Source organism: Microtus oregoni, unplaced genomic scaffold (assembly GCF_018167655.1).
Source record: "Microtus oregoni isolate MIOR12 unplaced genomic scaffold, Mior012 000036F_ref0000092, whole genome shotgun sequence".
Taxonomy (NCBI): domain Eukaryota; kingdom Metazoa; phylum Chordata; class Mammalia; order Rodentia; family Cricetidae; genus Microtus; species Microtus oregoni.
The window spans coordinates 15,216,484-16,369,916 of record NW_024543095.1 but is presented as its reverse complement, the minus strand read 5'-3'; the positions used below and the strand labels follow the sequence as shown (position 1 = coordinate 16,369,916).

At 43.4% G+C, this 1,153,433-nt stretch overlaps 11 protein-coding genes, 1 long non-coding RNA gene and 2 pseudogenes across 27 annotated transcripts; 5 read left to right on the top strand and 9 right to left on the bottom strand.

The window, feature by feature from the left end:
* Positions 1 to 32,573: 32,573 nt before the first annotated feature.
* On the bottom strand, positions 32,574 to 43,328 carry Six3 (SIX homeobox 3). 2 transcript variants are annotated; one of them, XM_041631178.1, is made up of 3 exons: positions 43,222 to 43,328; positions 34,660 to 35,476; positions 32,574 to 32,920 (listed from the first exon to the last, which is right to left on the bottom strand). In XM_041631178.1, exons 1-3 carry the CDS (start codon positions 43,283 to 43,285, stop codon positions 32,728 to 32,730), a joined length of 1,074 nt encoding a protein of 357 aa, XP_041487112.1. In that variant the 5' UTR covers positions 43,286 to 43,328; the 3' UTR covers positions 32,574 to 32,727. The 2 variants fall into 2 exon arrangements, with proteins under 2 accessions (XP_041487112.1, XP_041487113.1); XM_041631179.1 differs by lacking the exon at positions 43,222 to 43,328 and adding an exon at positions 42,834 to 42,942.
* On the top strand, positions 41,888 to 60,001 carry LOC121432972. The gene is made up of 4 exons (XR_005972259.1): positions 41,888 to 41,941; positions 51,741 to 51,961; positions 53,496 to 53,563; positions 59,417 to 60,001. It is a non-coding gene; the product is annotated as an uncharacterized LOC121432972 (long non-coding RNA).
* Positions 60,002 to 191,663: 131,662 nt separating this feature from the next.
* Positions 191,664 to 584,441, bottom strand: Camkmt (calmodulin-lysine N-methyltransferase). Of its 3 annotated transcripts, XM_041631281.1 has the most exons (11): positions 584,183 to 584,441; positions 575,257 to 575,429; positions 560,473 to 560,537; positions 253,959 to 254,019; positions 252,112 to 252,166; positions 250,989 to 251,052; positions 242,336 to 242,402; positions 216,454 to 216,528; positions 209,155 to 209,218; positions 197,783 to 197,914; positions 191,664 to 192,185 (listed from the first exon to the last, which is right to left on the bottom strand). In XM_041631281.1, the coding sequence occupies exons 1-11, from the start codon at positions 584,318 to 584,320 to the stop codon at positions 192,108 to 192,110; spliced, it is 972 nt and encodes a 323-aa protein (XP_041487215.1). In that variant the 5' UTR covers positions 584,321 to 584,441; the 3' UTR covers positions 191,664 to 192,107. The 3 variants fall into 3 exon arrangements, with proteins under 3 accessions (XP_041487215.1, XP_041487216.1, XP_041487217.1); XM_041631282.1 differs by lacking the exon at positions 242,336 to 242,402 and having other exon boundaries at positions 250,964 to 251,052; XM_041631283.1 differs by lacking the exons at positions 242,336 to 242,402; positions 250,989 to 251,052; positions 252,112 to 252,166.
* On the bottom strand, positions 497,428 to 498,315 carry LOC121433048 (annotated as a pseudogene).
* A 336-nt stretch (positions 584,442 to 584,777) lies between the features above and the next one.
* Prepl (prolyl endopeptidase like) lies at positions 584,778 to 615,609 on the top strand. 3 transcript variants are annotated; one of them, XM_041631014.1, is made up of 15 exons: positions 584,778 to 584,946; positions 586,120 to 586,628; positions 593,916 to 594,038; positions 595,263 to 595,329; positions 595,956 to 596,159; positions 598,130 to 598,265; positions 599,977 to 600,193; positions 600,703 to 600,888; positions 604,714 to 604,911; positions 606,208 to 606,383; positions 607,638 to 607,854; positions 610,522 to 610,671; positions 611,086 to 611,209; positions 612,762 to 612,835; positions 613,205 to 615,609. In XM_041631014.1, exons 2-15 carry the CDS (start codon positions 586,428 to 586,430, stop codon positions 613,292 to 613,294), a joined length of 2,163 nt encoding a protein of 720 aa, XP_041486948.1. In that variant the 5' UTR covers positions 584,778 to 584,946; positions 586,120 to 586,427; the 3' UTR covers positions 613,295 to 615,609. The 3 variants fall into 3 exon arrangements, with proteins under 3 accessions (XP_041486948.1, XP_041486947.1, XP_041486949.1); XM_041631013.1 differs by having other exon boundaries at positions 584,779 to 584,946; positions 595,953 to 596,159; XM_041631015.1 differs by lacking the exon at positions 586,120 to 586,628 and having other exon boundaries at positions 584,781 to 584,946; positions 595,953 to 596,159.
* On the bottom strand, positions 613,883 to 647,672 carry Slc3a1 (solute carrier family 3 member 1). The gene is made up of 10 exons (XM_041631016.1): positions 647,246 to 647,672; positions 642,067 to 642,246; positions 641,627 to 641,781; positions 638,472 to 638,597; positions 630,145 to 630,264; positions 626,979 to 627,103; positions 623,891 to 624,086; positions 617,977 to 618,144; positions 616,748 to 616,864; positions 613,883 to 614,326 (listed from the first exon to the last, which is right to left on the bottom strand). Exons 1-10 carry the CDS (start codon positions 647,670 to 647,672, stop codon positions 613,883 to 613,885), a joined length of 2,058 nt encoding a protein of 685 aa, XP_041486950.1.
* Positions 647,673 to 653,721: 6,049 nt separating this feature from the next.
* Positions 653,722 to 708,114, bottom strand: Ppm1b (protein phosphatase, Mg2+/Mn2+ dependent 1B). Of its 7 annotated transcripts, XM_041631192.1 has the most exons (7): positions 707,200 to 707,564; positions 682,473 to 683,332; positions 677,431 to 677,548; positions 674,103 to 674,214; positions 673,336 to 673,393; positions 654,648 to 654,695; positions 653,866 to 654,004 (listed from the first exon to the last, which is right to left on the bottom strand). In XM_041631192.1, the coding sequence occupies exons 2-6, from the start codon at positions 683,316 to 683,318 to the stop codon at positions 654,648 to 654,650; spliced, it is 1,182 nt and encodes a 393-aa protein (XP_041487126.1). In that variant the 5' UTR covers positions 683,319 to 683,332; positions 707,200 to 707,564; the 3' UTR covers positions 653,866 to 654,004. The 7 variants fall into 7 exon arrangements, with proteins under 7 accessions (XP_041487125.1, XP_041487127.1, XP_041487126.1 ...); XM_041631193.1 differs by lacking the exon at positions 654,648 to 654,695 and having other exon boundaries at positions 653,739 to 654,004; XM_041631194.1 differs by lacking the exons at positions 653,866 to 654,004; positions 654,648 to 654,695 and adding an exon at positions 660,516 to 662,247 and having other exon boundaries at positions 707,200 to 707,563.
* Positions 708,115 to 832,578: 124,464 nt separating this feature from the next.
* Positions 832,579 to 833,137, top strand: LOC121433069 (annotated as a pseudogene).
* A 36,391-nt stretch (positions 833,138 to 869,528) lies between these two features.
* Positions 869,529 to 952,128, top strand: Lrpprc (leucine rich pentatricopeptide repeat containing). The gene is made up of 38 exons (XM_041631059.1): positions 869,529 to 869,726; positions 879,385 to 879,578; positions 880,783 to 880,905; positions 883,247 to 883,368; positions 883,473 to 883,531; positions 884,688 to 884,774; positions 885,133 to 885,259; positions 885,521 to 885,665; positions 886,958 to 887,103; positions 887,341 to 887,446; positions 887,528 to 887,635; positions 890,170 to 890,288; positions 892,861 to 892,954; positions 895,229 to 895,295; positions 902,340 to 902,367; positions 904,117 to 904,174; positions 905,180 to 905,286; positions 905,508 to 905,585; positions 905,900 to 905,944; positions 906,411 to 906,524; positions 907,329 to 907,459; positions 908,074 to 908,159; positions 909,486 to 909,693; positions 917,166 to 917,290; positions 917,668 to 917,774; positions 925,095 to 925,163; positions 926,274 to 926,364; positions 930,870 to 931,012; positions 931,141 to 931,249; positions 934,041 to 934,167; positions 938,763 to 938,851; positions 942,245 to 942,446; positions 944,804 to 944,943; positions 945,047 to 945,162; positions 947,305 to 947,379; positions 948,535 to 948,619; positions 949,906 to 950,048; positions 950,498 to 952,128. Exons 1-38 carry the CDS (start codon positions 869,578 to 869,580, stop codon positions 950,552 to 950,554), a joined length of 4,179 nt encoding a protein of 1,392 aa, XP_041486993.1. The 5' UTR covers positions 869,529 to 869,577; the 3' UTR covers positions 950,555 to 952,128.
* A 3,846-nt stretch (positions 952,129 to 955,974) lies between these two features.
* On the bottom strand, positions 955,975 to 974,551 carry Abcg8 (ATP binding cassette subfamily G member 8). 3 transcript variants are annotated; one of them, XM_041631159.1, is made up of 13 exons: positions 974,426 to 974,551; positions 970,505 to 970,609; positions 968,640 to 968,796; positions 965,111 to 965,349; positions 964,629 to 964,761; positions 964,280 to 964,549; positions 961,999 to 962,161; positions 961,842 to 961,922; positions 960,786 to 960,985; positions 960,168 to 960,244; positions 959,323 to 959,590; positions 957,681 to 957,808; positions 955,975 to 957,609 (listed from the first exon to the last, which is right to left on the bottom strand). In XM_041631159.1, exons 1-13 carry the CDS (start codon positions 974,486 to 974,488, stop codon positions 957,472 to 957,474), a joined length of 2,022 nt encoding a protein of 673 aa, XP_041487093.1. In that variant the 5' UTR covers positions 974,489 to 974,551; the 3' UTR covers positions 955,975 to 957,471. The 3 variants fall into 3 exon arrangements, with proteins under 3 accessions (XP_041487093.1, XP_041487094.1, XP_041487095.1); XM_041631160.1 differs by having other exon boundaries at positions 970,505 to 970,606; positions 974,426 to 974,539; XM_041631161.1 differs by lacking the exons at positions 968,640 to 968,796; positions 974,426 to 974,551 and having other exon boundaries at positions 970,505 to 970,602.
* A 200-nt stretch (positions 974,552 to 974,751) lies between these two features.
* Abcg5 (ATP binding cassette subfamily G member 5) lies at positions 974,752 to 994,943 on the top strand. The gene is made up of 13 exons (XM_041631256.1): positions 974,752 to 975,011; positions 975,600 to 975,721; positions 980,410 to 980,546; positions 980,626 to 980,724; positions 982,945 to 983,077; positions 984,469 to 984,608; positions 985,723 to 985,852; positions 986,601 to 986,814; positions 986,916 to 987,121; positions 987,954 to 988,092; positions 989,391 to 989,576; positions 993,047 to 993,159; positions 994,441 to 994,943. The coding sequence occupies exons 1-13, from the start codon at positions 974,869 to 974,871 to the stop codon at positions 994,632 to 994,634; spliced, it is 1,956 nt and encodes a 651-aa protein (XP_041487190.1). The 5' UTR covers positions 974,752 to 974,868; the 3' UTR covers positions 994,635 to 994,943.
* Positions 994,944 to 1,001,534: 6,591 nt separating this feature from the next.
* On the bottom strand, positions 1,001,535 to 1,034,313 carry Dync2li1 (dynein cytoplasmic 2 light intermediate chain 1). 2 transcript variants are annotated; one of them, XM_041631156.1, is made up of 13 exons: positions 1,034,195 to 1,034,313; positions 1,032,045 to 1,032,162; positions 1,029,172 to 1,029,206; positions 1,027,371 to 1,027,440; positions 1,022,528 to 1,022,616; positions 1,018,189 to 1,018,375; positions 1,017,123 to 1,017,191; positions 1,016,498 to 1,016,575; positions 1,013,157 to 1,013,233; positions 1,012,769 to 1,012,839; positions 1,010,352 to 1,010,449; positions 1,009,871 to 1,009,963; positions 1,001,535 to 1,001,814 (listed from the first exon to the last, which is right to left on the bottom strand). In XM_041631156.1, the coding sequence occupies exons 1-13, from the start codon at positions 1,034,200 to 1,034,202 to the stop codon at positions 1,001,752 to 1,001,754; spliced, it is 1,056 nt and encodes a 351-aa protein (XP_041487090.1). In that variant the 5' UTR covers positions 1,034,203 to 1,034,313; the 3' UTR covers positions 1,001,535 to 1,001,751. The 2 variants fall into 2 exon arrangements, with proteins under 2 accessions (XP_041487090.1, XP_041487091.1); XM_041631157.1 differs by lacking the exon at positions 1,017,123 to 1,017,191.
* Positions 1,034,314 to 1,039,548: 5,235 nt separating this feature from the next.
* Plekhh2 (pleckstrin homology, MyTH4 and FERM domain containing H2) lies at positions 1,039,549 to 1,148,096 on the bottom strand. Its single transcript, XM_041631350.1, has 30 exons — positions 1,148,014 to 1,148,096; positions 1,139,816 to 1,139,945; positions 1,116,498 to 1,116,560; positions 1,105,065 to 1,105,214; positions 1,102,526 to 1,102,609; positions 1,101,909 to 1,101,990; positions 1,099,151 to 1,099,336; positions 1,096,354 to 1,097,309; positions 1,093,085 to 1,093,160; positions 1,091,703 to 1,091,797; positions 1,091,021 to 1,091,165; positions 1,088,467 to 1,088,603; positions 1,088,258 to 1,088,368; positions 1,087,807 to 1,087,893; positions 1,085,956 to 1,086,114; positions 1,079,824 to 1,079,904; positions 1,075,615 to 1,075,794; positions 1,071,083 to 1,071,191; positions 1,069,676 to 1,069,788; positions 1,068,021 to 1,068,200; positions 1,066,596 to 1,066,693; positions 1,064,443 to 1,064,620; positions 1,063,667 to 1,063,822; positions 1,062,177 to 1,062,274; positions 1,055,847 to 1,055,988; positions 1,049,612 to 1,049,757; positions 1,048,629 to 1,048,758; positions 1,045,626 to 1,045,712; positions 1,043,884 to 1,044,018; positions 1,039,549 to 1,042,204 (listed from the first exon to the last, which is right to left on the bottom strand). The coding sequence occupies exons 2-30, from the start codon at positions 1,139,936 to 1,139,938 to the stop codon at positions 1,042,019 to 1,042,021; spliced, it is 4,473 nt and encodes a 1,490-aa protein (XP_041487284.1). The 5' UTR covers positions 1,139,939 to 1,139,945; positions 1,148,014 to 1,148,096; the 3' UTR covers positions 1,039,549 to 1,042,018.
* On the bottom strand, positions 1,131,257 to 1,131,649 carry LOC121433094 (ubiquitin-conjugating enzyme E2 L3-like). Of its 2 annotated transcripts, XM_041631352.1 has the most exons (2): positions 1,131,623 to 1,131,649; positions 1,131,257 to 1,131,526 (listed from the first exon to the last, which is right to left on the bottom strand). In XM_041631352.1, the coding sequence occupies exons 1-2, from the start codon at positions 1,131,647 to 1,131,649 to the stop codon at positions 1,131,257 to 1,131,259; spliced, it is 297 nt and encodes a 98-aa protein (XP_041487286.1). The 2 variants fall into 2 exon arrangements, with proteins under 2 accessions (XP_041487286.1, XP_041487285.1); XM_041631351.1 differs by having other exon boundaries at positions 1,131,257 to 1,131,649.
* Positions 1,148,097 to 1,153,433: the final 5,337 nt, after the last annotated feature.

The window sequence follows — 1,153,433 nt, the reverse complement described above, 5'->3', positions numbered from 1 at the left end:
CCATAGGCCAAAGCAGCTTCTTTATTAACCAATGATAATAAAACATATTTGCAGCATACAGAGGGGAAGCCCACATCATACCACAAGTATCCATTACTGTACCACTGTATTAAACTAGGGAGCAAATACAAAGAGAGCCAAAACTGAGGTTTCCACTATGATCTAGGACAGAGGTTCTCAATCTGTGGGTCACAAACCTTTTGTGGGTGGAATGCTCCTTCAACAGAGATCACATATCTTGCATATCAGATATTTACACTACAATTCATAACAGTAGCAAAATTACAGTTAGGAAGTAATTTTTTAAAATCTTTTTTTTAAAGATTTATTTATCATTTATTTATTATTATTTATCTTATATACAGTTTTCTGCCTGTATGTTTGCCTACACACCACAAGAGGGCATCAGATCTCATTTGTAGATGGTTGTGAACCACCATGTGGTAGCTGGGAATTGAACTCATAACCTCTGGGAGAGCAGTCAATGCTCTTAACCTCTGAGCCATCTCTCTAGCCCCCCCAAAAAATAATTTTATAGTTGGAGGTCACCACAATATGAGGAGCTGTACTGAAAGGTCGCAGCATCAGGAAGATTGAAAACCACTGTCCTAGAGGAACTTTCTAGCAGAGATATGGTGTGTGAAGGAAGAACATGGAGAACACACACCGCTTGAGCAGGTCCTTGTTTCCCCACAGTGACAGCTGCATACACTCCATCCTTCCCAAGGACTGTTGTTCGAATGCATGTACCCCACAAATTCATAAGTCGAGATCTGATCACCAACATTATGGCATTGAGAGGAGAGTCCTTTGGGAGGTGACTGGATCAGGGGGACTGAGCCATCATGAATGGGATTAGTCCCCTTGTGGAAGAAGCCTGAAGACATTGTTGGCTTCCTTTTGCCCTTCCTCAAAGTAGGTATCACCTATGAGAAGCAAGCCCTTCCCAAATATCAAAACCCCTGATGCCCCAATCTTGGATGGATTTTTCTAGACTCTAGTGCTGTTAAGTTGTAAATTTCTACTGTTTATAACTGACCAAGTTCAAGATCCTTTTGTAAAAGTTTAAATAGACCAGGATAACAAATGTCCACCGTTGGATGAAGAGATAAGCAAAACGTGGTGTTATATGCATTCAGTAGTCAGCCCCACATGGAAATGGAATTTCCACATAGGCTACATGGGTGAAAGTAAGGATACAGCAATAAGTGAAATAAGTCAAATGCAGTTAGCCAGGTACACTTTTATCAAACACCTGTGCGTGAGGAACATGATGTGGTCAAATTCATGTACACAGAAAGGGCTGGGAGGGAGGGAACATGGGAAGCTAGTTTTTGAAGGGTAGAGTTTCAGTATGAAGATGGTTCTGGAAATGATGGTGGTGATGGATGTACAGTAGTGGGAATGTTGTTAGTGACGCACTCAAGTGTATGCCTAAAGATTGGCTAGTACCAAAAACTTTATGCCTTATGTAATTCACCACAGGAACAAACACACACTGGAGCTGGATGGTTCAGTGAGTCTTAATGGAGGCTTCTGCATCAGCTTCCAAATATGAAGCCTATTAGCATTTTGCAATGGGTACCTACCTACGCATGGACCCCTAGTAGTTCAAATGTGGTGTCCGAGACCATGCCTTGAATTCATGAGGACAGATGCATTAGGAATGTGTATTAGCTACATTTCCTGTTAATAGATCAACACCCCAATAAAAGCAATTTAAGAAAAGATGGGTTTATTTGGGTTCTCAGTTCAAGAGTAGAGTCAGTTCATGGTAGGGGCAGGAGATTCAGGTAGCTGGTCACATTGCACCTGAGATCAGAATGCAGAAAGTAAAGAATGCTAATTGTCAGCTAGCTTTCTCTCTCTCTCTCTCTCTCTCTCTCTCTCTCTCTCTCTCTCACGACAGGGTCTCAGCCAAATGTACTGCCAAGTTGAGGTAGCTCTTCTCACCTCAATTAATATATTGAACGTAATTCCTCATGGACACCCCCAGAGGTTAATCTAGTCTAGATAATCCCTCATAGGCATACCCAAAGTCTTCATTCATAGAGGATGCTATGTCCTGTCCAGCTGACAATCATTAGAAACCATCACAAGAAACTTAAGAGAAGGGGCTTCAGGACAAGCATTTGTGTGCAAGATTTTAGAGACAGCATCCAGCCACTGGTTGCCAATGTTAGACAGACTAGAGTGATGGCTGCCTGGACTGTGGAGTTGACGAGTCCTGAAGTCATGGGGGGAGGGCTGAAGGAACAGGAGAAGACACTAGGCAGGACAGGCTTCCCAAAGTATCATCCCATTAGGTAGGCAGTCTTCCTGACCCCAGGAGGTCTCACAGACAGTGGCAGTACTAGCTCCAGCATCCCTACGGAGAAAGAACTTGGAACTTCAACAGTAGAGTTTTTGTGTCCCCAATGTCACAGAAAGCAGCATCAGGCTGTTCTCCAAGATGAAAACAGTCAGGGCTGCGGGGACTATCCTAGCTCAACTAGAGATGGGCTGGGTGGCCTGGGAAGGTAGCAAGTTCCCCTCTCAGATGGGCTCCAAGATAAGCTTTCCCTGTGTGCTGGGATGTTCATCTCGAACCTGCAGCAGAGAGGACTGGAAGGGAAGGAATTATCCAAAAGAGTAGCTTTGGCTTTGTCATATACCACTGCTACTCAGATGAGCCTATCTGGGCCAGTCTCCAGATAAAACCATTCTGGGATTGCCTGTCATCTTGCTGCCTGACATAAGGGGTGAGGCCGCAGAGCCAATGCCTCCTGGATACCATGCCATGTGGGTGAAAGAGTCTGGTTCCCAGTGCTTTTCCCCAAGTGGTAGGATGAGCAGGCAACAGGTGGAAGATGAGGCTGGAGAGAGGAAAAGAGAGAAAGATACCACTCTTACCCAAACAAAATACATCTCTAAAACCTAAAAGCTGGTGGCAGAGGCTAGAAGGGAAGGACCCAGGGATCCTAGGATATGGTAGACATGGGGGTGCTGTCCATGACAGTCAGGATCAGCTCTGGACTCTGAGATAAGATTTTTTTTCCTTGGCAGATAGGAATGAGAGCAGAGTCGGAAACTCTTCATGGCTGGAGTCTTCACTTTGTGTGGTTAAGGACAGGGTAGCTATAGAAAGAAGGCATGTGTTCATGGGCTCATGAGCATCCTTCATAAAACATTTGGTGAGCCTGTGTTAGCTACTGAGGACACACGGAGGGCAGGCAGGAGTCGGCTACATAAAGCAGCCAGCAAGCCTTGATGCTTTACCCAATTATCTGGTCCTAGCACTCCAGGGCCAAGCAGATAACCACACCCCAGCCAATCTCCAGCAGTAGCTTCTCTTGGGATCAGCATCTCTCTAAGTCCTTCTCCAGGCTGAGTTGCTGTGTCAGACTGGGTCACTCCAAGCTCCTGAGTGTTTACGGAACCCAGCAGGGGCTGATTCTCCTGGTGACAGATCAACACAAGCCAGGAGCTAAAGGGAGCTATCAAAGGATGTGCAAGCCTGCTTCTTCTGGGCACACGCTTGTGGTGAGCTTGCCAGTTGATCTGATTCCTGGGTCAAGGGTGGAAGTCAAAAGAGGGCCATGGAGTCTTTGGAGAACCAACACTGAGTGTGGGGGAAGGGGGAGACACAAGCCCAACATTATCAGAACTGTGTCCTGGTTACAGCCAGCCTGGGGAGAGTGCCCAAAGGCTGGAGATCCATAGAACGACTCCTGTCCCTAGACCTGAGACAGGTAAGAGAGGTAGTATTGTTTTGTTATGGTGCTGGATGAGTGACAATTGCCCTCCATTGGATTGTGATTAATCGTAGGTTCTTAAGCATGATAATCCAATCACCAGGATCAGTTCTCTCCACCTTCCTTCTTTCCCAGAGCTCACTTGCCACCATCTCAATCGTGTATTGTGTCTTGGCTTTCCATCTGTTACTGTGATGAAATACTTTAACTAAAGAGATGTAAAGGAAAGAGCTTGGCTTACAGTTCCAGATGGGTAGGCATAACAGGAAAGGCGAGGCACTAGGAGGAGGCCAGTCTATCATGCTGCATTGGCAGTCCAGAAGTAGACAACAGGAAGTGAGGCCAGGCTATACAACCTCAAAGTCTGCCTTCAGTGATGAGCTTCTGCCAGGGTCCAGCCTTGGTTCAGGTTCAGGTTCAGGTCCTGAGGTGGGAAAGGCGTATCAGCCCAAGGAATTGCTCTTAAGTGGATTCCATTCAGGTGACCCTGAATAGCTGAAGCTCTCTTTATTTATACTTAAACAGAGTTTTTCTTACCAGGCTTACGTGAAGAGTTTTATTATTGGCTCCTATTTTTGACTTTAAGAAATATATCATATTTTAAGGAATACAACGTAGTTGTTATGAAAGCCCTCATTGTTCCCCTTTATTCTTCCCCAAACACACTTTCCCATCCCCTACATAACCTTATTCTAGATGTAGAGTTCAGCATCTCTGCAGGTTGAGTTAAATATCGAGGCAGACACATCCTGCTCTTGCAGCACGGATGTCAGCTGGCAGCTACTCGTGGTTACAAAGCTAAAAGTAATAGATTTGAGTACAATGCTTTAAGGACAACAATATTCAAACTCAGACAATTCTTTCATGTCTGTGATAAAGATTCTTATACAGTTTCCTTTTCTACAAGAGGGTTCCCACGCCTCAATCTCTCTGTGAAGGCCAGGCTTTGATAAGGTGCTCTTCTCCCATTCCACTATCTCATACTCTCCCTCCGATATAAGCTCCTATGTATGGTGAAGATGGATCCATCCACCCCATAGTTTACATTGCATTATCCCCCTTGGATCATACTAGGTCCTAGCATTGGCTCTATGTAATTGGTTTCTGGGGAACTTACTCTCCACAGTTGACACTCTGTGTATCCCTGAGATAGTTTCCCTATTTTGCGTCTACTGCCTTACTCCCCTTTCCAGATGTGGTTAATGTTCCACGTGACGCTTTCTCATACATGCCTAACTGTCTCTATTGAGTCAGAAAAGCTCCCGGGATTAGGAGTCGTAGTTAGTAATTCCAGATAAGAGATTTGAGAAGCACTAGTTGCCTGCTGAAACTTAGGGGGGAATATTCAAGAAAAGGCAGGATTCCCAGGGGAAATTACAGCTATCACAAGTGTGACTGACAAATAAAAGCTAAAAATCACCCAAAGAGACAAGAGCCTGCACAGCACACAAATTTTGTAAATTCCTTTGCTGCCCTATAGACCACTGGTCCTGGTCAAGTGAGAATCCGTATGCTGGTCTTAGACTAGGCTGCATGGCTCCCAAAATACTTCCTCTAGCGAAGCTACACTTTCTAAAGGTTCCATAACCTTCGGACACATTGCCACCAGCAGGGGACCAAGTGATCCAACACATGAAGCTATGGGGGACATTTCACATTCAAACCACAGTGAACAGTAACTCAGAGGTCTGCCATTTGCAGAGCTCTCCCTAGCTGTCACGGTTCATTAGACTCTGAAGGAGCTTTTTTTTTTTTTTTAAATATTTATTTTTTTATTTGTTTGTTTATTTATGTCTGTAGGCCAGAAGAGGGCACCAGACCTCATTACAGATGGTTGTGAGCCACCATGTGGTTGCCGGGAATTGAACTCAGGACCTTTGGAAGAGCAGGCAATGCTCTTAACCACTGAGCCATCTCTCCAGATCCATGAAGGAGCTGTTTTGAAGCACCACTATGAATCTTGTCGTAATTTGGATGTGAATGTCCCCTGTGGACTCCCGTGTTTGAACACTTGGCCCCCAGCTGATGACATTATTTCAGAAAAATGTGGAGCATTTGTGACTATGGTCTAGCTAGCAGACATCAGTTGCTGCAGAAGGCCTCTACTTCCGGTTACAGCCTGAGCTCTCTGCTTCCTGGGTTGTCGGGATGTGGATAAGCCCTGACACACATTCCCATGTCTGCAGATGGAGGCACTATGGCCTCCATGCCTGCCCCCAGCCCCATGATGGACTGATATTCCCTGAACTGTAAGTCAGAATAAATATTCCCCCACACACACTTGTATTTGTCATGTGTTTTTACAAAGTGAGGAAAGTATTACTGCTACAAACCTTTGCTTTCAGATACGTCTCTGGCATCAAGATAGCCATCTTTGGTTGTTCTTTCCCATTCCTGGTCACTCCTCAGCCTTTTACGTCATCTGCCTATTCTTGTTGGCCTGTAAGTTGGAGTTCTGAGAGCCCTGCTTGTTCCCTTCCTCTTCTTTATCGACCCCTCCCCCGTGATGTCATAGCAGCTTGTGGCATGAAAATATTGCTGACAGATAGCGGGTTGACAACTCTAGTGCCCTCCCTGCCCCCCAGATCTTTCCCAAGCTCCTACTTATAGACCCAGCTGCCCATTCAACTTCTTACCTGGTGTTTAATAGACACTCAAACTCAACATATCCAAACTGAACTCCTAATGGTTTCTGCTTTCACTCCACTCCCCAAACATCCTTCAACTGAAGGCTCTGAGCCCTGAGCATGGAAACTCCAGCCTTGTATTCTCTCAGAATGACCAAGGGTTCCCACTTCCTTCCAGAGCAAGAATAGCCGGTTGTGAGCCATCATGTGGGTGCTGGGAACTGAACCCAGGTCCTCTACAAGAGAAGCAATTCCTCTTAACAACTTAGCCATCTCTCCAGCCCTTTTTATTATCCTTTATAATCTTCAAGCACACTGCGTATTTTTGCATATTTATTACATTTCTCTCTTCATTGTCCATTTCCCTTGACACAAAGACACTGATCCTTCACTGTTTGTGTCCACTAATGTCATACAAGTTCTTAGAACAATGTCTAGTCATAGTGGATTCTTAGGACACAGTGTTGAATTGCCTGGCCGACTCTGCTTCAGGCCAATCTTAAGTCCAAACAAGTGACGGTGGTACATTCAATTTCCTGCTTAAACTTCCCTGTCTGTGTAATCTTAACACATTTCTTTTATGCAGTTGTTGTTGCTTTGATTACTGTGCACAGCTCAGAAATATGGGAAAACCTCAGTCTTCATCTTGAAACCTGATTTAAATCATCCGTGAATTTTAAATCAACAAACTTTAGATGCATTAATAAAATATGTGCTCAGTAAAATCTTTGCAGTTGTCCTTTCAGAATTTGGAACCAAATGTATTTGCAAGATCTTAAACATGTGTTGCACGTCCCAGATCTGGTAAGCCTGGCCACTAAAAATAAGACTCTTCTGAGGATGCATGCTAGCCGTGGATAGCCATGGAGTGGAAGCACTGACCAGCCACACCAATTAGGGAACAGCCGTGACTGGAAAATGCCTTCAAACGTGAATGGCCAACCTCTTGATTCCTGAGCAATGTATCTGGTCTCCTTGAAGCCTGACCAGACAGCTTCCCACAGTCCCCAGAAGTCAGACTCAGAACTGAGACCAACTTGTTTTCATTTCCACATGCTGTGAAGTCAGTTTTCTGAGGAAACGATGCATCTTTTCCCTCCAGGAAGTTAAAAGAAGCTGCCATCATCTCCGTACTCAAGGTCCCGCTTCCCTTTCGCTTCACAGGTGAGGCTGCTGCATGGATCTTGGTCCTGCTCATTGGTTTACGATCTGGGGTCCTTGCTACCATGAGATATGTACACACTGAGCAGAACACATACACACAGTCCAGCATGCACACACACACACGCCCCCCCACATGCCCATCCACACAAGCACACACACGCACATGCACACACATACATGCCCATCCACACACGCACACACACATGCACACACACATGCACACACACAAATGCATGCCTCCACACACATGCCCACACACACACATGCCTATACACACACACGCACATCCACACACACATGCCCATCCATGCACACACACATGCACGCCTCCACACACATGCCCAACCACACGCACACACACATGTCTATACACACACATGCACAGCCACACACACATGCCCGTCCACGCACACACACATGCACACACACATGCCCATCCACGCACACACACATGCACACACACATGCCCATCCACGCACGCACACACACACACACACAGTTGGCATAAGACTTCTCAAAGTTTATTTGAGGAGTTTATATTTGTTCTATCTCCTGTGTACAGGTTGGCATCCTAACAGTGTTATCAGGTTTCAAGAACAGGAAAACTACATCTCCCCTGCTCTCACCACATGCTCCCATCCTTTGTCTACCGTGCATGTGTCTGCTGAACCCCTGCAACGCTGGCTACCAATCAGTCCACTGCAGGTGTGACAGTCTTTGGGCTGTGGCCCTGACCTTGCACCTTCAATATCTGGATAGCCTGCATTCATCCTTTCTTGTCCTTGTCCTCTTGAGCAGCCAGCTGATGCCCCTGCTTTAAAGAGGTCTCTCCTCCTGCACTTCCAGATTTGTCTAGCTGTGGACCAGCCATATATGCTACGCCATGATGTCCCCTGCCTCTGGTCTTTAGAAGGCCCTACCCTGCCTCTGCTTGATGTTTTTCCCCTCCCTAATCCCCAACATTGAGGCTGTTGCTGCATATGAGTAAAAAGAATGCAAATCTTGAAGATATATAAATTTAGGTTCTGGTTATGAATTTGCTGCTTGGTGATCTTGCGTGTGTTATTTGGCATGTTACTGCCAGACTCTCAGTTTTCTCATAAGTCTAGTGGGTTTAATAATATTTATACATGAGACTCCGAAAGAAATACTTTGTGTAGAGTACCTTGGACAGCTCTGGATTGATGTGGGATTTCCCGCTGTGTGCTATGACTATGTTTTATTAGTTAATAAAGATGCTGCTTTGGCTTATCACAGGGCAGGATATAGGTAGGGAGAAAACTCAACTGAATGCAGGGAGACAGATGGCAGAGTCAGGCAGATGCCATGTAGTTGAGAAGGAGAAAGATACCAAAACATCAGTGGTGAGCCACAGCCTCATGGCGATAATAGATTAATAGAAATGGATTAATTTAAGATATAAGAGTTACTTAAGAATGGCCAAACACTTGTAATTAATATAGTTTCTGTGTGATTTTTCAAGTCTGGGCGACCTAGAAATGAAAATAGAGTTTCTGTTTACACCGGGTTCAAGAGGAAGACAGGGATAGTGAGGGCTGCATTCCAGGCACTAGGAAAGGTTTGGTCAACAAGAGACACAACAGCAATAACAAAATCGCAAGTATATGAGACACTTGTCTTCAGCTGACTTCTTTACAACTCCCAAACCTGGACAAGGAAACGCCCCTCAGACCAGCGGCTGAATGTGTTCGAGATGACATGTCTCAGGAGGATTCTAGGTGTCACACAAAGAGATAGGCTGCACAGAGATGACATTAAGAAACGTCTCCATCTACAGAAGGAAGTAAACTACAGGATATGGTAACAGCACTTGAGAAACTTCGGCCATGTTATGAGAATGAATGACAGCAGATACCCGAAGACAGCACTGCTTAGAGGAGTGCACGGGATAAGACAGAGAGGAAGGCCCAGAAAACGCTGGAGAGACAACATAGAGGAAGACTGTGGAACCTTGGGTATGACAATAACACCAGAACTTAGGACTGCCAGGATAGGAGCAACTGGAGAACGACCATAAATGGGCTTCCCATGCATGCTTAAGTATTGCCAGGGCATGAATGATGATAAACAATGTGTCCAGCTAGAAGTGGCTTAGCTGTGTCTCCACGTGACCTTGCCTTCCTGCCAGGTCTGATGTTTGTCCCATGTTCTGACCATAAAGGCTCACTAAAGAGAAGACACTCATCTCAAAAGACTGCCAATGCTTTTCCCCCCAGCTGGCTTGGGAGGTGGATGACCCCATCTGCAAGCGAGGGAAGGATGAAACCAAGTGTGCCTTTCCCCTTTCACAGCCCAGTCTCCATTCCACCCCATCTGCTCACTACCTGACACACTACAGCTGCCATCCGCCTGCCACAATGGAAATGCCTTCTTCAGAGGTCTAGGTGCCACCAGCCCGGCGGCCAGCATGAGAACCAACATCAAGGATACCCTCAGTTATTCCCCTGGTGGTGCCAGGAATAACCTCAAGGCTTGAGAGCCACCCACGGAGTCCCCTCAGCAGCCATGTGGAATACAGGGGCTTGAAGGCTCAGGACTCTTCACATCCTGACCCTGGAAGAGAATCAAATTCAGCTAAACAGCTTCTAAGGGAGCGGTCATAAGGAGCCAGAAGGAAAAATTAGAAACAGTTCCATTCTGAGTTAGGGAAGAAGACATCTGGAGTCCTCCAACACTCCAGCCTTCGAGGGTCCACCTCATGGAGATACTCGGGGTCCCTAAATCTCTGAGATAACCTGTTTCAGGACTCAAGACAGACATTCTTCTTTTACAGTAGAGAAATGTCTCAGATCCTTAGAGACTATGCCAATAATCCTGTCAATCAATATTCCCTGTCAGTCGACCTTGTTTTAGTCCAGGAGAAACAGAAGTATAGCACAGAAGTTTGTTATGGTGGTTGTTTTCCCTCAACAGTCTTTACCTCAAGGTTTCACTCCTGGATATGATGTGTTTTCTTCTAAAGCTTGGCACTTGAACACAGGGCCTCCCACAAGCAAGGCAAGGTCTTATGCTAGTCTTTTCTGATTGTGTGACAGTCTTGCCTTGAACTCTGTAGCTCAGGCAGGCTGTGTACTCCCCACTCTCCTTCAGCCTTGGCAAGAGCTGGAATTAGAAGCCTAAGCCACACACCTGGCCCCATTCCAAGTTTTCGTACAGAAGGTGCAGTCCATTGGCACTGAGCCAGGCCAGTGCAGAGGGTACAGATGGGGTTCTCCAGCACCAGAAAGGCAGATCTCACTGGATCCTACTTTAAGGCAAGTCTTAAAAAGAGGCTCATTGTTCATTCTTTGAGGTACTACCGCTCTGTGTTCTACAGATGAAGCCATCACCTGTGGAACTCCTTGGACTTTTGCCCCATAGAGTGTGAATGCTGGGGCCAAGTGAGAAGCAAGATGGCGGAGAAACGAAGGCAGGGGTTGAAGCCAGGCCAGTGGGTATCGCTGCCTCAGAGGCAGCTGGGGAGGAGGTATTTCATTTCCTGAGCTGCGCTTGTCCCATTTCAGTTTGAGCAGATGGAAATATAGTTCAATGTTTCAACATCATTTGCCTTTCTCGTGCTAAAATATTGATAAGTGCTGCCCGCGCTGATGCCCCCGCGGTTGCGAGCAGTAACTGGAGCATGATGTGTACTGAAGTGAGACATGGCAAAGGCTTTAACGAGTGTTTAAAATTCCTGGAATAATGCGCAACACTGGCTCCTGAAAACCTTCCTCCTGGGCGGCCTCCTAATCGGCAGGAGGAGGGTAAGCCGGCGCGGCCCCCCTGCTGGTGGCAATTAACGCGGCAGCTGCTCGTCTTCAGGACTGAACAATGCGGGAGATGCTGCGTCCGCCCAGGCGGGGAGGCCTCCGCACTCGGGGGGGGGGGGGGGGGGGGGGGCAGGACACCCAGTGTTGCCTCCTGCGCCCGCCAGGGGCCTGTCACTCCGTACCCAACCCCTTGAAAGAGGGAACGCTGAGCCCGGACTCTTTAGAAAGGCAATCAGCAAGACAAGAAAGAAAAGGTAGAGGAGGGAAATTAAGAGGGTGGGATGCAGAAGAAGAAAGCTGGGGGGCGGAGGGGTGGAGGAAAGGAAAGAGGTAGGAAGTACTCTGGAAGGGCAGAGTCCCCCTGGGAAGAGCTTACCGGGCCCCCCCGAAAAGAGAATTTAACTTGGCCATCTCACTCCCAAGCGGAGGGCACTGATCCAGTCGCTGGTCCTAAAACATCCCAGTCCTAAAACCCTGTCTCTCAAATTGCAGTTGAGACAAAAGTTCCCAGGCCTCAGCTGAAAGAAAAGCACAGTGTGGGCCTGAAGTATCCCGCCCAGCCAAGGTTTCCAGCAGCCCAGCTTGTCCAGGCTAGGAGCTCCCTGGATGACAGCATCCCCACACAGCTATCAGGTAGAGAAGTCCCCACCATGGTTCATTTCTCCCGAGCTTTAACTTCTGCATTTAGATTCGTGACTTTTGAAAACTCTTCCTAGATTTTTATGGATTCATCTTGAGTACTGTTCCAGAAGGCCTGTTCACATCAGATTACAGAAGAAAAGCCTGCATTTCCCAGGAGTGGTCTGGAAAAATACTCACATAGGAGGAAGCAGGGCTGCACCCCCAGAAAGCTGTGGGGTACCAACCTGGAAGGAATCCTGGACTCTGGTTGTATGAAACACATATATACAATGGGTTAAGAATCAGGGGCTGGGACTAGAAAGATGGTTCAGTGGTGAAGAACACTGTTACTGTTAATTACTGCTCTTGCAAAGAGCCTGGGCTCAGTTCTCAGCACCCACAAGGCAGCTCATAACCTCTGTAACTCCAGGGTCCCTTGCCCTCTTCTAGCCTTAGAGGGCACGGCACACAGATGGTGCAATACATACATACAGGCAAAACACGAACACACACACACACACACAAAACAAATAAAATTTTATGCCAGTCTGGTGGCCTGTGCTTTTAATCCCAGCACGCAGGAGGAAGTTAAGCAGATCTCTTTGAGTTCAAGGTCAGCCTGATCTAGGCAGCATTCTAGACAAATGTGGTGGTTTGGATAGGAATGGCCCCATAGACGCATGTGTTTGCATCTTTGGCCATTGGGAGTGGCACTTTTGGGAGGCATGGCCTTGTTGGAGGAAATGTGTCAACTGTGGAGACAGGCTTTGAGGTCTTACAAGCTTAAGTTACACCCTGTGTGGACACACAGTCTCCTTCTGCCATCTGTGGATCAAGATATAGAACTCTCAGCTACCTGTCCAGCACCATACAGCAGTGTCTCCCACCATGATGAAAATGGACTTAACTGTAAGCCAGCCCCAATTCATCGTTTTCCTTTGTAAGAGTTGCTGTGGTCATGGTGTCTTTTCACAGCAATAGAAACCCAAAGTAAGACAGCAAGCAAGAGATACACAGCAACATCCTACCATCTCCCCACTCTCTCAAACAAACAAACCAACAAACTCAGGAGGCTGGAAGTGTAGCTCAGTTGGTAGAGTGTTTGCCTAGCCTGGAAAAGGCCTTGAGTTTAATTCCTATGCCACAGCATAAACCAGGTGTGGTAGCCTACACCTGCAATTCCGGCACTTGAGAGGCAGAAGCAGGAATATTAGATTTTCAACGTTAAATTCAAGGTCAGCTTGGACTACAAGATATTCTTTCTCAAAAAGAAAAAAGAATCAGTACAACTCAAAACTGACTGAAAACGTACATGCCATTGCTGCAAACTCAGTGATATTTGCAATTGGTAAGACAGAAGTGGAAATCTGCCAGCTTGGAAGAAAAATCTGACCATTTGTGCTCATGTCGTCCACAAAACTGTTTCACAAATAAAATTTTTAGTGAGATAAAGGGTGATGAGTGCAGCACAGGAGGGGAATCCAGGGAATAAATACTATATAATATAAAAGTGATGGGATGGGCTGGAGAGATGGCTCAGTGGTTAAGAGCACTAGCTGCTCTTCCAGAGGTCGTGAGTTCAATTCCCAGCAACCACATGGTGGCTCACAACCATCTGTAAAGAGGTCTGGTGCCCTCTTCTGGTGTGTGGGCATACATGGAGGCAGAATGTTGTATACACAATAAATAAATAAATCTAAAAAAAAAAATAAAAGTGATGGGACAAGCCAGGAAAATCTAGAACACACAGCTGTTGTGAATCAGTGGCAGGAGCAGACCAAAGGGCTCCCAAGACCCACCTGTGGCAGTTGCGCTGGAGGGAGCTTTGTTTGTTTGAGGCAGGGTTTCTCTGTGTAGCCCTGGCTGACCTGGAACTCTCTTCATAGACCAGGCTGGTCTCTGACTCAGAGATCTGCCTGCCTCTGCCTCCCAAGTGCTGGGATTAAAGACATGCGCCACCACTGCCTGACTTTAAGAGATCTTAATAGAGGAGGAAGTACATGAAGCCAAAACATGCCGTGGCTTCTGGAAGGTTGTCAGGAACCCCATATTATTCTCGATCCACATTCGGGCCATCCACTCTCAGGAATTCCTTGTCTGGTGCTCAACAATGCTTCCATCCACACATGTCTGCTCCAGGCACCATTTCTCACCATGTGTACTCCAGTCCTATCCTGAGCACAGCCTTGGCAGTAGCTCTGTTCCCATCTGAGGTTCACATCTTCCGGTAGCATCTGTCCAGTTTCCCTGACCAGAGGTAGAGTTGGGAAGGAAGAGCTGTGTGCGTGACCAAGGAGAAGACCTTCTTGATACCAACCACCTCCCCCTCCTCTGGAGTTTATCTGAAGAACCTGAGGAGCCCTGTCTCAGGTAGCCAGTCTGGGCACTGAGGTAGACTGGCAAGAGGAGGACCCGTGAGAAGACAGAGAAGATGAGGCATCCTCAAGAGGTCATAGGGAAAGACCAACACCCAAGGAAGGACAGAAACCAAGATTATGGGCAGGGTTTCCCTCCAACCCACTCCTAGGAGACACCAGGAGCCCCTAGAGGTTCTGACCCACTAAGGACTCATTAGTGTGCTTCAAAAGATTCTTGTGGGTCTCTCATGGTCAAGTAAATTTGGGAAATGGTACTCTGGAAGTGTGAGGGAGATGTGGTCACAAATGAGCTTTCATTAGGGTCCTAAGGTGATTCTTTCTTCCCTGGACTCTTCAGTTTAGTGACCTCTAGCAGGAGAAAGGGTTGCCTTGGCTCTGACCTTGCTTAGACAGTTATCCTGCAGCAAGCTGCTTCCTATCACCCTCCAGCCTGCTTGGACTCACCCATTCGTCACCATGAACCTAATATCTAAGGGCCAGGGCACTCCACAGAGCTGATGGAAGAGACAGCAAGAAGGGACTGTTGGAGCTACCAGGGTCACCAAGATAAAAAAAAAAAAAATCCCATAAGCACCAGACAGACAGAACAGAAAGGAAACAGGCCTGGGAGAAGCTCGGGGGCCCTAGCTGTGCTTGGAGCCCAGAGACAGAACTGAGTCTCTGCTGAGGGATGACACTACACCCACCTTTGCCTAGCCCCTTGGCGTTAAAACATGTAGCCAAACAACCAGGATGTTGATTGACTGGAAGGAAAAGTGATGAGAGGCCATTTGAATGTGAGACCCAGACTATGTCCGCTGTTAGTCAGTCTGGTTCTCCAGAGTCAGTCAGAGTGGAGAAACAAGTCTCGAGGGTTTGGCCTAGTGCCTGGAGGGGATGGAGGGAAGGACAGAACTGGCCCTGGAAACAGGGGTCTAGTGGTCCCAAAGTCTACTACACTGTTAGGCAGGAGGAGCTGCAAGATAGAGCCATGCCTTCCTAGCTTCCCATTCCCGGGCTTCTCCTCCAGTCCAGCCAACATCACCCCACTTCAGAGCCGTCCCCACCACACCTGAGCCCCTTTGCTTGCAGTTGCGATGCATGGACTGGAAGCCCACATTTTTCTCATGAGGACTCCATCCACTGTGGGAAGGTAAGTTCTACCACATTCCTTTTACAGACAAAGGAAACAGACTTCGAGCCCTGAAAACTGCAGAGTTCTTATGCAGAACTGGAACCAACCCCATGCCTCCTGTTCTAAATCGCCTGCCCTTGTGGGTCTGCTTCTCATTGGGTATGCACATGCGGTATGAGCGCAAATGAACCAAATGCACACACACTCTCCTCCTGCTATCAAGTTGACAGTGTACCAGGGTTGAGTGTGGCAATTCACACCTATAATCCAGACCTCGGAGGCTGAGTCAGAAGGATGGCTGAGAGTTCAACACCAGCCTTGGCTACCATAATTAAATCACAGGCCAACCTAAACTACAGTTTGTCTCAAAAAAGGAAAAGAGTCTATGGGAGTGATCATTGTGGCCAAGTGGTGGGAACATTATAAAGAGACAGAGAGACTTACAAAGAAATGTTTACTTTGTGTGCTCGCCAGTAGCATTTTAGGTAAAGGCACTGTCACCAGCCTGATGACCTGAGTTTAGTCCCTGGGATCCACATGGTAGAAGGAGTGAACAGACTCCCCCGAGAACTGTCCTCTGACTTCTACCGAGACATGTCACACACATGTGCACAAGCACACAAACAAAATGTTTTTTTTTAAATAAATAAACTAACAGCATATGATGATAACACACCTTTAATCCCAGTACTCCGGAGGCAGAAGCAGGTGGATCTCTGTGAGCTCAAGACCAGTCATGGTCTCAAAATAGATAAGTAAATAAAACAATAAGAACAAAAATTAAATAAATTATCAGTGCCAGTTCTGTTAATTTTCTGGAAATGGAGTTCCATCTACTGAAGGGGACGAACCAAGGGTGCTTCCGTCATAATGCGTACTGAGGCATGGTGGGTCCTTCTTTCCTTTGCTCTTCATGAAACGCATCACTTGCCACTCTAGGGCACAATCACTAATCAGGAATGACCCTGCAAACCAGCTCAGCCCTCGTGTCTACGTGAGAAAGTAGGAATGTCAATTTGATGGCGTATGTTTTACCACTCTTAGAAAAGACACATACATGGGTCTGAAGACTGGGGTTCAAATGATTGGTTCTTTATGATATTTTACTTTTTGGGGTTCTTGGATTGAACCCAAGGCCTCTACCACATCTAATTCTAGTCGTGTATTCAAGTGTTTGTATGTGTTTTAAATGACTGGGCTGTTTTTCAGATGTATTTATTTTTATTTTGCATATGAGTGTTTTTGGCTTGCACGTATGTCTGGGTACCACAAGTATGCAGAGCCCATGGAGGTCAGGACTTTGGGACCCCTGGGAATTGTGAGCTGCCATGTGGGTGCTGGGAACCCAACCAGAGTCCTCTGCAAGAGCAGCAAATACTTTTAATCCCTGGGCCACCCATCCAGCCTAAGTGGCTATATTTTAACTTTAGTAACCATGGAGACCCACAAGGGTTATGCTAAAGTCTGTCTAAATATGAAGGATGACGCCGGTATGAGAACTTCCATGCCAGTGTTCAAATGGACCCCAAGGAGGAAAGCTCCAGCGTGGATTCCAGGCACTTCTGCCACCTTCTGTAGCTGGGCCTTCAAGGGTGCCCGACCATACAGTTTTTATCCTGTGTTCCCCAAAGGTCCAAGCGGTAAAGGCGTGGTCTCCAGAGAGGCCTTCCTAGAAGGCAGTGGAGACCTAAGAGAACCAGTAGAAACCTGGTGTCCAGGTCACTGAGGGTGTGCCCTGGAAGGGGAATGTGAGATATCATTCCCTTTTTTCCTTTGTTTCAATTCCTTGGCTATGACACGGGTGATTTTGCGATACCATAAGATCCAGCCATCGTGGGTGGATTCCCAGCCGGCCTAGGATCAGCAAGGTCATCCACCAGACCTTTAGCTCTGTGATCCAAATACATTGTTTTTTCCCCTGCACAAATTGACTGTTTTTTTTTTCCCTAACGCTCAGGAGACAGAGGTAGGCGATCTCTGTGAGTTCAAAGACAGCCTGGTGTAAGACAGTGAGTTCCAGGCCAACTTTGGATAGTGAGACCCTGTCTTGAAGAAAATGCGTTGTGTTGGTGGAGCACTGCTTTAACCCCCGCACAAATTGACTGTGTTTTTTGTGGTGATGGGAAGTTCATGAATATAAGACCTTTACTCCCCTGGCCATGCCTTGGTAGCGCTTACTCCTGGGAACGTCACTGTATTCCTCATGTCTGACGCCAGAGGGTCCTGTCAGTTCTGGATGGTCCCAAGCATTCAGGCAACCCTCACTTCCTCTCATGGAGTGGCCTCACGGCTCTAGTTCTGCCTGTTCCTTCTGGCTTGCATGCTCACTTCTCTAGGTATATGCTGTAGCAGGTTAGGGATGCCTGGCCTCCTCACCCACAGCTACAGGTAGATACTTACTGCTTTACTCATTCGTTAATCCAATAATATGTACCTGGATTTGTAATAGTGCCAGGGGCAGTAGAGAAGTGCATCGGTGCAGCCCCGCCTCCAACTCAGCAGAAGTAAAGCATCCATATCACTATCAGGCCACAAAGAAAGTGGTTCCAGCCTCTGTGGGAGCCAGGATCTCTGGATGAGGAGGCCATGTTAGTTTGGTACCTTCCGCCCTGTGATGTAACTTTGTATGGTTGACAACTGAACCCTCACTTCTGTCATTTGGAGATCCTGGCTCCTTTGTGCCCAGGTTGGGTTTCCTGCTCTCTCTGCTCTGGATAGCCAGAATGACTCAGAGAGTTCCTCACCGCCCTCCCCAGTGTCAGTTATCCCCACCCTGTCTCTCAGTACTTTCAAAGTGACTCAGGGGCCCAGATCTCGCAGGGCAGTGCACACAAGTTTCAAGCATTAAAATACATTAAATAAACAGCAACGGCAATACAGCTAAAGTTCTCACAGAAGAATAAGGGAGGATTCTGGCCATAACGAAGGACTGAGCAGCTGTAGGTGGGTGCTGATGGGGAGGAGCGAGCCTTGCTGGGAGGACCAGGGGATGTGCCTTCATCATTTTAGTCTGAGATAGATCCTCATAAGGAGATCCACAGGATTCTCCTCCAGCCAGGCCTTCCTGCATCACCCCCAGACCTCAGGGTCTCGAGCGACTCATTTATAAGAGATGTGACACCCCCCACATACACATGCAAGCAGAGTCCAGCTCACTACCTTCCTAAAAGAAGGTAAAGAAGAAGGTCTGCCTTGGAGCCCTTTCCCTACTGCAGAGTAAAGACAACAGAAATGGATGTCAAGCATCCTGCAACTGTCCAGGTCCTCACTTTCCTCGGCTGAGAAATGGGACAAAAGTGCTGTCTTCCCAGGGCAGCGCGTGGGGAAGAAGATGGGTAGAATACCCTGAAATCTCACCGGATGCCCAGGAAACACTGTCTTCCCAGGACAGCACGTGGGAAGAAGATGAGTAGAATACCCTGAAATCCCACCCGACACCCAGGAAGTGCCATATGTGTCCAGTGTCCTCTTCCTTTGGGGACTGAGTCTCTCATGTAAAGGTTTCAAATCTTACACACTTACCCAAGGCTTTGTTAGAGGATTCTCCTCCAAGGCATCCAGAGAGGTGAAAGACCTCTTGGCTATGGCCCCCTGACACATGCTGAGCATGGATTGAGTCAAGTTCTTCCCTGGATCTAGAGGAGGGGTTTTTGTCAGCAAGGAAGAAGACACAGTCTAGGAAAGGACAGCCATGACCAATGTGACCCAGCTCCAGGTGAGATGTTGTGGTAGGAATTTAGTTCGAGATCTGACTTTCTTGAAAGGAACCCATGTTGTTTTGTCAAATTTGAAGCTTTTTGCACAATCCCCCCTCTTTTTCCTTTGATGATTAAGATTGCATTCTTTCCTGGGCTCTGCAGAAAAGGACATCCATCAGCCTAGTCAGCTGGGATGCCCTCAGAGAGGAGAGGACACTCACACCTGAGTTTTCTAAAGTCGTTCTCCCAGGCTTCCCCAGAAATCTTCCTTACCTCCAGGTAAGTCTCTGTCGCCATCTTTCCTCCTGGCTTCAAAAGTCCTCACCTCACTTTGACCCCTCTATCTCTTCTTTTCCACCTGGGGAGAGCTATTCTGTATGAATCTGTGTTGGGAATAATGGGGTATGTATGGAAAGCTAGCAGAAAACCCAACTGCCAATGGCCCTACAATGTGTGTGGTCCATGTGCTCTCCTCACCTCCAGCCAACTCTGAGAAGGAGGGAAAAACCCTTTTAATGAAGAGGTAAGTTGGTAGGGGCTAGAAAGATGAGCTCAGCCAATCAGAGCACTTGCTGCTCTTTTGGAAGATCAGGGTTTCGTTTTCAACACTCATGTAACAGCTAAAAAGTCTGTCAGTTCAGTTCCAAAGGATCCAGCATCCTACTCTGGGCTCCATGGCCACTGCATGGACATGGAACTCAAATATCTTTGCAAGAAAACCCCTTTATACATAAAGATAAATAAATCCCTTTTTTTAAAAAAAAAAAGAAGTGATAAATAAATAAATAGGGTCTCAATGACTAAAATGGTGAGTTTTGTTGTGAGTGCTTTGCCACAACGCCAAAACCTAAGAAGCAAAAGGAAAAACAAGCCTTGAATACTTTTCCCTTCCACTTTCATCCTCCCAACCCTTGTCTACCGGGGGAAGTGTTCTAGAGCTCACTTGAGTAGGAAAGGGAAACTTGTATTTCTTTTGTTGAGGAGATAGTTGTGCAATAGGCAAAGCTCACCCAAGATGGCTCCCAAAGGCCTTGGCTGTGGCAGAGTTACCTTCAGACCTAAAGTCTGTGGCCAAATAATGAAGCATGCCAGACTCCTTTCGACCTTTGCTCCCAGCCTCTTAGCTACCCTGGCATGGGACATCCAAGTTGGCCACCAGCAGACGATGTAGCTTCTTTGCCTTGGGAGACTGGAGGTCCCAGGTACAGACAGGCAGGCAGAATAGAGTCCATACTCACAGGGTCTGAGGACTGTTTGGAGACCCGGTGGCCATACCACACTTAGAGGGCCTGGCACTTTATCTGGAGAGGTTTAGTAGTGAAACTGGGAATAGGCACATCTGGCCACAGGCATCCTGGCCTTAGAGTTAAGAGACGGAGCCATTATTCTCTTGGGAAGATTTACTGCCTTCCCTGGAGACAATCTGGGACCTGGAACTTTACCTGAGATGTCATTTCATTGGTGGTGACAACACTTGGGTACCTCAACTCACCATGAAATATCCAGTAGAAAGTGATTCTGAGGTCCAGCCATGGTGGCACACACCTTTAATCTCAGCACTTGGGAGGCAGAGGCAGGTGGAATTCTCTGTGGATTCAAGACTAGCCTGGGCTATATAGAGAGTTCAAGATCCATCAGACAAGGTGAGACTTTGTCTCAAAATAAAACAAACAAACAAACAAACAAACAAACGTGGCCCTGAGCTTGAATATTTTAGCTAGAAGAAAGGGTTCTTAGGGACAGGAGTGGGCCTGGACAATCCTCCAACAATTGGGTAGCAGAAACACCCAGAAATACCGATTTATTGATTGCAGCCAGGATTTATATCTGCTTCCTCTAGCTTGTACAGAAATTAAACCCTCAACTCCTGAAGTCTTCCACAATGCCACCGGCATGCTCACAGGCTTTGTGAGCCAGTCCCACAGCCAACCCGATGTCCCTTTCCTGTGGACTTTGCCTTTCATGGTTTAGCATCATGATTCAAATTCTAGACCTTCCAATTCCCCGTCCCACCCATCCTCTCTCTGTCCACAGAAAACATAAGCTGAGTTCAATAGAACACAATCCCTTTGCTCAAAGCTCTGCAAATCCAGAAATTTGGGGGTGTTAGAAAGGTACCAGCGGGATTGAGATAGAGCTTGGTGTTAGAGTGCTTAGCATGTATGAGACCCTGGGTTTGCTCTCAAGAGGGGGCATAGAGGAGAGGAGGCGGGAGAGGAAATGGTGCGTGTATTGAGTATTGCCTAATACTACATTGGTGGTCCTGAGTGGTACCTGTAATCAGTGCACCGATCCTTCTGCAGGGGAACATCTAATAGCCATGCCAAGTGGATAAATCAACCCTAAATAGCTTCGTACAGTCTAGGTCAGGCTCTGCTTGCCAAGTCATTTTGGCAGCAACCATACCCGACACACAATAAACACCAAAGTCCTTTGAATTTAAGGTGTGTAGAGAAGAGATTGCAAATCTGTTTGTGTGTGGCATAAGAGAAAGCCCAGCTAGCCAAAGTGGAGGAGGGAGGAGGAGGAAGGAGGAGAAGGAAGAGGAAGAAGGGAAGGAAGAGAGGAGGAGGACAGAAAAAGAAGCTAGTCTTGTCCTTCACAATTCTCCCCTAGCAGACCACCTGGCTTTGGAGGCCAGCCTTCCTTGAGCATTGTTTCATATTCTGTAGAGTTACCTTAACCTTACTGTGTACCCAAGGACAGAAACTTCACCATTGGGTTCACCAGTTTCCTTTTTTATGTACACGGGGACCAGAAAGATTCCAAAGGTTCCTTTGTCTGTAACATCAGCCAAAAGGTGACTCTATTATCAGAGTTGGGTACTGGCTTCCCCATCAGATCATGGGGTATCCTTAGAAACAATGCTTCCACACAGCACACAATGCCCTTTACTTTCAAGTGTTCAAACATGCTGTTTCCAACCCCGGTGTTGTCTTTCCCTCCTCACTAGCCTGGAAAATTCATAAATCCCCATCATGGTCCACTTCCAATGTCCTCCTTTGGGCTCCCTCTTGATTCACAGTCCAGCACCATGGTTGAAATGATAACTCATGTGTTGCTTTTTCTCTGCTTCCATTAAACTATGACCACAGGGCTAGGGTTTGGGTTACCATTAGCTGTCCCCTAGTGTGTACCACTGAGGCCAGCACTCAGCCACCTGTCACTCACTGAGGAAGCCACGTGCTGCATCTAGATGGAGTCATGGAGATGTAGGCAGAAGTTAATAGTTGGAGAGAAGGAAGCCTAAATCTAAGGTTTGCAGGTTCAAGTAAGTCCTACGAAGGGGAACCCAAGTTTTACAGGCCTGGACAGAAGGTATTTATAAGGAAGATTCTAGTGTATCAGAGTTATTTTATCCCTGTTTAAAAAAAATTGTAAGAAACTGAAACAGTTTGCATAAAGCTAAGTGAGGAGAAACACTTCCAAACTCTAAGAGGAAAGACACCAACTGCAGAGGAAGCCCTGCATCCCTTCACCCCAGCAACCAGCTCAGATGCTGCACCCCACTGCCGCGAGGTGGCAGCAAAAACCCGCCAATGTTCCCAGCGCGCTCTGCTGTCTGCCTGGGACTTCTCTGTGTGTTTGCCCCACGAATGCCAAATACCAGAGGAGAGGGGCATCCACTGAAGGACTACGTACCCTGGAGAACTTTCTGGATGTTCCTTACGACACAAGGAAGTCTAGTTTCTTCTGATCTACAGCTAATGTCATGTAATGTAACCAACCTGTGCCCCTCTGGGCTCTTCCTGCCCTCCCTCCTCCGGGAAGCCCATCCAGTTTCCTACCTCCTCTGTTTGCTTTAGGTGTCAGGTCTTGGACTCTGCCTCCACCTTTCCCGGTAGCTTCTTTCTGCTCCTATAACTGCTAGGCCCTAGGAATAACCCTGAAAGCTGAGCCTCCTCTGTAAATGCTCCTAAGGTCTCGGTCTCTCTCTCTCTCTCTCTCTCTCTCTCTCTCTCTCTCTCTCACACACACACACACACACACACACACACACACACACACACGACCTCTGGAGAATTACAAGGAGTTAGCTCCAGGAGACACCAAATGAGTGTGGGGCCAGGAGACACTGACGTGCAATGGAAACCTCAGGGTAAATAGCTCAGCAACTTGAGTTTGATTTCTGTTCTCTCTCGGTCTCAAAACCGACTGCTGTTTCATGACAAGCTGTGTGGTGGGTCTGAAACCCATGCCTTCCAAAAAGCCTTTATGGAATTCTAGTGTCAACAACTGGGAGGCTATACCCTGGGCTGTCTCTATCCCTGGAACCAGCCAATCAGGGGCCTGAGAAACAGTTCTCGAGAGACTGTGTGCACAGAAGCTGGGTAGAGCTCAGACCCAGATTTTCCTAGGGTGCTGGGAGTCCAGTAAGACCCGGATTTTCTGCTCTACCTCTGACCCTCCAGCCCTTGGCAGGGGCTATGTTCCCAATGGCCTAGTGTATGGATCCATTGCACACCTTAGCTACTCCTCCACAGAGCCCCTCAGAGGGCCTGGTCCTCAAGGTTTCACTGTCCTCATTCTAGCACCCTCCCCCAGGACGTTCCTCTAGGGTGGAATTAAGGCAGAAGGACGGGCATAGGAACAGAGCCAATGTGAAATCCGGGGTACCACTCTGGGTAGTGGGGTGGCTTTTCCAACAATACTCACAGAATTTGGTTGCCTGACACCACTCCCCTAAGGCCAACTTGGGGGTGGAAAGCTGGAAGTCTCCATATTTCTCTAAGTCACAGGGAGTGGGAATCCAGAACCAGTGACAAGCCCTGCAGATGGCCCCTTGAGTCTTTACTAGGAATGTGTACGCTGCCCATTGGGTATGGGGTCAAGACTACACAGCTTGATGGAACCTTGTTCCTCACCTCATGTCTCCTTTCCCCTGACTCCACTGGAGGCTTCTCCACACCCCATGAGCAATACCCCGGAGTCACCAGGAACCAGTCCTGCCACATTGCCCCTCCTGGAGCCAACTCTCCCTTCACACCCTGGCCCTGCTCTGCCTGCCTGGCATCCCCTGCACTGAATCCAATCCATTTGTCCGGGTCAGTGTTGTCCTTTCCGGTCTCCATTCCCAGACACCCTATGTGCATTTGTTTTTAACTGATGGCCTCAACTGTCCCTTCCAATCAACTGTAACCAACTTGAAGGCAAGCCCCAATTGCTCTTGAGCCTCTCTCAGTTCTTACAAAACATATGTGATAGTTTTGGACTAAGCCTGCTGCCCAGCCTACATGCAAATGGATAATAAATTCTTGGCACGTCTGCACGTGGGTGTGTCTCCTGAGTAAAATGTGTATTTGCCTTACACACCCAACAGAGATGAGGACGCTGGTGAGTCCAGCCCACTGGAACACCCTGGTACCTCACGCTGAGATCTGTCTTCTTTGGGAGTGGAGCCGGCTCCATTGATCCCAGAGCCTTTGATAGGAATGGCTGATTTTAGCCACTGCGTGGAGGCTCTGAAAGTGTCTGGTCCTAAGTAGGCGCTTAGTAGCCCAGTCTCTTGAAGGACTACATCGCTACAAGTGTCAAGTGCCTTGGGCAGGCCACTTTCTGACCCACCCAGCTCCCGATTCAGTCTTGAGGCCAGTGAGGGATCTTAGAAATCTGTTTGCTCAAGTACCAAGAACCCACGGTGAGAAAGACAGGGTAGGACATCGAGTGTGCCAGAGTAGCTGCGTGACAGTGTCTAAGTCATTGTCCTTTCTGAGTTTCTTTCTCCTTAGCTTCTAATTAAAGCCTCTTAGGTGTGGCTGCAATCTGCATTCAAGGTTTTCCCTACCTTGATCCTGCTCAGCTGGACCTGGCCAGGGTGCGGGAGGAGTAAGGGCAGGCAAGGTGGCCAGCCGCGGGACCCCAGGCCTGAAGAGGCCTGTAATTAGCCACACTTACTTATTAAAGGGCCTTGCTTAGAATTTCTGTTGAATAATAGTCGCAAATTAATTATAATAATAAATATTCACCTCAAAATCCAACAAACCAAAGCCTGCATGGGCCTGGAAGGGCTTCAGCCTGATCGTTGCGTGGGGTATCCCAGGCTACAGGGGGCAAGAAGAAAGATCCCGTGATGCAGAGGCCTGTAGCTGCCAGGGTGGGACCGCAGTGCCCCCCCAGCAGACTGAAAGAAGAGAGGCAGTCTGGTCAGAGAAGGGGGTGAGGGTCTGAGTCTCAGCTAGGAGGAGGTCTGGGAAGGCCAGGAGGCAGCGGGCAGGGCACTGACTGACAACACTTGGGGTCTCAGGGGACTCCCACACACCAGCCCTCATCTCCTACCTTTCTTGTAGATTCCTAGATCCAAAACAGTCCCTTCATATCCGGGGATCTAAAAGGTTCAGGGCACTCACCCCTGACCCCATGTCTCACTTGTTTCTTTAGACACCAAGGCTTTATATAGAATGTGCTGGCAAGAAAGGAAAACCCAGGTGAGTCCTCACGCAAGTTCTCAGCTAGTGGTCGGTTCTACAGCTCCTCCCGTGCTCAGATAAACCCATCCGCCCACAAGGAGGGCTCTCTCCTTGCAGACTGCCAGGGGTTGCCTGGCTGCTGCCGAGGGGACACAGCCAGAAGAGAAATAAACACATGTGTACAGGACTGGTCCGTAATTCCTTTTTAACAACACCTTCGGTAAAATCCTTTTGGGTTTAAGCTCTGCCCCCTCTTTCTTAAAGACAGCATTTATATCAATGAGAGGGAAGTACAGGTTTATTTGCAAAATGTGTTTCTGGGTGGTGCTGTTGGGCCGCTCATCCCAGTGCAGAGAGAGTGGAATGTCACTGCCCATTGTGGGAGACATCTATGCACATAAGTGTGCTCACGTGCAAGAGAGCGTGGGTATGGGGAGCTCAGTCAGTGGAGAGGCTGCTGCCTAAGGCAGGGAGGGACAGCCGGTGCTTTCTTGGGTGGGGCCTTTGGGATGGAGGAGGGTGTCTGAACTCCAACCACCCTCCAAGGGGAATGGGAACTTTAGGGCTCGAGGCTGCGGGGCACACAAGCAGCAAGTACTCAGTCCCTTGGGTACGCTCAGGAGTACTAACCTGCTCCCTGCCACAGCTGCACATTTTCTCTAGCCCGCTTCAGCCCATGCCTGCTGAGTCCAGCTAGCTTTTCTAGAGTTTTCTAAAGTGTTCTCTTCCTTTTCTTTTTTCCCTTCCTCCTCTCCTTCCTCCCTTTCCTTTTTTCCTTACTTCTTTCTTTCTTTTCTTTTTCCTTTTTCTTTCTTAGAGGTAGTGTCACTCTCTAGCCAAGCTGGCCTTGAACTTGTAATCCTCCTACCTCTGCTTGAGTTACAGGCAGGGGTCTGACTCCTCTCTTTTTGTTTCAATTCACCTCTCTTTTCTCTTTCTTTTCACTCTGTGTGTCCATCATTCTGCTGTCCCTTCTGGTTCTGCAGAATAGCATACCTAGGCACTTGGGTTAAGGGAGTTTCACAGCAGAGGGTTCTGTTCCACTCTCAATAGTAAGTGTGTTCTGTACACTGGCTGTCTCCTTTAAATCTCTAGTCACATGCTGTGGGGTTTATTTTGGGGGGAGCATCTCTTGAAGTGGATGAAGTTGAGAGAAGTGGTTTCAGAGGTGCCCAGACCTGCAAGTGACTGAGGTGTTTAGGTACTGTCTTTGACTTGGCTCCTCTTGTCAGCAGGTGTCTGAAGCTTCCTTGAATATCCTGCATCTTTGTGAATATACCACGGCTGTCTGTGTTCTTCACACTCTTCTGCAGTTTCTCCCATGTATGAACTTTTGGTGAGTCCCAGCTCTCTACATAGAACAGACCGTGTGTTACCAGTCTGTGGGTGCTAGTGACGCTTTACATACGTGTGCAATTCTATTGTGAGTCTGGATAGCTCTGTGGGAGGAAGACTGGGAAACCAGACATGTTTGTGTGTGCATCCATGCAGGTTTGGAGCATGTGCTTCCTGGAGAGAGGACCAGAAGGGAGGAGAGATATTGAGGATGCTTGCATTTGTGTTTCCAGTACCGGTGTAGACTCTGTAAGGGTTGTAAAGCAGAAAGATTGGCTGGGTAGACCTGTGGGTGTTGGGGAATTGTTCTGGTGGCAGGCACGTGTGTGTGTGTGTGTGTGTGTGTGTGTGTGTGTGTGTGTGAGAGAGAGAGAGAGAGAGAGAGAGAGAGAGAGAGAGAGAGAGAGATGAGCTGTATTTGTATTTATGCAGAAATGGCTGGGAGCAAGGTGTACATACAACATGTGGCTAGGTTATATTTGTATCGGTGTGTGTGTGTGTGTGTGTGTGTGTGTGTGTGTGTGTGTGTGGTGTAGCCTCTGTTAGCCTGGTGGTGCCTACCCCCTCCTGCCGAGTCCTTCCTGACACTGGAGAGCCTAATCAGCAGCTGCATGAATACACTCGAATGGAAAGTTGTGCTCAGCTGACCGGAGAAATTGGAGCCGGGGCGTGTACTACTACCCTCCTCCCAGACTCCCTTATCCCCCTCCCCCTTAGGCCAGACAGCCACCCCAGCTGGCTGCCTGGGACCAAGAAGGCTCAGTTTAGCTCAGCTGCCCCCCCCCCCAAAGAGACCCAGCAGTGGGTGGCCCATGCTTGAGGACTTGCAGCTCAATGGTCTTCTTGGTCAGTACCCAGGGAGGACTTTGAAAAGCCATAGAGGTGGCAGCCAGTACTCCAGGTGACAGCCACACAAGGCAGTGCAGGAAGGTTGGGTGGCAATGGAAGACAAGGAGGGGGAGAAAAGCGTGAGGCACCCTCTGCTCCGGGGGAGCTAGATCATGCCCAATGTTCCACAGGCCTGATCCTAGGCTGTAGGCTTAGTGACCCTTGCAAGGCATCGGGTTCCCAATGTGCCAATCTGTTTCATTCCAATTTCAACGAAGTACATGGGTGTTCATGACAAACTGGTAGTGGGTTGTGGAGGTCAGATCTGTGGCCTGCTTAGGCCCTGTCCTGGCCTTCCCAGAGCGGCACTGGTCCCACTGTCCCCACCAGCCCCAATCCCAGCCTTACCACCAGGTTCACACACCTCTATCCAGCTTCACCATTGATCAGCATCCCTGCCTGGCACCGGGGCAGCTTCCAGGTTATTTCTTTTAAATCAGTTGTGTATCTCACCAGGGATAATCAACTTCACTGGCACTGGGAAGTTAATTTAGCAAGATTCAGAGGGCAAGAAGGGCAGCTAAATAGGAGGAGCTCTGGGATGGGGTGAGGAAATGAAGGGGGCTAAGAAATGAACAAACCAAAAGGAGTACATTGACCTGTCTTTTTTCTGGCGGGGACAGTCTAAGGGTAGGGTCTTTGATACAGATATTCACAGCTTCACAGTGCAATCAGCTGTTGGGGTTTCTGATGCAAATCCTAGATAACCATTGTTTACTTTGAGGGATGCAAGGAGAAAGAACACTGGATGTTATTCCTCACTCTGTGTACCCTAGAGCAGTCATTCCCTTCCTTCCTAATGCTGTGACCCTTTTATACAATTCCTTGTGTTGCAGTGATGCCCAACTATAAAATTATTTTGTTGCTACTTCATAATATCACTACTGCTATGAACTGCAATATAAATATCTGATATGCAGTCCTAGGGGTAGTGACTCACAGGCTGACAATCACTGATCTAGAGCAAACACCTAGGTATAGAGATGCCTAGCACTGGGCAAAGTTCCCAGCCAAATGCACCAAAAGGGCAAGGGGAAGTGCATAGTATACAGAGAAGTGCTCTCCACCCTCTGATGCCAAGGGGAGCCAGCTGCTGTGTGGCCCGGAGAAAGGGGCCCTGTGGTCAACAGGTCCACAGAGGCCTCACTTCCCTGGCCTAGACACAGTTTGCTTTGCTTCCAGGAGGTTGGGGGGTGAGCTGGCTTTTGTACAAAGAGAGTGTCAGCACAGCTCTTCCACCCAGCTGTGCCCCCAGAAGTCCCATGGTACATTGACAGCTTTAGCCATAGATCTGGGGGCTAGGAAGAGAAAGGTCAGGCACTGCGCAAAAGAGAGATCTGACCAGAGATGAGCCCCCTTTCTCTCTGCCCTCTGTGTTAAAGGGTAAGGGTCAAATCCCCTGTAATAACTAATGTATCAAGGAAAAAATGAGTGGAGGAAGCAGCCAACCCACACTAGCATCTGTTGTGAGTTCTCGTGCCTGTGTGTGTGTGTGTGTGTGTGTGTGTGTGTGTGTGTAAGATTCTTAGGGATGGAGACTGAGGCGCTCAGGTTCATGGACTAACCAGAATGAGGGAACATAGATGCCTACAAAAGAACTGACATAAAGGACACTTGTTCTCTGGACAGAAAGCCCTGCTGACAGCATCCTGCAGGTGTACTGGAACCACTGTGACACTCCCTGCTCACTCGGTACAGAAGTGTTATACCTAAGCTATTCAGCACTCATGAAAACCCACACTCGGAACATGCCAATGAAGTATGTGTGCATTTATATCTAGCACACACATCCTTTCGTATGCAGAACTTGACAAAATAGTGAGAGCCCAGCTTTCAGAACGGCACACACATGTGCCACTCACACCAAGCACACAGGAGACCTGTAGGTAAAGTCAGAAAATGCAAAGAACACAGCATTGGCATTTGTGGCAGACCTATGGAGAAATATAGGAGTGATTGACAGGGGCCACAGGCTTGTGACACCCAACAGGACACAGGCCCTCCAAAGTGAAGGCTGCTTGCTGGTGGAGACCAGGGGCTGGTTCTCCAGTGGAGGAAGAGGCCGTGAGTTGAGCCAAACTTGCTTTATCTGCTGACCATGGTGAGAGAAAGAAGCGTAACTCTCAAGTTTTCCCCTTTGTCCTCACACAAAAAGCCCCCTACTCCTGATGTCACTGGGTCTAGTCTGCTCCCGGAGGGAGTCACTCATCAGCAGCGATCGCCCGCTCCTTCCACCCCTCAGGTGTGGTTCATTCGTCCTCCATCCACGTTGTCTACACCGAGACAGCCATTTCTTCTGGGTTGAAAGGCCCAAGTTCTGGGTCAAATGTGAGAGGAGCCGACGAAGTTCAAGCCTGGTGGGTTTTAGATCGCCTCTTTCCAATCTTCTGGCGGTGTCAGAAATATGGCTGCCCTGGACTGTTTCTACGGGTAGTGGGCACACACAGAGATTCTAACATTGTGTGCCAGGTCGGCTGGGGAGCCGGCAGGATACCCTGATTCTAAGAAGGGACCCCCTAAGGAACCCTCCGCCCCTTGTAAGCGCATGCGCTCTTCTGCACCTAGGGCATCTTCGGGCCAGTCTGCCCCTCTGCCCAAGCCAGCCCTCGTAAACCCCCTCCCCCCCCGCGGTGCTTCGTGCTTTGGGGAATAAAGGCAAAAGGAAATCGGAAGTCAAAATTAGTTTGGAAGCGAGCGCGAAATTCCAGGCTCTTTTCTCCCTAATCCTCCCAGCTTGGAAACTGAACTTTGAAGTGAAGGCAAGTTTTCCAAAATGACCTCTTTGGCCTCTCCTCGAGCGCAGACCGCCCTGGCCCAGAGCCGCAGAATCGCTTCTGCCCATCCGTCCATCCTTGAGAACTGTGTAGCCACAGCCGGCCAGAGAACTGTGGAGCCCGCAGAGGAACGTGCCTAGTGAGGGGTGATGTTTTTGTTTTGTTGCTGGTTTTCATTTAACCGTACAACCCAACCAAAATCACTTAGAAGCTGAAGGGACTCCGGGTGATCCCAAAAGACAAGGTGAGAAAATTCAAGTAGATTCAGACACTTAAGGCAAGCGACCCAGTCAGACGAGGCTTGCGGTGAAGGCAAAAGGGAAAGTATCCTGATTTTAGACCCTAAAGTCAGAAAACTACCTCCTTCTTCCCTTCGCCTGTCTTCCCCATCCCCGCCATAGTTAACTATTTTAACTTCCTCCAAAAACGGAAGAAGAAGAAGAAGAAGAAATAGACAACGACGAGAACATTTCAGCTTCGTTCAGGATGGATGCTTGGGTTAGGGGACCTTGTGTATTTTTCCTTTTAAGAAAGCAAAACAACAACTAGAAGGCTACCAAAACATCCCGGCGATCCACAAGAGCCGCAGGACCCTGCAAACCCAGGGCAAAGCGCTTGGGGAAGGTTCAGGCCCTGACCCCTAGGCGTGGGAAGAACTAGTCGCAGCCCCCTTCCCTTGGGCCCTCTTTGCCTTTCTCTCAGGATATTGCTTGGACTCTCTTTCCAAACAAGTGTTTGCTCTCAGTTTTCGACTCAACTTCCAGAAAAATCTCAGATCCAGCTTTGACAACCCTTCCCTCAGGCTCTGGCAGCTGCAGAGCCAGAGAGCAAGAGCTAGGTTGGGCCGCTGAACCCTGCACCCGGGAACTGCTGGCCTGGGCGGACACAAACACCAGTCTCTGGGAGTGATAAGAAAATGGAGAATACTGTATTTGCTTTAGAAAGTTTTTACATATAGATAAACACGCAGTTAAGATAACAGTAAAAGCGCCCTACAGGAGTGAATGAGGCCTCCGAAGCGGCTAGGAAAAACTTGGAATAGCTTTTGCATAAGAATCCTACGGCCTCACTCAGCTTTCACTGGCGAGAGGGTCCCTCTCTCTCCCTAACCCTGGCCACCTCGCCAAGCCTCGACTGACAGGTCGACGGCCAGGAACCCCGAGTAGGAGGAGGAACCCCTCCAAAAGGAAAGAGGTGAGTGAGCAGGGAAGGAAGGAGGAGAGAGGAGGGAGAGGAAAAAAGCAGGTATCATATACAAGCAATTGCTACACATATATTACAAACTGGGAAAATGACCGATCATTAAGATATACATAATTCATATAAAATTTTGAAATAAAAATAAAAATCTGTTACAGTCATAACTATTCTTTTTCCACATTTATAACCAGTACCCACACAGGCAGTGACAGAGTGGAGAGAAAAAGGTGCTTACGAAGAAAATGATTGTCTGCTGAACAAAAAACAAAAGATTCTATCTTGTTTGACCAGTACTTGGACTTAAAAACAGAGAGAGAGAGAAAGAGAAAGAGCTAACAGAGGAAAGAGCAACAGAAGGAAGAAACATTTGCTATTTCTCTCGAGGAGTTTTTCTTTTTCTTTCTTTCGTTCTTTCTTTCCTTTAAAAAAAACAAATTCAGAACGGAGATGTCAGATTTTTTTTTCCTTTTTGTCTGTTTGTTTTTGTCGTCTTGTCTCGGCGGTGGTGGTTTTTGTATGGTCGACTCCTTAAATCACTTTAAACTAGAGAGAATATTTTCCCAGATACAAATAAATCGTCATGCAGGTGGGGTGCCGGGTCCGTGGGAACCAAAAGGAGAAACCGTGCTTGTCCTGGAAAGTATACAATTGTCACCTCTTTTATGTTTTCTGCCCGCAAGATCAGCGTTTGTGACTGTCTGTTGGCGTCGCGGTCCTTTGGGGTGGCCGTGGTGGTAGGTGGGGGGGGGGGGGGTTGATGGTTTGAGGTTAATTTATTTTTCTTTTTTTTTATATATATATTTTTGGCTGGGGTGGGAGTGTGTATGGAGTACGTGTGTGTGTGTGTGTGTGTGTGTGTGTGTGTGTGTGTGTGTGTGTGTACGCGCGCGCGCGAGCGCGCGTGTCCTGATTTCGGTTTGTTCTATGGATGGACCAGAAGGAAAAGGAGCCGGGCTAGGAGGAGGAGGGGATGGTGGAGGGGGAGGAGGGAAAGGAGGAGGAGGGCGGCCTTGGCTATCATACATCACATTCCGAGTCGCTGGAGGTTACCGAGAGGATGGAAGTGCCGGTGTCCGCACGCTCCGTCAGGCTGGACACACTGGTGGTGGGGCTGGCCGCCGTGGACGGCGACTCTGCCGAGCCGTGCGTGGGGCAGCCGGGCTCGGTCAGCGAGCGCATGCCGCTCGGTCCGATGGCCTGGTGCTGGAGCCTGCGAGAAAGAGAGAGCGGAGCCCGCCCTGACTCAATGGCCCGCCACCCTGCTCCCCTCACTGGCACCGCGGGGTGACTGGCCCGGCTGGGCCCGCACCCCCCTACCTCCGCGGCCTCCCGCGTCGCATGCCCCTAGCCACCGCCCCCGACTGCGCTTTGTGTCTTCCGTGCACCCAGCTGCTTGCTCCCTGAGTACCGCAGGGTCTTCCTAACTCCAGTCCCGGCTGCAAGTTCCTTTGGCTTAGGGAAGTGTTCCAGATGGGGACGGCCTTAGAGCAGGGGTTGAACCCCAAGCCAGCCGCCTGCGGAGACTTGAGCGATCAGTAAGGGACGCTGAGCCCTGGATTAGCAGACGGTGGGGAAAGAGCTTCGCTCTTCTTCCTCAACCTCGGAGGCTCTAGTAACTGGGCCGACTGCAAGGAGACCTAAAAATTCCATACAGCCTCCTGCCACGGCCTTCCCAAACATAATCCATTGCTGCGGGAGGTGGTGGTGGGGTTCTCCCAAGAGTACCCACCGTTTTACTTTCTGAGTCCCTACGCGGGGAGCGCAGGATCCGGGGATGAGAAAATAGGGAAGGTGGGGGTTAAAAGATGAGAGTAAGAGAGAGAAGCAAGAAAAAGGAAGAAAGAGAAAGCAGGAGGGAAGGATAGACTGTCTCTTTTTTCAGGCAAAAAAGCAGTTGCCTGAACCTAGTGTCTCCCCACAAGGAAGCCTTTTCCTGGTCCTGGGTGCTCCCCTCATCTGGCGAAAAGTGGCCTCCACAGGCAGAGGTGAGAGGGAAGTGGCTTCAGGCTTGAACCACCTAAACACACATTCACCAGGTACTCCAGCCACCAGCAGCTGTCGGGAGCTGAGGCTCCTGCTCCTTCCCAGGCCTAGTGCCTTTGAAGCGGAGCAGATCGAGGCTCTGTATGAGAGCTTTCGCTCACCCGAGCCCCCCTTCTTTTCCCTTCCCCTTGGACTCAATTTCTCTAGCCCCTCTCCTTTTTCTACATACTTCTCCCAACTCAGCTTTAAGGATTCACAAGAACCAAAACTACTTTGTGACTTTGTAACCAACTTGCTTGAAACAGAGCTGCACCTGCTGGCAGTTGCTACCCAACTAAGTGGACCAAAGGGATGGACGCTCCTTAGAGAACATAGAGATATTTAATGCTTGAGGAACACCAGGATTGGACACCCTTGTGTGAACACATTAATTAAAACACACTAGGCCTCTTCGCACCCAGTCTGCCTCTCCTGTTCAGGGTTCGTAAGGAAACTCGCTGGATGGTGGTCACAGGCCTTCCCTTTGTGGCAGGAACCCTTGTCCACTTGCCCCTCTTTATCGCTTCTGGACATCTCTAAGGCTCCCAACCCTTGTTTTGCCATGCATGGATATAATCAGACAGCAAATAGAGTTTTGGTTTCCTCCCAGCCTTCTAGTTGGGGCCAGGGTTGAGAAAATTTGCCAGGGGACTAGGGCTTCCAAGACCGGCACCACGGGTTGAGGACACTAGAAGCTCTCAGAGACAGTTCTGGCCCTGATAAAAGCCCCTCTTGGGCAAAGTAGCCTATAACCCTATCCTCCCCAGTTCCGGGGCAACCAAAAACTTTCTCCAACTACCCAGAGAGACCCGGCTCCTCCAGCTCTGGGTCAGCCGCCCCTACTATGCCAGGATAGCCTGCATTTCAACCCGTCTCCCCTTCCCCAGCCCCGGAGGCTGTGGCCCAGTCGCGATCCCCGCCACTGACCTGTTCTTGGCCGCCGCGGCGCGGTCGCGCTGTCGCCGATTCTTAAACCAGTTGCCTACTTGTGTGGGAGTGAGGCCGGTGGCCTGCGCCAGTTCGCGTTTCTTGCTGGGGTTGGGGTAGGGATCCTGCAGGTACCACTCCCGCAGCAGGCTCCGAGTCCGCTCCTTGAAGCAATGAGTCTTCTGCTCGCCATCCCAGATGGTGCGCGGCAGCGGGAACTTCTTGCGCACGCGGTACTTGTCCACCGGGCCAAGCGGGCGGCCGCGCAGCTTCTCGGCCTCCTGGTAGTGCGCCTCGAGCCACATGGCTTGTAGCTTGCCGTGAGACTCCTTGGTGAACTTGTGGTTCTCCAGGATGTGGTACAGGTCGCGGAAGTTGCCGGTGTGGAAGGCAACAACGGCACGCGCGCGCAGGATCGACTCGTGTTTGTTGATGGCCTCGCACGCCCCAGGGGCCACGGGCAGCGACCAGAGGAAGCGGCCCAGCCGCTCGATGTCGCCCGTCTCCTCCAGCGTCTCACAGACGCTGGCCACCTGCTCCGGCGAGAAGTTGAGGGTGGGCAGCTGGAACATGGACAACTCTTCCGGGGGGGCCCTGGAGCCGCCGCCGCCGCTGCCGCCTGCTCCGCCAGCACCGCCGCCTCCCGCACGGTTCCCGCCGCCGCCGCCTCCTCCCTCGCCGCCGCCGCCGCTGCCCGCAACGCTCCCGCCGCCGCTACTCGCCAGAAGTAGGGAGCAGTGGTGAGAATCGGCGAAGTTTGGCAACAAGAAGTGGGAGGAATAGAGGTCTAGGGGGGAGCGGAATACCATGGACTGACCTGAGAGGAGAGGAGAAAATTCAGGGAGAGGAAGAGAGAGGGGAGGAAGAGGAGGAGAGGGGCGATGAGGACCAGGAGGAGGGAGAGGAGAGGGGGGAGGAGGAGATGGAAAGGAGGGGGGAGCAGAAGGAGAAGGAGGGGGAGGAGGAAGGACGTAAGGGACACCCACACCCCACACACATCCACATACACACACACCCGCGCAGCCACATAGAGAGGGAGGAAGGAGAGCGGCCCGGTGCGCGCGCGCAGAGAGAGAACCCGAGGCAGAGAGGGAGAGGGAGAGAGAGGAGAGCGAGAGGAGAATGAGAGGAGAGCGAGAGCCAACCACCGCCGAGTCAAGATTCAGCGATTCCACAGCAATCGCCCTAATGACAACAGCCTCATAATATCTCCCCTAAATCCACAGTGAGTGCAGCATTGAAACATTTTGTTTCGCTTTTCTATTGGTCTGCGGCGTGTCGTTGTGGCGTTGCCACGGCAACCACTGCCAATCACTGTCAGCCCTGCCAATCAATACCGAGAACGTAAGGACGGTTTTACCACTTAGCCGGAGGGGGGGGGGGAGGGAGAAGAAGGCGAAACAGAATTTAAAAAAAAAAAATCTTTGCAACTCTTAATATCCTCTCTCTCTCTCTCTCTCTCTCTCTCTCTCCCTCCCTCCCTCTCTCCCTCCTCCCTCCCTCCCTCCTGCTCAAAGAAGTTGATCCAAAAATTCGAAAAGGAATGAGACAAGCAATTAGTTGCGGGGAGTGTTTCAGGAAGGGAAGGGGCTCCCAGCCTCAGGAGCACCAGGCTGCTTGTCTGTGGAGAGGCAAAGGACCAGGTGGCCCGGCCAGGTTTGCACATGGTATCTCAGTTACGACTTTCTGTCAACCTGCCCCCTAACAGTGGTCAAGAAGAAAGAAGAGAGGAGATCGGGAGGCCTATTGCACTCTCACCCCAGGACGCGGCTGGATGACCTTAGATTTGGGAGACAGCATCTGGGACCCAGGAGGTGAACCCGGGACCTGTGAGGGCTTCCCTGGCCAGTGCCACTGAACTCCATTTTTTTCCCACTTCCTTCCATGCTAAACTACGTAGCTCTTTGCGACCAGACAAGAATCAGTGAATTTTTTCATCCCCGTGTATTTTAAAGCACTTTCTCCTTCTCCAAAAGCAACCCCATTGTTTGTTTCTCCACCCCCAGACTTCAGCTGCCTCCCACAGTTGGAGAGCAGCAACAAGAACCCAGAAGCCTAGGGACTCTCTGGACCATGGGGAGTCTGGAGGATGCCTACTTTTCCTACATCCATGGGCACAACCACTGAGCCTTCCCAGCACCCTCTGAAAGATGCTGAAACTGTAGAGGGCACCCTGGGGAAACACCCAAGGCCTGAAAGTTCCTCGTTTGTTCATAGTGTAAATAACTATGGCAATAAACAATAAAAGTCTAATTTCTCCATAGGTAAGGTAGTATCACAACCCTGAAACAGACTGCCTCTCTTCCAAAGAACGCAGATGGCCTTCCTTGCCTGCAGGCGACCACAGCCCCCAAGCCAGCCACGGGCATTTATTCTTAGGTATGTTGCTTGTAAGAAGTTGTAATCTGCATCTTGAGGCCAGCCTCCCTTTGTCAGGTTTCTGTAACTATGGAAGTGTGATTTACGCAGATTTGTCCGGGTCAGAGACATCTTTCCCTACGCACTGTGTATATTTAGACAGGATTCGGTTTGGTGTTAAAAAGTGTATATGTTGAATGGATTCACACACAGTAGCCAACAAAGCCCACATTGTCGGCCCATGTACAACGCGTATTGAAACGCAGCGCCCAGACTTCAACTAATCTGCTCTCAATAAAGCTGAAATAATTATCCTAAGCTGCCTTTCCAGAAGAAAAATCATTGAGGAATTCAAAACTTTTTTTAAAAAAAAGATCTTTTCTACATTCCGATGCAGATCTGGGGGCGCGGCGCCGGGTACTCACCACTCGGGAGATCTCAATGAGGGAGGAGTGAAAAAGAGATTGTGGGAGAATTTAAATGTGAACCTAACTGGAGCCTGGAGCTAAAATGGTCGCAGGCCTTAACTCTCAAGCTCAGGTCTTTCTTAGGCCTTGATCCAGCAGCGCCAGGTTTTAAAGGGCAAGCCCGGTTAAGGGTAACACAGAGTGCTTGGGTTGGACTAGGGGACTATACAACTGTCTAGCTGGAGGCATGTGGGGGAACCTAAACTCACTGACTAGGGTGGAAGAACGCTTCCCCTAAAAGATGGGATCCGTCGAACTCCACTTTGGCGATCTGTCTCTCCATACATTTTCCTGTGGACCTGGAGTCCTTTTCCGCTCAGCTGGGAGGCTCTGGGCGGTCGCTCATTGCGGGGCCCAGAAAGAGTCCAAAGGTTGGGACACAAAAACAGACACTTCGTCTTTTCTTCCCGACCCCTTTCTCTTGTAGGGGAAGGATTATAGGCTGAAAGGTGGGAGGGAGAAGGGGCAGGAGGAGGAAGCGGGGGAGGAAGGAATGAAAAGGGGGAGGGGAGTGGGTATTGTGCCGCGTGTGGGGGGGGGAGAATTCCTACGGGTGGGTTTCCGAATATTGTGTTCAACTTTTTGAAAGCAGCTCGTGACCCCGAAACTGCATCCCCTGGAGCCGGGGACCCAGGCGCCAGGCGGGCGGGCGAACCCGGCCAGTCCCTCCCAATCCCCGCAACCCCCGCCTCCGAGTGGGGGGGAAACCCAGGCCTGGAGGGAGGCTGGGCAGGTGCCGCGGGCTGTGCCGAAAGCGCTGAAATCGAAAACCTTTGCCACTCAGGAAGAATTAAGGCAAAGAGATTGCAGACTCTGCTCCGGAAAAGCCCTGCACTCCAGCCACAGCCTGGTCGCTCGCGGGCCGCGGGCCGACTGGGTTTGGCAGTTCGGTGGCAGCCGCGCCGTTCGAGCGCTTAGCCGAGAGGAGGGCGCAGGCAAGGCGAACAGCTCTGAGTGCGATCCTACCCCGCCCGGGCCTGCAGCAGCCCGGGACTGTCTGAGGGCCTGTGAGCGAGCAGAACTGGGCTCTGCGCCGCCCTCTGAGCCCACCTCCTGGCCACTCCGCCGCCAGCGTTTCTCCGGCTTAGGCCGGAAGCGCTACGCTGCTTCCAAACCCGGTAAGTTGAGAGTCCTGAGAGCTGTTCAGGGAGGCGGGGCGGATGGTCCCCGGTGCTTCTGGTGATCCGCAGGGTCTTGATCTAAAAGGTTTGCGTGGCTGCGTGAGTGGAGGTGCTGTGGACGTCTAGAGTTTTTCCAAATTCCCATGCACTGAGCAACTCGGGAGAGCGGTTGGTGCAAAGGACCCAGGCTGCCTTCTTCGATAGTCTGAAGTGGGTAATAGGAGATCTAGGAAGAGCGCAGGACTCTTCCCGAGTAGGTGGGACGCTAAGAATCGCCTGCATCCCAATACTCTCAGAGCTGCAAGACCTTGGTGAATTAGCCTGTAGTCTCTCTCTCTCTCTCTCTCTCTCTCTCTCTCTCTCTCTCTCTGAGACTCAAGAAACTGGGACTTGGTGGATCTGCGGCTTCGGTACCTATGGAGGTCACCTGCTCAGAGAAAACTGCTATCACCGTCAACCCTGGCAACCGAATCTTGGAGTCAGAGTTCAGTGACTGGGCCGGAAGAAATGAGGGCATTTGAATCCGGGAGTGCTGTGTGGTGCTCTGCCAGGCACTTTTCTACAAACGTAGAAAGTCTCAGTCTAATCTGGGGATTTTGCAGGAACCCCACTCCCTCCTTATTTGGTTTGCCAAGGGTTTCGCAGGTCTGCGGGTGAGCGCGCTGCAGAGGGCCTGGGATAGCTACACCCTTGCTCAACCCGGAACTGGCAACCCAAATGGTCAGGAAGGTTGGTCCTGGGGGGGGCAACGCCTCTTCCGGGCTGTAGGGCATTGGAAGACGGAGATTGCTGGGTAGCGGGTGGTCTGGGCCTCCCCGCAAGCTGCAAACGAAGGAGCTTGGCGCAGGCCGCCAGGGAGGGCGCAGGGGAGCGCAGTACTCTGGCGGGGAGGCCTCTTCAAGGACCCCCGATTACTTTCCTTTGAACAACAACAACAACAACAACAACTGCTCCCTCCTCTCAGCTTCCCTCCCTTCCTTAGCCTCCGGGGACCCAGGCTTCAAGCAATTGTCGCTCAGGACAGTAAACACAGCTCAGTTGCCTCAACTTTCCCTGTGCATAAAAGTTCCCGGCGCGAGGGGAAATTTGAATATTTGATCAGCCCCTTTGAGTGACCCTCATTAGCCTGGCGCCCTGCTAAGGCCCCAACATTGCAAGAAAGCTGCTGGGCCCGGCATTTGTACGCCTTGTTAGCGCTGCTTAATGAAGCCGCCCCGACGGCTCAAAGGCGGCCTCTGGGGCCGGCAGCGCGCACCGCCGCCCGCTAAAGGCCCTTTCACCCCCCACATCCTCAAACAAGAGAGGTTTGGCTCTGTCTAGGACCTGAACACCTCCCACCGCCAGGCCCAGGAGGGTGGGCACAAACCCAGTCTAGCAGGCTGCATAGTAATCTAGCCCTAGGAGAAAGGAGCTAGACTCTGGGGGATGAGAGCTACAGTGGTTATGTGTATGGGGAAGTAAGGAGGTGGGTTTTACAGCTTTTGGATCGAGCTCCTCCGTGTATTCCACAAATTTTTCCCCACAGGGCCAGCTGTAAATCAATTAGCCACCCCAGTTCCTTATAGGCATGTCTGGAGTAGTGTTGGTCTGGCGGAAGGGCAGATACACAGGGGAGGGTCTGCTTTCCACCTCCCTTCCTCGGATTCCTTTGGTCTCACCTCCTCGAGAGGCCTCACACTTCTTTCCACCAATCTTCCGACAACTAGAACCCCGGGCCTGTATTTGAGAAAGGGTGGGCAGGTTCAGAACCCCAAACCGTCACCACTGCCACCTCCACTGAGCGCCACCAGTGAAATGAAGTAACCTGCCGCCTCTGAGGAAACCTAGGCACCACAGCCCGACTTGATGGTTCACACTTGCCTTCAGAGTACCTTTTTCCTGATCTCGCTTCAGTCATGTTTCTAGCCCTGGAGAGGCCTGAAGAAGGTAAAGAAGGTACCCCAGGCAAGGCCACTCTCCTTGAGCCAGACTGGGCCCAATACAATCCTGGAGGAGAAAAGAGGGGAAATTCTGGAAGAAAGGGAGTGGAGACAGCCACTATCTCCTCCTTTTCCTCTCTTCTTGGCCCAAGGGACATGGTTGACTAGTTAATATAAGATCTTTAGAAATTGTACTTTATTCCTCGAAAAGAATTGACTTTTCCCCTGCCCCCTCTCTCCTCCGTCGCCCTTTTCCCTGGACATTTGGAACTCAAGGTCTCCTTCTTGGATCCTTAAACAAGGCTTGGGAGCCGGGAACTCTCAGTTCTCCACTCGGGACCTTCTGGACGCTCTAGTCTCCGTATGCGTATGCTCACAACACTTCCTCTGCATCCACTGGGCAGAGTGAGATGCTGACCCCGGGACCCCATTCAAGGCCAGCTTTCAACAACTGCTGGAGACCAACGTGGGTCTAGGGTAGCAGAGTCTGTCTATCTGACCAGCCCCTCCTCCCATTCCTCCTTCCATTCAGCCCCACTGCCGTGCCCAGCCCCTTTTCCATTCCACGACCCCCTAAACCAAGCCCCGGCAGACATCCGTTGATCATCTCTGAGCTGGGCAAAGGTAGTGCCCAGGTCATGATCCATTCATAGGGCAAAAGCAGGGGTGGGTGCTCTTGGAGTGAAGGGAGACCTAAAACGAAGGGTAGAATTCAGTTCGCAGCTCCACCGGCTGCTCAGGGGAGGAGGCGAAGGGGGGGGGGTTAGAGTCCGCGGGCATTGGGTCGGGGCAGCAGGGACCTCAGGCGTCGGCGTGGGGGGCTAGATACGGAGGAGAGGGGAGGGGTGACGGGGGTCGGCGGAGCGCGCGGGGCGGAGGGGTGTGGGGCTCTTTAAGAGCCACACGGCTAGCAGGAGAGGCGTGCGGCCCTGTGCTGGTAACGCACTGACCCCGAAGGGGATTTAGCGGGAAGGGAGCGGTCGGGTTCTGGGGTCTTTGTCCTGGGGATCCCAGAGAGGCCGAGACACAAGAATAAGAAGCGGCTGCAGCATGAAAGGCTGCGAGGAGCGGCGGCGCTGCTGCTCTTGACTTCTGAGCAGGGCTTAGAAGGCCTGCCCCGGCTTAAGCTGAACTGAGGGTGCTGAGCTCTGAGCGCTGAGTTCACGGGCTCAGTACCTTGGCCTCTGAGCTGAGGAGGCGCGGGACTGGGAACGGACGCTGAGTCCTGGGTCTTCTAGGCAGGTCCCCTCTTGGATCTTACAACCTTGCGACCCTAGCGCAGGGCTGTGAGCCTAACCTGCCTCGCCTAACATGGCCAAAGAAATTTATTTTCCCAACTTGGCTTTTGTTTTTGTGTGTCCACCTAAAGCAGATCCGGAGCTGGCAGACCCCAGACTGATTCTCAACAGGTGGCTGGGTAAGTTTGTTTAAAGAATTCTGTATAAATAATCAACTCCTCCCCGACCCCTTTCCTTTCCCCCTCCCTCTTTCCCCCTAGGCGGGTCCGAGTTCGCTGTGCTCCTCCCGCCAGCCTTGGCGGGGGTGGGGGGTACTAGCGGCCTACCATGGGGGGGGGCGGTTCTGACTCTCAGTTCCTGGTTAGTAGACCCCTTGTGAAGTTCAACCCGGTACCCGGGAGTCCCAGTCATCGACCGTCATCTCTCATCTCCTTGCAATGAGCCTCTGCGCCCCAAGAGGGGGAAAGAGGCAGAGCGCGCGGCAGAATCTCAAGAGTAGACCTGCAGGAAAGGGGTCGAGGGATCCCTTGACCAGCGGTCTCGGGATTGGGGATACAGCAGAAAAAGAGCTCTTTATCCTCTTTGTGAGAGATGCGAGAGCCTGCCTGGAGGGGTGCGTTCCAGCAGCACAAAGCCGGGCAGATGAGCGGTTCTGCAACCAAGGGCATGGAGGAGGAGGTAGACGAGACCAAGGGGAGGTGGGGAGGAAATCCAAAGAAAGGCAAAGGCAAAAGATCCAGGGCTTCCGAGAGAAAAGTCCGAAAATGTCCTTAGTTCGCGCCTTGAGCAGATGCGCGCTCGGGGGCGCACAATCTCTCTCTCTCTCTCTCTCTCTCTCTCTCTCTCTCTCCTCCCTCTCTCTCCATCTCTCTTTCTCCCTCTCTCATTCCACACAGGTAGCCCCCACACTCTGTTGATCGTGCGGGGTCCATCGCACATGGCGAAGCCACCCTACCCCACACCCCATACCTCACCCCGCCAGCCCAAAGACTGACCACCCAAACCCGAGTCTAGGGAGTCGGGATGACATCCCCCCCCCCCCCCAGGGTAGGGGAGCAGGGAGGATCTTACCTGCGGAAAGGTAAGAGAAGCCGGGAGCGTGTAGCAGCGGCGGATAAATATTCATTAGGAAGTGTAAGTCCTTTCAAAAGGCTCTGCGCGCGCACTCTCGCTATCTCTCTTTCTCTCCCTCCCTCTGTCCTCCAGGAAAGATCTCCCCTCCACAAGCTATCTCACCCCCCCCCCCTTCCTGCGAAATACCGGGTGGATCCTGGGCTAGCTAACCTGTTGGGAAGCCTGAACTGCCGCAGCGCCTCTAGAGCTAGCTGTTTGCTTTCGCTCTTGGGGCGCGCGTTCCCCCATCCTCTCCCCTCCCTCCTTTTGCCCAGCCCCTCACCCCTCCTAAATTACTACATCATTAGCTTTATTTGGGGGGAAATAACGGAGCAGCCAGACGCACCTCTCCACAGAAGGGTGAATAGTTGATGCCCTGCGATGCAACCCCATATCCATCTCCACTTCATTCTCGCCCATCATCTGCACATCTTCATCCAGTCTCGCTTCTTCCTGTCCTCTTTTTCATCTGCACCTCCATCCTGTGTCAACACAACTCCCTCTCTAGCCCTCCCACCCCACCGCCACTAATCCAAATAACAGATTGGGTTGGGAGTGAGGTGGCAAGGTCCGAAGATCCAGTGTGTAGAGGTTAGAACTCCTCCCTGCCATGGGTATAGGGTGGTTAATCGGGATCTTCTTTTCCTGCATAGGGTTTTCCTTCTGACCCTGCAAGGGCAAATATATATATATATATATATATATATATATATATATATATATATATATAGCTTGGACGGTTGAAACAGATCTTTGGAGTGAGCATTAAGAACTTCGGCTTTACATATCTGGTGTGGGGTGGGGGGGAAGCGCTGGCCCTTTTACTCGGCCATAAAAGCTGCCTGGGGGGCGGGGGCGGTGAGGTGAAGATAAGTAACCTCACTCAATGTAAGCACGTAGGAAAAACTCACAGGCCCACAGCAGAACTATATGCTACCTGAAGTTAATCGCAAGTCAGCTTCAATCACAGAAAAATCACATCTAGAAGATTCCTTGAAGCCGCTTCCAATCTCAAGAGAACACCCTTCACGGTGCACTCCCCATGTTTGCTCTCTTGCTGGCGGGTGAGAACACCAGTCACCCAGGCCCTAGAGAGAAGTCAGTGGAGGAATATATCGCTTAGGTTGTTTAGAAACCCGTGATCATTGCTTTCAATACTCTGGCCTCTGCAGTCCAGGCCCTTAGGTCCCTCTAGGGACCCTGAAAAGTGGCTTGGTTCCTAGTGCCTAGGGGAGAAAGTGACTCCAGTTCTGACCCTCCTGCTGGGCGCTTAAAGTTAGGGTGAGGGCTAGAGGAGGAGCCCAGGGGGCGGGCCCTCATAGTTTGCAGACGTAAGTGGTGCTCTTCAGGGCTGTCTGGAAGGAGAGTTTCGCTCCATAACTCTAAGAGGGTTTGTTTGGAAGCTCACTGACGTGAACTACAGAGCTTCTGCTCTCTCCAGGGTGACTCAGGATGAAAGTAGCTAGGATGTCTGCCGGCTAGCGTCTAAAAAAATCAAGACATCACCCTGCCTCTCGGGTTTTTGTTTGTTTTTTGGCTCTTCGGAGCTACGGTCTACCAGGGGAGGTTCTAGAGGCTGACCGCACCCTTCCTGAATCCGTGTGTTGTGGGATGGCAGAGGGTCGCTCCATCTTGAAAAAGGTTACTACTTATTTGGATAGAGGAAGGTGTAAAAAAAAAAAAAGCCTAGAGTCCCCGGAACTGGGAAACGTAGCAACCTTACACCCCACCGAGTGTCAGGAACCTATCCTGGTCCACCTCCTGTCCCCAACACAGATCTCTGGAGTAACGCCTTCATCTGGAATTCAAGAAGGTATTTGCACTGTGATTGTGTGAGAACACACTTCAGGAGGATTAAAGGAACCCTAACAACAGAACTGGGGGAATAAAGAAGGGGCTGCATGCATGGACCGAATGCATGGGTACACACCCAGCTGTCCAGATGCAGACAAAAGCTACAGTGCCCACATAGAGTGACCCCAGTCAGGCACACAGGCACACGTGGACAGGAGGCCAAGAAGAGTAAACTCAGCTAGAATGCAGTACTTCCTGCAGGAGGTGTGTTAGCCCTGGTGTCTTCCTTTGTGAGGAAGAAACTTGGTTGAATCTTTTGGAAGTAACGTTTCAGGCCACATTCTGAAGAAAGAGCCAAGGAATCATCTCCCCCGAGCCTGCCTTAAGACTCGCCCACCTGCTCTGTTGGAGATACCCAAAAGAGGCACAGATTCCTTTTGACTCAGTTCCTCCAGTGTTGTCTTTTTCACCCTTTGCCTGGGAGATTGTGCTCTGGAGTAGGGCTTGGGTAGACAGCACAGTAGATGATAAAGGACTCTTAGTTTCCAATGGGAACATTCAGTTCAAAAGAAGCTCAAAATGTGGAAAAGCCCTGGTTGCTCACCCCCCCCCCTCGTGCTTTGCTTTTCTCTTTGGAAGTCTGAAGAGAACTATAGCCCTCCCCAATCCCAAACATATAAAAAATCTGCAAAGAATGTGCTAGTGTGATCTAAATTATTTATTTAACCGATTTTCTTTTATGGGATATTGAGACATTTCCACCACTGCTCCTCTGGACTGGACTGTGAGCCTACCAACGGGGTTTCCCACAGTGGTTTGGGGGGGGGTAAACTTAATGAGTGTGCTGACTTGTTTTCACCTCCTTTGCCTGTTGACTCCTGAGGAACAGTCCTGGACAATACCGCCCCAGTTCCCTATAGAAGAGGCAGGGACTGCTCCAAGCAGTGGTGTACTTCCTCATATTGCATTTTCCAACTTGCTCTCTTAAGCTTCTTTTCTGAGCCCCCTCCCAAGAGAGTAGTAGGAGTAAAGTCTTGGACCATTTCTTTAAAAGGACAGCAAGGAAGTGGGGGGGGGGAGAGGAAGGGGGTGTGTGTGTACGCTGGGGTGCTTGCTTCTGGGCCAACAAGCCCAATAACCACTCTCCAAAAAGCAAATGAGAGTCCCTGTTGTAAAGAAGAAATGACCCTCAAACACTGCTCCAGGAAACATTGCAAGGGATGTAACTAACTGTCCCCTGAAGAGACAGAGAGCTGTGACTAGGGGAGACTTTCTTCCCCTTTGTGAGCAGTTCTTTCACTTTTCCCTGACCATTTTAGTGAATTTGTTCTTGTTTGCATTTTGGACAATAAATTGTGGAAATCATCCCAGAGTCCATGGAATCTTAATCTTCGTCAGCAGAGCAGTTTCTTCAAAGCTCTTTTCTCCAGATCATTTTTCTCTCTCTCATGCCCGCATTTGAATCACCTGCTGGTGCACCTCAGTGAGAGACTGGGACCAAAAGAGAGAAACGAACAAGAATGCATCACCTCTCAGATCCAAAGTGTAACTTGTCTTCCTTCTAGCTAAGATTCAGAGCACAAAGAAATGAATTGGTTGTCTTCGGACATTTTCTTCCTCTTTGGGTGCTTTGCAGCCCTTCTCACCAGGAACCACAGCATGTTGGAACTGGAAGTGTTTACTCTGATTTTCCAGTCTTACAAACATTTTCAAACTCTGATTTAAAAAACTTGTTTATGTTGCTTTAGCTGCAAGAGGGTAGCATTCACCTCTCAAGCAAAGATCCACTGTTTTTTCCAAACCCCGAAGACTCAACAGACTTCGCGGGACATCGTTTATTTTTCTTTTTTTTACCCCTTTTCCTTCTGCCTAGAACACAGAACTAGGAGCGAAACTTCGGAGGTTTGTGCCCTCTGCTTGCACCGACAACTGTTAAGTTCTTGAGCAGCGCTCAATTTTCTTAACATGTCAATGCATAAATGCACATGCGTGTATGTGTTCCTGTCGGGTTGCCTACACTTTCTCAACAAACTCTAGCTGCCTAGATGAAGCAAACCATTTCCGTTGCTCAGGGCAAAGGGCTAAATGCCCTTGTGGGTCTAAAGTTGGCAGGAGATATCACCGGTTGGGTGCATGTGCACGTGTGTGATATGACAGTCATTACCTTCAACAATAAATTAAAATAACCAGATACCCCTTTAATCCTTTCCAAAACAGTGTCAATGCTCTAGAGATATCGTCTCACCTCCCAAGGTGTCTTCACTCCCAGAGGGCCCGGGCCCTCTGCTGCAGCCCAGCACTGGGCTCACGCTCAGAAAGGAGGTACTCCAACGGAAAAAATCCCATACATTTTTAACTACAGTGATTACTAAATTAATAGCAGGCACCAAGACAGATGTCAAAACGTCTTGAAAATGTTTATCTGTGAATAATTGAGAAGGTAGTGGGACGCATTATCTGATTGTGTAATGAAATATGTATGAGGAACAGCTGTTTGCAGCAGCCCCTTCCCGCTGCCGCCTTAACCAGGGTCCTTCTCTTGCAAGCAGGAGTCTTGGGGGAAGTTGCTCGCCCACTTTCTTCCACTTGGGAGTTCACTCGCCTCTTCCCTGGCTGCTAGGTACTGCTGTGGCTATTAGTCAACCTCAGAATCGCCTGCTTCTCTGACTGAGGGTATCTACACCGTTTCCCCCCAGCCTTGAGCGGTTGGTGTTCGTGGAGAGGTGCGGCTCCGTTGTCTGCTGCTCTGGCCACCGCGCCTTCCGGCCTGGCTGCCCGTTGGGTCTCCGTGAATGCCGGAGAGCAGACGATGGAGCAGCCAAGGCGGCAGCGATGGCCCGGAGCCCACGGAGCACCTGGCGTGGGCTGACCGAGCTACACGACCGGGTCAGGGTAAAGGCTCCGGAGCCCCGCGACTCAGCGGGGCGGGTCTGGGGTCACTGCGGGGTGACCGAGCTGGGGAGCTGGCTTTGTTTCCCTCTCTAGCCACACTGCACACTTCCTTCCAGCCCCAGCCAGCCTCCAAGCCGCTGAGCCTTGGCCCTGTTTGTTTTTACAGCCCGGAGCCCTCCACCCGGTCGCACAAATAGCCCTCGAAGCTGCGTCAACCGCCCCAGGCCGCGTCTCGGTTCAGGCCGCAGTCTAGCCTCCGCCTCGCCGCGCCGCGAGTTCTGGCCCCGCAGGAAGCAGAGGGGACTGGAGGGCTCCGGGATCTTCCTGGAGCCAGAGGGCACAAGGGACTAAAGGAGGGGAGGTGGCCGGGGAGCGGTTGAGGGCCTCAGAGGGTTGTGGAGGCCCAAGATCTGGGCTCAGAGGGGCGCGTGTAACTTGAGTGGCGGCTCCTGGGTTTCGGACACGGGCAAGGAGTAGGGACAACAGTGAGGTTAACAGATGGACTCCATGTAGGATCCTATTAAGCTTGGGCCTTGAATGTCACGTCAGTCATATGTACAAACTCAGTGACATCCTGCAGGTATACTGTCCCCCCTCACTTTTTGCTGGGTGCTTCCTAAGGGAGTGGAGCCTTGTCCCTGGCGCGGCGCTTCCAGTCTGCCTCAGTCGGGGGAACCCCCCCCCCCCCAGGTCTGCCTGCGGTGTCCACTTGTATAGTCCTCTGGCCCTTGGCCTTTCCCAGTTTTGGAAGCCTAGAGTCTCCTCCCTGGCGTTCCAGAAGCCTCTAGCCGCAAAAGCCCTGCCAGAACCACAGTTCCTGACCGCTCGCGGAACGAGGGTCCGAATGCGTGCGCCGCGGCATCCCAACACCCCGCATCTTCGCGTCTTCGCAGACTCTCTGCGTACTCGCAGGGGGATGAGCTCGGGCGTTATTTCTCAAGCATCGCCCATTTTACCTAATCCCTTATGTTTTTATTTTAATCCTACACATTACAGTTAATCTGTAATGATACTGCTTCGGATGAACCTGTTGCATACGAGGCACTGCAATTTGTAACCTTGGAAACTGTTTTAAATAAAGATTATAACAGGGGAGTCAATTGTGTTTATTCTTTGCGCAGGGGGGTGCGGAGAGGATTCGGCAGCTCCTCGGCCTCGAGGACTGAGTTTCATAAGAAGGGAGAGAAGACTACAGGGCAGAGGAGAGGGGTTTAAGGAGCGAAAGAGCGGCCTGAGTCTGCTATAGCGGCTCCACTCCCACGCCTTGGTATCTTTGGAATTCTGGGGAGAGTGGTAGGGCTTACAAACTGCACAAAACTCGGCGAACTTGAGCCCCTGTCTACCTCGATTTTGCATTCAACCCGGCCCTGCACACTCGGAATTCTGAACCGGCCAAGGGCAGAGAAGGGGGCGTATTGCAGCTCATGGTTTCTTCTATTAAATAAACCCACAGCCGCAGCAGCAACAACAAAACTGCGGCCACGGGGAAGCAAAATCAAACATAATTTCTTTTATTTATCTATTGCTTTTATATCATTAAAATATTTTTGGTCCCGCTGTATAAAATAGCATCCACTCTGATTATCACCTGCCATATCGGCTGTATTCAGTAGAGCAAAATTAACAATTAGCGGGGAAAAAAGCCCATCTTATATACTGTATCTGTCAAGATATGTTACAATTTCCATTAACAAAAAAACATTATTCTTGTTGAAGAAGCTATGAAGTATATCTTTCATGAGCTCTTTATTAGTAATCATGGTTGTCAAAAAGAATTAGATATGTACAGATTGTAGCTGCAAAGGAAATATTAGATGCACAGAATAAGATGTACAGTGGGATTGAGGCATAACTATTTTTCTTTTTAAAATAAAATTTTTACTGAGATAAAAAAACCTGAGCTATTAAGCTTCCCTAAAAGATGCTTTGTTGGTTTAATTATACTGTAGTTATTTTATAAATATGTTTCAAAGGAAGCTTGCCATATTGCATGTCAATGAGGGCTGTAAAGAAAAGCTCGCAAAAGCTAATGCATACCAAATACCAAATTTTCGTCATTAGCATTCCTATTTATTACAAACTAAGGGAACCTATTAGCAGATGAGAATTTCTATTTAGCTAGCATTACAATGTTTGGCCATTAAAATAAAAAGGGCAAAGTATATACATTATTTTTTCCCTTGGGACTATACATTCTGTTTGCCTAGAAGCTCCCAGGGAGACTGGGAGATATTTCTGATTGGGGAACAGAATTCTACAGTGGGAATAGGCCAGAGGGCCCACAACCCCTATTTTTGGTTATGGAGCTTAATGCTATTCATTTGGAGCAAGAGCAGAGCAGGGCTGAAACCTTGCACCACGCTGAGATCTGCGTGGTAACCACAGCCCTTGAGGGGTCTTTTGTCTTTAATTTGTGTCATGAGCATATGCAAATCATTAATTGTTTCTCCTCCAGGCGAGAGAATGGATAGTGATGGTAATACTGCTTTTGTTTGGATATTAAACTTTCCTTCAATGCTCCCTAGACTTTGGTACTTCTCTCAATGTAGATTTTCTTGGTAGGAAACCCCACTACTTCTGCTGCATAATAATTCTAGAAATGCTCACTTACAGATTTGTGCCATTTCAAAAGCAAACAGACAGTTTTTGAGTATGCAGGGCAGTTCTGCTCTCTGCAAGGAGAGGGGATGCACGTGAGCAGCTGAATGAAGAGGAGAATCTTTCCAACCAGTGCGATTTTTAAAAGCTCCAAAGATCATCATCTTTTTTAAAAAAAAAAAAATCAAGGCACATTTTTAAAAATCTCCTAACTGGGCAGGAAAATAAGTACATTTACAAAACTGAAATGTAACATTCAAAATAAGAGGACTGTTTTGAATCCTGTTAGGTAAAGTTTGTTATTATTGTTTTTGCTTTTGTTTTTACGTAAACACAGTAATAGCTGTTCGAGCCTTTCAGATGCCCCAGTTATCAAGTTATCAAGGGAGGTAAATCATGGTTTCTTTTGCATCACAATTCAGCTTGGGCACAAAGTCTTCTGCTTGCTTCCGCTCATTCCATTAAAAAGAGTGACAATTTGCATGAAGACGTCTCTCTGAAAAACAACAGGTATCAGAAGGAGAGAAGGGACGTCCCAAGTCCTGGAATCAAAATGAAGAATGAAAGAAAGGAACATTATCAAAAGCAGCCATTATTTTTTTTTTTTTTGTAAATCTCTTATTACGCCTTTATTACCAATAGAGAAACCAGCGGTGTGTGGTTGGTGAGGTGGCCATCCTTCCCCGGTGACCCCTAAGCAGTGAAAGTCGCTTGCTGTGTTGAGGAAACATGGTTGCTTTGATGCCAGGAGACCCCAAAACCAAAGGAAACCCTCTCATCTCTTACCCCATTCTCTCTACACGAGAAATCAGCCCCTAGGTCTCTAAAGCATACTTGATGCAGAGGTTGGAGCAATGGCTTTGTGAGTACCAAAGTGTACTAGGAAGGATGGCACTGGACAGCAAAGGCCAGAGCTACACAACAGCTTAGCTAGTTCAGTCCTCACCCCAACCCACACCCACACCCAAGTTCACTTCCTGATTCCTTCCCTACTACTACCCGAATAATCCAAATGGCTCCCCTTATACTTCTCCCCCAACACATTTTCCTATTCTAGGCCGAATGTAAATGTCACCAACAGCCGAGAAGACTGTTTTCCATATATTTAAACCCAAATGGCTTAAATCTCAGTGTGTGTGGAAGATAACCCAGTTTAGGTAGCCTTAAATCCCATTTCAAAGAGCTGATTAGGAGAGACCAAGGCAGTGATGGAGAGATAGACTGGCTTCTTCAGAGCACAGACAAGTACAGCGGAGGACAGCAGGTGTCCCGCCAGGAACAAGCAGGAGTCTAATCTCAGAAGGCTTCCGGGAAGAGGTGAGGTTTGAACTGGACATTAGAGGTTTAGTAGGAGTCTAAATGGTACGAAGTACCATGTAGAAAGAAGCTGGTATCCAGTTAAGCCATAATATCACATCTGACCTAAGGAGGGAAACCGAGTGCTTATTCAAACAATTGAGTAAATGATTTAATGGCAAAACAAAAACAAAAGCCTTAGAAATACTTCTGAATATTTTGCCCTGGGTTAGCCTGCCTGTTCTTTTAGCCTAATATTCTCTTACCTCTCTCCCACTTTCTAAGGTCGATGTCCCATTCCTTTCTCTGGAGGCCACCCTGGGAGGTCAGCTTGAGACTGCAGCTGATGTCTGCAGCTGATGAGTCCTGGTTGCTGCAGTCATACAGGGAATGCATGCCCTTGTCCAGAGTCCTCTATGGGTGGACATCCTCACCCTCGCTGCCTGGCCTGTTTCCCTCACTGCAAGTTTTAGGAGTTTTGCATTTTGAACACCCTCCCTCACAAGGTACCAATTTGCTTGAAACATCTCAATGCAAAGCGGCTAAAGGGTTAGGTTTGTAGAAAAGGAACCCAGGAACCCAGTCTTTGGAAATGGCCTCTAGATGAAACTCAAGGAAAGCTGGGCCAGCAACTGAGCACAGATAAAGCTTTGAACTCAAAGTAGCTCTGTTTTTTGTCACCTGAGAGACAGAGATGATACTTATCTGTTTTGGTTCCTTAAGCACACAAACAATTATGAAGACTGACTTTTTTTTTTTAACCTAGCTCTTGTCACCAGCAATGGCAGGATTTGGATGACAGTAACAATTAGGAACATTTTCCCCCTCTTCTAGATATAGATGCTTATTAGTTTGAACTCTAAGATATAAATTCACTCTGACTGTAGTGGTATATACTTGTAATTCTCATGCCTGGGAGATAGAAGCAGGAGGGTCAGCAGTTCAAGGTCAACCTTGGCTACCTAGCAAGTTCAAGGCTAGCCTTACGTCTGTCTTACGTAAGTCTACGCCTTAAAAAAGAAAAATACAAATTGAAAAATTGGAAGTAGAAAAATGAATAATCTGGGCAAGATGAAAAATATCTACGCTTTTCCTGATTTCTCTTCAGAATGTGTTTATATGCTACAGTGGGTCTTTGAATCTGACACATGAACCCCACTCTGGGACACAGCAGGCACTGTCTCTTCAGAGAAGCATTTTACTGGGGTGAAGTGGATCCCAGATTGTACAGTGAATCCTGCTCTAGGCAGGATATCCCGTCAACCGTTCCTCTTTGTATCACCTCCATTTGGATGTCACCTTCACCCCCATAGACCTCTCTTCCCCCCCACCCCATCTCCCCTTCCTTCTCCTCCCCCATTCTTCCCTTTTCCCTAAACAAGCCTCTCTTTCTTCCCAAACTAAGCATGCAAGTCAACAAGTTGAGAGCAATTCAATTTCAATAATTTAAACAGATGTCTTTTGAGCTTCCTGGACCGAAGCAAAAGCCCTTCCATAGGAAGCACCTAATTCAAAGGGAACAGCAGGGTTATGAAGAGCTCTGCACCATCTGGGAAAGAAGCAGCAGCCCAGCCACTCCTACACGTACCAACCATCAGGGTTCATCCAAGGGAAGCTGCTCTCCCCGGAGCCCATCTCTTCCCGGTTATAAACTGTGTTCAGAATATGTGGTCAGAATGTGGTCTGTAACCGTGTGAGGAGGGAAGTCATCCATTGCCACATTCAGCAAGAGTCCAGGAAGGGCTCTGTTCCACTGCATTCTCCAACGCCCGACCAACTGACCTCAGTGTGTGTGGGCACAGAGCAGGCATGAGTACGTGTGTGGCATATTTACAAAGTCAGCCAATTCAGGCTAGTCTGGGAGTCTTGGTACAAAGGAGGAAGTATTGGATGACCTTGTGCATAGGAGTTGAGGGGAAGGAGGAGTCTGCAGAGATTAGGGAAGGAAGAGGGCCTGTGACTTCATTCTAATGAGTCCTATTTCCCTGGAGAGTTGTTCTGAGTAAGCAGTCTTCTTTCTTTCCAATTACTTCCTTGCAGTGATCTGTGGAGAAGCGCGAAGTTGAGGAGGAAGAAAGGGACCCGTGGGCCCAAGCAGAATTCTGAAGGTAACATACACCCACCTTCCAGAAATCCCAAGTCACACAAGGACTAAGTATCGGCCAATCATCAGGAATGAAACAGAAACTGATGCCGTCACTCAAATTCTTTTTCTGTATGAGCGACAAAAAGGCTGGATGGGCCAAGAGTGGATGATACCCAGACATCCCTTGATAATGAGAGCTGCATTCCTGAGAGGTCTCACCTGTTCCCTCCTTCAGCCACCTGGATCACACTGGGAGGGGAGCTAGATTAGAAGGGGATGGGCTTCTGAGAATCTGCAAAAGCAGCATGCTGGACAGAAGAACCCAGAAAACCTGTCTCAGAGACAGCTCCTCTGTCCACATGCAAAAGGAAGGCACCCACGGGGCTGAAGGGGCTCTTACGTCTTGTCCACCAGTCACAGCCCCGGTGTCCTCAGAAGGTCTCCAGCCCTCGGCAGCAATCTAGACATGTGTCGGGATGGTTGAAAAGCCCATTCTATCAAGTTGAACAACTTTCTGGTGTAACCTCTGAGAGGCCTGATTGTTTATTCATGCGGAAGCAAGCCGCCCAGTTCATTTGGCCTGTTTTGCGACTCTTTGTTGGTTTGGGGTGTGTTATGGTAGCTGCAAATGGCTTCTCAAGTGGCATTTGCTGACATTCACTGGAGTCCATTTATCAGCATCCACCAGCTCACCTCCATACATGCAATCCATTTTGCTTTGTTCTTCCGAGCAACCTCCTTCCCGACACCCGTGCCCTGAAAATGATAAATGGCAAGGTGGCGTCTTTCCCAAGCTGCACTCAAATGTCACTGTGAAAAATCTTTAATGGACTAAGTGTAGCCTTTCACGTTACAACTTGTCAGGTACTGAGAAATTCTAGAGTTTCTCCTTAATCCACAAGTCATTGGAACCACACATCTGCAGGCAGAGACTAATTATAAGTTGTACCAGTCAGACTGGGCAAGCAGAGACCGAGGGGAAAACATTTGGTATCAGTTAATTCTTTATTACTATCATTACTATTATTATTATTCTCATTCCATTTTTTTTTGCTACTCCTTTTTCTACTTAGAGAATGTGCCAGGTATGAGCAATCTGTTACTCTAATGAATTGAGCGACAGCCCCCAGCTAGCTCTCCACGCATGCTCACAATCTCCACATACATTCAAGCTTTCTCCAGAATACTTTTCGTCTTTTCCTCCAAGACTCAAAAATCACCTAGGCTTCTCCCCTCTGAATCTGAATCCTGGTCCCTGAGGGCTGGTCAGAAAGCAGCAGTGTAGAGGTATCTGCAATATGTCAGCCTACTCACCCCTCATCAGAGGGTGTGGCCGTATGGACATCGTGTAGAGCCTAGAGGCTCACATCACCAATGAATAAGCCTGCATTTTCCTCCTCCATTGCACACTTGGCCATCACCATGTCTCTTTCAGTATGGTGGCCTATGGACTTCCGCTGAGTCTTGCACAGGGTTTGCTTGCGCTGGTTTTACCTCAGTGAATGGGCTCAGTTCACTGGCTTTCTCCACGGACAGTCAGCCTTGTCTATTGGCCATTTCAGTGTTTTGGCACCTGCTTCCCAATTCATGTGTTGAAACCTCATCACCAATGTGATAGTGTTGGGGGATGGGTTTTTCTGGGTTGCTATTTGGTCGTTCAGGTGTACTCTTGTTGTGTTTTTTTTTTTTTTTTTTTTTTCGAGACAGGGTTTCTCTGTGGCTTTGGAGCCTGTCCTGGAACTAGCTCTGTAGACCAGGGTATACTCTTATGAGGGAGCTACCAAGAGGCATCTTGCCCTTCCACCAGGTAAACTAGGAAGCACGACCTTACCAGCGTGGACTGCTGATGTCTTGGTCTTCCATTTCCTAACTTCTAGAACTCTTTAGAATACGATTCTGTTGTTTATAAACTATCTAGCTTACATTTTATCTTATTTTTATTTTTTTGAGGAAAGGTCTCATGAAGACCAGACAGGCTCCAAACCTGCCGTGTAGCCAAGGGTGACCTTCAGTTTCTGATCTTCCTACTTCTACCTCTTCATCGCCCAGTAGAATTGCAAGTATAGTATATGCCCGGTGCTGGGGATTGAACCCCGGGTGTTGTGCATGTTAGGTAAATGTTCTGCTGACTGATATTTTGTTATAGTGGCCGGAATGGACCAAGACATAACCGTAGATAGAACTGACTGATTTGCACATGTCTGTATGTATTCTAATGAATATGCCATAATCAATTAATATTGATTCTGTAGTTGAGTTTAGAGGTCAAAGAGTGGAGAAGGGAGAATTCTGAACCCAAGAAAATGAATGATATTACTAGAAACTGTACCCGCCATGTGCTAGATGCTACAGACAGAAGATTTTACCAGTCTCTGGTTGTATGCCCCCTTTCCCCTCTGGGCCTCCCTTCACCCCATCTCTTTATGTGAGTGATTTTCTTCTCTGTCTTTAGCCCTTTGGGACCCCTCTAACAAGTACAGAACATTGGTCACATAGAGTCTTAGCACCCAAATAGTTTTAACTGTCTGAAATCCACAGACCCTGCCACTCCCATAGTGCTGCTGCACCAGAAAACAAAACAAACAAACAAACAAACAAACAGAAAAGGCTTTGTTTCTTCTTGTTTTGTCTGTTTTTAGTTCCTTCTGAAATGCATTTCTCCAGAACTGGTCTCAGCCTTTTACCTCAGCTCACATACTGATTAGAATGAAGAAAAAAAGCTGTGCCCTCAGCGGCCAGGCATAGCAGGGCAGAGCAAGCATCCACACATATTAAACACCTGACAAGCGCAGACGTAGAGAGCCAAGGCTAGCCCCATGAGGGTGGGTTCTATACCAGATAGTGTCAAGCCCAGTAATGTCTGGAGCCATAGCTCCTAGAAGGCCAGGACAGCAGGGGGTGGTAGTGCACATTTTTAATCCCAACACTTGAGAGACAGAGGCAGGTGGATCTCTGTGAGTCTAAGGCCAGCCTGGTCTACAGAGTGAGTTCCAGGACAGGTTCCAAAGCTACAGAGAAACCCTGTTTAGGGGGAAAAAAAAAACCAAATAAACAAAAAGAAGGCCAAGTCATCACAGAGGAAAGAACTTCAGTGTCTTCACAGTTTCGACAGGGCAGAAAATCAAACCAGGTTGCTGAAAGGGTGAGATCCTCTATGAGAACCCACTAAAAAGCAAAGCGCAGGTCAGGGTGACTTTATTTATTTATTTTTATTTGAAGTGCTGTGAATTGAACCTAGGGTTTCACACATGCTAGACAAGGGATCATACTCAGGAGTGATTTTTCTTTCTTTCTTTCTTTAAGGGATGGGCATGGGACAGAAGTAGGAGTGGAGACAGGGTCTCACCATGTAGCCTGAGTGACCTGAAATTCTCTATTTAAATTAGGATGGCCTAGAGTTCATAGAGATTCACTTGCCCCTGCTTCCTGGGCGTTGCTATTAAAGGCATGTGCCATCACACCCGGTGCCTAGGGGTGATTTTAAAGTCAACGGCTATATCTTTGTTTACCTGGCTGCTTTATTATTTGGCCTATAAGGTGTTTGGGATATACAGGTTAAAAGATAAGCACTGAGCATGGTGGCACTCTGCCTTAATTCCTTTCTCTCTAGTACACAGAGAAACCCTGTCTCAAAAAAACAAACAAAACGAAACAGAAAGATAGAAGATGTTCACATAAAACTTTCATTATTGGTTGCTTTTTTTCTCCCCATGATTTCTGCAAAATTAGTCTAAACAAGCAACCAGCACCACCACCCAGATCAATAAGAACCTGTTGTCCCTCTATTGATGAGGTTAGGCTTTGTCAAGGGTAAGATTCTAGATGAGATCTCTGAGATGTCTTCTGGGTGTGGGTGTGTCTGTGGTGTTTGTTTGAGAGTGTAAAGTGTGTGCACCCTCAGCTGAGCTGAAGGAAGGGCCTGGAGCAGAAGTGAGTGAAACATTTTTTGTATACAACAAAATGCAAGGATGTCCAACACTTAGTTTCTCTCCCTGACAAATCCACCTTCATCTGTAATTGCAGGGCGCATGTAATAATTCATGAGCTTGCTTTTCAGACTTTCTCATATATTCCAGAAGTCCTTCCTTTGATTTAATTGTTTGAAAGCACAGGCGAGTGTTGTAGGATATTTGTACACTGTGTAAAGATACATTGCTCTAATTGGTATAGTTAATGACCAATAGCTAGGCAGGAGATATAGTTGGGACTTCCAGGCAGAGAAAGAACTCTGGGAAGAAGAAGGTGGGTCACCAGCCAGTCTCAGATAAAGCAGCATGGGTAATGTGGAGAGATGAGGTGATGAGTCACGTGACAGAACACGGATTAAAATAAATGGGTTAATTTAAGTTATGGGATCTAGTGGGACAAACCTAAACTAAGGTCGAGCTTTCATAATTAGAAAGTCTCCATGTTGTCATTTGTGAGCTGGCTGGCAGGACAGGAAGGACTGGCCACATTTAGCACTCAGTGTGGGGTACATACACAGAGCCCGCTGCTCCCAGTGTACAGAGGTGAGCCCATGCACTACTCTGCAGCAGAAGACTAGGGAGAAATGCCCGCCACAGCATGGACACAGCAGCTTCCCAGAACTGGGGCAGTTAGGTGCAGCTGGGATGATTAGTCGGACCTGAAGGAGGCAAAGCCAGCCATCAGCTCCATCAAAGCCACATGGCAGAGAGCCTAGCCAAAGAGTTTAGGATTTATCTCACATGGTCAGAGAACACTGTAGGTGCTTAGGAAAGTCAGGTCCAGAGCAAAGAAATCTCAAAACAGATACAATATGTGTGAATAGGTTTAGGTGCTGAAGAAAAGAAAGAAAATGGGTATAGTCAGTCATACAAAAAATGTTTAAAAATAATGTCTTTAAATAAAAAGTAATGTAGAAAAGAATAAGTCATGTTATGATGGGAAATATACAAGGTGTTGGTGTAGGAGGTCCTTCTGTCTATGTGTTGCTTTCATTGGTTGAATAAAGAAACTGCTTGGCCTGATAGGGCAGAACTTAGGTAGGCAGAGAAGACAGAACTGAATTCTGGGAGGAAGAAAGCAGAGGGAGAGAGCGCCATGGCGCAAGGTCGGACATGCTAAATCTTTGCCGGTAAGCCATGACCTCGTGGTGAACACAGATTAATAGAAATGGGTTAAATCAAGATGTGAGAGTTAGCCAGTAGGAGGCTAGAGCTATTGGCCAAGCAGTGTTTTAATTAATACAGTTTCTGTGTGATTATTTCCGGTGTAAGCTAGCCAGGCAGCCAGAACAAAGGGCCACCCTTCTTGTGCAACAAGGTGTCTGGGTCCTATATGGTGCTTTCTTGGCTTTGAATTTTAAAATGCAAACAAACAAAAAACAATAGTGCTGAGAGACATTGGATTCTGGAAACTGCTAAATCAAACGAGCCTGTGTGTGTGTGTGTGTGTGTGTGTGTGTGTGTGTGTGTGTGTGTATTTTGGTTTTTCGAGACAGGGTTTCTCTGTAGCTTTGGACCCTGTCCTGGAACTCCCTTTGTAGATCAGCTGGCCTCAAACTCACAGAGATCCTCCTGCCTCTGCCTCCTGAGTGCTGGGATTAAAGGCGTGTGCCACCACTGCCCGGCTCAGCCTATATATTTTAAGAATGTCTTGCCAGGTGGTGGGGGCACATGCCTGGAATCCCAGCACTCATGAGACAGAGACTGGTGGATTTCTGTGAGTTCGAGGCCAGCCTGGTATACAAGAGCTAGTTCCAGGATAGGCTCCAAAGCTTCAGAAAAACACTGTCTTGAAAAAACAAAAAACAAAATCAAAACAAAACAAAAAGAAGAGAATGTCTTAACTTCAAAATGGAAGTCAGAAAATATGTTACATTGGGTAAGATGTTTTGCTTTTGTTTCCACAGGAAACGGAAAGCTATGGATTCCTTCAAAGTTAATGGAGATCAGATTCAACAGGGGGAGACCTCCTGAGGATCTTGGCTATAGAAAAAACCAAGAAAGACTACAGGACGTGTGACATATATGCAGATCCCTCGACATGGGAACAGCTCTAAGACTGATGAGACATGATAAATCTTGTTGACTACAGAGTCCTCACAACTTTTTGTTACATGCCAGCCTTTCACATAGCATGGATTGAGGCCCGGCTATAGAGTCCAAACAAATATAAAGTTCACAGATGCCATTTACCTGCTCAAACATAAAACAACAACAACGAATCTTTCACTGACGTCTGCCTACTGCATATTCCATTCTTGTGAACCAGATACCAATGGAGTCAAGTAGCCCAAGTGACCTAGTCTCTCAGAATGTCTCTGTTGCAGTTTCCTCAAAATTCAGCATCCAGAACAATTTCAAAACTGCTGAGATAGTTCAGCCTCACAGATTATCTAGCCAAGACTTCAGATAAGTTCTACACTTTCCCATCACACAGAGACTAAACATAAACTAGTACAACTAGCTCTCCCAGGACTTGATCATTATCCCAATTTTCTCAGGGTCTCCTAAAGATGCTGTTGCCCCTAGACAACAGGAAGCAGTCTAGAGAACACGATGCCCACATTTCCAAGAGGTGGGGCGATGTTTTTCTGTCATTTGTGGGTTATGGATGTTTGTCATCATTTGGAGAAGGGTTGATTATAAGTTGTTATTGGTCATGGTCAGAGAAAAAACTGAACAAAGGAGGTTAGATCTCCAGGGATCTCTTTCTGAAGGACAAAGGGGGGTATAGTATAGAAATGATGAGATAAAAGGAGGGATCGTTGAGTCTACTTTTGAATAGTCACATCTCAAGTATTTACATTGGTATGGATTTTTGTTTATTGATGCAAATTCAAGGTTGTTTTTGTTATACTGTATATATGTTTTTACTCTTGTTTAAGGTGTTTTACCTATGCACCTCATTTAACAATGTAATATAAACTTCTAGTCCTTAAAAGCTATTTAGGATAATAAATAGGTTAGTAGTTAGTCCTCTCTAATAACCAAGCTTATAGTCATGTTAGTTATGTTTTCAAGGTTAAATAGAAATATATTTTAGATAGATGGTCTTTAAACACTTCAAAGACCTATGTTTTAATAGCATAAAGCTTTTCATGACAATAAGACAAGCCTGTCTATTCCTGATAGCACCAATTTACTTAAAAAAAAAAGACAATAACTGTCATCAAAGAATCTCCAGATGGAGGTTTACTTTCTATGTGGAAAACTAGCCACCTAAGGCAAGAATATGACCTTGCTTTAACTGATGACAGTATGCTGTCGAAATTGGACAAGCAAGATACAAAAAAAAAGGCAACTGTTGAACTTTGCCAAGACGAGGTAGGACAGTCCTTCAAAATTCCTACTTCACAGGAAAGTCTGTCAGATAGTCTAGGCTGGTAGGCTGAAGATGGATGCCTCAACATTGCAGGGGAAACTTTTGTGACTATCCAAGCTTCTAGCTGTCTCTCTTATTTCTATAGCTTTGGAAGTTGTTTGTTCTGCACTTCCTGTTTACTCAGGTAATCTTATATCCTTCCCAAGTCTCTGATGGAGTTGAAAATGAAATAGCCCATGCAGCTTTCTCCAAAGAAATACATCTTCACACAGTGTACAATATCCAGTCTGTTTATATTTTAACAAGTTCAGAGAAATTACTCTATTATCTCTCCTATCTTGGTGGGCCCAAAGTTCTGTATCTGATTTACCTTCTGTCATAGCTCAGAAAAACTGGGACTGGAACTATCTCATCTTCAACTCCATCAGTGACCTGAGCAGGATATAATACCTCAGCTCACACACAACCTTTTCCTCTCTCTCCCAATTTCTCCCATGCTACATTTCTAGAATTGGGTGTCTAGACCAAACTCTGCTGTCAACCAAATAGCATCACACATATTTAATAGCTTAACTCTCCTGAGGCTCTGTCTTCAAGGCCCATGCTCTGAGAGTCCCTCTGGTTCTATTTTTTCCATGTTTTCAGCCAATATGTCATCATGCCCCTTGTTTCATCTCTTAAGTCCCATTATAATGGCATTGTTATAACAAACCTTGTTTAGACCAGCAAGAGGTTATGGCTCATGGGCCAATTCTGAAGGCCACCTGGAGTTATAAACTGTCTCTTTCGGAGAACATCCACGTTACCCATTTTTGTAGGTTTGTGACTGCTTTCCTGCTACCACAGCAGACTGAGCAAAGTCTAAAATGTTTACTCTCTGGCCCTTTAGGAGTTTGTTTACTTCTCCTTCCTGGGAGGCAGGAAGGCAGAGCACAGCACAGGTACAGGACTAGGTCAGCAGGAGCAGAAGGTGCCATAGGGGTCCTTCTGTGCCTATTGGCTCATACTTAGCGTGGGAGGGCTCACCCTGTAGCTAGCACTGCTCATGCCTATTTACGTCCAATGGCTTCCTAAAAGCAACCTAAGCAGCCACTATAGCAGATAGCGCCTGTGAACCTGGTGGTCCCCTCTTCTTAAGGTCTCACCTACCAGCTTCCCTTGACCATAAAACAGATGCAAAGACCTACGATGCTGCTGCCATAGTCTGGACCCCTTCAGCTCCGGCACTTAGGCCATCAGGCTTTGTCTACCTCTGGACATACAGAGTCCACCCTGCCCTGAGACCTTTGAGCAATTTCCTTCTGCCTTGGCTATTCTTTCCTTACATCCCCATAACTGGGTCTTTCTCATCAAATGCAGCTTACTTCTGTCTACCTTGGCCCCTCAAGGTACTTCACCCCATTTCTCTGCATCTCAATGTCTCCAATGCTCTCCTTCTTTGAAGTTATCGGCGGATGCGCTTCCATCTACTTGGTCTAGCTTGGATGTCTACAGGAGCAGGGACACCACTGTCCCTGTTTTCTTCACTGGCATATTCTTGGCATCTAGAGCACTGCCTCGCTCCTGGGTGGTGACTGACAATCATTTGTTAGTAAAATAAGCCTTTACATTTAAATTCTTTAACTCGGAAACACATGAGGTGAAAATGTGTCTGGAGGCCTTTCAGCTCTCCACAGGGAAGCCCTAGGGAAAGCACATTAGCAGAAACCTAACTTGTTTAAGTCGGAATCCCATCCCCGGGGGTGGGTGAGTCTGGACTCTGCTGACCGAGCATATAGGCTGTCTCTTGCAGGCAGCAAGGCTTGGCAAGGGGACTGGCATTTAGAAAGCCTGGACTTAGTTGGGTTTTAGAGAAATCGTTAGACATGTCTGTGGTACCAAGCTCTGGAACGGACTCAGGGAATATCCTCGTTGTAAGAAAGAAAAACCAGGCAATGGCAGCGTTAGAAATAAGACTCAATGTGGGTATGGTGGCTCATGTTAGCACTCAGTCGGCAGAAGCGGGAGGATTACATGGTGAGTTTAAAGCCAGCCTGAACCATATAGTGAGACTTTGTCTCAAAAATATGAGGACTGGGGATGTGACTTGGGGATACAGTACCAGTGTAGCACATACAGATACACCTCAAAAAGAACACATCATGAGATTACAAATACAAGAGAACCCCAAGGAGTCCACAGCAGAAGGAGCAGCTGCTTTTTGTTTGGTGTGGCTTTGGTTTTTTGAGACAGGGTTTCTCTGTGTAGCCGTGGCTGTACTGGAACTCGCTCCGTAGACCAGGCTGGTCTCAGACTCACAGAGATTCACCTGCTTCTGCCTCCTGAGTGCTGGGATTAAAGGTGTGCACCACCACCACCTGGCTTGTCTGTAACTTTAATTCCACTGAATCCCCTGTCCTCTTCTGGCCTTCATGGGCTCATGGCACGCGTGGGCGCGCTTCTCTCTCTCTCTCTCTCTCTCTCTCTCTCTCTCTCTCTCTCTCACACACACACACACACACACACACACACACACACACACACAGCAGGTAAAACAAGTAAAGTAATACATCTTTTAAAAAGAAGGCTTGGGACCAGAAACAGGTGCTCTCCCACTCACCTGCTCACTTACTCTCCTACTGCCTTGTGCTCATGAAAGTAATATGTACTCAGCGGACACCCATTCGCTTTGCTACAGCCCCCCGCCCCTGGCAGTTTTCTTGTCTGTAAACTGTGGGGCCTGCTCCAAACCCTAGTGGGTCACAACTTGTCCCAGAAGGACTTGTCTTCCGGTCGTGGGGACTTGCTGTGATTTAGTCCCCTGCAAATCTTGACTTAGGAGCTAACACTACAGTACGATATCTCTAGCTCCAATCCTCTGCAGGCAGAACTGACAACTTCTCAAGTGACTTTAATGGGACAGGTCTCAGAGAAACGTGGAGGATGCCAAGGCAGACTGGGGCGATGTACAAAGCATTGGGACACGGGCTGTGGGCTCTGCAGCGGTAGTGGAGGTAGCGAGCTGAGGAAGGGCCTTGGGCAGCTGTGTCACGAACTCAGAGTTCCTAAGAGAACTTAAGCTCCCGGAAGTGGCTGAACCAAAGGGTTGTTGTCTTTGTTAGTTGCCTGGTTCATAGACGAATTTAGCAGAATTTGGCACCTGAGAACTTTCTCTGGAGAGAGTTTCTTGTTTGTTCGAAAGCTGTGGGCGCCATTTGCTCTTCTCTTCTTCCCACTTCCTAGAGGGTGAGCAGAGCTGTAGAGAGGAGGCCAAGGAGAGTGGATTCAGGCTCAGACAGCAGAGCTCCATTGGTTTGCAAGGGAACTAACTTCCTCTCACTCTAAACCTCACCTTCCTTCCTTCCTTTCTTTCTTTCTTTCTTTTTTCTCTTTTGGTTTTTTGAAACAGGGTTTCACTGTGTAGTCCTGGCTGTTCTGGTCTTGAACTCAGAGAATCACCTGCCTCTGCCTCTTGAATGCTGAGATTAAAGATGTGTGCCACCACTGCCCAGCTCTCACCCCACCCCCCTTCTAGCAATTTCTCTTCAAATATCCCTTTTACTCATAACTCGGAGCTCAGCTCCCTTCTCCCCATCTACTGCCTGCACTAAGGTCACTGATCAAACATAAACTCAGTTGCTGTCAGGATCTGAGAGCTCAGAAACAATTCTTAGACTGGGACCGGTCAAGCCGCTGGCCTAGGAGCAGGGAACCAGACCTGCCCGTGACTTGGGAGCAAGGCAGTGAAGGGGCCATCTTCGGGCCAGGTCTCAGAACTGAGGACAGCATCAGCTGTGTTCTGATTCACAAGCCAGAAAGCCCTATTTTTTTTATACCTGTCCCCACAACAAAAGAACATTCTCAGGGAGTGAAATGGAATTCCAGAGCTTCCGTTCATCCCATTAGTCAACCGTGCGATGGGACCAGCAGGCTCCGTAACCAGCTTTCCAGGGGGTTCACATTCATGCTAAACTCGGAGAACCACTCACGTGCTTCAACAGTCCCATTTTACAGATGAGAGGAACGAGGCCTGGGAGAAGCCTATGCTTCCAGTCATGGCGCAGATTCAGTCTCTTTCTCTCATTGGCAAGCACAAGGTCAGCACAGCCCTGATTCAGAAAACCCAAAGGTGCCATCTTTCCAGCAAGTTCTCAGACATGACTGAAGTTGCTGGACCGGGGATATGCTTTGAGAGCTGCCGCATCAGGTACTCAACCGGGTCCCTGCTAGCTGCAGATTGCCTGGCCGTCGCTGGAGTAGCCGAAGCAGAAAGATGGTGGGGAACTGGCCTGGAAACCGGAGAAGTTCTGTGAGTGTCCTGAGCTTAGGGGGTAAATGGATAAGAGAAAAAAAACACAACAGAGGCACTATAGCCTTTGCCTCATAATTTTTTAAAAAAATGATTAAAAAATAATTCTCTAACATGAAAGTTCAATCAGATGCTGGAGAAATCATTTCAACTTTCATAGGGGGGGAAAAGGCACCACTAAAAAGCTACAAGGGTATTGATGTCTATTAAATATTTGCTTTTCTCTCTAGCCCACACTAGACTGAGTAATTTGTGTTTGGCAGAACCCAGCTGCAATTACATTAGTCAATCCAAAAGCCCAACTTGCTCATACAAAATGCAAACAAATTAGTTAAAATGGCCTAATTAGCGGACTGTAAAATACCAACAGTGACTGGCGACCTGATGTGTGGCAGTGGAGAGCACTGTCTCCCTGCACAGGAGGCCAGAGCTCAGCTGTCTTCAGAGTCAACTCCTGTTGGGTGGAGGTCTTCTCTGAGGACTCAGTAGCCTGCGATCCGATAGTGAGCTTGCTGTGGATAGGGTTCTCGTCTTCTTTCTGGAAACGCAGCCCTCACTTGGGCCAAGGGGCTGGGATGGATACAAAACAGTTGAGATTAATTCTCGACCCCACAAACCCACTCGCCAGGTTGCTTAACCTTGCAGGCACTTTGGGTTTCTTTTGTTTTTACAGAACTCTTCTTTTCTGTGGTGCTGGGGATTCAGGTGCTAAGCAAGTACTCTACCACGGAATTACACTCACGGTCCTACCTCGTTTCTCTTTCAAAATGGAAATAAGGGCTAGAGAGAAGGCTCCAGGGTTGGGAGCCAGCACCCACATAACAGTTCACAACTGTCTGTAATTTCAGTTCCGGGGGATTTGGCAACCTCACACAGGTATGCAGGCAAAATACCAATGCACATTTTTAAAAAGTCTTGAAAAAATAAAAGTAAATAAAAATAGAAAAGAGGATTCTAATGGTGCATCTTGTTGTCTATCACCTAGACTTCTAAGGTTTGGTCTGGTTTTCCCCTTAAAATACCAGAATGCTCTCAGAGGCCTGCACTTCTCTGATTTGGGACACCACAAGGCAATAACCATCATAGGACTTTGGCTGTGGTCAATGTACTGTGTTCTGGTGTTCCTCACAAAATACATCTGTGTTGCACCCCAAGGTTGTGTGCAGTCTTTCAGGTCTGGGGAGCACAGACTTGCAGACCTGGAAGAGGCCCAGAGTTCAAGCCCTCGCTGTGCGTCAAGGTCTTTGAGGGAGCTCACAAGAGTGCTGCAGGCAGGGCCTCACACTAGACATCCTAATCCCATCAGCCTTGGTGAGACCCCACTCCATAAGACATTTTCTTCAGTTTCTTCCAGGTGTTTCTAAATGAAGCCATGGTGAAGGATCATACCTCCAATCAAAGCTGGGGAAAAGAAAAAGATTTACACTCAATAAATTAAAAAATTGAAGGGACCGATATTGGCACAAGACACTCCAAGACCAAGTTCTCAGCACAAAGAAGGTTTTTTTGCCCCAGAAGGTCAAAGGACAGGGAATAAGAGACAAAGACAGGAGATAGAGGACAAAGGGAGAAGAGGAAAGGGACAAGGGAGAGGGACAGGGTATTTGTCCCAGGTGACAAAGGACTGTCTCTGGACAGAGATAGGCGAAATAAATAGGTGAATGACAGTTTATAAGGTAAATGGAAACCCCGTGTTAGGATGAGGTGTTTGATTTTGATTGGCATGTTAATTAGGGCAGCCAAAGCGGGGGTTTAATGGCTGGACTTCAAAACTTTGATAGCTGGATCTTGGTAGTCAGCCTTAGGAGAAGGAAGCGACCAAATTAGGGACTAGACCTTGGTGGCTAGCTTTAGGAATGTAATCTAGAGGTTTTCAGCAAGGCAGAGGGAATGAGGGAGAAGGAAAAGACCTACCAGAACCATATTGACCAAGCTCAGGGCAGCCAGAATCCCTTCAAAAATCAATAGGCAGCTTAGAGACTCAGAGATGAGAATGATTTCAGATCACACACAATTATATTTCCTTGAGTTCACGCTTACTCAGAAGGTGGCTGCAGGCTGCGGTGGTGACAGCAATGCCTGCAGGGTGTAAGGGGACAATAGGGGCTTTCCATCCGGCCCTCAGAGGGTCATGACAATTGAATGCCCATATTTCAGGAGCCCTTTTTACCAGAGCCCCTTCCCAGCTCAGTTACAGTCATACCATCAGCCAGGTCAGGGATGGAAGGACCAAGGAAGTATTGCGGTTTGTTTCAGCACACGTGGTCAATTCACATAAAAACCGAAGCACCCAGGAAGTGGCTGTGGGACAAATGGAGGGTCCCTGTGGACTCAATGAATCACGTCAGGACAGCTCCCACCCACTTACGGTTTCCATCCAAAGGCAGAAGGGGGTTCACAGGAGCACTCCTTGAAGGGGACCAAAGGCAAGCTTTTCCTGAATGCTGCAGAACAGGGTTCGGTTCGTGTCTTAGCATCTTTTGCCGCTGCTATGACAAAGTGTTCTCACAAAAGCAGCTTGAGGAAGAAAAGGCTAATTTTGACTCAGTGGCTGAGGTCAGAGTCCGTCGAGGTGGGAAGTCGCAGCTGCGGAGGTCTGTGGCAGCTGAGCACACTGTAATCCTAGTCAGTTTAGATCACAAATGAACGTGGGCGCTCAGCTCCCTTTTTCCTCTTTAGACTGTTTAGGAAATCAGCCTAGGGGATGGTGTCACCCACAGTAGCCTTCCCACTTCGGTTAACTTAGTTGAGATAAACCCTGCTAGGCATCACCCAGAGGCCAGTCTCCCAGGTGACTCTAGATATCATCAAGTTGTTGATGGAGATTGGGCACCACAGTTCCCTTAACTACAAGGACTACCTTAAAGGCGAATTTGCGAATCTGACCTTTCAGAAACTGTGACTCTTCCCCCCACCCCCATGCTGCATTTAATGTGTTCTTCTAAATTGTCTTTTTTCTCACTGAACTCCATTGTTTCTAGCAGAGTAAGACAGCTGGGACCAAAGAGGCCAGAACACGGGCAGATAAGGGATCTCACTCTCTGGCCCATTGCTTAACGTTTCCTGCTTATGCATCCCGGCCACACCAATCAATCTCTAGGAACAAAATCTCAGGGGTCATGGAAATATTGCCAGTGTCACTTTGTACCTAATCACTGCTTTTGTTGATGTCTCTCTAAATTCTCTTAAATTTTGTTTGTTTTTGATACAGATTTCTTTGTGAAGCTCTGACTGCCCTGGAACTCACTCTGTAGACCAGGCTGGCCTCAAACTCGGAGATCAGCCTGCCTCTGCCTCTCTAGTGCTGGGATTAAAGGTGTACACCACCACAAACTGAAAATTAGTTTAAATTTGATTCACTCACTGGCATTGCCAGCTGGGGCTGTAGCCGGACTCAGGCTAAATTAAGCCTGGCCTTGTTACCTGATTAAGTCAGATGCTGAGCTTTATTGAGGAACTTTACCCGCAATGGCTTACACTGTCAGTGTTACAGCACCTAGAATCTCCTTGAAGACAAATGTCTGCGAGGGCTTATCTAGAATAGGTCGCTTAAGCAGGTAGTATCATTCCACTAGACTGGGGCTCTAGGCACAGCAAAAGGAGACAGCTAGCCAGCTAGCACCAGTATTCAATGCCCTCTGCGGCAGATTGCAGACGTACATGGGCAGCAGCCTCCTGCTTCTCCCACTCCGGCTAGTCTGCCTTCTCTGTCATGGGAGGCTGTATCCCTTCCAGCTAGATATCAAAAGAGACCCTGGGTCAAAGCATTAATCTGCTTTTCAACAGGTATACTTTGTTTCCCGGCAGCCACGAATAAGCTACCATATCATCATTTAAATTTCAAATTCCCCTTCCAATGATTGCTGTGGTTTGCATCCCACAGTCTGGTTTGTTTGTTTAAATACGCAATTTTGTTTTTCAGAAAGTCCATCAGAAGAACAAACAACAGCAGCAGCTGAGGCTAGGGAGATAGTTCCGTGGATAATTCGCTCGCCTTGAAAATGCGAGGATCAGAGTCTGATTCCCCCAGAACCCACATTTTAAAAAGCCAATAAAGCCGAGAGGCACATACCTTAATCCCAGCACTCAGGAGGCAGAGGCAGAGGCAGAGGCAGGTGGATCTCTGTGAATTCAAGGCCAACCTGGTCTGCAGAGTGAGTTCCAGGGCTTGTAAAACAAACCACCACCAACAAAAAAAAGCCAGTCACATGGTGCCTGTTTGTAATCCCAATTCTGGAGAACTATTCCAGGCCAGTTAGAGTCCACTATCAGGGGGGAAAAAGGTAGATGGCACTTGAGAAACAGCGCCTGAAAGTGTCCTCTGGCTTCCATATGCACCTATGCACATCAACCCTCGCACACATGCACCCCACACACATGTACCTCACATGCATGCATCCCCATAATGCACCCCCATGTGCACCCCACACACATACACCCCCCACACATGTTCCCCACACACATGAATCTCCCCACATGCACACCCCCCCCACACACACCCCAACAAGTTAGTTTAACTGAGCCAGGCATGGTGTCACATACCTGTGATTCCAACATTTGGGAGGCACAAGCAAGGGAAACAGCCATCCTTCCCTGACTGTATAGGGAATTCAGTCTGGGTTATGTGAGGACCCTGTCTCAGAGTACACTCCCACCTCAACCCCAAAAAGAAAGAGAGAGACAGAGACAGAAGGGAAATTAACTGAACTGAAAATGTAGGTGAAAGAAGTTTGTTTTGAAGTGCTGATAATCAAACCTAGGGTCTTATACATAGGCAGATGCTCTGCCACAAACTGTCCTGGCCCTTGGTTTCTTCCGTTTTTAAATGTTTTCTTATTAGTTCTTTGAGAATTTTGTGCTATGTGTTTTGATCATGCTTACTTCTTCTCCCCACCCCTCCCAGGTCAACTCCCACTTCGTTACCTGAGACCTTGTGTTTGTTTGTTCTCTATTTCTTCTTCTTCTTCTTCTTCTTCTTCTTCTTCTTCTTCTTCTTCTTCTTCTTCTTCTTCTTCTTCCTCTTCTTATTCTTATTCTTCTCTCTCTCCTCTTCTCTTCTTTTTTTTGAGATAGAGTCCCACTATTATCTCCTAAGTTGATCTTAGGCTGATGGTCCCCCTGCCTCTACCACATCCAGCTGAAACTTGTTTCTCTAAATCCAGGTTTTAAGGTGGCTAAGCATGTCCTGCCAGTGCACTGAAGTTATTTTTAATTTCCACTGTTGCTGGGGTGGGGGCGGGGGCATTGCTACCATAAGAATCATTTCTTTAAAAGTAATGTTTTCCCTCTCTAGCTGATTTTAAGATTTCCCCCTTAATCGTATTTGAAATGGCAGGTCACACAGGTATGGAGGTAAACACGGCTGCTAGAACGGTAAATCTCAAAGATAGATTCGGGTATAGAAAACCTGGGTCTGGACTCTCTGTGGACTGAGATGAAGTTTTCTCCCTCTCTTCCTCTTTTCTCCTTCCTTCTCTCCCACCCCCCATCTTTCCAGGGCTGGGAATTCCACCCAGAGCCCTTTGTGTGCTATGGAAACACTCTCCTATTGAGCTGCACCCCAGCCCCTGGTTTACTGATCTAACTAAGACAGAGGGGCATCACCACAGTGAGAACAGACTGCAGAAAAGGCTGTTTCACTGAGGCCCTCTTGGATCTCTGGCTCTTACAATATTTTGTCCCTTTTTTCCCCATGGTCCCTGAGTTTTGGGGTAGGAGAACTGATAGACATGTCTCATTTGTGGCTGAACACCTCATTGACAGCTATTCTCTGCACTTTGGCAGGTTGTGAGCTTCTGCGTTAACCACCATTGTGCACTAATCTATGGGTATAGAGCTACAGCTGTGTATTTATAATACTATGTAATACTATGTCCACTTAGCAGACTCACAGTAGTGGATGAACATCTGGGTCCTGTGAGTTCCCCACTCGTGGGCTCTTGGCCAGGTTTACAGTTGCAGGCATATGTTTCCTCCCGAGTGGAGAGCCTTACATCCGATCAGAAGGTAGACCATTACCCGCCCCCCGACATTATTGTACTTGTCTTGCTGTGCTGGTCATTGCTGGGGTCCAGATGCTGGGTAAGACTATTGATGGCTTTCTTCCCAGCAGCCTACATCAAACTTCCTGGTCCTGTGAAAGCCAGCCAGCAAAGAGGAAGAACCAACTAGATTTCTCTGTGATCCAGGTGTGCAGTATTTTCAGAAAACAGGATCTCACCATCCCATTCTGGTGGATGACCTAGATCAATAGTCTGTATTGTTTTAGGGTTCTCCCAGGATATCCCTGATTGGAAAAAAAACAAAGCAAAAAAAAAAATTGAGGGAGATACTTCACACCTGTCACCAGGGCTTTTGTAAACCTAAGGTTTCTGGGAGGAGCGTTGTTCTCTGTGTGGGACAACCCTAATTAAACTCTTTTATATAAGACAGATCTCTCTTATAAAATACTATAAGCTTTGGGGAAGCCCAAGTTTACCTGATTTGGCTAATGCCTCTGAGGTCAAAGTGCATGTCTGTGCTCCAGTTATTTCTCCAGGGTTCCACTTTCACCTAGTTGTTGGATTCTGAACATCCCTTAGTTTCTTTCTGATTCATGAGTACATTTAAAACAATGTCCTTTCTGGGCCCATGGCACAGCCTGCATTCCCAGCCCTTTGTAGATAGAGGCAGGAGGATCCGAAATTCAAAGTGGGCCTGCACTACCAAAGTGAGTTTGGGGTTACGTAATGAACTAGCTGGGGTTACATGAGATCCAGTCTCAGCCAAACAAACGACACTTCCCCCAAACAACTAAACACATACGTACACGCGCACGCACATACACGGTCTAGAGAATGCCTATAAAACTACTCGAGACAGAAGGATTATTTCTACTTCAACAGTTTGAGTCGAATCTGGGCATGGGCTTAATCCTAGCACTGGGGAGACAGAGGCTGGCAGATCTCTGAGTTCGAGGCCAGACTGGTCTACAGAGGGAGTTCCAGGACATCCAGGGCTACACAGAGAAAGAGAAATCATACCTTGAAAAACAAAAGAGCAAAAAAGACAAGCAAGCAAACAAACAAACAAACAAAAAGAGTTTAAGTCCAGCCTATTGACAACATAACGCGACCACACCTCTAAACCAAAACTCGAGATGTCATCAGCAAGTACCACATCTTCCTACAATTCTCACAGGCAAAAAAAAATCCCTATTTATGAACCCCAGGCTCTCCAACTATCAGATCACCCAGTTCCTAGAGTTACCTGAGAGTCATTTGAAGATACTGCACAGTAAGAATCCTTTTAGCGAAAAGGTAAAGGGCTGTTAACAACGTTAGAGCACGTGGTGACTTAGGAGCTGACGATTAAGATGAGCAGAGAAAGCGACCCCAGGACGTTTGCTCGCCCAAGCCAGTGTTCATCAAGTCGGGCAACTAACCTTTGCCATATCTAGCTGGAGCTTCACCCGATGTCTTTATTTTCTGAGGAACTGAACTTGAAACAGAATTGCAGATATACAACTGATATACTTTCTCTAATGTATCCTTATGCTCTTAATTAAAATTGTATTTATTTACTTCGATGGCAAAGATTTTTTTAATTCTATAAGGTAATATTTTTTTTTTTTTTGTACCGGGATCAACCCCAGGGCCTCATTAGTCCCAGGCAAGTGCTCTGCCTCCCAGTATCAACCCTAACAGAGCTTCAGGTCTGAGGAGAGCTCTGTAGGTAAAGTGACGGCCCTACAAACCAGAGAAGCTGAGTTCAGATTCTCAGAGTCCTGTAAGAAGCGGGACATGGGGATGTAAGCTTGTAACCCCCACAGTGATGATATGGTAGGAGAAGACAGTGGGTCCCTGAAATCCTGCTGGCAACTAGCTAAACCTGCCAGTTCCCGAGGGACAATACCCACAAGATATTCCTCTGACGTGCTCAGAACCTTCTCTCTCTCTCTCTCTCTCTCTCTCTCTCTCTCTTTCTTGCTCTCTCTCTCTCTCTCTCTCTCTGTCTGTCTCTCACACATACTCATCCACACACATTCACTCTCATACACAAATACACACAAGTGTCTTAAACCTAGATACCTTTGAGGCTAATTTAAACTCAATAGCCAGGGTTGGCCCTGTGAGGATGGTGGCTGTTTGTGTAATCCAAGAGAGTTGGGAAACGTGGGTATAGTTCCTTTCTCTACTGTTTCAACATTTGAGCATGAACCGCTCATGATTCTCAGCCATTAATTATGACTGTTTCCCAGTACAGAAATGATTTGTTCTCACTCCTTACATTCAGGCCAGAAAAGTTTGCAAAAAATATTCTATCAGGTGCCAGGGCCCAAGACGTCTAATTACTGTATCTTCCTAGGACCCATCTCTGATTGATGCAGGCGTTGGCTCAGGGAGATGGTGGCATTTCCTGGGCCATTGTCTGTTGCAGCAAACACTGGGCTCTGGCTTCTCCCTACCCAGTGGGGACTTCAGCTCCCTGCCAAAAGGAAATATCCCCTCCCATCCCAGGAGATTTGCCCCTCTACGCTGGGTGAAGAGCGCTGGGTTGGCGGCACGCAGAGGGCTGTGGCATCAGGGGTCAGTGTCAGGGCGTGCTGACTGTAGAGGACACAGTGACAGGCTGAGCCGGGCAGTGATTAGACAGTGAGAGCTTCCTCCAGCAAGCTGCAATCAATAGGTCCGCTCACCGAGGGAAAAGATTAGAGTCAACCAGATGGCGGCAGATAATAACATCTCCCCCTTAACTCGTGTTTTCACTTGTCAAAGCGTCGTCACCACGGTTCTCATTTGGTTCCCGGCACCTTCTTCCTCAGGTCCTTTTGTGGGTGGAGTTCTCCGAGTCCGCAGAGGAGAAACTGAGGCCTGGAGCCGTGGCGTGAGCACTAGGATTCACACTTCTTTCCGTTTGAACTGCTACTCTTCCTGCCACTTCCTCTCTCTGCATATTAGAGAAGAGGACTTTATTTATTCACCATTCAGAGTAGTTTTAGTTGGGCACCTACCATGTGCCAGTCACTATTCCAGGCATAGCAGGTAGAGTCACGAACACATTTTTCTAGCAGTTCTAGAAGTTTCGCTTGAATAGAAGACAATACACAAAGAAGTCGGGTGGTGATTTGCATTGCGGCGATAACTCAGAAAGACTGGGTGGTAGGGGGTTGGAGGTGGGTGGGTAAGGGAGCCGGGAAAGGCTTTCTGAGCAGTGGACTGCTCAGCTGAGACCTGAATGTCAACAAGCTTGCCTGGATGCCTAGAACAGGCAGCGTGAAGGTGAAGGGAGACACGAATGAGAAAGAGCATCCAACCCCCAGGTCTGCTCTCTGGGGGCTGTGAGGGAGAGAAAGGGAAAGGATGGCCTCTCGTGAAGCCTGGAGATGCCAGCCTGGGAAGTTACAGTGTCCTCCGAAGCTTTCTTCTCAAGCTTCTATCTTTCTCGACTCAAATGACCCTGTCTGTGAAGTGGACACGATGGCATCAGTCATCTATGTGGACACTTCCAACGCCCCATGCAGACCTGGGACGTGGTAAATGCATGCTATCCAACTATATTAGCAAAGGGGCACATACCAAATTGGTTAGTTAATATTTGAGACAGGCTCTCACTATGTAGAGTGAGATCTGGCTGGCCTAGAACTGCCTAGGTAGTCCAGGCTGACTTCAGACTAACGGTGAGCTGTCTACCTCAGTCTCCCAAGTGTTAGGGTTTGGAGCGTGCACTACCACTTTGTGGTCACAGAATTTTTAGAAAAGTAAACATTATCTCCAAGGTTTTTTTTTTTCCCCCCAAGGTAGTGTTTCTCTCTGTATTGTCCTGGAAATAGCTTGTAGACCAGGCTGGCTCGAACTCAGAAATCGACTTGCCTCTGCCTCCCAAGTGTTGAGATTAAAAGCATGTGCCACCATGCCTGGTTTATTTCCTAATTTTTTGTTTTGTTTTGTTTTTAGTTGTGGTTTTATTTTGTTTGCTTTTTTAGGTAGTGTTTTAAAATTTTGTTGGTTTTATATTGTTTTTATTGAGCTATATATTTTTCTCTGCTCCCTTCCATTCCTCCCCCTCCTCTTCTACCCTCTCCTATGATCCCCACGCTCCCAATTTACTCAGGAGATCCTGTCTTTTTCTAGTTCCCATATAGATTAGATTTTTTTTAAAAAAATACTCTTGTGTGAACGTGTGAGCATGGGTGTGTATATATCATGATGCATATGTGGAAATCAGAAATCAGAGGATGGCCTTCACCTTCTACTTAGACCAGACTCTCTTGATGTTCATCTCTGTGTGTGTCAGGCTAGCTGGCCCATGATCTTGCCAGGCTTTTCCTGTCTCCCATCTCACTGAAGGAGTCCTGGAACCACAGATAGTATAGCACGCGATACTGTCCAGCTTTATTTGGGCTCTGGGAATATAACTGCAGGTCTTCAAGTTCCCATACCTAGTACTTGTCCTGTCTACAGAACCATCTCCCAGTTCTGTTTCCCATTTGGAACAGAGTTACCAAACCAGTCACGGGGGGGGCAGCCATTTTAATCTAGTCATCTGGGTTCAGTTCATGTAGTACAATTAATAAAAACCCAGAGACAGATATTGGGGTTCAAACTGAAGGTCAGAAAAACAAGACAGCCAGCCACTGGCTCTTACCTCTACCTCAGTCTGAAACAGTGATCCTGTCTCCAGGAATCTTAGAAGGAGACTGCGTGAGAGAGCTGTCTTCTCCTGTTTTACAGTCCTCTCTAGGGCTGGGATTAAAGGCACGCACCACCCGGTTTCTATGGCAAACTAGTGTGGCTACTGGGATTAAAGGCATGTGCCACCACAGTAAAACTGATCAGGGTGGCTATTTTACTCTTTGATCTTCAGGCAAGCTTTATTTATGAAAATACAAATGAACTGTCACTAGAAATTTACGTGGTCTAGCTGCCACATGGTGCCAGCTTCATAAAGGTCCTTTCAAGGACACCACTGTAGCTCAGCTTAAATTAAAATCTTAGCAATGTGTTTAGGTATGTTGTCTGCATGTACAACTGTGTACTACATGTATGACTGAGTGCTTGGCACCTATGGAAGCCAGAAGAGGTATCAGATCCCCTGGAACTAGAGTTACAGACAGTTGTGTGCTGACATATGGGTTCTGGGACTCTTAACTGTAGTCCTCTGCAAGAGCAGCTAGTCCTCTTAAGCTCTGAGCTGTCCCGACAGCCATTGGGTGTCACCTACATGGAGCACCCTCGGCTGTACAGAGTCCTTGGATAGCCCTGCCTAGACACTTACCAGACTGCAAGTCCCCTGAAGGTTAGACCCCTTTCTCACGCATAGAGTTCTATGTAATAAGAATATAATAAATCTATTTATTTATTTATTTATTTATTTATTTATTTATTTATTTATTATGTATACAATGTTCTGTCTGTGTGTATGCCTGCAGGCCAGAGGAGGGCACTAGACCCCATTGCAGATGGTTGTGAGCCACCATGTGGTTGTTGGGAATTGAACTCAGGACCTTTGGAAGAGCAGGCAATGCTCTTAACCTCTGAGCCATCTCTCCAGCCCCTAGAATATAATAAATCTTTATGGGACTCTGTGGAAGATGAAGCTTTATTCCTCTGTACCATTTCTCCACATACTTTTCATGTGGATGGGGGTCACTGTGAGACCTGTAGCGCATCAAACGAGAAAACAGGAGACTGAGAATTTAGGCTGCTTGCCGTCTACCCAGATTCACGCGACTGGATTGGAAGCTCCTGTTTTCTCCATGATGGCAAGTGCCTCCATCAGAGACAGGTATAAAGTTAGGCATTTCTTTGCTTTAAAAGGTGAAGTCAGGTTCCCATATCCTAGGACCTCTGTGGGGCCCTGGCCAGGAAGGGATTGGTAAAGCCTCTGATGGCAGAGGCTTTGTGGTTGGGCAACCAGGCCAGAGAGCTGTATAAGCTGGTCAAGCTCCTCCAGGGCATTAATTCAGGGCAGCCACCTCCCTTTATCAGAGTTTCCTGGTGGCAGGGTCTTAGGATTGTGAGTCCTTTGTATTTTGGGAAGTTAAGATGTCAGTCAGTTCTAACCACCTGCCAAGAAAATTAAAATTTTATCCTTTTTTTTTTCTTTAAAAGAGAAGGGGAGCAATCAAAGTAAGTGTGTTATTTTAACAAGGTTGGGGAAAAAAAAACCAAGCTGGCAGATTCAGAGAGACGGCAGAGGGCTAGGCATGCAGCTCGGCTGGTAGAGAACTTGCCTAGAGTTCTGGGCTTAACCCAGTATCACAGGAACTGGGTATGGTGGTGCCTGCCGGCACTCCCAGTACTGGGATGGGAAAGCAGGAGAATCAGACCCTAAAGGTCATCCTTGGCTACATGGGGTACTTGATGCCAGCCTGGGCTATGTGAGACCCTACCTCAAAACAAGAAAACATGCATGCGCGTGCGCACGTGCGCGCGCGCTCACACACACACACACACACACACACACTTCACCAAAACAGATTCAGTTGGACGCTTCTAAGAAATCCCAGACTGCTGGATGGACAGCCTAACCTCAGGGATGTCTTGTACCCCTTGTTCTCCTGCTGTGGTTGTCTATCCCTCTGCCTGCCCCTACACTACTTGGGAACTTCAGTGAGCTCTGCTACCCAAGTCCTACCCTGTCTCCTGAGTCAGTTATCATGAGTTAAGACCCGGCCGTGGAGATGTCTGCAGTTGCTCAGTAGCAGCCTGGGTTGGGAACAATGATCTGGAAGGACCCTCGAGATGAGTACGAGAGGAAGACCCTGAGGATGGGGAGGAAAATGCCGTGTCCTTTGGAGTGTAGGACAGAGCCCTCAGGTGACCACCTCCCTGTTCACTGTCTCATTTGAGCACCCGGAGCTGAACACACCCTGGAAAATCCTTTTCTGGCAAAATAGGGAAGATCTGTCAGTGTTTTCTCCCCAGAGAGTTTGTTGACTCAGGTCTTCTGTATTGGGCAAGGAGGAAAACTTGAGAGCTCCGACAGTCAGGACCACGGAAGGGAGAACCAAGCAGGGCAAGGCGGGAGACAAGGCGTCCTCCGTGCACCCAGTTCCTTTCACGGCCCTCTGTTCTTGCGAACATCTACCCGTTTAAAATGGCTGCGCGCCAAGAGCTAGGGAGATGATTCGGCGGATAAGTTCTTACCGTACAAGCGTGAAGGCCCACGTTTGAATCTCAAGAACCCACACAAAAGCTGGCACAGTCACATGTGAATGTGATCTATCTCCTTGATTCTACAGTGGGATGGGAGGCAGCGATTAGAGAAAGCCCCAGTGGTCCAGCTTGACTGGCTTACGCAACACAAACAAGAAAATGAAGAGACCCCGTTTCCAACGAGGTGAAAGGCAAGAGCTGATACCTGAGGTTGTTCTTTGACCTCCACACACTACAGAGAGCACACATACCCACTACACGCCATACATGAGCAAGCACACAGATTACTGTGTATAGATAGCTTTTCTTTGAAGAAACTGAGATGGTGACTGAATTTTGTGCCAAGACTGAAAAAGATACAGGATGTCCCCAATCCCCTGAGGCCGACATGGCCTCGAGATGGTAAACTAGTTCTGTAGAGGGCTCTGGACTGGGTGAAACCGGTATGGTTTAATGTCATTTTTATCTGCACCTTGGGGCATGGCAGCTCCCAGGTGACCGCTGAGTCACACCGGGACCCATCCTACATTCAGCCACTCCTTGGATACCACACCTGCACCCATGCCAAGGGGCAGCGATGGGGGCTTGAGTGGGAGAGGGGCTCTCAGGGGGTACTTGGGTGGAGCATCACGACTGGCCTAGGCGTGGAGCTGGAGGAGGGGAGGAAGCTCTGTCAGCTTCACGGAGTGCAGGACTCTGTTTTGTATCATATAATAAATCAGAACTCAAGCCAGCTTGAAAAGTGGCCACTGGCCAGGAACCCGACACAATTAAACCTGCAGAAATCAATTCATAAAATGACCCTGTGGGCCCTGCACCCAGCCCGACTTGTTCCTGGAGACGGTTTCATTTGCTTTTCTTCATCTGTCTGACCACCGTTGTGTGTCACCCCCACCGTCATGGAAGGACCCATTTTGAAAAGTTTCTGAGTTGGCCTTTAGAGCATTGCTGGTACCCAGGGAAGGAAAACATCTATTAAAATGTTCGTTCCAGGCGGATGACTGCTTCCAGCAGCCTCCGGTGCCAGAGTAATGAGTCTAGAATTCCCAGCTCTTGCCCAAATCTCAATGGCCAGTAATTAAATTTCCACTAACAGTTTGTTTTATCACCTCAGTTAGCTTGTTGACATATAATAGGTGCTGCTGAGAGCTACATCTAGTTAATGATTTTCTTTTACATATTGATATTAGTACCTGGAGTGGGGACATGTCCTCTTCAGGATATGATTGCTGTTTTGAAATCTTAAGCACAGGAGGGAAATCCATTGCTATAAATGAAACGGGAAGTTCGGAGAAACTTCTATCTTCGCCTCCATCCAGATACTATGCATCTCATTTACGTGGCGCTATTGCCCGGGGTTATCTGTGTCACACAGGCGACGCATGCCTGTCACGCTGACTATCTAGTGAAGGAAGCTCAGAGTGGGCTGGTGACTGTGCCCTGAGCCAGGAGGCAAGGTAGAGCACAGAACATGAAGAATTCATCACCCATCCATTTCAAGTTGCTTGGCTATTTTAATTCGAAGAGGGAAGAAGCCATGTCAGCTACAGACGGAGCCATAATTAAACTACAGATGTTCGTAATAGCCCCCAACCTGCTCAAGCTGTCATTTGCTTCTTTCGCCCATCTTTCAACGACAAGAACTCAATTACTTCTGCAAATCGATGGATAAGGGTTGTATGCCAGCCACTTAGTGCTGAAGAGACCCACCAGGAGATGGGAATCAGTGTCCTGTGTTTGGGCAGGGGTTCTGGCCCTGTCTCTGATGCCCATGACAAGGGTTTCCTAGTAAGAATGCTGGGAGGAGGGCAGTAGAAAGTGACTTCACCTCTGGAGTGATCTCCCCTCAATGCGTGTGACTTACACGTAGTGACATTGTTCTCAGCCTACCCCAGAGTGACAGCTCCAGGGTCAAGGAGGGCCGACATCACGGTTTGAAAATACCTCTTGTGTGTTGAGGGTGCGAGCTACCTGGAGCAGTGATAGGCACTGGTGTGGACAGGATCTGAAACGGAATTGATGTGATGTCATTTTGACTCTCCTGTACCCTGGTTATCTCTCGCCCAGACTTCACGTCTGATTAGTCTGCTTGGAAGGGAGCGAGGACTTTATCAGCCTCTCTTCCCGACACCCCGTCAACTTCAGAAATGTGGAGAAGGAATTTAAACCGAGGTGTCATATCTTCCTATCAAAGTCCTTTGTGAGCCACCCCTGAGCTGAGTGCCTGGTCTGGAAACATTAATGAAGGGGGAAATGGAAGTTTTGTCTGCCTTTAGCCCGATGATGCACTCTGCAGGTACATCTTCCTGGGGCTTGCCTGTCCTCACCAGTGTGGGGCCAGTCCCTGGAACTGTCAACCATGCTGCTGGTTGACAGCAAAATGCAGGCGTTGGACAGTGTGATTTCTGCTGGAGACAACAAGTCCACGCCTGTGGATGTGCCTGTCTGAGGATGAGGAGTCACCTGGGAGCCATTGACAAGGAATCCTCCCAAGCTGTCACCCTGTTACCCGTGCTGGATGTTCTATTGCGCCAGCTCCAGGGTCCCTGGCAAGCCCTAGGCCACATAGGACTTTCTAGGGCCTGATGCTGCCAAGTTTCTTGGCAAAGACAGCAGCAGACTGGTTCTTGTGGGAGCTTCATCCTTTCTACCCACCCCTACCTCCATGCTGCAGTGACTGTCCCCAAAACAGATCTGTGACCTTTTCCAGCCAGAGCAAAATCAGGTGATAGCAGGGTTTGTCCTTTGGGAAAGTTAGGCTGGAAAGCAAGTGACTTTTTTAATTCACCTGTGTGTCTTTGTGAAGAAGTCACTCAGTGCTTCTACAATGATGCATGCTACATATGTACGGCTGTGTATGCATGTGTGTGTGTACTTGAGTGTATACATGCATGTGGCGTATGTTTGTGCATGTGTGTGTGTGCTTGAGAGTATGTACGCATGTGTCTGCATGTGTCTGCCTGTGTGTGTGCTCAAGAGTATATATGCATGTGTGTGCATGTGTTTGTATGCATGTGCGTATGTACATGTGTATAGGCCAGAGAATATTGGGTATCTCCACCAGTTATTCTCTCCTCATGTTTTTGAGTCTCTCATAAAACCTGGAGCACACAGAATGGCTAGAACAGTGGATGGCACCCAAGGAATGACACTAGAAGTTTTCCGACCTGCAAACAAACATGCATAAACCAGCATGGACTCACACACAGAGGAAACCTCTCCCACTAGGTAGCCACATATCCTGCTTCTTGCTGATAAAGAAACTAAATCCTGGGTGCTGGAGAGATGGCTCAGTGGCTAAAAGCACCAGCTGCTCTTCCGGAGGACCTGGGTTCAAATGCTAGGATTCCCAGCACCCATGTGGCAGTTTACAGCTGTCTGTAATTCCTGTTCCAAGGGAATCCAATACCCCCACATAGACATACATACAGGCAAAACACCAATGCGCATAAAAATAAAAATAAATAAATCCTTTAAAAAATAAGAAAGTGAAAGAGAAATTTTTAAAAAGTCTATATCCCATTCGCTCATTAGGTTACTAATGTCAGTTCTGGTCTATTATTTTCGCAAACTCGGCAGCAACATTGACAGCTTTAGGAATAAGAGTTGGAAAAATCTTTTGTGGTGATAACCAGTAGTATAACTATGTCACCCTGAATATAAGTGACCCCTGATTCTCTATCAGCCAGGAGGTGAGGTTAGGGCACAGGCAGGAGGATCTGGGACCCTCTGCAGAACACTGTCACTGGGAGAGCTCCCGGCATTCCTTCAGGGAGCGGTTTCACTAAAAAGTGGCAGTCTAGGGGGTTGGAATTCTGAAGAGTTCACAGTCAGAGATGAGCCTCACAATAGTATCTGTCTCATTTGCCAGTTGATTTTATTCATATGCATGTATTTATTTACTCATTCATTAGAGACATGGTCTCGCTCTGTAGGCCAGGCTGGTCTAGGACTTGGGATCAGCTTCTCCAAATGCTAGGATTCTAGGCATACACTATCATGCCCAGCTCCTGGGTGATCCTCCTCTTCCTCTTGAGGCAGGACCTCACTATGTAGCCATGAATGACCTGGAACTCCCTACGTGGATCAAGCTGGCCTTGAACTCATGGAGATCTGACTGGCTCAGGCTGCTGGGATTCCAGGCAGGTGCTACCCTGCTTGGCTTCTGGGTGATTTTTATTATCTCAGATTTGCACCATTCCCACCTTTTCTGCCTTCCTTGCAAGATCCTAGGCAGTAGCTGGTGCTGGCAGAGCCGGGGGTGGGGTGGGGCCAGGAAGTCTCTTTGCCTGCATGTCCCTCCCTTCTAAGCTGGCCACTCCTCATCTTTCTCCATAGACCTTTTAAAACACTCAGCTTCTTTCCATGCAGCTCACCTCTCCCTCATGAAGACATTATTCTGGGAGCTTCTCTTTGCTATTTTTAGGACGAATTGATTTCTTTTAGAATCATTCTGCCTGCGTTATTCCTGATGTCTTCAGACAATACTTCTGGTCCGGCTTGACTATCGACACCTAACTGAGACACCCCGTGGATCAGTTAGCAGACTCCACAGGAGGGAAGGGGCTGCGGAAGGAACCTCAGCTTCTCTGGCCCCTCTTCTTCTTCCCCTGCAGAAATAATCACGATGACAACAATGAAGCCATCACCCTGTATTTATTCAGAGCATTGTACTTTTCAAAGAGTATGCTCTTCCCAATGAGTAACACATAATATCTTTCTAAGGACAGGAACAGAACAATATGCCAGGAGAACAAGTTTCCATTGGGAGGAAGGAGGGGGCGCTGCAGCGAGCGTATCCTAGGGCTTTTTTGTTTTGTTTTGTTTTAAGCCAGTTTCACATCTCCCTAGAGGAAGGGAATCTATTTACTCTGTTGATCATCCCATTAATTGCCAGGCCTAGACCTTTTGATTATTCCCCAAAGAAACATTTCAGCCTGGTAAAATTACGACTGAGACCGTGTCTGACATGAGTGAGTAGGGGCATGCACAAGAAGACACAAACGACTTTATTCAGAACGGTTTCGAAAGCAGGACTGACTTCAGTGCCCACCCAAAGCAGCGTGGGAAAAGGCAATCTGTCATAGTCACTCAACGGAGCAGTTCAGAGCCACGCAAAGTAATGGTTCTAACACCACAAGACCTTGCTGAGGAAAGGAAGCAGGTGCAATAGAATGTCCAAAGTGTGCTACTTTCACGCAGGGCAAAAGCAGGCAAAATGAGTCTTTGGTGACAGAAGTCACCTTTGGGGGGAGGGGACAATATTGCCCGGGAGAAAGGTTGAGGGAATCTTTCTTGGTGATGCTGAATATTAGTCGCTTTTTGATGCATGGTTAATAAAAACTCAGAGACAGATACTGGGATTCAACCTAAAGACCAGAAAAACAAAGCTGCCAGTCACTGGCTCCTACCTTGACCTCAGTCTGAAAATAGTAATCCTGCCTCCAGGAAACCTCAGAATGAGACTGAGAGCTGTCTCCTCCCGTTTTATAATCCTGTCTAGTTCTGAGATTAAGGGCGTGCAGCACTACAGCCTGGTCTCTATGGCAAGCTAGTGTGGCTACTGGAATTAAAGGTGTGTGTTGTTGGGGTTACTGTGGTTAAAGGTGTGTGTTATTGCTGTCTGGTCTGTAAGGCTGGCCAGTGTGGCTGTTTTACTTTTCCAATCTTCAGGCAAGCTGAAATGCCACCAAAGATTTGTTGTTGTTGTTGTTTTAAGATAGGGTCTCATTGTGTTGCTTTGATTGGCCTGGAGCTTATGCTGTAGACCAGGCTGGCGTCAAACTCATAAAGATCCACCTAGCTCTGTTTCCCGAGTTCTGGAATTAAAGGTGTGCACCATCACTGCCTAGCTCTTTCTGATTTGATTGACATCTGAGTCAACCAAAATATTCTTGTTCCAGAGTCAGCAGGTGAGATGCAGGACAAGCCTTCTCAAAGTGAGGGCTTCTGGGAGGACCTCATAGCCTGGGCTAGGCTATTAGGACTCTCACGGCCCTCACTCTCCACTGCAGCTGAACTCACTCTGTCCTTTGGACTTGAGCCCTTTGAACTAAACCTAAACCATGTCCTGGTAACATTTCCTAGCTTCCTTGTTTGCACTGGAGAAGGATGAGAAACTCCATTCTTTGGGTATTTCAGGATCTGATCTTCCTGTCTGGTCCCTGAAGGAGGAAGTTCAGAGAGAGGCAAAGGTTCAATCCTATCTCACCGTTTGCACGCCATCCGGCCACCTCTGCCCCCAGCCCGTCTCTCTGCCCCCAGCCCGTCTCTCCTCTGCCCCCCAGCCCGTCTCTCTGCCCCAGCCTGTCTCTCTGCCCCCAGCCTGTCTCTTTGCCCCCAGCCCATCTCTCTGCCCCCAGCCAGTCTCTCTGCCCCCCAGCCTGTCTCTCCGCCCCCAGCCCGTCTCTCTGACCCCAGCCCGTCTCTCTGCTCCCAGCCCGTCTCTCTGCAGTTACTCCTTCCACTCAGCTGGTCTTTGTTCATATTGGTTCTCTGCACCCGTTGCGGCAGGACTTCTCTCCGTGGGTGGAGAGCTCTCCAAAAGATTTCCTATTACAGTTTGAAAGTGTATACCATCTTCTTGAGAGCCAATAAGTTACCACAAGAATGAATGCCCTGGATGCAGGGATGGACCCTCTATTTCAAAACTTTTCTTGGGAGCCTATGACGTCAGTGACAGCAGGCCCCAGGTCCCTCCATTGGAAAGGTGTGAACCTGGGACGTGGAGGGGACAAGGGATTCTTTCCAAGTTTCATGCTGCTTCCATGTGAGAGCCCAGGAAAGTCTCTACCCTTCTCTGTGGCATCCTCTGCGTGAGTCAGTTCACTGCCTTCACCCTTGTCCTCCTCTTCAGAGAATGAGCCCTGCCTCGGCATTGAGAAAGCCCAGTGTGGTCACAGAGACAGAGGCCAACAGTGGCTTTGGGGCAATAAAAATCTTAACAAGGGAATGGTAGTGGCCTTTTTGGTTGGGATTGTCTGTGCCCGGAGGACCAGCCCCCTGGGGATAGCAAAATCAGTGCTCAGTGCTGCCAGGGGGAGGTATATGTGCAGCACACAGAGACTACGTTAGAGATCCACGAGCCTGCCTGGCACTGCTCAGTAATTACTGTTGTTGTGAGTCAGTGACAGTATTCTGTGTGTCTCAAACTCGACTCTTTTCATTGTTTATCTCAACAATACACCGATTTTTGTTATTGTTTGTTCTTTTCGAGACAGGGTTTCTCTATGTAGCCCTGGCTGTCCTGGAACTAGCTCTGTAGATCAGGCTGGCCTCGAACTCACAGAGATCCTCCTGCTTCTGCCTCCCAAGAGCTGGTATTAAAGGCGTGCATCACCACCGCCTGGCAATACAATGATTTTACAGAAAGTTTTTTTTTTTTTTCTGTCTTGCCTCTCAAATCAGATTTATAGGAGAGAGAAACTGCGGCTCAGGTTAGTGACTAGCTCAAGGTTATTCAGGAAGCAGGGAGACAGATCCAAGTCCAGGCAGTCCAGGCTCAGATGGCCTTTTAGTACAGAAGCTCCCTCTAGACTCCCTGCTCAGGACCAAGGGCATTTCCAGGCAGCCCCAGAATGATGTTCTTCCTCCATCAAGGTCCATCTCCCTGGAACTTTAGTAACTGTCTTTGCATCTATCCCCCAACTAATCTTTTAAAGTGCATGTATGTATATATGTGTGGGGGGGGTATATTCTGGTGCATGTGTGTGTGCATGCCCGCGTATATACATGCATGAAGGCCGGAGGGTTAACTAACTCAGAGCGCCTCAGAAATGCCATTCGTTGCTACAGGGTCACTTGTTAGTTTGGAGCTCATCAATTCAGCTAGACCGACTATCCAGGGAGTCCTATGGATCCTCCTGCCTCTGACTTCATAATGCTGGATTATAAGCACATACCATTAAGGCCAACGTCATTATGTAGGTTCTAGGGTTTCGATGCAGGTTCTCGTGCTTGTCATGCAAGAGTGAGTTTTAGCAGCAGACTAACTCTCCAGTCCTCCCCCAACTAATCTCACTTTATCTAAACCCTGCATTTTATTATTTTATATGTTTTTATTGACAAAGTCTCAAGTAGTCCAGCTTGACCTTGAACTTTCTATGTACCTAAGGATGACCTTGAACTTCTGATCTTGTGGCTTCCTCTTCCCAAGTGCTGGGATGACAGGTGGGTACCACCACAGTTGGTTTAAATGGTGCTGGGAATCAGACCCAGGACCTTGTTCGCGATAGGCGAGTACTCTATGAACCAACTATATCCCCAGTCTGCCCTCCCTTTAGCTCCTGCTCCTTTCTCTGTGTCCTTTGCCTCTTCCCCAAGCTGTTCCGCCGCCTCCTTTTTGCCTCGTCACCATCTCTCCCTCTTATATCAGTGGTTGGTGCAGCCATATGTTAGGGAGAAAACTGATGCAGAGCAGGAAGTGGGTGTTTCCAGAAGCCAATGGTGTTTTGTCTATGAAGATGAGTCAACTGACCAGGGAGTCACACGTTTATTTAACACCTGAGCACAGGATTCCTCCGGGAGCCAGTCACGGACACAGAGTGCTGAGTACACACAGACAATGATCAAATATCAGAAATGGAAAACCTGAGTCAGCATAGCTATGGAGGAGGAGCTCTGCCCGAGGGACAATAGTAACTCTTGAGTGGCTCTGCAAATGATAACGACCGGTTAAACGTTTGTGGCATGGGATGGTAGTGTCTCAACTTAATATTTATTGTATGTATTAAGGCGTGATGCTGTTGCTGGGCCCACTTTACAGTGAGGAAATTGTGCCATAAAGAAATCAAATCAATAGGGGAAATATGCTCAGTATGTAATGTATGCATAATAGGAATGCTTAAAATAAAATGAAATAAAAGATAACTGGAAATAAAGGAGCAGCTAAATGGTTTGATCAAGCTCAGGAAGTCAATAAATAGTAAAATGCCTGTTTATTTTGCTATAACAAAATACCTGCTGCTAGGTACACTAGAAGCAAGAAAGGGTTGCTTGCACCATGGTTGGGGTGGCGGCAAGATGCTTGCTGCTGGGCCAAGTTTTCAGCTGTGTCACATCATGGCAGGAAGGGACAAAGAAGGGACTGCTGCAAAAGGGGCCGTGAGGAAGCCAGGAAGCAAGGGAGTGAGGGAGTGGAGGAGGCCGGGCTCGCTCACTTTATACAAACCTGCTTTTTTATTTTGTTTTGTTTTTTTGAGACAGGGTTTGGAGCCTGTCCTGGAACTATCTCTGTAGACCAGGCTGGCCTCAGACTCACAGAGATCCAACTCTCTCTGCCTGGGATTAAAGGCGTGCACCACCACCACCCGGACTATACAAACCCGCTTAAAGGAGACCCAAGGGAACACCTTCTGAGGAAGCTGCTTTTATGACCCAATTGAACAAATTATCTTCCTCTATCCCCAATCTAAAGGTTCTACTACCACAGTGCCTTCACTCTGGCAACCAAACTTCCAGAACACAAGACTGCATGTGTTTGGGGTGGGGATGGGGAGTGGGAAGTGGTCTGACAGTGCAAAGTCAGACCTTGACAGCTGAGCTCAGAGCCTAAGCTCTCAACCTGAAGGCCAGGCGGCTGAAGGCAGGCCAGGATTTCTCTGTCAAACTTTCTTTATTTCTTGGTGTGTGTGTGTGTGTGTGTGTGTGTGTGTGTGTGTGTGTGTAGGTGTGTTTAGACTGTGTCATGCATACCATGTGGAGACTCTAGAATATCTTCTGGGAGTTTAATTCTTTTATCCTACCTTTATGTGGGCTCTGGAGTGTGCTGAATGACAAGTGCCTTTACTTGCTGATTACATCACTGAATCCGTGCCAGGCTTTGTTGAGGAGCGACAAGTACAGCCAGATCTAGAATATTCAGAGTGAGATTCATAAATCTGTAACAAGATATGTCTGTTCTCCTCATGCCTGTCCCTGACAGACATCACTAATTGATCACAGCAGCTTTTTTTTTTCCCTCGCGGTTCAATTTCTGATTCCTCGGAAAGAACGATCCAGATTTCCCTCCTGGTTGACAGGAACTGGGCCAAGAGTCAAGACCTACTCAGAAACCTGGGTTTGCTAATACTGTTTTGCTTCTCAGACTGAGTTTTGCTATATAGCTCTGCCTGGCCTGGAACTCACCAGTTAGACCAGGCTGACCTTGAACTTGACAACAACCCACCTACTTCTGCTTCCTGAGTGCTTGAATTACAGGGTTCAGATGCTAGACCTGACCAAAATCCACTTTAATATAAGCATCAGCACCTCCTCTGTGACCAGGATACTAGTAATTGATTAGCCACCTACTGTTTACAGCAGTTTGGTTTGCCCATATGCCAGTTCCTTGAGCTATCTGGACTAGGTTTTTCTTTTCCAGGCACAAGGCAACAAGAAGAGATAGGCAGGGGACCTGGAAGATATGTCAACTTCATTGGGAGGGAGGGGCCCCTGGAGAGAAAACATCAGCTATTACTCGTGTAGCCCTCAGATGATGCCTGTCACTGACTTAGAGCCGAACAGAACTCATGCCAGGAGTGGCAGCTATGTCTGGTCCTCCACATCTGAGTCTAGGCAGGGAATTCAAAACATCTGCCCAAATGCTGACCTCCCTCCCACATCCCTCCTCACGTCCCGCCCTGCCCAGCTGTTCGTGGGTGGTAGAGTTCAGCTCCCTAGAAAGAACAGAGCAGAGGGACCCATGAGAGCAGGCAGTTTCCAAAACAAGGCTGTAAAAACCATTCGCACCTTAGCTAGGTCCTCCATGTGTCTCAAGCTCTGCACTCCCATGACACATTGTCCTTAAAGCATATATATGTGTACACATATTCAACATGGTAATGCCTGTATGAATAGATCAGTATGATATGAGTGATATTTAGTAACCGATAATTACTACATGTTAGCCATCTGCTATTCCCCGGGGTTTCACCAAACCCTTTCATAAAAGCAAAATGATACTCCACAGCCAAATTATATAACATTAACAGAATATTTTATATGCGAAATGCTGTATTTCTTTACTTTTCATTCAGCCGAAAATGTACACAGTCAGTAACGAGCCATTTCAGCTGCATATTTATCCAAAACATTTCATAGGGGAAAAAAAAAGTCAGGGGAGGAAAAATAACAGTTCAGCCACATGAGGGCTAGGAAAACACATTAGAGAAGGGATCCTCATTACAATAATAAATGAGGGTCCAATTAAGGCTGCCACATGCAGGGTGGGGCCATGCTTGGCAGGGAATGCAGTGTGCTGGAGGCTTTACCATCGACTTTGAGAGCATCCTCGATACCTTAGACAGATGCGCAGTAAGGCTAGGTTGCTGCAGCTGCTACAGGGACAGCAACAACTCCAAGCTCACGTTTGGGGCTGTACTTCTTTGTTGTAAGCAAATATCGCTTTCCAGATAGGCCTGGACCCGGCTGTCCTGAAGCTCCAACTATTCCCTAGTGTGCAGTGATCAGAGTATGAAAGGAAGGACAGGGACCAAGCAGAGGGTGCTGCAGCCCCACCCACCAGGACAGCCACAGGGAGACAAACCCATGAAGCTGAGCTCAGAGCCTCTGGGACTCTAGCAGCAGGCAAGTGACACAGGCCACAGGAGTATGACCTGGGGGTCTTGGGAGTGGCAGGAAGAAGGCTCAGACATCTCTCTTGCAGAGGAGGGGGCCTGTCAAAGAAGAGTGTAGTGGGAGTGTTGTGGTCATACGTGATGTGACTATGATCCCAGTACTCGGGAAGCTGAGGCAAGAGGATCAAGAATTCTTGGCTATCTAGTGACTTTGAAGATGGACTGGGCTGCAGGAGATCTTGTCTCAAAAAACAAAAAACAACTGAAAATAGGGGTTGGGAATATAGCTCAGTGGATAGAGCACTTTCCTAGTGCACACAAAGCCTTGAGTTTGACACTCAGCACTGTGGAAAACAGGTGACATGGTAGAGTCTATAATACCAGCACTTAGGATATGGAGGTCACGAAGTTCAAGGTCAGTCTTGACTATATCAAAACTTTGAGACCAGCCTGGGCTACCTGGGACTGTCTTGAAAACATAAGAAGAAAAGAAAGGAAAAGAAAGGAGGAAAGAAGGGAGGTAGACTAGAGCCCACACAAAATCGTAGGCTCTAATCATGGAATCACAACCACACGGATGTGATGGATGTGAGTAGAGGGAGGGGACACACACAGAGGGAAGGAGGGACAAGGCAAGGAAGGCTGAAAGAGGCAGCACCTCAGAAATGCTAATTACTAACCTCTTACCCTTTGCCAAATTATTTAACCTTCCCCAGACAGGGTCTTCTCATCAGTAGAATGGGACAGGTTTGTTGGGCAACTAAGTGAGATAATTCAGGATGCTCACAGCTCAGTGCAGTGTGGGCGGAACACCTACTGCATGTCCGGAGGCAGCTGATGGAGAGTGAACGGCTCCAGCTTCAACTGTGTGGGGGATGGAATCGCGGAGGTGCTGCCGGAGAGCATTCGGGGTGGAGACAGGAGATCTGGCACCCAAACCTCGCTCCATCTAGCTATACTTGCAAAACAACAATTGCCCTCAATGTCTCCATCAGCCTCAGTACCAAGACCTGAAGAGCTTTGCTGACAGGCTTCAGCTAAGCGAACCTCTAGCTATGGTTAAAAATAAGCTCACGCCACGCCGCGCATTGCAGTTTTGGCTTTAATGTCATTGACAAGGGCACAAGTATATTGAGCTGTCTGTATCTCCAGGGGACAGTTGGTCCAACCTTCATAAAGTTTCTAAGGCTGTGCCCAGACCTTGATGCTAAGAAGCCAGAACACTTGCCTAGGTGGCTGGAGGGATGGTTCAGTGGGTAAGGTACTTTCTGTTCCTAAGGAAGACTTCAGTGCCCAGCACCCATGTTGGGCAACTCACAAATGCCTTTAACTCCATCTCCAGGAGTTATCTGCCCCTTGTTGGTACCAGCACTCCTTTGTGCATATCTACACACTGACACACATATACACATAGTTCAAGATAAAATAAATCATTGAAAACTAAACAAAGCAAACTTGCCTCTTGCTGTTAAGATGGCTTAGCAGGTATAGGTACTTTCTGCCAAACCCTGACCTGAGTTCAATCCCTAGGGTCCAGATGATAAAAGGAGGGAAATGACTCCTGAAAGTTGTCCTCTGGCTTCTATACTTGTGACACTGTGTGTGTGTGTGTGTGTGTGTGTGTGTGTGTATGTGTGTGCGTGCGCACGTGCACACACCTCCCCCCCCCCAGTAAATAAATACAATAAATTTTGAAAAAAATAACTTGCCTGGTGTAACATCATTCACTATGTATGTATTACGTATGTATGTAGTATATATGTATGTATGTATTTGTTTGCTTGTTTGTTTTTGTAGACAGGATTTCTCTGTGTGGGTCTGGCCATCCTAGCTATCTCTTTATAAACCAGACTGGCCTCAGAGATCCACCTGCCCTTGTCTCCCTAGTGCTGGGATTAAGAGCGTGAGCTACCACTGCCCTGCATACCACCCACTTTTTCAGGCATTCTTTAACATTGTACCGATCACTCCTAAGGAGGGTCACAGGGAAAAGTCTCTCCTGCAAGAGCAGCAATGTAGTTTACCACAGCTTCACTTCCTCGGCCTCCTCCATGACCCAGGTATGATAGCCACTAGATCACTTCATAACACACCATGGGAGCGGCTATGATTTCTATTTTATTTTAGTTTTGGGTTTTTAAGACGGAGTTTCTCTGTGTAGTGCTGGCTGTCCTAGAACTTGCTCTGTAGACCAGAACTCTTCAAACACAGACATCTGTCTGCTTCTGCCTCCCGAGAACTGGGATTAAAGACATGGGTGCGCCACCACTGCTTGGCCTATTTTATAGACAAGGAAAAGGAGACAGAGAGGTCAAGTAACTTGCCTGAAGTCACCCAGCTAGCAGGTGTCAACACCAGAGCTTAAATCTAGAACTGTCTGATCCTGACTCCCAATAAGGAAAGAGGAGGAGGGCGGGAGCCACCCTACAATTTCTCTCTGGAAGCTTGGGACAGATAAAAGCGTACACGGTGCTGCAGATCCTCAACCCCGCCTCCACGCCTGCCTGTGCAGAGAGTGCTGGAGGCACGTGGGCCAGAGCCGTAGACTCCCCAAGCCTCCTCCCAGAAATCACCAGGGAACAAAGTCACTCACAGCTGGTGGTCCGGGCATGTAGGTGCCTGAGAGATGGGGGGATGCTGAGGCATGGCTTTGCCATCCTAAGCATCACATTCTTTAGGATCTTGGGGTAAGGTGGGAAACACTGACTCAAAGAAAGTCAGGCTGTAGGGACAGGAGGCAGCTGCCAAGGCCAGGTGGGAAGCACCAGACACATGGCAGGACCAGTGGGCTTTGTCTAGAGAAAGCAAAGCAAATTTACAAGCACATTATGGAAGCCACAGGAAAGGGGAGGCACAGAAAGGCTGTAGTGAACAAGGAAATTGGAAGTGGAAATTGGAAGCTTCCAGGCCGGTGCTGGTCATTATTCATTACACTATGGAGAATTGTTACTGAGAGGGTCTCTTGCCTTCACTTTCTCTCCGATTTATCTCATCGATTGCCCAAATATCCCGAAGGTTTCCAGAGGCCCCTTTTCCTCACTCCTTGCTCCAATCTTATTTTCACAGGACATCTTAAATTCCTTAAACCCCAGTCTGTCTATGTCGGAAGTCATCTTCATAAGCCAAGCGTATCTACTGCGTGTTTGGTGGTTCCCCGGGGGTGGGTCAGACCTGCGCTTTCCGTCTCTGAGACGCCTCTCAGGCTCAGCCTGGAACACGCAAACACTAAGTGCTCCATAAATGCCTGCTGGGTGATGAACCTGTCTCTGTCTCCCTTCCCAGGGACGTGTGACGATTTTGGCAATTCACATTGAAAAGCAGCAGGACAAGGCAGTTAGTTCTGGTTTTTGCCAAATTGGGGCTCTGAGTGAAAACTGGTCCCCACGTTGTGGAGATTGCCGCCTGAGAGGATCCCGCCAGGGAGTCCGAAGCCTGTGCATCTTCCTCTGGGTGGTTCCTATCGGAGGTGGATGGAGCAGGGAAGCCAACCAGCACAGGCAGGAAAGACGGAGAGAAAGCACAGGGCATGCGTTTTGGACCACACTGATTCCCTGTGGGGTACAAAGATGGCCCAGGGCCTGCTTGGGAACAAGTCCCTGGGTGCAGACCCCAGACCTGGAGGAAAATTGAAGAGCAGAACAATTCCCATTCATGAAGAAAATGAGGAGGCCGAGTGTCTTTTCAATGAGTCAGCCGTAGGCAAAGGGATTTATTTATAATATTATTATTTGGTAGAAAAGAACTTACTATGGCCAAATGTAAAAAGTCTTTTTTTTTTGATAAGTTAAAGAGATTAAGAAAAATCAGGCCGATTTTGACAGAGAATAGTGTGTAAGCGAGAGGTGTTATCGGGGCGAATCTGGCACCAGCTCCATTTTGTTATGGTGGAAAATATCAGTATTATTTACTAAGAAGATTAAGGTTGAATTGGAAGAGAGGCTGGCTGTACCGTGCAGATGGAGATAAGATACGGATTTTAACTTCTCTGCTGAGCCGAATGCGGCGCACACGGCGCTGTTATCTCAGGCTTGGCAAGCAGGGGGATATTAAGATGTACGTTGTAATTACCAGTGGCAGGAACAAATTTCATAGCGACTATTTTAAACCCTAATAAAATGCCGGCCTTTAATTATACAGCTTTGAAATATTTTTCTCAGTTAATTGCAACGGAGGAAAATAAAATCAACCTCATATTTGAAACTGACTCTCCCAGGGAAAAAAGCCCTCAGCCCAGGCTGGCGCTCCAGCTGCCTGAGAGCTCCACGGCCAAGCCCGGGGCTGCCTAGCTTCTGTATTTTCTATGTTTTGGGAACACCTCTCCCTCAACCCCATCCAAAGAGAAGAAAGAGTGAAGTGTCTCTGTGTAAAATTTGGTCCCGTTAAGAAGTTATGTGCTCCCAGGAGTAAAGCCTGTTTTGGGGAGCCAGAGCTTGTGTTCTACAGAGGCACCCCAAGGACTCCATCCTGCAGAACATTCATCGTAGCCCAGCTGCTCATGGGTCCATGAAGACCGTAGCTTTCTGTCTGCAGCCGATAGGCCTGCATACAGCCTACTCCCTGGGTTCACATACTATCAGGACATCCATTCTCGTCTCCCAACCAAAATTCATCGAAATGCAGGTTGAATACTCCTAATATAAATCACTCTCAGATTATTATTATTATTATTTGATAACTGCACACATATAATGAGACATCTTGGAGAGGGGGCACAAATCAGGATGAAGAACTTTCTGTACTCCTTGGGCGTATAGCCCGGGAAGCAATGTTCATGATATCTTTACTGCACCATAGTACAAGAGACCAATCGTGGGGTTTCCCACCTTGGGTTCCATGTCTACACTCAAAAAGTTTTAGATTTGAGGGCATTTTGGAGACTGGATTTTCAAGTGAGGGATGCTCAATCTGCACTTAGAAGAGCAGATAATAAGTGTTCTATTAATAGATCTCCATTGCCAGACACTATGTAGTCACCTTGGGCACGTTCTGCCATGTGAATGCCCCAGCAGCTGAGTGAGGCTCTCAAACACCTGGTGCAGACAGCATAAGTTAATTTGACTGTGGTCATTCTTGGGGTTGCCACTTGGGTCTTTCTGACCTCCTGGTCCATTACCACCAACTAACCTTTGTCATGCCTGACCCACAGCCTTTGACCAAGGCCCCATCAACTTCTGATCATGGAGATGGTCTCCAACTGGTCTTCCATTACCTTCCAAGCACTCCCCTGCTCCTTTCCTTGTCAGTTGATGTCAAGGCTAGCTCCACAGACTGGCCCTGGTGGCCTGTCCTTACATGTCACCTATCTTGTCCTCACAGGAACCTTCTAGTCTTGAATGCTGAACCTAGTTTTCATCAGCCTCCGAAGGGAATTGTACTCATTTCAGAATACAGAAGTATTCTCATACAAATGTTTACCAGGCTCCAGGTCAAACCGAGCTGGCCGCTGGAGCCGAATCTTGCCAGCCCTGGCACACTCCAGCCGCACCTCAGGCATGCACTGAGGACCTTTCACCAGCTGTGAGTGCGGGGAACCTGATGGGCAGTATAAAATCGGAGCTCCTGAGGGCTGCGTGGTGCCCTCAGCAGCACCGCTCGCAGCAGAAGCTTCATCACTAGTTGCTGAGGAAAAGTTGGCTCGTTATCCTCTAGTGTGTATGCGTTCTATTCGACCAGGAGGAACGGGAGCTGGTTCCTGGAGGGAACTATCAAGTGTCAGTTTGTGGTACAACTACAGAGCAGGCCTGCCAGCCATGCCTGGGATGGGAAAGGGGCTCCCTTAGGTACTTGTCCTGGACAGGAGAGCCACTTTGGGCAAGAGGCTAAGGGACTCATTGATCATAAAGGGACTAGGCACATTGGTGAATACCTCTTCTCATTGGCCTCCAGATCCTAAAGGCTGTCTGGTTGGCTGGCACCATAAAGAACACCTCTCAACCTACACCCTCTCTGGCCATATGCCAAGCATAAGGAAGGCAAAAGGGCATTTATCCCCCTGACTCCTCATCACCCGTGACACTTGGATTCCTTTTAGATTCAGTGCTTCGGGGTTCCATCTAATCCTTATAAGGCCTTCTGGGGTAACCATTATTACGGCCCCCTTTTTCTGATGGGAAAACACCTAAGAGAAATTACTTAGCTGTGGTTTGACAACAATCTTACTTTAAAATTCCCCCCTCTCTCTGTCCCTTTCTGTGTCTGTGTCTCTGTCTGTCCGTGTCTATGCCTCTCTGTCTCTGCCTGTCTCTCTCCCTGTTTGTATCACCAAGCAAGAGTTGTACCACAGAACTACTCTGCATACAGCTTCACACAGCGCTAGATGCGTGAGTATTATTTAAGTTGCACCCTATCGGGGAGTCGGGTTGTGTATTTTCCTGAACCTTAGTACACCTGCTGGTGCTTGCAGCAAGCCCACACTGCCATTCCTAGCTCTCTCAATAGTCAACAATAGCCATAGGGTTGTGCCTCTCTGACTTGGAGTATATTGATCCTTCTAGTCTTGATGCCTTTGTCCAAATAACGAAGCCAAGAGGCACGCGGTGCTCTTGGTCCTAGAGTTCTGAGATTGGCTCTGTGGTAGCAGCCCTGAGGTTGCAGTCTTTGTGGGTACTAGCTGGTGTTGGGGCTCTCACTGCCGCAGAAATGATTAATAGCCTGACACTATCTCGATGGCTTTAGGAGACACATAGCGGCAGACTGGGACACTCCTGGCTGATATGAAATGATATATATTTTTCAATCTAGTTCATGGTGGCAATAATTCATAGAAGGAAATATCTTTGCCTTCTACTGGAAGCTTTATGCCACTTTGGAAGGAAAAATTGACAGAAAACCACTTAGAGAATTTTGTTCACCGGGAAACTTAATACAATCGTGCTCAGAAAAACGAAACACCTTGTAAATTTATGCTGCTGAACAAATGGCTTTTCCTACCTCATCATCAACAACAACAAAATCAGGAAGTCCAGTAGAAGCATAGTCCCATAGAGCACAGCCAGGGGAAGGGTGAAAATCGCCTCTACTCTCCAGCCCTCCCCACGAGAACTGGCACATTTGTCCATTTCTTTGGGCAATCACTCTGTTTGGAAGGGCGGATGTGGACCTTTAAGCCAGAGACCCATACAGATTTTTAGACGGTGTCTTACCTTTGTTCCTATGGCCTTTGGAATGCCCCTCAATTGTCTTGTCACTAGCAGGAACATATCAAGTCCAGGACGGCTCTCCCAGGAGAAAAAGCTCTATAAGTGCTGTGGTCTCCCTCTATGCCACCTGGTTGTTCCTTCCTGGCACGTGACAAGCCAAAGCCATTAGCAGCGGTTTTCTGAAGCTTTCAGAAGCTTCTGATTTTGCTGCCAACACAGAATTCAACAAGCCCTGAGCCGCCCTTTGGCCAGTGAAAGGCTGTGGTTTCGTGTAAACAGTAGTTAGTGGACAGAAGTGTCTCAGAACTTTTAGGGATTTGGAGACAAAAAAAAAAAATCTATCAGAATAAAAAGTTTGAGTATTTACTATAAACCAGTGACTCTCGACTCCTAATGTTGTGACCCTTTATTACAGTTACTCATGCCATGGTGACCCCCAACCACATTATTATTTTTGTTGCTACTTTATAACTGTAACTTTTTGCCATTGTTACGAATTGCAATATAAATATTTTTGGAGACAGATGTTTGCCAGTGGGGTTGCGACCCACAGGTTGAGAATCTCTGCTGTAAAGCTTCCTAAAAACATCGTTCTTGCCAGGCACACAAGTACAGAGTTGAAGCATAATTCTACGAGTCTTATTCTCAACTGCCTTTTTATGCTCCCAAGAGGCTTCTATTGTTCATGCTCATACATCTAAACCTTATTTCTAGATTTTTTTTATCCAGTTTTAGAAACTGTCTAATAGCTTCCTGTTAAAGATTCAGCTTTATTTTTTTTTTTAATTAGGAGAGACTGTTTCACAGTAGACTTCCTGTGTGGGAGAAGGAGAATTAATATCTCCCAGAGATGTTGGTTGCCTAGTGCAGAGTGGTCGGACTCAGAAGGTTGTATTTATGTATGTGTGTGCACACACATCCATACGTAAGCATATACATGTATGTAACAATAACAAAGAAAAAGAGGCTATCTACTTGTCAGTGGGTAGTAAGTACATGGGAACGGTTTGAAGGAGGGTCTCTGGGAGGGGCTGGTGGGAGGAAAGGAAGGGGGAAGTGATATAATTCTCTTTTAACGAAAACATTAAAAATTACATTTAAAAAGATTTGGTTTATTATTTTTAATTATATGTAGGTGTGTGTGTGTGTGTACAAATGGGCATGTTCATGAGTGCAGATGCCTGAGGAGGCCAGAGTCATTGGATCCCAAGGAATTGTACTTACAGGTACTCTGTGCCACCTGCCATGGCTGCTGGGAATTGAACTCAGGTCCTTTGTAAGGGCATTGAGTGCTCTTAACTGCTGTGCCATCCCTCCAGGCCCTGACAACTTGTGGGAGTCAGTTCTCTCCTTCCACCATGTGAGTTCTGGGGCTCAAACTCCTCAGGTTTGGAGACAGTCACCTTGACTGCTGAGTCACTTGGCTATCAGATCCCCTACCCCTTCCCCTATTCACACCCTTTCCATCCCCACCAACATTTTCTTTGCCCCACACTCACAATATAGTTATATCATACTTTTCCATATGGCTACTATTTGGTGTCTGTATGGCTATGGTTGTGAGCACATTTACTGAAGATCTACAGGTTCTTTTTTGTAGTCACTCTCTCTGATTTGAGGAGATTTACTATCGTCCTTTTGCACAGTTTCAGTGTGCTTGTCACTGAGTTTTAAATACTGCGATCATGTCTCAGTGTGCTCAAAATATTATAAATTTGATGCATCTTATTTTTACCTAGCGACTGCTCCGTATAATTACCTATCCCCATACTTCAGTTTGGACTAGTTATTCCTTAGGCCATGTTTGGTTACCATTCTGGGATCTTTCCTAAGATGATTTTAGTGATCTTGCCAGCTTTTCTCTTACATTGAATTCCCTTTTTCTAGGATCCAAAAACTTCCAATCTCATGGAAAAAGTTTTATTGTGGGAAGATATATAATATAGTGTATAAATGATCTTTTTTTCAAAGTTCATTAGGAAGTAAAGAACTCATTTCCTGAAGCTTGGGGTGGAGTAAGGAGACAGACTCAAAATCAGTTTCCCAAAGAACAGACTTAAAGAAAACTTTTTGAACACTGCTATGAATGAAGATGTCACTATTTTACAGGACTTCTTTTTTTTTTTCCATTGATAGTTTAGCTAGGTATAGAAGTCAAGGATGGAAATGATTTTCCTCTAGTTTTTAAAGTCTATTTCTCAAGATTTCATACTAAGGTCAAAAATAGTAAGTCAATACAATTACATCAGCAGTTATCACAGAGACCAACAATTAGATTTTAACTGGAGGGAAGTTAGAATATGGGCCAGTAACTTATAGATACATACCAGTTACGCAAAGAGGAACAAGAGCTTTTATTTACCTTCTTTAAAATGTTTGCTTAAAGGGCTGGAGAGATGGTTCAGTGGTTAAGAGCATTGCCTGCTCTTCCAAAGGTCCTGAGTTCAATTCCCAGCAACCACATGGTGGCTCACAACCATCTGTAATGAGGTCTGGTGCCCTCTTCTGGCCTGAAGGCATACATGTAGACAGACTATTGTATACATAACAAATAAATAAATATTTAAAAAAAATAAAATAAAATGTTTGCTTAAATTAACTATTTCCTTCACTCTCCTGCCTACTTGACAAAGTTTGGATTTCTGTAAGTATCACTAATTCCTACTCACCCTATGCCATCCTAGCCCCTCTAGTCTAGCTCAAATAAGTCATTCTTCTTGTTGCCCTCTGCTCGGTTTTCTTCCTCATCAGCCAGGAATTCTTCCTTCTAGAAGATTCCTCTAAAAGCAAGCTCTACACATCTTTGAAGCCTGTTTCAAGCCCCAACTCTTTATTGGCTCCCTTCACTTTTCGTGTGTTCTGTTTGTAACTGGACTCACTGGCAAGCTCAAACATGAACTCAAATCTTCTTGTATCTTGGACTCTGGACTTGAATTTAGTTCTGCCTAACTAGATATACCTACAGTAGATTTAAAATCAAATTGATTTGAAATTTGGAATCCTGTTACTCACCTTAGCTATGAAGAAAAAAAAATGGATAAGGCCAAAAATGGTGAAAAATTATTTCTATGCTCTTACAGAATCAGACAGACTTCTTAGTTACTCAACACATGCTTGCTGATTGAAGAATTAATAATTTCTAGAAAACTAATAGAAATTCCAAGGGTGGAGGTCATCATTAATCCCATGACAAATAAAACAAAAAGGAAAGAAGTGAAAAGGAAGAAGAAATGGGAAAAAGTCCCATTAAGCTAGTCTTGTCCAGGGCAGTTCAGAGTCCTGTATGGTGGTGGCAAAGGGGAGGGATGACAAAAATGGATGTGATATGTGGTCAACTTTGTGCAACAAAAGTAGATAAAAGACTTATCTCCCCAAATCTGCCTGGCTGTGACTCTTCTGTTTTGTTAACTTTGAAAACAGGAGTCCTTCGTCTCTCCTTCCCTGACTCTGCCTTGAATCCGGCTCACGTACCACTTGCAAGTGTCATGAGTCTCTCACTCCTGAACATTTGTACATTATCCCAAACTGTGCTCTGGAAAGTCCATTGCTCTCCGGGGCACTCAGACACATCTGCCCTTGCATCACTTCTGAGATAAAGAGAGATTGACAGGTCAAGGACATGTTTTCTAGTCAGACAAATTGATCTTCCAAACCAGGTGGTCTTTGGAGAAGAGCATAAATCTAAACACCACCCCAAATCTTTCGTGATCGAGTTGGATTCCTCTAAACAGCCCTCTCGCCTTTTGCCTCCCTAGCATGGTCATTCCATTACAGTTCAAACAAGCCACCCTTTTACATATGGCCAAATAGATAACTCATTGGTTCAAAGCTACCTTCTTGAAGTGATGGCCAACTAACAATGTTTTCAGCAAGACTCATGAGGAGGCAAAAGGGGCAGCCAGAAGCAGAAGCAAAACCAGCAGCAATGATTAATATCATGACATCCAAGCACAATCTGTCATCAACTGTGCTAAGTGGTTTCAAGTAAACTGTGTTGTTTAATCCACACCATGTGAAGCATCAACTGAACTTTGCAAAGGACACTGTGTGAAAAGTAAATCAGCTTCTCTTTGTGAGAGCTGGTTTGAAGTTAAAGCACATAATTCCAAGTCATGATCTCAATTTTCCGTCTGTCACTGAACTTATGCAGAACTCGAGAGTACAAACATGGAAAGAGCTGGGAGAAAGAACGTCTGTTAATGGTTTGGTTTTCGTTTCATTTTACTCGAGGGTTTTCAGCCAGTGGCTCATTCTACCTTGGACTGGCCATGTCTTTGCTTTATGACTGAGGCTGGCCTTGAGTTCTTGGTCCTCCTTCTGTCTTCCAAGGGTTGGGACTATGGGTGTGAATCACCATACTTCAATAATAGTTTTAGGATGAGTATGGTGGTGGAGGCAACTGGCTGGGAATTGTTTCCCTTAAGAAAATAGCTCATGGTTTGTGATCAGCTCTTTGCTGTGGGGATAGAGACAGAAACTAGGCAGACAGGAACATCCTGCCACCAAGGACATTCGTGTGCCTTGCTTAGGGTGACTTGGATAGCTAGAAGTCATTTCATTGTCTGGAGTGATTTATGAAAGCTCATTTTCCTCCATCCCCTTTCATTCTGAATGTCCACCATAACCAGTTGGGTGCATTGCCTTTCTCAATAAAAACTGGAGTTTGAAGACCAGTGTGGCACTGCATAGCTTTGAATCCAGTGTCCTGTGAAGATTTCTGCCTTTTACTAAGAGATTCATCCTCTCAGGGAATACATCTGAGTTCTTATTCCTGTGAAGATTTCTGCCTTTTCCTAAGAGATTCGTCCTCTCGGGGAATACATCTGAAGTTCCCATGAAGCACTCGGCTCTGGTCTAAGGCTGGAGACTCATGAAAGAAAGCAAACTCCTTACTGTGTCTTACCAAGCTTGCTCTCTTAGGGCAAAGACTAGAAAGACATAAATCAATTACGGATCCATTCAGAGCAAACAATCAAGAACCTTAAAAATGATAAGAACTGAAAAAAAGATAGAGACTGAAATATCAGTTTTTATGTTTGAAAATTGAATGGAAGGGAAATATATTTGTGTGTGTGTTTGTGCGTGCTTGCGAACCTGTGTGTGTACATGTTCACCTGCACATGTGAGGAGACCAAAGACTGATTTCGAGTATCTTCCTCTCTGCTCACTATCTTATTTTTTGAGACAGTGACTCTCTCTGAAACTGGAACTTGCCGGTTTGGCTGGTTGGCAAATAAGACCCCAGGATTCACCTATCCATGCTCTTTAAAGCTGAAGTCACAGGTGTGCACCTGCATTCTCAGCTTTTTGTAAAGATTCTAAAGCTCCAAATTCAGGTCTTCTTGCTCCTTCAGCAAGGATTCTATTCACTTCATTTAGTACATCATGCTAAATACATGCATGTTCTGTGCGTGGAAAATTTTCAAGGATGTTTTCATATTGCAAAATTGTTACTCTTAAAATTATTTGTTTAAGAGTCATTCATTTCAGTCATGGTTGACCGTCCGTCATATACTGATAATAGTACTGTATTGTCACCTTGACACAAGCTAAGGTCATCTGAAAAGAAAGAATCTTAATCGAAAAAAAAAATGCCTCTGTAAGATTGCCTTGCAGCAGGCCTGACGATTGATGTTGGAGGGTTTAGCCCACTGTGGGCAGTGCCCATCTCTGGGCAGACGGTCCTGGGTCTATAATAAAGCAAAGTGGGCAAACCAAGAGAGCAAATCATTAAGCACCGTTCTTCAGTGACCTCTGCTCCAGTTCCTGTCTTCGGGTTCCTGCCTTCAGTTCCTTTCCTTAGATTCCTTCAATGAGGGACTGTGTTGTGAAAATAAGTCAAATAAACCCTTTCTTCCCAAAATTACTTTTGGTAGGGCTGCTTTTTCACAACAACAGAAACCTAACTAAGACAAAAGTTAGTATCAGGAGCGGGGACTCTAGAGCTCATTATGGAGACCAGGCTGAAACCAAGCTCTCACTGATCCCCAAGTGTTGAGGTTAAAGATGTGCACTACCATGGCTTGCGTGAATAGGAAATATAGTAACAACAGGAATATGACTTATATATGTACAATCTAGCAGGTATTAATTCTGACTTGTGATTTGCTTCTACAGTTAAGAGCCAATAAATATTTTGTATTTGCTTGTTGAAAGAAGTATGATAGAATTGGGCTAGAGAGATGGTTCAGTGGCTAAGAGTACTGACTGCTCTTCCAGAGGACCTGGGTTCAATTCCCAGCAATCACATGGCAGCTCACAATGAACTGTAACTCTAGTTACAGGAAATCCAACACCCTCACACAGACACACATGTAGGTGAGACACCAATGTACATAAAAAAAAATCTCTCTCTCTCTTTTTTTTTTCCAAGACAGGGTTTCTCTGCAGCTCTGGAACCTGTCCTGGAACTAGCTCTTGTAGACCAGGTTGGCCTCTAACTCGCAGAGATCCGCCTACCTCCTCCTCCCAAGTGCTGGGATTAAAGGTGTGTGCCACCACTGCCCGGCTATAAAAATAAATCATAAAAAATAAATGTGATAGGATTGTATACAGGTGACAATAGGTAAAAATGATCCAGCTGGCTGGGCGATGGTGGCGCACGCCTTTAATTCCAGCACTTGGGAGGCAGAGACAGGCTGATCTCTGTGAGTTTGAGACCAGCCTGGTCTACAAGAGCTAGTTCCAGAACAGGCTCCAAAACCACAGAGAAACCCTGTCTCGAAAAACAAACAAAACAAAACAAAACAAAACAAAAAAAAAGATCCAGCTGGGTGTGGTGGTAAGCATCTTTAATTTCAGCACTCAGGAGGCATTGGCAGGCTAATCTCTGAGTTCCAGGCCAGCCTGGTCTGCAGAGCGAATTCCAGGATGGCCAAGGCTACACAGAGAAACCTGTTCCAAACAAACCAAATGGTCTGAGTTGGACATAAAGAAAAAAATAAGGGGAATTTTCTTCTACATATGTATCATATATATGTATATATATTCTAATATATTTACACTCACACAATAGTAGCTTCCTCTACATGTTTTCTTCCTCCACTTGAGATCACACAAAAGCTGAGTATCACAAAGAGTGTGACAATGGGTACCGGCTTCCTTCCTCATGTTCTCGGGGTTGTTTAGATTGACAGTCAGAGGCAGAGGGGTGTGTCTGGTGGCTGCTCGGGATGTCAAGATTGGGTGGTACCCATCCATGTGAGGATTAACTAAGCATTGCTTGGTCATTTCCAGCGAGTTGGTAGCTTCCAACACATGATTGGGGACCCTTCTACCCACACATGTCCAGTTCTCCACCAGTTTTGATTCCTTCTGTAATCAAACTCGTAGCTTCTAGACACAAATTTTAGATTACTTCAGTAGCACTTGCTAGCTGAAGTATTTTATATTGAGAATATTCTATCTCACTGTCTTGAAATTAAATCCAAAGCAAACGTCTGGTACTTGTCTCGGTATAGGGAGACAACAGGTACTCCCCACCGTGGCTCTTTGAAAGATGGTCTCAAAACTCTTTCTTTAGCTGGGCACAACCCTTTAGTGCCAGCATCTGGGAGGCAGAGGCAGGTGGACCTCTGTAAGTTAGAAGCCATCCTGGTCTACAGGGCGAGTTCAGGGACAGTTAGAACTACACAGAGAAACCCTGTCTTAAAAACCTCTCCCACGTCCCCCCATTCCCCCCCCCCAAAAAAAACAACTCTTCCATTTCTTGGAGGCAGAAACAAAGATGGAAAGATAAGCTACGTCCCGGGGCTATTATGTGGACAAGTCTACACTGGGTTTGCAGGCCGGGAAGTGGGATGACGTAGGCAGGAGAGCATATTTTCTCTCTCAAAAACTGCATTTCAGTTGGGAAGATGCATGGCATGATTGGACGTGGCCGTGAAGGACAGGGAAGCACCGAGCGATTCAGACAGGAGAGGTCAGAGACTCCCCGAGAACGGTGGCAGTCGCAGCAGAGGAGCCTTCGTCCTCTCCAGCGTGCTTGAAGCTGTTTGCCCACCCTGGAGAAACACTTAGCTTCTCCAAGTTGCCATCCCGTATAGACTCTTTCCTCTCCTCCCCCTCCCCGGCGCGCTGGCAAGCCTCTTCGCCATTTGTGTTTCTTTACATTATCAAGGCCAGAGGTATATCTTCTCTGATAGATAATGGCCCTCAGTTAAGACTAGCAAAAGCTATTTTGCTTGATGTATTAGCGTCCTATTTTAGAATAATCCTATTCCCTTGATTCTTTAGTATTTACAATTTTTCTAAGTACCGATTATATTTTCTAAGTCAAAGTGGGGTAAAATTAGTGCATTGTACCCTGTTGTTGCTGCTTTCTGGAGTAGCCAGTCTTACGTATTTGAACAATACCACCCCGGTGTAATTTTAAAAGGTAAGAGCTCAATTCTTTAAAAAACACTTAGATGGGCAGTGTGAGCTCTCTCCGAGGATTCTCACATTAGCAGTGCTTTACATATAGCACACAAAAGGAAAATGCATTCTGCGGGGACTCGGCTCATCCGAGCTGAGAGCCGGACCCGATGAATGGTGGCAAATGGGCCCGTGTCTGCCAGCTGCACTCTTGGCCAGGTGACGCTTGAGGCTGCCTTCCATTAATGGACTTGCGGTCTGGGGAGCAGTAGAGAGGTCCTGGGCATCCTCGCAGATGGAGGACTCTCAAAAGTAAGACCCCATCACAAATAAGGCCATTTCCCATGGTTCCCAGCTAAGCCTCTGTGTTTGGGACGCAGCCCCTGCCCATCTGTACTAGTTCTCGCCGGCTTTGGAGTCTCATTGCCTTGAGCTGCCTAAAACTCACAGGGACTATGGGTACAGGTCAGTGTTAGGGCACCGGAAGAGCATGTGTTGGGCTCTGAGTTCCTAAGCAGCATTGGGAAAAGAAAATAAAATGCTTTTAGTTTTTTGTTTTTTTAAATAAAGATTAAAAGGGAATACACTAAAGTGTGGTGGCTTCCGGGCTTGAGAAGGTCCAGTAAATGAAGAGAAGAACGTGATCTGAACAGTCAGGGAAGGCTTGCTGGAGGAAGAGGCCTTCAGCAAGACATGAAATGCCGATTTCGAAGAGCAGAGCAGAGTACAGAGACAGAATCTGAGCATTGTAACAGCGTAAACGAATGCAGACAGATTGCAAAAATATATATACAGCTTTAATGGCGAAATGGACTTACAGAACCACTGTTCCCGCGGAGACCAGGAAAGCAGAAGCGACAGCTGGGAGCACGCTCCCCAAATTTATAGGCAAACATTAGCCCGAGGCTAACACGCCCCCCAAGGGGCGGGACTTATCCCTACAGAGCATGACTTGGGTGTGTCCCCATCCTAAGCACAGCCATCGCTTGGTTCTGGGAGACCATGCCTGTGGGAACGCCTGCCTGCCAAGCTCCTTGCCGGGCAGACTCATCAGTCGGCTGACTTTTCACCTACACGCCATAGGCTCTCCCTTACCTGTGTAGCCCTGGCTATCCTGCAACTCTCTATGTAGACCAGGCTGGTCTTAAACTCCCAGAGCTCTGCCAGTCTCTGCCTCCTGAGTACTGAGTGCAGGGATTAAAGGTGTGCACAACCACCCCTAGGCCATCCTTAACATCTTAAAAAATACCTAAAGGCACAGAGAATATTATATCAAATGCTCATGCCATTCCAAACAGGAAGAGATTTTACTATATGTACTCAAATGTTTATATAGTGAGGTGAAGTTGATAGATAATGGAGCCCCCTTGTCCTTCATGGTCCCACCCTCTTCATAGGCTACACAGTTAATCTCCATCTGTCTGTCTGTCTGCTCGTCTCTCACTCTGTGTGTGTGTTTGTGTACACGTGTGTGCGCGCGCGCACGCGTGCACACGTGTCTACAGTCTCCTGTATCTTGAACTTCTATGCAACCAAGGTTGAGCTTCAACTTACGACTTCCTTCTTCTACCTTCACTGTTGATGGTGTTACACATTCTGGGAGTTTTTGTTTCTGAAATCTTATTCTATGTGGTTTTGAAGAGGGATGGTACATTTTAGCCCCCTGTTACTGGAAAAGAAATTCCTTTCATGCTCACAAATGCCTGAGAAATAGACACAGTGCAGTTGTTACCACCTTTGCAAAAATCTTTCCTTATTTCCCACATCCCTTACTCATTCACAGCAGACGCTGGACCATGGCATCTCTGCTACCTTGTTTGCCAGGAAAAAAGAGCCAAAACTAGCTTGGAAGACAGATTCTACCACACTGTCTTCACACACCGATTGCATGTAATTGGTAGAACTTAATTTCACCCCGTGCTATCTGCAAAAGAGGCCAGGCAGTTTAGTTTGGCAGGACATGAAGGTAAGCCAGAAGGAGCTGGGAAAGAATGCTGTGTATCTGCCAACTTGTTCTTCAGACGAGGAAATGGTGTTTACTGTGGCCATTCATCTGCCTAGTCAAACAGAGACAGCTGAGAATCTCATTCAACCTGCGAGTGGAAGACCAGGGTCCCTAGAAAATCCAAATTCCCAGCAATCAAGTTCTGGTGTGGTGGGCCAGCTATTACTAAGGCAGGGGAATTGAAAGACGTTCACAGGAGCTTGGGGAATGACTCGGTGGGTCAAACATTGCCTGGACAAGCATGAGCACATACGTTTAGGTCCTCAGAACCCATATAAAAGCCAGACAACAGTCATGTGTGCTTGTAACCTCTATGCTTCCATAGTGACACAGGAGATAGACTGGAGAAACCCCAGATAGGTTTTGGCCAATTAACTCCTGATGGACCCAGGGGCAAAAAGAACCTTTGAGACCGTGTCTCAAAACTAAGTATAAGATGAAAACGGACATCCGAAGTTGTTCCCTGGTCTTCACACACACATGTGCATGCCTGTTCTCATACGGGATATGCAGCGTATAAGCAAACACACACAGAATTTTTTTTTTTAAAAAAAAAATACGTTTGCAGAGATGGCCTCTTCACTCTTTGATACCCAGACACTTCAACTCCCGAGTGACTCCTGAATGTAAGCTCCTTGAGTTCTGGATCTCAGTGCTGATAGTGATCTTGAGTCTGACACCTCTTTGGTGGTCTCCTGATACTTTTCTTTCCCTTTTGTGCTAAAGATGGCATTAACTGGACAATGACATTCTAGACGTCATCTTTGGAGCTTCAGACAGCCTGCCAGAGTTTCAAAGGCACCTGCTATTCTGTGCTAAAAACCTGTTCATAATCCCTGGCTACTGCGAATGCCTGTAGCTCAGAGGTTTCTCCTCCATCTACGCAGAGCCCCAGTTTTGTTCTGCCATTCAGCTTTCTCCAACCAAGTCTGGGATCTAAACCAATCCTGGGGACCCCGTGTCCTTTATAACTTAGAAAGAACACTGGTACCTCTCTGGACCTCTTAGTGGATGACCCTTGTGTGGCCAGGCTAAGGAATTTGGAGTTTTAATTAAGGTCATTTTGAATTAATTTTTGCTTTAGAAATATTATTATTTTATTAATAATATTGGTTTTTATTAATAATATTGTTATTATTTGCCCCTCTGGAGATCAGCCCAGGGCCTTGTACATGCTGGGCAGTGCTCTGCCACTGAACTACATTCTAGCATTCTGAGTTAGTTTTAGGTTTACCGTGGGTCTTTTATTTTTATTTTATGTTTGTTTTTGTCTGTTACTGTGGTCATCATCTGCTGAGAAGACGATTTCCCTCTCTGCATCTCCTCTGTTCACTATGTAGCCCAAGTTGACCTGGAACTTGCCACTGAGCCCAGGCTAGCCTCAGACCCATTCTGCCTTGCATTGCAGGTGCGTCCCACAACCCCAGCTCTCTGTGGTTTACTTCTGGACCCTGCATATGCTCTAGTCAGCTGTCTTTTCTGTGTTCTTTCCCCCACCACCACATCCCACTTCGTGTCCCTTTATGTGACTCTTATTCTCCTTAGTGACTGCTAACATATGGGTCTCCTCACAAATAGGACCAGTAACAACTTTTCTGGGAAGAATACACAGTTCTGGATGGGCACAGCTCCTGTCGGCCTCCCATTCCCACCTTCATCCTTTTCTCCTTCTCCTCTCTTTTGTTTTTTTTTTCTCTTCTTGCATGATTTCTGAGGAAAAGATGATTTTAATTTTCCCTCTTCTGCCAAAAATACTTCCCACCATGGCTTCTTTCATGACTTTTTGTTTTCTGATATATTTTTTAACTTTTATTCTTTTATTAATTTTTTAGGAGTGCTGAGATCAGAGGTCAACTTGCAGGGATAAGTTCTTATACCATGTGAGGTCCTGGACTGAACCCAGACCATCAGATTTGGTGGCAAGCGCCTTTAACCCCTGAACTGTCTCAGTGGCCCTGGTTTTCTAAAGTTAGAACATAGCTAGCTGTGGAGCCTTCTGTAATTGCGGGATTCAGAAGGCTGGGGCTGCAGACTGGCCCCGGTCAGCTTAACTTCACAGTAAAGGCTAACTAAAGAAGAAGAAAGATATTTGGGCGGTGATGGTGCGGCCTTTAATCCCAGCACTCGGGAGGCAGAGGCAGGCGGTTCTCTGTGAGTTCGAGGACAGCCTGGTCTACACACCGAGTTTCAGGACAGGCTCCAAAGCTACACAGAGAAACCCTGTCTCAAAAAAAAAAAAAAAAAAAAAAAAAAAAGGAAAGAAAGAAAGAAAGAAAAGGAAAGAAAGGGAAAAAAAAGAAAAAGAAAAAAATTAGAAGGTGATCTTTGTTTTGTCTTTAGGGACCTTGACACAGCTTTTGCTTCCCTGAGCTTCCCCAAACTACAGGTTGGTGCCTGCATTAATTTGGGGGGAATTCTCAGGCATTATTGCTGTGAATGTTGTTTACGTTCTTTTCTTTCTCCTTCCTATAACTCTGGGGGGCTTCCCCAGAGTTCGTGAGACTTGGGTAGGGTTTTCTGTTTTCTTTTTGGGAGAGGGTCTGTTCTCTTTGCCTTTAGTTCTGAAGTTTGCACTGCGACAGTCCTAACCTGGAAGACCCCTTCCGGCTTGCAGGCACCAGGCACACAGTGGTACAAAGACACACACGCAGGCAAACATCCATATACAAAAATAATTTTAGAAAAAGAATAAGCATTTGAAATGTGTCTTGAATATGTATTTGGTTGTATTTATTATATTGTATATGATCTTTTAACAATTTATTACACTTATTTAGTTGTTATTTGTATGTGGGAGTAAGGAGGGGTGTGCAAACACCAGAGTGTGCAAGAGGAGGTCAGGGCTGGCAGTAGCTGGTTCTCGCCTATTATTGCTTACTGTTTATAAAGGTTAAGAATGTTTCTTAAAACATTTTCTGTGAGTCAGTCATCTGTGCAATTAATCCTTCAGTAAATTGGCTTTGGGGAAATCGGCCCTTGGCGAACTCTCCAGGCACTGAATTGCCTGTTTTGCAGGCTGGTATTTGGTGAATGTGGTCAGACACATAGCATGTCCTGATAGCTTATAGACCAAACCTTCAGTTTTCTCCTTTTAAAGATTTGCCGTAGATACACACTTATGAATCTTTTGTTTTGTTTTGGTTTGGTTTGGTTTTCAAGACAGGTTTCTCTGTGTAGCCCTGGCTGCCCTGAAACTCAATCTGTAGGCCAGGCTAGCCTTGAAATCAGAGATCAGCTTGCCTCTGTCTCCCAAGTGCTGGGATTAAAGTTGTGCAAGCCCACTGCCCAGCCATACTTACGAATCTTAGACTTAGATTAGTATTGTGGGAACTTAGGAGTTATAGCAAGTATAAAGTGCCACTAACAGATTTTACTGTGTCTAGAAGTACTTTACTGTGTCAATGTACTTTGGTACATTGGCACTGTATCCAGCAGTCTTACAAATGCTGAGTTTTGCTTGAGTTGATTGTTGGACGTTTACGCAGAGGCTTAAAATAGTAGTTTCTAAGTAGCATATTAGCCTCTCTTTCATCAGCTCCTCTTCACAGCACCGCATTCTCTAGGACCCCCAGGGCAACCTTGTGTGAGAGCAGCAGTAGTGGGAACTCCGTCTTACACATTTTTGGAGGAGAGAGAAACAGGATCTTGCTGTATAGCCCAGGCTGACCTGGATATTGTAATGTCCCTGGCTTATCTTCCAGAGTGTAGGATTACTGATATATGTCGCTATGTCTTTTTTCTCTCTCTATCTTCATTTGTGTGTGTGTGGGCATGTGCATGCCTGATTGATACACATGTGTACATAGGTGTTCAAGTGCTTGCACATGTATAGAGGTCAAAAGAGGAGGCCAAGTGTCCAGCTTCATTCATCACTCTCTGCTTTATTCCTTTGACACAGGATCTCTCACAGAACTGAAAGCAGTGGTGGTGGCTAATCCCAAGCAAATATCCTGACCCTACCCCACATAGCACAAAGGTTATAGGTATGTACCACCATACCAGTTTGTTTGTTTGTTTGTTTAATGTGGATGTTTAAGCCTTAAACTCAGGTCCTTGGCCGGGTGGTAGTGGCACAGGCTTTTAATTTCAGCATTCAGGAGGTAGAAACAGGCAGATCTCTGTGAGTTTGAGGCCAGCCTGGTCTACAGGAGAGTTTCAGGACAGGCTCCAAAGCCATACAGAGAAACCCTGTCTCAGAGAAACCACACCAAACCAAAACAGCAATAACAACAACAAACTTCAGGTCCTCATGCTTTTGCAGCAAGTGCCCTTAACCACTGAGCTATCTCCCCAGGCCCACTTTTTATTTCTTGGGCTGAGAGAGGTGGAATCCAGGATCATGCACCTGCTGATATACATCTCTAGCCTTCTTACCTTGTCCTTGATGACTTTTTAAAATCCTCTAGAATAAGGTGTCAGTGGTTAGAGACATGGCTCAGTGAAAAAAAAATCCTTGCCATGAAAACATGAAGGCTGCAGCTCATTTCCCCAGAACCCACAAAAATGTCAGATGAGATAGTGTACATCCCTAATCCTACTGTTCTTATGACAAGATAGGAAGCAAAGACCGGAGAAACCCTTGCAGCTTCCAGGCCAGCTAGCTTGGTATCCACAAGGGAGGGTCCTGTAGTAGTATTTTCTCTTTTGGGACCACCAGCCCACAAATAATACAATATTCTGTCTGTGTGTATGTCTGCAGGCCAGAAGAGGGCACCAGACCTCATTCCAGATGGTTGTGAGCCACCATGTGGTTGGCGGGAATTGAACTCAGGACCTTTGGAAGAGCAGGCAATGCTCTTAACCACTGAGCCATCTCTCCAGCCCCTACAACTAGTTCTTATAATTTAAATTAGTCCATAGTTTTTTATCTGTGTTCTGCCACATGGTTCATTACTTCATCTCTGTATGGCACATCCTGCTGAATCCCCACCTCTTTTCTTATCAGAGTTCTCTCTCCCCCTGGAAATCCCGCCTATTCTCTGCTGCCTAGCTATTGGCAACTCAGCTCTTTATTAAACCAACCACAGTGACGCATCTTTACACAGAGTAAACAAATATTCCACAGCATTTCTCCCTTTTGTCTAAATAAAAAGGAAAGGGTTTAACTCTAACATAGTAAAGCTATATATAGTAAGAACAATTATTAGGTAAGAATTGAATTTTGAATGTCTAGTCCATTTGTATATGGCAATTTTGGAGAAAATATTCTATTATTTATCCTATCTTGATGAGTCCAAACTTTTATACCTTAATCATTTTCTATCATAACTTGTATTACCAACACAAAACTATCTCTTTATAACTCAAATCATTGTCTTAGACAAATAATTTAAGTTTTTATGTCTCTCAACCTTATATACTTTACATCTATTTTGTGAGTTTTTTTTCCCCTGTATTTGGTAACAAAGAAAACTGTAACTATCTAGTCTTCAAATACTGTCAGGGACCCAAGAAGGAAGTACATAGGAAGCAACTTTCAAAACTATAGAAATGATAGAAAAAGCTGGCTTCTTAAACAGTCACCAGGTTCCATGAAACATCTTTGGCCTACAGGCTTAGAATATCTAAAAGATTTTTTGTGTGTGAAACAGGAATTTTGAAGGACTATGCTACCTTGTCTTGGCAACGTATGGCAGTTCCCTTCTTTTGTGTCCTGCTCATCCAATTTGGACAATATACTATCAACTGTTGAGCTAAGGGAAGTTTCTTGCCCAGTGGCTAACTTTTCCACCATAAAAACAAACTCCACATGGAGGGTTTTTGTGATGCCCAACATCCTTTTTTGAAGTAAATTGGTGTTGCAAGGAGCAGACATGTCTCTGTCATCAAAAGCCTTATGCTATTAAAACATCTTAAATGCCATATTTTTCTCTGAAGTGTTTGAAGACCACCTATGAAAATACACCTAACATGATGACAAGTTTAATTGTTATAGATGACTAATCTGTATTTTTAATTATCCTAAATAGTTTATAATTATAGCTTTCAAGGAAATTTATATTACATTGTTAAATGAGATACATAGATACAATACTTTAAAAAAGAGTAGAAACATATATAGTAAAACAAAAATAACTTCAAATTTGTATAAATTAACAAAAATACATACTAATAAAACTATTTAAGACTAGTAGTTGTTTTTTAGTTTTAAAATAGATTCAATAATCCAGCCTTTTTTCTTTTTTAAAAAATATTTATTTATTATGTATACAATATTTATTCTGTCTGCATGTATACTTGCAGGCCAGAAGAGGGCATCAGGCCTCATTACAGATGGTTGTGAGCCACTATGTGGTTGCTGGGAATTGAACTCAGGACCTTTGGAAAAGCAGGCAATGTTCTTAACCACTGAACCATCTCTCCAGCCCCCTACCCTTTTTTTTCTAACATCCTTATATCCCTTTTTTTCCTTTTCAAAATGAGATCCTTGAATCTAATCTCTGTTATTTAGCTTCCTCCCTAACTATGACCAACAACAACTTGTAACTAACCCCACTAAATGATGACAAACATTCACCAAATGACCAAAAATCACTCTCCCCACCTCTTGTGAATGTGGGTGTTGTGTTATTAAAGTTACTTTCTATTGTCCAGGGGTGATGTTATCTTTAGGGGACCCTGAAAAAAATGAAATAAAGGCCAAGTTCTGGGAGAGCTAGCGATAGTCCAGTATTAGTGTACTGGAGAGTGTAGAATTTATCTGAAGTTCTGGTTGGAGTATTCTGTGAGGCTGGACCATCTCATCTAGTAGCCTTAAATTTGTTCTGGATGCAGTTTTGAGTAAACTGCAACAGAGGCATTTGGAAAGGCCAAATCACCTGGGTTACTTGTCTTTATTGGCATCTGGTCCTTTTTTTCTGAAAACACACAGACTTTTAAAGGGGGCATATATATCTACATTAACATAAGTATAGAATGTGCAGTATACATAAGTCAACTAAGGATGATTGTTTTTGTTTTATGTTTGACCAAGGCATCTGCCAAATATATAAGTCCATTTCAATATATAAACAAATTGTAATGGCAAAATTTATCAGATGCTTTTTTTCTGTGTTCTGTAAGATTTCTGGCAGTTTTTTTTATGAAGCAGGAACCCTGAAGGACCATCTCACCTTTAGGCAAGTTTAGCAGTCATTTTTTGTGGGTCCTGCATGTCCATATCATACAGCATACCATCAAGCAGTCCAGTCAAGTACAGTTTCTTACCCAAATGGCTAACAAACTCCATAACGAGCCTCTCTGAGGCCCATCATCCTCTTGAAGTAGATAGATTGGGGCTGCCAGGAGCAGATGTGTCTATTGTCATGAAAGTCCTAAGTTCTTCAAACATTCTAAATGCCATATTTTGTACATCTTTGAAAAGTTTGATGAATATCTAACTTAAATATATCTCTGTATATTTAGAAAACTTAACTAACATGACTACAAGTTTGGCTATTATTGATAGCTATCTATTACTCTGTAATTTTAAATTATACATTGCATTTTTAAATGAGCTGCATAAACATTAATACCTTAAACAAGATAACAAAATTGATCTTAAATTTGTATCAATAAACCAAGATCCATACCAATGCAAAGTATTCATCTCTATAGCATATCCCCCTTTAAATATAAACAAACATTTACAAATAATATTTGAGAATTTGGGCAACAGATGCAGATGTACACGATAAAGTGATCCCATATTAGCTCAAAATGGGATATAATTTATGGGTAGATTCACATATTTACAGTCCTCTGCATGAGCAGGGAACAGGAACAGAATCCAGGAGCTGAAAGAAAGAATGTGCGAGCAAGCATGCAAGTTTCTAGTACCCAAGGCCATGCCCAACCTGGTCCAGCATCTCCAAGTCCATTGGTTGAAGGAGTTCCCCCAGCACCTCCCCGTTTTGTCTAAATAAGAGAGTTCCAAATTCAACAACAAAACTATATATACTAGGAACAGATGGCAAGTGTAAAAATTAGAATTATAACCAACATAAACATTATTAAGCAAGAAACAAATGTTTCAATAATTACTGTACCCTAAGGAATCTAAATCTTGTATTAGAAATGGCTTGGCTAAGTCATGAGAGGAAAGTAACTATGACTATCTAGTCTTTATCCCCACCGAAGACCTGAAAAGAGAAATGATATTACTTAAGTAGACAGGAAGTGCAATCAAGTAACTTCCAAAATATTCAATAAATGACAATCACTGGGCAATCGCCTGAAATCTCATTTGCAACACTGGAACAACCAACTTTGGTGAAGGCCTAGAGTAACTGACAGACCATTTTTAGAGGCAGGAAGATTTTCAAAACCTGTCTTGGTATGGTTTGGCAGTCTTTTTTCATGTATCCTGCTTGTCCAGTGTGGACACCATGCGTTTTGTCAGTGATTGAGGCAGGGGCAATTCTTTCCTCAAAGGCCAATTTTGCCAAGAAGAAAACAAGCTCCAAGTGGAGTGTCATTTCTCCTTTCCCCTTTCTCCCTCCAAGTATTGTAGATTAGACTTTTAGATGGTATGGTTTATTAAATCAAAAGAGGTCCTTTTTTATTTCTAGCTAAGTATTTTATTTTACTTACTAAAAAAAAAAACTGTAGGGGGCTGCCATGAATGCTGATAGAACATAGTACTGATTTTAAACAATTCTGAGTATAACTTGATTTAGTATTTTACTTCTTTTCTGTGTTCATGAACAACATATTTGTTTGATTTTTTTATTTTCCTCCTAGATTTGCTGTGGGATTCTTCAGAACCAAGGTGAAGCTAACTTTTTATAGTAAGTTAGTTAATCTTTTCTAGTTTTCTATCTTCTAATACAGTTTCATTTGATGGTAGCCATATTGAGTTTGACCTAATTGATTTTTTTAATGATTACAGTAGATCCCTTAAAATGATCAATTTTCCTTGAGTCAGTTTTGATGACTTTCCGTGTATGTTTTCTAATTTAATGATATAAAGATAAGTATAAATTATTTTATGATTTGAAAATTTCTATTGTATTTGTAGTTATATCCCCTTTACCACCAACTATAATAAGTTATTTATCCCATTTTCCATTTAATCTATTAATCTGATAATTAACTAAAACCTCCCAAATTATGTTTTTTAAAAGAAATAACTGTTTTAAACTTTATTATTTTGAAGTCATTTTACTAGACACATACAGCTCTATGATAACTATACAAGTTGAATGTCTCAAATCTCTAAATCTGGATTCTAATATGGTCCAAGAAAAGAGCCTGTGGAATGCTTGAAAATGCCAATGTGATGTCACCCTGGAAAATTCCACACCCAATGCCCTGTGATGAGCCACAGTCAAAATATAAGCACACTGAAAATGCTGTGTAAACTACATGCCAACCTATGTACACAAGGTGCACACAAAGTATAAATGAGTTGCATTATTAGACTCAGGTCATATTCCTAATATATCTCAGTATACGTGGGCAAACATTGAAAACAACCTAAAAAAAGAAAAGCCCAAAATGGGAAGCAGATGAGGAGCCTCAGCCTGTCTCATCTGTGAATTAGTCTCCCATTATGCAGCTGCACCTGCCGTTAATGCTTCCTAACTGAAATCATGAACCAGTTATTTTGACTAATATTTGCCTGTTGTGCTTTTTAATGTCAATTTGTGTTCAATCCGCCTATAATTTTGGCTTGGGTTGTACTTAAGAGGCAGCACATGTTGGTATTTGAAAAAAAAAAAATCTCATGTGGGACCAGATAAATGGCTCAATGGCTAAGGGCACTGATTGCTCTTCCGGAGGACCCAGATTCCATCCCCAGCACCCACATGGTGGCTCACGAATCCTGTAACTCCAGTCCCGGGAGAACTGATGCCCTCTTCTGTCCTCCCTGGGGACTGGGCATTCTCATGGTGTACAGATATATATGCAGGCAAAACATTCAAAAGCATTTTTAAAATCGAGGGGCTGGAGAGATGGCTCAGTGGTTGAGAGCACTGGCTGCTCTTCCAGAAGACCTGGGTTCAATTCCCAGCACCCACATGGCAGCTCACACGTGTCTATACTTCTAGTTCCAGGTCTTCTGACACCCTCACACAGAGGTGGAGGCAAAACACCAATGAATACAAAATAACAATACATTTTTAAAATTTTTTAAATTCAACGTGTGACTTGGGAGATGGTTCATTAGTGCCACCAAGCATATGAAAAGCTTGATGTGATCCACATCAAGTTCGAGGCCATCTCTGTAGTCTAATATAATAGTTCTAGGCCTTTCCTAGACGAACTGAGCGTTGTGGTGATCACAGACATGGCTGTTGCTTTGTGACATTTCTTCTTAAGTCTCCTTTTCGCTCCTCTTTCGGCTACTCTTTGATTATTGACAACTTCTTCTTCTCCTTCTCCTCCTCCTCTTCCTCATTCTTCTTCTTAATATTCTGACTTCTTCTTGCTGTCCCTGATATTATAAATTGTACATTTTAATAGTTACTTAGGTGGTAGCAGCGCACTACTTTAATCCCAGCACTCGGGAGGCAGAGGATGGAGGATCTCTGTGAGTTCAAGGCCAGCCTGGACTACAGAGTGAGTTCCAGGACAGCTAGGGCTACACAGAAAACTCCTGTCTAGGAAAACAAAAACCAGCAAACAGACAAACAAACAAAAGTTACTCGCAATTTAAAATCTTCACATACTAAAAAATTGAAAGCATGTGGGTAGCTGTGTAAACGACAACACAGTCATGAAGATAAATATTTCATCACAGTTGCTTCAGGTTGCTTCAGGTTTATTCATATGTAATAAGTATTAAAAAGCAGTCAAAAACCTTGTGTGCCTCTTTCTAATTCCACATTTTTTTTCCAACGATATCCACTAATCCGAGTGTGCCCTTTGTCATGTCTGTTTATGTAACACGGATCTCCCCAACAAATACACAGCATTAGTCTGTGTTTTAAATTTTTACATGAATGCTAAACAGGTAAGTGTACGATGTTTTCAACATGGCTAAGCTGAGATTTACTTATCATCTTCTCATCATTGGCTCTCCTGGGCAATGTTAATGGTTGTAACGTGTCGATTGTATAAAAACATTGTGGTCTACTATACGGATGATTGTTTTCAACTTTTCACTGTCCAACACATTCTCTTTCCTTCCTCTTTGGCCTTCACCTCTTACTACTTTGATTTGGTTTTAGTTTCTGGTTTTTTTTTTTTTTTGAAACAGAGTCTCACCGTGTAGCCCTGGTGGGCCTAGAACTGACCATATCAGGCTGCCTAAGTGTGGATCCTCCTACCCTGCCTCCTGACTTCTGGGATCATAGGTCCGCACCCAGTGCCTGCAGGTTTTTAGGAACAGCTTTCATGCGCAAAGTCCCGGGATTGAGGGAGCAAGTTTCCTCAGAGCAGCTACTCTAAAGCAGACCTTTTCTGCCTTGGGGTAAGTGCAATTTCAGTTCTGTTGTACCAATGACCTTTCTGCATGCAGTGGCAGTGCTGACTTGCATGCATTTTGATGCATTTTCAGATCCATTTGCATCAGGGTTTCCAAACACGATCTGTTTCTTCCAATGAGATGTGAGTGTGTGAAATCAGGAGCGTGAAACTGACGCCGTGACTTGAGTGTGCTCATAAGTGAGCACAACTGTGGGAGACTATGACTTTCGAGGCAGGACCAGCAGAGACCCAGGGATCAGCCCTCTGTCTGTGGAACACAATATTCATTCTCCAGCTGACTAATGTGGCAGCTTCCAGGGGATGATGGCTCTGGATCCATATGAGAGGCCGAAGTCACCTTAGCTGCAACCCCATGCCTTCTCCAACACAAAGGACTGAGAGCTACCTAAACTGTAAACTAAAATAAATCCTTCCTCTTTTATGCCACTTGGGTCAGGCATTTTTGTTACGTGGAGCAAACTTTGCCAGCACACACAGTTAATGCTAGAAAGGACACTTCTCCTATATAGAGGGATTTACAGACCATGAAAACACCAGACGCTGCTCACGCCCCAGAACTGTCACCTTGTCTTCATCAGCCACTCCCCATGACCTTTGCAGAAGGGGCAATGTTTGTGATCTTTGTTTCTTGCTTCTCTCTCCCTTTGGTCCCCTCTGAATGTAGCTCCAAGCAGTAAAGTTTACTTTTTGCGCATTTTGAAACACTGTACGTATGAAACGGTGTTGTATGTATCTGTGTTGTTGATACAGGACACTTGGCCATTTTCACCAACAAAGAGATCTTGGAGATCGGTCCACAGTGCCACATTTCAATACAATGCAGCTGACGTCATGGGGGTAACCACTGGGTAGCCCAAATGCTTTGTTATTATAAGCATGCTTCCAAAATTATCCATGTACATACTTCTGCAAACAAGTCTGGTCCAGTACTAGGCTGCTCTATTTTGTGGATTTATAATATATTTTATTTTAATATTTGGCTGGTCTAGTTTGCCATCATTTTTATTATTTTTCTGGTTATTTTTAAAGTTAAATTAAAATATAATCACATCATTTCCTTTCCCTCTCCTTCCTCTTACTCTCCTATTTCGTCCCTTCCACTCTTTCTCAAATTTGTGTCTTCTTTCTAAAATATTTAATAGTATAACTCTAACCTCCTGTGTCCACTCAGTGTTGCTTGTATATGTATGATTTTAGGACTAACCACTTGCTATTGGATAATCAATTATGCGGTTCATCCCTGGAAGGCTGATTCTCCCTCCCTTCGCAGCTACTTATTGCTTGTAGCTCTTCATCTAGGAGTGAAGTCCCATGGGATTTCCCCCAGCTTCATGGGGACGCCAACTGGTGTTGCCATTGTCTTGTTTAGGTAGCCATACTGATGGGATGCACAGGCTTAGCGTCCCTGTTATCGCGGACTTCCAGGTTCTACGACCCCTATAATCTTCCCACCTCCTCTTCCTGGATGTCCTCTGAGCCTTCCGTGCAGCTGTACATGATCAGCCCCATGATCAGCCGTGCTCTGCATTTCGACCAGTTGTGGCTTTCTGTAACAGAACCCTCATGCTACAAAGAGGAGTTGTTTGATGAGGGGTCACAAGCTGCCCTCGTCAGACTGGACAGGCGCATGGGCTCTTTCTGGTTGTTCTTCTTGCTTATTTTTCTATGCGAAATCTGAGACCAGGCGTCTGACATTTTCCCTCTGCTGAAATGATTTTATTGGGATGTATACATTATTTTAAGAAATATTAATATCTTTTCATAACAAATCTCTTCTTATAAAAGTATGATTTCTTTGGGCTTGGGATGCAGTTCAGTGGTAGTGATTGCCTAGCTTGTCCAAAGCCCTGGGTTTGAGTTCCACTGTGTAAAAAAGAGTATGAAGACTATGATATGCTCTCTCTTGCTCTCTCTCTCTCTCTCTCTCTCTCTCTCTCTCTCCTCTCTCCCTTTTCTGTATGTACGTATGTGTGTTTTTAAACTTGCTTTTCATTTCATTTTAATGTGTTTTTTTAATCGAGATTTGCTTTCTTTTTCCTACCACTGAGGATTAAACCCAGGACCTTGCACATGCTACATAAGCATTTTACCACTGAGCTACACAGCCAATTTCTCGATGTTATTTTAAACTCTGCTAGGTTCCTACTGATATGGTCATTTTACAGAGGATTCTCCTTTACTTTCCCTTCCTAGTGAGAAAAAAGTAATCACATAATGTTCTAATGCTGCTCATTTATTTCTTGCCCTATTGTACAAAGTAGTCCTTTCCGGCAATATTAATAGTGATTTTAAATGGTCAGCTGTGATTTGTTCGATTTAATGAGACTAGCTCCGCTGTTCTATCTAGTCACTTAAGATTTTGATTTAATAATATGGACAACACAGAGGCTATGGGGAAAGGATGGTGGCAAATCCATGACCTTACTTAAAAACCCATGTTTTTTCTTCTTGGCTAGATTGTAGTGATGGCCGCGCTTTGTTTAGCTACCCATTTTACCCTTTTCCTCAGTCAGATTGTAAGGAATCCTGTGAAAGATGGTGACTAGAGCCGTGATTTATACATCCCTTCCAAAATTCATATTGAAATTTAATAGCTACTGTGCTAGCGTAGCGGGGTGGGATTAACATCATTGTCTTGGGAATGCACTAGCAATCGCAGAAATGACTTCAGCCAGCTCTCTGCCCCGCGTGTCTTCTTTTCCCAGGTGCATTGCATCTCCTTGTTGCGCAGGAGAAGCTGCTCACCAGCTGCGGAACCTCCATCTTGGATGGCCCAGTCTCCAGAACTCCGAGCTAAGTGAACTATTGCTAGTCGCTAACCTTCCATCATAGCATTAGAAGAAAAGCAAGGTAGTGCATGAGGGAATAGCGGAGATTCCAGAGAATTCCACCCATTCCTCTTATTGACCAGAGCTGGTGTGGACAGGTACAGCTTTGGAAGGAGGCGCTATCTGTCTTTCCCCGTCCTTTCCATGCGGGGCTTTGCCTGGGCTTAGCTTGGCTAACAAAGACGGGAAGAAGTAAAATGGGGGTAGGGTGGGGAACACGCGGATGGACAGACAGGCAGACTTGCCTCTTGTCATAATGTAGAGTAAGTATGGGATGTTTTTATTTTATCACCGTTAATACTATCACCACCTCCTAATATTTACTGCCGCTTCTCCTCCATTACAGAGCTCCCTCCTCTTGCTCCCCATCACGGCAACACTCGAATCATACTCTTTCCTCTGTTAACCTTTCCTTCCAGGATAGTTTATTTTCAAGAGGAAACATTTGATAAAGCTCGGAGTAATTTTAAATAGATGATTTGCCATGCTAACACTTGTCACTTATCATATGCACTCCCGTCCGACCTCACTGCTGTCTGTTAACCTTCCCTGGCGCTCTTAAAGCAAGCCATTTGCAGTTACCCTGTGAAAAGTCTGCATTTAAATTGCTTTTCCATCCTTCCCCAAAGTTTCCATAACTATAAATAAATTTAATTACCGTTCTGAGAACTGTAAGCAAATCTTCTATTACATTTTTAATCTTTTATCTCCCCCTTGTCCCTCTACCAAGTATTCGGTTTATCAGGCAGTTACCCTGTGTCTTGTGGCAATTCGGTTCTCCTTCCCACAAATAAGACCCCGAGTTGATTTTCTCTTCTGTCCAGCCAGAGTATCTAAGGACTTCAGTCCGCCCCACACCCCAGCTCTTCCCCTGCAGATAGGAATATGTCTGTGAATCAGACACTGGAGCATTGGTTCCCAAGGATGCCTCTCTGTGCTTGCTGCCACTGCCAGCTGAATGGCACACTTTCAAGGCAGTGTCTTCACACCCAAGTGTAAATCTCCATGCACTAGGAGGTGGGTCCAAATTCTCCTTGAAGAGGCGATGCCCTGAGTTGATGGTTTTCTCAGGCAGGTTGGGTTTGCTTTGCTTTGCTTTGCTTTGTTTCTTTGTTGAGACGTGTAGTTACGTTGTATTCCAGGCTGGCCTGGAATTCATGGTGATTCTTCTGCCTTGGTTTCCTGAGTGTTTGGGATTGCAGCTATGAGCCACGGTGTTCTCCAGAGCAGTTTCAAAGTGGTTTTTCATTTGTCTTTGACAAAACATTAATGATGTAAGAAGGGCAGATAATTTTCATACTCTCTCAATTAAAAACATAGAAATTAAGTCAAGTCATGTTCTGGACACACACACACACATCCCTTCCCAGTTGTCTCTGGTTTCCACCTTCCACTTTTTCAAGCAACTTTACTCTGCCTTCCTTTCAAATTGATCGTGAGGACATCAGTGGGCTTACAGTCATCTCTCGGACCTCCTTCTGTGACCACAGGGGTGGAGGGGGTTGCAGTGCAGTGGCTCTGGGCTTTCAGCCTGGCCTCTTGAGCCCTCTATGCGTGTTGATCTCTTCCTCAGTTTACCTGCAGGTTCCAGTTGCACCTCACCTCAGATTTCCAAAGGGAAGTTGCATCTGGGCTTGTTCTATGCCTTCTGTGATAGTTATGCACCATGACTCAAGTACCTCCCCTTAATCTAGAACATGGAGGTTTGGTTGTCTGTCTACCTGGGCTTCTGTCTACAACATCACCTGCACATAAGTCTTGGGGTCCTGGAACCTTAAGGGGATGATCCTCCTGGAATTGAACAAGAAAGAGGAAAATTGGACATGTCTCTCAAATAGAAACAGAAAGACTCAACAGGAGAAAGCATGAGAGGACCAGAATCTTGGATCTGAGACACCAACAATGGAGGTGCTGGAGAACCGTTCTAAAGCGCCTAACTACTGATGGCTGCTGGTGGTAGGTAAAAGTCGCACATAGCTTCCTAGGAAGCTGTCGTAACTCGTGCCTGTTCATGGACAATTATAACAATAATAGTCATGATGGGATAAATTTCTGTGTGCCACATCTGAAGTGATGTGGATGTTTCTCTGCGGTAACTAATTTTGCTGTCCAGCAGCCCAATGCGGCCTTCCTTCACATCTAGAAACACTGAGGCCGAGAGAAGTAGGCAGCTGATTTCTGATCGTCCAACTCCTAAGTGGCAGAGTAAAGGTTATACCATTGTGCATGGTTAACCTGGGGATTGTGCATGGTTAAATGGTGAAGGTATCATGCTAGGGTCTGGAGAGGTGGCTCAGATGTAAGTGCACTTACTGCTTTTGCGGAGGACTCAGGTTCAATTCCCAGCACTCACACCAGGTGGCTTGCAACTGCCTGTAACTTCAGTTTCGGGAATCTGCAGCCCTCTGACCACCTTGGGTATCTGTGTGCATGTGGTGCGCATAAATTCATGCAGGCACATGCATGCATAATAAGCAGATAAACAAATCTCTCTTTATCTATCTACCTTTATCTAAAAATATATCACGCTAAGGAAAATGGGGCAATCACAAAGGACAAATTCTATTGAATTCCTTATTTCTAAGATACTGAGACTAGTCAAATTCATAATTCCACTAGTAAGTGGAATGGGGACTGGAGAGATGGCTCAAAAGTCAAGAGCACTGCCTGCTCTTCCAGAGGACCTGGATTCAATTCCCAGCACCCACATGGCAGCTCACAACTGTCTGTGACTCCAGTTCCAGGAGATCTGACACCTTCATACCAATGCACATAAAATAAAAATAAATAAGAACACTGACTGCTCTCTCAGAGACCAAAGTTTGGTTCCCAACACCCATATGGTGGCTTACAACCATCTGCAACTCCAGTGCTAGAGAACCTGATGCCCTTTTCTGGCTTCTTGGGGCACCAAGAATGCAAGTGGTGCATACAGGCACAACACTTATACAAATTAAATAAATAAATCTTAAAAGTGGAATGATGGTTGCCACGGGCTAGGGAAGGGAGCTGAGGAGTTACTGCTTATTAAGAAGAGAGCTACAGTTTTGAAACATTAAACTCTTGAAGAGGGATGGTAATGGTTGCACACAATATGAATGTATTGAATTCTACAAATATACATATGCAAATGTATGTAAATGGGTAAAATGGTAAACCCATTCATGTTACGTGCATTTTGCCACAATTAAAAAAATCAACTTACTATGAATGGAGCATAATCACACAGCACAGGAGATCCAGAGGAAACCGCAGTTGGCGTTCAGTTCCTGCATCACTGTTGACCCAAGTCACTCCCACTTTCCCTTGGGCCATGGCTGAGGGTGTATTCTGCTCAACCCCTGCTCACAGGGTGGTTGCTGCAGCCAGAGACACCGCATCACAGCAGGACATATGACATATGACAAAGAAAGAAGGGTGGTATTGTATAAACGTTTTTCTTGTGTCCCTTCTCCAACCGATAGGCTGAAACTTAATGTCCAATGATGATATTAGAACACGAGGCCATAGGCAAATAATGAGGTGCTGGAGGTAGGGCCTTTGTAGTTGGGACTGATGCAGATCTGCAGGAGGCTTGAGAGAGCTTCTTTTTGCCTTCCTCCCATTTAAGAGCCTATAGAGCGGTGGTTCTCAACCTTCCTAATGCTGTGACATTTTAATACAGTTCCTCACGTTGTGGTGAACCCTAATCGTAAGACTGTTTCTGTTGTTACTTCATAACTTAACTTTGTTACTATTATGAATTGTAATGTAAATATCCATGTTTTCTTATGGCCTTCGGAGCCTCCTGTGAAAGGGTCAAATGATCCATGGGTTGAGAACCTGTTCTAGAAGTACTGTATATGAGGACCAAGACCTGAAGAGCTGGCACCCTGCTCTGAACTCCCCAGCCTCCAGAACGCATAAGATATCTATTGTCTATCAGGTAGCCGTTATCAAGTTGGAGCAACCTAAACCAACAGACAGACGGACATCATTAGAAGAGAGGCAACTTCCCAGAAGGCCTCCAGCAAGCCACTGACCACTTCATTTACCACCTGCTCGTGTCGATGGGGGCTGTAATGAGCAGCTTGAACCCATCAGGACTGGTCCTTTGGGGGTTGAGCTCAGAGCTTTCTTTCCCTGAAACAAAAGGCCACATGAAGTAAGATCACATCCCTGATCAAATTCCTTTCAGTTAGGGAGGTGAGAGTGGTAGACAGGATGCTGAAGAGAAATCCAGGAGTGTCTGCTACGGATTGAATAAGCTAGTGTGTGCATCACAAGCATGGTTGTCAGGGCACACTCACCAGAACGTGTGCCATTAGCACCTGGCAGTTTAAGTTGGCTAAAGTTCCTCCTTAAAAATATCTCTCGATACCATCTTCTACCTGCTCACAATGGCTTAAAAGTGTCAGAGCAGATGGGGCTACCAACTGAAATTTTGATACTACATCTCTGGGGTTTTTTGATGGATCGAGTTTAGGGAAAGGGAAGGGGTAGGAGGCACAGAGGAGGGCAGGTGAGAAGGAATGATTTGATGCTCCTTATCTACACTCATGTGAACACACACTTGTGCTACTCACCCGTACACTAGTATACACGCTCACACGCATACCCAGGCACCCCCATCTCCCCCCCCCCCACACACACACAGGAGAGGACTAGTGAGAACCTTATCCAGAGACTCAGTTCCAAGCCCACTTGCCCACTTGGACACATCATGAGCCTTATGCCTGGGGTGACTTAATCTCATAATTTTTTTCTGAGGGTTTCTTCTACATGAGAGGGATGGAAGCAGGGTCATCCATACGACACCCAAGCGACTGTGGAGGCACTCTGTCACCAAGACCCTTTGCCAGCCTCTTCTGGCACCTCTTAGAGCTTGGGGATCCCTCCTTGTCTCTGCACCTCTGTCTTGCCTCATCATCTCTTCCTGACCAGGAGCAAAGCTCTCTATCTGGCCCTGGTTTCAGATAGCCAATGTCATAACTCATCTCCACGGCGGCCTTGAAAGGAGCCTCTAAGAGACAGGACACTTTCCGATCGTGCCATCCTCGGTGACCAACAGGCTGAGTGGTTTGTCCATCTCTCTGTCATGCTAGCTAGTCACATACACCCTGTGTGCGTGACTCTGGCTTCCATTGTCCCTATACTTCTGAGGTGTACCGTGCTTTGTGTCCCAGACGCCATTTCCCTTAGGCAGGCTAACACATCCTCCTTTTAGCAGTTTGGTTTTGCTAGATCCAGATCCTAATCTCAGCCTCTCTACCAATCAGAGTCATCAGGCAAGCTCCACCCTGTGACTCTTAAGCTCCTGGTGGGTCTAATGCCCTGGTGGGAATCAGACAAAATGCACAAGGGAAGTGCCTGGGACGGTGTCCTGACTCTAGTGAGTCAGGTGAGTAAGGCAGCTATTAGCATTGCATGTATTCCAGCCCAGACATCACTGCCTCAAGGGAAATTGCCTGTGCCCCTTCGCGAGCACAGATCCTTCTTCCTTTCTCCCCACTCTTCATAGAGGCCTGGTCTTCTAGCCAGGATGTGATTTTTCAGCTATTTAAGCTTTTCCTTTTCTCTTTCTCACAGAGGATGAGCTCTTGAACAGCAGGAGCCCTGTGTATTCATTTTTGAATTTGCAGAACCTTGACCAGTGTATTTCACAGGGCGGGCATTTTCCTAGATGTGGATGCAGTGAGAAATCCACCAACAGCCTTTGAGGAACATCACCCTATGTCCAGTCCAGTGCCAGCCTGGGTGACCCACTGTCCTTCCTCCCCACTCATACCCAAGACTGGGGGGGGGGGTCTTATTTACCAAATACTGAGATTGCCTTCTCTTCCCTCTTCCTCTCATATGAACAGAGAACAGAACGGCAAGATCATAAAGTGTCTGTGGCATCTCCCGGGTCATTTGGTTGGTCCCATTTTCAAGTGTGGCAAGTGCTTATGCACATGACCAGGCCAGTAGAACGGTCTCTACCAAAGAGGGGTGAAAAGGGGACAGATGGTTGGTCAAGTTCCTAAAAATAGTCTTCGTGTCCAGAACTTTCTATTCTCTGAGCCAATGACACAAGGATAGATTGAAAGCCTGGTTTACTCCACTCCCCACCCCCAAGCCCACTCCATTTTTATATTGCTCCGAGGTTAATAGCCATGTCGTGTGGGGTCATAGAAGACATCTGTGTCTCAGATAATATGCTTACGGTGATTACCACACGTAATTGACTGACCTTCCCTCATTCTTTCTCCACTGCAGGCAGGGGCTGATAGGCTGAAGCAAGCCACGAGAGTGTATTTTCCATCACACACCATTGTGCGGCTGAGCAAATATTTTAGCAAGCTTTGAATGCACCACCTTTTCAAGCTCCAGGTTTTCAGAGTTAAAATAGGAAGCCAGGACAAACCTAATATTAGATTTGAAATCAACGTTAGGCCGTCCTACTTGTGGTACTATTGTAGACATCACGGAAAATCAGGTTCGGGGAAGGAACGCTGTGGGATCCTCGTTGCACCGAACTTCACCCGTCTTTGCCTGGCCTGGTGAGAGGAAGGAGCATATGCTTAATAAATTTTCTTTTCACAGTGTCTGTTTGTTTAGAGAGAAAGAAACGTTAGCTCCTGGGTGCCCAGATGATACCTCACAGGGTGAAGAGACCCCAGCACTTTGTAGTCGGTCTATCCAATCGTAACCCTGACACACGACGTCCAGTCACCAGCGCCTGCATCTGTCTGCCTCCACGAGGCTTCGCCATCCGATGCGACTGCGCCAAGCTCTCAGCGAGCAGCGTCCCTCCTTCAAGACAACTGCAGCGCTCCATCCCAGAGAGATTGAAAAAGGGAGACGCAAATGAGAGAAATTCCCCAAAGCAAACTTCAAAATGTTACATTAAGATTTTAAAACTTTTTAATAATGTTTTCCCTTAGCTCTGTTCCATCTATCTAGCAATTAATCCATCAGCCTTCACATAATACACACCTACAGGAAACACGATTGCATGTCTCTGGCTGGATTCCACTGTGAATTACTAATGTGTTAACATTGGGGAATTCCAAGCTCCCTTGACTTTCAGCATCCCCTCTCCTATCCCAGCCCTTCCAAATCAGCCCCGAGTATCACAACAGGTGAGGCTGGGTCTTAGTAGCCGCACTGGGTTGGTGTCCAAGTCTCAGAGAAACAACCAGGGTCTATAGCTTAGCGCTGGGACCTTGCCCAGGTCTGAAGCCCCAATGTTTGTGCGCTAAAACACACATCATCTCGCCAAAACTGCACAGGACTGCATCTCAAGACGACAAACCAGAGGTGAGAGTCAACGAGGAAGTTTTCAGAGTGTTCATGCTACGGTGCTACTTCAGAGTCGCTTTAAGGGCAGCGGCCTCAGTTGAATTCTAGTTACCGCTTACAGAAAGCTACCGGGAATTGCTGGCTACCAAGAGTTCACAGAAGTTGTCCATGCCCTTCCGTGGGTGAGGGAAAAACAAGAAAGGGGGCGGAGGGAGGAAGTTGCCACTGCTTAACAGAAAAATTATACATATTCCGAACATATGGGTGATCTTTAGAACGTCTCAGCATCACTTCATGATTATATACTACAAGTTTTAATTAACTAAAGCTCTGCAAATCATAATGCCTTATTAAAATGCAATTAATCCTTTGATTAAAAAACAAAAAGCACAAGTATTTACAACGAAAACACAAGTAGAATAATTACAAATATCATGTACCCATTTCTTTTATTTGGGTGTCACTTATGATGCTGCCTGCTCCCTTCATTAATTCAAACACACACATTATCTCACATCCGCAGCAGCGTGAGTGACAGTGGCCACCAAACACACAGCGCTATATCCTATTGATTTCGGCAAATCCCGAACAATGCCATTTGCATGCTTGTTTCTGTAATAATAAAGATATGCCATTCAGAATTAAAGCCCGGCCAGGCTAGTGGCAACTAATTGTGTTGTATGTAATGAGTGCAATTTCAATTTGATATCACCCTCAGCTTTTCTTGCCGCACTCGCTAAGTACTTTCAAGTCTTTGTGGGGAAATAATTGATTTTTTTGTGCTATGGGCACAAGAAAATTATTATGATCTTTTGAATAATGCCAAAGAAAAGACCATGAATGATTTAAATTGGTATATGAAGAAGGCTTCGCCGTGGACTGCCGCTTGACTGACATCCTACTAATGCTGTATCTAGATTAGCAGTTCTTAAGGAGGTAGCTGATACGGAACTGGTAAAAACAGAAAAGGTTGCTCCCGACACTGGGTGGTGGTAAGGATTGCTGCTATGTGTTACCCAGGGAGGACCGACACTTTGGGGATTTGAGGCATAACACGATTACATAATTGCCTGGCCTTCACCACTGAGGGTACGCTTCAACTGATAAATGGTACATTTGAAATGGACAGATAGGAGAGGGGCTGAACCCGGATGGTTAGCTGGCCTGCACCTCACTTGAGTAGACCCATCTGTGGTGGGCAGATCCCGAAGTCCTGAACAGGAAAGCTAGTTAGTATCTTTTTCTGATATTCAACCCCAGGAAGAAATGGGGAGTGAGGGAGCGACTTTATTCCTCAATCTTCCCATCAGGAACAACTGCTTCCTCCTGCTGTGAGCATGGCTTGGATCCAGTACAAGAGCCAAAGTTTGTTTGTTTGTTTGTTTATTTATTGCAAGGCATTGAACCCAGGGCCTTTTGCTCCTAAAGTTGGTTTTGTTTGTTCGCTTGTTTGATTTTCAACAAGGAAGGAAACCTAAACCCAGACAAGTGTCCTTTGTGTCCATAAAACCTTGCATCTGCAAACTCAACCAGGACAACTGGTCCCCCCTCCCTCGCTGTCCACCTCCTCCCCGCCCTCCAAAACTCGGCCAAGCTTTCCATTCCCAGTGTGCCAGCTTGGACATTGAGGACAGGGAAATAAACACCTTTGAAGGATGGATCACCAATTCTAAACATATTTCCACCTTAAAATGCATCCCCCTTCTGAATCTCATTCTTCGGAGGGGGACTGTTGTTAATTTAGTTGGTCATAACTAAACAGTTTCTAATCTGGAGCAGGAGGCTGCTGGGAATATTGGACAGTTTAAAGGTTAATCACCATCGCCTGGTTACACAAGTGAGGCAGAACTAATTCCTCCAAAGGCAAATGGCTTGCAGTTTTATCAGCAGTGCAGATTAGAAGTGTTAATATACAGAACAGAATGGATGCTTAAGGGCCGGTTTTCCCCTTATCGGCAAACTTTGCAACAGAACTGAGTTTCTGCGCAACCTCTGCACTTCTATAATAAGGCCCCTTATTTTGCCTCTCGAGCAGAACTATCAAACAATCCTGTCCAAACCACTGCCACCAAAATCAGGGTATTACAGACCACGGCTAATTGGAAGATCACTATAATGAAGGAAAAGATAAAATACTTTTGGCTGTTGGCCTAAAATGTGGATCAGCACAACATAGGAAGCTATCTTGCTATGTCACATTCTGGGAGATTTACATAAACAATAAACTCAATCCAACAGCAACCCCCCCCCCCCAATACATCTTTGTTTACAGTCAATGCAACCTAAAGCCGGACTGAAGGAGGCGGGAGAGGTTCTTTACATAAGGCAATATGATTAGGCCAGCAGTTTTGCAACTGTGCAGGAGAGCAGGAGCTGTGCATATTTCCTCTCTTGCAATCAGCAGGAAGAAAATGGTTTTTAATGTTCTCCATGCTTCCTATATCATAGATATTTAAATATTTGGACCACTCAATATGCTAAAACGCTCGCACTGGCGGCACAAATTGACTCCCGTGATTCTGCAAGGGCTGCAGGTGCCTTTCCACGGGAAGAGAAAATGGAGTGTGTGGAAAGGGGAGGTTAAAAGGCTGCTGGAAGCTGGTACCCAGGTGACTTGGTGGGTATGGCTCTGAGGACTAGGAGGAGGAGGGGAGACGCAGCTGCCAGAGGCTGCTGTTTCAGGAGAACAGGATCAGAGAGCGTCAGTGAACTGGGCAGGGTCGCTTTGGTGGGGAATATGCTGTTATACCCACACCAAACATTGTAAGAGGAAGAAATGGGGGGGGGGGGTTGAAAGCAGGCACACCCCATCCTCCTCTGTCTTCTATGAGGCTGCCTGGAGGAAGTCACCTCCAAGTATGGACAATGTCATCACTGCTCCCTTCCACCTTTCCCTAGGTGTCCTAAAGTCCATCCTTCCAGAATCTCTTGGCAGGTAAGAAAGAGTGGGGCTATATGAGGTGAACATGGACGTTCCTCTTTCTTTTACAGTGTAAGATTCTCTAAGGGGCCATATTTTTCTTCTGTCTGGCCCACAGACCATGGAAGAAACAGTTCCCAGTCAGGGATGTCGTAATTTCTCTCCATTGACTAATACACTCAGCGTGTACTTATTGAATGCGGTGGATGCTGTGGCAGGCACAAGCTGCTCCTAAAGAATCAGAGAAGATGGTCTCTGAGGCTGGGCTACAGGAGAGAAGCTGTCACAGTAATGGAGACTCGAGATACAGAAGAGCAGCTAGGTGGTGACTACTGAGCCAAGGCAGGAAGTGACTTGGTTTCCAGTACCTACAACCACCACTTTACTGAAACAAGCATAATATCTAACTATATTTTAATATTTGTCCCTATACCAGTGGTACCCAAGCTGTGGGTTGAGACCCTTTTGGGAGCCAAACATCCCTTTCACAGGGGCCACCCAAGACCATCAGGAAACACAGATATTTACATTATGATTCATAACAGCAGCAAAATTACAGTCATGAAGTAGCAACAAAAAATTTATGATAGGGAGGTCACCACAATATGAGGAATTATATTAAATGGTTGCAGCATCAAGAAGGCTGAGAACCACTGCCTTATATCCACAGATAAATGTTGTCTCCATCCTTCTTTAAGAAACTTCTCTTTGTATAGATACAAATGTATACATTATATACAAATGTATATATTACAGAAAACCACAACCAATCAAAATGCAGAGTTGTGGTGCAGGGTGGTGGAAGCACAAACCTTTAAACCCAGGAGGCTGAACCGGGTGGATCTTTTTGAGTTCGAGGTCATCCTGGTTTACAAAGAGAATTCCAGTATAGATATCCTGTATCAAGAAAAAAAAAGGAAGAAGAAGAAGAAGAAGAAGAAAAGCAGATATTGTGGATACTTCAGTCCTAAAGGATACAGAAAAACGCCAGCACCTAAGGTTTAGAGAATGCTGTGGAAGAGAAGGCAGAGAGACTAAGATGCAGAGGATCAGGGAGCTTGCTTTAAGATTCTGTTGTCTACTAATGCCAGGAGTTACATCCACAAAGTCTCACACCATGATTGCCCAAACATGGTCCAGACAAGGACTACAACAATAAAAAAAGATTAAAAAAAAAAAAGAGTCAGACAGGGGTGATGCACACCTTTAATCCCAGCACTCAGAGGCAGAAGTAGGCTGATCTCTGAGTTCAAGGTCAGCCTGACTTGCTTAGTGAGTTCCAGGATAGCCAGGGCTACACAGAGAAACCCTGTCTTCAAAAAAACGAAAACAAGAAAAGATACTGGTCTGGAATTGGCAAAAGGTGGTACAGCCTAGAAGACTGTGAGGACCCACAGACAGTTTTCAGAGGCCACTTGAGACTCAGAGTGGAAAACCAAAAGGGAAACTGGTCAGCAAGGCCATGGCATCTCTCCAGTCAGCTTCCAGGGCTACACAGAAAAGGGAACACATTTGTCAAGATGGAACTGCCTGGGAGGTGAGCCTGAGGCCTCAGAGACAAGTGGGCCTCAGAAAAGCCCAGATTGGTTTGGGTAAGAGCTGGAGCAATCCCTGGGTTGCTGCTGCCAAGAATCAACACTTGGGCCTCACTAGGCCCTGGGCCAATGTGCTTCCATCCAGCTGGGGAGACCAACAGGCTGCTCTGGGTAGCAGGAAAAGGAAAGCCTAAGGGCAGAGAAGGCATCCAGGCCATCAGAATAGCCAGCTGCCAAGTGCTGGCCACAAGGCAAGAAGCCTTCCAGATTGGGAGCCGCTGTCAGTCAAGAGATGCAGCTGACACCATTGTGAGCAAATTATTCCTCTACACTTTTTATGTAAGTGCATGGCATATGGGTATCTTCCTTGTCTTTAGAGGGGATGCTGTGCTCTCAGCTCAGCTTGACCATTTGGGGTTCAGAAGTTGACTCTCCATGTTGGAAGTAGATATGGATGCTCCTTTGGGGTAGGTACCTGTATTTTATGTCAGCAAGAATGAAGCGTCCAGACCCTAAGCTATTCTTCTAAGTAGTTCCCTTCCTGTGAGCCTAGCCTCTGATAAGACCAAGTCTGATCCATGGCAGGTAAACTTACTGAGAGTCAGATAAAAGTCCCCAACTGCTATTTAGTCCAGTGCTGGTTGCTGTAACTGAGTGTCCTTTCCACATCCGTGGCTCATGCCCTGGATATTGATAGAGTTATAGTATACTGGGCATCAGATACTATGCCAACACTATTTCTACTTTTCTAGTACTGTGACAAAACAGCATGATCAAGTCAACTTATGAAATAAATCACTTTTGGTTTCAGAGGGTTAGAGTCCATGACAATAGAGCAAAGGCATGGTGTCAGGGACAGCAGAGAGCGCACATGTCAAACCACAAGCAGGAGGCATGGCTAACTCAAAATGTCCCAGTCTTCTAAAACCCCAAGGCCTGCCCTGAATGACATGGCTCCTCCTAGGAGGCCACACCTCCTAATCCTTCCCAAACAGTTCCACCAACTGGGTACCAAGCATCCAAACATATGAAGCTGTGGGGGCTATTTCCATTCATACCACCATACTATGGTTACAAGAACTAATAATAATAATAATAGCAGTAGTCTCTTCCTTCCAAAAGTCTCATTATTTTAGGGGTGGAGCACCCATGAGGACATTTAGCACAAGTGCTAATGGTTTTAGTGCAAATGCAGAGAAAGCTTGTGAGGGAGAGTTGAAGTCTCTTTAGGTTTGCAGCAGAGCAGGTAATGCTGGAGCCAAGCTCAGAAAATATGTAGCTAGGCACTTATACAGAACAAGTTCTAGAAAGAGAATAAGGAGGGAGAGTTGAAACCGATACTCAGAGAAGAAGAAATAATAAGCAAGACCCAAAAACATAGACCAGGATGCATGCGTTAGATAGAGGTGAATATATAATCAAAGTTCACGAGTCAACATTATATATTAAATAAGCCATTATTCAGAAACATGCATAGAGCAGGGTTAGGACTTGATAACCACTAGAGGTTTGCAGAAGATTAAGCCTGTGTCTCCATGTTAGTTGTGAATGTCCCCCCACAGTCTCCTGTGCTTAAATACTTGCTGGGGAGCTAGTGCTGCTGAGCTGGGAGGCTTTAGAATCTTTATGAAGCAGAGTCTGGTTATAGAGGTGTCATCGGGGGCTGACCTTTGGAGGGTTAGAGCTTGGCCATGTTTCTGGTCATTTCTCTGCTTCCTGTTGCCATGTTTTCTGTGGTGACATTGGAATCTCTCTGAAGCCACAAGCTAAAACATATTGTTATGTTTGTGTCTCGTATTATATCACAAAGATTTAAAACATAATTAATATATTCTCCTAGAAGCAGTGATTCAGAATTTGCTAGCAGTGTTCAAAACATCTTTATAGAATTCCTAAATAATAGAACTGACTGCAAAGGGGAAGACGTTTGTGAGGTTAGCGTTCACAGGCACTTGAGAGTTGAAGTCGCTCAACACATAGGAAACCACCCCCCTCAGCAATAGATACTCTTTCTTATATATGAAGAATCAAGGTATATGGGAACTTTGTGTCCACAAAGATGCTTTTGTTGTTGTTAAATGTCTTTTAAAACACCTTTTTCAGTATAAATACTTAAAGGATAAGTCCTCGGGTCTTGGCCCCGAATTCCGGTGAGAGACTCCAGAAATTCCTCCAGGTGTCATCAGAACCAGAGTGTGCCTTGAGCAGGCCAGCACCTCTCTCCCTTCCCGTCCTCCCTCACCCCTCAGCTCCCACTAACTTCTTTCAGATGGCAATTGCATCTCCTCCCGGGCTTCCATGGTGTATTACATACTTCTGAGATTTACCCCGTATCTCAACTCCTGTTTCAGTCGGTGCAGCTCACCCAGTGGCCGATCCCAACCCTGCCAGACTACCCATCCTGCACAGGGGCCAGATCACATCTGATCGGAACGCACAGTGGGGAAACAAGCAGCACCCATCAAGGATGCTGGTCAGAGAAATGGAGAGGAAGACTCTTGGGAAGAGAGGCTGGCACTTAAGAGCACAAAGGGGAGTTGGAAAGACAAGGAGTTCTTCTGTCCCTTTGTATCTCCCCTTCTCCTTTATCATCTTCCTCCCGCCTGGTTCTCTCAGCCTTTCTTTCTCCACCTACGCTACTGAATTTGCTGGCTTTCTTGGTTTGCTTTGCCTGGTCAGCCTCTCTTCTAGTTTTGCTTGGCATGAGGCTTAGGGTTTGCCAGGCATTTGTTCTACTTTCCAGTCTCCAAGGCCTCTGTCTCAAATGTCCACGACCAAATGCTCGGAGTTTACCTATGCAAGAAAGGACCTGATTGACTCTGCTTTGAAAAACTTCTCCCAAATCAGGTGCCCTGCTCCCACCAGTCAGCTGGAGGGTGGAGGGAATGAAGGGAGGTCATTTCATGGTCCTCTAAGTCCTTTCCAGAAGGGTGGTAAGCAAAATTCAGTTTACTGAAATGGATCTAGACCCCCAAAGTATGTTATCTCCAGCCATTTTACAATCAAAGCCATGCTCCTAAATAAGATGAAACTCTCCGGCTGTATCAGGGACCTGTATCCAATCTTCCTTGTTACTTATTGTCTATAGGAGAGTCTGGGACAACCACTTAGGATACTTGACCTTGCGGTGTAGAACTGTCTCCTGGGAACATTTTAGTCCAGCCTCTTCTGCCTGAGCTAGGCTCTTTCATCAATATGAAAAGTGACAGAGATAACAGTCTGGGACAACTGTATCCCTGAGGGAGGCTTCAAGTGGACTGATGGCAGGAAGTCACTACTCAGAGCTTGTGTTACACAGGAGGGTCCATCCAAGAAGATGGAGAGGAGATGGGCCAAGGTGAATAACAGGCAGGAGGAAGAAATGCCAAGAGGTCTCTCAGTCAGGGCAGACTTAGAAGACTGGAGGAGATCAGGGTTGGCCTGGAGCCCAAGTGAGAAAGAAAGAGGTGATATCATAAGACCCATTTCACCCTTCTCTCTCCATGAGGGTGACTTGGCTGGTGGGCGAGGCACTTGCTGTTGTTTTTCCCCTTGCTTCTACCTTATCCAGGCTGTTTCCCAGTGAGCACTGAGGAACTGCTCTGCTCTTTTGTCTGGATTCTCTCTCCACAGAAGGAGAACGGCTTTCAGGGCAAACGAAAGTGAAGATAGGACCACTCCTAGGCATGGTTGAGAAGATTTTTACCATAGACGTGAGGGAGAGAGCAGCCAGAGGCATCTAGAAGGATCCAGACTAAACAAGGTCAGCAGAACAGATCAGGCTTGTGAGGGATGGGGAGTAAGAGAGGGAGAGAGGAGAGAAGGAGACAAAGAAGATCAGGAGGTTGAAATGACTGGTTTATATAGGAAAGAGAAGCTGAGGGGAGGGAAGGGAAGCACAGTGGGTGGAGAGGGTTAGGGTAGGGGCAGGGGTGAAGAGTGTAGACAAGAGCCAGGACTCTGCAACAGGTACCTGTGATGCTGATGCTGAGTGCCTGATGGCCAGCATCCGCTGGAATATGTTAATAGGCACCTCGGTTAGCCATCTGAATTGAGTTTCTTTGGGACCTAACACAGAGCTTATTGGCCACTACACCTGAAAGGCCCAGGACACTAGACCATTTGCTTGACCACTTTCCTTTCTTGCATATACCTGGTCAGGGAGCTGGGTAACCCAAGCATTGTACTCGCAGGCTTTGCAGGTATGCTTTCTATTTACATGGATCTTTTTTTTCTCTAGTGCACTTGCTTTAGATTGGCCTTTCCTGGCGCTACATCTGTAAATGCTGGCCATGAAATCACATAGATTTGGGGGAAAAAGAATAGCAGCTGCCAGGTGTGTTCTCAGGTTGTACATCTGGAGTTAACTGGTATTGTTCAAAGACCTGCTATGAGAGGCCTTGGTATTCGTCCAGAGCCTATTAAAGCTAGACTTCAACAAACGACCACAGATTGGACAGGAAAGATGGGTCCATTGAGAAAGGCACATAACCAAAAAGACTATTGAGCACAGATCCCTGGGCTAGCCATTCAGCACAGTCTCAGACAGGGGGAACCTTTGTTCTAAGATACTCCTAGCACCGGGACTCTAACATATGCGATAGTGAGGAAGGAAACTCTAAGTTTCTTTCACCATAGCTTCTTTTGCAAGATATTAGATTTCGCTGTGTAAAAACAGGTCACTGTGATTGATTTAATGAAAAGCTAAGTGGCCAATAGGTAGGCAGGGTTATAGGCAGGATTTCTGTAGAGAGAAAGCTCTGAGAAGAAGAAAGGCCAAGGCACCAGCCAGACACAGAGGAAGCAGGATATGCAGGAGGAGAGGTAAAGCCACTTGGCAGCACAAAGATTATAGAAATGAGTCCATTTAAGTTATAAGAGCCAGTTAGAAACAAGCCTAAGCTAAGGCCGGGCTTTCATAATTAGTAAGAAGTCTCCGTGCCATTGTTTGGGAGCTGGCTGTCAGGACAGAGAAAGACTTGCTACAGCTTCACTCTGCCCTCTCTAAATCCTCACAACTGAGTATTTTAGGGACTTCTGGCTTGGTTACTCCTTGATGGGCATGTGGAGGGTGGAGAGAGAGTCTCTGGGAGTGAACCATTTTCTTTTCATATACAAGAAGTTGTTTTAATGCCTGTTCTCTCCCACTTGAAATTATTCTCCTAGGCAGTTATACGGGTTTTACATCTGCTTTTATCATGGGCAACAGTTCTTCACGGCGACTTGCCCTTAAGGTCATGATATAAGTGGTCTTAGAGGTCCCTGTCTTGGGGAACATTTTCTTTTCCTTTGGGAAAAGATGGGATGTCTTCTGAGACCCTTTGTACCCTGGGGGCTTTTTAGAATCCAGAAGAGCCATGTGTCTTCTGTGTTCAGTTGTATCCCTCAGTGACCCAATGAAAGGTAAGTCAGCCGGCCTGTGCTCAGTGACGAGTCAGCCCCGCTGGGATTCACCTGACTTGTAGGCTCATCTGTGGGCCATTGACAGCTACATTTCTACGTTTCCCCAAAGAGCCCTTTTGGAATATGACTTCTATAGTATAGAAATTCATCCCACAGAAGTAAAACTCAGTCCAAAGAAAATTACCCCAACTCCCACCATGCTAAAGGATCACTGCTAATATTGTTCATATGTGTCTTTTCATGCATATGTATGATGTTTGTTTGCAAAACAAATAACGGAGTCATAAAACACAACACTCTTCTGAAACGCCATTTCCAATCAAGGAATAAGCTGTGTGTGGCTGTGCGCGCCATGGTTCGCGAGTCTACAGTGTCATTTTAAATGGCCTCATAGTGCTGCAAGGCCTGCCCATATTTCATTTGTTAGCCAATCATCAGTTGAGGACCAGGGCTTTCCCAGACTCAGATGCTGTTGTGCGTTCACTTCCAAGTGTTTTTGATTACAAGGCGTGGGTGATGCAGTCGTTGGGATAAAGCATGCACAGTTAAGGTCTCTACTGTAATATTACTACCAAATTCACCTTATCCACACCTCCACAGAAACTTAAGAGAAGGCCTGTCTTCCACTCTGTGACAGTGTTCAGCTTCCCCTCTGCTGCCAAGTATGAGTGGGTGGAAGAATCATCATGAAGAGGTGGGTAATTGGCTCCATCTCTAGCAGTCATGACTCTCCTTGGGCCCAAAATTCCTTTACAAAAATAATCCTGTGTTTCCAATACCAAGCCTCCTAGCAACATGGGCCAGTGCAGTAGCATGACATGGTCTGGTCCTGGTTTAGGTTCCTATTAATGACCAAGGCTCAAACCACTGCTTCTACTTAAACAAGATCACATACTCAACTCTACCCCTGTCTCCTTCCCTGACTGCTCTGACCTAAGTCCCACTGTCCTGTGGGGTAAGTTGAGGCCAGCCAGCCTGTAGTGGAAAATATTCAGAAAGAATTGCTACCACACTAAAACCAAGGCCTCCCTAGAGAACCTAGCATTACAAATACTCCGTGGCTCCCTCCTAGCCTCCCCCCAGCCCCCCTTGCCTTTCAGTAGCAGCTTCAGGGGAAGTTTGAAGGTTCCCTGTCAGTAAATTTAGAGCTGGAAATTTGTTAAATCGCCCAGCAAATACCACAGGAAACAAACAAACCAATAGAAGACGGAAGCCGAGCAATGGCCCCACTAGTCCTTGGTCTGCTGCTTCCCTTCCACCACCTTTCCTATCTAGAGTCACACAAAATATCTCAGTGTCTCTCTGCCTTGTGAGGAGGATGGTGTCCCCAGTCTCCACAGCTCTGTCCACCGATTTGAGCCTCTGACAAGAAGGGGGTTGATCTGCAGCAGACGGCTATCCAGGCAGCTTCACCCTGGTCTTGAAGGCTCTCTCTCCACCCCAGCCCACTTTGCTTCCAATCATTTTTCACCCCCACTCTGCCTGCCCAATCTGATGGTTCTTAGATGTGTTCTGCTCTTCGGTGTCCCTCTAGGGCGACCTTTGCTAATAATATGCTTGCACTCTGAAGCAGGGAATGCAAAGGGGTCTATATGAATCTCTGCTTTGCCTGGGGCTTTGCGCCCCACTCTTGGAAAGCTGCAATGGAGCCTCAAGAACAGAAACCACAGCAAGGGAGAAGTGCAGCCCAGGGGAAGCCGCGCCGTCACTTTCACCTCCCCACGATCAAGACTAGTGTAAACCTCTCCAGGTCTCATCTTGGGAGAGCGTCGTGAGCTGTAGCTGCATCTCTTCAGTCTCTGGTCTAAGATGTGGTGGATCATGCAATGGAGGGTTTATAAAGTGCATTGCTTGTGCTGTAGAGCATACAGCAAACACTTCAGCGAGCATGTGACAACCAAGGACTTTTTCAGTCTCCCCTGGGTATTCGGCATACCACACGTGAGCTTTGTCAAAGGACAGGAATTTATCAATTGTTCTTATGCAGCCACCCTGTAAATATCTTCCACCCTCCTTCCCTGCCTTCTCTCCCTTTCTTTTTCAAAACCACCCATGTTGGGTTGGTCCATACTTACCTTTCCTCAAAAAATCAAGATGAGATTTAAAAACCACCAAAGAAAACTAAATGGTGAAAACTAAATCATGGATGTCTATGTTTATAAATTAGACATATGAGAAACTGATCGTGGACTCTGTTTCACCAAAAGTCCTCCCACTTCTCTGCTGTCAGAGTCGGTTTGCTCCCTTTAAACCACATACTTGAACAGTGAACAGAAACCTTTGATACCACAAAGAAAGAAAGAAAGAAAGAAAGAAAGAAAGAAAGAAAGAAAGAGGAGGGGAGGGGAGGGGGAGGGGAGGGGAGAGGAGAGGAGAGGAGAGGAGAGGAGAGGAGAGGAGAGAAGAGAAGAGAAGAGAAGAGAAGAGAAGAGAAGAGAAGAGAAGAGAAACCTTCAATGCCATCTGATTCCATAGCCCTGGCTGAGTATAATGTCTGGAAAACTGTATGAGTTAGTTTCCCAGATCCCAGGACAGGGCTGATAATCCATACCTTTTTTGTTTTGTTTTGTTTTGTTTTTCCTAGACAGGGTTCCTCTGTAGCTTTGTCCTAGAACTCACTTGATAGAGCAAGTTGGCCTCAAACTCATAGAGATCTACCTGTCTCTGCCTCCTAAATGCTGGGATTAAAGGCCACCATCGCCTGGCTATACCTTTGAAGAGCTGATTCTGTTGAGGCTTGTCAGACTGGCACTGGGGCTGCAGTCTGCCTCAGGTTCCAAGTGACCAAACTGAGACCCAGAGAAGTTAAGTGCATTCCTGGATAAGATGGGGACAGGGACAGTCAGGGAGAAGCACCTGCAGCTCAGTTGTCAGGAGTCCAGTCAACGGTTAGGGGCATCATGGAAAGAGGACCCCATGACCAAAAGTTCCATTATTTGTAAGAATTTAAGAACTTATGCCCTGTGATCCCTTTCTCTGTTCCTCCAAGTTTACAATACCCTTCCCCATCATCATCAATGCAAAGGAGAGACAAGAAGTTTTTGCAAACTGGGTCAGAGGAGGAGGTGGGAGTCTTAGGGTAGGACCTTGAGGGCATGTAATTCCCTGAACTCAGAAATGGGTCATTCAGAGTCATTTTTAAGCACACACACACACACACACACACGAAACACACACACATAAAATGAATTTTGTTGTTTTTCTTTTTGTTTTGTTTTCAAAACAGGGTTTCTCTGTATAACACTCTTAGCTGTCCAGAAACTCACTTTGTAAACCAGACTGACCTCCAACTCAAAGAAAACCACCTGTCTCTACCTCCCGAGATCTGGGATTCAAGGCTTGCACCACCACCACCCAGCTACTAAATGAAAATTTAAAAAAATAAATTCTGGGGATGGAATTCAGAGGTAGAGCATTTTCTAGCATACACAAGGCCCTAACTTCAGTCCCAGTGACACACACATGCACTTACAAAAGGGTTGGCGATCCCCAGAGGTCAATGAGGTGCTGCTGGAGGCTCTGAGGTCAAAGAGGTTTTCATATCAGAACTAAGATGGAATTTGTGTTTCTACCCTCACCTCAGGAAGACACACTGGCATTTTCCAGATGCTGCACAGCCATGATCGCTCAAGAGACCCATTTCAGACGCAGACATCAGCATCCAGCTGTCCCTAAGCCACACACTAAGAAATTTGCAAAACTACAAAACAATGCCACACTGTTCCCATTGAATATGACTCCTGTGGAAAATACAGCTTTGTTTGTTTGTTTGTAAACAACATATTATTTATGCGACCATGTAATAGGTTTCTTTTGCTATAAATAGATGTAATGTTCTTCTCTTAGTTTCTAATGCAACAGATATCAAGAGAAGTAACCCATACAGTCAAATTTATTTGAGGCTTTCAGTATTTTGTAAACGTTGTTCTGAGACTAAAATCCCTGAGGAGTTTGTCACAGGAATGGGGATATTATCTGCCGGGTTGGTAATGGGGTCCCATCCCCCTACCCACCCAATTTCCATCTCTCTTTACTCCCGGAGCCTGTGTTCATGAATTTTGGGATTACTCTTAGCCCCAGATAATCCGTAAGTGTGGTTCCCAGAGGCCCTCCTTGCCTGCATGCTAATGAGGGCTGAGCAGCTGTGAGGAGACCAGAGCTTAATGGGTCGCTGGAACATCTTCTGCCATGGTGAGCACTGGAACATCTCCCACCATGGTAAGCGCTGGAACATCTCCCTGCCATGATGAGCCCTGGAACATCTCCCACCATGGTGAGCAGGGCTCTCCCTTTTCGGCTTTAGAGAGGCCTACGAATCTCTCTTTCCATCTCAGAAATGACATATCTTATTCCACACAGTTTGACCAACCCAACAACAAGCCCAGCTCAGCCCAGAGACCTTTCTTTAGAACCGAGGGAAGGTCCTGAGACAGAGCCCTTTTTCGGTATTAGCTGACCCCAATTGTCACCCTTCCTTGGACTAGGCAGCAAGTTGAGAGGAAAGGAAGGAGATACCATTTTCAGAAGGCAACTGTAGGCTAAGGGTCCCAGTGCCTGTGAACCTCAGCTCAAAGAGCTCACCCTGGAACCCATGTGGCGGCCCGAAACACATGAGTGAGATGTCGGCACCAAGGAAACTATGCTGGCTGACTGTTAGATGTCAAAGAACCTGAGCCACTTCCAGATTGGGAGGGTGAAGTTCTAGAGGAGGCGAGGGTTGTGTGGGGGGTGGAAGCAGGAAAAGAGGACTCATGGGAGAGATACTATCACACTCACACAAACAATGACAGTATTGCGTGTTTATTATTAGCACCAGTGCACAAATGCTTTGCCCCGCAATAACTCAATGAGGCAGGAGTGCTAGCAGGCATCAGCATCCCCTCTGCTTCTCATATAAGCAAGTAGACACTTAGTGAGCTGAGTTATTGGCCTCCTCAGAGGTCGGGGGCTGGACTCTGGCTCTGGAAGTCTTGCTCCCAGTTTAGGGGGGCAGGGGTTGAGTTTGGGGAGCAGCCAGAGTACAGGCAATTGGTTTGTATTGTTAGTTATTGCCATGCGTAAGGGAAGTCGAGCAAGTCTTCTGAAATCCATGCGAGCCGATTATAAAACCTCTGCTTCACACACCACGGGTTTACAATGGTATCCATTTCCCATACGGTCCATCCAGGGGACACACCAGGAAGTGTGGGCAGTCTGGGCAAACATTCTTCCATCCTTTCGTGAGAGGGTGTGAGAACGTAGATCTGGTTACACCAGCCCTAAATCTCCATTAGGCTAGACAGTCTGGCTGGCCTCCAGAAGGAGACCCCAGGAATCTCCACTGAAGCACATGTGCTCAATCCCAAGTCAGTCCCCAAGAGCAGTTGGTGCCCTGGGCTCCTCTGGAGGGGACGTGGATGGAAATGAACAGATGATCCCTGGTCACATCAGCTTTCACGGGAGAAACTCAGCCCGGCTCCTCTTGGCTGCCTTGTCACCCTCGAGAGATTGGCGACCCTCCCAGATTCCTGACAGGCACCATGCTCCTGAGCACCTCACTCTCCTCCTCTTTTATGTTTGTCTCAGACTCAGCCACAGTGAGAAATATCCTAAAGACTCTTTCCCCTGTTGAGAAAGACATCTAGAGGTCAGAATGCATATGTAGAGGTCAGAGGGCAACCTAGATGCCAGTCTTCCACTCCCACCTTGCTTGAGACAGGGTTGAGACTCCCTACTGCCTGCTCTTCCTCTCCCCAAGACAGGGTTTCTCTAAGGAGCCTTGATTGTCCTTGAACTCATGCTGTAGACAAGACTGGCCTCGAACTCACAAAGATCTTCTTGCCTGGGCCTCTCAGGTGCCAGGACTGGATTAAAGCATGTACCACAACCATCAGGGTCTCTCTTCTTTATATCTGTCTATGCAGGCTAGCTGTCCCACTCTGTTTATGCAGGCTAGCTGTCCCACTGGCTTCTGGAAGTTCGCCAGTCTCCATCCCTCATCTTGCTAGGGGAATGTTGGGATAGCAGATACAAACTACTACAATTGGCTTATGTGGCCTGGGGATCTGAGCTCAGGTCATCTAGCTTGCAGGACAAGTGCTTTATCCACTGAGTGGTCTCCCCAGCCGCTGAATTTATCTATTAAGGATGTTCATTCCGCGTTCCTTCCAGGGACTGGAAAACTCACTTGTACCTGGCTAAGCTAGGTCAGCAGAGACAGGGTGGAGCGGGGGGCTTGCAATGTTACAGGTTCCGGGCCAATCCCATAATACACAGAAATAGATTGGTCACGGAAGGGTAGTAATGTTGTTGCAGGAGTCTTTCATTCATGACATCACATAGCAGGTCCAATGCCAGGTTCTCCAGCAGGTAGGGCTGAGGCAGAGCCAGCCCTGCCCATCTCTCCCTGGGGCTGAGCAGGATGGTGAGCATCGACTACCCAGACCTCCCCGCTGACCACGGGGGAAGGGGGGACTCACACTGAGTCGGGAGTAGGTCAAAGCAGGAGCTCTCTTTAGTGCAGCAGGCAGGAACTTATATAGGGCTGAGATGGGGGTGGGAGTCTTGAGATGGGATGAGATGGAGTAAGCAATAAAAACCACACCAGCAGTGGCTGGGCAGAGGCGGGCCTAGGTCAGGTTGTGCTGAGTCCCTTCCTGTGCGGAAGTTATAATCGAGACAGGTCTCCAAACTCGAGTTAGGCTCAGGAAGTGACCCTGAGCCTCACACCCTGGCCTCATGAGGCCCAACAGTCCAAGGGTGGCCCCCAGCAGAATTTTCTCACAAACAAGTTTAGGTGGCTAAATATCTTCAAGCAGATTGGTCACACGTGACCCTGCCCTCCAGTACACACTCTCCTGAGCTCCCACATTTCCTGTGCCACCACTTCCTGTCCCAACATTCCAGGTCAGCTGACTGGGGTCCTCCTCAAGTTGCTTTATCTTGAAGGCTCTGTGGTTATATAAGTGATCTGCTCCTTCATTACATCATAGACTGTTAGAAGGCTCAAGATTCAATCAGTGGTTCCCTAGAGCAAGGAAAGACACTCTGAGGCATGTGTCCAAATCCTGCCCTACGTCCATCCCCCCCCCTTTTTTTTAAAGTAGGGTTAGGTAAGAACTGAATGTATAAATACATGTAAAGATGGAAACACTGCTTTCGTGAGCACTGCGTGACATATGATGAAAGCGAGTGGCATTTGAACAGCACGAACCACAAGCTAAAAGGGCTAAGAGATGGTATCAAGCTAGGGGTGACCGGCAGTAGCATCACACAGCAGACAGAGAGCATATGACCAAGGGCTTGAGAAATACAGATTTTCTATTTGAGGGGACCTTGTTCATCAAAACTTGCCCAGCAGAGAGAGAGAGAGAGAGAGAGAGAGAGAGAGAGAGAGAGAGAACAAGATGTGAGGTTTTGCACTGAGGAAATCCATCATGAAAGGTACAAAAAGAACAGTAGACTCTAGGGTGTATGGGACACTTGATATCATGACTAAACTTCTACCTTGCAAGAGCTAGGGAGCCAGTGAACGCTCTGTGCATCAGGGACATGTCGTAAGGTTTGTAGTAGTCAGTACATGCAGCATAACAAACACCCCAAATTTCACAGTAGTTTAATTAAAAAAATGGTTTTGACTTGAGATCCTGTCAGCTGCACCTTTGTCCCATCTTGGTTTCAAATTGTGGATTCTATCTGGAACATTCTTCTTTGCTGTTGTCACAAATCATGTGTTCCTGGCTCTTCAAGCTCCTGTCCAGAAATGACACTTATCACATTGGCCAAAACAAGTTCTGCCACCACACCAGCTTTCAATGGGCAGGAACAGGTGATCCTCTCAGGAAGAAATCACAAATATTGGTAAATAACAATGAAACTACCCAGGGGGATTTAGGATTCTTCCTAAGCCTGTGATCACATGACTTTCCTGGGAACAGGGATCATCACCCACTCTTACAAATTAGTCTTTAGACTATGGAACTTGAGAATTTGCTGTGAGATCACTGTGGCTCCTCCCCCAGAGTCAGGGTGTCTCCATTAGCTGCTCAGAAGGAAGGGGTTCCTTTGAGCCCCATCTTCCCCCCTCCCAACCCCTCCCCGAATCTCAGAAAAGAACTTACTGTTCCTGGTGTAGAGTTTCTCAGGCCTTTTGGACAAGGTGAGCCTGTGTGGTTCTCCATTTTGCCTAGTTTTATAATTTTGTAACCTGCTGTGATTTCTGGCCTATTGATTAATGGGTCTCTCTCTCTCCCTCCACCACCAGCGACCTTAATCTTTTCTTAATTGCTTTAATGGCTGTTCAGCTTCCCTCTCATACTTTCCCCCCACAATGTTGTTGTTGCTAAGCTTTTGTGCCCTAACTTCATTCTCCTACTGGGACCACGCGAACCAATGAAAGGTGAATTCTGTCTTTCCCTCATTTTTTTTGCTCTTGGTTTATTTTTTCTTTGGCTGTTTTTGCATTTCACAACTGCTGTAGGGGTATTGTCTGAGATAATTAAACAAAACTAGAAAAAAAATAAACAAAATGGAATGAAGGAAGGTCAAAGCCAAGGTTTCCTCTGCCCAGCCTGACCCCAGTGTACCCCATTCACATCAAGTCTGAATGTGAACTACCCTCTCTGTTTCTTGTCCTACAAGTCTGAATGTGAACTACCTTCTCTGTTTCTTGTCCTACAAGTCTGAATGTGAACTACCTCCTCTGTTTCTTGCCCTACAGATTCAGCAGCCAGGCAAGCAGACCCTCTTCCATGCTGTAAATGCGAGGGGAACCTTCTGGAAGCCAGGCTCGAGTAGGCTGATTTCCACCTGCCTACTTTGGAATGTTGTCCCTTCTTAGGAATGTCATTTCAGGAGTTTCTTCAACTATGCATCATTTCTTTCCTCATTTACAGATCATTTGCCGGGGATACTGCATACCTACTGTGTGCTGGCCCTGTGTGAGAACCCACAAGATGGACTCATTTACGAATTGTACCGATTGAGGCAGCAGAGCACACAGCAAAGCCAAGCACTGGGAATCCATGAGAGTGCCGGATAAGCACACACTGTACTTCCTGTGGTGAGAGGCAATAGGAGGATGGATGGGAGAGCTAAAGAAGATTAAAGAGGGTTTTCTTGAGGTGACTAGCGCTCAGGAGTGAGAAGAGTGAGGGCATAGATTGCGAATCCTGACTTCCATGTGCCCAGGCTTCATCACCATGACTTCCCGATTAGCTGTGGTATACAACCGCTTTGCCTTGTATACCAGGTTCAAGGCCTGCCTGCAGCACTTGGACCCCCCTTTCTTGGAGGTCTCCAAAATTCTGAAAGGGTCTGGAGGACCCTTTAGTGTGTATCGTTCTACTAAAGAAATTTTGTCTTTCTACAAATAATACATAATACTGCCATGGACTACAGTCATATGTGATGAGCTGAGCAAGATATAAGAGCACATTCTTACCCACCTAATAACCCAAGCTTAATACCCTGAACCCACACAATGGTAAGAGAGAAGCAGTTCCCACAAGGACAGAAATGGTTAGCAGGTTCATGTGGAGGTGGAGGTCTCTACTCTCATCGATAAACTTTTCCAAGAGGCACAGAGAGAAGCTATGCAGTAAGTGTTTGTGTCCATAAATTAAGATTTTGCAGCTCGGCTCTGAGAGATGCAAGTTCAAATTCAGTCTCTTCAAAACTGCCTCATAGGAGGGAGATGTTTAAGAATCTTTCCACCCCTCCCCAAATGCATTGGCCTCCTTATGATACTTCAGAAAATATTTTACATGCAATCTTCAAAATTTTATGTAAAAATAGTCAAGTAGTTATCACTAGCATGAAAGCCCAACAGCACAGCATGGTTACCTCACCTACTACGCTTAAAGCAGTGGCGTTAACTCAGAGCTGAGACTGCCCTCTCATCCTTCTCCTCCTTCTTCCCCAGTGACGGCCAGTGTCTTCAATTGGTGTTTATCATTCTAGCAAAGAAATTTTACTGCATATCTTTCTATATGTCATTGGCTACAGTGGTATCTGGTGAGGTGAGCACTTTCTGACTTTCCTAATAACCCAAGTTCAATACCTTGAACCCACACAATGGAAAAAGAGAATCAATTACAACAAGCTGCTCTCTGAATTACCTATGTGTGCATACACTTACACACACAATAAAAATAAATAAAATGTAAATAAATTATGTTATGGGTCCCTTATTCCTGGAGAAGAGGTCAGACTCTTTCTATTCAGGGCCAGAAAGTAGCATTTTAGATCTTATAACCTATTGCAAAAATTTGTCTCTATTTACCCCTTGATTCCATCACTGCAGAAACAAGCACACAGCTAGTACGTCATTTAATAGTGTGTGGTTGTGTTCCTGCAAAAACCACAGCAACAAACTACTAAGCCATGCAAGGTCGTGTATCACAGAAACATGCTTCACTTCCCCCTCAACCTGTCTTAGCAACAGTTGATGCAACAGCTGGCCAGAATCTGGTGGTTTGGTGCCACTTTCCTTTCGTGACAAATGGTGTAGCTGTGGGAGTCTTTGAGCATCCTCTAAACTCAAGTATCCTTGAGTTTCATCCGAACCTTTGTTTCTCACTGTTCGTGGACCTGTGGTATCATAGGATGAACGATTGCATGATCACTGTCCAGTATCCCATACTCCGGGAATCCTAGTGGGCCACATCCCGTCACTTGTGCCAGTGGAGTGTGGAGAGTGATCCCTTGCTTTTGTTTCAATTTGCACTTCCCTAAGAGGTAGGAAGTCTCTGAATGTTTATTGCCAGATATCTTTTATAATGAATTTCCTTTTTCTATGAAATTGCCATTTTCTAATTAGTTTGTAAGTGTTCCTTAGATAAACCTTCCTGTTTATTTATTTTAATTCTGAGTCACTAGACATGTGTGCATGTCAGAGGATGAACTGGGGAGTCAGTTCTCTTCTTCCACCGTCTAGGTCCTGGGGATAAACGCAGGTCATCAAGGTTGCCAGCAAGAGTCTTTACCCACTGGATCATCCTGCCAGCTCCTACAAGAACCTTTCTCAGCTCCATTTTCCTCATCTGCAAACAGAACTATGAATAGTAAGGCTCAGTGAGAAGGAGGTTCATCATGCTGAAATTCAGATAGAGAAATCGTGTTCCCAGAATTCCTCTCCAGGAGCCCCTTGTATCTGCTTGGAGGAATAACGGACCAGACAACATAGAAAGGGGACTTGGACACAGCTATAAACAATGAAGGACTGGTAGGCTTCCCCACCACCTGGGCAAAGGGAACATATAAAAACCAAAGCCCAAAGACACCGAAGAAACCAAACAGAGGTGCTGGAGGAGAGAGCTCCCTGAGGTGATGTTGACTGTGAATCGGGTGACACACGCACTTCTTCTAAAGTCTCAGAAATGTACAAAAGAACTCTTGGCCCCAAAAGAGGTGCCAGGGTACGTGCTTGGGTAGGAATGGACAAGAAAGTAGTGCTCGTGCCTGTGAACGACACTGGCAGCGTCCAGCTGGACTTGGAAGGGGTGATTCAACCCCATAGCTGTTTGCTGGGTCTGCCCCTGTCATTTGCTGTACTCGGTCCTTTCTAAACAGGTCTCCATTCCACTCTGGGGCAGCCTCCTGAGATCATAATAAAGCCTCCATGTGACTGGAAAGACTTTTGGATCGGAAAACTACGTTTCTAGGATCACACAGCCTGGAAACAGTAGAGCAAAGATTGAGATAGATGTGTCTGACAAAACCTCCCATTTGCAGAGGGGTTGAGGAGACACGCTGAGCAGCAGGGGACAGGTGGTAATGGCCAGAGAGGAAAGATACATGGGTCTTTCCTGAAGCTCTGTGTTTAGGGAAGGGAAGGCAGAGCCACGGAATCCCCAGCTGCTTCCAGACGCCATTGCCAAATTCAGCAAATAATTATACAGGACACCTCAGTTAAATTTGAATTTTTGATAAACAGTGACTAATAATCATAATTATGCTCCATGAAATACATAGGATGTATTTACACTCAAGAAAACCACTTGGTATTGATCTGAAATTAAAGTTTAACTAGTTTTCCATCTTTAATCAGAACCCCCTCCTAGCAGGGTATCTGAGGTCTACAGTCTCTGGAGAGAAGGGCAGCTCCTTTCCTTCCTTCTTTGTGCTTGGGATCTTAGAGACAACATGCCATCCTTTCAGAGCATGTGCCCCTCAGCCTCTGAAGATGCCAGGCAGCACATGGCAGGAAAAAAGGACATAAAATCCTCTGTAGATGCTATTTATGTGCTGGTTGCCCAGCAGGGTCTGGAGGGCACAGGAGTAGTGAGAAAGTTTGGGATGTCCCTCTCCACTTCTTTAGTTTTCCCCTTTCTTTTCCAACTGGGGCTTCTTGAACCTGGGAGCATTTGATAAGTTGTTCCTCGCCAAGTGACTCAGTGTGGAATTTTCCCAGGAGAACTTGCAATGGACAGGAAAGAGCCTGAAGCGGAGTGCTTCACAAAGGTATAGCGTTAGCATGGTGGAGTCCTAGACCTGCTGACAAGGGTTAGAGGCACATCTGGCAACAGAGGGTTTTTTTGGAACTTCTCCCAGATGTATCCATGGTGCCGCCACTGAGGCTACTTGCCCTATGAACCCTGGAGGAATCCGTAATTGAATATAAGGATATACAGCATCGCACTAAATAAAATATCCGCACCCACAACAAAGCTCTCTGAGATCTTCCTGCTTCAGGCTGCTCCCTCTTATCCTATTGAGGGCCTGACAAGCTTCTATTGTGCAGACATCACCAGTACTGAAGCACTCCGAGAGTCTCGGCTCTTCTGATTCTAGCCTTTCTCCACTTGGAGCTGACAGGTCTAAGCAGTGCTAAGAGGCCAGCTCCCAGAGAGGGGAGCTCCAAACCGCGCTCTTCACACACATCCCTGGCCTTGGCTCATTGTGGCTCCATCCTAGGAGTATCAGGGCTCCCACCCGACCCTCCCACATTTGAACAGCCGCCATGTGCCGTTTCCATGACAACTGGAAGCATTGCTGTAGCCTCACACCTTTAACACAATTCTCTTGCCCCCCCGCCCCAGACATTTTACCCCCACCCAGGATTCTTAAGACTGTCTTCCAGCTATATTGGGGATACACATACTGTGCTTAGCAGATGTCCTTTCTGCCGACTTCTAAGAATTTTAGTACCAGCTTAATTTGGGGGCATCAATGAAGGGCCTTCCCTTTGGCTGTGGGTGTTTAAAATATTCCTACGATGAGTAGAAACGCAAGAGTGTGGCAATTATAGGAGTCGCTGGTGGAGCAGAAGCGGCAATAGGCACTCAGAGATGGGAGGGGAGAACTTGGCCCAAAGGCCTGTATGTGGAGATGTGATTATTCTTCAAGTAGGAGTTAATGAGGAGGCAGATCTCCAAATATTTCATATGCGGATTACAGCCAATTATTGGATTATACCGGAGGCCAGCATGCTGGCTCCCCTCTGGCCATCCCCACATCATGAACACACAAATGGTAAGAAATAAGGAACCAAAGAGGGAGGCCCAGCCAAAGGGAGAGAGGAGTGGAAGCCTGGGGAGGAAGCCCCTCTCCTTCAGCTCCTCAGCTTCCTCAGTTCACAGCACCAGTCTGGGGACCACTCCCCAGGCACAGATGTGCCAAGTTCAGAGTTCCCTTCAATGCCAACCCAGCATGTCTGCTTTGTATGCCACAACATGAAAGGAACATAACTTCCCATATGGGGGGGGCGGGAATCCCAATAAACACAGGGTTAGAAAACCCTAACATTTGGCTTTTTTACAGCTTGGCAAAATAATCATGTTTTATTGATTTAGAAAGAGAAAGTCTTAGAACCTGTGTTGGGTTCTAAGTCCAGGAGTAAAATAGATATTTCTTGGATTTAGACTCCTGGATGTTTGGGACTTGGTCTGTTCTTTGACCTTCCGGGAGGTTCAGGAATTGCTAGAAAATCCCCTGTGCCCACCTAGAAGCCTCAAGTGATTGCCCAAGGGCCATAGGGGTGAGTGAGTGTTCTCCACCAAGCCTAGCCTGTCCTTTCTCCTCTTCATCGTCCCTCACACTCCTCTCAGCTCCTTTTTTGACTGTGAAGTCAAAGGGCAGTTTACACGTCAGGTTGTCCACAGACTCCTGTAAGCAGCTGTAATCAGAGAAGTCTCCAGCAATCTGTCTTCCACGGCTTTGGGTAGAAAAAGAAAGATCTGTTTTAGTCATAGATTCTAAAATGCAACCCAGGGCTACTGCTCCCCACAAGATGGCCCCTGTGGAAGAAGGATGGGGAAAGTGGAGTACTGGGAGCTAATGTCCCTGTGGGGTGTCCTGTTGGGAGATTCTGGGACCAGTCCCTCAGGGCAGGATGATTTCCCTGGGACTATTTGTCCTGATCATCCAGTGTGTCCACCAAGTGCCCTCAAATGAGTGGTGTGGAAATGAACTGAGACTTTTTAAGTTCTGCAGCAAAGGCCAGCTCCTTTTCTAGAGGAGGGCAGAGCTTTCAAAGAGTCATTAACGTGAAACTTCGTGGCTCTTCTATGCATTCCAACCTCTGTCCAGACACTACACACACACATTACACACACACACACACACTACACACACACACCACATATAAACACATATAAACACACACCACATAAACACACCACAAATGTACACACACATGCAAATACCACACATACCCACCCACCTTAAACACATACACACATAAAAACACACACCACACAGACACACTACACACACACACACACACACACACACACACACACACACACGCCTCTCTAGCAGGGATTCCTATAATCCTGTTCACTTTGGACCTATTTCACCTTGACTTTTAGATGTTATCTGCCTTCTACCTATTCACAGTGCTGGGCCCTTTTTGCTCCTTCAGGCTCCTGTCTCTTGGTAGCTCTCTATGGTAGATGCTCCTTTGTCCTTGAAGATATCAAAGTCCTGCAAAGATATAGACATATCAGTCCTTTAGCCCAACAACTTCCCAAATTGAAGGTGCCAAGTTTGGTTGTTAGGTTACTTCGATTTTTCTGGATTGTGTGTCTGTATGTTCTTTCTTCTCTTCTACTTTAGTTGGAACTCAACACTGTTGCGTGCCTTTGAGCTACTTAGCCACACCACCTCCCCTGGGTCTTGACTCTTGTTCTCTCTTTATGTGGCTTTTACGAACAACACCCCGTGTGTTCCACCACAACCTTCCATCTGACACTTTCTCTATCCCACGTTTGTTGCTGCTCATACTCCTGGCTGCTCCTAAGACGCACAAGTCGCTGTATCCTAGCACGATGAAATTAAACAAGTTAGGAAAGCTCTTGGGGGTGTTAAGATTCGGTATCTCAGAAGTGTAACCACAAAGTAAACACCAACCACCAGGCCTGTCCTCATGTCATCTCTCCGTTCATTTTCATAGTGGTTAGAATCCGTGACCCTGAACTCAGTCTGAGTTTTCCAGTACCTGAAGACATCACCCCTGCCAGAGGCAGTGACCCTGATCCTCACCTGGACCCCATCACCTTCATTCCAAGCAGTCTGAAGTGCAGAGAATTGAGCTCCCAGGCAAGCTCAGGATGGGGTCTTAGTTCATTGCCACCGTCAGAAGCAGACCTGGGGAAACCAAGTCAGGTTCCAAGTCGGGTCTGGAGCAGGAAGTTCTGGATGGTGGACCAGTCAAAGAGATGGAGTGTGATAGATTCTACACATTTGGACAGTGAGCCTGCTACTGAGCAGGGCTTCTGTGAGTCAGCCTTCAGGAATGTTCTCCCCAGCCACAAATGGACACCTGGAGAAGTGAGCAGCCAGGGTTAGCCAGCCACAGCCAGACTAGATGAATCAGAGAAGAGTCACGAGCGAGGGGCCTAACTGATGCCACAGATGGGAATTAAGTTGCTGCAGGAGGAGGACTGGCTTCCAAACAAGTGGAAATGCCCCTGCCATTGGTGTTTTTTAAATTAAAATGCAGTTGACAATTCAGATGTTGGAAATCAGTTTCCTGTGCTTTTCTCGGCATTTCTGAGGAGTCAGGGGAACATGGCTGCAATACCTGATTAGGGTTACCAATGTTGCGAATGAAAATACGGGACACCCAGTCAAATCTGGGCCTCAGACAAAGGGATGAATACTTTTTAGCTTAATATGTGCTTATATTCCAAATTATTTCTTGTTTATCTGAAACTCAAATTGAACAGAGCTCATCCCACTGGTAAGAGCGTAAGGGGAGAAAGGCAACTTCCAAAGGCCTGCTCACCCTAAAGTGCATCCCCTGGCATCAGGGAGAGGCCAGTGGGCAAGAGCATCTGCAGCATGGGCACATGAACACAAACCAACCCAAGCCGATGTTAAAAATCTAGCAGTGGCCATGCATGCACCTGAGACCCCAGAGTTAGAGAAAGCAGAGGAAGAAGGACTACTGGGGCTGGCTGACTGACAGCCTAGCTCCAGCTTCAATGAGAGACCCTGTCTGCGGGGAATAAGGCACAGAGTAATGGAGCAGGATGCCTGGTATCCTCCTCTGTCCTCCGTGCGAGCACAGGAGCATGTGTGTGAGCACATCGCACCACACACACACACACACACACACACACACACACACACACACCACATACACACACATGCTAAAAGAACAGCAACAATATTTCATTACCATAATGACGCACACTAAAGCACCTACTCTGTGTCTGGTATCACGTCTGGTGCTAAGGACTGACCTCAGTGAACCCAGTCCCAATGGGGAGGCAGAGGAGCAAATCAACCATTGAAACAGAAGGAGGTACAGGTATGAATAACAATGAATGAGGCTGGATCCAAAGAAATCAGAGCAAGAAATCCTATTTCAGAGAGGGGAACTGGCAGAGGTCACCCCCAACATAAAAACGCCATCTTTCTTCGTGTCTGCATCAGAGGTCTCCGTGAGGCCCTCTCAGTCCATTCTCTGTTGCGGTATCTTCTGTCCATCAACAGCCCACCCAAGCTCCTGACATCTGTCAGTACCAGCCTCTCACAGGATGGGAAAACAAAGGTCATCTGCCCTTGATGGATCCCTAGTCATGGTGACCATGGTCACTCTAGCACTGGGGATATCGCAAAGAGGCAGTGTTGGAGGGGATCATGCCACATCACTGAGTCTATTATGAAAGCTGATTGTTAGAAATGACTTTATTTTGGGGCCAAAGTCTCCATTAATGTGTTGAGTGACTTGGATCAACTCTCTGAGCCTCCGAGTCTCATATTCTTCACCTGAAGAGAAGTGACATTAATAACAATACTTGTCTCGCAGGCTTGTTCTGAGATGCTAATGGAGCAGCCAGCACTTGGTAACCCATGAAGTGTCATGTAAATGTGAATTATCGTTCACTATAAAGTGATTATTGTTTGGCAGTTCCTCATAATTTAAACATAGAATTACCATATGATCGAGTAATTTCACTCTTGGTATATACCCAAAAGAATTGAAAATGTATTTTCAACAGATACTTGTACATCAACGTTCACAGCAGTGTCGCTCACAACAGGCAAAGGTGAAAGCAACCCTATGTCTACCACGGCAAATGAATGAGTCCACGGTAGGCACGCGGACATAAGTTCGAAGCAATGGCATTGAAATTTAATGCCAAGTATTAAGCAAGAATAAAAGTTTGATCTATGGCACACATGGCTGAACCTTGCAGATGTAGTGCTAAGCGAAATCCTCCAGGCACAAAGGAAAATGTGTTCAGTTTACACCTGTATGAGGTCCTCAGAATAGGCAGATTCTTAGCAGCAAAGGGTAAAATGGAGGTTCCTAGGAGCTGTGGGGAGAAGGAGTTAGTGTTCAACAGGCACAGGATCCTGTTTGGGACGACGGAAGTTCCGGAGCTGTAAATGGATGATGCTATCACACCACTGTGAATGTCATTAATAAGACTAACTCTTTCCCTAAGATTGTTAAAATGGCCAATTTTGCTATGGTGTATTACCTTAATTTAAGCATGTATCTAACTGTCCACCTCCTGTGACCATACAAGACTTTCAGTGGAGGGAGTGGGAAAGCAACCTAGTCACATAAGCTTCAACCGACAGTCTGTCCTGCCTATGGGATGTGCTGGGGTAAGGGTGGCCTAGACATTGAGGGAGAAACCAGCCAATGACTGGTCTAGCCTAAAACCCATGCCCAGAGAGTAAACCGACTTGTGACACTGCCTGGAGCACTGGAAGCCACAAGTGGGATGATTCAGAGACCTAGGATGGAACCCAACATGACTGGAGGGAAGAAATGTCAACGTAGCGATGTCTAATGATATTCGGCTATACATGTAGATTGGTACCTAGCCCAACTGTCATCCAACAACTGATGGAAGTCGATGCAGACCCACAGCCAGATACTAGGCAGAGCTTGAGGAATCCTGCAGAAGAGGAGGAAAAAGGTTTGTAGGAGCCAGGAGAGTCAAGGACACCTCAAGAAAACCCACAGAATCAACTAACCTGGGCTCATAGGGCTCACAAAGACTGAACTGACAACTAGGGAACCTGCATGGGACTGATATAGGAACTCTGCCAATCGATACGCTACAGCTGTGTAGTTCGGTACTCCTATGGGACTCCTAAAAGTGGAAACAGGCTGACTCTAGCTCTTTTATTGGCTTTTAGAACTCTACTTCTCATGCTGGGTCACCTTGCCCAGTCTTAGGACATGGGGAGGTACTTAGTCTTAACTGCAACCTGGTACACCACATTTTGTTGACACTCATGGGTAGAGATCTGCAAGTGTAAGAAGGGGAAAGGTCTCACAGGACAAGTGGCTCCAGCAAGTATCTAAAGACTTGAACTTGAGGTGCTTCAATGCCCAGTGGGATGGAGTTATCCTGCAAGTCAGATAAGAAGGTATTGACGATTCACCAAGGGGAGGGGGAAGGGCTTAGTGAGGAATTGAGTAGAGAATGTCCATCACGAAGTTTCACTTGGACAAGCTCTGGGCTAGGGAGGAAGGTGAAACCACTGGAGGAAGCAGATGGAGAAGAAGAACCAGAACTTCCATCAACAAAGGTGTGGAGGGGTTGGTCCTGGTCAATGGGACTAGAGATACTGATAAGGGAAGTGAGCAGAAACCATCTCTCAGACCCTGGATCAGTCATATGGGAAAGCTGAAGAGGCAGAGGAATCCCAGACTTGAATCCTGTAAGTAAGTTTCTCTGTGTCCTGGAAGTCAGTTTGGTCCCACCAGCCATCTCCCAAATAACTACACTGAGACTTATTATTAATATTAACTGCTCATCTGATAGCTTAGACGTGTACAACTTAAATTAACCATTCCTTATCTACGCTCTGCCACAAGGAAGTACTTTTCTCAGCCCTACGTGTTCATGCCTGCTTCCTCTGCTTCTGGCTGGTGACTTTCTGACTTTGCCCTTCTTCCCAGTACCCTCTCCATCCCCAGATCACAGCAATAATGACCTGTGAGAGCCTAGCTGGCTGAGATAATAAACCAGAAGAACCAGCTTCCTAGGTGTGAGCACAGGGGCCTGATGCATATCCTGAAGCTTACGGTGGATCCAGTCTGGCCAGATTCTGAGATTCGCATGAGTCTTCTTCCTTTCACCTAGCTCACTTCATTCTGAGATGATCCTAATCTCTTAGGCAACGACCCCGTCCTCTGTCCTAGCTTTTCAAGCCCAAATGACAGGTTTTCCAAGTCTTTCTGTTCTGCTTTTTCTTCCTGATGGTCACTGTAAACTTGGCTAAAAGCAATTAGCAATCATCACGCCATGGCCAAAAGGCGATGCTGTCTTGAAATTTTCTCTCCCATATGAATTAATCTGTCACCTTGAGATTTAGTCTGATATAAAGTCTTGGGAACGAAACGGAAACAATAACAACAAAATGCCTGTAAGCACCTTATTGGCCAGAAGAAATGTGAGCAGTCTCTAGTTCAACTCCCCATACAGGCTTTGGTTCTATCTGAAATGTCACACTGATGGCAACTCCTACCAACCTGGGATTTTCTGAGTTCCCACCAACTGACATATGGGATTCTACTTGTCATGTGTGATCTTTTTCTCTTCCTTCAAATAATTTCCAAAGGCTTCTAAGCACACTGTTAGGTGATGTCATGTCACACCCCACTTCCTATAGCTATGACAAAATATCTAAGGTAATCCATCAAAGGAGAGAAGACTTATTTTGGCCTATAGTTTCAGGCCCTGATCACTTGGTTCCACTGTTTCTGGTCCTTCGGGGAAGAAAACAGCAGGTCACATGGTATGCCGTGGAGAAAGATACTCGCCTCATGATTGCAGGGAAGAGGAGAAAAGCAGGAGGGGTTGGGAACAAAATATCTACTTCTAGAACATTCTCTAGTAACCAACATCCTCCTACTGGAAAGCTCCTACTGGCTCCCAGTAAAGCAATCAAATTATGAATTCGTCATCATTGGTGGGTCCTAGCCCTCACGAGCCAGCCGCCTTCCCCAAATCCACCTCAGCACCAATGCAGAGGATCAAGCCATCAACATGTGAGTTTGGGTGGAGAGTTCAGATCCGAACCATGACACTGGACACGAAAACAAAGGCCACATTTCAGGCTCCCATGTCACAGAGGAAAACCAGTTTTCCTTGACTTCGAGAACGATTTTAGAATAGTATAAATTCAGCAAAATCAGATTTCCTTCAGGTTGTGTTGAGAACCTCAAGCCTTGTCCTCTCTCTCAGGCCAGGAGCAGCCGGCAGGCAGTTCACTCCTTTCCTCTCTGTGAGTAGCAACTCCGTGTTCTTTCTTCCAGAGGAGTTGTGTTTCAGCCGGATGTACTGCTACAGTAGGCTACAATAGCCTGAAGATTGGGAAACGGGTTGAGGAGGATTTCAGAAACAAGGGTGGGCCCTCTGGCTCTCTTGTAGTGACTGACTCCTTCAACCTGCAGGGTCACCTCTTCCCGCTCACTGCTACTGTCGCCTGTTCCTTTACTATCAGACACTGGCTATACAGGAGGCTTTTCACTTAATAATAAGACATCTTAACAGCAAACAGAAAATCTCCTACACACAGAGATCAAGTGAGATGACAGTGGATTAGCATTTTAATTAAACGCAGCAATTCTAATCAGTTTTATCATTATAGAAATACCCAACATTTTGACATATTTCAGGTATAAATTGATAGTTCCAGTCTGGTGGCAAATTGAAATAATTTTTTTTCTGGTGATATTTGTAAGCGTTCAGTGGCTGCCAGAGATGGTATTCAACATCAGAGTTACAGATTCTAGACAGTCCCATTCAAAATAATAATTCTGCCATTGTCCTTCCTCCATGGGCAGGCTTCAGAATGATTCCTCCAGAAGTTACACACACTATAAGAGATTAATATGATGTTTTATGATTTACAAAACTCACACCAAAAGGTAGTTTGTTTTCCCTGGTAGAAAACAAACTTCATTCTCTGGTTGAAAGGTACAGCAAGCAGGAGGGACTTGATACTGTCTTTGTCTCAACAATTACCAATTAACTGAGCTTGGAAGTTGTTACTTAGTGGCACAGTTCTGCCGATGCGCATGGGCACTGTGAGAGGAAGCTGTTCCTTCCAGATGAGGCAATTAGGGCTCGTAGCGGTTAGGTAGTTCACTAAAGGCATGCAGCTATAACTTAAGAATCAGGACCGCAACCCACAACAAGCAGGCTCTTCCCTCTCCAGATGATACAAAGCAGGACGTTCATGACAAAGCAGGTACTCAGTAAGTGCTTACTGATTCGCTCTTCCCTCTGTATGCTAGGCCAGAGAAGACCCTTCATTAAAGGTCACCAAAAGCAGGAGTGACTAAGCGAACAGAGCAAGTTCCTTGCCACCTTTTCTCTGTACCAATTCTCTCGCCCCCAAATCAGGACTACCGTCACCACCATCGTGACTATCATCAAAATACCCATTTGACCTAAAGGATGTTTTTAAAGAAATGAAATGTATCAATAGACCACACTTTTTGTTTGTTTGTTTTCTTTTTTACACTACTTTTGTTTTGTTTTTGTTTGTTTGTTTTCAAGACAGGGTTTCTCTGTGAAACAGTATTTGTTGTCCTGGAACTCACTTTGTAGATCAGGCTGGCTTAGAATGCACAGAAATCTTCCTGCTTCTGCCTCCCAAGTGCTGGGATTACAGGCGTGTACCACCACCTCCGGTTTATTTAATTGTTCTTATTTCTGATATTACTATTGTTTTTCTGAGGCAAGGTCTCACATAGCTGAGGCTCCTGATCCTCCTGAATCTGTCCTCTCTACTGTGCTGGGAACTTAGCCACTCAGTAGACCCAGCATACCTATCCCCACTTCCTCCCTACCTTCCCCCCCCCACACACACACACATAGACAGTTTTATTCCTTAAAGTTTACGTTAAACTAAGTATACCCTTGGCCCCAGTACCTTAATAGTTCACCTTAGTGTTTAGCCATTAAGACTTAATGTAAAGTCCCTTGAGAAACATGAATAACTTTTTTTAACCAAGTTTAGCAATTTGTACCCTCCCTTAGAAGCCTTCCTTGCCATTTATAACCACATAAAATTTTCAGAAAATTTCGCAGTGAAATACTTTACCCACCCAAACACAGTAAAGGGCCATCAAAGAGAGCATGCTGAAAGAGTTCAACTTGGAGGCTGTAAGTTTTGAAAACTTTGGAACACATCAGAGGAAATCAAATCACCCTGAGAAAACTGGCCCAGTAAATATTCCAAGCCCTTTGTAGTCTAATTATACTGCTATTGTTGCTGAGAAATATTTAGCAATGCATGATGTTTCAGGATGCTGGAACTCTGTGAGGCTGACTGATGTTTATGGATAAAAATCAAGAAATATTTCCCTTTATTTAGCATTATTTTACCTCTCAAAAATGTTTTATTTTGTTTATTTTCTTTTCTGGAGCACTTGACAGTCTATTTTTTTTTTTAACGTTCCACAGAGCTTAGCTCCGAACCACCAACACTACGCAATAACTGTTTGTTGAGTGAATATCAGTATGTTTTCCTTTGATGACCTGTGCGCGATTGTAAAAATGAGGTAAATTCTTACTAAAGCGTAAAGCATAAGCACAGTTGTGTGCGCATACTAAACACCACTCAATCATATACTTGAAGATGATTAATATTATGCCATATAAACTTTGCTTCAGTTAAAAAAATCCTTCACCTAGAGAATAGCCACCTGTCTGCAAAATTCCACATGACGCCTTCTTACATCCTCATGCCAACTGTCCAGTAAAAAGAGGGCATGAAGAGTTCATGGATAGTAAATTTCTTTTAAAATATTAGTAAATAGATAATTAAAAGTTGCAACAGAATCATCAGGCAGTAGTTTGAAATATGTTTAGTCTTCAGGACACATAGAGGAGCATTTTGGGTTGTTTTTTTTTCTGGACTCTGCCTGCTGCTCCTTGCTGGGGTTCCCCAGCCCCCCTGTTGAGATCAGAGCCCAGCCTCAGTGAAGGCTCTACCTGTTTCCCCATCTAGAAATGCTCTCAGTGTCAGAAGCCAGCAACTCCATCCCTACACTTCCATCCTGTCACCAACGTCAGATCAGAGTTTAAAATTCAAGATGGCATTTCTAAGGACCACATACTTAGAATTTCCAAAACAAGATTCCCTTTCTTTTATGACAAAGTGATAACAAACTTTTCTTAATTAATAAAGAAAAAGCTTCTTCATTAAGCGTCGTTGAAAATATAAATGTAATTTCCTCGGTTTGGAGACATTACTTTCTCTTCTTACTGCCTGCAGTTCTTCAGTTCTCCCCTGAGAGGCCATCTATGGTGAGGGACGGTCTGCGAACACTGTCTGTGGTCTTCAAGCCAGGGAGATTTTAAATTGGGAAAGGCCACTGATTGCACACTTGTCCTCAAAAAGTTAACGCACTCTGAAGAAGCTGTAGCTCGGACTTGGGTCGGTATCAAACTTTCTGCTTTCTGATAAAATCCCGTTGCGGTGGCCCAGGAGGAGTCCGGCCTCCCCCTCTGTTTTACTTGCTCATTAGGTCTGTAAAAGAAAATGCAAATCCTCAGCTCTTCATTAACCCATCTTAGAAAGTAACTCAGATGTTCCTAATTTCTCCTCCGATTTATCAGAGCGCTCTCTGCTAACTTTTGAAAGCATTCTATTCAAGAGTCTCAAAGACAAAGGATGCCGGACAGAAATAAATGAAGAAAAGTCCTGACGGGAGCAGACAAGGAGAAACAGGGAGAAGTTTGGTAACTGTTGCCTCGCAATTACTTCAGGTTCTGTTCAAACCGATGGACACATTACACTGAAAGTGTTTTATTCAGAAGGTTCTCTGATGTAATCTAAGAAAATAACCAAAGGGCCCTCGGTTGCAGTTTAGACACCAGGCAAGAGAAGGGGAATCAGCATTCTTATGTAACCCTCCCTTCCAAAGCCGGCAAGGGGGAGGAAGATTGAGGCGCCATTCAACATGAATAAATCAAACATGGGCATTTTTAGCTCCTGAGAATCTTCTCACTATGGGACTCTACCTCTCCCTGTGTGTTGTAAAATCTCTCTAACAGTAAGGTTTTTTGTTTTGTTTTGTTTTCCACACCAATATTAACTAAATCCTGGGATCTTCTCCGAATGTCTCTCTATGACCGGGTGATTTTAAAAAGATTTCTGTTTATCCAACTCATGATGACAGCGCTTACATTTTTCCTCAAAAAGGGAGCTAGAGGAAGGGCAGGAGGGGACAGAAAGGTAGGTGAGCGTTTGTGTAATACACGACAGTCTCTTATAAATAAACAAGCTCTCCGCCCTCAGGACATCTGCTGTCAATAAGGCAACTCCAAGACTTAACTTAGTTTCTCACTTCCTCGCTAGAAATAGAAAAAAAAAACAAACAAACAAACAATAGCAACCAAAAAAAAAAAAAAAGAAAGAAAAGCAACATCAGAGATGATAATCACAGGCCCCGTCAAAAAAAAAAAAAAAATGTTCCTGCCTAGGACATAGGGCATGTGGGGGCAGCTGATGAAGTGATACTCTTGAATACTGTCTGGATGCCTTCTTAGTCACTGGCCACAATTTGGGCACTACATTCAGAGAGATTGTATAGGCAACCCCTAAGTACTCCAGAATTCCCCCACCATGCACCCCAGAATTCCACCATATTTTTTTTCAGGTTTTCAGTACTTAGAGACCTCCAAGTGAGGGAGGAGGCTCTTTCCCAACAAAGACAATTACAGTTTACAATAAGGATTCCCAGGGGGTAGATCTGTATATCAGGCGGGGGTGTATATTTAGTTTGTTTTCCTCAGAAAAAGAAAAAAGAAAAAATTGAAAGATAAGCAACCCGGACCTTCTAGAAAGTCAGTTTCTGGGGAGGGCAGTGTCCCTGGGGAGAAGCTTTTGAGCTGCTCCTTGATTGAAGATTCAGACACAGGGTCTACTGAGAAGCCAGCCCCTCACTCTTTTAAAAGGGCAGCCCCTGGGTTTCTGCATAAACGTTTCCTATCGGCGTCCAGAAAGGTTCAGAGGCACCTCGGGTGGGAGAACGGTGTCCCCTCTACTTGGCCGGAACTGGATTGGTCCTCTAAGATGGACAAGGAAAGGAACTCAGACGTGGAGACGAGGCTCCTAAAAGGGAAGACGGGTCTCCTCTGGCCCCCAGGACCGGGCTCTTTGCTTTCTGGAGACGGCTTTGCGCTGTTCCTTTCCACCTGGTTCGCCGCAGGGAGTCCTGGCCCTCCTTTGGGGGTCTGTTGACTAATGAAACAGTGAAAGAAAGCATAGGTCAGCCATCAGGCAAATAATAAACATATTTGCGTTGCGCGTCTGTTAAGCCTGTTTAATGGGTCGTCCCTACATGTAAATGGGCTTCCTACCCCAGCCCCCATCGCTCCACCTGTATCAACAACAATGCCTCCGCACAATTATCTTACCTTAATGAACTTAATCTTTAATTTCCCAGCTTGGCCCTGGTCCTCAGTCTCCTAACAAAGGAAGTAGAACTGTTTGAGTCCCTGTGAGCCGCCTTCTCCCAACAGCTAGGGAAACTTTAGCCGCGACAAGGATTTTTGCCCCTTGTGGAACTGTCAAAAGCAATAAATATTTTTCTTTTTATTCCATCATTAGACCCTCCTAAGAATGCCTCCCCATTGTCCACTGTAATTCCCAGAGCTCTCTGGGCAGGGGCGTTATTGTGGAAAATGAATTCTGAAGTGCTAACAATCCTGCCAAAGCGGCTACACTTTTTTTTTTCCTGAGGGCGTAACCGTTAGGAATGTGTCGCCTCACCATAGCCTGCTCAGCGAAAAGAGCACTTGTGTTTTTTAACACTGGTCTTTGAGAAGGATGCTCAAGTTAAAGCATTGTGGCCACTGTAAATAGATGCCCTCAGCAGAATAGAGCTTCTTCATTCTTAATTAGGGAAGTAACTCTAGAAAGACAGGATGTCACTCGCTAGGCTCTGCATATTGTTGAATTTGTGCTGGCCTCCACAATGTGAGGTAATTGGAGTTGTACCTTTTAGAAAGCTGCTAATTTCACATAGGAAGTGCTAACAAGACCTTTCTGGGCCGTGTTTTCCTTCTTCCTTTTTAAGGAAGTTACAGGCCTTCAGGAGTGGGAATGGCTGAGCCCTGGCCTGGCGAGGAAACAGCAGTAATGAACCACTTCAGCCCATAGTTAGAAAAAGAAGGCCTCATTTTGGAGTCCTGAGAATACTAGGCACAACAAAAGGTTCTGTTTAAGCTTGTTACCCAGGACATTCTTACAAGCTGCACAGTTCTCCCTGCAATGACCCTCTTCAAACAAGTGCATCAAGTTTGAGCAAATAGAAACACCCAACTTTCAAGGCGTAGAGTTATAGTTTTCTTTACAAAGCCATTTATATAATGTGAGCTGCAATTAGCATGGGACAGAGTAAGGAGATTTAGGCTGGGAAGTTCTTTAACAAAAGATAGAAATTAGTGGAATAAGTAACAGTTAAATATCGGCTCCAGATAACTAGTTGAAAAGGCCTTTTAAATCATTTACTAATAAAAAATAAAATAAAATGATCTTTCGTCAGACCTTGCTCAGCCCGAAGTATGGTCTTTTAAATCACTGAACTGATTAATCTTACTAATTTTAAATTATCCAGCAAGAATGGATCAGAGGGGGGAAAGTCCCCACACCCCCCAGTGAAAGGCAGCACAGCTTTTAAGCCTGACAATTCCATCAAAATGTCCATAAAAAATTCAAACCATAATGAAATAAATTGCTACCTACATTATGAAAAGTCTGCAGACGCTTTTTATAGACTTGAAATGCAGAAGTTATATAAACTGCGCAGTAAAAAGAATTAGAAATTGACCTTTGCAGATCAAGGGCTAAAATTAACAGTCTTCAGGGGGAAAAAATCCCCAGTTCACAATGGCTTTTAATGCCATTTTTCCTCCCCATGCTCGTTTATCTAATAACCATGGCAAGGTTAGGATAAACAATGAACAGTGTGTTTTCACATCTTCCACCTTTTGTGTCCTCCATATGAATTTCTAAAACACTTAAGAGAATAGATACATAAACCTGTGACCTTCAAATGAGCTTTTTGATACTCTCAACATTTTGAATAAAAAGATCAGAAAATGGAACCACTTTTACACAGTAATGAATTCCAATCTGTTGGGTAAACAAAGCTAAATTTTAAAACAGAGACCTGACATTTGTATAGCTCAAGAAGCCTTTCTGTTCTTCTGGGGGTGGGCTGAGGAGGAAGGGGACATTGCCAGTTCTTTGCTGCCTTAGGCTAAATAATGACCAAATCTACAATTCACATAAAAAGGAGAGAAAGAGAGAGAGACAGAGAGAGAGAGAGAGAGACAGAGAGAGAGAGAGAGAGAGAGAGAGAGAGAGAGCGCCATTTGGCTTTATTCAACAGAGAGCCACCGTTTCCGAGCAAGGACAACAAAAATGCCCAATTTTTATGACAATTTCCCCCCCACCTCTCGAACAATTGATCCACCTCAAAAAAAAAAAAAAAAAAAAAAAAAAAGGTGGTGGGGGTGGCTGATGGAAGAGGCCCAGGCCGCCATTATGGAGCTAACGCTTATTGACTGGAAGCTCCAAGGGCCTCCAAAAGTTACTCCAATTTCCGTCGAGCTTTTGTGCATCCCTTGTCCTGTCTGAAAGGCTCAGTTAGGTATTGTTGCAAAAAAAGTCTGCGTCCACATTTGTTCCCCTCTAATTCATACTCGGCATTGTGAAGTTTTGCTATTCAGGGGCTGATTGGACAACAGCCCTGACAATGGCCAAGCGATTAGTCGCTCAGCGTGGGCTGGGGTTGTGGGTATAAACCTAGGGATGGGGCTGGAATTCACTGGGGCATTCAGCTTCCTCTGGGGCCTTCCTGAGAGGCCAGGCCTGCTTTGCTGCAGGTAATGCATTCCTTCAGAGCCGGGAAACCGAATCCTTGTAATTAGCGTGTCCAGGACTGGGCAAGTCGCCCCCTCCCTTGCACGTCGGCCCTTGGGGGGCCCCCGAAGCTTTCTAAGGAGCTCAGCCCCTGAAATGCGCCAGCCTCATCGAATTGAAAACTTTCTCGGGCGGCTCGGTGGGCCTGAAAATCAGGACACAGGGGAGGGGACCCGGGAGAGCCGCAAACGGCGCACTTAACCCTTGGCACGCCGGGTGCCCGCCGAGGCCCGCCGGCTGTCGTCCCCGCCCCAGCTCCCCCCCCCCCCCACACACACACGTACAACCTCCCCACCCCTGGTCCGCGCGCCCCTGCGGGCGTCTTCACAGAGGGACGTCGGCGTCCTGGGCTCAGCCACCGCGACTGATCACCGCGTTAAGTGTACAGATGTCAGTCTGGTGTTTTACATGTCAGTAACTTGAATTCATTTACATTTATTTTCCTATTGTTTTATATCATTTTATGACAATGTGCTGCATAATATCACTTAAATCTTTAATGTACAACTAATTCTCTGCCATTAATTTGTCAACATGATTACTGGATATGGCACCCGGAAAAGCAGGCTGCCTTGAAATACGGATAAGACATTTCTGGGGTTTTTGTTGTTGTTGTTGTTTTTTGTTTTGGTTTGGTTTTCATGAAGGTTTACGCATGAAATGACAAGGCTTTAACTTGCCTATGATCTTCTCAAAACTGTAATTTCAGTACGATTCCCACTTGGCATTTAGGAATTCCAGCTATCCGTTGAGAATGAGACCCACAGAGAGCCTCTTTCTAGAATTAATTACGCAGAGCTGCGGCCTCTCTGTTGCAGCCGGAAATGAGCCAGGATCCAACCCGATCAAGACAAAGATACCCCAAAATGGTCTGGGACAGCAGGTTCGGGCTGACTAGGGCGCGGCCTGGTACCTGCTGGCTGCCGCAGGACAAGGAGAGAAAGAAAGGCCAGGGCTGCGACCCAGGGCGCATGCGGGCATCAACCGTGCTGGGGGGTGGGGGGAGCCAAGGGTGGTGTCTGTAGACCAAGCCTTTCTGAACAACCCTTATTTTGGGGTTCCCCACCCCAGCAGCTGCGTCCTCCGTCTGGCGCAGGCTGTCCAACCTGGGAAAACGGGTCCTTGTCTCCACGCCCAGGAGAGACTGGTGCCCTGCAGCTACCACCCAAGCAATAACACCCCAACGCCTGCACCACGGCAATTAAAACAAGAAGGGGTGCCCCAAACCTTATTAAACATTCAAATAGAAAAATTAAGATATTCTGGGCAAAAGAAGTGTTTAGACAAAGGCTGTCTGCTTCAATTTCCCCGTTAAGCGGGGAGCTGGCTGCTCGGAGAGAGAGTGACGGTGGGTTCCATAAATTAGCTGAAAATCCCTCTTCTCGGGAGCCCAAGTTATCTCCCCGTTGCCTGCAGCTCTGATTTAGAATGGGAGCCGGCTTGTTTACCGCTTTAATTAATGCTCCTTTTCAAGCGGGGAGGAGGGGAAGAGAAAGGGAGGGTAGGGATCCAGCGATAAACAGGTGTAGCGGGCCGGTGGCTTTCTCGCTGGGGCGGTGGCAGCCTCATCAGGCTTGACTGGGATTGACCCCGCCGGCGAAAAAGGTAGATGGCCCGGTTGGAAGCGCAGTGGGCGAACATTATTTTAACGACGAGCCTGTGATTGGAATGGCTTAACGGGACAATCAGCGCTTGGGTTGGTTCCCCCCCCCTTTTTTTCTTCTTCTCTCTCCAGAATGCATCTGATTCTTCCCTGTTGTTGAACGGAGAAACAGAACTTGACGATATAGGTCGAAAGCCTTTTCCGTCTTCTTTTTTCAGCATTCACCTCTCAGTGGAAGGAGTGAACCACTCAGGGAGGAAGCACAGCCCTGAACACAAGCAGGGGGGACCGGCTTTCCTCACTCGGCATGGGAAAATCCCCCGGCATTCTCTCTTTATTTACTTACTTGGGCTTTTTTTTTTAATTCCGAAAGTCTAATAATATCTGGGATTGGACTGTTTGCGGCCTACATGTTTCTGTGACCTTAAAGATAACAGAAAGGCTTAGATGGGAAATGGAGTTCAAGCGCCAGCTAATTTTAAAAACATAACTCAAAACTCATTCGCGGGGGAGAGGGGAGGCAGTTTCTGTAAGCACAGGCAGAACAGGTTTTTAAAATTAATAGCTAGCCCTGGTATTTACTAAATGATGGTTATATGAGGCTGAGGGCCTAGTCATCAACAACAGCAGGTGCCCAAGGTGAGAATATGTGTTTCGTGTCTTGAAGTCACCTTGTCCGCTCTGCCCCATGCCTTCCTACCCTCCGGGGCCTCCGGAGTCCAAACAGAGTCAGAAGTTGGCTCAAGCAGTCACACTGGCCTTGTAGAGGAAGGGAATTAAAAACAAAATGACCCGCTTGATGCCAACACCCGGGTCCTACCTAATTCTGACCACTTCCCAACGTGGCCGTCTACCTTTCAGAGAGAGTTTTAGTGACTTACTCAAAACACAAAGTGTCAGGGTAGGGAGAGAACTGAGGTATCTCTGACTCTTGGTAGAGCAGTGGTGACCCAGGCTGCTACAGTCCTGTAGGGAAGGGGCTCCATTCTGGATAAAGACTGTCTGCAGCAGGGCACGGTGGCCTTTGGCCACTGGAAAAATTCCAGAGCAATCTCCACAGACCTTCAGGCTCAGATCCATGGAGATACTCCCCACCCCCACCTATCAGCCCAAGTACTGTAATCTCGGTCAGTGGAGGGCCGGAGAGGGAGGAAGGCGTTTGTGAGCGCAGTCTGGAAGTGGTCTGGACCAGCTTTGCCTTCAAACCCAAACCTCGAGTAATTGCTTTTCTTTTTCCTTTCAGAATTTCCAGATTCTAAGGCAGGAGCTTTCATCCGGGTTCTATGGTGTATTCACTTGCTTGCTACCAAACCTCCATCTCTGAATGCAACTGTTACCTTTGCCTGTTTGTCTCACAGAGTAGGGTGGGGCACCAAAGGATTCAAATGCGTTGGTCATTATGAAGAGTTTTTCAAACACAACTTTTTTTTTAGCAATCTCCCAGGATTATAAGGTCCTACCTAAAGAAGTAATAATAATAACGATAAACCACTGTATAGATTTTGAAGGCTGGGGGTTTTATGAGTAAGACATGAGCCTGTAACTGTTTCTAAACATGAAAACCCAGGATCCCTTACCAATGTGCTGGAATGTACAAGCACATCTAGTGATTTTATCATAACAATATGATGGACAAGATTGTTGTAGTCATAAAAATGATAAGAGCAATGGCATGCCGGATTGGTGCTAAGTCCTTGAAATGCACTTCAGCTCTCACAGTCACTCTGAGAGATAAATACTGTTGTTACCAGGCCTACCGCACAAACGAGGCACAAGGCCATTTGGTGACATTAGTTGCAGGCCGCAACACTTGTATTTAAACTCAAGTGAGCTGGCATTGAACTCCCGAATATGCTATTTCCTAATTCTTTACCTCTTGCTACACTACTTTTTTTAATAATTTATTTTTATTTTATGTGCATTGGTGTTTTGGCATGGGTATCAGGTTCCCTGGAACTGAAGCCACAGGCAGTTGTGAACTGCCCTGTGAGTGCTAGGAATTGAACCCAGGTCTTCAGGAAGAATAGTCAGCTCTCTCAACGGCTGAACCATCTCCCCAGTCCCGCCATGCTGCATTTCACGCTACCTTTTAAAGCTGATGAACATGAAGCTCAAGAAGGTGAAGGGAGTGTGCACCCAGTCATTATGTGTTTATCTCATGGCAAAGTGGACCTAGAGCTTGGGTCTCCTTATGCTCAAAATGGTCCTATGGATACATAAGAGTTACTTGTTTCACCAGGCCTTCAGCCTCCTCTGGACACAGACCTCCTGGGCTTAAATATTGATTGCACTATACCAGATACATTTCTTTAACCTCACTGAGCTGGAGGATCACTAACTGAAGGAATACAGTCCACCAGGAAAGGTCTTTGGCAGTGAATACTGAGGAGATGGGCATGGAAATCCATGGCTGGCTTGTGGGTCCAAAGGAAGAAGATGGAGAACAGAAGAGGGCAAATGGGGACAGGTTAGAAAAGGCGGGGGGCTTAAGCATTCACTCCTTAATGAGATCTTCACTGTGACCATCCCTTAAGAGCTCAACTATGGTTCTGGCCCCTGGAGAAAAAAGGGGAGGGCATCATATGATAGAATGTTGAGGGGAAAAAAAAACAACAGATGCCTGATGGACAGGAGGTCGTCCAAAGAGAAGACATATCTGGACCGATAAGTATCTCATGAGGATAGAAAAAGGCCACAACGCCTAGGAAAGGAGAGTGGCTGAGGAGGAGCTGTATGTCACTGAGGGGAACTGTATGATGTCACTGAGGGGAGCTGTATGATGTCACTGAGGGGAGCTGTATGATGTCACTGAGGGGAGCTGTATGATGTCACTGAGGGGAGTTGTATATCAAGCTGCAGAACTCCAAGCCCACTTTCCTGACCATGGTGACAACACCCCAAAGAGATGGTCAGAGAGATGTATCGGCTACTCAGGCTCTGGGGCTTGTGGTCCCTAGCAAAGACCTCAGGAAGCATGTCCTTATGCCTGATGGCTCTTTCCTTCAAGAGAAAGGCACAACAACATTGGCCCAAGTCACTGGAGACCCAGTTCCTGGATTTGGTGGGGATGAGCTGGTGATGAGCAGGAGGGCTTAGGTATTTGGTGCTGGCAGGTCATGACATGCGTCACTTCTCTGGAGTTTCTTTCTCTGAGGACTTTTCAACTAAAGAGTATTGAGATTAGGGCAAAATCATCCATTTAAGGAACTAGAAATAGGAAATAGTCCTTGTGTCTCTCCCTGTCAATCCTTAAGATGGGCAAAATCGCAGTGGCTGTATGCCGAATGAATGACCCACGGAGGTCTAAAGGGGCAACCCGTGACACTAAGAAAAACAAAATACCTCACGTCCTGGGAGAGGAGGCGAGGACCTCTATCCATGTCAAGCTCTTCAAGGACTTTTGTTCTGTTTCCTCATCAGTAAAATTCTTAACTGTAGCTCAGGGATCAAAAACACTTATTTGATATCAGTGCAGTACATGGTAAGTGAGTTCTAGGGACTGTTATCTCACATGTAGAAAGCACAAGGAATGGTAAGCGAAGAATTTCATGATTCTAAATTTTAAACACCGAAGAAGAATTTAGAGCCAATATTGTTTCATGTTTTCCCATCTCACTCTCAAGACCATACTGGGTTATACAGGAACAATACACAAAGATGTTCTTGCATTTATAAAAATTTTAGAATAGGTGCACGCCTTTATTCCTCAGGAGGCAGAGACAGGTGGATCCCTGTGAGTTTGTGACCAGCCTGGTCTGCAAGAGCTAGTTCCAGGACAGGCTCCAAAGCTACAGAGAAACCCTGTCTCAAAAAAAAAAAAAAACAACAAAAATAAGTTCAGAATAGTTAATACTTTAAAAAAGGTTGTCATAGCTCCATTATCACCTACAGACATTGACAATCGTCAGTCATGGTGGCACATGCTGTAATCCAGGTTAGCACAACCCTGTCTCAAAAAAAAATCAACCAAACAAAAGTTGACAATAGTTTAATATCATCAAATGCCAAGCCAGGGTTCTAATTCCCTCATTTGCTTTCCAAGTGGTCTTTTACAGGTGGTTTATCAGATCAGGGTCCAAACAGGGACAACACCTTGCATTTTGTTGCTCACGTAAGAACTTAACCTCTCTGCCTGCCAAGCCCGGGAGTTTGGCCAATCCAACCAGAATGGTGGTTCCCCAGCACCTTTTGAGAATTCATCATTTAGAAAAACTCTTAGACATTTATTAATTATTCAAGCTCCCTACTCAAAGTGTGAAGGTCCACACAAAAAGAATGCTTCTCAGGGACAGAGAGGACAGCTAGCTGTGGTGAAGAACAGAGTGTCACCACTCTTGAGGTCCAGTTTGACTTAGATGCTGAAGACTTGGGGTCTCACAGAGGCTGAGCACTTGCTCTTCTGCAGAACTGCCACCCCAGCCTAAAGAGGATGAATTAATGGTTCCTACCACTTTTCTTTCAGGGATCAAAGGGTCGTTTTGATCTGTTTAACTCTTAGGTCTTCAGGTAGACCCAGGGTTGCCAGGTTTAGGATGGGAACTGTGTTCCAATATTGCATTTAATGTGTATTTAATCTAGCAGCCCCAGGTGGAGCACCCCGATAATGGAAAACACAGAGTCATACACAGTGTGCCTCAAAGGTACTTATTTATTTACACTGCTATTACTCTTTTCCAGTCAGTTATTGGTGAAATTCAGAATGTGGAAGAAGCTTCGGTGCTCACGATTTGTATTTTCTAAGTGTAGGCACGTACATTTTCAAAATCAAGTCTTTAAATACAAACAAACCCATGCACTAGGAGGAAGTGGCAGCCTGGAATGCTGTTAGCACATTCGCATGCTTCTCCCTAAATATTCAAGGGTAGACATTGAGTCCTACATGAACCCAGGTTGGGTATGGAAGCTTATTTATATCTGTGATCCCAGTTTTTGAGAGGCTGAGACAGGAGAATCACTACATGTCTGAGCCAGCCTAGGCTACAGATTTGAAACGCTGTTTTAAAAAAGCCAATCCCCCCCCCCCCCCGCCGCCAATAAAAGATACTTGTACATTCCAGTCTTCTATGGCTTGCTATTGTAATTTTAAAAATATTTATTTATTTATTTTGCATGCATCTATGCTATAGAATGGGGGGGGGGGGTCAGAGGAGATATAGTGGGAGGTGCTTCTCTCCTTCCACCATGTGGACACCAGGAATTAACTCGGATTGCCAGGTTCGGCAGCTGGCATCTTTACCTGCTGAGACAGCCAGTTGACCCAGGACTAAATGAAACTTTAATGAAGTGTTCAAACCTGTACTTACGTATCCATTGACTTTCCGTGGAGCCGCTAGACTGTACATGGTAAGGAGAGAATTGTGTTGCCAATATCCTCTCCTTTCCACTAACTTTTCTCCCTTCCTGTGCTCCACCTTCCGCTCTACTTGTACTTCTGCGTGACTGCGGTGGATTCTGTCCTCACACAGCATGCTTCTTCCCCAAACTCTGCCTGAAGGCAGCCATTTCTTTTTCTAACAGTGTTTCCTGTAGGCCCAAGTTGACCTCACTGTGTAGCGTAGCTGAGGCTGATCTTGAACTTCCAGTTTTCTCAGCAAAGCCCAGTTTCTACAGTGCTGGGGAGTGAATTCAGGTCTCACAGATGGCCTCAAGCACTCTACTGACTGAGCTGCATGCCCAGCCCTGAAAGGTGACTCTCGGAATGGAAGCTCATCTGTTTACTTTTTTTGCTATTATGCAATTTCAGTATCATTATTAATAATGCTAAGATTACATCTTTACTAAACAAGTCCAGGGTCATGACCCCTAGGCCTCTCAACAGAGAATATTTCCAGTGTCACATCAGATGGATTTTCATGACACACATACATGCCATGATTTGTCATTTGTTTAGTCTTACGTCACTTTCCGTTGGCTTTATATTCAAATATTGGAAGGCTTCTTTTTCCTCTTCCTTCTCCTCCCTTCCTCCCTCCACCCCTTCTTCCTTCCTTTCTTTTGGGACAGGTCTCACTGTATATCCTTGACTGGTCTGGAACTTGCTATATAAGCCAGGCCAGTATCAAACTCACAGAGATATGCCTGCCTCTGCTTACTGAGCACTGAGTGCTCAGCTTGTTGCTATTTATTTAGAGACAGGGTCTCACTATGTAGCCCTGGCAGGCCTGGGGTTTGGGATTAAAAGCGTGTGCCATAACACCTGGCAGATCTTGGGTTTTTAAAAATCAATTCTTCCCCTAATTTCCAGTTACCTTTGTTTTCTTTCACGTTCCTTGCTGTTACCTCCTCCTCCTCTTCTTCCTCCTCCTTCTCCTCCTTCTCCTCTTCATCTCTTCATCCTCATCCTCTTCATCCTCCTTCTCCTTTTCCTCCTCTTCCTACTTGTTTTGTTTTTGGAGACAGAATTTCTCTGTGTAACAACCCAGGTTGTTCTGAAACTTGCTTTTTACACCAGGCTGGCCTTGAACTCATAGAGATCCTCCTGCCTCTGCCTCCAGAGTGCTTGGATTAAATGTGTGCTCTCCTCCAGGTGTCCCTGCATTCTTATTTCCAGCCTATGAATCGAGCTATCTAATTTACAGAGAACTGCCCTAACCCTTCTTTCTCAGACTTGTGTGACTTGTTCCGGTGGGGGCTGGTTGTGCCCAGGCTTTGCCCATCTGTCACCCAAGACTTCCTGTTCTCTCAGGTTAGAACCTAGATATTCTTTCTCCTCCCATCTTTGAGTGCCTTCCTAAGAAAGGACATGCAACTCTTTGAACACTTGCCTTTCTGAAGCCCTTATGTTGTCTGTCAGAACAGAATCCAAGAATGGGAGGAGAATCCCAAGGGCTTGTGCGAACACTCCAATAAAGGAAGACACAAGAGTTGCTTCACAGCATGGAATTCTTATGGATGGGTTTTGGTGCCCCTCCCAGGTGGAGAGGAGTGAGTTTACTTCAGATTATTTATTACAACTGGCTATTGTTATTTGTTTATATGTCTCTATGGAAAAACATGGTTTTGCCACGTTCAGCTTGACCTCGTGATTGAAACTTTATTCAGGTGATTCTCCTTAGCCCTCAGAGTATAAATTGTCTGATGCTTGGAATAAACTTGGCTATCACATGAAACTTTAGTCCGTCTCATTTACTGGCTTCATTCTCCCAGGTCCTGCCGCCTAGAGAGCAGTGACAGCTGTCCACCGGCTCACAGACAGCGTGTGCACTGACTCCTGTTTCTCTGGAGGTGATCTTTTACTTGCTATTTTGAACTTGTCTCGGGATGTGGTTTTTGTCATTTGTTATCAAATGCTCATCAGTCTTTCTGATATTAGGACGACTCTTTGCTTCGCTCTAGATTTTCTTAGTGTTTCTTCGATAATTCTATCTACTTTACTCTATTTTTTTCTGTATTTCTAAGATTGCTCTTAGTTAAATATTGGCTTATTCCCTATATCTTTTTGATTATTTTTCCCATATTTTCTCATTTTACAGAATGCCCTTCCAGAACCATCAAGTTGATGATTAAAATTAGCCATCCCAGTTATCTTCCCAACGCTGAGTATCTTTAAGAGATTTAAAAGTAATTCATTTCCTAAATTCTGGTCCCCAAAGAAGCATGCTTTTCTTGTTTATTTATTTTCTTTATTATTTTTTGAGTTGCTGGGCATTCAACTCAGGGTCTTATACATGGAAGGCAAGCATTCTAGCACTGAGTTGCATGTCAAAACTTAATTTTTTTTCTTTCTTTCCTTCATGCATTTACATTTCCTTCATGCTCTTTGGAACTTTCCACAAATGATGTCCTCTTGAGTCAGGTCTTGATGTTGATGGGGTGGATTTGCTGTGTAATGGTACCATACACTGTACCTGCATGGACTTCCGTGGAACCCTGAGATCTTCTGGAAAAGCCCCCTCTGTTCTTTCTTTGTCAGGTTCCATCCTTGATGGGGTTCACACGTTTCAGGGTAGGGGCATGTGGGTTAGAAAAATTAGGTAGGAGGAACAGAGATACAAAAGAAATACAGAGACATAGGATAGAACCAGGAGGCTATCCAGGGAATACTGAATTCATCCCTATTTATTTTCCATATGCTTATATAACCCAATCCAAAAATGGGGGAAGAGGGCAAAAGACTGCTTTAACGTGACACAAAGAACAAACAGAGTGATTGCTTGCTTCAGTATTTGAAACACCAAGTCACTCCATCCTGCATTCTGTTGTGTGACTGCACCTTAGACCAAGCATCCTGGATCAAACCTCCTGTCACATCTTTGAAGGAGCAGAAATAGGCTTGAATTCACTGACCTTTGGTCAGAGAGGAACAGATCCATCTGTGGGCTATCTCAATATCCAAAACACCAAGTAACCACACCCTCGGTCAAGGTATGTTTGTAGCCACACCTGAAGTCAGAACTCCCGTCAATAACCTTGAAAGAGCGATAGTACAGTTAAACTCTCTGACCTGCCCGTCAGGTAGAGTAGAACCTCTTCTGTGGGCCTCCACATCTCTTCAGGTCTGTTCTTTAAGCACCTCTTCATTTGACACCTTCTAGAAACTGGCTGGCACATCCTAGTTAATGCCTCTTCTCTTTACTGTTCTGGGTACTTTTTGAATTCTACAGTTCATATTGTTCATGTATTTATTATTACTTTTAGCTGTAATTGCTTTATTTCAATGCCTTGATGCCCTTGGGCCGGGAGAGCTCCCAGAAATCCCAGGAGTTTGTTACTTAGCTTTCGAGTATCCGTGCTGTCTTATGTGGGGCCATGAACCAAGGCTTAGTCTTCTCCACTCTCTACTCTTCCGGTCTGTAATCCCATGGGGCTGCTTCCTTGACTATCCCATCTTACCCTTTCCTATGGGGCCTGAGGTACTCTCTCACACCTATATTCTACATCTTCTGCTCCCACCTCAGCTGGCCTCAGTCCTCAGATGTCCTTCAGGTCTGGCCTCTAGCACCACAGACTGGGGAAAGCCTTCGCTTTTATCCTTTACCGCATGGGCTCATAGAACAATTTCTCTCTCCTTTCACAGCCCTTACCTCAGACTGTGATCCCTGTGAAGCAGGATCAGGTCTGTTTCTGCTCCCTTTAACGTCCTAAGCACTTGAGCCCAAGCCCTGACATACAAGTAAATACCTGTTGAATGACTGGACAGCATCAAGGAGGCTAGGAAAGAAACATTCCTTCAGCCATGTGCAGTTTGCAGAGTAACCCAGCACTAACCCAGCACAGCAACCAGCATACACGCTCCACCTCAGAGGCCTTCCCTTTGCTTTGGCCTCGGCCCGTGTTACGCCTTCCCGCAGCTCGTGCCTACAGCTACAGCTCCACCCGTTGGAAGCCTGGTGGTCACAGATGCAGCCTGCAGGGTGTGAAACCCATGTGGTGACCACCCACACATTCCGCAGGGACTTTTGGAGCAAACAGATGTGTGACTTGTCTCTGGACAAGGCCCTTGAAGCCTTGGAAGGATGGAAACAAGATTCACCCAAGGAGCCAGTGAGATTTTCTTAGTCTCGGCTACAGACACGCCCTCATCCCGGGAACCGGCGCCCAGGGTACCCAGACAACCAATGGTGGTATTGCTTGCCAAGAACAATAGCGCCCCACACCTCAACTACCTTTGGGCTTGGGGCTTCCTAGCGGTTGAGGCTCTTATTAAATTTGGGATTACCATGTGTAAAGCACAGTCTGCATTTTGTTTGCTCTGCCGTGTAACCTGCCTTTCTCAACACCCAGTCAGAGCTGCCGTTAATCCACTGACCCTGGGCTTAACCGGCAGGTGGCCAGGAGGCCCCACCAAATTCCTCTTGGCTCCTTTGTTACCTGGCCGGGGAGAGAGAGAGCTCTTGTTTGCGAAGTGTTTCTCCTCCCGCAGAACATTTTCGGTATTAAGAGTCCTTTGTCACCATAAATCTGAAGCAGGGGAGGATTATGACAGGCAGGTTGTCACCAGACTGTTTCCTCCAGCGGATCTTGGGGAAAGTTTGGGAGCGGAGCTAATGAAACCTTTATTCTTGAGGACAAAGCCATTTCCATTAAATTACAGCTTAAGTCTTAACAATACCCCAGAACAAACCCAATTTGAATATTTAATTTAGGAGAGAAGGGGCTGAGTAAACACCTTTTCTGGCCTTCAGCTCCTCTCTCACCACACACCCGGGTTGCGCCTGTCAGGTCAGCAACTTCCCAGGTGCGAAGATTCCAGCCTTCGGTAGGCAGTGTTTACAGAGTGTTACCGTTCTAATTTGTTAAACTTCCAGCAAGTGAATACCGATCAGATAAGCAACCGACTAAAGACTAAAGTCTCTTCCAGCCTTTGACAGGCAAGCTGCCTTCAGCACTCAGCACAAGGTCTATTTCCCTGCTACTGCTGACCCAGCACTGCACCGGGCAGCCCGCCGAGAACTGGGCTCTGTCACCCAGCTCACACAGCTCCCTCCTTGGAGACGTTCCTTAGAGATGTTCTATAAGAAAGAAATGTCTGAAAATGCCTCAACTAAAGAAAAAAAAAGTTACAGTGACGTCAAATGCCCTGGAAGGGAATAGAATTTTCTGTACCTTCCTTGTCTACTTGGCAACCAGGCAGCCAGGCGACAGGCTGTGAGGTGGAGTTGTGTGGAGCTCTTCTGCAAAGGCTTTCTTGCCCCTCCTTACAGCTCCTCAGTTAGGACACCTCTGCTTTACAGTGAAGCCCCACTTCGCTCTGTCCCCCAAAGGCAGTGATCAGACACACCTACAGCCGCTCCCCAGTCTCTGACACTTAGCTCGTCTTTCTGTTTCCCAGTCTCTATGCACCGCAGAGCTGATGAGCAGCCTCTACATCACTCTGGAGGAAAGTGACTCATACAGGCACACATCATTTCTCTGTCAAACATTCGGTTCCTATCTACTTAGAGAAGGAAAGGAAGGGAGCATGGAAGAGAAATCCCTTTTGGCTTTGCTGCCCTGGTGAACCTTCAGCCTAGACTCTGCCCAGCTGAGCAAGACACAAATGACCCCATACAGAAGCAGCTGCTGGCATCACAGGGCTCAGCATTCCTGGGGCAATGGCAGCCTAGTTCCCGGCACCCTCCCAGGGGCTAGTGATCAGGCCTCAAAACAAAGGCAACCTTGATACTTGCTCTAGGGGTTGGGGATCCAGCTCAGTAGGAGTGCTTGCCTAGCCCGCCCAAAGCCCTGGGTTTGACCAGGAACACCACAAAACACCAGGTGAAGTAGCGCATGCCTATAATCCCAGAACTCTAGAGGTGGGGGGAGGGGAAGGAGGGCATCCTTAGCTACATAGTGGGTTTGAGGCTAGCCTGTGCTGTATGAGACCCTGGTTTGTTTATTTTTGTTTTGTTTTGTTTTTTTAAAAAGTTTATTTTAAACCAGGCAGTGGTGGTGCATGACTTTAATACCAGCACTGGGGAGGCAGAGGCAGGTGGATCTCTGAGTTTGAGACCACCTGGGTCTACAGAGCGAGTTCCAGGACAACCAGGGCTACACAGAGAAACCCTGCCTCAAAAATCAATCAATAAATAAATATGAAAATTTTAAAAAAATAGGCTGATTTAGGGGTGAGCCACCTGGGCCATACAATCGTTGACTACTTGGAGTTCTGGGGGAACAGAAGGAAAGTATAGATAGCCAAAGGTCCTTCCTGAGCAGTGTGTGTGTGTGTGTGTGTGTGTGTGTGTGTGTGTTGTACATGCACTGAGTGTGTGACAGTGAATGAAGGTCTGGCACTGTGCTTGAGAAAGCAGCTTTCCCCCAGCCCCCATCTGTGTATGGTTATATCAAGTTGTATCCGGAGATGGGGCAGTGCCTGGTAGCAGACTGTCTCACGGAGATGGGGCAGTGCCTGGTGGCAGACTGTCTCATGGAGATGAGGAAGTACCTGGTGGCAGACTGTCTCACAGAGATGGGGAAGTAGTGCCTGGTGGCAGGCTGTCTCACAGAGATGGGGTGGTGCCTGGTGGCAGACTGTCTCACGGAGATGGGGCGGTGCCTGGTAGCAGACTGTCTCACAGCCCCAGTTTTGGACCCCTTCTCTCAGACAGTGTTCCCCGCTTGTTTCAGTGGGCTTTCCAGCCTACCAACAGGGCTCAGGTTCCCTTCACTCAGATTCAGCCAGATACCTTCTTTCCCAGGCGGCCCTCCTCTGAGCCAAAGGACCACAGCCAGAGTAGCCAGGTTTTATTCTGTGCTCCACTGAATTGGCACAAGGTCAGACATGGTCAGCCAGTCCACCAGCCTCTCTCTGGCCACAGCGTTCAGTTCTCTGAGCTCCAAGCGACTCAGGAGCAGATCCTCAATGTCACTGGGCTACAAAAGAGGTGACATGTGAGAACACAATAGTTTGCGCCACAGTGTGTATCTGCCTTCCTTCCGGGTCCTTCCCATGTTCACCTGAAGTTTGGGGTCCTTGGAATTGGCCCCCTTTAACTAATGGGATCTCCGAAGACAGGTTTTTAGGGTTGCCATGGTGGTGGTGGGCGGGGGGTGGGGGGTGGTGGTGGGGAGGTGGGGTGGGCTGTGATGTTTCCATCAGTTTTTGAATACAGTTTAGGAAAGAGTGTCAAGTGTGCCCCTCTGGAGTGTGCCCCTCTGGTTGTCCTGACCATAACCCGCTGTGAATACAGTGTCTCCCACAAGCCAGGTATTAGGATGCCTCCGTGGCTTGGGAGGGGTCCTGTCCTCATCCGGTAAGCACTCTGGGAGTTCAGGAATCCAGGGGCAGTCCAGCCTTTGGCACTCAGGGAACTTTGCTTCCACGTGTACCTCTGCCAGCCCAGAAACATAGACACACTGATGCCCAGACTCCTTCTGACGAAGCCTGGTTGGTCTCTGCCAAGTGCAAGCTTCTTTCTCACGCTCCCAGCCTCCGCCAGTTGTGTCTTCCTCTCGTCAGTTAGCCACATAAACATTAGAGGATGCCATCCCTCTTGAGAGCCTCCCAGGGACTTCCATTCCAAATAAAAATCCAACTTCCTCTCCATGGGCCTGCAAGATCCTATATCCTCCTCAAGCTGCGCTCCTTCCTCGCGCCACGTGCCTTCCTCGCGCCACGTGCCTTCCTCGCGCCACGTGCCTTCCTCACGCTATCATCCATCCTTCTTCCCCACCTAAAGACTACCTCCTTAGACAGGGCTTCCTAACCTTACACCACAAGTCACGTCCCAAAGTATCGGCTCGCTATTGATTGTCCTCACTGAGTCCACCTAACACACAGTTTGTTGTTGTTGTTGTTGTTGTTGACGAATCAGTGATTTCTCTCCTACTACTGGACTGGAGCTTGTAGCGATCCTGGCTGCATCTGTCATGTCCCCTGTTCTCCCTGAGTCACGCCATGTCTGTGGGATGACTGAATGCATGGCTCTTTTCAGGGTCCTCTGGGAGAGAAATCTCTGATTTTAACTGCTAAGCTATCTCTTCAGCTTCCTAAAAATACTTTTTCATTAATTTTTTGAGGATTTCATACAATTTATTTTGGTCATCCTCTCTCCCTAATTCTTGCCCTCTATAACTTCATTCCCAACAACAAAAAAATGATTTTTTTTTTAATGTGTATAAGGGTTTTGCCTGCATGTGTGTGCAGGTGTGTGCAGTGCCCCAGGAGGCCAGAACAGGATAGCAGATCTCTGGAACTAGAGTTATAGACAGCTGAGAGTTGCTATCTGGGTATCAAGAATTGAACCTGGGTCCTCTGGTAGAGCAGTCAGTATTCTTAACCACAAGAAACTTCTCCAGCTCCCCACCTTAAAAAATAAAAATAAAACAAACGAACACCATACTGAGTCCTATTTGTGCTCATATACTCGTGAAGCATGGTCTACCTATGAGGGGCTTTTACAAAAACAACTGCCTTTTCCTCCCTCAAAAGCCATCAACTACCAATAGTCTAGTCAGGAGTGAGGAACTGCGAGCTCCTCCCATCTCCTTCCGCTGTAGGATGCTGACTGGCTTGGTCTTGTACACGTCTTGTGCAGGCGACCTCAGCTGCCATGAATCTGAGTGCAGAAGTCCTGTGCAGAAGATACTGTTTCCTTCCTGTTCTCCTGCCCTACTTCTGGCTCTTACAATCATGCTACCCTCTTCTGCCATGGTCCCTAAGACTCTGGAGCTTTTCCGGGGGAGCATATTTGAGGCCATGCTCTGCCTGCCCTACTAAACTGTAAGCATGGTGTAGAAGGGGCCTACAGCTGTCTTATTCCTAGACCCCCCGTGTAGCTGCATGCACAAGAGAATAGGCATGGACTCCAGCCAGCCCCAGCCTGCCACAGCCACCTCTCTGAGAGCATAAGTAGATCTGAGGCTTCGGGACATGAAGACCCCATTTCCATGAGCCACCATCTTGCCCATGGTACGGAAATGCAAGTGGCAGAGCATCTCCTGCCCTGCCTTGTCCTCTGCTTAGTTCAGGCCTTGCAATTCAGATTGGAGAGGACAGAGCAGGCCTTGAGGGTTGTAGGGTCCAGGGGTCTACCCCTGCTCCCGGGTTTCTGGTCAACCAGCTAAAACATCCTGCAGATAAGCTGCAAGAACGTCTCTCAGAGAGACTAGAATAACTGATTGCGATAGTTATCTATGGCTGTGAAACAAACTAGCCCTCCCAGCCGAGTTGCTGGAAAACACCACTTTAAGTTCCAGATGTTGTGAGGAGGCAGATTTGATTGATCCCAGTTGCTCTGCTTGCTCCCTTTGCTCTCCCACGCATCTTATCAGCAGCTAGGTCCTGCCAGGCCTGTGTGCTCATGGACATCATTGCTTGTTGATGGATAGTGTGTCAACTGGGTCACAAATCTTCAGAGAGTGGCAAGACACTGTAAGCGTTCTCACATGGTAATATAACAAGTCCCCAGATCTTAGCACAAGTGACGCCATGTTGGAAGTACCATTCAGGTCATAAAACTCAGCACGTAGAGAGTGCCACCTGCCAAAACGGAAAAACAAATAAACAAACAACAAAAGACCTAATCCATCAAATTCTACAGTTCTTGGAAAGTCTCTAAATGTATGAACCTTGCTTTTTTGGCTTCTGTAGTTTCACTGCTGGCTAACTGAAGTATGGTCAACCCAGGGTATGTTTTTTTGTGCTTAAAAGCTCACCCTGAGAAAGGCTCAGGGCTACACTGAGATCCCAACCACCTAGAGTAGTCACCAGCTGGCTAATAATGAATTTCTATTGGCTTACACGCATAGTCTTCTCTGGTAGACGGCCCGCAACAGTAGCTGGGTTCCAGAAGCATGAAGAGATGGCAAACCCATGCACAAGCAATTTTCAAGCCCTGATTGTTCTAATATTCACTAATGCCTGCTTGGCCCAAGCAAGCAAGATTCCGAATGGAGGGACAAAATGAACATCATTTTCTTGGTAGGATGAGTTAGACATTATTGGTGCCTTTTCCCTGCCAGGCTACCACAAATCCAGGGCTGGACAGATCCCTTCAGTGCCCTACTTCCGTACCCTGTGAAGAACGCTGCAAACGTCCTTTGGTACAGCTCAGCTACTGGGGTGCTAAGCAGGCCAGAGCAGTGAGTACCTGACCATGAGATCGGGTCCAAGAAGCTGCAAGCTAGAGACCCTGAAATTCGTCACCCCATCTGTCCCAGTACTGGTTTGAAGGGGGAAATCGGCTGGACAGAGAAGCAAGACCTGCATAGAGCCGGAAGTGCAAGCTGCTTCATTCCTCTCCCTCTGCATCAGGGTGAGGGCGAGGAGAGATGGGTCAAGGCAGGATTGGTCAGGGCTGCAGCCTCTGCTCCTAAAAATAAAGCCTGTGAAGGAAGTGAAGGCTAATGCACCTGGAGGTGGAGCCACAGGTCAGGTGGGCAAAGCTTTTAAATACACTCTTCTGTGGTCCTCAGTGGGGGATGGCATGGTGACATTCCCCAAAGCTCAAGGAGAGCTCCACCTCGAGCAGGCCCTTTGCAAATCAAGACAGCGGTGGCCCGAACAGCCTTTTCTAACCCTGTCTCACAGAAACGTCAGGTCAAGCCTCTAAAGTCTCATTTTGAGAGATTTGGAGCAACAAAACAGAGGCTTGAACGAAGCAGAGTCCTTGTTCTGGAAGGCAGAAGTGACTTTGCACACAGCGACCCAGTCTTTTTCAGACTCCCTCAGCCCAGTTATCACCATAAACCCGGCCTAGGTTTGCGAGGTGACGGCGCCCACAGGGAAGGCAGAGGGGCTCTGAGCCCTACACGGAGGCGTTGCCAAGAGGCTTGAGGGTGGGGGACGCAGCCCGAAGGACTTTTCCTTGTGGCTCCAGACAAATTAAAAACCTCCTTACCAGCCATTCACTCGGAGGAGGCCTCTTCCTTGCTCCGCAGGGGGCGACTGTGTTGCAGGGGATCTGGTTGGGGAGGGGGGGAAGCTGGGCCTCCCGGGGTTGGCGAGGAGGGGGAGCCTCAAGAATGGAAAGGGGCCCTGCCAAAGGAGATTGGCAGGCAGGGAGTGGGGGCAAAGTGCAGCCAGGTCACTGGGGGAAAAAAAATCGCCAAGTAAGGGAGTGAGGGAAAGTTCCACTTCCAGCCTCTTTATGGAAGAGGCCTGAGCAGAGAGAGGCGGGAGAACCCCAAGGAAACAGAAAAGGAAGTGGTACGATGCAGAGCTCTGAACGAGGATTTTTAGGGTGTGTAGACAGGCCAAGGCGGCACCTCCTCCATCGGGATCCCCATTCCAAGACCTGGAAGTACATCTGCCCAGCGACTCCCGAAGAGGGGGAGCAAAATGCCCTATTAAGGGTGGGACGAATTGATTTTCCAAAGAAGCACGGCACCATTTCCTCCCAATGCCCTCTCTAGGCCTCCTTAATCTGCCCCGGAGGCAGCAGGTGACCTCTGCGAAGGCCCCCGAGGTGCCTTTGTTCCCAGCCTTCTGCGCCTGCCCGCCGCAGCCTGCACCTGCGCTGCCGGGACTCGGGTCCACCATCGGCCGCAGGCTCGTGGGGTGCACCGGGCATACCTTTGTATCCCGAAAGCCACTGCTTCTCCGCCTTTTTGCTCAGGGCTCGACAGTCACTAATGGTTCCACTCTGACAGTGGTGGAAACCTACTCCCATGAGGGATGTGGAAAGTGTACCCCGCAAACTTCATCTGGAAAGACGATTTTGGGAGGGGGGCTAAGAGGCTCTGTCCTTTTGGGCCCTTGGTCCCCAGATGCACCCTGCTGACTTTTAATCCAATCCCTCTGAGGTTTGCTAATTTAATTGTGTAATGGGCACACCTGAGACATTGCCTTCCCTCTCATTAGGACATTTCTTAGCTAAAACGGAAGACAAATGAGAATGTTAACACAGGGGATTCATTGAAAGCCTTTTGCCATCGTTAGAACATCTGAGCAGGCAGAAGAAAACAGAACGGAGGGGGTGGCGGGCCCTCTAAGTTGGAGACAGGCAAGGAGATCTCAAGTTCTTGCTAAGTGAGCCCGAGGTAGGCATTTAGCCTTTGTACATTAAATACCTCGTTTTTTTAAGGAGTGGGTCTCCAAACATTTATTATTCATAGTAGCAGGACAGCCAGCCGGTAAGCCACGGTGTGGAAACTAAAAGACTTCCCGTGCTAAGGGTTAATGAAAGTGTAATTTGAATCATGAAATCTTTATGTGTCCGCTCAATTTACACCGAAGGCTCATTAGAGATGCGGTTGGTACCAGGGGCTGCTGGTGACGTCACAACGGACATTTAAATGGGCGGGGCCAGGCCGCTCTGCATGTAATCCTTTAAAAATATAAAAGCCTTCCTCTTCCCTGCTCTGTCTCTCCAGCTGTAACAACTTCACCAACTGTCTAGGTTCCATCCCGAGGATTTCACAGAGAGAACCCGTTAGAGGGAATCAGGAAGCAGAGAAAAGGTCACAAATAAGCCTCAGGAACAATGAAAGCTTTTTTCTATGCAGCAGTAGGAGAGTTGCTAGAAAAACGGGAAAGGTATTAATCAGAAGTGGCTATAAATCCTCTGGAGTTTTGCTCTTATAAAACTCCTCAGAAAAAGTCTTGAAGGAAATGCAGGTCAAAGCCCAAAAAAGCTCTTGATCAGAGAGATTGCTGGAGGAAAATCTTCCCAGACCGCGTTTAATAGGCAGCAATCACCCCAGGAGTGGGGAAGCCAAGTACGCTTGAAACATGGTTGCAATTCCTAATAGGTCTTGTCACACTTAAGGCGCTGCAAGCTCCATCCAACGACCAGCTGAAGCTAGCTGGCGATTCATAAAGCCAACAGTTTAAAGTTTATTATGATGAAAGCCCTTAATGACAGCCATCGCTAGGGGCCCATCATTTATGAAGCTGGGTTGAGTATTAGACATGTAGCATGACCACCAATTTTATGTCACAATTGCTACCATAAAATGACCTTTGGTGATTTTTGCTGCATGTGGTGGACAGCTCTTCCCTCACATTAGTGCTCTGTGGCTTTCTTTGCAGACTATTATGCTGTCTAAAGCTTATTTGGCACTGTCGTGAGCCTCAACCCTGGTTATTACCCCGAAGGCCTGTCTTAAAAAAAAAAAAAAAAGAGAAACACAACTCATGCTCTATTATGCCACTCCAATAATTTGCAGTTCTTACCAGTCTTGGGTCGTGTAATATTTTAATGCAAATATGCTTTACCATTACATTTTATTTATCTTCCAAGTTTCCCATGTGTGCTGCTGGCTAGTGAAACATTCTCTTGTAGTTCCCTGAAATCAGTCTCATTCCCTGGTCAAGTCTGCTACTGACTGGGTCCTGTTTATTCTGACCGGTTTAAAACAGTGCCAGAAGGAAAACAAAAGGTTAATTAAACTCGAAGGGTTTTTTTTTTTAATCCCACGTGTGAAGAGCCCACCCCAAGCAAAACCACCAGTTCTTATTTCCCTGCATCCAAGCCCAGTGCAAATTTACATCTGAGTAACATTATTTAATTACGCTTCCATTTGTCACCCCGCTTTGTATAGTTAGAGAGTGTTTGAATACACGGCCACTTTACCGCTCCTATGTAAACTGCTGTGGAGAAAGTGGCCTGTCCATGCTACCTTTAAATTGTGTATATAATTTTATAAATGATATAAAATCTGCTTCTAGTCTCTGGGGGTAAAAAAAAAAAAGAGCTACAAGCATGGCACACTGCAATTTTGGAAGGATTTAAAATATGTGATTTCTGCTGGTACCTACTGTATTGGGTTTTATATAAAGCTTTTTCAATAAGGTAAATTGTTACATGACAAACTCATCTTCCACCATTATCATCCGCTGTTTGTGTTTAACAACAGGAGTCCCGCTCTAACAAAACTGTTGTAATGGCTGCACAAATTACTCAGCTGAAAGCTTTTCGCCAAACAAAACAGTATTAATCAGCAGTTCTTAGGAAGGTGCTAATTAAAAACAATTTTCTTTCTCAGTTTGCAACACTAAAACCATCTTCACTTGCACACTTTGCACTCTGCAGCTACTGTATTTGCTCACACTTCAGGCCCTCCATTAACTATTGAATCTCCTATTAGCCGTTTTATTACATTTCTGTTTGCAAGCTGGCTGACATTTGAAAAGTCACATTATGATCTGTTTTTGTCTATTAAAAAATGTATTAATTGAAAAGTCAGGGAGACAAAAAAAAAATAGATAAATCCAGACTCCAAATGCACAGACTTCCTCAGCAGGATACACAGAAAGCCTTCAGCCACAGCCTGGGCAGCAGGCAGTCTGGATAAAATGGAATCTGAGAATTCAAAGTGGCCTCTCAGGCCTGATGCTTGGTCAGATATCCGTGGGCTGGGCTCCTTACTAACTTGGAAATAGTCCATGCAGGAAAACAGGTTTGCTCTGACTAAAGTCAGTCTGCCTTTCAAACCACGCTTTTTCTGCAAGAAAAAAAAAAAAGTCAATGTGATTATGATATTTCTGCAGTCTGAAGACAGGACAGTTAGGTCCATGGAGGAGAATGTTAGATCCAGGACCTGGGCGAGACAGCCTTGTCATCCCAGCAAGTGCGTGGTAGGTATGCATGTGTTCATTGGGACTCTATTGACCATGTGAGCATCCTGCCCCCTACCCCCCCCCCCCCCCCCGCTCCCCAAGTCCAATGAAAGGCATTGCCAGACAGTGTTTCCCAATTGTCTGGCATTGATCAGAACCAAATCAAGTGCTGACTAAGCACAAAGCCAAAATTCTATAAAAGCTGAGTTGAAGGAAGGAGACAACCCATTCTTATCAAAACAAACAGCACCCATCTCTGAGGAAAAGGTGCGCTTTACTTTGGTAGTGGGGAGAAGGAAATAAAAAAAAAAACAAAACAACAACAACAAAAAAAAACAGCTCCCACCTCTCACCAATTGCATTAACTAGGTTCTTCAGCTGTCAGGGCACTTAACTAGTTAGGACAGACACCTGGCTGCTGGAACCCGCCTCCAGAAAGGTCACTAATCCCTCCTTTCGCTCAGTTAACTGCTGGAGCCCCCAAACTGATTCAACAGGTATGCAGTGGTAAATTCAGCCTAGACGGAAGCCAAAGGGAAAATCAGCAAGGGGCGGGCAGCTCTTCTCTGAAAACACCCGAGGAACCAGCCAGAAAAGCTTTCATGGCCCCGACCAGTTTTCTGCTGAATACTGAGCACCTAAATTACCCTTCCCTAATGGAAGTTACATTTTCATGCTCAGTCAAAAAGCCAACAAAATACACAATTTATACAAAATAGCAGCAACTTCGAAGGTAGTCTTTCTGAGCACTTTTATCCCAATTCACTGCATATGTCTTGCTGTAAAATAAAATATATTTCTCATAACCAACTTGGACGTGGCTGTTCATATCACCATGTCACAGCTGCCTGTGGACAGCATTAGGTGCGTTCTTACACCAGTATCTACAAAAGAAAGTCATGAGTTTTATCAGAAAAAAAATTTAAAAATCTATAAAAAAAGAATATAAAATTCTTAACATTGGTTTTTAACATCTTTTATTGTAGTACGTGTGTATTGTCACAATATGCATGCGTATGTCAGAGGACAGCTTTTAGAAGACTCTTTTTTCTTCTATCTGGGTCTTGGGGATTGGATTTAGGTAGTCTGGTTTGGCTGTAAGCACCTGCTGAGCCATGTCACTGGCCCAGAATATCCTAATTCTTAGATACCCCAGGAAGGCAGCTTCTTTTGGAAACAAACACATGCAAAAGTTATGAAGACAGTTGTAGAATGGGCCACTTCTATTGCAACTACATAATCTAATGCTCATGCATAGAAATAATCATAAGTTCACGAGGAAGTAGAAATGGATAAACTTTTTAGAGTTGCCTTATTTCCCTTCTCAATATCTGCATTCCATTCAAATGGGAAGTTGATTAAAAACACTTTTCACGAAGTCAATTACAGAACATCAGTTTCTTATAAACTTCGAGAGAACTCAGCGCAAGGCTACTGTCAGGTAAGGATTCCATAAAGAATGTATCTATGAAATCTCGAGCATGTGGAGGAAGACCTAGAGGTTATAATCACACTGTGATTATACATTCTTCTCTGAGTATCTCTTAGTAGGAAAAGCTTAGTTTTTATACAATGTTCTCAGATATTTCTAGAACACACACCAGTAGTTTGATTTAAACAAGTAGAAAAAAGTATAGCTTCTCCCAAGGAACCGAGCACCGCATTTGTATATCTGCCACACACAAATGCAAATTGAATTTCTGCCAGATTTTGTAGTTTTCTGACTGAAAAGAAATGTTTTCATGATCCTGCTGTTCTATACTTAAAAAAAAAAAAAGATGGGGGGAGTGTTAGATCGTCATAGGTGCCACTGGTGAGAGGCCCTTTGTCTGGCAGATTCAGTGCAGGCTTTACCTAAGAAATAATGCTCCCTGAATTTTCATCAGTAGGAGTGGAATGACTCATGTTGCTTTTTAAAACCATCCCAAATTCTAATTTTTTAAACAGGAAAATATGAAGCCAGTGTGCAACCCATACAGTCACCAAAGGAGAGCTGCCACCAGCTGAACTACTCAGCTAAATGGTTGGTTTGCATTGCCCTGGTCTTTATCTAGCATCGAGAATAGACTGCTGTTTTATCCAAAGAGGAATAAATTGCTGTTATTGTGATGTTAGCCCATCACTTGGCATTGCAATTCAAGTTTTTGTGAGAAAGAAATGTATGATCTAACTGCAACTTGACCTGTGCCTTTCGAGACCCGTCTAGGTGCTCTAATGGAGCAGAAAGAGCGGCGAATCCAGGGACATGCAAACTGACGGTGAGATTTTTGTTTGATGATAGAAATGGGTAGAGAAGACATTTGAGAGTCGCTATTTTTATAACATCTAAGTTTGCTTAACATGCAAAAAGATGAGTCTCCCAAGGCCCCCCGCCCCACCTATCACTTTAATTGTATCACACTTTCCTTCTGCTAAAGATACGAGGACACACAGCTAACCCACCTAATGACATTCCTGCCAAAGTGGGCACAGATGATTCCTTGCAGATAAATATCTGAATTTCCACAAAAGGCATTACAGCACTTCCATGTGAGCACCAAGCAGGCCAGGCTGGGGTTCCTTCAGAAAGACACATCCTGGGTAGCGTCCACTAAATGTTTACTACACTCTCCAGGCTCAGAAACTAACAATATATACTTATTTTAAATAAGATAATTATGTGATTGAGTTTTGCTTTTTTTTTTTTCCCCTTCAAACCACCCCCTTCCCCCGGTTGCAATCTAGTTTATCCACCATTAATTCAAAATTTCGCTGGAAGAGACCTATTTTGAAAGAGGCCCGGAGAACAGCAGCAGTTAAGATTTAAGCCCGGATAAAGGCTCACTTTCCATTCATAGTCAAAGCCTAAATGTGCTCTTCTTGTACCTAAACAGATAATAAGCACTCCGCACACTCCCCCTCCTTGACACGGCACACTGAGACTAATCACACATAATTGAGGAGGAGGAGCAGAGGGCTGGCCACGCTATTGTGTCCAAAGGACAAACGGTCAGTTTATGAGGCTTTGGGCTGATGTAGTCATTCCTTATACATCTATAGGGGGAAAAACCATCCTGTTTGAAAAGAAAAAATAATGAGAGACAGAGAAAGAGAGCAAAAGATGATAGATTGAAACGATTAACTGGGACATCAGAACAAGATGGAATTTATTTATTTATTTAACCAGAAAAGAAAGGTGATGTTTTCTGTATTTACTACAGATAGACCACCATTACCAAACAGAACAAAGACAATAAAAAAAAAAATGGGGGTGGGGAGAGGGAGATGGGAATCATCCAAAGAAATTCTGCTTTAGAGAGAAAAATATTTAGACTGCTCACAAGATCTCAGACAGGCTGCTGACATAGAAGAACACTCAAGGGTTGGGGGTGAAAAGCAACAAGCTGACCGTAGGCAGGGAAGGGGAGAGAGCTGGGGAGGGCTACCTAAGAGTGATGTGTGCCAGGGTGCGCGGAGTAACAGAACCAAGATGTGGAATGTGGAAAGGTGGGTGCGGTCCTGAGTCTCAGGGCCCCCGTGGTAGACTTCTCTTCTTGGGAAAATCATTTCCCCGTGCATCTGATTTTTTTTTCCCCCTCTGTCTTCTATGCCATTTTGGTTAAAATCAGCAGAAGGGGGTAATGGAGGTTTTCTTCATATAAGTCCGAGTTTTCTTTTTTCAACTGAAAGTAATAGAAACACAAAGTGAAAAGAGTCAAGCGAGAAATTTTTATAAATTGATATTAATTTTAACCTAAATACATAATTCTGGAAAATTAACCATATAAGAGCAACTCAACATAGTTGTCGGTAGCACCGACACGATGATGATATTAAAACAGGAATCTGAGGGTTTGTTTTGTTTTAGGCAAGGATTAAGTGGTGTTTTTATAAGTACCAAACTGCACCAGGCCTGAGGGAAAGCTGGGCTACCTTCATCTTTCCCAGAACAGCGTTGGGCATGTCTCTCTGTCAGCCTGGTTCCTGCTGCCCTAATCAGTGCTGCACTGACCACTCAAGGCAGGCAGGAATGTTGGATGAGTTGAGACCATGGCAACATCCGGGCATTTCAAAGGCTGTCTAGGTCCTCCTTGTGGGTGATAGCTGCAATGAGGAACTCCGGACACCACCCCCACTCCCAGGAACATATTCCAACAGAACACCGGTGCTTGGTGGTGCTAAGATGACTTTCTGAGGACCTTCTGTGATATGATTTTAAATTGCAACCAGTCTTCATAGCTAAGCTCACATTCTGGAAGATGTCGGGGAGGAGACTTTATCCCCCTCATTTGGCCACAATGAATTTGACAGTCACATTTATATTTGTTCTAGCAAATAGCAGTTTCTTTCTTTCTCTTCCTCCTTTATTTATTTACTGTTTGTTTGTTTTTGTTTTTTGAGACAGGGTTTCTCTGTGTAGCCCTGGCTGTCCTGGAACTTGCTCTGTAGATCAGGCTGGCCTTGACTCAGAGATCCACCTGCCTCTGCCTCCCGAGTCCTGGGATCAAAGGTGTGTGCTGTGTCACACATCTGGCTAGTTTGTTACACAACAGATTATAAATTGGTATTTCTTTAATTTCTGAAGATCAGTCTTTCTTTTCACTCTACTGGACAGCAATTCTTTTACTGCCTCAGTGAGTCAGCACTACCTATGTACTCTAGAACATCTCATGAATGGTTCCACTACTTTATCTGCTGGACTGGCCTGTTAAAGAGGTGTTCACCTGCATCTCTCTTCTAAGTCCTATTCCAAAATGGTGACAAGTCTTCACCATTAAGAACAAGAGCCTCCCTTCTCCGCGGGACCTAAAGCCAATTTCATCTCCTCCCTAAGCTGCTTTGCTAAGAACAGGTGGGGCATGGCTACTGGTATAGCTCACAAACGACTAGCTGTCTACTTGGAATGGAACTTGAAGAATCTGTTATCCCCCAAGTATCAACAGGGTCCATCACTCTCTGGACCGGTCATCGCCATCATTATCAGAGTGCATGAAACTGGCTTCACTGACTCCCCTGTCCATGCCCGCTCACTGTGCGCACCTCAGCCATGCATCACCCTAGCAACAGAGACAGCACATTGAAACATTTCATGGAGCGGAGAGGGGGCCATGATAGCTAAGTCTTTCCTCAGGGACTGGGGATAAGGGAAAGCTGAGTACTCTGAGCGAGTTAGCTGACCTACTCACTGACAAGGTTCTAATACACACAGCCTCAAACGATCTCTTTACAAAATCCCTGAGGTAACATATGGGATAAATAATTCTTCTGTAAATATGGTCTAAGAATCACTTTTAACTTGAATTCTGTGCTGACCTCTGGAGGCCAAAGCAGAGGTTTGGCTGCAGGAAGGGGCCAGCCTGGTCCTTCTTCTGAGCCTTTCTGAAGATTGAGGATGTGTGTGTGTGTGGGGGGGGAACTCCCCACTTCACAAACAGTACTGTGACACCCACCTAGTTATCTCGGGACCAAGCAAATCTGTGACAGGAGAGTCCTTGAACACACACAAAGCTGTTGGGAAATACTGGCTTGGATGGGGGCAGTGTTGCAAGGCTTAAGAATAATTCCATTTACCTAAGCTGCACTTCTTTGCTCAATTAATAATTATAATTTTAAAGAGTAAGAAAGCACCTTGAAAAAAAAAGGAACAAAAAGCAAATTGTGACGAAAACAATTTTTCAATTTCATAGGTTAAAGCAGGGTCTTTGAGGACTGCACAGAATTATAGAGCTGGTATTAGCAGCATTGTGCTTTACTTCATAATTGGATGTAACACACTCAGCCTTACTACAGCGGGAACAGCAGCGGGAGTGGAGTTCAGACTGTTTACCCTTTACCGTATCCACAATTATCAACAGCACACCACACAGATTACAAGCACCAGCCACTTGTGAATAGATAAACACAAGTGCAATATGGCCGTGCATTTCACACAATGTACTGACTTCCTGGCTCAAGCCCGTTCTTCTCTCTCTCTCTCTCTCTCTCTCTCTCTCTCTCCCCCCCCCCCCCCCCCCGGGCTAAGTACAAAAAAATGTAGAGAAGAAAATCTCCACTGGATTTTGCCAAAGTCCAAAAACAAAACCCAAACTCGTGGTTTGTAAAATTGTATGTGGAAAGAATATTCAAGCGGTTTCCTCAGTTAATTTCAAGCTAGCGCTCAGTCTAACCGGAGGCTCTCCCTGGCTAAGCCGCTGGCTACCTGAACAAGCTTGTATCTTAGAGGTTTGCACCACACCATGAGGTAGTATGTTAGAGTCTCAGACTGGAGGGACCAGGAAGGGACTGTGGAAGAGAGGGAAGGGTTTTATTTTATTTTATTTTCTCCTTCCTGTTGCCCGGACAAACAGAAAGGCACTATTGTAAAGCCGTGCGCCACCTTTGGCTGCCTGGGTCCTGAGCGTGCCGGCTGCACGGTGTGGGCACGGTTTAACAAAAGCACGGGCAGAAAGTGCAGAATGGCACCGTTTTGATTACAGGCTTGCTTTTTAACGGAAATAAAATTTCACAGTTAACAATGAGAGGTGAAAAGTTTAAGAGGCAAAAGCTGTTCCTCCTGATCGCTGACTGTTAATCAGCTTCATGGGTGGTTGCCTAAATCTGTAGATTTTTTTTTTTTTTTACCTTGCACTACTGCCAAGATTGTAACTAATTTTTTCCCCTGTTGAAATAGGAGGGGTGAAAAACTCGGCATAGAAGGCAGCTGTGTATGAGTGACGTGAGGCACTAATGCAGAGGGCAAAATTAAAATTCATGAATCTCTTCACAACCATTTGTGTAACAAGATTAAGACGGGACAGCGGAAAAGAGCGGCATTATCAGGCGTCTTACAGTCGTCCAGCTGCTTATGCTCTATTCCAACACAGTAGGGCTAAGAGGATAACAGGCAGCCCGAAGGGAAACGCTGCTCCTCCGATGGGGAGCAGGCGCGGCCCAGGGACGGTGGACTTCGGCCAGAGATGCAGAGGAAGAAAGCTGATTGTCGCTCAAGATGGAAAACTTTTAAGCCGTGGCTATTAGCAGGGCGGCCAACAAAAGCGGTCAGGGAGGAGGTTCCTGCAGCCGAGCCTGTCCTCAGCTTCCTGGAGCTGCGTGGAGGTGGCAGGGACAGGGTACTTACTGCCTTTGGCCTCAAGCCTGGGGCTGAAACTCCTGGGCTCGGTGAGCAGGAACACCGGCATCCCCCTACTCACTCCACCTGGCTCCTGGAGAGTGTGTGTGTGTGTGTGTGTGTGTGTGTGTGTGTGTGTGTGTGTGTCTGTCTGTCTGTTAGGGGTGTGCGAATCTGCTGAAAAAGGGGACACAGGATGTCAAACTGATAGAAACAGTTCCCATTAAACACACCCATACCCACACATAAAACACTTTGACCTAGGACTGCATAGTATGTCCCCTGAGTTCTTCCTGAGTTCTTTTTCCTGAGAACATCATTCATGCAGGTTCACCCACAGCCACAAGGAAGGCAGCACTATTTCTGAGCCCACTGTCAGCAAGGGGAGGGATTTGACTTGTAAGCAAACCTAAGGTCATTTAATTATTTAAAGAGATGTATTTATGTTTGGAACTGTTAGTCAGTCCGCGGTGACCTACTGAGTACTTCCTGGGTAGAGTACACAATACAGATGCCAGAAATGTGTTCTGAGGCTTTCTGAAGGAGCCACGCTTAGCAGGGTAGGGTACAGTGCTGGAAATCAAAGGAAGAGGATGCCAGCCCCTGGAGCCTGACACTCAAGTTCTAGACAAAGGAGAGATGGCACTGAGGACCCAATGCCTTGCTTGTCCCATCCTACTTCAGATATTTCAGAGAGGAGACGAGGGGCCTTAGGGGACAATGGCAAACATCCCTGCTGGTGGAAAGACCCACACCTTCGATCTCCTGAGCTGTCACTGAGAAACTAAAAGCGTCTGTTGTTCTAGGGAGCAAGCAGATGGCATGACACCAGAGCAGCATCAGCTGATCCCTGTCATCCCAGCCTGACCCTGGAGAGAAGGCCACCTCATTCCTTTGGTTGAAGGCTAGGAGAGACACTTTCCCCATCAGGTAACCCCTCAGAGCCATTCCTTTTGTTCTGGGGACAGGATGGGAGGGGGTCAGGAAGGCATCACTCTGGAGAAGCAGGTAAGGTGCAAATAACTTGCCACTGGGTTCCTGTTTCCTGATTCTAAGCCGTGGGTCCCACTCCACCAGTGAGAGGAGATACCATTTAACTTTCAGTTCTCAAAGCACCATGCACTCCCACACCCCCGCCCATAGGCTAAATGGAGCCCTAGAGACACAAAGACTGGTAACCCATTTCAAGGAAGTGAGAACGAGGGTCCTTTCTCTTGTTTGGAAGATCCGATCTGTTTTGCACCTAAGTTTTCAGGAGCCAACACATTTTGACATTGTATCACTAGTCCTGGAGCAATAAAGAATTCTGTGCACATTGTCCCTGGAGAAGATGAAGGTCAGGTTTTCACTTTTCTGCAGTCGCGGCTTGTGAAAGCCTGACGAGCCAGAGTCTCCCTCCCACCATGGGCAGATGAGCTCAGCAAAGGGACATGCCTGTAAAGCCCAGAATACAGGAGAGACCCGCCTCAGACTAGTCCCTGTGACAGGCACCAGCAAACGTGAGACTCCCAAAAACTTTTCCATGAAACACTTGTCTCTTGGTGTCCTCTATCGCCCTATACCCATAAATAATAAAAAGGCTGATAACATTGCTTTATGTAAGCAGGCTTAGAAATCACTCTCGGAGAAGTGCTTTTGACCTAAATCTTGTAGCGCCTCGTTCTGACATATAACCTCGCAACTGTGAAATTCTGTATGAGATTTAACAATCTCAAACTGTCAACTGACCCAGCCACAAAGCAAGCCGAGATAAAGATTTACAGTCCAACATGATACAATTAGACATTCACCTTCTATTTATTTCAGTGCGGCTAAGCATTTAACCTACTTAAAAGCCGAAGGGTTTTTCATTAGAACACAAATGCATGTTTGTCATTCATGCAAAGCTGCCACCTCCTCTTGCATCTTGCAAATTAGTCCATTATGAATGAAAAAGATTAGTTTGTTTCAGAGAAAGGGGTAAACAGGAATGGTTTCTGTAAAATCCTTCTAGACATGCAAAGATAAAAGATGGCTTTACCACACGAAATAATCAGATACAAGTAGCTGGTCGGAAGCAACACACCTAAGGTGTACTTTAATCAAATATTTGGGTTACCTGCCAAAAAGACCATGATCTCTTCAAAATGCAATGCGGATTAAAGTGTTATCTAGCACAAGCAGAAAACTAACCTTGGAGTGGAAGTTTGAAATGTGTTCATCATAATTTTCATGTCTTTGGAGCGAGAAGCCAGCTTTTTCAGCTAGGCTGCAAAACTGGTTGAGTGTATTCCCTCGACGTGGGGCAAATACCATTGCTTTTCCCTAGAACATTAAGAAAAGAAATTCACACAGTTTAAAACTGGAAGGCAACCAAACACAACAGACATGAGGTCATGTCCTCTCCTCTCAGGTACGGAAGCTTGACTGTTCTGGAGACATTTAAGCGGGATGGACACACAGGGAGAAGCATTTCAAGGGCAGATAAAGAAAAGAATATTTCACACTCAAATATCCACGTTATATTGTATTATTTCCAGATAATATATATGTAACAAACGACACGTGACCAGGAGCTGCTGTTCTGGACAAGGTACCCTGTATCAGATCTAATGGTTTAGGTCATGGATATTAGAATCGGGGTGGCTGCCATCGTCTGTGACTCCTTCACACCTACCAACATGGCTCCACGCGCGTGGTGACGATACCTATACACAGATCAGAGGTCATAGATCAGTGGCCACCAAGAGTTCTCACATTTCGGTCTTGTCCCTGGTCTTCTCTGTGACTTTTCTGGTCTGGGACAAGGTTCCAAAATGTAGGTTTCCATCTTGAGTGAAACCCCCCAGAAGAGTCCCTATTGTAACAAGACGACTCTATAGCCATCAGATGACAGTGGAACCATGCAGGTAGGTAGGCATTTCCAAATGGTCGCATAATCTGAAGAAAACTGTGGCCCTGGGGAGAACCCGAATAAAATGTCAACTGGACTTCAGAAGGCCAATGTGACAAGACACTTCACAATGCCCCTGTACTAATAACTGGATGCCCTGTGGGCTCTCCCTTCCCCTGACCTGCACACAAAATGACCAGGTTTCCAACTCTTATTTTCTCCCCATTAAACAAAAACAAATACCTACATGCTACTGTTAATTCCATGCTTAGAGCTCTCATCCAAATGCCAAGGCAGGCTCTGAGGGAATTATGAGGTATAGTCCAGTTCTGTTTTTTTGGCTGTTGTTTGTTTGTTTGAGGCAGGGTCTTGTCATGGTAGTCCAGGCAAGCCCTGCTTTTGCGTTCCTCCTGCCTTTACTTCCTGGGGGCTGTAGTTGCAGGCACGAGTGACCATGCCTGACTTTATTCCAGGTTCTTAGGACAGAAAGCCATCATCCATACCCACCGACATCTGTTGGTATGGGAGTGTGTGAGACAATGGGCTCGCCATCAACACATCATCTCCTCTAGTCTCCAACCTATAAAAGTATCCACAGGCCCATTTCACAGGGATGCTCAGAAAGTTGGATAGTTGGCCAAGGGGACACCACCCAAATGTGACCAGAAGTTCACCATCCTGACTTCAACATGAACACCCTTTCTCTCTATTTCTTTGTCTCTTTGTTAGCCACAGTGATGACAATGACAACGGCAGCTACCACTGTGTTAGCTGCTTCTCAACCCCCCTGCAATCCCTTCAGCACTCTTCCGCACCACCCTGTAGACTAGACATTACACTTTCCAGATGAGTAAACCAGCAATGGAGGGGTTGAAAACCAGGAGGAACCGTGGGACAGAAAGAATCCTGGACTCAAACATGGATCCCCACCATCCAACAGCTGCGGCCTCGTAGGACAGTCAGAACCACACCACCCAACTGAGAACTGGAAGGATGCTGGAGATGGTGTGGTCTGATCCCCTGATCCTGCACACAAGAACCTGCGGTCCACCCCCTACCCACGGCCAACCCGCTGAGTTTGCTCATCCATCTAACAGGAAGAACCGAGCTGCATGGCCTTTTTGTTTGTTTATTTGTTTGTTTTTCCTTCCAGCAAGCTGTGAGGCTCAAATGAAGGGAATGTAAAAATAATTTGAAAAGCAAGGCAATTCAGACATAAGATGGGGGGGGGAATCCATATTATTCAATCGTGCTATAAGAATCCTCACCCCACCCCGTCTACCTGCAGAGAATTAATACTCTGGACAGCGAGTGTGTGTTCACATTGTGTTTACACCAACATTTACACACACAGGCACGTATTACAGCGGTACCAGTCATGCCGCTATACTCGGGGTTCTGTCAGCTTTTCCAATATTAATTGCTATTTTCAGGCAGTTTTCAAACTTAGCAGCAAAAATTCATTTTTCTGTGAAACTAGATATAATACACGGTCTCAGCAGGAGAGCGTGAGTCAGTCTTTTTTTTTGAGGAGAAAAAAAAGGAGGGATTATGAGCTGGTCATTTCAGTCATTCCAAAGGGCCGGTTGCCGGTCTAGAGTTTGGGATAGTGGAAGTTGTTTGCTCTGCAAAGATTGTCATACAGTTACAACCGAGGAGTTGATTTTTACAGCTATGATCTAAGCTACATATCATAGCGTTTCAGGGTGACAGGATTCTTGGCTGGGTTGATGCTGGCACTCACAAGGTGCATGCTTCCCACATCGCACTCACTCGTGGGTTGGGAGTGAGTGGGTAGGCTGAGGAGTGTTTTCTGATTAAACAGCCTCCCTCTGCTTATGGCTCAGCTCACCATCCACTGCTAACAAACACATTCAGAATAGAAGCAAGCAGCCCCCCTTCCCCTCGCCAGCCTCTCCTCCACACTGCAGCTGGAGTTCTCTTTTTAGCACTTATCATCACAGACACACGCTACATCCTTGTTTGCCATTGCCTGTCTCCTCTGGATGGACCGTGTGCTCCATGACAACAGGGTCTTCTAAAGCTCTATGCACCGCACTTCCTCGGCGCCGAGTAGACAGTAGGAACTCGGTCAATATTTGTTGAGAGAATAAACTAAATCTAGATGCTAAATAATCTGCCCCCCCCCCCAAAAAAAAACCACTGGTCATGGAGAATTTGAAGGTCACATTCTATTGCTTATTCTTTTGAAAAGATTTTCTCCAAGGCGTTTTTACGCAAACCAGCTCTTGGAAGTGATTGCAGAGGACACGCACCTGCCCAATCCAGCACCCACAGAAAGAGCAAGAGGGAAAGTCGTGTTGGTCCAGAATTAGTGATGAGTTTTAAAGTGTCTTTCATTTTATTGAATATCGATACTTTGGAATGTGAATTAATGTTTTGGAGGGTGATAATATGCCACCCATCCATTCAAAGACATCTACAGAGCCCTATCAGGTTGCCAGTCTCTGCACCTTGCTTCAGTGTCCCCAGGGGAGCAGGGCATGTTTGTACAACCAGATAGATATTTACCTTATAATTTAGCCTGCAAGGAAATCAAAACAAGAAAAACAATACAGATTTTAAATTAGCACATTACCTTAGAACAATTATTTTCAATTTACCAAAGTGCAACTTTCTAAGCATTCAGCCACAGAATCATTTTTAGAACTCAGAATGAACACTCAATTGAATGTAGAGTTTGACTGATGGACAGACATTCACAGGACTTCACTTATGCCTGGAGAGATGAGCAAGAAGTTCCAGTCCTCAACAAAGACACTGTTTACAGCATGAACTCCACTGCTGAGGCTGCTCCATGCTCAGGTGTTAAAGGGTACACATTTGCAGGAAAATAAGGGTGTTTCGGAGTTATTGAAGAAAGGAATATGCCACGCCATTGAAACGCCTTCACCTCCTCCCCCTTCCAGGTAACCAATTATTAAATACCAATTACATGTTTAAGCTTGTGCTTATTTTTGGTTTCTTTACCTGGTTTCTGAGGTGTAGCCTTCGCCCACTTCTCCTGCCTCTCTCTGCCTCTGTCTCTGTCTCTCTCGCTCGCTCCCTCTCTCCTCCTCCTTTCCTGGCTTCTCTTTTCCCACTAGTTCTTTGTCAGTGGCTCCCTGGCTTCTGTCTACTTTTTCTTCATGTTCCGTATAATCCCAGGCATCTTCACTGAAGTCCTCAGCTTCAACTATCATCTACCTGTCAATAATTTCCAAGTAGATAACGGTCACATTCACCTTTGCAAAGGGGCCACGCCCATCTTGCCAGGTGCCTCCTCATCTCTGCATGTGAGTATTCTGAAAATATCTTTAACCGGTGAAGTGGAGGGTAGCCCTTGACTCCAAACCTTACCACGCTCAGAGCACTAATCATGAAAGCCACTGCTCCGACCCGCTCACATCCGTGCCCAGGGATGCAGAGTTGAGGACCTGTGTGTTGTGCATTGCCACAGCTGTTTCCAGCTGGGCACCTGCAATCAGAGCATCGTCCTTGTGTTCTCTTCCTTTTTCCTTTCCTTACACGTTCCCTCTCCTCTCTTCTCCCCTTTCTTCGCGGAGTCTCACATAGCTGAAGTTGGCTTCAACCCCCACCCCATCCCCTTGTATTCATGTTCCAAAGTTCTGGGGTTACAGACATGAGCCACCATACCTGGTAAGGCGCTATCTTTCAAAGCCTCAACACCATGTCCCCGCTACTTTCAAGTGTGTTCTGAGCTGTTTGTGGGGAATCTGAAGGGTTACGGAGAGACCAGGGCTGGAAGCACAGGGTTTCCACATCCTATTTAATGCTTTGTGGTTTCATTTCGGTGCTGGCTCATGAACCCAGAGCTTTGTGAGTGGCGTGTGCTCGAGCAGTGAGGTACACCTTGACACCCTGACTTACGTTCATCGCTTTAACCTGGATGCCAGCTAGACAGTTTGACCAGTCTTTCCAATTCAACAGGGTTTGGAGACTCCTAAGATGGGTCCTGACTTCTTGGGATGGCAGACAAAGCGCCATGTGACCCGACTCATACCCATATCTACAACTGTCTCTGGCCCTCTCACGCTTGCCCACCTCGTCCTCTTGCCAAACTGAACTAATTACAGCTGATGTGTTCTTTCAAGCATCCCTTGCCAGCAACCTTGCAAACAATCCTCTGGGCTGCAGTGCTTCTCCTCCCTCACTTTTTCCGTCTGCCTGGTAAACCCTTTCTCATCCCTCGGCACCCACGTCAGACACCCCACTTCTTTGACGCCTTTTCTGACTTCCTCTGGCCTCCACACGATGCCCTTCCCCAGGCAGTCACTTCCACTCCCTGCCTCCACGGGTCCCCACAGCTCTCCTTTCTTCACATACCATCGCCACAGCTGGCCTCTCTTTACATACCATTGCGGCTGCTGGTTTCCTTGGGGTAGGGGTACATTGTTTCTTACTCTCCCTTCAGTTACCAGCTCTGTACTGAGCACCCAAGAGGCACGGAGAAAGTGAAGTCCACACCATACCTTCTTCTTTGGTGTCAGTAGCTCTTAAATACATGTAGAACTTGGTCCATGCTGGGACCTTGAGGAACTCGGCTTTTCTCAAACACTCCTTTCCTGCCACCGTTCCCTCTGCAGATTCTGGGTGGCCATGCCACTGTGCAGAAACACTCTGTGGCTCTCTAGCACCTGATCCAGCCCTATTTCTCCATCACAGTATATCCCCTTCAGAAATGGTACCCCAAAGCAACTTTTGAGCTTCCTTTTTCGGCCTCTGCTGGAGCCTCGAAGTAGACAGACACACCCAAGACAGAGCACGCTACAGGCAAACGGCATGCTCTTCCATACTCCCCATGTGAACATTCTTACTCCCTCCACTAGATGTTACTTCTCTCCCCTTCCTTTGAGGTACAGCACGTCCTTCCGATGCCTCTTAGGCAAACTTTCTGAAACTCCAGTTGCCTGTGCTTTCTCCTGGCACTTCTTTCCTGGTCATGCTGTGTTATAACGGCCAGTGGCTCGTGTGTGATTCCGCTCTGTTATGGTTCCTTAGAGTGTTCCTCGTTCTCTGTTCACATCTCCATGCTCTGGAGCTCAGGGCCAGGCCGACCATGGTTATGTAGCAAGGATCTGATGAAACAAAACTATCCGCCTGTCCAGCCTGTGGTCCAGGGTCCACATATGGCAGCTTGTGGCCCAGGATAGCTTTGAATGCAGCCCAACATAAAACCCCATAAACTTAAATAAAATATTATGAGGGTTTTTTTGAGGAGAAGGACTTGATGGTGCAGCTCATGAGTGTAAATTTTGTAGAAGACAGCTTCACGTTGCAATATCAAAAGAGACCAAGTAAGAATTTGGGTGTAGAACAACAAAAAAGCCAGCCAGCATTACGGAGTACTTCCTGTATACTGTTGTATAGTCTAGGTAGGCCTTGAACTTGCCAACTGTCTGGGCTACCTGGATAAACCTGTATCTTAGAGCGGCTCACATTTTATTGAAGACAAGAATTCAAAAGCTTCATGTAACTGATAAGAAAGGTACCAGGTTGTATTTTGCACTGACCTCTATGTGTCTAACACATTTCTACAAAGAGGTCTTCAATTCTTGGGTACCCAGAGTCTATCTGTCTTGTATCTTGGGTACCCAGAGTCTATCTGCCTTGTATCTTGGGTACCCAGAGTCTATCTGCCTTGTATCTTGGGTACCCAGAGTCTATCTGCCTTGTATCTTGGGTACCCAGAGTCTATCGGCCTTGTATCTTGGGTACCCAGAGTTTATCTGCCTTGTATCTTGGTTCTCCAAGAGGAACGCACAGTACAGCATATGTACTTGAACTGAAACAGTACCCAAGGCCCTTAGGAAAGAACTCCCCAGGACTGGGTCTGTGTTCTGAGGGCCTTAAAACCTTCTAGAATCTTTCTATTGTTATATCCCATTTCTACCAGCAGGTCAGCAAGGGATGGCTGAACAGTTTTGCACCAAGAGCTGCTTGGTCTTGGACCTGGCCAGCAGGCCAGAACCCAAGTGGCTTTCAGCACAGTTTCTGTCACCACATGAAGCCACACACATGGCAATTTCCCTGAGATTAAAAAAAAAAAAAGATGTTTGCACGGATGTAAACAGTGGTGTTAGATTTAACAAAAAGATGAGGAAGTCAGTCAGTAAGGAGAGACTGCTTTCCTAACATGGGGGCTGACGGCTCTAACTGCAGGGCTCCCTGGACATAGGCAGGGCTCCCGTGATTGTGTGACTGCTAGGGCCTGGCTTTTAAAAAGGTTACATTAATTCCACAGTGACACATAAAGGCTTATCTATTAATTTTTGTTATATTATTATTATTGTGGGTGCACACTCCAGCACATGTATGCGGGTGCCCATGTTGGAGTCAGAAGACAACTTTCTGGTTTTCTCTTTCCGTGGTGGTTTCAGGGGATTGAACTCAGGTCAGCAGGCTTGCGTGGCAGGCCCTTTTACCTGCCGAACCATCTCTCTGGCCACAGTGATATTTCTGAGCTGTGGACGGTTGGAAGGAGGTGACAACCCGCTGGGGCACTGTCTGCATTGCAGTCCTGCCTGTGTCCTTGTAGTCCTAGCAGCCCGGGCTCCCCTCTGGGACACACAGTCACTTTAGAGGACTATTAGCAGATGTCATTTGCTGGTTGTCATTGCTGTTCAACTTGCAGGCTGCTATGGCCAGATTTTAAATTGCTTTTGGGTCTTCTGATATAGGACATCGCTGTTGTCACCGATTTGGGGAAACATAGCCATGAGCGGTCACCCTATCAATCATTAGCAACAAGAAACCACTTATCAGCAGTGGAAAGAGAAGTGGGGGGGGTGCTGCTTCTTGGAATGAGTAAAATTTACTGATTTCAGGGTTTTTTGGGGGGGTTCAAGATAGGTTTTTGTTTTTTTTTTTAAATATCTCTTTTTTTCTAGAGAGTTCCTCACAGTGCTCTGACAGAAGCCAGCTGTGTACACTAGCAATTTTCCTAGAGTTGAAGAAAATGTCCCTTTCAGGATGGTGGCATTTTTTTTTTTTTTAATTTATTGGTGGAATCTGGGACCTGGTGTGGTGACTCTCCAGGCTCTGAGGTCAGCCTTAGGATCTGACGCTGCCCTTGGGACAAGCCAGGGGCCCACCTGAGAGGCCAGGCTCTCTCTTTCCGCTTCCTGTCATTTATAACTCCCCCATTATAAAAAGAGAAAAGCAGGGAAGGGCTCCCTCCTTGCCCGTTTGACTTGTTTTTAGACGCTCTGATGCCCAGGTACTGATTTGGTCCCGTTAGAAATTAGTAAAAAAAGACACTTCATATATAGAGTTTGCTCCTTCCCATGGCCTGACCCCCAGACCTTCACGTTGCAATTATTTAACTCTCACTGATGTGGCCCTGGCTCTCTTCCTACCTAGCTGGACTGTATGTACAAAAGGTGTCCTATTCACTCAGTAGGCGCTCCCCCTGGGACCCATCAGGTTCTGCTGTGCTGGGGGCCACAGAGGAAAGCAGGAGGTGCAGACATGTTACACACAGAAATCCCTGAGGTCCGTATCAGGAAAACAGTCTTCCTCCCTGCCATCATTGGTTTGAAAGCGCCTTCTGTACCTAGTCCCTGCTATAGTCAGAAAGTCTCTAAGTCTTCCGCAAGGAGACCGGCACGCGCATGCGCCACACAGCACCGCACCGCACCGCACCGCACCGCACCGCAATAGCTTCTCTCATTTTGTAGAGAAGAGACTGGGGAGAAATTGAGGTTTCTGGAGAATAAAACCATCAATGACGGAGGCCAGATGTGAACCTATGATGTCCATTTCCAAAGCCTAACTGTGCCTACCCTGGGATATAGGTCCCGGAGCTTCTATATGAGTGTGGGTGAACTGGAACCTACTCCCCCCCCCCCCCGCCCCGTTGGAGGCAAATGGGCCATGACAGGAGGCTTCAGAGCAGTTAGTGCGACACTGACACCACAACTTGGCCTACCATCAGCCAGTCTGCCATTTCTTCTTAGGACCACTGTCTCCTATAGCAACCTCAATGAGTTAATAGAGCAATAGCAAAAGCCAGCTGTCATTACAGAGATGTACTGTCTTGTTGTGTAGTCTAGGCAGGCTTTGAACTTGCCATAGAGTCCAGGCTGCCCTCGGACTCATAATCCTGTGACCTCCTGAATACTGGGATTATAGGCATGTGCCACCACATCCCATAGCTGCTTTTAAAGGTGAAGATCATCAGTCTGATGGCTAGTGAGCTCCGACTTGTTTGCTTGTTTTAATGCCTTCTCTTCTAGATCTTTTTGGGAACTTGAAGCATGTGATGACCCTTGCTCAGACCCTGAGAACTTGCAGTATCCTATAAAACCCACCAAACACTAAGGATCCCCCAGTGCAGCACCTATGTTACTTCCTTGTGGACACTTGTAGTATCTTCATCTTCAGACCCTGGGCCACAGAACCATGGAGGAATTGTCTCGACTTAAAAGAAGCCAATGCCTAGTTCTAATTGTAATGTAGTCATTGCATGCGATCTTAGCCTTGAACTACAACTGTCCACTCAGTGGAGGAAGTCCTTTTGGAGTATAAGAACCAGCCAGAGGGTTCCCACTACTGTATGGGAACGAACCCTCAAGTCTGCCAGCACAAGTTCTGACCGGGATTCTTGATTGCCTAGTCCACGTGACCCTGCTAGGATCTAAGGGAGAGAAGTCCAGGGTGCTCCCCTACCTCCACAGATCTGAGATTCTGAGTGGCAATTTCAATAAGTCCATATGCTATTCATTAGTCAGACTTCCTCTCTGATAGTTCTAGAACACTCAGTGGCCTTGAGTGTCAGCAATCCTATGAGGAGCCTAGGTATGTGCCTTAAGCCCACTTCTAATGCTGCAGGCTGGGTTTGGCCTCAGCCTCAGCAGGTAGCATAAGGAAGTGTCACCGGCTCCAGGGCTTGGCCCCGTCCTTCTCTGCTGTAAGGTTAAGGACTGGCTGTCAGTCAGTGGACTGCTGTCCTGGCTCAGAGGGGGTTGCTGTGCGGAACCCCACTTCAGACAGGGATGAGCATGGTTCAGGGTTTAACAGCCGGTACAGAAAGCCTGAGAAATTCCAGTCCAATCTGCATTTAGGTCTATTCATAGCCTGGGCAGTTTCCTATTGTAAATCATGTAAATCTGCTGGGAAATGGAGTATTTACCACCAATAGGCTTTGAAGGGGTGTTGGTGAGGAGTGAAGTACTGTTTGTGCAGTGTGAGATCCGGGAGTCCTTGAAAGTATTGTATTTATGTATGAGACATTTTCATAGAGCCTTTGCAGCCGAGCATCTCCGTGCCCTCCCTGAGAATCCTGGTCTTGCAAATGCTTGCAGGCATCCTCCAAGGCTATCAGGGGAGATGAAGAGGCCCAGGAGAGGCTCGGTATTCCTTCTGCTGCCCTCAACTTGGGCGGCCTCTTCCGTGTGGCAGCAGCCAGCAGCAGCTTGGCACATGCCCTTCCTTGCCTCTAGACCTACTCCCCACTTCACGAGCAGAATCGAGAAGGCCAATTTAATCGAATTGATTGCCACTTACAACGCTGCCATTACTCCTCCGAGAGGCCTATTTAAAGTTTCAGAACTACAGAGAGATAACAAAATAAAAAGCAATAGTGTAAGGCAATGGACGATTATCAAATTGCTCCAGGAACCTTCGGTGTAAGAAAGATATAAAAGGAAGATTGAAAGGTGTTAGTCTCTGAGTCTCACCGAGGTCACAAGCTGAGACCTTTCACAAAAGACTTAAGAAACAAAACTTTAGAAAACACACACGCACACACACACATGTGCACACACGTGCACACACACATACACACAAGCGCACACACACAGAGCAGTCATATCAGATTACTGCGAGTTCTTATCATCGATTACACTAAGGCCATTAGCCTATTTTAAATTCCTGTGGAACAGCAAAGAGTCTTACATACAAGATTTTTTTTTTAATGCATGAGCTTTAAACTCGTTTTCTTACTTTAAATAGATGTCTATTAACTCTCCGTTTAGTCTCCAGGACCTCCTAGCCTAGTATAACAGCTCTAACAAAATAAGAGTGGATACAAACTCTGTAATTTACTCACAGGCATAAATGGGTATATAAATGTAAAAATGTGCACAATATTTTATGCCATGCTTGGCTTCATTGTGACCTAATATTTATAATATGTAAATAATGGCTTCCTTTTAAAGCAAAGAACTTTTAATACACAGATTCATCTGGAAGTCCTTTTTTCCTTTGATATAAACAGAAATAAAAAGAAAAAAGTATTCTTACGCAGCAAATAAATACTCAATGACAAAGGTTACCACTGAAGGGATTTAAAATGACAGAAGTCAACAGAAAAATTTCAATATCATAATTCTACTTTATTATAAAGATATTGTTATCAAAGGGAAAGACTCCAGAAATTCTTTGATGAAAAATAATCTCCCACTATCTTTGAAGCAGTTTCATTTATTTTACTACCCACAGTGTTCCTTATCAGAAGGCCAAGGGTAAGAAGTTTCCTACTTATGATTAGGAAAGAACCTGATAGATCAGAAGACCCAATTGAAGTTGGACATAATAAGTATTAAAGTATTACATGACATTAATCCTGCCATTCCATTACTCTCCCCATCTTTGTGTGCAGACTAATTATTCTGTAGCACGTATTCCGGAGAAAATAAAACATACTTACTGTGGGCTGGAGTAATCTCTTTATTGCATCAACAAGGCTGACTCTGTACTGGTCCAGAAACAGGCTGACATTGAGAAGAGAACAGAATCCAGATTAAACTGGGCCCCCAAGCCTGATGATCCCAATGGTGATAAACACGAGGCTAATTACACATTTATACAACACTAGAGAAAGATTGCTCCCTTCCATTCAAGGATCTGGCTGGGGGGAGTTTTAAAAAGAGACACCGGGACAGAATTATCCAGTGACTATCAGGCTGTCCATGTCAGGGTTCATACCCGACTCTGCTGTGTTCATGTCGCAGGGACAGGTCCCTGCTTTGTTCATGACTGTCATCTGGTGGCGATGGAACACTTGGTACTTTCTCTTGTTAGAGCCCTGTCTCCCCTGGACCTGGACCTTCTGCTCACCACGACCACTGTGAGGCTGCCCTCTGCAAGTAAACCGTGTACCCAAACCACTGCAGCAATGTCGGGGATAAGCAAGGTGGACCTTAATGATTTCCAACAGTTTGAAGGTAAGGACCCAAAACGCCCCAGGAGCCAACAGCCTCCAAAACAAAAGTTCAGGCAATGTGAGAGGCCATGGTAACTCAGGGACTTTCTTCCCTGGGCCTCCATGTTGATTCTTTCCGAATCACTGGGTTTTCTCATTTTGCTTCTTGGGTTTTTTTCTGTGTAGGATTTTTGTTTTGTTTTATTTTGTTTGTTGCCTGTATGGTTATTATTCTGACCCCATTTGCACCACATCTTTTCAGCAAATTTGTAACACAGCTTCTTCATCTAAACAGATGTATCCAAGACTCAAGTTTGGGTCACCTAGCAGTTGGTGGCGAGTTAACTTACACCGTTCAATGTTTGACTGCAACCCTCTCCATTCATAGACTGAAGATCTGAGCTATGATGCCACTAGGTGGGCGCTACTTTATTCCTCTGTCATAGAAGATGCAGGGTCCTTCCCTGCTAGAAGACTCAACATTCAAGGCACTAGAAGAAAAGATTAGACTCTTATCTGACCCCAAATGTACCAGCACTTTAATCCTGGATTTCCTAGAGTCTAAAGTTATGAGCCATATTTCTGTTCTTTATAAATTGTTCAGTCTGTGCATTCCCTTGTAACAGCATAGACTGCACTGAGATACCCGAGTCTTACGGAAAGCGAACAAAGGTTTCCCTTGGGTTGTGGGATGGAGGGGTGGAAACACCCCGTGCTAGAGGCCTAGAGTAGAGTTCCCTGGCACACACTGTGTGACCCACATAGCAGAACTAGAGTACTCAGCCAAGACAAAGCCTCTGGGCTGTGTCACCACTACCCACGGGTATGGGCCACTTCTTTCTGAACTCCATATGAGGATCTCAGAAATGTGTACAGTTCCGGCACGCCTGGGATGCCTTGTGGGTACCAATGAGTACTGCCTGCTGGGAGGAAGGCTGCTGTCCTCCCTCAGATAACAGGAAGTGAGTGTGTGGTTCCGGGTTGATAAAATTCTGCTCTGACCTTTCTATGTGACCTTGGGTAACTCACTTCACATAAGACCTCAGTTTTCTTGTCAATAAAGCCCACCTCTGTGGCTGTGATGGGCATCAAATTAACATGTTAATTCACAGTTATATATTTATGACCTATGAGGGGTAATAGGCAATTGGGGCTAAGCTTCAAACAGACCAAGCTCCATTCTTCACTGCCTAAGGCAGCTAATTGTGGTTCTAGAAATGGAGGAAGTTTGCATCCTGTTTGCATCTCAGTGACTCTAAACAGCTCCCTCACACTGTTGCTGGGCTGTACTGACACTGAGGTAGATGTTTGCCCACACAGGCAACTTGATGAGTCTCATTTTGAGGAAGGGGAGCATGAGTTGAGCACAGTGGTACATTCCTATCATCTTCTTAGTACTTGGGAGGCTGAGGTCAAAGGCTGGTTTGATTCTGAAGTAGTCAACACTGAAGATTGGACCCAAGGTCTCACACATGCTAAGCAAGCACTAAGCCGTATCTCCTCGTTGAGAAAGGTGAATAATGGAAACAGGTTCTCTTCTGGAGAGCTACTATGTATACCCCCTCCTTTCCACCTCTAAACCAGGATAACCTAGGAAAGCATTGTCTTTCACAAAGTTGCATCCTTAAACCCTAGCGCAAAGAATATGGTTAATTTAAATGCTCCAAAGATGTCCCACTAAGTCAAGTTAAGAATCAAGATCATTAAGGATTGATGAGGCAGACATCAGGTTGGAGCTACGTCTTTTACAAATCGTGCTTTTCAGGACACTCCATCTTATTCCTTAGGGAGGCTGGGTAGTGGCTGCGGTTTGATATTGCTGATGTATTGACTGTGGTGCTCATGTGTCTACAAGAGACCTCCGGCTGGTTGGCTATGCAGCAGCTAAGCAAAGGACTCTTCTTGGTTTATTTCTGCATTTTCTGAGAGCTGGTGGGACTCTTAGCAAAAGACGAACAGCACGTTGCCGGCTGCGCCTCCCTCATGCCCTTTCAAAGCGCTCTTTCCACTGCGCCTTGGCAATGGTGACAACGAGGTTAACATCGCAGCCACTGCAAAGTGCAGCGTAACACCCGGAACACACTCCAAACACAGTCATTTCAAAGGTAATGGCATCCACCCCATCGTTCTAAGTCAAATTTCCCAAAAGTAATTCTCGTAGTCCTCTAAAAAGATCTTTATTCCAAGCAAGCTCACTTTTCTACTTAGCTCCGATGCAGAATTCATAACGCTTTGTAGGGTACGTCATATGAGCAATTTCAATGCGCTTTAGTGGGAGTGATATGTAATCTCCTGAAAATTCACCCCTTAAATAAGTCCTAATGGCTCGGCGAACAGCAGTAGCTTAAGTGGATCTATTTAAAAAGGCTGAGTGGGTCAGTGATGGGGATGGAGATACCTTTCAACTCTCCCTCTGCTTACAGGTCAAAATACCTTGACAGTCCAGTTTGGCCATTAAAACACACACTCTCCAACACGCGTACCCCTCTAGGCCATTGCCGGCGGCAGCGACAATTGCTTTGTTCCATAGATCTGAGTCAGATTTTCTGACAAAGGAAAGATGTTGAATCTTTATGACCTCCTTAAGAACCCACTGTCCACAGAGCTGGGAGCATCTATCATTCTTGTCCTAGAGAAACTCATTCATCCATACAGCGCATTCAGAGATGTTTCTGTCTTGTCAATACGCACAGAGAGGAAGACCCCTATGCAGTCTTCATGGTGACTTGCTGTTTTAGACTTCACTTTCAACAGGGGGACAGTCTCTGCTGTCCGAGTCACGAGCCTATTTTGGAGGCAGTGCCCAGTGATGCCCCATTGTAACCTCACTGGGCTTTTGCCCCTCCAGTTGTGAAATTCTGGGCTCTTCAGGGATTTCACCAAGGCTGAGTCTTCCCAGGTGAAGCTGAAAGGGCTGATTACACTGGAGCTAAAAACCTTTTCAGGTCAGGGGTCAGGGACTGTAGGCTGTGCCTGAGCTGGCCATCATCACCATAGCCGGGAGACAAGGACCTTTCAGAGCCCACTGTATTTCCATTTTGAGGGAGGAAAAAACGTTTTCACAAAATCAACTTAAAAGCCAAACATTTCTTTCATCATTTAGAAGAAAGTGAAAAAAAAGAATTGGGAAAAGGGAACGGCCTATCATATGCAATCAGTGGAAAGATGCTAGGGAAGCAAGGTGGCCTGGAAGGTGGGGTGACGGGCCTGTGTACTCGCTACTGTTTCTCCCTGAGCCCTCAGCTTTGGACTCCTAGATGCGCTGATTGTCCTATGCATCCAGGTCCACGGGCCAGGCAGTGGGTGGCTTCCAGACATGTTTTCTAAGCCTGTGAGAATTCAAATGCCTGAAGTCATTTCTATATTTGCAGAACTGCAGTAAACTGGAGAGCCATGGCATGGTAAAGCTAAATGGAGGTAGGCGCTCATTGGATCAGAAAAAGAAAATCGTACTTCTGGACTCTCGGATTACGAGTGGGATTGAACCAGAGTCGGGAAAGGTGGGCTAAGCATCAGCAAAGCTTGCTCTTCAGGACGCAGTGAGGATGGGCCGGACTGCATTCCAGCAGAAAGGAACGCTTTTATTACACTCAACACTGAATAAGTCCATGGGGGAACTTAATAGGCAGGTTATTTCCTACCCCTGTGGTAACTATTCTAATATTTTGATGTTTGTCAACAGCCCTTTCCTTTCTTTATAGGTGTGACTGTACCTCCATGCTCCTTTCTGCTTATTTCAAAGTTGACATTTTACAAGTTATTTAGGAACTATTGAACCATGAAACTATTTTTCATTGTCAGAAACGCTGAGCGGTAAAATGACGAGCTTTCACTGTTCGCCTCTTTATTTTATAATCTAGTTGAGCGACTAAATTTGGATCTGGGGTAAGGGACTGTCTCTTCTGGGGAAGCGAGTTACTTCCCCCCACTCCCCACAGGTTTATGAACATTTGAATGTAAATATAGGAATATATGAATGGCTTAAGGACATAAACATATCACCACTCGCCACAATCATGAGCATTTCACTTGAACCACAATGTGGGTTTGGGAGAGGTGAGTGAGCAGAGCTTGTTTCCATGTAAATGGGATCAAGGAGGACCATGGGTTAGCTATTCAGTGCATCAGACAATGCCACCCTTGCTGGAAATGCTGCAGTAAGAATTTAATCCATGTACCTGGCATTCAAACTTCCACCCACGTGGCCTATGGCCCACTCCAGATCTCAGTGACCGGCAGTGGTAAAGGTGGCGTGAGACTTAACGTGACCTAGTTAAGTGTGGTGTTTCTTTCTGGCATCGGAGATTTCGGGTTTCATCACGGAAGCAGCATCTCCAGGCAGCTCTCGTGGGCTCCTCTGCGACATTCTAAATAATTCAGCGTGGCCTGCCGCCCCACGGGAGCAACGTTCATGCGGTAACTCCGTGGAGTAACAGCAAACCAGCTGGAAGTGAGGGATATGTGGAATCCCGGGTTTCACTGCCAGATGTACAGCGTGGCTATGACCCATCCCTGTGCTCTGCAAGTTTCTAAGCAGCTTAGCCATCTCCGTGCCTGCGAAGGGAGACCATTACCAAAGCATTTCTTTTGGAAATAATATCAGCATCACCATAAAGAGTAGCTTAATGTTTTACATTTACAAATGGGAAATTACAGACAGCCTGACATTCGGGCACTTATAACACCAGGGGGAAAAAAACCTTAACCATCGATTCATGCATAGAAAAGCCATTTATAAAATGAAATCTCGGGTATTTAGTTCATTTGAATCCATAAATAATTCTTACATAGCCACCAGATGCGTGTGTATAAGATGGCATTGTGTTATAGATCTGTAATGAAGGCCTTAAACTGAACATGCACCGTGTTTATCAATTCTGTAAGACCCTATTGTCGGTCAGGGAGAAGAAAAAAAAAGCCTATTTTTCCAAACATGTTGTGCAGCTATTTTTAACCTAACTGAGAACATTAATCAGAAACAGCTTAACTCTTATTTCCTCTGCTAGTTCCTCCGGTACAGATAGGATGACATGGTGTGAGTGGTCATGACACAGACATGACAAAGCTGGCCGTTCTGATATTTGTGTGAAGGACAGTTTAACTGCAAATCCCTTGGCCATTCCTGCCTTTCCCACATCATCAGAGCGCACTGGGTGTGACCCTCATCTGAACCTTCAAGGAGACACGGTCTGGTCCCATCTTGCTGCTGCTCTCTGATCTGACTCTTATGCTTAATCTCATCTAATCCCGCCCGCATTATCTTCATCTGTACCGCGAAACCTGGAGGGTCCTTTCTCATACTCTGTGAGGAAAAGCATTTACTAAATTACATGGTAAACCACCTGGGTTGGTTTGAGCTCCTTTTTGATTAGATGGGGAAGCAGAGGACGGAGGCATGTTGCCACTGATCAGCCAGAAAGCTAGGCTTCTCCCGTGAGACCAAAATGGTCCTGGAAAATCGGGAATTCTTAGCCAAACGTAGAGTGGATATTTACTGTTTACTGCAAAGACAAAGAAATGAATAGGAGGAGGGAGAATTAAAAAAAATAATAATAAAATTAAACAGCCGGGCGGTGGTGGTGCACGCCTTTAATTCCAGCACTTGGGAGGCAGAAGCAGGCAGAACTCAGTGAGTTTGAGGACAGCCTGGTCTTCACAGAGAAACTCTTTCCCCCAAAAAAAGGAAGGAAGGAAGGAAGGAAGGAAGGAAGGAAGGAAGGAAGGAAGGGAGGGAAAAAAGACAGACAGACAGAAAGAAAAAGAAAACCAAACCTAATCCTGTTGACTTGGTGCGAAAGTAGGAAAGTGGAATTTGCATTTGAATAGTGGTAAGTTACTTCCTGAAAAATGTATCTGCTTTCCTCTGGCTGAAATCTGCGGTGGTTCTGGGTCTTAGGACTGGGCTCATCACTGTAACAGAAGGTGGGAATCTGAACTCGCCGTTTTCAAATCTAACGTGATTGTTGGGGAACTCCAAGTAAGGCCTTACCCTGAACAGAGAGAACGCTTGCCTATGGCCCGTGTTTTCCAGACACTGAAATAACTACTCAGACTGAATGAGGAAAGACACAAAATTAGTTGAAATAATCACAAAGATCTATGCATATGTATCCTGCAACTTGCGCTCAGGCTCCCCTTAACAAATAAGTAGATTAGGCTAAGGTAGAAGACAGAATGTCTAGGGTAAATTTATTTAAAAGGATCAGACACCTGACAGATTTGGGTGTTATTTGCATAAGAATCAAATGTGATTGTGTAATCTTGGTGTTCTGTATAACTACATATCAGCTCTGAGCTGAAAACATTAGATATCAAAATCAGGTTTTAAAAAAAGGCTATTTCCCACAAGGTATCACACAGATATATTTATTTGCCAAAGAGTATACACATGTGTACACATGTATATCCCTTGTATCAGATCTCTCCCAAGAAGTAAGCTAATTGAGCTGTTTGTGTTGATAAACTCCTTTTTCTCCAGACTGCGCCTCTCTGAGCCATAATTATTTGCAATTTGCCTAAGTCGTCCATTTACTGATACATCAAGCATGAAACAGAGGCAATTCCAGAGAATGGAAATGCTCCTGCAAATCAATCTTTGGGAAATAATGCGGTAGAAGTTCCTGTGTGACAGAGGCTGCCTCCTAACTGTCACGTGGAAAGGAATATTAATTCGCGGAGGTTAAGGTGGCTTTGTGCTTCATTTGTTGACTTTGCTTAGCCATCAGCAAAGCAGCGCGGCCCAATTACTCCAGCAAAGCTATTTTTTCCCCCCTAACAGGAGTTTTATGATTTTTATGTACTTACCAGTCAGCGCACATAACAATGTCAAAATGTCCTTCCAGTTGAGAGACATCTGTCTCATTATCCCATCGTAAAACGCTTGAGGAGAAAAAGATTTCAAAAATTATACTTAGGGCATTTTTTTTAACTTTTGATTTTGTACTATTAACATTTTTGTGGCACATGGAATTATTTTTAAAAGTATATACAAATTGTTTCAAAAGATATAATAAAAAAAGCCTAGGATGTAACTGTCTTCTGTATTTTATTTTGTCTTTAAATGCAGAGAGGACGAATTCTTTAGGGAAATTCAAGAGTGGAGTTTGTGCTAAGTTTTATAGGTTTTTGTAGAAGTAGACCTTACCTCAGTCCTTAGGATGATTCCTGACCCTTCCCAACAATGAGGGAAAAACTGAAATCGAAACATTCTCCATCCAACTGGAACACGGATTTATAACAACAATCCATGTGAAATTTACGGTGTATCCCTCTTGCCTGCCATGTCAGCCATATTTCTGACTGACACAGTGAACAGTGTGGCAAGATGGAAGGAAAGAAGGGTCCACTTCTAAGAGGACGTTCTCGGGGCTCTAAGCACACTTTAGAATTCGTCCCTGAGAAAGAGGCTTAGTGTTGAACTGCACATTAATAACAAGGGTTAATAGCACACATTGGAAACCGGTAGCAACACTGAGGAAGCCAACCAGCAACTCTACGTTCCCCTCAGATGATAGGGGTGATGATTAACATTTTATTATAAGAAATAATTTTAAGGACATTTCTCCCACACACACTCCAAAACTGTGGTTTGCAGTACTATTTCTTAGAAGTAAAATTCTGTGGCTATTTTTTGCTTTGATTCTTTGGAGAGGGACCGAGTGCTCAGACCTTACGTGGCCAATTGTATTTGCTTATTTGGGTGGGGTTTCCAGTTCTTCTGTCTTCCCAGAGGCAAAGACAAGTTTGAGTGCAAAAATGAGACTTAACCCTGGCCAGTCCAAAAATCCTTTTCATACATTTTGATAGACATAAATGGTTGTGACATTCTTAAGGCAGAGAAGATTACACACATCCCCTCATCACCAAGGAGGCCGAGGGCCAGTTGGTCACTCTTTTTTTTTTTTTTTACTCACACTTACTAAGCACCTACTGTATACTGTGTGTCAGGCTCTATGCTGAGCTCCAGCCGTACTATCACAGAGGCAGCCTGGCAAGACATCCACACACACCAGGGAAGGCTTTCGAGGAAAAGGTTACCTTGTGTGACACAGGGAAAAGCTTTACAAATTAGCTCTTGTGTTCTTTACTTCTCGGGCCCACGGGAGAGCCAAGTGACAAAGGAGACCATCAAGTCCCTAAAGATAAAGGCTTACTTTGTTTTTGGTACCTGGCAATGCCAGCTTTTCCTGGACTTGGACCTGGAGGAGGGTGCCCTTCCTCAGCCTGTGTCAGAAACTTGAGAGTTCCCAAAAGTTTATGAGTTTATATACAAACAAGATGGTTTAAAACCCCGTAGCTGGAGATAGTGACATGGGCATGTAATCCCAGCATTTAGTAGGCAGAGGAAGGAGGATTGTGAGCTTGACGCTAACCTGAGTGAGCTATATAGCAAGACCTTGCTAAAAAAAAAAAAATGAAACAAAACAAAACAAAAACCCAGCAAATGGAAAGTGTAGCTCTCTAACAGACCTTTGCATATCATAAATGTAATACAGTCATCGCATATGTTTTGACAGAAAGCATTAAAATCACATGTGAGTCACCCTTTTGCCAATAATTATTAGATGCTTCTAATTCATATGTGACCGCTAAGGCAAAAGAAGACAAATGGCAGGGAACCCTGTGGTGATATTGGATATTGGCTTCCTGAGGCGCTCCAGTCTCCTGGTTCAACAAAGGCTAACTGGACTGATCAGGTCTGAGCAGCAATTGGCTATGGATCAACACAGAAGCTGTAATGAATCACGGCTCTAAAGGAAACCAAAACACCCTACGTGGCCACTTAACTCACAAAGATTTCCAAGAGGCACTTTCGTTAGTTTCAAGAAATTTAGCCGAGGCTGTCCCTTCTAACTGTAACCACGAGGCAGAGAGTGTTGCGGTGTCGTTAGAATTTCGTTTTGGTGCAAGAGCCATGTGTAGGTTCAAACCTTGGTTCTGACCTTTGGCGGCTGTGTGAGTCTGCACAATTACTCCTCCACTCTGAGTCTGTTTTCTGTAAAGTGAGGATGAGAATGCCCACTTCCCTGAACTCTCAGATGCCCACATCCCTGAACACTCAGATGCCCACATCCCTGAACTCTCAGATGCCCACATCCCTGAACACTCAGATGCCCACATCCCTGAACTCTCAGATGCCCACATCCCTGAACACTCAGATGCCCACATCCCTGAACACTCAGATGCCCACATCCCTGAACTCTCAGATGCCCACATCCCTGAACTCCCAGATGCCCACATCCCTGAACACTCAGATGCCCACATTCCTGAACTCTCAGATGCCCACATCCCTGAACACTCAGATGCCCACATCCCTGAACTCCCAGATGCCCACATCCCTGAACTCTCAGATGCCCACATCCCTGAACACTCAGATGCCCACATCCCTGAACTCCCAGATGCCCACATCCCTGAACACTCAGATGCCCACATCCCTGAACTCTCAGATGCCCACATCCCTGAACTCTCAGATGCCCACATCCCTGAACACTCAGATGCCCACATCCCTGAACACTCAGATGCCCACATCCCTGAACTCTCAGATGCCCACATCCCTGAACACTCAGAGAGCACAGGAAGTTGTAAAGCTTGCACGGCACGTCTTGAGATGGCGTCCCTACATCTGCCTAGTCAGCCTTCTCTCTTGGAAAGACAGATAACTTCGTTATTTAAAACCTGGTCCTTCTAATTCTTTGCTAACGCCCCTTTTCTCCATGTAAAGACTACCGCACACAACCACACACACACACACCACAGGCATGCGTACACACACAAACACGTGCACACACCCTCCACATGCATGCATACATACATAAACATACACACTACATGCAGGCACACACACACACACACACACACACAAGCTATGCTTCCACTATGAGAGAAGGATCAGATTTTTATAATGTTTGTGTTCAATTTGTTGCAGACCCATGAGATTTCAAACAAACAAAACAAAACAAAACTCAGGCAGCTCACTGTAGGAAATGGGGTGAGAACCCTTGATCTTAGCTACCTGGAGGGTGAGGCATGAAGATCGCAAGTTCAGGTCAAGTCTGGGCAAATTCTTAAGTCTCTTTCTCAAGTTTATAGGGGTGAAGGTGAGCAGATATTACATCCGTGGTAGAGTCCTTGCCATGCACGGGACCTGGGTTCAGTTCTCGGTACCAAAACCAACAACAATCCAAAGGCATTCCTAGTCTGTTACGTTCATGTTTCTAAATGTTTCCTTTCAAGTCCTGTCATGTCCCCCCCCCCCAACCATCCCCCTCCCTGACAGGGTTTCTCTGGGTAGTCCTGGCTGTCCTGTGGACCAGACTGGCTTTGAGCCCACAGAGATTCTCCTGCCTCTGCCTCCTATGCACCACCATTGCTGGGCTCCTGGCTCAATTCTTAAACACAGCCTTTGCATATGAATTTTCAGCCTAGTTCCCATCCTTGCTGTGAGTTCTACTCACAGAACAGCCCTGCTCTGGACCTTATCTTTATCAATAACCCCCCATTCACTCTTAGACCAGCCCTTCTTATCTGTCCCAGCTTACTTCTAGAAGGTTTTCTGACCCAAGGACTCCTCAGACTCACTGTCTACAGTCTCCCAATCTTGTCCAGGGCACGGTCTCCCTTCTCTGATGTTTACCTTTCTTTCTTGTGCAGCTTACATGGCACTTCAGTAAATCCCTTGGGTACTTTCTCAACTCCCTTGACTCTGCCTTCCTCATAGCTGCTGAACCCAGTTCCCTGACTGGCCCAGTCAGTGCCTATGACCTGAAGGTGGGTGCTTCTGCTTTAAATGCATCACTGTGAAACCCGACTGAACTCAATGGTATCGGGCTCTTGTTCTATTTGTGCATCCATTCTCTCGGGCTGTTACTTTATACCTGTGTTCTTTCTCAGTATTCCAGAATTTTCTCCTTCATTTTTAGTCTCAGCTAATGACCTGCTTGTTACTTTACCCTCAAGATTGCCAGTCACACAAGAATGTTCCTATCTCACGCCACGGCACATAATGCTCCTAGCAGAAACTGCACCTCCCTAGTCTGTCTTCTGCCTATTAGCTCACTCCTGTCTCCCCAGCCAGAACCTTCTTATAGAGATCCAGCCCTGCTCATCGAGATCCAGCCCTGCTCACTGAGATCCAGCCCTGCTCACCGAGATCCAGCCCTGCTCACCGAGATCCACCCTTGCTCACCGAGATCAAGCCCTGCTCACTGAGATCCACCCCTGCTCAATGAGATCCATCCCTGCTCACTGAGATCCACCTCTACTCACTGAGATCCAACTCTACTCACTGAGATCCACCCTTACTCACTGAGATCCAGCCCTGCTCACTGAGATCCAGCCCTGCTCACCGAGATCCAGCCCTGCTCACTGAGATCCAGCCCTGCTCAACGAGATCCACCCTTGCTCACCGAGATCCAGCCCTGCTCACCGAGATCCACCCCTGCTCACCTTCTCTAGAACAAGGCTACAGCAGTTTCCTCCTCTTCCCTCTCCTGCCAGCAGTTTATTCTCTGGCTTCTGCCCACCGGTCTTGAGCTGTGCAGTTCCCGCCTTCTTCATGAACTACTATTGTTGTAGCTCCTTGTCTTCTTCCTGGTCCAGCTAATGCTGTTTACTCCTCCAAAATGTTGTACCTTGGCTCCCAATTCTTTTCCTCTCCTTCTCTACTAACTCCGCTCTAACCCGATCACTCTCCTCCAAATGGTCTCATCAAACTCACCCAAGATCTCCACATTGCTAAATCCGAGTCAGTTCTGTCTTCATCCTCCCAACCAGCCTGAACTTCTTCACTCATGAGCTTCAGATGCCCCACCCCCACCCCCACCGCCAATTCAATACCTGCTCTTGGGTTTCTCCTAAACAGCCAAACTTCACATGTCCAAATCTGAACTCCTGACCCTCTGTCTCCACAAACTTCATTTGTGGTCTTTCTCTACTCACAAGAATGGCAGTTCTACCTTTTAGTTCAGGCCAAAAGTCTTGACCACACCCCCGACTCTTACATCTCACTCTGACTAGGTCAGAAAAGCAATTAGTTGTGTCTTTGAAATACATCAAAATCCAACTAACTCACTCCGCTTCCATGGGTGATACCTGTTCTAAACGGTCACCATCTCTCATCTGAATTACTCCAGGCTTCTAACTTGTCTCCCTGTTTCTGCCTGCGGCCCTAACATCTCTGCCCAGGAGAGCACCCAGAGTGTTCCTGTTAAAACCTATCAGGCCAGGTGTGGTGGTGTACACTTTTAATCCCAGCACTCAGGAGGCAGAGGATGGCAGACTTCTGTGTGAGTTCAAGGCCAGATTGATGATCTTCATGAGCTGCATAGCGAGTTCTAGAACAATCAGGGCTACATAGAGAGACCCTGTCTCAACACGCACGTAAACACACACACACACACACACACACACACACACACACCATATATTAGCTCGGAAACCTTGTGTACCCCCTGAGACAGTGGACCAGACCCCATTCTATTGTTTGATTTCATCTCCTGTTCCTCACTCCCCTTTCTCCTCTACTCTAGTGGTTCCCATGGTTCCCATAGAACCAGCCACGCTCTGATGAGACTGTCTGTGCTGGGCTCTCTGCCCTAAGTACCTCTCTTTCAGATACCCAAGTGCCTCATTCAATCTTTGTGCAAGTCTCTTGTCTTTATAGGGCAGGCTTCCCTGACCATCTTCTTTAAAGCCATTGTCATATCTTTACAGCATTAGCTTTCTGTCCATCTTTATCTTTCTTTGCATTTTTTTTCTAGAAGCAACTAACTTGTTTATTCCCCCCCCCCCCACAGTCATCATAAGGGTCTTAGCCACTGTTCTAACGCTGTGAAGAGTCACCATGACCAAGGCAACTCTTTCAAAAGGAAGCATGTCAATGGGGACCAACTGGCTTACAGAGGTTTGGTCCGTTATCACCATGGTGAGAGAATGAGGGCAGTAAGAAGGTGCTGAAGCAGCAGCTGAGAGCTACATCCTGGTCCAAAGGCTGAGAGAGCATGACACTGGGTTTGGGTTTTTGAAACCTTCATACCCACCCCTGCTGACATACTTCCTCCAACAAGGTCACATCTCCTAACCTTTCTAACTCTTTCGAAGGGTTCTACTCCCTTGTGAGGAAGCATTCAAATACTTGAGCCTATGGAGCCGTTCTTAGTGCCGCCACCACAGATGTTGGTCCTTAGACTCTGGGGCAGTGATGTATTCCCAGTGCCTAGAACAGCACACAACAGCTGCTCCGTTAACATGGCATCTGAATGGGCGCCGTGCCTAGCCCACGGAGGCATTCAATAACCAGAGGATCCTGGTATTAAGCCGGTCTCTAAATTGATGTGGATGGTACTGAAAATGCTCCCTAAAGACTTCCACTTCCAACAAAGATGGGATGGCAGGCGCCTCTTTTACATCTTAACCTAAAATGATGGACAACTAAGACAATTTAGAAAGAACGCACACACACACACACACACACACACACACTCACACACACACACACACACACACGCACACACACACTTCCAAGATATTGCCAGCAGCAACAGTGAGCAGTCATGAATCCTTGAAAGAGGATGAACAAATAAAATAAGTTCCATAGTTACTCCAGTGGGATGCCTCGGGGGAGAGCCCAGGTTGCAGCAGAGAGGAAAGAAATGAGAGAGGACCCAATAGTTTTGGTGCTAAACGGATGGACTCCAGGGACTGGAGAAACCAAGGTGGCCAGAACAGACAGAGGACCATAAAGAAGAGAGTTGTACAGAGAGAACTCAGGGTTCACACAAATGACTCTCAGATCATTCAGCAAGGAACTAACCCGCCCCCCCCTCTCTGTGTGTGTGTGTGTGTGTGTGTGTGTGTGTGTGTACTACCCGAGGTTGGGAAAGAACCGTATGAGAGTATTGGGGGGCTAAACCCGAGGTCATAGGGCAGGACTAGGGCCTGCTCTTAGCACAAAACCTCAGAATTTGTCTTGCCTCAGAAGTGGAAAATAATTAGTTCTAGAGAAAAAGCTTATCTCCTGGTATGAAGCAAATTTTAAGAGCAAGAACCTAAAGCAAGGAATGATGACAACACGACACAACTGTATCCCAGAACAAAATTCGAAAACATTATCAGAAATAAAAAAATACTCAGATCCCAACAAGTTAAAATGCTCAATATATCATCAAAGACTGCCAAAGAGACAAAGAACATTGGGATTCAATTTAAAACTGACACAGATGTCAGACTTTTAAGAAGGGAATTAATATCTGTATCATAATAGCAAATAATGTATTTCAAATGTGGTATAGAGACACAGTAGATTTTTTTAAAAAATTCTAAAATTTTCTAAGTTGAAAATACAATATCTAAGGAAAATCAGACTAGACTCAATCAGCAGGAGATTAGGAATTTCAGAGGAAAAGATGAGAGTATTGGAGACATAGTAATAAAAACTACCCAGAATGGAGTCGACAAGATGACCTGGCAGAAAAGGCGCTTGCTACCAAGGCTGACAATCTGAGTTCTATTCCCAGAACCAGGAGGTAGTGGTGGAAGGGGAGGACCAGCTTCCCCAAGGTGTCGTTTGGTCTCTGAGCTGGCAAGTGCACACAGAAGATCACATTAAATAAATAACTGTAAAACATTTAAAATATATCCAAAATAAAAAATAGAGAAAAAGTTATTTTTTTTTAAAAAAATGTAATGTAAGTAAGGTGGGGGACAAATTTGAGTGATCTAATATTTGAGTTCTTAAAAGGTAGGAAAAGGCAAGAGGCTGGAAAAAAATAGAAGAAATAATAACTAAGACTTTATTAATTTAGTGAAAACTTCTAACATAAAGATGAAGCCAGTTTAACAAAGCTCACACATCTGAAACATGAAGAAAAATACAAGCCACATAATAACCAAGCTGACTGAAGGAAGAGAGGATAAGGTTAGATGTCACAGCACCGGTGGCCAGGAAGGGCTGAGAATCGTGCAACCAACGGAAATATATCTCCATATATTTTTTTGACATTTAAAACTCATAGATAAACAAAAGAACTGATTGCCACCGGACCTGCACTTCCCCCAAAAATGTCAAAGAAAGTCCTTTAGGCAGAAGAAAAATAGTTGCATGGAGATCTTTAGCTACACAAAGAAATGGTAAGAATCAAGAATAATAATTCTATAGGTAAATATATGTGTCTTAAAATTAATTAAACATAAGATAGGAGGAAACGCTAACCAAATACTAGGTATCGTGAGGTTCACAATGCACGTGGGCAAGTACAATGTAAAAACGAGAGCATCAAGATGGAGGAGGAGAATGACGACATAGTCCTATGAGGCAAACAGTCTGAGGGAAAACTCTGATGAGTTAAAGATGTATACTACAGGGGCTGGGAAGATGGCTCAGTGGATACAGTGATTACTGTGCAAATATGAAGACCTGAGTTCGAATTCCAGCACCTACAAGAGTTGAAAGTGGTGGCAGCATGTACCTGTACCCTCAGCACTGTGGGTAGGGTGGAGGCAGGGGGATCTCGGAGGCTCACCCGCTGGCCCATGGAGCCAAACGATGAGTTTCAGGTTCAGTGAGACCCTGTCTCAAAACATCAAGTGGGAGAATAATGGGGGACAATACGTTGTCGTCAACCTCTGGCCTTCACGTACACCTTCTTCCCTGGAATCTAGACTATAAAATCTAAAGTAAGAATAAGCGTAATAAAGTTATGGTTAATAAGACAACAACATGATAAAAATAGAACTACAAAACACACTAATCCAACAGCAGGCAGCAAAAGATGAAAAGAGACAGAGAATAGATGAGACAAACAGCAAAAAGCAAGACCACAAACTCAACCTAGCCAAACCAGCAATTGTATTAAATGAAAACAGCCTGGACGCGTTGGCTAAAGAGTGGAGTATCAGACTAAATATAAAATCTGGTCCCGCGTGGTAGTACATGCCTGTCATCCTACCCAGGAAGCTGAGGCAGGAAGATCACAAGTTTGAGGCCAGCCTGGGCAACAGAGAAAGGCCCTATCTTAAAAACCAAAGTGAGGAAGGGCTGGGGATATAGCTCAGTTGCAGGGCCCTGGGCTATGGATCAAGCTCCAGTACCACATAAAAAGATAAAAAGCAAACCAATCTAGGCCCAAGTATATGCGACTTCTATCAAAAGCATCCTATACATAAAAAAACTAAAGAGCTGCAGATGAAAATATGGAAAAAGACACGTGAACGTGAGTCAGAAGGCAGAAAAGGGGTTTAACCTCAGAGATCAGATTTCGCAGTGAAAATATTACTACTGTTTCATCACACTGAGGTTAAGGAGGCTAGCAGGGGCCTCTCAAGTTTATGCTCTGAGTAACAAGAAGCCCCATTGGATAGCCCTGAAGGAAACAGACAAAACCCAGCTTCAATCAGAGATTCTAACATCCCTGTCTTTAATTGGGGAGTACATGGAAAATTAACAAAGGAATACGCAGATAGCTTTAAACGCTATCAATCATATAGCTTAATTGGTATTTATAGAATACACCAATAGTATAGAGTTCATATTCTTTTCAAATATATCTATTCTGAATCACAACATAAATTTTAATAAGTTTAGCAGAATCAAGGGCACAAAAATATGATTCTTGCTCACGGTGGAATTAAAGTGGCAACCAATAAAAAATTAGAAATTAATATGCTATAAAAATACTAAGAAAATAAATGTTATATTTATAAATACCCTAGAACCCAAATAAGAAACCAAAGCAGAAATTGAAAAGCATTCTGAATGGAATAAAACTGAAAACACTGCAGATAAAAATTTATGGATTGCCACAAAGTACTTAGAATAGCAATAAAATACCTACATTAGAAAAAATATTCTCAAATTAGTGAACTTAGTTTCTAGCTAAATAAGTTTTTTTTTTAAAAAAAGAGTAAATTAAACTCAACATAATCAAAGAAAGGAATGAATAAAGATTAAAAGAAAAATGAATAAAACAGAAACACAAAAATAATAGGGAAAAAAATCAATGAAACCAAACAGGTTCTTTGAGATCAATAAAACTGATAACCCTCCAGTCAGACTTGTCAGAAAAGCAAGAAGAGGAAACACATATTACTGATGGATGATGGGAGTGGCATTGCTCCAGATTCTGGAGATAAGGGCAGGACCTATTTCTGTCTACATATTTCTATATGTACACTGACATGGTGGGGTTTATCCAGGGATGTAAGAAAGTTGTTTGGATGTTTAAAAACTGATAAATACAATACACAGTGCTAACGAACTGAAAAGTAAAAACACAAGAACATCCTGAACAGTGTATTTGATGTAGTCTAACATCCACTTCTGATTAAAAAAAAAAAACTCAAATAGAAGAAATGATTTCCTCACAGGCCAGCAAGATAGCTCCATGCATAAAGAAAGAAATACTTTTCTCAACCTGAAAAGCATGACCCATGGGCTATCTGAAGCCAACATCACACTTACTGGTGACTAGAGCAAGAAAGGGACCTTCCTCTCAGCTTTCCCTAGTGCACTGAAGGATACCCATTCCCGTAAGACAAGAAATGAAAAGGCTTCCAGAAGGAAATAGTCAAAATGTACTTCTTAGGAGACAGTACAATAATCTATATAGAATATGCTGTGGGAGAGTCAACAAAGCTTCTGGTATGGGTGTAGCAGGCTTGTGGGATACAAGATCAATACAAGAATCAATTGTATTTCTTTATACAAGCAGCAAATAACTGGAAATTGGAATTTCCAATTCTATACCATTTATAATAACATAAAATTCTATAATAGCTTAAACATATAAAAGAGAAGTAATTCTGACAAAAGATGAGAGAAATTAAATAAGACCTAAATAAATGAAGGCAATTCAAATGGGAAAAGAATAAAATGTGTTTTGACAATTGGTTATTCATATTTTCAAAAAAATAATTTAAATCTATATCTCACACCACATGCAGAAATTAACTCAAAATAGATCATAAATCCAAATGTAAAACCTATCATTATAAAACCTGTCAATAAAAATATAGGAGAAAAATCTTTGTAATCTTGCATTAAACAAGGATTCTTTAGATACACACAAGATACATGACCCATCAAGGAACAAATTGGTAAATTAGATAAAAATTAAAATTAAAAACTTCTGCTCTCTCAAACACAGCATAAGGAGAATGAAAAGACAAGCCACAGGCTGAGAGAAAATGTTTTTGAATCAAGTCTGATAAAGAGTTTATATCCAGAACACATTAAGAACTCTCAGAATTTGTCAATAATAAGAAAACAAGCAACCTGATCTTTTTAAGAAAAAAAAAATCAGCAAAGCCCTTAGACATACACTTCAATAAAGATAAAGGCATGAAAATCTATTCAGTATTTCTAGCCATTAGGGAAATTCAAAGACCCCAGTGAATTCCGTTAGACTCTTAGGATTCTGAGGGAATGTGAACCCTCCAGCACTGCCTATGGAAACTCAACAAGTCCTGACTTTGGAAAACAGCTTGGCGCATTTCTTAAGAAGTCAAATAGTCTGATCTACAGTAAATTGGGAGTGTGGGGATCATGGGAGAGGGCAGAAGAAGAGGGAGGAGGAAGAGAGGGTGGCGGAAAAAAATACATAGTTCAATAAAACCAATAAAAAAGCAAAATTAAAAAAAAGAAGTCAAGGATGCCTCTGTATGGTTTATTTGTTTCTCTGATAGGTATATACTCCGGAGAGAGCTCCTATCCAAGCTTGTACACAAAACCCTGTGAGAAACTTTATCTGTCTCATGCCAGCAATAAATCCAGGGGGTCCATCAAAGGATGAAGGATACGTAAGTCACACACACAATGGGGAGTGTGTGTGTGTTCAAATGAGGAGTAGAGAGGAAAGAAGAAATTGACAGAGGTGGTTACTGGGGTTTGTGTAAGGGATAACCAGGTGCCTGACCACTGGTTTTCTGGTCTAAAGTAAATATGCATTTGTACAGACGGCTTGGACCAAGCCTCTGAGTTATGGCCACACCCTTCCAGTGATTCTCTTGAAAGTAAAATTTTGTTGTCTCTATTTTCCTGCGCCACAATGTCAAAATCTTTCATCTGTTTGAATTTTGCTACAGTTTTACAGCTGGACACATTTGAAAATTCACCTTTACAGAACTTCCTGTGCGTTAGAAAACCCGCGAAAGCCAAAGCTGTGGAAGCCTGGTTGGTCTCACCAGGATAAGAGCAAAAAGAGTGTGTGGGGTTCGTAGTTAGAGAGCTCTGAGTGTAAGTACCAGCATCCTCCTACACACCAGAGAGGCCGAGGATGCTCCAAAGTCACTGCCTTCGTCTATGAAACTGACACAGTGGTTTCAATGCCGTAGGACTGAGCTTTGAAGGAGGGCTGGGGAAGTAGCTGAACGGTAGAGAACTTGCCCACTGTTTACGAGGGAGTCCAACCCCCTAGACTCAAAGCAAAAGAACCCAGCCTCTTAGCAAAAAGCACATGATGAGACAATAGATGATTAGCACACACAAAAGCATCACTTATGAAAAACTTACCATTGCAAATGCTCAAAAACATTAATTTTCTTCCCTTACTCTTGCACTAATGTATCGTCCCTTTTATTCTGTTTGAGTTTAAGGCTGAAACACAAAATGTAGTCAACTTCTAGAAAGAGTACTGCCTTGGGATTCAAAATTCACAGTGAAAGAATTCCACAGAAAGACTGGCTTGCTTGCTTGCTTGCTTGCTTGCTTGCAAGAAACTTCGTGTGGACTGGGCTCACTCTGATTTGCATAGCATGGCCATGGGAGAATGTTGCCTGCAGGCAGGCAAAGCATCCCTTTTCTTGCTTCCATAATTAATATATTTTTGTTGTTGTTTTTGTTTGCCTTTGTAGTAAGCGAGTTATGGCCTGATATTTTTGATGATATAAACAAGGCGGTTCTTGTGGGGTGTGGTGGGCATGTGCATTTAACCCCTTACTAGGAAGGCAGAACCAAGAGGACAACTGCAAATCTGATGCCAGCCTGGGCTGCAGAGTGAGCTGAGGCTAGTCTGGGCTACACACAAGACCTTGTCTGAAACTGCAAAAAAAAGCAGTTCCTTGTATTTGTATTTGCAAAAGCAGTGCTCTAGCACAATTCTTTTCCTAAAAACATGTAAAAAAAAATCTCTATAATGATGTGCACGTGGGTATGTGCACACGAGTGCAGGTGCCTGTGGAGACCAGAGGCACCAGATCCCTAGGAACTAGAGTCACAGATGTTTGTGAGCTGCCTGATGTGAAGTGCTGGGAACTGAACTCAGGTCCTCTGGGAGAGCATCTCACACAGTTCTTGGTAGTGTCTGCTAATGCAGCATCCTCTGAGCTCCTTCCCAGCAGCGACAAAGGCAGCAGCATTTTCTTCATGGGCATGATCGATACTCGTCTTCAGAGGACTCTGCAGACCCTTCCTACAGCTTCATCTGTCTCACCTCCCTGTGCCTGTGTGGCCACAGCTCACCCATACAGAGGACCTGTTCAAGTCGTTTGTATGGTCACCTAAACTGCTGAGTTGCTGTTATTGTTCTAAGCAGTGCCCTATTTGCCGCTTGCCCCTCCATTCCCCTCCCCCTTCTTTATGGACTTTAAACTGCCAAGCAGTAAAATGTCTATAGCAACATTTTTTAGACACTCAGGGAAAACAACATGATCTGAATCTAGAACATGTAAGCTGTCCCAGAACTTTGGTAGCAGCTCTCTGATTGCCGAGAACAGCAGCAAAATGAGGAACTGTTTTAGAACAACGAAATTGTAACAACCCCACAGAACACGGGGTCTGTTTGGAAGATAAGACATTTGAAAGAAGCTGGCTGCAAATGGCTAGAAGGATCTGAGCTGTGACAACCTCGAGTACTTGTGTGTGTAAGGGGCAGTAACCAGAGGGGAGAACTTGCAGTTAGGACTTGGATAGGGAGAGAGGAGGGAGGACCCATTAGACATTCCAAGGGTTGAGAAGCTATGACGGCAGCCATGCCTGGACCTCTCAGGGTGTTCCAGGTGTTATCTTCAGCAGACACGCTTGCTGAACGCCTGATAGCTGAATCCATCTTTCCCCTCTTCTTCATCTGCCTTTCCTTCCCTACTGTCCTGTGGCCTGGACACTAATCCCTCTCCTTCCCTCTATACCAGCAGTTTCCCAAAATAGTTTCACTAAAATAGTTTGCCAGATTTCATACCCAGACTTTCTAATTGTGTTTCTTTGGGTAGGACCTATAATTGCATCTATGACATGTTTCCTGGGGATGCAGATGACCTGGGGAACATGCTTGGAGAAGCTCTAAGTGAGGTCATTGCCCCAATGAATGTCCCCTCTCTCTTACGTATATTCACCTATTCCTTGGCTGAACTGACTGGCCACACAAACTCTTAGCCTCTTCCCTTGACCCAGCTTCCTTCTTCACACAATCTCTGCCTTTCCTTTCATCACCATCATTTTTGGGGAGACAGACCCCCCCACTGTTTTCACTGCTTGTGATGTCACCTTACTCACAATAACCATAGAGGCTGCTTTGTGACTGACTCCCCTTTTGCACCTACGGGGCCCGTAGAAAACCCTCTCCAAAGAACCCCTTCCTAGCTTTGTTCTCCTTGAATGGAACAACACTTACACCTGGAGCCATGCTTGCTGCTCTCCACCCCCTTTCAGGACCCCCTTACTAGACCCCTAACCACTCCAGAACAGACATTCCCCAGGACTCTGCCTTGGCCATTTCTTTTAACATTTCAACTCTCAGGCCAGCTCCTACCTCTGGATTTTGATTTCCAGATCTCCCAGTGTGATATTTTCCTGTGGTTTGAACTTCTGTCCCTAACCTCTAACTCTCATCACACACAAGTTTTACCACCACAGGGGAACTGTTCTCGCTCTCCTTACTATCCACACACAGCCATGTCTCTCTCTGGAAAGGTCCCAGATTTGCTTGTTCAGGCCTGGATTACCCCTTTATCTCCCTCTGGAATCACTGCAATGGCCTCGATTTTTCTACCTTTCAAACTCCAGTGTTGGTGACCAGTATATTCTACGGTAACTAAAGAAGCCAGATAGTGGGATAGAAGGTATTAATGAGTTAGTTATATTTTCTATTTCAAACATCTACGGTTTCATGAATATGACAGTTAGTAAGCAAGTCACAACAAAATACTCCAAGTAATGAATTGGAAATTACAAGCATTGCCATTTGCTAGAGCAAATGATTGCAATTTGATGTTTTAATTTTTTTCATATTTATAACGTTCATTGACATGGTTTTATTGCTATAGGAATTTTGTTATTTCCTGACACTGTAACTCACACTATCAACTACAAAATGATAGAGTGAAGGGTGTTCTGATCTAGAACTGTGGAAACGCAGTAGGTAAATAATACCCCAATTCAAAGGCTGGAGCACGCTCAGTGGTGAACTGTTGGAGACTTTCCATTACACCCAGTGGTCATCACAGAGGGTGTCTTCACCAAATTAAATTATACAAGAGAAAAAGAGCCAGAAAACTGAACGGGTCCATTACTAGAAGATGATGCCTATGTCTATCTGGAAGACGACAAAAGAGGTGCTGAGAACTGGTTAGAAGTAACAAGAACTCCTCAATGGGACTGAACAGGCACCACACGGAACCCTATTACTCCTATGTCTATATATGCAAATGATTATTACTAGTTAGGAAATACAATGCTGAGTGAAACAAAGCACTACATAAGCTGGGTGTAGTGATGAACACTTAGCCTCCCAGCACCTGGGAGATGAAGGCAAAACATCGGAAGTTCAAGGGCATCGCTGGCTATGTAGTGAATTCAAGGACTATATGAGGCTCTGTCTTGAATGAATAAATAAAAAAGAAAGAAGAAAGAAAGAAAGGAAGGGAGGGAGAAAAGAAAGGAGGAAGGAAAATACAATACCATACAATGAAGCAGAGATTCTATTTTAAAACCCAACGAAAGTTTCCAGAAATAAAATGAGCATGCAAAATGAACATGCCGGTAAAACATCTTAGAAGAAAGCACCTCATTCTTGAACAGGAAGACTCAGAGTTTTATAAAATGCCAAGGCTTAGGGAATTGATTTATAAATTTTTCCAATCACAACAAAAATGCCAATATCATAAAATTGCCAACAAAATTTCTGAAAATTCTGAAAAGAAAGAATAAAATCAAGGGACTGGTCTTACTAGATAAGGAAATACACAACTAGATTACAGTAAGTCAGGCAGAGTTCACTCCTGAAAATGTGGCTCACAGATACACACATGGGGGATGCAGCTGTGCCCACAGATACACACGTGGTGGATGCAGCTGGGCCCCAAAGATACACACGTGGTGGATGCAGCTGTGTCCCACAGATACACACGTGGTGGATGCAGCTGGGCCCCACAGATACGCACGTGGGAGATGCAGCTGTGCCCCACAGATACGCACGTGGTGGATGCAGCTATGCCCCACAGATACACACGTGGGGGATGCAGCTGTGCCCCACAGATACGCACGTGGGGGATGCAGCTGTGTCCCACAGATATGCATGTAGGGGATGCAGCTGTGCCCCACACATACGCGCGTGGGGGTGCAGTTGTGTCCCACAGATAGATACATGGTGGATGCAGCTGTCCCCCACAGATACACACATGGGGGATGCAGCTGTGCCCCACAGATACACACGTCGTGGTTGCAGCTGTGCCCCACAGATACACACGTGGGGGATGCAGCTGTGCCCCACTCCAGCATCATTTGTAAGGAGCAAAACTCTGTGCACTGGGCTGGAGAGATGGCTCAGAGGTTAAGAGCATTGCCTGCTCTTCCAAAGGTCCTGAGTTCAGTTCCCAGCAACCACATGGTGGCTCACAACCATCTGTAGAGGGGTCTGGTGCCCTCTTCTGGCCTGCAGGCATACATACAGACAGAATATTGTATACATAATAAATAAATAAATAAATAAATAAATATTTAAAAAAAAACTCTGTGCACTGATGTCCATTGTTAATGGCGAGATTTAGGTTCATGTTTCACAACATGACTAATAAAGTCATTTTCAAGTGTCTTGAAGGTAGTTTCTTTCCTTTTAATTTATTTATTTTTATTTTATGTGCACTGGTGTTTTGCCATGATTGTAGGATCCCATGGAACTGGAATTACAAACAGTTATGAGCTGCCATGTAGGTGCTGGGAATTGAACCCAGGTCCTCTGGAAGAGCAGTTAGTGCTCTTAACCACTGAGCCATCTCTCCATTCCTGGTTTCTTTCCTTTTAAAGTGAACTCCTTTGAAAAATGAAGACATTTTCATTGACATGTGTTTATCCCGTGTGACTAGAAAAGTGTGTGTGCATGAGGAAGCCACAGGACAACCTGGTTGTCATTCCTCAAGTGCTCTTTGCCTTGTGTCGTGAGACAAAGTCACTCACATGGAGCGCACAGATGTGATTAGGACTGGTTGGCCAGTGAGCCATAGAGACCTTCCTGCCTCTGCTTCCCCGGTGCTGGGATTATAAGAGCACACCTTCATGCCCAGCCCTTTCCACATGGGTTCCAGGGATCAAATTCAGCCCCCCATGCGTATTAGCCAAATACTTTACCAATTGAACTATGGTCACAAGGCTTGACATATTATTTCTATAATACTGAATTTTGGAAATGCAGAAAGGTTGTCTCTTCAAACCAGAAGACACTTCCTCAGGGAACGCAATATCTCTTGGTAGGAGACTTTGACCTTAGTGAAAGAGCAGTGCACAGAAAGCTCAAAGAATCACTGCAATGTTATCCCGGAAGAATTTTCTGCAGTTTAGGAGTGCCCCTAAAAAACACTGTCCCCAAATGTTAAAGCCTGGCTCCTTTTCATTAAAAAAAAAAAGTACTGCATTAAAATACATTGGCTAACATTCTTGGGGGATCCTTTTGCCAAGGTAAAACTGAAGAGTGTTACAGGAGGTCCTCCCACTCCTCCAGCCTATCGCCGCTGTAACAGAAGAGGAAGGACCAGGGCTCTTTTGCAAACTCGGCAAACCGATCAACGCACTAATTGAGCAACTGCACACAGTAATTTCCTTTTCTTGTATGCCAGGCCGCAAAGGAAGGGACAGGAGCACAGCGTTTCTAGAATTCTCTGCACCTCTCAAGATTCTGTCGCCCTAGTTTTAGACAAACTCCCTAGCAGGTATATTTTATCAGAAAATTTCCTAAAGAGCCCTCAGCTGCCTTATCTCAGTTACCTTCTCCTAACCTTCCTCTTCAACCTGACAGAGAGCAGATAAATGCCTACTCACACTGTCAGTTTGTCTACAGACACGGAGGACGCCCGCCTGAGAAGCCATCCTGAAATGGAAGTCGCTATCTGATGCACAAGCTGCCGTCTGGCTCTCTGGAGCTTGACTTTTCTTCCGCTAAAAACTGTTCGGATCCACGTCTTTCAAATACAAACTCCAAACGCTCGCACACTCTGGGGGCCACAGACACTAATTGCTTCATGGAATGAAAAAAGAAACCACACTAAGGAGAGTCCTTGTCTTCAAGAAAAATCAGCTGCCTCCCTCCCTAGAATGTCAACTCCAAGAAGGCACGGGCTTCCTGGGTTCTGTTCCCCACTGTGTCGCTAGCTATTAGACCATCATTTGGAAAACAGAAAGTGATCAAAATCCCTGTCAGCAAAGGAACAGACCCATAAGCATGGAACTAGCTAGCCAGCACACCAGCGCTAACAGTCTGGGCTTCATTCCACTGAGGTACGAGTTTGAGACCAACAGCAACTAAAAGAAGGAATAAGTGGGATAAAGCAGAAGGAATTGAGCCACTAAGGAAACGAGGTTTTGAAGGACAAGTAGGGGATGAGATTGACAAAGACCTGAGATTGAAACGACAAAGCCAGCTAAGGATGAAAGGATGCTACGGCCGAGGTGGTGTCCTCTCAAGTCTGTGTGCTAAGGTTTGGTCCCCACCACGGTAAAGATGGTGGGGCCTGTAGGAAGTGGGTCCAGCAGGAGGCCTTAGGTCACTGGGGGCACACCTTTGAAGCAGAGTGTGGAATCCTAGATCTCCCTCTTTTTCTTCGTCTTCCTGACCGCGAGGTGAGCAGCACGTGCCGCCATATGCTTCCCGCCGTTGCCATCTGTCTCAGTTCTCAGGGACCCTAAGCAACGTAATCGCTCAGTATTGGACAGACCCTACAGAAAGGTAAACTGAGGATAAACCCTTTTCTCTGTCTAAGTTCAACATCTTAGGTCTTCTGACAGAATGCAAACCCAGGCGGGGTCAGCGAGGGAAGGAGAAGGCAGAGGCTGGGAAGAGTGTGGGGGGGATGAGGAGAGTCAAGAGCAGAAGCTTGGAAAAGCTAACAACCGGATCCTAATTTAACCTCTAACGGAAACAGACTAAAAGGTAGCCGTGTATCTTGAACAGTAACAGCAATGGGACCACTGATTGGCCCTGGTGCCCCCACCCCTGCACAGGTTAAAAACAAACAAACAAAGAACTTCCAAAACTCCTAAAAACAAGTTGGAGAGTTTACAAATACATGTGGTTTCAGGAAGAATAACAAAAGCCACCGCTTAAATTCAGTGACAACTTCCAAACAAACACAAATGGCTGCTTTCCTTAAGTGAAATTTACTCTTACCACCATGGCAGGGCTAGGTTAGTATTTGGAAAGCATAGCTGTTATCTGATGCTGACCAGAGAATGGCTCTATTCACCGGTTCTGGAAGACCCAGAAGCACACAGACGTCAAAAGCTCCAAGTGGTTCTTTGTTCGAGTCACGGTTTTGAAGACAGCTTCAGATAAACCCAACAATTGAGCTGCTGTAAATAGCCTTGCTCTTTCATAAATTCCCCACTATACGTAGACGGCAGTTCCTTTGTTCACACACTACTAACGACTGCTCCGTATTTAGATCCCTAAAGGCACGCCTTGGACTCACTGGATAAATGAATGAACGGCTACGTGGATGGATGAACAGGAGAGCCATCAGATGGCTGTGAGATCCTGGGGATGAGATGGACAGACTGTTTCGTGTGTGTGTGGATCCCTGATGGCCAGCATTAACGGTTCGCACCTTCGCAAGCATGCCTTTCGTATTGAACACAGTGTGGCTGGATTGAAATGTATCAGAGGAAGCAGATGGTTCCCTACTCCCACCCCCTCCCAGACAGGGTCTCACTATGGAGCCCTGGTTGTCCTGACATTTACTCTGTAGACCAGGCTGGCTTCACACTCAGAGATCCGCCTGCCTCTGCCTCCCGAGTGCTGGGATTAAAGGTGTGTGCCACCATCGCCAGATTTAACAGTGTTCTTTAAAAGGGGGGGTGATGAGCATGGTGGTGTACACCTTTGATCCCAGCACTTGGGAGGTAGAGGCAGGCAGATCTCTATGAGTTCAAGCCCAGCCTGGTCTACAATGTGAGTTCCAGGATAGCGAGGACTACATAGTGAGACCCTGTTTCAAAAACAAACAAAAGTTCCAGTAGGCAAGGAAGGAGGTGTTCATGACAGCAGGCTGGATTCACTATGAGCTTAGATGAAACACCTGTCCCAGCCCTATTTGCAAAAGGTCTCTGCCAATAGACACTAATAATGTGTTTACATGATCATTATGAGTCTCTTAAGCAGTGGTTCTCAACCTGTGGGTCGTGACCCCTTTGCGGGAATGAAATGACCTTTTTCACAAGGGTCGCTTATCAGATATCCTGCATAGCAGATATTTACATTACAACTCATTTTTATTTTGCTTCTTCTTTTTTTTTTTTAAGACAGGGTTTCTCTGTGTTCTGCAGGCTGGTCTTGATTTCAGAGAGATCCACCTGCCTCTGCCTCCCAAGTGCTGGGATCAAAGGCATGCACCACAGTTGCAAAATTACAGTTATGAAGATGTAACAAAATAATTTTCTGGTTGGGGTCAGCACAACATGAGAAACTGTACTAAAGGGTTGCAGCATTAGGAAGGTTGAGAACCACTGCGCTAGAGTAAGATATAATGAATTCATCCCCCTAAAGAGGGGCGTCAGAATCCATATGGCCCCGGTCTGCCCTGTGTAAGAGGCAGGAGGAGGTCAGGGGCAGGAGGATGACTGACAGTCACTGTGCTGGTCATCTCTCTGAGACTACTATAAAGAGGAAGGAAGGTTGATAGTTTGGTCTGCTTCAGTCCATGGTCAGTTGGCCACTGCTTTTTGAAGCTACGGTGAGGCGTTCGTTCTATAGGTGCTGGAGTGAGGGGCAGAGGAAGGAACTCATCAGGAAGTGAGAGGGGTAGGGCAGATCAGAATCCTAATATCTCCTCTAAGAGCATACATAGCTCCAAAGACTGAATTTCTTGGCAACACCTCTTGAAGGTTCCAACGGCCTCCAAGTCGCACCCCAGACTGGGGCCCAAGCCTTTATCAGACGTGCTGCTGAAGGACACTTATTAAAACTACAGCATTTACTAAGGACACTGAGTGGGGGAATGGAAGCATAGGGCGCCAGTCACATTTCTGGGCAGCATCTCATTCCTTTCGAAAAGCCCCGTAGGCTCACAGCTCTTAGCTCACGACTTCCCTTTCTGCTTTTACATCTTCTGTGCAAATGAAGTCACAAGAGACATTCAGCTGTTACAAACTTCACGTCAAGCTTTGAAGTGCTCTTTAATAGCAGAAATATTTGGCTCACATGTGAGCTTTGCAGCTACGGTAAATACCTCTTAGCTATCTGTCGCTGCTGTTATTCCACACCTCCAATTTGGAGGAGAAATCCCGCATATGCATTGAGGCGCTAGAGAAGAATACTGAACTGTATCTGAGCTCTTTTGTGAATGGCTCCCTTTAATTTCTTCTCTCATGGAACTAATGCCGTCACTCGCATTGTACTGGTTATGGGTGGGGAAGCAGTGGGCAGAGAGAGGAATGCTCATCGCTGTGCTACTAGCTGGTGACTTCGCTTCCTTAGCTGCTGGAGGGCAAGTGACTGGTCAAGCAGCTCCTTACTATAAGATCACATTTATTGAGTCATTCACCTGACCTCCCTAAACCTCCCCCCACCATGTGTGTGTGTGTGTTGGGATGTGTTTATGAATTATGTGTGTTGGGGGTGTATATGAGGTGTGTGTGTTAAGTGCATTTGTATGAGTATGTATTAGCTGTGTGTGTATGAGTGTATGTGTGTTGGGGGAGTGTGTATGAGTGTGTGTGTGCTGGGGGTGTATAAATATGTGTGCTGGGGCGTGTGTATGAGTGTGTGTGTTGGGGTGTGTATATGACTGTGTGTGTGTTGGGGGAGTGTGTATGAGTGTGTGTGTGTGTGTTGGGGGTGTGTACGGGTGTTTGTGTGTGTTGAGGGTATAAGTATGAGTGTATGTGTACTGGGGGGGGTGTTTGAATGTGTCTGTGTGTTGGGGTGTGTATGAGTGTGTGTGTGTGTTGGGTGTGCTGGGGGAGTGTGTATGAGTGTATGTGTGTTGGGGGAGTGTGTATGAGTGTGTGTGTGCTGGGGTGTGTGTATGAGTGTGTGTGTTTTGGGTGTGCTGGGGGAGTGTGTATGAGTGTGTGTGTGCTGGGGTGTGTGTATGAGTGTGTGTGTTGGGGTGTGTATATGACTGTGTGTGTGTTGGGGGATGTATAAGTGTGTGTGTATTGGGGGTGTGTTAGAATGTGTGTCTGTTGGGGAGTGTATGAGTGCTTCTATATTGGGTGTGTTGGAGTGTGTGTATGAGTGTATGTGTGTGGGTGTATGTTTGTGGATGTGTATGAGCGTATGCAACTACAGGCTACAGGTCAATGTTGGGTATCTTCCTCAATCACTTATCTACCTTATTTTATGAGCTAGAATCTCTTACTGAACCTGGAGCTCACCTGATTGGCTAGACTGGCTAGCCATCAAGACCCAAGGGCATTCCTGTCTTCACTTCCCCAGTGCTAGGATTACAGGCACACACCACAGAACCATTTTTGGTTGTTTTAACATGGGTGCTGGGGATTTGAACTCAGGTCCTAAAACTTGGACGACAAGCCGTTGACCAACTAACTGAGCCATCTTCCAGCCCCGCCCTGCTTCTAAAGTATCTTTACTTTAGAAGACTTGGGATAAAAATGCTTGGAGTGAGACAAAGAACAAGGAAAGAGATATTCTGATTGAGGGAGCCATTATGGGGCTATTAAGAAATCTGTCACTAGAGAAACTCCCAGGAATCCACGAGGATGACCCCAGCAAAGACCCTAAGCAATAGAGGAGAGGGTGCCTGAACTGGCCTTGCCCTGTAGTCAGATTGATGACTATCTTAAATATTATCATAGACCCTCCATCCAGCAACTGATGCAAGCAGAGGCAGAGAACCACAGCAGAGCATTGGGCTGAGCTCCCAGAGTCCAGTGGTAGAGAGGAAAGAATGAAAATACGAGCAAAGAGGTCAAGACCATGATGGGGACACCCACTGAAACAGTTTACCTGAACTAATGGGAGCCTTCCAACTCTGGTCTGACAGCAAAGGAACCAGAGTAGGACCAAACTAGCCCCCTGAATGTGGGTGACAGTTGTATGGCTGGGGCAGACTGTAGGGCCACTGGCAGTGAGACCAGGATTTATCCCTACTGTTTGTTCTGGCTTTTTGGAACCCCTTCCCTCTGAAGGGACACCTCGCTCAGCCTAGATACAGAGAGGGAAGGCCTTGGTCCTGCCTCAAAGCAATGTGCTAGACTTTGTTGACTCCCCATGGGAAGCCTTACCCTCTTTGAGGAGAGGATGGGGATGGAATGGGGATAGTGAGGGGGGGAGGAAGTTGGAGGGAGCAGGAGGAGGGGAGGGAGTGGGAAATGGATTTGGCGTGTAAAATGAGAAAAGATAGGTTTCTTTAAAAATAAATTTTAAAAAACGCTCTGAGTTTTTACAGAAGGGGAAACTAACCACAATTAGTCTGTGATAAAAGCAGAAAAGGAAAACAAAACAAAACAAACCCTCCCCCCCCCCAAAAAAAATAAAGAGAAAACAAGCTTCTCATTAGGGAATAACAAGCTTCTCATTAGGGAATCCTGTATGATTATTGAAACGCAATCTCTATGTCTTTATGTCCTGCCATGTATCAGAAAAATACATTTAGAAATAGCATTCTTGAGAGGAGACACATCTGACTAAAGGCCAGGCACTAAGCATTTGGGAGCTGCCCTGTGCCAAACAGCAACATTTTACGTAACTTAATAATTTCATGAAGAGATAACAGAAAATTCTATTGCACGTCCCAAGTTAAACACTTGACATTTCATTCTTTAAAATGCAACATTTTAGAAGTCTAGATATGTTTATTAATTAGTGATTATTAACACTCAGTAAACAACATTGTGTCTTGTAAAAACACAATCTCACTGCACAGCGTGAAGCTGAAGTCTATCATTCCCTGATTGCATATGCTGAAATACACTCATATGCTCACAAATGACCTTAAGCACTAAATAAATGTAGATGGGAACAACATAGAAAATGCACTTTTGATTGATAACTAAAAGACCAGGTTGAGAAGCATGTCCCAAAATGAAGTCTTTTCCAGAACGAGATGGAACCATAGAGGCTTGGCTGAGTCTCCCTCCTGAGTGCTCAGATCACAGACATATGCCATCGTGCCCAGGAGCACTTTGGTTTTTATCCATTGTGTCTGTTCATTCAACTGTCTTTCTCAAACTACACAGTCAGGGTAGGCAAGTGTCCTCGATATAGAGAAAACCTAAAACACTAAGGGATGCCAGAGTAATAGTGAGAGATGAAATAATTCCAAATGGAACTGTTACTGTAACGAGATCTGCAGTTAAATACGCAAAGGGAGACAGATACAGCCATTTCGTGCATACTAATGGTGGCATTCTCCTTCTAGGTCAGCTGGCCACAGGGTGGGCATCACACAGCGTGCAGTGGTTCTGCCTGGGGAAGCTGTTCTCCTGCTCTTGAGAAGAATGGACAGAATCTAAAGGGACAGGACCCCTGGACTGGTAAAACCATCAATAGATCAAGATGTCTTAGGTGCCACACTATTGATGGCCTGGGCCAGATGCTTTCGTAGTTTGAAAGCTGACAATGAGTGATCTCCACCATGAAACATCAGGACCAGCAAAAACCAGTAGCAACATTGTCCACTCTGACCCCAAGTCATGACAAAAATAATTATTTAAAACAAAAGTTCCCAGGGACTGCCAGAATCCTCTAGGGGTGCAAGATTGTCTATGCAGAGGGTCACTGGAAGAAAGGCACTGAAGAAGGCCTCAAGCTGGGCTTTTCTCAACCTCACTCTGCATAATCTTAGCCAGAAAGTGGGCCAGAGAGGTGGCTCAGTGGTTAGGAGCACTGGCTGCTCTTCCAGAGGACCCAGGTTCAGTTCCCAGAACCCACAAGGCAGCTTATACCTGTTTGAAACTCCAGTTCCAGGGGATCTGACACCCTCACACAGACATACGTTCAGGTAAAACACTGATGCACATAAAAAATAAGATGAATTATTCCCGAGCCACGAAGTGACCCTAACTCGGCGAATAATACATTATTTGAGTGTTCTATACAATATGTAGTTTTGGTGTTCTCAGCTACGGAGTGTCTGTCTGCCTGCCTGAGGGGAGTGTCACAGAACACACGTGCAGTGCTCAGAACGGTGCCTGACACACAGTAAGTGCTCAGCTAACATCATCTGTTATTACTGGATTAATCCATAGCATCACGAAAGCAGTTTCAGCTGAGATGTTTCCAAGCAGATGGGAGGCAGAAGGATATCTTACCGGCTTGACACTTTCTGAGCCTTAAACACGCCCGTCTTCCGATTGCTTGTGATGATGCTGCCCACATCTACAGGGCACAGTTAAGGAAACTTTTGCAGTGGCTATCAGCTGACTGAGAAAGAACCTGAAACACACTGGCTTCTTACCACAATGCGATCAACGCAGAAAAAAAGGGAGCGGTCGATGCTGTAGCGTGAAATGCCAACTTACCGCTGGCAAGATCTTTTTGGACTCCAGCTTGCAATTTTACTGCCCATGGAAGGAGCATCTAGGTAGCATCACGGCAGGATCCAGAGGGTATAAGCTGGAGGGCACAGCTGGGGAACATGAGCTGCTACGCCACTTCCCCAGGGCAATCAGGCATCCAAAGACAGATGTCCTTCAGTCAGTGAGGAGAGCAATAGCTTTCCGAATTGAAGTGGTTCCAATCTCCTAACCACCTATAGGGGAGGGGAGAAGAGCAGCAGGGGCGGTGTTGGAAGGAGGAAAAGAAAGGTGGAGAAAAACTTGGAGCATCTTTGGGAGAAGATGCAGCACCGGTGAAGAAAGCCATCCTAGTGAAGGGTCCCTTGAAGAACTGCTTTGGCCTCTGGCCATGTGCTGGTGAAGAAGACTCATGCAGAAGAGTTACGTTTATATTAGAGAAACTTTGCATGACATCCAAAGACCCTTGGGAAAAATCACATCTGGTTCAACATCAGGAAAAGCTGGACTTCAGATCTACAAAGGGCAGCATGGATGTTTATGATCGCTGCTATTTCTCTCTTTGCTCTGGACTGACAAAGCCTTCTGAATATACTAACACCCAGAAACTCCTGCAGACTTATTTTCTGTACTGACCTCTGTTCCTGGCTTCCCCTGGTTTCCTAACTTCTGAATACCCCCACCTTCTCATGTATTAGACACATTTCCTCTAAGACGCCTCGCAATCCCTCTTCTGGAGGAAGGCAAGTTTAAATAAACAAGGACTCAAAGAATTCTAGTGAAGGCTGCAATCTGAATGAAATTGGGCCCATGGGGAGGACACCAGGCAGACAGCGATGTTCCCCTATTGCTCGGAAAAACAGATTTCCTGAATGTTCAAAGCAAACGCTGGCCAAGATCTCCCTGCCAGAACAGAACTGCAGGATTCTTAAACCCAAAGCTCTGCTTGAACCACCAGGCACACCCATTCTTCTCCGAGTGAATAAGCAGGTACTGTGTGATAGGGAGGAAAAATCAATTAGGTCCCCTAATGACGGGCTTTGTGGAGGTTTACAAAAGTGCCATAATGCAGACTTTTTTTTCCCCTGGGTGAACTTTCCTGTATGCAAATTAAATACCGTTAAATTACATTCATTAAAAAAATAAAGGAGACTAATTTGCCTACTTGTTTTGATGAACTAAAATGACACATCGGCCTACAGTTTCTGTCTATTTCAGGAGCGTTCTAGATGGAATAGATTGCAGGAAAGGACGCCTGACATCTTCCTTCTGAGGAGCACAAAATTAGTAGAGTCAACTGACAACTGTTTTTTTATTAAGTCCCCTCCCCTAGCCACACCCTATTCTGCGTTTCCATGGCACCCAACTGCCTGCCATTCTGTGCTGGCACACCTGTAGCGTCCCATGAGTGCATGACTAATCTATCAAGCAAAACATATTATTTTGTTAGTGGAGGTAATACTTTTTTATAAAATAGTCTCAGGGAAGCTAAATTATATAACTCGGAAAACCTATTAATAATTTTTAGTAAACATCTTAACACTATATACTTTATACAGTTGAGAAACCCGTGACGCTGGGTGGTCAGGCTGGAGCGAGCGTGGTTATTTAAGTTCCAAGAAGTTATTTTTCTTAAAGGGAAATTTCACAGTGGTATTTAGGCTGCTTTATTTTTAGAACAGGGCAGAAAATATATTTTGAGGTTTAGAAGGGCTTTTAAAAATATATCAAGAGAATCACAAGAGAAAAGACGGCAGTGCTGTGTTAAAACATTACCTGAAGAGATAAACTCTGATATTCTCCCTTCCTCCCCCCCCCCCCCCCCTGCCATAGGTCAGATTTTGATGGTCTTTCTGGATGGCACTGTGTCCAATAATAGATTTTATCAATTCCCTGTGTCACCTCGGGGTAATAAAGGAAATCCAATCAAACTGAGTCAATATGACCAGGATAATGTTCAACACAACAGACCCCATCGTGCTCTGTGATCTGCATCCACTTTCCAGAAGGTCTCAGTGGGAGGGGCTGGCTGGCTGCCAGGGAAGCCTTCCTGTGGTTTCTGGATGAGATGGGACAGGGGGAGCTGTCTCAGTCCCCTTGACAAGGCAACTGCTTATGGCTCAACAGGAGCCAGATTTCTACGTCTAGTGTCCTTCTAGAATGCTCCGGAAATGCCAGGAGGGATGCTTCATTTCAATTATCTGTTTATTCTTAAAATACATGCTCATATACAATACCAACAAAGGCCTTTTAAGTCAATTGTATATATTATAGGTATATAAAATACGAATGTCACTGTGTAACCGGTAATTGTATGTATCAATTGTATATACATTGGGAATCAGCTTATTATTTTTAAATTATTTATTTTATGTGTATGGGTGTTTTGCCTACATGTATGTATGTGTACCATGTGTGTGCCTAATGTCTTTGGAGACCAAAAGAGGGCATCAGATCTCCTGAGACGGGAGTTACAGACAGCGGGGAGCCATCATGTGGGTGCTGGGAATTGATTCCAGGTCCTCTGAAGATCACCCATGAGCTATGTGTCCAGCCCCAGTATTGTTCTGTAGAAAAAGATTTCATTTTAAATTATGTATTATGTGTGTCTGTGTGTGGGCATGTGGATGTGTGTGTGCCCTGCAAAGACCAGAGGTGTTTAATCACCCCTGGAACTAGGAACCAATCTGGAGTCCTCTGGAAAAGCAGTAGACACCCCTAACTATTGAGACATCTCTGCGGCCCAGTATTGTTCTTTGAACCAAAAAATGTTTGAAAAATAACACTGTGATTCATGAGGCTTTGTCTTTTGATTCATATTATCTTTGATTTCATTGGGGAATTAAAAGGGAGGGAAGAACACTAAGATTATAGCATAAATCCTATTTTTTAACTATTTTTCTTTCTTTTTAAGATTTTATTTTTATGTGCATTGGTATACACATTGTCAGTGAGAAGGTGCCAGATTCACTGGAACTGAAGTTACAGGCAGTTGCGAGCTGCCATGTGGGTGCTGGGAACTGCTCGTCCTCTGGAAGAACAGCCAGTGCTCTCAGCCTCTCCGCCATCTCTCCAGCCCGACATAAATCCCATTCATTTTGATCTAAATGACTTTTTAAATGTTCAAAAGCGGCATTTTTTTTTCTGATTTAAGGCAACATACTCCCCTTTTCTGTTCTGTGTTGTTTTTTCAGACAGGGTTATTCCGTGTAGCCCTAGCTGTCCTAGAACTTGCTTCACAGACCAGGCTGATCAAACTCAAAGATCCGCCTGGCTCTGCACTACTCTTAAATCTGTTCCTTACTTCAACAAATCGAGAGCAGACACCAAGTCTGCTAGCAATGACACCTTGCCGCTTATTACATTTATGCACGACAGGCCTTTTTTTCCGCCCCCCAACATCAGGTGCTGAGGACATACAAAACAACACTCACCCACGTATTCTCACCTGTGGTGAACCAGAGTCATTTAGAGGCCTGGCAACAGGCCGTGCCATAAGAACGAAGCTGGCTTCTTATGCTGCTGCGTGACCACGGGTCCAATGCCTCTGAGCTCCAAAACTAAATAGGAACAGTGCTATCTATCTTATAGATATCATAAATTAGATCTAGAGGTATAAAATATATCTCTATATAAATGGTATATATAGATATATATCTATATAAACTATATATAAATGATACATAGATAGAAAATATATCTATTTTATAGATATCATAAGTGATATCTAGAGATATAAAATATTTCTATATAAATGGTATATAAATATATATCTATATAAACTATATCATATGAATGATACATAGATAGAAAATATGTCTAGTTTATAGATATCATAAGTGATATCTAGAGATATAAAATATTTCTATATAAATGGTATATAAATATATATCTATATAAACTATATCATATAAATGATACATAGATAGAAAATATATCTATTTTATAGATATAATTTTAGTAAGTCTATTTTATAGGCTTATGGGGTCTCCCACAGGACAGATTCAAGACATAGTGGGTGCATAACTCATGCCAAGTTTATCATTTTTTGAATAATCCAACCTAAAATGTTTGGTGGAATAAAAAGGCAAGTGGTTGCCCCTAAACTGAAGCTTCACACTGAGTCTCTCCTCCGAGGGCTCAGAGTTAATTATGTGACTATTTACCTTAGATCTGAAAGAAGTGCAGGCATCAACCAACTTTTGCCCTGCACCCTTTCTATGTGGCACCATGTTCTCAACATGGTAAAAGTTGTGTCCCTAGCGGGTGGGGACGTACTGTCTTACTCACCATTTGAAAGGCTAGGCTGTGGCTTAAGGCTGGAATGATTGCCTCCCGTGCTGGAGGCCCCAGCTGGCAGCCTGGGGAAGGGAAGGGAGACGCCATCTGACCACTGCACAGTGAGGCTCATAGGGCTCACGTGTGCCGCACAGAAGACGGAAGGCTGGCGTCACAGGACGATGGCCTGGGATTTGCAAGTTCTCTGCCAGCCCCAGCACAGGCTGCACCACACCCACGAGGCTCTCCACTCATTCATTACACAAGCCAGGGATTCTGTTTTAAAGATGGCAAACCTGGGCATCTCCTGTAAAGAGTCATGGGATTTACCTGGCTTTGGAGACTCCTAAGCCCTAAGTTGAGTCTGTGCACATAAACCACTGGGATAAGAACACAGAACACTGCTTCAAGCACAGGAAGATTCTGAAGATAACACTATAGATGTTGATGGGCCGAGGTTGGGTGTTTGAGGCGGATCAGTTAGTGATCATGACCGACCAGGTTGTTTTATTTTCCTTTTCCTCCTGTCTTCCTTCCCTCCTTCCTTCCTTTCTTTTTTGCTTTGAGTCAGGGCTGAACATAACCCAGGCTGGCCTTGAACTCCCCATCCTCCTGCCTCCAGCTCCCAAGTGCTAAGATTATAGACAAGTACCCTATACCCCAGTTCTACTTCTACTCAACATGGCTTGCAGGGGGCTTTGCAGCAACCAGAATTTAGCCTGCCATCTTCCTTCCCTTTTCTTCTCCCATTGTGTCCACTAGCTACACACCTAAGTAGTTACTATATATGAATAGTTAGGGGCTTCTTCCCTTACTGCACTAAAAGGGAAATGCCAAAGGGCATTTTTGTATGCTGTTTTAAAATAAATTTGAGGGGTTGGAGAGATGACTCAGTGGTTGAGAGCACTGGCTGCTTACTTTGATCGCCAGCACCACAGAGTGGTTTATAACCATCTGGGACTCCAGTTCCAGGGGATCTGGCGCCCTCTTCTGGCCTCTGTGGGCACCAGTTATGCACATGGGGCACGGACATACATGCAGGTCAAACATCCATTTACAAAATTAAAATAATAATAATAAAAACAAAATTGAGAACTGGGTAGACCACATGATCCCATTTTCTTCTTCTCCCTTATGTTCTTGTGGGGAACAGAAGAAATGGTATCTTTAAGGAAAGATGGTTTTCAGGATGGGGATTCCTGGATTAAAGTCAGTACTTTAAGGACTAAGAAAAACTTCAAGGAAACTTACTCATGAGTCTGAGAAAATATTCAAGATATAAAGTTCATTTTAGCTCAATTATTATTATTATTATTATTATTGTTGTTGTTGTTATTTAGATAAACCTCTTTGCAGTGAATCTCAGATCCACGGCTAGCTTCCCAGGGTCACGGCAGAAAGATAAACGGGCACACAATTGGCTAACGTGCTTTTGTGATCTATAGATCCAGACCTAATCTCTCTGTTGTCTCACATATTAAAAATAAAACAAGCTGAAATAAAATAACAAAACATTCTATTCTTCCTAAAGAATAAAAAATAAAAACCAGAATAGCAGAAGCGTAAAGAGACTAGGAAATAAACTGGTTGGATTCATTCCGTTCAGAAGCTGAGGACAACAGAACAATTTTAAAATGATGAGACTAATACACAGGCGAATACGCAGGCGACGAGTGACTGCCAGGTTGATTTTTATCATTTCTCTGGTGTGTTCATTTGTTTCTTAATGTGCTCATCTTGCCCATTAAGAATAATTAGCAGCTTTGCTTAGAGATTTGTTGGCTTCTGGCAATGTTTCCCCCCCCACACACACACACTTTTTTTTTTTGTTGTTGTTGTTGCTATTGGCATCCACCTTTCCTTTTTAGAAAGTAATTTTTGGGTAACTGCTGTGTAATTTGGGCTTCCTAAAAATTTAAGGGAAAGACATAAACAGTGATTTCTAAATGAGTTGTTTGATCTATATGCATGGGCAGTATGCGATTTGGTGAATGAGCTGTTCTTCCAGAGGGGGCACACAAACGGGGAGGGGATTCACTCATATTAACCTCACTCAGCAAAACAGATTACAAGGCATGCCTATTGTGAGCTGTTTGCAAATCAAGAACAACATTAGTATTAAAAGCAGGAAGCCACATTGCCAATTTTAAGGCTTTTGCATGCTTTTTTCTCTTAATTAAAATAAATTAGATCTACTTACAACAGAAAAAGGCACACAAACATGGAACGAGCCATCATAAAAACCCAACCCTATCAGGAAGGTCCTAAGAGATGAAATAAAACGCAGGGCCAGTTTGGGCTGCATCCTGAAAGGACCTACTTCATCTGCATTGTAAGGTTCTCCCTCCTGCCCTTTGGCACCCCGCTATATTAAACCCATTGTAAAACCCAGCACAATAAAGCACTCACGGGGCCGAGCCTCTGAGGACCAAATGTTAAAAATCCATTTTCTTGGGAGGGGGCTGTACCAATCATTTCTTTGAAAGGCCGGCAGAGTGAATGGCAGAATCTGAGATTTCCTCTCTGATTTCAAGAGCTGGCATGGCATCTCTACTGCTTAAAGCAAAGGTGCGATAATAATTAATGACATTAACCTCGCTTCTCTCCTTTGGACACTCTGTAGTATGTAGTTCAATCATAATTTTAGTACAATTAAATTTACATACGGATTCTGGATGCTCCCCACAGTTTGATGATAAAAAGTTCTAATTGATTTCTGGTGCCTTTAAATAAAGTCACTTGGTGACTTCAGTCGGGGGGGGGGGGGGTAAGATCCAAGGGTACTGGGCCCAGTCTGAAAGTTTCTGTAGCCAAAAGATCTCTTTCTTGTTTTATATCCCTGTCTTTCTAAACTCAGAAAAACACCATGTGGGCTGAACAGGTATACCTGAGAGCTCCCCTCGCTCTGTGTTCCCTGACAAGGAGGAGCACAGAGAAATGATACGGGCACAGAAGAAACCAGAAGAAAGAAGCGTGACTGGAGCAGCAGTCACCTTCAGGAATATTTAGAAAAACTTGCCAGTCTCAAGATCATGATTAGAACCCTACGTTTAAAAAAAGGAAGCGCCTTTTGTGATCTCTTTCCCTGGTGTGAAAGGCAAAGACTGTGATTGGCTGTTTTCCCTTCCTGAATTTTTTTTTTTTAAAGAGCTGTCAGGCAATTAGCTGGGTGGGGCTCTGCAGAGCTGCAGAACAATATTAGCGAGCAAGCTTCTCAGTCCTCCTTCCTCTATGTGAGGAGCTGATGGAGCTGCTGGGAATTTTATTTTCGAAAAAAAAATTACAGAGCAGAGGAAGGAGGAAAGGAAATCAAAAATAGGCTTTATGTAAAATGCCACAAAATTCAAAGCTACTTCAAGTCTTTGAAGGGCCTGAAAATTCAAATAAGGGTCCTGTCTTCCTCAACATGTCAAAAAAAAAAAAAAAAAATTCAAAGCAAACAGATCTTCCACCACTTTTCCTCTCAATTTCTAACGGCTGTTAACGACGCCGAGCACATCAGCGAGGCGGCTAGAGTAGCCATAAATTGTGCTTGCTTCCTTAGTTAAAGTACAGTTCAATTTCCTGAACTCTGTGTACATATTAGGAAAGCGTAATCTAATATAATGGGGTTTGAACTGTAATGGCATAGCAGGGGAAAAAAAAAGAGATAGCATTTTAATCCTAAATAAAAGGAGATCATGAAGGAATGATAGCTGTTTCCAGTGGGGGAACACAGGCAAGTCCTTAGCAATTAGCATAGGTCCAGTACAGCTGGCGTGTGCAATATTACAGGCTTGGAAGCTAGACATGAATATTTCCAGGCAACACCAAATAAAGTAAATAGCAATTTTAATCTGTGTTGGGCTGGAAGACCTTACTGAAAATAAAGAGCAAGAATGCTTCGAAATTATGAAATAAGATTTTGAATTGCTTCGAGAGGCGCACAAAACATCGGCTCCTTCAGTGAGAAGTGTCTGTAAGCCCTAAAAAAAGAAACACATGCAGTCGACCGCAGTGAGTCCATATATTTCTAGTTTTTCTTAATTACTGATCATGTGTATGGGGAGCTCTTTTTTAATGCCCTGTGCTGTCTTTCTTTCTATCAATTGTTACTCAGCCCGGGGTGGTGGTGGGGGGGGGGGGTTGGGAATGAGCACAACAAACCGGCTTTCTATCTGAATAAGGATACTTCTGATGGCCTTTTCATTCCCATCAGTTAACAGAACTTCTTTGACATCTGCAGAAATAGCAACCTGGAAAGAGAAAAAAAAAAAAAAGAATAGAGCAAACAAGGAGCAAATACGCTTGTCTATGCGGAAGTGAAGACAGGAGTGACAAGCCTTCAGTATCATGCTACCTCACCTATTCCTCTGTAACAATCTTCAATCTTTTTTCATTTTATGTCTGCATTATTTTAATCATTCAATCAAATCAGTCAATACTTTTATCATTCCATTTGCGGGAGCCTCTATCTTGCTATCATTCTGTTGGGTAATTGCATTGTGACAGCGGATGATGGCATTCTGAGAGGCTTTCATTTGTGGGCTCCTGTTTATCTAGTAGAGCCATCATACAAGGCTGTCACTCTGCCTTTCAGCCCGCTGCTGTCTGGCTGCCTGATGCCCTTCATATAACTTTGCATTGCAGGCAGATGGCTTTGTGAGGCTAATTTTTTTGTGAGCTTTGACATGCTCGCACATTGGGCTGTAACCTCGACACATTGTATAAGAGCGACAGGTTTGTCAAATGCCAATCAGGGTAACAATATGCTTTTATTTGTAGAGACATAAAAACTTGTCTAATGCACTGTGCTGCTACATAATATCTCCCGAATACATGACTCAGAACCCAGAGAATGGGGAACGACGTTCCTGAATGGCCAATCTAATTCAAAAGAATCTAATTACGGAGCGCTCTGGATCATGTTTGTTGGTGTAATAACGCAGGCAAAACATTAGCAGCTATCTCATGCGCTCCAACTGTGATTCGCCAGGCTATTCCTGTATCTTAGCAAATGGGACTATAATCTGAAAAAAAAAATGCTTTCGCTATGGCAAAGAAAGACTGTGCGAGGCCTGGAATGTCACAACAACCGATATTGACTACACTGAGGTAAAATGTCTCTGCTCATCGAGGCAACCATAAAATCAATATGATCCGAAAGTAAGTCAATCTAGAAGGTCTCTCAAGACCCGGCAGCTTGACCGCAGCTGATGCTGTTGACGGTTCTCTGACCCAGCAGTTGGAGGCCCTGGAACATTTTTTCTTTTGTTCCTCCCTCTGAATGGGATTGGAATTGAGAAAAGACCTACCATGAGCCCAGCCAAGCATGTCATGCCACCCCCGAGCTCACACACAGCAAGGTCCCTGAAAGAGAGAAAGAAACGGTAGAACCCATACAAATGAGATGAAATGGTCAGAGCCACATAGATGTTACAGGAACAAATCGCCATCTGCGGTAAGGACGACACTACCGGGGAGTTGTGGAGACGCGACTGGGCTACCTCATGTCGTTTTGCGTTTTAAAAATAATTATGAAATAGAGAAGTCACAAAGCAGGCAAACCAGTGGGGGTCCCTTCATTAGTGTTCACTGCAACGTTGCCACCGCTGAGCTGAAAAATCCGAGAAGGTTCCCTTTCTCCCCTTGTCAATGGTGCTGTCTTTTAGAACTGAACTAGCTAGAGTAGCGAAAGATAATTGTCAGGAAAGGATAACATTGTTAACCCACATTCATGCCTTCAAAACCAGTTAGACGAGTAAACGAAGAATATATATGAGTGTGTGTGAACTTAGGTTAGAGTCACACACAACATACAAATAAATGCAATCCTGTTTGTTTTTTTTTTTAATTCTTTAAAGAAAGCTGAAACAGTTTGGAAGCTGAGCCACCCCCATAAAGCACAATTACACAAAGAGCATTTAGCAATTAACCCTTAGATCACAACTGACCCCGCACAACTGCAACAAATAAGCGAGGCAGGGAAGGCACAGGGTTAAGCCAGCGGACCTGAAGTCCCGGCTGGGCTCAGAGGGAAGGCTGGGTGCGCCATTCTACACCTACCTTCCCCCTTTGGGCCGAAATATCAGCCCTCAACGTGTGACATTCTCGCCCTGGCCCACTGCTTGCTGGCTGGAGTTTAAGCATAGCGAGATTAGGAAATGCCAGCCTTCAGGGCAGCCATGTAGCCCTGATCGAGGGCTACCCTCTTTAGCTGTTCTATGCTTAGGGTCTTAACACTGTTTCTTCCTCCCAGTTTGAGAAGTTGATTATCCCACGAGAGCAAAATGAAAGGGGGGGTGGGGAAAGAGGACATTCATATTAGGAAATATTTGAATGTGTATTTAGTTATTCAAAGCAATCACAGACTGCTTGGTAAGTATGGACCCAAAGAGCTTCAAAAATTACATGACATCAACCCAAGCATGTAAGGACATATGGTTAAAACACACCATGACCACCAATGGTATGTTATGAAACATGATGGACTATTAGGGAAGCATATATAGGATGCTCATAAAAGGACAATAAAAATGGAAAAAAAAAACTTGTACTTTCTGGTTGTACCAAAGAGCTCCAGAATTTTTAAGTAAAGAATCTTTCCCCCTCTTTCCTAAGTCCCAGGAAATCATGATTTGATACATAACACATATTAACAGTTGAGATTATTGATTTCTTTAGTATAGTAATTTATATTATACATATTGTTGAGGACACAAGAAATACCTTTAAAACTAGAACATCTTCAAGGAATAGCCATGAGGCATTTGTCAAAAGCACAGGTGACTTCCCCAGCAGAAGTTAAAGAATGTGTTTATCGTGGGGACCCTTTTCTTTTTGACCTTCACAATCAGCAAGGATTGATTGCGCCTTCCCTTTGTTTCCCCCAAATCAAAGCGAAATAAAATGCCTCAAGTGAAAATCAAAAGCCTTTGACACACAGCAAAAAGCTTGCTGTGCAGAGCTGTGCAGAGCTCACACCCCACGGCAAAGCAGATCCGCTCAGAAGCAACACGTGTTCACAGCAACTTCCCTTTTCTCCTCCTTCCTTTCAATAATTTACAGCTTGAAGGCTGTAGAGTGGACCTTTTTTTTTTTAAATTCACAGATTCAATAACCATGATAAGCTAAACAAATATCTTTTAAGTGTGGCTCTTACCTGAATATATTTCTGTGCTTGAGGCAGTAGTAAGCCAAAACCTCCTCGGCTGGCCAGATGCCTGGAAACAGAAGAGCGGAGATATTAGGATAACACAGTCTTTTTCTTCCAGACTAGCTTTTAAAAATGAAGACTCAGGACAGGCCATTGCAACTCGAACCAAACTTAATATGGTGGCTCTGTGCCTTGCGCCAGATCATGACTTTCCTTGGCTGTTATTTTCGTTACGGCCGACGTTATGACCTCTCCCCAGGGTGACAGCAAAATGGCCTCCAGAAACTTTGCTAAACTTCAGTCACAATAAAACAGAAAAACTATGAACAACCAACGTTACAGATATCAGAAGTTAAATGTGGATGGTAGTTCAAGTGGATCTTAATCTTATTTATGCATAATTAAGACACATAAGTTAAAGACTTGCTATATATGTAGTTCCTGTAGTGGGGGAAGAATGGGAAAAAAAAACTCACTTTAAGGGTCAACTAAAATTGCTGAGGTCATTCTATATTGGGGGGTATTTGAGACAGGGTTTCTCTTTGTAGCCCTGGCTCTCCTAGAACTTGCTCTGTAGACCAGGTTGGCCGCAAACTCAGAGATCTATCTGCCTCCCAAGTGCCAAGATTAAAACCTTGTACCACCACCACCCAGCTTTCTACACCTTTCTATATTAATGCCTTAAAAATATCCACAATTCCTTCATTTCTTTAATTCAAACATCAAATTGCAGTATAAAATTGAGATATTAATTTCACCAATTTTGGCATACCTTTAAATCCAACAGTAATCCTACACACTAAACTGCCTGGAAAGGCATTTCCAAAGATCATCACTTATACATTTATTGAGAAGACAAAGTTCAAGAATGAATATGAATTGCTTCCCAGGTAAATATGTTGGAAGCCATAGTTACTGGTGGTTGTCATAGGATGGTCAGATTATGTTGGCTCTTAATATTTTCTCTATACTTTTTTGTATTTCCAAAATTTTTACAATGAGCTTATATTACCTTAGATATGATTAGAATAAATTATAGCCTCATAAAAGTTATGGCTTCCTCTAAGGAATCAGCCTTAGCCATCAATTGGGGGAGCCCCTCCCACTGGGTTTCCTTCCTGGGAGGTTAAAGATGCCCCATGGCCCTGAGAAAGAGCGGCCATATCTCAGCACTCAGCACAAAGTTAAAGACATTGAAAACAATTGATTTTTCTCCAGAGATGAGCCTCAACATAAGAAATGTAAACATTTCAAAGAAGAGAATGTAAAGAAATGAAAGCAACCAAAGATAGTGGATGGATGAGTTAATGACAAGGAAGAAGAGGTTGCTCCAGCAGGCACCTTACAGGAAAGTCCCACAGGGTCTTTCTACTCCAGTCTCCCGGCATTTTCAGTAGAGAGGAAACCATGGGAAAGAACATAGAAAAGCAGCAAGAGGTGTTTGGAAACACATTTGGAGGGAAGGCACACAAGTGGGAGAGTGTAGCAGTTAAGACTACAGGTACCTGAAATCAGACCATTTGGGCTCCGGTCCCTGCTCTGCAGTGCTAGATAGGTTGGATAGGTTACCTAATCTCTGTGCCTTGGACTTTTCATCGGGAAAGCATGTGATTGCAACAGCAACTTCACAGAATGGCTCTGAGATCAAGTGAGTGAAACATGCAGCGTGCTTAGAACAGTTCCTAGCTCATAATAAGCACAAAGGAAAAGCAGGTTGTCGCTGTTGGCAAAGGAGGGTGGAAGAGTAGATAGAAGAGAGAATGTGTGTGGACAAGGAGAGAGACCAGTAGATAGAAGGGAGAATGTGTGTGCACACAGAACAGTAGATAGAACACAGAATGTGTGTGGACACAGAGAGAACAGTAGATAGAAGAGAGATTGTGTGTGGACACAGAACAGTAGATAGAAGAGAGATTGTGTGTGGACACAGAACAGTAGATAGAAGAGAGATTGTGTGTGGACACAGAACAGTAGATAGAAGACAGAATGTGTGTGGACACAGAGAGAACAGTAGATAGAAGAGAGATTGTGTGTGGGCACAGAACAGTAGATAGAAGAGAGATTGTGTGTGGACACAGAACAGTAGATAGAAGACAGAATGTGTGTGGACACAGAACAGTAGATAGAAGAGAGAATGTGTGTGGACACAGAGAGAACAGTAGATAGAAGACAGAATGTGTGTGGACACAGAACAGTAGATAGAAGAGAGATTGTGTGTGGACACAGAAGAGTAGATAGAAGAGAGATTGTGTGTGGACACAGAACAGTAGATAGAAGAGAGATTGTGTGTGGACACAGAACAGTAGATAGAAGACAGAATGTGTGTGGACACAGAACAGTAGATAGAAGACAGAATGTGTGTGGACACAGAACAGTAGATAGAAGACAGAATGTGTGTGGACACAGAGAGAACAGTAGATAGAAGAGAGAATGTGTGTGGACACAGAGAGAACAGTAGATAGAAGACAGAATGTGTGTGCACACAGAACAGTAGATAGAAGAGAGAATGTGTGTGGACACAGAACAGTAGATAGAAGAGAGAATGTGTGTGGACACAGAGAGAACAGTAGATAGAAGACAGAATGTGTGTGGACACAGAACAGTAGATAGAAGAGAGATTGTGTGTGGACACAGAACAGTAGATAGAAGAGAGAATTGTGTGTGGACACAGAACAGTAGATAGAAGAGAGATTGTGTGTGGACACAGAACAGTAGATAGAAGAGAGATTGTGTGTGGACACAGAACAGTAGATAGAGGACAGAATGTGTGTGGACACAGAGAGAACAGTAGATAGAAGACAGAATGTGTGTGCACACAGAACAGTAGATAGAAGAGAGAATGTGTGTGGACACAGAACAGTAGATAGAAGAGAGAATGTGTGTGGACACAGAACAGTAGATAGAAGAGAGAATGTGTGTGGACACAGAGAGAACAGTAGATAGAAGACAGAATGTGTGTGGACACAGAACAGTAGATAGAAGAGAGATTGTGTGTGGACCAAGAACAGTAGATAGAAGAGAGAATGTGTGTGGACACAGAACAGTAGATAGAAGAGAGAATGTGTGTGGACACAGAGAGAACAGTAGATAGAAGACAGAATGTGTGTGGACACAGAACAGTAGATAGAAGAGAGAATGTGTGTGGACACAGAACAGTAGATAGAAGAGAGAATGTGTGTGGACACAGAACAGTAGATAGAAGAGAGATTGTGTGTGGACACAGAACAGTAGATAGAAGAGAGATTGTGTGTGGACACAGAACAGTAGATAGAGGACAGAATGTGTGTGGACACAGAGAGAACAGTAGATAGAAGACAGAATGTGTGTGGACACAGAACAGTAGATAGAAGAGAGATTGTGTGTGGACACAGAACAGTAGATAGAAGAGAGATTGTGTGTGGACACAGAACAGTAGATAGAAGAGAGAATGTGTGTGGACACAGAACAGTAGATAGAAGACAGAATGTGTGTGGACACAGAACAGTAGATAGAAGACAGAATGTGTGTGGACACAGAACAGTAGATAGAAGACAGAATGTGTGTGGACACAGCAATTATCCTAAGAGTTGGCAAAGATGGAGAACCATTTTTACCACTACTTTGTCTAGATCCCAAAGTCATGAGACCTTGTACACCTCCCCACAAAAAGACCTTCATAAAAAAACAAAGTACAGCCAGGTGGTGGTGGTACATGACTTTAATCCCAGCACTTGTTAGGCAGAGGCAGAAGAATCTTTGTGAGTTCAAGGCCAGCCTGGTCTACAAGAGCTAGTTCCAGGACAGACTCCAAAGCTACATGGTGCAGGAGAATTGTCTGTATTCTGTAAATCATGTTCTAAATAAATGCTGATTGGCCAGGCAAAAAGTATAGGCAGGAAAATCAGACAGGAAGTAGAGGTGGAGCAAAGAGAACAGGAGTATTCTGGGAAGCTCCCTCTGCCACTCCTGCCCAGATGACCAAAGAAGCAGGATGTGATCTACCCTGCTGAGAAAGGTACCGAGCCATGTGGCTAACATAGATAAGAATAATGGGTTAATATAACTTATAAGAGTTAGCAAGAAGCCTGAGCTAAGGGGCCAATCAGTTTATAATCTTATGGAGACCTCTGTGTGATTTTCTTCGGGACTTGCCAGCTGTGGGAACCGGGCAGGACAGAAAACCCAAACAAGCAGGCCCTCATGTTACAGCTACAGAGAAATCCTGTCTGGAAAAAACAAAACAAAACAAAAACAAAAAGCCTAAAGTACATAATAAAATTCTCTGAAGGCAGAGTCAAGACAGTGTTCTCACTAAGTGGGTGTAATCACTCTGAGTACATGGCTGTGAGAGTATTTTTTAAAGTAATGATAGGAGAAAGGTATTTAACTAAAACTTAAGCCCCAATGAAGAATGAACGTAACTTCTAAAATGCATAGCCTTTTCAACTCATTTATATTTTTTTTCAAGAAATTACAGAGTGATTTTTTTTTAAACCAAGTTAAATACAAAGATCAAAAGGCTAAATTTCTACCATTAGCAACAATCTCTGTTAATGTTTTAGACATCATTCCAAAAACCTTTCTAATCATAAAAGTATCTCACCCAGTTGGGATCTTCTCATTCAGGGATTCAGTAACTTGATTTTACCCCCATTCAATAAGGCATAGGAGGAGTCCATAACACTGAGCTCACACTCCAGTTGTGTTATTTGTACCAACAGCCTCTCGTGTACATCAGCATTCAATTAACCCATTTCCTCTTATTAGATAGCTAAGTAGGGTTCAAAGTTTGTAATAGTATAAATATCAAGAGAAGGATATGCCTTCTCCTAACATATTTTTCCCCATACTTAGATATCGGATATCTGGTCAAAAACCAGGTACAGGTTCTGGAGAGATGGCTCAGTAGTCAAGAGCACTTGCTGCTCTTGCAGAGTATTGGGGTTCAATTCTTAGAACCCACATAATGGCTTACAAATCATCACTAACTCCAGTTCCAGTGTATGCAACATCTTCTGGCTTCCAAGAATACCAGGCACGTATACTCCACATACATACATGTAGATAAAATACTCATACATGGAAAATAAAAATAAGCAAATCCTTAAAAACTTGAGTATGATCCATATTCTGATTAAACAGTTAATAAGAAAGCCTGCACTAATAGGCCAACCAGTTTATAATTAATGTAGGCCTCTGTGTGTTTCTTTGGGACTGAATGGCTGTGGGACTGGGCAGGACAGAAATTTCTATCAACAAATGGCGCCAACATGGACAACTAAACCCACTTAAAACCTGAGAGAGTTTGGGAAGGAATTCTAGGCACAAAAAGAACAGAGTTAAGGGGGCTGGAGAGACGGCTCAGAGGTTAAGAGCACTGGCTGCTCTTCCAGAGGTCCTGAGTTCAATTCCCAGCAACTATATGGTGGCTTAAAACCATCTGTAATTCGAACTGGTCCCCTCTTCTGGCATGCAGAGAGAACACGGTATATATAATAAATTTTTAAAAAAAGAACACACATATACACATGCCTAAATTAAATAAACAAAAACATGGCTGTCATTAAAAAAAAAAAAAAACAGAGTGAGTCTAGGACAGCCAAAGATACACAGAGAAATCCTGTCTCAAAAAAAAACCCCACAGAAATTAAAAATAAAAATAAAATAAATAGAATTTAAAATAAAGCCACATAAAGATGGAAAATACACAGAAAATCTGGATACTATATGCTATTATGTTGTCTTTGAATTGTTTGACAGCTGAGGAAGGAGCAACAGCTGCTAAAAGACACTTGATTATAAATTCTGCTGTATTAATCAAACATATATTTTGAAAATGTCTTGACTTCAAAATTTAAGTCAAAAGATATGTTACTTTGGAGAAGAGGTTTTGCTTTTGTTACCACAGAAAATGAGAGGTTGTTGATTCACTCTGGGTTAAAAAAAATCATATTTGATCAAGGAAGACCCCCTGAAGATCCAACATTTCAGAGGACCTCTGTTGGAGTATCCTCTGAGTTCTACATCCAGAACAGCTTCAAAATTGCTGGCTAAGTTTATCAAGCCTCACAGAATATTCCAGTCAGGACTTGACCATAATCCTAAATTTTCTTTAGGTACCCATAAGATTATCAGGGCCCCCAATAAGCAGGAAGTAGCCTGAAAAACTATGCCCACATTCCCAAAAAATGGATTTTCGATCTTTGTCTTTGTTTAGAGTGTTGGTTACAAGTTGTTATGGATAATGGTCAGAAGAAAAGCTAAACAAAGGAGATTCAATTCAAAGCTCTTGTTTTGAAAAAAAAAAAAGAGGGGAGAAGTGCTGTGGGACAATGGTCTTGTATCCATTTGTCACTTGTACTGGTTTAATAAAATGCTGATTGCCCAGTAGTCAGGCAGGAAGTATAGGTGGGGCAACCAGAACAGGAGAATTCTGGGAAGAAGAGTCAGTCTGCAGTCATCGCCCAGACACAGAGGAAGCAAGATGAGAATGCCTCACTGATAAAAGGTACCAAGCTACATGAATAACACAGACAAGAATTATGGGTTAACGTAAAATGTAAGAGTTAGTTAATAAGAAAGCCTGAGCTAATAGGCCAACCAGTTTATAATTTAACAAAAAAAAAAAATGTAAGTTCCAGACTGGTTCTCATGACCTAAGTTCTGAATCATATGTAAAAGTGAAGGGGATTGGAAATAAACAACTTTTAAAGAATACTTGTTTCTTCAAAGCCTTACCAAGTCAAGGCTTTAACAATCTATTTTAAATCACAAATAGCTTAATTTGTTGATTATATACATAATGGGTTTCATTAGAGCATTTTCATACATACATACAAGTTTATTTTTCCTAACAACCCTTTATTCCTTTCTAATCCCTTTTCTACTCTCATTTGGTTTCAGCACTTGGTGACTCAGTGAGTTCCAACAGAGGATCTTAGGTGAGGGATTGTTCCTAGGAATATGGGCTCCCCACCAGTGGTTACAGCACTGAAGAAAACTCTCCTCCCTCCCTCAGCACCATTAAGTCCCCAGAGATACTCAGGGGTCAGGGTAAACACCTCCCCACTACTGCTATTACCTTCCTATAGGTTCTTGCAGGCCTCTTTGGTCCCTCTTCTCCATATGGAGGGATGCCCACAGGTCCAGCCTTGCATGGATGTCCTGCCACTAATCACACCTGCTGTAGACCAAGGGTGTAATATCAAGTCCTGAAGAGAACACACCTCACCACACCTTCCTCCATCCCTTATACTCTTCCTGCCCCAGCTTCTGCAGTGCCCTGCAGTGGTCCTTAGAGGGAGAGATACAAAAGTCCTACTCATGGTTGAGCATCCAGAGTGGCCATCACTTTGGCTACAAACGAGTCATGCAATTACCATTGCCCACTTTAGGAAGGAGCTTTTCTGACCAAAGGCAATGACTGCACTAATCTAAGGTATGAGCATATTCACTTAGAAGATACTTTGAGGAGCACATTGTGTTCTTCTAGTGAAACAATAGTCATAGCTTCCCCAGTAGGATCTATGACCTCCACAGCCATGAGCTTTTGACCAGGCTGTAGTATAGAATGTGGATTCCCTCCTGAGCAGTAGGCCTCAGATCTCCCTCTTGTCACCAATTCGCTTGTGTTGCTCCAGCGGGCACCTGTTGCTCTGTTGGAGCTGCAAAATCCACAGCTGAGTAAGATGTTGATGATACCAATGACACTGAGATCCCCCCCACTCCAGCCTGTACAACACCAGCTGGCACTATGAGAGCTAGTTAGCAGGACCTGGAGTCCATCCTGCTTCTAGCTTGATTTCTGTATATCCTGCAATCAAGGCGTGTGGAAGACGTATTTAACAATTAGGGTCTTTTTTGTTGTTCTTGTTTGTTTTGTTTTTGAGACACGGTTTTTCTGTGTAACAGCCCTAACTGTCCTGGAACTAGTTCTTGTAGACCAGGCTGGCCTCAAATTCTCCCAAGTGTGTGCCACCACCACCTGCCAGCAATTAGGTTCTTATCTATTTCTGGTAGGCAAGCAACAATCAAGGCAAATTCCTGTTATTTTATAGTAAACAATGTTAAAAATTTTTAAAGCATCATTATAAATCAAGACTAAGAGAAGACATTTCAACCCCACTAGGGTGGCTATCATGAAAATGTCAGACAATAATAGTGTGGGTGAGGTTATGGCAGGAATATAAAATGGTATGATTTTGCAAAACTGTTTTTGCAGTTGATCAAAACATTAAGCAGTTAAATTTAGATGACTGTATGATCCCAGAATTCTACTTCTTTTTGGGAGAGTGGGCGGGGGGTGTTGAGACAGGGTTTCTCTGTGTAACAACCCTGGTTGTCCTGGAATTCGCTTTGTAGACCAGGCTGGCTTCAAACTCACAGAGATCCTCCTGCCTCTGCCTCCCAAGTGCTGGGATTAAACGTGTGTGCCATCATGCCCGGCCAACATTGCACTTCTAAGAAAAAAATGAAAATACACATGTAAAGCATTTATGGCAGCATTACTAATGGGTGTGCGCCGTCACATGCTACAAGATATACGAACTCAAAAGCACACTAAGGAAGCCATTTACAAAGGACCACATGCTGGATGTTTGCATTTTTTCCTTTTTAAAAATTTTTTTTAAAGAAAGAAAACAAACTATCCTTTTTCATTTTACATACCAATCCCCGCTCACACTCCCTCTCCTCCTCCCACTCCCTCCAGCTCCCACCCCTCAATGCCCCCCCACATCCACTCTTTTAGAGAGGGTAAGGCACATTGCTTTGGGGAAGAGCCAAGGCCCTCCCTACTATATCTAGGTTGAGCAAGGTATCCCTCCAAAGAGAATAGTTCCCAAAAAGTCTGTACAAGCAGTAGGGTAAATCCTGGTGCCACTGCCAGTGGCCCCACAGTCTGCCCTAGCCATCCAAGTGACACCCACATTCAGAGGGTCTAGTTTGGTCCTATGCTGGTTCCTTCCCTATCTGGCTGGAGTTGGTGAGCTCACATTAGCTCAGGTAAACTGTTTCAGCAGGTGTCCCCATCATGGTCTTGACCTCTTTGCTCATATTCTCACTCTTTCCACTCTTCAACTGAACTACTTTGGAGCTCAATTTGCATGAAAATGGATGGAACTAGAAAAAAAAAAACATCCTGAGTGATGTAACACAGACCCAGAAAGATGAACGTGGTATGTACTCATTCATAAGTGGATACTAGTTGTAAAGCAAATAACTAGCCTACAGTTCATGACCCTAGAGAAGCAAAGTAACAAGGTGAACCCTAAGAAAAACATATATAGATCTACTTAGAAAGAGAAAGAGACAAGATCATCTGACAAAATTGGGAGTATGGGGGTGGGGGGAGAAGGAAGGGCAGAAGGGGAAGAAGAGGGGAGAAGGAGAGGGGGGAAGAGAACTTGAGAGAACTGGATAGTCAAGATGGAGGAAGGACAGAGGTGTGTTGATTGAGGGAGCCATTATGGGATTAGCAAGAAACCTGGCTCTAGAGAAATTCCCAGGAATCCACAAGAGTGACCCCAAGCTAAGACCCTAAGCAATAGAGGAGAAGGGTGCCCGAACTGGCCTTGTCTGGTAGCCAGATTGATAAATATCTTAAATCACACCATAGAAACTTCATCCAGCAACTGAAGGAAACAGAGGCGGAGACCTGCAGTGGATGCGCGCATTTTTAACAAGGCATTTACCAAAAAGAGGATGGAGAGATGAAGAGAATTTATACAGATCGAATGCTGAGCCCTTCCCCCACCAGCTCACCCCCACACTCGGCTTCCCTCACCTTCAATCGACATTTTCTATTCCTACATTACATTTAATTAGAAACGAATTACCAGATACCTGAGGAAATGTGACAGATATCAAAACTTTTTCCCATTTCTTAACTTAATGACTTCTCAACCATTTACCTTCCAGTTTCAAACCAGCACTGTTTCTATGTGCTCCCAAATTCCACTGCCTTGTGAATTTGTGCCTAAAAATAGAACGTTATAGTGTTCTTAAGTGGTTTTTTTTTCAAGATTTTTTTGAAGACTTATTTTCACTTTTTGTTCATATATATGGGCATGTGTCTGTGTGCAGTCATACCTAATGTGTGTGCGGCTGTCCTCATGGCACAGATGAGGGGAGTGATCCTCAGGACCTGAAGTGGCAAGCGGGTGTGAGCTGCCTCGCTTGGGTGCTGAGAATGGAACTCGGGTCCTCTGGAAGAGGAGGGAGCGCTCTCAACTGCCATGCCATCTCTCAGCCTCTCAGAGGAATTCATTCGAATAAATAAATGCATAGCTGAACTGCTAAAGCCCCTCCTTTGCATATAGCTGTAGGACTGGGCTACAGTCCGAGACACAGCAGCTGCTCGTCTCCCCTCCGTATAGACTTTAGCACAGATGCGTGATGGGCATTTCGGAAGAGCAATGAGCAGCGGTGAAGCACTTTAGAGCACACTCAAGCCAAGCACAGCAAAATGATAACGTCCCACGATTTTAGCATTTCATTGATATTGCAGGGATTTCTGAATCGATGATTGACATTTCTGCTATACTCCTGACATCTGCTCCCAAGGGAGAGCAGTACCCACAGCGATATTTAAGTAGCTAAATTATTGATCTAAAAAAATGCATCACAATGTTCTAATTAACAGTTTATTCTAGAAAGACATGTGTCTTCTCCAAAACCCATCTCACAGGAGAAGACAGTTCCTTAAATCATCAGTTCTCAACCCGTGGGTCATGACCCCTTCGAGAGTAGCATATCAAATATCCTGCATATTAGATATTTACATCATGATACATTATTCATATTAGTAGCAAAATTATAGTTATGAAGTAGCAATGAAATAATTTTAAGGTTGGGGGTCACCACAACATGAGGAACTGAATTAAATGTCGCCGTGTTAGGAAGGCTGAGAACCAGTACCATCGATGTTACTCAGGAACAAGAAGTATCGTATTTCTCGTAGTCTCAGCTTAAGCCAAATGAGTCTCCTTTACAGAAGAGGCCTCCTTTATCTCCTTTACCTGCTGGGGTTCTAAAAGCAATGGCTAAAAAAGAGTAACATTTTAAAAATATTCATTCATTTATTTGAGACCAGAGTCTCACTCTGTAGCCCAAGCCCATGTGGAAGTCACTACGTAGTCCAGGCTGACCTCAGATCCAAAGCAACCCTCTGGCTTCAGCATCCCCCACTGGGATTACAAGCAGGAGTCACTGCTGCCTAGCTGCAAGGACACTGTCTGGAGAGGAAGTCTCAGAACCCCATACTGTGCTTAGATGTCTATGGTCATTTGGGTTCATCCCACCTCACTTTCCTTCTCTTAAAGGCTTGGCTCCCTATAGATGTGTCTATCAGAATTGGACCAGTGAACTTGACAGACTGCAGACAGCCTACAGATAACACCACACACACACACACACACACACACACACACACACAGAGAGAGAGAGAGAGAGAGAGAGAGAGAGAGAGAGAGAGAGAGAGAGGTACGTACACACACAGGCATGCACGCACTCAGGTACACATGCACAGATGTCTGGGTAGTAACAATGATAGGGAAGGTTGACAATAAGATGGATTTAAAGTACGCAGCTACTTTTGTTGTTACTGATAGGGAAGAAGCTAGTTTAGAAGTGTTTTAAATGCCAACTGCTGTGGTTAACCTAGAGTCAAACACCCATCATTGAGCTGATGGTTGAACACATCCTAAAGTTACGCTTCATAGGCCATTTTCAGTGTTTTTACTGTTTCTTCTTTTCCTTTAATAACACTCACATTTTTCTTCTGTCATTGATAGGTCAGCCTACAATAGCAATCAAGAAGAGGACTACAAAATGCCTGCAAAATATTTATTAGCTAAGCACTGTATTTCCGATCTTGGGGATCAGTGGGGGAAGAGACAGGATGGTACCGAGGCCTCCTACTGGTCAGAGAAAGAACCCCAATGTGCCAGTTATAGCTGTGACACATGCTGTGCAGAAAAAGCAGAGATGTCACAGGGGACCCAGCTGAGTTGAGAAGAGGTTGGTAGGAAAGAGCTCCCCCCAAAAAGGATGCTTCTCCATGCAATTAACCATGGAAGCTGAGATTCCAGAGGACACGGAGCAAAACAAAGGAGGAAGAAGAGGGGAACAAGGATGGACAGAAAGGTCCTTCAAAGGAGAGTATCATGAAAGGAAGCTTTGAAGAGGGGGAGGTCTTGATATTCCAGAAGTAGGGCTCTGTCAAGGAGAGAAAGGCAGAAAGTGGGATAGGATGAGGCTGGAGGGGTGGGTAGTTAGGGGCCAGATTACAGAGGCTCCAATGTCAATGCCAACATTCTAAAGCAACCTTAAAATCCATACAATGGTCTAAGCAACAGAGTGTTGGATCTGACTTACATTTTAGATGATAATCCTGAGTACTCCAATTCTGGATAATCCATTTCTTTCTTTTTTTTTTTTTTTTTTTTTTTTTTTTTTTTTTTTTTTTTTTAGTTTTTCGAGACAGGGTTTCTCTGTGGTTTTGGAGCTTGTCCTGGAACTAGCTCTTGTAGACCAGGCTGGTTTCGAACTCACAGAGATCCGCCTGCCTCTGCCTCCCAAGTGCTGGGATTAAAGGCGTGCGCCACCACCGCCCGGCTTGGATAATCCATTTCTGATGAAAATGGATTGACAAGGGGCAAGGGGAGGCAGCAGGAAACAAAACAGAAAGCTACCACACGTATCCAGGGAAGAACTGACAGTTGGGTCATGGAAAGTGGTGATGCTTTGAGACATATTTTAAAAGCCTTCTCACAAGACCTACTGGATGGCTAGATGTAAGGAGCATGATGGGAAGTATTAACTGGGAATCTGATGTGGATTGTGAACAAGAGGGTAGACGATGGACAGCCGCCTATAGGATTTTCTTCTCATTTTCCATGAACTGAGGTGGCTGATTGCATGATGGATTAAACACCAGCCAGGGGAGCCCTGGGCAGTGACATCAACAAACAGGGAGATACTGGGACTTGGAGTGTCACCTTTTTGAGATTCTGAATCCTCGTCTGCAAAATGATAGGCTTCAGTCAAATTATATTCAGGGGGGCTTCACCCTACCAAATCTACAGTAGAAAAAGAGACCTCTTGCTCTGGAGTTACACGGAGTTCTGCTTGAATACACACTCTTATGGATCTGTGACCTTGGCAAGGTGCTTAACCTTTTTAAGCCTCTTCATTCATTCATGGAACATACAGTTATTAACAGCCATGTCTGCTCTCGAAGCCAGGCTATCGCGGTAATTAAAACACAGCCCTTCCATAAATAGCTTTAATAGAGGCAGTAGACAATAAATATAATTCCAGGTATTGACTGAGGCTGCAAGGGAAAGAAAACACAGCAATGAAACAGAAAACAGCTATCGGGTAGGGGTGCTGCTTCCTCAGCTGGCATTGTTGGGCAAAGCCTCAGATTTCTCATGTGTAAAATAAATGCAAGCAATAAATGCCGCTTCCAGGATGCCGAAAAGACTGAGTATGTTCATAAGGCACTCAGAAAAAGGTCAGACACGCACCAGATTCATTAGAGATGGTAGAAGCCCTGGCCACTGGCTGTGTGCTATTACTAAGATGAACTGTTTCTATACAATCTTGAGGGCGTCTATATGGAACCTTCATGGAGAGTCTCATCTTTAATAAGTAATGTATGAAGTCAAGCTCGAACTGAATTTGGAAAAAAAAATTGTCCTGATTCTGGGACTCCGAAACTTGTCTGGAATACGAATTCCAAATGTACATGTATCTACATATATGTGTGTGTGTATAATGTTACATACAAGCACATATTTACATATCTATGCATATATGTGCCCATGTGTGTATACAATGTGTTTCTATATATCTATGCATCTCTGTGTGTATGCACATGATGTGTGTGTGTATATATTACCCTACAGTTATTGTCCTGCTCTGTGACATTGACAGGCTCACTCTGGACCATAAAGGTTCAATAGAAGCCATCCTACATTTGTGCATACTGATGGCAGAGAACACAAGTCGATCTGAGTGGGAGGGTGTGTGTGTGTGGTCCAGAACAGCAGGCAGGGGGAGGCATGCCTGGTGACATGCTAGCATTTATTTAATGCCAGTACTACACAGAACTATCGTGTATGGGGAACAGCAAGGTCACAGAGTTGGAATGTGGCCTCATGTAACTCTAGAAACATTATTCTTAATATCTAGCACCCGCCGCCTTCGACTGGGCCATGAGCCAAGGGCTGGCGATGCGTACTGGGCTGCCATTTTGCTGCTTGTGCTCCTGGAGGAGCCATCAGAATGCTATTGGTCTTATGGAAGGACTCATAGTGAGCACAAGAAGGGAGACATCAAGAGGATTTCTACTTCGCTTCTCAGATGGCTGGGCAGGTTTACAGGTATGGCCTAAGTTTAAGAAGCAGGAAGACTTGAACCATACATTTTGATTAGATTCCCAGTGAGGTGCAGACTATGAGGGAAAGAAGCCCGAAGGAAGAGGGCATGAAGGCAGAGAGGAAAGATGGTCTTCTGAGAACATCCCCAGGGGCTCTGGCCTTTGGGTCTGATGGTCAGGCTGGGGACAGGTGCCAGGCACTGGTCTGATGGTCAGGCTGGGGACAGGTGCCAGGCACTGATGATGAGACCCACTTCTAAGAGACAGGAACACAGGGCAGCCACAATTGCGCTGCTCAGTCTGTAAGGATGTGAACTTGAAAGACGTTCCTGACATGTTAGCTTTGTGACCTCAGCAGGCGACTTACATCTCATTGTCTTGATTCCTCATCTGAAAATAAGAATACTGCCCTCTGCATAATCCAGATTGGGGATGAAATATGTGCCGTGAGTACGCAACAGGTACTCACTCACGCTTCCTATGCTGCCAGCTGTGATACTCAGTAGGCACTCACTCTGTACTGCCAGCTGTGATACTCAGTAGGCACTCACTCTGTACTGCCAGCTGTGATACATAGTAGGCACTCACTCTGTACTCCTGGACACTTACTGAGCAGCCCTGAGGGCACACCTGCTATCCCCCGGAACTTTCTCTTTAGCACGTTGTGCAGAAGTTGAGCATCCTAGTATATTAGCACTATCTTACACCAAGTTCCCCCTCTTAACAGCCTTGGGAAAGAATAACTTCTTCATGGGAAAGGAGGAAGAGGGACGAGTGCGTTCTCACTCTCTCTTTTTGCCATAGGGTCTCGTGTAGCCCAGGCTGGCCTTGAACGTGTGTAGCCAAGGATGATCTTGAATTTCTGAGTCTCCTGCCTCTACACGCCAAGTGCATCTACCTATTTACATGATGCTGGGGACTGGACCCAGGGATTGGACCCATGCATGCTAAGCAAGCCCTCTGTCAACCGACCTATATCCTTGACCCGCATCCCAAATACTCAATGAAGAAATTGTCCTTAGCGACTTCCGAAAACCTGAGACACCGCTCGGCAAATTGATTTGTAAATAAGGCCACATCCGATTGAGGTTCAGGATAACCCCACTTTAAACAAAGCCTAAAATGCTATTTCATTTGAAAAAGTATATTTGTAATGTTCAGATTGAAAAAGGAGGGCGGGAAAGAAGAAGGGAGGGAGGGAGGGAGGGAGGAAGAAAGGGAGGGAGGGAGGGAGGGAGGGAGGGAGGGAGGGAGGAAGAGAGGGAGGGAGAGAGGGGAAGAGGAAAGAGTGGTAAACAGTATATGTATGTAAGAGCTAGCTGAGATTATCAGCAGTGCAAAATGGCCAGGGCTCTGTCGCTCCTCCGCCCGCATTTATCATTATTCATTGATATGAAGGAAACAGGATGATCTGCTCCCTGGAAATCTCTGCTGCTGACCAAACTTGGGCTTCTCACCACAAACTAATGTGGCAATGTTGTGCTGAGCACGTCCTGGCTGTAAACACAGCAGTGCCGCTCAGTCAGGGACTTCACAAACGTCTCCAACCAACTTGCGTGATTGTCTTCAACAAATTTTTTTTTAAAGAAATGAATTTGATTTCATTTTGCTTCCCTAGTTTTCAAATAGTCATTAAAAATTAAACAACACCAAGAAAACCCTTTTATGATTATAGCCTTCGTCCTCCCGCAACAAACTAGATCTATAAATTCACGTACCATTGTAGATGTAAATTACAAAATTTATATTCAACTGTATTAAAACATCTATTCCAAAAATGATTACCAGTTGTGAAAAGCAGACAGGCTTATCACTTGCTGTCAGTTGTTCATGTCTAGTTAAGCAATAATGTGCTAAAACTGCTCTTTTGTTTTGTGTAAGAATTTTGGCAATAGAAGAAATGAACACTCGGTTAATAAAAACTCAGGCTGCCTTTTTGCTTTGATGGAGGAAGCAGCTGCCTGTTTTCATTTGCGGCAGAGCAGCAAAACCCATCAATATAATAAGCAGCTTAGATGCATCCATCCACAGCGCCTGTAAGGATATAGGGCTATTCGCTCAAAACCAATCCCTGGTTTAATTTTAACAAAGATGTGTCTGACATATTTGAAAATGCATTATAATAGGTTTTGAAACACGAACAATTTCTCTTTCTTTTAAATACTTTTCACAGATTTGAAAGGTGTGTGTAGCTGAATGATAGCAATGATAAGAACCAGAGCAAACTGGGAGGACGTCCTAAAACAAGAGTCATGAGGGGAGCAGGCCAAGAGGCAGTTATTTGGTTATTTCTTGTCAAAGTGGAAGTAATTCATTCAAATGTGAGTTCATTCACTTATTTCGGCAAATGAATACTTACTTCGTGTGTCGTGTGTGTGTGTGTGTGTGTGTGTGTATACATACACACGTATATACATACAACACACACACACACATTGGGTTAGAGAGGTACTGAGTACACAGCTCCCTCTCAAGACAGACACAAAACCTCTAGAGAAAACAAGGTCGCAAGCACAGTTCCACAGATGCCTGTTTTATCATTCGCCTTCCATTTGAGAAAATTCAAATGGGCACGCAACACAGTGGAAGCTATTTAACATAAAAATTAAAAATCAAATGCTGTCTCTGCTATTATACAGTCGCACACTTCATTAGACATCCCTTTAAGAAAAGATGAATCTGATTGAAAAAAAAATTGAATCATGTTGAAACACATGTCAAACTGTTTACTAGGCTAGCCAAGAATTACCACACTTTGGAGAGAAAGTTTTAGGATTTTAACTTTTGTTTGGACAGCCTCTAATTTTACAATAACCATTAGATACTCTTGTGAAACAAGAACACACCACGTAGCAAGAATAACTAACACAAAATACAAACTTTGAAGCAACTTGCGCCGTAGTACAGTGAGTCTTGGTAAGAAAACCCACTAGGGGATCATTTAATTTTTAGTGTTGGGTGGCATTCCAAGAAGTTAGATCATTCTCAATCCTTTTCTGATCCAGGACTGGGTAAGAGAGCTGTCTGATGATAACATCACCGTTAGGTTATATTAACTTAGACAAGTGTACATCTGCACAAACGTTCAGAAAACCCGCCCATAAGTGGGGACCAGAAAGCTTCCTGATTCCTGTGTTAGTTGTGACTCGGATCCATGTGCTGGGTTTTCCCCTTATATGTTTGTTTTATTTTTTAATACGTTTTAGCTTTACAGAAACGCTGCAAGATAGTAGAGAGTACCTCGGTTTTTCTTTGTGTCTACACTCTTAACATCTTACATCTCAAATCCCCAGAACAGTCTAAACTCAAGTGCCTGCTTTGAAGAGGGCTTACGATTCTGCTGAGAATTGAAGGTTACCAGCCAGAAAGTCACCAGATTCAAACTAAAGGACAATGATACCACCAACCAACCTGCATGTCCCTTAATTGTTTTTAAGTTAGCTGAAGAAATCACATCAGATTTGATTTAAGAGCTAAAACAGGACCCAAAATTAGGGCTAAATTCTAATCTCATAAAGGGCAATTTGGAGCCAGGTGAAGCCTTCGTTTCCCCTTCTATTGCTGAACAGGGACTTATTACTTAAGGCATTATTCAGGTAGAAATTTGGGTTGCCCTATTCAATTAATACTTTCATATCACAGTGGGATATGGACCCTATTACCAATCTTATGGCAGCATGATAAGACCCACAAAGAAGTCAGAGGTCGGTGTTTCTCATCCGTTTAGAGTGTTTATAAAGCATTCACCCTGAAGCTTCTCTTCCAGCTCCTGTTTCTGTCCCTCCTCTGCCCGCTGCTTAATGGTTGAACACATTTCTTCCAGAATCCTGCAGAGATTCATAGGCTAGCTACAGCTGCATGTGTTGCCTCCAACAGGAAAAAAAAAAAAAAAAGACGTTGCAGAGAGATTCTTACTGGCTACGCTAGTGGCCAAGCTTGGTGCCTGATATTTGGGCACACACTTCATCTCTCTACCTAAAACACAGGCAAGACCCCGGGAGCAGAGAGCACAACCCCAGGACCGATGGAACCCCCACTTTCTCTACTCCTTCCCCCTTTCTTTCCCACTCTCCCCTCTGTGTGTCATCGTCCCTCCTTCTCACTATAGTCATCATCCCAACTCTAATGTAACCTTGCCTTCCAAAAGGCAAAAGCTGCTCGTATTTTGCTGAACTAATGTTGTCATATACCGTCGTGTTTTACAAACAAAGTAACTTGGCCCTTTGTCTGTGGTCTGCATTGCATGGGAACGCAAACAAACATCTTGCGGGGAGAGAGTCCAGTGCTTCCTTCTTGGAGCCAGTTTACACGACCAGCAGAAAGACATGTATTTATGTAGAATGACAGCAAAGAGCTCTGACCCCTGTACCGCACAACAATGAAAACCGAATTCCTCGCCTGCTGCAAGAACAATCTGCTGAGTTTTATATTTTGTATTTACTCAGGAGTCGATGCTACCTGTGAATGCAGCCACAGGTCAGGTCCTGTATAGCTCTGCCTCATCGCGCTCGAACCTTGTTTACTGGCCTTTGAACCCAGACACACAGCTGTGGACCTGGAAGGACAATTATGACAAGATGACAGGAGAGATGCTCTGGGGAGCAAGGATGCCCTGGGCAGAAAGGTGTATGCTAGTACATTCCCCAGGTCAGCAACAGATTCTGCATTCGATAGACCATCTCTTTCTAAGTCCATCCCTTTCCTTTGTTCCACAGAGCCTATGCCATAGGCTCTCAGATCTGGGCATATCTGTTATTATCTATAAGCAGGCAGGATTCTAATCACGGGAGCCTGGAATGAGTCTCAGAGTGAGCCTTGTGAGTGTCTTGAGAGAGAGTATGACTCTCTATTTTTCTTGTCCTCTTTGCCGTGACAAAAACCTGTAACCTTAGCCCATACAGATATCTTTGAGAATCATAACTCTTTGAGAAGCGCCTTCAAAATACACTATTTAAACCAAAAGCTTGTTTTGAACCGATACCACAATTATCTTTCTGTTGGGAAAGATACAAAACTTCTAGAGTTTTTTTATATTGTCACTGGTCTTTTCACACCAGGACACACGAGTGTTTGCAAGTGGAGGTCAGAGTGCGTGGGCTGAGTTGTTGAGAGCAGAGAAGCCATCAGGGTCCCCACGGGCTCACACCAGACATCTCAGGACACAAAACAAATTTCCTTCTCCCTCCAGCCGCAGAGTTCATGTTATCGTGAACCCCATCACTTCTCGCCCTTGCCGGATGATTGAAACAATGGCGCCTGTGAGCCCAGAGCTTGCATGACAGCTAGAATGTGTTTCTCATCGACTTCTGCTACCCAGTAGCACCAAGGTGATTTTTGCTGAGCAAATATACCATGGTAGTAGTCTAAATGTTTAGCATTAAAAACAAGAAAAACTACCTTGTGGAAGAATATGAGATTGGTGTTTGCATGCCATAACTGCTTCCTACTTCTCATGGGCACTTCAGAGAAAGCCCCAGTTATGAAGGCAAGCCTTGAAAAATAAAGGGTTTTGCTCACACACAGTACAGATGATTAGTAGTTGAGTTGGTGCTGGGACCTCAGTACCCAAAGAGTTCACCTTAATTTTCTTTCAGGAGTAAGTGACTTGAGCACCTGGATTCGGTGGAAGAATTATGCTGTGATTTGAGCTTGCATCCTGGAGAGAGAATTATTTTTTTAACCTTGGGGGTAAAGATCAGAGTTTAAAGAAAAGGATACGGCATTTCTCTTTCCAGTTTCCACACGGTCACAGATACTTAGCTATTCACCGAGGTGATTTTTTTGGCTTATGCTTCTATTTCCATGCCTGGATATGCGGTTGGAGGAAGTGACTATAGATAAACTCAGCTGCCGCTCACGCAATACCAGGATCTCTGAATTGAAGCCAGGAAACAACATACAATCTTCAAAAATAGAGACACGCACTCCCCATCGCACACATCCCGGCTCTGGAATTACCATGATTGTGTGCCTCGCTTTCTGTAATTGACCCTCTGTTTGTTTTCAGGAAATATATCTTCTAAACGGTCATTAGTCTTATTTATTCAAATATCTCCATGTCATTTGTCTTGCAATTAAGAGTTCCTAATAGCTCCCAACAACTCTTTTGATTACCGGCATTCCGAACATAATAAAAAAGAGTAATTCTCTTCTACATTGTTGTGTCTGGGGAGGGAGAATCATGTAATATATACAATTTTCACCCACACCACAGTGTTGAGAAATGTAATTTTCTGCGTATTCTCTTCTAAGAATATTTTCAATATTTCTGGATTGTCTCTGCTCTCAGGAACAGGATTGAAATCTCCACTTTGGTATTTATCTGGGACTGTGATAGCTCAGTCGTCTGCCGCCAAATGCCAAGATAGGGGAATCTCATCATCCCGAGACCAGCGGCATGATGGGCAGTTAATAGATATATCAAACCTTGGGATATATGCTAAGCTGAAGGGATGATTGGCTGGTGATACACTGATTGATTAGCATGGGGAGAATGGGTTTCTTCTTGACAACCTAAGATTATGCTCAGCTAAGCTCAAATTGCTTACACCTCTTCTATTGGGTTTAAAATTACAGTCCTGTCATCTAAAATCTCTCTTCAATGAAATTTTTACCATATATAAAAATTAAAGGGAAAAAGAAAGTAGGTGCGATGGATGAGAGTAAATGGAGTAGATAGATTTCATGCTTCTGTTGTTGATTCCACTGCGAAGAGTTGATATGTAAATCCCCCCAAGAAATGTTACACATTCCACAAATGACTCCTGACTATTATACAATAATGCCAGAGAAAAAAGTTCTATATGTTTAAGTCAGCGAACACTGTATTTTTGAATACATTAAGGTTCTACCTCACCTAGGGAAGACTGAGAATTCGAGGGTGCTTTACTTTCTAAGACATGTAGGCCCCTCCCCCGTGTCTGGACTTTAGTTTTTTTTTTTTTTTTAACTGCTGGCTTGCTTTGCAGGGGCGGGGCCATAAAGGTCAGATTCATGGAGACTGTGGATTAGCTTTGGATCTGAAGCAGCTCAACCAGAGTAGTGGCTCCTTTAATTTGCAAGGAACAATGCCAAAGGCAGTCCCATGTGCACACTGAAACATTGTAATGTTGTACCTGTTTCCCATGCATGTGGGACTCTCTTATGCTTTAAAGCAGAACAGAAGCAGAGGAACAGAGGGACGCTCATCTTGTTCTATCAAACAGACACACACACACGCCATCAAGATTTGCACAAAAGGGTGACAGGCACAGCTTTATCAAAACCTCAGTTTCCAATAAATTCATTAAGCATAAGCTTCGTTTACGCTTATAAACATATTTCCCATTTAAAGATTTCATCTGATTGTACTCTGAATTATCAGACTGGCTAAAAAAAAAAAAAAAAAAAAAAAACGGACCTTATTCTTGACCCTTCCTTCCCAACCCCCTTATCCCCCCCCCCACACACACACACAAAAGAAGAGGAAGAGGAGGAAGAAACTGGTAAGCTCTAACTCCCAAGTCGAGGTGTACCCCCTCCTCTGTCTGGGCAAATAAGGATTCGGTTGCTGAATCACACCGGATAAGTGGTTCGTTGAGAATGTTAAAATCTGCATTAATAAATAGGACTGGGCTTCTCAGATTTTCCTCCTTCCTATCAGCCAGCAGCGGTAGGGGATCAGCTGCGACAAAAATCCGCAGCTGAACAAGCCACATACAACTCAGTGAGCAGACTTAAAACAAGACCCCTTCATTGGTGACTGTTATGCAAACAAAGCGTCCACGTCTTAGAAACAGATGTCAACTGAAGCAGACGCTCACTGTAAACTGGAATTTGATTCTCTTTATAAAAACAGACATAAATGGGCCTTCGGAAAGTAGACTGCCTCTTGTTGTCTACCACTGCCTAACTTGATTCAGCCTAAAGCTTTGAGAGAGATGAATAGGCTGATATGCTAGGGCAAAAGAATAAAAGTTAAAAAAATTAAATTGGAAATAAATGATAACATGTTGGAGCAGTTCCCAGAAGCAATTTTACGGATTTTTCTCTAAAAACACAAGACAGGAAGTTAAAAGCTTACTGCAGGTCACCCGTGGCATGTCGAGTTATCATTTCCTACCACTTAGGGTGGAAAGAACCTGTACATTCCGGCAGTAAGTTTGGGAGCGCCTGCTTTCCCCTCTTCTCCCTGCCTCTCTCTCTCTCCCTTGCCTCTTCTCACATCTTGATGTCTTTTAAATGTCACTTATTTTACATGAGGCAGTTGGTGGAGACATGAGTCAACAGCAATCAGACCCATTATCCCCCGCAGCGAGTCCTGGTCTTAATGCATTGTGACACCTTTGCTGGCTGGCCACCGATTTACCTTTCTGCTTCTTAGGGGATGAAGTGGCGTCACGTGAAAATGGCTGTGATGGGAACAGCGTGCGCATAACTGCTATTAAATTTACCTTTCAGCCTAAGTGAATTTTCCTCGCATGTGACTAATCAAAACGAAAGCTCAGGGACCCAGGCTGAGCTGGCCAGCTCTTCCCCACCCCTGGGACCAGGGCTATTTGGTTTTATCTCTTTGTACAAGCTGGCAGAACTTTAAAGTGAAGGGGATGATCCAGGACTGGTGTCTTTATGAAATAACATCCTTACATGAAGAGGCTTTTAACTGTCTGTCGCTGTCCTCAGGAAAGGGAAGAAAAAAAAAAAACTGTGACAATCTCATTTTGTTGAGCACCCTCCCATGAAAAGGGAAAATAATAGCCATGGCTGCCATGGCTACTAGTGACCTTACACAATCCATTATCCACTAAACACTATAAAAGTCAGTTTTACATACACCGTGGGGGGAAATGAAGGCACTATCACAATCTTTTTCACTTTAGTGAATTTGCCATCCATTTGAAGTCAGTCACTTGATATCCCAACACATCCAGCCGGTGTCGCGGTGCATGCAAAAGAAAAGGCGAGTGATGAAAAGATGTCCGGGACAGATCCGATGGCACCCTACGATTCCAGACATTATCTAGGGCTAAGGTCAGTGGTGCGGTAGCTTTGTGGGAACTTTCCCCAACTTGAACATGAGAAAAAGAACAATCGAAAACTGAGTCCTTCAAATTTTTAGAAGGGCTTGACATGCCTTCAAAAGTATGTTTTCCTAAGCACTTAGCGGAGATCAGGAGGTGCTAAAGAAGGTGCAGGCAGAGCAATTATCGTCCTGCACAGTCAGCCTGATGGGTATTCACAGACAAGAGAGGCCTGCATTCTGCATGAACCAACTGTGCATGGTGCTGATAATAGCGCAGGCACATTGCTAAATAGGTCCTGAAATAGCACACCCCGTTTACTCCCAGCAACTTATTTGTGGAAGGCAATGAAGGCTGGAATATTTTCTCATCACTACAAGAAGAGCCAACGCATTGTTAACATTAAAATTAGTTTTCTGACATGGTACATGCTATGCATTTACTTTTCCTTAAATAGGAACTTTTCGTGCCTGGAGAAGAACACTAATGGTGTTTCTTTCCCCTTAAGCATCATGCAACCCCATTCCCAGCCTCACTAATAAACCATCTAGCAGTGACTGGGAATCATCACTTAATGGTTCTTCTTTCAGAGCTTCAAAGACCACTGCCCTTGGTTTGGGCAGTGTGTTATTTGTGAACTCTCTGCTCTGGGTCAAACACTAGGAGTGAGATCCAGGCAGAGGTGGCTGAGAATATGGCAGTGGGTCACACTGTCACTGTCTTGTGATGAATGCCAAAACCTTGAGTCACCTTAATAAAACTTAACCTTCCTAAGTCCAGTTTTTGGGGCCGGGGCAAGGAGAGGGTTATAATATTCTTTTTAAAAGAAAGATTTATTTTTTTAAAAAAAATATGTTTCTGCTTGCACCTGCATGCGTATATATGTGCCCCCTGTCACCTCAGGTATCCACAGGGGTCTGAGGATATCTGATCCCCTGGAACTGGAATTACAGGTGACTATGAGCCACCTAATGTGGTTGCTGGGAACCAAACCCAGGTTCTCTGCATGGCAGTACGTGCTTTAACTGTTGAGCCATCTCTCCAGCGCCAGTTACAACAGTCTTTGAGAATTTATTTACCCACGTTCCCCCAAACTCTTGAGTTCGACTTTCAGAGTCCACGCTTTCATCTTGAGCTCCTGGCTCCCCCTCCAATAGTCAGTCAAACTAACTTGGGGCATCAGAATCCTACAGGAATGGGGGGGGGGGGTCTGTTAAGGTTCTGGCACCTACTCATTCACAGCTCTGCCTCTGCATTTGTGGGGACTTTCTACCAAATACAGAGACCAGAGACCCAAAACTACCAAGTAGAGGGACACAGTGAAGAGGTGGGTGGTGGTGTTGAGGCCAAGACAGCTAATTAGAGGGAAAGCAAAGTGAGCAGAAGGATCCACCATCTTCAAAACCTTTTGCAAGAACACTGGAGACTACCACTTTTCAGGGTCAGTGAGAGACCACGAAGGGATGGGAAGGAAGAAAGCACCTGGAGGACATTACAAATGCAACTGTACTTACATTCTTAGCCAGAGAGAAAAAACCAAACAGGCACAAAACACCAGCTAAGTTAGCTACTGAGTGGTATCATCCACTTTTACTAAGTGAGCCCTGGCCTGCTGTGGGAAAGAAAGTTAGGTTGAAGCAGCAGGTCTTCAGGTGATTAATCCAGCTCAAGGTTGAGTCAAGATAATGAATCCGACTCAAGTGTTTGGGCAGACTGGCCACTCGGTAGCCATGCCTGAACTGGCTCGAAATTGGAGTGTAGTGACAAGGGTGGCCTTGCGAGCCACCGCTGAGAGAGCAGTGACATGATCTCAGGCAGGCTCTGCAGCCAGCTCAGGGAAAGCCCAGGAATGATGAAGGCATCGTGTGCACAGCTGTGCCTGGACGTCTACTATAAAATGAGCATCCAATGCTCTTCCTATTTTCCAAACGTTACAGGTAAGAAGACACGGGAAAAGCATCGCCACAAGGCAACTTCATGTCTGGTTGTCCTTCTCCAAGCCTCTTAAATACTGTTTAGGTAAGAAAAACAGCTAGCTCATAATCTGTACAGGGCATTTCTAGCTTTGATGCCACTGGAAGTGGCCTGGCTACTCTGGACAGCTCCCTAGCATGCAAGCTTCGGCAGAGACCCTGTCCTCATCACAAGAACTGAAGACAATCCCTACCAGGTGTCTGTCTCTGCGGCTGAAATCACACAGCTTTGCCTGTCTTCCATCCATCCATTCTTCCTTCCTTCCTTCCTTCCTTCCTTTGCTTCTTTTCCTTTCTTCCTACTTTCCTTCCTTCTCCTTCTCAGAACAGTAGTTTGGAAAGAGGTGAAATAGTGGTACTTCCCATTACTTTGATCATTTGGGGAACTCTAAGTCAAATCAGATCCCAAACTAAAATATGAAGTGTCAACAATTGGTCTCCTTTGATTAGTATCTACAATCAAGAGCATTGTAAAATAAAATAACTGTCAAATACAGTAATTTGTTTCATAAAGATGAAAAATCTCTGGGAGCAAATGAATCCTTATAATGGGAAAAAATTGATGGACCAGAAGCAGGAAGACAGAAATCATGGAGAGAAAAGTGACTTAGTGTCTTCTAAAATGATCAGAGTACCCTGTAAATTAGGCTCTCTACTACAGATGAGGAAGCTAAGCCCAGTGAGGTTGGAAAACTAGCCCAACACCTACCTTCCTTCCTTCCTTCCTTCCTTCCTTCCTTCCTTCCTTCCTTCCTTCCCAGGCTAGTGAGTGGCCAGGAAGGACTTTGAACTCTAAGATCTTTGATCTATCCGACCTCAGGGTCACTTACACTGGGACATCGAAGATGGGGGATCTAAGAGACAAAGGACTTGTTGAATTTGGGGTGTATGGAGAAAGAATGGAGCACATCTCAGAGAGAGACAGGTCCAAGTGACATGTCAGAGTAATGAGCCTGTTTTCAGGCTCAAAGGTATTCTAGGTGGATGATCTGATTGGTTCTGCTGGAAATATGAAACTCTAGTTAGTTCTAAGGTTCTGCATAGGATACAAATTTAAGAAACACCTATATGAATAATGAAAGCAGCTAAGCATGCATACGGGAGGATATAGTAAAACTAAAGACAGAATTTAAAAAACTTTTTTCCCACAGGAAAAAACTGTGTATTCTCAGAGAATTCCTTCATTACTTGGAGCCACAGTTTCACTATTTGTACAATGAGCATATTTGATAGATAAATAGGTATATAAGATAATGTATATATGCAATTGCTGTGGGATAATGTGCTTGTACACTGTAAAGATTTGTCACTCATATTAGTTTAATAAAACACTGATTGGCCAGTAGCCAGGCAGGAAGTATAGGCAGAGAAACCAGACTAAGAGAATTCTGGGAAAAGGAAAGGCAGAGACACAATCATCAGTCAGATGCAGAGGAAGCAAGATGAGAATGCCTTACTGAGAAAAGGTACCAAGCCACGTGGCTAAACACAGACAAGAATTATGGGTTAATTTAAATTGTAAGAGTTATTTAATAATAAGCCTAAGCTAATAGGCTAAACAGTTTATAATTAATATAAGCATCTGTGTGTTTCTTTGGGACTGAATGGCTATGGAACTGGATAGAACAGAAACTTCTATAGATATTCAATACCATATTATTCAGTCTTAAAAGATGCAAAGTATTTTGATGCATGTATAACATGGATGAACCTTGAGGACATTATGCTAAGTGAAATAAGCTAGTCACAGAAAGATATCCTATAGGAGTCAACTTGTATGGCATACCTAGATAGTCAAATCCATACAGACAGAAAGAATGATGGCTGCCAAGGGTTGGGGTGAGATTAATAAGGGATTGCTGTAGAATGGGTATAAACTTTCAGGCTATGGAGGAGAATGGTGCTGAAGGTTATACAATGATATGAATATACTTAAGACATTAATATATGTAGATGGAAATTTTTGCTTAATGTTATACCACAATTAAAATAAATGCAATTTTAAATGGCAGCAACAATATTTATATCCTAGGATTAATAAGAGATGAAAATATGCCAACGTTTGAAAACTCAGTATAATACCTGAATAAGAATGGCCCCCATATACTCATATATTTAATTGCTTGGTAACCAAAGAGTGGAACAAATTGAAAGAATTATAAAGGTTAGGAGGTGTGGAGAAGTTGGAGAAGTTATGACCTTGATTAAGGAAGTATGTCACTGGGGGTGGGCTTTGAGGTTCTAAAAGTTCATGCCAGGCCCAGTCTCTCTCTGTTTACTGCCTACAGATTAGGATGTAGAACACTCAGCTACTTCTCCAGCACCATGTCTGCCTGTGTGTTATCATACTCTTCCCATGGTGCTAGGAATTAACCTCTGAAACTTCAAGCAAACCCCCAACTAAAGTCTAAGAGCTTCCTTGGTCATGGGGTCTCTTCATAGTAATAGAATAATGAGTGATTAACACATCTGGTATACTTAGTCAAGAAAATGTCAATAAAATTGATTTCTTCCTCTTATTGAAAAGAAAGAAAAGAAGGGCAATGGGGGGGAATAATAAAAGAAGAAAACCAGAAATATAAAATATTGTGGAAGTCATGAAAGACATGTTTCTAGCAAAAAGCAAATCAGGAGTGTGAAATACTGACAAGATTTCGGGAAAATGAGGCTTATGAATCTTATCATTAAGGGTGTATTCAGAAGACAAAAGGATATATATACACAGAGAAGAAAAGGATATATGTATGCACAGAGGAGAAAAGGATAAATGTATACATAGAGGAGAAAAGGATATATGTATACACAGAGGAGAAAAGAATATATGTATTCACAGAAGAGAAAAGGATATATGTATACACAGAGGAGAAAAGGATATATGTATACACAGAGGAGAAAAGGATATATGTATACATAGAGGAGAAAGGATATATGTATATACAGAGGAGAAAGGATATATGTATACACAGAGAAGAAAAGGATATATGTAGGCACAGTGGAGAAAAGACAGTATCTTTAGGAGATGATGTCAGAAAAGTGGGTCTCTCCAGTAGATTATGAAACTTGATGCTTCTCTCTCACATTGTACACAAATCAGTTCCAAATGAATCAAAAATATCAAGGTTAGACTTGAACCTCTGAAATTCCCAGAAGAAAGAGTAGGGGATGTACATGAGGATATGGTCTCAGGCAACGAGTGGGACTTCATGAAGCTGAAAAACTTCTCTATTACAAAGGAAACTGTTAGTCAACTGAAGAGGCAGCCCATTGAATCGGGGGGAGAAGTCTTTGCTAGCTAGCTATCTGAGAGGGGTTTACAAGTAGTGCCTAGAATACATACAAACACACACACACCACACATGCCACACATACACTATAAACATACATACACCACATACAAACACACACCACACACACAAACACAACACACACACATACGCCACACCATACACATACCACACACATATGCATACCACCCACACACCACACATACACTACACACAAACACACCACACACACCAACCAATTAAACACCAAGAAAACAAACAACCCAAATAAAAAGTGGGCTCTGGAACTGTACAGAGAATTCTCAAAGGAGGCAGTACAAACGGCTAAGCAATATTATTAGAGATGTCCACCATTCTTATCTACGGGGAGATGCAAATTCCAACTACTTTGGTATTTCATTGTATCTCTGTCAGAGCAGATAGGATTAAGAAAACCAAAGACAGCAAGTGTTGGCTAGAATGTAGGGGATGGAGAACCCTCCTGCACTGATGGAGGGAGTGCAAACTGTCTCAGCCATTATGGAAATTAGTATGGCCGTTCCTCAGAACACTAGAACTAGAACTTCCATATGACCCAGATACACTGCTCCTAGGCATATACGCCCCCTCCCCCCGCCATCTCTGGTCTCTGCGACAGAGAGAGAGGCTCTTCCATATCTGTGGCTGCTCTAGTCACAGTATCTTGGACATAGACAGCCTGGGTGTCTGTCAACTGACAAACAAATAATAAAGTGTGGTGCCTACACACAGAGGGATTTTATCCACCTGTAAAGAACACTGAAATTTGCAGGTAAATGAATGGAGTCAAGTGAAGTAACCCAGACCCAGAAAGACAAATGTCAAATGTTCTCACTCATCATGGATCTTAGTTTTGAACCTTTATATTTGAGGATTTAACTTGGATTACCAGTAGAATCCAGGAAGCTGGAAAGAGATCATATTGCCTCATACTGCCAATACAAAACATCACGACCAAAGGCAACTTAGGGAAGACAGGGTTTATCACAACTCACAGCTTATGGTCTCCCATGCAGGAAAGACAGGACTGGATTCAAGGCACAGACTGAAATACAGAAGCCTTAAGAACAAGCTCACTGGCTTGCTCTCTGAGCTCATGTTCTCCTTCCTTCCTTCCTTCCTTCCTTTCTTTCTCTCTCCCTCCCTCACTTCCTCCTTCCCTCCCTTTTTTCCTTTCTTCCTTTCTTCTTCCCCCTTTTCCTCCCTCCTTCTTTCCCTCCCTCCCTCCTTCCCCCCTCTAGCTTTTTAAAACAGGCCTCTTTATGTAGCCTTGCTGTCTTAGACCTTCCTATGTAGACAGGCTGGCCTTTAACCCAAAGAGATCCTCCTGCTTTCAGAGTGTTGGGGCTAAAGGTATGTGACACTACATCCCGCTCAGCTATGTTTTTTATATCTCCCATGAACACCTTTCCAGGTGTGGCACTGTCCATAGCGGGCTGAACTGCACCAACAGACTACAGACATTTGATGGAGGCAATTTTCTCAATGAAGTTTCCTCTTCCTACATGACCCTAGTTTGTATCCCAACTAACAAAAAACTAACTGGTAGAGGCCACTGGTGGGAGAAGGAATAAAACACTCCAGGCAGTGAGTGACAGTGGAACATGGGTGATTTGAAGGGGAGAGTAGGAGAAAGGTGAGGAGGGGGTTAAATAGAAAGAGGGATGAGGAAGTCCGTTGAAATGGAGGGTAGGAGAGGATAACTAACACTGAGGATTTGAAAAAGCCATATGGAAACCTGCTGTTTTACAACACACACACGTGCGTGCGTATACACACACACACACACACACACACACACACACACAGGTGATTCACTCCTAGAAGCCTTATGATGTCAAATAAAAATTCCGGTACTGACTTGAATGCATTGGCACAGGGAACCACTTCCTAAGTATAACCCCAGCAGCACAGACACTGAGAGAAACAATTAATAAATGGGACCTCCTGAAACTGAAAAGCTTCTGTAAAGCAAAGGACATGGTCAACAAGACAAAACGACAGCCTACAGAATGGGAAAAGATCTTCACTAACCCCACATCAGACAGAGGTCTGATCTCTAAATTATACAAAGAACTCAAGAAATTGATCATCAAAAGAACAAAAAATTCAATAAAAAAAATGGAGTAAGCCTATAAACAGAGAACTTTCCACAGAGAAATCTAAAATGGCTGAAAGACAACACTTAAGGAAATGTTCAACATCCTTAGTCATCAGAGAAATGCAAATCAAAACAACTTTGAGATTCCATCTTACACCTGTAAGAATGGCCAAGATCAAAAACACTGATGACAACTTATGCTGGAGAGGTTGTAGAGGAAAGGGAACACTCATGCATTGCTGGTGGGAGTACAAGCTGGTATAGCCCCTTTGGATATTAGTACGGTGATTTCTCAGAAAATTAGGAAACAACCTTCCTCAAGACCCAGCAATACCACTTTTGGGTATATACCCAAAGGATGTTCAATCATACCACAAGGGAATGTGCTCAACTATGTTCATAGCAGCATTGTTTGTCATAGCCAGAACCTGGAAACAACCTAAATGCCTCTCAACCGAAGAATGGATAAGGAAAATGTGATACATTTACATAATGGAGTAGTACACAGCAGGAAAAAATATCAATGACATCTTGAAATTTGCATGCATATGGATGGATCTAGAAAACATCATATTTAGTGAGGTAACTCAGACCCAGAAAGACAAATATCATATGTGTTCACTCATAAGTAGTTTTTAGACATAAAGCAAAGAAAACAAGCCTATATTTCAAGACAACAATGAGGACCCTAAGAGAGACATACATAGATATAATCTACATGGGAAATAAAAAAAGACAAGATCTCTTGAATAAATTGGGAGCATAGGGACCATGGTAGAGGGTTGAAGGGGAAGGGAGAGGAAGGGAAGGGAGCAGAGAAAAATGTATAGCTCAATAAAATCAATTGAAAAAAAATGTTCAGTACCGGATGAGGGATATCTCCATTTGAGTTTTTGGCCAGAAGTGTCCTGGAGCTCAACCCCGCCCCCAACAATATAGGCTTTTGACCTTGCTCTTGGATACACATCAAAACTTGGTGGTAAGATACTACTGTGGAAGACACACACTTCAGGCACGGGGCATGAAGAATCAAGTTGGTGCTGACTGGAACACTTTGCCTGTGCTGGCTAGCTCTTGCAGTATTGGGAGGAATTCTGTAGGTTGCTGGGGGAAAAGTCATCAATGCTCTTAACCAGTTGTGTGCCTTGAGAACTGCAATAATGGCCAGCATGGCAACATATGCCTATGGGTATGATAGCGGCAATGTTATGGGAGATCACTAGCCTCTTTCTGATTGCATTTAAGGCTTGCTCCATGGGGGATCAACACTCAATACTATAAATCTGGTCTTGACCCACAGTCAGAAAGTTCACAGGTTCTGGAGCTGAGCTACTATTGTCATGTTGTGAGCTGGACAGAGTCAACTGCTGTCTAAATTAGTATCTCTAACCCAGAGACAATGCAACTTTTAGACCTAATCAGTGAGGTTTCTTCATGTCGTGGCCAGAGGTTAATGCTGAAACTCACATCTGGCCAAAGATGGGGAACTATCTGTGGTGTGCTCAGCACAGATGGGACATGCATATCACACTCCTTCCCTCCAACGCTCAGGGACCACTGAAGACAAGGGGAAGTATGATAAGAGCCAGAGGTCAGAGAGCACAGAAGTGAAATAGTGTCTTCCGGACCTTGCAGGACTATGGCAATCAAGGACTCACAACTATGGCTGTCTGCAGAAGGCCTGCTCAAGATCAAACCAGACAAGTCAAGCTATTGGCAGTTCATGGCTTCTGAGAGAAGGAGAGCTGGTTTTCCTTAAAGGTGTGACCCCCCCCCCCAGTAAGTGGGACATGCCTGTAAGTATATGAACAGTGTAAATTGGATTGTATATGTATATATATGAATAAGTATATTAGATATTAGATGTTATACACACACATGCATCAAAGACATAAAGTTGGGGAAGAAGGCAGTTAGAGGGAAGACTGGGAGTGAATATGAAAAAAAAAACACATTGTATGACTCTCAAGATGTAACTAGAGGCTGCTCGTTCATTCCTGGCCGCTCACACTGGAAATAATCACACAGAAACTATATTATTTGCAATACTGTTGGCCGATAGCTTAAGCGTATTTCTAGCTAGCTCTTATATCCTAAACTAACCCATCTCCATTAATCTGTGCATCACCACGAGGTCGTGGTCTACCAGCAAAATTCCTGCAAGCTCTAGTGGGGGCGTCTGTCTCCTGCGACTGCGGCTACATGGCTTCTCATTGACTCTGCCTTTTTTTTTTTATCACAGCATTCAGTTTAGTTTTCCCACCTAGCTCTATTCTGCTAAGCCACTGGCCAAAACAGTTTTATTCATTAACCAATAAAAGCAACACATATACAGAAGGATTTCCCACACCATCAAAGAATTAAGAAAATATCATATTTACTAAGAATATAGGTATAGGGGCTGGAGAGATGGTTCAGCAGTTAAGACTATCTGCTGCTCTCTTAGAGAACCTAAGTTCACTTCTTAATACTCACAGCAGGTGGCTCACAACCATCTATTAGTCTAGCTCCAGAGGACTCTGACACCCTCCTCTGGCCTCTGAGGACACTGTGCACACATGACATACAGCTAGATAGACACACACACACACACACACACACACTTAGATAAAGATAAAATTAAATCTTTTAAAGGAGACTATATGTATGTGTGCTGTATAATGCACGTATATTCGATAATTTTTAAATGATCAGAATTATGCATTTGTCTACATCTATCTATCTATCTATCTATCTATCTATCATCTATCTATCATCTCTCTCTCTATCACGTATCTATGTACTTACTAGAAACATGACAGAGTTTGGTTAGAGTGATGAACCCAATGAGTTCAAGGCAATGGTTCTCAACCTGTGGGTCAAGACCCCTTTGACAAACTGTTTTTGACAATACTCCAAAAGTATTTACATTATGATTCATAACACTAGCAAAATTACAGTTATGGAGTAGCAATGAAATAATTTTAATGGTTGGAGTCACCACAACGTGAGGAACTGTATTAAAGGGTCACAGCGTTAGGAAGGTTGAGACCATCGGTTTAAGGGACTAAGTGAGCTAGCAAGCAGAAAAGGCAAGACAGCTGATAGATTTTTTAAGAGTTTAGGAAACACAGAAGAGGAAGAGTGGGGATTAAGGATATGGAGGGTGGGAGGGCCTCACACTAGCATGTGCTGGCTTTTCTGAAGAGAGGGATTGGTGGAGTGGGAGCCTGAGAGGTCCCACAGACAGAGTGGAGTGGGTTTAATGTCGGGAGAGGGTAGGGATGAAGAAAGAGCTCGCTCCCAGTCTTCCCTCCAACTCCCTGCTTCCACACCTGAGCATGGGAGAGCAGCGAAGAAGACTGACATTGAGTTTTTCTTCTTCCTCCCCTCCCCCCAGTCCTCTCGTGGGGAAGAAATCATTACACGCCAAGAATGAGAGGCTATTAACAGGGCAGAGGAACAACAAAGCTGCACAATCAACTCTTAATTATCGGCAGTTTGCTTTAGCAGCTTCACATCTTGCTTTCAAGCAAGTTAGCCCTCACTCGGCTTAATTACTTGCTTTGTTAGCATCTCAAACTCTACGTAATATAACTTTGTATGTGGCCTGCGGTCCAGCGGGGTGGCATCCTGACACCTGAACACTTAACCGCTTCTATGGTTGGGGAAAGACCTACAGTAAGGCTTCGTTTGAGCTCGGGGGCTGCACGGCAGCCTGAGACTCAAGCAGTTGAACCGTCCAGGTGTTGCTGAGTGACTTTCTTACTGTGCGGCACAGGTACTGTGGTCCCAGTGAGTCCTCACATCAGATATATATGTTCTTTGGTCTCGCATTTATTATTTTACTAGAACCCCAGCTACATGCCGGAGACTGCGTCAGTGTTTGAAGGCTAAGATGGTCCCAGATGTCAAGACAGTATATTGGAGGAGTCAGGAAGCAGATTCTGGTCCTACAAGAAGGCAGTTTGCAATGTTCAAATACAGTTCAAATACAGTAATCAACTTTTCCCTCTTTGATAGCAGAAGCGATAATTCCTTGTAATCTGGCTAATTTACATACAGTAGAACGGAGCGAGGAGGTAAGTATCTCTCGAGACCCCAGGGAGCCCTCCAGACAAGGCAGGTTCCACACAGGTCTCCATTTCTGAGACGAGGCCATGCTTTCTTTTACATTTCAGGATTGCTGGAAGCCTTGGTGCATGAGAGACTGCACACAAGACTCAAACTTTTTGCCCGACATGGTGGTACAGGCATTCAATCCAAGCACTTGGGAGGCAGAGGTATGAGCATCTTTGCATTCAAGGCCAGCCTGGGCTACAAAGCAAGTTCCAGGACAGCCAGCGCTACATAAAGAAACCTGTCTCGAGAAACAGTATTATAAGGGACTTGGTGTGGAGGGCAGCTGTACTCCTGACCTGGTGTAATGGGAAGAGCCTGGAGCCAAGCAGGCCCTGACTGGAGTCTTAGCATCTCCGGGGCTGTGGGTTCTAAAAAGCTGCTCAGTGAGACAGGGCCCTGGAAGACAGCTTCATCATCTTCTCTTCCAGTGTAACCCACAATAGCAGTTCAGTTTGGGCTGTTTTTCTAATGACCTTCCTCCTTCATCTTCTAGTCTCTGTAGTTTTGCTTCTTCCTCTCTTCTTCTATCCTCACTTTGCCTCCTTCATTTATCTATTCTTCTAGAGATAGTGTTTCTAGGTTTTGCAGCCAATGTCTTGCTTTACATGGTTCGATTACCAAATCAGGACACATCTTTCTCCTATTGAGCAGCAAAGCAGCCAGTCACATTGACTGGGGCTGGACTGGGGATTTTACATATATAAATGAACTATATACATTTTATTTATTTATTTTGAATATGCATTAATGATATGTGTGTGGACATGTAGGGGAAAGGGCACACATGCATACACACACATACCCAAGCATATGTGTGTGTGTGTGTGTGTGTGTGTGTGTTTGTATGGGGACAAAGGTTGATATCTGAGGTTCCCTCAATTCCTCTATGCTTTGGTTTTTGAGACAGGGTCTCTGAGCTTACTGATCTACTAGACTGGAGGGGAATCCCCTGTCTCTGCTCCTCAGTGCTGGGGTTACAGCTGTGAGCAACCACACCTGGCTTGAAAAACTAACATAAAAAAATATGGTACGTGTGTGTGTGTGTGTGTACATCTGTCCTCTGAAACCTGTCAAGTATGTGGTTGATTGAGATCATTACTCTTTGCTTCAGAACTATTCTAAGGTCTAAAGTTGCTCTAGGAGAAAATTACAGATAACCAAAGCATTGATTTATTTTGATTAGTGGTTATGAAATATCTATTTACAAGAACTGTTACTAAAAGAAGGAGAGGAGAGGCCACAAATAGAACTCACCTCGCCCTCAAACTAGACATGAACACCAGTGCTGTTGAGTTGTGCTAGCCCTTGCCACGATCCCGGCTTGCTCTTCTTACCTCAGTCCGACAAACCTGCAAATGCACAGACGTGCCTGCTTCTAGAACCTAGCTCGGAGTGAAGCTCTGCTGTCTAGAGTGGGGTGACAGACACAGCCCTTCTCCAGCCCAAAGCCCAGTTTCCCACCGTGTCATGGTGGTCCCTTCGAATGACGGATGCTCTGCTCATATTGAAAGACACTAAATTTAAGAAGGTCTGCAAAAAAAAAAAAAAAAAAAAAAGACACAAGAGGGGCCTGGTGAATGTTGAACCAAGGGCAAATAAGAGGGGGAAAAAAAAATCTTAACTCTATAAAAATTGACCGTGTTAGCCATAGAAACTGCAAACGTGGCATTTCAAAGCCAACATGGTGAAATGCTCTCCCCACGCCACTCGGGAGTGACACTCGGGCATGCGGGCTGTTCCGAGAGTGGACTGTGTCTTCCCAGCGAGTATTTGCTGCCCGTCAGCAGACCTCCTTGCTAGCCCGCAAGCAGCTATCTCGCCATTATAAATCCAAAGAGTAATCAGGGTGAAAAGGACAGTCAGTGCGAGAGGAAATAATTGCAGCTCAAACAGTTCCTACTCATTAAGAAGCAAGACTGTCTGAGGAGCGCGGGGGTGGGGAGGGTCAGGAAGAACGGTATTGAGTTTTCATCATCCTGTCAAGGCGGGTCAAGTTTTAGCTCTAGCAATTTTGGCATGATTTTCTATAATCACATTATGGTATATTAATCACAGTGACTACCACCATCCTATGGTGGGAGCAACACTTGCAGGAGGGCAGGGACAGAAGCTGAAGTCTGTCCCCAGTGGGTCTGCCTCTGCGAGTTTGCTGGCAACTGACTTTTGTCACGGTAAAAGTGACTGAGAACCAGTCACAAAATAAACAATTCTGAAAATGCAATCCCTTCCTTTGGTGGAAAACAAAAGCAACTCTGACAGGAGAGAAAGCAGGAAGATTAAAATGGTTGGGGCTTCAGATGTACAAAGGTCAAAGCAGCTGGCGGTGTTTGACACAACTCAGACGTATCAGTCAAGCATCAGGGGAAATCACTGCTTCTTAAAGTTTTGCCTTTACGGGACACTGGGCATTGTCTGGGGACGTCCTGGTTGACCACACTGGGCAGGGAGCAGAGTGCTGTTGGCAAGGTGAGCAGAAGCCACCTAAAGGTCACAGTGTCATCGCTGGCAAGCTTGGTTTTCAAGAACTGAGGGGTGTGGTTTAAATATGTTAATTTAATTTTCCACTGTATTCCTGTTGCTCTCCTAAGTCTTTATTATTAAGATGTCTGACTATTATTTTTATTGCTATGCATGTACCAGAAGAATACATGATTATCCACAAACAGGGCCAGAGATGTAGGGAGCTCATTGATGTCAGAAAATGGTCCTAATTTTAAGGGAAAAGTTGAAAGGATTAAAAATGGTAGGAATTTTCTTGTGTGTGTGCTGGAGGAGAATAAGATGATGAATTTGGTTTGTGATTTAAAATTGTGTCACAATAAATTCATCACACAATATACTATAAAGGAGACTACAGAGTCAGTTGATCAATACCACTGGGCGTTTGAAGAGCTCAGTGGTAACTATGAATAGAAGGCAGTATTTACTAATACTGCAAGCATTTTCTAGACAGGTGACTGCAACTGGCCTGCCAAGGGTGGTGAAGACTGGGTTCGGGTGACCTAGACCTGGCAGAGATGAGCTGAGGAGCCAGGCTATGTTTTAGGCATTGGCATATAATCCCTGAAATGCCACACAGAGAGGCTGATGCCAAGAAACTGAAGGGCTAGGGTAACTTCCTGAGGACCTACTGGAATTCTGAGTGACAAAGATCTACCCCAGACCTAGGAAACATGAAGTTCTAGAGGGAAACAATAGCAATCAGCGTTTTAATGAACGTTCTAGATGTATACGGGGCTATTTTTTGTAAGTCAAAACCTCAGCTTAGTAGCTAAACATGAGATGCGTCACAACCCTGCATTAAGTCACTGGAATGTTGGTAAGGCAAAGCTGAGAGGTCGGTCAGCTGTGGCACACCACTGACCAAGGATTAGTGTCCCAAACAGTGAGGGATGCAGAAGTCAGTAAGAGAAGGACAATTAAGCCATGAAAGAAATGGGCCAAAAATATGAGTATGCAGGCATTTCACAGAAGAGACAATGAAAGCCTATAATTATTGAAAAGTGGCTGATTAGCAAGTGGAGAAATACAGATTAAAACCACGAGATGCCATTACCTAAGTACAATGCTAACAAAAAAAATTAAAAGTCAGAGTCAAGTTTCGGCAGACATGGTGGAATAGAAACCTTCACCAGATGTCCGCATCAGTGTAATTTCATAGCACTCTAGAAAACTCTATCTAGGAAAATTAACCCAATAATTCCACCCTGCCTACATAACCGACAGAAAGACTTGCACACGCACATAAGGCGTCAGCTATAAAATTACTATAAGAACTCCATTAGAAGTAGCAGAATGTTCAGAAGTAACCTGTGGCCATCAACAGTGGTGGCACATGCCTTTAATCCCAGCACTCGGGAGGCAGAGGCAGGCGGATCTCTGTGAGTTCAAGGCCAGCCTGGTCTACAAGAGCTATTTCCAGGACAGGCTCCAAAGCCACAGAGAAACCCTGTCTCGAAAAACAAAAACAAAAAATAAATCATGGTGCGATCACATATCACAGCACCACAGCGTAGGGAAAGTGGGTGAGTCACACACAACATGGGGTTTTTATTCATCTGAAGATGGGTGACAAAAGCAGTCATACAGAAGTAGATAATAACCTTCCCGGGGCAGAAGAGATAGTTTAGTGGGTAAGAGTGCTTGCCGAGCAAGCAGGAGGATATGAGTTCAAATCCTCAGAACCCATGTAAAAGCCTGGTATGGCCGTATGCACCTGTAAGCCCAGCATTGGACGAAGCAGGCACGTCTCAAATTGAGGTTGAGATCCTTGATTGATTCATTTGCTTATCTAACAAACCCGTGTGTGTGTGTGAATGTGTGTGTGAGAGAGAGAGGGGGAGGAAGGGAGAGGGAGAGAGAGTGTGTGGGGGGGGATGAGGGAGAGGGAGAGAGAGTGTGGGGGGGGATGAGGGAGAGGGGGAGAGAGTGTGGGGGGGGATGAAGGAGGGGGGAGAGAGAGAGAGAGAGAGTGAGAGAGAGAGAGAGAGAGAGAGAGAGAGAGAGGATATATTGGGTACTAGGAAGGTCAAAAGGATGCTGTATCTTTTGCCTTCAACGTGATTTATGGTGCCTATAAGAAATGTAACTAAATCACAAGGATCCAATGAAGACAGAGGCAGTAAAGGACATTTGCCTCAAAAGGTCTAAGGCAGCAAGAAGGCCCAGAAGTAAGCCGGCTATCATTGTCTGTTGATAACTTGCTAAATTAAAAGTGAACTCCTTAATCTGAAATGTAGGCTCCACAGTACAGCCTTAACACACTGTTGTTCCTTGGCCTTAAAACTCCCTTCTGGATTCACTCCGGCTTAGCAGCTCTCAGCCATGGCTGCACATTAAAACCATCATCAGTGGTTAGGTCCTGTGCTAGAACCATTAATTCGGAATCCCTGGAGGTCAACCAGGAGATCAGTATTTCCTAGAGGGTACCTGGTAATTCTACTCTTATAGCTGTGGCTTAGAATCTCCCTCTTAAATTCCAAAGGCCATTATTCATCAAAGTCTCTGCACATTTCCTGCTCCTCCCTTTGACATGTCCACTAGGAATTAAGGGCACATCCCCACATTGTCCTTAGAGCGTCCCTTCCTCTGAGAGGACAGTCTTGTTTGAATGACAATAACACTCTGTGTTCCTTTTCTTTGTCTAGTTTAGTTGATGGATATGTCTTTATCTCTTTGGGGTGAATTATCAGTATCAATAAGGTCATAATGATATTCTCAGTACTTTATGTACAATATGGATTTAGTAAATACTGTATGAATAAATTAAAGAATGAAAAATAAGTCAATAAAGAACAGCGATTAATCCACATGTTTATTACATATTCATTCTGTGCGTGGCACGGAGTTAGCAGCCGTAGGTTCAGACCAAAGTGCTGTCCATATAGGAGGATCACTGCATTTGTGAATCACCAATATGCACAGCAGAGTAAGGTCTTCTCGTTCACTATTTCACTGACCTTTCAACACTGAAGTATTATGAGCCTCATGGTGCACAACAGAGAATTTTACTCCTAAAGAACTTACATAATCTATCCAAATTAACTATGCAACTAAACCTACATTCAAACTTGCATGCAATTTCCAAAAGACTTCTCATTTGAATGATCAGATTATCATGAAATAAGTAAAATTTAGTTCTTTAATCAAAGTAAAGCACCATATGGGCTGAAGGGGGTTGAAAAAGTAGAGTACGAAAGCTTTGCTGTAATAACGACCCACCATGGGGTTTGCTTGTCGGTCTCCTTAAACGGTACCTCCCTCCTCACTCCCTATCTCTCTTGCTTATTTTCTCCTTTGGAGTTGCCACCATAAAACTCTCTCTAAATTTTGTCTTCTTTATGGACTGTCTTCTTTCACTAGAATGTAAGTTTGTCTGTCTGCTCAGTACCTGTAGCACCTAAAAAACAATGTTTGTCACATAGGTGATCAAAAGGCATTTCTTATACCAGTATACAGAAAGAGCATGAACAAGATGCCATCTTGAAGAAATGACTCCAGATGGCTGAGATGTTGGAATGGCCAATCATCAACTGGATTTAGAATCACCTGGGAGACACTCTTCTGAGTGCGTCTGTGCTGCTGTTTCTAAAGAGGCTTAACCAAGGAGAGAAGACCCCAGAATGTGCCAGTCCCTGGACTGGGTCCTTGTACTGAATAGAACAGAAACCTTGAAAGTGAGCTGAGCATGAGTGTCATCATTTACAAATAAGTGTGAGTGACCCGAGGCTGGTCCCATGAGGGGTGGTGGCAGGTAGCTCGAGGCCTCAGTGGGTCCCCTGGTGGGTGGCCTGAGGCCTTGGTGGGAGACAGACAGATACACCATGCAGAGAGAGTTCGGGGATAGAGTTTATTTAGTGGGTTATGGAAAGAAAAGGGAAGAGGGAAGGGGGAGAAGAGGAGAAGGAGGAAGAAGAGAGAGAGGCAGGGGGGAGGGGGAGGGAGACAGTAGTTACCTTTTCAGAAGAGGGAGGGAAAGAGAGATGGCAGGCTAGAGAAGAGACAGGAGTTCCAAGGGGGAGGTTGGAAGTGGGTGGGGCTTGTCTCTTAAAGGGTCAGGGTACCTAGGTGACAGAGCAGATCAGCAGATTATAACAATGAGCATTCATCCCTCCTTTCTGATTGTGGATGAGCTTATGCTATTCGCACCACGCCTCCCCTGCCCCCGTGTACACATATATAGAACCATAAGGGCGCAACTACATTAGTCCATGTGCATGCCTACAAAATGATAAACCAAACAATATATGAAGACTGGTTATTCTTGAAACCTTTCTGTACATTTAAAAGTGCATTCAAACAAACAGTCGCTTTCCTGCCAAGAGAATCAGTGTTCCCCAGGAATAAGCCTCCTGACTGGTGATCTAATATCAAGTGACCAGCTCTAGACACATATACATGATGGCAACACTGAACAGACTCAGCAGGCTGTATTTAGAAGTATATTCATTTTATATGTATATGTAAAAGCAATGGTCAAAGACAGAGAATGTGACCGTGGGAGGAGGGAGTGTGCAGGTGGGCACGGGAAAGGAAAGTAGGAAGGGGGCATTAAATAATAATGATTGAAGAAAAACAGCTCTCCCTTGAAAATTTTGAAGGAATTGAGGTTTCTGCCTGTTTTCCTTTGTTTTGAGACACTCATCACGTAACCAAGGCTGGCATCGGAACTGTAATGCTCCTGCCTCTGCTCACAAGTACAGCAGTGTTAGGTTTGTGCGTGGGTTGAGTATTTAGTGTTCATGCTTTTGTTTTCCAGTACAGAAAAAGGAAAGTGTGTTGTAACAGAATTCTACGTGACTAAGCCACCATTACCATTAACAATAAGTCCAGTGCACAGTCACGTCCCGTCACTGCCACAGAAGCCGGAAGACCACCAGCCCCATGGCAGACTGTCGAGACCAGGAACTCATGGCTCCATGTTCCTCTGGAACGTTCAGCATCAGAAGCATGACGTGTCCTTCTGGGAACCACGCTTTTAAGATGGAAGTATAAAACTGAGGTAAGACAGCACAAGGAAGAACGACGGGCTGAAAACTGTTCAGATCAAGAACAGAAGATGTCAGAAGACACGAGGGAACCATGAGGGGGTTGTAGTCAAACGTCTAAAGCACAATGTTGTAGAGAACAGTATTACTTTTGATTTCAGGTCAAACTGGGAAAAACAAAACAAAACAAGAACAAAAACTTCTCCAATAATCAGATCTCCCTGAAACCAACAGAGTTTGCCTTAGAAATCATGAATTACTATGAAAGGAGTCAAGCAAACAAGCGGGGGGAGAGGAGGGAAAGCGACGAGGGATGGGCTTGATCATCTTTATAAATCCTTTCTAGTTTTATAAGTCTGTGCCACTCAGTCTCTGAAAACTCTTGGCAAAGAATAAAGAGACAGGTATATATAACAATAATACTATAACACACACATATACAAAGCTATCATATATGATGTATAAACACAACATATGTATATGTACACTACTTTTTGGGGAATGGTCAATCATCTGTTGAGAGCATGACGTCATCTGTCGACGGCATGACATGAGGACGATCCAAGAGCACAGAGCGGCGCCCTGTGAGGCGCACACCTCAGAGGTGGCGGTCAGCACTGTCTCACTTTACCATCTCCCACCTGAAGACGTTCCTCACAAGCTCATCAGTTCTTTCTCGTCCCTAGTCCTCCAAAATATCTGAACTCTAACCTTAATGCCCCTGTTGAGCAAGCTGTGCACCGGAAGTCTCCATGTCCTTCCTTCTAAGCGTTTGAGAGTTTGAGACCGTTCTTTCAAAGAAAAAGAAATAGAAATCCTGTCATTCTTTTTTAAATATTTATTTTATTATTTTATTTTTGAGTGTGTGTGTGTGTGTGTTGTGAAGGCCCCCCAAAAAAGTGAGCCTATTTCCACTTTGTCTGAAGGTCAGCGTTTTAGCTAGTTCAAAGTTGTTAACAACAAGGGTGGCTACACACCCTGACCTAGGGTGAGGTTACTTGGTGCTTTGAACATTAAAATGCCCATACAGGTAGATCCACCCCACCCTGGCCAAAGGTCAGAGAATTCAAGCACAGTTGTGCTCCTTCTCTTGAATGAGGTTTGACCTAGGAAGTGGCTGCCTGCAGGATACTTGGTCTAGGATGGGCTCACTGCCTAAACAACAGAATGTTTTTCTCAGGAATTAATGGCTTGATGTCTCAAGTACTGAAGCAAGTAACTATTCTAGCTGTCGTTTGTATCATGTTAAAGAGGTCTTTTGTCTTCTTCCCCCTTTCGTATTGGGGTATAAAAATGTATAGAAAATTAAACATGGGCGAATTTCAGTATTCACTGGAACTCCCTCCCAGAACTATCCTGTTTCTGTTTTATTATTTTCACTTGTGTCTTCATTCTCTTTACTAACTTTTCTAGTCCCCATGCTCCTACCCTAGTAAGTGGTATCCTTGTTAAAGCTGGTCTCCGACAGTGTGTGTGTGTGCGTGTGCACATGTGCGTGTGCGTGCGTGTGTGCTTTTGCATGTGAATGCGGGTGCCCATGAAGGCCAGAAGAAGACACTGGGCTCCCTAGAGCTGGAGTTATAGGAAGTCATGAGCCACACGACATGGTGGGACTCAGACTTGGGTCCTCTGCAAGAGCAGCTTGCTCTCAAGAACTTGAACAGAGGACCCGTGTTAACTCGTTCTCAACCTAACACCACTCTGTAGAAGACACAGGCATTACCTGTCCCTCACTGCAGAAAAGACCGAGAGGAATTTGCTCTCCTTCCACTGTTGAACGGCAGATGACACAACAAGCAACAATACAGACAAAAATAACGGCTCAGTAAAATCAGCTTTTCCATTATAGATTGGGAGACTATAAAAGCTGTATGTCACGTAAAATGATCATCGTTTTTAAACACACAAACACATGCCAAAAACATGGCAGTGATTCTATACATTCCCAGTAGCTTTAAAAATACATGGGCCAAGTCATTAAAGAAAAAAAAACCTAAACATTCCCATTTACCGTGATTTGATTTTCACTGGCAGAAAAGCTGGGAAGAATAATTTTAGAAAACAGTAGCACATTGAAGTCACTAAACATTGTTTGGTTGGAAGCTTCACCCCAGCCCCTGGCATCCATTTTGGGTGGAAAGTTCCATTTCAAGATCCCCCCCCCCCCCACCAGTTGCCTCAGACCAGACTCCACCTCCGAGAAAGCCCGATGAATAGTGACCCCTCCCCAGGGAGGGTCAAGACAACTCTCACAGGCTCTTTAAACTGCCCCCAGAGAATGAACATGTGGTCTTTCCAGTTCTCCTTTCCCCTCTCACATTTTCCCGGAGGGCTACCTGGGGACGCTGGCATCCATTAAACCTGGGCTTTTTCTAATTTGGTTTGATTTGGTCTGATTTGGGTTAATGCATCGGAAAAGTTTATTGGGCCATAAAAATTTTACAAACATTTCAATGTGGGTAAAATAGTGTTTCTATTTCTTATGCTGCTATTTTCATTGACAGTAATTTTCAAAATAAAATCCCTGAACAACCCTAGGGCCCTTTTGTGAGGTCCATGGAAGCTGACACAGTTTAATAAATAACAATAATGATAATGATATACACATCTCAGTGTCATTGTCTCCTAAGACTACACTTTTGATGATATAGTGACAGACTGGATGCAGGAACAAGTATGAGACTAGTTAGCTTCCTTTAATGACATTAAGTCACCTTACAAAAAACCAGCACCATCTCTTCTCACTGAAGTGTGTTATTGCCACTGTTTGGAAATCAGTGCATCCTCAAGGAACTACCACAGGAATCCTCACACTTCCATGTTGATTGATGCAATGATTAAAATGTGGAACTAGCCTCAGTGCCTATCATTATCAACGAATGATAAGGAAAATGTGGTACCCCGTTGGACAACGTGCAGTGAGCAATTTTGGAACACTCAGTCTTAAATGGGACATCTTCATCAAACCCCTCTTCTCAGGACCCAGGGAGCAAGCCAGAGGGGATGACTGACACCAAGGACACAGTGTCTTCCAGACACAGCTGGACCTACGAACCTGGAGATGGTGGTAGCACGCACAGGGCCTGCACAGGTTTAAATCACACTCAGTCCCAATTGAAAAGGGAAAGTGGCCATAAGCTCTAACCCCTAACCAAGAAGCAATTTACAATGGACAATATCTTGCAAAAGAAAAAATAATTTTCTCCAATGGAGTCTCTGGGCAGATGAGCCCCACTTAAGGCCTCATGCCCAGAAGTAGATAGACAACACAAAATAAACTCAATGGTATTTTTGCAGACTTTTTGTCTCATATTGCTTAGTTTGGACTTTTGGCTTTTGTCCTTATCTTGTATATTATGTATTCCAGTTTTGTGTGAGGGAGGGAGAAGAAGGGGGGAGGAAAAGAGGAAAGAAGGAAGAAAGGAAGGAAGGAAAAGAAAGAAAATGTAGTATAAATATAAACAGCTGAGCTTCTACAGCTACAGAGAGAAGAGAAATAATGACATGTGCAGAAAATCACCTAAGTGAGGCACACTCAGTAAGACAAACATGGCATGTCTTCTTTCATAGATGTGTGTAGAAAGGAGCTGTGGGCCTGCTTTTCGTCCTGCCCGGCTCCCGCATGGGTAGCTTTACACCCGAAATAACAACACACAAACTGTATTCATTTAAACACTGCCTGGCCCATTATATCTAGCTCTTCTTGGCTAACTCTCATATCTTGCTTAATCCATATTTAGTAATCTGTGTAGCACCACGAGGTAGTGTCTTACCGGGAAAGATTCAGCATGTCTGACCTGGCGGCTTGCTCCATCGCATCTGACCAGAGAGGAGAGGCATCCCTTCTTCCCAGGATTCTGTTCTGTCTGCTCCACCCACCTAAGGGCTGGCCTATCAAATGGGCCAAGGCAGTTTCTTTATTAACCAATGAAATCAACACAAACAGATTGACAGATGACAATACTACATCATATGTGTATGTGTGTGTGAGAGAGAGAGAGTGTGTGTGTGTGTGTACATAAATGTCTGTGTGCATGTGTTGATATGTGCAAAAGTGGTGTGTGTGTGTATGTATGAGTTAGTGTGTGCATGAGTATGTGAGTGTGTGTGTATGATTGAGTGTTAGTGTGTGTGTGTGTGAGTGTGCACCATAAAACTAGAAAGGAAATCACGACAAGGACATAACAGGGAAGAAGGGCTCTTATGAGGTGGAAGGGATAGGAAGGAATGGAGCACATGTGACATGAGGACAGAAAGGGAGTTTCTGGGAGAGGATGAAGGGGCCCAGTGGGAGGGGACATGCCATAATGAAATGCATCATGGTATGTGTTAAAAAAAATTTAGGTTTGTTTCTAATCATTTATTTATTTATTCGATTTTTGAGACAAGGTTTCTCTGTATAGCACTGACTGTCCTGGAACTCACTCTGTAGACCAGCCTGGCCTCGAACACACGGAGATCCTCCTGCCTCTGCCTCATGGGTGCTGGGATTAAAGGCGTGTGCCACCACACTGCAGTCATATATGCTTAGTTTTAAAGTGAATTTAAAGAAAAAACCTAAAGAAAAACATATAGTTATCTTCCTGGATATTGTAAGTAGACAAAATTGCCGGGCAAAACCTGGGAACTGGAGGTGGGGTGGGATGGGGGAAAGGGGAGATGGGGAGAGAAAAGTGAGAAGGGGAGGATGGGAAGAACTTGGAGGAATGGGATGGGTGGGATAAAGGAAGGGTAGATATGGGAGCAGGGAAGTAGATATCTTAAGTAAGGGAGCCAATTTTAGAGTTCGCAAGAGACTTGACCCTAGAGGGGTTCCCAGATGTCCAGGGAGATGTCCCCAGCTAGTTCCTTGGGCAGTTGAGGAGAGGGAGCCTGAAATGGCCCTATCCTATAGTCATACTGATGAATATCTTGCATATCATCATAGAACCTTCATCTGGCGATGGAAGGAGATAGAGACAGAGACCCACATTGGAGCACCAGACTGAGCTTCCAAGGTCCAAATGAGGAGCAGAAGGAGGGAGAACCATGAGCAAGGAAGTCAGGACCATGAGGGGTGCACCTACACACTGAGACAATGGGGTTGATCTATTGGGAACCCACCAAGGCCAGCTGGACTGGGTCTAAAAAAGCATGGGATAAAACTGGACTCTCTGAACATGGCAGACAATGAGGGCTGCTGAGAAGCCAAGAACAATGGCACTGGGTTTTGATCCTACTGCATGTACTGGCTTTGTGGGAGCCTAGGCTGTCTGGATGCTCACCTTCCTAGACCTGGATGGAGGGGGGAGGACCTTGGACTTCCCACAGGGCTGGGAATCCTGACTGCTCTTCAGGCTGGAGAGGGAGGGAGAGAGGAGCGGGGAAGGGAGAGGGAAATGGGAGGTGGAGGGGGGAGGAGGCAGAAATTTTTAATAAAAAGTTTTAATAAAAAATTTTAATAAAAATTTTTAATAAAAAAAGAATAAACCTAATACTACTCTTCTCACTGAAATATGTGATTCTTAATGTCTACAAGGTATTATTTTTATAAATATTTGTTATTTATATTAACATGTAAATGTTTAATAATATTTTAAACAGTTTTTAAGCAAATATTTAAAACTTTTCTACTGATTTTTTAAAAAATGATATTGAGGCAATTATACCTCATAAAACAAAAGCTTGATCTTTAATAATTTGTAAAAGTACAGAGGTATCCTGAAACAATCTCAAGAATCACTATTTAATAATAATAATTATAATGTAATAATATCTCCAGATTTTTTTTGCTAGAAAATAGAACTCATTTATATTGCACTAACATTCTAAGTGGGTAGTTTAGGCAAAATGTCATCTTGTTATGTTCCCATTTTCCCAAGAAAGTGGTGACACAGGAAAGATCCAATAGTTCTGTGACTCTTCAGAAGCTGAGGAGGAGACAGGAGCGATGACACACAGAAATGAATATTCGGAAGGACCTTAGGGAAATCTCACTATTTCTCTCTTCTCTAGTTCCCACCAAGGCTCACAATGATTTGAAACAACGTAGCATCAAGCCAAGGGAGCAGAGAGGCCAACACTTACACCACAGGATAAACGCCCAAAACTTAGCAGCTAGGAAAGTGGGCAGGGAGTGGGCATAAAGCCCCATCTGAGGCAAGCCGCTGTGGTGAAGCACCAGGACTTAGCTCCATTTTGCTAGCAGTCAGACTGAAGAAGAAAGAGGCCTGAATCCACTGGCTCCCACGGTCTGGAAGGAAGACTCGTGTGGCCCTTCCGGGGAATGAACCCTGAAAATGATCAGTCAAGGGACTCCTCATTGAGAGGGACGAGGAGAAGAAAAGCCCACAGTAACCTTGTGAAAGGAATTTCCCAAGTTATCTTCTTTCATAATTGAGAAAAGAGAGTCTCACGGAGGGCAAATGGATCACTCAAGGTCAAACAGTTAGTTCTGCGTTTCAAAGCCATGATGGGAATTAAAGTCTGTCTGATTCAGAAGTGTGTGTCTCAACCACTTTGCTAATACTGTCAAGGTCTTCACGTGAAATGACATTTTTGTAAAAGAAAAAAAATTCTCTGGAAGGTCAGCAAGCAACTGTGCAAGGGGCAGCTCTGCTAACGAGGCAGCCATACCGCTGAAGGTCACAGTTCTGTGCCCTGCCATCCCAATACCCACTCTTTAATGAGGCTTTAAAACGGGAGAAGAATTCATAATAAATAATATGTACAATATGAATGTGTAAAAATCCAAAGGTGATAATGATGGGGGAGAGTCTTCTGGCTTGTGTTAATTTCATTGGTTAAGTAATAAAGAAACTGCTTGGCCTCTGATAGGACAAAAAATTAGGTAGGCGGAATAAACAGAACAGAATGTTGGGAGAAAGAAGCTGAGTCAAGGAGTCGCCATGATTCTCCTACCGGACACAGACGCAGGATCTTCCCTGGTAAGACATATCATGGTGTTACAGGGATATTAGAAATGGGTCAGTCCAGGTGCAAGAGTTAGCCGAGAAGAGGCTGGAACTAATGGGCCAAGCAGTGTTTAAAAGAATAAAGTTTCCGTGTAATTATTTCAGGGCATAAGTTAGCCATGAGGGTGGCTGGGTGGCCGGACATAGCCCCGCTGCTCCTATTTCAACATGATGATCTCAAAAGACATGAAAACAACCAGATAGAATCACCCAGGAAATAGTGGTGGCGACTACAAGATGATGTCATAGTGGTGACGACTACAAGATGATGTCATAGTGGTGGCGACTACAAGATGATGTCATTGTTTCCATTCTAAAGACTCAAATGGCATTACTGTCAATGAATACAGTTTTCCGAAATAGCAAAGTTCAAAACAAAATACAGTCTTCCTTTGATTTAAAAGCAGTTATGTTACAGAGCTGGAGTGATGGCTCAGAAGTTAAGAGCACTGACCGCTCTTCCAGGACCAGGGTTCAATTCCCAGCACCCACACTTGGATTTATAACTATTCATTAACTCCAGTTTCAAGGACCTAGTGCCCTCTTCTGGCCTCTGTGGGCACTGCAAATGAAGTCAAAATATTCAGACACAAAATAAAAACAAATCTTTAAAAGCATTTTTAATGTAGCTATGTTTCTGGAAGTCTGGAGAATAAAACTATGAAAACTAATCAGAGAAGAGAGACAGCACTACTCTCTGTAAAACAGTCTGGAGGAAGGATGCAAGGTTTATATGAGTAAAACTAGAGCCTGAGATCTTACAAAGGTTCTGAGTATGTTGTGCTATTTGGGACTCAGGGTTTTAAGGAGTCCGGTTCATTTTCTATCATCAATTATTCTATGCTATCGAAATGTCTATAGAAAACTACACAGCAGAAAGCATATTTTATAATGGAACTGCCTTGCTTCCCTCTTTTCAGAAGTCATCTCTCAGCACCTGGAGTCAAGTACATGATTTGCTCAAAGAAAAGTTCCATAAGTGTTTATCTATTCATGAATTTAGGGTCAGTTTAAGTTCCAAATGCATGCACCCAAACCACAAGAGGCACAACCTTGACTAGAAAAATCTTGATGATACATGTAGACAAAATTCTGATCTACCACATCCTTTTATAGAAGAGTCATTTTGCCCTCAACGTCAAGATTATGATATTCTTGAGTGGTCTCAATTTTTTTTAAGGTGTACAACATTATGCCTCCATGTATGCCTGCACACCAGAAGAGGGCACCAGATCTCATTATAGATGGCTGTGAGCCACCACGTCGTTGCTGGGAATTGGACTAAGGACTTCTGGAAGAGCAACCAGTGCACTTAATCTCTGACCCATCTCTCCAGTCCCCAATTTTAAGATTTGTTAAAAGCCCTAGAGCTGAGTCAGGTTAGACCTAATGGCCATTGTATTTGGTGTGCGTAAGTGGCAATCATCCATTTGTCATAAGTAAATATATAAAGCAAATCATATAGAACTCTATTCTTAGTTCCTTCACTGCCAGAAACCTCAAAATATGTCTTTTTAAATTTTTTCTGAACTTTCATTCTCGGGCTTTAACACGCCCCTCACAAGCTCTATGGGGGGGGTGTTTATACTCTGATCAGAACACTAGAACACATTAGCCGCAAATATCCGAAACATACCTCAAAGTGTTAACCAGTTAGGCATATTATGGGACCTATCTGTGTGTCATATGTCCCCATCAGAAATCATTTTAACGTCACAATTCTTTGTGAGAACAACCAGGCAAAGGGCCTCAAGTGTTTCTCAAGAAGGCACAGGTCTGGTGCATGAGAGGATGTTCGCCATCCTGCTGGCTGGGACAGAAAAGAATTTATTCACTGTCTATGCAAGCCAGCCAGTCATTTGAATGCAAGTGTGCTACATCAATTAAAATAGGTGTTTCTGTCGGAAGTTCATCTCTACCTACTTTAACTTTTAATGCATTTTTTTCTTAAAATTGAGTAAAATGAGTGACTTATTTTACTTTAAATGTGAGTGTTTTGCCTGCAGGTATGTATGCATGCGTACCACGTCTGTGCTGGGTGCCCACAGAGGTCAGAAGAGGGCATCAGATCCCCTGGAACTGGAGCTATGGGCGACCGTGAACCACCAATGTGAGTGCTGGAAATTGAACCCAGGTCCTTTGCACAAGCAGCAAGTACTCTTAACCAATGAGCCATCTCTCTGGTCCCTATTTTTTTCTTCTTATTTTGAGTGTAAGAGTGGTGAGGGGTATATTGCACACATGCACACACACACACATACCATACACACACACACACACACCATACACACACACATACCATACACACATACCATACACAAAAACATACACATTCCATACACACACACACACCATACACACACACACACATACCATACACACACACACCATACACACACACACCATACACACACACATACCATACACACATACCATACACACACACACCATATACACACACACCATACACACACACATACCATACACACACACACACCATACACACACACACACACCATACACACACACACCATACACACACACATACCATACACACACACACACCATACACACACACACACCATACACACACACATACCATACACACACACACATACCATACACACATACACCAAATAACAACAAAAAGAGGACTTCCTAGACCTGTTCTTCCATACAATAACTAGAGAGCATCCTGGCATCCCTAGGTGCCAAGGTTCTCAGTGACACTCAGGAGACCACCACAGCAGAAAGGAGGTGGAGAGATTTTCAAGCATCTGACAGCGATTGTGTCCCTGTCATTTGCTTTGGTCCTGCAGCCATGGTCTTAGCCTGGTCTAGGCTAAATTTAACACAACACTAGAGGCAGGGAGCTCAAAAGAGGTTTGTTTAAATACAATCCAGGAAGTCTAAGAGCAAGGTGGCACTGACATCTACTTGGCTCCAGGGAGGTGGTTGGGTTAAATGGGGAGATAGAAATCAAGATAAAGGGAAGTTTTCTTTTTAGTTCACGCTGATAAGACCAACATTAGGTTCTTTCTGAGGGCAGGACCCCCTTGACATCACCAGCTTCTGCTAGGAACCTTTTCCAGGTTCCCCACACCAACACGGGCACATGCAGGGTAGAACTTTCAATGTCGGCCATTTTGAGGGATGTACTGAAACCGCATCCAAACCACAGCAGGTGGGCAACAATGTCCCAGGGTCCCCTTTACTGACCATTCCTGTAGCCAAGCACAAGCCTTGAAGAGAAGCTGTTGTTTCTGTTTAGCTACCTGACCCCAGAAAAAGTTGCAACTTCTCGAGCTAGCCACCCTTATCCACTCTAACCCGTCAGCTCGGGCCTTCCAAACATAATGTCTGGAAGAACATCATTCACTTTTGTTCATCTGTTTTGCTTTTTAAAGAAAAAATCCATCTAAGAACAAATCCTCCCAGGTCTTAAATTGTTGTCTTAGGAAAGGCAACACACACTCATCTCTTCTACAATGGCCTAATATAAAGACAACAAAAGTATCTAAATAAACAGCATTCTCCTATTCCAAGAAAAACCCACTTGAACATAACTTGAAATAATTTGGCTAATTTAATTCTCCTCTGATGCTTTAGAAGGCACTGGAGGGGAACTCAGTCTCCTTGTCTCTCTCGAGTCTGTCTCTCTCTGTTTTTCACTGACCAAGTCTCCAAATACCACAGAGGAACTGTTTTGCCTGTCCTCCATCCCGGCAGGAGCGGGAGGGGATGGAAAGCTTTCCGATCTGTTTCCATTTTGTCTCTTTCAGTTAGTGTAAACATTGTATCCTATCAGAAGAGGCCGAGGTTTGCTACCAAATAAATGAGCTTATGTTTGTCTCCAGGTTCCAGGATCATGAGTTCAACACAAAAGATAAAGGTTGCTGGAGACTTTACTGTGAGAACCATGATGTCATCACGGTGGGCCAGCAGGCTTCTCTCCCTTCCCCTGCCTCCCTTTCTCTCAGCTGGACAGAACTTCTCTTACGTCCTGTCACAAGCAAGGCTTGAGGGGACTCTGGACTCCTTGCTTTAAATATTCTTCTAGAAAGTCCTCCCAGGAATAACCCTGTCCTCCCTTGGGTACAGATAGGGTGAGAGCTATTCGGGAGATGAGTTCAGAGGATGGGAAAGTACCTGTCATGAGTCCCTCCAGTTTAATCGAAGAGACAATACCTTACTGTTTTTATAATCAGCCTAGAAATGGGCAAACCAGGGGTTGGGGGAAGATTAGTACAAGGTTCAGTGACCTTTTGCCTCCAGCAAGAAACTGCCTCCTGCTAACCACCCGTACAAAGCGGCCGTGCTTAAAGAGTAGGAGGGAAACTGTTCACTATTATCATCATTGGATAACACCATCACTGAACAGATTTAAATAGGCAATGACCATCTAAAACAGTGCAGCTTGGAGCTTATCGATTGTCAAATGTAACTGTATTAGTACAAAATAAGAAAGTGTTTATTTCTGCCTCAAAGAACCCAAAGCAAGTACCAGGTCTCTTACAGCTAGCAGCGCAAACGCCCCAAGAAAGTAATATCTGTGTCTGATATGTTCACGTGCATTATCTGTATTTTTAGTGCAGTGCTGGAACACTTCAGAAATCAGTTTAAGAATACCCCTGGATAATGTCTATTATAAAGACAGTGTGGGGGAAAAAAATCCCAGACAGGGGGTAAGGGGAGTTATGATACAACTGCATAAACTACTGCCGTCGCTGAAAAGGGTTTCCAGAAACGTCTGTGACATATGCAGAAAACTGTGCTAAGGAGAATGCCATAGGAACGATGAGTTCTGCACAAATAAGGTCGCGTCAGAGACACAACTGAATGCTAACAGCCTTTGCCTCCCAGGACTCGGCCATTTTACTCTTCTTAATGATTGTCTTTTTCCCCCCAATTTTCCTATAATGGGCATGTATTATTTGGGTAGTCTTAAAAAAAGTTTAAAGAAAGCAATATAATAAAAATTTTGTTTTCATGTAAGGTCTGTAAATTAGAGAATTTTAAACTGAAATTCTATGTCAAGCTACATAAGCAGCCCCACCCCCTATAAAGGACATTTGGTCAATGGACATTTTACTTGTAACAGAGTGCTAACTTTCTTCTTGGTAACTTCCAACACTCCCAAAGAGGAAATTAATGCATTCATTATTCGTCTAGAGCCAATTAAAACCCACAGAGAAAGTTGATTTAAAAGTGGGTTTAGCTGGGCGGTGGTGGCGCACGCCTTTAATACCAACACTCAGGACACAGGGGCAGGAATGCACTCTGAGTTCAAGACCAGCCTGGTCTATAGAGCAAGGCTGCACAGAAAGACCCTGTCTTGAAAACAAAAACAAAACAAAACAAAAAGTGGATTTGATAGCACCAGGACTAGAGAGTCCTCCCAGCCCCTAGAAAGGAGGAAAAAACCCGCATTCACTCCTTCATCCAACAGACATTGACTGGCAGTTATGGTCTAGACACTGGGTGAAATAGTTTCAGTTCTTGTTTTAGATTAATCTTTAAAACAAATAAAGATAGTTCTAAATCATTGCTATGATATCTATAACCCTAAAATATAACTGCAGAGATGTGAATTCTAGGCCTGATTCAGCTACACATCCCTGGGTAGCCGAAGACAAGGAACTTTTCAGTGAACAGATGAAATCTTTCTATCTCATCTTCTTTATCGATTCCATAAAGTTTTATTCCAACCTTCCTTCTAACTCTAAAAGTCTGGCATTTGCTTTTTTTTTTTTAATAGCAAGTACCATTTCATCTTGTTGCTCCTTCCAGCTGGAACTTCATCATAAAGTATGTGCCTGAAATAAGGATGAATGGTACTTAGCCTAGGATACTTGTCCCACCCCGGGCTTGGGAAGAAGAGCTCTCTGGGCCAGCTGAAGAGGGTATCAAAGGCAGAGGAGATGCCCATTGCCTTAAAGGAGCTCACTAGCTAGTTGAAGAGAGAGATAATAAACACAAGAGATAGAAAAGGACTCTCACTGAGCTAGGTTCAACAAGCAGAGGCGTGTGTATTCTAGACTCACCTATGTGTCTCGTGAGGGATCCGCAGAGGCCAAGGGACACGGCTTGGCCAGGAGGTGCACGGGGAAAGCTTAAAAGGGAAGAGAACAAGGTAACAGAAATGGCTAGGCAGACATGAACTGGGGTCTGAGGAGTTTTTCCCTGTTAGCAGGAGGAGAAGCAGGCAGCCAGCCAGATGGCAAAGGAAGAGAAGCATATGGCCTGGATAATCTACACCCTGGATGATCCGGTCCCCGAATAACGAAGGGCGGGCTGCACTTCACTAGGGAGTCAGTGGAAGTCAATTGTCCACTGCTGCTTTGCCTGGATCCCCAGCGTCTAGTCTTTATTGTGGAGACCTGGATTAACTTCTTTCCGCCATCACCCCCACGTCTACCCCATCAGACCCCTCTTGTCTCTTAAAAGGCATATGCTGCTTTAGTCACAGTAAGCCTGTGTGAGGAGTCTTGAGCGTTCGTGTGCCTAAATGCATGACTTTGGGAGCTGGAGGGCGGTGGGACGCACGGCCGCCCAAGTTTGCTCTTCAGGTAGGCGATCCAGTCTAGCGAACTGAACGCCGAGGTGACTGCAGCGGCATAATCTAATCAAGCCTCGGAGCCTAGAGGGACTGTCATTCCTGGTTACCTCACACACCCCGAAAAGCACCTGTGTTCCCTCAGGGATGGTGAGCTGCCCAGCCATCCCAGGGAGCCCTTGCCAGGAATAAGCAGCAGGGCAGGGAGGAGAGATGTGGTTCTGAGTTCCTATACTCTGACTGAGAAGGTGGGGGTCAGGGGGTCGCAAGTCTTCTTCATAACAATGCAAATGAAGAGACTGCTATGATACTCAGCGACACCGATTGTCTGGCATCAATGTCAGGAGAGATAGTTGGCCATGGCGCAAGATAGCCCCTTTCTCTCTAGCCTATGGATAAGTTATTTTTAAAAAGCAGCTTTCGGGTCCAAGCTGCAAACCCAAACTGAAGCGAATGATGAGACAGGATTAAAATAATTACTCTGCCGGTCAAAGACATCACCGTTAATTATATAATGCACATATACACGTTCATCAAATGTCACTTTTTCAGATCAGGATAATCCAACCACTTGGTACAAAGACTTATTTATGAAAGGAAGAGCCTGGTGGGATTTAACTGGAAGCAAAGAGTTTCTTCCTAAAAGTTCACGGGATCGCCCCAGAAGTGTTGCTAAGGTGTGAGGAGCGCAGGAGAATGTTAAGGCCATAGAAAGCTGAGTATGTTGAGATTTTTTTAAATTATGAGAAACTTTCAAAAGTGATGGGAAAATGATTCATAATCATATCACCTTAAAACAATTTCATGTTCCCGACGACTTTCACTTGCTCCACCTCACTGCTGCTGAGACTTTGCATAGGGCTCTTTAGAAGCCTGCCCAACGGCAAACACCCGCACGACTTCTCAAGTCATTCCACCTTACGGCTGAGATGGCTCCACCAGGAAAATGCTCGTCACGCAAGGATGAGCCCCGAGTTTGGAGCCTTGGCACGCATGTGAAAACCCAGCCATGGCTATACCGCACGGAATCCTAGTGTTGGGGAGAAGGAGACAGGCAGAACCCTGGAGCTCACTGGTCAGCCAGCCGAGCCAGATAGGAGACCAGGGCAGTGAGGAACGCTGCTTCAGGGAAGAAAACAAAAGGCAGGTGGAGAACAACTGAGGACAGCCAGTGATGACCTCAGACACTCACACATCCCATGTGCACCCACCGACACTTGTGAGCATTTACACCCACATACACGGCAGACATGTGTGCACACACTAACCACGCAAGCTCAGAGAGTAAGTGTTTCTTCATGTTATCACAGGTCTTCATAATTATACCTTTGGATGGCCGCATAGCCTAACAAAAGCAGGAGGCATAATCCTGCCCACCATTCCTTGGGCCATTAGCCTAGACTACTCACAAGTTCTCATGACTGCCAACCATTCTGCGATTTGCAGTTTCAGGGACCACTTCTAGCCTCCTTAGCCTTTCTTTTCTTCAGGACAAAAATTTCTAAATGTATTAATTGCACTTTTTTCTTTATTTTTTTAATTCTTGAAATTATAGCATAATTATAATTTCATCTCCCCCCCCTTCCTACCCTTCCTTCAAATCCTCCCACCTATCCCTCCTTTTTCTCCTTCAAATTCATGGCCTCTTTTGATTGTTGTTACATGCATATATGTATATGTGCACATGTATGTATTCCTATATGCATAGTGTTACTTGTGTATATCCATTTTCAAGGATAACCATCAGGTATTAGGCGAGCAATCTGAAGGCTCTTCCCTGGGGAAGAATATTTCTCCCATTCTAAGCTCTTCTAAGTGGCCTGTAGTTTTGTGTAGGGTTGGGGCCTTGTGGGTTTTCCCCTGTCCACTTTGGCATGTCTATTGCTTTCTTGTTCAGCACCTGCTTATGCCGTCGTGGTGGTGAGACTTTAAGGGTGTAGCTTCTGACATTCCTAGGAGACATGGCCTCACAGCAAATTCCCTGTTCCTCTGGCTCTTTCAACCTCTCAGTCTTATGACTCCAGACAGATTTGTCAAGTGCTTTTCCAGAGAACTGGTCAATTTATGTCACCATAAACGAGGTCATAATCTGTCATTTATTTCACAATTTGTGTTTTTAATGATTGATGGGTGCTTTCCCCATAAGCCCACTGAACAGAGTGCTCTGGCTGGCTACTGGGGGGCCTAACGGCTGCTTGAATTGTTTGTGTTTCTTTTATAGGCTTTATGATTTGTAATTACTCAAAACACACTCACAAGAGCGGGTTCTTTCCAGAAGTTCTATGAAATCTTCAGCCTTTCAGAGTTATACTTTTTTCTTTTTCTTTTGAATTTTTTTATTTGTTTTTTTAAACTTTTTTATTTTTATTGTTTTTATTGAGCTATATATTTTTCTCCACTCCCCTCCCTTCCACCCTCTCTCCCCGCACTCCCAATTTACTCAGGAGAGCTTGTCTTTTTCTACTTCCCATGTAGGTTAGATCCATGTATGTCTCTCTTAGGGTCCTCATTGTTGTCTTGGTTCTCTGGGGTTGTGAATTGTAGTCTGTTTTTTCTCTGCTTCATGTCTAAAAGGCACTTATGAGTGAGTATATATTATATTTGTCTTTCTGGGTCTGGGTTACTTTACTCAATATGATGTTTTCTAGACTCATGTTTGCCTGAAAATTTCAAGATATTATTCTTTCCCCACTGTGTAGTACTCCATTGTGCAAATGTAACCACATTTTCTTTATCCATTCTTTGGTCAAGGGGCATTAGGTTATTTCCAGATTCTAGCTATGACAAATAATGCTGCTATGAACATAGTTGAGCACATGCCCTTATGATATGACTGAGTATCCTTTGGGTATATACCCAAAAGTGGTATTGCTGGGTGTTGAGGAAGGTTGTTTCCTAATTTTCTGAGAAATCACCATACTGATTTCCAAAGCCGTTGTACCAGTTTGCACTCCCACCAGCAATGGAGGAGTGTTCCCTTTACCCCACATCCTCTCCAGCATAAGTTATCATAAGTGTTTTTGATCTTGGCCATCTGACAGGTATAAAATGGAATCTCAGAGTTGTTTTGATTTGCATTTCTGTGATGGCTAAGGATGTTGAGCATTTCCTTAAGTGTCTTTCAGCATTCCAAACCTAACAGAGAAAGGCATGGTAGGAGCAGCCCACTCCTGATTTAAACACTAAGTGTGAAGAAGAGACGCTATGGACTAGATCCTAGCTGTTCCCTTCCCCACAACAACCGAGTGCTGGAGATATAATTAGGTCACAATGAGGTTACGCTGGGCCAGGCCCCAATCCAGAAGGACTTGTCAACATGTGAAGGCAGACACCAGGGAAGGCACGGTGCTGACAGGAGAGGGCCTGTAGTCCTACAGGAGCAATAGAAGGAGCACGCAGCCTTCAGAACACTTACTCTCTGAGCTTGCGTGGTTAGTGTGTGCACATGTCTGTCATGTATGTGGGTGTAAATGCTCACAAGTGTCTATGGGTGCACTTGGGATGTGTGAGTGTCTGTATGGAGGCCAGAGGTCATCACTGGCTGTCCTCAATTGCTCTCCACTGTTTTTTTTTTTTGTTTTTTTTTTTTTTTTTTTTTTTTGCTGAAGCAGCGTCTCTCACTGCACTGGTCCCCAATTTGGCTCGACTGGCTGACCAGGGTTCTGCCTGTCTCCTTCTCCCCAACACTAGGATTCCATGCAGTATAGCCATGCCTGGGTTTTCACTTGCGTGCCAAGGCTCCAAACTCAGGGCGCATCCTTGTGTGAGGAGCATTTTCCTAATGGAGCCATCTCAGCCATAGAGGTAAATGACTTTAAAAATAGTATATATTTCTATCGTTTTTAAGTCCCTCAGTTTGTGGTACTTTAATTACAACAACTCCAAGAAACGAATCCGAATGGTTACAAAGCAGAAGTATCGTTCCCACAACGGCAGTTGCTAGAGCTTGAATGGATGCCACCCACGGTCATCTGGTCTTTCTCCCCTGGAAATGTCTAAACTCCCTCACCATTCAGGAGGACGTTACGACAGCATTCTGTCTGATGAGATGTGTTCGATTTTGAGGAAGGGTTACTCCTTCCTGATAAAAATCACAAAAGCTTACCAGAGGAGGCCTTGGCTAAAGGCGCGGTGGTGGTCCATTTGATCCTGAGAAAGAAAGCCCGGTGGAGGGGAAGGGGGCGGGCACATAGTACGCCGAGGCCACGTACCTCTAACTTGGAACATCGCTTGTTTTATCTTCTGTCACTATAGGCAAATGTGGTGGACCGAAAATTAAGAAAGAACCCAAATGTATTGTCCTCTAAGTCTGGTAAAGAGTCCTGGGAAATTTCATACCAAATAAGAAAACAACATCACCTGCTTATGTCCCGTGATGGGATTTCTACCGAACAGGGTCCGGCTGAGATATTTCATCTGTCACAAAGGTTCCGCTGGCTCTGTCTCCCTCCCGGACTTCCGTACAATTTTCTGCTTGCTCTATTCGTATCATTTAGACACTATTGTTTTTAACCCGAATCACATCATATAGCAATTACCCGAACCCCTTTATCTTCCTGATTTGAAAGACCTGAGCACAGCGCTCCTGTCCTGACCCCACCCTGAGTACACCCAGCACCTTAGCACTCAACCCGGACCTCAATAGGGGTTCCACAGATGATTGTGGAATGAACAATGTGATGAGAAAAGCCATTGAACCTGAAACCTGAAAGGAAATAGAGTCCAGGAACACAAGAATGTGAGAGGCGCTTATTTTACCACGCCATTCTGTACGTACACCCTCACTGAATGGAAAGCTTGACTAATATTAGCACTTTAAATAAAATTATGATTCCTCGCCTTAAGTGCACGTACAGTTTTTATTTACTAAGTGCTAGGCATTGTGGTATAAGTCCTTCAGTGATTGTTTCATTTAATCTCAATGACATTCTACCATCAAACTCACTGTGGAGCCTGGGCTAGCCTGAACTCAGCCTCCAAGGGCTGCCTTCCAGGCGTGTGCCACACCCCTGGCTCTGCCTGAGGATTCTAAAGGAAGGATTTGCAGTAGTAACTTGGTCAGAAGCAGACAACCGAAATGCTTCTCTGAAACTGCTGGTCTAGCTGGTCCGATATGTTCAAACCTAGATTTCTGTGTCTGTTTGGGGTGCCTAGAGGAACAGCTTGATGGAAGCAATGTAGGGAGATGATGTGAGGCCAGTCACGCAGTCCCCAAGGCGCCACTGCTCTCTATTTATTAGGCTGATTACTCCATTTTATAGATACAGAAGCTGAGGGCTAGGAAGTATTTGCTGGTATATCTTACACACTAGTCAGGTAGGGTACAGGCGAGACTGACTCAGAATCCTGCTTTTAAATCCTACACAGACAGGAAGCAGTGGACTCCCAACTCTTACAAGTGAGGTTAAACCATCCATTCTCCATAGAGGGGTGGAGTCATTGGCATCCATATCATATTATATTATATCATATGACATCATATCACATCACATCATATCATATCACATCATCTCTCTCTCTCTCTCTCTCTCTCACACACACACACACACACACACACTGTTAAGACTCTTTCAAACCAAGTATCCCCTAAAGTGACCCCAAGCCTGCTGCATCTAATCTTTATAACAATTTTAAGCTTTTTCAATCTCATCATTGTACCCATTCCTATTTCTGTAGTCCAGTGCCTTTCTGGACAAATGTAATTACCTTTCCCATGGCAGCCCTGCAAACGCGAAAGGCAGTGCACCCTACTGCTCATTGCATGTCTGATAGTTTGTGCACAGACAGCAAAGTATAATCATGCTGTCTCTGTCTCCGTTAAAACCCACGCAACACTTGACAACAATTAAAGTGTAACAAAGAAACAAAAAGCCATAATAGTAGAAGCAAAATTGAAATTGAATGCCCAGGGGGGTATCAAGAAGCATCTGATGGTGGGAACATGAGCAATTGCTACCATAAGAGAAGCCCTGAGTGGGAATGTGGCTAGGAGAATCTGGCGCAGGCATATTGACGTAAATGAGGAAGGGGGTATCAGAAAGAATGAAGATGCCCCAGAGGAAGTAACGTCTGCCAAAAACTTCACATTAGAAGAATTTTCGAAGATATTTTGCAACATTGAAAGTGCCAAGAACAAAATGTTGGAAGCTTATTTAAACTTAGAAATGAATATGACAATTTGTCAGGTGTAAGGAAGGCACTCACTTCAGCTGGGAAGTTACCTGATGAGACTATGAAAGTTCGGATCAAATTACTCTTGATAAGCTATTTGCAAAGAAATAAAACTTAATTTTGAATGTTTCTCATGTTTCAAGTTACAGTGAACTATTACATTAATTTTACAGCTCTCACCTCCTTCTTATATATTTGAAGCCAGTAGAAAAAGTTTTAAACGTTTTGACAATTTTTTTTGAAGATCAAGAGATAATCATATTTTCCCATTGATTAGTAACATTATTTTATAGTATAGTTTTTACTGGCCCACTTTACTATGGAAAATTAAGTATGGATATCCATCCATCCATCCATAACTTGAATAGTTCAGTTGCACAGATCCATAAAGGGGGAAGGTTGGGTCAAAGAGCTCATACATTATTATCATTTTGATAAACACGGGGAGATTTAAAAAGTCATAATCTTATCCAAGTAACAACATCATTAAGAACTAAAACTGGACATCTCTGTAAACCCAGCAAGGGGAGGCTGAGGCAGGAAGATTCCAAGGCTAGGGTCAACAGGAGCCGTGTTGCAAGATCCAATCTCTCACTCATATTTGGTTTCTAGCCATAAATAAAGGACATTGAGCTTATAATTCATGTTCCTAGAGAAGCTAAATAAGAAGGTGAATCCAAAGACAAACATATAGTCATCCTCCTGAATATTAACCTTCATCAGGTGATGAAATGAGACAGAGACAGAGACCCACATTGGAGCACCGGACAGAAATCTCAAGGTCCAAATCAGGAGCAGAAGGAGAGGGAGCACGAGCAAGGAACTCAGGACCGTGAGGGGTGAACCCACACACTGAGACAATGGGGATGTTCTATCGGGAACTCACCAAGACCAGCTGGCCTGGGTCTGAAAAAGCATGGGATAAAACCGGACTAGCTGAACATAGCAGACAATGAGGACTACTGAGAACTCAAGAACAATGGCAGTGGGTTTTTGATCCTACTGCACGCAATGGCTTTGGGGGAGCCTAGGCAGTTTGGATGCTCACCTTACTAGACCTGGATAGAGGTGGGCGGTCCTTGGGCTTCCCACAGGTCAGGGAACCCTGATTGTTCTTCAAGCTGATGAGGGAGGGGGACTTGATCGGGGGGGAGGGGGAGGGAAATGGGAGGCGGTGGCGGAGAGGAGGCAGAAATCCTTAATAAATAAATTAATTTTAAAAAAAAACCAACCAAACAAACAAAAACACCCTAAGTACTATAGCTCAGAAACTACAGGTAGCTAGGAAAATGTGTTGTGGTGTTGTTACATATAACAGTTGGCTCTGAACTGATGTATTTGCTCTAACAGATGGGGGCTCATGACACTCAGGAAACAAAACTCTTCACAAGTCTGGGACAGGTGAAATTTACTGGGTTCAAAAGGCGCCTCTCCAAGGTTACAGTAAAAAACGCTGAGGGAGGAGACAATGACCCATCCCCCTTGCTGACTAGCAACAACGACTGGCCCACTTGCTCTTCTCCATTCTTCTGCCTTGGAGCTCCAAGGTGCAAGGTTGAGTTTCTTTTTTTTTTCTTTTTTTTTTCTTTTTTTTTTTTTTTGGTTTTTTCGAGACAGGGCCACCACCACCCAGCAAGGTTGAGTTTCTTGACTGAGTGTTGATTGGGCTTTTTGGGGATGTGCTGCTTTGGAGACTTCCCCGCTCCTATAAGTGACTCGGTACCCACACTCTTGTTGTTCGTAACTCCAATAAAAACTCATTCATCATCAAGCTGGACTCTGATGCGATCTCTGTTTTGGTCTGTTAGATTCCCTCCTGTGGTGAGCAGCCGTGTGGGCCGTGTCTTTCCAGGAAAAGTCCGTGTCTTTCCAACAACAACTGTGACTAGAGCCAAAAACACTTGCATGGTTCAAGACACATTTTGAATGTTTCCAAAACAAACATGATAAATGTTTGGTGTGATGAATACACTATTAAGCTCATCATACTTCACGTCTCAAACACGCTATATACCACAATTAGTATGTGTTGACTGGAAATAAATCTAAATGGTAAATACTGTCGACAAGATAATTGTTTTTGTTTTGTTTTGTTTTCTGTTGTTGCTGTTGTTTTGTTTTTACCAAATTGCATGGAATTGAGTCAATTTCCGGCCATGGTCAAGCAACTTTGAAAGTAGCCCTCTATCTCCCTTACGGCACGGTCCTTCGAGGGAAGGAAGACTAGGCCAGGACAAACAGCAAAGGAGAAGCTCTTTTCCTTCTCCTCTTTCCTTCCCCTTTTCTACTTTTTTTTCCCCCTCTTCTCGTTTCAATGCTGAGGTTTCAATGCAGGTCCTCACAGGTCAGATGACTCTCTTCCTCGGAACCACAATATCAGCAGCAAAGAAGGGCCTTGATAGGACTTCTATTCTGACAGGAAGACCAGTATTGCTTTCTGTCTTGCTAGGCCCAGCCTCTCATTTTTCCCATAAGAATGCATGTAGTATGCATGCATATATATACACACATTCTCGCACTGGTGTGCCATACATGTGGAGGCATGACGTCGACACTCGCTGTCTTCCTAATTCCAGCATTTTTTTTTTCTGTACAACCATCCTAAGACCTCCCCTAAGCTGCCTAGAACCTAAGGGAAATAGCTTTTCCCTTTCATGGTGCCCCCTTATCAAACCCTTGTCCTTGTGGCCTGAATTCCTGGAGACTGAGCTTTGACACAGGAAGGGTCGAGAAAACCACAACTTAGAGCGTTTTTTTTTTTGTGGTGCCTGAGGCCATGAAGACAGGACAGGGAGGCAGCTCAGGTCTCCACTTTTTCAGCTTCTTCTGCTTTTAGTCCTGGCTTCCTGCTTGCTGCCACCACCTACCATGCTCCACTCCCAACCTTGGAGCCTCTCCCCAGCCCTAACTAAATGGGCTTTGGCTCTCTGCTTAGACTCCCACTAGGACAGTTCACAAGCCGCAAACAAACCATTAACAGTGAGACCCCAAGCACTCCTGTGGATGGGCAGAAATGCAGGGAAAGGCAAGCTTCCCTATCTTTCAATACAACTGTTTGCAAGGGTGACAGAGCTCTTGCTTCTCTACTCAAGGTTGAGCTGGTAATTACATATTTCAGAAGAATACTGCATACAGTCTAAAATATAACTTAAAAAACCCCAACAGCATAAAAATATGACATGGCATGAAGCGCCCTATCAAGTTGTTGAATGCACATACAGTAATTGCACCAATTACATTTAAAATATTTATTTGCTTATCCCAAACCCCAAGATATAAAAGGCTAATTATCAAAAGTGACACCAGCCAACAGTTTTTACCCAAGCTAACCGAAAACAGAACAATATTAATAATGCAAAGAAATGAAAGGAAACTTCAGTTTACTACTTGAATTAAAGTGTCAACTAAATAAAATGGCAAATTCATCAGCCTTGTTGTTCGCGTACATGAGTGTATCATTTAAAGAAAACACAAAAAGCCCTTTCAGCCTTTTTGAGTCTTTGGAGCTGACTGAGAGATGAACTATATACATAAAAAAAAGTTGCATGTGTTGAGGCCCATTCAACTAAACGCATAATTTGAAAATCCGATGCTTTTCTTTCGAAGAGTACACAGGCCTAGTTAACAGTTACTAACCCACCTAAATATGTTGATAAAATCACCTTCCAGGTGGACGTGCTGTGAGCTCTGGTTTTATTTCTCTGCACGATATAAAACGTACCAAACAGGGCAGTTCTTTGGGGGACATTGCACACAGTATTTCTTACGTCAGTTTTCTGGCCTAAAATTAAAGAACTGTACAAGATGACACTCCAGGAGGCAATTTGGTAAGATGACTGACATTCTGCACTGACAGCTCCATCAGATCTGGATTCCTCTGCTCTGGTACAGTTTGATCTCTGCGAACAATTAAATCAAAGCAGAGACTATCATAGTCATGTTAGCTAAAAACATCTCTGCCTATTTTTATGCTTTGACTTAAAATGAAAAAAAAAATGAAGACAGCGTCTTCTGTCACAAAAGGGTAATCGGAACATAAGAGGACTGCCGTACCTCTCCTGCAGGGGGCAGAGATAACAGCGCATGGATACCTCCCTCTCAACACTCCATCGCTATCTCCCGGTAGTCTATTTTATCGTAATGCATTACCATCAATCATGTCTTACGTTATGGAAGTGCAGAGGTATCTCAGTGATGGCCCTGGCATCTCATCTTCTCAGGCTCACGGGGGTGGGGGGGTAGGGTACTCCAGAGACACCGTGATTGCCCTAGTGATGCTGAATACAAACGCATGTCCGAATAACCCTGGGGATGCTGAATACAGAAGCATGTCTGAATAACCCTAGTGATGCTGAATACAGAAGCATGTCTGGATAACCCTGTGATGTTCAGTACAGAAGCATGTCCGAAAACCCCTGGGGATGCTGAATACAGAAGCATGTCTGAATAACCCTAGTGATGCAGAATACAGAAGCATGTCTGGATAACCCTGTGATGTTCAGTACAGAAGTATGTCTGAATCATAAGGAAGAGTAAAAGGTTAATTTCAGTTCTTTTCTTCTCCCTTTCTCAGTCCTGGGGACTGAACTTACAGAGAGCCTCACACACGAGAAGCAAGTGACCTAGCATTCAGCTAGAACTTGCTTTTTAGACCAGTTGGCCTCAAGCTCACAGAGATCTGTTTGCCTCTGCCTCCTAAGAGCTAGGATTAAAGGTGTACACCACCACACCCGACTCCAATGGCTACTTTTAATAAATGGATTTCTTTTCTAAAAAAAAAATATAGAACATTTCTGTGATTTAAAAATTGCTAAATTCTTTTGGAAATACTTTCCCCCCCTTCCCACAAGGCAAAGTTAAGAGAATGTTTCTTATTTATTTTTAAAGATTTATTTATTTATTTTTAACATATGACTGTTTTGCCTGCATATATGTACCACATACGTGCCTGGTGTCTGAGGAAGTCAGAAGAGGGTGCTGGAACTAAAGTTACAGACAGTTATGAGCCAGCATGTGGTGCAGAAATCAGTGCTCTTCAAAAGCGGCAAGTGCACTTAACACTATGCATCTCTCCAGCCTCGGTTTGGGTTTTGTTTTTAAGCCCTCCCACTACCCTCTCTCTGTCCACCCGCCCCGTGTGTGTGTGTGTGTGTGTGTGTGTACGCGCGCACGCGCACTTGGGTTTACTAAAGCTTATATGGAGGTTTCAGGACAACCACTGGAAGTTGTTTTTCTCCCTCCAACAAGTGTGTTCTAAAACCAAACTCGGGTTGATGGCCTTGCTGCAAGAGCTTTTACCCACTGAGTTATAGTTATATTCCTAACCTACAATTTCTCCCTCCCTCCCTCTCTCTCTCTCTCTCTCTCTCTCTCTCTCTCTCTCTCTCCTCTCTCTTTTCTTTGGTTTATTTTTGAGACAGGGTTTCTTTGTATAGTCCTTGCAATCCTGGAACTAGTTCTGTAGATCAGGCTGATCTTGAACTCACAGATCCACCTGCCTCTGCCTCCTGAGCACTGAAATTAAAGACATGCACCACCATCACCACCACCGACAACACCTCCCTACTGATGTGGGAGTGTCATATATCAATCTGTTGATTTCATTGGTTAAGTAATAAACAAACTGCTTGGCTCATAGCTTAGAACATAGGTGGGTGGAGTAAACAGAACAGAATGCTGGGAGGAAGAGGAAGTGAGCTCAGAGACTCGACAGCTCTGCTCTCTGGAGCAGAGAGACGCCATGCCCCACTCCCGGGCAGACACACGCCATGAAGCTCCGACCCAGGATGGACGTAGGCTAGAATCTTCCCGGTAAGACCAGTGCCCACAGATTATTAGAGATGAGTTGATTGGGATATCAAAATTAGCCAGTAAAGGCTAGAGCTAAAGGGCCAAGCAGTGTTTAAAAGAATACAGTTTCCATGTAATTATTTCAGATAAAGCTAGCCATGGGGGCAGCCGGGTGCCAGGGACGCAGCCCCGCGGCTCTTATTTCAACACCCTACCTATGGTTTGCTTTGTTTTGTTGTTTTTATATCTCAATCAAAGTTACCCCTCCCTCCTCTCTATCCAGTCCCTCCCGCCCCACCCCACCCCAATCCACTCCTCCTGTTTCTCTTCAGATACCTCCCATGGACATCAGTCAGGTATGGTATATCAAGTGGCCATGAGGCCAGGCATCTCTTCTTCTATTAAGGCGAATGAAGCAATCCCATAGGAGGAATGGGTCCCAAAAGGAGGCAACAAAGTCAGAGGCAGCCACCACTTTCGTAACAATTATTATTCTTAACCACTAGCTTTTCAACAATTTTGCAACTTAGTCATTGCTTCCTTCAGTCAGGCAATCTCCAGTCTCTCTTTTTTTAATCTCTTGATTTTTTAAAAAAGATTTATTTATTTATTATGTGTACAGTGTTCTGTCTGCATGTATGACTGCAGGCACAAGATCTCATTACAGATGAGATGTAGTTGCTGGGAATTGAACTTGGGTTCTCTAGAAGAGCAGACAGTGATCTGAACCACTAAACCATCTCTCCAGCCTCCCGTATCCATTAGTCTTTATCTGCCTTTCAAGACTTAGCTCACCCTTCCCTTCATCCTGCCTTTCTTCACCTCCCCAAGCCATGATCATAGTCCTCTCCTTCAAATAACCCCAGCATGGTCCACTCATAATGATAATTGTATATCTACTCACACTCCCTAGCTGAGCTACAATGCACCAGACAACTGTATACCTTCTCACACTCCCTAGCTGAGCTACAATGCGCTAGACAATTGTATACCTTCCCACACTCCCTAGCTGAGCTACAGTGTGCCAGACAACTGTATACCTTCTCACACTCCCTAGCTGACCTACAATGCACCAAACAACTGTATTCCTCCTCTCACTCCCTAGCTGATCTATAATGTGCCATTGGCATTATGGTGCCAAATCTACTTGTCTGATCGAAATATCTTATATTCACTAGTAATCTTTAAGGAATATAAAATAGCATCAGTTTTGCAAATGAAATCGAATATACTCAAAGGAAATAAATGAATTGGGAGTCTTTTGGAAAGTATTCTGGATACTGAACAAAGGAAGTAAGACATGTTACTGACATGAATACTCCTTGATAGGGTTTGCTGTGTGTGTTTTCTGCTTGTCCATCTCCCCACCCATTTTACCGTGATTGCCCCTAGAGTAAAGATCAGGCAGCCTGTCTTAGGACCCATTATACTTACAACTGGAGTCCTTTGCTGGAGAGCCATCTACGGGTAATTGTGTGCGCTCTGTTTACTCTGACAAAGATGAACTGTTACATGCAGTGGGCAAAGTCCCTCAAGAAGCCTCCCAGAGCCGAATACAGCTGGGTCCCTCTGAGTGTCCTTTCCTTTTGTGCTTTGGAAAGACGGGGCCCAAGGGCACCCCCCAACCATACAGTTCCCCCCAGAACTCCTGCAGCCACGTTCGTCAGGCTTGCCAACACCCTAGCTAGGTGGCAATTTAACCACCTGAGAAAAGGTCAGAGACTGTCACCTCACAAAGTCACACGTAGTCACCTACACAGTGCAGGGGAGTGGGAGGAATATTTTCAGACCCTGTCCTCAGACACAGCATTCCCCAAGTCAGAATAAGTCAGCATAAAGGGCTGGCAGCAACCCTTTCAGCTTCGGGAAGCAGCGGAGCTCAGGAGATGCTCGCGGAGCCCCGCACAGCTGCCTGAGGGCACCAGTGAATGAGGAGGCACTTGAGACACTTTCTCTGGGCACTTTAATCCCTTCCACCAGATGCGCCTCCATTTCCTTTACCCTCTTATTTTCTCTTTGCCCATTCTTCACTCATCCTCCAGGCTTCTTCTGTCTCATCCCGAGGCCCTCCCACACCAACTGCGGCTTTATTCAGATGGCAATGAAAGGGAGTTTTAGCCAGCCAAGGTAAAAGTATATTCCCCACCAACATTTTCCATTAATATTGTTGAAGGCAGGCAGCAAAGGCACAAGAGCACGTCATGACTGTGACATGTGTCTTTGTGAGAGAGCACAAAGTATTCCAGTCGGCAGTGTAGAAAGAACACAGCCTTCCAGAGAATAATGTCAGAGAAACCTTCTCATCGTGTTTCAGGAGTCCAGGCTGCAAGAAAGGTGAGGAGTAGCTCAGAGGATGCTGGGAAAGGCGACTGTTAACCTTAGTGCAAGGACAGTGTGCCTCTTCTGAATTTATGGCTCGTGTTTGGAATCAGAAACCAACACACTGGTCCAGCAACTCCCAGCAACAGGACCTGACCCTCTGCCTGCAGCCACAAATGATGTCCTGGCACGTGAGCCTGCTGGCTTAGGTCTGGGGTTGTTTGGCTGCTCCATCATCTCGGCTGGGAGAACCGCTTCACCTCAGACAGAGAAAGGTGCGTTTGCCCAAGTCAGGGACCAGACTGGATGAGCGCTTAGGATGGTCCTCTGTGACTGTCTGGAAGGAGCTGGGAAGAGAAACATTAGGCAAAGAACGGGCAACAGGAGTTGTGGGCTAAGTTGGAGATGATCACAAGAACTCCCACCCACTGCACTCTCGAATGTGGCTCACCAGGAGCAGCACTGCCATTTCATTTGGGGGAGGGAGGTGAGACAGAGTTTCTCTGTAGCTTTGGGGCCTGTCCTGGAACTAGCTCTTGTAGACCAGGCTGGCCTCGAACTTGCAGAGATCCACCTGCCTCTGCCTCCCGAGTGCTGGGATTAAAGGCGTGCGCCACCACCACCACCACCAGGTGACATTTCATTTTTATACAACATAGCATGTGAGATAAGTGGGTACAACGATTCATTTCTAAAAAAAGAAAACTGTGTGACGTCAACAGTGATGGATTTACAAATCTATAACAGTAAAAAAAAGAGCAGGAGGAGGTCCCTCTCGGGAATTAGAACAGGTGGCCCCAGTCACTCAGGATCACATAGAACAGGATGACTATATGGAATGCATTGTCTGTCACGTGACACTGGCTGAACATGCTCAGAGGGTCAAAGAGGCTTTGGGGAAATTCAAGGCCGGTGATGAACAAAAGGATTTTAAGGAAAATTTGGGAATATCTCAAGCTTTCCAGTATTAACATATCTCAGGACCAGCACCCCCGCTACACTCACTGGCCAGTGAGTATGAGAAACCAAACCTCAGGTTGAGAAAGGGCATTAGCAATAGTGACATCAGGAGTACTGGTGGCGGTAGCAGCAGCAGCAACAGCCAACTTCTGCTCAGACGGAGACAGTGTGTGGTGCGCTGTATTTATGATATTGGCTCATTTCTCCCCCATAACATTTGTAGGAGGTAAATGTCCTTGTTTTATGTATAAGGAAGCCAAGGCCTACAGGGGTTAGATGGCTCACCCAAATCATAGAGCTCGTGATGGGTAAAGCCAGGATATGAAGCCAGTAGCATAATGCTATTTGTTTGTTTGTTTGTTTAAGTATACAGTGGTCTGCCTGAATGCATACCTGCAGCCAGAAGAGGGCACTAGACCTCATTACAGATGCTTGTGAGCCACCGTGTGGTTGCAGGGAATTAAACTCAGGACCTTTGGAAGAGCGGGGAGTGCTCTTAACTGCTGAGCCATCTCTCCAGCCCCAAGTGGCATAATTCTTGAGCCTCCGCACTCACGTGTGCACAGGCGCTGACATCCCCAGGCTTGGCAGCTGAAAGCAAATGTGTGGAGGCCCAAAAACGTGAGCCTCTTCCACCTTGTCTGGAGGTCAGAGAGTCTGAGGTTGCTCAGAGTTGTTACAAGGGTGGCTACTCACCCTGACCTAGGGTGTGGTTACTTGGTGCTTTGAATATTAAAATGCCCATACAGGTAGATCCACTCCACCCTGACCGAAGGTCAGAGAATTCAAGCAAACTTGTGCTCCTTCTCTTGAATGAGGAGGTTTGACCTAGGGAGTGGCTGTCCTCAGGATACTCAGTCTAGGATGCGTTCGCTGCCTAAACAACAGAATCCTTTTCTCAAGAAGTAATGACTTGATGTCTCAAGTATTGGGGCAGGCAACTGTTCTTGTATCATATTAAAGCAGCCTTTTGCCTTCTTCCCCCTTTTGTGTTGGGGTATAAAAGTGAATGGAAAATTAAACATGGGCGAACTCGGACTCCGTAGGCAGGAGGCATTGAGTAGTCCTCCCGATGTCTCTAAGTCTCCGTGATTTTTTTCCTTTGGTCTGCTCCTCCTACCTAACATTTCTAACCCTCATGCCCTTACCCTGGAATGTCCAAACCTGCTGTGGCTAGGATCGCAGCAGAAGTCACCCCAAAAAGGTGGCTCCCAACAAACAGGCTGAAAACTTCAAGCTCCCAGAATAGCAAATGTTATCCTGACAAACAAAGGTACCCACAGAAGGGAAACAAAAGTCATGGGTAATGTTCCTTTTACTGTGCTGTTAAAACTGGTGTTTTTAAACTATTAAGGACCACTGTTCACTTAGGATGTTTCTACTTAAAATACTCTATTCTGTTTCTACCAAAAGGCATAGTATTGTTGGCCATGTTCCTGGTTGAAGACACATCCATAGTAATATGACTTAAACGGTCTGTTGTTCAGTGTAAATACTCAGGACTCAAGCACTAAGCAGAGGGTGCCCATTGCACAAGGAAAGCTTGGTTTTCAGACAGGAGGGAAAGGGATGCATAGGGGATTGCTTATCAGATGCCTGCGACAGGGCAAAACAAGGAAGGGAGGACAATAAACTCACTTTCACCTCCCGAGTCAACACACTGAGGAGGCTATTCAGACAACCTAAAACGAATCAATCCTAGATATTACAGATGCAGCGTGTCGTATTCAAGGTATCCTGACAGCCTTACATAATTCATAAAATTAACCTTTACTTTCTAAGCATAGAAGCAGCTTATATCGAATGAGGTACACTGGGAAACAGATTAAACAGAACAAAATATCCCATGATTGGCATGCCTTCGAAATGTGCTCAAAATGTGTATTAGCAAACGTCCAACCACAGGAGCCAGGGGCTGCTGCTGAACGCTGTCCTGCTGCTGTGCACACGGAGCACACACGATTCCACCACCCCAGGTGCCTATGTGTGGGACTTAGCAGGGACTATCCTATGTACTTTCACATCTGTCGAGTCATTTATGGAACCAGTACCACCACACAAAGTGAGTACCATGATCGTCTGCATTTACAAGCAAGGGAGCTGGAGCATGGATTAAGTAATTTCTCCAAGTTTATTAGAAAAAGACATCATTGCCATTTACCCTATGCAACATGTCTCTAGCATCACTGCTTCTAACCACTGCACTAAGCTGTCCAAGAGCAGAATACAACCTGGGAAGTCTGAAATGGGAGACTTGGCACTGGCGCAGCAGACAAACAAACCATGCTGGAACTATATCCGTTACCTTGCCACGAGCTGGCTAATGTTCAGAGAAAGACAGTACACTAATAGCCTTTGCACCAATTCATTATTCCAATGTCATATTCCCTTCGTGAATTGCAAGTGGCCTTTCTTAATATACCTAGGCTATCTTGATTTGAATACTTCTTATATACTAAGGAGTACGTCTTCATTTTCCTATGCACAGACGCCCGCCAACTTACAATGTTTGGACTTCTGATCTCTCGATTATATGCTGGTGTGAAGTGAACTACAATCATCAGAAACTGTACTTCAAAGTTTGAGTGTTAATATATACATTAATATATATATTATATATACACATATATGTATACATATCATATGTGATATATATTGATATATATTTTTCCCTCGGCTCTCGAAACACAGTTCAAGACCCTCTTAAGATTCTGGGTGGTGGCAGCAAGCAGTGGCTCCCCGTCAGCAACATAATCATGATAAGAAACCATGGACAACTCTTGTCCTTAGTACACCGCGCTGCTGAGTTAAGATGCTAGGAAGTATTACTTATCTTTTCAGAAGGAGGACTGGAGAGATGGCTCAGAAGTTAAGAGCACTTGCTGCTTTTGCAGAGGACCTGGGTTCGGTTCCCAGCTCCCACACATACATGTATACAGACAAACACTCATACCCATAAAATAAAAATTAAAATCTTTAGGGATGGAGAGATGACTCACCATTTAACAGCACTGGCTGCTCTTCTATAGATTTCAAGTTCAAATTCCCAGCACCCGCATGGCAGTCCCCAAGCTTATAAAACTGTAGTCCTATAGGATCTGATTCCCTCTTCTGGTGTACAGATGTACATATATATATAGACAGAACACCCACTTACATAAACAAAATAAAATGGAAATTATTTTAAAAAAATGAAGCTGGAAATGTACCCCCACAAGGTTTTATAAATATCTTTTTAAAATGCCCCCAATCCCATTGGACTAGTGATCCAACCCAGGGTCTTGCTCACGCTAGGCTGGTACTCTGGGAATAAGCTACCTCCACAGCCCTTTAAATAAATTTTCGTGTTACACAATTTTCAATTTAACACTGGGTTAGCAAGGCACAACTCCATAGCAAGTCAAGGGGCATCTGTGTTGTTTTCTCCATGTCAAAGAGTCAAAGGAGAGCAGTGTGGTGCAGAATGCACTCAAGAGATCAACGCTGCCGAGAAGAAAACATGGGTGCTAAACTGCTAATTCTGACAACCCAGGGGAAATTCTCCCAGTCCGTGAGGGCTTGCTCTCGCCAGTGGCTATGAATATGTCTGTCTGACCTATGAAAATCAGAGCTAGCAGTCCATGGCCTCTGTCACTCACCACGTGCGCCCGAACAGGCAAAGGTCAGACACTGTCCGAGGCAATCCGTCAAATAAAATCTTACCTATTTGTCCGTTCTCTGTATGGACCAAAGAACAGCCCTCATGGAGGGAACTGCACAGTTGATGGACGGGCAAACTAGGGGCTGTGTGATTTCTTTGTAAAAGAACACAAATTGCAAATCTGATTGTGCCCTATGATTTTACCTCAGAGGGTACTTCCTTCTCTCTGAAAAGACTTGGTTCCATGTGACAGGGGTTTGCGAGGTCTGGGAAGAGACACCCAGTTTGGGTGCCCCTGGGATATTTTATGAGGATCCCAGTTCTCAGTCCTTTCTCTGAATCAGAGGTAACTTCCATTTCTTCTGTTTTTAACCTGCCCTGGGGCTGCCACTGGGAAAAGATGGCTTTCAGATTTTGTGTGTGTGTGTGTGGGGGGGGGGGTGCTCTGCACCTTTCCCTCAGACCTTGGGGTAAACACCCCTAATTCCAATACAGAGTATCATTGAGTGATTACTTGACTTTTGCGACACCATGTTCTAGACTTAAAAGCAACAAAAGAGAGACAGCCAGGGGTCACTGACATGGTTTCTCTCTTGTTAGGGATAAAATTGTAGTTGGAAAGAAAGTATTGATAGCATCGTAAGCAAAGCATAGACATGAAACTCACTGAAAGGATACATTGAACTGGCATCTTTTCAAACGCAGGAGATGCCACGAGTGCAGAAGAGACATTATTTTAGATAACCATAGTCACCTTGGGTGTTCCAGTTTGTTTTCTGTTACTCTGAAAACCACCATGACCGAAAGCACGTTGGGGGAGGATGGGGTTTCTTTGGCTTACAGTGACAGTCTATTTTAACGACAGGCTATCCAAAAGAGGAGCCAGGGCAGGAGCTCATAGCAGGAGCTGCAGCAGCTTGTGGAGGGGTGCTTGCTGCTACTGGCTGGCTTGGCTACCTCTCATAGGCAGCCCAGGTGCATTTGTCCACGGGCAGCGCCTCCCCCCCACCCCCCAGTGTGCCGGTTTCTCTTACATCAATTAACAGGCACAAAAATGCCCTGACAGACATGCCTACAGGCCAGTCTCGAGGAGGCAGCTCTTCAGTTAAGATCCCCTCTTCCAAGACGTGTCTAGGTTCCTGTCATGTTGACAAAGAACTATGACACTGCATTTAGTATTACTAAGGCTTCTTAACACAACACTCAAATTGAAAAGGGATTTATTTGCCTTTTCTAATGCAGGCATTTGGATGGCTCAGGAGGAAAAATGAAAGCAATACATATTTTTAAAAATTAAAAAGAAAATTTGCTATTTTGGGTTGAGGTATGATGGAGGGAGAAGGTAAAGAGTAGCTCCCTATAAAAGTGGAGATGTGAACAATTTCTCAAAACTAAAGTAACACTGGGAAACGTTCTGATCTTTTTCTTTAAAAATAAGAATAACAAAGTAAAAAGCATTCAGTACCAAAAAAAAAAATGCACAACCTTCTTCTGACAGACTAATAAGGACTTTAAATTAATATGATAATCTGGTGTTTATCTGAGCTTTGCGTGAGCAGTCCCGGCTTTCTCGGCTGTTATTCAAGAGCTGCGAAATGAAGGCTACCTAATTGCCTCCTGGGAAAAAGTAGACCTACCCAAACGACTTAAGCAAACATAGTCTGAACTGACAAAGTATTTTACAATAATCCGAACTTTAGGATGAGTGACAGCGAAATGACCACCATTAGCTGCTCTCCAGGTGCCCGTGGCCATGGCCCATTCTGGTCTTCCAGAACACCTACCAACCTCTGGACAGTTTCCAGCAGCCCCGTGTCAGATACCTCGGGAACGACTTCATCCAACTGCCACAATGCCTGTCAGCTTAGAGTATGCTCCAGCTACTGCTTGGTGAACTCAGAGTGGAGAATGTTCTAGGCCTTCCATGGGATGCTATCTCAGCCGTTTCAGATTGGTTAGGTACGAAGTAGCTAGAAAGGGGTGTGCTCTTTAAAAATAACTGTTTAGGCAGAGGACAAAAAGCTGGAAAAAAATCAGCTGATCTCTATCCCACCTGAGAGAAACCCCATTGGCAAGCTACACACAAAGATACAATTACTACATTCTCATATACTTTGGGAAGGAATCGTCAATTTACTCATTTGGAAAAAATATTTTAAAAAAACTGTAGGTAGAGCTGGTGAGGGTTGAGAAATACGTGATAGCAGTGTTCCCCTAAGAGGCTAAATTGGGAGTACACTGACTACTTGTAAACCATTTTTCTCTCAGCCTTTTTCTACACCATTTCAGTCAGGTTCTCGGCTGCACCCAAGTTGCCCTGGTAAGTTCTCCGCTGCACCTAAGTTACCCTGGTAACAGCTTCAGTGTTTGCAGAGACTGCCGAGCTGAAGCAAGCCGCCTCTTCAATCCCCGAGCTTTTCCTCCGAGATATTTCTTTAGATCCACTCCCCAGGCGTCTGCACATCTGGATCCTAACTCTCCTCGTTGCTAGCCTTCCACACACCTGGCTTTGTATCTGTCTGGGATCATCAGCTGGCCCCGCGTGGCTCATCTGCGCATTGGTACCACTGATTCCTGGGGCTTCCAACACTGTGATGTTCTACTTCCTTGGTCCATTTCCTTGTGCAGCATGCTCAGTCTTTACTTTTCCACCTCTGGACATAATACACGCGATGAAACAAAATGCAGTCAGTTCAGGTTTACTCAGGAAAGACACTGTCAGGTTCTACTCACCACTTCTATTTGGGAAATGGTGACATCATCTCTCGGGGTCTGTGTGTCTTTCTGTGCGTCTCGATCTTTCTGTCTCTACACCACCCCAGCACCCAGTTATGAAAACAGACATATCCCGCCCAAGGACCTGCATGGGAAACTTCAGTTAGCTGTGTGTGCTGCAACTCTTGCCTGGAAATGACGGTTTGCACGTAACAAAGCCAGTTTCAGTGCAGGGGATGCTGAGTTGGCACTGGCTGACCACTGCTTTAAGCCATGTGGCCAGTCTAACGTATTGTATCATGCGACAGTCACGATGCTAGGTTAGATTTCGAAGCACTTCTGAGGAGCAGCCCCTGCTATCTAGCCTGGAGCTGGAGGGAAGCTTGTCAGTGTAGCTCACCCTCTACTTTTAAATGCGTTAGTCAGCCAGATTAGGATGAAAGTCATGTTCGGAATCTGAAATAGAATCATCAGTTGCTTTTCCTATGCACGACCCTTTCCACTGAGATACATCAGAGAAAGTATGGAATGCAAGAAGAAACTTATTAGAATTACATTTCCCAATTTGGCGGAAAAGACATTTTAGAGTATATATCAACCTAGCAGTCTAAATGCGTAGTTTAATAAAGAAATATGATTTTAGAAAACATCTTTGCTTTTTCTTCATATCTATCATATCTTTCATTGAATATATGTATGTCTGTATATGTCTATATAATTAATGTTTAAGTTTTCCACAATGAACAATGAGTTTTTTCTGCACTGATTTTTGAAGTTTCCAGGAAGAAGATGGGGCCCCCATAAAAACAACTTCACTCAGTTGATATGATACCATGATGCTGATAGCGCTACTACAAGTCCTGTTTCCAGTATCCAGCTAAACATATGATTCCAACTTGGTTAGCTGAAATGGTGCACATCTTGTACATTCTGGCCAGACCTCCACAAAATACTCAGAGACTGTTTGCAATTTTAAAAGACATTGATCTTGAAATTTAACCATCATTTTACTTTCACAGGATCCTTCAGAAAGAACATCGCCCCCATGATAGCCAGAAGTAATTCTAGAGGACGATGTCCCCTCTCCCAACAAAGTTTGTCCTTGGATTTAGGGACAATATTTAGGGGTTGCTTATAATTATTATAGAGTTGAGGGTTGGAAGAGAAATTTTATAAGCTCAGGGATCTTTTTGAAAAAAAAGAGGGAAAATTGGATAGATAATAATGGTATTTGTGAGTTATTGTTTATAGATAATTACATTGGTATAGATTTTTTGTATATGGATACAAAGTTAAATTATATTGAATATTGTATGCATGCATGCTTCTACCTCTGTTTAAAACATTTTTTATGTATTGATATATATACATATTGTATTGATATATGTATACTATATTGCACTGTACATTTCTACCTCTGATTAAGATACTTATATATTGTTTATGTGTTGATATTCATTGTTTACATTTGGAGGTAATTGTCCTCATTTATTGCACAGTTGTTTATTCTCTTAGTCTTTAAGTTAGATAGGCATTCTTCATATCTTAGTTTTATAAAGATACTACTTCATATCTCTGTAGAAGTCCACTTACTAATCTCCCTGAGTGGAATTCCCTTTAGGCCACTCCCAAGCTCAGAGATACCTGTTGATCTAGGTTAATGTCTTCATCTATACCTTCATAATACACCGTAGAATTACCTATATATTCTCCTAGGTTCTATTTTTTAAAAATTTATTTATTTATTATTTTATATATGAATGTTTTACCTGCTTGTATTTATGTGCCCCATGTTCATGTTTGGTGCCCACAGAGGTCAGAAGAGGGCATCAGATCTCCTGAAATTATGGATGGTTGTGAACCACCATGTATGTGCTGGGAATTGAACCCAGGTCCTTTGCAAAAACAACACGGTCTCATAACCACTGAGTCAGCTCTCTAGCCCCTCTCCTGGGTTATCTCACATCCAGTATTTTATATTACATGCTTGTCTTCTTCAATAGACTGGATTGCTTAAAGACAGGAAGCATGGCATCACAATGAGACCATATGCAAGTGAGCTTGTAGATAACAAATTATTAATCAGAAGACATTACAATTCTTCTGATTCTACCAACAATACTAACCTAAACCACAAGCTAGAAAAGTGCACAAAATAATACGAGGTCATTGACTTCTGTTCCTGGACAACAGGCGGTACAGGGTTGAGCTCTATGAGCAAAGGAACCAGAGGAAGTGAGCTGTAAGCACCCCAAGCAGAGATGGATGAAGACATGGGGAAGGACTCAGGGGAAGTTGGCATGTTGGAGTCTGTGGGCAGACTATCAGAGGGGAGGCAATTTAGACTAAACATTGAAGCAGAGCCTCAGAACTTTGAATAAGATTTCCCCCAAGGCTTCGCGTGCATACTATGTTCTACGTCTGTGGGCTTAGACGCTAGCAAGCTTGAGGCTAGCCAGAGTCACACAGGGAGAACTTTCCCATCTCAAAAGGAAGAATAGCTCTTTCTTAGAGCTCTTGCCTACTAAAGAGCAGGACTCAAATCCATAGACGTCCCCACAAACAACAACACAAGGCCAGACTATAAATAATCCCAGATCAGTGATAAAAAAAAAAACACAGCATATCAAAATCTGTTGAGTCTGTACTGCTATGAAAGGAAACTGTTGCCTTTGAATGAGCATATTAGAAAAGCAAAAGGGTTGACTTCAATTTTGAGAAAAGAAGAGCATGTTAAATCAAACAAAGTAGAAAAAAAAGGTAGAGAAAGCATTGAAATATAAAACAGGCACTGGGGAAAAACAATGAAATCAAAAGTCAGTTCTTCAAAAAGATCAATAAAATCAGTAAACCCCTAGTTCAAAACTGCTTAAGAAAAAACAAGGAGTTGAAATCATTATCACCAGGGTTCTGAGTGAAGCAGAGGATATTGCTATAAATCTTACAGATGCAGAAGGCTAATGAGGACTGTTAGAAATAAATGCACGCTATGAGTCTGGAAAAGTAAAAGAAATAGGTTCTTTGAAAGCCATGACTTTCTAAATGGGCACAGCATAAATAAAAGTTTGAAACACCTTATTTGTATTTTATTGAACCCATAAATAGAGATTTTTTTTTTCCACAAGAAAACTTCAGGTTCGGATGACCTTGGTGGTCACCTAAAAGGACACTTGCCAACTTACTCTATAAATCCAACAATACCCAAACCAGACAAAGACCCTATTACAAAACTTCAAGAAAAACACACATGGTTATGGTTAAATATTAACATAAATAATAATAGCAAATCACACATAGCAACATGTAAAATAATAATAACCTATGACAAAATAGGAATTATTTCTTGTCCGAGGTTAAGTTTGAAAAATCAATATAACCTATTACATTAAAAATAAGATTATTGGGAGCTGGAGAGATGGCTCAGCGGTTAAGAGCACTGCCTGCTCTTCCAAAGGTCCTAAGTTCAATTCCCAGCAACCACATGGTGGCTCACAACCATCTGTAATGAGGTCTGATGCCCTCTTCTGGCCAGCAGGCATACATGCAGACAGAATACTGAGACTACTGTATACACAATAAATAAATAAATCTTAAAAAAAAATAAGTATAGAGGCTCAGCAGTAGATTGCCTACTTATGTGGGACTCCTTGTGTTCAATTTCCAAGTCACAACAAAATAAAATATAAAAGAGAATGATATAATCATCTCAAAAGATGTAAGAATGCAATTCAATGAAGTTCAAAATCATCAGTGACCCAGCAGTTCAACCTTGGATACATAAGCAGAGGAACTGAATCAATACGTCAAATGGTATCTGTGCTTCCAGTTTGATGGTGCCATTATTCACAAGAGTGAAGACATGGATGGAAACAGACGACTCGCTAGGAGGACGCACTGAGAAGGGACCATGAGGGTTGGGCCTTTCACGGACTGCATCTCTTGGTACCTTGATCTTGGATTTTTCTAGCCACCACAACTAAGAAATGCATCCTTGTTGTTTTTTAAGCTACCCAGTTTACAGTATTTTGATAGAGCACCTCAATGAGTGAAGACATCCTCGCATATGAAAACCCTTATGAAGTCCTCTTAGATTTAATAAGAGAAAGTAGCCATGTCACAACTTGTGAGGCAGATACACAAAATCAATTTTATATCCTGTCAATGAGCAGACAGAAAATGAGATGAAAATATGGTACTGCTAACAATGGCATTTCCCATAGTGACAGGAACACGATACAACTGGAGTATGTGAGACCAGTAGTGGGCAGACGAGCTACACCTTTGCCAAGACTCCTGAAATGAACTGAAAGAGGCAGTACTGATAGCGAGCAAATGGGACTTCCAGAAAATTGGCTTTGAAATTTTAACTTAATTTTTTTATATGTATGGGTGTTTTGCCTGAATGCAAAACTGGAGTTACTGCTGTGAGCCAGCATGTGGGTGTTTTCAGAATTGAACCTGGGTCCTCTGGAAGAGCAGCCAGTGCCTTAATAACTGGACCACCTCTATTCTTCTTTCTTTCTTCCTTTCTTTCTATCTTCCTTTCCTTCTTTCTTGTTCTTTCTTTCTGTCATCTATTATCTATCAATCTATCATCTATTATCTATCTATATATTTATCTATCTTGAGACAGGGTCTCACTATGTAGCTTCTGCTGGCATCGAACTTGCTATGTAGACTAGGCTGGCCTCACACTCACAGAGATCCCATTGCCTCAGTCTCCTAAAGAATTGACTTTGTTTAAAAAGTCACCAACCCAAAGAAAACCAGCCTACAAACCACAATCCCAGAGAACTTAGACAGCAATGAGAACACTAAGAGAGACTTACATAGATATAATCTACATGGGAAATAGAAAAAGACAAGATCTCCTGAGTAAATTGGGAGCATGGGGACCTTGGGGGAGGGTTGAAGGGGGGAGGGGAGAGGCAGGGAGGGGAGCAGAGAAAAAGAAAGAAAGAAAAAAGAGAGAGACAGAGAGAGAAAAAGTCACCAGACCTAAATAAAAGGATGTCCCCTTCATACTATGACAAAAAATATCAACAACATTTGAAGCATAGTTTGGACCCCAATTCTCTCCAAATGCTCTACATTCTCCAATTCTCTCCAAAGGTTCCCTCAGTCCCTGCTGTTATTGGGAAGTGGTGGAATCTTGGGAAGGTGGAGCAGGAAGTTAAAGTCACTGGAGATATGGCCTTGAAGGGGGTACTCGGACTTTGTTCCTTTCTGTTTGCTTCTCATAAATCCCCAGGGAAGCAATTCCCACCTCTACCCCTGCTCTCCACTCCCACAGTACTAATACCATACCACGAAGAGCTCAATGACAACAAGGCCAAGTGACTACGGACTGAAACCGCTGAAACCGGGAGCCCAAATCATTCTTATTTTCTAAGTTGATTCCCTCGTGCGCTTTGTCACAGTGGCAGAGATGAGGGACACATACTTAGATTATGTCTTTACCTTTGTTTAGCAGAGGTTTTTTGACACTACTGGAGAATGGCATGAATCAACCCACCATCCGCCTTATTTTTCCAACCAAATTTAGAAGCCATGTTTGATTCTTACTTGAACTGTTGTGTTTTTAATCTATTACTATTGATAGTGAGCTCTCCAAAAGGGACTTAAGCACTGTGGGTCACCCAAGAGCTAGTCACAAAATGGTGAGTACAGGTCAGCAAAATATCCTCTCTAAAGTATATTCTTTCTGGGTGGATTATTTTACTTTCTACAAAATTGGTTTTGAGGTGTTGGAAATTGCCAAGAAATAGCACCAGACAGTAACTATAGAAAACACAGAACCTGGTGACCAAACAGGTCGACTTATCTCTCCACTCCCTAGACACATACATCAATGTATGTTTCCATATGCATATCTCTGCACCTGCACACGTCAGTCTCACTTCCAAAAGCTGAAAGGAGTTCAGAGAAGCAAATTACAAGTCATATTAAATGAGTTACATGCCAGGTAGGCTGTTAAAGATTGGAAACTAGAGTTGGGGGTGGAGTTCAGGGGGGGAGCTCTCGCCTGGCATGAGAAGCCCTGGGGTTCAATTCCGTGCCCTATAAAAAAGTGAATGATTATGAAAAATTTTAAATTGAACCATTAAAAAAACTTTATTATTTCCAGGTGTGGTAGTAGTCCAAGCACTCAGAGACAGAGGCAGGAGAATCTCTGTGAGTTGGAGGCCAGCCTGTTCTACAGAGGGAGTTCCCTCCCAGCCTGCCAGGGCTACAAAGTGAGACTCAAACACACACACACACACACACACACACACACACACACACACTAGCAATAACACATCTTCTATTATTCATATAAAGTAGAAGTACACTTGTAATTTTCTGAGGCTACTAGATAGGAAGAGTTCTAAGTATGAAGATAGACTTAGCAATATTTTTAAGTGTATTTTACTATTTACTCATGCACGTGTGTTAGTGAGCACATGTGTAGGTGCCTATGTGTGCAGATGCCCAGGGAGTCCAGAAGCAGGTCTCAGATTCCCTAGCTAGAGTTATAGGCAGTTGCCAGCTGCCTGGTGTGGGTGCTGGGAACTGAGCTCTGGTCCTCTGAAGGAGTAGCAAGCACACTTAGCCCCTGAGCTGTCTCCCCAAACCCAGCAATAATATTTCCAGCACCTTGAATAAGTATCCTATAGAAGTTTTCTAAGTAAAAAAATAAAATTTCTTAAAGACACCCTTTTTGCATTATTTAATCTTAATGACATTAATATACCATCCATGTTTCTAGCCTTCTGTTTCTATCTCTTCCCTTAAATGCGGCCTCGGTGCTCTAGGATCGCAGGATATAAACAGAACCCTCCCTTCTCAAGCCCCAATGGGTCCCAAATTATTATGAGAAAAAGACCTGGCACTACAGTAGCCGGGAAGGGAAGCATGATACCAAAAGACCCCAACTTTATCACAAATGTAGCTATCAAGAATTATGTGAAACATTGCCACCAATTAAACATGAAATAGAATAGAAGGTAGTTGTATAAAATAACTGCTCGGAGAAGCAAAAAAAAAAAAAAAAAGAAAAAGAAAAAAAGAAAAAAAAGAAACAGAAAGCAGGTAGAAACACCAGGAACCTTACTGCTGAACTCTGCAGAAGGCGCCTTCAAATAAATATTTCAAACCTCCATATGAATATTTTAAGCATGACAACTACACATAAACACACAGCCAAAGTGCTCAAATCCACTCAAGAAAGACTATTAAGTCATCAACTTGCTCCTGACAGGACCCACTGAATATGGCAACAGTGAGAAGTCGGGAGACGGTTGGAATCATTTCAAGACTGCTAATTTAACTTGTCTTAAAACCAACCAATGCTCAACGTGTCATCGTCAATGTCATCTCATCGCAGTCTGAAAAGCCTTCGACCTAAAGCAAAAAGGTCCCCAAGTGCCACCCTTCTTGTCTACTGGTTGAAAATCTAATTGGTTCTGCTGACAGGCTTGGGAATTGGTAGGAAGGCTGTTCAGTTAATCTCCGAGGGCCAGCAAAGAGCTCAGTATCCATCTCTGAGCTTTGCTCCCTGGCTGTCGTAAAATGACGCTGACGGCAGTGCGGGCGCTCATGCTTCAGCTGTCTCCTGACTTCTGTTAAGTCAGATTCAATAAAGTTTGTCACTCAATAATCTGAGAGCTACCCAACAAAACATCTTTGATCAATAACAGCTTGCTGCTTGCATGGGGGGGAAGGTGACCTAGTAAAGATTAAAAACACACCTGCTGCTCGATCAGGCAACATCGTTTCTTCACTTTTAAATGAAAATTTATCCATTAAAATCAGGCTTGCTATGAGAAATGCACGCAGAGCATTGCAAAGGGGAGGTGGGGACAAGACCGAAGCATCGTCTCAGATGCGCTGCTCTCTTGATGCCTGAGAGGAGTTGGGCGGCTGTGTACTTCCACTGGGTCTAGCTCTTGCGTGCGCCGTATTTACCCCATGCCTGCATTTCGGTCTCACACACTCGTGCACTTGTTGCCTGTGTGTACAGCCAAAGCCTTGGTATTGCCACAGTAATTCAACTCTCAATCAAAACAAAGCAATCTGCTGTCATCTACCTTCCTGCGGAAAATTGGTAGTGCTTATCGGCGGAGAAAGGCCGTCTTGTTTAAAGCCACTCACTCTTTATGTAAGTGGTTTTCCTGACCTAACTGCTTACATCAGGTAAGGCGACAAACAGGTGGGACACCAGCTAACTTCAAACTCACTAACCAAAGCTCAGCAAACCCAGGGAATGCTGGAAACACATAGGCAAAATTAGAGAACCCATTCTTGAATACTATAATCTTATAGTAATGAAGAATTCAAAAATAATTTCAAAATGAATCAATATAATGAGAATCCTGGGATTTTTTTTTTCTTTAAGAAAAATAAAGTTGGATTGAGCAGAAGTCCCTTTACCTTTTGCCAAGTCTACCCATACCTTTAGCGTCCTTCCCTTGCCTATCAAGGATGTGTTCAGGAAAAAATTTTGTTGAGAATGCTATAATCTTATAGTAATGAAGAATTCAAAAATAATTTCAGATTGAATCAATATAATGAGAGGCCTGGGATTTTTTTTTTTCTTTAAGGAAAAGAAAGTTGGACTGAGCAGAAGTCCCTTTACCTTTTGCCCAGGATAGAGACTAACATATCTTTAGGGTCCTTCCCTCACCTATGAAGGATGTGTTCAGGGAAGAATTTTGTTGAAATTCAACTTACAAAGTGTGCTATCATGTGGCAAAGGACATTTCATAAGTAGAATGAGAGAAAAACTTCTAGAGAGCACCATTTATGGGTTGGCGTTAATAGGGCAATGCTGTCAGTGCTTCGTGTGATGGCCTTCCTGACCGCTTTCCCTGCCATGACGACAAGCATGTTCACCTCAGAATGCACGTGTCTCTGCTCCATGTAGGGGCCTCCTCCATACATGTTTAAGCATGTTTCTTTTCTAAGGCACTAATTTCCTCCCATGACATCCCCGGCACTATCACACAGGACACACGTGACAAGGAGATACGGATTACATCGCCAACAGCCCCTAATAATTTCATTATCGTCTTTTTGAACTCTGGCGCTTTTCCTGATCTGAATTAACCGCGTCTCCCCTTCGTTGGCTATTATCTCCTTAGTTTCGTGGCTTCTGGTTTCTGTTGGAGCTGCTTTTTCTGCTGGAGCTGCTTTCATCAAAGCAGCTGCATACGGAAGCATAAGCTCACGTCTGCTTCCGTTCATCTTCACTTGATTGGTGTGATACACACAGATCAAGGTTTCTAACTCCTGGATGTAGCAACACATGAAGTTCAGAAAGGTCAACCTAATCTAATTAAGGCTTTCTGACATAAAAAAAATATAATAATAATTCTTCATGTTGGTTGAGCACTGGGATGAGGTGACTCATTGCAGAGGCCATCCGAGTGCGCTCAAATGTACAGTTATAATGGGGCTGAGCTGAGGACAAGAGACACGGCTGCTGAGACCATGAAATGATCACCTTTTCTGTGAATTAAAAAAATACATTATTGAAAGTTGTTCAATTAGTATATATATGACTTATAATAAACAAGTTTTTAAATCATCTAAAGCAAACACTGGTAAAAAAAAATACACATGTTATAAAACATTAGAATTAGAACCAACCAAGAAGGCTGAGATGTCACTAGAGCCCATCTTCCAGGAGGGACAATTAGCTAGCAGATAAATGCAAAAGCCCTAAAGGTCTAAAATAGGTTGGTATGTAACTAAGTATCTTGGAGCATCTTCATAAAAATACACTGGGTGGGGGACTTGCATTTTTCCAAGGTCACTTAGTTGGATACAGAGATTGGCTTGAAAGGATACAAAGAGGCAAGCAGGGGGCCAGGGGCTTGCTACTGCATACTTCATGGCCAACAAGGCAAGATGGCAGTGCAGTGGTAGCTATACTGCCATGACATCCCCAGGACTGGAGACGGAAGGTCAGAGGACAAAGGGTGTGCTGACCCAAAGTTGTAGTGGCATTTCATTTGTATTTTAATAAATAAAGCTTGCCTGGAGATCAGAGAGTCAAACAGCCCCACAGGTCAGCCTTACACACCAGGCAGTGGTGCTGCACACCTTTAATGCCAGTAGCCACACTCATTGCTATAAAAACTAGGTGTTGCCTGCCTTTAATCCCAGCACTAGAGAGGAATAAGAAATGGGAGGAGACAGCTCTCAGCTCAGTTTTATTCTGAGATTCCTGGAGGCAGGATGACCATTTTACGACTGAGGTCAAGGTAAGAGCCAGTGGCTGGCTGCTTTGCTTTTTGGATCTTTCAGGGTGAACCCCAATTTTTGTCTCTGAGGTTTGATTAATCGTGCTTTACAAAGTGGCTAGCAGATGGCTCCCTTGCTGGTCTCGTGTCCTTTAGGGAGTGTCAGGGCAGAGCCAGCTATAAACTCAGACGTGAGCAATGGACTCTTTGGAGCTAAGCGTGAGTGAGTGGTCTCTTATCTGCAGCGTCCTGCCTGAAGTCTTTTCTAACCGCACAGTGGGGGCCTCTCCTCCTCAGCAGCGGCTGTTTTTATGACTTTCTTTATAAGTTTCTCATGGTCAACATTTCTTGCCCCCTCAGCTAAAACCGATGTTCAGATGCAAATCCTCTCCTTCCTTGATAGTTGCTCTTCCACCATTCCAAACTGTCTGTCCACAAACTGTGAGCCAACGTTTTTCCAGCAGCCGCTTTATCTGGTGCCCAGATCTATCACTTAAGTTTTTCACTGGTTCCCCAGTGCTCTCAAGATGACAGGTAAGGTCCTTAGAATGGTTTACACAATCCTTCAAGACCTGGTCTCCGTATCCTCAGAGAGCTGCTTCAGAATGCCTCTCAGAGCATCGGTTGCTCCCCTTCCCTTCACACCAAAGTCTGCACCAGTGACCCAACTCACTCTACCTGCCGTTCTGTCTCCTTCCTCTTATTATAATATGCCAGGTAACTTTCAGAAATTTGCACTCGGTGCTCTTTCTACTCTGAACATTAGGGTTGGATCTCTGTGTGGTTTTCCACACTTCTTGTCTCTTCATTGAGGCCTTTCTTCGGTACACATTGAAAATTGTAGCCCTGCCCTCCCAGCTCTCATGCCTCATCCCTGCCCTCCCAGCTCTGACGCCTCATCCCTGCCCTCCCAGCTCTGACGCCTCATCCCTGCCCTCCCAGTTCTGACACCTCATCCCTGCCCTCCCAGCTCTGACGTCTCATCCCTGCCCTCCCAGTTCTGATGCCTAATCCCTGCCCTCCCAGCTCTGACGCCTCACCCCTGCCCTCCCAGCTCTGACGCCTCATGGCTGCCTTCCTAGATCTCACACCTCATCCCTGCCCTCCCAGCTCTCCCACCTCATCCCTGCCCTCCTTTCTTTGTCTCCAATGCACACATTGCCATCTGTCATTTTCCATAATTTATTTATTTATTTTCCACTTCCTCTTACTCATAGGACTACAGCCTTTATGAAAGCACAGAGATAGGCCTACTCTGTTATCTGGTGCACCTCTAGCCTCTCCCATGTGCTGGCAAATAGGCAGGCTCAGTAACTATGTGCCTCCTTAGATATGGAGGCTGCAATGGCCCTTCCCCCAGACACAATGTCGCTACTGCTAACTGATTTTTCAGTTTTCCTCTTTAGACAGGATGTGAATTTCGGCAGCCTTACTTCCCTTAGCACTAACACACCCCTGACACAGAGGAGATGCACAAATCCCATGGTTCACCTCACCTTCCTCCATGACACACTTCCTAATTCATTTGGTCCCTTGACTCCATGAGAGTACTTTTCTCCATTTTCACACCTTCAAATGCCACCTTTGAGAAGAAGATGCAGCATTCCTTCTCTTTGGGAATTGCTTTGGTTGAACAGGAGGTGTGGGAGAAAGAAGAGCACAACAGGTTTTCTGAAATAAACTGCATATAACCCCTACTGTCCTTACATTTACCGGTTTACAAAGTTTTCAATAGTCTACCTTGAACTGTGATTATTTACGTTTGTCTTAATCCTTCTATGGAACCACAGATTTTCCAGACTGTTCAACAGCTATAACCTACTCTCTCGTTCCACAGATGATGGGCCTAAAAATGCCAGGCATTGTCCACAGGTGCCCAGTTAGAGTACGGCATGCACCCGCAATGCCCTTCACTGATTCTGTTTGCTTAGTACATAGCCTGGTCTACAGAGTGAGTTCCAGTACAGCCAGGGCTACACAGGGAAACCCTGTATAGAAAAATCAAAAAAGAGCTGACAATGGGGGCTGACTGAGAAGCCATTGATAATGGCACTGGGATTTGTTTCTACTGCATGTACTGTCTTTTTGGGGATTCTAGTCTGTTTGGATGCACACCTTCAAAGACCTGGATGGAGAGGGGGGGAGGGCCTTGGACTTCCCACAAGGGAGGGTACCCTGCCCTCTCTTAGGACTGGAGTGAAAAAGAGGAGGGGGAGTAGGGGAGCAGGAGGGAAATGAGAGGAGGGGAGGAAGTGGAAATTTTGAATGGTATCATTTATAAAGCAATAGAAAAAGAAAAATTAATAAAGAAAACCAATAAACAAACAAAAGGAGCTGAGAATAATGTCAACTTCTAGTAGGTGCCTGAAGTAAGCAGCACTTTGCACATGGCCAAAGGCAATGCAAACATTAGATAATTTATGCAAGTAGCACAGTGTAGAGTCATTGACGAACGAACAGATGTAGCACAGTGTAGAGTCATTGACGAACGAACAGATGTAGCACAGTGTAGAGTCATTGACGAACGAACAGATGTAGTACAGTGTAGAGTCATTGACGAACCAACAGATGCCACCATGGTGCTAGGTTAGGGCCCGGAAACCTCTCTGCTGTGCTGCTCATTTCCCTCACATTTGCTAGATCACAGGGAGACCCTGAGATCTGGAGGAGGATCTGGATCCAGAGGTGGACAGCTAGAGCAGAGCAGACAGGGGATGGCATCCGGAGGAGCACTCCTGCCCAGCCATTAAAGTCCACTTCACAATTTAAAGCCCAGCCATGCTGGTTGTGTTTTCTGTTGTGAGCCAGGTGGCAATGATAACAGTAGCCACTTGGAGGCCAACTGATAAATAAAAACCAATTGCATGAGTTAAAATTTCATGTCACTCATACCTCCACATTACCAAAATAATGTCAAAGAAATCTTATATGGTTCCCCAAAGGAAGTCATCAAGAGCTGGAGAGACGGTGAAGAACACTGGCTGCTCTTCCGGGGCACCTGGGACCAAGTCCCCAAACCCACATGGCAGCTTATAACCAGCTGTTAAATCCAATCCAAGGGATCCAATACCATCTTCTGGTCTTGGAGGGCACCAGGCACTTGAGTGGTGCACAGACATACTTGTAGGCAAAACACTCATACACATAAAAATAGAAAGCAATTACAAAAGAGAAATTTTTAAGTGCTATGTAAATATAAAAGGAGAACCATGGGTTTTTAAATATTCATATGTCCACCCATCCTTCCCTTTTCACCACTATTTTATCTGCCATATATGTGTCTGGGAGAACTTTTTATGCAGATGTCAGACATAGTAGCTTGGCAAAGACCTAAACATACAGAAAGTCTTGATTTGGGTTTTAAAATTCAGTGACATGGATGGGGGATAGGGGCTGAAAAGCTTGTTAAACAGTATGCATTCTTGCTCATTATCAGTTAAATGGACTTACGCATCACTGTTGAATCTGTATAAGATTTTGGTAAGCAAGTTCTAATAATTCTTTTGAACTGTAATGTGCCCCTCATTGGCACTTGGCCTGTGTTGTTCTTGATGCTGTGCGTGTCTGACGGCAAGCTCCTTCTGAGGAGCCTTACTATAACAAGAACTAGGAAAGTATCATGCTACCCTTCCAAAGCTGAGTGACAGACAGACACATCTAGCTGAAAGAGTGGGGATGTGCTCACGGCCAGAATGCTACTCAGTGAAAAGAAAAATGCTACAAATAAAATTTCATAATCAATACTTTCTCAAAGGTAACACGTCTTTTTACTTTTCGAAGTACAGAACTTAGTGGCTGGGGATATGGTTCAGTGGATAAAGCACTGATCACTCCTCATGAGGACCAGAATTCAGATCCCCAGAATCCACATCAAAAAGTTGGGTGGACATAGAGGCATCTGTAATCCCAGTTTTCAGCAGGATGAAACAGGATTCGTGGGACAAGCTAGCTGGCTAGACTGTCTGGAATCATTGAATTCTGGGTTCAGCAAGAGAACCTGCCTCAAAAGAAGAACTGAGAAAGATCTTCAACATCAACCTCTGGCCTATATGTGAACACACACCTATACACAGGTGAACATGCATGCGTGTACTTTACCCTACACACACCACAGCATACAAGTACAAAATTTCACCAATAATATACCATTTTTAATAACTAAAGCTACAGTGATGGATATGAAGCCATTTTTATTACTTAGCAAAGGTACACCAGAAATTAATTAGATAATGCTATGGGTAACACACACATCTTTATGGCCATTCCCCTTCAAGACAACATGATGGTTACACACAATGGTTATTCTGTTTCCTGAATACATTTCTATGAAACTCTACCCCCCCTTTTTATAATAATAGCATGGAGTTTTGATCATTTTAATGACAACAGCCTCTTTTGGTTTAAAGCATAACTCCAGGTCACAAAAGTTGAGTCCAGGGCTTTAAAAATGATGTGTGAGCCGGGCGATGGTGGCGCACGCCTTTAATCCCAGCACTCGGGAGGCAGAGGCAGGCGGATCTCTGTGAGTTCGAGACCAGCCTGGTCTACAGAGCTAGTTCCAGGGTAGGCTCCAAAGCCACAGAGAAACCCTGTCTCGAAAAAAGCAAACAACAACAACAAAAAAATGATGTGTGATGTTATTAAAACACCACATCACAATCTGTTTGAATGTCATCCAGGCACTGTGGACTGAAGAAGAGAATTGCTTAAAACTTCCTTTCTGTGACATCTTCAGGGCACAGGATGCTGGGACACAGCTGCTAGGACCATCGTTCCATACTTTGCAGTCCCTTATTAAAGCAGAAACGCGCCATGATCTCCCTAAAGTACCTGAATAGATTCTCTTTATGTGTCCCACCCAACACAGATGTGCCTTCAAGAACTTTTCCTTAAATTATTATTTTGTCTTCTGTGTGTGGGACTTGGCCTGTGTGTATGGCCTGTGAACCACATGCATGCCTGCTGCCCACTGAGAGGCCAGAAGAGGGCATCAGATCCCCTGGAATTGGAGTTATAGGCGGTTGTGAGCTGCCATGTGGGTGCTGGGAACCAACATGGCAGCTCACAAAGAGCAGCCTGCGCTCTTGGCCATGGAGCCATCTCTCCAGGTGCCTCAAGAACTTCTGAACTCTCCCTCCCTTTTGTTCTGCTAAACTTGTCTGTGCCTAATTTACTGTTGTCTTCCCACTGGCACAGTTTTTTTGGACTCAGTGGTTAAATTGTACAGTGGTGAGCCTAGTTCTACCCTTACTGGCAACCTTGGTTCTGTTTTGTTCTTTTATCCAAAAAGACTCAAAAACACTCTCAATGTTCCTTATGGAAATAACAGCGTTTGTCTAGGGTGGGGCTCGATGGCACTCATCAGTCCTCCCGACACAAAAACGTTCAGAATATTAAGTGCCTCTTCCACCCTCATGCACGTAACAGAACACAATTGAAGCTAACAAGGCACACCCTATTTTTACTTTGAGATATTTCATTTTCACTTATTTTTAGCAAATACATTGCAAATGTAGCTTGTCAGTTTAATTGAAAGAGTTACATTATTTTGGTTGTACTGACAGTTTTTGTTCATTGGAACTGTAGATTTTAGTAATTTGGGTAATTTTCTAGCGTGAATCACAAATATGGAGGAAACTTAGAAGCTGGGAATTATCAGTCTCACTTCATGTGATAAAGTTACCATTTCCCAGTAACAGAGACCCTGAATTGTCTCAGAGATCTTCTGGCTCTCACTTCCACCCTACACGTTACCATCCCAAGTACTAATGCTTAATCATCTATTGTCTTTCATTTTAGGTTCATTATTTTATTTTTATGTCTTTCTTTTCTACGGAACTATAAGCCTCCGGGGATCAAGTATTTCTTTCCCTTGATCCTCAGAGACATGCACAATTTCCTAGCAAGTAGATGCTCAATAAACCCCCACTGATGGAAATAACACGCTTCTCTAGACAGGAATGTCTCGGTACTTCTAATGTACAAGCATAAAATAAGTTTGTTTTATTACGGGGAGGGACATTTCTGCTTTCCTGATAACTAAGGTCTCAGGATAGGATGCTCTGCAGAGTCTCCCAGCTCATCTGCAGCTCTACCGGGTTGTTTTCCCGGAAGACGGAAACAAGCCCACTGCTGGCAGTGGTTTTCATTGCTTCCACCTCCCCAGCACATAAGAAGGATGTGAAGACTCTATCGCTGGCTATGGGTTCCACATCAGTACCTCTCAGTTCAACAGAGAGCATCAAGGTGGGATATAGTGGCGACTGAGGAGGCATTTTCAGGCCTGTAGATGATTGGATTCCTTCCTTTTGGGAATATGCCCTTGCCTCTATTCTTATAAAAGAAGTTAACTTACTCATCAAGACAAATTTATAGCTTCAGAAACTGAACCCTACGGAAAAAACAATGGCCACCCAACAATCTTAGCTGTAGGAATTTGCTACCTCATTTGGGGTTCCTTTGGAAGACACTCACCCAATGGTTTAAAATGGTTCATGTGTGAGCCAGGCAATGGTGGCGCACGCCTTTAATCCCAGCACTTGGGAGGCAGAGGCAGGCGGATCTCTGTGAGTTCGAGACCAGCCTGGTCTACAAGAGCTAGTTCCAGGACAGGCTCCAAAGCCACAGAGAAACCCTGTCTCGAAAAACCAAAAAAAAAAAAAAAAAAATGGTTCGTGTGTGTGTGTGTGTGTGTGTGTGTGTGTGTGTGTGTATCCTTTTGAGGTTAGGGCTAAGCAGGAAAATATTATTTTTACATATGATTTTCTCTTCTAAATATGTGCATATGTGACTGATCCAGATTCAAAGAAATTGTAAAACTCATCATCATCATCATCTATGCTCAAGCAATGCTTAAGCATGCGTGAGCAGCCCATCTATGGTGGTTCTCCAGTTCCTATCCTGAGAAGTCCTAGACGCTCGTGTTATTGTCATACCCAAGGTTCCACAGTCTTCCTCTATGCTGTCTCTCCAGCGTTTTCTGGGCCTTCCTCTCTGTCTTATCCCATGCACTCCTCCAAGCAGTGCTGTCTTCGGGTATCTGCTGTCATTCATTCTCATAACATGGCCGAAGTTTCTCAAGTGCTGTTGCCGTATCACCAAGTTTACTTCCTTCTGTAGATGGAGACGTTTCTTAATGTCATCTCTGTGCAGCCTATCTCTTTGTGTGACACCTAGAATCCTCCTGAGACATGTCATCTCAAACACATTCAGCCACTGTTCTGAGGGGCGTTTCCTTGTCCAGGTTTCGGAGTTGTAAAGACAAGACAAGAGTCTAATATGTTTGCAATCTTGTTGTTGTCGTTTTGTCTCTGGCTGACCAAACCTCTTCTAGTGCCTGGAATGCAGCCCTCGCTATCCCTATCTGCATCTTGACGCCTGAAATTGTTCCCTCTTTGAACGGAGCTTTCCTCCCAGATAGACAAAGTTGACTGTTTGCTTGAGGTTCCGATTTTTTTTTTTTTACAATGTTAAAATCCTTGTGCGCCTTCCCATGTGTTGTATCTCAGTCTTCTCGATGTTTGCTTTCATACCAAGGTTCTCACTGACTTCCACCACTCTGTTTACCATGGCCTGCAGCTCATTTGGACTTTCAGCCAGTAGTGCTGCATCTCCGGTGAAACACGAGCTATTGACTCGCTCACCACCTAATGCACGTCCATCTCCTCATCCCCCAGGGCCGTTGCTATTGTTAATTCCAGGAACATATTAAAGAGCAGTGGTGAGAGGACGCACCCCTGCAACACTCCTAGGATTGGCTTAAACTGACCACTTAGTTCCCCACAGACTTTGACCGAAGCAAAGGTCTCTTTCTAGGCATTTTCTAGTATTCTTATGATTTTCTTTGGGTTTTTGTAGAACCTCATTGTTTCCCAAAGTCCTTTCCTCCAAATGCTATCGAATGCCTGCCTTCCTGAAGTTGATGTAACAGACATGTAAAATTGATACTATGGATAATCAAAAGAAAGAGAAACTTGAATTTTGTGTATTTGATGTAAGAAAATACATATATAATTTATGAATGTAGGTGTTCAAGAATGAACTATCTGGCATTTGACATTTTTTTTAAATAAACCAATGATGGGATAAGGGGGACTATATGGAAATATAAAATAAGAATAACTATGCTTTGATTTATTTAGGGGGTTAATGAATAACTTGTTTTCATTACTTTATTGATTTTGAAATTTTATGATAAAAAGTTTAAAAGCTCATTTCTATAATTGATTTGGAAAATGAATTTGGAAAAATAGATGATTAAAAAACAGAATATTTTCAAAATATAATTATTTGCGGACAAATAGGGATCCTTTGTAAAGCCAGTGAGACACCTATGTACATTGTCACCATCTCCTCACAGTCGTGACGACCAAGAGTTTGCCCGTGTTGATGCCCAGAAAATGCTAGCTTTCAGTAAACGTGCATCAATAACTTATAACATTTTTCTATTCTTTTAATTCATGGTTGGTCAGATTTAAAAGAAATCCAACCCTTGTTTGTATGCCATGTAAATCACGGGTGGCTTCGAATGCTCATGCATAAGGCCTACAGTGTATGCAAATATGTACATGCAAGTGCAGCTGAGTGTTCAGTTAAGAAGTAAACATAGACGCCGCTAATTGTAAAAGAAAATTAAAAGATTCTTAGATAAGCCTTCATTCCCCAAATTAGCTTCCCAATGAGAAAAGGCAGAGAACCCTCTGCCGTTTCCACTGCGAGTTAAGCCTTTATATGTTATTGGAAATGATGGAAACACCAGCAAAAATGTTTTTAAGACTTAGAATGATCTCATCAGCATTACCGGGACATTCTGAACATAATCAAAGAGGTAAATGAGAATAAAAACGTTCTTCTTTCACAGATGAGCCTGCCCTGCCATGGGAATTTACAGGCTGTGTATGCAGAATGAATTTCCTACCCAGGCAAAATGTTGTGATCTTAAAGGAGCCACTGGACGGGTGCTGCTTGAGCCCACAGAACTATACTGTAAGAGCGCTGCCCGGCTCATCATCAATTCAGTACGAGCCAGGAACGCTGCCAGACAATCGAGTCTACAGAAGCAGTCCGAGTTCGAAAGGAGGACTCAGGATGCTCACAGAAGAAATGGAAGGAGGGGGAAAGCCACTGCTTGGAGACAGCTGCTGGTAAACTTTTAAAGATAAACTTTAGAAGACCAGGCTCTCAGAGTCATCCTGAGGGGTCATAACGAAACAACTTCAAAAGTTTATCCCACTTCAGTAGAACCATTGAAATGCTTCAGTGAGTTCTTTGTATTCGAAAAGGATGGAGCATTGAACTGGGCGACTTTTCAAATCTGGGAACCAAACTTTGCTATGTAAGAAACTTTCAAAACAACAGTGAAGACCTACCATCACTTCTTCAAGGACGGCATTTCCTATGGGGTGGAGAGATGGCTCTGTGGTTAACAGTACACACTGCTCTCGAGGGGATCTAGCTTGGTTTCCAGCACCCATGTCAGACAGCTCACAACCACCTCTGACTTTGAGTCCAGGAAGCTTGACATCCCTGGCCTCCAAGGGCATCTGCATTTACACACACACACACACACACACACACACACACACACACACACAATTTAAAACAAAATAAAACAGCACTTCAGTAACCAAAGCCTGGATATACTGAGCTTTATAATACCCTCAGTTCACCACCTCTGTTCTCTCAGTTAAAATATGACAAATGGCTGCCTGTCCCAGACTGGTCTAGTGTGGGGACTGACATTTGGATACCATTACTCCATCATCTCAACACTGAATGAAAACCAATTGTAGACATTTTACTCTGTTAGATCTTCAAGGTTATTTAAATGGAAAAAGACATTTGCAATTTTGAGAACCTCCCCCCCTACACCCCATCCAGTCTGGCTCCCCAAATGATTATTTAATTTCCTCACCTGTGGTTTTTCTTTCCCACGTATTTTATAGGCATGGCATAAATGATAGCAAATGGGTTCTCTTATTTATCACACTTTAGTAACGTCTTTGAAGTTCAGATTTGGGAATGTAGTGGACAGGTGATTTTGCAAAAGGAATGTGCTAGAAAGATCGATACAAGCACGAAGGATGAGCCCACTTGCCTGGTGCTCCCGCGGTCCCCCATTCTGGACAGTATTCTCATGACTATTAAGAACAATAGCCGCATTTGTCCACATGGCTCCAAAGGTATGTCAACTTTTTACTTCTTAATGTTCTTCTGATTAGAAGAAAAATTAACCTATAGATGTAATTCACCAATAGAATTTGGAGCTAATCAAAGATTTAAGAAGCGCTACGTATGAAAAGGCTTTCTCGATGACTGTCATAATAATTCCTTAAGAACCCATCCATACAAGGCTGTGACCTCTACCATCAAAGTTCACTCGTGTGGATTAGGACAAGCAAGCATGATCACAGAGAATGAGAAGCGCTTCTCAGGACCTCCTGACTTGCTCTCAACCACTGATCCTGGGCGCTCAGATGAGTTATTTCATCTTCCTGTGTTCTAACTTTGCTGGGGAATTGAAATACATAACTTCCAAGGCTTTTCCATAAAAGGTCCAAGGCTTTCTTTTCAGCTTCTTCAGTTTCGTTCAACAAACTAAAATATGCTCCTCCAGACGCTTAAGGAATATACATTTGTCCAGTGTGTGTGTGTGTGTGTGTCTGTGTGTGTGTCTGTGTGTGTGTGTCTGTGTGTGTGTGTGTGTCTGTGTGTGTAACAAGGGATTGGACTCAGGGTTACTCACATGCTAGGCGACTGCTCTACCACTGAGTCTCATGTCCATTCCCCAAACAAAATTATTCTCAATATATATGTGCGAACGCACACTCATGACTGGGTGAGCATGCATATTAAGGTACGTTGACTGGCATCATTTTATTCACAGAAATCACCAAAATCAGTAGCAAAGAACCTGAATCTTTTCCCAAAATAAAACCTACAACTAAGAAAGGTGCATTGCCATCCGGTGTAATCAGGACAAAGTGCTACTACAGTTTGAAAGGACCACAGCAAAAACTGCCTTGGCCGTAACAACAGCGCTGTGCTGATATTAATAGTGAGGACAGCACAGGAGTCAGCTGGGAGGATAAGTGCTCTTAGAGAATATGACAGCCATGCTCTAACCTGGAGTTTCACGTCAATGAATTCTCTTAATTATGGCGTCTTCGTCTTCAGATGCTTTTGTCTCCTTACCCGACCAATAATAAAGACGGAAAGACTGTAGGAAAAGGAAAGGGAGCAGGGCAGAGGCAGAATGGTCGCCATGGGGCAGAGGCAGAATGGTCGCCGCAGGTTTTCTTGGGAATGGGACACAGAGGTGAGAAAAGGTCTGAGGGCCCTGGAATTGCATTTCCTCAACACTCAGCTGAGTCTGTTAGTGGCTGAAGAACTCACACTGGGACCCGAGCAATATAACACTCAGACTGAACTGAGAGGAAAGAAATACTTGTCCAGGTTGCTTAAATAGGATAAGCTACAAATACACTCTTTGTTCAGCTTTCTCTAAGATCTTGATGGTTCAGATCATGAAAGTTAATAACTCTATCATGAAACCTACTGGAGAACTAACATTATACTTAGGAGAAGGAAAAAAACCCAACAGTACAAGTATAAGAAAAAACCCTCAGCCACACAGCACATTCAGTTTATAAGACAATGTGGAAATCAATTATGTGGTAATCCAAAGATACCAAATGAATAGTAATTCCTCTGACTGTCTTTATCAATATTATACTACATACCAAATTAATTGTATTATTTACTACTCAAATTTAAATTTAGGATACGACAAAATCCCAACAACAGAAAAGAGAATATTACAGAAGGATTGTACTAAAGAACTCTAATCTGCATCAGCTAACTTGTTAGCAGAATCCTCTAGAAAAAAATTTGAGAATAACTTTGACACCCCCCACCCAAAGAAGAAATCCCATTTCCATCCGACCAGTTTGCATACACTGGCTGCTTCTCTCCAACCCTCCATGTATGTGCATGTGTCTATATGTCTGTGTGTGTGTCCATATGTCTGTCTGTCTGTCTCTCTCTGTGGTATGTTATTGAGCAGCAAGGAGGAAAACATGCTCAAGTTGAAATTTCTGAACACAAAAGGTCACTCGTTTAGGGGAAGGACGCTTCTGTGAAAACCTTGGTCTCACGATGGTAGTTGTGGAAGCTGGGGACCGGTGAACAGTTTTAAACTGTGAGTTTCAAAGGATCAATACTCTTTGACATTTTAATCTGACAATAAGTGTAGATTTCACAGTACGGAAGCAACATCAGGCTCCCTTACAACATTCCTCGACCACAGTGGGCTTATCGCGAAGGAAAAGAGGTTAGAATGAGACCTTCACAAACTGCAAAGTGAAACATTTAAGGCCCCTAGTTCATCAAGAACCAATTTCTTAAAAAGAAAATTAACAAAACCCCCCATTTCAGGACAAATCTCATCCTTGCTTCTCAAATCAAAAACCAAGGGCAACCCTGAGATGTTCTCGTGGGCTTGTTGAAGCACCAACTGTAGAATCAGCATGAATCCTTCCTCGGGGCTGTGGCGGCCCAGCCATGCTTGGACATGAACCATTTCAGAACCCGGACTGGAAAAGAATTCCTAAAAGGTATGTGAAACTTAAGTACCAAATTGAGATTCTTAATGAGTATGCTTGAAATTATACTAAAAAAAAGAGGTATGGTTACTTTTACTTTTAAAAAAATTTACATGGGTTCAACTTCAGATTTTAAGAAATGATTCTGACAAATTACTTTTCATCCCCACAGAAGATAATTTCCCTAGTAAATGAAACAATAACAGGCCATGGATTAAACGGCTCTAAAAGAACACGATATTGATGTATCGGCCGCTTCCAGCTCACTCACTGAAAGAATTAGCTGTAACCAGAAGTAGCTATAAAACTTGTAGAGAGGCCGGCTGCTAGGAACCGACAGGTGGTCAGGAGAGAGCGCCTTCGTTACAAGTGCACCATAAAGCTCTCCAGACAAGGACAGATACAATCTACTCTTGAAATCTGCCAGGCACTATGAACTGTTGCTCTCCGTGTATAAACAAGCTGTAGGGCACTGTCACAATCTCCTAACCAAGTCCCAAAGCCCCATCCCCACGCTTCCGCAAGGTCTTTCGCTAGAACCTCGGAAGTATTTCCCGCTCTATGGATTAAAGCGGACTTTCAGTAAACAACGATGGAGAAACCACGTGTGTTAGGATTCCCAGGAAATACAGCGTTTCATGCTCCAAGATGCTAATAGATTTATAATTGATCAAAATTTAAAAGACATACTAAATGGAGGAGCCCTACACAGCTAAAATGCATACATTTTTTCTTGGGTAATTATGGCTTTTTACCGACATGTGCAATTACTCAATCTAATCATGCATTCCCGTTAGCAACTCCCAGATATGAGGTTTGGCATATGTTCTGAGCACCTGGGATGGGTATAGCTCTTTTAAGCCCTGTGTTTTAAGAACCTGACTTTATTCCTTGTTTTCATTTTCTTATATCTTTCCATCACCCACAGCCTTTGACAAGTTTTTAAGATAACTCAAAGGTGACCCGATGTGAAGTGTGCAAACTTGCCGCCGACTAGCTCCTTCGGAACTGGGATCTCATCACGGTGTAGAACTTTCTCCTTACGTTGCTACGGTTCTGCCGTGGTTGCTGTTGTTAGCATTAGAAATGGGTTTCATGAGTTCAGAGTCGCGTAATCAAGCCATGCTCATCTTCTTCATTAATGACTCCTTGAGAGCTCAGCAGAGAGGAATACAGCATAAAGGACGCGTGCCACAATGCTTAGCAAAGCCTCTCACCTGGCGCTGGGAGGAAATAGGACCTTCATTTTTTCCTCTCAGATTCCTCCAAGTTTTATTTTTGCCTAGATTAGTCTTCTGTGATTTGGAACTAAGCTCTCACTGAAAGTCACAGAAAGTTGGAAATGTTCTTAGAAGTCATGGAGACCCTAAGCTTTATTTTTTAATATTATTAAAACTTTACTATAAAGGTCAAAATTAATTTAGTGGCTTATTCAAGATAAAAAATATAATAGTTATCAGAGCTCATTAGACCTTTTTGGTTTATCAAATGAATAAGGAAGCATCTATATTATGATGTCACAACTGGATTTTAAGTATATGTATTTTGACATGCATATATTCCTAGGTATATGACTGCATTTTTCATGCATGGCTGCACGTGAGTCCATGTGCATGCATGTGCCTGTGTGTATGTCCTGTGTGTTTACGAGTGTGTGCAAGTGTAGACCAGAGGCTGATGTTGGGTGTCTTTCTGGATACCTCTCTAGTTTATTTTTTTATTATTTGCCTATTTGATGTGCATTGGTGTTTTTCCTGAATATATGTCTATGTGAGGGTGCCGGGTCCCCTGGAACTGGAGTTACAGAGGTTGTGAGCTGCCATGTAAGTGCTGGGAATTGAACTCAGAACTCTGGAAGAGCAGTCAGAGCTCTTAACCCCTAAGCAATTTCTCCAGCCCCTCTATTTTATTTTTTGTGGCAGGGTCTTTGACAGAGAGTTCACAACTCACAGAGGCTGGCCAGCCAAGGAGCAATAGAGGCCTCATGCCCTACCTTCAAGCACTGGGGTTACAGGCACATGCTAGTGTGCCCAACCTTTAGCTCTGGGGCTCTACCTCAGGCCCTCAAGTCTACTAGGCAAGCACTTCGCTTACTGAACCATCTCCTTGGCCCATTTTTAACAAAGTTTTATGATTATATTTCAATGTGATTTTTGGTACTATTGCCAAATTGAAACATTATTTTGAGAAAATGGAATTCCATAAGCAGTAGCGTCAAATACAGAAAGGGTTCATGGCCCCTTAACAACAAGGGGATGTGAACATCAGAACCACGTGGATTCTTTCTCTGTCCTCTTTGTCTCTATCTCTCACTCTCTTTCACACACACACATACACACACACACACACACACACACACTCACGCCTCAGCACTTACCACCTATGATGTATTGCATTCTCATTTTTATTAGAAGGTAAATTCTGACCCATAAAAAGCCCAGAAAGTGTCATTCTTTCTAGGTAAGGTGGGGCTCTCACTAGTTGGTGAGCTATTGATAATAGAAACATGGCAAATAATTATCAGATAACAGATTTAAAATTATTTCATCTTAACTAACCGAAATAGATGTACGCAGTCGCTAAGGGAAACCGACTTCTCGCAGTTTAGTACCGCCCTTCTAAGAGCAGAACTTAGCTACACGCTTCATCAGTCCGCGGGAACGCGAACCCCTGTGAACAGTCACACCACAGCTCATCAGAGCAGCGTAGATAAATTATCCAGTCAATGTGCACTCGGGGGACGGCCACACTGACAGCCCCAAACAGAGACGTCTGCATAATAAACTCCCAGAAGTCATTTTCTGAGGAGATATGTGGGATTTGAAAGAGCCGTGTCGCCCATAGTTTTGAGGATTTGACCACTTGGTCCCCGATTGATGGGGAGTTCATGGAGCTTTAAGTGGCGAAGAAGTAAAACACTGGGGGCAGGCTCTGAGATCAAGGAGCTTTGCCTACTTCCAGTTTGCTCTCTTGGTTTCATGCTTGCAGTCAAAGATGCAAGCTTTCATTTCCTCATCTGACTCACAAGCCTGCCTGCTGCCACGCCTCCTGTCTGTGAGGGTAATAGATTCCTATCCCTCTGGAACCATAATCTCTTCTTTTTATAAGTTCCCTGGTTATAGTGTTTCACTACGGCAACAGAAACCAAACTAATATAGGGAATTGCGTAACTATGGGAAAGAATTTTAATTATTCTAAACTTTACCAGGTAAGATCTGATGAATAACAGACTCATGTTCTTCATAAAAATATGACGTTTTGGGTAAAGATTGGTTTTGTGGCAGGTTAAAGCAAATGTTCAATTTTCTAGTGGTTATAAAAACTAGAATGGTCTCAATAAGCATGACTTGAATTACAATGTCGACATTAGAATTTCAGAAACATGGCTCACCTGGTAAAGTGTTTACCATGCAAGCATGAAGACCTGAGTTCAGGACCCCAGCACCCTTGTGATAGCGGAGTATAAGAACACTTGGTCTGTAACCTCAGCATTGGGAGGGGACAGAGACAGGAGGATCCTTGCAGCTTATTGGTTAGCTAGCCTAGCCAGATAGAAGAGATCCAGGTTCAATGAAAGACATCATCTCAAAAAGGGCCAGGAGTGTGATGCAGGCTTTTAAAAACAAACAAACAAACAAACAACAACAACAAAAACTCTAGCACTTGTGAGTTAGAGTCCAATCTAGTCTACATAATAGGTTTCAGACCAGTCAGAGCTACATAGTGATGGGGGGAGTAAGGAAAACAGAGACAGAGCAACTGAAGAAGACATTTGAAAGCACCTCTGGCCACAACCCTCATGAGCAGGCACACATGTGTACTTCATGCTCATGTGTAGACACATACAGGCTTCCTGCCAGTGTGCCTGGCACGAGATGTCCTGGGGCAGGCGTCATGTGACATTGAGAGCAAAGCTAAAACAGAGCCTCCCAAGCTGATAATGACTTCCCTGGCTCTTGAGAAACGTTGTGGCCCTGGCATCTCAATGACTAGGCTGAACTGTAAGAGATCGTATTTTTGCAAACGTAGTCCTAAAGACTGGATGGACTACAGAATCAGATGGGGAGCACATTGAAACAGATTTCTGTTGAATTTTATGAAGAGCAGACACAGAACCAAGAACTATTTGTTTCTGCTAGCTGTGTAGATAGATCTTCACAGTTCAGTGATTGTGGCCTATACACAAGCTTTGGTCAGGAGTTTGAAAAACTTAGCTTTGTACAAACACTTCCCTGACCCCACCGAACAAATCTAAAAGCACTGTCTAAAAGGATCAAATTCTGTCTAAGTAACACATCTACTGCTGAAATTAAAAATCAATATCCATCATCAATTAGTCAGGGATTTTGATTTATAATTGATGTAGCAAGTAGATGGAAACCAGTAAGGATATTTTATTCATCAATTTGATGCTACCATATCCAATACTAGGCTGAGTACTTATAAACACCAACAAAAAAGTTTTTTTTATCTCAGGAGTCTGGAAGACTCAAAAGCATGGTACCACCATGAGCTCAGAGCTGGTGAGGACCTTAAGTCAGATAGCACTGCAATGGCAGGAGAGCAGGTGGGAGAGAAAGACCATGACACAAGCCAGGACGCAAGACTGAGGCCTGCTTAGCTGGAATCCCGTGAGGATTAAGTCAATCTTTGCGGTAGGGAAATCCCCAGTGACTTAAGCATCTCTCACCTCACTAATCTCTTAAAGAGTGAGCACCCGTTAATATCATTACCCTAGGGACCAGTCCTCTAAGAAGGAACACACCAGACATAGCCAAACTAATGTAAATACACGGGCTGAACAACACTGCCACACAATTTTAACTGATATTTGTCAAAGATAACACTTCATCAGTGACAAATGATATACAGTCTTTTGAAATGCCAATAGAAGCTTTACCATACTGGACCATATTCTGGAATAGAAAGCAAATCCCATCACTGTTAAAAAGATCCAAGTCCCACAAAGTATTTTCTCTGACCACCAAGTAATTAAGTTGAAAATCAATACCAGAAAAGATATCTATAAAGCCCAACAAATATTTAAGAGACTAGCTCATACTTTTCAAAATATCCCATGGGTCAAAGAAGAAACAAAAATGAAATTCAAATATGAAAATGAATATATTAAAATACAACATATAAAATACATAAGATGCTTTTAGATAAGGATATAAAATAAAATTTATGGCATTAAGTTCTAATAACAACAATAAAAGCCAAGTGAGGTAGTGGACATTTAGTAATCTGAGCACTTGGAAGACTGAAGCTGGTTATGGGTTTGTATCCTAAACAATATAATAAGACCCTGCTTACTTCCTTTCCCAGAAGGAGATGGGTCTTGGCTTCATTAACCAAAAGAACAAAGAAAATTCAAACAGAGGGGAAAAAATAAAAATTACAGCAGAAATAAAGTTTTTAATGGAGGAATTTAAAAAAATGAAACTAAAAGCTGATTGTTAATCATGGAGAAAAAATAGTGAAAATAAAAATGACCAATTGTAAGAATAAGAAAGGAGACATCACTACAGACTACCAACAAAAAAGTTTTTTTATCTCAGGAGTCTGGAAGATTCAAAAGCATGGTACCATATATATATGGCTATATCCTAATTAAGAGAAATTACATGTAGCTTCAAGTTAGTAAATTTACAACTTAGATGACTTAGATACATCCCTTAATAGATACAAATACCAAAAGTTGCTAAAAAAAAGAAACAGATTAACTAAGTCTCCCAATATCTGTTAAAGAAAGAACCTATGTGACTAAAGACTTCCACACAGAGAAAATTCTGGATTGAGTCAGCATACTGGTAACTTCTACCAGAGAAGGAGAATAATCCAATTCTTCTCGGACTTTTACAGAAAATTAAACAGGAAGAATTTTACCCAATTCATAAAGATGATATTAGACTGATAAAAACTCCATGGAAAAATATAAGATAAGTATAGATCACTGTCTGTCATGGTCAGATTCAGTTGTCAATTCTAACAGACACTCTACTAGAGGTGTTAGCCATACTGCAGTACGGGAAGTAAAAGAAGGGCATCTAGATGGGAAATAAAATTGTCATAGAAGCTAAACAAACAAAGAGCAAAAACACACTACTAGAAAAGAAGTAAACAAAATTAGTTAAGGTTTCAGAATAAAAAAAACTCAATCATATTTCTAAACGCTAGAAATAAACAAATGGAAAATAAAATATACAGTAGCATAAAATTTTTGGTCACTAAGTTGACAAGAGGTATGTACAATGTTGTAAAACTATTACTGCAAAATATTGGCCAGACAAATTTAGAAGTAAAACTAATGGAGAACTAAGTACTTTCCAGTCCTAGGGAAATGCAAATTAAACCCGCTTTGAGATTTCATTTCACCCCTGCCAATCCCAGGGACTGAACTTGGGCTGTCAGGCGTGGAGGCAGCCCGATTTACTTGATGAGTTACCTCTCAGGCCCCTCACTGGGGTTTTGACAGAACTCTCACACACTACTAGTAAGAATGTAAAATGGAGTCAGTGCTTTGGAAAGCCACTCAGCAACTCTTAAAAAAAAAATAAGTTAAGCATATATTCACTGTATTACTCAGGCATTCTACACCAAAGCATTTATTCTAGAGAAATAAGAGCACATGACTATATATACATATTACTACGGCTTTGTGATGAATGGGACCTGGAAAAACAATGAAGATTTAAATGGAGAAACACACACACATCTCCAAACAATAGAACACTACTTGACGAAAAAGAGCAAGACAGACCAAAGTGGGGGGGGGGGGAGAAGGGGGGGGGAAGAAGGAGAGAAAGAGAGAAGAGAAGAGAAAATGAACAAACCACTGAAACACACAACATGAAGTCAGGTGAAGTATGATAGGTCACTGAGTGGTCTACTTAGAGAAAGTTCTAGAAATACATATAAATGTATACTGATCGAAAGCAGAGAATGTTTGCCTAGAGAATGATGAAAGGAAGACCATAAAGGCATGAAATATTTAGGGGGGACGGTTAACAAAGGTACTTCGCTTCACTGTGCTGATGATCTCACAGGTGTACACACAGGAAGACAACACTCTGCCCTTTGAAGTGTGTCATTACAGTTTAACCGACTCAGATTTAGGATCCTCCAGACTAAGTCAAAGGCTTCAGCATGTTCGGTACTTTGGGCAGAAGGTGCCATTCCGTTTTCAAACAGCCTCTGAGAAGATGTTCCAGAAACCCTTGATGAGAGGTTTCATGTTTCATGACCTTAGGAGTAAGAGTTCTGCCTTATTTAACTTTGATATTATTCCTTTGATATTCTCCTTCAGAATGTAAACAAAACAGTTGCTCTGTAAGCTTTTTATGGTGCAGTGACACGTGAGCTTTCCATGGTGAGGTGACACGTGAGCCTTCCACGCTGAGGTGACACGTGAGCTTTCCATGGTGAGGTGACACGTGAGCTTTCCATGGTGAGGTAGTATTCTCCTGTCTGGCCAATAAACTACTATAAAATCCAACAGGTCCCCATTTAAAGAGTGAGATTCTTCTCAAGGCTCAACGTTAAAGATCTCTTCCCTGTCTCAGGCACTTAGGCCATTTCCTGAGGACCCTCTAGCTCCCCCAAAGTGGGAAAACTGAAGAGTCTGTTGTGATTGACTAAATATTGCTTCCTGTGCTCATGAATCCAATTCCTCTTCACACGTCCCGCGACTTTGTGTTGCTCTTCACTAACAACAGGTTTGCTCTGTGACAGCGGCTCTCAGACTCCCTCTAGAGTCAAATGGATAGCCCAGTGTCTCCCATCTTGCATCCCTCCTTGCTATTGCTTATGATAACTGCAGCATGTTGACTGTGGGCCTCTTGCCCTTTAAAAAGTACACAATGGTTTATTTTCACAGTGTAAAGCTCACTCAATATAACAACTGAACAGTCTTCCAACATCAGGAGTCCTCAACTGCTCTCCAGCTTATCTCTGGAGACAGGTGTCTCAGTACATCTGGAGCGCAGCCCTCCCGCTGCAGTGGCTGACCGACGAGGCTCCATCCTCCCACACTATCGTGCCTGGCCTTTCCACGGGTGCTAAGGACAGAACTCAAGTATTCATACTCGCATGCACAGCCAGCACTTTACTGAGGTCTGCCCGGGTCCACATGAGTTTATTTTCAATTATTTGTCTGTGACACACATAGAGACTGCAGAGTTGGGACATAAGCGGACAAAACAAGGGCCATTCTAGACACTGCTAACACGTTAAAAATGGGCCTGGCTGGTGAAGAGGGCCCCTCGGCGCGGGATGGCCTCGGCGCCGGATGGCCTCGGCGCGGGATGGCCTCGGCGCGGGATGGCCTCGGCGCAGGATGGCCTGGACAGCTGCGCGCCATTTGAGCACCTGGTAAAATGTCATACGTCACTGAGGCAAAAATCTTTTCTGAAGTTCAGATAAATTACATATCCTGCTTCCTAAATGTCTGCATAAACTGTCAGTCTCTTGAAGAGGAAATTAAATCGATCTGGTACAATTTGCTCTTTGCAAAGCCAAGATAGCGAGTACTCAATGCTGCGTGCTCGCCTATGTGGTGACTAATTGACTGCTCAATGATTTCATCCAGTACATAATCTTTAAAAGTATCCAAATTAACCCAACTAGCTTAGAGGAGGGGAAATTTGCTTGCTTTAGAAGGTTGAACACTAACACTGCTCTGGCTTAGTCACCAGGCCTTTCATGCAGAAGCGAGATTTCCTAAACCACAGAATCTCCAGGGAAGGGATTCTGCCTTGCTTACCTTTAGTGAACAGAAACGGAAGACTGTGCTCCCTGTGGAACAAAGGTATTTTTCCTTGACTTCAAATCTGACACACCGTTGCTATAGTTCCTAACCAGCCCACAACATAGGGTCATAATAACAATCGTAGCATTGGCATTCTTTATGGATAACTTAAAGAGCATTTACTGCTCCCCAGGAACTATCAATAAAGCAGCTCCTATAGGGGAGGCATGTCTTTCTAACAGACATCGATTCGAGGAAAAGAATGATTTTCATGTGAGCCAACACTATTCATATATGGTCAATGTAAGGCAATGTCCCTGATACTCAGTGCATGTGCACAGTCCAAAGAAAGACGCGGTGCTCCATCCACCTTACCTCACCAATAAAAGGCCAAGGAAACGAATAAAAAGCTTGTGCTCTATCCATAAAAGAGGATGTGAATCAGTAGCCATAAGGAAAACAGTGCCAACACACACACACACACACACACACACACACACACACACACACACACAGCGCAGAGGAGCCTCAAAAACAGCAGGCTGGGCTGAAGGAGGAGACACAAAGAGTGAATGTCGCGGAATTTCACCGGGAACTCGAGGTGAGGCAAGTCTAGGAGCCTGGAAAGGCTCAGAGTTGCACTCTGGGAAAGAGCACAAAGTAGCCTTTCTTGACTGAGGTGATGGTGACTATGTACATAGTATCTATGTAGATGCACATATATTCATAAACACTAAGCTGCACTAATATGTGGATGGTGTATTTTATAAACTTGTCTAAACTCCCTGAAACCTGTACTTAGATAATGTGTGAATTTTTTTTTCGGCGATGATAAATTCAGTCCTACAAACTAATTTTATTTACTTACTTATTTATTTATTTATTTATTTATTTATTTATTATGTATACAATATTCTGTCTGTATTATGTATACAATATTCTTCTGGCCTGGTATGTCTGCAGGCCAGAAAAGGGCACCAGACCTCATTACAGATGGTTGTGAGCCACCATATGGTTGCCGAAAATTGAACTCAGGACCTTTGGAAGAGCAGGCAATGCTCTTAACCACTGAGCTATCTCTCCAGTCCCCACAAACTAATTTTCAAAGATTTTTGTCTTGTAGAAACATGAAGAAGTTTCTTATCCTAGGTGTATGTGCGCAAGTGTGTGTGTATATTGGTGTGTGTGCTGGTAATAAAACCCAGGGACTAGTGCAGGCAAGCATCCATATCCCTTGATCTGATTTTTTATTGGAAAAGCTTTGAATGCCCTTTAAGAATACAACATTATAATAAAAACTGCACTAAAATTAATTGTGCAATTAATCACTTAATGTCTGTCTGACTCTTTTCCCATTGTAAAAACTTAAGAGCAGGGGCTTACTAACTGACTTCACATATAGTAGGCACGCAAAACTTACTAAATGAATGCCCAGCCCATTGTAACTAATATTTAAGTTCCTCTGGACACAAAGAATAATATTAAGCAATGCAGAAAACGCTAAAATAGGTCCAAACACAAAAAGCTAACAGTACACAAGGAGCAACCCACAAATAACTGACTATATAACTGTTGATTTAGAGAGAAGATACCAGAATAGTTAGAACTCCTGAAGCAGATAACCATTTTCTTTAAAACAAATAAACAAAAAAAACCCACTGAGCCTAGAGAGATGGCTCAGCAGTTAAGAGCACTGGCTGCTCTCCCAGAGGATCCAGGTTCAATTCCCAGCGCCCATGTGGCAGCTCACAACTGTCTGTAACTCCAGTTCCAGAGGATCCAATGTCCTCACACAGACATATATGCAAGCAAAACACCAAAGTAAACAATTTTTTTAAACTACTGATAATAGTTCACCAGTATTAAGATAAAAAAAAATGAATGTGCACATAGATTTAGGATTCTTTTAGAATCTTCTGACAAAAATAATCCTATGATTTAGGTAAAATTCAATTTTTTTAAGATGTGATCACTGTGTCAGGGAAATTTCCACACTGCAGAAGAGAATGAGAGCTCTCTCACTAGGCAATAGCAGAACAGTAGATTTTTAAAAATTAATTTATTTTTATTTTATGTCTATAAGTATTTTGCCTGAAAGCATGTCTGAGCAGCGTGTGTGTGTCTGGTGCCAGAAGAGGCTGGAAGAGGGCATCAGATACCCTAGAACTGGAGTTACAGACAGTTGTGAGATCCATGTGGGTGCTGGGAACTGAACCTGAGTCCTGTGGAAGAGCAGTCAGTGCTTGTAACCACTGAGCCATCTCCCCAGCCCAAGTCAGTAGAATTTTAAAGGTGAAAACAAGAGAACAGAGAAAAGGGGGAGGAGGAAGAGAAGAAAGAGGGAGGAAGGAGGGAGGGAAAAAGGGAAGCAAGGAGGGAGGAGGGAGAAAGGGAAGGAAGAAAGAGATGGAGGGAGGGAGGGAGGGAGGAAGGAAGAGAGAGAAAAACACCAAAGCTCTGACTGTAAACATTTTTTTTTCTGGTTATTAATGTTTTTAAGTTAAAACAGGGGGTCCTTCATTATTTTATTGGTTCAGATATCTAGAATCTCCCATCTATAAAGAAAAACTATCCTAATCCAGATAGATTAAGAAAACTATCTGCTTTCCTAAAGTCTCTGTTTGATTAGGTAACACTCAGCATAAGAGACTGACTCCATTTTGGTTTGGTCTAGTCTGCCAGAGCCTGCTGCAAGAGCTTGCTTCAAAACAATGGCAAGAAATCAGGAGGTTTCTAGCTTTTTCTTTTTTTTTAAATTTATTTATCTGTCAGGTGTATGTATGCAGTGTGTCGAAGGAGAACTCAAACACCATTTTCTCTGGTGCACACAGAGATGAAGGAAGCATTAAATATGCCAGCGCCCAGTCAGCGTGGCATGCCCCTTCCGGCTTCTTCGCCCATCTTTTCTGCACTATTTGGGATCAGAATTCGGGTATTTGCTTTTAAAACACAAGAATATAAAATGCCTTTCAAGGAATAAAAAATAAATCATTGCCCAATCACAATTCAATGGCTGCAAATTTGAAGCTCAGAGAGGAATGCAGCACCTCTAGCCTTGCTTGTAAGACCCTCGCTGTGTGTGCCTTTAAAATACAATGAGCAGGTAGCCCCTGACCTTTATAAAACAATGGGCAAGGGGTAGGCAGGAAGAATGAGGCCGTTTCCCAGGTACAACCAAGTGCACATAGAAACACGGGACTCTGTGTAAACATCCCTTCATCTTTATTGCTACTTAGAAAGCCAAATGATGATTTTCAAAACACTGCGTTCCATGGCATGGCACCATTGGTGAGGTATGCCCTTTTCTTTTCACAAGGGAAGGGTGGTGAACAATCATATTGGTGGAGTGATTTGAATATCAAAAATAGGCTACCGATTTCATGTCTCTGCATGATGTCTGAAGAGTGAGCCCTCAGAAACCTCTGGGTAGAATGACCCTACGTGTGAGAAAAGATAACACCAGGAAGATAGAACACGGCTAAGGGAAGAAAATCCATACTGGCCTTTATATAAAATGTAATCCAAGCTGTAAATGAAATTTGCATTGCTTGCCAAGGTGGTAGAGGTGCATGCCTTTAATCCCAGCACTAGGGAGGCAGAGGCGGGCGGATCTCTGTGAGTTCAAGGATAATCAGGTCTACAGATCAAGTTCCGGGACAGGCTCCAAAGATACACAGAGAAACCCTGTCTTGAAAAAAAAAAATTGCCTTGTTCTCTCTATAAAACTATTTGGTTTAGACTTATAGTCCAATGCTAGACCTTGGCCTTTGGAATATTACATTTAATAACTCAAATAGTCTCAAAATTATCCTAAATAGTTATTTAAATAACATGGGGTCTTTTTAAATCAAATAATAAAATCTTAGATCTTTTGGACATTTATATTTAATGGTTTGGCTAGATAACCCAATAAGACAAAGCAATAGAGAATACAGAAAACTCGTAGACTACACAGACTTGAAATAATTCCTAGCCTTAGCGCTAAATCACCATAACCCTAGTCCACTTCCCTTCTTAATCTACATCTTGGTGGCATTTTTATTGGTAAAACAAAACTATCAGTCGCTATGTTGTCATGACCCTTCCTTAGCACACAACACGGCGTCATATCCAGGAGAACTCCTTGTTGTCAGGGAGAGACACAAACAGAAGTTTTTCTCACTGAATTAATATGCAGGACAAATCCGGGGAAGGTGAAGCGCTTAGAAGCACTGCTTTCTGATCTCTGCAGAGACATACTTGCAGTCTGAGCTTTCGGGCCAACCGTCTTCTGACATTCGTGTGGACAGCCACAAGCAGGATGGCATTTATCTTTTATAATAATACGAAGTGTTCTGTCATAAAGTCGGGTCACTGAAATGAGTGATAATCCCAGCAGCCTCCAAGGTATAACCAGCAGGGTCCAGGTCAACAGGCAAGCAGCCAATAATTTGCCCAACAACACTGAATTTCATCTGCCCACAGCCTCTATCTACTGATTATACAATCAATACACCTCAGATGAGAAGAGCTAACAACTGACCGGGGCAGATCAATGCCGGCAAATAAGCGCTTCATGACAAAAAGTTTGATAATTACCATTCTGAAGCCGTGTAAATGTTGTCTCCATTGTAACAACATTCATGATGATACTGCTATGATTGCGCTGTTATTATAGGTTTAATGTTAGGCAATCAAGCTACAGTGGTCTAGATATCAACAAACAGCATCAAAAGAAAACATCAAATTGTCCCTATTCTTTTGACACTGCAGCTGAGAAATTTCTCTATGTTAGTGGCCCTAAATGAACGATAATAAGTGACAATTTGGTGAAAAACACTATTTTCACATCTTACAAAAGTCATGCAATATAGATTGATACAAGTATGATTATTTCTAGGGCCACTTGAACCAGGGGATTAAAATAAATTCAGTCCTGTGGCCATGGTTTTCCTTTCTTCCCCCCCCCCGCCACATACATCATTTAAAGAGGATTTATGTAAATTTTCTACATACTCATAATTTTTTCGGCATTAGTGCAGCCGTAAGCACAGAGCACCTTGGCTTGATTTAATTATCACCGCGTCTAACACGGCACTCTTGGTTTTCGTTTTGTTTTATTTTTGAGCTGTGATTGCTAGTTCATTCTCAATCATTAGCATTTAGAAGAACTAGTCATTACTGGTTTTCAATAGCTGCTTGGGTTCCCATAAGCACTTTGAGTCTTGAAACACAAAAATGGAAAACAGACATTTTCAAAGGTAGAACAAATCACGACTCTAAGAGGTAGGAACAAGAACTCAGATGCGTGGGCACTGAAGCACACAAATTCTCAACTTTCCTGCTTGCTCTTTAGAAACCACAAGGAATTGGTCAAACAAAAAGAAGAGGAGAGAAAAAAAAAGGACACCTCATTTTCTATAAGATGCTGGCTCATATAGAAGAGTGGAAAGCTGTTCCAAATGAAAGGCTCTCCCAATGAATGGCAGTCACTTTGGGGCCGGCCATGGCAATCATTCCCAGAAGAGCATGTCTGACTTTTGTGTGGTACCCACTTTTAATTGTCACCTCCATAAACAATGTCTCTCAGCTGCACCCTGACAGGAACAAAGTTTCCTGTCAAAAACTCGGTCTTCACATGCCCAAGTGGACAAATCTCTCACTGTCTGGGGCAAACCATCACCTTTGCATAGAGATAAGAGATACAGACGGAGCAAGGCAGCAATGCTCAAGTTTGTCAATAGCTTGGGGGAGAAAGAGCAAACCAAAAACCTTTTGTGGGCATCAGTGCGAGCAAGATTTTGAGCACGCTCAGGGGCTGCTGTTAAATGTCTTTTTCAGCAGCAATCTCTCTCCTTCCGTGCTGCTTCTTCCTGCAATAGAGTCAAAGATTGTGATGTATATTAAAACGCTCTGCCTCTCAGATGGGGTTCATTCTTATTCAGGGACAATTCTGCTGACTGACAGGTAAGCGTCCGGTGCTGAAATTGGACCTGTACGAGAGCTTTGCGTTTCATTTGCCTCATTACACCGGCGCATGAGTTACTGGGCTTCCACACTGCCACCGTTCCATTACTTTCCAATATCTGCCACGAGCAAAATGACTCATCTGACATGACATGTAACAAATTTGTTCCAAAAAGAACAGAACATTATTATACTATTTTACAGACGTAGGTGCCACAACCTTCTGCCCTAATCTGACCAGAAACTGTGAGGGTATCAATAGTCGTGGGTATCAGTTGAGGAAAACACAGTGCCGGTGACGGCTGGAAAATATTGCGGCAAGATATACGTCTGCTTTTCCGTCTTAGCCGCTATCACTTCTACTCCCATCTGAAATGTTAGCAAACGCCAGTCAAGGATGAATCTTTACATCTGGCTTCGCTTCTATCCATTAGGAAACTCTGAGCCATTATTTATTCCAACATACAGGAAATCAACTCACCTTTTTCAGAACTGTGGATTGAACCCAGGGCGGCCCAGGAGCTAGAGAAGTGCTTTGCCCCAGCCCTAACCTTTTTACTTTTAATCAATTCCTTTAATACGAGATCATGTTTCGCTTACGGAAACTTAGTTCTTAAAGCAGTACAGGAAACTAATAGAACCAAGAAGCTAAGAGGTGTGTGTGCCAACGGGTCACACAGCCCTAACACTAACTACTGGTTGCTGAGTAGAACAGAAGTCAGTCTTCTCTCCCTTTGAACACTTGGTTGTTCAAGTGACAACTACAAAGCTCACGCCTCTCAGTCACCTTCTCCTTCCAGGTCCAAAGCCCCGACCTAAGGACTCTTCTCAGTAGGGAAACTCAAGTGTCTTCTCCTTCTCTGCAAGGCCAGTGGGAGCCTAGAGAGCCTTGCCCCGGCAGATCAAGAAGAAAGAATTCTCAGCTCATGACTCAGCCAGGAGCGTCTCCCACCTCTTCATTTAAAAATAACCTCAGGAGCGTGCTACAACCTGCCACCGAAGCTAAAGATCACGGATCTTCACTCAAAGAAGGGTTTTTGTAGGTGACAATATAACATTTCACCAAGTAGCAGCGTAATTATGTGACAGCCAAATTTTAAATATCATGTTCACTGTTAGTATGAATACATCAAATTAATACAGTATTATTTCCATAAGAAATTATGAGCCTCATTATTACATAATGGTATTTTCTTTAATAAATGGTCTCTTGCATTATAAATGTTAAATTACTTTATATTATGGTATATCCTTTCTTTGCGATGTTAATTTACCTTCAAGCATTATTCATATGCTGAATTATATCAAACTATAACAAAAATGAGGCATTCCAAAAGTGTCATTACTTTTGTCGCTATAGCTCATCTGTATTTAAAAAGCATTTGAGAGTCCACACGGCATTTCCATGGGACAACCAGAGTCAAGGTGACCCCTCCACCACCACCACCACACACACACACACACACACACACACACACATCCAGAATCACATGATTAGGACACTTATGGAAATACTGCCTAGGAAAGTGTGTGTTTGTGGAACAGACTCCTTGAAATCAGGCTTAGCATTGAACGTGGGTGCACTTCCACAGAAACTGAGTGGCGGGGCCTTCTTTGCATGAGTTTTGATTGGAGTTGAAGCTGTGGGGCCGTTTCAGCGTTGGCGACACTCTAGAGCCACAATCACTGCAGAGCACTCACTCTCTAGCCACAGTAGTGCGCTTCAGACTATTTTTTGAGCTCCCTCTCTCATGAATCCTACTCTTGAGGTTTGGGTAATGCCACCAGCCACATTCTCTTCACTGCAGTGGCTAAGTGCTGTCCTGTCAGAAGCGACACTGGCTGACGGAGTGCTGATCTCATGCTGGACTCTCGGGTGAGCCAACAAGCTTTCTATTTTTTTAAACACTATTTTTTAAAGATTTGCTATTAGTGTGTGTGTGTGTGTGTGTGTGTGTGTGTGTGTGTGTGTATGTGTGTGTGTGTGAATGCATGGGCATACGTGTGATAATGCCAGCAGAGACCAGTAGAAGGTACAAATCCCCAAAGCTGGACTTACAAGTGGTTACCTGTGGGTGCTTGGGAACCAAATTCCAATTCTCTGTAAGAATAACAAGCATTGACTGCTGAGCCGTCTCTCCAGCCTGGAGCTTTCTATCCTGATTACAATGAATCTACTGGCTAAGAGCATTGCCTGCTCTTCCAAAGGTCCTGAGTTCAATTCCCAGCAGCCACATGGTGGCTCACAACCATCTGTAATGGGGTCTGGTGCCCTCTTCTGGCCTGCAGACATACACACAGACAGAATATTGTATACATAATAAATAAATAAATATTTTTTTTAAAAAAAGCAATGAATGTTCCTTCTCCCTCATTCATTCAAACACGCTAACCCCTACCCCTTACTTTTAAGCAGATGGCTGCATATTAAACTACTGAAATATACTGAAGTCAGCCTCAAAACCTCTGTCTTCTTTGGACCATGAATTGCTCTGCTGCTACTGGCCTTTCTCCTACCGTTCCCCTTTTTATATTGTACTTTACCTTAAGGAGTCTTAATGGGATTTACATTTAATGGATACAAGAAAGTATAAGACCACACATATTAATGGGGTACCATGTGATATTCTGGTATACATATACATTGCATAATCTTTAAATCATATTACACATCTATGCTTTCAAACATTTATTTCTTTATGGTAAAAGCATTCTGTGGTGGGATGTTTGCACACTGTGAAGGTGTAGTGCTGTGATTGGTGTAATAAAAAGCTGGACGGCCAATAGCTAGGCAGGAGGTAGAGGTGAAATTTCTGGAGAGAGGAAGGAAGAGGAAGAGGAATCTAGCTGCTCTGGAGACATCAAAAGAATCGGGAAGGAACAGGAGCTACACGATGGAAGAGAGGTAACACCATGTGATAGAACATAGATAAATAGAAGTGGGTTAATTTAAGCTCTAAGACCTAGTTAGGAATAAGCCTAAGCTATAGGCTGAGGTTTTATAATTAATAAGTCCCCATGCTGTTATTTGTGAGCTGGTGGCCCCAAGAAAAATCCATGTACAACATTCAAAATCATTCCTGCTAATTTTTTGAAGCATACAGCACATAGTTGTTACTACCAATCACCCTACTGTAAAACAGCCACCAGAAATTCTTCTCTAAACTCAAACTTCATGCCCATTGGCCAGCTTCCCCATCTCTCCCTGCCTCTAACTCCTGGCCTCTGGTAACTACCCTCCTACTCCCCACTTCCATTAGACCAACTTTTTATATTCCGCATATCACTGACATCAAGGAGTGCCTATTTCTTCTGTGCCTGGGCCACTCTATTTGACATACTCGTCTCTAGTTCCATCCTTGTTGTCATGACTGACGGGAATCGGCTCCTTTTCGTGTGTGAACAGCTTAAGTGACTGTCACTTGGCAATCATGAACACTTCCACAATGAACATGGGAGTGTATACTCCATACTGATTTCATTCTCTTTTGGATATATACCATATGGCTAAAATACAGAGGCTATAATGATTTAAAAATAGTAACAAACCATTTAATGCATTTTATTTATGCAAATGAATAACCACACAAAAAAATAATTTGGGATTAATTAACTTGGAATTAGTTAATTAATTAATAAAATAATGGGATTAATCACTCCGTTGTGCCATGTGCATATGAGCACACGTGCGTGTGGAGGTCAGAGGTCAACTCTGAATGTCATTCCTCAGCAGCCATCCGTCTTAATTTTTGACATAGGGACTTTTACTGGCCTATGTGGTGGTCTGACAGAAAATGGACCCCCAGAGGGCGTGGCACTACTGGGAGGTGTGGCCTTGTCGGAGGAAGTGTGCCACTGTGGGGGTGGCTTTGAGGTCTCTTTGCTCAAGCTTCATTCAGTAGGACAGTCTGTTGATGTCCTGTTGCCTGAGTCAAGATGGAGGACTCCCAGCTGCAGCACCACACCTGCCTTCACGATCATAACGGACTGGACCTCTGAAACTGTAAATGAGCCATCCTCAATTAAATGTTTCCTTTGAAAGAGTTGCTGTGGCGGTCATGGTTTCTCGTCACAGCAATAAAACAGCCTGGAACTCGGTAATGAGGCCTGGCTGGCAGCAAGCCCCAGCGACCCTCCCATCTTCCTCCCACCATTGGGATAACAAATATAGACACTATACTTCTCGGATATAAAACAGGACCTCACAGCTGTACTGCACGGACTTCCCTAGCTAAGCCATCTCCCAGTCATCAGAAATATATATGTATATATTTTAAAAGATTTTATTTTTATTTTATGCATATGTGTCTATGCACCACATGCGTGCCTGCTGCCTGCAGAAACCAGAGAGGGAGAGCCATCAGATCTGGAACTGGAGTTGTCAACATCACACGGGTGCTGGGAACTGAACCTGGGTCCCCTGCCAGAGCGAGAAGTGCTCTTAGCTGCTAAGCAATCTCTCCAGCCCCCAGAAAAAAAGTTTTTAAATGGCCAATGGTGATATGTTAGAATAATGTCCTAATCAATTACTTCATCTGTTACTCAAAAGGATAAGCTCTAGAGTTTATAACTTTTCTTTCTTTTGGTTTATGCTCCAAACTCCACATGAAAGAAGTCCCCAGAACAATGCTGGATATGTAATACTGGCCATGAATCATTATGCAAAAAATCTCACTGAACATATGAATATATAAGGTACTCATTTCTTATTTAGTCTTAGAAGCAAGACAGTATATAATCACACACACACACACACATGCACACACACCAACTTGACACCCAGCTAATCAGAGTGAAAAGAACAGAGTAGATTTGAGCTAAAATAAATTTTAGGTTTTACGTTTCTTTGCAGAGTTCATACTGGAACATATTAAAACTTGAATTCAAATTATTTTTTTCAAAGTGTGTGTGTGTGTGTTTATGTCGTACTATAAATTATTTCTTGTAGTATCTGGAAAGGAACAAAGCAAATAAAACCCCCTGCTGAAGATCACATTTTTCTAATCACTCTGCGCATTGGCCTTTTTATTCTGATCTTAACTTTGAAGTCCCTCAACATTGGTTTAAACGAGAAAGGGTCTGGCTTTAAAATATCTGCTCTAGTTCCCTCAAAATGAGAGAAAAAGATGCATCATCCATGGTTTGTCGTGTGATCTGAAGTCCCTGGTAGCCCCACTGTGTCTTGATCTAGCATTCATAACCTTCAGATGATCCAACTCTCAGCTCAAAACACGTGGAATTTAAGGGAGGGATATTTTCAAAGCACTAAATACATACTTGTCTGAATGTACAACACGAAACGCAAGCAAGCTATCTTCTGAGACTACAAGCAAAAGCTGCAGAAGTGTGGGTGCTGCTAGTCCTCAATGTCACTAATGCATGGCCCCAATGCATGTGGATGCATGTTCAAAACTGAAGTGGGGGCCACGTTTACAGCAGTTCAGACTATCTTCAAAGCAGTACTGGGTGCATCTTCGTGGCTTGCTTTCCATCTTTCTTAAAAAGTGGAATTATTCTACAACGTCTAAGAAAAATAGGCAGCTTGGACGGAATGCGAAGGGACGGATGCAGGTCCAAATGCGATCCAAACCAGCAGTTCTGGCACACACCGCTCAGGCTGTGGTCCGCATCACTAACAGTAAACATTTAGGCCTGACTGCACGGAAGTAAATGAATAGATAGATATCTCTCTGTGTTGTGATGAGATTCAGATAATGGAATTTTTGTTAAGTTCCTAGAGCGCCATCATTTGAAAGATGATAAATCTATCCTAACAGATTTAATATTCACAGGGATTCCATCATAATTCAGTCATAGATTAATTGTGTAGTAGATTTGTTCATCTATCATTCGGCCATAACAAGTCTGATCATGATTGCTTTGGATGCCTCCATTTGGCACACCAGGCTTTATTCGTATAACAGGATTATTTATTAATCAGGAATTTATTAAATAGGGTTTAAAGGAACTCAATGGGTTCGATACAAAGTGCATTAGAACTGTCATGGGGATTATTTTTATTTCATGTATTCATTTAAATGGACCTCATTATAATTTGAAGAAACTATTACTTATAAGATGGATATTTTCTCTTAAGTACATTTATCCTGGCTTTATGAAATACCTGATATGGGGATAATCTAGTTAAAAAGGAAAAAAATTAACCATGTAGCATCTCCACGACTTTGATATGGAGAGGAAAAAATACTTTCAAATTAATATCCGATTAAGAAATAATTCTAGTTAAAAAATAAAATCCCTCTTGATCCAAATGGGAACTTAAAAAAAAAAAAAAAGGGTAACCAACCACTGGAAAAATTCCCCCACACAAATAAATCTGCCAATGCCATAAAATCCACACCAGCCCGAAATGCTGTTTTGCTTTATCCTAGAGAAAGAAATGTCACTGTAACAAAGAGCATTTTAATCGAGGGCAAAACGAGTAAACCCTGCACTTGAAGCGAACGCAAGGAGGAAACTGCAAAATGAGGATGGCCGTGCCAGAGACCCGGCTCCCCTTGACAGCTACGCCCCTAAACATTCTCATTCCCATCCATCAAGGCAGCCTCCACAGAAAGAGACGAAGCTGGAACCCCAAAGAAGACATGGGATCACAGATAGGAAGGGGAGTGTCAAATAAAGGAAAGTCGTGGAATTTTGAAAGGGCAAGAAGTGTTACACACCCCCTCAGAAGCTTGACCTGCTGAGGCAGGGAGCAACGGCTAACGTACACAGACGGGGAGTGCCAGGTCTTTAAACAAAACTCATTACTCAGGGAGGAGAAGGAGTGAAAATCACTCTCGGAGTCATTTGAAATGAATATATTCTAGTGGATTACATATGCAAATGTATCAAAATAATTCCAAGAAAATAACCATTCCTATAATCAGCCATAAGAAGCCTAAGATATTTGCATCTTGATTTTCTAGGCCTTTACCGAGTAAGCAGAAATATTGCAAGTAACTGCACTTAGAACTTTTGAAAATGAAAAGCGTTTATTTTGAAGCAGTGAGATGATATTATCACCAGTTATTAATAGTTTTCCTATTGAGTTGTCTCTAGGTGCAATTGTTCCATGAATAAAAAATCACAGAAGAGTGATTTTTATTCATGAAGCGGATTCTCTCTGAGTGCACACTTAGTTTGGGGCTCCGTCTGTCTAGCATTAACTCAGACAAACCAGAAATGGAGACAAGGTGGTCAAGGCCAAATGCCGAGCTGGCTTAGAAATGGGCATTTCAACCACCACCGCTGTGGCTACACCAGGCTGACCACGGAACCTTATCAACAAGCCTTGCAGGCCTCGCTCTTTCCAGCTCTCTCTTCAGTCCCGTCCTCTGGCCTGGCCTCGTCCGAGGAATTTCCACCTGGCCCATCTGAATCCACACCTCACCCTGGTCTATTGTGGTTTCTTTTCTTTTGCTATCATAAAATACCTTGACAAAATAAACAAACAAACAAACAAAATCTCTGGGTTTATTTAGCTTATAGTTCCTAGCTACAGTCCATCACTTTGGGGACATCCGGGCAGGAGATCAAGCAGTTAATCACAGCACAGTCACAATCAAGAGCTGAGAGGACCAAAGCACCCATGCTGTCTGGCTGTTTCTGCTCAGCTAGCTTGCTTCATTCACATACAGCACAAGGTCCAACCCATGAAACGGTGCACACATACTTATGATGGCCATTCCCTTCAGTGAGAGTAGTCAAGACAGCCCCCTAGAGACATGCCCACATTGACCCAATCTGGACAATTTTTCATGAAGAACTGTCCTTCTAGATGACGCTAGGCTCTGTCAAACTGACACCTAAACATGGCTCCACTCTTACTGCATGATCTGTAGTGACTGGATTCTTTAAAACTATTATGAGGCTACACGTATCATTTCCCTAGCTTGGCCTCTTCAGTGGCTTTTCGTGTTTTTAAGATGGAGGCCCAAACCATAGCCATGGCCCATGAGGCCCCGCAGTTTGGCCCCTTCTCTTTCTCTACTGTTCTGCTGACCACCCTCCCCCCACCAGGCAGAGCAGCCTCTTAAGCAGTTCCTTGAAGGCCGGCCTCCTTGCTGCCTCGGGCACATTCGCACATGCTCGTTCCACGGTCTCGAGTACCTTTGTTCACCCCTTTGCCCTTCTCTCCACGGAATCATTTAATGTTTAGCTCCTCGGGGATGCACGCTGATCACCCCAGCCCCAGCCCAGCAAAGTGAGATCTCCTCATTATAAGATCCGCATGCACCTTTATCAGACTACACATACTACCGGCATCCTGCTAGAAACTACACAGTTCTCTGCCTCAGCAGTGTCCCTAGTGCTGAGTAAACACGATAAATCCCGGCTGAAGAGAGGAGCCTACAGCTGCTGAGAGGAGAAAGGGTCAGCTGTGAAGTCAGCCTCTGTGGCCACACCGCCCCACACCGCTGTTGTGCTGCCTGTATGTTAGGATGGCCGACGGTATTAATTGCTTTTCCATGGCTCGGACCAAACACCATGACTAAGGCAACTTACAAAAGAAAGCATTTAATTATTTAAAATGAGTATTAATTATTAAATTAAGCATTTAATTAACTTAATAAGAAAGCTTATGATTTCAGAAGGTCAGATAGAGTCCATGATAGCCGAGCAGAGATAAGGTGACAGGAACAGCTGAGAGCTCACATCTTGATCCCTAATCAGGAGGCAGAGAATGTGTATAGGGGGTGTCGGAGGCTTTTGAAATCGTAAGCTCATGCCCAGTAACACACCTTCTCCAACAAGGGCACCCCTCCCAGTCTCTCCCAAACAGCCACCAACTGGGACCAAGTATCCAAATGCCCAAGACTTTGGGGAACACCTATTTCAAACCACCACACAGAAATAACTGAAGAAAAAGCCTAATGTTTAAGAAAAATCCTCTTTTTCTTTTCTTTCCGTGTCTGTCTTGGACAGCGACTGTTTGCTTCCAGAACAACAAACTGTATTCTAAATTCGGCTTTCTCTGACACGCAGAAATTGCCACTCAAAAATGTAGGTGGGCTCCCATCATCACCCTGGTTTACACAGGCCAGGAGGAAGAGGTACAACACTCTCCCCGATGAACACATTGTTTCCGTCTGGTGGGTGGCAGCATCTGCTATAGACACATGGCAGAAGTGAGTACCCCAACTTGGCAAACATCACTGTCTGTGTAGCGGTCACCCAATGCTCTGCGGTCCTCTGGAGAGCATTTCAATATGCCACTGCATGACAGTCGGAGGTACTCAACACACAAGCTGACAGAGGACGGAGTTGCTGGTAATGAGGACAATCTGAGGGTTCTATGGGAACAGCACTACTAAAATAGCAGGAAAATGTCTGCTTTTGCGTGTCATTTTGGGGATTCCTCATAGAGAGCTAGGCTTGACACTTTACTAACTTGAGCGGGTCCCTGTAGGTCAACCAACCAATCTCTTAAACACAACCTGCCCTGGAACATGGGTTCCTAAGGATGGTGCCTTTCTTCAGGCATGTGGCTCTACTTCTTCCTTGGGTGGTTGGCACATTGGTCCATGAGGATAGAGGGAACAAAAATGGGAGCAGGGTTCGGATGCTGTATGCACTATGGAGAAAGCCCCCCAGGAGATGAATCGACTTTGTTGTATTCCAGGTACAGGAAATACACAGGATTGGGGAGCCCGAGGACAAACCCTAATTTGCATTAAGTGGCATGCTCCTACCATAAGGCTTCGTATGTGGCAGCAGGGCCCTAGAGCAGAGCGCCTAGCACAAGTCTTAGCTGCCGGATGTGCAGCGGGGGAAAGGCTTCCATCAGGAAAACGTGCCAAGGGTCACCCTGGAGATAAATCAGGCATCTGGGCTTAGAGACAGCTGTTACATAAGGTCAGTCCCCCAGGCCAGGGGCATTCTCCAGATAAGGACAGGTAGAAAGCAGAAAGTCTTGTGTGGGGAAGGGGTCCCCATATCGTCGGGCTTTGTAAAAAGCTGCTTGGCCATGACAGACAGCAACCTCTGACCAGCAAGGCCTTTCAGCACGGGCAGACACGGAACAGTGAATCCCCAGTTCTGCTTTCTGCAGCCATGAGGTATTTTGCCCTAGTATCTTGTTTCTCTGAGCAATACTTGCAGACCAGAGTCCAAGTCTTAAAAGCGCATTTGCATTAATCCTTGTTACAGGCATAAGACAATGTCAACCAAGATGTTTCCACATGTATATATTCAGTTTATCTTTTTAAAAAATTAAAAACATCCTGAGTGAATTATCTAACGCCGTTTTTCAAGCCACACCGGCTCATAAATGTCAAGTGGAGTTCTCAGATCATGAGTTCAAAGGCCTTGATTGTCTCAAGCTTGCCACAACTTCTAGGCTACCCGTTCCATGGCTGCCTTTATTTGCTTGTTTGTTTGCTTGTTTTAGTGATGTTAAATGGCATGTTTTGCTGAAATACCGAAGGATGTTTTTGATCCCCCTAGCATCAGCTAGAAGCCCCTATGGTGGTCTTGTGGTTCACAGGCCTTTACAGCTATCCCTACATATGGCAAACACTAGCTCACATTGAACCCAATGACAAGACAGAAAAGAAATTCCAAATTCTGCCCAAAGGACTAACTGAATGTAACATTTTGTTCTCTTTAGTAGAAATAAAAATACTTGAAGTACCTTTTGTCACAACAATAAGCTGCCGTGAGGATTTCTGCAGAACTCTGGAAGGCGGCCCAAGCAGCAATAGCTCCTTTTCTTTAAGAATAAGACCCACATGTCAAAATGTATCTAGAAGCTTGCCGCTTCATCGTGCTAGGAGAATAACGACAAAATTATATTACTGTTGATTATGTCCGCGGGGATCCCAATTCACTGTGGTTCATGCCATGGTAGTCCAGCAGGCCGAGCAGTGGCCACTGCCGTTTGGGCATGTGCCAGTCTTTTAACAGTCATGAGTGCATCAGAATACTATACTTGGCTTTTACAAATGCGTACTCAATACACAATATTCAACAGCCAGGCGAGACAATTTTTAATCTTCAGCTGTCCTATAGCACCATTTAATCTTTGCAACAGGTTTAAAGGCCACACCCACACACTCACACCCATTAGTGCAAAACACGGCTTGTGGATGTTTGAGTGTAATTGGCCCGCATAATCTCATAGGGACTGTTACTATTAGGAGCTGTGGTTTTGTGGGTGTGGGTATGGCCTTGCTGGAGGAAGTGTGTCACTGTGGAGGTGGGCTCTGAGGTTTCCCATGCTCAGGATACTGCTGAATGTGTCAGTCCTCTTCCTGTTGCCTGCAAGATGTAACACTCTGAGCTGTTCCTCCAGCACCACATCTGCCTGCACGCCACCATGCTCCCTGCCATGCTGAGAAGGTACTGAACCTCTGAAATTTTCAGGGAGACCCCCTCAGTTAAATGTTTTCCCTATAAAAGTCAAGTGGTCATGATGTCTGTTCACAGCAATATAAACCCTAACTAAGACACAGATTGGTCACTTGACACAGCACGTATGTATGACAGCCAGAGCCAAAATGGTGTCACCAACTTCAGGGAACTCAGTCTTCTCAGTTATATTTAGGGCCAGAATGTTATTTCCTGGGCAATACCAGGAATAGATCGCTTATATGTCAGTAAGAAACACTTGTAAACAGTGTTTTGGGCTGTACTCAGAATAACTAGGGGGTTAAAATATAAACTTCCAGGCATGGGTCACATGCTAGCTCACTCAGGTCAAATCCCTTGGTGTGAGACCTTAACATCCGTTTCATTTATTGTCAGAACTTCCCAGAGGAATTACTTGTGCGGTCAGATTCTAGAAGACCTGCTTTAGAATGTGCCAATTCCTGGGGTCTGAAAAAGAGACAGAAGACAAGTTCAAGCCATATAAAACTAGAGAGTTCCCACAGGGCCCTTTAGGGAGGGATCTAAGAGTCATCTTATGGGAACTTCTGTGTGTTAGAAGAGATGAAAACCAGTCAAATGCCTGGACTCTTGGCAAGTTGGTGGCAAAGCTGTGCAGACACATCCTTGTAGCCAGCTTGCTTCTTTCCAAGATAACACACAGCCTAGTCTCCTTTCCTGACACAGGGGTAAAACACTCTGACAAAAGCCGTGTAGGAGAGCAAAGGCTCGTTCTAGGTCACGGTCCGAGAATACAGTCCATCATGGAGGAAAGGGAGAGCACTGAGAGCGTGGGACCGCTGGTCACACAGCCTCCACAATCAAGAGGCACAAAGGACGGATGCAGGCCACTTCACACAGCCTAGGACCCCAGCCAGGGACTCGTGCCACACATAGCAGGCGGGTCTTTATGCTTCCACTAATGCCGTCAAGGTAATTTCTTCCAGGCAGGCCCAGAAGCCCATTTCCCAAATGGCTCCGGAATCTTTCAGGCTGACAATGGACACTAACTGCCACAAATATCTTCATGTGTTTTTTAAAGTCTTACTTACTTCTCTAAGCATTCTTGTGTTTGCGCACATTCGTGTGGGCATGTGTGTGTGCGGGTGTGTGTGCATGTGTGCATGGAGGCCAGAGTTAGATGTTGGTGTCTTCTACAATTGCTCTCCACCTTACTTATTTAGATAGGGCTTCTCACTGAACCTGGAGCTGGCCAATTCAGCTAGGCAGGCTGGCCAGTGAGTTGCAAGAATCCTCCTGTCTCCTCTGCCCCAGTGCTTGGAATTACAAGTACTCTGGGAGGAGTGGATGAGGAGTGGAAGGGAGAACTGTGGTTGGAATTTAAAATAAAGGCGGGGGAAAGGGAGCTACATTATGAGGCTGGAAAGATGGCTTAGTGGTTAAGAGTACGTCTTACTCTTCCAGAGAACCTGTGTCTGGTTCCCAGAACCTACATTGGGCAGTTCACAACCACCTGTCATTCCAGTTCCAGGGGATCTGATGCCTTCTCATGCATGTGCTGTGGGCACACACACACACACACACACACACACACACACGAATAAAAAGAGCTAAATCTTCAACAAAGACGTTGCATTATAGAATTAATAAACTTAGACATCCCTTCAGGGTAGAATTATAGAAATCATCTCATATAATACCTTCATAGCCTGAAATAGTTTATACAATGCACTATTTACTTTAAATACATATTTTATACATATCTATGGGAAGTATGTCCCCAAGTGTAGGAATGGATACCTCTTAAGAGCAGGATTATAGGATTATTTTTATTGACACATAATGACTATACATATTTATAGAGTACAGGTGGATTTTTCAGACATGCATACATTGTGCAATAATCAAATCAGGGTAATTAGCATATCCATCACCTCATGCAGTTAACGTTTCTTTGTAGTGAGATAAAAAAAAACACCTCTCTTCTGGTGATTTAGAACTATATAATACATTATTGTTAATTATAGTCACACTGCTGGGCAGTAAGACACCAAAGGGTTATTTTTATAAGAAAAAAATGTAATTCAACAGCAGTGGCGTTTAATTTAATTTTCCAGTTCTATTTTTTCCTCTGTAAAATAGGAATAACACTAGTTGCAAAGCTTGTATTTAGATCAAATGATGCTCAAAAAAAAAAAGCTGTATATTTTACAATGTGTTCCTCTTGTTCCTGTTGCCAACATCTTACCATCACTACTGGCCCGACCAGTACAGTACCGCTTGGTTCAGATTCTCGTACTTGCACATGGCGTGATGGCAATTTTATTTATAGCATGGGTTTGGATATAGATGAAATACCTGGCTTACTAGCTATGTGCCCTTGAGCAAATTACTCAGTCTTTCTATACCTCCGTTTCCTCGTCTGTCAAATAGAGAAAACAATACCTCGCTGACAGCCACTGTGAGGTTAAATGAGCTAATATATTTGGCGGCTGCAGAGATGCACGGTACCCGCCGAATATCAAAGGTGTGATGGCGGTTTCTAAGATGCTGGTTACTGTTACTGTCGACAGTTGTGCTACCATGGCAATATAAATTTGCATCACGAAGCAAATGGGTTAGAGAAGAAAGCAAACTAAAGACTGCAGAGTAGCAAACAAACAGAATTGGTCCATTGCAAAAAACCATCAGACTCTAAAGCTGTGACGTAAAGCACGGAGCAGAAAGGGAACGAAGGGGACTTACCTTGTCACTACATTAGCTCAGCATGTTGGGGATATCTACCCAGGGGTACAGTAGGTGACAAGCTAGAAAGCCCTTGACAAAACACCCAGGAAGCCTCCTACCCAGACTCCAAGCATCAGAGTGACCTTGCATATAGCAAACAATTTCCACCACGACCACCGTGAGTCTCCAACCCTGGCCAGGGTTCACTCCCCTGCTTGTCCACTAGCTCTTGATTTACCAGATTTTCTTCACCAATTCACGCCCTCAGCCCCTCTCACAGATATGTCTACTTCCTTGTTTGTTTAACGGCATTAACTTTAGTTTCTCTGCCACAAATGTACAAAGAAACTTGAAGTTATAGTACACCATCAGGGGCTTAGCTGTCACACAGCATGGCTTTCTGCATGTAACTTAAGTTTGCAGATCACGAGAACACCCGATGAGACATCTCACTGACCTCCTAAGAGGGAGGCATCTAGGAGAACCATGTTTAATAAAAAACAGCTCAAGCATGGTGGTACACGCCCTTAATCCCAGCACTTGGGAGGCAGAGGCAAGTGGATCTCTGTGAATTCGAGGTCAGCCTGGTCTATAGAGTGAGTTCCAGAACAGGCTCCAAAGCTACAGTGAAACCCTGTCTCAAAAATCCAAACAACAACAACAACAACAAAAAAAAAAGGGGGGGGCTAAAAAAAAATGGCTCAAATGAGATTACTGATAAATAGGAATGTTAGTGGAAAGATCTACACAGCCAACTTAGAAGAATTCTATTGGGCAAGGTAACCAGCTCATCCCAGAAGGGATCAAGCAAAAGTAAGTCAAACACTTATCTTCCACTTGACAGGGAGGAATAAGCAAGTTTTTGTTTAAAATGTACTCATCCACACGAGTTTAATGCAAAGGAGGAAGTACGGGTTAAGAAGGAAAAACAGGGCTGGAGTGATGGCTCAGTGGTTAAAGCATTTACCACACAACCCAAAAGACCAGAGCATGGACCCACATCCATAATGGCAGGCTGTGTAGCAGCCCATCTGTAATTTCCACCTTGAACAGGGAAGATGCTCACTGCCCCCAGCAGGCTGGCTAGTGACTAGTTCTGCTCTGTTCTGGATTGATTCAGAGACCCTGCCTCAATGAGGAAGGTAGGCAGGAACTGAGGATGATTCTTGACATCAAACTCCAGTCTCCATGGGGACGCAAGCATGTGCACACGTGTGTGGGAGGGCACACGCGCGCGCGCGCACACACACACACACACACACACACGAAAATGGAGGGAGAATAGAAAGTGCTAGTGGTCTTAGGAAGTGTGTGCTCTATGGCCTACTGAAGAATCGAGATATCTATTTTTCTTTCTTTCTCTTATACAGCTCAGGGTGGCTTAGAAATTGCTATGTAAGTGAGAATGATACCTTGAACTTCTTTTGTAAAAAATATTTTTCACATTTATTTTGTGTATCGAGGTGTGTGTGTTTGTGTGTGTGTGTGTGTGTGTGCATGCACCTGTAGAAGTCAAAGGACAACTTTGCAGAAACTGGTCCTCTGCCTTTACCACAGGGGTTAGAGTCAGCTTAGATCCTTAAGCTTGGTGGCAAGTGGCTTTACCCACCGAGCCACCTCATTGGACCTGACATTGAACTTCTGATTCTTCTGCCTCTACCTTCTAAGTGCTGGGGATTTCAGGCACGTGTTACCACACCCAGTGGTACTGAGGCTTAACTCAGGGTTCTGTCCGTGTTAAGCAGACACTACACCCAAGTGAGCTATATGCTCAGTCCCAGAATGTTCCATTTCTAAATCTATACACAAAACTGACATTCTGGTGAGATGGAAGAGGCTGGGGCTGCAAAGCTGGAAGGAGCCCACAGAAGAATGTCAGAAAGGGCAGATTCCAAAACACTGAGCACTGCATGAAAGAAATAAAGCAATGCCTATCATAAGTAGGCTGTTTGGACAAGCAGACAACAATGCTGCAGAGAGTCTGTGATGTAATAACGGAGGATGGCGGGAAGAAGGCAGCTCTCATCAAGTCCTTTTCTGCTCTGCTTTAATTTTCTCTCAGGAAAGGTTAGAACAAGCATCAGAGAGGGCTCAAAGACCCATCCACGATATAAGATGATAAGAAAACAGCAAGAAGTCTCTTCAAGTGAATTCAAGTTTGCAAGCTTAGACAAATTACATCCGAGGATGCTGAAAGAACTTGAGAGCAATGGCGGAATCAATATCCATAACCTTGAGACATCCAGAAGAGCAGAGCACTTGCCGAGAGAATGGAGGTGAGCATAGGCTTTGCTCAGACTTTATTTTTAAAAGGTAAAGTAGCCAGGTGTGTGGCTACCAGCGATGCATACACAGGAGGATGACTTGAGACTGGGAACTGGAACTTAGGCTAAGACAGTCAGTTAAACTCCAACTCAAGCAAAAATCTCACTAGTATTCCTCATTGTCCGCTATGTTCAGCTAGTCCGGATTTATCCCATGCTTTTTCAGACCTAGGTTTTGATCCTACTGCACGTACTGGCTTTGGGGGAGCCTAGGCAGTTTGGATGCTCGCCTTACGAGACCTGGATAGAGGTGGGCGGTCCTTGGGCTTCCCACAGGTCAGGGAACCCTGATTGCTCTTCGAGCAGATGAGGGAGAGGGACTTGATCGGAGGAGGGGGAGGGAAATGGGAAGCGGTTGCGGGGAGGAGGCAGAAATCCTTAATAAATAAATTTAAAAAAAAACAAAAAAACCTTGACTAGGGGCCATTTCCTGGGAACCGGGGTAAGGACCTGGCCAGAGCCCACCCACCTGGCCAGTGTTTAATTAAAGTGTGCTTCAAATTTGAAAAAAAAAAATCTCACTTAAAGTAAATTAGATATAACTGTGTCCCCCAAAGCTTCATTATTCCCCCTACAGCTACTAATGCACAAAGATATATCAACTCACTATATTTTTACACTAATTTATGTGTGTAGGCATACACTTGCATGTCATAGTGTATGCAGGGAGGCCAGAGGGCAGTCTGTGTAAGCCAGCTGTTGTCTTCTAGCATATGAGTTCCAGGGCTAGAACTCGGGTTGGTGGCGAGCACCTTGCCCCACTTATCAACGTTCAAATGCACTGCCGCTTTCTTTTAAGACAAATCAAACAGGGTATCATTCGAAAAATATTTCCGATTATCTACTCAATTCCAAAAGGTATTTTGCTAAAGCTCAGGAAAACCATTAAGGACAGGATCAGAAACAGCAGCCACGTTAGCAGGTAGTTGTCTCCTTGTCTTGGAAATTTTTCGCACATTCAAATTTCACCCAACAGCTGGGTGGTGGTGGCACACGCCTTTAATCCCAGGACTCAGGAGGCAGGGCAAGGCAAATCTCTGTGAGTTCTACAAGAGCTAATTCCAGGGCAGCCAGGACTGTTATACAGAGAAACAATGTCCCAAAAAACAAACAAACAAATTTTTAAAAAGTTATCCAAAACTTGGAAAGGAACTTTAAAGGTAAACATCACATTTTCCCATGGTCAAAGCAAACAGGCTATTCAATAATCTGGATGCAACTTTCAGGGTTTTGGCTAGCACAAAAATGAGTTTAAAACTAGGATTATTCAAACTCTAATGCAATTTAGCAGGCAAAATATAGAGCTTATTTCCTGCTGCTATGACAAAAGTAACTTAGAGGGGCAAGAGTTCATTTTAGGTCACAATTCCAAGTAGTTTCTGTCCCAGACAGCAAGGAAATCAAGACAGCAGGAACTTGAAGTATCAAGTCATATCCATGGTCAAAAGCAGAGGAAAAATGGGTTCATGTACGATGCTCATACTCGGCTTGCTTGATCCCAATGTAGGGAATGTGCTGCCCACAGTGGGTGGGTCTTCAGATCTCAATTACTATAATCAACATAATCCCCTACAGAATGCCCACAGGCCAGCCTAAGGTAGACAGGCTTCGCTGAGACTCTTCCCGGGTGACTCAAGATCACGTCAAACTGACAATTAAAATGGACCATTACGATTAAATCCCTCATCGAACTAACACTAAAATGTTGATTTTTAAATCATAACCTCCTACCCCATGTCAACCAAATTCCATGTTTATCTCATAATATAAAATACAGTCTAACTTCTAAAAGTCTTCAAAGTTCCTAAAAATTCCAACAATTGATGAGTTCACTTTATGAGCTCTCTTAACTCCTATAAAATCAAAAACACGTTACATACTTCCAATATGTAACACAAGTAAACATCCTTATTCCAAAGCAGAAGAACAGGGACATAGCAAATGAGTGACCACACTAAAGTAAACCCAAATCCTGCAGTCATGTCCAGCATGTGGAACTTTAATGTAATCAGCTGGGCCCCAAAGGGCTTGGCCGGTACCCACTTCAGCTCTAGCAGCTGCGGCACTTAGAGCTTCCTACTTAGGCTTAGATCGTCTCCACTGCGGATCTGCCACTCTTCTTGCAGGTGTCCCACATCCTGGCATCTCCGATATTCTAGAGTTTCCATTGCAACTGAACTGTCCCCGTCACAGTTTCAGCAGTGACCTCCCATGGCCTCTTTGCAGGGACTCCACCGCGACCACACAGCATCTGGCCTCAGTTTCTCTCCATGACTCCCTCGATCTTGCATCTTCATGTTCAAAACTAATACCATTTGAACAACACTACCAAATTCCGGTGCCAGCTTGTGATGGAGCCCGGCCTTTTTGTACCACAGCTGCATCAGTTTCTCTGTGCTTCAGAAGACACCTTCCTGGGCATCTGCCCTGGAGGAGCCAGGAACCCCTCTAGCATAAGCTGTTTTCCTTTAAATCAATTTGGATCCTCACAAGACGGAGTCACCTCCAAGAGTAGAGTTTTGCCATCAGGATACCTCTTCACAGTTTAGTGCCAGAGCTTTCTCTATAATGGAACTGATTTCTTTATTAGTTACAGGTGCTTCTTTGCATAAATACCATCCTGTCATAAAATTTGCTTCACCAAATGAATCAGTCGACCCCTTTCAAACCAAACCCACCCAAGCTCTCAGGACACAGGTAGAATGCATGGGTAGTCTTAGCCAAAAGGTCACACAGTGCCCGTCTTCTAGCTCCCAATAGAGTCCTTGTAACCCTCTGACACCTCATGAGTGTCAAAAATTAAATAATAAAAAATAATAAAAAGAAATGGAGATTTTACAAAGTCACAGTATTATCACCAAATTCTCAAAGAACTCTCAAGAAAATAGGGAATGTACTCTATACCTCAAAACAAAGGGCAGCTTTTACTCACACCTTAACATTTAACTGAATTACCTCAAAAAAAAAAAAACAAAAACAAAAAAACGCACTTCCTGTGGGTGAAGATGCTCACAGTGCTACCAGAGATGCGACCAGAGAGGTCCAGCCACTGCAAGGGGGCTAGGTTAAATGAGTGTACATTCCAACATTACCTCCTGCTTCTGGGAACACATATGCCAGTTAAAACCATGTCACCATTAGGCCACGCCTCTAAGCCAACAACGCTCAAGTTGATGGCATTAGTGCCTCTAAATCTTTGAAGACTCATCTGTGGTAGATAGGGAGAATTAATTAATGAATCTCTCTGAACCCTGTCTATTGAAGTGGGACATCTGCCTTAGCAAGCATCCTTTGAGGCTAGCAGAAGATAAAAGCGCTCACTGTACCCTCCCATATATGTAAATTGGCCCATCCCAAGATCTAAACTTAGCAAGCACCAAGGAAGCAGTGATCGTGCAACGGAGCTCTTTAAAGAGCTGACAGAAGTACTGCGGTTGATCACCCCAAGGGAAATGCATTACCTAAGTTTTCCTTTAATGCTCGCCGACATTTCTAATTGACTGACATGTGGGGTGGCAAGGGGGAGCAACCTAAATTAATAGAGAGCTTCCGTCTCTATATCATTTTTCTCCAGCAACGGCTAATCTAATTCTTAAAGTTCTTCCTCTGTCTATCTCTTATATCCTAAAAATAGCACCATGAAATGGAAGAATCTAGAAAACTGTTTGAAGTGCTTTTGAGAAAGTATCTGTCTAAAATGAGCCCAGGTTGGTAACAAGCAAACAGATGATGACCCTGATCTATGGTACTGCAGGAGACTAGCGCTTGGTCGACATGCAGGGGACGCCTAGTGCTGGGCACGGCACTTCTTCACCCCAAAAAGAAGACGGTAATACCACCATTTAATTTTTTAGAAGCCTTTCCAGTCACTTTTCTCCTAAAAGAGATCACCACTGTTGTTATTAGTGCTCTGTAACATATGGAAAGAAGAGGAGGGAGGGAAGAGAGAGAAGGAAGGAGAGAAAGAGGAGGAAAGATAAAAAGGTAGTTGAGTTCCACAATATATTCTTACAGTTCAGGAAGGAGAAAGGAAGAGAGGGAGGGATGGAGGGAAGGAGGGAGGGAGAGAGAAAGGAAGGGAGGCAGGAAGGAAGGAAAGAAGAGAAAAGAAAATAAGAAAGAGAGGTATAAACTGCAGGCAACGCTCCCAGTGCCTACCTTTCAATACTAGCCTCCCATAGACCTGAGGACAAGATTAAAATTGTGCCGGAAAGAGAACAAATTATATATTATGGCTCTCATTTATTCTAGGCCTTTCTGTGGCTTGCAAAAGAGACTCGTGTCATTTCTGAGTGAATCTTCATCTACATATACCAGTTAACAATCAGTGAAAAGAGCTGAAGGTAAACAGAAGGAAGAGTCAAAACTTTCAAGCTGTTACACTCACTGTGAAAAGGGACATTTGCTGTAGGATTCCTCACTGAAAACCTCAGCCCCTCCCAATCTGCAGGTATTTTCTGAGGACCTTTCCCAACAAAGATGCCACCAACGACACAGGCAGGTACCACCCCGCAGCCCCATTCCATAGAGAAGCCACACTTGGCCCCTCCCACTCACTCCCTTCAGCTTCCACCAAACCAGCCGCCACTCCTCATTCGGCTGGAAGCCTCTCTGGGCAAATTCAATGACCTCATTGTTGCTAAATTCAATGGACACTTTTCTGTCCTCATCACACCCAGCGGCTCTGCAGGATTTGACATGGTTGACCACTCTTCTGCTCTTGAAAGTTTTTCCTCCCTCAGTTTCTATGACAACACCTTCTGGTTTTCCTCCTCCCTGGGCACTGCTTTTCAGTCTATTGGTTATAGCTGTCCCCGCCCCCGCTACTATGCACCTTACAATCTCCTGATCACTAGGAATCCACCCTAATGTCTATTTCTTTCACTATTCCTTCCTCTTAGGGTCTTATCTACTTCCTCAGCTTTCCTTTGCGTTCAGCAGGAGAGAATCAAATGCGGCTGAGAACTCTGTCCTCACGACTGAGGGCTTCCCAGAGCCTAGGAGGGCAGCTGGATTACCTCACACTCAAAATATCCAAAGCCAACCTCCCCTTTTGCCATCTCCGTCCTAATTTTTTGTTTGTTTGTTTGTTTTTGTTTTGTTTGTTTTTCAAGACAGGGTTTCTCAGTAGCTTTGGAGCCTGTCCTGGAACTTGCTATTATGGACCAGGCTGGCCTCGAACACACAGAGATCCTCTGCCTCTGCCTCCTGACAGCTGGGATTAAAGGCGAGTGTAACCACCACCCAGCGGGTCCTAATTTTTTAAGCTTCCTTTCCTCACGGTCTGTGAAAGAACCAGAGATCCACAAATCACATCCGATTTCTGTTAGTCCCTTAGCCTGTACCAAACCCCAGCAACTCTACTCGGGAACAGCCTCCTAATTCAGTGGTTCTCAACCTGTGGGTCGCGACCCAGTTGGCTCAACCGATTCTTCAGCAAGGGTTGCCAAAGACCATCTGCCTATCAAATGTTTACAGCATGATTCATAACAGTAGCACAATTACAGTTATGAAGTAACAACAAAAATTATTTTATGGTTGGGGTCACCACAACATGAGGAACTGTATTAAAGGGTTGCAGCGTAAGGAAGGTTGAGAACCATTGCTCTAATAAATTTCCTCCTTCTTTAGTCCTACTGTGCATACCTCCATCTTTTTTTTTTTTAATCTGAACTGCACCAACAGCCTCTCACTTACCTTCCTACCCATCTCCCCAATATCAATGCCAAAATAAGAGTCTTTCCCATTCTTTTCTGTATCTCCAAGGTCCTCCTGTATCTGCCTCCTCTCTTTGGGACCATTCTACCCTCCTTCCTCCCACCCCTAACTGCTGCTGTTCGTTCACCTGGCTGACACCCACCCCTCCACTCTGTTTTAATGCCCATATTTAACAGACCTTAAGGCAGCATTTACTTGTGTTTACTCATTACTATTCTAAGGGCTCTATAAATATTTACTCATTGATTCACATAACAACCTACCAGGTAGGTATTATTTCCTTTGCTTTATAGGTTGAAAAAAAAAAAGTGAACCGCCAAAAAAAAAAATCATACGACTTGTCCAAGGCTATATAGCAGAGAAGCAAGGCACAAAGACTGGACAGGAACTTAGGTGATGTGGTCCAGAGGAATCAGACGTTTTCATGTATCCAATGCACACTTCTAGCCTAACCCTGGATGGGTGGATTTTCTTATATTTCCTCCCATCTTCTCCATAAAACTCTCAGCTTCTTGAAGGCAGAAAATATATTTTATTAAATGCCCAATACTTACTCCAGTCATGGCTCCTGAGAAAATGAACATTACAGAAGGAATTAATGAGGCAACAAAAAAGGTCAAGAGGAACAACAGTTCTAAAATTGTTCTATTGGAAGAAATAAACAAGCATTCAATCCCTGAGAGTCTCTGTAATTACTCGCAAACAACTTAATATTAACGGTGGGTGCTTTAAAAAGAATGGGTTTTTAGAGCCAGAATACTCAATCAAACGCCAAAGGTAACCTATATGCACCTAAATCAAGAAGCTTCACGAAAGTGGCATGCTAAAGTTTAATCTCATTAATACACGCCTCTGGCAAATTATTCTTCATATTTCAGTACAAAACATAGCTAGAAATTCTGCTTTAGCCATGATAAAAACTGTAACGTTTAGTAGGCCAAATGAAGGGTTCTGACTGCTGGATAGCAGCATGGACACTGGGAGGTCACAGAGAGGAACCTTCGTGCTCAAAGCGCATGTCTAACTTTAAAGGGGGTGGCGCATCATATCTCCTCTGAACAAAGGGATGGGAGTTCTTTTCAGTGGAAAGAACCACACATCACAGAGGCTAAAACTTCCCTTTCCTTAGCTCTCTTCATGGGTAGTGTGGAGGTCGGAATGAGAATGGCCCCCACAGGCTCCTCCATGTGAAAGTCTGTGTCCTGGTTGGTGGAACGGCTGGGGAAGGATTAGGAAGTGTGCCACTGGGGGGCGGGCTTTGACGTCCCAAAGCCCACCCTATTCCGTTAGCTCTCTCTCTCTCTCTCTCTCTCTGCCTCACGACTGTCTCCGTGTAAACTTAGCCACTGCTCCAGGGCCACGCCCGCCTGTCTACTGCCACTCTCCCTGCCATGATGATAACGACTGGCCCTCTGAAACTGCAGGCAAGCCCCAGTTAAATGCTTTCTTTCATGCGCTGCCTCGATCACGGTGTCTTTTCACAGCAACAGGAAAGTAGCTAAGACAGGGGTTGTCCCCAAGCCACAGCATATGAAATGAAGATTATCTCCATCCTATCTGCACATGTGGTCTTCTGGATACATTGTCAACAGACTGCCTGCTGTATATATAATATCATACCTGACGATGGCAGGTATTTCAGCAATGTGCGCTACTTGCTAGAGACATCACAGATTTGTCCCCAAAAGTCTTGGATGTGCTATGAAACTTAGTTGGTAGCATCTGTCTGGTATTCCATTTCTAGGTCAAGGGAACACTCATACTTTGAACTTGTTGGTGAAGCTATCACTCCCCCTTGTGCACATGAATGCGCTGGCTAACAAATGTGTGTCAAAAAAGACTCAGTGAACTTTAATGAATCCCCAAGAGAGCTTTAGTATTTAGGCAAATGTCTAGAAATTTCTGCCCTATCAGCTACAGTAAAAATTAAAAACCTACTCATAAAAATCCAGGGCCAGCTGTACTTGGAAAAAGCCATGCTCTAAGGCTGTTGAACTAGCACAGTTATTAATCGGTCCCTCTTGTTTTCTTTACAATTCTCCTATCCCTTTCCCTCAAAACGTTTGTCACTTTATTCTAAAATCATTGCTAATTCATCTGATGACTGTCAGGAAAAATATTCTCCCTAATAACACACACACACACACACACACACACACACACACACACACCTATACAGCTAAATAATAAAAGACAAACAGCTCAGGGGTAAAAGATTTGCATTGCAGTCACGCAAACCATTTTCATATGTCAGCTCTAATATCACCTACTGGGCAAACTAAGACAAGTTACTTAACCTTCTGTGCCTCAGTTTCCTCCTCTGTAAAACTTGAGTAATGTTAGGGGGACCCGTTGTAAAAATTAAATGTGGCGGTGTATATAAATCATCTGGAATGGTTCCTAAAACATGAAAGGTTGTCACTAACTAGAAAAACTGAGACTGAGGAGTTGTTTCAGATGGCCAGATTCTGAGCACTGCTAGAGTGTACCCCACTTTCTAGTCCCGTGGGTTCTACATGGACTCAACTAGACCCAGATCAAAACTATTCATGGAAAAAACAACTGCACCTGTACTCAACACATGCACATTTTCCCTTGTCATTGTCCCCTAAACAACACAGTCAACAGCTATTCACAGAGCACTTAGACACACTGTGTTAGGTCTCGTGAGCAACCCACAGATAATTTGAAATATCCAGGAAGAGCCAGGCGTGGTGGCACATACCTCAAATCTCAGCACTTGGGAGGCAGAGGCAAGAGGATGAAGACCATCCATGGAGAACTGGGGGTGTAGCTCAGCTGATAAAGTGCTTGCCTAGCATAGCATGCACACGGTCCTCCGCTCCATCCTCAGCACCACGTAAAACTGAGTGTGATGGTGCACACCTGACACCTGTCATCCCAGAGTCTGGTAAACATAGGAAAGAGGATCAGGAGTTCAAGATCATCCATGGCTACATAGAAAGTTGGAGGCCAGCCTGGGCTACACAAGCGCCTGTCTCAAAGAAACAACAACAAAAAGCATATAGAAAGATGTGAGTAAGTTACAAATAATTATCATGCAATTGTGTATAAGAGACTGGAACACCTGTCGATTTTGGTATGTCTATAGGTCCTAGAACCAATTCCGCACAGTTACCAAACAAACTCTGTTTGTGTGAAAGGAAAAACTCCTGAATTTTGGAGTTGTTATGAACAGAAAATGCTTTCAAGTAGAAATTTCTAGTGGGGGAAGAAAAATCAAACCCTAAATAGGAAAATGATTTGGATCAATTTACATGGTTTATTTACAAAACAGTCAGAGTAAAAGGGGATTTTTTCCTTCTCTTGTGAATTTTATTGACAAGACCCAGAAGTAGCAATGACTCTAAACAAAATATCATCACTTCCCACTATGAATCTATTTTCAAACACTGTGTTGGGAGCCCACAATCACACGTAGCCCTGAGGAAACAAAGCTGGTTCCCAAAGTTCTTCCTGGGTACATTGTGCAGAAGTGGGTCATCTTAGGCCTCAGTTTTCTCTAGTGTAAGATGAAATACAATGTGATTCCCAGGGCTGGTGTAAAGATTCAATGAAGGAATGCGCATAAAAACCCTCAGCCAGAGCCTCCCTGGGACGCCCCAAAGCTACTGGACTGATAATGATCTCTATTCTTCCATGTAAATTCGTGTATAGTGACATGCATTTTCCACTAATCTTTCCATTGCTCTCCTTTAAAGAGCATTCTTTGGTTTCGAGCCCAGCCAGGATATTCTGAAGAAAGCATGGTCTCCATGCTAATGGACTGGCTGGGTTCCAGAACCTTTTTGTTGGAAACTCTCTCTTGCGACTGAATGCTAAAAACAGATCTCAGGTGACCCTGATAAAACTACCCAAGAAGGCAAATTTGACATCTGTCTTTCTTATGCATGAAGCTCCGGAATGCTTCAAGGCCCACTGGTAATGCCCAACAGAACACAAAGGGCAACACCCACAATTCCCTTCAGGACTCCCAACCTTCCCAATACTATGCACAAGCCGTCTGCTGAGAATCATCTGGACAATGAGAATTTAAGTTCTTCAGGTTCAGGTTTCTGGAGTAAATCTGTGAATTTGGTGAATGTGATCTACAAGGCATGCCCACCCATTGCGTGGAAACTGGCTAAGCCCTGCTTCCAGGCCTTCGTCTCAGCCATGCAAGAGAGAGAATAAAGCTCTAAAAATGTGGGTTTCTGACACAATTAAATAAGATTACACAATCTTGTGGTTAGATTATTGCCACCTAGAATTGTTTAAGTAAATAAAATGGGTGTGGAATTTCTTAACTAAACTATAAAAAATATTTTATAAGCTGTTGGTTCTCAGGTCTTTGAAGTTGTCATATATAGTGTGTAGGACTCTAGGTAGACAGACATCTGAGGATGGAGAGGTTAAAACTTTTGCCTCCAGCCACACCCTTGGCTGCCTCTGTTAGTGTACAGAGAGGATACACAGAAGACCTACATTTCCTCTGATAACTTCTAATAGTCCTCATTTTAATCGAGGCTGGGTGTCCCTCAATCAAGGCAAAACATCACTCGCCTAATCAAAAATTACACGAAAAGTGGAAAAGAGGGAACAATAAAATTTGATTCACCCAGATAATCACACGCCCTCAAGAATTCCTTAGGTTCAAAAGCATTGGGTGGATTAGCGACAGACATTGGTATAAGATATAAGATATAGACATAATCCGTTGCTTATATTTAATAGAGTAAACAATATGAAAGAATCTATAAATTCCCAAGATCAGTGTCTCCCCAAGAACTTAGTATTAGCTTTATGGGAGACATCTCATAATGAACTCATCACCTCACTTTACATGTAAACTTTACATGTGTAGCTTTACAAGGTTCTTGGTGCTGGTACTGGAGCCGGGTGTTTCTGTGACTATGATCCCTGACCTTCCCACCCACCACCATACCCCTTTTCTTCCTTCCCCTGCCAGCTTTCATCCTCTTTCCTGCCCACTGTCTAAAGTCACTTCTAATTCCGATCACAATGAATCACTTGTATTTTATAAGTTCTAAAGATAATGAGAGCCTCTGCTAAGTGGCAGAGAATAGAATAAACTTGTTTTTCATAAACATCACGACTTTTAACATGATGGAACAGGCCTGAGATTAAAAATATAAGCCAGAGTTCAAGCATTGTCTGTATATAATCACCGTCTAGAGCAAAAAGAAGGTTGTCTAGTGAGGGAAATGTCAGGTCTGAAGAGGACTCCAATTCCCAACCTGGAGGATTCTTGAAGTTTGTTCTCCTCTACCAAATGTTTCTCTTGTCACTGGTTGGCAGAAGGGACGAATAGCTACCTGTGGTGCCTATCAGCATACCAAAGGTCATATTGGTCCCCAGGTTCCTTCAGTATCACCTGTATGTTACACATTTCAGAATCAATGCTAGCATCCCAGCTCTTCTCACTCCTTTCCTACCTTAAATTCCAACCAACTTCCAGGCTTCCCTCCCCTAGCCACTCACTCTCCTTATAACCCTGCTGTTTTCTAGCATGTTTGTGTTCTCTCTGTGTTCCATCCCCCCCACCCCACCCCACTCTGCTTCTCTCATGGCCATGTCCAGTCTACTTTTTCTCTCTCTGTTCTAGACTCTTATGTATGCCTCTGGCTGTTCTCTCTTTCATATCTACAATAAAACCCTTCCCCTTAATCATACTAAGGAGTGGCTATGTCAGTTTATACAGAATGAAACATGCACTAATTTAGGGGTTTGAAAATAGGAATTTAAGGACCAGTTTAATATGATGTCTATTTAGCAGAATAATGGTATTATGTTCTCCCCCTCAGGCCTATAACATAGTTAGTTCCAGGGTTTTGGATCAGGTAACAGTACCAGGCATGAGTTCTGCCATGTAAACTAGTTTAAAAATCCAATTTTTTTAAAAAATCTGTTGGTTACTCCCTTAACATCCGCACCACTATTGCACCAGTGATTATATCTTGCTAGTCCAGTCATTATTGTAGTTTTCAGAGTTCACAGCTAGATAAGATTACTGAATACTTTTCTGACCCAGTAGCATGTATAGCGTATCCTAGCCTAGTGAAAGCTAGCCAGTAGAGATAAAAGTTCTAGGCCAGCAACACTTAGATTTCTCCATGTCCTGTGATTCAAATATATAGCACCCGCAGTTAATAGTGTCTTATCATCAAGTTCTGGAGAGAAATCAAGAGTAATGGCAATAGCCTGTAATGTTTGTGGAGGGTCTGTAGAACTCTACTTATCAACATCTCAAAAAAAGGTAACCCATAGCCAGTTTTCAATTTAATAGCATTGTGCACTGTGCGCAAACGCGCACGCGCACACACACACACACACACACACACACACACAGAAGATAATTTCAACTGGTCAATGTGCAGAGAATAAAACACTTGGGAGTACTCAGCACTAAACGTGACATCTATATCACACCTCCTCTCACCAAGGTTCAAGGATCATCATGGGAAAAGTGGCAGAAAGATTATAAGATACAGAGGCAGTGGATGCCAGCCGTGACACAGTATTTGCAGGACATGACATCAGCTCACAGTGGTTGAGAACACGCCAAAGTCCTGTGTAAGATCAAGCCATACAAATCCCAGCATGAATGAGGAGGGGGCTCCTGAGTCCCACTCCTAGTTGAGAAGCTTTTGGCAATTGATGGTTTTTGTGGAAAGCAGGTTTTCATTCAGGGATGTGGCCCCTGGTAGGAGAAATACTTTCAAATCACACTCAGTACAAGAGAAAGAGGGAGGAAGAGAGCGAGCACATAAAGTTAGGAGGGGAAAGATCTATATGTCCTTCAGAGGTTGGAGAAGGTGGCAAGACAGGAAAAACTGAGCCTTCCTGCTGTGAGAGAAAGGCTCTTCTCTTTCCCTGGGGTAAATTATATTCATCACTCAATGTATGTTATCAGACTGTTAGGGTTAATAAGCCATAATCATAGCACCTTGGGAAAGAATCCCCCCAGGACGGGGGGCTTGGATGCTTGAGTAATTAGTTACCAAAGAGAACCCAAAGAAGTAAGCAGTTCTGTTTAAGTAGAGAAAAAGCCACTTCCATCTGAAGATGGCAATCATGTCTCACACAAATGAACTGAAAATAATTTCCTGTAATAGGGAGAAAACCCTAGAGGATCCAGAGGAGGACATAAAAGTGAAAACAGAAAAAGAGACCACCTTGGGTCTTTGCTTGCTTGCTTGCTTTCTCTAATAAGGTAAGGAACAGGCATGATACAAATGGAAGATATGAACTGTGTCTGTTGACAGATAACAGATTACCACTATCTCAGCAGCATAAATAATGCCCACTTATAAGTTCACACTTCAGGAAGTCCAAAGTCCGGCCTGGCTAGGGCTCCATTCATGGAGTCATACGGCCGGTACTGAGATGGTAACCTATCTGAGTTTCATCTGGAAACTGCAGAGACAAACCTACAAGCTACTCCCAGGAGCACTCTTGCTGTCCGAATCCAGCTCCTTGCAGTTGTGGGATAGGCCTGCATTGCCTTGCAGTCATCCAGGGGTCACCTCCTCAGCTTGCCATGAGGCTGCCTCCATCTTTAGAACAGCAGGCCCTTCACCTGTTTCTAAGCTCTGATACCTTCCATGTCTGATCTCTTACCAAGTTTAAGGAGTTCACAATGTTAGGTCAGGTCCACCAGGTGTTGCGGGAGGTCCTCCCACTCCTCCAGCCTATCACCGCTGAGGTACCAGCCCATTGGGGCGTGGTTTCTCTCCCTTTAAAAAAGCGGCCACTTCCCTCTCCTCTCTCTCTTCACTTCCTGCTCCGCCTGCAACTAGACTCCTTTCCTGGTTGCGAAGAGGGCTGTTGCCTGGGACAGTGATCTGTAAGTTTTTTACCCTTTAAATAAATACCACCCTAATAATCATAACCCCGAATTGGTGTGGCATTGTTTGTGACTTACGCCTTCATTTTGGCGCCCAACATTTGGTTTTAGAACCTCTCCTTTCCCCACTCGCAGCCGCGAGTTCGGCTTGGCGGCCCCAAGTTCGGCTTGGCGGCTGCGGGCTTGGCGGGTGCAAGTTCAGCTTGGCGGCCGCGGGCTTGGCGGGCTCTAGTTCGGCTTGGCGGGAGCCCTCCCCTTCCACAGCCGCCAGCGGCCTTGGACTCCCCACGTGGATTTAAACTCCACAGGCCCGCGTAGTCTCTGGCCGCCTGGTTTGCTCTTTTCTGAGTCATTTTTAAATCTCCCTTGCAAGTACAGCTCTTAAGTGGCACGAACCAGAGCACGTGGTTGCTGAAAGCTGCAACCCCTCAGGGTGACTTGTTCCGTCTCAGGAATTGATTTAATTAGATTTATTTTGTTGAGAAACTTGCATTTTCCAGTTTTTAACATCTACTAAGGCACTGAAACAGGACCATGTTTTCACCGCGACTCTGCAACAGCGCCACCTGCTGGATAATAGGTAATATTGCAGTTTTTGTTTCTAACGCAAATTTTACTGCTTTGTTTTCACTAATACAATGGATTAGTAAATTTATATTTACTAATACAATGAATTACATCATACAAGGTTTATATGATTATGGGGATACCTTAATTTGCTTGTTACTAGCCTTCAGTTTTCTTTTCCATATTCTATCATTAAGGAAGAATATGGCACTCCTAAGAATGATAGAATCTTTACGAACTAATAATGAACAACTAATTGACAGGATTAAAATTATTGAAAATCAGAGGTTATCTGAACAAGTGGATACTATGACAGACAAAATTGATTCCATATCCAAGGGTATTAGAAAGTTACCTGAAAGGGTTCAGGCTGTTGAATTTGACGTTCAGACTTTATCACAAAGTTTTGATAAGGTAACAGACAGAATGTACCTCCAAGATGGGAATCTACATGATATACAAGAAAAGTTTAAGGAGGACATGTTATCTTTGAAGGAAAAAATTAAAGCTTTGGAATCACAGGTGCAGAATGGGGACCAAAAAATTGATACCTCAGTGAAATCACTGGAAATATATACAGGTCAGGAGATTCAGGATTTAAGAGAGACAATGATAAAAAGATTTGAAAAGATTGGAGAAATTATTGCAGCTGGTGAACAGAGTAAGGAGGCACAAGGACAGGATACAAGGCCTCCACCAGCTATTAGAACTGGCTTACCCAGGGTTCTAGCGACATACCCTATACTTAATTCTGAAAAAGCATCAACTTCTAAAGGCTCAAAGGGAGTCAGAGAAGCTAGATGGACGCCAATAGCAATGAATGATCTGAAAGAAATTAAGCAAGCTGTTGTTAATTTTGGCTTGCACAATGCATATGTAAAGGAAATGATAAGGACTTGGGCTTCTAATGCTAGAGCTACTCCCCATGATTTCCATCAGTTAGTGTCTGCAGTTTTAGATAATGGACCTTCCTTGATGTTCGGAATTTATTTCAGAGAAGAATCCAAACATATGGAACAGCAAGGAAGAGCAAAAGGTATTGAGGTTTCCCAAGATCAAATTCTTGGTGCAGGAGAATATGCTGATCCACAGGTCCAAGCTCTTTATGACGATGAAGTACTGTGTCTATGTCACCAAGCAGCTTTAAATGCTTGGAATAGGATACAAGATCCAGCAAAAAGGGTTGAATCATATACCAGAATTAGGCAGGGACAGAGAGAACCCTTTATTGACTTTTTGCAAAGATTAATTAAGGCTCTGGACATAGGGGTAACAGACCCAGAAGCTAGACGAATACTTCTTGAATCTCTAGCTTTTGAGAATGCAAACATAGAATGCAAAAAGATAATTGGGCCTTTAAAGTCTAGATCAGCACCTATGGATGAATGGATTCAGCATACGATGAATGTTGAGACGTTTAGCTATAATGATGAATCTTGGGTAGGAGAAGCGATTTCCAAAGCAATGAGGAGACATCAAACTGCCAGGTGTTTTAATTGTGGTAAATTAGGACATTTGCAAAGGAATTGCAGGCAAAGAATTTCTAGGAATAATATCTCTTCTGGGAATGACAAAAATAGGAGACCTCGGCCTTCAGGTATATGTAGGAGATGCGGTAAAGGCAGGCATTGGTCCAACGAATGTAGGTCAACAACAGACAGACGGGGCAATCCGATATCATCGGGAAACTCCTTGGGGGGCCTCTCGCAGGCCCCCAAGCCAACAGTGGCCCAGTCATTCCCAGTCACAATGGAGAACGTGCCTCACCAAGAAAATGAAAAGCTCCAATTTCTGCTGTAAAAAGTAATACTGGTCTAAATGAAGAATTACGTGTGGAGGATGAGTCAAAAAACCCAATAGGACAGAGTAAACGTATATTTTGGCAGACTTCTATTAATGATCAAAGACCAAAGCTAAGAGTCTGTATAAATGGCACTTTTATTGAAGGCTTATTAGACACAGGTGCGGATGTAAGTATCATTACCCCAGAATCTTGGCATCCGAATTGGCCTCTTCAAGAGGTAGATGTTCAGTTCCTAGGAATTGGAACCCTATCTCGTGTAAAACAAAGCACAAGATGGGTTGAATGCATAGGGCCCGAAGGGCAAATAGGAAGACTAAGGCCATATATAGCCAATATTGCCATAAATTTATGGGGCCGTGACCTGCTACAGCAATGGAATACCCAGATTAACATTCCTGTATTTCCAGGAACTCATAATTCTGGGAAGGATATGATGAGGTATTATGGAAAAAGGTCACCAGCCATTCAGGCTGTACAAGAACATACAGCAAATACCAAACCTTTAGAGGTACCAACGGCCCTACCTTTAAAATGGCTAACTGAGAAGCCGATATGGACCAAACAATGGCCTCTAGCTGAAGATAAACTACAGGCATTGGAACAGCTGGTGCAAGAGCAACTAGATGCTCACCATATTGAAGAATCAACCAGCCCTTGGAATTCTCCTGTGTTTGTTGTAAAAAAGAAATCTGGTAAATGGAGAATGGTGACAGATCTAAGAGCTGTCAACAAAGTAATTCAACCTATGGGCCCACTACAATCTGGAATTCCTTTGCCTTCTCTGTTACCAAAAGCATGGCCTCTTATAGTTATTGATTTGAAAGATTGTTTTTTCACTATACCGTTACAAGAAAAGGATAGAGAAAAATTTGCCTTCACAGTGCCTACTTATAATAATTCTCAGCCTAATAGGAGATATCAGTGGACTGTCCTCCCACAGGGTATGCTCAATAGTCCTACACTGTGCCAATATTTTGTAAGTAAGCCATTGGAAATAATTCGTAAACAATTCCCCAAGTCCATCATTTATCATTACATGGATGACATCTTATTATCTGATTCAAATAAAGATACTTTAGAAAGGATGTTTGAAGAAGTAAAGAAAGTCTTGCCTAGGTGGGGATTACAAATTGCCCCTGAAAAGATTCAAAGAGGAAATTCTATTAATTACCTAGGTTACAGAATAGGGTTAGAGAAAATTAAAACGCAAAAGGCACAAATTAGGAGAGACCGGTTAAAGACTCTTAATGACTTCCAAAGATTGTTAGGAGACATTTCCAGTCTACGACCAGCTGTTGGGATAACACCTGATCTAATAGTTCATTTAAACAAAACCTTAGATGGTGATAAAGATTTGAATAGTCCAAGAGAACTGACAGCTGAAGCAGAAAAGGAACTGACAATGATTGAGGAAAAATTACAGGAGGCACATGTGGATAGGGTGAACCCAAATCTTAGCTGCATCCTAGTCATATTGCCTTCCAGAATTTCTCCTACAGGGATTCTAATGCAGAGGGAAGATATTATTTTAGAGTGGATATTTATACCTAATAAACCAAGTAAAAAATTAAAAACTTATGTGGAAAAGGTCTCTGAATTAATTATAAAAGGTAAGCTGAGACTTCGTCAACTAGCAGGTATAGACCCAGCAGAAATTATAGTGCCTTTTACTACTGAAGAAATAAAAAAGTTATGGGAAGACAATGAACCGTGGCAAAGAGCTTGTGCTAACTTTTTGGGAGAAATTAATAGCAACTATCCCAAAAGTGATAGACTTAATCTCATAAAAAGAACTTCTTGGATTCTTCCTAGAATTGTACGTGATGCTCCAATAACTGGAGCCCGTACGTTCTATACTGATGCAAATAAATCAGGGAAAGCAGGTTACAAGTCAGATGAATTGAGTAAGGTGGAACAAAGCCCTTATAATTCTGTCCAGAAGGCAGAATTATATGCCATTCTTATGGTGCTAAGGGATTTTAAAGAACCTCTTAATATAGTTACAGATTCACAATATGCAGAAAGAGTTATCTTGCATATTGAAACCGCTGAATTTATACCAGATGACACAGAGTTGACTTCATTGTTTATCCAGGTACAAGACATAATCAGGAACAGGCTTTGTCCGATGTACATAACACACATCCGGTCCCATACAGGTCTGCCTGGGCCTCTAGCCCAAGGCAATGCTGAGATTGATCAATTATTGATTGGAAGTGTGTTGCAGGCCTCGGAATTTCATAAGAAGCATCATGTCAATAGTAAAGGCCTAAAGAAAGAATTTTCCATTACTTGGCAACAAGCTAAGGACATTATAAAGAGATGCCCTACTTGTTCTTTCTATAATCAAACACCGTTGCCTGCAGGGAGTAACCCAAAGGGTACTAAGAGAAATGAAATCTGGCAGATGGATGTGTTCCACTTTATGGAATTTGGTAAATTAAAATATGTACACCACACCATAGACACGTATTCAGGTTTTCAATGGGCTACTGCCCTGAGCTCAGAAAAGGCTGATTCAGTAATCACACATTTATTGGAAGTTATGGCCATCATGGGTATACCTGCGCAAATAAAGACAGATAATGGTCCAGCATATGTATCTAAGAAAATGAAATGCTTTTTTGATTATTATAATATAAAACACATTACAGGTATACCAAATAATCCTACAGGTCAGGCAGTTATAGAAAGATCAAATCGTACTATAAAGGATATGCTGAACAAACAGAAAGGGACTGAAAATACCCCCAGAAATAGATTACATAATGCTTTATTAACCTTGAATTTTCTTAACGCTAATGAGAAAGGAACGACAGCAGCAGAAAGACATTGGATAATGGAAAAGTCTGCTGAACTAAATCAACCGATTTATTTCAAAGATGTGCTGACCTCTCAGTGGAAGCCAGGAGATGTGCTACGTTGGGGAAGGGGTTTTGCTCTTGTTTCCACAGGAGAAGAAAAATTGTGGATACCATCAAAATTAATAAAGTTTCGATTTGAAGAGGAGAAACCTCTTGGAAAGGAGAAATGACAACTCATCCACAATGATGATATTCATACAGGTGGTAAGAAAAACATAGAATGGGGGCAGGGTTCTGTTCTTATCTCCACAGGAAAACACTCATCTTTGAGAAATTCAAGGGACCCTGGATGTTTGGATACTGACAGATGGAAAAATACCTGCCCAATAGGAAATATCAAGACAACTGAATGGATTGTGTAAGTAATATTAAACCATATTTCTAAATTTATAAAGCTGGTTTTGAAGTTGGACTCTGGCTCAGTCCCTCTCCAATTCCAAGCCTGTTAGTAAGAGAAAAACCCAGAGTTTCTGGAGTTTCTGTCTCATGTCAAGAGCCATGATATGGGACAGAAAGAAATATGAGTTTAGAAAACATCTTTGCTTTTCTTCATATCTATCATACTTTTCATTGAATATATCTATCATGTCTTTCATTGAATATATATATATATGTCTATATATGTCTATATGATTAATGTTTAAGTTTTTCATAATGAACAATGAGTTTTTCCTGAAGTGACATTTGAAGTTTCCAGGAAGAAGATGGGGCCCCATAACAACAACTCCACCTGGTTGATATGACGTCATGATACTGATAGCGCTACTACAAGACCTGCTTTTGGTACCAGCTGCACAAGACAGTTCCAACTTGGTTAGCTGAAATGGTGCACATCTTATACAACATTTTGGCCAGACCTGCACAAAATACTCAGAGACTATTGGCAATTTTAAAAGACATTGATCTTGAAATTTAACCATCATTTCACTTTCACAGGATCCCCCAGAAAGAACGTCGCCCCCATGACAGCTGGAAGTAATTCTAGAGGACGACGTCCCCTTTCCCAATAAAACTTGCCCTTGGGTTTAGGGACATCATTTAGGGGTCGATTATAATTAGTATACGATTGAGGGTTGGGGGAGGAATTTTATACGCTCAGGGATCATTTTGAAAAAAAAAAAAGAGGGATGATGGGATAATAGATTTGTAATTGTGAGTTACTGTTTTTAGACAAATACATTGCTATAGATTCTTGTATATTGATACAAAGTTAAATTATATTGACTATTGTACGCATGCATGTTTCTACCTCTGTTTAAAACATTTTTTTATGTATTGACATATATTGTATTGATATATATATATATATATGTATTGTATATATTTACCATATTGCAGTGTACATTTCTACCTCTGATTAAGATACTTATATAATGATTGTGTATTGATATATATTTACCTACTGCAATGTTTATTTGTACATTGTTTATATTTGGAGGTCATTGTCCTCATTTGTTTCACAGTCGTTTATTGTCTTAGTCTTTAAGTTAGATAGATATTGAGAATTATATAGACTAATAGTCATCTAAGTTTGTCATTTATAATAGACTAATCAGGTTCTTTAGATATATAGAGATTATACTCAGTATAGATAGATAATCTTCAACTTCTTCAAAGAGCTGTAGAAAATGGCCTTTAATCTAACTCAGAGTTTTGTGGTAGTGAGACACAATTGCTCCTGGCAACACCACTCTATTCCCGAGAGAATGTTGAGCACCAAAAACACTCCACCTGGAGCCTTTCTTTTTGGCAGAACTGGCGTTTGGGCAAAGAAATGCCCATACCTCAACAACTGACAAAGATACAAAGCATGCATCAATGGATAAAACAGGACTGTCATATCCTGCCAAGACAGGGTAAGATAGTTTTGAAAAGTTGCTTGCCTTAGAAAATGGTATGTCAGTTATGTTAGGCCTTAGCCAAAGTTGGTTGCTTCAACGCTGCTAATGTGACTTTGGGTGATTGCCCAGGTAGCTAGTTGTCTCTGTAATTTGTTGCATGTTTTGGAAGTTGTTTTACTGAACTTCCTAATTACCCAGGTAACATTATTTCCCTTCTCAGATCTTCGATGGGGTTGAAGACTATATAAATGTAGTTACTTTCTCTCATGACTTGGCCAAGTTATTTATTATACAAGACCTAAGCTAGTTAGAATAGGATATTTGTACTTATTGTATATAATTTCATATTAGGTTTAGAACTCTCTTATTTAAACAAAAAGGGGGAGGTGTTGCGGGAGGTCCTCCCACTCCTCCAGCCTATCACCGCTGAGGTACCAGCCCATTGGGGCATGGTTTCTCTCCCTTTAAAAAAGCGGCCACTTCCCTCTCCTCTCTCTCTTCACTTCCTGCTCCGCCTGCAACTAGACTCCTTTCCTGGTTGCGAAGAGGGCTGTTGCCTGGGACAGTGATCTGTAAGTTTTTTACCCTTTAAATAAATACCACCCTAATAATCATAACCCCGAATTGGTGTGGCATTGTTTGTGACTTACGCCTTCATTTAATGATGTGGGAGTGATTTCTTATTAATAAAGAAACTGCCTAGACCCATTTGATAGGCCCACCCTTAGGTAGGCGGAATAAACAGAACGGAATGCTGGGAGAAAGAAGCTGAGTCAGGGAGTCGCCATGATTCTCCCACTCCAGACAGACGCAAGTTAAGATCATTCCTGGTAAGCCAGCTCGTGGGCTACACAGATTAATAGAAATGGGTTAGATCAATATGTAAAAGCTAGCCAATAAGAAACTGAAACTAATGGGTCAGGCAGTGTTTAAAAGAATACAGTTTCCGTGTAATTATTTCGGGTAAAGCTAGCCGGGTGGCGGGACACAGCCCGCCGCTCCGTACTACAACAACCAGGGTAATTTCTATCTCAAGCCAACTGATGTGAACCCTTAGCTGTATCTGAAAAATCCTTCCACAGAACATAGGTAGCATTTGGCTGAATACCAGGGAGAAATATGTATCCAGAAGTCTGAGCTGCCATCTTGGATTTCTATCTCCCATGTGGAGAACCTGTAACCAGGGTTTGTGGTCTCATACACAGCCATGGCTTGTTACCTCAGAAGCACAGGTGCAAAGAACCAAAGCACTTAGTGAGAAACCGGTCTTGGGCAAAGGTAGAATTCTGGAGCTCTAGATTCATAGGGAAAGGAGAGAGGGGGAAATATCTTGTCTTCCACTCTATCATACTCAAGAAACCAAGGGGGAGTTAATTGTCCCTATAGACTATGCCAATATACAGAAAGCATATAGTAAAGATGTCCCTCTTAGTCTCAGGAATTTGAATACTTGCTCCCCAGTTCATGGCACTATTTGGGGAGGCTAAGGAGGTCTGGCTTTGTTGGAGGAGGTATATCGCTGGAGGCAGGCTTTGGGAATGAGAGGACTCACACAGTTTGAGTTCATTCTCTCTGTTCTGTGTTTCTGGTTGAAGACATGAGTCTTTCACTTCCGGTTCCTGTTGCCAAGCCTCCATCCTCCCGGGCTCTAATGATCTGGAACTAGTAAGTTCAAATAAACTCCTTCTTCCTTAAATTTCTTTGGTCATGGTGTTTTATCACAGCAATAGAAAAGTACCCATTACAGACGTTAAGTAGGTAACTGTTGAATAAAGGGATTTGCTAAGTAAATATTAGTTAAGTAAAAGAACTAAGTCCATTTCAAGGCAAACATTAATAAGTGTTAGAATTGCAAATCTCTAATCAGTATATCCTATGTGATTGTCTTTCTTCTGCTTTCCTAAACATTCAGAAAAATATTCTCCTCAAAGGGTTCTTTGAAAGAGGCTGTTTCCAATCACGACACACAGTTCCCATCAGTGTTTCAGGGATCAGGATTCAGCCTGTAGCAGGGATGGCAACACAGAATATGAAGGGCAGCTGCGGGAATGATCACCTTCTGCCTGAACTTCAGTTCAAGATCTCCTTCCTTCCTGCATTATAATCAACCGCGGTGAGGCCCTCGAAGATAAGGAGAGACAGAGACATCATATCATGTGAGCATCACCCACGCGCCAGATCTGACATCAAAGCTCTTATTTAACTCTCATAATAAGCCTAGGAAATGAGGATTATGTCAAAGGAGATCACTTCTGTACAAGGATGGGATTTGACCCTGAATATTTCTGATTGTGAACCCTAGACTCTAAATGAATCACATTCCATCTATTGCTAATTGTTAACCTGTAATGATTTCACTCACAGCCTTTAATCTTTCATGTACTGTTTCTTAATAGGCTCTGTTTGAACCCTGAGTTTACAGCTTCACCAGTCCCCGCTACGACACTGTGACTCCAACCACCAGCTCGGAACAGTTCTATTCTTACTGTTGTCAACTGAATTTCCATCCATAGAATAAAGACCCAGTGAGACTATGGATGGTATTCTTGGGAGGCTTTTGTATCTGCATGATGCCATCTGGATTCCAAGGTATTCTCTTTGAGATAACCTGGGCTCGGGCCTCTCCTGTCCAGTTGTAGCCCTCCCTACCCCAGACTCGTCAGTGCCAGGTAGGCCAACCGGGAATTCATCCTCACTTATCCTGGGGTGTTTACAACCCATTGTCTAAAGGCGGAAAATCCATAAAGAAGACAACTCTGTGAGGGAGAAATAACACCAACACAAGTCATATGTCACTTTGTCATAGGATCTGTCTCCAACGCGCACTACACTATACGGACATTAGGGAAAATTAAGTGCGAAAAACATTACAACAGCCCAGGGACACTTCTACCTAAATTTTGTGATTACATTTTAAGTGCTCTCTGTCACAGATATCATAAACTGATTAAATCATTTCGTGCCTGACCCCTACTGACTATGCTAAGTGAAGAGAGAGGGCTATTAATAACTCCCCGTTTCTGACAGCTGCCCAGGGGCAATGCAGCCTTTTGCAGCGGTGGAAGGACTCCCCAGCTCACTTACTGAATGCTGAATATTGATTCCTATTATGAGTGTTGTCAAACACAGAGAGCAGTGTTGCAGATCCGGAGTGGCGGGTCATCAGGAATAGCATTAGCGAATGTCAGGTCAGGAATCAGAGGCCTGCTGGACTCTTTAGGGATGAGATTTATCGATTCTATAAAATGCGAAAGGGATCAAGTACGAGCGAAGATGGAAATGGTCATGGCAGAATGAGGCTGAGCCTGCCCTGGTGTGGACCTCTGGAGAGATGCCTCACACGGGTGACCACTGAAGGAAACGCTAAACAAGGGGAAGCCCAGGACAAGGACAGTGGCAGCTTTGGGCCGGGATAGAGTTTAGCGCTGAATGTCAGATCTTAGCTGTGACGGTGGTCAGACAGGTGAGAGGATGCACGTGTGGGCTGGTGGCCTACAGCTTCTCACAAAACCTAGTGCAGAAGGGCGTGGCCAGTGCTGACGACTGTCACCGACGAAGATGACCTCAGACAAGATGCAGTTGGTCATCTTACTGGCACCTTCCATCGGAAGGATATCTTGCTTCTGGATTTTCGTTATTTGAATTAATTTTAGAATCAAATACAATCACTCCATTCTTATAACCTGAAAGGCGTCCATTAAAAGTGTGCCTTCATAAGCTCCTCTTCCTCCGCCACCTTCACCTTGATCCAGTTAACAAAAGATGGCGCTAGTCTAGGAGTGGAACTCTGGGTTCCTTCCAGCCCCTGTGATCCTTACACAAGTCCCAGCCTCCCTAGCCTATGGATGTACACTAGCCCAGCAGACAGGTTTCACACGGAGGATCAGAAAGAGGCGACAAGTTCAAAGAGGCGTATTTATCATGACTCATTTTGATGGCTGTAATATCTAATAAAGCTCGGTCTCGCCACTGACTTTTTAATTTGACTGAAGAAGAGATGAAATACACTTCCAGGATGTACAAACTGGACACCGCTTGTAAAAATCGGTGGTGTTTGCAAAGCTTCCCAGTACCTGGTTCCGCACTGCTGGTGATGTTTTGGGACAACGCGCCCCTCCCCCTGCTCATGGAAGCAGCAGCGGCTGTTCCTCCCCTCTTCCTGTCTTCAGAGCTGGCCACGATGCCTTCTATAATTCTGCCATACTGTGATGGAACCTTGCCTACTCCACAAGGGAAAGCCAGCAGCCACCAAGACCTAATTCTGTTTGCTGTGTGCACCTGGGTAACTCTAAGCTGCTTGTTAGCCAACCCTTGAGGTTTCACTCTATGCCCCCTGCAGCCTGTCCCCCTTGATTGCCTTCCCTTCACAAAGCGACTTGCAGAAAATGAAACAAAACTATCCTTTAAAACAAACACAAAACCACAGGTCGTATTACATAGTGCAGGCAGGTTTAGAACTTCCTATATAGGCCAGGCATTTCTGGTACTCACAGAGATCTCCCTGCCTCTGCCTCTCAAGACGTGAGCCATCGCACCCAGCACACAACTACCCTCTTAAAAGTCCTGCATAGCCTAGTCAATCTCGAATCGCTTCAGATCCTCTTACCCTTGAAATAAAAATGTTAAAGGAAATACGCTTTTTTCCCCCTTTCTTCAACCTTCCTCACGTCTCCCTTTGTGGAGCAGGGAACTGGTACTAGGATCTTGCAGCATGCCCATCAAAGGGTCTCTGCAGCCTTGCTCTAAGTGGGCTGATGAGAGAAAATGAACAGGTGCTACAGGTTACTCAGCTGTTCTAGAATTAAAGATTGATATTTTTCCTCTGGTTCTATTAGCAGACCTTTAGGGACACGTTAGCACTGGATAATGGTTGTGGCAGTTGAAGCCTCATGCTGGGATTTTTAACAGCAAGCCTGGCGGCGGCAGCAAACAATGGCATCTGCCGGTAGCCGGTAACCTAATAAGGAAGCAGTGGCAGCCTGAGGCAGTTTGACTAAACAGCAAGAGAAATCTGACTTCCAATGTACTGACTCCACTTTACAGACAATGGCCTGCCTTAATTAACACTGTATTCATTTGTAACTCAATCAATTTAGAATTTCGGCCTTTAAGCATTGGCTCTACCAGCTTAAAAAGAAAAGGAGAAAGGAGGCTTGAGCAGCTGGAGATCCCCTTTGGTTTGTATAAACAGGCACCTGGGAGCCAGCAGCGGAATAAATAACCCTTGACATTAATGGCCAAGTTGCCCAGACATTCAGGTAACCATTAAAACCAGCCGATGAGATCATTTCTTCAACCATTTTTAGGAATAAGCATGGGATGTATTTCACATAATATCAAAATTAATTTTTTTCTCCTATCCCTCGTTTTTGGAGAAGACATTAAACTAAAAACATTAGCGTTGTCACAAGCTTGTCTGTTCCAAACGATTACTTCTACCAGTGGCCTGGCAGATTTTGTCTCCGAAACTCATGGGCTAGCATAAACTTCATTTGCTGCTCTTGCTCTTCTCAATCTTTGCTTTGCTCGATATACATCATCTTCTGAACAGAAATGACAATATTGTAAGTTCTAACTCAATTCCATGTGCATTTTCATTTTTAAATATCAGTCAACAAGTAATGAAAACTAAGCTGAGTGGTGGTGGCACACGCTTTAATCCCAACACTCGGGAGGCAGAGGCAGGCGAATCTCTGTGGGTTTGAGCCCAGCTGGTCTACAGAGTGAGTTCCAGGACAGTCAGGGCTACATAGAGAAACCCTGTCTCAAAATAAATAAATAAATAAATAAATAAATAAATAAACAAATAATGAAAATTAATGTAATAAGCCACCACACGAGAGCAGTGTTCTGAGTTCTCACAAAGGAAGCTATAACCTCATGAGAAATACACAAGCCCGCATTTAACCAACTGTGTTGTATAAATTGTGTAAAACAACTAGGTTGTTTTTAATCCTATGAAATCGCTAACTTCAAAGTCTGCCTTGAAATTGTTCTGTATTCTGAAATTTGATGCACCAAAAACAACAGGTCTTATAAGAAAAGTAAGATTGGGTCAGACCATCCAAAAGGTTTTCACCACTGAGACTAGAGAGGTGGCTCAGTAGTTAAGGACACTTGTTAGTCTTGCAGAGGACCCAGGTTCTAGTCCCAGCACCCACATGGGGCCTCACAACCATCTGTAAATCCAATTCGTCCTCTTCTGGACTCTGCAGGCACTGCACACATGATGCTGCACAGATATCCATGCAGGTAAAAGCACCCATACACATAAAACAATAATAACAAATAAATAAAAATAAAGCTTTTTAAAAAAAGTTTTTCAACAGAACACAATGAAAACAATTCTATTGAAAATACTAACATAAGCCGGGCAATGGTGGCGCACGCCTTTAATTCCAGCACTCGGGAGGCAGAGGCAGGCGGATCTCTGTGAGTTCGAGACCAGCCTGGTCTACAGAGCTAGTTCCAGGACAGGCTCCAAAGCCACAGAGAAACCCTGTCTCGAAAAAAAAAAAAAATACTAACATAAGCATCTCTGCTGGTACCTACCCTGGGCCTCGCATCTCTGCTGGTACCTACCCTGGGCCTCGCATCTCTGCTGGTACCTACCCTGGGCCTCGCATCTCTGCTGGTACCTACCCTGGGCCTCGCATCTCTGTTGATGCTGGTACTTAAACTGAGCATCACATCTCCACTGGCACTTACACCTCAGCCTCAGTTCTGTCAGCCTTGGACCCTGAGCTCATCCTTCCTCCTAGATGTGTGCAGGTCCTGAAAGGCCTTTGATTGTTTACTAAAGCTAAAAGCCTAACTCATTAGAGCACGGCCTTTATTAATTCATTGTTTTCATTCAGAAGAATGTCTCTGCAGCCCCTCCATCTGCACTCTTACATACACAAGAGGGCTTATTATACCAGAAGGAACAGAGACTCTCAAAGCCATTAAATAAGCCACTGCTTCCAGTAAAAGGATATACTTGAACAAACGTTCACCTTTTCCCTTAGAGTCTTCATATATTTTAAGGATTAACTGGGAAACATTTGCCCCAGTTGCTTCTGAGTGTTCCTCAGAAAATCACCTGGAAGCAAAGAGAATTTCTACATGTTAAGACAGACACAGTAGTGTGCACCTATAGTCCCAGTTACCCAGAGGCCAAGCAGGGGGGTTACTCGAGCCCAGGAGTTCTAGAACATCCTGGACAACAGTGAGATATCCAACTTACATACATACATATATACATTCATGAATATATACATGTATATATACATTTGTGCACATATACACGTATACACACATATGCATAAGCCACTCATGCCATTCTTATTTACTCCCCAATAATTGACTAACGAAAAATAACAAGGTTTCTCTGTTGCAGATAGAAACCTTGGTTTTGAAGTGCCGAATGAGGTTGGGGAGTACAGGAGGCAGGTCCCTAGTCTCAGCAACTGATGGTTTTCTGTCTCATATCTGCTCACCAGATGCGGCGATGCTGGGATTCCTTCTGCTTGGTGATGTCTCTTGTTAATGGTTCCCTAGAGACTACAGTCTCTCTGATCTATCTGAAGACCAACCCCATCTGCAGGTCTCAGGACTGACCCTCCCTCTTCCGGAGACTTCCTCCTACTTTCTTGCTCTCTCCTCTGACCTTGACATATAACAAATGTATTTAGTTTTTATGAAAAGTTTTCACTGCTAGTCTAGAATGTGAGTGCTCGCGTCCAAGTGTGTGGGGGTAGGGGTGGTCTCTGTAGCCATTTTATTTTCTTATTTTACTCTATAGCCTACAAATACCTGGTAGTATTTATGCATGACAATAATACAATAAGTATCAGTTTAGGATTTTTGTAGTTGTTTTTTGAAACTAAATTTAGTTTCTTAACTACTACCTAAAACATAAAGTTGTACATAATCATAAGGTATCATATGATGCTTTGATACACTTTTATTTTTCTTTTTTAAGATTAAAGGTCTACGTACATGTCTGTCTTTAATCATGAACACGGGCATGTCTGTCCGTGGTATAACATGTGAGTGCTGGTGTCTGTAGATCAGATGTGTCAGATCTCCCTGGACCTGGAGTTACAGGTGGTTGTAACTGACCTAGAAGAGCAGTATGTGCTCCTAACCACTGAGCCATCCCTCCAGCTCCGGGCCCCTCCTGTCTGTCTCCCTTCCTTCTTTCTTTCTTTGTTTACTTTTGGTTTTGGTGATATTAGGAATTGAACCTGGGGCCTTCCGCCTGGTAGGCAAGCACTCTACCACTGAGCTAAATCCCTGGCCTTTGTATAATATTTAATCAGGTTGAATGTACCTGTTTCCTCATCACATCTTTATGGTGAAAACATTTAAACTCTATTCTTATAGCTTTTGAACGGTATAATACATTACCAAAATGTATAATTATTCTACTATTCAACAGAACTTTTTATTCTGCTCAAGCTATAACTTAGCTATAATATAGCACTGGTTAACCTCTCCTCACTCTTCCCTAACCACAAATATTTTAGATTAGATTTTCTAGTTGATTTTAAGAGACTTAATATGAAAAACTAACGTTCATAATGATCACACTTGATGGGAAAGAAATTGGGGGTCTCTTTGAATCAGAAGAGTGACTACAAAGATCTCTGCACTCAGAAGAGACCGCTCTGAACTGGTTTTATGTATATGCCTGCTTTGCATAGTTTTTTTTGAAGCAATAGTCGTGGTTTAAAAATACAGATTTGAGATCTACCGTACATTATCATTAGAGCGCATTATAGTTAAACAGTAGAAATTTAGTTGTGCGGCAAGATATTAAATTACATGCAGAGGTCGGCAGTGTTCAAATGGCCAGTTCAAGTATATAATGATAGAGAAAAACCTTTTTATAGTAACAAAGGAGAAAGAATATAGATAAACTTTATAAGAAATGTGCAAAACCTATATGAGGAATTTGCTTTTCCAACGTTCATAGCGACCTCCATAGTGAAGCAGGACAAATGGAAAGACCTTTCTATTTGCGGTAAAATGGTTCCCTGAAATAGTGATATCCATTCTTCCCAACTAATTTACAAATCCAGTACAATCGCTATAAGTATAATAACAGCTTCATTAAAAAATAGTGTTTTGAGATTATAATTACATTATTTACCCCTTCTCTTTCCTTGATCCAACTCTCCCATGTGCATCCCTGCCCCTTGTTCTCTTTCAAATTCATGGTTATCATGCTATGTTGGTCATTGTTGTGGTTCATATGCGCCTTAGCTGGGTAGGACTATTGGTTGCCCCCTTTGGAAACTTGCATAGTGCCTCTGGTACCATGAAAGCTAGTCCTCGGCAAAGATGCAGCTTGGGTTCTCTGAGCCCCGTGTGGAAAGTGCCATCATCAAGTTGACCATAGTCACTGTCACCGATAACAAAGCAAACCAATATTATGAATCTCCTGATATAATGTACTGATGAAGACATCATCACTTCTGCTAAACCTGCTAATGGGATATAACTTGAATTCAATCATGGGGAAATAGAAGACAAACCCAGACTAAAGGTCATTCAAAAATATCAAGGTCAAGTTCAACATAAGCCTAGAGAGATGGCTCAGCAGGTAACGTGCTTACTATGAGAGCACCTGATCTTGGAGTACAAACACCATAGAAATAAAAAGTTGGGCACAGCAGTGTGCATCTCCAACCCCCGTGCTGGGGAGGTGGAGACAAGAGGACCGCTGGGTTTGCTGGCCAGCCTGTCTGAGCATTTGGTGAAAGATCTATGTCAATAATGATGATGATGATGATGAAGGAGGAGGAGGAAGGTAAGATCAATAGATGAGGACACCCAATGTCAGTTGCTCTGATCTTCATATTCATCTGATTGCACACACACACACATATTTTAAGAAATTTCAACAGAGCCAGGGACTGGGCAAAGTGACTAAAAGACTGAAGAACTATTCTAGAGGAATGTAATCTAAACAGAAGTGGTTAATGAAATTCAGAGCTGTGTGTGTGTGTGTGTGTGTGTGTGTGTGTGTGTGTGTGTGTGAAAATGGCTGGCTATTACTTCCCAGAAGGATGATACCACAGAAAAGCTGGGAACTAAATTCAGGTCCTCTGCAAGAGCAGCAAATGCCCTTCACTGCTGAGCCATTTCTCTAGCCATCTCTACATTATTTTCAATTAATATTTTATTAATTGTACAAAATAATGGTTTTAACGACTTCCATATAGGCACATCATTGTGTCTTGTACGTCTATCACCTACCCTGCCACCTCTTTTCCCAACAGTTACCCTATGATTGCATGCTTTACACACACACACACACATACCTAGATTTAATTATTCTCATTTGTTCTCCACCCCTTCTTTAGACCCTTTCTTCTTCTCACATTAGCCTATTACTTTCATATTACATATATGTACATAAATACAAATCTGTTTTAAATCTAGGTTTCACATAAGCTGAGAAATCATTCATCACCAACAACAAAACAAACAAATATTACGCAGATGTTCGTTATTCTGCATTTGGCTTCTTTCACTTAACACGATAACCTCCAGTTCTATTGAGTTTCCTGCAAATGACGTGATTTTATTTTTACAGTGGAATAAGACTCCATCATGTATATTCATGAGATTTTCTTCACCCATTCACCTGTTAATGGACATCTAAGTTTGCTCCAGTCCTTAGCTCTCACGAATAACATTTCAATAAACAGAGATGTCCACACATTTCTGGGGTATGCTGGCATAGATTCTTTGGGGCATATACTTGGAGTGTGTTTAGTTCTATTTTGCTTGTCTGAGGAATCTCTATCCTGATTTTTATAGTGACTAAACAGGTTTACCTTCCTATCTGCACTGCGTATGTAAACAGCTTTGCCAACAGTTCATCAAAACATCCTATTATCCCAGGATGTTGACACTTAAAAATCAAATAGTCTGTCTCCACACTCCAAGTAGTATTTTGAAATGATAATTAATCAAAATGTTGTTAAAATGACTTTAGATCAGCAGAGCGCTGTCGTCAGAAGATGGGTGAACATAGACACTGTCCACAGGCCTGTAGGACAGCTGTATAATGAATAGAAATATTTCTGATCTACACACAGGACATTAAACTTGGTTGGATAGTTCCTAAAAATGCCCTTTTCTCCTGTCTTGGTTTTCTTTCCGGTTGCTTGGCAAAATCCCTTGACAAAAGCCACCTTGGGGAGAAAGGGCTTTGGCCGACAGTTCCTGGTCACAGTCCATCATGGCAGGGAAGTCACAGCTGGTCACATGACACACACAATGAGAAGCAGCAGGCACAGAGTGCATGCATGCCAACTCAGCTCAGTTCACTTTCTCCTCTGCATTCAAGCCAGGGCAAAGCCCATGAAATGATGCCACCGGCGTTCAGGATGGGTCTTCCCAGCTCACGAGCAGCCCGCAGCCAACGTAATCTAGCCAAGGCAAGTCCAAACTGTGTCCAGTTATTTCAAATGTTTAAATTCCTCTAGAAGACAACTTAGAACTATCCCATGGCATTATACACAGTGACAAGGCAAATCAATGCGGGTGTTATGGTTTTTGCATGTATTCGTTTTCCTAAAAAGAACCTACATGTAACAAAGGAAATATAAGGGCTGATAGCACCATGAAACTCAAAGGTTTCTCAAAATTGCTACGACATAAAATACCTGAAATAAGAGTGTTGGGCTTTTGCTAAAGGGTTTCGCAATGTTACTATTTTATTTTCCATCGATTCATAATAAGGAAAGAGGGCCAGAGCACTAGAATCAACATATCGGCTCCTGTGAGCAGCAAGGCTGTAGGCCGAGAAAGCTCAAACACAGCGTCAGCTGTCCTTCCCAAGTCCACATCAGAGCAGCAGTGGTAGCCGTGGGCTGCCAGCCAGGACATTTAAAGAGCCTGAGAACAGCTGGATTTTTACAAAGAACCCCTTTATAGCTGAGTGTGAAGTCTCAAATTAGTCCATGGCACATTAAGTGGAGCAATTTTAAAAAAGGAAAACCATATAGAACATTGTGTAAGAAAGCTATCCCTCTCTATCTCTATAGTACGTTTCTGTTCGAAACTCTCCACGGCCCGATTGTTCTGACCAAACATCTAAAGGAGATGTTAAGAACTGGACTTAATTCTAACTTATTGACAGAGTGGGATGAAAATTATTAAAATTCCTTCAAATAATTTTCAGAAGAACAGGCCTGTTCTAAGAGTATCCTCCAGAGAAAAAAATAATTCTCATCTGATTTTCTTGTGATGAGAAAATGAGATTTTCATAGGATGTATACTTAAAAATAAATCAGTCTCTCTTCTTCATACTAATACAGAAAGATGTACTTGGTTCCCAGCAGTTCATATGTATAGGAAAGAGCCGTTGTCGTCATTCCCTGTTCTAATGCTGCCACACTAATAATTTACTTTCTATTCAATTATCGTAGGTGTGTGTCAAATGCACACACGTGTGTACGGCCATGGGACAAGTGTGGAGAACAGACCACAACTATCGAGTTAGGTCTTTCAGTCCACCAAATGGAGCTAGGCACCAAACTCCAGTTCTCAGCTTTGCCGGCAAGTGCCCTCCTCATCCAGTCCTTCTCACCAACCTAAAGGTAATTATTAAAAAGAACCATGGGGCCAGGCAGTGGTGGCAGAGGCAGGCGGATCTCTGTGAGTTCAAAGCCAGCCTGGTCTACAGAGCGCAATCTAGGACAGTCAAGGCTACACTGAGAAACCATGTTTCAAACACACACACACACACACAAACCATCTTGGAGACATGGAACATTATAGGTTATTAAATAATGGACATATCTAAGGCTTTCTGTAATATTAAGTTAGGGGCCTCATCCTAACCTCCGAACTCATTAAAATTGAAAACTAATTTAAAAAACAGAATTTAAAACATTTCTTAAAATGTATCAGGTAGCTTTGTTCTTTCCTTTGTCCTAATATCTAAGACAGGAGCCTAAAAGAGACATGCCCACCATGCCCATAAAAAAAACATTAAACCTTTTGTCAAGTGTTTTACTTTAGCAATAGTGGAACTGCATGTGCTTGGTCCCTTTAAGAACCTTAGAATCTGTACTGAGCCGAAGAAACCACGTGACTGATGGCTGACAAGGTACAGTGCGGTAGGAACCGTTCACATCAACACATCATCTGTGGTTTTTTTCAGATAAGATGCCAACAATGTAGCGGTTAATCTTTGCGGTTAAACAATGCTTTTAGATGTGCTTCGGGAGCTAAAGGAGGTACCTAAACATTATTTCAAATGCCGAGGCCATTAGTAGACTAACACATTTGTCAACAATATGATTAAATATTTCTAAGTCATCTCAAAGTCACAGAGTGGTAGATTTGTCCTGTTTTGCTTTGTTTCCAAAGCATCACACTTGCTACTGATATGCTATCTAACAGATAATACATTCTGGATTTTTCTTTGTTTATTAACAAGCCCTTGTAATTAACTTGCTTTTAAATCATAAGTATGATACTATTTTAATTTCCCTCACTCTCTCTACCCTATCATTTGAAATCACATTAAGCTGACTCGGAGAAGGCCACCTGGTGTAATACTATGACATTGAAGAGAGCCGTTCTGGTGTGCAGCAAATACTGACAGTCCTCTATGCTAAAATCCATTTCTCCAACCGATGACAGAACTAGGGGAAATTAATTTTTGCTATTCATAAATAGCTGACAGGTTTAATGTAAATGTTTTGAAAAAGGCCTCAGCCTATGCCGCACATACATTACGCATGCCGTACTGCACTGGGATCTCGGGTGGGAAGCCCACTCGGCTTTCTAGATCGCTGCAGCTCAAACTGTTGAAGTTTCTCCAATTTCTCACAGATTGCGATTTCCATACACATGTAAATAGCATCAGGCATTTCCATAAAAGCTTTCAGTCGCTGGGGGGAGAATCAGCAATTTGACACTTAGGATAAATTTCGTGGATAAGAATACGATGATAACTCTGGCGAACCTGACAAGTCACTTGCCGGTTGCCTGCCGTGGACAGAGCTGGAGAGTTTATCCCAAGGAGGCTGTGCTGTATGTAACAGCCAGGAGGCTGCAGCAGAATGGCCGCTACCTTGGTCCCATACAAAGAACTGAGGTTCTTTTAGAAGGTGAGCGCGGATTCATCCTCAGCCTCCTAGCCACACGCACTGCCTTGGAACTGCACATGAGCGCATTCACTCAGGTGAATATGGATAAATAAACCCCTGCCAGGTTCCACCCACTTTATGCAACAGATACATTAACAAAACAAGGGAAAGTTTTCATTTAAATCAGTTCTATAAGCAAACCATTTGTTAGAGTCACTATGAACTGATTCAACTTTTAAATTTGTATTCATTTTTCAAGTATAAGCGTTAACAAGATAATTAGTATAATGGATTGAAACACTGAATATAGAATGAAAACTCTTTGGGTTTGTAATGATACTAAAATATACAAATCAAGTGAAACCCTGGGTCATCGCTGAAGCATTTATCGAATTACTCTTTTTTTTTTTTTAAAAAAAAAGAGGTTTATATATTTGCTATACACACATGCACACACAGTGTTCTGCCTGCACACCAGAAGGAGGTACCAGATCTCATTATAGATGGTTGTGAGTCACCATATGGATGCTGGGAATTGAACTCAGGACCTCTGGAAGAGCAGCCAGTGTTCTTAACCTCTGAACCATCTGTCAAAAGACACCTTTTTGGGGTGACTTCTGTCATCATCATAGCTGCAACGGGTTCGTATGTTCCAGGGTAGGAGCTTGAGGATTAGAAAATGTTAAGTAGGAGGAACAGAAAATTACAGAGACACCGGATAGTAACACGAGGGCAACTCGGCAATACTGAATGCTGAATTCACCCATGTTTATTTTCCATAGACTTTTATACCCAATACAAAAGGGGGAAAGAAGGCAGAGGACTATTCTAACATGATACAAAGAACAACCAGAGCAATTATTGGCCCCAATGCAGGAGACATCAAGCCATTAATTCTTGAGAAAAGTATTTGATGCTTGGGGCAGTGAAAACACCCTAGACCAAGTATCCCTAGGTCAAACCTCCTGTTTCAAAAGAAAGAGCAGAAGTCTGCTTGAATTCTCTGACCTTTGGTCAGGGTGGAGCGGATCTATCTCTAAGGGTCACCCCAACGTCCAAAACACCGAGCAACCACACCCTAGATGAGCCACACTGGTCAACAGCCTCAAGAGAGCAAAATAAGCTCAAATTCTCTGACTTCAGACAAGGTGGGAAAAGGTCTCACATTTTGGGGCTCCCCAGCCATCTCCCCAGTCCCAATCTAATTATTCTTTATCAATAAAAATCAGGAGTCAGTTACTGGAGTAGGCTGAGCAAACTTCCAGCTTAGCTCATTAGCTAAGGTGCATTAGAAGTGGGAGGCAATCCCCTATTCCACAGTCAGAAGTGATGACTCCCACTTGCAATTTCAGCTCTGGGGAGAAAGGTAGAGGCAGGTAGATCCCTGAGGCTCTTTGGTCAGCCAGTCTAGCCTAACCAGGGTGCCCCAGGGCCCAGTGAGAGACTTTGTCTCAAACAATAAAGTGAACAGCTCCTGGGGAACAACACCCAAGGCTGACCTCTGGCCTCCACAAATATGTATCCACATATATGTAAATGCACCCTCACGTACACATAAACACACAAAGGTTAAAAAGAGAAGTAGAAAACAAGACAGGGAAGCCGTTGGTTTAAAAGAAAGGCAACTAGACACTGGGGAGATAGCTCAGAGGAAAAAGCACTTGCAAGGGTGCAGATCGCCAGAACCCACATAAAAGGATGAGTAGGTGGGGCAGCTGCCTGTAATCCCAGCAGTGGGAGGCAGAGGAAGGACCCTGATACAAGCACGCTAGCTATGCTAGCAGGAATTGGCAAGCTCCAGGTTCAGCAAGAGACCCTTTCATTATAAACAAAGCGGAGATCAACTGAAAAGACAATTATATCGATATGCATGCATGGACACCCACACGCACATACATGCACCCCTACACGTGTGAACACACATACATGCACAAACAACACTCACACACACATCAAACACCCTCACAAAAGATGGAAGTACACAGTACATTTTCTTGTATCTCTCTTCGTAAACTGCGAGTTTTACTGCAACATGAATTCCTTCTTTATGATCTGTCTTCCTAAAAAGGGCACATGTATACAAGAAAAAGATATGTGGACATGGGTCAGACACGATCCAAACAAACTGACAGTTCTTTTTTAAAAAAAGAAAAGAGCTAGAAGACACTGGAGAATTTGAATAGGGAGTAGATACTTAATAGTATTAAGGAGTTATTGGCAACTTTTTAGGCATGATAATGGTGTTATTTTAATAAGGCTTTCTCTTTTAAGGCATATCTTTCAAAATACTGATATTGCTAACAGATGAAAAGATAGGTTGGCTACAACTCATTTTAAAACAATTCAGTCAGTGGGAGACTAGAAACGGAGTGGGGTAATGGAGTTTGGTTGACTGTTAATAAATGGGGAAGGAGCTCAATTTCATATATATTACATTCTCTAATATGTGTATATTTTTCAAATCTTTGTAATATACAAATGGCTAACCATAAAATAAAGACTGCAGAAATACTATTTTCTTGTTAAATTAGAAAATCATTACTTAGCTCATGACAAATGCTTGGGAAACAACCATTTGTGGTGAGCGAGGAAAAACACTAGGATGCTTACATGTAGAACATTCAACAAGAAGGCAGGGGTTGAGGTTGGTGGGGAGACCATTAGTTAGCAGCAGACCTTCCCAGGTAGCTACTAGCTCCAGCCGCCTGCAAATCACTTTCAGAATTCTGCAGATTTGGAAGGAATCAGAAAAAGAAAGGACAAGCACAATTTTCAGGACAGGATGACATAGTAATAATAGACACACATCCTTTATACATATGCCAAAGCTCACAGGATAGACAGCACCAAGGGGGATCCTGAGGTAAGCTACAGACTTGGGATGATGATGTGCCAACGTGGGTTTATGAATTTAATAAATGAAACAAGCACGGAAGCACGGTGGTGATGGGAGGAGGATGAGCACCAATGGGACGGTCAACTTTGCTAGGAACCTAAACCAGTCTAAAAAATGTCACTAAGAAAACCTCTGGGCATTCTGCTGACTTCTGACTCTAAGATGCCCCGAACTTCTTGCTTCCTAACACCCTGGTTATCTCTGAGTATAATCTTTAAATATTTTAGGACACCAAGATTTGGAGCTGATGGCCCTGGGACTGAAGCCTGGAGGGCAAGGGGCCGGGTATAACATGTATGGTGCTGCTTCCTGAGCAGTAAAATGTTCGAAAATTGCTCCTAAAATTGTTCTGAAATGGGTTGTGCCACCCTATAAACATATTCAGATGGACTGAGATATATGCTCTAAAGAGATGAATTGTATGACTTATGAATTATAAAACCTTAACAGCACTTTATTTTTAAAAGGAAGATGTGGAAGCTTTCACGATGATCAATTTTTGGCATCAGCTTCATTGGGTTAAGGGATACCCAGACAGCTTGTAAGATTTTATCTCTGGGTATGTCTGTGATGTTGTTTCCAGAAGAAATCAGTCTTTGAGCTGGTGGACTGAGAAAGAAGGCCGTCCTCACATGTGTGGGTGAGCGCCATCCCATCCCATTGAACAACAAGAAAAAAGATGGAGAAAGGGAACGGTTGTTCATGCTTTGAGCTGGGACAGCCATCTTCTCTTTCTCTCTCCTACCAGAGCTCCTAGTTTTCAGACCTTCATACTCACCTGGGACTTCAAAAATTCACCCCAGATCTGGGGCCTGAGAGGTAAGGCTGAAACTAAACTACTTACTGGATTTCCTGAGCCTCGTCTGCTAGACAGCTGATCCAAACTGCATTAACCAATCCTTCATAACAAATGTTTCCATCACTACATCTATATCCATATTATATACTATATAGAGATAGGTAGGTAGATAGACAGATCAAGACAGACAGAAGATAGATAGATGATAGATAGATAGATAGATAGATAGATAGATAGATAGATAGATAGATATCCCATTAATTCTGGCTCTCTGAAGAACCCTAATTAATATCTTTTCTATCTATATATATTGAAAAATAGAACACTACCTGTGAGTGGACTTGGCGTTATACATTATACATTTTCAAAAGCAGTAGTTATTAAAATGATAAGACCATTTGCATTTACATTTAATGTACTGAGAGAAAACTTCCCAGTATATTTGAAATGTTAGCCTAAGCCACCTCCTTTCCAACAACAGAAGAGCCAGGCTTGAACTTGAACTTTGCTCACCTCAGAGAAGTGAGTTATCCTTTCTCTATATTAGTTTCTCTTCTACAGAAATGAATAAAATTATTCTCACCTGATAAGATGACAATGCGGGCATGACACAGGACGGACAAAAGCACCCTGTTCTCAAAAACATGGGAACATTTAGAATTTCTCCCATGAAAGCATGTAGCAATCTTTCCAGAAGTAGAGAATCAATTCTTTTTATTCGGGAGACTTATCTAATGGCTGCAATTGGATTTCCATCATCAGCAAGCTGAATACGGACAACTTTAAAATGACCTCTTGGGTCATCTAACCTGAACATTTGTATAAATGTCTGAAATTACTCCCAACACTACTAGTATGTCTATATTAAAGTATGCTAAATATCTTAATCTCACTTATACTCACATAAAGTAAAAGGGTTTAAATGAATATTTAATGGAAATAATACAAAGGGATTCTTAATAAGCTAAATTGGTTATTTTATTATGATACTTTGTACTCATGCAGAGGCTCCTGAACTTCTTAAATTAAAAATATCTCGGGAGACATAATGTCTATTGTTTAAAAGACAGGTGTGGAAAAAAAAATCATTCACTAACTGAATCATTTAAGATAGTCTGGATTCCAAGCATTGTGCTGACCCGAGGAACTGATGATGCCGAGGGCACGGTCTCTGCCCATCAGGAGGCCCAGTTTGCTGCCCCACCCAGGTAAGGGGCAAACAATTCCAGTAAGATGAGAAAAGACCTAATGGGGATGGGCATGGCATTCTTGGAGTATAAAGTAAAACAGGGCTAACTGCAAAATGAGAATCCTTTGGGAAGTCAATGACAGAGGAGCAGAATTCTCAAGCCCTGGTGTCTAGCTCATCTCTTTTACCACACACATACACACTCGTATATGTATATGTGCTTTCTATGTAGCATCTACCTTAAAATCACTTTGATAAGATGCCCAACTTGCCTTCATACACTGACTAGTCCCAAACTTCTTCATAGACCAAAGTCACAAATCCTGGTTTGTCCTGAGCCATGGTCCCTATCTTAGCTATCTTTCTATTGTTGTGACAAAACACCATGATTATGGCAACTTATAAAAGAAAACATTTAATTCTGGGCTCACAGTTGCAGACCATCATGGTAGGGGGCCTTGCAGCAGGCAGGATAATGCTAGAACAGTAGCTGAGAGCTCACATCTTGATCCACAAACGAGGGGGGGGGGGGACTGGGAATGGTATGCGCTTTTAAAATCCCAAAGTCAACCCCCCCCAGTGACACACTTCCTACAACAAAGCCATACTTCCTAATGGTTCCCAAACCAATCCACCAACTGGAAACCAAGTATTCAAACAGCTAAGCCCATGGGGCCAGTCTCATTCAAAACACTATCCAAAAATCTAGGCTGAGCCCTCAGGTTACTGGGAGTGACAGTGAGAGATCTGTGCCTTTTTCCTCTGACCCCTGAAAATGCTGTCAAGTGCACATACAGACACTCTACTCTGTAGTCCCAAGTAAGCTTCCTTTAAGCCATCTCAGCTTCGGTGTCGGAGACGTGAACAGGAAATCCATCCCAGACCTAGATCCGCCATCCTCAGTTATTTGGTTTTTATTACCAGAGGCCCCAGCAATCAATCATTTGGCAATGAAGAGTCATCTATGCAGGGCTTGTCTCAAATTCTATAGAATCGATGAGCCAAACTGAGTCCATCTTAGTGTTTTTACACTTTTCTAGCTTGATATGGTTTGGTTTCACGACAGCAGACTTAACAAGAACAGATTTCATTACCAAAAGTGTGGTGCCATTCTAACCAAACCTAAAGCACTCACATGGCGTAAGAACGGGAGATTGAGGGTTTACACCGAGGTAGGACTTTGGATATAGCTGCTAGTAACATGCCAGCATGGAAGAGGCCCTGAGTTCAATCCCACTACTGAAAGTGGCATGCAGATGCTACTGGAACTGAGAAGGAAGGTTCTCCTGTGCTGGCTGAAAATGTGACAGTATAGGTCTGTCTGTGACAGGATAGAGAACAAGAAACGTGCTTAACAGATTTGTGATCGACCTAAGGAAATCCCTAGGCAGAACACGGGAAGTGTTAATTAGCATCTTGATGTATACATATGCTGAAGTGTGAAGTGGAGGGCTGGAAAGAGAGCTCCATTGCTAAAGTGTTTGCCAATGCAACCATGAGACCTGAGTTTGAGCCCTAGAACCCATGTGGAAAGGCTAGCATTGCAGATCGAGCTTGCAATGCCAGCACCGGGGAGGCAGAGACAGAGGGATCCCTGTAGCCCTGAGCAGCTAGGCTAAGTACTGGGCAAGCTCCACACCTTTTCTCAAAATACAATGTGGATGGGCCCTGACAAACCATACCCGAGGTTGACCTCTGGCCTACATATACTTATGCACACAGCATACGGTTTCCTGCAGACATGTGCACCCACACACACACACACACACACACAAGGTAAGAAAGAAAAGACTGAAGAGCAAACTGTTAGGTTTCCTGGTAAAATGCCGAGGAATTCTAAAGACTCTAGAACTTGTTGGGTTGAAAAGCTCCTTCTTATTCTCGGAACCTCTTGACAGGAAATACTTTTCAAATTAAGACATGCCTTCACAGTAAAGATTAAATCTAAGGTTGTCAAGAAGGCATCTCATAACAAAGGCATCTCCTCTGAATGTGAATGAAAACCCTTTAAGAATTCAGAATGACTTAATGATCATAAACCCTCTCAGGCAGACAAAAACTTCTGAAAGTTTAAGACCATGCCTAGAATACCTTCCCCAATAAACAGCTTCCGGTTACTTGAAACATCTTGTCCTGCAGTAGCATCACAAGGAGCCAGATGGATTAACCTTCCAAGGATTCTCTTTCTCTTTTTAGGAACTGCATCAGTTCAGTGCGAAAGAGACCAAGTAAAACGTGAGAGAGTTGTTCAACAAGGTGGACACTGACCACTGCTGAACGGAGAGTAGTTAAGAAGACTTGTCTGGGTGCTGTATTTCACCACACATAACTACTGCTGAACGGAGAGTAGTTAAGAAGACTTGCCTGGGTGCTGTATTTCACCACACATAACCACTGCAGAACGGAGAGTAGTTAAGAAGACTTGCCTGGGTGCTGTATTTCACCACACATAACTACTGCTGAACGGAGAGTAGTTAAGAAGACTTGCCTGGGTGCTGTATTTCACCACACACATTCTTTTAAAATGAAGACACCTTCGGACCCCTAAATTTTTCGGAGTCGAAAGCAGGAAAACAAAGTTACTCAGCTGTGAACACAGGCACTCCTTAGAGGAAAGTAAGAGCTATCTTTGAGAGTCCAAGTACCGAACAGCCACAAGAGGCAGCTCCGAGTGAGTAGAACCAAGAACTCCATGCAATGGTAAAAATGGTGCTGTTCCCCGAGTGGCGGCAGCGGGCAGTGAGCCCCAGGCAGGGAGTTGTGTGGAGGGTGAGAGACTTCGGTGGGTCGGCCAGTCCCACAAGGAACCACTGGGGGTGAGAGACCCAAGATGATGCCCACAAATAAGCAGGAAGCAGTCTTGAGAATCTGCAGTGCTAATTCCTTTAACCTGTTGTGCCTAACCTCCCGCCTTTTAGTACAATAAAAAAAGAGATGGAAATGTAATGGTCTATCTGTCCTTTTAAAGAGACAAGCCCCACCCACTCCATCTTCTCCCCCAACCCCATCTCCCCACCCCAGTCTGCAAAGGCAAGTGGATCTTCTTTCGCTTCCAGCCTGAACTCCTCTCTCTCTCTCTCTCTCTCTCTCTCTCTCTCTCTCATCTCAGAGGTAGCTTCTCCTCCTCTCCTCTCCCCTCGTCTGTTTCTCTTTCTCTCTCTCTGCCTCTCTCTCCTCATCCCCTTTCTCCCTCCCTTCCCCCTTTCCCCTTCTCTTCCATAACCCACCAAATAAACATCCAGCTTCACTCTGCATGGCATCCCTATCCGTCTCTGTCTCTCACCTGCCGCGTCTCCTCCTGGGAATGGCTGACCTGCTGAGGTCTCTCACTTGCCATGTGGCTCCCTGTCTGAGGCCTGCTGCTCACTGCTGCCACTTGGGGAACCCATGCTGCTTTACTTTTACCATTACACTCCAAAGGTACTGAACAGCCACAAGAGGCAGCTCCAAGTGAGAGGAATCAGGCCTCTATTTTGGATCCATCAATACATAGCAGGTTGACTACCTACACGGATCCAGGATCAATCATACAGCTTCTCACTGATGTCATTGTGTGAATAGGACCATCATTAGCAATTATCTGGTGCTTATCCCACCATTACACGCATGTGCGTGCGTGTGGAAGTTCCCTTGGTGGTTTGCAGGTTTTCACATTGGGAGAACCCACACTCAAGGAACCTATGCTTAAGGAGTCACATCTGCATTTGGAGCTGACGTGGATGATGAGCTCCTGGACTTGGCAGTATTACAGTAGAGTTTCTGCTAAGGACAGAAGAGCAGCATGAAAGCCCTTTGCTTGAGGGGAGCTCTATACCTCTCTTCAGCTGGGGTCCCTGCAGAGATTCATATCAAGGTTCTCCAGAATGTGGGAAAAAACTAGGAATTCAAACACATCTTTAGGACCTTCTAGTTCTCCTACTCCACCTCCAGACTCACTAAGGGTCATTGGCCTATCCCACCTGGGGAGAATCCTACCGCAGAATCATTGAGCTGGCTTTTCCTCACTTTCCCTTTCCTTCTGATGTTTGCTTCTTTCATCAGCAGACGCAATCCTACATTCCTTCACAAACTCCCATAAACACGAGCAATCTTCCTAGACAACGCGTCTTTGCGGAAAGGTGAGAGTATCGGTTCTGGAAGCAGAGCTACTGCATTCGAATTAAGTAGCTCAGCCATTTATTATGTAATCCTAGGCAAGTTGTCCAACTGCCCTATGCCTTAGTGTTCCCATCTACACAGTTGGAATAACAACAGTACCTACGACATAATGACACTGTGGAAAACACAAGAGATAAAGTCTAAAATGCTTTTTATAGTATTTGCCTTGGAGAAACACTGAACAAATGCAGGGTCATATGGTTTACCACACTTCATAGACACTGCATTATTTCTCAAACAACTCCACAAAGCTAGACGGTATTTCTATCGGGAGACACACACTGTGGAAACAAGTCCAGATGTACCAGATGCATAACTCGGACTCGTGTAACAAAGAGAGTCAGTCTTAAACTCATATTCAGAATCTAATTCCAGCGCTTTTCCCATTGTATCACGCTGTATATGAAATACGAGGAGCAGTTATGATGGCCACCGCTGGATGGATGGAAAAAGGGCTTCTGCAAACCGCCAAGTAGAGCACAGTGTGTCCGTGTGTGAACAGCGCCAGCTACTTGGGAAGCTGAGGGGAGAAGATCACTTGAGGATTGGGAGCCAACTTGGGCAACCCACATGACCCACGTGTGACCCTTTCATGATGACATCACTAGGTAATAGTAATGAGGGGACACAACTCATAATGACTAAGAATGCTTTGGTTTCCTCGCATACAACATGAAGATCAATTATCATCGCTGTGTTGTTTGGGGCTCATATTGGATTCTACAGGCACAGTGTCAGCACCATCAAAAAAAAAAAAATTAAGTAAACATGCCTCTCCTAGGCCAATGGCAAGTTTTGGTTGGTTTGTTGTTTTTATTTGTATTTTTAACACCTATTTCATTTCTGAAATGTTTGTGATAAAAAGGCAATCACTCAAGGCTTACATTTAATTATTTTCATGAAAGTATATTTAATCCTTTGCTATGCATGAGTTAAGGCATCTTCAGGCAGAGGGAGATGGGGCACTTAATAAAAATGGATATATGCCCGGGGATGGAGTTCAGAGGCAGGGGAAGGTCAAAACTCATTATAAAAACTGTACAGGTTCAAAACTACTAACTGGAAAACAGTTTTAGAAAAGCAAGCTTTTAAATGATACACATCAAACGCTCCACAAACACACATCTTCACTACAAAATGTGTGCCAAAGTGATGGTTTGTGTCCCCGCTTATTTACAGACACACATCCAGGAGGAAACGTTCCATTTCCATCAGAGGAAGGAGGCAGTCCCTTTCACCATGGGTCCAGGACAGTTTTAACCAGTGTGAGACACTCGCGTTGCTTTGTGATGACAGCATTTTTAAAAATGGATCCATTCTAGGGGCTTAATAGTGAAATTCAGCTTCGTTCACGTTCATCAATATTTCTTCCTAAAGATGGCACAGTAAATTGGTGACGCCCGCTTTATATCTCAGATGTCACGAGAAAATAAGACCAGACAATAAAGGCGGTGGTGTCATCCGGGAGACTTGTAGGGGTCTGTCCTTCTCAGAGCCAGAGCCTGTCCCTCCCTTTTAAAAGCCAGCGAGGACACATGGAGCTGCCTCTTCAGCACGGCGTCTTCTGGCACATTCCCCTCTCACATCTGCCACAAACGTGCATTTGGCCGATTTCACCTGAGAATGTCCTCCTAGCTATGCCCTGATGAGAACCACATCTCCTCGTCAGACAGTTAAGGACCGGACTCTGGAATACACAGGGTATCGTCTATCCTCATGCCTCACAGGTTTACGCCTTCCCATGTGTCTTTGGTTATATTTAACAATTTCTTTGCAAAGGGGGGTGGTTTTAGGTCGGGGACTAGGGGGTTTGTATAGAGCAATGAAGAGGAAATAATTGAATTTAATTGTCGGAATTTAAGAACCTATTTCTGTTTGTGGAAATACGAGGTAGACTCACGCCTTCTATGGTTGTGAGGGATTATTCCTCCTACCTCACAGCAGCTGTTCAGAAGTGACCTTTAGCAATCATTATGTGTTTTATTTTCAAAACTAGCACTGCCTACCTCACATTAATGCAAAACACCCCTTGAAGGTGGAGAGAAACCACTAAAATGGTGATGCATAAAAATCGTGCAACAGTTGCATCCCACAGCAGGCGGAAGTGCACACAACAGCCCTTGAGATCCCCCAGAACTTGGGTGACCAGGCACATGGTGCTTGTCCTTTGGTTTGATAACAACAACAAAAAGCATGGCGCTTCTAAAACAAAGCAAAAACTGTATCTCTCTTTTCCTCCTTCATATGCCTTCATTGGCTCTCTTCAAAGATCCAAGATGGGAGAACATGACCTGCTAAGTAAAAAGGAAGATGAAATAGCAACCCCCAAGAAAAGCCAAAGAAAAAACAGCTCGAGTATAGAGAAACAGCGTACTGAAAATCCACGGTGTAAGACAGCATTCATTTTTGGAAACAAATTAATTAAACTGTTAAATGTCAAACAAGACCCCTTATTATTCATGTCAGAGAAATTTCAACTCTGTAATAGGTGTGATAGAGGTGTCATCTAATTGTTGATGATCTTTCTAACTGAATTGTTCTCACACAGTAGCATGGGGGCCTTTGAGCGGAAATATTTACGGCTGTCAAACTCTTTCTCTCAGGGGTTACCCATTTGGCCTGCAACTTTGGATGCCGCGGTGCTCTGCTTTGTTCCCATCACACTTCCCATACTGTCTGATTACCTGGGGATTGCAAAAAGGCTGGGCAAGCTTCACGGCGGATCTCAAGTTAAAATGAGGAGCATCGCTCCCATTGAGATAGCAACAGCGCGAGCAGAGAGTTCTGGACAAAGAGAAAATCATCTTTCCTTTTTCTTTCCCCTCCTCCAGAACAAACTCCCAAGCTTTCACAAAGCACAGTACTGGAAAAATCACAAGACCCTGCTGAACAATTTGGTAATGCAAAAGTCTTGCTGTCATTTACCTACCTTTGTATTTTGTTAATTCTTAAGCTGCTAAGAGAGTGAGTTCACCAAAATATGAAATTTCTCCCAGATAGAAAGTTCACAGTCACAATGCACCTTCTCTGCATTTCTGCATTGTCTTCACTCAAAAATAGCTTTTAAAAAAATTAGTTTTGGTGTTTGTTGCAACTGCTTTTGGCTATTCACAGGCCAAGGTTATTATTTTGTTTTGTTTTTTAAAGAAAATTTATTAATAACTAGAATCTCAGTTAACAACTACCCACGCATGTTTGTGATTCAATCATTTAACTTTCTAGGTTACCCAAAGTCCTCCAAAATTGCAAGTTACTCTCTTAACTGTAAAGATTAAATTATGTTCAATTTTAAAATAGTTTAAGATGATTTCCTTGAAAGGCAAGATAATTAAAATAAACATATAAGAATTTTGCAAACATTCAGGGTTTAGAGTTAACCCTACATCTCCGTTCTCCCGGACATAGCTCCTCTGCTGTAGAGAGACAATTCCTGACTAAACTTTAGAACCTTTGGGGGAAAGGGATTCCCTTAATTACACACACTAGATGACAAAACCAAGTCTCTTCTGTCCTCTGAGCCACACTATCAGACTAAAACTCCAGCATGGGTCAAAAGAAACCAACAAAAATTTACACTGGAAATGCATGCTAAAAATAATTCAATAGCACAGCTCCCCTCTGGCCTAACACTGTGGCATTTACTTCATTAAGTGTTTCTAAAAAAACTCACAGTGGGAAAGGTACTTAATTTATTTACTGCATGAGTCTAACGAGTACTGTGGAAGAAATTTGAGGTAAATTGGCTTGGTTTGGAGCGGGATTGCTGGGACATTGGGTGTTTTGCATGAGACCCTCTTGCCTGACATACGCAGCGAAACATCTTTGTTTGGGTTTGAGCATATATTTTTCTGATAGAACCTTAGTAACAAAAAGAAGTTTTCAAGGGGGAAAAAAAGGCCAAGGAAATTGCTTGCTTGCGACTCTTGCTCTTCCTAATAAATAGAAGCCACTACTTTGTGCTGTCTCCCTGTCATCTGTCACAGCGACACTCTAGCACTCTGCAGCTACAGACGGCTGGAACCCAAGTGGCTACAGGCTGCAGCATTATTTTCCTAGAAGAGGGGACAGTGAAAGAAACACAGGCAAACCCTACCCCCACAACCTGTATTCTCGCCTAAGCTCTTCTCTGGCCTTCTTTGGTATCTGCTACACACTCCGAGACATGCTATCCTCTTCCCCTCCCCGTTGTCGCTTTCAAATCACAGAGTCGCTCAGAGGTGCTATGATTACCCTAACTTTCCAAAGGTGTAGCTCTGATTTATGTAATACTGTAAGTCCATTTCATTTCGGGTTCCCCCTGAGGATGGGTAGGTCGATCTGTGGGTGACCGGTGAATGCATTTCCTATTTCCTTGACAACTTACTTCCCATTGTCTTTCCAGAACATTCTGTTGAAGCTGCAGACTTCTCAGCAGAGCCTCCAGCCTCCCCATAATATTCTGGACTAGCGTCACAGGTACTGTCTTGGCCTAAACTGAAAGCTGATCCCTAAAAAGCCCTAACTAGGTCCCAGACCTGCTCCCCTTTTTGGACAAGAAGGTCAGTGCCCAAAGAACTGCCATAGCAGAGGGTCAAACCTCCCGTACGGAAAAGCAAACACAAGTGAGGTCTCTACTTACTTCTCCACATAACCTTTGTGGATGATATTGTGATATTAACCCTGCAGCTTCTGTTCCCCACCCCGCACCACCACCATGTTCAGCCACGCCTCCTCCAGCACCTTAGAGACGCACAGAGAATAAGCTACCGGGCTGGTATCATTTGACACTAACCTGGTACAAACACATGCTCTACATGGGACCATCCAACTTCCTACAGGCTATGCAGATTTATAGGAACAGTTCCCTCCCATGTAAAGAGTCTGCTGTCCCTTCCCACCCCATGAATCATAACAACGATAATATTTATCTATGAATAGCCAATGTATTCCTTCAACATCTCCTTACTTGAAAATATTCTAAAATGATCCTCCTGCATATGTTGACCTTATACTCCGTCATAAGTTTCTCCCACTGATGTAGTCATACAAACCCACTTTCCGAGTATCTACCCTCTGTCAGGTCCTAGGGGAGGCACTGGACCAGAGCAGTGCACAGACAGGAAAAGCTACTGTGCTTCGTGCATCTATGTTCTCAGGTCTTCCTTGCCTTTTTCATCGCCCCAACATCCTTTGCTTAGGAGCTAAACATCCATGCTTACTCTGCATTTTCCCTCTTTCCTCTACTTTCCTACCTAGTACATACTAATCAACCATAAAAAAAAAAAGTGCTCCCTAGTGTCAGAGTGGTACAGCGCCAGGCTTGGTTGATCCTTAGAGGAGACACTTTGGATTGGGTACAACTGGACATCTGGGTCATGCATGGCATGCTAACCTAGAAAGTCCTCATTGCGCTCCAGCTCATCTCTCTACTAACCTATCTAGCCAAGTCTGGGGGAAGGTGTCTTTGGTAGGTTATCTGCATTAACATTAGGTGAAAATTGTCCTCCTCCTAAACATGTGTTCCCTTCCTGGATATAGACCTTAGCCTGTGCAGCTGTCGTAGTTCAGGTTTCTATTGCTGTGATAAAACACCATGAACAAAACCAATTCGGGAAAGGTTCCTCTTGGCTTACAATCTCAGGCCACACTCCAGCACTGAGGGAAGGCAGGGCAGGAGCGAGGCAGGAACTGGAGCAGAGGCTGTGGAAGAGTGCTTACTGGCTTCCTCAGTCTGCTTTCTTAGGCAGCTCAGCACCGCCTGCACAGAGAAGGGACCATGCACAGTGGTCCTTTGGTCCTTTGATTCACATCAATCATCAGTCAAGCAAATGTTCCACAGGCTCGCCTATAGCCATCTTAATTGAGAGCCCTCTTCCCAAAGGATTCCAGCTTGTGCTGAGCTGACAAAGGACTCACCAGGAGAGAAGCCAGCTTGGCCTCTTTTCTACTGGTGTTTTTCCTCTTCCTCTACATACCCATTCACCACGATTCTACCAAGGGCTAAGGGACTGTTATCAGCCCTGCGTGTTGGATTGAAGGTGGTGTCTGTACTAGCTTTGATGGTGTCTGCTCTACAGTGTCGGAGAAAGTCAAGATGCTTAGGAGTCCATTCACGCTCCCACCCTTACAGGGAAAGAGGATAAAATGCCTTGGCGCTGAGCAAAGGAAGACACATTTGTGTTGGCCTGTAGTCGCAGAACTCTACTTAAATGTGTGCCGCACACTTGAAACCAACACTTCTGAAGTCTCAAATTCTAAATGTCTGAATAACTGAGGATGTTCCTTTGGCCCTCATCTAACTCTGTGTGAAAAAAACAAAGGGTTATAGGGTATGGGTTATAGGCTTGGAAGCAGCCTGGGCTGACTTTCTACTATGGGCTATTCAAAAGGGCTGCCTGCCCAAACGCATCTCTTCCACTGTTACAGTAAATGGCCAGCATGGATCTTGAGTTTAAATAAATACAGCAAGCTTTGTACCAAAGCTCGTACTTAAACTCCACTCCCAAAAAAATCATGACTTCTCGTGAAGAACTGACCCACACCCAAAGTAACTCAATAAGTTTTTTGTTTTGGTTTGTTTGTTTTTCTGGCAGCTCTACATGCAGAGATAGAGAAAAATGTGTGCCAGAACAGGCCCAGGTTCTCAGGGGTCCTAGCAATGCTACAGTTTATTTTTTATGTTCATCTTATTTTCAGAAAAAAAATTATAAATCAAATAGAATTTACTTTTAAGCAGGGCAGTGGTGATTAAGTCCTTTAATATCAGCAGTCAGGAGGCAAAGGCAGGCAGATTTCTGAGATCAAAGAAAGTTCCAGGAGAGCCAGGGCTACAGAGAAACCCTGTGTCAAAAACCAACAACAATAAGCCGGGCGTTGGTGGCGCACGCCTTTAATCCCAGCACTCGGGAGGCAGAGGCAGGCGGATCTCTGTGAGTTCGAGGCCAGCCTGGTCTACAAGAGCTAGTTCCAGGACAGGAACCAAAAGCTACGGAGAAACCCTGTCTCGAAAAATCCAAAAAAAAAAAAAAAAAACCAACAACAATAACAAAATGCTTTTAAGTCTGTGTTAGGTCAGGCCTTTTGAAAATGTACACAGATAGAGTTTGGTGGAAAACTCCAACGCTGCCCTAAACAAGTTGATCTCCCAATACAGAAGAACTGGTAGCTTTGTTTTTATTGTAGTTTAAGTTTAGTAGCATCTTGTCCCAGGAACTGAGATAGTGCAAAAAGGGAAGAGATTTTTGAAAGGCGAGCAATAATGAAAGGGGAGGGAAAATGTTCTTGAAATTTAGGTACATGTAGGTCAGGAGATGAGGTATACTGTCAAAATGAGACAAATGAAAGTACAATTTTGGACCATGTTTAAAATACATCCATAAAAGCTAGATAACAATAATAACAGCTGCCACTCACTGAGAGCTTACAGCACGCTGGTGCCTTGCTAAGTGCTTTGTGTGTGTTTTCTTATTTTATCCCTACAGCAAACCTATGATTTATTAGTCTCAGTTTATAAAGAAAATGAGTTGCAGAAAGGTGACGCTATTAGTCCAAAGTCAAAATGTTGACTATGAGGAGGTAGGAACTTTATGTTGAAACGCTGCCCTGTAACTCCCCAAAGAGAAAGGGGGGTAAAAAACTCAGAAAAGATGAAGGGGAAAGAACTGCGCAACGTACAAAATCACATAAAAACCAACATAAGACGATTCATTCTGACCAGCTTGGTCAGTGGTAGAAGACACAGGTGCCACAGCTAGCTCAAGGAAGATGGAGCGAGAAGAACAGCTCTCCAGGCTCCTTCCTGAACACACAAGCAGAGGAAGTTCTCAGTGTGTTGCTGTACACAATGCTATCACTCTAACGTCAAAACCACAGGAGCTGAAGAGGACATAATGGGGGAGGAGCAAACTGTGTAATAATAATGTTAGAAGGCAGGTGCTATGATAAGAAGAGGAAAAGAGGGGCTGGAGAGATGGCTCAGAGGTTAAGAGCATTGCCTGCTCTTCCAAAGGTCCTGAGTTCAATTCCCAGCAACCACATGGTGGCTCACAAAAATCTGTAATGGGGTCTGGAGCCCTCTTCTGGCCTGCAGGCATACAGACAGACAGAATATTGTATACATAATAAATAAATATTTAAAAAAAAAAAGAAGAGGAAAAGAACAAGGCAAGAAGACCACTGGGAAAGGAGGTGGAGAGAGCAAGGATGCTGGAGGGTGGTTTGTGGTAGGGTCAAATAGGATGGTCAAAACGTCTTCATCGGAAAAAGTCAAATTGGGCAAAGATGAGATGAGGGACCCAAGCAATAGAGAGCCACAGTCTAGAGCCAGGGCAGTCCAAGAGAAGAAAAAAAAACATCTGGAGAAGGAGCCCTCAGCTAAAGTCTCCTCTTAAGTTCAGACAATTTACAGAAATACGACGTAGTGAATAAGAATATAGACACCAGAATCAGTGGATAATTGAATTTGAGAGTGAAGAGGGATGAGAAGCAGAATATTTGCATAATCTCAGTTTATCTCTCAACAAGATGTCTATTCAATGAAAAGGAAAATGAGGGCTGGAAAGATGGCTCAGTGGTTAAGGACACTGACAGCTCTTCTAGAGGACCCAGGTTCAATTCCCAGTACCCACAGGGCAGCTCACAACTGTCTATGCCAGTGTGTCACTGGGGCCAGGCTTTGAGGTTTCAGATGTTCCAGCCAGGCCCAGTGTCACTCTCTCTTCCTGCTGCCTGAGGATCCGGATGTAGAATTTTCAGCTGCATCTCCAGCACCATGTCTGCCTGCACACCACCATGCTTCCTGCCATGGATGATAATGGACTCAACCTCTGAACTATAAACCAGCCCCAATTAAGTGCTTTCCTTTATAAGAGTTGTCACGGCCATGGTGTCTCTTCGCAGTAATAGAAACCCTGACTAAGACACACACACAAAGGTCCTTCCCTGTGGCTAGCTTGCACAGCACTCTAGAAGAGTGCTACTCAAAGTTTGATCCAGACTGGCAACTGTCTGCTACCAGTCTGTGCAGAACACCCAACAGTGGTGCCATTAAACATGCTGCTTGGGTCACCTGGTCATTTTCTTCATAGCAGAGCTTCCTGGATGAAGAAAGCGGTAATGTTGGTTTAATTCTGGGAACAAGGTCCCACACCTATTGCACAAAGTCTTGGACTTCATAGCTCTGCTTAACATTTCATCAGTAAAATGAGGTAATGAGAGAATTTATCTCCATGGGATATTAATCTTTCAATGTGATGTAATATGAAGAAAAGATGAAAAGGACTAGACACACGTAAGAGATTATTATCTGTGATATGATTGCTGAATTTCTAGAATTTTGGAGGAAATCAAAGCAAAGAAAAATAAGAAAAAAATGAGATTAAATCAGACCTGGTACAGAAAAACATACTATATCCTACTCCAAAAGAGAGCAGACCAAAAATTTTGCTCCCTATATTTTTCCTTCAGTCAATAAAAAGGAAACGTGCTGTTGTGTGCTCCACAGCCGTGCAAACAACTGAAGGCAGAACACGCGCCAAAGGAGTGTGAAGGTCACTAAGAATCTCTTGTCTGGGTTTCGAAATTGAAATTAAAACCGCCTTGCTTCTAGCCTTCAATTCATAATGACCAGAAAGAAGGACTTCCAAAGCAAGCTGGGAGTGTCGACAGACGTGGTCACGTATAAGAACATTAGCATTAACCTGCCATTGCCGTCAGAGCTCGGCTCACTAGAAACTTCTATCCAGCTCCAAACCTCCTTCAACTTCCCTATTCCTTCCTGACGATAAGGACACATATTCAAATTTCCCCAAAAAGGAGAAGTTGTACAAATTGGAAAATAGGCAGGTGAATAATCCTGATGCGAGCCCTGCTCTCAGAGGCAGCGCCTTCCTCGAGCCTGCGCGTTCAGATTCACGACCTCCAAGAGCGTGTTTGCCACGCTCTCACACGCTCATCTTTATAAACATTTCACAGTTGAAGGTTTTTAGATCAGCATAAATTTGCAAGATAAAAATGATACCTTGATTATTGAGAGCAGTATTCGCTAACACATTTTGAAATATGACAAAAAGCAGAATTAACAGTGTTAATTCTGGGAGGAAAGCAGTCAGTCTGCACTCTCAAAAACCAAACCTCCATGTGATTTGCACATTTACGCTATGAAAAATACCTAGTTGTTAGCACTGAGATTCTGGACTTACAGGTGTTTCTATTTAGAGTCCACTGAAATGAGAATTACAATTTATTTATCATACGCAAGTTTTTTTAAAAGACTTTTTATTGATTCTTTGCAAATTTCCTATCATGCACCCCAATCCTAATCATCTCCCCATCCCTCTGTATCTGCCCTCCTCCCTCGCAACCTCCCCCAAAAGAAAACAACAAAATAAATGTAATAAATAAATTAATTAAAATGCAAATAAAATAATATTTTAAAAAACTAAGAACACAAAAACATCTCGCGGTGGAAGCCACGGTGCATCACAGTGTCCCCCAGTCTCCCCTTTTGCACAAGCAGCATAAGCAAGATTTTAACCTAATAGTCATTCCAAGAGAAGAAGGACGAACACGTTGCACAGATGCTAACGAAAGCCATACATTGCCATCTCCGAGGTCTATAAGCAAATACAAAAAAAAAAAATCTGAAACATCATTTACTATGATTGAGTAAAAATCACAATCCTTATATACAAGGAATTTGCTGCTCTATATTATAAAATGGCGGGGGTGGGATGGTGGGACTGGGATAGAGCTGAGAATCGATCCTGGGACCTTGTAATGGAAAGCATAGGCTCTACCCTGACCCACAGTCCAGCAGGAAGCACTCTGGACCAGAAGGGCTGAGGGATACACATCTTCAACTCTTTCCCTTCACTTCTGAGCCTTCCCACTCCAGCCTCTTCTACAGCCCTACCTCTCGGGGATTGGTCATTTTATGCTTCCTCTTGGCTTGTAAGGGCACAGGGAGAAAGAAACTCTTTGCTTCTACAAACTGAACAGAGAGACAAGCTGACGTCATAAAGAGGAACTCTATTTAAAGCTTTTATGCAAGAACATGTGTGCCGGGCAGAGGTGGCACACGTCTTTAACTCCATCACTGGGGAGGCAGAGGCAGGTGGATCTCTGAGTTCGAGGCCAGCCTGGTTGGTCTACAGAGTGAGTTCCAGGACAGGATCCAAAGCTACAGAGAAACCCTGTCTTGAAACACCCCCACCAAAGACCACACGGTGGGGAGGCGAATGTCTGACTATCAAGTAGATAAGAAACTAGAAGTGTGCGCGTAGACATAGTTCAAGATTATGGTCCACAGACTTCACATTTTAGTTTGGAGTTATCAAAATTAAAACCTTCAGCTCAGCAAAACAAAAGACCCTACAAAGAAGACGAAAGATAACCTGTGGCCTAGGAGAATGTATCCTCAAACTACATATCAAACACTGGACTAGAAGGTAGAATATATGGAAAAATTGGAAACAATTGTAAAAAACACAAATAATCTAATTAGAATGGCAAAAGACATGAAAGCAGATTCCAAAAAGAAATACAGTTGATAAAAGAGAATGTGAAATATATTTTCATTATTAGTCATCAAGGAAAAGCAAATTTAAAGCATAATACAATCTCATGGCACACCTGTCCAAAGGCTATAATGAAAAACAGTGGCAACAGCAAACGCCACAAGGGTGCCTGGAAACCGGACCACTCAGACAGTGGCAATACAGTGGCTGAGCACCACATGGGTGCCTGGAAACCGGACCACTCAGACAGTGGCAATACAGTGGCCAAGTCCTGGAACAGCTCAGCACTCTCTTACAAGCGACACCTGTCATTGCTTTACAGTCGAACAATTCCAGCACACCACACTTATCTCTAAGAGGCAAAAGCTCATATTGAGGGGGAAATTATAACTTAATATTCGAAGTAGTCTTATTCATAAAAGCCCCAAACTAGAAAACCATTGATGTGTTTCAATAGGGAACAGACTAAACAAACTGTACTCCATCCATAATGCAGCACAATAACCAGCAATAAAAATAAACAAAGTGTTGTTCTACACTACAGTATGAATGAACCTGGAAGAAACTATACTGAATGGAAAAAGCCAATACTAAAAAGCTATGATGTCACATAATTTTTCTTTTCGGTTCCTTTCCTTTCTTTCTTTCACCTTCTTTCTTTTTTTTCTTTCTTTCTTTCCCCCTTTCTTCCTTCCTTTCTTCCTTTCGAGACAGTTTCTCTGTGTAGCCCTGACTATCTTGGAACTCACTCTGGAGACTATGCTGGGCTCTACCTCAGAGACAAGTCTGCCTCTGCCTCCCTAGTGCTGGGATTAAAGGTGACCACCGCCACTGCCCAGCTTGCATAATTTCCATAACATCCTTGAGATATTATAAAAATTATATATGTACACGGAAAACTGGTTAGTTTGGGCCTGGGAGGAGTCGGTTCGGGTTGTAACAGGACCCCGGGAGGCACCCTTGCAGCGGGACAACTTTCCGTACCCTAGCACACACCTCCGAGGAAAGTTTGCATGAGCCCAGCTCTCCCTCCTTTCTCTCATGCAGTTCTCAAGAATAGCAGCCATTATGAGGGGGGAATCCACCTTTGTGAGACAACAAGACTGACCACAGTAGCCTGGGCTCTGCTCCAGTCTGCGCGCAGCGGTAAGATGTCGTTCAGCGCTTTAGCTCAGTTGGTCATGTGACCCCGAGGTATCAAACCTGGGCAGTTATGTTTTAGGCTCTGTCAGCATTTTGTCAATGCGCAGCACACACAGCGGAGCCTCCATCTGGCCAAGGTGGTGTTCTGGGGTGGTAGACTGGCTAAAAATGCATCCTAGGCTTCTGCTGTGCTTTGCTACCTAGCTGGGTGTGACGAATCTGCTTTATTTAACTTGCATGCGTGTGCTGCTCCAGCTCACTGGACTCACACACTGAGGAGCAGAGTATGGAGAACCTGACTGACAATAACGCACATGAAGGGGCCATAAGGAACTGAACGTGATCTGCACAGTACGAGTCAGATCGGGGCTTCCGATTTGCTGGCTGCGAGGCTGTGTTATTGCTATTTCCCGAGAGTTACCGCTGAGAGAACTCCAGCACAAGACCTCTCCGTGTTATTTCTTATGCTGAGGGCGAATCTATAATTATCTCAAAAGTTGAATGATAACAGGTGAAAAGAACTAAAACTGTTTTAAAGTTAAAATAATTGAATAAGGTATTTTTACCTTAGATAGACGAGAATCGTTTGGGAAGCTGAAAAGCTTCAGAGTTGCCTTCCAAATAAAAAGGAAGCCACAGTTTCCCGTTTGCAGACATTGGTGGTGCCCTGACAGACATTCCCGAATGCGGCCTCTATAAATGTGCCTCTTTGTGGTCGTGATTCAGCCAAACTGCCCCCTGCTTGCCATCACTTTCAGGTGGGACAAGGATTCCTGCATTCTGCCACACCCCAGCTTCCCTAGTGTTCAAACTGCATAACGTTTCAGGCAGTACAGGCCGAGACGGCAAAGGGCCGGCTGTCCCTTATTCACCTTACTCCACCAGTGTTGCCATGGCAAACCTGACGCCCCTACATTCAGATGTATGGAGAACGGACACAACTAGCCAGGCCTTTTCTCTCCCAGCACTGAAATCTCGGAGCTTCGGACTTGTGATTTCTGTTATTCCGTCACCTTAGCCCTGATCAACATTCTTAGCGGCCACCTTTCTCATTCCTCCTTGGGCTTGCCTTCCCCTCCCCCTCTCTGGAACATGGTGATATATACTGGTTTATTGTCTAAGACTAGGGTAACACTACAATGGCGGAGTTGTGTAGGTTCACCAGAGAGCCTATGGCCTACAAAGCCTAAACTATTTACCGTCTGCGCTTGGAAGGAAGCTTGTAAACCCCTAACCTTGCACAATACTTTGCATATAATATCTGCACAATAAAAAAAAATTGGAAAGGATACAAAGTATAGAAAATCCTTTGAAAACATCCATCAGTCATAATTGTAACTATCCCACAGTTAAGTGCTTTCACACCCCACTTCAGTCCTGCCCTTGTAAGAAGTACAGGGACAGGAAACAACAAATACCTGGGCCAACAGCAGACAGAAGCACATAATAGACATCCATTAAGTAGTTGTTAAATAAGTAAACTACATTTATCTAAAGCCAAATATTCACTATTACAGAGTCATAGGGTGAGCCAATTTCAAAAAAGCTAATTTAGAGGAAACAGTCAAAATAAATCCAAAACATTTCTAAATCCCTGCAATCTGAACGAATGCAGCTCTATGGCACTCAAGGAAGGGCACAAGACTGGTCCACACTGAGTCCTATGGGCATCTAAGCAATGTTCCTCATCCCCAGGCATTCCATGCGAGGGTGAGACAGAGCTGAACACGTGAGCTCTGTCTCCCAAGTCTCCTGTGTTGAAGTCCTAACCCTTGGTATGATGGCATCACTGAACCCTGCTGGTAACCCTCAGGGTCCTCACATGGGGTCCTGAAGATGAGGCTTCATGATGGGAGCAAGGAAGGCCCCTAAGAAGAGGAAGACATCTAAGATATCTTTCTTTCCAGGTACCTGCATCAAAACATAAGAAGACAGAATCCGGAAGGTGAGCCCCTGCCAGAAACTAAGCCTGCTAACACTTGAACCTTAGATGGCCATCTTTCCAGAACTGTGGGGAATAACTGGTGTTGAAGACACGAGAGCTGACTAAGAACAGGGTATCTTAAAAGGAGCTTCCCTGATTCCACCTGAGTGTAGACAGGTTTCCAATGAGGAAAATAGGAGTTACTTCTCTCTCCTCCCCTCTTTCTTCTCTCCCTCACCCCCCCCCCGACCCTGTTCCTGTATGAGATGTGATTAAGGCCTTACTGTGTTGCCAAGCTGGCCCCAAATTCCTAAGTCTAAGCAATCCTCCTGCCTCAGACCCCCCACCAAAGAGCTAGGACTATGGACACACACCAGGGTACTGCAGATCTGAGAATTCTGATGGGAGCTTTGTTAATATTTCGATCTGAAGGTCTCTTACCATCAAAGTTTAGCCTAAAGCTTCTTTGGCATCTCCAGCATGCCGTAATTTCTTGTCTCCCTAGAGCCCTTGACTGTTTGCTTTTTCCCATATCTTAGAACTTAAAATTATCCTTGCATGTGAATAGGTTGCATATATATAGTTATGTGATTTGCCAGTAGGCCATACAGACCCTAGCAAAAGGTACTCTGACTTGCTTCCTTTTCCTCACCCTTGCTTCCCCATGTTTTCCCCTAAGAGTTGGTTTTGATATGCAGAATTTTAACGAGAATAAGCTGAAAGTGCTTCCGCTGTTCACTCTTGTACCAAACGGGAAGAGCACGTGCAGAGGAGGGATAACTGTTCAAATGGATGTCATCATAGCGACAAAAGAAATGCGGAATGGGTGAACCCAAAGAAAAACATATAGTTGTTATCCTGGGTATGGGAAGTAGACAAAATTGCCGGGGGAAAAATTGGGAACTTGGGGGTGGAGTGGGACGGGGGTAAGGGGAGATGGGGAGAGAAAAGTAAGAAGGGGAGAATGGGGGGAACTTGGGGAAACGGGATGATTGGGAGAAAGGAAGGTTAGATAGAGGAGCAGGGAATCACATAACTTAATTAAGGGAGCCATCTTAGGGTTGGCAAGAGACTTGAACCTAGAGTGGCTCCCAGGTGCCCAGGGCGATGTCCCCAGTTAGCTCCTTGGGCAGCTGAGGATAGGGAACTTGAAATGGCCCTATCCTATAGCAATACTGACAAATATCTTGCATATCCACCATAGAACCTTCATCTGGTGATGGATGGAGATAGAGACAGAGACTCACACTGGAGCACCAGACTGAGCTCCCAAGGTCCCAATGAGAAGCAGAAGGAGGGAGAACATGAGCAAGGAAGTCAGGACCACGAGGGGTGCACCCACCCACTGAGACAGTGGGGCTGATCTATTGAGAGCTCACCAAGACCAGCTGAACTGGGACTGAAAAAGCATGGGATAAAACCGGACTCTTTGAACATGGTGAACAATGAGGGCTGATGAGAAGCCAAGGACAATGGCACTGGGTTTTGATCCTACTTCATGTTCTGGCTTTGTGGGAGCCTAGTCAGTTTGGATGTTCACCTTCCTAGATATGGACGGAGGGGGGAGGACCTTGGACTTTCCACAGGGCAGGGAACCCTGACTGCTCTTTGGACTGGAGAGGGAGGGGGAGAGGAGTGGGAGGAGGAGGAGAAGAGTGGGAGGAGGGGGAGGGAAATGGGAGGCTGGGAGGAGGCGGGAATTTCTTTTTTTTCTTTCAATAAAAAAAAAAGAAAAGAAATGCGGAATGTGAGGAAGATACTTTTAAATAATTAAATCATAGGTTTGAATAGACTTTTGTTCTTTCTTTGCTGCGCCATTTTGTAAGGAAAATAATGTGAAGTGAATCAAAAAGTTGCTCTAAAATGTAACACATCAAAGTTTACCTGTAACACACGCCTTGAAAACCTGACAGAATTATAGCATGCAACAGTCAACTCAAGACTAGTAAAAGTAATTACTGAAGCAGAAATAGAAGCTCTTACTATCTCTCAAAACTTTTTATTACTACGTATTTCCACTGAGGTATTATTACAATGAAGTAGGAATGTGGAGGCTGAGTGTATCTTACTGGCTGAAATGATGTATCTGAACAGTGAATCTCGGAAGCGGGTGGCTTTCCAGCCCTTCAGAAACACCTAGAAACACCTTTGCGGGAGGTGGTGTACATCTCTACTCTAATCGCTCAAGGCGCTAAGACGGGAAGATTACCACAAGTTTGAGGCCAGTTTGTGCGATGTGATGACACCCCTATCTGAAAACAAACAAGAAAAGAATGATAAACTGCTTTAATGGACATGCATTGAGGTAGTATAAAAGGTTCTATGCCACGAAGCTGAGGACGTCAACTTTCTCACTGAAACAGCAAACCGGCAAACCAAGGGTAACACACAATCAGTTGAATGTGATTAATGTATCAGATTTATTTCTAGAATGGACCACAAAGGAATTGGAATAAGGGACTGCCATTATTTAGTGTGTGTATATATGTGGAGGGGAGGCGTGCAAGGGAGAGGGCAGAGGTTCTGGGAATCAAACTCAGGTTGTCAAGCTTATACAGCAAGCACCGTTTTCTACTGAGTCATCTTCCCAACCCAGGACTGACAAGTTTTAAAATGGAAAGGGTGCAATAGAATGGGAGGTGAGTAGCTTGTAGAACAGCAAGGGACGGGAAACGGTGAATGGGCCATGGGGACGACAGAGCTGGACGGTGCACAGGACAGGGTTTATGAGGGAAACGAGCTCAAATGATGGTTCTGCCTGATAAATTAGGAAACACCAAAGATCAAGGTTGCTATTAACTGTTTGAAATTTTTTGCCTAAGGAAAGACCTAGATAGCCTCTACATTTTCTCTCATATGACTCAATCCAGACATCCAAACTGAATAACAGAACAATATAGTCCCCCAATATATTCAGTGTTCCAAATTGGCACAGCCTTTGATAGAGTTAAAGAATAAATGGAGGTGGTTCTGCCAGTTGGAGAAAATATGAGGAAAATGGAGTAAGAGGAGTCATTCAGACCAGCGGACAGAAAGTTTGGACTCTACAAGCCTCTTTCCTTACTTTTACTTCACAGTTCTAGATTCTGCCAGAATCGCATAGCATTTTAAGTAGACTCTTTCAACCTTGTGAAGGAACGTTTGTTTGGGTTCCTTTACACTCTCTGACGCAGGCACACACCAACCCACAGTCCTCTCTGTTCCTTTACAGTCTCTGATGTAGGCACCACACCACAGCCCTCTCTCACCCAATCAAAGTGTCTAACAGAAGAATGTCAATGCTTTCTGAAAAGACAGCAAAACAGATGAAATGCTGACTCCCCCCAAAAAAATCTCCATAACAGAAAGAAGAAAAATAGAAGTATACATAAGGATAAGGCTTGAAGCAAGGTATACTTTAAAAGTCACTGGATACATAGTGGGAACTGGCTACATAGAAACTTATTGAGAAAATTGAAATTTAGAACCAAGTACAAATTTTCAGGGGAAAGCAGATACACACACAATGTCTGGGTGGTAAAACTCAGCAGGATCCGAGTTCAAATCTCCAGCACCTAGGTAAGTTCTAGAAGAGTTTAGAAGCGCACCGATAACCTCAGCGTTCAGAAAGTAGAGACAGAGGGTTGCCAGAGAAACCTGGCTAGCTATACTAGGCAACCTGGCAAGGTCTAGTTAGGTGAGAGATCTTGTCTCAATACATAAAGTGAAAAGTGACAGAAGAAGGCACCTGGTTTCAGTTTACATGCGCAAACATGTACCTGCTCACGTGTCCACACACATGAGCACTAGTATGCAAACCACACACACATACACACAAGTTTAAGAATGACAAACAGCAAACATAGTTAAAAATAAATAAAAACACCGGCCCAAAAAAATTAGCTAGGTTTCAACTGGAAAAAAAAAATCTTCATCACAGAGAGAAAGAATATTGTAAATGAGTGTGTACGAAGATAAGATTTGCTACATGTATGTTTAAAAATCCACTACGTATATAACAGTTCTTGAGATGCATCATAAAAATTGAAATTTAGCACCAAATACAGATCTTCAGGAAAAATAATTATATATACAATTTTTAAAACAAAGTTAAAAATGCTAAGACCAGTGCCTTCTCTACATCTTTGATTTTTCAGTGACTCTGAGAAAATGATGACTTGTAATTTTGTTTCAAAGTGTTCATATGACAGAGCAAACATAGCTTTATATGCACAGAACTTAGCATATCCTAAATTGGTTAAATTTTATTAACTAAACAACAGGGAAATGAATTCTGATTGTAGGTTTTCTTTTTCAGTACTGGGAACGGAACTCATGGCTGTATGCGTGCCGGGTGAGAGTTTGACCACTGAGCTACATCCCTAACCCTGCACACCATACAGTCTCCTAAAAACTCAGCTTTTCTCCAAGGAAGAAGGAATCTCATATACTGCACTGCTGAAACAAAAGCCTCTGGAATATTTCTAGGTACAAAATTGCAAAAGAACACGAAAGCTTGTATCCATGGAACAATGATAGATCTGCCCTCATCGCATTTGAAATAAGACCTAAGGTCAGCAGAGCTGTTTAAAAAGAGATGAACTTACAATGTATTGCACTCTTGACTTCAAGTTTATAATGTGGTCTGAGCTAGAGGAACTTCAGCAGAACTGAAAACCATGCTCTCTAAAGAAGAAAGAAGAAACAACACCGAGCAGGAGGAGGCCACCTTGAGCGCCGCTCTGACGTCCACTTCTGCTTTAGTCAGCAGTGTTGCAGGTTATGGTCTCCGTTCATGTATTTTAATATTTTCATCAAGTGACTCTTATCTGTATTTACTTCTTCAAGCTATTTAAAATGAAAAGTGAAATTCTGCAAGTCTAAAATAGATAACAAATATGTACACGAATCAAACTCAAGTGTTCCGATACATAATACAAAACCCTGTTTGGTATATCCAGTTCAACCTGACGTGTAAAGCCAAGGACGTCCCCATGAGGGAGACGTGGAAAGACTAATCCCAAGGAAGTGTGCTAACTGCCCAGCGGTAGCACAGAACAGACTGCGCAGGGTGATGGCCACACAGCCTCTCAGGTGAAATTCCTGAACATCACATGCCTCCACAGCAGACATCAGAGTGCCACATGCCGGGACCTGTGTTGACCCGTGGAAGATGTGGGATATCCTGGGTAACACTAGAGGACAAGGACCCAAGAATAAAAGTCCCCAGTTTGCTCTAAGGCCAGAGGACAATGTGTGCTCGCTATGACCTACAGTAAGTATTTCACTGTTGAAATAAAACTATGAAGACGAACTCCTGTTTTTTCAGAATTGTTCTGGTTTCTTAGTACGCCCTTCCCACTACAAGAGAGTGATATGAAGTATGGGGTGCGGTGTGGATACACCAGAACTTGAGCTCGGCCACAGTCAAGCTTCAATTAATTTTAAATGATCAAACAACTGCACTGCCAAGAGACAAGAAACCACGGGTCTTTTACGTGATCCTACAAAGTAAGGCAGAAAGAGGTCACTCCCCAGAGGTCAGCATATGCACCAGGAAAAACAGTTAAGAAAAGAATTTTCCACAAATGGCTGCAGACAGCTCTGAAGACGGTCCTTGTTAGCATAATTACTCAAATGGTACTTACAAATGTGTAATATCAGCCTATTCCTGAGGATAAAAGACCGATTAGACACATTATATTTCCTTACAGACATCAAAGAATTCAATTTAAAACAAAAAAAAAAAGATTGAGCATAGGTCATTAATCTTAGCACCACAACCGATCTTAAGTAGTAGGGTCTCTTACAGTGAAGGAGATTTGCAAGTGCCATGTGGTTACCTATATTTTCGCTTCCACAAGCAATGCTGCCTTCACTATGCCAGCACAAACAAAAGGAACCTGATTATATATTTGAAATAAATTCTCCTCATATTCCCCACCATCACACTGAATTCAAGACTTGAAAATGTTCAGGATAATTTGGTTATTTCCAACTATCAAAGGAGACCAATCTCATATGGGAATATTGGCCAATAATTAAGGAGATATCAGTTGCCTTAGCAACAGATTCCTTCCCAAATAAGCACTGTTTTCATTCAGCTGCCTTTAGCCAAAAGGGGAATTAAATCACTGAAATCAACAATTCCTTTGTTTAGCAAACAGAACAGCTTTCCAGGTCTCAAGAAAACAGACCCCTTGCAGTTGGTCCAGCGCTGCCCAAGGTAACAGTTTGGTTGAATAAGCCAACCTCTTGAATTACGGGATTTCATCATCAAAACCGGCGCTAACAGAATGGCTAGCTTTTGCCAAGAAATCTAACAAAAGAGGAGCATCTCCTGAGTGATGCTAATAGCTAAATTTAGCTGTATAGATCTTAACTCTATACAGAAAATGTATGGATATGTGTATAGCGCTTTGTTCTAGATGCTTAACTTGGCAAAGGACAATTAACCTACTCGGATAATTATTGGGTAGCTTCCTTTCCTCGCTTTATGGTATAAGAGACTAACCTTAGGTGACACAATCTTTAAAATTATCTTACCTGGGCCATTACCAAAACTGAGGAGTAAATAACTGTTAGTGCAAGCTTGTCCCTCTACACGCTGAAGTCCTGTCATGGCATTGAAGCTATCTACAGGGACCAAATTCTGTTCCTTTCCCATAAGAAATATATATAATAGAAGCTCACTGTGATGTCTCTCTCAAGAGACACATACCTGAATTGCAACAGGCTCCCCAGAACCAGAATTTTCTGTAAAAAGTCAAGCATGAAACTCTTGGCACAAGAAACTCGTTACCTAATTCTCCACCATGATTACTGCCGTCTTGACTTCATCATGGCAAAGACTGACCCAGCTTTTCAACCACTCTGTAATCCTATACCTTTCCCAGCCCGAGTCCCACGTCACAGCTAGGCTGGGCTCTCTATTCTTCTTCTGGCGTGAGATTCCCAGGCATCCTCTGCAGACAAGCATCTGAATGGATGGACGAGCTCCTCAGATCCAAACCCAGGGCACACAGCCTACCTTCTCATCCTCTCTGGCAGCTTATAGTCTTTCACATCTGCCCTCCCTGCTTTCTTAACTTTTTTCTTATATAGGAATAACACATGATCCTCGAAATAGATGCAATACTTGCAAGTAAAATGGAGGGATACAAATAAAACCAGAGCAAGCCATAAACTGATGTATCTTCTTTGTATCTACAAGGGTTTACAAGGGCTTCCCCCCTCCCATGAATGGAAGTTTTAAAAAAAAAAGTTCTATCTGTCTGTCTGTCTTTGTCATATCTATAAGAAGAAAAATTATCTTTAAAAAGTAAAGGTGATTGGGATATGGTGGTATAGACTTGTGATATCAGCACATCAGGGAGTGGAAGCAAAAGGAATCAAGGTCACACTCAGCTACACAATAAGTTTAAGGCCAGCTTGAGATAAGTGAGACTCTGTCTCCAAAAAAATAACCTCAAATAAATCAATGAATGAATGAGTAGTAAAACTTAAAAAAACAAAATCCATCCCACCTGTGCTAGTTTGCTTTTTGTTGCTGTGATAAGACGCTTATCACAGCCCATTTGGCGGGAAGAAAGGGCATCTTTGGCCCAGGGTCTTAAGAAGATGCTACGGATGTGCGCTGCTTACCAGCTCCTTCTCCACAGCTTCTCAGATTCCTTTCTTATGCAGCCCAGAAGCACCTGCCCCGGGGTAGCACTACCCACAGCAGGCAGGGCCATCCCACATCCATCAGTCACTAATCTGAGACCACAGTCATGCTCACAGGCCAACGAAGGCAGTTCCTCAACTGAGGCTCCCTCTTCTCAGCTGACCCTAGCTTGTGTCAAGTTGACAAAAAAACTAGCTACATCCATGCACTGAGCTACCTGCATCCACTTTGGTTTCTTATTCTAAGTAAGTACTTTGTCCCACTTTTGCTAATTCTTATATTATTTCCTTTTGTCATCCGTGAAAAATGAGCACCGTCTCGTGTGATATTATGTATTTTTCTGATATGGGAAACCAAAGTGTTTCCGATGAAACTAAGATGAGCTGTTCCCTGCCAGCATTCTCGGCGCCAGCTGGAGAGAAATAATCTGCTAGCAAAGTTTAAAATCGTAATAATGAGAGATGTAAAAAATCAATATCACAATTTCTGCTGGAGTCCTTAAAGCTATATTTGGCTTTAATTTATATTGCATCTCATTCTCAGCAAAGCAATTGATGATAAAAAAAAATACGCTCCAGATATGAATACGAAATGAAGATATTCCCCCTTTCCTACACCGGAAACAGGCTTAACCCTCCGACTGCAGATAATTTCCGCCAAAGGCTAACACTTCGGAGTCCACTACTGAACTAATAATGTAACAATTGGTGCTAACAAATAACACCGCCGGGCCTGTCCACTGGACTTAAATGGGCAGCAGAGCAAAGCATTTTCCATTAGCCCGGGTTACTATCACTTATGCAAATGTCATTTCCCAAGCACCCAACTGAAACTCTATTCCAATGTATCTGTGATGAAGAGAGATAATTCAAAGTCCTATACCCTTAGGGATTTAGCTCTTCCCAGAGGGCGTGGTTATCTCCAGCACGGAACCGAGAGGAGTGGCAGGAGCTGCTCATCTTTATTGCGAGCCCACAGGGCCTGTGGTGTCGACGGCTGTGCCGGTTCAAACTGGAAGGCTGCTGTTGCTCTGTAAAATGTATATGAAGCCCAGCCATATTTCGTACCGAGCCATCCCTACTCCTCCATGAAGCAAGTAGGGTACCCGTGCTTCTCTGCACTGGCGGAGAGGGCTCACCTTTCACCTCACTCACGAGCCAGCAGCTGCTCCTCTCTGCACGCATTGGCGATGCTGCCCTACGGTATCTGAAAACTATGGCTGTTGAGTATGTTGTATTGTTATAGGCCAGTACGGGATCAATCCACTCTAAAAAGCCTCGATTTAGTCTACAGGAAACGGTAATAATGCTGGTTAAATTAATAGTTAAATCTTTAGCTCAGTCGATACAAGGGACAGCGCAAAATTTTACTGAGGACTCTTGCAACAGAAAAACCTTGAATTCTGGAAAACCTCAAATGCTTTGCTATTAGACGCAATTGGAGCTCAATGACGGTTCAGTGCGCTCACAGCTTCCCCTGAGCACAGGAGGAGAACACGTGGCTGAATTTAAGGGAAGCGGTACTTACCGCTCTTTACGATGAGTTACTAGATGCCAGATTTCACAAGAAAAGAGATCTGCCTAAGACAGGCAATGATGCTAAGAAGGAAGGAAAGTAACTTCATTATTGACGAAAATGAAACTGGACCCATTCAAGAGCAGCCCAATAGAAAGAGAGTAAAACGTTAAAACGTTAGGCAGGTGCTATCCAGTGGAGGCTTATTTTGTGGCGTCACAAATAGTGGGAGACAATCATGTACACACTCCTGCTTGAAGAACACTGTGATCGCTGCAAAAGAAAAGAGATCGGACAGATATTTCAGCCTAACTCCAAATCCCTTATAGTCACGTAACTGGCCAATAATTAACGGTGAGTGTATACTCTGTGTGTGTGTGTGTGTGTGTGTGTGTGTGTGTGTGTGTGCGCGCGCACACCGGTTAAGGACAATTAACACAAAACTTTCAAAAACATAAAGAAAACTCAAGTTACATGAATTAAGTGACAATATATAAATATATCTTGCAATTTTTTACATATTCTAAAACTAATGATTTTCATTTTAAAACTTTACATTACACACGCTTTCCTAATCAGTCTTCCAAAACAACAAACATCGATTCTTTAGTGAGTGTGTCTGTGTATGTGTGTGTTTACATGCATGTGTGTTTAATGAGTGTGTCTGTGTATGTCTGTGTTTACATGCATGTGTGTTTAATGAGTGTGTCTGTGTATGTGTGTGTTTACATGCATGTGTGTTTAATGAGTGTGTCTGTGTATGTCTGTGTTTACATGCATGTGTGTTTAATGAGTGTGTCTGTGTATGTCTGTGCTTACATGCATGTGTGTTTAATGAGTGTGTCTGTGTATGTGTGTGTTTACATGCATGTGTGTTTAATGAGTGTGTCTGTGTATGTGTGTGTTTACATGCATGTGTGTTTAATGAGTGTGTCTGTGTATGTGTGTGTTTACATGCATGCTACGGCATGTGTATGAAAGTCAGAGAATAACCCAAAAGAATTGGTTCTCTCCTTCTACCAAGTGGGTTTCTGGGATTGAATGCTGATCTATCAGGCTTGGCGACAGTGACTTAGCCCTAAGTCATCTCCCCAGCCACATATCACCTCTCACAGAGGAATACAGAGGCATCACATGAATAAGGAGACAGTGGTGACATTTTCAAGGCTACACTCTACTGTTCTCTTTGATTCTTTTTTTTTTTTTTTTGGTTTTTTTGAGACAGGGTTTCTCTGTGGTTTTTGGAGCCTGTCCTGGAACTAGCTCTTGTAGACCAGGCTGGTCTCGAACTCATAGAGATCCGCCTGCCTCTGCCTCCCGAGTGCTGGGATTAAAGGCGTGCGCCACCACCGCCCGGCTCTCTTTGATTCTTCATGGTGTGGCCATAATCAGGATCTATCCACCATGACTCTACACCCACCATTCTCCCATCCGGTTCTCTCTTGGGCATCGACTCCAGGATGACGGATAAAAGAAACAAATAAAATAAGACAGACCCCCTCCCTGCCTCAGTTTCAAAAACCCAAAGTCTAGCGATGCAGTGCTAAATACCACAGGCCTTAGAGCTCTGACTGCAAGAGCCTCGGAGTTGAAAGAGCCCAGCCAAGCTGAGGAAATATTTCCTGGGGAAGCTTTTCAATTTTCCACTACACTAATCATAATTCGATTTAAATCTTCCTTGCACGGCGAAGCGTCTTTCTCTTTCAGCAATTAGTGCTATGTGTTAAGTAACCCTAAACTCTCTTCTTTCAAATAACACATTCGCTTGTACAACTAAATTACTACAGGACACAGACTTCTCAAAATACTGCTCTTTCTCAAGAAGTGATCCTTTCTAAGTTTATCGGGGTACACTGTTACCTTAGAGCATAAAGATGCTCCAGGATAGTTCTCTGTTACACCCCTGTGTTATCCTGTGACTCAGGCACCTTAATAAAGGAGAGGGGCAGGCATGTGGACCGTGAACCCACTAACTAGCCACTCAGAGAGCAGAGCATCTTCCCCTTGCCAAACAGGAGTCTGTTCTACAGGCTCTAGAAAAAAGGTTCTAAATATTCCTAAACAAAACTTCCAAAGTATAGGAAAAGAAACTACCATAAAAAATAGAGAGGTATATCCCCTAGTAAAACAGCTGTCTGTTGTTGGGGAGAATTATTAACCAACCTTTTATTGATGGTTATGAAATTGCCCTTATTGCCCAATGTGAAGGAAAGATGAAGCAGACGTGCAGTGGTGGCACACGCCTTCAATCCCAGCACTCAGGAAGCAGAGGCAGGCGGATCTCTGTGAGTTCGAGGCCAGCCTGATCTACAGAGCGAGTTCCAGGACAGCAAAACAGCAAAACCCTGTCTTGAAAATCAAAGGGGAAGAAAAAAGAAGAAAGACGAAGCATCCACATCGTTAGCTATTTTTAATAACCTGAGTTTGTGCCTCCATGTGCCACCCCCCAGCATCCTGAGCTTACACACGCCACCCAGGAGTGACGGCACTAGCTTCACTCTCACCTAAATTGAAACTTTGTGGTTGTAGAAAAGCTGACTCAGATAATAAGTCACTTCTTCAAGGTCACGTACTTAATTAGAGACAGAATAGATATAGTGCTCATGTCTGCTGAGTCCTCAGAATGGTCAACCAAAAAGAACTGCCCTGCGCCCCAAAGAACAAAAACACAAGCCACTCTGCTGCTCTGAGATTCTCTACTGTGTTTATTACTTCAAAAGAATCCATCACTTTGAATTGTATCTTAACATTAAAAAGCTTCTATTTTTCTGTCCTGGTGTTTAAACGTTACCAACACTTCACATTCTACATAGCCACTCTCCTTTCGTGATACATAATTTCAAATTTTGAAGTGGGGTTGCTGGAGAATCGGCTCGATAGTTAAGAACCCCAGAGAGCTGGGGTTCGAGTCCCAGAACCCACATGACGGCTGACAACTACCTGTAACTCCAGTCCCATCGATGCGACAATGTCTTCTGTTCTCTTTGGGCACTTCACATACATGGGGCACATCCATACAGACAAAACACTCAAACACACAGAAAAAAAAAATTAGAAAATCAAATTGATTCATGGGCAGGTAAAATGGCTCAGCAGATAAACGCACTTGCCACAAAAGTTTGGAAAGCTGAGTTTGATTCCCAGAACCCACTTAAAGGTGAAAAAAAAAAGAAATAACCCACAAAGTTATCCTCTGATCACGGCACACCTACGTGTACATATCACGCGTGCATATGCAGGAGCGCGCACACACACACACACACACACACACACACACACACACACACACACACACCAATAATATATTTTTAATTTGGACCAAATCCTAGAAACTGGGTATGTTTAAAATTTTATACAAAAGAAAAAAGTGAAATGTTCTCTCTCTCCCTCTCTCTCCTCCTTCCCTCACTGCCAGCTATGCATGAAAGAAATATATTAAAATACTCCTTGTAGAATTTGAGGCAGACACAATTCAAGGGACAATGCTAAATGCAAGTCACCAAGACTTGGCATTTCCATGACCTAAGCTTGTGGTATATTGTACCTCCCCCTCGCGCCTACTGCCATCCAGGAGTAAACCCTAAGGGAGTTGTTTTGAGTGAGGGTTTCTGTATGTCTCTTTGAATAGGAATACAAAGTGACAGAAAAATAACTCAAAATTGCTATAAAATGAATGGCATTTCCAAATGCGCAGGCAAACAACATGCACTTTAATGTAACACATTTCTTCTTATTTGGCAGTAAGTTAAAACATATGTTGTTTGAAGTTTATATAAAATGGATGAAAAGGTGTTATTTGTGTTAAAAATGAAACCAAATTACTAAGTGGTTTAAAATCCATGGCTTTTATTATCCAAATGTAGCCAGTTAAAAGTAATGTCACTTGAAGAGTAAAAATAAATTAGGGTTAAAAGTTACTGGTTTGCTTGATTTTTTTTCTGTTGTTGTTGTTGTTGGGTTTTTTGTTTTGTTTTTTTATGAAGGAAATAAACAAAGTAAAAACCTTCAAAAACATGCACTTAGTCATTACAATTTCACAATTTTCTTTAATCCAAGTCCAAAAAATAAACAACAAAGAAATTTAGTTGCCTCTTAACATCAAGTACAATTTTTTTTTCTCCCTGAAGCCTTGTTCTTCTGTGAATTAGCAAAAGAAGAGTTGTCAAAAGCTTAGTCATACTTCAAAAGCACAAAATCTGTGGGAGCAGGTGAATCAAGTGGTCAAAACGTCCTCATCAACTCCCCGTCAACTCGGGAGGGGTCACCTGGGGAAGAACAGAAGGTTGCTGCAGCGACCAGCCCGCTTCCCCCATCGACCAGCACATCCCAGAACAAAGAGAACAACACTGCCAAGTTATTTAGACCCCAGAGAGAGAGCTGTTCTAATGGGTTGGAGGGGGAGATGCTGAGAACTAGAAACTTCAGAACAGAAGTTTTGAACAGTATGTCCAAGGTATGTAGTTATGGAGAGCCTGGCATAGAAGGCTTTCTACTAAGAGAACTATGAATTATTAGGACCTAAGTCTCTTTTCTTCCTCCTCCCCCACCACTGACCAGCGCTTACGGGGCAAAACGGCAAAGCTGTCCTCTGATCTTCGCACGGTCATGCATACACAGCCTGCCAAACATTCATATAATGATTTTTTTCAGTTCGGATCAAATCCTGAAGAATATGAAAGAGGAAAGAGATGAAAAAGGTATAAAAGCAGAAGTTTCAGCACTGTTTTAATATTTGGAGAGTTTTCGTTGTTTTGTTTGTATTTTCTGAGAACTACATTATCCTCAGTAGCCCAGGCTGGCTTAGACTTTTCATCTAAGATCAATCACCTAACTATACGAAATAAAATCAACAAATTATGCTGTGACACAATAAATCTGTGAAGGGCTTACTAAAGCCTTGAAGCAAAGCTTCTGTCCTGATGTACTCTTTAGAAGACTATGCCCTACTCCCCTTACTGAGTATTAAATAGAGTTTCATCAACTGTGTCCTTATCACTGGTACAGAGGAGGGACGGACCCATGAGGAAAACCATCTGTGCAGGAAGTCCAGGAGAGACTGAGCAAGCGAAGTCACCACAGTAGTGCTCAGAAGGTTGACCAAACACACTCTAGGAAGCACAACACCTTAGGTACGTCATTATAATTGCTAAAAGAATTTTAGAACAAACTCATTTTCTAGAAGTGAGAATAGTTTAAAAATTTGGGATTCTTTAGAAGTTCTGAAGTCTAACAGTGTCCAGGCTGAAACAATTATTAGCCATCAAGAAACAGAAAAACCAATATAATTTATGTTTACGGAAATTGGTAACAACTTTCACAGTAGATAAACTGCTAATCATGGGCTGAATTTCATTTTCAAATATGGTTTGCGTCTGTGCACTTCATAATTCTTACATGTCTGCGCCTACATTGAAATGGAGCAAAAATGCTCCGTGAGCAGCATACTTTCACCCTCACACAGTTGCTCTGAATTCATCTTCATCCTTCTCTCTCTTTCCCTCTGTCCTTCAAAATTAAATGAGCAAGAAATCGTATGTAAGATCTAGATGGAGCAGCCACCAAATCCAAAGTAATGCAGTACATTTCAAACATTTTAGTCAGCTCGAATCTGGATTTAAGGTAGATCGATAGCGCTACTAGAACTCCAACCACTTAATTTAAAACACACACACACACAGAAAGAGAGACAGAGAGAGACAGAGAGACGGAGAGGAGAGAAAGAAAGAATGTCTAAACGTCACACTGTAAAAGTTCAAGCTATTGTTGTAAACTTAGTGATGATGCCAAGAACTGCTGTCTTCCCACAAACGCTGAGGCACTTAGCTAGCAATGCCACAGGGAAAGACACCAATGGGGAACCAGCGAGAGTGAGGAGATAACATCACAGTGGGAAGGGGAGTGGCTGGACCAAACCTTCCAGTCACAGAGGACATCACAAAGAGGGTACAGTCACAAGAGACACACAGACAAGGTTGCAGTCCTTGTCACCTATCACAGAGCTCTGCGAATTAATAATTTTATAAACTGCAATTATGCTATTAATAGCTCAATCAAATTGCTTTTTGGACTAAAAGAAATAATTCGTTAAACTTTGAATTCAGTGCTGAGTGTAGTAACGCAAGACTGTAATCTCCCTTAGCATGCACGAGGAAGTGGGGCAATGGTGAGTCTGAAGCTACCCTGTGCTACAGAAAGTAACTGAGTTCTCAAAAGTACAAAATAATTAAAGCATTCAAAATATTTAAAAGCTTTTATAGCTTTTTTATATTTTTTTCATTTAAAAAAATATGCTAGAAACTAAATGGAATACCATAGCTCAAGGCATGGCGGGAGCGTCCTACTGGTCTACCCGGGAAGGACTGAGTATTTTACCATTCACACTTATGTTTCTAGCACATGATGATAATTTAAAAAGACATCAATTTTCAACTGTACTGGTTTCACTTGCTTTGGATTTTACCTGATTCTCTAACATACCTTATATGACCTAGACTGGTCCACCCCTGATATCTCCATCAGCTGTCCACATATTCCTGGCCTTGTCCCAGCTGCTGGCATATCTCCTATTTGCTTACCTTTCTTAGCATCATCATCACTGTTTTCTTCTATTCATTTACTCTTTCTGACTGTTTTCTTCTAAATATTTTATAAAGACAGGGTTGTGTTTGTGTAGCTCAGCCAGTAGCACGCTTGGTTGGCATGCATGAACAATGTGTTCAATCCCCAGCACTGCACAAACCTGCTGTGGCAGCGCACGCCTGTAACCCCAGCACATCAGAGGAGGAAGCAGGGGAATAAGAGTTCAAAGTCATCCTTGGCTACATAGCAAATTCAAGGACAGTCTTGAATATACGAAACCCTGTCTCAAAAGGAGGGGGAAGAGGAAATAGAAAAAAAGGAGGAAAGGAGGAAGACAAGAAGAGGGAGGAAAAAGAGGAGGGAGGAAGAGGAAAAGGGCGTGGAAATAGAAGAAGGAAAGAGAAGAGTGAAGAAGAGATGGAAGAGGAGGAGGAAGAGGAGGAGAAGAGAAGAAGAAGGAAAAGGAGTCCAGTGACAACAATGACTACAGTAAAGCCGAATTTGAATTTCACTGAAATTTAGGTTGGAGTGGGGAGAAATTAAACTAAAAATACTGTTCAGCTAGCAAAACAATACACTCAGGACACAGGCTGCAATACTCATGTGCTCAGAATTAGATGTGCTTCGACGTGAAGATGAATTTTCAGAGCTTTTAGTTTCTAGAAAATTCTAGAAAACTATTAATGTCAAAAATTAAAGGAATGGTTTTGGAACCGTCTGATCATGAGTCGTAGCCTGAAGATTTTGCCTTTTCGCCCAACATTATTCGCATGAAATAGCAGTCCCCATATTTCTCTGCACTGAAAGCAAACTATAATGCTACAACTAGATGTTGTAATCAGTATGAGGAGCTAGCTACGAAATATTGACCTAGTCTACATGGACATGCAACAAGACAGAGAGCCACTGCCTTGAAAGGCTTTTGAAATTTTATTTTCAATTGGGTTTTTCTTATTCTTTTCACAGTAATCCGATTTGTCTAATATTTCACCTTTTTATTCTATTCTGTTATTCAGTTTTCAAAGCATAGACGCCACAATTGCAGCTTCTCATAGCGAGTAGTTTTTAAAGTTTTCTTTCCCTGTCAGTTTTAATCAGAGTATTATAACCCACTATTGCATCTCATGAATTCATTTTGGAGGTCTGCCACAATGTCATAAAGTGAAAAGTATTCCATGGATTAATAAATCTGAAAACCCTAAGACTAGAGGAAGAATAAAAACCTTCCTGGCCCTGTGACGACAGCTCAGTCAAGAAGGTGCTTGGCACGTGAGGACCTGAGTTCACTGCCCAGAACCCCACATCAAAAAAACTTGATGTGGGGGTGTTCAGTGCAAACCCAGCAATAGGAAGACATAGACAGGTGGATCCCGGAGGCCCATTGGACAACCCATCTTGCCTCTTTGAGGGCTCCATGTCAGTAAGAGACTCATCTCAAATATCAGGGTGGATGGCTCCTAAGTAATGATACTCACGGTTGTCTTCCAGCCTCCACAAATGCATGTATACCTGCTCACAAACACACACACATGTACATGAGCACACGTATACACTTACACAAAACCTTAGAAAACTAAATAGTACAGACAAAAGGCATGCCTGTTGAGAGTTGTTTAAATTAAGAAAAATAAGCCCATATTATGTGACTTTAAAAATATTTAAAATTTGCTTAATACTACTAATAGCTTTCTAGTTTATAGCTTGAGTTGAAAAAATGAGTCTAGATTTCATAGCAACACAAACATTACACATAAGTTATTAATAACATACTCAACCATTACTGAATGACATACTTGCAATTTAAACACTTTATAGTCCTTAAGGCAGACATTAACACATGACGTATGTCCTGGGGAGACCTGCTACCAATAGGACTGGTCTGGGGACTAGGTTTTGCGCCATCCTTCCGTGTGTCTAAAATGCTTCTCACATGGTTCCATAGGAAAAGGTTCAATCTTCAGACTCTCTCACATGCTAAGGACACTCTACAAACCTGGGGGACTATGAAGCAGAAACCAAGAGCATAACGAACACACAGAAGAGCATGTGGACAGATAGGAAAATACTCCTGTGGAAAGAGAATCCCTTCACTGAGGAAGTCGTGGCACCTGAGCCTTTAACCAAAGGGACAGCTGAAGCCAGATGAACACTGCTGTCCTGGGAACATTGAGGGTCCCAGATTGAGGAGCCCCGTGGTCTCTGTCCACCCAGTAAAAAGAGAGGATGATGAAATTCGAGGACTTATATCCATTTCATGTGTTTCCTTCCAGGACACAGATGATGTCTGTGATTGCCTTCATATAATAGCCAAGACAACAAAAAGAACTACATTTGTAACTGGGCGGTGGTGGCGCACGCCTTTAATTTCAGCACTCTGGAGGCAGAGACAGGTGAATCTCTGTGTGTTCGAGGCCAGCCTGGTCTACAGAGTGAGTTCCAGGACAAGCTCCAAGCTGCAAAGCTACAAAGAAATTGTGTCTCTGAAAACAACAACAACAACGAAAACAAAAATAACCTGCATTTGCCTCCACTCTGGTCGTCTGTGTTGGGCGCTGCCATTAAACAGCTTATACCTGCAGTAGGATAGAGACATCGGCTCATACAAATCCAATGTCAAACCTTCATTTTTGAAAACAGTTAATATGACAGAAGACATACCAATGTAAAAATACGACAATCAAGCCTGGCTTCTCTATTTGATTATAATTATTGCTATTGTCCAGGTTCATCTTTGTATGATAAGGAAATATCAAAACCTCAAAACATTTGGTAAACTATTATCTATAATGACTTGGCTCTAAAGTTCTCTCCTAGCTGTAACGACTCAGGAGCGATTTCAAATTCCTGCTGCGGCCCATGCTGTCAGGAACGAGGACTGAGTTCACATCTCCATACGGCAACCTCAAGACAAGCCCACCCTTACCTTGGGAAAAGTGAGTAATTCTGCTCCCGGGATATCGGGTCTTTCCCATTTCTACTGTAAACTGAACCGTGCAGCACTGGAAAGCAAGTGCCTTCATGAGGGCTGTGCATCCCTCACCCCCAGGAACAACAAGAATTCTATATCTTAAAATGAATAACTAAACATAAGTGTGTTTCGAACATCTGATTTAGGAACATTTCTCTGTATCCTTATTTCAGTAAGTACCAGACATTATTGTAGACAATGGAGTTTGAATCATAAATAAGACAATGGCTCCCTGTGAAGAGCTTCTCGTGACCGGGAATACATCAAGAGTCTCCAAGAAGAGCACCTGGTCCAAACTGATGCTTCAGGAAAGACTTTCTAGAAGAAGCAGCATTCGTCATCAGCAAAACTAGATCAGAGTTCACCAGCTGTCAGCTCCCTGACTGACATTCCGCCCTTTAACCATGATCGGGTTCATCTGTACTAGCCTGCATAAATGCGCAGCCATAGTCCATAGACCATGAAGAACGGAGGCTTCCTAATGTCAGAAACTATGATGGGTTCGTAGCTAAGTTAGCAAACATCAGTCTCATCGAAAAGCCACTTTTTCCAAATCAGAAGAAGCCCCCTACAGCCCTTCCCACATTCTGTCCTGATTTCCCCTGGTCTTTATGAGAAAGACTGGGGAGTTTGGAGGGATCCCCATAACCTTTCTTTTTTAAAATATCTTTTTACATTTCTTTATTTATTATGTTTCATACATATGGGTGTTTTGCCTACATTTTGCATATGTACCACATGTACTCAAGGCCTGCAGAAGCCAGAAGAAAGAAGGTATCAGATCCCCTTTGAACTGGGGCTAGACAGTTGTGAGCTGTTCTGTAGGTGATGGGGATCTAACCCGGATCTTCTGAAAGAGCAATCAGTGCTCTTAACCACTGAGTCATCTCTTAACTCTGCCTTTTTTTTCCTATTGTTGTTATTGTGGTGGTGGTGGTGGTGTGTGGACATGTATGTACACACATGGCACAATATATGGAGATCAGCGGATAACTTGTAGAAGTTGATTTTCTCCATCTATCATGTAAGTTCTATTGTGGAATAATATTTTAACCAGGCAAAGATGTGTTACATTTGCTTATGCTGAGGGATATCACATTAATTATGTGAAAGTCTGTTCCATTTGTTTCTGCTGCCTTTGTTAATGATTGAAGATGTGTTAGATTTGTTTATGCTACATGTGTTTAATTATGGAAAGATGTGTTGCTGTTTCACCTTGCCTACCTAAGACACCTGATTGGTCTAATAAAAAGCCAATAGCTAGTCGGGAGAGGAATAAGCAGGGCTTGGATGGGAGGGGGCGGAGAATAAGCGAGAGGAGAAATCTAGGCTCGAGAGAGAAGGAAGGGAAGAGAACAAAGAAGAAAGAGAGGAACATGCCTGAGACCAGAATCCAGGTAACTGCCAGCTAGACACCGAGACCACAGGAAAATAAGATGGAAGGCAGGAAGGAAGGAGGGAGGGAGGGAGGGAGGGAAGGAGAAAACCCTGAGGCAAAACATAAAGAGAAACCAATTAAAATAAGAGATAACTTACAGCCGAGCATTCAAAACTAATAACAAGTCTCTGTGTCATGATTTGGGAGCTGGCTGGTGGCCTAAAAGAAAGCCAGCTGCAGTGCCCCAGGAATGAAACTCAGGTAGTCATTCCTAGTGGCACACACCTTTGCCTGCTGAGCTGTTTTATGAGCCCAACATTTTCTTCTCCTCCTCCTTCTTCTCTTCTTCCTCCTCCTTTTTGTTTTTTGTTTTGTTTTGACTAAACTTTTTGCTGAAGTACAACACACATGGAACAGTGAAGACATGGCTGAGTGTACCATGACAAGTAAGTCTTTAACACCGTCCAGCTTAAGCAATGACATGTGGCCCAGTATGTCTGAAGCCTTCTTTAAGTACGTTCTCTTGTACCCAGATTTTACACCACAGGTTAGTTTTGCCAACCTTGGCACTTGATAAGAATGAACTCATAAACAATGAACTTTTGGGGGGCCTGTTCTCAACTACTCAACAAACACATCTGTAAGATTTATCTAGGATGTAGTATACAGTTAGTTCCTCTCTCTCTCTCTCTCTCTCTCTCTCTCTCTCTCTCTCTCGTACTGTTATACAAATAAACCATAATGAGTCTATTCTTGTGCTGCTGGTCATTTGAGTTATTTCTACCAGCCAGGTCTTATGAATATTATGAATATTCTTGCATATGTCTTTTGCTGCACACACACACACACACACACACACACACACACACACACACTTCTATAGGGACTCCTATACCCAATCATGAAATTGCTAGAGTACATACATATGTAGCTATAGCAGATCTCTTTAATCAGTTTTCAAAGCAGATTTTACTACTTACAAAATAATTCATATGATATCTTAGTTACTGGACGTCTTTTTCAATGATTGGTCCTACCGATCTGTTTACTTTTAGCTCTCTGTTGGGAATGTCCTGGCATTTCATCGTGGTTTTAGTGTGCATTTCCCTGGTGCCTTTTAGTTTACACTCATTCGGAGATCTCTAATCTTACTTGACCTGCGTGAGGCACACACGGTACTCTAGCCTAAGTGCTCAGGAGGGAACCGGGTGGTGGGGGCACACACCTATAATCCCAGCTCTCTGGAGGCAGAGGCAGGCAGATCTCTGTTAATTAAAGGCCAGCCTGATCTACAAATTGATTCCAGGATAGCCAGAGCTGTTACACAGGGAAACCCTGTTTCACAAAAACAACAACCAAAATCCAAAAAAGAAAAAAAGAAAATAAAGAGTAAAGAGTCCGCAAGAGGATATAAGGCAAGAGAACCAAAGCTCCACCACCAACTTGGGCTACATAGTGAGGCATTGTTTCGAAAAGAACATAAAAACAAAACAAAAACAAAAACCGTGTCTTGTTGCAAATCCCCCTCAACTCCATTGCTCTACAGTGAAAATAAGCTTGCAAATATACTCAGGTCTGTTTGGGGGACTCCATACTATATGCTTTTAGAGCCTCAACAACTGTGTTCATTACTGTAGTTCTGTAATAAACCTTGATATCTGATAGTGTAAAACCTCTAAGTTTCTTCTGGATCATCTTGACTATTTTTGGTTCTTAGCATTTTCATGTAATTTTTAGGATTAGTAATCAATTTCCAGACATTAAAAAAAAAGAACCCTTCCGTGCTATCCATCTCTGCTTTGCGAATGACACATCATCACGTCCTTCCCGATGCCCTCAGACACGGGCAAGGGTTCCCCTGTTATCTGAGATTCATAGCGCAGCTGCAGCGACTTCCGATTCTTAGAAACTTGCCTCAAATCCCTAGAGAGCTTGAAAGGAAACTCCTGTGAGTGTGTATGCACTGGGGATCATATCCAAAACCTCACACACGCTAAGCAGGACGCTACCACTGAGAGATAAACCCTGGCCCTCGGAAATAGACTTCTTTTTTTCTTTTTTTTCAAGGCAAAGTATCTCTGTGTAGTCCTAGCTGTCCTGGAACTCACTCTGTAGGGTGGGCTGACCTCAAACTCAGAGATCTACCTGCCTCTGCCTCCTGAGTGCTGAGATTAAAGACAAAAATACACTTTTTAAAACAGCAAGTACCCAGACTTCTTGAAAAAATGTTGTAATTATGAATATCATATACTTCCTAAATATCAGGAGACACTAACAAGTTCTGTTTACGTTATCCTTCAAAATCAATGGGACAGCAGGTGAGAGGGCCCAGTGGGCAGGAGGTGGAGGAAGATGTTGGGGGGGTAATACTTGCCACCAAATTCAATAATCTGAATTTGAGCCCTGGGACCTACATGGAAGGAGAGAAAAAACTTCCACAAGTTACGCCCTGATAACTTAAAATGATACGCATAGACTTTCACACTAAATCACTCAATCATCAATTTAATTAAAATCAATGGGAATCACGCTATAGCTGAAACTTTATAATGCAAAGGTTCTAAGGGTTACTCCTGCTTTGATTAAGCCCAGTATCTATAGAGGGGAGAAATTTCCAATGACATTGACTTGGCCCATGGTTCTGGAGGCTGAAGAGCCCAGAATCAAGAGGCTGTGTCTAGTGAAGGACTTTCTTGCTGGTTTACAACCACATGGAAGAGAGAGCAAGTGATCAACCTGACAGTCTTCAGCCCCTGTAGAATGGACATTAATGCATTTGTGGGGTTGGCGCCCTCAGACCTAAGCCCCTCTCATTGGGTCCCACCTCCTGCTGTTACGCTGAAAATGAAGTACATAACACGGGAGGCTGGGGGAAGTGCATGCAAACCATAGCACCCAGCTTTACGTAAACATCATTTTAAATAAATCATTTGCCGTATGACTTCTGTAGTTAGAGTATGACCCTTTCCCTTAGAATCCAATAGCTTTCATGTATGTTCTTATATGTGGAGTCTCCAGCTTACAACCACATTTCAGAATTACAGTAATAAATCAGAAGTCACGAATTAGGGGTTCCAGCTGAACCACACTGTGAAGAATATATAGCTACTCGTAAACGAACATTCTAGATATAAACAGTGATGCTGCCTATGTTTAATATAGAATATCAATTAGACGGTGAAGGGCTAACACAACTCATTCACAATAGAAGCTGCTGAACCCCTAGTACCTTCAAAATAATGATGCTGGGCATTCAAGATGGCAAGCCTGGCCACCTGGGTCCAACCCCCAGAACCCACCCTGCTCTCTAACCTCGCCCTGTGCACTGCAGCATGAGCACACCCACGTTCACACGTGCACACACACACCCACGTGCACATCACAACAGTGACAAAATTTAAACATAACGAAAGAAGTGATAATGCTTAGGACTGGGGAGATGGCTCAGCCAGCAGAGTGCCCGCTGTGCCGGCATGAGGACCTGAGTTTGGATCCCCAGCACCCACATAAAAGCCAGGCATGGTGACACACGCCTATAACCCCAGCACTGGGATCCTTGGAGCTCACTGGCCAGCCAGTGTAGCCAGTGGGTGAGCTCCAGATTCAGTGAGAGACCCTGTCACACACACAAAAAAAGACAGAAAAAAGACACCTGAGGAGGGCTCCACATAGGTGTGCAGAGATGTACGTACACACACTCACACGTACACATGGATATACACACACATACACATGGATATACACACAAACACACGTACACATGGATATATACACACTCACACGTATACATGGATATACACACACTCACACGTACACATGGATATACACACAAACACACGTACACTTGGACATACACACACTCACACGTACACTTGGACATACACACACTCACACGTACACATGGATATACACACACTCACACATACACATGGATATACACACAAACACTTGTACATACACACACTCACACGTACACATGGATATACACACAAACACATGTATGCACTACACAACATGAACACACAGAAAAGTAAGGCTCAGAAGTAACTGGTGGGATTTACGAGTCATCAATACATTTTGATTTTGGCTTTGTTTCTTCTGAAAGGAGTGAGGCATGATGGGACACGCCTATAATGCCAACCACGTGGGAAATGAAGACAGGACCCATGTGAGCCCAGGAATCTGAGACTACTGTAGATGACATAACAAGACTTCAAGAGAAATAAACTGGAAAGGAATAGGGAGGAATCTATTGTTTCTCTGAAAGGCCATAACAGAGACAAACACACACACACACTTGGGTAGACTGGGAAACTGGCCTTAAGTGCTAACTAAAAAACCCACCAATCTCAGCTCAGCTTTCTTCTCTCCACACGAATTGAGGGTGACGGACCAATGTAGGAGAGCGGGCACAGGGCTGGTCAGGAGCCTCTGCCGTGTCCTCACGCTGCCCTGGCATGTGTCTTGCCAGCACTACCCATCCACCTGGCTAGAGCACTGGCAACCAGGGTTCTTTCTGACACCGTACGCCACTTGGTTGGAAAGGCTAAATTAAAACAGACTTGAATTTTATGTACCCAGGGCTCCCAAGGCCACTTTGAGGGGTCCCGTGTTGGGGGGACACACCTAACATGCGGATGATATGAATTTATCTTTCCAGTCTTCACGCCCTCTCTAAAGAGAGACGCATGCTCACTAGCAACACCCATGTAAACGCTACAGAGTTTGCGGCTGGTGCAAAGACGACTCTCGGAGGAACTTCTAGAGCTCACACATTTGGAGAAAGCCATGCAGAGTAGAACACAGGCAAGGCACTGGTGTTTTACACTGCACCACTCAGAATGGAAATATGATTATGAAATAACACTTAGCTAAATGTTTGTAAATATGCTTACTTAAATGTGCACAGTACTAAATATACAGACTTTTAAAAAATTATTGATTCATGCCTTTTATGTATATGAGTGTTCTATTGGCATGTATACCCACATGACAGAAGAGGGCATCAGACAGAAGAGGAATAGGTCCCATGATAAATGGCTGTGAACCACCATGTGGTTGCTGGGAATTGAACCTGGGTCCTCTAGAAGAGCAGCTAGTGCTCTTAGCCGCTGGGCCTTCTTTCCAGCACCAGAATTAATATTAACAAACTCTCACTTATCTGGAACTCAAATAATCTGAAAGCCCAATCATTACTGAGTCCATTATCATTAGTAGGCCTCTAAAACAGCAAGAGAAGCTTTTCGTGATGACCGTTTGCATTCCAGACTCAACAAGCCCAACTTGGTAACGTCCTGAAGCAATTACTTTTAGTGTCCTGTCGGCTGTATCTTTGCACTCCACACGTTGAAAACATTCAGAGGAAAACACAGACTGTGTTGAACACACAGATTATTTTTCTTGTCATTATCCCCTAAACAATATTATCTCACAAATACATTAGGTAAGACTGAGCTCATTCAGGACAGTAAAGTCACGGGCTACTCATGTTACGTATCAAAAGCAATCCAGAAATGACTTGAAGTATATGATGGATATTTGGGGACAAATACAGTGCTATCTATCGAAGAGGAACTTGAGTGTGCAGGGTTTGGTGTGGAGTCGGGGTGGGACTCAGAACCAATGCCACGCTAACACCCAGGGATCGCTGTACACTGAAAATACCTCACTTACTGTACTCTACGGCTCAAAAAGCTGTTTCCATGCACAGCATCCATCGACACAGACGAATGACGTCAAACAGAAAAATTCAGTTAGAGAGGAAACGTCATTCAGCACCCACTCCTTAGAATCACAGGTTTATTGCGTCTGCTGCTTCCTCGGGTTCGGGAGATCTGATACAGAACTTCTCCTTCACTCTCTTCCTATTCAGTCCGCTGCATTCTCTCTTCTTCCTGGTTCTGATCAGAACAGCCCATCCTAAACTAGCCTTGGAAACACCAGCAACCTCCGTGAGCAATGTTTACATAATACTTTACTAAGGCTTAAGTTTGGCATTGTTGAATTTGAGGAAATTAAATGAAAACTCATTTTTCAATAGATCAGCAGAAAATTTAATTACAAAGAACCACAGTTTCTAAAATGGGTTTAAATAAGGCTAAATTAGTCAAATATCTCAATTTCTTTTCCTATCTTTACATGTTGTACTTTGATTTCTAGCTGCCCGTACAAGGGTTAAGATGAACTCCAGGCTTTCAGACGTTATGAGACTTAATGAAAGCCATTTCATTCATCAAAATGATTTTACTTTCCAAATAAACATCGGGGAAATGCTGTTTAAAAAAAAAAAGTCATATAAGTTCACTGAAGAATATTTAGCATTTTGCTAAAATAATTTTTAAAATTTACATATTAAAACAAGATGATCACATCTAGACCACATCTGAATGTGTTCACAATTTAACATACACTAAAATGACCCCACCACAGTGCTGTAAAAGAGCACGTGGGGTTTCCGCTGTGGCCTGCTGGCGTTCGGCGGACTGAGATAATTGCAAGCGGAGATGCTTGGTGGCAGACAACCTGAAGCCCCTGCTTCAGAGGGTGAACTCGGTGTTTACCATTCAAATATGCCAAAAAAAAAAAATCCAGCAAGGACTAAAAATTGCATATTATTAAATTGTCACTATTCCCTCAAAAATATTGTTTGAATATTTAACATGAAAAGGATTCAAAAAATTGACTTTTGGCTCAGTAGTTACTGTAAAAACACTATTTCTTAAGTGGCATACAGCACTGCCTAATAGCTGTTTAGATATAACTGCTTGGAGCATATAAAATTCTTAGAACCATCTCTGTTTTTATTGCCCTGCTTTCAAATACACCAGACGGAGGAAGTATACAGGATTAATTAAGCCGTTGCTAATTAAGTAAATACAAGCCATTCTGACCAGTTGAATAATTGCTATGGTCTATAGATGATAGGCAGGTTTAGGGACGCACCTTGTTCTTAAGAGACACAAATGTTTACAACCTGAAAACCTATGTTTCCTTTATCTACAGGAACTACATGCATGCATCTCTGTGTGTTGTGTATATAGTGCACGTGAACATGTACGCTTTCATCTGAAATAGTTGATGCGCTGTTTACTTAATAGAAATAGACTAGTTCTAAAACCTAAAATTCAGGAAAGTTCAAAAATGCATGTGACTGATAAAAATAGATGAGCTCCAAAGAACAACAATTCGAGATAGTCCCTTCAAAATATATAAGAATGCGCACGTATTTCAGCCACGCTGTTCTTCTGCCATCCCAACAAGATAAATAAATAAACAGTGCCTTGTCTTTTCTAAATTAAAAAAAGCAGGATTCTCAGATTTTCATATTAATTTGAATAAATTATCGTGTTAAGGTTTCTGGATGATTAATTTGAATAATAAGACTTGGTTGCTACTGAATTTCTGGAAAAAAAAAACAGCATTTTGAAGGTAAGCTTAACTCTATTTTGACTTGAATTTTAAAAAAGGTTTATTTAAGAATGCAACTCTCTGAATTAAAACAATTAACAGGGAATACATTTTAGGCAGTCACTTTTACCGTTAAAATGAACCACCACCCCACACTCCGTACACGTTTGAATAGGGGAAGGGTTTGTGTGTACGCACATGGAAGAGCCCAAAAGGTATGATGCTCCAAGGCAGTCGCTGCCTCAGCTCTGAGTCGACGATCAGAAGCCACGACATTATTCAAAACCCCTTTTTATTAAAGACAGTTGCAAAACCACTCTTTCATAGGTGCTACAATTTGGTTCCAAGCCTCCCAGAAGGTGAATGGCGCTGTTAAACCATTAACCACTCAGCTACGAAGCTTGAGGGAAATTAGGCTCGCACAGAAGGCAGCAGCAGTCAAAATTAACAATGGATTATTCTTGTAATTAGGGCACCGGGAGGGGGAAAAAATGGGGGAGAAAGAAGTTAGCACAGCTTTCCCTCAGATAACCCAAAGACTCCGACTTTCTAATACAGCGCCGCAAAATTGATGGTTGTTAACGGTTGTTTGGGGGGCAACCATTTCAAACACAAAATGAAACTTACAAAAAAAAAGAAAAGATAAGCTACTTAAACCTTAAAAAGGAAAGTAAAAACTAATGGTAATTTTCTCGTGTATCACATTTCAAAGAAGAGCCCTTACTGTATAAAGATCCCATGAGTTCATGACAGCTTTATTCTTGGAGCCACAGACCCAGCTATTGTTTAGGCTCCGAAACTGTGGGAGCTGCTGCCACCTATTGGACAAGGGCTGCAATGGCAGTGTTTTACTCAGCACTCTCTGGTGGGGACAGAAACGTCCTGAATGTGTAAGCACTTTTCTTAACAGCAGGTGGCCTCACTTTGGCTACAGATTTACCTCAAAGACGTTGGTTTAAAAGCTTTTTCGTGTTTTGTAAAATAAACTCCAACTTCTGCTCGAATCTAGTTGCTAGGTGATTTGTGATAGAAAAGAAGAAGAAGAAGAAGAAGAAGAAGAAGAAGAAGAAGAAGAAGACGACTTGAGCTCTGCAAAATTCATGACCATACAGTTTCACAAAGTCTATCCCAAGTTGCTAATCTGATCCCCCTCAGATTCATTCTTCACCAACCCGACCAGAAAAGACAGCTGTTTTCTGCTGAGACTCTCTACACGGAGGTGGGGGCAGGGCAGGACTTGGGGAACGGTGTTTATTGGGTGTAAAATGCCTGGTGTCACTCCCTTTTTCTATAGTTCATTTTTCTGTGGTAGTGAAGGCAGAGTTGACCTTTTCATGAGGCCTGCTTAAGTAACAAAAGGCAAGTTTAAACATCCTAAGAACAGAAGGCATAGCGAGGAGCCACAAACGCAAGCCTTTGTTGATAGCGACACATATTGAAGAGGCCAGCATAATTTTTTAAAAAACAAAAGCAGTTCACTTCTTTATCTTCTCATTGTAGCTACCAAACGACAGAAATGACACTTTCCCTTTGGCTGCCTCTTGTAGCTATTAAAATAGCGAACAGTTTCGTAGTTTCACAGATTTAAACACTTTAAATGCTAGCTATACGGTGCTGCAAAGAAGGACAGAAATGAAGGGTTTACCCTCTCCGAAGGACAACACAATAGCGCCTATAAACAAAGCAGAAGCCCTCGTAACAGGCAGCCATTCAGTCCGAGTCGGAAATGAATATTGTCCATGGCGCAGCTATGAACACTCCCTCCACGCTAGATCCTGAGCCACTGCCTTACTACAGCCAATGACAAAAGCCAGTGACAAGCAAATGACACACACATGTCGACACACACACACCACACAAAACAAAACAAAAAGCTATAGGTTTAGGACAGATCGAGGAAAGACAAAATAATACCCCATCTTAATTATAAAAAGGCAAATACAATTATTCTCACAAGTTCACTATCCCTGAAATACCAGGTGAAAACTGAAAAATTTGCTGGACACGGTGGCTTACATCTATCAAGTCAGCACTCAGAGGTCAAGGCAGGATAGCCGAGGGTTTGAGGCCAGCAGGGCTACAGTCAGTTGCAAGCTGGCCAGGGCTAATGGATGAGGCACTGTTTTGGTGGCGGCAGGGGTGAGAGATGTTGCCAACAATCCAGATGTTTATCATCTTTCTATAGAAGAAATTTGGGGTATGCTTTTTCAAGTAGTGTTCAGATCTTTGAGAAATCGCAGCTTCCTAGAAAATATTTAACCACAGTTTAATCTTACGTGTCAAATCTATTGGGTTTAGATGCATACTTTTAAGGCCACTGTCACGGAAGTAAGTTGTCACTGCAGCCTTATCTAGGTTGTTTGCTGTCGATGATGGTGTATGGAGGAAATACCATTGGTCCCTAGGTGTGACGTAACTGCTGTCACCCAGGCTTAGCCCATTCCTCATGTCAAGATGATAATAATTTTTAGATCTATCATCTTAAGTTTTTGTCTTGACGTGTCTGGCCCAGCACTATCTTCAAGACACTATTCTGTATTCTGGTGGACTTTACGCGCCTCTTATTGGTAAGCGACGGCACCTAGGGGCCAGCGTGGCTCGGTGGGTAAAGAAGGGTTCTGCCGAGGCTCGACACTCCCTGCAAGTTGTCCTCTGACCTCCATATGTGTGCCAACACACGCATGTGTGCACAAACACACACACATGCGTACACACAATATTTAATTAATTAATTAGAGGCAGCTAGGCAAGGTAGAAGACAAAGGCGCTCAACCAGAAATCCAGGACCCGGAACACCAGGCCTTCCGCTGGCGTCTCTGCCTGTGCAGTTTTATACTTTCCCCAGTTTCCCTCCACGAGCTGCTTCTAGATGGTTCAGGGGATCATTGAAGTTCAGGGGCTTCAGTTTTAAATTATTTGCATCAACTTCCAAGACAATGTGAAGAAATATGAAGCTAAAATTTTCATCATCAGGGCTGGGCATAGTTCTTTAATGTGTCTGTGTAAGCTGAGGCACGATCCTGACACTAACGTACCAGCACACGACTACACGGCAATGCTCGGTGCTACCAAACTTCACAGTGGCTTCATAGGATTGCCTGTGCTCTGTTAGAGCAAATCTCCAGGCTGCTATTAATAATCGCATTACGACCGGGCGGTGGTGATGCACGCCTTTAATCCTAAAACTTGTGAGGCAGAGGCAGGCGGATCTCTGTGGGTTTGAGGCCAGCCTGATCTACAGAGCAAGTTCCAGGACAGGCTCCAAAGCTACACAAAGAAACCCTGTCTCGAAAAACAAAACAAAAATAAAATAAAATTTAAAAAAATCACATTACCATAGACTGGAACTTTCCTTGCGTGTTTTCATAGGATTGTGATTTGACAGACAATAAACAATATACTACCATGTTTTCTCATGTTTTTGCTTCTCCTAGCTTCTCCAAATACTCACTACAATGATTTCTCGGAGTCTCTGACTTAGACTACCTTCAATATAACTTCATTAAAGCATGCCTTCATTACTTCAGGTAGTAGGGCTCTTGGACCATAATCACAATACGACTGTTAGCATCCATTCTATACCACATGGTAGGTGCTTTCTAATTGCAAGCATCGATCCTTTCTTTATATACTGTGTGAAACATTACGTCCATTTTAAGATGAAGGAATGGTCAGGGAAACTACATGTCTTTCCCAAAGCCACCAGTTCTGCGGATTACAAATTGATAGCTCTAGTAAGCAAGCATGGAACTAATTTAATTTAAAAGAAAGCATTGGATCAGACGGCTCAGTGGGAAAAGGTGCCTGCTGCTGAGCCAGAGGACCTCAATTCAATCCCCGAGACCCACATAGTAGGAAAGAGAACCAATTCCCTCAAGTAATCCTCAAACTTTCACATACCTTCCATGGCACACACGCACTTTCAGAGAGACACATATACACATAAAACAAATAAATAAAATGTTTTTAAAAACCAAAGAAGTCATTTGTTGTAATAGGAGCAGCGGGGCTGCGTCCCCAGCACCCTGGCCCCTGCTAGCTTATGACTCGAAATAATTACACGGACACTGTATTCTTTTAAACACTGCTTGGCCCATTAACTCTAGCCCTTACAGGCTAATTCTCATATCCCGATCAACCCATCTCTAATAATCTGTGTAGCATCAGTCTTACCGGGAAAGATTCTAGCCTACGTCCATACTGGGTCGGAGCTTCATCGATCGCGTCTGCCCGGGGAGAGGGGAGCATGGCCTCTCTGAGCTCCCTTCCTCTTCTTCCCAGCATTCTGTTCTGTTTACTCCACCCACCTATGTTCTAACCTATCAGGGCAAGCAGTTTCTTTATTTAATTAACCAATGACCTTCCTCCATCAGTCATTGATGAACTGCTACATGCTTTCGAACACCTTTTCAAAGAAATTTTATTTTTAAAATTAAGTTACTCTGAGTCTTTAAAATGAACTGAGTGCTTTTAAAACCCGAATGAAACATGATTTAACATTTCATTTATACTCTTTGTGTGCATTCATATTATCACAATAAAACGAACATATTTCACAGCAAGAAAGGGATTCAGTAGCTAGGAAATATAAATAGTTGATCTACAAAGTCATTATGTATCCCACTTTAAGAACATATTATAATATGCAAACCTGTAGAGGGACCCCATGTTGATAATGAGTGGGATCATTTGAATTTGCAATATTCTTGATCTTTAAAGAATTAATAATCTTCTACTTCATTTTTTCAACAGCACACTTTTACGACTTTTGTAGTGTCTTCATTTTGAAAGCACTTAGAATAAACAGTTGAAAAACTATAATTTTCCTTGTAGGTGCAGTATTGAATTGCAATATCGACTCAAGCACCAAGGAACTGCAGTGCTGCCCTGAGGACAAAAGGCATCTTAGATGTCTTAAATATATGATGAAGAAGTCTTTTCTTTAAATCGTCAAACAAGGTAACCCCGTTCTTTTCTTTTAAATAGTGGTTCAGTCTTGTTTCACATCAAAATTAAAAGCACTAACATTGCAGGTACTGCATGCTGTACATTAAGAAACAAAAGAAAGGTTTCAAAGGACATGCTAGCTTTGATTTGAAGGGACACACAGGAAAATAAGCAGGCAGATCTCTAGTGACAGTCATATACTCTTCTTTCTCTAGGACACTCCTAAGAGATGAGTCAATGAGATCAGACATTAATGGTACCTGGCTGTTCTCTTCCTATAATATATGCTGCCACTAGCTTTGCTGGGGGTATACCAGTTGTTCTTTTCAAATTTCTACCTACTCTTACCTGTGTGTAAAAACTACTAGGTTTTCAATAAGGCCCACTCTGTACTTTTTTCCTCGAGATAATACATTTGAATATTTACTAAGATTTACCTTTCAAACCTTTATTTACTTTAAAATTTACATAATGTTTTAATAAGATTTGCTAACTGTTCAAGTGAATACAACGTGAGAGTGTTCAGCTAATTGCCTTATGCTATAAAACGGTTACATTTGCTCAATAATATTTTGGTAAATTCTAAAACAAAGTTTGCTAAAACTTACAATTATATATTCCTGAAGTGTATCCATCATCCTACCTCAAGTCTTTTTTAAAATTTTTAAATATTGAAACTAGCATCCACAGTATTAGGTTTCATTATGCATTTCCAAAAGAAATATCTTCTAGTTGGTTCTCCTCCCCCCTCTTCTCCTCCACCCCCCAGCCCCTTGCACCACCATCTTCCGCCATCACCACACTCCTCCTGGGCCCCAGACCCTCCCTTCTGTTTTCGTGCTATATGCATCCTATGGCCCTTCTCCACTTCCTCAGTGCCTCTAAGTTCTCTATGTTGGCCTCTCTTCTAATTTCGTGCTCAGGGCTTTTCCTATCATTCTTGTGCCTAGCCAGTCTTTTCATGACTTATTACTAAATGTGTGAAGTCACTTGAATGTAAGTAGGCAGTGAATAAGGAAGAGTTACTGGTGTGAGGCCCTTACACTTTAGTGGAGAAGGGTGTACACAGAAAAGCACAGCACTTTAACATAGAGCCTTTCACCACCTTCAACAGTGTGGGCACGATTAAGAGATACTGGCCAATGTTGTTTAGACTTAGACATTAAGAATTTGATCCCACGTGGGGTGGGGGATGTGATGGTTTGAATAAAAAATGGCCCCCATAGGTTCATAAGGGGTGGCATTATTATCACAATCCCAGAAAACCTAGACAACAATGAGGACCCTAAGAGAGACATACATGGATCTAATCTACATGGGAAGTAGAAAAAGACAAGTAAGTTGGGAGCATGGGGACCTTGGGAGAGGGTTTAAGGGGAGGGAAAAGGCAGAGAGGGGAGCAGAGAAGAATGTAGAGCTCAATAAAAATCAATAATAAAAAAAGGTGTGGCCTTGTTGGAGCAAGTGTGGCTTTTTTGGAGGAAGTACCTCACTAGGAAGCAGGCTTTTTGAGGTCTCAAATGTTCAAGTCAGGTCTAGTGTGACATTCACTTCCTGCTGCCAGCTGATTGCTATGTAGAACTCTCAGCTTCTTCTCCAGCATCATGTCTGCCTCCACACCACATGCTTCCCACCGTGATGACAATGGACTAAGCCTCTGAACTGTAAGCCAGCCCCAATTAAATGTTTTCCTTTATAAGAGTTACTGGGGCCAAGGTGTCTCTTCACAGCAATAGAAATCCTGAGACAGGACATGTCAGGAAAGTCACCAGAACAGTAGTTGGCAGAATCTGAATGAGAAAGAAAGCAGTCAGTGCTTCAGAGGACTGAGGCCTACTTAGGTTGACACATGGGCACTAAACAGCAACAATGATTTCCCCTTTGTCCTGGCTGTATTTTCTTTGAAGAAACTCCTCTAACATGTAACTAGTTATACGCCCCTGCCCTTCCTTCCCTCCCTAAGTTTGCTCTTAAAGTCAAGGGCTAAATCACAACTCTAAAGCTCTGTGATAGCTGCTTGCACATATATACCACGTGTGAGGCGGGCTCCCCATGGGACCCTTACCCATTTCTGAAGCCTGTGCTGGAACTCACAGAGCTGCTGCGTGGCACTGTGGCCCAGACGGGCAACGGGCAATCTCTAAGGACTCCAAGAATAGAAGATTGTTCTGTACCTTTTATAAGCTTTAAATACCTACTTTTAAAACTTCCAAAAAAAAGCAGACAAAACTGTTAATGTTCCTATAACTCGTATAGGGGTCTATATAATTTTTGCTAAATCTATACATTAGAATCTTAAATAGTTTAAAGGGATTAAAATATACTACATACAATGAAGATCTCTCATGAGATATCCTGGACCAGCCGGGTGCAGCACCTATGCACGCACAGTCTAGCTGCTTCAGACGCCCACTGTACTGGGAGAGAACTCCAAAGGCTGAGTTCCCTTTTCTCCACTGCCAGTGAGAAGCTCAGCAGATTTAACTGTAGCTAAGGAAAATAGAGAACTTGGCAATTGCCTCTATTGTTAAAATTCATATAAATACATTTATAAGTTGACTCGAACATCTAGTTTCATCAATACAGATCCTCTGTTTTGCTATCTGAATGACCAAAGTCTGTTTAAGGTGAAAGGGGCTTCAGAATGCCATTTCACCCAGTGTAATTTCAACAATGTAATGTCTTCTTTCTTGAACTGCCTCCCCTTTCTCTGAACTGTGGCCCCTACAAGGCAGGAAGGAAGACGTTTTGCTATCCTTGGAGGCTGGCCACTGTGTGGCCTCTCATTATTGATTCCAATGAAGGAGGAGATAGCGTAGCCTCTGACTCAGATACTCCTCCAGCAACTTCTCTTTCCTCTAATCTTAAACAATGTATTTTTGTATAAACAATTTTGTGCAATAGATCAAACTGTACAAGAGACACACCAAGTCAAGTTTGAGAAATGATTCGGAGACCTATATGAAATTCATAGCATTTTGTCTACAACTCCTAAAGTATAAGAAAGAAAATGGCATCTATTATTATGAGACCAATAAGCAATAATAAATCAAAACAATGCAATGTCAAGCCAATGCGATGACAATTACAATGATGCTCATAGATTTTTTTTTTCATTAGAATAAAAAAGAAAAAAGTTCCAAGTCAAATTGCTGAGTGAAAACTGCAAGGCATATGATAATGCATACCATAATCTCATATATTATATAAACATGCATGTACTGAGAGAGAATTGTCTGGAAGATTTTATCAGGTATTAATTTAAAATATATACTTCTAAGTACAAAGGACATCACTTACTTGGAGTGATAAAAGTTGGTTTATTTTTATTATCCTTTTTTGATTGCTCAAATTTCCCAAATGAGTTTGTATATGCATTTATTTATAAAATCAATTTAAAATTGTTTGACTACATTTTCCCCAGAAAGAGGGTAGCCATCCTATCAAGTGCAAATGGAGGTCAATGGACAGCTTGTAGGAGCCTGTTTTCCCTCCAGCATGCGGGCCCTAGGGGTGGAACTCGGTCATCAGTCTTGGTCGCAAGCGTCTTTAACAACTAAGCCATCTCGCCAGCCAAAAAAATTTCATTTATAAATTTTTATCTTATAAGAGTAAACAACAGAATATGAGAAATTTTCTCCTCCACCCATTCAATCATTTAATATCAAGTTGATACTTATCAAACAATGGTGTAATCTTACCCAAAGATACAGACAAAATGTTGGAAGTAAAACCATAAAAGTCCTTGCTACTCCAACCAGCCTTTCTTCAACTTTTCCACTCATAACCCCTTTAACAAAGAATCAATCTCTCCCTCCTTCCCTCTCTCCCTCCCCCTCCCTTCTTCCCCTTCCTTTCTCTCTCTCTCCCCTCCCCCTCCCTTCTTCCCCTTCCTTTCTCTCTCTCTCCTCTTCCTCTCTCTCCCTTCCTTCCTTCCATTCCTCTCTCTCTCCCTCCCCCTCCTCTCCCTCCTTTCTCTTCCCTCTCTCTTTCTCTCTCTCCCTCCCCCTCCCTCCTCCTCTATCCCTAGTCCTCTTTCTCCCTCTCTCCCCCCTTCTCTCTCTCTCTCTCTCTCTCTCTCTCTCTCTCTCTCTCTCCTTCCCCCTCCTCCTTCCTCTATCTCCCTCCTCTTTCTCCCTCCCTCCCCCTCTTCTCTCTCTCTCTCTCTCTCTCTCTCTCTCTCCCTCTCCTCTTCCTCCTCCCTTCCCCCTCCCCCATGTGTGGGTTTTCCATGCGAATGCATGGATACCCATGTCAGAGCCCTTGAGCATGCCTGAGTAGGCTATCAGCGGAGGTTATCAGAGGAGGCTATCAGACGTCTTCCTCTCCACTCTCCACCTAATTGTGTTAAAGCACAGCCTCTCATTGAACCAGTAACTTGCCATTTAAGCTATGTTAACTGACACTCCAGGATCCTCCTGTCTCTGTCTCCTGGTGCTGCAGTGGCAGGCTCCTACAGCCAAGCCTACTTTTTTTTTTTTTTTTTTTAATGCATGTGCTGGAGACTCAAACTCAAGTCCTCAGGCTTGCACAGCAAAATGCCCTCAGCACAGGAGCCATCTTCCCAGCCCTGCCAAACAGGCTAAGACAGACCTCCCGCCCCTTCCTGACTGACCACATGGCCACTCTACCTGCTGAAGTGTCACACAGCAGGCATATGCTGGCTTAGGCCACCAGGCAAAGCAGAAGTAGAGAACGTTTTATGGTGCGTCACTCTAAACCGCACAGATAATACTGGCTTACACTTACTCAGCGAACATTGACGGGACACCCTCTGTAGTCTTGCTTGGTGTGAAACACAGAGACAGATGTGAACAAGGCAGTTGTGTTTCCTGACCTCTCAGGATTTGCACCTTCAAGTAGCAACGCGTCTTTCAACTGTCCAAGTTTCCTTGCATTACCAGAAAGTCAGAGATGAACGACACTGACCCTGGAGCCAAAAGTCAGCTTTCAGTCCCACCTCACTCGGTCACTAGCTACGCAACTCTGAATATCACTTGCCACACTTTTCTTACCTCCTTTAGAGAATTTTATAAAGGACCCCCTAAATGGAGAAGGCCCAAGAGGAGAGCTGGCATTCAATATATATCCAAAAACCTTTGTACACAGAAGTTTTGTTAGATTTTTTTCATAGAGACATCAGTATGGATTCCAACAAGATACACAAAAAGCGCTTAACACTTAATCTTTCTTCAACAACAACAACAACAACAAAAATAGAGAGCTGGGTAAATGGCTCAGTGGATGAGAGTGCTGACTTCTTTACAGCTGTGAAGAGCTGGTCCAAATCCACAACACCTATGTAAACCTGTAGGCTTGACCACCCTTGCCTGTAAGTCCACTATTGTTGAGTAGAGATGGTGTTTCAGGTAGTCAAAGGCAAGTTTCGGATCAGCGAGACCCTGTCCCAAGGCAATAAGGTAGAAAGCAATACAGGAAGATATCCATGGTGCTGTCCTGGCCCCAGCACAGGGGTGAGTCTAGCGTGGTTACAGAAAGACATCCAGGGTGCTATCCTGGCCCCAGCACAGGGGTGAGTCGAGCACAGTTACATGAATGCACCACATACACAACACGTTCACACACACAAAAGAGAATTTTCATTACAATCAGACTTCATACAAAACTCTTGCTATGTAGCCCAGGCTGACCACAAGCCTGTTATGGCTCACCTGCCTGGGACTGCAAACGTGAATGATCATGCCTAGCTGCCCGTAAGACCTATCAATCACTCCAGGATCCTTTATATAAGGAAGAAGTACCAACATCGTCAGTCATGCTCAAGACCATGCTGGAAATAGAGAACTCAAGAGAGGTCTCTGTAAGGGTTGATAAAAAGAGTTCGCATGGCCAGGCAGTGGTGGCAAACGCCGCTTGCTTTTAATCCCAGCAGAAGCAGGAGGATCTCTGTAAGTTCGAGTCTAGCCTGGTCTACAGGGTGAGTTCCAGCACAGCTAGGGCTATTACACAGAGAAACCCTGTCTCCAAAAACAAACAAAAAACAAAAACAAAAAAAAAGTTCACATATCACAAAAGTATGAATTAAATACAGTAGTTTGATAAGCTTGGGGAAGCCAAGTAAAAAGTCTGAAACTTTGAAAACTACCTAAGCGAATACTTGGTCCAGCAGGGCCACCCGCCATAGCTGTAGTGTGTTTAAATCAAAGGGGAGGTTGCCATGCTGAAGGCTAACACAAGGTGGGGGCACATGCCACTCTGTGAAGCCAGGGGCCGCTAGGTGCCCGCGCTCTGTAGGGTAAGTCTTCCTCCTGGATTGCTTCCTTTCTCAAGTTGTTAATTTTAATTTTGCTATGAACTAAATTATTTCAATTTCTCTGCTTTGAGAGAAAATTAATAAGCAGGTTCTCTATCATTTTGGCCATGTTACTAACTGACATCTTTTCTTCAAAACCCACACATGGAAAGCAGTCTGGCTTAACCCAGCAAAGTTTTGCATGTGAGTCAAATCACTAAAAACATTCAGACTTCAAAAAAAGAAAAACTTAGTTCATTTCATATCCCTCATGATCTCTATTACCTGACCCCAATAACTGTATCTACAATTTAATTCCAACGAAACAACACAGAAAAAATAAACTTTCAATTATACTCTTCCTTTTGAAACAAGTTATTTACATTTTTATGAAAATTATTTGCTGCGACTCAAGATTAACAACATAATAGAAGTGGTCGCTGTGGTTCCCCTCTTCTGTTATCTATAGGTGGAGAAATGAGAAGCTTTGATTATGCAAATTAAAGCAGAATCTATTATCTTCTTCCTGATCTATGTCCCGATCATGGAGAATTTCTGAGCGGCGTTATTCTTGTACATTAGGAATCACAGTCGGTTAACTACCGCTGCTAAATGATGAGCTGTATTTGCCGACTCTATCAGTTTGACCCAGCTTCCAGGGCTTAATGGTCCTCCAGGCTAAAAGAGAAAGCTGATCCATCAGGCCTGCATTAACATAGAATCACACCCGGCTTATTGATGTGCGCTCAGCGTAACTACCTTCCCCAGCACCCAGCTCAGCCCATTATTTTCATTTTATCTCAAGTCTGGTTGTCTGCCCCAGTTAAAGCGGCAGCAAGACTGGTACTTAGGAAACAAATGCTCCCTGAACTTTCAGCCCTTTGCAGGGAGGCTTGCTAACATAGACTATATGAGGACACTCAGACCCACTTAGTGGGCATATCAAGAAAAGCCTACCGCAAGAAAAGCGTCACTCGCTGCCCTGTTAGCCAACAAGAAGTGTGGTGATTAAATGATTCTTTCGGCTGTAATTTTAAAGCACTACTCTGATTTTTGCTGAAAGCTATTTATAAAAATAAATTTCATAACAGCTACGTCTTTGCTGCTTAAATACCTTTTTCTTCTAAAATACAGAATGCACACTCAAATAAATGTTCCCAATAATAACACATTTCATCACCTAGGAAAATGTTACATTTAATGGTAACAAGAAAAACAACAATCTACAACAACCAGGCATTTAATGTGCACAAAACCCCATAATAAGAAGGGATTTAATGTGTGCATAAACCCTGTAGTGGGTTTGTATATAATCAAGCATTTGAGGTATACCTAAATCACTTTAATTGTAAATCTTTAAAATGAAAATAGAGTGCTTCCGTGGCTGTTTTGAATATACAATAACTACTAAAATTCTAAAGCTAGGCTCAAAACTATTTTTCTGAATTTACATAGTGCTCACAGCTATGATGCCGAGGGAATCTGAAGAGTGCACCGTTCACAAGCCTGGTATAGGTTCTTATTTCTTCTCCCTCCGAGGAAATCTAAGGCATGCACGCAAAGCATAGCAACCAGCCAGACACCACCGTGTAACCAAACCCTGGAAAGTTAATGGTGAACCTTTGATTGTGTATCTGTCACTCAACATTCGGGATGCGACCTTTTTGCTGGTCTTATTTTTGTACTGAGTAAATTAAAATCCAACCTAAGCGGCTGCCTGCTGAAGTCCTCCCCTCTGTTCCACTTTTAGAAACCCCAGATTATTATTCCATCTTCAGCCGGAAAGAAGAAAGGCAACTTTGGGGGTCGGTACTAGAAATTGAGCCCAGTACTTCACAGAGCTGCACACACACGCACACACACACACACACACACACACACAAACACACAGAGCAGGTGCTCTATCGCTGAGCCATACCCCTAGCCTTAGCGACACATTTAACTAATTTCATCTACCAATATTGTTTCATAAGTATTCATCTCTAATTGCCTCTCATCCACTCTCTCATCTCCCTCGCAGAGAGAATGAAAAGTTAACTTTTGCAGACTGGGAAAGCATTGCACAAAAGCTGGTTGTTAGGCGAGAGAAACAATTCTGACACTAGCGTCCTCGCAAGAGGACTGGGCACATGAAAACTCTCCAAATGCTGCTTCCTATCTGAACAGCACGTCGAGACCCAAAACACCACACCCTCCTGAAAACAGACTTTTCTGTTTTCAATTTTAAGCCCTGGACAGGTCAAGGAGGAAGCAAACGTTTACTGAGGACCCTCTTTGTGCCAGACATTAGTCACGTAAATGAATCCATTTTATCCCCTGAGTAGGCCATAAGGCCTGGTTTGGTAGTTTGCACTTGACAGACCCTCATGAGGCAACTCAGACAGAGGCTAAAGGTTACAAGGCTGGTCTCTAAACCAAGATCAATCTGACCCCAAATAGAGCTGGCTTTCTTTGCATCGCTGTGACAAGCTGTGCAAGCTTCCAAGAGATCCTGGGACTCATAGACAGCTTCCAGGAAGATGTGGGAGGCCTCAGCCTGCGTCAGAGGAATCAGTATCTCAGCGTTGTCAGATCTGTAATATGCCTAAGAGGAGGATTTTCAACACAGGAAGAGAGTTGTTAAGACTTTCTAATGTTTCTTTGTTTTCTCTCCTTATTTCTATTTTCAAAAGTCCCTTATACAGCAGGAACTTTGGTACCCTCAGGAGCTTATCACCCATATCCTTCTAGAAAGCGATACAAGAGGCGAGCTATCTCCATTTCCCAAGCATACAGAAACGCATCTAAGCATATGTTTTCGCTTGTGCACACAAACGACTCTGCTAGAACACGAAAGAAATGTATCATTGTACAGAGAAGGGGACTGTATTCATGAAAAACAAAGGGTTTGTATTCTCAAGTCATGCTGAACTTCACACCGTGTGAGTAAACCATTGATCTGAAACACACAGACATACAAATAGACAGGAGTCATAACGCCTTCGCGATGCATGCCGATCAATGGCATTGCCGCCACAACCTGCACGAGTGCTGCCTTATGAATTCTATGTCACTGTTTTAGGTAAAATCGATGCTACCAATAGAGCCGCGAAGGCTGCTTGGATGCACTCGAGTTAGTATCCCAGATGTGAGCTTTGTGGAAAATAGACATCTTTAAAAGAGTAAGGCAGGCTAACCGATTGCCAATCTCAGAAAAGGTAAGAAGAAAACATTCCGTGTGAGATTCCTGCCGTGAGCGCACCGTCATCATAAACGCATGCGCACCATCTCCCCAGGCATAGTTACCACTTAAGCACAGAAGAGCGCTGGTGGCATTGGTGGTGGTATTTCATTTTCCCTACTTGCTCCTCCCTCCTCAGAGACAGTGCAATGAAAGGTCAACTAGGCTCTAGCCTGGTTTTCATTCTGCCATCTTTTTTGTTTCTTCTTTCACCAGAATGTCTATATTGTGCAATACATTTGAGTACTAGAAGGTAAGGATGCTGGAAAAGGGAAGAAAGACCTCAATTTACAGCAAATAAAAACAGGGAAATATCAGCTGATAGCCCATTCTTTACAATTTATAGATTCTGGTTGTTTGTTTGTTTGGGTGTGTGTGGTGTGTGTGTGTGTGTGTGTGTGTCTGTGTGTCTCTGTGTTTCTCAGTAAAGTTTCTGGCACTCCAGTCAGGATACTCCTAGTAAGAAGTCGGGAGCATGTTTGCAGAGAAAGAGAGAATAATATCCATCCACGTAAGTCACAGCTGTCGACCAAGTGTGCTGGTCCATAGCTGCAGCCATGCTGGCGCAGAGCAGCACTTAGGAGACTGGACCTGGAGGATCACTGCAAGTTCTGAGCCAGCCCAAACTACATGGTGAGTTCAAGACCAGTCTTGGCAACATAGGTTTGCTGACCACCCAGCCCAGCCCAATCATTAGGGAGCCCACCTCCACTGAGACACCCTGTCTCAAAACAAGGTAGACAGCTCCTGAGTCATGACCCCCGAGGTTGACCTCTGACCTCCACCCATACACACATGTGCACCTACACACACAAAAAAAGTGCATACAAACACAAGCAACAACAAAACCCCACAAGGCTGCATGTCTCATGTGTCTCCTATGTACCAGCAATATCTTAGGATTCCTACTGACCCTACTGTCCACTGAGAAAATGTTTTAATTATTTGAGGTACCGTTAGGTTATAAAGTTAGGAGTATATACATAGTATATCTTCTATTCTCAAAGGATTTAGTAAAAGACAGATGCTATGATTTCAATATTTTGTAAGTATCATCCCATGCAGCCTGTTTAATTGATAAACATTCATCAAATTGAACTGTCCTCACTTTGACTTTTTTTCCCCAAGGTCAAGATTTTGGGTAACTTTAATTTTCAATTAAGGATGAAGTTTGTTGTTCTTTATAAACACACATAAAGTATATTTTTGCTTAGCATATATGCATGAACATGGGGATAATTTTTTTTATATTTATATATTTTACATATTGTTTTAGAATTTCATATAATGCATAAAATGTGTTTCTTGGTCAATCCTATGCCCCTTCCCTCCCTTGCAAGTCCTGCCTATCCCCCCACCACTTTTCCCTCGCAACCTAGGTATTGTTTTGAAGCCCAGAGTCCACTTAATGTTTCCTGGATGTGATGAGCGTAGGTCCACGTCCTGGCCCACGGGCCGTCTCGCAGGTGCTGCACGTCTGATGAGAACTGGCTCTCTCTCCACAGCAGCCATCAGCTGCCAACAGTTCCTCAGCTAGGCTGAGACCTTGATCATATGTAGGTCTTGACCATGCATTCACGCGCTGAGACTTCATGTATGCAATGGCTGTGTCATGTCTAGCAACTAGTACTTTGCAGCAATCACACCCATTAGCTCTGGCTCTCACAATCTTTTCAGTCACCCCCTCCCATGACGATCCCTGAAGGGTAAAAACAAGCCTTTAACACAAAGTGTTACAGATTTGGTGAGTTCTGAAAGTATTTTTTTATTACAAAATTGTAAGTTTCAGTAAAAAAAATTAATTTAGAAGCAATATTAATAGATTGTTTTACTTAGTTCTTTTTGCATGCCAGGCTTTATTCTAATAATATAAAATGTTTTACTCGTTTGATCCTGTATTAATTCTGACAATTAAATGTAATTGGGAGGTCCTTTTATAAATAAGGAAATTAAAAAAACAAATAAAATAATTTGATCAAATGACATAGTTAATAAATCATAAGGATCAAGCAATCAGGCTTAGGCACTACAGGTCTTAACCATCATATAACACAAGCTCAAGCTGGACTAAGGACTTTCAATGTGTGTGTCCTGGATCATATCCCTTTGAATCACCCCACCAGCCACGGATGACGCCTGGCTTGGAACCTCCTGAGTATCTTTCCATCCATGTCCACATCACATTTTCTTCAAGTTCATTATAGCATATCATGGAAAGATCATTTTCTCTCCTATTCCTGAATTACTCAAACCTTAAAATACAGTTTGCAACGAACGTGAAGAGAGAGAAAAAACGGAGTCAGGGCATTTAGAGAGCCCCCATCATAACCACCAGTGACTTCCCCTAGCTTGTGCATCTTCAGAACTAAGCCCTAAAACACATCCCTCACCTTGCCTTGGCACTATTGGTCCTGCCCACTTTGCCAGTGATTTATCTCTCCATGAGAAATGCCACCTAATACTGTCTTACTAAGGAAATTCCTTGAGACCTGGGATTCCTTCTCAGACTTTCTGGAGTTTAAAAGGGTGAAGCTGCCCTTGAGAGATTTGCCTTGACACTCCATCATTGTAGAATATTATTTCAATATTATTTATGCTGTGGAATATTTGGTTAATGATGCAAAGATGTGTTGCATTCTTTTATGTTGTATTTTGTTTGGCACTATGAAGAAGCTGTGTTACTTTGTCTGTCTAAAACAAAACACCTGATTGGTATAATGAAGAGCTGAGCAGCCAATAGCTGGGCAGGAGAAAGGATAGGTTGGACTGGCAGGCAGAGAATAAATAAGAGAAATCTGGGAAAGGGAAGATCAAGGAGTGAGAAAAGGACAGGAGAATGTCAGGGGCCAGCCAACCGGACACATAGCCAGCCAGGGAATAACAAGTAAAGAAAGATATATACAACAGAGAAAGAGAAAAGCCCAGAGGCAAAAGATAGATGGGATAATTTAAGTTAAGAAAAGCTGGCAAGAAATAAGTCAAGCTAAGACCGGACATTCATAAGAAAGAGTAAGTCTCTGGGTGATTTATTTGGAAGCTAAGTGTTGGACTTCCCAAAGAGTAAAGAGTAAAAAAACAACCAACACCACTCCATGGTGTACAGAGAAGCAGTCAGATGTGATAACGCCCTTCGGCCTCATAAGAGGTCTTCTCTCAGTGCTACACAAGATTCAAGAGGGTCACAATACAACAAAGCTGTGAGCTCAGAGGTTAGGTGACAAACTCACAGCACTGTCACAAGAAATATCTTAGACTGTGTCGGGTGAACAATAGCCTCTCTAGGCTTAAATAAAATCCTTATAGAGGCCCAATTCTTTCATGTCAAGAAATTCCTTTGATGCAGTGATAAAATACAGCTTCACCGCTACCTTATGCTCGGGGCCATCATGTCTTCCAAGATACAAGTAAAATACAGAAAGAGATCAGGAGCGAAACCATCTACTGTCTAGTAAACATGGCTTGCTCTGCTACCCTACGTTAGAGTATCACTTTTATTCAAAGCTATTGCTCAACTGGCCAGCCCATAGGGAGGAAGGAAGGAAGGAAGGAAGGAAGGGAGGGAGGGAGGGAGGGAGGAAGGTGCTGATGACCCCTAGCTGCAGGGGTCTGGTGAGGCATTTGGAATGGTGACTCTGATGACATTTATGTTTCTAGAACTGCAGTTGGATAGGAGGGATGACTTAAACGAACCACAGCATAGTAGGACAATATGATTGACAAAAAGTAACTGGATAATGTGGAATAACAAATAGGGTTTGGAACGCTCCCAACACACACAAACGGTAAGCGTCTGATAGGTCTGACAACGGGCAACGAGGCTACACATTGTATCGAGGCATCAAAATATCACATGGTAATCACATACAGGTACACCATTACTGTGTGTTGACTAAAAAGTACATACTAGACAGGCATGGCGGTGCACACCTTTGATCCCAGCAAGTGGGATGCAGAGACAGGCACTTCCTGTGAGTTCCAGGCCAGCCTGGTCTATGGAATGAGTTATGAGTTCGAGGCCAGCCTGAAATACTCATTGAGACCCAATCTTAAAACAAAAGCAAAACCAATGAACTTCCTGCCACCAGGTGTCTTCTTAGTTTTAGTGACTGAATCAGAAGTTGAGTGGGTATTGAGTAACACACTCAAAACATTCAAGGGTTCGTCTGTGTGACTCGGTCACTTATCATTTAGTGCTTTTTCAACCCACATTGAGGAAAACCCTCAGTGATGAACTTAAAATCTCCTTTAAAGCCCTTGAAACTAACCTAGCCTAGAAAAACAAAGTTCTTACACAATATGCAATATAAACACATAATTATCTCTGATTTACTCTATTATCTTTGTTATGGTTTAATAAATATTTCACTTTTTATTAGGAATTGTGGAACACGTTTTTCCAAAGTTAACAAAAGCAGATGCTATCATCTCCTCATTCCTGAAGGACTCCTAATGGAGCCAGGCAGAGGCTTTCCTTTCTCCCTGCATACAATTCTGATCCGTACTTTCATTAAGACGACATGCCTCAAACTTTATGTCCAATCCAATGATTTCCTAAAACCTCCTAAGACTGAAAAGCATTGTGGGATACCACGTCTAGTAGTTAAGTTTCTCTAACAGCCATTTTCTTAGATTATCTCACCTATAGAAGAAATAAAAAACAAGTAATTTCATTTTAAACCTGGGTTTTAGAGAATTTTCAGTAATGCGTTAAAAAATGATTCTGTTCTTTGCCAGTAACACCTGCCCCTCAAAATGGACAACAAAATTTTCTTTTAATAAAAATGTTTTCTATATAAACTACAGGATATAAATTTCCTTAAACTAAACCGAATCCGTTCTCGATCCTAAAGATGACAAAGATTATCCCACGAGCTGAATTTCCCCGCTAGGCTGTCAACTTGAATGTCTTCTGTTTAAAAATAGATGCCCATTACATTCGGTACCGGGCTGGCAAAGCACGCCAGCAATGCGCCTGTATCACACACAGGAGCCATTGGGCAATGCGCATGATTATGTTTAGATTACTGGCATTTTTTTTTTACAAGACCCTGGGCTAATTTTAAATGAGATGGTTAACTTGAAATAAATCAGAGCCCATTTTGTTTTACCCTAAAACTAAGAGCTATTTTCCATTTCTGTCTCACTGCTGCAAGCATTAATGATAAAGAAAACAAAACTCATTGAATATATACATGGGAGGAAGTAAAGAAGCATGTATGTGTGTCTATGAGTATGTGTGTGCGCGCTCCCTATAGTCCTGGCTATCGTTAACGGCTGATGTAGGTAATATTGCCACCATGCGAGCAAGCACTGCCGTAGTCACGAAGTACACGATAGGCTGCTCACTGAAAGCATCACCCCAGAAGCAAACAGCCCTCGATGGTGGAGCACAATGTGTCATTAGGTATCTTTTACCTACTACTGCATAATTCCCCAAATACTTCAGCATGGGATACTGTGAGCAATGATTTAAAAATATTTAAAAAAAAAAAAAGTGCACGGGATCTGTAGCTGAGCCTCTCTGCCCCAGCATGGTATCATAACTGCAGGCATGAGATGAGAGAGATGGTGACTCCCCGGTCCCAGATGACTTGCAAATATATCTAGTGAGTGCAAAGACCAAGCTGAAGCTTTTGTTTTGTGTGTCATTATTTTCTTTGACACTGACTAGCGGTGGAGCGACATGAGAGGGTGTAACACAAAGGTTAAACATAAATTCAGCTTCATAAAAAAGAAATACATAAGTTCTACTTCAAAAATTCCTACTTGAGACCGTCAGTTGTAAAACGACTTGTAAAGGCATGGGTTCTGATGATGCTAACATGTCAAAGGCATGGGTTCTGATGATGCTAACATGTCAAAGGCATGGGTTCTGATGATGCTAACATGTCAAAGGCATGGATTCTGATGATGCTAACATGTCAAAGGCATGGGTTCTGATGATGCTAACATGTCAAAGGCATGGGTTCTGATGATGCTAACATGTCAAAGGCATGGGTTCTGATGATGCTAACATGTCAAAGGCATGGATTCTGATGATGCTAACATGTCAAAGGCATGGATTCTGATGATGCTAACATGTCAAATACATATCGGTCATAGAGCCAGGCTGCGGCTCAGCCAAATATGGCAACAAGTGTTTCAGGGTAAGACACGAGCTATATTGAATTTGTATCTGTTGAGAGTACATCTCAAACATGAGACGTGAGCATACATGCATTACTTATCAATATCCTATCTGAGTCAACAACACGTTAGGTTCACCTGTGGCAAAGCCCTGCCTGGAAAAGCAAAACAAAACAACAACAACAACAAAATTCATGTAGTTGCCCCAACTGGATTTTTAAAAAATGCCTAAACTAGCTTATGGGATCACCATCAAACAAATCGCATATGGTAAACAGTATCAAATTTACAATTTAACATTAGTTCTGTCTTTTACTAGCTGGTTAAGTATGTGATATTACTAATATACAAATTCTACTATATGTGCATATGATGCTTACATAATTAAAATATCTCTTTTGCCTTTTCAAAAGTCAGATAGGTTCTTCCGCTGAAATACATAGACGTGCTGAAGGATCTTATGGAGAAGATCCTTGCCTTCCCAGCACCTCAAGTCTATCGCTAACATTCTACCATGCTTGTTTTATCTCGTATCGATTCCTCAAAAATAGAAAGTTTTAATAAAAGATAAACACATTTCACAAGAACAAATGAAATAAAGAGCGGTGCAAAGATGATAATGCTTCCCCTAATAATGAACCTACAATGTTAATAGTTAAGCTTTTGATTGCAGGCAGAGCCTCATAAATGATCGTTTCCATCTTTAAAAACTATGATACCTCTTTGTCTTAATAGAGACAATTGAATCTAAATTAACTCTATATTAGATTCTGAGTGATTATTATATCTTAATTTGAAAGGCAAGATTATGACAGTAACAGTAGAACATATTTTATCAGCCACGTGGAAAAAACAGACTTGCGAGACACAAAAACACTCGGTTTTGTGTTAGAGTCATACGACGGGATTTTTCTAATCACTGATGTATCAGACAGTACAGCTATTCTAAGCCAACACTGGATGTACTATTATACATATTCATTATAGAAAACAAATGTTCTGTTTCAAATCTGCACTTCAACAAAAGGATGCCGTCCACATTACCCTCTCTAGAGACTGAATGCATTGGCTTTGGTAAAGTGTAAAAAAAAAAATAAACAAAAACTTTAATGAACATAATTATTATTCTCAAAGATTTAAGGAATATATATCATCTGCTTTTCATCTTATCTAGAAATGAGTTTTGAAATTTGTGTCATAAGCAAGAACGCTGGCTTCACGTCCTTAACTTTCATCTCAAATGAATACTTAGTGCTTCCTGCAACCCTGGGTACTTCCTGAACAACTTCCAGCAGGTCAGGGAGCACAGGGGTCTACAGACAAAAGGCAAAGCACATTTTAAATACTCGAGGATCCTCCGGTAAGTTAAAGGCCTAAGTGAGAGAAATCCTCAAATTTCAAAGCCCACTATAATACTTAAATAATTTCTGAAGTACTTCTAAGAGCTATCTATTGCAGTTTTGTTTTGTTGAAATGTTTTTCACATCACTCTGGATTCCACAAAGAAATAATGAATGGCGCTTTTTATTCTTCTTAATTCAACTGATAAGAAAGCACATATTAATTAAAAGTAAGCTTTTTAATACTCCAAAATAGAAATGAGCTTTTAATGTGAATTTCCCATTTTGAAACAATGCATGAAAATGCATGGGTGACAATGTACCTCAAAAATGTTAGTGTATACAAGACATTCTTAATTACCACAAAATATGTTTAAGCAGGTCTGGAATGCCTGGTACCCCCTTTTTAACATTTTTATTTGCTGATGAACCAACAATGTTTGGCATAATTAACACTAAGATCTTCAAAACTCAATGACTGAAAATAATTGCCCCTCTCTTTTCTTTCCTGAGTACTCAGAAGCCCAACTTAAAGATTTAGAGCTGACTGGGCAAACATAAAGAGTGTCAGAGGCAGTGACCACTGACATGCCATTCAAGGCCCAGGGAAGGGAGTTCAGGCTTGAATGCCTTTAAACCGCTCATTGGTAAGATCAGCTATCAGCGAGATGCAGGGTAAGTCAGCATTATTCACTGAGCCTGCTATGACCTTAAAATCACTGCTCCTGGGGCATGTTCAACCACCAATTAGTTTCTAGGCTCACTGGACATCCACTGCTCAGTAAAGGCACTGGCCCTTCATTCCACGGTGGTGATGAAGTGTGTATGATGGCTTTCTCTGCACAGCTTCCCTCCTGAATCCGCCCCATCGTGAGCTAATGCATTCGGTCACCTGAACCCCCCTCAGTTATCACGGAATGTGATACTTTACTTTAAAACTACCACAATTTAATTTGATCACCATGAATGCTATTGTGACCATGAAAGCACATATGTAGACCAAGGTAAAAGAAAATAATCCAAATTCAATTTTCTAGTATATTAACTATAGTCTAAGATAGTTAAATATAGAAGATCAGAGTCCCTTTTACTCAAAATGGTTATTTTATCAGCTGTTACCATTCTTGAGAGAGGAAATTTCTTTGTTGTTTTTAAGCAATCATTAATTAGCAAAAATATCCTGTTTTCACTGTTTCTAAAAAGTTTTAAAAATATTTTTTTCTTTGGACGGAAAAGAATATTACATATAAGGGAGCATACTTGATAAATAACTTTAAGATAATATCACACCACGATAAAAGAATACAAAGGCTGTCCACAGTTTCTACTCGGTAAGATATAAAAAGCCAAGGGCAGAGCCAAAATTGGATATTTGGGAGGGAAATTGCTGATAGTTATATAAGTAAGGCTACCCTGAAGATAACTGTAAAGAGAGGATCTGGAGACAAGATAGAGGTATGTCAGCCAAGACTGTTAGCTGAGATGCCCTGCACAGCTTCTCTCCCAATAACCAGAGGACAGCACTTGAGATTGGTGCTCTGAGTCTTGCCCCTCCAGTGATTATGAAGATAGAAAATCCTCCCCCTCAGCTGAGGGGTCAGCCTTTAATTCATACCCAGCCTCCTTGCAAAATGATCTGATGAAGGTTTGGTTCGGCCTTTTTAAAAGAGCTTTCTTAAGATATAATTACCATGTGTTAAACTTCACCCATGGAAAGAGAACAGCGAGCTGACAGTTCCTCACGTATTTAGAGTTCTGCATCAACTGTTTCAATCAAGTTTTGAGCAATCTCATATGGGGGAACAGGAGAGAGAGACCCCATTCTCTTCATCCTCTATAGTTCCCTTCCTAGAGTAACTGCTTGTCTACTTTCTGTCTCTACAGATTTCTCCACTCTGGACAGTTCACATAGATGGGATTTTTATTTATTTATTTATTATTGAAAAAAAAATTTCTGCCTCCTCCCAGCCTCCCATTTCCCTCCCCCTCCTCCCACTCCTTTCTCCCTTCCCCCACTCCTCTTCCCTCTCCAGTCCAAAGAGCAGTCAGGGTTCCCTGCCCTGTGGAAAGTCCAAGGTCCTCCCCCCTCCATCCAGGTCTAGGAAGGTGAGCATCCAAACTGGCTAGGCTCCCACAAAGCCAGAACATGAAGTAGGAACAAAACCCAGTGCCATTGTCTTTGGCTTCTCAACAGCCCTCATTGTCCGCCCTGTTCAGAGAGTCCGGTTTTATCCCATGCTTTTTCAGTCCCAGTCCAGCTGGCCTTGGTGAGCTCCCAATAGATCAGCCACACTGTCTCAGCGGGTGGGTACACCCCTCACAGTCCTGACTTCCTTGCTCATGCTCGCCCTCCTTCTGCTCCTCATTGGGACCTTGGGAGCTCATTCAGGTTCTCTGTCTCTATCTCCATCCATCACCAGATGAAGGTTCTATGGTGGATATGCAAGATATTCATCAGTATGGCTATAGGATAGGGCCATTTCAGGTTCCCTATCCTCAGTTGCCCAAGGAACTAACTGGGGACATCGCTCTGGGCACCTGGGAGCATAAAATATCTTGGGGTAACTCTAACCAAGAAAGTGAAAAATCTATTTGACAAGAACTTTAAGGCATTGAAGAAAGAAATTGAAGAGGATACCAGAAAATGGAAGGATCTCCCTTGCTCTTGGATTGGGAGGATCGACATAGTAAAAATGGCAATTCTACCAAAGGCAATTTATAGATTCAATGCAATCCCCATCAAGATCCCATCAAAATTCTTCACAGATCTGGAGAGGACAATAATCAACTTTATATGGAAAAACAAAAAAACCCAGGATAGCCAAAACAATCTTATACAATAAAGGAACTTCTGGAGGCATTACCGTCCCTGACTTCAAACTCTATTACAGAGCTACAGTAATGAAAACAGCATGGTATTGGCATAAAAACAGAGAAGTCGACCAATGGAATCGAATAGAAGACCTGGATTTTAACCCACAAACCTATGAACACCTCATCTTCGATAAAGAGCTAAAAGTATACAATGGAAGAAAGAAAGCATCTTCAACAAATGGTGCTGGCACAACTGGATGTCAACCTGTAGAAGAATGAAAATAGACCCATATCTATCGCCATGCACAAAACTCAAGTCCAAATGGATCAAAGACCTCAACATCAATCTGAACACACTGAACCTGATAGAAGAGAAAGTGGGAAGTACTCTACAACATATGGGCACAGGAGATCGCTTCCTATGTATAACCCCAGCAGCACAGACATTAAGGGCAACATTGAATAAATGGGACCTACTGAAACTGAGAAGCTTCTGTAAAGCAAAGGACACTGTCACTAAGACAAAAAGACAACCTACTGACTAGGAGGAGATCTTCACCAACCCCGCAACAGACAAAGGTCTGATCTCCAAAATATATAAAGAACTCAAGAAATGCTAATTAACCCAATTAAAAAATGGGGTACTGAACTGAACAGAGAATTCTCAACAGAAGAAGTTCAAATGGCCAAAAGACACTTAAGGTCATGCTCAACCTCCTTAGCAATCAGGAAATACAAATCAAAACAACTTTGAGATATCATCTTACACCTGTCAGAATGGCTAAAATCAAAAACACCAATGATAGCCTTTGCTGGAGAGGGTGTGGAGGAAGGGGTACCCTCATCCATTGCTGGTGGGAATGCAAACTTGTGCAACCACTTTGGAAATCAGTGTGGCGGTTTCTCAGGAAATTCGGGATCAACCTACCCCAGTACCCAGCAATACCACTCTTGGGCATATACCCAAGAGATGCCCTATCATATTACAAAAGCATTTGTTCAACTATGTTCATAGCAGCATTATTTGTAATAGCCAGAACCTGGAAACAACCTAGATGTCCTTCAATGGAAGAATGGATGAAGAAAGTGTGGAATATATACACATTAGAGTACTACTCAGTGGTAAAAAAACAATGACATCTTGAATTTTGCATGCAAATGGGTGGAAATAGAAAATACTATCCTGAGTGAGGTAACCCAGACCCAAAAAGATGAACATGGGATGTACTCACTCATAATTGGTTTCTAGCCATAAATAAAGGACATTGAGTCTATAATTTGTGATCCTAAAGAAGCTAAATAAGAAGGTGAACCCAAAGAAAAACATATAGTTATCCTCCTGGATATGGGAAGTAGACAAGATTGCTGGGCAAAAAATTGGGATCTTGGGGGTGGGGTGGGATGGGGGTAAGGGGAGATGGGGAGAGAAAAGTGAGAAGGGAAGGATGGGGGAACTTGGGGAAATGGGATGGTTGGGATAAAGGAAGGGTAGATATGGGAGCAGGGAAGCATATATCTTAATTAAGGGAGCCGTTTTAGGGTTGACAAGAGACTAGATGGGATTTTTTTTTTTTACTTTCCCCAACTTTATTAAAGAAAAAAAAAGCAATGGTGGTAAATCTCTAGAACATGGCCAATTTCCTGGGATTCCTCCCTCGAAAATGTGACATTTGATTTCCAAACACATGCCGATGCACATGGTTCCCATCACACTAGGCAGGCGAGAAGCTGAAATCCTGATGTGCTCATCTTCCGTCTTTCCCCAGTCTGTGGTCTGTCTTTGGGTCAGCAGTGATTGCCTGAACAGCTACTATGGCTTTGTTAATTTTCGTCCGTAGCTCTCTGAGCTCTTCTCTGTGCAGGAATCGCAAGATCTGAGCAGCTTCGTTCAGAACTGCATCTCCCGTGTCAAAGCCAAGAATACGTTTGTCTAGAGCAACAGGTAGGCCCTCTTTCGTTTGATTTGCTTTAGCAACTGTATCCTGTGTTAGACGCTCCTGAACCAAAATGCGAATGGCCTTAAGCATTACCAAGTAATCATCATGACGCTGAATCTGAAGGAGGTTAGCCAGAGCCATGACACCAGCCTTAAAATCAGGATTATTTACGTCGAGGTTGATCAATGGCTCTGCATTTTTAGCTGTGTTGTCAGTATTTTTCCTGTTATCGGGTACTAAGTCTTTGTATTTTTCAGCATTATCTCCATATTCAAGTCTAACAACTAAACCAAGAAGCCAGTCAATTGCTTCCTGTCGTTCCTGAATCTTGAAAGGACATCTCTGAGATACTTTTCGAAGAACTTGGGCCAGTCACTGCTGTGGATATTTCTCAGGTTATCTCTGTTTTCAATCTTGTAGTGTCTAATTTTCTGGTCTTCAAGCCAAACAATGAAGTTTCTAAATTCTGTTTCATCTTTGCAGTTGAAGCCTGCAGGGTTGTGGTAGTCCAGGGCCGTGAACTTGCGTCGGAACATGGTCGCCGGTGCTCGTGCTGGCCGCCCGGGCCTCTGCCGGGACACCTAGATGGGATTTTTAAATGGTGTTCTTTGTGACTGATTCCTTAGATTTAATATAATGTTTTATGGGGTACATTGACATTATAGTGTGTAACAATAACTCATTCCTTCTTATTGGTGAAATGTTACTGAATGAATTAATGTTGTTTACCCATCCCCTGACTTTTACGACAACACAAAATAATGCCTGGGAACAATAGTTCATAGCCTATGCTTAGATGCACTGGTGAAAATCTCCTTCCAGATACGAATTATATGTCACATTAGTTACAGATGTGTTCTGTAAATGGGATAAATATGGTGGTTTTAATAATAATATGTCTAGATGCTTGATCCCCAGATAGTGACCTGTTTGGAAAGGATTAGGAAGTGTAGCCTTGTTGGAGGAGATGTGTCACTGTGGTTGGGCTTTTAGGTTTCAAAAACCCACACCAGGTCTCTTTTTCTGCCTCAGGATGTAAGGTCTCAGCTACTGCTTCAGCACCATGCCTGCCTGCTACCATTATGCTTCCTGCCATGATGATCATGGACCAACCCTCTGAAACTGTAAGCAAGTCCCAATTAAATGCTTCCTTTTATAAATTGTTTTGGTCACAAGTTGTCTCTTAACAATAATAGAATAATAACTAAAACAGTGAACTTAACTGATTTGTATAGTTTATAACTTATGTTTATAAGATATACATAATTACTAAATTTGAATAATATCAAGAATCAATATTTCTGTAGTAATAACAAAATTCATAGACAAGTATTTAAATAATATCCTCATAATCTTACACTTACATGTACAACTCCCAAATTCTTATACAGCATCATTCACTGTGGTACAGAACTGACAGTAAGCCAGAGAAATTAATAAAGTATAGTGAATGTTTATTATGAGATATCATGTGTTGAGGAGATACAACAAACACAAGTATACAACAAAATGGATAATCTTGCAATAGTTTTATTGAGTGGCAAGAAAAGAATCTGTAAACAACATAATATCTATCATAGTAGTATAATATAAATGTAAAATATATACTGGAAGCAATAGCACACATTTAAGATGAGCACATTCAAACAAATGAATTTTAAACATAGGATTAACTTGATCTGGAGTCACGGATTTGAAAATGAGGACATTATTGTTTTTCAGAAATATTTGTTTCCTGGAGAGAGAGAGATTATATTTTGCCATCCTATTGGCAACCATCTGGGACATGTATACTGCTCTGGCCAATAAGAAACTATGCCATTGCACTAATGTTATATAGTTTTGGGGTAGGGTGTGATAAAATATACAGCTCCTACCTTTAAGAATACCAGCGAAGAATTACACAAAATGAGGGAGCATGAAGAGAATCAATTGCTCCAGTAGAATGTCCATGCCACAGTGAACAGCAAATGTGAGCTTTAGTCCTGTTCTCTTATTTCTTAGCTCAAAGCCGTCAAGTCTCTTAATCACTATGTATCTCCATTTCTGCATCTGAAAATGAGTGATGGGGATGGGTGGTTCTCTCAGCTCTAAATCTTTCTAATCCTTTACTTTCATGTTTCTATAACAAAGTAGCATGTTGATGCATCATATTTATACAAAGTAGCATGCTATGTGTCACATATGTACAAACCAGCATGTTGATGCTTCACATATATACAAAGTAGCTGGTATGTGTCATGTATACAAAGTAACATGTTTATGTGTCTTTTACTTACAAAGTAGCATGCTATGTGTCATATATATACAAAGTAGCATTTTGATGTATCTCATCTATATATGAATTGTGTTTTTTAGTTTATATATTTTATGTATTTTATATAATTATAATATATAATATATATAAAATAGAAAACACAATTCCAAACAAAGATAAAATGTACTTCTCTTAAATGATTAACTACACCAAATTTTTATGGACATAAGTATGTCATGAATGTGTTTTATTAAATAAAGAACATACGGATAATTGAGTATAGAATGTCTTTATCAACACTAAAGTGGAAAAGGAATTAGCAGAATGTTTGTTATTAATGACAATGAAGGCAAATGATATGCCCATGACTGTGGCTATAATGAAGACTGATAGAAAACAGATTTTAGATAGACTGTTGATGGCCGGCACTGAACAGAAATATGTGATTCGACACTGTATAACCTGGCTTATATGGTGCTGAAAGACAGACAGGTGGCAAGAGGCTGCTGAACTCAGTTGAATTGCCGAAGTGAATGAGAATAGAAGAGGGGCTTACAAGATGGCTCAGAAGGTAAAGGTGCTTCTTGCCAAGCCTGAAAACCCAAGTCGGATCCTTGGGATGCACATGATCGAAGGAGAGAAATGACTCCCATGAACTGTCCTCTCACTTCTAAGTGTGCACCATGGTGTAAGTGTATACATACACATATGTACAAATACACAAATGAAAAATAAAAAGAGAACAGAAGAGGAAAACCATATCCATAAAGCCTTATTAATTTCTGATAGCACAAAAGCTGGTACTTACTGACATTTAACAAATACCTCCTAAGCTAAATTTAGATCCTATTTCAACATTTTACTTTCCCCAAATATTCACAAGCCAATCATGGAGATCAACTTTTCAATGAACCATTTGGCCAGAACTGTTCCTTCAGGGAAACAGCTCACATGGATGAAGACCTCCAGGGCTCTTTTGTTGGGGGCTTTTCCACAAGTTGGAATAAATCGCATGACAGTTGGGACTTCACAGGCCTCTGTGTCCTCTTGCTGGGGGCACACACCATCTTCAAGTATAGTTCACTGCTGTGGCCAGAGGAGCAGCAGGTGGCAACTGACTTCAGGAGATCGATCCACCAGAAGCAAAGAAGGTACTGATGGGGGAATCTCAGATAGGCAAGGCTCCCGAGGGCGTTGGCTCCAGAATGTCTCTTGTTATTGCTGTGCATTTAAATGTTTGCTGCTGCCATTTTTCTCCAGTATCTGGCATGGTGTGAATGGGTGTGGGGGGAGGACCCCACTGCCTTTAATGTAGTGTGATTATCTCATGGAAATATCCCGTTCGACTGGGTATTTCTATGATTAATATGAAGATGATTTCCTCTTAAACTATACTGTTGAGTTGAAGCAATGATTTTGCACAATAATAGTGTTAGTTTAAATACAATTTTGATGACTAAGTATTTTTAATAAATATAGTAAGGGATTATGATAGAGATTAGTTTAGTGAGAAAATTAACAAGGTAAAGGCAAGATATAGTGTTGTCCTTGCCCCTAATAAAGCAGGGGTTGCAGAGGATATAAAATAAAAACAAAAAAGTGTCACGAAGCTAGGACTTTCTCTTGAGAAGCCATATAGACTGTGGCTTAGTTTAATGATCAAGGAAAACAATTGTGTCCCAGAAGTTAGACTAGCTCAGGTTCTTTTCATCTTAATGTTAGGAGATTAACATTAATGTGTTCACATGTTTCAGTGTGCATCATAGCTGAAACAAACCTTTAAATATGACTTAAGGTTAGGTTGAAATGTTTTTGTTAATGGCTTTGAGGTAGAAAATCTTGGGGAACAATTTAAAGTTTAGAAAATTCACAGAGTCTGGATTATGTACATTGTGTTTTCTTTAAAATTTTTGACTGTAAAGGAGCTAAATACAGAGAGACATTTCATTATATGGGCTGCCAACAATGAATATCATAAGGGTATTATGATTTCAGAATATGGGTCTAAGGATATGATGCTTTGGAGAGGGTCTTCTTTTGTTTTCACTGACGATGAGACCCTATGGATTGCTTCTATCCCAATATGGTATGATAGACCACATCCTCCTGAAAGGTTGCTGTAAACACCCTCAAAAAAATTACTTTGCTCAACTGCCAACTGAGATAAAACTAACACACAGGTTATACCATGAAAGATAAGATTAACAGTGCCCCTGTACAGCAGGAAGAAGTTTGGAGAGAAATAACTACGTCCATATTCCCAAATATTGTTTATAAATGTTCTTTTACATTTGAAGGGGGATATGATATAGATATGAATAATTTGCATTGTTATGGATTTAAGGTCAATTTTGTTATATGTATATGTGTTTCTGCTCTTGATTGAGGTATTGTGATTGTGTAGTTTGTTTAAAAATGTAATGTATAATTAGGAAATATAGGTTGTTAGTGGATAATTATCGATAATAGTCAAGCTTATAATCATATTAGATGTTCAAGATATGTAGAGATATATTTCAGATAGGCATTCTTCATATCTTTCAAAGACTGCAGAATATGGCATTTTAAATGTTTTAATAACTTAGGACTTTTCATGACAATGAGACACGTCTGCTCCTGGCAGCACCAATCTACTTCAAGAGGACAATGGGCATTGAAGAGGCTCCTTATGGAGTTTGATAGCCATTTGGGCAAGAAACTGGTCTTGCCTGGACTGTTGCATAAACTGGACACAAAGAACTCACAGAGAGAGGACTGATGAACTTGCCTAAAGGTGAGATGATGCTTTGGGGTTCCTGATTCATGAAAGAGTCTGTGAGACATTCCGCAAGACACAGCAGATAGTGACTGACTGTCTTTGAAATTTCCTGCTTCATGAAAAAAGTCTACTGGATACTATGGGCCTGAAGGCTGAAGATGGATGCCCCAACGGTACAAAAGAACTTTGGGTGACTGTCCAGACAGAGAGATGTCTCTGTCATTTTTAGAGGTTTGGACTTCTTGTTTGCTTAGGTAATATTATATCCTTCTAGAGTCTTTGATGGAGTTGAAGAATGGATAGATAGTTATAGTTTTCCTTAGTTATGATAAAAATAGATATAAATATTGTAGCTGTAATTCTTGTTTGATAACTGTTTTGTTATATGTAATTTTACTATGTTAAAGTGAAAGCCTTTCCTTTTTGTTTAAACAGAAAAGGGGGAAATGATGTGGGAAGGTCATTTGTCAATCTGTTGTTTCATTGGTTAATCAATAAATAAAACTGCTTGGCCTGATAGGTCAGAAAATTAGGTAGGTGGAGTAGACAGAACAGAATGCTGGGAAGAAGGCAGTGAGGTCAGTCGCCATAGCTCTCCTCTCCAAGATGGACGCAGATTAAGATCCTTCCTGGTAAGACAGCACCTCATGGTGCTTCACAGATTATTAGAAATGGGTTAAGAGGTTGAAACTAATGGGCCAGGCTGTGTTTAAAAGAATACAGTTTCTGTGTAATTATTTCGGGGCATAAGCTAGCCAGGCAGCTGGGAGCCAGGGCGGCAGGAACGCAGCCCGCCGCTCCTTCTACACTTTCAACAGCTGAGTGAGGGACTCATTGGGGTCAGGGAACAAAACAAGGCAGCCTGGCTATTACTGGCTCATGTACCTTTCTTGCTAGGATGGGTTGGTGAACAAAGATGATCACCAATTTATACCCATTTCTGCCCTCAGCTTCCTGATATAAAAAACTGCTGATGGATGGGTATGTGTTCTGAGAATTTAAAGTAGAGCTACTGATTGTGTTCCATATATAAAAGTTTAGACTTGTGATGTTTTAAGATATGTTTTATAAAATTATCTTTTGAGATAAATAATAAAGTGGTTGATCCTTTCTTTGTAACAGCAAAATGCAGCCTGCCTGCAGAAGAACCAGCTGAGAAAAATACCTTGCTTGCTTACACTCTGTTAATCTATAACAAGTTGCGTGGACATGAATATACGTGGGTTCTTGGGAATAATTTGTTTTTCACCTGTAACATAGAAAATGTTTAAATAACGTAAGGAATATGGAAAACATGCTGTTTTTTTTACTTGTATTCGTTGCAATCATTCACTTAAAAAATAGAATGTAACCACATTGTAATTTTTATATTGTTTGAAAGATTCTAATGGGGTATATAAGCAGTAAGGGGGAAAAAAAGACAAAGAACGAATACATCTGGATAGGAGTAAGAAAAGAAAGAGATATGAGGCAGAGATGATTTAAAAAAAAAAGACCCCAAATGTGTGCGAGAGTATGTGTGTATGTGTGTGTGTGTTTCCCCCCTTTTTCAATGGCCCCAGAAGAATTAAGTATTGCCCCACTTGCCGGCCCCAGAAAAGTAAGTTTTACTCCCTCAGATAGAAAAGTCAACTGAGTGATGAGTTCGCCAATTCTGTGACTCCCTCAGTTCCTGAGGGGCTGAAGGCTGGTCCTCACAGCGGCAGTCCACAGTCAGAAAGCTGACTACATGTCATGGTTAGTGTCCTCTTAGTAGCTTTGTTTGTTTCGATATCTGTGCGTAATGGAAACTACTGTTTGAATGAGAAGGAATTTATGATATTAAGGACTTATTTATAATTCAGCAACATGAATTCTTCTCTACGCACTACATGCTAGTACACATTCTGGTACCTTCAATTCTTTACGATCCAATGGGTGCCTCTTGTTTGGAGATTAGCCATGTTTTCTGAATCATGACTAATGATTTTTTTTTAATTTCTTTTAAATAATATGCCCCTCCCCACCTCTAGCATTGACTTCTCCCATTCCTGTCCTATGCAGCCTTTGTGTATACAGGAAGACAGTAATGGAGAGCTTTATTTTGTATTTCTAAGATTTTTTTATGCATATGCAATGCCTGTGGAAGCCAAAAACGGACATGAGATCCTCTGGAACTGTAGTTACAGGCAGTTGTTAGCCACCATGTTGGTGATGAGCCATCCCTCCAGTACCTATCCTGCACTATAAATTGTCTGTTTTAGGTCAAATTTGAGTGAGTATAAAATGGTTGTTTGCTTAGAGACTAGAATGTTTTCTCAGGCAGATTACACACACATTTACACACAAAAAATGTTTTTGTTCATTCTTTGTGAATTTCATATATGTACACAGTGTGTTTGAATAATATTAAACCCCGACTTCTGGTATAGCTTCTCCCAGATTCCCCTACCATGCTTCCATCCAAATTCCAGGTCCTCTTTTCATAACCCTGAGTGCAGAGCTGTCTAAATATGCACAGGTGTACGACCATCCACGGGAGCCTAGATAACCGATCAGGGGACACACCAGGGAAGAAAACTAACTCTTCCAACCCCAGAAGCTTTTAAGCTCCTCAGCTAGGGGTGCAGCTTCGTGAGTTCATGGGTGCAGCCACTCTTCCTTCACAGCCGTCACCCCCATCTGTCTCTTATGCCCTTTCCATCCCTTCTTCAGCAATTACATTCCCCTAGTCGTGGGGTACGGGAGTAATGGCAAATGTTTTACAAAAGAAGGCGAGTTATGAGAGTGATGGGGAATTCAAAGGATCCCAATATTCTTTCCAGTGGAGAAACAAACGAATGGCACTATGCATGTGGACAAATGCTAGTCTGCATCTTGAAGTTGGCAGTAGCAGCAGCCCCGCAATAGTGCTCTGCACACAGCAGCTGCCCCTGCCCGGGAGCCTAGCACCACTGCCGCCATGACACTCACTAGAGGGGTGACAATACCAGGCAATGCTTAAAAGATTCTCCTTGTGACTCTTAAGATAATGTAATGTTGTTCTTCACGGTGACCCCATGAGAAAGCCAGAGCCCCGAACCACACGCTTCAGTTTGTTTGCGCTCCTAACCCAAAATGGTGGAAAGTGATGCTGATTGTTTCGTTTTGGTTTGGTTTAGTTTTGTTGTTTTTGAGACAGGGTTTCTCTGTGAAACAAATCCTGGCTGTCCTGGGACTCACTTTGTAGACCAGGCTGGCCTCGAACTCACAGAGATCCGCCTGCCTCTGCCAAGTGCTGGGACTAAAGGTGTGTGCCACCACTGCCCGGCTCGCTGTTTATTGTTTTAAGATGCTAGGCTTTGTGATATCTTCTTTCATATCACCAGATAGACTCTACCTAGAAACTTGCCCGATATCACCATTGACCAAATGAGTCACGAGGTCACCACAGAGAACCTAGAGAATGTTTTCACTGGGTGTGTCCTTACTGTAAATGAAACCTGAGTTCTGGTTCTTCCACTGAAGAAGAGCCTTGAGGAAATGGCTGGCAGGTGTGTGTCTGCTCCACCGTCGCTTCAATTCGATTTTCTCCAGAAAGAAAAGAGGTCTCCCGACAAGATGAGAAAGATAAGCCATATAAAGAGCCCGCAGCCCACAGAAAATCAGGGAACCCGGGATCCAATAGTTGCTCTGAGAGCATCTCAGCCCGTAGACAAGGCAGTTTGCCCTGCACCATGCCAGTTAAATCTGGCTTGCACCTAACGGTCTCCATCAGCAATCACACTGAGAAATCATGACAAACAGAGAGGAGAGATGGGAACACGGAAGTGCTCATGTGATGTTTTAGAAAAAGGAAACAGGCACATGAAAAGGCTTGAATGCTAACATCCATGATAAACCAGGTCACTGGGTGGTTTTCAAGAACAGACAAAAGGCCTGTGTTAGGAGCAGTACGGGAAGCGCCAGGAGGCTCCCTCTTGCCTTCTGCCTTGGCCTTGCCTTGCCAGTGTTTTTAGCAGTGACTTAAAGACGGAAAGGGTATGCCTATCAAATGCTCGTGTGACACATCCGGGAATGATACATATAATAACAGAATCAGGCTTTAAATGAGCTTGACAGCTTACACTACTGTCATTCACACAGCTAACAGTTCTAAGGAATCATTTCATGGATTTCATTTCTGTCTCCACCAGAATGCTAAGTTCCCAAGGCGGGTTGCTCAAAGCCCCTCTTCTAGCTCCCTTCAAATCTCCGACAGTGTCCAGCAGAGTGCCGGGGACACAGTGGACAGTGTCCAGCAGAGTGCCGGGGACACAGTGGACAGTGTCCAGCGGAGTGCCGGGGACACAGTGGACAGTGTCCAGCGGAGTGCCGGGGACACAGTGGACCGTGTCCAGAGGAGTGCCGGGGACACAGTGGACCGTGTCCAGAGGAGTGCCGGGGACACAGTGGACCGTGTCCAGCGGAGTGCCGGGGACACAGTGGACCGTGTCCAGCGGAGTGCCGGGGACACAGTGGACCGTGTCCAGCGGAGTGCCGGGGACACAGTGGACAGTGTCCAGCGGAGTGCCGGGGACACAGTCAGCACTTCACTAGAGTCAGAGAACTGAACTAAACCAAAGTTAAGTGTGGAGGAGTATTGAACGAGTCACTCAGCTCTGCCTCATAATATCTTTTAACTTCCCCATCAGACCATGTCACTTGTTTCCTTCCAAGACTCTACAAATGAAATTCTCTAGCATCTCACACTTCCTGAGCTACCACAGGCCCTTTGAAGACAGATTACAATCAGTACGATCTCAGAGGGTGCTTGAAAGCCTTTGCACTTTCTATTTCCATATCTCATTTCAGTATTGGGCCCAGTTCTGTGACTTCAGACTGAGCCCACTAGGCAGCTTACAGCGAGCATTAGTGCTCCTGCCACCCACACAGAGCGAGAACAGACGCGCACCCCCGGCTGCAGGGCTGCACAACCTAACGTTTTCATGTTACAATTCAGTATCATTGCAGGAAGATAAGCACGCCCCGCAGCCGAACCTAATAGACACGAAGAAGTCAAGCTCTATTGTTCAATGTCACAGGCAGCCACCCTGCATGATCAACCTTTATTCTTCCCGGGCCTCATTATGAAGATGATGCCTTCAACTGTGGTGACTAAAGCAGCTCACCTGCAAAGCGGGAAATGTATAGAACCTTTATAAGAGCAACACTGAGCAGCTTAAATGGAAAACCTACAATTAAATCCCAAAACTACACACTTCACCCTCAAGAAAATGCTAAATAGTTCCCCGGCAGCATCCCTGATTTACATCCCCCAACGGTGATAGGCCTGTCTACTCGTGTGCTGCGGGCATACTAACAGGAATGTCTCAAGTACTGTCCGAGAGAGCGTGGTCATGGTCAGAGGAACCCATGCATTTCAAAACTAGCAAATTTCACCTCGGCATGCCAGGGACAGGAGCTATGCTCAGCATGCCAGGGGAAGGAGCTTTTTCGTTTTCCAAAAGCTGTCTTTTGTCAGATGAAAAGCCCCGAGAGTAAAATATTTCAGTGTAGTTCAGTGTTAACAATGGATATGCCATTAGATTACCATACAAGTGAATAAAGCGCCAAATGATACGAACCTTTTTCCACACTGTAGATTTTGATGTGAAATGAGTCTAATTATTTATTCATAGACTTTTCCTCTAAGGAGTTCAAAGCACTGTATTTTAAATCTTCAAACGCAGATTTCCTGAGCTCTAACATCTACTAGGGAGGACAGGAGACCCTGAGACAAGAAAGAAGATAAAAGAGCACAAAGGGAAAGGTTGGCGGGAAGAACCCAGGCACATTTCAAACGGAGGCGCGGGATTTCATCCATTCGTTTATTCTTTCAGTCATCCGAGCATTTATTAAGCATCTATTAGAAGGTGAGATCCATGCCAGATGTTAGTGATGTAAAAACAACCCCAGCCCCGGCAGCTCTTCAGACAGAGGGATGACAGACACAGAGAATGATAATTACACGTGCCAAGTGCTATAACACAAGGAACCACTGGATTTGGGAAGACTTCAGCAGGAAGGGAAGATGTCGGTTATATTTAGAAACGCTAGCAGAAGTTTGCCAGAGAATCCTAAGACAACGTGGAGAGAGACGTTAACCTTATACTGCGATGCAAGGAACCGTCTGAAGCTTTGACCTGTTCAAGGAGCCTGAGACAAGGCTTCGAAGCAAGAGACTATAACTCGGGTCCGGAAATCGTAGGGTTTCAAGGTTGTTTTGTGAAAAGACTTCAAAGTTGTCAAAATCACGAAAACCTTGGACTAATTAACACACAATAAGAAAATATAAAAATAATACATTTAGTTTTGTTTTTAATATGTAGGTGGTCCTGTTTTTATGTGTGTAGTTTTGCTTTACACACACACACACACACACACACATACACACACACACACACACACAAACACACACACACACAAACACACACACACATACACACACACACACATACACACACACACACACACATACACACACACACACACACACACCACACACACATACACACACACACACACACATACACACATACACACACACACATACACACACACATACACACATACACACACACACACACATACACACACACACACACACATACACACACACATACACACACACACACACACACCACACACACATACACACACACACACACACACACACACAGAGGTTCATGGGAAGTCACAACTGATGTCACTGAGCTGATTAGGCCTCTGGTATTTTTAGATGTCAGGGGGCAGGGTTCAGCCACACACAGCTTTCTCCCCCCCACTTCACCTGTCCAGTTAATTCTCGCAGGTGGAGTCTCACTTAGGTAAAGCTTGGGCCAGACTGTTTGATGCTATTTATCCCCAAGCTGCTACCACCACACCCACTCAATAAGGGAGCAAGTGTTTCTCTTACGGACTACATATGGGACACCCCGGATATAGCTGCATTCAACAGATGCTGAAAGAAAGAAAATATGTAGCTTAAATCTCAGAAGAGTGGATGAAAGAGAATATTTTTCTTGCTTTTATAGCATTTCAAGTATAAAAGCTCTTATGTCAAAATACTCAGAAAATTGTGGCTCAAAATAGGAAAGACAAAATCTGATCATAAGACCCATTTGTAATTCCAAGTCTTCAAAATGTCTTCTACAGAAGCACTAATTAGTATTGACAGAGTGATGTGGCTAAAAACCAAAACCTTTCTCAAGTTGAGATATATATGATAGATAGATAGACAGACAGACAAACAGATAGATGATAGATAGATAGATAGATAGATAGATAGATAGATAGATAATGGATGGATGGACAGACAGATAGATAGATAATGTGTGGATGGATGGACAGATAGATGATAGATGGATGTGTGGCTAGATAGATAGATAGATGATAGAGGATGGATGGATGGATGTTTGGATGGATAGATAGATAGATGATAGATAGATAGATAGATAGATAGATAGACAGATAGATGGGAAGGAAGAGAGCAATTCACCAAATTAAACAGTATTGCTTATTCTATGTTGGGTTGAAGAAATTACAGCTGCTCCTTATGTATAGCCAATCATGTGTATTTACCAACTGTTTGATACTCTGCCCTAGTACATGCTGGAACACAGCATAGTATTGAGTACATTAAGATCCACAGACCTTGATGATAATGGTGAGGATTCAGAGCGGAGAATCAGCATTCTGATCCCATAGCTCACTTGCAATTTAGCCTGGATCTGATCACCTACCAGCACTGATTTCAGCAGATATGTGTCATAATTTAAAGGTCAGAGAGTTTTTATAACCCTGAAAACTCATCATGTGGGGAAAGGATAACTATTTTCTAGCAAGTCAAATCAAAAGACACGAAGAGTACGAAGACGCCTCACACAGACAAAGACTTGAATATAAATATGTACTGAGTCACAGGAAAAGTGTTCTGACATTTAAACAGAGAGCAAGGGAGGAGGAAAAAGTCACCGAGGAAGTAGAATCTAGGGACAAATGACAGGCTAGGATGCAACCTGGGTGGTGATTTAGCACAGCATTAAACACTAACATCCCTCTCAGGGTATGGAATTCATGAAGCAAAGCTGATGCAACACAAGCCATCTTGAGAAAAGGCAGGAATACAGATAGAGAGATAAAAGAAGAAGTTTCACTATCCCAACTTAAAAAATCCACAGAGCTCATTGGAAAAATAATGCCAAATGCTTTTTAAAAAATGGTTAATGAGAAAATATGAGACAGAGTTCTATGATTAGGATAAGACCCACAGCCCAGACATGTGAGACTTCAGGGTATTCTGTGGAAAATGAATGTGTTGCCTGAGCTTGGCAAGTAGAGGCAAGAGGCTCAAGAACTCGAGGATAATGTCTGCTACACAGCAAGTTCAAAGCCAGCCTGGGTTATAACACATCCTGCCTCAAAAAAACAATGAAGAAAGAAGGGTCAAGGGAGGAAGAGGAGGGGAGGAGTGGGGAAGGGAGGGGAGAAGAGGGGAAGGGAATGAATGCACTGATTTAGAGATAGTGGCACAACTATAGTCTTAGCTATTCAGGAGGCTGAGGCAGAGTGAGCTCTTGTATGAGCTTGAGACAGATTCAGACAAACATGCTGAGATTATACCTCCAGGGGAAAAAAGGAAACAGCAAATATGCACTGTTTCAATGTCCCTTTCTGATAGAGATGCCCCTGTGCCCTATAACACAGGGAACTAACATAAAAAGAAAGACCCAGAAGTCGGGAAAACTAGAAAGGAGAAGTGTTGTGGAGTATTTTAGCTAGGCAAAGGTGTGGAGCATTCATTTCTGCTGTGGAATACTACTTTAACAGTGGATGTGAAGGTGTGCTACATTTGTTTCTGCTGCCTCGTTAATGATGTAATGACAGGCTACATTTGTTTGTGATACATTTGCTTAACTATGTAAAGATGTGTTTGTTTCACCTTGCCTGCCTAAGGCACCTGATTGGTCTAATAAAAGTTGAATGGCCAATAGCTAGGCAGGAGAGGGATAGGAGGCGTGCAGCGAGAATAAGTAAGAAGAGATAGAGACAAGAAAGAGGAGAGAACAATGGAGAGAGAACGTGCCCGGGCCAGAAGCCAGGCAGCTGCCAGCCAGACAGACACTAGAAACAGTGAAGGTAAGATATAGAGAAGAAAAGAAAAGGTAAAAAGCCCGAGGCAAGACATAGATGAAGAGAAAAAGGTTAAATTATAAGAGCTAATGGGACAAGCATAAGATAAGGCAGAGCATTCATAACTAATAAGCCCATGTCATGATTGGGAAGCTGGTTGGTGGCCCAAAAGAAGAAGCCTGGTATAGTTCTCTGAGTCCTACTTAATCACGCCTCATTCATAACTGCATCATCTGGCCATGGGATAGTGGGGGAATCCTAGAGATAATTTAAGAAGGCCATTCTTCCGAGTTGTGGGTCATGTACTAAGCTACATACACACTGCCAACATTTGTACATATCCAACCAGCATGTCATTTTTCTAGAAAGATAAGATGCAAAAACAATGAATGAGCTTTAAAATTTCAAATCAGAGTCTGTTCTTGGAATTTTTTAAATTACTGGTACATAAAAGCTATAAAATAAATGTTAAAATGTTTTAAAAGATTAAAACAGTTTCTAAAAAAATCAACACGGTAAAAATTAATTGGGTTCCACAGAACACTGGAAACAACATCCAATGAGTAGATTCTGCCAACAATCCTATTAGAGCCAGCACAGACCTTGTGACAGCCTATATTGAATAAAGCTACTACTAATTAATTGATCTGTCAATCTATCATCTATCTATCCATCTACCATCTACCTACCTATCCTTCTATCTTCCCTTCTGCGATGTTGGCCATTGACCCCATGGCCTTACTCGTGTTGGACAAGCACATTACTGCTGAGCTACGGCCCCAGCCCCTAGACAACTAAAGTCTATACAGGAATCTTTTTCAGTTCCCCCTTTGGTTCCCGCCTCTATGTCCCAGGCGGCCAGCTGCCAGGATGGCAACTGCATTCCACTCTCACCCTGCAGCAAGAGCGACACCATTTCTAAAGACAGACTTGATCATATTTCATTAGCTCCCACTGCTTTGGGGAGTGGGTACAAAAGGCCTTCCACAGCCTGGGCCTTCTGACCCCTGCAGCCTCGCCTCATTTTCTGCCCCAGATCCTCACAAACAGCAGATTTAAGGTCAGCCTAGAGATCTAACTCAGTGGTAGCACAGGCACAGAAACTTGGATTCGTCCCCAGCACCACCAAAAGTCTGGAGACAGAACAGAATAAAATAGTTTATTTTATTTTTAAAGATTTCTTTTTATTTTTTTTTTATGTGTATGGGTGTTTTGCCTGCATGCATCTCTGTGCACCCTCATTGCCAGGTGTCCATGGAGGCCAGAAGAGGGCATTAGATTCCCTGAGATTGGAGTCACAGACAATGGTGAGCTGCCATGTGGGTGCTGGGAGTTGAACCCGGATCCTCTGGAAGAGCAGCCAGCGCTTTTAGCCACTGAGTCAACTCTCCAACCAAATGCGATATTATTCATGGCTCAAAGACAATAGAGATGTACAGATAGGCGAGAGCTGGACATTTTTAACTATTATTTTAATAGCAAGGTCCCTATTGAAAATTTTAAATCCGCCGGTAGTAATGCTGCTGCCGATGTAATAAGTCCGATCAGGCTGAATCAGTAAATTCAGGTTTAATCTGAACAGAGCAAAGAAACTCCTGGATGACCCTTGGGAAGGCAAGGGGGGAATCACATGGCAAATACGGCTACCAGGTCTTATGTAATCTGGAGGCATGGTCTTGAGCAGCCCCAGGGATGGGATGATTTTTGTCGAGTTTTCTCAGGGACGAACTTTGGAATGAGAGGAGTGAGACCAGAGCACAGAATGGGACCCCTAAAGAGAACCCCAATATCCCAACCTTCTTGGGTATTTATGGACGGCAGTAGGGCTTCTACCTAAACACCTACCGTGTCTGCTCCCCATCAGGACATCAACCACCCCCAATTCTTAGAAATGCCAAGGATAGAATTGGAACAGCCGTCTGATTCTCTTTAGCCTGCTAACGAAAGTGATGGGTTGAGAAGTTGGGGAGGAAACATTTACCTGAGTAAATATTAACCTATCAACAGAAACACACATGCATACAAACACACACACACACACACACACACACACACACAGAGCTGCTCTACCATCTCTAACTCCAGTTCCAGGGGATCTGCTGCCCTCTCCTGGCCTCCTTCAGCATCAGTATGAATGCAGTACACATTCATGCAGACGGAACACCCCTCCACTAGCACCCCTTTATTCAAAAAGTCTGGGATGTTTGGTCAGAAGCATCCTAATACCCCTTAGCTCAGCTCCCTAATACCCCTTTATATAAAAAGTCTGGATTGTTTGCCTGGGGCTTTCACCACAGCTCCTGGCATAAGCTCCTTCCCCTGGAAGTTGCCTCAGTTCAAATTCCACCTCTGAGAAAGTCTGCCTAACGGTGACCCCCCTCCCCAGGAAAGGTCAAGATCACTCCCACAGGCTATTTAAACTGCCCCCCAGAGAATGAACACATGGCCTCCAGATATCGTGTGGTCTTCCCCTCTCCATCTTTTCCCAGGGCCACCTGGGAGTGAAGTCATCTATTAAACATGGGCGTCTTTTAATTGTTTAATTTGGTCTGATTGGGACTATTTGCAATGACAGAAAGGTTCGCCTAAGAGAAAATACTTAACAATTAACATCATTATTTTTTGTGGAAGCTGAAAAGTCATTATGGGTGCTGGGATGGCGGTGCACACCTTTAATCCCGGCACTCAGGAAACAGAGGCAGGTAGGTCTCTGTGAGTTGGAGGCCATCCTGGTCTACAGAGTGAGTTCCAGTACAACCAGGGCTGTTACACAGAAACACCCTGTCTCAAGACACAAAATAAACAAACAAACAAAAGATCATTATTATGGGTATAAATTATTTTCCTTGTTTATTACAACATGGTCCAGAGACTTACTGGCACTGTTTACCCTCCGCCTGTTCTTAAAATGATCTCAAACTCAGAAGGGTTTTTAATTAGATTGTGTGGTAGCACATGCCTATACCCCAGCATCTGAGAGACAGGGAGAGGAAAATAACCTCAAGTTCAAGGCCAACCTGGTCTATGTTGTGACATCCAGGCCAGCCAGGGTTTCATAATGACACTAATATCTCAAAAACTTTATTTTTTTTTTTTTGATTTTTCGAGACAGGGTTTCTCCGTAGCTTTTGGTTCCTGAAAAACTTTATTTTTAATTAGAAGCAAGACTATGAAATATAAACTTTATGCGGTCCTTGGAGCCTTTACTATTTACTCTCTGAACTTTTATAGTAAACACGCCAGTTCCTCTCCAAATGATCCTGAGCTGGCAGGTCCTGTTCTATCTCTCCCCTGTCTAAGGAAGTGGAGACTTAGGGGTGAGAATTCAGTTTGGTTCCTAAACTGGGCAGCTACCTAACCTCTCTGAGTCTCTGTTTACTTACCTATCAAGTGGGAATAAACAATCTACCTTCACAGGACAGGTGAGTGACAGGGGTGCCATGGTAGGCATGCAGTAACGAAAAGCATTCTGGGACCCTGCTTCACTGACAAAACCTACCTCTACCAACTGTGAACTATGCAGGCAGAATTCAGATAATTTGGTTTCCAATTTTTCTTTAAAAGGTCCATCTGCTCTATGAATAAAACATTTCTTTAATCTTAATAGCTAATATTTGTTTTTAGTTCTTACGTAGTAAATCTGTCTAAAAGCTAAAGACATACCAGGTAATAACCATGACAATAAGGCAGCTTGGGGATGGTGATGTCACACCGGCAAAGCTGGAGGAAGTCTCTTCCGGCTTCCCTTGAGCCACCTGTATTCCATTATACAGCTACAGGAGCCAAACACAACGTGGCCTAAGTTCAGGCACTGTGCCATCATCAGACTGAGTTACAATTAAGGATGAGGGTATCGGGTATCATTAAGTTTGGGGTGAGTGAAGGTAAGCAGGGCCTTTCCGCTCCTCTGAAAAACATCTTTTAGGAGGTTTTGACTATTCTCCTAAACCTAGACCCCAGGGCCATGCTTGAATTTTTTTTTTTTTTTTTGGATGCATGCCCAACAATAAATGATCCACAATGATCTGAGGACAGCACTCTCATCCAAGAACTTAATCAGATTAATGATGTATTTGTTTTATAAAAATGAAGTACATTAAGCCTGAGAATGCCTAATTTACATACTAAATGGTTGCTAGGGACCAAAAATACTAGTGGTTTTTACAAAACAGAGGTTACAAAATTGACTATTGTCTTGAAATCTGGTAGTAAATAGCAGTGAAATGCAAAATAATAAACAAATGTTAATTAGAAGTATTTATGTATGTAAATTCATTAGATGGTGTACAGTTGTTCAAAAGAATAAAACGATGCTCACATTCCAAACATGTGAGCCCCGGGGACAACATGGTGTCATGATTGAAGCTGAAAATGATAGTAAACTTATTTATCATGTTTTCTAGTTGATTTGGCTTCAGATCATGGCTCACATTCCACTGTTCTCTTTCCACTGGGGTTCCTAGCTTAATATATGCAAATATAAACAGGAAATTAGCAATTTAGCTATCTGCCATTTTCGTTGGAAACAGCTTCAAATAAAAAGAGGAAGGGGAGTTTTCACAGCAGCCGAATCTTACCAACTCCTGCTACGAGAACCAACAGCATTTCTGGATCTCTTCTTGAATTTTCATTCACACACAAGACTGTCATCAGTGAACACACAAATTTGCTGCTCTGTCTGCTAAGGACACCGCAAGCAGGTAATTACAACTCAAAGGAACTCAAGTGTTAACTCTGGAAACAAAGAAAGCCAGCCACCAACTTAGCTGGGGTTAGCCTTAACCCGCACAGAGGAAGCAGCAATGTCAGTCCCCATCACCTGATGGAAGGACAGCTGCAAGGGGCCATATGAGAACGGAGAGGACTGGGAACACCGAGGTGGGGGTTTGTCTGTAGATACCTATGTATTCCTCTGGTTTGAAAAGATGGAGTCAAATTTCATTTACATCAGACAAAACTTAAGGTAGTCTTGAATTAGCTAAGGACTTTTCTTTCTGCAGTTCAATTTTATTAAATTGCACTTGTATTCAGTGGCTGGAGAAGGCTGGGAGTTTTTAAAAATTGAATAAAAATAACTAAATGAAAACCTTTCTTTCATTAAACATGAAATTTTACATTTTTAAAATAATTGAGTTCAGTTTTGGATCCACACTTATATGCAGGCCTTAGAAATGTGTATGGAAAAGCAGAATTCTGGATATCATTAAACAAACATGAATGAATCCAGAAAGTTCAAAAAAGAACTGAAGCATGATGTTTGAGAACTGTCCATGAATTAAATAATTAGGACATGAATTAAATAATTACACTCTATGCCATGAATGTATGCTAATCAAAAATGATTTAAAAATTTTAATTAAAAATGAGGCAAATTTGGTGGGAGAAATAAGGACTAAAAGGAATTAAACTACGCATTTAAAGGTTTGTTCACCAAGCACAGAAACAATGGTGGCATTACCATCAAAAGGCAGAGTTCTCTGACCATCAAGCTAGGTGTGGGGGCTGCAGAAAGGACTCACACCTTGTCACAGTGTTTGAAATGCTGGCCAGCCATGTTGCGACATCATACCTACCAGAGAGCAAGAGGCCCAGCATTGTGGGGGGAAAATATTCCCATTCCTGGGCTTGAAACCAGTCATTTCAAGAAAAGTTTTCTGTTTCTGATCCAGTGGGACACATTACCCTCAGGCAGCCAGAAATGTTCTCCCTTCCTATTGCCTAGAATAAGCTTCTCTCACCCAGGGAAGTAGACTCAGAGACATAGCATTCTGGTATCTTTCTCTTCTTATGCATATTTTAAATTCTATCTTGTATTTTTTTAATATTTATTTTTTATGTATAGAATATTCTGTCTGTGTGTTAGCCCACACACCAGAAGAGGGCACCAGACCTCATTACGGATGGTTGTGAGTCACCATGTGGTTGCTGGGAATTGAGCCCAGGACCTTTGGAAGAGCTGGCAATGCTCTTAACCTCTGAGCCATCTCTCCAGCCCCACTTGTATGTACTTCTACAATAGTCATGGGCACTGTTGGGGACAGTCAGCTTCCACATCCTTAACCCATAAGGACTGTGACTCACCATACTGGTTAACAATGTGAAATATGGCTGTCCCTTGTTCCTTAGTATCACAAGAGAAAACCCAGAGGGTGCAGGATAATACCAGAGTCTCCAGGGAAAAGCTGGATGCTGATCTGTATATTACATGGGGTAATCCCCGTTAAGTAACTAACAAACCCAAAACCATTCAAGAATCAAAAGCAAAAGTAAAAAACACTTTTCTTTCCTTTATCGGTAGACAGGCCGCCTGAATTCCCCACAATCCAATGCTGTCTCATTTCCTAACCCCTTTTTTCTCTCCCGCTAATGCTTTAATTCTGTAATCGCTGTGGCAGGCTCCTATACACCTATCTTAAATAGAAACAATGTAGCTAAATAGCTTAACAGTAAGAAATGGGGACAAGCAAGGCACCAGCCCTAGGGTCCTCACTTAACAAGAACAAAATCAATGGAAAGAACCCATAAGAACTACGGAAATCTTAAGACCACTGGTGTAAGCCAACTCATGTACACAATAACAAAGCACAATAATCTCTCTCTCTCTCTCTCTCTCTCTCTCTCTCTCTCTCTGTCTGTCTCTCTCTCATTTTTGCTTGGATTTTTGTTGCTGTTCCTGGTGGCTTGGTTTGGTTTTTAGATATGGTCTCATTAAGAAACCCTGACTGACCACACACTCACAGAGCTCCACCTGACTCGGTTTCATGAGTGCTGGGATTAAAGGTATCTCCCACTGTGCCCAGCAAATAACTTCATTTTATAAGTAGTCCATGTAATCATTAAATTGGAAAGTAAACAAATACAGCCAACGTTCAGATTTGACAAAGTCTTCGGCATTTACTGTTTTCTAAGTCTGGGAAGACTGGGGCTGGGCAGATGGTTCCTGAGGAAAGGGCTTTCCATGAAAGCTTGAAGACTTGGCTTGAATCCCCAGAACTTGTGAAAGGTGGGTGTACCCCAGCACCTCCAGGTAGGAATAAAGACAGGTAGATACCAGGGGTTTGCTGACCAGTCAGTACAGCTCAAACAGCAAGCCCCAGATCCAGAGACCCTGTCTCAAAAGGTATGGGTGTCAGGGAGACACCCATCACCAGCCTTTGGCTTCAAAACATATATAGATGAGCATACCCACACATACATGTATACATCCACCCACACATAAAGATAAGCACACCCACACATACATGTACATATATACACATGAATACACCTACACACACATAGATAAGCACACCCACACATACATGTATACACACACATGATTACACACACACACATAGATAAGCACACCCACACACACATGTATAACACACAAGTACACCACCCACACACAAAAAGATCTTGAAAATATGAAACACATCAAACTGGAGTTGGAGAAACAGAGGAGGGACTCAAGGCAACAGAGAAAATTAGTAGGCTACTGAGAGATTTGTAGGCCAGATTGCCAACGAGGGCATTAGTTCAGAAGGCAATTAAAGCTCATTCAAGGTGTCTTAAAAATGTGTAACTATTGAAAGACAAAGATTAGTTGATTTTAGAAGCAACGAATTCCTACAGAAAGGCAAATGTATTGCTAAGCCATCTGCTGTGTGCAACACACATAATACATTCAACAGATGAGTGCAGTGCTCCTATAAACAGATGGGATTGTTTGTAAGTCTAAAATATCCCATCAGTGGAAACCTCAACCAACACCAAAAAAAAAGAGGGGGAACGAGAAAAAACAATCCCTCCCATCAGGCAACCCAAGGCTGAGTACTTGGTCTTTGTTCATTCAGCATCCACGTGATGAACACAGCACCACAAAACTAGACAACCATCCTCCTGTTACCATGAGAGCAATAGCTTTTCTTTGTAAAACACATACAGAGAGAGCAGACCATTCAGAATCGGTTAAACAGCTTTTGTATCCTGAATGTTGATGATATATCTAGTTGGCAGGCAGAACCGCACCACAGATAAATAGCTCGCCTACTTCATTTATTTACAAACTGCAGACTCCCACAGCCCACAACCCACCAGCACACAAATGAATGCCTTCCTTAGGCGGAAGGATAGGACGCATCCCTTCTTAGGTAAGATATTTCATTCTACGGGAGCTCCCTTAAACTTAAGAAAAACTAAAACTTTTGAATTAGACACACTTAAAGCTTTTAAAATAAAAGTCCTCCTCAAAGCAGCTGGAGTTATAAACATATTTTTAAAACTGAGCCAATATTAGCATCATGCCATCCTAAGTTCTTCACAGAACATTCTCATGAATAACAGAATGGTTTTTTGTTTCTGTGGCCCTACAGATCCTAGAATTTTTTTTAAGTGAATCCTCTGGAGGAAACAAGTGGAAATTATTTTATAAACAAATTATTTCATAAAAATTTTGAAAATCATTTTATAAACAAAAAGAAACCCTCAAATCTTTTTTTGTTCTAGTTAAGTAAAAACAATACCTTCTTGTTTTTCTCAAGAAATTCTCTTGAGTTTTTCTTAAAGAAACATTCTGTCTTGTAATAGCCAGAACCTGGAAACAACCTAGATGCCCTTCAATGGAAGAATGGATGAAGAAAGTATGGAATATATACATATTAGAGTACTACTCAGCAGTAAAAAACAATGACTTATTGAATTTTGCATACAAATGGACGGAAATAGAAAACACTATCCTGAGTGAGGTAAGCCAGACCCAAAAAGAGGAACATGGGATGTACTCACTCATATTTGGTTTCTAGCCATAAAGGACATTGAGCCTATAATTCGTGATCCTAGAGAAGCTAAAAAAGAAGGTGAATCCAAAGAAAAACATATAGGCATCCTCCTGAATATTAACCTTCATCAGGCAATGAAAGGAGACAGAGACAGAGACCCACATTGGAGCACCGGACTGAAATCTCAAGGTCCAAATCAGGAGCAGAAGGAGAGACAGCATGAACAAGGAACTCAGGACCGTGAGGGGTGCACCCACACACTGAGACAATGGGGATGTTCTATCGGGAACTCACCAAGGCCAACTGGCCTGGGTCTGAAAAAGCATAGGATAAATCCGGACTCCCTGAACATAGCGGACAGTGAGGACTACTGAGAACTCAAGAACAATGGCAATGGGTTTTTGATCCTACTGCACGTACTGGCTTTGTGGGAGCCTAGGCAGTTTGGATGCTCACCTTACTAGACCTGGATGGAGGTGGGTGGTCCTTGGACTTCCCACAGGGCAGGGAACCCTGATTGCTCTTTGGGCTGACGAGGGAGGGGGACTTGATTGGGGGAGGGGGAGGGAAATGGGAGGCGGTGGTGAGGAGGAGGCAGAAATCTTTAATAAATAAATAAATTTAAAAAAAAGAAACATTCTGTCTACAAAACATCTTTTAGTATAAAATTCAATGAAAACCCCAAGATTACCAAACACTTTCATGCATTGACCATTTTGATATGAAAGAAAAATAAATTTAAGATTTACTAACTCAGTAAAACAATAAAGGTTCCACTGTGTTTATTACTATGTCAATTAATCTTCCTTAGCTTCTATTTAACCAGTAATGAAAGTCTAGATCTTGGCTTACCTAAATAAATTATTTGTTTAGAATCAATGAATATAGACACACATATATGTCCCAGAAAACAATACACAATTAGACCTGTATTTCAAATGCATTATATTTAAATATGCCAACCATTTTAAATTAAACTAAATTAATAAAAAGATATATAAGCCAACCGTTGGCCAGTTTGAGTGAAACACAAATGCTGGAGCAAGCAAGCAGGGTATGAGATTCCTCCATGCCAACTGGACCACAGCATCAGTGAGACTGCATAAAAGGAAATAAACACCCTTCCCAAGTTTAATGACTACTGTTAGGCTCTAATATAGCTGGCATTTATCATTTGCCAAGTATTAGCACTTTTCATGATTTTACTCATTGAATTCTCACAACAGCAGTGGAAATTAACAGAAACATCTTAGAACGAGATATTTTTGGAAAGTACCTGATTTTTTCCCTTTGGCTCTACTTGGCTGCCCAGACACGGTCTCGTTTACCACCAGAACACTCGTGTCGCAAACCATCAGTCACAAGGGAGAAACACGGTTAGAATTCAAGGCAAATTTGCGCAGCTCATCTAAATAAAAACTTAGTCTGACCTCTAGCTAAAGTATCAAAGTTTCTGAGAGCCATAAAATAATACACACCAATTAATCATCATCATCCGCTGAGCCAAACATTGGAAAATAATGTCAAGAAGTTACCCTGTAATTACTTTGTGGCTCCTTGAAAACCCATTTGACATAATCACTCTTTGACAGCTGCAAGAGGGAAAATGTTCTATTTCTTCTCCCACCAGTCCCCTCTTCTGAGAGCCAGGGGCATCGCTTTTCAGCACTTCCTGATCTGCCAAATGTTTATGAGGAAGTGTGTGGGGTGCCCTCCTAATCAGCGCTCCGGAGACCTGTCAGGGCTTGAGAGTTTCCAATCAAAGCCGTGGATTCAGGAGGGTCGCAGTCAGGGGACGGGCAATGGGCTTATTATTACCAGTGCGCTGGGTGGGAAATTACTCGAGTACTAGAGAAGAGTACCTGGTTTTATCTAAAAGACCGCTGGAACATTTCCCTCCCTTCGGACTGACATTACATTTCCATTTCCAAGAGAAGCCCTAGGTGTTCGCTGCGGCATTATCCTAGGTTCAGCGTTCTCATTTGCCTGCACGTGAGGCAGGGCTTATTTTCAACTGACTCCTTCAAGTAAACCAGGCAGGGGATTAAAATCCTACCGAACCCTACCGACAAACAAAGCATCTCATTTCCACGCAAGGTTCTCCCCCACCCAGGACCTCAGCTGGACGTTCTGCCTACACCTGGGCTGCTTGAAGCTGTCCGTGAAGTGAAGCCTTGGAACAGCTCATTTCCAAGATGAGCATTTGGTTCTCAGATTCCTCCCGGATGCTTACCACGGACCTCACATCCTAGAGCAGCTCCCTGCTTCTCAAGAGCAGAGTGTTCTAATTCTGGAACTGCCCTCTTAGCTTTTCGCAGGGGCATCCGCCAGAAGAAAGGCCTAACCGGCCAGCCCAATCCCAGGGCCTCCGCAACAGAGCGTGGGGAATGCCTAGCCAAAATTTCTGTAAAATAATCCTATCGTGTGGAAGTGAGGCTTTCTATGGCACATGGCATAACTGTGTCCTTATCATGGATTTTTCATTTTTCCCATCAGAAAAGATCTGAGCGGTGCCTGTGATTCAGTATGATTTAGGAAGTCTATGGCATTAATGAAAATGTCATTGATGGAGACAAAGACAAAAAGAGCAAAGAACAAGTTATGTGCATACTTTGGTACCTAGAACTGAATCAAAGCGCAAATGGTATTTAATTTTCTGTGTTTCTGAGCTTTTCCTTAATAATTAATACAAAGTAATGTATCCTACTTCTCAAATTGGGATGGAAACTGAAAGGAGAGGAAGACTCAATCAAAAGATTAAAGTGTGCATGTCCGTGCATGCCTGTATGTGTTCACACGGGTGTGTGTGCATGCATGTGCGCACTAGAGGACAGAAGTCAACTTCAGGTGCTGTTTCCCAGGAGCTGTCTACCTTCTGTTTTGAGGCAGGGTCTCTCACTGGCCAGAAGTGAGACTTTGCCAAGAAAGGCCAGCAATCCTCAGAAAACAGGTTCTCTCCACCCCCTCAGGACTAGCATCACAACTGGGTAGCACCACACCTGGACTTTTTATGTGTCTTCTTGGGATTGGACTCAGGTCCTCAAATTATTTTTATGAGCACTTCAATTAGAAATCATATATATATATATGATTATATATATATATGATTATATAGATATATAATTTATTATATATAATGCCCAAGTGGGGGAGGGTATGCTTTTATTAAAAAGGAATAAGCACTGTGCTGACTTAATTTAAGTCAATATCATTCTCATTCTCATACCCAACGACATCACTACATTATTGAAAAATAAATTTGCAGAGTATTTCTAATCTGGTATCTTAAAGTAACATTTCAATAATAATTGTAGACGAAGGCTGCTCATTCATTTCCTGGCTGCCCAGACCCGAAATAATCACATAGAAACTGTATTAACTACAATACTGCTTGGCCAATTAGCTCGTGGATATTTCTAGCTAACTCTTACATCTTGAATTAACCCATTTCTATTAATCTATATATCACCACGAGGCTCCTGGTTTACTGGTAAGATTCTGTCTCTTTCAACACCTACATGGCATCTCTCTGACTCCGCCTTCTTTCTCCCAGCATTCAGTTTAGTTTTCCCCACCTAGCTTTATTCTGCCCTGCCACAGGCCAAAGCAGATTCTTTATTAACCAATGATAATAAACATATTCACAGCATACAGGGGGGAATCTTACATCAAATAATGTGCTACAACATTAAGGATATTATTAAAACTACTCTTTCACAATGATGATAGCCCTTAACACTACTTTTGCAAATATTTACTGTTTGCTTACAATTTCCTATCTTCTCCTGATCTCGTATAATTTACCCTATTTAATGCCTTGTTTCTGGATATGCTACATTTGACACCCAATGAGTTTATTTCACTGGCTCTTTGCTTTTTAATAGCAGAGCCAACATATTTGAAGAAAATAATCTCCCAGCAGATCCAGCACAGGGGAGAAAAGACTTATTTATACAGCATTTTGTACCATGAATTGAAGCTTTATGGCAAAGAGTAAGCAATAAACAAAAACACCTCAGGGGCCTGGGAGGAGCAATGTAACCAATTACGTTTAATTAAATCAAAGGATGGGAGCCCCAGGGCTGAATGAGCTGAAGAACAAATTTGCATTAACACCTAGCAGCCAAACAAGTAGCTCTGGGGCTAGTCTGCAAGTACAATTGTTACCATCTATTCTCTGCACTGAAGGGGGGCCATTAGCTAAATTCTTAGGCATTGTTTGTCCACTGATGAGAGGCTGCCTTCTCAACATTTCACTCCATCACACATGAAAATTGCCCACTAAAACAGACAGCTTCTCTGAAAGCTCCAGTTATTACCTGACTCCAGTTTGCAATTGGGGGAAAACTTCAGGACCTCCAAAGGAGACAAAAAGGAAATGAACGGTGTGATTCCCGGACCAATCGGCTTTAGATGGGGATCCTCTGTTTGCACGGACTCTCTGGGAGCATCCGAGAGTACGCGAAGGCTACTCCCAAGGTGCCACTGAGTTCCTGTTCTGGATGGAATCCTTTGATTTGTTCCTCATGAAGATACACGGTAGAATGGCTTCTCTTGCCAAAGTCCTCAAAGCCTAGAGCTTTCCCCTGGTAACTAGCTAATTTAATTATTTAGAGGGTCTGCCTTAATATGTCTATATATAAACGTATTTCATATAGGGTACCTATTGTAAAACCCATTTAACAAAATCTTAATATAACGAAAGGCTACCTAATTACAGTAAACTAATACTTATTCTGATATTGGCCGTTGAGAGACCTAATTCTTTGGTCTTGGGCACTCATGTTTTACTCCTCTTAAGTCATCACAGTCAAAACATCACAGAAACTTTTGGAAGAGAGATTCAATAAAACATCACCAGCTCTAAATCATAAATAATGGGGAGCTAACTCCATGTTATAAAGCATAGGCCACGAAAGGGCGGGATACCAGGCTATCTAAAACTACTTCTGACAGAAAATCTCAAACTACTGCTAGACTATAACATGTATCTAGAATTTTTATTGTTAATCTGAATTAACACTCTATGATTATAAGACATTGAAGAGTTTTAAGTCTTGTTCTTGTAAATAAATCTTCCGATTGAGCCAGACATCACAAAATAGCCTTCTGCTCTCAGCATCTGGTGGCTAAGCCAAGAGGGTCTTGAGTTTGAGTTTGTCCTGGGCTACTCAATGTCAACAGCAAAGCCACAGCTCTCATCTTAAAGAGTTTCTTCTAGAGCCATTTTAAGTGACCCTAGCCCTGGAATACAGATTGAGGTTACCTGAAAGTCCATGTTCCAACAAGGAAGTGGTTTCACAAAGTTCTTAGAGTTCTGCATAACAAAGAAAGCCATTGGAGCAAGATTAAAATACGTTGGTGGGTACATCAGAGAGGCAGGGACAAGAAGATGGGGAAAGCTTCTCTACAGGCCTAAGATGCTATGTAATGGCGTTCTTGGCTTTGGGACTGGTAGCAACCAGTTGCTTGCTCAGTCCATGGATTATACATGTTAGTTCTGACACAGGTGGGCAAGGAATATCTGTTCTGGGGCCAGAAGTTATCCTAAGATCAGGTGGTTAGCCTCTGGACTTGCAACATTCCATTCTCCACAGTTAGCCAGTCAACCTCTGCAGACAGACTCAAGGGTTTTCATTCGTAGCCAGAGGTAGCTTCTTCTCAGAAACTGTCATCCACACCAGCCAGTTTCAGGCCAGCCTGTACTACGCAGCCATACCCTACCTCAATACACACACCCTAGAGCCACCAAACTAAGACATCTCATAACGCTTTAAAGTCAGTTGCACAACTTTTTATAAGCTAGGGATATCCATTTGTATCTCAGCAAGATCAAACATATCTGGGTTGGACAGACAAAGACTATTTTGGTGTCAGGGCACAGCTTTCAGAAGAGGTCTAACTTGACTTTCTCAATGGAAGAGAATAAGAGAAGACCTTAGAAGGCTTAGAGTAGGAATGGCACTCAAGGCTTACATTTGTGGGAACTTAGTCACATGACCACATCTAGCTACAAAGGAAATTAAGTTGGTGGTCTCGGAAAAAGAAAACAAGCATTTCTGTATACACTTCCACCACACTAGACATGCAAGACATCAGGACTGTCATAGGATGACTTGAAGAAACTAGACCATCTGGGACCACATATAAAGTGTGAAACGTAACTCTTAGTGTTTTAACTTTTATAGTGTTCATACAGGAAGTAGAAGCGGGAGGTAGGAAACAACAGAGCAGTCCAGAAGGCTCAGCACCGGTTAACAGGAGCTCCAAAAGCCAGAACTGGGGGAAGTAAAAGTGAGGACATTAGAGCAACACAAACTCTCATACTGAAGAACACAGGCCTTCAAATTAAACAAGGCCACTGCGCCCAGCGGACTCATTTATAAAAAATGCATAACGCTACATCATTGTGAAGTCAAAAGACCACAACAAAAAGAATCCTAAAGGCTTCTGACAAGTACCAACACTTCTCACCAGCTATTCTGGATTCCAGAGGGGGACACACAGGGCCTTCAAGGACTAAAGGACAGCCCATTTCTAACCAGAATTCTACTCAAATAAGAAATAAAGTTTAAAGATAGATTCTTCAAATATCTGAACACTCAGAACATCTCTTTTTCTTAGCAAGTTGCTTGAAGATAGTTTTCATGAGACAAGAAATGCAGGCACATAGATTCAAAACCAAAGGACTCGACCCAGGAGAGGAAATGGAAGTTTTAGCCATGTTGTAAATTTTAAGAAAAAAAAAAAATCCAGTCCAGATTAGAAGAGGGAGTCAATGAGGGAAAGTCATTAAGGAACCAAAAAAAAGAGCTAAAGAAAGAGCCCAGTGGCTAAGAGCACACACTTCTCTTGCAGATGGCCTCAGTTCCTTCCATCCCAGCATCCGTACCTAACTGGTACGCAGCCACTTGTAACTCCAGCTCCGTGCCTCTGGACTCTGCCAGCAACTGCATTCACATGTGAGTGGGTATGTATGCATACATCCGCCCCTCCACAAACACAATTTTAACTTTTTTAATCTTTGTGGGAAAAAAAAAACTATCATGATGGAGAATTTGAAGACAACTAAGAAATATGTATAGGTTAGAAATAGTAAAAACAAGTTGTATAAGAAAGAAAATAAAATTATATACAGCAAGTAATACAAAGGAATTAAAAAATAAGGTAGTTAGTATAAGATAAATGAAAGTTATATGATCTAACTTGGCTTTATAGTGAATATTCTTTACATGGTCAAAGAGTTTATATGGTAATTATTCATTGCAATAACAATTCATTATTTATATGTTTCAGAGATTCTGGATAGTAGTCATTATGGTAAATATGATTAATCAAGAAATGACAGATAAGAATATTTTTAAGAAACGGGAAAATTATCATCAAAATAAATCCTTAGGAAAATAAAAAGCATTTTAACCTCTAGGAAGCAGAAAGAATAAGAAAAGAAACTATTGACTATTATAAATCCTTCAAAACATTTTATTTTAACAAGTGTATATATTGTTTTGATTTATTTTTAAACTAAACTAGTACTAAGTTTCAAACATGGTGTCGGGTGTAAGAACCACAAAGATGAATTAAAATGTTGCAGGCAATAACTCTTCACAGGAATTGTTTACACTTTGGTATCCGTGCAACAAAGGAAAAAAGAGGAAAGGCAGTGATTTGAAATGCTATTCAAATTAAGTGTCTTGTGGGGCACATTTATGTACATGTTCCTGTGGATATGTACATGTAGAGTAAAGGTTGGCACAGGATGTCTTTCTAAATTGTTCTCTACATTAAGAGACAGGGTCTCTCACTGGACTTGGGGATTACTGATTGGTTAGGCTGACTAGCCAATGAGTTCCATGGATCCACTTGTCTCCACCCCCAAAGGCAAGGTTATGGACACGTCATTCAGCCTAATAGTTTACATGGCTGCTGGGGATCTAAACTGAGGTCCTCACGTTTGGCATTTTACCAACTGAAAGATCTCCCAGCCCCTTGAAGTCTTGATGTGTGGATGGGTATGTTCGCGCGTGCTCGCGTGTATGTGTGTGTGTGTGTCTGTCTGTCTGTCTGTCTGTGTATGTATATATATATGTATGTATGTGTATATATATATGATTACTTGTCCTCATGTATAGGTTTACTTTTAGGGTAGTTCTGTTTAAACTAGCACGGGCAGTAGAAGAACATTATTTTACCCAAAAGTATCCCTTATACCATCTGTATTATCACTGCAGGTCCAGGCTATAGAATAAAGAGGAGAAGGATGCGAAGGCTAAGACTGAAGGTATAATGGACATTTGCACTCCACTGCACACTGATTCTGAAAACAATGAATTCACTTTACCATGGGAGGGGGAAGCAAACCATGGACTAATAACGGCCCAGGAAATGTAAGATCCTATGTATTCTCTCATCAAAAAAGCAGTTGGCTGCCTACAGAGGCTGAACTGAGGACTCCAACACAGTGTCAGCTGGGAAACAATACTTTGTAAGAGTAAAATACTGACTACTAGATAAAATATATGCTTCAAAGCAGTAACAATATATAGCACTTGTTTCTCCCACGGCCAATACATATAACTCTGGTAACCAAACGGTGGATGGATTTATTTAGTGATGCCAGCCTAACACCAAACTGAAGGCTAGAAATGCACGTCATATCTTATTACCTGCAATCAGACAGATATTGGAATTGAGGACCTCGAATCTTGAGAAGGTAAAGACACAGTAACAAATTGTTACAGAAACGGGAGCAAGGGGAGCAGGCACTTAGCAGTGATGGCAGAGAACAGAAGCTTAGCTGGACTGATTCTGCAGGTAGACCTGAGCAGAGGGTCCAGAGTCCAATCCACATAGTCCCTATTCACTTCCCAGCCCCACCTCTCCTCTTCCCATAGATTGGGGAACTGTCCGATACCCAGTGCATTCTAGTTTGACTGAAGTCAGTATCCGTTTCTATCATTTTGGAATCAAAACTTGACAAGGAATAGAAACGATGAAAAGTCAGAGATAAAGGACTTGAAGTCTAGAAAACAATCTTACCCATTGCTGTATACACTGAATCAGGTGCTTTAAGTTTTATCTGGTTTTGGTAAAGGAAGAAAATAAGAATGCCTTCAAAACAAAGCCAAAAAAACCCAAGTATTTTACCTTTATCAAACTTAAGAATCTGATACATCTGTTATAAATAATAAACTAAAAAACTTTAATTATAAACAGCAGGGTAATTTCTCACCCATTTCAGCACCCGCTCTGTCTCAATTGTCTCTTTTCCTTTGTACTGTTTCTTTGAGTAGCAATGGCATCTTTCAGTTTTTTTTATACAACACGCTCCAAAAAAAATGAAGTCAGAGTTATCAAAGGATAATTACATTTACGTACTTCTAGAAAGGAATTCTTTTTTTTTCTTTTCCTTTTTTTAAAATGTTTTATTTTTTTTAAAACCATCTTTTCTCATTTTACATCCCAATCCCAGTTCTCGCTCCCTCCCATCTTCCCACTCCCCCTCCCACCTTCCACCCACCCTACCCCCCACCCAATTCACTCCTCAGAGAGGGTGAGGCTTCCCATGGGAGTCAACAAAGTCTGACACATCATCACTTTGAGGCAGGACGGAGGCCCTCCCCCCTATAAACAGGCTGAGCAACTCCAAAGAGAATAGGCTCCAAAAAGCCAGAACAAGCAGTAGGGATAAATCCTGGTCTCACTGCCAGTGGCCCCACAGATTGACCCAGTCACACAACTGTCACTCACATTCAAAGAGCCTAGTTTGGGCCTAAGCAGGTACTACACCTCCGCGCCCCCCCCCCCCCCCCCCCCATCCTCCCCGCATCAGTCTGGAGTCAGTGAGCTCCCACTAGCTCAGACCGGCAGTTAGAAAGGAGTTCTTGGTTGAGGTGGCATTACCATTTTATAACTGTAGCTTTCACTTTAAAAGGTTTTTTTGTTTATCTCCGGAAAAAAAAGAAATCCTTGGATGTTCTTAGCAACATAAATACATAAATACAGGGCTGGGGCTGCAGCATCGTGTGCTGTCTGAGCTAAGAGTGGTGGTGTGTGGGCCTGTATAAAAGATAACTTGTTCTCAGGGGCTGGAGAGATGGCTCAGCGGCTAAGAGCCCTGGCTGTTCTTCCACAGAACCCCAGGTTCAACTCCCAACACCCACATGGCAACTCACAACTGTCTGTAACTCCAAGATCTGACACCCTCGCACTAACATACATGCGGGCAAAACACCGATGTACATAAAATAAACCTAAGTTAAGTTATTTTTAAAAAACTGCTTGTTCTCCCTTGCGGCTTTAATCTTGGGATGCTTCCATTCAAATCAGAGCAAGCCAGAGAGGAGAAGCCACTCCTGCTGAGGAAGAAGCATAGGAACCATGCATAGTACATGAATTATTAGTGCAAGGCGGGGACAGAGAACAAAGCTGCACTGGTCTCACACTATGACACCCTGAGTGTGTAACCGTTAGCACTGCAGAAGTTCAAAACAACCAGCAAAAATAAATAAAATTTCCTCACACTGGAGAGGGAGGGGGAGAGGAGTGGGGGGAGGGGGAGAAGGGTGGGAGGAGGGGGAGGGAAATGGGAGGCTGGGAGGAGGAGGAAATTTTTTTTTTCTCTTTTCTCAATAAAAAAAAAAGTTAAAAAAATAAAAATAAAAAAAAATAAAAGTTCTTAAACAAGGAACTTTGAATAACGACAGGAACAGGAGGCTGTTGTAAATCGTTGTGTGAGGCATTAGCTGTAGGTCGTAAATCGTTGTGTGAGGCATTAGCTGTAGGTCGTAATGACTTCGGTTCTATTCCCTCTGGTTTTCTTTCTTTCATATTCAGTCTCGCAGTGACAGCAGAGCTACTCCCACACTCTTCAAGACATATTTCCTTAGGCCATTACTGCCCTGCAAGTGTTCAAGGAAACATCAGCACATTCAAAAAAAAAAAAAAAAAAGTCGACAACTTCCTTTGTGAATCAAGACTTAATGCTGTCGTTGTGGTCCTTGGGATCACTGTGAGAAGCAGTAGTCAAAACCTCTGGAAGTGATTAAGGAAGATAATGAGGTGACAGCTAATCACTTAGACAACTAAAAAGACAGGAAAGAATGGGAGGGGAAACTTTACCCAAGAAGTAGGAGGGGGTAGAGAAAGCTTACCCCAGCAGAAGGCAAGCTGTACAGTAAATGGAACTCTATCCTGAATGACAGGCCAAAGCATGGCCCCAACTGGCCAATGTTTTTAAATATAATCTTAAATGATTTGAGGTCCAAATTATGCATACTACCTTCAAGAACCTCCAGGGAACGTCCTCCATGTACCCAACAGCTCTCGGGTTTTGTATATTCTTTCTACATAATCCCTCTCTTACAACTGGGGAGAGGGATTCTAAGTCTAAAGAAAGAAAAATCATGATACCAATAATAAGTATTAAGTAGAAAGCCATCTGAGGCTTTACTGTATAACTTACACAAGAATATGGAAATTATACTCAGGTCAACATGTCACTTTTTTCCATAGAACTGGATATGGTCTTTGAAAATTTTCAAACCAGATGCCAGAGACTTAAGCAAAAGTCTATCGTTATCAAACTCATCTTGGACTTTGCATTACTGAATCTTTATACATGTGCCAGGCATGGTGGCATACACCTTTAAGCTTAGCCCTTGAGAGGCAGAGGCAAGAGGATCTCTGTGAGTTCAAGGCCAGCCTGGTCTACAGAGCTAGTTCCAGAACTACCAGAACTACATAGAGGGAATATGTCTCAGAGATAAATATTACATTTTAAAAAAATAAATCTTTATATGTAATTCCTTAACATGACTATGTAGTTTCTTCTGAGTATTCTAAATTTGAGCAAATAGTGGCTTTGACTATTTTCCACACAGTAAAAAATGTCTAAATACTAAAATACCATATTATAAGGGTTGTGGAACACAAACAGTTAATACTACAGTTGGGGGGGGAGCTTAAGCTATTTCTTGAACCTCATTGTAATAGTCTGTTCTGTCACTTTAAGAGCCCGCCCACTCCCCCCACCAGAGCAGACAGATCTTCCTACTTGCAGCCCAAGTCCTCCCTTTTTCCATCTCTCTCTCAAAGAGGCAGCTTCTCTCTCTCTCCCTTCTCCCCATTTCTCCCCCACCCTGTTTTCTCTTTCTCTCTCTGCCTCTCTCTCTCTCTGTGTTCTTCTCCCTTCTTCCCTTCCCTCGTTTTCCTTCCCTTCCATAGACCACTAAATAAATATCCAACCTTAATCTGCATGGCGTACCTATCTGTCTCGGTCTCTCAACCACCATGCGGATCCCTGCCTAGAACCCACTGACTCTCAGAGCCCACTGTGGTCTTGTTCCTGCTGCCCACTGCCACCACTTAGGGACCTGCAGCATTTGATTTAAACCATAATGCTCATAAAACACACATAACTCAAGAGATTTGTGGATTCGAAGAAAATTAGGACACAAACTACAGGTTGTGTTCATCCACATGTTTGTAAATGTAGAAATATGTCAGTACAGACAGCAGACCGACACAGTTACGTGCTAATAACACTGCTGCAGGAGATAGACAGGGTGAATCGTCACGGAACACAACAACTCTGTGGCTCTTGCTATCTATTCAGAAAGCCATACATTGACTTGATTCTGTAATATAGGGGCATTTCACACATTGAGGCATTCTTTCTTCTGTGGCACATTACATTTTAGCTTCCCAGCTATGAAAGAAGTTACAACTTGTAAACAAGCCTCAGCAGAAGCTACCCAGTTCTGTGCTCGTGTGTTAATGCACTATGTGTGTCGGTAACTCACAGGCCCATGCTAGGCTCCTCCTCCTGGGTAGGGGATCTTAGCACACATTTTACCACTGTGGACAGGACATGGTCTTGGAGGAAGAAGGACTGATCTCTAGCCCTTGGTTCAACTCTGGACAAGGTATTGTTTTCATGACAGCTTTAGAGTTCTTTGATGCAGCAGGTGATATACACTCACTGTTTAGGACCAACATATTTTGAAAATATTTGAGAACCAAATATTGTACCAACATACAAAATAGAATAGTAGACATGAAATTAACAGACGTTCAAACATATGTCCACAAAATGTGGTATGTTTATACTTTTAATGGTTATTCTTCAACTGCATTTTGTAAACTGGGCAAAACAGTCTTACATTATTAGATCTGTACTCCTCTTTGCTGCTCCTACCATTTTTTATGGGATCTGTTTTTAGCACTCCAACTTTTCTCAGATGGGCAGTACAGGCCTGGTTTACTTCCAGAGGCATACGCTATCAGAGATTAAAGTAAACCCACATCCCACATTGAATGCAATCAGAGCACCCTTTGCTAAGCCTGGGACATTTCACACATTGTGAATTCCTTCTTTCCAGAAAGAAATCAAGAACACACAGTCTCAGCCAATTAAATAACTGTGTGTGACTAATTTACCAGCAAGCAAAAGTGAAACACATGTCCATGAGTTCTGCTGTCCTACTGAGGAGGAGTGAAGGGCTTCATTCTTTCAGAGGCAGCTGTGTTGAGCATTTAGTACTGAGCACAGACCCTGGAGTCAGTGCCAAATAGTGACAGTAACGAGTCCTCATCGAAGCAATTGTCCAGATGTTAATGGACATTGTTCCTGATCCATCTTCCCTAAGTCCAATTTTCGGGCTCAACAACGATTCCATGAGCCTTAAAACTGAAATGTGTTTTCCTTCTGTTAAACAGACTAGAATAGGTTCAGTTTATTACACTAGTGAACCTAACAGACTCTCTTGAGAGGGCTCTTCCCTGGCTATGGGCAACATCTATGAACCAAACATGTATTACTACCTAACTTGCAGCACACAACTAGACCAATCCTGTGCTGGAGACTAAAAGATGGAAATTCTCAGTATGCATCCCACCTTCCTGGAAGGACGGGTGTCTTCTTGTACTCTAGAAGCGGGAAACCTACAACTACATTCCCAGGTTGGGTTGCATTGCACCTAAAGTTCTATGGGTGAATTGGGCTGCATCACTCAGATGTGCATACATGAGCCCTGAAATGTGAATAAAAGTCAATGCCGTGTGACTAGAGAACACAGTGATGGATGGGCATGCTGAGGGATTCTGGGAAAGCATACCAGTGTTCTGTCATTAACATCAGAGGTGAGGGAGGAAGACCCTGAAGTCAACATTTTCAATGGTACCCTCCTGACGTTGCATTATGAAGATGAAAGAGGTTGCAGGGAGTCAGTAAATGAATGCAGGGAAGATCTGGACACTAGATAGGGACGAAATTACCCTTCTCTGCAATTCCAAAATGGATGGCAGTCTATGTACATCTTATTCCGTGCCCTTGTGATCTGTGTCAAATTTCTGACTTAGAGAATTATAATAATGATAAAATTATGTCATTTAAAGACACTGTGATAATGCTTATGTCACCAATAAAAAATTAGTACAACTGCAGCAATGGTTAAAATACAAAAAGGGGGAAAAAGGTTAAAAATCTATCAAAAGGAAGAAACAGTTGTAATATTATGTAGCCATTAAAAAGATGAACATGTCCTGAGTTCAATTCCTATCACCCACATGGCAGCTCACAATCTGATGCCCTCTTCTGGTTTGCAAGCATAATGCAGACAAAGCACCTGTACACAATAATAATAATCATAAATAATAATAATATAAACACAAAATATGGTAGGTTGACATGTCAAGATCTTTTTTTATATTCTTTTATTATGTATACAATATTCTGTCTGCATGCATGCCTGCAGGCCAGAAAAAGGGCACCAGACCCCATTACAGATGGTTGTGAGCCACCATGTGGTTGCTGGGAATTGAACTCAGGACCTTTGGAAGAGCAGGCAATGCTCTTAACCACTGAGCCATCTCTCCAGCCCTCAAGATCTTTTAATATGCTAAAGACAATATGAACACAGACCAAAAATATATGCTCTGACCCACTACTATTTTTATGTTTATATGTTGATATATGTATTTTAAAAGTCTACAAAGGGACTGGCAAGATGGTTCAGTGAACAAAGACACCTACTACCAAGCCTGAAGACTGAGTTCCATCCCCGGTACCCAGTAGTGGAAAGAGAGAACTGACCCTCACAAGCTGTCCTGATTTATAAATGCATGCTGTGACATGCTTGCATGTCTAAACCTATATGGGGACACACACAAAATAGATAGATAGATAGATAGATAGATAGATAGATAGATAGATAGATAGATAAACAATTTCTAACTTAAAAAACAAATTTGCAAGTCTCTAAAGAGAGCTGAGGAGATTGTTCAGCAGGGAGAGCACTTGTCACACAAGCAAGGGTCAAGATTTCTACTCCCAAACTGACATCTGAAAACAGGTCAGCAACACTCACTGTGTAACCCAGTGCTCTTATAGTGAAACACGGGTCAGGAGGAACCAGCAGTGGAGACAGGAGGATTCCCAGGAGCCCGGAGCCCAGCCTGGCACGGGCAGCAGAGAGCAAAAGAATGCCGTCCCCCACAAAGAGAAAGGCGAGGAGCAATGCCTGAGGAATTTATCCTCCACACACGACATGATACACCCCAACCCACCACCCACACACATATACAAACGTGCACACACACGACATGATACACCCCAACCCACCACCCACACACATATACAAACGTGCACACACACGACATGATACACCCCAACCCACCACCCACACACATATACAAACGTGCACACACACGACATGATACACCCCAACCCACCACCCACACACATATACAAACGTGCACACACACGACATGATACACCCCAACCCACCACCCACACACATATACAAACGTGCACACACATGACATGATACACCAAGACCCACCACCCACACATATATACAAACATGGACACACATATTCACATATCACACACACAAATTGAACAAGCATTTTCTTACCAATGTTCTCCAAAACAGCACAACGTGCATTCAACACAAACGTCCGCTGACCGATAACTGGCTAAGCAGATGATATCGCTCGGGAACTAAAGGAACAGAGCAGATGTGCACAACACAGGAGTGTCTCAAGACCACTATACAGAAGGAACCGGTGCAGCTGAGAGCTGTGCCATGAAACCCACAACAATTCCGACTGAACCTAGTGGCTCACGAGAAGAACTGGGGAGTGACTTGGGAAACAACGCGGAGGAACGTCGAGGGACTGTTCTGGTAAAATACACGAGGATACAAAATGATCAAAACTCTCCAAATTGGCACATTTTATTTATGCAGTTGTATATCAAGTTACCAATAAACAAATAACATTTGAAAGCATATTTTAAAAGCTCTATCATATATTACTTGTGGAATTTTGCACTGATTTATAAGTTGTTCTGTTAAGACGGTAAAGTCCCTCTTTCTTCAAACACATTTAATTATGCAGATACATGCTTATTATGTTTCAAATACTAAATACACTAAACTCAACTATACTTCATGAATGGATATTATTTGGTAAAGCATTTAGTTAACTGAAACAATTATTCAATGACTTTAAAAGATTCTGGAATAATATTAGTTCACATTTAGACTGACAGAAGAATCAAACCTACAACCATTTACTAAACTATTATGTGCAGCTTAGCCAACATTAGTAGCAATTTCCCTTTAAAAACAATATTTGAATTTAAAACATAAAACAGTATTATGAGGCTCAGCATGATCCAGTGTGTAGGGGTTAGAAATGAAGTACTGAATATATGTAGAAGGAGATGCAAAAGACTTTGAAAAGGAATACTATGGTTTCTAGCACACTTCCCACCCAGGGATTTCAATTTCCATTCTATAGCAGCCTCTTGAAGAAATGTGGAATCATTGTTTTCACAAAATTGAAGACTTTAAACATATAATTCCTCCTCTAAACTGTGATTTCATTATAGATTTCATACATATGCATACACACACAATTTGCTCCCTCTGTTTACATTAGAAATTCATAAAAGTCATACAAAGTAACCAATTGAAATGGCAAAGAAAAAGACTCAAAGGAAGTATAGCTACTAATTTATTCATGTGATGCTCTAATCAGTAATAACATCATAATTTGGAGACAGGAAATTAATTAATATAGGACTGGGAAGATTCAGTTAGTACAAATGAAATAGTAAGGATGATTTACTATTTTTTTAAAATACAGTGTTACTCTGAGTGTCTTTCAAAACAACAGAAAATCATCTTTAGAGAGAACTCAATGTGAAGCTATAGAGAAGAGAAAGCAAAATAAACCTAGGGGCTGAATAGATACTTTGGCAGTCAAGAGTATTTCCTGCCCTTACAGAAGAGCCATGTTCAATTCCTGCCACTCACAACCAGTTCCAGGGGATCTGATGCCCTCTTCTGGCCCCAGACACACACATGGCGCACATACATGCATGCAGTCATACACATAAAGTAAAAATAGATCTGTAAAAGGGGGGGGAGAGGCTTTACACATACTTGGTTTCTTTTTTGTCTCATAAAGAATGAACTAGGCATAAAATGTATATTTCCTTAGATTCTAAGTTTTCAGAAACTTTCAAAATAAGATGTAATTTTTGAAAATTGAACTATGCCCTTTCCATTTTTAATCTTTGCAGACAGAGATCACTCAAGTATGTAATAAAGGAATAAATGCACTCCAAGCCGAAATACTGTAAATAAATCCACCTTAACCAACATGGATGCCCAGGGCTGTTTCATACAAAGAATATTGTCTTCAGGCCTCAAATTCTATTTTCTCAAATAAAAGAAATATTTTATAAAATTAAACAATCCATCTTCATGCTTTTAGAAACTCACTAGTGAGTACAACAGTAAAGGGCATCTCTGGGATTCAATAATCAAGGTTATGTAAATTTCTATACATTGTATGACTACAACAGAACAATCTCAACCAAATGTTTACTAATTTAGAATTATCAATATTTTCAAATTTTTAATATCATAAGGAGCTAAAGAGATGGCTCAGTGGCTAAGAGCACATATGCGCTTGGTAAGAGAAATGTCCATTTTGCAGTTTAATTGTTTTTGAAGCCTCAATTATCAGTGATGGAAGAATCGCTACAATCATGTGGGGTGTCTAAACACTGATTCACGAAGAAACACACTTTACTCCGGGTGGGAAGGGATGGCAATTCAGAATCATTCAACATTATCCATCCCCACCCTTTAGTTTCTACTGAACGTGTTTCTTTTCTACTTCTTAAAGGAATTTAACCATATTTACAGCTTTAAAGTAAAGCCAGCTGGCACTGAAAGCCGATCGAGTTAGCTCCCAATGTATTCAATGGTTGGGCTAAATAAGTCCTGGAGAAGCTGTATTCAGTCCAAGTCTTTAGGTACATCCAAGCAATCTGGGAGCTATTTTAGGTTATATTATGTGATTCCATTCCTCATCGTCTCCCTCCCTTTCTTCTTTCTTCCTTTCTATTCTTCCACCCCAGTTATTATGTTTATCTCCTTTTCTCGTTAGATACTAATTTAGAAACTGCCTTCTGGCCAATCTCTGAGTGTCCAGATTGGTGACGTGAAGCCAAGTTAAGACATGGAACTGTTATGGAGTCAAGTATTTACTGGGCATCGGGTACTATTGTAGGCACTGTTTTAAGGCCCAGGCTGCAGCACAGAGAAGCACTTGCCCTAAGTTGCCCTTAAAGAAAGGACCCCAGATACTAAACAAGAAAGTGATCACAAGCAATAAATGTAACTAAATAGGACCACCCACCTGAAGAACTGAAAGAGAGACAGCAAGCTAAGCACCCTGAGCCAGCTGGGTCATGGAAAATGGGTTTGTTTGTTTTTAAGACTTCTACATAACTATGGCTTAATTATGAAAATTTGGAAATAAACAATAAATCCATATTGCCATATAATCCACAAGTTCCATTCAAACTTCTGGTTGTCCATTATAGGTGCAGGATACATGACATCTTAATTATCAGGTCTCTTTGTCTACAACCTGGGAGAGTTCTTCACTTTTTTCCCCCGTCTTCCAAGATCATGACGTATTTGAAGACTGGTCAGTTACTATCCCCAGCCTGACTTTCCTAGTGATTTATGCTTTGGGGCAGGAATATCACAAAAGCAATGTTGCCTTCCCAGGACAGCATAGAGAGCAAAGATGTTGATCTGAACTACTTTGGAAGGTGCTGTCTACTGTGTCTTCCTGTTGTAGAGATGATCATAAGCACATTACACTTAACCAGTAGGGAGTTGTTAATTGGTATTTTGTGGCTACTTTGAAATTAATATCCTGTTTCTCTGATCCAATTTTACCCACTGTTTTAGTATCCACTGATAGTTCATTCCTTAATCAGCTATTAATACGATGGTTAGCAAATATGCTTTTCTCGTTCTGTTTTCTTTCTAGACGAGTTATTCTCAAGTGGAGTACAGACAGTTCTGTCCCAACTCCCATCCCAAAGGACATCTGGCAGTGTCGGAAGAGATCTTCACTTCTCACAAACAGAAGCGGAGTGGGAGATGGAGACAAGAGAGACACGCTACTGGTGTTCGGTAGGTAGCAGCCAGTGATGTTGCTACAGTGTATAGGCTAGGTCCAGGACCACACACAATACACACACACTTATCCTAACAACTATCCTGCCCAAAATATCACTAATGCTCAGGTTCTATTACATAGAGCTTGTTCTTAACTAAATGATCATCTAAGATACGAAGAATTTTATGCATTCCAACATTTATATGTCTATTAATATTGGTATAGAATTGCAGAATATTATTTTCCCAATAGAATAGCATTTTTTCCTACCATTTATTCTGACACTCATTTTGCCTCAAATTTAGTCAAGAGTAGTATCTTCAAGCCAGTTTCCTCTCTCTGGGGCATGTATCAACCACTTGGAGTGCCTGCCTTATTTTATGACATATAATAACACATGGTGCCCAGTCGTGGAGTTAGCCATTTCTTCAAAGGTTTCTTCTGGTTCTTTCTTTTTAGTGGAAAATGAGATTTAGAATCCAATATTCCAGTAGCAGTGTAGTCACCACAAAGAGACCAAGACAACGACAGGAAACACTCCATGACCATCCTGTCTACAGTCTGCCTGTCTGCCCATCTGCCTATCTAAGGTGTCATACTGGCATCTTCATTTCCAACCCAACATTCCAGGGCTACTTAAGCCTTCCCCCGTCTATGTGTGCAACTGTCTTGGTTGACACTGAAACCTGTGACTCCCGTTATCTATCGTCAACACTTATATATCAAACATTTTTTGAGATTACTTATTGTGTGTACAGCACTCCTACCATGTGTGCCTGCACGCCAGAAGGGGGCACCAGATCTCATTATAGGTGGCTGTGAGCCACCATGTGGTTGCTGGGAATTGAACTCAGGACCTCTAGAAGAGCAGTCAGTGCTCTTAACCACTGAGCCATCCTCCAGCCCAGAGACTTTCATTTATTGACTGGAGCTCCCAATTTCTCCATATATAACCAAATTTTCTACTGCAAAACAGAAAACTAAGCTGTGAATGCACAGGCCTCCCCTTACCATATTCTGCCCTTCATCAAGCCTAAACCTTGTTCCATAGAGGAGAAAGGAAGGGAAGCCAGAGAGAGTGCAGAGTGGGGGGCAGGGGTGCACAGCACTTGCTTAGCCTGTGAGAAGTCTCCAGACCTTCAGGTGGATCCCCAGCACAGGAGAAAATTTTGCTTTTAAAGTTCCCTTCCTGCTAATAAACCCTTCCTGCTAATAAACACTATGCCTCCAAGCAGGGGAGGAGGAAATGAGCCAGAGTATCTTACTCTGAACCCTATGTAAGTGTTGGCTTTCCTTATCTGTGAGGGGAAATTATCAACGCTTAAACGAAAGACTTAAACTTCATCTTTGTTTAAGAAAAAACAATTTCTGTGTAATAACAATGTATTAAATATAAATATACTTAAAACTGGATTCTTCCTTTTAAGTCTTCCATGAAACATGGGTAACTATTGAAATGTGTTCAAAATTGTCAATTTTCTGATACCTTTTAGTTGCAAGACATAGGGAACCAGGCTAAAACTGAGGTAGGAGGTTCCTTCCTGCTGACTAACTTGGGAAGGTGCTACGTAGGCTGATGGGTGAAAAAAAAAGCACCAATAGTCTAACCCAGCTGCAGGCTACAATAAGGACCTGCCTGGCAAGATGTGCTCTTAAGTGGGTAATTGTGAGTGGCTAACCTTGGTGGATAACTTGATTACATCTGGAATCAACTAAAACCCGATCTTTTGAACTAGTCTGGGAGGGACTTTTCCTGCTCAGATTATTAAAGGCGGAAAACCCCCACCCTAAATCTGGGTCACACCTTCTCGTAGCGGCCCACAGAAAAAAGACATGGAAGAAGGACGCATTTGCTTCTTGTCTGCTTGTGCCCACCCTTGCTGGCAAGTTCGCCTATTCTATTACCGAAGTATCCCTTCACCTGTATTAGAACCTACTTCCTTGGATTCTAACATACACTAAAGATCGGCAGCTCTCCAAGACTCCTCTAGGGCTCCAGCCCCAGACTGGAATTGTTGAGACATCCAGCCATGAGAATTGAACAGCTACTGGATTCTTGGCCTTTCTATTATGAGATTGTCGTTTTTGGTCTGCCTTGACACAACACAGCCTGTACAGTGGTCTAACAAATTACACACACACACACACACACACACACACACAGAGAGAGAGAGAGAGAGAGAGAGAGAGAGAGAGAGAGAGAGAGAGAGAGAGAGAAAGAGAGAGAGAGAGAGAGACAGAGACAGAGACAGAGACAGAAAAAAAAAACAGAGCGACAGTTCTGTTTCTTTAAAAAACTTCTTTCGGATTGGGTTCATAGGTCCACAGGAGAGAATTCAAGTCTGATATTATAAACCTGGTCAAGAACCAATGACTGGGAGCTCAGAGGCTGTAATGGCTTCAACCCTTTATTTGTGTGTTTGTTTATTACTATTGGACATGCTTCAAACTACCTTCAAATATCTATATCCATCACATGGATTACTGCTTCTCTCAGCTGTCATCAGAAAAGACTCTTTCTGCAATGGGTGATGATTAATAGAAAGTCAAGTTATTTCTTCTAATCTCCAGCAAGTAATTTCTACTCAAAGCTTGGGAAGAGTCACGGTTTCCACAGCATGAACTCTCAATTCATTCACTTTCCTCTCTGAAGGGAAATATGATTCAATTCATCGCTTGGTTCACTATGCATATCTGCTTCTCTTAAAATTTTTAGCAAAGAGTTTTATCACAGACGAACTGACACTGCTTTTTAAATATTTTATTTTTACATTTAAAAAAATACTTACTTACATTTTTCTCCAAAGCAACACATATTTGGAAAATCAAACAATACAAAAATTAATAAGGGGGCTAGAGAGATGGCTCAGTGGTTAAGAGCATTGCCTGCTCTTCCAAAGGACCTGAGTTCAATTCCTGGCAACCACATGGTGGCTCACAACCATCTGTAATGAGGTCTGGTGCCCTCTTCTGGCCTGCAGACATACACACAGACAGAATATTGTATACATAATAAATAAATAAATATTTAAAAAAAAAAAAAAAAAAAAAAAAAAATTAATAAATAAAAATGCATTTTTTCTACCTCATCTTTTCAGGTATCACTTTTTAAAAATAACTCATATATATGTATACATATATATACTTTCAGAGATTTTTTTTATATTGAGTCTTTTTATAAAAATAATATTACATTACACACATCACTCAGTTCATCTAACAATAACAACTTACGTGTCTCTCCAGAATACAACACAAATTCAACTCATGCCTTTAATTGTACTTAATAATCCACTGATGTGGACAGATCACGACACTCCCATTGGTGATGGAATTTAAACACTCCCACTGCTCGCAGTTGTTTTTCTTACTACTCCAGGTAATACCACAGTTAGCTTCTGTGTGTAGTGTGTACCGCAGTTAGCTTCTGTGTGTAGTGTGTACCGCAGTTAGCTTCTGTGTGTAGTGTGTACCGCAGTTAGCTTCTGTGTGTAGTGTGTACTGCAGTTAGCTTCTGTGTGTAGTGTGTACCGCAGTTAGCTTCTGTGTGTAGTGTGTACCGCAGTTAGCTTCTGTGTGTAGTGAGTGTGTACCGCAGTTAGCTTCTGTGTGTAGTGTGTACTATAGTTAGCTTCTGTGTGTAGTGTGTACCGCAGTTAGCTTCTGTGTGTAGTGTGTACCGCAGTTAGCTTCTGTGTGTAGTGTGTACCGCAGTTAGCTTCTGTGTGTAGTGTGTACTATAGTTAGCTTCTGTGTGTAGTGTGTACCGCAGTTAGCTTCTGTGTGTAGTGTGTACCGCTGTTAGCTTCTGTGTGTAGTGTGTACTATAGTTAGCTTCTGTGTGTAGTGTGTACTGTAGTTAGCTTCTGTGTGTAGTGTGTACTATAGTTAGCTTCTGTGTGTAGTGTGTACCACTGTTAGCTTCTGTGTGTAGTGTGTACCGCAGTTAGCTTCTGTGTGTAGTGTGTACCGCAGTTAGCTTCTGTGTGTAGTGTGTACCGCTGTTAGCTTCTGTGTGTAGTGTGTACTATAGTTAGCTTCTGTGTGTAGTGTGTACTGTAGTTAGCTTCTGTGTGTAGTGTGTACTATAGTTAGCTTCTGTGTGTAGTGTGTACCACTGTTAGCTTCTGTGTGTAGTGTGTACCGCAGTTAGCTTCTGTGTGTAGTGTGTACCGCAGTTAGCTTCTGTGTGTAGTGTGTACTGCAGTTAGCTTCTGTGTGTAGTGTGTACCGCAGTTAGCTTCTGTGTGTAGTGTGTACCGCAATTAGCTTCTGTGTGTAGTGTGTACCGCAGTTAGCTTCTGTGTGTAGTGTGTACTATAGTTAGCTTCTGTGTGTAGTGTGTACCGCAGTTAGCTTCTGTGTGTAGTGTGTACTGTAGTTAGCTTCTGTGTGTAGTGTGTACTGCAGTTAGCTTCTGTGTGTAGTGTGTACCGCAGTTAGCTTCTGTGTGTAGTGTGTACCGCAGTTAGCTTCTGTGTGTAGTGTGTACCGCAGTTAGCTTCTGTGTGTAGTGTGTACCGCAGTTAGCTTCTGTGTGTAGTGTGTACCGCAGTTAGCTTCTGTGTGTAGTGTGTACTGCAGTTAGCTTCTGTGTGTAGTGTGTACTGTAGTTAGCTTCTGTGTGTAGTGTGTACTGTAGTTAGCTTCTGTGTGCAGTGTGTACTGCAGTTAGCTTCTGTGTGTAGTGTGTACTGCAGTTAGCTTCTGTGTGTAGTATGTACTGCAGTTAGCTTCTGTGTGTAGTGTGTACCGCTGTTAGCTTCTGTGTGTAGTGTGTACTATAGTTAGCTTCTGTGTGTAGTGTGTACCGCAGTTAGCTTCTGTATGTAGTGTGTACTGCAGTTAGCTTCTGTGTGTAGTGTGTACTGCAGTTAGCTTCTGTGTGTAGTGTGTACCACAGTTAGCTTCTGTGTGTCGTATGTGTGTAGTATGTACTGGAGGACAGACATCAAGAAGAGGGTCTGCTGTGTTAACAGGAATAAAAATGACAGCTAGATCTTTCTAAGTATTGTATTTGGAAAAATATTTTAGAAAATAAAAAAATAACCAGGATAGAAAATAATGAACCCTAATTTACTTATCATTCAATTTAACAGCTGCCAATCTTAATACTCCCCTTTTCCTCCTATTTAGGAAATTTAAACAACTCATTTTAGTTCTGTCTCTAAAAGTTCATTAAAGTCCTTTCTGGAACACTAGTTATGTAGTGACTGTCTTCATTTACATTCTTAATAGTTACGAGAAAAACTTTTAAAGTCGCCTATAATATTCACTTCCAGCTCCCACTAAGCTCTTAGCAATGGAGAAACAGAATCAACACATCCAAAACAGTAGAAAAAAAGGACCAGGAAGAAAATCATCCTAAAAGCATAAAAACCTAGAGAAGGAACAATGTCGGTCAGGCACAGAGGTGTATTAAGTGACAGAGGCGACAAAGAGAAGAAAGGAGGAACATTAAGTAGATTTTTAAAAGCTGGCATTAGCAGGTAGGGAAAGTACTTAAGGGATTGCTGGTGGTCTGAGTGGGAAATTTAAGCAAAAAAAAAAAAAAGCAATTCATGAGGAATAGGGCATGCTATTTGAATGTATTTTAGAGCCAGTGGCTTACAATACATTGCACTGATCAAAACGTACATGAATAGCCACTTAGTGCTCTTCCAGCAAGAGATATTGGAGGGAGACTATCACCAATATGTAAGAAGAGCACAATTATTTCTTTTTAAATAGGAGTAAACTGTCACTTGAATATAGAATTGTGTGATGTATACATACATGTATAAGTGATACAAATAAGGATGCGTTCCTAGAAAAGGAACGCTATGAAATGAAACTTCAAATTCACTCGAGACAAAGGCTATTTAAAGTAAATTATAAAGTAAACTATTGTATATGAACATGTTAGAGATATGTTAAAGAACCATGGTTTATCACTTCTTAGCCATTTAACTAATATCAAGAAGCATTTAATTAAAAATGCTTTTTAATAAAAATAAACTAATTAATTAAATAACTTAATTATTTAAATTGTGGTTTTCTCTTTTGGATATTCATGTCATTAACCCACAAAATACTTATTGATCAATCTCTGTATATTAAGCAGTTATATAAATATACATACACAAAAAAACTATAAGCCCCCGGGAGTTGACAGTCTAAGTAATTTACACATGATTACAATATATTTTGATGAATTTTTTTTGTCTTTAGATATTTTTTTATTTCTTCAATTTTTATTATCAGGAGTGACTGAAATAAAAAATATAATTGAGTCCCATCATTACTGTCATTATGGAAATGGCTTTAAGAGAAAACTGGTCAGATGAATATTATTGCTTCCCACTTTTCAACTGGTAACTAGCTGCCATGGATAAAACAGACAAGCCCAGAGAATCTGTCCAGAATGTTCAAGATATGGTGTATTATACAACATGCCTGTTCTCGGGGAGAACACCTACGACATAATTATGTATACTTCTTGATCTCATCATACAAGACTATTCTGGTGAATTTTAATTTATTTACATTTTGTACTTATTTCATATGTATGTCCGTGTGTACGCGCACATACATGCATGCGCTGGTGCATGTGGGGGTCACGGGACAACCTGATAAGGTCGGTTCATTCCTTCTGCCATGTGGGTTCTGGAGACTGAAATTAAGCCATTAGTGCCTTAGTTCCTCACCTGTCTGACCAACCCCAACCACAAGGAATTTTAAATTTTGGAAGGTCTGCAGGTGGACACAGACTGGTAGACTTCAACTCAGTGGTGTCAGAAAAGGTTTTAGAGAGGAGGTGGATGACATTTAAATTGAACCTTGAGAGCCACGGAATTTAGAAATAAGAAACAATTTCTAAAGCCTATACAAAGCTTTGTTAATATGTTAAAATGGGAAATATTTTTTCTAATATAGATTTGACAAGAATACAATGTAGTCTATTTAAAAGTAAAGTTAAGGTGTCGACTAGCTGGCCAATAAAGTGTTTGAAAATAGAACCATGCCAGATTATATTATACAATTTAGAACACCAGGAAGGAGACTATCAGGTCCCATGGGAGAATTAACAGGTTTCATTTAAAGCAAAAAGTGGGGAAGAGAAATATTAAAATAGGACTCAGCTTATTAATTTCTAGAAAATACAGTGTATTGTTGTACAAGGAGATGTGATGAACCCCGAGAAGACAGGGGTTTCTAGCGACCCTGGGGACCAATGGTCAGAGGCCCCAGGAAAAACTCGAGACTGACTGTGAAATTGACACTCTGCATGGAGCTACTTTAATGGAAAATGTAGTAACCTTAAAGATATACAAATAAAATCATGCCCTGAGAGAGTATATACATGCCACTGAAGGTCTTACTATCATGAGAGTAAGCTGAACCATTTGGCCAGTACAGCAGGGTGAACTCTTCACTGATGAAGCAATGTGATTATTTTACATTGATTTTTAAAATGATGCTTGCTGGTGAGATTTAAACATAGTTCATAGAAACCATCCAAGTACCTGGATGCATCAAACACTGAAACTGATCCAGATTTTAATACAGTAGTTTCTTCCACATATGTAGAAAGAACGTTTTATTCCTTTGTAGCAGTTCAGTCAAGGTTGAGAGATCATTTGAGAACTGAAAATGCAGGACAGCACATAAGAGGTACTTAACAAACATTTGTTGAGATTGCTCTTTCTTTTCCAATCTACAAATAAGATAGAAAAGATAAATGAAGATCAAGTTAACTATGTGATGAAGTATATCTGAAATATATATATACATATTCACATATATGTAAACATGCACACACATACTCACCAATACTTAAATTTCCTTTTGTTGCTCTTCTGTAGTTCTATATTAGAGTTCAATTTTATTTTTAAAATATATTCACAAATTTAGCTCAAACAAGCAAATTTTAAAACACATGTTTTCTTTAAAATACTTGGCTGTTGGAAAATATTTATGAGTATTGGCTTAGATTTTTGTTAAATAGACTAATATAAATATTTGCTGATAGCTCTTGCTATTTTCAGATAATATGGGGGTAATATTTTCAAAAGGATTAGGTTTTAACCTGTGGAGTTAAAAAAGGTATCACCAAAACTGTTTGCAAACTGTTTTCATTGTCTTTAATAAATAAAATGACTAATGAAAGTTGACTACTCAGGTAAATAATTAAATGATCTGAAAGATACACAAACTAAATGCGTCTTAAATGCTTCCACATCTATAGAGGAGAGTGAGGTTGTAACCGCAAATGTCCACTGGTTAGGGGAAGAGTAGAATCAAAATCATGGTCTCTCCAGATAATGAGTATCATGTATGTGAGCTCGGACTTGGGCCACTAGACTACATGCTCTCTCCAAAAAAAAAAAAAAAAAAAAAAAAAAAAAAAAAAACCTGAAAACGTAGAGCATATGAATTCTCCCTACTTTAACATCTTGGTAATATTTTTTAATTATTGTATTAGTTATACAAAATATATGTTCTAAATTCAGCTTCTATTCATTGGGGGTATATAGTGTATTTTCTATAAAATTTAGACCTAAACTTACCTATTGTATAGAATAATAAATCAAATACAAAAAGAATGTACAGGAAGAATGGATTAATTTAAATGTGACTGAGGATTCAGATAACTCAATACATTCTGAATACCCCCTTGGGCCTGGTCCTATTCAAAGAACTGTAGTAGGATAAAGAGGTGTGCCTAGATATAAATAATAAATGGAATCTTTTAACATTTCCTCCCTTGGCTTCTAAACACACACAGAAAACTACCGATCAAAAGTGGACCCCTTTTTAGAATGAGGCACTCTTCCTATCATGCTAAGCACAGTTACGGCAGTGCTAGATGAACAAGGCTGGGTAATCAGCCTTCCTTAAAGAACCTGGTCAGCGTCCTCTGTCCACCCAGGCTCCGCAGCTTCCATGGCAGAGCTTCCCTCAGCAGGTTTGTTCCATGTTTGGTGACAGCAAATCAGAGGAAAGGAGAAGGAAATGCAAGGACTGGAATTGCTTTTCTGTGTGGCATGTTATGGTTAGTAAGTCCAGACCCAAAGCTAGCAAAATGAGATGGCAGGAGATGGGGGCGGGGTAAAAGAGAGCTGGGCGTGGCCTCTGTGTCACTTAACCAAGAAAAGTAAAATACACAAGTCATCTGACAATCTCGTCACTGAGTGCACACCCTCTGAGACCAAACCACAGGTTTTACAAACATTGCATAACCTCCCAATCAAGGAGGTTAAATTTTATTTTTAAAGAAAAATAAGAACCATAGCTTATATATATGGTACATAATTGAGTGCTGATTTGTAATTACAAAACTGTACAATATAAAAACAGAAAGATCAGAATGGGTCATAGGAATGAAGGCTTCCCTCTCTGTAGACACTGCTCATCGCTCTAATTTCTCTTTTAAAGGAAGCCAGAGGAAAAGAGGGCTTGTGCATTTCCTAACTCTTCTGCATGTCTTAGCAGTACATGGGGACAATCCACCAACCGTCTATTGTGTTCTAAATAAAATATTCAAATAAAAATAACAAAGCCCACGATTAAGCAAAATCCTATCAGTCAAAGTTCTGAGTCTGAGATCCAGCACATCTTTCAGTCAAACAGCAAGACATGACAATTGTCAGGGATGCCAGTGATACAAACACCTGGCCTTCAACATTCCAGAAGGACAAAGACTTCAAACACACCATGTATTTACCACCTACAGGGAAGGTTCCAGCTACTCCAGCATACTCAAACAAACATGAGAATGAGCATGCGGACCATCTACAATATACATAATTCATCCACATTTTCACACTCACGCAAACGGCCAGGATGATTTGAATCTTTTCTTCATTCCTTCCCACCTCCCCAGGACTCAACTCAAATATTCAGATTAAACGTTGGGAGTGGAGGGGAGAAAGCAGAGCACAGACAACACAATCAGTGCACTCAGCCATTAACTGCTTTCTTCACATCAAGAATTCATAGCATAGGACAGTGCGCCCAGGCCACACAAACGTCCAGATATCCACAATGCTCTGTAGAAAGGTTGCCTGTGACAAAAATAACTTAGCTGAAGACATGAGTATTCTTTTAGTCTAGCTCTCTGTGTGCTGTTTATGTAAGCAATTTTAAAATATCACCATGGCCATACGCCACCTTTGAGGAAGGAAAGGCTCTGTCAGGATCACAAACCATGATCACCGCTATATTATTATCACAAAGAGCAGCACTTCTGGGGGGGGGGGAGAAATAAATAAAACAAAGCGGCCATTTGGTTGAAGACTATTCAAAGAAGCTGCGCCCTCTTTCCCTACCAGCCTTGCTCCCCAGATCCCCATCCATTAGAATATCAACTACAGGCTCGGAAACCCCAGAGAGCCCATTTTTTCCAGTGACCTTTCATGGGCTCCTTGGAGACAATCCACCGCTCACGTTTTTTTCCCTTGGCCAAAGTTACTTTCTCTATCTCTCAAGCTAGAGCTGCGGTTTTCAGTTCTCATCATGAACTTTAAAATCTGCTTCTCACCACTGCGGGGAGAAGAAACTTTCAAGAAATACAGTAGAAGGGTTCTAAATTCCTGGGTGGTCACTCACTAAGCCTTTAAAGCGGCTTGCCACCTTCTGCATATCAGCTCCCCCCACACACACACCTCTTAAGAAGTTAAGTTTATCCACCAGGGTCATATTTACAATGGAACTGATAAACACCGGAGGGAATGAAGAAAACCAACAGACGCCATTTAAAGAAGAGGCAGAAGGGACTGCTATTCAGCATGTGCTGGGCGGAGGACGACCTGCCTGGCACTTAAAGCAGACATGACAGTCACAGGCTACCTTTCTGTCCCGACCCACTGACGAAAGCCTAGCAAGCACCATAGCTTCATTTAAGTCCTTTCTATAACACCGCCTTCTATTTTCAAAGAGGAGCCTACCAGCTCCGTGTTTCAAATAAAAATGCAAAAACTACGTTATAAAGAGAAATCTAAATTCTTCTCCCAACTCCCTGGCATTTCAAATGGAAATGTAAAAGATGCATTTAAAAAGCGGTGTCTTCTAAATGCCCCTTACCTGGTGAATCCTAACATTCTGCATCACTTGGGTCACATTGACTCAACACTGAGACAAAATGAAAGCATGCTCCCCCAACTATGGGGCCGGAAGCCAGATGGTGAAACACCCACCCACCTGCGGAACCAGCTTACAACCAAAGGCTGTCTGTGTTATGATTCTTCACAGGGCCCGGAGCAAGACTGGCGCCACACTGCGGACCACCGGCTCCCCTTTGGAACCCCTCACATTTCACGGCTGCTGTCTACCCGTGCGTCCTAACATAGAAAACAGAGAAACCTAAGAATTCATTTTCTGGAAGAATTTACAAAGTTTGCTCAAAACTCATCCCCGAGTGACTCTACTCCTCTGTACAACCCAACCGCAATGTAAGAATATTTTATTGGTTTGATTATTGAGTTCTTGAAAATGCACTGGGAGACATTACATCTGACACACCGTGAGCCCCTCAGAAAAAAAGCACTACTGGAAAACAAAGAATTTTCTGCTTTTTGACTAGTAAAATGCATTGCTTCCTTATTCTTCAACAATTTGAGATTTATATCACAGCTTCCAAAGAAAAATACTTCACTTGGAAGTTAGAGAATACTTTTTTAATTTATTATTATTTTTTATTGTATGTGCATTGGTGTTTTGACATGGGTATCCAGTCCCCTGGAACTGGAGTTACAGACAGTTGTGAGTTGCCATATGGGTGCTGGGAATTGAACCTGGGTCCTCTGAAAGAGCAACCAGTGCTCTTATGCTGAGCTATCTCTCCAGTCCCATAAAGAATACTTCTAAAAAATGAAAGTAATGTTTTTTTCATACTTGTAAAAGTAATATAAGCCATAAAATTCAAACAATCCTGGGAAGCATAATGAAGACAAAGCAAATTGCTCATAATCCCAACAAAGCACTGAGCACTGGAACCTGCTCTGCACAATCCTAGTTGTCCACAGACCATGTAGGTTACATACTTGACAGGAACAGTCCACACGTGGGCTAGGGGATGCCCGCCACGCATGAGAACATGAGTTTGATCACAGAACCCACATTAAAATGGTGGGCATGGGTACACACTTGTCTTAGAACGGGAAAGGAGACAGTAGGCTCGCTCCTTAACCAGCCAGTCTTGCCTAACTGTGATCTCCAAGCCAATGACAGACACTGCTTCAAAAGAGGTGGATGGTTTTCCTGAGGGTGAGGATGGCATCCAAAAATGACCTTCTCTGATTGCTTCGTCTCTCTCCTTGTCTCTCTGTCTCTCTGTCTCTGTCTCTGTCTCTCTCTCACACACACACACACAGAACTCCAGTGCATGTGTATCCAAACATACAAATTGCACACACACATATAAGTAAATAAATAGGCCATATTTGCTGCACTGAATTTTTTAATTTTTTTTTATTTATTTTTTTTGGGGGGGGGTTTCGAGACAGGGTTTCTCTGTGGTTTTGGAGCCTGTCCTGGAACTAGCTCTTGTAGACCAGGCTGGTCTCGAACTCACAGAGATCCGCCTGCCTCTGCCTCCCGAGTGCTGGGATTAAAGGCGTTCGCCACCACCGCCCGGCTGGATTTTTTTTAAGACCTAATTATTTTTATAAGTGTTTTGTCTGCCCACCTGAAGAAGGCATCAAATCCCATGGTGCTATAGTTAAAGACAGTTGTAAGCTGCCATGTAGGTGCTGAAAATTGAACTCAGGACTTCTGGAAGAGCAGTCAGTGCTCTTGACTGCTGAGCCATCTCTCCAGCCTCTACTATACTGATTTTTAACTCAATATGTTTTAGAGACTGTCCACAGCTATATAGTATTCCATTGCATGGGGTATCCATTATTAACAAGTCACCTAAAATTAAATTTCAACATTCATTGTGCTGCAGTGCATCCCTTTACTTATAGCTTTATATAATAGTGTCATTATTTTTCAGAAAGGAAATAGCAAAACACTAGATACTTAAAATCGCTAAACAAGCCAGGCAGTGGTGGCACACACCTTTAATCCCAGCACTCTGGAAGCAGAGGCAGGTGGATCTCTGTGAGTTCAAGGCCAGCCTGATCTACAGAGTGAGTTTCAGGACAGCCAGGGCTACCCAGAGAAATTCTGTCTAGAAAAACAAAAATAAACAAAAAAATTGTTAAACAAACTGCCAGACCACCTCTGTAACAGTAAACTATCGCATGCCAGTCTGCAACTGGCTTCCTTCTGCTGCTTATCCCAAGAGCTCTCTCTAGAGAAAACGCTTCTGTCAGCATAGACGTCATGCCGTCAGATGTCGACGTAAGCTGATGCCATTCGTCATTGACACTCCAACTTCTTGATGCTGCACTCTGCCCCCAAGACAGGGTTTCTTCTCTGTACAGCCCTGGCTGTCCCTGAACACACTCCTTAGACCAGGATGGCCTCAACCCCAGAAGTTCGCCTACCTCTGCATCCCGAGTGCGGGGATTAAAGGTGTGTGCAACCACTGCCCAGTTTATTGATGCTGCTTCTTTAAAAAAAAGTGTCTTTAAACTTTTAGTCAACCTATTTATTAATCTGTAAATCCCAGGGATTTGGATTACATTTAGAAGGGCATCCCTGTCTCAATATAACAAATAGATTCATCTAAAATATATGGTAATGTCAGCGTCCAATTAGGTATTTTCTCCAGCTTGAATGTATGCTGATATAGAATAAAGGAGGGAAGTTGGCTTTGTTATTTTTTAATTCCTAGATAAGTGTTCTCAAAAATATTGATTTTAAAAAAGTCCTTTCCAGTCACTGATATTCCGTCTTGTTCACGAGTCCCAGATGCTGACATCTGTGAGAATCCTCTACACTGCTCTAAATCAGCGATTTGCGGTGCTGATGCATGCATGCCATACTGTTTCAGTTACGATCGCTCAGCGTTGTGTTTGCATATCATAAGGTCATGTGAAATCTTTAGACAGGAAAAGAACCTACTACCTTGTATTACTTTTTAATAATCAAAGAACTAAAGAAGTTCAAGAATAATGATACCAACATTACTAATAAAATACAGTATTTATAATCACATAGGCCTTAACATCTGATATGTTCATCATGGTACAAGGTAGTGAGTGCTTCTTAGGAGTAAGAAATTGTTCAAAGACTCCCTAGCAATTACACAACAAATGACTTGCACAGTGAAATCCTAATTTCACATATACTTCCATGATGACACCTTTTAAAACAGAACAGTGAGTCATGTAATTCAAATAATAAAAACCCAGAGATAGAAACTGGGGTTCAACCTGAAGGTCAGAAAAATCAAGAGTCAGCCACTGGCTCTTACCTCTACTTCAGTCTGGAATGGAGATCCTGCCTCCCGGAATCTCAGGATGAGACTGTCTGTGAGCTGCCCCTCCTGTTTTATATTCTTCTCTAGGGCTGGGATTAAAGGTGTGCACCACTGGGATTAAAGGCGTGCACTGGTTCCTATGGCAAACTAGTGTGGCTACTGGGATCACCACTGCCTGGTATGTAAGGCTGACCTGTGGGGCTGTTTTACTCTCTGATCTTCAGGCAAGCTTTATTTATTAAAGTACAAATGAAATATCACTGCAAAGTGACCTATAAAAGCCAGAAGTTTCTTATTTCTTAATTAATCTACTTTACTTAAAAATACGTGTGTGTGCATAGACATATAAAGCATGGATGGACATAGGTCACAAAATACACATGTGAGTAGATATAGGATGACCATGTAATTCATACAGAAATCCTAAGGAGACTGGCCCACGATAGATGTGCCTGGCTGAGATTATAAACCAGCGGAGACAGCAGCCCTTCCCCAGGGCAGCAGCCACTATCACTCAGCAGAACTGACTGGGAAAGGCCAGGGGAAGCAGTCATCTAGAGTTGCCCATTGAGTTTTTTATTTTCCCACTGAAGGGCTTCCCCTGCTCAGTTTCCAGCTTCTGGATTCCACTATAGGCGGTTTATATCATGGGATAAACAGCAGCCTCTGGTGGAAACAGCTCACATTCCAGCTCCTCTCAAGGGCATGGTGTTTCCTCCCAGCTGTTTTGCTCTCCTCGCTCCCTCCCTGCCAGAGTTAGCAAGCTAGGCCATCCCAGGACAGGGGCTGGGTTTGAAGCAGAGGATCAATTTACCAATATAATGTACATTACACGTGGATGCGTTGCAATCTGTTATAAAAGACAATGCATGTTTATGTCACATGCGCTATGTATGTCTATAAATGTCATGTATATAATATATTAAAACTATTTAAACATAACTTTGAAGAAGAAAACATTTTTATATTCAACCTGGCCTTCTGAAGCTTTGGTAATCCTGCAGAGTGTATACTCAATATACCAAAATCATAATGCAACATGAAAACTAAAAATTCATACTGTATTTCCATAATGTTCCCTTTGGTTTCTTAAACGTAGATTAAAAATGAGTAGATAAAAATCTTAATAAGAATATTCCCTCTGGTAAATATTTGATTACTAGTCTAAAACAGATCAATTTTAGGCGCCTCCTAAAACAGATCCTGCCAGGCAAGTAGAACGAATGCAGGAAAAGGCTAGAGCTGCGTGCGTTAAAAGTTCAGGTGTGCTCTGTAAGGAAGAAGGTCTACAAAAATGTTCAGGAAGCCCAGGAGACATCTACCAATCACAGGATCCTCTCATAACCCAGAAGCAGGAAAAAAGCTGAAAGAACGGCGGAACAGGTTTTACTATATAGTCTCTAAAATGAAGCGGTAACATTTTTAGTTGCTGCAAAAATTCTGACTAGCAGGAAAATATTGCAATAATATATAACAACTATTAGCTAATATACATTACATATAATATATGTGATAACATAAATATTATATAAAAGTCTACATTTATAAAATTATTTCTGAATTCTCACTATTTCTATATTCCTAGTTAGTACAGAATTATTATTAAATTAAAGTACTAAATTATACACATACTACTTATATGTATATATGTTCTGTGAACATGCAATAAATGATATGGGAAATATTGATTCATCTATTCAGGCTGTCAAAAGAGAGTACACTTTAAGAATATGCAAGTGAGCTGGGTATTGGTGGCACACGTCTATAATCCCAGCACTTGGGAGGCAGGGGCAGGCAGATCTCTGTGAGTTCGAGTCCAGCCTGGTCAACAGAGTGAGTTCCAGGACAGACTAGACTATAAAGAAAGACACTGCCTCCAAAAAAATAACAAACAAAGAAAATTCATTTCAGTAGAAGAAAGGGATTAAGTTTAGAAAAAAGGGCATTAGAGAAACGGAACCCAGTGGGGCTTCTCTGATGAGAGGTCAGGGGGACTGGCAGGAAAGAAAGAAAATTCTGCCCACAGGGAAACAGTAGCAGGAAGTCAGCTGGGTGCTTCCCTGATAGATGCTCTGTAGGCCGGGTCTTTGAGCCAAACGTGGAAGCAACCCTCACTGGCCTCACTTCTCCCTAGCTCACACCTTGGGTTGGTACTGAGCACATCCTCTCTGCAGAGCAGCCTGGGTATCTCAGGAAGGATGCTCTTGAGTAGTGGGAACCAAAGAATGAAACAGATATACCTTGCCTTAGGGAGGTGACTAACATAGTATGCTTTCCACAAAAGCCAAAAGAAATACACAAACACAGTGTCGGGGTCCTACACAATGAGTCGGGATGTAGAAATGATGAATTCTGCATGAAACTTTTGTTTCTTTCTGCAGTGAAAAGGCAAACCTAGGTACTTGCGAACAGTAGGCAAACACTCTACCACTACATACCATATCCAGCCCACCAAATCCATCTTAATTTCCTATTACAACATTGAATAAAAGTCAATTAGTGAAAATATATCTCAAGATTATAAACCATTTTAAGGTTGGATGTTTACATACAAAGCATAAATAACAAAAGCAAGTACAAAGACTATTTTCTTTTCAAATATATTAGGAAATAAAAAAATTGACATTATAATTATTTCCCAAAATTAGGGAGATTTTTTTTTCCATATCTTCTTGGAAATTCTGGAACTAATATTCATTTTATCTCTAAAAGCATATGATGAGCATGAGACGGATAACTCTACTACATGACACCCGCGCTGTGTTCCCTGGGCATGCACAACATGATTCTAAACTATTTCAACTGTTTTTATTATTAAGTAATATTAAGTTGAAGAACATAAGTAATTGTGCCCATCACTTCTACCATGAGAAGCTTCTTTCCTCATTGTAACTATCCCCTGGCATTTGCACACGAGTACTATAGGAACTGGTATTCCTGGGCATAACTTCAAGGCCTTAAAGGATCAGAACCATTCCTTTACTTAAAGCTAGAAAGACAAAACCTGACATTTCAAACAAAAACAAAATACATTCAAAGATAAGGAAAAGTTTTATATTAATGATTGGCAAATGGATTATACTAGAAATAAATGAATGAACATAAACACATCTCAAATGTTTATACAGAGAAAGCTTAGTTATTACTCATGACGCGCTGGTTATACTGTGCTCTAAAAGAGACTTATGCTTGTAGCGCCCTCTGCTGGGCTTTCAACCTAGCAACACTAATAACATCAAAGACTTAAGTACCAAGAGAAAAACTACTTTTTTGTCCATGAGCACTTTAAGATGATGATTATATGAAAGCTGCAACTAGTATTTGCTATGCTGAAATAAGGCTTGACCTATTTGTCCATTAAGTAAAATTTCAATAGATGTTCTCTTGAAGAGTAAATATATGATCACATAAATTATAGACGCATCTATGCCGTGGAAGTAGAACTGTCCAGGGGGACAAAAGGAACTAAGAGCAGCTAAGAGGGGCAGGAACAAAGACAGGAGGAGAGGATGAGAGACGGTATGCTCCCATGTACAAACATTAGAGAGTAAAATGTTGCAGAAGGACCGGGCAATGTCGAGGCCAACCTGGTCTACAAGAGCTAGTTCCAGGATAGGCACCAAAGCTACAGAGAAACCCTGTCTCGAAAAACCAAAAAAAAAAAAAAAAAAAGGACCGGGCAATGACTCGGTGGAGAATGTACTTGCAGCACACTCACAAGGACCTCCGTTCAAATCCCCAGAACCCATGGAAATGGCAGCTGGGCCTGGTGGCCCGTCTCTAACTCATGTAAGCGGCAGCTGGGCCTACTGGCCCATCTCTAACTGTGACACTAGCACTCAGGAAGGCCCCAAGACTAGCTGGGCAGCTAGGCTGGCTGCATGGCCAAGCTCTGGGTTCTGTTACAAGACCTGGCTTAAGTGAACAGGTAGGGACCAACAACAGCGGAAGGCTCCTGACCCCGGCTCCTGACCCCAGCTCCTGACCCCAACCTCGGGTCTCCACACACATGCATACACACATACAGCCGTTCCCAGGAACGTACATACACACACCACACATGCCCACAGACACTCGCATGCCAAAAATAGTTACATAGGAAGAGAAGTCTTGATATACCTTGCTTCTGTTACTATACCTGCCACTTGGCAATATTTTCAGGCTCTTAAGTCTCTATTATGATAATGCATTTTGATAAGCAATTTAGCTTTTTATCTAATCTTTCTGGCTTTTTAGTTCAATCAAAATAGTACATTTTAAAATATCAAAATAATTCTTAGGGTCTCCTTTCAACTTAAATTTATTTTAAATTAATCCTTAACAACATAAAATGTTCATATTTATAAACAAATATGAAAAGGAATGATACCAGAGCAATAAACAAATAAATAACTATTTTCCACTTATTGAGTATTAGCTGTGAGAAACAGGGTGCTCTCTGGTGTCTGTGTAGTCTTTAAAAATGAATAAAGTAAAGTCCACAGAGACTATAATAGAAATTGCTTAAGGTAAATTTCTGAGTGAGGATTCCATTGTAGATGTGTCTCACTCATTCTGAAGTTTCCTACCAAACAACAGGCAGCAGGAAGAAACATCCTCAACACACAACTTCTCCATTTATCAGCGCAACAACGTGGGGGTGTGGTGGTGGAGAAAATGGTGAAGAAGAATAAGACATTATTCACACGTGAAATAATAATTAGGAAACTACCTTTACCGCATGTAGTGCTGCCAGCTAGTGGCCCCAGGTCGCACTGAGTCAGGAAAACAGCACTTGTTCTAGGCTACGAAGCTAAAACTTCTCTACTTCTCATTCCAGGATCACGTTCTAAAGCTGTGTGTGCTCAAGGCTGATGTAAGGATATTTAACATTATTCCAGTCTACTCTACCACCATAGCTTCCCTTCACCGGTCCTTGCCTAGCTCCCAGCAAAACTACAAGGTACACCCAAGTCAGAATTCAGTAAAGGCCAATACACATAAACTAAAAGGTAATCTATATTTTTAGAATACTTACAGACTCCTTAGTAACAAAATATAATTTTTCTATACAAGCAAGAGCTAGCCAAAATATGGTCATAGAACAAAATTAATATCTATTATTATACATTATTCAATTCAAATCCATCCATTTGGTAAAACAATTCTAGTTGCAAAGTTTATCATTTAAGTATAGATAATAATTTATTATATATTTCCTCTGAAGAAAAAATTGAGTTCTCTTTAGATTTGAAATGGTCATGTTTTACTATTGATTCATTATTTTGCTAAGTATCCTGTGCAACAAGTTAGAGGGCACACACAGCTCTTATCATGTTATTTAACTGTGAGGTGATATATTCTTGGCTGATTTCTTTTCGATCATCATATGACATTATTTTGGAATTGCTTAAGTGAAGTTCTCAGCAGAGAAATAGATCACCAATTAATCAGAGGCTTAGTCGAAAATATAATATATGCTGTAATAGTATATAAACAAAACCTTGGATTTTAAGTACATCATGAAAAACATGTTCTATATCTAATCTGTTTTAAAAAGCAAATCACCCAAAGCCAGCAGAAGCAGACCAACAACTTGATCCAAAAAAAGTCCCAATGGAAACAAGAAACAAAAGGAACAGTACTGGAGAGTCCAGACTTCCTTCCGATCTATGTTCCATCACACACACAAATACACACATCGCCATAAAGTTTTTGTGAAAACTGCCACACACCCTTTAGTATGCATCGCCTATGAGGCATGTTTTACAGCTAACAGCACCAAAAGTTTCTAATATGTATGTATATGTATAAATATACATACATAAGAATATACGTATTTATGTGTGCGTGCACATACACATAGAAATATATACACAGTAAGTATAACAAACAGCAGATAAAAACTAAAAGTTGCTTTTTAAAGCACTGAATACATTTTACAGTTAGCATATAACTTACAGACATTTCCTGTATTGTCAAAGCTGGTAAGAACATCTTCAACATTCAAGGATCCACTATTAAACCTGCAAAGGAATAGAGCATTTTATTTAACATTTCTGAAATAACAGTATGTCTAATCCTTTTTTAAATCTCGGAGCAAATTGTGATATATCCAATGTAATACCCAGCATCCATCTTTGGAAGCCCCCTCCCCCTGAAAGTTGCCTTGGTCCAGACTCCACCTCTGGGAAAGCCCACCAAGAGGTGACCCCTTCCCCGGGGAGGGTCAAAAAAAGCCCGCCAAGTGGTGAACCACTCCCACAGGCTATTTAGGCTACTGCCCAGAAAAGGAACACGTGGTCTTTGGGTACTATGTGGTCCCCCTGCTCTCTCTCTCTCTCTCCCCCTCTCCATACTCTCCCAGCCACCCAGGAGCGCAGCAGCAAATGTGGGCATCTTTTATTCAGTCCAATTTGATCTGATTGGAATTATTTGCATAAGCGGAGAGGCTCATTTTAGGAATATCCCTAATATATGGAGGTTTCCACCCAGGGGGTCTGTTTTTCCCATAGGCCCAGCATCGTGTGCTGGGAAAATGCCCTTGCTCTCCGCCAGGCTAACATTGGCTTCAACTCGGTGAGTTCCCCTTTTGGAGTACATGGCCAGTCTCTGGGGTCCCTTTTGCGCACCTTTATTTTTTGTCGATTTTTGGGCTTTCTGATGAAGTAGCCGCCATGCCAAATGCCAGACCCACACAGCTAAGCCGGACTTAGCTGAGATGAGACCTGGGTGTTTGGAGACATCCGCCACTCATTTCTCATGCACCCGTTTTGACTCAAGAGCACTGTCCGAGAGACACACTGCCACAGGCTTGAGTCCCAATAGGCATGGGCTTCTAATGGGTTCTTGCGATTCCAAGCCATTTACTCAAACGCCCTTGGGCAGCCTTTTACAAAATCCCTTTTAAACTGGGGCTATATAACAAGCAACATGAAATAAGCAAGACATGTGCTTCTGTCACGCTCCCGGCCACTCCCTTCTCCCTGCTCTCTAGCTATCTGCTGTTTTTCTCACTCTGGGATTTTACAAAACAAATCTGTTTCCTGTCCTTCCACTCTCATGGCTTCTGCCACCTAACTACACAGGATCACTCTGGGTCCCTTCCCCTTCCCCCTCAAGCTGTTTGCTGAGCTTCCCTGTCTACACCAGGATTTTTCAGTTGGTCAGCTGACACGTTTCTAAAAGTGTTTTATTTGTCTGTCTGTTAGAACAACGTGGCCACAGTATGTCTGTGTAACTTTGTGGGTATGTTCTCATAGTATGCTCAATTTATGTTTCTGTGTGCATGTGTACTCATTTTAAGATCAGTAGAATTTCTAACTCCACACTAAAATAGCTCCAGAAAAATACAAACACATGGGTAACTGCCATTTTGACCCCACTACCATCTTGGTTAAGAGTACCCACGTGCGCTAGTATTCTTGGACTTATTAAAATGCCCCTTTTAATCTTCTTACAGTTACTAGCATTGGTAAGCTGTAACGAATTGGATAAAATACACGTCTAAACTTAGCTTATATGTCCAGTTTAAATATCAGGTAATGGTACCCAATTCTCAAGTGCCTGTACAGATCTGAGGGTATGGCATTTAACAAAAGAGCTTCTAACACAGAGACATGCCAGCTCCCATGGCACCCTTTAGCTCCTCCAAGAAGATATGTGGTTGCAAAGGTTATTTTGCCTCCAGGCTTGCCTTTGCGTTTGGCAAAGCCATCCACACAGCAAAAAGCAGCCTTTCACCTCTTCAACTTCCTGGATGTCACCTGGAGAATCAATCTTCTCATCCCGCCAAGACAGGTAGGTTAAATCTCCCCCCCCCCCCCGCCCCAGGAAAATCGTTGGGCCTCTTATACTCAGCAGCTAACTGCAAGCACTGCTTCTAGGCTGGTGTTTAAGGGAGGCTGCCACCCAGAAGAGGAACACGTGGTCTTTGGGTTTTGCATGGTCCCTCCTGCTCACCCTCTCCTCTCCTCTATTCTCCTCCCTTCCCCTCCCCCCCCTCTTCTTCCCTTGCTATGCTCTCCTAGCCACTTGGATGCTTTAAACATAGGCATCTTTTATTCAGTCTAATTTGGTCTGGTTGGAATTATTTGCATTGGTGAAGAGGCTTGTCTTAAGAATATGCCTAACACCTAATACTAATGAACCCTACCATGTTATAGTTTTAAAATAATTTCTACCCACTAGAGAGAGAAGGGGAAAAACTCAAATCATAGTATTCAGAGTATTTGATGTAATAGCATGTCCTGATTATAATCAACAGCTTAAATAATATACATTTTAAATCACTGTTTAACAGAAAATAATTTATTGTTACATACAAGCAAATTCTTAAAGACACAAGTTAAAAAAAAAAAAAGAAATATATTACCCAGAAAATTTTAGAAGAAAACACACACACACAATACACACACACACGACCCCAGAACCACCCTCGGTAACACAGAAAGTTCTGCTGCAGCACTGCACTAATCACAAAACCAGTCACAAGGGACCAGTCAGTCACGAGTCACTTATGGACAGCTGGAACCCTTAGCAGGCAAAAGGGACTCATGCTATTTACTCCTAATCTCAATTCTGTCTCCGTTAGCTCCACTCTCTCTTGAAATATTGCATTTGATTATCTGGATGTTAGTAAGGGATCCAACTGGCAATAGTTTCAGCTAGAGCACCACGATCTTCTAATTCACCGTCAGAATTACAGCTGTAGCTGCTTCCGGGCATTCTGATTGTTTATAGTATAATAAGCACTGGAAATGCACTGCACCAGTACTATGGTAAGTTTGTCATTAAACTCAAAAGACAGTACAGATAGGGCTAGAATGTGTGTGTGTGTGTGTGTGTGTGTGTGTGTGTGTGTGTGTGTGTGTATAAAGTTATATGTCAAGGACTGGCCTCGACAAAAATACTTCTTACCAGGGTAGGGGTGTGGGAATTTTATAAATAAAGAATATGAAGATGCACAAAAAATAACAGGACAGAAACCACAGAAAGTATGGGGAGGGCATTCCAGTGACTGAAATCTGCCTGCTTATTCTTCCACAGATTTTATACCCAACATAAATGGGGGCAGGTAACAAAAGATTTTATTAACATGATACAAGGGATAACTCACACAGTCAATGGCTTTATCACTCTGAGACATCCAGTCATTAGCATCCTGTTGTCTAGGTAGTGAAGGTGTTCTAGATCACTTTATGCTGAAGACTACCCTTCCCCAGATGACCTCACAGTTACAAAAGAAGGAGCAGAAGTACATTTGCGTATCCTGACCACCCATCAGAATAGCAGGGAGCTATCTTAACTTCAAAAGAACCAAGCAACTATGTTTGTCAATCTCCAAACTCTCTGACTGTCAGACAAGGTAAAAATGGGCCTGCATTTCTCAACCTCCATATATATATTTGTTAGAATATATATAATTACACACATCTATATTATCAAGAGAATACTAATCATATTACCAGGAAAAAAAAGCTTTTATTTCTATCAGATACCATTTCTCTGACATAATCATTGAGATTGCATAGTCATCTGCAATCATAACTAGCCAATTAAATACTGAGCTCAAAATTACCATAATCCAAAGAAATGAAGTAATAAACCATCAGGCGTAGCTTTCGAACCATATTATAACTCTGTATCTCCTCTATGAACACGGGAGTCACTAAAGTCACTGACAACTATAAAATATAAACATTTTATATGCAGGACAGGGCATGACATGGGACAGAATTCAGCATGTTCCAAAATGTGCGAGCAATATATGAGTCCTTTGAAAATAACAAAACATGAAAACCCTAACATGCAGAGATAACCAGTGAATATTTTGGAACACACTCTAGTGGTATATTATTTGTATTTTGATAAATAAATCTTTCCTGAAGATTAAAGGAAAAGCGGAAGCCACTAGAGGTCAGGTGTAGTGATGAGGCGAGTAGGCCTGCTTTTTGTCCCATCCGGCTCCCGCACTGCTAGCTTTATGATGGAGAAGGGTCATCTTTCTATCTGTTGTTTCATTGGTTAAATAAAGAAACTGCCTTGGCCCTTTAATAGGACATAAAATTAAGTAGGCAGAGTAAACAGAACAGAATGCTGGGAGAAAGAAGCCAAGTCAGGCAGTTGCCATGATTCTCCCACTCCAGACAGATGCATGTTAAGATCTTCCCTGGTAAGCCACCTCGTGGGCTACACAGATTATTAGAAATGGGTTAGATCAATATGTAAGAGCTAGCCAATAAGAGGCTGGAACTAATGGGCCAGGCAGAGTTTAAAAGAATACAGTTTCCGTGTAATTATTTCGGGTAAAGCTAGCAGGGTGGCGGGAGGCAGCCCACTGCTCCTATCACAGCCACCACAACACACAAATTGTATTCATTTAAACACTGCCTGGCCCATTAGCTCTAGCCTCTTACTGGCTAACTCTCACATCTTGATTAACCCATTTCTATTAATGTGTGTAGCACCACAAGATGGTGGCTTACCGGGAAGATTCTAATCTACATCCATCTTGGGCCGGAGCTTCATGGTGACTGGCTCACTGCCTTCTTCCTCCCAGAATTCTGTTCGGTCTACTCTGCCTACCTATGTTCTGACTTATCAGGCCAAGCAGTTTTCTTTATTATTTAACCAATGAAAGTAACACATAGACAGATGACCCACCTACATCAGTCAGGTAATGATGATCCACATCTTTTATCCCAGGATGTGGGAGACAGAGGTAGATGGATCTCTGTGAGTTCAAGGCCACCCTGGGCTACACAAAATCAGCGCAGGAACAAATCCAGGTGGCGGTGTCTACACCTTTAATCCCAGTCCTAGGGAGTCAGTCACACCTTTAATCCCAGCACTAGAGGGAATAAAAATGGGAGGAGAGGGAGGCAAAGGCTGCTTCGTCTATGGTCGCCCAGCCTTGGTAGAGGTAAGCTTTCTCCAGTGGCTCGGCTGCCTTGCTTTTCTGATTTTCAGATTGGACCTCAATTTCTGTCTCTGGGTTTTTATTACTCGTGCTACAACACACTCTTCAAATCTGTTCTTTATACTTTGATAGATATTGATTTGCAACTTGTGTTTTTTATAATGTATTCTAAACAGATTCAACATCCAGTATCCTCTGTCACATGATCTTAACGACTGCTCAGAAGGTCAAAGAGCAATTGTGGATGACTCTGACTGTCAGCAGCACAGTTCCTGCACACAAACTTCACATTGGATTTTACGACTGCACCCAGTGTGGAAATAACTGTAGATTATCATCAAGCCTCTTTCTGATAACTTCCTTTAAAAAGTTTTTTAAAACAAACAAACAAACAAAAAAAGGCTGTAACCCAGCATTATGAGAAAGTAAGATTCAAGGGCCTTCTTGGCTATATGGAGAAGTTAAATCCTGCCTGGGCTAGAGACCCTGTCCAAAAAAGAAATCCTAAAAGCAGAATTACGGAATTTCTCCTTTCTTTTCCTTTTCTCCCTCGTCCCTTTAAACAACACAATCAGGACAAAGCATTTAAAATTAATTCTGAGGCAAGAGGATGTTACCCGTGGTATCTGAATGCGCATAGCTCCCATGGGCCCTTAGGGAGTGGTATTAGGAAGTTTGGCCTTGTTGGAAGAGGTGTAGCCTTGTTGGAGGTGTGGCCTTCTTGGAGGAGGTGTGGCCTTCCTGGAGGAGGTGTGGCCTTGTTGGAGGAAGTGTGGCCTTGTTGGAGGAAGTGTGGCCTTGTTGGAGGAAATCTGTCACTAGGGTAGACCTTGAGGTTTCAGATGCTCAAGCCCAGCCTAGTGTCACCCTTTCTTTCTGTTGCCTGCTGATACAGATGGAGAACTCTCAGATACCTCCCTAGCACCGTGTCTGCCTACAAGCCGCCATGCTTCTCACCATGCTGACAACAGACCAATAGACTGAACTGTAAATAAGCCCCAGATAAATGCTTTCCTTTTCCTTTATAAGAGTTGTCATGGTCACAGTCTCTCATCACAGCAATAAACCCTAAGACATTGTGTAACACTTTCCTCCAAGATTGAAACATTCCTCCCTACATTTCTTAAACAAGAACTAGGATAAGGAAGTAAAATGTTTACCTTCAACATCCACACTATTCTGCTGGGCAGTGGTGGCACACGCCTTTAATCCCAGCACTAGGGAGACAGAGGCAGGAGGATCTAGTCTACAAGAGCTAGTTCCAGAACAGGCACTAAAGCAACACAGAGAAACCCTGTCTCGAATAACCCCTGCAAAAAAAAAAAAAAAGAAAAGAAAAGAAAAGAAAAAGTCCACACTAAGTTATTACCGCAACTTTCTGAGTTAATACTGAAGCAGACACTGTCATTGTTGAAAGTCATGTCTTAGAATGTACACTATAATATTTTTAAATTGTTAAGGGTAGAAAAACAGGAAACTAAATCTCACAATTCTACTTATAAAAATATGAACAATTAGCCAAGCAGAAGTGGCAAACACCTTTAATCTTAGCATTTGGGAGGCAGAGGCAAGTGAATCTCTAAGTTAGAGGCCAGCCTGGTTTACAGACCAAGTTCCAAGGCAGTTAGGACTGTTACACAGAGAAACTGCCTCAAAAAGTCAAAATAAATAAAATTCTCTCAAAAGAACTGGTAGAGAGCATACTCAATGTTTCCATCACAAAAGAATGACTGATGTCTGAGGTGCTAGCTAAGCTAAGTACTCTGGCCTGACCATTAAACATTACATAAAGACATGAAAAATACAATTATTTATTAGTTTTGAGTTAAAAAGAAAGCCTTATAACTTAAGAACCAAAATATAAACAATCTAATTTACAATGGGTAAACATTTGAATGCAAAGAAGATATATCATAAATACATAAAAGATGCTCAGCATCTTTCATTTTCAATGACATAGGAAACGACAATCAAAACCAGAGTAAAGTGTCATTTCACAACACTGAGACATTATAACTTTTTTATAGCAAAAAATAAAGGGGGCTGAGAGGTGGCTGAGTGGTTAAGAGCAGTGGATCCTCTACCAAAGGAACTAGGTCCAATTCCCTGGTGACTCCCGATCATTTATTGTCCTGGGGGATCCAATGCCTTCTTCTGGCCTCTACAGGCACCAAGCACATATGTAGTGGACAGACATACACGTAGGCAAACCACACACACACAAAATAAAGTAATTAATTAATTTTAAAACAAAAACAAGCGCTGACAAACATGAAGAATTCTCATTCATTCCTAGCAAGAATGTTAAGAAGCTGCTGTGAGACAATGGTTTTGCCCGGTAAAGATTTCTTTCTTGTACTTGTTTAATAATCACTGATTGGTCAGTATAGGAAGTATAAGCAGGGCGATCAGGCAGAAAATAGAGGCAGGGCAACGAGAATCATGGGAAGAGAAAAGATGCAGTCTGCGGTTGTGACCCAGCCACAGAGGAAGCAAGATGTGACTGCCTCGTCAAAAGTAACAAGCCACATGGCTAACACAGACAAGAATAATGGGCCAATTTAAGATGTAAGAATTAGTTAATAAGAAGCCAGAGCTAACGGGCCAATCAATTTATAACTAATGTAGACCTCTGTGTATTTCTTTGGGGCTGAACAGTTGCAGGGCCCGGTGGGACAGAAACCCTGGTCAACAAGAAGCCACTATGAAAAAGAGTTTGGCCATTCTACAAAAAGTTAAACGTGTAGCAACTACATTTTCTAGCCATTTCATCCCAAGCTACCTGCTAAGAAATTAATATGTTCACAGACACACAAAAAGTGCACATGAAAGACCACAGTAGCATTACATATAACAGACAAAAGGTATAAACAACTCACATTGTCCATTAGCTCATAAGCATTAAGATGTATTATTAATCCTATACTGGTATGTTAATTGACCATAGAAAAATGAATAACTTTCTGAAACATGATAGAATTTGGATAAATGTTTTTTTCAAAAAAAATTCTAAATAGTATACTAAGTGGAAAAAAAAAAACGACATAAAATCCCACATACTGAAATGTCTAGAACAGACAAAGCCTCCCCCTACAAAAAAATAAAAAACAAATCAAAAGCTGCCAGATATTAGGGGTGGGGAAGCTGCTGGCAATGGATATGTTCTTAACTTTGGGATTAATGACGGCTGCATAAGAGTGACAGCCACACAGCACTGACTATAAAAAGAAGGGACAGAGAAATGCATCAAAATCCTTTTTATAGTGGTAAATGGGCACTGAATTTTACCTTGATTAATAGGCAGAAAAAGTAACCACAGGGTGGAATGTGTCCTAAAAGACTATAAAGGAAAAAAAAAAGACTACAAAAATACAGGTTTTTAGAAGAAAAATATTTAACAACAGACTGTACATGCAACTGACTTTGAAGTCTTTATTTTTATGTAATAAAAAAATGGCTTTCAAAGTCTTATCTGCATTATAAGAAAACAGATGATATCTACATGGAATGTAGATAAGTTTGAAAAACATTCTAGGCACCATTTTAATTTATGAAACAATATATTTATATATAAACAAACTACATAAACAATCAGGAATAAGTTAAGATAAAGTAGAAAATTAAGTCATAATTAGTCAACATCTATGACATATTACTTGAAAATATGACTCAATGAACTTGAGTTCTCCATACACACTGGATATTTTAAAGGTCCTATAAAGATTTTCTAAAATAAGAAACTAAAAGCTGTTTAAAACCTCTTATCAATTCCATTCCTAAGTTTAAAACTTTGTATTCAAATAAATTCAGTTATCCTATATATTCAGTAGCTAGTCTTGCCTCTTTCTTCATTTTTTAAAGATTTGTTTATATACTTTATGTATATGGGCACCTTGTCTGCATGTATGTCTGCACACCAGAATAGGGTATCAGAGTCCATTTGGAAGTGGGTATTGGGAATTGAACCCAGGAACTCTAGAAGTGACAGTGCTCTTAAATGCTAAGTCATCTCTCCAGCCTTGCCAGATTTTAAATTAATTTTTTTAGTTCATGCACAAAAATAACGGTTTCATTATGACAGCACCACACACGTATATTGATATATCTTCTACACAGGCACCACCACCCCAACTTACTACCTTCTCCTGCCTCTGCTCTTAGCACTGGGTAGTAACCCTGACATCACTGGGAAATGCAAATTATAACCACACTGAGATGTCACTTCACATCCACCAAAATATTACAATTTTTGATAGGAAATGTGTATTGAAATAGGTACCTATAATATGGCAGGTATGTAAGGATAATCAACCATACACCCAACTGCACGAAACAATCATTCCTGTCACCAGCATTGCCTTGGCACTCAGAAGGTACATACATACTAATCTCAGTATAATGGCTTCATTTGTCTTTCCCTTTCCCTAAGAGCAATACATGATTTCATGGTGATGCATTTAGTATAATAAAAAAGCAGCACAGTCAAAGCCACATTCTTGACTTCTTGCCCATCCTACACTTCTAGGGCAAGCCAAAAGTCAAGTGCTGGCCTTCTAATTCAGCAATTACCATAGCAACAGCGGTCATATTCAAAGACAGAGGATGGGCCAGGCCTCTCGGCTTTTGCTTTTTTAAGATATGCACACATTTATAAACTAATAACCCTGGCATGTATGGTTTCACATGTAATGGAAGCATTTCAAACCTTCCAAAATACAAAATTTGGCCATGGGGAAATTAAGTTTAAAAAATAAGGTTTAGAAACAATACCTAGTTCCTTCACAGTAAGTTCTGTACGATGATGAATCATAGCTTATAACATAGGGTGGAGGTGATTTTTTAATAAAAAGTCTTCTTAGCAAAGGCATCTTCTGGTCTGCTGTGGTTTTCTGTATGCCTCTAACTAATAGCAACAGCATCTATAAAGTTCTAAGAACCAAAGTACCAGAAAGACAAGGCTAGGAGTAACACCTCATTTCATTCCTCAGTCTCAACTGTTTTCAAATAATGAACCATTCTCAAACACAGACATGAGAACAGATCCCGTGGGTTTCACACTCTAGCCTATGGTCTAATAGGCCAAAATTTCGCTCTTCATGAAAAATTAAGGCTGGGCAGTGGGGGAGCACACCTTTAATCCCAGCACTTTGGAGACAGTGGCAGGTGGATCTCTAAGTTCGAGGCCAGCATGGACTATACAGCAAGTTCCAGGATAGCCAGGGCTACACAGAGAAATGCTAAAATAAAAAAAAAAAAAAGAAAAAAGGAAAAAAGAAAGAAAGAAAGAAAGAAAAGCTACTATGAGAAATTCATTCATTATTCCATCATTTTAAGTACCATTATGTGACGCTAAGAGAAAATAATGGTCAAAGTTTTAGTTTTAAATAATCATAACTTTATAATTTACATAACTTAGTAAAATAAATACTTTGAAATTCACAATTGTTTAGTTATTTACTTTCTTTGGGTATCTATATTGAGTCTAATAAACTTCAAAGGGCTGGAAATCAAGGTACAACGAGGTTTAATCAAGGTGGGGAGCATAGATACCGAGGACTATGACTGTGCCCTCTGCTGAGCTGTGCCGGTGACTCTGGGTGACGGGAGTGGGGCAGAGAAAGCGGGCTCACCTGTATGATCGCTGAGCATATAGGACCCTCTCCCTGGGACCGAGACGGCCTTCTCAGTAGCCCAGATCATTCTGCCTTGCGCATCTTCATCTTACCTATTTTGTAACCCTTGTTCTCATCGGGAATAATTTCTCCTTCTCCAGAACCTTCTATTACTTCTAGATCCAGTATAAACTCCCACCTATTGGTGCTTTCCAAAAAGAACACTTCTAGGGTGATCCATGTTAAGTTTTTAATTATGTAGTAATCAATCGCGTACCATGTGGTGAGAGGCTGCCTACTTAGCTTTCTTTCTTCATCCTCGTTACTGTCTCATTTTTATATCTTTAGCTCCTAGAGGAAAGCATAGCCTGTATTTCTGATTATTTATATACAAGACACTAATACACATTTGTTGGTTTGAACTGACCTAAAATTATTTATTTTTTCTCCAATTATTTCATAACATTATATTGAACAAACTTGAAAAATACAGAATGGGAGGCAAAGTAGGTAGATCTTTGAGTTCAAGGCCAGCCTGCTCTGGATAGCTAGTTCTAGGCCAGCCAGGGCTACAGAGTGGGACTCTGTCTCAAAAAAATTACATATAATTATCCGTGTGTGTGCGTGTGTAGTACTTTATTCAAAATTACTTTTTAAAAATCCATTCCTTTTAGCTGTTGCACTAAAACAAACAAAAAAACTACTACAGAATACTTCAGAATATCTATCAATAATACTGAAAAGAGGTAATACTGCTAAGAAATCTTATTTAAAAACAGGTTGAAAGTAGTAATATGAGATAGAAAAATAGGAGTGGGGTTTGTATTGAGCAGATAAAAGAAAATAAGCAAAAATAGTAAAACATGAAAAATCGCGAACAAAATTTGCTAAGGGAAAATATGAACTGCTGTTGGCAAAATTCTTCCATCTAGGCTTCTCTGGTAATTTCAGTAAAATTCTTTAGCATAACAGGGCTATATATAAAGCAGGCAGTTGATGACCGCAATAATCATTAAGGAAATCAACATACCTCATCTCCAATTTTTAAGAGGCAGGATTATGTAGAAGCTAAAAGTATGGACTTTATGTCTGTTCTGGAGAGGGTATCTAGGGATAGCAAGAGGAGAGTTACCTGGAAGTTGCGGTCCCACGCCTGTTTTAAAAGTGTAAACTGTTCCAACAGACCCGCTGTGTGTCCTGGACCAGACCATCCCTCGTTTCTGAAGTGAGGACGTTGATGGCAGTCTACTACACTGGCTGTTGTTAATAGACGCTAACATATAGGGACCGCTCACTGAGTGGACGTCGGTTGCCAGCCACTATCGGTGTCACCGTGGCTGTTTGCTGAGACCATGCTCTACTGTGGAATTCAGTGTGCTTAAGGCGTTGTGACTTTTGACTGCTACTGTGGAAGGACACCAAACAGAGTGCAAAAAGAGGTAAAATTGGCAACTTCCAAGGCCAAAATCACAGTTAGGAATCTATGCCATAGTTCTAGAGACACATTCTTATTTATTCTTTCAAAAATGAATATTTACATAGAACTATGTTATTGGGAAAAGGTCAGTCCATACAATAACCAAGACTCCAGGTGATGAGCAGGATAACGAGGCCTTATGGGTAAAAACATAAGAGGGGAAAACGTCACTCTCTGTGGCCAACATTACGGGGCATTGAGAAGTTAGAAAATTATTCCCACTCCAACTTACTCTGACTTTTATTACAAGAAGAAGCAAGAAAATAGCTTTTCAAGTTTATTCCTGAGACTCTGGATCATTCCGGTTTTCTATCTCTTTCATTTGCACACACTATCAGTTGATAATCATCTTTATTCCCACTTCCTACACTTATCATAAAAAATTCCGGAATCAGCCAGGTGATGGTGGCGCACACCTTTAATCCCAGCACTGGGGGGGGGGGGGGGGGGGATCTCTGTGAGTTTGAGGCCAACCTGGTTTACAGAGCAAGTTCCAGGACAGGCTCCAAGCTACACAGAGAAACCTTGTCTCAAAAAAACAAAAACAAACATACAAAAAAAAAAAATTCCCAGAACCAGAACATATCAAAGCACCTAGCTTTTACCAGACACTTAGTAATATGTAATGTACTTTACTCTCTAGCAAGGACTAAATAGATGACCTACACCAAAACACTAAATTGCCGAGTGTGTGACATATGCCTTAATATCAGCACATATAGAAGGCAAAGGGAGGTGGGTCTTTGTGAGTTCAAAGCCAAACACATCTGAATAGTGTGAGTTCTAGGTCAGTCAGGGGCTATATAGTGAGACCATCCCCCTCCCCCCAAAAAAAGAAAAGAAAAGTGACTGTCATGCTCTAGATAGAACTTCATAACTAATGTAAAGGCAAGTTCTCAAGTCACTGACTTCATGTCTTTTAATTGGTGCTGTCAATAAAACAAGTATTTAAAAACCAGATCCTAGCTGGGCAGTGGTGGCGCACACCTTTAATCCCAGCAGAGGCAGGCGGATCTCTGTGAGATGGAGGCCAGCCTGGTCTACAGAGCAAGTTCCAGGACAGCCAGGGCTACACAGAGAAACCCTGTCTCAGATTAATTAATTAGTTAATTAATTAATTAAAAAAGAAACGCTCGGATCCTTACACCTGTTCTTTCGCCCCCATTCGAGTCAATTACCCAAATGGTTAGCTATTTTGGCACCTTTGAAAATTTAGAAACCTCAACCTAAAGTGCTGCCAACAGACATCCTTCATGACAATGACCTCTTAACATCATTCCTGGCCTCGTGTAGGCCATGTTCAGTCACACCCCCACTCAAGCCGTTTTTTTTGTTCTTCTTACAGTTGATACCAATGTGTGCCCCCTCTCCCCAGGAAATATGAAATCCTGTCACAAAAGGCAGATTTTTATAAAAATGAAGCAACTACAGTATTGTTGCAAACATCAGGATATAAGTAGAAGGTAATTCACTCAGTTAAAGTGGGATCTTGCTACTTCAGTTTGCAACCCTCTTATCTCTGAATAGATAATTTTAAAAACGACAACAGTCTGCATGCTTCTCAGAAGACCCATAGCTCCTATTTTTCTGGTTCTATTCTGAGAATGATAAAACATAAACGGGAAAAATACCAAAGCTCAATTTTCAGATAACTACTACTTGAAGTATAGCTGGGAAAAATTCTCTTTTTACTTGGTCTTCTTCACCCCAAAGAACTTGGCTTTTTTGTCAAAAGCCAATGCTGAGAGAACAGTTAAATGAATCCCTTGTTTGCAACCCACTTTATCCTTAAATGAATTATTTTTCTTGTCTGACAACACAGCAAGACTTAGTAAAGGTAGCAGAATTTCTTTTTAAATTTTTTTTTAATGCTTCTAAAAGTACTGAGTTTATTTAAAGACACCGCATGAAGTTTGAGTCTCAGTTAAATGCGGTGGTTGGAATGAGAATGGTCCCCATAGGCTCAAATGCTTGGTCCTGGGCTGGTGGAACTTCTTGAAAAGTATTAGGCCTTGTGGCCTAGGTTGCGTGTGTGTGTGTGTGTGTGTGTGTGTGTGTGTGTGTGTGTCCCTGTTGGAGGAGATCTATTACTGGAGACTGGAGGAAGGTTTTGAGGCTTCAAAAGCCCAGGCCAGGCCCTGTGTGGTCTCTCTCTGTCTGCTGCCTGTGGATCAGGATATAAAGCTCTCAGTACTGCTCCAGCACCATGCCTGGCAGCTTCTCACCAAGATGATCATGGACCAACCCTCTGGAGCTGGAAGCCAGTTAAATGCTTTGTTTTATAAGAGCTGCCTTGGTCTTGGTCTTCACAGCAATAGAACACTAAGATAGTAAACAAGCATGTCTTTATTAGATGTTGATTTTTGCGAGAGTACAAACTTGCAAACAATATGATAAATGATACTTGCATACGATAAATATAAAAGGTGATTTTAGAAATAAAGCAGCAATGAGCTAAACTACAATGAGAGTTATCTTTCAGTGAAGTGATTTGAGCACATTTACTTGTCTTTTTAGAAGGTTTCAAAAGTATTTCTTAAAGTTGTTGCTTTCATTTGATACCTGTGTTTTTTATGAAACAGAAGCATAAAATACTCTGTCTAAAGCAGCAGACTTTCCAACATCAAGTTGCAAAGCTGAGTGCTAACAAAGACTGCTGCAAATTCACAGCAGGCACATAGGGCTGCTTGGTGCACGGGTTTCTTTCTTCAAACCTGAACTAGAAGAGCACTCACCGTAAGGAGATACTGTATTCAGGATAAAGGATGCTTGTGTACTGGACCCACACACCAGCCTCTTCCTCAGTTCCCCTTTTTTTGGCTTCTGTGACTGAGAACAGATTAAATGATTCAAATCTTCTCACAGAGACATGTTTCAGACAGTCATCCAGCTGTTTCTGCTTCAGAACCTTTGAAATAAAATCAAATATTGGGGTTATATTACACATAGCATAAGATTAGGTCCCAATAATAGTGTACTGGATTATTCAGACTAATTCAGAGGAAGACAGACAAAACATGTCAAAGTACTGGGAACAGTAAAGACAGTAACAGTTTAACAGTCTGATTTTTTTTTTTTTTGATTTTCCAGGGTTTCTAGGGTTTCTAGGTAGCTTTTGGTTCCTGTCCTTGAACTAGCTCAGGCTGGCCTTGGACTCACAGAGATCCGCCTGCCTCTGCCTCCCTAGTGCTGAAATTAAAGGCGTGCGCCAGTCTGATATCTTAAAAAAAAAAATTAGAAAATCCAGAGTTAACAAGGCTTTTATATCCACTATTCTCCCGGACATTTGTTAGCTGAAGAAAGTGAGAAGACAAGGAACATATTTAATGGCCAGAACTAGAGCAGGCATGTTATTATATGACTGTGTGTACATGTATATGTATGCACACATATGTATGTGTGCATGTGTGTGTATGTACGTATGTGCCTGTGTATGCTTGGGCAGCATATGTATGTTTGTGGATGTGCACATGTGTGAGTGTGCATGTGTGTATGTGTGTTTATTTGTTTTAGGATAAATCAAATGACTAGTTTTAGAGTGTTAGTTTTCCATATATGGAGACATGAGAGAGAACTGTAAGATTAATGAGTATTAGGAAAAACCATACAGCCCCACATCCAAGTTGAAGTATAATACAAGGGCTGGAGAGATGGCTCAGAGGTTAAGAGCACTGACTGCTCTTCCTGAGTTCAATTCCCAGCAACCCTTATGGTGGCTCACAACCATTTGTAATGAGATCTGGCTCCCTCTTCTAGCCTGCAGGCATACATGGAGGCTGAACACTGTGTACATAATAAATAAATCTTAGGCCGGGCGGTGGTGGTGCACACCTTTAATCCCAGCACTCGGGAGGCAGAGGCAGGCGGATCTCTGTGAGTTCGAGACCAGCCTGGTCTACAAGAGCAGGTTCCAGGACAGGCTCCAAAACCACAGAGAAACCCTGTCTCGAAAAACCAAAAAATAAATAAATAAATAAATCTTAAAAAAAAATAAGTATAATACAAACACTGAAGGCTTATATTTTGTCTTACAATTTAAATATATATGTATGCCCAACACTGAAAAGTTCAGTGGTCAAACTTGTAGCAATTAGCATACTAGTGCCCAAACTGTTGTCTCTAAATATTATTTTCTATGAAAACAATGTGAGGCCCCTAAGAGATGGTAGGAATTGTACAAGATGAGCCTGGAATGTGTGTGTGTGTGTGTGTGTAGGACCCAACAGCCAAACTGAATATCAGACAATATATTAATAGATGTGAGAATTTCAATATAATCAAAATACAACATTCACAGTGCATATAACCGAAAGTCTAGCAGTCCAACTGACCACCACCCCTGGACCCCAAGCACAGAACCAAGAGCCTAGAAGTCCTGTCCATTCTGCTACATCCCCTGCACTCTTCATCTCTGCATATCACCAGAACTCTCCAATTCTTGAGGACCCAAAAAGAAGCTACTCCAACATCCTTTCTCCTTATTTTGCAAATTGTACTTCCTACTTTTCCATCACACCCTTCGGCAATGTTTTTACAACTAGTCTTTGTTTATTACTAGACCTCTTTTCGTACAATTATCTAATGTTTCTCATTTCTGGACAATCTTTTTTTCTAATTTTTATTTTAGGTGTAAGGGTATTTTGCATGCATGAATGTCTGTGCATGAGGTGTGTGTCTGTTGCCTGTGGAGGTCAGAGGAGGGCAACAGACACTCCCCCCTCCCCCAAACTAGAGTCACACATGGTAGTGAGCAGCCGTGTAGGTGCTAGGAATCAAACCCGGTTTTCTGGAAGAGCAGTCAGTTTTCTTAACAGCTGAACCATCTCTCCAGCCTTAAACCAACTCTTTTTCTTTTTTCAGGTCTTCTGTGTTCTCTTCTTCCCAGTTTTTTTTTTTTTTTTTTTTTTTTTTTTGACCCTTTTAGGGACATATTACAGGCCCACATTTCTACAGCCAGACTTCCAGGCCACAGTTTGCACCTGGCCTTTCCAAACTGTCGCCACCCTAAACTAAGGGTCAGGATATGCTAATGCCACTCTGCTCCTTCTTTGTTATGATGGGAGATCGCCTGGGAAGAGGAGTTAATTCAGTCTACAGTGACTGGGCAGCCACACTTGCAGACATGACCTAAGTCCTGCTGCCCCGGAAACAGAAAGCTAATGAACTTACCCCTCAGTTTACCTTCTGATATAAAAGCTGTTTGGAGAATAAACACAGGTGAATTTTCAGGATGTGAACTCGGGGTTTCATGAGGGACCCCTGAAAACTCCCTCTTGATAAAGTCACGTCGGTTGTCTCAATTCTTCCCACGCCTCCCCTCTGGTCCGAGAAATAATTTAGGTCCAGCCCAGACCCCAACAGACCCTCTTTGAAGGATTTTTAGTAGTAATTTGACTTTGCTTTTTATTTTCTCCAATATAGAAAACTTCTCAAATTTATGTTATCATTCTTATTTGAAGCCATGCTAATCATCATTCTAATTTTAATATACATGATATTGACTTCATCTAAAACCTTTGCTTTGTAGACCAGGCTGGTCTCAAACTCACCACCTGCCTCTGCCTTCCAAGTGCTAGGATTAAAGGCATATACCACCATCCAGTCTTTTTTTTTTTATTTAATTTTATTTCAGGTGCATTTGTGTTTTGATTGTATGTATGTCTGTGTGAAGATATTGGATTCCCTGAGCTGCCATGTGGGTGCTGGGAATTGAACCTGGGTCCTCTGAAAGGTCAGTCAGGGCTTTTATCAGTTCAGCCATCTCTATAGCCCCCATCTAAAGAAATTTGAAATTGTTTATTTTTAAATTTGTATTTTTATTCCCCTTCTTAAATTTTATTTTCCAGTTTTCTGTTTATTAGGAATCTTTTTTAATCTTTTCTCTCTTCTGTAGAAGGAGGGGCCATTTGTGTTTGCTTGTTTGGTTCCCACCCGCCCAGCTAGCTTAAGCCCAAAATAATCACACAGAAACTATATTAATTAAATCACTGTTTGGCCCATTATCTCTAGCTTCTTATTGGCTAACTCCTACATCTTAATTTAGCCAATTTCTATTCATCTGTGCATCACCACTAGGTCATGGCCTACCAGCAAAGTTTCAGCATGTCTGTCTCTGGAGGTGGTTCCATTGTAGCTCTCCGACTCCACCCATCTCCTCCCATGCTATAGGCCAAGCCAGTTCTTTATTCATTAACCAATAAAAGCAACAGAAGGAGCTCCCACACCACTCTTCTCCTGTGTAACTTACATTCTGCACATCTCTTCCTTCCTTTCTGTTTATTGAACCTGTCTTCTCCGTGCTTTCCTCTTCCCTGCCTCCTTCCTCTCCCTAGTCACCTCGAATTTCTGCATTTACCCTAAATGGATAACTTCACAGCCGTTTTCTTAATCTTTGGCTTATAGTCACTGTCACTGTATTGGTGGCCTCTTCATCAACTTTCCTATCTTTTGCAGTTTGATTCTGTAGCTGTTATCATTTGTTTTCCCCTCCTTGGACAGAATGAGCCTCGGGAATGAGGCTGCTCAAGAAGATCTCCAAACACAAATGGAAGAGACATTCAAAGCAGTGTTCTACAAATTACATCACAAAAACATCAGAAATAGCCGGGCAGTGGTGGCGCATGCCTTTAATCCCAGCACTCGGGAGGCAGAGGCAGGTGGATCTCTGTGAGTTCAAGGCCAGCCTGGTCTACAAGAGCTAGTTCCAGGACAGGAACCAAAGCCACAGAGAAACCCTGCCTCGAAAAACCAAAAAAAAAAAAAAAAAAAAAAAAAAACATCAGAAATATTAAAAGGCACGGCAACATGACTTCCCCAAAAGATCACAATCCTTCACTGAATTCAGAGCTAGATAAAATATTGGGAGGAAATTGTAAAAGTAATCCACTAGCAAAAATAATGGTGATATCAAAGAAGACAGAAGTAGAAAAATTCAGTCCAGGATCTGAAGAAGAAAGCAACACAAAAAGAAACAGACAATAAAAATCAGCAATATGATAAACTTTACCAACATAGAAGACAAATTTTTCCAGAAAAATAGATATTCCTTGTATATATGTGTTGTATGTTTATATATTGTAAACATATATTTTGGTTACATATGTAATTATATATTACATTATATACATATACATATAATATATGTATACATATATACACATCATATATGTGTATATATAACCAGAATTTATATATTAGCTTTTCAAGACAGGGTCTCTCTCTGTAGTAGCTCTGATTATCCTGGAATTCACTATTGTAAACCAGACTGACCTCAAACTCAGAGACCCACCTGCCTCCGCTTCCCAAGTCCTGGGATTAAAGGTGTGCCCCATCACACCTGGCTTAAAAGTAAGCATTTTTAAAAAAAAAAGAAGTGTTAGACATTAGACATTCAATGAATCAAATCAAAACACAGTGAGAACAATTACTTATGATTTTAACAAACTTAAAGACCAAAAATACTCTTGAATAACCAGAGGGCCATTGAAGAAGTCACAGTAGAAATTAAAATATTCCTAGAATTAAAAAAAATGAAAGTGAGCTTCTAGAATCTTGGGATAACAGATAATCAGTTATGAGTGCTTACATTCAAAAACAAACCAAAAGAAAGAAAGAAAGAAAGAGCATAATGATGAATAACACAGACCTTTAATCCTAGCACTTGGGAGGCTGAGGCTGGAGGATCTCTGTGAGCTTGAGGCCAGAACGGTCTACAGAGTGACCTCCAGGAGAGCAGAGCTACACAGTGAAACTCTGTCTTCAAAATTAAGTTAAATAAACTAACGATGCAACTCAAGGTCTTGTGTGTGTGTCTAAATTTTTATATTTAATTAGTTTAATTATAAATGAAATTAACATGATTATAATGATTTTCCGGTTCTATGACAATTACTGAGTTTTGAGTATGTACAGTTCAATAACAAAAAAACTAATAAAACAAAAGCATGCAAGAAAAGCATGGAGTCCATTTTGTGCTGGCCACCTGGTTCTGGGTGTGGGTGGCCTGGAGTGTGGTGGAAATGCCCAGTGGCATTCCAGCAGGTTTGCAACTGCAAATAGTTTCTTGGTTAGGGTGGGGCTTTTTGTCCACTTCCCTTTCTCCATACTGGATTTTTACAACTTGGGTCTTAAACGAGCAAAAATTATCCTAGAGCAAGGCTCAGTGGTTAATAAGAACAGGACCTGTGTTCTGTTCAAAGTACCCCTGTGAGGTGGTTCACAACAGCCTGTAACTCAAGCTCCAAGGAATCTGATGCCCTCTTCTGGCCTCCATGGGTACCTGTACTCTTGTATACACATCCCAGCCCACCTCTTACAAATATTTCAAAATTAAATATTTTGTTTTGTTTTGTTTTTCAAGACAAGGTTTCTGTATAAGACAGTCATGGCTACCCTGGAACTCACTTTGTAGACTAGGCTGGCCTCAAACTCACAGAGATCTGCCTGTTGAATACTGGGATTAAAGGCATGTGCCACCACCAACCACCTGGCTTAAAAAAATTAATTCTTGGGGGGAAAAAAGAGCCTTACTGGACAGTGGTGGCACACGCATTTAATCCTTGCACTCAGGAAGCAAAGCCAAGTGGATCTCTGTGAGTTCCAAGCCAGCCTGGTCTACAGAGCTAGTTCCCGGACAGCCAGGTTATATAAAGAAACCCTGTCTCATACAACAACTGCAACAACAAAGCCGAATCTAAAAGTGCTAGGGAACAAGAAATAATGAAAATCAATGCAGACATTAATGAAACAAACACTAAAAAAAAAAAAAAAAAAATAGGAATCTGAAAGAAGCAATCAAAAAGTCACTAGAGATTGCAACGAAATCTAAAGATTCCAGTGAAACCTGGGATTAGAAGATAGGAAGATAATTTCATTTTAATCAGCAGTGGAACAGTCTAAAATAAAACTAGCCTCATTCCTTCACTTACAACGAAAAACTGATGTCCAATAAAGTGTTCATCAAAGTCAAGGGCAGACCTGAGCCTAAAATCCAGGGCCTCAATTTACACTGGCGCTCTAAGCCTGCTTTAAATTGCACTAGGAGACATTCTAGCAATCAGACTGCAGGTATGTGTCCAGCGGGTACACGATTCCATTCGGTAGGGGTCGTGAGCCTGTGTGTGCACCCCTTCCCTTTGGCAACCCCTCTTCTTTATGTAATTCTGGTGGGATTGTAGGTATGCTGATGACTCAAAGGAGCCAAAAAGCTCCATTCTAATTAGGCGCAGCAATTGGCCAAAATGTGGCTTACCAGAGGCTTTTAGAAGAAATTATTTGTTAGGGAAAATATATCAGTTCTTCAGGATCCTTAACTGGATGGACATTGAAACCTCTAAATTGCACATGACTGTCATTGCTATCAGACTGGACTCAATAAAAAGGAAAATCAAATATCTGCAACATTAGCTATTGATGATAGATTATAGATGTCACCTATTTAGGGTAGGTACTAGAACCCAAAGTCAGCAATTTATCGCAACACCTAGAAAAAATAATGTACTAGTTAAATAGGTTTCCTCTCAAAAATGTGAATTCCAGAGTAAGCATTGAACAGTTAATATAAAGGACCATAAGACATCATCGGAATCCTGGGGAGTACCAAGAGACAAAACTGGGATGGGCTGGGTAACAAGCAAAAATAAACCCACATCACAAAAATGTGCCACAAAAGAAAGAACCCTCCCCACCCACACCCACCCTGTGGTAGAGATCAAAACTAGGGGCTTTGCACATGCAAAGTGTTCTACCACTGAGTTACACTCCAAACTAAGAGTCACACATTTCTAACCTTGATCGGCTCCTTCAAGCTTTCCTCCTCCAAACACAGATGAGACACTCATGAGTGGCTTAGCCATTTTAAACAGTTCCTAAAAAGCCCATAGATGCTATAAATGCAATAAACCCTATTGTGAGAGACTGAATCACTACAGGCAGAAATTCACTTCTCCCATACCACCTCAAAAGGGACAGTTGTTCCCTACACTGTGACTTTAGCCTTGGCGAGGCATCGTCCTTAGCGAAGAGTCTTGGGATGTGATGGCTTACAGTGATGATCAGCTTGACAAGAACTAGAGGACCGAGTCTCTGAGCATGTCTACAAGGGGCTATCTACAGTAGGTTAACCTCTCGGCATGCCTGTAAAGGCTTTTCTTTATTACGTTCACTGAGGTGAGGAGACGCTCTGATTGTGGTATCATCATTTCATGGGCTGAGACTTAAACTAAATTAAATGGAAGGAAGGAAGGAAGGAAAAAAAGAAAGAAAAGAAAAGTATTCACCCATTGCTTTCTCCCTCCTGAGCGCTAACACAGCATGGCAGGTGCTTCCGGCTCCTGCTGCCTGATTCTTCCTGCGTGATGGACTGCACCATCAAAGTGTGCACCAGAACAAACCCTTCCTTTCTCAAACTGCTTTGTCTGGTATTTTGTCACACTAATAATACAAGGAAGTAATACAGCATGTTAAGAGACATCAGGTAGGGCTGGAGAGATGACTCAGTTAAGAGCACTGGCTGTTCTTCCAGAGGTCCTGAGTTCAATTCCCAGCAACCACATGGTGGCTCACAACCATCTGTAATGAGATCTGGAGCCCTCTTCTGCCTGCAGGTGTACATGAAGACAAAGATTAGCATAACTCGGATGTTAAAAAATAATTTAAAAAAATAATAAAGCTAAAGAGAGCGAAAGATCACCACCACCGACTTTCCTCTCTGAGATCCTACTGTCGCCCCTGTCATGGAGATCCTGCAGCCAGGGCTCCTCAAGATTGGTCCCTTCACACTCCAGCAGATCACACCTGGTGTACATGTTGGGGTGTGCCAACTCCAAGCCCTGGATGTGTAAATGTGCCTCTCTTACACTTCCACCATAACCGTGAAAACATGTCAGCCAACTAGTCTAAGAATTCTAGGTATATAAACCAAATACACAGCATTAAACCACGCAGGTGATCACAGCCTTTATCAATAAACTACCATGTGGTTCAAGGAAGTTGACGTATGACATCGTGGTCGTTTGTTAATAGCAATAGTAAAGCTAAGTAAAATAACACAGTAAGGACCCAGTGCCCCGAGCCAGTGTCTTGTTACTTCTTAATTGCTGTGACCAAGGAAAATTAAGAACACAACAGCTTTTATTTGAATTCGTTGGTCCATGCTGGGCAGAAAGTATCCCCACTAATTACTTCAAGCTTAGAAGATAAACGTCTGAGTTTCACGTGGCGGGAAGAGAGAACGCAGTAACTTTGCTTGCTCCCTTTACTCTCATGTGTGGAAACCCGTGCAGGGTCACATCAGTCAACCACGCAGATCTCCAGAAATGCAGGACCCTAAGGTGCGCCGTGGAAGTCGGTGACCACAAGCCCAGCTACAAAGTAGCAGGTGGAAAGAGCAGCGCGCGGTGAGGAGGGGCGGTCCCACCCATGAGGCGGTCAAGCAAAAGGAATCTGCTTGGATCTGAGTTTCCGGGACCTCAGCTAGAACTGTCCCGCTCGCAGCCAACCCCGCCAGATCCTCCCTTATTCGGTGGGACAGTGGGTGAAGCAAGTGGACGCTTCTCGATTGGCTCCGGACAAAGTGGGAAGTCGCGTCCCGGGGCTGAGCGCCATCCGCGCGCCGGGTACCTGGGAGGGGAGTGGCCAGAGGTGGCGAGCGGTCGCCCTTACCTGTCGCAGGAGCTTCCACCGGGCGACCCCCTTGGGTACCGAGACCGCCGATCCCTGGCTGGCACCTCCAATCACGGGACCCTCGCCCGCGACTGCTTCAGTCCCCCCAGCCCCAGCAGCCGCGACGGGCGACTCCATCCCCAGAGCTGGCTGGACGCGGAGGTGCCTGCCACAACTCTGCCCAGTTAGGACCTGTCAACTTCTTCCCTGTCAGGACCTGTGACGCCCGGCCTCTGGCCCACAGCCCTTGCGTGCGCCCTCCCCGAATTCCGCATTTCCGGTATTCGCGTCTCCATGGCAACCAGGACAGCGGCGTCACGTCATTGCACCAGTTTGCTGGTAGCCATCTTTAGTGAGGGCGAGCCGGAGTGGGAGGGAACTGTGAAATCGTTACAGAGAGGGGTTTCCTCACTGTTTTCGTCTTTCTCACTTTGTCTCTTACTCGTTAGAATACCAAAGAACCAAAAAGAGGGGTCTCTTAAGACTAGTAAATTCAGAAGAGAGAAATCCCACCCTCTGACCATAATAAAGAGGGAGAAATGTGCTTCACCCTCTGGCTGGATTGGCGTTACGTAGAACGGCGTGCTGCAAACTAGCTCTGGGCGGCGCGAGCTAGGTTGTCTCTTCTTGCTGGGTGCTGAAAGCAGACATCGGGTGGACGAGGCTGAGGTGACTGCACCTCCTTCTTGAGAGCTTCGGGTTCTCATATTTGTCTTCTCTGCCTTACTCGTCTGTGTCCAGCGCCGGCCTGTCTTTCAATTTGCGTACGTATGGGAGGGCTGCTGGAGGGTCCGCTTTCCTAATTCCTCTCCCCACCACCTTCCAGCCATTCCTGAGTTCTCTGGTCCCCTTTTTGATCCCTGTCTCCTCTGTGCGTGGTAACTGGTACCATTCCCTCACGCCCTGGGATGCGCAGTTGCACAGGGAAACGAGTAGGTTCTCCTGAGAACACCCATTTGTCTACCCCACCCGTATCCCTTTCCTTGCACACTGTCTTCATGCAGGTGGTGGATAAATGGATTGAGGATATGGGGACAAATTAAGCGATTTACGGGCGTTTTTCTTCTAGGCTGCTGCTCCACTGGTCTGTTATTTTGCTGCGACATAAAAAATTTAAGGGGGGGAGGGGACGTCATAGCTGATCGGATCTGTGATAAAACTGACGCTGACGGTGGTCTTTCTGTGCTGCACCCAACAGTGTTCAACATACCTAAATTATTACTATGCTAATATATTAAAAAGCCTTTTGTTGAGTGGTTACCATGTGCCAGGTACTTGTACTAAATTCTTAACATAAATTTTCTGGTTTTGTTACAAATCTATAACCCCAGACAGTAAGTGGCGTGGTTATTTTTTTGTTTTACAAGTGAAGAAATTGAGGCCGAGATGCAAGGCCCAAAGCCTGAACCTGGATCTCTGGCTATGGCTATTATAATGAACTTACCTTCCGGCAGAAACCAAAGATGACTCCATATCTCATTTGTGCATCTTGCGGGTTTATTTATTTATTTTTTTATCCTTTTATGGTTAAGTTCAATAACTCATGTACAAGATGAGGCAGCAAAACAGTTGGACTTTCTGCTGGACCAGGTGACTTGAGGAAATGTCTGAAGCTTCTCAGAGCCACTGTTGGGTCACCAGTTAAACAAATGACGTTATCATTTCTTCATCAAGAATACAGGAAACTTAAATTAGACGAATAGACGAAAAGTATCTGGCACCTGGCCAACACTCAACAAATATTAATCCCCCTCTTTTATTAAGTAATCCAGACTTTTCTCATTTGTCTTTCACACACAAACCAGTGATACGCCCCAAATTATGTAAGGTAAAAAGCCGTTTTGCTTCGGAACCCCCTCTGTTCCTGAGATTCCCATGGAGTTGTTACTTGTTGGCACATCTTTATTTTGTTTCTTGTTTTCTGTTTTTTGTTTTAGTTTGTCCATATGTGCACCCGAACCATTGCTGCTTAGCCTCAGCCTAGTAAAACTGACTTCACAAATGACATGTTTAAGTCAGACCTGCCAAGAAGTATGATTTGAAGGAACTGTAACTCATACAAGTTTTTCAGTTTACTTAACCTAAACTGTCAGATGTCTACAATTGTTTGTGACCTCAGGGGCTCATGACTCCCAGAGGGGGGGATAAGATGTGGTGATCTCGAGTGCTTGAGATCCCATTACTGTATAGTTACACATATGACATCGTACACGTGAAGGGGTCAGAAACCAGGGACTTTGCTACCATGCAGCAGACGACCAAATTCTTTCTCCGAGCTTTGAAGCATAGTGTTCCTCACCTTGGGAAATGTATGCAGAAACAGAATTACTGTAACTTCGCCAACCATTATTACAATAGAATAAGATTGAAAAAGTATCACCTGCAGAATAAATCCAAGATATCAGAATTAGCAAGAAACGTCCCGAGTCGGAGCTTCTCATGTAAGGTATGAACTATTTAAGTTAACCTATTTGTAGGCCGTTAATATTAATTTTAGTGCATAAATAGTGGGTAAGATATCCATTACTAATTTTCTCAGTGATTCTAATTTGATTTTAAGATTTTTCAGGCTCAAATATCTGTAACCAATATGAGTACAAAAGAACGCATATAATGCAACTATAACCATGTTTTCCAAAACTCTAATAAATCTATAATGATGTACATAAAATGTAGATTCATAAAACTGATTGATCACAGGAACTTACTGTGCCTGAAAATGTGCTTTAAAATATAGCTTTTTCTAAAATTACCAGAATGTTATTATACCTAAAATTACTACAAATTATACCTCTTAATAAAACCTAGTAATATGCTAATTCTTGTATGATTCGTAAACTTCAGTAAATGCCATGTAGTTGTATATAAAGGAATGAGAAGCTATCAAGCATTTCTGACAACCTGTGTTCCTCAAAGAAAAGGCCGTTACCCTTCTGCCAGACCGCGAGTTCCAGGCTTGAATTCAGCCTTGAGGAGCTGATGGCACATGTGGAGAGTAGCGCCATATTCCGGTCTGCCTGAGACAGGCCCACCTTGCACCTGTTGTCCCTGTGTAGTTATTAATAGCCCTCGACCTTCTCAAAAGTGTTGATGTCATGCTACATGGTTGTCATATTTAACTTGAAATCGGGCTGTTTGCTCTGTCGTTTCTTTGACAGGTATCCTCTACTTTTCGGTTGTGTTCCTGAGGTTCCTTCCACTACACTTGAGGGTGCTAACCTAACAACATGCTAGCATGATTTTACCATTTTCTTGCATGGGTGATTTTCATATAGTCCGTCTTGGCTTCCTCTAATTGTGGTAAATTATATATTTTGAAAGTTAACCATTTTAGCCAGTTCTGGTGTGGAACTCAATGGCATTAGTTACAGTGACAGGATTATAATGCAACTATAACCACGTTTTCCAAAACCCTATCATATGGCCCTCTCCATAAACACCCCCAACAGTTTATGTTGCCCTCACCTGAGACATCTAATCTACTCTCTATATCTATAAATTTGCCTATTCTGACATTTTGGATGAGCAAAAGTACACAAAAACTACCTTTTCTTTATTTGGTTTGTTTAATTTTGCTAATGTTTTTAGGGCTTGTTCATGTATCCTAACTTCTTCCCTCTTTATAGAGATAATATTCCATTTATATAATCTTGTTGACCGTGTCCTTTGCTTTACAGAAGCTTTTCAGTTTCAGGAGGTCCCATTTATTAATTGTTTCTCTCAGTGTCTGTGCTGCGGGGTTTCTATTTAGGAAGTGGTTCCCTGTGCCAATGAGTTCAAGTGTACTTCCCACTTTCTCTTCTGTAAGGCTGAATGCGGCTAGCTTTATGTTGAGGTCTTTGATCCATTTGGACTTGAGTTTTGTGCGTGGTGATAGATATGGGTCTATTTTCATTCTTTTACATGCTGATATCCAGTTATGCCAGCACCACTTGTTAAATATGCTTTCCTTTTTCCATTTGATATTTTTTCCTTCCTTGTCAAAAATCAGGTGTTCAAAGATGTGTGTATTGATATCTGGGTCTTCTATTTGGTTCCATTGGTCCTCCTGTCTGTTCTTATGCCAATACCAGGCTGTTTTCAGCACTGTAGCTCTGTAGTAGAGTTTGAAGTCAAGGATTGTGATGCCTCCAGAAGTTCTTTTATTATACAGGATTGTTTTGGCTGTCCTGGGTTTTTTGCTTTTCCATATGAAGTTGAGTACCGTTCTTTCGATGTCTTTGAATAATTTTGCTGGGATTTTGCTGGGCATTGCGTTGAATCTGTTCGCAGTTAGTTTCAAATGGTAGTTCTCGTCCTCCTCTTCCTGGACTTCATACATTTCAGCCTTTTAAATTGTTTCCTTAGGAACATTAGCTTGACTCTCTGATTCTTACCTTTACACACTTAGAAACTTTAAAGTTCCCTTTTTCTGTTTTGTTTGGTTTCTAATGTAGACTTACCATACTTTATGCTCATAAACTTTAAAGTTCTAGCTACTGCACTAAGCCTTTGAGTGGCTTCACTTTGCATGAGTAGAACATTTCGTCACTTGGTCTAGGTTTATAAATAGTAAGCAGGCTTTGCCACCAGAGTAGCAGCTGTGAAATTAGCTCACACAGTGAGCCAGGAGGGTGTCTCTGAAGCTGCCTGTCTCTGAGACAACTTTTAATTTTGTCATGCATTCCCACTCCTAGAAACTGGCCTGGCTGACGGCAGCTCCACAGATAGAAGCTCCTTTAGGAAAGTCCTCCCCCGGCAGAGTGGTTCTGCTTTTCTGTATTTTGTGTTCCACCCCTCCCTCCATGACAAATGCATGACCTAATGCTGGGCGTTTATTCGCTATGCTCCCTGAGACCTGAGGAAGCTTTCTAAAGAGAAGCCATAGGTGTGGAAATACTCCGGAGACAAAAATACACATTCCTTTCTTTTAACAGGTTCCTCTGGGTTCCAAATTAGTCCACTCTTACAGGTTCTAGTAAAGTAGAAGGCCGTTAATTAGACCTATTTAAAGACCCGCTGCTCACATAAACTAACTGAAGAACAAGAGACAGTGTGTGTTATAGAAATAATGGAAAGGGAAAGAACCAGCCAGGACTGCAGTGACTGTCGACTAGACAGCGTTCCTAATTTTCTTCACTCAGAAACAAGCAGAATCAACAAGCTCAAACCTCGCTATGCCTTGTTACCCTGGCAACCAATTATACAACTTTGGGATTCTTTAGTACCAACTGCTGCAATCTAGATGCGTGTCAGCAATGAAAAAAGCAGGTTTCTAGATCTGAAGCCGTTTCTGTTGAGTTAGAATGTCAGTGGCTGAGTCTTAAGGATCTGATTTCTTCTTTATTTTTGAGGCAAGATCTGTGTTCACAAGAACTCTTGTTGATGCAATCCTCTTGTCTCAGCCTCTCAGGTAACTGGGATCATAGGCATCACTCCAGCCAGAAGTCTGATCTGTTTGTTTGTTTGTTTATTTAGGCTCCTTGGGTAACCAAAATGCAATGCCTGCCTGCCTGCTTGCCACTGACACTGTATTTAGAAACCGGAGGTCCTTGGTGATGAAGTGTTGTTGCTCTAACCCTAATTCATTCACTTGTAACGTTCCTTTCTGGCCAGCACCTGAAGTTTCTATAGTGTGATGACCAGGCAGTATTTAGTCCATTCCGCTTACTTTTGTCAGTGATGCCTCGCATGCATGAAGCCCTAGGTTCAGCCAGGACAACCATTGTAGTCTTAGCACCCATAGGCAGAGACAGGAGGAGAGGTGTCACGATGTCCGTCCCACCAAATGAGAGTCAGGACCATTGCCCAGACTCTGGTCAATTTAAGCAAACTCTGTTTTCTGTCAGACAGGGCTATCTCCCTAAAAAAAGGATTTGAAAATATAGCCCCAAACATAGGAAAGGTAGGGTTCATATACTCCAAAAGACTGTAAGATTGGAGGATTTTCAAGGCTTCAGAGATTTCCAGAAGAATTTTGGTCTCGTGGGAACGTGGCTGAAGATTTTTAAATTACTTGGCAGAACATCTTATCTATCAAGATATATTCAAGGTGTGAGTCAAACTCCATAAGTTGGGGAGCATGCCAAATTCCAGAACAGGTTAAAGTACAATTGACTTGAATTTTGCAGCAAGCAGAAATGAACTTGTGACTTTATAACAAGATGACTTCCATCCTTAAGATGGAGTCAGGCTAGCCCAGCAATGGTCATCCTCAGCTCCATAGCATAAAGGGACACTCAAGGCCTGCCTGGGCTAAATGAACTTTTGTTTCTGAAACGAAAAGCAGAGCGGGTTGTAAGAGATCAGTACAGTGGAGAACAAAAAAGTAAGAATGGGGCAGGGAATGGAAGAAAGCACATATTTTATAAGATGGTAAGTGTTGGACTCATGGGCAGGATGGCATGTGAGTACAGACATCAAGACTGTAAGATTGGAAAGAGTAAGACAGAAAGAGGTGAACCACAGAGACATCTCATGCAGCGGGTTCTAGGCAGTCAGAAGAATCTTTCATTTATATTGTCATTGAGTTTTAGAGTCAAGGTTATATTAATCTAATAAACTAAGTTGAGTAATTCTGTCTTCTTTCTTGTTTTTTAAATGGTTGATTATGAGATTTTTTTTTCCCTTTGATTATTGGAGGGGGTGTGAGGGAAGTGGGAATAGCTGAGACAAGCCTTTTCTATATAGCCCAGACTTATCTCAAACCCAAAGTCCTGCTGCCTCATCCTTCTATTTGCTCTATTATAACTAATTATACCATGTTTCTCATATCTAATATTCTTTGTCTTTTTCTGGATCAGTTTTATTATACATTTGTCATTTTTAGTAGTTTTCTGGGGATGGGGAATGATTTTTTAAATTTTCTCATTTTTCTTTACTTGGGCTTTAGTTTTCAGTGACCTCTAATGGAGATGCCGTGTCCGTGTGTCCCGCTATTAGTTCAGTCTCCTCTAATGGAGATACCGCATCAGTGTGTGCACTATTTGAATTCAGTCTCCTCTAAGGGAGATGCCGTGTCCGTGTGTCCCACTAATGACTGTTTTGGCTGAAACATTAGCTGCCAGTTGTCTCTGGTGCTAGAGGGACATTATTCTTTCTGTAAGCAGTAACTGGCGCTGTGTGGATGTTGTGCGTTATTCTTGCCCAGTGAGTTTAACTGTCAGTGATTTCAGTCCTGTTTGTTTCACCAGAGCTTATCAAATGATCCGCCTGTCACACTTCCCACATTGTCTAGCTAGTTTTATTCTGTAAAGGAAGGTTTCTTTGCCACGCAGTGGCACGCACCTTTAATCCCAGTGGCAGAGAATCTCTGTGAGTTCAAGGCCAGCCTGATCAACAGAGCAAGTTCCAGTACAGCCAGAGCTACATAGACAGACCCTGTTTCTTCAAGGTTCTTTTTCTCTTTTAATTTTTATTTGGTCCAAATGTTTGTTTTTTTTATTTGCTTGTTTGTGGAGCTTACTTTTTCAGTGCATTTGAACTAATTAGTTGTTGTTCTTTTTGACACTCAAATTACCCCGCATGTGGCTAGGCTAATGAGTGCCCCTTCATACTGTCCCTTGTGTCCTGTTGACATGCCTTCGTTGTCCTGGAACACTGCCTTTGTAGTACAAGATTTGCCAAGCCTACCTTGTGCTCTCCCGACCCAAGGTCTGGAATTGGCCATTTATTAATGATCTCATTTTCTATTCAGTGTTTTTCTACTTCACGATTTCTTGTCTTCAAAGTTTAACATTTTTGCCGTAATAAAGTAGCATATTTGATTGTTCTACCTTTCACTGTTTAAGTGGGTTTTATGTTGGGCCCTTTGGAAAGTGGTAAATGGTGGGTTTCGCTTCTGATGGAGTGATAGTGTACGTGAGACTTAAGATTTCAGTAGGCATGGGAATGAAGATGGGGGTGATAGAGAACTTGCTGAGCGTTTACACGGCCCTAGCTCAGACTCCCAGACCACAGCCTGGGAGTGACGATACTCATCTGAAATCCCAGCACTCTAGAGGTAGAGGATCGGATGTCTAAGGTCACCTTCCACTACACAGCAAGTGTAAGCCCTGCCGGAGACTCATGAGGCTCTAAAAAAAGAAAATCTTTTCAGTTAGGCGTTAAGTATTCTCTGGATTCAAGTAAGCTCAGTTTCAAGGCTTCTCATCTCTGAAGGTAGAGTTTCAAGACAGATTTCTAGTGATATTATTGGTTATAATTTAATGCTGTAGGCATAGTAGAGGGCTATTGATAGATCAGCCATAGACACTATAAAAATGCAAAAACACAAATGAAAATAAATGTGAAAAATCTTCATTATTTTGACTGCAAATAATTACTCAAAAATCAACTGTATGATTGAAAGCAGAAGGTGAGGGTCTGAGGAGATTACCGTAACAACTGTGATGACTAATTCAATCTAGTACAAATCATTAAAGCCTCCCTCCCCCCAAATTTTAAAGAATAACTGTTAAAAGGATTTTTGTCCATTTAGTCCATCTTGATAAATTTTCTGTTTTGTTGTGTTTAATTTTCGATTGTAAACTCCTTACTATATAAGCAACATATGTAGCTTACATTCTCAACATGATTGGTAAAGTACCATGAACATACTTGGGCAGTAGATATCTCTCGGCTCCTGGGGTCCTCCCCAACAGCTCGGGTAAAGTACCGTGAACATACTTGGGCAGTAGATATCTCTCGGCTGCTGGGGTCCTCCCCAACAGCTCGGTGCCCCTCTGGCACCATTGCTGTGCAGCTGCCATCTCTAGCACAGAGCTGAAGAATCAGGCATCTTGACTAAAATTTTTTTGTTTAAGCAAGGCAAGGCAGTGGAGTTTGAAGCGGTTTTTCTACTTTGGCAGTTTTAGGCTTAGCCTTATCCAAGTGGTGATGATCTATCTAGTACTTACCTGCTCTCCAGGACACGCCCAGAATGCCTAGCTTACTGCCCCGAATAAGGAACAGTGGGTGATTCTGTAGTTTCTTCTCCATGTCTGCCAAATGTTATTACATTCCATTGCTTTTCCTTCCTTTTTTATAATAAACTATCCCTTAAACAGGAAGCAGGGAGCTAGGTGGTAGTGAAACCTTTAACCCCAGCACTTGGAAGCAGAGGAGGCGAATTTCTGAGTTCAAAGCCAGCCTGGTGTACAGAGTGAGTTCCAGGACAGCCAGAGCTACACAGATAAGCCCTGCCTCAAAACAAATAAACAAACAAGCTAACAACAAAAAAGGAAAGCTTTGTTGTTATGAGCTGTTATTTAACTTTTGATTCTATTTTGTAGAGTTACATATCCCAACAACATAAGAAAGTGTGGTGATAAAATAGAATAAATTTTATAACTGTTCTATGAATAAAGTAATAGCCAACATCTATCAGCTAAGAAGTATCTTTCTTTCTGATAGTTCCTTCCTTTCACGATGTGCTTCAGTGCTTATGAAACCCAACACAGTGTCCCCCACCTCGCGTCTGGATTAAATATGTAAAAGTTCAAAGCATTTCTTTCCTCGTTAGCTGTATGTAGTGTTTCTGATGTTGCCAGGCTTCTTAGTGCTCCTAGAAGTATCTTAAGGACTCATACACTTGTTATAATGTGTCATGTCTGTTTTCTTTTGATGGCTTGAGAAAGAATAAGATCTGTAAAAACACATTTCATAAATATCTTGATGTGGTACCTGTGTTAAAAATAAAAAGTACAATTACAAGAAGCAAAGACATCTCCCTAAGTTTGAAAAATTTTGATCATACCACCAAAAATGTTCCTAGGATCTTCTGCCTATTAAGCCAGAAAACGAAAACTCCCATTCTGAAAGCATGGATGCATTTGAAAAAGTGAGAACAAAATTGGAAACTCAGCCCCAAGAGGAATATGAAATCATCAATGCCGAGGTAAGCTGCGCTGAGTCTTCTGTGAGAACCATATAAACTGTCAGTTCAGAGGCAAACGAGCTACCTTGTAATTCGTAGACATAACATCACAGTCTTGTTGCGTGTGGCCTCAAGCATGCTGCGCATTTCAACTTTAAACAGTAGGCAAAATGTTCTTAAAATTAGAACTTAAGATAAAGCATGGAGCATGATAGATGGGTTCTGGGTACATGCTGGAGAATAGAGCTCCAGTGTGGACTGGTAGCAAGTCCACGGAGGCGCATATAAAGCGTCATTTATTTATTATTCCCAAAGCATCTAGGTTGTATCTACATTTTATAAAAGGAATGTCACTGTAGTAAAGCTAAATAGTCACTTTATCAATCATAAATTTTCAGTCGAAATAAATTGAACAAAGAGATTGAAAATCTTTTCAGTAAGACTGGAAAACAGGCCAGAGATTAGAAGTGAAAATGGCATACATAGTAAAATACGCAGAGTAGTAACAATTCCAGATTCCAGATATGTCACCTGAAACCAAGTAAGCCTATCACTCACATTGGAGATGTATTAGACGAGAAGAGCCCTGTAATGTTGATCACTCACAGTGAAGGTGTTAGACAAGAGCCCTGTAATGCTCATTTCTCGACCTCAAACCCTGTCTCACCACAGTGTACCTGGTATAAAATCGACCAGGGCTGCACAGGTGATGGCAGGGATTCTGAAGCAAGGGTACCAGGAAGTTGATTGGCATTTCAAACTTGCCACAGTTTTCCCATCTTAAAGATGCCACTTGACATCGTTAATTGAATTCCACTCTACAAATATTAGATGAATGAGAGATTTTGTTAGCTCTTGCATCTGCATATTAGAAATCACCAACCATTCTGAATGTAGGACAGCTGTTTCTTGCTCCCTGTGTTGTAAAAATGGTCCATTTCCTATTCAGTAGACCCACCTCTTATGATATGATAGGTCCCATCTTTTCATCTGAAGTAGTCAAACTATTAAATAACTAAGTAGACTGGGTGGTGGTGGCGCACGCTTTTAATCTCAGCCCTTGGGAGGCAGAGACAGGAGCATCTCTTTGAGTTTGAGGTCAGTTTGTTCTACAGAGCGAGTTCTATGATGGGGCCCAAAGCTACACAGAGAAACCCTATCTCAAAAAATAAATAAATAAATAAGTAAATAAATAAATAAATAAGCAAGCTATTGTAAGTAAGTCGTGTTTCTTTTCATTGTCAGATTAAGCATGGCGGTTTTGTTTATTATCAAGAAGGTTGCTGCTTGGTTCGTTCCAAAGACGAAGAAGGTAATTTGAACAGGAAGCTTCATAGTAGTTGTTCAAAGCTATTAGAATAGATTTCTTAAAGATTATACCTAAATTTTTTAAATGATTGGTTCTAAATATCTGCGTCAACTTAAACTGGTGTTATAAACCACACTGAGAAACATTAACGGAGCGTGGGATAGACTCTAGCATGTTTTATATATGTTCTGTGTCGCAGTGCTAGGTACTTCATGTACATTATGTGAGTCATTTGTATTTTGTCATTTCTGTAGTCTGTAAATACTAGACCAGCACTCCTCAACCTGTAGGTCGCGACCCCTTGGCAAACTTCTGTCTCCAAAAAATATTTACATTATGGTTCATACCAGTAGCAAAATTACAGTTATGAAGTAGCAGTAAAATAATTTTACAATTGGGGAGGTCACCACAACTTGAGGAACTGTGTTAAAGGCTCGCAGCGCTGGGAAGATTGAGAACCACTATACTAGACTGTTGTAATAGCTCATAGATTTATACATAGAAGAGTATTGCATAAAATATTTTTAAGTAATGATTGTAGGAGGACCTCAGTATATGGCTTCAGAATGCTAACATTTGCAAGTATATGTTATGGAGTTCTCGTATCCCTACCTACCTTTATGCAGCAGACAGCGATAATTATGAAGTCTTGTTCAACCTGGAGGAACTCGAATTGGACCAGCCCTTCATTGATTGTATCAGAGTTGCTCCCGATGAGAAATACGTGGCTGCCAAGATAAGGACTGAGAATTCGGAAACGTCCACCTGCATAGTCGTGAAGCTCAGCGATCAGCCTGCAATGGAAGCTTCTTTCCCCAACGTGTCCAGTTTTGGTAAGCCCCAAGTCAAGCCCCTTGAAAAGGCAGCCATAGTGAGCTTCTCGCACTTCTAAAAGTCTTTAGCCCACGGTAGGGAAGAAGATGGTGATGATCAGGGCCTGGTCCATCTCTCTTGACTCCACCTCTTCCTATGGACTTCTGTTGTGAAATACTCCCTGCTTTAATTATCTAAGTGGGTCACTTTAAAATTGTGCTCGTGGGGGACTGGAAAGATGGCTCAGTGACTTGGAACACGTCTATTACTCTTGAAGAGGACCCATGGTCAGTTTTCAGTGCCCATGCTGGGCAGCCCACAACCACCTGTAACTATAACTCTTGGAGGATCCAACAGAGACCCACATGGAGACACATGCATAAACATAAGTAGAAATTTAAAAAAATATTTCATAAACTGACAAAAGGCTTTGTGGGGAAAAACACTTGCCACATGCTTGGCCTGATTTTAAGCCCCAGAACTCCTGGTGAAAAGAGACAGCCAGTTCCAGAAAGTTCTTCTCTGACCTTCACACCTGCACCACGACCCACAAACACACTTCATACACTCACCAATAAATAAAGTAAATAAAGCATATCTTAAATAAAGCAGTGTTCATGGTTTTGAGATACTTCTAATCTCAGTCCCACGTGTATGTTCTGTTCTAGAGTAATTCTCAGCCAGTTTCTCATGACTAAAGTGTTGCGGATGCTGCTTCTTGATAGTTTATTCAAGTTTAAAGTTGCTTATTTTATATTACTTGTTATCATGGAGACCTATTATAGCACATTTCTTAGAGTCACACCTGAAGACTAGAACATGTTGAGCTGACATCAGTGAAAACTGGCATTTTAGTAGTAGATTTAACTTTAAATTTTATTATTTATTGTCTTGATCATGTTCACACTTTGTCTTCCCTTTACATTGCCATTATTTTCTGAATTGCTTAATTAGATGCTTTTGCATTGAATTGAAAATTGAAATGATATTCTACCTAATGCATTCTTTGGTATGTGTGAGTCATCCTGTCTTTCTGTTTGTCTCCCTATCTATCTATCTATCTATCTATCTATCTATCTCTGTCCCCCCTGCCATGTATCTGTGTGTCTTTGTCTGTATCTGCGTTACATGCATGTGAGTGTGCAGGTGTAGGTATCCATGCTTGCTCATGCAATGGCCAGAATAAGACATTGGCGTCTTCCTCCATCAATCATCCCCTGCCTCAGTGCTTTGAGACAGAATCTGTCACTGAGCCAGGAGCTTCCCATTTTGGCTAAGCTGACTGACTAGAAGGAAGCCCTTGTGATCCATCTCTCAGCACCCCCACCCCCACCCCAGGAAGTCCTGGGGTTACAGCCATGGACAGCTTTTTCTGTGAGTACTGGAGAGTCAGACTCAGGTACCCATGTTTCTCCCAGCTCCTGCATAGTGAAGTCTAGGAAATACATTTTTGCATCAAACCTCTAAGATCAGAGTTCACATACTATAGTAATGACTTACAGTGACTGTCAGCCAGGTGGCAGTCATGATGTAATTGTGTGCAGATCTCCGTTGGCAGGCTCTGGAGAAAGGAAGGACCCTGCTAAAATGAATTCGGTAGCTTGAGCTGTCTACACCCTGGAAGCAGACATTGAACACAGTGGGAGAGAAAGTGATCAGTGTTTCTTCAATTAAGCAGCCATCTCCCAAAAGCAAATGTGACTTTACCAATATCTTTTTTTAACACTGAAGATTATGGATTTTTCTTTAGGTGGCTGATTAGACTAAGTAATTGAAAACTTGGACCGCTGTAGTGGTGTTTTATGTATCTTCTCTGGCTTATCTATAAGCACAGGTTTGATTCAATCAGGTTTGTGCTAGATACAGGTTTCCAGGGCTATGCTATATACACATTTCTTCACTTGGCAGTCGGCAGGCAACCTCTGAGTGCCACACCTTTCTAAACACATGCAGGGAGGTGTGTCTAATTCCTCTCGTTCCTCCCTTTCAGAATGGGTGAAGGATGAGGAAGATGAAGATGTCTTATTCTACACCTTCCAGCGGAACCTTCGCTGCCATGACGTGTATCGAGCCACATTTGGTGACAACAAACGTAACGAGCGTTTCTACACAGAAAAGGACCCAAGGTGCCAGAATGCTGCAGTTACCCTCTTCTCCAGAGTAGTCCCCGTTCTAAGTGCTGCTCTTGTCTCAAAGTGTCAAGAACTGAAGAAAATTATTATTTTATTATTCTGCCTTTTAGAACTAATCTATAGAGTTTGTCAAATTCTATCAATATGGAATACCTGATTATGAAAAGATTATAAATATGGCTATAAAGAGCCAAGGTTTTATCATTTTCATTTTCAGTACTTCAGTTGTTGGTTATTTAAAAACAATTTTTTATTTTGATGGGAGACTATCTCTTAAATTCATGTCCAGGCAAGGGCCTACTAATATATTCTTAAAGGTCATTCCTTTTTAAATATTGACTTTGTTTTCAAATATTTCTATTTCTAGAGCATAAAATCCATATATTCCAATGAACAGAATGTAGATTCTGAAGGGAAAGGTCTATGCTAAATTTAAAAATTTGATTTGTAAGTCACTGAATAGCCAGCATTTATCCCTCCTCAGCACCCTCACACACACACATTTTTTTTTTCCTGGCAGAAATTCTATTCACCAAGAACAGAACTGAATTTTTAAAAGCAAAGACTCTCCAAACCCAACGGTCTAGTGAAATGGGCTCAGAGAAACCCTGATCATATGATGTATATTATATTGGTATCATACCAATCACTTGACATCTTAGAAATTTCCAGAGGAATTTTAGCTGTACATCTGTAATGTTTTACAAATTAATATCTTTTATCCAGACAGCTAAAGATTTATGGGAAGTAAACAGCAAAGTGGACAGCTATGTAGCTCTTCACCCATTGCTTCTCTTTATGTTGGAACCTGACTCTTCCACTAAGAAAGAGAATTCGAGGCTGCTGTGGTAACACATGCCCTTGGCACACACCTTTAATCCTAGTATTCAGAAGTCAGAGGCAGATGAATCTCTGTGAGTTCAAGGTCAGCCTGGTCTACACAGTAAGTTCCAGGACAGCCAGAAAAAATAGTGAGACCCTGCCTCAAAAATCCAAAAGAAAACAAAAAAGAAGAAAGAAAAAGAATTAGCTAAGAGTAACCCTATTCCGCCTACAAGGGCTTAGCCGGGAGTGTCTTCTGCTTCGCCTATGAGTGGTTCTGTATTCTTCACTGGTGCTCATAAGATTGCCCTTGAAGAAACCGTTTCTTTCCTTGTTAAATTTTATTTTATTGTACAGGTATTTTTCCTGTATGTGTGTCTGTGTAGCACATGCATACCGAGGACCCACAGAGGCCAAAAAAGGGCATTGGATGCCCTAGACCTGGAGTTACAGACAGTTGTGAGCTACAATGTGGGTGCTGGGGATTGATCCCAGGTCCTCTGGAAAAGTAGCCAGTGCTCTTAACTGCTGAGTCACCCATCTAGCCCTCCAAAAGCAGTTCCTTTTCAGTTTTTAATATATTGTAATATTTCACCTGCGATGCTTAAGGATCAGACAATGACATCCACTCCAAATGATGCCACTGATTCCAGATGTTTTCTGGGGTTTCTAGCTCAGCTCCAGCTCTCGTTCTTACTTCTGAGCATACCCTTTATTTAAATATATGTAGGGAGGTTTAACAGCGTCAGGTCATTTCAGGCTAACCACTCACACAGCTAATAGTATTCCAGAGTGGGAAAGTAGAGTTTCCTAACCCAAACCCGATGTCTGCAACCAATGCAGTAATAACTTCATGCAGTCCTGTGCTTTTCTTCCCTTGCAGCTATTTTGTTTTCCTTTATCTTACAAAAGACAGTCGTTTCCTCACCCTAAATATTATGAACAAGATGACTTCTGAGGTGTGGTTGATAGACGGCCTGAGCCCTTGGGACCCGCCAGTGCTGATTCAGAAGAGAATACATGGGGTCCTTTACTATGTCGAGCATCGAGATGATGAATTATACATCCTCACTAATGTTGGAGAACCTACAGAATTCAAGGTAGTTCTCCATTCTGCCTGTTCCCATTGGGATGGCTTTCCCTCATCAACCTGCCTTGCTTCAAGAGAGAATGGGGGAGGGGCTTAATGTGTGATTGGCACTGCCGTCCTGTGCATTGCCAGTCCCATTTCTCTCCCCTTAGAGATAATATTTCAACCTACTGTACTTCTGTTTATAACATCAGTAAATGACACATTCTTCAGTGCCTGTTTTGTGACAAGCATACTGGTTGGCTTAAAGGAGCAGTCTACCTCCCGGTTGTGAGTTGGCAGTGGAATAGTCGCAGGCAGGCGTACCAATGCGTCCATGTCCACTGGTTGACTGTTGGCTATCATGGCTATCACTGTCTCACCAGCACGCTAACCTGGGCTGACAGGGTGACATTCACACTTTGCCCCTGATACAGACTAACTAGCGGTCACTAGTGTGGTCCCTTCCATGCTCTCATCCCCGAATGCTGCGGCCTTAGTGCTGTGTCACCTGCATCTCTTCTAACCTTGTTCATACAGCTGATGCGAACAGCAGCTGATGCCCCTGCCATTATGAACTGGGATTTATTTTTCACAATGAAGAGAAATACCAAGGTTGTAGACTTGGACATGTTCAAGGACCACTGCGTTCTGTTCCTGAAGCACAGCAACCTCCTCTACGTTAACGTGATTGGTCTGGCTGATGACTCCGTCCGCTCTCTCAAGGTACATCTACTCCCAGCAACACACAGTGCAGCTTAGTAGAGCATCAGCATTGGAATGCCATGTACTTTTATTAAAAGAAATTTAATTTAAGTGGATTTTAACACACTGACTTTTATCAGGTCTAGATTTATATTAGAATGTCTTGAGAGACCTTGTTTGAATGCTGTCTTATTAAACCAGTGAACCTCGGAAATAGAGTTGGGGTCATTATGTTTTCCTTTCCATCTAACCGAGACCTGAGAGCTGCTTGCCAGGCCGCAGCCGAGGACGGTAGCCACATCCCTGTATCTCCACCCATGCTTCTCCTCTCCTTGCCAGTTTTGTTTTCCATGCAGTATACACCTCCTCCCTTTCAGTGTATGACGTCAGTGGTCTCCATGCACAGAGGGATGATAATAGCATGTCCAACTAGCTAACACTGTCTACGGCTGCCAAGACAAGACCAAATGCCGTCAGAAATGAACCTGATGAATTAATGAATGGCAAACTTACTGTTTATGTTCAAAGTAGCATTAAGTGAATTAAAGTTACGAGCCCTGAAGAGAAGGCAGCCTTCATTCTGCCTGAGAGGGAACGAATTACTGAGTGGATTGACCAGCAGGCAATAACACTCCAGTATTGTCAGAATTCCTATTAAGACACAATCCTGCCAATTCTGTGCCTATTTATATTGAATTCCTATGTACAAAATATCACATACAACATTGTGCAATAGTAAAACAGGGGAATAAAATACCTGGCCTTAAAGAATTAAGTTTTTATTGTATTAGACAAAAAAGCATTAAGTATAAGTTAGTTTTAAATAAGTGGTTTCAAAGACAAAATGTAGAATTTAAAGGAAGGGATGAGTTTGTGGCTCAGAAAAACTTTTGTAGAGACAGACTACAGTGGATAGATAGGAATTTAATATGTCGTATCCAAGAATGAGAAAGCCATTCAAACACAGCTCTAAGCTGAAGTCCATATATCTTCAGGGACCCAACTCTTAAATTTGTTTTGCTAAAGCAGAATACATTTCTGGAGGATGAAGTTATGACATAATGCTTTTTAACTGGTGTGAGTAGTCTGTATAAATTATAATGTCAGGAACAAGTTATTTTTAGTGGGCTGCAGAGATGGCTTAGCAGTTAAAGCACTGACTGCTCTTCCAGAGGACCAGGGTTCAATTCCCAGCACCCATATGGCAGCTTACAACTGTCTGTAACTCCAATTTCAGGGAACCTGACACGCATTTAAAAAAAAAAAAAAAAAACTTATTTTTAGTTTGAAGTGTTGGAGCTATACTTCATGAGATTATTAGGTAACTATATTAGTAAAGATTGAAGCAAACTGATAGGAACCAAGGAGATGAATTCAAGATTGTTACAGTAGGAGCGTGTAACAATTAGAATTCTTGAGTTGCTCCCTAAAATCAAATTGCTAAGTTTAACATTGAATCTCTTAGATGTCTGTATAGGTGTCCTGAAATAAAAACAGTCATCATTTGAGGACATTCCTCCTTGTCTCTCTGCTGTGTTTGGAAAGCCGTTAGAGAGCATATTTCCTCGTTGCAGTCTATAGAAGTAGGGATGGTAAATGCGGAATTTCTAGCAATGCATTTATTACAATTACATCGATCAAGAAAACTGGGAGCCGGGCGGTGGTGGCACACGCCTTTAATCCTAGCACTTGGGAGGCAGAGGCAGGCGGATCTCCTAGTTCAAGACCAGCCTGGTCTACAAGAGCTAGTTCCAGGACAGGCTCCAAAACCACAGAGAAACCCTGTCTCGAAAAAACCAAAAAAAAAGAAAACTGGGAATACCATGTAGAGATTTTCTGCTATATTGGGGCTGGTATAGCCCAGGCTGGCCTTGAACTTCTGATCCTCTTGCCTCCACCTCCCATGTGCCAGGATTATCGGCGTGGACCATCACACTTGTGGTTTTAAGTGGTGCCAGGGTTTGAACCCAAGGCTTTGTGTGCTGAGCAAGCACTCTACCACCCCCCACGACTAGACTTCTAAGTAAATATGACCTTTTCTTCTTTTTAATAAGTATTCTTAAAGGTATTCCCCTACATACGCACTTGCTGTTTCACAACAAAAGCTGTCTTTAGTTCAGCTCTATTGTTTGTCCCATCACTCTCTGTAGGCCCCTATTCTGCCCTGACTCTTGTTCTAGGTCCTCATCAAAGAGAATCAAATGCTTAGTACATACCATGTGCTACTTAAAAGTAATTTTATAATTATGTGATGATGGATAACACTGATAACTACCTATCGACCATGCTTTACATAAAAGACAAAACCTTTAGCCCCAGTGTGAGGAGTTAATAACATATGCCTAGGAGATACTTGACCAAAAGATCTTTCTTAACACGATCTCCAGCAATGGGAATGTTAAACTTTTCTTGTATTAATTTTTATCATCGGTATTTTCTGATTTTTTTATTTGATTGTAATACCTGGAAAGTAAATTGAGGCTGTTACATTATAGCACTAGGGTGCAAAGCCAGGTCCTTGCGCATACTGGATAAACTCAGCCACCGAGCCTTACATCACCCTCACTCCCGAGCCCAGGAAATGCTTTGCTCTATGCTGTCATCAGCTTTCTTTGCCGGAGACTCTATTTCCAGGCCAGATTTCTTTCAGTACATTACAGCTTAGTAGGAAACATGGCTTACGATGCCCTTGAGACAGCTAATATTTCTGCATCAGCTGAACAAATGCTTCAGAGTCCTTGGTCTTGGAAGAGTTCTTATGAGACTAAACGTTGGCCCCTTGGTTTTAGAAAATCTCAGACTTTGATTTGTTGGTACCAGTTGTCCTAAAGCTGGAACAGTGTATTCCTGAGTCATAGTTAAGTTTTCCTGAAAGGCAAGTAGAGCTCTGCTGTAACTGGGTCCTCGTTAGTTTCCCGGGAAGTAGACTAGGGGTTCACTGGGGAAATGCGCCTGATCACTATGCTCTCTGGCTGTAGTTTCTGCAGGTGAGACTCTGTCCTCCCGGTCCCCACAGCCCTTCCTCCCTTGTTCAGTAGTGCCCGCCAGGGATGTTGCTGTGCCAAGACCTCTGATTTTCTAAGGAATTTGCTCTTTCTGCAATTACCCAGAAAGAGAAAGGCACTTTGCTTTTCACGTTCTTACTCTTGGCCCCTTTCGACTCTGTCAGCCTGCTTACCAGGCTTGTTTAAAAGGTGTAAGTGGGATATTAGTGGAAGGCTTGACGCTGGACCCTGCTGCTCTAAGAGAATAAATTTTGATTCCTTTCCTTTCTTCTTAAAGTTAAGAATCTTGAGCATAATAGCTCTGAGTCTCTCCGCGTCATTGTGCCTGGAAAGGTTTTGTTCTGCACAATGGTTAGCCTCGAAGCTAAAGTTAGAAACAAATTGGAAGTGCTTTAGTGCTGCTGAGCCCGTTGGTAGCCCTGGAATAATAACTCTCATCACTGGCTGTCCAGGCAGCAGGATAAGGACTGGTGGGAAAATCATTGCAAACATTCACGCGAGGTCTCTCGTCTGTAAGAGCGGGACTGGAGGCTGTTACAGGGGTAGGACGCTTATTTCATTTGCTCTTATTCCTAGCCCTTTGGTTCTTTAACACCCAAGTTTGTACCCAAATAAAGCTGATATTTAAATCTAGGATTATGATAAACTCATTTCCTACGTTCTTTTCCTTTATTGGTAATTTATATGTGGTTTTGTTTGTTTACTTAAGATCTGTTTTCATAATGAAGTAATTCATAAATGATGATCATGTGGTAACGGAGAGTAGGTCTCCATGACGTATCGTTTGGAGCAGACTCAGAAGCTTTCTTTTTAACTAGTGGAAATATTTTTTGTTCTTCAGCTCCCTCCGTGGGCCTGTGGATTCATAATGGAGACAAATTCTGATCCAAAGAACTGCCCCTTTCAGCTTTGCTCACCAATACGACCTCCAAAATATTACACATATAAATTTGCAGAAGGCAAATTGTTTGAGGAAACTGGACATGAAGATCCAATTACAAAGACTAGTCGTGTCTTACGCATGGAAGCCAAAAGCAAGGTAGGTGTGTGATCCCTGCTTCCAGCTCCAGATATCGCAAGTGCACCGTGCCCGAGCCCTTGGCATCGGGGCCTCACCAGCACTGTTTGAAAGTCCCTTGTACTATAAAAGATCCAGATGATCTTAGAATGCATAAATTTTTCCTTTTAATTTTAACATGCATTTTTTTAACACGGACATAAAAATCTCTGACTTGTATGCTAAGCCTTTCATTTTACTTGCTTATATTTGAGTTAATAAAAAGAGTAAGCAGTCAAGGTTGGTGTGCCCTGCTAGTGATAACTGAGAGTACAGCAGGCAGCTGGTTAGAGTAGACTCTGCTAGTACAGTCCCAGCTGTCATGAGGCTTCGCTGTAGCAGGGGCAGTGCCAGAGGCCGAAGAAATCTCCGTGACGATGCATTGACAGCTACAACAAAAGCATACTGAATACACTGGAAGTGTGGTAAAGGGACTTCACCTAGTCTGCTGAGAGCCAAGCGGTCTTTTCTGAAGAAGTAACGTATCTGTCTTAGTTAGGGCTTCTATTGCTGTGGTAAAACTCCATGACCATGAACAAGTTAGAGAAGACAGGGTTTGTTTCTGCTAGAAAACTGATATTCTCTTCCTGATACCTACATGTTGGCTCACAGTCATCTGTAACTCCAGCCCAAAAGAATGTGACACCTTTGCCGGACTCCGTGGGCACTGCACACATGTGATACAAGCATACATGAAGACAAAACACCCATACATGTAAAATAAATAAATGGCTTTGATTAGATTAATAGTTATAGGCCTTTTAAGGATGCAGATAGCCTTCAGTTGGCCTGAGCGAGAGCTGATGTACCAGTGTTGAGCATTTTGACATTTCCTACGCTCAGTCAGCACGTTTGTAAATATTCAAAGATAAGAATTGTCAATATCTAGCCTTAGGCATAGGGAGTATGTTGTACTAAAATTTCCAACCTAAGTAGGCTGTTTGTCTTACCCACAAGACAGAAGTTAATACCAGGCCATGACGAGTGCTTGCCAGAGTTATTTCCTGCTGTGAGAAACTGTTCCAGTGGCTAAGCCGGCCCTGCTGCTCTCTGCTGGCTGATTATAGGCCAGTGGGTAGCTGAAGCCGGAGCTGTGTGCGCAGGCGTCCTGGGCTCACAAACCTGACGGCACACGGGGGAGGGCACATCATGACACTTCAGACTGGGGCGGGGCCCAGCGGTAGAGCCTTTGTCCAGCAGGTGCATTGGTCCCGAGCACGGCAAAGAAACAAGCAGCAAAGATGTTTCCTTTACATGCTAGTAATTCTTCATTTCCAGGATGGAAGATTAGTGCCGATGACAATTTTCCACAAAATGGATTCTGAGGACTTGCAGAAGAAGCCTCTCCTGGTACACGTGTATGGAGCGTACGGGATGGATCTGAAAATGAATTTCAGGCCTGAGAGGCGGGTCTTGGTGGACGATGGATGGATCTTAGCGTACTGCCATGTTAGGTGAGTCAGTACACTTCTGGCAGACGAGCACTAGGACACGGTGATAACAAGTGCGACAGTTATGTTAGGGGACCAGGCGCGGTGGCACATGCCGCTAACCCCAGCACTCGGGATGCAGAGGCAGGCAGACCTCTGTTGGAGACTATATAGGGAGACACTATCTAAAAAAATCCAGAACACAGAAAACAAAAACCAATATATTAAGAGGCAAAAGCTTCCCTTCTTGGCGTGGATTTTGGATTTATGTATCCCTAAGCCTAGTAGATCTTGATTCAGATAGCAGATTAGTTTGGTGCAGAAAACAAAAGAAAGTTTTTCAGTCAGACCTTTGAGTAGATTCTGCCATGTTTGTACTTGGTAGTTACATCATTATTTTCACGTGTTCTCTTGAATTCAGGTTTCTGTCTCTTGGGTTTTCGAGACAGGCTCTGTCTTTGTAGCCACAAACTCAGAACCCTTCAAGCGCTGTGATTCAGGTTTGTCCATCGATTCAGCCAATGTAGGTTGTTGTTGTTGTTGTTGTTGTTGTTGATTTTAACAGAGCCTCTTTAAGCTGAGCTTCCTTTTCTCGTCTGATTCCCGTTCTATTTTAGCTGTTCTCGGAACAGCATTATCATTTTATTTCTGCTTAAAATCTCCTCCGCCGCCTATCTCCAGGACAAAGTCCAGATTTCTTAGTAAAATTCTCCTGATCTGGCTTCTGTCTGTGAGGTAGCGCCTGGCCGCGTGTCTTCAGGTGGCATGCTCTGCTCTGTCCTAGCAAGTCTGTGTTTTCACTGGGTCTCAGTTTCCCGTTCCTTTCCTTCCAGGAACCCGCTTCCTTCACAGCTCAGTCCAGTGTCGTTTCCCATGCCTTTGTGCTCCTGACTCAGACGCCCTAACCTCTTTCCTCTGCTCAGGTGGAGCTTAAACACTTGTGCCACGCGGCAGCCAGCATGCCTGGTGACTGTGGTCTGCTATCCTCAGGCCCTCCGTGGGCAGTTCTGCTGGCGTGTATCTCGAAGGTCTGTCCTCAGACAGTCCGTAGTCAGTGGCAGTGGGTGCTCAAACATAGCTGTTGAGTCAATTTTTGATTGACAGTTGCCAGCTCTTTGTTTCCTAGAATGGAAACTGGTTTAGGCTTAGCAGGCCAGATAGTCGCTGTTGGATATTCCTTCGTGCTGTTTTCTCCCAGCCTTTAAAAGCACAACAATCCTGAGCCTGTGATACAGTTGCTGACCTCCACTGTATCTCTTCTGTTTTCTTCTACTCCAGGGGTGGTGGAGAGCTGGGCCTCCAGTGGCATGCTGATGGCCGTCTAACAAAAAAACTCAATGGCCTTGCCGACCTAGAGGCTTGCATTAAGACGCTTCATAGTCAAGGCTTTTCTCAGCCGAGCCTAACAACTCTGAGCGCTTTCAGTGCTGGAGGAGTGCTTGCGGGAGCACTGTGCAATGCCAAGCCAGAGCTGCTGCGAGCCGTGACTCTGGAGGTGAGTGCTCACGGTTCTCGGCACAGGCAGCCGGGCCGCTGGTCACAGAGGTGAAAGCCGTGAGTTCTAACGCAGAGCAGAGCTGTTAAGTTTAAACAGAACTGTGTCTCTAGGAGAGCTTGTGAAATTATCTTAACCCACTGTGTGTTCTTCCCTGACGATCATCTTTTTGGATCTTGCAGGATTTTCGTTGAGGGAGTAATGGCTCTTCCCACTGAGCCTTTTCTATTGGTCAGAACATATAGAAAGCCAAAGTTATATGTGGTTCCAGAAGTCTGGTGGAGCCCTTAATCTGGATGCAGTGTCTCCTCTGACTTGTCTGTGTGACAGCGTACTGTCCAGCCACATTTTATTCCTAGATTTCGAGACTATTATTAGATAACCCATTATTTTGTTTCTTTCATTTCCTGGCTACGTAGGCGGTCAGTCGGGTCTCATGCTCATCGTCCTCCCCAGCCTCCTAAGCAGCGGGATTCTAAGTGTGTCCTGCACACCTGGCTTACACACTCCATTCTCGGTGCTCTTTTGGGTATAGTCCTGTACTTTGATTGAACCATCAGTTGAGAAAATGGCCTTTAGTCTTTTCCTATTCTCCAAACCGTGAAGCATCAGGCTTCATTTCTGTCTTCTGCTTCCTCCGTAGACATCTGGAGAATAATGTCTGCACAGTTCAGAGTAATACTTTTCAGTGTGTGTGTGGTGTGTGTTTGTGTGTATGGTGTGTGTTGTTTGTATGTATGATGTGTGTGTGTGTGTTTGTGTGTAGAACAAGATGTAGTAAGTTAAATGAGTATTAAATAATTTGAACTGGAAATCTGTTTTGAAAAAGATACTTATTATAGAGGAAATAAACATAGCCACAAAGAATCATTTACAATATAAAATGCAGCTAACCTTGAATTTTAGAAATTAGAAATAACCAGAAATGCATATGTTAGGATATTTATTTCAATTGCTTATTACAGTGAAGAATTGGGGACAGCCTAAATATTCACCACAAAGTGTTCATATATGCATCAACGTCATTGAATAAAAGCACCCACGATTAGGGCTCACTGGAGCAGAAGGGTTTGCTGAAGTGTTAGGTGAGAGTAGGCGTGTTCAGAGCCAATGCTAGAGGCTGCAGAACCAAGGAAAGGACTGACCCGGTGAAGCTGCCACTGCTGAGCACAAAGCACCTTACGCTGCTATTGCTGCTTCTGAAAACCGACAGATGTCACACGTTTCCTGGCAGATCCTCCATGATGGCCATTTGTGCAGTAGAGCTGGGCCCTCCTACAGCGGCTGGCAGCTCTGTATGCAGAGTCCATCCCGCTGGGCGGCCGGAAGGAATCACTGCTCCCCAGACTCCATAGATGGCACCAGGAGAGAAAGCTGGAAAGCATATGCTCTAAAAAAATAGAATTTTAGATGAAAAAAAGCAATTTTCCTTTAATTACATGGGTTTATTTATTTTTATTTTATATGTATGGGTGTTTTGCCTGCTTGTATGTCTGTGTATCACATGCATTCCTGGAACCCTCAGAGGCCAAGAAAGGGGTTTGGAGCCCCAGAAACTGAGTTATGGACAGTTGTAAGCCACCATGTGGGTGCTGGGAATTGAACCCGGGTCCTCTAGAAGACCAGCCAGTGCTCTTAACTGCTGAGCCTTCTCTCTACCCCTTATAAATGTTCTGATAATAATTAAGGCCAGTAGACATTTTTCATCTTCTCTTCCTGTGGCTATTTTCCGGATCCTATCTAAGCACGATTTAGGAGTTTTACTGTGGAACAGAGTCTGTATGCTCTTGGTGCTTTTCTCGCTTTCAAACGTTCTAGGCATTCTCGGAGAGTAACAAAACCTGGTGTCAGAACTTTCTTAGTGTAGGATTCAATACTCTTAACATATTTATTGTTTAATGCAGTCAGTCTCCAGATCTGAATTTCTGTCTTTCAAAACGGAAACCCATACCCTTGAATAGCTCTCCATCCCTCCCTCCCTCCCGGCCCCTGGAAACTCCCCCTGCCCTCCGCCTGCACCTTCACCTCTTGTAATGCAGCATCATGCCAGATTTACTCTCTGATAACACTTATCTCACTTAGCTGACCCGACATTGCATTGCAAGAGGTTCCAGATTGCATGCTTGCACCACGGTTTGCTTAAACACTGACCTAGTTCCACTGTAAGACCCTGTCTCCCCTCTTTTGGGTATATATCTAGGAAGGTGTGGCCAGGTCAAAAGGTAAATGTCACTTTCATTCTTTTGAGTAACTAGCATGGTTTTTGCCACAGTGACCACAACCGTTTACACTCTAACCCGCAGTGTGAAGATGGCACAGTTTCTGGGCGGCGGCGCTAGCTTGCAATGTTCTGAGTGCTCTGGGGTTGTTTTGATACAGTAGCCATCCCAATGAGTGCAGAGCTGTATGTGTTACTTTTGTGTGAGTGAAATAAAAAGGCACCAAGCGAAAAACAAAACTTGTGAAATTGGGATGTACATTCTCTCTCGTTTACAAATGTCTCTTACGGAGTGTGAGAGCTCTCCAGGCAGCTGGGAGTTACCAGCCCTAGTTCAGGCTGAGCTGCGTTCTTCACTCCTCCGTATGTGCCTCTGCGGTCGACTGTTGTGAGGTTCATTTTTAGCAACCCTTGAGTCAGTATCTGTTTGGCTTTTTTTCCTTGACTAGGCACCTTTCTTGGATGTCCTCAACACCATGATGGACACCACACTTCCTCTGACACTAGAGGAGCTTGAGGAATGGGGGAACCCTTCATCTGATGAAAAGCACAAGAACTACATAAAGCGCTACTGCCCCTGCCAAAACATCAAACCTCAGGTAGGGAGCCGCAGGTGCGACCCACTGTCCTGAAGCAGTCAGTAGAGAAGACAGTTGAAAGACCCTCACTGTGCCGAGGCAAGAGTTCAGAGAGAGGGCTCTCAGAACTCGCTCTGCTTCACCACATAAACATCCTTTGGTGTCATGTCTGCCCATATTCCCAGTTTGCCTCAGTTTAACACCTCAGGGGAACGGTGTTCTCATCCCCTGACCCAGTCTAACTCAATTAGATGAAGTCACGATCTCTCTGGACAGGAATCAGGTAGCCTCGCACATAGGACTGAGGCTTACCCAGAGTTTCAGATGAGAAAACCCTCCTAGCACGCAGGGCACAAGCGAGAGGTCATTCCTTTTCTGAGCTACAGGGTGAAAGGATGGCGGGGTAACGTAAACTATGGATGTGTTCTCTTTCAGCATTACCCCTCGATTCATATCACAGCTTATGAGCACGATGAGCGAGTACCTCTGAAAGGAATTGTGAACTACACTGAGAAACTTAAGGAAGCCATTGCGGAGCACGCCAAGGAAGCAGGTGAAGGTAGGAGGCCGCCTGACCAGGGAAGCTGGCTGACGGGACTGCCCTCAGCCAGCAGCAGCCCTCATGCACCAACCGAACTGTCTGCTGACCCCTCAGCTGACGTCCATGTAGCTGTGACCACCTCAGCACTTCAGGGGTAATGTTAAAATAAAGCAGGCAGAACTCAAAGCTAAAAGTAAATGTCCAGTGTAACTTGGAGATCTACACACCCTGCTTTAAGATCTTTCATTTTCATTAGAAAGAATTCTTCTGGGACTGGAGAAATAGCTCAGTGGTTAAGAACACTCTGTCTACTCTTCTAGGGGACCCGGGTTCAATTCCCAGCACCCACATGGTAGCTCACAACTGTCTGTAACTCCTTTTCTGCTCCAGCGGATCCTGCATGCCTGTGGACACATGAGCTCACACAACCACATACAAAGAAAAATGAAAGACAAAAGAGTCATTCAAAATAACTCTTCTTTTTGCCTTAAAACTGCATGTTAACATGTTCTGAGTTTGGAATTGGGAGGGACCCGCCTATAAGTCAGAATCTCCCTGTACCCTTCTCCTGTCTCACTCTGCATAGCTATAGCTGCTGTTCCCAGGGTCCCAGACTCCCAAGTTCCACAGACCAATGACTCCTAGGTCACAGCCACTGACACCTCCTCCTAGGTCACAGCCACTGACCCCCTCCTCCTAGGTCACAGCCACTGACCCCTTCCTCCTAGGTCACAGCCACTGACACCTCCTCCTAGGTCACAGCCACTGACACCTCCTCCTAGGTCACAGCCACTGACCCCCTCCTCCTAGGTCACAGCCACTGACCCCTTCCTCCTAGGTCACAGCCACTGACCCCTTCCTCCTAGGTCACAGCCACTGACCCCCTCCTCCTAGGTCACAGCCACTGACACCTCCTCCTAGGTCACAGCCACTGACCCCCCCCCTCCTAGGTCACAGCCACTGACACCCCTCCTAGGTCACAGCCACTGACACCCCTCCTAGGTCACAGCCACTGACAACCCCCTCCTAGGTCACAGTCACTGACACCCCCCCTCCTAGGTCATAGCCACTGTTACTCCCTCCTAGGTCACAGCCACTGACACCCCCCTCCTAGGTCACAGCCACTGACAACCCCCTCCTAGGTCACAGTCACTGACACCCCCTCCTAGGTCACAGCCACTGTTACTCCCTCCTAGGTCACAGCCACTGACACCCCCCTCCTAGGTCACAGCCACTGACACCCCCCTCCTAGGTCACAGCCACTGACACCCCCCTCCTAGGTCACAGCCACTGACACCCCCCAAGTCACAGCCACCGACCCCTCCCTCCCAGGTCACAGGTCAGATCCTTCTCTCTGTATGCCAGTCCAGGCACCCAGCTTCCTTGCCCATTAAGTGTCCTGCTTCCCCTGGTGTAGAAATTGGCTTCTGCCCTTTGCTACCCTGTCTTTGGTGGTAGTATAGTGGCTTTGTTCTTTGTCTCTGCCATTTGAGTGAAATACTCAAAAGAAGACGGCAAGATGGGGCTAGGTTTTCTGACAGTATGATTGCTTTTGTGTTAATTCTTTCAGGCTATCAGCCGCCCAACATTATTTTAGATGTTCAGCCTGGAGGGAACCATGTGATTGAAGATTCACACAAAAAGGTATGCCTTCCATCCCTGGATACTGACAGTCCTCGGTAGTAGGTGTAAATACCCTCTGTCCCCGGGCACTGACAGTCCTCAGTTGTAGGTGTATTGCATTCACGCTCAAAGGTCAAGTTGTAGTTAGTGGCAGAACTACGGCACTAATGTCAACCCAGGAGCATGGAGTAGGAGGAGGGGTCTGCTCAAGGGCTCTTTGGTAACCATAAGGGAGCTCTGCTAAGGGATGACTAACTGGGTCCTGTGGTAAGGAAGGGTTTGCTCTGTCCCAGAGCAAAGACTCCAGGCTTAGGTTAGCCTGGATAAATTCCAGGGAACCCTGGAATCCCAACACCCTCGCCTTGTCTAATCTTGATACATTTCTTTTAGATTACAGCCCAAATGAAATTTCTGTACGAGGAACTTGGACTTGACAGCACCAATGCTTTTGAGGATCTTAAAAAATACCTAAAATTCTGAAATGCTGCTTTCAACTGGGAAGTGGAAACACACAGAAATAACAGTCTGATTTCCAGCTGGCTTAGCAAACGTGAAATTTTTTTAAGTTATTGCATAATTTTTTTAAAAAGTAGTTCTTCGTGTTAATTTTGCTTAATGTACTACTCACTTGTATGTTCACACCAGCACATACATCCCAGCCTGGGAAAGTGTTCTTAGTCGTGCTCTTTAGTAGGAAGGAGCCAGAAGGACCGGGCAGGAGAACGCCAGGCCTCCCTTTCAATCAGAACAGCTTCGTGCCTATTACCAGAATTTTCTCTGACCACTTGACAACTCAGAGTTCTTCTCTTGGCTAGTTAATATGTCTAGACACTGTCAGTGAGTCAGCTTTAAAGAATAGCATTCTTCATAGTTAAATGCTTTAGAATCTTGGAATAATCTTTTAAACACTTTATTGTTCTTTCAAACATTCGAGAATCTCCCTAAAACAATTGCACTCATGCTACAGAAATTTAGGAGTTGCCGGCTATTGCTGCGGCTTCATCAGCAGCATGCTGTACATAACGCTAAGACATACTGGGCACAGAGCCGCCATCTAAGTGGAGACTCCTAACAGAGGCTGTGCAGAATGTCCAAGAAGCTGGAGTAGCATGCGCGATTAGAAACAAAGCATCTGTCTCTGAAAGCTTCTTGGTGGTGGAGGAGAGTCTTCATGCTGTACTCCAAGATGAGCCCTTCTCCCTTCTCCAGAGGGATGGCACGTGTGTCAACGTCACTGCCTTTGGAGGATGAATTGGTACTTAATTTTATTCTCAATTTCATAGGAAGATCTGAAATGACTTCCTGTAGATTTAACAGAGTAGATGATTCTCCAAAATTCAGAACCACAATGAAGACTTTATCCACGCCATCCAGCTCTCTTGTGTACACAACAGAGTGGCTGTCATCCTTCAAAAGGCAAAACCAGCCCCTGCTGAGAACCAGCTCCGCAGCGCGCAGTAGACTTAAATCCTGATACATCTTCAACACTGAACTCGACTGGGTCTTTTGGACCTATTTTTAAAAAGAATATTCATATAAATATTCATGTTTTATTCTAAGAATTATTCCCCTCCCCCCCCAAAGAAAAGCTTGCTTTCATTTGCCCTTTAAAATAACTGCCCAAATAGGTAAATAACTGCCAAGCTATAAAGCCTTTCTAAGTAGCTACCCTAAGGTCGTAGGAATTACAAAGCCGTGTTTCTGCTTGTCTGGAGCGATCTCAGTGTGCAAGTGCTCCCGTATCTCAGAGCTGCAGAGCCGAGTGACTCCGCTTTAGGACACTGGACTTGCTGCAGTGAGGTCACTGTGCCGGAGCTGCCGGATGCCTGGAAGAAGAACGCATCCAGTGGGCTTGGACTTAGCTGTGCTCACCTGTGGCTACTGTGGTCCAGCAGACATGGACTCCTAGACTGCTGGGGATGGGAAGAACGCTGCAGAACGCTGTGGAGCCTAAGATGCGAGAGGTCTGCATTTGCTTTCTTGTTGCCTCCCCAACATCATCCCACACCGGGCCATCAAAGGCAGTTTTGTTTTTCAAAGGTTTGGATTTATTTTACAGCTACACAAAACACACCTAATTCAATGCTATGCTTTCCTATTTTTTTTTCCCCTCATAAGCATTTTTCTGTTACACCATCTCCACAGATGTCACTGTAACGGCAGGTAATATTCTGCTGAATATGTTTACCATCCTTCCATTCCCTTCCCTTTTAGACAGTTGTATGTTCTTATATTTTCAATCCCCTCCTCCCATGTTTTATATTATTTAAGATAGATTATCAGACAGATAATTACTGTGTCAGAGAATATGGACATTCGATGCATAACGCCAAATCATTCGGAGCTGTTGCCAAATCAACAATAATGTTCAGTCATTACAATCTTGCCAGCCACATTTCCTGGGGCAGTGGTTGTTGTTATTGTTGTTTTCCAATAGATGCTTAATAATGTATTTAATGAATATCTGATGGATATTTAAAATGTTAGTTGTGTTTACCAGATGTGTTACTTGTTCTCGGTAGCTTTAGATAACGCATGAGAAGCAGAGTGAGAGGCGCCCAGTGAGCTGTTTCTTTCGCCTGCTTTCATTTGAGCGCTTTCCTATAATCGTGGGCTTGTCTGTTTCTCTTTAGAACTCTCAAAGTACTTGTTTGATATATTTGAGGCTCCTGTTAACATGCATAAAGATTTGTAGGTTTTAGTGGACTTTTCACTGTCTGAAAACTGCATTTCCCTCATATAATGCTTTTCATATTGAATTCTATTTTGTCTGCTATTAAATATTTCCAAGCCTGCCTTTTGTAAGTCATTTTTTGTCTAGGAGATGTATTCATGTAGTATAAATTTGAGTTGCAAGAATGTATACAAGGCAAAGGTTTCTTCAACCACCCCCAGTTTCCTTCCAGAGACAGACAGGATGTGATGACTCCTTGCATTCCTTCCTTTTTAGGGATCATGAAATGATAAGTCTGCGCCTCCTCAAGCATATGTAGATGTGTTCGCACAGATGGTGACACCGTCCTGGCTGTATTCTAACGTGTTAAACGTGGTCGGTCTCTCACTAGTGCAGCTAGTTTTTGTCTTAGGAGCTACATCTTAGTCCTATGATCTAATGAACTGGCTTTCCATTGACGGACATGTCGTTTCTAACGCCTCTGCTCTTGCAAACAGTGCCGCAAACAAAACCCTTGCATATTTATGATTTGCACATACATGAATATTCATAGATACAGTTATCTAAGAGTAAAGCTCCTAGATCAGAAAGTGTAAACATTCTTTTGATAGCTAAATTGCAAGCTTCCTTTCCATTAGAGTTGCCTGCAGTATTGTTAATTATTTGTATCATTTTAGCAGTGTCTCATATCTGGACTTTTGTCTTACCTAATCTGAATATTTTTGGTGTTTTTTTTTTTAACATGAATTCAACCCATTCATATATGGAACTATCTTTTCAACATCCTCCTGAAACCTCATTTTATCTTTTATTCATAATTACATTATTCTTTTGTTTAGGGATTTCTATTAGATCGATTGGTATGCAGTCCCCACCCCTGGTGTTTCAGAAAGCAAACATTATTGTCTCACTTCTAATCCCTTAAAACCTGTGACCATTTAAAACTAAGTTCCAGAGAAAGGGCAGCTAGGTTTGCTGTAAACACTGTAGAATTTCCATCATGGCTGGGAACTCTTAGAGACAGGAATTTCTGTGAAGACTCTTCATATGGGGCACTGTGTACCAGGTCACAGTTCACAAAAAAAAAAAAAAAAAAAACATAATTTCCAAACTCCTTACTAATTGAAAATTCCAAGATAGCCTGTGATGGATTTCAAGAGTGTTAGTTAAGGTTTTACACATGCCTGGAATGTTGGTAATCCATGTGGAAATACATTCCTTATTTCTAGAACCAACATAACATCTTCATCGATACTTACTTCCACGTTCACGGCGTGGTAATCAGAGTTGGTAGGTAGCCAGGTGTGATTGCCTTCAGAAAACCCAGCATTTGAGCTATTATCCCACTGCATCGGTGACTTTGACAGAAGGGTATTCTGTGTCAAAAATAGAGACCAAAAAGAGAAAGCAGTGATTAGGTTATTACAAGAAATCCATCTGGACCCTTTCTGACCTCCTCTAGTTACCCCTTCAGTTCTGAGCTGATGTCGGCGCTCCCTGGCCTTCCCGACTAGAAAGCCGTAACATACACTGTCAGTTTCCTGTTTTCAGTTTGAAAATAGTGAATAATCTCAGTTGAAAATATGCTTTTCCTAACTGAACTTTCACGTATTTAGAATCTGCTGGTTTTGCTATTTTTTTTTTTAAGAAAATAAAAGGATGTCAGAATATTCCACTAGCAGCTCACTACACCCACCCTGCTGTAAACTGGCGGCAGTTGAGAGCACCGCCAGACTCCACTAGTGCTGACTTCTGCATGCTCCTGCACCCTCCCCGGTCATTGCATGTAAGCACCCACACACGGCGAGCCGCTGGGAGGGAAAGTTAAATTAACCAAGTAGTAAGGAAACTGCCTCTCACACAGGTAAAATCCAGTTGCACACATTAAAGGGTTAGGCTGCCATCTACCCAACAACCCAATCGTGAGAGCCATAGCCTCAGACAAAAAAACGACACAATGGTAACAGGACAAGACAGCTGTGGTCACGTCACTAGCGGATCAAAAACCAGACATGAATTCCTGCTTGTGGGAGCTAAATCATATGCAAAGTAAGTCACCAGTCCTCAAATGTCAGCACGCCTCCGAATCTGCAGGGTCCTCGGATCTAGCCAAGAAGCTCAGTTGTGTGGCTCAGAAGGCAACACTTTCAGGAGCTCCTCAACTACCTTATCAGCAAGGAAACTGACAACACTTACTATCAACAGTGTAAAAAAAAATATGTGACGATGGGGCTAGAAATGGCTCAGCGGTTAAGAGCACTGGCTGCTCTTCCAGAGGTCCTGAGTTCAAGTCCCAGCACCCACATGGTGGCTCACAACCATCTATAGTGGGATCTGGTGGCACCTTCTGGCCTACAGGCATACAGAGCATTGCATACATAATAAATTTTTTTTTTAAGTTTGAAACTATTTTTTTAAAGTGAAATAGAGGTGGTAAATTGTCTGGCAGTGTAGCCGTGGCCCATAGCTGAGAATGTCCCATACTTACAGGATCATAGCTTCCATTGAAATTTGTAACGGAAATGTCTCTCATCCCTATTTCCTCTCCATAGTAAGTTATGGGTGTTCCTGGGAGTGTGAAAAGAAGCATATTCATAGAGTTGATATACTCATTCCCCAAGCGAGAGGTCAGCCGGGTAGTCTCTGGTCCACCTGTCTGGAAGGCAGATAGTTGTAAGAGCACAGCTCCACATACAATTTCATAAAGCCTTATCCTGTTTGAAATAGAGAGTTCCCCAGGCAGAAGGTCACTCTAAAACTGCTGGTATCCACAAGCACAGAAATGGGTCCCAGGCCACTAACCTGTGCACCTGACCATTTGCCACCATGGTGGCTGCACTGGCTAGCTACAGAGAAACCCTGTCTCGAAAAACCTAAATAAATAAATAAATAGTTTCATGTGAACTTGACACAAGCTAAAGTCATCTGAGAGGAGGGAACCTCAGTTGAGAAATGCCTCCGTAAGATCTGGCTGTGGGACATTGTCCTAATTAGTGATCGACAGAGGAAGGCTTAGACCATGGTGGGTAGCGCCATCCCTGGGCTGGCGGTCCTGGTTTCTATAAGAAAGATTGATTAAGCCATGGGGAGCAACCCAGGAAGCAGCATCCCTTCGTGGCCTCTGCATCAGCTCCTGCCACCGGATTCTGTCCTGGTTGAGTTCCTGTCCTGACTTCTTTGATGATAAACCATGATGTGGACGCTTAAGCCAGATAAACCCTTTAAGCTGCTCTGGTGGTGGTTTTTGTCACCCTGTACAGCAGTAGTGACCCTGACTGAGGCACTGCTGATCTACACAGCGTGGTGACAGTCCTCAGGGTGCCCCTTGTGAACGGGACTGCAGACCGGAGGAAGTTTAAAGGGTGCGTTTTCATGTTCCCACCTGTGAATAATAAGTATCACAGGAGACAAGTGAGGTTTTTTGTTTGTTTTTTTTTTGGGGGGGGGGGCGTTCCATAAAAAGCAAGACAAGGGCTAGGCAGTGGTAGTGCATGCCTTTAATTCCAGCACTCAGGAGGTAGAGGCAGGTGGGTCTCTGTGAGTTCAAGACCAGCCTGTTCTACAAAGTGAATTTCAGGACAGCCAGAGCTACACAGTGAAACCCAGTCTCGAAAAACAAAACAAAAAAGCAAGACAAGGGCCAGTGAGAAGACTCGGTTGTAAAAGGACTGACAAGCAGCCAGCCTGGTAACCTAAATTCAATCCCCAGATTCCACCTAAAGGTAGAAGAGAAAACCAACTCCATGAATGTCCTCTGGTCTCCATGCGTGCACCAAGGCACACACATGCTCGCCCACAACACGTCATGCACATATAATACATTTTAAAAGATGTAAAAAGATCAAGAGAAGAGAATAAGGTAGAAAACACAGATGGGGCACATCTAATGTGCCTTTATTGTTTTGACATCCGAACTGTCCAAAACCAATTTCCAGAGGTAAATTGGAGGCCTGCGGGGAGATAGCTCTGGTGGTAAAGTACTTGCTGCACACGTGAAGGCGTGAAATTGATTCCCAGCACCCAAGTAAAAAGGCAGGGTTGGTGGAACACCCTGGTAATCCCACAGCTGGAGATGGAATAGAGGAGAGATGTCCAGGGCACTGGCCAGACAACCCAGCCTAGATAGAGAGCCCAGGTCCCAGTGAGAGACCTCAGCCATAAGGTGATCGGGTCTCAAGGACCACCCAGGTCCCAGTGAGAGACCTCAGCCATAAGGTGATCGGGTCTCAAGGGCCAACACCCAAGACTGACCTCTGATCTCCTTGTACACACATACATACACATGCACATATGAACACGCACACACACAAAGACAGAAGGGAAGTTCTTACAAAGAAATCTATAAAACTGGGGATGGTGACCTGTGCCTGTAATCCCAGCACATAAGAGGTGGCCCAGCTCTAAGAAATGTTCTGTGTTCTCTAATTGTGCGTGGTTTCCACGTGGTGAATACTCTGCTTACAAATAAGAACATGTGCTGCTCACGGAAGGCTTGAAAAACACAACTGGATCCAATGGGCTGACATGGATCATGGACTCTGCTGCTTCAGGGGCAAGCACTTTCCCGCCTGGCTCAGATCTTATCCCTCACACAACAGTCTGCCAACAACTCTCCACTTCCCAGCTGAAGAAAAGAGCTGAGGAAGGGCAGCATCCAAGTTCCAGTATGACAGACAACCAGCCTGTGACAATGCACTCGATTGCTCCAATCGGGAAAAGGAGAAGTCTTTCTTCTCTCTCCGACATGCTGAGGCAGCCCCCACCACTAGATCTGGTGAGTCAGGATAAGCGCTTTTCGAATTTGTTGTTGGTTTGTTTTGTTTGGGTTTTTTGTCGTTGTTTTGTTTTGTATTGTTTTATTTTTCAAGACAGGGTTTCTCTGGCTAACAGTCCTGGCTATCCTGGAAACTCACTTTTTAGACCAGGCTGGCCTTGAACTCAGAGGGATCCGCCTGCCTCTGCTTCCCGGGTGCTGGGATTAAAGGTTTGTGCCACCACCCCCTCTGCTTTTCTAGTTTTATGGCCAGAAAATTCAATCACTCGTTGTCTGCTTTTATTCTTTTCAGTGCCGTAAGGCTATTTGGCAAACTTTCTCAGGTTGTATGGAAACCCAATGGGCCTTCCTTTGCAGAGTTGAAAGTCGTTCAAAGCACTGAGCACAGTTCGCCTTGATCCCACAGACTGAGGACAATCTCAGTCACCCATAGCACGAGAAACTGTCAAAGTACTTTCTGTAACTGCTCAAATGACATCATAAAAATTGTAACATCAGGGCACAGTCAGCTGGCAGGATGTGGATCTCAAAACAGCTCTTTAAAGGCTAGGGACATGTTCAGAGGGGAGAGCTCATGCCTAGCATACATAAGGCCCTGGGTTCAATCTCCAGCACCACTGACAAATCAATTTCTAAAAAATTTACCAAACAAGGAAAATGTTGGGAAAACTAAAACCATATTTTTGAAAGCACATAAATTAACCAAAGACATCGGCAATTCCGGACTATTCAGCCAAAAACCAGAGCACTTCATATCTATCGTGTTTAAACTTTCCCTAATTCCACTCTCTTCAAGTTCCTACCAGCCCCACCAACAGCAGCTAAAACACAGAAGCCTAACATACCTGGACAGGGAAGAAAGGATTTAAAGTGCAATAGACTTCGCATTGTCTGGGACCTGCTACAGTGCAAACTGCCCCAACTCACTATCAGCTGAGTGTTATCTGATTCAGGACTGACTATGCAAACAAGGGGCTCATTCCCAAAACATCTGTGACAACATTTTGTCTTCCTATGGCTATGGTATTACACCAATTGAGGATAACCCAAGCCCCAGAAGAAGCAAACAACTGGAGAATGAGATGCCCAAGAGAGGCCTGCAGACATTCCTATGTAGTCCTGGGGCTCTAGAAAGCTCTTTCAGGACAGGTCTGTGTGCGTGAAGAGCTTCTCCAGTTCCCCGGAGAAACCCTGGGAAGGCTCTGTTCTGTTCGATCTGTCACCTCAGCTGACCCACGGCTCTGCTAAGGTAGAACATCAGGCAGAGTTGTAAGCTGACTGCTAGGGGTTGGACACTTCTTACACACGACCCCTCAGCAACAGCAAGGGACACTTATCAGTTCAAGGCATCTAAAGAATCCATCCCCTCCCCAAACCTGGAGAAGTGGCCCTGTGGTTAAAAGCAATACTGCTCTTGCAGAAGACCCGAATTTGGTTCCCAGGATCCCCATCGGGAAGCTCATATCTACCTGTAACAACCGCTCCATGGGATCCAGCACCCTCTTCTGGCCTCCACAGGTACTGTACTCATATGCACATACCCACAGCAGACATAACATACACACATATACATAATTAAAAATTAAAAATAAAATCTTCCTTTAAAAGAATCTCCAGCAAGTAACTAAGCAGAGATGTCTCTAGTCAGGAAAACAAGAGAGCAGACATTACAAAATTCATCTAAGAAAGGGGCCAAAGAACAAAACAACAGACACTACAGAAGAAAAACAGGACATCTAGAATTACCCTATCTACTACCTAAAGCAGCCAAGTCTCCACCTGAAAAAAAAGTCAAAGACATGCAAAGAAACAAAAATACAGCCCAAAACATAAATATGGGGAAAGTAGATGAAAATGTTGCTGAGATTAAAAAAAACTAAACTGAGCCAGGTGGTAGCGGCACACACTTTTAATCCCAGCCAATAGCTAGACAGTAAGAGGTCAGGCAAGGATGAAAAAGGGCAGAGTCACTAGGAGATGTGGAGAGAAGCAAGATGAACACACTATGCTAAAGAAAGTTACTGCCACATAATAGAACGTAAATAAAAGATATGGGTTAATTTAAGATTAAGAAATATGGGCTGATTTAAGAGCTAGTTAGTAACAAGTCTAAGCTATCCGCTGAGCATTTAAAATTAATAATAAGTCTCCATGTGGTTATTTAGGACTGGTGGGACAGAGGAATTCCACCTACAATATAAGACAGTGTTTAAAACAGAAAAAGGATACAGGATAAGGATATACAGAAAAAAATGTACAGCCAAATAATGTTTGTGTTTACACTGTTGTTACAAAAAGTTTAAAACTACATCCATGAGAATACAAAGAGAATATAGTAGGCTAAGATTAATTTCTGGCTGGGTGGTGGCAGTGCACTCCTTCAACCCCAGCACTTAGAGTCAGAGGCAGGTGGATCTCTGAGTTCAAGGTCAGCCTGGTCTACAGAGTGAGTTCCCAGACAACCAGGGCTACACAGAGAAACCCTGTCTCAAAAACAAAGCAGAACAAACACCAAACAAACAAAGATGAGTTTCTTAGTGAAGAAAGAATGTAACTGTGGCGAGTGGAAGGGCGGACATTCCTACAGCCATGTGGAAAAGTACAGTGAGCCAGTCATGACCTGGTCCTTCACACTCAGCCTTCCAGGGTAACTCCCACGCCCTCAGGCTCCACTCATGAAAGTGCCCTATGCCCAGTGTTTATCTTCTATATCAGATCTGTACTGTGCCCTTTCTGAGTTTAGACAGCTGCCTTCAGTGTTCACCACAGAGACATGTACTGTCCTTCACAGCCTAAGAGAAGCAGGCTATGTGTAGAAGGAGCCTTCCAGAATCTCTGTGTAGAGACATGTGCTGTCCTTCACAGCCTAAGAGAAGCAGGCTATGTGTAGAAGGAGCCTTCCAGAATCTCTGTGTTTTAAATGCCTCTTGCATGACATTCTATGCCACAATTACCCTACATGTAGCCTTCCACACTGCAACCCTGTGTTCAGTGGGATCATGAACTGTGGAATGTTGGCTGGAATTACAATTTGATAGCCAACCCTAACCAAGCTTAGTTCTAAGCATATATAAATACTCATTTAGTATTAACTTAGTTGAGTGGATAATGTTCTCTCTTTTGTAATAAGAGCTATAGTCATCTAAGAGAAGGGAACCTCAGTTAAGAATATACCATCATAAGATTGGGCTGCAGGCAAGCCTGAAGGGCATTTTCTTAATTAGTGATTGATGGTAGAGGTCCCAGCCCATTGTGGGTGGTGGCCCTGGGTTCTATAAGAAAGTAGACTGAGCAAGTCATGATGAACAAGCCAGTAAGCAGCACCCCTCCACGGCCTCTGCATCAGCTCCTGCCTCCAGGTTCCTGCCCTGTTTGAGTTCCTGTTCTGGCTTCCTTTAATGATGAACTACAATGCTGAGCAGAATTCAAATAAACCCAGCTTGCTTTTTGGTCATGGTGTTTGGTCACAGCAATAGAAACCCTAACTAAGACAAGCCTGGTCAGAAGCTAGGACAGACTTAACCACTAACCCCGAGTAAGGTCACCTAGGAACAAAGATGCACCTCATTTTAGAGGTGACTGTCCAGCAAGTACAATCGATCACTGTGTACTGGGCATGATGGCTTACCATCCAGTTAGGCCATTTTCCTTCCGGCATGTTTTCCATCCAGGATGTGATAACTTCATATACAGTGTGACCAGAAAGACTGTCTAGCGTGGTGAGGTAATTGTTGAAAGGAAAGTCAGCTTCCTGGATGAATGGCAAGCCGTAGTACATCATGGTCCTCTCGATGCTCTCTGCGGAGGCTTCGGTCCCCATGAACCTGGAAGGGTTGGCAAATTCTGGTGTCTTTGTTCAGTTGGAACCTCCAGTTTCCCCCTGTGTGATCCAGAAAGCCCCCATTCCGGTCTCTCTCTCCAAATCCCACTCCCCATTCAGAGACGCTCAAACACAAGAAAGTCTCCAAAAAGCCCAGTTCTGCATTTTTGGAGGCTACAGCAGCCTCCTCTCCTGAAGTAGCCAGCCGCCCAAATCCCCACCTAAAGTGCTCAGCTTTCAACCATACTTGCACTCCTAGCAGCTATGGTGGCCTACACAAGATCAAGCCAGTCAACGTTAGCACATGGAGAGGGAAGGGAGTCCTCGTGAGCCCTCCTACCCCTAACTGACAAATGGGATAGTCAGAGAGGAAGAGTCCATTTTTTCTAAGGGTGTGGTCCCACTCCAGCAGATGATCCCGGACACATGAGTATATGAGCAGCATACACTGGACTTAGTGAGTTTTTTATTAAGAGGACATAAAGCTGAGAGGGGATGGGGATAGAGGGTAGCTCTGGGGAGGGGGCGTTAAGAGGAAGAGTGGACGTGAATATAAGCATGCATCATTTGATAGACTCTCCAGTGAGCAGCACATGAACACAGAGCTTGGTTTGCCATCAATACTGCGCTCTGCGTTCTCTACACACAACTAAAACTCTAATGTCTTGAAGACCTTCTTTAGAGATTTTCATCTATCTGCTTAGAATTTCTAGCCTATACCTTCACATGAAGGGTCTCCCCTTTTTATTGATAGGCACTCTGAAAACCACTCAGGATGAGGTGGGCACCTGAGACGGTCCCGTCAGTGCTGCTGTTAGCTGACTGAGGCGGCGCATTAATGGAAAGTGCAGTCTTACTATGTGTCAATGCACTCCCCACTTCTGCCGTTACTTCCTGTGAATCCATTGCCTTCTCCAAGGGCAGGGAGGGGAGAATTTCCTTAGTTGTTTTCAATGATTCTGTTTCATAAGCTACTTAGTAATAAAAGGTGAATATCCTTTATCCAAGATTCTTAAATTAAATTCTCAAATTGTATAAGATTCTTACATTCTTAGAATATTTCTGTAGAACTTTACTCACTGAGAGTTCCTAATACAAATCTAGACATTCAAAATGTGTCTTGGCGGCGGGCAGTGGTGTCACATGCCTTTAGTCTCAGCATGGGGGGCAGGGGGAGTGAAGGGGATGGATCTACAAGTTTGATTAAGGCCAGGATGGTCTACAGAGCAAACTCTAAGACAGCCAGAGCTATATAGAAATACCCTGTCTCAAAAAAAAAAGGAAAGAAAGAAAGAGGAAAAAGGAAGGAAGGAAGGAAGGAAAAAAGGAAGGAAGGAAGGAAGGAAGGAAAAAAGGAAGGAAGGAAAAAAGGAAGGAAGGAAGGAAGGAAAAAAGGAAGGAAGGAAGGAAGGAAAAAAGGAAGGAAGGAAGGAAAAAAGGAAGGAAGGAAGGAAGGAAAAAAGGAAGGAAGGAAAAAAGGAAGGAAGGAAAAAAGGAAGGAAGGAAAAAAGGAAGGAAGGAAAAAAGGAAGGAAGGAAAAAAGGAAATCCGAAATGCTCCAGTATAGATGGAGGCTGCGCATTCGTTTCTGGCTGCCCAGACCCAAATATTCACACAGAAGCTATATTAATAACAACACTGTTTGGCCAATAGCTTAGGCATATTTCTAACTAGCTCTTACATCTTAAATTAACCCATTTCTATTAATCTTTGTATTGCCATGAGGCTGTGGCTTACTGGTAAGCCTCTGGCATCCTCCTTCAGCAGCTACATGGTGTCTCTCTATCTCTACCTACTCTCTATGTCTCTGTTCGGATTTCCTGCCTGGCTTTACTCTGCTAAGTCACTGCCCAGAACAGCTTTATTCACCAACCAATAAAGCAGCACATAGATAGGACCTCCTACACTACCCCCAGAGTCTTTAGAGATGCCAGACTTATGACTTACCAGTGTTGCTTACACACCAGACACTATAACAGTGATTTATATACATGGTCTCGTCGACTCTCACAATAACCTTCAAAGGTTATGACTATTACTCTTCTAACCCATTTCTGCCAACTGACAACCCCAAGGTCACCGAGCTACAGAACAGGACCCCTCAGCCCCTTGATCTCACAGCTGTGCTAACCACTGGGATCTAAAGACAATTCAGTTGGAATATTTGGGTTCACACTATTCAAGAAACATAGCCCCAGTCATAATGATAAAAGTAACCATTTGCAGGGCTGGAAAAGAAGTTCAGCAGTTACAAATGTGTACTCCTCTCGAAGAGGATCTGAGTTCAGTTTCCAGTATCCATGCCAGGTGATACCACCATCCGTAACTCCACTGCCAAGGGAGTTGCCACCGCCTTCCGCCTTCTGCTGGCCTGTTAAGGCACCTGCACTCATGTATACAAAGCCCACACAAAGACACATATACAAAAGCAACCTACATTGTATGAAATTCCCAAAGAATTAATAAAAATATTTTAAAATTCACATCTAACAGCCAACCAATATATTCTTTCAAATTAATTTCATCTTTGACACTCAACAAAAGAGTAAAGTGAAAATCAGCAAAGATAAGCAATGTGAGAGATTATTTCACACCTTGACAAAACCAAGTTGTGAATTGTAATTATGTAGGTTAAACTTAATTTAAATTAAAGGTGGGAAGTCAACATGACTCAGGAAGTGCCATGCAAGCATGGTGACATGATTTCAATTTCTGATACTCACATAAGGGAGAGAAAGAGAACCACAAGTGTGCTCTATGACCTCCATCTGTGTTCCAAGACACTTACACCCTTACACACATACCATACACCACATACACACACATCAATAATAATAATAACAATATACAATTAAGTTATGCAAGTTTTTTAGAAAATACTTGGGCCTGTGGTTACCGGTATCTGCCAGGCTCCCTGCTGTACTGGTCCATGACCTGTCGGAAGTCCCGGACAATGTCATGCATCCCCACCTGAGTAGTGGTGAAGTCGTGGTAAAGCTCCGAGTAGTGGGTGACGGTGTCCTTGGGAAAACAGGACAGCACCGTTAGCACCATTTCCCCACACGCAAGGTCTCCATGTAAGCTCAGATGGTCTTATCAGATGGCTTGAACTAAGGGGCTACTTGCTCAGTGGTGGTCCTAGAAACCTCATTGCACAAGAGCTGTGGGTAGTGGATACCCATGACCCTTAATATTGCACGGGCTCTTACATCTGTGACTTTAAAAAGATCTAGTGAACAGTAAGCATTTCTCTATCACCCATTTTAGTAAACTAAGTCTTACCAAATTCCAAAACCTTAATTACAAAACACCTCTAGATATAATTGCTTGAATGCTTCAGACATTCTTGATTAAGATAGAACTTGTAAACCTTTAGTCCCAGCACTTGGGAGGCAGAGGCAGGTGAATCTCTGTGAGTTCCAGACCAGCCAGGGCTAGACAGAGAAACCCTGTCTTGGAAAAAAACAAAATAGAGCTTGTTGCACATCTATATTGTATCAGCTTACAAAATATCAATATTTAATTTTGTTTCTTTGCCGTCTCTACCCTTCATGATTACTATTGACCTTTTTGGGGTTCCAGTGATGGTTGGCCCTAGTCATTCCTGTGTTTCCCTAGGAGAAGAAGAATCAAAAGACGACAGCTCACATGCACTACGGTCCTGGGTTGGACACAGACTGGCTGAGCCATCCCAACCTGATGTGCTGCCTGTCAGTGGCTCTCTTGAGTAGGTCACTTCACCTATAAAAGTGAAAGGGTTTGGCTTGGGGGGTGTTAATCCTGGGTGTCTTCCTAAAATTGCCTGTTCTTCAGATTCTGGAGTTGCTTTGCAGACATACATTTTACATTATCATCAGCAAGGGGATGCCAAGATTTCTTCAAGAAGCTAGTATTCTTTGAGAAAACCGGCTAACACTGCTGTGGTCTTCATTTTTCTGTCTTATCAGAAGTTATGAGCAAAAAATAGTAATAGTAATGCTAACAACAACAATAATGGGCTTAATTATAACCTTTGCTTCATGACACTGTCTCACAATTAATTAATTGCTCTTTAATTAGGTATGTAGATGAGTAGTTAGGTAGGTAGGTCAGTAGTTAATTAGGTAGATAAATAGTTAGGTAGGTAAGTAGTTAATTAGGTAGGTGAGTATTGTGGTACAATGGTCTGTACCCTGTCACTTGTATTTTAAATAAACGATGATTGACCAGTAGCCAGGCAGGAAGTAGAGGTGGGGCAATGAGAATTCTGGGAAGAGAAGTTGCTGTATGCAGTCATCACCCAGATACAGAGGAAGCCAGACACAGAGGAAGCAAGATGTGACTGCCTCGCCGAAAAAGGTACCAAGCCACGTGGCTAAAACAGACAAGAATTATGAACTAATAAAGCCTGAGCTACTAGGCCAATCAGTTTATAATTAATGTAGACATCTGTGTGATTTCTTTGGGACTTAATTACTGTGGAAACTGGGCAGGACAGAAACCTTAGTCAACAGAATGGTGCCCGGACAGGGACTAAATGGATGGAGGACCAGGCAGGACAGAAAAAACTCAGTCAAGAAGAGAGTAGTTAGGTAGGTAAGCAAATCGTTAATTCGGTAGGTGAGTAGTTAGGAAGATAGGTAAGTAGTTAATTAGGTAGGTAGGTAGGCAGGCAGGCAGGTAGGTAGGTGAGTAGTTAAATAAGTAGTTAATTAGGTAGGGAAGTGAGTAGCTAGTTAAGTAAGTAAGTAGTTGGTAGGTAGGTGAGTAGTTAATTAGGTAGGTAGGTGAGTAGTTAGGTACATAGGTAGTTGATTTATTTAATAAAGTGATAAGAATACATAAATTGGCTCAGGACAAAAGGTAAAAGCTTCATAACAAAATATCCACATGCAATCCTTTTTACATAATAGGCTTCATTAAGAGCATCATACTATACATAAAATTTTAGATTTTTTTCAACCACACAAAGTACTGCTAAGATTCACCTAGACTGCTGCATAGTGCTGTAATTTGCTTATTTGGTTCATATAACATTTTATCCTGTAACACACAATATTCCAATATTTTGTAGTGTGTGTTGGAACTACTGTCTACTTCGTCATAAAAACTAGGGTGACTATAGAAGAGAGGTCAACCAAAGGAATAAGGTGCCATGTGAACTCCACATTCATGGCATGGGGTTGAGGTAAGAATCACTAGTGTAGAGCTCCAGGTTCTGTAATGACATAGACTTTGTTTGGGATTCTATTATCAACCTCTATAATCCTGAATCCCGAGGCTCACTAAACAGAAATCATGAAGCCCCTCTCATTCCAGTGTGAGAGACTTGGATGAAACGTTTAGTACTGATTCCCTCTGTTTTACTGTGACCTTTGATCAATAGGGAAGGAAACTGAGGCCTAAGGAAAATGGAAAAAAAAAAGTCTCAGTGAGCACACTGTCCTTCATTCAGTAGAGCTCTGTTAGTCCATATTGTGGCCCCAAAACCCTCACTGAGGAAGGATTCTCGAGCAACCCCTTGCTCTGTAAAGAACCAGTGGAAAAAGCAGCCACCCAGGCCCATGCATTAGAAAGGAAACACTTCAAAGTACTTCCTGTAGGTAGGACTGGCTCATCCTTGTAACTGGCATCTTAGACTAGAACAGAAAACACGGGGCTGGAGAGACTGCTCACTGCTCTCGCAGCAGACGTTAAGTAGCTCCTAGCACCCATTCAGTTAAACCCAGGGGTACCCCACACCCTCTTCTAGCTTTTGCGGGCACCTGTACTCACGTGCACACACCTACACTTAAACACACATATACATATAATTTCCAAAATATCAAAGATTTTAAATTTTAGGCTGGAGAGATGGCTCAGAGAAGTCCTGAATTCAATCCCAGCACCCACATGGTGGCTCACAACCATCTAGAATGAGATCTTGGTGCCCTCTTCTGGCCTGCAGACATGCATGCCAGCAGAACACTGAATACATAGTAAATAAATAATTTTTTTAAAAAAAATTTAAATTTTAAAAACAGAAAACATTCTGATAACATTTCAGATGAAGTAAAGAGAGAAAGTTTAAAATAAGACCTTACCGGAATTTGGGATGTATTTACTTGGATTTCATTTCTCAGGTCCTTCGCTTCCAGAAGAAATTTAACCGCATCAAAACTAAAGCCATCAACACCCTTCGTTAGCCAAAACTCTATTATTTCCTGAACGTGGAGAAGCAAAGTGCCTGGTTACATCAACTCCAAACTCTCGCCAGAACATTAGCAGAGGCTCTGTGTATGGGCGACCATCAAAATTGTTCCCACATACAAAACATATTATCACACACACAACTTCACTCTTTCAATTCCGAAACTGCTTCTCTCAGTGCCACAGACTGGGTTTGGTAAAAGAGCATTCCAGGCAAAGAACAGCCATGGAAATCCTGCTGGGTTCCCAGGGCAATTCTATAAAAGGGGGTGGGGTGAGGTGGATAGCCGCCAGGCAATAGTAACGCACACCTTTAGTCCTAGCACTCGGAAGGCAGAGGCAGGCTGATCTCTGAATTCGAGGCCAGCCTGGTCTACAGAGTGAGTTCCAGGACAGCCACGGTTACACAGAGAAACCCTGTCTTGAAAGAAAAAAAATCTAAATAAATAAATAAAAAGGATGACATACCCAAAGGTATAGGCAAGAGGGAAAGTAGGAGAAAGTGAAGTATTGGTGCATGCTGGGACATACCTGAATCTTAGAAGCATTTTGCTAAATACAAGGAATAAATGTTGAATTATATCTCTTATATAAAATGTCCACAATAGGCAAATTCATAGAGACAGGGGGACTGGTTCAAAGATGATGGGACAGGATGGACAATGATGGCCAAAGTGGACAGTGAGCAAGTAAAGACAAGGGAGCAGGTCTGTGTGTGCTCGGGCTTCACAGACTCCACAGAGGAGGAGGAGACACGGAAGAGCTTCTGGTGGGGTAGGTTAACTAGCCTGGTTGAGGAACTCACCAGAGAGACGCCACACACACCAAACCTGCTGGGCACACGAAGGCCCTTGGTTTGTGAAAGGGGCTCTCAGAAGATTCTGGACCAACTCACTAAGACAAAGCCTAAACTTCGGACTGAGTTCTTGCTGCACGGCTGCCCTGGACCCTCCTCACCTCACTTCCTTGTTTTGATGAACTCACGAAGAAGCCACCAATTTTTACAAGCGTCAGAGGCCACACCACCTAGGTTCTGCCCCTGCTTTGTCTGACAAACACGAACACTGGTCAGATCAGGGCACATACCTCTGTAAGCCATCCAAGCTTTGACAAGCTGTGGGAACACCTTATCCTGCCTGTTGCTGTATACATTAAACACGGGAGTGCTGATTTTCCAGACGACAGCAACTTATTTTCTTCATGAGCTCCTCATTCCCTTCAGAATCTAGCCATGGCTAAATATTAACCTCCGTTAAAGAACAAGAAATGCGGGCTGGAAAGATGGCTCAGCAGTTATGAGCACATGCTACTCTTGCCGAGGACCTGAGTTCAGTTTCCAGCGTCCATGCTGGGAGGGTCACAACTGCCTTGTAACTCCAACTCTTGGCCACCAGGGGCACCTGCACTCAAGTGTATATACCCACACAGAGATATAAGAAAAAATAAAAATAAGTCTTTTTTAAGAAACAGAATGAGAACAGATTCAACACAATGCCCATCAAAATCCCAGAAAAATTATTCGAAAACCTTGAAAGAACAAGGATATCACTGTGGCGATTTCTCAGAAAATTAGGAAACAACCTTCCTCAAGACCCAGCAATACCACTTTTGGGTATATATCCAAAGGATGCTCAACCATGCCACAAGGACATGTGCTCAACTATGTTCATATCAGCATTGTTTGTCATAGCCAGAATCTGGAACAACCTAAATGCCCCTCGACCGAAGAATGGATAAGGAAAATGTGGTACATTTACACAATGGAGTACTACACAGCAGAAAAAAAATAACTACAGCTTGAATTTTGCAGGAAAATGGATGGAGCTAGAAAACATTATTTTGAGTGAGGTAACCCAGACACAGAAAGACAATTATCACATGTACTCACTTATAGGTGGTTTTAAACATAAAGCAAAGAAAACCAGCCTACAAACCACAATCCCAGAGAACTTAGACAACAATGAGGACACTAAGAGAGACTTACATAGATCTAATCTACATGGGAAGTAGAAAAGTATAAAAAGACAAGATATCCTGAGTAAATTAGGAGCATGGGGACCTTGGGGGAGGATTGAAGCTGGGAGGGAAGAGGCAGGGAGGGGAGCAGAGAAAAATGTAGAGCTCAAGAAATATCAAAAAAAAAAGAAGAAAGAAAGAAAGAAAGAAAGAAAAAAGAGAATGAGAAATGGGTGCCCTGGAGCCCCTGTAAGTCACCGTGTGTGTGTCCTTGTTTCTTGAGATGTTCCTAAGAGTGTTTGCTTGAAGTGCTGGGATGAAGCCCAGGACTCAAGGATGTGAGGAAAGTGCTCAGCCTCTGAGCTGCACACCCAGCCCTGATGACACCTTGAAGAGCTGAAGTTTAACCCACGTCCCCCAAAGCTTGATCTTAAGAAGCACTTCCTACAAGTCACTTATTCTCTCAGCCAGGTGCGAGAAGGTGGCTCTGGATTGTAATTCTTAACCTCTCGCTCCAGTTAAGCTCTTCGGGGTATTGGACAGAAAAACGGGCACAGTGCCTGGTTCCGCCTGGTTGGGTGACCCAGACCTGGAGACGCTGGGGACAGTACACTGTGTCCTTGACTCTTGGCGACCATGATACCACACTGTCCTGCTTTTCCACTGGGCATCGTTTCTCTTCTAACACATCACTACTCTGAGCAACTGAGTCAACATTCATGATATCCAGATCTAGGGTGCTGACCGTGAGGGGGTGTTTTTGTGTTTCGTGGCTGGTTGGTTTTGGGGGACAGAGTCTCACTCTGTATTCAAGGCTCACCTACAACTCACTCTGTTCCCTAGCTAACCTTGAAGGGCCTTTTTCTTTTTTAAGATTACTGAAGTTACTGGAGCCATTTACCTAGATCGTCAAGTTGCTCTACTCCTTTTATATTAAGATTTATTTATGTATTTTTTGTTTATGTGTTTTGTCTGTATATTTGTCTACACACCAGAAAGGGTATCAGATCCGGTGGAACTACAGTAACAGACAATTGTGAGCTGCCATGTCGGTGCTGGGAATTGAACCCGGGTCCTCTAGAACAGCCAGTGTTCTTAACCACTGACTAATATCTCCAGCCCCCCTACTTAGCTTTTAATACCTCACTTGGTTTGTAGTTCCTTCTATAGACCTTTAAAAGGTGTGATCATTGCAATTAATCATTTATTTCCTGACAATATCCTTTTATTGACTATCTTAAACGGTATATATATATTACCACTGTCCTAAATGCTTTACAGAGATTAATTCATTTGCCTTCAAATCCCACGAGCAAGGCACCGTTACTGGTCCTATTCTATGAACGAGGCAACAGGCTGAGGGAGATGGAGTAGCTAGACCAAGGCCATAAGCTTCACAAGTGATGGAGCTAGAATTGGAGTCATGTGTACCCCTTACCTGTTACATTGGCTCCATTCTAGACATTTAAACTCTGTTATTATGGGGAAGGCATGTGCATGCCACAACTTGGAAGTAGGGTAAGAGGACAACTTTATGGAGTCAGTCTGTCTTTTCGTCCTTATATGGGGTCTTGGGGCTGGAACTCAAGTTTCCTGGCGAGCACTTTCACCTGCTGAGATATCTCACCAGTGCCCTCATTTTTTGTTTGTTTTGTTTTTGTTTGTTTGTTGAGGCAGGGTTTCTCTGTGTAGCTTTGGATCCTGTCCTGGAACTTGCTCTGTAGACCAGGCTGGTGTTGAACTCACAGAGATCCACACCCAGGGTCTCACTCGGGTCCCTCGTTCTCAGCTGGCCTGCTTATGTCACTGTTACCTGCCTGAGTTCTGGAGACACTGTTCCTGTGTCAACAAATATATTTTTATCTCTGACACCAGTGCCCAGTGGATACTCGGGTTTCTCCCAGAGAGCTCCGATGTGCAGAGCTGACATGTCCTCCCCCTTTTCATCTCCATTTCAGAACATGGAAGCAACACCCTCCCAACCAAGGCTAACAGTCTGCAACCTGGGTCCTATTCGACTCCTCTCAAAATCCTGGTGAGTCCTCTGACCACCTCCACCCACCTTTGCAGATTCAAGTCTACCGGAATTCTTCTCAGGGTTACTGCACTTTGAATTCAGTCTCCAAAGTTGCCCTCCACCCATCCCTTCTGTAAAACCAGATTGTTTGAAGAATGCAATCAGAACCATTTCCCTGTCTCAAATTTGGACTCAGGTTCTCGCCAGGACTTTCGGGGTTGCTCATAACTTGATCACTGGGTGACTTAGTTTCATTGAGTCACATGTCCTGCCTTGTACACCACATCCTAGCCATATAGGTGAACTGCCAGCACCTCAAAATTACATGATTTTTCCTCTGCTTGAACTCCATTCTCCTTTCTCCAGCCCCACCTAAATGCCTCTTCACGGGGCTTATTCCAGTCCAATCACTGAGCCCCACTGCCTTCTTATTCCAGTCCAGTCACTGAGCCCCACTGCCTTCTTATTCCAGTCCAGTCACTGAGCCCCACTGCCTTCTTATTCCAGTCCAGTCACTGAGCCCCACTGCCTTCTTGCAACTCCCTGCCCCAACCTTGCCTACTCCATATCCAGTTTGGGCATCTATTTGCCCACTTCCTTCTGCCATGACAATCAGCATGTTTTGCTGTGGTTTCTATTCTGTTGCCTACCTCTCCTCTAGAATACAAATGCTTGACAGCTATAATGTGTCTATCTTCCAACCACCATCTCCTAGCCCACAGCCAGCATACCACATACCATCAGATAAGAACATCTCCTAGCCCACAGCCAACACACCACACGCCATCAGATGCATGCATAAGGAGAATGAAGCAATGGCACACAGGAGTGCAATATTATGCTATTATTATTGACAAGTCATGGGGCTGGCATTTAAAGCAGGTAGTGAGTGAACTATATTTTGAATTGTGGTGCTTATCTCCAGCAGTCCTGTGCTTCATAGGGGCAGGGCAGAGTCCACATTCAGCAATGGGCTCTAATATCGAGCAGGGAGTGCCTCTCGGCTTTTCACCCCCAGTTAAGAGCCATTTCCTCACTCCAGGGCTCAGCCTTTCTGTATCACTGGTCCAAGATCACTCTGAGCTCAGACAGAGGCAAGATGACCAGGAGTCTCACGCTAAGGGCCCTGGCTATCCCACTGGGTCACTGTAACCTGCTCTGGTTCCTTATCGAAAAGGGCGAGGGGATTGATTTGAAAGGTGGGAAGAAACCAGAGTGACTGGAAGTGTATACTAATAAAGTGTATCTAATATAAGTCGCTACTATCTAATAGTATATACTAATAAAGTGTATCTAATATAAGTCACTACTAATAGAAGCGCCCCGGGGCCTTCTAACTTCTCCAGGGAAAAGCCCTCAGAGCCTGAGTTCCCGGCAGTGGGAAGGGAAGAAACCTAGTAGGAAGATCCCTTCCCTGTGTACCAGGCTGCTATGGGGGACAGCAGATGCTGGCAGCTGGGGGAGAAGGCTCAGGCTTCAGAAGGTCAAGTCGCTATATCCAGACGCCTCCTTGCTACTAACCATCTAAGGTGCAAATTATTAACCTGCTCAGCTCCACCCCACAGATAAACCGTGTGTGTTGGGGGAGCAGAGGGTGTCAGGAGAGCCCTCTGAGAAAGGTCAGTGCAGGAGCCTCCCTTGTCTCAGCCTCTCGGCATTTCTTAATTACTCCTCGTAGTGAATCTTGACTTGCCTTCCAAATAATATGTAACCTTTGGATAAGGTAGTAATGGCCCAGACTGGGGCGGGGGAGGAGACATTCTAGGGGGTTAGTTAGTAAGAATTCTTTTCACCTGGATGCCCACAAGAGCGCAGTCCGGGTAGTCAAAGAATCAATATAGCTACCAACACATTGTGTCAAAATATGCAACACTCATTTAAACATCTCCAGACAACCCATCACTGTCACTCCCAGGGCCCGGAGAGTCCACTGCCTGCTCAACTTGACATATTTATGAATTTCTAACTGAAGACTGTAAGTAAAGAGGAGCACACAGAGAGAAATGGTGCCTCAGCACAGGACAGGGGATGCAATCGGGATGGTGAACTCCAGTCCCCAAACCTAGGTTTGAATCCTGCTCCTGTCTGCCAAGAAACAGCACTTTACCTCCGGGCGGCTCCTTCTCTATGATCCCTTAAGAGCATCAACAGAGCCTGGTAAATTACCCGTCACATAGTGACTAGGAAGCATGGGCAGGGCGAGGGATGTCTCCGTGAACTTTGATAACAGAGGAGCGTCTATAAAACCAAGATTAAAACTGGCCCTTAGCCTGCTGACCGTAACTACCTCCTCCCAAGCTCACTGGAGTAAGAGTGCCCTGACTCAAGATGCCCACTTCTAGAACAGACTCCCAAGCAACTCATTGAGACCTCACAGTGCAAACACGGTCTTAAGTCTGAGGACTCCACAGCAACGAACATCTAAAAGGGAAGGCAGACGGCCAGAGTGGGGTGGGGGTAGCTCAGCGGCAAAGGACTTGTCTAGAATGAGAAAAACTAGAAAGAATGAAGAAAGAAAAGAAGAAGGAAGGAAGGGAGAGAGGGAGGGAAAGAGGAAGGAGGGAAAAGAAAACAGAAGGACCTTTGTTTCTGAAACTATAAAACGTTGTAGAAATAAATTGGAGGGCACTTAAACAAATGGGAAGGCATAGCATGCCCACAGATCGGAAGGTCTAATATGAAGATGGCAACGTGCCTCCAAATGCGCTACAGACTTGATGTAGCTCTTATGAAAATGCCAGTGGGCTTCTTGGCACAGCTGAGACACTGCTGCAAGAATTCATATGGAAATGCAAGGAACTCAGAATAGTCGCTTGATATCCAAAACAAGGTTTAATTCATATTTATTTGTTTGTTTGCTTATTAGGGCCTTGTTTGTAGCTCTGGCTGTCCTGGAACTCACTATATAGACCAGGCAGATTTTTGAATTCTCAGAGATCCTCCTGCCTCCGTCTTAAGGCAATCACCATGCCTGGCACACTGGCACTTTTTGTTTTCAAAACTCACTACAAAGCTACAGTAGCCAGTGGTCCTGGCATAGAAAATGGTGTATACAAAGACAGGACAGATTAAGGGCCCAGAAAAAAATCCAAGCTTTTATGGACAGTTGGCCTTCTACAAGAGCTGCCTACAGCTCTCTTGTCTGTCCTGTCTCCTCCCTACCTGCATCCCCCTAGCTCTAACCAACTCCCCTAAATTCCCACCCACTGCACCCACAGCAGTATGGAGAGTGGGAACAGGGTCTATTCCCTGAGGTGCAGCAGGAGCCTCCCATCCCATGTGCAGAGGGACCTTCAGTGACTCAGCATGCACCTTGCAGATCTGATGTCTGGCTCCCTGCCAGCTCGCAAGTGGGGCTGCCGGTTAATTTACAGGACACTGAGTTAAATTTTAATTTCAAGTAACCAACAAATGTTTTTTGGTGGACATATTCCCCCAAATTGCATAATTCAGTATCTAAAATTTAAAATTCAACTTGAGGCCTTTGCACACACACATACATACACACGTGCGTGCACGCACGCCCCTGGAACTCTCAGTCCCTAGACTCCATTTAAATTGCTCCATTTCTCAATTCAGCAGCATCCTTCCCAAGGGTTGCTCTTCCTGCTATAGCAATGCCCCTTCCCTGAGAGAACATTCAGCACCATTTGAAGTATCATGTGTGCAGTGATGTCATTGCCCCCTTGGTGTCCCAGACACCAGCTGAGAGATGAACTTTTTACCCACTGTCAAATTCTCAATGCTCAGGACAGGGCCTGGCACACAGCCAGCCATATGCCAGTATTTACTGAGCAAACGCAGAAGCACTATGCATGGGTTATCTCGTCTCATCTTGTGAACAATGCAATATCGCCAGCAACTGTTTCACAGGCTGAGGATCTGAGACCAGAAAAAGGCAAACAATTCCCCCAGAGCCCCACTGCACATGTAGAAACCAGCCCCCAAAGCCTGCATTCCCCCACTTACTCTCCCCCACCACCACTCCCCCTCACCCCCAACACACTAGACAATTGCCTCAGGCCAAAGATCACCTCCAGGTTAGGTCCCCTGTTATTTACAGTATTCTGGCTTAGATGAAGAAAGGAGTCACCAACACATGTCAATATTTGCACTTGACACCTTAACCTGAGAATTTAGTGACACATCTTGATTTTGCCCACACAGAAGTTCGTTCAACAGCGAGCGTTTGAAATAACCACCTAGCTTCCCACGAGTGGGAAAGTCTGTGTGGGTGTCTGCACTCACCTTAATTTCCTCTTGAACAGCAGGATTTCGGAAATTTAAATCAGGTTGCTCTTTCAAAAACTGGTGATAATAACATTGCTTTCGTACGTCGTCAAAATGCCAACTGGAGTTCCCATACACGCTCAGCTAGCAAACAGGGAAAGGAGGGCATCATTCTCTCACTCATCCCTACTCTGCCCTTGTCCACAAAGCTGTGACTTTGTCATCCCAGGCCCATGAGGCAGTGTATAAATCCTAGGGGTTGTCTTTCCAGGGAGAACCCCAAACTTTACCCTAATGCTCCACAAAAGTGGTTATGAAGTACTTATCAAGTAGACACCATTCCCAACAACCACAATGCCAGCTAGTGCTCTCAAGCTCAGGACAAGATCAACTTAAGGAACAGCCATTCCTAACATATTTTCTTGAATCTGCTGTTCAGGCTCAAGACTCCTGCATGTGAAGCTGATTATGGAGAAAGAAAGCCTATATTGGTCTTGAGACATGAAGTCAGGAGTTTGTATTGGACACAGTCACTTAAAACTCTCCGGGTCTTCCGGAATAAAAGTCTAGGGACTTCAAGCACCAGGACTCAGATGTGTTTGACAACATGACTTCTTTCTAGAAGGGATCAGGAACACGACTGCATGTTGAGTTGGAGAGATTGCTCAGAGGTTAACATCACTGGCTATTCTTCCAGAGGTCCTGAGTTCAATTCCCAGCATCCACATGGTGGCTCACAACTATCTCTAATGAGATCTGGTGCCCTTTTCTGGTGTGCAGGAAGACATGCAGACAGGGCAGTCATACATGATGTTTTATTTACATGTACGTCTGTGCACTGCATGTGTGTCTGGGGCAGGAGCTGGAAGCTGCCATGGTTGTGAGCTGTCCTGGTCCTCTGGAAGAGCAGCCAGTGCTCTTGACAATGGAACAATCTCTCCAGCCCCCCTTCCGTTGCTGAGTAGTAATGTGTCATATTTATATATATGCACACACCTATTTGTATGTGCTCACTTTTTAATGTGAGCTGCTGTGTGGGTACTGGGAACAGAACCTGGGTTCTCTGGAAGAGCAGCCAGTGCTCTTACCACTGAGCCACCTCTCCAGGATAACTTTTTACATTAGAAAGTCAACCTTACCTACAAGTGAAAAACTGATGGAAGGACGGAAAAAGTGATAGAAAAAGAAGCAACTGTCGAGTGCTGTAGTCCAGGGAGAGTTTGGTCTCATGTGTGAGTGGTAAGTTTTAGAAGCAGACTGTGGGGTTGCACTAGATATGACCTCTGTGACCTCACTCTATGTGCAACACAGGAACTAAAATCTAATTCATAGAATTGGATGGGTAGACATGATAAATTAATGAATGTAGACCCTTAATAGACAGCTTGCACACAATAAGCTTAATAAATGCTCGCTAATGGCCTTTTAACAAGGGGTTAATTTGGAGATGGGTTGGTTAACACAGTAACACTGTGTGCCAAGGGCTGCACAGTGGCATCATGCACTGAGCTCGGCGGACGGGCAGTTACAGAGCGGGCACATAGTTAGTCACGGAGCCTGCAGACTTTGGGAGTGTGTAGGCTGAAAGCTGGTGCCCAAGGACCAGCAGAGAAGGTCAGGGTGAGAAGTGGAGAAGCTCTAGTGTGGCACAAAAATCAAGAATAAATGACTTGGAAGAAAGCAAGAGAGACACAGACCGGAGCGGGAGGACCATGTCTGAGGAGGAGAGAGGCAGCTAGCCTGCTGGACTCGAGTGCCTAGCAAACCTGACTTTCAGGGACAGCACATAGTGAACCAGCGGGGCCAGTCTTCAGGGTCACTGTGAAGGCTGGTTCCAAGACCCTGCCATACATCAAAAGAGCAGGTGCTCCAGACTCTTGTGTAAAAATAGAGAATTGATATACAGCTCTCACACATGGTCTTTTATATTTCATGAGCTCTCTGTATTAATCTTACCGCCTAACACAATGTAAGAGTTTAGTTATAGCTAGATGACTGCATTTTCAGGAAGAATGATCTGCTAACTGTCCGTAGCCAGTTCAGTCCCTTTGCAATCTTTCGTCAAATATAAAAATTTTTTATTTGCAGTAGGTTAAATATGAAGATCTAAAACCTAGCCTCGCTGGGCAGTGGTGGCACACACCTTTAATCCCAGCATTCAGGAGGCAGAGGTGGGTGGATCTCTGTGAGTTCGAGGTCAACCTGGTCTACAAGAGCTAGTTCCAGGACAAGCTCTGGAGCTACAGAGAAACCCTGTCTCAGAAAAAAAAAGAAATAAAGAAATGAATAAAAACTGGCCCATACAATATTTTATGCTAAAAATTTATTCACTAATCATCTAAAACTCAGGTTTAGATGCATGTATGGGCTCTGATTTGCTAGAACTGGCCTTCTTGACAGAAAGGACCTCACCTGTTGCAGAAGGAGCAAGTGGGAAGAACGACGACTTCTAGGCTCTCTGAGTGACATTTGCTGCTAAGAACGCTAGGGAGGGAGGGAGGCAGCAGGGAGTTGGAAGACAAAGAGACCAAGCTGATCACCTGGACTCAGTTACCCTCCCATGTGGTTCAGGAGGGGGTGATGACACTAGGAAGTATCCAGAGGCTCAGCACCAAGGTTCAGGAAAGGAAAAAGTGATGACTGTGTTGCTTATGATGCTGTCCAGCATGGAGGTCAAAAAGTCAAAGAGGTGCTGGGCAGGGGTGGCACATGCCTTTAATACCAGCACTTGGGAGGCAAAGGCAGGCATATCCTTGTGAGCTCAAGGCCAGCCTGGTCTATAGAGTGAGTTCCAGGACAGTCAGGGCTGTTTTACAGAGAAACCCTATCTTGAAAAATGAAAGAACGACCACCAAAAAGTCAAAGAGGCAAAGGGTCCTGGAGAATGATAAAAAAACAGCAGAAGAAAAGACTGTTGTTTTCCTATCTCCATCCAAGAGCCCCAGAACCTGTGCTGGACCAGGAGGGATGTGCAGGCAAAAGGGAAGAAGATGCTGGTGATGAGAGGACCACTGATGAGAACATCAGCTCAACAATGAAGTCAGAAGCCTAACGGCCATTTGGGAAAAGTTTTCTATTTCTAAACTACATCATTTGATGCTTTTCCTTAAAGACACCATAACTCAGTAAGTCCAGAGCTTCCCAATTTCGGTCTGCTCATTGGTCGTCCTTACCCAGTTGTTGGGAGGGATTGTTACACCATTTTCATGAGTGCAGTTCTGCCAGATGTAGTAATCAGTGTACTTCCCATTCCGGTTCCTACTCAATTGAAACCAAGGATGTTGGTCACTGGTGTGGTTTGGTATGAAATCGATTATTAACTTTAAGCCTAATGAATAAAAACATTTCAAATGTTAGAAACAGACCATGTGGAAAGAAGGACAGTCAAGGGGAAGATGGGTAGGTGTGAACCGGAGGCATGATGGTCTCCACCTGTGTGAAGGATTTCCCCACACTTCAAGGGGAAGATGGGTAGGTGTGAACCGGAGGCATGATGGTCTCCACCTGTGTGAAGGATTTCCCCACACTTCAAAGGGAAGATGGGTAGGTGTGAACTGGAGGCATGATGCTCTCCACCTGTGGAACATCCCCTACATTTCTCATTGCCCTTTACCTTTGTCATGTATGGCCGCAACCAGATCCTCAAAATCTTTCATTGTTCCAAAAATAGGGTCAATCTCTTGGAAGTCCTCAATGCCATATCTGAAATCTTTCAAAGATGATTTGTAGAAGGAACAGACCCAAATGGTTTTTATGTTTAAAGAGGCGATGTAGTCCAGCTTCTCTTGGATACCTGAGCAAAGAGCCAAGGACATGAGCAAACGCTGCTTTGGTTTTTTTAATTTGAAGCATTCAAAAGAAAATAAGGGGGAGCTAAAAATGTCTAATGGTCAGAAAGGAAGCCTATTTTCTCACAACCTCTGCCTCATAGGAATAGCACAGTGGGCTGTTGGTTTTTTTTTTTTTAAGATTCTTACTATTTTCAATACTCAGAAAGTTGGATTCATATATCCTTATGAAGAGAGAAAAGGGATAATGGAGCTGAAACTAGAAAACTAAATAGCTTTAGTTTTTTTTCATGATCCGTGGGTCCTTTTCCTTCTTTTCTTCTACATCACCTAAAACTGCCTTTTCTTGGTCTCCCTCCCTCCCTCCCTCCCTCCCCCTTTCCCTCCCTCCCTCCCCCTTTCCCTCCCTCCCCCTTTCCCTCCCTCCCCCTTTCCCTCCCTTCCTCCCTCCCTCCCTCCCTCCCTTCCTTCCTTCCTTTAGGACTAAAGGAAGGTGCCACCACTCTCAAGTTTTCTAAATTTTAGATAGTACCCACACTTAACACCTGTCTAATTACACAGATAGAAATTGGACATGATTACTACTGAGCACGTTTGTGTAAATGACCTGCTTAGAAAAAGTACATTTTTAAAAAATTTGTTTTGGGAGAAGGTACTTTATAAGATGAAAAACTTCCTTTTTCTTCTGTTTAAAACTATATAAAGGGCCGGTCAGTGGTGGCACATGTCTTTAATCTCAGCACTCGGGAGGCAGAGGCAGGCAAATTTCTGTGAGTTTGAGGCCAGCCTGGTCTATAAGAGCTAGTTCCAGGACAGGCACCATAGCTACAAAGAAACCCTGTCTTGAAACAAACAAACAAACAAAAATATCCTATCATAATGTTACTCAATATGTAATTTAATAACTGTATTTCTATACATAAATTAAAATAAAATTTTAAAAAATAAAACAAAATATGTCTAAAATAAAATTTTTTATATGAAAGGCCAAAATATTTGCAATTCTATTGAATTTGAGTAAAATTCAGACAGTAATCTAGTTCTGTGAATAGTATCAATCTCCTAGCATAACTTTTTACCTTTAATACAAATACTTATTTTAAAATTCTTTAATGTCATATATTATGTATAATATATATACATACATACATACATACATACATACATACATAAATATACAGTGTGTACACATACCCACACACTCATTTGAGAAAGGGTCTCAAGTATACTATCCAGGCTGGCTTCAAACTTACTGTGTAACCCGGAATGACCTTAAACTTCTGATTTTCCTGCCTCTGCAACTGGTCACAGACACGCACACAGACACACACACAGGCTCGGCACACAGGGTGTTGGGACTACGTACAAGCATGGAGCATCATGCCTAGTTTATGCAGCGAGGGAGATCAAATGCGGAGCTAGGCAAGCCCTCTCTACCTGAGCTACATTGGTTTGATCTCGATTTTCATCGGTTTTTTCGTTTGTCTTGTTTCGTTTTTGAGACAGGGTGTCTCTGTGTAACAGTCCTAGCTGTCCTGGAACTAGCTCTGTAGACTAAGCTGTCCTTGAACTCACGGAGAGCTACCTGTCTCTGCCTCGAGTGCTGGAATTAAATATGTGCACCACCATCGCCCAGCGATTTTCATCTTTATAATCAAGATTGTAGGTGGTTCACAACAGGTGCTGAGCTAGGTGCCAAGGGAATCAAGTAACATTTGCTCCAGATAGTTAGGAAGGCACTTGCCCAAACCAAAGCAAATTGCTACATGCGGCTACTGAAGTTATAATACGGCTCATCTGGGTTGAGATGCGCTGGAGGGAACAGAAGTCACAAACCAGATTTTTAAGACATGGTACAAAAAGGAAGAATTCAAAATATGTCAATAATATTTCATGCTGATATACTGATACAGAAAAGGCATTGGGTTAAACAAAACACATTATTAAAATCGATTTTACCTTTAAAAATAACAAACCCAAAACCTTGCATGGTGATGCTACAGCAATGTAAAGAGGCAGGCATGGGGTGATGCAGGACTGGATGGAGGTGTGCAAGTTGCCTTATGGACCAGGGTGTTAGCCCTGACCATCTGAGGCAGAGGAGCTGATGAGGAAAGTCCCAGGTGGGGTCTCGCAGGGTAAGTCTGGGTTCCAGCACAATAAATGAGTAAATAACTCAGCAAATCGTGAGACCTGTTATGTGGAGAAGAGGGATTGGCAAAAATCTAGCGCCGAGGTAGAAGACAGGTACGTGCCAGTATTTGCCAGGCTTCATGTTCTTCTCCCGGCCAGTCTTTAGAGCGGTGTCTGAGGGCCTGTCCCCTGTTCACTTAGTAGGAAGGCAGGAGTTCATACATAAGAGGTCTAGGCTTGCATGGGAGGCCTAGGGAAGTTGAGCTGGGATGACTAGCTACTGTGGCTTTTCCTTCATGGTCCTAAATACAGATGTGGGGACTGGAGCTGGTAGTTTTCTCTGTGTCTCCCCTGAGCTTTCCTAAAGTATGTCAGAGGTCACACCTAAGCAAGCAGGAGACCAAAGCACAGAGTCACCTGAGCCCTGGCAGAAAACATTCTAGAGACACACTTTGATTACTACTACTGAAACAAGGGTCCCTAAGGAATTAGCATCTCCCTCCCACCCACCCCCCGCAGGGAGGGGAAAAAAAACCTCTTGCTGGGGGAAGGAAAAGCTTGAAGCCTGTTGCAGCCACAGGGGGAGCTTGTCTCCTGGGGAGGACTTCTAGCTCTGAGCACTTGCTGGAGCACCAGGAAGGATCACGGGTCTGTAGAATGATGAGTCAATCACAGATGGAACCACACCTTTGCCAGTACTGCTTAGCTGACTGGCCTCTTGCCTTCTATGCGAACCTAAGCTTTGCGTCAGGAGCCCTGAACATGGACTTCTTCCTGGTGTGGCCCTACTGAATCAATCTCCTTTTTTGCCTTTCTCTATTGCTCTTGAAATGGCCTTTTGGGAGCAGGGACTGAGCTGGGTTTGTTCGGGCTGCCCGGGCCCAGGCTCACTCCAGCACCAGCGGGATCTAAGTGGTTCCAGTACTGCAGGCTGTTTGTGTTGTCTTTACAGTTGGCTGTCACATGCCAGAGTATCAATAGGCAACAGAAACACTTCCATTAAACCAGAAGCAAGCCCAGGGCTGAGTATACAGAAGCAGGAGAGGGGAGGCAGGTGTATGCTCCAGCACACGGAGGGAGGGAGGAAAAAGAGAGGACAAGAGAGGAAAACTAAGGGATGGAGAGATACTAAGGGACTGGAGGTCCCAGTCCTACACTTGGGAAGGCAGAACAAAACCCCTAAAATCAAACCTGGGTGGTTTCTTCAGAGCAACAGCATCCTTGACCTTGAGGACCAGTACCTATGGGGTAACAGGAAGCAGCTATTCCCCCAAAGAAAAAGCAGAAATGAACCCACAAGAACTGAGTAGAAACTGCAAGCCTGTGGGAACGTGGGGACTACTAGGAGCAGCCTAGGAAGGCAGCCAGGAGGTAGGAAGTGTGTCCCTGGGTTTATGCTGTCTTGGGGGGGCTACGATGCAGCTGGTGCTCACAGGCAGTGCCAAGGAGGCCACAAACGTCCGCAGTGCCAGTGCAGTGATGGAGGTGTAACCCAGAGACTAGCGAAGGCAGTGGCTTCGAGCTGTACCTTAGAGGACAGATACACTAGTCTCCGACAGTCACGCGGAAGAAGACTGTTTTAGGAGTGAAGTAGGCACTGAGCATATGGGGAAAGAGGCAGAGAAGGAGGGAGAGGTCAAACTGGAAGGGGTGCTATGAAATCCAAAAAAAGAAAAAGGTGCCGGGCGGTGGTGGCGCACGCCTTTAATCCCAGCACTCAGGAGGCAGAGGCAGGCGGATCTCTGTGAGTTTGAGGCCAGCCTGGTCTACAAGAGCTAGTTCCAGGACAGGAACCAAAAAAGCTACGGAGAAACCCTGTCTCAAAAAAAAAAATTCAAAAAAAAAAAAAAAGAAAAAGAAAAAGGCTTTCATTAGTTATTAGGAAAAGTTGGGGGTTTAGAACATGTAGCATTGTAAACAGATTAGGCCATCCCTTCTCACACTCTATCACATCATCTTGCTGTTTTCTTTAAACAAATCATCATTGTTTAAAAAAAAAAAACTTTCTTGCTAGTTTATTTCTTCTTACTGCACCCTGTTTTCATCCATTCTCCCTCCCTCTTTCTCTCTTTCGGTTTTGATTTTTGGGGGAGTGGAGGGAGGAACCCAGTCCGTTCTTGAACTCACAGCAATCTTCCTTCCTCCACCTCCTGAGGTCTGGTATTAGAGGCTAGCAGGATAGCACCCGGCCTTTTCACTGTAGCAACCCTGTTGACTTTACCAACCAATCCAGTTTATACCCACGGTCAGGCAGTTTCAATTTTAATATGGCCGGAAGGAGCACTGAATTATAAGGATACGTACTTACTTATGAAACATTATTAGTTTAACTTTAAAATGCAAAATTTTGGTTTTATTTTTCCACTGATATGGGTATTGTTCTAGAGAACCCTTTCTTTAGCAGCTAACACATTGTTGGGCCTTCTAGCCTTCTCCTATTTCTCAGGACTGAAACTTGAAGACAGTCTTTCCCTCAATGCGACATCACATTTGTATAACGTGATGTATTTATCAATAAACTCCCAGCCAGACGATCTATGTCCTATACCAGAAAGGGCAGTCTCAACAGAAACATGTAGCCACAAAGTCAGCGGTTTTAGGAGGATTAACGAGGACAAGCGAATGAAGATGTGCATCGGCTTAGTGGGCAAGAGATTAAACCCTTTGGCTCCCAGGCCTTCAGCAAACAGCCTTGCATCTAGGGCAAGGCTTGCCGGCTTCTGAATGCAGCTTGGATAACCCCAGGGACAAGGGTGCCAGTCATCCCGAATGTGATTACCGCACAACCCAGCACTAAACGGTTTCAAGGAAACTAGGTATCCGAGTAACAAACTACCCTCCCTTGGTTGGTTCTGAGCTCCTAACACGCACCTTTCAGGTCTCCATTCCCATCCTTGTCGCTGTCCTTAAAAGATCTCGGGTAGATCTGGTACATGGGACCTGCCTGCCACCAGTCAAGGCATTTCGGAGAGATGGCGATGATGGTTATGGTGGCCCCAATGAGCAGGAACACGGAAACCACGATGAGCCAGAAGAGAATCTCCCGGGGCACTCGGTAGCGAGCCTGGCCGGAGAACTGGAACAGCACCTCCTTAGGCATCCCTGCATAGGGCCGCAAGGCCTTGGGGTGGGACTCCTCTGGAGCAGGGATACTCACAGCGTTGGGCTGTGAGGTGTCCCTGGAGTCTGGGTCTGGGTCCTGCTCTGAGATGTCTTCATTCTGAACAAACCCATTATTCGTTCGACATCCCTTCATACTCATCTGGATGGAGTCTCTGTTGCTTTTATCCTCATCCATGCCTACCCTGTTACTCCTCTTTCCGGTGCTTTCCAGCAGGGACTCAGGTGAAAAGGCGGCTTGCTGAGTGCTGTGGCTTGTTAAATGAGCTTTGAATGCTTTATAAATAAACCTGGCTGGACTTTGCCCAGCCAAGGAAGAAAGGGCAAAGAGGGTCGGGGGTAAAAATTATCTTTATAGCAGATGGCTGACTCAGCTACAGTAACAATACATGCAGGAGGAGGCAGCTGGGGAGGAGACAGGGTTCCAAGCACTTTAAGATGTTACTTGTGTGAGTATCAACTGCCTACAGTAATACTGTTTACAAGACTACAAAGGTGGAGGCGACCCAGAGAGATGGGCAAACAAAATATGAAAAGGATGTGCAGAATATTATTCAACCTGAAAGGGGGAACTAAGTTTGACATATACTACAGGATGGATGGGATGTGGGGACATTCTGCTAAGGGAAATGACAGTGCTGGATGGTTCCACTCACAGAAGGGATCTATAGTCATAGACACAGAAAACAGAACAGTGCTTGGGAGTTTGGGGAGGAATCGGGGGAAGTTGTGGAGATGGACAATGGTGGTTGCACAAGGCAGGTGTCCTTTACTTCTGAGACATATTGTAAAAACTGGGCATAGTAGAAAATGTTATTGTCTGATTTACAGTGTTTGAAAAGAACGCTTTCTTTATCTAGGTATTAAAATGATCCTGAATTTTGCAAGGGGAAACTGGCTGCTCTTTTTGGATTTCCTACGGGTCCACACAGAAGAGGTCCCAGAGGCAGGCAACCCTGCCACTTTGTTGTTGAAGCTCACTTTATCTCAGCTCAGGCTGACTCCAGACAGCCCATGTGTAGGCTAAGCTCCTACAGTGTATGCTCAGCTCAGCCTTGGCTCCTTTGATCCCTATGACTTAGCCTTCTGAGCCTTGCAAGTTCAAGTGTATTACTGCAGGCAAACAGGCCTTAGCAGTCACACCAAACAGTTGTTTAATCATTGACAAGGCCAGGACACATTCCCAAGTCCCTGGAAACTGGCGAGAGGAAGTGCTCGCTCCAGGCTCCCTAAGCCTCAAGGAATGAGATCATCAGCTGCACTTTGAGGGCTCCTCTGATTAGACAGGAAACACTTTTTACATTTATTTTTAAATTCTAGTCTTACTGTGTATATATTGTGGGGGTGGGGGGTGTCCCCACAAGGAAATAAGAGGACAAAGCTGAGATGTCTTCTTCCACCTTTACCAGAGTTCTGAGATTGAACTTGATAGCAGCTATTTTTTTTTCTGCTGTCTCCACTGTCTTGTTTTCTCTTAAATAAGGGAAGCTGCTTGGGTGCCTAACATTACAGGGTTTTAGGACGATGCAGAGTAATGAACTACTAAATTCTAACATTTTTGTTTTCTGAGCAGGGCTTCACTGTCTAACAGTCCTGGCTGTCCTAGAACTCACTCTGTAGACCAGGTTGGCCTCGAACTCAGAGATCCTCCTGTCTCTGCCTCCAGAGAGCTTGTATTAAAGGTATGTGCCACCACCACCTGGCTAAACATATTCTTAAAATGCCAAATACTTTCTCATAAGCTACATCTAATAAACGGTGTTTCTCATTGTTCTGTGCTGTTGTCTGTTTTGAGTAGCTGGCTTGGAAGTCACTATGAAGGCCAGGCTGGCCTTGAACTCAGAGGTGGCCAATGATATGAGTTTAATATTTGTTTTGATACTGCTTTGTCAAATACATAATGACCATTTTCAATAACAGTGTTTTCTTAGAGGAAAGGTTTATTATTTGGGCCCACTTCTCTCTCTCTCGTGCGTGCACACCTGCAAGCACAGGGCCACAGGAGGACATTGGGTGGCCTGCTCTATGACTCTCTGCCTATTCCTTTGAAGGTCTCACTAAACCTGGGGGTTATGCTGGTGACCTGAGTCTAAGCAATCCGCCTCTGCCTTGCTGTGGCACTCAGATCACTGGCACATTTAACTTACAAGGGTGCTGGGTTAAGAGCTGGGGCCCTCATGCTTGCTCAGCATCCTGACCCAATGGGTGCTGGGTTAAGAGGTGGGGCCCTCATGCTTGCTCAGCATCCTGACCCAGTGAATCATTTCTCCAGGTCCTTGACCCGGTTTGAAAGGTTCCAGTCTGTGCTGACTAGTTTCAGAGCAACTTGACAAAAACTAGAGTCATTTGGAAAGAGGGAACATTAACCAAGAAAATGGCCTCATCGTATTGGCCTGTAGTGCATTTTCTTGATTGATGTGGGAGGGCCCAGCCCATTGTGGGTAGTGCCATCCCTAGGCTTGTGGTCCTAGAAGCTGTAAGAAAGCAAGTTGAGCAAGCCACGAGGAGCGGGTCAGTCAGCGGCATTTCTCCATGGCCTGTGCATCAGCTTCTGCCTCTAGGTTCCCCATCAGTTCCTCTGAGTTCCTGCTCAGACTTTCTCAGCAACAGCGTGTGCCCTGAGAGTCATGAGCTGGAATAGACCCTTTCCTCCCAGCTTGTTTGTGGGCAGTGTTTTATCACAGCAATAGAAACCCTAAGATTTGGAGCCACTGCATTTGGGCTATGAGGTAGCAGCACCTTGGCAAAGACTGTAAACCTTAGAGCGAGACAAGAGACACAAGGAACCAAAGCCCAGTATCTTCAGAAAGCAATTCTTGAAATTCAATTACTATTGGGGGACAGGTGGGACTGTGAAGAAATATGATTCTTATCCTCCTGCCTCTGCTTCACAAGGAGTAGTGTTGCATGCAGGCAGGCTTCTCCACACCCAGCTTGAAATAATGTAAATGACGGGAAGTTGTTAAGGGTACCTTGGTGTAGAATCACGAACATAGAAAACTCGTCAACAGCACTTGCTTCCTTGTTCACCCTCTCTGCACAGTGACTGACACAACAGCCACAGCCCTTGAACTTGCAGAATGGGTTCTTTTAACAAGAAAGTCAGTCATGAACACAATGCTTGACCCAACCGAATAATGCCTTTGGATTTACAGTATGACAAGGCGTATTCACTGAGAGCAAAAGAGAGTTGAGGAATATGTTTGCAACAAACCCACCAAAGCACTGTCCCTTCACCCAAAGGTCAAATACATGCTGGAAGAGTTTATGTATTGTACATATCATGTAATTTCATACCATCAGTTTAAACATTCAATGTCAGCAGAAAACTTGCAATCATTCAAATGGACATTTCACACAAAATGGCTCATTACATCAAAGAATAAAGTAGCATTTTTCAATCACAATAATAAAGAATTATTTCAAAAAATAGTTCTTCAGACAAGGGTACAGTGTAATTTGACAAATGAAGTCTTCAATAATCTGGCAACGTGTGCCAAGAGCTGTGACATTTTTCAGGGTAACTGAGGTTAGTCCTACTATATTCTCAAAGAGAAACCACACAAAAGTAAGGTTGAGACCAAGACAAGAGGTAAAAAATAGAAACATGATTAAATGATACATATATATGTACATATATAAATGTATACAAAGAAGTATAAAAAGAGCTTAAAGTATAGAAAGGCAACATTTAAAGCAGAAACAAAAAGATTATTTAATAAGTAATGTTGGACCACTGGCTATTTGGGAAAAACAATAAAGTTATATAGTTTACCTTATTCATTAGATTAAAATAAGTTCTATGTACATCAACTTTAAAAGTAAAAATATAAAATTAATGCATTTAAAAAAATATAAAAAATAATCTTGGAGTTGAACAGCTTTCCTAAATACAACGCAAAATGCAAATCCTGGAGCCTATAAAGGGAAAAAGCCCAGTCAATTTAGTTTCTTCAGAAATAAGACAGAAACAGAACAGTACACACACCTAAAGGGGAGCATCTACTTTAACGCCTCTGACATGTGACGCTCCGGAGTGTAGACGTCGTCTGCTTTACAAATTAACACAGCATGTTAGAAAAAGGAACAGAGGCAATAGGCAGACAGTACAGGGGGATAAATTACAAATGGCTAAAAATTTCACTCAAGACGTCTAGCTGGAAACTCAAGTTAAATGGTTACATCACTGACATGCTGTAGAGAGCCGTCAGTAACACTGCACAAGAACCAGAGCCCAATTCCCAGTACTCACATTTTAATGCCCCTGCCCCCGCCCCCGCTTTGTGTGTATGGATGATTTGCATGCAAGTCTGCACCATGTGCATCTCTGGTACCCATGGAGGCCAGAAGGGCATCAGATCCCCTGGGACTAGAGTTACAGATGATTGTAAATCACCATATGGGTGCTGAAAATCAAACCCTGGACTGCTGGATGAGCAAACAGCCGGTGCTCTTAACCACCATCTTGCTGTCCCTAAAATAATTTTACAATTACTTTTGTGTGCTGGGTATGTGTATATATATGTATGTGTGTGTACCACAGAATACACTTAGAGCTCAGCGGACAACATGAGAATCAGGTCTCTTCCTGCCACCATGTGGGTCCCAGGGACCCAATATAGGTCATTGGAATTGGCGACAAACAACTTTACATGTGATCCATCTTGTTGACCCTAAAAATTCTAATTTACAAATAGCATACACATAAAAACAGGCGTTATTTTACATCTACAGCCTTAGTTTCCCTTTGTCTTTCTTGCTATTTTTTAGCCTGTAACTGAAGTCAATCTTGAGTATTTGGGAAGGAATCTCTTTTTGAAAATGTTTATTTAGCCAACTTGTCGGCATTTGGGCAGTAGGTTTATGATTTTTGGTTACTCCTTCCATTCTGAAACATGAAAAGCAGCTAATTCTATCCAATTCTAATTCTTCTATTCTTAAAAAACTATATGGGCACACAAAAACCAGCTAAGGGCACCACTGTAGCATGTCAATGAATACAATTCAACATGCACAACCAGGTGGGTTAAATATGCAGAAATAAGTTCACCACACCGAGCTCTGTTCTTCCGTTTAACTGAAGCACCAAGAGATCTGCAACTTCCAGGAAACCTTCCCAAGGTTTTTTTTTTTTTTAATTTATTTATTATGTATACAATATTCTTTCTGCGTGTATGCCTGAAGGCCAGAAGAGGGCACCAGACCTCATTACAGATGGTTGTGAGCCACCATGTGGTTGCTGGGAATTGAACTCAGGACCTTTGGAAGAGCACGCAATGCTCTTAACCGCTGAGCCATCTCTCCAGCCCCCAAGGTTTTTCCTAAAAGACCTGTCCACCCTCACAAAGGTTGCTCACAGTCCCTGGAAAAAGCGACAATAACCTTGACACAGCTTTGAGCTCAGAAACCAAATGTGCTTCTCATCCTGCCAAACTTTCTTGCACTTTTGATCCTGAGTGAGAATTCCATTGCTCAAAAAGGGATGTTTATGCTGTGGGTACAACTGTTCATCATTCCACAACTATAAAACACACTGATTATTAAACAGTCATGACAAACAGTGTAAGAGTATGGGTGTGTTCAGTGGTAGAGCGCTTGTCTACCAGGTTTGAACCCTGACACATTTACTCTAAAGACAGTATAAGAGAAAGGCTGCAAGCCAGACAGTGGTGGTGCACGCCTCTAATTCCAACACTTGGGAGGCAGGTGGATCTCTGAGTTCGAGGCCAGTCTGGTCTACAGAGCTAGTTCCAGGACAGGCTCCAGAGCTGCAGAGAAGTCCTGTCTTGAAAAAAGCAGAGAGAGAACGGGGGGGAGGGGGAGGGAGAGGGGGGAGGGGGAGGGGGGAGGGGGAGAGATTGTGTCAATGAACCACTTCAGGCCATTTGCAGGTGTACCTACCAGAAATTTGCCAAACAAGCAAATTTCTATTTCTTGTATCCCTCAATACAGGTCTTGGAAGTAGCCTGTATTAAACAGAAAAGGATATGAAATAAAGATTTGTATCCATGTATAAACCTCTTGCTCTCATGTTAAATATAAACACTATCTCTTCTCAAGAGAGATCTAAGAAAGATTAAAAACTAGCCGTAAGATGTTTCCACAGCACAGAAGTCCAGTAACTCCTGGTTTGAATGGTGCATAGGGTGGAGAGGTGAGGGAAGGAAATGGTAAGATTAAAGCTTTTACCACAACAGTCCCTGGAATAAAACCACACATGCTACCAAGAAGCCACATACATTTATTGCATGAACATGGAAAAGCAAGGTTTTAAAAGGCAAGGTGGGATCTCTTCTCTGCCTTCTGATGGGCTAGACGATTAGATCTCAAAGTAGAACAGATACTGTAACGATGTACTCCTGGACTCACTTTTTCTTTCAAGGTTATGGAAACAAAACAAAACTTTTTGTTCTTCTTTGTACTTCTGGGCTCTTGGTAGGTCGATCAGCCACTGCTTTGTCACCAGAGTTCTCAGCTGAGTTTACAAATGGATGTGTCCAAGACTGCCATCTGGTGGAAATGATAGACATTGAGACCATTTGCTTCTAAGTGACTAACAGCTAAGCCCTATTTTGGGGGTAGAGGGACAGTTCATTCATAACAGCACTAAGAAATATGAAATAAGGAACTAACTTAGAAGAGCAGACCATATAAAGAAAACCCAAACTGTAGTTGGGTTTTATAAACACTTGTGTAATTAGAAAGCGTAGCATCTTTCTGAAATGGACCTAATCCCTGCTCAAAATATTACCTGCCAGCAATTTAATCTATGCATGTTTAAACACAGCCAACAGTGAAATACTGTCCACATTATCCAAAGCTCATCCCGAGGAGTAAACACATTTAAATTTTGTTGTTGTTTAAAGCAGAATGAGGGGCACAGATAATCAAATATATTATAAAGCTGATATTCAAGATGACAAGATACTGCTACAGTACAGTGACGTGGAATGTCCATACAAGCAAATGCAACAGTGAGTATAAAGAATGGGAAAGGCTGGCTTCTGCAAGAGCTAGAACCATGGGGGCAATGGGAGAGTTAGAGCAAGATGCTGTGTTAGATTTTGATCCTTAAGTTCCAGTTGTATTAAATGTTTGTACCTGTATTTACTAAAAAGAACAAAGTCATAAAGGAAAAATTGCATTTACTTACTCATAATATGAATACATTGTCAGTGAATGCAATTGAAGGTTGGTAAAACTGTTGAAGAAAATGATAATATTCTAAAACTTTTGAATATACACGACTCCGTACAGTTCATCAAATTTAGCATGTAAGATCTTAACTGCTTATATAAACTATCTTAAAAACTTCAAAGTGAAAGCAAAGAAACTTCACCAAATTTGAGTTAACAATGGACCCTCAAGGGAAGATATTCTGACGAGTAAGAACTCTACAGTACTGTTCACATCTGAGCCTCGCAGCCTTCTGTGGTCCATCTCCCACTATAGCTGAGAGTACTTACTCTGCCAGAGGGAAAGCTGCCCCAGTAGAGGGAAAACCACAGCAGGATCTGAGACACAGAGGGGCTGTGGCGACACTGTGCTTACTTTAGGAGTGCAGTTATTCTTGCACTAACAAACCACAAACAGCATTAGAGGGAGGTGGAGGAAATAACTCATGAATATGTAAGACTAATAGTTAATTTGTTAAATTTAAAGAAAAATTAACAGAATATACAAGCATACTTTAATAAAAGATACACCTAAACAAATGAGATTAAAAGTTCACATACTATAACAAAATAATTGGGAATTAAACCAGAAAAATACATTACGATATTGGAAAAGTACAAAATGAGAAAGTGGAAAAAAAGATGGGCATTGTTGTAAGCTACAGGTATAAAACTGACACCATCATAAAACAATTCAGAACCATTTAAATTTTGTTTCTATATTTTGTTTTCATTTAAAAACTCATTTTTAAAAAAATCCTAGTACATGACCAGAACATGAACTCTAAATGAATGGGGAATCTCCACCCCACAGAAACTTGGCGCCAACAATCTATAACTCCTATTGACGAGCTTCCCAAGGATTTATTGGTGCTCGACGAAAACAGACACCTGACAACATTTCAATTGAATATAAGTTTATACTTCCTTGAGAATAAAAGCATGTAACAACAACTTGAGCTTTAATAAAAGGGAAATGAGCTTGAACTGAAAAAGAATTACAGAAAGTGACACTCACTTTATAACTGCTACACAAATTTCATGGGTGTTAAGGTTTTGATGTCTTTTCTGTAAGGGAAAACTTACAAGCTCACCTTCCCAATGCCTATCAGGGAGTCACTGGTCTAGCTGTAATTCCTAAACACTGGAGGCTGAGCCACGGGTGAAGGTACACGGCAAGCCCCGTCTCAAAAAAAGTAGCTAGCCGGGCGGTGGTGGCGCACGCCTTTAATCCCAGCACTCGAGAGGCAGAGGCAGGCGGATCTTGTGAGTTCGAGACCAGCCTGGTCTACAAGAGCTAGTTCCAGGACAGGCTCCAAAACCACAGAGAAACCCTGTCTCGAAAAACCAAAAAGTAGCTAGTCTTGTAGAAGAGTTCATGCGCACAACTTGTGTACTTAGCCCACATGACATACCCACAGGCTGTCAACGCTAAGACTGCACACATTCTTTTGAGGTGTATCATAAGGAAAAACGACGATCCGACTTCAGAACAAGGCTTTACTAAAATTCATTACACACTACTGTAAGACTTAAGCTTTCACTTACAGCTAAACCAGGGTGGTCCTCTGGAAATAATTTCAAACACCATTTGAATGTCACATACGCAGTTCAACAGGACACAGCACTTGGTCACGAACTAAACTAGTAACAAGCCTGACAAAGTGGGCAGAGCGCCACTAATCATTACGGCTTTGCCAATGACTGCAAAATTCAGATATTATAGAATAAAGCAACTTGTAATCAATTTAAGCTTTTAAAAAAGACATCATTTAGTAATATATTTCTCTCATGGGGCTACTCTTCCTTGGTAACATCTGCCTTAAATTAGGAAAGTCTAGAGATAGTCACTTCAAAGGACTAGGGTGGACCTGAAAGACACTTTACCTGATGACAATTAAGGAGTGGGAATTTAGTATCTTAAATGGGATAGTTTTTAAAATATAAGAATAAAAGGTCAAAATCAAAACGATATTAAATATCCTAACTTTGACTAACAATTAAGACTAAATTTTCCTTTTGCCCCAAGCTGTAACATGGCCTAACATGGTAAAGAAGGGAGCCACGGGGTGGATGAGATTGAATGAGCAATACAGCACTCTACTGTTCATAAGTACACAACACAGGGGCTGGCAAGACAGCTCATCGGGTAAAGAAGTCTGTTGTCAAGAATGACATGAGTTTGATCCCTGGGACCCACAGGGTAAAAGGAGAGAACTCAGTTCTGCATGTTGTCCTAATTTCTATGTGTACTTTGGGGCATACATGCCTACACACAGACACACAAATGACATATATACAAAAGAAATATATAAGGCAATATTCATGAGAAGGCACCCAATTTTAGATTCCAAATGGATCTATTAAGAGAATATATATTAATTCCATTTTTACTAAAAAGAACTAAAGTCAAGTAAAATGAAGACATGACCACCAGGAATCGGCATTTGAGGCCATAGTAGCTAACAGACAAAAGGCAACAAAATACAGGTAGCAGAAATGGACCATGCATGGTTAGGTAAGCAGTATTTGATAAGAGGCTTGGTGTAGACACAGCAGCTACAGGAAAAAGCAATTATCAATACTATGAATCAAAAAACAAACAAAAACCGTAGAGATGTACATGGGGAAAGAAAACTTCCAAAACCTCAGGATGAGGGCATCTTCCTGTCTGCTGTCAAGGCTTCCTACTCAGATCCAAGAGGCCCTGCACTTTCTCACTGTGGCATCCAAGATGGATTCAACACAGTGAGTGGGGAAACATGGAAAGACCTGGGCAGTGAGTGACTTGTCAATAAGAGTGCAGCCTGCTTACTTCAGAGCTTGAAGCAAACAGACCCAAGGAATGCTCCCACTCACCGGGACTGGAGCTTTAAAAGCTTACACAGCAGGCAGCTCAGCATGTACCCCTGGCAACTGGGAGGCTGAGAAAGAATTGTCCTGAATTTGAGGCCAGTCTGGACTAAAAGACTGAGTTCTAGACCCACAAAATAAAATATCCCTCAACAACAAAAACCCAACCAATTAAAAACGTAAGAAAACATTAGAGATTATATATGAGATGATTTCATAGAAACCATAGGGAAAATGTTAAATAACAAGAGGCCCCGTGTGCTACTAAAGTAACAAGTGATGAAAAACAAAGACATAGAGTTTGAACTCAGCAAACAAAGACTAGAAACTAAAAAAGACAAATGGGAAAGAGACTGACTCAAAGGAACAATGTGCAAAGGATGTGAGAACTGACTTCAGAGAAGGAACTCAGAAGGCCTATACACATTTTCACATGCAATGAGAAATCTGAATTGTATGAGGTACTGCACCGCTTGCCTCACTGACGAAACTCAAGGTACACAATATGGAGTATCAATGAGGATAGAATGGGACGGATTGGAAACACCAACTTGGAAATATGAATCCTTAATGACCCAGTCATTAAGTCACCTTATTTCTAGAATAAGCAGTATTACTACATGCCCAGAGCACATGCAGGATGCCTGGTACAGAACAATCTGGAATTTGCAAATAACCAATATTTGAACGGTACAGTCACAAAACTGAATACTATGCTTGTTAACAACTCTCTTTCTCAAAGAGGGGGATATAGAAGAAACTTAACAGGTTAAGTTTAAACCTGAGGCTAGGAAACACAATTTCCTCTTCATAACACACCCAAAACAAAACATGGTGGGTGGATCTGTAGGGAAGGAGCGACAGTTTTGTGCTTGAGACAGGGTTTCTCAACTATGTCGCTGAAGCTGTCTTCAAACCTGTAATCCTTTTTGCCTCCTACTCCTGAACACTAGTGTGCGCTGCCAAGCCAAGCAGTGACAGCAACGATGATCTCTTTTAAGAACACCAGTGGTGGCACACACCTGAAATCCCAGCACTCAAAGAGTGAAGGAGTCAGAAGCAGGTGGATCTCTCCGAGTTCAAGGCCAGCCTGGTGGTCTACATAGTGAGTTCCAGGACAGTCAGAGCTACACAGAGTAACTCTGTCTCGGGGGGGAGGAAGGGACCAAACCAAAGAAAAAAAAAAAAACGAACAAAAAAACCCCGAATGAACCCCACTTTTCTTTTCCACCTTCCATGTACAATCCCATCACCACTAACAACCAAGGCAAGTGCTTTTTCCAAGTGTCCTTTCTTATAAATCATTTAGTTTCATCTGCCAAAATACTTAGGACAACTGACTTCCTAATTTCCATCTTCTCAAAGTTAGTCTTATTCACCTCTAATTCACCTTTCAAGAGATGGACCTCTGAGTTTGAAGCCAGCCAGAGCTTTGTCAGACCAAACAGGAAAAGACAGAAGCACTCTGGGGTTGAGAACACACATTAAGGAGAGCTTAAGCTTTACTTCTAGATCACACTGACATAAATCACCAAAAAGGAACAAAAACAGACCCCTTAGGCTGCTAGGAAGCATGAGTCTTTCCTGTCATGCTGAAGACCCTGGGTTCGATTCCCAGCAGAACAAAAGCAAATAAACGAACCGAAACCGGTTACCTAGTCTTTTCTTTTGGACTCAAAGAAAGAATATTTCTAAATATTAATCTAAAGTTAAATATGGAGGGTGGGGAGACAAGCACGGAAATAAAATCGCTTAAATTCTAGTGTTAATGACCACTACATCTGATTTCAGTACACCTAGGGATTCCTCAGCTTATGTAAAAATTACAATGTAATTTTCACTGAACACTATTTGGCTGCCTTCAGTAAATTTAGAGGATCCTAAATCTGAGGCCACTCTAGCTATATATTTATCTATCAAGACCACCTCGAAACAAAAGTAACTTCTCACCTTAAGCGTACATCGTCTTTAAAATCCTGTGTAAAAATAAAGTGATTAGTACTGGTTCTAAGGGACTATTATTTGAGCTGTGCACTGAACTAGCCACCTTTCATGGGGGAAAAAAACCCCAAACCACACTGCTAATGTCAAAGAATGACTGACAGGCTGTGATTATCCAGGAGACATTTTCTCTACAGTAAACAAATCGAGTGTGTCGCTCTAGGAGAACAACTGACAGTATTTGTTGCCAATGATAAAATGTCACCTTTCAAAAGAAAATTAAAATACTGAAAACTCTTTCCAACACCATGAGCTTGATAGCTTCTCAATACTTCCAAGATTTTAAAAAAATCAATCATATTAACAAATAAATTTAACTACTGCATAATAAAAATGTCAGCATTCAAAAAAAATTATACAATTCAGTATTTTCTAAATGACCAACATGCACAGATAGAAATCTGACCTCACATTGACAACACACACAGTCTTCTCAAAGAAAGGCTTCAACCTCCACAGTCTCTTTCCTAGCTAGTATCTGTGTACTGCCAGGTTTCTACAAACACCAGAACGTGACAGGCAGCACACAAAAGAAGATATTTAAAAAGCAGAGAGAAGAATCCAGCCCAATGTTGAAAAATAAATTGGTGCCACTTTTTATGTCACTTCCTTTGTTTACTTGGAAAGTTATTGTCATAAATTCCAACACAATGAACACCAGTAGAATCCACAAAGCAAAAAGTACTTTGTGACATCTAAAATTTAAGGTTACAAATGGGTCCTGAGACAAACTTTAGAAATAACTGGACTACAAAGTTCACAAGAGTAAACATTAAACATGGATACAGTCTTTCTATCATGAGGACCACTACCCTCACGTGGCACTAGCAGGTAGTTTGGAGCAGAGAAGTTAACTCGTACTGCCCTACCTGGTCTGGCTGATTTCATCCATCTATGCTCATATCAGGATTTCACAAGTATGCCAATGATACGGATTTAAAACAGCCAAAGTTGCACTTTTATTTTTGAAAATCACACCAAAGAGTAGTATGTCACAGTGTTTTAAAATCAATTCTTTATTTAAGTAACAAGTTGGTTACTGCATCGTATGAAACATCACAATACCATTCTGGACAGGTACTCTCAGGACAGGGGCGGAGCAGAGTGGAAGGTTAAACAAACCATTTTACGTTCTTCATTCCCCATTTTTTAATACCCCCCAAACCCCAATAAAGGGACAAGTAGCTTTTTAACACCATCATGTAAAGCACTTTAACTTACAAGGCTAAAATCTATAAAGAATAAATAAAATATGTTGTGGCAGTAATTCCTTTCAGAGCAAAAATCAGGTGCACAGGAACTCAAGTGGTCAGGAAAGCCATCTGTATGCAAACATGTGGCTCCCAGACAGCTCAGGAAAATGATACAGAAATACCAGGAATTCCATTTTGCGCAGGACCAGATGACGACTCATTTTTAACTACACACAAAGGCAACTACAACCTGCTCAAACACAAATAGAGAGCAAAATGTTTACAAAGCATCCACAACATGTAAACCATGTACAAATGGATACATTCACCACTTCTCTGAACTCTGGTAACTTCTTTTTGATAAATATTTACTCTTCATGTTCAGCACTGACTGAATTTAATACATGCAAAACTGAGGGAAAAAAATCCCAAGAAGTCCAACTTATTGTAAAAATAGAACTAAATAATTTAAGTACCTTATGTGACAGCCACTCTGTACCGTGCCCAATGTTATAAAATGAAAGGTTACTGAACCCATGAAAATATCTCTGTAGATTTCCCTTAGATCTAAAATAGATGCTTTTAAATGTATTTATAGTATTTCAATGTGATATTCTGAAATTTTTAAAATAACAGTTAAAAATTATACCAAATTACATAAAACTTGTATCTTAAAAGCTGAAAAATTAAAACTATAGAAACCCACATGTAAAACAAAAGGAAAATCACAATTTACATTATAAAGGCAAATCTCATCAATTAGAAGAATTTGAAGCATTAAGATGACAAAGCAAATTATAAATAGTCATAAATTAATTCATGTGGTTTCAAAAGATCTAGAAAGAGTTGAAGGATGTAGTAGATACATGCATAAAACTTGTAAAAGTTTATATTATTGCCAAAGACCGTATCTTGAAGCAAGGCAATGTTACAAAGTGAACATTATTGGAGAACCCAGTTTGGTAATACAAGGAAATTGGAAAAAATTTAAATAACAGTAATAAATACATATTCTATAGTAAATTGCTCAAATGAAATTAAAACCCACAAAACTACAAAAAGCTTCCAACTTGGTGAATTGAAAAACTGGAACTTTTCTTACAGTTCTTTACTCTTATATGCTTATATGAAGTGTTTTGTCTTGCTTTAAAAAAAAAAAAACCCATAATGTATCTTCGGAGTATAGCTAACTATATTCCCATGCACTTCAGGCACATTTGTTATTTGTGGTAAAAACAATTCCGTTGTTTTCTAGGGCCAAAACCTCACTACAGTTGTAACCAGATGCCTGAGCTGTAAAATACTGTAGAGAGCAGGCAATGCTCTGCGTGGTGATTACCAGGAAGTACAAATGGGACAAATAAGGGAAGGGCTAGCGGGTTCTGCTCATATCACAAAACAGTGGGAATCCAAAGAATATTTCCCCTTGTATTGAAGAAAATGTGATTAAAAGTTTTTCCCCCAATTTCAGAATCAAAAGCATTTTAGAAGGTTTCTAAGGCTATCATGGGTCTTCTAGATCTCCAGCGCCCTACAAGAAGAGAAAAGGAAGAATATTGTTATTATGTACCTGTACCACTCCGGGTGGACTGACTTTCAAAAGAAAACAAATTAGGTGAACAAATTAACTTCCTTTCTTTATTAGAAAAGGTCATTTTAGCAGAGAGGTGTGTGTAATGTATACTGTGTGCATACATGTATATCATATAGAAAACTGTTGGGATTTGTCCCCTCTCCTCTTCACCTAATGGCCTTCCTTTCTCAAAAACACTTGAAAAATATTCAGGCTTGGGAAAAAAAAATGTATCAAAATATCAGCTACATGCGAAGATTCCAAACTTTTAAATTATGTTACCTTAAGCAACTTTAAACATAGACTATCAAATAAAAACCTAAGTTAATGTATAGCAAAAAAAAAATTGTTTAAAATATTTTGTAATTTAAATTATCTATTTTAAACAAGGCAAAACTTAAATCTATTTTTAAAACAGCTTAGGATCCGTACATTTGCTAATTAATGCCTGATGAATACTTATAACGAAACTGGAAAATGTCGCAACCTTTGATGTGCTCATGGGAAAGCTTTCTTAAATAGCTACATGTGCCAAACTATTTGAAAATGAGTGTTCCACACCACAGAAAAAGGCAGCAGAACTGAGGTACTTTTAAGTAAGCAAGACCTAGTTTTTAATTAAGATGTTTTTCTCTTTCATTGATAACAGCTAATCCAAATTGTTCGGAATTTAATAGTTATAAATTTACTTTAGTTTTCCAGTATCCCGAACCTGATTGTTAAATAAATAAAAACTAAAAAAAGTACAACATGCATAGAGTATTCCACATCACATGCTTTATTTGGACTTAACACTGATAATTTCATTCTAAACACTTGGTTGACATACATTTTTATATGTATAGTAATAAGCTATACAGAATATACAGATGAAAGCTATGAGTAGTACATAGTTCTTTTAAAAATGTTTCATAAAGAATACAGAGAAAGGAAAAATAACCACATATCCAGTATCTCAACAACTTCTAAAAATAAAACTACAGAGATGTAAAATAAAACAAATCAAACAACACATAGATTATCAACTCTGAAAGAAAGTTATAGGCCAGCACCAGCCATTTTTTCAAGAACTAAAATAATAATTAAACACAAATGTATTACAAAGCTAACTACGCATGTATGATATATAAAATAAGCAGTGTAATTCTACATTAACAAGTTTTTCACAATGTATAGTTGTCTTTCCAATCAATAATTTCTAATCCTAGTTATTAAGAATTAACTGCTGACTTTCATAATGGCAACCTAATTTCTGGCATACAATGCAAAATGATATATAACTTCATTAAATTCAAAATATTATAAATAGTCAATTTTAAACTATCATAAATGTTTATTCAAAGGCCTTTAAAAAAACAAGGCTATAGGAATATAAGAAAACTAGTTTTCCAACATTCAAATAACAAAATGGTTATATAAATGCACACATTATACTTCCTAAGTAAAAACTGTCAAATCAAGATCACAAAAATATTACCCAAAAAAGGTCATATTTTTTCACCACTCATCTTTGTCCCTGCATCTTCATTACAGCTGTCTAATTCACCAAGACCACTTTCTGATTCAGTGAGTCTTTCCTGCATGGCCACTGGGTTTTCAGCGTCACTGTTGGAAGCAGCAGCTGCAGCAGCCGGGTCGGCCGGGCCTTCTTCTCCCTCTACTTTAGCTAGCCTGTAACTAGTCAGCATCTCCTCCAGAAGTTGTCGGTAGTTTCCCCTATGATTAATTCTCATTTGCCTGAGAGCTTCCACCAATTTTCCCTGTGATCCACTTTCCTCTGCTTCATCGGAGGCCTTTTTTTAAGATTTAAGACCCCAGCGTCAGTAGACAAACGAGGATATCACATGTATTTCATAACATCACACAAAGCACTATTTTTCTCTACCATAAGCAACACAGTTAAGCGAACATTTTCATTAATTATCAGTTCTTACCTGTGCAGATTAATAAAAACTTGCAATTAAGTTATTGTTATCTTTAGTCAATTACCATGAACTAGTTTGTCTTATTCTAATTACTACTTGAAGTTTAATCTGAAACTTTGCTTTTAGAATTCTTACACGAACATTTTCTAAAATAACTTACTTTAAAAAATTGCAGGCTTAAATGACTTAGTTCAAAGGGAAAGTGTTTGAAAGCGAGACAAAGGACAGAAGAGCAGTCATCAGAATGTTAGTGTCTTCATTTCTGCTAAATGGCGAGTAGGAAAACAGATAGAAAGCAAAACTACAAAAATTTAAACTGGATTCTTTTAGAGATTTAAAAAACTTTTGAAAGACATTTTTACTTGCCTTAAAATACAGTATTTTAATAAAGCCACCTCTAGATAAATTATTTTAAACCCTAATACTGGAAATTCCACAGGTTTTTGAAATTATGACTACTCTTAAGTAGTCTTAAGCAGTCTTCTTAGCAAAGAAGGATCTCATTACCTGATGAAGTAACACAAGGCAGCCTCACACGTGCCCCTCCTGGACACCATAATGACAGCCTCACGTGTCCGTCATGCACACCATCACGGCAGCCTCACACGTGTGTCCCTCACATATGCCATCATGAGTCTCACACATGCCCCTTTTATGTACACCATCATGAATGAATCATATCATGCACTCTTTCCAAAATGTGCACTAGAAACCTGATTGCCCTGGCTTTCTATGCACCAGAAAAGAGGGGTGGGGAAAGTAACACTAATGGAACCGTAAGAAAGCAGTAACGCAAATTCAGAAAGTAGGCTGGGATACAGGAAAGCTGGCAAAGGCTCCTCAAAAGTGTCAAGCACAAAACACCCATAAGCTTGATTATGACCATAACTTGATTGTTTGAAAACAATAGCAACAGTTATTTCAGGAACAAATAAGAAAATTTAGATTTGGCATTTTATGGAACTATAAAATTTCATTTCCCTAGGTATAATGGTATTATTGCCACATAAAAATCATTCCAGTTCTAAAATAAGCCATGCCCTGAAATGCTAAACAGGCAAAATACTATGATGCCTTTAACTTGTCTTCAAAGGGTTAGTTACAAAAAGACTTGATATATACTGTATATATTTCAGATATTAAGATATACAAAGAAACTAAAGCAAAATGTGAACACAACTGAAACTGTAATAGTCATTGTCATTTTAATGTTTAACCTATTAGGAAGTTATCACCACCAATGTTAGGAAAATTTTTAAAAAGGTTATTGATGGAAACTCTAAGATACAGTCTCAACTACCCTTGGAGACCTAACATTAATAAATCCACATATTAAAAATTGTAGTGTTCATGAAAAAGGTAGAAAAAGGACCCACGTGCTTAAAAAATAAACTGTCCTCACGGCAAAAAACAAAAAATGAGTGTGTATTCTTGTGTCTTGGGTTGTTCATTTTCACATATTTAAAGTGCTGGGAAAGAGGTGAGAGAGATGGCTCAGTGCTTAAGAACACTAGTGGCTCATCCAGAGGACACAGGTCAATTCCCAGAATCCATGTGACTGCCCACAATTGTCTGTAACCCCAGTCCCAGGAAAATCGAAACCCTCTTCGGTTCCCTGGGCACCAGGAACATAAGTGATGCAGACATATATGCAGCAAAGCACCCATTCTCATGATGATACAATGACACAGCATAAAGGGTGGTGGATTATGCTTTCTTTCAATTTCCTATATGCATATTATTAACTATCAAATTAACTACTTCTGCAGAATGAGTTCTCTGCTAAGATTTTCTTACATATTTCCCTTTACCCTTCTACTGCTAAAAGATGTACTCCCCTCAGGCTCCTCATCTGACTGCATTCAGGAAGAGCTATGATTGAGGTAACTGCGTTTCCAATCCCTGTCAGTTTTAATCTGATCTTCAAAAAGGAAATGTTCCATTTAAAGGTGCATCAAAAGCCCGCCCCTCCATCTGTAATAAACAAAAGGCTTCCCTATTATTTTTAAAATAAATTGTAGGACATCAATACCTACTTCGAATGGGCAATGACATACATGAAGAGTAACTAGCCAGACTTTACTGTACAATCACGCACAAGGCCTTTAAATTATATAGACACCAAAGCTCTATTTCAAGATACAGAGAAGCAGAGGCTCTAAGTATTTTATAACCTATTTTGTAACTCTGACATATAGTCATGGCCTACTAAACCTACTTCAAGTTGGACTGGAGTAAGGCTGTTAAGTGAGTCCATTGTGGTGAGTTATAGTACGTCCTTTACACTAAAAACAATCTGCCAATACAGTAGTGGCAGCTTTACGAGAGTAGTTACTCCCCCCCGCCCCCTTTGTATTTTCAAAACAGGGTTTGTGTAGCCCTGGCTGTCCTGGAATTCACTCTGTAGACCAGACTGGCTTCAAACTCAGAGAACCATTTGCCTCTGCCTTCTGAGTGTTAGAATTAAAGGCCTACAACAACCCTGCCTTGAAAAGGAGTAATTCATCTCTTAAAAATTAACTAAACCAAACCATGAAATAAAAAAGGGACTATTTATAATGTCTGGCATCACAACGTCATACACTAAAATGATGACCATATTTTAAAAATTTAACCATATTTAAAAGTCATTTTACTTTATAGGAAATTGTATTTTCCCATTGTTTGGAATAGGTGATGGGCAACTAAAAAAATCTTCCCCAGCAATTATAGCTCTCAAAATACTAGTATGGAACTCTCTTGCTCATATCACAAGACGCTATTAACTAGGTTGTGCTTTCTTTACTTGAACTTTAAAGTTCACAGAGTACAGCTATAATGTACCTATTATAGTAATTAACTCCATCTTGCAGGCACATTTTTTTCATACTCTTTTCTATATCATTGACACCACTCAGGAGGGAAAATCCAACATCTGTGCTAAGAACTTTACAAGGTCATTTCATCTTCACAGGCACTCTCTGAAAGAATACTGTTTAATTGACACTCTATAAATGAAGAGATCTGTCCTTTGTATTAATGAGGTGCAGAGTTCAGGCCTGTGACAAGATAACTAACAGCAATCTGAATGCTCCAATGAATGCATTATTGTGAATTAAAAGTTTTGCATGAGAAATGTCCCATGTATCTAGATACTTATTTAGAATGGATGTTTAAGAGGCTGAAGAGATAGCTCAGCAGTTAAAGAGAACGGGCTGCTCTTCCCCTCTTCCAAAGGACCTGGGTTAGATTCCTAACATCCATATGATAGCTCAAAACATCTGTATCTGTCTTCTTTGGCTTCCTCAGGTACCAGGCATACACGTGGACAAAGACATGCATACAGGTAAAACGGCCATGGTTTAAATTAAAAAAAAAAAAAATGTCTCATTTACAGGAATCTGAAGGGATGGCTCAGCAGTTAAAAGTGACTACTGCTCTCACAGAGGGATTAAGTTCCTAGCACCTACACACAGCTCACAACCATCTGCAGCTCCAGTTTCAGAGGCTCTGACCCCCAGTTCTGTCTTCAGACACTGCATCTCATTGTGCACTTAATATAAAAAAACACTTGCATGCATAACAGTAAATAAATCTTTATAAAAACTTTATGCAAAAAATTTAAGACACAGTGACCACAAGAATTAACTTCCCTTAATGGCTCTATCATCTAGACCAACAGAGTTTAACAATCAAGTAATTTATACAAAACACATCCTTGGCACTAGCTGCTCAAGCCTGAGGACCCGAATTCAGACCCCATAATGCACAGAAGAGATGGGTGTGGCTGTGTGCATGCTTATAACCCCACTGTGGTGAGACAGGAAAAACACTGAGGCTTGCTGTCTACCAACCTGGTGCTGGATTCATTAAGAAACCCTGTGTCAAAGGAATAAAGTGGGGGAATGACAGCAGGCCACCTGACAGCCTCCTCTAGAATTCCACACACATAACACATTCATACACAATCCCCCACAGCAATACCAAATAAAACGTAAGAATATAAAGTAAATCAAGTAAAGAACAAATAGGGCAATGAAACTTAGCGTTGAAAAGATTAACTAGTAGGCTGCTGAGATGGCTCAGTGTTAGGTAAAAACACTTGCTGCAGAGCCTGTCATCCTGAATTATGATCCCCAGAACCGACATAAAAGCACAAGACTATAATACCAGTGTACCTAGGGAGATAGAAGGCAAAGATAGGAGAATTGCTGGAAGCTTACAGGCCACCTGGTGTAGCATACACAGAGTAGAAATAAAGAGTTTGTCTCAAACATGGAATGCAAGCATGGACACCTGAGGCCACACTGACTTCTACATGCCTACATTCTCATTCATTCATATCCTCCCTCTCTCCCTACACACACACACACACACACACACACACACACACAAACACTCCCTGATGTTCACTGGTCAGCTAATCTAGGCCAAATTAATAAGCTTCAGGTTCAGTGAAGGTGGAGAGCAACTGTGGAAAGTTACCTAGCCTGCAGCATGTTCACATATGCATACATAACTGCACATACCCACATCAAAAAGAACATACATCACATGCCAATATACAAAAAATATAGACTATCACGTCATTAGCCATCTCTGAGGGTTAAGTCTCGCCTTTAACAGCCAAACTATCTCTCCAGCCCAGCAAGCTTTTGTTGTAGGTGTGAGCAGGACAGAGGTCAACTTCTAGTGTCATTCCTCAGATGATGTCACTTTATTTAAGAAAGTATGTTACTTGGACCGAGGATCACAGGTTATGCTAGGCTGGTAGGCCAGTGAGATGCAGTCATCTCATCTCCAGCTCCCCAGTGCTGGGTTACAAGCAAATACCACATGCCTGGACTTTTACATGGATTTTGGGGGTTGAACTCAGGTCTTCCTGCTTCCGCGACAATCACTTTATCAACTAAGCTACCCACCTAGCAATTATTATCTCAGTATTTATGGTTTTGGGGTTTTTTGGGTTTTTTTTGTATCTGTGCATGTAAATGACTGAGGAAGATACTAGACTCTGCCCCCTACTTGCATGCAAGCCTTTTCATCTCTCAGTGAACATGGAGCTCACTGATTGGCTAGCAAGCTCCAGGAATGCTCTGGTCTCCACCTCCACTCCATTTTTAATGTCCATCCATCCCATGAATCAAACTTAGGTCCTCAGACTCTTGTGGTAAACCAATTAAGTCATTTATCCAGACTCACTTTTCAAGGTTTTTTAAAGAATACTAGACCAACTATTCGACATGAACAAGACTCTGTCCTAGTCAAGAAGGTTTGCATTATTTACTATTTACTTATTATGCTGGAGACTGAGTTTAGGGGTTTGCATCTACAGCTGATCTACATCTAACCCTCCTAACAAGCCTGTACTCAACTTTTCTTTACTGACTGCTATGGGTGCTGGGGTTAGAGCCAAAATAAACGAGACTAAGTCCCAGATCTCATAATCAACATTTTAGAAAAAGAGGAAGGGTGTAACCACAGGCCTGGCTACATTAAGAACAACTTAGTTTTGCTCCCAGATGTTATGGTATAATGGCCAAAATCCTTTAGGCAATTACTCTTGGGGGGGGGGGGGGGGAGCCTTTAAAAAACTAAAGAAAATCACAGATAAATTTGTTAATAAAGAATACACACATGGACATTTTCAAAACTGTCTGGGTATTTGTGGACCCTGAAAAGAGTCTGACAACTTTTTGTTTTTCAGTGAGGAACTCATCAGTACTGTTTGTACTAGTAAGACTGAAGATGCCCTAAAACTCTGAACTAAAAGAACACTGCTAGCAAACAACCTAAGAGTCATTTAAGCCCTCCTCACGCTTTCGGGGTATCTTTAAATTATTAAATCTCTGGCTGATATCCAACTGGACTTTTCAGCATATACTCACTATCACAATTTTTTAGTTATCTCAATTTTTTATTTTAAACATAAAACATAAGGAAAAATGTAAGAATAAGGTATGGTTGTACATGCCTATAGTCCTAGCACTTGAAGGGGGCAGGTAGAAAGATCAGGAGTTCAAGCGTGGCCTGAACTAAACATCTGAGGCCAGCCTGGGCTACAGGAGACCTTGATGCAAACAAACAAGTATAGAAACAAACAAACCAAATAGCCCTAAATATAGAAAAAAATGAATGAATGCTGATTTCTAATGGTACTATTTAAAAGTATTTAGAAAAGGAACAATTCTATCTGGTAGAAAGCAATTATTTGTAAGTTAAAAACCTGTCTTAACTGTGAATAACTTTAACTCCAATTTTTTAATATCCTAAAAAAAACCTTCCCCTTTAAAATAATTTTGAATACTCTCTTCTGAATTTCTACCACACTCTTGCTCCTCTGTCTCCTGTCAACACAGTTTCTCTATCTGTCTGTGGAGGGCTCAAAACTGTGTTTCAGAACTAGGAAGTAATTAAATGCTTACTTAGATGTCCATCATTCCTTTGCTTCTCTGCTTTTCCAGTACATGTCTCTCAGTGGCTACTTGCTCGACATAGGTGTGCACTATTCTGAAAGAGTATGATAATGCTTCCCAAAACAGGATGCTAGTCTGCAAAGTCAATTTTTATAGTGAAAGAGTAGATTTCTCGGGGCTGGAGAGATGGCTCAGTGGTTAAGAGCATTGCCTGCTCTTCCAAAGGTCCTGAGTTCAATTCCCAGCAACCACATGGTGGCTCACAACCATCCGTAAAGACGTCTGGTGTCCTCATCTGGCCTGCAGGCATACAGACAGAATATTGTATACATAACAAATAAATAAATATTTAAAAAAAAAGAGTAGATTTCTCTAATCTAGTATCTACTAAAAATGAATTTAGACTCATTATTTGATCTGTACAATTATTTCACAACTATTTGACTTCTAGCATCTACCATTTACTACTATAAATGTTAAAGGGACAGAACTGCCACAGTTGGGCCAGGGCTCAGGGTTAGAATATGTGCCTAGCATGTATAAGGTCCTAAATTCAATCCCCAGCAGGGAATGGAGTGTTTACAGGTATGGTTTTAGTCTATCATACTTGAATCCTAATAAATAGTATGGTTCTTCACTTGACAATTCACAAGGCCGCTGTCTTGATAATAGCTCTGAAACCATTTTCATTATTTCTCACCATAGCTGTTCTCTATTCTAGCAAGTCAGAGCCACAAACACCACACCAACTACTGCCTCCCATCCCCCAAAACCTTACACTTTGACCCTGTCTTTCTCCTCCATTAGAAATGCCACCTTCCTCATCTTGTCTCTTCAGATGGATATTTATATCCCCTTATCAAATTATTTGGGTGCTGGGCACTGAACTTAGAGCCTAACATGTACTAAGCAAATGTTCTCCCCCAAGGTTATAGCCCCAGCCTATCAAATTCTGTATTGTGCCTTTTTTATGAACTACAAGACATACCTTTTTTATTTACTTATATGAGTGTAAGTATAAGGTAAACAGTATGAACAGATGTATAGGATAATGTTTCTCCCTCCATCAATTCACTATGTTTGTCCGACAGGGTTTAATTTGTTAAGATCAATGGAAAGCTTATACATAATCACGTAATCCTCAATCTATGCAGCCATACAGAACCTTACTAAAGGCAAATATTTTACCCTTAATCTCAAGGTTCTGTGGCTTACTTATTCACTTTGAAGTAGCTATCATGTGTAATCATTTACTCTTTACAAAATTCAAGTCACCTCTGCTATATGTTAAAAAATGTAGAGATAGTAAGCATTTTCAAATTGTGTTTGGAGTAAAAAGACTTCTTGAGAAATTAGGAAATTCAGCAGGCTGTCATATTTTTAAAGGATTGCTCACCAAAGCTACATTCTGAAATACCTGAGGAAATGGGAGCGTGTCCATAGCTAACAGTGACCGACTACACTCTGAAGGGATTGCTGACAGCAGTGATGCTACAACATAGCTGTCATCTTTCAGATGTACAGCAAACTTTAAGTTGTCAACATCCTTTACATATCTGTCTCAACTTTCCCTGAAGTTTTCACATCTGTATTTTTATATTAAGGCTCAAAGTTATGAATCTAATTCTTTAATACTTTGAAGTAGGAACGGGTTACAAAAGAAAGAATAAGAGTCACTACAATAGAGTAAGTGTTGTTAAAGCAATGTCAATTTTATTCAACTCACTGAAACTTCATTAACAGTGAAACATTTTATTATGACTTGTTTTGGTTTTGTTTGGATATAGAGCCTCACTACCTGATGTACCTCTGGCTGGCCTCGAACTCACGGAGATCCACCTTCCTCTGCCTCCTGAATGCTGGGATTAAAGGTGTCATCATGCTACTACACTTGATATTATACTTATTAAGAAATTGTACTTATGCAATAATGAATCCTAGGAAAACGATGCAATGGAAAAAAATTCTATGTACTGGCTACTCTATCTACCAAGTCAACTGAGCCTGCAAATATAGGCGGTGAGTCTATTTCTTCTCAAGAAATTTCTTAACCAAGTATGGCTCCCTTAAAGCTTTGAAATATACATATTAAAACATATTGTTTATTTTTAGATACCCCCCCCAAACTTGAAAGCCAATCACAAAATATATTTGATTAGCTTTAAAGCTAGGTCCAACTAAAATCAGGGGGATTGTTTCCTCTTCTGCCTGAGTATTAAAAGGTATGTAAAGGGGCAAGCTACAGCTCATCATTTCAGGGTCAGCGGGGTAAGAGGTGAAGGAATGGAGCTCAGCTCTTCATTCACACAGCCACAATGCATATGCATGACTACTGTGCAAAAGAGCGTCACAATCTCACCGGGACACACAGGGGCACTGAGAGAGTAGCTTACTAACCTCTGCTGCTGGTAGCTGAAAAATATTAGTCATTTGAAAGCACATTCTTGCCTCAAAATGAAGGCATGAGAGGAAGATGAAGAAAGGCAGACAAAGGAAGAAAACAGAGATAGCCAAACAAAAAAGGTTTCCTGAAAAGCTAAACTGACAACCAAGCTATCTACAAAACAGTGTTCATATCTCCAATACATTTTCTAAAACTTCAAGTGACTCCTTAAAAGGGCAAACAGCAGTCAATTATCACATAAACATCACTATGTGAACTAGTTATATTTAACATTTATATTATAAAACTACTTTAAATCATCAAGAAATAAACTACAACTTACCCCATCACTGTCTCTGTGTGGATTCAGTCTACTATAAACAGCTTCAATAACATTGCGCCTAAAAAGATATGTTTTTATTATGTATAATTTTAAGATCATGTAGTCTTGACTGTCCTGGAACTTTCTTTAGACCAGGCTGGCCTTGAACTCAGAGATCTGCCTGCCTCTGCCTCTAGGAGTAAAGCGCTGCTGGGATTAAAGGCGTGTGCCACCAACCCAGTCACTCATAAGTTTTGATTTTATAAACTCTGTTCGTTCTTATTAAGCAAAAAACTTGTCTTCAAAGAATATATTTCTTTCTTTCTTTTTTTTTTTTTTGGTTTTTCGAGACAGGGTTTCTCTGTGGTCTTGGAGCCTGTCCTGGAACTAGCTCTGTAGACCAGGCTGGTCTCACAGAGACTCACAGAGATCCGCCTGCCTCTGCCTCCCAAGTGCTGGGATTAAAGGCGTGATTTCTTAAAAAAAACAAAAACAAAACTCCTGGGCTGGTGAGATGGCTCAGGCTCAGTGGGTATAAAAGTGTTTTCTACCAAGCCTGGTGATGTGAGTTCAGTAGTTGGAGCTCACATGATGTCAGGAGAGAACCAATTTTGCCAAGCTTGTGCTGACACATGAAGAATGCCCAACCCCATCCCTGCATACAGTCCATCTTTTCAGATGAAGTATTTCACCTTTATATAAGTGATCTACTTCTGATTTTTTTAGTCAAAATGATTTAATTACTAATTTAAAATAAATTTAAAATTAGCTCTTTTTGTTCTACTTACTTGCCAGCAAGTCCTCCTCCAGGAGGTAAATTTGGGATGTTTTCTGCAGACAAAATGCGCATTACATGGGCAAGATCAGGCATTCCTTCCTCCCCAGACTTCTCCATAATTTCTGTAAATTTAGGAACAGGACATAAAAAGTCATTGACATACACATGTTCACGCTAAGATATTTCCATAAAATACAAATTAGAACTAAATGTTCAATAAGAGGGCAGGAAAAAAAAAAAAACGTCAGCAGCTAGGCAGTGGCAACATGAGTCTTTAAGGACAGCTCTTGGGGAGGCAGAGGCAGGCAGATCCCTGTGAGTTCAAGGCCAGCCTGATTTACAGATAAGAGGTCCAGGACAGCCAGGGTTGTTGCATGGGAAAGGGGGGGGGGCAAAAATGTCAATGAAATGGTTTATACCCAATAAAAATAATTCTCACAAACATAGTAACCCATGAACGAACACTGTAGCATATGTGCATGGCATACGGCAGCTAAAGGTCAGTGTCCAGTTTCCTCCTTGATTACTCTCTACCTTATTTTATAAGTCAGGGTCTCTCAGTGGACCTACAGCTTTGTCATCTGTCCCTCTACTGCTGTGGATACAGCACCACAACTGACTTTTACATGGGTGCTGGGGATCTGAACTCACATCCTTATGCTTTTGTGATAGGCACTTAACCAAATAAGCAATTTTTCCAGCTGAGAATTTTCTTGATTTTATGTGAAAATAATATAAGCTGCAAAAGGTAAGCTGAGCACTGTGGCACATGTCTGAAATCCCAACAGTCAAGAGGCAGAGGCAAGAGAATTAGAATGGCCTGGGCTACAAAATGAGTTCAAGCTCAGCCAGAGTTAGTGAAAGCAGTTACAGTGAGACCATCTAAAGTCATTATAGGCAAACAAAAACAATGGTTGCATAACAATCCTGAGAAAAAGAAGTTTTAAAGCATTTTTATATATTTATTCTTAAATACTTATGTTCTATAGCAATTTAAAGAAAATGAATCATAGTACTTGCAAAACAACTGTACGTTCTTCATTTTTATATGTAACTTACAAAAAAGAAAAATGTGTGTATGCATACATGTGCATGTTTATATGAGTGGAGGCATGTATCTAAAATGAAGACTGTGGTTTTAGGAGGGAATGGTGGGGGTGAGAGCAGGTGGAGAGGTTGAGCCCAGAGCCAGCAGATAACTAACTTGTATGTGAGGTCCCTGTCCTCTTCTGGTGGGCTGACACACCAGCCCAGCCTCAGCTGAACTCCATCTTCATGCTTGCCCCTTGTGCAGCAAATGCTATAACTGCTGACCCCATTCTCTCAATCCCACTCCAACCTCCTCCCCTCCCCGCTCCACCCCAAGACAGTCTTGCTTATATAGCCCAATCTGTCCTCAAACCCCAGATAAATCCTCCTGCCTCTGTTCCCAGTGATGGGACCACAGTCTAAGAAAGCCTCTTTTTCATCAGAGACAATGATCTAACCAAGCTATCCACATACGAGGTAAGCACTATAGCATTGAGTGACACTCCTAGCTCCAGTAAATCACTTTTAAAAGAATCTTTAAATTTCATTTTTAAAGATTTTTTATTGTAGCTAGGCAGTGCTGGTGCACACCTTTAATACCAGCATTTGAGAGGCAAAGGAAGGTGGATCTCTGTGAATTTGAGGCCAGACTGATCTACAGAGAGAGTGTCAGGACACCCAGGGCTACACAGAGGAAAACCTGTCTCAACCGCGCCCCCCAAAAAAGATTTTTATTGTACATGCATGAGTATCTTGCCTGCATCTGCATGTATGTATGTGCACCACATGTATGCCTACTGTCCACATGTGTGCCAGATTCCCTCAAACTGGAGCTACTGGAAGCTGTAAGTTACCACATGGGTACTGGAAGTTGAACCCAGATCCTCTGTAAGAACAGCAAGTGCTCTTAAACTGCAAGAGCCATCTCTCCAGCCTATTTTATCTATCTTAACTATATGTGTCTTTATGTGGGTACTACCTGTAACATAAGAAACCAGTGTCCCAGCCGGGCGGTGGTGGCGCACGCCTTTAATCCCAGCACTCGGGAGGCAGAGGCAGGTGGATCTCTGTGAGTTGGAGGCCAGCCTGGTCTATAAGAGCTAGTTCCAGGACAGGAACCAAAAAGCTACGGAGAAATCCTGTCTCGAAAATTAAAAAAAAAAAAAAAAAAAAAACAACCAGTGTCCTAAGCAGCCTCTCAAGATACAAAATACCAACCTTTACCAAGCCTCAATAAGATTCTGGCTTTGTCCTTAGAATCCACCTCTTCCCCTTTAATTCTACCATGATTCCCTTACTTCTAAGTTTCAATCAAAAAAACGGCCTGTAACCAGGTCTTCAGACTCCTGAATGCATTTGCTGCCAACCCTATTCATCCTTTAGTTGTAACGTCACTGCTACTTTTGAAATCCTTCACTTAGTTACACTGTTTTACACTCCTACATGCAAGATGTTTACTGGTACAGGACTGCTGCCGGCTTAGTCCCTGGCTGGGGACACTACTAAAAGCTGACTGAATTATAAGGATCCAATCGACTAAGAAGTGAGTGGATTATCACAAAGTGATGCCTAGCTGGAGGAAGCAGGTCACTTTAGAGCTTGCTTTTGAAGGATAAATCTTCCCCTTGGTACACCAGCATCCCTGCCCGCTTAGTCAACGATGGATATTCCTACTTCCTTGCTTCATTCGGGTTCGATGGAGCCAGTAACCATGGGCCAAAACGCTTACTAAACTAAAATATATCTTTTCGTCTTTAAATTGTTGATCTCAGGCATTTTTACTGTCAGGTAAGACAGATGCCACTGCTAATGTTTTGGACCAGGCAATTTTTGTTGTGGTATAGTCTTGAGCATTAAGATGTAAAGTGGTGCCCTGATCTCAAACTCATATGCCGGTAACACTACCGTCACTATCTATAACACTGCCACAAGTCACATGGAGACTAATCTCCCCAAATAAAAACCACTGCAGTCTGGTACATTATCAATCAATTTTCATTCCTTCTACAAGTATCATTTTGTTCCAAATCACCACTACTACCTGGCAACTGCATTAAGAAATTGTACACTGACCTCCACCCTAAAACATCTTTCAAGGAGGGAGAAACCCCTTTCTCCTTACATTGATACTAATCTAAGACAGCATATCTTAGGCAGATGGATATTTATTTTTGAAGTACATTTTAATATACTGAGAAAATTTAAATACTGAGAAAAATTTAAAAGAATCATCTGATAATGGAGAATATTCTTTCTTTCCTTCTGAACTGGGGAAAAAACAAACAAACAAAAAAAAAAAAACACCTTACCTTCAACCCGAGACTCCAAGTGCTCATCCAGCTCTGAATCTCTCTTCACTGCTTCATCTGAGACCTTGGGGGCGTTTGAAAAGCAAACTAATACAATACTCATGTTATCCCGACTTCCCTGAAAGAAAAGGCAAAGTTTTCTATGTTTCAACAATTGGCTATTATTTAGTTCCAGAGTTACTTTAAGCAGTTAAGATTTCTTTAGCCACCCAGAATGTATACCTTAGATAATCTTATTGCAAAGGCTTAAAATACAACCATAAGGAACAAGGTGTCTAGGTATGACTATAAATGTAGTTATTCTTGGATTTTAATTCTGTGTAACTATTTCTACCCACCAGCTCACATCCTGAGAAATGAAGACAACTTTACACCTATTACATCTTCTACACTGTTTTTCATTCAAAATTGCATAACCCTAGGAGTGGTTTAAGCCTAAAACACCCTCTTAAACATTTGGAAAAATTCATGCTAATCAACATAATACAACTCTATTCAACTTTGCTGAAAATCTGATTATCATAAATCTCAAGACGCTACATCGTAGAAGGAATCAACTCCCAAAAGCTGTCCTCTGACTTCCACATATTCACCGCACACTCATGCAGACACACACCTACTATAAATAAATGAAAGTGGAAAGAACTGGGGGGCGTTGCATGCGAGAAAGAAATTCATTACTTTAATATTCTTAAGTCACATCAAACAATGGGATATGAACACCTGGGCAACCGGGTTTTTTGCTTTTATTCTGTTTTAGAGATAAGGTGTCAAAGCTTGCTTTAAATGTGCAATCCTCCTGCCTCAGCCTAGCAAATGTTTAGACTGCAGGCATGTGCCACCTGAGTCAATAGGGGCAACTTTTAATCCCAGGGTGTTTAGAAAGCAGGAAAAAGTTTGTTTTATATAAGAATAAATTTAACTCCTTTTAATTATGACCTTAAAAATTATATTAAAATGGAAGTACAAAATACATTCTTAAAGTGTCATGACTGGGCAATAAATTAAAAAAATTTTCTACCCTTTCTTTAGGTATATAATGAGTATCTCAACATATAAAACTGCAGTTAAGACTTTTTCCATCGATGACAGTGTTTTTGTCTTTGTTCCTGAGATGCTGTCACTATGTTATATAGTCTGAATTGGCCATGAAACTCAAACTTTCCCTGCATCTACTTCTACTGAGTTAACAGAAATGTGCAACTAAGCCTAGCAAATTCTTTCTTTCAAGCTCCAATAAGTTTGAAGGGGTCTTCTCCAGATGTCACAGTCTCTCTACAGACTCCTGAGCTTTGGTAGAAAAACCCATCAGAAATATATAACCAGCTGCTAAAGTGTCTGAAAAACCAGAACTCTGACACTACCCAAATTTCATTACTCAACAAAACCCACCAACTTTTATGACTCACTATTAGATACATTTGGTTATATGACTACACACATAAGTGTATCGTATGAGTATAGTTAAAGCAAAATTTTTTTAATCTAAAAAAAATTTAAACTATACAGTAGATAATGAAAACATCAAACATCGCTATGATTTTTTGAACAATTTTTATGGACACACAGAAGGGTTGGCAGACACTTAACAATAATAGTATCTTTTAACCATTTCCTTTTGTAACACCAAAAACATTATTAAACAATTCCTAATCAATATGCTATCTATAAAAAAACTCCACTTGATCCTTATAAATTATAAAATATAGACCCTATCAATTATAAAAATTAATTTACACTTAGTTCCCAGTCATGTATGATTTCAATGCTGTTTCTATTTCCAGGGAAAGAGGACTCTTCCTAAACACAAAGCACAAGTGTTTCACAGCAACTGAAAAAGAACCTTCCTGTTTTTCCTGTTTATTAGAGACAAACCATAGTCATTTGATTGCATAATCAACAGTTTTCATTAAACTCAAGGTTGAAATTTGTTTCTATAAAAATTAAGAACAAAATATTAGCTATTTATTTCAATACCCTTTCTTTTATACTTCAGTAGATAGCTATAGTATACACTGAAGAATCTGAGCATTAATAACTAACAAATTATATAAAGAACGGTATCTGAATTTAGGTAAAGAGATTTTGACATATTTGGTTGGTTCTGAAGCTGAATGTTGCATGAATACAAAGGAGAGTTCAGAAGTATGTCTCCACACAGCATATGTGATAGTTTGGGACGATGTTACAATAAAAGCAAGTCTTCATAATAGTAATAATAACCAGTGTGATATAGAAGATAAGGCAGAGTTATGTTCAATGTTCCCAAGGTTTGAGAGGTTGTGTAATATACAACAGGAACAGTCTCAGTAGCAAGTGCATTTTCAAAAGAATGAAGTAAAAATACATTATAATATGTAATATCTTACTGGGACATGTAGATTCATTAAGTTTGAATGTACTTGAAACTGGTAACAATCAATCTGGGCTAAGGTGGAATTGTGAAAAAATACTCAGGCACTAGAACAAGATGATGAAGAAAGCTGAAATCTCCCCCACTAAGCTGTACTGGATTTATGTAAATTGTACTTTCATCATCGATTCTCTCTTCTTAAAACAGCCAACCAGGGCCAGTCAGACAACTCAGCAGATAAAGTTCTGTTGGAACTCCAGAATCACATGGAAGGTGAGAATCAATTAATACAAGTTCCCCATACACTTCCACTTGCGGAGCACATGTGCAAACACACACACACAAGACATTTTTAAAAGAAATTGCTAATCACAACCCACTCCAATATTTTATGTTTAAAATATTTTGCCTTTTAAAATGAAGATATTTATCACAAATTACACCGGAAAAGGTTTAGAGTTAAAGTGAGTTTTGAACTAAAATATTTTGGGGATAAAGTACATTTTCCATGTTGTAGGAATAAATCAGAGTGACACTAACTTTCAAAGACACCTTCCTAAATTTTATCCCATGACTAGATCTAGTCCATGTATTAAATAAGTTTCTGTATATAACTTATGTAAGCTCCAGTATATAACTGAATTTAAGAAAATCAAATATCTTAGAATATCAAGGAATATTGATTTTTATAATGCAAGTTAAAGCAAGAAGCATATCATGTTCCATTTCTATAAAATACAGTAAAAAACTATTTTTATGTTTGTACATATATATTAGTAAACAGAACTACATGGAAATAATACAGCCAGCTGTCAGCAGCTGATTTTATAACTGGGGAAAAATCCCCCCACTACATGAGAGAACAATTTTTCAGATCTTTGGTGAATAACATTCACCAAAATGCACATATACATAGAATCAAGGTTTTCTGATAATCACTTCTAAAAATAGTCAGAAAATATAAAATCAAGTCTTAACTGTTAATATTTAACTGTACCAACTAACAACTATTTTTTCATGTCAACTTCCATTTCTTTTCTTGTAAACTACAAACTTTCTTTGCCCAATTACTATAAACATTAAATACATATGACCTATAAATCATAAAATGTCACACAAATAGCAGTTACATACTTTAAGAAATCTCAGTCGGTTGGCAATAAACATCATGATGAGCAGCAAAATAGCCCTTGATTGGTTAGTAGTGGTGCATACTTTTAATCCCAGCACTCAGGAGGCAAAGAGAGGCAGGTGGATCTCTATGAGTTCGAGGCCAGCTTGGTCTAGAGAGTTAGTTTCAAGACAGCTACTAGGGTTGTTACACAGAGAAACCCTGTCTTTAAAAAAGCAAGCCCTTGTTTTTTGTTATTTTTTTAGACAGGTTTTCTCTGTAGCCTGGCCATTCTGAAACTTGTTGTATATACCAGGCTGGCCTCAAACTCACAAAGATCCACCTGCCTCTGCCTCCCGGGTACCGGGATTAAAGGTGTGTGTCACCACTGCCTGACTGAAGCCTGTTTTCTTAGGGATAATTTAAGTAGTATAATATCTGACAAAGACATAATCTAACACAACATTGCTACATGGCAACCTAAAAGATGATTTATCATTAACAACTCTAATGGCTGCTGTAAAAATTAACAGGCCTAAAATACAAGTTAAGTGCAAAGACAACACAGCCTCACGGAAACCAGTAACTCTGTAATACTGTAATTCTGACAAAGATTATTACCACAGTCTTTCAAGGCTTTATTAGTTACCATACACAAGCGTGTGTGCTATTAAAAGGCATACTCAACGTAGAAACACGGACTTCATCTCAATCTCCTGGGGGAAAACTCTACTTAATTGGATCTTCTTTGGCTCTCCTATTAAAGCAAGCAACACTGACTAAACATCTGTTTTCCAAGGAATTAAACATATGTATGTATGGCCGGGCGGTGGTGGCGCACGCCTTTAATCCCAGGACTCAGGAGGCAGAGGCAGGCGGATCTGTGTGAGTTCGAGGCCAGCCTGGTCTACAAGAGCTAGTTCCAGGACAGGAACCAAAAGCAACGGAGAAACCCTGTCTCGAAAAAAACCAAAAAAAAAGAAAAAAAAAAAAAGAATTTCAATTAACCTTCTATGTGGCTGATTACTAACCTTATACTGTTTACAGTTAGATGTAAACTCAGTCTATAGCTTACTGACAAAAAAGGAGACGCAACTCATTTGTTTCAGTTTTTGTCTTAACCACTATGAAGACCAAAACACAATTTTACCCTTGTGGCCTTTGGTAAATCTGTCAGTATTTCCTGTAGCTCTTGATATTTTAATGTAAGTAACAGAATTCTACTACATACATGTTTTAAGTTGTTTCAAATCATGAGTAAAATGGTTACTGCCAACATTAAGCATGTAGATCAGAAGTCATCGTTCTACATAGCTATTTCTGAAATATCAACAAGTTATAAAACATTCAAGCTTAATAAATTTGAGATATCTGCTTGTCACTTAATTTTCAAATTAGGTTTGGAAAGATTAAATTGGCAAAAGGGTTTAATTTTCTTGAAGTATGTATCTGAAAATACACAGTTCTCTACATAAAATAGTAAAAGTTATAAAATTTTAAGTTTGTTTAAATTTACTTACCATGTCTTTTCAAAATCAATAGTGTGTTATGTTAGTTCAAGCAAAAAAGCTTACATACCTTATGTAAACAAGTGTCCACTACCCAATTGCACACACTCTCCAGGTCATCAGAGACCTCAAGCCTAGACTTAACAAATTCACAGAGCTCCTCATTACTCATCACATCCCAGATCCCATCACAAGCCAGGACGACAAATTCATCCTCTTCTGCTCTTAGTATCTCATAAACCTCAGGCTCTGGAGAAACAAGTTGTTCTGTTGGGCCCTTGCCATCAACACACTTGTAATCAAAGTCCCCCAGAGCACGAGACACTGCTAATGAACCATTCACACGCTGTATCATTACACTGCCTCCTGCATTTTGGATTCGTTCCTTTTCCACTGGATTACAAGGTTTGTGATCCTGGGTAGAGAAGCAGACTTCTCCATTCCTACACAGAACAGCTCGAGAGTCACCACAGTTGATAAAGTAGATATGTGTAGGTGAAATCAAAACACCCACTGCCGTTGAACCGCTCCTGTCCATCCCATTTCTGAGGTCTGAAAAATTACGCATATATTCATCAATTTTCAAAAAGCCAGTTCTGATACCAGTCTTAACGCTTTCCACCGAAGGTTCAAGAGTAGAGCCTGGTTTGTCAGCTGCCCTGAAGTCTTCATTAGTAGTGATGTGTTCCAATAAATGCGCTGAACAGTAATTTGCCACTCGGGATCCAGCATGACCATCATAAACTGCAAAAAATGACCAGTTTTCCAAGCCGTGAGGAATACCCACAACAGCTGTGTGTGCATCTTCCATTTCCACTCTCCATCCTTGCATGCTGCTCAGGCCATACCGCAAACCATTCCCAGCACCATGAGCATTGTGTTTTTCAGTTTTGGGTTTATCCAAAAATGCACCCATGTTTAGTAATGAATCTGAAAGAGAAAAAAATATGGTGTTAAATGTTTAAACTTGACATAGTTTATCTACAGTACTCCATTTATTCTGGACCAACTCATTTCCTATGTATTTTCTACAGGCCCAGACTTACTGGGGTGACAACAGAAGTTTCCTGACACTCTTTTTAAGACACTGATTTCTTTCTTTTCCTTTCCTCTTCCTTCATTACATATACAGTGCTATGTCTGCAAGCATGACTACAGGCCAAAGAGGGCACCAGATCTCATTACAGATGGTTGTAAGTCACCATGTGGTTGCTGGGAATTGAACTCAGGACTTCTGGAAGAGCAGACAGTGCTCTTAACCGCTGAGCCATCTCTCCAGCCTGCACTGATTTCTTAATGATTTGATTTTTTTATGTGCATTGATTGGTGTTTTGTCTTGTGTATGGCTATGTGTCAGATTCTGTGAAACTGGAGTTACAGACAGTTTAGAGCTGCCATCTGCGTGCTGGGAATTGAACCCGGATTCTCTGGAAAAACAGCCAATGTTCTTAAACTTTGAGCCATCTTTCCAGTGCCTAAGACACTGATTTTTTTCTTGTTTGTTTGTTTTGGTTTTCGAGACAGGGTTTCTCTTTGTAGCCCTGGCTGTCCTCATTACTCAGCGATCTGCCTGCCTCTGCCTCCCAAGTGCTGGGATTAAAGGTGAGTGAGTGCCACCACCACCCTGCTAAAACACTGATTTTAAAACCAGCACATAAGACAGAATCCAACCAATTAAATCAGATATCAGTGGATTTTTTGTTACTGTTTGACTGTGTCTCTGTCACCCACCATCCTAGAACTCACATAGAATTCACAAAGAAAAATTCATTTGCCCCTGCCTTCCAAGTGCTGGAATTAAAAGTATGCACTACCACCCACAGCCTGTAATCCTTGCACTGGTAAAGAGAAGCAAGAGGATTAAGAGTTCAAGGCCAGCTTGGGCTATAGGTCTCAAGAAACTAAAGAATGTGAGCATCCAAGTTCAGCATTTCCTACAGGAAACTGATGAACATAACTCAGTTAAGATTTTTTTTTTTTTAATTCAGCTGGGCATGGTAGCATATATCTGAAATCCCAAGTACTTAGGAGACTGAGGCAGGAAGATCAAGAGTTGTCTCAAAACAAGTCAAGCAGCCTCTGAGCAAGCGCCCAAATGAGTCAGTTACTGTTCCTCACTGCAGTTCCTTACTCTAAATTCAAAATTCTGAATGCGCCAACCGAGTTTAAACCACCCATGTTTAAAGTGGCTTCCTTTCCCATTCCCTAGGCTCCTTTATCCAAAGTGGGCAAGACTTGAAGTTTGCTATTAGTATTAGTGTCCCTTATAGTTCAACCATATTCCTGTACAATTTAGTTTTACACACTTAGCAGGTTACACTTTAGTGTTTCTGAATCCAGCTCAGCAGAACAGTGTGCTTTACCTCTAGAGAAGCACTTTTATTTTTCTGGTTGTACTACTGACCAAAACAAACTTAAAAAGTTAAGATGCACTTTTGAAGTGACAATTATTAAGATACATTAAAAATTACAGATCTGGGCTGGAGAGGTGGCTCAGCTGAGTTGAGTTTCCAGCAATCATATAACTCCAGTTCCAAGGGATCCAATGCCCTTTTCTGGCCCCGTCAACACCAGCAACCAACACAGTCCACTTACATCACTTGCATGCATGCAGGCAAGACACTCTTACACGTAAAATTAAAAAGAGCAAATTAATCCTTAAAAAAATATCTGGATCTGGGAGGAAGAGGCAGGTGGATTCTCAGAGTTCCATATCAACCAGGGCTGTACCCAGAAGTAGAGAGGGGAGATTACAAGAGGGGAGGGCAGAGAATATTAAGTTTAAGACTCTTGCCTTGTTGTTGACAGATTTTGGCTGATCTTATCAGTCAGCTGTAAGTGCAACACACCTTCAGTTTACAATCATACTTAATTATGGTCATATTTATAAACATTCATAAGACGGACAAAATGTACGAAACAAGTTATCAAAAATAGATTTTTATTTTTTTCAAAGAGTCACTTAAAACATAGACAAAAAAACACAATGGTATACTAAACATTTATGTATTGAGTCTCGTAGACTCAAAATCAAGAGTGAATATTTTTATCTACTACAATTTGGACCTCACAATGTTTTGTTGTTGGTTTTCGAGACTTTGCTACTTTTAGGTTACCATCCTAAGTGAGCAAGGAAGACAACAAAAAGCAACAAAATCCAAGTTCAAGGCCACACTAAAAGATCTGGCATTAGTGGCAGCTCCAAAAGTGGAGGTGAAACTTCAAAGGCGAGGCACAAACCAAATGTGGCAGAATCCCCAGCACCAAAGAAGTTGAGACACAAATGAATTGCAAAGTTTGAGAACACAATGGGATATACCAGTAAATTCCAAGACACCCTGGATTACACTATAAAGCACAACGTCCTCCCCACCTCCCATTATGTGCTCTTCCCCTCCCCCAAAAAGAGGACAGACTGGCTGAAAGTCTATTTAGGAAATGGTTGGGCTAAGCATAGTGTCTTCCAGCACTATGGAGGCAGAGGCATGTGGATTTCTGCAAGTTTGAAGCTCACCTGGTCTATATAGTGAGCTCCAGGACAGCCAGGAGAGGCCCTGAAGGGAATCCTGTAGGCAATAGGAAAATCAGAAAGCACACCCTTTGGGAAGTAGGCAGAGAAGAGGGGAATCCTTGGACTAGAGCAGGTGAGTAAGAAATGAACAAGCGCATCCAACAGCGCCAATGGGGACACTGAACTCCAAGGCTTGTTCATTCACTCCAGGACCCAGACCCAGGACCAGTAGTGGATAAGAAGCAGGGTTCCAGTCAAACATCTTTTCACCCACTGCAGTGCTGAGGATCAAACCAAGACCTTGCACAGATTAGACAAGGCTCTACCACTGCTGCACCCCCCAAAATATTATCTTATTAAGGAATGCTAAAGAAATACAGTCAAGTTAAAAGCGGAAGTACAACCACTTAATCACTCAACTAACATTTAAAAACTTACATGCTTGGATCAGTATGGTGATTTCTCAGAAAATTAGTAAACAACCTACCTCAAGACTCAGCAATATCATTTTTGGGTATACATCCAAAGGATGCTCAATCATACCACAAAGACATGTGCTCAACTATGCTCATAGCAGCATTGTTTGTCATTGTCAGAATGGAAAAAACCTAGATGCCCCTTGATCAAAGAATGGATAAGGAAAATGTGGTACGTTTACACAATGCAGTACTGATGTGGGAAGTCCTTTTGTGTATGTGTTACTTGTACTGGTTAATGAATAAAGAAATTGCTTTGAGCCTATAGCAGGGCAGAACAGAGCTAGGTGGGGGAAACCAAACTGAACGCTGGGAGATAGAAGGCAGAATCAGTTGAGAGAGAGACGCCATGTAGCCTCACCAGAGACAGACACCAGACAGAACCTTGCCGGTAAGCCACAGCCACATGGCAATACACAGATTAATAGAAATGGGTTAAATTAAGATGTAAGAGCTAGTAGTGGTAGCTGTAGTCCTTCCTCATTGTGTAGCAGTCACTGCTTTAAGTGCTTGACATCTATCACTTTTAAACACTACTCTTGAAATCAAAAATAAACAGACAAAACACCAAGGAAACAACCAGAGAATTGAATTAAATATCACTAGACAAATTTAAAAAAAAAACATAACAAAAAAGGCTTCAACAAAGGGTATTTAGATACTGAAAAATTCCCTTGGCTGTAGTTGACATACTTTTGGAAGAGGAACATGCGGAGGCTTTCAGGCTGTCATAAGAACAGCACAACCTGTCAATCCCATCCTATCAAAAGGATGAAGCAGTGTCAAAGATCCCTCTGGTTCATGGAAGAGACTTCTTCAATGGTTCCAGTTCTTTTAACTTAAAAACCAAGTAACAGCAGTAATGCCTTTTTAAATGAAGTCTACAAGTCAGACACTCTATCATTTAATACTAGTAATAAAGTAAGGTTAGTATTTTTTAAAATACTTTACTACTTTTAATTGTGTATCTCTCTCTCTCTCTTTTTTTTTTTTGGTTTTTTCGAGACAGGGTTTCTCTGTGGCTTTGGAGCCTGTCCTGGAACTAGCTCTGTAGACCAGTCTGGTCTCGAACTCACAGAGATCCGCCTGCCTCTGCCTCCCAAGTGCTGGGATTAAAGGCGTGCGCCACCATCGCCCGGCAATTGTGTATCTCTTTATGCGTAAAGTCCATGAATGCCAGTGTCCTCCAAGACCAGAGGCATCAGATCCCCCAGGAGCTAGAGTTACAGTTTTAAATTACCCAATGTGGATGGTGGGATGCAAACTCAGGTCCTCTCAAAGAGCAGTAAGCACTCAAGTCTCATTTTACAACTGAGAAAAGTGAAATTTAAAAGGATTTACTACGAAAACTGATAAAAGTTCAAATAAATTCTCAAGTTTAGCTACTAGAACAGTAACAATGGAATCTTTAGTTCTGACAGCTGTACCACAATAATATAAAGAGTTAACATTAGCCGGGCAGTGGTGGCGCACACCTTTAATCCCAGCACTTGGGAGGCAGAGGCAGGCGGATCTCTGTGAGTTCGAGACCAGCCTGGTCTACAGAGCTAGTTCCAGGACAGGTTCCAAAGCCACAGAGAAACCCTGTCTCAAAAAACCAAAAAAAAAAAAAAAAAAAAAAGTTAACATTATACAAACAAGTTAAGTCTGAGGGAATTCTCAGTGTTATCTCCATATGTTTCATTTATGTCTAAAATTATTTCAACATTGCAAGTTAATCTTTTTCAAAATGGAAAGTGAAGGGCTGGGAGACACAGCTCAGTTGACAAAGGCTTGATTTCCCAAGGGCCCACACCGTACTCCCAGCACTAGGGAGAGGCAGGAAGACAAGACATCCAAGGTCACCCAGGACTTTGGAGAGCTTTAAGGTCAGCTGGCACCTCAACCCCAGATACACACAAACTGTAAAGTTAAGGCAAGCCATAGTTAAGTCTTTCCCACCACGATGCTGGATAAAGTTAGGTTTTGGGAAAATTCTTTCCACTTCTGGTTTTGCCAGTCTTACTACAGTAGCCAAGATTATATAATTGCAAACTCAGATTAGAGTATGTTTCTAGGGTGTATTTAATACAATTTTCTTTTTTAAGTGGACAATGTGAGAAACAGCACTTGGATTATATTCCTGAGAATAAAACAAGTATCCACAAATTCATGCTTATAAAGATAAATACCTGAGTGGTGCATGGTGGGACTTGCTTTTAATCCCAGCACTCAGGAGGCAGAGGCAGGTGGATCTCTGAGTTCTGAGGCCAGTCAGGGCTGTTATATAGAGCAACCCTGTCTCAAAAAAAAAAGACAATAAAAAAAATAAATTGGTGGGGAAAAGGAGTAACTTCATCATAAGCTAAGAGATGAAGGTCAGCACCAACAGTCATGAATCCCATCCATATCACGTTCATCACCTGACACAGGATAAAAGTAGTACACTGTGTCTGTGGTCTTTCTCCCCTAAATAAACCTACAGCTTCTAATCATAAGAAAAGCATTAGATAAATCACAGTAAAACCCAACCAGAACACCTCAACTGTCAATGACATAAAAAGCAGGGAAAGTCTGAGAAACTGTCACAGGCAAAGGGGGCTTAAAGAAACATGATGACTAAAAATATAATGTAGTAGAACATTTATGTAATTTGGCATATTTACATAATGTGGTATATTTACATAATATAGAACATGTAATAGGTTCAAGGAACAGTAAAGGGAGTGAGGTAAAATAACAAAATATGAATACATTACAGGTTTCAGTTAGTAATGTGTCAAGGGGCTAGAGAGACCAAGAGTTCTTTCCTACACAGCATCTGGATTCAGTTCCCAGCACCCTATCAGACAGCTCATAACTACCTGTTAACTCCAATTCCAGTGGATTTGACTGTCTGGACTCCACAGGCACCTACATACATAAGATGTACATTAACTCACACAGGCACACATACACATAAAAAAATTAAAAAAGAAATCTCAAAAAATAATATATCAACATTTGCTCATTAATAAATGCAGCTAAACAGTTCTCATGAATTTTCCCATACTATCAGCTATTGATGAAGAGACAATCATTGGAAGCCCATTTACAGGACTGGGAATAGACAAGGAATGTTAGCCAGAAATCCCCAAGGTACTGTCCCATGGAGTACCTCCATGTGGGCTCCCCTTTTTGAGAACCTCAGCATTGCGAGAATTTTCTCTGGAGACATCTTAGGCAGAAACCTTTTCTGATCTCTTGGAGGTTGCAGTGTTATTTGTACTGCATTCCTGGGCCACTAAGGCCCAAGCAGATTCGAGGGGATGGGAGGTAAAGAGGTAAATCCTACTTATTAAAGAAGATTAAAAATTTACAGGTATGTATCTTGTTGAGAAAAACCATGTGTACAGGCAATAGGCCCTGTGCTCAACTCCCAACATGATTTTTTTTTCTTTGAGACAGGGTTTCTCTGTGTAGCCTGGAACTCATTCTGTAGACCAGGCTATCCTCAAACTCAAAAAGATCTGCCTGCCACTGCCTCCCAAGTACTGGAATTTTTAAAAGGCATACGCCCCCACCACCCAGCCCCAACAGGATTTTTAAATATAGATAAAAGTGTGTATGTGTAGGAAAAGAGATTTGCTTTGAAAAGATAAACTACAGAGGGTCTGGATTTAGAAGGACCAGGTTTCACTTCGGACCAAGGTGGAAAGGCCTTTCTAAAAGGCTAGCTTACAGTCAGGCGAAGAGGCACACAAGTACGATCCCACCACAGGGGATCAAGGTCTTCCTAAGCTTTAAAGTAAGTTTAAGACCAGCGGGGAGGGGTGTGTGTGTGTGTGTGTGTGGAGAGACAGAGGTGGCTCAGAGGTTAAGAGTACTGACTGCTCACCCAGAATTCCTGAGTTCAATTCCCAGCAACCACGTAGTGGCTCACAGCCACCAGATAATGAGATCTGGTGCCCTCTTCTGGCATGCAAGCATACAAGGAAGGAATGCTGTATACATAATAAACAAATCTTAAAAAAAAAAAAAAAAAGACCAGCCTGAGCAACATGAGACACTATCTTAAAAAAAAAAAAGGCTGTAAATTTGAATAAGTAACATCACAATGCTTTTGATAACTCAGCTTCCAGAAATCTTGGAAACCTGAGGGTATCCACTAATTTCAGATGATTTAGAGACTGACTGCTTAAATGCAAAAACACTCCATGAAAGCTTAGAGCTTGCACAATCACTCTACACAGTGATGAAGTCTGCTCTACTAAATGACATCCTAACTCATCCTATTATCAGTGTGAGCTTCCTCCATGAATGACAGAAATGTGAACAGAATATGGACACATGGACTACCATACAACCTTAAAATACTTGTTAATATAAGAACATGGATAGACCTTATATCAAGTGAAATATGCTAGGCAAATATAACTTACAGTAATTAATGTAACTTAATACTATATAGTTATTATGCTGCACTGTGCAGAGAATTCCAAGAAAAGAAATCTGGACACATTCAGCACAAATATAATCATTATCGGCCAAATTGTGCAGTTTACAAGCAACAAAGCAAACAGCACTCGAACTTACAGTGCTGGAAGCTGAGGAGCCTGCGTCTACCGGAGGGAAGCTCCAGCAGTATGCCTACACCACTGCTCTAACACCAGCTAAATAAAAAGCTCAGCAAGCAGTAAATCTAAGTTCTGATCTGGGAACTTTCTAGCATTTTTCCCCTCCGAATATTTCCAGTCCAGAGCTGCTTGAATCCATAGAGAACCTGCAGATACAGAGGGCCAACTGTGTAATGAACCTAAAACAACCAAACTTGGAAGCAGAAAAGAATGGTGGATAGGGAGTGGGAGAGACAAGGAGGCGCTGGTGAAGAGATAGAAATACTCAAGTCAGACAGGTGTAAACCACTATACATTTAAACTGGCTATGGTAGTACGAGCCTATAATCCCAGCACTTGGGAGGCCAAAGAACAACACAAATTTGAGGCTGTCATGAGCTACACAAAAGACCCTACCTCACAAAATACAGGAGCTAGAAAGATGGCTCACAGATGAAGAACAACACATACTACTCTTAGTACCCAAGTTCAGTTCACAGCACCCAGGGTGGCTAGTTCACAGCTGCCTGTTGAGTCCAGCTGAAGAAGTAAAAACTTCTGATCTTCTCAACACCCACAGACACACTCGTAATAAATACATCTCTTAAAATACATCATCTTAAAATAAAATACATCTCTTAAAAATAAAAATGTTCCTAGAAGTATTTTAGGTAAGAGATATTAGCTTAATATAACCATTCCATATTATATATGTGGGAGTAAAGGAGACAGCACACAGCACAAACAATCACAAACATATCTTATTTTTTGTTTTTGTTTTTAGACAGGGTTTCTCTGTGTGGCTCTAGCTGTCTTGGAATTCTGTAGACCAGGCTAGTCTTCAACTCAGATCGGCCTGTCTCTGCCTCCAAAATGCTGGGGATTAAAGGCAGGTGCTACCACCACCAGGCAACAAATACAATTTTAAACATGTAAATTCGGGAGTTAAAGTAAGAAGGGGGGGGGAGGGAGGGAGGAAGACAGGCTGAGAAAACCATCCCCAAAGTGTGATTCCCCATATTCTCTCAGAGAAAGAGTTTACAAACAATTTCTGAACAATTAGTTCAAAAAGCAGTCAATCAAAGGAAGATACAATATCTAACTACTGCAAAAGAACACAGAAAAGAAAGAAATTTATCAAAGAAAGAGTTGAGAAGTTTCCCAAAGCTAACCAGCACTACACAGAAAGACTGAAAGTAGAACCAGAACCAAAATAGTACTGAAGTTTCAAAACACTAGTGGTAAAGACATAATCCTAAAAATTCTCAGAAGGGGAAAAACTAGGTCACACTATTAAACCAGAAACCAAAACAGCATCAGCAATCTCTAGAATATTATCTGGTAAAGTAAACATGCAAGTGACTTCCTGAAGTCCCTATTGGTAGAATATTCTCTCACACACAAGATAATGCATACCTTACACATAAGGTAACACTCTATAGAGTTAAAAGTATGGTGAATATTCACATGCATCACTATGAATAAACCTAATAAAAACAGAGTATGATGCTTTTTATTTTTTAAAATTTAGAAAACTTATAATCAATTAGTTTAAAACATGAATATGTAGCAAAAATATGCAAAACATACAAAAAGCATATTGTAGCCTCTGAGTGTTAGGATTAAAGGCATGTACCAGCACACCCAGCCTAGTTCTGTTTTGTTTCTAAACACAATTTAAATTTTCCAAAAATGCTTTTGGGGATAAAAATGGGATTATAATGTCCTCTGCACAAAAAAAGCAGAATCCATATTACATAGGAAGAGTTCTCACAGCAAAAGGAAAATTCCTTTGATGTTTCACAGCAGAAAACCAAGTGATGTTTAACCAAAAAATTATTCAACAGTTACACAAATATTTTACTTGGAATACTGGACAGTAAGGCTGGGTGGCACAGTTCAGTGGTAGAACAGGAGCTGACCATAATATATGAGTCTGAGAATTGATCTCCAACTCTCACTCCAGAAGAAGAGCATCAGTTCTAACAGTAAAAACATAGAACATTTAGAAAAAAAAAAAAACTAATGCAAAATAAATGTAAAGGGCAAATATTTACTAATAAATACTAATTGCAGAATTAATAAATGACAGCACTGAAGCTATAATCAAACTACTTAGAATATTAAAGCTGCATAGGTCAACAGAAACAACATAATTTTTTTCTTTTATGTACTTGTATAGGCACAAAGGCCTGAGGATGCACATACCACAGAGAGCCAGAGAATTTTAAGAAGTCTTACAAATAAACTGTTTAGAATAGTGCCTTTCTAATTTCAAATTTTAACCGAGGACACAGTGTATAAAGGATTATCAAGACAGAATTCCTATGATCTAGCCCAGTGCTCTTGACTTCAGCCTGTTGCTAGACAAATCAATGGCTATTACTATTAGTCTTCAGCCTCAGTGTCCACAAATGGCTGCACTATTCTAGTTCTGTCATCTTAAAAGAGCAGAGAAAAAGCTACACACACCCTCCCATCAGAAAACTCACAGAAATTAAACAATGGTCTCATGCTTTTCTCCAACTTTTTAAACTTACGTTTTATTTATGTGTATGTGCTTATGTCACGTGTGCTTGTGGGGGGTCAAAGGACATCTTAAGGGAGTGGATTCTCTCCATTCATTAAGTCACACGTTTTGTGAAATGGCCTTCCATGTGAGAGCGATCACAGGATGCCTCCTACTTTCTTTTCCTAGTTTGACAGCACAGCCAGAATGAATTTCCTGTGCTGGGAACTAGAGGCAGAGCTTCACTCATGCTAAGCTAGGCAAGTATCTATTTCAAGTTCAGGACAAGAACAATCCCTTCACCCCTTCTAAGTACCACATCAGTTAAGCTATAAAAAGAGAATTACAGCATTGCTGATGGTCACATTTTGCTTTGCTAGAAATTTTACTTGGGGAAAAAAAGTCCCATCGTTGTTTGCTATGAACAGTGTGGTATAAAACTCAAATTACATGCAGATTTGAACTATATAAAGAGTATACACATATACAGGCTATAGCAAAACAAAACAAAACACCACCACCAAACTGTCTGGTAAACTTTTATTAAATTAGAACTTCCCGGCACAGGACAATGTAGCATATAAAAGAGGTAGTTGGTATTGGCTCTAGCCTATAATCCCAGCACTCGGGAGAACTTGAGGCCAGAGAATTGCTGTGAGTTTAAGGCTAACCTGGGCTACAGAGTGAGAATTTCCCCCAAGTAAGAATTAACAACACTTGTGGTGCTTTTTCCAGACCGTCCTTATCTTTTAATCGTGGCATGATTCTAAAACTATAAGGCATAACTAACAGGCAAGAATACGGAAAAACCTCAATAACCACAATGAGAAAAAACAGGTATCAAACTTATATACTGGAGGTTTGGAGAGATGGTTCAGTAGTTAAATCACATTGACTGCTCTTCCAGAGTACCAGGGTTTTGACTTCCAGTGCTTACTAGCACTCTTAACTCCAGTTCAAGGAGACCCAACACCCTCTTCTGGCCTCCACAATTAGTGCACATAGATGGTACACATAAATACAAGCAGCTAAAACACACACACACATAAAAACAAATTAATTTTAAAAACTTTTAGTATATATTGTATGATTTAAGTGATAGGTAAAAACAGGCTAAACTATTATAATATATGGGATCAGAAGCCAGAAAACAATAAAATGCATATGGTAATCTGGATTAACTATAGACCTCAGACAAACTAACATGTGGCAGGCTTAACTCTGAAATGGTGGAAATGAGTTTGGCAATATTCTGAGGTTCTTGTAGGTGACTATAATATGTTTTCTAAAAATGACAAGTCAGAAAGTGGTCTTATGCTACTGGAATTTGGATATACTATACTTGAAAAATACACTGCTCAGAACTGTACTTGATAGCAGAACCACAGAATAACTTAAAGCATTTACTCAAAGCCAACAACACTGCATATACTTACATAGAGAGGAGGTAACGAAAGGAGTCAAAAATTCAAGCTGGGCGGTGCTGGCACACACCTTTAATCCCAGCACTCGGGAGGCAGAGGCAGGCAGATCTCCATGAGTTTGAGGTCTGCCTGGTCTACAAGGGCTAGTTCCAGGTCAGCTAGGGCTGTTACACAGAGAAAGCCTGTCTTGAAAAACGTGTGTGTGTGTGTGTGTGTGTGTGTGTGTGTGTGTGTGTTTGCGCAGGCGTGCACGTATAAAAACTCAGGCAATCAAAGTCCTCTTTGCCTCACTCTTCTCACTCTCAACTGGAATAAAAAACTCTTCGGATAATTATCTCCCTTATTCCTGGGACTAGGAAACTTGTATTTAAATAATAAAGCAGTAGTTCGAACCAGGCATTCCTGGAATTCCAACGGGGGGGGAGCTGAGTCAGCAGTTTACAAATAAGAGGAAACCAATGCAACGTGACAGAGCAAATGCTAAACACTAAAGTCAAGAAAGCTTTCCTGGAAAACTACATACTGAATGGATGGACCATATATTTTGGGAAAACCGATTCAATTATCAGCTCAACCACCTACTATGACTCTAACTCTGACCCAATTATTTAAATCCTCAAAAGTTTGGTTTTGCCTATGGTTGAGGGCGGGCAGAGAAAACTCCACACAAGCAATCCTAGCACTTGGGAGGCTGAGGCAGGAGGCCCAGGCCAGTCTGGACTATGGAGACTGTCTCAAAAAATAAAACATGAAAACAAAATGCCTTTGTAGTGTAGGCTGAGAGACAAGGAGATGCTGCAGGATAGCTGCTTAAATCAGTACTTGACATGAAATGTATAGATCACAGCCTATTATTACAACCACCCAAGACTGAACATCAGATCTATGCAGCATCTATTATCCTCATACAATCGACAAATGAATACATATCTAATGTTTAAAGTGACTACCATTTTGTACATCATTTACTGAACCCTCAAATGTTTCAAGTTAGGTTCTACTTTATTTAAATATTCCTTTAAATTATTTTATTTTTGAAATCTATTCAATGACTTCTGAAACCAGCCAAATCCAAAGGTGGAAAAAGAGAAATAAAACATGTATTTCAGTGGACTTTATCAAAACCATATGGAGGACGTGTGTATAAGTGCATCTATCTGAATTTCCTTCTCTTCCATGTGGTGCTCACATAAGGGATGATAGCATTAACAGCTCTACTGTCAAGGGGTAAGGTAAGTTCATTAGGAAAACGTCCTAAGTCAGAGAGAAACCCACTCTGTGCAGTTCCACTCTGCTATCCAGTTTCCCCTGCTGAAGATCTTCTGCTTTGACAAAGTCTGACATATAAGATGCGTCCATGTTATGTGGTTTGATGAGTTCTTACAAGTGTGCCTGTGTTGCTCCCACCCAATACAGAGCATCCCCCCATGGCTCAAATGTACCTGCACTCCCCTGTCAAGTCCACCCCCATTCAGATTTAGGGCAGCCAATGATCTGCTGTCAGCAGAGTTTCATGTAATTCTAGAATTACATGTAAGTGAAAATTACATATCAATTAAGATGTATATGTAAAATTCTAGAATTTCATGTAAATGAAATTCTGAGACATACTCCTTTGTGTCTGGTTTCTTTCACTTCACAATATACCTGAGATCTGTGTATGCTGTGTTAATCTTCTGCTTGTTTCTTTCCTCTTTAATTACCTTCATGGCTTTGGGTTTTAAAGGGACTGGAGCAGTGTCCACGATGTAGTTCAAGGATACAGAGCCTACCAGCAACTTCCATGTCCATATGAAAAGTATAGTACTTTCAAGGAAAAGGATTCCTTTCCTTGCCAAGAATTACCTTGGCTTTTTTAGAAGGTAGTGCTGAACTAAAGTCATGTTTGCACTGTTCTCAACTACCTGGATGGTAAAAACGGGGGCTAGCACTACTTTTCCACAGTTTCATACTTGACTTCAAATAGTGACAGAGATCACCTTTTTAATTTCTCCACACCTGAGAATAAATAACTCTTCCTCCTTGCCTTAACAGTTTCAATTAGGAATAAAAGTGAAACAAGTTCGGGGTACACTGGTTTGACTTCTAGCTTCTGTCATTGTCTTCCTCCCAGATAAACAGACCCCAATTATAAAACAAGTTCAGGGTACACTGGTTTGACTTCTAGCTTGTCATCATCTTCCTCCCAGATAAACAGACCCCAATTATAAAAGGCAAATTAGGGCCAGGCGGTGGTGGCGCACGCCTTTAATCCCAGCACTCGGGAGGCAGAGACAGGCGGATCTCTATGAGTTCGAGACCAGCCTGGTATACAAGAGCTAGTTCCAGGACAGGCTCCAAAGCTGCAGAGAAACCCTGTCTCAAAAAACCAAAAAAAGAAAAAGAAAAAAAAGAGTCAAATTAGGGGGGAACAAGCAAAGGTTTCATGAGTCTTTTAGAAAAAAATGTTACTTACAGATCCGACTGTTCACTTTAGCGTTGTTTAAATCAGTTCATGAAGAGGACTAGAACAAGAATCTATCTATGCACAGTCACAGTCCTAATACACAAAGGAATTGCCCTGGAACACGGCTGTACAAGGTCCAACATGTCTAAAGCATTCGGTACAGAGACGGTTCCTCATTAGAAAAAACAAAAACCAAAAAAGTAAAAACACTAACTAACAACCATAAAACCAAACAGCCATTTCAGCCTCCAAATCACCAATTTATCCAGGAGGATAACGCAGACATCTGATGTCCTGCTTTGCTGAATTAGCCTGTTTATCAGTGTGGGGTCCCAGAGGAAGGCTTAAAGTCAGGTACTACACAGCACAGCACTCCTGCTGACTCTTCCTTCTGGAAACTAACACTTCTTGTACCCCAAAGCAGAAATCAGCATTTTTCAGATACAAATCCAACCACCATTCCTGAAGTCACCATGTTCCATTAGTGTTCCAATCTTACAGCATCCTCACCCAAAGTACCTGTCTCCTCACTAGACCAACCTGACTGCATCAGCTGCCCTTTCTCTAACTTCTAATCCATTCATTCACCAGACACACTCTAAATGTCCCAAGAAAGATATGATAGCTTCTCATTCCTAAAACAAAACAAAAACCCACTAAATACTAAATACCCAATCTATCAGAACCTTAGCCTCTAAACAAACTGCCATGCCTCAGTTCTACACAGCTCAGATATACTGTACACAGCCCCACCTCACAGTCTACTTGTCCTATTAAATTCTATTTAGTGATGGAGGAAGCTCTGTTAACCAATCACCTTTAAAAGAAGTGGAACCTAGTTAAGGCACGGCTACCTGGAGCCCAGGAAGAAAAACTGGGACGGACCAGGTGCTCGCTGTTCTCTCTGGGTGATTCCCGCAGGACACAGCAGAACTCGGACTTCCCATTCTTGTGGCGCGAGTTCCCCTTATAACAATTAAAAATATAGTTGTTTATCTTTAAGCTGGCCTGGTCATTTCCGAAATCGAGTGAACAGTTACAATTTAGCTAACCAATCCTTCAAGGTACCTCAAAAATAATATCCCAAATTCTCTACCCTACGCTCTCACCACTTTCCTTTAGTGATTCCTCCTAGTCCCTACTGGTCTAGATCTTAATCAATCTCAATCCAATCTTCTTAGGGAAACTTGGGGTTTTAGGGTCAAGGAAAGAAAAAGCAAAATGAAGAACAAATTATGAAATTTCCCTAATGAAAAGAAATATAACTGCTTAGTTATAATGATATCATCTTGCCCTCCCCACCCCTACACATATTACCTAACATTAAAGCACTGGCATTCTAAGCACTCATTTCAGTATTTTAAACTATTTGGGGGATTTTAAACTATCTTTAGGTTAAAATCTTTAATTTGCATCAGAGACACACAATCCCTAGAAACCAGAATCCCTAAATATGCACAGTAACTGACACCTGTACTTATATGTTCATATATACCTACAATCACTTTTCACCATTAAAAAAGCCAGGAGTGTAGAAAGTTAGATGGATGATCATGGCAAACATACAAAAGGGAAATTATGGCCAATAAACAAGAGAATGCTGACTACTTGTAAGGGGAAAAATGCAAATTCCCTACCAGGAAAACACAAAATTAAAGCCACAATGGAATAATCATTTAACATTTCGGGAGGGACAAAATATAACTCAAATTACCAAATATAGACAAGAATACAGAGCTGAGCTGGGCAGCAGTAGCACACGCCTTTAATTCCAGCACTCAGGCAGCAGAGGCAGGCAGATCTCTGTGAGTTTGAGGTCAGCCTGGTCTACAAGAGCTAGTTCCAGGCTTCAAAGCTACAGAGAAACCCTGTCTCAAAGGGCCAAAAAAAAAAAAAAAAGAATACAGAGCTGTGCTGTCCAGTACAGTAGCCACCAGTCATATGTACCTAGTAAGAATCTGAAGTGGGGTTAATTAAAATTGAGATTTACTATAAAATCCTTCCAGTCATTTTTAACATGCAAGGTTAATATGCTTCCAGTAAGCTTTTCATAATTAACTAGCCAACTCCAATACTTTATATTCAAAATATATACTACTTGACTCTCATAATTTGTATATATGCTATAATTCTGGAAGATACACATTTTTTTCTATAGGTTGATCATGTCTGAAAACAGATTTAAAAAAAAATCCTGTAATAAATCATCAAAACTATTGTACAGACATCTGTGTATCCAAATTTGGTGCTCATCCTGTATTTAAAAATCAAGCAGGGCAGGAGAGACGGCTCAGTGGTTAAGAATACTGGCTACTCTCATAGAGGACCAGAGTTCTAATCACAGCACCCACAGAGAGGCTAACAATCATTCATAACTTCAGTTCTTGATGATCCAACACCCTCTTCTGGCCTCCACAGGCACTGCATTCACGTGATACAGAGATATACATGCAGGCAAAACACCCATACACATAAAATAAAAAATTATATAAGTAAAAGACTTCATCGGCAAAACACACACAAAACCTGCACTACAGCTTAAGTGCAGATGAGCAAATAGCCTCAACTACACACAAACCTATTATCTTGGAAAGGAGTCAAGATACAGATAAAGAGCAATAACATAATCTAAGTCATTATTGACCCATATAAACTTATACTACCCTAACAAACTTGATTTTATAAAAAAAAATTGAAAACTATTATATATTAAGCTAAAATTTGTTCTTACACAACAATTTGATTCAAGACACTCCTGACTTATTTATGGAAAGCCAGTTTCCAAGTTTAGCCTCATCAACCATTAAAACTTTAACCAAGCAAACGCTAAGAGGCTGGGCGTGCAGCTCAGCACTAGAATATAAGCTCAAGACCCTGAGTACGAGAGTCCATGACCCCTCCCCAGAAAAGGGAATGTGTAGGCTGACATGGACAAAATTAACATGGTCTCTTAGGTCATAAGTGGAACTAATGTTCATTTTTATATTATAAATAAATACAGCCAAGCAGCGGAGGCACACGCCTTTAAACCCAGCACTTGAGACACAAAGACAAGCACATCTCTGTGAGTTCAAGGCCAACCTGGTCTAGAAATCAAGTTCCAGGACAGCCAGAGTTACACAGAGAAACCCTGTGTCGAAAAACTAAAAAATAAGCAAATAAATATAAGGTAAGTTCCCATTAAAGTAAAAACCTAATCTTGATTCACTGCAATGAGGATCACAAATCTCATTGACTCATAAAGATCATAAAAGATCATCATGAATTAGAATTTAAAAAGACTCAACTCTGTCAAGTTTAATGTGGCATATTTGTGTAACTTCAAGATAAACATCTTTCTCAAACTGTATCATTACATAGAAAGCTACAGGGCTCTTGTGGCTGCTCAGTAGACTACAGAAGGCAGAAAGCAAGCACCTGCTTTCCAGGCAGGAGTAGGACAACCTCATGCAGTAATTAACAGTGCAAAAGCACCTCAAGTAATATAACATAACAACACTAACAACAAATTGACCCTATCAGTCTTCCTTTAGCTAAACTGTCAAACCACCAGAGAACATAAGGAGAAGCCACAAGTCAGTGACAGGATTACCAGATCTACTGGTCAGCCATTAATCATTCAGTTATGTTCAACTAAGAACAGAAACAGAATAAGGTCCTTTCCCAACACAAATAATAAGCCACTGGTTTTCTTGTTGTGGTGCTGAAGATCAATCGAGGGTCTACTGCCTAGCTATTCCACTCTCCCCATCTCTTAACAGCCCCGCTGAAAGCGCTGTTCTTCCTACCATCCTATCCCTTCTCCCGCTCTCCCTCCTAGAAACTCACTTCTATGAAATTTGACAGTAAGTGGAAACACCTACATCTCCAATTCAAGGACTGCTTTTCTTCCTGGGTTCCATTCTAAACTGAAATCCACATCTCTTGTAAGTAAATTTCCTCTTTCTTAACACTCCAGTTTTCATCCAATTATACAAAAACTCTTCCTTTCCATTTTTAAAACTAATGAAGCTCTGTAAGACATGGGAGTACAAACCTGTAGTCCCAGCTACTTGGAAGTCTGAGGTGGGGGTCACTTGAGCCCTGGAGTTCCACAGCAGCCTAGGCAACAGAGTGAGAACAAACAACCGCTTAAGTTCTAATCAGTTTTTACAGGTGTCTAGAAAACAGACACATCCTGAAGGTGTCTGAAGCCTGCATGAGAGGAAGTTCAGCTGTACAGTGAACCCAAGAGGCACTGGCTATCCTGAATGGAAGATCTGCCGGGGGAAAGGAGATTTGTCTTTTTGTTCACTCCAGCCTGAAAGACCTTGCAGGCACCAAGCACTCAGCAAACCTAAGAATAACAACAGAAAGCACACATTAAATACGTTACTGCTGTGAACCCTGCACTTCTCTGTAGACTGTAGCCTAGAGTACATGAAAGCAGAAAGCATCCCCAATAGTAAGCATATCATTTTGAGTTAAATTATTTCTCATTTGTAGGAATCTATAAGGGACTACATGTTCAGTAGAAGTACCAGGCCCTTACCAGATGTGACTGTTTTATTTGGGGTGGGGACCTATGCTGCCCAGAGGGTCAGATACCCTCAAGTGACAGATTAGCTCCTATGGTCTCCAAATCATAAAAACATCTAGTAACTATTCCTTTCCAACATCAGGAACACATCACACCTAATCAAGAAAATAAAATGTAATTCCACTTTAAGTCAGTGATAAAGTAGCTTAAAACTACTTTGAAACCTCTTTTTTTAAAAAAATGACAGATAGGGTTTCTTGTATAGCCCTGGCTGGACTCAGAGATCTGCCTCCTCTGCTTCCCCGCCCAATGTCCTTCAATTTTTTTTTTTTTTTTGGACTTTTTCGAGATAGGGTTTCTCCATAGCTTTTGGTTCCTGTCCTGGAACTAGTTCTTGTAGACCAGGCTGGCCTCGAACTCACAGAGATCTACCTGCCTCTGCCTCCCGAGTGCTGGGATTAAAGGCGTGCGCCACCACCGCCCGGCTGTCCTTCAAATTTTTAAATTCACCTATATATTTGCTATTTCTGCTTTTCAGGTACTCAGCAGCTATCAAATACAAACTACCCACTTGCTTCACTTTCTTTTATATTACAAATCTTACTCTATAAACCTGAGAATTTAACCTTTTTAGTTTTTCATTTAAAAAAAATTTTCCTGTTTCTACGATACAATGTATTTTTCAGTAACCAACTATTTTGTAGTGAAGGTCATTCTAGATAAACAAAAATCCTAACACTTCCAGAGATAATAATTATCCTCCCTTTCTCTCTCAGTAATTGGCTCCACTCCTATAAGAAGCCCCATTAACAGTAGACAGCTTACACGAACCAGAGCTCTGTGCCTGGGTCCTGTTCTGCACACAGACACAAAGTAAGCCTGCTAAGCAAGCAGTAATGTTTCTAAAGTCAAGATTTTAATTTTCAAGAAGTTAATGTAAAGCCAAACATGAACACCACAACCTTGATGATACTTCCTTTTGTTCATTTGGTGTTTGTTTTGTTTTTGAAACAGAGTCTCACTATATAACCAAACTAGCCTGGAAACCTGATTCAAAATTCTCCAAAACACTGGATCTATTTTAGTCTTAACAAGTTAATACTGAAGTATTTAATATTTTGGGATCGGGAATGAGGCTTCCTGTTAGTGTACACTCATGCAAGGACAGTGTCCAACCCCTGTACAACACACATACAATCTATTTGGCAAGTCATAAAAGCTTCAAACTGGCAAACTGCTTTAACTATCACAAGCCTTAGTATTTAGTTAAACCTAGTATGTGAACCTCAAGTGTGAACAAGCTATTTATTGAGGTCTTGAAGTTAAATTATTCAAAAATGCATTTAAAAATAGCTATTGTTGCAGGGTTTGATGGTTCACATCCTTTAATCCCAGCTCATAGGAGGTGGATGCAAAGGCAGGAAGTTCTATGTGAGTCTCAGGCCAGCCTAGTCTACATATAGTTCTAGAGACAGCCAGGGAGGCAAGCGTAACTCTCCAGAGGTGGAGCAGAGGGTCAGTTCAAGGCTAGCCTGAGATTTGACGCCAGCCTGGAATAAAGGAGACCCTGTCTAAAAGTGGAGGGGGGGGGGAGGAAAGTGCAGATTATGGAGCTTTTGGAACTTTAACTTTCTCAAACTAACTTCTAGGAACTGGTAAGTTTCTGTCAATTTAAGATGTTTTGTACTCAACATAGAAACTCTAAAATCCAAATAGTTCCCAATTTTATTCTATTTATCTTCACTGAGTTTATAGAGCAGTGAGATGGGAAGTAGTCTAGATCACATAACTGGGGTCTCCCAAATTTCTAAGAACCTTAGGCTATCCTCAGCTAACGAATGCAGTTCTGCTAACAGGTTATCATGTCCATGTTCTACGACAAACTTTAAACAGAAGTATTCAAGGTCATTCTAACTTCTTTTTTGTTTTGTTTTGTTTTTTTGAAGATAGGGTTTCACTGCTGAACAGTTTTGGCTGTCCTGGAACTCACTATATAGACCAGGGCCTCAAACTCACAGAGATCCGCCTGCCTCTGCCTCCTGAGCAGAAGCTAGGATTAAAGGCAAGCATCGCCGCCGCCCCCCCCCACCACCAATGTTCACCTGGGTCATTCTACTTCTAAAATTAGTTCACTAAAAATAAAGAGCTGAAGAGAGGCTTGGGGGAGTAAGAGCGCCCTGGCACCAAGTCTGATTCTCACAACCCATATGATGGAAAAAACTAGGTCTGACCCCCCCACACACACCGGAGCATGTGTGCTAGCGCACTCTCTCTCATAAAATGAAAAAAGAAAAACAGGAACAAGGAAGGATCACTTTTTTCTAACTGTCTAGGCATACCTGAAACTACTGTATGAATAAATTCTCAAGTTGAAAAAAACCCACAACCAAAAAGCCTTGTATTAGTCTTAGACCACTGTTTTTTCTAATTTCTCTTTAAAAAAAAAATCAAAACTGTATTTTGCAGAAAACATAGAATGTTTCCTAAGAAGTTAATTTTATTCGCTGTACTAATATTTTCAAGGCAGCCTTGCTCTGTAGCCACTAAAACTTGCTGGTCATATTGCCTCAATTTCCTGAGTGCCAGGAGAATAAAAACCACTAGTGGGATTAGTTTACTACCTCTCTGCAAGGTAGTCACAATGTATCTTTAAATGATTACACATAACACATAAATATTCATGAAACATAGATTCATGTTACAACATCAATGGTAGGAGGGGGAAACATTCACTCCCAATATCATATACTATAAAAAATGTTTATCAACTTATGTACAAGGACATGGACTCCAATAGTTTTTTTAAGAAATCTCCATATCTAGGTAATACTATGGCAGTCTGCCATAGTACAGCCAAACAGAATTACTGTTGAATTCATAGGTTTCCACTAAACACTATACATCAGAGGAAACACTGTAACTTTCAAGAGCTACTTTTTCTGACCATATCAATTTATGAATCAACTGTTCTTAGAAGCACAGCTATTTAGACACCATCCCATCCCTTTTGATGATATCATCTCAGGGATTTGGTAATTATGTGGCTGACTACCATACAACTGCGCTGGCATGCCGGCCACAGAAACTGAGCAGCACTCTCACGTCAGTGACCCGCAGTCTTCAGAGAAACAAGACAGCCGACGGTAAAGCACAAGTGGTGAGGGCCCTGCCGACAGCTCCAAATCATCACAGCAATGCTCATGTGAGAACACACAATGAACACAAGGCACCAGGCAGAAACTATTAAGACTTTCAGAGAAAAACAAAACAAAACCCCACTAAACGAAGAGAAAACACAACCATTAAAAACAAGAGCTGACAAGATTTAAAGTTTTATATATAGAGAGAGAGCTCAGGGGCTGGAGAGCAATTACAGCTGCTCTGGCACAGGACCTGGGTTCTGTAGGAGCCTGTAACTCCGGCTCCAAGAGACCTCGTGCCCTCTCACTCCCTCTTGGCTTCCACAAGCGCCAGGCATACACGTGGTGGTGTGCATGGAACATTTACACACATGCAGCAAACACTTACAATACAAGCAATATAAAAATGAAGAGAAACAAGAATGGTGAAACACTGTGATTCCAAGAATCTGAGGCAGGAGGATCACTTTGAGACCAGCAGAGGTTACACAGTGAGCCCAAGGCCAACCCCTTGTCACATTTTGAGATCCTGTCTCAAAGAAAAACAAAACACCCTTTAAGGGAGGGGAGGTGTTGATGCACTAACTAAACACCAAACAGGCAAAGGAAACAAACAGCAGCACACTCACTGCCCATTCGGAAGGCCTACAAAAGCATTTCTTTAAAGAAAGAAAAAAAAAATCACTATTTAGCTGGGTGTGCGGGTCCAGGCCCTCTAGCTCAGCACCCAGGACACAGAGGCAGGTGATCTCTGGGAGTTCAAGGCCAGTCTGGTCTACCCATTAAGTTACACACATGCCAGCCGGGGTTACATAATGAGCCCCCCACGCCCCGGTCTCCATATGCATAAAAATTATCATCTAAGTGTTGCAAGAATGTATTTTTATGTCTATGCTCTTGGAAAATTCTGTAATAATCAGAATAACTTCCACACTTGTTTAGAGGTGGTGCAGGCCTACAAAAGGAGCTCTGATTGCACAACAGAGAAAGTAAATGAAATAATATCTATTAACATTCAGAGGCCATGGCATGTTTCTGCCAGAACATACTGTGACTCACTCTCTTCGCTGCGCAACTTGCCACTTCTCCATCCATGGAGTCGCTCAGATAGAAAGAGTTCCTGTGCTAATCCCACAGTAAGCCTCAGTAATTCTCACATCACAGTAGCTGCAAACCTTTGTTAACAGAAAAAGAATGGTTTTCCCAAAATAGCCACAAAACAAGAAGACAACTCAAATTCCCTAATAATCCCTTTATGAGACTCCTGCCAGCTTTATTTTGATACATTAAACATGTGGGGCCTATTTTAAAAGCTCTCTGACTTAACAAGACAGCTTCGTAGTTGTTTTTAAGTTCCCAAGCTGGTTTCAGAAGCGCTTGAATACTGATCAACCTGGGCTGCTAGCGAATGCTTAAAGGGACATTTTTTTTTTTTTTTTTTTTTTTTTTTTGCCAAATAAGATCGGCAAACTTAAGACCGGCAAACTTTGTAGGGGTGCTAAAACTGGTATTAGCGGTCATTTTTAAAACTGAAGAAGTTGTTCCAACATCCATTGAGCCCTTCATCTGGAAATTTATTTCACGGTTATTTTCACTCTATCCTTAATGATACTTTTAAAGTTAAAAGTATATAAAAGTGATCCGGCCACATAATACTGGTCAGTCTATTCTTAATGGCCCTCCAATAGATTTGGGATAAAGATCGTAGCAATTTCACTTAAGTCCACTGTTAAGCACGACACCCTAAAATTTCTGACAGTGTTTCGGGCGGTTGGAGAGAGGGTATAACCACACACACAGACACGAGCCGACTCTAGTTACGAGGAGCAAAAGAAACGGTTTAAAGCACTTGAGGAAGAAGGCACAGACAGAAAAGCAAGACTTCACAAGGAAGTGAAGCGGAGCGCAGGGGAGGGCAGAAAGCGACCCGGAGAGCAAAGCGGAAAGGTGTTTTCAACGGCGGCGTGCCGGACCAGGGGAGCCGCGGCCTGGAGTGGCCCGCGCGCCCATGGGCGCTGCCTACACGGCGCAGCGCTAAGGGAAGCAGCAGACTTCCACGCGAACCGGCAAACTACTCGCTCGCCGCGCCCCCCGGAGCCGCGAGTGCGAGCGGAGGCGGCGGGCCGGGCCGGGGCCTAGGCGCAAGTTGGCCGGCCGGCCGTTCCCCACTCCGCGGGGCGCCGGCCAAGCGGCCTTACCTGAAGCGAAGGGAGGAGGCGAGGTCTCGCAGGCTCCCCCGCCGCACAGCCGCCCGCGGTCCCCGGCTTCTTCCCGAGACGCGCCCCTGCCTCCGCCGCCGCCGCTTCGCCCTAGGGGGCTCGGCCACCGCCGCCGCCCGGGCTGTTTACACCGTTCGGCCCCTCACGCCGCCGCCGCCGCCTTCTCTCCACCCCAGCGCCACTGCCGACCCGGCCGCCGCCACCTCCTCCGCCGCAGCCTGGTCTCTCTGGAGCATCTTCCAGCCACCGGACACGGAGAAACAGAGACTCCAGCCGCGCCGGCAGGAAACTCCCCCGCAACTGCCGGCGATCAGAGCACCAGCGGCTTTTCCGCCATTGAGCAGCGGCCGCACCGCTCCTTCTGCAACCCCCTCCCAGCACCTCCGTCTTTCTCCGCCCCTCCCCAGGCTCCGCCCCCCGCGGCCACCCATTGGGACGCCGCGCGTATCGCCACGGATCACGGTTTGCTGAAAGACACATCAATCTCCGTTCCCCAGTCCGGCCCCGCCTCTGTGCCTTTAATTTCCCATTGGGCGTCTTTCCCCACCTTTAATTGGCAAGGTCACCTATCCATCAAGCACCGCCCACCAGTGAGGCTCAACCCTTTATTACCATTTACTTTATTCAGCCACGCCTCCGCTTCGCTCTACTTCCCGACGTCGCCGGCCTGCCCTCCCTAGCAGCCATAGGTAGAGTCCACCGTCTGTCAAATTACGCCCACTTGGAGGCCGGTTCCGTTGTCTGATTGGTCCGAATGGAGGCCTGACCCTCGGGTCATTGGCTTTCTCTACTTTTTCGTCACTAAATCAACTTCCAAATCCGTCTCTCCGGCTTTTTAAATAAACGCGCAAAGGTATCCTAAAAGCGATTGGTTAATCTCAGGAAGCGGCCAAGCCCCGAGTCTGCGGACCCTGCACTTCTGTGACCTCTAAACCTCGCGGAAAACGAACACGTAAAGGAACCAACGGGCAGTCCTGTTATAGGTGGAAATTGGTCCCACCCGGAGTGGAGAGAGCCGGCTCCTGATTGGCTAGAAAAGTGTCCCTAGGTTCTCATTGGAGGAGACAGACGCCTCTCTTCGGCGTAGAGACGTGAAGGGAGAGCACCGTGAGGACCAAGAAGGTGCCCGGAGAGAGGCGTTGTTGTTTAAACTACGGGTGGGGCGCGCGCGGGAGTGGAACACTGGGCGCGTTAGGGGCTCTGGGGAGGTGTTGCAGGGAGGGTGAAGGGCCCGGATGTTCCTAATAATGAAATCATCTCTGGCCAATCAGTGCCTCATTGTTGGGATACCTGCGTGACCTGTCTCCAGCAGGGGAGAGTGGGCGGGAAGTTGAGGAGGCTGAAAAGCCACTTGAGAAAAATGGGACAAGTAATCCCTTCAGGAGGGTTGTGTGCTGGTTCAGATTGTTCTTCTGTCTTCTTTACCAGGACCGCCTGCCGTTCAGCCCTTGGCAGCTGTGTGTTTTCTCAGGGCTGATTTTTAAAACTCCTGTCTAAGCTCTTGACATTCACTAGGTCATTCCCCTCTTAAAAGAGCACCTGCTGTTTGCTAGGCTTGGCGGGTAGAACTGGAGGTACTAAAGTAAACTGGTCCCAGACCGGGATGGTAGGTGTGTGTAGGAAAACGTGTATTTAGGGTATGACGGCATAAAGGATTCTCCCTGGGGGGATGATTACAAGGAAGGCTTCTCAAAGACCCGGGTGAATCCAGAATAAATTACAGGAGTTCTATAAGGCAGATGAAGGAAATGGTCATCTAGCAATCAGATTTGGCTAGAGAGTGAACCAGGTTAATTCCTCCAAATGAAAGTGTACTGGGGCATTTAAACATTTACCTTAAGAGATTTTTAATCACGCAAGCATTGATATATACACAAGTCTTTGAAATACGTTTTAAACCTCATTCATCCTTACGTATAAACTAGTTGGGAAAAGTTCCTCGACTTTGAAAAGAAGGGCATATTTCTGGAGCAGCTGCCACGTGAAAGTGGCAGAAATAAACACTTGATTACAATTCAGATGTTTCTGGAACCTCAAGTGTAAGAATGGTGTTTTAGTGTTTCTATTGCTTCAGTGAAACACTGTGGCCCAAAAGAAAGTTGGAGAGGAAAGAGTTTATTGGGATTACACATGCACATTGAAGGAAAGAAAGACAGGCATTCACACAGGGCAGGAACCTGGAGACAGGAGCTGATGCCAAGGCCGTGGAGGGTCCTGCTTACTCTAAGGCTTGCTCTTCCTGCTTTCTTATAGAACCCAGGATCACCTGCCCTGGGGTGGCCCTACTCACCACGGGCTAGGCCCTCCCCCCTCTGTCTCTAATTAAGAAAATGCCCTACAGGCTGGCCCACAGCCGGATCTTAGGGAGTCATCTCCTCTCTGGAGATTTCCTCCTCTCACGTTGTGTCTAGTAGACGGGAATCTAGCCTACACAGACGGTGATTTTACAGCACAGTGAGGAAACAGCCAGTTAGCTTCAGAATCACCTAAGATTCCCAGGCTTCTTCATGCCCACAAAATCCAGAACTCTGGGGATAAAGCTCAGAAGGTCATTTTTTTATTTTCTCCGTCGTGATTCTGGGATTGAACTTCGAGGGGTAATTTTTAAAATATCTCTTCAGCTGCTGGGTCTTTTGTTTGCTTGTTTTTGTTTGGGGTTTGGTTTTTTTTTTGTTTGTGTTTTGTTTGCTTGTGTTGCGCGTCGACTCTTGGACCCTATGGCGCCGAGAATTGGAGACAGCCATAAAAATTTCTTTTCCCCATTTTTGCATACTGTAGTGTGAATATCAGCGAAGAAAAGGGAACCCCAATTTCGTTCTCACTGTCCCTTCCAAGATCTGCACTATGAGAGCAAAAAGATTTTATTTTAATTCAGGGTGTGTGGGTGGGTGTGTCCATGCATGCCCTTGAGAGCCTAGGTTCGTGTCTGTGTGGGAGTGGAGGTCCAAAGACAGTGGGTCAGGTCTCACTGTCAGCAGGCGTGATGGCAGCTCCTTGACCGGCACAGCTGTCTTTGCCAACCGAAGCAGTGTTATATAAACCACTTGTAGACTATGTTTCCTGAAATCACACTTTTCTTGGGACACCTTTTGTAAATCGATTGTTGTCTGGAACCTCACCTTACAAAATAGGGGCCATGCTAAGAATCAAAAGATAAGGTCCGTTGGAGACCCCTGTCTTAAGGACCCAGACCACCACAGATAGGCAACAGAACACTTTCTTGCCTGCTTGATTTCTTCTCACTTCCCTTTGGCAGACTCTGAAAAGTGATGGAAAGTTGTTCAGTCCTGTACCTGGGCTGGAGTTTGCATATCACTCACTCTATAATCCCCCCAAAATAAAACATTCTGGATTGTTTGTTTGTTCAGGTCTAAGAATACAGTGAGATCACAGACAAAAACAATTAGGCTAACTTTCTTGTATAAGTTACTCAAGTTTAACAACACTAATCCTTCAAGAAGACCCAACAAGAAGCAGGGCGGTGGTGGGCAACCCCTTTAATCCCAGCACTTGGGAGGCAGAGGCAGGCGGATCTCTGTGAGTTCGAGGCCAGCCTGGACTACAAGATCTAGTTCCAGCTAGGCTCCAAAGCTACAGAGAAACCCTGTCCTGGAAAAAAAGAAGAAAAGACCCAATAAGATTCATAGGTTTCAAACAGCAGTGTGTGTCATAGTAGACACCCAATCGGTACTGTCATAATTGGTTCTGCACTGTGATCATGCAGTAAGTACACTCTGCACTTCGGCTCGTCCAGTCATAACACCTCTCTCTAGAGCCAGATGATGAGCTGTTGACACTCCTAGCAATATGTCCTTCAAAATTGAAATAATTACTAAGAGTAAGTAAAAAATCATCCAGATTTAGAGGCTTTTTTAATTTTTTTATGTTTTGGAGGGTTTCACTTTTGTTTGTTTTTAAACGCTCTCTTTATGTAGCCCTGGCTTTCCTAAAACTCACTGTATAGACCAGACTGGCCCCAAATAACAAAGATCCCCTTGTCTCAGCCTTCTGGGTACCAGGATTACAGGTGTGCACCGCTGCTCCAGCTCTGGAGTACTTTATAAAATAAGACATCATGACCGGGAAGATGGCTTCAGTTGTAAAGAGCTTGCCTTGCAAACACTAGAGTCCGACTTCCATCCCCAGAATTTATATAATAATAATAATAATAATAATAATAATAATAATAATAATAAAAAGCTTGAGTTTGGTGGCACAGGACTGTAATCCAAGCACTAGGGAGGCAGAGACAGGCCAGAGGCCTACCAGCTTCATCTAATGGAGGCACTTTGGGAGACAATACCCTGTCCTGTTGTGAGATCCTTGATTACACTGTGTAAAGATATGTCACTGTGACTGGTATAATAAAAAGCTAAGCAGGGCTGGAGAGATGGCTCAGCGGTTAAGAGGACTGACTGTTCTTCCAGAGGACCCGAGTTCAGCTCCCAGCAACCACATGGTAGCTCACAACCATCTGTGATGAGATCTGGTGCCCTCTGGCCTGCAGGCATACATGGAGGCAGACTTTATATACATAATAAATAAATAAAATATTTTTAAAAATAAAAAAAATAAAAAGCTAAGCAGACAATCGCTAGGCGGGAGGTATAGCTGGGACTTCTGGACAGAGAGCGCTCGGGAAGAAGAAAGGTAGAGTTACCAGCCAAAAACAGAGAAAGCAGGGTGGGCAAAATGAAGATGAGGTAACAAGTGTGCAGAAAAACGTAGATTAAAAGATATGGGTTAATTTAAGTTATGAGAGCTAGTTAAAAATAAGTCTAAGCAAAGGCCAAACTTTTGTAATTAATAACAAATCTCTATGTCATTTTTTTTTTGTGAGCTGGCAGCCCAAAGGAAAGTCCCACTACACACACACATACTCTCTCACACAGATAAAATATCAGATAATCACGTATTTCCAGTAAATCTGGGTGGTCCCTAAGTCCATCCCGTATACAGTGCTTCCAAAACCACACAGATATTTCAGGGTTTACCTGAGAGTGGTTCTCGCAGCACCTAATGACGGTCTACTGTGCATTGGGAATCTTCATGTGATTCCCATTAAGAAAGGCTTACCTGTTGGTGTCCCTGTTTCATACAAATCACTAGCTTTCTTGAGGCACTCTGCTGTCAACCCCCAAGCACCCTGATTTGAGTGCATTGATACACTGGGATTGAACCTAAATCCTCCCAGATGGGAGACCAGCCCTCTACCGTCATGACGGTCCATACCTAAACCTCAGCACCTAGGAGGTGGAAACAAGAGGATCTGTAGTTGAAGCCTATCCTTGGCTACACATCAAGTTTGAGGCCAGCCTGGGCTGCATGAGACTGTCTCAAAGTTAAAAAATAACATAGGAATCAATCTCTTTCAGCCCATACTAAGATTGCACAGAGTCCGGTAGTATAACAGGCACTTCTAGCCTTCAGTCAGGGTCTCATTGTGTGGCTTAGGTTGGACCTTATTGCATAGCCAAGGCTTTATCTTCTCAAGTCCTAGGCTTCCATACATGGTCCCCCATAACTGGTGGACCATTCTATTTTCTTAGAAATGTTTAACCTTCATTTTCCTAAAACTACATTTCCTCCCTTAAACATATTATCAGAGTAGAACTACTCAAGAGTGGGGGATGTATGCCTAGATACATGGACATTGAGCAAGAAGTGAACTCTATATGTAAAAAAAAAAAAAAAAAAAAAAACCTACCCTGGAAATCTCTAAAGAGGCTGGAGAAATGGCTCTTCCAGTAGGCCAGGGTTGGATTTCCAGCACCCACAGGACAGCTCACATCTCCTCCCAGATATCCAATAGTCTTCTGTCCTTTGAGGACATGTAGGCAAAACACCTCTACACATAAACTAAACTTGAAAACTTTGAAACCATAAGAAACTGGCTCTATGTTCCACATATGTCAGGGTTTGTTACAATATTAAAATCATATTTAAATTCTTGCCATCATAAGGAGAAATGTCTTCTTAAACTTTTTAACCATGATATATTAGTCAGAAATACTTTAAATATCCATCAAAATAGTCACCATATTTTTGTTTCTTTTTGTTTTTTGCTTTTTTCGAGACCGGGTTTCTCTGTGGTTTTGGAGCCTGTCCTGGAACTAGCTCTTGTAGACCAGGCTGGTCTCGAACTCACAGAGATCCGCCTGCCTCTGCCTCCCGAGTGCTGGGATTAAAGGCGTGCGCCACCACCGCCCTGCTAGTCACCATATTTGACTATGAATAATAGAAAACCTTCTCCCTGGCTAAAAGCTCTATCACATAGGAATAATGTAGGTGGCCAGTCCCTAGCAGTAAAAGCATGGCAGGATGCTTACTGCAGACTCAGTTAAAATGCCAGTTTCTGAGCAGTATGGTGAGAAAGTCACATGACCATCCCTAACTGCAAGGTAGATAAGGATGTCTGCTTACAACAGAGATTCTCAGGGATGCCTGAGCTTCAGAGTCATCTGAAGGAGGTCCCATTGCCTAGACTGCTAAAGTCCACTTCTGGAGTTCCTAGTTGTATAACTCGCAGTTGGGGTCCAAGGATTCAGGTTTCCAGGTGATACTGGGCTCTGATCTAGAATTAACTAAAACCCAAGTGGCTAGATTTATCTGTGAGGGATTTTTTTTCTTAATTAAATCATTTGAAGTGAGAAGACTCACTTTTAATTCCTACCATATGAGTTGGGAAGATCCACCTTTAATCTAGAACTTTTGAGGTGAGATCTGGCCCACACCTTCTGCTGGCAGCCTATATAAGTCTTTCTCTCTCTCTTCCCCTTCCCTCTTCCTCCCTCTCTCACCCTCTTCCTCTCCCTCCCCTGATGTGGGAGTCCTTTCTGTGTGCTGTGAATACCATTGGTGAATAAAGAAACTGCCTTGGCCTGTTGATAGGGCAGAATGTAGATAAGAGTGGGAAAACTAAACTGAATGCTGGTAGAAAGGAGGCAGAGTCAGAGAGAAGCCATATAGCCTGCCAGAGACAGATGCTGTACTTTACTGGGTAAGCCACAGTCATGTGGTGATACACAGATGAATAGAGATGGGTTAGTTTAGGATATGAGTTAGCCAGAAATACGCTTAAGCTATTGACCAAACAGTATTGCAAATAATATGGTTTCTCTGTGATTATTTCAGGGCTAAGCAGCCAGGAAACAACAAGGGGCCTGCTTCAATACTCCCCCCCAACTCTCTCATTTCTCAAAGAAATGGCAAGTTCATTTCTTTATTAGCATTAGAGCCTACTTCCTCAGGATTCTGGTGTATACTGAAGACCAGCTAAGACATCCAGCCTCATGGACTGACAATACTAGTTTCTTGGACCTTCTATTGGTAGATGGCCATTGTTGGACTAGGTGGGCCACAGCCTGTAAGTCATTCTAGTAAATCCCATACATACGTATACATACATACACATGGATATATACATATATGTATATATATATGTGCATGTGTATATATAGATACATATGTATATGTACTTTTTTCATCCAATAAGTTCTTTTCCTCTAGAGAACCCTGATGCCATCATATGGGGCCACATTTTAGGCTTTTCTGCTTCGGCTAAAGATGTAGTTCAGTGGTAGAAAATGGGTCTAGTATGCATGAGGCCACGAGTTCATCTCCATCACCACCCTGGCTTGGGCTGTCAGAATCCATGGCCTGCTATCAATATGTCAGTACCAGGAACATGGCCCCATCGGCATTTATAGGCATCTTTACAGCTGTCTTCTGTTTTATCTATGCATAAATGAAAACAAACCCAAATGGAGGCAAAATCAATATGACTGACTATACGAACATCAGTAGGTCTTCAGTATTCCCAGCCCTTTCTTTCCAGAGCCATTATCAACGTCAGGCTCCGAAATACCAAGGCTTCATGCCCTCTAGCTTCCATTACGATCAAGAGAACCCAATACTGCAGATAATGCTTTCACTAAAAGGCATGTAACTCATTGTCCCACCAAATGCATTCGAGCCCAGCAGGAAATGAGCAGTACAGTCAGATTTGAAATTTTAGGCAGGTTTTAACAATGGACTATTTCCAAGCTAGGTAGAGGTCAGTCATCAAGTCTGACCCTAGTGTTAGCTGCAGAGCTCCCTGTTAGCATTCATCTGTCCAAAGGGATGAGAGGGGAAAAAGAGACAATAGAAACACACCCACAGCAGGGACTTGTGTAGCCAGTAGCAGTGGCTCATGTCTCCCGGCATTTATTTGGAAGGCTAAGACAGGAGGATTCATTGTAAGTTAAAGAGTAAACACGGGAGAGGGGGTACGAGTACAGAACTCTGATTTGTGCAGAGACAAAACAAACCCTCTTCAGCTGGGAAGTAAGTTCCCCGGTCTCCTGTCTTCCTCCTCTATCTTCTCCTGCTAGAATTACCCACTGGAAACCAGAGGGCCTGTACCATGCTTTCTGTGAAGTATCAGCTTGCCGGGATCAGATCTCTGCACATGTCTGTGAGAGAGTATCTGGACCAAGTCAAGGGAGGTGAAAAACCCACGTGAAATGTGGGCAGCACCATTCTTTGGGCTGAGGTGCTCAACCGCATGGAGAGGAGAAAGCTGGGTAAGCACCAGTGTCCACGGCTCTCTGGTTCCTGGCTGGGGACTCAATGTGACAGTTGCCTCCTCCTCCAGTCACCACACTGTCCCTGCCACGAGGGAACTGTGAGCCAAAATGGACACTTCCTGTGTCACTCTGTCAGGAGGTCACAGCAATGTGGTCACTAGCACAACCAGGAAGCCTCTTGCTAGTACTCTTACAGATCCCAGAGCAGGATGGGAGGGCCGCAGGCATCTGGAAGGGACAAGAAATGGCCAGCACATATTAAACTATTTATTCCTAGCTATCACACTGTTTTTTTTCTCCAGTGGAAAACATGCAAGTTGTAACAGCAACAAGTATTTGGGGAAAACTTCTAAATCAAAAATCATAGCAAATGGTCTGATAGCCTGGGGGCACAAGGTTTTCAAACCCCTGTCACCCAAGTATGCACTACAAAAGTACCCGCGGGCTTCCATGGGCACTGTAACATAATGAATGCAGAAGCATACCCGAGTGTTTTCTATTAAGCCAGCTGTCAAAGAGATTTTCGAGATTTGAAATGTATCTTTCCTCACTGCTGTTTTTTCCCCCTCTTATATAAAATATAGTTCAGAGCCAGGGGGAATTTAATTCTCCACGACACCAAGTTCTAATCAGTTGACGCACCTTCTAGAGTCTTTAACAAAGGTGCTCCCTCGCCCCGAACTTCAGTTTAAACTACTTTGAAAGTGTAGGATCAGTTAGATCCATTACCAGATCTTTTTATTTACTGTGTTAATAGAGAAGGGTGGGCTAGGAATGTGGCTCAGTGGTAGGCCATTTGCCTAGCATGTCCAAGGCTATGGGTTACATCCCCAGCCCTGGAGAAAAGTACCACCACCACCACAGAGGGGCAAGCCTATGTATCGTTATATCACAAATGTGTTTGTTTCGTGCACAGTCATGAGTTCCCTTGGTCATCTCACAGCAGTTCTGAGAAGGAATCCGCTGAGACTCTGGAGCAAAGGCAAACCAATAGGACCCAGGCAAGGTAACGCGCCTGCTGTGCGCAGGAAGGTCCAGGTCATTCCCCACACAGCTGCTTCTCTTGTGCAGGGCACACAGTAGGCGCACAGTAACTGCGGACTGAGTTGCACTGGGAGAATTTCAAGGAGCTCGCTTGGACGTTTTCCCTTTCCTCCAAGCTACCATCCAGGCCTGGTGTCCCTCCCCCCACACCATCCCACTTCCTCCTAAGACAGGAAGTTGATCAAGCTATCTCCATCCTGTATGCAATCCACAGAGCCTGAGAGGCCAAAGCTGGTTACCCCAGGGCCAGCCCCTCCTTGTATTTTCAAATTTATGTCGCATGTATGAGATGATCGAGATCATGATTACAACACCGTAGGCGGGTATCAGAAAGATGTCCCACATGGTGCCCAACTGTAAATGCTGCAAAGTGTTTAAGTGTGCGTGGCAGTGGGAAATTCCAATAGCCATTTGAGTAAACAGTTTAACATGTATGCTCCAGTTCTTTTGCCTAACCCTATTTTCTCTTCTTCATGTTTATCTGCAACCCCCTTTTCCTCTTCACTTGTCTTTTTCTCCTAAGATCGAAGCTGGACTTGAGTCTTGATTTTGAGAATCTAAGCAGACTGAGGACCAGACAGATACAAAATGATGAACATGGACATCAGGTCCCAGGATATCCTTCTACAAACAAACATGAAGGAAAAGGGTTGTAAGGAAATTCACCAATAAAAAATTCATGCCGAAAGAGAAATGCAGGGCTGGAATGCTATTAGTCTAAAAGATGTTCTTAATAATAAGGGACTCTTTGGTCCTCTAGACAAAAGCCTCATGTTTCTGGCAGATAGCAGGTAGGTAACGGGTCAAAAGGCAGTGTCTCAGCAGGACCTGGTCACAGGAAAAATAGACATCAAGGTGACAAATTGAGGCTCTGAGCTGAAGTAGATCTGCTGGAAGATTCCCAGATCAACAGCCAGAGAAGATAGGTGCTAGGCATATTAGAAAATGAAGCCATGGCAGCTAAGAATTCTCACATCCTCCTTACCACAGACCAATTCATGAGCCATGTTGGGAGGGTGAGGGGTGAGTTCATGTGGGTTTGGTTTTGTTTTATTTTGCTTTTGGTTTTCAAGACAGGCTTTCGCTGTGTAACCCTGACTGTCCTGGAACTTATTATGTAGACCAGGGTGACCTCAAACTCACAGAGATCTGCCTGCCTCTGCCTCCTGACTGCCTCTGCCTCCGCCTCCTGAGGGTATATTTGAGATGTTCAATGTAGTCTTGGTTACATTAATTGAGGGGGAGACCTGACCGAAAATGGGCAGCAACATTCTCTAGATTTGGGTCTCATATATATCCTATGATATATATATATATATATATATATATATATATATATATATGAGAGAGAGAGAGAGAAAGGGCTAAGCTCTAGCATACATGCATTGGTTCTCTCTCTTTTTTCTCTCTCTTTCTCCTCTCCCTTTCTCTGTCTCTGTTTCTCTCTCTCTCTCTCTCTCTCTCTCCCCCCCCCTTCTCGTCCCCACCCCCCAGGCTATGTTTCCAGCTACTTCAGTTCCCTCTGCCTTGGCTCCTCACGTGGTGGACTGTTACCTGAAATGACGAGCTAAGTCAAACACTTTTGCCCCCTTTGCCCCTTTTGCCTTTTTGCCCCTGCATTGCTTTGTCAGGGTTATTTTATCACAGTAATAGAAATAAGTAAGAAAGTAATCAAAGACGTTTCTTGGTGAGATTTTTCCAAAGGCTTTTAAGTTGTTCTCTGTCTGTTTAAAACAAATATTTGTGCCCAGTGGCGGTGGGAGTGCACACCTTTAACCCCAACACTCAGGAAGCAGAGGCAGGTGAATCTCTGAGTTGGAGGCCAGCCTGGTCTACAGAGCAAATTCTAGGGCAACCATGGCTACACACAGTCTTGAAAAACAAACAAAGACATATTCTTGTTTCCTTCTCTTGGCTGTATTTGATTGTGTGTGTGTGTGTGTGTGTGTGTGTGTGTGTGTGTGTGTTAGAGGATTAGAGACTTAGATAACTTTCTTTTACAACTTTAGATTGCCTCTATTTGCATCATAAAGTTAAAAGGCAAGCACACTTGTAAATTTCATTTGTTTACGAATTTGCACCTTTGTGCAAATGGTCCTAGTGATTGTCTTGCTTTTGCTATCAATCAGGACACTTTGCAGGAAAGCCTAGAATGGTCAGCATGAGATATTAGATGTGATGATGGTTAATGTCTGCTTCAAAGTACTTCATTGAGTTGGACAAATTAGCTGATTGGACCCGGGATACTCTATTCTCCCAGCATCCAGCTGCTACTGTGGAAGCCGACTTCATTGAAAATCTGTAAGATTACAGAGAGGAACACTTTGAATTAAAACATTTCTCATTTCTCTCCCTTACAATAGGACCCAAAACTAACTAGAGAAGTAATCACAGACAAAAAAAAAAAAAACCTTTTAAGGAAATTCCTATCAACTAGCTTTTAGCTACCTGCATTTCTCTTCTTCTTTGTTCAGTCTCTCTGCCCATTGCAGCCTGGGAGATCTAATGCTCTTCCTGATTCTGTGCTGTGCAGTTAATAAAGGTGTGCTTCGGCTTTATTGCAGATTGCATGTGTGGTAATGGTGCATATGTGTTCACATGTGTGTGCATGTACGTGTAGAGGCTGCGCTGAGGTTGACATCAGGTGTCTCCCTCCATAAATCTCCATCTTATCAATTAAGGCAAGAGCTCTCCCTGGCCCAGGAACTTGCTGTTTTGGATAATCTGTCAAGTCAATTGTTTCAAGGACTCCCTGGCTGTTTCAAGGACTCCCTGGCTCTGCCCGCCTTTATCTGGGAGTACAGGCTGGTGCCACTTGGCTCTTGTGTGGGTTCTAGGGATTTGAACCACATTTCAGCAAGTGCGTTACCCATTTAGCCATCACCCAGCCCCTTGTTCTGTGAAGTTTAATGCATTGCTATACACTGTTTTATACTGTTCTTTAATTGTTTAGGTATGTTATATATTTTCTTCTCGGTAGGACTACAGTTCCAAAGGCTAAACCCATGTGCAACATATCTGGTGTTATTTTTATGTTAGCATCAAGTCAGTGTCTTATCTTCTTGATTATTTATAGGAAAATCCAAAAAGAACAAGCATGGTTTTTTGTTTTGTTTTGTTTTTTACAACAGTGGCCAGAATTCAAGGTCAATGGCTTTGTGTAGTGGGAGGAGGGTGAGGGATTCTCACCTTGTTTTTTAATTCACTCTGATCCTCTGGCTACAGTGAGCATAAATCCACTTAAGTCGGGTTAGCTAGATGGGCATCCTTAATCAGCAGATGGGAGACATTCCTGGCACCCAAATGCAGGTTTGCAGTTCAAACCACATGAGACAAAAACCGGGAACTGGAAGAAGACTAGAAACCAGCCTGTCCCTTCAGAAGGTGGCATGGGTTTGTTTTTTTTTTTTTTGTTTTTTTTTTTTTAACCTCTGTTCTGCTGTTTCATCTCCACTGTGTTGATGGAGGTTTCTCATAGCTGTTCAACCCTTTTCACGGCTATTCCAGCAACAACCTTCCATGGCCTGAGATACACCGCTGTGGGAAACTGACCCAGCCTTCACCTCCCCCTTCCAAACTTCTGGAGGAAAACATCGTTGGTCTATATGGGTTACCGATCAATCCCTGGCCCAGTTGGCTGTCACTTGGATAGCAAGAATAATGTACCGTGGTACCGTTCTGCACAAGGTTGTGGACACAGAAGGCAAGCGCCTGGACTGATACAAGTTCTGTCGGAATCCTAGCACGGGGAGAAGCAAAAGCAGGAAAGTCACTACAAGCCCAAGGACACCTTGATCTACCTAGTGAGTTCCAGGTCAGCCAGCGTTACAGAGTAAGACTAGCTCATCATTACCTCTTATCCCCCAACTCTCACCCCCACACAAAAAAAAATCTATACGAAGAGTCATGCTAGATTTCATGCTTGTAATACCAGCTACATGGGAAGTTGAGACAGAAATATCACCTGAGCTCAAGAGTTCTAGGCTAGCCTGGGCTGCATGGAGAAACTGTCTCAAAGAGAAGGGGAAAGGATATGTGGTTGTAGCTCCATTGATAACGTGCTTGGCTAACATGTGCGAAGTCCTGGGTTTGCTCCCAAGCCCCTCACCAACTTGATGCAGTGGTGCATGACATGCCTGTTCTACCAGCATGCAAGGAGCAGAGAGAGGAGGATTGAGAATGTGAGAGCATCCTAAACTACAAATCCAGCTCAAGACCAGCCTGGGACACGTATCATAAGATCCTACCTAAAAAATAAAAATAAATTAAAAAAAAATAATAAAAAAGATGAGGAAGGGGGGAAGAGGAGAATAAAAGAATAATTTAAATTTAGAATATATGTGTGTATGTGTGTAAAGTTGAAATGAAGCCTTTATGAATGTCCTCCTAGTTCATAACCCATTTATTTATTTATTTTTCTTGTGCCAGAGACTGACTTAGCCATCGTAACCCACTTTCTTGTTCTGCGCCTTTGACCAGGCTAACGTGGCTGGCATTCTCCCCAAGTCAGGCCAAATTGTTTTGTTCCTTGAATATTTGACTCAAGGCAGACAAAATGCCCATCAGACTGGACTAGTCTTTTGAGAGGAACAGCTGCAAGTCAGATCTGTTTCCAGAACCTCGGGGTCCCATACTGTGGCCAGGGAAAGACAGGGAGCCAACCCCTGGGACGTGCAGGGAGGAGCAGAAGAGAAGGAAGATGTTCTGGATGCTTCAGGGCTGAGCTGGCTCTGATTCCAAGAGCCTGGCCACTTTATTGCCTTGAGTCCTGTAAGCCATCCCCGCATTCTTTTTTTGCCAAAATTAGTTTGTGTTGGTTTCTATTTGTAACGAAAATAGTTGTGACTGAGACATCCAGATTAAAAGTAAGAAAAGAGCCTTCCTATAATTGTCCATTGAGCCACAGCGGTTGTTCTGAGATGCCAATATTTCATTGCCATGAAAGGTTTCTAAATTTATCTTGTAGACTCACATATCTGTGTGGCTATAGAGTACATCTGTTGATGACTCATGAGGATTAAATAGTATGAGAGGCCTCTGTTTCCTGACGATCACTTGAAAGTTGGGTCTCTCTCTTCTTGTTTTTTCTTTTCTCTTTCTTTCTTTCTTCCTTCCTTCCTTTCTTCCTTTTCTTTCTTCCCTTTCTTCTTTTTTTTTTTTTTTTTGAGACAGGGTTTCTCTGTGGCTTTGGCGCCTATCTTGGGAACTAGCTCTTGTAGACCAGGCTGGCCTCAAACTCACAGAGATCCGCCTGCCTCTGCCTCCCGAGTGCTGGGATTAAAGGCATGCACCACCACCGCCCGGGTCTCTCTCTTCTTTTAGTTCTTTCTACAATACTAGGGATTGAATCCAGGGCCTCTACCACTGAGTTATATCCTCATCTTTTGATTTCCTGAATTGTTGATTTCCTGAAAAACAACAATTTATGCAATGAAATCAGCCTTAGCTTTATTGTTTGTCATCTAGCATATTTGCTGCTGTACCATATGTTGTCAAAGCATTTATACATAGTCTTTCATTCAACACTGCTAGGCAGTATTCCAGCATGCTTGTTTAATAACTTAAACTTCTACCCCATGGAGACAGAAAATTCTAGCCTCTTCATAATCTTATCAGTTTTAGCCAGTCTGCTGTGCATGCAATGGTTATCTTACGCAATCAGCCAGTGTGCAATGTGTAATGGATATCTCATGGCCGTCTTAATGTGCTTTTCCCTGATAAAACATGAATGTAAACACATTTTCATTTTCATTGATCATTTGAACATCTTCTTTTATGAGGGCCCTGTCTAACACTCCCCCACATTTTTCTGACTTTTAAAAATTCCTTATAGATTCTGAACATAAGCCCTTTGTGCTCTCCGAGTTTCTTCTCTCCCTATCCACATGTTTAGTGTTTTCATCCTCAAAATTTTCATACAGGAGAAATTGTAGAGTATAATTTTCACCTCCATGCTTCTCTCAAAAATATAATGATTTCAGTGATTTGGGATAAAATCCAATGAAACAAGACACAAAAACATTCCAAATGTGGCTACTCTGTGTCTGTTTTTAGGGGGACCCCAAAGTGAAACTGACACAGTAGGTGGTCAGTCCCCCTGGATCCACGAAGTGTGCTTGGAGCAAAGATGAACCCTAGATCTACTTCGGAATAAAAGGAGTCTGAGGGAGGAAGAAAGGGAGTGGGGATTCCTGGGAAAATGCATTCCCTCAGGTTCACGATTAATCGGCAGGAGAGGGCTCCCCTCATCGCCTCAAGCAAAAGGAAAGTTCCATGAGACGCAGCTCAGGTGGCTGAGTGTTCGCCTAGCACATGGTGCTGAGTTGGATTCCTGGGAATCGGGGAAGAGAGCCTAGAAAATGTCCTCAGGAGTTTGAGGAGTTTGAGTCCTAGCCTCACTGAATCTGAAGTGTGGGCGTGTGCTAAAGCATCCCCTGCATGCCCAGGAGCAGTGAGCAGGAACAAAACTTTCACGACAAAACGTAAAGGTGACCACTCCCAAGGGATAATGTAGAGTCCATACAAAATATTCCCCCGGGGTCATCTAGAACAGAATCTTGTGGATAAAAGAACCACCAACAATCCAGGGTGGAAGACCTGTACGTAAAGAGCAGAGGTCCAGAGAAGCGAGATCTATGTGACAGCTGTCATCAGAGCAGATGAAGTGAGAAAGGCAACATCTGTGAAAACATCTTTGAAAAAGGTCAGCTTCGGACATTCTCCATGCCCAGAACACACTCATGCCTGATGATCCAGAAGCAGGTATGCATGGCTGTTTCCCGATCCCTCTGGTCCTCTTTCGCTACAGCTCGTGGAGCAAGGATCAGAAGTCCCGGAGCAGAGAGGAGTAGCTGACCCCTCTACTTAGGGCTCCTAGATCAAAGCAGGCCTGATGTAGGGAGAGAAGGCTGGGCTCCAAGCATGCTTGGAATTTTAAAACTGCCTTACTAAAACTGTAGCGACGTGCTTAGAAAAGCTGGGACTTTCTACTAAATCTTTTTGTTTTGTTTTTTGTTTTTTTGAGAGTAGCTTTGGAGCCTGTCCTAGAACTCGCTCAGCAGACCAAGCTGGCCTCGAACTCACAGAGATCCACCTGTCTTTGCCTCCCAACTGCTGGGATTAAAGACATTCCATGCACCACTACCATCCAGCTAACTACTAAGGCTTTAACTATGGTGTTTAACATTTTTTCTTTTTTTTCTTGTTTTAATTGAGCGATATATTTTTTCTACTCCCCTCTCTTCCTACCCTCTCCCGTTCTAACCCCATCCAATGGTCCCCACGCTCCAAATTTACTCAAGAGATCCTGTCTTTTTCTACTTCCCATGTAGATTAGACATTTTTATCTCTAGAAATCTATTTGGCTCTTCATACTTTGTTGGTAAGTGTGTGCAAATGTGTGCAAACAGGCGAGCATGCTTGTGTGCGAAGGCCTGAGGTCAACCTTGGGTGTCTTCCTCAGTTACTTTTTTACTTTAGTTTTTGAGATGGGGCCTCTCACTGAACCTGGAACTCAGCCTATTTGGCTAGACCGATCGGCCAGTAAGTCCCCAGAATCCTCGGGTCTCTTCCAGGCACTTCCCTGTCCCAGCTGGCTTTTACATGGGTGCTAGTAACCCAAACTGAAGACAGCCAGTGAGCTGTCTCCCAACCCTCTTATCATATTGTAACACATTTTTATAGCCTTTCTGCTCTCTGTGCCTATTTTAAAGCCTGTTTTCTTTTTCTTTCAGTACGTCAGACACAGCAAGTTTTTTCTTTCTTCCTCCCTCCTCCCATTCTTCATTGGTTTGGACACATGACAGGCAGGCAAGCTTTCTGCCTTGAGCTCTTGCTCTCGCCCTAAACTTAGACGATTCTGACAGCAGCACTGTCTGCAGTCTTTGTCATCTCATTATGCTGTTTTTGTTTTTGCTAGTCCTTGTCTTGAGTGCCTCGTTTATTTTGTGTTGTTAGTTTTTTGTTCTCTCTTTCTGTGTGTGTGTGACAGAGAGACAGAGACAGAGACAGAGACAGACAGACAGACAGACAGAATTGAATGGCCAGCCTTGGTATTTGATCCACGGAATTTCCTTGAGGTCCAGGTTGGTGCTGTAAGGCCTTGTCTGTTGCCTAAGGGAGTTGCTAATCTGGGAGGACTTCAAGTTCTCTGATCAGCTGAGGTTTCAAACCTACAGGGAGTGTGCTTTCCAGGGCCAGTTTGTGTAACAAGCCTTCAGGGAGCTTTTTTTTTTTTTTTAATCTTATTCTTGTTACTCCGGGTCAGGCTCAAGACATGCAAGTTTTTGTTGCTGCTGTTTTGTTTGTTTTTCTATTCCCAGTGATGAGTTTACTCCTCTCTGGGGACTTTGGCAGTCTCACACAGTGGGAGCCCCAGGGAGTCTACTTGGGTGGGCCCTACGTTTTTCTTTCATCTTCCTTCAGTCTGTCATCCAAGTAGAAGCTTGAGGTGCCCTAGGTTCTTGAGTGCCCTCAGCCTCAGACTATCTTTAGAATACATTTTAGGATTCTGCTTTCGCTTCATCTGAGCTCTTGTTGGTCTCTTTGAAACATGCCAGTCAGCAGGACAGCCACAGATGTTTTTGCCGTGACTCCCCAATGGAAGGTTGCTAAAACTCTTACTGCCTTTTGGCTACTCCTCAGAACTCTGTCTCTTTTCTCCCAGGCACATACGCCTCAGAAAATATGGACTCCATTCCTGGAAAGGAGTAGAGGCTAGAGTCTTTGGGTTTTTTGTTTTGTTTTTTTTTGTTTGTTTGTTTATTTGCTTGTTTTGGCTTTTTGAGACAGGGCTTCTCTGTATAACAGTCCCGACTATATTGGAACTCACTTTGTAGACCAGGCTGGCCTCAAACTCAGAGATCCACCTGCCTCTCCCTCCCAAGTGCTGGGATTAAAGGCGCGTGCCGTCATCGCCTGGCGAGTCTTTTATTTGTTTATTTATTTTTGACAGGGTTTTACCATGCAGCCCTAATTGGCCTCCAATTCACAGGATCTGCCTGCTTCTGTCTTTCCTGTGCTGGGTTTAAAGGCATGCATCACCACATCCTGCAACACACACACACGAAATTTTATGTGCATGTGTGTGCACCTGAGTGTATGTATGTGCACCACATACATGCAAGAACCCATGGTAGCCAGAAAAATACATTAGATCCCCTGGTATTGAAGTCACAGGCAGTTGTGAGGAACCATATGGATGCTGGGGACCATATGTCCTCTGCACGTTGAGGTATCTCTCCAGCATCTATAATGGTTGATTTTCACACGAGCAGAACATTGAATCGAATCCAGTGTGAATATGGTTACTTTGTCCTTGCGCATCCCTGAGCTCACCTTCTTCAAAGGCTCCTCACCCATCCTCCACAATCAGGGGACTGGCTGCAGATGCCACAACATTTCTAAAGAGTCATTCACCAGTGTAGTAGCAATGTTCCATTCTTTGTTCTATTTTTTCAATGCTAGTGTAGTAAGGAGGCCACTAGTTTGTCCTGGCCGCCCAGAACCAAAATAATCACACAGAAACTGTATTAATTAAATCACTGCTTGGCCCATTAGCTCTAGCTTCTTATTAGCTAACACTTACATATTAATTTAACCCATTTCAAGTAATCTGTGTGTCACCATGTGGCTGTGGCTTACCAGCTAAAGTTCTGGCGTTTGTCTACAGCTAAGGCTACATGGCTTCTCTCTGACTCTGTCCTTCTTTTTCCCAGCATTCAGTTTAGTTTTCCCCGCCTAGCTCTGTAGCTATATGCCCAAAGCAGTTCCTTTATTAACCAGTAGTAATCACAGCATACAGAGGAAAATCCCACATCATGCTAGGGATGGATCCAAGGTCTTGCTCACACTAGACAAGGCTCTACCACTTGCTGTTCCTCCAACCCCAAAAACACACATGAATGAAGAAACCCAGCTGAGGTGTTTGTGGGGCCACAGCGAATTGTCATACTCAGCAACATATAGTCAAAAATAAGTGTGAGTTGGCAGCAGGGATGCCAAAGACAATGTCTCAGTGGAGGCCGGAGCTGTGAGAGACTTGGAAGCTAACGGGTCTACAGTCACTCACAACACAGTGCCCACAGTAGGGCTTTGTCAATCTCCTCCCAGCCCCATGAGAATCACTGGCTGTTCACTGTGGCTATGGCCCTTCATTGGCAGTTTACCCTACAGCTAGATAGTATGATTTTAGCAAATGGAATGGGAACCAAAGTAGTAATAAGTTTGTCTTATGCTACCGTTTTGGGCTGATTTCTGTTGGACTCTTGGCCATGGCAGGTTCAGATGTTCCAGGGTAGGAGCATGAGGATTAGAGTTATTAGGCAAAATGAACACAGATATAGGAGAAATGAGACAGAAACATAGGGTAGTATTGGGAGGGACATCCAGAGAATGTTTAGCCTGGATAATTAAAAACTTCCTGCAGGATTTGTGTGTGTGTGTGTGTGTGTGTGTGTGTGTGTGTGTGTATGTTTGCTGGGCTTGAAACCAGGACTCTCCATACACTTTACCTGTATAGTTTATTGACAATGTTGTTTGTTCATTGGGGCAGGGTTTCAGGTAACCATGGATGACCCCTAACTCCTCATCCTCCAGCCTCCACCTCCTGAGTGCTGGGATTACAGGCACATTCCACCACATCAAGGTTTATGGGGTTTTTGTTTTGTTTTGTTAAGTCTGGAGTGTAACCCCAGCCCCCAGCATCCACCCCAGCCCCCCTGGCCTGGGAGTTGCATTGGTCTGGACTCCAAATTCCAGCATGTCAGGTCTTGACCCCTCCCCGGGGAGGGTCAGGACCACTCCCACAGGGTGTTTAAGTGGGCTCCCAGAGGAGAAACATGTGGGTCCGGGTCTACATGGGCTCCCCGTTTTCCTGTCTCCCCACCATGCACTCAGCCACCCGAGAGGGCCATATTTAATAAAACAATGGGCATTTTAATTTGGTTTGATCTGACCTAATTGGATTTCTTTGCACTGGCAGAGCTGCTTGTCTTAGGACTTTTTCCTAACAGTTTAATGTGTAAGGGTGCTTGGCTTGCGTTTATGTATGAGCGCCATGTGCAAGCATGCAGTTCTGGTGGGGGCCAGAAGAGGGCACTAGATCCTCTGGGGAAGACTGTTGTGAGTCACAATCTGGGTGCTTGCAATCAAATCTATGTCCCCTGGAAGAGGATTTAGAGTTCTTAACTGCAGAGCCATCTCCAGTGCCTGCGTAGGCCTTGAGCTTCTCAAGATCTATTGCTGCTTTCTGAGTGCTAGGGCTGCAGGCATGAGCCACCACATCAAGCCTTCTTTTTTTTTTTTTGGTTTTTCGAGACAGGGTTTCTCTGTGGCTTTGGAGCCTGTCCTGGAACTAGCTCTGTAGACCAAGCTGGTCTCGAACTCACAGAGATCCGCCTGCCTCTGCCTCCCGAGTGCTGGGATTAAAGGCGTGCGCCACCATCGCCCTGCTTCAAGCCTTCTTGTAACTTAAACAAACTGACTTTAGATTCTGGACCATTCTACAACTGAATTGCTTAGAAGCTTTAAAAATATTGGTTTTCTATGAAAATACCACAATGAAACCTGTTATTCTGTATGATAACATAAAAAAAAGAAAAACAATAAAAACACAAAGGGGGTAAAACAAATGACTTTTATAAATTAAATAAGTTTAGACAGACATAAATTCAATTAAACTCTAATTTAGAGGGAAAATAGCTTTAAAGATCATCAGAGGAATAATTTTTAAAGTTTGGGTATGTGTTAGAAATTCAAAAAGTCATTCTAACTTTAGATTTCCTCTGTAGGAGGTCAATTTTTGTTTTTTTTTTTTTATCAGCATATCCTTGGTCTTGGGAGATGCATATTAAGTGTTGTAGGATAAAGTTATACAAGTTGCTCTTTAGGTGGTTTAGTTAAAAAAAATAAGATAGGGCGTGATGGTGGTGGCGCACGCCTTTAATTCCAACACTTAGGGGGCAGAGGCAGGCAGATCTCTGTGAGTTCGAGACCAGCCTGATCTACAGTGTGAGTTCCAGGACAGACTCTAATGCTATACAGAGAAACCCTGTCTCAAATAAATAATAAATAAATAAATAAATAAATAAATAAATAAATAAAGATAGATAGATAGATAGATAGAAGCAGACAAGAAGAGGAAGCAAAGTTGTAGAAGTTAAAGGTAGGAAATTAGGTTAAAGGGTGTAGCTGTGTTGTACTTTCTTGTTCGAAGTATTGTAGATTCGGTCTCCACCCTCAACCCCCTCTCTGAGGCAAGGTTTCACTTAGCCCAAGCTGGCCTCAGAACTCACAAGGCAAGAATGACCTTGAACTTTTGATCCCCCCCCTCCCGCCTCTGCCTCCCAAGTGTGGGGACTGCAGATGTGCCACACCCTGCCCACTTAAGTTGGAAAATTCAAGGTAAAAGACTTAGAAAAAGTTGGGACAAGGGAAATTGTAGCTTGGCATGAAAAGGCCCTGAGCTCAATCCGTAACCTCTCTCTCTCTCTCTCTCTCTCTCTCTCTCTCACACACACACACACACACACACACACACTCACACTCACACACGAAGAAGTTTCAGAAATCTGTAATAGTTCTACAGTTCTGGGAATTCACACCAAGTTACACAGGCCATAACGACAGGACTGGAGAGATGGCTCAGCAGTTTAGAGCACGTGTTGCTCCTTCGGATATCCTGATTTCCATTCCCAGGGCTCATATGGTGGCTCCCAAACATCTGTAACTCCAGTGCCAGAGAACCAATTACCTTTGCTGACCTCCTAAGGTCACACACACATACACAGATACAGGCAAAATACTCATACATGTAAAATACAATACCTAAATGTAAAAAAAATTATAGCACAGTGGGTCAATCACTATGCTAAATGTTCATGTTAGTTTCTGACAAAATTCAGGCAGTCGTTTTGTAGATGTTGTATAATTATTCTAAGGGAGTATTTTATCCTTGAGTTCCACCCCTAGCCCAAACTAAAAAATAAATAAGTTATTTATTTATATTTACATATCAGTAATATATTATGTGTTTATATATTTATTTGCCCTATATTATATATTAAATATATATTTTATATAAATATAAATAAGAGAAGGTCTTGCTGCTTACTGAGTAGTGATGGAGCAGAGACAAAAACTCTCAGGCACACTCTCCTTGCTTCTGTGGAGAGAAAAACAGCCGCAGGCTTGCTGTGCTCTGGAATCCAATAACCTACTTCCTGATTTCACAGAGGGCAGACCTTGGCAATAATTTCAAAATCGTTCCGAGGTGCTGGAGGTTGTCTCAGGAAGAAAAGAAAAGAACACTGTTCTCTGGAGTCGAGTTTGAGAATGTGTTTGGGATTTATAGGATTTAAGGATTTGATGAAGCAGCAATTTAAAAACAAGCGAATAAGAGCATCTTTGAGATGGGTTTATCGAGCGTTTAAGCAGGTGGAGGAGACTTTGCAGTGCTCCGGTTAATAGGATGGTTCTGGGGGGAAATCAATGCCAAAAATGCAGGGATACTATAAAAAAATCATATGATTTTACAAAAGTCAATGTCTTAGAGAGGTGGGCCTGCGGTTTCTCCCAGCCTATGAAAAATTCTCACAGTCCTCAGCTGCTCTTCCCCAGCACCCTCATGCTTGTCCCATCCTAGCCTGTCACTCAGTGCAGAGGTTCCCATCCTTAGCCTGTCACTCAGTGCCCAGGTTCCCATCCTTAGCCTGTCACTCAGTGCACAGGTTCCCATCCTTAGCCTGTCACTCAGTGCCCAGGTTCCCATCCTTAGCCTGTCACTCAGTGCCCAGGTTTCCATCCTTAGCCTGTCACTAAGTGGCTGTCACTAAGTGCACAGGTTCCCATCCTTAGCCTGTCACTCACTGCTAAGGTTCCCATCCTTAACCTGTCACTCAGTGCCCAGGTTCCCATCCTTAGCCTGTCACTAAGTGGCTGTCACTCAGTGCCCAGGTTCCCATCCTTAGCCTGTCACTAAGTGGCTGTCACTCAGTGCCCAGGTTCCCATCCTTAGCCTGTCACTCAGTGCACAGGTTCCCATCCTTAGCCTGTCACTAAGTGGCTGTCACTAAGTGCACAGGTTCCCATCCTTAGCCTGTCACTCACTGCTAAGGTTCCCATCCTTAGACTGTCACCCAGTGCAAAGGTCCCTGTACTTTCTGTCTTCCCAACCCCTACAAGCATATTTTTTTTACATATTCATTTTTTTTAATTTATTTATTTATTATGTATACACTATTCTGTCTGTATGCCTGAAGGCCAGAAGAGGGTGCCAGACCTCTTTACAGATGGTTTTGAGCCACCATGTGGTTGCTGGGAATTGAACTCAGGACCTTTGGAAGAGCAGGCAATGCTCTTAACCACTGAGCCATCTCTCCAGCCCCCTACATATTCATTTTTAATGCAGAATCTTGTAGCCCAGGACCAAACTCCTAATCTTTCTCTCTTAGGCCCTTGAGTGCTTAAGTTAAGGACTGAACTCACACACACACACACACACAAACACACACACACACACACACACACACACCTACAAGCTCATTTTCACTCGCTTCTGTACTGAGGTGTCCAGTTCACACTCCAGACTCAGAAGGAAGTCACCACGTGCCCTCTGACATCTCTGGCCTTCACCCTCACACCTTGGGATGGCTCCATTTTTAGCCCCATCCCCCCTCCCCCGCCTGCGTGTGTTTACACTCATGTGTCCTCCTTCCCCAGTGCTACTGCTGTCTGACCATCTGTCCTGCTTGCCCTCTTTCCATGTTTCCTTAAACCCAAGGTTGCTCCATCAGCCACGCTGCCATCTGAAATGAGATAATTCTTCGTGATGGAGCTGTCCAGGACTGTACATTGTAAGATATTTTCCAGGGTCTTTGGCCTCTACCCACTATTTAGTTGTACCCCAATTTCTTTACCTATTTTTGCCTGGTAGCCATATATCATACAGAAGCAACGTAAAGGGAAAAGGGAATTTGAGAGGTGAGAGTTCTTCATGGCAGGGAAGGCATGCTAGAGTCTCCTGGTGTTGGACTGTGTGTCTGATACACATCACATCTGGGCAGGCCAGGAAGCAAAGAAACTGGGACTAGAAGCAGGATTGGGAAAATCAAGGCCCACCCTCCACTTCTTCAGGCTAGTCCCTGTGTCCCAGAACAGCAACACAAGATAGGGATCAGGTATTCAAATGCAAGAGTCTGGGGACAGGGGCCATTTATTTATAACTAAGCCATAAGTCAGTCCCTCCATTGTGAAAATCAAGTGTGTCCAGACATTACCAGTTGTTGCCAGGGGACAAAATCAGATACCTGGACTGGAGAGCTCTGGTCTCTCACTCTCTCTTCTACTAGAGAACCCATGCATGCCAAGGGAGAGTAGCATGGAGCTTCTCCTTGTCCCACAGTTTTTGGTTAGAAAGTTTTCATATCCATGTGACTCAGTGCTGTAATAAGGACAGGACCATCGTAAATATGAGACCCAGTACAATGCCTCTCTCTAGAAAATGGTGAAGAATATCGAATCAGTCAGCATTCCAACTACACTTGCTCCTTCTATGGCAAAGCCAAGCTGAAGAGACGGGCCATTGGCATCCGACACTGTGAATCCTACGTGGAAACAGTGGCTGGTGGGATCTGGACCTTCAACATCACATCTGTTGTCACAGGCCAGCGTGCCATCAGAAGAAGGAAGGATTACAAAGACCAATAGAAGCAATTGGAGACACCCAGACCCTACAATAGATGGGTTAATTTCCATGACAACAAGAACTTTCCATTTCCACCCAGTGTTCGGCTGACCTTTTCCCACTCTACCCTTCCCCATCCCTTGACTGTCCAGGTCACTCTCCAGTGTCCTGATGGCTTTCTCTTTCCTTCTAAAGGACTGTTCCTCACACTTTCTCTCAGATGAGGTTTATATCTCATTTTCTCCCAGATAGGTCATTAAACACCACCTTCTCACTGAAGCCTTCACTGACTACCCTACCTAAAAGACCACCACCCTCTCTCTCTCTCTCTCTGTTTCCTGTCAACTCTTTTCTTGACAGAAAGTATGTGTTATCTGTTGGTGAGAGCTGTCTTCCACCTCCATTAGAGTGTAATCTCCCTCGGACTGTGGCTATGTTAGTCACTGAGTGTGGCCCCACCGTTTATCACAGCATCTACAAAAGACTTATCGATGCCCTGAATCTCAGCCAAGATGGCTCATTCAAGGGACCATCAACTTTCTGATCTCAGGTCCCCACGTTACCATTGAGCTAATATGGACTCTCACTTAGAAGCCGAGAAATGGGCTCTGAACTTCTCAGCATCATTTCTGAGTTGATTTTCAACAGGTATCGTTGGGTTAGTAAATAAATGGCTTTCTACATCCTCTAGACTTTTCTTAGCGTCTCAATCACAGTATTTTTCATAACTAAGATTCATATTTGCATAGGGGCTGAAAGTGTGGCTCAGTGGTTGAGAGCTCTTGCCTAGAAAAAAAAAATCAGGGGAGCAGAATGCAGAAATCTATAAGGAGCATCCCAAATAGGCTAAGAGATGAAGGTCGGGGAACCAGACGGGGTTATACAGGTATGAAGAGAACACTGGGAAACAGAAGTCTCCATGAGTAGAGCTGAAGTGTAGTGAAAATATAAACGATGATCTACGCTATACATGATAGGAAATGCAGAAACAAGCCAGGTATTGTGGCACAAATACTCAATACTCATACTCTGGAGACAGAAGATCATGAGCTGAAAGCCAGCCTCGGCTACAAAGAGAGTCCTAAGCTAACTCTGGAGACTGTAGTGTCTCCAAAAAGGAAAAGGAGGAGGAAAAGGAAGATGGACAGAAAAAGAGGGATGGGGAGAAAGCGGGGGACGAGGACAGTAAATGAAAAGGCGCAAATAGATAAGTGACAAGCTAAATACCAATGCTCACAAAATATGAAAAGATCCCGAGCCAGGAAGAAAAATAAACGCAAATTAGAAAATAACCAGTAACTTATTGGCCTTTCCAATTGGCAGCAATCCCATTAAGTGACACTGAGTAGTGGTGATGTTATAAACCGCTGCCTGTTCATCCGCTCTTTGTGGGTATGAGGATTGGGCAGCCATTCTCCAGCGCCCCTCCTCAGACACTACAAGGGCACGCAGCAGCTGGTGTAAACGAGGCCAAGTATGGAAGGAATCCAACCGTCAATGGAAAGTGGTTAAGTAAATCAGGGGAGCGTTTGTGTTCCTAGATACCATACAACCATGAAAAAATGAAATAAAATCATATCGTCTGACATGACATGTCTTGGTAGCTCAGAGGCAGTCAACAGAGAAACCTGTGTGGGATGAGATCCTAATGGGAGAAAAGCTAAGCTTACTTGTTCAGGAGGAGACAGTAGTGCTGAGTTAACAAAAGGATCTCTCCTCTCTCTTTCTCTGTTTCTCTCTCTCTCCTTTAGTAATAAGGTAGAAGGAACACCCCCCCCCCTGCTCTCTTCAGTAATAAAGTAGAAAGGAAGGAAAATGAAAAATTTGTTTCTATTTCTAATTATATCTTTGTTTAGATAAAATAGATAAAATGATGACACTTCTTGCTGTTTTTTGAGGCAGGATCTCATGTACCCCAGGCTAGTCTCATATTTTGTATATACCTGGGGATTTTCTCAAACTCCTGACCCTCCTGCCTCCACCTCCCAAGTGCTGGCCTTACAGATGTGTACCACCAAGCCCTCTGTGATTGATTATACCTTTTATGAAACTCAGTATTATGAACTACAATGTTTCCCAATGATGAAAGTTTAAATTTCAAAGGAATAAATTGAAATTTAAATACTCTCTTAGGAATAAAAATAATGTTCTTTCAGAATAATCTTGTTGGTTAATAAGAGTTCCTTTATCGCGTTTAAAATAGAGCTTCTTGGGCTGGAGAGATGGCTCAGAGGTTAAGTGCATTGCCTGCTCTTCCAAAGGTCCTGAGTTCAATTCCCAGCAACCACATGGTGGCTCACAACCATCCGTAATGAAGTCTGGTGCCCTCTTCTGGCCTGCAGGCATACACGCAGACAGAATATTGCATGCATAATAAATAAATAAATACTTAAAAAAATAAAATAAAATACAGCTTCTTAAGAAAAGTTTTCCTTTAAGGTAAGGTCTCACTATGTAACCTAGGCTCGTGCTGGAGAAATGGCTCAGCAAAAAAGAGCAAGAGATTGTTCTTGCAGAGGCTCCTAACTCAGTTAGTTCCCAGCATGCACTTCAGTTGGCTCCCAATCCAGGGCACCTGACACTCTCTCTTCTGGCCTCTTTTGAATACTGTACTCAAGTGCACAAACCATTCACATATACACATACACGCATAATTTTAAAAATTAAAACTGAATGCCCAGCATGCTGGTGCATGCCTTTAATCCCAGCACTTGGGAGGCAGAGGCAGGCAGACCTCTGAGTTCTAGGCCAGCCTGGTCTACAGAGTGAGTTCCAGGACAGCCAGGGCTGCACAGTGAAACCCTGTCTTGAAAAAACAAAATTAATTAAAATTGGAAGAATAACCCAGGCTGGTCTTGAATTCAAGACCCCGTTGCCTCAACTTCCTGATATTTAAAATATTTAAAAGAACTTACTCTGTACTAGATAAGTATGAAAATCATTAGATTTTTACAACTCTACAGTGAATACTACCCGTAACCCCATGTGGTGCCAAACTATTGTTGTACAAAAGAGTTCCACACTAGCCCAGAATGGAGTATAACAAAGGTTTATTAGGGGGTAAACTGCAGTCGTTCTCCGTCCTCCCTCCACGTCCTCTCCCAACACACACACACACACACACACACACACACACACACACACGCTTTACATCTGCATTTATAGTACATGAGACCACGCCCAAAGTGGGTTAGTGTCTTAAAGGCTATTGGCTGAAGGAGTTCCCACAGCAACCCACCATTTTAGAGTTGAGAAACTGAAGACAAGAAAAGCTGGTGAGGAGGACAATTTGGCTGAACAAAGTCCAGTGTCATTTTCTATCGGTTAGCTCCAGGTCGCTCTGCTGAGCCACTGCCCAGATTTCAAGGCGGAGGTTTAAACTGTGAATCCACAGGCTTGAAGAAGAGTGGACCCCATAGGCTCATCTATTTGAATGCATAGTCGTCTGGGTGTGGCCTTGTTGGAGGAAGTGTATCCCTGAGGGTGGGCTTTGAGGTTTCAAAAACCCAAGTTGGGCCCAGTGTCCCTCTCTTCTTGCTGCTGTGTGGATCTGGAGGTAAAACGCTCAGCTCCTTCTCCAGCACCTTGTCTGCCTGTGCACTGCTATGCTCCCCATCATGGCAACAATGGAGTAAATCTCTGGTCCCAATTAAAGGCTTTGTTTTAGAAGAGATGTGGTCATAGTCTCTCTTCAGAGACTATGCTAGAACACTGGCTCAGACACCCCCACACCACACACATTCATTCTCTGTTATTTCTTGAAGCGAAGAGGATTAGCAATTTTGTTGAAAACTGTTTAGCACGATTGTGTCAGCTGTAAAGAAGGTCAGCCCATAGCAGTGTTGGAAAAACACAATTAAAAACAAAATCTTCCAACCCACGAATATCTCACTCCAAAGAGGAAGAGAAAGAAAACTATCCTGTTACTAAATGAGCATTAAACCAGAAGAATGTGAGACACAAGCTGGCAACTCTCTGAGAGGTTTGCAAAGGCAGAAAACAATCTGATGCTTTTTATGGCTAAATGGATCCAATCCAAGGTCAGAGTTAGGTAGGTTCTGCAGTTCAGAGTCAGATGGCAAAGCAGGCAGCCCCAAACATCTGGCAGGACCTGGTGAGAGGGATGGAGCGTCATCATTGTGGTTCAGAGAGAACTCCCAGGTCCTCAGAAAACAATCCTGAGTAGGGACACTGGCCAGAGGCTTGGGGAGTCATTAAAAGGATTTACAGCCCTTTGAAAAGGACAGAGCCATAAATCACGCAGGAAGAGAGAGAAATGAAGGGTTTCTGTCCTTGCAATAGGTGGAAGGGTTACACTTGCTTTTACCCTAATTGTGGCCTTAAGATCATCCAGCAGTCTCAGACTTACACCAACCGTTTCCCTCTTCATTTACTTATTTTGAGCACTGGGGTGTAACCTCCTAGCATGCCCGATGGTGTGTGCAGAGCTGGGTTTCATTGTCTCGCCCCATATGTTTATGTTTACATAGACAGATTTAACTCTATGCTTTTTTCCCTCTGCTCATGATGGTGTACTCCCAAGGCAGAAACAGGCAGTTCTCTGACTTCTAAGCAAGCCTAGTCTACCTAGAGTTCCAGACCAGCCAGGACTCTATAGTGAGACCTTGTTTCATAAGATGAAGTCAAACAAAATAAACTAAAACCCAATATATTTTTTATGTTTATTGTTACAGTTATGGGACTTTTTTTTTTACATTTTATGTATTTATTTATTTGAATGTGTATGTTCGTGCACATGCATGCTTTTGTACATGCATTTATGTTTGTATGTGTTTGTGTGTAGGTATATGCACTATACAGGCATGTACATATCTGTATGAGTGTGTGTGTGTGTGTGTGTGTGTGTGTGTGTCCGTGTGTGTGTTTGTGTTTTCTCATGTAAAGGACAACTTGCAGGAGTTACTACTCTACTTCCACCATATGAAGCTCAGCAGGAACCAAACACCGGCTTGGTAGCAAGAAGCTTAACCCACTGAGCCATCTTGCCAGGCCTGGTACTATGATTTTAAATTGTGTCTTTAAATTATGTGTCAGAAGCTTATTGTTAATGCCACAATGCTGAGAGGGGGAGCCTTTGTTTTGTTTTATTGGTTGGTTGATTGGTTGGTTTTATTTTGAGACAGGGTCTCACGATGTAGCCCTGGCTGGCTTTGGATTTCCTATTCTCCTGCCTCTAGATTCTCAAATGCTGGGTTTGACAGGTGTCACCAGCCCCGAGGTGGAACCTTAAGAGATTATTAGGTCAAAATCAAAGCAGAATTCCAGTCACTGCTCAGCCTGCTGCCTCCTATTGGCTTGCTCCTCAGGACACTTGCTCATCCTGCTTTCTTCTACACCCCAGGATCACCTCCGCGAAGGTGGCACCACCCACAGTAAGCTGGGGCCTCACACTGGCAGGGTTGTTTCAGGAGACTTGGCTTGTATGTCACTCTCCTCTCCTTGGTGTAAGAGTGGGGCACTTTTACAAGTGGAAAGTTCTGTCCCAAGTGCTCCAATGAGCTTTGCAGTGTAGTAGAGAAAGTCACGTAGGGAAAACAGCGCAGGCTTTGCTCTAGAAATCAGAGCTCGGCTCTCTCTGTAACCCGATTCCTCTGCTCACTTTTGACTTAAGCGTAATGCCATTGTCAATGTGCTAAAATAAGCAAATCATTATTTTGAATATTAATTGCACTTCTACCAGAATTGACACAGAATGTACACCCTCGGAGAAGGGGACTCAGCTATGTCTGACTCAGTATGTGGAATGCGTGTTTACGTAGGACCTGACCCGCAATAGTCTCCCTGTCACCGCATCTCACAGAATGCCCCAGATATACTATGATCTTATTTCTAGTAGCCAAATGAGCTAATCCCCACAAGCCACACTCCTCTGATGTAGCACAAGGGAGAATTAGGATGTTATTCGTGGGCAATGGCAGCAAGCTACCTGCTGAGTCACTAAGCTGGTCTATTTTTAATCAGTGAGCCAAACTTCTATTTGGTGTGACCTTATCCAAATGATTTCTTCTGAGAGCTTCTAAAAACTGCACCACTTCCCCAAGTGGAGAAACCCATTCATTTTCATTACTCTGACAAAAATAATTGTGCTGCTTATCCAGTTAGACAAGAACTTTTTATTTTACCAAAGATCAAATAAATAGAACCTCAACAAAGGCATACAGATAACTAAGACATAAGAAACGAAGCCGACCTCGAACAAACTTTTTCTTATTTTTTTTTTTAAAAGAAACCAAACTATCTTTTTTCATTATACATACCAATCCCAGTTCCCACTCCCTTCGCTCCTCCCATCCCCTCTACATACCCTCCCACTCCATCCTTATCCAATCCTCAGAGAGGATAAAGCACATTGCATTATGGAAGGTCCAAGGCCCTCCTTACTATATCTAGGATGAACAAGGTATTCCTCCAAAGAGAATAGATTCCCAAAAAGCCAGTACATGCAGTAGGGATTAATCCTGGTGCCACTGCCAGTGGCCCTGCAGTCTGCCCCAGCCATACAACTGTCACCCACGTTCAGAGGGATTAGTTTGAACCTATGCTTGTTCCTTCCCAGACAGGCTGGAGTTGGTGAGCTCCCACCAGCTCAGGTAGACTGTTAATGGGTGAACCCATTATGGTCTTGACCTCTTTGCTCATAGTCTCATTCCTTCCACTCTTCAACTGAACTTTGGGGGCTCAGTCCAGTGCTCTGATGTGTGTCTCTGCCTCTGTTTCCATCAGTTGCTGGATGAAGGTTCTATGGTGATATTTAAGATATTCATCAGTCTTATTACAGGGCAAGTCAAGATGGGGTCCCCTCTCCTTAATTGCTTTGGGTCTTAGTTGGGGTCATCCTTGTGGATTCCTGGGAATTTCTTTAGAGCCAGGTTTTTGCTAACCCTATAATGGCTCCCTCGATCAACATATCTCTTTCCTTGCTCTCATCTCTGTCCTTCCTCCATCACAACTATCCCATTCCCTCAAGTTCTCCTCACCCCTCCCCTTCTCCTCTCATCTTCCTCTTTCACCCTCCCTTCTCCCCCCAACGCCATGCTTCCAATTTGACAGGCAATCTTATCTGTTTCCAGTTTCTAGGTGGATCTATATATGTTTTTTTTGGGAGGGGGGAGGTTTAACTTATTACTTAGCTTCTCTAGGATCATGAACTATAAGCTCAATATCCTTTGTTTATAGCTAGTATCCACTTATAATATTCGTCTTTTTGGGTCTGGGTTACCTCTCTCAGGATAGTGTTTTCTAATTCCCTGGACAAACTTCTTAAAATTTATTTTAAATTAAGTTAGGTTTCCCCTAGAGTTCTTACATTTAGGTAAAATATTTATCTAAGTTTGATAAACCACATGACACTTTCTCTCTTAGAAAATGCAATTCAGCTATAACTTGGAATGACCATTGTTCTTGAATTACTTCTTGAAACAATGACACCAAACAGAATTCAGATGTTTGGCAAAAAGTTTAAAACAATAGCCCTAACATCAGAAAACTATATACAGAGTGAAGCCGAGGAAGTAGGTCGGTTGGTATAGGGCTTTTTCAGGATGCATAAGGCCCTGGGGTTTGATCCATAGTACCGCGTAAACCCCTAATGTGATACGTTCCTGTAATCCCAGCACTGGAGAGACGGAAGGTAAGAAGATCAGAAGTTCCAGTCATTCTCAGCTATGCAGGACATTGGAGGCCAGACTGGGAAACATAAGTCCCTGTCTGAGGAAGGAAAAATGGGAAGGACAGAAGGGGACATGGAGGGAGAGAGAAGAAAAATAAGTATATTAGTAACGTTAAAAGGAAGACTTTTTCATGGACTAGCTGATGTATTTCTAGAAGTATTTAGGATCTTTTAACCATATTTAGACCAAATGGCTCCAATTTTTGTTTTGTTTTGTTTTTTGAGACAGGGTCTCTCTATGTAGCCCTTGCTGTCCTAGGACTTGCTCTGTAGACCAGGCTGGCCTCATAGGTACAGAGATCTGCCTGCCTCTGCCTCCCGAGTGCTGGAGTCAAAGGCCTGTGCTACCATGTCCAGCTAAATGACACGAATTTTTGGAGGCAAATTGAAATTGAATTTTAGCTACTGTGTTTGCCTCCTGGTTTGAAAGATTTGAAATTTGAAGATTGAAGATGTAGAAATGGTTTCTGTCCCAGAGTTACAGTCTTTGCAAGGATATAAAAGTATCAAACTTCAAAGGTGAAACGCAGAAGGCAAATGTAGAAAGATGAATTATAAGACTGGGAAGGCTGGGGCAGTAGGATCACTGGGAGTTTGAGACCAGAAAGACCCTATCTTAGAAAAATAAAAAGACACAGTTAAAATAGAATATAAAAAAATATCAAAATCTAGAATACACAGAAAGGGCGATTAGGACAGAAGTTACAGGAGAAGGTGACAGGTGACATGGATGAGGGGACCTTGAGACAAAGCCTGAGATCTATGTGGTTGACGTCTGCTCATTACGCAACACCTCTGATTTAGGGTCAGGACTCTGCCAAGTCTAAGGAACACCTGCCACTCTTAACCAACGCTATAGGAATGACATCATCTCCATGTGAATGATGTCGCCTGGAGCTGTGTAAGGGTCAGACCTGTCAATCATTCCCTTACATACCAAGGCTTGGATGGCTAGTGTCTCAATAGCCTAAACACAGTTTATGAAAGCGTGATAAAATATAAAGCAGTGATAAACCTGCTCTCTCCTTGAATGTCCCAGCTATATACCGTGCCCCTTTGCTTCCCAGTTTTAAACAGTTTCTGAATTTTCGTGCACCTTCTACGGGTCTACATTCCTTCCGTCGCTATTTACAGCGCACTGCTTGTATAAAATGAGTCTCCTCATTCATAAAATGAGGATGGCAATGATACTTTGTCCTACTTACCTAAAAATAGTTTCCTATCTGCAGAATGGGGCTAATAATACCAGTCCTATTGGTTTCACAGGGCTGTTTTGAGAATCAGATCGGGCTGACCCTCAAAGTATGACGCAAATCAGAGCTCTTACCAGAGTTCTCGCCAGCCGGCACTGAACTAAGCAGCACACTATCCAGGACGCATCTTTGACCATGAATGGTGTGATACAGCCTAGCGTCTGAAGCTGTGCAAATGTCGGTGCCGTGTTTCACCTTCTGCGGCTATGGATGGCTGTTTTAACCACTGAGCCATCTCTCCAGCCCCTGGATGGCTGTTTTAAAAGGAGTCCGCGAGAGCCCACACAGCTCGCTGGTGGGATGTGTTCATGCGCCTACAGTGGTTAGGCGTGAAGGTGGATTCCATTTCTGTTCTTTTATTCTGCTCAGCTTTTCCACAGTTTCCCGTTTCTTTCCACAGTTTGACACTGTTCTGAGTAGAATGGGAGAAAGAGTACTTTTCGTTGAGAAACTTAGCTTTCACCTTTCAGGCTACTCCAGCTTGAATAGATTCCGGATTGGAGTTTCCTCCTCAGACGTGAAAGGGGCATTGTTTTGCCATTGTTGCTATGTTGGGTGAGAACCAGTCTGCAGGGGGCTGAGTGGTTGCCCCAGCTGAGGGTGGCTGACTTTTACATGGCTCCCTGGGACTTTAGTCTTCCCCAAATTTCCATCTCTTTTTATTTTTGCTTTTTTGTTTGTTTGTTCTGTTTTGTTTTGAAATTGGCAAAAGTCGTACACTCTCCTCCAAAAGCACTGAGGTACCCACCACACACCACCTCTGTACTCTTGGGAGAATCTGTAAGCCAGCTCTCTCCTCAGCTGTAAAGTGGATATTGATACCATCAGTTAATAGTATTAACATTTGAGGATACAATAACTTAACACATACAACTCAGTCTTTCATGTGTTGGTTCAGTATAATTGTTAGTTAGGTAATTAGACAGTTTGCTTGTTTTTGTTTGTTGTTTTCCTTTCTCTCTCTCTCTCTTTCTCTCTCTTTGGTTTTTCAGACATCATTTCTCTGTGTAGCCCTGGCTATTCTGGAACTCACCCTGTAGATCAGGCTGACCTCGAACCCAAAGATCTGCCTGCTTCTGCCTCCCGAGTGCTGGGATTAAAAGCATGTACCACCACTGCCTAGCCTGGTTTGCTTGGTTTGAGATAGGGTCTTTCTATATAACCTGGGTTGGTCTCAAATTTAGAATTCTTCTGCCTTAGCCTCCCAAATTTGAGGATTATTCATGTATGTACATCACTTCTCCCATACTCTCAAACTCTTGGAAGCAGGCATGCTTAAGGTTTGGTTCTTGTCATCAAGAGCAGACCATCTTGAGGGAATAAAACAAGCTCTGGGCATAGAGAGCCACACAATATGTGGTGTGTGAATTTAGAGTTTTGTTTAATAGTTTTGCAGAGCTGGTGGTAGAAGTTGGAGCTTCTCAGATGTTATGCAATCTTTTCGTCCCTGTGTCCCTGACTCTAGAATCTGTAAAAAAAAAAAAAAAAAAAAAAAATCGGGCTGGAGAAATAACTCAGCAACTAAAAGCACTCAATCCTGCAGGGAACTCAAGTTTTGAGGTAGACTTTTTTTTTCCTGCCCACCAGTTCCCAAATAACTGACACAGAGACTCAATATTGACTATAAATGCTCGGCTGATAGCTCAGGCTTATTACTAACTCTCTCTTATAACTTAAATTAATCCACATTTTGCCACATGGTGTTGCCTCTCTTTCATCTTGTACCTCCTATTTCCTCTCCATGTCTGGCTGGAGTCTCCTCTGACTCCCTACTTCTTCCCAGCGTCCTTAGTCTGGTTTTCCTGCCTAATCTTATCCTGTCCAGCTATTGGCCAATCAGCTTCTTTATTAAACCAATCACAACGTAACTTATACAACGTACAGAAGAACTATTCCACAGCCCAGGTTTGTTCCCTGCCACCACAAAGTAGCTCACAACCAAACATAATTTCATTTCCAGGGGATCCATTGCTGTTTTCTGGCCTCCTTGGGTACCAGGTATACATGTGGTACACATACATTCACGCAGGCAAAACACTCATACATACAGAATAAAATAAATATATATGATCTAAAAGCTATTATTATTGGAGGAGGGGGTTACGCCTGCCACAGCACCCGAGTGGAGGTCAGAGGACCATTTTGTGCTGCAGTTCTTCACTGTTACCTTACATGGTCTTTGAGGGTTGGGTGAGGCTGCCAGGTTTCACAGAAAGTGCTTTTATTTCTGAGCTGTCTCATTGACCCATGATTCAAGATTTTTTTTTTAGGATTTATTTGTTTTTTTTTGCTGGATATGGTGGGCCTTGACTTTATAATCCCAGCACTCAGGAGACAGAGGCAGGAGGATCTTTATGAGTTTCAGAACAGCCAGGGCTATGTAGAGAGATACTGTCTCATAGCAACAAAGAAAGAAAAGGAAAGAAAGCAATATTTATTTTTATTTTTAATTATGTGTACATTTGTATGTGTATTGTATATGCATGCCCATCAATGTGGTATATGCACAAGTTCAAGTGTCCTTGGGGTCCAGAGGCATCAGCTCCTCCTTGAACTAGAGTTATAAGTGGTTGCAAATTGCCTGAACTGGTACTGGGCACAGAACTTAGGTCCTCCACAAGAAGGGTATGCTCTCCTAACTGCTGAGCCATCTGTCCAGCCCCTGACTCTAGAACAATAAAACAAACAAACAAACAATCTTTTAGAAGCCATCTAGAAGTGTAGCTGCATGGTGTAACTCAGCCTACTAGGCATGAAGCCCTGAAATCCATCCTTAGCACTGGGCATGAAGGATGAACAAAACACTAGAAGTGAAGAGACACATAGACAGAGGATTAGCACATGACCCGGAACTGTACATTTGTGTTGCGGTTGGTTCCCCAAAGGTCTCACTACCGTTCGAAGGCAGGCTGTGGGGAAGTGACTGGATCATGAAGGCTTTGACATTATCAATGAAACAATACAAATTCATAACTTGTGGTATTATGGTGGAAATGAGGCCGGGGCTTTATGGAGAAAGTAGGTTGTTATATAGGGAATATTTTGAAGGGTATATATTGTCCGTGGTGGTCTCTACCCCCTAGTTCTCTGTATCTCTCTGTCTCCTGTTACTGTGATGAGAGTAGCTTGACTTCACCATTGCCCCCCATCATAAGGTGCTGCCTCACCCCAGGCCCACAGCGATGGAGTCACATCAGCCATGGGCTGAGACCTTTGGAGCCATGAGCCGAAATAAACTTTCCTTCTTTTAAATTGTTAGTGTTGGGTGATCTGTCACAGCTGCAGGGGACTGGTTAATGTCAGGTGATCTGTCACAACTACAGATAGCTGGTTATGGCTGTACATCACAAATCGCCACAGACTTATGGTTCTGAATGGCTGTTACTTCTTAGCTCATGATTCCATGAAGCAGAGTCTGAGCTCATCCAGTCTCTCTGCAGAGAATCTCTCAGGACTATACGCAAAGTATGGACGAGACTGAGTTCTTATTTGGAAGCATGCAGGGGAAAAAAGAGTTCTTCCCGTTTTATTTAGGTTGTTACTAGAATCTAACTCACTGAGGTTGATGTTCTATTTTTTTTTAATATTTGTTTACTTATTATGTATACAACATTCTGCCTCGATGTATGCCCGCACGCCAGAGCAGGGCGCCAGATCTCAGTACAGATGGTTGTGAGCCACCATGTGGTTGCTGGGAATTGAACTCAGGACCTCTGGAAGAGCAGCCAGTGCTCTTGACCTCTGAGCCATCTCTCCAGCCCCCGGTTGATGTTCTAATTCCCATTAGCTGACTATCATTTGAAGACAGTCCTCTGTTCTACAAGTCACCTATATATCAGGTGCTCTCCTCCATCCCCAGAGCTAGCCTGATTCCACAGAGACTTCTGCACCTTTTTAGCCTGTATCTTCTTTGGGTATAAGCAGAAAACTGTTACCTTTAAAGGGCTGCCCACACCTTAAGGCTAACTAATGTGAGATTATAATCACATGCAAAATCTCATTGTAGCATTTGCTAGTCATGTTTGGTTGTCAAATGAGGGGATAGAAATCATAGTGACTATTTTAAGATTCTGCCCATTGTATAGTTAATTGGTGAATCTATCTTATGAAATTTGTCAATCAGTTCATCAGTTAAATAATAATTACCTATTGGCTACTTACTGAACATATCATACCAGTCATATCCATGCTGTATGGAATCTTTCTTTAGTCTGAAAGGTGGTTGAGGTCCCCAAAAATTTGCAGCCTACTCCAGACCAAAAACAAACAAACAAAAAAGTCAAGTACCTTTTTGTTTGTTTGTTTGTTTGTTTTGTTTTTGAAACAGGGTTTCTCTGTAACTTTGGATCCAGTCCTGGAACTAGCTCTTGTACATCAGGCTAGCCTCAAACTCACAGAGATCTGCCTGCCTCTGCCTCCCTAGTGTTGTGATTAAAGGTATGTGTCACCATGCCTGGCTAAGTCAAGTACGTTTAATAAATGATCAATATAACTTTTAAAATAGTGTTTGAAAGTGTTTTGCATGTTTACTACATTTATTTATTTATTGTATTCTGGGGGAACTCCTTCAACCAATGACCTTTGAGATGCTGGACCACTTTGGGCATGGTCTTGGGGTACTATAAAAACAAGATGTAGAAACGTGCCTGCTCTTCCCCTCCCGCCCTCTCTCTTTCTCTTAGCTGCTAGATTAGGTTCCTGTTCCCTGCTCGTGCAGAGGACTGTTGATCTGTGAGTCTACCCCTAAATAAAGAACACTTTATTATATTCAATTCTGAGCTAGTGTGGGACTACTTTATCATATTCATCTATATCTGATGCCCGCCCACGTGAGGCATGAGTCCACGCCTACAGGAACCAGCCCAAAAGGGTCCACGCACACTCCACCCCTCCCCACTGCTGTTCTCCCCAGCCCACCCAGACACACTTTTTACCTGCGGCATACTGCAGCCTCTCCAGCAGGTGCCTAGGCCCTGAGGCTCACCCACCCACCCAAGCTTTTCTCCCACTGTAATTTCTGCCATATCCTATCTGCAGACGACCCACTCAGGGCTCACAGCTGCCAGCAAGTTTTGGGTTCCTTGATATTCTGGCCAACTCAATTCTCCGTACTGTTCTTAATTAATTAATTAAGTCCCAGATAGTTCAGGTACTAAAACTTGCCTTTCCACTACTGACAACATGCACCCACAACCGCAACACCTACTAGCCAATAAAGATATTACACCTACAACAATTTACTGAAAACCCATAATGAGGTACATTCATTTAATTAATAAGTAAATCAATAAATTTGAAAGTTATATAATGACAGTCAATATCACCACCCAGGAATTTCATAACCTTTTTGCATACACTATGGATGGTATTCTGCAAGGCTTATGTGATTTTTCTGATACATCCATTTTCTTCGTATTGGGACTTAGTTTCTCCTCAATATTATATCCTTAAAAAGATGTCTTGATACCAGAGTCAAGAATGAGGCACTTTTAGAAATGATACAGTCTTTACAGACTAATAATTAATAGCTGACAGGATTTCTACCATTGAAAATTAAAAGTTAGCTGGAAAAAATAGTACCATTGAAGAAGATAAGAACAACTTGACAGACAAAATTCAGTCCTTGTCAATGGGTCATGAAACCTTAAAAAGGGTGTTGAGAAAATATCTGAAAAAATCCATACTGTTGAAATTAACAATCAAAATCTGTTAAAAAGTTATGATAAGTTAGCAGAGAGAGTATCTCTCCAGGAAGGCACTCTACATGCCATCCAAATAATATCCAAGGATGAGAAATTATCCTTAATGGGAAAATTTCATACCTCGGAATCATATGTGCAGAATGAAGATCAGAGGTTATTTGAGTCAATGAAATCATTAGAAATATTCACAGGTCAAGAGGTTCAGGTTTTACAAAAAATAGTGGTAAAAAGATTTGAAATAATTAAGGAAATTATGAGAACTGATGAGCAGGGAGAGAAGGTACAAGGAAAGAATTTAACATTGCCCATGCTTCTCAGAGTCAGAAAAGACTTACCAAGAGTTTTAGCTACTTACCTTGTAATCACCTCTGACAAACCATGAAGTGCTAAATACCCAAAAGGATTCAAAGAATGTAATGGAAACCCATAGGTATGAATTATCCAAAGGAAATTAAGCAAGCAGTAGTATCTTATAGCTTGCATTTACCTTTTGTAAAAGAGATGGTAAAGGCATGGGCTTTAAGCAATAAGGCTACTCCATACAATTGGCTTCAGTTAGTCTCAGCAGTCCTTGAAGACAGACCACAATTACTATTAAAATGCTATTGGTGAGAAGAGGCAAAAATTTTAGAATAACAGAGAAGAGCCAAAGGATTTGAGGCTTCCAAGATCAATCTTGGAGAGGGCACTTATGCTGATTGACGGGATCAAGCACTTTATGAAGAACCAAACTTGTCCCTATGCCACACAGCAGCCTTAAATGTTCGGGACAGGATTCAGAACTAAGAACAAGAATTGAATCATATGCCAGGGTTAAACAAAGTCAAAGAGAACCCTTCAGTGATTTTTTACAAAGATTAACTAAGGTTGTACAAATAGGAGTAATAGATCCAGAAGACAGATGAGTACTTATTGAATCTCTGGCTACTGAAAATGCCAACTTAGAATGCATAAAGATACTTGGGTCTTTAAAGGTCAGATCAACACCAGTGGATGAATGGATCCTGCATACAGTGAACATTCAGACATTTGACTATAATGCTGTGGCTTGAGTTGGAGAAGAAATCTCCAAAGGTATGAGAAGACATCAAAATGCTAAATGTTTTAATTGTGGTAGAATAGGACACCTAAGAAGAGATTATAGACAAAGAATTCCTAGGAATAATGTCTCATCTGGGAATGGTGAAAAACAGAAGATCTCAATCTTCTGGATTATATACAAAATGTGGCAAAGGCTAACATTTGACCAATGAATTTAGCTCAACAAAAGACAGACAAGGCAACTAGATATCATCGGGAAACTCCTTGGGGGGCCTCTCTCAGATCCCCAGGTCAAATGTGGTCCAGTCATTCCCAGTCACTGTGGAGGACTAAGAAAATTAAAAAATTGGTGCCTGTTGTACAAAACCATGTTGTTCTGGATTATGGAATAAATATGGAGGATGAAGCAAAAATTCCAATAGGAAATGCATATTTTGGCAGACTTTTATAAATGATCAAAGACCAAAGCTAAGAGTGCATATAAATAACATTGTAATTGAAGGATTACTGGACACAGGTATGGATGTAACTATCATTACTCCAAATTGGCCTCTTCAAGAGGCAGGCATTCAATTCCTAGGAATTGGAACCCTCTCTCAAGTGAAACAAAGCATGAGATGGGGTGAATGCATAGGCCAGAAGGACAGAAGTGAAGGCTGAGGCCATACATGGCTAATATCACAGTGACTTTATGGGGTCGTGATCTGCTACAACAGTGGAATACCCAGATTAACTTTCCTACAGTCCCAGAAACTCATATTTTTGGGAAAGATATTATAAGGTACCATTAAAAAAGGTTACCGGCCATTCTGGCTGTACAAAAACATAAATCAATTAGTAAACCGTCACAGGTACCAATGGCTCTACCTTTAAAATGGATAACTGAGAAACCCATATGGGTTAAACAGTGGCCTTTAACAGAAGAGAAATGTTAGGCTTTACAACAGCTGGTACAGGAGCAACGAGATGCTCACCATATTGAAGAATCAACCAGTCCTTGGAATTCTCCTGTATTTGTTGTTAAAAAGAAATCTGAAAAATGGAAAATTGTGACAGATCTAAGAGCTGTCAACAAGGTGATTCAACCTATGGGCCCTCTGCAATCTGGAATTCCTTTGTCTTCCCTGTTACCTATAGGATGGCCTCTTATAATTTTGATTTAAAAGATTGTTTCTTTACTATATCTTTAAAAGAAAAGGGCAGAGAAAAATTTGCCTTCACAGAGTTATTACAATAATTCTCCGGGCTGGAGAGATGGCTCAGTGGTTAAGAGCATTGCCTGCTCTTCCAAAGGTTCTGAGTTCAATTCCCAGCAACCACATGGTGGCTCACAACCATCTTTAATGAGGTCTGGTGCCCTCTTCTGGCCTACAGACATACACACAGACAGAATATTGTATACATAATAAATAAATAAATAAATAAATAAATAAATAAATATTTAGAGACAGGGTTTCTTAAAAAAAATAAAGAAAGAAAGAAATAATTCTCAGCCTACTAGGAGATAACAATGGACCATCCTCCCACAGGGAATGCTCAATAGCCTCACCCTATACCAATATTTTGTCAGTCAGTCATTGGAAATAATATGTAAACAATCTCCTAAATCTATAATTTACTATTACATGGATGGCATTTTGCTATCTGATTCAAATGCAGATACTTTTCAAAGAATATTTAAGAAGTAAAGAAAATTTTACTTCAATGGGGATTACAAATTGCTCCTGAAAAAAGTACAAAGAGGAGATTTTATCAATTACCTTAGATGGTTATAAAATAGGTTTACAGAAAATTAGAACACAAAAAGCACAAATTAGGAGTGCCTGATTCCAGATTCTTAATGACTTTCAATGATTGTTAGGAGACATTTCCAATCTATGACCCACTGTTGGGATAATGTCTGATTGAATAATTCATTTAAACAAAATCTTCTTCTTTTAATATTTATTTATTTATTATGTATACGGCATTCTGCCTCCATGTATGCCCGCATGCCAGAAGAGGATACTAGATATCATTACAGATGGTTGTGAGCTACCATGTGGTTTCTGGGAATTGAACTCAGGACCTCCGGAAGAGCAGCCAGTACTCTTAACCACTGAGCCATATTTCCAGCCCTAAACAAAATCTTAGATGATACTAGAAGTATGACAAACATGGATGCCTATTGACCTATAATTCTTAATTAATACCTGTATATCTTGAAGACTAAGGCTTCATATTAGAATATTAAACAATCTTTAAATAACTGTGCAGCAAATGAGGACAATGACCTCAAAATATAAACAATGTATAAGTATCTTGATCAGAGGTAGAAATGTATAGTGTAATATGATAGATATATCTTAAAATTTTATCAATATACAAAATGTCTTAAACAGAGGTAGAAACATGTATTCATACAATATGACAAAATAATAAGTCTTTGTCATCATTTGAGATTAGGGGAAAGAAAGCATAAAGCAGATGGAAGCAGAGCTTGGGGTGGGGCCTCTGGGAAGTAAGCTTTGAAAATCTAGGTCCTATCAAAGTGCCTTTGGCCTAGAAAGAATTGCAGTTCTGTGCACATTGATTTTCCAGAGTTTTTTCAATCTGTAAATTATGGTTCTTGGCACATTCTAATCTGTCTGAGAGCAGAGGGCACTGTGCTTTAGTCCAAGCCTGATAGAACTCTCTTCTGCTGACCCACATTTCCAAAGAAGCCGTGTGCTGCTCTGAAATCCACCCCTTGCCACGTGAGAGAATGCAGAATTGAAATCCTTATGCAGCCATGAACTGTCCATGTGTCTCCAGAAAGTTACACATATGTTTAGTCTGCTTCCTCACTCCATGCAGGGCTTTGGATGCCTGCATTACTTGTTGGTCCATCAGGGCATCCGCATGGGCTGTGCTCCTAGTAAAATGGGTTCTAATGCGTTCACGCCCGTCCTAGCCATACATGTCATGCTCGCCAGGATCACTGCGTGAATTAAAGGGAAAAACTGAGACTCCAAGAAATAAAATGAGCTGGGTGTGGCAGTGTATACCTGTTTCCTAGCTCTTGGGAGGTGGAGTCAGGAGGATCAAGAAGTTCAAGGCTAACCTCAGCCACAGAGTTTGAGACCAGCCTGGGCTACCTGAGATATCATCTCAAACCCTACCCACTCCCTACCCGACACAAACAAAAACGAGTCCTCAAAATTATGCCATGGGGGTAGAACAATGTTCTTTTCCTTTACCCCATGCAGAATTTAAATGAGAGAAGGAACTAAAAATATAGAAGGCAAGGCCCAGGTGGGGAGCCAGCAACTCACACAGGGATGCTCTCCAGAGAGTATAGGAGTGGCAAGGAGGATTCCAGAGACAGACTTCAGTTGCCTGTGCTCTCTGATGACATGGAAACACTATCTCAGTATGGTGTGGGTCAGGGGGCCCTGTTCCCTCAGCATCCACACTCCTGCCTAGTCGCCTTCTGTTTCGCCAGTTCAGGCCCCCAGACTCCCACATGCTCATAGAAAACTTTCTTCCCTTTCCACAGCTTAGAAGACATCTCCTTGTTCTTAAAATGTCAGAAGATAAAGGTCACAGCGTCTTCCTCACTCTGGGTGAGAGGAAGAATCCTCAAATTAACGTATTGATCGATTCCACGCTCCATTTACTGTTCTTTAAACAAACACTTCTGTCTCCCTCCCTCCCTTCCTCCCTCCCTCCCTCCCTCCCTCCCTCCCTCCCTTTCTCCCCCTCCCTCCCTCCCTCCCTCCCTCCCTCCCTCCCTCCCTTTCTCTCTCCTCCTTGTCCCAGTGCTGAAATCCTGGTGCCTAATTTAGGCCACTGTCACAATCTCTACCCACAGCAAGATGGTATCTCCTTGAGTAAACACAGCTCTAGCCACTCCTGAGGCAGAGTCAAGGGCTCGGGAAAGAAAATCAGGGCCTGCAGCAATTTTCCTTCTTTCTCGTCCCTGCCCTGGCTCTTGCTTATTGTCCTAATACATTGTGGGTTTTTGTTGTTGTTGTCATTGTTGTTTTAAGAATAGCTGAGGTTTCAGAAGCACAGGCAACAATATAGTCTAAAATCCTCTGTTTGAAGGCGATTGTCAGTGGTCCTTGTTGTTTTTGTGGTTGTGGGGATTGAATTTAGAGCCCCACACACAGATGGTGCTAGTGTTCCACCCCTGAGCCGCTCCCCCCATCCTCCATCCCCTACGCCCTACCCCCCCCCCCCCCCCCCCCCCCCCCCGCGCCACCATGTGTTTAAGCTACAGGAGGAAGTATAGATGCTGGTTTCTCTCTATACTGGAGTTTTCCTTGTAATGGGGTTGCTACTGTTGAGGGAAACCTACTAGAGCTGAGGACTGGCAGGGTTAAATAATCCTGGGGCATCCTGTCCTCATTATTTGTGTGAACCCCCCACTGAATCACCGGAACAGGGTGTTAAATCAGTAGAGACATGAACTGTTAATTTCCAAGGAAGAGAAGATTGAATTAAATTAGTTGTCACTCTTTGTCCAGAGGGAATGGAAGTCCCTTTGGGTCTTGAGTCTTTTTACAATTAGGGAATTTCCAGGAAGTTCATGAACCACTTTTTAAAATTTCCCAGTTTTCGGAAAGGAAAATATTCCACTGACACAAAGCTTTCTTTCCTTTTCCTTTTTAGTTTTACTTTTATGTGTATGGGTGTTTTGCCTGCATGTGTGCCTGTATATCACATGTATGTGTAGTGCTCACAGAGGCCGGAGAAGGGTGTTGGATCTTCTGGGGCTGGAGTTACAGCTGCTGTGTGAGTGCTGGGAATCGAACCCAGGTCCTCTGGAAGAGCAGTCCATGCTCTTAACCACTGAGCCATCTCTCCAGCTCCAAAGGTTTCATTTTTGTAAAGAACTGTTTTTGGTGGAAGGTGGTAGGAAAGCATGTGTGTAGGGACACACAGTGGTCAGGAATTCATAGACTTCTGTCCTGTATTTCATTGGTTTGTCATTTAGCTTGAAGACCTATACACTGATGATATTAATTCCATACATTTTATAGACTTATGGCAATCATTTTTTAAAATCCCTTTCAGCTGGAGCTGAAAAGATGCTGCTTGCATTATACAGACTCACTACCAACAACTCTTCCTGTTGTTGTTTCTGTTCTATCTTTAGAGCAGGGTCTCTTGCAGCCCAGGATGGGCTGGAGCTCACTGGGCAGCCAAGGATGTCCTTCAGCTTCTACTCCTCCTGCCTCCACCTCCCAGATAATAAGACTACAAGCTTGCACCACCATGCAGTTTTATTAGTATTAGGAGTTGAACCCAGGGCTTACTGCATGCTAGGGCAAGCACTCTACCAACTGAACATACCCCAAGTCCCTCGATATCAATAATTTTTTTATCATGTTTTCTTGATTGGACATTTCAGTACCAAGTGAGAGACAGGGACATAGAAAAGAATGTCCTCTGACTTGCTGTTAGCTTTCTGTGGAAGGAACCAGGATTTCATACATGCCAGACACAGCCTTTACCACTGAGTTGTATGCCCAAATTTTCTCTTTCCGTATTATGGCTATTACTCAACATTTTTAATTTAGTCCTTGTCTTAGGGATTTCATTGCTGTGACAAAATACCAGGACTAGAAGTAACTTGGGGGGGGGGTCTATTTCATTTTACATGTCCCATGGAGGGGAGTTAGGGCAGGAGCAAGGAGGCAGGAACTAAGCCAAGGCCGTGGAGGGACACTGTTTGCCAGCTTACACTCCATGGCTTGCTTGCTAAACCTATTTCTTATAGCACCCAGGACCACTAGCTAGAATATTAACAAGTGGTCCGGCTCCTGCTCAGAGAGTACATTTCTTCTCTAGAGCAACAATCCAGCCATGTCTCCACCTAGCTCTGTCATCTCTCTGCCAAGGCCATGGTGACCCAAATCACACCCTGCTCATAACTGACCACAAGACCATAAGCCTATGTGTGCCTTTCTTCCTGCTCTTTCTTCATCTGCCACTTTTATGCATCAGAAATGGTCAGGTTCGCTGCCAGGTGCTTCAGACTGTTGCTCAGAATAGCTGACGAGGAAGTGTGAGCTTTATAGCTGATGAGGCAGAGACCTTAAGACGAGGATCTTGTCCAAATGTATCACCCCAGGTCCGGCTTCAGCCACAGGCTGGGTGAATTGAAAGTCCATGGTCTCCCCATTGCAAGGTTGCTCCTTAGCAAACAGGAGCTGTTTTCTACTTTGACATGTTGACAGACCCGTGAGGAAGACTGATATGGGAGTTAAGTGTGAGGTCTAGAGAAGACCCAGGCTCTTGGGAACAGCTAAAAAAGATACCTACATTGGGAAGGATTCCTGGGATAGCCGTGGTGGTTTGAGTGAGAATGTTCCCCATAGGTTCATGTATTTGAATGTTTAGTCACCAGAAAATGGAACTGTTTGGGAAGGATTAAGAGATGTGGCCTTCAAACACCCACTGCAGGTCCAGTGTCTCTCTCTCTCTCTCTCTCTCTCTCTCTCTCTCTCTCTGTCTCTTTCTCTCTCTCTCTCTCTCCCTCTCTCCTGGTGCTCAGCTGCTTCTCCAGTCCACACCTGCCTGCTGCAATACTTCCTGTCATGATGACAACGGACTAACTCCCTAAACCATAAGTAAGCCCTCAGTTAAATGCTTTCTTTTGGAGCCAGGCGGTGGTGGCGCACACCTTTAGTCCCAGCCCTCAGGAGGCAGAGGCACGCACTTTGCTGTGAGTTCAAGGCCAGCCTGGTAAACAGAGCAAGTTCCAGGACAGTTAGGGCTATTACATAGAGAAATCCTATCTTGAGAAAGAAACAAACAACAACAACAACAACAAAAAAGGGTTGCTGTGGTCATGGTGTCTCTTCACAACAATGTCTGAGATTAATAAATGTAAAAAATAGTGTAAATAGTTTATAAGTGCATATGTGGGCGTGGCTAGACAGAAACAAGTCTGTCTCTTCACAGCGAATGAACGGTAGCTAAATCAGAAGTTGCTACCAGGATTTGGGGTATCAGTTGTGGCAGGCCTGTTGCTGTTTGAAGGAATATGGATGACGTTGGGATTTTGGACTAGAACACAGCTGAATGCTTTAATGGGCCAGCCTAGTAGGATCATGGAAGACAACACTTCTGAGGGAGATTTGGACTTAAAGTCCTGCTCCAGAGGTCTCACAGGGGAAGAATATTAGCCAGTGGCCTAGAGACCATTCTTGTGGTATTTTGGCAATGGATGTCGCTGTTTTTTTTTTTTTTTTTTTTTTTTGCCCTTGAATCTGCCTGGAGCTAAATTGAAGAGTTTTGGGTTAATGTCAGTGGCAGAGACAATTTCAAGGCAGGCTAGTATTGACCGTGTCCTGTGATTACTACATGCTTATGCAGAGCTACAGCGTAAAGGAGAAAGGAGGGCAAAGAGAAATACAACGTGTACAATTTGAGGAGAAAAAGAACACCAGGAAATGTAATGCTGGAGCCAAGTTCTGTGCACAAGCAGATGAGAAGCTTAAAGAAAGGTCTGATTCAACATGGAATAAAGTAAGTAGTCACTTCAGGGTAAGACCCCACCTAGCTAACCTTTCAGCCGGTGAAAGGTAAGGTCTGAGGGGTTTCCTAGGCCTAAACAACAAGAGAAACTTATGCAAATGGAGATGGGGACCAGTTTCCAGTCCCACCAATCAGAAAAAATTGACACTTTCAGACATGTGGCTCTGGCTTTAGAGTCAAGAGAGATGCAGGAATAAAGGAGTTGTAGAATGTCCCTCCACAGTTAAGGAAAGTCAAGGAGGCCAGGGTGTGGTGGGGGAGTCTCATGTGAAGCTGTGGGTGAAACCTGGATTACACTGTGATCTGCTTTTTTATTTTACAGGTGATTACAATGAAAGCAAAGAGAGATAAAATTAAAGTCACATTGAGGAGGAAGGGTTGACAGAGGAAAAGCAGGCCTAATGGAAGGGAAAAGCGTTAACCAGTCGTGACACAAATTCTAGTGAATGCTAATGGTGACTGGAAGTAGGACATGAGGAGAGAACTGTTATGATTTATGGTGGTACCACCCTGGCAGGTCCCCTGGTGGGTGGGAGACCGCGACAGGTGGGAGACAGGCAGATACCCAGAGAGATCTGGGGTATATGGTTTATTTAGTGGTACTGGGAATGGTATAAGGATAAAGGTATTACGAAGGGGAGAGAGGGAGAGGGGAGAAGGGGGAAGAAGACGTAGAGGTTGCCTCTTCAGAAGAGGGATAGACAGAAAGAGAAAGAGGTGGAGAGGAGGCACGAGATCAGCTTGACTCAGGAACGGGGTGATTAGGGGTGGCCAGAGATTGTCTCCTAAAGGGACAGGTTACCAGGTAACAGGACAGGCCAGCAGAATTATAATTACAAGAACCTGCAAGGAGGGGAGAGATTCTGGAGCAATAGCTGCTGATGAAGCTGGACTTGATGGAAGGCTAAATGTGGTCAGTGAGAAGAAGGAAGAGTCAAGATGGCTCCACTCCCCACTTAGAGGTAAAGAATATAGAAAGAAGTGTTGGTGGGCCAAACAGTTGAGTTTCTTTATGTAGCAGCAGCTGGGTATAAAAGTCTGGAGCCTAGGAAAAAGTCCTAGACTGAATACCTAAAAATGGAAGTTGACCAAGTCATTTTAGAAATAGAAGTCAAGGTGGTCATCAGCTTCAAAAGCACAGTAAGTATGGCTAGGATGCTGATGCATGCTATGCCCCAGCACTTAGGGAACCAAGGCAAGAGAATTACAAATCTGAATGCTTCAGATCCACATCTGTTGTAAACAATAGAAGGAGTCCCATTTTTCCTCCTGTAATTGAGGGGTCTCTGACCCTCAGTTTATCCAGGCCACTGAGGTGGTTTGAATAAGAATGGGCCCCATAGGCTCATATATTTGAAAGCTTAGTTACCAGGTAATGGCACCATTTGAAAGGATTAGAAGGATTTGAAGGTGCGAGCTTGTTGGAGGAAGTGTGTCACTGTAGGTGGGCTTTGAGGTTTCAAAAGTCCATGGCAAGCCTCCCCCCACTTCCTGCAGATCAGGATGTAAAGCTCTCAGCTACTGCTCCAGCACCATGTATGCCATCATGTTCCCCACCATAGTGATAAGAAACTAAACTTCTGAAATTGTAAGCGAGCCCCCAATAAAATGCTTTCTTTTATGACTTGTCTTGGTCATAGTGTCTCCTCACAACAATTCAACAATGACTAGGACACTTATTAGTACCCATTTTTTTTCCCCCAAAAAAACCCTCTGTGCACTCATTCATATGCAGACACATTCCATAGATGCTCAAGTTGTCCAGGACCGGGACTCTGTGCCCTTACTCCTTGCATCATGTCTGCTGTTTGGAATCTCTCCCTGCCACATAATACCATCCATGCAGTACGCTTGGTGTCCCAGCTTGTCCCAAGCTTTTTTCCCCCTGACTGCTGGTTTTGAATAAACTGAGCACTCCTGTAGGAACAGCTGCCGGAATTGGGTTAGTTCCTTCCTGCCTAGACTCCAACTCCTAAAGTGGGCACCCCTCCCCTGAGTTCCCTTTCTGTCTCACGTGCCTCCCAGCGGTTGTGGCCTCTTCTAGCATGTCTAACTTAACAGCTTATAGGACAGGGTGGCAGCCCCATGCAGATGCCAAGGCCTGACACTGATGGGGCTGTGGGCCGGAAGGTGGGAGGCATCTCTGTCTGTCCAGCTGCATGGAGGGCAGATGACAAAGAGAAATTAGAGCAGAGACCAACTGAATGGAAAAGTGGAACAGCAGAATTCACTTCCAAGGAAGACGGTGGCAGAATGAATACCTTAAATTAGAAGCCTTAAAAGTGTGTTAGGGATCCCTGTTGCTTTGGCTGGCTTTGGGTGTGGTCTTTACAGCTGAAGATGGTTGGTGGAGTTTTCCTAGCCTTGTAATTCCACTTGTGAGGAGTGAGAATTAAAGATGGAATGGGACTTCATAAATCGCCCAGTTGGTGAATAATAGAGTTTCAGACTCCTTAAAAATTTAAGTATGAAATCACATTAAAATTCATAGCCATCTGCCTACAATGATCTAATTTGAAAACTGAGCACAATTAATTTTTAATCCTAGGTCAGCTTTTCTCGTACCACCTGCCTGTCTTCCCCTGTACCTCTTCCCCTCAACAGACAGTCTGTGTGCTCAGAGAACAAGAGAACCATTTTAATATTAACATGAGACTTGCATTCCTGGGAAGACAGACAGATAAGCACACCTCCTATTCCTATTATCGAAGTGATTCATGTATTTCTAACTGTAAAACTGAATTCTGTTATTTTGGAATGTGGGGTGTGTGTGTCATAAAACCCCTCATTCCATGTTGAGAAGTGGGCAGAAATGCCCAGAAAGTTAAGGCTGAACTTGAGGAAATGGTAACAAGGTAGTTTCTGTCGCTGTGGGCACCCCTCTGGTTTGCTCAAAGAGAAGTCCTTAGGTTTGGGGAAGGGTCTAAATGCTTCATGACTTTACTAAGTAGACTGCTTAACTTCTTAATGCCTCAATTTGGGGTGAAGAGAAATCCTACCGTACCCAGCCTAAAAGTGAGTGAGGGGGCAGATAGACACGGGATTAACAGGTTAACACCAGTTACCACCGGAAGATTCTGTGATTAGCCTCCACCCCCAAAGCACAGCATTTAAATCAGCTCAGGCAGGGTGCCTTGGTCAGCACTGCAGGAGTCCGCCTGCTCCTAGAGAGTAGTTCTTCGGTGGAGGGGCTCTATTGACTGGATATGTTTTTATTCTTAAGTTTTGTTGTTTTTTTTTCTTGTTGTGTTGCCCAGTCTCGCACTGACCTCCCAGGATCAAGCAATCCTCCTGCCTCCACCTTGTAAGCAGCTGGGACTGCAGGTGCACATGGGCATGCCTGACTGCAGTGTTCAAGTAAAATGCGGCCTCTGACGGAATAATGACCCATTTGCAGGAACTGCAGCTAATCGTGGGAAATGGGCTATGCCCCCAGGCTACAGCATTTTCTGTGAGTCGAAACGTAGATGGCATCCAGGGCTAAAATCTCAGAATGTCAGCTAAATTTGGCCTTTGCAAAGAGAAATCAGGTCACAAGTACAGTATTTTGGGCCAAATATGACTACGAGGGAGGAAGTTTAAAGCAGTCACTAAAGAAAAGCGAGCCAATCATTAGCTTCAGGGAATACAAGAAGTCACGCATTTAATCACAGCACCCTACGAATGAGCTATGCAGTTTACATGTGTAAACACCGGGTACTGATTTAGCAAAAGCTATGGATTTTTATTGAAAGAATTATTGAGGAAAAAAAATGAGAGGGAGGGCTGAGGAGTGCTGAAAGTCTCCCTCACTGCTCTGGGAGAGACAGCACGTCTGTCTTTGTTTACTTACTATTGTGTGTGTGCCTCACGTGAGGGCAGGAAGAGCGCGTGCCAGCTGCACGAGTGTGGAGGTCCAGGGCAGCGCCGTGGAGCTGCTGTCCTGCGTTACCTTTCCGTCAGCCCTAAAGGTTGAAGGGGTGAAGGGAATAATCTGCACACGCACAAGGTTCAAACTATGGCAATGCCTGAAGAAGAACTGCAGGAAGGGGACTGTTGAATTCCCTCCCCCTTCTCTCTCCTAAACCCCCACTGACTTGATATTTCTCCTGCTTTGGTTTCTGAATGCTGGGAACTCGAGTCTGGGTTCCCACCCCCTGTCTCCAGCTTCGTTAGCCTTTTAATACTATTATGGGGCTTTTCAAATTACGTACATGTACTTTTTTTTTTAATTTGAAAAATGATCTTTCTTCTAATGGGCAAAATGGAACAGAAGGTCTTTACAGTTAAAAGAGTGTTGAAAAGGCAAAATTAATTTCAAATTCCAAATACGTCAGGAAACATGAGAAAGAGTGAAAACCAAGGAGACCTAAGGACTTGACAGTGGATTGGTAACTACTAAGTTTAATAACAAGAGGACTTAGACTGGGGAGATGGCTCAGAGGTCAAGAGCACTGACTGCTCTTCCAGAGGACCCAGGTTCAAAACCCAGAATCCACATGGCTCACAACTCTCTGTAACTCCAGTTTCAGGAATCCAACACCATCACACAGATATACATGCAGGCAAAACAACAATGCCTATAAAATAAAAATAAAATATTTAATAAAAATAAAAATAATGGGCTGGAATAATGGTTCAGAGGTTAAGAGCACTGGCTGCTCTTCCAGGAATCCAGAAGTCAATTCCCAGGACCTATATGGGGGCTGCCAACCATGTATAATAGGATATAGTTGTTAGGAATGATCTTAAGAGAAGCCTCTCCGCCAATGCAAATAATTCCAATCAGACCAAATAAGATTAAATCAATGCCTATGTTTACTGCAGTGTTCCCGGGTAGCTGGGAAAGCATGGGGGGGGGGGGGGGGAGATAGAGGGGGGAACCACGCAAAACCCGAAGACCACGTGTTCTTTTTCTTGGTGGCAACCTAAACAGCCTATGAGAGTGGTCCTGACCCTCCCTGGAGAGGGGTCAGCGCTTGGCGGGCTTCCCAGAGGTGGAGTCTGGACCAAGGCAACTCGCCAGGGGAGGGGGCTTGAGATGGAGTTTTCTGCTCCATTGGGGCCCAAAGGATGAACGCCAGGGGCTGGGGTGACGCTTCCAACCCAAATACCCCAGAATCCTTGGATATAGGGATGTCAGGGGGCTGGTGTCTCACTTTTGACCAAACATCCCAGAGTCCTCGGATATAGGGGTGTTAGAGGGCTGAGGTCTCACTTTCAATCAAACATCCCAGAGTCCTTGGATATAGGGGCCTCGGCTCAAGACTGGCTACTTCCGGTGAGCATGATACCAGGGAGAGGGAAAAGCTGGGAGGTGGACTCACGCTCACCAAGGAGTGGCTGGAAGGGCATTTGTTTACAGTCGTCCTGGAGTCCTCAGACAGCCGCTTTTTGAGGGAGTTGAGAAGGCAGTTGGCTAGGAGAAAAAAATATTGTTATTATTGGTCCTATGCATTAACCGCCAGAAAGAATGGGACAGGGAGGTGCCCCGATTGTACAGGTGAGGCTCGGGTGTATAATTGGGACACAACAGCAGATAAAACCAGATTTTAGTTGGTAAATGTTCTTGATCCAGGAGAGTTGGTACCGATGGTGAAGTCCCAGGAACTGGTGCAGGTGTTGGCATTGTTTGAAGAGCGCTTTGTCTTGGCTCAGACAGCAGGAGTGACCTGTAAAATATGCTTAAAACTGGCTGGGGTTAAAATAGGCTCTTTCACAGGCTTCATAGCACAGGATTAACAGGTTTTAGGTCTATCTTTTTTTTAATTGATATTTATTGAGCCCTACATTTTTCATAGCTCCCCTCCCTGCCTCTCCCCTTTCAACCTTCCCCCGAGGTCCTCATGCTTCCAATTTTTCAGGAGATCTTGTCTTTTTCTGCTTTCTACTTCCCATGTAGATTAGACATAGGTAATTCTCTCTTAGTGTCCGCATTGTTGTCTAAATTCTCTGGGATTGTGGTTTGTAGGCTGGCTTTCTTTGACTTATGTTTAAAAACTTACCTATGAGTGAGTACATATGATAATTGTCTTTCTGTGTCTGGGTTACCTCACTCAAAATAATGTTCTCTAGTTCCATCCATTTTCCTGCAAAATTCAAGATGTCATTATTTTTTTCTGCTATGTAGTGCTCCACTGTGTAAATGTACCACATTTTTCTTATCCATTCTTTGATTGAGGGGCATTTAGGTTGTTTCCTAATTTTCCTAATACCAAAAGTGGTATTACTGGGTCTTGAGGAAGGTTGTTTCCTAATTTTCTGAGAAATTGCTACACTGATATCCAAAGGGGTTGTACCAGCTTGCATTCCCACCAGCAATGCAGAAGTGTTTCCTTTCCCCCACAACCTCTCCAGCATAAGTTGCCATCAGTGTTTTTGATCTTGGCCATTCTTACAGGTGTAAGATGGAATCTCAGAGTTGTTTTGAATTGCATTTCCCTGATGACTAAGAATGTTGAACATTTCCTTAAGTGTCTTTCAGCCATTTTAGATTCCTCTGTTGAGAGTTCTCTGCTTAGGTCTGTACTCCATTTTTTTTATTGGATTATGTGATCTTTTGGTGTCCAATTTCTTGAGTTCTTTGTATATTTTGGAGATCAGATTTCTGTCTGATGTAGGGTTAGTGAAGATCTTTTCCCATTCTGTAGGCTGTCATTTGTCTTGTTCACCATGTCCTTTGTTTTACAGAGCTTTTCAGTTTCAGGAGGTCCTATTTATTAATTGTTTCTCTCAGTGTCTGTGCTGCTGGGGTTATATTTAGGAAGTGGTTCACTGTGTCAATGTGTTCAAGTGTACTTCCCACTTTCTCTTCTATAAGGTTCAGTATGGCTGGCTTTATGTTGAGGTGTTTGCTCCATTTGGACTTGAGTTTTGTGCATGGTGATAGATATGGGTCTATTTTCATTCTTCTACATGTTGATATCCAGTTATGCCAGCACTACTTGTTAAATATGCTTTCTTTTTTCCATTTGATATTTTTTTGCTTCCTTGTCAAAAATAAGGTTTTCAAAGATGTGTGGATTGATATCGGGGTCTTCTATTTGGTTCCATTGGTCCTCCTGTCTGTTCTTATTGTTCTTATGTCAATACCAGGCTGTTTTCAGTACTGTAGCTCTGTAGTAGAGTTTGAAGTCAGGGATTGTGATGCCTCCAGAAGTTCTTTTATTGCACAGGATTGTTTTGGCTATCCTGGGTTTTTTGCTTTTCTGTATGAAGTTGAGTACTGTTCTTTTGAGGTCTTTGAAGAATTTTGCTGGGACTTTTATAGGCATTGCGTTGAATCTGTAGATTGCTTTCGGTAAGATTGCCATCTGTAATATGTTAATTCTGCCTACCCAAGAGCATGGGAGATCTTTCCACTTTCTGGTGTCTTCTTCAATTTCTTCAAAGATTTAAAGTTCTTGTCATATAAGTCTTCCACCTGTTGGGATAGATTTACTCTGAGATATTTTATGCTATGAGTGGCTATTGTGAAGGGTATTGATTCTCTGATTTCTTCCCCAGCCCTTTTATCATCTGTGTACTGGAGGACTACTGATTTTTTTTTTTTTTTTTTAGTTAATCTTGTATCCTGCTACATTGCTGAAAGTGTTTATGAGTTGTAGAAGTTTCCTGGTAGAATTTTTGGGATCATTTATATAAACTATCATATCATCAGCAAAGAATGAGAGTTTAACTTCTTCTTTTCCACTTTGTATCCTCTTGATCTCCTTTTGGTGTCTTATTGCTCTAGCTAGGAGCTCAGGAACTATATTGAATAGATATAGAGAGAGTCAACAACCTTGTCTTATTTCTAATTTCAGTGGAATCGCTTGGAGTTTCTCTCCATTTAGTTTGATTTTGGCTGTTGGCTTGCTGTATATTGCCTTAATTATGTTTAGGTATGTTCCTTGTATCCCTGCTCTCTCCAAGACCTTTATCATGAATGGATGTTGTATTTTGTCAAATGCTTTTTCGGCATCAAATGAGATGACCACGTGGTTTTTATTTTTCAGCTTGTTTATATGGTGGATTGTGTTGACAGATTTTCATATGTTGAACCATCCCAGCATCTATGGGATGACGCCAACTTGGTCATGGTGGATGATGGTTCTGATGTGTTCTTGGATTCGATTTGCTAGTATTTTATAGTATTTTTGCATCAACGTTCATGTGTGAGATTGGTCTGTAATTCTCTTTCTTAGTAATGTCTTTCTGTGGTTTGGCACCCACCCTTAGAACAGGAATGGAGCAGAAAGCACCATTTCAAGCTCCCCCCCCCCCAGTTGCCTTGGCCCAGACTCCAACTCCGGGAAGCCCACCAAGCACTGACCCTTCCCCAGGGAGGGTCAGGACCACTCCCACAGGCTACTTAGGTTGCCACCAAGAAAAAGTACATGTTTTCTTTCGGTTTTGAGTGCCTCCATCCACTGTCTCTCTTTCTCTCTCTCTCTTCCCTCTGCCATGTTTTCACAGCTACCCGGGAACACTGCAGTAAACATGGGCATTGATTCGCTCTTATTTGGTTTGATTGGAATTATTTGCATTGGGGGAGAGGCTCGCCTTAAGATTATTCCTAACAGTAGTACCCTCTTCTGGAATGTAGGCATACATGCAGTCAGAACACTATACATAATAAATAAATAAATCTTTTAAAAAATAAAAACAGGCCGGGAGTGGTAGTGCACGCCTTTAATCCCAGCCCTTGGGAGGTGGATCTCTGTGAGTTCAATACCAGCCTGGTCTATAAGAGCTAGTTTCATGACAGGAACCAAAGCTATACAGAGAAACCCTGTCTCGAAAAACCAAATAAATAAGTAAATAGATAAAAATAAATAAAATAAAAATAAAAAGAATATTTAATTTATACTTGTGTTTTGCAAGGTTTTAGAATTTCTCATTGCTATATAATACATTATAGTAGGAATTAAAACTGCGAATGTCATTGAGTGGCAAATGACTTTCTAGTGTGTGCAAGACTCTGGGTTCCAGATTTAGCACCGAAAACGAAAGCTAAAAACATTATTCTAGCCAGACCAGGCATTCTTGCAGGTGCTTGCAGTCCTTGCCCTTGGGAGGCAGAGACAGAAGGATCAGGAATTCAAGGCCAACTTCAGCGATAGGAGATTTTATCTCAAAATCAAAAAGGGAAAACAAAAAGTTAGCCAAAACTTCTTAAATAAACTGAGACCAAAATATTCCTAATTAATCATGTTCTGCAAATCTCTCTCTCTCTCTCTCTCTCTCTCTCTCTCTCTCTCTCTCTGTGTGTGTGTGTGTGTTAGTTTTGTTGCTGAGATAAACACCATAACTGAAAGCAATTTGGAGAGAACAGGGTTTATTTGGCTACAAGTCCCAGGTCACAGTCCATCACTGAGGGAATCAAAGGCAGGACCCAAATGGGCAGGAATCCAGAGGCAGGAACTGAAGCAAAGGCTATGGAGGAGTGCTGCTTTCTGGCTGGCTTTCTTCTGCCTGCTCAGCTTGTTTATTTATTTATTTATTTATTTATTTATTTTTATAATATCCAGAACCATCTGACCAGTGGTGACACCATCCATTCATGGTGGGCTAATTTCAGGGATCTCTGCAACCACCCCAACCAGCACAGTAACAGTCCAGGCGAGGCAAGAAGGCAGTTCCATTCAATACCACTAAGTAACTGGTGTTGGTTCAAACTTCTGGAGTCTGACTCCAAGCAATTTATTTTAGGCATATTTAGCACAGCACACTTTGGTGGAGAATTTCCTAGTGATAATTAACTCAATCCCATGAACACAACAAAACATACATAAATCTCCTTGAGGAGCAAAGCAAACAAATAAAGGTCAGACATACTCCATCAAAACTCTGTGAAATACATGTGGCATCTTCCATAAAGATAGGTTCTATAGATTGACTGAGAAAAATAACCACATGATAAGTGCCCGGGGGAAGGGATCCGTATGGTCTTGGCCACACTTAGAGCACAAAGGTCACCAGGCAATTAACCATATCTGCTCCCAGCCTTCTGGGTGGATAACAAGTTATGCATCCCTTCCTTTGAAGGGACAACCCTGTGTGTTTAACATTTAGAGCTTATCAGTGAGCACAAGGCTAAGTCCTCCCACCTCAACCATTAATGAAGAAAAGTGCCCCACAGACATGCCTACGGGCCAGTCTGATGGAGGTATTTTCTAGATTGTGGTTCCCTCTTCTCAGACGACCCTAGCTTGTGTCAAGCTGACAAAAACAAAACAAACGAACAAAAAACCCAAAAAACTAAGTATTATGGGGTGTGTGTATATATTCATGTGGTTATGTGCAGCATATGTTTGAGTGTGTGTACACAAGTGTGAAGAGCCCAAAGGTTGACACCAGTTGTCTCCCTCACCCTTTCCCCCTTTATTTGTATCGATTTGTTCATTCACTTTGGTTTTCTTTTTCGCAACAGGGTCTCTCACTAGACTGGAGCTTGTTGGTTTGGCAAGGTGGCCTGGCAAATGAGTTCCATGGATTCTTACTTGCTTTTGCCTCCGCCAGGGCTGGAATTACAGACACACATTCCTGTGCCTGGCTTTTGTATGGGTTTTGAAGACCCGAACAGAGGTCCTCATGTTTGTGCGGCATCTCCCCAGTCTTTACGACTACTTCCTCAATAGTTCCCAGAGAGACTGGAATTTGTAATCAGACGTCATTGCATTCAAGTGCCAAGGGCCCCCAAAATAAGCATATTTACGAAGAAGAATTAATTATCCTCCATAAGATTTGAGACTGGGATTTGACTTCTTACTGCTGACGTTCTTTCAGAAACGCCAAGGGTAAAGCAGCCTGCACAAATATGGGTCTTGGTGGCTGGTAACACCTTGTAAGTAAAGACGCCGCCCTTTTGAATACACGTGACTAGAATATATATATGAATATAAATGAAAACCCTCCCTTTTTACAAGAGTGTGGTGATTTGAATGAGATATTCCCTCACACTCTCAAGCATTTGAATTATTAGTCTGCAGTTGGCGACACTGTTCCGGGAGAATTTGAAGGCACAGCCTTGCAGGAAGAAGTGTGTCACTGGGCTTTGAAGCTTCAATCCTCCTGCCGTCCCCAGGTCATGGTCTCTGCTGCCTGTGGTTTGAGATGTGAGTTCTCAATTACTCCAGTCACCATGCCTGCTTGCTGCCATGCTTCCCCATTGTGATGGTGATGAGTTCTTCTCCCTCTGCAGCCAAATGCCCCAAAGAAACCCTTTGTTCTAAAAGCTTCCTTGGCCATACTGTTTCATGATTGCAGTAGGATGGTGAATTGATACAACAGGGATTCTCAGTCCTGACATTGGCCACATTTGGGTCAGGTGATTCTTTGTCATTGTTGGTTGTTTTGTTTTGTGAGTCAGTCTTACTGTGTAGCTCAGGCTAGCCTTGAAGTCCAAACAATCCCCCAGCCTCAGCCTTCTGAGAGTGGAGGTGTCAGATATGTGCCACCACACCCAGCTTTGCTGTGGGAATGTGGATTGCATGTTGCAAGATGTTCAGTAGCACATGACAGGCTGCCAGCAATGCTTCCTCCACCCCTATCCCGACATGACAAATGTCCCTGGCAGGGCAGGGGGAGAGGGTGTGCCTCAACACATCATTTTTCCTGGTACCCAATCGGTGTTCAGAACAAATGAATTCTCTCTTGAAAAGGGTTTCTTATACCAATAGTTCACCATGTTAGTCCATCAAATACTTAAGCTTAGTCTACATCACTAACTCTTCAGCAAGGAACATCTAAACTGTGATTAAAATTTATTATAGTACTCTGTATATGATAACTAAGACACACTAAGAGGAAAGGCTCTCCCTGGAGTAGAATTAGGCTATGGAAATTACCTAAGTATTTGAAAATCTGCAATACAAGTGAAAACGAGAATGCCATCGTGACATTCTGGCATGTTGGTTAGATATATCTCCGAGGAAGGGAATCTAGCACCCAGCATATTTATTAGCTCTGCCTCTATGGCGCTTGCCTTAGCTTCCAAGAAACTGGGGCTGAATCCATGAGGAGTTTGAGTGGGCAAAAGGCACCCCACGGAGGAATCCCTGGCCAGAATGAGGAGGATTGGGTCTAAGACATAAACAGCTGCTACATCATCAAAGCTTCCTACTCAAGAAAAAGGCTTTCATGAGAACTCAATTCATTGTGTGAAAATTCAGATGACTGAACTATAATTAGCTCGATTAGTCAACGTTTTAATTCATAGGAGTGTGGCTTTGATGTGTTCCTTTCTCACAGAATCAAAGCTAAGAATTCTGGAATCGTAATTGGGGGCTGAGTGCCAGCGAAACATGGGGAGTTCCTTGCCTCTTTGCCAAACCCTGCTTCTAAGACTGTTGCTTCCTGACCATACATGCTTGTAAACCTGGCCCAGGCACCTCGGTCATGCTCTCGGGTCTTAGCTTCAGCGGATGGTTTTCTGGTGTCTTTTCTCTATGAGTCAAGGTCCTCAGTATTCAGTTTTTCTATGTGTAGTGTTTGACATGAAACCTCCTGGCCTTGAGCACAGGTGCTGACTCTGTGTGTTTTGGATGTTGTTAAAGAGCAGAGTGATTTGGATCTTGGGATTTCAGTCTGGTGCTCCAATGTGGGTCTCTGTCTCTGTCTCCTTTCATCGCCTGATGAAGGTTAATATCCAGGAGGATGCCTATATGTTTTTCTTTGGGTTCACCTTCTTATTTAGCTTCTCTAGGATCACGAATTAAAGGCTCAATGTCCTTTATTTATGGCTAGAAACCAATTATGAGTGAGTACATCCCATGTTCCTCTTTTTGGGTCTGGCTTACCTCACTCAGGATAGTGTTTTCTATTTCTGTCCATTTGCATGCAAAATTCAAGAAGTCATTGTTTTTTACTGCTGAGTAGTACTCTAATATGTATATATTCCATACTTTCTTCATCCATTCTTCCATTGAAGGGCATCTAGGTTGTTTCCAGGTTCTGGCTATTACAAACAATGCTGGTATGAACATAGTTGAGCATATACTTTTGTTGTATGATGGGGTCCAAATCAGGAGCAGAAGGAGAGAGAGCACGAGCAAGGAACTCAGGACCTCGAGGGGTGCACCCACACACTGAGACAATGGGGATGTTCTATCGGGAACTCACCAAGGCCAGCTGGCCTGGGTCTGAAAAAGCATGGAATAAAACTGGACTCGCTGAACATAGCGGACAATGAGGACTACTGAGAACTCAAGAACAATGGCACTTGGTTTTGATCCTACTGCACGTACTGGCTTTGTGGGAGCTTAGGCAGTTTGGATGCTCACCTTACTAGACCTGGATGGAGGTAGGTGGTCCTTGAACTTACCACAGGGCAGGGAACCCTGATTGCTCTTTGGGCTGACGAGGGAGGGGGACTTGATTGGGGGAGGGAGAGGGAAATGGGAGGCGGTGGCGGGGAGGAGGCAGAAATCTTTAATAAATAAATAAAAGAGTAGAGTGATAATGATCCTCCCCTCTTCAGGAATCACACCTAATTTAAACAACAAATTTAAGTGATTACATTTCTCCTTCTTAGACATAGGTACATGGAGTAATTCTGCTTATTGAGGTAAGGACTGAGTCTGATGTGAGTTTCAAAAACCTCCCTTACTTATGAAGGCAAACCTGCAGGCTGACCAGATGTCTCAGTGGTTAAGAGCACTAGCTGCTCTTCCAACATCCACATGGCCAATCACAGCCTTCTGCAACCCGGTTCCAGGGGATCTGACGCCCTTTTCTGACCTCCACAGGCACCAGACACACACGCAATATGCATACCTACATGCAGACCAAACATTTATACACACTGAATAAAATAAATAAATCTCAAAGGAAAACAAAAGGCAAACATGGAAGAACCTTCTGCAACTGGACATTGTATTTCCACACGACATTTACGCTGTACCCAGTATGAACTCACGACTACCTGGGGATAACGTAGACAGACTGAAGATCCGGAACAGGAAGATGAAAACGGGTAACTCCTGTGACATTGGCAAGGACGTACCAGCTGGTCCTGTAGCTGTGGCAACGCCAGGTTTCTAACAAAGTAGGTGTGGTCATCTGTAGACATCCTGGATGCTTTCTCATGGTAGGGGGATCTCAACACGATTTCCTTTCTTATTTTGTTCATTTATTATTCATTTATTTTTATAGGTTGTTTTGGCTTTGCCTTTGTTTTGTTGTTACTTTTTTGTTTTGTGATTGCTTTTGAGAGACAAGATCTCAATACATAGCCCAGGTTGGCCTTGAATTAAGGATCCTCTTGTCTCAGACTTCCAAAAGCTGAAACTAGAGGTGTATGCCACCCGAGTCCACTCTATTTTCTTTCTCATACCTGAAAGCATTCTAACAGACAGAAGGAATTTCTGTTTAAGAGAAGTTTATGTGGCAATCCTCCCTAGTAGGAACCACAGTGTAACATTGCTTATGAAGCATCTATCATGTGTACTAGGATGCTAGAAACATTGACTTAAAACATTTAATAAAAGCTGAGCATTGGCGGTGCTTGTCTTTAATCCTAGCACTCAGGAGGCAAAGGCAGATGGATCTCTGAGAGCTCGAGGCCAGCCTAGTCTGTGGAGTGAGTTCCAGGACAGCCAGAGCTACACGGAGAAATCCTGTCTCAAAAATGAAACAAAAAACAGGCCGGGTGGTGGTGGCACATGCCTTTAATCTCAGTACTCAGGAGAAAGAGACAGGTGGATCTCTGTGAGTTTGAGGCCAGCCTGGTCTACAAAGAGCTAGTTCCAGGACAGGCTCTAAAGCTACAGAGAAAACCTGTCTAAAATAAATAAATAAATAAATAAATAGACCCAAACACTTAATAAAATAATGCTTATTGCTTGTATTTTACAGTTGGGGAAATTAAGAGCACAAATACATTTGTATAAATCCCCTAGTTGTGTGCAACACAGTTCAAATACAGTTTCATCTTTCCGTAGGCTAATGATGATATGCAGTGGGATCCTCTCTTCCCCGGCACAAGGCAGTGATTGTGAGCTCCCATACAGCGACATGCTTGGGAGTGGCAACAGACACTTATTCTGCACTGCACTCTGTCGCTAAGGAAGAACAATTATTGGTTAGATAAATCGAGTGTATGATATTTTCAGCTTCCAGTGAGCTGTTCAGTACCTAACCCCTCAAGTTGCTTCTGTAATTTGTTGATGGCATGGGATAGGAGGAATGAAGAAACAGAATTTTCACTTTTGGAAACTGCCTGGATGGGTAGCAAAGGCACCATCCCCCGCCAAAGTGGTCTTCAGCAGAGGTCTTGGATGCTGCTTCAGGGGGCAGGAAGAAGGGATAGAAACACCTTCAAATGTTTTCCCTTTGGGGCTCCTGAGAGTGGTGCCACGGAATGTCAGATTCATAAAGTCGGAACACCAATCTGAGGTACCCTCCCAGGAGCTCCACCGTGGGACATCTCACTTGAGTAGCAAAGTCTCTGTAGACAAGATCCAAACCAGCTTTGCTTCCTGTGTTTGCCTGACTCTTCCTCACTCCTATGATACCCCTGCCATTTCTCCGCCAACGACAAAGCATGGTGCCCGGTAGAAATGAGGAAGGATAGTGGGGCAAAGCTCAGGTCCCATTCTGACCCTGGCTGCTCAAGAGAGGATTGATCCAGGTGATGGCACTGGAAGGTGTTGGGGACTGAGCTTTCTTTTCCAGAGCTTCTTCAGTACACTGATGGGGAAAGTGTCCATCAGGCTATTTATTGTCTCTCCTTGTGTGCCCCTGGCTGGGGAAATTAATAAATCCCACGCCATAAAAACCTGTAGGTGAATGTTACCATCTGGTAATGGTGAGAGATTGAGGCTGCTGACGCAGGAGTCTCAGGACCTCTGGAGACCAGCCCCCGTGACTCCCTATCATATACGCCCATCTTTTCTCCCTCTTCCACCAACTTCATACAAGGCCTGGTCACCTAATGACCGAATTTTCTTCACATTTTTTGAGGCACTGTGAAGAATGGATAAGTGAGATCATCTCTCAGTCAGTAGTGAGAGAAGATCCAAGGGTGGAGATTCATGACAGTCCACAGATTTTTGGTCCAGGAGATCTACAGACGCCACAGAAGGAAGATATGCCGATGTGAAGAGGGTCCCACTTTGCCAAAGGCGGCTGAGAAGCTGGGACAGATAGGATGGAGACCAGTAGATAATGCCACGTGTGGAGCGTTTCAGAGACGGTGAGCTGAGACTGGTGGAGTGGCCGGGACTGACACATTAATGAGTCATGTTGAGGCAGTAACAGAAGGAAACAACATCTACTGATGGTTCTGAAAAGAAGGCTAAGTGTGAAGGGAACCGCAGAAGTGGAGAGGGATGGACAATGAAAGGAGAACTTAAAATACTGAAGCATCCTTAGATACGGATAATATTCCCATGAAGAATAAGCAAGGGTGTAATGCAGGAGGTAGGCAGTATACCCAAAAAGGGAAGCCTTGGGCAGGGAGATGGGAGAGCATTATCATTGTTTCTGTTTTATTTTGTTTTGTTCATGTATGTTTACATGCTTTCTTACTCATTTGGTGCGTGAGGGGAGGGTCCCACATAGAGCCACTGCATGCTAGGCAAAGTGTTCTACCATTGGGTCACATGTCTTTAGTGTGAGCTCCTACACGGCTGGATTTGCTCTGTTCCTCTGGCATACATCTGGTTCATGTGCCCTTAAGTAGCTGTCTCATTCAAGACAAGGACAAGAGCTTTTGGAAGGATTCTTTCCTTCCATGCTTTGAGTCTTCTTCTTCTGGACCAGGAAGCTGTGATGATCTGCTCTGGATGTATTACCTGGCTTTCCCAAGCCCCCTGATTATGCATGATTCATCAGCAATAGTTACAAATTTCAAGTCTGATCTCCCTTAATAGAGCCCTCAGCACAAGCTAGGAATTGCAAATGCTGGTGTCCTTTCTCCTTAGGAGTGAGGAGACTGAGGCAAAAATACGTTTAAGTAGCCTGTCAGAGGCCAAGTAACTGTCCAGATTCATGCAACACAGGTAAGTCGTTCTTCTGCATGCTGGGTAAGTGGAAGCATTGGGGTTTGGATGTAGCAATATGATAGCAGAGCCCACCTCTTTAACCTCTGCACATTCTGCTTCTTTCTTCCTCGGATAGTCCTTGGAGGAGACCAAGATGTGTTAAACAATAGACTCTCTAGTGGCTTGTCTTGACCCAGGACGCCCCAGGTTTAAGGGATAACCTCACTCTGCAGTGACTCACACACACCGTGACCGTCCTGAAGTCCTCCAAATGAGAAGTCATCTTGGTCCGCCTGTGACTAGTACTGGATCCACACCGAATGCCTCTACCCTCCCGCTCTCCTGACTTCCTATTTGTACCAAGCCAGAGCTGGGCAGGAAACAGATGCACACTCGAATTGGGTAATGTGAAGAGAGCGAATAAAGTGGCCATTTACAAAGGTGTGGGCAGGATGTGGGGGAAACCGCAGCTACTTGACCACCCTTGGCCCTGCAGGGGTGAGGGGAGGTGCGGTCACCAGAACCTACGGAGTGTGTCCTGCACGTTAGGGGCCACCTCACAGCAGTTGTGACCACAAACCACAGAGGCAGCCTGAGGCAGTGGTACCTCAGTTCTGCTTCTGAGCTTCCCCCCCCCCCGCCCCCCTCCGAGCTAGGATTCCCACTGAATACACCCAATCCGAAGCCAGAGTCACGGGACTCGGAGGCTTCATTTGGAGTAGAGGAGAGAGGGTGGATCTAGAAGAGAAGACAGAAGTAGCCAACAGACTACTCACTTCGGGATTTTTATTGATTTATTTTATTTTTAATTTTTGTTTGTTTGTAGCTAGAGTCTCTTGTAGCCCAGGTGACAGGGCTAGCCTCAGATTTGCAATACAGTTTTAGATGATCTTAGTTCCCCTGCCTCTGCCTTCCAAGCCTTGGGATTACAGCTGTTGTGTGCCACCATGTCTGGCTACCTAGACTCAGGAGCCTTTCTCTTACGTGGCATGTTCCTCTGGGAAATTAATTAGCCCTTTCATGAATTTATTTCCTTGTGTGTAAAGTGGGCTAATAAAAAGATTGAGTGTGTGACCCGGTTGTAGGAGAGCTTGCTTAGCATACACAGGGTTCTAGGTTCAACTCCTAGCTCTGTAAAATTAATTAATTAATTAATTAACAAATAAATGAAAGTGGGGATGATATGAACCTTGAAGTAATAGCGCTTTTCACTTATTGTTTATTTTGGATGAGTGTTTGCCTGCATATATGTATGTGCGCCCCATGCATGCCTGGGCCCTTGGAGGTCAGAAGAGGGTGTCAGATTCCCTTAGAACTGGAGTTAGAGAAGGTTGTGAACCACCACATGGCTGTTGGGAACTGAACCTGGGTCTCTTGCAAGAGCAGCTAGTGCTCTTAACTACTGAGCTATTTCTCCAGCCCCCAGTGGAGCTGGTTTGTTATCTTTCGGTAAAAAACAGAAAGCAGGTGGTAAATGTTAGATTCTTTCTTTCCTTCCTTTCCTATCTCTTTCAGGCAAATAAATGTCGGGGATAGGACCCTGTTACACTCTGTACATGACCGTCTATTGCTTGGCTGGTGGCTAAAATGCCTTTGCTTTCCTTGGAGACCTCAAAACATTTGATAAATGATTCCTAACTTGTCACTGGAGACTGTGCCTGCTCCTGTGGCTTTAAAAGTTCTTGCTGAGTGGTGGCATTGCTCATGGCTGCCAACTAGCAACAGTAGGAGAGCCTTTGCCTTTGCCTTATGACTGTGTGCATTTGGCTCGTGTTATTCGTATTCACTTTTTTTTTTTTTTTTTTTTTTTTTGGTTTTTCGAGACAGGGTTTCTCTGTAGTTTTGGTGCTTGTCCTGGAACTAGTTCTTGTAGACCAGGGAGGCCTTGAACTCACAGAGATCCGCCTACCTCTGCCTCCCGAGTGCTGGGATTAAAGGTGTGCGCCACCACCGCCCGGCTTGTGTTCACTTTTTATTAAACAATTGAAAAGCTTTTCTTTCAAACTCAGGGCTTTGCACTGGTTAAGCATACACTCTACCACAGAGTGCAAACAAAAGTCTTTCAAACGTAATTTTAATTGTAGCCGTTAAAAAAGAGAGAAAGAAGAGCCTGGCGGTGGTGGCACACGCTTTTAATCCCAGCACTCAGGAGGCAGAGGCAGGCGGATCTCTGTGAGTTTGAGACCAGCCTGGTCTACAAGAGCTAGTTCCAGGACAGGCTCCAAAGCCACAGAGAAACCCTGTCTCGAAAAACCAAAAGAGAGAAATAGAGAGAGAAAGAATCATGTTATCAGTAATGAGTGGACCTGTGCCCTGCCACCCCATTTACCTGGGTGTAAGACACTCAGATGCTTTTCTGCACCTAGGACGTGCAGAGGCTGCACTAGACTCCTACCATTTCTTGGCAGAGTCCCATGGCTCTTGCTGACCAGCTCCCAAATCACACTTTGGCCCTTGAGCAAGAAGCTTCTCCTCCCAGCCTCTCTAAACCTCCTGGGAGCCCCAGAACATCAACGACCGGGCTCTGCAATTGTTCCCAGGACCCCAATCCCAAAGCCGCTCTTAAGCAGAGCAGAGCAAAGGGGAGGGATGCTTTTCCAGCCGTGTGCCCCACAGTCCACCCTTCTATTTATGCCCCTCTCAACCCTTCTTTCATTCTATGCATAAAAAAAGGAGCCACAAAATGGCCCGTGCCTATGAATTCCTTTAGGCTCCAAGTTCCTCGGGCGCAAGAGAGCTGGAATTAAAGGTGTGAGCCACCACGGCCCGACTCCACCTCATTTTTTTTAAACTTTTGATTTTTCGACAGAGTCTTGCTGAGTTGACCAGGCCAGTTTTGAGCTCCTCTTGTTATCCAGATAAGCCTTGATTTTGTGGCCGGATATTAGCCTCTAACATAGGTTGCTGGCTGGCACCCCATACCCAGCATCTGAAGAAATTTGTTCATTTTGCTTCTTGAACTGTCACAGGTGAACTCTTGGCTCCTTTGTCTCCCGCGCACCACTTGACACTGAAAGAGCAAAAGTCTTCTCTGCTTTTGCTATTTTTTCACTTTCGTTAGGGCCGCGCAAGACTGGAAGATGAGCCAGTGAGCTAGACCAGTTAGCTACTGTGGCTCACCTAGTCTCTGGCGGAGCTGACTAGTTATAACAAGGAAGACTCGGTGAGTGCTGGTGTTTGGATGAGAAGCTCCGCTGTAGGAAATGGATGGTTGGAGGCTCCTGGGTGCAGCAAGTGAGGTAGGGGCCTCCCAGCCCCTAAACTCCAGGCTGTCTCCCAGGCAAGCAAGCCACAGCTAAACTAAATTGGCTCGTTTTCTTTTCCCTACAAGTTCCAAAGTCCAGACGCTTTCTTGCTGAATACTATATAAGTAAAGGGGGAAATGAAGCAAAAAGTTTTCCTTCTCCTCAGTTAAGGCCACTCACATTCTGGCCGCAAAATGAAAGTGACCCCAAGTGCTCACAGCACCGACCCATACAGTTTTTCCATCTCCTAAAAATGAGATTCCAAGCGTTTGCAAATAAGTACGCCCCGAAGCAAAATTTCTTTGTCAAAAAGGACACCAAACTTGTCCCGATGCCCATGAGAAGGGCCTTGGGCCAAACGAATGGGAAATCATTGGCCCGATTAACATCCTGTGATCTTAGATCTAAAAATGACCCGGAACCGGGTAAACAAGGTGACGTCAGTGAGCTGGGCAGGCAGTGGCTCTCTACTGCCACCTGGACGTCAGTGTAAGCAACGTCGCATGAACTTCGCTAGAAAACATTCAGGCTAAAATGTGTGGGGACCCGGTCTTTATGGTTGGGCAACCTTGATAAAATAAATAAATGAATAAATAAATACAAATTAAAAATTCTGGGACTCTACAGGCAGTAGCAGCGGTCTGGCTTGTCTAATGACAAAGGCAACCCGATATTCGGTGCAGCTTCTGGCTTCCCTGGGACTTCGGTGGGGGGAAGGAGTATCATGGTCCTAATTTACTTTCCTGTCAGGCGAATGTGAGAGAGAGGCTGCCCCGCTTTCTGCCTTACACAGCTGGCATGCTGGGAGATGTCCCGGAAAAGTGCCGGCGTGGGGGAAGGTCAGAGGCCCATTACTGTTTACCCGAGGAGACCTACCCGCGAAAAGAGGACGAAGGGTGCATTTTAACTTAACAAAAACAAAAGCAAGACCCGCTTTACTTTCAAACTAATTCATTTGCTTGAAGTGTTACAACCCATCTCAAAAATCTCAGTGGCTGAGGACAGCAAATATCTGTGCTTTTCTTGCTAGTGGGCATGAAAGTCAGACCTGCCTGAGCAGCTAGGCAGGATTCCGGGCTCAAGGGCCTTCACAGTCTGCCCTCAAGTTCTTCTATTCCTGCAAAGGAACCAGAAAGAAAGTTCGTCCCATCTCAGAGGCCCTTCTCCCTCCCTCCCTCCCTCCCTTCCTTCTTTCCTTCTTGTTTTAAGAGTTTCACTCTGGCCGGGCGATGGTGGCGCACGCCTTTAACCCCAGCACAGTTTTACTCTGTTGCTCAAGCTAACTGGCATCCCAACTTGGCCTTAAACACTTACCCCAACCTCCTCTTCTAAGGGGGGGGGGGCTCCAGCCACTACACTCAGCTTTTTTCTTTTCTCTTTTTTCTTTCGTTTTTCAAAGAAAAACCTTAAGCCAGACATGACAGTACATGCCTTTAATTCCCAGCCATTTAGGCTAGCCTGAGCAACTTGGTGAGCTCTTCCAGAGTGAGATAAACAGGCCTGGAAATGGAAGTTAGTGGTAGGCTATGTGTGCGGTGTGCGCAAGTGCTTTCTCCAGCACCTCAATAAGCAATGTTAATCCCTCGGTGTACAGTGTTTTCCTTCCAGGCTTGAATGGATCACATGATTATGTAGTTACATCATTGTTTTCATAGGACACACAAGTATGCATTTATCAGGATCTAAATTACATTCCCTAGTCTCAGTGACTGATCACAACAGTGGATAATTTGCATCCAAACCAAAGTCCAATATGCGTCACCATCAAGGGACTAACAGGACCAGAGTTAACCAAAGGAACCACCATCTTCTAACTGTTCCACCAGGAGCTCACATGTCCCACCGGAGTCTGGTGGTGTGGCTATAACAACCCAGAAGGGGGCCTGTGTCCTTTCTCATAGGCCCTCTTTCTAAGCTGGGAGATACAGGGAGACTAGAAGGAAGCACTAAGGGGCTTCTTATGCCAAATTCATATTACTAGAAAGTCACGGACCATGGGCAGTCCATCTAACAGGGTGTGGGGGTGCACACCTATTATCCCAGAATTCAGGAGGCTGAGCAGGAGGATTATGAGGTGGAGGCTAGCCTGGGCTAAAAGAAAGTCTCTAAGGCAAACAAATTAAAGAAGATAATTGGCAATTTTTTAGTGTATTTGCCAGTTTTTATGTTTGTTTTGGAGGTCCCCCCATTTCCTTCTGTGAAGGTCATATATAAAGATTGGAGTATCTAATAGCCAAATGCAGGGCATGGGGAGATTCGACTTGCAAAGCACAAGAATTCTAAAATGAAGCAGGTTTTTTTATTTTTATGTTTTTTTTTTTCGGAGACAAGGTTTCTCTGTGGCTTTGGAGCCTGTCCTGGAAATAGTTCTTGTAGACCGGGCTGACCTCGAACTCACAGAGATCCTCCTGCCTCTGCCTCCCGAGTGCTGAAATTAAAGGCATGTGCCGCCACCACGCGGCACAATTTCTTATTTCAAAAATGTACTTTTCCTTCCCTGAAACTCTTCAGTGACTTCTCATGGTCCTCAAAGCAGTTTATCTTCTCTAAGAGGCTCTTCATTCCCTTCCTCAAAGCCCTACACCTCTTCCGGAATAAATTTAGATAGAATCCTTTTCCTTTGTTCACCGATTTGGCTACTGAACAGATATCCGTGTGCCAAGCCCTGTGGTGCCAGGTGTGGAACACACCATGGAAAGCAAAGCCACCTCCACCTCCTGAAGCAGTGTTTGATGGAGGAGAATTCAGGTAGGAGGAGAGATGCCAATGAAAATCTCCGAATTGGGGTAGAGAGGAGCCTCGAGTCTAATAGTGTTCATTTGCTCTTCCAGAGGACCAGGGTTCACACACAATCAGGCAGATCAAAGTCCCTGAAACTCTCTAGCTCGTGCATGCACGTGGTGCACACAAACATACGCAAGCAAATAGATGTGCACATAAGTGAAAATGAATCTTTAAAAAAAAACCAAAGAGACACACATAAAGACCTCCGAACAGGGCTGTGTCTGGAGCTCAGCGGGTGGAGTGCTGGCCCAGCACGCTTGAAGTTCTGGGTTTGACTCATAAGCTAGGTGCGGTGGTGAGCTTGTGCAAACCCCACACTTGAGAGATGGAGACTGAGACTCAGAAATGTAAAGTCATCCTCAGCTACACAGTGAGTTTGAGGACAGCCTGGACCACATGAGACCAGGTACATATTTAAAAGTACAGGAAACGGACCCGGCTGTCTTGCTCACTGGTTTATCTCTGCATATCTGCAATTAATCTAGTGTCTAGCATGTAAGATTGAAAGGTTCTGACACTCACCTTTGAACCAGAAATAGCCAGGGCCAGAGAGATCTCAGGAATCATCCCGTGTCCCTGGCAAGGGGATGTATCGCTCCTTACAGAAGGTTAAACTGGAGGTGACAGCTCAGACAGGAGCTGAACTGATGAGTCACCAGCTACTCAGTACATCACCTGCTTCTTGCAAGAGAGAAGCAAAGTGAAGACAGCGTAGGCCGTGGCTACGTGGTATTATTGGTGCCTAATAAACAGCGCCGTTTTTTCTGTATTCCCTGGCTCAAGCTATGACCTTCTACATCGTGCGCCCAAGGACACAAATCCTGATGCAGGTCTGATTTGACTGATGACATTCTGTGTCCTTGGGGTCACAGCCTGTGCTCCAACAAGTTTAGTCACCCACCCTCCATAAGTCAGCTAAAACAGCCAAGCTAATAGGAAAAAAGAGATTATTCTATTTGCCCATGTTGGAAAGAGGAACAAGGGGTCCAGTGAGCTCTCTCAAGTCATTCTTGGGATCCTGGAGTGAGGTTAAGGTTTAAGTAGATGGTGCAGTTACAGGTATCTAACTAGTCCTAGTCAAGGGGTGATTTCCCACTGTTGGCCCACCATCTTCTTTTCTAAAACGCTGTAAATCCCTTTGTGTGGAAATGTCCTCTCCTGATGAGTTCAAGCCTCAGGTTTTCCTTCTCCCATCAGGAGACTTCTGGGGGAATTCCAGTCTCTGGGGGTCCTTTGTTTCAACTGGCTGATTGTCAAACTGAGGCACGTAAGTACCTCTAAAACCTCTTCCTCTATGCCAGGTCGGTTACACCCTGAGGTGGTTTATTCACATGCGTGTGCTGGAGAGGTGGGACTTGGTTCTGCAGGCCCCATGTGTAGGCTGAATACGCCTGTGCTGAGGCAGTAGGATGCATGAAGACTCTGGGCTTGAGAACTAAGGACATCTGCATCCCGCCCCTGCCAGTGATTGAGTTTGAAACCTTTAGCATAGACTAGCTGCCAAACGCCTTTAGAGCCTTGTCGAGTGAGTGTCTTGGACTTTATCCTGTGCGCTGGGACATGGCAGGGTCAGCCTGGGGTTTTTGGCAGCAGTGTGAGGGTGGATTGAAGGCAAAGACTTGGATTGGAAGTAAGAAGACGTGTTAGGATTTGGTCCAGGTGAAAGGGGATAGGGGCAGAGGCCCTGGAGACGGTGGGAGGACAAATAAAGGACTTTGGATGCATAACTGACAGGAAGGCTCCAGAGGGAACTAAATAGGGAAACGGGAAGAGAGGAAAAAGGGAGAGAGACAGGTACGTGGAGGCTCAGAGAGCCTCACACAACTAGAGGTGTGTCCGTGTGAAAGGCGGGCATAATAAAACAGCTCCTTCCAGGTCTGACAGGAAACACATACAAAATAGATTCTATCAAGATTTCCTAAATTTAGCTCATTGTATACTGAACAAGTGTCATTTGTAATTTTTTTTATTGATTGCTTCAGGGTTCAAACTCAAGACGTAGCTGAGGATGGCTTTGAACTCCTGATCTTCCTGCCTCCACCTCCCAAGTGCTGGGGTTGCAGGCAGGTTACTGCCGTGTCCTGCAGGCCTTAATATTGTTTTGTGGGGTTTTTTGTTTTGTTTATTTTTTATTTGTGGATGGCACAGCATGCACTGGAGGTCAGAAGACAACTTCCAGGAGTCTGTTTTCTCCTACCTTCAGGCTTGGCCACAAGGGCCTTATCTGCTCAGCCATCTTGTTACCCCCCTCAATACTTTTTTTTTTTTTTAATGAAGTTGCTTTTTAAACTTAAATACTTACTGCAGGCTTTCCTCAAACCAAATGCTCTTTTGTGTGAAACAATGGCCTTGAGGTGCCAGGTGTTGCATGGCTAAACACTGAAACAGAGGCGAAGACTCCTAAGATGACAGCTCCAATGTTTTCAGTTTTGTGCAGGGAACATTTGGGGAGCCCCGACCTGAGTGATCTCTAAAGCCATTAGAATTCTATTTATCTGGCTTTCCTCTCAGTTTCCATTCAGATTCCATTAATATCTAGACCTGAAGGAAGGCCAGGTTTTTGCATCCATTGGAAACAAATTTTGCCCTGCAGGTAATGACCTTTTGCAGAGGTGGGCTGGGGGTTGTTGTCCAACCACAGTCCCTGGAAGCTCCTGAGTAGGCAGGCCTGGGACTCTGCACTTTCTCAAGTTTCTCTCCCTCATCATCCGAGGCTTACTCGGGTACTGGCAGGGAGGTCTGCAACCTCCTCTCTCTTGTTCACATCTGACATGCAAGGGTGACAGGGGGCACATTACTAAACACTTCTGCACATTACTTACTGTTCCCTCCTGTGATGGCACAGTGACTCCAGCTGGGCATGTCACTTTGCAGTGGAATGCTTCCATCCTCAGGACTGCCAGGAGAAAAGAAATTCTATATAAAGGAGAGAGGTGGAGATTCACATTTATTTTGTCAAATGGGTACCCCACTTAATGAGTGCTCTATCATTTCCATATAGATTTGAGCTACATCATCTTTATGAAAAAAGAGTAAATTATGATTTTGATATTTGTAGTGTATTTGAGGGGGCACAGTGAAGAAACCGCCAACATGACCATTCCATTATTAGGGGGAAGGTTTTTATTGTGAATGAGAGAGCAACCAGATTGTAATGGTCTGTCCTGTCCCTTTAAGAGACAAGCCCCACTGGCCCACTCCACCCCACCAGGAGGCAGAGACAGGCAGATCTTCCATCTCTCTGAGGGAGATTCTGCCTTGCTCCCTTCTCCCCACTTCTCCCTTCCCCCCCTCTCTCCCCTCCCTCCCTCTCTCTCTGTTCTTCCCTTTCTCTTTCCCCTCCATAACCCACTAAATAAATACCCACTTTAGTGCGTGGCTCCCTGCCTGTAACCAGTTGTCTTCTGGGCGTGGTCTCGGGACCCACTACCCACTGCCCGCTGTAGCTACTCGGAGACCAGTCCTGTATATCTTGGTCTCTTACCCACCCACCACCCGGCTCCCTGCCTGGGACCTTGCATCTTGTGGCCCACCGTGGTCTCAGGACCACTTCCCGCTGCAGCTACTCGGGGACCTGCAGCATTTTACTTTTACCATTATACAGATGGTTCTGGAAGGGTCCAGAGCAGAGAGAAAAGAGAGCAGACTGGGTATGGCCAAAGCCATCTGTGAGTAAAGGAAGGATACACAGGGTGGGGGTGGGGGAGGAGATGAAGGACAGACGGACTGGCAGACAGAGCCTTTAGAAAGAGAACCCATAGGTATCAGGAAGGAGGGAGCCTGGGGATGTGATAAGGGCCAGGGTGCTAGGGTAGGGACTTTGAAATGTCTAAGAAGCACTGGTGAGTAGGGACCGAGGGAGCCTGGAGGCCTGCGTGGGCTTTGATATACACCCATAGGTAGCCACACATCCCTTCAGCCCGAGGCGAGGGAAATGCCCTCCTTCTGGAAGATGGAAACTAGTTTCCCAAGTTTCTGAGCAATGCTGGCTTTTATCTTCCAGAAATCCTTCCATAATCCAGATTGAGTTCATTTCTGGGTATCTGGACTCCCTGTGAGACCTAACATACAGTAGTAAAAACTATTGACAATTGTCATTATATATATAATGTGTGTGTGTGTGTGTGTGTGTGTGTGTGTGTGTGTGTGTTTAAGGCAGGGCTTCCCTGTGTAGCCCTGGCTGTCCCAGAACTCGCTTTGCAGCCCAGGCTCTCCTTGAACTCATAGAGACCCACTTGCCTGCCTCTGTCTTCCAGGTGCTGGGTTTAAAGATGTGCACCACCATCTCCTGGCTTCATATGGCGTATTTCAACTATCATAAAACATTCATTTCTGTAGATTCATTTTTTAAGACGATAACACACATTTGCTCCCAATTTTACTCCCACCGTTTTCAGGGTGACCGCAAAGACTGCCGTGTATGGATCTGGAAAAAAGCAACTTCTCTCCCCCGTCATAATAATTACTAGGGCTGGCAAGTAAAATCTGAGTCACAACCATTAAGAAATTGGCTTCTGGGATTTTTGAAGCAAGTGGAACTAGGACCTGTGGGACTCTCCTCCCTCCCTGAGAGAGGTGTCCTTGAGCAGAACTGGACCTCTAGAGACCCGTCTCCCTGGGATACCCACGCCTTGCTCCAAATGCCTGCTGCTCTGGCCTTCTCCCCACCTCCTTGCCTCTTAGAATCTCCCCCCAGCTCTCCGTTCACACTGAGGTGTTGATGACTGGAGACCAGCCGGCATAGCCATTTTCATTAGAGTGCGGGCTATGTGGAAATTAACTCGTTACTAATAATAACTGCCCAAGTTGGAAAGTATTGAGGTGGTCTGGGCTTACTCGCTACTTCTCTTGAAATTCGTTCACCCAGCCTTCCTTTCCAAGCTTCTTTTATTTAAAAGGTGCATTTTCTTCCCTCCCTCTCTCCTTCCTTCTTCCTCCCTCCCTCTCCCTCCCTCCCTTCCCTCCCCATCTCTCTCTTTCTTTCCTCAGGTGTGTGTGTGTGTGTGTGTGAGAGAGGCGTGCATGCCAGGACACACATGTAGAGGGCAGAGGGACAACTTTCACAGGAGTTGGTTCTCACCTTTTACCATGAGGGTCCCAGGGACTGAATTCAGGCGTGAGGCCACCTCACCTGCCTATTTCTTTTACAGGAGGAATCAAGTGCATGCTGGTAATTGTCCATAGGTCATAGGTCATGCCGCTTTAAGTGGTAGCCTACATGGGTACTGAAGCATGGGTACCGTTACAGCCAAGGCCATCTTGGATTGCCACAGACATGAGAACTTCCGATTGCTTTCATTTTCTTCTTCTTTTTTCTCCTCCTCATCCTCCTCCTCCTTCTTCCTCCAGATGGGGTCTTACAATGTAACCCTGGCTAGCCTAGACCTTGCTATGTAGGCCAGGTTGGCCTCCACTTCACAGAGCTCTGCCTGCATCTGCCTCCTGAGTGCTGGGATTATAGGTGTGTGTCACCATACTCAGCCTCATTTTCTTTTAAATGTTGCCTAAATAAAAAAAAATGTAGTGAAAATCTATATTGCAACTGAAGTAAAGTGATGATGGAAACACATTTTGATAAAACAACAAAAACTCTGATTAACTCATAATTTCTAGAGAATATTCAAGTGTTCTCTGCACAAAAATATTTAAAGTAATGGATATGTTAGTTTGCTTAATTATCCCACACTGTATTTGTAAATTTAAATTTACCTTGTACCCTGTAAATACATATGATGGAAACTTGGCAAATTAAAGTAAAATATAAAAATGAACAACTAAGAATTATTTAATGACATATAGTGATAACAAATGAAATGTACACTAATATTATTTACATTGAGCACTCAATAAATATTGAATGAATGAGTACATGGACATTTAAAACTATAAATTCTGTATTTATGAAACTAATGAAATCAGGTTTGTGCTTTTCTGAATGGATCATTCTTATGTACTAATACACAACTAATATAAAAGTAATGAAACCAGGTTTAAGATTTTCTGGGTCTAATCCCAGCACTCGGGAGGCAGAGGCAGGCGGATCTCTGTGAGTTCGAGACCAGCCTGGTCTACAGAGCTAATTCCAGGACAGTCTCCAAAGCCACAGAGAAACCCTGTCTCGAAAAACCAAAAAAAAAAAAAAAAAAAAAAAGATTTTCTGGGTCGTTTATTCATTCTTATGTACTCTTTGCTGTATAACAGCTATTTGAAAAATATCTTTGAAATAAGAGTCCCAAAATGGTATCAATGGAAATTCCTGGGAAGAGGCTTTTATAGTGAATGATTGACTGACAGAAGGACAGGGAGGTGGGAGGGTTGGAATGTTGCTGGTCCAGAGGCTAAGGACCTGATCCTGGGCTAGCTTTGGCTCTCTGAGCAGCCATTCCTTCTCCATCTGTGCGGCTAGCTAGCATTCTATGACTAAGATAAAAACCTTTGGAATCTACCTTAGCAGACTCTCAGGCATCCACCAACCCCAAGGCTAAGAATGTCCTCAGATAGCATCTTAGGCCCCCATCTTTCTGGGATTGCCTCTCTGCTGTACTCACCAATGTATTGTAAACTTGCTTTGATTTATAACTTCCTTTGTTCTGTAAAACTATAGAACTTCATGATACCGATCCCAGGATAGAACATGGAATTTGGGGTAAATCCTAAACCTGTGTTCCCTGGCCGTGGGCCCTCAACTGTGGCTCCAATATAAACTCTCTTATTCCCTTTAGGATAAGCTGTGCTTTTTATAACACTGCTCTCGGACTTGCAATAGCCATGCATGACCTTGAACTTCTGACTGCCCTGCCTCCTCCAAAGTACTGAGGTTCCAAGCATTTACCACCAGCCAATTTTGTAGGTACAAGAGGGTTAAGGAAAGGGTTCTGTGCGTGCCGGGGAAACACTTTACTGAGCTGTATCCCTAACCTCTGATTTTCTTCCTAAATAAAATTCAATATCCCTTAAAAATGTATCTGTATCATAAATCATTATTAAGAGCAGAGCAAAGACAATCTCTAAGTGACAGAACGGGGTGTAGGAAAGCCCTGGAAGGACCAACAATGTTTTCGCCAAGCCTCTCCGAAGTTTGCATCAAATTGCAGGCTTCAGAAATTTTGTCAGGTGAAATTACCTTTCATAGCGCTGCCTTCTTTTGTTGGCCCTACCCCTGAAGTTATTGGTGAAGCAGGACAAAACGAGGTCCTCTGGTAGGAGCCGGTCATTCCTGTGATCCAAGTGAGAAAAGCAAAGTTGGGATGTAAGACTGCAAATTGCAGTGGGGTATGGTTGGGGCACCCCTTCAACCCCACTGCTCTGAAGGCAGAGGTGGGTTTGAAGTTAGCCTGGTTTACACAGTGAGTTCCAGACCAGGGCTATATAGGTGAGACACTGTCTCAAAACACCGGTGGTGGGGGGGGGGGTGAGGAGAGACTTCAAATTGTTATTGTCAATACTTATCTACACACACACACACACACACACACACACACACACCACTCTTCACATTAAATAAAGTAGACACCAAGACTCAGTCGACAAGACAGCTGTGGAATTTTTGAAGCCTTGTGAGCAGCACCCCCTCCCTGGCCTTTGTCCAGTTGGGTTGTCTAACTGCCTGGCTCCTCTGTTTTTTGGGCCTGCCTGTCACTGCAGGTTGCTGGAAAAACAGAGTTGAATCCACAGTTGAGAACCACAGATATCTTGCTTTTCCTGGTTGAACAGGGACTATGTGTAGTAAGTCCCTCCCGAGTCTGCCCGCTCAGGGCATCTCCCCCTTTACCCAAGGAGAAAATAATCAAGGTCTCCCTAGTGACAGAAGATGTCAAAGATTCACTTTAGGGTCCTCTCCGGGGGACTCTTGACTTAGGATTTCAGCTGTTACTCACCAAGGACAGCTTTTCTAGCAACAAGATTTTTGGTCCCCTTAAATTTACACCGTGTAAAACAGTCAGGGCATCAGTCATGTGAGGCACAAAACAAAGCAGCGATTGCATGGTGTGGGTGTAGGGTTGCAGTGACTTCATGTTGGCTAAATATAGGGAACACTTGGTGTGCTGTTGGTGCCAGGGAGAACCATGATGCAACTTTGTCCATTCATGGCAGGGGAAGGACTAGGGGCAGATGGTGAGAATCGGATTGCTTAATAAATGGTCACTCATACTGGTCCCCAAGTCCACTCCAACCTGGAATTTGTGAGCATGTAGTTGTTGGGGGAGGAATAGCTAACACTAAGGATGTTTGACTATGAATATATATTTATATTAATACGTGAATATAAATATTTATATGCATATAGTTATATGATCATATGAATGTATACTAATATAATAGAACTTAATTGGAATTACCCTACATTGAGGATTATACCTCTCCCAGAAGCCATAGGTTGTCAAATAAAAAGTTATTTATCAAGTGTGAAAAGTGTGGGATACCACCCACCCCTTGTGTTGTGAGTTAGAGTTATCTTGAAGACCCCCAAAACAAGGCAGGGTATTGCCATGGCTCTTGGTTGCCCACCAAAACTTTAGGGTAACTTTAGAGCCCCACCTCTATGAGGATCTATGGATAGCTGATGGTTTCTGGAGAAGAGAGGGTCAATTTTCTTTAAGCATGTGACCCCCTGGTAGGTCAACTATGCTCTAATGGATGACCCCACATCCATGAGTACATGAGCAGAACAAATTGAACTAGATGTGGTTTTCATTCTCTCTCTCTTTACTTTTCTTTCTTTCTTTCTTTCTTTTTCTTTTTCTTTTTTTTGTTGTTGTTCTTTTTTCAAGACCCAGTGCTGATGGCACCATACAAGCTTGTCACGGGACATGGAGAAATGAAGTTAGTACTCTCTCTGCCTGCCAGCTCCGCCTAGCCCTCTACTGCCTACATACTGGCGGTTCAGCTTTTTATTAGACCAATCAAGTGCCTTTGGCAGACAAAGCAACACATCTTTTCACTGTTAAACAAATGCAGCATAAATATAACGCATCTTGCCTAGTTAAAGTAATATTTCACAACAGGGAGTTATGGTTTCTTTGTGTATGATGTGTGTGTGTCTGTATGTGGTGTGTGAGTCTGTGTACATGTGGTGTGTGTGTCTCTGTGTGTTTATATGTCTGTATGTATGTCTGTGTGTGTACAGATCTGTATGTGTGTCTATGTATTTGTGTGTATATGTATTTATGTATGTATATCTGTGTGTGTATGTGTCTGTATGTGTATGTATGTCTCTGTGTGTGTCTGTATGTGTGTCTCTGTATGTCTGTGTGTATACATATCTGTATGTGTGTGTCTGTATGTGTGTGTATGTCTGTATATGTCTGTGTGTCTGTGTGTACATGGCAAAGGGTTCATGGAGGTCACAGAATAGTCTCGGTATCCGTCCTTACCTTTCACCTTCTTAAGGATGGTTCTCCCTTGTTCGCTTCTGTGCTACCTGATCCAGGCTTCCCAGCCTCTGAGCTTCTGGTTAATTCTGCCTCCACTTCCCATCTCACTATATGAGGCCTGGTGCCCTCTTCTGGCCTGCAGGGGTACGCGTAGGCAGAACATTGTATACATAATAAATAAATAAATATTTAAAAAAAAAAAAGAGTTCTGGGATTGTAGACAAATACTGCCTATTCTGGCCTTCTAAAAATAAGATTCTGGGGATTGAACTCAGGTCACCAAGTGGTGCTGCAAGTGTTACCTGCTGAGCCATCCTGCTGGCCCACTGCTAAGACGTTTTACCTTCTTCTTCTCATGCCAAGTCTAAGGATCCTGCTGTGGGGCTTGAGGAGATGTCTCAGTCAGTACAGTGCTTGCCACGCAAGCATGAGGACCTCAATTAAATTCCCAGCGCCGGGTTTTGATCCTACTGCACGTACTGGCTTTGTGGGAGCCTAGGCAGTTTGGATGCTCACCTTACTAGACCTTGACGAAGGTGGGTGGTCCTTGGACTTCCCACAGGGCAGGGAACCCTGATTGCTCTTAGGGCTGGCGAGGGAGGGAGACTTGATTGGGGGAGGGAGAGGGAAATGGGAGGCGGTGGCGGGGAGGAGGCAGAAATCTTTAATAAATAAATTAATTAATTAAAAAAAAAACAAATACAAGAATTGAAATCATGCAAAACACATTCTCTGACCTTAAGAGAATTAGACTAGAGACCAGTAAGACAAAAAAAGAGATCAGGATAATGTTCAAACATTTGGAATTGATAATGTGCTTCTAAATAATCTACCAGTCAATGACTAATGTTCAAGGTGAATAAAAATATTGATCTGAATAAAATAAGTAAATAAATTCCCAGTGCCAATGTAAACAGCTGGGGTGATGGGCTGGAGAGATGGCTCAGCAGTTAAGAGCACTGACTGCTCTTACAGAGGACCTGAGTTCAATTCCCAGCAACCACACGGCAGCTCACAACTGTCTAACTCCAGTTCCAGGAGATCCAACACATGGACACACTTGAGGGTAAAACACCAATGCACATGCAATAAAAATAAATAAAATCTTTTTAAATGCTGGAGTGACTAGCACTTGTTATCTCAACACTGGGGAAGAGGAGGAAGAGGGTCCCTGGGGCTCACTGCAGCCAATCCACTCTAATTGACGAGACTGTTTTTGGTCTTATGAGATCCTGTCTCAGAAAAAAAAGAAATCTATGAAAATCTTTAAGTCTGGTGAAATGTTGTGTTAGAACACATTGTTTTGATCATTTGAGAAATGGTCTTGCTGTATAGCTCAAGTTGGCTTTGAGCTCACTATGTAGCTCAGGCTAGACCTCTGTTAGTGCCCAGCATCCATCACTGTGTCTGTCAGTCTCTGATTTTACAAGCAGACAAACTACTGCAGTATTAGAGGAAGATTCCCAGCGAAATAACCAAGTCAAATGCTGGTTTTGAGAAAATTCTGGGACAGTGGCTTGGTATCCCCCAGGTATAAAATGACCTGTCTTGTCATACTGTGTCCTCTGCCAAGCTTGGTACCTCCTTCTCTGAGCTCTGTTCTGCATGGGACATCATCCTCTGCATTCATGCTTAAGAAAAAGGACACAGCTAGCTTTATCTTTCTCTCAAGGCCCCATTTCTATCCTGACCCGGGCAAAGTGACAATCTAAACTTCCTAATTAAAAGTAATTAGGTCCCATCTGGCTTTGAAAAATTGGCAGGGTGAGGGGCTGGGAAGTTGATGACCCAGATTCAGCTGAGAATACAAATTTTTCTCAGTCTTCCAAACGGTCCCTGGAAGATCTATTTTCAGCTTGAAAGGGCTGGTCTCCCCCGTTTTGTCCCAGTGGGTCAGAGCCTCATGGCATGTGTGAGGGGTCCTTGCTGTTCACCCCGTCTTCCCACTGCAACGTTTCCTCCTGCTTATCTGGAGAAGACCCTCGCTGTACCCTTCAGCTCCTCCACTCCTGCGCTGTGGCTGACAGCTGACGGCTGCTATAAAGCAAGTTCTGTTCCCAGGGTCAGGGTCATCTGAAAGCCCGTACCCTGGAAGCTCCGCCCCTTCCTCCTAACTGATTAAGCCTCTGTAGGCACTGGTTCTGCAGACCTTCCGAGGTCAGGCTGCAACTTCCAACTGTTTCCCAACTTTTACTCCTACATATGATCCTATTATTATGCCCAAATCACGGGGACCCACCGCCCAAAACCCACCACGGACACTGAATCCATAAGCAGAAGCCAAGAGCCTTTGTTTCAAGGTCGAGTTCAGACCCTTCGTCTGTCCACGTGGAGGTGGAGAGCAGAGCATGCCCAGCTCAGGCGAATTTTCAGGGTTCAAGCTGCTGACTGGCTGACTTTTGCCTAGGGGTGCCAGGTGAAAGGGAGAAAGGTCGCTGCTGAGCTCCAGGACACCTGGTGATCTTATCTAATCTTTCTAATGGTTGGGTTGTTTGGAATGTCAGGTACTTCCCCTTAGATGTTGACCCTCCCTGGGTGGTACCAGTTTATGGCTTTCCCTGGGGAAGTCATTGCTGCCTGCCAGTAAAGCTGAAACTAAGCCTACTTTTTAGCTGCTGACATGGCAGCACTGTGGCCAAGTTGTTCTGGGCCCTACACCTATATCCCTTTCCTGGTGGCCCTCCTATAGTCCCTGCAGTGTACCTTCTCTATCCCCCAGGATGGGTGTCAATGGCGTAATGGCCTGCTCTGTCCCTTTAAGAGACAAGCCACAGGCCATTACGCCATTGACACCCATCCTGGGGGATATAGAAGGTACACTGCAGTGTTAAGAGACAAGCCACAAAGCCAGGCGGTGGTAGCACACGCCTTTAATCCCAGCACTTGGGAGGCAGAGGCAGGTGGATCTCTGTGAGTTCGAGACCAGCCTGGTCTACAAGAGCTAGTTCCAGGACAGGCTCCAAAACCACAGAGAAACCCTATCTCGAAAAAACAAAACAAAACAAAAAACAAACAAACAAACAAAAAAAAAGAGAGACAAGCCACAAACCCCCACCCCACTGAGGCAAGCTGATCTTCAGCTTATAGCCTGAGTCCTTTTCTTCTCCTTCTCAACTTCTGCCTCTTCCTTGCCCCCTCCTCATTTCTCTCTCTCTCTTTCTCTCTCTCTCTCTCTCTCTCTCACCTCTCTCTCCGCTCTTCTCCCCTTTTCTTTCCATAACCCACTTAATAAATATCCAACCTCACTCTGCATGGCGTGCCTATCCGTCTGTCTCTCGCCTGCTGCAGGCTCCCTGCCCAGGATCAGTCAGCCACCTTCAGAGACCTGCAACATGGTCTTAATGGTGTGTCCCTCAGTCTCTCCTCGTGGGACTGACTGCCCTGTGGAGGTCTCTCACCCACCATGTGGCTCCTTGCCTGTGATTTGATGCCCCTTGTGGTTCACTGCAGCCACTTGGGGAACTGCACCATCTCTGCTTGAAACTGGCTGCTCTCAGGACCCACAGCCTGCTGCCTGCCACCACTTTGGGGACCTGCAGCTGTTGGTCCCTAAAGCCCCTCCAAGGAGGTGGTCGCCCCAAGAGACACTCACAACTCGGTTGATGCAATAGCAAGAGGAATTTTTATTCTGCCGCGGCAGAAGTCCCCCAGCCTCGAGAGGAGAAGGACAACTGCTTTGTCTATTACAAGCTCTTTTAAAGGAAAACACCCACAAAATCAGGGAGGGGGGAGTACAAAATCAAAGGGAAAGCCCAAAAATCATTTGTCTACTATTTTGACTAGTTCATTTAACCGTCAGCTAACTCTACTTAATCAATGTTGTAACAGTTACAAGGAGGAGCCTTGATCAATGTCATGGTTACAAGGAAGAGCCTTGATCAATGTTATGATTACAAGGAGGAGCCTTGATCAATGTTATGACAGTTACAAGGTCGTCTCACCCCAGTTCCAGGGTCCGGGTCTATACAATGGAGATGGACTCAAAGCTCTCGTGTACGTGTTGTTGGTTACCAGGGCCCAGGTTCCCAGGAAGGGGGGTGCAGTAGTGCTAAGGTGCCTCTAAGTCTTTCACAGCTTGGTCTCATGGCCCACTACTGCCACTCGGGGATCGGCTGCATTTTGCATAAACCATAACAGATGGCCCACAGCTTAGTTTTGTGTTAGGTATAGCTGGTGGTCAAAGGGAAGTTACTGGGTCTGAAATTGTGGGGGTGTATCCAATAAGCAGTCAAAGGAGGGGTTCAAGTGTCCTGTGGCTTTATAGAAGAACTGAGAAAAACAGCACAGCTTCATAACTCCCTTTATTATGACAGGGACACAGCTCAAAACTTCCCCTCCCAGCTCCAGCTCTTTCTTTAAAAATGGTGTTGGTGACAGTGGTCCCCAATAAACTAGGGTAGTTTCTGGATTCCATGCTGTAGGGTAGCTGGTGAGGCTTAGAAGGGTTGATCCATGGGTATATTTCTCTGATGGAACCACGCGTGTGCACACACGCTCATTTGCAGAGGTCAGAAATTTACATTTAGGAGATGTCCTCCTCAATCACTTTTTTTAAGTTTAAATTCCTGGTTAATGGAAATTCACCACCACTGATGTGAAAAGCCAATCAAACAGAATTAATAAATCCAGGTTTATTCTGAGCACAGCATTCATAGGTGGGACCAGGGGAAGTTGAGGAAATCACAAGGTGGGGGCTTCTAATTGGTGGAGTCATCTATGGTGGGCTTTTTGATGAGCGGAGTAATGCCCCCTGGAGGTGGAGCCGCCATTGGCGGGCTTTCTCTGAGGTGGAACCCCCAGCCAAACATTCCAGATTCTTTGGTATCTGGATGCCATGGGCTGGAGTGAAGCCTTCACCCAAACAACTTTCTAGTTTATCTAGTTATTCTTTATCAATAAAAACTGAGGAGTCAGATATAGCAATAAGAACCTAAATGATAGCCAGGTGGTGGTGCATGCCTTTAATCCCAGCACTCAGAAGGCAGAGACAGGCAGATCTCTGTGAGTTCAAGGCCAGCCTGGTCTATCAAAGCTACACAGAGAAAACCTGTCTCAAAAAATAAAAAACAAACAAACAAAAGAACCTGAATGATCAGAGCTGTGGCAGAGCAATGACCAATGACCTTCAATCTCTTCCATTCCTCATTTTTTCCTCTCTGTCCTCAGTGTAATGATCTGTCCTGTCCCTTTAAGAGACAAACCCCGCCCACTCCCTCTTTATCTGCTCTGCCTAGGCAAAAATCTTCCTTCTGCTTCCAACCTGAGCTCCTTTCTTTCCTGTCTCTCTCCAGAAGAGGTAGCTTTTCCTCTCCTCTCCCTCCCTCCTCTCTCTCAGTTTTTTCTCTCTCTCTTTATGCCTCTCTCTGCTCTTCCCCCTTCTCCCCTCCCCCTTTCCCCTCTATAACCCACTAAGTAAATATCCAACCTCCCTCTGCATGGTGTGCCTATCCGTGTCTGTCTCTCACCTGGAACTCACTGCCCCTCATGGCCTGTGAGCCTCTTGGGGAATGGGTGCTGTTTTGTTTTTACCATTACATTCAGTCCTCCAAAACCTCTATGGTTAATAATGGCCAGCTAGTAGCTAGCTCCGCCCTCTGATTCAAAGCAAACTTTATTGTCAGAGTGTGACTAAACTATCACACAACCACTTTCCACCTTGGTTTTTGAGACAGGGTCTGTTACTGATCCTGGAGATTGCAGATCAGGCTACAGCGGTTGACTAACTGCTTCCAAGGTTGACTAACTGCTCCTGCCTCTGCCTCCACAGTGCCTGGATTACAGATACACACTGCGGCACCCAGCTTTTATGTGGGTGCTAAGGATCCAAACATAAGTCCTCGTGCTTGTACAGCTTGTACTGAACCGTCCCCTGGAGCCTCAGTACACTCCAGCACAGGTCAGTGGCATGTGCCGCCAAGCTCCTCCCATCATCCAAAATGGACAGTTGGCCTATGTGTCCCCTCTCCTTCATACCATCCCAGATCTAGCAGGGGACAGAGGTCTGGGCCCTCAGCAGCCAGCCTAACATGCCAGTCTAGTGCAGGGTGTTCCACTTCCTGCTCTCCTCTCTTTCTGGTGACGACTCTAGCTGGCAGTAAAGCCCTGCCATCGAAGTCAGCCAGCCCCTAGGATGTTGGAGAGTGCGTAAAAGATTCGAGCTCCTCTCTTCTTCAGGTCCTGCCAGGCTCCGCAAACTAGTTTCTTTTTTGTCAGCAGGCTTCCTATTAGAGTTTGCAGTGGGGAGCTCAGGGGTAGGCTGGAGACAGGAGGAGGAAGACAGTGTTTCCTGCCTGCTTGTTGTTCTACACGAGGAGTCCTCCCGATGGGAAGGGGTGCTTTCCGCAGCGCTGGGGGCAGCCTCTCGGTCCCCTTCAGCGCTCCAGTCCCAGCCTCCTGGTGCTCGCGGAGAAGCCAGACGCTTTGGCCGCGGCAAGCCTCCTCGGAGCTCGGCAGGAGCCCTTTGTTTAGCTCCAAGTTCAAGGAGCAAGAACACTTTCCTTTGTTTCTATAGTTGGTGGTGGGGGGTAGTTGCCACCTACCGACTTACCTGGGCTACTTCAGTATTCTTTTGTTCCCTCTGTCCTCCCGAGCCCCGGGGAACAGTTCCCCGTGTGAGTTCTTCCTGAAAGGATACAGTGTGCTATCTGTACTCCGCACAACTGGACTCCTGGATGAGAGTGGATACAAACTTTTGCAACTTAGAAAAATCTTTCTCCAACATGACCTCAAGGCTCTTCCCAACTGTGTGCTAAAAACAAACCAAAAAAGAAAGGAAAAAAAGAAAAACGACAAAGCTCATGAAAGGTAGTTTTATCAGTTCTATGGCTGGCCCTGACTAATTGGAGAGAATACTGTAGGAAATTCAGAAGGGACATGCATTTTTACGCACCCAGTATTCCTATCACTCTTGTTGGGGAATTACCGCATACAAGCTGGGCTCGGTCTGCGACAGCAGTGATGTGAACAAGATAAATAGAGAGGAAGGCACACTCGGGAGCGGGAAATCAATGCCGCAGAGATGATGACTGAACAGAGAGAGAGAGAGAGAGAGAGAGAGAGAGAGAGAGAGAGAGAGAGAGAGAGAGAATGTGTGTGTGTGTGTGTGTGTGAGAGAGAGAGAGAGAGAGAGAGAGAGAGAGAGAGAGAGAGAGAGAGAGGGAGAATAGTTTTCAAGACATGGCTATCACATAAACTAGAACAATGATTTTGTTTTTGTTTTTGTTTTTCCAAGACAGGGTTTCTCTGTGTAACCCTGGCTGTGCTGGAACTAGCTTGTAGACCAGGCTGGCCTTGAACTCACAGAGATCCAACTGCCTCTGCCTCTGGGATTAAAGGTGTGCACCACTACCGTCTGGCTAGAACAATGATTCTTGAGAGGTAAAAAAATCAAAGGCAGTTGGTCCCAGCTAATGGTTAGAAGGCAGAAAGATGGTGGCTCACGCTTTTAATATCAGCATTCTGGAATCGAGGCAAGTGGATCTTTGTGAGTTCGAGACCAGTCCAGCATGGTCTATAGAGTGAGTTCCAGGACGGCCAGGGCTGTTACGCAGAGAAACCCTGTCTCAAAGAACCAAAAGGAAAAAAAAAAAGATAAGAAACAGAAGAAGGGATTGGGCAAAAGCAGCTTCACAGTCGTTGTATTCAGAACATGACATTCATAAAATTGTTTGACTGAGACTCCTGTAGTGTCATCAACTGTCTATTGTGAATACCCTCCTACCCCCTCCTAAGTTACCCCCGGAAGCCTGAACAGGTGGCTAGCACTGTATTTAATTATGCTAACCCATGTCTGTCTCTGTTATCCACGTGGGGAGCACTCAACTTCTAGAAGAAAACAAGAGAAAACCCTTCCCCCAATGTCTGCTTGCTCTCTGGGTTAGCAAGACTCCGTAGAGCAGTGGTTCTCAACCTTCCTGATGTTGCGACCCTTTAATACAGTTCCTTATGTTGTGGTGACCCCCAGTCATAAAATTATTTTTGTTGCTACTTCCTAACTAGAGTTTTGCTATGGTTATGAATTATAATGCAAATATCTGCTATGTGCTTCCTGTGATGGGGTCATTCAGCTCCCAAGGGGGTCACGATCCACAGTTTGAGTGTCTTTCAAACCCATGCAGTTCAGTAACCAGATGGGTGGGAGCTCCTCCCCTCCCGCAACAAGAGTAAATTGCAGAAAAACCAAAACTTAATTTAAAATGAAATTCATAATTGAACCTGAGGTGTTTTGTGGCATCCCTCTCCCCTGCCATGTATGTGACCTCACTACGTCTTTGGCTCTGAACACACAGCCTGCATATACCACTTGCCCACACTATCGTGCAATACCAGTAAACACTGTCTGAACACGAGTATACTCAGACGCAAGACTGTCGTGTGTTAGGCAGTGCCTCTACCGCATGTACAATGTTCGCTATTATACCAGCACAATGGTTTAGTTACAGAAAACACAGACTTACGACGCTTCTGCTCGTCATCCCTCAGCATGTAAATATCAAGTTGGTGTAACTTTGAAGTACAATGTGTTAGAATGTTTTATTTTTTTTGAAGGTGTTTGTTTTGTTTCTAGACAGGATCTCACGATGTAGATCTGTCTGTCCTAGAACTTACTACACAGAAGAGGCTGGTTTCCGCCTGCTTCTGCATTTTCAGTGCTGGGATTAAAGGTGTGTGCCACCATTCCCAGCCGAATGTTTGCTTGGGGAAGAGAATTGTTGTTTGGGTGAGGAAGGAAAAGATGGTTCAGAAGTTGGGAGCACTTGTTCTTGCAGGGACCTGGGGTTGGTTCCCAGCATCCACATGGTGGCTCACAGCCATCCCTAACTCAAGTTCCAGGGGACCTCTCTTCTGAGTTCCCTGGCACCAGACATGGAGGCAAAACTCTTGTACATATAAAATAGACCTAAATACTATGTATCAAAATTAAATGAAGAAAAATGACTGTATGAGTTGTTGGCTTGTGTTTCTTAAGAAATTGTTACATGAATTTTGGCTTGGGGTTAGCATAAAATTTCCAAAAACTTCCTAAAATGGCTTTAAACACTCTCCTGCCACTTTATACTACACGTATTTATGTGAAGTGACATTCTCAGCACTGACAATTATAAAATAAAAAATACTGATCGATCCTGAAAAACACTGAAGATATTCTATGTCCTGCAGGTTCAAATATTCAGCCAAGGTTTATTTTTTATAAAGACAAATAAGCACACCCATTTCACTAATACAGTTTGCTTTTGTCTTTGATAAATGGAGAAATTATGTGTAAGGAACTCTTTTAAAATGAATTTCTTCATGAATTCAGGAATGTTTGATGCATATACTATTTTATATACTTAAATAGCTGAGGTCACTTGAAAGTTTCTTAGACACAAAGAGGCTGTGAGAGGAAAAGGCTCGAGAGATCCTGCTTGGAAGGACCAGAGCCAACAGAATGCATGTGGAACTCTACGAGGAGCTTGATAGGTCGGCTTATGCAATCTAGAACTGGATACTCTCACGGGACTGTCCCTAGGCCACCAAAGAAACCAGTAGCCTCTGGAATTGGTTACCCAAGAGGCTATAAGCTTTAGATCAAGAGAGACCAGTGATGTAGGCCAGGAGCAAGGCCGGAGGGCTGTTGGCATGCGTTCATAGTCAAGGACTGAAGAAGCTGGGGTCTGATGGCCACGGGACGACTGCAGCAAACACATCTCTTCAGGAAGTAGAGCTGCATGCCCACAAGGCCTTGCTCTTTTTTCTCAGTCCCACCCAGGCCTATTAGATGGTACCACCCACACTTAGCATGTACCCACATGCCATTCAGCTCCACCAACACTGGTGCAAAAACTCAGAAGTACAGTTGACCAGTCGAGTTGCTAACCACGATCTACCATCACACTCGTTTCTGTTGGGTCTTTGAGACTCTCCATGGCTTGAGAGCTGTCGCCATGTTTGCTTAGCCCTTCTCTGTGTGAGGGAACAGGTGTGTGTGCAGCAAGATTTGTGGGTAATCAACTGATACATCCAGCCTAGAATTTGCCACTAAACCCGGTGACACCATATCCCTCTAGAGGGGATAATTTCTCAGCGTTGACCCCACCCACCCCTGACCCCTGACTCTGTGTTGGGCCTTTGCTTTGCCCACTCATTGGCAGCAGAACAGATAGGCAATGGATGTCGGCACTGAACTTCTGGACACACATCTCCAAACTCACTTCTCTGTTGAAAAAAAAACAAAAACAATTATCACGTCATAAACGTTGTTATGTGTCTGCCTTCCCCCAAGAGAGTGTGAAAACCGGACGAGACACTAGCCCATGAGAAGGCACTCAACAATTTAAAATGTAAGGTCAATGTGAACAAATATGTCAATGAAAGAAGTTTTTCTCAGGTAGGAGGGGGAGACTGCTAGGAGAAATAATAGGAATTTGAATGGGTAGCCCCCCTCCCCCCCCCCCAGCGGTGCAGAGGCAGGAGAAAGCCAAGTAGGGTCTGGCTTTCTCCTGGCTCTGTGCTGCTGGGCCATTTCCTGTATGACAGCCCCTCTCTAACTTAGAGCCAGATCTGATGCAACGCCCCAGGCAACAGAGCTTGTTTCTGCTTTCAAATTTCCTTTTATAATCTTTGCCCCAGGAGGCAACACAAAATTCAAGCTAAGCCTACACATCAAGGGGCTGCCTAGTGATGAGAAACATCGGCCAATTCTTCTGCACTTTGATCCACAATCAAACTTTCCACGAGAGAACAATATTGATTTTTCATCCCCTCCAGGTCAACATGCCTTTATGAATCTGGATGAGAGGCCTTCTCTTTCTTCGTTCCTTTTACGAGACTCCACCTAGTCACATCTATGCAGTATGCACTCCAAATCCCCTCTCCACCTGGTTCACCACAGCAACCTCCTCCGTGGTGGGTCACATGACAACCTGGGGGCTGTGTCATACCATGATGTCAACATTCACAACAACAAAAAACATAATAAAGTGCCTGCCTCACCTCTTAATGTTTTGTCCTGACCTCATATAGCTTCACAATTATAGATCGAATTCTTTATGTCTCCAAATAAAAGACTGGTCCCTCCCCACTACCCCTGCGAGTGTTAAGGCCTATTCAGACACATCAGAACTGGGAACCAGGAACAATGAAACAAGTCTTAGGGGTTCAAGAACAGAACCCATCTCTTTAGTATGACTCTTTGCTATGCCCCCCTTTCCCTGCCTGCTTCCCCAACTTTTTCATCTGGTAACACTGTAATCCTGCAAGGCCCCAGTCTGTCTTCTTCTTTCCCTGCGCTCTTCTGTGTACTGGTCTTTGGACGTACCGTGTCCTTTCTTGTCTGCCTCACTCCTAATTCTCCAGATTCCAGGTAGCTTTACTGCCTCTGCCAGGCATCCCATTCCCACAGTGCCTTTCTGTTCCTCACGGCAGTGCCTAGCACTTCGCAGGCTATGATCTAGTTACTCCCAGTTTCTCTGGTAGATTGCGAGTCCTGGCTCCATGTTAGATTTTTCCTTTTTCTTTCCTTCTCTTCCTTCCTTCCTTTTTTTTCTGGAGGGCGTGGGGATAAAGTCTTTCTACGTAGCTCTGACTGTCCTGGGACTCATCAGGCCGACCCGGAAGCCTGAGATCCACCTCTCTCTGCCTCCAGAGTGCTAGAATTAAAGTTGAGTGCCACCACACCTGGCCCATGTTTGACTCTTAAAAAAATTTTTTTTTGTTGTGTGTGATATGCATGCATGCATACATGTCACAGGTGCACAGGTCACAGTCATGCATGTGCGTAGACTTAAAACTGGCATTGGGCATCCGTGGTTGCTCCCCACTTTACTTACTGAGGCAGGCTCTCTGTCTGCACCTGGAACTCACCCCTCCCTCTAGTCTGTCTGTCTAGCTTGTCCCAGGAGCCCGCATTCTCTGCCTACTTAGTGCTGGGCTTACTTCCAGGTAGCTCAGGTGGAGGATCCAAATTCCAGCTCTCACACTCCTATGCCATTTCCTTGGCTCATTTTTGACTTTCCCATCCTAGCCCCGGGTACCAGCAGGCACATTGCTGCTGCTCAAAAGATGTGAATAAGTCAGTAAAGTAGGCCTGAGCAAACAGACAGTTCTGGGGATAGATGTAACCTTATTTGTATGTTGGCCGTGCCTGTATTCAGACCACACACACTGTTCTGGGTTGCATGCTTGCAGGGGGGTTTGGGAAACACCAGCTTCTCAGTAGCAGTATGGCCCATACATGATCTTATCAGCCATGTGGGTCACTTTCCAGACACCATAGTCATTGTTATAATTATAGTTATGCTGGACTGCCCTCTCACCTGGGTACACTGTCCCTTTAAGAAACAAGCTCCAAGCCGGGCGGTGGTGGCGCACGCCTTTAATCCCAGCACTTGGGAGGCAGAGGCAGGCGGATCTCTGTGAGTTCGAGGCCAGCCTGGTCTACAAGAGCTAGTTCCAGGACAGGAACCAAAAGCTACGGAGAAACCCTGTCTCGAAAAATCAAAAAAAAAAAAAAAAAAGAAACAAGCTCCACCCAATCCCAGTCTCCCCGCCCCTGCAGAGGTTGCCCCTGCCTTCTCCTCCTCCTCCTCCTCTCTCTCTCTCTCTCTCTCTCTCTCTCTCTCTCTCTCTTTCTCTCTTCCCTCCATAATCTTATACCTTGTACTCTCTCAGTACTCACTAAATAAACTCTATACCCAAGCTCTCTCTGCACGGTGTATCTGTCTGTCTCTTACCCACCGTAGAACCTACCAGGGTCATGGTGCTGCCATAAATCATAACAGTGATTCTCTGTGTAGCCCTGGCTGTCCTAGAACTCACTTTGTAAGCCAGGCTGGCTTGAACTCAGAGATCTGCCTGCCTCTGCCTCTAGTGCTGGGTTTAGAGGAGTGTGCCACTACCTCTGGTATAATCGTGAGCTTCTAATATTGTGATCAGCCTCATGGAATCTTCAGTAGAGGCATTGCTCCCCCTGAACCTTACAGCAGTCTAACACTGAATTAAAAAAAAAGAAAAAAGAATTCAATCCAGACCACCCCATAAACAAAACAAAATAAAACAATTGATGAAAGAGACTGGAGAGCTAGCTCAAACAATAAAGTGCTTGGTTTACGAGCCTGAGACCTGAGTTTTGGTGTCCAGAACCCACGGAAAAAGCTGGCTGTGGCTGCCCACGCCTGGACCCCAGCAGTGAAGAGATGGAAAAGGAGGAAGAGCAGCTCCCCGGAGCTTACTGCTTACTTGACAACATTTCAGGACCCTGAGAGATCCTGCCTCCAACAAAAGGTGGAAGTTGTCTGAAAAATGCCACCCAAAGAGGCCGTGCATACGTGAGCCATGCACCCCACCCGCCCACAAATGCAGACATATATATACATGCTCATGTTTACGGTACCCTGCAAAGAAAACAAAACAAAAGGCTTAAGCATCTAATAAATAAGTATTAGTTAAATATCAGGACTGGAGGGATGGCTCAGTGGTTAAGAGTGCTCACTGCTCTTCTAGGGACCTGAATTGGGTTCCCAGCATCCACATGGCAGCTCACAACTGAGTTTAACACCAGTTCCAGGTAATCTGATGCCCTCTTCTGACCTTCAAGGGCCCTGGCATGCATGTGTTGCGCGCGCGTACACACACACACACAAGCGCACGTGCACATGTGCTCTCACACACACAGTATATATTAGGTTTTTTGAGACAGGATTTCTTTCTTTCTTTCTTTCTTTCTTTTTTTTTTTTTTTTCCGAGACAAGGTTTCACTGTGTAGTTCTGGCTGTCCTGGAACTCACTCTGTAAACCAAGCTGGCCTCGAACTCACAGAGATCTGCCTGCCTCTGCCTACCTGAGTGCTAGGATTAAAAGTGTGCGCCACCACTGCCTGGCAGACAGGGTTTCTTAGTGTAACAGCTCTGGCTCTCCTGGAACTTACTTTGTAGATCAGGCTGACCTCAAACTTACAGAGATCCACTTGCCTCTGCCTCCTAAGTGCTGGGATTAAGGGATAAATAAATATCTTAAAAAAATATTAACTAAGGGGCTGGAGAGATGGCTCAGCAGTTAAGAGCATTGGCAACTCTTCCAGAGGACCTGGGCTGGACTCCCGGTACCCACATGGCAGTTCACAACCATTTGTGACACCAGTTAACACCATCTTCTGGTCTCCTCGGGCATCAGGCACACACATACACACAAAAAATAAAATTGAAAACTAAAAAAAAAATTAGCTAAATAAATTGCAGTGTGCCCATTTTGTATTCATATAGGGTTACATAACAGATATCTGAGATTAGTAAGTGAAAAGTAACTTATAGATACATATGGAGGAGTGATAGACAGGAACAACCGTGGGAAATTGCACGGCAACACATTCAGTGTTGGCTATTTCTAGGTTGTACCCGCAAGGATAATTTTATTTTCTCTTCTAATTTGCACACAATGAACAATCAAGATGCAATCACGAAAGGCCTGTCTGGGTAAGCCCTCTGGACGATTTGAAAGCAAGTGGCCTGACCCCGAGGCTTTACCACACCCTCCCTGCTTCGAGCATCACCTGAAAGGCCCAAAGGTGATCTGCAGCAGGCGCTGAAACTGCGCCAGGTCACAGGTGACTGATTGGTAGCTGGAGCTGCAGCAAGCACTATCATTTGGCACTGTGTTTGGGTGATGGACTTAGCTGACATGGCCGATTTCCTCCATTTTGCTGGAGCATCCGCAATCAGTGCTGTCCTGATAGTGGGATTAGCAGCTGTCTCCAGACAAGATGATCTGGTCACTTTGTGACTGCCCCCCCCCCAACTCAAGTGTTACAGTTCTAATCCCTAATACAGCCTTGTCCAAAGCCTTTGGGGGTAACCTCATAAATGGATTAATCCATCTGCAAATGGATGCTTAATGGGGCTTGGGGCAAGTTGTTAAAATGCAAGCTCGCTCCCCGGCTTTCAGGGAGTGAGCAACTGTACTCCAGCCCTCTTGATGCTCTTCCTCACCATGGGTCCTGGATTATGGGCTCATGTGACTGTGGGCTGAAACCTCTGAGGTTGTGAGCCTATCTAACAGTTTCTTCCTTTAAGTAGATATCCCCAGGCATTCGTTCTGTCAGAGAAAAAGGGAGCATGGGAAAGGCAACTCTGATAGGCTATCCTTGTTTCTCTCCTTCCTAGTTGGGTCTCCACCATGCAGGGGTGAGTCTGGGCTGGAAGCCCATCACCTCCCTTACTCTCACTAGCTTCTCATTGCCTGCATTCACCTCCTGCCCAAGAGTCCAGCTGGCATTCCTCGTGTAAATTATTTATATCCAAAGGCGCAGGACAGGGCTGGAAAGGTGAATCAGTGAACTCAAGTTCAGTTCCCAGCAGCAGAGTCAGGCAGCTCAGGACCTGTAACTCCAGCTCCAGGGACTCGGACACCTTCTGCTGGACTCCTCAAACGCTTGCATACACACACACACACACACACACACACACACACACACACACACAGAATTAAAAACAAAATAAATCTTAACAGCTGGGCAGAGTGGCATACACCCTTAATCCAGCACTTGGGAAGTAAAGTCAGGAGAATCTCTGTGAGTTCAAGGACAGAGCCTGGTCTACATAGTGAGACCCTGTCTCAAAAAAAAAAAAAAAAAGGCCGGGCGTTGGTGGCGCACGCCTTTAATCCCAGCACTCGGGAGGCAGAGGCAGGTGAATCTCTGTGAGTTCGAGACCAGCCTGGTCTACAGAGCTAGTTCCAGGACAGGCTCCAAAGCCACAGAGAAACCCTGTCTCGAAAAACAAAAAAACAAAAAACAAAACAAAACAAAAAAAAAGGTTAGGACAAAAGTCCCCTATCTTCTCCCGATTTCTCTGGGTCTCACTTGTCACTCCTAGATGTCTCCCTAGCTCTGGGGTCTTCCTACACGTAGGACTGGAGTTTGGAGGAGTGGCGAATGAAGGGTGTCTGTCCTGGGAGGACCAGAATTTCAGACCCCTTAGCAAGATCAGGGTTTCTCCCTCTGGCCAGGGTCTCAGTAGCCAAGCCGAGAAGCCCCCTTGAAGAGGACAGGGGAGTTCTTTTCCACACCATTTCTTCCTACCCACGCACACGTGTATAGACAAAGGAAAAGACCACAGCTAAAAATGGCTCTTACTTAGCTATGTGTGCGCACACATGTGTTGCATAGATACACCCTGAGATATATGCAGATACGAGCATAGGTAACTCCTAGGTCACACACTTGAGACTGTTGCTAACATGCAGTCTCACAAAGACATTCACACCTATCAGGTATTGATACTTCCCACACGTATTAAACCACACAGACTATGAGCATGCGTGAGTCTGACAGCTGATAGGTCATCTGTCCCCAGCAGAGACTAATGCCACCCACACTGATGCCACCAGCACGGCTTTGTTCTTCAGGAAGTTTTTGTAGAAAGTTGCCTGTGCCTTTGACAATGAGCGCATCCTCTCTTACTTCCTGCGCCCCAGCCGGCTTTCTTCTTCCTGTCCCCTCCGCGCCCCATTCTTTCATCCGTGGCTGCTCCTGCCCAAGGAAAATGCTAATCGCCATGACAGGAGCTGTTTCCACCTGTTTACGTCCAGGCTCGCCTCCCCCTAATGCCATTTCAGACTCTGCCAAGCAGCAGCGGAGGCCTGCTGTGCTGGCCTTGTGAGAGAGGAGAAGGAATGAACGAGAGGACAGTTGGGGTGTGAAAAGGACCAGTCGCTAAGTGACTCCCTATTCCAGCAGCCACACACAAGATGCACATAATTGCTTTTAGCACAGTGGGATGGATAGGGATACAAAAGGTCAAATCAGGGATTTGTCCCATAATATCTTTGCTAAGCAGCGGCGTCAGTCGTTGGAAAAGCATATTCATGAATTGAGCTGCCAGAGTGTGGGGCAGGCTTTTCAGAGGCGGCTGTGTGTTCCCTCTTTGAGGTGTGCCTGCCGTGGTGATTGGATTCACACGGAGCAAGTGACTTCTCAATGCTCAACAAAGCTCTGCCTGTGAATTGGACTAAATAGACTACTTGGCAGGCAGCTGAGATAACTATGCTAAGTGAATTGCAGAATTACTCCCACTCCCTGGACGTCCATGTTTCTTGGAAAATGCCGGATAAAGGCCAAAGTCCTGAGCACGGCAGGCAAGATCCTCCACCATCTGACCCTCGTCCACCTTTCCAAGTAGTGCCTACTATGAAAGTCCCCTTCCCCAATAGACCCAAACTATCCCGAGACTTACCACCTTTGAGATGGTCCCTACGGCATTTCCCATGATGCAGTGCTCCCTTCTGCCCATCACATCCTACCTGTTACTCCAGTCCTGATTCCACTGGCTGTTTTCTTGCTCTCATTGGCTACCGCACTTAGATGAGAGTGTGGCCTTCTTAGATGAATGGAGGCCACAGGACAGGGGAGAAAGAGACTAGAAATTTCCTGACACTGTAGATCAGGGTAACCAATAGGGAGCGATGTGACTGAGAGTTATTGTAACTACTACATTGCTCACCTACCACCCTCCCGTCTGTGAGGAAGATGCATTGCAGTGGTAGGAAGCAGGGGATTTAAAGTCTACCAGAAGTAGGTGGAAGAGCAGGCTCAGATCCTGACTGACAAAGCAATGGTTACCCTTTCATGGAAGCAGGGTACCTCTAGCTCCAGTCTCTAACGGTCCTCTTGTAAGTACAATGATCCTCCCCCCGCCCACCTCTCATCTTGATGTGTTATCAGCACCCCACGTGGAGGCCATCTGTGACACCAAAGGTAGACCTTCCTCCCGAGCCTGTGGACCTGCTCCTGGCATGAAACCACCCATGGGAGACCACGTGCCGATGTATCCAGACCTACGAAGATGAGACCTTTTCATCCCATTGATTGAATACCAGGCAGATAACCGTAGAGGAGAGATCTCTTTATATCAAATCTATGTTGTTTGTTTTGTTCACCAGGAGAGCATGGGGTTGTGACTGTGTTCTTACAGGGTAACAAGGAGATTTCCTCCCTTTGCATATCAGTGAGAATAGGCTTGGAGAGGCAAAGTGGTACAAAAGAAAAGGTGGTTTTGCTTTTTGTTGTTTGTGTTTTTTCTGTTGTAAAATATGAAAAATAAAACACCTTCTCTTGCAGTTAACATTCTTTTGGAAATCAGGACCCCCAGTTTGAGTCCAATGACCTGACTCGAGCTGGGACAGGTATGCCCTGCTCGACATGTTGCATAGCCTTTGAGGTAGGGCAGAGGGAGAAGCAGAAGGTGGTATGGGGCTGCTGTAGTCCCGCAGGGGAGACATGGATGATTCCGACCAGGGCGACATCAGCGGAAGTGCTGGGCAAAGGTTAGGTTCTGATACTGGATGGTATTGTTTACTATTGTCGTTGGGGAAGAATGCATGTTACGGTCAGAGGACCCCTTCAGGAATCAGTTCTTTCCCTCCATCTGTGAGTTCCGGAGACCACATTCTAGTCTCCGGGCTTGTGCAGCAGGTATATTTACCTGCATCTTTCTGGCCCCTGATACTCAATTTTGAAAGTAGAATTGAAAAGATTTGATCACGAATTGGCAGTGGGGTTGGAGAGATGTGCAGCGGTTAAGAACCATTAGTGCTCCTCCAGGTGGTCCTGGTTTCTACCCTAACACTCACACCGACTCACAATTGCCTGTACCTCCAGTTCCAAGAGATTCAACACCGTCTCCTGGCTGCCATGGGCACTGCACACATGTGCTACACATATAGAAATGCAGGTGCACACCTATATAAATAAATAATAATGATGATAATTTCCATAGTTAGTGTTTCTTTTCTTTCTTTCTTTCTTTCTTTTTTTGAGACAGAGCAGAGTTTCTCTGTGTAGCTTTGGTGCCTGTCCTGGAACTTGCTCTGCAGACTATTTTGGCCTCGAACTCACAGAAATCTACCAGCCTCCACCTCCTGAGTGCTGGGATAAAAGGTGTGCGCCACCACCGCCCAGCATAGTTAGGATTTCTATTGCTGTGAAGAGACACCATGCCCAAAGCAACTCTTGTAAAGAAAAACGTTTAATTGGGGCTGGTTTACAGATTCAGAAGTTTAGTCCACCTATCTTCATGGCGGGACATGGTTCACAGGCGGCCATGGTGCTGGAGAAGGAGCTGAGAGTTCATGTTTTCATCTGCAGGCAGCAGGAGAGAGTGGGTACTGAGTGTAGCTTGAGTATACATGAGACTTCAAAGTTGGCCCCAACATTGACACACTTCCTCCAACAAGGCCATACCTCTTAATAGTGCCACTCCCTATGGGCCAAGCATTCAAACACATGAGTCTATGGGGGCTATACAAACCACCACAGGGACTACCATCTTTTAAAAAGAATTTATAGTAAACTGAAAAAAAATTAAAGATGAAAAGACCTTTGGCCTGAACATTCACTTGTATGCAGAGAACTCCAAATTGCATGGCAAATACTGAGTCTAGCTGGGGATGTATTAAAACGCTTGTCAGACATCTAAATAAAGAGGCCATGCAGAAGGACAAGGAGCAGGACACAAGAAATCTAGGAAAGAGCGAGGGGCATTACAGAGGAACGCGAGCTGAGGCGAGTACAATGAGGAGGACCAGGAACTGTGCTGACCTGGGCAAGCATGATTCCCATGAAGCAGTGGAAGAAAAGCCTGGGTTGGAGCAGCTTCAGGAGGAAGCACTGAAGGGCTTTTGGCTGTTGTGTTGTTTAGAGATGTGGTTTGTAGTCCAGGCTGGGTTCAGAGTCACTGAGGCAGTCCTTAAACCTCCTCTTCCCACCTCTCCTGTACTGGGATCACAGGCTGCACTCTGATGCCCACTTGGGCACTGCAGACTGAACTCAGGGTTTTCTGCCCACAGGGCTAGCCCTTTACCAACTGATCTACACCCTCAGCCATGGAAATAGTGCACTTCTGAGGTTTTGTGGCCAGGGGAAGTAGATCAATGAGGGAAATTGTAGACTCAAAGAATTCTTGTTTGTTTGGTTTTGGTTTTTCGAGACAGGGTTTTTCTGTGTAACAGTCTTGGCTGTCCCAGAACTCACTCTGTGGACCAGGCTGGCCTCGAACTCACAGAGTGCTGCCTTCTGAGTGCTGGGATCAAAGGCGAGCACCAGCCCTGCCCGGCAAAGTCCTGGTTTTAATGCTGAATCCAAAACACAAGGTTCTGCACACACTGAATGCGCTGCCGTACCTGGGCTGAATGCTTAGCTCCTGGAAGGATTTTCTTTGTGAGGGGCAGGGGAGGTTGTCTTCAAAACACATCTATCCACGTTGACTAGTTCAACCCATTTCCCCTCGCTCAACAGCAGGAAGAATGCCAGAACTGTCTGAAAATCGAGTCCACTGATGAGCTCTCATGGTCTAGCGCAGTGGTTCTCAGCCTTCCTAATGCTGCAACCCTTCAATACAGTTCCTCACGTTGTGGTGACCCCAACCATACAATTATTTCCACTGTTACTTCATAACTGTAATTTTACTGCTGGTATGAGTTGTAATGAAAATATATCTGATATGCAGGATGGTCTTAGGTGACCTCTGTGAAAGGGTCATTTGACCCCCAAGGGGTTGCAACCCACAGGTTGAGAACCAATGGTTTAGAGGCCTCTCCCGTGCAAGTGTCTCAGAAAACCAGGCCAGCTCTCCTTACCGTTAAGCCCAGCCAGCGGCCCCAACCACATTAACCCCCTCATTCCCAATATCAAAGTCATGCTATTATTCTTCTTTCCAAACATCTTCCCAGCCTGGGGAGGAAGACGTCTTTTCTCAGGAGAACCACATATTCTTTACCAGGGAGCACTGGCGCATTCTTTTCCTAGCAAGTTAAAAAGATATAACAAATACATTTTGAAAATTTACTGTTCTTCACCATAGGGGGAAATGCCTGGCATATCAACTGTAGAGATGTTAAGTGCATTTACAGCTCGCAGAGAATACAGCGTGTAGCAGGGACATGATTTCATTAGCCTATTGCATGGCGGGAGCTATTGTGAGGGTCTGTGGTGTCTCCACTCTTCCCAAACCCCCGCCGGGGTTTAATCGCACTCGTTTTCCCATCGTAAATCTTGTTAGACTAAAATTAGGCTGATGACTTAGACTTTAGGATACAAGCACTCAATATTTTCCAACCAGGGCATTGTACTGGTTAAGTTGTCTCTGAATAATGTCAAATAGAATGAAGTGCTATAGAACAGAAAAAAGCAAGCGTGCGAATTTGAGAGCTGAGGTGATTGTCCTGAAAACCTGTCTACTGCAGAATTCTCAGGGACAGGGGGCGGGGCAGTCTTCCTTCACCAGCCGGGCTGGTGGAGACATAGCCTTTCCCACCCATGCGATGAGAAACTCACCGGCCCCTCTCAGAAACCCTGCCTTCCTGAAAGGCTGGCTGGAGTTGCACGTGCTGTAACGATGCTTCTGGAAGTGGTGTAACATGCAGCCATAGCCCACGCAGCAGCCCTCTCCAGAGAGTGTAACACGTGTGAGTCAAGAGAGCATCCGTGGGCAACATCTGGATTTTTCCACTAACTACAGCTCGCTTGCTTGTCACTGACACCTTCCTCTCAGGCTGTCCCATTGAAAATGGCTGAGACCACAAAGGGTGCGGGCACCAGCACCATAGCCTGTTTAAATGGGACTAGAGAATATCTCAGGGGTAGAGTGTTTGCCTAGCATGTATGAGGCCCTACATTTAATCCCTAGCCACACACGTGTGCCAAGTATCCTGTTCAAAAAAAATATCTCACGTGTGATAGCTACTGCCTTGCCGGAAACTCAGAAGCACAAAGGAAACCGCTCTGCAGCTGCGGACCTTCTTCTACGTGGCGTGCAGAAAGGTTCCCACATCCCGCACAGGACGTGTCAGCATTGCGTATATACTCAGAGCGCCCACATCCTGCACGCCGACCGCTGAGGCTGAGGCTGAGCTCACAGTCCCTTAAGCAGTCCCTTCGCAAACATGCACTCAACCCCCCCTCCTGCCCCCATCTTTCTCTCTGCCCTCGCACAGAGCAATGGCTACGCCACCGCCAGCACTCAGCTCTCAAGGCTCCTCATAAGAGGAGAAACTTCTGTAAGCCTTTCTCTTGTGTCTCATATCTTACCAATTTCCCTCCTTTCCCCCCAGAGGAAGAGAATCACCCTCTACCACCAGCTGGAAAGTGATTTCCCCTTTTGACCAGACTCTGGCAGGCTTGGGCCTCGTTTCCTCCTGATAATCAATATGTCTGCAACCCACGCTATAGTCAACCTTCGCCCACTAACCCACTGCCACGTCGTCTGCAGTGTTCTCTCTACGTGCAAAATGTCCTCGGTTTCTCCTCTGTGCTGCCGTGACCAGGGCTCTAGACCCCTCCCACCAACCAGCTGGCCTTCATCTGCATTGCTGAAGTCTGCTGTAAAACCCAGGTTCTGATTTGACTACACATCCGGACATGGTTTTATGGGAGCCCTCTTTCTCCCTGCATGCATGTACATATTAGAATTTCATTTGGCATAAATAGTTATTTATAAATAATAAATAGGGGTTATAAAGTGACCCGAAGACTTTTTTTTTAAAAAAAAGACTGGATTTGAGCTGTTGCTGCAAAGGACATATTTTTGTTTATTTATTTTGGGGATGTGTTTGGGAGGGTTTTTTTTTTAAGGTTTATTTATTATATTACAATTATTGTTGTTGTTGTTGCTGTTTTGAGGCAGGGTTTCTCTATTGCTTTGACGCATGTCCTGGAATTTGCGCTGTAGACCAGGCTGGCCTCAAACTCAGAGCCGCCTGCCTCTGCCTCCCAAGTGCTGGGATTAAAGGCATGCATCACCACTGCCCGGCTTGTTTTCATTTTATGTGTATGGGTGTATGCCTGCATGTGTGTCTGTGCACCTCATGCATGCAGTGGCCACAGAGGTCAGAAGAGGGGGTCACGTCCCCTGAGACTGAAGTTACAGATAGTTGTTAGTGGATATGTGGATGTTGGGAACTGAAACCAGGTCCCTACCAAGCAGCAAGTGCTCTTAACTGCTGAGCCATCTCTTCAGCCCCCCTGTTTTCACTTTTTATTTATTTGATTTTTTTTTTGAGGTTGGGTCTTGTTCTGGAGCCCTATCTGGTCTGAGACTTGCTTTGCAAACCCACCAACCAGGCTGTCACAATCCTCCTGTCTCTGCTTTCTGAATGCTGGGATTACAGATGGGCATCACCACACCTGGCTGGGAAGTGTTTTGTTTTTTGAGACATGGTCTTAGGTATCCCAGGCTGGATTTGAACCCAGTACACAGACAAGAATGACTTTGAATTGGTTCTTCTGTATCTACCTCCTGAGTCTTGGTGAGTGGCCTTATGCTAGTTTTTAGCAGTGTTAGGGATCAAACTCGGGTCCTCACGCATCTAGATAAGAACTTTACCAACTGAACTGTGTACCCAATCTTGGGGAATGTTTCAAAATGACCTTCATGGCTTTGACATACTTAATAAGGCCTACTAGAGAATTTAATTAGATCTTTATTAAGTTGTGGGATGTAGTTTCCCCATTTGGCTTCCAACATCCTCAACAGGAAAATGTGGTCTGAATGCGATGCTCTCTGAGCTGTTCACGATTTGTCTTCTTTCTTAGGGGCACAGGTATTGCCCGATACTAAAGGACAACCCCCCAGCTCCATTCCCCATAGACACATGTCTGATGGCGCTCATCCCCATGTACACGGGTGAGGAACTGGGTGAGGCAGTGGGGTAAGGTTTTGGGGTGCAGATAAGGGAAAATCCTCTGGGTCCTGACTACAAGGCATCACAAATGGTAGAACTATTATTTTCATTTCCTCATCTGAGCCAAGCTAACTTGGAAATTAGAGACAGCAGAAAAAGGCCAGACAGAGGAAGGATTCTGAACCGTATTGTCTTTCCCTCACTTTATTTTTGGATATTTGTGCTAACATGAGAGATATTCCTTACAGATAGAGGACTCTTCTGCTTGTGCTGATGTTGGAGAAAATCTCTTCTTTCTAATGGCATCATGGAAGATGAAAGAAGTCTCTGGTCCTGTGAGGAAGGGGAAGGCCAGGCTGTGCCATGGGAAAGTCCTGTGGCCTCACACACAGGAGAGGCGAGTCTGGTTTAGACTCCTCCATTCTCCGTGGTCCCACTGCCTGCATTATGATCTAGAAAGTCCACCGTAAAGAAAATACATCGGTTTTAGTCTGCTTTCAAAAGACCACTTCCTGCTACCTTAGGCAACACAGGAAGCAGAAATTGCTTTGTACCAGCGCCCCCTCAAAAGTCCATTCCCTGAGGTGTTTATTTTTTATGTTTTTGCTTCAGCGTTTCATCTTCTCTGTCGCCTCCACAGCAACTCTGTCCCTGTCCCTTCCTTCCTTTCATCCGCTGCCTCCTCCCATCCTCAGCCACTGATCCCCGGGTCACACAGCTTTAGCAAGGCTTCCTGGCTCTAATCTAATCTCTGAAGAGTGGGTCCTATTGTTGCCTTCTCTCTCAGACAAACTGGATTTCTGTTGCTGGGATGACCTTTAGGCCGACAAGGGCCGGCTAAGCTCTTGGGGAGGGTAGCTTTGGCAGTGCACCGGGCCCTGTCTCCTGGGGCCTGTATCAGTGATCAGTCCCTCACATTTGAGCTTGTTTTTCAGAAGGGGCATGGAAGGGCAGCTCACGCCATAACCAACTGTGAGCATGTCTCTGTCCTGGAGGCTCTTCGTTCACCTGCCCCTACTATCCACATGGAAATAGCAGGGACCAGAGGCCTGTGTGCCTACCCCATCAGTTAAAGATTATTCCTAGAGCCCCTGAACGTGCTGACAAAAGGCCAAAACATTCCATAACATATCATATTTATTATATTGTAACAATATGCCAGATCTACGCATATCATTATCATATCATATTCATAAACATTAGCAATGCCACAGACAGGGTGCCTTAAACAATAGTTTGCCTCAGTCTTGGAGGTTAGGAGTCCAAGATCACAACATCAGTAGGTTTGGTTTCTTCTGGGCCTCTTTCCCTGTTTGACCATTAATCTTGACTGTCGACTTGACTGGATTTGGAATCAACTAGGAGACACACCCCTGAACAGGCTGGGGGGGGGCATGGAGGTGGTAACCCCAACCTTGGAGAGGGCAGCATCTTGTGTTAGCACCCAGACATAGGAAGGGGTTCGAGGGAATGTATTTCCTCACGGCTGGTATCCCATCCTCTGCCATCATTGGAACACAGCTTTTTCAGCCTTCTGTTGCGGCCTGAGGGCCTTCAGGACTAGACTGGAACTTCCGAGGCCTCCAGTCTGCGGGCTGAGGAGCTCCTGGGTTCCCAGCCCCTCCAGCCTTCAGACTATCCAGACCACATCGCGTGAGCCGGTCTAATGAGTCTTCTGTAGTATGTATCCGTCCACAGGCCTGTCCCTCTGAAGAACCCTGACTTACATCCTGCTTCGCAGATGGCCGTCTTCTTGCTCTCGTCTCACAGTGTCTGTCAGAGCGCACCTCCCTGGTGAATATGGGGGTACGTGTGTGTACGTGTTCACGTATATTGCATATGTGTGAGACCATCTATGTGTGTGTTTGTATGTGAGCACACACGTGGAGCCCCGAGACTGATGTTTTGGTATCTTCTCCAATCTCTACCATATATATGGAGGCAGGGTCTGTTGCTGTGCCGAGAGCTGATTGTTTAGGCTAGTCTGTCTGGTCAGCTTGAGGGGTTTAGCACAGGGGATGGAGACGCCTGTCTCTGCTTCCCATGCTGAGATTATGGTGGGCTGTTATGTCCTGTGGATTTTCCATGGGTTCTGCTGATCAGTCCTCACGCTTGTACAGCAAGAGCGTTAGCCCCCGGGCCATCTCCACAGACCGCTGTTTGTTTTTTTTTTTTTTTTTTTTGGTGTCGGAATCTCCTCCTTGTACAAGTAGGTGGATTTGCGCACACTGATGAAGTCTTCAACTCCAAATTCTATCTTTGACTATAGTCCCATTCCAGGGAACGTCTGAGCACCTCAAATTCCCAGGGGTGAACTTCAGGAGAAACAGTTCCACTCTCTGCTTACACTGACGGGGGCAAAGGCGATCTGTCTGACTGCGGTGTGTGCACATTCGCCGGGGTTCATGAGCTCCCAAACTGAGACCCTGACCCGGGAAAGCTCAACAGGAGTGGGGAAGAAGGGTGAAGATGAAAGCAGATACCCCACAAAATACAATCCCCGGCTTTCCAGAATTAGAACAAGACAAGTAATTTTGCAGTCTCGGCATTGATGTGCTCTGACTCTCTTTAGCAAGCATTCAGGGAACACTCACAGGGCGCCAGCACTAGGAATGTAGAAGCTATTCAATGAAGGGTCTTATCCCTGGAGAAACTAAACAGAGTATCTGCATCTGGGAGTTTGTAGGGCTTGGAAGCAGCAGGTGAGAATGTTTCCAGGAGGCTTGGATGCTCACCGGTCCTCACACCTCTGCTGCAGTCCGCACAAGCTTGTCTAGTTCCTTCCTGACACCTGGCCACCCCCACCTCGCCTCCACCCCACTCTGGTCCGGATACAGGATCCTCCATTAGTTTACTGCATAAAGTCTAAACGTCCTAAATTGAGGGAAGTCTTTAAAGATCTTGCAACTAGAGCCAACCCCAGGGAACCTGCAAGTATTTCAAGGCTTGCACTTGGGAAAGGCTGGACGGAAGAGTACCTGGCTCCAAATTAGAAACCATAAAGTCGGGCTGCAATGGGCCCAAATCCTGATACTACTGTAGCTGCAAAGACAGGCAAAGGCTCCCAAGTCAGATCCCTGCAGAGTCTCGTCCCCTGGGGTCAAACGCACCTTTGGGCATCTGTTAGGATTTGGGGCTCCAAGGGAGGGGCTTCAAGCTCGAAAGGCTCGAGCACGCTCATCCAGAAGGCAAGGCTGCCATCTAGTGTTCAAATCTGGCCACACAGGCGCCCGCAAGCCGTCATGGCGAGGGACACTCCCTGATTTCAGAATGGGCTTGTTTTTAAGAAATGACTAAAAGTCATTCCAGACCTAACAGTTACTGATGGAAATACAAAGAAATAAAACCAATAAATAGTCACAGATTCCTCCCCTAAGGCTTCTAACAATTTAAGGTCAAATGATTACTTTGAGAGAAATAAACAAATCATAAACACACGCCCCATTTGTGTGTGCATGCCTCTTCACAGGCATATAATTCTTGTTATTTTATTTTTAATTTTCAGTTTTTTAAGATCGAGTTTCTCTGTGTGGACCCAGCTGTCCTGGAACTCACCATGTAGCCCAGACTGGCCTCAAACTCACAGAAATCAGTTTGTCTCTGCCTCCAAGTGCTGGGACTAAAGGGGTTCGCACCCGGCACAAACCACACTTTACCCCCACCCCCACACTGCTGTATGCCTGTCTTTTATGAGAAAGAACAGGATTTGTTTGATTAGCCAGCCAATTCATGGTCAGTTATCCACACAGTCCAGTATCTTCCCAAGATGTGCCTTTCAGAACCAAGTGGAAAACCCAGAAAGTTGATGCTGGCTTCTGGGTCGCTCGTGGAGTTTTTCAACCAACTCCAGAGCTTCGGGGAGGGGGGGTGTCATAATAAGAGAGGGGCCCTGAGGGTCTTTCCCTGGTAGTCTACCAACAGCACCTGCAAGCGGGAAGCAGGCCACTGTTTATTCCTGAGCAACATAGATGTACAACTAACATGAGGACATGCAGGAGACAGGATAAAACAAAGGGGTAGAGATACAGAAATCTGGTCCTTGGGCAAGCCTATAAGTGGTCTCTGCCTCTAGGAAGAAAACCATGAGAGGTTTTGGCCAAGGCAGAGCCCCAGGCCAAGGCTGTCTTGAAGATGGGGGGATGGTGAGAACAAGGAGACACCCACTCCAAACTGGAGGCCGGACCTCAGTTCCCCAGCGCAAGACCTCACCAGAGGCTTCCTTTACCCAGAGGTAAAAGCAGATGACACTCCTAACATACCCACTGCCAGGGCTGGGGAGATGGCTCAGTGGTTAAGAGCCCTGACCGAGGCTGGGCAGTGGCGGTGCATGCCTTTAAATCCAACACTCCAGAGGCCATCATGGTGTCTACAGAGTGAATTCCAGGACAGCCTCCAAAGCTACAAAAAACCCTGTCTCAAAAAACGAAGAAGAAGGAGGAGGAGGAGGAGGAGGAGGAGGAGGAGGAGGAGGAGGAGAGGAAAGAAAAGAGAAGATGTAAAGAGCGCTGTCTGCTCTTCCAGAGGATCCAGGTTCAATTCCCAGCTCTCATGGCAGCTCACAACTGTCTGGAGCTCCAGTTCTGGGGGCCTGACACCCTCCTAATGACATACACACAGACAAAACACTAATACACGTGAAATAAAAATAAATAAATTATTTTAAAAATACCCACTGCCTTCATCTTTATCTGAGCACACAACTGCCTGTGCCTAGCTCCGGGAGATCAAATGCCTTCTTCTGGCTTCCTTGGGCACCAGTATGTATACATTCACATAAACACATACACACATGCATATATATATATATATATTCTCTTAAAAATACTTTGCAGGGGCTGCAGAGATGGCTGAGAGGTTAAAAATAAAATAAACAAAATGTGAAATATTATGAAAATAATTTTAAATAATAGGCAGTCCCTGAAATTGTCAAGGAGTAGCCCTTTCGATGTCTCTCACATTTTCACATAGAAATCTCTGCGTTCATTTTGGAAACTGCAAAGTATATTTTCATTATGTGTACAGTGTTCTTTCTGCATATCTGTGTGCAGGCCAGCAGGGGGCACCAGATCTCATTACAGATGGCTGTGGGCCACCAAGTGCTTGCTGGGAATTAAACTCAGGACCTCTGGAAGAGGAGCCAGGGTTCTTAACTGCTGAGCCGTCTCTCCAGACCCATATTTTGTTTATTTTTAAACACAATTTCTTTATTGATTCTTTGGGAATTTCGTATCAAGCACCCCAATTCTGCTTACTCTCCAGTCCCCCATATCCTCCTCTCACCCCTGCAGCACCCCCACAAACCAAGCCAAAACAAAGCAAAGCAAGCAAACAAACAAAAACAAGAACAAAACACCCCCCCCCCCTCCAAATCTCTTCACTTTTCCGTCTTTCCCACCTCTCCAATACTTCTTCATTCATTCTGGCCGCATTGAGAGCCATGGTGTGCCACACAGCACACCCTTTGTGCAGTCCGCTTTACTAGCAAGTGTTGATCGCAATGAGTCACTGATCTGGCTCGAGGCCTCCGGTTTCTGGTCCACCATCATCACGGGATCCTCACCGGAACTCCTCTGGAATATCCCACAGCAACCCCGAGTCATGCAGCTCCTGTTACACAGGATCAGTCAGAGACTGCCTGTTAACTGGGCGAAATGATTAGCATTGCCCATAATATACATGCAAATACACACACCAACACAACTCCGAGGGTCAGATACACCTATGTGTTTGTAGAGTAGTGGAAATACAACTTTTTAAAAAGCCTCACAAAAGGGTCAGAGATGCATGCATGAAGGCCTGGGTCCAGTTTCCAGTGTTCATAAACCAAGCTTGGTAGAGCATGCCTGTAATCTCAGTGTGGTGGAGACAGCAGGGTCAGAAGTTCAAGGTCATCCTCCGTAGAGCGTCGGAAGCAAGCCTGGCTACATGAAAATATATATTCCATTCCCAGCACCTACATGGCAGTTCACAACTGTCTGTAACTCCAGTTCCAGGGGAACTGACGCCCATGGTGAAACTTCAATGCACATAAAATAAAAACAAATAAATTTTAAAAAGAAAGGAAAGCTGAACAAGCCACGGGAAGCAAGGTAGCAAGTGATTTTCTTCTATGGTTCCCAGCTCTGTTCCTGCTTCAGTTTCTGCCTGACTTCCCTCAATGAATAACCACGGTAGGGACAAGTAAGCCAGATAAATGCCACCCTATCCCCCAAGTTGTCTTTGCTCATGGAGTTTATCACAGCCATAGGAAGCAGCTAGAACAGGGTTGGTTCCCAGCCCTTCCAAGAACAAAACACACATCACTTGTGTTCATGGCCCAGTGGGCATGATTTGGTCTCATGGTCACCCTTTCAGTAAGGAAGACTGGGACGTGGTTATGGGCCAACCAAAACTATGAAAGGTTTGGGGGACGGGGGTTGGTAAGTGACGTCTGATATATTCCTCAGACAACTAAAGCCGTAGTATAGTCAACCACGGACACAGCAGTGGCGTCCCGTGAGTAGTGTTACCGGACAGGGAGTGGGTTCTTTTCCTGTCCTGGCTGGTCTAGCCAACGGAGGCATATCCAGCTACCTCCCGGAGGGAGATCTGTTTCTTAGAAACTCTTGTCTCTCCATTTCGGGATGCAGATCTTTCTGCATCCATCTTCTCTGCCTCCTGCACCTCCGTGCTCAAGGAAATTCTGGCCCTTGATTTCTGTGTCTCAGCCTGATGGAGAGCCGCTTGCCCTGAGGTCCGTGGATGCTGAAATGAAGAAATGACACCTAACTGATGGAGGCCCCGCCAGCTCCCCTCCCGGGCTGAGCTTTAGACTCTGATTCCAGCTGACACTGGGCAGCTGTTAGAAGAGTCTCTCCCCGAACCACCCCCCCACCTGCCCCCATGATTTGCCTCTAGCCTGTCTCAGTCCCTGGGGAATCATTTCTCTCCTTTTTCCTTTTCCTTTCTTTCCTTCCTGCCTTTCTTTCTTTTTCTGGTCACAGCAATATTTAAGCAGGAGCGGCCAGCCATGCCTTGTTTGAGCTGTGATCTAACATCAAGTGACAGGTGGGTTTCGGGGGTGTCTCTGGGGCTGTGGCCTCTTTAGTGGGTTTCCCACTCTAAACTCCATTACAGAGGCTTTCACGCTCCAGAAGCAACTCCAGGCCCCTGTTGATAAGAACTCCGTTGAGTAAATAAGTCATATGTGATAGGGGGCCTGCCATTTAATATTCATTGAGGTACACGTGTTTGGAAATTGGAAGCATAGTTTAATCCTTTTTCATATTTATATCAACATACAGCTTTTAAAAAGACCTCCTCTTTTCTCCAGCAATCTTGCCAATTTCTTGTTTGCAAAGGTTAAGGTATAAAAGACACATTTTGCTTTTAAAAGTTAGAAAGTTCTGGAGTTCCAGAGTTCTACTTACTAACCCTTGAGCTGCAGGTCTGTTCATTTATGGAAGAAATGATTCTTTATTTCTTTCATTCATATGTATGTGTGTGTGTTCATGCATACGCATGCATTCATGTGTATACACACACATTTATATACATGCAATCAAAGCCATTGTTATTTCTTCCAGCTAAACCCCCAGAATTAACTGTGCAATGGGAACTTCTAAAGAAGAGGTAGGGGCACCTTGAGCCCTAGACCTTGCAAGGTAAGGGGATGTTGCTTAGGGAAACATAGCCATGGAGGAGCTGACCTTTATGAATAAAGATCATTTGAAAATAAGCAAGGATACATTTTTAAGTGCTTCCCTGAGAAAATTCTAGAGCTCTTCAGTGAGCATGGAAAAAGACAAGAAACCTGTGGAGAAAGGGTTAACAGAGTGACAAGTTGGGACACAGTTCTGCTGTCTCTTCCTGACCTGTCTTTTTTTTTTTTTTTGTTCCCTGTTAAATGTGGATGAGTGTTTAAGTAAGGGACTGGTCGAAGGCATCTCTTTTAAATAATGCAGCACAGCTTCCTGAGGGGACAGCAGTTGACTTGGAAACCGAATATGGTGCACTCTAAATCCCGGTCCCCGAGGAGGGCTGGCTAACGGATAAGTGCCATGAGCTAGCGTGGGGACTCATTCTGTCAAATCAACTTGCCTGAAAGGCCCCATGCGGAACCTCTCCAGTCTCCGGGAGCTAATGTGAGCAGACATTTGTGACATTAGATAGAGCAGCAGGCCCGGCATGAAGGAAAACTTCACCATCCGCCAACAAGGTAGTCTTTAGATGACAAGGATCAAGAACCCAGCGCAAATTTGTTAATGTAACAACTTGGAAAAGTATGCTTTTAAAAAAAAAAAGTGCCACTCTGTAGGGAAAGAGGGTCAGAGAAAACCAGTCACCGGCGGTTCCTGAAAGCCTTCGAGGGGCTTTCTGCAGCTTTCAGCCGTTGCCTTTCTCAGTCCCATTTCTAGGCTGCGGCGTCTTTAAATGAATGAGTTCCAACCTTTGCCATCCCACCAACCCTTCCCCACTTAAAATGCAAAAGTAAAGAAAGGAAAAATAATGAGAAGGAAAATGTGTGTCCTTTCACCATGCTGGAGAAGAAAACCTCTCTCCTGTCTTCCTTCCCTGCCTCCTCCCCTCCCTTCCTTCTTTCCTTCTTTCCTTCCTTCCTTCCTTCCTTCCTTCCTTCCTTCCTGTCTTTCTTTCTAAGGTTTATGCATGTGTGCGCGCATGGCCACCAGCTACCAGCCAGAGGAGGTATTGGTTCCCTTGTAGCTGGAGTTCTAAGAGTTGGGAGCTGCCTGGTGTGGATGCTGGGAACCGAACTCGGGTCCTCGGGGAGAGCGGCACGTTTTCTTACCCTCTGAGCCATCTCTGCAGCATTCTTTCTGAGTGAAAATTCTAATTTGTCTGATTGTGGTCCACATGGCTTGGCGGAAAAACTGAGGTGGTTATTTCTTGAGGAAAGAGATGGCAAGAGAAAGTAACTTTCTATGTCCTGTTGCTGACGCTGGTCACATGAAGGGTTTATAGTCATAGAGGTTGCGGAGTCCAAGAGAAGGCCACCAGAATTTTCGCAGTTTTTGGTGAGGGCCTCAAGGCTCTTCAACTTGTGGCAGCGGTGGAAAGCTGAAGGGCAAGTGAGGTCATCCCAGAGAAAACGAGGCTGAATTGCCACACTATATAATTCATTCCCGTGAGAAAAGCGTTTACGCATCTTTGGGCTCCCCTCCTTCTGCGCTAAAATCGCTTACTTTTCCGTGTTGTCCACCGAGGAATTAGGGAAGGCTCACAGACTGAAACCACAGCAACCTGGGATACAAATCACAAGCAGATGTCCATAGCTGGAAAAATGAAAGCATATAAGGATTAAATTGTACTTTTTTTTTTTGATTTTTCGAGACAGGGTTTCTCCGTAGCTTTTTGGTTCCTGTCCTGGAACTAGCTCTTGTAGACCAGGCTGGCCTCGAACTCACAGAGATCCGCCTGCCCCTGCCTCTGCCTCCCGAGTGCTGGGATTAAAGGCGTGCACCACCACCGCCCGGCTAAATTGTACATTTTTGAAATCAGATAAATCAGTCTGGTTGTTTTGGAGATGCCTGGCTATTTCCTCTTAGTTGGGGCAATGTGACCAAATGGCAATTTGATGTGGCCTATTTGTCCCAGGTTTAAATTGGGAAAAAAATATGGCATATCACTGAACATGACATGTTGAACTAGGTCTTCCGTGGAGTCCTAGGCTCTGGGGAGACAGCCTCCATTCAGATCCTAGCACTACAACTTAACTGAAGTAGCTTGTGATCTGTGAAAGTATCTACCTCAAGAGATTACTCTAGGGGCTGGAGAGATGGCTCGGTGGTTAAGAGCACTGTCTGCTCTTCCAGAGGTCCTGAGTGCAATTCCCAGCAACCACATGGTGGCTCCAAACCATTTGCAATGAGATCTGGTGCCCTCCTCCGGTGTGTGGGTATAAATGGAGGCAGAAAGTTGTATACATAATAAATAAATAAATCTTTAAAAAAAAAAGAGAGATTACTCTAAAGACACCTGCCTCTTAAGATTATGAGAACATGAGTTAACCCACATGAAGTTCTGAGACTAGTCCCCAGGATGGCTAGAGCACTAAATAAATTTGGGTTTAATAGGTATTTTTTTAATTGTTTTTATTGAGCTATATATTTTCTCCGCTCTCCTCCCTTTCTCTCCCCTCCCTTTCTACCCTCTCCCATGGTCCCCATGCTCCCAATTTATTCAAGAGATCGTGTCTTTTTCTATTTACCATGTAGATCAGATCCATGTATGTCTCTCTTAGAGTCCTCTTTGTTGTCTACGTTCTCTGGGTTGTGGATTGTAGACTGATTTTTCTTTGCCTAAAAGATTTTTCTTTGTCTAAAAGTCACTTAAGAGTGAATACATATTATATTGTCTTTCTGGGTCTGGGTTACCTCACTCAATCTGATATTTTCTAGATCCATCCATTTGTCTGCAAATTTCAAGATATCAATATTTTTTCCACTGTGTAGTACTCCATTGTGTAAATGTAACCACATTTTATTTACCCATTCTTTGGTTGAGGGGCAGTTAGGTTGTTTCTAGGTTCTGGCTGTGACAAACAATGCTTCTATGAACATAGTTGAGTACATGTTCTTGTGGTATGAATGAGCATTCTTTGGGTATATACCCAAAAGTGGTATTACTGGGTCTTTTTATTTTTATTTTTTTGGTTTTTCGAGACAGGGTTTCTCTGTGGTTTTGGAGCCTGTCCTGGAACTAGCTCTTGTAGACCAGGCTGGTCTCGAACTCACAGAGATCCGCCTGCCTCTGCCTCCCGAGTGCTGGGATTAAAGGCGTGCGCCACCACCGCCCGGCTATTACTGGGTCTTGAGGTAGGTTGTTTCCTAATTTTCTGAGAAATTGCCATAATGATTTCCAAAGTAGCTGTACCAGTTTGCACTCCCACCAGCAATGCAGAAGTGTTCTCTTTACCCCATATCCTCTCTAGCATAAGTTGTCATCAGTGTTTTTGATCTTGGCCATTCTGACAGGTATAAGTTGGAATCTCAGAGTTGTTTTGATTTGCATTTCTCTGATGACTAAGGATGTTGGGCATTTCCTTAAGCATCTTTCTGCGATTTTATTTTCATCTGTTAAGAGGTCTCTGTTTAGGTCTCTACTCCATTTTTTTAATTGGATTATTTGTTCTTTGGATGACCAGTTTCTTGGGTTCTTGGTATATTTTGCAGATGAACCTTCTGTCTGATGTGGGGTTGGTGAAGATCTTTGTCCACTCTGTAGGCTGCCATTTTGTCTTGTTGACCATGTCCTTTGCTTTACAGAAGCTTCTCAGTTTCAGGAGGTCCCATTTATTAATTGTTTCTATCAGTGTCTGTGCTACTGGGGTTATATTTAGGAAGTAGTACCCTGTGCCCATGTGTTCAACTGTACTTCCCACTTTCTATGGTTGATTTTATGTTGAGGTCTTGATCTATTTGGACTTGAGTTTTGTGCATGGTGATAGATATGGATCTATTTTCATTCTTCTACATGTTGATATCCAGTTATGTCAGCACCATTTGTTGAATATGCTTTCTTTTTCCTATTTTATATCTTTTGCTTCTTTGTCAAAAATCAGGTATTTATAGGTATGTGGACTGAGATCTGGGTTTTTGATTTGGTTCCATTGGTTTTTCTGTCTGTTTTTATGCCAATACCAGACTGTTTTCAGTGCTGTAGCTCTGTAGTAGAATTTGAAATCAAGAATTGTGATGTTCAGAAATTCCTTTATTGTACAGGATTGTTTTGGCTAACCTGGGTTTTTTTGCTTTTCCAAATGAAGTTGAGTATAGTTCTTCCGAGGTCTGTGAAGACTTTTGTTGGGATTTTGATGGGCATTGCATTGACTCTGCAGATTGCTTTTGTTAAGACTGCCATTTTTACTATGTGAATTCTACCTACCCAAGAAACATGGGAGATATTTCCATTTTCTGGTCACTTCTTCAATTTCTTTCTTCAAAGATTTAAAGTTCTTGTCATACGGGTCTTCCACTTGTTTGGTTAGAGTTACTCAAAGATATTTTATTTTATTTGTGGCTAATGTGAAGGACAATGTTTCTCTTGTTTATCATCTGTGTACAGGAGGGCTACTGATTCTTTTTTAGTTAATCTTGTATCCTGCTACATTACTGAAAGTGTTTATGAGGTGTAGAAGTTCCCTGGTAGAATTTTGGGGGTCACTTATGTAAACTAACTTATAATCAGCAAATAATGAGAGTTTGACTTCTTCTTTTCCTATTTGTATCCCCCTGATCTCCTTTTGTTGTCTTATTGCTCTAGCTAGAACCTCAAAACCTATATTGAATAGATATGGAGAGAGTCGATAACCTTGTCTTATTCCTAATTTCAGCATAGGATAGCTTTGAGTTTTTCTCGATTTAGTTTGATATTGGTGTTGGCTTGCTGTATATTTCCTTTATTATGTTCAGGTGTGTTTCTTGTATACCCGCTCTCTCCAAGACCTTTATCATGAAAGAGTGTTGAATTTTGTTGAAGACTTTTTCAGCATCTAATAAGATGATCATGTGTCTTTTATTTTTCAGTTTGTTTATATAGTGGATTATATTGACAGATTTTCGTGTGTTGAACCAGCCCTGCATCTCTGGGGTGAAGCCGACTTGATCATAGTGGATGATTTTTCTGATGTGTTCTTGGATTCAGTTTGTCAGTATCTTATTGAGTATTTTTGCATCAATGTTCATGAGTGAGATTGATCTGTAATTCTCTTTCTTAGTAATATCTTTATTTAGTTTGAATATGGGGTAATTGTAGACTCGTAAAAAGAGTTTGGCAATGTTCCTTCTGTTTCTATTGTGTGTAACAATTTGAGGAGTATTGATATTAGTTCTTTGAAAATCTTATAGAATTCTGGGCTGAAACCATCTGGCCCTGGGCTTTTTTTGGTTGGGAGACTTTTGATGACTGTTTCTATTTCTTCAGCAGGTATAGGTCTATTTAATTTGCTTATCTGGTCTTGATTTAATTTTGGTAAGTGCTATTTGTCCAGAAAACTGTCCATTTCCTTTAAGTTTTCCAATTTTGTAGAGTACAGGTTTTCAAAATATGACCTGATGATTTCCTCATGTCTGTTGTTATGCCCTGCTTTTCATTTCCGATTTTGTTTATTTGTTAATTTGGATATTCTCTCTGCCTTTTGGTTAGTTTGGATAAAGGTTTGTCTATTTTGTTGATTTTCTCAAAGAACCAATTCTTTGTCTCATTGATTCTTTGTATTGCTTTCTTTGTTTCTATTTTGTTGATTTCAGCTCTCAATTTGATTATTTCCTGCCATCTAGTCCTCCTGAGTGAGTTTGCTTCTTTTTGTTTCAGAGTTTTCAGGTGTGCTGTTAATTCCCTAGTGTGGGATTTTTCCAGCTTGTTTATATAGGCATTTAGTGATATAATTTTTCCTCTTAATACTGCTTTCACTGTATCCCATAAATTTGGGTACATTGTGTGGTCATTTTTGTTGAATTCTACGAAGTTTTTTTTTATTCCTTTCTTTCTTTATCTCTTGATCCATTGGTGATTCAGGTGAGTATTGCTTAATTTCTATGTGTTTGTGGGCTTTTTGAAATTAGTGTTACTGTTGAATTCTAATATTAAGCCATGGTGATCTGATAAGATACATGGGGTTATTTCAATTCTTTTTATTTGTTGAGGTTTGCTTTATTATGTGGTCAATTTTTGAGAAGATTCCATGAGTTGCTGAGAAGAAGGTATATTCTTTTATGTTTGGATGGAATGTTCTATAGATGTCTGTTAAGTCCATTTGAGTCATAACATCTGTTAGTTCCCTTATTTCTCTGTTAAATTTCTATCTGACGACCTGTCCAATGGAGTGGACAAGTCTCTCCCATTAATGTGTGGGGTTTAATATGTTATTTAAGCTTTAGTAGTGTTTCTTTTACATATGAGGATGTCCTTCTATTTGGAGCATAGCTGTTCAGTATTGAGATTTCCTCTTGATGGGTTTTTCCTGTGACAAATATGAAATGTCCTTCTTTGTCTCTTTTGATTGATTTTAGTTTGAAGTCTATTTTGTTAGACATTAGGATAGCTATACCAACTTGTTTCTTAGGTTCATTTGATTGGAATTTTTTTTCACCCCTTTACTCTGACGTGATATCTGTCTTTGAGGTTGAGGTGTGTTTCTTGTATGCAGCAGAAGGATGGATTCTGTTTTCCTATCCAATCTGTTATCCTGTGTCTTTTTCTTTCTTTTTTTTTTTTGGTTTTTCGAGACAGGGTTTCTCTGTCCTGGAACTAGCTCTTGTAGACCAGGCTGGCCTCGAACTCACAGAGATCCGCCTGCCTCTGCCTCCCGAGTGCTGGGATTAAAGGCGTGCGCCACCACCGCCCGGCTTATCCTGTGTCTTTTTATAGGTGATTTGAGTCCATTTATATTAGGGGATATTAATGACCAGTGATTGCTAGTTCCTGTTATTTTATTTTTCAATTTGGTGGTGCTATTGTGTATGTGTTTCCCTTCTTTGGGATTTACTGCTGTGAGATCATCTATTGTCTCTGTTTTTTTTTTGGATGTAGCTAACTTCCTTGGGTTGGGGTTTTCCTTCTAGTACTTGGTGTAGGGCTGGATTTGTGGCTAGGTATTGGCTAACTCTGGCTTCAGGATGTCTTTTGTATAAAACAGGTTGTCCCCAAAGCCACAGATCTCTTGCCTTGGTGGGTATTTAATGAGTCTAAATGGCTTCTTAATGATCATTGCTATAAAGAACTTTCTGTAATTCCCCCAATAGCTCTTAACTAATTAAAAGTAAAGCCAGGAATCAACTCCACCTACGTAGGACACCAAAGTTTTTAGAACCACCATAACTGAAAAATAATATTAAACCACATTTTAAGTGGAAATTAGTAGTGGCCCATAAAACTTGTCTCGGGTGCCGTTTGTACAAATGCCCTTTAATGTAAAAATCCTTAGCTTGCACAATTAGGGGTTGGTGGATGACGATGTGGTATTATGTAGAAAACTGAATAGGCAGCACAGGCCCCAGTCTCTTAATCGGATGATTATTTATGGACACTGACCAATAGATTGGCTTTCTGCGCGATCTGTGTGTGTCTGCGTGGCTATTACTGTCACTAGCGGCTATGTGGGGACTGATGGGAGATAGTCTAGTCACCTGGATTAATTGATCTCTCCATCCTGATGTTTCTGGATGGAAAATTGACTGCACAGCAAGCAGCTCCATGGACTGAGGCAGAGCAAGCTCTGTCAGGGAGAGAAAAATCCATATTAATGATATGCTATAAAACACTTTCTGTTAGGTACATATATTCCCTTACTTTCGTTTCCCAAGAATAGCTCAGCTGTCAAAGCATTTCCAAGATTTCCATGGATTCGGCAAATACTGTGCTATCGAATTATTGCCCTGAGAGAAGCTACAATTAAAACACATTAATCACTGTAACAAAAGATCCTTATTGAGGCTGACAAAGACAGGGAAATCTGACGAATAATTAGTCTGGTTAATCTTTTTAAAGGGAATTAAACTGCTAACAAGTTAAATCACTGTGATTTTTCAAAATAAGCCTCTAGGGTGAGCAAAGGCTGGGAGATATTATTCTCTTTTACAACCATGTTTTCTTTCTTTTTCAACACTGGTCCACTGGAGGGCCTGTGGTTAGAGCAGTGGGATTCTGAGCCAGTTGGGAGAATACAGCTAACCAAGGGGTGAGGGCAAGGACTATCCTTTTCCCACAATAATTTTCCAATATGTCTAAAAGATTCGCATAGTGTCTGGAAGAGGAATTAGGAATGGCCTCTATCTCTGTCCCAGAACTAATGTGGTACCCTCTCACCAGCCATTAGCAGTATCCCCAAACGGATCCATCATGAAGCCCTTCCCAATCAACCACAACTCTCAAGTCAATCGCGAATTCATTTCCTCTCATTTTTATCCTTCTCTCCAGTTGGGTGGGTTATTTTTCCAGACCACACCCCTCCTTTTCCATGTCAACTGCTGCGAGAGACATTTTCCATGTTTTCAATAAAATGAGAGGTGAAAAGGGATGAACCACAGCAGTGGGTGGTAAGGAATGACAGTCATTTGGGCTCATGTCTGTTGTTGTTCTGTTTGCTTGTTGTTTTAAGATTTGTTTTATTTTTACCTATTGTGCATATGTGGGTTTGGGGGTGTGTGCATGAGTCCAGGTGCCAGTGGAGGCCAAAAGAGGAAGCTGGATGCTCTGAAGCTGGTGTTACGGGCAGCTGTGGTGCTGATGTGGGTGCTGGGAGCTGATCTGCAGTAGCCGTATATGTGCTCTTAACCACTGAGCCATCCCTCCAGTCCCACTTGGTCTGGACCGCTACAACTTTGGGGAGCTCTGATGGGTACTGTGATGGATTGTCTAGATCTTCCTCCAGCAATGGAATGTTTCCTTCCCTGGCTGCTGGAGATGACTGTTGGTCACTGATGGAGGAAGGTCATTGGCTAATAAAGGAACTGCCCTGGCCCATTTTATTGGTTAGGACATAGGTAGGTGGAGTAAACAGATCAGAACACTGGGAGGAAGAGGAAGTGAGGTCAGAGACTCCACAGCTCTGCTCTCCTCCTGGGAGCAGATGCCTGAGAGAGACGCCATGCTCCCGGCTCCTGGGCAGACACACGCCATGAAGCAAGCTGCCAGGTTAGACATGCTGAACCTTTCCCGGTAAGACCGGTGCTCACCGATTATTAGAGATGGGTTGATCGGGATATCAGAATTAGCCAGTAAGGGCTAGGGCAGAAGGGCCAAGCAGTGATTAAATGAATACAGTTTGTGTGTTGTTATTTCGGGCATAAGCTAGTCGGGCAGGGCAGGCGGCTGGGGTGTTGGGGACGCAGCCCCGCCGCCCCCAATGACTACAGGTCACCAGTGGAATTGCCCAGAATGAAGAAAACACGGGGCAGAAGGCCACGTGTCCCGTAGGAGTAGTTGGAGTGATGTAAGAGTATTAAGACTGGCATAATCTGGGGGCAACTTTTGGGAGGATTCTGCTGTGCCGCTCTGTAACAGTCTCCTCTGTGGTGTCAGAGAGGCCTTCATGGGGAGGATGTATCTCAACCCCACCGTCCCCATCTACCTAAGCTGAGTTTCTTCTTTCTCCTTCCATAGAGTGTGATCATGGGCACAATGCCCAGTAGAACCACTGACTGCCGTGCTTAAGCTGAGAACCTACTTCTGGTCATTCCAACCTGCGACAGGAGAAGCATCACTTCTGAAGAAGCCTCTGATGGCTAGGGGGTTCCTTATCAGCAGGTGGACAAAGATTCCCATCTGAACTGTTGCTGCCTCTGAGCCCTATACTGTTCTAACAGCAAGGTGCTCCTGTTCTCAGAGGCCGTGGGAGACAAGTACTGCCATTTTGTTGTTGTTGTTATTGTTGCTTTGGTGATTTTGTTTTATTTTTTGGAGTGGCGGGGTGATGTGAATAGGAATGGCCCCGGATAGATTCATGTTTGAATCCTTGTTGGACGACGTGTGTCACTAGGTGGTGGGCTTTGAAGTCTCAGGGACTGACAGTGTGTCATTTCCTGCTGCCTGAGGATCCAGATGTAGAACTCCCAGCTACTTCTCCAGCACCATGCTGAGACTGTAGGGCAACCCCAGTTCAATGTTTTCCTGTATAAGAGCTGCTGTGGTCGTGGTGTCTCTTCACAGCAACAAAACCCTAAGACAGATGGGGTCTTACTTCTGAGCCCTGGCTGTCCTGGAACTCTATATGTAGCCCAGGCTGATCTCAGACTCACAGAGATCTGTCTAACTCTGCCTCCCAAATGTTGGGATCAAAGGTATGTGTCCCTATGCCCCGTAATACACCATCACTTAAGAGAGGGGCTGAAGCTCCTTGGAAGTGGCGCATCAGTTTGCAGGGACACTGAGATCTAGAAAACAGAGGTTAATGCACCCCACCTCCCACATTCCGTTCATGATCATCTTTTATAATTGATAGTTTGCTAAAAACTAAATGTGTTCACCTGAAAGTCCTGTGGTGAAACCCTTGTATCTTTACGCTGGGATTAGGAGACGGGGTGAGAGAAATTATTAAATACCTTGAAGGAAAGCTCTAAGAAGAGGACTAGTGCCCTCATGGAAGAAATCGAAGTGTTGGAAGGAGGTAGGATTTGGGCTGAGGTGGAGGAAATGGTGAGCTCAGTCTTGGCTCTGACATGAAGCATTCAAGTAGAAACATCTACCAGGCCAGGCCAGACCTTACCTTAGAGTGGCTCTTTCCACCAGAGAAACACTCACCCGCTCAATGAGGATTGTTTTTGCATTTCCTGTGTTATAAAGCACCCGCTATCATGCTGGTGCTACCGCAGTAAATCAAAAACAAAGGACCTAGCTCCACCCACAAATACTGTATGGGCTACTGAGAGAAAACTACAACAGAGAGAATAGGGAGAGTTAATGAAAGACGAGCTAAGACTTAAATTTAGGCTGAGTGTTGGGGTAGTTTGAATATAGTTGGCACCCATAATCTCATAGGGAGTGGCACTATTAGGAGGCTTTGTCGGAGGAAGTGTGTTACTATGGGCGCAGACTTTGTGACATTTTTATGCTCAGGATGTTGCCCCGTGAGCCAGTTGACTTCCTGTTGCCTGTAAGATGTAGGACTCTCAGCTACTCCTCCAGCACCACGTCTGTCTGCACAGCCACCATGCTCCCCACCATTATACTAATGGACTGAGCCTCTAAAACTGTAAGTGAGTGTTGTAGGACAATTCTGTATTCTGTCAATTATATTTTAAATAAACACTGATTGACCAGTAGCCAGGCAGGAAGTATAGGCAGGACAACCAGACAGGAAGTAGAGGCGGGACAATGAGAACAGGAGAATTCTTTCTTTTTTTTTTTTAATATTTATTTATTTATTTATTTTTTGACTGTGTCTTTTACATTTTATTTTTTTTTAGTTTTTTTAAATTTATTTATTTATTAAGGATTCCTGCCTCCTCCCCACCACCGCCTCCCATTTCCCTCCCCCTCCCCCGATCAAGTCCCCTCCCTCATCTGGGAAGCAGGAAGCTCCCTCTGCAGTCCTGTCCAAACACCGAAGAAAGGAGATGTGGCCTGCCCCACTGAAAAAGGTACTGAACCATGTGGCTAACAAGTGAGCCACCCCAGTTAAATGTTTTCTTTATACAAGTTGCCATTGTCACACTGTCTTTTCACAGCAATAGAAACCTAACAAGTGCCATGGCTGCAGGAATTATGGCTAAACTTGGTTCACAGGCCCTTCAAGCAACGTTAGGGTCTAGCCTCTAACAACATGGTTTAGACTATCTACATTCTTCTGTCTACTCCAGTGCCCATCTTCCAGACCATAAGAATTGTATGGTGCTTGCTAAACGTATGTCACTTCCTGCCCCCCCCCTCTGCTCTGTCTCTGGGGAAGATCTTAGACATCACAAGTCAGTGTGTGACTTATGGGATTCTTGTCAACAGGGAGGTTCAGGAATGTTGGTCTTTTCTTTTGCCTTAAAAGGCCAGCTCTATATTAGATGAATTATGTATGTATGTATGTATGTATGGATGGATGGATGAATGGATGGATTTTTATTTATTTATTTATTTTTATTTATTTTTTTTATTGAAAGAAAAAAATTTCTGCTTCCTGGATGGATTGATTTTTGAGACAGAGTCTCATATATCCCAGGCTGGTTTCTAGCTGACTATGTAGTCAAGGATGGCCTTGAACTTCTGATCCATCTGACTACTGTTAGTACTAAGTGTTAGAATTACAGCTATGTGCCACCATTGCCTCATTTTAAGACCAGTAATTTACTAATTGACTTAAGAATGTGTGACTTGTATTAAGAGTTAGACCAATACTATACACCATCCTATGTTTCAACATTAATTTTATATGAGCCAAAAATTTAAACATAAAATGCAAATTTAGGAAAGGCCAGAGAAGAAAATTCAGGTGAATTTAAAAATGAATATTGTCTACAAGGAAGTCCTTCCTAAGATGAAAAACACAACAGAAGATATTGGGAAGTGTGATATGTAGTTGAGTGTAACAAATTTCACATTAGCCCAACTTTATCACTAATCTCTTAATAAATAGATGCCTTGTGAAAACTACTTTGGGGTGTTTAATTATATAGCATGTATATTCAGTTATATAGTATGTATGAGGACTCAGTTATATATGTGTGTATGTATTCACTTACATAGTGTGTATATGGATTCGATTATATAGTATGTATGTATGTATATTCAATTACAGAGTATGCATGTGGGTCCAACTGTATGTATTTATGTCAAGAGGAAGTGTGTAACAGTTGAGAACCCTACTCCATGGCCTCCATCTCCTATATGATACTTTGTGACTTGTATGCTTTCTCTTGCATATTCTAAAGGAAGAAGTAATCATCAAGAAGTACAAAGTATCTACATCATTTTCTAGTAGACTTAAAATAATAATAAAAACATGTGAGTGTAAAGCCTAAGGGATACAGTTTTACCATTGCATCTCTTTATTATTTGTGTGTGCACACGCAAGTGTGTGAGTGTGTGTGTGTGTGTGTGTGTGTGTGTGTGTGTATGAAGGGTGCATAGGTCAAAAAGGAGACCTGCAAAGGTGCCACATCACACATGTAGAGGTCAGAGGGCAGTTGTAAGGAGTTCTCACTTCTGCTGTGCAGATTCCAGACACTAAATTCACCTGGTAAGCCATCTTGCTAGTCTAAGAAATGTAATTTTAGACACAAAAGTTCCAAACAAGAAATATTTGAGCTGGATGTTGTGGCACTCAGGGAGGTAGAAGCAGAAGGATCTCTTTGAGTTCTAGGCCATCCTGTCTACAGTGTGAGTTCCAGTCAAGATTACACAGAGAGAACTTACCTCAAAAAATAAACAGCTTTCCAGCCTCCGTCCCGGACCCTGCAGCCGACGCGATGTTGATGCCCAAGAAGAACCGGATTGCCATCTATGAGCTCCTTTTTAAGGAAGGAGTGATGGTTGCCAAGAAGGATGTCCATATGCCCAAACACCCCGAGCTGGCTGACAAGAATGTGCCCAACCTTCATGTCATGAAGGCATGCAGTCTCTGAAGTCTCGAGGCTACGTGAAGGAGCAGTTTGCCTGGAGACACTTCTTTTGGTACCTTACGAATGAGGGCATCCAGTATCTCCGCGATTATCTATACCTGCCTCCGGAGATCGTGCCTGCCACCCTGCCCCGCAGCCGTCCCGAAACTGGCAGGCCTCGGCCCAAAGGGCCAGAGGGTGAGCGCCCAGCAAGATTCACAAGAGGGGAGGCGGACAGAGACACCTACAGAAGGAGTGCTGTGCCTCCTGGTGCTGACAAGAAAGCCAAGGCTGGGGCTGGCTCAGCCACCGAGTTCCAGTTTAGAGGAGGCTTTGGTCGTGGACGTGGTCAGCCACCACAGTGAGCTTGAAGACTGTTGTTTGGAATAAACTTTAAAGAAAAGTCTCAAAAAAAAATAAAAATAAACAAAAGAAATGTTTGGAGGTTTCTAGCAGTATTCATGGAGGGAGGACCACATGAGAAATTTCTGGAATTGATGATCATGTAGAATTCTTATGAATCTTACTAAATTTACCCTTGTTTTATTTATTTATTTGTGTGTGTGTGTGTGTGTGTGTGCCACATGAGTGCAGTGTCCACGGAGGATGGAAGAGGGCATTGGTTCTGGAGCAGGAATTAAAGACAGTTGTGAGCTGCCTCTTCTCCTTCTTCTTTTCTTTTTTCTTTTTTCTTTTTTTCTCTGTGCAGCAACCCTGACAGTCCTGGAACTAGGTTTGTAGATCAAACTCACCTGATTAGCAGGAAGTTTCTAAGTAGATGTTTTTTCTATGAGAAATTCCTGCAAGACACTTGTAAGAACGGAAAGTCAACTTTAACTTTCCACTCTCCTGATTCTTCCAGACTCCACTTTTCTCTACTCTCTGGTGTCAGAGAGGTCCCAAAGGAAGCTGGTGTGGCATTGAAGGAAGGAGAGGCCATTGGCGATGCCTAAAAACAGAGTATCAGAGGAGAAGAAGGTGTAGAGCAAGAGAGAATGGGTGTGGGAAATGGCCTCGCTTGTGAAAAACATCCTCATGGGGCAAGCAGCCCCCACCACACCCACAGCTCTGCCAGATGGGAAGTTCTCAGACTAGGAGGAGGGAAGGGACAACGAACTTGAGACTCAGAGGTTAAAGAAAACCCAGAGAGAGAAACCCTGTCTCAAAAAACCAAGTCAAACTTGAACGCCCCCCCCTCAAAAAAAACAACCAAAACAAAACAAAAAAGCAAAACTAAAACAAAAAAAACCAAAAGTTTGCCAGGTGGTGGTGCACACCTTTAATCCCAGAACTCTGGAGGCAGAGGCATGTGGGTCTCTGTAAATGTGAGGCCAGTCTGGTCTATAGAGCAAGTTCCAGGACAGGTTCCAAAGCTACAGAGAAACCCTGTCTCAAAAAAAGAAAGAAAGAAAGAAAGAAAGAAAGAAAGAGGAAAGAAAAGGGGGAAAAAAACAAAGAAAACCCAGAGGAAAGCAAATAAAATATTTGCTCTCAGCAAGGAAAACTACCTTCTATTCTGAGGATTCATGGCTTCCACAGTGAGCAGGTAACAGAATAGCCTAGGTTAGGTATCCCACCCGAGAGCTGTTCAAAAATTTTATCCTTAGCATTTTCCTGGAAGGATTCAGACAAAGGCGCAGTGCTCATGTTCCTGAAAGGCCTGGAGCCATTTGTGTTCTAGGATAATGTCCAGTACGCGGGACAACTCCCAGGGGACCCTGAAGGATAGATACCACAGCATAGACGGTCAGAACCCCCTGTGGGGTGGAATACGACATGATACAAATGTCCTAGGCGTGTCCAGCACAGGCTGGGTTGGCTTTCCCAGCAGAGAAACACAGCCTTCCAGAATCACTGCACTGATTAAAATATATGTTCTAAGGCAGACAAAGATTCTCTACATTGCAGCAAGACTGAGAACTTGCGTGTCAGGTTGATGTCTGATACAGATTAAACCCACAGTGGAAACAAATCCTTCTGGAGGGAGAGTATAATGGAAACACTGACAGGATATAATTAGGACCTGGAGTGTGAGCATTATCTTCTATTGAAGACACCTCCGGTCTCCAGCAGTTCTGTAAAATACCCGTACACTGTCGTCAAGGCACTCCAGAAAGACATCGGGGTAAAGGTAGTTCTGAAGAGCCTCAAAAACCGTGTGGTGGTTAAAGGAGAGAGGGGGCAGCACAGCATTCTCTTTGCTCCGAAGGAAGTCACAAATGGAGGACAGAAGAGGGTTACGGGTGGATATCTACTCCAACCTCGTCTGTTTCTCCTTTGCTTCATGGTCTGCGGTGAGGGTCTCATTGAAGGACTGGTGTGCAGGTGGAGACTGATACCTGAAATTTTTTCTTTACAAAGTAGGTCACTTCCCTGGAGGAGCACGCCATCTATTGCAAAGGAGATAACCCAAATTCAAAGCAAGGCTGTGCATAGGAGGTAAGGTGATTCTCTTGTTGCGTTGGCAAGTTAGGAAAACCCAGTGAAAACAAAGGCCTTAAAAGATGGGTAAAATCTGGGCTGAAGAGATGGTTTAGTGGTTAAGAGCACTGGCTGCTTTTCCAAAGGACCCAGGTTTGATTCCCAGCACCCACATGGCAGCCCACAACTGTCTGTAACCCCAGTTCTTTGGAATCTGACACCCTCACACAGACGAATGTACACATAAAAATAAATAAGTATAAAGACGAGTAAAAAATTCAGGAAGAAATAAACGTGTGTTGTGTTTAGAGCTTGCCAAGTAGAGGGGCGTGGGAAGCCCAGCATGGAAGGAAGCCCCTGATGCCTGATAGCACTGGATGGAGAAGTGCGGCTTCCAATGAATAAGATCTTAGTCAGCCTGAGGAGGACTAGGGAACCTGCAGACTGTCTCATTAGGGACACAGAAAGCCCACAGCCTGCCGAGAACTGAAAGCCTAATCAGGAACTGCCCCATCATTGTTAATGTCCCCTGTGACAGCAGAGCTGATGGCACCCCCATAACAGAACACCCCACTAGCACTTTAAGAAGATGTGCTATGAATTTAAATCCATTTACAGACTCCTTTGTGTTCTTTTCTTTGACCCCTTCACAAATATTTCACCCTGGCTCTAGCCCTGAGATGTTTCTTAGGCTGAAATTTAAGTTAAAACTTTTTTTCTATTAAGTTTTAAAATGTTGAGCCGGGCGGTGGTGGCACACGCCTGTAATCCCAGCACTTGAGAGGCAGAGACAGGCGGATCTCTGTGAGTTCGAGGCCAGCCTGGTCTACAAGAGCTAGTTCCAGGACAGGCTCTAAAGCTACAGAGAAACCCTGTCTTGAAAAACCAAAAAAAAAAAAAAAAAAAAAAAGTTTTAAAATGTTATAATAGGGGCTAGAGAAATATCTCAGTGGTTAAGAACACTGGCTGCTCTTGCAGAGGACCCAGGTTCAATTCCCAGCACCCATGTAGCGGCTCACACCTATGTGTAACTCCAGTTCCAGGACATTTGAAACCATCTTTTGGTTTCCTCCAGGAGCCAAGCATGCAAGTGGCACACCCATGCACATAAAATATAATAAATCTTTTTATTAAAGTTAAAACATTTGTTTGTTTGTTTGTTTTGTGTGTGGATGTCACAGTGTGCCTGTGAGAGCATGCATGAGTGTGTGTGTGTGTGTGTGTGTGTGTCAGCATGCAAATGGAAGTCAGAGGACAACTTAGTAGGAGTTGCTTCTCTTCTTCCACCATATGGGTCCCTGGATTGAACACAGTTTTAAGGCTCCGCAGCAGGCATTTTTCACCTGTTGAGCTACCTCAGAGGCCCTAAGCTAAGCATTTAAAAGACAGGTGACAAATAGCAAGTAAGCAAACAGACATACCCAAGATCAACCAAACTCCAAAAATAAACTCCTAGGATTAGGCAATCAAACTTTTGTGGGTTTGTTTTGTTTTGTTGGTCTTTGGCCTCAGCAGGAAGCAAGCTTCCAGTTTCACGCCAGTGCGAACTAGCTGGTCTCAGCATCATAGTGAACTTGGCTCCACATCTTGGCACCTTCTCATGGAAGAGCAAAGTGCCCTTTAAAACCATCACATCTTCCCCTCCAGCACCCTCAGTTTCTGTAAGCAGTTTCTGTAAGCTTTAATGTTCAGAGGCTTTTGAGCCGTGTGTGCACATGTGCACACCAAGTCTCCGGAGAGCAAAGGTGAGACTCCCTCCCCAGTGGGAATCTAAGCGAGAAGGGGCCTAGAGAGAATGGTCTTCTCTGGAAAATTCCATTGTTCTGGTTTGGTAGGAGTGACCGATCAGCAGGGGGCTGGTGGTGCTGTCCGTGGTGCTGACTCAACACTGCTTGGCAGACACCTTTGTTTCTTTTAACTCTGGGACCAGGACTGGGAACTGAAGGCCCAGCCAACCCAGTACTTATGTTAAAATGGTCATGGTTGTGAATATTTTATCTTGTTCCCTAATGATAGCTTATTACTTTTATCTCAAAACAGACTAATTGTGATTTTTGCATCCCTATATATAGAGAGGGTTTATAAAAGCTAAATTCTAGGTTGATAACAGAATTCTTCCCTAGAAAGACACTGTCTTATCTACCTTGGTCAGTTTGCAATGTTATAACAAAAATTACAGCCAGGTAGTGGTGGCACATACCTTTAATCCCAGCACTTGGGAGTCAGAGGCAGGAGGATCTCTGTGAGTTCGAGGACAGTCTGGTCTACAGAGTGAGGTCCAGGACAAGCTTCAAAACTACAGAGAGACCCTGTCTTGAAAACAAACAAAACAAAATAAACCAAAATAAAAAATAAATTCCAGAGACTAGGTAGCTTATGAACAACAGAATTTAGGTTTCCTTTTCTTTCCTTTTCCCTTCCCCTTCTCTTTCTCATTCTATTTCCCTTGCTTTTCTTTTTGGCAATAGGACACTACTTACGTACCCTAGGATGGCTTCAAATTCATAGCCCTCCTATCTCAGCCTCTTGGCGTCATGATTAAAAAAATGTGTCATTATGCATTGTGAAAAAAATTTCACTCACAGATCTGGAGGCTAAAAGCCAGAGATTAGAGTACCAGCTAAGCCAGGATCTGGTGAAGTCCCTCATCTGGGTTACAGACCAATGTCTTCTGAAAATATCGTCATATGGTAGAGAAGAAGGCAAGCCCGCTCCCTGGAGTCTTCCTTCAAGGACACCATCTCATTTGTTTGAGCTCCACCTTCAGGATGTGGTCACCTCCCTTACAGCCCTACCTCTGATGTTATCACAATGTCTTTCGCCTAGAGTGTCACAGCGCTGAGCACTGACAAGTGACACACAGATGTGGAAACAGTCTGTGCCACAAATCTTTTAAAACTTAAAGTACAGTATGAAGAAATTTCCTCTCTTCTCAGTGTGCCGAATGTTGACACATTTTCTATGACATTCTTTATTTCCTATTATCAGAAAGGGCAGGATTTCTTCTGAAAAAGAAGAAAAAGGAGATACACAGAACATCGGTTTTAAGTGTTATTTTTATTCTTGAAAGGGCTTCTCGTAGTCTTTCAAAGAGAGCTTTTTTCCCCTCCAGAGATTTATTTTGATAGAATTAGCTGAGCCTTGTCAGGGAGAACAAAATTTTTGTAAGCTTACCATACCAGTAAAATGCCAAATTATATGCTGTAAGTTTCTTGTTCTATTCTATCCGGGTCCAGTCAAAGAGAGAAAAGATTTTGAATCCAGAACTATTAGCGTTTGGAGACAAAAGAGAGACATCACCATAGCTGTTTGCCGAGAGCTGGTTTTCTCAGATCCACGGGCCCTGTCACTCAGGTAAAAGATGCTGTGGACCCTCCTCACTGCTCTTCTGGACCAGAAGGAGCATAGGGTAAAATTCTTTCACCTTGGCTCAATTCTTCCCCATCCTCGAAAAAGTTAAAAAGCTCACAGAAACCAGAAACTGCTACATTTAAAAGAGGTAATAGGGCCTAGTCATGTCTGGTGGTGCACACCTTTAATCCCAGCCCTTGGGAGGCAGAGGCAGGTGGATCTCTGTGAGTTCAAGACCAGTTTTACTGCATAATGAGTTCTGCATAACTAGAGGTCACATAGAAACATAAGACTTTGTTTTTTATTTTTATTTTTTTTGTTTTTTAAAAATATTTATTTATTTATTATGTATACAATATTCTATCTGACATGTATCCCTGCAGGCCAGAAGAGGACGCCAGATCTCACTACAGATGTTTGTGAGCCACCATGTGGTTGCTGGGAATTGAACTCAGGACCTTTGGAATTGCCAGCAATGCTCTTAACCTGCTGAGCTATCTCTCCAGCCCCAAGACTTTGTTTTTTAAAAAAATGAAGTAATAAAATAATAAAAGAGGTGATGAGATGTAAAGAAAGAAATTTAGATTTAAAATCATAAACATCTGGATGTAAATTCCAGCAGTGCCAATGCTACTTTGAATGAAATACTTAAAACTTGGGGCTGGAGAGATGGTTCAGTGGTTAAGAGTACTGGCTGCTCTTCCAGAAGACCCTGGTACAATTCCCAGCACCCACATGGCAGCCTACTGTCTGTAACTATAGTTCCAGGGGATTTGGCACCCTCACATAGACACACATACACATCAATGCACATAAGAATATCTGACACTCACTGAACCTCAGTTTCCTTATTTCTAAAGAGAAGCAGCCATCTGCATGGAGGCTGTGGCTGTTTTGATGAAAATTACCTATGATGGGACTGGGGAGATGTTTTGTTGGCAAGATGCCTGCTGTACAAGCAGGACCTGAGCTCAGATCCCCAGCATCCATGTGAAAAACCTGTAATACACACCTCAGAGCTGAGAATTCCTGGGACTTGCTGGCCAGCTAGTCTACTCAATCAGTAAACTTCAAGTTCAGTGAAAGACCTTGTTTCAGAAAAGAAGGTAGAGAGGAAGTGATGAAAACACAGGACACCAACCTCTGGATAAGTGTGTGTATGCCCACAAATTACCTGCACTAAGTGCCTAATGTATTAGCTCACACAGAGCAAGCTCAGTAAATGGTATGAAGCACTAATGAATGACAAATTGGACTACGCCATTTGAAAGACCAACTCAAGACACTCAGGGAAGGCTATCCTGAAAAGAAGGGGGCACTCATAACTAGCAGGTTGTTGAGATGGGGAAATTAGCAGGACTACATCACATTGTATCCACACAATCGTGGTGTGATGGTTTGAACAAGAACAGCCTCTATAGGTTCATAGATCATATTTGAATGCTTGATCACCAGGCAGGGGCACCATTTGAATGGATTAGAAGGTATGACCTTATTGGGATAGGTGTGTGGTCTTGCTGGAGGACATTGGGACACATCTTCAGACTACAGGCCAATAGTGTTCAGGAGACTTTTTCATAAAGCAGGAAATTTGAAGATCTCTTATGCCTTGCATTGGCAAAGTTCATCAGTTACTTTCTTTTGTGTCCTGTAGAATGTCTGGCAGACTCTTTCATGAAGTGGGAACCCCGAGGGATGGTCTCACCTTTAGGAAAGTCATGCATGTCCAGTTCATATAGCATAACATCAAGCAGTCCAGGTAAGAGCAGTTTTTTGCCCAAATGACTAAACATCTCCATAAGGAGCCTCTTCGATGCCCATCTTCTTGAAGTAATTGGTGCTGCCAGGAGCAGATGTGTCTTATTGTTATGAAAAGTCCTAGGTTCTTAAAACATTTTAAATGCCATATTCTGAAGTTTTCCAAAAAATTTGAAGAATACCTATCTAACTGAAATATATCTCTATATATCTAGAAAGCTTAACTAGCATGACTACAAACTTGACTACTATAGATGACTATTTATTAATCTATATTTCTTAATTATACATTACATTTTTAAGTGAGCTTCACAAACACAATACCTTAATCAAGAGCAGAAATATACATATAACAAAACTGACCTCAAATTTATGTCAATAAACCAAGATCCATACCAATGCAAATCTAGATAGCATATCCCCCTTTAAATGTAAACAAATGTTTATAAGCAATATTTGGGAATATGGGCATAGTTCTCTCCAAACTGCTTCCTGCTTTTTGTTGGGGAAAGTATTTTCTTTTGGGAGGTTCATAGAATACATGAACCACATTAGTTTGGAAGCAATCCACAGGTTCTCATCTTCTATGGAAATAAAAGAAGAACCTCTTTTCCAAAGCAACAAATCCTTAGACCCAAATTTTGAAGTCAAGATACCTTTAAAGTATATATGTTGGTTTATCTTAGCAGCCCATATAATTAAATGTCTCTCTGTACTTAGCTCCTTCACAAATTCAAAAGTCAAAAAATTCAAAGACAACACAATAATATACATGATCCAGTGCCAGGATCTCTGACAGATAGTGGAGGTAAAGCCAGTCCAACCAGACTCTCCCTGGACCTCCCTCCTAGCCACCAGAAAGAATCACACCAAGTCGGGAATCTTGTTGAAGCAGGATCTCGTTTTATTGCATTAGGCAGGAACTTTTCTAGGGCAGGAGTCTTGGGATGAGTTGAGGTGGAGTAAGGAATAAGGACCAATAATATCCTGCCACCTTAGCAGTGGCTATGCAGAGGCAGGCTTAGGTCAGGCTATATTGAGTCACTCATATACAGAAGTCATGGCCAAAGACAGATCACCAAACTCGAGTTAGGCTCAGGAAGTTACACTAGGCCTCATGCCAACTTGAGTTAGTCTTAGGAAGTTAGACTGGGCCTCAGGCCTGGGCCTCATGAGTCCCAACAATCCAGACTCTCTGTATATATTCCATCTTTACATGGCTTATTTTTCTTACTCTATCACTTTTTCTACAAGTTTAATATTTATTTTATTATCTTTAATCCTTTCACCTATGACTGTCTGTACTCTTTTATTATGTAACTGTCTATACTCATTTTCCTCTCTCAAGCCTACGTATATTTATCCAACACTGTTACCCATTTAGAGGTCTTTTTCATCTGAATATGTCTTTATTGCATGTGTATCTGCAATTATTTTTTGACCAGGAACACTTTTTTTTATTGCTAAGCGGGCATGGCTAAGGCCAACTCCACCATCCTACCTGTTGGCTCTGCCCAGTCCAACATGGCAGAGGTTTGTTCACTGCCTCTGAGACTGCCGGGTGGGAGCCACGCTTACTACCTCAACTCTGGTAACCAGTTGCCCATGCTGCCACCAAGTAACTTGCAGCACACTAGCCATAAACTCCATTCAAGTGCTTGGCCGCCTGAAAGAGCCAGAGTTCATGCTAGCAGCATGGACCAGGAAGCACCATTTTGAAACTACACTCTTTTTTTTTTTTAATTATTTATTTAACTTCATTTTATGTGCATTGGTGTGAAGGTGTCAGATCTCATGGAACTGCATTTTCAGACAGGTGTGAGCTGCCATGTGGGTGCTGGAAATTGAACCCGGGTCCTCTGGAAGAGCAATCAGTGCTCTTAACCGCTGAGCCATCTCTCCAGCCACTTTTTGTTTTGTTTTGTTTTTGCTACTGCTGAAATAGGAAAATAGAAAGACTTCTCTTAAAGGAGCTGTGGTGCCCCTGCTTGATGCCAGCAAACAGAGCTCGGCTGAAAAAATAAATGCAGCTAAACTCTGGGGTTTTTTTGTGTGTCTAAAATTCCTTTTCAAGCTTCCTCAGGTTTTACATGGATGTAATCGCCCCCCCCACCCACCCACCCACGTTAGCGCACCAGAGGAGAAGTGAAGTAAAATCTTCATTGTCACCCACATACAATGTTGTACAAAGTCACTGTAGGGCCCACAGGGCTACCCCTTCTCCTGGGGTTCATATTGAGGATCACTTGCAGTTTTTGGCCAAACATCTTGTTGCAGTTTCCTGCTAAACATCCTATTTGCTCCGGTGCTCCCTCTGCCCCCACTGGTGGTTAGCTTAGGGGTTTGGTTTACTCTTGGATCTGATAATTTTCTACCTGCCTTGGGAGGGATTTCCATTGTGCAGCATATAGCTAGATATATAAGGTTTTTGCTAAGCTTGAATAAATGGCATTTGCTCCTCACAAATGACCTATGTCTCTGTGTGTTCCTTTAATCTCCAGGGCCTCTCCCGGCTCGCGAACGGTACAGTATGTGAACTGTACAGTAGAGAGTAACGCAAGCGAGGCGTTACAGTCACAAGAGTACAGTAGATGAGCAAGGAAGACTTGTGTAGAGAAAATCAGTCCAACGTGCAGAGGGTGGAAAAAGTGGGGGAACCCAATTAAAAAAAAAAACTCAGAAGGGGTGTTCACTTCTGGGTTTGGCTGCATGAAGTCTATTGGTAAGCAGAATGGCAGGAAAGAATGCCTGATTATAATAAACTCAAGAGTGAACAGCAACTTAAAAAACTTGTCCTCAACTCTCAAGTGTTTCGTTGTAAAACTGGCTGGGGAGTTTGCTGGAAAGAGAAGAGTCCAAGAATCTTCCCTGATTTCATTTGTCAAGCTAGAAGGCACATACTAATGCATGCGGAAGGGTTTCTCTGGCAGAGCAGGGCAACTTAGTATGCGGGAGGAAGAAGAGAGGGTTTCAGCTGCAGAGCAGGCAAGCAGAGAAGGAGGTGGGATTTGAATGTAAATGCAAGAGTTAGCCTCAGACACGATGGCTTTGAGAGGAAGGAAGGCTAAGCACTGATGCCAGGGCAGGGGACGGTGGAATTCTCGGTTCTTCAGTGCGTTATTGGAGAGTGTCCTGTACCTGGGAGAAAGCTCGCCAGCCAGTGAAGGCTTCCACAGCACAGTACAGGGAAAGTTGGATTGTTTTCCTTCTGACTTCCTTCCCACTGACTCCTCCTGTTTGTAGTCTCTGTAGTTTCTCTAACCAGGGGCCAGCATGGACATTGCATACTAATGAGACAATGCTTGGTCCAAACTCAGGCACTTGTTTCTGAATAATCAATCTGGCATTTTACCAGCAACCATGAGCTTTGGATTTGCTGACAATTAAGTAAAAGGCCAAGGCTCTTAGCAATCATCCACTAGCTCCGCTGTTCAGTCTGACTTCATATCATGCATGGGAGGATGGGGGGCTGAGGAAAAACAATGAGCTCCCCTCCCCCCACTCCTCCATGACTACCAGACCATAGCTCAGATAGCAAGACTTAGGAGGCTCAGCTTAGAGGAAAATGAACACAGGTAAGGTGTTACGACAATTTCCACATCACATGCACCGTGTGTGTGTGTGTGTGTGTGTGTGTGTGTGTGTGTGGTGTGCGTGTGTAGTATGTGTGTGTGTGGACAAGGGTAAGGGTAAGATGTCATGGTAATTCCCACAACACATCTACCATGAGTATGTTGTGTGTGTGTGTATGTATGTGTGTGGTGTGTGTATATGTGTACATATGTATGTGTGTGTGTGGTGTGTACGTGTGTGTGTATGTGTATGTCTGTAGTATGTGTGTGTATATGCTACAGTGCCTTGGCCACAGGACAACCTTGGTGGTTGGTCCTTGGGTGTGGTCCATCCTTTTTTTTGAGGCTGGGTCTCTCACAACTCCAGAACTAGCCAACTAGCCTGGGTGGTTGTCTAGCAAACCCCAAGGAGTCACTTGTCTCTGTCTCCCCAGTGCTGGGATTACACGCACAGTGTCACACTTGACTTTTTTTCACACATTTTTTTTTTTAAAAAAGATTTACTTATTTACTGTGTATACAGTGTTCTGCCTGCATGTATGCCTGCACACCAGAAGGGGGCACCAGATCTCATCATAGATGATTGTGAGCCACCATGTGGTTGCTGGGAATTGAACTCAAAGCCTCTGGAAGTGCAGTCAGTGCTCTTGGCCTCTGAGCCATCTGTTCAGCCCCCCACACCTCGTTTTTTAAATGTGGGTTCTGGGGATCAAACTTACATCCTCATGCCTGTGCAACAAGTACCTCACTGACTGCGGTATGTCCGCAGAGCCCTTTATTATCCATGCCTTATTTTATTTTATTTTTTCTAGAGTTGGGGATTGAACCCAGAGCCTGATGCCATCAAGCACATCAAGGTTTGCTAGCCTTCTCCCACGCATCTCAAGCGTTACTGGGACCATCCTGGAGCCCTTGCAATCATCCACTCAAATTGGCTTTGTTTGTTCTCTTGTAACCTCATATTTCTTTCTTCTAGTATTTATTTCTTAATATGATGACTATCAGTTTAAATCCCTCAGACTGGAATATGAAAGTCCTAAATCCAGAATGTGAGTCTCTTTTTCCAATGATTTTATTTTTTAAAGCAATACGGTTTGTCTTGGCTCAGATGTAAACTTGCCAAGCCAAAGTCCCCTTTGAACAAAGCTTTGGGGCTTTGGCTGACACCGAAAGATGAGAGAGGAAGAAGACAGGACAGCAATCAGTTTTTGTGACATCCTGCCGGTACTGCAGAGCTTCGTGAACTCACAGGGGACATCAGAGGCACTGAGATGGCAGAGATTGTTGTGGCAGAAGCAACTGGAAAATGTCCTAAGACTGAAATACAAACAGATTAACATCACTGGGGCGGACACTAATGTCTAGTACTTGGAAATGCCAGAGGCTCCTTCTGCCAGTTAAGACAAGGGAAAAACACATTTTCAGTCTCCTAAGACCTTAGATATTTCCAGACTCTAAGGGCAAGGGCAGCCCCGTGGATTTTGCATTAAGGATGGTCAGTCCTCCCCGTTCTGAGCAGGGCTGTGTTGCCAGATCTGCTATGGGCAGCATAGCTGGAAAGGTTGAACTCAGCAATCATGGAATATCTCCCAGAGGTTAAGTTAGCAATGACTCGATATATAACTCAGTGCAATCAATCCTCCAGCATCTCTGGTACCTGGCTTATTTTAATAGTACCAGGTGAACAACTCTTTTTTTTTTTGTAAATTCTGAGTGTTCAGACACTCAACAAATGGGTTTTAAGACACATATGATTTACTCTTGAAAGATAATTAGAATGTCATTCCAATCACTGGCATTGGGATTATGTAATTTTGTCCCAGCATGCCAATTTCTAGGAAACAACAAAAGCTCTGGCAAAAGGAAACTCTGAAGGACTGCTCTCCTCCTCAGGCAGGGTCTGCATTTTCCCCACACCAATCTGATAAGCAAAAATAAATGTGGACTTTCAAATCGTGGAGATCAACAAAAAGATATCTAGTCCCACTGAAGGAAGTGGGGAAGGTGCACAAAGATGCGGAAGGGTAAGGCCGGGCGGTGGTGGCGCACGCCTTTAATCCCAGCACTCGGGAGGCAGAGGCAGGCGGATCTCTGGGAGTTCGAGGCCAGCCTGGTCTACAAGAGCTAGTTCCTGGACGGACACCAAAGCTACAGAGAAACCTTGTCTCGAAAAACAAACAAAAAAAAAAACAACAAAAAAAAAGATGCAGAAGGGTAGGAACTGAGTTCGTGGACTATAAACCACCTAAGTCCAGGCCTATGTGAGCCCACTACCCAGGAGTCTAGGGTTTAGTTAGCCCATTCAAATGTGACCAGCAATGAGTGTGGCAGTGTTCCAGGTCTCATGACCAAGGAGATGTAAAACTGGGCCTCTGCACTCTCTAAGTCCCGACTCCTAGCTGAGAAGATGTGAGGAGCAGAAGAACAAAGACGCGAGGTGAAAACTGTGTACTGTGTGGCTATATACTGAGCTTCTGGAGTCTGGAAACAAGAGAAACCAATGTTGGTTGGAAGAATTCCTGGGAGGAAGTGTAACAATAGGTCAAATGAACCCAAATATATCTTCTTCTGAGCTGCGTGCAGTTGTCACCATTCTTACTATGTCTTTGTATGAAGGCCATTCTTTCAAACAATATGCAGAAGTAGTTAAATACATTGGCTTGGAACCAGCCTGCCGAGATCTCAACAACATACAAAATGGATGATTATCGGGCTGTCAAGCCTGGCTTGAGCATTTGCTAGAAGGATGATCTTTGCTGATTTGCCCTCTCTGTGTCTTCATTTCTCTTTTCTTGTTTCTTTTGTTCTTTCTTTCTTTGTTTTGGTTTTGGTTTTTTGAGACTGTTTCTCTGTGTAGCTTTGGAGCCTGTCCTGGAACTCACAGAGATCCGCCTGCCTCTGCCTCCTGAGTGCTGGGATTAAAGGTGTGCACCACCACCACCCGGCCTGTGCTTTCATTCCTTATAAAATGAGATTAATGACAGAATTTACTTTATAACATTCTTATTTTTTGTAAAACTGACGATATCTTTATTTTATACACAGTACAGTCTAGTACATGAAGAAATATACTTTATCACAGTCACAATCAGTATCTTCATTTCCACTTTGTGTGTTGTTGAATACCTGACGAATCATTTATCTATTTAAACACACACAGGAATCCAATAGTTAATTCTAAATAATAGTGGGTTTTTTTCTTCTTCAGTATCAAGTCAACCTCTGCTGAGGGGAAGTTAAATGTAAACCCCACAGGGGCGTTCATTTATGAGACTAATTTTTGCTTCCAAGCATCAAAATTAACTTTTTTCCAACATATTTTTATTGATTATCTGGGAATTTCACATCATGTACCCCAATCACACTCACTTCCCTGTCCTCCCAGGTCCCTAGAAAAGAAGGAAAAAGTTCAAGTCCTGTTACCCATATACTCACTGTGTTGTAATAGGAGCGGCGGGGCTGTGTCCCGCCACCCGGCTAGCTTTACCCGAAAGAATTACACGGAAACCGTATTCTTTTAAACACTGCTTGGCCCATTAACTCTAGCCCTTACAGGCTAATTCTCATATCCCGATCAACCCATCTCTAATAATCTGTGTAGCATCAGTCTTACCAGGAAAGATTCAGCGTGTCTGACCTGGCAGCTTGCTTCATGGCGTCTGCCCGGGAGAGGGGAGCATAGCCTCTGTCTGAGGCGTTCTCACCTCACTTCCTCTTCCTCCCAGCATTCTGTTCTGTTTACTCCTCCCATCTAAATTCTGCTCTATCAGATGGGCCAAGGCAGTTTGTTTATTAGCCAATGACCTTCCTCCATCATCACTGGAGCATGGTCAAATTCCCAGGGGCCAACCCCTTAAAGAAAACAAGTTCTTCCCCATCTGCTCCCCTGTCAGACACCATCTCTTGTGGAGAGCTACACTTCAGCATCTTTATCACAATTTTTAAGAGTTCTCTTCGATGGCTTCCTGTCTAGGCAGTAACTTTTTGGCACAGGGATTGTCACAAAAGCCTTATATGTCCTTGTCTCTCAACTGTGAATCTATAGTCATCAATGCCACTGCAAAAATGGCTTTCTTTTCCTTTACAGTCCAGTGACAGCATGGACCATAGACTTTCATGTGCTTCTGGTGACAGCATGGACGGGGACAACCACATGGTCTCTGACCTCAGCAAGTGTCACAGACCTCAGCATGGTCTCTAGTGGCAGTACAGACCACAGACACCAACATGGCCCTCTGTCGCAGCTCGGGCATAGACACCATCATAGTCTTCAGTAGCAGCATAGGCCAAAAACATCAACTTGGCCTCTGAGGCAACATGGGCCATAGATGCCAATATGGTCCCTGGCTGTTGTCTGAAGGCTTTCTGTTCTGCCCAGTTCCCACAATCATTAAGTCCCAAAGAAATCACATAGAGGTCTACATTAGTTATAAACTGATTTGCCCATTAGCTCAGGCTTCTTATTAACTCTTATAACTTATATAGCCCATTATTCTTATCTGTGTTAGCCATGTAGCTCGGTACCTTATTCAGCGAGGCAGTCACATCTTGCTTCTTCTGTGGCTGGGTCAGGACTGCCGAGGAATGGGCTTCCTCCTTCCCAGAATTCTTGTGTTCTCCTTGACCCGCCTTTACTTCCTGTCTGGTTGTCCTGCCTATACTTCCTTCCTGGCTACTGGCCAATCAGCATTTATTTAAAATATAATTGACAGAATTAAATTTTCAATAAATTATAGACATTTGTCCCGTACAACCTGGCACCATGGCTTTAGGTGGTAGTACAGGTAGTGGTAACACGGGCCACAGACAACAACAAGATGGATATGTGTGCGCATGTAGAAGCTAGAGAGCAGTCCTGAGTATTGTCCCTCAGAAGCTGCCCACCTTGGTTTATTTATTTATTTATTTTGGGTTTTTTTTTTTCGAGACAGGGTTTCCCTGTGGCTTTGGAGCCTGTCCTGGAACCAGCTCTGTAGACCAGGCTAGTCTCGAACTCACAGAGATCCGCCTGCCTCTGCCTCCCGAGTGCTGGGATTAAAGGCGTGCGCCACCATCACCCGGCCTGGAGCTCACCAAGCGGCTTAAATTAGATGGCCAATGAGTACCAGGGCTACCTACCTATCTCCGCCTCCCCAGAGCTCACTGTCCCTGCCAGGGTTCTCTAAGGAAAACACACTGAATATATTAGTTTGGTTTGGATGATATGGTCTAGGTAGTCCAACATAGACTGTCTCACACTGGAGGAGAGCTTGATTATCTTTTAATCTTTCACCTTTTTAAAGATTTTTTTTCTGAGACAGGGTCTCTCTGTGTAGCCTTGGCTGTCCTGGAACTCAGTCTGTAGAGCAGGCTGGCTTTGAACTGACAGAAATCTGCCTGCCTCTGGCTCCTGAGTGCTAGGATTAAAGGGGTATGCCATTATTGCCCAGCTCACCATTTTCAGTATATAATATTTTTATTTACTATTTTTATTTTGTGTGTGTGTGTGTACATATGTGTGTACATGTATGTGTATGTGTGTGTGTACACGCCATAGTGCATAGTGTGGAGGTCAGAGGACAACTTAGTGGAGCTGGTTCCCTCTCCACCTTATATGGACATGGGTTCCTGAGATGGAATTCTCATCACCAGACTTCAGAGCTTTTACCAGCTGAATCATCTCACCAGCCCTCAGTGTGTCATTTTTCAAAACATAATGAAGTTCTAACCAACAAAATGATCTTAAAATGACATAAGAGAATGCAGAGGGTTAATGGAAAGAAACATTTACATGACAACAAAGAATGAATGCTTATATTCATGCTTAGAAGCGTGGTGTTAAAGGAATAAATCTAAAGGAGACAGTGGTGGTTCTGGGCCAAATTCAACAAGGGTTAAGTCAGACCCCTTTCTACTATGAACTGCAAAACAATCTCTTAAGCCAAAGTCATTTATGAGTGCCGGTAACTGGGATGATGCCATCGGTCCCTCCTCTTTCCTTGGTTTTGATTGAGGTGGTGCCCTCCTTCTCTTAGTACAGGAGGGTTTGGAGGAGAGTGGAGTAGAAGCAGAGAGAGTCACCAGCAATTGCTGTTTGCATTTTTATGCCTCAGAATTTAAGATTAAATATCTCTCCTTCTCTGCTAACTGCGGGGAGAAACATCAGATGGATTGTCCTAGTCAGTTTAAATTGGATTCTTGAAACAATGTCTCTAACCAAAAGATACAAATTTTCATAGGCTTGGACTGTGCCACAGGCTGATCTTTGCGACAGGGGGACCTGTGGGCCTAGTTGCCAGTCAGTCTAGCAGAGCCAATGAGCCGTAGGTTCAGTGACAGACCCTGTCTCAAAAAAAGAAAATAGAAGGTGACCAGGAAGATGGCATTGTCAACCTCCTGCGTGCAACACACACATATGTATAGGTGGACACATACAAATGCATACCAATACATGTACATATATCCTCCATGCAGTACGTCTACAGGAAAATTATTGTACAATATCAATTACTGAAGACTTCCAAAAATGCGACAGTAACTGCGTATCTTTCTTCCATAATTAATTCCAAAAGTGTTTTTTTTAACATAATTCTACTGAATCACATTCAATTAGAAAAATACCACTTACCCTCCAGGGAGTGGGAGACAATCTAAAGATAGAAATACCTCTTTTACATCCTGTGTTCTGTAATTGCAGGTGGTTTGCAGTCTTCCTGTTCAAGCCTGAATGAGGCTCATCAGGACCTAATAGCCTACATCTAAATTATAGATTGTTTCTACCAAACATGCTTAAGGCATAGAAGTGGAAAGAAAATCAGATAATCAGAACTTAAATCACATTTAGGAATGGCAAAGTTGGGAAATAACCAACAGCCCTGCACATTTCCTGTTGGTAAGATTACAGGGTCTTTTCCAAGTCCTGTAAGTCTCTTTCTCTGTCTCTCTCTCTCTCCCTCTCTCCTCTCTGTTTCTTTTGAGACAGGGTTTCTCTATGTAGCCCTAGCTTGTCCTGGAATTTACCATGTAGACCAGGCTGGCCTGGAACTCACAGAGATCTGCCCGCCTCTGACTCCAGAGTACTGGGATTAAAGCGTGTGCCACACTGTCCAGGAGTGACTCTCTTGATTGTGATCTGGTTACAACGGTTTCACCCAATGAAACAATTTCCTCATCCCTTCTTCTCCATGGCCAATCTGAAAGCAATGGTGGAAAGATTCGTATTCATGTCCTCAGAGGGCTCAAGGATTGCGAGCTCTGTAGGCTCTCAAGTCCCTGTTTGCAGGGGTCGGAGCTTCTCTGGCAGCAAAGTTTTCATTTTTTCCTTGAGGCTCTAGCCAGCTGGCTGATTTATAGGGTTCACGGGAGGTAGTAACCAGTGCCAAGGGATTGTCAAGCTCTGTCCTCTGAATTCATCTCACCAGTTTTCAAACAGTTTCTCCCTTTGAAGGAAGCCGTTCGATGGATAGTCGTGGTGGAGGTTGTTTACCACACATGCATCCCCTGTAGGACTGAGGTCCTCATCTCCATAGCAACTCATAGTGTTGGAAGCTGGTGGATCTGAGCTGACATTAACTGGGAACCACCCTAAGCTTCACCATGGCCATGGTTTCTCCCTCAGGGGTTACTGAGACAATAAGGGACCAGTGACAGGATATAAAGGCCTGAGTGGCTTACCTGAGGACAGGTTAGTTCTGGAGATCTGGAGCTCTCGGGACTTTAAGGCGTCAGTTGCAAATGAATTATCATCTGACTTCCCCCTCTGCCCAGTCACACTTTGTGACAACCCATGGACAGTGTTCTTAGCACACTCTGACAAACCTCCTGCCCTCCAAGCTGAAACTCGGGATTTCCTCAGGCAGGCAACATAGGAATTAGTGAGAGATGGTGGTGTGGGCCTGTCACGTGATCACGGGTTGTGTCCTAGAACATAGTGCTTGACAGAGGGTGGATTTACTACTTTGATCAGAGAAGTGGTATGGAAAAAGGAAGGCTTGGGAGAAAACTATCTTAAGACGTCTCTCTATTCTGATTTCTCTTGGATTCCAGCTATAAATCTTGTAATTTTAACTTTACAGAAATTTAGAGAAAAGGCTAAAATTCATGTGGGACACCTCTTCAAGGTACGTATTATTAGATCATTAGCGATCCGAGATAGCTGGGGGGCAACTGGAGAGACCACTGCTTGACAAAGGTATGCTGTGTGAACTTCCTCTGGGGAGACACAAATAAGCGCCTAGTCATGCCTGATAGGGCATCAGCAACAGACCAAATATTAGTCCACCAAAGTGGACTCGGCAGGCCAAGGAGCGATTTACAGAGCCTGGGTGGGGGGCTATTGTCAGGAGGGTAGATGGCCTCGAACAGTTGCATCCCGGGAATGTCTTAACCAACATGAATGACAGCTTCCTCCTAGCTGCCGGGGTGGTGCCCCCATCTTCAGTTAACTTCCTGTCTTATGTATGTCCCCTAGTACTTCCTGAGAATCCCACAGTCACATGCAATCAGGTCGTAATTACATAATAGAGAGGCCAAGATCTCAAGAGGGCGTTTAATCCCCCTCCCTACACCTTCTATGATGGAACGTCCACAGACTCCATCTCAAGAGGCTCTGGTGGTCCCAGCTGCCTCTGTTGACGATGGTCATGGAGGGCAGTGTTCCCATGCTATGAAATGTTACAAGGTGACATTCCCCTTCTGCTTTCAGATGATATCACAGAAAGAAGTTTGATCCTCCCTGCCAGAACACTGCTGGAAATCAAAAAACGAAGGAGCAAACACGTAGGGCTGCAGATGCATCCCAGGGGTGGAGTGTGTATTTAATATGTATAGGGCAGTGTGCTATAAGCAAATAATAAAGTAAATAAGTAAAAGATGATACATGTATTTAAACACATACTCTATATGCTGACTTTTTTTTCCTAAGAAATTCTCTCAGACTCTAGTCTGATCACATTATAGAAGTCTGTTTCTCCATATCAAGTCCATACTTGTCAGAACTCTTTCAGATGAAAATGATCAAAGCCTGCCCCCAAGTTGAGAGACAGAAACACCAGGACTATACTGCCTCATTTTACTGGGGAGTCCAAGAATGGAATTCAGATACTGTGAACTCCAGAGAATCAAAGTTGGTCATTAGAATCAGTCTCTTCTTTCCCCCTCCCCCTTCCTGCCTCACTCTTCCGTTTTCCCTTCATGTTCCCATATATTGATCTCAGTATCCACCCTTGAAAATGCACATAGCAGAGAAAAGGCTGTCCATAGGCAGGTCTTCATATTTTTTAAGTACCATAACCTTTTAAAACACCCTGAATGTGGTTCACTTGCCTCTATAAACCACGTTACCATCTGTGGTGGTTTGAATGAGAACGGCCCCCATAGACTTGTATGTTTGAATGCTTGGTCCCCAGTTAGTGGAATTGTTTGGAAAGGATCAGGAGATGTGGTCTTGCTGGAGGAGGCATGTCACTGGGCGTGGGCCTTGAGGTTTCCAAACTCCACACCAAACATAGAGTCTCTCTCTCTCTCTCCTCTGCCTATTGCTGTGGATCAGGACATAAAGCTCTCATCCACTGCCCCAGCGCCATGCCTGCCTGCCTCCCACCATGATGAGCGTGAAACAACACTCTAAAATTATAAGCAAGGCCCCAGTGAGATGCTTTCCTTTATAAGAGTTGCCTTGGTCATGGTGTCTCTTCACAGCAACAGAACACCAACTAAAACACCTTTCTTATTAGTGTCTCTAGAACTTTGATTAGGCCAGATTTTATTTATCGTATCACTGTTTTAACCAAGGTGACATATTAGTTAGACCTAGATAAATTCATATATCAAGGTCTTGGAATAAAATGCAATAAAAAACAATTTCTCTTCTAGTCATGAGTATTAAATCAGGGCCTCACACATGTTGGGTAAGAGCTCTACCACTGAGCTACATCCCCCTTCCTGTTGTATTTACTAAGATCAAACAAAATCTTTTGGTCTTCCTTCCCTTAACCTAACTGAAATGATCAGAAGGAAATTTGAATAAAAATGTTTAAGGGAAATTATCTTTTTAATACAAGGTAAGAATAACAGTGTTAAATTCCATATTACATATGCTCAGAGAGAATTAAATATATTTTCTAGCTCTTTTTTTCATTGGTTGTGAACCTAGCCTTTAATGGCTAAGCCATCTCTCCAGCCCATTTTCTAGCTCTTTTAAAAATAAAATGAAAAGACACAAAATCAAACACCCAGGACATTAAGAAACTCGTCAGATTTTAATAATTAAGAGTTTTGCTCAATAAGGACTTTCTGAAGTGTGTTTCCAGGGTTGTACCACCAGTCCCTGTCTTGAAGGGAGTCATTGTATACATCAGCCAGGACACTGATATGCCCACTATGTTTGAACAGCATTCTGTATTGATTTACCCAGACACTATCTGCCCTGTGGGAAACACATAGACTTGCCAGCCTTCACACTTGGAGACACCGGGAAAATATCAGCAACGACTCCTTGTTGCCAGCATGGGTTATTTTCTTATAGTAAATGACCCTGCATCTGTCTTCCTGGTTTGTGCACTTACGGAAGAATCTGTTTGACAGAGGGTCGCTGAAGGCCGTAACTGCGATGGCATGGACCTCCACTCTTGAGGAGAATCCTGGGGCTGTATGCAAACAAGGGGCTGAGCAGAATATTTTTGGAATAATTGAGAATTACATACGTGAATAAACTTGGAAATGAAAAATATTGTCACAGATGGGAGAAGCCCTGGACTCATCAGCTAAGTTGCCTGAAGAGAAAACACAGTCCTAGCTAAACATGAGATCTGCTGCTTAAAATATGCTAAGGCTTTCTAAGCCAAACAGGCTTTTAAACTCCAGGCAATCACTTGCTTCTGTGCTCACATTATTTTGGACGTGTTTGTGTGAAGTCTGAAAGAGACTACAAAAAGGTTAACATGAAATTATGAATGATCAGCGCTGGTTTCCGATTCTTTGGGATTCTCACAATCTATTATAAGGCAAGAAACAAGTGTATTGATGGAAGCCAAACAAGATTAATATCTTCTGTTCTGCAGATTTCCCATTTAGGGTGTCAAGCGCCCCCTTCTCAGCTCAGAATCTTGGGGTCTTCTCTTTTTTGAAATTTTAGTCTTCAATGAAAATCATTATCTTAGATGATGAAGGATAAAAACCTCAATTCTTGAATATTTTGCAAAAAACGATTTACCAGCAATGACAGCATGTTTTGGTGTTTGGGAAAACTTTGTTGGAAAAGTCCACCCAGCTACATGGTTCCTGGGTACAGGCAGGTACATTGTCTGCCTGGTGCCTCTGACTTGCTTAAGTGTAGAGTTCCTAAAATTATGACTCATGCTCTAATCACAAGCAGAGAAGTAAAAGCAGCCGCCATTTCAGTTCTCTATGAACTGTTTTTCTCTCGGCACTGGTAGCTGAACCCAGGGTCTTTGCATGGCAGGCCAGTGCTCTACCTCTGAGCTACATCCCAGACCCTGCAAACATTTTTTTCAACACATTAAATTACAAACAGTAAAATAATCCCCCCAAATTCCCTGTCAAGACTTGCTCTTGGCTGTGCCAAGCTGACAAACGGTAACAAACTAACTGAACAACTAATTTTACACACTCGGAGTTTAGAAAACCATGGCGTTCAGACTTTTGCAAAGTTTGACTTCTAAATTGTTCTTCCCAGTACGACTCTACTTGGACTTTTCCTTTCACTGGAAATCAGGACTCTAGTTAACCAACATTTGAGTGTTTTATATCATTCAAAAGCCAAAGGGAGGCCAAGACAATTTCTCTGGACCTCTCTTCGGCCACACCCAGCTTCTGGAGAATGTCTAAGGTATTCTTTGAAGAGGATGGAAAGGTCTGAACTGAAAATGGGCAAATAACGCTCTATCGTGCTCTTCCTTTCTTTCTCTCCTTCCCTCCCTACTCCACCCCTCTCTCCCTCCCCCTCCTTACAAACACATCTCTACCTGAAATTGTAAATGGCGCCGGGCGGTGGTGGTGCACACCTTTAATCCCAGCACTTGGGAGGCAGAGACAGGCAGATCTCTGTGAGTTCGAGGCCAGCCTGGTCTACAAGAGCTAGTTCCAGGACAGGAACCAAAAGCTATGGAGAAACCCTGTCTCGAAAAAAAAAAAAAAAAGTAAATGGCAAGGCTAAGTGTTGGGGCTGCCCAACACTTCCATTGTAATAACACATAATTTGATGCTGGGCATGAAGTTATGGCATTTAATGCTTATCTTGCTAAGGTTTGGTCTTTTGGGGGTCCCATCCCTTTTTCCTGTGTCCCCATTGCTTCATTTGGAAAGAACATGTTTACTTTGTGTCACTATGCATTTGAAGTATGTAATTTGTTTTTATTTTCAATTTTTTTGTTTGTTTTTTAGAAAGGGTTTTTCTGTGTAACAGTTCTGGCTGACCTGGAACTCTCTCTGTAGACCAGGCTGGCCTCAAACTCCCAAACCTCCTGCCTCAGCCTCCAGAATCAAAGGTGTGCACCACTATCACCCAGCTTATTTTTATTTATTTATTTTAATCAGGGGCTCACATGGTTGTACACTGAGTTTCAACGGTGACTTTGAATTTGGACTTTTTTTTTTTAAATTTTTTTCGAGACAGGGTTTCTCTGTGGTTTTGGAGCCTGTCCTGGAACTAGCTCTTGTAGACCAGGCTGGTCTCGAACTCACAGAGATCCGCCTGCCTCTGCCTCCCGAGTGCTGGGATTAAAGGCGTGCGCCACCACTGCCTGGCTTGAATTTGGACTTCTGATGCAATGTTTTAACTGTTATGTCTTTGAGAACTCTTGGGTTGGATTATAGGCATCTTGCGTTACATGGTGGCCATGGCCCTTACAGTCCAAGGGTAGAAGGCTGTTTTACATATGAAATGTCCCTCACAAACTATTATGTTGAACATTTTGTCCTTGGCTGGTGTGTTATTTTGGGAGATAGTGGGAACTTTTGGGAGACAGGACTAGGGCATTGGTTCTCAACTTGTGGTTTGTGATCCTTTGGGTTGAAGGACCTTTCATAGAGGTCAAATATCAGATATCCTGCATATTGGATATTTACACTCTGATTCATAACTAGAATAATTACGGTTATGAAGTAGTAACAGAAATAATTTTATGGGGTGATCATTTGGGGGTGATCACAACATGAGCAATTAAAGAGAAACGGTGCTATTAAGGCTGAGAACCACTGGCTTTGAGGGAAGAAGGCCCCTAAGTCATGTCTTTGAAAGTTACACCTGGTCTCCAGTTCCCCTTGTTGTAAGGAGGGGGCCACTTGTTGGTTCCCAGCCACTTAGCTCTGAAATAATCACACAGAAACTGTAATAATTAAATCATTGTTTGACCCATTAGCTCTAGCTTCTTATTGGCTAACTCTTACATATTAATTTAATCCATTTCTATTAATCTGTATATCTCCACATGGCTGTAGTTTACCGGCTAAAGTTTTGTCTGGCTCTGGCAGGGCTATATGGCTTCTCTCTAACTCCTCCTCCTTTCTCCCAGCATTCAGCTTAGTTTTCCCTGCCTAGCTCTGTTCCCCTATAGCTGTGCTATAGGCCCAAAGCATTTCCTTTATTAACCAGTGACATTCGCAGCATAGAGGGGAATCCCACATCACCCCCCTTTTCTCTACTTCCTGTCCAACATGAAGTAAAGAACCTTCTCTTCTCCACGAGGCAGGCAAGGAAAACACCAATTGAGACCTTCAAAGCTGAACCAAAGTAGACTTCTCCTTGGAGGCTGTTCATGGGCGACATTGTGTACCAGTTAAAAGTAGCTAACACAGTCTGGTGTAGTGAAGGTGTTATCAGTCAGGCATTTACACAGGTCTGCCCTCGAGAACCGAGCAACAGCAGGACACATCATCATCAATTGCTAAAATGAGACCCTGTGGCTATAGCAGATGGGATTTGTGCACAATCTCTGTGTGCACATGTGCATATTCCCTCATACCAAGCAAGCGCTCTCAGTCCCTGCTCTTTTTTCCTTCTGCTCTAGTTCAGGGGCCACCTCTGTACTCCTCCCCCAACACACCTCTCTCATGTGAGCTCTGTTGCATGGTGTGACTCTGTGGTGCCCCTTGACTCAGCCTTGCCAAGGTGAAATCATTACAGAAGGGGTGTTGGCTGGCATGTCACTCTGCTAGCTGTTGTGGCATAACACCCGGCAAAACCAACGAAGAGGAGGGTTTATGTTTGACTGATGGTTCATGAAGGCACACAGTCATGGAGAGGAAGGCATGGCTGCACAAACATGAGGTTGCTCATCACATTGCGTCAGTAGTCAAGAGAGAGAGGTGAGATACTGAGGCTTCACTCACTGTCTTTTTTGTTTACTCTGGGAGCCCAGCCCATAGAATACACACACATACTTCCATGCACTCAGGGTGGGTCTTCTTGTAATGGTCTGTCCTGTCCCTTTAAGAGGCAAGCGCCACCCACTCCCCTGCCTGCTGCTGAGACAAGCAGATCTTCCTTCCACTTCTTCTCTTCAGAAGAGGTGGCTGCTGCCATGGCTCCTCCCCTCCCCCACCTTCCCTGTCCTCCCATAACCCACTGAATAAACTATACCAAAACCCTCTCTCTGTATGGCGCATCTATCTGTATCTGTCTCTCACCTGCTGAGGCTCTTCATGGGACAGGCTGCCCCACTGCCAACCCACCAAGGTCTCTCACCCGCCACATAGGTTCCTACCTGGAACCTGCCTCCCCTTGTGGTCTGCTGTGCCCCTCAGGGAACTGCAGTGTTTTATATAACATTTGGTGCCATGACTTGTATGCAACCTCAATTCAAATCTGAGTCATGGCACCAATGTTATGGTAAAATGCTGCAGCTGGGTCCCACCACCTGAGGCCTTTGTGGGTCCCAGGCAGGTGGGAGGTGGCAGGTGAGAGACCTAAACAGGTCAGCAGTGGGGCAGCCAGTTCCACAAGGAGCCACGGCAGGTGAGCGACAGAGATGGGTAGGCACACCCCCATGCAGAGAGAGGGCTTCAGTATAGTTTATTCAGTGGATTATGGTGTAACATGAGGGACAGGCTACTTGTTGTGATTTCTGTCCCACCCGGTCCCCCAGCCATTTAGTCCCAGAGAAAACCACACAGATATCTCCATAAATTATAAAACTGATTGACCCATTAGCTCAGGCTTCTTATAGCTTATATTAACCCATTGTTCTTATCTATGTTAGCCACATGGCTTGGTACCTTTCTCAGACAGACAGATTACATCTTGCTTCTTCTGTGGATCTGGGCAGGACTGGGAGGAATGGGCTTCCTCCTTCCCAGAATTCTGTTCTCATCACCCTGCCTCTACTTCCTGTCTGGTTGACCTGCCTATACTTCCTGCCTGGCCAATCAGTGTTTATTCAAAATAAACAGATTGACAGAATACAGACAATTCTCCTGCACCATTATGGGAAGAAAGAGAAGGAGAGAGAGAGAGAGAGAGAGAGAGAGAGAGAGAAACAGAGAAAGAGAAACAGAGAGAGAGAGAGAGAGAAACAGAGAGAGAGAGAGAGAGAGAGAAACAGAGAGAGAGAAAGAGAAGAGGGGTAGAGGAGAGGAGCAGTGGCCGCCTCTTCTGAAGAGACAGGGCAGAAAGAATGCAAAGGAAGAAATGAAAGTGGTAGGAAGATTCGCTTGCCTCCACAGAAGGGTGGAGTGGGAGGGGCTTGTCTCTTAAAGTAATAGGTCAGATCATTACATTCCCATCTCTTTTTTATAATTAAAAAAAGGCAGAAAGTTGGGCACAACAGGTTAAAGGAATTGGGAGGGCGGATTCTCAAGACTGCTTCCTACTTATTTGTGGGGGTCATCTGGTGAGAAAGCACCTGAGAAAGCTGGGTGCTGGCCACATCCTGGGGTAGCTGGTCTCTTTACTCCTGTGTTGATTGCCTTGGCGGGTTACTTAGTCTAGGGTTAGTAACCCGCCTAGCAATTCAGTTATTCCAGGGTCCCGGAGAGGCACTATCTGTAAGATATGAGCTGAGAGAGAGGAAGGAGGCCATGCTAGGTTTGTCAGAGCCTCCGTTTATTAGAGATGGGGTACAGCTTATATAAGGTAAAGAGTTGGGGGATGGGCACAGGGGCCTGGGCTCTTGCCGTGTGGTTCACATTGGTCACATGGTCCGAGTTGGTCACGTAAGCAGGAGGTTATCTTCGGTCAGGTCACTGTAGGCCAAGAAGTCACGAGTTGACACACCTAGATCTTTAGATAGTTTGGAATGTGGGGTGGGTTCCACTATCAGATAGCTCTCCAACAACAGCCAATTTGGGTGTGGGGTAGGCTCTGTCAATAGAAGGATTCCTAACACAATTATGGGTGTGGGGTTCTCTGCAGACCCCCCAGGGTGATGGTTCCTGTAATGATTTTAGGAGGAAATTGGCTCCTAACACCCCTGTCTGGTATTTGTGGTATGGAAATGCCTGGTGTCTCTTACATCTGTTTAAGGTATTGGCAGAATAGAGGACAAAGTTAAGTTTAGAAAAAAAATTTTAAGACCAGGGAATTGAGAAGGATGTATCTGACCTGTTTAAGGTGGATCCTTTAATTTGGCTCCCTGGAACTCACAAGAATTTTTGGGGTTTGTGAAAACATAAGTTTTAAACAGCAGCATATTTCTATCAGAATGACTTTAACAGATATTTTTGCACAATGAAAAGCATTTTTAAGACTATGAAAGGCAGTGTGAGAGAGAATTTGATAACTTGTATTTGTCCTCACACATTTATAATTTGTAGGTTCATGCCTTAATATCTTGTATTTGTATTTTACTGAAATTCATTTGGTGAGGTTGTCCTTTTAAACTGACAAAGCCTCTCATCTGTCAAACTGCATCAGAAATCTTTAAAAAGGATAAAATTTTACTTGAGGAGTTAATGATTACAAAATAACAGAGAACTTACTTGGTTGGCACCTAGACCTATTTCTCAGGGTCCTCCATGGTCTCTGAGGGTTGTATTTGCCTTTTGCTGCTTAGCGCAGGGCCTGCCAGGCTCCAGAAGATCCTGTGGGCTAAGAAATCTGTAGGAAGACAAGCCTACCTTGACCTGAGCAGCAACTGCCAATTCTGGTGATTCTTTCCACTGTCTGGAGATCTTCAGTTTAGATAAAAGGCAGTTTTTCCCAGTGATCAGTGCTTGGCAGTTGAAGTGAATTGTAGATGGACTTGTTCTGTGCTCATTTGTCTTCTGTCTTCTTTGGAGCAAGTGGAGTGCTGTTGCTAGGAGCCAACCTGTCTCTTTTTGTTATGAAACCTTTTTAATAATTAAACATTTAAATGCCATATTCCCCAGATCTCTGGGCAGTTGAGGGCTGTTTACCGGGTATAGATAAGTTATAGAATCTGCCTGGAGAGCTGGGTCCAAGCTTGACTGTACTGGCTCTCAATTTAACAGGTAAGATTTATTCTTGTAAAAGACAGAAATAATTTTTAAAAAAGCGCTTGCAATAAAGCTTAACAGTAGAATTGACAATAGTAGAGAACTGTTTAATACATTTTAAAGCAAGGTTGGATCAAATATATAGTATTTTTGTAAGAGACTTAAAAATACATACCAATTTAAAACATGAGACTTATTGTTTTTTTAGTCTGGAATGAGATACAATGGACAGACAATTATAACATTTAATAGTAAACATAGGTACATTTAAGTTACATGTATACACACACACACACTAAACAGAAGTTGGGCAAAGTGGATGCTCTTGGTGGGCCCTACCAAAGGAATGCCACTGCACAAAACACACATGTGACAGAGTCAGCACCAGGGGACCAGGCAGGGAATACCTCAGTAAAGATGGTGGGAATTGATCACCTGACCTGGCCCTCAGTTAAGATGACAGTGAAGTCACCTGACCTCAGTGAAAATGGTGGTGGTCACATGTTGTATGGAGAAGCCATGTTTTTTGAGCCATGGGAGTTTTAAATACAATATCAAGAGAGACCTAGAAACTTGATCCGTCCTGTTGCCAATCCTTTGTGTCACAAGCCACGGCAGAGAGGAAAGGCTGGAATTGAAAACAGCTGCCTTGCGGATCTGACTAATCTTTTCAGTTTCTGTAGGACCAGCAGTAGTGGTGTCAGGGACAGACTAGAAGGAATGGGAGCGAGAGGAAAAGAGCATTTTCAGATGGATGGGGATTTTGCCCAGCAAAAGGAAAAGCGGAGACAGCGGGACACCAGCAGAGTGTTTGCAGGCAGGTGACTGATAGTTTGAGGGTTTATAGTCTATAGCTGAAAACCTGTGAAAACAGCATCACTGCAAGGCCTATAGGAAAACATCTTCTCTCTACAGGCCGGGTGTTGATGTAGCCTGACTGGCCCTGTCTGGATGACTGGGAAGCCAGAGGCTAAAGGCCATCCTGGATGATCTCTCACAGAAGGGATCACTTACAAGCGGTCCAAAAGAATAGAGAAAGAAAACTCCGAGGGATCTCAGGTTCCAGAGAGAATGCACTGCTCAGCGTGTGCAGTGCTAGGGCGTAAGGATCACCCTGGGTTGTCCGATCATGTTTTTAGCTAGGGGAAGCAACCAGAGATGAATGTCAGCAAAGGGCTCAACCATAGCAGTGAAGGTTGTGGTGGGGGGCAACCCCTCCCCCCATGTATAGGAACACCATAGGATTTCGAGGAGCTCAACGGTCCATTTCTCAGGTTCAGAGAAACAGTTAAGCTGACTGGAAGGGGAAAACTCACCATTGAAGCCGCTGGTGTGTGTAGAGATCAGTCCTCAGCCAGCCCACCTGCGGGCAGGAGGGAACATGGAGGAAGCATGAGCACCAGTGTAATGGTTTAAGTAAACAACACAGTTCCCTGAGGGATGGCAGTGGGCCATCAGGGACAGCCGGGTTTTACTGAAAGACCCCTGATGCGGGGAGACTCTCACTCAAGTCTCAGGAAAACATGACCCCCACAGTAACTCACGAGAGACCATCCTTGCTGCAATCACACAGGGCTTTAATTGATGAGATGAGATGGGAACCAGTGCACTGGGGCCGAGACTCACAACCCACGCAGGGGAAGAGTTTGACGCCAAGTGACCTGGAGAAGGGAGAAGGGTTTGTAGGAAGAAACCACAGCCCAGTAATAGGGACAGGGAGGGTGTCACTGGAAGTCACAAGGGGACAACTCCCTGTTTCTCAAGATCACTCAAGGTCATAATTAGCTAGTTCCTAAAATCACAAGGGGGAAACTCCCTGTTTCTCAAGATTACAATCTAACTTTATCTTCAGCTAGTTCCTGAAACACAGTCACTGAACTGGCTAATCCTAGATTTTTGATTGTCTCTTCCTGCTTGGATTTTTGGCTATTTTCTTCCTTCTGGGGAGGTCTGGATTTACCCAGGTCTTTCATCTCCCCACTTCTAGTACCTAGTTCTAATCATAGAACTAGATTTTAGTATCTTTTTGACCTTGTAAAACATTACATTGGTGGCATAACATCAAAATCTGAACAGCACTTATTCCTTTTCTAATGAAGGTAATTAGCTTTACTTCATTAAAGTACTGAGGGGCCTGTATTAGGGCAGCTACCCCGAGGCCCAGGATTACTGCTAATGTTTGAGAAATAGGTTCTCATCGGAAAGAGAGTTCGGTGCTTGTCAAACCATCTTTAAGCGTGTTAGCTGGATGATAAAAGACCCTAAGTACCAGTTGTACAAGCACACAGTAATCTTTGGTGATATTAAAAACTGATGTCGACAGCAAGGTGTCAGGCCTGTATTACAAGCCCACCATTTAGCTAAACCAGGAACCAAGTACCTGGTGTCAGGAGTCTTAGGGCTCTTAAGAATCTCATTTTATAACCTCAGTAAGAGTTAGCCTATGATTAGTCCCCCAAACATAAGCCTCTTGACTGGTAGTGTTGTCAAAGTCCCAGATACTGCAATTTGGGTAGTTCAGGAGCTCACTTCACGTGGGAGGGGATCCAGGCAGAGATGCATACTTCTTTCAGTTGTTCCCAGATCTGGCATCTCACCATTTCAAGGGCCTTTAGGCAGGAAAAATAAAGGTCTAGAAAGAATAGCATCAAGATAAAACATTCCACCTGACTCAGTGAGCAGTGGCTGTTCTCCACATAGAATCTCATAAGGGGTGAGTTTGCCCTGGGGTGTTCCAAACCCGGAACAGGGCAAAGGGAAGGAGGGCTGTCCAGTCATTCCTGCAGGTCTCTTTTTAGAATTTATATTCATCCTTTCTACCTGACCTGACTCTGGGGTCAGTAAGCACAATGTAATTTTTAATTGATCCCCAATTGGGTGGCCAGTCCCTGACTTACCTGGGCAACAAACGCAGGTCCATTATCAGACCCAATTACCTTGGGTATCCCAAACCTTGGGAAGATTTCTTCTATGATCTTCTTAGCCACCACATTGGCTGTCTCAGTCTTGGTAGGAAAAGCTTCTAGCCAGCCTGAAAAGGTATCTGTAAAAACTAATAAGTACTTGTTACCATACCTGGCTGGCTTAATTTCTGTAAAATCTACTTCCCAGTAGGCCTCAGGCTGGTGGCCCCTGAGCCTCTTTCCAGAAGTGTCCTGCATTAGTTATAGCACAGGCCTTGCAGCTTTTGACTACTTCTTCTGCCAAGTCAGAGAGTCCCATAACATAATAGTTGGAGGACATAACCACATCTTTTAGTTTCTTGGCCCCCAGGTGGGTTAGGTAATGTAAGTTGGTAACATACTTGTTCACCGATATCATGATAATCTTTAGGCTCTTTGACTGCCAAAATTATTGCTCCTTGGGCTGCCTGTTTCATGGTTAGGTCTGCCATCTGATTTCCTTTAGCCACAGCATCCCGAGCTTTTTGGTGTCCTGGACAATGTATGATGGCTACCTTCCTTGGCAAATGTATGGCCTTGTGGAGGCTCAAAATTTCTTCTTTATTTTTTCCTGCGGATGTTAACAGTCCTCTTTGTGTATATGGGCAGTGGCAAAAGCATACCTGCTGTCAGTTGAGACTTTTCCCTCTGCCATTCATAGAGCTGATATCAAAGCCACAAGTTCGGCTTTCTGCGTAGACGTCCCTCAGGGAGGCTATGACCAGACTACTTTGCTTCCCATCCGCAACTGCTGCCCCCCCCCCCCCCCCCCCCTTCTGCTTACCTTCAACCGCGAAACAGCTGCCGTCCGTCCGTTTACTAGCTCGAACTTCCAGGCCAAGGCTGATCCCTCTGATCATTTCGGGTACCAGCCTCTTCTGCCAAAATGTCAGTGTAGTGATGGGTAGCTCAGGCAGTAGGGTAGTGGGATTGAGGACAGCAGGGGGAGCAAAGGTCACTCACTGGTTCAGTCAACAAAAGGCTTTAATCACCTCCAGCGGTTTGAGTCTCTTTCTAATAAAGGCGAGGGTCACTCCGGGAAAACCAGGAAAGAATGAGTCACTTGTCCTTCCCCCAAATCTACAGTTCATAAGGTGGTCCACAGATATTGTTTCTGTCTGGTTGTTCCAATTACTATAGTCTTTTTTATTCTTTAACTTTCCCAATGGTTGTTTCGGGTTCAGCCCCTTTGTCCACTAGAAAGTCCATAGGGGTCCCCTCCACAGTCAGGGTTACCCTAGGCACGGGGGAGGGGGTCCGAGCCCCATCCCCTCTAATCATCTTCTTCTAGGGCCAGTACCTTAGAGGCCCTTCTTTTCTTCTTTGGGCATTCTCTTGCCCAATGTCCTTTTTCTTTGCAATAAGCACATCAGTCTTTGTCCAAGGGGTGCCTCTGTCTTTGGTCTTCTGTTGCCCAGGTTCCCTATCTGTCTAGGTCCTATCTTCCCTTTCTCTCCTACCACTGCGGCCAAAATTCTATCAAATTTCTCTTTTGTCTATGATCCCTCCAGTCCTCTTCCTTCTGCCTCCCGCCCTTTCTCTCTCTCTTGCTTCTCTTTCTCAGTCTCTCGCTTATGAAACACTTTTTCTGCCTCCTTAACCAAATCCTGCAATATATAATCCTGCAACCCTCCTAACCACTGTAACTTTTCTTAATATTTGATGCTGACTGTCCTATGAAGGCCATAGCTACTGCTGACCCTCAGAGGTTGGGTCAAAGGGAGTATAACGCCTGTAAGCCTCCTTTAAAGGTTTAAGAAACACAGATGGCAGAGCCCTGCGGTGATTGACTGTTAGCTGCACCACACCTTGAAAACAGACACAGGGAACTAGATAAGGCCCATACCTGCTTACACATTTTTTTAAACCAAAATCTCTCTCGAGACAACACACCCAAAATTTCTCTTGCTTTTTAGACAACATACCAAACATCTCTCTTGCTTTTTAGACAACATAGCAAAAATCTCTGCCTTTTAGACAGCATAAAAACTCTTATCAAAGTCTTTCTTGTGGTTTTTCTCAGTGGGGATGTATGGCTACATTTTAAATAAGAACAGCACATAAAATCCTGTACCAGTATGAAACATTTGAGACCAACAATAGGGTTTTTTAACATTAACCAAGAATAATTTGTAGACAGGAATAGCATATAAAATCCTGTACCAGTGTGAAACATTTGACCAGCCCCTATAAATGATGACAGATACTAATAATCCATAGGATCTGAAAGAGTTCTTCACCTGCGGAGCCAAGCCTTGGTCAGCTTTGACCAAAGGTTTGAGGCGTGCAGCTCCCAGGGCAGACGGAGGGAACTTGTCCATCAGCATGGGGGGGGGGGGCAGGGTGGTACGCAGCACTGGGGAAAAAAGATTATTAACCTCTTTAGGCTATAGCGATTACTCTCAGATTTTTTGTTTAGTGTTTGAAATCCTATTGGGGTACATCCACCTTCTACAACTGTGTCTGGCAGCCTTGATACCTTGTACAGCAAGGCTGAATAGCCCAGCCATCTATACAAGCATGCTGCCCCGCAGCCACGTGCTTGGGGCCGAGGCTGACTTTTTATGAAACACACCCCTATGCTTAAGGCCCTATCTCTAAAGTCTTGTAAGTGGTCACAATATCAAAGTCAAAGAAGTTATGATTTGAGTACGTCAGCATCGGTCTTAGTCAGGACTAAAGCACAACACACATTATACAGACATACAGGACAAAGGCGCCAAACAAACCAAAGACACAGCTTCAAGCTATTTTGCGGGTGTGACCAGCCCCGCTTTCTAAATGAGACCACTATCCAAGCATGTCTCTACAGAGAACTGACCACGCCACTCATGTGTCATACCACAGAACTGAGAAACACCACCGGCGTATCTCACCAGAGAACTGAACACGCTACCTGCGTGTAAGACAAAACAGAGACCGAAGATATACAGACAAAGGCTAACAAAACTTAGAAAGACAAAACCACTGATCCAGGGTCAACATCACAAATAAGAAAACAAAAGACTGAAGACACACAAGATACGCAAACAAATGTCTGTCTCCACCGAGACAGACAAAACCATTCCAGAAATACAGGCGGCTGAGAGGACATAGTTCCTCCAATCCAGAAGAACTTCCATATCCTCACCAGCACCCAGACGGGAATCTCCCAGGCGTCCCTGGGTTCCTTCTCATCTCCCAGGACAGCAGTCAGTGATCTAGCATGTCTGCTGATCACTCCCTCCGTCTCCTCCCAAGACACGAGCGACTGCAAAACCGAAAATACAGAACCTGACCTCAGCTGGCACCGAAACACAAAGACACAGGCATGGCTGTAACCTCAAAGTACAGAACCTGAACCGGAATTCAACCGGCAAGGAAACACAAAGTAAGTCACAACTGTAAACCCGAATGTACAGAACCTGAACCTGTATTCAACCAGCACGGCACACAGACAAAGACACACAGACAATGTCTCACCTCCAAGCCTCCAAGTGGGTCTTCGGAGAGGAGGGTGGTTGCTAATCCCCGGGTCGAGCCCCCAAATGAAAGACCCCCGGTGTGGGGAGACTCTCACTCAAGTCTCGGGATAACACGCCCCCCCCCCCCCCCCCCCCCCCCCCCCCCCCCGGTAACTCACGAGAGACCATCCTTGCTGCAATCACACGAGGCTTTAATTGATGAGATGAGATGGGAACCAGTGCACTGGGGCCGAGACTCATAACCCATGCAGGGGAAGGGTTCGACCCCAAGTGACCTGGAGAAGGGAGAAGGGTTTATAGGAAGAAACCACAGCCCAATAATAGGGGCAAGGAGGGTACCACCGAAAGTCACAAGGGGGAAACTCCCTGTTTCTCAAGATTACAATCTAACTTTATCTTCAGCTAGTTCCTGAAACACAGTCACTGAACTGGCTAATCCTAGATTTTTGATTGTCTCTTCCTGCTTGGATTTTTGGCTATTTTCTTCCTTCTGGGGAGGTCTGGATTTACCCAGGTTTTTCACTACCACACGAGGCCTCTGTGGGTCCCAGGTGGGTGGGAGGTGGTGGGCGAGAGACCTCGGCATGTCGGTGGGGCAGCTGTGGCAGGTGGGTGATGGATAGGCATGCCATGCAGAGAGAGGGTTTGGGTATAGTTTATTCAGTAAAAGGGAAGGAAAGGGAAGGGGAGAGAGAAAAACCAGAGGAGGGGGGAGAGAAAAAGGGTCTCAAATAGTGCCTGGCACAAAATATGTGCTTAATAAACAGTACTGATACAGAATGAGGGAATAAATTACATTCTATCATAGAGCTTAAGAGTGTAACTCAGTAAATTAATCTTTTTTCTGGGGGCTATCAGCTTCTTCTTCAAAAGGAACGTAAATCAAGTTATCTCTAAACGTATATTCACTCAATAAATTCTTAATGTACGGAATGTGTCTCAACCAGAGCAGGACCTTCCACTACACAAGAGGTCGCAGTCTGTGCTCTCGGAGTTTGTTGCCCAGCAGGAGAAACAGTCAAATAGGAAACTTCCAGAGGGAGAAAGAATCTGACGCTCACCTGGTGACAGTCAAGGAACAGTTAAGTAAGTAGAGGGTAGAAACCTGTTCCCGGTTCACGCGAATGCACGGGGAACCCTTTCAGAGTGCAAGCCCTGTGAAGGTAAGAACTTGTTTTACAAGCTCCCGATATACTAAGCAGACAATCACACCATTGCCTTAAACGCTATATTCAGTATTAACTGAAAGGAGGGCCGGGGCAGCGAGAAAGGGAAAGTTCAAAAACTATACGATCTTTGTTAAAAATCCATTTATTTCATAAAGCGAGACACTGCCTATGCACTTGGGATGAGCTCTGTCTATTCCGTCTACCACATCCCCAATCCCAACAACACAAATCGTATATATTTAATTAGAGGGCCCACAGCCCAGTCTCAGTTTCCTTCAAGTTTTCCTCTAACCCCCGTTTCTGAGTGCTATGGCAGGAACTACGTCACTGAGCAACTAGGTCAGCAACCTTGGCGCAGGGAAGAAACGTAGTCGACACTCCGGGATCTGCACAGTCGGCCCTTCCCGGCACCCTCGGTGTTGCGCTTAGTCGGCCCCCCACAAGCCCTTGCGCGAGCGTGGGCGGAGTCGACCTCTAGGGGCTCTACCAACTGCAGCGTCTGGTGGGGGTGATGTGGCTGAGCTCTCCGAGAGCGGGAGCGAGTGAGAAGGGAAACCGGAACGTTGAGGTCAGAGAACAAAAAACTTATTGTTGTAAAGCAAACAAGTGATCCGGGTGTCCCAGGAAGTTCGGCTCTTTCCTCCTGTGTGCCTTGGCGAGGCTCCAGCCTCCCCTGCGCTTGGCCGTTGGTCCGTCCCACTCGGGGGCGACCCCGTCGTCACGTGTTCCTCCAGGTCTTCGGCAGGAGCGTGCTTCCCGGCTTGGGCACCCTGAGCCATGGCTGCCCTCTTGAGACCCGCTCGTTGGCTGCTCGGGGCCACGGCGGCCCCGCGCCTCCCGCTCTCCCTGCGCCTCTTTGCGGGCTGCCCGGGCCGGCTGTTCTCCGTCGCCCGGGTGGCGGCGGCTGGTAGCAGGCCGCCTGCAGGGTGAGTACCGGACCCTTCCTCCTGCCGGCGGATGGACAGACGTCTGGGCTCGCGTTCTCCGGCTCAGGGCTCCCGGCAGCTTAGGCATAGTCTCCCATGCTTTGGCCGATGCTTTTGCCCGTGATTTGGGGGTAATAAGGTTGAGCGTCTTGAGAAGGTCATGGTCGAGGGCATTGGCTGGTTTCCGGCTTGCTGCTTGAGGTCGCCACCTGCTCTTGGACTGGGGACCGCCCGGGAAGCTGAGGGATTTGGGGAGGCCTGCTACGGTGGGAGCAGGTGCTGTGTCTTTCCTTAGGAGTACCCTTCCTGGGTGCTGTCCCACGCTGTTGATCAGTAACTTGCTTGTGTGTAGTCTTAGGAGGCTTCGGGTTTTCCTACCCCCCCCCCCCTTCTCTGGGGGGTAGGGTTTGAAATTTTGAGTAACCCAGGGATAGTTTAGAGCATGACATTTGATAATGCCCAGTTCGGGTTTTTGCCTGAGTTTTGTTGAATGAAATTTTCATTTAGTATTTAGGCCGACGTCATGGGTTGGGCATTGTCTCAGCAGAATAGTATAATGAACACATGTAAGACACTGTTGGGATCTGTCTAGGAATGCAAAAACAAGTTAAACACCCAGTGAGTGTCAAGTATTTGTGTGAGTACATCTTCGTGGGTTGAGGTTATAGGGAGATAAGAATGCTCATTTGATTAGTGTTCTGATCACCAGGAAAAGGAAGATGGGTACTTAGGTTTTAGCACCAGAGAGAAATTGACAATTGAATGACCTACAAAAGAGCTTTGGGGTCTAGCAAGATCTGGGAACTGATCTGGAGTGGGGAGCCGTGGACTGAGGGTGCTTCAGTTCATTGCCCTATGCCATTGGACAAATCACTCAACATCCAAGACCTTAGTTTCTTCAGGTACACAGGTGTACACAGCACCAAGGTGGGGAGTACTCAGTAACTGCTTTGCTGCCGTAATAGAAGTAACTGTCTTCGTGGGCCAGCCTGGCACTGCAGATGATTAGGTGAAGAAAATGCTTATGGGTTCTCAACAGCTTAGGTGTACACCTCCCGAGTGCTGCTGCTTGGAATTTAGGCCTGAGCAATGAACCTTCAGAAATCATTGCCTTTGCTTTCGCCACATCTCTTCATCCTTCATCTCCTAGCTCTCATTTCTTTGAGTAGAGCAGCCAATCCCTTGTACATTCCTTTAGTCCAGTGGTCCTCAGCCTGTGCGCTGAGACCCCTTTGGAGGGTTGCATATGTCAGATATCCTGCATATCAGTATTTACATTATGATTCATATCAGCAGCACAATTACAGTTATGAAGTAGCCATGAAATAATTTCATGGGTGGGGGTCACCCCAACACGAGAAACTATATTAAAGGGTCATAGCACTAGGAAGGTTGAGGACCACTGCTCTAGTCCTCAACATGAGGCCAGAGGCCAGGAATGCAGTGCTATTGTTGACTTCTCTGTAGTGTTTGGGAAACATTGAACACATTTTAGTGACAAGCTCTTGGTCTAGATGTTGAGCACATCTGGGTTCCGTTCCTGTTCCTTGCTGCTAACCTTAGACCTTCCTCTCTGTAAGGGTCTCTGCCAGGTGTCTTTGTAAAGCTGATCTTTTGTCATTCAGGGCTCAGGTGTCTCTTTAGAGGAAGCTAAACTTCCTGTGGCTCCTCTAGAAAAAGCACATCCCTTGCAAGTCTGATGACCTCCCTTTGATCCCCAGGACCCATCTGGAAGGAAAGGCTCCTGCAACTTGTCCTGACCTCCGCCTGTAGCACACACAAAAGATAAATACAAGAAGACCCTGAGCAGTGACATTACTGCACCTGAGTCTTGTCTATGACCACGTGTTCTTTTTTTCTTGTTCTCTGTTTCCGTGGTAGGAAGTAGGCTGTGGAGCACAGTACTTGGTCTTGTTCACAAAGCTGTGTGCTCAGCTCTCAGCAGGCAGTAAAGTAGTGTTTGTTTTCTTTCCTTGGACTTTGAACACTTTCCCCTACAGGCTCCTATCCCACAACATCTTTCTGTTTTGTTTTGTTTGTGTTGGTGCCCTCTGGTCCCCTGGAGTTTTAGTTACAAGCAGTTGTGAGCTGTCTGGCATGAGTGCTGGGAACTGAACTGGGTCCTTTAAAAGAACAGGAAGCGTTCTTAACTGCTGAGCTGCCTCTCCAGCCCCTTTTATTTTTTTAAGCTGTAAAACTCAGGTTCCTTGATGAATAACTAAATTACAGAGGGAAAACACCAAAAATCTTATTTAATTATCACCCAGAGAGAACCATTGGTACACCATTAGTATATTTTTCAGTTGTTTATGTGGCTGTATATTGGTTTTACTTCTTTTTTACAGAAGACGTCATGACTACCAAATCTGTGTTCTGGGCCTGAATCTCTAGCATCCTACTTCCCTTTTCCATAATGCCCCTTTCCTGGCTAGGATGGCACTGTCAGTTTCTTGTGTCTCAGGATTTTTTTTGTACCTGCCTCCTTGATACTTGTCCCCATGTTCATGTATTAGATGCTCACACACTCAGAGACTTTGCTGTTGTATGTTAGATGCTCACACACTCGGAGGCTTTGCTGTCGTGTATTAGATGCTCACACACTCAGACGCTTTGCTGTTGTATGTTAGATGCTCACACACTCGGAGGCTTTGCTGTTGTATGTTAGATGCTCACACACTCGGAGGCTTTGCTGTCGTGTATTAGATGCTTGCACACTCAGAGACTTTGCTGTTGTGTATTAGATGCTTGCACACTCAGAGACTTTGCTGTCGTGTGTTAGATGCTCGCACACTCAGAGGCTTTCCTGTGGCAGCTTACATGGTGTCATCCTTGTAGATGGCCCTTTTGTTCTCGGTGTCTTGGTCACGGTTTGACTGCTAGCACGGGCAGTTGCATTGTTTCTCCTGGATGTGGACTGTCAGTTGGGAAGCTCCCTCTGGCTGAGCTACAGATGTTTCAAACCCAACCCATCTTGAAGGGAAGGAACTCAGCTCTTCTCCCAAATCTGTGCGGCAAGTGTCACTGTTCTGTTACTTAGAAAGAGCCCATTCATGTTTATGCTTGCTTTTGTTCCTCCCTCCCCCAATGCCTCATCGTCCCCTTTCATCAACAAGTGATAAAATCCCAGAGTTCTGTTTCATTTGGAATGGATACCCCATCTCTCCTGCCCCCATCGTCCTTTTTCTGGAGTTTCTGATAGACTTGATTGCGTCATTCAGGTTCACAGTTGAGCACTCTGGCTCCAGCTGTTTCCAGGGTAAGTCTTACCTGGTGCTTTCATGGGTGTTTTGGGAATGAGATGCCTCAGCTCTTCTGTCTTCCCATGGCAAGCGGTAAAGCTACAGGGAGGGCTGTTTCCCTAGGAATCCTGTGAAAACGCAGTCTGATTATGAAGAGCTGCTGTTCAGGACTGAGACCGAATGGCTTACCAAGCTTCCAGATAATAGAGGGGCTGTGGGACTGAGTCAGGAGGGCCCACTGGGCCAACTGCCTTTGAAGGTGATGCCCATTCTCCTCATACTGAGAAGTTCCTATCTCTGATAGGCCCTCTCAGCTGCTGCTTCCATGCCTTCCTCTGATGTCCTCTTCTCAGCTCTGAATGGGCAGCATGCTGTTAGCCCTGTTAACATGTGTAACCCTGGATTCTATTACCTCTGGCACTGCAGATCTCCTTAAAGGCAAGGTCTTCATCTTAGTATTTTGCCTCCCTTGATGCCTACTTTGTTTTTGGAGTGGATGTCAGACATTTGTTCAATAAAACATCACAGACACTGAGAGAGGGATAAGATGAGTTGAAGATAAGGGGCTCTTAGTTCACCTCTGTGCTCTAGAGTGGTTCTGCCTATTCACCTTTACCTTGCTTTCCAGCTCTGCTGTGTCTGACTTGGACTAATAGGCATTACTGAGTGGGAATTATTAGCATTGCTTCATCTGTACCCAGAAGTGTGCATCTTGTATTTTTGTGTCTTGCTCTTCAGTTTTCCTTTTAGCATCTTCCTCTTTTTTGGAAGGAAATTCTTCTGGCTCTTACCTTCTGCATGAGGAGGGTGAGGGGGCTTTCCTTCCTTTCTCCTGGTGTTTTTTTTGTTTTTGTTTTTTTTTTTCTGAAGCTGTCTATGCTTCTCTTGAGATCTTAGAGTAATGCCCACGTGTTTCGGAGGAAAGATGAACTTGAAATGAAGTCTGTGTGAAAGTAGATGTAGATTGATGATTGTGGCCTACAGGTGAAGATTACGTGTCCACTAGAGTTGTCATTGGAAGAAAAGTAAACTTTCCCTTTTTACCTGACATTTTGGAATGCTCTCAGAGTCTGAACCCTTTGGGCCTGTGAAACCCAAGACTCAACCCCTCCTCTCTTTCTGTAAGCTCGTGAGTAGATGGTAGTCCTATCTAGTGATGTTGCATGCTTGTAAGATGATAATTTATTGATGTTATGCACTCATAAGATGATACTGGATTGGTATTGCACAGAGAAGGGCAGTCACATTTGTTTTTGGGAAGGAGATGGACCGACCAACCAACCATGCATGCCTGTGTGCCTGTGTGTTTCTTAATGTGTGCAGGTGCACATGCCACAGTGCGCATATGATCAGAGGACACCTTTGCAGAGCCAGTTCTCCTTCCAGCATGCAGATCCGGGGATAGAACTCAAGTCAGAATTAGAGGCAAGTGCCTTAGCCATTGAGCAACTCCCAGGCCCAAGAGGGAGCCTCATCTTTCAAGAGAATATGCGCTAAGTATCCAGCCAGGGCTTGAAGGCTAAAGAAGTCTGTGGCCAGCCGGGCGGTGGTGGCGCATGCCTTTAATCCCAGCACTCGGGAGGCAGAGGCAGGCGGATCTTTGTGAGTTCGAGACCAGCCTGGTCTACAAGAGCTAGTTACAGGACAGGCTCCAAAACCACAGAGAAACCCTGTCTCGAAAATATATATATAAAAAAGAAGTCTGGGGACTTGGAGCCCACACTTTGATCTTGTGTGGGTTTGAAATCTGTTACTGCAAGTTGATTGCCATACTGGCTCCATGATTGGCTGTAGCGGGGCCTCAATCCAGAGGAGGAGTTTGAATGTGTTGGATCTTGACAAAATAAATGTATTTAGAACGTGAGAAAAAGACAGGATGGCCAGTTAGGGACAGTGTTGGTACTGCAAACTTGGGCCTCAACTAGCATGCAGAACTGAAGGTTTTCTTTTCCTGGAGAGAGAGCAGGAGGTTGGTGAGAGTGTTAGAACTGAAGAGTAGATTTGGAGGTCAGGACAAGTGGGGTCCATTAGAACAAACCCTTATGCAGACTGCCTCTCTGCATGCATTGTACCTGCAGCTCACTCTCTGGCCTGAGAATACAAGCTGGGAAATGGAAGCTTCTCACTCAGATTGTGCTTCCTGATTCGGAGATAGTCTTGAATGTGTTTTAGATGCTGAAGGGATGACTTTAAGATAGAAAGTTATTTTAGGCCATGCGATCGTGGCGCATGCCTTTAATCCCAGCACTTGGGAGGCAGAGGCAGGTGAATCCCTGTGAGTTTGAGGCCAGCCTGGTCTACAAGAGCTAGTTCCAGGACAGCTAGGATTGTTACACAGGGATACCCTGTCTTGAAAAACCAAAAAAAAAAAAAAAAAAATGATGTGTACCTATATACACAAGAGTTCAGGTGCCTGCACAGGCCAGAAGAAGGTGTCAGATGACCTGGAGTTGGCGTTACAAAACGTGGTGCTGGGTGTTACACAAGAGCTGTATGCGGCTCTTTGTGGCTGAGCTATCTTTTCAGCTCCATAAAAATGTTTCTCAAAACAGCAATGGATGATATATTTGAGTTTAAAAGTTAAAGGCCATTATAAGCACCTAATGCGTGTAAGACTTTGAGATGGTTAGAGAATAGTCAGTGTCATTCTGATTGTATAGATTCTGAAAATCTTGCTTCATTTCCACACCATAGGGCCAAATCTGGTTAATGCATCCTCCAACACTTCCTGCCATAACTAAGAGAAGGGAGACAGCCTTTAGAACTGAGAAGTTGGGTACAGAGGGGAGATCTAGACTGCACAGAATTGCCGTTTTAGGACCGCAGCTGGGAGCAGGAATAGCAGGGCTGCTAGTGGCCTTTCTGCTCTAAGATTCCTAGTCTTGTCAGAAAGCATAAAACCACGTTGGGAGAGAGCTGAATTTGGCAAGGCTTTTCAAGGAGAAAATTCATTATAGCTTAATTTTACAAAAGGTTTAGAAAAAGCACAAATTTACTGAGTGCTTTTCATTAAGAGAGCTGTTCTTGGCGGATGTAGGTGGTAGTGGTGGCGCACACCTTTAATCCCAGCACTCGGGAGGCAGAGGCAGGGAGTCTCTGTGAGTTCGAGACCAGCCTGGTCTACAAGAGCTAGTTCCAGGACAGGCTCCAAAACCACAGAGAAACCCTGTCTCAAAAAACCAAAAAAAAAAAAAAACGCTGTTTTTATTTTATGTGTATGGTGTTTTTGCCTACATGTGTATTTGTTCACCATGTTCTTGTAGTGCCCATGGAAGCCAGAAGAAGGCATCCCTGGAACCATGTGGGTGCTGGGGATTGAACTCTGGTCTAGAAGAGCAGCCAGTGCTCTTAACCACTGAGCTATCTCTCTAGCCCTTAAGCTAACACTTTTATAACTTTATTTTGTCTTGAGCAAAAATGTTAATAAGAAAAGATCTAAATTTGATAGTTACTATTTTTTTTTTTAAATTTTCAACAAGTAAACCTATTGAAATGGAAAATCTTTGCCTAAATGCAGTCTCAAACCCATCTTGACTAGAAGTATGTTGTAGACTAACTACATGGTCTCAGTTAATACTCTTGTAAGGGAAATACTGTTATCCTGAGTTAAAAAGTATTTGTTTAGTTTTGTTTATGTGTTTTCCCACATGTTTATCTGTATACCACATGTGTGCCTGGTGCCCATAGAGGCTAGAGGGGGGTGTCAGAATAGAACCCCTGGAACTAGAGTTACAGCTGGTTGTGAGCTGCCACATGGATGCTGGGAACAGAACCTGGGCCCTGAAAGAGCAGCCTGTGCATTTAATCACTAAGCCATCTCTCTTACCCTGTCCTCCTAAGGTTTAAGCATAGAAACTTCTTGGGCTGCTCTAAGATTGTCTGAGACTGAGTAATTTATAAGAAACAAACAAACAAACAAAATCATTGTTTTTTTTTTACAGATTTGGAGGCTCCCCATTTTCTAGTTGTTCTTCTCTAGGGTTAATTTTGACCACTTTGCAGTGTGTCTGTGTCTTGCTTTGTGCTTGGGTGATGGCTCTGGTGCCGCATGGGCCTGTATTGAATAGTACTACCCAAATCAAGGATTGCTTCTCTCGTCACATCTTTAACTAGCTTTTTCTGTGATTTGGGAAATACTTGTTAGTTTTCTCAAGTGTAAGTTGGGGGCTATTATAGTAATTTGCTACTACTTAGTATGCATTAAAAAGTAATTATTAATACACCTTTTGGCCTGGCAGTGGTGACACATACCTTTAATGCCAGCACTCAGGAGGCAGAGAGAGGAGAATCTCTGAGTTTGAGGACAGCCTGGTCAACAAGAGTGAGTTCTAGGACAACCAGGACTGTTCCACAGAGAAACCCTGTCTCAAGAAAAACAAAAACCAAAACAACACCTTTTGTCCTTTATTCCTATTCTTATCTTTAACCCTGAAAGTTCCAAAGTTACTTTAAACCAACTCATAAACCAGAGAAGAGTTTGAATGTGGAGTAAAGAATTTAATTGAAACCAAACCATGACAAATATTTTAAAAATCTACAGTTAGAGATTGGGCAGAAATTCTGAGCAGATGCCTCACTGGAGAAGGCAGAGACTTCATGAAAGTTTGCAAAATACCTAAGAGTTCCTAGGTCATTAACAAATTGTAAATGAAAACACTGATGAGCCACCTCACCTGGAACAATGACTACTTAAACCAAAACACTGAAAACTGAATGCTCGCAGTGGTAGAGAAAAAGAGCTCTCAGCTGCTGCCGTAGGAGCACACACTGCGTAGCCGTTTGGAAAGCTAGTTTCATGGCCACTTCGAAAGCTGAAAGTAGACTTCACACCAAGTATTTACCCAAATGAGATCAGCACTTATGTTCTCACAATAATTGCACACATTGGCAAAACCCAAGGTTAGGAACATAGGAGAACAGTGGCTTTGGGGGTCTGAGATCAAACCCAGGGCCTTTTGCATGCGGAGTGCACGCTCCATCACTCAGTTATGCACTTAGCTCCTACAGTTTTATTTTTAGACTCACCACTGACTGGTAAAGAGGTCTATGTGCCAGAAAATGTGGTTATCATCTTGAAGGCATTTTCTGAATTAATGTTTTTAGACATAATGCTTAGCATAATTTAGTGGCAACTAAAATTAAGGTACTCAGAGCAGATTCCCAAGAATTGAGTATGTTAAAAGTGAAGTACTTGAGAAAGCCTTTCAAAATTACATGTCAGTTTACTTTTTTAGGTCTGATATTTGTAAATCAAGTTCAGTATTTATTCCTATAGTATGAAATACCTCTGCACAGTTTAGAAGTTTAGTTGTATATTAGACTGTATTAATATTGATTTAAAGAGTTGCTTGTTCTGGGGATGTCAGTTAGCTTAGTTCATAGGATGCTTATTAGCGTGGGTCCCATCCCTATACTGCATAACCCACAGCATAGGCCTGGCATGACAGCAGAGTTGAAAGCAAGAGAATCAGAAGTTCAAAGTCATTGTTGGTTCTCAGGAAGTTTCTGGCCAGCCTGAACTAAAAATGGCCCTGTCTCAAAAAACAAAGAAAGAATATTCTGTAGAAACACGTATCATTCTCATCTTAACTAATTTCTTCTCTGACAACGGTTCCTACTCTGGAGAGTTAGGGAAGTGTACAAACTGTGTGTTGAAAATGCAAAGCTGTGGAATTGAGATGCTTTGGTCTTGTTAGACAGGCGGGAATTAACGTGGGCTTGAGTGGTCCTGTAAAGTCAGTGCAGAGTTTTAACTTGGAAGAAACTTTGTTGTCTGGTTTAATAACTGATTTAAAATTTAAGTTCATATAAGCTTAAGCCGGGCGATGGTGGCGCACGCCTTTAATCCCAGCACTCGGGAGGCAGAGGCAGGCGGATCTCTGTGAGTTCGAGACCAGCCTGGTCTACAGAGCTAGTTCCAGGACAGGCTCCAAAGCCACAGAGAAACCCTGTCTCGAAAAACAAAAACAAACAAAAAAAAAAAGTTCATATAAGCTTATGCCAGAACAAAGCCATAAAGGTAGTTTTGGAATTCGGAGTGCAGTCTGCCCTTTTGTCTCATTCATACAAGTGAGAAGAGCTCGTTGATGAGCTGCTTTGTTTTCCTTCGTTAAGGAAGTATAATTTTAGCTTCTTAGTTTGAAGTGATTTCATGTAAGGTTATCAATACACCCAGCATCAACTGGAGTTTTACTGTGTGTGTGTGTGTATGTCTGCACTTGTGCACGCACGTCTATGTGTGTAAAGCAAGTCAGAACTTTAATTTGTTGTCAGTTCATAGTTCTCTTAGTACTTTTGCTGTTGCATTGCAATATTAGGTATTTAGTGACTGTCAGAACTTGGCGTAAACTTGACACAAACGATGTCTTGACTAGATAGCAATTTACTTAGTTTGTTACTAATTGTGTTCAATTTTACAGAGAGCTTCCAAGCCAAGCCAGATTATATGCAATTGTTGCTGAAAAGAGGGATCTTCAAGAGGAGCCTGCTCTTGTGAGAAGAAATAACAGTCAGTTTGATTGGGCTCTAATGAGACTGGACAATTCTGTCCGAAGAACGGGCCGCATTACAAAGGGACTTCTGCAGAAAGTCTTTGATAGCACGTGTCGCTCAGGTATTTCAGAGTTTCTCTATAGGTAGTTGAAGTTTTTCCTGGGTTTCTGGAAGCTCATTGTGGAGAGCATCATTTGATACTAAGTGTCAGTGTGACTAGATCCTCCTCTCCTTCCAGATCATCCAGGCAGAGTTTGCAGTAACATGAAATATTTCAGTTAGAGTCCATTTCAGAGTCAGCAAGTAAAAATAGCCATTTGCTTCCCCTGCTTTCTAGAGTTGTACAGCTTCCATGATAAACTGTAGTAGAAGGCACCAGTTTTCCTGCCATGACCACAGTGAAGACTGGTTGTCATTTCTCTTTATTCCAGTCAGCCTCTGAGCGGGCAGATGGCTTAGGTGTTGACTAGTCCTGCAGGAGCTGCAGGTCCTTCACTCCCAGGCTCTTCTCCTATCTCCTGACAAACACAAAAGCAAACGTACTACTGTGCAATTTTGTGTGTGTTTTAGGAAGAGTCTCCCGGAGTCTGTTTGTGGGCATTATTTCCTTAGGGAGCAGAGCTTCTAATGATGAGGTGTAACAAAGAGGTTCCATGACAGACGGTCATGTTCATTGAAAGACCGTAACTTTCTGATTTACTCAGTTCTTCAGCCATTGCCACAATTAATTTTGGAACTTTTCATTATCACCCTTCCAGCCCTTCCCATCCTTTCCAGTCCTAGACACCCACAAGTAAGTCTATTTTCTGCCCCTTTAGTTCCTTGCTCTGGATGTACTTACAGATGGAGTTAGACGATGCGTGTTTATTTTTGTGTTGTCTTAAAGTCCAGTTTAAGGGACATGGAGATAAAACTTAAACATGGTAATATGGGTTCTTTATCTGCTTTGTATCCTTCCCATAAGGTGCTAAGAGGCATAGCCTTTGAACTGTAGCAAGCACTGCTTAGGAATTAGATTCTTCTTGAATCCATTAGTCTTAGAGAGTATGTGGATTTTGTAGTCTTAGATTTCTTAAAGCAGTCTGCTGCTAAAGATTACAGTTCTGACATTTAGTAGTGTTATGGAGTGCTGGTCTTTGGGTGCCCTCTTATCTTTGGTGAACTGAGGGGTGGGGCTTGTGGATCATTTAATGGATATTTTTCTTGATCTCTTTGAAAAGCCTGAAGATGGTCAAATAATTTATAAACCTTGGCTGAAGCTTTGCTGTTTACCTCCTCCGTGTTACTGGTCCTGTTACCTGCATCTATGAACTGTTTCTCTGCAGGTAGCCCAGGTGGTAACCAAGCCTTGCTTCTGCTGCGCAGCTGTGGTTCACTCTTGCCTGAACTGAGTCTTGCAGAAAGGACAGAATTTGCTCATAAGATATGGGACAAACTTCAGACGTTAGGTATGATTGCTTTAGTCCCTGACATGCGTAAAGGCATAGGTATTTTTTTCTCTTCCACTGAATGTGTTCTTCATGTAAGTTATAAGTTGTTTTTTTTTTTGGGGGGGGGGGGCGTTTCGAGACAGGGTTTCTCTGTGGTTTTGGAGCCTGTCCTGGAACTAGCTCTTGTAGACCAGACTGGTCTCGAACTCACAGAGATCCGCCTGCCCCTGCCTCCTAAGTGCTGGGATTAAAGGCGTGTGCCACCACTGCCCGGCATGTAAGTTATAATCTTATTTTGTTCTAGGGCTTCTTGATTCAATACTATTTGGCAATATGTTTATATGGTGAGTTATAGGGACATTAAGAATAAACTAGTTTTCATATCATGAATTAGAATTTTAATAAGTGAAAAAAATAGATATTTGGGCTATCTAATTGTAACTCAACTTACAGTATTATAGTATTGTTAGAATTTAGGAAAACATGCTCACATATAAAAGAGGATTCCACTGTAACGATTGGGTCAATAAATTATGGAGATTCTCTGATAGCGAATCGTGAGTCTTCACATACTGGTGAAATAGACGTAAAATTTACGATGCTGAGCAGTGTGCACCATGTGCCACCATCCATAAGCAGTGCGTGTTCTTTATGTATGTGTATCCACTAGAGTGAAGTCTTTCTGGTCTGGAAGGGTGACAAACACTGGCTCTAATTTTTACTCAATGCATTTGTTGTTGCTGTTAAGACAGGTTCTACTGTGTTGCCCTGGCTAGTGTGGAACTTGCTCCCAGAGAACGCCTCCCTAGTGTTGGGATTAAAGGTGTGTGCCACCACACCTGGCTAAGTGCCTTTTTTAAATAAAAATTTGAACCAGCTGGGGCATGGTGGCTCATATCCTTAATCCCAGCACTTGGGAGACAGAGGCAGGCAGCATTCTATAAATTACAGGCCAGCCTGATCTACATAGTGAGACCCTGTCTAAAAGAAAAAAAGATAAAAAATTCCAAAACTGAAGTTTTGAACCATATAACATTTAATATTAAAAAATAAATAATTGAAAAGACCATGATAATGGGTATTCGTTCCTGATTTTTCAAGTCCTTGAAGAGTAGAGGAAGTTTGTTCAGCGAGTTAGAGCTCTAAAGCCGCAGTGTGCAGCAGCGCTGTTGCTCTGTGGAGCCGAAACGTCAGGTCGCAGTAGTCCGCTGCGCATACTAAATGAGAAACCCCACACTCTTCTGATTACAAAATCTTCAGGATCCAGTAGAGGACAGTGACAAGCACAGAAGATGTGTAGACTAGCCTTTGCCGTGTAACTGTATGAAAAAGCGGTAAGATGAGGATGATCTTTACTTCACTGCTTTGAATTTATTTATTTCAAAAATTGAGTATACTTATGTATATATTGGATTCTACAGTGGGGAAGGATTTTAAGTATAAAAATAGTAGGAGTGTGGTAATGAATTAAGTATAAAAATGAGAAGTAAAAAATATTTTTTGAGAATTTCATTTATGAATACTGTATTTGCATTATCCCCCCTTTCCTCTGATGCCTTTGTGTTGTCACCCCTCAGATTCACAGGCTCTTCTCTTACTGTCACACACTTCTGTGACTGTATAAAGACAAGCTGCTGAGTCCGTTTAATGATGCTCGTGTGTGCTTTTAGGGCTGGCCACGCCTTTAATCACAGCACTGGAGAGGCTGAGGCAGGTGGATTTCTGTAATTGAGTCATGACAGGGACATCCTGTCTAAACAAACAGACAAAAAACCGAGACCAGAGAGAGGGGGTAATTTCTAGGACTAAGTGCAAAATGTTAATTCATTCAAGTGTGTGCAGTCTGTGGCCCCAAGATCACATGTGACCAAGGATGGCTTTGGATGCAGCTAACCTCATTTGTAGGTGAGAGTCATACTGCACTGCCAGAAATAATATCGTTTGTAGAGTAGGCTGAGTGGTATCCTAACAGATGTGACCTTAGGTAGTATACACATTGGAAGAAGACAAGGACATTGCAACATGGGTAAACAATGCTAGCAAACTGGCAGTGGTGTTCAGATTCAAGGGGGAACAGGTCCTTCAGGCAAAGGCTTTGGGTGACCTGGTAAAGATTAAGAAAAATTGCCAACGGTCCTACTTTATAAAGGAATTGTAGTCCCAGTTCCTCTGCAGCATGTGAGGGCTGCTTCATAGAGGAATGGCTCTGTCACTTAAATGCACAGGTGCTATCAGCGTGTTCTCACGTGAAGACGGCACTGTTTCCTAAGACAGCTGCCATCAGGATCTGCAGTGTCATTGTGCTAAGGATGTGATGGTAAATGCTTTTCTAAACATCTGATTTAAATTTCATTTGTAGGTACTGTGTATGATGTCAGTCATTACAATGCTTTACTTAAAGTGTATCTTCAAAATGAACATAAATTCTCACCTACTGATTTCCTGGCCAAGATGGAGAAAGCAAACATTCAACCTAATCGAGTAGGTAGCTGCTGCTGTGGGTGCTGAGCAGCCACATACAGTTCTGCTGTTTTCCAGAAAGATGTTTATGTATGAAAGTGTTAAGCTGCCCATTTCATTGGCAGGTAACATACCAGAGGCTTATTGCTGCCTATTGTGATGTTGGAGATATTGAAGGTGCCAGGTATGTATTTTTTATAAATGTGGGTTATTGTTTAATTTCATTTTATTTTATTTTTTTATTTTTTTAATAATTTATTTAACTTTATTTTATGTGCATTGGTGCAAAGGTGTCATATAAGATGCCCTGGAAATGGAGTTACAGACAGTATGTGGGTACTGGGGATTGAACCCAGATCCTCTGGAAGAACAGCCAGTGCTCTTAACCACTGAGCCATCTCTCCAGCCCTCATTTTATTTTATTTATTTTGTGTTTCTGCGTACGTGTGTGTGGACATGAGTGTGTAAATCGAGAGAACAACCTGCAGGAGTTAGCTCTGTCCATCATGTGGATTCTGGGTTCAGTTCTAGGGATTAAAGTCCAGTTGCTAGGCTTGACCATACTCTCCTCTACCCAACAAGCTATCTCATCATCATTAAATGTAGTTTTTACAAGTAGATTTGCAAATTGTATAACTATAAAATCCATCCACTTTTTTGAAAATTTATTCTTTAAAGGGAATTATTTCAGAAGTATTTTATATAGCAAATTTAGTAGTATTATTTAAATAAAATGAAATTGTTGTATAAAAGGGAAAGTAAAAGTTGCTATCTGAATTAGAACAGAGGTATAAACTGTTGAGATGCAAAGCTAGATTTACTTTTAAAAAACCGTTTTCTAAGGGAGCTATCTTTACCCATTTAAACTTTCTTTATAAAAGTAGGGATATTTTCTTTGCCCACTGATTCAGGTAAAATCAACTGTAATATTTCTCTGCCTATAAAATTATTGCCACTTTTTAATTAAAGCTTAGGCAATAAGTAGTGGGTTGAAATATACAATCCATTTTAACTCAGTGTATTGTTTTTTTTCCTCTCACATTATTCATATGTCCCTCCTGCCCCCATGCTAAGAATTGACGTAGGGCCTATCCCATATCCTAGGCAAGTGCTTAACCACTGAGCCACAGTCCTAGCCTGCTTAGTCGTTTTGACAGGAGTATTCAAAATTATTGATACTTCAAGGAATACAAGTTCACGAGAAGGGGATTATGCTTCACTTCGTTGCTTTTTTTTTTTTTTAACAAGGACATGTTATGCTAAACAAAAATAACTTAAGGCCTAATTCATGGACGCATTAGCAAGTGTCATTGATAAATGTCACCTCTCTTTTATTGCAGCAAGATTCTTGGATTTATGAAAACGAAGGACCTACCAATTACAGAGGCAGTGTTCAGTGCTCTGGTTACAGGCCATGCGAGAGCTGGGTAATTTTCCACCTGGGTTTGCTTTGTCAGCAAGGTTTTGGTCCCAGAAAATTATTAGAGAGGAGTCATAGAGCATGCTTATCTATTCCTCCAAACAAGCCTGGTATGCAGTGGAGCACACTGGTATTTTTATTACTTTCTCTGAAATTTGTGCAGTTATTACATATGGGGGTGAAGTTAGCTGTAAACATGTCAGGTGCTTATGGGTCCTATTATTTCAGAAATATATAGCCGCTTTAATGAGTAGTTCTTTTTGGGTAGAATTCCAAATAGTATTCAAAATTAGTAATTTTAATATACTTATGTTTTAGAGTAATTATATTCAGCAATCTTATGTTTTCTTTGAAATAATTTATAGAGATATGGAGAACGCAGAAAATATTCTCACAGTGATGAAAGAAGCTGGCATTGAACCAGGACCAGACACGTATCTGGCTCTGTTGAACGCATATGCTGAGAAGGGTGACATTGACCATGTTAAGCAGGTATGGTTCATGCTGTGTAAGTCAATATTGAAGTCACTGTGTGAACGTGTGTTACAATTTATGTGAAGCAAAAAAAAAAAAAAAATAGCTCATGTCCATTTAAAAGATGTCTTGTAAAGAGTAATATTTAAAGGAAATTATTAGTTGGATACTTTGCTGTTGCTATGTGATGGTCACTGTGGATTAGTATATTGAATCTTGTTATTTTATTTAGCTCGAATACTTCTAATTTCTCATTTCAATTACTCCACCCATCTTTAGATTCTGGAGAAAGTGGAGAAGTCGGATCATTACCTTATGGATCGTGATTTATTCCAGATTATTGTTACCTTTACTAAAGCTGGATATCCTCAGTATGTCTCAGAAATTCTGGAAAAGATTACTTATGAGAGAAGATATCTTCCAGGTACTTAAAATATTTTATCTGCATGACTTTTGTGAATACCTGGATTACTATTGCTTGTATGATACAAAGGGGACTTCTTTCTTGTCAATTTTTTAATTGTTTGATTGTGCTATACATTTTTCTCTGCTCACCTCCCTTTTTTTTTTTTTTTTTTTTTTTTTTTTTTTTGGTTTTTCGAGACAGGGTTTCTCTGTGGTTTTGGAGCCTGTCCTGGAACTAGCTCTTGTAGACCAGGCTGGTCTCGAACTCACAGAGATCCGCCTGCCTCTGCCTCCCGAGTGCTGGGATTAAAGGCGTGCGCCACCACCGCCCGGCCTGCTCCCCTCCCTTTTTACCCTCTCCCATGATCTCCACGCTCCCAGTTTACTGAGGAGGTCTTGTCTTTTTCTCCTTCCTATTTAGATCCTCTTTGTTGTTTAGTTTTTCTGGGGTTACGAATTGTAGGCTGTTTTTTTTGTTTTTTGTTTTTTTTTTTTGTTTGTTTGTTTGTTTCCGCTTTATGTCTAAGAGCCACTTATGAGTGAGTACATTCTATATTTGTCTTTCTGGGTCTGGGTTACCTCACTCAGTATGGTTTTTTTCTAGATCCATCCATTTGCCTACAAATTTCAAGATGTCAGTATATTTTACTGCTGAGTAGTTCTCCATTGTGTAAATGTACCACATTTTCTTTATCTGTTCTTTGGTTGAGAGACATTTAGGTTGTTTCCAGGTTCTGTCTATTACAAATAATTAATGCTGCTATGAACATAGTTGAGCACTTGTCCTTGTGGTATGATTGAACATCCTTTGGCTATATTGTATACTCAAAAGTGGTTTTGTTGGGTCTTGAGGTAGATTTGTTTCCTAATTTCCTGAGAGATGATCATACTGATTTCCAAAGCAGCTGTACCAAAGGGCACTTCTTAACAGTACGGGAGTATGGGAGGCAAACATAGAGTGCTTGGTCAGTGTAGTAAGCTACATATGTGTGAGTTGAGTGCTCCAGGATATGGTATTAAGAAGTATTTTATTCTTATATATGTATATTTATCCTTTTGGTGTTTGCAGTTCTTAATTTTCTCTTTAAAAATTTAAAAATTTTTGTTTGTGTGTTTGGTTATGCATATTTCACAGGGTGTGTTCAGGGTCTAGATCTTTCCTGGGGATGGAACTCAGTTCATAAAATTTGGCAACAAGTGCTTTTATCTCCTGAACCATGTTACTAGCCCTATTTTTTTCCATTAGTATTGATTATTATTTAAACACATTGCTCAGTTTAGTAATAACAGATGTCTTTGTTTTCTTCCCAGATGCAATGAACCTCATTTTGCTTTTAGTCACTGAAAAGTTGGAAGATACGGCATTCCAGATTTTATTAGCATTACCCGTGTCAAAGGAAGAGAACATAAATGTATTTGGCAGTTTCTTTTTGCGGCACTGCGTGACTATGAATACGGTACTCTGCTTGTTTTCACTTTGTAGATTGTCTAGTTGGCAGTGAAATGATATGCTTTAAAACAGGAGAGAATTCATGAGATGAGAAAAGTTGTAAACAATCTGTTGAAGATTTCTGGATAGATTTCTGGATAGAAAGGGAGAAACTGAGACTTCATTGCCAAAGTCATTGACTGTTTGCAGAAAGCGCAGTGGTCAGGCTCTGGCTGTCCGGCTGACTCCGTGTCTTTCCCCCCAGCCTGCGGAGAAGCTTGTAGACTACTGTAAGAAGCTGAAGGAGGCCAAGCTGCACAGCTCCTCACTGCAGTTCACTCTCCACTGTGCTCTACTGGCCAACAAAACTGGTACTGTATCCTTGTAGCTTTGACCAGCATCCACAAGTTTCTCTGCCATAGCACGGTGACATATTATGGATTGTTTTTCAGCTTTGGCAAAAGCAGTGATGCAGGCCTTGAAGGAAGAAGGGTTTCCTATTCGAACTCACTATTTCTGGCCATTGCTAGCCGGACATCAGAAAACAAAAAATGTTCAAGGTGAGCTTTGCCTTTTATGGAGTCACAGTTGGTCAGAACAATTGCAAATAAACACATCTGTTTGAATTCTTTAAAGCACACTTACTTCTGAGAGTCAGAGCTCATGAGAAACTGGGATTGTGTTAATAATTCTAAAGTGGGTATTTTTCACTGATTTTACTTCTTAGTTCGCGTCTTAAGCAAATGTTCAGACTTGTGAGTGGAGTTGTGAACAGTTTGTCTAGCCTTAGTGAAGTTACATTTAATGGAGTTCATAGAACAGAAAGTGTGACCATTTTCCTCTGTGGGCCACGCCAGCCTGTTTTCCCCCAAGCTCAGCTCCAGGAGGGAAGGCAGAGAAACTTGTGTTTATTGTAAAGAGGTGCTCCTGACCTGACAGCCTGCTGATTGAAGGACAGAAATGCTCAGACTTTCAGCTTCTTAAGTACATTTAAGCATTTAGCATACTTTCCCTTGTACACATGGGATGTCTATAGGATATGAATAAAATGGAAAATATTAAATTTTAGAGCACAGTATCTAATTCTTTGGTTTGCATTACTGGTAATCAGAAAAAGTAGTCTCATAAAAAGATGCTTTTAACAGAAGTACCTCCCCCTTGGGGAAACAAAAATGGCCTTTTTTCATTTTATCTCACAGTATAATGTGCTTTGGAATGAGATGCAGAGTTGTTAGTGTGACATTGGGTGACAAACAGAATGCACAAACAACAAAAAGGGCTTTTAGCAGACTTTCACATTGCAATTTTATTTTAAATATATAGTTGTCTTCTGGTTTAAAGAAAATAGTGAAACAAGTATTCCCTAATTGTTTCTGGTTATAAAAGTCTCTAAATCCTTTTTAGGAAAGTCTTTGTGAAAATATTAAGAGTTGATTAACTCTTTGTGTATCTTCCAGTTCTGAAAGCATGAGGTAACCTTTAACCTCGTGTTTCTGCAGCGCAGACCATTTGTAGCATTCCATCAGACTCTTGAGCCTCTTAGTATTCTTTATTTTTACACAGGTAGGAAAATATTGTTGGTGCCTTTTGAAATGTCTGTGTACTGGGTAAGTTTCCTGGTTGCACCATATTATAATGTCTACCCCTTTGAGTTGGCAAAAGACCAAGACTGGTTTCAGCTGGAGCGAGCTGAGCTTGGGGAAGAAGGGCTTGTGCGTCTGCCTTTCCTGCGGATCTGAGTGGAGACCCGGAGGGTGCTTTGTTGAAAGGTCATCTTGTATTCTTGAGACACCGGAGAACCAGAGGGTTCAGGGTCTAACCACAGGTAGTGTCAGTGTGTCAGTGTTGAGTATGACTTCTGCACTTTGTAATGCTTCTTCATGTCCCAGCCCCTCAGTAACCGTTACATTGTTTTAGTAACATTCTTAGCTGTCCTTTGGAAATTGGACACCATGTTTTTACATTAATTCATTGAAAAATCAGGAACAAGATTTTGAAAAACTACAGAAGCCTCTGTTTTATTGGAGATTACTGACTTGATAGTATCAAGGAATGTCAGTTGTCCTTCAGTTTTTAAAAACCATCTGTGCTCTTTAGTCTTCTTCTGGAGGTCTTGATGATAGGAAAATATACTGTGTAGACTTGCATGTAGCGGGCAGGGGGCTGTATGCTTTTGTGTAGTTTTCGTTGCTGCATGCAAGGCTAGAACGCCACATTGTCTTTAGTGAAATGAGCCTGCTCTTTGTCTGGATGACATCCAGTGTACCCTGGTGGGGGAGACGTTGATGCCTGCTCCGGAGTGCTGAGTAAGGGAGGGGAAGAGCTGCAGGAAACAGGTCCGATAAAATTGAACTGAGTTTTCAATAACAGGGCAGTCACGTTTCTGTTGAATTGAGGCAGGAGCTTCACTGTCACCAGCCTCCAACAAGATTTCCTGATCTTGTTGTGCCACTCTGCTGTGCCACGAATAAAAAAGTCACTATTTAAAATATTTTCAGCAAGCACCCATAAGTGAATGAGAGGAAAGGCTTGGAATTAGGACCAAACTTCCTTTGTTAAACTTTGGAAGCGTAAAAATAAGAATATGAAGGGTTGAGCTGGGCAGTGGTGGCACACACCTTTAATCCCAGCACTCTTGAGGCAGAGGCGGGTGAATCTCTGTGAGTTCAAGGCCAGCCTGGTATATAGAGTGAGCTCCAGGACAGGCTCCAGAGCTACAGAGAAACCCTGTCTCAACAACAAAGCAGGAAGAATACAAAGGAAGCTGTTTGTGTTGAGGACACCCCGAAATTAAAAGTGCTCCTTGAGTCGGGGTGGAATAGATGGGCCTTATTTTTCAAAAAGTAGAATTTTGCCTCCAAATAAAGTGAGCCTATTTGATTGGTTATAACAATTACGTGACCGTCTTAGTAGGTGAGCACGGCCTAGGCAAATCATGTCTATTTCCCTAGAGTTTGGATTATTTTAATTGCTACAGTGTTTTGTTTTTCAGACAGAGTGCTGAGGAAATTTCCTCACTGATTCAGCAAACAACCTTGCGACTTCCCTGAATTGGAAGTTCTTCATCTCTGCCCTGCTGTGTTTTATCTCTTAGGAATAATGGATATACTCAAAATAATGAAGGAGTTGGGAGTAGATCCTGATCAAGACACATATGTAAATTATGTGTTTCCTTGCTTTGATGATGTAAAGTCAGTTCGAGCTGCTTTGCAGGTGGGTACAAGTGCGCTTTTAATGAAGAAGATACTCTCCACCTAATGTTTCATTAGCATTAGAAAGAAAGAACAGCGCCATTGAATGAAGAACTAAAATGGTCTTGTGCATGTAGTTTTTAAGACTGTATAAACATGCTGGTTAGTATATGTAATAGGTTTAACTTGCAGGCTAAACAGTGTCTTTCTTCTGTCTTGGTAAGACTGTCCTGATAGCAGAAGCATAGAAAAGATTCACTTCTTGGTCTTACCCTAGCACCTGTAATTTTCGTTCTTTTTTTTTTTTTAATAATTTTCCAAAATACATTACTAATAGTATATTTATTATTCTGTATTTGAAAAATAATCTTTGTTGGGCTTTGAAACACTTTTTCTGCCATGCTTTTGACCCTGCCAGAAAAGGCAAGATATTGTGAGTATCATTTGAAAAGTTGACAATGGGGACTGGAGAGATGGCTCAGCAGTTAAAGAGCACTGACCATTCTTGCAGAGGATCCATCTTTGATTCCCAGCATCCAAGTGGTAGCTGTCTGTCTGTAACTTCAGTTCCAAGAGAGCTGATACTTTCTTCTGGCCTCCATAGGCACTAGGCACATAGACATGAATGCTGGCAAACACTTACACACATAAAATAGTGAAATAAATAATTAAAACTAAAGTTGATTTGAACCATACCTGAAGCGGTAGTGGCACACACCTTTAATCCTAGCACTCAGGAAGCAGGGGCAAGCAGATCTCAGTGAATCTGAGGCCAGCGTAGTCTACAGAGCAAGTTCCAGGACAACCAGGGCTACACAGAGACATCCTGTCTCAAAAAGCAAAACAAACAAAAATACTGGGTTTTCTAATTTTAAGGTAAAGTGTTGTATGTCCAGTTAGGAGTGGCCGGTGCAGGCTCCATATGTGTAACATGTATTTTGCTAGGAAGAGCTGTAGGGCAGAAGTTACTAAGTGCTGTCTGGATTTTTGTAAGAGTGTTCCTTTCTGTGAAATAACTTCATATTATAATCATTTGAAAATCGAGAGTTATATCTTGAACGTCTGTACTTACCTTCCTCGCTCCCTTTTTCAGGGGAAGATGGGGACTGTGGGGACACTGGCTAACTTCTGACCTTTTGTCCCCACCTCCCGCGTGCTGGGACAGTGGGCGTATGTTAGCGTGTTGGCTTTTTTATGCTGTACTAGTAGGGCCCAAGTCCAGGACTTGGTGTCTGCCAGGAAATCACTGCAGCAAATGAGCTCCGTTCTCCAGTCTTCCTCCTTAGTTCTCAGAAGAAGCTGTTGACTTCATGCTGTACATACTTTACCGTGGGAGTTACTGTTAAGCAGCGGCTTTCTCCATAATTCATTCCTTGCAGACATACAGCCTGAAGTTCCACTGCTGTCTTGTGACTACTCTTGATTTTTCAGAACTGTTGAACTCTTTTAGGAGAAAATTAGACCTAAATTGTAAACTTGTGTGAATTTTGATTATACTCATTCTTATTTCAACTGCCTTTTGTTTTCATTGTTACAATTTCAGTGTTGTGTATTATTGGCTCAGAATCAACAATACTGTCATATGACAGTATTATATGCCATTCATTAATACATGGAGACCATTAGTCAGGTGGTAGATCTGTATAACTCACCCATGGGTGATTCCTTAAGATAGTCTTATATTTTAGATAATCATTTTTCTTAATATTTCCCTTTCATATATGAGTGTACATAAGAAATATCTTTGAAAAAGTGGGTATCTTAGAGCAATATTTAATTCTACAAATCATTTTAATGCTTGTGTGATATTTTATAGCTATGACATAATTTATTTTTATTCTTTGCCTTTTATTGTCTGGGTGGTTTGTAATATTGTACTGTAAAGAAACATTTGAACTAAATTATTATTCATGCACTTACATTATCTAATGTTGAGTGAAGTGATAAACTATTTGGAGTTAAATAAATTTGATCTGTACCATATGTGTCAAAATACCATTTTAGTGGGACTTGAGAGGTCGCTCGGTGGTTAAGAATAGTAAGGCGCCATGTTTGAGTCTCAGCACCCACAATCATCTGTAACTCTAGTTCTAGCTGATTTGACATCCTCTTCTGGGCTCCACAGGCACCAGGCACGCCTGTTGGCACAGACATTTTATGCAAGCAACAAAAAAAAAATCCATGAAGTAAAAATATGTATTTCTTTTAACCACTATTTCAGTTCTGTGTTGAAGCTCTTTTATAAGAGGATTGTCATGTCTTGTGTAGTAAACATGTGAACAGGTCACCTGTCTTTATTTTTATTTTTTTTAAGAGAAAACAAACTATCCTTTTTTACTATGCATACCAATCCAAGTTCCCACTCCCTCACCTCAGGTTGCCTGTCTTGAATAGTGTTTATTTGGGCTATTGGCACTGTAGCTTGAAGTTTCTTTTTGCCAAGGTTTGGTTACTCAACTATGTGTAGTTTTAGAAAAATTATTTTTTAAAAGAGATAATAGATTATCTTGGTATTTGAAAGGTAGGGAACTAGAAAGGCATATTGAAGTATTTTAATTGAAGAACCTTACCATTGATGTGTACTTTATCCCCAGGAAAATGAATGTCTACCTCAAAGTAATACATTTACTCAAGCTGAAGTGAGAAGTGAAGCAAAAAATGGGAACTTAGAGAACGTTTTGTCACTTCGTAAGTATTCCGTGGGAGAAGTAGGCTTGGTGCTGACGTCAGTCGCCACTGAGAGCATGTATATGGTGGTTTGTTTGTACAGTGCAAGCAAGAACACGTCCAGCTTGTGTTAAGGTCTTGCTGAGAAGCCAGAATATGGCTTGAACTTGGCTACTTTGGAAGTAATTTTAAGGTTGGAAAGAGCATGAAGACGCCATGGTGTTAAGAGTGGTAGCTGGGTATGTGATAAACCAAAGACTGGGTCCTGTTTGTCATTTATGAGCTCGTAAGTGACACGGGACAAATCTGTTAATATCTACTTGCTTCAGTTTTCTGAAATTGAGGTGACACAGCCTGTTTTGTAGAGACTTCTGGTTAGTGATTTGAAGCTGTGCCCAGATTTGGCTAACATAAAGCATAGCTAATGCTTGCTGAGCATTTAAAAGAATCAGCTCCTTGTATACATACCTCACATGAAGTCAGTTCCATTGACAGATGGCACAGTGAGGGAGAATAATTTGATCAAAGGGTTCTTTGAACCAGAAGCAAAATCTAGTTCTAACTTTGCCGTTTTCTACATTTTTTTTATTCGACATATTTTTTAAATGATTTAATTTATTGTTATTTTATGTGCATTAGGATTTGTCTTTATGCATGTCCTTATGAGAGTATCAGAACTCCTGGAGCTGGAGCCACAGACAGTTGTAAGCCATGTGGGTTCTGGGAATCGAACCTAGGTCCTCTGGAAGAACAGCCAGTGCTCTTAGCTGCTGAACCATCTCTCCAGCCCCTAATAAATTGCATTTTTTTTCCCCAAGGCAGGACTTTTCTGTGTAGGCCCGACTGGCCTTTAGCCTGGAGATCCGCCTGCCTCTGTCTCCCAAATGCTGGGATTAAAGGCATGCACTGTCACCTGGCTTTTTTCAGCATTCTTTATTTTGATTATTTGTCATGCGTTTAGGTTGTGGAAATACATTTGAACTAAAGCATAGCAGGATTTTGTTTATTTTGGGAGTTTTGTGAGACAGGGTCTCACTGTGTAGCCCTGACTCACTTGGAACTTGCTGTATAGACCAGTTGGTCTTGAACTCACAGATTTGCCTCTGTCTCTTGCCTTCCAAATGCTGGAATTAAAGGTGTACCATCATGCCTGGCACAAAGCAGGTTTGATCTTCTTAAAGTGCTAAAAGTTAAAGTTTGATATATATTCAGATTGTATAGGTGAGTTAAAATTAATGATGATTTTCTTTCTATGACCTTTTAAAAATTAAGCCAGGTATCTTACTCTTTGTAAGTTGTATTATCATCTTCAGGACTTGCCTCTGTTATGAATTTGTTTCACCCCACTCATTCTGTCATCCAAAAACTGCTTTACATCTAGTGTAATGATCCAATTAACTTGATCATACCATTGTAATACAGCTGCAAGCAAAAACAAAATCAGAAAGTCCCAACAGCAACCCTCTGTGTCATTTAAAACTAAACCATTATAAAACAAAAAAGTTGTTTTTTGTTTTTTGGGGTTTTTTTTTTTTTTTTTTTTTGAGGCAAGGTTTCTCTGTGTTGCCTTGACTGACTCTAGACCAGGCTATAGGCCAGGTTGGCCTTGGTCTCACAGAGATCCTCCTGTCTGTCTCTGCCTCCTGAGTGCTGGGATTAATGGTTTGTGTCACCAATTCCTGATTAAAAAGTAGTTTTATGTCAAGGTTTACATGAAAAATCAGGCTTAGCAGTCCACATAGAAACATTTCAAGTTGTGGACTGTTAAGTGCCAGATGTGTAGTAGAGCAAGCCAATGCTCAGAGACGTTGAAGAGCTGTGGCACTGGTGATGGAGCGGAAGTAAGGCCTACCTGTGCTGTGGTTAGCTGCCCCTCTGTGTTTCCAAATGGAATGAGAAAGGGAACAGTTCACCAGGAGCCATGACAAAAATAACTTACTTTTGTCTTCAGTAAGTGGAAGTTATCTTTCTAATCTCCTTACTGTGTCACAGTGCCAAGGAGTATACAGTTTCAGTTATGTAGCAGGGGGATTCAAGTAATTACTATTTATATTAAGGAATAATTACAAATTCTTTTCTTGATGAAAACAAAGCAAAAGGCTTTAAAGAATGTTTTGTTACAGATGTATATATTGCCTCATTAAGTAACTTCACCTGAAACATTTTATTTTTTAAGTAACACTTCCCAGTTGGAAGTAAAAAGGTAGGTAAACATGTCATCAGATCATTTATAGCTCAGTGTGGTCGTTTTGTTTGTTTGGCCTGAGTTATTTTGACTATGCTTCTCTTTTGCAGTGGAATCGAATGCATTGCCTTTATCGTTTAATTCTTTGAAAGGCAGCCTAATTCTAGGCTTTAGGAGGTAAGATTATCAGCCTCAATGTTCTCTGTTGTTGGACTGATTTCTCTTGTCCTTGTGATCTGTTGATGATGAGAACTACTTTGGAGAAAGGCTTTTCCTCTCAGTTGGATTGGGTTTGGACAGCCTTTCTATCACTTTTTCTAAGAAAGACAGATCCAGTTCTATTCAAAAAAAAAAAAGAGAAAGAAGTGATTTGTGTGCATATTGAGCTTATTCTTTGAGAATGACTTTATTCTGTACGTGTTGCTATTCTCGCATGTTCAAGGAAAATTAACGAACTTTCCCACGTGTGTGACTGTTTTCTGTTACTGCACTGAGATACCAGCACAGGTGACCCTTACAGAGAAGAGCATGTGCTGGTGTCGGTTTGGATCTGGGGGGGGTTTCTTGGCTGAAGTGTAACACCACATCAGGATGAGAAAAGTGAGAGGGAATGGTCATGTCATAAAGCAGAAAGCCAAAGAGCGACTTAGGGTTTGGGTTTACTCACATTTTTTTTTTTTTTTTTTTGGTTTTTCGAGACAGGGTTTCTCTGTGGTTTTGTTTACTCACATTTTTTAACCACTTGCTCTGGTGAAAGTCCCAGTGTTCAGAATTACAGTCCCGTCCCAGGACAACAGCCCAGTGATGCAGGGACCATTGGGTCTCACCAAGCGTCCTTCACGTGGACCCTTGGGGAAAAACTTAAGCCGTATCTTAGTGCGTCCAAATTTTGTTGTTTTTTTAGCCACATGAACACTCGCACGCACAGAAACACTAGTAATTCCTTGGTTGCCTGCCTGTCCTGTATTTTCACAAATTCCTGATTCTGTGCTGTTTACTTGCTTTCTCCTGTTGCTGTGCACATAGATACTCATTTGTTTCTTTTTTGCTGGACTACTCTTAAGTTGTAGACATAACAGTGCTGGGTGTTGCAGCATATATTTCTTTACCCGTAAGTACTTGAAGTATATCGTCATCTGATTGACATTAAGTCCATGCTAAATTGATCCAGTGCGATGACTCAATGTGCAGAGGCACTTGCTACCAGGCCTCGTGATCTGAGTTCAGTCTCCAGGTTCCACGTGGGAGGAGAGAACACAAGCTGTTCTCTGACTTCCCTGGGCATGTCTTCATGTGCAGAGCTTGGCATGAAGGCTGCCTGCCACTGTACTCCTAGCGCTTCCAAGGTCACACAGGCAAATCCCCAAAGCTCATTGGCCAGCTGGCCTGCCTAATCAATGAGCCCTGGGTTCAGTGAGAGACTATCTCACAAAATAAGGTGGAAAGGTGGCCTCTGGCCACTTCACGCATATACATATGAATACATACCCATTTGCACTTGCACAAATAAATACATACCTACCACAAACATTTTAAAAAAGAAAAATGATAAAATCTGAAAAAAATGGGATGGCTCAGTGGTTAAAAACAGGGAAGCCTGGTGGCCTGAGTTTAGTCCCTAAACCAACAAAACCATAGAAGTTGTCCTCCGACCTCCACATAATGCCTGCCTTCCTGCACAGCTGCACAGTGATGAGAGAATTGTAGAAAGGTTTCTAGAGCATAGACTGTAATTGCATAGATAGAACTTCAATGGAACCAGCTTTTTAAGAAATAACTCATACTGTTTTAATAAATGAAATGGGATAATGTTAATGTTCTTGATGAAGGGCTTAGTTTTTCACGTAAACTTTCAAGTTAAGGATATTTCTTTTAATTTCATTATTTTTTAGTCCGCTTATATTTCAGAATTTCAGACTTGTGGAAGTACTTGGGTCATAAAGCTAAGGCAATCTGATGGGGACAGACTCCTAAAATGTGCTAGGGCGGTGGCTGAGCCGAGTGAAGTCTCGGAGCTCCTTCTCCAGCTGTTTAGTATTGTGTCACAGTTTTGGCTGTCAGTGGCTAGTGGTGGATACAGTAAAATTTCAGGTTGGAGTAATGTTGTAAGAGTATGGGTGTAGTCAGAGACATCTGTAACTTGGGGTCACTTCTTTCCTTCCACTCACCCCAAAACTAACAAAAATTCAAACTATATTAATATACTTATCCTTTATGTAAGCTTTAATATAGTCATGTCTTTTATTTGTTGTCAAAATAAATTGTAATATATTTTAAAATCTCTCAGAACATTCCATATAATAGTCAAGCCACCTGTTGTGTGTGCGCTTAAGAGTCGTGTTATATGATATAACATGTTATATGCTATGCGAGCAAATTTAGGACTAGGACAAAACAACATGACTTGGCTCATAAATGGATCGACCGTGCTGTTGTCAGTAGAGTCCTCGTTAGCGTAGGAAGTGCCTTACACTTACTGGAGATAAAGGCTCATGAGAAGTGATTAGTTCCAAAAGCAAGTTAATCAGAAACCCAGGATATTGCAGATCTTTGTAATTAGATATCTAAGTCATTTTGGGTATATATCTTATTATTATGCAACTTCAATAAAACTCTTTTAGTAGTTATGGAAGGTCCAGGGCCTAAGTGGGTAGTTGTTCCTAGTATGTTTGGGTAATAAGGTATTTGGCTCAGATTTTCTTAAGTTTCTATTGTTGTAAAACACCATCGCCAAAAGCAATTTTTCCTTATAAGAGTTTATTTCAGTCCATCATGAAGGGATCTCAAGCAGCAAGTTGGGAGCAGGAACTGAAGCAGAGATCATGGAAGAATCTAATTACTTCTATGATTTGCTCAGTTTACTTTCTTATATCTCTGTAGGATCTCTTGCTCAGGGTGGTACCACTCGCTGTGAGCTGGACCTTTCCATTTCAGTCATCAGTCAAAAATTAAAAACGATCCACAGCTTGCCTGTAGGTCAGTCTGATGGCATTTTGTCAATTAGGTTTCTTCCTTCACAGATGACCCTGCTGTGTCAAGTTGTCAAAAATCTAACTAGCACACTTTCTTTGGGGGGTGGGGGGTGGGACAGGGTTTCTCTGTGGCTTTGGAGCCTGTCCTGGAACTAGCTCTGTAGACCAGGCTGGTCTCAAACTCACAGAGATCCGCCTGCCTCTGCCTCCCGAGTGCTGGGATTAAAGGTGTGCGCCACCACTGCCCGGCTCACACTTTCTTTTTTAAAATATTTTTTTATTATTGGGTAGGAGTCAGAATTCAGGAGTTGATTTTTCTCCTTTCGCTGAGTTCGGGGGATCAAACACGGGTTATAGGCTTGTGCAAAAATCCCTTTTACCTGCTGAACCATCTTACTGGTTCTTATCTCTGTGTCGCCACCCCCCCCCCCCCCCCCCGTAAGGGCTTAACCAAACCCATGCTGGCTTTAAAGCTTGCTATATAGTAGAGCATGACCTTGAATTTGTGACCCTTCTGTTTCTTGGTGCTGGGATTACAGGTATGCACAACCCCTGCCACTTCATGTGTTGGCTGCCTACTGAGATTCTTTGCCAACCATTTCACATAATAATTTGAAGACCATTACTTTCTTATGTCTTAGATAGAGGGTAGTGTTCAGCCACAAGCTCATGACATAGTTGTTGAATGGCACCTCTCCGGACCATGCCTGCTTGAAGACACACTTATTACCTGCCAGCATTCTGTCTGGACCTTCTAAAGCCAGTTAGGGAACAATAGACAGGGTAATCATGCTGTCATTTTAAAACAACACCCCCAAAATTTGTGTGTCTGTATATAGTGTCTCGTTTTATAAATGACTTAATAACATGCTTAGGAAATGTCACCTAAGTTTAAGTCGTTTAAATTGAATACCACTTCGTGATTATTATAAAGAGATTTTCTGCTTTAAATTTTCTTAAAAATGAAGCTACATAAAATATATTTTAGGGCCTTGGGATGTAGATCAGCTGGTAGATTGCTTGCCTGGCATGCATGTTTTCCCTGGATTCAGTCTTCAGCACCGTGTGAAGTGGAACAAGTTGATCTGTGACTATGATCTCAGCCTGCTGGATTGGCCGCAGGAAAACCTGGAGTTCCATACCTCCACAGCTCCATAGAGTATTTAAAGCCCATGTGGGCTACATGGGATCCTGTCTTCAAATAAGTAAACAGATATTTGGAAATTGCGTTCTCTGTCAAATCTAGGATGAAATTGTATGTAGAATGAGCAAGATGTTTCTTCCTTTTATCAAAACAGTAGAACAAAGTTTAAGTGAAAAAGAGAAAACTTCCTTGAATGTATAATTGAAAATAGTCCGAAGTGTTGAGCCATTGCTAGGAGGCAGATATGGCACTGAAGCCAGCCCCTACAAAAAAGACGGTGGAGAACTGGTTAGGTGGCAGGCCAGGGTTTCCTTTTTCTTTTTCCCCTTGGTTTTCGAGTCAGGGTTTCACTGTAGCTATCTAGCCTGTCCTGGAACTACTCTTGTAGACCAGACTGGCCTCAAACTCACAGAGATTCACCTGCCTCTGCCTCCTAAGTGCTGGATTAAAGGCGTGCGCCCAACCAGGCCAGGGTTTCTTACAAAGAACTCTGTGGTTAGGTATTCTGACTTGTTGGCAACAGTGGGAACTCGGCAGTTAGAAATCTTTGTTGTTAAGGAGTACTGCCTGCCACGTGTTGAAATGAAAGATCAGGTTTTTGAATCTAAACATTTAAGACTGACCTTAGCCCTACTGGAGTCATCAAGTTAATGCCAAATCTTCAACACCTTTTTGTAAACAGTAGGTATCGATGATGTCCTGACCTCACCAGAACTGGAATGAGATGCTTGCTCCTAACTACTTCATAATTGGTATAGAAAATGGAATGTGGGGAGCCAATCACTGCATTTGTTCTGCATTACGGCTCTCACAGTTACTCCTCTTGGCCGTACACACGCTGGAGGAGGAACTGGAGGATGGCTGATAGCAGCACAGACAGCGCTGTCCTCGTCACTCAGATCTTTCTGACTCTAACTCCACTAACAATCAAGATGTTAATGTTTTGTTATAAATTATCCTCCCAAATTCCATTATGTCTCTAGAAAAAGCTTGCTGAAAACCTGCAGTCAGTCCTCAGCAGAAGTGGTGCCATTGCCAGTGTGTTTTAAAAACCTGTTCTTATTTAGAAGACGTTGTCCTTTACAAATTCCGCCTTCTCAGAAACTTATTTTCTGTGTGGGCCGAAAAGAAGCAAGGATTATTTGCTTATTAAACAAGCACCAAGATTCATTGCCATCCAAACTGGCTTTAAAATGGGTCCAGTGTTTTATTAGTTATGAGAACTTGGGAAATTTCTATTGCATTTTTAAATTGTGAATTGTATTATACATTCAGTGAAGTATCTCAAAGTTGAATGCACCATATAAAACAAACACATAGCTGTCACCCACAGACTGTCTGTTGTTCTTGTAAGGTCCTCTGTGTATCCTTCCTCGGTTCCATGTTGTCTTCCTGAAGTTCCCTGCTATCCTGACATTGATGTAACTCCTTCACCTGAGCTTGTCTATAATTGTGCCACGTTTCTGTATTCTCAATGATACGTAATTTTGAATGACTACACAGAAGCCTGGCCTTAAGGGCAAAACAATAGTCTCCCTGGAGACTTAGGCTTCAGCTTTTCTAAAGGCATTTCCAGGGAAGTCAGTAGGAAAGGTCAAAGGTTAGTCCTGAGAAGCATAGGGTTCAGTATATTTGGAGAACCTATGACCAAATATAGGCTCACTGCGGCCTTCCTCAGACATTTAAGAAAATGCTTCCATAGATGTTGTCATCAACTTTAAATGCAGGGCGTGGGCAGGGAAGGAAGTTTTCTACCATTCATGATTGACCAGTAATTAGATGCATCAGTACCTTACGCTAAAAAGATGTGTAGGTGCCTAGTGCTGGTGACCTGTGGTGTAGACTCATTGTGTGCTGTGCACAGTAGTCTGCCCCTTCCCAGACTGCTCCTTTGACCTTCATCCTGGAGGTTCTTTGTTTGTCCACGTTGGATCTCTCTATCCACATGGATGTTTTTCTTCTTTATTCAAGTTTAGTAGAGGCTATCCTTGAACACCTTTCTGCAAACAGACGTTCTTGGCATTGTAAACAGTGGAACCACAGAAGCACTGTCTTGTTCATTTTGCACTGGATATGTCCAACTTCTGGACACGTGAGCATGAAACTCAGCAGTGATGGGAAGCCAGCACTCATTTGTTGACCGTTTTTGAAAATTGTGTCTCATTTAAAAAGACCATATTTGTACTATAGTTTTTCTTTCTTTCATTGAATTGATTTCAGATTTTATAATACAAAGAATCCAAATATATTATACTCCAACATTTAGCATTTTGTCTCATTTTTACTGCCTCTGTGTGACATACATATATACACACATATATGTATATGAGAAATGGATTTTTCAGAATTACTTTAGCTTAATTACCATTATGATCCTCTACCATTCCATATTTTAGTATGTACTCTAAAAGGACAGCCGTAATGTAACCTCAGCACAGTTAACAAATTTAGGAATTTAAACATTGCTGGGCTATTTTTAGCTAACATAATTTATGTTTCCATTTTAAAATTTGTGTCCTTTTTTATATTTTATACCCTTTTGTACAAAGTTCAGTTCATGGATAGATATTGCCATTTCTTTTAAATTTTCTCTATTCTGGAATAACTTTGTCTTTTATGATATTAGCATTTTTTTTTTTTTTTTTTACAAAATGTGTACTTCTTAGTGAACCATAAGCTTCAGGTTGTGTGTTCCCTGCTGGATTATTGCCTCTTCAGGGAGTTACATCCAAAGGACATTATCCCTTAGCATCCAGCAGTGATGCTAGTCTTGCTCACTCTGTCAGGATGGCCCCCATCTCTATCTGAGTTGCTGTTTTCCCTTTACAGGTAGCTCAGACTTGGGGGGCACCTGCAAATAAGCTTGCCCTTCAGACTTGCACCCCAGCATGCAGACGTGGCTTTTTAATGGTCCATATCCAAACCATTGTTAATTTTTAAAATTTTTAAGTTGCTTTTCTTAAATAGTTCAATTTGACATTTATTTACCTGATAAAGCATCGATTTTTTTTTTATGTATTACATAATGTAATTACTGATGCATTTTGACTTAAAATGGTTTTTGGACCTTTGAGCTTATTTTTAATCCTTTGCTGCCCTCTGCAGGTCTAAGAATATAGATCTTTGGAGCAAGGTAAGTATTCCTAATACTGCAAACCATAATGTGATGCTTGAAAAGCCTTTGAGAGCAAGTTTTAATAGCTTCACACATCTGGTACATTATTACAAGCTAGTGAATTAAAAATCTTGATATTGGTAGTTCTAAAACAGCAGGAAAATGTTATTCAAGTAGCCTGACTTAATCTTAAATTCTTACTAAGATTTTCATCTTTCAAAACAAAACTTCAGAACTTATTGTGATGACATTTGATCTTATATATAGGCATAATAAATTTTTTTGGTGGTGCCTCACATTTCCTGAGTGTTTGTTCGTTGAGATCATCTCTAGCCCAGTTTCTTGATATGTGTATCTGTAATTATGTATTCCTGTATGCAAATGGTACATAGACCAACCCACTGCTTTGTAAAGAAGTCAGCTGCTCTTTATGGCAGAAGAACAGTTAATGATTGCATGAAAAATATCAGCCCAAGAAGATCAGAATACATACTAAAGTCCACAGTTTAAATTTGTTGTGTTTTGTATGTTTGGTGCCAAGGTGGAATCCAGAGCCTTACATATGCTAGGCAAATCAGGCCCACTTTTTTTTTTTTAAATATAGTTTCATCCAGTTCTCTAGTATCTAGTATTACTACAGCTGCCATTCAGACTTTGTACTTGATTTTAGTATACAGTTGGGTTATATATATAGCCCATGGAGACGTTCACTGGTGTATTCATTAAATGTGTCTGTTCACATTTGTTACTAAATACTATAACTGTCTGCATGTTTTCTGCAGCTACAGTCTCTGTAAAATTTATGTGTGTTGCTTGATAGACAGCCTATAAAAGGCTGTTTTTCTTTTTAATCTTACCTTCCCTTTGTTTGGACGGCCATTAAGTGAAGTGTTTCATGGTGGCATATGATCAGTCTTGTTCTTTCCCGTATTAGCCAACAAATGATCCAGGTGACTGACATTTGACTTTGATTAACGCTAATTGTGTATGCCGGGATAAGCTCAGCTGTAGACTACACATGGTAGTTCTGACCCTTATCATTTTGGACAGCTACTGTATGCTTCTGCTCTGTCTTCAGCCTAAGGATTTATGGGGTTAAATGCTGTTCATGGTTAGAAGGCAGTATTATAGGTGTATATTAATTTTGATTATAAAGTGTATACTTGGATTTTTAAGTTAAAATTTTGTCATAGAATTAATGCTAAGAAATAAACTTGTGTATAATTTTAATATCTTTGAATTGAATTGATAAGAATCTGAATTCAAACACATTTGAATCTTTGGCTCATTTTAAAATCTCATTTAAGTGATTGAAAAAAATGTCACTGAGAAATAAAAAGAACATACTATTTTCTGGTACAGCACATATTACTTATTATTTTCCTAGTATTTTATTCAAAAGGGGGCATTTGCTCCAGCTTGAGTGGGCTCTGAACACTAATGAGAAATGATGCTTTACAGTCCTGAGAGATTTTTCTGGTTCTCGGAACTAGCTTTGAGAGTTTAAATTCAACATGAAGAATCACTTTAGAGCCTTTCTTTGTGATGTTTCATAAAATGATGCAGTTTTCCTTCATATGTTTTTTATTATTTTTAGAAGACAAACCTGCTGTTTAAAAACGAATGACCTCTGTGGTGGGTAGGTGGGGTTGCTATGACACAGGGGTCATTTGTTTTTAAACAGCAGGGTTGTCTTCTAAAAATAATAAATGTATTTGTTTTTGTTTGCTCCTCTTGCTGTGATGCATGGATTTTCTGTCTTACCAGATAACAGAACTGTTGTACAAGAATGGACGTTACCGCCAAGACCCTCCAGGACCAACAGGTAGCGTTTCTATTTAGATGACTGTAACTTACCCACAAACCCATTCTTCTGTGTATTGATGGGCCAGAAGGATCACAGCAGTAAACACTCTGATTTTGAAAGTAACATTTGAAAATACTTGATTCTAATAATCTGTATCAATAACTACATTTTGAGATCTCTAAAGTGTATATAGTTTTATTATTTTTGAAGACAGACTGTGAAGCCTTTGAGGTGTTCTGATAGCCTCTGTGGACCTAGGTCTAGAAGCCAGTGAGTCTCAGTGTTTATGATTTAAGCATTTGTGGGTGTAGTTAACTTTATGCGCAAAGTAGGTAAAGGTCTTAGATTTTTGACTTAAATATAACTTATTACCTAAAAGTCATAATTCAGGCATTTAATGAGTGAGGACTATTTGTAAGAAAGTCCCCTTCTTGAAAGTTCAAACCTCCTCTTGGAGGCATTAACACATGGCCCTATGAATTTTATGCTTGAATGCATAAGAAAATGACTGTTGTTACTAAACATCTTTGTTATCTTGGATTTTCATTGGCTAATAGGCAGCTCTCCATGGGATTACTGTGTCTGCTCATTAATAGTAATGTAACTTTCTCTGCTCAGTATTTATTGGTCACTTCTTATTTTCAAAATATTGTCTACAAAAAATTAGTATAGAAATATGTGAAGACATCTATTTACACTCACTACCTGTGCTTTGGACAGGAGAGGGGTGAGGCCTTGGGCAGGACCACTTCTGTCACAGAGTGTGGAGAAAATAGTTTGAAATAAGATGCTGTACTGAAAAGCTGTCACTCGGTCTGAAAATAATTAATATTCCTTTCACTCACCAGCTAGATATGTGCTCCCAATCCACATAATCTCTATGCCTCAGTGATCATTGTTGCCATTTCAGAGCCTCTCATCAGGGTGACATCTCACACCAAAATGATTTCTTATAAATTAATCTTGATAACATGACAGTCTCGGTAATTTCAGTAGAATGCTCTCCCTTGTTTTTTTCTACAGAAGCTGTTGGCTATTTTCTTTATAACTTGGTTGACAGCATGAGTGACTCAGAGGTACAGGCCAAGGAGGAGCATTTGAGACAATACTTCCATCAGCTGAAGGAGATGGTACCATTTCATTTTTGCTATATAATGCCTGTCCTGCCTGACATGTATCTATTAGATTTGAAATTGCTGCTTTTAAGTACAACCAGACCACTTCTCAATGACATGCAAGAGTTAGAGACTTAAATTATATCTGAGATAATTTCTCTTAGACAAATTTCAGTTTTTCTAAAACTCAGTGTTTTCTTTGCCTGCCCCCCCCCCCCCCCATTTCTTTCTCACAGGGTGTTAAAGTTCCTGAAAACATCTACAAAGGCATTCGCAATTTGCTGGATAACTACCATGTCCCTGAATTGATCAAGGTGTGTGAGTGTAAACAGCCAACTTTGTTAAATGCTTCATCTATATGTAATTAAAAATCTCATTTAAATTTAATTTGGAGTGACACAATTTTTTCCCAATAACAACAGTAAAAATAAAGCTTTTATTGATTGTTAGTAGAAACTATTTACACAGTAAAGGAAACATCTAAAGTAATTACAATGAGTAATGCAGTATAAATAGAATTTTTTCAACATTAAAATGGGGTGGGGCTTTCAGAATTTACCTTTGACATTCACTAACAGTTTTTTATATTGTGTTTTCTAATTCTTTAAAAATTTGGTTCCAATTTTAGGATGTTAAGGTGCTGATTGACAGCGAGAAAGTAGATTCTCGAAAAGTAAGTGTGTTTTGTTTGTTTTTTGTTTTTCTTTTTCCAGACAAGGTCTCTCTGTAGTGTTGGAGCCTGTCCAGGAAGTAGTTTTTGTAGACCATGCTGGCCTCGAACTCACAGAGATCCACCTGCCTCTGCCTCCCTAGTGCTGGGATTAAAGGCGTGCGCCACCACCGCCCAGTGTGTTTAACTGCATCTAATTGAACATTCCAAATAATGTCCCTGTAAAGTTATCTTGTATACCTCTGAGTTGGTAAAACTGTCCCCCATCTCAGAAAAACCAACAGACAGGTCTATGATGCTTGCATTTGCATATAATCTTGAGAGTCATAAGCCCCTGGAGTCCGTTCCATCTGCAGACCTCAAGATTAACATCCTTGCAGCATTTCTGACAGTTCAGAAAGCCAGCTTAGAGGGGAGAATGATGAGGGCTGTATTTTCTTTTCATAGTAAACTTGCTTTTCCCATGTAGTCTCATCAACTGGCCTCATCTGATTTGGAATCAACACTTGAAAAACTAAAAGCTGAAAATCAGCCTGTAGGAGACGTCCTCAAGCAGCTCATCCTGGTGCTCTGCACAGAGGAGGTAGCGTGAACACCTCATGCTCGTAGGGTGAAATAGTCCACATAGACCACAGAAGTCCAACCTAATATAATGTTTATGATTTTTACACTTTATTATTATGTGTCATGCTGAGAACAGAGCAATTAAATGAAAGGTTAACTAATTTCAGCGACTCCTTGAATGGCATGTTTGCGGGTTGCTGTAGTTTGTTTATGATAATCTGCAAAGTGAATGATAGTAACAGCCGTGATAGGTTTATCATACATGCCAAATGTCCTTTCAAGCCATGGCTCCGGTCTCATATCTAGATTGTCAAGCAACTGATACATGCAGTAGTCATTTGCAAGTCAAATATACCGAGGTTGTTAATGCAGGGATTGAAATTCCATTTTCCTGCTAGGAAAAAGCTTTCTGAGATAAAGGGTCCCTTGCCTTCTCCAGCAGGCATGCAGCTGTACTTTGTGTTCATGTTAGTATATCTGCAGTTTGTAGGGTATCACTGCACTTTTTAAAGTTTCTTGTTCAATGTTATTATGCCTGTTATTTATGGAAAGAAACACTGTGACTAACTCTGAGATGGCATCATGGCTCTGTCACATTCTAAAACAGATTTTGTCACATCACTTGTATACTGAACTACTCTGAGGAACTTTTCAGTTATGTGTATTTCCAAGTCTGGAAATTAGACTATTAAGGCGGACTTGAGAAACCATTTATTTTTAAAGTACTGTTAGCTTTTCCCAAACTCTGAACACCACAATAAAAAAGATACTATTTTTGCCTTTGTATTATTTTCTTCTTTTTCACTAAATCCTTTTATTTTAGAATATGCAAAAAGCCCTTGAAGTGAAAGCAAAATACGAATCAGATATGGTTATTGGTGGTTATGCAGCTTTAATAAATTTGTGCTGTCGACATGATAATGCAGAAGATGCATTGAACTTGAAACAAGAATTGTAAGTACCCTGGCAAGTCAGCCAGTATCTAAAATGCCCTTGGTGGACTGAGTATTACTGACATAAGTAGTTTTTAGTAATTTTTTTTACTATCAGTGGTTTTTTGTTTGTTGTTTTTTAAATTGTGTCGTTCTTTCTTCAGTGTGTCTCTTCAGTTCAGTAAAACCTTCTAGCTCTCCAAGCCAAGGACTGGTGTTGGGAGCATTCTTAAAAGCTGTAGTATCTTTCCCTTTCTATATATGTACACAAGATTCTGTTGGTTTTCAAGAATCATTTGTTTTCCTTACTTAAAGATTTATAATGCGGAAACAAGTCATGTTAGGTATTTGAATGTGTGCAGTGAAAGCTGGAGTCATGAAAAGGGCAGTGAAGGCAAAGTGTGTCTTCAGTGTCTCCCTGTGCAGTGAGGCAGCGTATGTGGTTCTGCGTGTTTACTTCTGCAGTCACCTGTCTGTAATTGATTTTGGATTGACACATGGTTTCAAACAAGTTATATGTCAGAGCCAGTATCATAACAGTTTCAAGCTGTCTGATTAACTTCGGACAGTAATAAAATGAATATGACTATCCTTTTTCAGTTACTTGACTTAATGTAACTGTGACTTATTTTATAGTGACCGCTTAGATCCTTCTGCTGTTCTTGACACTGCCAAGTATATAGGCCTTGTGAAAGTATTGGGAAAGCACGGCAAGCTCCAAGGTAAGCCTGCGGACATAGAGGAAATACGCGGTGCCAATCTTTGCCACTGGAATAACACGTGAATTGATATTAATGGTGTATCATGTCCTACAAAGAGCTTGAACACTTTGCATACAAATTTGCATGTGAATCCAACCAGAGCTGCATGGACAGTGGAGGCCATTAGTTTTAATGGATTGGCAAGCTTGTCATTTACATTTGCACAGCTCGGTGCCTTTTGCATTTCTGCAGCTAGTTTTTATTAGCATTGCTGTTTGGATTGCGTTTGAAGATCATGACTTATGGCACAATTTACTTATATGCCTGCACTAATGGCTTTGTTTTTGCTTAAAGAGATCTGAAGGCTGAATATAAAGCCCGTAAACACAACCTGGTAGATAAGAATCTGAACTGTGCAGTTTTGTCTTAGCCCTTTGTAACATTAACAAAATGTATACTTTAGTTGAAAAAGCAAATTTGATTACATGGATGATTTGCATGCTCTAATTTCCATTTTAAAAAATTGCTAAGCTTAATAATATAATGAATTGCACTTAATAATCCAGTCTTCCTATCAGCTTTATATTGGAACTTCCTCTTTACATTTCTTTCCTCTCTTCGATTTTTGGAAGAAACAGAAGAGGAAATTACTTGATTTGAATATTGACATTTTTCCTACGAAGCCTTTCTAACACAAATTGGCTTTTTTTTTTAAAATCATTTTTTGTAAAGTGTTCAAAACATTTTGTCAGTGTAATAATTAAGAGCAAGCATTATAAAAATGCACTTATTTCATATCATAAAATGTTTGTTTCTGCCTTCCTAATGAAGCTTAATGAATCTAATGTATTAACATGCAGTCTTTTGGAAAGCTTTCATTGGCTCTGCTTGGCTAATTAGTATCGACACAGCAAACAGGCCCTATCGGTATCAGACCATTAGTCTGGCTGTATATACAGTGTAAACACATCTTTATTATCTGGCCTCCTGACAAGCCATCTGCTGAAGAAACAATGGTGTGATTTAGCAGATGTTAGCTCCAAACGATAAAAGCATCCATTTAGAAGGATCTTCCAGCTCCAGGGCAGACCATGCAGGGCTCTGTGGTGCAGAGCGGGCACATAGTCCCTATCTATAATTTGTAGTCAAAGTTGCAGGGAAATGATAAAACCATGCTATTGTGCATTTATAATTGTAGTCTCGTTTAGAAATGCAAGTAGTAATTAACTTGAAATCGGCATTATACACTAGAATTTACATTCCTGCCGGGCTTGAAATGCTGTTTTAATAGCAGTTTGTTTCCCTACATGAAATTACCTAAGGGTCTTTTGTGTTATTTCATTGTAGATGCTATTAACATTCTAAAGGAGATGAAAGAGAAGGATGTACTTATCAAAGATGCAACAGTCACGTCCTTTTTCCACATCCTAAATGGCGCGGCTTTAAGAGGTGAAATTGAAACAGTAAAACGTTTGCATGAAGCCATCGTGACTCTTGGGTTAGCAAAGCCATCCACCAACATAAGCGTTCCATTGGTCACTGTGCACCTGGAAAAGTAAGTGGATTGAATTTTGGATGTTGGAATTACAAGAGTGAGCCTAATTGTTTTGGGATTGTGCTCCGCAAGTGCTCTGGTGCCGTGGGAGCCTTGAGCGTCATTTGCTGGTGGATAAATGTAGGCTAGGCATCCCTTCAGATACCAGCAGCCTGGGACTTGGCTGTCTTACCTGTCTGTGGAGGTCTCTGGTGACTGTTTATTAAGGAAGTTGTAATGGTATTACATGAAATTGTATCTTTGGTTGGGCATGTGGTGGCAGACACCTATAATTCCAGCACTCTGGCAGTTGAGGCTGGAGGCTTATAGGAAGTTGACTCCGGTCTGGGCTATATATTCAGTTCTTAGGCCATCCTTAGCTACAGAGTAACACCCAAACTCCAAAACCTAAAAACAAGTCAGTGGCACATACCTTTAATCCTAGCACATGGGAGGCAGAGAATGGCATTCCTGTGAGTTTAGTGTGTAGGCCAGCTTGGTCTACACATTGAGAGCCCTGTGTCTAAAGAAAGAAATACATAAATACAACGTTTCCTCTAAGTTTTGGATCTAATAAGTGCTGGTTATTAATGAATATAAGAAATAGGGATCCTCTGGATTTTTCTTCTTATACCCCATGATTATCACCTAGGTAATAAACAGATCTCTTGATGTGTTCTTCCTCTTTGATATTCAACCACATGTACCAATATAGTTATTTGAAAAATGTTTCTCTTTATGGGAAAATCAGTTTTGTTGGTAAGGTAAGATTTTCTGAGGTTGAAAATTTCCCCTTTGCAATGAACGCCTTTGTTGGTGCCCAAGTTAAGGTGTTGTTTGTACAGTGAGTCTTAAATCAGTGGTTTTTAGTGAGAAAAAATTGTTGTAAGATTAATTTAGCACCCCTTACCTTCTTTTTCTTTAGATTTGTTTTAGTTCCGTTCATTTTACCTGTTTATCTTCTGTTCCATGGTGAATGTTGTTTATAATTTGCTTCTTTTGTAATTAGGGTTTCCCGATTTTCCTGTGGTGGCGTCTATCAGCGCCAGACAAACTGACTTTATATTTTAATTGTTCTCATTGTCTCTCTTAATTTCTGGTAGTGTTGGTTTTATTAGGTAGTATAGTGACTGTGTATATGACTGATAGTGTTGGATTTAAAATAAGAATTGAAAATATTCTAGCCAGCTTTCTATTAGGAAATGTATATTTGTACATTTGGATTATGCATACACAAAACAATTGCTTAACTATCCAATCATAAACAGCTACCAAGTTAGATGTTTGTACAAATGTTCACCTTCACAGTCTCAGCATTACGTGCGTTTCAAGAAATAGTGACTCAGACAATTGCTGTGTTACTGAGTTCTCATACTCACAGCCAACTTTAAATAGAAATCCTATAATTAATATTCTTCCTAGTGGAATTTTTTGATTGTTTAAAAAGCCCATCTCTGCAAATTGCATATGGAACTCTACACAGGGATTTGAAAGAAATGGGCCCAGTGCCCAGAAGAATTAGGCCCTCCTACACTACTGGGCAAAACCAAGTAACTAACAAAGAAAACAAGGTCATGGCAGAAGAGTATGTTACAAACAGGAGAACTTTGAAGACAGAGACATGAAAGGTTTCCAAAAGAGGCCTGCAAATGAGGCTCTGAGCCAGGGGCAGTGGACATAGCGTGGGCAGTGCTAACCTGGAGTTTAGCAGCTCTGTGATATTTGTCTCCCCTCACATTGGCTGTCTTTGTTAGCTGGGCTGAGGAAATTAAGTCAGTACCTTTTTAAAGGGTGTCGTTGTATGCAGATATTTACAGAAGTTACCACTTGAGAGAGCTTTCTTTTGTTTTCGTGTTATTCTGCTTTCTTGTCTTTTTGTTTTTACAGAGAGGGCTCCATGATAGGGTCTTTCTGTTTGTTCTGTCATACTAAAAACATTATGTTGCCTGCCATAGATTTATGGGAATAATAAAAATGAAACAAAGGAAACTTTGTATTTATAAAACTACCAAAAAAAAAATCACCCCCCCTTCAAAAAAAAAAAACCAGACCACTCCTCTGGTAGCATTTCATTAGTAAACACTGAGATAAAACACTGACTTGGAAATTTTTATTCAATTATGTTTTGTCTGACTGATAGAAGCTAGCTAATTAATTCAGAATCATGACAAGTACCAGGATTAACTTCACCAGGCTACCCAAACGGGCACAAGTATTTGATTTGATTTAATAACATTTGACTTTTCAGTAATACCACATTATTGACTCCAGCAAGTTATGAGCTGATCTGCAAAATGAGTCATATTTATTTAAACTTGGGATAAAATTATGGAAACAGTTTCAGAGCATCATTTAAAAAATCTCCATTGTCATTTATTTTCAGCATGTTACTGCAAAAGACGAAAGGGGATATCGATTTCATATTAGAGTTGTAAAGCAAGTCTTTAAGGTTCTGTCGGCTTTCATTCTGAGCTGGTTTTTCAGTATTTGGATAAAACACAGAGGAAGTAATACTGTTAGATTGTGTTCCTTATATACTTATATACTGTGGGTTTGGAAAGAGTGCATTTTGTTCATATGTATTTGACGAGGGAAAGCACAATGGTCATAGGTTTCCATAATTGTAAAGAATTTGGTAAATGTCCTGCTTTTAGACTACCCATGAAATAATACTTAACATTGAACAGGAAAGAGAGTTCAATTTTTGTGTGCTTCCTATTGCTAGTCTTTAATCCCTTTTCTAACATGTAGTCCAGTTGAAATGTTCTTTTAAATATTTTGTTTTGTCATAAATTTTATCTATCTTACTCAACTCCTAATTGGTTCGGGGAGATGACAGGGTTCTTCTGTTATTAAAGCAGAAAGGACTTGTTTAAAATGAGTGTAGATAGCTTTTGAATAGTCTTCATGCTGTTAAAGAGAACGGAGTTAAAAGTATGCGATGCTGTTTGAGATTCACATGTCCCCTGTGATCCATGGGGTTTTGTTCCATGTGGAAAGGTGCCGAGGCTGCGTAACTGAATTGCATTAGGTACAGATGATCAAAGCGCTATAATTTCTGCTTCCCATTAAGGAGTTTTTGTGTGTGCTGATTTATGCCTATAATTTAGAAATGCACGGATGTTGTTCATTTCTTTTCCCAGAACTGTTGCTAAATTAATATTGAGTTTTTCATAAATGTCCTAATTTCCATAAGGTGAACTTTTAAAATTTAGATTTTTGAAACAGTGTAACCTGGCTACATATGTTACATAAATGAGAGGCATGCTTGTAAATGCTGGTTATTCTGTGGTAAACACTCCCCTTCAATTTGAGCGTCTTCATTTGTACTGGATACTTTTATTATATGTGGGAATGCTTGCCTTCCAGAGTAAAACTCTTCCTATGTTGAAAGGAAATTAAGGAGGTTTGGCTCTTTTACTCCATTATTGCAATTAAGAATTTAGCATCATCAGTGCCAAAGGACAAAAAGTGTTTCATTTGCCCGAGGGGACAGGACAGTGATAAGATGATTTTTTGTCAAGGATCATTGGGTCGTAATTAAGTTACATTCATGGCTATTGCTTTGTGAAGGATGATTGGTAAATGACAGGCTTCATGTGCTTCTTATGGACAGTGTGCAGTGAGGGTTTTTTCTCCCTCTGTCAGAAAATCCTGTTGAGCCTGATAATGTAAATGTGGCATTTTACTCTGAACAAAAGAGCAGGGAAATGAGCTATCTTGTCTAATCACTCAGTTGTTTAACACCGACTTCCAGTTTAGACTCAATTGGCTGGAAAGCACTTGACATGTGAAGTTAGTGCTGCTCCGAGCACATGTTTGAGTAAATTTTAAAGTAAGTGACAGCTAAATTGTACCTAGGGAAATTACAAAGCCTTCAACACAGTTAATTTTTGGGGAGGATTAGTTGTAATTGCAACACCAGTCTCCTTGAAGATTTCTCATTTATAGATGATGAACAGGGAAAAACAAAAAGAAAACCCGTTGGCTCTTGCAAGGTGCTGCTCTTCTGGACAGAGCAGTGTTCCTCTTCGCCCCTTCCTGAACACAGTTCGTTTGGGCTGTTTGTTTCTTTTTGACATGCCACCCACCTCACCTTGATCTTCTGGTTTCTGGTGATTTCTGATTTGAGGGTTGTTTAATCAGTAAGCCCTTTAATAAATTGCTGTTTCACTAATATTTTATGCGTAGTGGTGAAGTACTTTATTCCAGTTAGAAACCAATATTTGTTGTATTTTTTGTTACTTAAATTATGTATCTACCTTGGATTCAAAAGTTATTTCCTACAGTTGTGTAAGGAGACTGAGTCGAAAGCTACAGATGAGAATAGACGGTTGTGTACAGGTCTCCTAGAGGAGACAGTCAGCATTGTGTGGAACACATGTATGACGGCATCCATGAAAGGCTGTCAGTGAGATCCTGTCTCGCGCAACCTCACAGAGACGTTTCTGGGCTGGGCGAGTGCTTCCTAGGAATGTGGAGCACAGCTTGCGCCTGATGTAGTGTGTGCTCTTCTGTCGTTGATACAGCACACACTTTCATTTGCCATGTGAGCAAGCGTCACAAGTGCTTTTCGGTTTTGTGCACTCAGGCAAATATATAATTTATATTATGGTCATCGTTTCTGTAAAAATTGAAATACAGACTCTAAAATGAGTATTGAATGGGCCTCTCTGGTTAATAACTGCAACTCTTTGATGCTTTCAGATTACTTACTAGGTGTGTACTCTATTAGGAATGTGTATGTGTCCTTAAAATTTAGAATGACAGAGTCATCTTTTCTCTAGTTTTATCTTTATTTCACATGATTTGGTAACACTTCTAAATTTTCATCAATCAAAATACTGCTTTTCAAAATTGACTGCTTTTTTTCTTAAAATATAATTTCAATTATGAGAATTATTTTATATGATCCTCAATATATATTTTCAACAGGGTTTCTGGTTTTTAAAGATAGTGCAAATACATTTTTGTCTTAGAAATAATAGTGTCATGTAGTAGATTGTGTGGGTGTATGTATGTATGAGAGAGAGATACGGTTTGTGGAAACAGTGGCTGGAATTTGGTTTCTGTGGATAGACTTTACAGTTATATACAAAACCTTAGGGACAATAGACTCAGAAGCAACTGAGTCAACTTTTGAATATAGAGTTGACATAATAGAAGTTTTTTTCCAAAGGACTATTGTTTCTAACTACATTTTGCAGTTATTCTGGTCTGCCAAGTGTATAAAGGGATCATAGAGAACTCTAGGTCGCAGATCCTGGCAGTCTGCTGGCTGGTAATGTGCCCAGCTGCATTTTCTTCCCTTATTTTGCTACTCTTAGTTTTCATTCTACTTAGCATCGGTGGTGTCGGAGTAACACACATACATGACAAGTGACCAAGCAAAGATTAAAGTGAGCTGGGAATCCAAAGGACCCACATGGGTCAGTGGGACAGCTCTCTTCAGTAGAAGGTCAAAATCTGGAGTCCTACAGATGTACAAGTTTTCATTTCCATCACCTGTTTCCAGGCTCTTCCAGAAAACATCTGGATGAGGCAAAGGACATGAGGGATGCAAACCTTTATTCTTTAAGAACACCAACACCCACAAGGTGCATGCACAAAACACAGATAGCAAGGAGCCAGCTAGTCATTTACTTTAGTTCTGTCCAATTTATAAGGAGTGTTTTGTAGATTGAATTTATCCTGTCGGCAGCCTTAGGAGTGATAACGTTGGTGTTTAAAATGACTAAAATATATGAATTATTTCCATTTTTCTATTCTTGTCCTTTTTGTTGTTGTTCTGGACATGTATAATCTTCGGAAGCATATGTTTAGAGACTGAGGACTATTAACGTGTCGCTTTGATTGACAGGACGTTCATTCATTCATTCATTGATAGTTTTGACCTAATGTAGGGGAAATACAGTTGAGACAGTGCTGTTCTGGTTTGGGTGTCAATTTGAAAAAGCAGATCTTGCTGTTTAAAAACATGATTGTGTTAGTTTTCCTCTTAGAGATGTGTTCATAGTTTTTCATGAAGGGCACTGTAGAAAGAGAATACATGAGCCTGTGTGTGAAGCTAGAGAAAACACTGATTATATACACTATAGTATATGTGGTAGCACTATAGCATTTCCTCCGTATGACAGTAATCTAGCCTGCAACATCTACTTTCGGGTTTGAAATTAACCTGTAATTTAGTCTTCACCCCAAATGACAAAAATTCAAATGACTCAGTGGGGTGCCAGAAGATGCACTGTAAACAGGACTAGTGCGGGGTACAGCCGACTTGGCTTAGCACATGCTTGTTTCCCACCGATGTCAGCTCATCATGGTGAGCACTTCTGCATTTCACTTTCTTAGCACAGTTTAAAAATCTTAATCTAGATACCGTAGTAATCTCATCTAGGGTGACATAGCATTTGTGTAATGAGCAGAGTGTAGGGCTTTTATCAGTACGTGGTGAAAGGCTTTCTTCTGTGAGAACTGTCGGCATGTGTAAGAAAGTGTCTCTCCGGGAGTCTCTGGTTGTCAGAGTGCACTTTTTGTCTATGTTGTGAGCGGTGTCTTAGAAACATATCTCACGCTCTCTTTTTTAATGTGTAGTCTCTTAAAACAAATAATTGCCCCGAACGCAGTGGTGTTTTCACAGCATAATATGTAGCAGAGTGCTTGGGCTGAGAGTCCAGGGGCCTGCTCCAGGGTCACCATCTGCTTATTCTATTCAGGCAGAGCCATGATTCTAGAAGAAGAAGAGGACGGCATTGGACAGAATTGCGCCTGCTACCTCTGTGCAGGTTCTTCTGGGCCCCGTGCACTCACCTGCCCTTTCAAAGGGAAAGGGGCTTTTGAAGACCCACGAAAATATCTTTCAACACCCTTAAGAAACTCTGACTTAGTAAAATATCTTTTTCTTTTAAGTACCGTGTTTACAAAGGTGCCATGATTTACAATGAAGCAGGGTTTTCAAGGCTCCTTCCTAAAGGCAAAAAGTTCAGAATTGTATAGTTCACTGATAAATAAGAACACCCTACTTTTAGGAGGGACTGTATGTTTTTTACTTCTGAAGCCTGGGGCTGGCCATTTCCTGCTCACCTATACAGCTGTGAGATGGAAGGTGCTGGCAGGTGCCTCCCAGTCGGAAGCAGTGGGGAAGACAGCGCGACGGTAGTCCTTGTGTGTGGAAATAGCAGCCTGATACCAATTTACTATACACACTCAGATTGTAGCTATAGCAAAATTAGAAAATGCCTTCATCATTTTCGACCCCCCCCCCAACACTCTTTAAAAAGCAAAGTATAAAGACAAAGCGGGGAAAGCAATGTGTCTGAATGCGTGTTAAGAGCAAAGGCTTTTCCTGCCTTCTCCATGTGGGCTGAGGGGTTTTGTCTCAAGTTTGGTATTGACAGTTTCCTTGCTCATTACATACCTGTCTGTGTTGTTTCTGAGAGCCTAAACTGAAACTAGATAGATCTTTTTCTTCATCGTCAATTTATTTTTCCAAGGGATGATTTACCTGCTGCCCTTGAAGCCAGCATTGACTGCCATGAAAAATATAAAATATTACCCAGGATTCATGATGTCTTGTGTAAGCTAATAGAGAAAGGAGAGACCGATTTGATCCAGAAAGGTTAGTGACTACCCACCATTTTCTTCTTGCGTCTTTAGTCTGAACGTGGAGATGTGAAAGGAAAATGTAAGAGCAGGTGAACACCTCCTGAGAAAACTGTCGTGCTTCTGAGAGGAAGTGATTCTAAACATTTGAGAACCTCTGGGCTTCAATGGCCGTTCCTTTGGGAGGATTGCCCTCTGTTCTTTCGGGTGCATTTTCTGTTAGTGACCTGCCTTGTGTACAGAGCCTCACTCGGTCCCTTTAGCGCTGTCTTCAGTATTTAATGTCAACAATAAGTGCTATCAGATAAGGACTCTGACAATATCTAGAATTTCATGATACTGTCTTCTTATGTTTTTCTCATGATCTGTGTGTTTTCCTGCCCTGTTGTCTAGCGATGGACTTTGTCAGCCAAGAGCAAGGTGAAATGACAATGCTGTATGACCTCTTCTTTGCCTTTCTGCAGACAGGAAATCACAAAGAGGCCAAGAAGATCATTGAGGTATGATTTTAACTTTGCTATGCTAATGTACAGCTATTTAGACTCTTAATTAGAATATACTTAAGAATCTTAACCTTTAATTATCCTTGTTCTGATTCATGTTAGTGGAACTCAGTCCTAATAATATTGGGAGGAGGTAGCTCGGCCAGCTTTGTTGTGTGTAGCTACAGTTTAGAAAAGGCAGTCTTCTTGTATATTGAATTTTTTTCCTCACTTGGCTAAATTCACTGTTATATATCAAAATGTTATTTGCATATTACATCTTGAATTGTGAAACAATTAAATTAAACTGGTATTCCTGAGTGTAAAGTTGCTAATCCTCTTTGCCAAAGAGTTCTTTGTTCTTAAAAGCAGTAGAATTCAATTTCCTGCGGACCAGGCTCACGTTTATTTGTAATGCTTGTCTACAAGTCAATCAGCCAAACAAGTTCTGTCTGCAGTGGTTTGGCATTTCATTATTTAAATGTTCTTTCTTCTCCCTTTTTTAAATTTTTTTTTTTTTATTTTTTGTCCCCACTATGGTAAGCAGCTTATAGGAAATAGGTGACAAACCTGGCCTCTTTGGGATTAGTATATTTTATCTACACTCTGCTGATCTTTTTCTTACTGGAATTGATAAGGCAGCGGCTAACATAGTCTGTCCATATGGTGATTAATTTCATTATCAATGCTTTCTGTAGTAAGAAAGCATCCACAGTAGACGTGGTGCATTAGGAAGAATGACGCCTTGTTACTGAAATACTGCACCCTACACACCTAAGGAATCACATTGCTCCGAGGCTGCTACCCTTGTTGGCTCTTGGTCTCCTTATTTTTATATAAATTATCCCTGGTCCTGGGACTGAAGATTTAGGCACATGACGTCATCAGTGTATCTTTAAGACACTCGAGCTCACTGTGTAGAGCAGGATGTTTGAACTCAGAGACCCGCCTCTGCCTCCCAAGTGCTGGGATTAAAGGTGTGCGCCTCCATGCCTAGCTTGTATCTTCAAATGTTTTTAAGAAGGAAAAAAAATGTAACACAGGAGATAGTGAAATTAATTCAGAACTTTCTTCAGTTTTTCTCTGTCTTGTCTGCCTACATACCTGTCAGTCGTAGACAGTACTTTTTAAACTCAGATAGTTAATTCGTATTGTCTGGAAATTGGTTTTAGTAGATCTGAAGGTAGAAGCACAGTCTGCCTTCCGGGTCTGCTGCTCTGTGTGGCACTGTGTATAGGCCACTGACTGTGCCCCTCGCTCTGCAGTGTAAGCAGGGACCAGTAACAAAGGCAGAGGCCTGAGAGTGAGTTTCCTTTACCATCTGCTAAGCTTTCCTCAGCTGCCTTATCTACAAGAGGGAGTGTGGTATCTGTCTGTAAGACTCAGTAACATGGCGTGTGTAAAGTAACTTGCACATTTCCTGGATTATGGTGAGTGATCAATAATATCAATTCTCTTTGCCCCTCAAAGGTAGGGATTGCTTTGTCTCCTTTGTTCTATATGATTGCAGTGTAATATCACACTGAAATATCACATACTGTATCACATACTTAACATAGAGTATGTGACTGTCATGTAGGTGAGCGAGAGAAGACTGGCTTTTAACACTTTCCAACTTTGCCCATATGGGTCAGTTAGAATGACTGTTAAACAGTGGGTGTGTAGAAAATTAGATAAAGAGGAGATGGCTCTGTAGCTAAAGTGCTTGTCTTGTAAGCATGACAATCTTGAGTTCACATCTCCAGCACCCACGGAAAAAGCTTGTACGGCAGCATTTTCTGTAGTACTAGCATTAGAAGACTGAGCAGGAGAATTCTAGTTAATTAGTGAGCTCCAGGTTCAGTGAGGGACACCGTCTGAGGAGGAAATGAGAAGAATAAACCTCTGGCCTCCACACATACAAGCATAGGCACGCACACCTGCGTGGCACACACATGCAGGCACACAGAGAGAGAGAAATAAAAACTAACCATAGAACCACGGCAGTGGCCGGGGAGTGTGATCTGTGAGACTGTTTTAAAGGGTTATCTCATTGACAAGACTGGAGGGCAAGTTTGTTCGTAGCTAATGGAGAGTCAGTTGTAGTGAGAATTTGTAGCACTTTTGTTATAAAGTTAAAGACCTAAAGTTTTCAATGACAAAAGATACAAGCAAGACTAGATTTATGAATAACATGGCCTGTTTTGTTTGTAGACTGAGCTGGTCTATGCTTACATACTATGTGATATGGAGTCTTTTTAGCATAGACTTGTATTTTATTTCTTTACATAGATCACTATAGGAGGGTGAATTTTAGCTGATTTTTAAAATATCTTAGATATTTTCTGAATTCTTACAGTGAGTAGCTTATACTTGGAAAAGAATTGTTTTCTTCAAAGGGAAATAGAACGAGGATGCTCTAAAATGGAGCTAATAAGTTGAGTCTCGGGGAGCTGAAGTGAGACCCCCTTGAGCAGGAGGTTACCGTGAGAGGAAACTGTTGACCAACCTGAGCATTTAGGAGAGTCATTTCTCTTGAGTAGGAAATTTGGGGAGACTCTCGGAAGGAAGTGGGTGTGGAGCAAACAGTAAACACTGATGAGTTAATAGCACTAGGAAACAGCAGAGAGGAGAGAGGCGGCAAAGAATGGCCGCTCTAGTTTGTTGTGGGCCAGGCTCGTGAGAACTCTTTGGAAGGGAAATGGAGGAAGCCAAAGAGTGACAGATTCTGGGTACATGCAGGAGGGTTCTGGGACATTAAGGAGGACTGAGGTAGTGAAGTTAATGAGGACCTCAGGATCGTGGGCAGGAAGTCGGGTGATAGCACCTTCTCCCATGAGTGATGGACATGTGCTGGCTATCACCTCAAACCTCTGCCATCTACACAGCTTCCCGTTTGGATTGATTTCTCACTTTCCCACAGACTGAGTCAGCAAGGTAGCCTTTTACAGTTTTATTGAGTGGAGTAGTTGCTGTCAGGGAGAGTTCTGTGGAAAAGGGCTATTTCAGAATAGGTATTTCTAAGGAAGTGATGCCTAGGGGAAACCAGAACGTGGATTGGGAGCTGACAACATAAAAGTGTTCCAGGCCAAGGAGGCTGACAGTGCAGAGGCCCTGGGAAGGACAGGGTTGCCTTTGTTGTGCCTTGTGGGACGTTTGCTGCATTCACATCCAGAGGAGTGCAGTCCCTTCCATGTCCACGCGCTCTTCAGTACCTGTGTCTGTGTGTTCCTGTCTGACATTCTTCTCTGTGCTCAGCTCTCGTCCATTGTACCTCCACTGCCAGCGTTCTATGGCACACGCTGGAGTGAGCTGCACCATTGAGGACATGCTGCAACTTACTTTGTTATATCAGGAAGAGAAAGTTTGTGAAATATATTCTGTACCTTGCTAGTAATAATCAGTCATATTCCCCATCCCAAACTGCCCTGTGTATAGAACCAGGTAAAAATTACAGGCTTACTTATTTTAAAATATGTCAGGTATAGAGACTCAATTTGAATACTTAGTCGTCTAGTCATGTTTGTGGTCGTTCTCTCCCTTTATTTCAATGACTTACTTCATTTATGTATAATTGAAATTAATGGGCTCATGTGTCTTACTTAGTACTTCACTGTAATCAGCTATTCCTTCATCTCCCTGCATGAAATTCATTAAAGGTTTCTCTAAGCATTTTAATGATCACGTTGTTCCATTGTATAAATGAAACACATTTCATTGGTTTCTCCCAGGAGAAAAAATTTTTCCCTGCTGACGAGTCATTGTCATTCACATCTTCACGTCTGGCTTCTTCCTTCAGTTTTCCGGCCATTTTCTCCAGTGCTTTCTTGGCAGTGAGTTAATCTAATCAAGACAGAAATGTCCAGATAGGTGAAGACCCTCCCCATCTTTAGAGATTTGAGTAGAAATCAGGTTTTCCAAAATTTAGTATAGATTAGAAATTAGGGTCAAATTAAGATGGTATTTCCCGGTAAAGAGAAAAACAAACCGTTCTCTCGTTCCTTTAGATCTAGTTTAAGAACTTCACTCACCTCCTATCTCTGGTGGGTTACAGAGCATAAAATAAAATGTGTTTTGTCTGAACCACTTTGTTTTGAGACTTGAAATTAGAGATGGCATGTATAGTCAGGAAAGGTTAAGTAATGGTATAAAATTGTACATAGCTTTTAAAGGGCTCCAGGAAGAAGGCTGTCAGTGTCACTGCTGGCTGTGACACTGCTGGCCACTGCTCTTGTCACGGTTATGCTTTCACCGTAATGCTAACGTTTGGAACTCAAACCTGCATTGTCACTATGCAGTGTAGTGACAGCATTGACTTTGCCGTTCGTGAGCCTCACAGAAACTCCCTGAGAAACAGCTAGGGCAAAGAAAGTCCGGTAGCTGTGGAGTTTGAAGTCAGGACAGTTCCTATAGTCTCTGGTTTCTCCAGCCCTGCTCCTGTCTTCGTGCTCTCCAGACACGCTGCCCCCAGCTTGGGAATCATCAAAACAACTTTCTCTAAAGTTTGTTTCCCCCTCTGCTCGGTTCGTTTTCTTCCATTTTATTGAAACTGAGGTCAATTTGCTGTCCTCTGCAGGGGTACTCTCAATTTGGTGGCTTCAGATTTAACACTAGAAGTTTGGATTCTAGTGCAGTCTTCATTATTCTTTGTTCTTTACTTGATGAAAATAAAATTTTTATCCCAATTTGCTTTCCTTAGTAGGGTCAGAACTCAATCTTATGTGCATTGTGCTGATTTTAAAGCTAGTGTTGTCTCTAGCTTCCAGAATCTCGCTATATGCCGGTTCTCCTGACACGTCAGCTGGAGTCTCCTTTCCCACTATCTCATAACTCCTCCTGGTAAAGAGAAGCCTGGCTGTTTACAGTAGACTGTTCACTGATTTGCTGGGGCATTCGCTCTTTAATACACCTGCTCTTTAAGTGCATATCTGAGAGTTCAGAGAAAGGGACAAAGACTGAAGGCTCACTGAGCGCCGTGAGGTCCGTTGTCCTCCCATGTCTAGCCTGGCTGTAGGGTCCAGAGTTAAGTCAGCTTCTGAGGAGCCCTGTACACACGTACTTCTTTACTGCACTGACTAGAAGGAGTGGCCGTGGTGTATGCTTTATTGAAGTCAGTTTTCTTTGGCCATTCCATTAGTATTGGCAAAAAAAAAATGAAAGCAAGTAAAAATTGACTGTGTCAGTCAAATTTAAGTCCATATGAAATAAAGGTTAAAATGCAGTAGAAAAATTTTCATGTCCTTCACTTGAAAATTATTTATTAACATGCATAGGCATTGTGCTCATAGAGGATTATATTAAAGCTATCAAGTAATGAAAACATTTTGTTTTACTTTCTGCCTATACAGTTGAGCTCAGTGTTGCATTAGAACTGCAGAAAGCTGTGCTTTATGACCCAGGAACTTAGTTGGAAACAAACATGGCAGTCTTTCTGGTAGAGTAACTATGTAGCCTCAGCGTCCATTAAGTAAATTACACGTAAGGAAAATCAGAAAGGACTAGAGGTTACCTCATTAGTTTAATGTGCAGTAGCTGGCCTTCGATGTTATATTCAACATCCCAGTTAGAATTCAGTTCTTCCCTGTGTTTCAGTGCATTTTCTGTTGCTGCTTTCAGCTGCGGTGTTTAAACTTCAGTAAGATGCTCAGAGATAAGCCAGACGCATTGGCTGTTCCAGCAGCCTAGGAGATTTAGTTAATCTGACCTAGATGTTCTTTTGATGATTGAGGTTTGTATGTGAAAACAGTTCTCAATTTCAAAATGGAGCATGGGGGGAGGTGTAGCATAGAAGTCAGCTATCCTGCCCGCGGCAGGGATTAATCAGCCCTGCGCAGGAAGAGTTAGCACGAGGTTGTGCTTTTCAGATCTTGTGGATTTGGATCAGTAATAACACTGGAAGTTGTAAGTGAATGTAGCCCTTGCATTTTCCATGTTCTAAAGAGGCTAAAGAGGATTATTTGTTTTTTCCCAAGGCTTTCTATGTACATTGATGTTAATTTTGTATTTGTTAAGATGTATGTGGAAAAGTAGATATGAGGGAATCCTTGAATACAGTCCATGTCTAGATGTAGGGGTTAATATCTGAAAGTGTGTTCCAATGGTCAGTTTACTTAGTGTGTGATTTTATACCCCAGGACACAGATCCTTACATGGTTAAAGAGAGCTCACAACTTAAAACTCTACCATTTCTGTCCCGCAACCCACGCTGCAAGATGGGACTTAGTGCATCAGATCTTCATCTAGCACTGTGCAGTGCCTTCGTCTGTAACTAGAAACACTGGGTGCAGAGTGTGGAACTGTGCTCCTGGAGAGGACCGTCTGAATCTGGAGGTCAACCAGGGCACCAGTAGCCTGGGGTTTATAAATAAGCCCTGGTATTCTGGGGGCACCTGGCTTCAGCAACCACCAGTCGAGAGAGCAGGCACAGTACCTTCTCCAGGTTGGCACTCAGCCAGGGCAGATGAGTAGGTAGTTGTCTTATCGTGACCCTGTGATTGAAATGCAGTGTTCCGTGCTGAAACCCTCTTACAGATGATGCAAATGCTGTCGTTACAGGCACAAATCCTTGGAATTATGTTGAAATGGTTTGTCTTTTATTCCAGTATCCAACATTGTGAAATACGTGTTTTAAGCCAGAGTTCCTGACTAAACCTTCAGAATTTCTAGTTGAGTGTATAACTAACATACGTCTCAGTTATTGAACTAAGCCAGAACTAAGCTAACGTTCAGTGCTTAGCCAGGTTTAGATGCGAGGTAGCACATGTAGTACTTGCTAGGTAAAGTTCTTTTATTAAAGTATGTTTTCAGTTTTCTAAAACTGAAAGCTGCTGGTTTTTTATTAAAATTAAAGTTCTGATTCTACATAGCAAATTAGTAAGTTTTGTCTATTGAATCTGTTGGAGAGTTGAAGTGAGTGGAGTGGAGGGTGGAACATACAATCATGTGTTATGGGGTGACTGTGCATGTATGTGTTTATCTTTACATATTCTTGGGTTGATTTAGTTAATTACTTATTCCTGAACTGAACAAAATGTAATCATTTTAGTATTTAAAGATTTTTGGAATAGCGTGCAAGGTCCTGTTTTTAAACTCCAGTACCAAAACAAACAAACATAAAACAAAATTATTGAATGAATATTGAGCTGGGAAGGAGCATCTTGAGATAACCTAAGTAGAAGACTATCTAGAAAGACATCTGTTAAACATGGCTCCATTATATGCTTTGAGGTCTGTGGTCCTGGGATTCTGGACCAGTTTCCTTTAGCACGTATGTGCGGTTAGTTCATTAGAGGGAACAAACTGTCTTCCAGGGAGAGTTACGCTGTGTCTTACATGTTGTGTGGTGGTTCTGTTTTTCAGACTCCAGGCATGAGAGCTCGGCCTGCAAGACTTCAGTGGTTTTGTGATAGATGTATTTCCAGTAATCAGGTTGGTGTTTGATTTCTGATGTCTGAAGCACTTAAAACTCAGGAGTAAGTGAGTGTCAGCATTTGGGAATTCACAAGATGTCCTTGTGGACACAGTGTTCTCTCAGTGAGTCTCCAAATAAATAACAGCATATTTTGTGTTCCTGGGGTACATTAGAAGTCCTAATCCTGGAGGTTTTCACCTGCCTTCCTCTACTTGGTCTGAGCAAGCTGGCAACTTACAGTGTATTGTGGCAGGAGGAGATGCCCTCTCTCCAAGCTCACTACTTCTGTTCATACCATACAGAGGCAAAGCCCTGGCACAAGGCCACACGCCATCAGGGTTTTGTGTGTGTGTGTGTGTGTGTGTGTGTGTGTGTGTGTGTGGTGTCTGTCTGTCTGTCTGTCTCCCGTGCTTTCCCCACTGCTCTGTATGTCATCAAGATGCTCTCTGCACAGTCCTGTAGCTTAATTTCTTGTGTTGTGTTGTTGTTTTTTTGTTTTGTTTTGTTTTTCGAGACAGGGTTTCTCTGTGGTTTTGGAGCCTGTCCTGGAACTAGCTCTTGTAGACCAGGCTGGTCTCGAACTCACAGAGATCCGCCTGCCTCTGCCTCCCGAGTGCTGGGATTAAAGGCATGCGCCACGACCGCCCGGCTCGTGTTCTGTTGTTTGATTTCAAGGGCCTTTTAAACTTTAAAACACATCTGGGTGATGGCGGCTTACGCCTTTAATCCCAGCACTCGGGAAGCAGAGACAGGCAGATCTCTGTGAGTTCGAGGCCAGCCTGGTCTACAAGGCAAGTTCCGGGACAGCCAGAACTGTAACACAGAAAAATCCTGTTTCAAAAAACAAAAAACACAAAACAAAAAAAAAAACCCATTTTGTTACTAATGTAACAAATGTAAGTTTACTTAACTAATGTAAGTAAAATACTTACAGCACAGTGATTTGGTTTCAGTGTGAGCTCCGTGGGGTTAAACAAGTACACCCTTGCTGTTGTGCTTGACCCTTAGTCTGTTGGTAGAGTTAACCTGTGGTAAAGTTAGCTCATTCAAAGGGTCATTCTGCTGCTTGTGTTAATTGTAAAATACACTTTTTACACAGTGCAAATCTACCTGTTAATCTTTTAAAGGTGGAAACTCTTGAAAAATTAGTGGAGCTGACCCAGAAGCTGTTTGAATGTGATAGAGACCAGATGTACTACAGCTTACTAAAACTACACAGTAAGTGACGGTGCTCCTCCTGTTGGCTCTCCAGTCTGCAGAGCCACAGCAGGGAAATCTGAGGGACTGTCAAATGTGAGTCTTCAACCAGGCCAAAGCGAAGGCTAGCTGAGCCTTCCCTTAGAACATTACATTGTATCACTAGCTATTGTGGAATGTTTATGAATGTGATGTCCTTGCTGCAGTGATGAGACAGTAAAGGTCCTCTGCTCAGTCCTTTTCTTCCTGTGCTCCTGGAGCCCAGAAGGGTAGGTGACACAGCCCCGTGTTAAAGACATACCACATTCATCTACACCTACCAGGATGCGGCCTCTGGGTACCCTGGCGTGTCCTGCCTGTGTAAGCGAGGCCTGTGATGACGCAGACACTGAGATTGGGTGGGTGTGAAAAGAAAGATTTCTTTTTGATAGTGTTTCCTTCTTAAAAATGAGGGCATCCTAACCACCACCAAGGTCCAGAAACATGGGACATGCTCTGTTGCTGCTGAAAGTTAGTGTGCTCAGGGTTGAGTGGGACCTTGAGTGTGAGTCCAGTCGGTTCACAAAGTGATCCCACTTCGCCTTAGACGTTCTCGCTGTTCTGTGGATTGTGTTGGAGGCCATTGGTTCACACTAGTGATCTGTACTAGGCCTGAGAGAAAAATCCAAACGGAGTTACTTACTTAGCCAGGTGATCCATGCTATAAACCAAAACTGAATTATTTTACCTTCTAAGGAATCAGGAGGAGGACAGAGAGACGCACTGAGAAGGAGATAAGTGAGACAGAGAGAGCAGGCCAGTTGGTATGGTGGGAAGACAGTCCTTCAGTCTGAAATGGCTGCCGAGAGAGCAGGCCAGCTAGTATGGCGGGAAGACAGTCCTTCAGTCTGAAATGGCTGCTGAGAGAGCAGGCCAGTTAGTATGGCGGGAAGACAGTCCTTCAGTCTGAAATGGCTGCTGAGAGAGCAGGCCAGTTAGTATGGCGGGAAGACAGTCCTTCAGTCTGAAATGGCGGCTCTGTCTGCCCTTTGTTTTCTTTTGGTTGGTTTGGTTTTGTGTATGCTGGGGTGGTTCCTTCCTGTCTGTAAAGCCAGCCTCCCCTTGCTCAGCTCATTGAACACTCATACTTTACACAGTGAAGTGGTTTCTAATCTTTTAAGCCAACTCAGAACAGAAAAAGAACTCAAAGCCCCAGAATTTAATATTAATAGGATGTTTTGAGGATTGCTCTCTTTTCTCTCCTGTTTTATATAAATCCTGAAGTAGCTTTCCCAGTCACTCCTATAATAGCTATGAGCGTACTTACAGGCATAGATCTTGTAGGAACATGCGCATTGTTTGTTTTGTTTTTGTTCTTCCAGACAGGGTTTCTCTGTAACCCTGGCTGTCCTGCAACTTGCTCTGTAGACCAGGCTGGCCTCCAACTCAGAGATCCACCTGCCTCTGTCTCCTGAGTGCTGGGATTAAAGGCGTACACCACTACTGCCTGGTGTTAAAACTATTATTTAATATGTGTATTTACATTTTTTTACAATCTTTTTCTCCATTTTAATCATCTATAAGTTCTAATATACTAATATATCCTAGAATTCATTTTACTAGTCCCCTGTTTCTGTGAATAGATTTTAGGTTTTTTTTGTGTACCTAAATCTTGGTTTGCATGCTTAATTTCCATGTGACTAAACTCCAGGTATTTGTCTTAGTACTGAAGAGTGGTTTGGATGTTGTTGTGCTGTTTAGGTGGAAGGTAGGCGGTGGTGCTCCCTTTTGCTCTTGTAGATTGGGATTATTTTATCCAGCCCTGTTTCTGTCGTGGTAGTTCTACTTCATCAAACAGTGAATGAATTAATGGCTTTGACTTTTTAAACATGTTTTTAGTAGATGCTTCCTTAATATCATTATTGTCCCTGTATTAAACATTTTCTTGCTTTGAAGTTACTTCACTTTATACATGATGTTTTGCTTTCTTCATTTTGATGTTGTTGTATTAAGGCAGGCCTCCTTTGTCTCTATGGCTTCTGAAATCCATGTATAGACAGACTGGCCTTGAGAACCTGCCTCCTGAGTGCTGGGCTCGGAGCCTTGCACTACCAAGCTACGCCGCGCTGCCTTCACAAACAAAACAGTGGACATCGGTTTATCATTTGTCCTAACACAGTTGCCTTGACTGTGACTTTTATAATTTTACAGCCCTAGTGTTTTATTCTACTTCAAGTTACTTATGTTTTATTTCTTCAAACACGTATAGTTGTTGACATGTCATGCTGTGTGTCCTTCCCCTCTTCTTTTATTATACTAGTAAAATGGATATATTGTGAGTACTAAAGATTCACAGAGCATAAGAGTTTGCTGGCTGAGCTTGCACTCCACTACCAGCTCCCTGACTCAAGGGTGCGTCTGTCAGCTGGCCACTGTGGTGATCTCCAGGCATTATTTTGACTGCATTCTGGTTTGTTTTCAACTCTCCATTGAGTATCCTACAATCTGTGCCTTTTTTAACTAATAATAAGAAATACATTCACTTGAAAACACAAATATTTACATTTTATTTTCACAGTTTGTAAGAGTTTGGTGTCCTTCAAACCTCCAAAAAATTGATGATTTTTTTTCTTAATGAATTTATGGCTTTTTAAAAACTTTTGTTTCAGTTATTTTGATACTCAAATTATCAGTCTTTGGTCAGAAGGGGTCTCTTCCTTTTAGCTTGTGTGTCCTCTGACATACCTACAGTTAGTCTTTGATGGCTGTTTTCAGGGTCAGGCCGATGGTGCATGATTCCTGCCCCAGGAGAGTTGGGCCTAGTTAACTAGCAACTGCAGCTGGGGGACTTAAAACAGCTCAGTTCCGACACCAATACTCTAACCGTTGTCAGCTTTAGAGTTCGAACCCTGGACTAGACTTCATTTGTTTAGTGACTCAGAAATGCCCCAAGATTGTAGTCCACAGTTTTGTCTATTCCCATAAAGCTTCACTTTCTTCTGAAACCCTTTGTCTAGACAAACTCCTTCAAGATCAGTTAGAGTAGCCCACACCCTTGTTCTTTAAAGACCAAGACCATGAGCCCATCTCCTTGTCCCAGCCTGGATTTGTGGCCTTTTAAATCTTTGAATCACAGCTTGGCATTATTTATTGCCACAGGAAATTATTATCAAGAAAGACATATTCTTCTGACATTCTTGTTAGATTTTTGCACACAGCAACAGATTTTGATAGTCTGATTGGTTTGATTTTTTTTTTCCCCCCTTAGAATTTTGGGTTGTATTTTATGATACTACTACTGTTAACTTTGCCCTAAAAGCCTCCATTCTGTTGGTCAACGCTTGCCCCGTAAGAACTGCTCCATGTGTTCCTCACACACAGTAAAGGTTCTTGGGCTTGGGTTTTTTTTAAATTCAACTTTTATGCTTTTAAATATTTATAATACTTAGGTTTTACATTACAGGAGAAGATTTCAATAAAGGGGAGGTATAATTATAAGAATATTGCTTTAAAAACTAATTGTAAATATAAGGTTTATGTTAGTTAGATTGACCTTATAAACAAGTATGTATAGAATCACTCTGAACTTTAGGTTAATTTCCACTACTTAAGAACAGGGGTTGCAACCTTTGTATGGCTATAGATAGTGCTGCTGACCTTTTGTTTTCTTTATTGCTGATTTCTAATTGAGTGTGTCAAAGTTTGTATTCCTAGCAGTCACTACTTGTTAAAAATTTTAGTTTTTCTTTTTTGAAGTCAGGATTTGGAGAAACAGCCTAGGGGAATGTCTTCACCCACTTTAGTGGGGATAGTTTCCCTCCAGTGTAAGAAGTGGAAACAATCGTGTTTTCTAAGATGGTTGTGCTTAAGCTTGTCTCCCTGATGCTCCTCATAGACACATTCGCAGATTCAAGCAGAGGGACATGTGAAGCAGGACTGTTGTTGTTACTTGTGAAGACTGAGTATCACAACATAGAAGTGTTAGCGTATTGGTGCAAAGGCATCTACCACCGTAAGACTTAGTCAGAGTGTTATCCCCTGCCATAAAAATGTAAAACACTCAAGGCAGAGGTCCTTCAGCCTCAGGTGAGATGTAGACAGTCTTAATTTCCTCACTCAAGTCAAAGCCCTGGACATTTGTCACCTTGGAAGAAAAAGTCACTCCAGAGCCAGAGGTGTCCACAAGGCAGTGCACATGTGTTTATCGCTGCAAACTTGCTTATGATTTTGATTTTACATTGAGCAATTTTCCATTTACTTTAAAAACAAACTTTATCAACATGATTTTCAAAGCTTTGGATAAAAGCCTGGGGTGGTTTGTCACTAATTTTGTTTTTGTTTAGTTTCTGTTTGTTTGTTTTGGCAGAGAAAGTATTTCTGTGGCTCATAATCAGAAAGATAACACAGAAAAGTCTCCTCACCTCTAGGCTACAATCACTAATATTTCCTCTCCCTGATAACACCATTTGGAATAAAGTAAGAATGTCCTAAACCTATAAGTTCTGCTTAGCTTAATCATTGGTTTTTGATTAATCAAAATTCTACAGAAATAAATGGTGACTGGCAACGAGCTGATGGTGTCTGGAATAAAATGCAAGAAGAAAATATTATCCCTCGTGAGAGGACATTGCAGCTGTTAGCAGAGATCCTGAAAACCAGCAACCAGGAGGTTCCCTTCGATGTTCCTGAGGTAATTGTCTTTAGCATAAGCCCACCAGGTTTTTGTTGCCATATATTTCTATGAAACTCGTTTAGTTTCATAGTGCATGGGTCGCTGGATTTACCATTTGTGTTGAACTGAGTAATTTTGTTTTAAAGTTGTGGTTTGGAGATGACAGACCTTCCCTGAACTCTTCATCACCCCCATCGGTAGAAACTGATACTGAGAAGATGTTGTTGGGTGCCTGTAGATCGAGAAAGAACAAAGGTAAATACCCACAGGGTCTTGTTTCTCATCGCTAGCAACGTGCGGGCTGAGTCTCGCACATGAGGTGCTGTTGGACAGAGAGACAGCTGCAGACAAGGGCACACACTCACATTGTGTGTTTAGATTAGCAAAAATATTGCACATTTGAGGAAATTTTAATTATCAGCATAATACAGGTGATAGTAATTTATTAGTTATAATAATATAATTTATAAGCCAGTGTCATTTTGAGGTTGTATAAAGTATTTAAAGATGAGAACAAGAACAAGGGCCAGATGTTAAGGATAATTGTTAGGTATAGATTGTGGGCGTATGAGAGGCTGAGCTAATGATGATGCTCTTGGCTGATTGGAATTTCTTTTTGAGATGGGGTCTCACTCTGTAGCTCAGGCAGGCTTCAGACTGATGGGCCTCCACTCTTAGCTTAGAGCAAATGCTAGGATTACAGCTATGCACCATCATGCCTAACTCATATATTACCTTTCTAAAGGTTGTTTTTATTTAAATGAAAACATTTAACTAAGTGATTAAATATTGTACAGTCATTCCGCTATTTGTTTTAGCCTGTAATTCAGAGTTATATACAGATTTTGTATGTCTCAAGATTCAAATATTCAACATGATGCTAGGGCTGGAGAAATGACTTGGTGGTTAAGAGCACTGGCTGCTCTATTCCCAGCTCACACTTGTCTGTAACTCCAGTTCCAGGGCTTCTGATACCCTTATACATACAGGCAGAACACCAGTGAAAATAAAATAGAAATAAATTATATATTAGAAGAAAATTCAGTGCTTATAGTAGCACCTGTTGGAATAGTTGTGGTTAAAGCGTTTGTTATATGGAAGTGCTTACATAAACAGTTTACAAGTAATAGCAAACTCAATTTCAGTGGTATCGGAATACAGCTAATCACGTTTGCTAGTTTTGTTTTTATTAATTTTGAATATTCAGATAGTACTTAGCCCTCATTTAACAACAAACAGTGGGAACTAAAAGGACAGTAGCAACATTCCATCCTAACTATGCGGTCCCCTTTAAACAAAACAGGTGCATTGTGTATTGAGCAGCAGATTCTTTTGTGGTTTCATTCTTGTGTGCCATGATTTTAAATGACTTATTTTTGGTAAATTTTACTGTATTTTATTGAGCTTTGTCTTAAAGTTTGTGATGGATTGATAGTGGCATCCAAGAGGTGACTCACTAGGGGACAAGACTCAGGAGACCCCGTATCCCCCAGAGGACCTAGGCAGTTAGTGGTTGCTAGGAAATGAGTCGTTCCTCAGTTGTGTCACTACAGGAAGTAGCTCTTGCTCAAGTGGATAGCAGGCCCGTGCTGGCCCCACCATTCCCAGTCAAATGCAGTGGGCCACACGCCAAGTGATGGCAAAGGCATGAAAGTAGGGTGGGGCTTGTTGGGAAAAATTGATTAGGTGAGAATATGAGAGGCATGAGAAAGGAAGATTGGGGCTGAACATGATTAAAGTATATGTGTGTGTGTGGAAGGATAAGGGGGAAAGATTTCCTTTCCTCCCGTTTCAGATAGTAAACTACACCGAGTAGTCGAGGTGTCTGTTGGCATAATCATTAACTTCCTTGTTGAGTGTCTGTGCTTTTCTACGTTTTGCTAATGCCTGATTCAGTAGGCATTAACAAAAATCTGATAGAAGGCACTTGGTGATATAATCACTAAAAAGGATTGTGCTTTGGGAAGCTTATTTAAAACCTGATTAATCTGCATGACTATGGCTTTGATTCACACAAACCTAATCTCCTTCACTAAGACCCCCACTAATATAAATATTCTCAGACCTTTTTTGTCCCTCCCAATTTAATTTCCAGGTTTAAATAAAATTTGGGCATTGCCACTTGAGTTTTAGTGAGGGGATAATACTAACTTCCCTAACTTGTATATACAATCTCAACTATTTTTGCCCGTTCTTGTGGTCATTAACATCATGTCTGTATCCATCTAAATGCATTGCGTTTCTTTCCGGCAGTTTTATGTTCCTTAGAGGGCCGTCTGTGGGGAATCGGTTTCACTGATCTCTGTTGTGATGTGTTTATACACACAAGTGGATTATAGTTTCAGTTGGCTCTTTAGAGCCAAGCAATTTTATTTCAGAAAAGTGAGTGACTGAAAAGTGTAGATACTTCTCTTTTGGTAACATCTTTTCATTCACTGACAGTTATTGTGAACAAGTGAAATAAAACTGTTAATCAGTCAAACAAATGTTGCCTAGTTTACTTGTTAGATATCTGTATATTTGAAAATTGTATGTTTTTGTATAAGTCCTGTCGTAGCCAAATAATTTGATCTTCTAATTTTAGAATTATAGGCTATATTCACTTTAATGCTATTGTGTTGAAATATGAACCATTGTAACCACCCACTTATAGATTAAAGATAGCTTGAAAGTGAATCTTTTGCGCCCCTCAATCTAAATTATACCTCTGGTTTATTTGGACTTTTAACACGTATTTTGCGATTTATTTTGAAACTGCTATCATCTTTTGAAGTCAGAAGAGCTGGTTTTCATTTTTATTCGCAAGAATATAGTTTACTGACCCAAGGCAAGTATGAAAAATAATTTGGAAAAGACACCCTTCGGGTCCCACTGTTGTCAGTGGGGTAGCACTTCCTGCATTGCCTTCATCTTAACAATTTTGAAGAGTGGTGGCCTCGTCAGTGCCTATTTCTAAGAATTGGTAACAGTGGGGGATATACGTTTTGGGGTTTTTTTGTTTCTTGTGTTTTTGCTCTCTCTTTAAAATTTTTTTTCTCTCTTTTAGATGCATATAGTATCTTCCTCAAAGCCCAAAAGCAAAACATTGTATTCAGCAGTGAAACTTACAGCACTCTGATAGGCTTGCTGCTGAAGAAGGATGATTTTACACAAGCCATGCAAGTGAAAGACTTGTAAGTATGGGTTCATATGTCGAAACCCTTCACTTTAAAGAAATACTGGTTTAAATGTCTCAACTTCCCATAAAAATAACATCAAAGGTTACTTAGTGTTGTGGGTTTTTTGTGTGAAGCAGGGTCTCGCTGTTCTCCATGCTGGCTTCACTTGGAGCAGCCCTTCTGCTTCTCGAGTACTGGGACAGTTGGCATGTTTGCCACCACTCCGGGCCATGTGTGTGCTTTCAGACTGCTCACCTGTTTATGTGCTCCATCTGTCTTGTGCGTTTATTCAGTTGTGAATTGAATAATCTATCTCTAGACCTTATCTACACCTCAATTCATGACTTAAAGCATTTTTTGCAGGGTGCCCTGTCGGTTGTAAGCACCGGGTCTAAGGTACAGAAAGTCATTATGGAACTGCATCTTATAATAACCAAAGGTGTTCTGAAATGAGTAATTTGGAAAGAATAGGGCATAGAAAACAGCAGGATTTTGTGTTGAAAACTTAAACTTTTAAGAAAGAAAACTTAAAAACTCAAAAACCATTTAATCTTGAGTGTTAGTCACAAACCTTCTAAAGACATCCCAAAGTAAAACTTAGTTATCTTTATCTTGGGCTGTGGAGACAACTCATGGGTAAAGTCCTTGCTGTGCATGAAGACACAGGTTCGGATCTCCCCAGAACCCACCTACAAGCTGGGCAAGCTGGCTGGAAAGATTAGCTGTAACTGGTGGCCTTCAAGTTCAGCAAGAAGCCCTGCGTCAGTAAATGAAATGGAGCAACTAAGGAAGACACCAGTTGTCAGCTTTGGTTCTCCACCTGTGTTCATGTACATGCCTGTCTATACACACGTGCAAATGTACACTCACGCATACCACATAACACACACAAAAACTTCTTAATTGAGCTTGTGCATAGACACCAGTTGAGTCTTCTTTCCATAGCCCACTGCTAGGGTTTTGATGTTGAGTGACCAAGGATTGTGCATTTTACAGAGATTCAGATAATTGATGAGTCATGTACCTAAAACAAAACATTTTGTTAGCATATCCTTAACGGTGACACCCTTTCTCCTAGAGTGTTCAATGCTGCGTGTGCCTCTCAAGGAAGGCTACTGACCTGGCAGAGTTCCAAACTGCAGTTGCCACTATTTAGTGGGGCAGAATGAACATTTTTCAATGAAATAGACTGGAAAATACCAAAGCACTTCAAGTAGTAAAGATCACTTTGTGGAATATTGATTTCCATTGATGTATGCTCGGGTGTGGTTCCTATAAGACATTCCTGTAGTTCTACCGTAGGTCTTGATTTTAGAGGGAGTTGGCCTGAATGGTTAGAAGAATAGCTCTTTTATTCTTCTTTCAACACAACCTGTAAAATACAGGCTTATATTCTTTTTCCCTCGAGGTTTTTATGAAGCCTTTTCACAATATGATTGACGTATTAAAAGATATACATATTTAATGTATACATCTCATTAACTTTGGGGATAAGTATATACCAATGAAACTACCACCGGCATCAAGGCCGTAAACATATCCATCACCATCTGGAGCTCCTCCCACCTTCTTTATCCTCATCGTCATATCATTGTTGGGTTTTCTGAGTCTGTGTAATTAGACTGGTTATCTGCCCTCTTAGTAGTAGCTTGTAGGCCCTGCCGTGTAGACTCTAGAACTCACACGCCTTGCTCCTCCCATGCCTGGCAATCTCCATTCTGCTCTCTATTTTCAAGTTGGGTGTTTTAGATCCCACACTTTGTGAATGTCAGAGCACTTATATTTCAGCTGTGATATCCTACAAGGATTAGTCTGTAGCTGCTATCCCCATGTAGCTATGTGGGCCCAAGAGAATCCAAGATCCAAATCCTTTTTACACAGCCTTGGACTAATAAAATGTTTATCATTATGTAGAATTGTGGCCTGGGTTAAACCTTTGTTGGGTGCCTTTCTTGAAAATAGCCAGATGATGCATGCCTTTAAATCCAGCGATTGGGAGGCGGAAGCTAGTGGATTTTTATGAGTTCAGGACCAGCTTGGTCTACAGAGAGAGTTCCAGGACAACCCCTGCACTGGAAGTATGTCATGTTCTTTGCATTTGTTTCCTGAGTGTCTCTTCACCCCCAGCTCTGTATCAGAGTGGTTGGGCCAGCAAGAAGGCTCAGCGGGTAGAGGCTGACAGCTGACTCTAGCAAGCTGTCCTTTGACTGCCATCATACATGCACATATGGTTGTTGTGTGCAGGTCACTTGATTTTATTATGGTAACCACCATACTAGCTGTTCCTACTCTCTGTCCAGAGTGCTATCTTAAGCGATTCTGAATCTCTGGGAACAAATACTTAGAACCTAAGTAGAACCTAAGAAACGGTTTACTTGGGAGGCCGAGACTCATTTATCAGCCGCCCTGCTTTACCTGTAAGAACAGTGCTGGTTTCCTCTTGCCTTGACTGGCGTTCTGTGTCTGTCTGCCTAGAAATGCTACTGAATCTCTCACTGTTCTCACTGGCTTGGCCAGTTTTTGTCACTCTCGGTGGCATAAATTAGAAGCATTCGTCTGTTCATTGCTCTGAAAATAGGGAATTTTCCATGAAATACTGTCTTTAGCTGAGAAAGATTAGTATTTGCAACTGTGATGAGCTGTACGATGCATACCCTTTTTTCTTTATTTTGACAGTTCAAAAAAAAAGTCAGAATTTGTATGGAGCCCACTCCAGTAGCTACCAGCCTTAATGTGACTGCTTAAATGTGTAAAATGAAATATAATTAATTATATATTTCCGGCAACGCAGCTAACACCATTGAAAAGCATAGATAAGAGAAGGCAACTAAACTAAAGATTAGTATCCAGAATTAAATTTCTTTATGTTGTCTGAATGATCCCACTGCAAAGGTTTCTGTGAGTAACTTTGTGCTTTTTCTCTCTCTGCCAGATTAGAATACATTTTCCTATGGTTGGTCCTTTTCTGCTACTATACAACAGATAAGGGGAACTTTGTTCCTTCTGATATTAATCTCTACTTTCGTTGGTATTGAAGAGTATTAAATGATGTTATATGTTTTCAAAAGGCTCATTGCTTATTGTTGTCAGTTAAGAGACAAGATTTATTATCTCTAGATGTTTTTCTCTTGTTACTATTTTGGGGTTTTGTTGGTGGTTTGGTTTGGTTTTTAACAATTCCTCGCACTCACTGCAATGCCCTTCCTTGCTGATCTGATGCCCTCTTTATAGACCAGGCTAATCGTGACCTCATAGAGATCTACCTGCCTCTGCCTCCTGAATGCTAGGATTAAAGTCTTGAGTTCATGCCAGGCTGGTTTTTTGTTTGGTTGTTTTGTTTTTGTTTGTTTGTTGTTTGTTTGTTTTGGTTGTTGTTTTGTTTTTGTTTCAATACAAGGTTTCTCTGTATAGCTCTGACTGTCCTGGAACTTAGATCCTCCTGTCTTTGGAATCAAGAGACAGAAGGATCTTTATTCCTCCTGCCAGGAACAAAGGCGTGTGCCACTGCCTGGCTATAAATAATATTCTTAAGTGAATAGGATATCCTAGCACTGGTGTGAGAGGTAGGGTTTTTATTTAATCATGCTGCCGGTTGGGAAAGCCAAGTTCTTTGAGCAGGTAGTAAGGATGGGCAAACACGGTGTCTTTGGCTGATTTTCTTGGGTTGATAGGAATAGTGGTCCCGCTTCTCTTATACTGTGCTTAGGGTTTTTTTAGGTTTGTATTAGCAAACCATGGAGAATTGACAAGGTCACTGCTGAGCCAACCAGGCAAACAGCAGTGATTGCTCTTGCTCCTCATGACCCGTGACTGTTTCCTAATCGTGAGCTCAACTCTGAGGCATTAAGGAAGCTAAAATTTCATCACGAGAGACATCCAAATAGCGCAGCAAACAAGCTACTTGCACTTAGATTTTAGGGTTCTGTTAGTTTGTTTATTTCTGTTTAGTTTTAGTTAATCCTTGGGATTTGGTGCTAAGTAAAGCTGTTTTTACTCTTGAATTTTAAAAGTTAGAACGTTTGTTGTTTAGTCTGGTTATGTGGAATTTTAAATTTTACTGTAACAATGGTTTTGGTTCTTTGCTCTGTTTAAAAGCTTTTAAAACTGTATCCAGATGACAGAAATTTGAAAATTAATCAACCAAATGATATAGCATTGGTTAGTAATATGCTTTAGTTTATATTTAAAGTACTCAGTACTGAAAATAAAATGTTCATTTTTGTTGCTGGAAGAATAGCTTTACATTTTATAATTAGAGAGAGAGGAAAAAGTATCGAGCTTGGATCCAGTGCACAATGCAGGGCACGCGGTTATTTTAGTCACCTAATATGTCAGCACTCAAGAGTCTGAACCGATTGTTTAAAAAAAATCTTGTACTTTGTTTCTTTTGTTGCTCATTTCCAACTTTGTCATCTGTCAGAATGCAAAAAAAAATTATCCTTCTATAACCATTGACAGGATAACACAAAAGCTGTCTCCAGGTCGATATTTTGCAGCAATATTTTTAACATACGAACAGTAGTTTTTATAATTTCACCTTGGTGCTCAACCATTTATTATCGTATCAGAAGCATGTCAGTAATTCCTTTCTAAATGTCTGCTTCTTTTAGCGCTGAGACCCACATCAAGGGCTTCACACTGAACGATGCTGCCAACAGCCTCCTCATCATAACGCAAGTTAGGCGGGATTATTTGAAAGGTATGTCACAATGCTTGACCTTTACGTCACATTAATGCCTCTGCAGATTTTTCTTGTAACGCCCTTCGAATACTTGGATAAAGGAGTCCATTTAGCAAATTACCTGCTTATCAAGAGCCTTTTGTGGAAGCTGAGAGACGTAAATTACTGTACATGCATTTATAATACAGCTTGAATATGAATGTACTTGTCATTTGACCACTTAGTCCAGTTTCCATTCCATTTAACACAAGATGGGTTTTCTTAAGATGAATCACAGCTCTTCAGACATGCAAAATTTGTGTTCCAGAACGAGAGAAAGTACAGGCTTTCAAGTGCGTTAAAATTCACAGCACAAGTCATTTTGCTTTGGAAATTAACATACTTTGGAGGTCTGAGACAATTCCCAGCAGTTATTTCTTGCGTGTTGTGTTGGTTGTATATGAGATAGCAAATGAGTTAAATTGAGTGTTAAGTGTGTAGGATTGTGCACCAAATGATTGTAATATTGATTTTTTTTAAACCTAATCCAATACTTTTTTTAATAGTTTATAATACCAACAGCAGTACAATGCAATGTTTGTTTGGAGGCGAGAGTTCTTAAATGAGTGTGGAAAGGAGGGTGGGTATACTAGGAAAGTGTGGAGGTTACTTTGAGGAGGATTGGGATTGGGAGCTTCTGTGGAGAAGGGAGATTAGCTCTGAAGGGGACAGCGCTGACTCTTGAAGTTAGGAAAAGGAGCTTTTCAGTTAAGGTTCACATTTGAATTTTAGTCAGCATAGTAACACTGTCACAAGGAACCTCACACAGGAGACATGGAGGTTAGAGGTTAAGCTCCCTAGCTCTTCCCTATGGTACTTGTTTCTTCCCCAGGCTGCTGGAATGATGCTTCCTGTTTGCAGTTCATAAAATAATTTTCCATCTCTTGAGAGGAAGCCGGGTAATGGCCCAGCCCCACTGTTGCTTACGGTACCTTCCCAGCTGACGGTGGCTGAATACCTACGCGACTGTTCTCCCTTCCCGGAGTGGAGTTCTCCGGTGCTCTGTGCACGCCGACAGTCTTAGGCAGCCTGGAGTTGTAATTGGGACCTGCAATAAGGCTTGTTTTTAAAATTTTAAAGGTTTTTATTTTCAATAGAAATGATTTTGTGAGGTTTATTTTTCATGTAGATTTTATGAAATTGAACATGTTAAGTGGTCATGCCCGTGCACACGGTAATCCTAGCACTTGAGGGGCTGAGGCAGGAAGAGTGTTCAGGCTTGAAGCCAGCCTGGACTGCCAAGATACTGGACTGCAGAGTTAGGCTGCCTCAGAGAAACAAAGAGGGGGTTAAAATCTGCTTTTTGTAAAAATTTTAAATAGCTAATGTTTCTGTAGACATAAAGAACAAGACTTAAAAATTAACTTCATGAGTTCAGTTTGCAGGGAATATGCCCCAAGGCTTTTTTTCCGATTCCCAGCTTACTAGGTGCTCCGTGAAAACCACAAGGACATATTTGGTGTGGTGTCTTATCTGTTCTCAGGTATTCGCACACGTGGAGGTTCCATGAGCCCACTGGCCCCTCCTTCCACTTCCATCCAGCCCTCGCTGCCCGAGCCCCACCAGACTGGCATCTGGTGAAGGCACAGTGCTGCACGAACAAGGCGGGAACGGTTTGGACCCTGTTCCCGTCCACACTTGCTCTGTAGCCTTTTGGGTCTTTTCCCCTCTCTTTATTTTAATCAAACATTATTTTAAGCAAACTTATCTATGGCAATAAAGTAGCCAAATAAATCTTACTAGTAATTTACAAAGTAATATTTTTGTAAACTATTAATAACGGCTATGTGTTGCTAGAACAAATGAGAGAAGTGTTGGCTGAGTGACGGTCGGAGAGACTTGGAGAAGAGTGTGGGTATCCATCTTGGTGTTCCTTAGGTCGTTTCTGGCACAGATGGCAAATTCTGTGGCATGGTTTAGATCATAAGCTCTTATATTCCCCTTGGACAGACAGAAAATCCCCCCCCCCCCCCCCAACACACACACACTTTCCTGTACCCATAGGTCCAACACCTAGAATGAAGTGGGGGCTTAGGTTGGCATCTAACACCATGACTTTAACTGTAAGGTTGGTTAAGGGAGGGTTCTTGGAGGATGGCTTTTAATCCCACACCTGCATTATAGTATATATAAAAAAAAAAGTCTCCTTTCTGTTACCTTTACTCATTAGCACTTAGCTCTTCCCTAGCAGTGTGCTTAGATCCCGAGCACACTAGAGCACAATTGTCTGCGTGTGACCACCCTTGGCAAGATGCGACTAAGCTGATTTTCTGTGGATCTTATTTTTTAAATATTATACAGCCTTTTTTTCTGGTATGTTACATATTTGTAACCTCTTAACCGCTTTTTAAACTATTTTTTCTTTTCTGTACTTGACAGTCAATGGTCTGGATCATGTGTAAATTTGAAATTATAATAGTTTATTCAGTAAAGAAGACTAAATTGATCGTGTCTCTTACTGTATTGTTTTTAATAGACTGTTTAATTACTACCCTTTCCCTTCCCATGTAAAGATAAGCTGCTCTCATTCTGGAAGCTGCCTGGAGAGCCTTAGCTTTGTCTAGGTTATAGTGCTTTAATTGCTACAAAGCCTGGAAGTTTTTTTGGTGGTGGTAAAGGTGATTGTTATGCAAAGTACTGGTGCAGCCCCTCCCATCTACCTCCTTATTTAATACCAGGATTTCACCACGCTTGCAAGTGAGTCTAACTTAGAAAGGCATTCCATATTTATGCATAAGCAAGTGCTTGTAATTGTGAGCGGTTCGCAAAGCAGCCCCTTGACTGTAGTCTTAAGAACTGAATGCGGCAAATATCTGCACGTAGCCTGATTGTGTGAAGTCAGTCTTCTAACGTGGATGAGTGGCGGCTCCAGCTCAGGAGGGTTGTGTGATTCCATCCAGTTGGGACCATTTTCTAGAAAGAATAGGAGATGTTAAAAGTTTTTGTTAATTATGTGCTCTTTGAATTAGTAAAATCTAGGAAATTACTAATGAGAGTAGAAGTTACTTATTTTTTGTTCTTTATTTTTTCTTTTAGGGGGTGCTTTCTTTAGTTTAAGAAGTTCTTCCTTATTTATACTTTTCAGAGCTTGTCACCTTCCTTGATTAGTCACAAAATAGTACCCTGGATGGGACTCACACTGTCAACAGCATTTCCTTCTCTTTGACATGAACTGTTGTTCCTCTCTCATGCTTTAACGTTAGATGCATTGTTTTAATAAAGATTTTTTTCATGAAGTATTAATATTTTTATAATATAGGATAAATTGTTCATTTTTGTATTTAGCCATTTGATGCTCTCTCTTGTTTAAAAACTGGTTAAAATCGGTATGGGTCATTTAAGAAAAGCTTAGTTCTCTGCTCTCCGTTTTAGTGGCTCTCACGACTCTAAAAGCAGCCTTGGATCTGGAGCAGATCCCTTCGAAACTCGCCGTCACCCGCCTCATCCAGGCCTTCGCCATGAAGGGTGACCCGGAGAGCATAGAGGCCATAAAGAGTATGGTAAATGGACTGGATGCAATCGGCCTCTCAAGTATGGTTTTCATCAATAACATTGCTTTGGCCCAGATGAAGAAGTGAGTATTCTCAAGCTTTCTTGACTAAGGATTATCTCAGATAGCAACCTTCAAATGTTTTTGTTGTTCTTTATACCATTTGGAAATTTGCAATCCTAATTATGTTGATAATTTACTATTAAAACTATTTATATGTTAAAATGTATTTTATCTTTAATTAAATCTTACTAAACATTTACCATTCATAAAATCTACTCCACAGTTGCTAACTCCCATATATAAAATGTATGTTATGCGCAAGTGTGTATGCCTCTTGTTATCAAAAATAATTCATTTACAAAAACGAAAGTGATTTCACTTTCTAATCAGCAGTTCTTTAGCATCTCAACACACTACTAGCATAGTGAAACAGGACTTACAAACTTATTAAAAATACACATTTCTGCCAAGCGGTGGTCACACATATTTTTAATCTTAGCACTTGGGAGAGCGAGGCTGGTGGATCTCTGAATTAAAGAAGAGCCTGTTCTACAGAGGGAGTTCTAGGACAGCCAGGGCTACACACAGAAACAAACACTACATTGCCAGGGCTGGGGTGGGTAGCTTTATAACAGACTCTGGTTAGCAAACATAGAGCCCAAGTTGTAGTCGAAGCGTTCCATCTTTCTCACCCCCAGTCTATGATGTCCACAAGACTTGAGTAGCATCATTGCAGAAGGACAGACAGACTTGACTTTCTCTGATCTCACTAGTGCTTTATATACATTACATCGTTAGAAGATTGAACATGATTCAGGCCCAAGGTCCCAGAACTCAGGAGGCTGAGGCAGGAAGATCCATGAGTTTGATGACAATCTGGGCTATGTAGTGAAACCTCAGAGAAAAATCCTAAGAATAATTCTAGAATTGATACTCGACGTTTTTGAGGAAATCTATCTCCCCCTCCCCCTCTCTGTCTTTTTTTTTTTAATATTTATTATGCATACAATATTCTGTCTGTGTATATGCCTGCAGGCCAGAAGAGGACACCAGACCTCATTACAGATGGTTGTGAGCCACCATGTGGTTGCCGGGAATCGAACTCAGGACCTCTGGAAGGGCAGGCAATGCTCTTAACCACTGAGCCATCTCTCCAGCCCTCTGTCTGTTTTTTTGAGACAAGGTTTTCCTGTGTAGTTTTGGAGTCTGTCCTAGAACTCGCTCTGTAGACCAGGTTGGCTTTGAACTCAGAGATCCGGATGCCTCTGCCTCCCAAGTGCTGGGGTTAAAGGTGTGCGCCACCCCTGCCAGGCTTTTTGGGGGGTGAGAGGGGAGTCGTTAATAGGATATATGGATATATTAAAATGCTGTTTGGCAAGGGTTTTTTTTTTTTGTTTATACTTATTTCTTTTCGCAAAAAATGTTTTGGTTTTAACCTTTAAAAGTACTTTCCATGGTTAAAAATGCTTGTAGCTCTTCCAGAGGACCTGAATTCAGTTCCCAGCATCCACTTGGTGCCTCACAGCCGTGTGGATCTGATACCTTCTCTGCCCATACAAATATGCAGGCAAGCAGCCATATATAGGTAAAATAAAATATTTCCTAAAATAGAGTTTCAGACCTTTTTAATAAGAAAATGTGATGTTTTAAAACTAGATCTGTGTGAGAGCTAGATGAACTTTTTATTTTATAGTTACATTTTTTATGAAATGGAAAACATGTTTTTACTCGCTTTAAAATAATTTTTTTACCAAAACTCATAAGAAAGATCTAACAGATACTCAGAGTCCTTATTTTGATGTAATAATTTGAACATGAAATTGATTTCTGGCATCGCATTATAACCCACACCACCAGCCGTCGGTCATCTTGTCAAAATGACAGTTATTAGCATATTTTTTCCTACTTTGTCTAGGAAGATGCAGAGTTTTTCTCTTTCTCCCATAGTAAAGGTGCGCTTTTCTGAGGGTTCTAGTATGGATTTCCCCTAAAGTATGGTCCCGGACGCAAAGTAATCTCCGACTTAACCATGAAGATAGCTTTTTGACTGTATGATCTTTTTATTTTTTTATTCTCCAAATGTTATGCATTGTCTTTGCCGCACACACTAGTGATCATTGTGGTTTATAAAGCCAAAATAATAGCATCTGATATCCAGTGAACTGCAAAATCAAATTAAATATGCGAGATAAATCTAGTTTGGTCTTGTTTCTCAAACACTGTTTTGAAACAAGTGCCCCATAGTGGGAGCCACTCTGGTTGCTTTTATTATGTTAGATGATATGCTTTAAAAAGATCACTGTTAGGAACCTGGTTGCTTGTAAATAGTTCTTTTTTCTGGAGTATTTGCATGAGTACCCACATCGATTGGCTTCTAACTAAAACTGGCTTCAATTTTTGTAGATGCAAATATTTCATTATAATTTTTTCTTTTACAGTAATAACATAGATGTTGCCATAGAAAATATTGAACACATGCTTACTTCAGAGAAACCAACCATAGAACCCCAGTACTTCGGCTTGTCGTATTTATTCAGAAAAGTCCTGGAAGAGCAGATGGAGCCAGCACTGGAGAAGTGTGAGTTGCTGCTGGTTAAGCACGTAGAAGCCATTCCTTTGCTTTGGGAGTGAGTCACGGCCCTGTTTCAATGAAAGCTTCTCCTTGCCTCTTTCCCTTGCAGTAAGCATCATGTCTGAGAGGTTGGCCAATCAGTTTGCACTTTACAAGCCCGTCACAGATCTCTTCCTGCAGCTTGTGGATTCCGGCAAGGTGGATGAGGCCAGAGCTCTCCTAGAGGTAATGACTCACCAGAGCCTGTGGCTTCTGAGAAGTAAAGAGAATGGCTAGACAGGAGTGTGAGGAAGGGCACTTCCGCTAGAATGCTGGAATTCAGTGTAAAGCAAGATTGCATGGCAGGACTGTGGGCACAGGTAGAACTGAAGTACCCTTGTCATTAAGATCAGGATAGGGTGGGGAAAGGAGACAAATGTTTCAGTGAAGACAGGTAATGCAAAGCAACAATTCCTTTGATTTCCTAATTTCTTTAACACTCTAAATACTGTGCATCACCATGGCAACACAGTTTGCAAACAAGAAGTAGAAAATGTTTGCTTTCAATATACAGCTTCTCACTTGAATACTCAAACATTCTCAGTGCCTTATTCAAGGTTTATTAAGAGTTGGATTTGCTTTCTATTCACTTACGTGTCACAGACACATTAAATGACAAACGCAGGTCTCTGTGGCCCGCACGCTCGGTTAAATTAGCAATCTTGAGGAAAAGGAGACAACTGCATTCATGCCGTTTTAACAGCTCTAAATATAAAGCGGCGGCAAGTGCGCCAGAGCGGTGGGTGATCAAGCTGCTGCTGGCAGTGTACACAAACAGGCACCGCTGGGGAGCCCCTTCCCAGCAGGTGGCAGTCAAACAGTCTCGGTGATCCCGCCTGCGACTGTGTTTGTGTAGACTCCCTGTGTCAAATTGAGGCCTGGAACCAGTTTCTGGTAGTAAATAGTGGTATATTCACTTACATTCCTACCAGCTGTGAGATATCGTAAGCAGGAGATATGGACGATGACGCTGTACCCCTTGCCTTGAGCTCCATGTTGGATCCAAGTTCATCTAGCGTGACAGCACAGCCCGAGCCGCTTTTCAAAGGCATGTCCAAACATCTACCAGTACATAAAAATAGACCCTGCTTCTGCTTGATTGATTGATTGATTTAGGATTTCTGCCTCCGTGCTTCTGCTTTCTTGGTGTGTTCCTTGACTTCTCCTCTTTGCAGGAAATTTATGAAAGGAGTATCAAAATTTCCACTGAATGTTCTCTTAGGATTTGTGCATTCAGCTGCCCAGCGAGGGCTGTAAACGCCGTTCCCTAGCACTTGTGCGATGGTGTCGTCTCGATTATTCTCCAGAAGAGGCGCTTGCTTCCTTTCCCAGCTTGTTCTGAGCCATCATCTCTGTGCCTTCCACAGGAGCAGAATTACCAGCAGCCTGGCTGCACTCAGAGCTGCCTAACTGAGGCACGCCTGGGAGCTCTTGATGGCTGAGTGCTGATCTCACAGCAGCCCCATCCTTTACCTGCTTGCCAAACAGTAAAGTGTTGTTCTTTCCCGCTTTCATGAGGAACACTTGATTCCCAGATGTCGAAAACATGAGTTTATAATGTAAATGTTCCGCGAGTCGGCAAAAGTTCTTTTTATACTATTCATCTTAGCACTGACAGTGTTTAAGGCTCTGAATGAACAATGTGCTTTTAGAAACTTAGAGGATGACATCTGCAATGAGTATAAACTAAAATATTGTCTTGCCATATTTGATTTGACTAAAGCATCTGAGATTGGATAGACACTTGATTTATCTGGTCTGTCACATAAACTTTTTTTTTAGTTTAACTTTTGTCTCTTTCTCAAGCACTGGCTGTCTATTGCAATGAAAGCCTTTTATAAAATGGAGAGATTGAAATCGGTCCTTTTGTGTGCATAAGTGTAGGTAATTATACTTTAAAGAGAACGTGCTTTGTACATTTTAATTTTTATAAAGAAATGAGCAGTTATCTCCCTGACACCTTATTAAATGTAGAATTAACCTTATGATCCCTAGCTCACTTGTGAATGCTTGGCAGAATAATTGGAGAGGAATCGTGTTTCTTTTTTCCTCTTTCTTTGCAGTTCTAAGCCTTGTTCTATGGTTGTTGAAGCATTGTTTTAATTTTTCCCTTTCCTTTTTACACAAACTTCATCCTTGGATGCAAAGAGCCACACTCTGACGGCTCCCACCTGGTCCCTCCGTGCCGGAAACCTGGCCGGCCGGCTGCTGGGCTGTCCTGTGCTGACGACACAGCACTGTGGTATTGGGAACTCCCTTAATTGGGAATATCCACTTTGATCTGCTTATTTAAAACCTTCATTGAGTGAATGATGTTTTATTTCCTAGAGATGCGGTGCCATTGCCGAGCAAAGCTCAATTTTGTTGGTGTTCTGTCTCAGGAGTGCTCGGAAACCAAAAAAGGTACTGTACTCTGCTTTGTCCCCAGCAGGTCTGAGAGACACTGCTGTTCATGGTCAGCGCCTTACCTGAAAATGCCAGAAACTAAAGGCACGTCTGTTTATTTGGCTTCTTTTTAAAATTGGGAGGTATGCGCGCGCAGTCCTGATTGCATCTGTGTGTGTTTGTTTAAGAACTAGGTCTTATGGTTTTTTGTTTGTTTGTTTCTGGTCCCCCCCCCTTTTTTTTTTTACTGTGCTGCAGTATAGTTAGTTCAATGGTAGAAGCTGCTTAGTGTGTGCCCAGTGCTGACTCAAACCTCATCCTGCCTCAGGAGATGGGACAGGAAGGAGTTCAGGAGAGACGTGGGTCTAGATCTGGTCTGACTACATTGGTATAAGAGAGGAGGTAGGATTTTAAGTGCTGGCCACAGAGCTGTTGGCAGTCCGCAGTTAGTTAAGCTAGATTTCCCTCTGGGAAAGTGAGGATGGTTTAAGTACATGAAATCTATGGCCGATTTCCCAGTCACACAGTGGAGGAGGTTCTGTCTCTCTGCAGCAAGAGGATCTGCCTCTGCAGTCACCCTCCCAACAGTGACAGTCCAGGGAAGTCCTACAGATGGGTTTTTCACGAGCCGAACGGGACAATGCGAAGTTTTGAATCTTCACATTTTATCTTGACTTTAAAAAAGAAAAGAAACAAAAAAAACCATGATGTTAAACTACAACTGTTGCCAGGTGGCAGTGGTGACGCACGCCATTAATCCCAGCTCTGGGAGGCAGAGGCAGGCGGATCTCTCTGAGTTTGAGACCAGCCTGGTCTACAAAGCGAATTCCAGGGCTACACAGAAAAAAGCAAAACCACAAATACAACCTTTATCTTTTTTACTCTTGTGATCTTACAACTTTTTGATAAGTTGACAGTTGATAAAAGAAGCAGTGTTTAATGCTTTTATTATTTGTCTATTTTTAAAAACATTCAAATATAAATGAAATGCCATTAATTATTGAAAAAAATTATGATTTTTTTATCTGGCTGTGATTTGTTGGATTAACATCAAATGCCCAGATCCACAGGCCCTCTGAGTGGTTGACGGTGCTGTGATTGTCTTGATGCTGTTAGTTAGATGAGTGCTCTGTGAAGCTCTGCTGAGTTTGTCACCTTTGTTTACCTTCCCAGGCACCGGTTCTGAAGACTTTGTTAGAGTTGATTCCTGAATTACGTGAAAAGAAAGAAGCATATTCTTCCAGCATGAAAAGCTATGGTAATAATTTTAACCGTACTATATTAGTCGGTGATCTAAATATTCTAAATAGAGTAAACTGTTGAGTTCAGCTCCAAAGACTAATCCTAAGTTTTAGATAGTTACTCATTCATTTAGCTCTAGAAGGTTTGGGTTTTTATGTATATGAATGCTCTGTCTTCATACTCATTAGAAGATGGCATCAGATCTCATTACAGATGGCTGTGTGCCACCATGTGGCTGCTGGGAATTGAACTCAGGTCCTCTGGAAGAGCAGTCAGTGCTCTTAACCTCGGAGCCATCTCTCAAGCCCATGTTTTTAGACTATAAGAAAAGTATGAAGTTATTTATTCCTAGAGTTTGAACGTTAAAAAATAATTCTGAGCACCTTCAGAGTGGTCCGGATAGGTATAGTCGGGTTCCAAGGCTTTCAGACAGACCTGGAAGTTCTCTTGGACGTGTGGTAGGGACCAGCCCTAGCCTGCAAGCCGGAAATGCTGGCCTTTTGTCAGTGCCAGCCCCACCTACCTCCGCTGTGATCAAGGGTCAACCTGTCCCATTTGGAACTCCATCCTTTTCCTTCTTGTCCTCTGTCAGACACTCACATGAAAGGGGCAGTCTCAGATTTTCTCACTAGGAAGATAAAATGCTGTCATTTCCAAGTCATGGTTGCCTGTCCATCCATGTATGGCCCACAGGCTTGCTCACTGCAGCAAATGAAGAATCTATGGTAGAGCAATTGGCTTAGCAGTCAGAGCTAGGAAATAGATTCTTTTTTTCCATATGAAATCTTGCAGCTGGAATCCTAGACTTCCTGAAGCCAGTAACATAAATAGTATCAGAAGCTAAGACAGGTCCCTGTTGTGCTGTGGCAGGACAGCTGAGCAGGCCAGGCCAGAAGCCCTAGTCAGGAGTAGGCAGAGTGAGGGTTGGGGGGAGGGGGGGGTTGACACTGAGAAACTGAGCTTCAACAGCTTCCAGCTTCTGCGATGGTCACTTCCTCCCCTCACTCTCTCCTCACAGCCTCTTACTTGATAGTTGAGGATTTGAGATCACTCAGCTAGATCCATCTGGCACTATTCCTGTTGCTTCTCAGGCTTTCCGGGCCTGCCCTTCCTTCCCCTCAGCTAGTGGCTTTGCAGGAAGGGTGTGGAGGAGTGAGCAGTCTGTAGATTCTGGTTGGCCTCCTGCTGGAGCCGTCCCTACCTTTGTCTTGGATCCTAGAGAGCCTTAGCAACAAAGGGTGCCGGTGGGAGGAATGATGGCTCTCTCCACCTGCCTTCATCTCTCTCCTGCAACTCCTTCAGCCTTAGACAAAGATGTGACCTCCGCCAAAGCCTTGTACGAGCACTTGACAGCAAAGAACGTGGAGCTGGATGACTTGTTTCTGAAGCGCTATGCTACTTTGCTCAAAGATGTTGGCGAGCCAGTCCCCTTCACAGAGCCCCCTGTGAGTACTCTTAATTAAGAGAGAAAATAGCTTCACAGATTATGTGTGCCTAAGAACACCAAGGGTGTGAAGAGAAAACAGGTTGAATACTTAATTACTGAAATTAGGCCTCTGAAGAAGAGCTTTGGGAGGGCTGGGGCCTAAGCAGTAGCTGTGGGCTGGAGTGGAATAGCCTTGGGGTAAATGAAAGGTGTGTTCCCGACCTCCAGCCAGGTGTGATTTACCAGACTCTCTTAGGTAGTAGCTCTCTTGTTTCTGCTTGAGCTAGAACTTTAGCCTTGGTTTAGCTCAGAACTTGAAGCTTTTGAATTTGGCATTTCACAAAACATGAAGCCCTACAGAGCAGGTGATTAACCTTGGTTCAAGCTGCCTTGGCCACCTGTCTACACTGATTGTGGTCTGAGTCTGCGCTGTTTGCTCGTAACTGTAATTTCTGTTTCTCCTTACAGGAAAGCATTGAATTCTATGTGAAGCAGTTAAAGGAAGCAAAGGAAAACCCTTCATGAAAGAAGCAACGTGTGTGTGTGTGTGTGTGTGAGAGAGAGAGAGAGAGAGAGAGAGAGAGAGAGAGAGAGAGAGAGAGAGAATGCCTGTGTCTAAATGTTATTTCTAAAATGTACTTGAGGAAAAATAAAGAAGTGAAAGTGAATTTGTGTTTCTATGTGTAAATACTCGTCCACTATGTCACCAATGAGCGCATATACTTGGTCCCTGACCTCTTGCTCCTTTCTCTAAGATGGCTCTTCATATCCAGCAGTGCTTTTCCAGGGAGAAACTGAGAGCGGAGGGGCCATGCTGTGGCCGTGTCTGCAGCTCACAGCCTCTCCCTTCTGCCATGGGGCTTTCTCGAAGCTCCTAACATGAAATCTTGGTTTTGACTTCCTTTGGTTTCGGGATTTTGTTAGTCCAAGTTGCACCTTACACCAGACTCATAACTGTAAACTTACAAACTGGACATGCGATTTATAGGAATAAGTAAAATACTGGTTTGTAATGAAGTTTACAAGCAGTCAGTATTCCCTGTCCGTACACTTGCTAGAATCTACGTGTCCGTTGTAGCTTTAAAGCAGACTTCAGATAGGCGTGACAGTTCCCCTCTCGGGTAATAGACACCCCAGTATAGGGGAGGAGGTGATGCTGGAAATGTTTCTTTGAAAGTCACCTCAGTTTGTATTCCTCGTTGATTTGAACTGGGTGTCTACACTCCCACTGTTTAAGAGGCTGTCGGGCCACAGGACAGGACTTGGGTGCTGTTTGCTGTTCGTGCTGTCCCCTCTCTATGGAACTCACCCTCCAGTGTTCAACCAGTGTCTACCTGTGGAGGCACAGGAAGGAAGGTGGATGGAGAGAAACTGGGGGGGGGGGTGTGCACGCGTGTGCTTGTGCCTGGGACAAGCTGTGCTCATTGACACTTGGCTTTGTGGAGTGAGATGCAGGACCAGACACTAAACCAGCCTGGATTCCCAGCCTAGAAGACACCGCCGAGGTTGCTCCCGTTCCTGCTATACAGCACAGGACCTGCATGTGTAGTTGAGCCGTTGTCTGGCCTGCCAGGAGCCTCTCTTACCCACCCGTGGCCAGTGACCCCAAAGCTGACCTAGTTCTGCAGTTAGGCCAGCCCAAAGGAATTGATCGGACGTTTCCTTGTTCACTGACACACCTGGGTGATATACATACAGCTTTGGGGAGCAATTGGAACTTTATGGCCATCCTTGGAAACCTGAGGTGCAGTCACATTCGCTGGAATAATAAATGGGTGTTAAAGGCGCCCCCATCTAGCATTCTGAATATATGTTTAAAAAGATTGCCTGCTCAAATATCTTTACCATTAGTTTTGTTCCCATTTTGAATATTAATATTTATAGAGTAATAATTGTATTCTAGGTGACTTATAAATGCTTCCTCAATATATCATATCTACTTTGAAATAGAGCTACAGAGTAAACTAAGTTGTGGATTCTAAAAAGGAGCATGATTGTAAACTTTTGGAAAGTGTGGTATTTTATATATATGTTCATGTACCAAAAACCAATATAATTTAAATGGAATTTCTCTGAATAAAGTGTATTTTAGTACTTAATGAACTGCCATTTTTTACCCTATCAAATATATGAGGCCTATAGTCTTGGATTTTTAGAAATTGTTTGACCTCTGTCACAGGGAGCTTCCTGGTCTGTTGACCTCTGTCACAGGGAGCTTCCTTCTCTTCTGGCTTGTGGAGAACCAGTGAGTCTCCCACTGTGCTGAGGAGAAACTGTGTCTGAGATTTCTGAGGAACAAAGCTGCCAAGAATGGAGAAATTGAGCTAGGTGTGATGGTGCACACATTTAATCCCAGCACTAGAGGCAGAATCAGGAACATCTCTGTGAGTTCCAGGTTAGCCTGGTCTACATAGTTCCAGGACACCTAGAATTACGTAGAGAAACGGTCTCAATGAAAAGAATTGAGAAATAGCAGTTCTGATACATGTTGACACTCGGTGAAGGGGCAGATGCCTGTCAGCTCTGGAGAGATGGTTCCAGAACTCATGTGCCACGAGGGCGCCCTCATCACTACCTGCCCAAGGCTGCGTGCATCTCCCGTTAAACCTGGACAGATTGGGAACTCTGCTTTTGGTTCCATAGTCTATCCTCGGACCTGCAGGATAACATTGGATTAGATTCTCTGTAGTGAGTTCCATGACTTCTATGCTGTTAGCACTAAACACCGACTGCCATGTCAGGCACCTGTCTTGCCTGATTGTCAGGGTAAAAAAACAAGTCCATTTACGTAGGTTCACAGCACTAAATCAGATGGCCAAGACTGTTAAAAGGCTTTTCCTTGGAGCTAGAGAGATGGTTTGGTGCTTAAGGGAACTTGCTCTTGCAATGGACCTGGGTTCAGTTCCCAGCATCCTTACTCATCCATGTGGGAAACTTCCTCTAGAGCCCACTTCTGACCTCCTTGGACACTGCATGCTCATGGTGTGTTTAAATGCAGGCAAAACATTTTTTTTTAACATTGTTCCCACTAGGCATGGTTATGCATGCCTTTAATCCCAACATTTGGGAGGCAGGGGCAGGTAGGTATTGTCAAGGACAACCATGGGTACACAGACCCCGGCTCTAAAAAAAATGGAAAAAATACCTATGATAATACAAAAATACAGCAGACTAAAATAGTGAACTCTTTAAACAACAAAACAATACAGTGTTCACAATAATGCAATGTTTGCACTTTTGAACACCTCACTGTAATGAGAAAAAACAATCCTCCATTTAATCCAGTGCCCAGTAGAATCAAGTTTATGAGTCCCGGTGGATTATAAGCAAGCTTTATGTCGCAAATCACTCTTCCTGGCATAATTCCCGTCCCCAGTCCGCAGTGTGTACGTTCTGCATGCTTTTCCTCGTGGCTTTCAGGGCAATTTTCATTTAATATTTGCCTTTCTGAAAAAAAATATGTTTGTAGAGTTTCTAAGCAAAAGCAACATTTCCTCCAGCGTGGTGGAACTGGGAGCCACAGGAGGTCCAAAATCACGGTAATTTATCGCTTTGCTGTTGTACAATCATGCGTGGGAGTGTTTCCATTAGAAATGTATCCTGCTTTCAGGCCAGCAGACTTACAAAGCCCACATTATGCGGCCTTAGTACAAATGAAGAAAATGGCTGCATTAGCAAATTCAGCTGTCACTTTTTTTTTGCATAAAGAATAGAATCATCGGAACCAGGTAAGACAGACTAGAATCCAGACTTCCTGCTCGTTAACATCTTCACTGCTTTGGTCCTTAACATCTTCACTGATCCCACCCCGGGCAGCACCTTGGAACCATTCACCTCTATTTCCAAGGCCCCGTGTTCCAGTGCTCTGCAGACCTACTAGTGGGTTCATAGTAGGGCGCTTGGGCTGAGTCACGTGGATTCAAGGCCATGATTCCCGTTTATGAGGGTCCCGGTTTGCACGTGTTGGACAGTTCCCTCTCGTGATTAGTCTGCTCTCTGCCCTCTAACCTGGACACAGTGTTGCTCTGGATCAGGACCCTGAAAGTTCGTTTCAGGGTTGGGGCTCGAGTCTAACTTGTTAATTACTTTCTCTGCCACCAAATTATTCACCCCAGCTATTCAGCTCGACCATTCTAGATGAAGAACCAATTTATCAGACACAAGTGACGTCTGAGTCGAGACTGGCGCAGACTATTAGCAACTAAGAACGTTTCAGGCATAGGCACTGGCTGTGTTGTCCCAAGAATTTGCTTCCTTTGCAGCCAGCTCAGCCTTATGGTGAGTCTGCACTAAAGCTGATCCCCTGTGCTGGGCTAAACGCTGCTAAGTGACTAATTTAATTTTGGAAGAACCCTTGGCCACAGGACTTGAGTTTGACATAATTTTCAATATCTCTGTTGTATGTGAATGGTTTAATCTGAGATCAAGAGCTTTTTAAGAATGAATGAAAAACAAGAGCAAGCAGGAGATCTACCTCTGTGGACTGGCTCAACCTGGGGAAAGATTATGTCTTAAGTAATCTTTTAAAGAACAAGAGCGGTTTAAAAAAAAATCACAAGGACTATTGGAGTCAACACAGGTGATTATTTTCGGTTTAATTGTTGTATCCCCCCCATCAACAGCGTAACTTGAATTTGGAGAGCTTAAAATGTAAATTTCAAAACCTTCGTCTTCGGATCAGGAGTCTACAAGCTGCAGCCTCAGGCCAAAGCCAGCAGCTGTGTGTTTGTGTAAGCTGGTTTATTGGAACACATCCACACCCTCCACACACTGCTATGGTTGAAGCAGCCTTCACACCGGAACAATGGTGACAGATTGTGACAGGCTATATAGCTATCAAAGCCCAAAATATGGATCCTTAGCAGCAAAACTTCGCAGCCCACAAGAAAATTCTGCTCCTTTGCTTTGCAGGATAAGGGATCACTGAAGGATATAGGGTGTCCCTAGGGCCCTGGCCCTTCTCTTCCCAGGCCTTGTGTGCCCTGGAAAACACTTTCAACAACACAAACCCATGAAGTTAGAGTATTGAGATGCATAGGCACTGGCCTTTGTGTGGGGAGACAGGATGGAGGTCTGCTCTGAGGACAGGCTCCAAAGAACCAGTAGCTGTCTTGAGTTTCAGCATCTCTTGTGCTCCAAGTTCTGGGTACCACAACACACGGAGTGGCAAACTCACAAAGTCAGATGACATCTCTCAGTGGCTTCCAACCTTCCCCTTCCCACTCTCTCTATCCAGGCCTAAAGACAGCAGGTCACCTAACCAGAACAGAGCTGGGATCTAGGGAGGGAATTCTGTGCATGTAGAGTGAGCAGACTGTCCACACAGGAGAACCATGACAGGATGTACAGTACAAGCGGGATTCAGCAGATGAGGGACACAGACACCAAAGCCAGGTGTCTCCCAGAGACAGGAAGACAGAAGGAGAAGAGCTAGCACTGGATGGCAAATTCTTGACATCCAGTCAAGATGAACTTACATGCAGTTATGACCGTGACTGCACATATGCACATATGCACACATGCCCCCCCACATACATGTGTTCATTCATTCTGCCAGTGGAGAGCCCTGATGCAGTAACGGGCAGCAGCAGAACAGATTAATCCCTCGGGTCCAGGCTTCTATCATTCCCCACTAAAAAGAGTTAAGTGTCTACAGAGAAACATCCAATTCCAGGACTGGGCTGGGGAAATGCAAGATAATACCACAAATACTTCATTTTGTCAGGGCCCTCAATGAATGACAGAGGCCTGATTAAGAAGATGCAGAAGCCATCTTGAGCGTTCCACTGGTCAAGTCAGGGACAACCTGAGCATCAAAATTAATGATAGCAATGGATTATAGCTTGCTGAATTAAAATGGGATTCCACAAGTATATAATTTATGCCAATAACTCGGTAAGTAAAAGGAAAGCTTGATGAAGAACGAGCAATAAACAGTTTCTAGGCACTGGCACTCAAAAGGTTTATTCGTTATGAAAGGAGGAAACACGGACATGTGGGAGTCCGACAGACAGGCTTCCATCAGGCCACCAAAGTGCGCCTCCTTGTGCAACAAGTGGAAAGCACACGCCGCTTACTGTGACGCATTAAAGCAATGCCATTTCTCGGTATCCTGACCAAAAGTGCCCGGCCTAGACTTAATCCTTAAATACACCACATAAACCCAAGCCTAGAGTCAGGGGCATTGAGGAGCTTTCCAAACTGAGAGAAACCAAAGAGACATGACAATCAAACGGTGCCCTTGACTCTGGTCTGGATAAGGAGGAAGAACACTGGATCTCTTTTTGGATCTTGAGTGGCATCTATGTACCGAACGGTGGCAATGGGACTGTGCAGACTCCCGGAGTCTACTGGGTGCTGGGAAGGACAGTCGCTGCTCACACTGAGGTCTGCACTTAAGTCACAGGGTAGCCTGAACACACGGATGCTGAGTCCATGGGTCTGGGTGGCCCTGGGATTCTGCCTCTCTCATCTGTAACCAGTGATGTTCTAATGCTGGCCAGGGACCACACTAGACATAGGCTCTGGGGGACTGGGGGAGAACATCTCTCTTGGCCGCAAACACCCTGTCACTGTTTCTTTCAGTGCCTGACTCTAGTTTTCCTGTGGGAACAACCCCCTCCCATCCCTGTGCCTTGAGTCAGAAGCGCCTCGATACAGGCGTATAGCATATAGCCTGGGTGTTCAAGCAATCCATCCGCTGGCCATTAGGAAAGGTTAATTAAGGTTAATCCTGAGACCCAGACAGTGGGACTGGGGTGCAACTCTGAGGCCTGGCTGGACCGGCATAACCTCTGTAATCTGTTTCTAGAAGCTTCTTGAAATCCAAGACCAGTATCTCAGGCCTGGCCTTTGCTCTCTGACCCTCAAAGACCTCAGGATGTTTTTATTCCACCACACAGCAACCATGGAGAAGACGTTCAATAGCTCTTAATTGTTCATCTTTGGGGTTTGGAGTCTATGGATCCACACAAAGACAAGAGATGGCATTTTGCTAGTCTGTTTTAGGTCACCTTCTGTAGTGGGAATGGCTTAACATAGGGTATGAGGATGGTGGGCAATAAAGCTGAGCATTTTACTATTAAACCACTATTCTTTCTGGTTTGATAGAAATTCCAGAAATTTCTGCATAGCCTGGCTATTCAATTTATATCTAACTGGCTCCCATTCCATACTGGGTTGTTTACATAAAGATATAACCAACGAACATAAATGAGCAACATTGCAGGTGCCACCAAGTCCCCATTTTTTTCTCCCATCACAAGCCCAGGCCAGTGATCAAAAATCCCTTTCAACTGTCTTTATTCTACTGCCATCCTGTGGCTGACCTATGCCACTGCAGCACCAAGGGGCGCACGCTGCTGGGATCTGAGTAATCTTTGTCCTCACTGCTGTCAGCGGGAGGCGGTCAGCCCTGGGAGAAAGGTCCCACCGACAGAGCATCACCAGTCTTGAAGTGACTTCTGTTTGATAAACTTTAAGGACAGATAGTACAGGAACAGGAAGCCACAGCTGATGCCAGTGACGATGAGGTAGATAGCATAGAGTGGGTGCGAGTTCAGGTCCATGATTTCAGTCATCTGCGGACACAAACGTGGTGAGCTCCTCTCAGGAGCCCTTGAATTGGGAATCCCCAGCCTTCATTACTTACCTTTTCTCCGGGAACTGTGAAGGTGTGGTTGCCGATCTGCACTGTGTAAGGGTATCCATTGAATTGAATTTGCATTAGCCCCGAGAAACACCAGCGGAGGAAGGACAGTTTGGAAATCCATGCTGGTACTGAAGACAGACAGCAAGAGCTTGGTTATTTACACTGTCTCTGCTGACATTTCTGACTGCCCTGCTAAGTCTCCAACCATTCCTAGAGAGAGGAGTCATGCTGGCTGGAGCCAGGAGAAGAGTCCTCTGAGGACCAGGGGACAAAAGAGACGGGGGGGGGGGGGGTAAAAAGTAATGTCTGTGGCTGGGGACACTGTGCTGATGAGGCCAAGGAGGGGTGACTCACATGCTTGGTCCTGACCAGTTCTAGATAGCCATTTCATTATGCTGCGTATATTCAACCAGCCCCACACCAGAGACCCTGAGCCCGGGGAGCACTCTGCTGGGAGAGGAGGATCCTGAGTCTGGGGAGCACTCTGATGGGAGAGGAGGATCCTGAGCCTGGGGAGTACTCTGCGAGGAGAGGAGGATCCTGAGCCTGGGGAGCACTCTGCTGGGAGAGGAGGATACTGAGCCTGGAGAGCACTCTGCTAGGAGAGGAGGATCCTGAGCCTGGGGAGCACTCTGCTGGGAGATGAGGATCCTGAGCCTGGGTAGCACTCTGCTGGAAGAGGAGGATCCTGAGCCTGGGGAGCACTCTGATGGGAGAGAAAGATCCTGAGCCTGGGGAGCACTCTACTGGGAGAGGAGGACCCTGAGCCTGGGGAGCACTCTGCTGGAAGAGGAGGATCCTGAGCCTGGGGAGCACTTTACTGGGAGAGGAGGACCCTGAACCTGGGTAGCACTCTGCTGGAAGAGGAGGATCCTGAGCCTGGGGAGCACTCTGACGGGAGAGAAAGATCCTGAGCCTTGGGAGCACTCTGCTGGAAGAGGAGGATCCTGAGCCTGGGGAGCACTCTACTGGGAGAGGAGGACCCTGAGCCTGGGGAGCACTCTGCTGAAAGAGGAGGATCCTGAGCCTGGGGAGCACTCTACTGAAAGAGGAGGATCCTGAGCCTGGGGAACACTCTCCTAGGAGAGGAGGAAGTTGCAAGTCCTCACCCAGATGTCAGGGAAGGTTAGCTGAGGAGCCAGTGTTGGCAATGGTGAATGTGGAAAAGAGGCCCCATAGGCTTCACAGTGAGAGGCTTCACAAGAGCTGGGAAGGGGGGCGCACAGGGACATCAGAGAGCCAGCAGCTCTGAGAGGCCTTGGACAAAAGAGGGACGGGACTTGTCCCTCGGAAATCTCACTCTGTCTTTCTGAACACTGCAAAGGCCCCTGAGAGACCAGACTCTTTTGTTGGCCCAGGGTTCAATGATGAGGGCCAGAGCCGTGTTAAAACCAAGGGGATACTTCAGGCCTGGATCACTGGTGGGTGTGTGAGGGAGGGAGTCAGGGTGACTTCTGGGTATGTGTGAGGGTTGTGGGAAGTGTCGTCTATCCCACAGCTGGCGAAGGCATAGAGAGACACCTAACTGATGGACTTCCATCTCTCGATGAGGATTTAACCAGTCACAGAGGCTTGGCCAGGCAAAGGAGAGCATAGGTTGTCCATGTTTGTCATGAAGTCCACAAAGGGGCACAGGTCTCACCTATCCACAGGTTGTCCAAGTTTATCATGAAGCCCGCAGTTAGATAGAAGGAGTTGTAGAGGGCGTTGCAGAAGAAGGAGGACATGTGGAAGGTGGGCAGCAAGGCAGAGGCAGCCAGGGCCATGGTCCTGCAGCAGAAGACCACCAGCCACAGAAGCATGAAGTGTAGGAAGAAGAGCTCAGGGAGTGGCCGCAGGTTGGTCAGCCAGTAGATGGGCATCCCATAGATGATGACATAGGCACAGTGCTCAGGCAGTTCGCCAAGGACCTGCAAAGCACAGCCCTTGCTGGAATACGGAGCCCACACCCCCGTTTGCCATTATCCTAAGATGTTTAAGTAGCGGCAACTCCTAGGATGCCAGGGCTCCTTCTCAGGGAAGAAGGGGGTGGCAGGTTAAGACCCATGAACCTGACCTCTCCCTGGGTTTCTGCTGCAGAAGCATTCCAGGGTTCTGCTCCATGGAGGCAGCTGGCATATAAACTCTGCTAAGACCTGGCTCAATTCTCCACCTTTCCTGCCCAGACCCGGTAGCTGTGTAGCTTTATGAGAGTCAAGTGACCTCTCTGAGCCTCTTCCTGGAAACACCTGCCTGGCTTGCTCAGGGCTCTGGAGATGTAAGGTATTGCTTGGTGTTGCCCACTTCTTTCTCTCTTGGTTCTGGCTACCCAGAAACGTTTCGTTTCTGCTTCTCAGCCCCGGCCTTTCTGTGGACCATGTAACGACTAGTAAGTCTCTGAAGCTCTTCTAGAGAATTCGGTATCTGCTGCCACAGAGACTACTTGGCTGGGTGTTTCCACAAAACCCTTTTTTGCAATGCCCGGAAGCACTTGCTATCCGCCCTGACCTTGGCGAAGAAATATGGACCAGCAGTGTACAGTCCGTCTTCCAGTTCATAGTACAGCATTGATCTCTCCGAATGACCTAAAGAGGGGGAGGAAAAGGGAATGAATGAACGGAGATCACCTATAGTATTACTGATGTTGCGTCCCTCGGAATGCCATCTGTCTCTGGTAATGTATCATTGAAATCAGTGACCTGAAGCTGGTGTGTTCTTCAGCGGCAGAACACTTGCCCAGCATGCACAGAGCTATAGGCTTAATCCCCAGCACTGGGGGGAAGACTAGTTATGCTTTCTGAATTTGTTCATATGCTTTGTAAATAACAGGCACGGTGAAGACATCCCACTCCAGGTGGTCCGCACCTGCAGCAAGTCACTGCCACGCATAAATCCTGCGAGGACAGGAACAGCCAAGACACCATGGTTTGCATGCTAATATAAACATGAAAACTTTCAAAACAACTGCTGCGTTTATCACACAAGCATGATGAAATAGTTGCATAAAGACATTGTCCCAGGGCACTGGGAGAAGCACAGGGATCAGCCTCAGACCAGCGCAGGGGGAGGCTGATGCCCTCTGTCCAGCTGAGCCACAGTCTGGGGAGGAGAGTAGGTGACACTCACATTTGGAGACAACATCCAGAATGACATTGAAAGGGATGAGCGCTCCTATCATGAACAGCAGGGCTGCCGTGTCCATGAAGTAGAGAGGCTTGATGTCGTGGCCATAGTAAAGGAACCCGATGATGAGGGACATCAGACAGGCTTCCGCCCCGTGGATGAGCAGGGTGGGCAGGTCTCGGAAGTCATTGGAAATCTGACGACTTTTAAAGGAGGGAAGGAAAAAGAAGTGTCAAAGGAACAACATACAGAGCTGTACGACCTTAGGAAGCTCCTCTCATTGCCAGGAACCTGATTTCCTCATGTGTAGAATGTGGACTGTAATGCCCACCGCAGAATGTCCATGACAACTAAGGGAGAAAACCGACAGAAGTGGGCACTGAATAGAGGATTATCCTTTGGGAGGCATCCTTCTTGTTTTGGGTTTGAGTCAGGGTCTGCGGCTGTATAGCCCAGGGTGGCCTTGTCTCATGTGCTCCCCAGACCTGGCATTTCAGACAAGCACCACCATACTTGGTGAATGATGACTTTTATCAACAACAAAACGTTTACTACAGGGGAAAATCAAGTATGTCATACAGATGTTGGCCGCAGTGTGTCTCTTGATGCTGAAAGCCCCCCAGCAAAGAGGCCATCCAAACAGAATGGAGTGTACGAGAGGCGAAGCCACGGTACTCTATTCAGAGACGAGAGAGAACATGATACCTTGGTTTGACCAACTGTCTCCTAAACAATACATGAACCTGCTCCGTGCCTGTGTGTGTGCAGACCCCCAGAAAGACAGCTGTGGTGGGTGCACCTTGATTTCAAGCTTTCATTGAGCGGGGGATAGTGGGGACTCTGCCCTTCCCGGATCTGAGTTTCTTACGTGGCTGTTTCTATGATTGCCACTAATGAGATTTTGGTTTTGTTTAGACGGTAAGATTATCAGGAGTGCTCCATGTCACAGGAGAGCTAAGCTGGTCCTAGGGATGCTGGCTTTTACACAATTACACTGCTTGCTCCCTCACTTGCTCCTCAGAGGCATGGGTGAGCAGGGAGAGAGAAGGAGACATTTACCAGATCAGGGTGGTAAACTGTTGTATCGCTCCAGGCAGCTTAGCAGTAGCTCTACAGCCTGCGTCCTGTGGGAGGGTCTGGCTGTTGGGAAACAGTGTGTGATCAGGTTGGGGCACACCACAGAGGGCTTCCCACTCAGGCAGTTGACCCACTGTACCTGACTGTGTAGGTACCCGTGTTGAGTTCCTTCGTCTCTGTTTTCCACATAAAGTCATCGAAGCCTCGCACTTTTTCTAAGAACAAGGCTGCAAGTGACCGAGCCTTTTCCATGGTGGCCGCTTCCTGTTCTTTGCTGCGCCTGTCAATGCTAGTCAAGTCCACTGTAAGCAGAAGACATAAGGCCATAGGCAGCCTCGTCCCTGGCAGCTCAGCTCTCCCACCCTCTGAGAAGGAGCTTGGATGCAATGGTCAGAGCAGAGAGGCAGAGAAACCTGCTTCCCTTGCTCTCCCAGATCTGACCACATAAGCAGATGCCACAGATCAGGAAGTGGCCAAAAGCAGAGGCCCTGGCCCCAGGCCCCAGTCCCACACCCAGGGACATTTCTGGAGTGGGCGGGTGCCCTTGGGGCCAAGTGCCTCATCATAGGTATACAACGGGCCTAAGTCCAGCCGTATATATATTTACCTGTTATCGTAAAGTCATAATTTGACCTCCCAGTGACCAGGGTGCTGGGGATTAGCCAAGTTCAGTGGTCACACTGCCCGTGTTAAGCTCTTCCCCAAGGGAGTCTAGGGTAGCTCACCCAGTTGGGGAGCCAGATCACTGGGAGCAACCTTTTGAACCTGAGAAGATGCCACACTGCGGGTGGCAGACCCATCCTGCAGCCCTCTTCTCATGAGGTTCTACCCTCCCTCCAATGTCTCTGCAGTACCAGAAAGAGCCAGGTCCACCAGTCACAGCCAGGACCAGCCTGCTTTCATTACACTTCACAAGAAAAGAACATTTGTGGGAGGGTCACTATGAACCCTGCAGGTTTCCTCGGTAGGGGTAGGCGAGAGCTCAAATGTCACATTTTCTGGGCAGCTTGGGCTCCATGTGAACAGCTCCTGCATCCTAGATCCTGCCCCGGGCCTAGTAGACAAGGACCCTAGCCCTGCTCACTCCAAATAATAACAGAAAGAGACGTTTTCAAGTCTTCCATGGACACCAGGCTTGGGGCAGCCCTTCCAGGTTCACTTCAGACTTCCCTGGTATGCAGGTTGGCAGCTGTCCTCTGCCCGCTTATTTGAGGTCATCGGTCAGAGCGTGACCCATGGGTGGGCACTGAATATAGGATTATCATGGGTAGGAGAGTTGACCTCTCTGCGAGTTCATTGAGGGCATGAGTTCATAGGACAGGGCAGAGAGCCAGGGGAATGACCTTTCCTCCTGGGTGGCTGAGGATGGCCGTGTGGGTGGCGTGGCTAGGAGTCAAGGTTTGGGGCCGGGTACACCTGGGGGAGCTCTGGTCTGCCCCGGCAGCCCTGCTAGAACACAGTAGGCCAGGGGCAAGGTTCCACGGGTCGTATGCAAAGACAGAGCTGACCTTGGAGACACCATGAAGGTGCATACATTGCCATCCTAGAAATAAGCTGGGGTTCTTGGTCACCTAGGGTACTGGTTATAGCTGCTGCCTGCGTCTGGTACAGTGGTCACTTGTCCACCCAGGCTGTTTATTCCTCAGCTGTCTTGGGGGGGAGGGGGTTACTGGCGGGTGTCCTGAAAAGACCGTTGCTCCCATGAATGAAGTGGTTCGTAGCGCTCTTAATGGACTCTTCAGTGCCTGGGACCCCAAAGAAAGGTAAGGCAGTGACCAAGTAAGCAGTCTGTATTCAGAGACCCACTGTCCTGGGTCCTTCTTTCTTTTTTTTTTTTTGGTTTTTTTTTTTTTTTTTTTTTTTTTTTTGGTTTTTCGAGACAGGGTTTCTCTGTGGTTTTGGAGCCTGTCCTGGAACTAGCTCTTGTAGACCAGGCTGGCCTCGAACTCACAGAGATCCGCCTGCCTCTGCCTCCCGAGTGCTGGGATTAAAGGCGTGCTTTCTATGCTGCCTGCCTCTGTGGCACACACAGGCATATATATATACTGTTTCCTGCAGACTGCATAAAGACCACAACCGTACAAACGGATCCAAGACTTCCTGAATTATACCTCCACCCCACCCACCTGCATACCGCTTCCTAACCTATCCTGCACAGAGGGGCAATTAGTCAGAAGATTGCCATATTCATGCCTTGCTCTTGATCCTGGTAAACTGACCCGTTTCTCCTTGGAATGCTAACACTCTGTCCTGGGTCCTCCTCACCGGAGGTATGTGGAACAGTATCTCCGGTGCATCTTTCCAGTAAGCATTTTGCTTTATTTTGTTCTATGGTTTCGTTTTCTTTTGTTTTGCTCGGGTGAGGGGTGCCGGCAAATGGTTGTGCACCAGGCTACAGACCACTGGCTTCGCTCACTCACCGTAGAAGTCGGCAGGGTTGCTGTAGCGAGGACAAGGGTAGCCAATTTCTGTGAAGTACTGCACCATATGTTGCGCGGCCCCCAGGTAGATAGGGGTGCCGGAAGTCATCAGAAGGACCAGGTCAAACAGCCTGAAGATGTCAGAGCGAGGCTGGTGGAGGGAGATGAGCACCAGCCTGTTGCCTTTGGCCAGTCGGGACAGGGTTCTCACCAGGTTGTGGGCAGTGAAGCTGTCAAGGCCGGAAGTGGGTTCATCCAGAATGAGGATTCCTGCGGACATTGCGCCGTGAGCCCCAATGACAGGCAAGATGCCGTCTCAGGGCCCCTTCCCTCTGGTTTCCAGCCTCACCTGGGTTCCACAGAAGCTGCACCCCGATGCTCACTCTCCGGCGTTCACCCCCAGACACCCCACGCACATATGTGTTACCCACACGGGTGTTGGCGCACTGCCTCAGCCGCAGCTCCGCAATCACGTCCTCTACCTGAGGGAGACAAGGCTTAGCATACAGGCTTCCAGGGCTACACTTTGTTTCCCCAGCAGCATATTCGCCCCCATTGTTATGTCCCTAGGTTCTGAGCAGATTCAGCCTGGAGAGCACAGGCTGGGTATTGGGAACCAGACTGGGTTATAGAGGCCACATAATTAGCCTCCCCCGCCCCCCACAACTCACACGAAGCACCCAAAAACCCTCACACAAATAAACGCACACTTATCACCCATTTGACAAGGTCCAGAAAGGGAACTCATGGGGGCTAAGTACATTGGCGTGTAAGGTGGGTCTTCTGGCAAAGCAGGGAAGTCTCAGCCACCAAGGATCACCCATTGGTTACCCTTTTGTCACGCTGGGCCTGAGAGAAGCTCCTGGGCAGGCGCATCTGGGCAATGAAAGCCAGCGTTTCTCTGACAGTCAGGTTAGGGAGCAGCTGGTCTTGCTGGCGCACGTGCGCCACACATTTCCGCACCAGCTGGGGCGTGCTGGGTTGCCCATTGATCCAGATCTGTCCCGATTTCATCTTGCCACCGTGGTCTCTGCCCGTGATCACATCTAGTAGTGAGGCTCTCCCGCAGCCTGCAAAGCCAGAGACACCCCCGAGGGCAGAGGTTCTGCAGGGCCAGCTTGCCAGCTACTACCCCTCCCCCGCGCTCTCCAAGCACCAGGACAGCTCTACAGAAGCAACTCTGCTCAGGGGAAATAAACAGTCTTAGTAGATTGTATGTGACGGTCCTGCAGGTGCACCTCAGGCTTTTCTTCTGCAGCCAGCTTGAGCGGGCGGGGGGCGGGGGGCGGGGGGGAGTACACTTTCAGATAGAAGAAGGCTGGAGTCCCAACTGCTACAAGCCTATTGCTATGCCTGCTACACTTTCGCCTTCCACTGCTAACCAATGGCTTTCTCCCGAGCCAGGCTGGGGCTAATTGCAAAGTGTAGCATTTTAAGGCTGGAAACTAAACCTTGGCAACATCTCATCCTTCATCATCGTTTGGCTCCTCAGTGGCTTTGTGGAAATGACTAATTTGGAACACTCGTAGTCTGTCTTTGAAGACTACAGTGTACAGCGGCGGTGGTGGCATATGCCTCTAATTCCAGCACTTGGGAGGCAGAGGACTGTGGATTTTTGAGTTGAAGACTATCCTGGTCTACAGAGCAAGTTCCAGGACAGTCAGGGCTACACAGAAAACCCTGCCTCCAACAAACAAACAAAAAATTCCAAACAACAACAAAAAATCTCAAAAACTAGTTCTACTTTGAGAAATATAAGGGAAAAATAACAGGTGTTAGATAGTACGTCATTTTCAAGCACTCTGATGGATAAACTCCAAATGTATCTATATCCTGTTCTCACTTTTAAAATCAGCGTCTTTTTTTCTCTGCCTTAAAAAACAAGAAAGAAAAATTAGCCCTTCATTCACTCTGAACGCTGTATTGATGTGTATTCATTTGGAAAAGAGGAATTATATTGGAGCAAGTCCCCTAAAGCATTGGGTGAGATTTTCACTCCTTTAGAACTAATTTCCTAGTCATTTTGTGACAGGGTTTCTCTGTGTAGCCCCGGCTGTCCTGAAACTCACTCTGTAGACCAGGCTGGCTCAAATGCAGAGATCCACCTGCCTCTGTCTCCCAAGTGCTGGGACTAAAGGCATGAACCACCACCACTGCCTGGCTCTCCTGTAACTATTTAAACTGTGCTGTGAACCCACCTCAAGTTGGGAGACTACCCTTCTATCTTGGAGTTGGGGACATTCTGCCCAGGCCTCCCAGGAAAGGTTTGACACTGCGGAGTCTTCTATGAAATCAATAGCTGTTTTTTTTCTTTGGTAAACAAGGCAAATGCCTACAGTATATGACGAGTCTTGCTTGGCACATGTCACACGCCGCCTGTAAAATCCAAGAGCCCAGAGGCCTTTGTCTGTGATCCTCGTGCTCGGTGTAAGGGGCAGCAATTGGGGGCAGCTTGTTGGCTACATACTGGGTGTGCCTGGAAGGTTTCCTGAAAAGTTAGGTTGAGCAAAATATCCCCAGGAGGAGTCGGAAAGAGAGGCGTCAGCCCTGCTAGACAGTGACTACAGGCTCTGGGTGTGCGGGGCCTGTGCCAGCATTCACGGGTACCAGGGATCCCAAACAGAGGTCAGGAAGATCACATTTCCTAAGCAAAACTGTGGCAAAAGGCAGAGGCAGCCTTTGCAGCAGAGGGTGCCTGGTGCTGTAGGGCTAACATTCTCTCAAGAGCCACAGCACTCAAGAGCCTGATACTGTGACCGCCATAGCCTTGCCAGTAACTACAGTAACTGGGAAATCCTCTCGTATGGCTGATTCTACAGAACAAGGTAGATGCTTGGAGCTATTTTTTAGAATCTATTAAAAATTATTTTGGATAGTATGCATATTCATATTCTCTGTGTGTGATACTAACTAAGGTACTTAAAGTCACAGGAAGTATATATAATGAATAAATCCTTCTAAGAAAGGTCCAACAATCTCAGTCACATGATCTAGAAGTCAAGCAATGCTGAGCCTAAACCTGGACATTATTCAATATGATTCCTGCTCAGCCTCTCTGAAGTTCACCTTCCTTATTAGAAGTCAGGGATGCTGCTGGCTAGAGTGTTATATGGACCAGGGATGCTGCTGGCTAGAGTGTTATATGGACCAGGGATGCTGCTGGCTAGAGTGTTATATGGACCAGGGATGCTGCTGGCTAGAGTGTTATTATATGGACCAGGGATGCTGCTGGCTAGTGTTATTATATGGACCAAGGATGCTGCTGGCTAGAGTGTTATATGGACCAGGGATGCTGCTGGCTATTGTTATTATATGGACCAAGGATGCTGCTGGCTAGAGTATTATTATATGGACCAGGGATGCTGCTGGCTAGAGTGTTATTATATGGACCAGGGATGCTGCTGGCTAGAGTGTTATATGGACCAGGGATGCTGCTGGCTAGTGTTATTATATGGATCAAGGATGCTGCTGGCTAGAGTGTTATATGGACCAGGGATGCTGCTGGCTAGTGTTATTATATGGACCAAGGATGCTGCTGGCTAGTGCACCAAGTAGACAAGTATTCACCAATATTCATTGTCATGACCGAGTAATGGCTCGTGTGTCTCCTGGATGCACCCAAAAGTCAGATACAACAAGAAAAGACATGTTAAGCCAAAATACTCTCTCTTGTTTAGATCAGAATCACAGGGTCAGGGCCAGGGTGAGAGGGGCTGAATGAGTGTGCATTTTGTTTTAGTTACAAAGTGCGTTTACATATCGCAGCTCATTTGATCTTTGGTTAGACAGTAAACAGATCTATCAGGAGAGTGTAAAAGCTTGGAACAGATGTTCGAAGTGTTGAGTAATCTTTCCTCCTGGAAATGATTAATTAAAAGGTATAAAGTACTCTCTCTAGTGCCGTGTAAAGGAGTCCCGCACACCCGCGAGGTTCTGTAGTCTCAGATTTGGCCTGTGCAAGTGTTTGCTTGAGACACCCCAGTGGTCTGGCTCTTTGCAGGTAGTCAGAGGTTATGCTGGGACTGTGGAGGGGTCAGTGGAGTCGGGGCTCTGCCGAGTCATTGTCTGGCCATGACCAGAGTCTGGCTGTGGAGGAACACCGTGTTCTGAAGCTGCCTGTCTGAGTCCAGGGCTAACAGGAGGCAGACACTATGGCTGCAGCTCCAGGTAGATTAGAGTCACCCTCAGGTTCACAAGAGCAGCGATGTCCAGGAGTTAGTGGGTGCAGGAGGCGACATTTGAGCCCAGGTCTGCCTGACCCAGGACCTGTGCTTCCACTCTGTCCCAGAGGGACCCATGACCGAAGGCTATTCTGTGTCCCAAGAAAAACGTCAGTGCCCACAACTGCCTCTGTTGGTACCTGAGCTTCCTATGATGGCCAGCATTTGCCCACTCCTCACTTTGAAGCTCAGATTCTGGATTCCCATATCACAGGAGTCTTGGTTGCTGTGAGACCGCCAAGGTATCTTGAACTGAGCCAGCTGCTCAAACCAAGGCACCTGAGAGGCGACGTCCACCTGTGGGGAAAGGTTAGAAGGGCCCGGGGAAGCTGAGGGGTTCAGAGGGCTTTCACAGCTTCTCTTTAGCTCTCCTGTGTCTCAGGAGATACCATGCTTCCGAGACGTAAGCGATCTTGAGGCACCCAGATCCTACCCAGCATGGCCGTGAAACCCCACCATCCTGTTCAAGTCTAGAGTTAAGGGGACCAGAAAGCGTATGAAATAGCAGAAAACAGAAAGTGTTTACCACCTGCAAGGCGTTACAGTGATTACATCATTTATCCCGTCTCCTGCTGATTGCAAGTGTATGGCGTGGGTACTGTCGTCTGCTTCACAGACCAGGTTCAAAGCAATTCAGGAATTTACTCAAGCTCACACAGTTTACAGGGCGTGGCAGAGCAGAGAAAGGTTACAAAGTGGTTCCTTCCTTTGTTCTAACTCACACCCACTAAAAGGCCAGCTTGGGACTCTGAAGTTCACCATCCTACTTGGGTAGCAGGTAGTCTACTCCTGGGGAAATGGGGGGATGGGAGTCAATGGATTCTGCAAGGGCATGCCTGAGACCCTCCCATGGTAGCCTTTTCATTCGTGATGTTTTATTTGTAATAGGACAACATATTTTATAAAAAGAGACCATAGATAGATAGATAGATAGATAGATGAATAGATGATAGGTAGATGATAGATAAATAGATAGATAGATGATAGATAGATAGATAGATAGATAGATAGATGTAAAAGGATGAAATTTCAATAAATTCTGTTGTTTAGTTAAGAACCTGTTGTTAGGGCTGGAGAGATGGCTCAGAGGTTAAGAGCACTGACTGCTCTTCCAGAGGTCCTGAGTTCAACTCCCAGCACCCACATGGTGGCCACAACCATCTATAATGAGATCTGGCGCCCTCTTCTGGCTTGCAGAGTACTCATACATAAAATATAAATAAACAATTTTGAAGAAAAAAAAAGAACCTGTTGTTAATTTCTTAGTTTTGGTCATTAAAATGTAGTTTGCAAGATGTTGACTTTGTGGGAAGCCAGGCAAGGAGTATGTGGAGACACTGTGTTTTACTGTGTGTGTTTTCTGCAGGTATGTACACCTTGCATATGTGTGTGTGGACGCCAGAGACGAATGGCGCTGTCTTCCTTAATTGTTTTCTACCTTACTCTTGAGACCTGGTCTCTTGCTGAACCTGGAACAATTGAATGAGCTCTATGGCTCCACCTGGCCCTGGGACTGCAGACATGGTGGCAACCCAGGCCAGCTTTTCTTCTGTGGGTTCTGGAGATCTGAGCTTAGGCCTTCACTTGTGCCTCAGGCATTTTACTGAGTGGGTCATCACCCTAGACCCTATGATATCTATCTATCTATCTATCTATCTATCTATCTATACTATACTATACTTACATAATATAATAGCACATATATAATATAACCATATCACATATGTTATATAAACACACACATATTATGTATATGATAAACACACACACACATATATATATATATATATGTTTAGAGTGATTTTGAATTTTAAGGTTAGGAGTTCCAGAGACATTCCCCAAAGGTCTTAATGGTGAATCTTGACAACTTCCCAGAGCCTCCGCCCCTTTCCACACCTCCAGTTGCAGGTGGGTTTGCATAAGGTAGACAGGGTGCGCTCACTTTTCCTTGCACACTCTGTTCCGTGCCTACTCCTCTCCCCTCAACTCGGGCGTGTGCCCTTACCTGATAGGTGAGATCTCGGACCTCAAGAGTGTTGGACTGGCCACTGTAGGTGAAGTACAGGCTGCTGTCACTTTCAGAGGAGAACAAGCTGTCCTGGAGGCCCTGCTGGGAGTCATGACAGGTAAGGGGTTCCTTCAGAGGACATAGAAGACGGGGGCAGGGGCGAGACCTGAGGGGCACAGGCAGCTGCAGGCAATGAGGCCGAGATCCCACACCGACAGGAGGTGGGGTTGTGCAGGTGGTACCCAGGGCTGAGGAAACCAGGAACACTGTTGGGGCACATCTCCTTTCAGGAGTGTCTTCAGGACAGCTCTAGCCTCAGAGACCCTCAGCCTCGGGCACCTGAGCCCACGGAGTTTAAGATGAATGCCACTCCAGACGGGAAGCCCTGTCAGCTGGGGCCAGTAAACCCATGTTTGACTTTCACTTCCCATATCTGGCCTATTGTCACCTACCACCAGATAGACACAGCATGGGAAAGAGAGAGACAACAGCGAGGCCCCTAAGTATCTGTGATGTCACCCATCTTATGTTGACAAGGGATTTTGTGACACCAAGCTCTTGAATGTCCTTCTGGTTACATTTCAGATTAAGCCCCTACCATCACCATCCTCATTACCACATTGACCGTGCTGTTGTTACTGTGGAGGTGGTGGTGTATTTGGATTTTCTGTGTGGTCATTCGATACATGTGTTCAACGTGTAATGTTCAAATGGGTGCTTAGCACCCCCGACCCTTCCACCATTTATGTCTTCATGTTGGAAACCATCAAATTCTTCTGGTCATCTATTTTGAAATTTAAAAAGAAATAAATTTTATTTTGTGTGTGTGTTTGCCTGTGTGTATATATATATATGTGCCTGGTACCCTCAGAGGTCAAAAGAGGTCCCCTGGACCTGGAGTTACAGATGGTTATAAACTATCCTGTGTGAGATGGGACCTGAACTCGGGTACTCTGTAAGAGCAGCAAGTGCTCTTAACGTCTGAACCACCTCTTCAGCCCCATTCTCTGATCGTTATATAAAAATATATAAAATGGTGTAAAGTATAATCACATGCTTCAGAACACCAGAACATTGTCTCCCATCTCATTCTGATGCCCAGCATCCGACCGCCCCACCCCCTCGCCTGCCCCTCTCAGCACTAGTGATGTGATGTGATCTTGCTCTCTGCAGAAGAGCTGTAGTGGGATTGCTTTTTGGGTTTTCTGTGTTGTGTAATCAAATCTATGGCATTAAGCATGCTAGGCCAAGCACTGTATGGACAGAGTCTTATCCCCTTTCCCTAGGTTTTTCTCGTTTCTGTTTTTTTTTCATTTTTCTTTTTTTTATATTTATTTATTTATTATGTATACAATATTCTGCCTGTGTGTATGCCTGAAGGTCAGAAGAGGGTAGCAGACCTCATTACAGATGGTTGTGAGCCACCATGTGGTTGCTGGGACTTGAACTCAGGACCTTTGAAAGAGCAGGCAATGCTCTTAACCACTGAGCCATCTCTCCAACCTTTTTTTTTTTCATTTTTAACAACTTATTTTTATTTTATGTGCATTGATGTATTGCCTGCATTTGTGTCTGTGTGAGAGTGTTGGACCCCCTGGAACTGGAGTTACAGACAGCTGTGAGCTGCCATGTGGGTGCTGGGAATTGAACCTGGGTCCTCTGGAAGAGCAGCCAGTGCTCTCAATCACTGAGCCATCTCTCCAGCCCCGGGTTTTCTTGTCTTTAAATCAGTTACCTTTAGGAGAGAACTTAGCTGATTTACATCGGATAGGAATTAGTTCTTTAGATGCTTCTGTAGACACAGAGTTCCCATTGGGCTCGCGGGTGGAGGGGCTGCTGAGAGAGGGGCACTAGATAGTTGTGTCTGGTGTGGTGGTGGTGAGTTACTGTGCTATTGTGACTTGAGAGGCGTGACATCCTGTGGTTTAGGGGGACAGAGAGGACAGAGGGATGCAGCTGAACAGTGCCCAACTTGTTCCTCTGATTCACCCAAACCCACAGACCCCAGCCACCATGGAGAGATTGGCTTTCCAGGAGCCACACTGACAACTCAGCTTTCTGAAAGAAAAAAAAAATCACGTCTGGCTTATGGATGGCTTCCGTTCCATTTTTAAAATATTTTCCTTGGCACCCAGGAAGGATTTGTTTGACTCTTCCGGAGGTTTTGACACATTCTCTGTATCTTTCAAATACTGAAATATCTAGTCGGCTGACACTTTAATCAGTGTGACTGTCAGAACGTCATTTGCATGTGTGACAGGTGACACCCTAAAAAAGCGAAGCGGGTTTATTTGTAGGTACCCAGCTCTGCTCCTTCGGGGTACAGTGTAATGTCTCCTCATATTAACTTCCGGTTAAATTCCCGAGTCAGAGGCGCAGACAAAGAGGGAGAAATGCACAGAAGGGCTGTGGCTGGCCGGGACCAACAGGGTGAGTCTCCAGCCCAAGGCACATGACTGACCCCCTGCTGACCCCTCCAAATATGGTCTCACGTGTCTCTACTGAGACCCAGGCTTTCCTGTCCCTGTTCCTGTGGACCCTGATAGCAATACCAGAATTCTCTGCATACACAGCCCTGATCCCCTCGCTCCTCCCAGGCCTCCACTCTGAGTATGGGCAGTGCCACTTAAGGGACATGCTCAGAGGCTGGACTCCGGTGCAGCTGTCTGTAGCAGGCCTGACTAGAGTGTGGGTGGAAAAGGTATGTGGCCCCTGTATGCGTTTCTTGTAGAGTGGGATGCTGGGTGGGCAGAAAAAGGCTTGGGGATGGCATGGACCAGAAGCCAGCGCCTCAAGAAGCCCACCATTTTCTAAGCTTACATGCAGAGGAGAAAGGGTGGAAACCATTGGACAGTTTTTAGCTTGACTGAACGACTTGTAAATACAGTGGCACAGGGCATGCCAGTCTCATTGACAACGAAGCCCCGTGGTTGTCAGTGGCAGGCCACCACAGAGCACCTGCTATATCAGGGCCCGAGAAGAGGGACTTGTAAGCAGCAGGACCTGGGCACACTTTGGGAGCTAGGATTCTGACAGTTCTTTGCCTTGGAGGCTGTGGTGGTAACCTGAAGGGCAAGACTCCAAAGCTACCACCGACTGTATATCAGGAAGTCGGCATGGCCGTTCCCAGCGGCAGAGGAAGTTATTCCCTCGTGGCGAATTCAGACAGTAGAGTTGGCAGCTGCTGGGGAAATAGAACTGGCTAGATAGCAGTGCCTGCACTGGTCGATCCCAGGTGGCTCTACCTCAGCCAGAACAGGGAACTGTGGCCTCCCTGTCGGATGTGGCCATTTCATTCTTGTCCTCCTCTCTAGAAAAGTGGGCGGGATGTGGAAGCTAGGGGTGGGATCTTCTTTGCTGTTTTCCAATAGTGCTTTCTGCTTCAAAGCCCACCCACAGCCCCACCCAGAGGCTGTTTCTCAAGCTAACTCTGATCTGGTTTGATGAGGAAGGAAGCCTTGAACCTCCTCTTCCCAGCAACCTGGCTGCTGCCTGTTCACGCCAGTTCTCTCCCAGTTCAAAGGAGCGCAAGCATAGGGTTCTGTGCTCCCATAAAAGCCACCTGCCATCTTCTCTCTCTTCTGCGTCTCGACTGCCACTGAGATTCTTGGCCTGACAGTCACATGGGCCAACCCTCCCTCAGAAAAGTTCTAGCTTATGTGGGAATTTCTGTGATGGAATGTCATTTGAAAAACTGCATCAACCCCAGTCATCCACAAGAAGAAGTGACCTCAGAGGTCTCCTGGCTCCTGAACCTGCTTCCCGTCAGCTTCTCAACGCTGAAGAGACAGACCCCTGCTGCCCCATTTCCATTTTACTTGAGGTCTAGGTTGTGAATTAGGACTAGCACTCCTGAGGTAGGAAAGAAAGGCCAGTTCTACCCTGACCCCACCCCACAAGGTGGCTGAGCTTACTCACCGAAGCATCCTGAAGTATGGGCTCATTCCATAGCCGGGTCTCCTCTAAGGTCTTCTCAGCCATGATCCTTGATGTCTGTGCCCCTCTGTGGGGCTCCTGTGGGCCTTCCCTGCTACTGGCGGGCCGGTGCTCTCTCTGTCTTCCTTTCTTAGAGCTAGGCCACCTGTACCCTCCTCTGTGCCAGCCCTTTCTCCCAGCATTCCTCTTTGGCAAGCCCTCCTACAAACACACTGTGTGTTCTGCCTATTGCCGAGATAAGGACACTCTGGCTAAAGGTACATCAGATAATGGCATGGGTGGCCAAATCGGTGTCCTGCTGTCTCACGAGGGACTCCAGGGCTAGGAAAGGTCAGACAGGGCACTCCCACTGGCTCCTCAGTTGAAGCTACTCTGGAAAGGGACAGGCCACTAGAAAATTCACTTCCATTTGCTTCCCGCTGGCCATGAGTGAAATGCCCTTTCTGAGACCAGAGAGTGCCGGAGGACCTCACAACCGAAGTTCTCAGAGCTCCCTGGAGGAAGGATCTATTACTGGCTCGGAGGCTCGGCACAGTTTAGGTGTCTTCCATGTCTCCTTCAGCGTCAGGTAAGGGTACCCCACTGCAGAAAGCTGGGCTTCCCACCCTCTCTGCCACCTTTTCCCATCAAGTGGGTGGATGGGCCTGGGGGCTTTGGACTGCCTGTTTGGCAGATCCGGGTGGAAGTAGGCAAGGCTGCCAGCGGGCAGTGAGTGAGTATCTCCTCCCCTGGCCATTTGCTTTGCACCAATTTCTGTTATTCACACCCCTTCCTTGGCTTGTCCACCACCTGTCCTGCTTAGATAGAAAGGGCTTGAAAATTAGGGGTACTGGGGGCACAAGGTGGAAGGAAGTCTGTTGAAGGAATGCAGGATTGACCTCAACATGGTGCAGGTTACCAGCCCGCAGCAAGATGGAGAGACCCAGTATTCAGGGCAGCTATTGGGAGGCACATTCCTTGGGTGGTGGCCAACTGATAGTCACAAGACTTTCAAGGACTGAATAGCGGGGCATAGGAATTGAAATAAAGTTGTCAAATTGTACAGGAGCAACTGGGCTACTGGGATGGACTGGAGTTGGGTTCTGGGCTGGGAAACAGGGGCCTGGCCTTTCCAGGGCCTTACACTGCTCTTGCCCTTGTGGAATTTACTTTAAAGCAACCGCGTTGGGCCCTGGTGGAACGTCAAATCCTTCCAGCAGCGGTGGAACAGGCAAATTCTCAAAGATGTCTCCTTGTACATCGAGAGTGGACAGATGATGTGCATTCTAGGCAGCTCAGGTAAGCAGCAGGAGGGCGCATCCACTTCCAGGGAGGACTCCAGGGAGGCCGTGGCTTGGTTTAAGGGCCGTGTTGAAGGAATGAGCTCAAGTCTGTAGAGAGCAGACCATGCATCTGGCACTGGAATGAACTCTAACGACATGTCTGTGAATGGGCCCTGGTACCAAAGAGAATCCTTGAGAAAAGTCCCTGGGAAGAAGGGAAAGTCCTGCCTACCATGTAAACAGCTTGTTTGTTTGTTAGATTGGTTGTTGGTGGTGCTGGAGATCAAATCCAGAGCCTTGGGCATGCTAAGGAAGCCATCTACCACCAAGCCCCTGCCCCAGTCCCAGCTCTATTTTCAATTAGTATTTCCACTTCTGGAAAGTTCTCGTCAAGCCGTGCAGCAGGTGGAATTTAACTCATATTCTTGATCCCACTGCCCTTTTTTACAATGCTGATTATCAGACACACAATTGAGAAGAGAGAATCCTAAAAAAGAATTCGTGTTAACATCAAGTCTTATCAGTCAGTGCACTAAGTTTTTAGTTGTTTTTTTTTTTTATGTTTTGTTTTGTTTTGAGCTGCATTCTTAAAGACTGGGACCACCTGTGTGTATTCCCCATGCCTTTCTCTTCTTCTCAGGGGAAAGTTTACTATTTGGATGTGGCTTCCATGTTTGTTTTTATGTTCTTGCGTCAGTGAGTTATTGTCTTTGGAGGCATTTCCTCTGCTTTCACTGCAAAGCCTATAGGTGAAGTCCTCAGACTTTCAGCCCCTGGGGAGGACGTACACGGGCCCAGAAGAGGGGCTCGGTGTTCACAACAAGGAGTCGTCCTGCATATATTCATTTAAAGATTTTGACACATCAGTTCCATAAGACCCTCTTGTTTGAGAAACTGGTTGCAAATTGTTGGCATTTATCCCACGCCCCACTCGCCTTGCTCTTTCCTAGCAGTAGCCAACGCTAAGTCTGTGGTGAGAGTCAGGTGTGGCACCGTTAGGACCGAGCTGAGTGAGTCTCCCAAAGCCCTGCAACACAAGATTGTCCCCCATTGTGGAAATGAGGACAGACCTGGTGTGTCTGAAGAGATGGGTGTAGGTCTTGCCGGGTCCACATTAGCTCTCACCAGACAGAGCTGATGAAAGACAGCCCGCTGCCTGGACCTCTCTGTCTTCCTGGCTCATCGCACATTCGCTCACTCTCAGGTGTCGTCTGGCAAAGGTGCCGTTTACTATGTGGTGTATGTAGCCGGACGTCAGTCCCTGGGGCTGAGCAGATGATTCTATCCTGTTTTGAACTCTAAGTCTCCAAGACTGTGGGTACACACGCACACACACACACACACACACACACACACACACACACACACACACATTTCTACACATCGCCCAGCCTCAGCTATCCCAACTCAGGCATTTTCCTATAGTAATACAAAATGGATTAAGATGTCCAGCCTCAAATCGAACCCATCCATAAAGCACAGCTGTATGGCAATTGATTAAGATGAAATAAGATAATATGACGAGGATTAAATGAAAATGAATTCACTGACCGTCTCAGTCTCATTGGGATACTGAAAGAAAATATCATATACTGGGCTGGGTGGTAGTGGTGTGCGTCTTTAATCCCAGCACTCGGGAGACAGAGACAGGCTGATCTTTGTGAGTTCAAGGCCAGCCAGGTCTACCAGTACAGCCAGGGCTACACAGAGAAACCCTGTCTCAAAAAGCCGAATATATATCCTATGCAGCGTGACTTATGGGCAACAGTGTGTATTCTTCACACCTCAGGAGGCTGACACACCAGGGCCCACAGGTCTGATATGCGGTGAGGGCCGTCGTATTAGCTGTTTGTGGGCAAAAACACCTGGCAGAAATGATTTAAATAACAAAAGATTTATTTTGGTTCATGATTTCTGAGGGTTCAGTCCATCATGGTAGAACAGCCTATATATACCATGATGGAGAGGAAGAAGAGGGAGGATGCAGGAAAGAACCGTGACAAGACATACCCAAGGAGCAACCCGTTACCCATTTCTCCCAGCTTGTCTCTACCTTCTAAAGTTTCCAGAACCTCCCCCAAAGCACTGCCAGCTGGGGATAGAAGAGCCTAGGAGAATGACATTTCATATCCCACTCACAACAGTTGGCTTCTTCATACGCACTTACTTTCTGGTGCTGTTCACATAATCAAAGAGTTATGGGATCTCTCCTGGGTCTTTTATATTTTAATTAGTTAATTAATTAAATTACTTTGTGTATGTATGTGCAGGTACATGTGTTTGTGAAGGCCAGCAACCAACTTTGGGTGTCTTCTATCTTGTGTATGTACAGACGGGGGTCTCACTATGTCACCCTGGCTGGCCAGGAACTTGCTTTGTAGACCAGGCTGCTCTCAAATCCACAGAGATCTGCCTGCCTCTGACTCCCGAGTGGGGGACTTAAAGTTATGTGCTCCTATGCCTGGCTTCCCATATTGTTTTCTGAGAAACGGTCTCTCTCTCACTTTTACCTGGGGCTTACTGATGCATCGAGACTGGACTACAAGCATGCCTCAGTTATAGTGAGCAATTTTCCAACCGACCCATTTCCCTGACCCTCAACCTCTTCTCTAAGCACATTGACCCCGGTCTGCTTCCAGTACACTTCCTAATGCCATTTCAGCCACCTGGAGACTTGTGTGTGAGAGAGATTAAGACTCTGTCTCCAGAGTGACATCCTGCTATGCTGCGTTGTAAGTTAGTACTTAACGGTTAATCAGAACTGGAGGGAAGAGAGAGTTGGGGGAGAACCCCAAGGATCTCCGTGTGAAGCTGAGAAGCAGCAGCCTTGCTAGTGGCTCTGAACAGCTACAGGAACAGACAGAAAGAAAGGACAGACAGCAGTAGCAAACACTGCTGCAGGAACCACATAAAAGGCCTTTAATGCCCTGGTTAGAGAAACAACACAGGAAGGCAGGGATCATGTTTGGGGAGTCAGGACATAATTCCAACAACTCATGGGGATCACTTCTCCTCCTTCTTCTCTTTCTTCTCCACTTCCTCCGCCTCCTCTTTTCCTGTGTGTGTGTGTGTGTGTGTGTGTGTGTGTGTGTGTACGTTACAGGAGGTTGGACCAAGTGTTCTACAACTGAGCTGTTTCCCTAGCCCAGGATTCATTTTTTCCTTTTAATACAAGAAAATGGTTTTATTCCTACCCTTTAGTTTCTGACAGTTTACCCTCACTGTGATAATAAGACCTTGTAACTAGCGAAGCCGTTGAGCTAACATCCATAAATACGGGTGGGGAGGCGACAACCCATAGGTTTCTCCGTGCGAACTATTCTTTCAATGCCACGAAAAGACAATTGCAAACAGACCCCACAATATGCGTGGGCAGAAAGGCAACGGAGTGTGTCTCGGGCACACTGAAGTGTAGTAAACAGCACATTATCAATAGTTATAGGGCTTACGTTAGAGCGATGACATCTGAAAGTGGCATTCCTCTTAAAGGATGTGGTGTTCTCCTTTCTACCCCACTCTGCCTGGGCATGCATGCAGTCCTGCTTCGGTCAGACGTGGTTAGGACAGATGGTGACCACCACAGAAGCTTATCTTTGGACCCCTCATGATAAAAGCGGCTTCCACAAAGCTCCTGAATAGAAGATCTTGTATCTGTGTGAGCCCCTCTGTCACCTCAGGTACCAGGCTAGAACTCTGCAGAGATGTTCTTGGTAGCAACTGGCTAGCTATGGCCGAGGCTCTTGGCGCAGGCTGAGGTCAATTTGTTTTCCCCAAAGGCCTTCAGTGCCCCTCAGCCGCTCCACACTCGAGGGAGCTTGTTGAAAAGCGGAGTCACATTCATTAGTTTTGAGGGGCTACATTTTGGCGTCTCAGACCAAAAGTCAGAAGGTTCTGGCAATGTAAGAATCAGGTCCTAAGGGACCACAAAAAGAAAGCTAGGCACCAGGGGCTAATTTAAGTACCCCGACTTTCCTATTCTGAACCTGTATTTCTCTTTCTTTTCTTCTCTCTCTCTCTCTCTCTCTCTCTCTCTTTCTTTCCTTTCTTTCTTTCTCCTCCTCCTCCTCTTTTTTATTTTTGTTTTTCGACACAGGGTTTCTCTGTCCTGGAGTTCACACTCTGTAGCCCAGGCTGGCCTCAGTCTCACAGAGAAACCCCTGCCTCTGCCTCCTGAGTGCTGGGATTAAAGGCATGCGCCACCACCACTACTCTCGGTCTTGTTAATGTTATTTTGAACCTGTATTTTCTTACTCCAAAAAGTTTTCTCCACATTTATTGATGGATGTGTGTACATGTACAGGCAAATGCTTGCCATGGCATGCGTGTGGAAGCCAGAGGACAAGTTTTGGTAATTTGGTCTCTACTTCCACCATGTACCTCTCGGACTGAACTCAGGTCTTTGGGCTTGGCTGCAAATCCTTTTACTGACTGAGCCATCTTGTATAAAGAACAAATACAAAGCACCTTCAGACGCGGGTTCCAGTAAAGGACAAGAGAGCCACTTTCTTGTTGTCAAATCCAGAAAACACTTGCACGTGGTGTTTGGCCTCTGTTACTAGGCTTGCCCCCTCTTCACTCAGGGGCTTTACTCAGGGCGCCATGGAGAGGCGCAGCCAGAGTTCCATTGAGAGGCATAAAGGGTCTGGAGAAGTATCCCCATTCTCATACGGAGGCTCCTCCAGGGCTTTCTTTTGTCGCCCTCAGGCTCGGGGAAAACTACCCTGCTGGACGCCATCTCCGGGAGGCTGAGGCGCACAGGGACCCTGGAAGGGGAGGTGTTTGTGAATGGCCGCGGGTTGCGCAGGGACCAGTTCCAAGACTGCTTCTCTTACGTCCTGCAGGTGGGTGCGACCCCGGCCCGCCCCACCCCTCGCCCTCACGTCCGGGGCTCCGACGACTCTGATATCCCCTTTCCTGCAGAGTGACGTCTTCCTGAGCAGTCTCACCGTGCGCGAGACGCTGCGCTACACAGCCATGCTGGCCCTCCGCCGTAGCTCTTCGGACTTCTACAACAAAAAGGTACAGTTCCCAAGGGCCAAGGCCTGGTACCTCAGAAGCCCTCTCCTGCCACCTCCTGGCCCGCCCATTTTCATATTTTTTTATTCTGCTCACCTCCGCCCTAAGTGGCAGTTACACGATCTGAATGAACACCTGAAATGTGACCAGTCCGACCTAAGCCTGGTTTGTTTAAGAAGCCCCTGGGTCCTGTCCTTCCATCATGTGGCTTCAGGGAATCGAATTCAGGTGGTCAGGCGTGGTGGCAAGTGTCCTTAACCACTGAGCCATCTCATCTTGAAGGAACCTTATGAAAATAGACTAAGTTTCCTCCATGAAGAAAGAAACAAGGGAGTCCTCACTCCAGTGCGTTTGTTAAATGTTCTCAGTTTGCTTGGTTCTGTCTGGACTGTGAAGACCTGGGAACTCCCCAGGGAATAAGGTCAGGTAGGGCTGTCACCCCAAAAGGCACAGCTTCCTAGGAAGTAGGCTTGTCACCAGACCCTTGGAGACAGCAGGCTGCTTTCACCTGAGAATCCTGACAACTCTGGGAGGTGGTCTCTACCTCTAGAGGAACCCACCCCTCACGGAGTGCCCCTCATCTGTCTTTTCCCCTAAGGCTATTACATGGGTCCCGCTTCTCTAAATTATTCTCTGGTCTCACCTCTGGCTGGCATTCAGCAGGCTTGCTCAAATACAGTATCTCACTTGTGTCCGATACCGGCCGGGGTGGGGGCTTTATCTTCTTCAACCTGTTGCTGATACACCTATGCCTTCTAACCCCATCAGACTGTATGAAACACTCTGGAGTCTGAAAAAAGACATCTGTATTCTCCTGGGAGATAGGTGTGCAAAAACATGCTCATATGGCTTGGTGGTCCTAACCAGTGACACACACACACACACACACACACACACACACACGCAGCCCGCAGCTCGCACTCTCTATGCTTGCTTTGGTATTGTTTTATTCATCTATTTATTTTACATGCCAGCCACAGCCTCTCCCTCATCCTCTCCTCCCAGGCCCTCTTCTTCATTTCCCACCCCCATCCACCCCCCATCCCCTCCTCTTCCATCTCCATTACGGGAGCTGGAGAGATGGCTCCGTGATTAATAGCACTGGCTGTTCTTCCAGAGGACTGAGGTTGGATTCATAGCCCCCACCTGTCAAGAAAAGCTTGGTTCTAGGACCCTTCAACCTGATTCCGAGAGGAGACTTTTTGCCTGGCTTCCCCTTTGCATCCTCTATAGGCCAGGGCTCCGTTTCTGCTAGTGACTACCTTTTCCCCCTTGGTTCTCCCTCCAGAGTCATCTCTTCTCCTGTAGCTGCATTGTGGTTATTTTTCCAAAGCAATGTGCTGGTTTCTTTTCTTTTCTTTCTTTCTTTCTCTTTCTTTCTTTCATTGTGAAAGGGGCACAATCTCGCTAAAGGTGACTGGGAGCAAACTCTCTTCAGCCTCCCCTATGCTTCCCGGGGGCTGTCTGCAGACTGGGGGAATCAAGGAAGGGGAGCAGTGGAAGTAGAGGTTTTTCCAAAGGTCTCTGGGGGCTGCAATAAGCCGAGGAAGGGACAAGGGAGAAAAGCCAGCCAGTGAGGATTGTTTGCATATGTTGTTGGTGTGGAAAGCAGAGATACGAGGAGCTGTAGGTGTAGGTGTAAGCAGAATGAAGAGGGCTGCTGAGGGACTCGGAAGGGCGGAAGTGAAGCTGCGGACATGCTAGGCTTCCTTTGAAGGTCCTCAAGCAGATCTGAGCAGAGATTGGAGTGGCTTTTAATTACTTTTGGAAGCTGGATTATATTCCTTTGATGTAAAACAGCACCACGATTGGTCACTTGAATCTCTAGGGCTTACTAGGGTTACAAAAGAGAAACGGGGGCCACTTCAAACCAAATTGGATTTTTTTTAAAGCACAGAAAATATTTATGATAATAAAATTTCAAAACCCAAACTCTTAACATAATCTATATCATAATTATATCTTTGGGATTTTTTTGATGCCAGAATAAATATTTTGTGTTTCCAGGAACTTAAAAACACTTATTTAAAGCTGGCCTATGTATTATCCACTAAACCGAGGTGGATTTTACTGGTATGGGCTTTTCTTCCCAGGGTTTGATGAGTCTGAAAGTGGCCCTCACACTCTAAGAGAAGCATTATCCCCCCCTGGGCCGTCGCCTGCCCGTAACTGAAGTATCAGCCACAGTTACAGGTGGCAGGCCTGGAGTTCTGTCTCTTACAGGTGGAGGCGGTCATGGAAGAACTGAGTCTGAGCCATGTGGCAGACCAAATAATCGGCAATTATAATTTTGGGGGCATTTCCAGTGGCGAGCGGCGCCGAGTCTCCATTGCAGCCCAGCTCCTTCAGGACCCTAGTAAGTGGACACTGACCTGCTCCCAGGTGCTCGCAGGGTACCCTCCATGTGCCTGAGGCGCCTCCTTATCTTCTGTATGTTTGAGGGCTTTCTTCACAGTCCCCAGTGAGAAAAGGTTTGAGCAGGATTGAAATCTCTGACGTTTCCCAAACCAGAGACCCCAGTTTTGGGAACTGCTATGTAGTTTGTTTCCTGATGAGAGTCTCTCAGTTGGGGGGACAGTCCTCAGCTTATCACAGTTCACCCCCACAGTGAGGTGAACGTGATACACACTCGACAGTACTTTGAATTTTAAACTTTTCTCAGACTAATGAGAAATGGTAGCACCTTCTCTCGTAGCAACAGTGAGCCACACTCCTGATTGGCCTTGTGGGGCACAGAACTGGTCCTACAGTGTGCTGTGTTGACCAAGCTACTGTGCTCAGTAGGTTAGGTGGATCAAATGCATCTTCAGCCTATACCGTGCCTTTACTTTCCATGGGGTTATACTGGGTTACTATGACAAGGACCATTTGCCTTGACCATCTCCTAAAAGTATCCCATTTGTGTTATCCTGTCTCCGGGTGTGCTCCAGAACCTTCCATGACTATGAGGCCCACCTTGTCTAACTTATGAGCGCAGCTCCATTGTGCCCTGTAGGGAAGGCCAGTGAGTTCTGGTATTACTAGGAGTGTTTATGCCATGGGGAAGTGTTTATGAGTTGGCACAGCATATACGCCATGGAGAAGGCACTATGAAATGAGGCAGCCAGTCCCCTGTCTCCCTTCTCCCAACTTGACAAACCTCACCACATATATGCACCCGGGTGAGGGCATTTTGCACCTGAACTCTTTCTTCACCCCATGGTAGGACAAGCCTGCCTCTTCTAATCAATGCTTGGTCACAAGATGCTAAGGGGCCCTTGTCACTCTCTGGGTAGACGTAAGCTACAGTTAAACTTCTAAAGAACCCGACCAACGCCTGCCCATCCACCCCCCCCCCACTTCAGACGCTGTTTCATTTATTCTTCTGCTGAGTGCAGACCCCATTAGTCCTGGAACGTGTCCTGATAGAAAATAAGACTGGACTAGATAATTGCCAACTAGTCTACTTAGCCTCCCCAAAGGCTACCTGCTAGCCCTGTTTTCTGCCAGTGTCCCCTGCATGGAGCCCGAGTAGTCCAGAGTACAAAGGGGCCTGATCTGGTCGCTGTCCTGTCTCCAGGTGTGCTCCAGAGGCCCTTGCAGGTCAGGTTCTATCTCCTGGGCTCAGGCTGAAAGCCCGTTTCCATGCGGCTACTTCTCATCACAGTTTGCTGCAACAGCTCCATGGAAGGCTGCTCAGAACACTGAGTTTTGAGCACAGAGCATGCTGGGTGGTGGTTTAGACGTCTGACCCTTCTTTTCCCGCAGAGGTCATGATGTTTGATGAGCCAACCACAGGACTGGACTGCATGACTGCGAATCAGATTGTCCTCCTCCTAGCTGAGCTGGCTCGAAAGGATCGCATTGTGATCGTCACCATCCACCAGCCTCGCTCTGAGCTCTTCCAAGTAAGGGGATGCCCGTTTCTCGTACCGCTCAACTCAAGAGGAGTAGGTATGGTGTCTTAAACCAGAAATGACAGGGCAGGGTAACAAGCATGGACCAGTGATTGGAAAAGCAAGGGGCCCAGTTTACCTAGTGCACTCTGAGCCTCTTCTATATACTAGCTCATTTGGTCCACAATCATTTAGTCCACAAGGCAATCCTGGGGCCAGGGATCCACATATACACTTAACAGAAGAGAAGAATATGACTTAGAAATTACTCAAAATGGAGCCAATATCACACTGTTGGTAAAACGCTGTCAGTGGCAGCTTGAGGAAGATGGCTCAGTTGGTAATGTGCTTCTTTATGAGTTTGGATTTCCCAAGCCCATAAAAGCTGGGCAGAGAAGCACATGCCTGTAATCACAGTGCTGGGGAGGCAGAGACAAGAGGATCTCTGGGGCTTGCTGGCTAGCCAACCTAGCTGAGTCCAAGACTGCCAGGTTCAGTGAGAGACGCTGTCTCAAAAGTAAGAAGAACTGAGGACACACACACACACACACACACACACACACAGAGAGAGAGAGAGAGAGAGAGAGAGAGAGAGAGAGAGAGAGAGAGAGAGAGAGAGCTGCCTGGCAATGCGGCTGGTATCACGGCCCATTTAGCTACCAAAGCTCTATTTTGTCACAAAAATCATAGATTTTATATGCAAAAGAAACTCCATTTGATCCCCAGTATCCTTTTAGCTATCCACAATTTGTTGGTTTCCTATAGACGAGGATCTAATATTTCAAACACAGCCAACACACATAACACCTCTGGTTGCTCAAGGTAACTCTCAGTGGTTTTTCTCTGCCCAAATGTGATGCTAGGCCCAGCACCATAGAGCGATACTCACCATGCACAGAGGTAACCCAGACTAAGGACCAGAGGGATGCCTTCCCTTGTCTCCAGTAGACACGCATACACACACACACACACACACACACACACGCACGCACGCACACACACACACACACACACAAATACAGATGCAGGGCAGGGTAACAGAGGACTAACTGGCTGCTTGGAAGTGTATTTCCCTTAAGGACATGATTACCCCAGCACACACTAACCCCATCTGCTGTCCAATCAGCACTTCGACAAAATTGCCATCCTGACTTACGGAGAGTTGGTGTTCTGTGGCACGCCGGAGGAAATGCTTGATTTCTTCAATGGCTGTGGCTACCCTTGTCCTGAGCACTCCAACCCCTTTGACTTCTACAGTAAGTGCTTTAATGTCCACCAGCATGGCTGTTAAAAGGTCATTTTAGGTTATAATTATTTATGTATTTCTGTGTGTGCTGAGGTTGGTCTACATGTGGAGGTCAGGGGACAGGTCTGAAGAAGTCAGGTCTCTCCTTCCACCACGTGGGGCCTAGGGATCAAAGTCAGGTCATTAGACTTGGTGGCAAGCGCCTTTACCTGTTGAACCATTTCTCCAGCCCTAAATCTTCCTTAGCTTTGATTTCCGTGATACTGACCCTTCCAGGTTTTTATTTTTGTTTTGGCTTTTTTTTTTGTTTTGACGTCTTTATTTTTCAAGGAGTTAAGTTGGCAAGTCAATTCACTTACCCCCAGTGGTTTACCAGAGAATAAAATGGGGCTTCTCTCTCAGACTCTGACAAAGTTGAGTTTCTGAATTGTCCCAGGCAGTTGTTACGGGATTCTCATTGCCTCTCTGGGTAGCTGTAGACATTCTAATGCAGCAGGCGGTCATTAAGAGAGGAGCTTCTCTGCTGGGATAGGAACAGAACAATTGATGAATCAGATATTGTGATCCATTCAGTGAGAGCATGCGTGCATGTGTGTGTGTGTGCAGGCGCATATGTGTGTGTGGTGTGTGTGTACATGCACATGAGTGTGTGTTTGGTTTGTGTGTGTGCATGTATGAGTGGTGTGTGTGTGTGTGTGTGTGTGTGTGTGTGTGTATTTAGAAACACATGGGTCCTATCTTTTGGGGAAAACTTTTAGTGGACTTGACGTCAGTGGATACCCAGAGCAGAGAGAGAGAAATAGAAACCTACAAGCGAGTCCAGATGCTCGAATCTGCCTTCAAAGAATCGGCAATCTGTCACAAAATCCTGGAGAATATTGAAAGAACAAAACACCTGAAAACCTTACCCATGATTCCTTTCAAAACGAAAGATCCTCCCGGAATGTTCTGTAAGCTGGGTGTCCTCTTGAGGTAAGAGCCTGGGAAATACAGCCAAGGCCCATTTTAGGTCTTTATAGACATTTACCAATAATGAAATAAAAGGAATTAAAACTGACTCGTTTGGTTTCCAGGCGAGTAACGAGAAACCTAATGAGAAACAAGCAGGGGGTGATCATGCGTCTTGTTCAGAATCTGATCATGGGCCTGTTCCTCATTTTCTACGTTCTCGGGGTCCAGAACAACGTACTAAAGGGTGCTATCCAGGACCGTGTGGGGCTGCTGTACCAGCTTGTAGGCTCCACCCCGTATACTGGCATGCTCAACGCTGTGAATCTGTGTAAGTGTGGGAGGTACATCTCTTTCCCCCAAAATTCATCTGCTCCAGCCGTTACCTTCCAAAAGCTCACCATTATAAAGGTATTTCTCTAAGCTGAAACTTGCCCCATCCCTGGGTTCCCCAGGGAAGGGAATGAACAGTAGGATCACCTTAATGCAAGTAGCTCATCAAGTGGGCAGCCCTGAGGGTCGAAGCACCCAGAAAATATCAAAGTGATGCAGCATTGATGGTGTAGAATTTGGAAAGAGCTTTTCAGAAGTTCACAGCCTAGGATGTTCAGTTCGTGTGATCCAAGCCAACAAGCATGATTCTGCTTTGGAAGAGCCAGCACCTAGTGTTTCAACCCAATGGGGACCCTGAAGCACTGGACTGCCTGGTGCTGCAGTTTGCTTCAGGAAAATAGGCTTGGAGGGATTTCCGAAATGGAATACCAGCCACAGGGTGGAGGGGAGAACAGCGTTTGGAAAGCTGGTCCTAGATGGGCCCTTGAGGCAGTGAGAAGTCTCTGTCTTTCCCAGGCTTTTCTGTCCTCTGGGAACCAATCTCCTGCCCGGGAGGACACAGGGCCTCAAGTCACCCACTCGTGCCCCTCTCTGCTTTATTACTTTCCAGAGAAGAAAGTAAAGTGTGGGGTCCTTGCTACCACACTGGCCCACTGGCCCCTAGGTAATGGGAGATTTTTGAGGTGGGAGGGTTTATTATCCAATGATTATGGAGCCTGCCCGGCTGCCTTCCTGACCCAGCCCTGGTAGACCTCAAGTTAGCGTGGGTGGCTTTTCCTCCCTTGGTGGTTTGGTGACTGACTGTTTTTGGAACATGCCTTCCATGCTAGTTCCCATGCTGAGAGCTGTCAGTGACCGGGAGAGTCAGGATGGCCTGTACCAGAAGTGGCAGATGCTGCTGGCCTACGTACTGCACGCGCTCCCCTTCAGCATTGTTGCCACCCTGCTTTTCAGCAGTGTGTGCTACTGGTAAGGTGGGGTTCGGGGGCACTGAGTTCACCTGGGCCAGGCTCCCCATGGAGGGCTGGTGGGACCCAAGAGCAGGCCAGCGAGACGTATGCCAGGGAACAAGTCCCATGGTCTGAGGGTCTGGGCTAGAGAGGAGTGCTCACTGAGGGTAAGGCACAGCAGGTGACTGAGGTTAGGAGACAGAGGGCCACTGACTAGGAGACATTTCTGTGGATGGCTTATCAAGAAAGATAAAAGACAGTGCAGGGGGAAATTGGAGTGGAAGGGTGATCCTTGTCCTCATATGATAAAATCATCAAAGGTGACAGAATGTTTGTAAGAACCACAAGGCTGTGACTTGAGAAAAAAATTCACATAATTAAAAAACATGGTGAACTGGGCGGTGGTAGCACAGCACGGTGGTTAATCCCAGCACTCAGGAGGCAGAGGCAGGAGGATCTCTGTGAGTTCGAGGCCAGCCTGGTATAAAGTGAGTTCCAGGACAGCCAAGAAATTGTCTCAAAATTGACAGAGAAATTGTCTCAAAAAACAAAAAGAAACACATAACAAAACAAAAACAGGGTGATTTGGGCAAGAGGAAAGGGAGCCTTCAAGACTGACTGGGAGGGCAGACAAAAAATGGGGGGTTCTTTTTCTTGCTCTAAAAATGGACTGATGGACCCACAAGTCTAATGAGAGTTTAAGTCACACTATTGCTGGGGAGAACAATTTGCTGAAAGACATTTACAAGAAAAATGCACAGATACAAATTAGCTTGTTCCAAGGACACGAAGGTCAAATCAAGGCTCGGAGAATAGAAGACACTAGTGAGATTGAGTGGGAAGGAAATGAACGAGGAGGACAAGGCAGCGAGCGATTTCACATCGGCAATAATCCTACCCCGGCAATACTCCTACCGAGCCGGAATGGGCTCGGGGCAGCACAGTAGGTGAGCCCTCAGCATTAGGGTAGGAATGGCAGGTAGAACACAGTTATTAATGGAGAGACCCAGAGAGTTCGACAGCCCCACATCTGCCAGCCCGTATGACTGTTGTCTAAGCAATTTAATGTTTTGCCACGAGAGCTAAAGACGTTCTAACAGGCAATTCACACTGAGTTGAAGTCAGTGGAAACAACCGCGGTAATAAGGGGGCTCAAATGTCGGCTTTGTTCCAAAAGGGGACTGACAAAGGGGAATGGGCTTGCCTTGCTAATTCCACCTCCCACTAGCCAGCAAGGATTTATTCACAGGAGGCAAGTATGGTCTTTTTCTTAACTGATGTGCGTGGAGAGAAAACTAAAGGCCCATGTTTTTCTAGGACACTGGGCTTGTATCCTGAGGTTGCCAGATTCGGGTACTTCTCTCTTGCTCTCCTGGCCCCCCACTTAATTGGAGAATTTCTAACTCTTGTGCTGCTTGGGATGGTTCAGAACCCCAATATTGTCAACAGCATAGTGGCTCTGCTGAGCATCTCTGGGCTGCTTATTGGATCTGGACTGATCAGGTAAGGAGAACTGACTGAAAAGATTCAGTCTGGCATGGTTTGTGGTCGAGGATCACCCAATAATGGCTTCCATGGAGCAAACCTTGTAGCTCGGCTGCTTCTACGACTTGTCAGCTTTATTGTTTTAGACCTTGACCTGCTCACTGTTTATTAATACGATGTCTTTTATTGGACATCAGGACCCAACAAGATAAGCTTATTATTGATGTGACGCACATGTAGCAAGCTAATAAGAGAAGGAAACCAATCTAGATTCTCTAAGAAAACTCACAGCCCAATTTATAGCCAGCGTGCACATTAGCTCCTATCTAACTGGTAAGCATGAGGCTTTCTTCCAGTTCTCAATTCTCATTTTAAAACGCTTATTCTTATTTGAGGTGTGTGTGTGTGAGTGCCTGCATGTATGTATGTGCACCATGTATGTGCTGGAGCTATTGAGGCCAGAAGAGGGCATAGGATCCTCTGAAACTGGAGTTACAGGGTTGAGAGCCACCATTTAGTGGGTGGTTAGGAACTAAATTCAGGTCCTCTCCAAGAGCAGCCAGTGTCCCTAACCGCTAAGCCATCTCTCTAGAACCCCCTTCTCTGATAAAGGGGATGGGGCTTGCCCTGCTAGTCTACTCTCCCACTAGCCAGAGAAGAGGAAAGCACGGTCCTCTGGGGTTAAAGTTAGATGAGGAAAGCACCATAGACAAAGTGCTAGTCCAGAAAGAATGAGGTCTAGTGGACATGGCACATGTTAACACCATCCTTGGGTGATATTTAATGCCTCACCACATTTGATTTTATAAATTTTCCTTTATATATCATTTTGTAACCTCATTTATAAAATCTTGAGATAAAGAGCTACGTCTTCAGGTCATGGGGTCAATGGGAGGACCAGCCTGAGAGCATGCCATGAGCTGTCCACACTAGAGCGTGTAAGGGAGAGCTACCACTGGGCAAAGCGAGCTGTTCCATCCATGGACAGCCTTTCTATTACACTCTATTTGTCTCTGCGGCTGAAGTGGGTTGGTGACATCTCTGAAAACGGTGCGAGTCAGCCCAGAGTTTCAGGATTAGGCCAACAAGGTCGACCTAAGGGTGAGCGACGTCTCCTCTTTCATATGTTCAGACCTTAGTGTGCTGGTCAGCCTGGCACTATTGGTTTTTGGGGAAAGGGGATGATTGCTCTTTAAAGGGATACCATGGCCGTCATTGGCAAACACTCTCATGTTCTTGGCAAAACCTCCCTCCACGTAGCAAGGCTGAGCAGACAGGCATCTGTCGGTAAACAACCCATGGCTCCTCCCTCTTGAAAGCAAGCCTATACTTCTGTGACAGAGTCTTGTGCCTTCTGCTTTGTTTCCTTGTCACCTGTACAGAACCTGCCTTCTGGCCCCAGGGCCGAAGATGCTCTCTCTGAAGCACGCGCGCCCCACCCCAGCTGCACACATGCACGTGCGCATGCACACACATACACACACGCACACACGGACACACACACGGACCACCTTGCATTGTATCCTTTCTCCGAATTTAAGACCACAGTCTTGGGAGCAGTAGCCTGTCTCACTCATCAGCACAGTCTTCCTCAGGGGCCAGCCCATGACACAGAGCCCAGCAAGTGTGTAACACATCATTTGTTGGGTTGAGCGGTAAATGGATCACTTTCCGTGGGTTGCCACACAGGGCCCAGGCACTGGCCGTGTTGTTTTCCTTTCTGGCATCAAGCCTATGTGCAGGTGGAACATATGTCTTGTGGTTGGCCTAGTGCACAAGGGGACATAAGGGCATGCGCTTCTGACCTCAGAGCAGCAGCGCACAGCAGGGCAGCCCTCCTCCAGTGGCCGCCACCCTGTGCAGGTCTTGGCCATCTCATACTTGACTTTTCCCACAGCCTCCTCTCCCGGGTTTGCCAGTCTCTCCTTATTCTGGTCCATTCTACTTCGTTGGTGTTACATTCATTTCCTGAAAATGATATTTCTAGTTGGTCTTTTCCATGGTTACTCAGTCAACTCATTTTGAGACCCTGATACCCTGCTTCTGGTGTGGCTCCAAGCTCACCTCCCTCGGCTCCCAGTTCCCATCCTCTGCTCTAGCTTGGAGAACTATTGGGTCCCAGCAGTGGGACCGGTGGCCTGTCCTTAGGCCATTTCTGCCCCAAAGTGACCTCTTTCCTCTGTAAGCTTTTCCCATGTCCCTAACCAAGCTTTCCAGCCCACAGTCTGCCATCTAGGAAAACTGCCAGTAACTGGAGTCATGGGGCTTGGGGAGCACCTGGGAATAGGTGAGACAGTAAATTAGAATGGTAAGGGTGTAATGAACATGTGGTATTGTAGCCTATGCACTCCTGGCACCAACAGTTCACTTCTGTGCATTTTTGTGGTATTGAGGATGCATAGTCTATGTCCCTAACTACGTTATGAGTTCTTCAGGGATAGGATACTTTAAAAAAAATCCCCAAAGCACCTAGGATTAGAATCTTATAAAGAGAAATTATTTAATATATATTTAATTTATGTGTATGGATGTTTTGCTGGTAACTATGTCTGCGTACCACCCATTCGCCTAGTGCCTGTGGAGGTCAGAAGAGGGTGTTGGATCCTCTGAACTGGAGTTACAGATGTGAGCTAGGTGTGAAATTGAACCCAGGTCCTCCACAAGAGCAAAAAGTGCTCTATTGAGCCATCTCAGCAGCCCCACGGTGTATTTTTACTGATAGAAACTATATAGTGATCCAAGAGGCAATCAGACTTGGCAGGATGTTTCTCCTGAGACAGACTGGAGAGGAGCATGTTTTCCCAGAGGGATAAAGGAAGGCACAAAAGGGAAAAACAACAAACACCAAACGAAAACAAAAGCACCCCTCCCCCACAAAAATCCAAACCACCGACAACACAAAAACCCTAAAACCAAGACCCAAGGAAGAGTTTCTGTTTGCAGGCTCCAACCTCCTTTCTTGGACACTAGTCTGGTCCTCCCGCCACCCTTAGTCAGATGTCACAGTCTTCACCTAATGTAGTATTACTAGGTGTATGACTGCCTGCATGTTTATATAAGTAATGTTGAGACAGACAGAGAGAGCCAGCCAAGGGTCATGAGAGTCTCTAATGAATCCAATCCACTGAAACGGCTGCCAGGGGGTGTTAAATGACGAAGCACCATGCTTACTGACATACAACAAGAACTGAGCTCTATTCGGGAGACTAAAGATCATCAGAGTGTGAAGAGCCTGGTTCTACACTGTGCGAGTCTCACAAGCACACACATTTTCTATCCTGTCACCAAAATGTCTTCAGTCATTTCTGATAGTGGGATATACTCACAGTTTTCAGTGTTGTTTGAAGACTTCATAGTAAGCATCAATTTTACAACAGAGGTGGAAGATTATGTTTAGATTAGAAAACATAAAGACTGCATATATATATATATATATATATTTCCTAGAATCTACTGAATTTTCTTTCTCTTTTTTTCTTTTTCCTAAGAAACATAGAAGAAGTGTCAATGCCTTTTAAAGTCCTGAGTTATTTTACATTCCAAAAATACTGCTGTGAGATTCTTATTGTCAATGAATTCTATGGGTTGAACTTCACGTGCGGTAAGTATTCTATTCTATTTTACAGTATTATTTTTACATGCTGTTCTAAGTAAGCAATCTCCTAGGGAAATGGAAATACTATGAGAGAGAGGGAGAGAGAGAGAGAGAGAGAGAGAGAGAGAGAGAGAGCCAGAAGACAACTTTGGATTTTCTTGGATTTTGTTCCTTCCTAGCTGCCTATTTGGTTCTGTCACTGGGACCTGGGCTCTCTGATTAGGCTGGGCCGGCTGGCCAGCAAGCCTCAGGAATGCATGCCTCCCCAGTGCAGTGTGTGTCACTATGCCCATGTTTTATGTGGGTGATCAAACTCGGCCTTGTTTTTGTGGCAGTCACTTTCTTGAATAGGCTATCTCCCCAAACTCTTAGAAATGTTTTATTTTCATAATACAATTTTCAAACCTTGATTTGAAATAAAGCCCACAATTTTTCTCTCATTTAAAACAATTTTTAAAGAGATTTATTTATTTTGTCTGTGAATGTTTTGCCTACCTGTATGTATGTATTCATGTTGTATGAGTACTTGGTTGCTGGTGGAGGCCAGAAGAGGGTGTCAGATCCCCTGGGACTGGAGTTACAGACAGTTGTAAGCTGCTATGTGGGTGCTGGGAACTGAACCCAGGTCCTCTGCAAAAGCAGCAAGTGCTCTTCCTCTGAGCTGTCCCTCTAGCCCCAAGCTATTTTCTCTGATTTTTAAAGAAAAGTATTCACCAGTCAAGTTAGTCTCCTGTCAACAGTGAATAGTTTAAGGGCACTCGATACAGGTCTATGTGATTGCTAGTATATTCTAGATAGGCTCAGTTCCTATATCACTGAACATACCAAAGCTAGCTAAATGTGGCCTCTTGCTCCCCAAACTATGTATAGAATACATATGGGTAAATCCATTTTTTTAAATGACAAACGTCAACCTCCAATTCCAAGACAGGGCAGTGGGAACACAAGTGCCCATGGCCACTGGAAATCCCAGTGTATGGTAGAGTTTAGCGGTTAAATATTTTCAGATGTCAATACCAATAACTTCTACTGTGTTTGCTGGTAGGTAACAAGCAGGAACAGGGGGATGTAGCTATTCTCAAGAGACAATCAAATACTTTTCCATCTTCAAAACAAGCCTGGGCCCCAGACTCACTCTTGCTTCATCTCACTGTGAACTCTGGGTTCGCTGAAATATCGTGTGTCTTTCACTAAGAAGGCTACTTCGAGCGCTGAGCACTTTCTGAACATCAGGGAGAGATTTGTGATGAAATGCATCAGAGCTGACTGTCTGTCTCTCCTTGGCAGGTGGCTCCAATAGCTCCATGATAATTAACACAATGTGCTCCATCACCCAAGGAATCCATTTCATCGACAAGACCTGCCCGGGCGCTACGTCCAGATTCACGGCAAACTTTCTCATCTTGTACGCATTCATCCCACTGCTTGTCATCCTAGGGATAGTGGTCTTTAAAGTGCGGGACTTCCTCATCAGCAGATAGTTGATGGCAGCCAGGAAAGGGCGCCTGCCACGGACCACAGAGGGGCGCCATCTGCTAACCAGCACGATTCCGTTTGTGACCCTTGCATCTATCAGACCCCCAAGTGCGACGGAAACTGCTCACCGTCCCCCACTATTCCAGCTTGTGGGGAGATGGAGACTTGGAAGGTGCGACTGAACTGGCCCACGGATGTAAATAATGATAATTCATAAACCTATGGGAGATTAGTTTGACTATGTGTTTATTTCTGTACCCAGAAAATAAGCCCGTTTTAAAAATCGTGTTTACATTTGATAAAGAATTTGATAAAACAAAAGTGTGTGTGAATACTGACTGGTAGCAATCCAGGAAGTTCTGGGTTTGCCTGAGAAAGCCTCCTAGAGAAGGGGATAAGTAGCTTCTGCTGCCATTTAAAAGCCACAGATACATGCCTGTTCACCTGATGGGGCAGTCACCTGATCACATCAGGCAGCTGCTGGACAGATGTTGGTGAACACCCCTGACACATAGCGAAGAAACCTCAGGAAGACGCTGAACATTGAATACTGCGTATCAGACAGACTTCTGACGGATATGCTTGTTATTTCTTCACTTTTAGTATAATTTACCTTTTAAAATGAAATGTTACTGGGCAGAGTGTGACAGAGAGACGAGCTGTGTAAGTCTGCAGAACAGCTGCTAAGCAACGTCTGTATGAAAATAGTCAAATGACACAAGTCACACACCAGGAACTCATGTTCTCGAGCTGGAGAGACGAAGGGCGCTGATAAGGGCAAACACACACCCACAGTGCATACTTCCAGGGATGGAATGATGGGTGTCGGCCATTAAAAATAGATTCTCTAAGTGACTGATTATCTTTCTCATTGATCCTCAAGTAATTTATGAATAAGTCTGAAATTTAATTCTCTCAATGTCACCATGGTAACCATGAGTGAGTCTCTCAGAGAGAGCACATGAACTTGTTCCATTACTGTGACCTAGCTTATAAAGAATGATAAATTACAGCATTCGAAATGTCTCCCATTACAGGAGAAAGGAAGGCACAGTGAAAATCTATTGCTAAGAACTGCATTTGAAGATCTGAGGCATTGGTATATTACCAGCATAGTATTGTCAATTTTTATAAAAGGTCTGTGACGCTGATGATTATGGTATAACAGTTACACAATGCCTTACAGATTATATATGTCACATCAGCTGTAGACAGTCCTAGGGATGATAATCTACTCAACTAGTTCAAAGACAGTCCCACAGGGAGGAGCCTCTTTCGAGATCGCTGATTTCAACCCTGGAGACACGAGGTGAGGGAAGCAGCTTCTATTATTCATATGCAGATGAATTTCATTCTAGTTCAGAAACATTTGGAGAACTGACATCATGTGCGACTTCAAGCTACTAAATGTTCGTGATAGCGCCCTATAAATATGATGGCTTTTGACCCCTGACAGCTTGTGTCTTGAGTCACAGAACGGACAGGGGCTGGAGAGATGGCTCAGTGGTTAAGAGCATTGGCTGTTCTTCCAGAGGACCCGGGTTCAATTCCCAGCACACTGTCTGTAACTCCAAGATCTGACACCCTCACATAGGCTTATATGCAGGCAAAACACCAATGCACATAAAAAAAAATCAATGTATAGAATGGCCACTTTTATTACTGTTGTGGCCCGGGCTGTTTGGGCCTTTAGGATGCTGACCACAGGAGGGCTTTCTCCACAGTGCGGAGATGCATCAGGAGCTCACTGAACACTCTTCTCAAATGTCAGACCACATGCAAGACAAACAGCTGACAGATTCCTGTGTCATCAAAATGACCCACATGTCCTCACCTGTTCCAGTAATGTGCTTATTTGAAGCTGTGCCCACAGCACATGAAGAGTCACGCAGGGCACAAGAATACATACCTTTCCTGACTAGCAATAATGACTGTCCTATCCAGAACCGGCTTCTCACATGTGGTGCCTGCCTGGAAGTCATTCTGGATGCTCTCAATTCATGTTCTGGCCAGATTAGTGACAGCTACCCCCGAGACTAGCCCGTTCTTTAAAGGGTGATATTTATTCCTTGGGTGGAGGAGGAGAGAGGGAAGGTGTATCGGCGTAAATAAATGCAATGCAGATATTAAAGAATATTTACCACTTTAATGATAAACTTACAGAACCGAAGTTCCCGCATAGCACAGGAGGTAGGAAGGAAAAGCGAGGGTGACAGCCTCTGCGTGCTCGATTTATCTGCCAACAAATGCCCGAGGCAAACCCCGCCCCTAAAGGGGCTGACTTAACCCTACATCTCCCCTTTTTGTCTAAATAAGACAGAACTAAACCAAATATAACTATAAACAATAATAACAAATGATAAATATAACAAACAATATTGAGAACAAAAGTTTTGATAGACATTCTATCTCAAGGAGTCTAAATAATATAGAGAGTAACTATAATTAAATAATCTTCAACTCCATCAAAGATCTGAGAAGGGAAAAAATATTACTTAACAAATGAGAGATATCCAAAATGTGCAACAAATGACAGAGACAACTGACTACCTGGGCAATCACCCAAAGTCTCATTTGCAATGTTGAGTCAACCAACTTTGGCTAAGGCCTAACATAACTGACATACCAATATCAAATGTAAGGAACTTTCTCAGAATTATCTTACCCTGTCTTGGCAAGATAAGACAATCCTGTTTTATATCTTAGTCAGTAGTTGAGGTATGGGCTTTTCTTAACCCAAAGGCCAGTTCTGCCAAGAAGACAAGCTCCCAGTGGAGTGTCTTTGGTGCTCAACGATCTCTCGGGAGTAGAGTGGTGTTGCCAGGAGTAATTGTGTCTCGTTGGCATAGAATTTTAGGTTAGATTAAAGGCCATTTTCTACAGCTCTTCAAAGAGGTTGAAGATTATACTATCTATACTAAAAAACCGAGTCATGTTAAACAAAGATCTGTTTTCTTCCTGGAGAACTTCAAACTGATTCTTGAGAAGATTGTTGTCATTCTCAATAGTTTTTAAATGTTCAACCTCTGCCTTAAGAGATTTGATCATTTTTCTATTATCAAACCAAATAGTGCTAAGGAAAATTAAGAATCCCAGAAATATCCATAGATGTGGGGTGATAGACACCTCTTGTAAAATCTCCCATATGGTACATTCAAAAAAGCTGTTGAAATTCGAAATAGTCACGTTCTCAGACATTTTATTTATAAAAGAAAAAATTCTTTTACCTGCAATGACCGGTTCCTGCCAGTGGTGGCGAAAGAGTCCACTTGAGTCCACGTGGCCTAAGTCTGAAATAAATGACTCAAAAACAAAATTGGAGCAGACACCAGGCTGATTAATAGCAATTGGGCCGGAAAAGGAACAGAGAGAAAGCCGCCAAAGTGAACAAATCAAAGGGACCGGGCGTGTTTGAGCTGGCTCGCAGGGCCACCGTCATGTGACCCGAGCGCCGGCAGAGGTGGGAGGGGAACAGAGACTGATCACGCTGTTACAGAGGTGCTGCCGATTTCAACCCGCCGGGGAGTGCTAGCTCTCCCGTCCCGCTTGATTCTCTAGCAAGCAGCAGGGAAAATCGAGTCGCTCAGAATCTCAGCTGTGTCCCCAGCCCGTAGTCGGACCCCGGCTGAAAGGGTACAGTCTGCGCGCCCAGGGAGACCGCTGCTAGGAGTGGTGGCCCCAAGAGACTCCGATTTGGGCCGGGTCTCGGCAAAGCCCCACGTTGGGCGCTAAATGTATCGGCATAAATGCAATGCAGATATTAAAGAATATTTACCACTTTAATGATAAACTTACAGAACCGAAGTTCCCGCATAGCACAGGAGGTAGGAAGGAAAAGCGAGAGCACAGCCTCCGCGTGCTCGATTTATCCGCCAACAAACGCCCGAGGCAAACCCCGCCCCCTAAAGGGGCTGACTTAACCCTACAGGAAGGATGGAGGCTGCTGCCTTAAAATGGCCCATTCTAGACAGTTGGGAAGTTCTGGGTGTGAGGACCCGGGATGCACATTTTACATAAGCACCTGCAGGCACTTCTTGTGTCTCTCTGTTGAAGGTGAGAGCATGACACTTGTCAACTCCTTTCTGGCTTCCTACCGCCTGCAGCTGAGTGTGCAACACGGGCACCCAGGACTGACAAAACGGGTCAGTGGTTAAAGGCATCTGCCACCAAAACTGCTGCCTCAAGTTCAATAACCAAAACTCAAAATGGTAGAAGGAGGAGTCTTGAAAGTTTCCCTTTGACCTCCATACATATTCCATGGTGTGTACTCTCTCTCTCTCTTTCTCTCTCTCCACACCATGGCATGTACACACACCATGGCATGTAACACATATACATACACCATGGCATACACACACACACACACTATGGCATGTACACACACACTATGACATGTACACACACACACTATGGCATGTACACACACTATGACATGTACACACACACTATGGCATGTACACACACACTATGACATGTACACACACTATGACATGTACACACACACTATGACATGTACACACACACACTATGACATGTACACACACACTATGACATGTACACACACACTATGACATATACACACACACTATGACATGTACACACACTATGGCATGTAAACACACTATGGCATGTACACACACGCTATGACATGCACACACACACTATGACATGTACACACACACTATGACATGTACACACACACTATGGCATGTACACACACTACGACATGTACACACACACTACGGCATGGACACACACTACGGCATGTACACACACACTATGGCATGTACACACACTATGGCATGTACACACACTATGGCATGTACACACACACTATGGCATGTACACACACACTATGACATGAACACACACACTATGGCATGAACACACACACTATGGCATGTACACACACTATGACTTGTACACACACACTATGACATGTACACACACACTATGACATGTACACACACACTATGACATGTACACAAACACTATGGCATGTACACACACAATGACATGTACACACACACTATGACATGTACACACACACTATGACATGAACACACACACTATGGCATGCACACACACTATGACATGTACACACACACTATGGCATGTACACACACACTATGACATGCACACACACTATGACATGTACACACGCACTATGGCATGTACACACGCACTATGGCATGTACACACACTATGGCATGTACACACACACACTATGGCATGTACACACACTATGACATGTACACACACTATGGCATGTACACACACTATGACATGTACACACACTATGACATGTACACACACACTATGGCATGTACACACACTATGGCATGTGCACACACACTATGACATGTACACACACTATGGCATGTACACACACTATGACATGTACACACACTATGGCATGTACACACACTATGACATGTACACACACTATGGCATGTACACACACTATGACATGTACACACACACTATGGCATGTACACACACTATGGCATGTACACACACACTATGGCATGTACACACACACTATGGCCTGTACACACACTATGACATGTACACACACTATGACATGTACACACACACTATGGCATGTACACACACACTATGACATGCACACACACTATGGCATGTACACACGCACTATGGCATGTACACACACACTATGGCATGTACACACACACTATGGCATGTACACACACACACTATGGCATGTACACACACTATGACATGTACACACACTATGACATGTACACACACTATGGCATGTACACATACACTATGGCATGTACACACACTATGGCATGTACACACACGATGACATGTACACACACTATGGCATGTACACACACACTATGGCATGTACACACACTATGGCATGTACACACACACTATGACATGTACACACACACTATGACATGTACACACACTATGACATGTACACACACTATGGCATGTACACACACACACTATGGCATGTACACACACTATGACATGTACACACACTATGACATGTACACACACTATGGCATGTACACACACACTATGGCATGTACACACACTATGGCATGTACACACACTATGACATGTACACACACTATGGCATGTACACACACACTATGGCATGTACACACACTATGGCATGTACACACACACTATGACATGTACACACACACTATGACATGTATACACACTATGACATGTACACACACTATGGCATGTACACACACACTATGACATGTACACACACACACTATGGCATGTACACACACTATGACATGTACACACACTATGGCATGTACACACACTATGACATGTACACACACTATGGCATGTACACACACTATGACATGTACACACACACTATGGCATGTACACACACTATGACATGTACACACACACTATGGCATGTACACACACACTATGGCCTGTACACACACTATGACATGTACACACACTATGACATGTACACACACACTATGGCATGTACACACACACTATGACATGAACACACACACTATGGCATGTACACACACACTATGACATGTACACACACTATGACATGTACACACACACTATGGCATGTACACACACTATGACATGTACACACACACTATGGCATGTACACACACTATGACATGTACACACACACTATGGCATGTACACACACACACTATGTCATGTACACACACACTATGGCATGTACATACACTATGGCATGTACACACACTATGACATGTACACACACTATGGCATGCACACACACACTATGGCATGTACACACACTATGGCATGTACACACACACCCTTGTTTCACATTTCTAAAAGACCAGAGCAGACACTTACACGTGTGAAACAAAATTTATACTTCTTAGACATTAAAAGTAGGTGATAGAAAATTTTTTTATTTAAAAAGAATTATATATAGTGAATATTTTCTCTCTAAAAGACTTCAGAACACTCACAAAGTTGTACCAGAACAAGAAAACAGATTGATCTCCCCTGGTATATTATACATCTCAACTTTCTTCTCATGTTGCCACACAAGGGAAGAAAATGATCTTACTTGAACTTGGGAAGGAAGACATAAACCACCATGGTGGGCCAGGTTCAAGAGTCCAGCTCAATTTGTTTCCAGGTCTTGGAAGAACTTCTCTTGTACTGTTCCAGTTCCTAAAACAAAGATCTGCATTACTTTAAGGAAAAAACAAAACAACACGTAGTTTCAAGCAGGCACTTGCTGCTACAACAACAGCACAGCCTTCCGTCTGTCATTCGCAAGGCTTCTTGCTAGTTTCTGAGAGTGACTGTACTGAACACTCATTTTCTATAAGAGCCTCCAGAGTTCCGGACAGATTAAGCAGTGCTCAGAGACGAATTCAGTAAGGTTTCAGACAAAATTACCTACTAAACAGAATATACAAGTCACTTCCAATTAGCAAAACAAGGCATTCATACTTCAAGGATATAAAACTATTTGAAAGTGATGTTCAGTTCTTTCCAAAAGTTTGTTTGAAGTTAGCAAATTATCAATATTTGAGATTTAGATGTCCTTCCATACAGTGATTCTGCTCTTAGAAATGTCATCATGCAAGGGCTGGAGAGAGGCTCCGCTGCCAAGAACACAGGCTGCTTTTCTAGAGGACTTGGGTTCGATTCCAAGCATTACATGGGGTCTCACACCCATCTGTAACTCCAGTTCCAGGGGATCCAATGCCCTCTTCTGATCTCTGCATACATGTAGTACAGACATACAAGTAGGTGAACAACCACACACATAAAATAATGATTTTTTGTTTGTTTGTTTTTTTCGAGACAGGGTTTCTCTGTAGCTTTGGTACCTGTCCCGGAACTAGCTCTCGTAGACCAGGATGGCCTCGAACTCCCAGAGATCCACCTGCCTCTGCCTCCTGAGTGCTGGGATTAAAGGCGTGTGCCACCACCGCCCGGCAAAATAATGATCTTAAAAGAAGCAATCTGTCATACTGACCTCGGTGTGGTAGCACATGTCTGTAAGGCCAGCACTGGAAAGGCTGAGACAGAAGGATCTTAAGTTTGAGGTCAGCCTGGGCTTCACAGTAAGACCCTAGGACTGGGGTGTAGCTCAGTGGTAGAGTGTTTGCCTAGCAATGGGTTTCACCCCATCATGGAAAAGACAAAATCATAGAGTTAGGTATGGTGGCAAATACTTTCATTTCTAGTACCTGGGAGGCAAAGGCAGCAGAAGTCAGACTGGCCTACATAGTGAATTCCAGGCCACATAGTGAGACCCTGGAAAACAAAACAAAACAAAAAACAAGCAAACAACAACAACAAAAAATTTCTATAAAGTAAAAAGTTTTGTTTTTGTCTTTTAGTTTTTAGAGACAAGGTCTCATTATGCAGCTCTGACTTCTGGAATTTGCTCTGTAGACCAGGCTGACCTCAAATTCATAGAGATCCACCTGCCTCTGCCTGCCCAGTGCTAGGATTAAAGGCGAGTGCCACTTCTTCCTTAAAACAGAAACTAACATACTTGGGCTTTGGAGATAACTCAGTGGGTAAAAGAGCTTGTACTGCAAGCTTAAAATCTGAGTTCAAATCCCTAGTACCATGCCAAAAAAAGAAGGAGAGAAAGAAAGAAAGAGAGGGAAGGAGGGAGGGAGGGAGGGAGGAAGGAAGGAAGGAAGGAAGGACGGAAGGAAGAGAAAAATAGTGAAACAGGCAGGGTGTGAACAGACAGAGATGTTCCTGTGATGTCTGCACAGCTGGAAACAACTGTCTGTAGAAGGGACTGATTAGGGACATGAGTGCCCCCTAAGAAGAGCAACAGTAGGAGGAAGACGGGACTTCCATTGTCTCCTCCCTAGACCTCCACATCTTTAACATATGTTAATTTCACAGACAGGAGCCTTCACAGAGGATCACCTTGGGGCAGCTTCTGTGCCAGGTCCGGTCTAAGCAACTGTACAAAGTCTATCATTATTCTGGATAAACAAAAATGGTTGCTCTGCAAGATAAGCTGAACAGTGTCCACTGGCTGAGGATATTAACGTTCACAACGGCTACAAACAAAATCAATTGCTGTGTTCATAAAAAGTACAGATTATCTTTCACAGTTATACTTCAAGCTATTAAAACTGAACTGCCGAAGAATTTCAAAGCTGCATGTATACTTTAAAATGCTTTTCTAGTGATAACTGCAAATAAGTCTTCAGTTTGCTTTATGTCTGAATGACACTACCCACTTACCAGTTATTTTCCACTTAGGCTACTAAAGGTTAACTAATAAAAAGTAGGTAACTGGGTGTGGTGGCATTCACCCTTACTCCACAGGAGGCAAAGGGCTCTCCACGAGTTTGAGGTCAGCCTGGCCAACACAGTGAGTTCCAGGCCAGTCAGACTACACAGCTAGACCTTGTCTCAAAACAACAAAAAAGAGCCATAAAAATAAAGTGATATTGCAAGCTTTGCCTTTAACTGAAAACGGTCAATCATTTTTTTATCAAGATCTAGGTGAGGATATTGCTTTGAAGGTCTTTGTTGGCTGTGGTATAGAATCTTCTTACAACAGATAAAGAATGGGGCTGGTCACCTGGCCATGCCCAAAGCAAGATGAAGAGGCTGCCTCCCCGGCCCACCCCTACCTACCTCAACTCTCTTAAGAACCCTGAAGGCTCTGAAGACACACAGTCTATGGTTTTATGAAACACTGCAATGGTATAATATGATATAAAAATATTACAATGGCATCTTCAGCAAAGAACAGTAACATCATTGTTCTCTAACCATGAGATCAGTGTGTCAGTGTGCTTAGTAAATTATAGCCCTAGGAGCAAGCGGATTGTTTTAAACTAGGTAGCTATGGCTAAGCAAGAGGACTTTCATAGTGAAAACAATTATTTACCTAAACCTCCCATCCTCTGCCCTGGACTCCTTTTTATAAAGACAGAGTCTTGCTATGTTGCCCTGGCTAGCCTGTAACTCCTATGCAGACCTCAGCCTCCCCAGTGCTGGAATTAGAGTCATGCATCTGGCTTTTTGGAACTCATTCTCTTTGGATGGATACCTTGCTTATCCTAGATATAGTTGGGGAGGGCCCTGGTCCTTCCTTGGAGCAATATGCCTTACCCTCCCTGAGGAGTGGATGGTGAGTGGAGTGGGAGGGTAGGTGGAGGGAATGGGAGGAGGGAAGGGAGTGGGAATTGGGATTGGTATGTAAAATGAAAAGATAGTTTGTTTTAAAAAAAAATAAAAAATTACTGAAAATTAAAAAATAAAAAAATAAAGTCATGCATCACCACGACCACATTCCCCTTTTAGACTCTTTTAACAACAATATTGAAAAGAGGTAGACAGACGGAGCAAACACTTTTCATATTCAGATTCCCTAAAATCAGGAGTGACTTAAAGCTCGAGGACTAATGTGAGATCTGACAGACAGAGAGACCTTTGAGCAATAAGAGAAAAGAGTGCTAACGAGGAAAGACCCCATCTGCAGGAATGCTATGGCCCCCAACCTCTGATCAGTATGGGCTGGCTTCACAGGTTACAGGACTTGCCTGTGTCAGAAAGGACTATGATCAAGACAGATCTGAAGGCCAAGCTATGCTGTCATAAGACACCATGACCACAGAAACTTGGGAAGAGAAGGGTTTATTTCAACTCACATATACACCTGCATATGTATATCCATACTACAGTCCATCACTGAGGGAAGTCAGGGCAGGAACTCAAGCAGGGCAGGAGCTGATGCAAAGGCCATGGAGGAGTGCTGCTTACTGGCTTGCTACCCATAGTTTGGTCAGTCTGTTTTCTTGTTGCACCCAAGACAACTAGCACAGAAGTGGCACTGCCCAAAATGGGCAGGGCCCTCCCCAAACAATCACTAATCAAGAAAATGCCCTACAGGCCTGCCTAGAACCTGAATTTACAAAGGCATTTTTTTCTATTGTGGTTCTCTCTCTCTCTCTCTCTCTCTCTCTCTCTGTCTCTCTCTCTCTCTTTCTCTCTCTCTGATGATTAGCATGTGTGAAACTGTTATAAGACCAGCTAGCACACTAGCATATTCATGCATTTCCTCTAGGGAGGTGAGTTGCAGGACTGTCCACTCAAGGCCAGTCTGAGCTACCGAATGAGACTGTAAAAAAATTGTTTTGAATAGCAATCATAAAAGAAGTATTTTATCACAGAGCCTTCCGATGAAGCATTGTGAGATGTGGTGGTGAAATTGTGGTGGGGTGATAAAGATGTGGTGATGAGGATGTGGTGATGAGGATGTGGTGGTGATGAGGATGTGGTGGTGATGAGGATGTGGTGATGAGGATGTGGTGGTGGTGAGGATGTGGTGATGAGGATGTGGTGATGAGGATGTGGTGATGAGGATGTGGTGGTGATGAGGATGTGGTGGTGATGAGGATGTGGTGATGAGGATGTGGTGATGAGGATGTGGTGATGAGGATGTGGTGATGAGGATGTGGTGGTGATGAGGATGTGGTGATGAGGATGTGGTGATGAGGATGTGGTGGTGATGAGGATGTGGTGGTGATGAGGATGTGGTGATGAGGATGTGGTGGTGATGAGGATGTGGTGATGAGGATGTGGTGATGAGGATGTGGTGGTGATGAGGATGTGGTGATGAGGATGTGGTGATGAGGATGTGGTGGTGATGAGGATGTGGTGGTGATGAGGATGTGGTGATGAGGATGTGGTGGTGATGAGGATGTGGTGATGAGGATGTGGTGATGAGGATGTGGTGGTGATGAGGATGTGGTGATGATGAGGATGTGGTGATGAGGATGTGGTGGTGATGAGGATGTGGTGATGAGGATGTGGTGGTGATGAGGATGTGGTGATGATGAGGATGTGGTGGTGATGAGGATGTGGTGATGAGGATGTGGTGATGATGAGGATGTGGTGATGAGGATGTGGTGATGAGGATGTGGTGATGAGGATGTGGTGGTGATGAGGATGTGGTGATGATGAGGATGTGGTGGTGATGAGGATGTGGTGATGAGGATGTGGTGATGAGGATGTGGTGATGATGAGGATGTGGTGATGATGAGGATGTGGTGATGAGGATGTGGTGGTGATGAGGATGTGGTGGTGATGATGAGGATGTGGTGATGAGGATGTGGTGGTGATGAGGATGTGGTGATGAGGATGTGGTGATGAGGATGTGGTGGTGAGGATGTGGTGGTGAGGATGTGGTGATGAGGATGTGGTGATGATGAGGATGTGGTGGTGATGAGGATGTGGTGATGAGGATGTGGTGGTGATGAGGATGTGGTGATGAGGATGTGGTGATGATGAGGATGTGGTGATGAGGATGTGGTGATGAGGATGTGGTGATGAGGATGTGGTGATTAGGATGTGGTGATGAGGATGTGGTGGTGGGGTACCCATCACTTCACTGGGACTATTTATAAGGGAGACGATTCCTCAATGGCAGTTGTGTGTTTTTGGTGGACCAGAATGGAAGTCATGAGCATGCTTCTCCATCCTAAAAGTGCTCTGCTCCAATTTCACTGTAAATGCTTCAAGGCTCTGAATGCCACTTTCTGCTCCAAACTAATGTAATCTGGGTGCTAACAAAGGGTGTTGGGGGTAGAAAAGGAGCCAAGAGAAGATCAAGTCCCATCTCTTGTAGGTGCAGAGCTAGCTCTCCACTCAAAGGCAACAGCACTATGACTTAATGATCCAGGATACCACCTGTCTTCCTAGAAGAGCCAGCCTGAGCCAGTGCTGGGTCAGAGGGATGTCAGTCACAATCAGTCCACCCTGCTGTAAGAGCTGCACGTTGCTTTTAGCAGTGATGTGCCGGATAAAACTGTGGAAAATCCTAAGCGCAGATTTAAGTCAGAAGCAGCCGAGCTCTTCTTTTAAATGAATTCAGTGCCAACTCAGATCTGAGGACTGCAATGGGATTTTCAAGGGAAAGTTGCTACCCAGCAATCAACAATCATTAAAGAATAAAAGACAATATGAAGACAGAAATATAGACAACTAGTTAAATTTTCACCAAAACCTCATACCTTTATATTCTCTATGTCTATCATTTTTCTATCTGTCAATCAGTCTATCTTGTATCTATGTATCTTTCTCCCTACCTACTTACCCATGGTCTATTTTTATAAAATATGTTGTCCTTTTGCAGATACAGCATCCAGATTGAAAAGGCAACCATGGAAAAGTCTCAGGAATGTCCTTGACAGAATACAATGACTTCCATTCTTTCTTTCTGTCTGTCTGTCTGTCTGTCTATCTGTCTATCCATTAATCTTATCTATCTGTCTATCTGTCTATCTATCTATCTATCTATCTATCTATCTATCTATCTATCTATCTATTAATCTTATCTATCTATCTATCTATCTATCTATCTATCTATCTATCTATCTATCTATCTATGTATCCATCCATCCATCTATGTATCTAGCTAGTCTCACTTCATGGCTCAGGCTGGTCTCAAACTTGCAAGCCTCCCGCTGAGAGTGTGGGATGAACTTTTGTTTTAAGATGTCCCAGTAAATCTGGCAGTGATTAACTTGGTCATTAAAAAAATGCAGGTGTATATGTGAATGTTTAGAGAGTGTTAAGAATCTCCTAAATTAATTTTGAGAGCATTACCACTTTGTATATCAGCACACAGTTGGAAACAACTTAAGCTTCTGAAATTCCTTCATGGAAAACATGAAACAAATATTCAAATTCAATTTTTGTCTGTTTGTTTTGTTTTTGGGACAGGTCTCACACTGTGTAGCTTTAGCTGTCCAGGAATTCACTATGTAGACCAGGCTGGCCTTCAACTCACACAGATCCATCTGCCTCTGCTGCCCAGCTTTAATAGGAGAAAAAAGGATCTCAGAATGTCAAACTTTAGAATCAGTGACCAATAATCAAGCATCAAATGGTAATCGTTATGGTACCTTTATAACAAAAGCACAAATTAGATGAAGAGCCAACATGTGCAGTCTGAGATTAATGTAGTTTATCTACCAGAACAACACAAATTAAACTGGCTTTTAGGCAAAATGGAGATAATATATTTTTTTCTATCATCAGAGATTCTAGCCATTCCGACGTGCTAACCGAATACAAGAGTGAAGAGAAAGCTCCGCTCAGTGGGCTTTGCTTGTCTTCCACTGTCACTCACAGTGAACTCAGAAGACACACTCCAAAGTGTAAATTCAGCGTTCAGAATATGTCAGTGCGTTACTAATGCCTGCGCATGTGACCTTAGCAAAGCAGTCACGATGCAGCAGAAACAGATAATGACAGTTAATAATCGACTCAGACACTAATTAGGAAATGACCTCAAGTAATCTCTCCAGCCAAGGTTCATGTACAATAAGGGTTACATCAGTGCATTTGATTGTCTCGACCTCATGTTTAACACTTTGCTATAGCTACAAAACCATTTAAATATTCATAGCATATTTTCAAGTTGTCTGGAATATGTTTAAATAAAACATTTGCTTACTTAATTTTAGGACCTCTTAGAGTAAAGGGTGAGCGCTAGGAAAAATGCCCTGCTCACCAGTTCCAGGAGGCAGGTGTCTCCAAATAACCCTTCCAACAGCGACTGCCCAAGTCACAAAGTTCTGCAAACTCGCCCAGATAGGGTCATGCTTCCAGTATGCAGAGTGTGCTATGCAAACGTGTCCTCATCCAAGGACGGATACCGAGACACCTCATTCTATCACTGTGAAAGTAGATCTGGCAAAAATCTATGTCCGGTAACTGTGCCAAGGTGAATTCACCAACGCTTACACTCTCACTTAACATTTGCATACAGAAATGGGGCTAACCTGGCATGTCCACTTCTAGGCACTTCCTGCAGACATCCTAGAGTCTGTCAGGTATGCCCGTGCACCTTGGCCTGAACGGGTAGAGTCCTTAACTGGACAAAGTAATTCTCCCAGGGCAAGGAAAGTAAACTATGTCTGACAACAGAATAGAAAACAAAGACTTGCAAAGACTCTCACAAATAAGAGTACCATAAGAGCGTCTCTCCAGCAGCAGCATGGGAGCCATACCTATCTAACATCAAGAAAACTGGGAAATTAGAAAAGAGCTTGTAAGCATTTACATCATCTCTGGGTGCTGGAATGGCAGGTTTCTTTTATGGCATATCAGAGTTTTTCTACAGAGATGTAATACTTAATTCTGAAAGTAAGAAAAAGTTAGGGAAATGTATGAATTTCTCAATGTATGCCATATTTTGGTGAAATTGAGTTTTGAAAAATACCTGATCCTTCTGAACTCTCATTTCATCAACTTCACTTTCCGCATACTGTGGATCCCGGGCAGGGTCCTGGATTGCCTTCAGCGTGCTGATATTCTGAAATTGGAATTCTGCAAGTCATCTCATGCCCATAACCCGCACTGCAACGACCACCCTCTGTCTCAGGGCCCAAGCTCTGTCAGCCTGGCACTGTGAGCATTTCTGTTTTCTTCAGACTCTTGGAGATCCACCTCGGACACGTGTGTCGTCTCCCCCTCCCCCCGTCAGATGTCTCTCCCCTCTAACAGGCAGAGAGCTTAGTCTGAAGGAGGACAGAGGCCGCGTCTTACTCGGCTTTTAACCTTCATGGTGCTTTGTTTACAACAGTCTCAACAAACATTTCCTTGTTTAGGAACACGAGAAATAGAAACAGCTATCATGGTAGAACCCTGGTGGCACTTCTCTCACAGCTGACTGGAGCTTTCCAGCAAAGGGGAATACATACCTTTGGGGGGAAGAGCTTTTCATACACCTTTTTCCACAGCTCCATTGGTGAGTGGGCCTGAAGCTTTCCAATGTCACTATCGGGAACAGGAGGGGACCCTAAAATTGAAAGTTTTACCCCAAATGACTACAGAGGTTAAATTATTGTAAACTATTAATAAAGCAGATGTTATTTACTAAAGTACAAATCTTAGGTCACTCATTTTCCATCTTCACATTACAGACACCTGATGTAGGATTCCCTTCTGTATGCTGTGAATACCACTGGTTAATAAATAACTGCTTTGGACCTATAGAAGGGCAGAACTTAGCTAGGCAGGGAAAACTAAACTGAATGCTGAGAGACGGAAGGCGGAGTGAGAGAAAGCCATGGAGCCGCTGCCAGAGATAGACATGGTGAAACCTTGCCGGTAGGCCACGAACCTCGTGATAATGGGTTAATTTTAGATGTAAGATCTAGCTAGCAATGTGTTTAAGTAACTGGCCAAGCAGTGATTTAATTAGTACAGTTTCTGTGTGGTTATTTCGGGAGTCTGGGTGGCCAATAAATAAACAAGCAGAGGGCAGCCAGGAACACACTAGCAGCCTCTTACTACAGACACCATTAAAATTATGCCTGCCTAGGCTGTTGTGCTGGGAGAGGCAATAGGAGGTAACGGGTGAGCTCTCGTTCTCATTTTCCATGCCCTGCACCGGTTAGTCCTGGATCTTGATGTTTACACTGAAACACGCATATATGCTTGTGTTGCAGTAGTACCAATTGCTTTATGTAAAGCTGATCACAGCACAGAGGTTCATTGCTAGTTGATAGTGAACTGCCATTAAGCACAGCTATATTTTATAGCCTTAGGAAACAGTATCAACTAGAACTGTGGGCAGCAGATACACTAAAAACCCACTAAAGTACGTGGAATTCAAGGTAATACAGACTGGCAGACTCTTCTACATGTGTGTAAATGCAGAGTGCTGGAAAGATGTGAGATAAACTTCCTACACACACTTACAGAAGATTCAGCTTCTTCTAGTACTGGAATTGTACCAAGGATCCCATCCATTTTAGGTGCTCCATCACTGAGTGCTAAAATGGTGCTAGCCCTACCATTTTAGTGAGGAAATATATTTATATCTTGAATATTTAAATTACTTTAAAAAATTAAAAAAAATTCAGCCACTTTCTGGCAATTTTCAATCTATAACCAGAGACTTTCTTTCTAACATCTTTATTGTCCCCCAAATGTTCAACTATTGATCTTCAAGGGCTTCCTGACCATCTTCGTGATACGATGATGACATTGATACTAGGAACTGAACTTGGGTCCTTTGGAAGAGTGGCAAGTAGTCTTAATTGCTAAGCCATATCTCAGCCCCAGATCTGTGATTTTTAAATTCAATAGTTAGCAAGGCTTTTCTGACAAGCTAGTCTTACAAACAGAAGAATTCCTTCAGCATTATCTATCAGTACATATTTTTCACAGACAGAAGAATTCCATCAACATTATCAGTATACTAGTCTCACAAATGGGAAAATTCCATCAGCATTCTCTATCAGTACACCATTCTCACAGACGGAATTCTGTCAGCACACAGACTCTCAGTGCTCCTGAAATGAAGCAGGCACCACTAAAAAAGATGCCAATCTGCCTCCACGGCCATCCATTCTTTGCTAAGGTCCCTACATCTGAAGCCATGCCACCTTAGCTCCTAGGTGTAGTAGAGGATAACACCAGCCTGATGTCATATGAAAAATCAAACCATACCCAAGGGTCTAAAGGGTCTAGGCCCCAAGAGTTTCACAAAGAAAACAGCTTTCTTGGTCAGATAAGGGGCTTGATAGCTAGAGTATGGAATCGGTGAGAAAATACACCTCAACAGCAAGGCAAACTGCTTGCTCTTGTCCTTCCCTTAAATTTTAAAAGAGCATCTTGCTATACAGTCCAATCTGAATGGCCTTGAGTTTAAAGCAATCCCCCTGCCTCAGTCTCCAGAGTGCTAGGATTATAGGTGGGATATACCACCACATTCAACTGGAAAACTGTCTTATAATGAAAAATTAAGGCATAGCCAACGGTTCTCGGTTTATCCTATCGCTTCAACCCCACAGAGTTGGTCATTACTGGCAGCGTACTCTGGAGTCCCCTGACTACCCTGTACTCCTTATTTCTTCTAAACCTCGGCACCAGAACTTAAAAGTGCATTTTTAGAGTAGAAGAGAGATCAGAAATCTGTCTCCCATGGAGTGCCACTCTTTCTGTCACAAATATGTCAATGTGTGCAAGCTACATCAATTCTGGGTATACAAATAAATATATATGAAATAACTGCCAGAAAATGAAGCCAGTCGCTGGATACCAAGAAAACAGGAAGACAAAATCAATAAGTAATTTAAAAAGAATAAGCAATATTAATAAGTTCACCAACCTATTTGACATAAAGAGTCCAATCCTGCTGTGATAAACAGTGGTTTATTCTGATCCACACATATTGATTTGCTGTATGGCAAAGAAAAAGATTCTAATTTAGTTCACCAATCGAATATGCTGCTACACTCTGCTGTAAACACAGGGCCAAGTCTTATATAAGTCACTGATGAGAGTATTGACCCAAGTGGACCAGGGAACACTGACTGACAGACTCACACCGCTGTTCAAACCAAGGGAAAGAGCAAGGCAAAAAACACAGATGCTAAACTTCCAACTCCACTGAAAGTTAATAGAAGAAAATAATAACAAAAGGAAAGCCAAAGAGATGGGAGGGAAGATGTAAAGAAATCAGAGAATGAGAATAATTTGGAAATATCTAATGGTACCTCTTATCAACACCAAATGCCAGCTGGTTGATAACGCCACGCATTTTCAGTAACAGAGCTTCTGATTTGCTGGTGAACTGCACAACAAACAGGAGACCCAGTTATACTGTGTTCTGTGATCTCTGGAACAGGTAAAAATTGGTTCTGAACAAGCATGAATACTGAGAGAACTACAATTTCTTTGCCTCAAAACACATTTGGGAAGACAAAACAGGAAGTGAATAAAAAATCTTGATAAACCTGCCCCATTAGCCAGAGCCCCTGAGTGCACAATGCAGAAAGGGCTCCTGTGAGCCCTCCAACCATTTCACCTGCTCCAGTGCTCAGATTTGCACATTCGTATTTGCCTGAAGTGTGTGTGTGGTGTGACACCAGCACTCCTAGTTAGACAGCATCAAAAGCAACTGTGCAGCTGCAGGTGACTGCCACCACCAAGGTAGTTGCGCGGCAGCTGCAGCTGCAGGCGGGACAGTCACCCTGAGCTCCCTGAAGTGACTGTTTGGCTTCTCTTTCGAATTGCCTGCAGAGCCTGAGAGAAGAATTACTGAATACTCTCATGGGTGAACTATAAGAGGATCAAACCAGAGCCTCTCGGGAGAGCACAGGGATGTGGCTTCTATCGATAATTAGGTTCTGACACTGTATGGAACCAGGAGGCATGGCTACTCTAACAGCTAAGTCAGGGATGGCCTTCTAAAGACCATGCCATTCAGAGGCAAAGGAACAGCTGAGATGTACAAAGGGACAGGGGTGGGGACCTTAAACTAGAATGAAATATATTGACAGAGCAAAGATATAAACTTTGGTTCCCATGACAGATCCACAAGATCACGTTAATTCTGGCACAAGAAAAGGCTCACAGGGAAAGTAGTCAAGAGGGGCACTGGGGTACAAAGATCAGATACAGTCATTTAAATCAAGGGATTAGAGCAACGATAATGCTTATCATATGATATTTAAAAATAGGAAAATTTTAATAAAATATGATTGTTTTGCTTAATTTTACTACATAATTATATACTTATTACAATATATTAATATATTGTTATTGATTTAGACTGTGTAATTTTGTAATACTTTATTCGTATGTGAATATAACCACAAATATGTTTCACAGGATGTAGGGGTGGGAGAACATTAGGAACTTTCTCACCAACCCCTCCAATGCTACCTCTCACCCCCCCCCCCCCCATGGCTGTGGACCTCCTCTCTAATCTGCTCAGTACTGGGGACGACCTCACCCTCACGCAGAGCAACTCGTCCCATCTTCAGATAATGATCATGCAAGAACGTTCCTTTCTATTGATTAGTACTAAGGTATTAGTATTAGAACGTTCCTTTCTATTGATTAGTACTAAGGCATTAGTGTTAGAACGATCCTCTCTATTGATTATTTTAAAAACTGTAAAAACATTTTCCAAATCATCGTGTCAACTGACATACAGGCAGACAGAGCTCAGGCTAAAAAGGTAGCGAGAACACATAATGAAATGTATTTGGAAAGCTCTAAATGCATATAAATTGAAAATATAGAGAATACGTTTTCAGCCATGAAAACGAAGGGCTCGGCCATGCTGCCTCTACATTTCTCTGAGTGCTTTAATCCAGAGGAAGGGAGACCATTAAATATTTATTCAAATACTAAGGTAGCTTCATTTTTGTTGTTTGAAACAAAGTCTCATTATATAGGCCTGCAAAAGGTAGTATTATTTTAAATCCTAAAATTAATCATTTCCTTCCTTCCTTTCTTCCTTCCTTTCTTTCTTCCTTCCTTCTTTTCTTTCTTTCTTTTGTTTCATTTTTTCTGATACAGGGTTTCTTTGTGTAACCCTGCCTGTCCTGGAGCTCACTCTGTAGACCAGGCTCGCCTCAAACTCACAGAGACCTGCCTGCCTCTGACTAAGTATCACCACCTGACCATTTTTTTAAAAAAATAATTTATTTATATTTAGTGCATAGGTGTTTTGCCTGCATGTATATCTGTATAAGCGTGTCAGATCCCCTAGAATTGGAGCTATAGACAGTTGTGAGCTGCCATGTAGGTACTGAGAACTGAACTTACGTACTTTGGAAGAGCAGCCAGTGCTCTTAACTACTGAGCTATCTCTCCAACCCTACCTTTCAATTGTACATTTTAAGTTTGCCTAGCAAAAGTAGTTCGGAAATTAAGGTAGTATTTTTTTAGCAAAACGATTTTATATTTTATCTTTTATATAAATGATAACCAGCAAAATCTAGCCCTACTAGAGAAGATAATTATAACTCTCAACTTTCAGTTTGGTTTGTCTTACTATATAGCTCAGGCTGGCTTGCACTTGGGTGCCTCCTAACTCAGCCTCCTGAGTGTGTCCAGCTGTCACAACCATTTGCTAACTAGCTCCATGTTTCAGGCCATATACTGAGCCCTCCACACATCCCTTCTGCTGCTCCTCATAAGAACCTTATGAAGGGGCTGGAGAGATGGCTCAGAGGTTAAGAGCACTGGCTGCTCTTCCAAAGGTCCTGAGTTCAAACTCACAGCAACCATATAGTGACTCACAACCATCTGTAATGAGATCTGGTGCCCTCTTCTGGCGTGCAGGCATACATGCAGGCAGAACACTGTACACATAATAAATAAATAAATCTTAAAAAAAAAAAAGAACCTTATGAAGAAGGCACCATTTCCATCCCCTTTCACCTGAGAGGACGGGGAAGCTTAAGTGAGCCGCTGGAATCACGTGGCTAATAAGTGGTCACACTGACATGGAGGTGAGGCGGCATGGCTTCAAAATTCATGATTTTGGTTTGGTTTTCTTTTGTTTCTTTTTCTTTTCTTCTTTTTAAATATATTTTTTTCTTTTCTTTTCTTTTTTTTTTGAGACAGGGTTTCTCTGTAGCACCCTGGCTGTCCTGGAACTCACTCTATAGACCAGGCTGGCCTCGAACTCACAGAGATCCACCTGCCTCTGCCTCCCAAGTACTGGGATTAAAGGCATATCTTTCCACCACCTGGCCCAAAATTCATGATTTTAACCTCCACAACATCATTTCTTTTATATAAAAACAACATCTTATTAAAATTTTTCCATTTCCTTTTGAGGGAATAGAGATTCTAATTCTTAAGAGGAAAAAATGAAAATGAGCGAAAACAGCAATCTACCTCTGTAAGCTTGCCTAGCCTTATAGATAGATACAAGCGACGTGGGGAGGAGAAGCCACAAGCAGAGTGTGCTCTGTGGACACCCTGCCTAACGGTCTGCAGGACCGGGGCTTTGGCAGTGGGAAGGAAAGAGGACAACGGTGCATCTGTTATCACGTCTGTGAGCCTAGCTCCTCCTCTGCACAGGGGAAGGACTGACCATCAGCGAGGCTCCGTAATAATGCGCAACAAACCGGAGTGTCTTGCATATCACCTTTCTCTTCTCAGGATCGAAATCCTGTAGGAAAAAAAATGATTAAAAGGGAAAATAAGCCGAGAGATCTCCACAGCTCACTCGGGGAGAAACACATTATTATCTTTAAGCCCCCACCCTGAGGAGTTGGGCTAGGTCACCTCCGCATCCATGTCTACAGAGACTGAACAAGGCTGAAGTCTCCTACTGCCACAGCTATCAGATCTGTTTAAATGCTTGGCTTAAGAGAATCCAGATATAAGCCCGCATTTTATCCTGCGGAATACCCAAAGGATTCTCTGACAAGCCAAGATAAGAAGAAACTAATTTCCTACTTTCTTCAATTTAAAGTTGGGAAGTAAATCTTATCCCTCAGCGGTTAAAGATTTGTTTTCCAAGTCTTCAGCCTCGTCCCTGTTCTAACCATTGTACTTACTTCTTTGGTTTACTGGACCTTACTTTCTAAAACCCTTAAGACAGGTGTCTCTGAGCCTGTCCCTTCCAGTTATTGTTCTTATTCATCATTTTGATTTCTCCCCCACAAAGCATAGCCATTCATGCCCAACGAACAGCTAGAAATGGGAGTACTTACCTGAAAAATATCATATTTACTTCCAATTATGACCAGGGGTATTGGAAATGGGTCAATTAATTCACGATCCTGTTAATAAATATACTTTGTTGATTATAGCTGTTTATTGCTATGCCCTCAGGATTTTATATTTACTTAAAAACCCACCAGTTTTGGTCTCTTTATGGACCGTATTTGCTGTCCTAGAGTCTGACACTTCACCTCATGCTGCATTTTAAGTGTAAGCTAGAGACCGCAGTTCCCTAGACACCGTGGTACTCATTTGTTTCCTTGTGCTGCTGGTCTAGCATTTCTCTGTATAACCTTGGCTGTCCTGGAGCTCGCTCTGTAGACCAGGCTGACCTGGAACTCACGGAGATCCACCTACTTCTGCCTCCCCGAGCGCTGGGATCAAGGGCGTGCACCACCACCTCCCGGCTACTGCTCTGTCTCCTCTCATTGTAAACCGTCTATATGGAGTTTCTCGCTTATGTTCATTGTTTGCCATTTGGCTTGTTTTGATCTGATTCTACGTCAGACGCATGCACACAATGGACACCAGGAAATGCTTCTCTTATTTTCTAAACGATGACATTGCAGACTGTATTAAATAGCTTTGCTGCATCACAGCAACTTTATAATTAAATAGTTTTAGATGGTGAGAGGAGCATCATGACATGTGACCGACACTGAGTGTCTGTAAAACACACGCTGCTGGGGAAGGCAGTGGGAACTCTGCTCCTGCTTCAACTGCAACTTCAGCCAGTCTTTGCCAGCTCAATCTGCAGTCTCATCTATATTTTACAGAGATTATAAAATCAATATCAAAATTCTACTCTAAAACTCCATTTCTTTTGAGGGGTATGGTACACCACAATAATCCCAGTGATATCTAACAAGAAGACGACATAGCCATCTTTTCTTTGTTTTGCTCTTACTGAGGTTTGATGAAATTGCTATAATTTTCCGGTGAGCAGGTTTGTCTACATCAAACAAATTTTAAGTCATGCAGAAAACTACAGAAGCTGCGCTGTGATGCTGCCTCTGCTCTGTGGGCAGATACCAGAGGGAACCAACAGCAACTCACCGGATGGTCCTTCTGCATGCCGCTCCACATCTTCTGCCTCACCTCAGAGGCTGCCTTGGAATTCATCTTCCCCAGCTTCAGTATCACTCTGTCTATATGACTTTTGGTGGCTTGCAACAAGTTTTCCATGGTGGGCCAAAGGTCATTAGGTTTGGAGAGATCCAAAACAAGAACAATAGAAAATGTCCTAAAAAGACAACAACAGCTTGAAAGAGCAGATTCCTGATCCTGGCTGTTGTGGGAAGGGGATATACTGAAATTCATGTGAGGTTGTGTAAGAAGGACCCAAAGCCAGACAATGTGCACAGAGTGAGAGACCTTGGAATACTCAGCCTAACTGGGTTGTTTCCACCAACTCCATATCCTCAAGGCTCAGAGAACTTTGGAGAAGAGGAGGCAGAAAGAATGTAAGAAGGGAAGGAGGAAACCAAGGAAACAAGGCCCTGTAATCAACATGATCTACACACACAGGAACTCAGAGCCTGAGGTAGCATGCACAGGGCCTGCACAGGGCTGCACCAGATGAGATCCTAGAGCCGAAAGCAGAAGTACACACTTGCTCCCATCCCTAAATCACAATCTATCTCCAACTGATATCAGCTTTTAAATGAAAATTTTCTCTAAGAAAGTCTATGATGGGGGCTGGAGAGATAGCTCAGAGGTTAAGAGCACTAGCTGCTCTTCTAGAGGTCCTGAGTTCAATTCCCAACACCCACATGGTGGCTCACAACCATCTGTACTGAGATCTGGTGCCCTCTTCTGGCATGAGGCAGAGCACTGTACACATAATAAATAAATTTTAAAGAAACAAAAAAGAAAGTCTGTGATGGCTGTTCTTAGTAGTCAGTTTGACTACAACTGGGCTCAACTAAAACCCAAGTAGCTAGATATACTTGCGAGAGGTTTTTGTCTTAATTAAATCATTTGAAGTGGGAAGACCACTTTTGATCCAGATCTTTTGAGGGGGGGGAAGAGTCATCTTGAGCCTGGGCCACACCTGCCGGCAGCCTGTATAAAGGGCATGGAAGGAGGATGTTTGCTTCCTATTGCATGCTTGCTCCCCCTCTCGCTGGCAAGTCCATTCCTTCACCACCATTAGAGCTACTTCTTTGGGGTTCCAGCGTATCCTCAAGACAAGCTGAGACATCCATCTTTGTGCACCTTGGACCTTTCACTGTTTGACAGACATTATTGGGCTAGCTGGACCACAGACTGTAAGCCATTTGAATAAATCACCTTTCTAGCTATATAGAGAGGGAGGATGGGGAGGACGTGAAAGGAGTGGAGGATGGGCAACCCTAATTAGGCTATACTATATGAGTTCTGTCCCTCTAGAGAACCCTGACAGACAGCGTTTCACTGGGGAAACTAACTACTTTTAAGGTTAGACTACATACCCAGCCAGCAGAACACAAACAGAACACCACCTCTGGAGGTTGTCTTGTAATGTTATCTCAGAGCTTTTTCCTCAATTATTTTTATCTCTTACATTATTTTTATTTTAATTTATCTCATATGTATATAGATTCTCTTTTACCCTAATTTGCATATATATTGTGGCTTCCAGTTTTGTGTTTTTATGGGATTCTTGAGTGGGTCTTTGTGTCTATATATACTTCTTAAGCCTTTTCTTGGGTTTTTTCCTTCTGTTTGTTTGTGTTGTCCTATTCTGATGTGTTAGTTTTTGTCTTGTATTATATTATATTTTATTATTATTCCTTCAAAACCTGTTTATTTTCTAATAAACAGAATGGGGTGGATCTGGATGGAAGGGAGGATGGGGAGGACGTGAAAGGAGTGGAGGAAGGGGAACCCTAATTAGGCTATACTATATGAGAAAAAAGTTTATTTCCAATAACAGGAAAGAATAAAACAAAACCTAATGGCACTGTACAGTTATCTACAGAAGACCAGGTCTCCACCTGGTGGCAGTCACTCTCTCTGTGACTCGAGGTGCTCTCTGTACCAAATGTCCTATGTACACATAGTCACTTTTGTAGTTACGCAGAAGGCTTTGTTGGTGAAGTGCTTACCAAGAAAGCCTGAGGCCTGGATGTTCTGATCCCCAGCCCGAGGACTGGATGCTCAGGTCCCCAGCCCGAGGACTGGACACTCAGGTCCCCAGCCCGAGGACTGGATGCTCAGGTCCCCAGACCAAGGACTGGACGTTCAGGTCTCCAGCCTGAGGACTGGACGTTCAGGTCTCCAGCCTGAGGACTGGACGCTCGGGTCCCCAGAACCCATGTGAAATTCTGTGCATAGGACATGCACTTGCAATCCCAGTGCTGGAAAGCAGAGACGGAGACTCCCTGGGGCTCACTGGCTAACCCTGCTACTGTCGATGAGCTCCAGGTTCAGCAAGAGACTCTGTCTCAAAAAAATGAAATAATGTGAAAAATGATTAAGAAGACACCCCATAGTGACCTTTGACTTCCATGTATAGGCAGGCACACACACACACACACACACACACACACACACACACACACAGTAAAAATAGTTATGCTTTTAATCCCAGTACTTGGAAGGCAGAGTCAAGTGAGTTTGAAGCTAACTGGGCTATACTGCCAGACCCTGTTTCAAAATAAAAGAGAATAAACTATATTTTACTCAAAGGAAGAAATCACTGGATGAGTTGAGTCAGTCTGACCAGTATTCCGCGAGCTCTGGAAAAGCATTTGTCTGTAAAGAAGACACCAGCCCACGGCTCTTCAGGCCTGAGTGGAACAAATGGTTGCCTGGCCCTTGAGTTTGGCTCAGTAACAGCAATGGTTTGGGTTAACTTCTGATGAGAAAGATCTTCACATTTAGTTTTTGTTCTTGGCTAAGATCTGCTGTGTAATCATCCTTCTGTACACTGTGAAGACGCGCTGCTCTCACTGGTTTAATCAAGACCTCTGAGAGCCACACTGAGAGAACACTTGGAGAAGAAACGCGGAGTCACCAGCTAGACGCAGAGGAAACTGGATGTGCAGAAGACGCCAGAAGCCATGCCACGTGGCAGCAGGTAAATTATTAAATATGGGTTAATCTGAGTCGGGAGAGCTAGTTAATAACAAGCTGAAGCTATCCACTGAGCATCTATAATTAATAATAAGTCTCTGTGTGGTTATTTGGGAGTTGGCTTGTGGGACAGAAAAATTCTGCCTACAAAAATCAGTTCTTAGTAACACCGAAATAAAATTTCCACATCTGATATGGCAAATGTGTGGGAGTGTCTGTGGGTGTGCCGTTTACCCCTCAGTTTCAGTTCTTAAAAGCCAGTATCAAGAACAACAACAACAAAAGTTAGGCAGGGGGCTGGAGAGATGGCTCAGTGGTTATGAGCACTGCTCTTCCAGAGGACCCAGGTTAACTCCCAGTACCCACATGGCAGCCAACAACTGTCCGTAACTCCAGGATCAGACATCCTCACACAGATACATGCAGGCAAAACATCAATACACATTAAAAAAAAAGAGAAAAAGAAAGGTGAAGTAGTGATGGTACGCACCTTTAATGCCAGCACTCAGGAGGCAGAGGCAGGAGGATTTCTGGATTGGAGGCCAGCCTGGTCTACAGAGCAAGTTCTAGGACAGCCAGGGCTACAGAAAGACCCTGTCTCAAAAAAATCAAAGACAAAAACAAAACAAAACAATCAAATGGATGCCAGTAGAGAGATCTCTCCTCTCCAACACAGTAAAGCTTAGTTGGATGAAATTTATGCCCTGGCAAGGCTGAAGCAGGCATGGCAGCCCATATATGGCGATTCTGTTGAACTTGCTCATATTGGGTTTAATGGTCTAAGCTGATGAGGACGACTGATTAGGTCTCTTCCTCATGACAGATGGTTGTGAGCCACCATGTGGTTGCTGGGAACTGAACTCAAGGCCTCAGGAAGAGCAGCCAGTGCTCTTCACTGCCAAGTTCTCTCTCAAGTACTTGGTTCAGTAATACTACTGCACACTAAACTCCATGGGAAACTGACAACAGCCAGACGAAGAAAAGCCCCAGAGCTGGGTTAACTCACACCAAGAGTGGAAAGAATTAAACTTTTCATATTTAGCTTTGAAAATGAATTCATCACCCAAATACTACTTGACAGTTTTCCTTGCCAGCAGGCCTGAAAAGTACATTGCAGGCAGGAAAGCACCTCACTCAGCCCCAGCCAGAACCCTGAGTCTTTCCAGACTTCTCAAGGAGCACTACAGACTAAGATCATAGAAAGAAAGGGCGGCAACCTCCAGACAATAAAAAAAAAAAAAACTGCCTCCAAAATGAAGACCCAGGAAAGCCTGGGCACATGTGTGGAACGCCTGTGGACATGTGTCCCACAGAACACCTGTGAACGTCCACTTACCTCAAGGTGTCACATGTAATTGGTATGCTTATTAGGTCCAATAAAGAGGTTCCTCCACCCAGTTCCCAAAAGTGGGCAATGTCTTTTGGCTGAAAGAAAATAGAGTTTAAATAATAATTAATCTTAAACTTTTGAGTGTTTTTTAGACATTATTAACACCTACCAATAATAATTATAGATATAAAATATTCACCCTCAACTAACCCTTTCTTCTTACTTGAAACATTCGTTTTCCTTCCTCTATTCCATATCTTGAAATGCATCAAATGCATTCCACAAACAAAGCTGAGCCACCAGGAATATGCTTTCTGCTCACTTTATAAACATTATTATCACATGAAATAGACACGTAAACAAATTGAAGTATTTATTTATTTTGTGTATATGCATGGATTCCTTTATGCCAGAAGAAGGCACCAGATCTCATTACAGATGGCTGTGAGCCACCATGTGAGTACTGGGAACTGAACTCAGGACCTCTGGAAGAGCAGCCAATGTTCTTAACTGATGAACCATCTCTCCAGCCCAGAAAATTTAAGTAACACATTTAGGATTCTCGGGTTCCAGATAAACATAAAGCAGTGAAATAGAACATTTGGATTTAGAAATATAGACGCTCAGAAGTGGACAAGGTGTGCAGGTAAGCCCTGAGAAATGGGGGACAAGGCAGTGAGAGCCCAGAAGTGCAGCAGGAGACGGGAATGAGCTCGTCGTGCTTTGCAGTTTGGAGGATCCTTTAGCTAGGAGGGTCTTATGGGCCAGGCAGCCATGTGGTTTGGAACAATCTGACCCGAGACCACCTCCCAGGACTGTTCATTGGGGCGTTTCTCCTGCTGCCCACTCTCAGGCTGATGCTCAAGGCCTCTGTACTAGGAGCTGACAAAGTGTTTCCATCTAAAACTCATAGTGAAACATTTAACCCAACCAAGTGTGGAGCTCTGCAAATAAATATAGAAAATTCCCTGCTGTGGCCCAATTAGAGGAAAAGCTGGTGAAACCCGGTCACGTGGGTTCTCAGGTACCTGCTGTTATGAACTAGAATGGGCAGGAGGCAGCAAAGCAAGTTTTAGGTGAGTATACATTATTTTCCTTTTCGGGGACAAATTCTTATCTGTAAAGTAATTGTACAATGTTGCTGCTGTCGGCATTTGAGTCACTGATGTTTGTGGAATGAATCGTTCTTCACAGGAAAACCTCTCAGGTCACACTGTGACAAAGGAGGGTTTATAGCCTTCTCGAAAGCCGAGCTGGTGAGAGCTCTTTCACATTTCCCACACCATGAACCATCTGAATCGCAAAACCGAAATCCTCCTGCATCACAGTAAGTTATCTTTTCTTTTTTTTTAATTTCTCAGTTTTAATAAGCAACTTTCATTGGTGGATCCAGGAAGCAATAACAGGCTTTTAAAATTCTTGACACATTTACATCTGTCATCTAATCCTCTCTTTCTTTTTTCTTTTGTGATACAGGGTCTCACTATGCAGTCCTGGCTGGCCTGGAAATTGCTGACATTGCACTCACAAAGTTTCACCAGATTCCACCTCCCGACTACTGGGACCATGGGTATGTGCTACCACATTTGGTCATTCTTTAATACATTATCTAATAAACATTTGAACTAGATCATTCTATACAAATATGTCTTTGTATGGGAATAGTAGGACTTTCTATTCGAGATGGTTCTTCCACACACCTAAATTTAAAAAATGACCCCCTCTGGTTCTGAGACTTCCAAAAGCAATTCTACTTAGGAATATCTGTCCCCATACCATATACTATTCTAAGTTCTTCCTCTGTGCTGAACCACTTCTGACATCCTCTGCACAGACACTAAAACAGACGAAAATAGGAATAGTCTCATGGCCTGTAGTCTCCAATAGTACTACCAACTTTTAGATTCTTCTCGCTCCCAAAATGCTGTGGGTTAGACTCATGGACTAAAGAATGCTAGCCAAACCCTCTACCACCGAGCTACAGTTCCACACTATACCTTTAAAAACACCAGCAATTTAGATTTTAAACAGTATATTTTCACAAATATTCCACAGTCAAGCCCCATATTTTTAGAGGAACCAAGAGTAACTCCTAAAATAGATCCGGTGATTCAGTCACAGCTGTAATGCCGGCCCTCAGGAGCTTTGAGGGATTGTGAGTTCAAAGCCATTTAGGAGTACATAGTGAGCTCCAGATCAACTTGGGTGTATAAGAAGAACTTGTCTGTGAACTGAAACAGAACCTCCAGGTGATGGAGAGAGGACTCGGTGACTAAAGGTGCTTATTGCTCTTGCAGAAGACCCTGGTTCTGTCCCAAGCATCACTATCAGGCAGCCCTCAACTGGCTGTAACTCCAGCTCTAGACAATCCCATGCTTTCTTCTGGCTTCTGTGGTCACCTGACTCTGTGCAAACACTCACACAAAGATACACATGAAAATACATAATTTAAAAAACACACTTTGGAGTTACCATGCAATATGTGTGTGAGTGTATGTGTGTGTGTGTGTGTGTTTGTGCACGCACATATGCATAGGTGGTGTCCTTCTGTATATGTGCTGCTTTTATTGGTTAATAAAGAAGCTGTTTTTTTCCATTGGCTTAACAGAATATAGCAAGGCTGGAAGAGATATATAGAGAGAGTAGGCGAAGTCAAGGAGAAGCCATGTAGCCAGCACAGGAGACAAATGCCTCTGCTGGAGCCCGCCAAAACTTTGCTCATAGGCCATGACCTAGCGGTGATGCACAGATTAATGCAGATGGGTTAGTTTAGGATATGAGAGCTAGCTAGAAATACGCTTAAGCTATTGGCCAAACAGTACTGCAAATAATATAGTTTCTGTGTGATTATTTCGAGTCAGGGTGGCCAAGAAACGAACTAGTGTCCTTTGCCTACAGGTAGGGGGCAAATTTCACTAGAGATCACATGCAGCCAAGTAAAACCTCCAACATCTGGAATGGGTTACCTTTCTGTTAAATTGCTGGCCAATGGGGTTCCATAGATTTCCCCACCTCTCTCAAACATCACAGGCTATTACAATGCTATTGTTTACCCTCCAAAAACAGATGGTAAAGCCCTACTGCAGAAGACATCACTTACTTATGTCATTGACCATGGAGAAGTTGAGCTCACACACAGCTATAAGCTTCATATCTGATGATGAGCATTCATAGTATCAGGAGGTACTTTGCATGATAGCACAGGAGAAAAGTAAACATTAATATCACCTCGCTACAAACTCTGCAGCAGTGACCTGTCTGCAAGATATACTTTGCAGAACTGGCACAAAAGTTATGGGAGCAACCAGCCACGTTTTGATTAGATTTAAGGCCCGTCCCATGAGATGCAACCTGTGTCTGACACTGTTAATGAGGTCAAGAACCTGAGTCTAGCCAGGTTATGGGCCTAGAGACAAACCTACCATTATTATTCTTCTAAATGAACATAGCAATAAAATGACAACGGCTATACTCATGGATCAGTGCACTGCTCAAGTCTCATCAGAGAAGCTTCTGGAAGTAAATGGTGAGTAACACAAGGACCCACAACTGGACACTGTATAGAGAGTGACAGACCTTGGGGCATTCATCCCTAATGGATGTCTTTATCAAATCCCTGCCCTCAAGACTCGGGGATCTATGTGGAAGGGGAGATGGGAAGATTGTTAAGAGTCAGAAGTGGTGGATGAGCCCCAGGAAATAACGTCTTCCCTACACAACAGGGCTGTTGTTTATAACACTTATAAACTCACAGAGACTGTGAGAATGTACAAGCGATGCATAATATTAAGATAGATAAAATCCTAGAAGGGGAAGCAGGCACCAAGTTCTTAAGCAAGAAACTTTGAAATTGATACTTGCTGAGAGAGGGAAAATCAGTTTTCCCCAATGGAGTGCCACTGGGTGTACCAACCACACTCCAAGGCAGGCCCCGCGTGCAGGGTGACGAGTTGGCAAATACAGAATGATTCCACACTTTGCTTTTCTGTGTGCTTTTGTCCTTATTGTTTGGTGGGTTTTTGTTATGTTTTTAACTTCTTTGTTTTGTTTACTTGGGATTTTTCCTCTTTTCAAAGAGAGAAAGAATATAAAGATGAGTGAGTAGAGTGGTGGAAAGGATCTGGGGGGATGTGGAGGAGGGGGAGAGTATGTTCAAAATATATTGTATGACAAATCTAAAAAACAACTAAAAGTTACAAAAATGGAGATATCAATAATGTTATTTTCATTTGAAAAATAGAAAAGGTTTCATTTATATAATTACTATAAGTATGCAAAGAACCCTATATCACTAAATTTTAAAGAAATCTAATTTCATGCTGAGCCTGTTGTCACATGCTTATAATTTCAACGATACCCAGAAAGTTGAGATAGGAGGATTGCAAATGTAGAAATGCAGGGTCATCTAGGCTACAGAGAGAGTTTTAGGCCAGCCTGAGATACATAAGATCATATATATATATATATATATATATATATATATATATATACATACACACACACACATATATATACACACACATATATATACACATATACATATATATCCCAGAACAAAAGTATCATATAAACAAGGAACTCAAGATGTTAAGTTGGCATAATTAGGTCAAAGAACTGTACAAAAGTTGTGAATAAACCTTTTTCAATACTTTAGGATACAACAGGGAAAGTGAAAATGTCTTCACAGGTTAGGTAAGCTTCCCATCAGCGGAAGTGCATGTGAGGTTCAACAGTACACGTCTACGACATGCACCATTGGCATGTCTGTTTTTTTGCAGATCACACAAAGCCATCTCAATATCATGGCTTCCCATCTAAGGCAGGAGATATGACTTCGAAGTGAACTCACTGTGTTGTGCCCCTTTGTTCTTCTTCCGTAAGTATATTCCAAAGCTAAGGTTGGCTTTGCCGGCTCATCCCTGTATAACAAAGGCAGAATTATTACCGTGATGGTGGAACAGGTTTCTTATGCTATCATCCTACTGTTTGTACTTCTGCTTAAACACTTTGTTAGTAAAGAGGGGACCCTGAATACCAGCACTGAGGTACACTTATAAAGGTGTTATTCCACACGGCCCAAATAAGCCCTTCAAAACCACCATAGAGGTTTTAGTGGCATGTGCACGAGCCAGTGGAAAAGTGGTAGCTGGCAGCATCAAGGGCCACGCTGGGTCACCAGCTCTCTGAATCCAGGTCATGTGGGAAATACCGACTTGTTTGCTCAGGCTCAGTGTCAGCTGGTAAGGACACCAAGGGAAGACTTTTATGTAGTTCTTTATTTTAAATTTCAACCCAAATATGAACAATGGCATAAAACCAACAAACAACTTAAAAAATATTCAAATTATTTAATAAATTATTCATGCAAGTTTAAATTGTTTGGTAAGCAATTATTTGCTATGTATTTATTTTTAATTTGGTAAGAAGTACATGAAGTAAATTTTACTGTTATAACCATTGTGAGTGTGCATTTCATAGTATGAAGTATATTCATTCACATCACTGGGCAGACAACCCTCATGACTTCTCAGCCTGTAAAACTGCAACTCCACATACATTAAACCATTTCCCATGTCCCTTCCAGTCCGTGGCTACTGCTGTCCTCCTTGTTTCTGCTTCTGTGGGATTAACTGCTCTGAGTATCTCATACAAAAGGAACCAGAAAGTTTTGTGTGTTTCGTGATTGGCTGATTTCACTTAGCATAGCAACCTCAAAGTTCACCTACATTGTAAAATATGACAATTTATTTCCCTTTTTAAATGAAAGATTTACTTATTTTATGGATGAATGTGGGCCTACATGCATGTATGTGCGCCATGCACATGTCAGGTGCTGTGGAGGCCAGGAGGAGCTGGTTCCTTTGAGTCACAGATATTCATAAGTGACCACGTGGGTGCAACTCCGGGTTCTCTGCAAGAGCAGCATGTGCTGTCCAGTGCCAGAGTTCTTTCCTTTTGGGGCCTGAATAATATTGTATTTAGTTTTAACTTGAAGAACAAAAACCACAAGTTTAAGATTTGTGATTTGTATATTTCTAAGTGTTGAATATTTTGAACTTTATCTTGGCAGATATCATTCTCAGGATACATACCAAGTACTATTTGGCTATATTTCCTTAAAACATAAGTCTTTCAGGAAGCAAGAAGCTTCCCCTAAGACAAAATGTCTGACACAGTCAACCCACAATTTGAAAGATCATTGTATATCTGGGTATACTTCCAGAGAGGGCTGAAATGAACTATTTTAATTCAATGTTGCAGTTGTACTTTATCTTAAACTAATGCTACACTGCATGATTTATTATAAAAACACCAATTACAATCATTGTTCATACAGGCATAGATTAGGCACAATAAAAAGAACTTAAATACCAAGGCAGCATAGCCCAAAAGAACATAAGCACCACTGGAGGTTGGGAGATGGTGGTAACACTTCTCTTTCAAACAGGAAATCTAGTATCAACCCCATATTGTTCAGGTTCTTCTTAGTCTTATCTTTAAAGGCGCTCTTAAAGGTTGTATTTGAGACTGAGAATTAAATACTTAGAATCTCAAAACTGCTTTCCTTCCATATCTTTTGGGGCTAAGGTGCTCTGCTGCAGCTGGAACAAGCATGATTGCTGTCTAACAAAGGCTGACATAACACTCACCTGTCAAGACACCTTAGAATAATAGTAGTCTTTCCCTAGAAATTAAACAGAAAGGATCCCACGTTATTGTCGCCTACATGCAAAATTTTATTAGTGTTCGTAACTGTGGCCCAAAATAGCTTCTTAAATCACTTGAGTGATAAATTACCTGGAAACTAAAAACTAGAAACTTTCAGAATCACTTGAAAGTTTGATGAGTGGGAAAAGTGAACTGTCGACTTTCCATCACAATCTAACCACACCGCTACTATGATTATAAAGTCCCGCAGATGACAGGTATTAGCCGATCACATCTCACTCTAGGGGTCACCTGACAGCTGTCTTAAACTTTCTCTTTACTCGGCAGTGCTAATTACTGGGTAGGCTGATTGCTGTATTCTAAAATCTCTCCATCCCAGTTGTTGAAGCGGAAATGAAGGGAGAGGAAAACATACAAATACAAGATGCGCTGTAGGTAGGCGCAGAGCCGACGGTGCACACACTCTGTTGAAGTGCCTTGTTTTCATCCAGAGACTTCCTTTTTAGGAGTCCGTAAATGTGGGCTTTAGACACTAGCCATGAAGCTTAAACCACACCCTCCTCAGAGGCTGGTAGGGTGGTTCAGTGAAAACGACTGAAGGACTCCAGGCAAGGAAGAGATGGGAAAGGCTCAGCAGGACAGACCCACTGCAGGAAGTCTCTGGGTGTCAAGGAAAAGTTTGGAAAACCCTAGGTTGCTAAAAAGACAGACTATTTTACTATATTTCTCTCTCTCTCATACACACACACACACACACACACACACACACACACATATATTTAAATATTTATTTATCTATCATAAAAGGCTACATTTTTTTAGACCAAAAAGATGGTAATAAGTCATTCCAGATAATATGTGCAACCAGCTCAAGTGAACTCTTTGTGAGGAGACTACTGGAATACCATAAGCAACATGCACTGATGAAGTATGGATGGTGTGATACAAAACTGAAGCACCAGAAACCTTGATAACAAACAAACTGATTACGGCAATCCACACAAGGAATATGCAGCTATCAGGTATGGCAATGTAAAAATACATTTACATGATAAGAGGTCAATTCTGAAATGCCTTTTCCTGCTTCCTTTATACATGTATGCTTCTGTCTACACACGCACACACGAACACATTGATGGGCATTATGCTCCAAGTGTTTCTGACTGACAGGTCTGCAGTTTTCTCTTGTGTCTGCTACATGTCACTTCCATGGCTTTCTCTTGAACCTTTTCATATCTAGGAACAGCATGACTTCCAAATCACAGATGCAGAAGCATATTTTTCAGCCTCTTCTCAAGGAATCCCAACAGTCTCCTTCACCTCAGGAAAGGTCTAAAAAAACCTGCTGACCCCGACGTTTGTCTTCTGCTGGGCCCCTCCTACTTCCACCACCCTTTCCCACCCTAAAGTCAGCAGTTCACTGCAATCGCCCTTGCAAATATCAATGGCTTCCCCATCTGCAAACACCTGTTCTAGAGAAACTCAACCACCTTTTAAAGGAGTAACATGCCAGCACGGGTAAACCACAGGCCTAGTGGCAGTACACAAATTATTTATCTTTGCACATTAATATTTCAAATTGTATATAAATTTATATCCAGTTTATTTCAATTCACATTATTTTCTTCCAAAACTCCTAACTTTTTTCTTTCAAACCTTACCTTATTTTTATGTATTATTTTTATGTGGTGGTAGTTTTGCCTAAGGGTAGGTCTGTGCACAATGTGTACTGCTGGTGTCTGAGGGAGCCAGAAGAAGGTTTCAGAACCCGTGGGACTGGAGTAACAGCCAGTTGTGAGCTGTCATTGGGTGACAGGACCCAATGTCAAATCCAGGACCTCTGGAAGAGCAGCCAGTGCTCTAAACTGTTGAGCCATCTCTCCGGCCTCAACTTTTTTCTTATTATATAATTGTTTGTGCCAATAAATATAATTTTTAACAATAATGGAGATTAAAAAGTCCAACTGAGGATATCTAGTGTTTTGGAGATATTTCTGAGGGGATGCTGAAACACATCAGGCTGCTCACTGAACATGTAGCCCCACCTTTGTTTCTGGAAGTTTCCTAGTTTTTCAGCACCCTTACGTAGAAGCATGAGACACAGAGAATGAATAGTAACATGAACTCCAAGTAGAACAGAGCGTGATGCTAATGGATTCCAGCATCCAACAGCTCTCAAGCCAATGCTACATGGATTCCAGCATCCAACAGCTCTCAAGCCAATGCTACATGGATTCCAGCATCCAACAGCTCTCAAGCCAATGCTACATGGATTCCAGCACCCGGCAGCTTGCAAGCCTTGGCCTTTCGTGGACAGTGTCACTAGCAGCCTTTGCACACAGGAATTCTGTGTGTGGACATGATACATCTGTTCTCACTGTGTGGCTACAATCCACACTTTTAGTACACGTAGCCAAGTGACCTTACAGAGAGTGGGGACTACCATCTCATTTCCTCCACATTCTAAAACAACTAAGTCTTTGATAAACATCACTAACACAATTCAATTATATCTTCATAGAGATTCCTAAAAGTAAAGTCACAGAGTTCATAGTGTGAATGCTGTAAAGACTGACCTAATGACTTAGGGGTGGACTCAGACATTTAAGTGGAGCCTGGACTTTATATGCAATCAAAGCAGAAGATCTGAATACTTTGAATTATGAAATAAAAATAGTTAAGGGTATTTCTAACATTTTTTTCACAGTATAATTTTTCTTAGATCAATGACAAGCCCTTCCCAATTCAGTGAACATTCAGAGTTGAAAATATGTAGATTTAATCATAGCATTAAAGTAAAATTTGTTGCTGATTGCTAAATTATTTCAATAACTGAAAAATATTAAAGTATTACCCCATTTTTACTGCCAATGAAGAAAACAGATTTTTCTCCAATTTCAGCTCCATTCCCTTCACTTCCATGACTTCTCTTTTTTTCCACTTCAGCTTTTGCAATTTCCCAGAGAGTTTCACTGCATAAGAGGTAGAAAAACAAAAGCCAGAGAAACAGAAGGAATTCTTAGAAATAGCTATTTCCAGCAGAGAAACTTTATTTCAGTAAGATTTATAAAAATACTATTTCCTGGAAGTCAATAACTAGGTAAAACCATGAAGGATTTTTCTAGCACCCTTCACCTGGAAACGGTTGGTGAAGAATACTGAAGCTGATAAGCAGAGTGCCTACTTTCATCCCTCTGCCGTGAGAAAACATCAGAAAGAGCAGGCTTATCTGCCCCACAGTTCCAGGAGTCATGGCAAGCAGGAAGCTCAAGGCAGCAGGAGCATGCCACAGCTAGTCCCGCCAACAGTCAAGAGTCAAATGCAAGCATGCAGACACGCATATTTGCCTTCTTGGGTACACTCGCTGGCCAGGAAGCTCCTGCGATCTCCTGACTTTAACCCCTCCCCAAATACCCGAGTTTACAGACACCTATCCTGTCCTTGCTTTTCACCAACCTCAGGTCCTCATGATTGAGCATCATGCACTTTATCCACCTCCCAGTCCTAAGTAAATATTTGTTGAGCAGCTAATACATGCAGGCCTCTGTGCTAATCAAATCTGTTTCTTCCCCTCTGAAATGTCAATTTTTTTTTTGTTTTGTTTTACAAGACAGGGTTTCTCTGTGGCTTTGGAGCCTGTCCTGGAACTAGCTCTTGTAGACCAGGCTGGTCTCGAACTCACAGAGATCCGCCTGCCTCTGCCTCCCGAGTGCTGGGATTAAAGGCATGAGCCACCACCGCCCAAAATCTGCTTTCAGGACCATAGTGATTGTTACGCTGTCCCTGCTCATTTAGTTGTAGGCGCCGGCCTTTTAAACTACAAAAGTTATTGATGGTCTATAATTATTACTAGACAAGAACCAGAATCCGGGATGCTGATACAGTTAAGTGGTAACATGCCTGCCTAACATGCATGAGTCTTTGGGTTCAATTCCCAGAATCCCCAAACAAAAAGGGAATGTTTTTAAAATGTCAAAACAGGAAAACAAAGTCAAATAGAAAAAAACCCGAGATGTTGCACTCAACTATTTTATTCCATGGGCCAGCCTCCAGGAACCCTGTCTCCATCTCTTGCTCTGTTTACACACCATCCCTCCAGAATGTGACTGTGTTTCTGAAGTACCCAGTAAAGGGAAAGAGTTCTTCCATCTGCCATGCTTCCCACAAACAAACAAACAAAAACGGTACTAACAGCTTCACTACAGAAACCAATGAGAAGGCGATGTAAAGCGGATACATTTCCAGTCCTGAACTTCATAAACAACCGCAGTTCACGCCAGAAGGGGGCGAAAGATCGCTGGCCCTCTACTCTACATCCTTGTAGGCCATTTGGTGGTTCAGGTACTTTAAAGGACCTTGCAGAGATGAAGAGTTCAAATGTATTTCACAAGCCATCAATACCCCCAACCCTCCGCCTTCAAGGAGGTGCTGCACCTTCGCATCTGAAGTAGAGAAGTCAAGCACCACGAGGTAGGGGGCTCTGAGAAGGAGGCTTTGTGATCTGGTTCACCATTGCCTACCCTCCAGCCTGCAATTCAAGTGGCACTCAAGAAACGTCTAGCCGGGTGGTGGTGGCGCACGCCTTTAATCCCAGCACTTGGGAGGCAGCGGCAGGAGAATCTCAGTGAGTTCAAGCCCAGCCTGGTCCACAAAGCGAGTTCCAGGACAGCCAGGGCTCTTACAAAGAGAAACCCTGTTTCGAAAACAACAAAACGAAAAGGAAAAGAAAGTAACGTCTATGTAATCAGCGAACGGTTGGAGTTGATGAGCTTTCCTAGTCGTTTACTTTTCTACTTGTTTGTGATAGACTCCTCAAGCTCTAGGCCTATGGGATGTCCGGGGTGGATAGCGGCGGCGCGGTAGGTACTGTTGCGGTCCAGGCCCACAATCTCCCACCCACAGCGCCAGGGCTGGGTACCTCCGCCGCACCCTCCCGTGCCCCTTCCATGTCCAGGTGGAAAAGAGGGGAGGCTATGAATGCCTCGCTGGCCGGTTCAGCAATACCTGGGCATGGTGACTGTGCAGCCCCAGATGTCCTGGGTTCCGCGTGGAAAACAGTTCTGACCACGGCAGGCAGCAAGCTCCTACTTGGGCCTGAGAATGCCGAGGCTCCTTGGTTGCCATGACAACAACGTGCCGTCGTGCCGAAGAGAGGTCTCATGGGAAGTGTAGTTCTGTTTGCGTCTCAAGTTAACAGGATGTCAGAAGGAGTACGGTATGGTGAGGGTCCTCGTGCATCTGGAATAAAAACTTGAAAGTTTTTTTTTCTTTCGTTTTGTTTTTATTTCTACTGAGTGCCAGCTATATGCCAGGGGCCTTTGCTCTCTTGTCTTAACTTTTGTCCCCTCTCTATCGCCATGATTTGGGAGTAGAAGCTGAAACAGTGTTGAACTGTTACCGAATAATTTACTAGACGAAGACAAACTCAGCAATTAAAATCAAAACAAGGCGTGCAACTTTTCCCATTTTCTGAACGTTTGGCTGCATGATGTTTTAGGAAGCAGTACATTATTTATTAATAAGTCAATGAAGTGTGTGCCTCTCCTGCATACTTAATACACTTTATGAAGGTGGATTATATTTGTTTGAACTTTGTGGGCTTTTTATAGACACCGCTCTTTATAGGAATCCCCACAAAATTATATAGACCATTTCCATACACAAAGCCCTGTGCTGTACAAAGTAAGAAAACTCAGCCTTTAAAAGAGATGAACACAGATCACTGTGACCATAATTCAAGGTGATCAAACTATGTAGTGGAGGTCCAGAAGTGGCCACACCTGAAGAACTTGTCGAAACATTCATGGCAGGTTTGGTATTTGACCTGTTCAGAATGTCGAATAGATCCAGGCCTAAGGTCCCTGAATATTTGAAGGAAATTCTCTCCAACACTCTGCCTTTGGGCTGTTTTTATGGTGTGATGTTTAAGAACGCGGGATTTGAAGTAAGATGAATTTAGAGTCAGTTCCTACTGTGTAAAGATTGAACTCAAGGCCTTCCGCAAGTCAGGCACACGCTTTACCCTGAGTTCCACCCTTCCTCAGCCCTGTTGACAGATTTGAACGAAGAGACATAAGGAGCATATTCCTGGAAATGAAGCAAACGTTGGTCAAAGAAAAGAGCACCCGCTTCAGATAATGTCCTTGAGAATAAACTCTGCCCAAAGGGTGGAGCATTGTGGAGCTAGGAAAGCAAAGGCTGCGGTTGCACCATTAGAAGGGGCTAAAATGAAAGTGGTCCAGTAAAGGAAGGAAGGTTTCAAAGAAGGCTGATACATCACTCTCTGAACTGGCCTCCATATTCTGGTGCTAGCTAGCCTGTGGCTTGGAAACCGCCGTTATTGTGATGACTTGGGTTCAGGTGCTTAGAATCCCTGTGTTTTGCTGAGGAAGCCAGGTTGGTATTGATAACAACAGTGACAGCTAACATCGTTTACAGAGTATTAGGGTTTGCTAGGGATGGCACCATTAGCACTTCAAGACTGTAACTGTTTTGAGTACCCGGGATCGATCGGTGGTTGGACGAGGGAGTCTGTGAACCGGAAGATCTGGGGTGATCTGTATGGCACAAATAATAAAAACTCTGAGACAGATATTGGGGTTCAACCTAAAGGTCAGAAAAGCAAAGTAGCCAACCACTAGGGAGACCTTTAACCTCTACCAAATCTTCAGAGAGAAGGGGCAAGATCCTGTCTGCACGAATCCTCAGACTCCACACTCCAGTAAGATCCTGTCTCTTCTCCTGGAGGAATACCTCTCTCCATCCAGCCATATTACTCCTGTCTCCACCTCCCGAGTGCTGGGATTAAAGGTGTGTGATTCCCGGGTGCTGGGATCACTTTTATGTGAGCTCTCTTTCTCTTTTAGACAGATTCAATCTTGTGTAGCCCAGGATGGCCTAGAACTAACAGAGATCCATCTGCCTCTGTCTCCCACGTCCTGGGATGAAGGTGTGTGCCACCACTCCCTGGCCTGTATGACTGACTAGTACGGCTGCTTTGCCCTCTGATCTTCAGGCAAGCTTTATTTATTAAAACACAAATACTATAACACTATAGATCTGTCCAGGCCCTGATCACCAACATTAGTTCAAGGTGGATTCAGTTGACCTGATGGACGACTAAGTTCTCTTTTCCTCCTTTACTTGTCCAGAGGATTCATACTTGACCTTCCTGTCCTTAAGTCATCTCTGTATGTTACTTTTCTTTTAGAATATGCACCATGACCAAGGCAACTTGCAGAAGAACGAGTTTATTTTGGCTTACAGTCCCAGAGGGGTAGAGTCCACACTGGCAGGAGAAGCAACAGCAGCAGGAGGGGCAGTAGAAACAGAAAACTAAGAGCTCACACCTTGCACTGAAAGCCAAGCAGAAAGCATGAGCTAGGAGTGGTGGGAGTTCTTAAACTCTCCATGTCTGCTCTCAGAGCTGTTCTTCCTCCACCAAGCCTGCACTTCCTAAACCTTCCCAAACAGTGCTACTTGCCTACTGGGCACCAAATAAATGCCCAAGACCATGGACAACATCTCTTTTTTTAAACCACCACAATAACGAAGTGTACTGGTTAGATTTTTTAGCAACTTGATAGACGCTAGACTCATCTCTAAGGGGGGAACCTTAGTTGAAGGATTGTCTTCATCAGATGAACACACAGACAAGTCTGTAGAGGGTATTTTCTTGATTAATTATTGATTTGAGAGGACCCAGCCCCCCATGGGTAGTGTCATCCACAGGCAGGTGGTACTCGGTGGTATAAGAAAACAAACTGAGCAAGCCATGGGGAGCAAGCCAGTATGCCGCGTTCCTCTGTGGTCTCTGCTTCATTTTCTGCCTCCAGGTTCCTTCCCTACTTGAGCTCCTGGCTTGACTTCCATCAATGGTGGGCAGTAATTTGGACATATAATTCAAACAAACCCATTCCTCCCCAAGTTGCTTTTTGGTCATGGTTTTATCACAATAATAGAAAGTAAGATAAAGCAAAAACATTTGAGCCCCTTTCTGCACCACTTCAAGAAGGCTTAAGGATTTCACAGTTTCTGGTGACAGAGGAACAAGCCCTATACTGCCTACTGCATGGTATGGTGGCTCAGAAGGCTACAGGCACATGTGGAAACTGACTGGAGAGTTATGAACCGTCTGGAAGCATAGAAAACACCTATAGAGCTGAGGCGGACGCTCACGTTGGGCAGGTAAGCTGGACTGCTGTGAAGGATCTTGTTGTCTGAGTTTGCCTGTCTAGGTTATGACGAACCACGTAAGATTTTACAAGGGCCATGATTTGACGGGTCCTGTGTTTCAGTGAGGTGATTTTGTGCAGCTGTGTAGAAGGTTTGGGAGCCTGGATGACCATATGGAGACTATTAACAACAGCCAGGAAAGTGACAGAGTTTTTGTATCTTCCCCCTGTGTTTTTAAACATTTCTTGCAGGAAAAAAAAATAGCATATGGGAGAAAAAAAGAGAGAACAGGAGATAGGGCTCAGGGCTAGAATTCTGTCGAGCATATGAAAAGCCTTGCAGTGAGTCCCTAGCACTTGAGAAAAAGAGAAAGAAAAAAAATAGAAAAGAAAAGCAGGAAAGAAGATTGGGAAATGTTTATCCCAGAAGAAATAAACATTCAACATTTTGATGTCTTTCCTCAAATTCTTAGACTTAACACTGTACTGTGGTTAGAATCTCAGTTTTAAGCATGTATTCCCATATATAAAGTTATAAAGTCATCAGAACAAGACATGCTGGCCGCACATTATTCTACCAGGCAGATTCGTTTTCATAATTTCTTTTGGCATTCATCCAATGCTGAGTTGGCTTGGCATTAACTTGAAATATGAATTGGGTTAAGCAGACACATTTCTTGGGATTTTTTAAAATTATGATTGGAAAAAGCAGGTCATTCCCTTTAGGAGACAATTACCATATGCTCTGCTAAACGTAGTTTAAGAATGTGAAGCAGATACACTGATATGAACAGACAGTCCTGGTGCAAGTCTCCAGGGTTTTCCTGAGGCCTATGTTCTTTTCTTATGACTTCATTTAGTTATTTGAGGCTTTCTAGGATCTTTGTAATGAAGATAAGGTAAGTGAATTTTCTCATCGCTTTCTGAATTAATTCAAGTTGAACTTTAGAAATTTACCTGAAACATCTTGGCTTTCCCAAGATCCAAGTCTATGCTCTACCAACTGTATTAGATAGCAGTAGCGGATGAGGGGGAAATCCTGTTGACCAGGTGCCGACGGGACAGAGGAAGAAAAGCAACTTCAGAGGAATGTGCATTTGAGCGAGCATCTGGAGGACCACCAGGGATCCCTGGGTAAGGTCAATAGTTACTGAACGGGGGCCACAGCATCAGTGCTGCTGACAGCCACCTTTCCCAAGGGGCACTGTCACTATGTTCAACTTAGGGGAAGCTAACATTTGACAAATACGGCACAGTTTGGAGCAAGTGCCATCTCATCTCATGCCAGATTCCTGCTCTGGCCTATCCCCTTTGTCATAGAGCCCGCCTTCTAAGTTAAATGACCCGGAACATCTTGACACCACCTGACAACATGGAAACACCTAATGTCACTTCTAAATGTCCAAGTGTGAACTTAGCTTAATTTGGAGGGTTTTTTTTTTTTTGCTTGTTTATTTTGGTTTTTGTTTGTTTGTTTGTTTTTGAGACAGGGATTCTCTGTTGTAGCTCCGGCTGTCCCGGAACTTGCTCTGTAGACCAGGCTGGCCTCCAACTCAGTGACTGACCCGCCTCTGCCTCCAAAGTGCAGCATTTATAGAAGTGCACCACCCGTGACCTTTGGCCTTAACTTGGAATTTAAAGGAGGTAAAAGGTTTATCTTCTGGTTGTAAACCCTTACTTCTTTTAGGGAAGTGAAAACTGAGGGGAGGCGGAGCTTCTGTAGCAGAGAAGAGTCTGCACAGTTCCTTCCTGAGCTTCAGGGAACTCAATCCCTCACAGCCTGAGCCTTAGCCCCTCAGAAATCAGTTTAGGGCTGGGCGGAGTACAGATTCTGTGGCAGCCCAGGGGCAGCCCACGGAGAACCTGGAGAAATAAAGCTAGCTGTGATGGTCAGTTCTTCAGAATTATACTGCAATGCAACTAGAGTTAAAATATGAACCTGGTCATATTTTTCTCTTTGGAAAACACTGGCAAACAATTGACTAAGAAAGATATTTTGGGACAAAGTCCCTTTGTAAGCCGTGGTTATCGTTCCTTGTAAACTGAGTTAAATTCATTTGTAAGGAATGGCAGCATCTGACTTTTAGGGCACACACACACACTCTCTCTCTGCAGAACATTTTAAATTAGTTTTTAAGAACATAATCCTTTGAACTCGCTTAAATGAAATAGTTTTATTGGGGAAACACAAATTTCTCTTTGCCTCTTCACATAGTCTGTATGCATCCATATGCACACGTATTAAAATTACAATTTGTCTAAACAGCTTCCTTTCACGTGAATGGAACAAAGCCACGCTGAAGGCAGACTGAATGCAGGAGGCGGCGATAACTGCCCCTCCCTCCCCAGCACCTCAGCTGTGACAGCGAAAACATTAGGGATTTCTTGAAGATTAGTCAAGAGATAATGTTCAACATGGGTCTCGCAAATCATTTATTATGACTGAAAGGGAAGAAAAGGAAAGGTGAGAAATATTACAATTAACTATGAAACATTATTCTCTGGTAACCAATCATAATAATATACTTGCGTTTAAAAAAAATGGCTAGATAAGTAATTTCCCAGGAAATAAAATTTTCACATCATTGGTTACAGAAAATTGACTTCTTTCCATCAAAATATTTTATTTCTGCTCTGTCAAAAACAAGCGTGAAGTCTAAGGCACCGTGGCTTAGGCTAAGCATTGGCTGCTTTGCAGTCTCAGGCTGGGCGTATGGGACTGCTCACCAGATGGTGAGGGAAATGTTGCCAAGAAGAGAGAGTTCTGCCCAGTCTCTGTAGCTTGCCTCCTAATGATTATTAAGCAGCTTTATGGACACTCAAAAACACTACTTTACCCGGTCAAAATCACTCAGAGAGTCACCCCAAAACCGTCAATCATTTATTCTAAAAAATGAATTGGTTGATTGTGGCTCACAAGATGGAAGGGGAAATTTAAAACCCCATTACAACCCCATTTCAATGGGGTTTTAAATTTATCTTTGTCTTTACCAAGATAATCCAATAGGACGCGAGCAGCGTGTGTCCTAACTTTGCTCCCAAGGGAAAAACATATTTTAAAGGTTCAGTGTGGGAATGGGACACTGCCACAGGAAGAAAGCAGCAGAGAGGAAAATTCAAGGGCTCTGCCAACAAATTAATTGGGCAGCTAGCATTTCCTCAAATTGGTTTAAAAAAATAATGGCACGCACAGTGATATATATGTCTAAAAATAAATACAAATATTCTACACATAAATAAAATTAGGTAGACTCGTGCTTATCACTATTACAGTTAAGATATTTTTATAATAGAATTTTCATATCTTATCACAGTTTCATTTTTTATCATGGATAATAATTCCATTTCTTTAACATAGCCTGAACTGTATTGGCCACCTATGTTGCTGTTTTGATTTAACTGTGAGATACATGTTCCTAGTGTGTTGAACACTTGCTCCCAGACAACGATACCAGTTTGAAAGGTGGTAGAAATTTTTGAGAGTTGGAGCTTAATTAGAGGAAGTGAGTCACTGGGGACACGCTTTTGAAGGTGTACCTGTCCCTGGTCCCTTCTTGCTCTCTGCTTCCCATCCATCATGAGGTGGAGAAACCTCGTACGTCACAAGCCCCGCCACCATGGGGTTCTTCTCAACTGCATGAGGCCGAGCAGCCAGGGACAGAACCCTCTGAAACAGCAAAAATAATCCTGTCTCCCTTGGGTCGTTTCTGTTAAGCATTTTGCCACAGCAGTGGGATAACTATCAAACACGGGCATCTCAAGACAACTTCTACTGAAAATTTACTTCCTTTGGCATAAGTATTTTCTATTAAAATTTACTCTAGAATTACTTTTAAACTCTAACCAGGAAAGACTGTGTGACAGACCGAGCTTTAAGGATCTCCTTTGTTTCCAAAGATATAAATTCATAACAAAGCAAGGTCAGGTAGACCTAGCATGAAACACAGTGAGGTTGCGGAACAGCTTTCCTGCAATCTCACACAATCCTAGAGGGCAGGGATGCCAGGACTCAGCACCTCATTTTGATTCCCACACTCCAGTGATGTGCAGAGGCCGCAGGGTCCACCCGTTCTAATACCACAGAGGAGGCTCTGGTTAGCGATCGCCTGCCTTCTCATGCCCTGACTCACAGACTCAGGAGATTTATTGCACTTACTCTAAGAATTTCCCCCCTGCATAATGTTCCCACAGCTGATTCTCAAACTGACCCTCATTCTCTTCCAAGTACCACTTCATCTAGCTAAAGGCACATTTAATTATAGTACTTACATTTTTTTGGCAGTGAGTTTTTCCAGATAGTCAACTGGTTTACCAAAAGAGAGTCTGGAATCTCCCTCTCAAAAGACTGCCAGGATATTTCAAAGCAAAAATGGGAAGCCTTATTGCACCATGTCTGATGGCCAAGAAGGGAGATGGGGTGGGATGGAGACAAATTCTAACCTACTGTGTCTAAGACACCATGAGTGTGTTGGCACATTTTACGATTCTGTTTTATTGTTATCTGAACATTTACGTCAGATAAGAGAGTGACCCATCACTGCTCGAGCCTGGAGGGGTGGTGTGCGCGCCGTGGCGGCAGTGTGTAAAACACTTGTCTGTGGGGGGATGCAGCCACTCGTGGAGGATGAGTGAAGAGGTTCAGGCTCAGCAGTTTTCAGAGTAAGGTGGGGCCTTTGGTGGGCCTGCTGTTCGACAGGAGGGGCTGGCTTCCATTGGCCTTCGCTTGCGGTCCCTGGGTCCTGGCTGAGAGCAGCGCCGGGGCCGAGAGGTGGTGGAATGCTGCCTTTTGCTGGAAGAAGTTGTTGATGTAACTGGCGATCAGAAGGGTGATTTCAAGAATCTAAAATGAGAAAAAACTGTCCTGTCAGGCTCCTGAGACAGTCTCTCCACCGTCCACGGGTAATTTTAGCTCCATTTGCTCAGCCTACCACCATGCCCGGCTCGTTAGAGCAGCTGTTCGCAACTTGTGGGTCGCGACTCCTTTTGGAGGTCACATAGCCTGCATATCAGATACTACAATTCCGTAACTGTAGCAGGATTACAGTTATGAAGCAGCATCAGGAAGAGAAGCACTGGTCTAGATCAAATGAGGTTTTTACATGCCTGGCACCATCAAGTTAGCAGCAAGAATGGATCTCCAAGCCCAGCCAAGCTAGAAATGTGACGGTCAGCATTAAGAACGTTAGAGTAGGGCTGGACAGATGGCTCAGAGGTTAAGAGCACTGGCTGCTCTTCCAGAGGTCCTGAGTTCAATTCCCAGCAACCACATGGTGGCTCACAACCATCTATACTGAGATCTGGCACCCTCCTCTGACGTGCGGGCATACATCGAGGCAGAATGTTGTATACATAATAAATAAATAAGTTAAAAAAAAAGAACGTTAGAGTATCATGTCAATCTATTAAAACCGAAACACTGAAGCTACTGTGATCTTTTGTACTCCGTGGCTACCTGCTCTCACTTAAAGCACAGAACTTGTCAGAAAAGATACCTATGACAAACCAAACAAACGGGGCTTGACAAATGGCTGGGAGGGTTAGGGTACGTCCCGCTGAGCCTGGGGTCTGGAGTTAGATCCCTAGGGCCCACGTTGGGGTGGAAGGAGAGAGCTACTCCCCAAGTTGTCCTGTGGCATGCACACAGAGACAAAAGCCAACATCATAAATACATGTAATAAAACACCCTTTTAAGTAGAAAGTTTTAGGAAAAACAATTTCTCATCCTTTTTACTAAAATTAGATTTTTTTTTTCAGTGCTGGGGCTTGAACCCCCAGGGCCTCACTCATGATAAACAGGGACTCTGCCACCGGCTACAGCCTCGAACTGGATTTATGTGTTAGGATGTAATCTTTTCAAAAGTTGCCTTACTTAGAGATGCTTTGGTTTGTTAACTTTCACAAAGGGGCAAGTACATCTTAACAATCAAACTCTGCTCTTTAACAAGTCCATAAAACAAATAGCCCCAAGTAGGTAAGACCATGCAAAGTAACCCACAACAGTTTCATAGCTCTTCACACACACTTTCTTGAGATGGGGATATTAAGTAGCCCAGGCTGCCCTGAATTTTCCCCTCCCGACCATACTCCTGAATGCAGGCAGATGACCACTACTTTTGAAACTTCTTCACCAGCAATTGGCCCGTATTGGAAAATTTCAGTTAGTTCTGTTTGTTTTTGTTTTTGAGAGAGGATCTCTTGGTAGCCCTGACTGTCCTAGAACATACTATGCAGACCAGGCTAGCTTCCAACTCACAGAGATCCACCTGCTTCTGCCTCTCAAGTGCTGGGATTAAAGGTGTGCACCACTATGCCTGGTTTATCACTTAGTTCTTGCTAAAAGAAGCAGGTTGTATCAAGCCATGTTAGCAAAACAAATTAGAACTCAGATCAAGTAAGCCATGAGTTATGCTGAGGGTTGCTTAAGCAAGTCCCCTTTCCATCCGCAACACCTTTTGTGTGAGAAGTGTCTTCCCAGGAAAGACCAGCCAGTTAAAGGCTGGCAGAAAGCGTTCCACTCACCTTGGGTTTTGCCATGGCAAAGAGTAACTTCTCCGTTGGTCTGTCTTTTGAATGAGTATTAATGACGACCATAAAATCGTCCTGATACCCTCCAAAGGTCATCAGGCTCCTGTACACATAGCTGACCATTAATCTCTTCAACGAAAAGAGAAAGGAACTGTTACAGGTGTTCACTCTCAAAGAAGACGAGAAAACGCTGATATTAATTATGGCAAATGCAAAAACAACGCTCTAAGGTCAAATCTATTATGATTAATGTAAGTAACAGTCATACTATTTTATTTATTATACTAGTTTATTTAAGAATCGTCGGCCTACACAATCAAGTATACATCTGACCCTGAAAAGCTCAAATTAGAAACGATGAACACCTATATTCACAGCACCCATGAAAAAATCTCTAGTACTATGTTTTTATATGTCCGCCTAGATCTGATTATTTTTAAGGTCCAAATGATCGAACGCTGTATTGGCAGATCCAGATGGCTCCCCTGCCAGGGAGACGTGGGCACAAACAGAAACAGCACCATATACTCCGTTCAGCATCACCTTCCTGTGACAAAGGTGGCCACGTGAAGTGACTGCAGAGACAACTGGCTGCTGAATAGCTAAGCGATTGTGTTATTATCTTACGTGGTGTGTGTGTGTGTGCACACACACACACACGCACACACACACCAACAACATTAGTGGAAGAAAAAAAGCCAGAGGCCATGAATTTGAAAGACTGTGTGTGTGCATGGGAGAGGTTGGAGGGAGGAAAGGAAAAGGGGAAATGAAAAAATAAAATAAAAAAAAAAACAAGAAAACTTCTGTTCTCTCTCTCTCTCTCTCTCTCTCTCTCTCTCTCTCTCTCGCCACAGGTAAGGGTCTCCCACCATATATTTAAAGCAGCAGTTATAACCCACCAAACTGAGACATTTATGGTTGGGTGCATAGCTCAGTGGCCAGGCGTTTGTGAGGTCCCAGTACAATAACGGAAATTACCAAATAGCCTATAACTATGGTAGAAAAAGATAACTTCACATAGATAAATGAACAGAAAAGGAATACTTTGATTTTTTTTAAATACATATTTTGAAATTTTGAGACAAGATCTTGCTACGTAGCCTAGACTAGCCTTGAACTCGCAACCTTCCTGTCTCAGTGTCTTCAGTGCTGGGACTAACATGTGCCACACTGTTCATTTTAATTATATGCTCTATGTTTTAGTCGATATGTAACCTGATTGTAAGCTAAACTGGTGACATTATGGAAAACTATACAAATTATGCTATAGAAACTTCAGTGAGACTGAAATTTAACTTAGGCAAAGTTTCTACTTTTTAATATCTTAAACATTCTTATTTTATATAGAAAAAAAACCTGTGGAGGGCTGGTGATGTAGCAGGAAGGGTGCATGCTGTCAAGGCCAACCACCTGGGTTTGATCCTTGGGACCCCACATAGTGGAAGAAAAGAGCTGACTCCAGCAAGTTGTGCTCTGACCTCTACTTGAGTTTACACACACACACACACACACACACACACACACACACACACACACGACCTGTCTCACCTGTTTGAAAACACTGGATTGTAACATGATTGTACCTGTAAAGTGACCGCTACAGTGTCAGAATTGTCTTCTAAGCTCAAGGGAAAATCAGAAACAGCAATTCAGAATCTCAGAACCTCCCGCTTACCATCCCCTGAGCAACGGAAATAGAAGATTTAATTACGGATACCAGGGTTTAACCTTACCATGGAGGTGTACTCTAAGATGCTCAATCCATTTTCGTGGATAGCCAGCCACACAAAAGTATTGCCAGATGACGACGGAGCTATAGGCTGTGGAGAAGTGAAAATACGCTGAATTATAGGTGCTAATCAAAATTACAGCCATATTTTTCAGTCTAAACGCATATAAGATCTGCCATTAAACAAATCCAACAAAAAATGTGCTAAAAAATCCTTTTAATAGATGAGGCAGTGTGGTATGGATTTGTCCGAGACCACCTGACTTGCAGGCTCTAATCTTTATTTGGTAAGGTGTGCATTTGGACACTTATTATACCACCAAGTCTCAGTTTTCTTATTTTTCACACAGGAATGCTAATTTTTTTTCTTTTTCTGAAGCTTTGGAGCCTGTCCTGGAACTCGCTCTGCAGACAAAGCAGAGATCCGCTTGCCTCTGTCTCTTGAGTGCTGGGATTAAAGGCGTGTGCCCGACTAGGAATGCAATTTTTTACATCTTGTTTTTGTTTCACAAATGTAATAGTTGTCAAAGGTTTTAGGGTTTCTGTGATGACCACACTCCTCAGGAAACAAAACACACTGCTGAGCTTTCTAAGGCGACTGAGGGACTTGTGGTGACCTGCGCATACTTCCCTGACAGACAAAAAGGAAAAAAAAAGAAAAGAAGAAGATTATATGATTGATAGGTACAAGAAGTACTGGAATTTCTCAGAAAATTTTTTGAAGGCCAAAACAATGAAATTTTTTTAAGTAAAAACAATCTCTTGCCATGAGTGGTGGCGCAAGCTTTTAATCCCAGCGCTCGGGAGGCAGAGAAAGGTGGATCTCTATGAGTTCAGAGAAACCCTGTCTCAAAAACAAACAAACAAAACAAAAAACAAAAACCCCAAAACCAAACAACTCTTTCACAGGCATTGATTTCTAACAACCAAAATTCTAACAAAAACATACTTCTCTTAAGTCTTAGAGAAGCTGCCAAGCCTCCAGATAAGGAGGGAGGCTGAATCTTACACTGTAGATAATAAATCTCAAGTTTGAAAGTTCAGAAAATCTCAACTATAGGGTTACCGCTGTCTCTACTGAGGGTGGTTTCAAATGCCAGCGTCAGAAAGTACCAGGGCTGGGCATGTGCTTGGCGTGGAGTGCTAAGGCCTGGGTCTAATCCCCAGACCATACATCACAAGGCTGATGGCGGATCGTATTGGAGGACGGTGAGTTCCTCTTGATGAACATCCGACAAATGGAAATGGATAAACAGGTGTGGTACCTGAGTGCAGGTATGTGAGGGAATAACAGTCAGTCCTCGAAGAGAAAGGGAAATCTGACACACGCCGCAGCCCAGGTGCGTCTTGAAGACATTACCTAAGTACAACAAATGATGGGGCGCACGTGTTCCCCAGAGTTACACGCACTCTCAGAAACAGAGGGTGGCCCTCGAGGATGCCAAGGGGGATGGTATGGGAAGGTAAGTGTTTCTCATGGAGCCAGAGTGGCAGCTAGAAGATAAAACAAGCTCTGGAGGATGGGCAGGTGTGATGTAGTGTGAACGACTTGATGCCAGAGCACCATCCAGTTAAGACTGGCACGCCGGCAATTTCATGTTGTGTATTTTTCCCATACTAAAATAATAACAATGATAATAATGGTGATGATGATGACAACAACGGCAAGGGAAGTGGCTTCCTGTTCTACAGACAGACAAATGCCGGTCCTGGGACATCAAAACAGAGTGTCATTAGCAAATAATGACACAGAAAAACATACCAAGGGCACTGACGTTGGAATTAAATTCATTGTAAAAAGGTTCACATTTCAAGTGTAATGACCAATTATTCATCTCTTTTTAGACAGGGGCTAGGTTGGTCTCTAATTAGTAGGCCCAAGACTGCCTCGGTCTCTTCAGTAGCTGGGACTATAGGAGGGTTCCACCGTGCCAGGCTTACTCTTTATACAAGCAAGAATAACAAAACCCTTTAACTCTCTGCAAGTATACTGTATGGATGTATGATACTAACGTGTATAATTTTTCTGTTATCTCAGTGTATGGCTTCTAGTTGCAATAGTAAAAACAATTGCTAACCTAACAGTCAGTAAGCCAGAGGTAGGAGATGCCTGGGGTTTGACTTTTCTAGTCCATGTTGTTTATTAAAAGGTGAGAAAACTGAGATCAGGCAGTTTGACCAATTTGTCCAGAGTGGCTTAGTTCTTCAGCAAGTATTTATTCAGTGATAACTGCTTCCAAACCCTGACGGTGGGCACCGGAGTATGATAGGATCACTCTCAAAGAGTGTGCAATGCATTAGTGAGGAAAACAGGCTACAAGACAGGACGGACGCATCTTTGGAGCCAAAGGGAGTCCCAGGGGGTACCATTTAAGGAAAAGAAAAGGAATTAAAGGGCATGGTGTGGGGCTGGAGGAATGGCTGGAGGTGAGAACCTGTTCTCAGTATGCTAGAGGTCCTTGATTTAATGCCCAGTACTGGGAATACAAAAACAAAATGCTCCCCAGCCAAAGACAGCATAGGCTTTTCCTTAGGGGCCAGAGTCAGCCACCTCCCAGGCAGGGGTCTCTCTGCCCAGTGTTTCTGCAGTCTGTTCTGATCTCTTCAAGGGGTACTTAACCACACAGCGCCTTGTTTACAGGCCTGTTGCAGCACAGGGCTAAGCTGAGACCCACCCTAAAGTCTGGTAGAACTCACTGGAGACTGTACTTCATGTGTCCCCGGAGCTGGGTGCAGTAAATGCTCACTAATAACTAAGCCAATGAGTGGTGGAGTTAATGAGTGAATGAGGGTTAGTTCAGCTAGCTCTTTCATCTTCCGATGACTGTGTGTCCGGGGGACCTTCCCTCCCGTTCCCCCTTCTCCCAGAATTCCTCATTGGTTTCTTTAAGTTGCGGGGAATTTCCTTATTTTTAAATAAAACCAAAATATGCCCTATCAGGGGTAAATCTGGTCAGCCAGGTTCACGGAAGTTTTTATTTGTGTCCTTCTTCCCATTCTTTCTTACTTTTGCAAAAAACAACTTGGCACCAAAGAACGGCCACTTCCTGGCTACTGTCAAATAGATGCGCACACAGTCAGCCGCACTGTGTCCCCGGAGGGCCATCCATCTGGTCGAGAGTCGCTGGTAGAGCTGCCTAAAAGAAAGAAATAAAGAAAGAAAAAAAACCCAAATAAACAAACAACAACAACAAAAAAAAAACAGACAAAAACAAGACACAAAGGCAGAGCCGTAAGTATGCTGTCATCCTCCTAGACAAAGTCCCCTTCAGCCCATTCCCAAAACCTTTGATCCCCCCCTCACCTCTTTGGGGAATTTTCACCAAATTCTCCCATGATATTCAAGCACACAACACAACTACCAAGTAGATCTTTAGTATCTACACAGCTAACAGCAAACCTAAGTGTAAGTCAGTTTGACAGGCAATTTCTCCTGAGAGTGTTTTCAGTTTTCAAAGTTCAGTGGTGTCCAAACAGTACAATTTGGAGGAATGCTGAGTTCATTTCTTCTCAGACTGAGCCCAGGGGCGGCCACTTTCACTATATAGGCAAAAGTTTCTTTATGATCATGACTAACCCAGGATTAAGATCAGATGACACGGTGGCCTAATTTACGGCCATTTTTATTTAAAAAGTTGTTTCAAAATTGGACGTGGTTGTACATGTCTGTAATTTCATCATTTTTGAGGGAAAGGCAGGAGAATCGGGAGGTTAAGGTTATCTTCAGCTACATACCAAGTTTGAGGCTAGCCTGGGCTACACAAGACTGCCTCCAAAAAAAAAATCACATCAGCTTATGTCATCACGCAATGACTCTATACTTCAAGCATCATGCTGTAGGTGACAAACAGATTCTAAAGTTTTAAAAGACATCTTAAAATATGTAAAAAGCAAAGCAAAACAACAAAACTCTTGAGGGGACATTGGAATTAAGCATTCTAAAAGATTCAAACATAAAATTGTACTAAAGAGCTGAAAATAGCGTCTTACCGCAACTGTTCTTCAGAGCAGCCATCCCTGTACCTTTTAGGGTAAAATTTTTCTATGACTTGTTTGAGGTTTTGGTTTGCTTTGCACTGGTTAGTCACATGCCCGGCTGGAGTTGAGAAAGGTCTCTCAAAATCCCCAATCTCCACCTGGTGGGAGAGCCCCCAAAAGAGAAGACACGGACAGTGAGAGCAGCCTCCAGAAAGACAATCTCTACCGCTCTTTCGCATTCTCTGTGCGCAGCTAACACAAGTCGGCCTGTCACGATTGCGTGGCTGGAAAATTAGGATCATACGTCTGAGCTATTGTTTTTTAAACAGAAATTTCACTTGAAACCTAACTTAGGAGAAATTTTGTGACAAACATTTCGGTGCCATTTCTACTCGGAACTCCTGTCCTACGTTTCTTTTTTGTGGTACCGTGCTTGAAGATTCTGAGGATGGCAAGTTAAGAGAGAAAGGTTCACTTTAGCACACAGCTGGTTCCACTTCACAGTCCAGGGCAGTGAGAAAGCCACTGTGGTCGCGCGAAATCCGCGAGCAGTTCCAGAGAGCAAGGGACGCATGCGTGCATTCTTCCGCCCGCAGGGGATCTGGCCAGTAACGTGAACTGTGAGCCGAGGGAAACCACCTCCCCTTAAGGGGCTCTGAAATACTTCGGAGTGTCCGATCACAGCAACAGAGAAGAAACTAAAACACCCTCTTAGTAAATATTTGCTGAAAGGGAACAGCCTTCTTACCGAGTTAACACAGGATAGTCTTTCTTTCTTTCTTTTTTTGGTTTTTCGAGACAGGGTTTCTCTGTGGTTTTGGAGCCTGTCCTGGAACTAGCTCTGTAGACCAGGCTGGTCTCGAACTCACAGAGATCCGCCTGCCTCTGCCTCCCGAGTGCTGGGATTAAAGGCGTGCGCCACCACCGTCCATTCCAACCACTGGTAAATAAGGTGAAATGACAGTCGACGGTGAAAGGTGAGGAGACGACCAAGCAATCTGGCAATTTAAATCTGGGCTCTTTAAGGGTAGTGGTAGCGAGGACCCCCCCAGTCTCATTACGTTCCCCTAGAATTTCTCTGTGAATGTTTGTGTTCTCACCAACTCTTCCTGTTTATGAGCTGATTACTCTCTGGAATACAGCCTTTCATTCCCTGCTCTCCACTGCAGCGCGAATTCTAATTGATCTTAATATTAAAAACCTGGAGTCAGATACGGAGGTGAAAGCTGAAAGATCAGAGAAGCAGAGCGGCCAGTCACTAGTTCTTTTTTTTTCTTTTCAATATTTTTATGGTTTATTTAACTTTTTATTTTATGTGCATTGGTGTGAAGGTATCAAATCCCCTGGAACTGGATTCTCAGACAGTTGTGAGCTGCCATGTGGGTGCTGGGAATTGAACCTGGGTCCTCAGGAAGAGCAGTCAGTGCTCTTAACTGCTGAGCCATCTCTCCAGCCCCCAGTCACTAGTTCTTACAACTATGAAATTCTCAGACCGAGTGGGGTATCCTGTCTTTACAAGTCCTCGGACAGAATGCTGAGCTCCTACCCCCCCCCCCCCCTTATATTCTTCTCTCTGCCCAGTCAGATCTCTTTCTTTCTTTTTTTTTTTTTTTTTGGATTTTTCGAGACAGGGTTTCTCCGTAGCTTTTGGTTCCTGTCCTGGAACTAGCTCTTGTAGACCAGGCTGGCCTCGAACTCACAGAGATCCGCCTGCCTCTGCCTCCCGAGTGCTGGGACTAAAGGCGTGCGCCACCACCGCCCGGCTCAGTCAGATCTCTTTCTGTCTCCACCTCTCTAGTGCTGGGTTAAAGGTGTGAGCCATCACGGCCTGGCTCTGTTTCCCTTGTAGACTCAGTCAATTCTGTAGCCAGGCAGGAAGTAGAGGCAGGGCAACAAGAATTCTGGGAAGAGGGAAGTTTCAGTTTGTAGTCGTCAGAAGCAAGATGTGACTGCCTCGCCCAAAAAGGTACCAAGTCACGTGGCTAACACAAATAAGATTATGGGCTAATATAAGTTATAAGAGTTAATAAGAAGCCTGAAATATTAGGCTAATGAGTTTATGATTAATGTAGACCTCTGTGTGTTTCTATGACTGCAGGACTGTGTGGGACAGAAACCTCTGTCAACACACAACCATCTGTAACATCAGGCCTATCTGACATCCTTTCCTTGCCTCCTAGGACACGATATGCGTACGGCACTATACACAGATAGAACATTCAGGAAAAACCCCATACACATAAAAATCTCAAAAATTTTATTTTTCTTAATTTTATTTTAATAAAATTTAATACAAATTTAATTTTTCTTGGAGAAGGTTTTCTTTTTCTTTCTAAAGACAAAATTAAATTCTTAGTTGGGGTCATCCTTATGGATTCCTGGGAATTTCCCTAGTGTCAAGTTTCTAGCTAACCCCATAATGGTTTCCTCTATCAAGATAAAAATATAAGCAGTAGTGGAGAGGGTGACTTAACTGCGCTTCCCCTGTAAGCAGATTGATGACCACCTTAACTGTCATCATAGAACCTTCATCCAGTAACTGGATGGTAGCATATGCAGACATCCACAGCTAAGCACTGGGCGCAGCTCCTGGAGTCCAGTTACAGAAAGGAAGAAGTGGTATTATGAGCAAAGGAATCAAGACCACGATGGGGAAACCCACAGAAACAGCTGACTCAAGCTAGTGGGAGCTCACTGACTCCATCCAGACAGCTGAGGAACCAGCACAGGACTAAACTAGGCCCTCTGAATGTGGGCGACAATTGTGTGGCTTGGTCAGTTTGTGGGGACACTGTATGTGGACCCAGTATTCATCCCTAGTGCATGAACTGGCTTTTGGAGCCCATTCCCTATGGGGGGATACCTTGCTCAGCCTAGATACAGGGGGGAGGACCTTGGTCCTGCCTCAAGTGACAGACTTTGTTGATTCCCAATGGGAGGCCTCACCCTCTCTGAGGAGTTGGTGGGCAGTGGGGTAGGGGAAGGTGGGAGGAGCAGGCGGAGGGGAGGGAGAGGGAACTGGGATTGGTATGTAAAGTAAAAAAAAAAAAAAAAAAAAAAAACAAACCAAAAAAACAATTGTTTTTTAAAAAGACAAAATAAAAAGCTAAAGAAGATAAATACTAGTAAAGACAAGAGTGATTTCCATAGGGAATTTATGCCTCTGGAAAGGTGACCCCTAGAATAGCAAGCAGCCTGGAATCTCTCTGGTTTTCTAGAAAGCAAGGCTCTCCTCCTTTCCTTCCATCTTTACCATGTGTAGAAAAAGAACACTGAGGGCAGCACCCATGCTTTCACGGTCAGACGATCTTAAAATACTCTAAAAGTGAACTCGGGGACTAAGTGTCCATTCTTCCTAGAACATTAGGGAAAACTGCTTATGGGAAAGAGCTAAGCAGGAGGGACAAGAACAGTGGTGGTCCTTGGGGAGGCCCCGGTCAACGATGCAAAGCAGAGCCACAAGTATTCATGAGCCACCAAGGTCAGGACTGCAAGGCACAGGTATAGAACATCACAGGAACTCCCCAGACAGCCATCTGAGCTATCAGGAAGGACTTAAAGGAGGGACGTTAAAAAGGCAAGAGGAAATCAGCAAGTGACTGAACAGAGACAGAGCCATTCCAGATACCTGGACACATCACTAAGATTAGTAGATTCTAGAAAGGAAGCAGGTACCTTACACAAGTGAGGGATTTTGCAGAGATCCAAGCTCCAGGAAAGCAGAGTTAAGGATACTGAAGTTACTGAGGCAGGGGCAGATCATGAATGACCCTGAATATGAATAAAGGGAAGACATTTGGTTTTTTGCTGTTTCCCTCAATGCTGTGGGACAATGGTCTTGTACCCTGTCACTTGTATTGTTTTAATAAAATGCTGATTGGTCAGTACCCAGGCAGGAAGTATAGGTGGGGCGACAAGAACAGGAGAATTCTGGGAAGAGGAAAGGCTCAGTCTGCAGTGGTCAACTAGATGCAGAGGAAACAAGATGAGAATGCCTCTCTGATAAAAGGTACCAAGCCATGTGTCTGACACAGACAAGGTTAATGTAGGATGTAAGAGTTAATAAGAAGCCTGAGCTAATAGGCCAACCAGTTTATAATTAATGTAAGCCCCTGTGTGTTTCTTTGGGACTGAACGGCTGTAGGACTGAGTAGGACAAAAACCTCAGGCAACACCTCACTGGTACTAATGCTGTGTAAACAACTCTCCATGGGCAAGTGACACTGTGCCATCTTCCAGTCTCAGATCTAAGGAAAATGGCAAATTCTTCTCCATGTCTCTTTTGGAGTATGACTTTTGCCACTCAACCAACATCCCGGTTGGAAGCTCAAATAGTTCCACGAAGGAAATACATTAGCTATACAGTGAATGGTACCTGTAGGAGTTTCAACTGAGAGCCAGCATTGCAGGCAGACATACAAGTGAGTGAGCCCCCCAATGATTTCAGCCCTCACCCATGGCATCACAGCTATTCCTCAGGCTAAGCTCACTGAAGCCACAGGAAACAGAGATTAAATTCCTTCTGCATATCTGCTCAAATTACTTTTGGAGTTTTAAATTGTTTATACCGTGTGCTTTTCTGTTTTGTTCATTTTTTTGTGACAGGGTCTCAGTAGGTGGTACAGGTTGTCCTGGAACTTGCTATGTAAGTTAGGTTTTCCTTTGCCTCTCAACTGCTAGGATTATGAATTATAGGCATTCATCAGCACACTCAACTTCAAATCATTTGCTAGGCAGCAATGGATAACTAGACAAAACTCTGGCAGCTGTGTGAAGGATAACTTTGTGGGGAGACCACATCAGAGACAGGCATATGGTCAGAAGGTGGCTGGGGAGCAGCGGATTGAGGCAGGCGTGAATCAGGAATGAAAGTCAACACAGAGCATGGCGAGCAGAGGACCAAGTATGAGCTCAAAGTGAAAAGACGAGGCAACCAGTGGGAAAGGGGGAGAGAATGGAAAAGGCCATGGGGATGGCTAGAGAAGAACCCATGGTGGAGGACTAGCTGGAGCAGAAGCTCGGGTGGAGGACCAAGATGATGGTGTCATGATGAAGATGCACAATGTGGAGAAAGGGGAGGATGACAGTGCAGCTTTCAGTGGGCTGGATTTACGGAGCCCATTAAACAGGCATGCACTGGAGTGAAGAGACTTGGGAATCACAGTGTGGGTGCTGGATGGGATGAAGAACAGATGAGATGCCCTGGGATGATGTGTAGGGTGAGAAGCCATAGACCCAAGGATCTGTCCACATGGCACTTCCAAGGGAAGCTGTTATCTGCCTCCTTAGTTATCCTGTGCAGACTCAGTTTTGCATCTTAAAATCGCCTTCTCCCTTCAGTATGATGACCTTAAATGACCTAAGCACACTGGTGCCTGGCTGGGCCTACTTTCCCAGTCTCAGTCATAGGTAGAAGAGGGTGTGGTTAAGGTCTAACCAGGAGCTTAAATGAAAAGGTCTATGTAGGTTATGAGTTTTTCTCAAAGTCAGGATGGGCATGTCCTTCTCAGTCCCTCCCTTCCCCCAACCCTGACTCCTGGAACATGCTGGGACTCTAACAGAACTCCAGGACCATAAGGATGACACCCATGGGAAGCAGAATGGGTAGAAGGACCAAGTCCTGATGGCTCGCTTTGTAGAGGTATCAGGATGCCACAGTCACCTTGTGGAAATTAAACTTTTTTTTCCCTTTTGGGATAGACTCTTGCTAATGTAGCCCAGGCTGGCCTTCAACACAAGGACTTCCTGCCTCAGTTTCCCAAATGCTGAGATACAGGTAGATATTCACCACACTAAGAATAAAACATACTTCTGTTTGGTTAAGTCACTGTAATTTATGTGTATATGTTAAAGAAATCCAAACTTACTTCCAATTGGAATGGTAGGTAAATAAGAGAAAGTGTTCTGGCTTTGCCCAAAAGGCGTTCCTAAGAGGTTGCCAGCTGCACATACCGTCTTCAGGACCACCTCTCTACTCTCAGATCCCTTCCTTAAATGCCTCAAGCAACACTCTTGAAAGAACTAAGAAACACATTTCCCCTTACAGAATGTAGTGTCTCATCCGAGGCTACAGCAATCGTCGGGGGTCAGAAAATAATGTAATAATAACGCCTGCAGTTTCAAGTGTCTTCTTAATCATAATAAAGCGAGTGTAAAAATGTGCTGAAGCTCCTGCCTTGCTGAATTTAACTGAAGAAGCTCGCATCTTCCTATCTTCCTATGCTATTCCATACAACACAGAAGTTACCTGAGCTAAAAGCGCTGCCATTTCTAACGCCAGGTCCTTGTTCAGAGGGAAAAGGCCATTTATTATCTGATCATTTGTCTGGTAGAGCAACAGCAGCTTCTCTCTGTCAGTCTCTCCACGAGCTTGCATTGAGAAGTACAGTCTGGAAAAAGAGAGAGAAATGTCTCATGATACTCTTATTTTTTTTTAAATTAAAAATCCTACATTTATTGTGCACGTGTGAGGGTGTGGATGCATACGTGCCACTGTACGTGTGTGGATCAGAGGACAATGTGTGGGTGTCATCTCCTGTCATATTAGTTCTGGGGATCAAACTCAGGTCATCTGGCTTTGTGGCAAGTCCCCTTACCCATGAAGCCATCTCACTGTCCCCCACTTCTTCCACGATAGAGACAGGCCCAGCACAAGCTAGGCAAGCGCTCAGCCAGTGAGCTAGACCACCCTTCCCCAATGCTCTCACAAAGGAAGACAGTGAGGATGGATCAGAGGACTGCTTTTAACAGCCCGCTACATGATACAGACAGACCACTGCCATCTGGAAAACATAGGGCAAATTGCTTTGAAGGGGAAGAACCCTTAACTATTTAAATTAATTCTAAAAACAAACGGAAGTACTAAGTCACTGTGGTGGTTTGAATAAAATTAGCCCCCACAGGCTCATGTATCCCAATGCTGAGTCACGGGAGAGTGGCACTATTTGAAAGGATTAGAAGGATTAGGGGGTGTGGCCTTGTTGGAGGAAGTGTATCACTGAGGTTGCAAAAGTCTATGCCAGGCCTAGGTGCTCTCTCTCTCTTTGCTGCTTTTAGATAAAGATATCGCTCTCAACTACCTCTCCAATACAACACCTGCCTGTAGCCATGCTCCCCACCACAATGATAATGGATTAAGTCTCTAAACCATAAGTAAGCCTCTAATTAAATGCTTAAAGAAAAAAAAAAGGGTTGCTTTGGTCATGTGTCTCTTCACAGCAATGGAACAGTGAAGGCAGTCACTAAAAGTGACCAAGACAGTCCTTAAAAGAACTAGGAGGGTCTAAGACTCTGAGTGACATTAAATTTACTCCCTGGGTGACCCAGACACAGAGGACACAAGATGTGACTGCCTCACCAAAAAAGGTACCAAGCCACGTGGCTAACTCAGACAAGAATTATGGGCTAATGTAAGTTATAAGAATTAGTTAATAAGAAGCCTGAGCTAATGGGCCAATCAGTTTATAACTAAAAAAAAAAATTTACCCCCTGTAAGGAATACAGGCTACAACAACTCTTCATTCAATGAACTGAATAAACTCAATTTTTTTTTATTTTTTATTTATTTATTTATTAAATATTTCTGTCTCTTCCCAGCCACCGCCTCCCATTTCCCTCCCCCTCCCCTAATTAAGTTCCCCCCCCCTCAGCCCGAAAAGCAATCAGGGTTCCCTGTCCTGTGGGAAGTCCAAGGAACCCCCCACCTCCATCCAGGTCTAGTAAGTTGAGCATCCAAACTGCCTAGGCTCCCACAAAGCCAGTACGTGCAGTAGGATCAGAAACCCAGTGCCATTGTTCTTGAGTTCTCAGTAGTCCTCATTGTCCGTTATGTTCAGAGAGTCCGGTTTTATCCCAGGCTTTTCCAGACCCAGGCCAGCTGGTCTTGGTGAGTTCCCAGCTCAATTTTTAACACACAATCTTTTTCAACATCTTGGGCATGCTAAATAGGAAACTAGGGTTTCAATTAAAAAATCAACTCCAATTAGCATCAAATGTCAGAGGTGGCTTTTCACTAGACATAAAAAAAGAAAATATTGGTACATTCAAGTCTGTTTTGATTTTTTTTTTTTGGTCATATATAGATGAGCATCTTTAGGAAGATCAGAAAGAAAAATACTCTCTTATTCCTCGTGGAAACAGGACATGGGCTTCCTGTTATTTTTGAGATGGGGGTCTCTATGTTGCCGAAGCTGGTCTTTGGGTGGCCTCAAGTGACAGCCACACCTCACTCTCCCGAATACCTAGGACAAGTATGCTCTGCCATGCCGGGCTAATGACATGGTTTTTGTTTGCCCAGCTGGTGCTCACGGTGCTGTGGGGCACAGTGTTATGGATGTGCAAAGTGCTAAGACAATGGGGTAGGTAAGTAACAATCCTGAATGTTGCCACAAAAACACAGTGGTGTGTGTGCGTGTGTGTGCGCGCGTGTGTGTGTGTGTGTGTGAGAGAGAGGGGGGGGTGTGTGTGGACATATCCCTTAGTTATAGCATCTCTTTCTCTCTCTGAACATGAGGGAGGGAGAGGCCAGAGGGCTGTGATCTGGAGAAACATGGTGGGTGTTCTCCATGAAGCTTGTCCTACCCACAGTTCTGATTATCTTCCTGCCAAGCTTGGCTGACAATCAGAGATGTTTCCAGAAGTCAACCACAGTCTCATGTCAATCTATGATTATACAGAGACAAAAATGCAGGATCATTAAGCAGACCGGAAGACGTAGCTGGACAATAGACAGACAATACATGCAAAGTGTCATCAGGAAAGAGGTCTGACAGGAAGAGAGAGAGGCTGAAGATGAAGGTTTTTACAAAGGAAGGGCCCATTTCCTTACTTGAAGTAAGGAACCACATGGCTCATTTCGGAGACCCACCAGGAGAAGGGAAAGTGTTATCACTGGGACTTCATACTGTGGGAATGAGATATCTACAGAGAGAGGGGACCAGCGTGGTTTCCAGCATGCCTACAAGGTTCAGCCTGGGAAAGAAGGGTGAAATGCTTAAACAAAGCAGGGAATACAATACCACACATGCACAGTCCTGGAATCCAGCATGTGGAAGGGCAGGCTCGGACTCCGAGGAGCTAGACAAAGCTCCGGAGAACAAGAAAAGCATGGCAAAGATGAACAAGAAAAGAGTCTCCAAGTCAAAGCAGGAAGCCCAGCCAGGTGTGGGGGTGCACACCTGTAATCCTTGCACTAGGCACTAGAAGGTGAGTTCAAGGCCAGCCTGGGCAGGCTGTGAGATCATGTTGGTAGACCTGTGATGTAAGTTCAAGGCCACACTCTGAGATCCTACTGGTAGGATCCTATGAAAGGAGCTCCTATCTTTAAGAAACAAGTCTTGATTGTGGCATCTTCAAACTGTGAGGATTGCTAGAAGAAATAGGACAAGCTGCATGACCTCTACAGCCCTTTTCAGCAGAGGAGTCAATGAATGCAGGGGCTCCGTAGCTGCCTAACTGTGGAGACGGAAATGTTAAACTACATTCCAGAAAACAGCAACTGCAAAGTGTTACCAAAACAATCTTGAATTTCAAGGAGGGTTTGGAAGTCTGTTCCTTGTGGGAAGGACCTTGCCAGTTTGCTTTGTTATAAACCACACCTTGACGTTAGCAATCTCAAGCACGCAGCAAGAAATCAAATAAAATGAGAGCCTTCCTAACAGGTTAGACTGCAAATACTGCTGCCTAAGTGGCGGTGTCTGAGAGTGTGCTCAAAGCCTGGTAATTAGACCTTTGATCCCTGAGTCAAAATAATTAAAATTCCATAACTCGCTAAATATAAACTTAAGATTCCATGATGAAGGAAAATCAGTATTTTAGGCCTTACAAAGCAAGTTGGCAGAGGAAGAATCAAATCTCTGGCGGCATGACAGGTCACAGCTAGCTCCCCTCCCGATTATGTTACTGGGAATTGGGCTCATTGTCTAAGCTATTTATAAACATATGCAAAGTACGGCCATATTTAGAAGCAGTGTTCTTTCTTATAGCCATGGCTCTCCAGGCTTTTCGGACCCTGTAAACACTAACCCTCTTGTTTGAGTTGTTTGTTGTTGTTTAAACGAGGTAGTTTAATCATGCTAGCCCCTCTCTTGGTCTTTTCTAGTGATTAAGGCCTTAAAGGAATTACTTTTTTTTTTTTTTAACTTATTTAGCTTGCATGCCTGCACACACACCAGAAGAGGGCACCAGATCTCATTATAGATGTTATGTGGCTGCTGGGAACTGAACTCAGGACCTCTGGAAGAGAAGCCAGTGCTCTTAACCTCTGAGCCATCTCTCCAGCCCAAAGGCATTACTCTTATCTGTAGGTCTTTCAAACCGCCTATGTCCATTTGACCCAAATTTAATTTTGGTTCCAACCATAGCCATTGTAACCAGAATTGGTATGTGCTAATCAACTATGAGGTACTAAGAAGGTATTAAGAATTGTCTTAGACGTGCTAGTTTGTCCATTTTGTTCCAACGAAATCAAACTGAATTTTGACATAACCACAAAGAGATCAACAGATGGGGACAGCAAAATCAGAACCTTCAGATGGATACTTCTCGGACTTAGGGGCATAATGAATTACTCAGAATACTGCTAAAACACAGACTTTGAGGGCTTTAGCAGACACCTACCTTGCTGCTCTTAGCAGAGACAAAGGTTATCATCAATAGAAAAATCAGCAGAACTATTGTGATATGACTTAATGTACCCTAAACCTCAGTTCACCACAGGAAATTCACAGGGGTACCCTTCCTACTTCCGGCCCATGCTGCGCAGGGGGCATTGGAGAGATTATGTCAAGGGTGGAATCATCTTACACCCTCAAAGTACAGTCAACAGCTACTTGCAAAATGGAGTCTCCCAGGACCAGGGCCAGACTAGAAAACCACTGTCTTACACAACATTGTGACGGCTAATCTTGGCTGTCATTACACAGGGAAGAGAAAACCTTAATGGAGGGGCTGCCTCCATCACGCTGGTCTGTGAGCATGGCTGTGGGTCATTTTCCTGGACTGCTAACCTGTGTAGGAGGGTCCACCGTGAAAGGTGTCAGCTCTGGGCAGCTGGGCCTGGGCCCTGTAAGAGGTGACTGACCAAGAGCCTGGGAGGGGGCCGGTAAACAGCTTCAAGTTCATGCACTGAGTTCCTGCCACGGCTTCCTTTGACAATGAACTATAACCCATAGGACAAAAATAAACCCCTTCTTCCCCAAGTTGCTTTCAATTGTGGTATTTATCAGAGAGCAAACTAGACCACCAGTACTTCACGGTCACTTTGTTGTTTACAGGATGAACAAATTCTCACGTTCACAAGCTCCTGAATTAAGAGGCTCTGACAGATGAGACCTAGCATCGGTTCATATAAAAGGGGTTTGTTCGAGCAGAAGGCGGCCAGCCCTGGTGACTGAGCGTGTACAGTGCAGCCTGAAATATGGTTCACCAAAATAAATTATCAACCATTTTCTCATGGAGGAAGATGGAAGCCCTCCTATTATTTTTCACTCCTCCAAAAATATGGAAAGATCCTGAGCCACCCTGGAATATTCTGTCCACTTACATGGGTATTTCTGTAGGGTCAATTATTAGAAAAAGAATATTGAATTAGATGAAAGGCTATTACGGTCTTTTTATATTATACAGTGCCTTCACTTTGTACGTTCCAATGCTAAGTCTCTGAAGCTCTTCCAAAGGCAATTCTGAAAGAATTCAACATTATGCCAGTAATTCCACCAGGTTCTTGGCCTGATATTTTATAGATTAATTTATGAGCTATGAGACTAAAAAAAAAAAACTAGAAAAACATCTTTTTTGGAGGAACATTTAATGTGAAGTGGTTAGTTCAATGCCATCTTCTGCTAAAAAATGGTTAAGAAAAAGTGAACAAGAAAGAAAACTGGGTTTCTGACCACACGCCCCAGTGTGTTATAGTTTTATCTATTGACAAGGCTGGTACCATACAGCACCACTGGCCATTCCTGTCACAGACTGCGAGCCTCCCTCCGTGGGTGCTAACCCTGCTTTCAGAGAGAGTTTTCAAAGGACCCACTCTCCGCCCCTTTCTGAACTTAGCCTTAGCATCCATGCCACCCCTACAAAGCCCCTAGGTGTCTCTAGCCCAGGTCAGGCTCATGGTACATGCGTTCATAGGGCTATGCTAGCTTACAGTACAACGACATATTGATTAGAGTGGATGCAGGCCTAGGCCCTGCCATCTTTCCTAACATGGAAATTCCAAAAGATTAAGACCGGCTCTTGGTTCCTGTTACCTTTTAACCCTGAGCATCTAAGTGAACAGCTCACAGCTGAACGGGTGGATGGAAGAGGGTGGGAGACAGAAAGAGACAGAACAGGAAGAGAGAAGAGAGAGAGAGAGAGAGAGAGAGAGAGAGAGAGAGAGAGAGACTGGTCTAGGAAAGAATGAGAATTCGAAACAGAACGCCCTGTGGCAGTATCCCCCAGAACAGAGTTATTATTAATGAAATAGAAGCACACGTGTAAATATTATGACATCCAAGGCCAGTGACTAGACCACAGGCCCAGGTTCTGGGCACTGCTGCGCGCTCAGCTCTGGCATTCGGATCGTGTTCCACACCTGTTTTTGTAAGTCAGACGGACCGTTCTTGTGCCCTCGCATTTCCCGGGCTGCTGTTCTTTGGACGCCTGTTCCCATTTAGAAATAATGTCACAGATCTAGAAAGGAAACAGAAAGCTGAGACCCATAGGACTTTTAAAATCAACGCTTAAAAAAAAAAAAAAGACAAGAGTGTCTGTGAGTTCAAACAAACAAACCAAGCTCACCGGAGCCTTTTGTGTCTAGCTTCTGTAGAACTCTGAGCTTGGGGCTTAAAGATACTTTGCTTTTTCAGTCTACTTCTCAAACTGGACACACATTAACTTTGAACTGTGGCCATGCATTTCGACTTAGGAATCTTAATGCAGGATTGTATGGGGCTGGAAGTGGCGAGTCCAGGGATTGTTTTCCTTCATAATTTGGTCACTGAAGAAACAATTTTTTTCCACCTTGTAAATTTATCAAAATTGAAACAACAAAGTACCCTAAAGAAGCGTGAGCCAAAATGGGTGCTTTCCTTTTGGTGCTGGCTGCTTGGTGTAGCCAAGACATTTTCTCTCTTTATTTCCTCACAAGATAAGTAGACTGTGTCTCTAAGGTCCCCGTAGTTCAGTAACTGTATTTCTAATTGTCGCCATCATTCTATTGAAACTTATTATTATTATTATTTTACCATGAGCTAGATAAGATGCTTTAAAATGTATTTTTCTTTATTTTCATTGGTTCATTTCCTACCGGACTGTAGTTCCGCCCTTCCCCAAAGCCCAGGGCTGAGATGTCCCTCTATTCAAAGGGCCACAGTCCTCTTAACATTTGTCACCTCCAATTGTTCTTTCAGATTATCAGGACATAAAGCTGTTCTTTTCCAAGCAAACTAAAGCTCCCTGTGAACAGAAGCAGCCTTTGTCCTTTAGGCTCCGGATTCCACTGCGCCCTCAGGATATTGGGAGCAGCTGCAAAATCCTGACTCGTGAAGTCTGTGGGGATGAGCCCTTTGTTCTTTTCTGTTAGTTTGTTTTGTGTGTGTATGTGTGCGTGTGTGCATGTATGTGTGCGTGCGTGTGCGCGTGCGTGCGTGTGTGTGTGTGTGTGTGTGTGCGTGTGTGTGTGTGTGTGTGTGTGTGTGTGCATCTTGCGGAAGTCAGTTCTTTCCTTCCACCATGTGGGTTCTAAGGATCCAACTCAGGCGTGGTGCCACTGATCATCTTGCCGGCCCACCATTCTTAGTCCCCTAATATTTAGAGCATCGTAACGGCCATCACTCCTTTCCCTCTGCTAACACAGAGTTTGTGTATGCAGGTTGCACATTAAGAACTCTATGTCCTCCTTTAAAAAAGGGGAGGGGGGAGGAATTCTACAGCGTCACCAAGATTTGGCAATTTTAAAAAGATGGTACCGATCGGGTTTCTTATATTTTTGGAAACTTCCTGACCTAAACTTGTACAGACTAATGAGCCTTTTGCTATATTTGTTGTTGTTCAGTTTGGCTCTGTGGAAGAATGAGGTTTCACCTTGATATTTCCCTGAAGACAATGTTCAAGGTCTCTGCCAGAAGGGTCGTCAGTGAACAGCGCAAATCCAGACTGTGCCGGCTTCCTCATTCCTGTGTCCTGGTTTAAGGTATTCAAAAATTCTTCCACTGTAGTGGAGGCATCAAACCCAACTACCTAGACAAAGACAGCAAGAGAGTTCTCTTAATGAAAAACACGCACACTGAACAGGAAGCAGGGTGCACGCAATGTGTGCGTGACTCATGGTGGTGTCTTTCTCAAGGACGTTCAAATTGTTGTCCAGTGCTCTGGGGGAGAAAACACAGAAGGAGACCAGTAGGCAGCCTGCTACGCAAATTCAGAAATTTCAGCTTCAGCCAACAGACACACAGGAATTCAAACCCGAAAGGTCACTTAGCAGCTTTTCATGTCAGGCAGGGACAGTACTTAGGCTTACCCATTAGAAGTCAGCCAAAGAATACGGTACAACATGCAATCAATATGCACATGAAAGAAATACATCAGTTTTAATAAATGAACTTCTTTGTGTATTTAATGTTTATTTTTTTTTTAAAAAAAAACTTTCTAAAACCACATTTGTTTTATTTGGTGTGTGTGTGTGTGTGTGTTTGTGTGTGGCATGTGTCACATAAGTGTGTGGAGGTCAGAGGACAACTTCTGAGTGTGGGTTCTAGCAAATGAACTCAAGATGAACGGCTTACGGGGACAAAGAGTTCAAGATAGTGTTGTTTTGGGTGTCACTCTGTTTCCAAGCTGAGCCGTCTCGGAGAACCCACCTGATAGATCCCATTCATGAAGTGCACGGGGATGCTGAAGGGCAGGGAATGATGGTACGGGTTCCGAAGAAGGGTGGAGAGGATTTCCATCCTCGAGGGCCTGGCTTCCCGATCCCCGTTTTGTTGTGTTCTCTCAACACACCGCTGGCAGTAAATGGCATATTTCCCAAATTCTGTCCTGTAATACAATACTTAAGATAAAAAAATCTAAGAATAAATTTATTAAGACAATCTAACATATATAACTTTCACAGTAATAGCAAGCTGTTGGAAAGTTTATTGGACTCCAGTTTCTTTGATTTTGCAGTAGACTCAATACCCTATGAAGTTTAAAAAAAAAATCATTCTGCATTGCTATAACCACAAGATAAATTTGAAATCGCCAGTAATTATACAATCAATATATAATCATTACGTTAACAAAACTAATGCATTAAGAATGCAAAGATAACACATAAAGATAATGCACAAGGAATAATATATTATAACAAAACTACAGGGCAGAGTTCTCCACGTCACACCTCAAAATCCCCCAGCATTCTCTCTTGAAGATCATGCAGATCGTTCTACAGTCAAACAAGGTAAGAAAATGCCTTTGAACAAAAAGCATATCCTATAAACAATACACTAAGCAAAACCATTCAAGTACATAAATACACAAGTGGGCTCGAGATTTTCTCTCCCCTTACTTACACATGGAATAAAATTAAGCACAACTTTTAGTTTGGGTTTAGAAGATAACCTTTGGAGGACCTAGTACTTACCACAGGGCAGGGAACCCTGACTGCTCTTTGGGCTGGAGAGGGAGGGGAGAGGAGTGGGGGGAGGAGGAGAAGGGTGGGAGGAGGGGGAGGGAAATGGGAGGCTGGGAGGAGGAGGAAATTTGTTTTTTTTTTTCCTTTTCTCAATAAAAAAAAAGTTTAAAAAAAAAGAAGATAACCTTTCTCTTTCTTCTTTCTTTCTTTCTTTCTTTCTTTCAAAGATTTATTTATTTACTATGTATACAGTAGTATCTAGCCCGCAGGCTAGAAGTGGCACCAGATCTCATTGTAGATGGTTGTGAGCCACCATGTGGTTGCTGGGAATTGAACTCAGGTCCTCTGGAAGAACAGCCCATGCTCTTAACCCCTGAGCCATCTCTCCAGCCCAAGATAATCTTTCTAAATATATTTCTAGTCAAGTGATTTCGAGACTCAGTGGTGTCACCTTTGCCGGGGCTCCTCAGTCACTATCATCCCTAGACTGTATTACGGACTGCGGGTAGTTTCCTGTTGTCTCCTTGTATGTTTGTTCGTGCTATCCACAAGGTCTAGCTAGCTCCCTACCATGAACCTTCTGGGCTGGGGTGTGCTTCAGCAGGAAGTGTTAACTGTGCACAAGGCCCTGAGTTTATTCCCCAGCACCACCAATCAGGCAAACAAAAAGAAAACATACATCTCTTGAAGCTGAGAAAATGAACCCGGAAAAGCCTTGGCCAACTGCCTTAGGCCCCAGTTTAATACTTTCTTGTTTGTTTGTTTGTTTGAGACAGGGTTTCTCTGTGTGGCTTTGGAGTTTGTTCTGGAACTTGCTTTATAGACCAGGCTGGCCTTGAACTCACAGAGATCTGCCTGCCTCTGTCTCCTGAGTGCTGGGATTGAAGGTGTGTGTGTGACCAATGTCTGGCAAAAAGAATACTCTTTTTTTTTAAGACCCCAGTCTAAAAAGATCATTCTGATGAATTAAAATATCCTTTTTAATAGAATAAAAAAATCAGAAGCAATTCAAATACAATTTTAAAACAAAGGAAGACCACAGGGGAAGACTTCCACAAGAAGAATCCAGTGTAGATAAAATCAGTGAAAGGGGAAATTAAGAAAGCAAAACAATTTTGTTGCTTTTCCCCATGAGGGCCAAGTCATTCACACTTGCAGTGCACACGGTCTTTTCACTCAAGAACGTTCTTTACCAGGTCATCAGGCCTTCACAGCAATCTTGCACACAATATTGAACATAACAAAGGGAATGTTTGCCAGGCTCTACGTGAATGGTAACGAAAGGTTTCCTGTCCCAATATCTGTTTGCAGATTCTTTTGAGAATATACCTGGCAGATTATTAGATACTTATAATTTACTGCAGACTTGCGAGGCCACATAAATAGTGTTCTGCACACCTGGAATCTGCATTCCTCTTCAGATGGAGCTGGAGGAGCCACAGGAAAGGGTGGTGGGGAAGGAAGAGCCCAACACAGAGTGCCAAGAGCTGCCAGCCCTGGGTGAAGAGCAATACCATCATTAGAAACCATGCCGGCCACGCAGACACATCAGAACAGTGTGCCTGGCAGAGGGTAGGAGAGCGATGAGCAGCTTGCCTCTTGCACATGTACAGAATCCCTTTAGAGCATTTACATTCAAAGCATAACGACTCAGCATCAGGTCAGATCCAAGACCCCCCTACCTACTGTCTAGACTGCAGGACCAAAGTTTACCCATTGATTCAGTAGCTCTTTTTGACATCCATATGCAAAGATTGGGGACTTCACTCTTCTTTATGCTTTTACTTATCATTGAAACAGAACTTTGAGAAAAGTAGATTACAAAGAAGTAAAAATAAAAATCGTCTACTCAAAACCCCACCTACTCATTACACATACACATATAAGGGCAAAGTAGAAAACCAGATTTACTTAGGTAAGAGAAACACATGTGATTCCCCTCTGCTCTCTTTTATATGCCCTTCTCTATGTATTTTTCCTCATTAAACAAGTATAACATCAATGATTTTAAGAATCTTACATTAAAAAGGTGAGAAGGATAGGTCCTGTCCTCGAGAAGCCTAATCTAATAGGAAAAGTTTATATAAATGTACAGCAAATTATAATAAAACACAGTCATGAATATATATATATCATGGAGGTAATGGAGAGGGTCACCAAGGAAAGATATGCTGGGAAGACATAGTTTACATAGTTTGGGGTGGGTTGTAAAGTACAACATTGGAAGGGAAGAAAGGAATCCATGAGGAGCAAGCCAGGTACACACTGGTGAGCACTGAAAGGCTCCATGGATTTACAAAACTGGGTGGGCGGGGGGATGTTCATTCAATGTTGAACAGCGAGAGTTCGTTTCTTCACTGCCCAGGAGCAGGTAGAGAAGCTCCTGGAGTCAGACTCTACATTTCGGCTTCCAAACCCATTACAGGTGGTTGTGAGTCGCCCAATGTGGATGCTGGGAACTGAACTCTGGTCCACTGGAAGATTAGTATAGACTCTTAACTACTGAGCCATCTCTCCAGCCCACCATGTGACCAAGATGTTTTTGAAGCATGGTAGTGATGTGGGAGAAGTGATTATATTCTATGGTTTTAGAAGGTAATATGCACACTGCAACTCTGATGTGAAAAACAGTGAAAGTGTATAAATCTATATACACTTACACACAAGCATGATAGAGAAGCCAGCCAGAAGGATATATTCAAAATATCAATAGCCATTTTTCCTTTCATATGATTTGTATTTTCAAATGTCTGTACCAAATGTGTATCATTCTTACATCAGAACATGTCATTTTACATTGCATGTGTATGCGCCAGTGTATACCTGCAATGGCCCCGGCTGGTTCTGCGGCTGTCTTCGTCTTGTCTGTTTAATAAGCTGACAGCAAATCTCGTTCTGTAGCTCGGGATGTGTCAGGCAGACCTGTAAAGCGCTTTGAGCTAGAGAGATATGGTAGTCGATGGCAGGGGAGTCGACTGCAGCGTTTATAAAGAGCTGGCAGGTCTGCGTGGTAGAGAGGTGAGAAATGATCAGGGTTATTTTACACAAATCATAGCCATCCTGTCTTTTAGCAATAGTTTTTGTTTAACATAATGAAAAAAAAGTATTATGATAACGCCAATCAAAAGAAATCCAGAGTGGCTACTGTAATGGCAGACCAAGAAGATCTGAGAGCAAAGGGATTTTTGTCAAAGACAAAGAGGGTCATTTTATAATGGTAAAGGGGTCACTTCATCTGGAAGACATGATTACACTACGTTCTCTAATTACCGAGCTTTAAAATGCACGTTTGCCTCACCAGCCAGTCAATCATTTTAGCCATCACATTTCATCTCTGGACTTCAACTTGGGTCTGTTAAACACTTCCCATTGCCCTCCTTAAAATGCCCATGTTTTCTTTACTACACAAAGTACAGTAGACTCGTGATGAAGCATCAGCCTATATGTTCTTCAAAGTGAGGCTGCGGTAATGTAACTCAATGGCAGAGGGCTTATTTTCATCATCATCATCACCACCACCATCACCACCATCATCATCACCACCACCATCACCACCATCATCATCACCACCACCATCACCACCATCATTATCACCTTCACCACCATCATTATCACCATCATTATCACCATCATCACCACCATCACCATCATCACCATCACCATCATCACCATCATCATCACCATCATCACCACCTTCATCATCACCATTATTACCACCATCATCATCACCATCATTATCACCATCATCACCACCACATTATCACCATCATCACCACCACATTATCACCTTCACCATCTCCATTATCTCCATTATCACCATCATCACCACCATCATCATCACCACCACCATGACCATCATCATCATCACCACCACCATGACCATCATCATCATCACCACCACCACCATCACCACCATCATCATCACCACCACCATCACCACCATCATTATCACTTTCACCATCACCATTATTACCACCATCATCATCATCACCACCATCATTATCATCATCATCACCACCACCATCACCATCATCATCATCACCACCACCATCACCATCATCATCATCATCACCATCATCATCACCACCATCACCATCATCATCATCATCATCATCACCATCATCATCACCACCACCATCACCATCATCATCATCACCATCATCACCATCATCATCATCACCATCATCACCACCTTCATCATCACCATTATTACCACCATCATCATCACCACCACCATCACCACCATCATCATCACCATCATTATCACCATCATCACCACCACATTATCACCATCATCACCACCACATTATCACCTTCACCATCTCCATTATCTCCATTATCACCATCATCACCATCATCATCATCATCAACATCATTATCACCATCGCCATCACAGCTTGAATTTTCTTAGAGTCAAGTTATAGCACAATGAATATATTCAATTAATTAAATGATTTGCCTACATGTAACAATTTTACCTTAAATAACTTAATGGCCTCTGTCTGCAGAGCTTCCGAAGGCAGCGTGGTCAGAGGGGACAGGATCCCTTCTTTGCTGTGACACAGCGTGGGATGTCTCCATATCTGGGAGGCTGAGCACAGAACCACATGAGCAGAGAGACGATTCATTCAGTTGGTTCCCATTAGCCCGACCCTTTAGGAACCAGCTCACTCAGGTCTGGTTTGCTTTCTCCCATAGGTCAGAAACAAAAACAAAAAGCCTCCCAGTGATGCTGTTGTGTCTCATCCCCAGGCCCTGCAGCTCTCAAGCTTCTGTCCCAAAGGATGCGGATGCAGAGGAGTTCAGTCTCACTGACTAGACGCTCACGATTCTACATGACATCATGTTGCTTACATATGTCAATAGGTAGACTTTACAATAAGGATCTTGGGAGAAAGATCTAGAGAGAAGCCAAGTAGGAGGAGATATGAAGATAATGAGACATGAAGTCATTCCTGAAATCAGTATTAAACTACCCGACGGCTGTGCGAGCAGCTCAATGACAGAGCACTTGGCTGAGCCCGTCCTCACCTAACACTGCTTAAACATAAACGTGACGTGGTCTCTGCTCGTAAAACCCAGCACAGAACTGACTCCCACTGGAAAACTCTGATCGCTCATCTTGAACCTCACCGGGAAGGAATTTAGAAATATGCCTCAATGAGGTGTGTCCAGATGGCTTAACAGAGACCAGAAGACCCACACTGTCCAGATAGCTTAACAGAGCCCAGAAGACCCACACTGTCCAGAGGGCTTAACAGAGCCCAGAAGACCCACACTGTCCAGAGGGCTTAACAGAGCCCAGAAGACCCACACTGAACATCACCCCTCACAGGTTGGGGTACTGGGGTGAACAAAAAGGAGAACGTCTGCTGAAGTGCCTTCCCCACAGGAGGCTGTACCCCCTCAAAGTACAGACCCCAAAGAACCCTTCCTGCTGTAACTTCCTTAACTTCCTAACTGCTTGTCAAACATCTGCTCACAGCAGTACGAAAGGTAATAATACACCGTAGTTACAAGAAGATTAATGTCAGTTTAAAGCTACAAATGGGGAAGCAAAGGGGACTTAATTTCCACTCTGCCGAAGCAAGCACCCTTTGAGATCCAGGCTCTGCAGTGGAATGGGCTGGCTGAGGGATCTTCTATGCCTAACTGGGATTCCATCATGTTAGTGAGAGGTGCCAAGGGTGGTGCACCCTGGGCAAAGGGAGCAATGTAAGCAGAGGGTGTGACAGGGCAGAACGTGAAGGATGCTGAGATCCTAGAGTTTAAGAATCCTGGCCCAATACAAGCAAAGTCAGGGGTGAGACCGGCATGTACAGGGAAGGACGAAGCCACAAAGCCAAACCACATGAACTCCAAAGGCTCGGTGCTTAGGAACTTACAAGGGTCCCCTTCTATATTTAGCAGTTTGCAAACCAGTTGTTCAAATTCGGATCCAACATTTACATTGTTACTTCCAGCTGCGACAGTGAGATGATAAAGCCAAGTGTCCTTCAAAAAGAGAACATGGTAACAGAAATGTTAGCCAAGGTGCCCTTTTGATTTCACCAGAAGGAATAACTTGCAAAAACAGTAAAAAAAAAAAATAACAATAACAACACCCCCCCCCACACACACACACGCGCGCGCGAAATAGAAAAAAAACCACTTTCTTTAATTTTTGATTTGTACATTTTGGTGTCTGTATGTATGGGGGGGGTGCATACATGTGGGGGTCAGAGGACAACTGGAGGGAATCTGGTTCTCTCATCCTACCATGTGGGTTCCAGGGATTGAGCTCGGGTTCTCATGCTTGCTGGCAAACCTCCCAGGAAGGCTTACTCTCTTGAGACACGCTCATGCTATTTTTTTTTTTTTACTTTTACCCCATATTCTATACATGCGTCTTAGAAAAGCAAGATAAAATTAATACAATACATGGTAAGAGTCTAGAATAAATACAGCTAGCTAGCTAAAATTCTTTTAAGATGTACAATTCTTGTAGTCTAAGAAATACAACAAAGTCTATCCAATTTAAAATTTTACTAACAAAGTAATACATACAGAATACTGAAGAAATAAAAAAAATAAGAAAATAATACCCAATTTTTCAACTTCCTTTTTTCATCTGTAGAAACACATGTGTACACTGGATTTTTATTTATTTATTTTTGGTCTTGGTTTTTCAAGACTGGGTTTTTCTGTGTAGCTCTGGCTGTCCTAGAACTGGATTTATAGATCAGACTGGCCTCAAACTCAGAGATCACCTGCCTCTGCCTCTTGAGCACTGGGTTAAAGGCAAGCATCTCCACTGCCCGGCGTGTAGACTAAATTTTTACATAGTTGATATTACACTGAAACAGCGTTATAATTTCTGCATTATACTAATACTCAGTGTTAATTTTTCAGGTAAAAGATACTGTCTCATGTAACACTTGTTAATTAAAAAGAGCATTTGTTACACTTTCTATTTTAAAATATTTCTGAAATAAAATTATTTTAAAAATAATATAGTCAATTAGTTTGTGATAATTTTCTCAGTATGTATTCCTTTTAAAGAAAATTCTGGGATCAAACCCAAAGCCTTGCACATGCGTGATGAGCAGTCTACAGCCAAGCTCTAGCTCTGGCCTCCTCAGTGTCCAATCTTTAAAATGATTAGGGGTCATGATGAGGACATGGGCTCTAGGAGTTGGCAGAAACCCATCAAACGGACAATGCTGGAGCTTCCCAGAGTGCTCTTGGGCCTTCTTGCTCCTCCAGGACCAGTGAGGTGAACTCACAAAAAATTTTTAAATCTTTTGACGATTTGAAAATTTGTCATTTCTTACCAATTCCATCTCTTTGGTTATAGAAGAGGCTAAATTACAATTACTAATCACTAACTGTCTTAATAAGTTCTTCAGTGGGCCAGCTCTCATTATTCTAATGGAAATATAGGGGGTTTTGTTTTGTTTTGTTTTTTTAATCAAACAGGAAGCAACAGAAGCAAATGTTTGGGAGCCTAGATTCTAGAAACAGAGAAGTAGGTCTACACTTCAACAGGCAAGTACTTCTATTTTTCCTTCTGGCAATGGAATAAAACCATCTTCTGCAGTTAGTATCTATAATGACAAAGAGGTCCATGGAGCATTTTGCCTGATATGTGTGTTCAAAACACAACTACCAAGAGTAAGAATTTATTACTTGCATTTTAAAGACACAGTGGCCATTCACTGAATAGTTCTGAGTTTTTTGTAATGTATTCTAGCTGCATTTATGATCTTATTTGATAGAAAGGATTTTAAGTATTAAAAGTTTATTTATTTTGGTTTTAGAAGTGTCTAAGTGTTTTGTTTACATGTTTCCCACATGGCATGTCTCGTGCCCTTGGAGCCCAGAAGAGGGCATCAGAGGCCTCGAGGCTGGAGTTACAGATCGTTGTGAGGGTTGTGAACCTCTGTGTGGGTTCCGAGAACCAAAGCTGGGTCCTGTGCAAGAGCAGCAAGCTCTTAGGTGCTGAGCCCTGTTGAATTTGTAAAGTCAGATTTATCAGCCACTGCCACTGGAGTTTCTTACGTGTGTATTTTTCTTAGAAAGCACTTTCTAGTCAGAGACGAAATAAGAGAGCTTTTGTTTGTTTGTTTTGGTTTTTCAAGACAGGGTTTCTCTGTAGCTTCGGAGTCTGTCCTGGAACTAGCTCTTGTAGACTGGGCTGGCCTTGAACTCACAGAGATCCACCTGCCTCTGCCTCCCGAATGCTGAAATTAAAGGTATGTGCCACCAGAGCCCAGCTAAGATAAGATCTTTTTTAAACTAAAAAATTCATTAAATTGATATAGAGATGAATAATTTTGGTTTATTGATATAAATTTAAGGTCAATCTTGTTATATGTATATGTATTTCTGCTCTTGATTAAGGTATTGTGATTGTGTAGTTCATTTAAAAATATAATGTAGTATAAGGAAATATAGGTTGTTAATGGATAGTCATCGATAATAATCAAGCTTGTAGTCATGTTAGTTAGATTTTCTAGATATATAGAGATATATTTCAGTTAGATAGGCATTCTACATATCTTTCAAAGACTCCAGAAGGCTATAATATTACCTAAGTAAACAAGAACTAAGCAACTTCCAAAACTCTAGAAATGACAGAGACATCTCGCTGCCTGTACAGTCACCCAAAGTTCTTCTGTACGGTTGGGGCATCTATCTTTGGCCTTCAGGCCCATAGTATTCAGCAGACTTTTCCATGAAGCAGGAAATCAAAGACAGTTCAGTCATTTTCTCTTGTATCCTGCAGAATGTCTCGCAGACTCTTTCATGAATCAGGAACCCCGAAAGATCATCTCCCCTTTAGGCAAGTTCATCAGTCCTCTCTCTGCGGGTTCTTTGTGTCTAGTTTATGCAACAGTCCAGGCAAGAGCAGTTTCTTGCCCAAATGGCTAACAAACTCCATAAGAAGCCTCTTCGATGCCCATCTTCCTCTTGAAGTAGATTGGTGCTGCCAGGAGCAGATGTGTCTCATTGTCATGAAAAACCCTAAGTTATTAAAATATTTTAAATGCCATATTCTGTGTTGCACATTTTGGAAGTTTCTCGATTGCACTTCCTGTTCACTCAAGTAATATTGTTTCCCTTCTCAGATCTTTGATGGAGTTGAAGATTAGATAATCGTAGTTACCTTCCTCATGATTTAGCCAAGCTTAATTTCAATGCAATAGTTAGACTCCTTGAAATAGAATATTTAAGTTTTTCGAGACAGGGTTTCTCTGTGGTTTTGGAGCCTGTCCTGGAACTAGCTCTTGTAGACCAGGCTGGAAATAGAATATTTAGTAAAACTTTTGTTATGCATTCCTTGCTTAATATTGTTTATTGTTTGTAATTTTATATTTGGTATCTGTTCCTATTGTATATAGTTGTATTGGGTTTGAATCGATCTTGTTTAGACAAAAGGGGGAAGTTGATGGGGAAACTCAGCCAATCACATCTAGTTAAGGCGTGGCTACCTAGGGCACAGGAAGAAAAACTGGGAGGACCCAGAGGTGAGCTCTCTATGAGCTTGCCAGGCAGATAGGAAGTTAAACCTCCAACTCTTGTAGTGTGAGTGAGTTTCCCCTTATAACCATTAAAACATAATTGTTATTCTTGAGCTGGCCTGGTTATTTAATGGACCGACCTAATTCGCAACAGCAAATTCTTTAAGTTCTTTAAATTCACCTGGAAACTATTCTTTGTCAAATGTGTAAAATGAAAAGTTAATGTTTTCCTTAATAGTTAATTTCATCAAAATACAACAAACATATTATATACTATTATATATACAAGAAATAAATACTTTCTTCCCATCAGTTTGTGGTTCTTCCTTAATTGTATATAATTATAAATATATAGCAAATGTAATTAATTAATCACTTTTTGTTGTCTGTAAACCAGAGTTTTTAACCGAAAAAAAAAAAAAGGACAAAAAGTGTTAGAGGCTTTAGATTCACCAAGAATGTACATGCTGTGAGGGTCAAACGTTTTTTAAAAAAATTAATTTTTATTTTATGTACATTTGGTATTTTGCCTGCATGTATGTTTTATGAAGCTCAGATCTTGGAGTTACAGACAGTTGTTAGTTGCCATGTGTGGTGCTGGGAGTTGAACCCAGGTCCTCTGGAAGAACAGTCAGTGTTCTTAACCACTATGCCATCTCTCCAGCCCTAAGGGACATAATTTTTAAACATAGAGTCTTTTTGTCCCCCACGGTCACCATTAATTTCAATCTTGGCGCAGCTTCTGTCAACAGATTGAAGATTGGCATGAGGTTCACTTCCAGAGAATCTCATAAAACAGATATTAAAGCCCACCCTGCAAATCTGTTCTAATTTCCATAAAATTGGCTTGAAATCACTAATATCCCGAGTAGGAAGTCTGAATTCCTGCGGACCAACCCCAAGGCTCTACTCACCTTTTCGTGCTTGGACCCGATCAGCAGGTATGTTGGGCCTTGGTCTTTGGGGTGGATGACGATGGTGTAGTGGGTGGAGGGCAGACAACGTCCACTGGCTTCATAGTCTTCATCCGAGTCACAGGACCTGTCCACCTCCTCCACCTTGGCCTCCCAGAGCTTGATCTGACCTAGAGGAAACTGAAGCAAAGGTTAGCAATGGTCAGGAAGCTATAATGGTCCTCTGGCTTCTTCCTTTTAAAAAGGCACGCTTAAAAAAATGATTGACTCATTGAAATCTGGTCCTCCACTTTGCTACAAACGTTAACAGCAACGAGCAGAAACCCCAACTGTGACATGTAACAAGCAAGTGAGGAGAGGGCATTTAACACTTGAGGAGAGAATGAGCAAGGATGAGTGCGTCAGGTTATTCCGCTGGACTCGAACGACTGATTCCTGATCTAGCAATACTTCAGCCAAAATACCCCGGGGATTCAGTGTTCCTCACTGAACTGACGAGAGGTTTGGTAAGGGCTAGCGGATCAAAAGGTAAAGTGTAGACACAGGCTCCATATTGTTCACAGAAAAATTAACTAGGCAGTTGACATGACAGTCACCTCAGGCCTCATAAATGTCTAATGTTCTCAGGCTACTCATCAAAGCGTGGAACGCGTCCTGGAGAAAAACAGTGGCTCTTCCATTGCAATATAAGGGTAAGAAAACTGTCCTACAGGTAGCTTTGTTAAATTTTACCTATTCGTTTACTGACTAACACAAACATGTCTTCCACGCTGGTTATTCAGCATGTTTTAAAAACTTTTATGTTAGTTAAGAACATCACAGAGCATTCTTCAGATTTATAACTTCTTAAACATCTGGCCAGGTTTGCAATAGCAAGAATTTTTTTGGAGGGTTGGGGGGGGGGGGGGAGGAAGTGTGTTGAGGCAATGCCTCACTACACATCCAGGCACTGTAGTTATCCCCCTGCATTGACTCCCTGGGTCCAGAGATTACAGGCATTCATCCCATGCCGCCTGGCTGCAATTCTTTGCAAAAGCCCGTTCTAAACACAGACATGAGCTATCATCCATTTTATGATGCATTCCAGGGCTCCGTGCTTGGACTCTTTGTCCTGACCACCTACACACACGGTGGGTGATCTCATCCAAGCTCATGGCTTCAGTCCCGGCAGATGTTAGCTACTCCCGAATGCCTAACTCCAGACTCATGATCTGGGCTCAGATGTCGAACAGCGTTTCAAACTCCCTTCAACACGTCCACCTCAACCACCTGCTCCTCCCAGCCTGCCCCACCGCACTCGGTGACTTCATCTTTCCAAAAGTTGGGGCCAAAACCACCGACAGCGTCACTGACCCCTTTCTTTCCCTGACATAAATTCTGTCAACAGGTCTTTGGAAAGGTATGGTCTCTCCTGAGCGTGCCACAGCCACCACTGACCACAGCTCTCCCTGCACCGGATTAGGCTAACCGTCTCCTAATTAGAATCTTCCTCACTCCCTTCAGTCTGTTTCTACATAGACGCCTCGTGTCCTGTGAGACAGGGGAAATAATGTGCTGGCTCTGTTGAAAAACCCTCCAGTGTGTCTTGTCTCACTCAGTAAAAGCTGGAGGCGGCAGGACACGGCGTGCCAAAAGACACCTCTTCAGCCTAAAGTTTATTTTGAACTATAGCTATTTTCAAAGTGAAACAAAAATGCAGGTGCAAGGGGGACACTCTGTCTCCCCGCCTTTTTTTTCCTTCAAGGCAGGAGATTAAAGCCCCATATGGAAGATGCTCTTGGTAACAAGCTTGAAAACAATCTTAGCGTCAAGACGGGAAGCTTATACAGAAACTCCTGTTCAGCCCCGCCTATCCTGGTAGGCACTTCTCTGCCCAGTCAGCTACAACAACCTGTCCCCTGGGCCTTTCCTTGTTTTCTCAAGTTACTGCTCTTTGTCCAGTTTTCTAGATGTCCAGCTTCATAGCGTCTTCATTTCCTGACAAAGCCTTGTGTGCTCTACACAACGTACATCCAACACATCTGTATACTTTTCTCTTGTAATCTGTCCCGCGTCAGTTTAATTTTGAGGCCTACTGAAAACCCCACCAACACAGAGGTAAAATTTGTCTCCCTTAGAGAGCCAGCATTTCACTTTGACCTACTAAGGACAGCCCTCACCTCGCCACTCACTAGTCTTTTCCAAAGACGTTCCAGTCTAGCTGCATGGACACCTCCCCCCTTTTCTAAACACAGCAGGTATGCTCCTGCCTCAGGGCCTTTGCAGTGGGTGCTCCTTCTGCCTGGGACATTGTTACAGACAGTCACACGGCTGCACTTGCACTTCCTCTAGAAGCCAATGAAAAGTGACATCTTCCTGGAATAGTGCGCAGAAAGCAAAATAAAATCCGCCTGGTGGCTGGGTAATAGCAAAGATGATTTAATTAAACACGCTATCATTCACACGGAATGTGGTTTTGGCACTTTTTAGAAATTATTTCTATTTCCTGTGCATGTGTGTGTGTCTCTCTGTGTGTACCATGTGTCAGTGGGTGCCAGCAGAGGCCAGAAGGGGTGTCCCTGGAACTGGAGCTACAGGTGATGAGTGTCTCCATGTGGGTGCTGGTAAGCAAAGCCAGGTCCTCTAGAAGGGCATCCAGTGCTGCTGACTGCTGTGTTAGCTCCCCAGCCCCACAGTGCGAGTCTTTACTCAGTAAATGAGTAATAAATTCACAGAGAGAAGCTATTATTCTGAGAACTAAACAGAGTTTACTTCTGAAAAAAGATGTAAACTCATCTACACTTTTGGGGAAAAAAAAGAAAGGTAGGAAAAGAGTAAAATAATCAGGCAAAAGGTCACATTGATAATAAAAAGCAGGTTTTTAAAAATGTGAAGAAAATGAATTCTGCTATAAAACAGAACAGTACTCTGCTAATCAGGCGCTCCGGGCACAGCAGCCCCATGACATCCTAGTCTTCGTCACCTCAACGTTTAAATCAGTTATTGCGTCATGGGATTCACTGTATGTTCTGGCTTGGATATGAAGTACCGTCCCCAAGGGCCCATGTGTTGGGGCTTGGTCCTCAGCTGCTGTGACGTGTCTAGAGCTTCTGTAAACTTGAGAGAGTGGGACACATCCAGAAGGAGAAGGCCACTAGGGACACATTCGTCCCTGACCTCTCTAGCCCCTCAACTTCTCTGGAAATAACTCTCTTACTGAACCTTCCAATAGTTTCCCCCAGCATGTGTCATGTGTCCCCAATTCCATATCAAAACCTCAATTTTCTTTTCTTTTTCTATTTTTGTTTTGTTTTGTTTGAGATGGGGTTTCTCTGTGACAGCCCTAGTTGTCCTGGAAATCTCTTTGTAGACCAGGCTGGGCTTGAACTCAGAGATCTGCTGGCCTCTGCCTACTGAGTGCTAGGATTAAAGGTGTGCGCCACCACACCCAGCTAATGTACATTTTTCTGAGGAACCCCATCCCACGAGCAATGCAGGGAACAATGGCCCATATGTTAAATACAGCTGGTAGACCTGAAAGCACAGCCTGTGAAAGGGACCAGGGATATAACTGACCCATATGGTCACTGGCCCAAGTCTAGTATCATTAACAAACTAACCAGCTGCGGGCTGCTGTTGCATGGAGCTAATACCATCATTTACATGTGGCCCACACAGCGTGGCTAACTCCATGTAGTCACGGTGATATTACAGCGGTACTACTGAGAGCCTACAATGACTGGTGGCCATTTCCCTTTTGACAGACGGCCCATCTTTCTACTTTCAAAGTGAAGATTGCTCGTGTTCCTGGAGGTAATAGTGTAGAAGCGAGAAGACAGAACACAGAGGGACAAACGGATGAACAGTATCCAGGTATCTGAGGATCCGACAACCCGGATTCCTTTTCCTCCCCTGCTGTCCTTCTTGGCTGTTCCTAGCTTCATCTAATCTGTCAGAACACTGGGGAGCATGGCAAAGTGAAGGCTTGAGGGGAATAAAAGAAAGCTTTGCTCTTCCGGTTCTTAGGAAGGGTGGTGGGTGAAAATCACTGAGGGAAAATTTACAATCAAGGGTAAGTTATTACCCCAGTTATAAATATACCAGCAAAAATTCCCCAAAATTCCCCAAAGTTCTAGTTTTTGCCTAGCAACAGAAAAGTAAAAAATTAATACATTTAAGCTGCCACAAGCAAAGTTCTTTCATTCATTGGGATATTAAGACCATACATACCTTATCCTCTTGACTGCGAAAATAATACAAGATCTTCCCAACAAGCGTACACCAGACTCTCTTAGAGTAGCCGTGTTTTACCTGAAATTAAATTTCAGTGGATTAAAGTGCAGTCCGGAAGACTGGAAAATTGCAGTACAGTTTACACATTCTCTGTGACGCTCTGCGGGTGTGCAGCTTGCTCAAGGCGGAAGGGATATTCTGAGCGGACTGCTCTAACGCTGCCAAGACTTGCCTGTGACAGCGGCTGACAGCAATCACACAGCCCGGCCCACCACACAACACTTCCTGAGAGTTTGCTGTGTGTCACAGACGATGCTTCCGACTGTTCTCAACCAGTGGGTCAAGACCCCTTTGGGGGTTCAAATGACTTTTTCATAGTGGTCGCATAAGGCCATTGGAAAACACAGATATTTACATTACGATTCATAACAGTAGCAAAGTCACAGGTCTGAAGTCACAACAAATAATTTTGTGGTTGGAGGTTACTGTAACATGAGGGTCACAGCACTAGGAAGGTCGAAAACATTCTTGTTCTAGGTCTAGGATCAGGAGCCAATTTCACAAATAGATTTATTTCTTAGTTTCCTTATTTCAAAGATTTCCAATAACCCGGTGCCTCTCTGGGCTGGCACTTTAATGGTCAAACAAAGAAATTATCAAAACCTGAAGAATCCTAGTGATTTTGTGAATAAAAAAACAAAAATGTGTCGCCTTCTCGAGAAGGAAGCAGGCGAATGAGGCAATGCTGTCAAAGGCTTCCACTAGGCTGAGGCTGAGACCCGTCCCACTCAGGTCCACAGTAAGTGACAGAGACAGAATCTGCCTCTAGCCCTTCACTGTGTGGAGCCAGAGGTTAAACGGGAGAGACCGATGTGAACACGACATGGCCTCCTTCTGCAAGAGTTCACAGTCTTTGCCGATGACACTATCATCTGCTGAGGAGAGGATCGTGAAGGGGTCAGACCCGGTGGCTTTTGTAGCTAGCGCTGGACTGTGAGTTCCAACCTGCACTAGTCCTGCCCTGGTACAGTCACTGAAGGTCTACACCAGACACATACCACTGCTCCTCCATTCTGCCAGAACATGAAGAAACCCATTCCCACCAGGGGCAAGCCTAAGATAGAGCCCAATTACCCCACTTTAGAATATTTTGTGCTTGTTTGAACCTACCCTGCTGTTCCACTTCCCTGGCATTGGCAGCGCGCGCGCACGCGCACACACACACACACGCACGCACACACACACACACGCATGCGCGCGCTTTCTCTCTCTCCTTCACAGTCTTCTGTCCTCAGGCAAGTGACTTACCCTGCCACAACACCAGATTATTGTATCCCTCCCTGGGTTATCATGTGACAAAATAAGACAATACATAAAAAAAAAACATAATAGTAGCTGCAATAAATACTTCCTTCCTCCTATATAAACCGCCAAACACATGGACTCTGTGAAACCCACAAAACCAGCTAGCCCTTTGGCTTTTGAAGCGATGGTTTAAACAAATAGCTCTGCCACTAATGTTTTTATGGATTTAGAAAGCTCCTTTTGAAACAAAGACAACAACAAAAAGTTTTATTTGGCAAGGCATGCCTCAGTTAAATTAAATTTGGAAAGCTCTATTTCCAGAGGAATATCCCGGGTTTTTCAACAGTGCTCTGCAGGACTGTTTCCGCTTTCTCTACACAGCTCCGAAAGAAGTCATGTATTTTGGAAGTGATTTATTTTTAAAGTAGAACAATGGTTACATCTAAACTAAAAGTAAGTGGGGCGCCTCCCCAAGTCCTGTGAAAGCTGCACTTTAGAAAAATGTAAACACAGCCGCTTTATACACAGACCTTACACTAGATCTCTTCAAACGCTGCTTCTGAAAACATTTTAACGAAGCAAATCATACAGACAAAAATACTAGACAAAGCCGGGACGTGGTGACGCACCCCTTTAATCCCAGCACTCGGGAGGCAGAGGCGGGTGGATCTCTGTGAGTTCGAGGCCAGCCTGGTCTACAGAGATAGTTCCAGGACAGGCTCCAAAGCCACAGAGAAACCCTGTCTCAAAAACAAAAAACAAAAAAAAACAAGATAAATCCATGACCTCAAAGGCTTGGTAAACCAAATCACTTAAAAACTCACTTTTGCCTTTGCCTGGGTAACAGAAGCCTTCCGCATCAGTGCTGATAAAAGTTGGAGAGCCTATGTCAGCACACAAGTTCCCGGTCTCCTCTCTTCGCTTGTCATCTCTTCCTTAGAATGTCACCAGCCTCGCTGACTCTGGTGACAGTACCTAGCATTTTAAGTGCTTTTGATGTGTCGGGACCTGTCTGAATGCACTTTACATGTTGAAATGAAGCATATTTCATGTTTTCAACACCCTCAGGGGTTGTCATTACGGTTATCTCCCCTTCCACAGGTAAGGACACTGAGGCACGGGGCCTGTGAGTAACTTATTCCTGGTCACGAGGGTGGTGAATAGCAGAGCCAGCACTCGGGCCTAGGCCGCGCGGCTCACCGGCCCTCACGCTCCTGCCTCTGAAGCATCTTCAGCTGTGCTCGTCCATCTCCAATGAACTGCTGAGTTTCATGTTTCCCAGCCCCGTCCTCACACCCTAACTTTTCTTTTCCACACTGGAAAGCACCCACTTCTGTCACTTACACTCTGCACTCCCCGGCCCTCTCACACGGCTGTTCTCGGACCTGCTTCCCGGTTCGAGTCCCCTGATTCAAGCATCTCCTAGTTTCTCCCTCCCTGCCTGGCTTTTCTCCCTTCTCTGCCAACCTGGGATCCCGTGTTTGATCATAAAACAATTCTTGCTCCAGGGTCTATGAGCAAATCACATTCCTATGCTCCTAACAAATCCATTCAGCATGACTTCACCTCCACTTGCCTTGAATAGCCCCACGGAGGGTGTGAGAAAGGAGAACACTATCGTAGATGGGTAGTCTGAGATGGTCTTGGCCATAGTTAACAACTTGAGAGTGGATGGTAAATCTGTGAAGGGGTATTATAACCTTTACTTTGGGTTATTCAAAATGTTATAATAAAATATACCCTTCAAACCATCACCTTGGTACGCATGAAGAAAAACAAGTATAACGTTAATTGTAGAATCCAGGAGGTAGGGATATCGGTGTTTATTGTAAAAATTCTTCCAAATACATTTCACATTTGAAATTTTATATATGATGATGTCAGAAAAAGTCACCATGCTCCTGTCCCCTGTAAAGTCTCTGCTTCTAATATGGGCGTTGAAGACACCAGAGAAAAAGAACTAACACGAACTCTAAACAGCACAGCTCTGTGAGCCCTTGGCAACACGGATAAACACCCAATGTCTCTGACTACACACATGGTCAGTGATTACGCCCAGTCCTTCCCACTCTCAGGAGCACCTTTGTCTTGGGGAGACCAAGGAAACCAAGGACAGTATAAGCGACCTCACTCCATACCCTCGAATGCAGACGCCCGTTCACACCATTCTTCACTTCCTTCCAGCCCTTCCTCGTGCCTTTCCCAGATTCCCGCCCACTCACGTCAGGGTCTTATTCTTAATCTCCCAGGTCTCATAGCTTCTTCCCTCAGCTTATAACACAGGCATATGCCTTCCCATCCTCTTGTGACTCCACAGTCAGCCCAGCTGGATTCTTTCGGTGTCCTGGCGAGTACAGACAGCCATAACCCCCCCCCCCCCCACACACACACACACACTCATGCCTCCCACTTCGCCTCCACCCCACTGTGCTCTCCAAGGGCTCCACTGCCAGGCTCCATGACAGTACCCTCAGGAGTTTTCATCCATGCCCCTACATCCTTACATTTTGGATGTTCCGCTCCCTTGCTCTAAAAGTCTACATTAATTTTTTTTCTGGATGTCTTCTCTCATTTTTATTGCTCTAACAGTTATTTAAATGATGCCAAGTCCCCAAGCCCTTCTTTCCCATCCAGCTCTCTCCTCCAATGTAGGTTCTTCTGCTGCCTCCTAGGCTCCCAGTTATTATAGTGCGTGTGAGAGTGTATGGTGGGTGGGTGTGGATGCACAGTCATGAGGTCCGTGTGGGGGTCAGAGGACAACTTTGTGAGGTCACTCCCACCTTTCCCCGGGTTCCAGGGATTGAACTCGGGTTGCCAGGCTTGTGTGGCAAGCACCTTCACCCGATGAGCCATTTTGCTAGTCGGTAATGTTTCTTAGGTAAGATATCTTTACGAACTGGAAACAATGACATGGTCCCTTTAATACAGTTCCTCATGCTGTGGTGACCCTGAACCATAAAATTATATTGTGTTGCTACATAACTGTAATTTTGCTACTGTTGGGAGTCAGAATGTAAGTAGCACTGTTTTCTGATGGTCTTAGGTGACCCTGAGAAAGGACTATTCAACACCCCCTCCTGTGACAATAGGTGAGGTGTGAACCACTGCCATTGTGCACACCTGCTGCCCTCCATGATCATCACGGACCAACCTCTCCGAAACATTAGACAAGCCCTAATCAAATGCTTTCTGTTATAAGTTGCCTTGGTCATGTTGTCTTATCATAGCAATAGAGTCATAGCTAATATACCCTCTGACTTCCACATGCTTGTGGTGACATGTATTTGCCTAAATTCACATACACGCAATAAATAAACAAAATGCCAGTTGTGGAAAGAAAAGTTGTGTATATGTGTGTGTGCGCCCAATATGAGCAGAAGCTGACATTACCATCCCGATAAAATGAGTAGCAAGCAACCAAACAGAAACTTAGCCCGGAAGAAAAGCAACTGTTAGCCAAGACCTTCTTTTCTTTTCTTTCTTTCTTTTTTTTTTGGTGCCAATTTAAATATTTTTATTAGACATTCCATTTTCTACCTGTTTTATAAGACATTGCATTTTCCACTCAGGATATCTTCTTTTCTATTAAACTCAAGAGTTTACTATACGATTTCTCTGAAACAAGGGGGAAAACTCATGGTTATGAATTATAGAGTGAATGGGTTTAGTCTAGCATTGTATTCATTTTTAAAAGAATATTTTCCACAATGCAAGGAAGTTCCCGATAATAAAGTAAATGTTTGAGTGGTAATGAAATATTTTACCAGAAAAGAAATAAACAAGACTGAGCTGATTGATTCAGCAAAGTGTTTGTCACCGCAAGCGTGAGGACCCAAGGTCAATCCCATAGTACCCATGAGAAAGACCAGGAGAGGCATATTTGCCTGAAAGCCTGATGCTGGGGGTGCAGACACAGGAAGAGCCCTAAAGCTTGCTGGTCAATCAGTCCAGAAGTCTGTCGGGCTCAGTGATAGAACAGAACTCAACAAACAAATATACAAATGGATAAATAAATGAGGTGGACAGCGATTGAGGAAGACTCCTGACAAACTTTTAGCTTAAACACGCGCGTGCGCGCGCGCGCACACACACACACACACACACACACACACACACAAACACATCACATGTCTCTGTTGAATACGCTTGTGAATTCTTTCTTACTTCTGGTGCCCAGTGTTACCTCAGTGGGTCAGATTTTGTAAATATTACTGAATACCACCTGCCTACATTCCCATTAGATATCAATGACAGCGAAGTAAAATTTCACCTCTTAAACAGAATACAAGCATATCATCATGGATTTGTAGATATTTTACTGTGTCATCTCAAAAGTGACCAACAGATGTTTCAAACATTTTTAACAGTAAGTGGCTCTGTGTATGTGTGTGTGTGTGCGTGCATGTATGTGTGTGTGTGTATGTGCATGCACTGCAGCACATGTATGAAGGTCAGAGAAACTGGTGGGAGCTGGTTCTCTCCCACTGTGTGGGTTTTAGGGATCAAACTCAGGTCTTCAGCCTTGGCAGCAAACTGGTAAGCCACCTTATCAGCCAAAGCTTACTGCATATTAAGGATATTAACTGGGTTTCACAATTTCAATGACCTAATTTTTTCGTTTATATTTTTGCACGTGGCCATATTTATCTTTCTTTCCATCTCTGAGATCCTCTTCCCCCATTTTGGGCAGTATACTAAAAAACACCCTTCCCACCCCAAGACAAAATATTAAATGCATATTATTATCTGAACCCCATTATTCATGATGCATGCAGCTTACCAAAGCAGCTTCCTAGGATGCTGCTGTACATTCGAGAGTCCTACCTTGGTGAGCAATCCCTTGGTTGTTGGTTTGCCCTCAGGCTGTAGGCAAAGTGGATTAGCAGCTTGTACTCGCAGAACATTCTGTAACACTTTAATCCATTCTTCCAATATATTGGGAGAATCTGCAGTCAGATAATATGTGTGTTTCTCTGTGGTCAGCTAGAATGGGAGAAGGAATAACCGGAGAGGCACTAATGGTGACTTAGTCCTTGTCCAGTCAAACATCATTATTGACAGGAAAGCAAACACATTACATAGACTCCCTGGTTCCAAGGAAATGTAGAATTCTTTAGCCACTGTGTGAGAATGATGACCACTGGGTTAAAATCATTTGCCTGTGGGCCTGACACTGTTCACACTATTAAATCTAGGGTCACGGTTTACACCTTTAATCATTTGCCCGTGGGCCTGACACTGTTCACACTATTAAATCTAGGGTCACAGTTTACACCTTTAATCATTTGCCTGTGGGCCTGACACTGTTCACACTATTAAATCTAGAGTCATGGTTTACACCTTTAATCATTTGCCCATGGGCCTGACACTGTTCACACTATTAAATCTAGGCTCACAGTTTACACCTTTAATCATTTGCCCATGGACCTGACACTGTTCACACTACTAAATCTAGCGTCACAGTTTACACCTTTAATCATTTGCCTGTGGGCCTGACACTGTTCACACTATTAAATCTAGGCTCACAGTTTACACCTTTAATCATTTGCCCATGGGCCTGACACTGTTCACACTACTAAATCTAGGGTCACAGTTTACACCTTTAATCATTTGCCCGTGGGCCTGACACTGTTCACACTATTAAATCTAGGGTCACGGTTTACATCTTTAATTGTCACACTTTCCTCTTCCCCTCACAGTGTGATGAGCTCTTGACTGTTGGACAGATGATGGTAAACAAACAAAGTTATCAGGGCAAGAGGGACTTGCAGGGACAGCAGCGAGATAAAGAACTATAAACAAATGAGAAGAACTTCCACACCAATTCCTGGTGCTACACGTGACCAGTTACTAAGAACTCACAATAGTCCAGTCTCAAATTAACCACGCTGCCAATTTCCCAAATATTTCAGGGCTCTACAATTGATTCTTGGCAGTCATATGTTGAAGCTTTTCCTGAGTCATCCATTTTAACCCCAGGCATCTCCAGTCTACTGGGAATCAATCCTGAACCTTTCTAGCAAATGTCCTCTACCCAACACAGGAACAAGATTAAACAAATAATGGTTATTGAACATTTCAGAAACAAAGTGTCCGGATTTAGATATATCAGGCTATCTCAAGAGCATGTTTTAAATTGAACGGGGCTATGGGTAAGATGGGCATCAGCCACTTCTGATAGCACTCGGCAGTGCAGTGCCTCGGGGCACCAATAGAGTTCCCTTTTTGAAGTTCACGGGAGAACTGCCACTGTCCAATTCTATACTAAAATACAAACATTCTTGAATTTGATAGTGTATTATGTCAGGAGTGGACCTAGCCAGAGTCCATCTTCCCAGCCAGTATTTAATTAAAAGCTTCCTTCAAATTTGGCTGAAAAATATTATGTTTCAAACATCTCAGAAATTCATTTACTGGATAACGTTCCCCTAAAACAGCTTGACGTTTTGAGACCTGAAAATGCCCAGGAGATTAAACATGGAAGAACACAGGAAGGAAAGGTATAGGGTCGCGGTGTGAAATACCCATACTTCGTTCCAAGTACAGTTTTAACTAAAAAGTCTTTTGAGTATCAAAGTGATTCTAAAATTAATAAAAATGCATCAAACAATCCAATCTCAATGGAGAAGTGTTTCTCATGGTACCAAAAGAATAATAAATGGAAAAGATGTTCACCTGGACTGTTTGTTTGTTATCACCCCTCAAGATACTGCTGGATGCGCTAAGTTCAATGTGGCCCTGGGGTTTCCGAATTACATCGCTCTGCACAAAAGGAGAAAGGCAAGCACAGATTAGCTATACCAGCAGCTACAGGAACTGTTTTCCATCATTAATGCATAATTCAAATGGTAACCTTAATTTTACTTTATGTGTATGGCTATTTTACTAGCACAGGTGTCTATACATCATGTGCCTGTACAAGTCAGAAGGGGCCTTCAGATCCCCTGGGACTGGAGTTACAGGTGAGCCCACCATGTAGGTGCTGGGAATGGAACCAGGATCCTCTGCCAGTGCTGAGACATCCCTCTGGGACCCGCAATTAATTTTGTATTACAGGGAAAGAAAATACTGAGAGTCTGTTTCAAAGTGAGAGTCATTCAGATCTCAACGGCCACTGCCCACTCACCGGAGACTTGTAGTAAAGTAATTCACCGCCTTTCAGGACGAACCACCTCCGCTTCCAAGTCTTGACTTTCCCGCTCATTTTTAGTAGATAGCCAGATTTTTCTAAGGGTTCCTAATGAAAAGAAAACATTTGAGAGTGATGTTTTGTTTTCCTTTGGGAAGTCAAACTAACAGATTCATTAATGTTTCAAAGTCTGAGTCACTGTTTACGTTTTTCCCGTTCTCACTGGAGGATGAGCTGGTTTTAGGGAGTTTCTGCTCAGGCTGGGAGCACTCTGAGTCCGCGCTATAGGCATCGGGTGGGATGGCGTAGTCGCTCTCCGACGCCACGGAAGAGACAGACACGCCTAGGAGAACAAAGATATAAACCGAGTCAGTTTTCTTCCTGCAGCTGCGGGTCCTCCTAAAGATGGCAGCTAACTCCTACATCGTAAACTTCCCTTTGCAAGATTTATTCCATCCCTCTGGCCGTGGAGAACTTCTAATGCAGGAAATGCAACTCAGGGGTTGGAACTGTCACACAAATTTCCAAGAAAGTCAAAGAACATAAATAATATTCTGGTATGATTGGAATTGTGGGTGTTCTCACATATACAATTTATCATGCAAGTCCACTACTGCATCTTTTAGTAAAGATTTAACATATATGTACTTCTATGGTCATACATAGAAAAATAAATGCTGAACCTCAATAGCATTTTTCATGACCATCCAATAAACTACTTGTCAGCTTACTGGCTTTAACTCTCCTCCATGAAAGATAAGCAATAAGACTTAAAGACACACAACTATGAAGTCAAACTCAATGGGACGGTTCCCCAATGATTGAGCTGACTTTTTAGAAAGTGTCTTGTGAGTTACAAGCCGTACATGGATGACAGATACAACTGGAGTTTTATAAATAGTAAATGACGTCAAGACCTTAGGCCATCGTGCATTTAAAATAAACCCGTTCACTGAAGTGGCGGTAATTCCACTCCTGTATTCTAGCCTTCACTTACGGTTCAGACAAATAACCATTGTATGACGTAGACACCAGCCATGAGGAACCTCAGCCATCACCCTGGCTAATGTCCTCATTGTTTAAGGAGTGAAAGCCCAGAGATGGGAGGAGTTGTCCAAAGTCAAATAACTAGGCCGGGGTGATTTTGGAGGGCAAACCTCAGATCCCAAGCCTAGGCCCAATGTGCCAAGCTCTGTTCGAGGTGCTCGGCCTAAGACCTACAACAAAAGACACATTTGAGTCCTCTTGGGACAGAGTCCAGTGAAGGGAAAGAGATGCCCAACAGGTAGTAAGGGCAGCAAAAGTGAGGTCTGGAGCAGACTGGAGCACAGGGGAGGAGCGAGTGAGCGAGCGATGGATGGCAAGAACGACAACCGGAAGGGAGTGGTCAGGGCGGATCTCAGTGCGCAACATTTGAGCAGCGTGATGAAGGCGAGGGGGCTGAGTTACACAAACATGTGGGGAGTCTAGCAGGACGGTGCACACATATAAATAAGCCTAGCACTCAGGAGGTGAACACAAGAAGATAGGCAGTATAAGGCAAATTTGGGCTATAGTGCAAGGTTAGTTTGGCCTCAAGAGATTTTGTCTCAAAACAGAATAGGTTTTAGGGTCTTTTTTTTTTTTTTTATCTGTAAACAAGAGGGCCACAGTGAGGCCAGACTTGAGTAAAGGAAAAGAAAGGAGGAAATGAGATCGAAGATATAAAAGTAGCCCGACAGTTATTATAAAGCTAGCAGCTGCATTCTCAGGAGAAAAAAGGGGGGGGGGGAACATCACCTGATTGGCCACAGAGAACCAAGTTAGAGCAAGGAAACTGAAACCAGTGGGAGCCCAAACACTGCCCCAGAGACAGCGTAGCGGCTCCAGATGAAGTCCCAGGCTTTGAAGACAGCGGTGGTTCCGTACAACACAGAAGATCCACACATCTACAAGGCCACATAGACGTTCCTAAAGCACAGGTGCCACTTAGCGGAATCGATCTCTCTGTAAACTCCACCTGTGCGCACAGTTTTCTAGAAGCTGGGTTGGGGAGATGGCTCAACGGATCAAGCGCTTGCACAGAAGCAGGAGAATCTGAGTTCAGATACCCTAAATCCACATCGAACCAGACACAGAAGTGAGCACCTGCCATTGCAGTACAAGATGAGCGGGGCAGACAGGGGTCCCTAGAAGCCTGTGGGCTAGCCTGGCATCTAAAGCCTGACCAATGGGATTCCTCGTCTCAGAGTGAGAAGCAACACTGCGCGGCCCTCCAAGTTTCCCGTGTGTGCCGTGAACACATGCGCACACATACAGGTTCTAAGAGTTTGTTGAAAGTCACAGGTACGCACAAAGTCAAGTTGTAGTGTTTTCCACTTTAATATCGGATTAAGCAACACAAAGTGTAGGTGTGTTTTCTGACGTTTAATAATATAGTAAATAAGTCTATCCCACAAATTTGCAGCAAGGTAACTAAAAAAAAAAACTAACAAAGAAACTTCATTTGGGCCCATTATTTCCTTTTATAATAATATGATACACTACTGGCAGTAATAACAGTAAGATGATGATGCTAAGGAAAGACTGGTGTTTTGTGTGAGGTCACAGAGAATGAAGCAGAAAATGACCGCTGGAACACCAATGTCTCAGTCCTAGGCGAATGCTCATTTCGCTCCAGCTTGGAGAGCGTATTCTCAGAAATTCCATTAAAATTAGTCCTGAATCACTACTCGGAAATGTGCCGATGTTGCCTTCTGCGCATGCGCTTTCCCCCCTCACCTCGTTTCATGGCTCTGGGACTGCTGGGCCCACTGCGGCTGCGGGTGTCTGATTCCGACGTCCGGGAGCTGGACCTGGAACTGTCCTCTTCCTCTGAGCCAGAAGAATCATCCAGGAAAGGGCTGCTACTTATCTGTGTCGCCTTCTAAAAAAGAGCAGGACAGCCCCCCTGTATCCATCTCTAGTCCCGGTCCTCTTTAGACATACAATGTTTTATAGAAAACGGTCACCGGTCTATTTTTAAAGAAAGGAAATAGTATATTTTGACAACATGACAATCTGTCTTCAAAACTTTAGATTCTAATTAGCTAGGAATTTGACAAGTATAAAAGAATCTTGAAAACATAAGACTGTCAATATCTGACAGCCCTTGTTTTAATTATGTTCTTCTGGCAAAGGGGACCCTGGCAGGAACACAAACCTTTCTAAATTGGGAGTTTCCATTGCATCATTAATAAAATGCTAACAGTTCGGGGCATGGGTAAGGAGGAACCACATCCCCATCGTCTTCTCCAGGCCTCTCCATCTCTTCTTGTTTATGACATACTAATGTAAAAAGGTTTCACTCTACAAAGGCGGCAGGCTGTGTAAGATGTTAGAAGCAGGGTCTGGAGCTCGAGGGAGTTTCCCTGCACACCCTGAAGACACCCGTAGGTCTAACAGCGAGAGGTGCATTCATTACCCCCTTCAACGTAGTGTACACCGGGGTCGTCATATTCTTGTATATCAGGGATGTATAAAGGCCTGATGCAGAGTAGGAAACCATGGCGGCAGAATCTGAAACGGAAAACAACATTAGAGAAAAACCTTCCATCTAGTCCACTGGCCTATTTCTTATGACTACGCATGAAAAAGAAATCAGATTAGCAGGTGGTTAGTCACATGGTTTTATGAATTATGACATTTCTAGGTTTACATCTGCACTTCTTTATTTTTAGAGTCTTACTGTGGAGCCTAGGCTAGCATCAAACTAGCAAGTGATCTTCCTACCCCAGCCTCCTGATTGCTGGGGTTATGGGCACCAGACACAGTTACAGGTCTTCTGTTTCTCATGGGCCATTATTTCCTCATGTTGGCAGCTCCTCCACTAGACTGTAAGCTCTCTGACAGCAAGAACCATGCTTTTATTTCTCTAGCCTCTCACTCAAGCCTAGCTGTGAAGAACAGAAGGGAACTAGGACAGAACGCCAAGGTTACCTCTCTAGGTGAATTAGGAGGTCAGGTGGAGGCAGAGAGAACCACTGGAAGTCCGTGAATTCTAGAAACTTCTGTGTGAATTATTTTTTTCTTTTTATGTTTTTGAGGGAAAGTCACATGACTCAGGCTAGCCTTGAACCCATTATGTAGCTGAGGCTAGCCTTTAGCTCTAGATCCTCTCCTGCCTCTACCTACCAAGTGTTGGCTTTATTTTTTTCTAGTAAGAATAATTATTTTTATAATAATTTATAGAAGGAAATGGGGAAAAGACAAAGAAACCAATAGTTTTATAATTTTTTGTAACTTTAAACAGATAAAATGCCCATGTCTCTCTGCTTTGCCTTCTTGGGGTAAAAACATAATAGAGCACCTTCTCCATCAGGGTTGAATGTACTTGTGCCTTTCCCTGAATACGATGAACACCAGTTTAAGACAAACAGGCAACTGTTTCCTGAACATTTACATAATCCAATTATTCCAAAGACATTTAGGAGGGTCTTGCCTAGTGAAACAGCAATACAAGATCATATAGCTTTAAAACCCCTTTTATTACGTTTTTTTTTTAAAGTCACAAACTTTAAATTCCCCAGCTTACCCATTTTCAGTGTGTGATTTTCTATGGTGGGGCTTATCCACCGTGTGGTGACACAGACCTCTGGAAACTCCAAGAGCATCTCCCCTTCCCCAGTTTCCCAGTCCCTGGTAATCATCGCCTGTATTCTGCTTCTGTGATTCTGATGGCTTCGATGAGCTCATCACCCCAGAGCCATATGCACCTGCCTCTCGGTGGCTGCGTCCCAGTCTGCTCTGAACTTAGGCATGCACACACCCTCGAGGCACACTCGCAACAGCATGCAAAGCACTTACTTTTATTAGCATTCTCCACATTGAAGGCCTCAGACATTCGAATGCCTGACTTGGCTACAGCATATATTCTGCTTTCCTAATATAAAAGAGAGATTGAACCAGGGGCTTACAGCCTAGAAATATTACACGGAACATAACACTTTTCAACTGTTTTTCAGATTATTATCTGGAGAAGTATAGTGTTAGCACAAAAAACAGCAGTGCCAATAAAACCCAGCATTGTGAGTGACTTGCAGAGATTCCTCCCATTTGCTAGTTATTACACTATTTATTTTTGTCCCCGAACATTGGGTTGGTATCTTGACCTCTTTAGAAGACATAAAAACAGTCATGAGAAAGCTTTTTTATAATCATTGACCATAGACAAACACCACTTCTAATATTCTAACATTCTATATGTGGTTACAGAACTTTATACGGGAAAGAAACATTGAATAGCTGTAACATCAAGCCAAAAACTGTTTATAGCCTTGATTACATACATATCTTTTTAATATCCTACCACGGTTAGAGGAAAAAAGAAAAGGAAAAAAAGTTGCGTTCAGAATCATAGCAGAGCATTGAACGTTACTGCCTTCTTACCTCAGCGTGCATTTTAGTAAAGGAAAATAGACTTTGGACCAAATAAGAAATGGACTTGAGAATGACACTGGCATTTATTATCTTGTTCCAAAGTAGCTTATTATGTTTCCTCTTCTCCAAAAAAACGATTTCTGAAATGGGTACTGCAAAATTAGCATCACTGCCCAATGAGAAAAAGGACCCAGTGGCTCCCAGTGCCATAGATCACCACACGTTTTACAAAAGGTCTACACTTGAACACAGTTGCCTGATCCAGAACACAGCAGTCAACTGGTGCCATGCTCTTCCTCCAGGCTTGCCAGGGTCCACAGTAACGGGCACAAGATCACTGACGATGGGGGCATGTTAGATTGATGAGTGCCAGAAAGAGTAGATAAGGAGCGCTTTCTTTGAACATGTGGGATTGGCACTCGGAGACTAACTGCAGAGGTCAGTGAGAAAGTCTGCACTGCTAAAGCAGTCTAAGCAGGAGCTTCAAGGCAGCTGGAGTCCACGCTGAGCAGGAATGAGACAGCAGGAAGCAGGAAGGAAAGCCAAAAGAGAGTCACTGTAGATAAGAGGACAAGCCAAGCCAGGTCACGGATTTATAAAGAGCAGGCCATCAGAGGTATTGCTGGATCACAGGTTGTCCCACCTGAGTGACTATGACATCCTGCATGATACTCCAAGTCAACCAGGTTAGGTTTGTTTTAAAGTAGCGTCTTACTGACTGAGGCAGCTAGGACATCTCCTGGAAACCTGAAGATGCCTATGACCCTTCACCCACGGTCAGTTCACTAGAACGTTTGAAAAGCAATACTACTTTTCCAGGACCAAAGAGTTTCAAGAGCGAAATGGTAAAATTGCCAAATAAAATGAACTTGAAAGCTTAACATGGTCTTTGAAAATCTCAACGTAACAAAAGAAGCCAAATTTCAACTTACTACTGCCTAAGGGCAACATAACTAGAATTCCAGAGATTCGCATGCCATTTGTGCCTACTTTTTTGGGTCACACAGAATTAAGCAATAAATAAGAGGCAGTTTCATGTGGACAGTGAATGAAAAAAAGTGTTCTCTTGAAAGTAAATAAAAAGCAGACGCATCTCAAAGTCTGAATATCTATTAGGGAGACCATGGCTGTAGTAATCTGCTTACAGTTGCAGCGGCTACTAAATAAAATAACCATAAAAAATGAACACGACTCCCAAATCCAAAATACGTGGTAATCCAGATGTTTCTTTTGAAGCCAGAGGTTAAATTGTGCCAATATGGGGAGGGAAATTCAAGTCTACAAAACAGGTTAATTCACTTAATTTTCAATATAAAATACGGGGGCTGGTGAGATGGCCCAGGGGTGAAAGGTGCTTGTAGGAAATGTAACAAACTGAGTTTGAAAGAACAAGAGCTCCAACTGCTGTGTGTTGTCCCTGACCTCCACATAGGCACGATGGCGTGTTCACCCTCCTATTAACAAATAAGTGCTAAAGTTTAAAGATATACTTTTTTTAAAATCACGCAAGGTAGACATTCCTAAGAAATATCACACCACTGACAGGTTGGTTTTGTAGCCACAGTCAATGTTTCCATAGAAAATTCAGTCTCCGTTAGACGGAGGGAGGATGCTATAGCTGTAGTGGGTTGCTAGGTGTATGAGGGAGGATGCTATAGCTGTAGTGGATTGCTAGGTGTATGAGGGAGGATGCTGTAGCTGTAGTGGGTTGCTAGGTGTATGAGGGAGGATGCTATAGCTGTAGTGGATTGCTAGGTGTATGAGGGAGGATGCTATAGCTGTAGTGGATTGCTAGGTGTATGAGGGAGGATGCTGTAGCTGTAGTGGATTGCTAGGTGTATGAGGGAGGATGCTATAGCTGTAGTGGATTGCTAGGTGTATGAGGGAGGATGCTATAGCTGTAGTGGATTGCTAGGTGTATGAGGGAGGATGCTGTAGCTGTAGTGGGTTGCTAGGTGTATGAGGGAGGATGCTATAGCTGTAGTGGATTGCTAGGTGTATGAGGGAGGATGCTATAGCTGTAGTGGATTGCTAGGTGTATGAGGGAGGATGCTATAGCTGTAGTGGATTGCTAGGTGTATGAGGAGTAAAGCAAAACCTCTCTTCTTAACAAGTAACAAACCTCAGAATGGCGACCAGAGAGTCAAGAGCTGCTGCAGGGTCCACTCCAAACTATCAGTTAGAGGGAGCCCTTCTCCCTACCCCATCCTGTCTCTACCTGTAAGCGGCCTCCAGCAACTGAACACTACTGCACTCAAACCGTTCACTTTCTCTTCCTTGGCATGCACAGCACCGTTTCTCTCTCCCTTGAGAAGCAGCCTCCCAAGGAAACAAGCATCTTCATATTGTACAACTTAGAGCGGCCCTGACCTTGCTTCCCCTGGAGGAAGTCGGAGTGAACTAGCTCTAGCTTGGGCCTGTATGAACAAACCGAATTCCAAAGTCTAACATTGAAAAGCTCATTTGCCCTCCGATTCCCCCATCTGAAACTTAAGTTATAGTTTTGAATTCCCATTTGTCTTGTTTCTCAGTTTGTTTTCAGAACACAGTTGGGGAGGAGAAGAGGAAACCATATTCTGAAAACTGGAACTTGTCAGAACAATGCCCTATTTGAAAAGACACGGGGTGGGGGTGTGAAACCCGAGGGCGAGGGCTGAGAAGAACCCCGTGTGTGTGGCACACAGGAACGTAATTACCCAGGAGGGAAAGCGGTGCAGAGGAGGTGTGGGAGGCTTGCTGCAGGACGCCTTCTTCGTGGGCTCGCTGGTTTCCTGGTCGTCCGCAGACGGAGAATCTAGGGAGTCACAGGAAAACAAGCCGTCGTCGTAGCCCGTGTCCATGCTCTCCACAACTTCCATGCTGTCACCATCAACGACATCAAGATCCGTCTCTTGAGGTCTCAGCGGCCGGATCATGCTTATGGCATTCCTGTTCGTGCCAAACATCCGCTCAGAACATAACTGTGGCTGGCTCAGGTGCCTTTTGGTGAGTGCCACACTTATACTGAAAATATTGGGGATCCTTAGCTTTGGGGGTGGCAGGTAGGCCGAAGGCACTAACCGCATTCCTTTCCCAGGCAGTGAGTTAGGATGTTTTGGGGTTAACGCTGGGGTCAAAATAGGGCTTGGGGTGTTGGCCTCGCTTGATGAGGAGGAATAATCCAGTCTCTGGGACTGAAACTTCTTATTCAGTTCATCCGAGGAACTGTCTTGCTCCTTTATACCTGCCTGAGCATTCCCCTTTGCAAGGCTATTCTGAGCTTTCCATGGTGCCTTCTGCTGCCAAGAATACAGTTTCTTGTGCTCTGGCATGGAGATCCCGAAAGTTTCTTCTTCGAATATAGAACTGCTGTCATCAGATGCGGTGAGATACGCTTCGCTGCCCATCCTGCCGCAGTGGACGCCCTCCTCAGACGTGTGGCTGGAAAGGGTGGAAGTGCATCTGGACTTGGATCTGTCCTTGCTTCCGTCTTCCTCGTCTGAACTCCAATCAGTCCCTGGAGCCCCGGAATTCTGGGATGTACCACCATCCGTTGCGAAGCTTGCTCTTGTTTTCCGGTTCTGTTCTGAGCTGCAAGGGGTCTCGTGCAACTTTCTCTGGCTTCTGTTTTCTTGCACGTGGTTATCAGTAGGCTTCTCTGCAATTTCCATCTCTAGAGGGAGATATATCACAGTGGCAGGTTGCCTTTAATCATGAAGCCTTCATGCAACTACGCTGCATGCATACATTACCCTGCCTGACATGACTACATTCTAGAGACGGACAATTTCATGTGAATTTATCAACTTAAACTATTCTTGGTTAGTTTTATGCCTTTTTAAACAAGTTTGGAAAATGTGGGATTCATAAAAGCATAGAATCTTTATACTTCAATTTAATTGCATCAAAATAAATTGATTTTTACAAATATGTTGGGGAACAAAATTGACAACAATCTAAAGAGAGAAAGAGCAGAGTGAAGTGGGCTGAGTTTAAGCATCAAAGAAAGAAGCCGTCAAAGAAACAAACAAAAACCAAACACCATTAATTACATTTTAGAAGGGAAGAAAAATGACAACCCTTCTTCCACTAACCTTCAAAATCATCATAATGTAAGTCCAAACATAAAAACAAAGTCATAATTTAAGAAACAAACTTTTTGCCAGCTAGGGGTGGCACATGCCTTTAATCCCAGCACTCAGGCAGCAAAGACAAGTGGATCTGTGAGTTTGATGCCAGCCTGGTCTACAGAGTGAGTTCCATGACAGCCAATGATACATAGAGAAACCCTGTCTCAAAAGAACAAAAAAGAGACAAACTTTGTGTCCACAGTTCAATACAAAAAATGTGTAAATTCACAGAAAAACTTTCCTCTGCTCTTGGTTTAAGTACAGCTACAAAATGTATTTTAATGGTAAGAGAAACCCTTAAGTGTCTTTAGATATGGGTTCCATCTCTTGTGGGAAATGGAATGCACCAACAGCTTCCTAAATAATGACTTAGCACCTCGGACTCAACAGAAAAGGAACGTGGACAACATAAATATGAATTCACAACTGACGAGAGGCGGCACACACACGCCCTCAGGTTGTGCCCCGCTTGCCCCTCACATTTTCAAACGAACAAGAGCTTGGCACAGGCAAACTCGGTGAGACTCAGCTGCCTGCTGCAACAGTGGGACGGAGAGGAAAACGGCTTCTCGGCAAAGTAAACAAGATTCGGGTAACAGCAAGAAATAGGTAACAAGGCTGCCTTCTGCCTGGAAAAACATGATGTAGTTTTCAGAATGCTAAAACCACGCCGGGCAGCAACTTCCACCGCTAGCAGTTTCCTCGCGCGTTGGAAGGAACCGGGAAACCAGCGTAGCTAAATTGCAAACTCAACCTTCCTTACAACTATTGGGAAAAGCCAACAAAAAAGATTGCCCTTGAGGTGTTCCGGTAAGGCTCACCACCAGGCAAAACATGGAGGGAAGCTGCGAAAACGAAGAGTGGAAATCCTCACGCAGGACCTGAGTCGGATTATCTAGGCAATATTTTCTTCTCTGAAGTAACAAAGAAAGCAGTTATCAAAGTACACGCCACCCAAAGGTGTTCATTTCTTTACGTGTCTGTTAAGCCAGCATTAATTTCATGTTATACAATATTAGGTAATTAAAAAATATTTTCAAGAAGCTATGAATACAAATGCAGAGTTCTCATCTGAAACTGGGTTAAAATGCGTGCCTTTTAGTTAGAATTATAACCTTTTATATTTGAACTATCTTTTCCACCTGCTGCAGGTAAAAGCATTAAAGTTGGGAGGAAATCAACCACTCCCCTGTGCCCCTTGCAAAAACCTACATAAGACACAAGATAACGAGACAGAAGGTTCAGTGTTGTGCGGCTCTTATGAAATATTCCCTTGAAGTACTGAGGCGCTGGGGAGAATCAAGTTTAACTCTGATTAATCGTTGTGAATGATGTTTTCGCTTTTTAAAAAATGCCAAGGTAGGTTGCTATAATCTGTAAGTACCTTCTATGCATTTTCCTTCGGTGAACTCGGGTTCTTTGGATGCCATCTTGCTTATTTCTTCAGATCGTATTACATGAGGAGGACTCTTTGCTCGGGACAAGAAACACCCAAACGTCAAACCGCTCAGGCGCTGTCCTTCTGAGAGCTTTGGTGTGGCCACGGAGGACACCTTCTTGCCTTGGAGCTCTGCAAGGTTATTAAGCAAAATGGAGATAAGGTTTTTTTTTTTTTTTTTTTGGTTTTTCGAGACAAGGTTTCTCTGTAACTTTTGGAGCCTGTCCTGGAAGGCTCCAAAAGAGGCCAGCTCTTGTAGACAAGGCTGGCCTCGAACTCCCAAAGATCCACCTGCCTCTGCCTCCCGAGTGCTGGGATTAAAGGCGTGCGCCACCACCGCCCGCCTGAGCTTTTTTTTTTTTTAAAAAAATAATGTATTTATTTGTATTTTTTGCACACTGGTGTTTTACCTGCATGTCTGTCTGTGTGAAGGTGTCGGATCCCCCGGAACAGGAGGGGAACCTTTCGTAGTCGTTTGTTAGACACGGAACAAAAGCACAGAAGGACTTGAATAAATCACTCAACACCAGAAAAGACAAAGACTGCATTTCAGCTTTTACTTAAGTATAGTGAATGGAAACCCTCACACAAGAGCCCAAAATCTGTGGGGTTTTGTGTGTTTGTGTGTGTGTGTGTGTTGGGGTAGGGGGGGGCAGTGGGTAAAAGCTTCTGAGTTCAGCCCTCAGATTGCTAATCATGGTTTTAATCTGATGCTGTGACCTGATGCTGTGATTCTTTAATACAGTTCCTCGTGTTGTGGTAACCCCCAGCCATAAATTATTTTCATTGCTACTTTATAACTATAACTTTGCTACTGTTATGAATCATACTATAAATATCTGATATGCAGGATATCTCATGTGCAACCCCAGAGGGGTCATGACCCACAAATTGAGAACCACTGCTTTAATCCATCTTTAGGACTCTTTACATTGTTGCTTGTAAGATCAAAGGCATGGAAGTCCCAGAGAGAAAAATACCTGAGGAAATTAAAGCAACAAAACGCGACATGTGTTATGCTAAATAGCAACTAATAATAAAGAGAAGTATTTATGGCATATTCCTTCAGAGGTATCTTTAAAATTTTGTATATTGCTCATCTATCACAGACTAATTGGAATAGTGTAGTAATGATTATGTACAGCTGGTCCTCAATTCCATGGATTCTGCATCTGTGGATTTAACCAACAGTGATTCAAAAATAGTTTGAAAAAAACTTTACTGAATATGGACAGATAATTTACTATGAGTCTCTAAAAATACAATTAACAAATACTTACACAACACTTGCCTTTTATTAGTCATTGTAGTAATCTGGAAACAATATAAAGTTACAGGAGAATGTGTATAACACATTATATGTAAATCCTGGGCTGTTTTATTTAAGGACCTAGGACAACCTTAGAGTCGGTTTCCATAGGGGTCCTAGAACCAGTCTTCTATGGACATTGACAAACAACCACATGTACACACACACACACACACACACACACACCTACACACCTGTGTGTAATGTGTACATATATTTGTATATACAATATGTATAATATATACATATATATCATATATGTACATATAATATATACATAATGTGCAAAGACATTATCTAACATACATACAGTGTGTTTGTGTGTGTGTGTGTGTGGTATCTATGTTTTAGTCTAAGCCTACTTTCCAAGGATCAGAACCCCTGAGTTACAAAACCCAAGAGACCACCAATGAAGACTAGAATTGTAAGCCAGGGAGAGCAGGAAAATTAACAGTCTTCTGGAACTAGAATTGATACATCCAATCTATTTCAGAGAAGGTGAGTATCATGAAAATAGGAAGACTTAATTCTCAATATAGACTTTCAGATCAGTTATGGCGGTGCCTATTTTTCATCATTCAGATGGAGGAAATGAAAGCAAGAATTAACATGCTCTAAACAAATTGTCTTGCCAGGTGCAGCGGCTGACACCTGTAATCCCAGCTGATAACGCGTGAGTGAACAGAGTTTTGTGGCATTTGTAACAACCAGAGGAGGCATCTGAGAACCCACAGAACACCCCGCAGCTGCTATCATGAACACCAACTTCAAGGGCGTGTTCAGAATGCATGAAGCCCTCAAAGTAGGTATAGCTAGCTATACCACATTTCTGATTGGTTTATCCCACTAAAAGGATCTATTCTTTGCTAAGGCCAGAGAGTAAGTCTTAGAATTCTGAAGTACAAACCTCTAACACAAACACCCCTACCATTCGGCTTCATCTTACCATCTCTGTTCTGACAAGATAACAGGGACGTGCTGCTATACCCTTGGAAGGACCAAATGCTATTGGAGGCTGGCACCGGTTGCCTGTGATCCCTGAACTCCAAGGTTAGTGTTAACATGTAGTTTCAGCAAAATGGATTCTTTGGACCATAAATGGATTGTCATTTAGGGAAGAGAGGCAAAATTACTATGCAGTCATGTTTTCCTATATAACAGCCACTTTGATAAATTGATATATCACTATTCATCTTTTTCTGCCTTTTACTCCTCAGTTCAACACCCCTTGGGTAGAGGACTTCTGGTTAGTCGGAGAAATCCATTTTCATTTACTGACAATAGCATCCTACATGATATTCATAATTAGATCTTTAAAACACGAGCAAAATAATATTAAATTCCCATCCAGCCAAATAAATCCAGCTAAGCTATCATAGCAAAAACTCTATGTACCTTGCAGTTTTGACTGTATCGCTCTTATCTCTTCAGTTTGGTTTTGGTTGATGAAACGAAGATTCTGATTCTCCACTTCCAGCTAAAAGAGCAAAATGATATTCTTTAGTCTAGTGTATTTTTAAAATACACTAAAATTATAAATTTAGAAAATGGCAATAAATAATTACTCTATTTGCAAACTTGTGAACTTTTCAGCACTAATTATCACCCTTAACAATCATGTCATCCATATTGATTTGTCCAGAGCTAAAGATTTCAACCCTATGCATTTCAAACTGTAAAATGATTTTAAAACTATTTCAGCATTTAATCTGTGCTGCTCAGATACCAAACCTATAAACTTTATAACATGTACATACTCATAGCCATTTAAAATTAACCCGTTATAATATGGCTGTTTACAGTCATCGTCGTGAGTCTACCAATATTTCAATTTTAAAAATACAATGATATTAAAGTATAATAGGTTTTAAAATGACAGCAATCTATGCCAAGTTTTCCTAATATAGGACCATAACCAACTGATCAGAATTTTATGTCTTCTCATAGCTGTATATTCTGAAGACTTTAATCAAAACAAGTAAATAATAAAGGAAAAGTACAGCAATAAATACCTCATTTAACTTAACAGTTACCCATTCTTTGATCTTCGCCGCTTTTTCTTCTATTATTTTAGCTTCTTGCATTCTTACTTGTTTCTGAAATAACATCAACAACTTATTTAGTTCAGACATAAGCTCCCCGGCTTGGAGACAACACATCATCAGATACGGAAAGCAAATCCACTTAGAACTGTTTCCAGGTTAACACATTTACCTCCAAATCACCAAACAGATTTTTAAAAGCCCAAAATTGTCAGGCAAAGTGGTCCATGCCTGTAATCCTAGTCCTTGGAGGCTAAGGCAGGAGGATCATGAAGTCTAGGGCCAGCCTGAAACGGTAGATCTTGTTAGCGCAGAAAGACAAAGAGGAGGAAAGGAAGGAACTGTTCAGCAGACAGAGAAAGGAGTCAAAGGCCCATGCAGATGTGACGACATACCAGACTGTCCTTCATGAGACCCAAGAGCTCCATGGGCACAAACCTCTGGGGATGATTGAGGCGTTTTTAGACGGGGTTAATCAATGGGAAAGCCCACCTTAAATTCAGAAGGCACAGTTCCGTGGACGGGGGACTTGGACTGAACAAAAGGAGGTGATGGGCTGTACTCTCAAATTGGGTCATGAAATAAACTGTTCCTTTCTCAAGTTGATTGGTGAGGAGTTTTGTTGAAACAACAGGAAAGTATCTACCTAATACCAAAAACACTGCTAATTCGTGCAGCGCTTCTCTCTCTGGTACTCACTCACACAACAAAGTGAATCCCCTAAATATAGCAACAAAAGGAACTATTTCTGGACCAGTAGAATTGGATCAACTAAGGCAGGGGAAGAACGCAAAACTGCTTAGGAGCAGGGCTATTTTCTCTCTCAGACACTAGTTTTAAAACATCCAGAAAAACAAACAGAGAAATTCTAGTTCACATTCAACAGTCTTAAAACCCGGCTCTGGTCACAAAATGGCTGAGAATGTGAGCAGCATCTAAATCACAATGGATGGGGGTTGGGCCTGCTAGAAACTAAAACACCGACCCCATAGAGAAACGAAAATTTTAAAGCATCTGACAAACACAGCAGTCACATTTAAATGATATTAAATGGCCACTTAAGAAGTCATTTAATACTAACATACATTTGCTTTGATTTTTGAGATAAGGTATTACTCTGCAGCCCAGACTGGCCTCAAACTCATGGTAATCCTCCTGCATCACCCTCTCAAATCCTGGGATGACAGGGATGAGCCATTGTACCCAACTCCTAGTGAATTTTTGTCATGAGACTTAAAGTACTCTACATGCTCATATAAGCCGCCTGAGAATGGTACATTCCTGAGCAGATGGAGGATTAGTGACAACATAAATATGTACAATTGACTGTAAACATTTTCTTTAGATAGACTCCTTATGTTGTCCACACTGGCCTCACACTAATGATCCTCCGGCATCAGTCTCCAAGATTCAGGGATTACAGGCGTGCCCCACTATATCCAGTTTGGCTGCAAATATTTTAGGGACATAAATGCCTTTTATAAACAAAATACTTCCAAATGAAAAAGATCACACTTAAACTCTAAAGTCTGAATGTTAATAACATTGACACATCTACAAAACTACTATAGATCTGGGACCAGAGAGATGGCCCATGAGTAAAGGCTCTGCCACCAAGCCTGATGACATGAGTTCTATCACCACGTGGTGGAAGGAGAGAACCAACTCCTGCAAGTTGTCCTCTGACCTCTACACACACACACACACACACACACACACACACACACATACATATTCATGTGCATATACACATAATAAAAAATACTAGATCTTGCCTTGAGGCCTTGAGTCACCCAAGACATAAAGGGAATGCTATTTTTACATGTACCTTTTTTAAAAATTGATTTTATTGAGCTATACATCTTTCTCTGCTCCCCTTCCTTCCTCTCCCCTCCCCTTCAACCCTCTCCCATGATTCCCATGCTCCCAATTTACTCAGGACATCTTGCCTTTTTCTACTTCCCATGTAGGTTAGATGCATGTATGTCTCTCTTAGGGTCCTCATTGTTGTCTAGGTTCTCTGGGATTGTGATTTTTAGGCTGGTTTTCTTTGCTTTATGTTTGAAAACCAGTTATGAATGAGTACATATCATAATTGTCTTTCTGGGTCTGGGTTACCTCACTCAATATGATGTTTTCTAGATCCATTTATTTGCCTACAAATCTCAAGATTTTGATGATTTTTTTTTCTGCTGTGTAGTTTAAATGTACCACATTTTCCTTACTTATTCTTCAGTCGAGGGGCATTTAGGTTGTTTCCAGGTTCTGACTATGACAAACAAAGCTGCTATGAACAAACTTGAGCACTTGTCCTTTGTAGTACGATTGAGCATCCTTTGGTATATACCCAAAAGTGGTATTGCTGGGCCTTTACTTGTACCTTTTACCAACACATGTGACATAATCCTAGCAGTAAGAGCTCCCCTCCAGAGAAACAGACCTCAGCTAGGTCTTTAATTGCACAGTAAGGAGCACACATAAATACGACTGATGATTCAGTTCTCCTAACCTGCTCTTCAAGCCGCAGCGCCAAATTTTGAATGATGTCATCCTTCTCCTGCATTACAGACTCCAGATCTTGACACTTCTTATATAGCCGAGTCTCTGACTCACTCGTTTGAATATTAGCTGCTTTTAGTTTCTCCTCCATAACTTGCACCTAAATTCAAGGGGTAAAATAATAACATTATGCCATACTGAAATATCATGGTTTTAAGCTTAGAATTTTACTTTAACATTTGGCTCTTAAAGAGTATCGCAAACTGAAAATATTAAGCAGCAAGGTAGAATGTATTATTAGGACTTTAAAATCTGAAGACTGTTTGACAAGCAGTGCTACCTTCAGGGTTGGTACCAGAGGTCACCAGACCGCCGCATTTACATAGGGAGGAAGGCACACGCTTTCCAGAGCAACGTATGCCAAGTGTTCATAGAGAAGCAGAAGTTTCTAGCCCCATCCCCCATATTTAGACAAGAAAGGAATATAAGGGAAGATGGCGAGATAAGACGGTGAGATGAGATGCAAATTAGATGGGCGGGTCAATAATTAAAAAAACAGTAGAAAAGAAAACCAAAGAAATTTAAAGCCCAAATAACAAAATTAATAAAAACAAACAAACAGAAACCATGAGCAGAAGGCAGTGGAAAGCATTTGGTGAGGACATATTAGTCTCATTTGCTTAATGAATGCTCTCCAGTTCCAGCAGGAAGACATCAGTGAATAAAACAGACCATCAACATCTCTTCCTGTATCCAAGTTACACTTCAGTGGAAAGAGACAATAAGTGTAATCATAGACACATGCAACTCAACAATAGAGTGTACAGTTAGTGAGGAACAGCCGTGAGGTTGGCGGGTGAGCCACGCTTCATCTTTTTTTGTTTTTTTTGGTTTTCTCAAGACAAGGTTTCTCTGTGTAACAGCCCTAGCTGTCCTGGAACTAGCTCTGTAGACCAGTCTGGCCTCAAACTCACAGAAATCCGCCTGTCCCTGCCTCCCAAGTGCTGGGATTAAAGGAGTGCGCCACCACTGCCCAGCTCATTTTTTAATGTCTAAACCACACAGACCCTGCTTGCATCTTCTGCAAAGCATGTGGACACATATGGAATCTCCAAAGGACATATGTGCCAAGTCTGCTCATCACACAGACTGTGTGAATCTACCTAACTCAGGGGTTACCACCTTCTGAATGACGCTCTTCTCTCTGCAGATGACAGACCCAATCCCTGCACTGCAGAGAGCTAACACACTGGAAGCCTCACCCGAGACTCCATGGGAAGTAAGGGAAGTGTTCGTGACAAAAAGTAAAGTGTTGAGAACACTATACAATGTTCTATAACTAAGTATCACTATAGTATTAATAGGGAAGGAAGTAATTTTATCAGAACCTTGGCGATCAGACAGGGGTAAAGAAGAAAAACGAATGTATCTGAGAAATTGAAGAGGACAGTTCAAACAAAAGCCAATCTTTCCATCACTTCAATAACATCAGGGTGATCGTAATGAGTCCTTACAGGCAGCTGACATTCAGACATGTTTGACTGAAGAGTGTTTTAAAAGGAAGTCTGGAGGTGTTTGGTTTTATTTTTAACCATGAATACCAGGTTTCATGTGGGTTCGTTGTGTAAATGTAACTTGGATTTAGATGCCAAAACTGTTCTAATTAAGACACACACACAGCAGGAAGCTTTGAAAACAAAAGCAGTTTCAACAGAGGAGGAAAACATATTCTGCTCTTCAAATAATAATTTAAGTGGCTTTAGGTTTAGATTTTTTTTTAACATAAAGTGGTCTTTTTTGGATGAGCTATAAAAATTCACACCAAAGACAAAGGATTACCTAAGAGATTTTCCATGGACAATAGTCTAGCAGGAGAAACAGAGAGGAAATACTCCAAACAGTTTCCCAGTTATAAACACGACAGTCTGCAGCCGGGGAATTAGGAAGTACAGCCCCAACACCAGTATGCCAGTCCCTCCCTGGGAATAAAGTAATAGAAGGTAAACCTCAGGAAAGACGGTGGGCTCGGAGAGGCTCAGTCAGTGCCTGCTGTGCAAGCATGAAGACTTGAGTTCGGATCCCCAGCACCCACGTAAAAGCTGGGCTTGGCAGCTCCCAGTGCTGGGAAGGAGGAGAAAGATCGATTCCTGGAGCTCAGTGCCCACCAGTCTAGGCAAATCCATGAGCTCTGGGTTCAATAACGGAATCTTTTTCACAACAGGAGGTGGACCTCGTCAAAGAAGCCTCTTTATGCAGTGGTCTGAGGTTAACAGACTCATGAGAAGTCCGAGTGCAGAGAAGTAACTGCAGAGTGTGCAGCGCTAAGTGGGATCTCTACAGACACCCCTTCCTCCTACTGAGATTCGGAGTCCAGGGGAATGAGTGTAGGAGCAGAGGTCCGGGACGATGGCTTGGGAAATGTCTCAGGACACAACCAGGCCCTCACTCATTAACTCCTACCACAGCAGCCATGGTTGCTGCCACAAGATCAAGCCAGTCAACGCTCTAACATGGAGAATGAAGAGCTACACTGGGCCCCACCTTTAGCTGAGTAGCGAATGGCCGTTGATGGCCACTAGGAGAGGGAGAGTCAGTGTGCTTCAGTCCTGTGGCCCATGGATGGATGCTCACATTCCAGAGGATGCTGTCCTACACCCATGTGCATAATGGAACTAATTGGACTCAGAGGGGAAGAAGAAAAAGAAGGTGGGAGGAAAGACGGCATGATGGAGCTGGAATTGTTGAGGGTGGTCCAGGAAAAGCTGGAGGTGGGAAGTTGGCATGGGCAGATATGATCTTACTACATGTATTCATCTATGAAATTACCAAAGAACACATTTTTAAAGAACTTAAAGGAAGAGAGCAATTGAGGAAGACACCTGACACTGACCTTTGGTTTCTATATGCACATGAGCATGTATGCGCGCGCACACACACACACACACACACACACACACACACCATATACATGTGAGCAAAATATAAGTAAGTAACCTTACAGTTTAGATATGAAGTATCTCCCAACGAGCTCATATGTTGAAGGCTGGGTCTTAGACCTGTGGACCCAGCCCTTGAGATGTGGCTGAATCCTGAGAGCCCTGACTTCAGTAATGGATTAATCCACAGATGGAATCAAAACCTGATGGCATTGTTGATGAAAGGTGGGCTGTGGCTGAAGGAAGGATCACTGGAGAGCATGAAATTGAAGCTCTTGTTCCCTGGTGGCACTCTTATATTTTCGGTGTGCATCTGTCTCTCTCTGTCTGTCTCTCCTCTGCCCAGCCCACACCCTTTCTTGCTGTCACTTATAAGGTAAGCATCTCTATTCTGTCACCAGCACTCTCTGCTATGATGCTGTACCTCATCGTGGGAGCCAGCCGACCGCAGACTGAAACAGTGAGCCAAGAAATGATCTTTCTCCTCACGCTATTTGTCAAAGCAGTGCAAGGTCTGACTCCCCAAAAGCACGTGACAACAGAGGCCGACATTCAGCTATAGTCTACTATTATGGGATATTTTGATCACGCTCCGACACTCCAGAGACTGACAATAAAGTTTATTTTGAATCAGAGGGTGGAGCTAGCTACTAGCTGACTAAAATTAGCCATAAAGGTTTTGGAGGGCTCAGGACACAGAGAGACACAGGAAGTAGCAGGGTGGAGCTTAGAGAGACAGAAGAGGCCACTGGTCACTTCTCCACCATTTCTCTGATCGTTCAGATTTTTACCCTATAGCTAACTCCCGAGTTTTTATTGATATAGAATAGCTAGATAAATACTTCAGTCTCCTTTTATTAGGTCAGAGCAGCCACGTTTGGTTCCCACGTGAAACTGCCCTTTCCTTACTTAGGAAAGCTCTATAGCTCTGGACAGCGAGGACCATATCTTCAAGTCAAAGAACACGTTCTTGTGTTATGCATAAATGCCACAGAGATCCTTGGATGTATCACTGTCGTCTGAATCTTTTCAAAGTGACTATTACTTTTGGATAAACAACTTTCTGAGGCAAGAAAAATATTGGCCAATGTGCAAAGTCTCAGGGAAAGAATCACAAAATAGTCCCAGGCATCTTGCCTGCCAGCTGGTTGTGTTATGACCAAGTTTCACAGGCCTCCCAGCCTTCCTTGGTAATCACCATGAATAAAATGTCTAAGGAAAAGCTAAGCGCTTACAGAAGAAACAAGCAGTCCTTTGAAAATGTCCTGCCACAAGCACACGGAAAACAGCCCAGTTCTTTTTCCATTCATTTAACCTTAACCAGACAAGAATTTTAGCTACTCAGAAACTGGCCAATAACAAACACTGACCCGGTGGCTGGAGAGGTGGCTCAGCCATTAAGAACACTGACTGCTCTTCCAGAGGACCCGGGGTCAGTTCCCAGCATCCACATGGCAGCTCACAACTGTCTGTAACTTCAGTTTCAGGGGACCCTCACAGAGACACACATGCAGGTAAAACACCAATGCATATAAAATAAAAGTAAATCGTTTAACACAGAGAGAGAGAGAGAGAGGGGAGAGAGAGAGAGAGAGAGAGAGAGAGAGAGGGAGGGAGGGAGGGAGGAGGAGGGAGGAAGGAGGGAAAGAGAGAGAAAAAAACAACAAATTCAAAGTGGTTTAAATAAACTCTCGCAAATATCTACACACAGGTCCTCCAGTGTGGAATACTTTATACTTTTAGGAGCTCTTTTCCTTCTGGGTAAATTCCTATTTGCTCCCACTCAGCATATCCTTGAATCGTTTTCTCTCTTTGATCTTGAAATTCCTAAGCTGCTCTGCAGCAAAGAACTAGCTCAAGCAGACTTGAGCTGCTCAGATTCCCCAAGACAGGAATGGCCTCTGATTGGTTTGAGGCAGGGAAGTAACAACCGCTGAGCCTTTGGAACATCCTTATAAACATGACTGCCTTGACTCTCTAACATCGTGGGGGACATCAGATCATTGATGCTGACAGTTTGCTCGGTATATGTCTTAGTTACTTCTATCATTGTTATAAAATTCTATATCCTTGGCAACTTATAGAAAGAAGATTTATTTGGGCTTATGATTCCAGAGGGATAAGAGTCCATCACCATATGACAGAGACATGGCAGCAGGCAGGCATGGGCCGGGGCAGCATGGAGCAGCAAGCATGAGGCAGAGAAAGCAAACTGGGAGTAGGGTGGAGTCTTAATGTCTCAACGCCACTGCCAGTGACGTACTTCCTCCAGCAAAGCCACACCTCCTAAGCCTCCACACACAGCACCACCAACTGGAAACCAAGGGTTCAAAGACATGAGCCTACAGGCGAGTAATTCTTACTCGGATCACCCTAAAGGTTACTAACTATAGCTGTTCCCCAAACGTCTCGGGTCTCAGACCTACAGAACTGATCCCCACTAAAACTCCTGCACACCAAGCTTTGCGGGTCTTGGAGCTGACAATGTTTTATAAGTCTTGCCCATGTATAGTTGATGGGAGGAGTGAACACATCCCTGCATAACTTCACTGGAAGCAAGTGACTGGAAGCTTGGACCTGGGTGCTCCTGGACACTGCCTAGGATGCCCTTTTCTCTTATGGATTTTAAATTTATTTCCTTTCCCTGTACATAACCATGAGTGTGAAATGTTTTCAGTGTCCTGTAAAAGCTTCCAACAATTCAATGAGCCTGAGGGTAGTTGGAGGGGGGTGGGGTCGGGCACTCACAACTCCCAATGTCTTTCTTACAAAAATTATCCTACCCATATGGAAGCAGCACAAATCCGCACTAATGCTAATAGCACTTCCGCCACCACCACTACCACCATCCACTGCGGGCTCCACTTCCGCCACCACCACTACCACCATCCACTGTGGGCTGGCTGCACGCCAGGCACTTAAATCAGCTTCAATCTTCGCAACAGCTAGCTCCTCTTACTCCTATATGTTAGGAAATATTCCGAGTATTTTACTCCTAGCAACCTACTTAATTCTACAAAATGTCATGGGAATGAGAGTGCCGCAGTTCACAGAGAGGAAGCAGCAGCTAGGCAGCAGGAGATGAAGTCGATGAACCTGGCAGTTTGTGTTCTCTAACTACCCCGCTACAAATTCTGTCCTACAGAGACGGCCAGCTATGAGTGGCAAACCTGATTGATACTCAAGTCAAAAAAGTCCTCCAGTCAAAAATTAAAAAATGGTAGCTGTTGGATTTTAACACAGTTAAACCCTTAGGTCTGTCCCCAAGGGAGAGAAACATGAACTCCATTTTTATGTCCTTTTGACTACACAGACTTCTCCTAGCCAACCTTAAGTCTCATATTCCCCATCTCTTCCCACCATCGCTGGGAAGAGGGAGGGGAGGAGAAGGAAACTGCTGACCACAAACACCGAGCGCTCCTCCTGTGAATGTAAACTGGGCGACTGTTCTCCGAGAACCCTGGAGAAGAACCGAGGTAGAACCCACCGGGGCATGCACCATGGTGTCACACTGACCTCTCTGTGCTACATCCCATATTCACCTCCTTGAGCCCTGGGGACTCAATGGGACATTTGCAGAAGATATACTTATCTATTTTTCTAGGCATGGATCATTATAAGACATCAAGAGATAAGGTTCTGGTCAAGATGAATTTGACTTGTGGAATTAGTTATGTTTTATGTTTATCTATTTACTAAACCAATGAAGAGAATTTAGATTAGCATTCTTCTCAAACCAGGAGGGCAAGAATAGCTAAAAATCAAAACGAATAGAAATGCATGGCTGGCATTGAGAATTCTCATCCACCACCAGTAGAGATGCAATCTCACGCATTCACTTCATACCTTGAACCTCAGCACTCGGGAGGCAAAGGCAGGCAGATCTCCGTGAGTTTGAGGCCAGCCTGGTCTACAGAGGGTGATCCAGGACAGCCAGGGCTACATACATAGAGAGGCCTTGTCTTGGAAAAAGAAAGGAGGAAAGAAAGAAGGAAGGAAGGAAAAAGAGGAAAAAAGAAAGAGAAAGGAAAGAAGGAAGAAAAAAAGGAAGAAAGAAGAAAGAGAATCTCGCCAGGTTGCAGTGGCACACGCCTTTAATCCCAGCAAGGGCGAGGGGGGGAGGAGGGGGGCGTGAATCTCTGTGAGTTCAAGGTCAGCCTGGTCTACAAGTGAGTTCCAGGACAGCCAGGGCAGTTACACAGAGAAACCCTGTCTTGAAAACCAAAAAAAAAAAAAAAAAAAAAAGAAAAAAGAAATTCTTGGCTGATATTTACTAAAGGAATTACTTGTCAACTGGCAATCTAGAATTCCAATGTATAACCAAGAAAAATAAGAACATATGTCCATATGCAAATCATCACAGAAAAAGAGAACTAGAGATAGTAGAGTAGAGATAGGAGTGTGCGATGCCACCCAAGAGGCAGCACTGGAAAGAGAAAAAGGAAAGACAAAAGTGGGGAAATAAAACACGAGCTTTAACTGTATTGGACAGCAGATGATGACGCGGAAGAGCCTGCGAACAGCACCAAGGGGAGCTGAGCAAATGCAGAATGCACAAAGTTTGAGAGGATAAACTAACTCAACGGCTTTAACAAATACCAAAACAAAAGAAAAAGACTACACAGACTGAAGTCTACGACACAAATAAAATGTGTCAGTCTAGTTCTGATTCCAATTTGAATAAGTCAGTCATTTAAAATGAGGAAAATCGTATATATAATGTATATATAGTATATATGCTATTATATATATTAACTAAAAAGAGATGGGCTGGAGAGATGGCTCAGAGGTTAAGAGAACTGACTGCTGTTCCAGAGGTCCTGAGTTCAATTCCCAGCAACCACATGATAGCTCACAACCATCTATAATGAGATCTGGTGCCCAGAACAATATATATATATATATACACATAATAAATAAATTAAAAAAAAACCAAAAAAAATAAAAAGAGATACTCAAACAAATACATGTGCACGCACACCTGTCACGCTAACCAAAAGGCAGAGACAACTGTAATGTCCATCAATAGATGAATAAACAAAAAGTGGTTATGTATATTATGTATATTATATATGTATATATGTAACATGGGTGATCAAAATTATCCTCCTAAATAAAATAAGCCAGACACAAAGATCACATATTATGTGAATAATTATAAGAAATATCCAATGTAGGTGTGGTGGCACACACCTGTGGGAGGCTAAGGCAGGAGGATTATAATTTAAGGCCAGCCTGGATCACATATCCGGACCTTGCGGTTTTATCCAGAGTGGGTAAATTCACAAAGACAGAAAGTGGTCTGTGACTGCCAGGACTTGAGGAAAGGAAAGCCACACTAAACACTCAGTGGCAACATGTTTCCTTGGGAAACGATGGGGGATAATTTGGAGTTAAACAGAGATGTTGATTATATAATACTGTAATTTGTCTGTTTAAAAATAACTAATTTTATATTATATGAACTTCAATGCAATCCAAAAAACAGTAACATGAGCTAGAGAAAGGGTTCCACAGTTCATAGATTATACTGTTTTCCCAGAAGACTCATGTGCAGTTTTCAGCACCCACAACTGCCTGGAACTCAAGCTCTGATAGGAACCAACACCACCGGTCTCAGTGGGTACTAGCATTCACATGTGCGCTCTCTCTCTCTCTCTCTCTCTCTCTCTCTCTCTCACACACACACACACACACACACACACAGACACACACACATTCAAAATAAAAGAAATATTAAAGAAAAACAAAACCAGAAGCAATTCTGAGATGTCTGAGAGAATTTTGAATGGTATCTAGCTCTCTGACAAACTAAGGAACTTTTGCTAGTATTTTTGGCATGGCAATTGTACTGTGGTTATGATTTTTTTTAATGATTTATTTTATTTGCACTGGTGTTCTGCCTGCATGTATGTCTATGTAAGAATGACAGATCCCCTGGAACTGGGGTTACAGATAGTTGTGAGCTGCCATGTGGGTGCTGGGAATTGAACCCAGGTCCTTCAGAGGATCAGCCAGTGCTCTTAACCACTGAGCCATCTTTCCAGCCCCATGGTTGGGATTGTTTTTCATGGTTGGGATTTTTAAGTCTTTTAGATTAGTTGCTTTGATTTTACTCAACTTTATGCATGGTTACAACTGTATGATATGTGGTATTTGATATCAGAATAATCCAGTTAGCCTGAGTAGAGGAAAGGCTGACCAATGATACAGTGGTGGCAATTTGACTAAGTCTCGAGAGCCCATTGTACGGTTTCCCTACTCTCATGCACGGTTGGTTTCATGTAATAAAATTTTAAGATTTGTTTTCAAATATAAACAAGAAATCAAGGATGAGGTTGGACTGGCATTGCTTAGAAATCTGTTAAGCCACTCTCACAATCTGCTATGTAAAACCAAGTCTAGCCTCTGGTTTAAAGGAGGACACACTGCCTGGCACCACTGACGCCAGCAAGCAAAGGTAGCCAAGGATGGAAGATGGCAGGCCTAAGGACAAGACAACTGTTGCACTGTGCACTTCTTAGAAAGAATTTTGTATCAGCTTGCATTTCCACCAGTAATGCAGAAGTGTTCCCTTTTCCCCACAACCTCTCCAGCATACGTTGTCATCAGTGTTCTTGATCTTGGCCATTCTTACAGGTCTAAGATGGAATCTCAGAGTTGTTTTGATTTGCATTTCTCTGATGACTAAGGATGTTGAACATTTCCTGAAGTGTCTTTCAGCCATTTTAGATTCCTCTGTTGAGAGTTCTCTGTTTAGATATGGACTGCCTCTCTGGATGTCAGTGTGGCAATCTCTCAGAAAATTAGGAAACAACCTTCCTCAAGATCCAGTAATACCATTTTTGAGTATATATCCAAAGGATGCTCAATCATGCCACAAGGACATGTGCTCAATTATGTTCATAGCAGTATTGTTTGTCATAACCAAAACCTGTAAACAACCTAAATGCCCCTCGACCAAAGAATGGATAAGGAAAATGTGGTACATTTACACAATGGAGTACTACACAGCAGAAAAAAATAATGACATCTTGAATTTTGCAGGAAAATGGATGGAGCTAGAAAACATTATTTTGAGTGAGGTAACCCAGACACAGAAAGACAATTATCACATGTACTCACTCACAGGTGGTTTTTAAACATAAAGCAAAGAAAACCAGCCTACAATTCACAATCCCATAGAACCTAGACAAGAATGATGACAGTAAGAGAGACATACATAGATCTAATCTACATGGGAAGTAGAAAAAGACAAGATCTTCTGAGTAAATTGGAAGCATGGGAACCTTGGGGGAGGGTTGAAGTGGGGAGGGGAGAGGCAGGGAATGGAGCAGAGAAAAATGTAGAGCTCAATAAAAATCAATTTAAAAAAAGAGAAAGAATTTTGTGTCGAAGTCATTAGAAATGTTAGTCTGAGCGAGTGCGTTGGAGAGCTCTCATAAAAGGAGAAGCTATGGACTGAAGAACTTTAGGGTGGGTGCGCTTATCCAAACCATCCCCTTACTGCTCTTAAAGCCTAGAAGGGGCTAAGCGACAAATCAGCATCTAAAGAACCAAAGTTCTAGAAAAAAATAAGAATAAAGAAAAAACCTTTTCTTTCTTTTCTTCCTTCCTTCTGTCTTTTTTGTTTGTTTGTTTGTTTGTTTTGTTGTTGTTGGTGGTGGGTTTTTTTTGTACTTTTCAAGACAGGGTTTCTCTGTGTCCCCCTGGCTGTCCAGGAAATCACTCTGTAGACCAAGCTGGCCTTGAACTCACAGAGAACTTTAATCCCAAGTGCTGGGATTAAAGATGTGTGCCACCACTGCCCAACAAAATAATCTTTCTTAATGCTACAATTCAAGCAAACTTTAGTTTCCTCTCAGACTAGTTTTAAAGTCATGGATTTAGTTTTTCTTAATAAACATATTAATATATGAAATATATAGCTTTGTACATAATTTTCCTAATGTAATTCTAAACATTTTCTCTATTAATTTTCAGTGAGATTACTTGAAATATTTGTTTAACAGTTCCTGACTTTAAGTTTACTTACTCGCTCTTCTACAATATGGAATTCATATCAATTTTCAACTCTTTATTATTATACATAAAGCTGATATGAACATACTTATATATAAAATTTAATTACAGATGGGATTTCTATTAAAAGTTATATTTGACTTTAAAAGTAAAGTATTTTAAAGTCCTTTTTTTCCCTCTTGGAAAATATATAAAGGAACAAAATAGAGTTCAATTTTCCACTCTATGGATTGAGCTCATGAACAGTCAAAATGATGAGATATTCAGGAAGGTTGCCAGCTGTCCTACTACTTTGAGCTAAACAATCTTTATATGCATAGAGACAGGTAAAGATTAAATGATACTAAACAATCTTTATATGCACAGAGACAGTGAAGATTAAATGATACTAAACAATCTTTATATGCACAGAGACAGTGAAGATTAAATGATACTAAACAATCTTTATATGCACAGAGACAGGTGAAGATTAAATGATACTCTACCTGTTGAAAAGCCTTTTCTGCTTGGCGTTCGGCATCGATAACTTGCCTCTCCAACTGTTGCATCTACAGGTGAGGGAGAGCAAAAAACACACAAATCTTTATATTTGCCTTTTGGGAAACAGCTTTAGGTCTCACAACGTCATCAATTCGTAAAAAAAAAAAGTAATCCTTTGGATAGGAATTATAATTAACACATTAAAAGGCACTTGGTATTTAAAAGTTGATGAAATGTCAGAAGTCTTGATGCTTTTAGGACATTGTGGTCCATCCAGTCCTTGGCACATATCTTGGTAACTTTGTAAGGGTTGTTTGGTAGTTCATAGATTGGTACTGTTATTGTTATCATTCTTCCATATAGAACTTCATATACCACAGGGGTGTTCATCAACAGATTGGAAATGACTGGTCAATACATATTAAGAGCAATAAAAAGTAAGACTTTGATGCTGTATTTGGCATTTTGGCCAAAAGTCAAGATGAAATTAGAGAAGCATGTATTCTTACAAACTCCATGGATGATATATTCAAATTATGGCTGAGGAGTCTTATAGATTGATGGAAGTATATAAGAGACTGATTAAATGCAAATCCCAAAATAAATACGGAAAGTACAATGCTAAAAGATCTAGTGCTAATTAAGGGACGAGTGCTAGGTATTGAACACACAGCCACAAGGTGAAATTTGGACCAAGTTTAGGGTGACGCGTGATTGGACCAGTGCTCACTGCCCTTCTTCTCCCGGACAGTTGGTATGGATGCCCAGAATATTCATGGTAAACTTTCAACTCTCCGCTTCTCAGGGCTGCCCTGGAGAACAAGAGAAAGAGAGAGAGAGAGAGAGAGAGAGAGAGAGAGAGAGAGAGAGATCCAAACACTGTAACAAAATAAGAGAAGACAAAGGGGTACAGATGGGTAAAGTGGACAAATTTTTCTATCAAAAGGGTGGCAACTACAGCTGCTACTACTTCCTTTCACATTCCAGTACTCTGTCATTGCAAGTTTAAAATATCTTTTGCTGACAAGAGATGGATATCCGCCCTTTTATGTGGGCTACACATAACATACAGAGGCCTCCAATAGGAGAGTGTGGAAGGAGGAATTGTGTTAAGTAGAGAGTCGGTGTAGAGGCTCAATGGGCTTCTCGGGAGCCATAAAGAGTTTAAAGATCAAGATGTAATTTGGAATTTATCCTGTGATAAGTAGCTGGTAGTCTGCCTGAAATACGTGGGTGTTGTTGGGTTAAATACAGAGGATTATGAAGGAATAAATGTGTTTAACACAAAGCCCATTGGGTAACTCAATCAAGAGGCGATAGCTAATAACCCACATCAAATAAATCAAATAAGCCATTAAAATTTATTTCATCTCTTTCTCATCTTATTCATGTATCCATTAGAAAAATTCAAATGGCACAGGTAGTTCATATTATAGCTCCTTGTACAATAAAGGTACAGAATATCTGTTGTCATCGCATGGAGTCACGTAAGGATGCAAATGACAGCACTTCCTAAAAGGCAGGGTGTTATAGGGACTGAGATTTATCAAGAAGGTTTAAATGTTTGAACATGTTTACAGATATATCTTTTTTTTTTTTTTTTTTTTTTTTTTTTGGTTTTTCGAGACAGGGTTTCTCTGTGGTTTTGGAGCCTGTCCTGGAACTAGCTCTTGTAGACCAGGCTGGTCTCGAACTCACAGAGATCCGCCTGCCTCTGCCTCCCGAGTGCTGGGATTAAAGGCGTGCGCCACCCCCGCCAGGCCTACAGATATATCTTAAGTGCATCCTTTGGACTTGGATCATCTTTAATTTTTGTGGAAATGTTTCAAGCATTTAATGAGTTTTTGCTTAACTAGACACAGACTATCCATAAACTATTGGGCAAGCACAGATCTCTTAGCTATCTCTAGAAGTTTCTTACCAAAACACCTACTCCACTACCAGACACATCGCAAGCTCCACTGGGGCTATGCAGACAACTGCCACCTCTGTGCTAACTGCAATCCTTTTTCATAGGAATTTCTGTACGTCTGTTGCCTTAACCCATCTCTAAGGCAGTGATTAGATTTCAAGGAGAAACAAATTCACAAAACCTTGTTAATCAAATGTTGCTAGTGAAAGGAAAAGAAATTTTCTGCAGAGACTTATAAATATCAATTATGATTTTTTTCTTGAGAGCTATTTAGCGTCTGTGCTAGGTAGATGGCTCAGTGGGTATTGCCATGCGAGTGTAAAGACCTAGCTCAGGTCCCCAACATCCATGTAAAGCTGGGCACAGTGCCCCTGTGATCTCGCTCCTGGAGACATGAGAGGCAGACAGGGAATGCCCATAAGCTCATGGGCTGGCTAGCCTGGTATACACTGAAGTGGACAAGAAATTCCACCTCAAACAACACGGATGCAGGGTCTGACACCTTCACCCAACTACTGTAGCACACATACATCCATCTTCACTTACACATGCACACATACATCACACACACACACACCACATACATAATCCACACCCATAAAGATTAATTTCGAAGTATTTGCTTTCTAGTGATATCAGGAAGGGCAGAATCTAGTCTCTATTATTATATACCTAGTATAAGTCTTCATACACAGTAGATATTGAGTCATATAAATTATTAATGAAATGACCATGATTGGTAAGCATCATGTGTATTTCAAGAATGGCTGTGGTGCCTAATTCTGATTGTTGATCGGACTGGATTAAGAAATGACTGGGATAATAGTAAAGCAAGCTTGTGTCTGGGAAGCTATCTCCAGAGATGGTCAGATCACAAAGCCTCTGATCTAATGAACGGATTAAGCCTCTGATGAATTCATAATTGCCATGGCATTGTTGGGAGTTGGTAAATGGCAGGTGGAAGAAGCAGGCCCAGCTGGAGGAAGTAAGTTACTGCAGGATGGGGTGAGTCTTGGAGAACACTATCTTCTCCCTGGTTCCTTCCTGTACTCCCTTTCCTATGCTTCCTGACCATCCTGAAATGAGAGACTCTGCTACTCAACGCTTTCTGATGGACAGAAACCTCTGAAACTGGACAAACCAGACCCTTCTTTGAGCTCTTCTCTCATGAATTTTTGTCACAACGCTAAGAACAGAAATCGACAATATTATGTTTACCACTGCCAAACAAATTTATTCCTGTTCCTGTGGCTCTACATTACAAGTGCTGGAAGGAATAATTCATGTGTGAAATCCTTCACGACACGACACCTTACACATGCCAATTCGTCAGTAAAAATCTAAAAACCTAGTAGTTGATAGTAACCTTGCAAAAACATTTCCATTCTAGAAAAGCAATATACACATGCATACGCTCCCTTACTAGAAGGGTATTATACACATGCACACACTCCCTTACACACAAACACATAGCACTTTACAGTGCTTTCATATACAAGTAGGCAAAATTTGTTGCTAGGCATGAAAAGATATATGTATGTATCACTGAATACAAGGAATTTTTAAAACCATAGTTTCACAGGTCACTTTTGTTATTTTTATTAAAACACAAAAGTAGTCCACAAAATATTAAGAGGAAAGTAGAAAGGAAAGGGGGGAAAGTCCTGAATTTGGAAGCAAGATCTAAATTAGAACCAAGATTCCACTATTTATGAGTGGTTTAAGGATGGATGGGCAAATTCTTTAATATAGCAGGTCTCCATTCCTTATCTGTACGATGAAATAACCCTTATTCTAGTATATTTATATAAAAATTAAGTAGTAAGACATCTAGCGTGATATTGAATATTTTAATAGGTGTTCAACTTTTACAGAGAACATTTTATAGCAATATATTTCTAGCATACACACGTATTGCTTTTATGAATAATTTAAATTGGGATGGTTTAGTTTCAAATGAGCAAACTACATTTAAGAGATCTGGGTTTTAGCTCTTACAACAGTACTTCACCAATAGTTTGTCACTAGGTTCTATAATTCCTGTGTATGAAATTGGGATCATACAACCTTCTCTATTACAAAATGCGAGACTAAAAGTAAAAGAACAGGTAAATGCGATGGGAATGGGCTTAAGGTATTTCAGTAATTGAAAACATGGTGATAGCATTTCTAGTGCTGTAATGTGGATGACAAAAATCAAAGTGTCAAGCCTGAGGGTATAGCTTAGTGATAGGACATTTATCTAGTATGCATAGGCTCTAAGTTTAAACTTCAGTAACACACACACACAGAGGAAGAGGGCCAGAGAGAGGAAGAAAGAGATATGCCTAAAACCAGGGATATAGATATATAGATATGTCATTATAAATGTGCATAGATGTATGAAATATTATATGTGGGATTCATTCAACTAGAACTCTGGGAACTACAGATCAGTGTACAGATGGATGGATGGCTTGGTCCTGAATTGATAAGCATTAAATCTAGAAGATACATATATAAGGACATACTTCCGTGTGTTGAAAAACCTCTCCAATAAGAACTTTTAAATATATATGTGAAAAGATATCAATGACGTATTTAAAGACAAAGCAGGAACTGAGGTTGTGCTCAGCTAAGATGCAAAAAGGTTTGGGTTTGATCCTCAGCCGCCAAAAAAAAAAAAAAAAAAAGCAACAAGTAAAAACTATATAAGGAATGACATGCAAATGACATGTTAGCAGGAAAGTTTGTTTTTAAAAGGTCATGAATATTTTACTTTTACTTATATAGGAAAAACTTGCATATTTGTTTTTATGAGATGAGATACACAACACCAAGGAGCTATCTATGTCATAGAATTGTGTTAAGTGATAGGGAGAGTCAATTCCATTTAAAAAGAATATAATGGAAGAGTAAAAAGTATCTACACTGGAAAACATACTGTAATGGTTGTAGCAATCAAAGGTAATTCTGCTTCTTCAGAGAAAGCAGACAAATAAAAAGATGCTAAAATATTTTGTGGAATTGAAGCATAAAAGAATAATAGACATAGGAAAAAAAGGAAAAAGTGGAGTAGATCTCACTAGACGGTGGCCAGAGGGATGCTAAGTGGAGATCTCACTAGATGGGGGCCAGAGAGATGTTAAGTGGAGATCCCACTAGATGGGGGCCAGAGGGATGCTAAGTGGAGATCCCACTAGATGGGGGCCAGAGAGATGATGTACTGATTATGAAGAGGTCACAGTGGTCTTTGTGAAATCACACAGTGAGATGACTACAGTCAAGAGTCGGAGCAAACTAACTAGCTATAAGGAACAAAGTCACCCTAAAGGGGGAAAACTTGATAAAGATTGCAGGAAATATAGAAAAAGGAAAAATAATAAAGTTAAGAACTGCTCATTAAAAAAAACTAATACAGTTGATAAATTCTTGGTAGATTGAGAAAGAAACAATATTTTTTTAAAAAAAAAACACAAATAATCAATGTCAGGAACTCAAGGAGGGCCCATAAGTAGACTCACAGAAATTTGGAGGAAAATAACAGAATATCATGAGCAAAAATAATTGAGCAACTTGAACAAAACATGTAATTTCTTTTAAGAACATGAAATAGCAAAGATTATTCAAAGAGAAATGTCAGCTTAATGGCCTTGTATCTAAGAAATGCATATTTAAAACCTTACAAAAGGAAGACTCCAAGACTACCCAGCTTTGCTAGTGAATTCAACTAAAGATGACTACAGGGGCTGGAGAGATGGCTCGGAGGTTAAGAGCATTGGCTGCTCTTCCAGAAATCCTGAGTTCAAACCCCAGCAACCACACAGCAGCTCACAACCATCCATAATGAGATCTGGTGCCCTCTTCTGCTGTGCCGGCATGTAGGCAGCCAGAACACTGCATACATAATAAATAAGAAAAATCTTTTTTAAAAAAGATAGAAAAAGGATGACTACAAACTAATGAGAAAAACACCCACCCTCTTCCAAGATGATAATCCAAGTACACTTTATAAGGACAATTATGATCACAACCAAAGATCAGACTAATATCCTCATGAGTACAGTATCAGAAATCCTTAATAAAGCATCAATAGATAAATTCCAAATATATACAATGACATTAGCATTCTTGAGTGGCCTGGCATGAGCAAAGGGACAGACAGCATAGAAGTGGCTTCTGGGACTTAGAACATGGGAAGGAAACTGATGAGAACAGTGCAGGAAATCTCTCATCCTTATTTGGATTGGTTTTATATTTTTAATATATATATATATATATATATATATATATATCTGTTTAAATACCAAATATTTAACTAAATTCTAAAACATAGAAAGAAAATCAGGTAATATATAAGAGAATAAATAAAAAAATTAAAATAAAATTTTTTAAAAAATCAATGTTCATAAGACCAATTTAGAGCAAGGAAAACATCTGGAATATTATTGCATGAGGAATCCCAGACTATGTTTTAGGGTAGTCAGAGATTAAGTGGGAATAGAATCTAATTATTAGAAGGACAAGAACTTTTTAAAGAAGTAGTATTGGGAGCTCACCAAGGCCAGCTGGACTGTGACTGAAAAAGCATGGGATAAAACTGGACTCTCTGAGCAAGGCAAACAATGAGGGCTGATGAAAAGCCAAGGACAATGGCACGGGGTTTTGAACCTATGTAATGTGCTGGCTTTGTGGGAGCCTAGCCAGTTTGGATGTTCACCTTCCTAGAAATGGACGGAGAGGGGAGGACCTAGGACTTACCACAGGGCAGGGAACCCTGACTGCTCTTTGGACTGGAGAGGGAGGGGGAGAGGAGTGGGGGGAGGGGGAGAAGGGTGGGAGGAAGGGGAGGGAAATGGGAGGCTGGGAGGAGGTGGAAACTTGTTTTTTTTTTTTCTCCTTTTCTCAATAAAAAATAGAAAAAAAAAGAGTAAAGGAGTAGGAAAATAATTCAAAACTCAGTAGCTAGCAGCCAGCTCTCCTGCGGCCCTCAAAGGTCCTCACCTTGTGGTAGTCTAGTCCTTCCTTCACTACATGGGCTAACCCTTGTGACGACAGGTTCCTGTGGGATGGTGGAGTGTGACTTCTCAGGCTATGTCACAAAAGACAGCCTGTCTTCCACCTTGAACTCCCTGGGACCACTTTCTCTGTTCTCAAGGAGCCCTGCTGAGGAGTCTCCAGGCTTAGCAGCTGAGGCCTCCTACCAACACCAACCTCCCAGCAACCATTTGAGTGAACGATTTTGGAAGCAGACCCTCCGGTTCCCACCCAACTGTCAGCTCACCGCGGCCTAGGCCAACTGCTGTCTCAGCTACACCAGAGGGTTCGAACACTTCAAACGCTCCAAGATAATAAATGTCTGTAGTGTTTTTAAGTTTGGGGTGATTCATTAACACAAATGGATAAGTAAAAGCAGACAAAAGTAAACTATTCTGAGATCAGGAGAAGAGAAAGCATGCAACATAAAAATTAAATTTCAATGCACAAGAGGGTAAAAATAAAAGTGACCAATGACGTGTGCAGATGGGGCTTCGAAGTGACGTGGGGAGGAACAGGAGGAACAAGTGAGTCACTAACAAGCAACACGCTGGTACATGACAGTCATGCCCTATGCCACACATAAGAATTTTAAAACTGCATGCTTTATTTTTAAAGGTAAAATGAATGTTCAAGACAATAGTCTAAGGAAAGTCTAAGAAATATTCAACAAGGAGCTAAAAACGAAGTTCATTGTGTACAAGGAAGAAAATGATCCTGAATTACTTTAAGCTATGTAAGGTAATATTAATAAGTTCATATTTGTATGTGTATTAAACTTTTAAAAGTAGAAATAAGTGTAGGTATTGGAGGAAGAAGACAATTTAGTGACATATTTTTAAAACACAGATAACATCAGCTGTGACCTAGCACACCCAAGCCACTCGTCCTATTACCGTTCCGTGCTATGGACTCAGAATACATTTAGGGACTAACTTCCCAAGAGATGGGGTCGCCTTCTCGACATTCAGACAGTGACCTTCAGAGTAGACCAAATGAGGGAACTTAGAGATGAAAAGAAATCCAGTTTCTCAACAGACAGAAACAGGCCTGGGTTCAGAAGGTGAAGCCAGAAGATCCAGTGGCTCCTAGCTCATGTGTACCTTCTCCCTTTAGCACTGGTTGCTGGCAACTGACTCCATTAGAACACAGTACATCTGCCCAGGCCAGACTGAAGAGATCTGCAGCTGTGATCTGGTTTTAGAATCGTTGGTCACCATGGCTACCTTCCTACAGAGGACAAGGCGAGGGACGTATCTTGGACAGCGTCTAGTTATTCCACTACTCTCAACTAAGGTGTCAGGTACGTGTATCTTGAACATCCCAGACTCAGCTGTCATGTCAGCATCCTTGCTGATCCTGGTTCTAAGTGTTTATCTGCCAACCGAATGCTGTTACATGAGTGACCCCATTAAATGGAAAACACAGTCTAAGGATAACCAATAGAAATATGAATAAATGATTGCTCTTTTAAAGACACTATAATTGTTTTAATTGATAAAAATCATAGTTACAAGACTGGAAAGATGACTCAGTGGTTAAGCACATATTGCTCTTCCAGAGGAGCCGAGTGTTGTTCCTAACACCCCGTTAGGTGGTTCATAACTTTCAGTTAATCAAGCTCCAAGAGGTTATGAATCTTCTGGTCTCAGAGGAACCATGTGATCTACCTACACAGACACACACACACAGACACAAACACACACACACACACACACACTGTCGAATACCCAGATTGATAAAGCCACTATGTTTTGAAATAGATTTTTTTTCCATTTTAAGCAGCAGTAAGTAACTAAAACCCACAGTTATTCTACTGAGTAGTACAGACCCTTTGGTACCTTTAATAACCTCCGGTCATCATTTCAATGAAAGCTACTCTCATCTTAACACACAACTTTTTTTCTTTCTTTCTTTCTTTTCTTTTTTCTTTTTTGGTTTTGTTTTGTTTTTCAAGACAGGGTTTCTCTGTAGCTTTGGAGCCTGTCTGGAACTAGCTCTTGTAGACCAGGCTGGCCTCGAACTCACAGAGATCGGCTTGCCTCTGCCTCCCAAGTACTGGGATTAAAGGCGTGCGCCACCATTGCCCAGCAACACACAACTTCTTGAAATGCTGTTTTCTCTTAGCTCTTATGAGAACTGAAAGGAAACTATTGTCTCAGCTTCAAGTACAACCATGAGAATCACCGAGCTTTCCCAAACCCTCCATCCCATAAACTGGATGCACATAGGCCCCAAATAAATATATTTTAAAAAGCTGCATGTGCTGTTCCCCCCTTTTTGAACATTTTTATTTGAAAATTTTCTCATCCAATTCATTTTCATCATGATCTTTCTCCTCTCCCAACTTCTCCTACATCCTAACCACCCCAACCACTCAACCAATTTTGTGTTCTCAAATAACCAAACACCAAAACGACAAAAATCAAAATGAACAAGCAAAAGACCAACAAGACAAAAAAAGGGGGGGGGGCATAACAAAACAAAATGAAACAGAAAGTCCACCAAAAAAACTCAAAAAAACAAAAACCAAAAAAGTAGAATTCATTTTGTGTTGGCCAACTATTGCTGGGCATGGGACCTGCCCTGAGGTGTCGTTAGTTGACCCTGTAACACTCCAACACTCCGGTGGAGAAAACTTACTTTCCCTTTGCCAGTGGATATCAATTGTAAATAGCTTTTTGGTTAGGGGTGGGACCCAATGTCCATTTTCCTCCTCTCAAACAAAAATTTTTTTAAAAGTTTAAACATGTCAATTTAAACCATTAGGATACATTCCAGGCTAAGTACATGATAAACTACTAATGATTCAATGGCAGGTTAATGTCAAACGTGTTTTCTTTATTAAGAAGAATTTTATTATTTATTTGTTATGTATATGTATGTGTGACTGTGTGAGTTTAAACACACTAAATGCAGGTAGGCGTCCACACAGAGGCCAGAGGGTGTTGGATCCCATGAAACTGGAGTTACATAAATTGCTTGATGTGTGGGTGCTGAGAACCAAACCAGGATCCTCTGCCAGATGAATACGTGCTCTTGATCACTGAACCATCTCTGCAGCCCTAAAGAGTTTTGAGGGATAATCTGTAGTTTTTCTTTCTTTGCAAATACTGAGGAGATGACTTGAGTAAAGTGCTCGGCAAGAGGGAGGACCTGAGTTTGAATCCCTAGCACCCATGTTAAGGCTGGGTGTGTCTGTGGATATCTGTAACTCGAGCGCCTGGGAAGGTGCAGAGAGGAGGCTTCCCAGACTTTGCTGGCCAGATAGTAACAGAACTGGTAAGCTTCAGGTTGAATGAAGAGGCAGCTCAAAAAAAAAAAAAAAAGATGGAAGATGATAAAGATGTCATCCACATGCATGTGAGCGGGCACACACACACACACACACACACACACACACACACACATGCACGCACGCACAGTCAGCTTTTGCAAAGTCATGACAGCCCAGTAGTTGCTGTGGGTGAATTACTCTCCAAAAGAGAGATTTTCAGTTGTATTACTCATCTTACCCAATTTTGGTTCTACCAAACCCTGTTCCACTCCATCCCCACTCCACACAGCCTTTCAAAGCCAATAGTTTTGTGGTAAGACTGGAAACACTTCTGGTTCTCTCAAGGACAAGACAGGACAGCTACAGTCTTTCTCATTGCCTAGCAGCTTTCTAGTCTGTGGTTTGGAATGGGCTTAAACGTTTAGCGTCTTCTCATTCCCAACAGCATCACCTAAATTTCAAGAGCTAGTCTTTGTTCTAGAAATACATTCAGTTCCTGAAGAGCGCTTTCTCTCAGACAAATGGCTGCCGACCATCCTAACGGTTTCAGCAGCTCTTTAGATCCTCTCCACTACTCTAGGATCCCTCTCCTTCCCTCACCAACCTCTACTACGCCAGGTTCTCGGTTAATCATTGGTCAACCCCCCCACCCAAGTCTCCTCGACACTCTCCAATTCCTCAACTAATCGTTTATGCTGGGAGCTGTTGAAGTTTAACTAAGGAGTTAAGAGGTTTAAGTGATGCTACTGTCTGGGTCTTAAATGTCCACTAAAGGTCTGGGATATATGTTTGCTCTCCAGCGTGGTGCTAAAGAAACTTGACGGTCAATACCCCAGGAGGTGGAGCCTTAAGGGAGGTCTTTAGACAACTTGGGCATGTCCTTGGAAGGAATGAGGGGACCCTGGTCACGTCCTCTTCCTTCTGTTTGCTCTCCAGCCACGAGATGAGCCATTTGGCTTTTCTACAGTCTCCAACCATGATGTGTGCCTCACCCAGGCCAGACAGCAAAAGAAGCAGCAACAGACTAGAACTTCCACAACAAAGAGCTAAACGACATTCTCATTACAAGTCAGCTATGTTAGGTATTCACTAAAATGTCAAGAAGCTCACCAGAAACACCAATAGTCACTAGAAATCCAGTCTTTACCTTCCATAACCGCCGCCGGGTGAGAAGGAGCCCGAGTAGAGGGAGATAAAGAAAGACAAGGCATATATATATAATAATAATTTCAGATATATCTAAGGAGATACTTAAGTATTATGGGCCAGGCATGGTGGCACATGATTTTAATCCCAACACTCAGCAAAGGCAGGCAGGTCTCTGTGAGTTTGAGGCTAGCCTGGTCTACATAGTGAGTTCCAGGACAGTCAGGGTATAGAGAAAGCCTGTATCAAACAAACAAAATGTTTCAAAGATGAAAAAAAAAGGATGAAAGACTTACCAAGAATAATAAAAGTAATATCAAATAATATAGATTTTTGTACTAAAGTGTTATGAATAATAAATAGGGTCGATTAAATGGAATAATTAATCAAGAAAATGTACAAATCATAATACCATGTGTGCCAACATCAAAACATATATGGAAGAAATGGAGTGAAATTTAGTGGGAGAGCAAGTGCTCAAGGTCCATGGTTCCATTCCCAGTCCTGGGAAAAAACTCTGTGTGTGCACGCGCGCGTGCACGCGCGCATGCCTGTCTGTCTGTGCATGCACTATGTGTGATATGTAAAACTATGTCATAAAAGGTTTATTTTTGTTCAAATATTCTGAGAAGGCCAAACAATTAAACACAAACGATTGCGTTTAAATAACTCCCAAGGCGGTGGTTCTCAACCTTCCTGGTGCTGTGACCCTTTAATATAGCTCCTCATGTTGTGCTGACCCCAACCATAAAGTTATTTTTATTACTACTTTATAATTGTAATTTTGTTCCTGTTACAAATCATAATGTACATATCTGTGTTTTCCAATGGTCTTAGGCGACCCCTGTGAAAGGGTCAGTCGACCCTAAACAGGTCATGACCCACAGGTTAAGAACCACTGTTCTAAGGCAATACCCTGTCAAATGATTAAACAAATCCATTTACTTCACAACTTGGCTTTTCTGTTTACTTATATATTTATCAAAGCTATAAATATACACATATATCAACTAGTTTGGAAAGATTTATTAATACAGTGGACACTTTTAGCCAATTCTTTTCATATTTGCCTTCATGTTCTAAATCACATACTTCTATTTCTGACAGCCTTCCTTTTTAAAAATGATGTCCTACTTGTTCCCTTAATGGAAAAATGAAAATTAGCCCCTTTGTCTCGTTGCCATCAATTCAGACACACTTCACATCTCCTATTCTTTCTGCATCTTCATATCATCCCTTTTTTAACCATACTTAGGGGTCCTTATTACCGCTGCTGTGTATGACACCCACAACACGCTCACACATGTGACCGATAGGAAGCTCAGTCTCGTATCAGCCACAGGGAGGGACCTTTACTACAGGACGTCCTCCTAGAACTAACTGTCTTATTTCTTCACACAGTTTTTAAAGAGAACTTTCCAATAGACACACTTCAAGTTCCCACCGCTGTCTCAGTTACCACTCAAGATGCTCACTCATATCTGGGCTTCCTACAAATTTCCCTTGAAGCCACACCCAACGCCTCTGACATGCCAGTGTGAACCGTTACCTCCTGCCCAGGCCCGGCTGTCTTCTTGGGAAGACCCTTCCACTTTCTTCTGCCCTAGATCACCTGCTCCCACACCCTGGCTTCCCAAGCCTTAGCTTATTTCTTACTTTGAATGGAACACATTCTCCTGAAATCCCTCAGAAAGGTTACATGGGGTCTTGCATGTGTTAAAAATATCCTTAACTCTCATCATTGGGGGAAGATGGCTCAGTAGATAAGTGTACTTTGCAGTCAAGTCTGTCCCCAGGTCTCACATGGTTGAAAGAGAGTTGTCTTCTGACCTCTACACATGTGCCATAATACATGCATGTGCTGCACGTGTGCAAACACCATACACACACACCCCACATACCACACACATTCTAACTATTTAAATTTTACAGTGTATGGACTTAGAAGAGAATTCTGTTCTATTGTCTTCTAAGTCTTGCCTTCTAGAGCAAGGCTTTTAGGGTCCCGAGCCGCTCCTCCCGAAGGCTAGCAACTCCTTAGAACCCTGCAAAGACCTGGAGGGGAATATGCATCATGCTGAGAAATAGGGGGCATTAGTGGGAGATGTTTAGACAGCTCACTTATTCCCATATACCCATGTCCATCAACTAAGCATTTATTTTCTATAAAAAAAAAACTCAAACTTTCTTCCCTTAACAACTTGAACAAATTGTTTGGAGTGCATTCATCCAACAGCTGTCACATTTACGAGCTCACAGCAGCTTCCTACAGACTCACCAGAAAACAGAGTTGACAGTGGGCCAGCAACAGCCATGCATACACAGCTGCCAGACAAGTCCACAGATGTCCCATTCTTAAATGTAAACAGACCACCAAAGATCGGCTAACACGTGAGAAAAGCTTGCATCTCAGAAAAGAAACAGCCATAGAAAGAGGAAAATCATCTCAGAGGAAAGAAAGATAACTAAGGGAATGAAGCGATCGTTTTAGAAATGTCAGTGATGTTTAAGAACCAAGACGTTTCATATACGTGATTCCCCAGTCACGGTGTGAAGAGGGAATTGTTCCAACTAAAATATAGGAAACTGTGTTTAGCATGATTTGCTTTGTGCAGAAGTATGCTTCTAGACAGTAAGGCCATTAGTAAGAAGGCCACTGGCCTTCGGTCTTTATATTCCAACTCTCTGGTGTTCTTTTCATTGAACCACAGCTGCACATGAACTACCCACACAATGTAGAGTACTAGAGAACCGCAGGAAAACCAGTCCAAAGATAAAACCACAAAGATTGTAACTGGAAAGCACTGGCATTTATTCCTATACTGCATTATTCTTTGAGTCTAGGAACTCTTCGTTGGTAAACTTTGTTGGTTTGAGTGAGAAATGTCTCTCACTGTCTTGGACACTCAAACAGTTAGTGCTGCTGTTGGGGGGGGGGGAGCTTAGGGGGTGGTGGCCTTGATGAAGGATGGCTATCACTGCAAGCAGGCTTTGAGGTTCACTGTGTTTTCTTCATGTTTGCAGTTCAGGAAGTGAACTCTCAGCTCCCCATCCCTGCCACCATGTTTGCTGCTTGCCGCCATGACTCATCTCCACCGTTAGGTTCTTTCTTTCTTCCTCCCTTTCTTTCTTTTCTTTCTTTCTTTCTTTCTTTCTTTTTTTAAGAACATCTGAATTTTTTAATCCTTCTTTACGGGTCACCTAGACCACCTTTGATTAAGAAAACTATAGAAAGTTAGTAACTGCCACAAGCGACTCCAGGTGGTGGCAGGTGTCAATTTCCCAGAGTCCTGCTTTGTGGGGTATCTGAATGCACTGCTGTGGGCTCTGCTCAAATCTGCTGGAATCACTCAGGACAGATTTTAGTCCACAGCTCGCTTTTCCCCTATTTCTTTGTAAACTCTTCAACATTCTTACAGAATTTTTTTACGGTCCTTAGAGTATTCTTCAGCTAGGTCAGCCCGGGGTGGGTGCTCAGGCTGGGGATCTTTCACCAGTGCTATGAGGGACTGGATTACTTGGTCGGCTTTGGTGGCTGTCTTCCGGTTTTCAGCACTAATTACCGGCAGACAGACCTGCCCCTTCTCATCAACGTTAGGGTGGTAGATCTTGGTTTTAAATGGACACTCTGCTGGAAAGTGGATTTCAATTCTGAAGGCCCCCTTGTCGTATAAAGGGTTGTCAGGAACAATAAGGCCTTGCCAAGTCAATAAATTAGCTTCATCAACCTGGATGTTATGGAAGTTCCTCGTTCTACATTTGTGGATCTCTTCAAGCTCCTTCATCAGCCTCCTGCTGGCCGCCATCTTGGATCTCCACTGTCATGTTTATACCACTGGAACCATAAGCCAAATAAACTCTCTCCTCTTTTCGTGGCCTTTAGTCATGGTGTTTATCTCAGCAGCAGAAAAGGAACCAATAAAGGAACCTTCAGTCATGTCAATAGTTGTAACAGGGAGAATTAAGTGTGTGTGGTGTCTGTACTAGTTTGGAGAGGTGTGTGTGGTGTCTGTGTGTCTGTGTGTGTGTTCCTCAATTGTTCTCCACCTGATTTTTTTAAACAGGGTCTCAATAGGAAGAATTTCAAGTGATATAATTTTAATTTCAGGGAACTTACCACAGAGAGAATAGAGGGGTAGAGATACAAGGGAAAGTGTTTACATTTAAAATCCAATAGCGTTTTAGCAGTCCCTGTTTCCTCCCTACGATCTCTACTGGGCATATTTACACAATAGTGGCTGAAGCAAAGACGATGTGGTTACCTAATAAAACTTAAGAAGCATGCATTTGTTGAACCAATGTAATGAACAAAGGGAATGACTGCGTTTTCACAAAGATTTAAACCTGAGGACATACTTTTACGAAAGGAAATTGCTATTCTTCACAATTTAAATTACTGACCATAAGTACCTAACATTTCATATTGCACTAATGCGAATACATACATTAAATCTATTCAATAAAACTTAGAGTACTTTAAAGCCAGTTCAAACACACTAGTAACCCAACAGGCAATGCTTTCATTTTGAACATTTCTTTTCATAAGCCTTTAGCTGGGAAATAACTTTGCAGAATACTTAAAAAATCACAGGACACACTTATATAATATTTTACTTTCGTGGTGTAAACTATAATGTAATCCTTAGTCCAAGATCACCCGATAAATACTAAGCCAATATGAAATGATCATTTGACGCATAGAAAGTTTTACTAAAAATAGTTAAGTATTTTATAAACTGGAGTCAACCTTGTGCTTGATTTATTACTCAAAAAATGTTCTCTGTAGTTGCAGTGAACTTAGCAACAAGTAGCAGACAAGAATTTGTCATTGAACTTGGATCTTAAAACTACCACACAAATATTTAGTGACCCTCTTAGTTATAGGCCCTGTGAACAAACAAAGTTGTCCCACAGATTAATTCAGGTAGAATACTTTAGGATCTCTGCACTAAATCATGTGGATACGATTTCTCAGCAGGGGATTTTCTAGGTTTTCCCATGATACCCCATGAAAGACGATCATTAAACACTTTTGTTTTTTCTTATAGTATTACCTTCAGACAAAAACCTCCAAAAGTGACATTTCAAATAGCCTACAAGGGCTCACTGTTAGGTGTGGAATTTCCAGTCATCACTGTGCAGCATTAGGCAAGCTAAAAGAATAAGTGGATAGACGTCTTATTTAAATAGATTTCTGGAAGGCTGTCCTGGATTGTTGTGTGAAGAAAACACAGGCTCTGGTGTCCAGGGACAGTCTGTCCTAGGAGAAGGTCCTAAACTGCCTCAGAGGAATCACAGTCATGAAGGGAAGGTCAAGAGTCAGCAGATCCTAGCTGCGGAAGCTCCATCAGGTCAGGACAGGAGTCAGTTACCATGGTGATGTCCAAAGGAAAAAAACGGCTTCATCGTCTCTTTTCGCCTTAAACTGAGAAACTGATTCACAGAAAGTAACATTTCACTTTAACATAAAAAGAAACTTGTCCTTTCCCTCCCTGCCTCAGAAAACTAACTTGTAAAGGAGGGGACTATTTAGATCCAAGCTTCCCTGAAGAGTTTATATTTGGCATACTAAGGATATTTCCAACACCATTCCTTAAATTCCTCTAAAGACCTCTCCCATTTACAGCAGCAACATTTGCCCAAGACTTTAGCAAGGCCCTTTTCCTTCACAAGCCTCAATATTACAAGCTACCTGGAAATTGTGATTTAAAAAATAAGTACAAAAGTTTTTCTTTAAGAAAAAACTCACATATTCTATTCACTTACATATCTGAAATCCACATTTAATTAAAAATACTCTGCCATCATCTCATGCAATTTCCTTTAAAAAAAAAATCAAAAATACACCAGGTGGTGGTGGCGCGCGCCTTTAATCCCAGCATTCGGGGAGGCAGAGGCAGGTGGATTTCTGTGAATTTGAGGTCGGCATGGTCTACAAAGGAGTTCCAGAACAGCCAGACCTGTTACACAGAGAAATCCTATCTCAAAAAAACAAATCAAGCATACAAAAACTCAGGAATAAATTTGGTATTTGGTATTACTCTGTAATTACCTTCAGGTCTTCCTGCAATTAACAAATCTGTTCACAGAGATACAAGAAAGGCTAGGGACTTAGCTCTGTGGCAGAGCGCCTGAATAACAGTGCAAGGCCCTCAACGCAACAGGGGAGAACAGAGAAGATGGGAGAAGGCAACAGTGGGTCATCTCTTTGCACCAAATATTCTATTAGTTGCATCATGATAAATCTGAAAGGCGCATGATTCAATGGCCGCTCTGCCATTTGCTACCTGTATAATAACAGTGAACACACCAATAGTTCATTCTAAACCCTAATATTACAATCCATACCTTAGAGACACCGACAGTTACCCCCACAGAGTTCCTACGGGGTTTAAAGTAGTTTTAGGCCATAGTTTTCAAACCTTGGGAACCGCAGTTAACACTCGAAGCTGACTGTTTGTGTGCCACAGCCAATAAAACAAAGTTAAGAACCAGAACTGTTCCAGGAGAAAGTTGGCCACAGTTTCTGGCAAAGAGCTAAAGAAACAAATTAGTATTCTCTCAAGAATCTTCAGCCTCGGGGCTGCACCCATGCAGGGAAAAAAAAGTATGGCGAACTATGGGGGAGAAGCTGAGTATACTGATCTCCAAACAAAGCCAAAGCTGTAGGTGGGACCTGACTTGTCTCAGGAATGCAAGTTTGACTCAATCTGGCACTTACCGATAATGCCATCGGGCTTGCTTTGAAAAATATGTACTGTTACATACATGATTATCCCTGCAAACACATATACAACTAACACGCAGTGATGTAGTTCTCTGCTACATGATGGAAGAAAAGACAGAACAGAGGAGTGGGCAGACAGACCAGAGGAAACAACACAGGATGACAGACAAATTACTGTGGGTTTAAATGTTGGCTTCTTTTGGTATGAACTCATACAAGTTAAAAAACTTTTTGGACCTAACTATTTCCCTATTCAACATAGATAATATTAGTAACTAATATTAGTATCTACCTCATAAAATTATTGGGAAGAATAAATATATAAATTACTTTGGATACAAACTGGCCATATTAAGTATCAGTTTCCTAATTCATAAAACGGAGACAAAATTTATAACTTCACGAATTGTTAGATGAATTTAGTACATTATATCTATAAAATATTTAACACAAGATAATTTCATAAATATCTGGCATTTTCATTAAACTATAAGTAGATACCAAAGATTTTTTTTTTTCAAGGCAGAGTTTTGCTGTAGTTTTAGAGCCTGTCCTGGAACTAGCTCTTGTAGACCAGGCTGGCCTCGAACTCACGGAGATCCACCTGCCTCTGCCTCTCGAGTACTGGGATTAAAGGCGTGTGCCACCACCGCCCGGCACCAAAGATATTTTTTAAACATGAGAAAAATACTTCATAACGTAATGTAACAAAAAATACTGTGAAAGTCTTTACTCTCATTTTAGGGTTGAGCATATTTACTAGGAAACCATGAGTAATTGGCACACACAGTCATTTCCCAACATGTAAAATACATCTGAATGACTCCATCGCTTAGGTCTTCCAAAGACCTAAATCCATCTTGAGATTTGCGGGCATTATGGATGGACCTAGAAAAACATCACATTGAGTGAGGTAACCTAGACCCAAAAAGACAAATATGTATTCACTCATAAGTGGCTTTTAGACATAAAGCAAAGAAAAACCAGCCTACAATTCACAATCCCAGAGAACCCAGACAACAATGAGGACCCTAAGAGAGACATACATGAATCTGATCTACATGGGAAGTAGAAAAAGACAAGATCTCCTGAGTAAATTGGGAGCATGAAGATCATGGGAGAGAGGATAGAAGGGGAGGGAAAAGAAGGGAGAGTGCTATGATCTATTGGCCTGGTCTGTCACCTGGGTACCCCGTCCCTTTAAGAGACAAAACCCACCCTCTCCCAACCCCTACCCTTGGATCTCATGCTTCCTCCAGCCTTGCTCTCTCTCCTGTCTCTCTCCTGAAGAGATAACTTCTGCATGCATGTTCTCTCTCTCCCTCTCCACCTCTCTCTCTCCTCTCCCCTCTTTCTCTTTCTCTCTGTGCATCTTTCCCTTCTTCCCCCTTCTCCCCTTTCTCTCTTGTCCCCCCCCATCTTCTCCCTTCTCCCCTTCCCCCTTTCCTTTTCTCCTTCATAACCCACTAAATAAACTCTATACCCAAACTCTCTCTTTCTGTCTCTCACCTGCTGTGTGGTCTCCCACCCACCAAGGTGACCCACCCAGGCCTCAGGGGACTGACTCACTGAGGCACCAGGAAACCACTGAGACCTCTGGCCACCCACCACTACCCCTAGTGGGACCTCATGGGACCAGCCTCCCCCTTCCCTTATATCTTTCTTATAGCTTTAAAGAAGAGTAACAGAGGGGAGTGGAGAAAAATATATAGCTCGATAAAAGCAACTTAAAAAAAAAAGTTCAAAGACCAAAATAATAATAATAATGATAGTAATAAATTAGACTACAGAAAGGAGAAAAAGAGGAAGAAACCACAGCAATTTCGAACTAATGCTCCTTTTAATACTCATTCACTGAAAAAGAGTAAATATAAGAACATACAGATAATAATCAAAAAAGCAAAGGCAACAATTGGGAAGTGTCCACGCAGGTTGTCACAAGAAAATAACTGATAAAGCTACATAAAAATCAGTGTCTTGGTGGTTGGGGTCATAGAAAATATTAGATAAATCACCTTTCAACATGAGACATGATTTTTATATTGAAACGAGAAAAAATAACACCCCATGAATGACAATCATCTTTGAGTTAAGCTTCCCTTAGCTATAGCCATTCAACTGGAGTCTTTTCAAGCTTTAATTCTTATCCTCAAACTAAGCAATAGACCACCTTACTATTGAGGACTCATTTCTGAGATCCTGGCCTGGGTCACTCAACTTTCTCCACCTAAAAGAAGCTAAGGATGAGATATACAAAGGCTCAACAAAATGTCTTACTGGACACTTCTAAAGGATTCCTGGCCAACAGGAAAGAAAGATGCAAGGCTTTTATGGAGAAGTGATACATGTACCCGTTTCTATCCCAAAAGAATGTGAACTAGAGTTTAAAACAACACCTGTAAATTCTTCTGGTCCTTTACCAGGGATATCAATCATGCATCTGTCCAGATAACAATATCTAGAAATATGAGAACCACATGCTGATTTTAAATTCTCTAGAACACATAATAAAAAACAAGAAGAATTAACATTAATATTGCTCATTTAACTCAATATTCAAAATACTTTTGACATGCTGTCTTAAGAGTCTCCGCTGCTTCGCGGAAACACCAGAACCAAAAAGCAAGTTGGGGAGGAAATGGCTCATTTGGCTTACACTTCCACATTGCTGTTCATCACTGAAGGAAGTTAGGATAAAAACTCAAATAGGGCAGGATCCTTGTTAGCAAATAGTCTTGACAAAAATACCTCTTGCCAGGGTAGGGACAGTGAGATTTAGAAATATAGTAAAGAATACGAAGACACACTTAAAAATAATGAAACAAAAACCATATAGAATAGTACTGGGAGGGTGTCCAGTGAATACTGAAATCGCAGCGTGTTTAATGTCCAATTGTTTTAAATACCCCTGGCCCCAAAAGGTAGGAGTAAGACAGAAAACTGCATTAACATGATACAAGGAAATGAACAGACCAGTTGAAGGCCGCAGGTTACATCCACAGTTAAACACTCTTTTGCTAGAACAAAACAAGTCACGTTCATACCCTAGACCAAAACATTCTGTAGGCAAACCACTCCCTGGGTGGAATTCGATGCTATCTCCTTAAAGGAACTGGAACTTAGCTGGATCCTTGACTTCTTTGGAGTAGAAACACATCTACTTCTCTATTCCTGAAATACAAAACTATTAGCCACACCTGTTGACGATAACCTTGCAAAAGCAGAACTTTCTGGTCTAAATCTAGGTGGGACCTTTGTTTGAGGTAGAAAAATAACCGGGAAGGAATAGAGGTAAATTCCAACTCTCTGACCTTTGGTCATTGTGGAAATAGGCTCACATTTTTGGGTCTCCACAGATCCTGGAGGCAGGAGCTGATGCAGAGGCCACTGAGGGAAACTGCTTACTAGCTCTGCCTCCACTGGCTTGCTCAGCCTGCTTTCTTTCTTTTTCTCTTTCTTTCTTTTTTTTTCTTTCTTTCTTTCTTGTTCTCTCTCTCTCTCTCTCTCTCTCTCTCTCTCTCTTTCTTTTTTAAACATTGCTTGGCCATTAGCTCTAACTTCTTTATAAAAACCCAGCATCAGCAGCCCAGGGATGGCATCACCTACCATAGGCTGGGCCCTCCCCCACTGATCACTAATTGAGAAAATGCCTTCTAGCTAGATATCAAGAGACATTTCCTCAATTCAGGCTCCTTCCTCTCTGATAACTCTAGCTTGTCAAGTTGACACACAAAACCAGCCAGTACACACACTCAGTATAATACTTATTGCTGAACTGTTTTATCTTTTCTTATGAAATTTTTGATCCCCACAGTGTATTGTATATTCACAGTATACTTCAGTTTGAAGTAGCCTAATTGAAATGTTCCATAGTCACACGTGGCACGTAGGTATCTGTGCTGATCTGTCCTGGTCAGCTTGACACAGCCTAGATACGTCTAAGACAGTGAATTTGAATCAAGGAAATGTCTCATCAGATTGGCCTGTGGGCATGTCTGTGGGGACATTTTCATGCTCTTTGATTAATGTGGGAGCCGAAGGTAACTGTGGGCAGTGCCACCCTGGGCAGGTAGGCCTGGGAAATATAAGCAAGGTAGCTGCACATGAGGCTGAAAGCAAACCAGTGTGGCATTCTTCTATGGTTCTTGCCACGGCTCCAGCTTGAGTTCCCGCCCTGACTTCCTTCAGTGATAGACTGTGATCCAGACACATAAGTCAAATAAACCCTTTCCTCCCCAAGTTGCTTTTTGGTCATGGTATTCATTATAGCATTAGAAAGGAAACTAATAGGGTATCATATCAGATGGCAAAGGCTAGAATCCAAGTTCCCAGGGTTCAGAGATGTGGGATATTTGTTTTACAGAGGTAACTGTGATATAGATATTGATATAGATGTACATATATATAAATGATTTCTTTTTTTTATTTATTTATTTGTTATGTATACAATATTCTGTCTGTGTGTATGCCTGCAGACCAGAAGAGGGCACCAGACCTCATCACAGATGGTTGTGAGCCACCATGTGGTTGCTGGGAATTGAACTCAGGACCTTTGGAAGAGCAGGCAATGCTCTTAACCGCTGAGCCATCTCTCCAGCCCCTATATAAATGATTTCTGTGACAAAAATTGTAATTACAATACTAGAACTAGGAATAGAAGACTATGACTATACTGAATTCAACTCTAGCCCAGATGATAATTTGGGAACATAAAATTAGTAGGAATTCCTAAGCAGGTGCATACTTTCAAATATATTATGTATTTTACTATCAGTAGACAGTTTTCTTCTATTATTACTTTAAAATAATGTTTTGTTTGTTTTGCTTTCTTGAGACAGGGTCTTGTCATGTAGCTCAGGCTAGCCGTAAGCTTATAAGCCTCCTGCCTAAATGCTAGGCTTACAAGCTAGTGGCACCATACCTGGCTTAAAATTATATCCTTCTACAGAAAGCAGACCAAAATGCTATTAAATTCCTTTAATAAGTCAAATAAATTATAGCTTTCTCTCTGTAATGACTGAACTCTGTATTCATCAAACACGCAATATTTACAAATAAGTGTTTTGTTTTGTTTGTGCCATATTTGGTAAAAGAGTATGTCAAATGTAGCTTCAAATACTTCATAAAAGTTAACTATATTCATTATTTTTTAAAATGTTTGACTCCCAGGAGTAATGAGATTATTTATATATATGAAACAGGGCCCAGCAACTGACAGTAACGAAAGTTGAGGGGAGGAGCTTACTTTCTCTGCTAAGAGCTCTCGGATCTTGCTTGCTTGGACTCGAAATTTCATGAGCTGAGACTCCAGAGCTACGCACCGTTCTTTCCAATCTACTGCTCCTTCAGATTCAGAAAGCTCTGCCATGTTTCTTCTAAAAGGAAAGAAAGCAAACAGTCAAACAACACACACATACTAGCATTGAAGATAATACAAGAAATGACTCAATGTTCAGTTGAATCCCATCCACAGATAAGTTTTAAATTCTAAGATAAGGCTAGCACTTTCTAGAGTTTGTAGAACTTAATGGCAGACAAGAAGCCAGGGCTGGAAGTCACACCCAGATGCTTAATTTTCTGACTCAGTTTACCTAAGCTAAAAGAAAGGCGGATGTTAACAATCACAAGTTTTATGGACATATGAGGGATAGATGAAATAATCCTCCTGCCAATAGAACTTTGAACTACACAATAGCACAGCCCAGACAGACTACTGTATTTTTTTTTTTTTTGGTTTTTCGAGACAGGGTTTCTCTGTAGCTTTGGTGCCTGTCCCGGAACTAGCTCTTCCCCCCACCCCCCCATAAATGGTTTATTAACTATAAAGCAAAGAAAACTAGCCCAAAATCACAATTCCAGAGAACCTAGACAACAATGAGGACACTAAGAGAGACATACATAGATCCAATCTAAGTAGAAAAAGCCAAGATCTCATGAGTAAATTGGGAGCATGGGGATTTTGGAAGAGGGTTGAAGGGGAAGGGAGAGGCAGGGAGGGGAGCAAAGAAAAATGTAGAGCTCAATAAAAATCAATAAAAAACAATCCTGTACAGTAAAAGAACTTCTGGAGGCATCACAATCCCTGACTTCAAACTCTTGTAGACCAGGCTGGCCTCGAACTCCCAGAGATCCGCCTGCCTCTGCCTCCCGAGTGCTGGGATTAAAGGTGTGCGCCACCACCGCCTGGCCAGACTACTGTATTTTTAATTCTTCCCAATTGGTAGGACTTTAAAAGTCATAATTCACACTTTCAAATATGCAGATATACCACTATGTGTTGGTAATATGACAAGATAACCTATGGAAATACCATATCTGTGCTAAAGATATGCACTATAATAATCACTTGGTACCATCTGGACTCATCTGGGTGCAGGCTAAGTCTCTCAAGCCAGAAAGCCTCTGGCTAATTTGACCAGCGAAGTTATTAGAAGCCTGAGAAGCACATTTTCATTTGCGGTAAGAAGAGAAAATAGATAGAGATGTCATTTGATGTCATCTACAACTTAGTAAATCTGGACTCAGTGTTTTTAGAATATTAACTGCCCTTTTGAAAGAGGTTAACAGCAGGAGGAAGCGTCCCTGGAGAGAAGGCAGCTCGAGGCTAGGGAGTCTGACTCGCAAGTCGGGCTACTTGACTTCTGAAGCATGGTCACTTCTGGCTCTGAGATTCATGAAAATAAGTTTTAAATGTCTGTTAATGTGCTGTTGTTCTAATTCTATTTCTGAGTGATCTTTTCTATGAATTAATGAAATCGGTGTTAGGAATGGATTTTCAGAAGGAACCAGGGCCCAGTGGAAGAGAACACAAGATGATAAATTCTCAGAACTCCGAAGATTCAGTGGTTGAAATGCATAATAGTATTCTTTTGTTTTCTAAAAGAAAAAAAATAAGACAAAATGTCCCCCCAAAATTTAGTGTAATATATCCCATTTCTTAAACGTACACCAATTTTTAAAAAAACTGCATGGTAGAAGCTTCCTCTATAATCCTAGCAGTTAGCAGGTTGAGGCAGGAAGATTACGGTACATCCAAGGCTCTCCTGGGCTACACAGAAGGTCCAGGTTCCAGGTAAGCCAAGACTACATAGTTAGACCATCTCAAAAGCAAACAGACCACCAAACAAACACCGTGCGAGCTCCTAAAGACTCACTTTTCCTTAAACACAAAAATAAGTGATTTATGCTTAAGACACTTTCCCCTTTAATACTGGAATTATCACTCCATAATTAGAAACAAACAAATAGGAAAGAATTGTTCTACAAAGGCAGCAATTTTTTTGTTACACTCGCCCCTAACCACTGCAAATCTTTCAGACACCCCTATATCCTGGCCATAGACAGCAGAAACATCACTGAAGAGCTGGCAAGAATTCTATTTTTTTTTAAATAAACCTTCTTTATTTTTGTAATATTAAAACACGCCTAATGATGGATATTTTTAATTTAATTTTTTATTGATTTTGTTGAGGTCTACATTTTTCTCTGCTCCCCTCCCTTTCAACCCTCTCCCATTGTCCCCATGCTCCCAATTTACTCAGGAGATCTTGTCTATTTCTACTTCCCATGTAGATTAGATCTATGTAAGTCTCTCTTAGGGTCCTCTTTGTTGTCTAGGTTCTCTGGGATTGTGATTTGTAGGCTGGTTTTCTTTACTTTATGTCTAAAATCCACTTATGAGTGAGTACATATGATATTTGTCTTTCTGGGTCTGGGTTACCTCACTCAAAATAATGTTTTCTAGATCCATCCATTTGCCTGCAAATTTCAAGATGTCATTAGTTTTTTTTTCTGTTGTGTAGTACTCTATTGTGTAAATGGACCACATTGTCCTTATCCATTCAAGAATTCACCTATTTTTATAGAATCCTGACCCTACTTATTTCTGGGTTTTGTTGTTGTTGCTGCTTTTTTTTTTAAATATTATTTTTGTGAACATTTTCATTTATTATTTTAATGTTTCATCTTGATCACAAACTTCAGTGTTTTACTGTTACTTCACCTATCTAAATATTAGCTGTAGAGGGGGCTATAGGGAAAGATAATAGATGTAATATTTAAAAAATTTTAAGAACTAATAAAATATATATCCTTAATTCTTTTTGTTGTTGCTGCTTTGTTTTTGTTGTTTTCTAGAGCCAGGGTTTCTCTGTGTAGCCCAGCTGTCCTGGAGCTTGCGCTGTAGATCAGGCTACCTTGAACTCACAGAGATCCACCCGCCTCTGCCTCCTGAGTACTGAGATTAAAGGCAAGCACCACGACTGCCTACTGACATTCTTAATTCTTAAATCATTCAAACAACTATGCAGAAAAATAGAGACATTGTTCTATCTCAATCAATATAATCTCTTTCATGTCAGGTAAGTTTTCCTCTATAGTTAAAATAACATTTATGTACCAGTGTATAAGGTATTTGTCTTGGTCACCTTGATTTGCTGGGATCTGAACTCTGTATGTACATGGTAGTCAAGTGCTTTGCCAATAACTTAAATTCCTAGCCTGTAGTTTTAAAAATAGCATAAATAGTACATAAACGCTCTCCAACAAATGAAAATAAGCCAAGGCAATGTGTCATAAGAATAGAAAAGGACAAAAAATACAGTTCCTCATGTTGTGTTAACCCCCCACCATAAAATTATCTCGTTGTTTCCTCATAACTGTAATTTTGCTACTGTTATGAATCATAATGTAAATATCTGATATGCAGGATATCTGGTATGTGACCCTCAGAGGGGTCACAACCCACAGGTTGAGAATCACTGCTCTTAGGGCACTATGAGGAACTTGTAAAAGCTTACAAAAGAGCAGGAAAAGATTTGAAAGTCAAGTATCTGATAAGAGACTTGTGTCGGGGATATGTAAATGATTCAAACAACTCAATTAATAAAAAAGACAACCTGCTAGGCTTAAAGAAGTCCCACACCCAGGAGGCAGAACCAGAAGGATCTCTGTGAGTTTGAGGCCAGCCTAGTCTACAAAGTGAGTTCCTAGACAGCCAGGGCTACATACTGAGACCTTGTCTTGAAAACAAAACAAAAAAGAATAATCTAATTTAGAATGTAGGCAAAATTAGGGACTTGAGAAGACGGCTTACTGGGCAAAGAGTTTGCTATATAACCAGGAAAACCTGATTCAACCCTCAAACGAGAAAATGTTTCTCCTTCAGATTGTCTGTAGGCAAGTCCGTTAAGGTATCTTCTGGACTGATGATTGACAAGGGTGGGCCCAAGCCATGGGGTTGAGATCCTGAGCTGTATAAGAAACCAGGCTGAGCAAGCCATGAGGAGCAAGCTGAGAAGAATTCCTCAATGGCCTTTGCCTCAGTCCTCCCTCCAAGCTCCTGCCTCGGGTTCCTGCCCTGACTTCCCTCGATGGAATGTGTGATCTGAGCGCTGCAGGCTGAAACAAACCCTTATCTCTCCAAATTGCTCTTGATGGTGGTGTTTTCTCACAGCAACAGAAGCAGACCCTAACTAAGACAAAGATTTGTACTGGAGCATGGACTATTGCTATGACCCATCTGTTCATGTTGTTTTCTAAGCACTGTGGAAGGAGTTTGGAATTTTAGGCTGGAAAAGCTACTGAGCCCTCATAGCCCAGGGACCTGTTCTAGGGGGCATGGAGGATAAAAACGCTAAAAGTAGTAAGGTCAATGGAGGCCAGGCTTGTGAAGTTCCACAAGGAAGCCTGAGAGCACCTTAAAGACTCCGTTGGGGTCATTCGATACTTTGGATTAAGAATCTGGGCAGCTGGGGCTGAAGAATCAATTGTGGTTAGGAAGATACCAGAGCCACTAAACTGAAACCTTTGCTTTACTTGGACAATCAGTGATGGTTAGCTGAAGCTGAGAAATCACCAGTGGTTAAGAGAGCAGCACACCAAAACTTTATGGGAATATTTCCTCAGGGCAACACACTAAAGCTGTGGCCCAGAGAAGGCCAAGGCCGCATCTCAACTTGGTAACGTGTAAAACGTCACCCAGGCGGTACTGGTTCTTGAAGGCTTGGAGGGGTCATGGTGAGCAGCTGACCCTTGGCACTGTGAGAGTTCAGGAGAAGTCACTGTTGAAGGTGCAGCCCCAGTTGCAGTAGAAGCCGGAAGTGTTCGCGGAGACGAGATGAGGCACCAGGCAGCAGGGTCGAAGTCCCTGAAGAGAGCCTAGGCTATTGGTGAAGCTACGGTTCACGTTGCAACAGAACATTGAAGATACCAGTACTCAGGGGCAACCACCAAGGAACAGCAGCAGCTGCGGAGTGGAGCTGGCCTCAAGCCAGGAGACCTGCTTCCTGTGCTATGAATCTACTGAAGCCCTTTGGAGGACAGAAGGTCTTTAACAGCTGGACTCTGGTTCTCAGTGGAGTGTCACTATTCTCTAGTTCTTCCGTCTGGGAGTAAGAAAGTATATGTTATCTTTTCTTTTTCTTTTTTTTATTTTACAGGTACCCACAGTTAAATTACTTCGGATGTTTTTGGAGAGACTTTGAATTTTCGAAAGAGATTTTGGAATTTTAAATGTTGACATTTTAAAGGTTGCGGGACTTTTAAAAGTTGGAATGTTTTATATTGTCATATTAATATTAACGTGGCATCTAGGGGACAACAAGAAAGGAAAGGTTATGGTTCAAAAGTGATGTGTTTTATGTCAAGTTGATATGGTGTCAATTGTTTTTTTTGTTTGTTTGTTTGTTTTTTGGTTTTGTTTTGTCAAGTTGACAGATGATAGAATTATCTGGAAAGTCAATCAGGACAAATGTCTCCATCCAGACAGCCTGTAGGTAATCTGTAGGGCATTGTCTTTATTAACAGTTGACATAAGCAAGAGAGGAGAGGTTACAGTTTAATAGTGGCATGGTTTAGTCAGCTTGACAGAAACCTGTGTGTCCAGCCCATACAGAGCTATGTCACCTGTGGACAGTTCCTGAATTGTATAAGAAAGCAGGCTGAGCACAGCATGAGGAGAAAGCCAGGAGGCTGTGCCCACCATGGTCTCTGCTTTAGTTCTTGCCCCCCAGGTTCCTGCCCTGCTTGAGTTCCTGCTCAGATTTATGTTGATGATGGACTATTAACTGTACTCTGAAATAAACCCTTTCCTCCCCAAATTGTTTTTGGTCATGGTAATTATCACAAAAATAGAAAACTAACTAGTATAAATACACACACATACACTCATACACACGCACACATGTGAACACACTTGAAAATACTCACATGTGCACAATAAGAATAGACACTTATCCAAAGAAAATACATAAATGGTCAATAAAAACACAAAAAGTTCTCAGCATCGTTAACTACAAGAAAAAAAAATCAAAAAGTGAAAAATCAAAATCATGATGACATTCCACTTCAGCCCAAATTAGTTCATTATAAATAATACAGAAATGAAAAGGAACGCGGATAAACAAGGATTGATGAGAACGTGCAGATGTGGAACTCCTGCTACAAAAGTATCACAACTGCTTTGTAACCACTCAAACAGTTCCGCAGCTGTTTCAAGTTAACCTATGGTCCACAACTCCAGCACATAGCCTAGGAAATGTCCAGAACAGTTAAAAGTTAAAACAGTTCAAGGAGAGCGGGTCAGTGGTAGCCTAGACTGCAGGGAGTGGCTATGGGGACTGACTATTAAGAAGCCTAGAGATTTTTAGGGGGGGAGGTGAAGAAAATATTCTGGAATTAGATAAGGATTATTAATGCACAACCTTGCAAATATACCCAAATTCCCTGAGCTATATATACATTTCCAAAAGGTCAATTTTATGGTTTGTGAATTGTATCTCAATTAAAAAGTTGGCATACAAACAAATAAAGAAAAGAGTGGGTATATACTAAGACCACTGTTGCAGATTTAACTATTCATTATGAGTAGTTATCCTTGCCAGGAATCTCATCAATAACTCAAATAATAGAGAAGTAACTGTTAACCTCAACTATGAAAAGTATGGTACATATCTCTTACCTAGAAGTTTGCTACGAAAAATAAATTAAAAAAAATTAAAAGTTGAATACATCTATGCATCTTTAGTTGTAGTGGTTATACGTAGAAAAGCTTTAAGATTATCAAAAATGCATTTGACATCTTCAGTCCCCCCAATAATTATCATAATAAAAGAAACCGAAAACTGAGGATTGGTTTTGTGATGGCCGGAGGTCTAGACACAGGATCTCCTTGTCACTCTGTAATCCTGTCACTAGGTAGAAGACATCTGGAATACAAAGGAACCACTTTGAGTAGCTACAAACGCTAATTCTGAAGTTTCCTCGTCCGTGGTGACAGAAGTGGGCAGCTTTGGGGACTATAATCCACTTCTGAAAATGTCCTATCTAAGTTTTGAATGCTAAGGGGATCTACCTTCTCTGCAGGGGGCAGCAGGAAAAAGTGGAGGTCTTCCAAAGACCTCCAGCGACTTTGGAAATATTTACTGACACAAAATAAACTGTTTACAGTTGTGGAGTGAATGCTCTTTTCTCTGAATCGCTGACTTCCTGTTTCTTTTCCAAGTCCTAAAAAAAGGAGGGGGACGTTAAAAGAAGAGGGAGAGAGGGGGAAAGATAGGGGATGGAAGAAGGAAGACTCTACTACCGAGCTCACGCAGATGAAATCTGGATGAACTCGTAAACCCCTCATAATTTCTAGAAACAGTTTGAGCAGTGAGCTGTGTCATCCCCACCCCCCACCCCCAATGCAGAAAAGCTGTCTTTCTTAACTAGACTGAAGCATGCCTTGTTTAAAGAACTTTACCACCACCTATCCCGACTTGGGCCACGCCTGCCCATTGGCGGCACTGCCCAGAACAGCCTGCTCCTTGCTCCACACTCCTCCGGGACACACGCACAGCCCTGAGGTCCAGGCTTGCAAACACAGGAACTTTCACAAAGAAGCCAGTGACCAGCAGGTAGCCCGGCACGAGGAGAGTTTTTGCAAAGCAAAATGTCTCAACTTCTCGTGGGGTTCGGGGCTGGAAGAGGGGCTTATATTCAGAGTATGTCACCTTAGGACACTGGCTTCGGGCAGTCGGACAAGTGAAGGTGTTAAAAAATGAAAATCTGGAGAACTTTGGTCTTGGTGTCCCTTCACTGCTCCGCTCTCCAGAAGCGCAGGCCGAACTGCCGCATCGTCGATGGGACCCACGGTGCGCGGGGACGCGGGGCTGCCCCGCAGCCGCCAGCCCGACGACCCCCGCGGTGCCATAAGCCCGGGCCCGGCTTTTCTACGAGAACGTCACAGGAGCCCGGGGTACGTAGTGCCGTCCCCTGCCGGCTCGAGCTGGCTACTCGGGACCCCGGCCGAGACGGGTCGCACGGCGTCCTGCGTTGCATCCCCCACCCTCGCCGCTTCGCAGGTCCCAACGGTGGTCCCCGGCGTGAGGGATCCCCGAAGCTCGGTCTCCGAGGGCAGGGTCCCCGAGGCCACCAGATTCCGCACCCTGCCCACCTGCCTACCTCTGCGGTGGCGTCCGATGTCCCTCCCGGCTTCGTCTGCTACCCGACTCGGCCGGCTCCCCGGCTCTCAGCCCGCGCCGGCCACACTCGGAGCCCCGAGCGGCCCATACGGCGCCGCCTCCTCCGAGATTGGCGGCCGGAGTAGCTAATCGGAGGCCGGAGCCGACCACCTGGCGTCACTGGAGGAGGTGTTTATAAATGTGGCTCCTCCCGGTGCCCCTCAGAGTAAGGAGGTCTAACCCGAGAGGTGTTCCCACTGCCTTCCCCACACCTAGACTTCAAGGCCTGTGGTAGCCATTAGTCACCTCTTTCCCATTCCCTTTGCCTCGATTGTACCTGTGTACCACTTCTTGTCTTCAGGTCTCTGGGCCTGAACTCTCCTTGCCAATCCTTCATCTTTCTAACAAGAGACTAGTTTAAGAATGCAATTTGCCAAAGGCTTTTACTGTCTTCCTGATGCTTATGTAGTCAAGAGTAGATTCCGTGTGCGGCCTGCAAAGCCCCCCTCCTACTTGGGCAAGTTGAGTTTTCACAGCTGCTCTTCGCACCTCGGGTGACTGTGGTCCCCGCCCCTATTCTGAAGACTCCAGCTGGGAACTCTGACACGGTGTTTCCTGTCCCTCCTTTAAACGTTCTGTCTGTCCTCTCAGAACGTGCCTGTCGCCCCGCATAGCAGAAGTCTCTGCTCTTGTTTTTGCCCTCAGCACGTCCAGGTTTGCCGCTCTTGACATGAGCACATTTTCCTGACTTTCCCCTGTTGCAACAGCCTGCGAGCTTTTGAAAGCGAAAGATCTGTGTTCTTTCTTGCTTCCTTTTCAGCATATCCCACATGGCGTATTGCATGAGCACATAAATGATACATCTGGTTGGATTTCACCTCCTAAGCTGGGGCATAGAGAGGCCAGTCTTGGGAGAAGAGGAGAGGGGACAGGAGAGAAGGAGAGGTAAGGGGAGAGGGAGGGACAAATTCTGAACGTTAGACCTTCCCCAGGTCACAAAACTAGGTCAGACAAATTACTCTTTGATATACAGCCAACTAATAGAAGCATTAGATGACTTTTCCCATTTCAATCTTTTTACAAAAGAAAAAGCCAACCTTATACGGGGGGGGGGGGCACACACACTTAAATGATAAAGATTTGCAAGGTATCTTAGAGGGAAAGCACTAAGTGAAAACAAATAAAAGACCAGCAAGAAAGCATCGGGCGTCCATATTTCTTCCAGATGAGCACTAATTTTGGACTGGATCCCAGACAACCCCCACAAATCAAATTCCTTCTGCCTTCTGTGGGAGCTGATGATGCATATCATATGAAAAACTGTCTGCAAACAGCCTTGGCAAACAAGCAGCCTGGATGGGCTTATTTTACAGAGCACGCAGGAGTTAAACAAACAGCTAAAGTAAGCTTGCATAATTTAACACAGCAAGTCAGTAGAGACCCAGCAAGAAAAGATAGAGGATGCCAAAATAGAATCACTTCCGTTTGTGAGTCAGAAACACTAAATGGACTAAGGGAGCTGAGTGAATAAATTCACTCCCAAATAGCAGCTTTCTAAACATGACTGCCATCCTGGTGAGACTCAGCCAATATTTACTCTCAGTCACCCTTTTCTGGAAGCGTGGCAAACTGCATTTGCTTGGCTATGAAGGGAAAAAGTGCAGTAGCATCATGTTTCTTGCTGTGTATAAAACAAAACAAAAACAAACAAAAGCCCCCAAACCCCACATGAGATAATGGAATATTATACAACACTAAAGAGAAATGTGACGTGGGATTCCCCTGTGTATGCTGTGATTACCATTAATGAATAAAGAAAGCTGGCTTGAGCCTATCGCGGGGCAGAAGAGAGCTAGGTGAGGGGGACTCGGACAACTAAACTGAATGCTGGGAAGAAGAAGGCGGAGTTGGAGAAGTGATATAGCCCTCCCTGTCAGAGACAGATGACAGAAGGAACTTTACACAGTGGTAGGCAACAGCCACATGGTGATAAACAGATGAATAAAAATGGGTTAAATTAGGATGTAAGAGTTAGCCAATAAGAAGCTAGAGCTAATGGGCCAACAGTGATTTCTGTGTGGTTACTTCAGGGCTGAGCCGCCGGGAACAAACAAGCAGCCTCCACCAACAGAAGTGGAAGCCTGTTATCTCAGCACTTGGGGAGCTGGAGGTAGAAGGATCATTGTCAGCCCCATGATGAGTCTGAGGCCAGCCTGGGCTATGTGAGACTGAGGAAAGAAATGGGGTTTGGGGAAAATAAATCAAGCTATGCACTGAATATGCCTTTGAAAATACACTGGATGAAAGGATCCAGTCACAAAGTATGAAATGTTTTACAGTTCATATTAATATGGGATGCTCAGACTGGGTAACTCCACAGAGACGGAAAGGAGATTTTACTGGTTACCTTGGTCTGAGAAAGATGTGTGTGTTAGTCTAGGGCAATGGTTCCCAACCTGTGAGTCACACCCCACACAAGGGTCAGATATCAGACATCCTGCATGACAGATACTTCATTACAGTTCATACCAGTCACAAAATTATAGTTATGAAGTAGTAATGGAATAATTTTATGGTTGGGGTCACCACAACATGAGGGACTGTATTAAAGGGTCGCAGCGCCAGGAAGGTTGAGAACCACTGCTCTACAGGAATGAAGGGAGCGGAGAGCAATGGCGGTGCTTTAGAAAGTGTGATGGCTTCATCTCTGACTGCACTAAAAGCCATGGACATGTATCATTTAAATGGTTGAGATGTGTGTTCTGTGAATTACATCTCAACGGTATTTTGGGTGGTCTGGAGAGACAGCTTAGCGGTAAGGTAGCTGTCACACAAACAGGAGGGCCTGGATTAGGAGCCCTAGCAGGCATGGAAAAGCTGGGCAGGGTGGTACTCAACTATAACCCAAGCTCCAGGGGTACCGAGGCACATTCCTGCAGCTCATTGGTTGGCCAGCCTAGCTAAGTCACTGAGCCCCATGTTCCGTGAAAGACTGTCTCAAAAGATAAGTTTGAAGGCAACCAAGGAAAATACTTGATATCCATCTCCCAAGACCCACCTGCAGTAGTCCCGCTGGAGGGATCTTTGTTGATTTGAGGCCGGGTTTCTCTTTGTAGTCCTGGCTGACCTGGAACTCTCTGTAGACCAGGCTGGCCTCTAACTCAGAGATCCACCTGCCTCTGCCTCCTAACTCCCAAGACTAAAGGCATGCACCACTACCGTCCTCTCTCTTGAGCCAGTACCAATTCACTCCTGATGGAAGGGCCTCCATGACCTAATGACCTTTCCAGCAGACCCCATCTCTTAAAGGTCCCACCATGCCAACACCACCTCACTGGGTACCACGCTGCTAGCTCATGAGCTCTGGGAGACAAATGGTCCCTAAGGGATAGCAGTATACCCCAGGGCCTGTGGCATGATGGCTTTCTCAATCCTTTGGGCTTCCATGGAGACAAGACTCTCTGACTTTACCCCATTATCACCAAGTCTGTGGACAGCATCCTTAAGGGGTAACAGGCTAAGCTCAGGGCTTTTAGGGCTCATGAGAGTTTAATGGGCAATCATAAGATCTCACAGAGAAAGTAAGTACAAAGGGGAGAGAAAAGCGGGTAACCTGAGCATCAACTATTTCCAGCAAAGTGCGTGGAGCTTCCTTATCATGTGTTTTATCAAAGCGTTTAATCACATGGAGAAATCGTCCGCAGTGGTTTGTTCAGAACTTACGGAGGTGCCTTGTTGTTTGTTCTGTGGGTCTTGTTTGTTTGTTTTAAGATACTGCATATGGGGGCTGGAGAGATGGCTCAGAGGTTAAGAGCGATGCCTGCTCTTCCAGAGGTCCTGAGTTCAATTCCCAGCAACCACATGGTGGCTCACAGCCATCTATAATGAAATCTGGTGCCCCTTCTGGTCAGCAAGCATACATACAGACAGAACACTGTATACATAATAAATAAATAAATCTTTTTTAAAAAAAGATACTGCATATGAACCCCACATAAGAGATTGTGCCCCAGTGGCATAGAACTGTCCAATGTGGATCTGGCAAGATGACTCACAGGGAAAGACACTTTCCTTGTATTTGTTGCCCAATTCCAGTGAGCTAAGCTTGATGCCTGGATCCCACATAAAGGCAGAATGAAGAAACAACTCCACAAAGTTGTCGTCCTCTGAGGATACATACATACATGTGCACATACGTGCGCTCATGCACGTGCGCACACACACACACTATAATAATATTTTAAGTATTAAATGTGAACAGATGATGTTCACATTCGGTCAGTACTTAGCTGGCAGAAGAGACCGTTCTACTGCTGAGGTTTTTATTCTAACCGACAACTATAAAAGTCTTCCTTTCTGCTTTTTTGCTACATAGCATGACAGCTTAAGCGAAAAGAAAAGGAACAAAAAACACAGCAGATATTGACCACAGTGTCCCCAAAGACTAACAATTAGGAAGGAATGTTGTAAGAACACTGTCCTGGGTTGTGTAATTACTGTAAAATGGTCAGGATCTTTAAGAAGCATGAGGAAATGTTAACAAGTGAGGGTATAAGATCTGAACTAGATCAGACAGCGGGCTGATCTCCAAAATACACAAAGAACTCAAGAAATTGGACACCAAAAGAACACATAATCCAATAAAAAAAATGGAGTACAGACCTAAACAGAGAGCTCTCAATAGAGGAATCTAAAATGGCTGAAAGACATGTAAGGAAATGTTCAATATCCTTAGTCATCAGAGAAATGCAAATCAAAACAACTCTAAGATTCCATCTTATACCTGTAAGAATGGCCAAGATCAAATACACGGATGACAACTTATGCTGGAGAGGTTGTGGGGAAAATGGAATACTTCTGCATGTTGGTGAGAATGCAAGCTGGTAAAGCCCCTTTGGATGTCAGTGTGGTGATTTCTCAGAAAGTTAGAAAACAACCTTCCTCAAGACCCAGTAATACCACTTTGGGGTATATATCCAAAGGGTACTCAATCATGCCACAAGGACATGTGCTCAACTATGTTCATAGCAGCTTTGTTTGTCATAGCCAGAACCTGGAAACAACCTAAATGCCCCTCAACCGAAGAATGGATAAGGAAAATGTGGTACATTTACACAATGGAGTACTACACAGCAGAAAAAAATAATGACATCTTGAATTTTGCAGGAAAATGGATGGAGCTAGAAAACATTATTTTGAGTGAGGTGACCCAGACACAGAAAGACAATTATCACATATACTCACTCACTCATAGGTGGTTTTTAAACATAAAGCAAAGAAAGCCAACCTATAAACCACAATCCCAGAAAACTTAGACAAAAATGAGGATACTAAGAGATACTTACATAGATCTAATCTACATGGGAAGTAGAAATTAGAAAAAGACAAGATCTCCTGAGCAAATTGGGAGCATGGGGACCT

Excerpts from the sequence above, each read along its gene's own strand:
- Six3 (XM_041631178.1), bottom strand. The coding sequence starts at position 43,285 with ATGAAGTGGAGATGGATATGGGGTTGCATCGCAGGGCATCAACTATTC. Across the intron at positions 35,477-43,221 it reads ATTCACCCTTCTGTGGAGAG|GTCAGTCCATGGTATTCCGC; the intron begins GTGCGTCTGGCT and ends CTCTCCTCTCAG. Across the intron at positions 32,921-34,659 it reads GCCGCGGCGGCCAAGAACAG|GCTCCAGCACCAGGCCATCG; the intron begins GTCAGTGGCGGG and ends TCTTTCTCGCAG.
- Camkmt (XM_041631281.1), bottom strand. The coding sequence starts at position 584,320 with ATGGAGTCGCCCGTCGCGGCTGCTGGGGCTGGGGGGACTGAAGCAGTC. Across the intron at positions 216,529-242,335 it reads GCTCAGAAAGTGTCAAGCCG|CGTTTTACGATGGGATAATG; the intron begins GTAAGATATCCT and ends TTTCTCCTCAAG. Across the intron at positions 192,186-197,782 it reads TTTCAAACTTCCACTCCAAG|TTGAAAAAAGAAAACTCGGA; the intron begins GTTAGTTTTCTG and ends TATTACTTTCAG.
- Prepl (XM_041631013.1), top strand. The coding sequence starts at position 586,428 with ATGCAGCAGACGACCAAATTCTTTCTCCGAGCTTTGAAGCATAGTGTT. Across the intron at positions 604,912-606,207 it reads GCATGGAAGCCAAAAGCAAG|GATGGAAGATTAGTGCCGAT; the intron begins GTAGGTGTGTGA and ends CTTCATTTCCAG. Across the intron at positions 610,672-611,085 it reads GCCAAAACATCAAACCTCAG|CATTACCCCTCGATTCATAT; the intron begins GTAGGGAGCCGC and ends GTTCTCTTTCAG.
- Slc3a1 (XM_041631016.1), bottom strand. The coding sequence starts at position 647,672 with ATGGATGAGGATAAAAGCAACAGAGACTCCATCCAGATGAGTATGAAG. Across the intron at positions 624,087-626,978 it reads AGGGAGCCTGGCAGATACCG|GTTCATGGGGACCGAAGCCT; the intron begins GTAACCACAGGC and ends CAACCCTTCCAG. Across the intron at positions 614,327-616,747 it reads ACCACGCCGTGAACGTGGAA|GTCCAAAAGACCCAGTCGAG; the intron begins GTAAGTATCGAT and ends TTTTAAAAATAG.
- Ppm1b (XM_041631190.1), bottom strand. The coding sequence starts at position 683,318 with ATGGGTGCATTTTTGGATAAACCCAAAACTGAAAAACACAATGCTCAT. Across the intron at positions 677,549-682,472 it reads TGGACACTTGTTTACATAAG|GGAAGTCGGGATAACATGAG; the intron begins GTATGTAAGCTT and ends CTTTTCTTTCAG. Across the intron at positions 674,215-677,430 it reads CTTGGAGTCTCGGGTTGAAG|AAATTATGGAGAAGTCTGGG; the intron begins GTAAGGTGTTTT and ends CTAAATTTACAG.
- Lrpprc (XM_041631059.1), top strand. The coding sequence starts at position 869,578 with ATGGCTGCCCTCTTGAGACCCGCTCGTTGGCTGCTCGGGGCCACGGCG. Across the intron at positions 885,666-886,957 it reads TGAGAGAAGATATCTTCCAG|ATGCAATGAACCTCATTTTG; the intron begins GTACTTAAAATA and ends TTTTCTTCCCAG. Across the intron at positions 887,104-887,340 it reads ACTGCGTGACTATGAATACG|CCTGCGGAGAAGCTTGTAGA; the intron begins GTACTCTGCTTG and ends CTTTCCCCCCAG.
- Abcg8 (XM_041631159.1), bottom strand. The coding sequence starts at position 974,488 with ATGGCTGAGAAGACCTTAGAGGAGACCCGGCTATGGAATGAGCCCATA. Across the intron at positions 961,923-961,998 it reads ACGGGTACCTACACAGTCAG|CCAGACCCTCCCACAGGACG; the intron begins GTACAGTGGGTC and ends GTTTCCCAACAG. Across the intron at positions 959,591-960,167 it reads GTCCATATTTCTTCGCCAAG|GTCCTTGGCGAACTGCCTGA; the intron begins GTCAGGGCGGAT and ends TGTGCTTTGCAG.
- Abcg5 (XM_041631256.1), top strand. The coding sequence starts at position 974,869 with ATGAGTGAAATGCCCTTTCTGAGACCAGAGAGTGCCGGAGGACCTCAC. Across the intron at positions 975,722-980,409 it reads GTGCATTCTAGGCAGCTCAG|GCTCGGGGAAAACTACCCTG; the intron begins GTAAGCAGCAGG and ends TGTCGCCCTCAG. Across the intron at positions 987,122-987,953 it reads GCTCAACGCTGTGAATCTGT|TTCCCATGCTGAGAGCTGTC; the intron begins GTAAGTGTGGGA and ends CTTCCATGCTAG.
- Dync2li1 (XM_041631156.1), bottom strand. Across the intron at positions 1,018,376-1,022,527 it reads ATTACATGTGACACCTTGAG|GACATTTTCTATTGTTCTTG; the intron begins GTAAGTGGACGT and ends TTGTCTTTTTAG. Across the intron at positions 1,012,840-1,013,156 it reads GCATTTGGTGTTGATAAGAG|CAAATCAATATGTGTGGATC; the intron begins GTACCATTAGAT and ends TTTGCCATACAG.
- LOC121433094 (XM_041631351.1), bottom strand. The coding sequence starts at position 1,131,649 with ATGGCGGCCAGCAGGAGGCTGATGAAGGAGCTTGAAGAGATCCACAAA.
- Plekhh2 (XM_041631350.1), bottom strand. The coding sequence starts at position 1,139,938 with ATGGCAGAGCTTTCTGAATCTGAAGGAGCAGTAGATTGGAAAGAACGG. Across the intron at positions 1,071,192-1,075,614 it reads TCGGGTCCAAGCACGAAAAG|GACACTTGGCTTTATCATCT; the intron begins GTGAGTAGAGCC and ends CTCTTTTTGAAG. Across the intron at positions 1,068,201-1,069,675 it reads AGGCCATTAAGTTATTTAAG|ACCTGCCAGCTCTTTATAAA; the intron begins GTAAAATTGTTA and ends TCTACCACGCAG.